The sequence below is a fragment of the Dasypus novemcinctus genome, chromosome 21 (genome assembly GCF_030445035.2).
Source record: "Dasypus novemcinctus isolate mDasNov1 chromosome 21, mDasNov1.1.hap2, whole genome shotgun sequence".
NCBI lineage: Eukaryota > Metazoa > Chordata > Mammalia > Cingulata > Dasypodidae > Dasypus > Dasypus novemcinctus.
Window position 1 is genome coordinate 33,620,131 of NC_080693.1, and position 1,125,015 is coordinate 34,745,145.

General features: G+C 40.5%; 13 protein-coding genes, 1 non-coding gene and 7 pseudogenes across 33 annotated transcripts in view; 11 read left to right on the top strand and 10 right to left on the bottom strand.

Annotated features, from left to right (window-relative positions):
- Window positions 1-56,719: 56,719 nt before the first annotated feature.
- On the top strand, window positions 56,720-71,563 carry TMIGD1 (transmembrane and immunoglobulin domain containing 1). The gene is made up of 7 exons (XM_004483810.4): window positions 56,720-56,811; window positions 58,340-58,443; window positions 59,412-59,690; window positions 64,390-64,668; window positions 68,795-68,898; window positions 69,827-69,867; window positions 71,030-71,563. The coding sequence occupies exons 2-7, from the start codon at window positions 58,365-58,367 to the stop codon at window positions 71,031-71,033; spliced, it is 786 nt and encodes a 261-aa protein (XP_004483867.1). The 5' UTR covers window positions 56,720-56,811; window positions 58,340-58,364; the 3' UTR covers window positions 71,034-71,563.
- Window positions 71,564-100,506: 28,943 nt separating this feature from the next.
- On the top strand, window positions 100,507-152,104 carry BLMH (bleomycin hydrolase). 2 transcript variants are annotated; one of them, XM_004483813.5, is made up of 12 exons: window positions 100,507-100,948; window positions 101,244-101,441; window positions 102,612-102,721; window positions 103,405-103,546; window positions 104,169-104,257; window positions 105,923-106,015; window positions 125,540-125,695; window positions 126,983-127,141; window positions 127,249-127,316; window positions 128,381-128,498; window positions 132,055-132,124; window positions 151,102-152,104. In XM_004483813.5, exons 1-12 carry the CDS (start codon window positions 100,936-100,938, stop codon window positions 151,251-151,253), a joined length of 1,368 nt encoding a protein of 455 aa, XP_004483870.1. In that variant the 5' UTR covers window positions 100,507-100,935; the 3' UTR covers window positions 151,254-152,104. The 2 variants fall into 2 exon arrangements, with proteins under 2 accessions (XP_004483870.1, XP_004483869.1); XM_004483812.5 differs by having other exon boundaries at window positions 100,753-100,948; window positions 101,241-101,441.
- Window positions 152,105-170,747: 18,643 nt separating this feature from the next.
- Window positions 170,748-206,621, top strand: SLC6A4 (solute carrier family 6 member 4). Its single transcript, XM_058283107.2, has 14 exons — window positions 170,748-171,016; window positions 182,691-183,125; window positions 186,835-186,969; window positions 187,464-187,683; window positions 189,524-189,662; window positions 190,333-190,467; window positions 190,800-190,903; window positions 192,005-192,132; window positions 193,179-193,291; window positions 193,982-194,113; window positions 195,098-195,197; window positions 197,100-197,200; window positions 200,890-201,057; window positions 204,797-206,621. Exons 2-14 carry the CDS (start codon window positions 182,783-182,785, stop codon window positions 204,869-204,871), a joined length of 1,893 nt encoding a protein of 630 aa, XP_058139090.1. The 5' UTR covers window positions 170,748-171,016; window positions 182,691-182,782; the 3' UTR covers window positions 204,872-206,621.
- Window positions 206,622-236,468: 29,847 nt separating this feature from the next.
- NSRP1 (nuclear speckle splicing regulatory protein 1) lies at window positions 236,469-302,790 on the bottom strand. 3 transcript variants are annotated; one of them, XM_071210452.1, is made up of 8 exons: window positions 302,719-302,773; window positions 301,430-301,523; window positions 297,013-297,097; window positions 245,116-245,172; window positions 242,457-242,585; window positions 241,192-241,399; window positions 240,131-240,239; window positions 236,469-238,055 (listed from the first exon to the last, which is right to left on the bottom strand). In XM_071210452.1, the coding sequence occupies exons 3-8, from the start codon at window positions 297,013-297,015 to the stop codon at window positions 236,993-236,995; spliced, it is 1,569 nt and encodes a 522-aa protein (XP_071066553.1). In that variant the 5' UTR covers window positions 297,016-297,097; window positions 301,430-301,523; window positions 302,719-302,773; the 3' UTR covers window positions 236,469-236,992. The 3 variants fall into 3 exon arrangements, with proteins under 3 accessions (XP_071066553.1, XP_004485389.1, XP_058139092.1); XM_004485332.4 differs by lacking the exon at window positions 297,013-297,097 and having other exon boundaries at window positions 302,719-302,790; XM_058283109.2 differs by lacking the exon at window positions 302,719-302,773 and having other exon boundaries at window positions 301,430-301,678.
- A 9,074-nt stretch (window positions 302,791-311,864) lies between these two features.
- Window positions 311,865-589,384, bottom strand: EFCAB5 (EF-hand calcium binding domain 5). Of its 4 annotated transcripts, none has more exons than XM_058283113.1 (25): window positions 589,149-589,384; window positions 563,965-564,056; window positions 563,493-563,555; window positions 561,765-561,840; window positions 526,364-526,940; window positions 511,647-511,803; window positions 511,085-511,133; window positions 507,627-507,697; window positions 447,169-447,324; window positions 416,541-416,640; window positions 410,352-411,316; window positions 410,131-410,230; window positions 397,852-397,929; window positions 397,471-397,560; window positions 394,981-395,195; window positions 393,650-393,806; window positions 356,674-356,963; window positions 354,040-354,209; window positions 353,473-353,701; window positions 337,167-337,319; window positions 332,102-332,205; window positions 329,954-330,207; window positions 328,694-328,977; window positions 327,762-327,858; window positions 311,865-312,687 (listed from the first exon to the last, which is right to left on the bottom strand). In XM_058283113.1, exons 2-25 carry the CDS (start codon window positions 564,004-564,006, stop codon window positions 312,521-312,523), a joined length of 4,644 nt encoding a protein of 1,547 aa, XP_058139096.1. In that variant the 5' UTR covers window positions 564,007-564,056; window positions 589,149-589,384; the 3' UTR covers window positions 311,865-312,520. The 4 variants fall into 4 exon arrangements, with proteins under 4 accessions (XP_058139096.1, XP_058139093.1, XP_071066566.1 ...); XM_058283110.2 differs by having other exon boundaries at window positions 589,246-589,371; XM_071210465.1 differs by lacking the exon at window positions 526,364-526,940 and having other exon boundaries at window positions 589,246-589,384.
- LOC139437140 (S-adenosylmethionine synthase pseudogene) lies at window positions 361,749-363,339 on the bottom strand (annotated as a pseudogene).
- On the bottom strand, window positions 414,243-415,087 carry LOC105745230 (septin-7 pseudogene; annotated as a pseudogene).
- On the bottom strand, window positions 480,522-485,603 carry LOC139437203 (LIM and senescent cell antigen-like-containing domain protein 1 pseudogene; annotated as a pseudogene).
- A 60-nt stretch (window positions 589,385-589,444) lies between the features above and the next one.
- SSH2 (slingshot protein phosphatase 2) lies at window positions 589,445-901,871 on the top strand. Of its 3 annotated transcripts, XM_004454370.3 has the most exons (16): window positions 589,445-589,756; window positions 659,488-659,568; window positions 733,746-733,789; window positions 815,835-815,938; window positions 826,618-826,682; window positions 846,568-846,689; window positions 855,346-855,414; window positions 856,197-856,262; window positions 859,487-859,681; window positions 864,386-864,479; window positions 864,614-864,742; window positions 874,514-874,560; window positions 878,293-878,439; window positions 882,259-882,459; window positions 891,907-892,741; window positions 894,908-901,871. In XM_004454370.3, exons 1-16 carry the CDS (start codon window positions 589,694-589,696, stop codon window positions 897,005-897,007), a joined length of 4,362 nt encoding a protein of 1,453 aa, XP_004454427.2. In that variant the 5' UTR covers window positions 589,445-589,693; the 3' UTR covers window positions 897,008-901,871. The 3 variants fall into 3 exon arrangements, with proteins under 3 accessions (XP_004454427.2, XP_004454429.2, XP_004454428.2); XM_004454372.3 differs by lacking the exon at window positions 659,488-659,568 and having other exon boundaries at window positions 589,469-589,756; XM_004454371.3 differs by lacking the exons at window positions 589,445-589,756; window positions 659,488-659,568; window positions 733,746-733,789 and adding an exon at window positions 773,407-773,684.
- LOC139437204 (RNA 3'-terminal phosphate cyclase-like protein pseudogene) lies at window positions 740,577-773,467 on the top strand (annotated as a pseudogene).
- Window positions 756,436-756,542, top strand: LOC111763170 (U6 spliceosomal RNA). The gene has a single exon (XR_002796087.1). It is a non-coding gene; the product is annotated as a U6 spliceosomal RNA (small nuclear RNA).
- On the bottom strand, window positions 816,995-818,515 carry LOC139437205 (ETS translocation variant 4 pseudogene; annotated as a pseudogene).
- A 4,479-nt stretch (window positions 901,872-906,350) lies between the features above and the next one.
- Window positions 906,351-914,301, top strand: CORO6 (coronin 6). Of its 4 annotated transcripts, none has more exons than XM_058283119.2 (11): window positions 906,351-906,602; window positions 907,736-907,994; window positions 909,418-909,540; window positions 909,941-910,070; window positions 910,168-910,349; window positions 910,947-911,066; window positions 912,046-912,150; window positions 912,307-912,452; window positions 912,774-912,831; window positions 912,921-913,151; window positions 913,240-914,301. In XM_058283119.2, the coding sequence occupies exons 2-11, from the start codon at window positions 907,797-907,799 to the stop codon at window positions 913,363-913,365; spliced, it is 1,419 nt and encodes a 472-aa protein (XP_058139102.1). In that variant the 5' UTR covers window positions 906,351-906,602; window positions 907,736-907,796; the 3' UTR covers window positions 913,366-914,301. The 4 variants fall into 4 exon arrangements, with proteins under 4 accessions (XP_058139102.1, XP_058139104.1, XP_058139101.1 ...); XM_058283121.2 differs by having other exon boundaries at window positions 913,243-914,301; XM_058283118.2 differs by lacking the exon at window positions 910,947-911,066 and adding an exon at window positions 911,471-911,590.
- A 1-nt stretch (window position 914,302) lies between these two features.
- ANKRD13B (ankyrin repeat domain 13B) lies at window positions 914,303-933,535 on the bottom strand. 3 transcript variants are annotated; one of them, XR_009182158.2, is made up of 15 exons: window positions 933,310-933,535; window positions 921,917-922,052; window positions 921,670-921,794; window positions 921,538-921,583; window positions 920,772-920,915; window positions 920,492-920,684; window positions 920,349-920,415; window positions 918,356-918,437; window positions 917,550-917,614; window positions 917,190-917,320; window positions 916,942-917,099; window positions 916,684-916,836; window positions 916,334-916,511; window positions 916,180-916,256; window positions 914,303-915,684 (listed from the first exon to the last, which is right to left on the bottom strand). XR_009182158.2 is itself a non-coding variant. In XM_058283117.2 (15 exons), the coding sequence occupies exons 1-15, from the start codon at window positions 933,421-933,423 to the stop codon at window positions 915,456-915,458; spliced, it is 1,881 nt and encodes a 626-aa protein (XP_058139100.1). In that variant the 5' UTR covers window positions 933,424-933,459; the 3' UTR covers window positions 914,303-915,455. The 3 variants fall into 3 exon arrangements, 2 of the variants coding, with proteins under 2 accessions (XP_058139100.1, XP_058139099.1); XM_058283117.2 differs by having other exon boundaries at window positions 916,334-916,497; window positions 920,492-920,681; window positions 933,310-933,459; XM_058283116.2 differs by having other exon boundaries at window positions 916,334-916,497; window positions 933,310-933,459.
- A 3,718-nt stretch (window positions 933,536-937,253) lies between these two features.
- GIT1 (GIT ArfGAP 1) lies at window positions 937,254-952,195 on the top strand. Of its 5 annotated transcripts, none has more exons than XM_071210453.1 (22): window positions 937,254-937,281; window positions 937,428-937,537; window positions 942,920-943,053; window positions 943,470-943,582; window positions 943,705-943,810; window positions 944,357-944,574; window positions 944,648-944,742; window positions 945,075-945,117; window positions 947,010-947,036; window positions 947,208-947,256; window positions 947,669-947,741; window positions 948,258-948,355; window positions 948,669-948,780; window positions 948,883-949,016; window positions 949,200-949,352; window positions 949,473-949,703; window positions 949,790-949,843; window positions 949,952-950,038; window positions 950,160-950,233; window positions 950,354-950,536; window positions 950,616-950,679; window positions 950,840-952,195. In XM_071210453.1, exons 2-22 carry the CDS (start codon window positions 937,486-937,488, stop codon window positions 951,050-951,052), a joined length of 2,313 nt encoding a protein of 770 aa, XP_071066554.1. In that variant the 5' UTR covers window positions 937,254-937,281; window positions 937,428-937,485; the 3' UTR covers window positions 951,053-952,195. The 5 variants fall into 5 exon arrangements, with proteins under 5 accessions (XP_071066554.1, XP_058139107.1, XP_058139105.1 ...); XM_071210454.1 differs by lacking the exon at window positions 937,254-937,281 and adding an exon at window positions 938,054-938,260 and having other exon boundaries at window positions 937,478-937,537; XM_058283124.2 differs by lacking the exon at window positions 937,254-937,281 and having other exon boundaries at window positions 937,390-937,537.
- A 322-nt stretch (window positions 952,196-952,517) lies between these two features.
- Window positions 952,518-956,442, bottom strand: TP53I13 (tumor protein p53 inducible protein 13). Of its 2 annotated transcripts, XM_058283127.2 has the most exons (7): window positions 956,284-956,441; window positions 956,025-956,096; window positions 955,869-955,910; window positions 953,944-954,072; window positions 953,614-953,805; window positions 952,960-953,509; window positions 952,518-952,856 (listed from the first exon to the last, which is right to left on the bottom strand). In XM_058283127.2, the coding sequence occupies exons 1-7, from the start codon at window positions 956,353-956,355 to the stop codon at window positions 952,744-952,746; spliced, it is 1,170 nt and encodes a 389-aa protein (XP_058139110.1). In that variant the 5' UTR covers window positions 956,356-956,441; the 3' UTR covers window positions 952,518-952,743. The 2 variants fall into 2 exon arrangements, with proteins under 2 accessions (XP_058139110.1, XP_058139112.1); XM_058283129.2 differs by lacking the exon at window positions 953,944-954,072 and having other exon boundaries at window positions 956,284-956,442.
- A 929-nt stretch (window positions 956,443-957,371) lies between these two features.
- On the top strand, window positions 957,372-963,000 carry ABHD15 (abhydrolase domain containing 15). Its single transcript, XM_004454356.4, has 2 exons — window positions 957,372-958,881; window positions 960,938-963,000. The coding sequence occupies exons 1-2, from the start codon at window positions 958,001-958,003 to the stop codon at window positions 961,461-961,463; spliced, it is 1,407 nt and encodes a 468-aa protein (XP_004454413.1). The 5' UTR covers window positions 957,372-958,000; the 3' UTR covers window positions 961,464-963,000.
- A 4,561-nt stretch (window positions 963,001-967,561) lies between these two features.
- TAOK1 (TAO kinase 1) overlaps window positions 967,562-1,125,015 on the bottom strand; it is a 168,583-nt gene continuing 11,129 nt past the window's right edge. The window contains exons 2-20 of one of the 2 annotated variants that reach the window (XM_058283125.1): window positions 1,087,910-1,088,133; window positions 1,066,080-1,066,151; window positions 1,063,791-1,063,892; window positions 1,061,147-1,061,192; window positions 1,060,165-1,060,261; window positions 1,056,619-1,056,732; window positions 1,051,952-1,052,043; window positions 1,044,383-1,044,476; window positions 1,042,718-1,042,799; window positions 1,040,275-1,040,442; window positions 1,038,351-1,038,554; window positions 1,036,582-1,036,716; window positions 1,021,821-1,022,057; window positions 1,019,118-1,019,246; window positions 1,015,472-1,015,675; window positions 1,008,605-1,008,844; window positions 1,003,465-1,003,677; window positions 1,002,449-1,002,631; window positions 967,562-976,882 (exon numbers count right to left, since the gene is read on the bottom strand). In XM_058283125.1, the coding sequence (XP_058139108.1) occupies window positions 976,421-976,882; window positions 1,002,449-1,002,631; window positions 1,003,465-1,003,677; window positions 1,008,605-1,008,844; window positions 1,015,472-1,015,675; window positions 1,019,118-1,019,246; window positions 1,021,821-1,022,057; window positions 1,036,582-1,036,716; window positions 1,038,351-1,038,554; window positions 1,040,275-1,040,442; window positions 1,042,718-1,042,799; window positions 1,044,383-1,044,476; window positions 1,051,952-1,052,043; window positions 1,056,619-1,056,732; window positions 1,060,165-1,060,261; window positions 1,061,147-1,061,192; window positions 1,063,791-1,063,892; window positions 1,066,080-1,066,151; window positions 1,087,910-1,088,041 (3,006 nt within the window). In that variant the 5' untranslated portion in view covers window positions 1,088,042-1,088,133 and the 3' untranslated portion in view covers window positions 967,562-976,420. Of the gene's footprint in view, window positions 976,883-992,651; window positions 992,909-1,002,448; window positions 1,002,632-1,003,464; window positions 1,003,678-1,008,604; window positions 1,008,845-1,015,471; window positions 1,015,676-1,019,117; window positions 1,019,247-1,021,820; window positions 1,022,058-1,036,581; window positions 1,036,717-1,038,350; window positions 1,038,555-1,040,274; window positions 1,040,443-1,042,717; window positions 1,042,800-1,044,382; window positions 1,044,477-1,051,951; window positions 1,052,044-1,056,618; window positions 1,056,733-1,060,164; window positions 1,060,262-1,061,146; window positions 1,061,193-1,063,790; window positions 1,063,893-1,066,079; window positions 1,066,152-1,087,909; window positions 1,088,134-1,125,015 lie in introns of those variants that run through there. The other variant, XM_058283126.2, reaches the window with a different exon arrangement.
- Window positions 976,878-988,883, top strand: LOC139437141 (serine/threonine-protein phosphatase 2A catalytic subunit beta isoform pseudogene; annotated as a pseudogene).
- LOC101433256 (heterogeneous nuclear ribonucleoprotein A1-like) lies at window positions 1,032,263-1,033,418 on the top strand (annotated as a pseudogene).
- LOC101433688 (acyl-CoA-binding protein) lies at window positions 1,048,523-1,048,842 on the bottom strand. Its single transcript, XM_058283130.2, has one exon. It carries the CDS (start codon window positions 1,048,791-1,048,793, stop codon window positions 1,048,530-1,048,532), a length of 264 nt encoding a protein of 87 aa, XP_058139113.1. The 5' UTR covers window positions 1,048,794-1,048,842; the 3' UTR covers window positions 1,048,523-1,048,529.

Here is a 1,125,015-nt window from a genome sequence, read left to right on the forward strand (position 1 = left end):
CTCAGTCTCTTCTCAACGGCTTCTCCCTCTGAATTTGTACCCCCTTTTCTCCGAATACTCTCGCTAGCCCTTTTCCCATCTTTGCTGCAGCTTATCCCAGCTGTGCTCTAACGCGTAGAAACAAGAATGAAAAGCTTCGAACGAATCAAAAGACTCGAAAAAGTCGAAAGGTTCGAAAGAATCGACCTTCGAAGAGTCAAAAGAAGCCTCAGCCCAATCTCCTTTCCACTCTTTCCGCCCGAGATGCCCTGCCTCGGGCTTGCCCAGAGTCCTGCTTGTGGCTAAAGAGAAAAGGGCACGAGTGACAGAAGGTTCGCTACCTCACAAGGCAGGCCGTTCCATTTTTATAGTTAACTGTTTTGAAGGAAGGTATCTCTTTTATGTTCAGCGGAAATCTGCTACGTAATAGGCCTCTTTCGTGTTAATGTATATGGTTCTTTGGTGTCACCCCAGGTTGTTTCGCTGCAACTAGTAAATATATTCCCTGTGTGTGCTTGTCTCAGTCCTTGTTAGGCAAATTTCATGTCATAGTTCATCTGCCCGCTTCTCACACCTCTTCTGAGCAAGTTACATGTTTGTGGTCTTGGAATGAGGTGTTTTTAAGCAGCAGATGGAGCATTTCTGGAAATGTTTGGTGAGTATAATTCCTGAATTCAACGTTCCATCAAAGGTGGAAATACAATGTTTTATCAAGTCTAGAGAACAGGTCTTTTAAACTGTCTTTAAACTAGGCTTTAGTTATTTTAGCTTGAACAAACATAAAGCCTTACAATCCTTTTATCAAATGTGAAATTCTAACCATCTAACAACATAATTGTGATAACTTGTATTTTTCTCTTTCAGTGGCAGGTACTTCAAAGCCCTTTCTTCCTTAAAATATGATTGAACCTAACATGACTAGTAAACTCTCTAATTCACTTATCAATTATTTATTGAGCAACTAATATATGCCAGACTTAGTGCTAAGTGCTGGGAATGCAGGTCATTCTTCCACCCAGTTAGCGGCTCAATGCAGTTTGTGATAAATACTACAATAAAGGTATGGATACACAGGTGAGAGAGACCTCATTCAACCTGAGTAGTAGGAAGGAAGGAAAGAAACTGGGGAGGGGAGGGGAGGGATCCTTGGCAGAAGAAGGCTGCCTGGGAACTGTGCACAGGGCAGAACCACTGGTAGGATGGAACTCACTGGTGTGGAGGCAACCTGACAAGACACACGACAGGCCAGAGAGGCAGGGGCAGAAACTGCTCACAGCCAGGCTCTGGGAGCACACTTAATCCAGAAGGCCATGGAGAGCCACTGATAGATTTTAAGCTACTTCAATAAAATCCCTCTGATAGAAGCATGAAGAATGGAAGGCCTAAGATTTGGAGCAGAGGGACCTGTAAGGAAAATATAATCCAAGAAGACATGATAAGGCCCTGAACTAGGGCAGTGCCAGTGGAGATGAGAGAAGGAAATGAGTTCAAAAGACCTTTAGGAGGGAAAGTGGACAGGATCTGGTGACAGAGATGAAGGATTATAGGCTGACTCCCAAATTACAGCCTAAGCATCTTGGAGGCTTTTGCCAAGGTATAGGACAGAAGAAAGCACAGGTTTAAGTGGTGACGATGCATTTGGTCCCGTGCCTCAGCAGCAAGCACAGTCACTCTGTCCTGTGAACACTTGTCCTCCAGGCCCCATTCCATCTAGGCTACATTATTCACAGCAGCTGCAACTCAGCAGAAACAAAGCCCCACTTGTACAGAGACTACTGCCCCCAGGGAGTGTTTAGTCACTACACTATACACTTCTATAATAATCCAAAACAAAGAAGCCCCCCCTAGGGTGGGGGCGTGTTAACCTCTAGTCAAATATTTCCTTTTCTACCAATTTCACTCTCCTTTGAATCCTTTTCCTGTTTCCTCACTCCTGCAACCTCACCAGGTGAAGCAGGCTTGGAACTTAAGTAAACAAGCAAGAGGGCAGTGGAAAAATGTGATGTAACTTGAGCCAGCACCCTCCCAGGAATCCTCAGGCCTCCTGCGGTGCATTGGGGCCTTTTTCGGGTCTGGAGCCTTCTTCCTTAGCAGGTACATTGTGCCATTTGTTAGAAGGGAAACCCAAAGCCCCTGACCGGGTCACTGCTCACTGGAGGGAAAACAGAGGGCTGGGCTATCTTTGTGATCTAAATACCTCCAGCTGTGTCCAGGCTGTGACAGGTGCCCCTTCCCTCCCCACAAGGAAAGCCTTGGCCTCTCAAGTGGAAGAACTTGGGAAAGGCTTAAAGGTAAAAAGGCTTTTTGTTCACAGAAGCAGAGCCACAGTTACCTGGATCTTTAAAACAGGGCAGAAGCTGTCGGCTGGCCACCCCGACTTAGGCAACAAACTATTCTCTTTAAAAGACTCGTAGGTAATTGAAGCACAGCATAGATCGTGAACTTGTAAATGTCTCACTGGGTGGCACAAACCCCTACAGATTTACAAATTCAATTTGACAAACATTTATGGCGCTGTGCTGGATGGAAGATAAATGAGTGAGATCTCTTCTCCCTCTAGGAGGACAGAATCTAGTGAGGGAGACAGAAAATAGGTACAACAAAGGACAATGCATCTGCCCTGGGTCAGAGGTGCATACAGGGCATTGCTAAGCCTTTACATCTCTGTTGGCCTTCACAACAATCCTATGAGGTAGATACTGTTATCATTCCCATTTCAAAGAGGAAGAAACTGAGGCACAAGGTCACACAACTGGCAAGCTCTAGGATTCAGCCCTAGAGTCTGGCTTCAGAGTCTATATGTTTAACTTCTATAATAAAACTGATTCTGTATAGTGAACTAAAAAAAAACCTGCTATTGGAACACAAAAAGAAGTACCACTAATTGTGAGGGAGAGCCAGAAAAAAACTTCACTTATACTGTTAGATCATGAGCTTTGGCATCAGATCTGAGTTAAAATCCTGGATCAACCATTTTCTAGCTGTTTTAAATTAGGCAAACTATTTCATTTTCCTGAGGATTAAATGAGATAATCCATATATAATATTTAATGTAACACTTGGCATATAACGAGCACTCAGTAATCATTCATTTTTATCATTTTTTAATAAGAAGAATAATTCTCAGATGGAGAAAAAATGGGGATGGGGGAGAAGGAGACAGCACTCCAAGCAGTGGGTCCAGGAAGGGTAGAGGCGTGAAGTGAATGGTGGCTGCAATATAAAGCTTGTTGGTTAAATTGTAGCATTGATGTGGAGAAAATGGCCACAGTAGTTGCTGAGGGCAGGGAGAGGGAAGAAGAGATGTGATGTGGGGGCATTTTTGGGATGTGGAGTTGTCCTAAATGATATTGCAGGGACAGATGCTGGACATTATATATTCTGCCATAACCCACTGAATGGACTGGGGGAGAGTGTAAACTACAATGTAAACTATTATCCATGTGGTACAGCAGTGCTCCAAAATGTATTCACCAAATGCAATGAATGTGCCACAATGATGAAAGAGATTGTTGATGTGGGAGGAGTGGGGTGAGGGGGGTGGGGGGCATATGGGAACCTCTTATATTTTTTAATTGTAACATTTAAAAAAATAAAGAGATCGTAGAACCACAATAATAATAATAATAAAGCTTGTTGGGAAGAGCAGAAGGAGCCACAGCTATAAAGGTAAGTTAGCGCTGGAGGATAAAAGGCAATGCTGAGAGGTTTTTGTTTTATTCCACGGCACATGGAAAACTTATAGAGGTGTTTAAGAAGTGGAGTGGTGCTGATCACATGGATGTTTTAGGAAGAGAACTCCAGTGGCTGTGTGAGTAGGAAGAGAACTTAGTGTCTAGGCAGGAGCTGATTCTGGCAAGATTAGTGAGCATACAAAGGAGAAGATTCAGTTGAGAGATGTTTAAGGTATTGGCTTGATGAGACTTAGCAACTGTTTGGGTGAGTGGGAAGAAGTAAAACATGACTTCAAGGTTTCTAGTGAGGGTGACCTGATAGAATGCCGTTCTCCAAGACAAGGAAGACAGGAGAAAATAAGTTAAATGGGAGGGGCTTGGGGCATGTGAAGAAAGAGATTAGGCACTGGATTTGGGACCTTTTAGGTCTGAGACCCCTGTGTCACATCCAGAGAGGGATATGTCAAGCAGGCAGTAGAGACAATTTCTGGATCAACATCCCTGGAGCCGTGTCAGAGGTGAGTGGAACAGGCAGCCACCTCCATGGAGGAAGGTGATGAAGAGAAGCAAAATGATCCAGCCGACCCAAAGTAGTTGCACTCACAGATGTGAAACTTTATCAGTAGACAGTCTTCTTTCATATTTAGGCTTTGTATTTCTAAGAGTTCTCAATTAAAATATGATTACCCTTTATTCATTTATTCAATAAATATGAATTGCACATATATGCCAGACACCACTACAGCAGTGAATAAAACAGAAGAAAATTCCTGAGAGAGCTTACATTATGGTAGGGGGAGATCATGAACAAATATTCAAAAATAAATTAGGTTTTAGGTGGTGATAAGTATGGTGGAGAATCATAAAGCAAGGAAGGGAAGTAGGAAGAGTGGGGCAGAGGGAGTTGTGATTTTAAATTGGGTGATCAGGGAAGGCCTACAGCAGAGAGGATATTCAAGACCTGAAGGAGGTGAGGAAATGAGCCATATATATAACTGGGAGAAGAAGGAAACCAAGTGCAAAGGCTCTGAGGTAAAAATGTGCCTAAGTTTTTGAGGTGGTGAGGTACGATCTAGGGTACAAGTACAAGGAGGCCGGTGGGGATTGGTGGTAGATGACCACAGACTGAAGGAGTAGGGGTGGGGGATCACCACTTCACACTCATTAAAATAGCTGTTATTTTTTAAATGGAAAATAAGGGGAGCAGATGTAGCTCAGTGGTTGAGCTCCTGCTTCCCCTGTACAAGGTCCTGGGTTCAATCTCTGGTAACTCCTTCAAACAAAAACAAAAACAAACAAACAAACCAAAAAAACACACAGAAATTAGCAAGTATTGGTGATGATGTGGAGAGAGAGGACCCCTTGTACATTGTTGGTGGGAGTGTAAAATGGTTCAGCTGCTGTGGAAAACAGTTTGGCGGTTCCTCAGAAAGTTAAGCACAGAATTACCATATGACCCTGCAACCCCACTTCTAAGTATATACCCCAAAAAATTGAAAGCAGAAACTCCAGGAGATATTTGTACACCAATGTTCATGGCAGCATTATTCGTAATTGCCAAAAGATGGAAGAAACCCAATTGTCCATCAAGAGATGAATAGGTAAACAAAATGTGGTATATACAAACAAGAGAATATTCTTCAGCACTCACAACATGCAGTTCAGAAACCTACTACAACACGGGCACCAAGCTGAGTGAAATAAGCCAGACACAAAAGGACAGCAATTGTATGAATTTCATTTATATCAAACAACTAAAATCTGCAAATTCATAAAGACAAAGTGATAACAAATCACAAGGGGGAGAGATTACATATTATAGGGAGGATGGGAAGTTAACGGTTAGTAGGTACAGAGTTTCTATTTGGGATGGCAAAAAAACTTTGTTAATGGTTGGTGGCAATAGTGGCACATCTTTGTGAGTGTAATGAATACCACTGAATTGTGGATTACTGCAGCCTCCTAGGTGGTTACCCTGCCTTTCAATAGAGATGTCTACTCTCATCAGAACAGCCAAAGTGATCCTTTTAAAACATAAGTAAGAGCAAGTCACATCTATGTTTAAAACCCTCCAGGGAGGCGCAGCACCCCGTACAGGGCAAAGCAATACACCAAAAAGATGATGACACAACCAGATAGAAAAATAAAAAAACAACCCTCCAGTGTCTTCCCATCTCACTTAGAGTAACAGTAAGTTTCCCATAGCCCCTTACCCCATGTAGGTCATGGCTCATACCCATTCTCTTTTTGCATTTTATTTTTAAATTTCTATTGTGGTAACATATATACAACAAAATGTTTCCCAATTTAACCACTGACTATACAATTCAGTGGTATTAATTACATTCACAATGTTGTGCCACTATTGCCACCAACCATTAACAAAACTTGGGCTTGGACCAAAGTGATGGTGGTAGAGGTGGTGAAAAGTGATTGGATTTTGAATATATTTTGAAGTTAATGCTGACAGGATTACCTGATGGCTTGGGTCTGAAAGAAATGGGAGAATTAAGGATAAGTCCAGGGAAACGGACTTGGCCCAGTGGTTGGGGAGTCCGTCTGCCACATGGGAGGTCCGCGGTTCAAACCCTGGGCCTCCTTGACCCGTGTGGAGCTGGCCCATGCGCAGTGCTGATGCGTGCAAGGAGTGCCATGCCACGCAGGTAGGGGAGCCCCACGCGCAAGGAGTGCACCCGTAAGGAGAGCCGCCCAGCGCGAAAGAAAGTGCAGTCTGCCCAGGAATGGCACCGCCCACACTTCCCATGCCGCTGACAACAGAAGCAGACAAAGAAACAAGACGCAGCAAATAGACACAGAGAACAGACAACCGGGGGAGGGGGGGGGAATTAAATAAATAAATAAATCTTTTTTTTTAAAAAAAGGAGAAGTCCAAAATTTTGGCCTAAGCAACTAGAAGAAATGAAAGAATTAAGGATAAGTCCAAAATTTTGGTCTAAGCAACTAGAAGGAGGGAGAAGAATTTGAGAAGAGCAGGTTTGGGGAGAAAGATCAAGAGTTCAGTATCGGAGATGCCTATTACACATCCAAGTAGTAAAGTAGGCAGTTGGATATATAAATCTGGAGTTCAAAGAGAGCTGGACTGGAGATATTAGTTTACAAATCCTTGAGACTGGACCACCGGTGAGAAAGGATACAGAGAGAGAGAGAGAGATCTGAAGACTGAGCCTATACTTCAATGTATAGAGGTAGGTACTAAAAGGAGGAACCAGTAAAGGCAACTGTGAATGAATGACCACTTACGTAAGTGAAAAATCAAGACAGTGTGAGCTCTTGGAAGCCATGTGAAGAATGTGTTTTAAGGGAGAGGGAGTGATCAACTGATCTAATTGCTCCTGAGAGGACAAGTAAGATGTGGACTAAATTGAACTGGCTATTGAATTTAGGGTTGTGGAAGTTATGGATGACCATTATAAGGGCAGTTCTGGTGGAATGGTGCAGGGAAAACCTGAATGGGGTAGGTTCAAGAAAGCATAGAAGGAGATAAGTGGAGTTGGTGAAATAATTCTGTTGAGAAGTTCTGCTATAAATAGAAGTACAAAAATAGAGCAACAACTAGAAGGGGATGTAGGGTCAAGAGAGGATTGGTCTTTTTAAGTGGGAGCAATTACAGGTAGTTTGAGCCCTGATGGAAATGATCCAATAGGAAAAAAATGATGATGCATTTGAGAGAGGGGAGAATTGCTGGAGTCATGCCTTTGATTATGTGTAGTTGAGAAAGGATGGGATCTAATACACAAGTGGAGGGATTGGTCTCAGGTGGGAGCACAGACTTCATGTGTACTCACAGAGGAGAAGCAGAAAAATGGGCAGAGATACAATTAAGTGGACAGCATGGTGTTGGGAGTAGGTGGATATTCTCTTATTAATTGCTTTTATTTTCTTACTGAAATGGGGAGCAAGGCTGTCAGCTGAGATTAAGTATGGGGAGTGTGTGTTGAGGTTTGAGGAAAGAGAGAAAGATGTGAAATAATCATCTCAAAGTGTGGGAGAGGCAAATGGAAAGTAATAAGAGTTTTCAATTGTTGACACTTAATGGGGATATGCAGTTTTCTAAAATGTCATCTAGACCTTAAATCAAATGGGACATAGAACAGGAGGTTTTGGGGATGCTTGTTTGTTTGTTTGTTGTTTTTAATGAGGCTGCTTGGGAACAAAGAATTGGGTCCTGAAAAGCCTGAAGGAATGGGAGGACCCTGAGAAGATGAACATAGAAAGGGAGAGGAAAGACGGGATCACAGTTAAAACTGCGTTTCAGTTTTGCTGCTTGCCCTGGTGCCTCCTGTATTCACTCATTCAGACAAGAAGCCACTCACTGTGGATCATCTCTGCTAAGAGAGAACATCAAATCCTAGCAACTTATGGACCAAGAAACACTGATAAGAGATTGTCTTCTCAGAATCCAAAAGGCAGCCGTATGAGAATAAATTTGGGATTTGGAAGATGAACATCATGTCAATAATGGCCTGCTTAATAATTCCACCTTATATGTACATGTATTTTGTGCATGTTGTGTTCAATCACAACAATGACAAGGGGCAGTGGGGCAGCTAGACACATAGCAGAGCTGGAAACTCGAGTTCCATCTACAAAATCTGTCCCAAGCCTCTGCCATTATACTCCAGCTACTTTGCACTTAATTCAGGTTGTGGTCTGTGAGCATTGCATGCACAGCTGAACGACAGTGAGAAAGAGTACCAGAAAGAAATAAGCAACTAAGCCTAAAATAGTTGTACATGTTGGCGAAACCTGTGGAAAGAGCATATGGATAATTTTAATGGTCTATTGATCATTAACAAAGAAATGAAAGGCATTATGAAAGGGGACCAGGCATGTAGTTAGTGCCTGTGAGGGAAGAAATTGAACAATTAACTGAGGATCTTAAAGACATTAACTTAAAGAAGAATGAAATGAATTGATAAAAAGTCTTTTTTTAGAAGACAAAGATGATGAAAACAAGAAGCAACATCCAATTGGGATGTTCATAAATTTGCTGATGTACTCCAAGCAGCAAAAAGCAAGAATGACTTAAATTTTGTGTGTGAAATAAAGCCTCAAAATGGGAGAATTAAGGGACTTTTCAAGGGAAACCTTGACCACATCAGTTCTTGCAGATGCTGTTGGTTCCTTGCCCAGACCCTCTTTATCAAGTCAGTGTGCTCATGCCCTAGCTGCAGCTTACACCTGCACTCTTCTTCAGAAGAGGCCCTTGACTAACAAGAGCTACTTTGCCAGAAACTGCCTGGGAAGTTACTCACTGTTTGCACTCACCTCCTGGCGGGGTCCTCCTACAGCCAATGACTGGCAGATGCAGGGTATAACACAGCTTGGCCCACTAGGTGGGACAAACGTGCAATTCATGTTCCAGAGCTTTCCATACAGTCAGGCTGAGGTAAGATTTCTGCTTTCAGGCTTGCTTAGCTTCTTCCCCTGTCTTCTTTCTTTCGTTCTTTCCTTCTTCTTTCTTTCTTCCTTTTTCTTTCTTTCTTTCTCTTTTTAAATTTTATCATGATACCTACATAATATAAAATTTGCCATTTTAACCATTTGTAAACTTTACAATTCAGTGGCATTAATTACCTTTACCATGTTGTGCTACCATCACCACCATCCGTAATCCCAAAGAGAAACTCTGTACTTAAGCAATAACTCTCTATGTCCCCCTTCACCCAGCCCATAGTAACCTCTGATCTACTTTCTGTCTCTGTGAATTTGCTTATTTTAGGTATTTTTTATAAGTGGGAATCATAAAATATGTGTCCTGTAGCGTCTAACTTATTTCACTTAGCATAAGGTTTTCAAGGTTCACCAATACTGTAGCTTGTGTTGGAATTTCATTACTCTTTATGGCTGAATAATATTGCATTGTATAGATAAATTCACACATTTTGCTTATCCATTTATCTGCTGCTGGACACTTGGGCTGTTTCTACCTTTTGGCTATTGTGAACAATGCTACAAACATTGACGTACACAGATCTGTTCAAATCCCTGTTTTCAGTTCTTTTGTTTTCCTCCTGTTTTGCTTCCCTTAACCCCTTACTGGGTTCTCCTAAGAGCACTCCCTCAATAAAACTCTCATACGAGCATCCCCATCTCAGCCGTGCTTCTAGGGAACATGTCTTAAGACAGCCCAGTAGAATGTAACCTATGCTATTTCCTTCTATGAGCTAGATGGAATGCATTTTGCGGTCTTTGCTTTGTTTTTCCTCTGTGCACGTGTCCATGTATTTTATAGAATTTGCCCCTATTTTTTTTGAGTCTTCATCTTTCTAGGCCAATAAGAAATGAAAGGTATTTATTGAAATCTCTTTTCAAATTTGTTCTTCGTTATATAAGCCTATTCTATTTTTTTTTAATTTAATTAGGCCTCTTTGTATGGCATGAATAGACACCTTCCCAATCATGAAGCTATGATGGTGATTTTCATCAGTATTTCCAAAGATTCACTAGTAGGTAGCAAAGAATGGACAGCAATTTTCTTCTCATGAGGCAGGGAGGGAGGGAAGGAAGCAGGTATCAGATGCTTTTAGTTGTATATATCAGAAAACCTCACTCATTCTGGCTTTAATAATAAATAGAATTTATTGGCTTACATAACTGAGAAGTCCAAAGGAGAAGTCTGGATTCAGGCATAACACACCTTGTGGCTAAATGGTCACCAACTACCTGATTTCTTTTTTATCTTGGCCCTGCCTTTCATAATATTGACTTTATTCTAAGTCTGACTCCCCTTGTGGTCCCAAGAGCACTGCCAGAGCTCTCAAGACCACATACTTTCTCAAATTCTTACTCAATAAGATAGGAGAGGAACCCCTTGCCTTCACAAATTTGATGAGTTTTACTCTGATTGGATCAGGTTAGGTTACATGCCTCCTTCTGAGCCAATCACTATGGCCAGGGAGATGGAATATGCTGATTGGCTTTGCTTAGGACATGAACTCCATTGCTTGGGTCAGGATAGGTTCTGATTCCAAGGAACTACATGGACTCCTTCCTCCAATGGAAATCAGAGCCTATGGCAAGGGGGAAAGTGGGGAATGAAATCTGGGAGACAACCGATAAATACCAACCTGCCTCCTCATACAAGTGAAAGCAGCAGAACTTTTTATTCATTCAGTAAACATTGGTGAGGTACATACTGCAAGCGCCCTATCCTGGGCTGGGGGGATATAACTGAATGAGGAGAAGGGGGAAAGGAGGTAGAGGTGAGAGGGGAGGAACAGGAGAGGAGGAAGAGGAAGTGCTGCAATACAGTGAAATAAGTAGCAATATGTACAAAGTGCTAACAACAGCTGCGCTGCACTTCGGAGTTTGCGATAAGCTTTTCATATACTTTGTCTCACTAATCTTCACAATCTGTCATGAATGTTTGCCCTTATTTTTGGCAGTCCAGTATCTGAACCCCTCCCTTTGTTTGGTTTGGTTAACCCTCTACTTTAGGAATCTTGGTAGAAAGCAAGGCCCTTCCCCCACTAAACAGGTGCTTACCTTCCCAGCCTCCCTTGCAACCAGAACATGGGCACACAGCCTATGTTTGACCAAGCAGATGAATCTGTGATAGATTTTGAACTGGAAGCTAGTGACACAAGGAAGCAAAGACTGTGAATAATTCTTTCTGGCTGTGGTGGAGTGGGAGTAGCCAGCAATATGTGGTCTCTAAGGTAGCAGAGCAAGCAGGATATCCGGCTTTGAGGACCAGTGGTATTGGCAGGGCAAGTGCAGCAGCAGGTACCTGGCGACAGTAGCAGCAGTTTCCTAAATTCTGCCACATGCTTTAGAGCATTGCTCCTATCTACTTGTCACTTCTGATTTTCTAGCCTTCCTAGCAATTCTGAAAGCCACCCAATATCTGTTTAATAAATTCATTTTCAACCAGAATCCATTTCTAAGGTTGCAATGTACTGAATAACAGCACTTTGAGTTCAGTCTTAATCATCCTCATTTTACAAGTGAGATTATAGGCTCTGAAAGGTTAACTGGTATCTAGAGCCACACTCTTCCAACTTCAAATCCTATATTTTTTTCAGCATCTGCTTCATTCTTAGGTAATGAGTAAGAGAGAAAGTCTCCTTCATTCTCCAGTCTCTTTCTCTCCCTGATTCCACCTAGTGTCTAAAATGCACCAGGAGAGGGGTTCTCCATGTCTTACAGACTTTTCCCAAGATTAGAAGGCACATATTTCAGGGAGTGGTAGCAATATCTTGTGATCTTGTCAGCAGAACAGCTAGAGATGGGGTGGGAAAGGTGAGAATTTTACCTTTAGGGAAGACTTTTGTGTATGTGTGTGTGTGTGTCTGTAACCAAATTTTATACCAACTAGGAAGGTAAAACATTCATGTGACTCGTTTTGTGATATTCACTTTACTGTGGTGGTCTGGAATGGAACCTGCAGTCTCTCAAAGGTATGCCTGTATTCTATTTTTATACTGTTATTTTTTTATTACCCCCCCCCTTGAGGCTTTTTTTTTCTTTTTTTTTGCATGCTGGTTGCTCTCGGTGTCCATTTGCTGTGCGTTCTTCTATGTCTGTATTTATTTTTATTACCCCTTCCCCCCACGGCTTATTTGCTTCCTGCTCTCTGTGTCCGTTTGCTATGTGCTCTTCTGCATTGTTGCTTGTCTCCCTTTTTGTTGTGTCACCTTGCTGAGCCGGCTCTCCGTGGCATTTGTGGGCCAGGCAGCACTCTGCAGCACCTGGGCCGCTGACTCTTCACAGTGGGCAGGCGAGCCTGCCTTCACAAGGAGGCCCCGGGACGCAAACCCAGGGCCTCCCATACAGTAGATGGGAGCCCAACTGATTGAGCCACAGCTGCTTCCCTATACTGTTATTTTTCTATTACCTAATATCAATATTATTATATATTCATAACTCACTGTATTAGTCAGCCAAAGAGGTGCTGATGCAAAGTACCAGAACTCTGTTGGTTTTTATAAGGGGTATTTATCTGGAGTAGAAGCTAACAGTCGCAAGGCCTTAAAGAGTCCAACTCAAGGTACCATAGGAGGTACTTTCTTACCTAAAGTCATTGGCCATGTGTTGAAGCAAGATGGCGGGCAATGTATGTGAGCGTCCAGCCTTCCTCCTTCCTCTTAAGGCTCTGTGGTCCCAGCTTCCAATCTCAGCTGTAGGCTGGCATAAGGCTTATCTCTCTCCCTCAGGCTCTTTTCCTTCCAGGATCAGCTCTTCTGGTCTCTCCACAAAGTCAGCTGTTGACTATCAGGCTCATCTCTCTTCCCAGGGCCTCTGCCCTGTCTAATGAGTTCTCTCTCTTTCTTTGTGTTCTTCTCTGTGTGTCTTCTTCCATGTGAGAGTCTGTTTTATCAGACCACCAATGGGGCTGGGACTCAACGCTGAGTGGCACTCTGATGACATGGATGAAGCAAAGCCCGAATCATAACATAAGTTAATCAGATGTCTCAGCTGAATCTAATACAATCAAAGAGATGGCACACCTAGAGGAACAGACCAGTTTACAAACATCTCTTGGGAATTCATAAATAATCTCAAACTGCCACAGGCACTGATTAAAATTGAAGGGAAAAAAAAACACGTATTTCCACTCTGTTCTTAAGGCAGTTTAGTTAATTATATAGAAGAAATACTTTCAAACAATACAAATGACACACTTAGAACAGTGACAAAACAAAGAGATGAATACTGAGTATAATTTATTCCCACAAAAGAAGAAGACTTATTTCTGCAATTATTGACCAAAGCTTGACAATTCAGTGATGGGAAGAAGTGAAAACCAAATTCCCTTTTACTCAATAGCCCTGTTTTAAGGAACTTGATGGCAGAATTCAGATCGTTTCCTGACTAGAATTGCGGATAAAACATGGCAGTTATCTTCATCAGAAAGCACGATCCGTGAGCAAGTTTAAGCAAAAGATGAACCCCTCCCCCGTTTCCCCCCCGCGCGCCACCACCCCTTAGACGCTGGGCCTTCACTCTTCTGACGCGTGGGACGCTCTGGGGGGCGCGGCGGCTGTCTGGACTAGTCGAAGGCTGCAAAATCCAGCCGCGAGCGAGCAGGCAATTCCGGTGCTTGGTGCCTGCCGCTCGGCTCCTTAGGGAAGACTTTCTAGAAGGCTGCTTGAGAGTAAGGGCCCTTACGGGTGGGATGCAGATGGGGTGGGCACTGGAGATAAAAGGGGAGGGATTGGGGTGCTACAGCCCGTGCTGAAGGACTGAGTAGAAAACTGGCCGTCGGGTTTCTAGGGAGAATCTTTGATCTGGCTGCTTAGCCAGGTAGGACGAAGCGGAGATGTCTAAGAAATAAGAGGAAGCCCCAAGGAGGACTAGATTGCTGACGCTTCTCAAACCTGCTTGCCCTTCGGAATCATCTAGGGAGCTTTTAAAAATGCTGATGCAGGGGCAAAGGGGAAGTGACCGCTTAGTGGATACGAGGTTTCCTTTTGGGGTGATGAGATGTATGGGAACTAGATAAAGAGATGATGGCTGCACAACATTGTGAATGCACTAAATGCCACTGAATTACACCATTTAAAATGGCTAATTTTATATTATGTGGATTTTACCTTTAATAAATAAGCTGGTGCCCTGCATTCCCTGAGAAGGGGAAGGGTAATAAAGAGCATGCATGGTGGGTAGAGGAGTTTTAGAGAAAAGGAAGATAGGAGACAGCTCTTGAGAAGTGTGAGACTTCAGGGAGAGAGATGATATGCTCTGTAATGGGCTCAGTAACTTCCTTCTCGATCCATCAGGATAACTTCAGTGAAGATTTACCATACTCTACTTTTCAAGGCTTTTATAGGAGTTAGATTTGGGTTTCTTCTGCGTGTGACTCTGTCTGAGCCAGGACTAGCTATAGCTTAGTTTTACTTTGTTTATACCAGATACCTATTTTACAGTTTTGCTCAAGGCTGGCCCTAGGTTCTAGCAACAAATTCAAACTGTAAACCAAGTGCTCTCTTGCCCTGATGCAGTAAGGTATGCCAGATCAGAAGACATCCTGCAATAAAACAGCAAAAAAAGGAGGGTTGTATATTCTTGTAGAGAGGCCCCAGGGCACAGATCACACCCCCTAACCAGACCCATGTTCTTACCAGGGATGTTCTGGCAGCCAGCAATGTCAGCCTCTTAATTTTTATGAAACCACATGCCAAAACTGAATTGGCACAAACAAAGCACATTCACACCCAGCCAGCTGGACTCCATCTCAAGAGTGCAAGCTGAAGCTCCAGAAGGTGAAGAGACTGGTGCTATTTTGGGGAACAATCTGCAGCCATCTCTGTTACAAGTCTAGGTGAAAATTGGTGCAAGGAGAATTATAGCACTGGAGAAAGCAGCTACAGAAATGCTGCAAGCCTACACAAGAGCAAAGCTCTCAGGGAGACCCTGAGTACCAGGGACACAGAACAGGGCAGTGATTTAGCAAAATGACTCTCATAAGAAAGCAATTACTGGCTCACATGCTAGAAACACTTTTATCAGCACCAAAAAAAAAAAAAGGAAAAAATTCCACAACAAACAATGAAGCCAGATAAAGCAGGATGAACTGATACAACCAAAGATAAGGCAGAATGTATGGCAATTATAGCAAATCTTTAGGGGCACCAGAGCATATATTCCAGTCCTATTCCCTAATGCTGCTTTTTAATATCACTACCCGCCACCCATATTTTGCCCTCTTTCCAGCAATTAGTTCTACTCTGCAAAGTCTTCCACCCATTTATTAGTTTATCCACTAGACCTTGATTAAGCAGTCTCCTTACCAGACTCAGTATAAGGCTCTGGGTATGCAGAGATGAAGAAAACACAACTGGGGCCAGATTAAGAGCCTCAGAAGCCCTAAACACTAAAGAGATTATGCTGTCCCCTTTCCCAAAAAAATTCAAAGTAATTTTTAATTTTTCAGAATGGCATAAAACTTACATATATGCTAAAATGAAAATAACTATTCTCTATATTTGGGGATCACAAAATTCCCATTATGTCAATTAAAGATGAATGTTTCCCTCACTCTTGTTCTCATTGTGATGTACTTGCTGTGCTGGTGCCTTAAGGAGTGATCCAGCCTTGGTCCCTGTCCCTGCCCTTGAGAAGCTCATGAGAGAATGACCCTTGCCTTTCTGGCTACCATAGCTGTTCTTCTTTTTCCAATTTCTGGTAGATACCATGGTTGTTAGCAAGTGGAAGGAGGGTGGGGTGGCAACAGAGGGAAGGAACTGGTATTCTGGAAAGGGAGCCAGCCTACTTGCTAATAAAATTCCACAAAATCATTGGGCTACTGTATCTGAATGCTGAATGAACTCTTGGTAGCTGGCACACCAAACGATTAGAGGAAGAGAATGACTTCAATCTTGGGATTGATTAAATAATTTCATACTTTCAAGACTGTCCAGAAATATAAAAGTTGAGAGACAATATGATTCAAATCATAAAGATATGGCTTCAGCAAGTGTGACCTTGTTTACCATACCCTTGAATTCTAGAATTAGAGGTTACTTCTTGAAACTGAACTCACTCATCAATCGAGTCCAGAGCCTAAAGTCTGGGGATATTGATAAATCAGGCAGGACTTGGTAAATGAAAGGTCCAGAGAAAAGCAAGAGAGTCAAGGTCGGAGAGGAAAGAGAATTCCTGAGATGGATTCCAATAGTCAAAATAAATAGGCTTGGAAACTGGGAATTGCAGAGAAATACAGAAAGATCTAAAAGTTAAAAAGCTGGGCAAGAGTATGTATGTTTATGTATGAGAGATATACTTCAATAAATTAAAAAAAAAAAAAAAAGCTGAGCAACAGAAGAGAAGTTAAAAGTGTGATTAACTGAGTAGAGTTAGCTTCCAAAGGCAAGAAGGATTAAATAACCAAAGGAGAATATGGAGAGAATGATACCAGGTTAACAAAGTGGGGTAGAGCTGCTAGGAGCCCTAGTTGGGATTTTGGTTACAGAGCCCAATAGAATGCTAGTTAAGTGGTATTTCACTCCAAGTTCTTAACTTAACCTGAGAGTTCAAATGACTAAAACCAAAATAGAATGAGTTCGTGAATGATTCAGATAAGCTCATAATTGAGAGATCTACAGTGAGTTAACAGAGGTTAGGAATATCTGGGCTATTCAATTCAGTGAATTGAAGAACAGTGATTTCCAGTAAATATAGACATTGATTGTTTTACCTGCCTCAGAGAATACTCTCCTTCTTTGGGGACTGCCCCTCCCCATTTTAAGCATGGTTCTGGTGAGTATTGCCCAATCACAGCTTCTTTATTCTCAAGCTGCAGCATGGGCATACAACCCAGGCTGTTCTCCATCTCCCTAGCTACAGTGATTTGTTCAGGGATGTCCCATGTCCCAAGGATAATCAGAGTTCTCTAACCAAAACTGGTGGGAAGACACATTCTCCCTATTCGGTTGGTAGGCTGTGTGGATGAAAAGTCTAGACTTTCCTGAAGACAAAGTTATAGTTTAGTGGGGACAACTGAATTATGAGACTGAAGACAATGTGCAGAGAGAGTCAGAGAGGAGAGAATATATGGCAAGGGTGATCTGAAGGTAGTTCCAGTCACTCCTTACAGCATCTCCACTTCTGCTCTCCATGGTTTGATTGCAGGGGGCGGTAAATTCTGCTTTCCACTTAAACTAGCTTAAATTGTGTTCGTTTAACTTTTATCCAAAGAGTCCTTTTCTAGCAAAGCCATCTGGCAATATTCCCTGAAATAAATTGCTTGGGGGATTTATAAAAAATTGTTGATGGCCACCACACACCCAATAAAATGGTTAAAATTTTAAAAAATGACAATACCCATGTTGGCAAGAATGTGGAAAACTGGGACTCTCATACAGTCCTGGTAGAGGTATAAAATGGTTTAACAACAACAACAAAAAACTTTGGAAAACTGTTAAGCAGTTTCTAATAAATTTATACATACACCTTTCCTATGAGAACAATTGCCCAAGGGACTCAAATAGGTTCTTGTATATCAATGTTCATAGGAGCATTAATCACAATAATCAAAAGACGGAAACACCTTTACTAGATGAAATGGATAAACAAAAAGTGGTATATACAGATAATGGAATATTATTCAGCCATAATAAGGAATGATATTCTAATATATGCTACAATGTGAATGAACCTTGAAAATTTGTAAAGTGAAATAAGCCAGGCATAAAAGGACAAATATTATGATTTCACTTATATGAAATATCTAAAATTAAGCAAATTCATAGAGACAAAAAGTAGATTAGAGTTTACAAAGGGTTGGGAGTAGACTGGGGAGTAATTGATTTAGAAGTTTATTGATAAGCAGAATTTCTGTTTGAGGTGATGAAAAAGTTTTGGAAATAGATAATGGTGATGGTTGTGAATGTAACTAATACCACTGAAAAATGGTAAAATGGCGACTTTTATATTATATATGCTTTACCAAAATAAATTTTTTTCAAGTCCATAGACTAGTATGGGATGACTAAGGCCAGAGAGGCTTCTCTAATCAAGGATGAGAATGAGGGCTGGAGAAACATAATGTTCTCCTCTCTCTGACCACATCAGATAAAGTACTTGTGACTCTCCTGCACTTAGGTTTTAATTAGCGTGCATTTAATTGGGTGCTGGCTTCATCAGCAAAAGCTCTTGCAGCCGCGGTTTCCCAGAATGCAGGAAGTATAGCAACCCAAGCTTGACGCTGCCACGGAGAGGGAGTTTGTGTGGGAGGGGGCAAGGTGAGAAGAAAATGTAACAAGTGTGAAACCACAAAGAAACTCACAGTTGGTTCCAAGGTTTAACCTTTGTAGTGGAGTCCCAGAAAATTCTAGGAGCCTGACTAAAATTCATGTGCCTGCTTAGGCAGTGGTGATGAAAGAGGTGTATCAGCATTGCAGATTCAGATGGTCCAGGAATTATCATGGTCTACATTTGGTCTACTTCAAATTCTCTCTTTTTTTAAAGATTTATTTTATTTATTTCTCCCTACCCCCTTGTTGTTTTTGCATTTGCTGTGTCTGTTTTACTGTATGCTGGTCTCCTTTTTCAGAAGGCACTGGGAACCCAACCCAGGACCTACCATGTGGAAGGGAGGCACCTAATCACTGGAAACACCTCCATTTCCTGCTTTGTTGCATTTCTCATTGTTTTTCCTCTCTGTGTCTCTTGGTTGCCTTTTCTTGTTGCGTTAGCTTGCCGTGCAGGCCCGTTGTGTCAGCTTGCTGTCTTGCTCATCTTCTTCAGGAGGCACTGGGAACTGAACCTGGACCTCCCATGTGGTAGGCAGGAGCTCAGTCACCTGAGCCACATCCCCTTCCCTTCAAATTCTTTAAATAGCACTAAAATCCTTTATTAAATTAGGATAACAAATTTCCTTAATGATGCATCCAGTTATTTATGTATTAGAAAAACGAGACACAGTTGAAAGGAATCAGTCATTAATATGGCTCCCCTGGAATTTGTATACATATACATCAAATAATACTTTAAAAATATTTTTTGTGTCATTCTTCCCTGCCCCCCACCCTGGGTAATCTCCTACGTTGTGATAGTTTGAAGCTGCATGGATCCCAGAATAGTATGTTCTTAAAATTAACACATTCCTGTGGGTGTGGACCCACTGCAAGTAGATCTTTTGGTGAGTAGGATCTTAATTTAAGATTCAGGCTGGGTCTTAATCCTCTGAATGGAGTCCTCTATAAGAGAATTCTTATTCTTTATCCAGCAAAACTGCCCTTCAAAAATGAGGGAGAGTCTGAAATATTCACAGATAAACAGAAACTGAGGGACTTTGTCAACAAAAGACCTGCCCTGCAAGAATTGCTAAAGGGAATTCTTCAGGTTGAAAGGAAAAGACAAGAGAGAGTGGTTGGTGCAGTGTAAAGAAGTGGAGATCTTCAGTAAAGGTAAGTAAAAGTGTAAATGCAAAACCCAATAGTACTGTATCCTTGTTATATAACTCTTCTTTTTAATACCTATAAGAGACAGAATATAATTGAACATGAAAAAGTCATATTTGCTGATAATGGACATGCAAAATATAAAGAAGTAATGTGTGGCAAAAACAATATAAAGAAAGGAAACAAGGGACATGGGAGCAGAGAACGTGTGTGCTATTGAAGCTAAGTTGGTATCTTCTCAATTTAGTAGGTTATAGATGTAGACGGTGTAATACAAACCCCCGGGTAACCACAAAGAAAGTATTTTTTAAATATACAGAAACAGAAATAAGACCAGTAAGATAAATCATAAAAGACACCAAAGAGGAGGCTGCAATAAAGGAAAAGAGAGACAAAAATGCTATGATGTATAAAAACCAGGAACAAATGGCTGAAGTAAGTACTACCTTTACAGTAATAACATTGAATGTTAATGGATTAAACCTCCTAATCAAAACACACAGATCGCAGAATGAATAAAAAAGCACGATCCAACCATATGTTGTTTACAAGAGATTCATCTTTGACCCAAAGACACAAACAAGGTGAACGTGAAAGGATGGAAAAAGATAATCCATATAAATAGTAGCCAAAAAAGAGTTGGGGTAACTATAGTAATATCAGACAAAATAAACTTTAAGTCACAAGCTGTCACAAGAGACAAAGAAGGACACTATATATTAATTAAAGGGGCAATCCATCAAGAAGAAATAACAATCATAAATATTTTTGCAACTAACCACAATGCCCAAAAATATATGAGGCAAACACTGGCAAAATTGAAGGGAGAAATAGACACCTCTACAATAATAGCTGGAGACTTCAAGATATTCTAATCAATAGAATTTATAGACAGAAGATCAATAGGAGGGAAGCGGACTTGGCCCAATGGATAGGGCATCCACCTACCACATGGGAGGTCCGCAGTTCAAACCTCGGGCCTCCTTGACCGGTGTGGAGCTGGCCCGTGTGCAGTGCTGATGCATGCAAGGAGTGCCGTGCCACGCAGGGGTGTCCCCTGTGTAGGAGAGCCCCATGCACAAGGAGTGCACCCTGTAAGGAGAGCTGCCCAGGGTGAAAGAAAGTGCAGCCTGCCAGGAATGGCGCTGCACACACGGAAAGCTGACACAGCACGATGACGCAACAAAAAGAAACACAGATTCCCGGTGCCACTAATAAGGATAGAAGCGGTCACAGAAGAATATACAGCGAATGGACACAGAGTAGACAGTGGGGGGCGGGGGTTGGGGGCAAAGGGGAGAGAAATAAATAAAAAATAAATCTTAAAAAAAAAAGATCAATAGGAAACAGAGAAATTGAATAATATGATATATGAACTGAACCTAACAGACATAGAGAACATTCTTAGAGCACACCACAACAGCAGAATAAACATTCTTTTTAAGTGCACCTGGATCATTCTCCCAGATAGACCACATATTGTGTCACAAGTCTCAATACATTAAAAAAGATTGAAATTATACAAAGCATTTTCTATGACCACAGTGAAATGATTCTGAAATCAATAACAGATAGAGAGGGAAGCAGATTTGGCTCAACTGATAGAGCATCTGCCTACCACACGGGAGGTACAGGGTTCAAATCCATGGGCCTCCTGACCCATGTGGTGAGCTGGCCCACGTGCAGTGCTGATGCGTACAAGCAGTCCTGTGCCATGCAGGAGTGTCCCAACGTAGGGGTGTCCCCTGTGTATGGGAGCCCCACACGCAAGGAGTGCTCCCCACAAGGAGAGCCGCCCTGCGCGAAAAATGTGCAGCCTCTGCAGGAGTGGCACTGCACACACTGAGAGCAGACGCAGCAAGATGATGCAACAAAAAAGAGACACAGATTCCTGGTGCCACTGACAAGAAAGCAGACACAGAAGAACACACAGTGAATGGACACAGAGAGCAGACAACTGGGGGAAGGGGGAGAGAAACAAACAAACAAACAAATAAATAAACTAAAAAATAACAGGCAGAGAGCTGGAAAATCAACAGTATATGAAGTTAAATAACACACTCTAAACAATCAGTGGAGCAAAGAAGAATTTACAAGAGAGATCAGTAAATACTTGAGATGAATGAAACAAGAACACAACATATTAAAACTTATGGGATAGAGTGAAGGCAGTGCTGAGAGAGAATTTATAGCCCTAAATCTTTACATTAAAAAGAAGAAAGAGGGTAAAGGTACACACCTGGAAGAACTAGAAATAGAACAGCAAACTAAACCCAAAGCAAGCAGAAAAAAAGAAATTAAAAAAACTAGAGGAGAAATAAATGAAATAGAGAATGAAGAAACCATAGAGAGCATGAAGAAAACCATAAGTTGATTCTATGAAAAAAAAACTCAATAAAATTAACAAATCTTTAGCTAGACTGACAAAAAAGAAAAAAGAGAGAAGACACAAATAAATAGAATCAGAAATGGGAAGGGGGTATATTACTACTGACCACACAGATATAAAAAGGATGATAAGAGGATACTATGAATGACTGTATGCTAAAAATTAGACAACCTAGGTGAAACGCACCAATTCCTAGAAACACAGTAACAACTCACCCTGACTCTAAAAGAAGAAGATCTCAACAGATCAATTACAGATAAGGAGATTGAATCAGTCATCAAAAAATAAACAAAGAAAAACCCAGGATCATATGGTTTCACAGGTGAATTCCACCCAATGTTCCAAAAAGAATTAATACCAATCCTGCTAAAACTCTTCCAAAAACTTGAATAGGAGGTAATACTACTTCACTCATTCTATGAAGCCAACATCATCCTAATACCAAAGCCAGATAGAAATACTACAAGGAAAAAAAAAATAGGTCATTTTTTCTTATGGATATAGATGCTGAAAATTCTCAACAAATGCTAGCAAATCGAATCCAGCAGCATATTTTAAAAATTATACACCATGATCAAGTGGAATTTATCCCAGGTTTGCAAGGCTGATTCAACATAAGAAAATCAATTAATGTAACACACCACATTAAACCAAGAAAGGGGGGAAAAATACACAATTATCTCAATTGACCCATGTTGGTTTTGACAAAAACCCAACATCCTTTTTTGATTTAAAAAAAAAAAAAACACTTAGAAAAATAGGAACAGAAGGGAACTTCCTTAAATTATAAAGGGCATATATGAAAAACCCACAGCTAACATCCTATTCAGTGGTGAAAGCCTGAAAGCTTTCTCTCTAAGTTCTGGAACAAGACAAGAATGCCCACTGTCACTACTTTATTCAACATTGTACTGGAAGTTCTAGCCAGGGCAATTAAGCAAGAAAAAGAAATAAAAGACATATCGATTAGAAAGGAGTAAAACTTTCACTATTTGCAGATGACATGATCCTATATATAGAAAGTCCCAAAAAATCTACAACAAAGCTACTAGAGCTAATAAACAAACTCAGCAATGTGGTGGGGTACAGAATCAACATGTAAAAATCAGAAGTGTTTCTATACACTAATCATGGGCAATCTGAGGAGGGAATCAAGAAAAAAATTCCTTTTACAATAGCAACTAAAAGAATCAAATATCTAAGAATAAATTTAACCACAGACATAAAGGACTTGTGTGTGGAAAACAAGAAAACTTTGCTAAAAGAAACCAAAGATGATCTAAATAAATGGAAGGACATTCTTTGCTCATGGATTGGAAGACTAAATATTGTCAAGGTGTCAATTCTACCTGAAATGATTTAAAGAGTCAATGCAATCCCAATCAAAATTCCAACAACCTACTTTGCAGAAATGGAAAAGCCAATCATCAAACTTACATGCAAGGATGAGGGTCCACAAATAGCTGGAATCATCTTGAAAAAGAAGAACAAAGTTGAAGGACTCACACTTCCTGACTTTAAAATTTATTACAAAGCTACATTGGTCAAAACTACATGGTATGAGCACAAGGACAGATACATAGACAAATATGTCTATATAGAATTGGTAGTTCAGAAAAAGACCCTCACATCTATGGCCAATGGATTTTTTTTTAGGAGGTACCAGGGATTGAACCAAGGACCTCATACATCATACATGGGAAGCAGATGCTAAACCACTGAGCTACATCTGCTCCCCTGGCCAATTGATATTTTTGTTTAACTATTTTTTTAGCTACCCTGTCTGCTTTGCTCATTGTTTGCTCATTGTGTGCTCATTGTTTGCTTGCTTTTTGTCTGCTTGTTTTTTCTTTAGGAGGCACCTGGAACTGAACCTGGGACCTCCCATGTGGGAGGTGGGCATTCAACTGCTTGAGTCAGATCTGCTTCCATAATTGATTTTTTTTCAGTTAGGACAGTAATTTATTAAGGAACTGAGAAGAGAAATGGGAGAAAATAACAGATTATGGGTCCCAGATAGACTGGACAGGGGCTAGAGAGAGATAAAGAGGGCTGATTTACAGATTACTGTTTACAGTTGCCCATTACAGGTTACAAATTACTGGTTTTACTTGCATGTTGATCCAGGCAGGGGGAGAAAAGGGCAAGAACAGGGGGGAAACATAGCTAGAACAGGGCAAGGAAAAAAAGGGAAAAGGGGAAAAAAGAAAAAGGGCCAATTTGGCTTCCACGTATGCTTTTTGAACCATTAATTATTCTGACCTTTTGCTAATGTTGGGGAGGAGTCCCAGTTGTTTGCTATTTTGTTGATTAACCCACCCCTCAATTGCCTGGGAGGGCCCAATTATAAGGCCCCTGAAGAATATCTGGAGCATCTCCTTAATTCCAGAGGAAATCTCATTCTGAATGGGGATACTTGCAAGGTTCTTCCAGCAGCCGTCTTGTAGTGTATCCATGGCCACATGGTTAATGGCAGCAGTTTTTCTGCCAGGCCACAGAGTGGTTTCTTTATTCCTAATTAGCCTGCTTTAACTGCCCCCTAAGAGAGTTTACACCTTTATTCTTAAAGGGGTGCTAAAATGTTGGATATATAGGAGTCCCCTATATTATATGTGTGAATTACTGTGATCTAAAACTTTTTTGAAGACAAAATTAAAAATTAGAAAAAAGAAAGAGAAAGAAAGGATGTAGACACTGAGGAAGAAATGAAAGAAAGTGCCTTGCCACTGTACATACACAGCAACATCTATTACAGTGATGAAAGGCAAAACGTTAAAAACAATGCTTTATAATATTTTTCGTTTTTTAATACACTGACTTATTTTTACTTTATTTTAGTATTTCTAAATTAGTATGTATTCTGTTTCTAAACTTTAAACCCATCACTATATTTCAATTCAATTCTATTAATTGAATTTGGCATTATATTAGGCTTCATTGTTGAAGTTTTGGACCACAGTGAGGTTCAACTATGGCAGGGGAGGAACACTGGTGTAGGGTGTTATTAATGGGAGGCACATGGGTAGGAGGGAGTTCTCTAGGGCATGTATATAGGGGCCACAAAAATGTTCTGATATGTGTTGGGTATTTTCATAGTAGTCACAGTTACAAATGTCAACTGAGGGAGTCCTGAGTTCCTACCCAGGGGAGCTCTGTTACATTCCCCAATGGAACAGCAATAATCCCCCAAGTGCAACGGCAAAGACCAGCAAGGAAGGATGGTCCAATAATGAGCACTTGATACTGATGACTATGCTTATGAACCCGTGTGCCTGAAATATGACTAGGCGTAGAGCTGCAGGGTGCTAAGAGTTACCTCCTGAGAGCCTCCATGTTGCTCAAATGTGGCCACTCTCTAAGCCAAACTCAGCATGTAAATGCATTACCTTCCCCCCAGTGTGGGACATGACTCCCGGGGATGAGCCTCCCTTGTGCCGAGGGATTACTACCAATCACTAGCTGGTGATGCAAATAGAAAGAGACCTTGAGTAAAAGGGTCAACTCAGACCAGCAGAATATCTCAGCCCACATGTAGGATCATGTGTTAAAAACTGTTATTTGACCTTGAATAAAAGGGGGAAATGGCAAAGACAAATGAGTTTATTTGGTTAAGAGGCTTCAAAAAAGAATCAGGAGGTCATCAGAGAGGTCATGCTTATACATGCCTCAGCAGAACCCCAGAAAAAGTCGAAGTAGATACAACTCTCAGTACTGGTTCTCCTAAAGGTTATGGAGACTCATAGGGTATATGGTTGCGGTCACCCCTCGGGCTGAAGTGTGGTTTGCTGGCCTGGCGAGGGGAGCGGCCGCGGTAGGCCTAATTCCGCTGCCCCCATAATAGGGTGGTTGGTCGGGCCCACCGCCACCCCTGAAGGAAGCTCGGCATGGGCGCAGAGTGCCCTCGGGTCTCCCCTTCTCGGCAGCCATGCTTCCGCGGCCGCCCCTCCTCCCGGATGGCGCCACACGATGCCTTGTGGGGCGGCACCCTTCTTCTTCTTTCTCCCTGCACAGGCGCAGGGCGGAAAATTCCAGTCTGCCCTTTTCCCCTCCCCCGACAGCAGCGACAGCCAGGCGTGGGCGGAAAAATCTAGTCTGCCCTTTTCCCTTCCCCCGACAGCAGCAACAGCCAGGCATGGGCGGGAAACTCAAGTCTGCCCTCTACCCCAGCAACAGCAGCCACCAATCACTAAACCCTGCCCCTTCCCCCAGCAACAGTAACAGCCAATCCCTAATCACCACCCCTCCCCCGTCCAGTACCGCCCACTGACCTTTCTCCGGCAACCAATCAGAACAGGGCGTGGCTTCGACCAATCAGCCTTCCCCAGCCCCTATAAAACTGTTGCCTCTCCCTCAATAAAGTGGACTTGCGTGTTTACCTTGTCTCCGCAGTAGTTCTTCTGCCGTGCGCCCTCCAGTCCTGAGAGCCCCCGACAAGGGCCTGGCCTCCCTTGTCCCCAGTTCGTCGCCTGCTTCTCCGGGCGACCCCCTCGTCGCCGGCTTTGCCGGGCAACCCCGTCAGCCGAACCGTGCAACCCCTGTAAGACCGACCCCTCGTCTGCTGCCGGACCGACCCCTCGTCCCAAGTGGGACCGACCCCTCGTCCAAAGCTGGACCGACCCCTCGTCCACAGCCAGACCCCACCTCTACTGACCGAGCAAGCCGCCGCAATGGTCATGGCAGATGGCTTTGGAGTTCTGTGCCATGTCAGAGGGCCCCACGTTGGAATTTGTGTTCCTGAGTGTCATGGAGCTAGACTCAGATGTGACCTTTCTACACATGCCTATTCTGTCACTTTTACTGAACCTGTGGTTGGTGCTAGGATGGTGTATACTCAGGGGACTTGAATCTCTGGACTGCCCTTGTGCCAGCTGGGCCCTGAGCCTCAGCAGAGTTGCACTTACCCAAGTCAGCTAACAGGAAGGTGAAGATGGTCAACCATCACACCAGGGAATAAAGAGTGCCTACAGCTGCAAACAGAAGAATTGCATTCATCATCCATGTGGAATCTAAGCCCCCTCTTGATCTAGAGGTGGAGTGGACATCACCATCCCAGGGTCTACAGAATGGAGGAATAGAATATGGATTAGAGTGACTTACTGATATTCTACTATAAAAATATCGTGACTAGTAATAGAAGAAATTGTAGCATTGAGATGGAGGAAGTGGCCGCAGTGGTTGTTGAGGACAGGGAGAGGGAAGAAGAGATGTGATGTGGGGGCATTTTTGGGACTTTGAGTTGTCCTAAATGATATTGCAGGGTCAGATGCTGGACTTTATATATCCTGCCATAACCCACTGAATGTGCTGGGGGACAGTGTGAACTACAGGACAAACTATTATCCATGTGATGCAGCAGTGCTCCAAAACATGTTCACCGAGTGCGATGAGTGTACCACAATGATGGGGGAAGTTGTTGGTGTGGGAGAAGTGGGGTGGGGAGGTGGGGGGTATATGGGAACCTCTTATGTTTTTTAATGTAACTTTTTTTGGAGATGTATATATCTTCAAAAAATTGCAATTTACAAAAATGATGGGGGTGAGGGGGTGGGGAGTGGGTTCTATGAGCACCTCTTATGTTTTTTAATGTAACGTTCTTTGTGATCTATTAACTTTAATTTTAAAAAGTGTTAAAAAAATAAAGGGGTGCTAAGGATGATGGTCATTCTTCTGTAACTACTGCTGGTTAGGGGCAGTAGGCACTGCTTGACAAGGTGTAAAACCCTCTTGCTATTCTATCACAGTTGGAGAAAGACAAATATGGCATCCTGGGTGAAGCTGGCTGAAATCCCCATATACCTTACAAGACCATGATTCTGGAAGAAAGAAATGTGATTAGGATCTTGAAGATACAGGGTCCTACTGAAAGGATATTGGACCATAAGAAAGAGTAGGAAAGTCCAGGTGCATCCAAAGTTGATGGGAAACAGCATTCTTCCTTGAGTTATTTTATGCTGTGGTTAACCCTAGGGAGAGATTGTGGTAGGCAGCGGGGTTTGGTATAAATTGCTAATCCCAGTTTTCCGTGGTGGTGGTTATGCCTAAGAGAGCTAAAAGGTGCATGAGAAAAGGCTTTGCCCTTTTAATTAGTGTAGAGAGAGAAACTACAGGAAATGAAAACAGACAAGGTTTCTTAAAGGGTGCCTGGCTTGCCCTCCCTCTAGGAATAGGTGTTTGGACTAGAGTTAGAGGGAACAGCTGGTTTTGACACAGACACTACTTAGCTTTTTCTCTCAAAGAGGTATTTGAGGCTGTCCAATGACTGGCACTCGTACATCCTGTCTAATGCTTTTGGTGAGCTGGTACTTCCTTGGGCAGCTGGTTTCACTCAGGATAAATCCAATATGTAATAGGCAAACCCCAAATTTGATTTCCATAATCTCCTCTCCTGACCAGGTTCACCAAAATATGTTGCCGGATTTTCTCTAGATTCTTGACTAAGCTACAAAAAATGAATTTTTAGAGCAAGCCAGTTTAGTTAGGCCACTAATTTATTAAGGAACTGAAAGAAGAGAAATAGGAGAAAATACAGATTATGCATCCCAGGTAGAGAGGAAAGGGGCTGAAAAGAAATAGAGGGCTGATTTATGGACTATAATTCCCATTACAGATTACAAATCCCCCCATTACAAATTACTTGGTGCTGATCCAGGCAGAGGAAGAAAAGGCAAGAATGGGGGAAAACATGGCTCAAATGGGCCTAGAATAGGGCAAGGAAGAAAAAAAAAAGGGAAAGGGGAAAAAGGAAAACCCCAATTGATTTCAACAAGGTTGCCAAGTCCTCCTAATTGGAAAAGAATAGTCTCTTCAACAAGTGGTGCTGGGAGAACCGGATATGAATATGCACAAAGATGAAGGAGGACCCTTATCTCACACCACATATAAAAATTAATTCAAAATGGATCAAACACCCAAATATAAGAACCAGAACTATAAAACTCCTAGAAGAAAATGTAGGGAAACATATTCAAGGTTTTGTTTTAGGCAATGGTTTCTTAGACATCACACCCGAAGAACAAGCAATAAAAGAAAAAACAGCTAAATGGGACTTCATCATAATTAAAAACTTTCATGCATCAAAGTACCTGCCACAAAAGTGAAAAGACAACCTACAGAATGGGAGAAAATATTCGGAAACCACATGTCCGATAAGGGTTTAATATCCAGAATATGTAAAGAAATCCTACAACTCAATAAAAAGACAACCCAACTTAAAACGGGCAAAAGATTTGAATAGACATTTCTCCAAAAAAGATATACAAATGGCTAAAAAGCACATGACAGAAGGTTCAACATCATAGCTATTAGAAACAGTGAGATACCATTTCACACCCACAAGAATGATTTTATTAAAATCCATTTTTTTATTTATCCATTAAATCCAGTAAAATAAATCCATTTATTTTATTAAAATAAAAACAACCAAATATTACAAGTGTTATAGAGGATGTGGAAAAATGGAAACACTCATTCATTGTTTGGTGGGAATGTAAAATGATACAGCCATACAGTGTGGCTGTTTCTCATATAGCTAAGTTTAGAATTACCATATAAGCCCACAATCACTTTATTAGGTATATACCGCAAAGACTTGAAAGCAAGCACTCAAACAGATGCTTGTACATTGATGTTCATAGCAGCATTATTCACAATTGCCAATAGATGGAAGCAACCCAAGTGTCCATCAACAATGAATGGATAAACAAAGTGTGGTATATACATATGATGGAATATTACTCAGGGTTAAAAGAAATGAAGTTCTGATTTATGTGACAGCATGGATGAAACTTGATGGCATCAAGTTGAGGACAAATATTGTATGATCTCACTGATATGAAATAATTAGAATAAGCAAACTCATAGATTCAGAATCTAGAATACAAGTATGGTATATGAGAATTGTAAAATATATGGTCTGTAAAACTTCTTCAAAAAGTCATTTTTAGCCATTGTCACATAGTGTCTTATTTTCAACCGCTCCTTTTTTTTAAAGATTTTAAAATTTATTTATTTATTTCTCTCCCCTTCCCTACCCCCCCCCCCAGTTGTCTGCTTCCTCTGTCCATTCACTGTGTGTTCTTCTCTGTCTGCTTATATTCTTGTCAGTGGCACCAGGAACCTGTGTCTCTTTTTGTTGCGTCATCTTGCTGCATCACTCTCAGTGTGCGTGGCACCACCCTGGGCAGGCTGCATTTTTTTCACACTGGGTACACTTCTTGCACATGAGGCTCCCCTACGCAGGGGACACCCCTGCATGGCACAGCAATCCTTGCGCGCATCAGCACTGTGCTGGGCTAGCTCATAACACAGGTCAGGAGGCCCTGGGTTTGAACTCTGGACCTCCCATGTGGTAGGTGTATGCTCTATCCATTGAGCCAAATCTGCTTCCCTCAACTGCTCCTTTGATCCTTCTAAAAGGCACTCAAGTACAACACATTTAAAACAAAATCCATTGTTTTATTCCACAATAACTTTTTCTTCTTCTCAGATCAGTAATAATATCACCTATTCTAATTATTCAAGTTTGAAAAACTTGGAATTGTTAACATCTTCCTCTCCCTTGCTTTCTACATGTCTTCAGTAGTCAATGCATATTGTTTCTGTCTTCTCATTACCTGGGAACACTCCTTTACTTTTGGCGGGAGTGTAGAATGTTACAGCCTCTGTAGAAGACAGTTCGGCGGCTCCTCAGGAAGCTAAATGTAGAACTGCCATATGATCCAGCAATTCTGTTACCAGGAATATACCCAAGAAGAACTGAAAATAGGGTCGAAGACATTTGCATACTAAAGTTCATAGCGGTATTATTTACAGTTGCCAAAAGATGGAAGCAACCCAAGAGTCCATCAGTCAATGAATGGGAAAAAAACCATGGTATATACATGCAATGGATAGCTATACTGCTGTAGGAAGAAATGAAATTGGGACACATTTGACAACATGGATGAAACTTGAGGACAGTACGCTGAGTGAAATAAGCCTGATACAAAAAGACAAATATTGTATGTACTCACTAATATGAACTAAATACAAAGAATAAACATATGGAGTTAATAATATGAACTAAATACAAAGAATAAACATATGGAGTTAAAATCTAGAATATGGGTTTCTAAGAGATAGGGTGAGGGCTGATAAGGGGTACTGATGCTTAATGTATGTAGAATTTTTAATTAGCTTGACTGTAAAAGTTTGGAAATGGATAGAGTTGATGGTAACACATTATAGTAAGTGTAACTAACAAGGCCCAGGAAGAAGATGTGGCTCAACTGATAGAACATCCACCTACCATATAGGAGGTCCAGGGTTCAGTACCCAGGGCCTCCTGGCCTGTGTGGTGAGCTGGTCCATGCACAGTGCTGCTGCATGCAAGGAGAGCCATGCCACACAGGGGTTTCCCCTGCGTAGGAGTGCCCCACGCTCAAGGAGCGTGCCCTGCAAGGAGAATCGCCCTGCGCGAAAAAAGCACAGCCAGCCCAAGAGTGGTGCTGCATACATGGAGAGCTGATGCCGCAAGATGACACAACAAAAAAAAAAGAGACACAGATTCCTGGAGCCGCCTGACAAGAATGCAAGCAGACACAGAGGAACACACAGCAAATGGACACAGAGAGCAGACAATGGGGGGTGAGGGGGAAGGGAAGAGAAATAAATAAAAATAAATCTTTAAAAAAAAAAACAAGGCTGGTTTATAAATGGATTTGTGGCTGAAAGGGACTGTACTCTAGGGACATAAATGTCAACTGAAATACAGCTAGAGAATAATCTAGGGACTGAATAACATAGCGAACCCAGAGGTGGATAAGGATTGTGGTTAGTAGTACAAATGCAAGAATGTTATTCTGTGAAGAGAGAACAAATGTATGTCACTATTATAAGATGGTAAGAATACAGTATGCATGGGAAAAATACAATTAATGTAACTTATGGACTATAGTTAATAGCAATATTGTTATATTCTTGCATCAATTCAAAGAAAGTACTATATCTATTGCAAGGGTCAAAAATGGGGGGTACAGGATTTTTTCTTTTGGACTAAGGAAAACGTTCAAAAAATCACTGGAACAATGACCACACAACTGTATGACGAAAGTGAGAACCTCTGAGTGTGCACTCTGGATGGATTGTACAAAGCATAGGACTGTATAACACAATGAACCATGTGGTGGATGATGGACTGTGGTTAACAGTACAAACATGAGAGTGTTCTTTCATGAACTATAACAAACGTGCAATACTAATACATGGTGTTAATAATAGGGGTGGTGTATGGGAAAATATATAAAATATAAGGTATGGACCATTGTTAGTATACTATTTTGATTATATATTTTTATAATATGTAACAACTATTCCACAACAATGCAAGGTGTTGGTGGAGGGGTGATGTATGGAAATTTTGCACATTATGCACATTTGTTTTATAAACTCACAACTTCTGTAGTAAAAAATATATTACAGGGGAGCAGATGTAGCTCAAGGGTTGAGCACCTGCTTCCCATGTACGAGGTCCCAGGCTCAATCCCCCGTACCTCCTAAAAACCAACCAAACAAATGAAAAAAACAGCTTTCACTGGGGTGTGAATGTACCTTAGTGGCTGAGCACCTTTTTCCCATGTACGAGGTCCTGGGTTCAATTCCCAGCACCTCCTGAAAAAAAAAAAAAGTGTGTAAAATGAAAAAGGAGAGAGGAAATGAATATTTTAATTAAAAATTTTTTTTTATTTCTCAGAGGTACAAAATTATTTTTGTTCTCCCTGTAATTGAATATTTCACTGTTGTTTAAAATACTGGTTTAACAATTTGTGATAGAGTGATTCAAAAATATGTTTCTACCTTCAATTTATTTTGTTTTTTGTTTTTTTTATTATTTATTTATGTTTAAAAATTACATTAAAAAAATATGAGGTCCCAATCAACCCCACCGCCCCCGCCCCCCACTCCCCCCACAGCAACACTCTCTCCCATCATCGTGACACATCCATTGCACCCGGTAAGTACATCTCTGAACATCATTGCACCCCGTAGTCAATGGTCCACATCATAGCCCAGACTCTCCCACGTTCCATCCAGTGGGCCCTGGGGGGATCTACAATGTCCCGTAATTGTCCGTGAAGCACCACCCAGGACAACTCCACGTCCCGAAAATGCCTCCACATCTCATCTCTTCCTCCCGTTCCCCAAACCCAGCAGCCACCATGGCTACCCTTCCCACACCCATTCCACATTTTCTCTGTGGACATTGGATTGGTTGTGTCCATTGCACATCTATGTCAAGTGGGGGCTTAGATTCCACATGGATACTGGATGCACTCCTCCTGCTTTCAGTTGTAGGCACTCTAGGCTCCATGGTGTGGTGGTTCAATTTATTTTGAAAATAGGCTTTAATGCTGTCAGGGATGAAAAAGGTATTCACAGGGAAACGGATGTGGCTCAACCATTTGGGCCCCTGTCTACCATATAGGAGGTCCAGGTTTTGATGCCCAGGGCCTCCTGGTGAGGGCAAGCTGGCCCACGTGGTGAGCTGGCTCACACAGAGTGCCGGCCCATGTGGAATTGCAGCCCCATGCAGGGGAGCCACCCTGCGTGGGAATGCCGCCTTGGGCAGGAAAGCCGCCCCGTGCAGGAGTGTGGGCCAACATGGAGTGCTGGTGCAGCGAGATGACACAACAAGAGACACAAAGGAGAAAAAATAAGAAGACGTAGCAGAATAGGGGAACTGAGATGGTGCAAGAGAGTAATCCTCTCTCCTACTTGGAGGTCCCAAGATCAGTTCCCAGAGCCACCTAACGAGAATACGATCAGACACAGAAGAACACACAGCGAATGGACACAGAGAGCAGACAGTGGGGGGAATGGGGGTGGGAAATAAATAAAATAAATCTTAAAAAAGAAAAGAAAAGAAAAAGGTATTCACAAAGTTACACAGTGCCAAATGCACCAAAAGTAGACTGTTAAATCCTAATGTTCATTTCCATCCACAGATTATATAAAATTTAGTAGAAATTCAGTCAATAAATTTACTGATGGTAAAGAGTTATTCTTGCAAGCTAATTGAAATATTTTAAGTCTATGTTTGAAACATTAACAGGTTAAAAGACTGTTTGCAGAAATAAGAAATAAAAAGGAATATAAGACGATAGTATGATCACTTGTATGCCAACAAATTAGATAACCTAGATGAAATGGACAAACTACTGAAAAACACACAAACTCTCTATACTGACTCAAGAAAAAATAGAATATCTTAACAGATCAATAACTAATAAAGTGACTCACTCAATTGTCAAAATCTCCCAATAAAAAAAAATCCAGAACCAGATGGCTTCACTGGAAAATTTTACCAAACATTAAGAAAAATAAACACCATTACTGCTCAAACTCTTCTAAATAACTGAACAGGATGGAACACTTCTTAACTCATTCTATGAAGCCAATAGTACCCTAATACCTAAGGCAGTTAAAGACTTCATAAGAAAAGAAAATTATAGACCAATACCGCTTGTGAATATAGATGCAAAAATCCTCAACAAAATACTTGCCAACCTAATCCAACAGCATAGTAGAAGAGTTGTACACCATGATCATGTGGGATTTATCCCAGGAATGCAAGGGTGGTTCAACATAAAAAAATTAATTACATGATACACCACATTAATAGAATGAAGGAAAAAAGCCACATGATATCTCAATTGACACAAAAAAAGCAATTGACAAAATCTAGCTTTCCTTATTGATAAAAACATTTAGAAAACTAGGAACAGAAGGAAACCTCATCAACATGATATAGGGCATATATAAAAAGCCCATAGCTGACATCCTACTTAATGATGAAAGACTGAAAGCTTTCCTCTAAAATCAGGAGCAAGACAAGGATGCCCACTGTCATTACTATTATTCAGCATTGTACTGGAAGTTTTAGCCAGAGCAATTAGGCGATAAAAAGAAAGAAGCCATCCAAACGGGAAAGGGAGAAGTAAAACTTTCTCTATTTGCAGATGACATGATCCATTATATGGAAAATACTGGGGGTGGGGGGGAAATCCACAACAAAGCTGCTAGAGCTAGTGAATGAATTCAGCAAAGCTGAAGGGTACATGATAAGCATGCAAAAATCAGCGGTGTTTCTGTATACTGGTAATGAACTCTGAGGAGGAAATCAAGAAATAACTTCCATTTACAATAGCAACTAAAAGAATCAAATATCTAAGGATAAATTTCACCAACAATGAAATGACTTGTACACAAAAAATGACAAAACATTGCTGAAAGAAATTAAACATATTAGTAAATAAGAGGGTAATCCACATTCACGGATTGAAAGACTAAATATTGTTAAGATGGCAATTCTACCCCAAGCCATTTACAGATTCACCCAGTCCTAATCAAAATTTCAATAGGCTGCTTTGCAAAAATGGAAAAGCCAATCACATTCATATGGAAAGGTAAAGGATCTCAAATGGCCGAAACCATCTTGAGAAAGAATGAAGTTGGAGGACTCATACTTCCTGATTTTTAAACTTATCACAAAGCCACAATAATCAAAACAGTGTGATACTGGCATGAAGACAGACATATAGACCGACAAAATAGAATTGAGAGTTCAGAAATAAACTCACACATGTATCACCAATCGATTTGATAAGGGTGCCAAGTTCACTCAGTGGGGAAAGAATAGTTTTTTTTTAACAAATGGTGCTGGGAAAACTGGATATACATATGCAAAAGAATGACATTAGACCCCTACATCACACCACATACAAAAAATAACTGTAAATGGGTCAAAGTTTTAAATATAAGAACCAAAACTATAATTCTCCTAGAAGAAAACATAGGGAAACATTTTTAGGACCTGGTATTAGGCAATGATTTCTTAGGCTTTACATAAAAACACAAGCAGCAAAAGAAAAATAGATAAATGGGACTTCATAAAAATTAAAAACTTTTTTTTGCCTCAGAGGACTTTATCAATAAAGTAAAAAGACAACCTACAGAATGGGAGAAAATATTTGGAAATCATGTATCTGCTAAGGGTTAATATCCAGAATATATAAAGAACTCCTACAATTCAACAACAAAAAGGCAAACAACCCAATTAAAAGATGGATTAAGGACTTGAGTAGATATTTCTCCAAAGAAGATATGCAAATGGCCAATAAGCACATAAAAAGATGCTCCACATCGTTACCCATTAAGGAAATGCAAGTCAAAACCACAATGAGATACCATTTACACACACTAGAATAGCTACTATTAAAAAAAAACAACAACAGAATGTAACAAGTATTGCACAGGATGCAGGGAAATAAGAACCCTTGTACATTGTTACTGTGATTGTAAAATTTTGCAGCCACTGTGGAAAGGTTTGGCAGTTCCTCGGAAAGGTTAGTAAAGAATTACTCTAGGACTCGACAATCCCACTTCTAGGCATAAACTCACAAGAATTGAAAGCAGGGATTGGAACTGATAATTGCACACCAATGTTCATAGTCGCATTACTCACAATTGCCAAAAGGTGGAAGCAACAGAAGTGTCCATCAACAGATGAACGGATAAACAAAATGTGGCATAAACATACAATGGGATATTATTTAGCCATAAAAAAAGAATGAAGTTCTGATACACACAACAACCCAAATGAACCTTGAAGACATCACGTTGAGTGATGCAAGCCAAAGGACAAATATTGTATGATCCACTATCTGAAATAATTAATATATGAAAATTCATTGAGTCAGAACTAGAATACAGGGACTGCAGTAAGGGTGGGGAATGGGGAGTTAATGCTTAATTGGTAGTTTCTGCTTGAAGTGATGGAAAAGTTATGGTAACGGATATTTGTGATGGTAGCACAATATTGTGAATATTATTAACACTACTGAAATGTGTATTTGAAGATGTTTAAAATGGGAAGTTTTAGGTTGTATATATTATCAGAATAAGATATAATTATTAGAAAATACATAGAACTGTACTATGCAAAGAGTGAACCCTGATGTAAACTATATAGTTAAATAACATAATTATAATAGTATTGTTTCATCAATTGTAATAAAGGTACCACACTAAGGCAAAATGTTAATAATAGGGAAAACTGTTTGGGGGGCATATATGGGAACTCTGTACTTTCAGCATGAGTTTTCTGAAAACCTACTATGGCTGTAATTTAAAATTTAATAAAAATAAATAAAATAAATCACAGAAAAAAGACTGTGTTTCCAAGTTTTTAGAGCATACTGATATAAATATTTCATCGGTAATAATACAGTTATAACATTTCAGGAATGATACAACAATTTTAGCATATTTCTGAACATCAGTTTTCAAAATGCTCTCTCAATAACGTTTCTTTGCAAAACCAGTAACTTTTTCACTCACTGTTAAACACATCTTTTTTTAAAGGTGAAGCACATGAAGCATGCTTATTTGTAATTTTAATATTGGCTAGGTAGCATAGTATTGAAAATCACTTAGACGAGGTCAGAAATTTTGGAACAATAGTCTTTTGTAAAAGATAAATGTGTAATTCATCTTTTTATTTTTATTTTATTTTTTAAAGATTTATTTATTTATTTAATTCCCTCCCTCCCCTGGTTGTCTGTTCTCTGTGTCTTTTTGCTGCGTCTTGTTTCTTTGTCCGCTTCTGTTGTCATCAGCGGCACGGGAAGTGTGGGCGGCGCCATTCCTGGGCAGGCTGCACTTTCTTTCACGCTGGGCAGCTCTCCTTACAGGGCGCACTCCTTGCACGTGGGGCTCCCCCACGCGGGGGACACCCTTGTGTGGCACGGCACTCCTTGCGCGCATCAGCACTGCACATGGCCAGCTCCACACGGGTCAAGGAGGCCCGGGGTTTGAACCGCGGACCTCCCATATGGTAGACGGACGCCCTAACCACTGGGCCAAAGTCCGTTTCCCTGTAATTCATCTTTTTAAAAAAAGATTTATTTTATTTATTTATTCCCACCCCCACCCCTATTGTTTCCTGGGTCTTCTCTTTAGGAGGCACCGGGAACTGAACCTGGGATCTCCCATGTGGGAGAGAGACGCTCAATCACTTGAGTCACCTCAACTCCCTGCTTTGTTGTGTGTCTCCTTGTTGTGTCATCTTGTTGCATCAGTTCACAATGCCTGCCTGTCATGCCATCTCGCTGTCTTACTCATCTTCTCCAGGAGGCACCAGGAACTGAACCAGGGTGTCCCATGTGGTAGGTGGGAGCCCAATCACTTGAGCCACATCCACTTCTCCTAATTAATCTTTTTAAAGATTTTTTTATTGTGGTAAAATATATATCATAAATGCCATTTTAGCCATTTTTAAGTGTACAACTCAGTGGCATTAATTACATTGGAAATGTACAACCATTACTGCTATGTATGTATTCATTTTAACTTGACAATTCTTTTAAGTGATCTTGTCAGATACTATTGATTTTTATGGTTGCTTTTCATTTCATTACACAGCATCATAAAGATTCTGTTTAGGGAAGCAGATGTGGCTCCACCTACCATATGGAAGGCCCAGGTTCGATACCCAGGGCCTCCTACCCATGTGGTAAGCTGGTCCACGCGCAGTACTGCCATGTGTAAGGAGTGCCGTGCCATGGAGGGGCACCCAGGGATGACCTACGTGCAAGAGTGGGCCCTGCAAGGAGAGCCGCCCCATGTGAAAAAAGCGCAGCCCATCCAGGAGTGGCACTGCACACACGGAGAGTTGATGCAGCAAGATGACACAACAAAAAGAGACGCAGTTTCCTGGTGCTGCCTGATAATGCAAGCAGACGCAGAAGAACACACAGCAGATGGACACAGAGCAGACACTGCGGGCGGGGGGGGAAGGGTAGAGAAATAAATAAAACAAATTTTTAAAAAAATTAATAAAAAAGTCTTGCATTTTTAAAAAATAAAAATAGCCTTAACATTGACACCTTGCAGCACTGAAATTCCTCTCAAGAGATCATGACCGCTCTTGCTGTTTGTGAGACTTGACTCATTCGTAGATGGACAAGTATGGCTACCGACATCAATCCGTATATTGTATATCAGTAAAGTTTACTTCTTTTAATTAAAATAAAAAGAAGTTCTGATGTATTTTCCTGTACCCCAGGGAAACATCTAATGCACCCCCAGGAATGAGCACCCCTTCGGAAACTACTGTATTCACTCTCCTGCCCGGAAACCCTCAATATCTCTCCATTGTCCATAGGTAAAGCCCAAGCTCTCCCCTTCTTGACGACACGCTCCCCACCCCCACCCCTTTCTGCCTTTTAACGGGCACAGCTGAGTCCTTTATAACAGCCTTACTTCAGGCTTGGGGACTGACACAGTTCCTGAGCTCTGAGGAGGCCACGGTCAGCAGCTCACTGTGATACCTGAGCCATCTCCCTGCTGAGCGCCCTCTGCCCTTAGCATCTTAGTCCCCAAGCATCGGTACTTGGGTTTGAGTCCCAGACAAAATAATAAGAATAACAGCAAACACTACAGAGCTTTCACTTGCCTGGAATTGTTCTGAGTGCTTTACTTATATTAATATACTTAATCCTCATAATAACTCTTTGAAGAAATAATATTATTTTCCCCATTTTTACAGAGGCAGAAACTGAGACAGAGCTTATATAACTTCCCCAAAGTCACAAATTAGTAAGTGATGGAGGTGAGTGGTTTTGAGCCTAAGCAGTCAAACTCCAGAGCCTGTTCTGCCTCGTGCCAACTTGCCATGGCTAATTATGGTAGGGGTGGAGAGGCAGGTGCCTTTCAGTCAACACCATGACCAGGACTACAGTCCAACACCAAGTTCAAATGTAGCAGTGCTTCTTCTGGGTGCATAAAATACTCAAGTTCAAAACCAGTAGCAATTCATATCAAATCCCAGATGCCTCTTTTGCACTTTACACCCAGGAGGATGGCTGAAATTGAAGGGACAATAACAAGTGTTGACAAGGATGTAGAAAATTGGAACCTTCATATGTTGCTGGTGGAAATGTAAAATGGCATGACCATTTTAGAAAACAGTGTGGCAGCTCCTCAAAATGTTAAACACAGAGTTCCATATGACACAGCAAGTGAAATTCCGATACAGCTACAACATGATGAACCTTGAAAACACCATGTCAAGTGAAAGAAGTCAGATACAAGAGACCACATATTGTATGATTATATTTACATAAAATATCCATAATAAGAAATTCCATAAAGACAAAAAGTAAATTAGTAGTTTCTAGGCCTGGTGGAAGAGAGGAATGGGGAGTGACTACTAAGGGGTATGGAGTTTCTTTCTGGGGTGATGAAAATGTTCTAAAATTACATATTAGTGATAGCTGCTCAACTCTTAATGCACTAAAAACCACTGAATTGTATACTATTAAAGGGTAAGTTTTACATATGTTAACTCTATCTTAATAAACCTATTATTATGAAATTTAAAATCATGAATGTAGTAGCAAATACCACAATCAGAATAGCATAGAGTTAGATAGTGAGCAGGATTCTAGTGAAAAATAGAGCATAACTCTGTATGTTACATGTTAAGCATCTGAAAGTATGATTATTTTCTGCAAGTAAACCCCAAAACCACATTGCAAATAGTAAAATGGATGATGAGTATTTGAAAATTGTATTTTATTGGGCTAGCAAGTGAGTTATTTCTACTCCTCAGTGTGTTGTGTATTATGAAACTTGTTTATATATGAGCATAAAGCTGTCCACCCTTTACATCATTTTCAAGTGAAACACAGTGACCTGTAGTAAAGAAATTATATTTTCCATAATAAAAGCAAAATGCTACTTTTCAAATCTAGGAATTTTCTTTCTGAAAGTTGAGAAAATACCAAAACTATAGCAGCGTCATTCAAAATTGGTTTTCTTCAGTGAAACCAGGCTATATATCATTCTATTGCCAAAAAAGTATAACTCAATTATAAACCTAATGACACTTTTTATGCTTGAAAAGAAAGCAAGCAAAAGTTCTTTCCCTAGTGATGGTTCTGGACTGCCAAATTTCAATAACATACAATGTAGAAGAGCCATTACTATCATGAACATGCTAGCAGGGATTTCTCTTTGCGTAGGGAAGAAATAGCTGATGCACTGCATATAAACCAATGCTTGGCATAGGTGTGACACATGTAAGAGAAAAGTGCCCAATGACTTTTTTTTATCCTTCCCCCCGCCCCGTGGTTTTTTGCAAGCTGTCTGCTCTCTGTGTCCATTCGCTGTGCATTCTTCTGTGTCTGTATTTAATTAGGTTTTTAATTTCCCCTCCCCCCTTGCGGCTTGCTTGCTCTCTGCTCTCTGTGTCCATTTGTTGCATGCTCTTCTGTGTTTTTTTGCTTGTCTCCCTTTTTTTGTTGTGTCACCTTGCTAAGTTGGCTCTCTGTGGCACCTGTGGGCCAGTTGGCGCTCTGCAGTGCCTGTGGGCTAGCCTGCCTTCACAAGGAGGGCCCAGGACGTGAACCCAGGGCCTCCCATATGGTAGACAGGAGCCCAACTGATTGAGCCACAGCCGCTTCCCCCAATGACTTTTTTTTTCTATTTATCATGCAGATTCATGTTATAGGAGAAGACAATTTTCACCTGCAACAATTGTTTTGTGAGAAAAACATACATTGGAGTCAGTACTGATGAAATCATAGCCATGTTTAGCAAAAAAGGGTGATACTATAGGAATAAAAATCCACATAGGGCTTCGCTCAGAGAGAATGGCTGACAACTTGCCATTCTCCAATCAGGGATGAAGGAAATGGTGAAGGCTACAAATAGTATTGTCACAAACACTGAATGAATGTCTTTTAAGTGTGTTGTGAGAAGAAATAGACATTGAGCATAAGACTCTACTTTTCTATACTGAGGCATGTTGTCTCCCAGGGGAAAGATACTCCTACAATTCTTTTTAAATAAAGGAAGTGATTCATAGTATTTCTTCATGATACTTACAATGCCTGTAAGGATATTTCTCTGTTTTCAAGTGGAATATCTCTGCTCCATATTTATCATCTTGCAGAGCCTGAACCTAGCACTCAGGATGACATAGCAACAAAATTTAAAAGTTGAAAATGAGAATAAACTAGCAGAATTTCTTAAGATCTAAATCTGTATTAGTTATTTGTTGCTTTGTAACAAATTTCTCCAGAACATAGCGACTTAAAACAACAAATATTTATTATCTCACAGTCACTAGGTACAGATTAGCTAGATTCACCAGCCCAGAGTATCTCATAAACTGTAGTCCAGCTATTGGCTGGGGCTGCAGTCATCTCAAGACTTGACGAAGGAGGATCCATCTCCAAGCTCACTCACATGGCTAATTGCAGACCTCAGTACTTGCTGACTGTTGGCTGGAGATGTCAATTCCTTGCCACATGGACCCCTCATAGGGCACCTCACAACATGGCAGCTGGTCTACCTCAGAGCAAGCAAGTGAGGGAGAAAGTGGGTAAGATGGTAGCCACAGTCCTTTTGTAACCTAACCTCAGAAGTTACATCCCATCACTTCTGCTCTATTCTATTTGTTAGAAATGAGGTAATAAGTCCAGCCCCTACTCAATGGGAGATTATACAAGGGCATGAATACCAGGAGGCAGGGATCAAGGGACACCATTTTAGAGTCTTCCCATCATACATTCCCCTGGGTGTGGCTTTACCAGTGTGGTCGGGGAAGCTCTCTAAGACTTCTCTATCCAGCATGGACTGAATCCTCAGCAGCTGTGTTAGGTGTTGAAGGTGGATGCAAGGTCTTGGTTGGGTCCTGATTTAAGTGTCCAGTGTCCTAGGATACATATCTATTATAGAACTAATAGGTATCCTCCCAACCCTTTCAGCTGGCATGATTGTTTGGTGACTTAGGTATAAGCCTGTATAAGTTCTTCCTTCCTGTGGCAGGGACAAAGGTTGTCTTCAGTTATCATACCCTCTCAACAGGATACCTCAAAAAACTAATTCATCCCAGTCCCTCAGAAGGAGTAGTTGTGATGTGGCAGTTCAAAATTATTTTATGAATCCCAAAAAGAAAAAGATTATGTTTGCAAACTAATCTAGTCTTCTGGGATACCCTTTGATTGTATTAAATTCAGTGATGGGCCTCTAATTAAATTTACTTGATAAAATCAATTTAGGGCTTCTGATTGAGCTAAGGCAGTGAGGTGTGACTCAGGTTGATTCCCTGTCCTCTTGGTGGGCCAATATAAATGAACATTCACTCAAGAAGACACTCTGGAGGAGGGACAGCTCTGTTGTTTTTCATCCTAGAGCCCTGGGGAGAGATGAGCCTTTTGCCTGATAGTTTGCAGCTGACCTTGGAAAGAGAGTTGAGACTGACATAGGAAGACTTAGCCCTATGCCAGCCTACAGCTGAGACAGGGAAGAAGCTGGACCCATGGAGCCTCAAGAGGAAGAAGAAGCCCGGGAAGGAGAGACCAGGCAGAGATCAGCAACCATCTTGCTTCAACACAAGGCAATTGACTTTGGTGAGAAAGCAACCTTGAGCTGGACTCTTTACGGCCTTGGAACTGAAGCTTTTACTCCAAATAAGTAGCTTTTATAAAAGCCAATATATTTCCAGTTGCATTAGCACCCCTTTGGCAGACTGATACATGTGAACTGGGAAGCAGATGTGGCTCAAGTGGTAGAGCTTCTGCCTACCATATGGGAGGACCAGGGTTCAATCCCTGGGGCCTCTTGGTGAAAAAGAAGAGAAAGTGTGCCCGAGTGGCGTGCCAGTGTTGTGCAAGTGCCTGCGTGGTGAGCCAGTGCCTGTGCAAGTGAGTCACGCAGTAAGATGATGATGCATCAAAAGAGAGACAAGGGGAGAGTCAAGGTGAAGTGCAGGAGAAACCAGGAACTGCAGTGGTGCAATTGACATCAAAGGTCTCCAGGATTGAATCCCAGGGAATCCTAGAGGAGAGAAAATGAGAAGAGAAGCCAACACAGACAGAAAACAAAACAAAACAAAACAAAAACAAAAACAAAAACAAAAAAGTACAGCAGGGTAGGAGGAGGGGAAGGGGAAGAGATAAATAAATCTTTAAAACAAACAAACAAACAAAAAAATGAACTGAGAAGAAAATGGAATAGGTTTGACCTTAGAAGATCCTCTGCCTTTGTGACTTGAGCTGATCTATGCTTTCTCTGGCTTTCAAACAAACAAAAAAGTGAACTGAGAAGTCAATGGAATAGGTTTGACCTTAGAAGATCCTCTGCCTTTGTGACTTGAGCTGATCTATGCTTTCTCTGGCTTTCAAACTTAGCCATTTTTGTTTTGGTCAGTCAACCCAAATAAGAGTGGTCTACGTTGGGGCAGTGACTCTCTTACCAATCTCCTCTATCTGATAATAGAGACTACTGATTGTTCCACAATTTCCATTTTCCTCTTTGTCCTTAGTATCAGAACCCCCAATTATTAGCTGAGCACATGGCTGCCTGGAATAAAGACAACAGCTTTCTTGTAGCTAAATGTGACCATGGGACTATGTTCTGACAATTGAGATATAAGCAGTAGAAATGGTTGGTAGGAGCATTTTCCTGAAAGTGTCCTTACAGGAAGGCAGTATGCCCTGATTTGCCCATCTTCCTTCATATTGACTAGAGTATAGATGCAGGGACTGGAACTCTAGTAACTATCTTGGACAATGAGGCAACCTTGGGAGGAGAAGCCATACAGATAAAGCAAAAAAGGAGGACAGTATAGTTTTCCATACCAGTTCAGGACTATTTCTGAACTTCTTATATATGGGAAAGAAAGAAATTTACACTTTTGCTTAAGCCATTTTTAGAATTTTCTATTACTCCTGGCTGAACCTAATTAATGGCATGACATTGTCCAAACCCAGATCCTAAATTTATGCAATTCAAACCCAGTCTTGCCATGACCTGAACTGTTCCACTACTTCCTACAGTGCTCTTCCACTGGGCAGATATTGCCTCTAGTATACAAAAAAAGGTAATAGCAACATTGCCAAGTTCGCACTGGTAGTGGGGGAGGACCTAAGATGAGATGACTGGCTTGGTTTACAGTGTGGGGCAATATGCAGGGAGCAGCGTGTTGGACCACAGGAATGGGGCTAGGACAGAATGAGGGCTGGTGCTGGTGTGGGGTAGAGATATTCCCTTCTGGTAGCAGGACCGGGGCTGTAGGGCTCTGAAAGGAGTTCTGCTTCTGCCCTGGGTGCTTCCCAAGTCCAAAGGCCTTACACATTCAAGTCTGTAGGTCAAGTTCCTCTCTAACCCAGAACCTCAGAACCAGCAGGTATCTTAAAGAACAAGGGGTGGGAATGGCCAGGGAAGAGGAAAAATGCAGATAAAAGACAGCTGAAGCTGTCTTCTAGAAGTGAGCAGGGGATAGACACAAACAAAAAATTCTTTATAAAGCTCTAACATGGACAGTGTTTGCATTGTGTGTGAAATACCGGCCAGAGGCCTCTGGGAAACAAAGGGTATGTCTGTTTTCCTTTCTCGGCCTCTGCTCCATGGTGTCAATGACTTTCTCTTGTGAAACCCACACCCAGGTTTAAGCCGGGCCTGTGCTCAGCTCCCACTCTGCCTTTTCAGAGCATGCCAAGGAAACAACTTGCCTCAGGGCACACATAGGGGCTTGTCTGGGGTATTTTGAGTTGATGATAGCAGTGGAGAACCACAGCATCTACCCGATGGTAAGGCCCAAACTATTTCTATCATAAAACGCAAATCCTGCAGTGTGGAAAGGGCAGGAATTCACTTTAGGGAACAGAGATTTTTAGTGAGTTATAACCTGCCATCAAAAATCTAGTTTATGCATCCTGTTTTGAATACTTCTGAACTTAAATTAACTTCAATTTGACAAACTAGTTAGGACTCATGCCATTATCTTTAGTCTGTTTTCTCTTGGTATATGCTGGCCCAAGAATGCCTCTAATTAAAAAATGATTTCCCTGTGCCTATTTCTTTTAAATTGGGCAGAGAGACGCTCGCAGTTCCAGAAATAGAATAAAGCCTCTGTTTCACAGCTTCGCTTTACTCCTAGTTTGGACTGTAGCATCTCAGAGGTGAGTGTATGTGAGTCTGTTCAAGTCATCCATGAAGATTTCTGTAGGAAGATTTCCTACAGAAAATCATCAGCAACTCTGGTCAGGAAGTTCTCTGGAAAAATCTTCCTTCTCCTCCGAGCAAGACAGGTTTCCTGCTCTCAGCAGAGGACACATCTAGGATGCAGTCTCTGTTACATGCCTGAGGTCAAGGAGTTGACAGGGCTGCAGCCCGTCAGTGAGGGAGACTCAGGGTGGAGTGGGAAAGGGTGTGTGCCCTCAAGTCGGGCAGAACGGCAATGAAATCAGACTCGCACCCTGGAGTCCAAAGATGATATCTATAGTTGTGGAACAAGAAATAAAGATGTGTGTGCATTACTTAGACTTACAAAGGTGACTACCTGAGGAAGTAAAAATATTGATAAAACCTCAGTGGGAAGCAGCTGGGCGAGGCGATGGGGAAGAGTTGTTTGTCCACTCAGTCCTCATGCATCAAGCAGGAGGTCAATTGCTAAATCCAGAAACGATGGTGATTCTTCAACATACATTCACTATGTGCAAGCATTATGCTAGGCATTGAGGTTACAGCCGTAAAACAAACAAAGCAAAGTTGTCTCACTCCTTATTCTAGTAATAAGCCTATTGGTTAGAGATAGAGATATTATGTGACTAGGAGAAGAAATAACTAAAAATCTTAAAATTGGTTGCCTTTGTAGAGCAGGATTAGGAGAGAGGAGGGGTAGAGAGAAAAAGGGCAAGAGATGGTTTTTCCTGACAACCTGGCTATGCTATTTGATTTTTGCTTAATACTTAGATACAAAAAATTTATTGTAATTTTTTTTCATGTGTGCGGCACCATTCTTGGGCAGGCTGCACTTTGTTTGGTGCTGGGCGGCTCTCCTTACGGGGCACATTCCTTGTGCATGGGGCTCCCCTATGCGGGGACACTCCTTGCGCGCATCAGCACTGCACATGGGCCAGCTCCACACGGGTCAGGGAGGCCTGGGGTTTGAACCGCGGACCTCCCATGTGGTAGACAGAGACGCTAACCATTGGGCCAAGTCTGCCGCCTCATGTACTATTTTGTAGCTCAAGGTCTTCAAGCTGAAAAGCGACATCTGCTCTTAGGTCTGGCCTATGACTCACAGTATGAGACTAGGCAAGTCGCATGACTTTTCTTTGTCTGCTTTTGTTCATCTGACGCAAATGCAGATGCTCATCTCAAATTGTTCCATGTGTCAGTGTTGGGCTTCTTGAAAGAGCACTGTCAAATATTAATATAGGGAAGCAGATGTGATTCAAGTGATTGAGCTCCCATCTACCATATGGGAGGTCCCAGGTTTGGTTGCTGGGGCCTATTGGTGAAGGCAAGCTGGCCTGCAGGGAGAGCTGATGCAACGACATGACACAACAGAAAAGAGATACAGAGGAAAACAGTGAGGGACACAGCAAACCAGGAGATGAGGTGGCTCAAGCGATTGAGTGCTTCTCTCCTATGTCAGAATGTCCCAGGACCGCTTCCTGGTGCCTCCTAAAGAGAAGATGAGAAGAAGACAAGCAGACACAGAAGAATGCGTAGCAAAGGGACACAGAAAGCAGACACAGTGAGAGCAAGTGGCAAGGGGGGGAGAGTTAAAGAATAAATAAAGAAAATAAATCTTAAATATATAGATTTTTTTTTTAAAGATTTATTTTTATTTATTTATTTAATTCCCCTCCCCTTCCCCAGTTGTCTGTTTTCTTTTTTTTTCTTTTTTTTCTTTTATTTTATTTTATTTTTTACTATTTATTTATTATTATTATTATTTTTTAATTACATTAAAAAAAATATATGAGGTCCCATTCAACCCCACCGCCCCCGCCCCCCACTCCCCCCACAGCAACACTCTCTCCCATCATCGTGATACATCCATTGCACCTGGTAAGTTCATCTCTGAACATCACTGCACCCCATAGTCAATGGTCCACATCATAGCCCAGACTCTCTCACGTTCCATCCAGTGGGCCCTGGGGGGATCTACAGTGTCCCGTAATTGTCCGTGAAGCACTATCCAGGACAACTCCACGTCCCGAAAACGCCTCCACATCTCATCTCTTCCTCCCGTTCCCCACACCCAGCAGCCCCCATGGCTACCGTTCCCACACCCATTCCACATTTTCTCTGTGGACATTGGATTGGTTGTGTCCATTGCACACCTATGTCAAGTGAGGGCTTAGATTCCACATGGGTACTGGATGCACTCTTCCCGCTTCTAGTTGTAGACACTCTAGGCTCCATGTTGTGGTGGTTGACCTTCTTCAACTCCATGTTAGCTGAGTGGAGTAAGTCCAATAAGTCAAAGTGTAGGAGCTGAAGTCTGTTGAGGCTCTGGGCCTGGGTGTCATATTATCAGTCCAGAGATTCAAATCCCCTACATATATCTTAAACTCAGCACCAACTACAATTCCAATAAAGTAGCATGCAAGTCTTGTGAAAAGAGATCCCCTCTGAGTCCATTTCCATCACGCAGAAACACCAGCTCCAAAGAAGGGCCATCTGTCATGGCAGTGAACCCCTTCTGCCATGACCATAGAACCCGTGGGTCTCTTTATCCCTCAAAAGAACCAATACCTGGGGTTGTATCTACCTTATCTGTCTCTTAGACTCTGTTCAGTTGTACATAGGGGTATTCCTTCTGACAACCTCCAGACTCTTTTTTAGAGACTCACAGCCTTATAATCTCATTTCTCTTTTCCATTTCCCCCTTACATTAGGTCAAACCGCTTCCCGAAGTCATGCTATTATATGTAGATAGGTATATTCTGCTGTTCCGCATTGAGTCTTTAATTCAAGGTCATTTTCTAGTTGCTTCTTCAGCTGGTATGTGGTAGTGATCCCTCGGTGCCAGGGAGGCTCATCCCCGGGTGTCGTGTCCCACGCTGGGGGGAATGCATCACATCTACACGCTGAGTTTGGCTGTGAGAGTGGCCACATTTGAGTAACATGAAGGCTGTCAGGAGGAAACCCCCAGGCACAATGCTACTCTAGGCCTTGTTCTTATTGCAGGTGCATAGGCTCAAAAGTGTAGCCATTAGTATCAAGAGCCCACTGTTGGGCCCTCCTTCCTTCCTGGTTCTTGCCGTTGCACCTGGAGGATTGCCGCTGCTCTCCCAGGGCCCACAACAGTGACCCCCCGGCCAGGAGCCCAGTACCCCCCCAGCTGTTGTTTTTAATTGTTTCCACTATGAGTATATATAGATATTACCATATACCCTGGGCATATGCCCTGTATAACTCCCTGTCAACCATATATATCCTGTCAATAACATCCCATATCAGTATTCCTCCGCTGCCATTGTTGAACCACTCTGTGATCCAAAACTTCCCGTAAAGTGAAAGTTGTCTGTTTTCTGTGTCTTTTTGCTGCGTCTTGTTTCTTTGTCCGCTTCTGTTGTAGTCAGCGGCACGGGAAGTGTGGGCGGCGCCATTCCTCGGCAGGCCGCTCCCTCCTTCGCGCTGGGCAGCTCTCCTTATGGGTGCACTCCTTGCGCGTGGGCTCCCCTACACGGGGGACACCCCTGTGTGGCACGGCACTCCTTGCGCGCATCAGCACTGCGCATGGGCCAGCTCCACACGGGTCAAGGAGGCCGGGGCTTGAACCGCGGACCTCCCATATGGTAGACGGACGCCCTAACCACTGGGCCAAAGTCCGTTTCCCTTAAATATATAGATTTGATCAAACCCTGCACTGCTGATCTTGTCTTTGGGGCTGAGTTTTAACCACCTGACTTATAAACAGATAGGCTAGTGCTGCTGTCCTGACTATATTATTACCTCAGAAGGTTTCACAATCAGACGCTTAATTCCTGAGACACCGAGGGCCTCATAATGAAAGGGAGAGAACTGCGAATTCTGGAGAGAGATTACTGTCCAGGATTAGGATGTATCAATAGAACACTAAAGATGTCAACATGATAGAGCACAGAGAACTGCTGACATCCAATCTGGCAATAAAGGGGAAAGTGACCCTCTGTGTGTTTATGAACCCACAAATACACAGGAGAAAGTGCTTGCAGGTTCCATGATATTTGTGTGTGTGTGTGTGTGTGTGTGTGTATGTGTAAGGGGTGAGGTGCTGGTGAAGGTTTAACAACCAGCTCTAGAGGCGGAGCCCTGAGTTACAGTGGTTGCCAATTTCAGTGGTGTAAATACTTCCAGGGTGGTCAATTTCAGGCTACCAACTTGAGGTCACTGAATGCAAAGTTGGAAAAGAGGCACAGAATTAGCTCTCACCAGTCTGTGCATGTTGCTAGTTGCAGGTTATTTTCAAATACAGAAAATCTCCCAGCTCCTTCCACTCATCTGCTTCTAAAGTTGTGGATATTGCTTTAGCTTTTTCTTTTTAAATTTATTTCTCTCCCCCCTGCTCCCCCGTTGTCTACTCTCTGTGTCCATTCACTGTGTGTTCTTCTTTGTCCACTTACTTCTTGTCAGCGGTACCTGGAATCTGTGTCTCTTTCTGCTGCATCATCTAGCTGCGTCAGCTCTCTGTGTATGCGGCACCACTCCTGGGCAGGCTGCACTTTTTTCACGTGGGACAGCTCTCCTTGAGGGGTGCACTCCTCATGCGTGGAGCTCCCCTACACAGGGGACACCCCTGCGTGGCACGGCACTTCCTGTGCGCATCAGCACTGTGCGTGGGCCAGCTCACCACACGGGTCAGGAGGCCCTGGGTTTGAACCCTGGACCTCCTGTGTGGTAGGCGGACACTCTATCAGTTGAGCCACATCCGCTTCCCTGATTTAGCTTTTATTCCAGAATCCATCCATAACTCCCAAATAGAATTGTCCAATCATCCCTGATTGATTATATATTCCTTTGCTAAAATTCATGGCTCATCATAACTCATAGGAGTTCTGGAACTGTGATTTTTCTTCTTCTTCTTCTTCTAAAATGTACACAATGGGTGGCAAGACCATTTGTTTATTCAGAAAGTAGCCAACAGGATACTGCAGGCCTGTCAGGGAAACACCCTGCCCCTACAGACTTGGCAAACTCCTTCTGGCCAAGGAAACCTCTGAGCAGGCAAGAGGAAGGCCTCATTTCAGGTGCCCCCGAAGTTCTGACTCTTTGAGAGTTAAGTGATTGGTTCTTTGGCATTTTTATGAATCTCTTCCTTATCCTCCAGAAACGCTCTCATTCAACTCTGGGGGCACTTCCCTTTGAACCCTTTTTTCCCATTCCACCCCCACCCTCACTTCCTCCTCTAAAATCCTGCATCCTGGAGACATTAGGGTCAGATTCAGGACCTATGGAGCCTGAAACCTGGAGTTTATAGGCCAGGGGTGGGGCGATGCTCTTTAAGGAAAAGAAAACAAACACAAAAGAATACAAAATTATGACTACAAAGCTGCTAAGGTCTGAGCCTTAGCAGGGGCCTGTGCAAATGAGAGGCCCTGAGACTGAAACTGCATTTGCTTCCAGTAAATACAACCCTAGAGCCAGTCTATACTAAGAAGGAAATTGGATGTTTGCCTGGTAACTGTGCCTGATGGAATATCCTGCCCTCCCCTTCCCTGTACAGATAAGGAGGAAGTGCCAGAAACCTGTTCCCTCTTGAAAACCCTGCTATCAGGCCTGATGGTAGAGGACAGCACTTTATTCTCCAGTCACTCCTGCTGTATTACACAGCTACTCCCCTACTGCTTGTACTCAATCAACCAGTTATAACCGGCCCCAGTGGCTCAAGGAAATATCCCTAACCCCTAAGCAAAGCCTAACTTCAGAATCACTGGGGATGAGAAGGACCCCTAGTGGTCAGTCTCAAAGGTCACATCATTGCTACCTTCAACCAGTTCTTTCCTGGTTTATTTTTGTTGTTGTTGTTTTTAAGGTACCAGGGCCAGGGATTGGACCTTGGACCTTGGACCTTATATGTGGGAAGCCAGTGCTCAACCACCGAGCGACACCGGCTCCCCTGAGTTGGTTTCTGAGTTGGCTTTTTCACTTGTTTGCTTGTTGTTTTTGTTTGTTTTTAGGAGGCACCAGGAGCTGAACCTAGGACCTCCCATGTGGGAAGCAGGCACTCAGCCTCTTGAGCCACATCCAGTCCCCTCTACCTGTTCTCTTAAAGGCGTCGTGGGCTGTCAACTCTGGGTTGTCACTTCCCAGAGGTGGAGGTTGCTGAGAAAATAAAAACCCACCAACATAGTTTCCGACTTGCTATCATTTTCAGTGCAGGATTCTTTGGAGAAAGGCTTTGAAAGCACCCACACTTGGGTTACTATCACCCTGATGGCCTGCTAAGCCTCAGTTTCCTCATCTGTAAGTGGTGATAATCAAATGGACTTTCTAGGTTGATGTAAGAATTGAATGATACAGCATGTGTAAATGACTCAGCATGTAATGATTGCCCTATGAAAGTTAATCCCCCCTCCCTGGTTCAAATGAAAAATTTATGGAGGACAAAGACAAAAGGAGAATACAGGATAAAACAGAGGAAATCTTTTCCCCCCCCTTAATATAGGCAGCCTGTGGAGAGTAGGATGGCTCCTGTGCATGGTATATAAAAGATGTAAGGGACATTTTTTCGTATATATGCAGACAAAAATCCATCCATTACCCAGCATGATTGGGCCCAATGCTGTACCAGGGAACAAAGGACTATGGGGAGAGCTGAAACATGACCTCGGTCCCAAGTAATAGATGTTCTGCATTTTGAAGCAGAGCATAGTACCATGAGACAATGGATTTTTTTTTTTTAGGTACCGGGGCCTAGGGATTGAACCCAGGTCCTCATGTGTGGGGAGTCAGAGCTCAACCACTGAGCCACATTGGCTTCCTCAATTTGTTTTGGTTGGTTTGTTTTACTTATTGTTTGTTTTTTTGTTTTGTTTTGTTTTGTTTTTTTCAGGAGGAACGGGGAACCAATCCTGGGACCTCCCATGTGGGAGGCTGGAGCTCAACCTCTTGAGCCACATCCACTCCCCAGGCAATGGATTTTAACTTAAAAAAAAATTTTTTTTAATAAATCAGAACTATTTTGAGAAGCTAATTAAAAGTCAGAGACCATCTCTCCAGAAAAACATACATGTGTACATACACACAATTGTTGCCTACAATTTCAGGGTCTTCACTGTCACTCTAAGGCCTGCCTGTTCATGATGGTTCAAGAACCCAAGTCCTCTTATGTAAGACTTTTAGGACTGGATACTATGTGGCAACCAGGAATCTTGAATGAACCCCAGCTCTACCACTAAATAGCTGTGTTACTTGAATATGCCCCTTTACTTCTCTGAACTTCTATTTCCTCACCTATAAAAAAAGGGGGTGTTAGACAAATAACAGATTGCTAGATAAATTATAGAATGCCTTGTACTTTTATTGGGTAAATCTGGCAACCTTAGGTAACTTCAGGTCTTAACAAGGTCTAAGATGTTTGGGGATGGAGGAATCTTTATAATGGGGAATGCGAAGTTAGAAGATTCTTAATCACTGTTTAAGCTGGAAACTGTGATGTCCCATGACCAATTTTAAGCATTTAAGTGGATCCTCTGCTGGATTCTAGATGGAAAAGGCCCCCCTCTGGGTCGCTGCATTGTCAAAGAACCATTCCCTCATTGCTGGACTGTGACTCCCAGATTTCTAGCTTTTCCTGACACTTGAAAACCATCCGTGGCATTCCTAGTGACATGACCAGATGACTCTGCTGCCATTTGCAGCCCTGGAGCCATTTGCTGAGCGGGTGCCACTGTCACATTAAGCTTGACCACAGCAGAGGTGAAGGCTGCAGGCCCAAGGCCTTTGGAGGAGGCGATGTTCAGCGATAGCCGTGCTGCTCCTCAGGCCCCTTCCTATGTACTGGTTGCTTGTTTCCCTCTCCTGTTCCTCATCATCACACAATAAGCAACAGAGTGAGGCCCGTGTAACCCACAGAGTCCGTCTCCCACAGGCTGGGCCTGTGCACCCATCCTCTCCTGGAGGGGCACCTGACACCTGACTTCCTGTCTCTGCGTGGGCATGTTCCCTGTCTTTCCCTTCCTCTCTCCCTTCATCTCTTTTTCCCACCAGCTAATATTTCTTGTGTACCCACCATGTGCTAGGCACTTCGTCTCCATCCATGCTAGTCCCTTGGTCAGGTCAGTGATTACTGAGGTGAGTTTCATGGTTCACTGCCTCAGAGTCCCCTGGGAGTCTTGTTAAAGATGAGCATTCCTGAGTCTCATCAGAATTGGTGGAGGAAAGGTGCCCGGAGACTCCCCAAGTGATTCTAAACCACAAAGACATGACTGCCAGTTTTTGCACCCCCTTTCTGTTACTTGTCCAGAAGTGAATGGGCCTGAGAGCTTGAAGCAGATTGGTCTCTTCTCTCAGGAATTTCCAGGCTCGAGGCTGCTTTTCCTCTCTTCCTCTGGGCCTGAGCTACTTGTGGAACATGTGGAATATTGGACTTTGTTAATATTCCAACTAGGCAAATGACCTAGACTTAATGGTTAGTTGGTAGGCTCACCTACTTATGGCAAAATGCTTTTTCCTCTCTGCCAGTTCTAGGAAAGAAAAATGTTCCAGGGACTTATATGACCTTGAATTAAATCACATCACTTCTTTGACTCTCCAGAAGGGAATTTTCTAATTTGAAATGCTACCCCAGCAAATAGCTCCCCTCTAGAATGAAAGGTCACTGAAGGCAAAAGTTTTGTTTTACTCACCAGTGTTTCCGCCAGGGTAACCACTTAATGTTGTGGAGTTCAGGGAGCATCATTCATCCTGTAGTCATTATAGGTGTGTGCGGTTATTTTCCACAGGTGGCAGTAGAGTCTTTTTCTAATTCATGATAAAGCCGCCATATTGGCTTGTGGTGGAGCTGCATCCTCAAGGCTTAGAGTACTTAACACATAATACATACTCAATAAGTATCTGTTAAATACATTTTCCCAACTTTTTAGTTATGAAAAATTTCAAATATACTAAAAAGTTGAAAGAATAGTACAACAAAGATCTACATATCTCTATCTAGATTCAGTACATGTTAATATTTTGCTATATTTGTTTTATCTATGTGTGTGTATCTATGTTTTTCTTTATTTTTGCTGAATCATCTGAAGGATGGTTGCAATCTTCATGGCACTCAACCCAGAAATATTTTAGCAGGCATTGCCCAAGAATGAGGACATTCTTCCATATAACCGCAATACCATATCACACCTAAGGATAATTGGCCATTATTTCCTAGCATTATCTAATATCCTGTTGTAGAAGGTACTATTAACGCCCTACCCATATCTACTTGGCCGACCTAGAGGTCACCTGCACACAGCTGCCATATAGCTGGTGACTTCTGTAGTGGTTTTACCTGGGCATTTTTGGCCTGAAAAAGTATGCTACACTCTCACAGGACAGGCAGGTGGTGCTGGGGAGTCAACACCCCAGGCAGGCATGGCCCTCAACTGGAAGTTGGACAAATCCTCAAACTCTCATTTCCCTCAGTGAGACAGCTCTAAGGTGTGTTCCTCAGAGCTTCTCAAAAGTTCCCAGCAACAGTCCTGCAGCAGCACTCTGTTCCGTAACACACCCTTTATTAGATTTCCTCCCCTCCCTATTTTACTTCCGTATCGTGCCTCCTAAGATCATCTCTTAAATAAACTACTTGCACCCAAAAGTTTGTCTCAGGGTTTGCTTTGGGGGAAACCCAAGCCAAGATACCAGTCCATTGCTAAATTTGTTTAAAATAATAATAATAAAACACACTGCTGCTGGATCCATAGAGAAGAAACAAAGCCACAACCTGCTTAGGTGGTGCTTCCGACCCACCCCACAGGACTTGTTCTTAGCTATGATTCTTACTAATCAAATGTTATAATGGGTCTGTGTTTATTTTTTAAGCCCTGCCCAACATACATTAATAACAACAATAGCTACTTCTTAGTAAGAGCTTACAATATTGCAGCTTTACATGTTTATCTCATTTAATCCTCCCATTGACTCTATGGAAGGACTATTATTATTCCCATTGTAATAATGAAGAACCTGAAGCTCTCAGAGGTTTAATAACTTACTGCTAGTAAAAGACGAATCTCTGGTGTGCTTAACTAGTGTGCTAAAATGCAAGGTAACCATAAATATTCTTCCATTCTTGTACAAATGGGAGCAAGAATACTTGCCAGGAAAAATTCTTACACCACCATAAACATATGAGTGTTTTAACAAATAGAAGAATATTATCCCCAGTTACTAGATCTTGAATGTATAGATGGCTCCCTTGTCTGTCTGCTCATCTTCTTTAAGAAGCACGGGAAACTAAACCTGGGACTTTCCATGTAGGGAGCAGGCGCCCAATTGCTTGAGCCACATCTGCTTCCCAATTGCTAATTCTTCAATGTATAGTGCAAGGATTCTCCAACCAGGAGAGAGCCTCATGGGAATTAAATTTCCCCCTGCCATGCCTGGCTTAGTAAACCTTACACATTGGGCTTGGGTTACCATTGGTAAGTAATATTTTTCCAGCATTATCAAATTAGTTTGTAATCTTCCAAAGTTTTGACTGCTGTGAAAGTCAAAACTCTCCTTGGACGTGCCGCATCACAATTCCCAGGCTATCAGATTATCAACGCATGACAGTGTTCACTGAGATTTGCTATGCATTTTTGCACAAGGTCAGGCTTTATTGAAACAATTACATTCTTGATATTTTGCCCCGCCTAGTAACCTAGGTATATATAAAAACTTAGATCTTAAGATGTCTTCCCAATTACTGTCTTCGCTAAGAATCTCTAAAGGGAAACAGACTTTGCACCCAATGAATCTTACTCACTTGACCATACTGTCATAAAGTATTTAAGTTCTACTATTATAAAGGAGGGTAACAGGGAAAGGATTCTGGGTTCCAATACAGAGGAAGAGTTGACCAAGGAAGTCATCTATTCAGAGCTCAGAGGTAAGTGCTAAGATTTTTGTCTTGTGTGGAAAGCAGTAAGTTGTGAAAATTAAAGATCAGTCAGGTAAGGGAAATTCAATGTGAAAAACTGCTGTCTTACTGGGGTGGAAGGAAAGAGGAGACATTAATCTTTTTCCTTTATAAGGTAGATTGAGCCCTGCCAAGAGGCCGGTAGTCCCAGTTTTTATTGAGCACCTATGATGTACACTGCTTGAGACAACCCTGCCCAAGTGCCAAAATTCCTCAGTTACAACACTATGATAGAAATCTTTTTGCTGAAAATTTTTAAAAATTACAAAATAGTCAACACAAGTACTAATTGCATCTTATTGGGAGATTGATGCAGCATGACAATCAGAAAGGTTGAGCCTGTCATGAACAAAACTTGCTCCTGTCAGAACAGGCCTGGGACAGGGGAGGAGTAGGACAGGCCCAAAGATGTCAGATATGTGCAGGCTTACTTATTTGTGACAGTCATTCAGGGGATGCAGCTCCAAGTTTGTAAGGTCTGTGGAGTGGCCAGGGTCAGCAACAGATTCTTTTTTGTTTGTTTGTTTTTAATTTATTTTTAAAAGATACTTAGATTACATAAAATGTTACATTAAAAAAATATAAGAGATTCCCATATGCCCTACTCCCCATACCTCCCACTTTTCCCCACAAACAATGGATTCTTAAAAGAAAATATTCATCTAGAGAGTAGGGTGGGTAAGAGTAAAGTCTTAGACGTGCTGAGTTCGATTTGACATTGACATTTACTGTCTTTGGAATCTGGGCAAATTATATACTCTCTCTAAACCTTCAGAAACTACCTCAAGAAGGTTATCATGACTCTTAATTGAGATTCAAATAATGTATGAAAGTGCTTAGCACACTGCCTGTCACAGAGAAAGCGTTCCATATGTGTTTCTGCTGTATTCATAGTAGTAATCTTGAAAAGAAGTGATGATGTATGTTTTTCCCAGATGGAGGTAGAGAACATCTTAGGTAGAGCAATGACAGGAGCAAAGGCAGAGAAGAAGGGAAAAAGACGCCTTTATTATTATTTTTAGTCCATTCTGGGTCAAGGGAAAAGGGTGTTATATGGGAGAGAGTAGTAGAGGGATGAGGAAAGCAAAGAGATTAACATAGTTTAGCAGAGAGCAACTTTGCAAAAATGACTCACGAGGGACTTTCAAAACAAGAATTACTTTGTTCAGTAGGGACTATTGGAGAGTGAAGCAAGTCTTGTTTCTCTTTCTTTTAAAATTACATTCCACCAATTTTTATAGAGAAGGTTGGCTTTGTCTTCCCCAGAGCTGTCCTATATTTCCTTGCAGTTTTATCTTTGTTGCCTTAAAAAAATTCCTTAATACAAAAAGTACTTTGATCTTAGTGGGCAGAACAGGGTTGTTTAATTAAAAACTGGAAATAGTACCACCCTAAGTTGGTATGAATCATCAAGAACTTTATTTTCAATTGGGAGGAAAGTTCATATGCTCTGTGTAGACCAAAGTACAGAACCAACTGCATTCTTTTCTTTTTCCAGCATATCTGATTTGAATTCATTAAAGATGGCATGGAAGAACAGCCTAACACAAATGTGCAGATTTCTTCTCTTAGAGATTTTACTTCTGCCATATGGGATGATGAGTAAGTTAATATTCTTTTTTGGCCACTTTTTATTGCAAAGAAAAGTTCCAGGTTTATAAATGGTTATTGGGCACTGGGTACATTCTAAAATCCACATTTGACCAACTATGCAGTTGGTATGAATCAGAGTATAGAAATCAGGTAACAATACAAAATTGAATGGAAAAAAATTTTTGATTCTGATATAATAAGGCAGGTAAAGTATTCTTTTATCTCCAGAGCCACTATCAGAATTTTCTCCATTTAAATGTATTTCATTATTAATCCTACCCAAAATCATCTTCTACCAACTGTTTATTTGAACACATAACTTACAAGAAAATCTTTCCTGCATTTGTCCCCTATCACGGAAGTAGCTTTTTGTACCCCAGATTTAAAAAATAATACCTAGCAATTTTCAAATAAACTGGACAATATGTGAAAGAGAAAAGGAAAAGTATAAATCACCCCAAATCTCATTATCCAGTGATTACCATTAAAAATTTTGATATAATCTTCCAGAGTTTTAAAAATGTACTAGGCAGCAATCCCATTATCCTCACTAATAGTATGTGGGTTTTTTGGTTTTTTATTCTCCTTCCCTCTTGTTTTTGCACTCGCTGTCTGCTTTCTGTGTGTTCTTCTATGTCTGCTTGTCTTCTCTTTGTGTGGCACTGGAAACCAACCCCGTGCCTTCTGGAGTGGGAGAGAGGTATTCAAAATCTTGTGCCATCTCAGCTCCCTGGTCTGCTGCATCTCTTTTTGTCTCTTAAAAAAAAAAGAACCTGCAAATCATTTTTTTTAAAAAAATAATAATACATTGTGGACCCTTTTCCTGGCAGGATGATATAAATCAATATGATCCTTTTAAATTGTTGCCAAGTATTTTATTATGTTGATATGACGTAATTTATTTAACCAATCCTCTGTTGATGGACATCCAGGTCATTTACGCTGAACATCTCAATAGTTCTTCCCTGTACTCCCAGGTTCTGTCTTAACCGTGAATGGTAAAACTGGAAACTATATCTTGACTACTCAGCGTGGCTTCCAAGAGTCTCTGAAATGTGCTGTTCAAAACCACACCAGAGAGGAAGAACTTCTCTGGTACCGAGAAGCTGGGACAGTGGATTTGAAATCCGAAAACAAAATCAACTCCAGTTCTGTCTGTATCTCTTCCATCAGTGAAAATGACAACGGAGTCACCTTTACCTGCAAGCTGCAGAGCAATCAGTCGGTGTCTGTCTCGGTGGTGCTGAATGTTACTTGTGAGTGAGGGGAAGGAAACTGCTAACCATTCTGTGCTATCTGCTCTACAAGTGGTAGCTGGAATCTAGGTTCAAGGAGTAGGTGCATCTTAACATTTGCTTGATATTGACAAATTACCCAACTCAGACTCCCACAACAAAGAATGAAATGCCCATTTCCCTACAGCCTCATGAACTCCGAGTATCCCTAGATGCTAAGAATTTGCCAGCCTAATTTGAAATTTTATTTCATTTTTAAGAGTGAGGATGATTACTTTATCATGTATTCATTGGCTAATAATTTTTATTTTTCTGTGAACTGCCTACTCATATGTCTTTACCCATTTTTCTGTTGGGTAATTCACCTTATTGATTTGTTGGGGTTTTTTTTCTTTTTTTCCACCTTTTTAATTTTTTAAGATACTTTGATTACATAAATGTTACAGAGAATACATAGGGGATTCCCATATGTCTCACTCCCCACACCTCCCACATATTTCCATATTAGCAACATCTTTCATAGTGTGGTAAATTCATTGCAATTTATGAACACATTTTGGAGCATTGCCACTCAGCATGGATTTTAGTTTACATTATAGTTTACGCTCTCTCCCGTTCAGCTCTGTAGGTTATGGCTGGATATATAATGGCCTGTATCTGTTGTTGTAATGTCATTCAGGATGATTCCCAAGTCCCAAAAATGTTCCCCATTACACCTGTTTTTCCTTCTCCCTAACCCCAGAATATCCATGGGTCACTGCCTCAATAACAATGGTATTTCTTCCATTGCTAGAATCACAATAAGTCTACAGTAGAACGCTAGTAAGTCTGTTTTAGTCCACAGTTCATTTCCCAATCCTGAGGATTCTGGGATGGTGATGCCCACATCACCATTAATTGATGGAGGCTTCGATCCCATACGTCTGATGGATGAAACTCTCTTGCTTGCATTTGTAGGCACTCTCAGTTTTTTGGTATATTGTTTGTCCATCATCTTCTCCCCATTAGTTGTCCTGGGTGAGTCCACTGAACTGGAGAGTAAGTGTTACAACTCAGATACCTTATTGATTTGAATAAGGACTCTGTAAATTATGGAAATTTGCCCTTTGTTACCTGGATTGTAAATGTTCTCCCATTTATTTTTGACATGGTTTATAGTTCTTTTTTTTTTCTTCCATATTGAAATTTTAAATGTTTATATATTTTAAATTACCAAATTTTCCTTTGTGGTTTCTAACTTTGTGTTCCACTTAGAAAGACTTTTACTGGGGCTCTTTTAACATCACCTTAAAACCCAAAAAGGTAAAGCTGTCTGATGCTTTTTTTTCAAGTATCGGTAACATATTGGTGGAACTACAAGGAGTAGGGGTCCTTCAAATGACACTCTGCAGGTATTTTGGGTGGATTGTTGGTTCTGCATGAGGAAGGTGTGGGGTGGTGTGATGAGGGATAGGATGATTGTGTGATGTGATTTGGTAGAAAGAGCTCTGGACTTGGAACCTAGTAATAAAAGTCAAAGCCATCGGATCTCAAAGAGCTTAGCAAGCTTTTCTTTGAAAAATGTATACCACTGCCCCTGAAATATGAGAGTGGGGAAAATGCCTAGGAGCGCAGTCTGGAAATTGCTAGTATCCTGCAGCTTTAGTTTCCAGAGTGAATCGTTTGTATGTTCTTGGGCAAAGGAGATTTGTTTTTTTATTTTCTACAAATTGATAAAATGTGATTTTAAGTAAGCTACCTTCTGAGTTACTTTGATAGAATCCAAGACTATCAGCAGGACATTGGACATCTTATAGTCCAGACTTATAACATGACAGTGTATTAGTCAGTTAAAGGGGTACTGATGCAAAGCACCAGAAATCTTTTGGCTTTTATAAAGGGTATTTATTTGGAGTAGAAGCTTACAGTCACAAGGCCCTAAAGAGGCCAACTCAAGGTTACTTCTTCACCAAAGTCTGTTGCCACGTGTTAAAGCAAGATGGCGGGCAACCTCTGCCTGGTCTCTCTTTCCTTCCTCCTCTTAAGACTCTGGGGTCCCAGAGTCTTATGATCTCAGCTGTGGCTAGCATAGGGCTCGTCTCTCTTTCTGGGGCTTTAGCTGTTTGAGCCTTCTCCTTTCTGTCATATGGCTAAAATGACCAAGTTCTCTTCTCTTCTGTATCTTCTTCTGTGTGTGTCCTCTGGAGTAAATGTCTGTTTCTATAGGCCCACCAATGGGGCAGGGACTCAGCCCTGGGTCATGCCCTAAAGAAGTGGTCAAATCCAAGCCCTAATCTTGATTTAGTCAAGTAAACATAAAACCTTTAAATTTAATACAATCAAAGGGTATCATACCCAAAAGAACAGACAAGTTTACAAACATAATCAATATCTTTTTTGGAATTCATAAACAATGTCAAACTGCTGCACAGTTAATTAAACTGAGGCCCAAAGTGGGATCCCAAATCACAGGTGGAGTTAAGAACAGAACACAAATCCCCACGTTCCTAATCTAGTGCTCTTCCCCCCTGCACCTTAATAAGGGAGACATGGCAGAAATACCATTGATATGTTTTGAGTGCTTAAAAAAATTGTTTCCCATTTTCCAATCTGAGATCACTTTTAAAATTATCTTTTTAACAACCTCCTAAATAACATTGCTGCTAACCAATTTGTCAGTGACTCATCATGATGATAACTGACACAAACATCAATTAGTAAGTCAAAAGGAGCAAGTGAGAAGAATTACATGTGCAATCAATCCAAAGGAGTATTGCTATTGTAAACAATAAATTTATAAATAAAATTATAAATAGATCAAGAACTAAATGGAAGTGTGATAATACACTATTTGGGGAAGGGTATAGAGAAACAGGTTCTCTCATACATTGTTACTGAAAGTAAAAATTGGGACCACCTCTTCCGTAGTATCTACAAAATTTAAAGGAAGCCTGCCCTTGACCCAGCATTTCTATTTCTAGATATTAATCTTACAGAAACACATACACAGAGATATATACAAGGATTTTTTCATAGCATTGTTAACATTTTAAAAATGAAAACAACTCACGAAAAGAACATGATTAAAGAGTCAAGTATTATATCATAGCATTCTAAAAAAGAAGGAGCTACATCTGTGGTAGAATGTGGCTATATCTCAAAAACATGCAAGTTTTTGAGAGAATATAGGCCTTTTTGTAAGCCCTCCCACTAGAATAATACAATATATTTCCTATGGGTACACTATACGAATAGAAAACTTAAAAATATATATATCTGGAAGGATTTACCCTAAACTCATAGCACTGATTATCTCTAGGAGCGTGAGGAGGTGATAAGGCTGGAGTTAAAGAGGACTTCAACTTTATCTGAAATACAATAATTTTTAAAAATAGAATATTCATGTATAGCTTATATGCTTAAAATTAATTTCAAGCAGTTAAATAAAAAAGGAATAATAGAACCTGTACACAGATGGAACTGGTCTATATGACAATTATGTTACCTATTGTAGCAGCTTCCTACATATCTGAATACCTTAAAACATGTCTGAATGCCACATAACATCCTCGTTTGATATGGATACAGATTTTAAGCTTATTCCAAAGAGCAACATATTGTCATTCTTCTGAGAAAGTTATTAATAGCGCAGCCTACTCAGGGTCTAATTATTCAGTGTGCAGGTTTTTCAAGCTCCTTTTTCCCTCCTTCTCCGCCTCTTCTCTTTCCTACTGCCCACTCTTCAGCCATTATTTTACTCTTCTGCACCTTTGCCAGAAAATGCAAGAGGCACAGAGAAGAGGAGACATTCAGCTCAGCCATTTCTCTCCCTAGATGTTGGAGAGACTTGGGGGATGGGAGCAGGTGAGGGTTGGAATTATTTGGCGAGGATAAATGCACTCAACTATCTATGGCTCTATAACAGCCTTTATGACTGAGGGAGTTGGAAGTTTTTTGCTTGAACTGAGGGGCTCAGAAGGTCACATCACCTTTCACAGATGCCAGAGTTTCCATGACTGGAACACCTTCTAGGAGGAAGACATTATTTCTAGAGGCTCTTTGAGAGAATACAAATATGCACTGATAAATGTGGCCAGAGCAAATGTGATTAGATAAAATACAAAAATAGAGTGCATGAGTGGCCTCAAAACAACCACCACTGCCAAAACCCCAATAATACTAGCAGTTAGCATTGTGGTAAAATTTTTACGGGGATTAGCTCATTTACTCCTCATAGCAACTCCTGAGGAAAATGTTATTATCATATTTTTTAGATGAGGGAACTGTGGCCTTAGCATTTAAGTAACTTTCTCAAGGTCACAGTAAGTGGTGCAGATGGAATTTGAGCTCTAATTTATATAACTATAGTGCCTACATTTTAAATATTATGCTGTTTATCCAACACTAGCACAGGTTGGTTTACTATATCAACTCTCAGAGAGCAGAGACCCAAGGCTCCCTGGATTGTATTACCAAATGATTGCTTGTTCCAGATTCACTATTGTATATCTTTGTTTCATGGTTTGCCTTCTCTACTCTATTAAAAGTTCTATGGAGTTTGGAACTGGTCTATCTTATTTACCATTGTATCTCCTGTTCCTAGCCCAATGCCTGGCACACAGTAGGTACTCAATTAGTACTTGTCAAATGAATGAATGACTACATAAGATAGAAAACCTTGAACACTGACAGTGAACTATACCTTATCTGAAAATTAAATCTTAATGCTTGAGTCTTGCAGTTCCTCCTCTCCTAAGTGGAGACGACGTTCAAACAGCTGAGGAAGGCAGTGATGTGCAGTTGGTTTGCAATGTGAAATCCAACCCCCAGGCTCAAATGATGTGGTACAAAAACAACAGCATCCTGAATTTAGAGAAAAACCATCACCAAATACAACAGACAAGTGAGTCTTTTCAGCTGTCAATCACCAAAGTCAAGAAATCTGACAACGGAACCTATAGCTGTATTGCAACTGTATCTGAAACAAACAAGACCAAGGACTTTCACCTGATTGTTGAAGGTAAATGTATTTCTAAGTGGTACCCAACACATTACAAAATGCAGAGTAGAGGCTTAGGAAGTATTTTTGATGACAGCAAAGTTGATGATATTTATGATTAACAGTGAGGATTTTTTTAGAGAATTATCCCCATCCTTAGTTTTCTATTAAGAATCCTACCTCTCCCTTTTAGGGGAATTATGCCCATACAAGGCAGGACACTGTTTTTTCTAGAAACAAAGGGTAAAAAAATTCTGGTTGGCTTTTAGGAAGGACAATTTCTATGAATCCTCCTGGACAACAAGTTTTGTAGGAACTGGACTTTTGAGTTCACAACCTAATGACAAACAAAAGAGAAGAAACACACGGAGAAGAAAGGTGCTGACTAGATTACAAAGAAAGCTCATCTCTAAAATCACACCTAGTTCTGAAATTCTAAGCGCAGCATAATCAGGAGAGGGAATGAGGGAAAGAAGTGGAATAAAAAGCTCTTTCTCTTGGCTTCATGCTACATCTACCCAGGTTTAACACCTCTGCAGTAACAAGGAATAAATGAAGCTCTGAGTGTTTTTCCATCCTCATATTTCTTGCTCACACAAAAAGAGAGGCAAGATACCTGTGGTAGCACATGCAGAAAATGCTCGTGCATACATATCCTGGTCTTGGGCCAGTACGCTAAGAGGAGCCAAACAAGCTGAAGCTCCTATATCTTGTTAGAACAATGTTCACATTGCCATTTACCTCCCTGTGCCCACTCCTCGCCATTATTGCCAGTCCCAGCAAGCCAAAGTGTTCGACTGATATGACCACAGGGCTTCCTATTTCCTCTGCCTCGGAGGGCACCCGTTCCAACAGAATGGCTGATGGGGACTAGGAGTTGCTGCCAGTTGAATGTCCACTATTGATTCCTGGCATGCTCAAAATGTGTCCTGCAGAGCAGGGAAAGTAAGCACAGGGGCTATTAGCTTTAAAAAGCACACCCATGAATAACCTAAGTATCTGGGATGGAAGCAGTTAAAAGGGCACCATATTCAAGCTGGTGGCTATCCACCTCCCCCAACATCACAAAAGCGTGGTTGGTGTGGCCTCAGGCCATTGCATTCTAAGTGGTTTAAAGACCACATTCTGAGACTAGGGAATTATACCATCCCTCTTGCTTAAGGAAACATAATTACTTTATGCCACGTTAAAAAATATACTTCTGTGGCAAGCAGGAAGCCAGCTTGGCAGCTTGGCTGGTAGGCAGGAACTTGTTTTGGGTGGAGCTCTTCCAAACCAACTTGTTTTTGTTTTTTTCTTCCCTACTTTGGTTACTTGCCTGGTTGCTGGCTGTCTTTGCAGCCTGTGCTCTCTGCTGCTGGTTTTCAGGCTCACTGCCAAGGCTGCCAGGAGCTGTTCCCAGCTTTACTGCTCAGTGGGGTCACTTTTAAATGAGGTCGTACAAAACTGGAAGTGACATGATGGATGTTTTCTCGAGCATAAGATTTAGCCCACGTGTTGGAACTATTTTACCATAATGAATAGAGGAAAAAACACCAGGTCTGATCACAAGTGAGAGTGTAAAACAGACCAAGGGTAAAGGTGCATTTACACTTACTTGTGGCAAACGGCACTTGGAAATGTCACTATCAGCAGAAACTTGGTATCCACGTTAAACCAATGGGTTAAACAGTTTATTTCACCTTATTTCTGGAATGAAAGCTGCCATGTGGTTTCATTTTATTCGGCGTGTTGAAAATATCCGACCAGTGACGACACTCTGATTTCCTATCCTTATTTTTCACGTTTGACTCCCCTTCCTTTTGGTATCTCTCCTTGGCTTGGAAGAGTAGGGGGTCTCCAGTCAAGGAAGTCCTTCGGCATGTCCCAGAGCTGGCTATGACAGAGCTGAAGCTTACTAGAAGAAGGCTCACTGAGTAGTTTCTCCAGAGGGTTGAGGAAAGCCACGATTCATAGAATAGTTTTTAGGAATAGTCAAGAGAGGGCAAGAGGGATGCTTAACCCGCTTACTCCTCAAAATTATCCTGAGCAGGAGTTGGATAAGTAATGAGGAAGAAGATGATTTAAAAATAATGGGTAGTACATCATCCAGTTATGGGGAGATACACCCTATTTCATGATCTTAAAGTAGATAGGGCTTGAGCTTTAAAATTAAACTTATCTAAAGTTACTTCACTCCTCTTCTCCACCTTTCACCCCTCATATGCTATCTCATGATGCTGTTTCCTTTATTTCTTTTTTTAAAAGATTTATTTATTTATTTCTCTCCCCTTCCCCTCCCCCACCCCCCCCAGTTGTCTGTTCTCTGTGTCTATTTGCTGCATCTTCTTTGTCTGCTTCTGTTGTTGTCAGCGGCACGGGAATCTGTGTCTCTTTTTGGTGCGTCATCTTGTGTCAGCTCTCCGTGTGTGCAGCGCCATTCCTGGGCAGGCTGAACTTTCTTTTGTGCTGAGTGGCTCTCCTTACGGGGCGCACTCCTTGCGTGTGGGGCTCTTCTACGCGGGGGACACCCCTGCGTGGCAGGGCACTCCTTGTGCGCATCAGCACTGTGCATGAGCCAGCTCCACACAGGTCAAGGAGGCCCGGGGTTTGAACCGTGAACCTCCCATATGGTAGGCGAACGCCGTATCCACTGAGCCAAGTCTGTATCCCTGTTTCCTTTATAATGCTTGTCTCAATGTGTAATTTTTGTTTATCTAATGTGTTATATCTTCCCTGCTAGAATATGAGCTCCTTGAAGGCAGGGAGCGTGTCTGTCCTATTTTTTCCAGGGCTAAGCACAGTACCTGACACATAGTAGTTACTCAATAAATATTTGTTGACTATATCTCAATCCACAAAATTGTACAACTGTACACTTGTACAATAATTTGCACGCACTTCATTTCCTTTAAATCAATTTAATTCTACTCCATTTTGCCAGCTCCCATGTAGGTGGAAAATTTCATCTAAGTCATGATTGGAGCCCCTTCCCCACCCTGGGTGGCATTGGAGTCCAGGGGCTTAGGCAGGGTCAACTTTTGTTGGTCTCAATGCTCTTATTTTTTAGGGTTTCACCCCATATCTTAATAAACATATTGAAACAAAGCATATTAACTATGCTTTTTGCCTCACATTTTTTGAAAGAACTTGTAGAAATTGTATAAATTTTGTATTTTGGTATAAATAAGTTATTAATTTGGTTCTTGAGGTTTAAACATTATTTTTAGCTGTTATAGCTAGCGTGACATAGGGTTACATTTATAGATGATGGATTAAACATTTATTAATTTCATTCTTGCCACTTTCTCTTAATATTTTGGAGCCAATGAATTTTTCTGCGGGCCTCAAATATTTTCACAAGCCCTGGAGAGCTTACATATACAGGCACTGTGACTGTAGAGCCTGATGAATAAAATAGCTCCGAGTTTACCTGGTCTTCCGAAAATAAGAGAGTGGACTTTCACTTCCAGGCTGTCCTGTTTGCTGCTGATCCCTTCCTAGTACACGTGAGCAGTAAACTCTGTCCTTCTGTGCCAGTCAGGGAGGTATGGACATTTTTGCCAAGGTTGGGAAGGCTGGTGCTTTGAGTTCTCCTTCCATAGGGGTACCACGCGGCCACCTCCTATTGTGTCTTGGCACTGCTTGGGGGACTATCACAGTATAGGCACAAGAGTTCCCACTGCTCCAGGGGCCCGCAGACCTCTGTCCCCTCATTAGTCCAGCAGGCTCTTCACTCTTTCCCTTCTTGCCTTTCTTTCTCCCTCTGGGAGACCTCCCAATATCTTTTGGGCTTTCCAGAAGGCAGAAAGAACCATGGACTTCAGTCTACTTCTGCCCTCTGCATGGCAAAAATTATAAAGAAAGCATGAAATGTTCTGACTACCTGCTTGGAGAGAGTTATTTTTATTTCAATAAATTATGCTGTCATACAAGAGTGTGGTCAAATCTGCCTCTGCCATTTTCTAGTTCTGTGACTTTGGACAAGTAACCTAACCTTTCAAGGATCCTGGCTCCCCATCTGTAAAATGGGGAGAATAATATCTACCTTTTTGGGGTTGTTGGAAGGATTTAATCTAAAAGATGAAATATGTAAGTGCAGGGCACCATGGTTGGAACATAGTTTAGAATGTTATGTTCTTGTTCTCTGTGTTTGCCTTTCTAACAGATAAATCTGTGGCTGTACCAATAGAACCAATTATCGCTGCATGTGTTGTGGTCTTTCTGACATTGTGCTTTGGACTAATTGCCAGAAGAAAAAGAATAATGAAGGTATCTAAGTATTCTAAGCTATTTAGGAGTAAAATCATCTAAATAAAGGGAAGAACTAGCTATATAAGTGGCCAGAGTTAGGAACCCTTTTTGGGCAAATTTGAATCTGGTCTCTGAATCATGGATCTAAAAAGAAAGTGCTCAAGGGAATAACAATTGTACAAATATTATGAGTACAGCTTTGTAAAGAATAGCAGTGCATATGGGCAAGGACCAAATGAAAATAGCTGCGGTGTTAGGGATAGGGGATTTGAGGCTAAATTTTCTTCTTTTTAAATTTCTCTCTATTGTTGCTATGGTATCTTTTGTACAATACATAAATACTAGGAGGAACAGCTGCTCTGGATTCAGAGGTCTGCATTGAAAAGATGTCACTGTTTCTCACCTCTTGGGCACGGCCACATGCCCCAGATGCAGTGGGCTGGGGTTTGAATGGTGACCTCTTTGATCAGATTTATTCAGAGTATATGCAAGCATAGGTTTTTGCCATGCATTTGACTCTGGTAATTAGTCTAGTGCCAAAGCGGGCCAAATGTTGTAGAAAGCCTCTTAGAAAAGGTCATTGTGCCCTAGGCAAAATTCTTAATACAGAAAGGGCATTCTCCTTGAAACATGTGGTGGCATTCCAGGGGACAATGTCTCCCAAGGGAAATTCATCCCATTCCCTGTTCCCATCTCAAGCAAATTCTTCCTAAGAGGAAATACTAAGCCACCTAAGAATCCTGGAAGCATGTGATTTAAGAATCACATCTTCTCTAAGTTCAATAGAAATTATCAATGTGGCCAAAGAAATGAGACCTGTGCCCATGCAGAGGTGGCTGCATTTCCACAGCACCTGTCCTTTGAGCCATCTTGATTATTCAAAATGTTTACCCATGGGCCATATGAAAGCAGGAAAACTTACTACCCTTTTCACATTTGCTTTTAGCTCTGCATAAAGGATCAAGACCCTCATAGCGCTACAGCTCTGTAAGTACTATGGACTGGGGTCAATCATTTTCCATAAGCAGATGGGTAGCAGTGGTAAATCATAAAGCCTATCCCAGGCAAACTCCTCCTGAGATGGGAAGTGCTGGAAAGTGAAGGGGTTCAGAGGAGAATGGAGGGTGGAGGAAAATCTACCTCCTCTTTAGAGGAAGAAAAGGTAAAACCAGGTTGGAAGGTTGCCTAGAACTGAGAACACCTTTGGTCTTAGCCTATTCTTTCTTTAAGTACTTGGGATTAATGCTGTGAAACTGCATTTTTTAAATTAAATTTTTAAAAATTTTTAAAGAAGCTTTAGTTTACATAAATGTTATATAAAAAAAATAAGGGATTCCCGTATGCCCTACTCCCTCCCCCTCCCACACTTTCACACATTAGCAACATCCTTCATTAATGTGGTACATTTGTTACAACTGAAAAACCCATATTGAAGCATTTCTACTAACCATGGACTACAGTTCACATTATAGTTTACACTATTTCCCACACAATTTTGTAGGTTATGACAAAACATACAATGGCCTATATCCATCACTGCAATGTCATGCAGGACAAATCTACTGTCTGGAAAATGCCCCCATATAACACCTATTCTTCCCTCTCCCATCCCTCAGAACCTCTGGAGGCCACTGCCTTTATATCAATGATAAGAGTTCTTTCATTACTAGAATAATAATAAGTCTACTTTAGTCCATTGCTCATTCCCTAATCTTGAGGATTTTGGAATGGGGATGCCCACTCTGCTTCTAACTGAGAGGGGGTTTAGATTCCTTGGGACTGATGGATGGAGCTATCTTGCTTGCAGTTGCAGATACTCTCTGGTCCTTGGACTGGGTGTTGTCCATCATCATCTCTTTGTTAGTTGTCCTTGGTGAGTCCAATGAACTGGAGAGCACGTGTTGCAATTCTGCTGAATTATTGACGTACAATGTCAATGAGTGAAAGGGCCTGCCCTGAAGAAAGTCACTTTTTATACTCCTTCCAAACAAGGGAGGGAACTACATTCTCCATCTTACATACTGCCTTCTCTTTTGATCTTCTTTAAGTCAGTTATATGTTAAGTGGTCATTCTTTCTAAGAGTATGAATTTTGTTTTGAAATATTTTCTTATTACCGTCATTGTAATTAATTTCTTGGTTCATTTCAGATGAGAAAGCTGAGATGCCATCTAATACAGGAATAGTTTGGATCAGGACCTCCTTGATTTATGTTGTCACATCTGTATTTATTGATATTATTAAATTCAGTCCTGTCAAATTGTAAGAGGTTATGAAGAAGTGTTTCATTAATCCTTAACGATAATTGTTATGACTAATCTGATATATACTTGCAGAACTTTGTGATGGAGAGAACTGTTAAGAATGAAAAGTAAGATTTAAGTCTTCTTAAAGGTATACTATATAAATATACTAAATACTGATATTTTTCTAAGTTGGAGAGTAATAGATATTTGGGTTCCACAAATCTCTGCAATACCCCTCCCCACCAAAAATGGAGGGATACAACATAGAGTGATCCACTTTATGCATGGCCAAGGACCACATAAAAATATTCGTTGTCATGTACCTTCAGTGTCATTTCATAAAAGATATTTTAGGACCAAAAGAAGGAGGAAGGACATAATCTTAGTACATAAAACATTTCTTTAAGTTGAATAAATTTAGTATTATGAAAAACTCAACATATGTCCTTATTTTTTTCATCTCATCATGGTTGACACAGTCACAAAATTTGTGAGCTTCATGTGGTGAAGAACCTGAGAAGAGCAGAGAGGGGGGCTGGCCGGTATGCTCATTTACAAGTTTCTTTTGCCCTTTTTGCATAGTCTTTTGCATAGATCTAGCCATATCAGTTATGAATCAGCCTGCACTTTTCTCATCTCAACTTTAAATTGTAGCTCTCATAATTTGTCATTGCCTTTCCTGACCTCCATTCCTTACCTCTCCATAATTCCCCCCACACACACAGTCACTACCCCCTCACCCACCCCGCCATCCCCCGCGCACACAGTTGGAGTAGGGTTAGGGAGAGCAGCAGCCTTTGAATATCTCTGTTGTGGTCCTTTCTAGCTTGGGGTGGTGATGGGGGGGGCACGCACTTTTCCTCTAATATTGCAGTAGCTAAATATGCCACATCAAGAAAGATCTATTCACAACTATTATTATACACTTATTGTCTATGTATATACTTCAATATGAGTGATATACTTCAATAAATTAATTTTTCAATAATTATATACTTCAATAAATTAATTTTTATTATGATATACTTCAATAAATTAATTTTTTAAAAAAAGAAAGAACTGCTGCCAGACAGGTGGTAAGGAACCCCTGTTGACAGAGAAGCAAAAAGAAGAAATGAGCAGAATGAATGAAAGCTCAACAAAATTGTTTCTACATGAACCATACACAGTCTTGCTCTGTGACTTCTCCTTGCTTCCTTGGAAACTTCAGCATGGAATTGAAAGCCCAATAAAGATTGGTTTACAGATCTCTCTGGCTTCCTGGAGGCCCCAGCAGGTTTTTGTGGAAGCCTCCAGATCATGTTTCTCATTCAGGTTTTCTCAAAGTAGGACTTGGAGTCCCTGTAAAATGTCGTAAGGATAACATAGGAGGATTGTGAAAATCTGAAAGCCTAGACAGTTTAAGTAGAAGCTTGGAGATTATAAAGATAATACCAGATCCTAGGCAATGGCAGGCTGGGATGGTTTAAAATGGAAAAGGAAATAGAGAAACTTACATATCAGATTAGACTTGGAATCAGGGACCTGAGCTCCAGTCTTAACCATTTTACCTTGGGCAAATCCTTTACCCTCTTTTGGCTCTCTGCAAAATGAGTAGGTTGAATTAGGTGGTCGTTAAGGTACATATTAGCTTGAAAATTCTGTGATTCTCCAAAGATTACTACACAGTTTAGTTAAATGCTGGAAGGAGCTGACAAAAAAAAAAAAAAGGCTGAAAATGTAATACCTTTGCCCCACCTATAGAATTATGAAATCAGCTATGTTCTAGGACATCTAATAATACTTGAGAAATTACAGATCATCAGAAAGATACAGTGGCCTTTTACATTAGTACAGACAAGGGACAGTAACTAGTTTTACCAGAGCACAGCTGTATCATAAATGGTTACTGAATTTCATTTGGCCTTATGGTTTTGAAAAACACAGGGCTTATATTAATAATGTGTCTACTCTTAGCAATAAAAGCAGAAGTTAGCCTAAAGCCTGCCTTAGAAGGACATGAGATTCCAGGAACTCAAAAGTGGATACTATCATCTTTCCCCAAATGTTTCTCTACCTACTATGACATAAATTCCACCATTCATTCTCTGGTTTTGACCCTGAGAAACTACAAATACCAATGGAAAAGTGACCCAAAAAAATCAGTGGCTGCTTTATAAGCTTTTCCACCAATAAGGATAACTTTTATTTATTTTTTCTTCTTGTTGCCCTCTTTTTAAAAGAACTGGTTTATCAAAGAAACTTTATCAAATAATAATAATCTGTTTTCTCCATTATAAAACATTTGATGATACCTACTTGCTAATCTGGCCTTCTTTTATGACAATAGAATTACATAGTTGATGTAATTCAGCCTAAGAGAAAAGAAATCTAGTGCTTTAGTTAGCCTGCGTGGTCGTTAACAATATAATCATTGTGAGTAGGCTTTTTGAATGATTGAAAATAGGTTGGGAAGCGGACTTGGCCCAATGGATAGGGCGTCCGTCTACCACATGGGAGTTCCGCAGTTCAAACCCTGGGCCTCCTTGACCCGTGTGGAGCTGGCCTATGCGCAGTGCTGATGCGCGCAAGGAGTGCCGTGCCATGCAGGGGTGTCCCCTGCATAGGGGAGCCCCATGCGCAAGGAGTGCACCCCGTAAGGAAAGCCGCCCAGCGCCAAAGAAAGTGCAGCCTGCCCAGGAATGGTGCTGCACACACAGAGAGCTGACACAACAAGATGATGCAACAAAAAGAGACACAGATTCCTGTGCTGCTGACAACAACAGAAGCAGACAAAGAAGAATATGCAGCAAATGGACACAGAGAACAGATGCGGGGGGTGGGGGGGGGGTGAGGGGGAGGGGAAAAAGAAATAGGTTATAGACCCTCCCATTTTGTACTGCTTTTAACCCTGTCATTGCCACTGTCATGACTGCCTTCCTGAACCTATTGGCCAGGGCTCATAAACTTAAGTGCTTACAAGGGTCAAGCAGATAAATGGGTGGAGTAGGCCAAATGTAACACAAGAGGGATAGGGGGTCTGTGGCAAAACGAGAGCACATCTATATCTACAGAAGCCCTGATATTTACCATGAGGGATTGATCTTTGGATTCTCCAAGAGAAGTCAGAAATCTAGATTTTTGTGTTATTCGCCTAAGATTAAAATGTTTGCCCCAAACCCAAAGTTTTTATTGTTTTTCTTTCCCTAATCCTATATGTCTAGGAAAAAAAGAACACTCCCACCCCAATATATGCCATTCTCTATTGGGTAAATTATAACCCATTGCTGACATGAACTCTTACTGTCTCACGGAGATTTTTGTGTAACAGCTCTTGTAGTCGTCACTCATAGGCTTCCCCCCCTAAAGCTCAAGCATGACCATGAGGAACCAGGCCACGAAGTAGTTAGTTATACACTATTGAGGATTTTACCAGGATATTTGATCCTAGAATTAGCCAAATGAAGCAGACATGATTGTCCCAACTTTGAAGATGAGGATGTTTGGGCTTAGAATGCTTAAGTAATTTGTGGAGCATTAGTAAACTGGGCTTATACCCGGGCTGATCCAAAGCCTGGGGCCTGGGGGAGGGATGGGGATATCACCGAAGCAGCAAAGGTTGGATGATGAAGACAAATTTTACCTCTCTCATACTTTGCCAACTGTGATGCCTGTATGATCCTACTCTCAAAAGCATGTAGTATTTGTTTTCATATGTAAAGGGAATTTAAACTAATCATAGTTGAAGAACCTTTTAAAAATGTTGCAGTACTCCTTGAGATAATTTCATATATACTGGAGAGTTGCAGGACTGGAGTCAATTGCTGCCCTGAATATTTGCTTGCTTTCCTAATGATAATAATAGCCAAGTATTACTCTTTGCCAAAGGGTTTGCATAACTTATTTTTGTCTTCATGACAACCCTAAAAGGTAGGTATTGGTAGCCTCATTTACATATGAGAAAATTGATGATTAGACAAAGTAACTTGCTCAAAGCCACATAATTAGTACAAGGTGGAGCTTGGATTCAAACTCAGAGCAGTCTGACCCCATGGTCACTGCTCCTTCCTCTATGTTACACTGTCCTGGGATTGTTGGGAGGGGATAAAGATACTTGAATGTGATTGAGAGCAATTTACTGTTTTAGGAATTTTGAGATTGTGGTAGAGATATTTATCATTCACTCAATATCCTTGTGCACGTCACATTTCCCTGTCTCTTGTCGTTACGCAGCAACTAGTTCTAGTCAAGGAAATATGGGCAGAAGTAATGATATCACTTCTAGGCAAAACAAAGCAGAGTTATGTGCACATTCTTTAGGTCTTTCTTTTCCTGACATGGTAACTGTGGAAAGATGTCAGAGCACTGTCAACCTGGGGTTCTGAATACCTATGTGGAGCAGAACCTTCTATTGATGTAGAGTGTTGAGAAATAGACCCTCATGTTAAGCCACTAGATTTAGGGTTAATTTGTTACTGCAGCATAACTTAGCCTATCCTAACTGCAGGTATTTTCATTAAAGTAAGAATTCAGGAGAAAATTTCATTAATTTTATGAAGTAATTCTCAATTTCAGGGGCAAGTTTTTCAATAACCCCATCCCACCATAGACCATGTGTCATTAAAATGTTGAATAATCTGCAGCAAACTCATGTTTTTCCCTTTGAATAGACTTATGTCTATTGACAACACATTTTTTGAGGAAACAGGGCAGTGGTAGTGCAAGCCAGAATAAAATTAATTTGTGCAGCTTTTTAGAAAAAATTCAAATTATACTGAAGCTCATGCAAGTGACTATAGAGAACAAAATTTCCACATTAATCACAATTAATGATTCACACTTGGATAATCTTGTCTCGAGAGCCTATCTTTGCAACATCAAGATTGTTATGTAGCAAACAACTTACATCACAGGTGTTTTTCCCATACATAAATATGAAAAACATGAAGGTCTACTGTAAATTCCCCCAAAACTGACTTCTCAGAGAATTGTATGTACATAAAGAAAAAAATTGGAGAGCTGGACTTCCGGCCAACAGATTTTCACAATGAAATGTTGTTGTGGAACCCCCAAAATTACCTGTCCTTATTTTTTCTGATACTCTTGGTAACAACAGTAGTGTCAGTATCTGTTTATAGTTATTAACAACTATCCCTTACATTTTCATATTACCTTATCATTTTAAAACATTTTTGCTTGTATCTTACTTGATCCTCACTGCCACAGAGATAGGTATCACTGTCTTACGTTTAACTTGCAACCGGAGATAACTAAAGTTTAGAAAGCTTAAATGACCAGTCCAAGGTAATATAACATTTTTTTTTTAAAGAGTCATTCCTTCCATCACCCTTTCTATTGGTAAGTACCTCAGTTGTTCTCAGTTTTGTATAGGACAATCATTTAACCATTTTGCCTATGTATGACAAATATATGACAGGAAGTATGGAGATAGGAGATGAAAAATTAAAGTATTATACACAAATACCAATTGTTTGCATCGTGTATTGTTAGGAATGGTCCAATTTGAGTTCTCTGAGTTACCTGAAATATAGCAGCATCACATAACAATAAACATGTAACTTGAGCTTTTCTAAACAGCTCAAGAATATTATAATTCTCAAAATAATCACATGACAAGGTTCCTATTTTTATTATATCCATTTTGCAGATAGGCACAGAAACGTTAAATCACATGTCCTGGGTCACACAGCTTCTTAGTAGCTGAACTAGGGTTTGAACCAAGGCAGTTTGGCTTCTGAATTCTTACCTACTAAGATAAATTACGTTTTACATTAAGAATTAACACATATGCAGTGCTTCCTAGGCTCATTTAATTAACATTATTAACACATTTAGCAATTCAATTTAAATAAAAAACAGATATATAGGACAGGGAGGGAGAGGAGAATGAGAGAAAAGTGAAGAACTTAAAAGTGCCTGTGATGAGGACTGCCACTCTCCTCAAAGAAGAGGTGTGCCCTGAAGTGAGTATGAGAAGTGGAGGAGAAGCGGCTTTCCTGGTCAGGTCTAGCTCCCTCGCAGTCTTCAAAGGGCGAGCATCTCATGTGCTGAGGATGAGTCTAGTGTTCTTACAACATAGCCCCTAAATGCTAGTCAACTACTTCATTTGATGCTCAACCAAAGAAACAGCCATCTCTTCCCACACTGGAGTCAAAACTGGTTCTGCTGTGATTGCTAAGAGGAGGAATTTGGGTCTCTGAAGTGACACCTTTCCAAGGAATTACTAAGAATAATTTTGACTATAATCAATTTTGCCTGACTTTGGAACCTCCTCCTTTGGTAAGCCACAACTTCCCTTGTGGCTTTGAATACGGTCAGTTCTGAAGTGGGTGACTGGATTCCAGTAGATTGAACAAGAGTTCGTAGTGCAACTCTTCTGTGTATGTTCAAACACTGCTCACTAACAGATGTACAAATAGTGACTTTGAAAAACTGGCCTCTCATCCTGGCTCTGCCACTAGTGAGCTGTTCAACTCAAGGAAGCCACATAATATTTCAGAGACTCAAAACTAGAAGAAATTCTCTTAGGTTCTGTGAGCCCTCATTTCAGCATGACTGAAGAAAAGAAAATACTTAGCGATAATGAAACAACTCTCAGGAAGTCTTGCTATCTCCTTGGGTATCATTTTGTAAATTTTATTTTCCTTTTGAAACAGATTCTCAGCCCAAAGCAGGTCATTTTTCACTCCAGCTGTCATTTGTAAGTTTTATAGGCAACTCAAGGACATCATTAAAAAATTCTACCAAAGAGGATATAAACTTTGTCACCACTAAACAATCATAGCCTTGAATTCTTGAAATGATTTTATAGTTATGGTACTTCATAAAAATGTTTAATAATAAACTCGGCTCACTCGGAAATCACCAGTCTAGAGGACTTTGCCCTATTTTGAGATTTTGGTTATACTTGTTTTTTAAAAAATAATTAATGATTTATTAACAAGCTAACATTTCTGCTAAAGATTACCAATCTTTTTCGGATCCCCCTAAATGTAAGGACGATGCTTTTATAGTTCCATAATGCTATTAACCATCTATTTAAGGCTTCTATCATGGATTCCTTGTATTCCATGTTAAGTGTCATCATTGATTTCTACCTATATCAGAAAATTAAAATGGGCCAATGTGAAAACTTAACAGCTGCATACATACATGCCTAAGAAAAAGTTCATGATTGTGATGGTTAATTATATGTGCCAACTTGGCTAGGCTATGGTCCCCAGTTGTTCAATTAGATGCTAATCTAGATGTTGCTGTGAAGGTATTTTGTGTATATGATTAAGATCTACAATCTGTTGACTTTATGTAAAGGAGATTGATTACCTTTGATAATGTGGGTGGGTTCTAATACAATTAACTGATTTTCTTAAAAGCAAAAAGCAGGTTTCCCGGAGAAGACGAATTTCAGTCTCAAGACTACAGCAAAGAAATCCTGCCTGAGTTTCCCAGCCTGTTGGCCTGGCCTACAGATTTTGGACTAGACTTACAATATTAACTCTTGCCTGAATTTCCAGCCTACTGGCCTGCCCTGTAGATTTCAGCCTTGCCAGCCCCAAAAACTGCATGAGCCAATTCCATCAAAAAAGTTTGATAGCTAGCTAGCTAGCTAGATAGATAGACAGGTAGATGAATTTATAGATCGCTGGTTTATTATTTACACTGGCATGTCTACAGCACCTGAGTTTCAAAGTGCTTTCACTTCCATTATACCTTCTGTTTCTGAGGCTTAGAGCGCTTAAGTGCTTAGTATCTGGAGTCAGACTACCTGGGTTTATATCTTGGCTCTACCTCTTTACTACCTGGGTGATCATGTGCAAGTAACGTAACCTCCCCTTCCTTGATGTCCTCATCTGTAAAATGGGGATGGTTATAGAATCTACCTCCTGACTTAAGGTTCTTGTGAGGATTAAAGGAGTTAAGACTTATATAGAACCTAGAACAATACCTGTGGCACTCAATAGATTTTAGCTATTGTACCTAGTATTATTATCAACCACACGTTTCATAAAAGGAAACTGAGACTCAGAAAGACTAAAAGACTGTGTAAACAGTGTAGCCAGTAAAGATAGTACGTAAAACCAGGTCTAATCAACTTCAAAACTCCAGCTTCTTTTCCTAACTCCATGTTGCCTTGCTCATTTATTGTAAGAAATCAGGTTTTCTAATTGAGGCCCTTTTGGGAACACATTTTTTTTTCAGTCCAAAAGAAAGACCAATTTTTTAATCCACTTCCAAAATAAGACAAACATTATCTTTTTTTTTTTTAGTTTTTCTTTTGCACATGAATGTGTTCATTTTTACTTATATTTTTTAAAAAGATTTATTTATTCCCTGCCGCCTCATTGTCTGTTCTGTGTGTCCATTCACTGTGTGTTCTTCTGTGTCTGCTTGTCTTCTCTTTAGGTGGTACAGGGCACTGATCCTAGAACCTTCCGGAGTGGGAGAGAGGTACTCAATCTCTTGTGCCAGGTCAGCTCCCTGGTTTGCTATGTTTCTTATTGTTTCTCCTCTGTGTCTCTTTTTGTTGCATCATCTTGATGCTCCAGCTCTCCACTCGGGCCAGCTTGCCATGCAGGTCAGCACTCCTGCACAGCTTGCCACTCAGGCCAGCTCACCGTGCTGACCAGCTTGCCTTCACGAGGATGTCCTGGGAATTGAACCCTGGACCTCCCATATGGTAGATAGGAGCCCAATTGCTTGAGTCACATCTGCTTCCCTTTACTTCTCTCTGATGAAACATTTTCTCGGAACAAGGAATAAAGAAAATTGAATGGAAGAAAAATTAGGAGGAGATGCAAAAATGAAAATTTTATGACAAAATATTACAAAGGATATGCATAGGAGAAGGTAAAATCAAGTCATCAGTTATTTTTTCCCATTTTTTGAAAAATTAGACAAGTTGTGGGTTTACAGAAAGATCATACAAAAGATACAGTGTTTGCATATGGCACTCTATTATTAAAACTTTGCATTGGTGTGGTATATTTGTTACAATTGATGAAAGCACATTTCTATAATTGTACTAATAATTACAGTCAATGATTCTATTTAATTGTACAGTTCCATGGATTTTTAAAAATTTTTTATCTAGTAGCATATATATAACTGAAGTTTTGCCTTTTAACCATATTGTACATTATAACAACAATGTACAGTGTTGCTAGTTATGTTCACAATATTGTGCTACCATCATCACTATCCATTACGAAAACTTTCCCATCATCCCAAATAGAAACTCTATACATTTTAAATCTTAATTCCCTATTCCCTACCTCCATCATTTTCTGGTAAACTACATTCTAGATTCTAACTCTGTAAGATTGTTTAATTATTTCATATCCTTGAGATCATACAATATTTGTCCTCTGTTGTCTGGCTTATTTCACTCAACATGATGTCTTCAAGGTTCATCTTTGTTGTCGCATGGATCAGAACTTCATTCCTTCATTCAGGAATGTTATTCCTGAATAACATTCCATTGTGTGTATATACCATATTTCGTTTATCCATTCATTGGTTGGACAAACTTGAGTTGCTTCTATCTTTTGGCAATTGTGAATAATGCCACTATGTACATTGATGTGAAAATATCTGTTTGAGTCCCTGTTTTCAATTCTTTTGGGTATATATGTAGAAGTGGGATTGCTGGGTTACATGGTAATTCTATATTTAACTTTCTGAGGAATTACCAAACTATCTTCCACAGAGACTGCACCATTTTACACCCCCCCAACAATGAATGAGTGATTCTATTTCTCCACATCCTTTCCACCTCTTGTAAGATTCAATTTTTAAATAGTAGCCATTCTAGTGAGTGTGAAATGGTATCTCATTGTGGTTTTGATTGCATTTCCCTAATGGCTAAGGATGTTGGCCATCTTTGCATGTACGTTTTGTCCATTTGTATATCTTCTTTGGAGAGATGTCTATTCAAGACTTTTGCCTACTTTTTTTTAAATTTATTTTTTATTTATTTCTCTCCCCATCCACTCCCCCACTCCCCTCCCCCATTGTCTGCTCTCTGTGTCCATTCACTGTGTGTTCTTCTGTGACCTTTTCTATCCTTATCAGCGGCACCGGGAATCTGGCTTTCTTTTTGTTGCATCGTCTTGCGTGTCAGGTCTCCGTGTGTGAGGCGCCATTCTTGGGCAGGCTGCACTTTCTTTCGTGCTGGGCAGCTCTCCTTACAGAGGCACTCCTTGTGCTTGGGGCTCCCTTACACAGGGGACACCCCCGCGGGGCACGGCACTCCTTGCACACATCAGCACTGCGCATAGGCCAGCTCCACACGGGTCAAGGAGGCCCCGGGTTTGAACCACGGACCTCCTATGTGGTAGGCAGATGCCCTATCCATTGGGCCAAGTCCACTTCCCTTGCCTACTTTTTAATTGTATTGTTTGTCTTTTTGTTGTTGAGTTGTAGGATTTCTTTATATATCCTGGATATTAAACCCTTATAGATATATATATAGTTTCCAAATATTTTCTCCCATTCTAAAAGTCATTTTTTTACTTTCATGATAAAGTCTTTTGAGGCACAAAAGTTTTTCATTTTGATGAGGTCCCATTTATCTTTTTTCTTCTTCTGTTGTTTGTACTTGTGGGATAAAGTCTTAGAAACCATTGCCTAACACAAAGTCCTGAAGATGCTTCTGTATGTCTTCTGGAGTTTTACAATTCTGGATCTTATATTTAACTCCCTGATCTATTTTGAGTTGGTTTTTGTATATGGTGTGAGGTAGGGTCTACCTTCATTCTTTTGCAAATGGAGATCCAATTTTCCCAGCATCATTTGTTAAAGAGACTATTCTTTACACATTGAGTGGACTTGGCACCCTCATCAAAAATCACTTTACCATAGATATGAGTGAGTGTTTATTTCTGGACTCTAAATTCTATTCCATTGGTCTACATATCTATCCTTGTGCCAATACCATGTTGTTTTTACCACTGTAGCTAAGTAACATGCTTTAAAATCAGGAAGTGAGAGTCCTCCAATTTCGTTCTTCCTTTTTAAGCTATTTCTGGCTATTCAGGGCCTCTTACCCTTCCAAATAAATTTGATAATTGGCTTTCCCATTTCTGTAAAAAAGGCTGTTGGAATTTTTATTGGGATTGCATTGAATCTGTAAATAACTTTAGGTAGAACTGACATCTGATATTTAGTCTTCCAACCCATAAACACAGAATGTCCTCCGATTTATTTTGGTCTTCTTTGAGTTTTTTAAACAATGTTTTGTAGTTTTCTGTGTGCAAGTTTAACATCCTTGGTTAGAATTATTCCTAGATATTTGATTCTTTTAGTTGCTATTGTAAATGGAATTTTTTCTTGATTTCTTCTTCCAATTGTTCATTACTAGTGTATATAAACGCGACTGATATTTGGGTGTTGTCTTGTACCATTTTGCTGAACTGATTTATTAGTTGTAAGTGCTTTGTTATGGGTTTTTCAGGATTTTCTGTATATAGGATCATGTCATCTGCAAACAGTGAATGTATTACTTCTTCCTTTCCAATTTATATGTCTTTTATTTCTTTTTCTTGCCTAACTGTTCTGGCTAGAACTCCCAGTATAATGTTGAATAATAGTGGTGACAGTAGGCATCCTTGTCTTGTTTCAGATCGTAGAGTTATTCAGGCTTTCATCATTGAATATGATGTTAGTCCATTATTATATTGAGGAAGTTTCCTTCAATTCCTAGTGTTCTAAGTGTTTTTATCAAGAAGGGGTACTGGGGGAAGTGGATGTGGCTCAAGCAATTGGGCTCCTGTCTACCATATAGAGGGCCTAAGGTTTGATTCCCAGGGCCTCCTGATGAAAAGCAAGCTGGTCTATGCAGCGCAGAGAGCTGGTGCAACAAGATGATGCAACAAAAAAAGAGACACAGAGGAGAGACAGTGAGAGACACCACAAACCAGGGAACTGAAATGGCTCAGGTCATTGAGTGCCTCTCTCCCATGTCAGAAGGTCCTGGGATTGGTTCCTAGTGCCTCCAAAGAGAAGATGAGAGGGGAAGACAAGCAGACACAGAACAATGCACAGCAAATTGACACAGAGAGCAGACAGTGCATGCAAGTGGCGGGAGTGGGGGGTTGGGGGTAAATAAATCTTTAAAAAAAGGGTGCTGGATTTGTAAAATACCTTTTCTATGTCAATTGAGATCATCATGTGGTGATTTTTCCCCCTAAATTCTGCTAATGTAATGTATTACATTAATTGATTTTCTTATGCTGAATCACCCTTGCTTACCAGGGATAAATCCCACTTGACCACGGTGTATAATTCTTTTTTTTATTTTTAAATTTATTGAAGTATATCATTCATACATTAACATATATAAACAATAAGTGTATTAAAAAGTTGTGAACTTACAAAACAAACATGCCTAACATCATACAGGACTCCCATACATCATCCCACCACAAATACCTTGCATTGTTGTAAACAAATTATGTATAATTTGTTACAAATTATGAAAGAGCATCATCAAAGTATTACTATAGTTTATATCTTACATTTGGTATATTTCTCCCCCCAAACCACCCTATTAATTTTTTTTGTTCATAAACCATATAATTTATCTACAGTGTACAGTCAATGGCATTTGGTATAATCACTAAGTTTTGATTCATCACTTCAATCAACATTTTCATTACTCAAAAAAAAAAGGAAAAATGGCAAAAACAAACCACTATTATACCCATATGCTAGTGCTACTAATTACAAATTCTATGGTGTGATTTCACCATTTCTATTCATTTTCAAAGATTTCCAAACAATTTTTTACCAATTCTGCACAGATGAAACCTCAGCTTTTCATTCTATTCTCTGGCAACTTATACTCAAGCTATTAAGTCCATGGGTTTGCTCATTCTTTTTAGTTCATAATAGTGAAACCATACAGTATTTGTCCTTTTGTGCCTGGCTTGCTTCACTCAACATAATGTCCTCCAGGTTCATCCACATTGTCATATGCCTCACGACTTCATTTCTTGTTACAACTGAATAATATTCCATCATGTGCATATACCACAGTTTTTTTTACCCATTCATCAGTTGATGGACACGTAGGTTGTTTCCATCTTTTGGCAATTATGAATAATGTCGCTATGAACATCAGTGTGCAGATGTCTGTTTGTGTCATTGCTGTCAGTTATTCTGGGTATATACCTGGCAGTATTGCCAGGTCACATGGTAGATTTATATCTAACTTCTTTAGGAACTGCCAAACAGGCTTCCACAGTGGCTGTACCATTCTAGATTCCTACCAGCTGTGGGTAAGTGTTCCTATCTCGCCACATCCTCTCCAACACTTGTAGTTTTCTGTTTCGTTAATAATGGCCATTCTAATAGGTGTGAAATGATATCTCATTATAGCTTTGATTTGCATTATATTCTTCAAAAACATCTCTCAGGTCTTTTGCCCATTTTTTAATTGTAGGTAATTCATCTTTTTACTGTTGAGTCGTAGGACCTCTTTATATATCATAGACATTAGACCCTTTTCAGATGTATGATTTTCAAATATTTTCTCCCATTGAGTAGGCTGCCTTTTCACTCTTTTGACAAAGTCCTTTGAAGTATAGAAGTGTTTAATTTTGAGGAGGTCCCTTTTATCTATTTTCCTTTTGTTGCTAATGCTTTGAGTGTAAGGTTTCAGAGACCTTCACCAACCACAAGGTCTTGTAGATGTTTCCCTATAGTTTCTTCTAGGAGTTTTATGGTCCTGGCTTTTACGTTTAGGTCTTTGATCCATTTTGAGTTGATTCTTGTATAGGGAGTGAGATAGGGGGGTCCTCTTTCATTCTATTGGTTATAGATATCCTGTTCTTCCAGCACCATTTGTTCAAGAGATTGTTCTTTCCCAGAAAAGTGAACTTGGTAAGCTTATAAAAATTCAAGGTGAGGGTCTATTTCTGAACTCAGTTCAATTCCATTGATCAATGTGTCTATCTTTATGCCAATACCATGCTGTTTTGAACATGGTATGTAATTCTTTTAATGTGCTGTTGGATTCTGTTTGCTAGTTTTTGTTGAGGAATTTTGCATCTATATTCATAAGGGATACAGGTCTGCAATTTTCTTTTCCTAGTACCTTTATCTGGCTTTGTTTTAGAGTGATATTGTCTCATAGAATGAGTTAAGAAGTGTTGCTTCCTCTTCAATTTTATGGAGTGATTTGATTAGAATTTGATTGGTGTTCATTTTTCTTGGAATGTTTGATAAAATTCACCAATGTAGGTCCTGGGCTTTTCTTTGTTGGGAGGTTTTTGATTATTGATTTAATCTCTGCTAGTTATTGGTCTGTTGACATATTGTTTCTTCTTGAGATACTGTAGGTAGTTTGTGTGTTTCAAGGAACTTGTCCCTTTCATCTAGGTTACCTAATTTGTTGGTGAACAGTTGTTCATAAATATCCCTTTATAGTCCTTTTTATTTCAGTGGAGGCAATAGTAATTTATCCATTTTCCTTTCCAATTTTAGTTGTATTCTCTCCCTTTTTTTCTTTATCAGTCTTACTAAAGATTTGTCAATTTATTGATCTTTTCAAAGATCTAGCTTTTGGTTTTGTTGATTCTATTTTTTTTTTTTAAGATTTATTTATTATCTCTCCCCCCTTCCTCCATTGTCTGCTCTCTGTCCATTCACTGTGTGCTCTTCTGTGTCTGCTTGTATTCTCATTGGATGGCTCCAGGAACCAATCCTGGGACCTTCCAGAGTGGGAAAGAGACAATCATTCTCTTGAGCCACCTCAGATCCCTGGTCTGCTGCATCTCTTATTATCTCTCCTCCATGTCTTTTTTTGCTGCATCATCTTGCTGCACCAGCTCTCCATGTGGGCCAGCACTCCTGCATGGGGCAGCATTCCTATGCAGAGCAGCACTCTGCACAGGCTAGCACTCCACGTAGGCCAGCTCGCCACACAGATCAGATTGCCTTCACCAGGAGGCCCTGGGCATTGAACCCTGGACCTCCTATATGGTAGATGGGAGCCCAATTGCTTGAGCCATATCCATCTCCCAATTCTTTTTCTTTTTTTAAATTCTAAATTTCTTTATCTCTGCTCTAATCTTTATTATTTCCTTCCTTCTGCTTACTTTGGGTTTAGTTTGCTCTTCTTTTTCTAGTTCTTCCAGTTTGGAAGTTAGATCTCTGATTTGAAATCTTTCTTCTTTTTTAATGTAAGCATTTCGAGCTAGATATTTCCCTCTCAGCAATGCCCTTACTGCCTCCCATAAATTCTGGTATATTGTATTTTCATTTGCCTCAAGATATTTTCTAATTTCCCTTGTTATTTCCTCTTTAACCCCTTGGTTGTTTAAGAGTACACTGCTTAATCTCCCCATATGTATGAATTTTCCATTTTCTCATCTGTTATTGATTTCTAGCTTCATTCCATTGTAGCTGGAGAATATACATGGTATGGTTTCAATATATTATCTTTTATTGAGACTTGTTTTAGAGCCACCAATTCTTGCATGTTAACTTTATTTCTGAGGTTTTTATGCTGTGTCTCAAGAAAACCTTTAAAAAGAGGATAATGACATAATTATTACACTTAAATATTTGCTTAAGACAATAAATAATGTAGTTCATAAACAAATTAAGAATTAAGAAAATTCTGGTTTCACTCCTTGCAGCTTTAAGTACGTAAAGCCAGTCTAACAGCATTCCTGAAAGGAAACTAGGATCTTTGGACTCCAGTGGTATTTAACTATTCTTTTCTCTCAGACACAATATCTCCTTTTTCATCATTTCCCTTTCATTTGTCCTTTTCCTTTTATCTTTATTTAAACCTTTCTTCAATTCAACAAAACTTAGGCTTTGGTGATTGTGGAATCCAAAACATTTTATAAAAATCATTAATGTAAAAAGAAGCATTTTCAGAATAGTCCAAACAGGACCTCTTTGTAGCTAGATCCAGACAGCTTTATATCAGTGCCTTATTTTGTGGTTTCCATAAGAATCTTCCTTTCTCCCTGGCAAAAGGAAAGGAGAGATAGAGGTAGTTTCCCTGAATCTTTCAGGTTAAGGTCCCAGCTCCTCAAAGGGCATCTCCTTCCATTCCCTTGTATTCTTTACTTCCAGGGGCACTCAATGTGTTCAGTTCCCAAACAGATCTGCTGCCTTGAGATTTTTGCATAAGCCGTTACCTACAAACATTTTCCCCAGCCATTATCACTTGGAAAATGCCTAATTTTCCTCCAAAACACAGAAGATTGTCATCTCTTCCAAGAAGGTTTCTCTAAAGTGCCAAGTCTGACTTAGATGTTCCTCCTCTGTGTTCATAGCACACTACGAAAACCCTTACCCCAGCATGATGATTTAGGGAGATCCACCTCCAAAATATATCCCATACTCATCAACTTCTTTTCTTCTCCCACTGTTGCTTTCTTGATCCAGGTCACCATTCACCTCTTCCCTGGACAAATTATAGCCTCATAATAGGTCTCTCTTCAGTCTATCATTTACACTGGAGCCAGAGTTATCATTTTAAAAAGAATTATTTCATATATTCAAAAATATAGATAATGTATAAAATAAGGAATAAAGAATAACATTAATATCCATGTTCCCAACAGCTTAAGAAATAGAATACAATCAATGCTTTTAAAGCTGATCTCCATTTCACAGTGCTGCAATGAGGCCGGGTTCTTTATGACATTGTTGGGTACTGCTTGTTCCTGTCTTAGACCTTGTACATGCTTTCCTTTCTTTTTGCAGCTTTCTCCCACAGATCCTCACAGTGGCTGGATCTTTACTGTCATTCAATCTTGGCCCAAATGATTGTCAACTCCTTTTATCTCACCACTGTCCCTGGCCAGTCACCATCAGATCATACTGTTTTATTTTCTTTATACTGTGAAATACTACTTGAAATTATCTGCTTTTAATCTCTCTACTCTACTAGAATGTAAGCTCCAGGGCAGGAACATGTATGTCTGGTTTTCTGCTGTATTTCTCTGTCTAATTCAGTGCCTCACATATAGTAAAGGTTCAATGAATATATTTTTAAAATTTTCTTTCCTTATAAACTAGTAATTTTATTCACTTTTTAAATTCTATTAGTGTCATTTTTTTAGGTGTTTTTTTTTTACTAAAGAAGTTGTGAGCTTACAAAACAATCATGCATAATGTGCAGAATTCCCATACATCACCCCTCACCAACACCTTGCATTGTTGTGGAATATTAGTTACAGATTATGAAAGTAAATGATTAGACTATAATTACCAACTATGGTCGATAGCATACTCTTGGTATATTTTTTCCACATGTCCCCTATTATTAATGCTATGTAATAGTATTACACATTTGCTGTAGTTCATGAGAGAACACTCTCATATTGGTACTATTAACCACATTTTATCTTCCACCACATGGTTCACTGTGTCATACAGTCCCATGCCTTGCACATTCAATGAATATTTTTTGCATTAATCAAAAAATAATGATTAATTTTGTCATTCATTTTCTTGACTAGACTGAATCTCCCTGAAGTCAGGAATCAGTCTTAATCATTTTTTAATTTCCAGTTCCAAGAACAGTTGCTGCCAAATAATAGGTGCTCAATAAATTGTTGAATAAATTAAGAATGTACAGTGCCAACCTACTGCTTTCATGGGCACTATCACTTGAAGATGATTTTCTCCCATTTTTCTCACTGTTTATAGGAGATTTTGTGCATCTAGTAATATCCCCATGAATAAAGGACACATGCCCTTCAAATCACTTTATGAGGGAAACAGACTTGGCCCAGTGGTTAGGGCGTCCGTCTACCATATGGGAGGTCCGCGGTTCAAACTCCGGGCCTCCTTGACCCGTGTGCAGCTGGCCCATGCACAGTGCTGATGCGCACAAGGAGAGCGGTGCCACGCAGGGGTGTCCCCCGCGTAGGGGAGCCCCACGTGCAAGGAGTGCGCCCGTGAGGAGAGCCGCCCAGCGCGAAAGAAAGTGCAGCCTGCCCAGGAATGGCGCCGCACACACTTCCCGTGCCGCTGACAACAACAGAAGCGGACAAAGAAACAAGATGCAGCAAATAGACACAGAGAACAAACAACCGGGGGAGGGGGGGAATTAAATAAATAAATAAATCTTTTAAAAAAATCACTTTATGATATGACTATAAACCTTCTTTTCAACCTTATTTTCTCACTCTTGTACCTCTTTTTTTCTGCTACCATTTAGTCTAAACTCCTAATACACGAAAATTCGAGGAGGTGAATTTTACTCAAGTGATACATTCCTGAAACCTTCACATAAAATTCAAAACATCCATAATTCATAGAAATAAATGTAAATTTATTGAAGAGAAGATATTACTTTATCAGCTAAAATGGCTCCACCATGTGGCAATAAAGTTTCTAATCCACTCAGCCATCACCAGCTTTTATTTTTCATTTTTTTTAAAGATTTTATTTATTTATTTATTTCTCTCCCCTACCCCTCCACCCCGGTTGTCTGTTCTCTGTGTCTATCTGCTGTGTGTTTTTCTTTGTCCGCTTCTGTTGTTGTCAGCGGTATGGGAATCTGTGTTTTTTTTTGTTGCGTCATCTTGCTGTGTCAGCTCTCCGTGTGGGTGGCGCCATTCCTGGGCAGGCTGAACTTTTCTTTCACGCTGGGCGGCTCTCCTTACGGGGCGCGCTCCTTGCGCGTGGGGCTCCCCTATGCGGGTGACACTCCTGTGTGGCAGGGCACTTCTTGCGCGCATCAGCACTGCGCATGGGCCAGCTGTACACGGGTCAAGGAAGCCCTGTGTTTGAACCGCGGACCTCCCATGTGGTAGATGGACGCCCTAACCACAGGGCCAAGTCTGCTTCCCATCACCAGCTTTTAAAGAGTTTACTTTCTAACAAATGTTAAACATTGCAAGAGTTTCACTTTGCTTCAAATTTTGTGCACATACTGACATGATATTAACAGTTTAAAATGAGGGAAGCGGACTTGGCCCAATGACTAGGGCGTCTGCCTACCACATGGGAGGTCTGCAGTTCAAACCCCGGGCCTCCTTGACCTGTGTGGAGCAGGCCCATGCACAGTGCTGATGCGCGCAAGGAGTGCCGTGCCACACAGAGGTGTCACCCGCATAGGAGAGCCCCACTCGCAAGGAGCGTGCCCCATAAGGAGAGCTGCCCAGTGCGAAAGAAAGTTCAGCCTGCCCAAGAATGGCGCCGCCCACACAGAGAGCTGACACAATAAGATGATGCAACAAAAAGAAACACAGATTTCCTGGTGCCGCTGATAAGGATAAAAGCGGTCACAGAAGAACACACAGTGAATAGACACAGAGAGCAGACAACTGGGGGTGGGGCGGGGGGAGAGAAATAAATAAAAAAAGAAAACTGTTGTGTTTAAAAAAAACAGTTTATAATGAACTATTTAAATTTTGCATAATTCAAATACTCATAAAACTTGGCCAACTTTGGTTGGATTGTACACTTAGAGTAGATTGTATGTTTTATTAATTTGTATCAATAAAATTGATTTTTTTAAAAAACACCAAAACTTGGCTAGATTTCTCACTATTCCTCAATCACACTCCAGCCCATTCATACCTTTGTGCCTTGCATGTGCTGTCTCCTCTGCCTGAAAGGCTCTGTGAATTGCTAGCACTGAGAATAGTAACTGGCAGAAAGGTGATATCCAGAGGTAGGAAAAATATTGTAGGTGTCTCAGTATATTCCAGAACATTGGACAATGTTTCAAACAAACATAATCAACAACTGATTTAAAAATATCCAAACTTGAAATATGAATCTGGAGTTCTTTGGGAACAGGGAGGAGACTAAGGAGCTCCTAGAGTCAGCTCATGCTACAGGGCCATTAGTAATCACCCAGAGCTATTTAAAGCACCTGTTTGGAGCCTCCAGGAGATCAGAAGAGCATTATCCTGCAACATCCATGAAAGAATGGAAGGAGGAGACTGCTCATCTACAGAGAAGATTCATAAGTAGAGCACTCCACGCCATGGAGTTCAGTGCCCATCCTCCACTGGAGGAACAAGCTGTCTTGGGAGCTGTTCTGCAGCTGGAATTGGAAGCTCCACTCCCCAAAAATGGGGGAGGAAGAGACGGTTGGGCACCAGCTTCAACTACTGATTAGTACATTCGGCAGGCTAAAGTGTAATCCTAAGAACAGCTAAAGTTGGAACCTGTTCAGGTCAGAAAGAGACTGGTAGCTGCCATCTTAACTCCATGCCTGGCACGAGGGGAAGCAGGATGGACTGAAAATCACTGTGCTGGTAGGGACTGGCTTCTTTCCATCCAGATCAGATTGTAGTTCTAGCATAAGCCCCTGCCCAGCCTCTGGCAGGGAGGAAGCTGGCGGAACCTGCACCAGACTCTGGGAAATTACAGGCCATGCTGCTGAGGCCAGTGATCATCTTACTTTGGCAGCACAAACTGCCCCAGGAGTTCTTCTGCAGTTGGAATTTGAAGCTCCATTTCACAAAAACAGGGGAGGAAGAGATGGTTGGCCATTGATTTCAGCTACTGATTAGTAAATTTGGCTGGCTAAAGTATAACCCTAAGAATGGCTAAAGTTTGAACTTGTTCAAATTAGAAAGAGGCTGGTAGCTGCCATTTTTACTCTGCCCCTAGCATGAGGGGAAGCCAGGCTGATTGAAAATCAGTAGAGACCATTTTCTTTCACCCAGACTGGCCTGCACTCCTGGCCTAGGCTTCAGCCCCACCTCTGGCAAGGAGGAGGCTGGAAGGTCCTGCACTAGCCTAACCAGATAAATGTGGGTACATTTGGCTGGCACAGACTGAGTAATTGGAAATCTACCAGGGCAACTGCAGTCATCTTGGACCCACACAGTGTAGATTGCTGACCACACCTGCAGCTCCATCCCCACCCTGGCAGGGGGGGAAAGGGGTGTGAAGATTCATCAGTCTCTCTGGGCAACTATAGCCTAGGCCTGCATGACTTGGATTATTCCACACAGTGTGGCTCTGTCCCTACCCCTAGCAAAGAAGAAAGCTGGAAGAAGCTTCATTGATCCCTGGGGGCAATGAGGGCTGCTTGAGCCTCCACAGCTTATAGCACCAACTACATCCTTGGCTCCTAGTACACAACCAGCAAGGGAGAAAGGGTAGGAAGCCCTAAACTAAAGAGAAAAAGTGCACCCAGAATAAATATTCTATTAAGCCAGATACCAAGACACCAACAAAAAAATTAAAATCCACACCATGAAATAGGAAAATATGGCCCAGTTAAAGGAACAAGATAAGCCTCTAGATGACATAAAGGAGTTGAGACAACTAATCATAGATGTTCAAACCAATCTCCTTAACAAATCCAATGAGATGGCTAAAGAGACTAAGGATACTAAGAAGACATTGGATGAGCACAAAGAAGAATTTGAAAGCATGCATAGAAAAATAGCAGATCTTATGGGAATGAAAGGTGCAATAAATGAAATAAAAATACATTGGAATCATATAATAGCAGATTTGAAAAGGCAGAAGAAAGGACTGGTGAGCTTGAAGAAATGGCCTCAGAAAGTGAATAAAAAAAAAGAGATGGGGAGGTGGATTTGGCTCAACTGATAGAGCTTCCATCTATCACATGGGACGTCGAGGGTTCAAGCCCAGGGCCTCCTGACCCGTGTGGTGAACTGGCCCACACACAGTGCCAATGTGCAAGGAGTGCCATGCCATGCAGGGGTGTCCCCCGTGTGGGGGATCCCCACACACGGGGGTGGGCCCTGCATGGAGAGTCACCCCAAATGAAAAGATGCCTGCCCAGGAGTGTGGAGAGCTGGCACAGTAAGATGGCGCAACTAGGGGAAATACAGATTCCTGGTGCCACTGATGGGAATGCAGGTGGATGCAGGGGAGCACGCAGTGAATGGACACAGAGGGAGGACAATGGGGGGAGGGGAGAGAAATATAAATAAATAAGTAATAAATGAATAAATCTTTTTTTCGAAAAAAAAAAGAACAGGTGAAGATAAGAATGGAAAAAGTTGAGCAAAGTCTTGGGGAACTAAATGACAGCAAGAGATGTGCAAACATATGTGTCATGGGTATCCCAGAAGGAGAAGAGAAGGGAAAAGGGACAGAAGGGATATTTGAGGAAATAATGGGAGAAAATTTACCAACCCTATTGAAGGACATAGATATCCATGTCCAAGAAGCACAATGTACTCCCATTTGAAAAAATCCAAATAGACCAACTCCAAGACACATACTCATCAGAATGTCAAATGCCAAAGACAGAGAGAATTCTAAGGGCAGCAAGAGAAAAGCAATACATAACATATAAGGGGTACCCAGTAAGGTTATATGCTGATATCTCGCCAGAAACCATGAAGGCAAGAAGACAGTGGTATGATATATTAAGATACTGCAAGAGAAAACCTTCCAACCAAGAATCTTATATCCAGCAAGATTGTCTTTCAAAAATGAGGGCGAGGGAAGTGAATGTGGCTCAATTGGGCTCCTGTCTACCATATGGGAGGCCCTGGATTCGTGTCTCAGGACCTCCTTGTGAAGGCAAGCTGGCCTGCACCCGCAGAGAGCTGACAGTCCACACCTGGGGAGAACTGGCACAGCAAGATGAAGCAACAAAGGGAGACAAGCAGACACAGAAGGATGCACAGCGAATGTACACAGAGAGCACACAGCAAGCAAGCAGCAAGGGAGGATATAAATAAATAAATAATTTTTTTTTTTTAAGGATGAGGGTGAGTTTAGAATATTCACAGATAAATAAAAAATGAGGGAGTTTGTGGCTAAGAGACCAGATTTGCAGGAAATACTAAAGGATGAGCTAGAGTTTGGAAAGAAAAGACAGGAGAGAGAGGCATGGAAGAAAGTCTAGAAATGAAGATTATATCAATAAAAGTAACTAAAAGTGTCCAAACAGTGGTGAAAATAAAATATGGCAGATAAAACCCAAATATTCAGGAGTAAACTTAACCACTGATGTGAAGCACTTGTATTCAGAAAACTACAACTCAAAGTTAAAAAAATTTTTAAAAAGGCCTAAATGATTGGAAGACTATTCCATGCTCACAGATTGGAAGACTAAATATTAAGATGTCAATTCTACTCAAATTGATATACAGATTCAATGCAATCCCAATAAGAAATCCCAGCATTTTTAAAGTAAATGGAAAACATGATTATCAAATTTATTTGGAAGGGTAAGAGGTCCTGAATAGCCAGAAACATCTTAAAAAAGGAAAAGCAAAGTTGGAGGGCTCTCATTTCTGGACATTAAATCATATTACCTAGCTACAGAGGTAAAAACAGCATGATTATGGCCTAAAGACAGACACGTAGATTAATGGAACCAAACTGATGGTTCAGAAACAGACCCTCACATGTTCGGTCAAGTAATTTTTGATAAGCCTGTCAAACCCACCCCGCTCAGGCAAAATAGTCCATTCAACAAATGATGCTAGAGAACTGGATATCCATAGACAAAAGAAGGAAAGAAGACACCTATCTCACATCTTATCCAAAAATCAACTCAAAATGAATTAAAAACCTAAATAAAAAGCAAGAGCCATGAACCTTCTAGAAGAAAATGTAGGAAAATATCTTCAAGACCTGGTGGTAGGTGGTGGGTTCTTAAAGGAGATAATGATGTTGAATGTATGTGTAGAAGTTTTAATTAGTTTTACTGTAAAAAGTTGTGGAAATGTGGAGAGTTGATGGTAACACATAATAGTGAAGAACAGCTGGTTTATAAATGGGGATGTGGCTGAAAATGGTAGTCTAGGGATGTAAATGCCAACTGAAGGAATGCTAGAGATTAACCTAGGGACTGAATAGTTTAGTAAACCCAGAGGTGGATGAGAACTGTGGTTGATAGTACAGATGCAAGAGTGTCCTTTGTGAGCTAGAGCAGATATTTATCATTATTGCAGGGTGGTGGGAATGTGGAGAAAAATGTGGGAAAAATATAATTGGAGTGACCTATGGACTGTGGTTAGCAGTAATAACGTAATATTCTTGCATCTATGCCAAAGATGTAGTATGTTGATAATGGGGGAATATGGAAAATGTGTGCCAAATGTACACTATAGACCTGGTAATAATAGGATGATATTATCTCATAATTTGTAATAAACATTCCATCACGTTGTGGTGTATTAATAGAAGGGTGTTGTTTGGGAATTCTTCACATGCGCATGATTGTTTTGTAAGTTTACAACTTCTGTCATAAAAATACGTTTAAACAATAATAATAGAGTGGGTTGCGGGAAAAATACACCAAATGTAAGATAAGGACTGTAATTAGCAGTAAGATTTTGACAACATTTTTTCATAATTTGCAACAAATGTCTCACAACAATGCAAGGTATTGGTGGAGAATTGATATATGGGACCCCTGTGTGATTTTATGCATGTTAGCTTTGTAAGTTCACAACTTTTATTATGCAATTACTGTTTATGTATGTTTATATATAAATGATATAAAATAATAATAATAGGGTGGGTTGGGGGAAAAATACTTTGGTTGGCAATAATTTTTTTCCTCCCCCTTCCCTTCCCCACCCTGCTGTTTTTGCTGTCTGTGTCCATTAGCTGTGTGATCTTCTGTGTCTATTTCTCTTTTTGAAAAATTTTTTGTCTTCTCTTCTTGTCTTTGTCCTCTAGGATTCACCAGGATTCGATCCTCTGATGTGGAGAGAGGTTCCCTGTTTATTATGCCACCTCAGTTCCTGGTCTCTGCTGCGCTTCACCTTGACTCTCCCCTTCATCTCTCTTTTGTTGCGTCATCATCTTGCTGCATGACTCACTTGCGCGGGCACTGGCTCACCGTGCAGACACTTGGTGTTGCTACGCGGGCACTCTGCCTGCCACATGGGCGCTGGCTCACTGCACAGGTACTGGCTCGCCGTGCAGGCACTCGGCTTGCCACACAGGCACTTGACTCACATGCAGGCACTCAGCTTACTGCATAGGCACTCAGCTCACTGCATGAGCACTCAGTTCACCACATGGGCACTCGGCTCTTTACACGGGAACTATCTCACCATGCAGGAATGCTTTCTCTTCTTCTTTTTCACCAGGAGGCCCCAGGGATTGAACCCAGGTCCTCCCATATGGTAAGCAAAGGCCTTATCACTTGAGTCACATCCACTCCCCAGCAGTAATATTTTTAGGATGCTCTTTAATAATTAGTTTAAAATATTTAACAACAATGCAAGGTAATGCTGGTAGGGTGAGATGTGAGAGCCTTGTATAATGCTACATATGTTTGTTTTATAAGTTCACAGTTATTACTATACACTTATTGTTTATATATGTTCATGTATGAGTGATATGCTTCAATAAATTAAAAACAAAAACAAACAAACAAAAACTACATGGAGTTTAGGTAGGGTAGGGAGTCTAAGGATGGCCAGAAGTTGCCAGCTCACCTGTGTTCTGATGGATGCATGCCATATTCTGGGGGGAAACTGTTGTGAAGGAATAGAGGCTTCTTTGGGTCCAGAAAGTCTCAAAATCAGAATCTGAAAGCCTCAGCAAGGTGAGCTCCTGCTTGCTTTGCCTGTCCTAGGGACAGGAATTACAGAGGCACGGGTGGTGATGAAGGTGGAAGAGGAGAAGAAATCCTCCAAACTCCATCCATGTGGCTCTAAATCAGGGGTTGAAAAATGCAAATATCACCAGGTAATAAATGAAATGAGTGAAGCAAGCTAGATATAAAGAAAATCCATTTTCTCAGTTTTGATGGAGAAGTGACTATTGTGTGAAAACAAGGCTGATGATAAGTGACAGACATTTGATTTCACTGTTGAGGAGACGATGGTGAGCTGGAGAGCTTGTGTCCAGTGTATAGGGGAGTCTGCTGCCCAGCTATAGCAGACCCAGGCAAAAGGGTCTGATATATTCTGATATATTCAAGAGAAGTCTGCACCCTGATTTGTATACAAAATTTCCCAAGTCTAAATAATGGCTCAAAAATTCTAAAACACCATGCAGGCCAAACAAAACATCTAGGAGCTGAATTTGGCCTTGGCCCCACCAATTTGTGAACTCTGAAGTTTACCATTAGGTCTGGTGAGATTTTAAGAGACTTTCAGACCAAAGCAAATCTCAGAGTTAGTTGGGGTAACACTTAAGTGTGAATAAGTTTCAGAGACTTGCAGAATATTTGTGTTAGACTCTAGTCCAGACTTATAGCTAACTAAAAAATCTGGTCCTTTCCATCACAGTAGAAGCAGTTGACCAATATATGTCACTGATTGATGAAGAGCAAAGGAGGAGAGGAGGAGGCACAGGATGGAGAAAGACTTCACAATTGGCCTTGAGACTGGCCGTGTTTGCTTCATCTGGGTAGAGCCTCATGGAAGCAATAGGCAAAAGGCATATAAAAATCGCAGAAGGTATAGCTACAAAAATGGCACAGGTTCGTTGGATTTATAAAGATTTTCTATTTTAACATTGCTGATTTCATTCTAGAATTCTATTACTGGTTGCTTTGTCCCATGAGATATCACTGAGCTCAGCAACATCTCTTCTCACTGGAGTTAGAGGGGTAGGTTCTAAGAGTCCTCTTCTTGGAGAAATGTTTTCTTGGGTGGGTCATTTAGGACAAATCACTGAGAAACCAGTTTGCTTCTGTACCTCTGCTCCATACCCACATAGGGGCTGAGTGTATGGGTGTGAATTGTTGGGTGGAAAGCTGGTACTAAGAGTGCCACCCTGCCAATGAGGCAAAGAGATAATGATAGGAACCTCAGGGCATGAGTGGAGAAATATAATCACTGACATGAAAAGGGTGGCAGTAGCTGCAAAACTGGTTCCCTTCACCTTTCCCAGAGACTCCATCTCCTCTTTACTGGGCTCTTGTTCTAGCAATTATATCCTCTCTGGAATATATTTAATCTTCCATCTACACTTGTTCCTTCCTCTCATCCTTTAGGTGGACATAAAGTTTTCTCTAACCCCAAAAGAATTTCCCTGATTATTTTTCTCCCTCACAGTTTATTCCAGTGTGGCTTCTGCTCACCCCACCCTTCCACTGAAACTGCCTTCTCTAACACTTGCCAAAACAAATCCTACTTGACTTTTCTGTAGCTTTCAGTACCACTTATTATCTTTTCCTTATCTTCCTGGTATTCTAGGACATAACTCTCCAGGTCTTCTCCTACCTCTCTCACTGCTCTTTCTGAATTTTACTGCTGGCTCCTCTTCACAGCGCTACTACTCCATATGACATCCTTGTAAGAAGCAGTGAAAGGCACACCACACTCTGGTTGGGCACAGCCCTGGCCATGTCGCACAGCTTGGCAAGCAGAAGCTGGACTGGATTTTAGCCTCCACTTACCCAGCTCAGCCTGGTGTCCCTTGGCCATGAATACCGTGAAATTTACAGTTTACAGCTGTATGTTGCAGCCCAGGGTGCCATCCTTGGTTCTCATCTCCTTTTTCACTCTACTCTCTCTCCCTCTGTTACTTTGCTGATTTACATGTTTCCAACTATAAGTATAAACCTTATCTTACCTAAAGTCTAGACATCTTTTCCTCTGTCTCCTGGGTTTTCTGTGAATAGCCCAGGCTTGACACAGCTCAAACTGAATTCATTATCTGTGCACTGCCATACTCCTAAACATGCCTATTTTTTGTATTCTCTCTCGGTTAATGGCACCACCATCCATCCTCCTTCATCTGAAAACTTCAAGATTATTTGCGCTTCTTCCCTTTCCAAAGTTTAAGACTTTTGCCATCTCCCAAGTGCATTACCAGAATAGCCTTCTTAATAGTTTTCTTATCTATAGGATCTCTCCCCTCCAAATTATCTTTCCCACTGCCACCAGTTTTTTTTTTTTTTTAACACAGATCTGAGCTTATTCCTTTTCTGATTAAAAATCTATTTTGGCTTCTATTTACCTATAGGATAAAGGCCAGATACTCAGACATGGCGTATAAAACCCTTCACATCCTGGCCCAAGCCTACCTCTCTAAGTGTACCATTTGCCACTGCTTGCAACAGGTTCCTGTTCTTAACCACATCAGTCTATGAAGTACAGTCTCTTGAACATGGTTTTGCATGAACTTTAATGTCTCTGTGCCTTTATTGGTAATTTGAATGCTTTCTCCTGCTTATTCACCTTTCAAAATCTCATCCACTCTTCAAGATTATGTTCCCTTGTCATCTCTTTTATGAAAATTTTTCATACACCTCTTTCCCTAATTAACAGCTCTCTCCTCATTGCTTCAACAGTACTTGCGGTATGCTAGCATAAATTGTCTAAAAATTGTTTTACATCTTTTTGCTGCTACCTTATGGGTTTCTTAGAGCAGGATTAAGCTTTGTTAGTTTCCATAGCATCAACAGCTTGCCCAGTGCCTGGTGCTGGCAGATATTGAATATGTGTCAAATTGGGCAGGGTGCTTGAACACCATTTTCTGAAAGGGTCAATGATTTTGTTCAGCATAATTGTTTATGCCATGCCGTTTCTTCAGACTGGAAAAGAATCTCAGAATAGGATGGGTGATAGGCTCCATTGGAGATGGTTGTTGTTGCCATATCCTCAAACTTTAGCTAGGTAACTCCAGAGACATGGAGGCCATGATTTTGCGAATGACTGGTGCCTGATTATGGAGTTTTCCAGATATCAAGAGTTCTTTATAAACTATGATGCTTTTCAATCTAAGACCTAGATTCTGGATTCCACAGAAGACTCTCAGTATTCTGAGTTGCAGACTCAGGATGTTTTGGTGTTAATACAGATAGAAATGCATTTGTTTTATCACCTCTGGGCCCCCTTCCCATACTTCTCCTAGGGCTGAGAGTTCAAAACGATATAAAAGGGCTTCACAATTTCAGAACTGTGAAAAGCCTTGGGTTATCCTGAAAGCCTAGAGGGAGGTGTCATTTGCAGGTTTTGTAAAGGGCCTGGTCCAACAGTATTGATTGATGCACAAGACTGACTTCTGTCATTCCCCTAAATTAAACCACACAAAATAAGCTGGGCCAGATAGAGGGCACTCAGAAACTCCGGGATGCCCAGAATAGGAAGTTTTTTGTACTAAGCAGAAGTGTATTTGTAGAACTGTGGTAGCGGCTGGTGAGTTGGTAGGAGAGAGCTTGGTTCCAATTTCAGAGAAATAGAAGGACATGATTCTTGCAGAATCCAAGCTAAAAAATTGCCACTGAAAATGCAGTGACTGGTCAGCAACAGATGTCTATATGAAGAACCTTTGGAGAGTTTCTGTGTGTGTGTGTGACCTGTCAACCCTCCTAAGCCCCGTGCTTAATTATGGGTCCCTCAGCTCTGCCCTATCTCCTTCAGTCCCCTTTAGGCTTCTCAAAGGGCGCAGTGGATGGAATCAATTCCCCAACGCTGAAGTATTCGGGCTCTGGGCCCGGCACGGAACTCCTCAGGCTTCCTCCCAGGAGCGGGCCTGATCCCGGGAGCGCGCCAGGGTGGCTAAGAGGCGGATCACGGATGGCAGAGGGCGCCGGCGCCGTCCGAGTAGAAGGTGGGCAGCGCGCAGCTACTGTGTTGACAGAAGCAAAGACCGAGCAGCTTCTGGGCTAGCCTGGGGCGGGGTCGCCGGCCGACCTACGCGCGTCAGCGAGCCCGCCTCCAAGGCCCTCCTCCGGGCGGGCCTCGCCCGGACGGTGCTGACTCAGCAACGCGAGGGGGGAGTTTTGTCCCTCCGCGGACCCCGTTTCTCTCGACCTCAGCCTCCTGCCGCTCGCGAGCTGGTTTCTTCTTTCCGGCGCTCCGGGAACGAGAGGTAGCTCGAGCCGCCTAGGCAGCGATCCGCAGTGCGACCCCGGTGCTCGCCCGAGGACCCCGAAAGCTACCGTTACCCCACCGGGCAGCCTAGGCGCCATGAGCAACGCGGGTGAGACTCTTCGTCCCCTGGGGGCCCTGCCCGGGTCCTCTCAGGGGGTCGGTGAAACCCGGCAGGGAAGGGTGGGGGCTGGGACCAGCGACCATGGCGGGGACCGAGCTTGCTGGATGGGCTGGAGCGACCTGGAGGGAGGCAGCATCTTGAGAGAGGACGCCGGTAAAGCGCTGCTCAGCTGCAGTGGTTACCTCAGGATGCTCTTAGGAAGTTAGTCCTGGGGTGTGGGAGCTCCGCATAAGGCCCCTTCAGCCTCGTAACGGTGTTGTAACCCGGTTTGACCTTCCAGCAGGACTGAACTCGGAGAAGGTAGCTGCATTGATTCAGAAACTGAATTCCGACCCTCAGTTCGTACTTGCCCAGAATGTCGGAACCACCCACGACCTGCTGGACATCTGTTTGAAGAGGGCCACAGTGCAGTGTGCTCAGCATGTGTTCCAGCACGTTGTGCCTCAGGAAGGCAAGCCAGTCACCAACCAGAAGAGCTCAGGTGAGGCCTTAAACTTCTTACATAATTTACTTGACCTTCCTGACAGCGTCCCATTTGGGTGTCTTACTTAAGAATGGTTTTAGAGGAACAGAGGTTTGTATCGAAAAAAGTTTGTAGTAAATTCGTAGAGAACAGGTACAGGTAAAGGCATGCATAAGAACATGACCCATTTGACTTGTTTGGTGCTCTGTGGCTGATTAGACATTAGGTTTTCTCATTAAAGTGACAAGTACATGGTCATCTGTTTGGGTGTAATTTGCTATATTCTGTCCAGAAGTTATGTGATCATGGCCCCATGCCTTGCAGATACAGATGCTCTTGGTCAAAAAAGAGACCACTCTAAAATGTTCACGCCCTAAAAGAGTCCCCCAGATTGCAGGGAGGCCATATACAAATGTTTGAAATAGAAGACCCGGTGTAATTGTATCAAAAGGTCATCAAAACATTATTTTTAAATATGCTTATTGGTTACAACTTGAGCTAATGTGCTAATGGGCTCAGTTTCCCCCAATTGACCAGTTTGTGATAGAGAAAAAAATCCATTCTCCTGCCTGTCAAGAGCTCTTGTTTTGCTCTCTACTGTCTAGCACTACTGTCAGAGAAACAGCTACAATCGAATAATGGTCATCCAGGGATCTAGATAAGGAAGATATCCTTATAACAAAGTTCTTACCAAAAAGACTTTCAAAAGTCATAAGCCTTTTTAAAAAATCAGTCCCAGTCTATCTATTTTGACGTATTTTGACAGAAAGTAGATCATTGCTTGCTTTGGGCCCTTTGCCCTCTTTAACAGGTGTCTTATGATGAACTTTAAAAAACATGTTTTTGCTATTTGTATCCTTTTTTCATCCTTGAATGATCTATTTATGATCTCTGCTCATGTTTCTCTAACAGTGTTTCTTTTTCTAATGATCTTCTGAGGTGATTTATAATGTGTGTAGAGATTTTTTTTTTTAATATGTTAAGGGTATTGAACCTCTTCATATATATTGCGATAAGTAATTACTACTGGTCTTGATTTTTTTTTTTTTTAATCAACTTGAGCCTTCTGATTTTGTCATGAATTGTCCAAGATCCTATCATTGGTTCAGTGTTGAGAAATACAGTTGGAGCAATATGATCTCTGTGAAAGAACTCACCATCATTTCTTGGTTTGCTTTCTTATTTCAGGGCGATGCTGGATCTTTTCTTGTCTGAATGTTATGAGACTTCCATTCATGAGGAAATTAAATATTGAAGAATTTGAGTTTAGTCAATCTTACCTATTTTTCTGGGACAAGGTATGGGACTAATCTTGCAAGATTCTTTTTGTTTCAATACAAACCTTGGTAGGGACTGCCCCTTAATTTCTTGCTTTTCCAGTTGTAGTTTGCCCTTCTATTAGATAAGGCACCATTTATTCTCATTTTCAAAGTATCAAAAGTTGACTCTCTTTGAAGGCAGAACTGCTTTTAGTTGGTAGGTGGTTACTTTTTGTAATGAACTAAGTTTATTGCTACTTGTGTGTTTCTTTAATTTTTAAATATTTTTTTCTTTGTATTAAAAAGTTTCCCTTCCTAGCATCATTATTTAGGTTATTTGGTCTTTTTAGGACCCAATTCCCCTTATCTGGGTAGTACTTGTCTCAAAAACAGTAAATAATATCATTCCATTTTTTAAAAAATCTTTAAAATGAAAATTACATGTGTCCATTAAATGTTTATTGATTGATGACTCTATCAGATTTTGTCTCAAAATAAAGCAATGCCTTGTTCTGGATAAACTATTGGAATGTGTACACAGGCACAACAGGAAACTTTAGATATTCTCATGAAGCCAGATACTGATATTTAAGTACCAACTTTGGCTAACAAGTATCTTCTGTGTGGGCTCATGGCAGTTCCAAGACTCTTATTCTGCTGATAATGCCAGTAAAGTTATTAGCTCTCTTTTGTTTAATTTTATTTAACTTTCCTTACTCTAGGTTGAACGCTGTTATTTCTTCTTGAACGCTTTTGTGGATACAGCCCAGAAAAAGGAGCCTGAGGATGGGAGGCTAGTGCAATTTTTGCTTACAAATCCTGCAAATGATGGTGGACAATGGGATATGCTTGTTAATATTGTTGGTAAGAGCCTTTCTCTAAAGAAACTGAAACTCAGCATGATCAAGTAAGGCTCAGTAGTTAGGTATAAGCCATTTCATTGGTAATTATCAACAGAGTAGAACTGGTCTCCCAAAAATGTATATGATTACCTCTAAGGACCTTTATCTCAGTTTTGCTTTCACTCACACTCTCAGCTATAAAGTACCTTTATTGTAAGGAGATAGGTACTGTGAAGGATGAGTTGGAGAAGAAAAGATAGCATTAAGGAGAGCTAACTTTACACACATACACACACACAAAAGCTTATCTCTTGTCCATTGACATAATCAGGTAACATTGAAGTGACAACTCTGAAAATGTCTTCATTCAAAAAAGGGTTTTTTTCTGGGAAAAACTCATCATGCTAAGGACTTTACAAAGTATGATAGATAAAAGAACAGAATTAATTCTAAGATAGATGGATAAATATGCAGCTTAAGTAACCTGTGTAATAATAATAAGCATAAGATTGTTAAATTTTTCTGTATTAGACCAATAAAATATGGCTTTAAAAATTTTTTTAAAGCAATAGTTATTTCTGCCACAATTCTAATTCTGGAGTATACTTGAACCTTACTGAATTTTATATCTTTTTTTCTTTTAGAAAAATATGGTGTTATCCCTAAGAAATGTTTCCCTGAATCTTACACAACAGAGGCATCTAGAAGAATGAATGATATTCTGAATCACAAGGTTAGCATATAGAGTAGAATGGGATTGAGTTTTGTGGGCTCACCTTCTTAAAACTCCTAACTGATTTTCCAGAGGGACCTCTAGACATATAAGTGTACACAGTATGTATACAAATAGCTACTTATATCATTATCTATCAACAGTGGTATAGCTATATATTAACTGTAAAAATAATTGGAATTAGGGATTTTTCTTTTTAAAACTCTTCCACTTTTATTTCTGACTTTAATGTTTTCTTATGGGTACTTGGGAAAGAAAGTTCCATTATATTAAGACAGGCTCAATGACTATAGACCATGAGCACACTAGGTGCTATGCCTCTTGCTTGGTTTTTATAGAGGTGGGCTGGGATAGTTTTATGAACTAGCAAAACCAAAACAAACTACTTACGTGTCTTCCTTAAAGAGTATGCTGAGTATACATTGGAGAGAAGAGACTCCTCAAACCACATCAATGTAGTTTATTCACTCATTGAGTTTTGATGTAGTTACTGAACTGCTTTTTACTGCTTCAGTTAAATAGTTCTTTTTACTGCTTCAGAATAATTCTCTCTTTTCTATATAACCCATTCTCTACCTAACCCATTCACCCTACACAATCCAAGGAGGATTATAAATTCTCTAGGGACTCTGCTCTGCCAGCCAGACACCTTTTTTGAGAACCAGGAGTTGCCACAACCTGCAGTTCTATGAATCTAAAATTGGATTTGTCATTCTGGGAGAAAGATTACATTTTAAAATGTTTCCCCAACAGTAGAAATAGGTTATTTTCTACCCTGGAAACTCTGGAGATTCTTATCCAAAGTCTAAAAGAACATTAATAATACAGCATTTGATTCCAATTTGGGTAGAGGCAAAATCCTCTTTAGCACTGTGGTTAGATTTCAGACTTACCTTTATCTTAGACATAGTATATTCTCAGAATTAAAAGGAACAAAAATGAAAACTATCACTGGGGATTGGCATAACCATGCTCATAGTTACTTGGCAGAGAGGGGGAAGTGGACAAGTAGTAAAATTCTAAATAAAATCCTATTAGTGGGAAGCAATTGTGGCTCAATTACTTGGGCTCCCGTCTACCATATGGGAGGCCCTGGGTTCATGTCCCGGGGCCTCCTTGTGAAGGCAGCCTCACCCACACGCCTGCAGAGCACCGCCCATCCCACAAGTGCCATGGAGAGCCGACTCAGCAAGGTGACACAACAACAACAAAAAAGGGAGATAAGCAAAAACACAGAAGAGTGTGTGTGGACACAGAACAGATAGCACACAAAAAGCTGCAGGTGTGGGGGATCCTATTAGTAACTTAGTGTTATGATCACATTAAATTTCCTGCTTTTTCTAAGGGTGATTATGGAATCAACTGTTTTCCCCATACAGAAGCACCTACTGTTTTAGAGGGTACTGTCAGGTATAGAATAATGCCTGCTTTCCCAGGAGTTGTTCCACCTAGTATTCTTTGGGAGTAATCCACATCTTTTCCCCTTATGGAAAGTGTTTTTAGCTATGTGTTTAAGTAGACCGATAGGAGAAAACCTACCTGCTTTTATGAACTTTGCCATGGGTTTTGGCTGAGTTATACTTAAAAGTAGAACTGGCATTGACGTATTCATGTACTGTTGAATTTGGGCAACTAGTAAGAGTGCTGAATAAGTTTCTTTCATAGATGAGAGAATTCTGTATACGACTACGGAACTTGGTACACAGTGGAGCAACTAAAGGAGAAATCTCAGCTACACAGGATGACATGATGGAGGAGGTAATAATTATTTGGATTTTTGTGGCTCTTGAACTGATTGGGAAACATAGTCATTGCAATAAATATTGAATTGAATTATTTTACAGTTGGAAAAAACTGAGTTATAAACTCACTTTGTATTTTTAGTGTGAGATTTTTACTTAGGTCTTCTAATCCCCAATTTAGTGGTTTATTTAATTCACTCATTCATTTATTCATTTTTTATATATTGAATACCTTATAGAATTTTGGCATTGGGGATACAAAGATGAGACAAAGGAAAAAGAAGTACATGAATACTTATAATAAATCCAATGCTAGAGATGTGTAAAAAGGATTTGGGTGTCATAGGAGAGGGAGTGACCTGAAGGCTTCATAGGGAAGATAATTGAAATAGTTATTGAAATAGCAGTAGAAATTTACCAGATGGATAATAGGGAAGACCATTCTAGACAAAGGGAGTTTCAGTGGCACAAAAACAAAGGTGGAACCTTCAGAGAATAATGTGGCTGAAACATATATTGTGTGGAGTGTGATTGTAGCAAATTAAGCTAGACAGACAGAGCTATGAGGGATCTTGTTTAGATGCCAGGACTTTGAGCTTTTGGCTTTATTTTACAGGAATAAAGATGGGGAGCTATTGATAATTATATCAGTTATGATAATGTATGTAAAAGCATTTGGAAAACTTAAAGCATTAAACAAATATAAGTTGGTACTACTATTTATTATAATATGTTTACTATGTAACAAAAGTTAAGAATCTTTACTAGTTTGTAGTCTCCATAATCCAGAATGAATATCCATAAAAATGTGAAATTGTTTTGAGAAAAGTACAAAATTTTCCCTCTTTCGGCTAGTGGGTCCATTGGCAGGAATAATTCATCCTCCTTTTGAGACCATTTGTGTAGAATTAAAATGGCCTAATTTGGGAAGCGAATGTGGCTTGAGCAAATGAGCTCCCGCCCACCACATGGAAGGACCTGAGTTCAGTTCCCAGTGCCTCCTAAAGAAAGGAAGATGAGGGAAGCAGACATGGCTCAAGTGCCTGAGCTCCTACCTACCACATTGAAGGTCCAGGCTTCAGCTCCTGGTGCCTCCCAAAGAAGATGAGCAAGATAGCAAGCTGATGCAACAGGCTGGCATGGCGAGCTGATGCAGCAAGATGATGCGAGAGATACAAGGAGAATAACATAATGAGAGACACAACAAAGCAGGGAGTGGAGGTAGCTTAAGTGATTAGGTGCCTCTCTCCCACATGGGAGGTCCCGGGTTCCATTCCTGGTGCCTCCTAAAAAAAAAAAGAACACAAAACAAACAGACACAGCAAATGCAAACAACGAGGGAGTGGTGAGAAATAAAACAGACAGCAAGTGCAAATAATGAGAGGTGAGGAGAAATAAATAATTTATTTTAAAAAAACAAATAATGGCCTAATTTCTTTTATTACAATGGAAAACACTAATGCTTCACCAGTGTTTTCCTTGAAATTTGAGAGAGGCAGTGTAGTGGAGTATTTGAGAATATAGGCTCTGGAGTCAGACTGCCTGTGTTCTAATCTTTTCATTACTAAACAGCCTTGTGACATTGGACAAGTACCTTAAGCTCTCAGGTCTCCATTCATGTGTGACATGTACTTGACACAATAGCTGTTTCTTAAAATATTTGTCGAGTGGATGAATGCAGAGGTTTCATTTTACCAAATGCATTTATTTTTATTTTTTTACTTTTTATTTTTAGAGAAGCTAAATGTTACATAAATGTTATATTAAAAATATAGTGAATTCCCATATGTCCCAACTCCTCCCCTGCCACACTTTCCCACATTAACAACAACCTTCATTAATGCGGTACATTTGTTAAAATTGATGAACATGTTTTGAAGTCCAAATGCATTTAAGTGATCTCATATTTACCTCTTTCTTTACTTCTTAAATGCTTCTTCTGAAGAGAGATATCTTAGTATAGTAGGGAAAAAAAACAGGCTTTGAAGGCAGACAGATATGGGTTTGAATTCTGACTCTACCACTTAACAGTCTCTGGTCTTGGGTAAGTTAATCTGAGATTCAGTTTGGAATTTAAAATATAGTCCCCATTGAGATTTATATCTGCATTTCTCTTTGTCTTATACAAACTGAAATATACCAGTATTTTCATTCTGGAAAATTGTACATATACATATACCTCATTAGGTTTTTGTGGGGATCCAATAAGGAATTAAATATAAAAATGAAGGACATAGTGGCACATAATACAGAGCACATAACGTAGTAGCAAATAGTGGCACATAACAAGAGCTCAGAAAATGTTAGTCCTCTTTCCCGCCTTCCTGGCATGCTCTCTCTTCCTGAGACCATATCTCCTGCATAATTTGCCTTCATTTATGATTAATATTAAGTTGGTGAGGTATAGTAGGGATGGAGATTCTGTAGACATCTATGGAAAAGGGCCCAGACTATGTTTCTTGCAGATCATTAGCTGCCTGTTAACCTCTGATGTTTGCTGTAATGATCTGTGAATTAATGATTTATCTAAGATGCATCTTCTGACCACTGGGTTGGTAGAGGATGGTAAGTGGCTGGATAAGAATTAGTGCAGATATGTTTCACATATCTTTCCCCTTCTATCCCCACCTTGAAGAAATGGTAGGGTAACACATTACCAAGTCCTGAGTATACATGTTTTATAGGATTATTTACTTAATGATTCTACCTAAACTGTTGATACAGAATTCTGTGTGATAAGTTTTTAAGATTTTTACAATACCCCAAATGACTCCTCTTTATTGAATCTGACTCTTTGATAATGACGAGTCTCGCTGTGGCTTAAAAGGCACAAAGTAGTACTTGTGATTTGCCTAGCCTTGAAGGCAAATCAAAATGATGCATTTTGAGCATCCATGAAGCTTTAAATGAAATTTATGCAGATATCTCTGGTTGAAGTGTGTTCATGCTAATGACATTTTCAGAGAAAAGAAATGCAGGTTGCTTTGAGATAACAGGGCAGATCTGTTTTAGAAACTTGTAGTCACCTATATTGCAGTGTTTTCTCAGTGTTTCCACTCTTCTGTTAGTGTCTAGGTCTCAGGATTATTACTATATTTTCTACCGAAACTCTTTCTGTTAAAAGCAAAACGTAAAACAAAGACCAGAAATATTATTTGTCAGTGCCATTAAAAGGGACTGAAAGTCAAATTGATTGACTTAGGAATTTCTATAGCAGTGCTCTCAGCTTTTAAAAACTTTAGATCCAGGCTTGTCCCAGACCTTCAAAACCAGTTTCCTGAGAAAGGAACCTAGTTACCTGTATTTTTATTTTTTATTTTAAAGACTTCTTTGATTTAAAAAATTATCTAATATCTCAAATAGGTAATGATGGTTCAAACATCAAAATTTAAAAGTTATACAGTAAAAAAATCTTCCTGTCATCCTCCCAGTTCCCACCCCACCCCAAATTAGTTTCATTAGTTTCTGTTACTGTTATTGGTTGTTAGGCATCCTTCCAGAGATCTTTTTTTAAAATCCAATACAAATACATATTATTTTTCTTCTCCTTTTTTGTACAGATGTTAGTATATTATCCATATTGTTTTGTTCACTTAGCATATCTTGGAAATCTTTCCATATTGAAATATGAAGAATTTTTGCATTTTAAAAAAGATTTGCATGGTATTCCATAGTACCGTAATTTGACTTGTCTTCTATTAAAGGACTTTTGGTTGTGTCCAAACTTTTTCTCTTAAAAAAAAATTGCAATAAACAATCTTGTACATATATCATTTTGCATGTGTGCATATTTACCCAAAAATTAAATTTCTAGAAGTAGAATTTTTGGGTCAGAAAGAATATATATTTGTAATTTTTATATATAATGCTAAATTATCATCTTCAGGAGTTAAAACTGACTTTCACTCTCATCAGTAATGTCAGAAAGAACCTGTTTTCCTTTACCTTTATCAAGACATCAAACAGTTGGGTTTTTGCCAGTCTGATAGGTAAAAAATCCTAACTCATAGTTTTACTTTATATTTTTATTTTGAATGGGGCTGAACATTGTTTCTGTGGACAGTCTATTCATATCCTTTATGCGTTTTTCTTGTTGATCTTATCAATTTCTAAGTACTTATTACGTAAATTAGCCCTTTGTGGTATGAGTTACAGTTATGCTTCCATTTGTCATTTGTCTTTGATATATTTTTGTTTGCTATGCAGAATTTTTTACTTTTATGTAGTTAAATTTGAAATCTTTTATAATTTTTTCCCCACATGGCTACCCACCTTTCCTGAATAATCTGTCTTCCTTACCCCCTAAGATGCCTCCTTTATCATATTATATATCTATCATATCTAAAGTTTCTGTATTTTATTCACTGAGGCTTTTTATAAAGTTTTAATATTTGTAAAACTAGTCCCATCTAATTATTCTCTCCACCTCCCCTCATTGTTTGTGCTCACTGTCTGCTCTCTGTGTCTTTTCGTCATCTTTTTAAAATTTATTTCTTTCCTTTGCCCCCCCCCCCCGCCCCCGCCCCCGCCCCCGCTTTGTCGGCTCTGGTGTTCACTTGCTATGTGTTCTTCTATGTCTGCTTTGCATTCTTGGCAGCACCGGGAATCTGTGTCTCTTTTTTTGTTGCATCATCTTGCTGTGTCAGCTCTCTGTGTGTGCAGCCTCACTCCTGGGTGGGCTGTGCTTTCTCGCATGGGGCAGCTCTCCTTGCACATGGGGCATGGCACTTATTGCGCGGCATCACTGCACGTGGGCCAGCTCACCACACAGACCAGGAGGCCTTGGGTTTGAACCCTGGACCTCCCATTTGGTAGGCAGACGCTCTATCAGTTGAGCCACATCCGCTTCCCTGTTTGTCGTCTTTTTAGGAGGCACTGGAAACTGAACCTGGGACCTCCCTTGTGGGAGGGAGGCTCCCAATGGCTTGAGCCACTTCCACTCCCTCATTATTCTCTTATAGAGTTCCTGGTTAATTTTGTTTTGTCATCTGTCAGTATGGCATCTGTATTTTTAAAAGTTTCTCAGGTGATTCTGCTAAGATCTGGTGTTGCTAAGTAAGGTCTTCTCTTTTGGACTCTGAAAGAAAGAAGGAAATTATTCTTTAACAGCCTTGGAGGACATCTTTGACGTTGGAATTAAGGGGCTAATCTTCCTCCTAAGATTCTTAAAGGAAATAGTTAAAAGGAAATGCAATATTTGAAAAAAATCTAAGTAGGCATAATAAGCAGAAAAACCCTCTTTAATAGTTAAAATTCTCACGTAATTTTAATTAAATATTTAAACTGAGGCAGTCTCTTAAGTATCCTAGAACTGGGAGGATACCATGCAGGAGTTTGTTTTTTCAATTTAGCCACAGTAATAGTCTTTGCTTTTGGCTTTGGTCTACCAAGTTGGCTGCCTTCCTTTGGAAGTGAAGATTTCATATCTCTAAAACAATCTAAATTCCCAGTTAAAATAGAGATGAATTGTGTATCATGTTTGCTTACAATCCTAAATACATTTTACATCATTATATGCTATGAAAATCCAAGTATAATGATGCCCTTTATTCATTAATTTTGTGAACTCTCATCATTTAAAATAGTCTTTATTTGGTCTCAAATCACATTCACTTTCTTAGCTCACTGAGGAGCAGAGTTGTCTTGAGAAAAAGTATCAATATGTGTACAGTTCTATCAGAAGTTTGTGACTATTATTACAAGAATGATAAGGGAAGCGGACTCGACCCAGTGGTTAGGGCGTCCGTCTACCACATGGGAGGTCCGCAGTTCAAACCCTGGGCCTCCTTGACCAGTGTGGAGCTGGCCCATGCGCAGTGCTGATGCACACAAGGAGTGCTGTGCCACGCAGGGGTGTCCCCTGCGTAGGAGAGCCCCACACGCAAGGAGTACGCCCCGTAAGGAGAGCTGCCCAGCGCGAAAGAAAGTGCAGCCTGCCCAGGAATGGTGCCATACACACGGAGAGCTGACACAACAAGATGACGCAACAAAAAGAAACACAGATTCCCATGCTGCTGACGACAACAAAAGCGGACAAAGACACAGCAAATAGACACAGAGAACAGACAACCGGGGCAGGGGAAGGGGAGAGAAATAAATAAATAAATCTTTAAAAAAAAAAAAAAGAATGATAAATGTCCAGAAACATGCCTTGTTTTTCTTAAAGCAGATGATAAAAAATTTAGTCCTCTTAACTCTTAAAAGAACATTCAAAATTGCATACAGAGTCAGGCTTGGGGCCCTCTGGCCCAGGTTTCTATTTCTGATGGTGGCACCCAACGAGGACACTACGTTAAGCACTCTGACCTCCAGACATTAAATCAAATGTATCTCAGTGCCTGTTATATGAGAGGAGCTGCAGATAATACATGTTAACTATCTTACATCTAGTAGGGCATATAAAATAAATAATACACTGTGAAATAAAGTAATGTCTTAAGAGACATGCAAGCCTAATATCTGACTCCCAAAGATGAAGATGCCGCATGTTATTTGCTCAGTCAAGAAAGACTTCCCAGAGAAATTTGTATTTGAGATCTGCTTTGAATGAAATGAGATTGGGGTAGAAAGCATTTTTAGACAGTGCTCATGGCAGATGGTGAGCAGTGAGTATGCTAGTTTACCTAGAGTCCTTTTTTTTTTCTTTTTTTTTTAAGATTTATTTATTTTTCCACCCCCACCATTTGGCTGCTTTCTGTGTCCATTTGCTGTGTGTTCTTCTGTGACCGCTTCTATCCTTATGTGCGGCACCAGGAATCTGTGTTTCTTTTTTTTTTTTTAAAGATTTATTTATTTATTTAATTTCCCCCCCCTCCCCTGGTTGTCTGTTCTCTGTGTCTATTTGCTGCGTCTTGTTTCTTTGTCCGCTTCTGTTGTCGTCAGCGGCACGGGAAGTGTGGGCGGCGCCATTCCTGGGCAGGCTGCTCTTTCTTTTCACGCTGGGCGGCTTTCCTCACGGGCGCACTCCTTGCGCGTGGGGCTCCCCCACGCGGGGGACACCCTTGCGTGGCACGGCACTCCTTGCGCGCATCAGCACTGCGCATGGCCAGCTCCACACGGGTCAAGGAGGCCCGGGGTTTGAACCGCGGACTTTTGCGCAGGGCAGCTCTCCTTACAGGGCGCATTCCTTGCACGTGGGGCTCCCCTATGTGGGGGACACCCCTACGCGGGGGACACCCCTGCGTGGCATCAGCACTGTGCATGGGCCAGCTCCACACAGGTCAGGGAGGCCCGGGGTTTGAACCACGGACCTCCCATTTGGTAGGCGGACGCCCTATCCATTGGGCCAAGTCCGCTTCCCTACCTAGAGTCTTAAGGAAGAGCTAGCACTGTGTTTTGCAAAAAGTGGTCTGAAGTCCATTTGCATTAGAATCACCAGATGTTTGTTAAAAATGCGGATTCCTGTGTCACACCAAATACACTGACTGAATCTTTGGGGGTGGTCCCTATAATTTGTATTAAATTAGTGATCCTGAAGTACATTAAAGTTTGAAACCAGGAGAATAGTATGGAAAGTTAGACACATACAATAAGAGCTTTGACTGCAAAGGTGAGAGTTTGTCCTAATTCAATAGGCACTGAGAAGTAAGATATTTAAGCAGAGGAGTAATGTGATTGAAGCTGCACTTTGGAAGATTAATTTTAAAATAGTAAATAAGAACTGGAAGGAGGAGAGGCAGGAAGACCAATTTTAAAGCTGTGGCAGTTCAGGTGGTATTAATGTTCTTTCCAAGGATAACGGACAATAGAAATGGAAAGGAGGAGAGAAATGTGAGAGAGATCTTAGAGGAAAAATCAAAAGGGCTTGACAACTTATCTGTAGGGTACAAAGGAGGATTCGTCATTAAAGATAACTTATAAGGTGTTAAGCCTAGTAGTTGGGACAATACTGCTGTGATTCACAGAAGTCATTAAAAGAAGCTCTTGGGAAGCAGATATGATTCAACAAATAGAGCTTTCACCTACCATAGAGGAGGTCCAGGATTCGATACCCATGGCCTCCTGGCCCGTGTGGCAAACTGGCCCGTGCAAAGTGCTCCTGCATGCAAGGAGTGCCGCTCTACACAGGGGTACCCCCCTGCGCAAGGAGTGCCACCCCACGCAGGATTGCAGCCTGCTCAGGAGTAGTGCCACCCACACAGAGAGCTGGTGCAGCAAGATGATGCAACAAAAAGACACAGAGAAGAGACAATATGAGACGCAACAAACTAGGGAGCTGAGGTGATGCAAGAGAATGATGATCTCTCTCCCACTCTGGACGTCCCAGGATGGGTTCCCAGAGCCACCTAATGAGAATACAACAGACACAGAAGAACGCATAGCAACTGGACAGAGAGCAGACAACAGGGGGTTACAGGGGAAGGGGCAGAAATTTAAAAAAAAAAAACTCTCTTCAGAGGCTGTGGTGAAGAGGAGAAAAATTGGCTTTAAAGTACCTAGTCTCAGGCACTATCCTTTGGAAATGGGTTTCAAGCATATGGAATCAGTTCTGGAGCTCAGGAAATAGAATAATCTAGGAAAGCGATTGATATGATAGTGCAGATAGCTGTAACTTTTGGAATAATTGAAATCCCTGAGGGAGAATAGGAAGGTAGAACAAGTCTGAGTACAGAATTCTGGGAAACATTGTACTTCCTAGGTGGGAGGAGGAAAGTGAGGGCCAGAATTATGTTATGATGTAGGTGGTGGGCCTCTGTGTCAGGTGCTGCAGACAGGTCAAAGAATATGAAGACTAAGAAAAGGCCACTGGATTTCCTGAACAGAGATTTGTAGACTGGTGAAGGGAAGGAGTTAAATGGAAAGGAGTTAGACAGTGGCAATAAAAAGAAGGCAATTTCAAGAAGTTTGGCAGTGTAAGAGAAGGGGAAAAATTGGTTATCATGAATTTCACAAATAGTTATTGAGTTCCCACTAAATATCAAGCATTTTCTAAACACTGACTGTACAGTGGTGACCATGATGGACTTTACATTCTAGTTGAGGGGGACAGACAGTACACAATAAGCAAGAAACTATCTGACAGTGATTGATAGGGGCTCTGAAGAACATAAAACAGGGTGGTAGACAAAGGAAAAAGAAGAGCGGGTGAAAACGGGGGCTACTTTAAATTTGGGTGGTCAAGAAAGACCTCCCTGAGGTCAAAACTAAGCCAAGAACTTAGTAACAAGAATCCAGCCGCTCAAAGACCTAGGCATAGAGCATACACAGCAGAGGGGACAAGTGCAAAAGCCTAAGAAGGGAGGGGAGAGCTTGGTGTCTTTGAGGAATAGAATGAAGTCAGTGTTCTTGAGCTTGGATAGTAAGGTGGGGAGTGGCTGAAATAGATCTTGTCAGGAAATGGAGCAGCCATCTATAGGGCCTTGAGAGTTTGGACTTAGTTTTCTAAGTGAGGTAAACCATAGTGGGATAAAAGATTAAACTGAGGAGTGACACAATTTAATTTTTGTTTTGAAAATTTCACTCTGGCTATTTTGAGAGTGGATTGTAAAATAGCAAGAGGAACTGAGGAGACCTGTTAATGTACGTTTTCATGTCTTTCCCTGCCTGAAAATGTATTTAATGTCTCCAGAAAGTATCTTTTTCTGCCAGTTTTTGTAGGTTTTTTATGGTATATATATATATTTTTAAACAGATCCTGCCCTTCTTTCATTCCCAAAGCAGTAAAGGGCTGACATCCCTTCTCTCCTTTTTCTCTTCATATCAACAGTTACCAAGTCCCTTACTCCTTCTCCCTTATAACTAATGTATTTACCCTCAGCACTAAGGTTTCTTCAAAGTTCAGCTAGTTTCTGTGGCAGCTTTAGTGTCTTCCTCTTGATCATTCTACTCTGTGATCAATAAGCCATTTTACCTTTGAGCCTGGTTTCCCCATCAGTAAAAATTTTAAATTGGCGGGAAGCGGATTTGGCTCAACTGATAGAGGATCCGCCTACCGCATGGGAGGTCCAGGGTTCAAACCCAGGGCCTCCTGATCCATGTGGTGAACTGGCCCACTCACAGTGCTAATGTGCACAAGGAGTCCCCTACCATGCAGGGGTGTCCCCCACGTAGGGGAGCTCCATGCGCAAGGAGTACACCCCGTAAGGAGAGCCACCCTGCATGAAAAAAGCACAGCCTGCCCAGGTGTGGCACCACACACATGGAGAGCTGACGCAGCAAGATGACCCAACAAAAAGAGACACAGATTCCCGGTGCTGCTAAGAATCCAAGTGGACTCAGAAGAACATATACAGTGAATGGACACAGAGAGCAGACAAATGGGGGAGGGGGTGGGGGGAAGGGAAGAGAAATTTTCAAAAAATAAAATCTTTAAAAAATGTCTTTCAATTGGGATAGATGACTTCTTAAGGGCACTGCAGCTTTGAATTTTTATAGCAATAGAAATAATATTTTTACAGTGCTTTATACTATACTGTATACTCCTCATCAACCCACTATCGTAAATAGAAATGAGGGTTCTAAAATTCTTTCACTTCTTCAGTGGTTCCAAGCACTGAAATCTTTTAGCCTTACCTATTTTGCTCCCTTTACAAGAAGCTTGGAAACTACCTTCCCAATCTAACCTTTCTGTTTATTACAGTTTCCTCCATTCTGGGTCTGACTATAGCTCGCTTTAAATTCCTTAAGGTTATCCATAATGTCTAAGTATTCATGACTGACTCTCAACTATTGGTCCTCCCTTTCCTCCTCTCCCTTGATGTCTCCCTCCCAAATTTAGATATGTTTATGGTAATTGACTGAATCCCACATCATCTGTTGTTAAATTAGGAGCAACACATTATTTCCCCATATTTCATGTCTCCTTTCTGTGTCCCTTTTTTCTTTTGTCCTTTCTCTTTCCTGATTCCATTATTTATTGAAACTTCAGTAAATCATTTAAACCTCTGTGTTAGGGGAATATATTTTTAGAGAACAATTACAATGGGGCTCTTCTATAAAATTATACTTGAGAGGCAGGGCCCTTCTTATTTATAGTTTATTTACTCTGCCTACTTACAAAATGGATTTAAACTGGAAACAGGACTTGGACCTTTCTTACACCAACTGCAATTTTTCTGATGGGCTTATAGGTTGGCAGAAAGGGACTATACATACTCACATTGTAAGGTTAGTTTATATAAGTTTCCAGTTTGATTAGACAAATATACCCAATCTTAGATGCTAGATAGTCCCAAAAGACAGGTGCAGCTGCAGCTGCAGCATTATCTTCTCTTGGCCCTCAAAGTATACAAAGAAACCTTCTCAGGGGAGCCACACATTGAGTGCAGTTTTTGCCATTCCACTGCCCTTTTATTCTTGGGGCTCATATCACAATTTTAGGAAAACTTTCTTTAATAATCACTATTTAAGGGAATAATTACAAAAATTAGATCCTCCTGTTTTTTTTTTTTAAACCTAATTCAGTCAGCAAGGCCATGTCATTATTGGTTGGGAGTTGAAGGAAAGCAGAATCAGTTCTCGGGTGTCATTGAACCAAACAGCTCTCTGTCCTCAGCCTTCCACCAGCATTTTGTAAAGTCCATGTTCCTTGAGTTCACCCCCTTGGTTTTGTTTTAATATCTTTTATCAGGTTGGTTCTGACACTGTTATGTCTAAAAATCACAATTATAAGTCATTTATTCAGTAAATATTCCTGTAGCATTTGCTGTGTACCTGGCACTCTTCTAGGCATTTGAGATTCAGCAGCAAACAAAACAGACAAGAATACCTGTCTCACGGAATTTACATTCTAGTCGGGAGAGACAAATAAAATATGTAAGAAGCCAGGTGATAAGTGCTATGGAGAAAAGAAATCAGGAGAGAAAGATAGGAAGTGCTAGAATGGGGAGTGGGAAATTTCACTTCAAGTCACAGATATATTTCCCTAAATGGGCTAACTCTGGTTTTTCAATATGTAATTATATTCTGAGGACTGTAGTTGTACTTTTTATTTTTTCAGTTCTGTGAGATTTGTGTTTAATGTTCAATATCCCTTTTGTCCTGATTGCCAAGTGCCTCTTGCAAGAAGCAGGTGATACTCCTGCAATTGCCCACCAGAGAGCAGACTTAGATAACTAAACCTGTCTGTTGCTTGCTAGTTTTGTACCATTAGGAAGAGCAAATATTATTTCAGAGCAGCAGAATCTCTTATCAAGAAAATGTAGTTTCAGGGACCCTGGAGATTTTTTTTTTCATTAGAATTTCAATGCATTTTTTTGGGAGAAGTAATTTAACATTTTTTATGTCAGATACTTAAGTGCACATTAAGGAATTATGTAAGTTTTAGTGTAAAACATTCATATTTATCTTTACAGTATGTTTAAAAGTAATCAGAAATTAATTCTCTTGTCTTAATCTTCATTGACTTGGCCCTGCCTCTTCCTTTTTTTTGACCAAAAAAAGGCTGAGCCAGATAAACCACCCTTGGATAACTGAGACTTGATCGAAATGGTCTCATTAACATACTACATACACATGTGATAACAATTACTGGTTTGAAAATACAAATCATTTAAACCTATAATACCTTCCTAATTTAAACATCTTCTAACTCTATACTTTGCTGTCATTGTCTTCACCATAGTTACCAGTGGCAGTGTTCTCATAAAGATAGATTCCTGAAGTTGCCATTTGTAGTTGTGGTGTTGAGCAAATACAAAATGACTGTCTCACCACTGTAAATCCCAAATAGTTTGTTAATGCATGGCTAGAGTAGCTCAATTATAGTTGCTAATAGGATGCCCCACCATTTCTTTTCTATACTAGAAACCAACCTGGGAATGGTACAACATTAAAAGGGAAGAGGTTTAAGGACCAGCTGTTTAGGCTCATAAAACATAGTAAAACCTATTGAAGGAACGTTCTCTCTTAGAAAAGAGAACAAAACAAAAAGGAAAGACAAGCATAGCCTCCTCAGTAGGTTAATCTGCTTCTGTTCAGGTAGTTGAAAACAGACTATTTCCCATAATAATACATGAATTAGAGTCTCTATCCTTTTAGACCTAATATCATAGGCAGACCTTTTCCTAGTTTACTAGTTTTGGCTCAGAATAAATTTGAACCTTGGTAACTAAACCTCTGTCCTAAACCTTTTTGTGACCTAGAATGCACTGGAGATGATGAAGAGAAATATAGTGGTTGATGATGACATATGGATGCAGGCTGAGAAAATAGGGGAATCTTTGGTGTGTGTACCTGAGGGATGAGGAAGCCAGGTAGGGACTTGGGGATCTAATGAATTTCCCTAAAGGTCAGACTGGAGAAGATCTGGCTGCTCAAAACAACTACTCATGTGTGGCTAAAGAGTTTCAAGAAATAAGCTCCTTAATTGGTCTTTCAGGGTAAAATGGTGGGGGCAGGGTGTTAGGAAAGCAGGCTGGCATAGGAGGAGGTGGCAGAAGGGGACAGAAATCTCTGAAGGGAGAGACGGGTTGACATGACTGACTGGGAGCAGGGTCTATGAGGGGAAATAAGTTTAGATAAGTAGACTGGGGTAAAGTTGTGGAGAGCTTTTAAAATCAAACCATGCTTATCAGGGAAATAGAAATTAAAACCACACTGACATACCATTACATACCCACCAAAATGGCTAAAATCAAAAATATAATACCAGGTATTGGTGATAATGCAGAACAACTAGAAACTTCTTACATTGCTGGTGGGTATATAAATTGCTTCAGTCACTTTGAAAAGTATTTGGAAAAAGTGTTCTTAGCAGTTTTATTCATAATAATCCCTAAATGGAAACAACTCGTAGGTCCCTCAACCTGAGAATAAATTATGATATATTTAAGCAGTAGAAGACTGTACAGCAATGAAGACGAGTTACTGATATCCACAGTAACATGGGTGAATTTCACAGACATTCTGTTAAGCAAAGGAAGCCAGACACAAAACAGAATATTCTGTATGATTCCATTTGTATGAAGTTTAAGAATAGACAAAACTTACCAGTGATTATAGAAATCAAAATGGTAGATATCTTGGGAGGGTAGGGCCCAAGGGAACCTCAGGGGCTCTAGAAATGTTATGTATATATTGATCTGAATTGTGGTTACGTGAGTGTAAGACATACGTAAAAAAACAACTTGATCTATACACTTAAGATTAGTGCACTTTATACTCTTACGGAACGTATGTTATACCTCAATAAAAAGATAAAATACCAAGTAGTGGAATTTGGATTTGTTGAGGAAGTAATAGGGAAGCATCATTGGCTTTTGACAGGATAGTGACTTGAAGAAGGTGATACTCATAACCGTGTTTGTCCTATAGTGATGTGGAGAATGGGTGGTATAGAACAGTGTTGAAGCCAGCCTTTATATCCATTGCCAGCCACTGCACTTGATACTATAGGGAATGCAAAACCCATGACCAGTCCTTAGACAAGTTACATGAAATCCAGAAAGTTACAGTAAATAATACTCAGTTCACCATGCAAATGGAAACAGCATTCAAGTCAGACCTGAATTCAACTCCTAATTCCGCCATCAGTTGGCTTTGTGACTTCAGGCAAGCTCTTTATTTCCCTGAAACTTGATTTCCTTATCTGTAAAATGGGAACATCTATAGACTTTGCTGAGAGAATTAAAGGATAATATATTCAAAGATTATAATTATAGTGCAATAGACATTCAATAAATGTTCCTTTTTCTTAATACTTAATACTTATGAAGCAATCCTTTTTTTTTCTTTTTTGAGAGGGTGTGACATGAGTTCAGATTGTGGTTTTGCCACTTCCTGGCTATGTGACCTGAAGTGGGTTACTTTGAATTTCAATCTCCTCTTCTAGAGAAATGGGGAAAATTATACTTTGAGAGAGTCTTAAACGAACTTAACAGATATATAGTATCTAGCACAAAAGCAACACACTTAATAAATTTAAGATCCATTTTTCTTGAATTAATAGAGTATACAAATGTATGGTAAAAAATAATGCAGTTAGAATTCTGAGAGCAGCAAGAGAAAAGCAATATATAACATACAAGAGATATCCAATAAGATTAAGTGCTGATTTCTCACCAGAAACCATGGAGGCAAGAAGACAGTGGTCTGATATATTTAAGATACTACAAGAGAAAAACTTCCAGCCAAGAATCCTATATCCTGCAAGACTGTCTTTCAAAATGAGGGCGAAATTAGAATATTCACAGATAAACAGAAACTGAGAGAATTTCTAAGCAAGAGACCAGATTTTCAGGAAATACTAAAGGGTGTGCTAGAGCCTGAAAAAGAAAGACAGGAGAGAGGGGCCTGGAAGAGAGTCTAGAAATGAAGATTATATTAATAAAAGTAACTAAAAGTGTCAAAAGAGTGGTGAAAATAAAATATGACAGATAAAACTCAGATAGTCAGGAATAAACTTAACCATGATGTAAAACACTTTTATTCAGAAAACTGCAACTCAATGTTAAACAAATCCAAAAAGCCCTAAATAACTGGAAGAACATTCCATGCTCATGGATTAGAAGAGTAAATATCATTTATTATTTTTTATTAGCTGTATTAAAAGTATAGGGTTTTTTTTTTTTTAAGATTTATTTTTTTAAATTTCTCTCCCCTTCGCCCCCCCCCCCAAGTTGTCTGCTGTGTCCATTCACTACGTGTTCTTCTGTGACAGCTTCTATTCTTATCAGTGGCACCGGGAATCTGTATTTCTTTTTGTTGAGTCATCTTGTTGTGTCAGCTCTCCGTGTGTGCAGCACCATTCTTGGGCAGGCTGCACTTTCTTTCGTGCTGGGCAGCTCTGCTTATGGGGCACACTCCTTGCACATGGGGCTCCCCTACACAGCAGACACCCCTGCGTGGCAGGGCACTCCTTGTGCACATCCAGCACTGCGCATGGGCCAGCTCCACACGGGTTAAGGAGGCCCGGGGTTTGAACCGCAGACCTCCCATGTGGTAGGCAGATGCCCTATCCATTGGGCCAAGTCCTTTTCCCTTAAATATCATTTAGATGTCAAGTCTACTCAAATTGATATACAGATTTAATGCAATATCGATAAAAATTCCACCAGCAGTAAGGAAAAAATTGAAAGCACAACCATTAAATTTATTTGGAAGGATAAGGAGTCCTGAATAGCCAGAAACATCATAAAAAGGAAAAGTGAACCCTCATCTCCAGACTTTAAATCATAATACCTACCTATAGTGGTAAAAACAACATGGTACTGGTCTAAAGATAGACACAATAGACCAATAGAACCAAATTTATGATTCAGAAACAGACCCTCACAGGTATGGTCAAGTGATTTTTGACTAGCCTGTCAAAAGTCACACAGCTGGGGCAGAACAATCCATTCAACAAATGGTGTTGAAAGAATTGGACATCCATAGCTGAAAGAAGGAATGAGAACCTCTGTCTCATACCTTATCCAAAAACTAACTCAAAATGTATCAAAAAACTAAAAGTAAAAGCAAGAACCATAAAACTTCTAGAAGAAATGATTGGAAAATATCTTTATTTTTTATTTTTTAAAAGATTTATTTATTTATTTAATTCCCCCCGCCCTCCCCTGGTTGTCTGTTCTCGGTGTCTCTTTGCTGCGTCTTGTTTCTTTGTCCGCTTCTGTTGTCGTCAGCGGCACGGGAAGTGTGAGAGGCGCCATTCCTGGGCAGGCTGCACTTTCTTTTCACTCTGGGTGGCTCTCCTCACGGGCGCACTCCTTGCGCGTGGGGCTCCCCTACCCGGGGGACACCCCTGCGTGGCAGGGCACTCCTTGTGCGCATCAGCACTGCGCATGGGCCAGCTCCACACGGGTCAAGGAGGCCCGGGGTTTGAACCGCAGACCTCCCATGTGGTAGACGGACGCCCTAACCACTGGGCCAAGTCCGTTTCCCTGGAAAAGATCTTTAAAACCTGGTGGTAGGGGAAACGGACTTGGCCCAGTGGTTAGGGCGTCCGTCTACCACATGGGAGGTCCGCGGTTCCAACCCCCGGCCTCCTTGACCCGTGTGGAGCTGGCCCATGCGCAGTGCTGATGCGCGCAAGGAGTGCCCTGCCACGCAGGGGTGTCCCCCGGGTAGGGGAGCCCCACGCGCAAGGAGTGCGCCCCATAAGGAGAGCCGCCCAGTGCGAAGAAAAGTGCAGACTGCCCAGGAATGGCGCCGGCCACACTTCCCTTGCCGCTGACGACAACAGAAGGGGACAAAGAAACAAGACGCAGCAAAAAGACACAGAGAACAGACAACGGGGGGGGGGGGGGGAATAAATAAATAAATCATAAAAAAAATTAAAAAGATGAAAAAGACTGATGCTGGAATTGCAAATACAGGGGAAACGGACTTTGGCCCAGTGGTTAGGGCATCCGTCTACCACATGGGAGGTCCGCGGTTCAAGCCCCGGGCCTCCTTGACCCGTGTGGAGCTGGCCCATGCGCAGTGCTGATGCGCACAAGGAGTGCCGTGCCACACAGGGGTGTCCCCCGCGTAGGGGAGCCCCACGCGCAAGGAGTGCACCCATAAGGAGAGCCGCCCAGCGCGAAGGAGGGAGCAGCCTGCCGAGGAATGGCACCGCCCACACTTCCTGTGCCACTGACCACAACAGAAGTGGACAAAAAGAAACAAGACGCAGCAAAAAGACACAGAAAACAGACAACCGGGGAGGGGAGGGGAATTAAATAAATAAAAATAAATCTTTAAAAAAACAAAAAAGGAATTGCAAATACAGTAGATGTCTCTTAAAAAAAAAAACAAAAAAAACCTGGTGTTAGGTTGTGGATTCTTAAAGGAGATGAGAGAAGGATTGAGTGGACTACTGATGTTTAATGTATGTAGAAGTTTTAATTAGCTTTACTTTAAAAATTGTGGAAATTATAGAGTGGATGGTAACACAGTGAGTAACAGCTAGTTTATAAATGGGGATGTGACTGAAAATGGTAGTTTAGTTATGTAAAGTCATTTGACAGAATGCTTGAGAATAATTTAGGAACTGTATAGCACAGTAAACTAAGAGGTGGGTGAGAATTGTGGTTGATGGTACAGATGCAAGAATGTCCTTTGTTAGCTAGAACAAAGGTATATCACTACTGCAGGGTTTTGGTAATGTGGAGAAGCATGGGAAAAATACAGCTGGAGTGACCTATGGACTGTGGTTAGTAGTAATAATTTAATATTCTTGCATCTATGCGAAGGATGTACTGTGTGGATCCTGAGGCAGTATGGAAAATGTGAGCCAAATGTACACTATGGACATGGCAATAATCAGATGATATTATTTTATCTGTAGCAAATGACACACCACGTTGTGGTATGTTGATGGAGGGGTGTTGTTTGGAAATTCTGCACTTGTGCATGATTGTTTTATAAGTTTACAACTTCTGTCATAAAAAAATATATATTTAAAAAATAATAGGGCGGGTTGGGGGAAAAACACACAAAATGTAAGATAAGAACTATGATTAGTAGTAAGATTTTCATAGTGTTCTTTTATAGTTTGTAACAAACGTCTCATGACAATGCAAGGTATTGGTGGAGGGTTGATGTATGGGACCCCTGTATGATGTTATGCATGTTTGCTTTGTAAGTTCATAACTTTTACTATACACTTAATTGTTTATGTGTGTTCATGTATAAATGATATAAAGACAATAATCGGATTGGTTAGGGGAAAAATACTTTGTTTAGTAGTAATATTTTGACAATGCTCTTTAATCATTAGTTAAAAAGGTTTAAAAACAATGCAAGTTATTGGTGGTAGGGTGAGATGTTATATATGTTTGTTTGATGTTATGTTTGTTTTGTAAGTTCACAACTATTATACATTTATTTCTGTATGTTTATGTATGAGTGATATATTTCAATAAATTTTAAAAAATAATGCAGTTAATAAATGATGAGATTGGGTCAGAATAGTAGCTGGTAAAGAAAGAAAAGACATTCTAAGAAGCAAATTTGATATGGGAGAGGAAGTACTTTCTATACCCTGATCTTGTGCAAGGCATGTCTCTACACTTATATTTTTGTCTTTCTATAAAATGTGAATAATATAAAATACATGCTTGGAGCATAAGGAAGCTAACTTGAAGGTGTGTAACATCATTAGAAACTATGTTATGGTCTCACAGTCGAAAAAATGGTACCTTGCTACTAAAAGTTACTCCTTTTATTATACTTTTAACAGGTATTGTCATGCAAGTTCCAAATGAAAAGCTAATGACATTTCCAGAAGTTGAGACCCCTGTACAATCAAAGGAAAACATAGATGAATAAAGGGAAGGAAATCTGTGTATAAAATATAGGTCATTATCTGTCTCTTGAAATGTAATCAACAGAGCAGCAACCCAGATCTTTGTTAGCTTTCAATGGTGGGTGGTTTCTTGACTAAGGAAGTTTAATTTTCAGGGTGAATACTAAACACTAAATATTAACATTTCAGAATTACATTATTCAGAGTGTTTATTTGAGAGCTCTTAAGTTGACTGATACCATTATTACATTTCCCGTGACATTTCTGGCTTGAATTTGGCCTCTAATATCTTGTTTCCCATACTTAAGGAGAATGAAGAGGTAAATATAATACTTGCTGCTAGCTATTTTGCTCATCTGTCCTTCTCTCTTCCAGATATTCCGAGTGGTCTGCATCTGTTTGGGTAATCCACCAGAGAAATTCATCTGGGAGTATAGAGACAAAGATAAAAACTATCAGAGGATTGGTCCCATAACACCTTTGGAGTTTTATAGGGAACATGTCAAGCCAGTCTTCAATATGGAAGATAAGGTTGGCGACTGCTACTAGCTGTTTACTTTCAGATGTCTGGTAGAAAACTCCTGGGTTAACATGCATGATCATTAAACTAGACACCAAGCAAACATTATTTTCCCTTCCTCTCAGTTATTTTTTGTATGTAATAATGGTGGTCATATCAGGCTCTACCACCTTACCTCAGTGTTCCTCTTCAGAGACTTTTCAGACTAGCCAGCAGGCAGTTCAGTTCCCAAGTGCTCCCCTCATTAAGGCCCAGAATCAGGGAAGCGGACTTGGCTCAGTGGATGGGGCATCCGTCTACCACATGGGAGGTCCACAGTTCAAACCCCGGGCCTTCTTGACCCGTGTGGAGCTGGCCCACGTGCAGTGCTGATGCGCGCAGAGAGTGCCATGCCACGCAGGGGTGTCCCCCGTGTAGGGGAGCCCCACGTGCAAGGAGTGCGCCTCATAAGGAGAGCCGCCCAGCGCCAAAGAAAGTTCAGCCTGCCCAGGAATGGTACCACACACACGGAGAGCTGACAACAAGATGACGCAACAAAAAAAGAGACAGATTCCTGTGCCACTGACAACAACAGAAGCGGACAAAAGAAGAACACGCAGCATATGGACACAGAGAGCAGACAACTGGGTGGGGGGGGAGGTGAAGGGGAGAGAAATAAATAAAAATAAATCTTAAAAAAAAAAAGGCCCAGAATCATTCTCAGGTGTAAATACAAAGTATTTTGGGTATTTCTTATCATGAGTTCAGAGCACCTCTGCTCTGTGGACCCCTTTGGGGCTTACTCATAAAAGAAAACAGTGTTCCCTTCTGGTTTTTCCTGTTCCCTTCAGGTCTTGCCCACCTGCTTTAGCAAGATGGATAGGGCCTCCTTCCTTTATTGGCTTTTTTACCCTCTTCTGTGCAGATAGATTTTGTTTTATGATTGGAATCCCAGTTCTGTTTAAATATTCCTAGGTGTTGAGCCTATTTTGTAACTTGAGAGCAGGGATCTTGTAGTGATGGGGTCTCATGCATGCAGTTTTCCAGAATTATTTTGGGGGCAGTTCTTCCCAGTAGGAAAACAGGTATATGGAGCTACCAAATGTGTCCCAGTTAAGAAGAATAAGCCCATTTACGTTTGTGCTAATAAGAAAATGAGTATGCATTGTGCTGCCTTTTGTTTCTTTGTTGTGTAACGGGGTGGTTGTAGTACTTTTTTGTTAAGGCAGAGTTGGTGAGCTTGATACAAACATGAACCTAGAGTAGAGGTATGTCTGTCTTGCTTTTAGTTCTAATCAACATGTTTTTGATCTCAATAGATTTGTTTAGTGAATGACCCTCGGTCCCAGCACAAGTACAACAAACTTTACACAGTGGACTACTTAAGCAATATGGTTGGAGGGAGAAAAACGCTATATAACAACCAGCCCATTGACTTCTTGAAAAAGATGGTTGCCGCGTCCATTAAAGATGGAGAGGTTGGTATAGTTTTTGTATCTTTCCGATTAGAGTTACAAGCCTCTTATTTCACTTATTAGGTGTAATAGGAAGATAGGATTTATCTTTGACTTTCTTCTATTTTTAGGCTGTGTGGTTTGGCTGTGATGTTGGAAAACACTTCAATGGCAAGCTGGGCCTCAGTGACATGAATGTGTGAGTGCAAGAAATTAAAAATTGTCATTTGTGGTTGTTGCTTTTGGAGTGCACTCTTGATATGAAATGACTGCTTGAGGTTCATTCAGAAAGTAAGATTGACCTAAGGGTGGGTCTCTTTCTTTCCATCTTGAAGAGTTTGAGGGTTCATAGCAGAAGTTCCACTTTCTTAAATGCTCTAATCCAGGGAGTCCAAATCATTGTTCATATCTGAGTTGAAATCTTTGGGTATCCCTAAAAACCATCTTATGTGAGAAAGACACTTTTAGAAAATTGATTATTGTGTACATCTGCTCAGTGCATTTGGGAATGTAATGCAATAAAAGGTTTTATAGACCTCTTTTATACTCTACTATTCTTAAATTTGGTGCCTTATGTGTTTTAAGTCTTTATGACAATTAAGACTAATTTGCATGCTCACTTTAAAGTAGTTCTTTCTGATCTTTTGTTGCAGTAAAGGTTCATCTGCATACTAAATCACAGAAGATTCCTTGGCTATTAATGGTTACTTAAAAGTAATTGTTATTTATAGGAAGTTGAGTAAATACCTTGAGAGTTTAAAAAAGAGACAAGAAATCTGTTAAAAGAGAGAATAAGATTTTTTTTAAACTTTGGAAGTGTTTTCCAGGATTTTTGGAATTATTTGCTTAAAGTTCACAGTCAGCAATGGCCTAAATGGACTCAAATTGGGTAGTATCAAAAGGGACCATTTTCAAAGAAGTTACTTTGAAAGCGGTTTTCATTGTTTTTAAAGTTCTTCTCTCTTTTAAGATTTTCTTGCCAAAATAACAATGCAAACTTATCTTGTCAGTGTTTTGACACAGAGAATTTAAGTTTAATCATTTGATATTTTCTTAAGTACTATTGTGACACATAGAGAATGGAGTCCCGTTGAGAGAATAAATTCTGTATACACCATATTCTCTCTGAAGAGTTCAAACAATACCCCTATTTATTTGGTGCTATTAAACCCCTTCAGATTTCTTCCATGTTCCTTTTGTAACCAGTCCAGTTTTCCCCCATAATTGAACTCCCTTTATTTTGTACCAACATTCTTGTTACAGCTATGACCATGAATTAGTGTTTGGTGTCTCCATGAAGAACATGAGCAAAGCCGAGAGGTTGACTTTTGGTGAGTCACTGATGACCCATGCCATGACCTTCACTGCTGTCTCAGAGAAGGTATGACCCTCAGCATGCCTACTGTAGTGTTTGTGTAAGTGGAACACACTCTCCTTCAGGCTCTTTTATCTATCAGAGCTTCATTCACAGTGTTTATGACTTCTGCTAAAAGTTTGCTTCCAAGCAAGACATTTTACCTGTGTCACATGGGGTTTGGCTGCATGCTCAGAAGTAGTAAAAATAGGAACTTTCCATGAGGAGCAGAATCAGGGCAGGAGAAAATAAGATAGTAATGCTTTTCTGTAACTTTGGAAGTATGTGGTGTGAAGAGAGGTCAGCAAAGGAACTTGGGAGATAAAAACTTCTGTTTTTTAAGGAGTTAAATGTGTTCTAAAAAGTGTGAACAGTTTTCATATCTTTATGACCTATATTCAGACTTTACGTTCCTTTCATTTGTCATTCAGATTCTTCTGCAGTAAAATGTCAGTAGCGGTAATTTGTGGCCCCCATGCTCATTACTGGTTTTATGCAGAGCTTAAGGAAATTGGATCTAAAGTGTTTTGAATTTTCTGTGAAATAGTCTGAGTAGTAATATCACCATCTATAGGACACAGTGGTGAAAACACAGCTGAAATTTTGTCTTTAACAAGTAAGCCTCCCTACTTTCACACTGTAGAATGAGCACTTTCTGGGCTTAGGGATCATAGGGAAGAGAAAACTTTGAACTCATTTCATTCTTTATCACCTTTCTAGCCTGTCTGATTACTGGAAAGGAAGTCACAGGATACCTGCCTTACATACATTGTTTTATAAAATAGTTTGATGGATATTTTGCTCTCCTGTCTACTAGATGTTACCTAGGAAGGTTCTCCTTCCTCGATAACTTAAGACCTGATTTATTTTTTTGTACACCCTAGGCAAAATTGTGAGAGGTACGGGTTTTTCTTTTTAGTACTTCTTCCTGTACTTCTTTCTCCCATCTCTTCCAACTACCTCAATTGAAGGTTCCCCTTTGACCCTACAGTATCCAAGATTCTTTTGCTTTTGCCCTATTCCGTATCTGATCTTAAGGTAGGCATTACTTTCCTACAAATTATAGGACCAGAGTTTTAAATGGTGACACTGAGATATTCATGGTTTCATTTGAGTTCAAACACAGGATGGTATCAAAAGTACCCTGAACTAATTAGGTAAGTCTGTGTTGATATTTCTGACCCTCGTGTAGTTTTTATAAATGAGTTCATGGAATTCTGTGAACTCTTTACCTCCTTATTTCATTCTTTGACATTCTCAGCTCTATAGTTAGCATGACCTCCATACCAAGAAACAGACAATTCAGGGTTACCCAGAAGAATGAGCATGTAGAGTACAGTTGGACCTGTATAGATCAAGGAAAACCATTTGAGGATAGCAGAATGTGATTTAAAAAGTTTTATCACCCATATTTAACAAAATTCTTACATATGAAATATAAACAAAGCATTAAATTAAATAGTAAGTTTTTAAAATAAGGCTGCCTTTGACATGAAAAGCAAAACATTAGGAAGATCTTTTTGTGAATAAAATACTAAGTTGTTCACATTTATGGTTCGGCCTGCTATATAGTGAAATTCAGTAAATTTGAAACTAAACTAAAGCTCCTGAAATTAAAATTAAGCTTTTTAAATATTTAGAGGGATATTAAAAAAACAAACAAACACACATCCTCGCCTGTTTTAATTTGTCATTTTCCATCTCTATTAAGAGTATTCCTATTTCCAGAAATAAAAATCCTACATAAGTCATGTCATTTGCTTTCAAACATTTATGCTATGGTTTATTGACATGCCATTTTTCCTCAGGGAAATGGAGCTACCTTATGTGGTAATAGTATAAAGCAGAATTTATATTATCATAACTGGAATTTTGAGATTTTTCTCTTTCCTTCACTTTGAGTTTTTACCACTAAAGCTAGTTTGAACTGCATTAGAATAATAATACAGAGATGAATACATTCTAGTAGCTGTGTTTCTGGGATATTTTTTTCTCTTGCTTTCTTCCTAGAATCCCCATGAAGGAGGTCCAGGTATTATCATCCCATATTTGTACATGACACAGAGGACAGTTTGATCTAGGTCATTCATGCAGAAATTGGCAAAAGAAAGAATACAAAACATTTTCAGATTTATAATAACATGACTTTAGGTCTTTAGGTAATATAGATTCCAAGAGTGATATTTAAAAGGAAAGGAAAGATGGACAACAATGGGAGTATAGAAATCTAAACAGACATTTAATATGCTAGTCCCAGAATGTGTGTGCGTATATATATATTTTTTTGAGGTAATGGGGAATGAACCCAGGATCGCTTATGTGGGAAGCAAGTGCTCAACCACTTGAGCTACATCCATCCCCTGTATTTTAATGATAACATGGTTTTGAAAGTTCCAGGGGCAATTAAAGGATAGTATAGATAAGGATGTTTGAAAATGATGGGTGACAGATTGTTGGCTGTTTCTGAGACTGAAACATTACTGACATCCAGGAAAACTGCCAAGACTAGAGTATTCAGGTCAGCAGAGCTAATGGGAAACCAAATCCCATGTAGATGAGATTCATCATGCAGTTATAGGCAAGTGAGAGTTGACAGGTGAAATCATTTGAAGATGATGCAGGGACCAGCTTTCTTTTCATGCTACAAAGATTTAAATTGTTTTGACATCAGCGTATGCTCTGGGTAGACCTGAAAGAGAAAAGTCTCTTCCCACCTGAAGCCTTCTTCATCTCCCTCTCTGTGTCACTATAATAAAGACTGTAAACAAAGGCTATCATAATGAGTGTCATTGTTCCTTTAAGAAGATGAAAACTGAGCTTATTTTATTAATGAAAATAGAAGAGGGAGGATAATAGAACTACCTGAATTTTGTTTTATGAAAATAGTCTTTTGCTTTTGCTTTGCTATTCAGTCTGTTCTATTAAATCCAATACTTATGTAACTGAATCAGTAAAAGAACACATTTGGAGAATATCATTACTTGGTTTCCCTAATTTGAAAATCGGGCATGATGAGAATGTAGGTTTTTAAGAAGTTTCTGACCAGGCCTTTAAAATCATTCCTAAAATAAATATAGTAGTATACCTTACCTTTGGAAAGAACACTGGTTAAAATCAAGAGTCCCAGACTTCAGATGATATTCACTACTTTTAGTAATTTAATATTCCATTTTCTTTAGCCAAGTAGCTTTTTTTTTTTTTTTATTTTTTTTTTAAGGAGGTACTGGGTATTGAACTCAGGATCTTGTACGTGGGAAACAGGCATTCAACCACTTGTGCTACAATCCATTCCCCAAGTAGCATTTTTTAAAATGCTTATTTTCTGTTTAAAGAGAATGTAAAGCAGAAAATAACATTCATTGTTTTGTTTGCTTTATTGCATATTTATTCCAAGAGATTCAAACTCCACTTCTGTTGGAATATCCCTAATGATAGAAAATAGATGTCCCAGATCATGTATATCATGGCTATATAGAGCAGGCTGTTTCCTCTCAGTGGCTTTAGAAGAGCTAAAATTCCATTATACCTCAGGAGGGGGTTTCTGGTTTCAAACTATACACTGTTATTGCCCATTCTTTTGCAGAATGATAGGGATGGAGCATTCATGAAATGGAGAGTGGAGAATTCATGGGGAGAAGACCATGGCCACAAAGGTGAGCTTAATTTGGTATTACTAACTCAGGGTATCTGGTGTCTGCTCTACTCTCTGCCTTTTAAGATCTATAGATGCTCTGATGTGGAGGATTTTTCAGTAATTAGTCCTATTGGCTATACTATTCTAAAGAAAAATCTGAAGATCTCGTTTGCTCCCAGGATCCTTGTGACCCAGCAGCCTTGACTGAACCCTCATGTTTAGTCTGACAGCATTATATGCTGCCTCGGTCTAGTGTCTTAGATTCATTACAAACCATAATGCTCTTCTTTGTATCAGAACCACCTTGGCCATTGAGAATGTGGGCGCTCTTTGCCAGAACATTTGCTAAATGGTATTTGGTATATTTTCATCTTCTGCACCAACTCTCCAGAAAGTCAGAAGCCTTCTAAGCAGGAAAATGGGATTAGTAAGAAACTTTCTTGAGGTATTTATTAGAGAGTCCTTAGAAGTTATAAAGTCTAAAGAGGGGAAGAATGTCTTGGATATCATTTGAAATTGTTTTATATTGATGGATCGAAACCAAGGCAGAAGTCATGAATAAATATAGTAATTAGACTTAGAAAAATTACACAGGCAAAATGTATTGTAGAAAAATTAAAAAGTTCTGAGAGAGATATTTAATGGGTATTTTGAAAATTATAGTTTAAAATAAAAGAAGTGGAAGAATCATGAGTAGGGGAATTCTGAATGAGTGTAACTATATTATATTGGGGAAATAGATTATCATATATTCCCAATAGGGTCCACCAAGAAGGTGTTGATTTCATGAGGCTGTGTGCTTTGCCTCTGGTATCCGGATGTACGTAGAGCCCTCAGGAGCAATCTTGTTTAAGGTTTTGTTTACTATGGTAGTTTGTGAAATCTGCTTGAGACCTGCATAAGCATAACCTCTGGAATGACCTCCCAACTCACTCTGAAATCTCTTAGCCATAAAAACTCTTTTTTATTTAATGTTTCCCTCTTTTTGGTCAAGGTCTTTTTCCAAATGCATCCCTAGTTAGCACTTGGTAATAATCCCTTGGTGCCAAGGATCCTCATCCCTGGAAGTCCTGTCCCATGTTGAGGAGAAGGTAGTGGAATTCATTTGCTGAGTTTGACTTAGAGAGAGGCCACGTTTGAGGAACAGGTTTTCAGGAGGTAACTAAGGCATCGATCAAAATTAGGCTAAGTTTCATTTTTACAGGAATAAGATTCATGAGTATAAGCATTAAGATCAATGGCTTGGCATATTGGCTTTTTTTCTTTTGTTAGGCATGGTTTATATATTCCAGAGATTTTTGCCATTTTATTTGAGAAAGAAGCAGCACTTTCCCAGGATGAAAGTTTAATATTTTAGCTACTGTGTGGGCCTCTATTGAGAAAACATACTGTGACAACACGAATACATTCATGTCCCATGAAAGTATGCTTTAGGTACATTTTTTCCCATACACCACTATCAACACCCTGTACTAGTGATGAACCTTTGTTATAGACCCTGAAAGAACTTTCTTATATTTGTATTCTTAACCACAATCCTCAGCCACCCCAGAGTTCAGTGAGGTATATAGTTCCGTGTTTTATACTCTAGCTTTCCTTCTAGCATCATGGCCTATTGGCCCATTTTTTAATTGGATTGTTTGTCTTTTTGTTGTTGGGTTATAGGAGTTGTTTATATATTAACATTTGGATATTAAACCCTTATCCGATATCTGGATTCCAAAGGTTTTCCCCCATTCCATTATATTTTCACTTCTTGATAATACCATTTAATGCACAAAAGCTTTTCATTTTGATGAAGTCCATTTTATCATTTCTTTTGCTGCTCATGCTTTTGGTGCCATCTCTTAAGAATCCATTGTCAAATCACAGATCATGAAGATTTCCTCTTATATTATTTTATAAGGATTTTATGGTGTTAGCTTTTATATTTAGGTTCTTGGTCCATTTCGAGTTGACTTTTGTATGCGGTGTAATGGTCGGGGTCTTTCTTCATTCACTTGTTTATGAATATCCAGTTTGTCAAGTATCATTGGTTGACGAGACTATTCTTTTCCTCATTGCATGTACTTAGCAACCTTGTCAAAAATCAATTGGCATAAATATGTAGGTCTATTTATGGACTTTAAGTTCTGTTCCATTGCTCTATTTGTCTAGTACTATGCTGTTTTGATTATTGTAGCTTTATAGTATAATTTGAAATTGGGAAGTGTGTCTTCCAAGTTTATTCTTTTTTAAGATTATTTTGGCCATTTGGGGTCCCTTGCAATTCCATATGAATTTGATTGACTTTTCCATTTCTGCAAAAAAGCTGCTGGAATTTTTATAGGCATTTCATTTAATTTGAAGGTCGCTTTAGGCAGTATAGACATCTTAACAATATTAAGTGTTCCAATCCATGAACATGGGATGTCTTTCCATTTATTTAGTTCTTCTTTAATTTCTTTGAGCAATGTTTAATAGCTTTCAGTGTACAAGTCTTTTACCTCCTTGTTCAAATTTATTATTAGGTAATTTATTCTTTTAGATACTTTTGTAAATGGAAATGTTTTCTTGATTTCCTCTTCAAAATGTTCATTACTGGTGTATAGAAACCCAAATAATTTATGTGTATTTATCTGTATATCTTATATAATTTTGTTCTCAGTTATACCATTACTGCTTTATTTTGTATTAAGTTGCTTTTTTATAGTGTACCATTTTGATTCCCTTCTTTCCTTTTCTCTACATTTTTAAATTATTTTCTTAGTGGTTATCTTTGTAATGACAATAAACATCTTAAACTAATAATAACCTAATTTGAGTAGTACCAAACTCTGTACTATACAGAGTATAGTAATATACGTACTCTATATTCTTACATATCTGTCCCTCCCCCATTATATTGTTATTGTCTCAGATTACATCTTTTTTTTTTAAAGATTTATTTTTATTTCTTTCCCCTTCCGCCCCCCCCCCAGTTGTCTGTTCTCTGTGTCCATTTGCTGCATGTTCTTGTTTTTGTCCGCTTCTGTTGTTGTCAGCGGAATGGGAATCTGTGTTTTTGTTGTGTCATTTTGCTGCGTCAGCTCTCCGTGTGCGGCGCCATTCCTGGGCAGACTGCACTTTCTTTCGCACTGGGCGGCTCTCCTTACAGGGTGCACTCCTTGCACGTGGGGCTCCCCTACTCAGGGACACCCCTGCATGGCAGGGCACTCCTTGCGAGCATCAGCACTGCGCATGGGCCAGCTCCACACGGGTCAAGGATGCCCGGGGTTTGAACCGCAGACCTCCCATGTGGTAGACGGACGCCCTAACCACTGGGCCAAGTCCGCGTCCCTCAGATTACATCTTTCTATAGTGTATGGCTATTAATATAGACTTAAAATGTTATTTTATACATTTGCCTGTTAACTCTTATTGAGGAAGGGAAAGACAATTAGTAACCCAAAAGTGCAATAATACAGGATTTTATATTTACATAGTTACCTTTACCAGTCTTCTTTGTTTCTTCTTATGGTTTCAACTTACTGTCTAGCGTTCTTTTATTTCAGCCTAAAGGACTCTCCTTAGCATTTCTTGTAGAGCAGGTCTTCTGGTAATGAACTCTTTCAGCTTTTGTTTCTCTCTAAGAGTCATTTCTTCTTCATTTATGCTGGATTAGAGTCCTTGGTTGACAGGTTTTTTGTTGTTGTTGTTTTCTTAAATTCTTAAATATGCCATCCCTCTGTCTTCTGAGAAGCCCACTGTTAATTTTATTGGGGAGCTCTTGTATGTGACAAGTTGCTGATCTCTCATTGCTTTCAGGTACCCTCCTTGTCTTCGGATTTTGACATTTTCACTGTAAGGTGCTTTGATGTAGGTATCTTAGAATTTATCCTGCTTGGAGTTCATTGAGCTTCCTGGATTCATGTCTTTCATCATCAGATTGGGGAAGTTTTCAGTCATTATTTATTCAGGTACTTTTTCTGCCCCATTTTCTCTCTCTTGTCCTTCTGGGTCTCCAGTGATGCCTATAATGGTACCACTGAGGGTGTTCCACAGGTCCCTCAGGCTCTGTTCATTTCTCTTCATTATTTTTTCTTTCTGTTCCTCACACTGGATAATTTCAATTTATCTTGTCTTCAAAATCACTGATTCTTCTTCCTGTTCAGATCTGCTGTTGAATCTGTCTGATGAGGTTTTCATTCAATTACTGTACTTTACAGCTCCAGAATTTCTGTTGCATTATTTTTTTTGTAACTTCCATCTCTTTATTTTGTTCAGGCAATATTTTCCTAATTTCCTTTAGTTCTTTGTACATGAATTATTAGTTCATTGAACATATTTAAAGTCTTTGACTAATAATTCTAGTGTATGAGTTTCCTCAGGGTGGTTTCTGGCCAATCCTTTTTTTCCTGTGAATGGGCAGTATTTTCTTGTTTCTTGATGTGTTTTATAATTTTTTATTGAGAACTGGACCTTCTGAGTATTATGTTGTTGTAACTTAAAATCTAGTTCTCCTACTTCTCTGGGATTGCTAGGTTTTGTTGTTGTTGTTAAAGGCTGGAGCTTTCAGCTTGTGACTTTTCCAAACTATTTTTGCTTCCAAATGGGGAATGCCTGAGAGGGTTTGGAACATTAGCTGCACTCAGAGCTGGCCCCCCAGTGACCTGAAATACCTTTATCAGAAGGTGTGATCAGTAGTCAGACCACTCACCCCTGTATTTTGGAGGATTAGGTCCTTATGGTTCACCCTGGCACCAGCAAGCTGTACTAGGAGCCTGGGCTATAATCCCCATTGCTGCCTGCCACATAGTAGGGGGCGGGGGATGGTAGCTACTGCACAGAGGATGAAATTCACTGATATTCACTGCAGTTTTCCAACCTCTTCCTCCAGCTCTTCCCAACATGCTGCATAGTGTTCCATTAGACTCCAGAATTTCCAAATAGTTGATTCAGATAGTTCCTACCAGTTCAATAACTGTTTTGGTAGCGGGATTGATTCTGGAGCTTCTTACTCTGCCACCTTCCCATAATCCTCTTGAGACCACACTTAAAGACTGTTTTTAATAGTAAATGAAAGTCTTTTAAAGGAATTTTTGTGCTTTTATTTTCAGGATTTAAACCAAAAGCAGCAACCACCATGGAGTATGTGTGCACATGAACATGTACATGTGTGTGTGCTAAAAGGTGATGGTATGTGTGGGCACATAATCAGGCAGCTCTTTTACAGATCCATATTCCTTACTTCCAAACAATGAATACTAGCTGGGAAAAACATTAACCGTAGTTTTCTAGACCAGTTAGAAGGGTGGAAGGAAATAGTTAGGAAGCCCGAGAAGAGACACCCAAGACCCTTCCTTGGAACCAAACTTTAGTGTATCTCATCCAGCATATCAACCAGCCTTTTTTTTTTTTCTTTTTAATTAAAAACAGGTAAGCAAACAAACAAACAACAACAACAACAAAAAAAACAGAGTGAAAGAAAAGAAAGCAGAGATCTCAGCAACTCTTTGCCTGTTTCCTCCCTCTGTGTTTAGAAACTGATTTTGAAACCAGGATTTCCAGACCCCTAGGATTTCTAAGGATAAAAGGTGATGGAGGAGTTGTGGGGGTTTAGAAGTGAGAAGGTAGAGCTTCATTCACTGGTATTTGAGAACTGCTATTCTAGAAGAGCCTGTTAATCTGAGTTTTGAACTTAACAGGACTTGAGAATGTTAATTGAGCAGCACAGGCCAATATAATGGCCAGAATCTGAAGGCCATTTAATCTGATGTCCCAAGTTTTTTCCTCTCCCCATGAAAATGATCATTAGTGGGTTTGGCTAACTACCCGTCGGATCTACTATGAAACTCAGCAGCCCAGTTTTTATATACAAACAAACCAAGTGTTGTTAATGCATTTCCATTCCTTATCAGATAGTTGCATGCCTTCCTTCTGCAATTTCTGTAATTGTTCTGTGATTACAGAACAATTATGAGTTAAAGTGCAACATATTTTAAAGTAGGTGATTTCTTATGAATTTCATTTTAATGCAGATACACTGAGGGTCATGTACAGAAGGATTTAAATACCAAAAAGGCTAGCAGAAAAGATTTTTGAAAAGTAAAAATCACAGTTCAGTTGTATTTGTAAATAAGAAATGGATACAAGGGAATAGCTTGTCTTAAATTGGAAGGATTTGATTATTTGTAACATATTTAAAAACATAAGATACTGGGTTAAATTGTTTTTCTGTTGCTTCAGATGAACCTCTATAGCTTCTGTTTCATTTCTGGTCTAATTCTGATCCCTGTAATTGGGTTTGTTATCATAGAGTTTAATGTCTAGGAAGAAGGCTAAAATTATGGTTTGTTTACACAAGCCTGGATCCATCAGCTTGCTTTTTTGACATTTTTCCATCTGTAGCAGTCACTGCATTTGTAGATAATAATGATACCCATTTAAGAGAGGATGAATACTTGTAAAGTCAGGAAAATAGTCTTTGTTTTGTGTAGTGTGAATTATTTTCTTTACTATTCTGAAACTAAATATCTACTGTTAAAGAGGATTCTAGGCCACTTTGCTATTTTCCCTTTTCAGTTGTACCTGTTTAATCCTGATCAAAAAAAGTATTGCTTCTGCTGACTTACTTAGTCCATTATTATGTTGAAAGAACTGGGATCTTGATCTCTATGATCTGCCTGTAATCCTTCCTAGTGAAATCTACAGCTATCTAGTTAAGATTAAACTAACTGTTCCTCTTGCTTTTGAATAAGTGAAATGCCAGATAAAGCAAAGCATTTCTGTAGAGAGCCAAAAGATAAGAAATTGAACTAGAGCAGGGATAAGGGAGTAGTTCATTCAAAGCCAAAATAAATTATTCTCATGTATTTCTTGGTAATGTTCTTTCTGGCTTAATAGGAAGGAAGGAAATAAAACATGATGTAATTTAATTGGCACGTTTGGCCTGACCTTACGAGAGTGGGAGAGTGTGTAGTATGTTCTTATGTTGGAGATGTCTGTTTACCCCAGCAGGGCCGTCCTACCTTTCATCCTGGGGCGGGGGTATGGACGGGGTGATTGGCTGACATGTCTGAAGCAGGACCTCTGTTGTGCTTTCTTGGGAGACATAACAGCATAGCTGGGATTTTGTTTCTGTAGATAACATTGCTAACAGTTTGTTACTATTCTCTTTGGAATTCGTGCCTGTTAAGATTGATGGTTTGAAAAAAGTAGTGTTGACAATACATGCTAGAAGTAAACAGAGCAGAGATACCTGGGCACGCTACCTCTGCCCACTGCCCAGTCCTGGCTTGGTCTCCCCTATAATCAGGTTCATGGCCCATCCTAGAACCCCGGAGACTATTAAGTAAATCAAATAACCAGAGTTTCATGAAGAGGGGAAAAGTTCCTTCTGACCAGAGGCGACATCAAAGACATCAAAGTTCTTGCCTTACTGTACCAGTTGGCTTACTTCATGTTGGTGAGTTCTAGTATTTATAGTATCCAATATAAAAATTGCATATGTAGCTAATATGCACACCACATAGCTTTATTTTCTTCCCTGCATCTTGAAATACTTGGCTGTGCATTTTGTATCTCATTTATGGGTCATATCAGAAATAACTTTTATAATTGGATGAGGCAACAGACTTTGGGACTTGTCACATTGTCTTTCATTTTGAAAAGGTGGTAGGCTTGTTAGAGTAAAATATTTTGTAAAATATTTAAGAATTTAAAACAGGGTAAATAACCTTTGGTTCTTCTCATTCTTTTTTTTTTTTTTTTTTTTAAAGATTTATTTATTTATTTAATTTCCCCCCTCCCCTGGTTGTCTGTTCTTGGTGTCTATTTGCTGCGTCTTGTTTCTTTGTCCGCTTCTGTTGTCGTCAGCGGCACGGGAAGTGTGGGCAGGGCCATTCCTGGGCAGGCTGCTCTTTCTTTTCACACTGGGCGGCTTTCCTCATGGGCGCACTCCTTGCGCGTGGGGCTCCCCTACGCGGGGGACACCCCTGTGCGGCACGGCACTCCTTGCGCGCATCAGCACTGCGCATGGCCAGCTCCACACGGGTCAAGGAGGTCCGGGGTTTGAACCGCGGACCTCCCATATGGTAGACGGATGCCCTAACCACTGGGCCAAAGTCCGTTTCCCTCTTCTCATTCTTAATAGAAATTTATCTGACAGGAACATGATCTTTAAGCCAAATTGACATACAGGTCACCTAGCTAATAAATTATCGAGCCAGAATTATAATCCAGACAGTCTGACACTAGAACCTCTTCTCTTAACCACTATACTGTGCTTCCTCTCAACTTCTTTGTTCTAGGAGCATCTAGTCCACTCATGGAAATAGCAGGACAATCCCCGGTCTTTGGTAACCAGAAACTAGAAGCTGAGGGGACATAAAACTGTATAAATGATCTAGACATCATATTAGTGTCTGATGTCAGGAGAAAGGGCCTTAGAGCATCACTTATGGCTAGGAATGGGAATTAGGAGGTAGGTTGGGCCTCTTGTGACGGTATGTGTCCAAAGTTAGCACATTGCCCCTACCGTGCTGCTTTATAACAAGGTTTTTTTGTATGTTTTTAAAAACTTTTTATCATTAACAATTTCAAAGCTATATAAAATAAACAGAACAGTGCTAAGGAATCCCCATATGCCCATCATCTAGCTTCAAATTATCAACATTCTGCTATGCATATGAACAATGTGCTTTTCATAGTCAGTAAATTAAAATTCTTGGTCTCCCTAATGAACCAGTCTTATAATGGAACTTTACTTCTTTGTGATTAGTTCAGTTTGTCATAAGACTTCATTCCAGTTCACAAAGCCTGAGACATAGAATTATCATAGCATAATTCTTAATGCATGTTTAGTCTGGTTTCTCAATATGATAAGTAACGGAATTTTTATGTGAGGGTAGAGGGAATATTATTTTCTAATTCAGCAGTATTCACTAAAAGAAACTTCTTTATCTTTTAAAAATTAAAAAAAAATTATTGTGGTAAAATTGTAATTCTGTGACATTAAGTACATTGAAAATGTTGAGTAATCTTTTGCATTTTCTATATTCAGAATATTTTGATAATCCCAAACCCATTAAGCAATAACTCCCCATCCATCCCCTTCCCCACTAGCCCTGGTAACCACTTTTCTATTTTCTGTATCTTATATTCTTTATCTTTTAAAATTTCTGTCTACTAGTTTTCATTTTGAACTATGATTAGTTTTTCATTTTCAAATTGCTTTTTTCCTTTTCATATTCATGAAAATTTGAAAATGTTTTTAACTCTCACATTTCATCTTTTCTTACAAATGAATCTCTCCATTCCTGATTTCATTTTAGTAAAATTTCCAGACTTTCTCCTAAAAGGGAACTTCTTGGTGGTCTCAGAGACTTTGTCATATTAGAGATTAATCTGAAAAGAAATGTACATGGCCATTTCAGATTATATCTGGACGTCTGCTTCCTAAAAACCAACATTGTGGTGTTGTTAATTGCCACACCAGCTAAACTACCCCATGTGATTTTGGAGATAATATGTCCAAAGTTACGCCTAAAGCTCACCATATCCTTCAAATAATGGTATATTGTCAAACTAGGTGAGTTATAGAGACAGGCAATACTTTCTTGATTGTAGATCCTGGACAATAATTTATCCTCTTGTGATTTCACATTTTTAGAATCAGTAACCTGGGTAATACCCTGTTTTTTTATGAGATTCGATGGTTTTTCTCATGTAGAGCCATCAAATGAAATAAGTATTTTTCGAACTGTATACTGCTTATTTACCTGCATTTACATAGCTCCTCGCTTCCTAAGCATTCAAAGTTTGCTAATGTATTTGTATTTTTTTTCTCCTCATGGCATAACGGCAGAGTAACTCAGGGTGTGAACGTGGGTGTATATGACTATATTTTGTGTGAGAAAATAGAATTTTATTGAGGTGTTGACTTATTGGCTATGTAAGCTTGGTCATAGTATTTAACCTTTCTTAAAATAGGGTTGATAATTGTACCTACCTCATAGAGTTGCTATGAGAACAATGTCTGGCACATAATAAGTACTCAAAAATATTAGCTATCATTGTTACTATTAATGTTATCCATAGAGTATGAGGGCAGGAGAAAAAGAAGAAAAGGCTGTGTAATCCTCCCTTCTAAGAATTCAGGATCCTAGTGTGACTGTTGGGCTATGTCACCAGTGTATTAGATGGATGATCTTAATGTGGGCTTAGTTTCTTGAGAGAAAGCAGTGGAGATGAAAAAACCTAGTGCTTACGAAAAACCATTAGCTGTAGCTTCAACTCACATTTATTGATGGGATGCAGGGAACCGTGTACAGGCTATGGTGAAATGAATGTCTCTAATCCTCAGAGGAATTTATTCTTACTTATCTGGGGTACAGGAAGGGGATATGAAGAGAGCTGTGATGTGACAGATGTGACAGGCATTCATGGTGTGCTCCTCCGACTGTAAGGTATAGGATAAGTAGACAGAAAGCTCCCACTTGAGTGGGAAGACAATGAGGAAGATGTTGAAGCTGAGGTTAATGAAGTGGGTGAAGGATAGAGAGAGTGCCACAGGGGCTAAGGGACTAGACGATGTGATGTCAACAAGAATAGGGTAGTATAATTAATGATACAGCAGAGCAGTTGGAAAATGAGTCAAGAGAAGGATTTTGGGATGGATTTTGAGGCGGTTTTTGTCAACTTCAAGAGGGGTGGAAGTGGAAGCCCAACTGTCTTATTATCCACATCAGTAGCATTTTAGTACTTAACTCCTTCAAATGCTAAGCTGTTTTAAGAACAAAGACATAAAGCAAACCCAAGAATAATTGCAAAATAATAACTGAAGATGATAAGGGCTCCTGAGGGAGTCTCCCAGGGTGAGTGGAGTTTTACAAAGGGTGGCTTTTGGCATGTGGCACATGGTTTCGTTTGGTCAGAGGAATAAGACCGAGAAATAATGGGGCCTGCCATCCTTGGAGCTTTTGAGGAATGATCAGAAGCAGACTTTGCTTGAAACAAATAGTGGCTAGTTTTGGCATCAGAGGGAAGTCATTGAGTTTCAGTGGAAAATAGACCTTTGGATGACATCTGAATTTGTGCTTTCCTCTACTAGCCCAGCGTCAGAGATCCTGGCAGAAGTGAGTATGCCTTCAGGCTTGTCTGGTTGGTGTTTACTGGTCTGGAAAGGGGAAATCAGACTGGTGTGTTGCCATCGCTCTTCAGCCCAGAGGGAACAGGCTTCTTGTGGCTCCTTAGTAGAGGGCACTTCCTCAGGAACTATATACTTCTGCTGACCATACTTTGTTGTGGTTTGATGGTTTTAAAAAGTACAACCCACAAACCAAAACAACCCTCTTTCCCTACCACATTTTCCATTTTACATTTTTTCCGGTATATTTACCAGAGAGACAGTACCTTTTTTACCCTTGTTCATGAAAGAGGCCACAATTAAGATCCATCTACAGGGCATTTCTCCTTTCATTAACAAAAGGTTCATGAACAAGAATTTGTTCTTAGCACATAGCTGGACTTTTATGTTTACTCTGGAGGAAAAAGAAGCCTCTGGCTCTTTTAAACATCCCATCCTGTTCTCCATCCCTCTAAATACATGCACTTAAAATACATAGTGTTGCTGGCCATTTTATCCAGGTCGTGGGCCCATTCTTGCAAGATTGTTAATAAAAGTCTTTTCTCCTCCAAAAAATAATAATAAAATAAAATAAAACACATGGCATCTCTGTTTGATTTTGAAAGTATTAAATACCTTATAAATGAACCCTATAATGCACATGACTGATGAGTGATGAGATGTGTGAGCAGATGGAGCAATTACTTTCCAAGGTAGATTAAACACTTTGATTTCCTGCCTGAGCTGTAACTGTCAACCATGTCTCTTCCCCTGGGTGCTCAATTCAAGGAAGCTGAACCCTATGGAAATGATTGAATTTGAAGTTAAGACTGGGTTCAAGTGTGGGCTTTTTACTTATAGGCTGGGTGACTTTAGACCACTTATACCAACCCTTCCTGGCTCACAGGAGTGCTGTGAGGATTAAAATCAAAACCAGGGTAGTGTGTATGAAATTGCATTGTGAAGTGAAGCTCCTTATAGTTTTTTAATGATTTTTTTGTTTTGTTTTACTTTCTAAAGCGTAGTTCTTTTTAATAAATAAAAAAATAACATTCCAAAATCAAAATTTAGAAAGGAATCTGTTTTCGTCTGTGTCACAATCTGTTTCCCTCCTCCTTTTCAAGTTATTATTTTTGTTAGTCTCTGATGTATCTTTACAGTGTTTTTCCATGCAACATATAATATAGAGATATTATTTTCTTTTTTTTTTTATTTTTTTAAAGATTTATTTATTTATTTAATTTCCCCCCCTCCCCTGGTTGTCTGTTCTTGGTGTCTATTTGCTGCGTCTTGTTTCTTTTGTCCGCTTCTGTTGTCGTCAGCGGCACGGGAAGTGTGGGCGGCGCCATTCCTGGGCAGGCTGCTCTTTCTTTTCACGCTGGGCGGCTCTCCTCACGGGCGCACTCCTTGCGCGTGGGGCTCCCCCACACGGGGGACGCGTGGCACGGCACTCCTTGCGTGCATCAGCGCTGCGCATGGCCAGCTCCACACGGGTCAAGGAGGCCCGGGGTTTGAACCGCGGACCTCCCATATGGTAGACGGACGCCCTAACCACTGGGCCAAAGTCCGTTTCCCTATTTTCTTACTTACACCAAAGGTAGCATCCCTACACACTGCTCTGTACCTTGCTCTCACTTCACTTGTCTGAGAGGCATTTCATATCAGCACATGTCCCTATCAGTACAGTTTCATTATCTTCCATTGTCTGGATGTACCATAGTTTATTTAACCAGTGCCCCGCTAATGGAACTTGGGTTTTTTAATAATCTTTTACTGTTACAAACAACATTGTAGTTAATATATATACAGTGGTTAGAACAGTGCCTGGCTTATAAATAATAAGTGCTGTATAAGTGTTAGTTATTGTGCACAAATACATATTGTAGATATACAAATACAGTGTATCTGTAGGATGGAGTCCCAGAAATTGTACTACTTTCCTTTCTGGAAGCCTTTTTTCAACTTTAAGCAATGCTGTTGAATGAAAAGGGAGTGGCATTTATAATTTTTCTACCTCGTGCAAAATTGCATTCCATAGGAGTTGTATTATTTTGCACATTTGCAACAAACTCTATACAAATTTAAGGTATTAGGGCATGCTTCACACAGTGGGTACTTTAAAAAATGGTCAACAGATAGTCTCCTTAACTATCTTTTTTTTTTTTTTTAAGATTTATTTTTTTATTTATTCTCCCCCCCCGCCAGTTGTCTGCTCTCTGTGTCCATTCGCTGTATGTTCTTCTGTGACCACTTCTATCCTTATCAGTGGCACCGGGAATCTGTGTTTCTTTTGTGTTGTTGTTATGTTATCTTGTTGTGTCAGCTTTCCCGTGTGTGTGCAGCGCCATTCTTGGGCAGGCTGCACTTTCTTTCACACTGGGCGGCTCTCCTTACAGGGTCCACTCCTTGCGCGTGGGGCTCCCCTACGCAGGGGACACCCCTTCGTGGCAGGGCACTCCTTGTACGCATCAGCATTGTGCATGGGCCAGCTCCACACGGGTCAAGGAGGCCCTGGGTTTGAACCGCAGACCTCCCACGTGGTAGGTGGACGCCCTAACCACTGGGCCAAGTCCACTTCCCATTGTCTCTGGTCAGAGTTGTGAACTAGACTATACCAAGGCCTAAGTGGGGTTTTTCATTAGTCTGTGTTTCTGATGTTTCCTTACCACTTTTTTATTTTTCATTATTTTAGCAGAAAAATGATGCTAGGCATCACCAGTTAAAAATTGTAAAGGAAGATGGATAGATTTGACTTCATAAGAAAAAAAATTAGTAGGCTAGAAAACATCATAAACTATATTAAAAGGCAAATTACCTAATAGGAAAAAATATGTTTTTTTTTCAGCCAATCTAGGTATATAGCACGGTTAGAAAATTACAGATGAAATTGAGTAAACACTGAAATTAAAAATGAGCAGGTTACAAAAGAAAACTGTAAATAACAAGCAAACACATAAAAAGGGGGGATCAAATTAGACCCCAAAAGAAAGTTTGAAATTTTATATTCTGAGTAGTAGTGAGGATATAAGGAAATTAAATAATTAAGGCTATCTGCAAAAATTTAGTTACAAATGTGTTTATCAAAGTGTTGTTGCTAAGCCTGAAGAAACAATCCAGATCCAGCAGTAGGGGAATTGGTTAAATACATTTAATCATGCATATTTAGCAATTAAAAATTGTGGTGTAGATAGATGTATGTTTTTTTAATCAATATGGAAAAGATTAATTGGAAAAGTAGCATTGATGACGTCTCTCTTTTTGATGTATTGCGTCTACATATAGAAATAGAAACTTTATTAAAGGATTTACATAAAGTCCTAACAGGCTTATGCCAAGGTGGTGGGATTGCAGGCAGTTAAAAAATTTGTATTTATTCTTTTTTGTTTCCTTTTTATTTTTAAAAATTTTTTAATTTTTTTTATTTGAGAAGTTGTGAATTAAAACAATCATGCATGCCATACAGGATTCCCATACATCACTCTACCACCACTTTTCTTACATTGTTGTGACACATTTGTTACAAATGATTAAACAACATTGTCATAATATTACTGCTATCTATAGTCCATAGTTTATTCTTTTTTTTTTTTAAGATTTCTTTATTTATTTAATTCCCCCCTCCCCCAGTTGTCTGTTCTCTGTGTCTATTGTCTGCGTCTTGTTTCTTTGTCCGCTTCTGTTGTCGTCAGCGGCAGGGGGAAGTGTGGGCGGTGCCATTCCTGGGCAGGCTGCACTTTCTTTCACGCTGGGCAGCTCTCCTTGTGCATGGGGCTCCCCTATGCGGGGGACACCCCTGCGGGCAGGGCACTCCTTGCGCGCATCAGCACTGCACATGGGCCAGCTCCACACGGGTCAAGGAGGCGGGGGGTTGGAACCACGGACCTCCCATGTGGTAGATGGACGCCCTAACCACTGGGCCAAGTCCGTTTCCCCATAGTTTATTCTTACTTTTTTTTGCTTTTCCATGTTTCTAAAATTTTCTATACTGTGTATGAATTATTTGGATAATTTTTGATTAGTCAAAAAGCAATATAACTTTCCTGAAATTGGGGAGGGAGGGATAGGAAATCACTGTGCCCATGGGATAAAGCTATCATTTGTTATTTCTTTTCATGTTCTTTTTAACTTGTGTGCTTGTTTTTACTATAGTTATTATTCAGTATATACCATTTTTATATATTTTTCTTTTTTCACTTAAACATTTGTCCACGTTGCTACATAGTCTTCCTAATTTCATTTTAAATACCTAATTAATCTTCTGTTAGGTACTTTTCCCTATATATTAGAGAAAAATGCCAGTGAGGTTTAGCTTCCCTTTTTGGGGGAGCCTTACGTTACTGCTATCAGAGAAAGATTGGCAGTGTCCTAATGAGGCCTCTGTAGACTGGCTTCATGGTAGTCTGGCTTCATTAGGACCCTGTTGCCAGACAGATCTACGAGAGCAGAACAGATTGCTTGTTTTTTTCCACAACTTTTAAAAAAACAGAGTAATTAACCACAAATAATTTGTCAGTAAGGTGGAATACTCCATACAACAAAGGTTACCAAAATGTAAAATACTTCTAACTCATAAATGGGAATGTATTTGTCACCTTAATCTAGTCTGAGAGGTTTAAATCTTAGGTCTCTGGTAGGATTTCAGAAAACTGTTTTCTCAGGTAAAGGTCTTCCTTCTCTTAAACTAGCCCATTCAGACCCGTTCTGTTTCTCAGTGAATTTGGCCTAACCATGATAGAACTATTTCCACAGATAGTTTTCCTTTTACTGAGACTACTCTTTCTCTTACAAAATACAGAAACATTGCCAGTTTCTTTAAGGGACTGTTCACTTATTTTCTTTCTTTCTCATTGCGTGCAAACAAGACATTCATGTTTAAACAAAATTTAATTTCACCTTAGATCCTAAAGCTGACTTTCTTTATCCATTTATCTATTGTTTCCCTAAATGTAACCTTTAGATTCCTGAAACAGGTTTTTTTGGTTTGTTTTCTTTTCCCTTTTCCTTGGGCAATGCCTTTTTCTAAAGGCTGGAGTCCTTAAGGGCGAGGAGTTGCAACTTTCCGCACTTGAAAATGACCACGTTCATCCTGCCTGCGGGGGTGCTTTGCTGCTCCTTTCACAGCACTCTCTCAGTGTCAGACACACTGATCCTAATCACAGTCAAACTCCTAGACACACAGTGGCAACAGTAACAGCAGCCACAAGTTCATTATCTGCTCAGGGTGCAATTACTTGGCAGCCACCTAGACTGTGTGGTTTTTGTGGGTCTCAAAGAACTCATATCCTGAAGAGAGAGACTAATCAAGGCAGGTCCTCTTGACAGGGACTTTGAAAGGGTGGATGACAATTGATAGGAATTTTAATTTGTGAAGACTTAATCTGATCTCCTGCTTTTGGAGCAAGATAGTGTAGATGTACTTATTGTCCATTTTCTCTGGGCATTCTTTGAAGGTTCATTTGATTGTGTGATGATAGTATTGTTATAAGAACACAGAACTTTATTACATGAGTCTGCCTCTATCCTTCACCTGCCTCACTGCCCAGAGATACTCTAAAGATTTATTTAGCCTACATTATGGTTAGGGGAAGATGACTAATGTCTCAGCAGTGTGGTGTCTAGTAGTCTGGTCTCCTGTTTGCTGAAAACTCCTTTCTGGGAAGGCAGGCACTGAGTTTCTCAGGAAGTACCTATTTAGGATGCAGCAAAAAAATGGTTCTAGTTGGCCCTTCGGCTGATAAATCTTTGCATACCAGAAGTTAGTGACACTACTGTAAAGTAACAGTAAGGGCCAGGCCCTGATTGACTGACACAAGCAAAACCAGGGACTTTGGAGTATATAATCGAAACAGAAACCAGACAGCAGAGCCTTTAAAATTTGTCTTCCTCTCCTTCCCAGTATCTCATATTAAGAAAGGAGCACTGGATCAGGAAATTGGCTCATCAAGGGAGAAGAAAGACGTATTTCTTAACCAAACTTGAGCACTTTTTCAGAGCCTTTTCTCTTGAGGGTGAATTCTTTGACTTCTCTCCAAGGTAAAAAACAGAATTGGACATGGATGACCTCACCAAAGCAATTAATTGTGCTTTCAGGTTAAATAATGTCCTCTCTCACACCATTTAACAAAATTAGATCTACCACCAGATAATCTTTTAATCATTTAAATTAGTCTTGCCTTTCCATGCAGCAGTTCTCAGTGTGTGGCCTAAGGGCCCCTGCAGGTCCCTGGAATCCTTTTCCCTTGTCTGTGAAGTCTTCCCTTTTCCAATAACGTAACTATGGGAGGCTGATTTTCTTCATCTACTTCATCCAAAACAACATATTGGAACAAATTGAACCAGATACAAGAATTCAGCTATCTTCTCTTCATGAAGGTGTAAAATATTGTAAACATGTGAGACAATGTCACTTTTCTAACTGATTTTTTTTTTTAGGAAAGTTATTTTTCCCTAAAAATACATTACTTGCATTCATATTATTATTGTTTTTAAAGTAAATTGATAAGTATTTTAATTTTTCCATTTTTATTTCTATCATGGTAAAATATCAATAGATATAAACAAGCACGTAAACAACTTTTGGGTATCCTCAATTTTAAGAGTATAAAGGGATCCTGAGCCCAAAAAGTTTGAGAGCCCTCTTTTTCTTGGTCCTATGTAGTGGGAGATCATAGAACAAAGACCTGGATTCACACAAATATTTGTGGAGAAAAATGAATCTGGAACTTTTTGGCCTGTGGCTTAAAGCTTATCAATACTTATATCCCTAGGACTCTTGGAAGAATTAAATGCAATGACAATCTAAAACGTCTAATATATAGCAGGTGCGAAATATGGGAAGGTTACTCTGATTACTAGTGTCCGTGAGTCTTGGATACATGTGTGCATGCAGTATCCCTGAATAGAGACTCATTTTTGTGATATCTGTTCTCTCCCTGGCCCAGTAACCAATTTTTGTTTTAAATGCACACCCTGTAATCCCTCACTTTAATTTTGTTCTATATATTAGCAATGGCTTAGATGAAGCACTTTCTTCCTGTGTAAGTTTACTGGTAATATTTTCCTGATGGGAAATTAGTGTTGGTAGTCTTAGTAGAACCTGAGATACAGGTTAATCTTGTTAATGGGAAGAGGCAAGTTACTAGGATCGGTACCTGATGACACCATACTTTTTCTTCCAGCTACACTTTCAACCTGGAGTGTTTGGATTAGTAGAGTTATGTCTCTGTACAGCTCTCCCCACTGGAGAGGTCCACAGATCCTAGGGCCTTACCGAGATAGGCAGGTTGTCTCTTTGAGTTCTGTCTGATGCTCATCATGGAATTCTTCCTAGGAGAGCAAGGATTGTGTGTTCATTTGACTCACACAGTATCATCTAAAAATAAGTGGGTACCTGTGATGAATGTTGAAAAAGTGCCACGAAGATTCCCCTAGACCTTAACTGGTTGTTCTAGGAATCTAGGAGCCAGTGATGCTGAGAGGGTGGGTTGGATAAGAATGGAGCCCTTCTGACCTTAGAGATCGATACCCTAGGTGTGACTGAATGAATAAGAAGTTTTTTCCATCTACCTTGTAGCGAATAGATCATCCACTCACCTTCACTGAGGCTGCCTGGACGGTGGAGGATCTGCTATTAGCCTTAGATCCAAAGCCCAGTTCTGAACCTCATCTGTGTGACATGGTCACGTCTCTGAGTTATTCTGGGCCTCAGAATTCTAGCTGGTAAAAATAGAGCCAGGTCTGTCCTCTCTTTTTCACAGAATTGCTGTTAAGATTTAGATTAGGTGAGATGGTAGATAGGAAAACTGAAAAACGTATACTGTTTTGTAAAAGGCTTCATTGTAGCGTAAATAGGGTTTCTGCTCTTTGCCCCTTGTTCTCTGAACTCATGAGGCTTCTGTTCTTTTCTCCAGGTTACCTGTGCATGACAGATGAGTGGTTCTCTGAGTATGTCTACGAGGTGGTGGTGGACAGGAAGCATGTTCCTGAAGAGGTGCTAGCTGTGTTAGAGCAGGAACCCATTGTCCTGCCAGCCTGGGACCCCATGGGGGCCTTGGCCGAGTGATATTGCCTCCAGTTCTTTCCTCCTCCTATACGACCTGAAGTAGCTGCAAAGGACAGATCCAGGGACTGAAGCCAAAGTTACGCGGGTGACTGTGTACTCTCACAGAACACAGTTGGACTTTGTTTTTTTAATCTCCTCCAGGAACCTCTTTGGGGAAGTGTGCTTTGTGCTGAAACAAAATATTCTTGAAGGAACAAACAAGAGAAAGATCAGATCATGCTCTTACTCTCCTCATTACTCTTCACTCTTCTCATTTTCAACAGCTCAGGATCTCTTAGCATTTTAATCAAATGTAATTGTCTTAACTCTGTCAAAAAAAATTTGGTTCAGTGTCTGTGTTTCAATAAGACAGGAGAAGATGAGCAATTGAGGTATATGGAGAGAAAATGAACCTCATGCTCCTTGTTCCTAGAGTAGGGTGGGCAGGGGAGGGGATTACCCTACTGAGCTCTCAAAAGTGCATGCCGCCTGACAGTGTTGCTGTCCTCCCTATGTGGCAGCCACTGAATTGAATTTTTTCCAAGGTAGTTTTATGTGACTCTAATAGCACAAGCAAGGGAAGTAGATCAAGTTTGACATGATTCCTTCCCATTCCCCCGCACTGTGGGGGAGCATAGCTCTACTTGAGTCAGTTTTAAGTAGAGGTTTAGAGAAGTTAGGTGAGAGAACAACCAACCAAAAACCTTATCATGATCTGAATTATAAACACTAGGGGGAGCTCTAGCCACATGGTTTAACTTCTGCCTCTAGAATGCGGGGTTGGGGGCAGGAAAAGGTGATGCGCATTCTTTCTGACAACTAGATGGTGCTGAGAAGCTTTTGAATAAAACACTTTGCTAAATGAGAATAAATTGGTTTATTTAATCTGTCAAAGAAGTGCTAATTTAGCTACAAAGAAAGCAACCACATGCTGACTCATGCTCTTCTAAGCAAAACAAAAAACAAACCCAGCAAGACTGCTCAGGGCTTCCCTGCTTCAGCTTCTCTGCAGGGTATATGATCCTTCTCAGCCTGTGCTGCCTTCTGCAGTGGACTTCCAAGCACTATATTTAAGAGGGCTTGTGCCCCTGCCACTTACTCTTTCACCTAGTATTGTCTCTTCAAATCCAGGGACCTATGGGGTGGTAAGTGAGGCTCAGTTGGGTCCATCCTCAGAATGGGTTGGAGAACATGTATTTTATCGAGACTGAGTCTCCCTTTCATGGAAAGCAAAAAGAGTACCCTAAACAACATTATGACCGTGGACTGACCTCTGCAATTCTTGCTCTCCAAGAATCTACTCAGTCCTAGCAGGGGATATTGTCTCTCATTGTCCTTTCCAAGATAACATCAGATAAAGACATAAGCTTTAACCAAAGTCTTTACAATATCCAGTAATTCTGTCCCAAGAGGGTAAATACATCCATTTCCAGACACATCATGGTGAACCTGCAGAACAGATTTTAAAAGCATCCAGGAAGAAAAGACAGATTACCTGCCAAGGAAAGACGGTTAGATTGTAACTAACTTTTCATCAGAAGCTATGTAAGCCAGAAGACTGATCTTCAAAGTTCTATAAGAAATTAACTGTGAACTAAAATTCTATACTCAATGAAGCTGCCAATTAAAGACAAAGGGGAAATTAAGAAAATTTCAAACAAAAGCTGATTTTGTCCCAAATAGAAGAAAAGTAGCCCAATATGGAAGGTTCAAGATGCAAGAAAGAATGTAGAGCAAAAGAAGTGATAAATATATAGGTCATCTAAACAAAAGTGACAGCAAATATGTCCTGTATGGTTCAATAAAATAAAAAACTAAAATACATGAAAATAGCAGTTAAGTAGGAAGGAAGTGGTTAGAGTTAACATCCTAAAGGCCTTGTGTCATTCAAGAGGAAGATAAGTATATTGGTTAAATTTAGGCTTTGGTATTATGCATATTAAAAAATTTTCAGGTTAACTGCTAAAAAAAGAAGATGTAGTTTCCAAAGGATACTAAATAGAATGAAGGAATAGAACCAATCTAAAAGAATATAGCACAAATGGAAAGTCCAAAATAAGATGGTAGAAATAAATCTAAGCTGTCAATTATTCTAATATTTTTTAAATGGATTAAATGTTTCAGGAAAAAAGACACTGTTAAGTTGGACCTTAAAAAGAAATTCAACCATATCCTGCTTATAATTCTTCATCAAAACTAGGATATAAAAAGTATTAAAGTAAAAAAGATGGAAAAGATACACCAGGCAAATACTAACCAGGATAAATCTGGTATAGCTAAACTAGTAACAGACAAAATCAGGGCTGCTGTGAATAGCCAAACAACTATTCCTGGGTGTGCCATTCACACAAACTGTGATGTGAATGAACCCTCTGGAGTTTTGCAACACAGCAGCCCTGGAAATGAACTTTAAGGCTAAAAGCATTATTAGTCCCTACATAATGATATATTTCTTCAATTCTCCAGAATAATATAAAGATTCTAAATTAGTATGTACCTAATAATACAGCCTCAAAATATATAAAGCAAAGATTGACATCTATATGGAAAAATAAGTTCCTGGTGGTAGGTTAAACATAGTTTTCAGTTATTGATAGATCAAGCAACCAAATATCAGGTATATATAAAAAGATAGTATATTAAAAGATTTGAACATTTAGTAATTTTGGTATAATGGTCATATATGGAACACTGCACCTAACAACTGCATATTCTTTTTGAGCACACATGGAACTTGTACAAAAATTGACCACTACTGGGCTACCAGAGTTAGCCTCAACAAATTTCAAAGGATTGTTATGCAAACAACACTCAAACCACAGTGCAATTAAGTTAGGAAATCAAAATGTAAAAGATAACCAGAAGACCCTTACATGTTTGCAAATTAAGAAAACACTTTAGGAAAGCGGTTGTGGCTCGAGCAATTGGGCTCCCATCTACCATATGAGAGGTCCAATGTTCAATTCCCAGGGCCTCCCAGGAAGGCAGGCTGGTTCATGCAGGGCGCTGGCCCATGTGGCAAGCTGGCCCAAGCAGGAGTGCTGGTCCAAGCAGGAGTGCTGGCCTGTGCAGAGAGCTGGCGCAGCAAGATGATGAACAAAAAGAGATGCAGCAGTCCAGGTTGCTGAGGTGGTGCAAGAGATTGAGCACCTCTCTCCCACTCTAGAAGGTCCTAGAATCAGTTCCCAGTGCCACCTAAAGAGAAGACAAGCAGACAGAAAAATGTACAGCGAATGGACACAGCAGACAATGGGGGATTAAATAAATCTTTAAAAAAAAACACTTCAAAAACAACAACTGAGTCTAAGAAGAAATTATTAAGGAAATTTAACCTGAATAATAATAATAACACTGCATATCAAACTGAGGGATACAGCTAAAACAGTACTTAAAAGAAATTTTATAGCATTAAATGCTTATTAGAATGTAAAAAGGGCTGAAATTACAGAGCTAAGCATCTGTTTTGATAATTTAGAACATAAACCTAAAGAATGTAGAAGGAAGGAAATAAAAGGTTTTTTTATGTGTAGAAATTAAATAGATAGAGAAAAAACAAAACCGAAGTTGGTTCTTTTTTAAAAATGAAGCAAAAGAACAAATCTTGTGAAAGACTGATCAAGGGGAAAAAGCACACTTGCTTGTGCACACATGGAATTAAAAGAAGAATACTGTTATAGATGCATATATTACACAAATAGAGGATACTCTTAACAATTTTGTCAAAAGCAACAGTAAAGGGATTTGTGTAGAAGACAAATCCGCAAGCTTGGGAAGAACAGGAGAGGAGACAACACAATTTTTGAAGCTGGAAAGTAGATAGATGTGCTAAGAGATTAGCAGAGCTGAAAAAATTGAATCCCGAGCAGCTATAGGGAAAGCCAGTGATAAGCAAATCAACTTGCATTGCATAATCCTCAAGAAGCGCAGATATGACAGTGCCAGATAACCTTGCCCCTGGATTTAGGTGTAAAAGGAGAGTTGCTAGAGGGTTGTGCACATCTGTTCATTCTTCTCCCTTCCCCCAATAGCGAGATGACTGCGCCTGCTCCAATTGACAAAAGATAAGAGATTTATTCTCTGGAGAGGCAAAAACGGGTTATGGTCCAGAGGTCAGAAGCATAGCTAAGGGTGAAAGTCCGGTACAAGATTGTGAGCATTTACATATTGAGTGCCCTTGGCCTTATTGGGCTCCTACAACCCTATTGTCCGGGAAATGAGAAATCTCTGGAGAATTTGATTAGCACAATAAGAGCTAAAAAACTGTTTTATGGCATTAAGAATTATTTTATGAGACTGGCATAACTTTGACAAGGCTAGTAAAGAAGTGGCTGTGGCTCAATCAGTTTGGCTCCCGTCTACCATATGGGAGGCCCTGGGTTTGCGTCCCAGGGCCTCCTTGTGAAGGCAGGCTTGCCTGCATGCCACCGAGAGCTGCCCAGCCCACACACACTGCAGAGCGCTGCCTAGCCGCAAGCGCTGCAGAGAGCATCAACAAGGTGATGCAACAAAAAAGGGAGAGGAGCAAAAACACAGAAGAGCGCACAGCAAATGGACACAGAGCACACGCAAGCAAGCCACAAGGGGGGAGGGGAAATAAATACAGGCACAGGAACGCACAGCAAATGGACACAGCAAACAAAATGCAAAAAGCCACAATGGGGGGGGGGGGTTGGAAACAGAGCCCATGGAAAAGAAAGACACAATAGTGAAATCAAAAATGCATTAGGGAGGGCAGCGGACTTGGCCCAGTGGTTAGGGCATCCATCTACCACATGGGAGGCCCGTGGTTCAAACCCTGGCCTCCTTGACCCGTGTGGAGCTGGCCCATGCGCAGTGCTGATGCGAGCAAGGAGTGCCTTGCTATGCAGGGGTGCCCCCCTCTGTGTAGGGGAGCCCCACGTGCGGGGAGTGTACCCCACAAGGAGAGCCACCCAGCGCGAAAGAAAGAGCATCCTGCCCAGGAATGGTGCCGCACACACGGAGAGCCAACACAACAAGATAACGCAACAAAAAGAAACACAGGTTCCCGTGCCACTGACAACAGACGCAAACAAAGAAGAACAGGCAGTGAATAGACACAGAGAACAGACAACCAGCGGGGAGGGGGAAGGGGAGAGAAATAAATAAATAAATCTTTAAAAGAAAATCTTTTAAAAAATGCATTAGGGAAATGCAAATCAAAACTACAATGAGATATCATCTTACTCCCATAAGATTGGCAGCTATGAAAAAACAGAAGACTGCAAATGCTGGAGAGGATGTGGAAGAATGGGAACACTCATCCACTGCTGGTGGGAATGCAGAAGGGTCCAGCCATTCTGGAGGACAGTTTGGTGGTTTCTCAAAAAACTATCTATAGATTTGCTATATGACCCAGCAATTCCACTGCTGGGTATATGCCCAGTAGACTGAAAACAAGGACACAAATCAATATATGCTCACAAATATTCATAGCAGCATTGTTCACTATTGCCAAAAGTTGGAATCAACCCAAATGCCCATCAACAGATGAATGGATAAATAATATGTGGTATATACATACAATGGAATACTACTCGGCTTTAAGAACGAATACACTACAAGCACATGTGATAACATGGATGAATTGTGAAAGCCTTATGTTGAATGAAGCAACCCAGGCATTGAAGGACAAATACTACATGACCTCAATGATATGAAATAAGTCAACCAAGCTGCCTCAGAGAGCTAGATACTGGATGATAGGCTTAAAGGAAATTGGAGGGTAGAGGAAGGATGCAAGCTGACACCTACATGGGTGAAATCTATGATAAGCTGGAGGTAAGTATTTGTACAAGGAAGGGATAAAATGGGGGAATAGGGTTATCTTTGGGTGGGGCTTTGCGGGCTTAAGCGGGGCTAGGGATGGGAGGATGGGTAATACTGCCCAAGAAATTGTGGGGAGGGTGGGGGAACATATGATCATAGGAGATTGTCAGGTATTTGGTTGAGAGTATAATGCTGAGAAAACTTTTTCAAAAATATAATAAGGAAAGTCACCTGTTTAAGATGCTTAAAGGGGATAATCTGATGCAGGACAGGCTTCTTGGGAGTGTGTGAGTGCTGATTTTGCCATAGTGGATTATATCATTGGTCAGAGACCCATATAATGAAAGTGAAGGTATACCCACATCCTCGGGAGGACTGATGTTCTCAAATAGAGGGAATTGTATCTCTCGAGAGAAATGGTGGCTCCCAATGCATTAGGGCAGTTGAGCATGTTAAGCCCTCAACACTGTTGCAGGTATCTCTGAACATGGCCCTTCAAGAATGAAGATTGACTGTCACTGTGGGCCCTGAGGGAAGGGGGAAAGAGGTATTGAATCAATGTAACTGTGTGGGCAATAGAAGTGTTCACAGGATTATTCAAGGATGGATATAAGACATGTTAAATTACACCAAAAATGTTTAGGGGCTGATAGGCTAAAATGTAAATCATAATATAAAACATAAGATAACTAAAACTTTAGAAAATTGTATAGTCTAAAATATAAACCACAATGTAAACCCAAATGTTACCTTGTTTGAAAGCTATTGTCTCAATATCTGTACATCAGTTTCAGTAAATATAGTATGAAAATGTAAAAAGAAAAAAAATGTATTAGAGGGAAGTGGACTTGGCCCAGTGGATAGGGCATCCATCTACCACATGGGAGGTCCATGGTTCAAATCCTGGGCCTTCTTGACCCATGTGGAGCTGACCCATGTGCCGTGCTGATGCGCGCAAGGAGTGCTATGCCATGCAGGGGTGCCCCCCGCGTAGGGGAGCCCCACATGCAAGGAGTGCACCCCATAAGGAGCCACCCAGCATGAAAGAAAGTGCAGCCTGCCCAGGAATGTCACCGCACACATGGAGAGTTGACGCAGCAAGATGACGCAACAAAAAGAAACACAGATATCTGTCCCGCTGACAACAACAGAAGCAGACAAAAAGAAGAAGACACAGCAAATGGACACAGAGGACAATTGGGGTGGGGGTGGGGTGGGGGAAAGGGAGAGAAATAAAATAAATTTTTAAAAAATGCGTTAGAGGCATACAACATTAGAGGCATACAATGATAGAAGAATGAGTGATATAGAAGAGAGAACAACTGAAATTCAAGATAGAAGAAGACAGAAAAGAACAGAAAAAATTGTGTGGGGCTCAGGGAATTGAATGATATCATGAAGCACAATAACATACATGTCATGGGAGTTGCAGAAGGATAAGAGAAGGGAAAAGAGGAAGAAAGAGTATTTGAGGAAATAGTGGCTGAAAATTCCCAACTCTCATGAAATAAATGAATTTACATGTCCAAGAAGCACAGCATACCCCAATCAGAATAAATCCAAAAAGACCTACTCCAAGACACATACTATTTAGAATGTCAAATGTCAAAGATAAAGAGGAAATTCGGAGGGCAGCAAGGGAGAAGCAAACCATCACACAAAAGTGATGCCCAGGGAAGTGGGCTTGGCCCAGTGGTTAGGGCGTCCGTCTACTACATGGGAGGTCCACAGTTCAAACCCCGGGCCTCCTTGACCTGTGTGGAGCTGGCCCACGCACAGTGCTGATGCGCGCAAGGAGTGCCCTGCCATGCAGGGGTGTCCCCAAGTAGGGGAGTCCCACGAACAAGGAGAGTGCCGCTTAAGGAGAGCCGCCCAGCACGAAAGAAAGTTCAGCCTGCCCAAGAATGGCGCCGCCCACACGGAGAGCTGACACAACAAAATGACACAACAAAAAGAAACACAGATTCCCATGCCGCTGACAACAACAGAAGCAGACAAAGAAGAAGACGCAGCAAATAGACACAGAGAACAGACAACTGGGGTGGGGGGAGGGGAGAGAAATAAATAAATAAATAAATCTTTTTTTAAAAATTTCAACTAGTGATTAGGGAAATGCAAATCAAAGCTACAATGGGTTATCATTTCACACCTATTAGACTGGCCACTATTAAAAAGATGGAAAACTACAAAGTATTGGAGAGGATGTGGAGAGATAGGAACACTTACTCACTGTTGATGGGAATGTAGAATGGTACAGCCACTGTAGAGGACTGTTTGGCAGTTCCTAATGATGTTGAATATAGGTTTAACCACATGACCCAGCAATACCACTACTGAGTATATACCCAGCTCTGAGAGCAGAGGCATGAAGAGACTTCTGCACGCTGGTGTTCGTAGCGGCATGATTCACGATTGCCAAAAGCTGGAAATAACCCAGGTGTCCATCAGCCGATGAATGGATAAACAAACTGTGGTGCATTCACATGATGGAATATTATGCAACTGTAAGAAGAAATAAAGTCATGAAACATATGACCACATGGATGAACCTGGAGGACATTATGTTGAGTGAGGCAAGCCAAACAAAAAAGGACAAATGCTGTATGATTGCACTATTATGAGCTAAATATATTGTGTAAATTCATGGAGTTAATAACAAGAATATGAAGCATCAGAAAATAGAATGAGGCTAGAGAATGGAAAGCTGAGGGTTAACTTGTGCAGAATAGGTAAAAAAGGCGAAAGCACAACCTAACGTTTGTAACTAGCAGTGCTATTATATGGGTATGACAGTGGTTAAAAGGAAAAGACTAAGGTGTATATATATATATAACTAAAAAGAAAGCTAAAAAATATAATATGGGAATGTCTAGCATGTAAAAACTCATGTGAAATATGAATATAGATAATGTATATGTAAAACTATTTTTCTTTGAACCTGAACAAATGTTTTGTATGTTAATGTTACAAGATATTAATATCAGGCAAAAAAGCCCACAAAACATTATGCTAAGTGAAAGAAACCAGATACAAAGTACTACATATTGTATGATTCCATTTGTATAAAATGTAAATATAAAGCAATTAATAAAGATGGAATTAGATTAGTGGTTATATAGGGCTGAAGAAGGATAGAGAGATTAAGAGGTGACTGCTAAGGGGTGCGGAGTTTTTCTTTTTGGAATAATGAAATTGTTCTATAATTTTTTTGTGGTGATGAATGCACAACACTGTGATTATACTAAAAGTGATTGATTGGACACTTTGGATAGATTGTATGGTATGTGAATATATCTTGATAAAACTGCTTTTAAAAAAGAACAAAATGAATTTGTGAAGCATGTGACAATGTGTATGAACCTGGAGGACATTATGTTGAGTGAAGTAATCCCCAACAAAAGGACAAATATTGTATGACTTCACTGTTATGAACTAAATATAATGAGCAAACTCATGGAGTTAATAGCTAGAATATTAGTCACCTGAGAAAAGAATGTGATTACAGAATGGAAAGCTGAGGTTTAATCTGTACAGAATTGGTAAAAAGTTGTTTGGAAATGAATATAAATGGAGAAAGCACAGCATGGGATTTGTAATAAGTAGTGCTAACATATGGGTATGATAGTGGTTTGTCGTTTTTTTTTTTTTTTTCTTTGTTTTTATGAGTAATGAAAATGCTCTAATATTGACTGAAATGACAAATGCACAACTCTGTGATTTTTTCAAATGCTGCCGATTATACACTTTAGATATGAATGATATACTTCCATAAATTGTTTTTAAAATGAAAAAAAAGGATAAAAAAGAAAAGGAAGAAAGAGAGAGAGGGAATGTTTAAGTTCTAAATAACCAGCTGCAGTTATTTAGGAACAGGATTCTGTGACCATGGGAAGCCTTCCTGCACTCTTCTTCCTTGGCACGCTTGGAGTACTGATTGCTTCCTCTCTTGCTTGTTCCTCTAGAAGAATCTACTTCAGCAGCATATCTCAAAGTTGGTGGAGTATGCTTTGGAGCCATCCCTCAGGCTACCCCGTGGAAGTTCTTTTAAAATCAACTGCTGTGTGAAAGGCTAGGGCAATTGAGGTAGGCTAGGTATTTGGTGGAAAGTATCAGACCATGCCTGACTTGGAAGTAGAGCCTCACTGCATCTTACCTGGTAGGGACCTGATAGATTACCTAATCCAAGAAGACACCTAGTCCAAACTTCTCCAAAATGGATAAGAAGTTGTTTAATCATTTTAAATTCTACTTGGACACATTCAATGACAGGGACACACAGTCACCTCATATGTGATCCCAGCTTATCTTTCCAGACTGCACTTTTTCACTTCCCTTCTTGTTCGCTCTGCTCCAGCCTGGTCTCCCTTTTGTCCGTCAAACACATCAAGCCTATTCCTGCCTGCTTGATATTGCCTCTGCCTAAAGCTCTTCCCCGAGACTTGCATGCTGGCTTCTTGATATTCAGGTCATGGCTGGGAGGTCCAGTCCATGCCTGATCGATCGCCTTACCTAAGTACCCAACTTCCTCCTCCCCACACTTCCTCTGCTGCCTCCATACATGTTGCTGTACTGTTCCCGGAGTCTATTTTCTTCACATCAGTTTTTTCTTTTATACTTTTAAAAAAATCAGTTTCTGCAATTATCTGATTTATTTATATTTTTATTGTCCATTGTCCCCGAAGTCAGTATTCTCTCTCAGCTTGCCAAGGGCAGGAACTTTGGCTCATCACTGTATTTTCAGTGCTTGGCTCATAGTAACTATAGGTTAGACTGATTGAAAATGCCCTATATTGTGACAGCTATAATCAATTAAAAGTTTATGCATAGATCTGAGGTCTGCTTCCCTCTAACTTGTTCAGTTAGAACAAGTGGTTGAAGAATGAAGCCCCTTGTGGATCTTCATATTTCAGTACTTAACATAAAGGTCTGGATTCCATGAAGGTGGCTGTTTTAAGTGGAGAAGACAAGGAAGGGGAAAAAAACATAGAGCATTTTCCTTGCTTCTTCCACTGCTTGAACTTCTGTTTTAAATCAGTTCTAGTATAGTGGGGAGAGCAGGGCCTTTGGACTTAAACAGGTCTCCTGGCTTTGTCACTTGGACTCTGTGTGTGGGCAAGTATCTTAACCTCTCTTAGCCTCAGTTTCCATCCCATTGCTATTTAAACATTATTTTAAAATTTATTAAATATGAAAACTCACAGCTTGAAAATGAGGGAAACTGTACTTTTTGTTGTTTTATTAGAGAAGTTATGGATTTACAGAATAATCATGCATAAAATACAGGATTCCCATACACTGTCTTATTATTAAGATCTTGCATTGATGTGGTACATTTGTTAAAATCAATGGAAACACATTTAACCTACAGGTTTAACCTACGTATGGTTTAACTTACGGATCACTGTCACGCAGTCCCATGGATTTTTTTTTTTTTTATTTTATTCTAGTAAATTTATGCAACCTAAAAATTTCCTCTTTAACCACATTCAAATATATAATTCAGTGCTATTAATTGCATTCACATTTATCTGTCATCACCATCATCTATTACCAAAACTTTGCCATCATTCCAAATAGAAACGCTGTACCTTCTAAGCCTTTTTTTTTTTAAAAGATTTATTTATTTAATTCCCCCCCCTCCCCTGGTTGTCTGTTCTCTGTGTCTATTTGCTGCGTCTTGTTTCTTTGTCCCCTTCTGTTGTTGTCAGCTGCACGAGAAGTGTGGGCGGCACCATTCCTGGGCAGGCTGCACTTTCTTTCGCACTGGGCGGCTCTCCTTAGGGGCGCACTCCTTGCGCGTGGGGCTCCCCTACGCGGGGGACACCCCTGCATGGCAGGGCACTCCTTGTGCGCATCAGCACTGCGCATGGGCCAGCTGCACACGGGTCAAGGAGGCCCGGGATTTGAACCGCGGACCTCCCATGTGGTAGACGGTAGCCCTAACCACTGGGCCAAAGTCCGTTTCCCCCTTCTAAGTTTTAACTCCCTATTCCCTACCCTTATTCCATCCCCTGGTAATGTGTGCTCTAGATTCTGACTCTGTGAGTTTGCTTATTTTAATTATTTCATATCAGTGAGATCCTACAATATTTGTCCTTTTATATCTGGCTTATTTCACTCAACATGATGTCTTCAAGGTTCATCCATGTTGTTGCATATATCAGATCTTCATGCCTTCTTATGGCTGAATTTAATATTGCATTGTATGTATATATCATATTTTATTTATTCATTCATCAGCTGATGGAAACTTGGGTTGCTTCCATCTTTTGGAAGTTGCGAATAATGCCTTGATGAACACTTGTGTGCAAATATCTATTCCAGTCCCTGCTTTCAATTCTTTTGTGTTTGTACCTAGAAGTGGGATTGCCAAGTCACACAATAATTCTATTCTTAACTTTCTGAGAAACACCAAACTATCTTCCACAGCAGCTGCACTATTCCACATTCCCACCAACAATGAATGAGTTTTTCTATTTCTCCACAACCTTTCTAACACTTGTAATTTTCTGGGTTTTGCTTGTTTGTTTGTTTTTTTAAGAGGTAGCAGGGAACCTGACTGGATATGTGGTTTCCAAATATTTTCTCCCATTGTGTAGGTTGTCATTTTACAGTCATGATAAAGTTTTTTGAGGTGCAAAAGTTTTTAGTTTTGATGAAATCCCATTTATCTCTTTTTCCTTTGTTTGTTTATGCTTTGGATGTAAAGTCTAAGAAATCATTACCTAACACAAGGTCCTGAAGATGCTTTCTTAGATATTCTTCTAGGAGTTTTATAGTTTTAGTTTTTATGGTTAGGACTTTGATCCATTTTGAGTTGATTTTTATATATGGTATGAGGTGGGGTTCTACCTTCATTGTTTTGCAAATGGAGATCCAGTTTTTCCAGCACCATTTATTGAAGAGACTATTCTTTCTCAATTGCATGGTCTTTGCCCGCTTTTCAAAAGTCAGTTGGGAGAAGTGAATGTGGCTCAAGCAGCTGGGCTCCTGCCTACTACATTGGAGGTCCCGGGTTCTGTTCCTGGTGCCTCCTAAAGAAAGACAAACAAGACAGCCAGCTGATGTGATGGGCTGGTGCTATGAGCTAACACAACAGGATGACTTGGTGGAATGACGCAACCAAGAGACGCAGTGAGGAAACACTGAGAGAGACACAACAAACGGAGCAGAGTTGGCGGTGGCTCAAGCAATTGGGTTCCTGCCTCCCACATGGGAGGCCCTGGGTTCAGTTCCTGATGTCCCCTAAAAAGAAGACAAGCAGACAGCAAACACAAACAACAAAGGGGCGGGGGGAAATAAATAAATAAAAATAAATCTTAAAAAAAAAATTAATTGGCCATAAATGTGAGGGTTGATTTCTGAGCTGTCAGTTTGGTTCCATTGGTCTATATGTCTATCCCTGTGTCACCTGTACTTGATTTTTAATAGCATTTATAGCAAAATACAGCCCAAGGATTTCTGTTGCATGTTAGCCATTTGGAAGAAAAAGTCAGGACCAAAGATAGCGCATATGTGTCCAATAGATGCCCAATAACCAGTTCTGATGTGTCCATTGTGCTCGCCCCCCCCCCATTCCCCACCCTCCTGCCAGTGAGTTAAAACAATTCCCTTTTCTCAAGAGGTATATCCTTTAGTTGGGAAAATAATATGTATATACATGAACCAGTTGAAAAAGAAGGTAACTTAATATGAATGAGTTCTTATAGTAAGTGCCATCACTGTTATGAAAGGGCTTGAAGCTGAAGAAGGAAAAGAAATGCTGGCTAATTTTAAACTAACTTCTAACCACAGTGACCACAGACACCAAGAAGAGGGTGATCAGTTTCCCAAGAAGGAACTAAGGGAAAACCTCCCACTATGTAGAGGCACATGTTATCTTGAAGTTCATGGAGGGGAAGAAGGGCCAAAGAGGAAGTCAGTGTTTCATAATCTTGAGCAGGTGAAGAAAAAATGGAAGTAGGACTATGGGTGAGATGAATGACTTCTCATAAGTCTCTACACATCATTGTCTCCTCCCTATCTGATCCCAGGCAAAGCACTGGACATCACCTCTTGGCTCACAACATCCTTGCTAGTGAAACAGAAATTAACCTAAGGAAACAACAACAAAATGATGAGTATATGACCCCATTTGAGAAGGAAATGTGTGCACCATGGGTACCTATGTCACCAGTCTCTTCTATATCTTTGAAGAAAGGGTCAATACACTTACCAGCACATGTGGATCACTCTTCCTTCTCCGTCTCTTAATAAATTGGAGTGACACCTGTTTTCCACTTTCCTTTTTTTCCCATTTAATAAGAAATTGTGGGAACACCCCAAGAGCAGCACACTCTTTAACAGCTATGCAGGTCTCCATTGTCAGATAGATCACAATTTACCACCAGGTCCCCCTTTTTTTTGTTTTTTTAAAGACTTATTTTTTATTTATTTATTTCCCCTTCCTTTCCCCGCCCCGCCCCCCCTTCCCCCCCAGTTGTCTGCTCTCTGTGTCCATTTGCTGTGTGTTCTTCTGTGTCTGCTTGTATTCTTGTCAGCAGCACCGGGAATCTGTCTCTTTTTGTTGTGTCATTTTGCTGCGTCAGCTCTCCATGTGTGCAACGCCACTCCTGGGCAGGCTACACTTTTTTTCATGCTGGGTGGCTCTCCTTATGGGACGCACTCTTTGCGCATGGGGCTCCCCTAAATGGGGGACACCCCTTTGTGGCACGGCATTCCTTGTATGCAGCAGCACTGCACATGTGCCAGCTCATCACAGGGTCAGGAGGCCCTGGGTTTAAACCCTGGACCTCCTATGTGGTAGGCAGATGCTCTATCCATTGAGCCAAATCCATTTCAACACAAAAGCCTCTTAAGAGTGAAAAGCATCTCCATAGCCACCCATCCTGGACATATTTCTGGAGCCTCTGTGTGCTGGCTCAGTGATGGGCATTTGGAGCAAGAACAAGGTGCAGGAATCGAGATCTGTGTGTGCTGTGATCAGGGGAGGGGGCTTCCAGGGATTCGTGCTTTTTCTGGCTCCAACTTCTCTGCCAATACAGAAGGCAAAAACAGCTGCCCTCCTGGCCGTGGCTCTCACTAAGGGGAAGGAATGTTTACAGCCAGGGAAGGGAATCCTGTAGAAAAGAAGTTCAAACAAACAAACAAAAAAAATCCCTGATTGAAAGATATTACAGATAGAGAAAGCATGCGATAGAGTAAATAACCTGTACATTCTGGGGTAAAGCACCTATACCCTGATTTCTCCATCTGAAGTATCCTACAAGCTGGGCCTTCTTGCATCAGCTACTCCCACATCTTTCCCTCTTTGAAAAAAACCAAAACAAAATAACTGTCCATGAAGTCTGAATATATACTGAGTCAAGCGTGGCCAGCCACTGAAACATACATGCTGACTAGTCTGACAAATACCTAATAATTTTAGGCAATTATTACTGTGCACTTCGATGGGGTAGAGGAAGAAGCAGGCATTTTGGAGTCTGCTGCGAGGTAGTGACCATGAGATTATGGTGATGATGATCATGGCAGTGATGATGATGGCGATGATGATGGCAATGATGATGGTGATGATGACGATGGCAGTGATGATGACGATGGCAATGATGATGGCGATGATGGCAATGGCAGTGATGATGATGATGGCGATGATGATGATGGTGATGATGACAATGGCAGTGATGATGGTGGTGATGATGACAACGGCAGTGATGATGGCGATGATGGCGATGGCAGTGATGATGATGGCGATGATGATGATGACGATGGCAGTGATGATGGCGATGATGACTATGGCAGTGATGATGGTGATGGTGATGATGCCAGTGATGATGATGGCGATGGTGACAATGGCGGTGATGATGACGATGATTATGATGATGATGGTGATGATAGTGATGGCAGTGATGATCATGGCGATGATGATGATGGCAGTGATGATGACAATGGCAGTGATGATGATGGCAGTAATGATGATAGCTATCCTCCTCATAAGGCCACTGTAAGGAGTAGTGAATTTATAATGTGAAGCATTTATGTAAGGGTGCCTGGCACCTGGAGAGCACTATAGACATTTTGGCTGTTACAGTGTTGTCAGCATTTGCTGAACAGGCATCCTGGGCTGGTTTAGGGGCTGCCTAGTGTGGATTAGCTACTAAGACTGCTTCCATGACACATGACTAAGAGCGATCCAAAGAATGGGAGTCAACGGAGTGGATAGGGAATGTGGTTCTAGGAGGAGGTCGGGGTAGCAGAGGTTCCTAAGAGCTGGGGGTGAGGGGCCAGAAAAGAAGGTGCCCAAAGGCCACATCCACCTACTTCCAACCTGAGCTCCCCCCACTTCCATTCCTCTCTCACGCCTCCGCTCACCCTCCTGTCATTCCTGAAGGGCTTTCCCTCCATGCCCGTGACCTCGCATCACCCCGTGAAGGGAAGTGAGGTCTGGAAGGGGGTAGCCTACACAGAGCTCCGGAGGGAGGGGCGCCCGCTACCCCCGCCCCCGCTCGCACCTCCTGCGTGGTCCGGCGTGAGCAGTCACTGAAGCTCTGCCACAGCCAGGAAAATGGGAGGGGGGAGGCAAGAAGAACCTCTAAGGGTAGGGAGTGCTGGCGGCCTTTCCCTGAACCTGAGGAGAAGCCTACGAGAAGGGGTGGGCCTTGGTCTTATCATTTTTGTGTAAACAGAGCAGAGGCAGGACAGGCAGACAGCACCAAGGGCTTCCCGAGGGTGAGGCTCGGGTCTGCAGGAACACTGTGGAACAGAAGCTGGGCTTTGAGGCTCTCAGAAGTACATCTTTTTGGTGATGGTGTTTGGGGGGTGGGGTGGGGTGGGGAGGGAGCAAAGGTGGGGGGTTGGGCGGGTTGGGGACAAATGTAAAATTTTAAATGTGCTTTTTACATCCCAGAGCAAATGCTATTTTCAGTCCGCAGCCTCGTGGCAGGCCCCAAGCCCCAACGGTTCAGGGCTAGAGCCAATGGAACACAGAAAAATTACTCCTCAGTCGTGAACGCCGGGCACCTGTCCCACTCACCAGGTTCAGCCATCTTTGATGCCTCCATCACTTTCCGCACAAGCCAAACCAGTGGCTAAGGTTTACCAGTTCTCCCTTGGGTTTCTGACTTCTATCCTTCCCTGCTGGCATGGCTGCCGCCCCACCCCACAGTCGTACCCACTTTCCAAGGAGCCCTTCTGCCTGCAGCCATGCTGTCGACCTGACGTCCAGCCATGAGACCCCCTCCCTGAAGCTCTGCCTTCCTCACACCTCTCCTGCTCAAGGCTCCTCTCCCCGGCTCCAGGGTCTCCTGCAGGCAGTGCCCAGCAGGTCATGCAGGAGTTACCCTGGAGGGGGCAACTACGAAGGTGGGGGCTGCCCTCTCTGGGGTGGCAGATGGTGAGGCCCATGCACCCACCCTGAGGTGGAGGCCAAGGAGGGGCAGCCAAGTGAAGCTCCACAGGCTGTGGAAATGGACCGAGGTGTTGGTAAGGGAGGGGGTGAGGGTGCAGGAGGACAAGACAGGCAGTGGTGGCAGCAAGAGTCAGAAGCAAGCGGGGAAGGGTGCATCTTAGAGTCTGGGTTTGTTGAGGTGAAGTGGGGGTGCCTGGCTCTGTGGGATGGCACCCACGGGGTGGGGGAGAAAGCACGGGGCGGAGAGAGGGTGACGCGCTGGCAGCGGCTTTGTGCAGGATATGCCAGGGGGGCAGTGGGGAACAGGGCAGGGTCCAGCCTGTGATTCTAGCAGCACCCCTCAGCCAGGGAGCCAGAGGGAGGGGCCAGCCCAAGAGTGATCCGAGGCTGGCGAGAGGCTGGGGAAGTCTCCCTTGGAGGAAAGGCACTGACTAGTCCCTTCACTCCTCACAGCTGGCCAGGTGCCCTGGTCCTTATCGTTCCCATTTTACAGACAGGGGTTCCCAAGGCCAGGGAGTTTGAGGAACTGGGGCAGACCCACAGATAGGAGGGGGGCAGGACGGGGATGGGACCCAGGCGTCGAGCCCCACTCCCCTTCTAGGCAGCACCCACCCCTAAGAAGTCAGAGATGGGGGGTGGGGGGGTGGGGTGGTGGTGCATGGAGGGGGTTGCCGGAGTACCAGGAGGGGGTCCCGGGGTGGCTGGAGAGGGATGGATGTATTGGGATCTAGAAAGGCCAGGAGTGGTGAGGCCAGCAATCCGGAGACTGCAGGGAGGACAGCCTGGGCGGACGAGAGCGCGGGCAAGGGCTCTCACCCCAGGGGCTCTGGCGCGCCTCCCTCCGCCCGCTCCACCTCCCTGGGACTGTACTTCTTTTTCTTTTTTCTTTTGCATGCGAAAAATTCTATTTATTTCTAAATTAAATTTATACACAGTTTAGACACTTGGTTCATTAAGCAAACACTTCGCTAAGTGAATGCCCTCGGTCTGGTAGATACGGTTCTTGCGGCTTTCACATTTGTTATCTCATTTGACTCAAAAAAAGACTTTACCCAAAGAGTTTTCAAGAAACCGGTAACCTTCTAAAATGCCTTCCTTGGAAAGCTGTACTTCTATTTCAATAGCCGCTGCTCTTTAGTTTAACAAGGCGGAAGTGGAGCCTGGGAGGCTGCAGAGCCCTGCGTTATCTGAAAGGAGGTGTCGCCAGAAGGGGCCTCTGCCACCCTGGCACTGGACGGAATCCTGCAGCCGCCGAGGCGTCACCGACCTAACTTTGAGGCCCGGAAGCGCTCTCGGAAGCGCTCCCGGCTCCCCTTGCGATGCCTACACTGACGTCTAGGTGGCGCCAAAACCTCGTGCCGGTTCCTCCGACGTGGGGAGCCCTCGCCCTGGAACTGAGTTGTTCCAACTCGGTCCTTCCAGAGTTGCCTTCTTTGTCCCACTGGATGCCTGCTCAGCTTTTAGGGTTCAGTTCCTCAGGACTCCAAGTACAAAGGGCTGCAGCTTCCTTCCTTCTACCCTGCCGCGGGCGCTGGCCTGGGGGTGGGCGGGACGGCGGGTTAGTCCCCTGCCTCTCCCCTCGGCCTCAGCAAGTCCTGCAGCGGTTCTTTCAAAAATTTGAAAATAGTTGTAGAGAAAAGTTAATATAACAACATTAAATTCACTTTTAAAGGTCATTTTAAGTTTTTCAGAGCAGTATTTGCACCTGGCTCGAAACAGTAGGCTCCCGCTGAGCCTCTTGAGACCGTAACTTATCCACTCTTCCCAGCTCTTCCCGGCCCGCCCCGACCCCGCCGGCGTATCCGTGCGTTTTTGCAGCTCACCGCCCTAGCTCTGGCGCGGTACTGCTTTGAACTGCGGCTGGTTAACAAAACGTGAAAAAGCCTTTCGTTCATTCTGCCAGGATATACCGCGTGCCCCTCGGTGGAGCACTGCCGAGGGCCTGGGGATGGAGAGGAATTCCACAGGGTCCCTCGGCCTGCGCTCCAAGCTGGCTGTGGGGCCAGATGCTGTAAAGTTCTATGAAGAAAATAAAGCAGATTCGGGGTGGGGGTGATGAGAGGCCCGAGTGATCAGGAAAGATCGCTCTGGGGCGACACTGTGCAGAAACCTAAATAAAATTTGGAAAGCAATTTGCAGGCGAGCGAAATATGCCTCTTAGTTGCCACCCTCCCCCCGCCCCAGGGATTCCTTGCTTGGGAAAACGCTGTTCCTCCTACTGAGTGTTGGCGGGTGCGCGCGCGCCCTGGGGGTCTTGCGCGCGGCCCCGGGTGAGGGCGCCGCCCCCAGGCCGGGCCTCCCTCCCCTCCGAGCCGAGCGCACCCAGGCGGCCACCCACCCATCCTGGAGGAAAGCGGAGCCGCGGCTGCGGCGAAACAAAGTTTATTCCCCTCGAAGTGACGCAAAAATTCGTAAAGAGCTCTTTGGCGGCGGATATCTAGAGATCAGACCATGTGAGGGGCAGGCAGTACAAATACGCCCGCTCGGGCGCACGCTGCGGCAGAGGCGGCGTCCACCCCCAGTGCCCTGAGGGCGCGAGGGTCGCCCAGCCCCGAGGAGCCCCGGGACCAGACCCCCGACTGATTCCCGGCAGGTGGGTGCGCTCTTCTTTTTGCTGCTAACCCACACTTCTTGGCAGAACTTCATTCCGCGGGCGGACGGAGGGAACTGTCAGCTCAGCTCTGCTCTGGCCAAGCCACTGGAGAGGGGACGTGTGCGCCCCAGTGCGGGGGCTGCTTGCTCTCAGTCTTTCGCAAGTCTCGGTAATAAGCGTTGACAGCACCTGGGACAGAGGGAAAAGATGGAAGTTGAGGGAAGGGGATTGGGGAGGGAGGGCTTTGGAGGGCCTCTTTCCGTTGCGAGCGGGGGCTTCGTGATGTCTTGAGTACCAGAGAAAGACCCTGCTGAGGAAAGTACTGATACTGAGCGGTGGGAACAGTTGGTGTCGTTTCAACCCGTGTTTATGTTTGATTTTTACTTGCTGTAGTCCTAGGCACGTGGCTTTATGCAAAGGAACTTCTGCAGAGAGAGTTTCCCGTTTGCCGTAAATGCCCAAATATCTAGAGAAATCGCTGAGCGGCACGAGGGGCACGAGTCTCCGAGTCAGTCTCCCTGCTCTTGGGTTATTCACGGGCAGAGATGTTGCACGCCCAGGCTCTTCACAGGCCGTTCAGAATTTATGTGAATCTCAGACTCCCGTGGGCCGTTTTACATGGTTGAAGTATGTAACTGTCAGTTGCTTGACAAATGTGTACATTCAGATTTATTTTGGAAAAAGCGCTCTGAACCTAAAGAGCACTACAAAGTGGATTTCCTTTTGTGCTGGAACCTTTGCATGTTGGATTATTTCTTTTCTAGATCGGTTCTAAAGAAGAGAGGGGTAGGATTTCTAAGAGTCAAACATTGCAAAAATCTTGTGTGTATGTATTTTTATGATTAGGTTTGTCCAGTAAAATGAACCAGGTCAATGGATTATTTATGGGCCTGCTAGCTGTCATCGTAGTAAGAAAGATCAACTATTTAATGTTTTGTCTTCAGTTCCATAGGGAGAACATGTTTAGAAAGCAACGCTGGGATCTGTGTTTAATCAGAGGAGGCCTGGGGGAGGGGGTGGGCATTAGGGTTTGGGGTTTTAGGAGCGGAGGGATCTTGTGCAGCTTTGACTCTTTGTTCCTTTTGTGTGAAGCTAGTGATTCTCAAAGGTTCAGGCTTTCCTACCACAAACTCTGGGGTAGGAGTGGCAGCTTCCAGCACGGATAGGGAGGCAGTTCCTTATGGAGCCTTTGCAGTTTAGGCAAGCCATTTGGGGCCATGACTTTTTCTTTTTCACTGAACCTGAATAAAATCAGATTGAGATCGTTTCACAATGAATCCAAAGTCCCCTCAAAACGCAGATGGTCCAACTAGGACATTTCAGAGATGTAGCCACCAGTCAGATATTCAAATCCATTTCTTTCCATCTTCTTTTTAAAGAAATGTATATACTAGGGCTAGGTGGCTGGGGTAGGGGGGCAGAATAATGTTGAAATTTTAGTGGAGTCAGCAAGACCTCAGAAATTCCTCAGTGAAGGATTTTTAACGTCATCTGAGCGTTTTGATGAAACTCGGAGAGGCACGTGGAAGTTTCACAAGTGGGCAAGGTGACTGAGGAATGGGAGTGTTCGGCTGGAGGGGGCTTAGGAATGTATGTTGGCTTGTCTCTTACAAAGGGCTTGCAAAAAAACACCCTGGTCACCCCCCACACACACCCCACTCCAAAGAGAAGCACAGGTAACTCAAGAGATTGAGTAGTTCCTTCTCCTTCATACTTGTCATTGAATGGTTGAATGAAATAATCTGAGAAAACAGAGGCAGGGCTGCCTGAACAAGTTTAATTTTAATTTGGCTTAATGAATCAACAGGATATGGTCATGACTTGACTTTTTTTTCTGAAGATGCCTAAATGGCCAAAGGGAAAATTATGCAGCCAGTTTTTTGTTGAAAAAAGTAACTTATCATAATTATTCCTGGTTACACATATCAGCTCCTTTGGGTCTCACGGTTCTAAATGTGGGGAGTGTGTGTGGGGGTGAGGGCTGTATATTGGGATGTCCAGGTCCCTTCCATCTCCTGCGACTGTGCCCCAACCACTCTGCTTTAAGCAAACGCAAGTTGAAATGATGGGGCAAAATGCCTGAGGGCGAGACTTTCTGCCTAGTTGGCTGCTGGCAAATCAGGGTCCTCCAGGGGTCGCCTCACGTTTCATTCTAAGTTGGAGGCTTTGCACTGTGACACAGATTGCAGGTTAGGTCCTGCACCTCAACCATGTCCAGCCAACGGGGCCCTGGGTGCCCTGTCTCTCAGAGGTCCTTTGCAATATGCCCAGGGTTTGGTGCCGCTGAAATGGTCTCCTGGCAGTACAGATTCGGCTGAGTTTTGTTTCCAGTCACTCCCGGGTTTATTGCGATCAGCTGCACTCCCCTGAGGTTTGCGGTATTCCGCCCAGTTTCTCCAAACCTGGGGCAAGAAACACAGACTCGCCCTGCTCTTGTGGTGAGTCAGTTTCTAGCCTTAATGGCGCAAAATACACCCTAATAAAAAACCCTGTCCTCGGTCTAGGAGGCACTAGGTGGAAAATATTTGAAATTAGCCTTTGAAAGAAACCTGGCTAAACGATTTTTCCTGGACAGAGAGATGGATTGCTGTTCTAGGGTGGGCTCTGAGACCCTCCGTCAGTCGAGGAGCCCTCTTATTTCTAGGCAGACTTTGGTCCACATTCTGAAATGTTCGGCTGTGAGTAACATCTCAGGCCTAGAGACAGCTCCTTACAGGGGTCATTCCCCTCAGCCTGGGAAGATGAATGCTCATTTGCCGAATGTCAACAACGCGCTTTAAACTGAGCGACTGTTTTCTCAGCCCTGCGTCTAATAGGTGACAAAATGACTAGAGATAAGGCTTCTGTGAGGCAGACGGACTGCCTTATTATTATTTTTTCTTTCCTTTGACTCCCTTGGAACCCGGCTCCCATCCCAACCCTGGACCAAAGGCAACTGTCTTTAAGTCATCGGTTTTAAAAGCCAGAACTGGATGGAATCTTGGGCTGGGCCGCCATTAACCCCAGAAGCTCCTGGTCTGCCAAGCGAGAGAGAACCCCCAGCTGATGGCCATTCCTGGGCCAGCACGGTGGCGGAGGCCCGGAGGCACTGACAAGTGACAGAGGGTGAGGGGACGGTCTCCTGGAAACTGAGGCCCTTCTTGGGCAGTCAGAGTCTGTGGTGGGTCTTTGAGGTGGGAGAGCAGAGGCTAGAGAGGGCTGGCAGCACTGGAACTGGCCCTGGTGGGGAAGAATCCAGAGGCGGAGGCTGGCTGAGTGAAGTTGTGTGAAGGCAAGGCAGTGGCTGTCCACCTTCTTGTGATTTTGTGTCATCTTTCTGTGTGTTTTCAAGAAAAAAAGGACATTTTATTTTTTTACTAAACTGCGTAAATAGTTTATTCCCAAGTGCTAAATAGAAATGAAATAAATGGGATTCTTTTCAGTAACTAAGGAATGATCCTAGAACTAGGGTGTGGCAGAACCCCCAGGCCCTGGCTGTGATCTGCCTTCCTGGGCTCCCAGAGGCTCCGTGTTCCAGCTCAGCCACAGCTGGCAGGGACTCTGTCAGAACTTGAAGTTGAGTTCTGTGCTCACATTTTCTCTTCTGCTAACAGTGGATTTGTTGTTTTTACAAAAGCTAATCAAATTGACTGGCGTTTTCCCTTGCTTCAGGAAAGGAGCTGGGCAGGGAGGAAAGGGGAGGGAAGAAGCCTGGGTGGGGAGAGAGGAGATATGCTATTTGGGGCTCCCCACCACTGGGGAGGTTTGACGGACAGCTGTGGTAAGGGGTGGCCTTACTAACACAGTCTAAGAGCTGGAGTTTTTGTTTCTCCCCCTGATATTTTATCTTGAAAAATTACAATTCAAAAGTCGTAGGAATGGTCCAATGAGCCCTCCCCCAGATTCACCAGTTGTTAACATTTTGCCACATTTGCCATGTGCTTTTTCTGTAATCAAACACATACCTAGTTTTTGTATGTGTAATTTTATATATGTATTTTTTAAAGAATTATTTTATTTCTATCCCCTTCCCCCCCACTGTTGTCTGTTCTCTTGTGTCCATTTGCTGTGTGTTCTGCGTCTGCTTGCATTTTCTGTGGCACCAGGAATCTGTCTCTTTTTGTTGCGTCATCTTGCTGCGTCAGCTCTCTGTGTGGGCAGCGCCACTCCTGGGCAGGCGGTGCTTTTTTCGCATGGGGCGGCTCTCCTTGTGGGGTGCACTCCTTGCACATGGGGCACCCCTACACGGGGGACACCCCTGCATGGCATGGCACTCCTTGTGCACAGCAGCACTACACGTGGGCTAGCTCACCACATGGGTCAAGAGGCCCTGGGTTTGAACCCTGGACTTCCCATGTGGTAGGTGAACGCCCTATCCGTTGGGCCAAATCTGTTTCCCTGATTTTATAATTTGATATATTATATATAATTCCTATAGAAATTGTACTATATATATAATCTTGGTGTTTAACCTTTGAAAGTTTGCAGACATCAAGATAATTCACCCCTAAACACTTCAGCGTGTGTCTCCCAAGAACAAGGGCATCTTCCTACAGAACTGCAGTGCTATCTCATGCTTGGTAAACTTATCATTGATACAATACTGTTAGCGAATGTACAGCCTGTATTCAAATTTCTCCCACTGTCTCAATGATGTCCTCTGTAGCTGCAGGGTTACTTTGGGGGTCATAAAGAGACAACCTCCTTCCCTCATCTCAGTGCATATCTTAGAACTAGATCACTGCTGTCTATTGAGAAACTGATTTTTCACAAATGTCCCCAAACTGACTCACTGTAAAGCATATTTCAGAACTTCTAGACCTCAGAGTAAAGACACCCCCGACGCACCAACAGCCAAAGCACAAACATCTTGTCTGAAGAGGCGGCGGCACATGATACCACACACCACCCAGCCTCCTGTAGCCCAGGTCCCCAGGTTCCTCTGTGCTACTTGACCTCCCCACCCACCCAGGGAAGTGAGCCCAGCCCCCTTCCCTCTCCCCCTCTCACATTTTCTCAAATTCCACTCAAATCCTTCCCTTTTCCCCTGCCTTCGTCAGCCTTCCTCAGTTGCCACAGGCAAATCTGTCTCATTCCACTGCACCTTGTCCCGAGGCTGCTGTTCTCTTCTACCCCCCTCTCCCTCTCAGCTCCCTTTCTGGGTCTAACCGTGTCTGTTTCACACAAAAGCAATCTTAGTATTACTCACGTTTTAAGGAAAAGAAAAGCTGTGTTTGGAAATTCTATTTCTTTTTAAACTTGATTTCTACTTATTTGCGTAAACGCATAGTAAAAACAATGGTATTCAGAAGATATAAATGTCATTCCTTGTTCTGCTTAATCTAACCTATCACCCATTTTGAGTTTCCCAAGTCTCTTTCCTGGCCTTGTCTGTGTTTAAATCTATTACAGCAACAGAGTGAAACCAGTTTTGTTTTCTGCCAAAAGTTGTAAGATGTGAAGTTAAATTAAATGTAAAAAGGAATCATGTCACCAACATCTAAAGCTCTTAAAAGTGCTTAAAAGATGCTTCTGGGGGAGCAGATGTGGCTCAAGCAGTTGAGCACCTGCTTCCCATATGGGAAGTTCCCGGGTTCAGTTTCTGGTGCCTCCTAAAAACAAAAGAACAACCAAACAAATGAAAAACTAATTCAGGGGAGCTGATGTGGCACCAGCTTCCCACATATGAGGTCCTGGGTTCAATACCCAGCCCTGGTACCTAAAAAAAAAAAAAGCTTCTATGAAATGTGTACAAGTCTTTCTCTGTTTCCTTCCCGTTGTCTTTAAATTCAGTTTTCTTCTAGAACCAGAAAAAAATGCTTAAAAATTAAACACATTCTAATATGTTTCATTGTCCTTCTCCCACCATTTTGTAGTATTTAATAATGCTGTTTTCTACAGTTTTCTCTTTAGATGTTTTAGTGTTTTATGGTTTAACAAGGATTTTCAAACTAGGTTGGGAGGCTAACCACCATATATAACATTTATTTCCATATGTAAAAAATATACCCCAATAACAAACACTCAACTCACAATGAACCTCTGGAACATAAGCCATTGATGGGTGTACCTGCCTGCTCTTGTTTCAAAGTCTAAAGTCACAACGTGAGTGCTTCTTTAGTCCTAGATATGTCATTCTTTTCCAGTCCATAGTCCACTAAAATTCTAATAGTGATGGTCCTCCCCCACCCCCAAGGTACACAGAGGACCCTGAGATGAATGAGGACAGAGTCGGGACAGGCTCCTGAAATGGATCGCATTTGACTTAACCCTGGTGAAGAAAGAGCAGTGCCCCACCTGCGGCTCAGACCTGCCAACGTGCGGGTCCCCTGGCCTGGGAACCGGAAACAGGCCCTCAGTGCTGGGAGCTGTGCAGTGCATACACACCTGGCTGCACGTGTTTGAACACAGAGCTGGATAAGCCGTGGCCCCTGCTTGCAGGCTAGTTGGAGAACACAAAGCAAATATACATAAAAAGATAACAAATGATACCGACTAATCACACAGAGTAGAGAGAGATTATCCTAGGCAGGGGTGGTGAGAGGAAGCTTCACGTTGGAGGTGGAACTTAAACCAGGCCTGGAGGATGCAGCTGCACAGGGCATGCTCAGGGCCCAGGGAGACCGGCGGCCCGTGCCTGGCAGAGCGGACACCCTGCACCTGCTCATGGAGAGCTCTGAAGACCTGGGCAGGAGGTATGGTCTGCCAGTCCAGCCCAGAACATGCGTGTTACCAACAAGCACCCAGGATAAGGCAACGTGTAACACGTAAGGTAGATGCACAAGAGATGCATGGTTCCTCCCTGTCACCAGCAAAATGCCCAAGGGCGACTTGGAGGGGGCAGTTGATAGGCAGGAGGGAGCTGAGTGCTGTTTGCGGCCTGCCTGCTCCTGCACCCCTGGGGAGTTTGCTTAAAATGCACGTTCCCGGATGCCAGCTCTGATCTCTTGAATTAGAATCTATGGGAGTGGAGTCCAGGAATCTGCTGTGTACAAGTTTCCCACTCGATTGACTCCAAACCACTGACTGAGAGGAGCAAGCAGGAGCTGTGAGGTCCCAGGAACTCAAGCTGCTCACTCGCTGTGACGTGGACCACAAGTGCTTAGCCCTGTGGGCCTCAGTTTCACTAATGGGTGTGAAACAGAAGAGCAGGATGGGGTGCATATGTTTGCTGATGGTAGTGGCCATCACCTCACTGTCATTTAGTGATACCTCACATGTGCTGGTCGCCAAGTTAAGCATTTGTCAGACTTTAATTCCCACAACACCCTTTATGAAGTAGGAATTTTAGTCGTCTCCTTTTGCACATGAGGAAATCGAAGCTCAGAGAGGTTGAGTGACTTACCCAAAGTCCCACAGCCCATGAGTGGTGGATCTGGGATTCTAATCCAAGTCTCTGAGACAGAATGGACAGCTGTGGACTGTGGACATGCAGGAACATGTTAAGTGACTGAGGAAAGTGGCTAGGCTTGACTGTTTTGCCGGAAGCCATGTTCACTGGAGGAGGGCAGATCATGCCTGTTTATGCCAAACTGATTTATTTTCATTAAAGTCAAAATAAATAATCTGTTGTACTTTTGGCCAGCCTCTCGAGTGCTCTCAACTCTACCACAAACAGCTCATCCTCTAGATTTTACACTCAGTGTGGAGAGACGCTCAGGGCTGTCTTCTTCTCCCAGGCAGGGAAAGTTCTGGGCAGAGACGCCTTTCCTGTCTCATGGTAACTGGCCCAAATGGCCCTAACTATTTTATCCTATTTAATTCCTCTCCAAAAAATTAAATGGTCTGATTCTCTCACACAAAGAATCCTTTGGATAGGCAGATGGCTATGATAGTGGAATTCATTTCTACCCCTCTGCTCCAAAAACAAGCAGATTTTCTCTACCCTTTTCATTTCTATCATGAAATCTCTTTATTCCAAATGAAAGACAAAGCAGGCATCCCTGTGGCTTAGGACCTGTGACACGGCTGCCACTGAGAATCCCAACAGCCCCTTCAGCAGACACAGACATGAACCACAAGCACAGCCCCCCGTGTCCGCTGCCGTGGGAGTCTGTGGACAGGACCCTGCTACCATCCAGGGGGCCTGTGACAGAAGGAAGACCTTTAACCCTGAGGGCGCCTTGAGAGCTAGAAATGCCGGGTGTCCCAGCCTGCTGAGCCAGGTGGCAGCACTCTCACTTCGCGATAGGAAGGAAGCACAGCAGTGCCTGAAAGAAGCACCGCCCTCTCCGGCCTTTGACATGTCCATGTTCATAGCAGTCCCTAAGCCCTGGCAGATGTGGGGCTTATCCCAGCAACGCCATGAAGGCAGGACTGTGCCTCTCTTGATTCTGACGTGCCTGGTGTGTAGTAGGCACACGACAGCTTTTTGCTGAGTTTGTTTCCATTCATGGCAGAGGGCCAGGTACAATGTTTACTGTGTTGGTGGCACCACAGCTCTGCAGTTCGTGTCATCTGTGGTAGATGCCTGGGGAACTTTAGACTCCCTCCGAATCGAGGATGCAGTTTGCCCCTTGGCTCTATGACCTATAATTAATCTTATCTCAGTGTGAGACCCATAATTCATGCTGGGTTTTTTGTTTTGATTTTGAAAATGGAAATTGAATATCCTGAGAAAGGAACTCACTTTGGTCTTGACAGGTGAAATCAAAGTACAAATGTGCCGATGGGAGAAAAGCAGACAAGCAGAGTTGCAGGCATTTCCAAAGGGTTGGGTGGTTTTATGACTAATTCTAATTACATGCTTGTTCAGATACTGGTTCCCCTGGCTACAGAGACAGGGTTTGTGGAAAAAGGAATGGAAATTCGATCAGGAAAAGTTTAAATAGAAACAACTCTTTGCCAGGGGGAATGGAGTGAACATGTCCCTTCCCCGAGCCCGGAGGAGGCAGGAGCGGGACGGAAGGTCAGCCTGACCTGACGCCCGTGGACGGCATTGCCGCGGGCCCCTCGTGGGAGGAGACGGGAACGAGGGTCGTGCGTGGCAAGTTGTCATCCTTCAGTGGTGCAGGGTTGCCTGGCACACCTCAGCCTGTCACCTGCTCCACCTGGGACCACGGCACACATTCAAGATGCACAGGAAGGCTTCCGGGCCCTTTCCTGGTCATGGAGAAACTCAAACGGAGTTTCTATCCAACAGGATAAAAATATCTTTTAAAGAAGAAGACTTTCAAGAGAACATTCTCAGAAACTAACCTTTTTAATAACTCTTACTTCTATATTCCTAGGCCAGCCACTCTCAAACATTATTATCTGCTAGTCTTAGAGAACACTGCTCAGTGAGCTGTAGAACCAAGAAAACTGGGGATGGATCTGGGATCCGCTAAGGGGATCCTGCAGGCAGGAAGAGGCCCAGACATGTGCCATCTACTCCCAGTCACCCTGACTGGTAACTGAGCTGGTAGCTGAGAAGCGTTTCCCTCTAACGGGGAGAGGCAGAGGGCTGAATGGAAGGAAAGGCCACGTGTGTCTCCGGCCTATTTGATAGCTTTGAGTGGCTATAACTTATCCATACCCCAGGTTCTATAATCAGGAATGGGGTGTAATAGGAGAACCCCAGAAAGCAGAGTGGAACAGAGGGACCATCAGAAATTGCCCTTAACAGGTTGTCTTCCAACTCGGGCCATTTCACCTTTTGACAATGTTTCAAGCCCTAGGGGAATATTTCAGGAAACAAGACCTTTGTCATGACTCAGGACAAAAATAGAGAAGAGCATATTACTCTCCCAGGAGCTGCTCATCACGGTTGCCAAGCTGTCAGGATTGAATGCCAGGGACCTGGAAGACCACACACAGCCCCCCACAAACTCACCAGTCCACACATGGACGCTAAGGGAGGAAGTGAACAAAATCAACAACAGATCCTTCATGGGAGGGTGACGGGCCGTGACCACTGCTAAACGTGTATCCCCTAGGTGGACCGCTCCTGCCATGCACTGCGTTTCTCTCCTCTGCACGTAATGAGTGGATGGGCTGGAGGTGGGCCATGCAGTTGTTCTTGGAGCTTCAATTTAAATGAGAGGAAAATTGTGGTATTGAAGGTTGGAAGACGTTCCCAAGAAATTTTTGAGTAAAATTTGGAAGGTAGAAGAAGGAAGATCAGGGAAGAAAAGGCCCAGGTCCCAGGCAGGCTCCCAGCTGGGCCCTTCTGGCCCCTGCCTTAGAGCCCTTTATCCCTGCTTTTCGGCCTTCAGATTATTCAGTGTTTAATGTGGAAAATATGTCCCTCGTGTCGAACAAAGGGAGGTGCAGGGGTCTTCTTCAAATAGCACAGCCCAAGCTCACCAAATTCAGATTTGATTTAGTTGTGTACTTAAATATATTGGCATCTCATCATCTCTCTCTTCAAGAAAATGAACTTTAAAAAAATCCCTTGCCCTGAATAAATGAATAAGTGGTAGATGAGAGGATGTGCAGTTACTTAAAAAGTCTATCAAGACAAGTTGGGTCCCAGGAAAGGGAAGAAGCAGGTAGAGTGGATAGCAGCAGGAAAGACAAACAGAATGAGGTTTTATTTGGTCACTCTGTCAGAAATTTGAATTTTCCTGTGAGTGGTGTTTGCATCCTTGAGCCCAGAGCAGGGTGGGGGTACCAAAGAGCAGGAGAGCGTAGACCCAGGACACCTCCCTCCCTCCTTTCTCTCCCCCCTTACATACTCATAAAAGAAACAAAATTAGCTGGAAAGTCTTGGCTGCTTCCTACTTTATAACAAATTATAGGTGTAAAGTCCAAAAGGGCTCCGATTTCTACCCCATGCTTGACACCCCAGACTCCACCCCAGACCATGGCAGTGACAGGAAGGCCCTGACGCCCGCGCCCAGCCCTCCCCATGAAGGTGCCTGGGGACAGAGACACCAGCCTTGCTGGGACCAGTGAACTCCATGCTGTTCTCCTTGACAGTTCTGGCGCGGACAAGGTGCTGCTGGCTGCCCCCCAGTTGCAGGATCACAAGTGGATTAGCCTCAGGAGTTTCTGGGGAGTGTCCAGAAGAATGAATGGTGAGGCAGTGCTTTGAGGGCGCAGGGCATAATGGAATGCTCTTGAGCAGTAAGGCATAGCTCAGGGGGCTGCACACAGCCAGAGGCAGCTGGAATCTGCCTGGACTTTTCCAAGACTTGGGCTGAAGAGCAGTGAAGAAGTCCTCAACTAAGGAGCTAGGGCTGACTCAAAGAGTTGCCTGTTCACCTCTTCCCTTTGCTTTTTTACTTTCTTAATCATTTAAATATAACTTTGGGTGCTCAGCTTAAATCTTGGAGAGGACTGTCTTTACTTACAGGCAGACACTCTTTGTTATTGTTTTCTCAGCACAGCATCTAGGACAAAGTGCTTTGTGGAGCTTTGTCGAAATTAGTCCTCCTCTTACATTCTTCTGCTACTGGTAAACTAAAGGGTAAAGATTTTGGTCTCTCGCAGGCAAGTAAATGTGTTACTCTTGAAAAAGAGCCTGTGCAAAACCTGGGTGACTTGCTATTTTTGTTTGGTTTGTTTTTACTTTTCCAAGCATTTGATTGTGATTTGATACTCTGTATAGATTGAAACATTTAGTTGATTTTATTGACTCTCATATAGCAAATAAGATGTCTGCACATTCAACAGATGCATTTGTAATTTCGTTAACTAATGCAGTTAAGGTGTATGATGAATCAACTCCCAAACCAAGTAAAATGTCTAATTTTATTCTCCTTTCCAACAGAGCTCTCAACTCCATTCATATAAAGTTCTGAGGGGATCCACAGACACAAGTCCTTGGCAGATGGACATCGGTCTCCTCCGCTGTCCAGCAGGATGGAGAGCACACCCTTAAATTCTCAGAAGGAGCTGTCAGTGCCTAGCGACGGGGAAGACTGCCAGGGAAATGGAGTTCTACAGAAGGGAGTCTCTGCCCCAGGGGATAAAATGGATTCTGGACAAATCTCTAATGGGTATTCCTCAGTTCCGAGCCCTGGTGCAGGAGATGACACCCGGCACCCTGTCCCAGCAGCCACCACCACCCTGGTGGCGGAGGTTTATCACGGAGAGCGAGAGACCTGGGGCAAGAAGGTGGATTTCCTCCTGTCGGTCATTGGCTATGCGGTGGACCTGGGCAACGTCTGGCGCTTTCCCTACATATGTTACCAGAACGGAGGAGGTCAGTATCCTGAGCCACGAATGGAAGCCCCTGGGAGGCCAGAGCAATCCTATCTTTTCTGTATTGTTTAACCGATAGGAATTTGGGAACGTGGTTGCTTAGACCCTCAGGCTAATCTAAAAGACAAATCCTCGGTAAGTCAAAAGACCTTAGGTCAGCATGTCTGAGGCTTTTTGGTTTATAAAGTTGGACGAAAGCTCTCCCATTGTCATTTGCGCACATTTGTCGAAGAGCCTCTCTTCTCATCTGTGCATTATCCAAGCTCTGCCGTCCCCGGAGCCAGAAGTGAGGGAATGGCTGTCAACACTGTGTTCAGCACCTTCAGTCCTGGCAGGTTCTGCTCGCAAGAGTCTAGAGGGAGTAGATTCGGACAAGGGAAAATGAGAGGTGGCTCCAGAGTTCCAGATCCAGCTGGGCCTTTGGACCTGTGTGAAGTCAGAGAAGGGCCTCAGTTTAGGTCCATGGCTGTATTAGTCAGCCAAAGGAGCGCTGATGCAAAATGCCAGAACTGGGTTGGTTTTTACAAAGGGTGTGTATTTGGGGTAGGAGCTTACATATATCAGGCCATAAAGCATAAGTTACCTCCCTCACCAAAGTCTATTTCCATGTATTGGAGCAAGATGGCTGTTGATGTCTGCGAGGCTTCAGGCTTCCTGGGTTCCTCTGGGCCCAGCTCCTCTGTTTTCTCCACAAGGTCAGCTGCAGACTATGAGGCTCTCTAGGCTTTGCCTTTCTCCACAAGGTCAGCTGTAGACTATCAGGCAAACAGCTCTGTCTCTCTCCCTGGGGCTTCAGCATCAAACTCCGACATCAAAACGCCAACATTAAAAGCCCTCAACTCTGTCCTTTGCCATGCCATGGGGACTCAAAGCCCTAATGACTGTGGCCCAATCAAAGCCCTAATCATAACTTAATCACACCTATGTACAGACCAGATTACAAACATAATCCAGTATCTATTTTTGGAGTTCATAACCATATCAAACTGCTGCAATGGTCTTAAGTTACCAGCCTGGGCTGATCCAGAACTGAACCCAGCCACAGCATAAAATTAATGCCAGGCCCAGCCATGTATGGCTATACCTTATGTCTCATATAAAAATGATAGTTTTTGAAGGCAGAGACCTTGTACCCCTCAAAGCATGGAGAACAGTTAACTATAGATTATCAAATATAGTAACTGACTGTAGGCATGACTATGTGAGCCCTTGGGGAAAGTAGAGTGCAGGAGAGGAGTGAGACGGGCCTCTGTTAACACTGGACTTGTTATCAGAATAGGAAAAGGACACGGGTTTCTGAATCAAACCAGTCTATTTATTTTGACAGGAGATCTGGCTATAGATTTGCAGGGCAGCTAAAAGGAGGTTTGGGACATAATCCATTTGTGTCATCCTCACTTCTTCCATGTCCTGACACAGAGTTGCCTGGATTTGCTGCATCTTTTAAGGACCTCTGTCCATGCAGCTGCAAAGACAATTCCAGATGGCCTGGGAAGTCCAGAGCTCCCTCCCTACCTGATAAGGTGATAAGATATTCACCTTATCTCCAGCCTGGGAGTACTCACCTTTATCCTTTATCCTGGGCATTATATAAGGGGCTGGGTTGCTGGATATGTTTCTCCTACACTCATTCCCTTCTGTACAGCTGGTCCAGCCAACCCATTAGATGAAGTCCACCGCAGAACATGTGGTTCTTATTCTGAGGCCAGATTTATGCAGTGTGATTTTTGTTATTGTTTTGTTTTTGTTTTTCTGTTTTATTTGTCTTTTTTTTTAAAAGATACATAGATCACAAAAAAAGTTATATTAAAAAATGTAAGAGGTTCCCTCATACCTCACCTCCCACCCCCCTGCTCCTCCCATGTGAACAGCCTCTTTCATCACCGTGGCACTTTCATTGCATTTGGTGAATACATTTTGGAGCACTGCTGCACCACATGGATTGTAGTTTATATTGTAGTCTACACTCTCCCCCAGTATATTCAGTGGGTTATGGCAGGATATATAATGTCCAGGATCTGTCCCTGCAACATCATTTAGGACAACTCCCAAGTCCCGAAAATGCCCCCACATCTCATCTCTTCTTCCCTCTCCCTGCCCTCAGCAACTACTTGGCCACTTTCTCCAGATCAATGCTAGTTTCTTCCATTACTAGTCACAATAGCTCTATAGGAGAATATCAGTAAGTCCACTCTAATCCATATTTTATTCCTCCATCCTGTGGACCTTGGGATGGTGATGTCCACTCCACCTCTGTGTCGAGAGGGGGCTTAGAACCCACATAGTTGATAGATGCGATTTTATATTAGGTGGGGCCTTTTTGATTTGCCCCAACTTCAGGTTTCTAGGTTCAAAGCACTTATGGCAGGGAAAGTGATCAGGGAAAGTCACAGCTGAACACCCTTTGTGTTAAAGCAGGCTGTAGTGAGCGTGCTCCAGCTTGGCATTTATAAATTCAGCCTCAGTCATGTAGCCATAGGAGATCCAGGGGGCACCAGTGTGGCAGTGCAGCAGCAGCTCTGCATTGTCTCATTTTGTGAAAGGCCCCCCTTTTCAGCCACATCTGCAACGGTAACTCATGAGGGATAATTCTGGATCACCGGAGTTATAGAGATAGAGCCAAATAGCAGTAAGTCTCTCAGCTATGGATAATATGGATGCACAAAGACCCTAATTCAGAGACTTGTAGCTGCTGCAGCTGGCAGGTCCCTTCCAGATGATCTGCTCCACCTGTCCCAAACACTACTCCACTTATTGATTGCATCAGAATCACCTGGGGAGCTTGAAAAAAAAAACTTGTGTTGTACCACCCATACCTGTCTGTTTCAGGAAGTTGGGGGTTGGGTTGGGGGCAGGAATCCACGTAAGGGTGTTTTTAGATCATCAGGCATGTGTCTGCTTTTTTTTTTTTAAGATTTATTTTATTTATTTCTCTCCCCTTCCCCCATTGTCTGCTCTCTGTGTCCATTTGCTGTATGTTCTTCTGTATCCGCTTGTATTACCAGTCAGCCCTGGGAAACTGTGTCTCTTTTTTGTTGCATCATCTTGCTGCATCAGCTCTCCATGTGTGCAGCACCACTCCTGGGTGGGCTGTGCATTTTTCACGTGGGACAGCTCTCCTTGTAAGGAGCACTCCTTGTACATGGGGCACCCCTATGCAGAGGCACCCCTGCGTGGCACAGCACTCCTTGTACGCATCAGCACTGCGTGTGGGCCAGCTTACCACACAGGTCTGGAGGCCCTGGGGATTCAACCCTGGACCCTCTGTATGGTAGATGGACGCTCTATAAGTTGAGCCATGTCTACTTCCCTTGTGTCTGCTTTTGGGAACCTCAGTTCTGCTCAACCCTTTCATTTTATAGGGGAGGAAATTGGTGCTCAGAGAGGGGAAGTGGCCCAGGGTCCTGCAGGCAGTTAGACATGGAGCTGGTGCTGGTGCCTGGTCTTGACTCCCAAACCCAGCTTTCTTTCTCCTTCATAGTCTGCCTTCTCCAATATCTCGTTCTAGCTGTGGTGCTCCATTACTCCTCTTCCTGGTAAAGCATTAAGACCAGGGAGTGTGGTGCAGTCACTTGGCACTGGGTGGCCTTGGGACATTCACACCTCTAAACGGCTCTGTGGTTCTCTGCATGACCTGTTGTGTTCAGGTTGGGTGGGTTGTACTGGGACACACATGAGCTCGGAGTGAAATTGTCTTTCCTCTGCCTCAGGGGCATTCCTGCTCCCCTACACCATCATGGCCATTTTTGGGGGAATTCCTCTCTTCTACATGGAGCTTGCACTGGGCCAATACCATAGAAATGGATGCATCTCAATATGGAGGAAAATCTGCCCAATTTTCAAAGGTAACTGAAGGGCTTGGGTAGATGGAGGAGAGGGGCCTCCCAGGGAAGTGATGACTACCATAAATGGGTGGGGCTGGGGACCTTATTCTGGAATCAATAAGTCTTAGGCATCCCTGGAAAATAACTTGAGTAAGTTTTTGGCTGCCAAAATGGTGTAAAATCGTTAAAGGGACACAAATTACAATTAAAGCAAACTAGTTTAAAATAACAAATGTATTATTTACATAAAATAAAGTAAAAAAGTAAAATAAATTTTAAAAATTAAACTTGTTAACAGCACACACACATGTTTGCTAAAACATGTAACCTTGCAGAAGCATGTAAGTAACTTACTGGATTGCCCCTTTTCCTGCCATCTCCCAGTGTCCTTGGAAAATGAAATGAGCGGCCGAGCCCGTTTCACCCTCACCTTGGCCATGGTGCCCTCCAGTGCTCTGTTTCGGCCTTGACTGCTGTCCTTTAAACTTGTCCCCTGACCCTCTCCTGCTGCCCAGGGATTGGTTATGCCATCTGCATCATCGCCTTTTACATCGCCTCCTACTACAACACCATCATAGCCTGGGCCCTCTACTACCTCATCTCCTCCTTCACGGACCGTCTGCCCTGGACCAGCTGCAAGAACGCCTGGAACACGGGCAACTGCACCAACTACTTCTCTGAGGACAACATCACCTGGACTCTCCACTCCACGTCCCCTGCGGAAGAGTTTTACACGTAAGTGCACGTAAGTGAGGGGGTGACTTGTCGGGCAGGCCACGCCCCTGACATTTGGCTTCCAGGAGGAAGGCCGTGGGCAAGGGCTCTTCAGCCCTCTCCCACTGATTTCTGAGAGGTGCAGCTAGCAGGACTGGGGAGTGGATGTGAGGGAGGGGGCGGCAGGGATGGCCCCTGGTGGGAGTTGGCTTTGGGAGACTCTGCCTTGGCCTCCTTAGCCTGGCCCTTCTGTGCCTCTCCCCTTCTTTCTTTGCATACCCAATGTACCCCACTTGATGCTTCCCTTCACATTCCAAAATTCCTCCCCTACATTAAAACAGCCTTTTTTCCTGGGCCTTCCTGTCAGCCCATTGTCATGGCAGCAAAGCATCTGAAAAACCACTTCAAATAGCTATGTTTTAATATGCTGACTTCATAAGTGGTTATATACCTTTTGGAAGAAGGGAGTATTTGATGCTGGAATTTTAGGCAGTGTGGTAGCTGGGAAAGCGATTTTGGAATGAGATAGAGGTCCAGTCCCACACGTATAAATCTTCATGAACCAAAATGCCAAACATGTTGTTGACAGGGTTGGAGCCTGTATTAGTCAGTCAAAGGGGTGCCAATACAAAGTACCAGAAATCTATTGGCTTTTATAAAGGGTATTTACTTGGGGTAAAAACGTACAGTTAAAAGGACCTAAAGAGTCCAACTCAAGATTGCTTTCTCACCAAAGTTGAAGCGAGGTGGTCGCTGATCTCCGTGAGGGTTCAGCCTTCCCCTCTGGGCTTCTTCTCTCTCAGCTGCAGGCTGATATAGGGCCCATTTGCTTCTGGACCTTCTCAGCTGTTCTCTTCCCTCCCAAACCATCAGGTGAATGGCTCATCTCTCCCCGGGGCCCCAGGATCAAAAATGACAGGGCTGTCTCTCTTCCCATGTCTTCTTTTTATTTATTTTTTTTAAAAGATTATTTATTTATTTCTCCCCTCTCCCTCCATTGTCTGCTTTCTGTGTCCATTCGCTGTGTGTTCTTCTGTGTCTGCTTGTTTTCTCATAGGCAGCTCCGGGAACCAATCCTGGGACCTTCCAGAGTGGGAGAGAGGCGATCATTCTCTTGTGCCAACTCAGCAGACTTGGTCTGCTACATTTCTTATTGTCTCTCCTCTGTGTTTCTTCTTGTCATGTCATCTTGCTGCCCCAGCTCTCTGCTTGGGCCAGCACTCCTGCATGGGGCAGCACTCCTGTGCAGGGCAGCACTCGGCACAGGCCAACACTCCACATTGGCCAGCTCAGCACACGAGCCAGCTTGCCTTCACCAGGAGGCCCTAGGTAACTTTCTATATGGTAGATCGGTGCTCAATTGCTTGAGCCATATCTGCTTCCCCCCATATCTTCTTGAGTGAGTGTCTATTTATTTCAGCGCCCCCCCCGCCAGGGGCTGGGGATTCAACCTGAATTATGCCTTACTATCTGGTTGAATCAAAGTCCTAATCTTAATCAAGAGCCCCTCAACTCAGTCCAATATAAAATTGAAGGGTATCATACCCAGAAGAATAGTTTACAAACATAATCTTTCTTTTTTGGGGATTCACAAAAATAATCTCAAACTGTGACAGGCCGCACCCAGGAAAGGAGTGCCTGGGAAGCCTGCTGTTGGGGGTACCATTCTTTCCAGGGCCTGTCCTCTGAGTGTACCCCTACAGGATGGAGAGGGCCAATCCCAACTCTTCTCACGGCTCACCGACTACTTGGTGCTTGTGGGGCAGTGTCTATGTTTTCCCCTTGGCACTCTCTTAGAGGTGTCACAGAGTGTATATTCAAGTCACTGTTCACACCCTCTCTGTACTTTCTTTCACCCCAGGCGCCACATCCTGCAGATCCACCAGTCTAAGGGGCTCCAGGACCTGGGGGGCATCAGCTGGCAGCTTGCCCTCTGCATCATGCTGATCTTCACTGTTATCTACTTCAGCATTTGGAAAGGTGTCAAAACATCTGGCAAGGTGAGGAGGACTCCAATTGCTGCCCAGGCCTGCCAAAGAACACCATAGGGTCTCAAACTGAGGACCCAGCAGCCTAGATGGCCATAAGCAAGGGAACAAACAGTTTCCTTCAATGCCAAACATGCTTCATGATGCTCAACTTGTCTTCACAAAATCTATTAGAAAATTATGGAAATGGGCCAATCCCAAGAACCATTATATGATTTTTTTTTCAAAATTCCTTTACCCATTGGTAGTATCACAATTAATCATAATGATAATAATTTATTGAAAACCCATCACAGACCAAATTCACTGCATTTTGTCTACTCGCTAACTTTATTGTCTCCTGCTAGATATTTCCCCCATTTTACAGATATGGAACAGTGTTAGAGGTAGCTGGTAGTAGCCAAGCTGTGAATTAAGTCCCTGTTGATTTGATTCAAAAGTTTGTGATCTTTTCTGCTACCCTGCCTCCTAAAATTACAGAAAAAGAAGTGGGAACTTCTTTCTTAGAGGTCTTAAAAAATCAAAGACATGGTATACTTGAAAGTGGTTAAAATGGGAAATTTTATTTTATATGTATGCTACCACAACTGAAAAAAAAAAAGACACACCCACTTGCTGCCCTCTCGGCCTGTCCCTGGGGTGGCACAGTGAGAACCTGCATTTCTGCCTTTCTTCCTCACAGGTGGTATGGGTGACAGCCACGTTCCCTTATATCATCCTCTCTGTCCTGCTGGTACGGGGTGCCACCCTCCCTGGAGCCTGGAAGGGGGTTGTCTTCTACCTGAAACCTAACTGGCAGAAACTCCTAGAGACGGGGGTAAGATAATGAAGAAAAAGTGGGGGCCTGTCTGTCGTTTTACTAACTGAAGCTAGTCCTCCTCCAAATAGGAAAGTGGGGACAAGTGAATTTGGTTTCATATGCAAGTATGTCTGCAATAATGCTTTAAACCAGCAATACAAGAATGAAAAATACAGTTGAGGCCACAGGATTGGTTGCACTTGATATATGACTGTCCCTAGAATGAGCCTTGAAAAACTGGTTTTTTGCATGAGTCTGCGAGGAGCAATGCAGACGCTGGCCCTGCTGGTGCCCAGCCTCAGCCTGGCCTTGTCTCCTTGCCCCCATCCCTTACCTCTGCTGTGTTCCAGGTGTGGGTAGATGCCGCAGCTCAGATCTTCTTCTCTCTTGGACCTGGATTTGGGGTCCTACTGGCCTTTGCTAGCTACAACAAATTCAACAACAACTGTTACCAGTGAGTATCTGAGCTCCCCTAAGCCAAGCTTGAAAGTGGGGCAAGTAGAAGTCAGCTAGTCTGGAGGAAGGCTGCAGGGTGGAGCCAATGGCCTCAAACCTGGCTGTGCTCAGGTTGTGATGAAACTGCCCCCTCAAGGGCACCTTCAGGTCCTTTGGCCAGAGCTTCACTCTGGTCATAACCTCTGAGGTTGAAAGAGGCCCAGGCCACTTATGTTTTGTGAAAGTCCCTGTATATATATATTAAATTTTTTATTCTGGTGATATATCCATATACAGCATGAAATTTTCCTTTTTAACTACTTTCAACTATACAATTCAGTGACAGGTCCTGTGTATTTCTTTTAAAAAGCAATTTAAAAAATTTCAAAGCAGGTTTATAGAAATTGTAACGTATATTAAAGGTTCAGATTTAAGTAGTCAATGTGTTTACAAAAAGTATAATGTGAGGGGAGTGAGTGTAGCTCAGTGGTTGAGCACTTGCTTCCCATGTACACGGTCCTGGGTTCAGTTCCTGGTTCCTCCTTTTAAAAAAAGTAAATGTGATACTTTTTATGTAGGCATACACAAAAAGTATAATGATTGAACTGTTTTGAGTGATACAATATGCCGTCATTTATGTGACAAAATTTCATTTCAGAATTTTTCACAAAACAGGGAGTGTCAAATCAATGATGATTTAAACATCATTCATCATCTTTTAGACTAAACTTTGTTTTTGCTGTCTACAAAGATGACACTGTCCAGCAATCTAATTGTGCTATTTAGAAGGCAATTACAGGATTTAAGGGGGAGAAAAAAAAGAGGAGCTCATGTGAAACCACGTAGCCTTGTATTGAGACACCAGCCTGAAGCTGTGTGACGAGGGCTCTAGAAGTGTCAGGGTATCTCTGTGTGGTGGTAACCACCGGCTGCTTCTGCTTCGAAGCTCATCTCACCAGCCCAAGAGGCCAGGCTCTGGGAGAAGGGGAGGGACACAGGACAGACCGGAAGGCCCTCTGATCTCAGCCTGCTCACCTTGCCAAGGCAGAGCAGGCACACAGACACCCTGTAGACTCCTGACCTTGGAAATGTCTCAGCCGCCTTGGGTTTTCTACTCCAGAGACGCCCTGGTGACCAGTGCGGTGAACTGCATGACGAGCTTCGTTTCGGGATTTGTCATCTTCACAGTGCTCGGGTATATGGCCGAGATGAGGAATGAAGAGGTGTCTGAGGTGGCCAGAGATGCAGGTGGGACCTTGGGTTCTGATAAGGGCCCTTGCTCCTACTGAATTACTCTGAGTTGGTCTGGCCTGGGTTACTCTTTGCTGCTCTTTGGACCCTTACAAATACCTAACTTTCAAGTTGTTTTTAAATATTCCTTTTCAAGTTTTCAGAGATTTTAAGAAAACTTACTGCCCTGGAGATCTCAGCCTTGTCCATGCATTTGGGCCATGGCAGGATAGGGTAGCTGTCTTGGCCCTCAGAAATGTGACAGGTGATTGTTTTAAAACCAGTGGTTTTGGATCCTGGGTCTAGATGACCAAGTCTAGTAAGCAAATAATAACACCTAGAACTTCCCCTTACAGAAATATGTAGCTGACATTGCCCATCTCTTTAATGAGGTTTTCATGGAAAAAGAAAAAAAACAACTGATGTCGAAAAAGAGGTGATGACATCTGATGCATGGAGTTCCAGGGCTTTCCTGCTAACATAATATGTGACTTTGGTCTGATGTGGTTCTCTGATCACCCCCACATCTGAAAGGAGGGTGTTCTAAGCTAGCCCATGAGAGGTTTAGGCCATGCCCCTTATACAATCAAAAGAAACTTTAAAAATAGTGGGGCGCTTTATTCCAAGGCCTCCACGACTACTGAAATCAATTTAACAGTTCCTACTATTCTGGAGTGAAAGCTGTCAGAAAGGGCTAAGTGCTATGGAACTTTTAGAAGTATAAATCCTGGTTCCCTGAAAAGGCACTGATTTGTTATATAGTAGAAATTATTCTTCTTGGGATCAGCTTTGCTAGCCTTCCAGTCTTGGGTTAATTTCCACTCTCCATGCTGGTTGGGGCAAGCAATTTTCCTGACGGCTGCCATTCCCTATCAGCCTCCCAGAGTGCTTGGATGGCCAGGTAAGGTGGAGTGAGTGTGAGGAAGCATTTGGTACATGTTAAAGCCTGACTCGTGTGAGGTCTTATGATAAGAGTTGTAATTGTTGGTGTGGCTGTGTTCCTCTATGACATCTTTGGAGGACATCTCTTGGTGACTGCCCCCTCCAATCTCCCTCTGTCTCAGGCCCCAGCCTACTCTTCATCACATATGCAGAAGCCATAGCCAACATGCCAGCCTCCACGTTCTTTGCCATCATCTTCTTCCTGATGTTAATCACACTAGGCTTGGACAGCACGGTGAGCGAGTGGAGAGGGAAATGGGCTCTAAGTAAGACAGAGAGGAGGATGCCATGCCCATTACCTCCCATCCTAACCACCCTGGGGAGTGTTGACTGCTCCCTCCTGGCTCCCCTGCTCCCCCACCAACCCCTCATTCACTCCTCAGCAATGACACTTACTGCTCTCTAGTATATTAGAGGGTCATTATTGGGTCATTGTAGGAAAAGAGCCTGGCATCAGACAATGGTGCCACAAAAGTGACCTGTTATTATGCATTGTCCTTTGCCCAGATAGTGGCACCTAAAAGCCAGGGCAAGGTCATTCTTGTGCCCAGTGCCCTGCCCAGTGTCAGCTTGGCAGCTTGCACTTATTATCGTGGATCAAGTATCCACTCTGAGTTGGCCCTTCTAGGACAATAAAACTCTTCCCAAGACCTTTAGGCACCTCACAAATAGTTGTGTCCATGCACTGTATTTTCTTGATTTCCTTGGTGATGCGTTCTAAATGACAGTGTAAAACAGAGAAGTATACTTTCAGGTGTTTTTATGGGCCAGTGAGTTAGGGAAACTGGTCATGATCAGCTCAGCTGGTCATTCCACAATTCCACAGTCCCTGGGGTAATGCCCTCCCTTACTCCTGGTCACTGTCCTAGAAGGTAGCAGACTTGTTGCAAAGCTTGCACTGTGACTGTTTGCATGTCCCTCTCAGTTTGCAGGCTTGGAGGGGGTGATCACGGCTGTACTGGATGAGTTCCCACATATTTGGGCCAAGCGCCGGGAGGGGTTTGTGCTCGGTGTGGTCATTACCTGCTTCTTTGGCTCCCTGACCACCCTGACTTTTGTAAGTACTATGGTCTTCAGGTCTGAGATGGCCTCTCCTGGGGCAACATAACCCTATGAGAAGCTGTTCCTTTCCTTCCATCCTACACAATGCCCTGGCTTTGGGGCCAAAGGAAGAGGGGAGGGGGGCATCACTGCCCTTAAAATTTATCATCAAAAATAAAAGTTGTTTCTTGCAGCATATGCTTGTAGAATCTGTGTTTGGTATCTGGTGCTCTCAGCATTTCACAGTAGATCTAACTAGATTTCAGGCTTGGCAAAATATCTAGAGAAAAGCTAGGATTTGTTTTCCCAGTCTATTTCCACTCCTTGGGGCTGGTTTCATAAGAATATTGCCCTGGTATATGGGACATCTGGAGGTAGGCATCTCACATTTGTAATAAGGTCACTTTGCCTCCTCCAGAGAACTTACAATGGTAAAGAAGTCAGACCCTCTCTGGTAATTTTTTTTTTTTTTAAGTAGCTGAGGCCAATACTGTAAAGTGTGTCCCAGATCACCCACAGGCATCCTCAACTTTGTGTCCTCCCCAACTCAGGGCAGACTTACAGATAGGCATTTTCAAGGCATGACCCCAACAATACTGGAGCTTCCACACGATGGAGTAGGGCACAAGGGAGTAGTGAGTTGGGACAGAAGGCAAAACAACGACTATAATGTGCTCTGCATATCTAGTATCATGGATCCTCCCAGTTTCAGTCTTTTGAGATGAGAATTCTATAGAATAGAATACACCATAGGTGTGCATTAAATAGAAGAAAGATGAAAATAGTGGCTATTTGGAGTTTGTTTCTTAAGAGTAGGGAGCGGAAACAAATAAGAAAGCACTCCTCGGGGCGGGAAGAGGGGATGGAGTCAGGCTCACACTGCAAAGGCCACTCCCAAAGGCAGGCTCTGGGATACTTCTATTAGGTCCAAGGTGGGGATTTTTCAGAATTCTCCTATCGTAGGGAGGGCCCTTAACCAGGTTCCCCATCTTCTTTCCAGGGAGGGGCCTATGTGGTGAAGCTGCTGGAGGAATATGCCACGGGGCCTGCAGTCCTGACTGTTGTGCTTATCGAAGCAATTGCTGTGTCTTGGTTCTATGGTAAGATGCCTGCCTTCAGCCAGCCCATAGCTGGCAGAATAGAAAAGGGCCGATTTCATTAAAAGCAGGCAAGCCAGTTTATATGTGACCTCCCAATGGGTCTGTGAAATGATTTCAGCTGATTGTCTTCTTCAGAAATAGATCATTTTTCCCTTCACTCTGTTAAACAGATTGCCCACACTCTTGAGGGGACTTTGGTTTTCCTGCTGGATTTAAATATTTATCCAGTGAAGACAGGCTGAAGCAGTTCCAGACAGCTCATTCACGGTGGATGCTTTAGATCCTGACTGGTCCTAAGAATTGTACAGAGAACAAAGAACTAGTGCATTGTGAATGCATTTTCAGAGTATACAATATATATACTACAGCTATATCAGGGGACCCCACGTTTAAATTTTGCACAGCCTAGTTCCCTCCAGGGCCCCAGGATAGGGCTTAGAGGCTTGTCTTCTAAGGAAGAGGCAAGTCCTCAACCATTTTCTGCCCTGGTAAAATGTCAAATTAACACCCCCAGCTCCAATTCTGAGATGGAGTTTGATACAGATGAAACAACCAGGGGTGCAGAGAATACAGCTGACAAGGGTCCTTGGAACTCCTGGGCTGGTATGGGGTGGGCACAGGCAACTGAAGTGAAAAAAATCCAGGTTCAGTGATGACATTTCACTTTTACAATCAACACTAAACTAAATAAGGTGTGTTATTTCATTCTAAAAATGTCTTTATTTTCCTAGCTGCTATGATAAAACAACTTTAGCATGGTAGTCCTTACATATAAGAAGAAGGGGGCCTACATTATGAGTTGCACTTGGGCCTGGGTTTTTCTTAAAAGAAGAAATCCTTTCCATCGCCTCAGCAATTCAGAGGCATTCAAAGTGTGTGAATCACTGTAGATCTGCCAGAGGCACCACTGGTTGCTCTTGGAGAAGGAACCACAGAACATACCTCCCCTTCCCAATTTTAACTCAGCTGGAGTTCTCCCACTTCCATGCTGTTGATTTTTTTTTTTAAGATTTATTTTATTTATCTACTTTATTTATTTATCTACTTCTTCCCCCTTTCCCCCATTATTTGCATTTGCCGTGTCTGTTTGTTGTGTGCTGGTCTTCTTTTAGGAGGTACCAGGAACCAAACCCGGACCTCCCATGTGGGAGGAAGTCATCTAATTGCTTGAGCCACCTCCACTCCCTGCTTTGTTGTGTCTCTCATCATGTTTTTCCTCCTTGCATCTCTTATGGTGTCATCTGGTTGCGTCAGCTTGCCGCACCTGCCTGTTGTGTCAGTTCACTGTTTTGTTCGTCTTCTTTAGGAGGCACTGGGAACTGAACCCGGGGCCTCCCATGTAGTAGATAGGAGCTCAATCACTTGAGCCACATCCACTTCCCCATGCCATTACTTTTTATAGATGAACCTTGGTCCTGATCTGGCAAATGAATGGGCAGTGTTGTTAAAAATAACGCCTTGAAAATTTCCAGTGTATAGTTATTTAATCACTTTAGACAGGTAAACCATTATTAGACAAAATTCAACTTTTTTTCTGTAAGGATAAAGTTATGTAGATGCTGAGATCTTAGACAGTGTAGGTACCAAAAGGGGGCTTTAGGTGCCTCCCTAAATGTCCACCAATTCTCCAACTTTATATAGAAAGAGCTTCACTTGCTAAAAAAATGCAGGCTTATGACAAGCCCTCCAGTCTCACTTTCAGACTGGATGGGTGCCCCTGAGCACCTTCTGGGGGACAGTCCAGAGGTACTACCCTTGTCCGAGGCAGGAATTCTGACTGCCTTCCTCCTTTTCATTCCCAGTGCTGATCCTGGTGACCCTGGCTCTCCCTGAGAAGCAGGGGAGAGAAGGACAGTCCATGCCATCTCTCAGTCACGCTCTTTCTCTTGTGGATGATTTTAGGTATCACACAGTTCTGCAGTGATGTGAAGGAAATGCTTGGTTTCAGCCCTGGGTGGTTTTGGAGGATCTGCTGGGTAGCCATCAGCCCTCTTTTTCTCTTGGTAAGTTGTCATTTCCCTTCTCCTTTTCACCATATGGAAGATTCACCCTCAAACACTTATAAAAATAAATATTATTGAAGTGCAACGTATATACAGAAAAGTATGCAAATCATAAGTGTAAACATTAATGAAATTTTATAAATTGAGCACACTTATGTAACCAAAACCCATAACAAGAAACAAAAACATAACACCTCATAAGCATCTTCAGTGTCCCTTTCAGTTTCACCCCCATGGTAAATCACTATTTTACGTTCTACACTGTATTACATCACTCCCCTGTTCAATGATAATGATATATAAAATTTATTGAACACTAAGTGCCACTCCAGGCTTTGTGCTAAATTTATATCCATTGTTCTTTTAAACCTCACAATTCTATGAAATAGCTATAGTTCTGGTATGCTCACTTTATGTCTAAGGAAATGGAGGCTTAGAGAAGTTACATAAAGGGTCCATAACAAATAAAAGCTGTTCAAGACCGGGGAGAATTCACGCTGCTGCTCATGAACGCCCTGGGAGGGGTCCTAGTAATTTTGTATTTATAATTTTGTGCTCCTTTTCTTATAGAGGCCCTAAACAAGGGCTTCAAGCTTAGGTTTGAGTTAAAAGTAGACTCCATTTATTGCCCCAGGACCTGGGTGAGAAAGTTCAGTGCCAAGGGCTGCCCTTCTGCCTGAGCGTGCTCAGTGCTCGCGCCACCCTTCATGTGCCCCGGCTTCCTGTGGTGTCTGTCTGGGGAGAGAAGCTCGCCCAAAGATGGATAAGCACCCTGCTAACATCCCAGGTGCAGTCTCACGTAGCCTGGGGAAACTCCAGGAATGTCAGCAGGGGCTCTTCTTTCATTTCTGTAACTTTGAGAGCCTTTTGATCTTTAAGAGCCAAAAAGGTCATTAGCCTGTTCCCTCAATCCATCTCCAGCTTATTCGGAGCTGGGTCATCCCATTTTGCCCTAGGGTATCTCTGTCTTGGGCATGCAGCTGTCTTTTCCCTTTTTCCAAAACAGCCCTGTTTGTATTCTGTATTTTGACTTCCCTGGAAGCAGCCCTTTCCGTTTTTTGTAAAAATATTACCCACAAAATAAAACAAAGAAAAAAGGAATAAAAGAAAATAAAAATAACTACCCACAAATCTTGTCATGAATGTGTATGATGGGCCATGTGCTGGTTCGTGCCTGGGTGATAGTGACATGCCTTGCTCAACCCCAGCACTCCTCCCTGACCTCCATTCCCCCGGGCCGCGAAGGCTGCAATGTCAAAGCACACGTTGGCCCCAGCAGCAAATACTCTTAGTGCATAGTGGCCCCTGTGGACTCTGGACTCTGGCTTAGATCTTGACCGAGTAGTTTCTTATTACTTTGTCAGCTTGTTGAGGCTCTTAGGTAAGTTAAAAATATGTATTTTTTAATCCAGAATTTTTAGTTGTTTTCAGAGGGAGGGTTGGGCCAAATAGCCTAGCCTGCCATTACCAGAAAAGGAAGTCCCAACATAAAAGATTATTAATTTATATTATTACCAGTGCTGCTCACTAATCTACTTAAATCCCTTCATTTGTTTTTCAAAGGAAGAAGAGACATTGGATTAATTCCTTGAGAGCAGAAACCATGTTTATTTATTTACTTTATTATTCCCACACAAGTGAGGAAATCATATTCAGGGCAGAGACCTGGTTGAGGCAAGTGAGGCCCTAATCTCAGTCACAAAACTTAAGGGGAGCCATAAAACTCAATAATCAAGATAAATAGTATTCTAAAGCAGTTTTTTTGTTGTTGTTTTTTTGTTTCGTTTTGTTTTTTTAGGAGTTACCTGGGATTGAACCCAGGACCTTGTACATGGGAGGCAGGCACTCAACAACTGAGCTACATCTGCTCCATTATTTTTTTTATTAATAAAAATTAATGCAAAGAAATCCATGATGAACAAAGCCTCAAAAAGTTTAAGTAAATCCTGGATCTGACCCTTTACTTTCATGGCTTTACCCAGCCATGTCAGAGCCAATCTTTTTAGATTATTGCAGAAAAATTTTATTTATATTGATAACTGAAATTTTGGTGCCCTCTTGTATTTTTCACCCAAGAAGAGTACCTCACACACTTCACCCTAGTCTTGAAAGGACTTTGGGTATTTTCTTTTCTGTCCATCTGTCAGACTGAGTAAACTCTTGGTGTGCAATCTATGATTTTCTTTGCCCAGAAAAACAGATTTGGATTCAGACACATTACTCATAATTCCCATGATGTTTGCTTTACTCCTCTAAAGGCAAGTACTCAAGAGCCCGATTGAGAAGAGGCCATCTATCTTCCACTTCTGGGTTTACTTAACAGATCCCCTACTCTGGGCTCTTTAAGACTGCTTTAGGTAAACAACTTACTAAAGTAGCTTACTAAAAGTACTCTTTTTCATTGAAGCCAAATTATTAAAAAAAAAAGAGAAAATACTGTATATGCGTATGGAGAGGCCAGGACCCATGATGGGGTATCAGAAGCAACAGTTACTACCAATGGCAAGAGCCTTGAGCTCTTACTCAACTGTGTTAGATTTTACACACCTGGCATCAAGATGAGACAAGTTACAGCAGGGCTGGCTCCTAACCAAGCCTCCTCTTTCCCTGTTCCAAAATTAGCTCCCTTTGTAGCTGGGTCTGGTGTTGAGGAGAGGAGAGTAAGTCAGGAGAGAGGTTTGTGATTGAGTAGGCTTCTGTTTTGAAAGCTTCCTCCTGGACTTAGGATAACACTGCTCAGAAGATGGATGTGTGTTTAACAATTTCCCATTTTATTACCTGCAGACAAAGAAAAAAAAGATATAAATAGATATTTAACCACCCAAATAATTTACATTACTGTCTTCTTTATGACTATGAAATAATAAAATAAAATTAAATTGAGAGCAATAACGATTTCAGCACAGTGGTTACTAGGCAAGAACTGATATTTACACTCTCTCTGGAAACCAAACTAAAATAAGAAAACTCATAAACTGGCTGTTGGGAGCGCTTTTTGGAATTTTTCTTGGTCGAAATTATCACTGAGTTTTCAGGTAAAGTGTATTGGGTTGTTTTTTCCTTCCATAATTCCTTTCATTAGGAGGACTTGTGGCAGGTAGGCATTCATTGCTGAGCTGACTGGCGGCAGAGCTATCCTTGTTGAAACCTCAGGCCAAAGAGCTTAATGCAGCAAGCAGGGAGCTCAAGCAAAAGGGGGAAGGAATACACACCCAGGAGCCTAAGTCCTCCCCAGGTCTTGACAGTCTTCTTATCTGTCCTGGACGTTAGGTACTTCCATCTGACCCAAAACAATCACTGCTGAGAAATACAAGAGGGAATGAGTACAAAGCAGAGAGAAATGACCCCTCAGGAGGCCGACCAACCCATTCCTTTGCAAGAAGGGGTCCAAATTCCTCCCAATGAACGCCAATCTCTTCTTTGCAGGACTACACAGAAAGGGATGCTGTAACTTACTTAAATCATGTTCTGAGGCTTTGGCACCCCCACAGGTGCTAAGGTTTGGGGAAGTTAGCTTAGGTACAGGAATTGGTGAATTCTAGATCAGAGTTCAATCTAGAATATACCACATTTTGGAAATTTCCCGAAAGTATCTTAGCTTCAGCATTCGTTATTCTTGATGTTAGAACTGTCTCCATCTGTGTGGATACAGTTAAGACTTTCAACATTTCTTGGAATTTCTGTTTTAGTTCATCATTTGCAGTTTTTTGACGAGTCCTCCACAGCTACGACTTTTCCAGTATAATTATCCCTACTGGAGCATCATTCTGGGTTACTGCATAGGAACCTCATCTTTCATCTGCATCCCCACTTATATAGTTTATCGGCTAATTATCACCCCAGGAACATTTAAAGAGGTATGTGCTGGTTGGTGTGTGTGTGTGTGTGTGTTCAGACTGGTAATGGTAGTGTTTCTAGAAGGAAAGAGTTCTCTTATGCAGTATTCAAAAGAGATACATCCGTTCCATGAAATTTAACAGAAAGGTCTCAACCTTGCATATTTATATACCTCTGCCTTGGGAGACCTCTAATAACTGAACTGCCATTGTAAAGCATCTCCCATATGCCTCAAATACACTAAAGAGCGAGCTGATTGCCTGGGTGTACCACAGCATTCAGCTTGAGGTGTTCATAGAGTGGCATTGGGCATGTACATCAGATCTATGATGTCAGGAAGGATATACAAATTTTGATTTATGTGATTTTAGAGGTTAGGGTGGAAAATGTCTGTGGTCATTTTTCTAACAGCAATGTGACAAGTACTGTTTTGAAAGTCATCACTAAGTAAGGATGTTGCAACAATATCATTTTAGCTATCTAACAATGTCATAGTTTTAGTGCAAGCTTTTGGAATAAAGAAAATGTTTGCCATTATAATAAGCTTCATTTCAGTAATAAATAATGTACTGTAAAAATTTTAATAACAATATTTTGTATAAAATTGTTAATTTTTTCAAAGCATGTTCAGGTAGATTATCTCATTTGGTTCTCAAAATACCTTGTGAGGTGGATGGGCAGGTATTATTAATACCATTATACTAATAATGGTATTAGTATACTAAAAAGGATACTGAGGCTGGGAATGGTCCTGCTCAAAATTTCCTTATTTCAGTGAATTACCCAAGGGTATACAGTTTGAGGAGGCTTGGAATATAGGTCTTTTTGCCTTTAGGTGCAGCTTCCCTTTTGTACTCAGGATATTCACAGTTTGCAATATAAAAATTGATGCTGGAGGCTAGAGATGAGTAGCACTTCATCGATGTGACCAGAGTTAGTAGTTCAGCCACCAGGATTCTGAGCAATGTTATACTTAACATTATCAGAATTGAAAATGCTTGAGTTGTTACTTGTTTGTTGTGTTTCTGGCCATAGTAAGATGACTGGCAGAAGAGCCTGAGGAAGTGGTCACTTATAAGTCTGTAGTAGGGTGCCTTTGCAGGGGATGAGCTCAAAAGTGAGGAGTACTATTTGGGGAAATCTAGAAGGAAATGTGATCTTAAAATGTCCTGAGAATTGAGATGGGCTGTTCTGTGGGCCTGTAGAAGCAAAACTCAGACATGAGACCATCGCTCCAATATTCCTAAAACATTTCATAAAAAACATGAAGCAAGTAAATGCCAGCTTTCTGAACACACCTGGGTGCATTCCTTTTTCCAAACAGGAAAACACATTAAATTCCAAGTTAACAGAATTCTGTAGAAGTTAAAAATTTTCTCCATCCAAAACAGTTACCTCAGGACCTCGGACCTTGGCATTGCTTGTAAATCCACTCTCAGAACCAGAGTCAGTAACTTGATTCCTTCAGATTATTCTTTTGGGCAGTCGTGATGGTCCATTCGCTCTGCAGGTCAGGGATGGTGGGGAAAGGAAGCAAGGGAGGCAGATCCATAACTGGATGAAGCCAGGCCTCTGCTCTGTGAGCCTTCTTTTTATAATGTTGTTAGGATTAAATTTTACTCATTTGATGGACTTAGGTGATGTGGGGCTAGACGATTAAGTCTTTTAGTCATTGACCAAGTTTTACTTCCTTGAAGATTTTGATAAAGAAATCTTACACTACAAGGTAGAAGTTGCTTCTCTACCTAGGTATCTCTACCTGAGCCACTAGCTACTAAGCGCCAAATTTACTTCATCTTTATGAAGGGTTTTATGTGGAGTGAAAAGCCATCCACCTAACTGTCCCTTTTCCAGTCAGCCTTACTTAGACTCTCTCTTGAAAATTACCTGGGAGGTTCACAGCCATGACCATCAGGAAGAGTCATGAGTAGGGGCTGGGGTGGGGAGAAAGAGATCCATGTAATGCTAACCCAGGCTCTCCAATTGCTCTTGGATTTAAGGTGACCTTGGTTTAAGTCAGGGTGCACGATCACATGCCCTCGGGTAAAGTGAGAATTGGATTTATACTCTCTTCACAAGGCAGAGCAACCTGAAACGCAGGCATTTGAAATAGATAGAGCTTAAGCCAGGTGGCCAACCAAAAACTGAAGGTGTCCCTGTTGATATTTATCTTCAAAGCAGTGTACAGCCAAGTCTCAGCGACAAAAGAAATAGGCCCGATTTGCCTGTGGAATGTCGTCTTGAGTGTTTAGCAAGGAGAGACAGGATAATGGTGACTAAGTGCAGCAAATGCTAATGGCTGGCCCCTGAGGGAAGGTGTGTGGGTTATCGTGTCATTGGAAAAGGAGAAGGCAGCAGAGCATCTTAGAGTAGTCGTACCTTTCAAATAATACCATACATACACATTTAAGTAGATAGAATTTGTTAATATAAGAAAAGTTAGAGGAAATGCATGTAGTTTATAATGGGCCCAAAGTCTTGGAATCAGGATAAGGAAACACTGACACAACAGCATACACAGATGCACACGCTCACACATACACATTATTGTAAGCATAGCTTCTTACATCTTCCTCTCCTGACTATTTGCCCTGGTAGCTGATGAGCACTGCAGCAACTCCTTTTTAAATGGATTTCTAGCATAAAATTTGGTACTCACATACTAATGTTATGAGTGATTCAAAGGGTACAATTTTATGAACTTCATTAACTATGAGAATGGAACTTTTTACAATTCCATTGGCCTTGCTCCTTAAAGAAGAATAAACTCTTAGAATTGGGAAATAGAAAAGATTGGAGGGGACTACATATTTTTCAGTCCAAAATAAAAAGACAAGTAGCAGAGCTTCACCTAAAATCAATAAATCAAAAGATACTTTCAGATCATTTTGCTTGCATACCTTATGCACAGACTTTTGACCAAAGATTTACTAAATAATGTAATAAATATTTTTCCGAGTTTCTGCAGTGCTGCTGTTCTCCCTTCTCTATCTCTTAACTGCTTCATAGCACATTAATGCTAAGTTTTAAGAGGTGGGTTGTATATTTCATACCCAAACCCAAGAATAATTCAGATCTTCCTTAAAACTTCTGTGTATCTCAGCTATTTCTAAAGCAGAAATTTCAGTCTTTTCCCTGTGGTGAGTACCAGCTAGACATGAGCTTGCTTTAGGATTGATAATTTTAAAATGGCCACCTCTCTTTAAATTTAATTACATAATTATTTGCACCCTTGTATGATCCATTATCCTTTATAGGTGGTTTAATTAAATCAGTGATGGCCTGGATGTTACATGGCTGATGCCACTGAGGACTGTGGTTGTAGACCGTATTCAGGGCACAAGGAACCTGACTGAGGGAAAGCTGGAGGCCAAGGCCCAATACTCTCTCTGCTCCCCAAACCCTATGTGGCCCCATAAGGATGACTCTGTCCAGATGAAAGGGTACCTTTCCTAAGTTATTCAAAGACATGTATAAGCCAACAGAGGTCCTATTAAAGCCTCATAATTTTCTCTTATTAGTGTTATAATGGTTTTCTGGATTAATTCACAGATGCTTTTGGTTCCTGAATATACCATTTTAAGCTGTATTTGAGAAAGGATAAATTGGGAATTCCTTTCTTAAGGAAAATCAAGACGAGTAGTTCAACTAACTTAAATACCATTTAAAATAGATTTGTTTTAATATTTATTTTGAACTATTCTTGCAATTCTGATAAATTACAAAATGTTTACGAACATCTTATTTTCTTCCCAACAGCGTATTATTAAAAGCATCACTCCAGAAACACCAACAGAAATTCCCTGTGGTGACATCCGCTTAAATGCTGTATGATGTGCTTTGAGAGGAAAGTGGCTTCCTGACAACTTCTTCCTCCAATTCTGACCTAGTCATGCCTCGCCTTCTCCCCTCTAAATGAATGAATTTCCAGCTCAGCTTGACGATGGAAGCGCCTTCTACATAGAGACACAGTCCCAAAAGACTATGGTGCACAGACTCTTATGGCCTCCGGCCACTTCTTTCCATGAAATCTACAGGACGTATTCTCATGTTAGGCTCTGTCTGTGACACAGCTGAACTGGCTGATTTTGGACATGTGAGGGTGTGTATGTGGAGGTGATGAAAACCACTCTATCAGCAGTTAATATTAGGTGTAGAGTCAAGTCTGTGAAAGTCTCCTGTATCTTTTCTGGTGTGATCACTGATATCTGACATGTTTGCTTATAAAGATTTCATTGTTCATGAATGCATAAACCATGTAGGAGAAAACAGGGATGCTGTCTTTCTAGCCATATATTTTCTGAGTAGCATAGAACTCTGTAGCTGGAATCTGCTAGAGCCCACTAACCCATGTGTTTCTGTGGAGTCCGGAGAGGAAGATGTAAGAAGCCATGCTTACAATAATGTGTATGTGTGAGCGTGTGCATCTGTGTATGCTGTTGTGTCAGTGTTTCCTTATCCTGATTCCGAGACTTTGGGCCCATTATAAACTACATTTCCTCTAACTTTTCTTATATTAACAAATTCTATCTACTTGAATGTGTATGTATGGTATTATTTGAAAGGTACGACTACTCTAAGATGCTCTGCTGCCTTCTCCTTTTCCAATGACACGATAACCCACACACCTTCCCTCAGGGGCCAGCCATTAGCATTTGCTGCACTTAGTCACCATTATCCTGTCTCTCCTTGCTAAACACTCAAGACGACATTCCACAGGCAAATCGGGCCTATTTCTTTTGTCGCTGAGACTTGGCTGTACACTGCTTTGAAGATAAATATCAACAGGGACACCTTCAGTTTTTGGTTGGCCACCTGGCTTAAGCTCTATCTATTTCAAATGCCTGCGTTTCAGGTTGCTCTGCCTTGTGAAGAGAGTATAAATCCAATTCTCACTTTACCCGAGGGCATGTGATCGTGCACCCTGACTTAAACCAAGGTCACCTTAAATCCAAGAGCAATTGGAGAGCCTGGGTTAGCATTACATGGATCTCTTTCTCCCCACCCCAGCCCCTACTCATGACTCTTCCTGATGGTCATGGCTGTGAACCTCCCAGGTAATTTTCAAGAGAGAGTCTAAGTAAGGCTGACTGGAAAAGGGACAGTTAGGTGGATGGCTTTTCACTCCACATAAAACCCTTCATAAAGATGAAGTAAATTTGGCGCTTAGTAGCTAGTGGCTCAGGTAGAGATACCTAGGTAGAGAAGCAGCTTCTACCTTGTAGTGTAAGATTTCCTTATCAAAATCTGCAAGGAAGTAAAACTTGGTCAATGACTAAAAGACTTAATCGTCTAGCCCCACATCACCTAAGTCCATCAAATGAGTAAAATTTAATCCTAACAACATTATAAAAAGAAGGCTCACAGAGCAGAGGCCTGGCTTCATCCAGTTATGGATCTGCCTCCCTTGCTTCCTTTCCCCACCATCCCTGACCCACCCATCTTCTTGTACTCTCCCACCACCTTCTATTTCTGATACTTTGCTTTTCCAAGCCAGATATTTCCCATGTACATACTAGCTGTTGAGATGTTTCCCAAAATGTTAGAGGATAGAGGAGGGGGATTAAAAAATGTTCTTTACCTATCTGCATTATCTTCACTCTTTGAGTCCTTTTTGCTGCCTTATTTCTTGACCTTCACTGTTTAGCATGCTGAAAGGAGAAAGGCAGTACATTCAATGGTAAAAAAACAAACAAAACTTTTCAAATTTTAAGAACCCACTTTATAAAGATATTTTGATATGGATTCTCCCCATGCCACATACATTTAAGCATTGTCCAAAGATATTTTTTATTTTAAAACATTTTTTCAAATGAAATTAGTTTCACCAAATCAAGTATTAGGACAAAATATAGGAACTTTAAAAAATTTCAAATGTTACCAGACTTAAAAAAAAAAACCAAGTAGATCCAAAATCTGTTTGTTCTGCATAGTTTGCTTTATTTGACTCCAATTTATGTATTTATCAATATTATGATGAATTTAAGGAAAATTTAAGAGTAGGTGGATAGATTTTAAAGGATTCTTATAAAGAACTTTTATATCTAGTGTAACATTTACATGAAAGTAAAAAAGATGGAACTATAGAAGTATTTAAGGGGCAATAGGAAAAAAAAAATTTTGAACGTAATGGGAAGCAGCTGTGGCTCAATTGATTGGGCTTCTGTCTAACATATGGGAGGCCCTGGTTTGCATCCCAGGGCCTCCTTGTGAAGGCAGGCTGGCACCCGTGCCTGCAGAGAGCTGACAGCCCATGACTGCAGAGAACTGGCACAGTAAGATGATGCAACAAAGGGAGACAAGCAGACACAGAAGAACACACAGTGAATGGACACAGAGCAGGCAGCAAGCAAGCCGCAAGGTGGGGGTGATAAATAAAATAAAAAAATCTTAAAAAAAAAAAAGTAATGGGAAGCGGATGTGGCTCAAACAGTTGGACACCACCTACCACATGGGAGGTCCTGGGTTTGTTCCCAGTGCCTCCTAAAGAAAAGGAGCAAGACAGCGAGCTGACACAACGGGCCAGCATGGCAAGTTGATACAATGAGATGAGGCAACAAAGTGACACAATGCGGAGACACAATGAGAGATTTAATAAGCAGCGAGTGGATGTGGCTTAAGCAATTGGGCGCCTCCCTCCCAAATGGGAGTTCCTGGTGCTTTCTAAAAAGACGATGATAATTAAAAAATAAAATAAAATGAAAAAATAAAAAAACAAGAGAAGCGGATGTGGCTCAAGCAATTGAGCTTCTGCCTATCACATGGGAGGTCCCCAAACCAACTGGTCTGGTTCCTAGTGCCTCCTAGAGAAGACAGTGAGCTGGTTCAATGGGCAGGTGCAGCAAGCTGACTCAACAAGAGACACAAGAAGAAAAACAATGAGAGATACAATAAAGCAGGGAACAGAGGTGGTTCAAATGATTAGATGCCTCTTCCCATTTTGGAGGTCCTGGGTTCAGTTCCTGGTGCCTCTTAAAGAAACTAGGGAGATGAACAGACAAAGCAAGTACAAACAATGAGGGGGTAGGGAGAAATAAAAATCTTTAAAAGAATTAGAGCAGACAAAGCATACAAGGAATAGACACAGAGAGCAAACAATGAGTGCAAATGAGGGAGAATAATACATAAAATAAATCTTTTTAAAAAATTAGGACAGAAGTTAATTTTTCTCTTGTGATTTTATCAGCAAGAAATAGGTAAGATACAAGGCTATTGCTATGCAATGAAGTCCAAAGACTCTGTCTCCCAACTGAAAGTTTGCAGACCATTTAATACTTATTTTATTTGTTAGCTGCAGAGTTTATGACTTATACCCTAAATTCTGGCCCTAGCTGCCCCATCCATGAAAAGTAGATGGAAAGATCCCAACAAATCCAAAGTGGCCACGGTATCTGCTGAGGGTAGGGAGATGGAAGAAGAGATATGATGTGGGGGCATTTTCAGGACTTGGGAGTTGTCCTGGGTGGTACTGCAGGGACAGATGCTGGACATTGTATGTCCTGCCATGGCCCACTGGGTGGCCTGGGGGAGAGTGTAAACTACAATGTAAACCATTATCCATGTGGTGCAGCAGTGCTCCAAAATGTATTCACCAAATGCAATGAATGTTCCACGATGATGGAGGTGGTTGTTGATGTGGGAGGAGTGGGGTGAGGGGGGTGGGGGGTATATGGGGCCTTCTTATATTTTTTGAATGTAACATTTAAAAAAAAAATAAAGAGAGAAAAAATAAAAAATAAAATAAATTAAAAGCCAGAAAGAAAAACAAACAGCAAAGTCAATGCATTAACTGCAAAACCAAATAATGAAATCACAAAATAAGGCAAAAAGTTATTCTGTGAGATGAGCCATTCCCTCTCTATCCTCTTTTAAATAAGCTTATTAATTTGGTGACTCCAATCTCAAAGTCTAAATTTAAATATGAGTTTCCATTCAAATCACCCCTCCTTAAAAGAGAGATTTTCTCCTGGAATTAGAATTGTATTCTTTCTGATAAGTAGGAAAGACTGACCTGGTGTTTTATCTGTTGTATAATTCTGATTTGGAGTTCACTGTCAAAGCTTGAAACTGGAATGCTCTGGCTTAACTGTGTTGTTCTTACTCATATCTTAGATTGTGCTTAGCTATCCAATGTTACAACCCAAGCCAGGTTCCTTTCTTAGCATGTCTCTTCACTCGTAAATCAACATCTGGTGCTTACAATATCAGAATTGCCCAGGATGGTTATCATCATCTTCATTAAACACAGCCACAATGAGAATGCATCCCCCTCTTCTTTTCTCTTACTCTTCTTTTCATTCTTTTCTCCCTCCCTCCCTTTCTTGTTAGGAAGGGGTGGGAAAGAAAATGCAGTGGGTTCCTCAGAGAGACTTTGTGCTATATCCTTATCATCTACACAAGTAACATAATAAAAGCAAAATAGTCCTCTAAGAGGGAAGAAATAAAATGTTTTAGAGTCATCACAGGGCTCACACATCATGTTTTCATGTTTTAAAACACAAGGAGAGAAGTGACTCACCCTGCGGCATGCCTGAAATCTACGTCTCGGACTGTACTTTTCTAGTTTTCTTGTTGTTTTTTTTTAAAGAGTTATTTATCTTCCCCTCCCCGCCCCCAGTTTTCCACTCTTTGTGTCCATTCACTGTGTTCTTCTGTGACTGCTTCTATCCTTATCAGCAGCACCGGGAATCTGTGCTTCTTTTTGTCACGTCGTCTTGTTGTGTCAGCTCTCCGTGTGTGTGGCGTCCTGGCCAGGCTGAACTTTCTTTTGCACTGGGCAGCTCTCCTTATGGGGCGCACTCCTTGTGCGTGGGGCTCCCCTACGCGGGGACTCCTTGCGCACATGAGCACTGCGCATGGGCCAGCTCCACACGGGTCAAGGAGACCCAGGGTTTGAACCGCGGACCTCCCATGTGGTAGGCGGACAACCTATCCGTTGGGCTAAGTCCACTTCCCTCTTGTTTTTTAATCAACTTTTTTTTTTTGTTTAGGTACTGGGGAACAGGGATTGAACTTGGGACCTCATATGTGGGAAGCCGGTGCTCATCCACTGAACCATATTGGCTCCCCTGAGTTCGTATTTTCATTTGTTTTGCTTGTCTTTTATTGTTGTTTAGGAGGCACCAGAAACAGAACCCGGGACCTCCCATGTGGGAAGCAGGCATCCAATTGCTTGAGCCACATCCATTCCCCTCTTAAACTCTTTACTCCCTTGCTTACCCTATGGTGTGTCATGACCACAGTTCGTGTCTAGGACTGTGTACTCTTCTTGTTTCTTAATAAACTCTTTACTCCCTTGCAAAAACAAAACAAAACAAACATACACACACACAAGGAGAGTTAAAGGCAGGGCTCTTGACGTGTTCTAAACTAGAAAGGTGAGCTTAGAAAATGCTTGCTTGGGAAGCATGTTAGAGAATTAAATTTGAAACATTCTGGTTCCTGAGATTTTTCTTCAATATCAGAGATGAGTCAATGAGATTCTTTATTAAAAATTTTTAGGGTAGCAGATTTGGTCCAACGGAGAGGGTGTCTGCCTATCACATGGGAGGTCCAAGGTTCATACCCAGGGCCTCCTGACCCGTATGATGAGCTGGTCCACGCACAGTGCTGATGGGCACAAGGAGTGCCATGTCACACAGGGGTGTCCCCCGCATAGGGGAGCCCCACATACGAGGAGTGCACCCCCTAAGGAGAGTCACCCAGTGCAAAAAAAGTGCAGCCTGCCCAGGAATGGCACCACACAGGGGTGTTCCCCGCGTAGGGGAGCCCCATGCACAAGGAGTGCACCCCTTAAGGAGAGCCGCCCAGCGCGAAAGAAAGTGCAGCCTGCCCAGGAATGGCGCCACACACGCAGAGAGCTGACGCAGCAAGATGACGCAACAAAAAGAGACACAGATTCCGGGTGCCACTGACAAGAATAGAAGTGGACACAGAAGAACACACAGCAAAGGGACACAGAGAGCTGACAACTGGGGAGGGGGGGGGCGGGGAAGGGGAGAGAAATAAATAAAAAATAAATCTTCAAAAAAAATTTTTGTATTTAGTTTCAGGGAAAGAATATTTCAAAGCTATAAATGTTTCTTTTTTTTCTTATCTTCTGTAATATCACCATTTTTCCTCATTGTTTAACTGTAAAATCTAATAATAGAACTATCTTGTAAAGTTCAGATCATTCCATTAGAAGCAGAGTCAAACCTGGTGACCAAGCTAATTTCCCTGCCTTTCTTTGGATCTGGGAATTTCTAAAGGAAGATGAACTTAAGTTTTATTTCCTCCAACATAAAATAATAACCCTCTCAATTGGTTTGGTGGATATTTACTGCAATGGAAAAGATGAATTTTTAAGAGAGAATCTTGAATATGTTTATCAACTTTTATTTTCGTTTGGTTGGAATCCATTTAGTATTGTTTCTACACTAGATGTTTCCAAAAACAAACCAAAAAACACACACATTTTCAACAGAAGAATTCAATAATTCTTGAAAATTATTCATAGTCTATTACCATTGGAATGTAAGATGGTATTTCTCTTACCAACACATCACAAAACCATGTTTCCTAGCAATGCAAGTAATTTTGCATTGTCTGCTGAATTAAGAAGAACCTTGTCAATAGGAGAATAAATGGTATCAGTCCCAATTCTATAATTGAAGATGCCATTTGCAGTGGATGGTTTATTTCCAGCAATTTGTAAGTACTAATAGTCAAACAACAAATATCTCTGGGAGAGGATTTTACCCCAGCCTTATGCTAAAAAACCATAAACCAATAAAAGCATTTATTATTTTAGGGGAAAAAAAAACAATTCCAAAAGATTATTCTTGTTCAAACTCTAAAATTAGCAGGGTACCTTATCTTAGGAAAATAAAATATGAAAATGCATATTTTAAAAGACAAATTTAGGGACTTTCATAAGAATTCAGTTATTTCTCCAATATCATTTAAAGTATTATTTGACTTACTAACAACTTTTCAGGATACTTCTATTGTGTTGGGCATGTCTGTGAGATACTTCGAAGTTTGGATCAAGATTAATTGAATTATATAAATGTTATTTCTTTTTCTTTATCTTTATTTTCTTCTTCCACTGGTTTCATCTGTTAACAGTGGTAATATGAAAATATACAATGTTTTTGTTTTATACACAAAATATGCTTACTTTTAGACTTTAGTGGCAGGAGTAAACTTAAGTTTTATTTGTATAAAAGTAAAGATTCCCCTCTTTAAAACTTTATGCCCCTCATTCGTATGTTCATTTACATAAATGTTCCAAGCTACATTGTGAGATATCAGTAAATGCCTTATACTGTGAACTTTTACTGTAAGAACTTTAATATTCTGATAGATTTGCTCTATTTTATAAAATTCTTCCAAACTTGAAGTTAAAATAAAAATTCCAACTGTATATTGTCAAAACATTGACACATACATCCCCCCAATACAAAACTGTGAGACATTTGCAAATATTTAATACCCAAACTTCCTTAAATTAGAAATATTAAATTTAAGTAAACCTGTGAGACATTTGCAAATATTTAGCATCCAAACTTCCTTAAATTAGAAATATTAAATTTAAGTAAAGCTAAATAATTACAGTTCTTCACATTTTTTTTTCAAATTCTACTCAATTTATTCATTTAAAAAAAAATATTACATTAAAAAAATATGAGGTCCCCATTCACCCCCACCGCCCCCACCCCACCACTCCCCCCACAGTAACACTCTCCCCCATCATCATGACACATCCATTGCATCTGGTGAGTACACTCTGGGCATCACTGCACCCCATGGCCTGTGGTCCACACCATAGCCACACTCTCCCACGTTCCATCCAGTGGGCCATGGGAGGACATACAATGTCTGGCAATTGTCCCTGCAGCACCACCCAGGACAACTCCAAGTCCCGATAATGCCTCCACATCTCATCTCTTCCTCCCATTCCACGCACCCAGCAGCCACCATGGCCACTTTTTCCACACCAATGCCACATTTTCTCGATTATTAACCACAATAGTTCATGAATAGAATATCATTAAGTCCACTCTAATCCTTACTGTATTCCTCCTTCCTGTGGACCTTGGCTTGGTTGTGTCCATTCCACATCTATGTCAAGAGGGGGCTTAGATTCCACATGGATACGGGATGCAATCCTCCTGCTTTCAGTTGTAGGCGCTCTAGGCTCCATGGTGTGGTGGTTGACATTCTTCAACTCCATATTAGCTGAGTGGGGTAAGTCCAATAAATCAGAGTGTAGGAGCTGAAGTCGGTTGAGGCTCAGGGCCTGGCTTTCATATTGTCAGTCCAGAGATTCAAATCCCCTAGATATATCTTAAACCCCAGCACCAACTACAATTCCAGTAAAGTGGCATGAAAGGCTTGTGAAAAGAGATCACATCTGAGTCCAGCTCCATCACGCAGAAACACCAGCCCAAAAGAAGGGCCAACTGACATGGCAGTGAACTCCATCTGCCATGACCATAGAACCTGTGGGTCTCTTTAGCCCTCAAAAGAACCAATACCTGGGGTTGTATCTACTTTATCTGTCTCTGAGACTCTGCTCAGGTGTGCATAAGGGCAATCCTTCTGATAACCTTCAGACTCTTTTTTAGAGACTCATAGCCATATAAACTCATTTGTCCTTTCCATTTCCCCCTTACTTTAGGTCAAACAGCATTTTTAACTCCTGTTATTATATGTAGACAGGGATATTCTGCTGTCCGCATTGAACCTTTAATTCAAGGTTATTTTCTAGTTACGTCATGAGCTAGTACTTGGTAGTGATCCCTTGGTGCCAGGGAGGCACATCCCCGGGTGTCATGTCCCATGCTGGGGGGAAGGCATTGCATTTACATGCTGAGTTTGGCTTCGAGACTGGCCACATTTGAGTAACACGGAGGCTGTCAGGAGGGGACTCTTAGGCACAGTGCTACTCTAGGTCTTGTTCTTATTTCAGGCATATAGGCTCACAAGCATAGTCATTAGTATCAGGGGCTCACTGTTGGACCCTCATTCCTTCCTGGTCCTTGCTGTTGCACCTGGGGGACTGCTGCTGCTCCCCTAGGGACCATGACAGAGCCCCCCCGCCCCCGGCCAGGAACCCAGTACCCCCCCAGCTGTTATTTTTAATTGTTTCCACTATGAGTATATCCAAACATTTCCATGCACCCTGGACACATGCCCTGTATAACTCCCTGTCAACCATATGTCCCCTGTCAATAACATCCCATACCAGTATTCCTCCGCTGCCATTGTTGAACCACTCTGTGATCCAAAACTTCCTGAAAAGTGAAGCCCAATATAATGTCAGGTTTCCTTACTAGTAAAATGGAATATAGCGATGAGTTTAAAGGTTAGATATAGAATACATATTGATTTGGAAAAATTCTACATCCTATCTTTTTCTTTTCTTTTTTCCTAATTATTGAGCTTCTCTTCACAAGAGCCCTAGATCACAGTAATTCATATATACAATATACAGTACTCCCACATATCCATTATAAAACCTTTTCCCTTCCACAGCGATAATCTTTTAACTTATTCATATCATATTTACTGAAACTGATGTACAGATATTGAGACAATAGCTTTCAAACAAGGTAACATTTGTGTTTACATTGTGGTTTATACTTTAGGCTATAGAGTTTTCTGAATTTTTTAGTTATCCTATGTTTTACATTATGGTTTACATTATTAGTCTGTCAGCCCCTATATGTTTTTGGTGTAATATTACATGTTTTATATCCATCCTTGTGTATTCTTGTGAAACACTTCTTTTGCCCTCACATTTACTTTGGTTCCATCTATTCAACATCTATTTCCCCCTCCCCCTGGGGCCCACAGTGACAGTCAATCTTCATTTCTTGAGGAGGCATGTTCAGAGATACTTGCAAAAGTGTTGAGGGCTTGACTTGCTCAACTGCCCTAATGCCCTGGGAGCCACCCTTTCTCTTGAGAGATACAGTTCCCTTTATTTGATGGCATCAATCCTCCCCAGGATGTGGGTCTACCTTCACTCTCATTATATGGGTCTCTACCCAATGATATAACCCACTCTGGCAAAACGAGCATTCAGATATTCCGTAGGAGTCTGTCCTGTGTCAGATTATCCCCTTTGAGTATCTTAAACAGGTAACTTTCCTAATTATATTTTGAAAAGGTTTTCTCAGCATTATACTCTCAACCAACACCTGACAATCTCCTATGTTCGTATGTTGCCCCACCCTCCCCCCAATTTCTTGGGCAATACTACCCATCCACCCATCCCTAGCCCCCCTCAAACCTGCAAAGCCCCACCCAAAGGTAACCCTATGCCCCCATTTTATCTCTTCCTTGTACACATACTTACCTCCAGCTTATCATAGATTTCACCCATGTAGATGTCAGCTTACATCCTTCCTCTACCCCCCGATTTCCTGTAAGCCTATCTTCCAGTCTCTAGCTCTCTGAGGCAGCTTGCTTATTTCATATCATTGAGGTCATGTAGTATTTCTCCTTCAATGCCTGGGTTGCTTCACTCAACATAAGGTTCTCAAGATTCATCCATGTTATCACGTGTGTTTGTAGTGTATTTGTTCTTAAAGCCGAGTAGTATTCCATTGTATGTATATACCACATTTTATTGATCCACTCATCTGTTGATGGGCATTTGGGTTGATTCCAACTTTTGGCGATAGTGAACAATGCTGCTATGAACATTGGTGTGCATATATTGGTTTGTGTCCTTGTTTTCAGTTCTGCTGGATATATACCCAGCAGTGGAATTGCTGGGTCATATGGCAAATCTATGGTTAGTTTTTTGAGAAACCGCCAAACTGTCCTCCAGAATGGTTGGATCCTTCTGCATTCCCACCAGCAGTGGATGAGTGTTCCCATTTCTTCACATCCTCTCCAGCATTTGTATTCTTCTGTTTTTTTCATAGCTGCCAATCTTATGGGAGTAAGATGGTATCTCATTGTAGTTTTGATTTGTATTTCCCTGATAGCTAAAGATTTGGAGCATTTTTTCATGTGCTTTTTAGCCATTTGTATTTCTTCTTTGGAGAAGTGTCTGTTTACATCTTTTTCCCATTTTTAAAATGGGTTGTTTATCTTTTTATTTTCAAGATATAGGAGTTCTTTTTATATGCAAGTTATGTCTCTTATCGGATATATGGTTGCCAAATATTTTCTCCCATTGTGTAGGTTCCCTTTTTACTTTCTTGACTAACTCCTTTGAGGATGTAGAATTTCTTCACATGTTATGCAGAGTTTTAGTTAATGTGCTTTCACACACATCATCTCAGTGATATCCAGAACTCAGGGTGATAGATTTTATTTTCCCAGTTTTGCAGATGAGGAGCCTAAGTCTCCGAAAGTTTCACTGATTTGACAAGTTCACACAGCTGAAAAGCTGAAGAATAGGTCTTAAGCCTAGGTTTTCTGAATCTAGGGCAAAGGTTATTTGCATGTCTATCTTAAATATCCGCTTCCATAGAAGCCTGGGAAACCTAAAGAGTGATTCAACCTTAGACTAGATTTTTTTCTAAACTGCAAGGCTGTTCCATTTCATTTTAGAGCGTGATGGGGAAGAGGACGAGGAATAGGGAAAAACCACCACTGATGTATGATTATATATGTGTTTGTACCCTACAATTGGTTAATAAGGATTCTCCAGGTAATGTCATCCACACTAAGTCTAATACTTGTAGTAGAATGTAACTGATTTACAATCTGACTTGTTCAAGGAAGGTATTAAGTTTGGGGTTCCCAAAATAAAGGATAACATAAACAAAAGGTGGGATGCAAGAGGAAAGAAAAACAAGAGTGGGAAAATAAAAACAGAGCTAAAGAGGAGTGGGGCTAGAGGGGAGTTGGTGTAGCTCAGTGGTTTGAGCACCTGCTTCCCATGTTCAATCCCCACTACCTCCTGAAACAACAATAAAAGCAACAAACAAAAACCAGGGCTAGAAACAAGGCTACCTGTTACCGTATAGTTACCTCCATATGTGCTCCTGATGTGCCACAAATCTGATCCTAAGCTTTCACAGAGATAGCTGTTCCATCCAGACATGATGCCATTTGTTGTTAACAAAGCTTACTGGTCACCCTCAGGAGTTCTGCTTTTCCACATATACTTTTTCTACTTAAAATGAATGCTAATGTTGCCAGTGTTTTACAGGGAATTGAGGAACCCCAATAATAAGTGCAACATTTCAATTATAGGATTCTCTTTCAGATCACAGCTTCAGTTTGGGGACATATCCCAACTAATAACCTAAAAATTTCAAAACATTTATCAGCATTTGTTTATACACACACAATGGTTTTTATAAATAAAAGGTTCAATAGGTGAAATGGAAAGGATAGTTAATATTGAGATGCGAGTTAACAGGCTTGAATAATTAAGTGGAGCATGTCTTAAAGCACAGACCCCAAATACGAAAGTGATAATTATGAGGGATATGTTTCCCACAATCAAGTATATTTTCTTACCTAACTGCCGCACAACCAGGAAATAAACTTTGGTACATCAGATATTCAGATCCCAATCAATGATGTGCTTTAGCAAAAAGATCTGGTTCAGAATCATACTTCGTTTTTAGTTGTCAGACGTCTCTCGTGTCTCTTCAGTCTGGAATATTTTCCCTGTCTTTTCTGGCCTTTCACAATCTCAACACTTTTGAAGATTACAGGTCAGTTATTTAGTAGAATATCCCTCAGTTTGATGTCTCATGATTCACTCCTTCTAATTAGATTCAGATTATGTATTTTTGGCATGAATATCATAGGGAGGGATGCAGTCTTCTTAATGCATTCTAACAGGTAGTGAACAATTTTGACTCATACATTTACCAGTGATAACTTCAATCACTCAGTTAAGGTGGTATCTGCCAGGATTTCCACTGTTATTTTTTTTGTTTATTTTGTCCTTTTTCTTTTCGTATTTAATTAATATTTTGTAGGCTATGCAAATATCCTATTCCTCATCCAACTTTCTATATATTACTTTATTTATGGATACTATATTCAATGGTTATAATTCTTTACTGTTATTCTGATGCTCCAATTGTCTCAGATTTAGCCAGTGAGAGTCCTTCAGACTGGTTTCTTTGTCCTTTTGACATGTCACCGTCATTCTTTGAATACTTCCTTACTTTCTAGAGTAAGATGTTCCACGATCATCTTGTATTTTTCTTCCTCAGCCCTGGAATCAGTCATTTCTCCAAGAAGCCCTGGTTTCTTTCAGTGAAGAATGGTATTTAGAAACCAAGATCTCGGTGCTAGGTATGCTTATTGATCTTGGGAAGTTACTGAATCCATGACCTCACTGGAGAGAACTAAAGTAACGGGGAGGTGGGAGGAAGGGCACACACATTTGCATCTACAGTTTTCTTTCTATCTAATCTATTCTAATCTATCTTGAAAACCACGAGTTCATACCAGTCTCACCAATTTTAATCCAATACTAAAAAGTTCATTTTTGTTTTCTCCCTTTTCTGTATTTATAACTCCCTTTTAGGACAGTGAGAAACCTGCTCTTATTATTCTTAATATATTTACTTGTTTGCGCGATACCCCTGTATGTAAGCAATACTCCATTGCTGCTGCTACCCTCTATGCAAAAACCCTTCTCACCCTACTCCCCACACTGGGGCTGTCCCCTGCACAAATGTAATTTTCTCCCTGCTCAGTCTGACAATCCTTGAAAGGCAGTCACCACTGCTACCCACTGCATGGATGTCTTCCTTACTCTACTTGGACTCTGACATCCTGCATGGGTCATTTCTTTGCACAGATAAATTTTTGCCTCCATTTGTGACAGGCTGCTTCTACACAATGCTCTCCTACCATGTTTGTACAAAATCCAATTCTGGGCTATGGTGGCTCTATCTTGCTCAGCCCTACCTTATCTTTTGGATTGAATTGTTAAGGAAGGGAAGGTGGAAAGAAAAGAGAGAGTTTACATTAATAAGTACAGTTATAGCCTAGTATGACCCATCATATTTTCTTAGGAGGTAGAATGAGGAGGGGTTTAGCGTACAGTGGGTGTTTTAGCTAGCTTAAAGCTTCTGGAAGCAATATACCAGAAATGGGTTGGCTTTTACAATGGAGATTTACTAGGTTAAAAGCTTACAGTTCAAGGGAAGTGGATGTGGCTCAACTGATAGAGTGTCTGTCTACCATATAGGAGGTCCAGAGTTTGAACCAGGGCATCCTGGTCCATGTGGTGAGCTGGCCCATGTGCAGTGCTGCCACTCACAAGGAGTGCCATGCCACACAGGGATGCCCCCACGTAGGGGTGTCCCACGTGCAAGGAGTGCACCCTGCAAGGAGAACTGCCCCACACTAAAAAAGCACAGCCCCACAGGAGTGGCACCACACACATGGAGAGCTGACACAACAAGATAAAGCAAAAAAAAGAGAGACACAGATTCCTGGTGCCGCCGAGAATGCAAGTGGACATAGAAGAACACACAGGAAAAGGACACAAGAGAGCAGACAACGCCGGCGGGGGGGGGGGGGGGGGGGGGGGAGAAATATGTAAAAATAAATCTTTTTAAAAAATAGCATACAGTTCTGAGGCTGTGAAAGTGTCCACATCAAGGCATCATCAGAAGATGCTTTCTCCATGAGCTGCAGTTGTGGGTGATCAGGCACATGGTAGCATCCACTCATTTCCCCTTCTCTCAGCCTCGTTGCTTTTAGCTTCTGGCTAAAGTGGCTTCCTCTCAGCTTCTGTGTTCCATTGATTTTAGCTTCTGGCTCTCTTTCTCTGCAGCTTTTTTCTGTATCTGCAGCTTTTTATTCCTCCATTTATAAAGGACTCCAGTAAGAGAATTAAGACACACCCTAGGTCACACAATCTAATCAAAGGCCCTTAAGAAAAGTAATGTAATCAATAAGTTTATATGCACAGGATGGATTAGTTTAAGAATATAACTTTCTGGGGTCCATAAAAGATTCAAACCAATCACAGTGAGATAGGCAGAGCATAGACACAGAATCTCCTGCCCCTCTTCCTGCTCTCTGTTCCTTTAATTCTTCCTCAAGGCTTTGTCTTCTTAACATAATTATTAAGAACCTAGCACAACATCTGACAGATGACCTTCAACTTGCTGAATACCTAAAAACATATATAATTTGATGTCATTTGTCTGGTCTAGCTTCACTCTGTCATAAGTACGACATTCATTTTGTCAAAATCTTTTCTGCACCTGTGGAAAGAGCAACCAAATAGGATTAAGACAAAGGGTTTCAAGTCTTTCCACAGCCACAACAAAGCTAAGTGATTTTAGGTAAGTCATTCAACTTTACTGTTTCCTCATGGGTAGTCACAATATAACAACTACCATGATAAATATTAATATTTACTAATTAGCTTACTAATGCTAAGCATAGCATTACATGCATCATTTCAGACAATCTTCAAACTAATCTTATGAAAGAGGTACTTTTATTATCCCCATTTCACAGATAAGGAAACTAAGGCTCAGAGGTTTAACCATTTGCTCAAGTCATACATAGCTGGTAAGTGATGGATACAAGACTTCCAAGTCTCAGCTCTTAAACATGGTGTCATAGTGCCCACAAACACTTCATATTGAAATGGTTGTTTAGTTGATTTCTATGGTCACTCCAGTTTTAAAATTCTGATTTTAAGATATACTTAAGGGATGTTAAATAAATGAAGTTAAAACAATGAAGTAAAAACTTTTCTAAACCTACATTCACTATAATAGGCACCAGGGATACAAAGCTGAGTAAGATTGGATCCTTGCCCTCCAACAACTGACATACACTATCATGATACATGCTGTGATAGTATTAAGCACAGAATGCAAAGGAAACAGAGGAGTTGCTGAAGCAAAGAGGGGTATCAGGAGAAGTTTTCTGGAGGCAATGACACCTCAGCTCAGTTTTAAAATAAGGAGTTAGGCAGGAACATGGCATTCCAGTCAAAGCAACTAGTATATAAGAAGGCAGAGTTAGCATAAAATAGTACTATGTATTTGGTATAACTCGAGTAAAGGTAAACAAGGGGAGGCAGAAGCAAAATTAGGAGATTTTGAGTGATTCATACATTAAAAATTAAGTCAGAGGAACAATTCAAAACGTTTAAGTACATTATTTTGGCCCTCACGTTTCAAAAAACACATTTAACAATAAATTCAATGAATCCCTTGATCATACTGGTCCAAATGATACATTATCAAGGAGCTGCTGCCCTGCACATAAGTCATTTGACTTATGGAGTCTACATACCCTCTTCCTATGCAGGTATTTCCTAGAACTATCTAACCAGGATGATGATGATCTTTCTACTCATATACTAAAATTTTTAAGATCACAAAAATGTTTATTGTGAGACACGTGTACAGAATAATATATAATATATAAAACATATTTACAATTTAAAGAATAATGAACTGAATTGCACCATCCAAAACACAGAATATTGTCAGCATTTAAAAGTACTATTTGGGAAGTGGACTTGGCCCAGTGGATAGGACGTCCGCCTACCACATGGGAGGTCCGCGGTTCAAACCCCGGGCCGCCTTGACCCATGTGGACCCGTGTGGAGCTGGCCGATGCGCAGTGCTGATGCGCGCAAGGAGTGCCGTGCCATGCAGGCGTGTCCCCCACGTAGGGGAGCCCCACGCGCAAGGAGCGCGCCCCGTAAAGAGAGCCGCCCAGCGCGAAAGAAAGTTCAGCCTTCCCAGGAATGGTGCCGCACACACGGAGAGCTGATGCAGCAAGATGACGCAACAAAAAGAAACACAGATTCCTGTGTGGCCGACAACAACAGAAGTGGACAAAAAGAAGAACACGCAGCAAATGGACACAGAGAACAGACAAGTGGGGCAGGGGGGGAGGGGAGAGAAATAAAATAATAAAAATAAAAATAAAAATAAAAATACTATTCTAGGGAAGCGGATTTGGCTCACCTGATAGAGTCTCTGCCTACCACATAGGAGGTCCAGGGTTCAAACCCCTGATGAAGTTCTTTCGTATTCTGTAGCACATGTTCCACAGCAATGTAAAGTATCAGTGGAAGGGTGATGTATGGGAATTCTGAACATTATGCATGATTGTTCTGCAAGCTCACAACTTCTCTAAGAAAAAATATATGCTAAAAAAGAATAGGGGGAAGCGGATTTGGCTCAATGGATAGGGCGTCTGCCTACCACATGGGAGGTCCAAGGTTCAAACCCAGGGCCTTGTGACCCATGTGGTGAGCTGGCCCACGCGCAGTGCTGATGTGCCCAAGAAGTGCCCTGCCACACAGGGGTGTCCCCCACGTAGGGGAGCCCCACGTGCAAGGAGTGTGCCCCGTAAGGAGAGCCACCCCATGCAAAAAAAGTGCAGCCTGCCCAGGAGTGGCACCACACCCATGGAGAGCTGATGCAAGATGACACAACAAAAAAGAGATGCAGTTTCTCAGTGCCACTGACAAGAATACAAGAGGACACAGAGGAACACAGTGAATGGACACAGAGAGCAGATAACTGGGGAATGGAGTGGGGGGAAGGGGAGAGTAATAAATAAAATAAATCTTAAAAAAAGTACTTATTCTATCTCTCTTCTACCATGAATGCTGTATTCACTTTTGTAATAATCATTTCCTTGTTTTTCTTGTTACCGCTTACCAATCTCTACAACAGGTTTGCCTGTCTTTGAACTTTATATAAAACTGTATGAACAAAAACTAAAAATAAAAACAACAAAAAAGAAAAAAAAAGCTGTAAGAATTACTTTTTGTTTCTCCCAACACTGTGAAATTCATCCAAAGAATGTATAACTCTAGTGTATTTTCATTGCTGTATTCAGGACAATGGACATTTAGGTTGTTTCTGGTTTGATAAAAAACACTACAGGGAAACGGGCTTTGGCCCAGTGGTTAGGGCGTCCGTCTACCACATGGGAGGTCCGCGGTTCAAACCCCGGGCCTCCTTGACCCGTGTGGAGCTGGCCATGTGCAGTGCTGATGCGCGCAAGGAGTGCCGTGCCACACAGGGGTGTCCCCCGCGTGGGGGAGCCCCACGCGCAAGGAGTGCGCCCGTGAGGAGAGCTGCCCAGCGTGAAAAGAAAGAGCAGCCTGCCCAGGAATGGCGCCGCCCACACTTCCCCTGCTGCTGACGACAACAGAAGCGGACAAAGAAACAAAAGCAGACAAAGAAACAAGACGCAACAAATAGACACCAAGAACAGACAACCAGGGGAGGGGGGGAAATTAAATAAATAAATAAATCTTTAAAAAAAAAAAAAAACACTACAGGGAACATCCCTAATGCATTTGTAGAACAACATTAGAGTTACAGAGAATGTGCAGCTTCAGTGACATTGAGTAAAGCCAAACTGTTTTCCAAAGAGGTTGCAACTGTTAATCTATTATTGGTAGTACATAGGAATTTGGTACTCTATATCCTCACCAGCACTTAATATTGCCAGACTCAACATTTTTGCCAATCTGGTAGATATGTAAAGTTACTGTGATGGTGTTTTTTTTAAAAGATTTTTTAAAAAATTTATCCCCCCCCCACCATTGTCTGCTCTGTGTCCATTCGCTGTCTGTTCTTCTGTGTCTGCTTGCACTCCTGTCAGGCAGCACTGGGAATCTGTGTCTCTCTTTTGTTGCATCATCTTACTGCATCAGCTGTGTGTGCGGTGCCACTCCTGAGCAGGCTGTGAATTCACATGGGTGGATCTCCTTGCGGGGTGCACCCCTTGCGTGTGGGGCACCCCTATGTGGGGGACACCCCTGCACAGCATGGCACTCCTTGCGTGGGGCAGCACTGCACATGGGCCTGCTCACCTCATGGGTCAGAAGGCCCTGGGCATTGAACCCTGAATCCCCCATATGGTAGGTGGATGCTCTGTCACTTGAGCCACAACTGCTTCCCACTACTGTGGTTTAATTTGAATGTGTTTTTGTTTTCTGCTAAGTCTTTTATAACCATCAGGGGGAAAAAAATGAACCTTAATCTCTACCTTACATGACACACAAAAATTAATTGCAGTTACATGGTAGATCTCAATGTGAAAAGTAGACAGTAAGGCTTCTCAAGAGTAGTGTCCAGGGGCAACAGATGTGGCTTCAATGATTGAGCACCCACCTCCCTCATGGGAGATCCTGGGTTCAGTTCCTGCTGCTCCTGAAAAAACAAAAACAAACTAGAAGCAAAAACAAAACAAAAAACAAAAAAACCCACAATGAAAAATACCAATTCGGAGGAGCCAATGTGGTTCAGTGGTTGATGCCAGCTTCCCACATACAAGTTCCTGGATTCCATCCCTGACCCCTGGAACCTTAAAAAAAAAAAGTGTAGTGTCCAGTAGAACTTTCTGTAATGATGGGACTATTCTATAAATCTGCACTGTAGCCAATAGATAAATGTGGCTATTGAGACTTAAAATGAATTAGTCAGCCAAAAGGGTGCTGATGCATAATACCAGAAACTGGTTGGTTTTTATAAAGGGTATTTATTTGGGGTAGGAGTTTACAGATACTAGGCCATAAAGCTTAAGTTACTTCCCTCACTGAAGCTTATTTTCGCATGTTGGAGCAAGATGACTGCTGACATCTGTGAGGGTTCAGGCTGCCTGGGTTCCTCTGGGCTCAGCTTCTCTCTTTTCTCCACAAGGTCAGCTGTAGACTGAGGCTCTCCAAACTTTGCCTCTCTCCACAACGTCAGTGTAGACTGTCAGGTGAATGGCTCTGTCTCTCTCCCTGGGTTTTCTGCTGTGTCTAAGGAGCCATCTCTATTCCTTTGTGTTCTTCTCCTGAGTCAGATCCTCTTTTCCTGGGGCTTGCTTTGCTTTCCTCTGTGTGCTGACTTCCTGGGGCTCCAGCTTAAGACTTCGGCATCAACCTCCAACATCAGAAACCCTCACTCTGCCCTTTGCCAGCCTTTCATCTGTGAGTCCCCATCCCTAATGATGTGGCCCAATCAAAGCCCTAATCATAGCTTAATCACACCCAGGTAAAAACCAGATTACAAACATAATCCAGTATCTGTTTTTGGAATTCATAACCATATCAAACTGCTACAAGCACTTAAAATGAATTAGTGAGACTGAGGAACTGAATTTTAAATTTTATTTAATTTTAATTCACTTGAACTTTATCATAACTAAAGAATTTGGGCTCATTAAAAGGCACCAATAGGAGTGAAAAGGCAAGCCAAGAGTGGAAAAGCATACTTGTAAAGACAGAGGATTCACATCTACAATATATAAAGAAGTCCTACAGGCCATTAAGAAAAAAGCAAATGACCCAAGGAAAAGTGGGCAAAAAAGGAAATTATCTAAATGCTAATAAATCTATGAGATAGCCATCAGGGATCCAAAAATAAAACCATGAGATGCCACCATGTCCACCAGAATGGCTAACATTAATAGGGTAACAAATACCATTGATAGCAAGAATGAGAAGCAACTGGAATTCCCACATTGATGGAATGGGTTTTGGTACTATTTTGGAAAACTGACTGGTACTATCTAGTAAAGCAGAACATATGTATAACCTATGACTCAGCAATTCCATTGCTAAGAATTACCCATCAAAAACATAAATATTGTGGTGATAAATGCACAAAATTGTGATTATTCTAAAAGCAATTGATTATACACTTTGGATAGATTGTATGGTATATGAATATATCTCAATAAAACTGCTTCAAAAAAAAATGTGCAAGAGTAGATAGTCAGAAATAGTAGCTATGTACAGAAGGGAAAGCATAGAGAGATTGAGAGGTGATGAGTTTGTCTTTTTTTGTTGTTGTTGTTTTCATTGTTTTGGGGCACCAGGGCTGGGGACTGAACCCAGTTCCTCATATTTGGGAAGCTTTCCATCAACCACTGAGCCACATCAACTCCCTTGTTTTATTTTTTTTTAATTCTTAAAACTTTATTTTGTACATTAATAACTGAAAATACAAACAATTTAAAAATAAAAAGACCAAAAAAGAAGGAAGGTCCAACAATGAGCCCTTGATACTAATGACTATGCTTGTGAGCCTGCGCACCTGAAATAAGAACAAGGCCTAGAGCTGCAGGGTGCCTAAGTTACCTCCTGAGAGCCTCCATGTTGCTCAAATGTGGCCAGTCTCGAAGCCAAACTCAGCATGTAAATGTGTTGCCTTCCCCCCAGCATGGGACATGACTCCCAGGGATGAGCCTCCCTGGCACCAAGGGATTACTACCAAGTACCAGCTGATGATGTAACTAGAAAATGACCTTGAATAAAAGGGTCAACTCAGACCAGCAGAATCCCAATTTACGTATAATACCAGAAGTTAAAAATGCTTTTTGACCTGAATAAAAGGGGGAAATGGAAAGGACAAATGAGTTTATATGCCTCTGAGTCTCCAAAAAGAGCCGGGAGGTTATCAGAAGGGTTGCCCTTATGCACACCTCAGCAGAATCCCAGACACAGATAAAGTAGATACAACCCTGGGTACTGGTTTGTCTGAGGGCTACAGAGACCCACAGGTTCTATGGTCATTGCAGATGGAGTTCAGTGCCATGTCAGTTACCCCTACTTTGGAGTTTGTATTTCTGTGTGATGGAGCTAGACTCAGATGTGATCTCTTTTCACAAGCCTCTCCTGTTACTTTTACTGGAACTGTAGTTGGTGCTGGGGTTTAATATATACCCAGGGGACCTGAATCTCTGGACTGACCATGTGATAGCCAGGCCCTAAGCCTCAACAGACTTCAGCTCCTACACTCTGGTTTATTGGACTTACCCCACTCAGCTAACATGGAGTTGAAAAAGGTCAACCATCACACTAGGGAGCCAGGAGTGCCTACAACTGAAAGCAGGATTGCATCCAGCTTCCATGTGGAATCTAAGCCCCCTCTTGATAAAGATGTGGGCCATTCCAAGGCCCACAGGATGGAGGAATAAAGTATGGATTAGAGTGGACTTACTGATATTCTATTCATGAACTATTGTGATTAGTAATTGAAGAAAATGTGGCATTGGTGTGGAGAAAGTGGCCATGGTGGCTGCTGGGGGTAGGGAGTGAGAGGAAGAGATGAGATGTGGGGGCGTTCTTGGGACTTGGAGTTGTCCTGGGTGGTGCTACAGGGACAGTTACTGGACATTGTATGTCCTCCCATGGCCCACTGGGTGGACTGTGGGAGAGTGTGGGCTATGATGTGGACCATTGACCATGAGGTGCAGTGGTGCTCAGAGATGTATTCACCAAATGCAATGACTGTCTCATGATGATGGAGGAGATTGTTGTTATGGGGGGAGGAGTGGAGTGAGGGGGGTGGGGGTATGTGGGGACCTCACATTTTTTAATGTATATTAAAAAAATAAAGACAAAAAAAGAAAAAGTAAACAATATAATAAAAACATTTCTCAATTAAATATACTGGATACATATAATTTTTTTTTCATGATACAAAGTTACACAACCTATTTGGTTCATAGTAATGCAATCACACAGTATTTGTCCTTTTGTGTCTGACGTGCTTCACTCAAGATGTCTTCCAGGTTCATCCATGTTGTCATATACTTTATGACTTCATTTCTTCTTACAGCTGCGCAACATTCAATTGTGTGAATACACCACAATTTGTTTATCCATCCATCCATCCATCAGTTGTGGACACCTGGGTTGTTTCCAACTTTTGGCAATCATGAATAATGTCGCTATGAACATCAGTGTGCAGATGTCTGTTCATGTCACTGCTCTTAGTTCTTCTAGGTATATACTCAGTAGTGGTATTGCAGGGTCATGAGGCAAGATTATATTCAGCTTCCTTAAGAACTGCCAAACAGTCCTCCACAGTGGCTGTATCATTTTGCATTCCCACCAACAGTGAATAAGTGTTCCTATCTCTCCACATCCTCTCCAACACTTGTAGTTCTCTGTTTTTTTAATAGTGGTCATTCTGATAGGTGTGAAATGACATCTCATTGTAGTTTTGACTTGCATTTCCTTCATTAGTGATGTCGAACATTTTTTCATGTTTTTTCTTTTTTTCCATTTGTATTTCTTTTTTGGACTAATGTCTGTTCAAGTGTTTTGCCCATTTTTAAAATTGGATCATTTGTCTTTTTATTGTTGCATTCTTTCTATATCCTGGATTTTAAACCCTTATCTGACATGTGATTTCCAAATATTTTCTCCCATTGAATTGACTGCCTTTTCACCCTTTTGACAAAGTCCTGTGAAGTGCAAAAGTATTTAATTTTGAGAAGGTCCCATTTATCTATTTTTTCTTTTGTTGTGCATGCTTTGGGTGTAAGGCACAAGAAACCACCACTTACTACAAGGTCTTGGAGAAGTTTCCCTACATTTTCTTCTAGTAGTTTTATGGTCCTGGTTTTTATATTTAGGTCTTTGATGCATTTTGAGTTGATTCTTGTATAAGGAGTGAGATAGGGGTCCTCTTTTATTCTTCTGGTTATAGCTATCCACTTGTCCCAGCACCATTTGTTGGAGACTGTTTTGTCCTGTTAACATGGACTTGGTAAGTTTGTCAAAGACCAGTTGAAACAAGATGACACAAGAAGAAACATAGATCCTGGTGCTGCTGCTAAGGATAGAAGCAGTTACAGAAGAACACACAGTGAATGGACACAGAGAGCAGACAACTGGGAGAGCGGGGTAAGGGGAGAGAAAAAAATCTTAAAAAAAAAAAAGACCAGTTGACTGTATAGGTGAGGGTTTATTTCTGGATTCTCAATTCTATTCCATTGATTGCTGTGTCTATCTTTATGCCAGTATCATGCTGGGTTTTTGTTTTTTTTAAAGATTTATTTATTTATTTCTCTCCCCTTTTCCACCCACCCCACCCCGGTTGTCTGTTCTCTGTGTCTATTTGCTGTGTCTTCTTTGTCCGCTTCTGTTGTTGTCAGCAGCACGGGAATCTGTGTTTCTTTTTGTTGCATCATCTTATTGTGTCAGCTCTCCGTGTGTGCGGCACCATTCCTGGGCAGGCCGCACTTTCTTTCGTGCTGGGCGACTCTACTTATGGGGCACACTCCTTGCGCATGGGGCTCCCCTATGCGGGGGACACCCCTGCGTGGCAGGGCATTCCTTGCATGCATCAGCACTACGAATGAGCCAGCTCCACACGAGGCCTGGGGTTTGAACCGCGGACCTCCCATGTGGTAGACGGACGCCCTAACCACTGGGCCAAGTTTGCCACCCTACCATGCTGTTTTGACCACTGTAGCTTTGTAATACGTTCCAAAGTCAGGCAATGGAATTTCTCCCACATTGCTCTTATTTTTGAATACTTTTGGTTATTTGGGTGTACTTTCCCTTCTAAATGAATTTGGTAATTGCCTTTTCTAATTCTGTAAAGTAGGCTGTTAGAATTTGATTGGGGGAAACGGACTTTGGCCCAGTGGTTGGGGCGTCCGTCTACCATATGGGAGGTCCGCGGTTCAAGCCCCGGGCCTCCTTGACCTGTGTGGAGCTGGCCACGTGCAGTGCTGATGCGCGCAAGGAGTGCCGTGCCATGCAAGGGTGTCCCCTGCGTGGGGGAGCCCCACGCGCAAGGAGTGCGCCCGTGAGGAAAGCCGCCCAGCGTGAAAAGAAAGTGCAGCCTGCCCAGGAATGGCGCTGCCCACACTTCCCGTGCCACTGATGACAACAGAAGCGGACAAAGAAACAAGACGCAGCAAATAGACACCAAGAACAGACAACCAGGGGAGGGGGGGAAATTAAATAAATCTTTAAAAAAAAAAAAAAGAATTTGATTGGTATTGCATTGGATCTATAAATCAGTTTGGGTAAGACTGACATCTTCAGGATATTTAGTCTTCCAATCCATGAACATGGAGTGTCTTTCCATTTGTTTAGTTCTTTTAAAAGCATTTATTTTAGCATTGCTTTGTAGTTTTATGCATATAGGTTCTGTACTTCTTCAGTTAAACTAATTCTTATGTACTTGAGTCTTTCTGTTACTATTGTAAATGGAATTTGATTGTTCAGTACCAGTGTACAAAAACATTACTGATTTTTGTGTGTTCATCTTGTATCCTGCCACAATGCTGAATTCATTTATTAGTTCAAGTAGCTTTGTTGTGGAAACTTCAGAATTTTCTAAATACAGGATCATGTCATCTGCGAACAATGAGTTTTACTTTCTTTTTTTCCTATTTGGATGCCTTTAATTTTTTTCCCTATCTAATTGCCCTAGTTAGAATGCCTAGTACAATGTTGATTAACAATGGTGGCAGCGGACTTGGTTCAGTGGTTAGGGCATCCGTCTATCACATAGGAGGTCCGCAGTTCAAACCCCGGGCCTCCTTGACCTGTGTGGAGCAGGCCCATGCGCAGTGCTTATGCATGCAAGGAGTGCTGTGCCAAACAGGGGTGTCCCCCGCGTCGGGGACCCCCCATGTGCAAGGAGTGCGCCCCGTAAGGAGAGCCACCCAGCATGAAAGAAAGTGCAGCCTGCCTAAGAATGGCGGCACCCACACGGAGAAATGACACAACAAGATGATGCAGCAAAAAGAAACACAGATTCCCATGCCGCTGACAACAGAAGTGGACAAAGAAGACACAGCTAATAGACACACAGAACAGACAACCAGGGTAGGGGGGAAGGGGAGAGAAATAAGTAAATCTTTAAAAAAAAGAAAAAACAATGGTGACAGTGGCATCCTTGCCTTGTTCCAGATCTTAGAGGGAAAGCTTTCAACCTTCCCCATTGAGTGTGATGTTTGCTGTTGGTTTTTCATATATGCCTTTTATCACATTGAAGAATCTTCCTTCTATTCCTATCTTTTGAAGTGGTTTTATCAAGAAGGATGCTGGATTTTGTTGAATGCCTTTTCTGCGTTGAGATGATTATGTTTTTTCCTTCAACTTGTTAATGTGGTGTATTATGTCGATTAATTTTCTTATATTGAACCAGCCTTGCATACCATGAATAAATCCCACTTGGTTGTGATGTATGTCTTTTGCTATTTTGTTGGATTCAATTTGCAAGTATTTTGTTGGGAATTTTTGCACCTATATTCATTAGGGATTGGCCCGTAATTTTCTTTTCTTTTTGTCTTTATGGCTTTGCTATTAGGGTGATGCTGGCTTCATAAAACATGTTGGGTGATTTTCCCTCCTCTTCAACTTTCCTGAAGAGTTTAAACAGGACTGGTGTTAATTCTTTTTGAAATGTTTGGTAGAATTCACCTGTGAAGCCATCTGGTCTTGGACTTTTCTTTGCTGGGAGATTTTTGATGAAAGATTCTCTTTAAATGTGATTGGTTTGTTAAGTTCTTGCATTTCTTGTAGAGTCAGTGTAGGTGGTGTATTTCTAGGACTCTGTCCATTCCATCTAGGTTGTCTAGTTTGTTGGCATACAGTTTCTCATATCTTTTTTTTTTTTTAAGATTTATTTCTCCCCATCCTCTTGTTGTTTTTCACTTGCTGTGTCTGTTCTTTCTTGTTTCTTTAGGAGGCACCAGGAGCCAAACTTGGGAACTCCTATATGGGAAGGAGATGCTTAATCACTTTGTTGTTTCTCATTTTTCCTTCCCGTGTGTCATGTTGTATCATCTTGCCATGCCTGCTGGACACATCAGCTTGCTGTCTTCTTTTTAAGAAGCATGGGAACCTCTGCCCCATTTTGTCGTCTCTCATCTTTTTTCCTTGTGTCTCTTGTTGTGTCAGCTTGCTGTGCCTGCCCAGCGCACCAGCTTGCTGTTTTTAAGTAACCAGCGACCGAACCAGTGACCTCCCATGTGTTTGGCAGGACCCCAGTTGCCTGAGCCACTTCCACTTTCCTCAAAATATCCTCTTATGATCCTTTTTATTTGTGGGGTCAGTTGTAACTTCTACCTTTTATTTCTGATTGTAATTATTTGCATCTTCTCCTTTTTTCTTTTAATCTAGTTAGGGGTTTGTCAATTATATTGATCTTCTCAAAGAACCAGCTTTTGGTTTTGATGATTTGTTCTATTATTTTTTGTTGTTGTTCTCAATTTCATTTATTTCTGTTCTTTTTTATTTCCTTCTCCTTGCTTTGGGATTTTTTTTGCTGTTTTTTCGTTTTTTCCAGTTTCACTGGTTAAGTCTTTCGAGTTTAGCTCTTCTTTTTTACTATAGGTGTTTAGGGATATAAATTTCTCTCAAGACTGTCTTCACTATATCCCATAAGTTTTAACAAATTGTGTTCTCGTTTTTGTCTCAATACTTTTACTGATTTCACATTCAATTTCTTCTTTGACCCCTGTTTAAGAGTGTGTTGGTTAGCCTCCACACATTTGTGAATTTACCTCTTTCCCATCTACTGTTGATTTCCAGTTTCACTCGTATAATTTCAATCTTTTTATATTTATTGAGAGCTGGATTGTACCCTAACACATGGTCTATCCTGGAGAAAGACCCATGGGCACTTAAGAAGAAAGTATAACCTGTTGAGTTTGGATGCAGCATTCTGCGTATGTCTGTTAGGTCTAATTCATTTTTCATATTGTTCAGGTTCTCCGTTTCCTTGTTAATCTTCTGTCTAGTTGTTCTATCTAATGTGAGTGGGGTGTTGAAGTCTCCAATGATTACTGTAGAGATGTCTATTTCTCCATTCAGTTTTGCCAGTTTGTCTCATGTATTCTGGGGCACCCTGGTTAGGTACACAGATATTTATGACTTATTTCTTCCTGGTGGACTGCCCTTTTTATTAATATATATTAATAAAATACAAAATCTATTAACTTTTTTGCATTTAAAGTCTGTTATATCCAATATTAGTACAGCTAACCCTGCTCTTTTTTGGTTACTCTTTGCATAGAGTATTTTTTCCCAACCTTTCAGTCAGTTTGTATCCCTGGGTCTAAGATGAGTTTCCTGTAAGAAGCATATGGGTGGCTCATGTTTTTCTTTTTATCCATTCTGTCAGCCTGTATTATTTGATTGGGGAGTTTAATCAATTCACATTCAATATATTAATGTAAATGCATTATTTACTTTCACAATTTTATTCTTTGGTTTTCAAGTTGTATCTTTTTGTGTGTGTGTGTGTGTCATTTTACTTTGGTTATCTTTTCTCTATTCTTCTATACTCTCCTCCAGGTTTCTCTCTCCTCTCTTTCTTTAGAGGTTATAAGGCTTCCTTTAAGATTTCCTGCAAAGGTGGATTCTTTTTTGCAATCTCTTAGTTTGTACTTTATACTCACCTTCATATTTGAAGGACAATTTCGCTGGGTGAAGAATTCTTGGCTGGCAGTTTTTCTCTTTCAGTATTCTAATTGTATCATACCACTGTCTTCTCACCTCCATGGTTTCTGAGAAGAAATTAACAATAAGTCTTACTGGGAGTCCCTTGTATATGATAGTTTGCTTCTCCCTTAGAATTTTCTCTTTATCATTGACATTTGACATTCTGAGTAGTGTTACTTGGAGTTGGTCTATCAGATTTATTCTGATTGGGGTACGGTGCACTTCTTGGACATGTTAAGTTCATTTCTTTCATGAGACTTGGGAAATTTTCTGGTGTTATTTCCTCACTCTTTCTGCCCCTTTTCCCTTTTCTTCTGGAACTCCCATGACATGTATGTTGTGTTTTGTCTTTCCATTTTCTAAACCCCTACTCAATTTTTTTCCATTCTTTTCTCTCAATTTCAGCTGTTGGGTCTTCTGTATCACTTATTCTTTCTTCTCTCGTCTGCTTATAGGCCTGTTTTGTGTTTTAATCTCACCATGTCTTTCATTCCCTTGAGGTGTTAATTTTCTGTTTAGAATTTCAAATTCTTCTGTGAACTTGCTCAGTGTCTTCTTGATGTCATATTATCTCTTTAACCATATTATCTTTCATTAATTTGATTTTGGAAATTTGTGTGCATCTCACTAATTAGTTCTCTCAAATCCTGTCTTTCTTCTGGGGCTTTGATATATTCCTTTTTTTGGTACATGTCATCCATTTTCTTAGTATGCTTTGTAATTTTCGCAGATGTCTAGGCATCTGATTAGGATGTAGTTTACTGAGATGCTCAATTTCCTTCTCTTTTGTAGGGATTTAGTGACAGGAGGCTGTTATCACTGCTTTTTGATTCTTGGCTTTACCTAGATTGTTAAGATTGTCCCTGCTAGTTGGTCAAAACTGGGCTCTGGACCCAGTAAGTGGTTGCAGACCTGCTTCCTAGGGACTTGGGGAAGGAAGCTATAAAGGCCAGGAAAAGCCTAACTTTAAATTTTCTCATGTACTTCCTTGGTCTGCCAGCAGATGGCACTCTTTGGCAGCTCTCAGTTCAGTGCCCAAAGCGTATCTCTTGCAACACAGACTGATCAATTTGAGTTTCCTGCCTGCAGGCCAAGGGCCTTGTAATTCAAACTTTCTGAGACAGCTCTCCAGCCTTCTCTGGCAGCCCCTTCCCTTTTTACCAGTAGAAAATATTTCCACTCCCCTGAGTCCTCAACAATCAGTCCTGGTTAGCAGAGGAGACTGGAAGGGTTTTATATCTTTAGCCCCTTGCCAGATCTCAAGGCAATCAATGCTGCCGCCCTACCTGGCCTGGAAGGGCCCCTAAGACACAGCACACCAAATCTGTGTCAAAAGTGGAGTCAGCCTTAGGCTGTGGCCGTCTCTCTCCCCCAGTGGGGTGGATCCCTGGAATTCCTTTTGTTGCCACATGCCCAGAGGCCTGAGAAGTCTAAAGTGTCTTTAGTGTGGGGGAGGGTGCTGGTAGCAGCAGTTGCTGGTTTCAACTCAGTTGTCACGATTCCCCTTTCTCCTCTAGGCAGTGTCCAGTCTTCTCCTGGTGTCCTAAACCCTAGAAAATTTTTTTCCAGGCTGTTTCAGCCTATCTATTTTTCTGGAGAAGAGTGTCCCATGTCTTTCTAGCCTGCCATCTTCTCAGAAGTCTCCTTTATTATTAATAATGAAAATGCCCTAATAACTGAAGTGATGAATGCACAACTATGCGATTATACCAAATACCACTTATTGTACAATTGGATGAACAGTATGCTTTATTAATATAATCAATAAAATTGATTTGTTTTTTAAAAAAAGGTGCTTTGGTAACTTCTGGAGTTATTATAGGTGGCGAAAACCCAATTCAAACTGGCCTAAGTGAAAAAGCAGAAATATTAAATATTTTAAGAAATATGCCCCACTGGAGCCAGAGATTCAAAAGCAATTATTGGTCTTTCTTTCAATCTCTCATTTTTGCATTCTCTTCTGCAGATTTTATTCTGTCATGTGGTCAATTGCTCTACTACCATGCAGCTCCAAACTTACCTTATCTTTATAATTAGCAATGTCAGTGGGAAACACCTCTTAAAGTTTTCACAATAGTCCCAGAATTGGCCCAGCTTGAGTTATATACCCCTCCTGGAGCCTGTTCAACCCCATTTCAATCACTAGACTAAAAGGAAAATCAAAGTGCTGTTAACAGAAAGGAGGGAGACAGAGGATGAATGACAGGGAGGAAAGAACAACCTATGTATCATTCCTGAAGGAGATGGAAGAAAACCCTTAATTTGTAGCACCCCCCCCACCCCGGGCTATATCAAACTAAGTAGGTTAATAAAAGTAATCCAGTTTTTCCTATCTAATGCAAGCTGCTCTGTGAAAGTCTTTGAAATACTGGGAGATGGAGACTGATAGTTACCTATCAGGTTTTTGACTCTGGTCCTTCCTTACTAGACTATCTTGGCACACCATGGTCAAATTAATCTTCCCAGAGCACGAGTCTAGTTATAACACAATTGTAACAAAGGAAGCATATTCTCTCCCAAAGGTGAAGATTTACAGCCTATCATTCACAGGCTTTCATAATCTCACCCTAATTTACCTTACCTTTCCAGACTTACATTAGCACTATCCCCTCTGTGCAAACTTAAGTCAGTGCTTTCTAGGCATTGTCACTGTCAGTGATCTGAAGTGTTAGTATGTAAGTGATAATGTGTCAGAGATGGAGGCATTAGCTTCTTATTTTTCTCATTTTAAGGGTAAAATAAAATGATTTATGAATGCTTCAGCTGATCCTTACGAAACCTAAGTTTATCCTTATAAAAATAAGAGAATGTGTTAATTCTTCATGTTAGCATATCCTGGCAGATACAAACAGTATTATCTTAATGAGAAGACCTGTTAAGAATTATTTTCTCCAGTGTTCAGTCTTTCCTATGAATACTTTACAGTATATAATTTGAAATGGTGAGTTTCGAAGACTTACTACAGAAATTCTAGCTTTATTTTGACACATAAATGGAACTTATAAACTCTACTATCTTTAGAGTATAAAACAAGACATGTTCAGAAGTAGGTCAACTAGACTTTTAGCTAATTTCATTTAGGCAAAATGTCTCCATCTTTTCATCTTTTGTGAAAATTAATTTATATACATAAATAATTTGCTAACTTGCTATAAGGTTTTAGAATTACAAATTAAAGTGATTTTTACTTGAAGAAAAAGGGAAAATTGTGGCATTAAGGAGTGAAATTACTTTAAAAATAAGACACATGCATCAATTAAATGTACAAGCAGGTCACTATTTTTATTTTTACCTAAGCCCAAGTATGCTGGGGGCTAAAGTTATTTAAACAAGATGTATTATGCATATTTTGTACTATAGTACAAATTCAGAGCATAAAGTACACTTCACTGTTCACCTTCACATATATCTGAAATTCAGTATTTGTAAAACAGAACTGCTCCTGCATCAAAATCAGTATTAGAGAACTTGTTTAAATCATTTTTTAAAGGTGTGGTAGAGTCAATGGTCCTCATTAAGTACCTACATACAGGCATTCAGCACACTCTTGAGTTATTTGAATATAACCATGAATGTGATACTGATAAGCAAATGAGATTATAAAATTCAAACAGTCAAGGTAAAAGGACTATCATGTGATTTTAACCAAACCAAAAATCAATTCTGAAAATATATTTTAAAAATATTCTCCAAGACCATTGTTAACGCATTCCCTTTCTTTATCTAACATGTTGCAGAAGTAATAATTTTCTGTGCTTCCATAGATCTTTCTACTAGTGCAACCATCAATCATCTTCTTTTTCAATGTAAGTCTTTGTATTAGCCCGTGCCATTTGCCTGGCCAAGTACCTGTCTCTAGCAGACATTACAGTTTCTTCATTGTTCCGCTTTGCAAACTTGCTCACTGCCTCAGGTAGAGGCTCTTGTTCTTTGCAATTTTCAAGTCTTGTCTCTGTGATTCTGTGTTTTGCTCTTGATGATGTTTCTGAACTAGAGGATTTCTCTTGGTTTCTTTCATTGTCCTTTTCCATGTTTCTTATTTTGTTGGATTTTTCCTGGTCAGACAACCTATCCTTTACTCTAGAATCTGGGCTGCTTTCCTTTCTGTCTTGATTTCTTTCTGAAGATTGAACACTTATTTCTCGTTTTTCTCTATCTTTGTATTTATCATTGTTCTCATATCTTTCCTTCCTAATTTTCATATGTTCTTTCTCTTTGCTTTTCTCTTCCTTCATTCCTTCTTTCTCACGTCGGTCATGATAATTTTGTTGCCTATCTCTTTCTTGTTCTCTTTGGAGATGTTTCTCTGTCTCTTTCTCCCTTTTCCACTCTCTGTCATTTCCTTCTCTTTCTCTTTGGTCTCTTCCTCTTGGTTTACCTACTTGCTCATGCCTCTTCCAGTGAGAATCTCTATGATTGGCCTCACTGTGCCTATGGAAATCCTTTTCTTTTCGGTAATCACGGTCAGTGCAATACCTCTCCTGTTGCCTGGATTGCCTTTCTTGGTGTTGATCTTCCCTTTTCTCATGTCCCTTTAATGTGGAACTTTTTGTGTGGTGTTTGGCACTGTGTCCTCTTTCTTCACTAGATGACTGTGAGTGAGTCTGATACCTGTGATGCCTGAGGTTATTCTGGGAGGTTTCCGTACTTTTTTCCCTTCTGCAGTTCATTTTATTATTTTCTTCCAATACATCATCTTCACTGCTTTTAGCATCAAAATCACTGTCTGCATCTGGGTTTTCCTCTACTTTGGTACCAGTCTGGAGGATGCATTTCTCATGTGGTATTCTGTTCTCTGAACTGATTTCATCAGAATAACCTCTTGATTTCTCTTCCTTTATTCCAGACCTGTAGTAAATAATATAAACACAAAATGCCACAATATCAATAGTAAGCAAATGAAGTGTTCATACAATTTTTCTTAATAGTTCAATCAATACAACTATAATTATCTATCTATCTAACTATCTAAACATCTGCAAACTAGTATTTTCTAAACCTACAAAATTCTTTGTGAAACTGAACTGGAACAAATGACTCCTCCACTATTAGACAACTACAACCTTCAGTACATGGTCTTCATTTCTGCTAAGCCTAGAAAAAGAATTACTGGGAAAATAAGATTATGGTCTGGACCTAAATGATATTTTCACATAAAGTTCAAGTTGTGGTTTTTGGCTGGATTTTTCTGTCTCTTTTAAACTTTTGATAACAGTCCTAGAAATACATGAAGATAATTTTTTTCAGTGTAAAATGGTGGCAAAGTCTAATTCTAAATATTACTTAATAAGCATGCTTATAATTAAAACGTCACCAGCATCCTGATACAGCCCTTGGCATCTAACACAACAAAATGGAACTATGTGAAGCAATCATGTCCAGCTATTAAAATCAACAACACTAAAATAATTTATATAATCTACATTTTCCCTGCTAAGTGTGGTTAATTTATTTACATTACTCACAATTTCATTCTTACTAATCACAATACGGCAACAACTGTGGTTCTCTAAGAATTGCTGGCATAACTGTCTTGGCTAAAGAATCACTAATAGGAGTTCTATTATTAGTCTATGAGAAATGTGACTAGGTAAATGACAGTATGGGGTTTCATTGCTGACCTCATAACTATTCTGTATGAAACTCTTTAATACAAAGTCATAATATATTATGATTTCCATTCACAATCTGAATCTTCAAAGAAACTTCCTTAGGCTCTTCCTTCTTTTCAGTTTTGTAATAAAAATCTAGCAGTTTTTTGGGGGAGGGGAAGGGGTGGGTGAAGGACAAGTCTAATTCTCCTTATGCTTAATTCCATTTCCCCGCCTTTCCCCTTTTCCTAGCAACAGACTCAGATCCTTTAATCAGAATGCTTCTGTTCCAAGAAAAAGGTTTGTTTAAATACAGCCTTAAGACAAATTCTCTTTCATCTTAAGCTACTTACTTATATACTTATGGCATAATCACTTTACTATAATACTTTATAATTTTATTAAAAAATCCACCAATCCTTTACTTTCTGGACCAGCACTGTCCAATAAAAATATCTGCAGAAATGGTAATGCCCACATCTGTGCAGTTCAATATGGTAGTCAATAGCCAAATATGACAACAGAGTACTGGAAATGGCTAGTATGACCAAAATTTAGATTTTATTTAATTTTAATTAATTAAAATTTAAATAGCCACATGTGACTAGTGATGACAATATTGGACAGTACAGTTCTAGACTGATATGTGGATCTTACATACATGGAGGCAAGGAACTATTTATGAAACAAATTAGTACCCTTTTTATATACTATCTGAACATGCATGTAGAAATAAGTTATATGACATCTGATTCTTTCCAGATTTCTCCTTAATTCTGAGGACAATCATTTCAAGGTACCAGGTGCCATTAGGTATACCTATGCTTTTTTTTTTTTTTAAAGCCTTAAAAAGAGACGACAATTTAGTTTTCTTCCCCCTTGAAAATCATTTATAAGACCCACAACTATAAAGTACATTGATACTTAGAAATCTTGTACATTAAATACTGAAGTTCTTTGGTTTGAAGTAACTTAAACTTCAATCACTGAGAACGTATTGATGAAATTTTAACTTACACTGTTGTCAACTGCAGAATAAAAATGATCTCCAACTAAATCTGTAGCTTTTTAAATCAACAAACTGCTTGCAAATCCCTAGCCATTCATTAAATTAGGTCAGGTTTGGCTAACCACACGACACGTAATGCACAACACAACATGTAATGCTAGAATTTTCCTTGTAAATCCCTAGCCATTCATTAAATTTGCTCAGGTTTGGCTAACAACATGGCATGCAGTGTAGCAATTTTTCTTTCAGAGAGTTAAAATAACCCACAACCATAGATGATGAACAGTATCTATCTTCTAAATATTTCATATGCCACATTTCACCTCGCTTCACGAAAGCTGCATTTAGGAATTTCCTCTTCACCAACTGATTGATTTAATAGGTGCCTATAAAATCCACTGAGATCTTTCTGCTTGGTTACATCCAAACGTGCTAAGAGAGGGAAAGCAAAAGTGAGAACATATTTAACAAAGCATAATGCAACCCAGTTTTATAGGCAAAGAGTATACAATACACACAGTATATAAACTATTCTTAAGATCAAGGAGTTGGCAAACTATAGTCTGTAGGTCAAATTTGGCCTGCTGCCGGTTTTTTGTAAATAAAATTTTACTAGAACACAGCCCTGCTCTTGTTTTTTGTTGTTGTAGTTTGTTTTGCATATGAAGTGCAGCTACAACAGACTGTATGGCACAGAAAGCTTAAATTACTATCTGGCCCATTACAGAAAGTTTGCTGACTGGTGTGTTGTAGATGAATACACAGTACATGCTTAGTAGTAAAAAGTTGTTTTTTCCCCCACTAAATTAATTAGTCCTTGTCAATTAAACCATTTATAAGTACATATTCTATTAAGTATCATGAGAAAGACCATGAGTAGAAAGGACTGAAGTAAAGCACTAAAATACTCTTCAGCTCCTGTACATTTTTGTTCTTTCTTGAAGTAATGTTATTCTTTTCCAAAATGTCCAGTTGATACTCCTTCAACGGTGTTAATCTAGATTTTCTCATCCCAGAAAGTATAACTAGGGTTTAAATTTCAGTTTATATTGCTATTGACTAATGTCATGTTGTTATGCCTCATATAAGTTTACATTTTTGGAATCATCTTCTAAGGCAATGACTTATAATGACCAGTTTTGAACAACAAATAGAGAAATTAGTGAAAAGTCCAGAAATAATCATTATTGAAGAGTTCAACTTGTTAAAATCTCTCCTATATTTTATAATACTATATAAAGCCATAGCTTGTATCCCAAATTTGTATACATAAATTATTACCACACTGTAATGCAAAAGTTCACTGACAGCAGATGACCAAACTCAGAATTCTGCTGCTTCTGTTTCTTTCTTCTTCTCCCTCTCTCTCTCTTGCATCTCTCACCTTCAAGTTCAGCAGCTCTCTTTTCTCTTTCCTCCTCTTCAGCTCTCTCTTGTAGTTTTTTCTTATAAGCAGATGTCACAAATGCCTCTTTATCATCAAATTCTCCCTTTTCCATTTCTCGTTCTCTCTGTATTTTCTTTTCCATTCTTTTTTCCTGCTCCTTTTTTCTGATCTCAACAGCTTTTAGTAAGTTGTGAATATACTTCGGCTAAGGGAAAAAAGATTACTTAGGAAAGAATGAAAGATGATAACTGCTAATATTCTATTATGCTTTTTATCATGAATACAGATTGACCAGCTAGATGGAAATTAAAGTTGTTTTTAATAAAAATTTAAGATAGAAATCAGTCATAAGGTTATTTTACTTCTTTTTAGACTACACAATTCTTTAGTGTTTTTCTCAGTCATTTTACTGGTATTCTTTTAATACTTTGACAAATAAGTGAATTGATGGAGAATTTCCTGCTAGTTTTTCACATTCAGTGGAAGTAGGATTATTTAAAATAATAGCTTTAACATCATTTTACACCTCTACTCTGCTAAGTAAATACAGAAAGATGCAAAGATCCTTAAAAACCAGTCTGGGGAGTGGATGTGGCTCGAGCAGTTGAGCTCCCGCCTCCCACAGGGAGGTCTCAGGTTCAGTTCCAATAACTCCTGAAAAAAACAAAAACAAATGGGAAAAAACAAACAAACCCAAAACAAAAACAAAACTCAGGAGAGCTGATGTTGGCTCAGTTGTTGAGCACCAGCTTCCCAAATACAAGGTCCCAGGTTCAATCCCCAGTCCCTGGTATCAGTACCTCAAACAAACAAGCAAAAAACCAGTTTGTGCTTGTGAAAATAAAAAGAATGATAGAGAAGAAATCAGAACTTATTTCAGTTTTTCCCTAAAAATTTTTTTCAAACTAAAAATGATTCACAATGATACAGTAACCAGCCAGGAAGCAGTATTGAGAGGAAGATAAAGTATGGATAAACACAAACAGGAGCAGTACAAATTTAATATACAGAATTTCTAAGGGAAAATTAAAGTTATTTGCAAAGCCTTCAAAATAAACAAAATCAACAAAATTGTTAGATAATTCACTTGCTGTCATTAGAATACTATATGTAGGGTTTCTTGGGTTCTAAATCAAATCTATAATCTCTGGAAACGGGCTCTTCACACTTCATGTTAAAATAAGATTATGATATGTTAAAATAAGATTATGATAAAGAATGCAATTAAAGACCAAAGAAAATCTGTATTTTCAGCTACAAACCTTTCGGTCTTTTCCCAAGAGTAATTTGGGACTACTTTCTTCCTTTTTTTTCTGCATTTCATCGTAAATACTATCATATTCATAGACGGTGGCATCTTCTGCAAGGGCTTTCTGGATTTCCAGTTTGGTCTTTAAATTTAAAAAATTAAACACATTTCAAAAACATGTCAGCCAATAGAAACAACAAAAAGTATGTAATTTTTTTTTTGAGAGAAGTTTTTAAGATGGAAATATAAAAATTATTTCAATCATATTGAATGTCAACTCTGGAGCTAGGCTGCCTATGTCTGAATTTTTCTAGTTACCATGGGCAAGCCTGTTTAATCTTTTTGTTCCGAACTCTTACTTTATGATGCAAAAATCCTCAACATATATGAAAAAAATCCTAAATAAAATTTCAGTAAACTAAATGAAGTGGTATATAAAAAATATAACACCTTATGACCATGTTAGGTTTATACCGTTTTTACAAAGTTTCAGTGATTTGATTTTCTCAAGTTAAACCAACCTTGCATTATCGGTACAAAGAAAACTTGGTCATCAGATATTATCCATTTTAGATAGTTCATTCATGATTTAAAAAAATAAACTAAATAACAACTAAATCAGGAATAGAAAAGAACACCCTTAGCTTGACAATGTATAGCTACCAAAGACCTACAGCAAATGCTATATTAAATGATGACATACTGAAAGCTTTTCCAATGAAATAGAAGTAAATAGAGTAAGTACATCATCAGTTTTGTATACCTGAGGTCCAGAAAAAGGGAAAAAAGAGGGGCAGATATACTATCAGATAAAGTACACCATTTCTAGCAGTATTTTCTCTTAGATTTACTACATGCAATCAAGCCAGCATTCTTTGGGATGAAAGTTAGTTTGGGATCAAAGCAGAAGACAGAGAATTATCTGTGTGGGGAAGAAGGTGAAGAGTAGATAGTCAGATGGAAACCAAAGCAGCAGCACAAAGGTGAGGGGTACAAGAGTTTTAGCAATGTTCTCAATTCCCAAGCAAATACTGAAAAAGTCCCACTAACAGAAAAAGAGGCTTTGAAAATGCCACAGTTAAACATAAAATCAGATTTGGGATTTTTACTTTAAGAAGGCAGCACAAAAAATGTCAAAAGAACACTAAAAAACAAATGAGACCTATGTGATCTTGGAGAAATCTCTACTGACACTCTGGAACTCAATTCTCCCATTTATACAGTGAAGAAACAGAATTTGATAGTCTCTTTATAATTCAATTAAAGCTCTAAACTAATGAAATGAAACACTCAAGCATTTTATATTATTTAAAGAGTCATTTTTTTATGTGTGTATTAAATAATTTTGAGGTTGCTGAGTTATATATTATATGCTCCATGAAGCTAAGATATTATCTTAACATAACTAAATACATAGTTCTGAGGCAAATTCCCAGGGAGGCAGCCTAACCCAGTGGCTACAAGCTTGAGCTATGGAATTTTGCTATCTGGGTTTCAATACAGAGCCACCATTTACTAACTATGTGCGCTTTAGGCAAGTGACATAAATGTTTTTTTGTCTTCATTTCTTCAACTCTAAAATGGAGTTTATAAGAACATCTACCTGAAAGGATTGTTGTAAAGAATTAAATATGATTCTTGGAAAGTAATTAATGTAATGTCTACCACACAGAAAGTACTCAATAAATTTATCCTTATACAGGATTCTTGTTAGTTGATTATCTTGAAAAGATAATGTATGTATGTAAAAAGTGCTTGGAAATACTGTAGAGCAATGTGTATATATATATGGTGCTAGCAAATCTTAAAAATTATCTGGTATTCCCCTTTCTTGGTAAACAAATTTAAAATAATTACAAAATTCTGAAATCACTTTGGTTGTGAAAAGACTATTTTTTGGTCAGTAAGCTTACCAGCAGGAATTATTAAGCCCAAACAATCCATTATTGAACTACTGAGTCATGTGAAAGGCAAAAATGCTTTAATCTGTAGCACAGTAAAAAAAGAGCTAATTCTTCATTCCATTTTTCTTTTACAGATGGAAGAAACCTGCAATCTATGTAAATAAAGAAACCGTCTTGGCGGCGGAATTGGCCCAGTGGTTAGGGCGTCCGTCTACCACACCGGAGGTCCGCGGTTCAAACCCTGGGCCTCCTTGACCCGTGTGGAGCTGGCCCATGCGCAGTGCTGATGCGCGCAAGGAGTGCCCTGCCACGCAGGGGTGTCCCCCGCGTAGGGGAGCCCCACGCACAAGGAGTGCGCCCTTTAAGGAGAGCCGCCCAGCGCGAAAGAAAGTGCAGCCTGCCCAGGAATGGTGCCGCACACACAGAGAGCTGACACAACAAGATGATGCAACAAAAAGAAACACAGATTCCCGTGCCGCTGACAACAACAGAAGCGGACAAAGAAGATGCAGCAAATAGACACAGAACAGACAACCAGAGGGTGGGGTGGATGGGTGGAAAGGGTAAATAAATAAATAAATCTTTAAAAAAAAAAAGAAATGTTCTTATACATTTTTAGAAAATAAGGGTAAGATAAATTCTTTTATACACATCTGTTCTGTTTTAGTCTCAGCACCTAGATACCAAATTGATACTTAAAAATTTAATGTGAGCCGAAATACTTCACGAATTACCTGATGCATTTAAAAACTCACTCTTACACCTTACCTGTTTCATTGCTTGCTTCTTAGCAGCTTCTCTCTGAAGGCTTTCACTCACAGAGGTCTATAAAACAGAAAAATTCTATCATGCTTAAACCAATTTACAAGTTCTTTTCTAGTATTTCGGTTGGCAACTAGCTCTTAATTAAAAGTTAAAAGTGTAAAAGAATATTATGAATTAAATTAACACTTTTAAGGTCTTTCCCCTAAACTTGAGCAAACAAATGAATTTCATTATAAATCATCAGAACAGGCTGAAAGGTGAAAAAGAAAACAGAACAGCATAAGAAGTCCCAACTTCATCACTAAGTCATTCAACCTTTCTGAATTTCAATTTGTTTTGTGTACACATGTGAATGCATGTGTGTAAACACACCTGTGTTGGGTGGAGGAGGAATGGACTAGATGATTATTTCAGGACCCTTTAAACACTAAAATGGTATGCTTCCCAGCAACAAGAAGCACATTAATTTAATATTCGTTATTGAATATAGTATATCAAGCTACTGGTATATGTCTAAGGGTTAGGGGCAGTCAAAACTATCCATGGCTACAATCATTCAACAAATATTTACTGAAAGCCTACCATAGCAGGCATTGTTCTAGCTCCCACTGCAGGGAGTGCGGGGGGACAGGACAGGATAAGAACAGTCCCTGTCCTTGAGAGATAAAACAAATGTGATAAGCAATATAATAAAGGGATAAACAAATAGCTGTGGGAGCCCAAGGCAGAAGGCAACTAAATATATGAGGAATCAAGATAAGTCTTCCCAAAAGCAATGTAAGAATGAATAAAAAAGAACAGACATTTATGAGAAGACAAGAGGAGGATATTTTGGAAGTAGTTACCACATGGACAGGAAAAAAGACTTACAGCTAAGAAAAAGTATGCAATTAGAATATTTTAAAAATTTTCCTTAAAAATATAAGCTTGATTGACAACCAGCAAGAAGGCGGCAGAGTAAGGAGCTCCTAGTCAGCTTAGGCTATAGGGCAGTTACTAATCACCCTGAGTGGTCTAAAGCACGTTTGGGGGCTCTAGGAGACCGGAAGAGCATCCTGCAACATCCTTAAGAGAATGGAAAGAGGAGACTGCCCATCTGCAGAGAAGATTCATAAGCAAACCACTCCATGCACCGGAGGCCAGTGCCCATCCTCCACTGGTGGCACAAACTGCCTCGGGAGCTATTCTGTGGCTGGAATTGCAAGGTCTACTTCCCAAAAGCAGGGGAGGAAGAAACAGGTGGGTACCAATTTCAACTACTGATTAGTAAATTCAGCAGGCTAAACTATAATCCTAAGAACTGCTAAAGTATGAACCTGTCCAAGTCAGAAAGAGGCTGGTAGCCGCCATTTTAACTCCAACCCTGGCACTAGGGGAAGCGGGGCAGACAGAAAATCACAGTACTGGTAGGGACAGGCTTCCTTCCATCCAGATCAGACTGCAATTCTAGCATAAGCCCCAACCCTACCTCCAGCAAGGAGGAAGCTGGCGGGACCTGTGCCAGCCTCTCGGGGAAAATACAGGCCATGCTCTGGAGGTCGTTGATCATCCTACTCTGGTGGCGCAAGCGGCCTCAGGAGCTATTCTGTGGCTAGAGTTGGAAGCTCCATTTCCAAAAAACAAGGGGGGTGGGGGAGAGACAGCCACTGATGTCAGCTACTGATTAGTCAATTTGGCTGGCTAAAGTATTAGGTTGGTGCAAACATAATTGCAGTTTTGCACTGTTGAAATTTGCCATTTGATATTGGAATACATTCTTAAATAAAAATGGTTATGTTGTACATCATTTTAATGTGCATTTCTCGCTTAATTTTTTTTTGCTAATGACATTCCTTGCTATTTTATATTTATTTTAGACTATGGAAATGAAGTTAGACAAAAAGAAAACTCGAATGATTTTCTTATTTGAGTTCAAAATGGACAGTAAAGCAGTGGAGACAACTCGCAACATCACCAACGCATTTGGCAAGGAACTGCTAGCGAACTGACAGTGCGGTGGTAGTTCAAGAAGTTTTGCAAAGGTGACGAGAACCCTGAATATGAGGAGCAAAGTGGCTGGCCACAGGTATCAGACAACCACCAACTGAAAGCAATCATTGAAAGTGATCCTCTAAAACTACACAAGAAATTGCTGAAGAACTCAACATCGACCATTCTACTATGGTCATTTGGCATTTGAAGCAAATTGGAAGGGTGAAAAAGCTCGGTAAGTGGGTACCTCATGAGCTGACTGAAAATTTTAAAAATCGTTGTTTTAAAGTATTGTCTTCTCTTATTCTATGCAACAATAAGCCATTTCTCGATTGGACAGTGATGTGTGACAAAAATGGATTTTATATGATAACTGGTAACAACCAGCTCAGTGGTTGGACCAAGAAGAAGCTCCGAAGCACTTCCCAAAGCAAAACTTGCACCAAAACAAGGTCATGGTCACTGTTTGGTGGTCTGCTGCCAGTCTGATTCACTACAACTTTCTGAATCCCAATGAAATCATTACATCTGAGAAGTATGGTCAGCAAATCAACAAGATGCACCAAAAACTGCCACACCTATAGCCAGCATTGGTCAACATAAAGTGCCCAATTCTTCTCCACAACACCACCAGACTGCACATTGCACAAGAAACACTTCAAAAGTTGAATGAATTGGGCTAAGAAGTTTTGCCTCATCCGCCATAATCATCTGACCTCTCATCAAGAGACTACCATTTCTTCAAGCATCTTGACAACTTTGCAGGGAAAACGTTCCACACCTAGCAGGATAAGGAAAATGCTTTCCAAAATTTCGCTGAATTCCCCAAACATGGATTTTTATACTACAGGAATAAGCAAACATTTCTCACTGGCAAAAACGTATTGATTGTAATGATTCCTATCTTGATTAACGAAGATATGTCTGGGGAAGTGGATTTGGCTCAAACAATTGAACTCCCACCAACCACATGGGAGGTCCAGGGTTTGATTCCCATGGCCTCCTGGTGAAGGCAAGCTACCCCACGCAGCAAGCTGACCTACTGTATGGAGTGCTGGCCCATGTGGAGGTGGCGCAGCAAAATGACGGAACAAAGAGACACAGAGGAGAGACAGTAAGAGGTCCAACTGACCAGGTAGCTAAGGGGGCACAAGAGATTGAGTGCCTCTCTCCCACTCCGGAAGGTCCTAGGATTGGTTCCTGGTGCCACTTAAGGAGAAGACAAGCAGACAGAGAAGAACACAGAGAGCAGATGGCAAGCGCAAAACAGGGGGTGGGTGGGTGGAGAATAAATAAATAAATCTTAAAATGAGCCTAGTTAAAATGATTTAAAATTCACAGTCTGAAACAGCAATTCCTTTTGTACCAACCTAACATAACTCAAAGAACAGCTAAAGTTTGAACATGTCCAAGTAGGAAAGAGGCCGGCAGATACTATTTTAACTCCGCCCCCAGCATGAGGGGAAGCAGGGCTGACTGAAAATCAGTGATGGTAGGGACCAGATTCTTTCACCCAGATTGCCTGCAGCCTTAGCCTAGGCTCAAGCCCTACCTCTAGCAGGGAGAAAACTGGTGAGCTCTGCACCAGCCTCTCCAGGTAACTACAGGTACATTTGGTTGGCATAGACTAAATAGTAGGAATTCTATGGGGCAAATGCAGTCATTTTGGACCCGCATGGCATAGACTGCTGCCCAGATGTGCAGCTCCAATCTTGCCCCAAGTAGGGGGATAAAGGGGGGGTGAAGCTTCATCAGTCTCTCTAGGTAATTACAGTCTAGGCCTGCACAACTTAGATTACCACGAACGGTTGTGGCTCTCTCCCTACCCCTGGCAAAGAAGAAAGTTGGGAGAAGCTTCATCGGTCCCTGGGGCAATGAGGACAGCTTGAGTCTCCACAGCTGGCAGCACAAACAACATCCTTGGCTTCTACTACACAACCAGCAAGAAAGAAAGGGCAAAAAGCCCTAAAGTAAAGAGAAACTGCATCCAGAATAAATCCATTTAGTAAGCCAGATACCAAAACACCAATAAAAAATTATAATCCACACCAATCAACAGGAAGATATGGCTCAGCTAAAGGAACAAGGTAAGCTTCCAGATGACATAAAGGAGTTGAGACAACTAATCGTAAATGTTCAAACGAATCTCCTTAATAAATTCAATGAGATGGCTAAAGAGATTAAGAATATGAAGAAGATATTGGATGAGTACAAAGAAGAATTTGAAAGCATACACAGAAAAATAGCAGATCCTATGGGAATGTAAGGTGCAATAAATGAAATTGAAAATACACTGAAGGGAAGCCAATGTGGCTCAAGTGACTGGGTTCCTATGTACCAAATGGGAGATCCTGGGTTTGGTTCCCAGTGCCTCCTAGAGAAGACAAGAAAGACAGCAAACTGATGTGGCAAGCGATGCAACAAGATGACACAAGAGACACAAGGAGGAAAAACATAAAGAGAAACAACAAAGCAGGGAGTGGAGGTAGCTCACGCGATTAGGCACCTCCCTCCCAGATGGGAGGTCCCAGGTTCGGTTCCTAGTGCCTCCTAAAAGGAAGACAAGCACAAAATGAACAGACACAGCAAATGCAAACAACAACAATGTGGGGATGGGGAGATATAAAAACAACAACAACAAAAAACATTGGAGGGAAACATATGAGGCTCAGGTGACTGACCTCCTGCCTAACACATGGGAGGTATGGGTTTGGTTCCTGGTGCCTCCTAAAGAAGATGGGCTGTCATGGCAAGCTGATGCAACAAGATGACACAGTGAGATGATGCAAAAAAGAGACACAACAAGAAAACACAATGAGAGACACCACAAAGCAGGGAGTGTAGGTGGCTCAGGTGATTAGGTGCCTCCCTCCCACATGGGAAGTCCAGGGTTCAGTTCCCGGGGCTTCCTAAAAAGAGAAGACACTCAGCATACAACAGACAGATACAGCACATGCAAACAACAAGAGGGTGGAGAGAAATAAATAAATAAATAAATCTTTAAAAAATATATATATTGGAATCATATAATAGCAGATTTGAGGAAACAGAAGAAAGAAAAAAGGTAAGCTTGAATGGTCTCTGAAAGTGAACATATAAAAGAACAGATGAAGAAAAGTATGGAAAAAATTGAACAAGTTCTTAGGGAACTAAACGACAGCAAGATGTGCAAACATACGTGTCATGGGTGTCCCAGAAGAAGAGAAGGAAAAAGGGGCAGAGGGAATAGTTGTAAGAAATATGGGAGAAAACTTTCCAACTCTACTGAAAGACATAGGATATCCATTTCCAAGAAGCACAAAGTATTCCCATGCAAGTAAATCCAAACAGACCTACTCTGAGACACATACTAATCAGCATGTCAAATGCCAAAGACAAAAGAGAATTCTGAGAGCAGAAAAAGAAAAACAATGCGTAACATACAAGGGATACCCCATAAGATTAAGTGCTAATGAAACCAGAGAGGCAAGAAGAGAGTGGTATGATATATTTAAGATACTGCAAGAGAAAAACTTCCAGCCAAGAATCTCTTACCTAGCAAGATTGTCTTTCAAAAATGAGGGCAAATTTAGAATAGTCACAGATAAACAGAAACAGAGAGTTTGTAAGCAAGAGACAAGCTTTGCAGAAAATACTAAAGGGTGTGGTACAGTCCGCAAAACAAAAAGACAGAAGAGACTTGGAAGAGAGTCTAGAAATGAAGATTATATCAGTAAAAGTAACTGAAAGTGTCAAAAGATTGGTGAAAATAAAATACGGCAGATAAAACCCAAATATTTTGGAATAAACTTAACCAATGATGTAAAGCCCTTGTATTCAGAAAACTACAACTCCCTGATCAAAGAAATTTAAAAAGACCTACATAATTGGAAGAATGTTCCATCCTCACAGATTGGAAGACCAAATATCATTAAGATGTCAATTCTACTCAAATTGATATAAAGATTCAAGGCAATTCCAATAAAAATTCTATTAGCATTTTAAAAATAAATGGAAAACACGATTACCAAATTTATTTGGAAGGGTAAAGGGTCCTGAATAGCCAGAAACATCTTAAAAATGAAAAGTGAAGTTGAAAGACTCTCACTTCCAGACTTTAAATCATTACCTAGCTACAGTGATAAAAAACATCACGGTACTGGCATAAAGACAGACACATAGACCAATGGAACCAAACTAATGGTTCAGAAACAGACCCTCACAACTATGGTCAAGTGATTTTTGACAGACTTGTCAAGCCCACCCATCTTGGGCAGAACAGTCCATCAACAAATGCTGCTGAAAGATGGGAAATGGACTTTGGCCCAGTGGTTAGGGCGTCCGTCTACCATATGGGAGGTCGGCGGTTCAAACCCCGGCCTCCTTGACCCGTGTGGAGCTGGCCATGCGCAGTGCTGATGCGCGCAAGGAGTGCCGTGCCACGCAAGGGTGTCCCCCGCGTGGGGGAGCCCCACGCAAGGAGTGCGCCCGTGAGGAGAGCCGCCCAGCGCGAAAAAGAAAAGAGCAGCCTGCCCAGGAATGGCGCCGCCCACACTTCCTGTGCCGCTGACGACACAGAAGCGGACAAAGAAACAAGACGCAGCAAACAGACACCAAGAACAGACAAACGGGGGGGGGGGAGGAATTAAATAAATAAATCTTTAAAAAAAAAATGCTGCTGAAAGAAATGGATATCCATATCAAAAGAAGGAAAAAGGACCCCTATATCTCACACCTTATAGAAAAATTAATTGAAAATGGATCAAAAACCTAAATATAAAAGAACCATAAAGCCTCCAGAAAAAAATGTAGGAAAATATCTTTAAGACCTGGTGGTAGGTGGTAGATTCTTAAAGGAGGTAACAGGAGGACTGAGATGGACTACTGATATTTAATGTATGTATAAGTTTTAATTAGCTTTACTGTGAAAGTGTAGAAATGTACAGAGTTGATGGTAACATTATAGTGAGGAACAGCTGGTTTATAAATGGGAATGTGGCTGAAAAGGATAGTTTAGGGATGTAAATGCCAATTGATAGAAAGCTAGAGGATAATCTAGGGACTGAATAACATAGTAAACCCAGGGTGGATGAGAATTGTGGTCAACAGTACAGATGCAAGAGTGCCCTTTGTGAGCTAGAGGGGATGTACATCACTATTGCAGGGTGGTGGGAATGTGGAGAAGCACGGGAAAAATACAACTGGAATGACCTATGGACTGTGGTTAAGAGTAATAATGTAACATTCATGCATCTATGCCAAAGACATACTATGTTGATAATGGAGTGCGGAAAAATTGTGCCAAATGTATGCTATGGACCTGGTAATAATCTGATGGTATTATCCCATAATCTGTAACAAAAGTTCCACCAGGGTGTGTTGATAGAAGAGTGTTGTATGGGAATTTTGCACATGTGTGTGATTGTTTTTTAAGTTTGCAACTTCTGTCACAAAAATATACTTAAAAAAAAAATAGGGTGGGTTGGGGGAAAAATACACCAAATGTAAGATAAGAACTGTAGAAGTTAAGACTTTGACAATATTATTTCATAATTTGTAACAAATTCTCACAACAAAGCAAGGTGGTGGTGGTGGGTTGATGTATGGGACCCTGTATGATGTTACATGTTTGCTTTGTAAGTTCACAACTTTTACTATACACTTACTGTTTATGTATGTTGATGTATAAATGATATCATAATAATAACAGGCTAGTCTGGGGGAAAAATACACCAAATGTAAGATACTTTGGTAAGCAGTAATATTTTGAGGATGCTCTTTTAATCATTGTTAAAAATGTTTCACAACAATCCAAGGTATTGTGGTAAGGTGAGGTATGAAAGCCCTGTATGATACTATGTATGTTTGTTAAGTTCACAACTATTCCTATAACACATATTGTTTATGCATGTTTATATGATAGACTTCCATTTCTTAAAAATCGAAAAAAAAAAGCGTAAGTCTTTGTGAATAGACAAAACCTTACTGAATTGTGTACTTTCAGAAGGTGAAATTTATAGTATGTGAATTATGACTCAAAAAGCAAAATAAGGCTATTCATGAATTTATTATTTGTGTGTTTGATATAATTTTGTTTTTTTTAATAGTGGTACTAAAGGTAACAAATTTTCCATTTTAAATGTACAATTCAGTGGCATTAGTTACTTTGACAATGTGCTACCATCACCTTCTATTACTAAAACTTTTTCATCAAGCAAAACAGAAACTCTTTACCCCTTAAGCAGTAACTCCGCAGTCCTTGGTAATGTCTTATCTACTTTCTGTCTCTATGAAAGTGTATATTCTAGATATTTTACATAAGCGATTCACACAATATGTGTTCTTTCGTGTCTGGCTTATTTCACTTAGCATGATGTTCTTAATGTTCATATTGATGAATTTAATTAAAAATACAACCTTCAGCCCTGGAACTATTTTTCTCTAGCCTATTGACATTTGGTATTTTCAGTTATACAGCATCACCATCAATTGGTGCTTCCTTTGTTTTTTATGGCAACGAATAGAACAAAATAAACCAATTCTAGCTCCCTATGACCATAGAGACAAATGTGTTCAAAATACAAAAGCTAAACAAAAGAACATATATTTAATAAATTTTAAAAGTGTATACCCAAAGAAGTAAGGATACTTTAAGTGATGATAAATTGACTTCAAACGGAAGAACAGATGCTGGAAACAAAAACAATAATAGCAACCAACACCACTGAGCTAGGCACTGTACTGTTTTATATAAATATTACTCATTTCATCCAAATTTGTTACTTGAACTCATTACAATATCAATTTTAAACTTTAAAATACTAAATATTCTAATAAGCAAGCCTCATGAAATTCTTTCCCATGTATTTTTATGTCTGTCTTTCTAATCACTCAGTTAGTGAAGGCCTCAGGATTTACAGAGATGAGTAAATGACCAAATACTTTTTACTTCTACTTGGTTTTATTAATTTTTTCCTATTTCCTCCCTCAATCTGTTGCCTATTTGTACCTTGAGAGGTGACAGTTCACCTGCTGTCACTTACAAGTTGTTTACTTTAATCTAAACTACTGAACTTGGGAAAAAATATAAGGCCTTAATGTTTTAGGAGGTACCAGGGATTGAACACAGGACCTTGTACATGGGAAGCAGGCACTCAACCAATGAGCTATATCTGCTCCCCAATTAGAGTTAGTTTTGTTGTGTTCATTTTTAGGAGGCACGAAGGATTGAACCCAGGATCTCGTACATGGGAAGTAGGCGTTCAACCACTGAGCTAAATCCACTCCCCAAAGTCCTTACTTTTTAGATGTGTGTACAATGTAGTTAAGCAGGCTGAGAAGGGCCTCTCCCATGTAAAATAAATATACTTTGAGACATATCAAGAGGCCCTGTTCTCACATTTAGAAGGACCTTAGGGGAAAAGAAGATGCTGCTTACATGGAAGTAACATAATGGAGTGAGTATGATCATATTACATATCCTATTCAGACTTATATCCCTGTAATTCCAACAGTATCAGTGTATAAAGGGTCATTCTAAACCTAAGCTAAAAAAGTCGGAAAGGATCACTTCCTTTTAAAGCCTATTTGGTTACTGGTTTCCTAGATAAATTCATTCATTCATTCATTCATTCATTCATTCATTCATTCACAGGTACTGGGAATTGAACCTGGGACCACGTGCATGGGAGGCAGGCACTCAACCACTGAGCCAAATCCACTCCCTGACAATGATTAAAGCAATGACTAAAATGTCAACAACCTGTTTAAACACATACATACAAAAGTTTAAAATGAATGAAAATAGCAGTAAAACTTTCACTTGTTTCTATAATTGTAACCCTCATAAAAAATGCAATAAAGTGGAGAGGGTGTAGTTCAGTGGCTGAACAAGTGCTTCCCATGTACAAGGTACCAGGTTCAATCCCCGGTACCTTCAAAAAAAAACCAACAACAAAACAAAACAAACAAAATACATGATGCAATAGATTGAATTACATTGAAAAAAATCTTCTACATAACAAACATGTAAGAAAGTCTAATCTAGATGTAAATTTCTAAATACTAAAATTTTACTTATACTTGGTTTTATTATTTCCTATCTCCTCCTTCAATCTGCTACCTGTTTGTAAAATTAAAAACAGGATCAAGAGGATTTTATATTTAAAGGCCAAGTCTTTTCAAGTTTTCAGGGCAGCGGACTTGGACCAGTGGTTAGGGCATCTGTCTACCACATGGGAGGTCTGCGGTTCAAACCCCGGGCCTCCTTGACCCATGTGGAGCTGGCCCATGCGCAGTGCTGATGCGTGCAAGGAGTGCCCTGCCATGCAGGGGTGTCCCCCGAGTAGGGGAGCCCCATGCACAAGAGTGCGCCCTGTAAGGAGAGCCGCCCAGCATGAAAGAAAGTGCAGCCTGCCCAGGAATGGTGTGGCACACACGGAGAGCTGACACAACAAGATGACGCAACAAAAAGAAACACAGATTCCTGTGCTGCTGACAACAGAAGTGGACAAAGAAGAAGATGCAGCAAATAGACACAGAAAACAGACAACCGGGGTAGGGGGGGAAAGGGGAGAGAAATAAATAAATAAATAAATCTTTAAAAAAATTTTTTTCAGATATATTCTTAAAATACTAATACATATTTTAAAATTGAATTTTTAATTTATCTGGTTTCCATGAAAAGTAAAGATAAGTGAGAAAAGATTAAAAAAAGACAAAAGCAGGTCCTACTACTCTAAGTCAGGGAAGGCTTAACCCTATTGAACTCAGCAAGAGAAAAAATAAATTTCATTTATGTACCCTATGAATAATACAAAACTAAGAAAGGTAATAACTAACATTGCCTCTTACTTTAAAGCCTATACTATACAGTATAAGGAGGAATTACAGAGTAATAGTCACAAGTATAAGCACAGGAATCTGAGTTTAAAACTGTTCTACTGCTATGCTATTCTAGATTTGTTACTTAGCTTTTTCTCGGTTCCAGATTCTTCATTTATATAGTAATACCTACCTTACAATGTTGGTTTTTTATTCTTTTTTTTTTTTTTTAAGATAACTAGATCACATAAAACGTTATGTTAAAAAACTTAAGAGGTTCCCATATACCCCATACTCCACCCCACCCCTGCTCCTCCCACATCAACATCCCCTTTCATCAGTGAGGCACATTCACTGCATTTGGTGAATATACCGTGGAGTGCTGCCACACTGCATGAACAATTTTGGTTTAAGAAGTAAAATAATATGTATAAAGTGCTTAGTAAGTACCTAGTGCTCAATAAAGGTTATCAATACTGTTAGAATTACCATGCTCATGTTTGAGAATATGTGGCTGAATGCGTGAATAAAAGTTTTATATTTAAACACATTAAAAGTTACAGATAACATGATAAAGGCCATTCATGAAAAACTCACACCTACCCTCATACTCAATGATGAAAGACTTAGGCCCAATGTCATCACTGCTATTCAGTATTTTAGTAGAAGTTCTAGCCAGGCAAGGACAAGAAAAAGAAAAGGTATCCAAATTGGAAAGGAAAAAGTAAAATTATCTTCATGTGCAAACAACATGATCTTATATATATAGAAAATCCAAAGGAATCCAAAGCTTGGCAAAGTGGCAGGGTACAAGCTCAAAACACAAAAATCAATTGTGGGAAGCAGATGTGGCTCAAGCAACTGGGGTCCTATCTACTACATATATGGGAGGCCCCAGGTTTGATTCCCAGGGCCTCTTGGTAAAGGCAAGCTGGCTTGCACCACAGAGCTGACGGCCCGCACTGCAGAGAGCTGGCACAGCAAGATGACGCAACAAAGGGAGATGCAGAGGAGAGATGGTGAGAAATACAGCAGATCAGGCAGCTGAAGTGGCTTAAGTGATCGAGTGCCTCTCTCCCACGTCAGAGGTCCCAGGATTGGTTCCCGGTGCCTCCTAAAGAGAAGACGAGAAGAGAGGGCAAGCAGACACGAAGAATGCACAGCACATGGACACACAGAGCAGAGAGCATGTGCAGGTTGTGTGTGTGTGTGTGTGTGGGGGAATAAATAAAAATACAAAAAAAACACACACACAAAAAACCATGCTAAGGTGGTTGGACTTTATTTTTAAAAAATCAATTCTGTTACTACATCCTCATTTTTTTTTTTTAAATTTATTCCCCCCCCCACGTTGTTTGCTCTCTGTATCCATTCGCTGTGTTCTTCTGTGACCACTTCTATCCTTATCAGCGGCACCAGGAAACTGTTTCTTTTTGTTGCGTCATCTTGTAGTGTCAACTCTTTGTGTGTGCGGCATCATTCTTGGGCAGGCTGCACTTTCTTTTGCACTGGGCAGCTCTCCTTACAGGGCACACTCCTTGTGCATGGGGCTCCCCTACATGGGGGACACCCTTTCATGGTAGAGCACTCCTTGCGCCCACCAGCACTGCGGATGGGCCAGCTCCACAGAGGTCAAGGAGGCCCAGGGTTTGAACCACAGACCTCCCATGTAGTAGACGGCCGCCCTATCCATTGGACCAAGTCTGCTTCCCACTACATCCTAACAAGCAATTTGAAGAGGAAATTTTTTAAAAAAATTTCATTGACTATAGCATCTAAAAGAATAAAATATCTAGAAATAAATTTAACCAGGGATATAAAAGACTAGTACACTGAAAATTACAAAACACTGCTGAAAGAAATTGAATAAAACCTAAATAAAACATATCCCATGTTTATGAATTTAAGGAGTTAATATTGTAAAGATGTCACTAACTCAAAGTGATCGACAGATTCAATGCAATCCCTATCAAAATTCCAGCATCCTATTTTGCAGACATGGAAAAACCAATCCTCAAATTCTTAGGAAACTACAAGGGGCCACAAGTGGCCAAAACAATTTTGAAAAAGAAGAAAGTCAGAGGACTAACACTTTCCTCTTTCGAATTGTACTAAAAAGTTATAGTAATCAAAACAGTATAGTACTGGGAAGTGGATGTGGTTCAAAAGATAGACCGTCTGCCTACCACACAGGAGGTTCAGGGTTCAAACCCAGGGACTCCTGACCCGTGTGATGAGCTGGCCCACATGCAGTGCTAATGCGCGCAAGGAGTGCCATGCCAGGCAGGGGTGTCCCCCACGAAGGGGAGCCCCACGCGCAAGGAATGTACCCCATAAAAAGAGCTGCTCAACATGAAAAAAGTGCAGCCTGCCCAGGAATGGTGCCAAACACACAGAGAGCTGATGCAGCAAGATGACACAAGAGTAAGAGACAGATTCCCGGTGCCACTGACAAGAATATAAGCGGACACAGAAGACACACAGGAAATGGACACAGAGAGTAGACAACTGGGGGAGGAGGGGAAGGCTGGGAAAGGAAGAGACATTAAAAAAACCTTAAAAAGCCAAAAAAAAAAAACAAACCCAGTATAGTACTGGCATAAAGACCAAGAGATCAAGGGAAGAGAATTGAAAGTCAAGAAAGAGACCCATGCATCTATATCAGTTGATTTTGGACTAGAGTGCTAAGGAAAGAATAGTCTCTTCAACAAAAGGTACTGGGAAAACTGGCTACCCATACGCAAAAGAATGAAGGTGGACCCTTATCTCATATAATAAACAAAAATCAATTCAAAATGGACTAAAGACCTAAATATAAGAGCTAAAACCTAACTCTTAAAAAGATAACATAAACAGGAAGTAGATATGGCTCAAGTGATAGAGCATCCGCCTACCATATGGAAGGTCCAGGGTTCAATACCCAGTGCCTCCTGGCCTGTGTGGTGAGCTGGTCCATATGTAGTGCTGGAATGCCATGCCACACAGGGGTGCCCCCTGCTTAGGGGTGCCCCATGCGCAAGGAGTGTGCCCCGTAAGGAGAGCTGCCCTGTGCAAAAAAAGCACAGCCCACCCAGGAGTGGCGCCATACACACAAGAGAGCTGATGCAGCAAGATGATGCGAAAAAAGAGACACGGATTCCCGGTGCCTCCTGACAAGAATGCAAGCAGACACAGAAGAACACACAGTGAATGGACACAGAAAGCAGACAATGGGGGGGGTGAGGGGGAGAGAAATAAAGTCAATCTTAAAAAAAAAAAAAAAAAAGATAACATTAGGGCAAAACTTCACAGCCCAGAATCATCCAATGGATTCTTAGAGATGGCATCAAAAGCATGAACTACAAAACAATGCATAATTTTTACCTCATCAAAATAAAGAAGTTTTGTTTACTGAAGGAAATTATCAAGAAAGTAAAAAAGACAAGCTACAGAATGGCAGAAAACAGTGACAAACCATATACTGGATAAGTGCTTATTATCCAGTTATATAGAGAACTTTTACAATACATCTACAAAAACACAAGCAATCCAAATTGAAAAATGGGCACAGGACTTGAACAGACATTTGCCCAAAGAAATATACAATTGGTCAATAAGAATATGAAAAGATGCTCATCATTAGCCATTAGGAGAAAGGCAAATTAGAATTACAGTGAAATACCACTTTCTACACACAAGGATGGTTGTTATTAAAAAAAATTTAAAAAAGGGAAAATAACAAGTGTTGGATAGGATGTGGAGAAATTTGAACTCTAGTACATTGTTGGTGGGAAGATAAAATGGTGCAGCCACTGTGGAAAATAATATGGTGGTTCCTCAAAAAGTTAAACATTGGGAAGCGGACATGGCTCAACTAATAGAGGATCTGTCTACCATATGGAGGGTCTAGGGTACAATCCCCAGGGCCTCCTGACCCGTGTGGTGAGCTGGCCCATGCGAGTGCTGCCGTACACAAGGAGTGCCATGCCACGCAGTGGTGCCCCCACGTAGGGGTGCCCCACACCCAAGGAGTGCGCCCGGTAAGGAGAGACACCTCGTGAAAAAAAGCGCAGCCGGCCCAGGAGTGGCGCCATACACACGGAGAGCTGACATAGCAAGATGACGCAACAAAAAAGAGACAGTTTCCCAGTGCTCCCGGATAATGTAAGTGGATGCAGAAGAACATGCAGCAAATGGACACAGAGAACAGACAACGGGGAAGGGGGGAGGGAAGAGAAATTAAAAAAAATTTTTTTTAAAAAGGATAAAAAAAAAAATTAAAGAGAATTACCATAAGGCCTGGCAATTCCATTCTAGGTAAATATCCAAAGAATGTGCAAACAGGGTGTCAAAAACAGATACATGTACACCACTATTTATAGCCGGTATGTGTACACCAATGTTAACAGTAGCATTCTTCACAATAACCTAAAATATGGTACATACATACAGTGGAATACTTTTTGGTCATAAGAAAGAATGAAGTTATAAGACATGCTTCAACATGGAAGAACCTTGAGGACATTATGCTTAATGAAACAAGCAAGGCACATAAAGACAAATCGTACATGCTTTCACTTAAAAGAGATGACTAGAAATAGCAAATTCATAGAGAAAGAAGGTAGATAAGACGTTATCAGTGGATAGAGAAGGAGGAAAGGGGGGTGTTTAAAAAATTTTTTTAAATAAATTTAAAAACTGTTATGAGAAAAGAGTAGGTGTTTTTCTTGGAGCACTACAGTTAAACCAAAGTCTTCATCAGTGTGTAAACTATGTTCTACTTTACAGTATTTATCAGCATGCTTAAATAAAATGTAAGGTGGGTATTTGAAGTTATGCAGTATAATTCAATTTGCATACACTGACAAAAATCTATTTAGCTGAAAATGTAAAAAGATGTACATTTTCTTTTTTATGTTAATAAAATTCTCTAAGCTTTTCCTATTTGGTCAGGAAAATAGAGGAGACATACATTTGAAATTTTCACTAGCCGTGAAAACTGTGTGTTCATTCATAGTGGTTTTATTAGCAACTACTCATAAATGAAAATACACTGCCCCCAAAGGATGAATATATTAGAAAGAACTCCTTTTGAAAGCTCCTCCTGTGCTATGCTGCTACAATAATAACTGGATGGTGAGATCTGATAGCAAGGAAATGCCAAATTAACTGTTATCTGCCTCCAATAAGCACCCAGTTTGGGGTGGGAAGGACAGAGTTCTTTGTTAAAGAAGTATATTTCTTAGAACTTATTATTTTGAAATACAGATTCACAGTTGCAAAGAAATTTATAGGGAGATACCCTGCACTCTTCACTCAGCCTCCCCCAATATTTAACATCTTGCCTAATTGTAGACAGAAGCAGCAAATTCACAGAGATAGCAGATTGGAGGTTATGGGAGGAAAAGGGCAAGGTGGGAAAAGGGAGTGCTTGTAAAATAAAATTTTAAAAAATTATTACAGCTGAAAATGATTCAAAATACACAATATGGTCATTAATTAGTTACAAAATCAGCAAGCACACAATTATTCTAATTCTATGTGTGAAGACCAGGTCACGGTATAAAACAGGAGAGTAATCATTAATGATGCTTTCTAATATAATAATAATTTATCATTAGTTTCTAATTTAGGAAGACAAATGTTACCCTGGAAGGGCCTTTATCTTTAAAAAGCACTAAGCCTGAAAAGTATACCATTTCACATGGGCTCACAAAATTAGTAATATACTACTAACAAAGCAAAACTTAGGTTCAATTTAGAGAAAATATAAAGTAAAATATTCTGGTTTATAAATAGATTTAAATGCAAACATTTATATAAGTGCAAAAACTGTTACAGTACCACAGTGCTACTTCAAAATAGGTTTCCTACTAAAAATCTTAGGGAAGTACCTTTTCAAACACATGAAGTAGTTTCACACAAATCCATTTATTTTTTAAAAACATGCTTTGAGAGCCTTCTATGTGCACAGCACTGAGATTAAATGATACAAAAACATTATAATCTAGTGGTGGAATAGCCATATTTGGTCAAAATTTTAAGCTTTTATTTCTAATCCAAGAGTTGGTAGGATACTATTAATAAGAAATGAACGTGAAGGAATAACATAAAACATTTTAAAAAAATTTTATACATATATATACACACATACACAGAATCACATCAGGACTTCCGGGAAGATGGTGTTGGAGTAGGTAGGCAGGGCTCAACTCTCTCATTATAACAGAGGAAGGGCAAAAAGCTGTCTGAGGGAGCTGCTCTGGGTAACTGTAGGAGAGTGCTGTGCATCTTTCAGGAGAGTGAGGGACATAGTACGAAGCAGCAGAAAGGAAAACTGTACTAGACCTGGAGGCCAGGAATGGCACCCACTCCCCATCCACAAGGCGAACAGTTTGGGTAAAACCACTGGCTCACTGTAGCCAAATGAGAGAGGAATAGACACCTTCCTCTGTGGCAAGAGTGACAGTGCGGAAGAGGGCAGAGAGTGGTTTCTCTCCAGTCAATTTGGCCCACTAGAGGGGTGGCTACTCAACCTGAGTCTCATGCCTTACTGACATGGTCAAATCAAAAAAGTCCTTCAAGAAATCTTAACAGGTAATCTAATCAAGAGTCCCCTCAATTGAATTTAATATAGTCCAAGGTATCATACCCAGAGAAAGATTAGTTTATATTCTTTCTCTTTTGGGGATTCATAAATAATCTCAAACTGCCACAGTTTGTTAAAAAAATGTTTCACAACAATGCAAAGTATTGGTGGTGGGGTGATGTACAGGAGCCCTGTATAATGATATGCATGTTTGTTTTGTAAATTCACAACTTTTACTATATACGTATTGTTTGTGTATATTCATGCATGAATGATATACTTTTATTAAAAAAATATATATATACACTAATAATTTTAAGGGGTAAAGACAGACATGGTGGTCAAGTACGGACATCCTAAAATGAAGAATTAAGAAAAACACTGCCAACTGGATTTTCTTAGCCATTTTTCCTCTATCATTCTGTGTAGAGAATGAATATTATCTAATTAATCTAATATTTGCTTCACTGAATTACAGTTCAGGTATAACCCAACTAAATGGGAGATGTTAAAAAAAAAAAAAAAAAAAACCTTACCATTAGCTCAGATAAAGAAAAGAGAAAAGCACATGATTGCGCAAATTTCTTACTCCACTATGTGAGTTTAGATGAGCTGCCTCCTAGGCTGTGATAACGACCAGAAGAGAAAGAGCTCTGTATTACTCAAATTCCTTCATCCATAAACAGAATATAGTCTTATGACACTGAAAAAAAATTACAGATACTAGTCATTATTTTTATGAATTATCTTTCTTTAGTCATAAATTTTTTAAACAAAAATTCAGAAAAGAGGATTTTTCATTTTTTTGCAAAAATTAATGTCTCACTCAACAACTAATAAAATACAATGGGAAAAATATATACATATATATGGACTTTCTGAAATAACAGGTTTGTCTATCTACCTATCTGAAATATTTCTCAGCTAAAGAAAGAGAGTTCAAAAACCAATCCTTTTACAAACAGCTTATGGCTACAATACATATTTCTGGTGTACTCTGAGAACTGAGAGATGGGAACTTCCTTTAAAAATATTTTTTTAACTTAGCAATGATCATTTATTAAAGATCCTACAACTCAGCAATCTATATTATGAGTTTATCTGCCCACCTGTTTAAACGCTGTGAAAAATACATAAAATTTTTATTACATAAGCTCAGTTCAAAGATAAACACAACAGAAAAAAATCAACAAGGTCATGAATGGGAAAGACAAAATATTAACCATTAATCATATGAAAAAATGTTCAACTTTACAATGAAAACAGTAACTCCTATTATCTATCAAATTGACAGAGATTTTAAAAAGGATATCACCTAATATTGGAAAGGTAACAAGCAGAAACATAATAATACATCATGAAAATGTAAAATGGTTCAATTTGGCAAAATGTATTAAAAGCTGAAGAAATCCACTTCTTATGGTCTAGTAATTCCACTTTCAAGAATTTATTCTAGGGAAGCAGATATGGCTCAAGGAGTTGGGTGCTCATTTACCAAATGGGAGGTCCTGGGTTTGGTTGCTGGTGCCTCCTAAAGATGAGCAAGACAGCATGCCGATGTGATGGGCTGGCATGGCAAGCTGACTCAACAAGATGACTTGTATTAGTCAGCCAAAGGAGTGCTGATGCAAAACACCAGAAATCTGCTGGGCATTATAAATAGTATTTATTTGGGATAGGAGCTTACAGTTACCAGGCCATAAAGCATAAGTTACTTCCCTCACTAAAGTCTATTTTCACATGTTGGAGCAAGATGGCTGTTGATGTCTGCGAGGCTTCAGGCTTTCTGGGTTCCTCTGGGCCCAGCTCCTCTGTTTTCTCCACAAGGTCAGCTGTAGACTATGAGGCTCTCTAGGCTTTGCCTCACTCCACAAGGTCAGCTGTAGACTACCAGGAGAACGGCTGTCTCTTTTCCCAGGGCTCCAGTTTAAGACTTTAGCTTCAAACTCCAATATCAGAAACCCGGAACTCTGTCCTTTGCCATGCCTTTTATCTGTGAATCCCACCCACCAAGGGGTGGGGACTCAATGCCCTAATGACTTGGCCCAATTAAAGCCCTAATCATAACTCAATCAGGCCCAGTTACAGATCAGATTACAAACATAATCCAATATTTCTTTTTGGAATTCACCAATAATATTAAACTGCCACATGACTCAATGAGGAGACACAACAAGGAAACACAACAAGCAGGGAGCAGATGTAGCTCAAGAGACTGGGTGCCTCCCTTCCACATAGGTGGTCCTGGGCTCGGTTCCCAATGCTTCCTAAAAAGGTGAGCAGACACAGAGAGCACACAACAAACAGACAAAGAGAGCAGACAGCAAGCACAGACAACAAGGGGTGTGGGGGGAGAAATAAATAATCTTAAAAAAAAAAAAGTTATTCTAAGGATATAAAAGATATTCCCATTACATAATACAGTCAATGTGCCATTATATAAATCCCTGTATATATCTTATTCATATTAGTGAAAAATGCAAAGCAACCTAGCTTTCATTATCAGGGGATTGTTTAAGTAAGTATATACCTTTCAAGAGAAAGTTCTGTAACCATTAAAACATCTGTTTTCAACATTTTTTTTATATGCCACCTCCAGGCAAAAACAGCTTTCCTATACTCCTGGCTAGTCCTTGTTCACTACTCAAGAAATAAACCTGTTTATCATCCCCTTTTATACTTTGGCCACACTGTTTATGTCTTTTACCCTAACTCAAACCTTTTCACTGAGCCCGGTAGAATCCCCACATCCTCATCATCTTTGATAAACTGTCTCTTAACTTCTCTGTCTCTCCCCTGAAAGAATCCTTTCTTCTAGGGATGCTCACAGTTCACATACACTGTACCTGAGATTAGGAAAATGTTGAGTCTCCTCCTAATTCTATTGCCATTCTTACCGGCAAAAACCCCTGCTCCTCTAAGGCTCATGCCCTATGACTATGTCTTTTTCTACTGCTTTCTTCTCTGAATTTATGAACGCTTTATTACTGCTATCTCTGACAACTTGAACTCAATCTTCCTTTCTATTCTATATCATGCCATCATCCTGGCATGCCGGCATCATTATGGATTATCCATCCAACACCCTGACCTGACCTTGTTTCCCTTACCTCCAGTTAAGAAAACTTTTCCTCTTCAGCCAACCATTCTCATAGATGTTTTGACATTACCAGAATTGCTCAGTTCTGAAACTATAAATTCAGACAATCCATTTGACAATCACTATCCTACCAAATTCCACTAATTATAAGCTGTGTAATTTTAACATCTTCTGAAATTGGAATACACCTTATAACCACTGGTGTCACTTAATTGCTACTGACCAGGAAGCAGTAGTAGTTGTCCTGTGTAAATGTGGGTGAATTAAAAGTGTCACCATCAAAACCTGCAGAATCAGTATCAGCAATGAGGAAGAAAATTCTGGATTCATTAATGGAGCACTATTTTATTCCTACGGAGGGTGTGGAGGAGATGGTGAATAAGTCATGTCTAAGTAACAATCCCAAAGTGGGAGTCAAAAGTAAGCTACAGGAGAACAGATGTGGCTCAAGTGGTTGAATGCCTGCTTCCCACATGGGAGGTCCTGGATTTGATCCCTGCTGCCTCCTAAAAACAAAAGCAAAGAACAAGTAAACCAAAAAAAACACACAAAACAACTAATGGGAAACGATGTGGAGCATCGACTTCCCACATACAAAGTCCTGGGTTCAATCTCCGGCCCCAGTACCTCAAAAAAAAAAAAAAAAAAAAAAAAAGAAAGAAAGAAAGAAAAGAAAGCAAGCTATATCATAAAGCACAAGTAAAAAGGTTCAACATCACTAGTCAGCAGAAAAATACAAATCAAAACTACACTGAGGGGAGCAGATGTGGTTTAGTGGTTGAGTGCCGGCTTCCTACAGATGAAGTTTCAGGTTCAATCCCCAGCCCCAGTACTTAAAAAAAAAAAAATTAAATTAAAACTACAATGAGATACCAGTTCATACCTACTAGAATAGGTAGAATAAAAAAGCTGGAAAACAACATTGAACAAGATGTGAAGAAATCAGAACTCTTACACACTGCTGGTAGGAATGTAAAACGGTACAGACACTTTGGAAAAGTCTGGCAGTTTCTCAAATGATTAAACAATTACCAAATGATCTAGCAATTGAATGACGAGTATATATATACTCTAGAGAAATGAAAACGTATGTGCACACAAAAACTTGTATGCAAATGTTTATAGCATTATTCACAATGCCCAAGAGGTGGAAACAACCCAAATGTCCATCAAATGACAAATGAATAAAATATGGTATATTTGGCCATAAAAAGAAATTAAGTACAGTTGCTACAACATGGATGAATTGTGAAAAAGTTATGCTAAGTGAAAGAAACCAGTCACAAAGACCACAAATTATATGATTCTATTCATATGAAATTCCAGAGAAAAATCTATAAAGAAAGTAGAACAGTGGTTCTTCAGAGCTGGAGAGGATGGTGGGATAAAGGGTGAAAGCTAAAGAATACAAGTTTTTTTGTTTTTTTTGTTTTAGCAGTACCGGGATTGAACCCAGGACCTCATACATGCGAAGCATGCGTGCAAAAACTGAGTTACACCCACATTTCACAACATTTCTTTCTTTAAAAAAAGAGTTATTTATTTCTCCACCTCTCCCCCCATTGTCTTGCTCTCTATGTCCATTCGCCGTGTGTTCTTCTGTGTCCACTTATATTCTCATCAGGCAGCACCGGGGATCTGTGTCTTTTTCTGTTGTATCGTCTTGCTGTATCAGCTCTCTGTGTGTATGGTACCACTCCTGGGCAGGCTGTGGTTTCGTGCGGGGCGGCTCTCCTTGCACAGGGGCCACTCATTGCGTGGAAGGCACCTTATGCAGTGGTATCCCTGCGTGGGCCGGCACTCCTTGCATGCAGCAGCACTGTGCGTGGGCCGGCTCACCACATGAGCCAGGAGGCCCTGGGTATCGAACCCTTGGACTTCCTATATGGTAGGTGGACCCTCTATCTGTTGAGCCACATCCCCATACCATTTCTTTTTGAAGTGATAAAAATATTATGCAATTGACTGAGTTGATGGTTGCATCTATCTGTGAATATCTTAAAAACCAATGAACTGTACATTTCAAATGGATGAACTGTATGGTATGTGAATGACACCTCAATAAGCCAGTAAAAACAAAACAAAAAAGCTATCGAAGATTACATAATTTTAAGAAGTGCTATTATCACAAACATGCTTGATATCAGACAAGACAACATAATGTGGAAAAAGTCACCAATTAGTCTAAGTAAAAAAGTGAGTCCAAAGTTTGAGGATTCATTAACAAATTTATTTCATTTATGTTTTGTTTTTATGGATGCATTAAGAATGACCTAAGATAAAAATTTCTATCTAATTCAGACTAAAATAACTTTCAACATTATATTGTGTCCTAAATATGCCATTAAAATTCTAAGTGGTAAAGAATGTCATAGTTTAATTGGTAGTGTTCCTTTTTCTTAATGGCAACATAAAATAACAGTACACCTTTACTTTTAACTGTTGCCCTACCTCCCATTTTTTGTACTTATTTGACAAAATCCCACTCCTGACTCCATCCAACCATCTGCTGTCTATATTAAGGAAGCTAAGTACTGCTGTAAAATATAATTCTTAGCTGCCAATTTTAACTAGACTCTAATGTTGTCCACCCTTTCTCATTTTCCCTTGCCAAGTCTCTCTTCCTTCTCTAGCAACTATATTCAGACCTCCTCCTCTCTTTATATACCTCCTAGCCTGTCAACTCCCGCATACACTCGGCATATGACATTATTTCTACCTTTAAAAAAATTAATAGCAGCATTATTCTCAACAGCTGAAAGTTGAGAACAACTCTAGTGTCCATTGGCAGATGAATGGCTAAACCAACACGCATACACTGGAATATTATTCATCCATAGAAAGGAATGAAATTCTGACATATGCTACAACATGGACAAACCTTGAAAACATTATGCTAAGTGAAATAAGTCATACACAAATGAAAAAATACTGTATAATTCTATTTATGGTAAATCTACAATAAGCAAATTCTAGAATGAGAGAAAATTGTCAGAAATCACATATTTGATTAGGGTTTAATATTCAGAATATTTAAAGGATTCCTGCAATTCAACAACAAAAAGACAACCCAATTTAAAAATGAACAAAGGATTTTAATCTCCAAGGGAGATATAAAAATGACCAATAAACACATGAAAAAGATGCTCAATATCGCTAAGAATGTTTTTGCATTTTTAAATGGGTGAAAAAAATTAAAAAAAACAATATTTCATGAATATCAGAAAATTAAAAAAAAAAAAAAAAGATGCTCAATATCGTTAGCCATTACCACAAGATAGAATTTCACATTCACTATAATGGTTATTATTAAAAAAAAAAAAAGGAAATGAAAATGACAAACGTTGGAGAGGATGTGGAAAAAGAGGAATACTCCTGTATTGTTGGTGAGAATGTAAAACAGTGCAGTCACTTTAGAAGACAGTTTGGCAGTTCCTCAGAAAGTTAACTACAGAATTCTCATACGACCCAGTATCCCATGTCTAGGTACAGAATTGAAAGAATGAAAGCAGGTGCTTGAAGAGATAATTGCACAATGAGGTTCAAAGCAGCATTATTCTCTCTCACCAAAAGAGGGAAGCAATCTAAGTACCATCAATGGATGAATGGAGTATACATGCACCAAGGAATATAGTATATATATATATGTATATATACTATATAGTATATATGCACCAAGGAATATTATTCAACCATAAAACAGAATCTAGTTCTGATACACACGACAACATGGATGAACCCTGAAGACATCGTAGAGTGAAGGATAGGCAAAGAAGGACAAAAATATCGTTATGAGCTCACTGCCATAATTAGAATAAGCAGAGACATGAACATGGCTCAACTGATAAGAGCATCCACTTACCGTCTGGGAGGTCCAGGGTTCAAACCCAGGGCTTCCTGGCCCGTGTGGTGAGCTAGCCCACGTGTAGTGCTGCCATGCACAAGGCGTGCAGTGCCATGCAGGGGTGTTCCCCGTGTAGGGGAGCCCCACGTGCAAGGAGTGCGCCCCACACTGAGCTGCCCCATGCGAAAAAAGCGCAGCCTTCCCAGGAGTGGCGCTGCACACATGGAGAGCTGAGGCAGCAAGATGACGCAACAAAAATAGACACAGATTCCCGGTGCTGCCAAGAATTCAAGCAGACACAGAACACATAGCAAATGGACACAGAGAGCAGACAATGGGGGGAAGGGGTCGGGGAAGGGGAAAGAAAATAAATCTTAAAAAAAAAAAAAAAAAAAAAAAGAATAAGCAAATTCTCAGAGCCAGAAACTAAAATATAGATTACCAGCAGCTGGGGTGGTGGTAGAAAAAGGGGAGTTAATGCTTAAATTGTATATGTTTTTATTTGATGGAAATATTTTAGTAATGGATGGTGATGACAGTAGTGCAACACTGTAAACATAATTAACCAGCACTGAAATATGTATATGAAAGTGGTTAAAAGGAAGAATTTTGAGTTGTACGTATAATACTAGAACAAAAACTTAAAAACAAAAGTAGTATTTTTGTGTTTTTAAATTATTATTGAATAATAAAAATGCTCTAATAATAACTGAAGTGATAAATGCACAACCATGTAATTATATCAAATACTATTGATTGTACACTTTGGATGGATTGTATGCTTTATTAATATATATCAATAAAGCTGATTTGATTAAAAAAACCTACTGGGTGCTACAACAGAGTGAACATTAAGGTGAACTATGGACTATAGTTAATAGTATAATTATAAAAATGTTCTTTCACCCACTGTAACAAGTATTACCACATCAACGCAAGATGTTAATAATAAGGTGGTATATGGGAACTCTGTATTTTGGGCATATTTTGTCTGTAACCACACAACTTCTCTAATAAAATTAAATGAAGAAATTAAAACATAGTTTAATACTATAAATGTACCCATATAATAAATCACATTAATAGACACTTAGGAGAAAAATCACATGACTATCTCAACAGATTCAGGAAAAGTCAGTTCTAGAAAGAAGATAGATAAAATAATAAAGGAATGCAAACTCTCATGAAGATGCAGTTCTGAAATAAGGATCTTACAATTTTGTGTGAAAATTTCTTTGTATACTTTCTATGGTTTAGTGAAAACATATGTACTACAATTAGTATGATACCTCTTCCCTTCCTATTATTGCTTAATTCACAAATGAAAGGAAAATTTCCTAAGTTTATTTCACTTAAAAACACAAACTTATTTTCCAAAGGGACAACATTAACAATACTTGTAATAACTATCCCACTTAAAATCAGCAAAGGTTTTGTAATCCTTCCTACCCCAGCCAAATTGTAATGAAATAGAGTTGGTAATATATTTTTTTCCCCAAAAGACAAGCAATAGTTTGCACCTAATATATAATCACAATGACCAAGTCAGGTGTGCAGCATCCTCAGTACAGACTTTATTACAGTTCAGTTATAAATACACAATCTCTTGACATTGAAGATGTAGTTCTTGCAGATAGAGCCCAAGGCAGGAAATGAATCTCCTCCCAAATTCTGCTTCTTATCTTTAAAGTAACCTCAAATTATTACTAAACTAATAAAGTAATTTTGTTTCAGAAAGTAATCTGATCTATTTTATTTTCAGCTTTTGATAAAGCCCAGAGTGAGATGGGAAATTATTGCTTTTTGTCTGACTATACACACTAAAACACAACATGAAAATAAAGAAAAAATATTTTCAATGATTTTTATTGTAAAGTTGGAACAGACAATATCAAAGCCCGTCAATGTATGGACGTATGTTTCTGGAAAATAGATATTGATTTTTGTTATTTAAAACTTAAAAATTTGTGGAAGTGAAACTTTTATTCTTTTGTAATTAGAAATTTTAGTTAAAAAGGATGAGTAAAGAGAGGACAAATAGCAAGATGGTGGCAGAGTAAGGAGCTCCTAGAGTCAGCTCGTGCTACAGGGCAGTTAGTAATCAACCCAGAGCTATCTAAGGCACCTGTTTGGGGGCTCTAGGAGACCAGAAGAGCATCCTACAACATCCTTGAAAGAATGGAAGGAGACTGCCCATCTGCCAAGAAGATTCGTAAATAGAGTACTCTCTACCCCAGGGGCTGGTGCCCATCCTCCAATGGTGGCACAAACTACCTCGGGAGCTATTTTGAGGCTGGAATTGGAAGCTCCATTTCCCAAAAACGGGGAAGAGACAGTTGGGCACCAACTTCAGCTACTGATTAGTAAATTCAGCAGGCTAAAGTATAATCCTGAGAACGGTTAAAGTTTGAACCTGTCCAAGTCAGAAAGAGGCCAGTAGTGACCATTTTAACTCCGCCTCTGGCATAAGAATAAGCAGGATGGACTGAAAATAAAAGTGCTGGTATGGACCAGCTCCTTTCCATCCAGATCAGATCGCAACTCTAGCATAAGCTCCAGCCCCACCTCCAGCAGGGAGGAAGCTGGCGGGACGTGCACCAGCCTCTCTGGGAAAATACAGGCCACACTGTAGAAGCTGGTGATCTTCATAAAAAAAGGAGGAAGAGATGGTTGGCCAATTTTAGTTACTGATTAGTAAATTTGGCTAGCTAAAGTATAATCCTAAGAACAGCTAAAGTTTGAACCTGTCCAAGTTAGAAAGAGGCCGGTAGCCATCATTTTTACTCTGCCCACAGCATGAGGGGAAGCCAGGCTGACTGAAAATCAGTGATGGTAGGGACTGGCTTCTTTCACCGAGATCAGCCTGCAGCCCTAGACTAGGTTTCAACCCCACCACTAGCAGGGAGGAAGTTGGCAGGTCCTGCATCAACCTTTCCAGGTAACAGCAGGTACATTTGGCAGGCACAGACTGAAGAGTCAAAAGTCGACCAGAATAACTGTAGTCATTTTGGACATGAATGGCATTGACTGCTGCCCACACCGGCAGCTCCATCCCTGCCCTAGGCAGGGGAGGAAGGGACATGTGTGAAGCTTCATCAGTCTCTCTGGACAACTACAGTCTAGGCCTGCAAGACTTGGATTATTACATACAGCAGTGGTCTGTCCTTATTACCCCTGGCAAAGGAGAAAACTGGGAGAAGCTTCATTGGTCCCTGGGGCAATGACGGCAGCTTGAGCCTCCATAGCTTATAGTACAACTACATCCTTGGCTTCTACTACACACCCAGCAAGGGAGAAAGGGCAAGAAAGCCCTAAATTAAAGAGAAACTGTACCCAGAATAAATACATCTAGTAAGCCAGACACCAAAAACACCAACAAAAAATTATAATCCACACCAAGAAACAAGAAGATATGGTGCAGTTAAAGGAACAAGCCTCCAGGTAACATAAAGGAGTTGAGACGGCTACTCATAGATGTTCAAACATATCTCCTTAATAAATTCAATGAGATGGCTCTGAAGAGATTAAGGATATTAAGACATTGGATGAGCACAAAGAAGAATTTGAGAGCATACATAAAAAAAATAGATCTTATGAGAATGAAAGGCACAATAAATGAATTAAAAATACACTGAAATCAAATAATAGATTTGAGGAGGCAGAAGAAAGGATTGTGAGCTTGAAGAAATGGCCTCTGAAAGCAAACATACAAAAGAACAGAAGAAAAAAAGAATGGAAAATCTGAACAAGGTCTCGGAACTAAACGACAGCAAGACGTTCAAATATACATGTCATGGGTATCCCAGAAGGAGCAGAGGAAGGAAAAGGGTATAAGGAATGTCTGAAGAAATGGCAGAAAATTTCCCAACCCTACTGAAGGACATTGATATCAATGTCCAAGAAGCACAATGTACTCCCATCTGAAAAAATCTGAATAGATCAACTCCAAGACACATACTAATTAGAATGTCAAATGCCTAAGGCAAAGAGAGACTACTGAGAGCAACAAGAGAAAAGCAATGCCTAACATATAAGGGATACCCAATATGATTAAGTGCCGATTTCTCATCAGAAACCTGGGAGGCAAAAAGACAGTGGCATGGTATATTTAAGATACTGCAAGAGAAAAACTTCCAGCCAAGAATCTTTTATCCTGCAAGACGGTCTTTCAAAAATGAGGGCAAGTTTAGAATATTCAGATAAACAGGAACAGAGTTTGTAATCAAGAGACCAACTTTGCAGGAAATACTAAGAAGTGTGCTAGGGGAAACGGACTTTGGCCCAGTGGTTAGGGCGTCCGTCTACCATATGGGAGGTCCGCGGTTCAAACCCCGGTTCTCCTTGAGCCGTGTGGAGCTGGCCATGCGCAGTGCTGATGCACGCAAGGAGTGCCGTGCCACACAAGGGTGTCCCCCGCGTGGGGGAGCCCCACGTGCAAGGAGTGCGCCCGTGAGGAAAGCCGCCCAGCGTGAAAAGAAATAGCAGCCTGCCCAGGAATGGCGCCGCCCACACTTCCCGTGCCGATGACGACAACAGAAGCGACAAAGAAACAAGACGCAGCAAATAGACACCAAGAACAGACAACCAGGGGAGGGGGGGAAATTAAATAAATAAATAAATCTTTAAAAAAAAAAAAAAAAGTGTGCTATAGTCTAATAAAAAAAAGACAGGAGAGAGAAGCATGGAAGAGAGACTAGAAATAAAGATTATATCAGCAAAAGTAACTAAAAGTGTCAAAAGAGTGGTGAAAATAAAATATGACAGGGAAGCAGACTTGGCCCAATGGATAGGACATCCATCCGCCTACCACATGGGAGGTCCACGGTTCAAACCCAGGACCTCCTTGACCTGTGTGGAGCTGGCCCACGTGCAGAGCTGATGCATGCAGAGCGCCCTGCCATGCAGGGGTGTCCCCCGTGTAGGGGAGCTCCACGCGCAAGGAGTGTGCCCCATAAGGAGAGCCGCCCAGTGCGAAAAAAAGTTCAGCCTGCCCAGGAGTGGCACTGTGCACACAGAGAGCTGACTCAGCAAGATGACACAACAACAACAACAACAACAAAGAGACAGATTCCTGGTGCCACTGTCAAGGACAGAAGCGGTCACGAAAGAACACATAGCGAGTGGACACAGAGAGCAGACAACTGGGGGGGGGAGGGGAAGGGGAGAGAAATAAATAAAAATAAATCTTAAAAAATAAATAAATAAAATATGACAAAACTCAAATATTTTAGAATAAACTTAACTGACACAAAGTACTTGTATGCAGAAAACTAACTCATTGTTAAATCAAAAAAGACCTAAAAAATTGGAAGAACATTCCATGCTTACAGACTGAAAGACTAAATATCATTAAGATGTCAATTCTCCTCAAACTGATATAAAAATTCAATGCAATCCTGACAAAAATTCCACCAGAATTTTTTAAATAAATGGAAATCATAACTATTAAATTTATTTGGAAGGGCAAAGGGTCCTGAATAGCCAGAAAGATCTTAAAAAGGAAAAGCAAAGTTCTCACTTCTGGACTTTAAATCATATTACCTAGCTTCACTGGTAAAAACAGCATGGTACTGGCATAAAGACAGACACATAGACCAATGGAATCAAACTGATGGTTCAGAAACAGACCCTCAAATCTATGGTCAAGTTATTTTTGACTAGCCTGTCAAACCAACCCAGCTCAAACAGAACAATCTATTCAACAAATGGTGCTGGGAGAACTGGATGTCCACAACCAAAAGAAGGAAAGAGGACCCCTCTCTCATACTTTATACAAAAATTAATTCAAAATGGAACAAAAACTAAGTACAAAAGCAAGAACTATAAGGCTTCTAGAAGAAAATGTGGGAAATTATCTTTAAGACCTAGTGGTAGGTGGAGAATTCTTAAAGGAGATAAAGGAAAACTGAGATGGACTAATGATATTTAATGTATGTAGAAATTTTAATTAACTTTACTGTAAAAGTGTGGAAATGTATAGAACTGATGGTAACACATTACAGTGAGGAACATCTGGGTAGTCTAGGAAAGTAATGCCAATTGACAGAAAGCTAGGACAGTCTAGGGACTGAATAACACAGTAAATCCAGGGGTGGATGAGAATTGTGGTCAACAGTACAGAGGCAAGAGTGCCCTTTGTGAGCTAGAGTGGTTGTACATCACTATTGCAAGGTGGTGGGAATGTGGAGAAGCATGGGAAAAATACAACTGGATGGACTGTGGTTAACAGTAATAATGTAATATTCATGCATCTATGCCAAAGATGTAGTGCTGATAATGGGGGAGTACAGAAAAATTGTGCCAAATGTACACTATGGACCTGGTAATAATCTGATATTATCTCATAATCTGCAACAAAAGTTCCACCATGGTGTGTTGTGTTTATAGAGGGGTGTTGTATGGGAATTCTGTACGTGTGTGATTGTTTTGTAAGTTTACAATTTGTCAATAAAAAGAAAAAAAAAAAAAGGTAGGTAGGGAAAACACACCAAATATAAGATTAGGATTATAGTTAGTAGTAACATTTTGATGATATTATTTCATAATTTTTAACAATTATCTCACAAAAATGTAAGGTATTGGTGGCGGGTTGATGTATAGGCTCCCTATATGATGTTAAGCATGTTTGCTTTGTAAGTTCACAACTTTTACTATATACTTATTGTTTAAGTATGTTTATGTATAAATGATATAAAAAATAATAATAGTAGGGTGAGTTGGGGGAAAAAATATACCAAATGTAAGATACTTTGGAAAGCAACAATATTTTGAGGATGCTTTTTAATCATTAGTTAAAAATGTTTCAAAACAATGCAAGGTATTGGTGGTAGGATGAGGTATGAGAGCCCTGTATGATGTCACGTACGTTTATTTTGTAAGTTCACAACTATAACTTGTTTATGTACATTTATGTATGAGAGATATAGTTCAATATATGAAAAAAAAGGATCAATAAAAAGGGTGCATTGAGACTGTACAGAAACCAAATAAAATAATAATTAAACAATAATTATAGACACTACTTTATTTATGAAATTTTTCTAACATAATGGCTCTTGGCAAATGACTGCAACTCAAACTGGAAATCAAGATTCTACTAAAAGGTCACAGAAAAGACAAGCATCCAAATACTACTATCAAACACAAAGTAAGATGGAGTCAGCACTGGAAACTTTCAGATTACTAATGGTTAATATTATAAACACAGAGAAGATATTATTGTAGTAGATTAGCTACCATTGACTATACTTCTACTATGTGCCATGTATTGTACTAGGAACTTATCTATCTCTAATTTTTAATATAAACTTTAGGTAGACAGAAATATAAAAAGTGATTTTCTAATGTGGGAACTGAGGTTAGGAGAGATTAAACCATTTGCCCAAGATCTTAAAGCTTGGAAAGCAATATAAAACTTCCAGTTCAATCTGGCAAATTAACACATACTGAAGCCTTCTTTTCCTAACCCAAACTCTCAAAATAAAAGAGAAGAAATACATAACCATGCTAGAAAACAAGGGATACTCTCAGTGGGCCAGAAACTATAAGGAATTCCTAAAAAACAGAAGGCAAGAAATTAAACTGATCAGCAAAGTTGACTGTTAAAAAAGGTGAAAATGGTTCCCTGAAGTAAGGGATAAGAAGAGAAGAAAGGAGATTAATTGGGGTTCTTGCATTAGAAGAAGCAATGCAAGTGGATCCCTACATATCACCTTCTTTGGAAAAGGCAAATATCAGGTATTTCCTGAGTTGGAAAAATCAACTACAGGAACTTGAGTTAGAAAAATGCCTTGGATAATTGGCTTGGGAACACCCAAGAAAATCTGCAACCTTGATAGACAGGCAGCAAAGTATTCTGCCCAATGACATGTGCCATCTCTCCCTCACAAATAGGCAACAGTAACAAACAGAGCAGGCCTAAATCTCAAATACAAGGACGAGCAAACCAAAATCTTTCAATCTTGTGCTGAACACCTACAAAATGCAGTGCAAAACTCAATCAGAATTCATTCCTCAGAACACTTTAATGAAATATTTAAGAGTATTTTGCATCCATAAAAAAAGAATCAACTAGAGATCTTGATAAAATTTTAACTGAAATTTAAAAAATAACGCTGAACTAGTGAATGAATGATGGAGTCAGAGAATTTCCCCAGAATGCACTGAAAATTAGGAGGAGAAAAAAAAAGGGGGAAGTCTAGAAGAGATTAAGAGACATGGGGAAATAGCCTGATGTTCTAAAATCTGCCTAATAGGAGTTACAGAACAATAAAGAATGGAGGGGAGGGACTCTTCAAAGCAGTTTAAGAGAAGAAAATCTCAGAAAGTCACAGGCCCTCAAACTGAAGAGCTCACCAAGTGCTGAGCCTAGACACTCCCTGGTGAGATTTCAGAACACCAAGGATAAAAAGAAAAATCTTAACAGCATTCAGTGAAGGGCAGTGTGAGTAGAGATTACTTGCAAAGAAAAATCAGACCGTATCACGTCCATCCATTTGGCACACTGAATATAAAAGGCGAGCATTATTTTAAAGTTCTGAAGGAAAATAATTTTTTAACTAGAATCCTATAATAGCCAAACTATGTTTACAGTATGATAGCAAAATAAAGACATCTGCAGATGTGCAATGACTCAAATATTATCATCCACAGACACCATCTCAAATAATTGAAAATTCCCTTGCAGAGGAAAAAGGAACACAACAGGTGAGCAGTTGTAGCTCAGTGGTTGAGCACCTGCTTCCCATGTTTTACAAGGTCTGGGGGTTGTTCAATCCCCAGAATCTCCTTAAAGGGAAAAAAAAAAGGAATGTAATACAAAGTAGGAAGATGCAGAAACCAACAAATAGAGAAAGAAATCAAGAAATAATTAACAAGAAAGCATGGTAAGCAGAAAATATAAAATAAATGACAGGAATAGCTCAAACAGTATCGACCACTCTTGGCTTCAGAGCCTTGGCTCCGATTGTGCCTGGAGTTAGCGGTAGGCCTTAAAACAGATAGCTCCTAATCTCTTCCAAAAGGAAGATTTCATTTTTAACAGGGTATGGATACTACATTAAAACCTAAGAGTCCTCTCAAAAACAGTGGAGGTTGTGGTGGAACAAACTGGGAGTAAATTCATGGATGTAATGAATTATAGCCTAGACTGTGGGCTAGCTAGTTTGCAGGAGAGAATCAGAGAGTAAGACACCTGAAAGGAGCTCTCTTGAGATCACAACAAATATAAAACACTAACCTCAAAAACTACTGAAGAGGGAAGCGGACTTGGCCCAATGGATAGGGCATCAGTCTACCACATGGGAGGTCCGCAGTTCAAACCCCGGGCCTCCTTGACCGGTGTGGAGCTGGCCCATGCGCAGTGCTGATGCGCGCAAGGAGTGCCGTGCCACGCAGGGGTGTTCCCTCGTTGGGGAGCCCCATGCACAAGAAATGCACCCCATAAGAAGAGCCGCCCAGCGTGAAAGAAAGTGCAGCCTGCCCAGGAATGGCGCTGCACACAAGGAGAGCTGACGCAGCAAGATGACGCAAAAAAAAAGAAACAGATTCCTGTGCTGCTGACAACAGAGGCGGACAAAGAAGAACCCGCAGCAAATAGACACAGAGAACAGACAACTGGGAGGGGGGGGGAATAAACAAATCTTAAAAAAAAAAAACTACTGAAGAGCCACAATTCAGTTTGAGTAAGAATTTATGCCCCAGAGCACTGTTGTAACAACAGAGCAAATAGCTGGCAATTAAGGAGTTTAACAGTTGGCTGCAGAGAAAGCGTGGTCCCATTGTCATCTTGGGGTGAGTGTGGGCATACCCAAAGCTGCACCTCCCTGAGAATCAACGTCAGAGACCTATTACTGAGGGGGTGGTGGTGGTGGTAAAGATTTCCGTAAAATAATTCCGCCAGTCACTAAGCAAATAAAGAAGCAGATAACAATAAAAAGCCCCAGAAAGGAGGGACAAGTTCCCGGAGTTGTTGACATATTATCTATGACGTACAGTTTTCCACAAAAATTATGAGTTCAGGAAAGCATGAACGCCACCAGAAAAAAAGCAGGCAATGGAAAATGCCTATGAGAGCAACCAGATGTTACATTCAAAAGAATAAGATTTCAGAGCAGCAAAAATAAAGGAACGCTTGATTAAGAAGTAAAAGAAGGTATGATGAAAAGACATTAAATAGAAAGTACCAATAAAAAGATAATAAGAATGAAGTTCTGATACATGCAACATGCATATAGCTTGAAGGCATCATGTAGAGTGAAATTAAATTACACACAAAAAGACAAATATTGTATGATTTCACATATATTAAATAATTAGAATATGCAAATTCATAGAATTAGAATTTAGAATACAAGGGGCAGGGTAGGGAAGTAAATCCTTAATTGGCACAGAGTTTCTGTTTGGGGTGATAGAAAAGTTTTGGTAATGGATGGTGGTGATGGCAGCACAATATTGTGAATATAAATTTTTTTTTTCAAGATTTATTTATTTCTCTCCCCTCCCTCCCCACCCCAGTTGTCTGCTCTCTCTGTCCATTCGCTGTATGTTCTTCTGTGACCGCTTCTATCCTTATCAGCAGCACCAGGAATCTCTGTTTCTTTTTGTTGTGTCATCTTGCTATGTCAGCTCTCTATGTGTGCAGCATCATTCCTGGGCAGGCTGCACTTTCTTTTGCGCTGGGCGGCTCTCCTTATGGGGCGCACTCCTTGCATGTGGGGTTCCCCTACGTGGGGGTCACCCCTGCGTGGCACAGCACTCCTTGCCCGCATCAGCACTGTGTATGGGCCAGCTCCACATGGGTCAAGGAGGCCTGGGGTTTGAACCATGGACTTCCCATGTGGTAGGCAGAAGCCCTACCCATTGTGCCAAGTCCGCTTCCCATGTGAATATAAATTAACACCACAAAACTGTATACTTGAAAGTACTTACAAGGGGAAATTTGGGATATATATATATGTTACTGGAAGAAAAATTAATCTATGAAGTATGTTCTCTGACCACAATGGAATGCAACTCAAAATTAGTAACAGGAGGAAATTTGGGAAATTCACAAATACATGGAAATTTAAAAATACACTCCTAAATGATCAGTGAGTCAGAGAAAACTTCAAAAGGAGAATTAGAAAATACTGTGACATGAATGGAAATGAAAACACAACATACTAAAATACATGAGATACAGCTAAGAAGTACTTGAGAAAAAAATTTATTATCTTTGAACTATTAAAAAAATGTTGGGGGAAGCAGACGTGACTCAAGTGACTGAGCTTCCGCCTACTACATGGGAGGCCCCTGGTTTGGTTCCCAGTGCCTCCTAAAGAAGACAGTGTGCGCACTGGTGCGATGGGCAGGCGCAGCGAGCTGATGCAACAAGATGACGCAAGAAGAGACTCAAGAAGAAAAACATAATGAGAGATACAACAAAGCAGGGAGGGGAGGTGGCTCAAGCAATTGGGTACCTCCCTCCCACATCGGAGATCCCAGGTTCAGTTCCTGGTGCCTCCTAAAGAAACAAGGAAGACAGACAAACACAGCAAGTGTAAACAAGGGGGTGGGAGAAATAGATAAAATAAATCTTAAAAAAAAAAAAAATTTCAGGAACTGATGTGGTTCAAGTGGCTGAGTGCCTGCTTCCCACATGGGAGGTTCCAAGTTTGGTTCCCAATGCCTCCTAAGGAAAATGGAAACAAACAACAAGCAAAACAAACGTAAAAACCAACTCAGGGGAGCCAATATGGCTCAGTGGTTGAATGCTGGCTTCTCATATACAAGGTCCCGGGTTCATTTTTCAGTCCCCAGTACCTCAAAAAAAAAAAAAGGTCAAATCAATAACATAATTTTTCATTTAAACTAGAAAAAGAGGAAACTGAACGCAAAGATTAGAGCAGAAATAAATGAAACAGAGAACAGAAAAATAGAGAAGATCAATGAAACCAAAAGTTGGCTCTCTGAAAAGATTAACCTATAGCTAGACTGATCAAAAATGGATTGCTTAAGGCTGAGAAGGGACATAGATATTATGGGGCAGAAGAAAGGGAATTATTTTGCTTGCAGTTGAAGATACACCTTGTTTTGGGACTAGGACTCTTCCATCATCGTTTAGCTAGTTGTCCAGGGCAAGCCTGAAGAACTGGAGAGGAGGGTTGGCTGTAACTCTGATGGGTCTCAGGGCTGAACTGGCCAACGAACAATCTTTAGATTTAAGTCTCTGAGAAATATACTTAACAGGTACACTGAAAATTACACATTCAAATAAAAGACGTAGAAGAATCATGAGTAGGGGGATTATAAATGAATATAACTATGTAACACCGGGGAAATACATTATTATATATTCCCAGTAGAGCCCACCAGGGAGTGTTGATTTCATGAGGCTCTGTGCCTTGCCTCTGGTGTCAGGCTGTGCCTAGCACCCTTGGGAGCAATCTTGTTTGAGGCTTTGTTCACTGTGGCAGTTTGCGAATTCTGCCTGAGACCTGTATAAGCATAACCTCTGGAATGACCTCCGGACTCACTTTGAAATCTCTTAGCCAAAAAAACTCTTTCTCATTTAATGTTTCCCTCTTTTGGTCAAGGTCTTTTTCCAAACTCATCACTAATTAGTGGTTGGTAAAATCCTTCGGTATCTGGGAGGCTGAACTCAAGGAGTCATGTCCCATGTTGGGGAGAAGGTAGCCTCATTCTTTCTACTCTCAATTCCAGTCAGTCACCAAATCTCTGCTATCTAATTTACAAATATCTCTAAAATCTAATCTCTCTTCTCCAGCTCTAATGTCTACACACTTTAGTTCAGATTCCTCATATTCCCACCTAGAGTTGAAATACTTTAACTCACTGTCTTCCTATTGTGGTCTATCCTCCTGTTCCTCCATTACTCCATGCAATCTACTTATCAACCAGACAAACTTCTCAATTTCCCTGAGGGACACCTTGCCCCATTAGGATTCATGCATGCTAGTGACACTTTCTAATAAGCCTTTCAGGATTTTTTATCTGACAAACTTTCTCATATTTTCTTAGTTTCACTAATAGTAATCTGCTCATTTCTCAACAACATGCCACATACTCTAATAAATTACTACACTGTATAGTAATTAGCTAAAACTCTGTCTTTTCAACTATTCTAGGATAGCTATAAGGCAGGAATCATATCCAATTCTCTTCTTTCTTAAACTACAGTATCTTGAACACTACCCGGAAAACCATCAGTAAACATTTATTGGGTGAGTGATCATAAGACCTAAGATTTCAGAATTAATGGTAGTATAACAGTTTTTAAGTTAGCAAAGGACTAAAAACAGTTATCTGCCTGTACATTACGTGTGCTTTTCTGCTTGTGCATATTTCACAACAAAAAATATTTTTAAAAAGAACTTGCCCATGTGCCAAAGTAAGTAAATTTGCCTAAAGGCACATAGATTTAAATAGAGAGCAGTTGTAGCTCAGTGGTTAAGCACCTGCTTTCCAAGTATGAGGTCCCAGGTTCAATTCCTAACACCTAAATAAACAGATTCACAAAGCAATTTTACATGTCTAAGAGGACCCATGATTAATACTATATTTTTCTTCCCAGGAAAAAACAAAACTCCTACCTTGCTCCACCTTTATAATTAGTTGTTCTCTCACTATTTCTGTATTGCTCTCATCCTACTAGTAAAGAAAATAAGAAACATAGAATCTTCTTGCCATCCTTTCCACTACCAAGACAATTCTATCATTTAGTGTCTTTTCTCACTTCTTGATTTTACACTTGTTTCTGTTTCACACCTAGACAGTAGACTGAGGTAAGAATTTTTAGCAAAACTTCATGATTACTTTAAATCCCTCACTGCTTGTAACTGCTATTAGATATATTCAGGATTATGAATTTACTAGGACTTCATTTAATAGCATACAAGAAGAGTTCAGAATTTCTTAGCAACCACTGAAAGAATCTACATTTTCTGGTATTTTCACAATTAATATATTTTGCAATTTCTATATAAAACTCATTTCATGTGAACTATAACCAGACTATGTCCAGAGAAATAGGAAATTATCTGGTTATAATGAAAAACCACAACTGAAACAATTTATTGACTTGGATATACTAAAATGTTCAGATAAATTAAAATTTTAACCTTTTTAAAAAAAATCATCAAGCAAAACAAGCTTCCAACTAAAATAAAATTAATTTTTCATTAGGTACAATAGAACTCTGAAGATTACTTTTCTTCTTAAGAAAATGTTTTTAAAAGATTTGAATTAAACTGGAGCAAGATTAAGAAACAGTGAATATGTGTTATGTAGTCCAATAACTTGCTAATGTTTCTGACTTTGAAACAAGATTCTATTATGCCTGCAGAGCAGGTGTAGCTCAGTGGTTGAGCACCCATTTCACATGTATGAGGTCCTGAGTTCAATCCCCAGTACTCCTTTGGAAAAAAAAGATTCTACTATACCTTCAATGATATGGTATTTTATATATATATATATATATATATATTTTTTTTTTAAAGATTTATTTATTTTGTATTTATTTCTCTCTTTTCCCCCTCCCCCAGTTGTCTGTTCTCTGTGTCCATTCGCTGCGTGTTCTTTTGTGTCCGCCTCTATTCTTGTCAGCATCACCGGGAATCTGTGTTTCTTTTTGTTGCGTCATCTTGCTGTGTTAGCTCTCCATGTGTGCGGCACCATTCCTGGGCAGGCTGCACTTTCTTTCGCGCTGGGCGGCCCTCCTTATGGGGTGCATTCCTTGAGCGTGGGGCTCCTCTACGCAGGGACACCCCTGCGTGGCAGGGCACTCCTTGCGCACATCAGCACTGTGCGTGGGCCAGCTCCACATGGGTCAAGGAGGCCCGGGGTTTGAACCGCAGACCTCCCATGTGGTAGACGGACACCCTAACCACTGAGCCAAGTCCGCTTCCCGGTATTTTGTATTTTAATGACTTGAGAGCTGAATATCCTACTGGTAATCTTTAAAATTCACCACAAAATTTTCTTAAAATTTGTTTTTCAATTATAAAACAGTAGAAAATTTGGAAAATACAGAAAAGTATAAAAAATAAAATAACCACTTATAAGTCTACCACCCCAAAACAATTATTAATATTCTGAAATGCTTTCTTTTTTCTTCTGATTTTATCTATAGTAGTTTTGTAAATACTTTTTCACTACATGCTATTTCATAATTTTAATACCTATTATATTCATTGCATCACACCCTATTTAGTATGCTGTCACTGTTGAAAGTTGGACTGCGTCTAAGTTTTTACTATCAAATATCTTGAGATAAATACTTTTGAATATCTGTAAATCTCTGATCCAAATTTCTGACAATTTTCTCAAAATAGAGTTTTAGAAGGGAAATTAGCGGCAAGATTTCTGTCTCCTGTCTTATAACAATGGATTAAAAATAAAAGGACTGACAGAAATCACAAAATTGCTTTCCAGAAACATGCATCGATTTACACCAGCAAAAATTTAGGCAAACCCATTTCAAGCTCTGACATTATCATTTTTTAAAAAACATTTGCTAATATGATAGTAATATAATAAAAATGGCCACTCACTGTTGTCCTTCTTTATATTTAATGCAGTGAGACTGAAATTTTTAAATATGTATTAGATATTTCTGTATCTTACATATTCGTCAATATATGTGTTTGCCCATTTTTATAACTGTTTTAAATCTTATAAAAATTAATGTTTAACCTGTAAAAGTTACCATGGTTTTTCTATTACTCAAAGTGTAATTATTATCATCGTCCACCTTTTATCTGATATATTTGCTATGCTTAATACTAAATTTATAAATTTCACCTATCTCATTTAACTTCATACTCCCTTTTAAAGAAGTCAAGGATTTTCATATCTTTTATCCAAAACCAATAATTTTCAGGTTGGATGCATCATGTCTCTCAATGGTGTAATGATTATGATGCAAAACTGGATCTCATAAGTGTTATTGTCTAGCTCCTGCTTCCCACATGGGAGGTCCCAGGTTTGGTTCCTGGTGCCTCCTAAAAACAAAAAAAAACAACAAGCAAACAAATGATAAAAACCACCTTAGGGGAGCCAATGTGGCCCAGTGGATGAGCACAGGCTTCCCACATACAAAGGTCCAGGTTCAATCCCTGGCCCTGATACCTTAAAAAGAAAAACTTGTCATGCAGTGCAAAATGAGCAAGCATTTATTACACAGAAACATCTAAAAGGAAGTTCTATGTTTAATCTGTCATAGATGAAATTAACTTATTTTAATCACCTTACAATATTGTGAAATACTAGTTATCATAAGTGTTTTTGAGAATAATTGTATAGACTAGGGGTTGGCAAATTATAGCCCATGGACCAAATCCAGCCCATGGCCAGTTTTTATAAATAAAGCTTTACTGGAACATAATCATGTTCATTCATTTACATACTGTCTAATGGTTACTTCATACTATGAGGGTCAGATTTGAACAGTTTCAATTTCTTTTTAAAGCTCAGACCTGGCTCAGAGTTTGCTCAGCCTTTTTGTCAGGCCACTTGTAGGAAACATCAGTAGCAATTGTTTAACATCACACATGTCTAAGGACATGACATAAGGATCAGACAAGAGTCTGATCAAATAAATAAATAAAATGGATAAGTGGGAGAATGAGATATCCATAGAAAAGCTCCGTCATATTCCCAGAACTCCAGAATGAGAAGGGCTATGCAAATCCACAGAAAAGACCCGAGAAGGTCCTAATCTCTTACCTCTGGTTGACCCTGAGCAAGCAGGGACGTGAAGGCTAGGGTAGAACTGTAAAATGCTGGAGCATTAAAGGTGTGCCCCAGCAAACACATAGAGCACCTCAGCAAAGACATTTAAGGAAATACCATTCAATCAGGCATTAGCTGACCACTAGGGTAACTGAGCAGATTTCAGGAGCTGCATAAGACAAGGAAAACCGTCTTTAGATAATTAGTCAAGGAAAGTCACTAAACAAACAGCAGCAGCAACAACAATGAAAATTATTAGACATGCAAAGAAAGAGGAAGGCTGAGCCCATACACAGGGAAAAAAGGAGTCAATACAAACTGACCCTGAGAAGCCCAAATGTTGAATTTACTTGACAAAGAACTTTTAAAAATCAGCTGTTTTAAGTATGTTCTAAGAACTAAAGGAAGCATGTCTAAAAAACCAAGTTATGAGAACGATGTCTTACCAAATAACAATATCAATAGATAGAAATTATAAAAATAATCAAATAGAAATTCTTGAGTTGAAAAATCCAATAACTAAAATGAAAATTTCACTAGAAGGGCTCAACAGCAGATTCAAGCTAGCAGAATAAAGAATCAGTAAACATGAAGATAAGTCAAATGAGATTATCCAGTTTGAGTAACAGAAAGAGACAGAGTGAAGAAAAATGAACACAGCCTAAAAGAACTCTTTGACACTATCTAGCATACCAACATATATATAATGGAGTCTCAAAAGGAAAGGAGACAGATTATGTATAAGGAAATAATAAAGAAGGCTGCAAACTTCTCTCAATTAAACATACACCTAAGCATCCAAGAAGTTTAATGCATTCCTAGTAGAATAAACTCAAAATGATCCACACTTAGACACACCAGAGTCAAACTGTCAAAGTTAGAGATAAATAGACACTTCCTGAACTTTATAACTCTCATCTATAAAAACCAAAGATGTTTTTAGCTTGTTAGGCAAGAAAAAAAAAATAAAGTCATCCAGACTGGAAAAGAAAAAGTAAAACTATCTCTATTGGCAGATGAAATGGTCTTGTATATAGAAAACCCTAACAAATCCACTAAAAAACTACTTGAACCAATAAAAATTCACCCGGATTGCAAAACGCAAAAATTGGTTACATTCTATACAGCAGCAAAGAACAATCTGAAAATGAAATTAAGAAATCAATTCCATCATAACAGCAAAAAGAATAAAACACAAAAGAATAAATTCAACAAAAAAAAGTATAAAACGTATACTATGAAAACTACAAAACATTGTGGAGGAAATTAAAGATGTAAGTAATTATTTAAAATCCCACTTTCAGGAAGATGGTGGACTAGAAAATCATAGGACTCTCTTCTCTCCAGAAAAATAGCTACAGGACAGATTGAAATGGCCTGGAAAAAGATCTTCTAGGGTTTAGAACGCCAAGCGAAGGCTGGACATCCCACAAAGGAGGGGAATCATGACAGCAAAACTGTGAGTTGAAACCAGTGGCTGCTACTGCTGGCACCCTCCCCCAAATTAAAACACTTTAGAATTCTCAGGCCTCTGAGCCGGCTACAAAGGGGGCTCCAAGGATTCACCACCCCAGAAATGGGGAAAGAGTGGGACACAACCTAAGGCTGACTCAGCTTCTAACCCACAAATTGGGTCTACTTCCAGGCCAGGTGGGACACAGTATTGTTTGCCTTGGGAGCCAGGACTGGAATGGAGAGATCCGATCCTCTCTATTCTCCCTCTCTTCTAAGTGGGACTGATTGTTGAGAACGCACCTCCCCAGGAAAGGGGAGGGAGAGTGACAGAGCCTAAGGCTGAATCAGCTTTTAATGAACAAATTTGAAAAAATTTGGTCTGCTGAGTCCCATGAGCGCTTCCAGGCCAGGTAGGGCCATGCCATTGTTTGAGAGCTAGCAAGGGACTAAACATCCAGAACTAAAGAGATCCAACCCTCATAATCTCCCTCTCTACTAACTGGGACTGATTGCTGAGGACATTGAGGAGGCAGAGGGGAGTGGAATTATTTCCTACCCGGGAAAAGGGAGGGATCTGCCAGAGAAGGCTGGAGAACTGTCTCTGAGAAAGTTTGAACTACAAGGCTCTTAGCCTCCAGGCAGGAACCTCTGTCACAGTGATCCAAGAGCCTCCAGGCAGGAACCTCTATCACAGTGATCCCAACGGTGCTGAAGCAACACATTCTAAACAGGCACTGAACCGACAGGGATGCCAAAGAGCACCATCTGCTGGCAGACGAAGGAAGTGCATGTGAGAAAATTAAAACTAAATAAGAAAGGTTTTTTCCAGCCTTTAGAGCGTCCCTCACCCAAGGCCCTACAAAGTGGGTCTGCAACCTATTACTGGATCCAGTGCCCAGTTTTGAGCAAATAATAGGGACAATCCTAATAATCCCGGTTGGACCAAGAATCAAAGAGCAGCAGTAACATACAGCTTCCCACCACTAAATCCCTATGAAAGAGAAAAAAATTGAGCATTGGAGTAAATACCACCCTCATCAGACACCTACACAGAAGCAAAAAATTACAAGCCAGACTAAGAAAATGGACAACATGGCCCAAGAAAAGGAATATACTAAAACCCCAGAAGAGATGCAGGATTTGAGACAACTAACAAGGTGCACACAAATTTCTAAAATCAAATTAATGAGTTGAGAGACAATATGGCTAAAGAGATAAAGGATATCAAGAAGACATTAAGGAGGGAAGTGGACTTGGCCCAGTGGTTAGGGCGTCTGTCTACCACATGGGAGGTCTGCAGTTCAAACCCCAGGCCTCCTTGACCCGTGTGCAGCTGGCCCATGTGCAGTGCAGTGCTGATGCACGTAAGGAGTGCTGTGCCACGCAGGGGTGTTCCCTGCGTAGGGGAGCCCCACGCGCAAGGAGTGCGCCCTGTAAGGAGAGCCGCCCAGCACGAAAGAAAAGTGCAGCCTGCCCAAGAATGGCGCCGCCCACACGGAGAGCTGACACAACAAGATGACGCAACCAAAAGAAACACAGATTCCCATGTGGCTAACAACAACAGGAGCGGACAAAGAAGACGACGCAGCGAATAGACACAGAGAACAGACAACTGGTGGGGGGGGAGGGGAGAAAAACAAATAAATCATATTTTTTAAAAAAGAGGGGGGGAGAAAAATAAATAAATCTTATTAAAAAAAAAAAGAAGACATTAAGGGGAAGCAGACTTGGCCCAATGGATAGGGCGTCCACCTACCACATGGGAGGTCCGCAGTTCAAATCCCGGGCCTCCTTGGCCTGTGTGGAGCTGGCCCATGTGCGGTGATGATGCGCGCAAGGAGTGCCCTGCCATGCAGGGGTGTCCCTGCGCAAGGAGCGCACCCCGTAAGGAGAGCTGCCCAGCATGAAAGAAAGTGCAGCCTGCCCAGAAATGGTGCCATACACACGGAGAGCTGATAGAACAAGATGATGTAACAAAAAGAAACACAGATTCCCGTGCCACTGATAAGGACAGAAGCGGTCACAGAAGAACACACAGCAAATGGACACAGAGAACAGACAACAGTGGGGTTGGGGGGAGAAGGGGAGAGAAATAAATAAAAAATAAACCTTAAAAAAAAAAAAAGAAGAAGACATTAAGCAAGCACAAAGATTAGGAGACCAGAATAGAAAAGTAAAAGAACTCATGGGAATGACAGAAACAATAGGTGAGATCAAAAACATATTAGAACAAGGAGGTGAGGATGGACATAACAAGGAGGTGAGGATGGATAACTATCACATCAAGGAACCAAGACAGTCTACAACTGCAAGCAGGAAGAGTCCCATCCATCAGCCATGTGGGACTGAAGCTCCCTCTCAATTAAAAGGTGTACTGGGTATCACCAGTCCAGAGTCCTCAGGATTGGGGAATATAATATAGACTAGAGTGGACTTACTGGTATTCTACTATAGAATTATTGTGACTCTAATAATGTAAGAAATTGTATCATTGATGTGGCCACTGAGTTGCTAAAGGCAGGGAGAGGGAAAAAGAGGTGTAATATGGGGATACTTTCAGGACTTGGAGTTGTCCTGAATGATACTGTAGGGACAGATGCAGGACATTATATAACCTGCTATAACCCACTGAATGGATTGGGAGAGAGTGTAAACTACAATGTAAACCATAATCCATGCTTTGTAGCAGTGCCAAAATGTATTCATCAAATGCAATGAATGTGCAACACTAATGAAAGAAGTTGTTGATGTGGGAAAAGTGGAAAGTGTAGGGAGTGAGGCATATGGGAATCTCCTATTTTTTTAATGTAACATTATGTGTGATCTATGTAGCTATAAAACACTCACACACATTAGAGGCATGTGACAGCAGACTCAAAATGATAGAAGAAAGACTAGATGGTACTGAAGACATGTGAACTTCAAAAGAGGAAAAAAACCAGAAAAGAATGGAAAAAATTGAGTAGGGGCTCAAGGGGTTGAATGACAACACAAAACACAACAATATACACGTCATGGGAGTTCCAGAAGAAGAGGAGAAGGGAAAAGGGGCAGAAAGAGTATTTGAGGAAATAATAGCTGAAAATTTCCCAACTCTCACATAAGAAATGAACTTACATGTCCAAGAAATGCACTCATAATAAATCCGAATAGAGCTACTCCAAGACACATACTACTCAGAATGTCAAAAGTTAAAAGTAAAGAAGAAATACTAAAAGAAGCCTTAGAGCCTAAAAGAAAAAGACAGGAAAGAGAAGTTTGGAGGGGAGTATAAAGAAAGAACAGCAAAAAGAATAACCAAAAGAGTAAAAAGACAGGCAAAACTATGGTATGACATATGAAAACCAAAGAATAAAATGGTGTACTGTAAATAATGCATTTACAGTAATATCATTGAATGTGAACGGACTTAACTCCCCAATCAAAACACAGAGGCTGACAAAATGGATAAAAAAACATGAGCCATGCATAGGCTGCAGACAAGAAACTCACCTTAGACCCAGGGATAGAAACTGGCTGAAAGTGAAAGGTTAGAAAAAGATACTCCATGCAATAGTAACCAAAAAAAAGCAGGGATAGCTATACTATATCAGACAAAACAGATTTTAAATGCAAAAAACTATACGAGATACAGAAGGCCATTATTTATTAATAAAAGGGACAATCTACCAGGAAAAAATACCAGTCATAAATATCTATACATCTAATCAGAGTGCCCCAAAATACATGTGGCAAAACTGAAGGAAGAAATAGACATCCCTACAATAATCGCTGAAGACTTCAACACACTATTCACATAATTAGATAGAACCAGACAGAACTTGAACAATATGATAAATGAGTTAGACCTAAAAGACAGAAATCTGCATCCAAACTCATCAGGTTATACATTTTTCTCAAGTGCCCATGGATCTTTCTCCAGAATAGACCACGTTAGGACATAATGCAGCTCTTAATAAATATAAAAAGACTGAATTTTTACAAAAAAAACCTTCTCTGATTATAATGAAATGAAACTGGAAATCAATAACAGATGGGAAAGAAGTAAATTCGCAAATTGTGGAGGTTAAACAACACATTCCTAAATAACAGCGGGTCAAAGAAAAAATTGCAAGTGAAATCAATAAATATATTGAGGCAAATGAAAACAAGAACACAACTTATCAAAACTTATGGGATACAATGAAGGCAGTCTTGAGAGAAACTTATAGCCCTACACACCTATATTAAAAAAAAAAGAAACTCAAAGATTTAACTGAACAACTAGAGAAACTAGAAAAAAACAAGCAAGCAAAAAAACCCTGCAACCAACCCCAAAGCAAGCTAAAGGAAAGAAATAATATGGATTAGAGCAGAAATAAATGGAATTGAGAAAAATAAAAATTAAAAAAAAAAGAGAAAATCAACAAAACCAAAAGCTGGTTCTTTGAGAAGTTCAATAAAATTAGAAATCCCTAGCTAGACTAACAAACAAAAAAGAGATGATGCAAACAAATACAGCCAGAAATGAAAGAGGGCAGTTAGTACTGACCCCACATAAATGAAGAGATATATTATGAGAAACTGTATGCCAACAAACTAGAAAATCTAGATGAAATGGACAAAATTCCAAGAAATGCACAAACAACCTACACTGACTCTACAAGAAATACAAGAACTTAACAAACCAATCACATTTTAAGAGATTGAATCTGCCATCAAAAACCTCCCAGCAAAGAAAATTCCAGGACCTGATGGTTTCACAGGTAAATTCTACCAAGCATTGTGAAAAGAATGAACAACAATCCAGTTTAAAGTCTTCCAAAAGAAAAAGGAGGAAAAATTGCCCAACTTTTTTATGAAGTCAACATCACCCTAATACCAAAGCCCAAAAAAAAATCACAAGAAAAGTAAAGACCAATCTCTCTAATGATCATAGATGCAAAAATTCTCAACAAAATACTTGCGAACTGAATCCAACAGCATATCAAAAGACTTATACCTCATGACCAAGTGAGATTTATTCCTGGTATGCAAGGCTGGTTCAATATAAGTAAATTAATCAACATAATACACCATATTAACAAATTGAAGGAAAAAAACCCACATGATCATCTCAATTGACGCAGAAAAGGCATTCGACAAAATCCAGCATCCTTTCTTGATAAACCACTTCCAGAGACAGAAATAGAAGGAAAATTCCTCAATAGGATACAAGGCATATATGAAAAATCTACAGCCAACATCGTACTCAGTGAGGAAAGAGTGAAAGCTTTCCCTCTAAGATCAGAAACGACCAAGATGCCCAATGTCACCATTGTTTATCAACATTGTACTAGAAGTTCTAGCTAGAGCAATGAGACAAGGGAAAAAAAATAAAGGCATCCAAATAGGAAAAAAAGGAAGTAAAACTCTCACTATTTGCAAAGGACATGATTCCGTATTGAGAAAATTCTGAAATGTCTACAACAAAGCTACCTGAGTTAATAAATGAGTTCAGCAAAGTGGCAGTTTCATGTTTCACAAAAACATGAAAAAACATCAATGTTTTTGAACACTATTATTGAACAACCCGAGGAGAAAATCAGGGGGAAAATTCCATTTATAACAGCAACAAAAGACTCAAAATACCTAGGAATCAATTTAACCAAAGAAGTACAATACCTATATGCAGAAAACAATTAAGACCTAAACAAACGGAAAGATGTTCCATTTTCATGGATTGGAAGACTATATGTCATGAAGATGGCAATCCTACCCAAAATGATTTATAGATTCAATGCAGTACCAATCAAATTCCAACAGCCTACTTTACAGAAATAGAAAAGGCAATTACCAAATTCATTTGGAAGGAATAGCGCACCCTAGCCAAAAGCAATCTAAAAAAGAGGAGTGACGTGGGAGGAATTTCACTGCCTGACTTTGAAACATATTACAAAGCTACAGTGGTCAAAACAGCATGGTACTGAGATAGACACTTCAATCAGTGGAACAGAACTAAGAATCCAGAAGTGAACCAACTGGTTTTTTACAAACCTACTAAATCCATAACAGGACAAAACAGTCTCTTCAAAACAGTGCTGGGAGAACTGGATATTTATAACTAAAAGAAGGAAAGAGGACCCCTAGCTCAATCCCTATACAAGAATCAAATAAAAACGGATCAAAAACCTAAATATAAAAGCCAGGACCATAAAACTACTAGAAGAAAATGTAGAGAAATATCTTAAAGACCGTGTGGTAGATGGTGGTTTCTTGGACTTCATACCCAAAGCATGTGCAACAAAGGAAAAAAGAGATAAAAGGGACCTTCTAAAAATCAAACACTTTTTCACCTCACAGGACTTTGTCAAAAGTGTGAAAATGCAGCCGATTCAGTGGGAGAAAATACTTGAAAATCACATGTCAGATAAGGGTTTAATATCCAGAATACAGAAATGTTACAACTCAACAGTAAAAAGACAAACAACTGAATTAAAAAATGGGCAAGACTTGAATAGACATTTGTCCAAAGAAGAATGAACAAATATTCAACACATGAAACAATATTCAACATCACTAATGATTAGGGAAATGCAAATCAAAACTACAATGAGATACCATTTCACACCTATCAGAATGGCCACTATTAAAAAGACAGAGAAATACAAGTGTTAGAGAGATAAGAACACTTATTCACTGTTAGCAAGAATGAAGAATGGTACAGCCACTGTGGATGACTGGCAATTCCTAAAGAAGTTGAATATAGATTTGTCATGTAACCCTGCAATACCACTACTGGGTATATACCCAAAAGAACTGAGAACAGTGACATAAACAGACATCTGCACACCTATGTCCATAGTGGCAATATTCACACTTGCCAAAAGCTGGAAACAACAGACTGTGATTTAGTCACACAATGGAATATTAAGCAGCTGTAAGAAGAAATGAAGTCGTAAAGCATATAACAATATGGATGAACCTAGACAACATTATGTTGAGTAAAGCGAGCCAAACACAAAGGGACAAATATTGTATGATGGTGTTGCTATGAACTAAATAGTGTGTAACATATTGTATGATTCCATTTATATAAAATGTAAATATAAATCAATTTATAAAGATGAAATCTGATTAGTCGTTATTAGGGCTAGGGAAGGCATGCTAAGAGGGGCAGAGTTTTTCTTTTTGGAGTAATGAAATAATCACAAAATTTTTTGTGATGATGAATGCATAACATTGTGATTATACTAAAAGGCACTGAGTATACACTTTAGATAGATCATATGGTATCTCAATAAAACTGCTTAATAAATAAATAATTGTGCAAGCATAGCCAGAAATAGCAGCAGGGAAAACTCTATAGAGCTTGAGGTGAAGCATTTTCTTGTCTGTTTCATTGATTATTATTATTAGTGAAATAATGAAAATGCTCTAATAATGATTGAACTGATAAATGCACAACTATGTGATTATATCAAATACCACTGACTGTACACTTTGGATGAATTGTATGCTTATTATGTATGAATAAAATTGATTTTTTTTTTTTTAAAGTGAAGCCCTCCTTCTTAAAAAAAAAAATATCCTTTACAGAAGCCAGCCTACTCATCCCTCCTTTCAGTCACCATCTGTGGCAGCTGTTCTGTTCATCTCCATACTCATTATGCATTATTTTTCTCTCCATCTCTTCCCACTTCCATTCTTTCATAGGGCTAATTTCCTTCTTGCTGTAAACTCCTGACCTTGAAATATCTGGGGTGAATTACAGGCCCCTTTTCTTTACCCAGAATCCTCAGCTAGGCTTCTTAACCAATTTCTTCCTACTTCCCTGGCCTATAATTGCGTCCCCTTCTCACCAGTCCCGTTAGTATCCATGCTGATACCCCTTCTCACAAAAATAAAGAACTTGTCTGTAAATGATACAACAGAAGAAAATATAGGTGACCTTGGGTTAAATAATAACTTTTTAGATGCAACACCAAAAAAGTACAATCCATGAAAAAAAATTGATAGGTTGGACTTCATTAAAATTTAAAACTTCTATAAAAGACACCGTTAAGATAATTATTTGCAAAAACACTTATCTCTTAAAATTCAACATGAACAAAACAAACAACCCAATTTAAAAAGAGGGCAAAAGATTTTAACAGACACTTAACCAAAGATGATATATATTAAATAAGCACATGAAGATATACCCAACATCAACGCCATTAGGGAATTGCAAATTAAAACAATGACATGCTACTATGCAACTATTAGAATGGCTTAAAAAAAAGTATCCATAAAATTGATAAAATTTAAATGTAAAATTTAACAATTTCTTAAACTGTTAAAAACAATAACAACAACAACACAACATCCTGGGGAGCAGATGTAGCTGAGTGGTTGAGGGCCTCCTTCCCATATGTGGCCCTGGGTTCAATCCCTGGTACCTCCTTTAAAAATAAAACAAAACAAAACTCATGTTCATGGATCAGAAGACTTAAAGCTGTTAAGAAGGCAATATTCCCCAAAATGATCTACAGATTCAACACAATCCTTATCAGTATCCCAGATAGCTTCTTCGTGTAAACTGACAAGTTAATCCTAAAATTCATATGCAAATGCAAGGGACCCACAAGAGCCAAAACAATCTTGAAAACTAAGAACAACGATGGAAGACCCAAACATCCTGATTTCAAAACTTACTATAATGTAATGGTAATCAAGATAGTGTGGGGAAAACGGACTTTGGCCCAGTGGTTAGGGCGTCCGTCTACCATATGGGAGGTCCGCGGTTCAAACCCCGGGCCTCCTTGACCCGTGTGGAGCTGGCCCATGCACAGTGCTGATGCGCGCAAGGAGTGCCGTGCCACGCAGGGTGTCCCCCGCGTGGGGGAGCCCCACGCGCAAGAAGTGCGCCCGTGAGGAAAGCCGCCCAGCGTGAAAAGAAAGAGCAGCCTGCCCAGGAATGGCGCCGCCCACACTTCCCGTGCGGCTGATGACAACAGAAGCGGACAAAGAAACAAGACGCAGCAAATAGACACCAAGAACAGACAACCAGGGGAGGGGGGGGGAATTAAATAAATAAATAAATCTTTAAAAAAAAAAAAGATAGTGTGGTACTGAAACAAGGAAGGAAATACAGATCAATGGAACAGAACTGAATAACCAGAAAAAAACAATACATTTATGGTCAACTCCTTTTTGACAGGGTTGCCAAGACTTCCCAATGGGGAAAGATAACCTTTTCAACAAATGGTGCAGGGACAACTGTATATAGCTACATGCAAAAGAATGAAGCTTGACACTTAACTCAATACCATATGCAAAATCTAACTCAAAATGCAAATTTAAGACTAAATCTATAAAACTCTTAGAAGAAAGCATAGGAGTCAACCATCATGACTTTGGATTTTGCAATGGATTCTTAAATACAACACTAAAACAAAGCAACAAAATAAAATTAAAACTGCAATTTACCATAATTAAAAACTTTTGTGCTTCAAGGGATACCACTTCAAGGATGATCCACAGAAAGGGAGAAAATATTTGCAAACCACATTATCTGAAAAAAGACTTGTATTTAGATTATATATAACAAACACCTCTTACAACTCAATAACAACAATAAAATAACCCAATTTTAAAATGGGCAAAGGACTTGACATTTCTCCGAAGATATGCAAATGGCCAATAAACACCTGAAAAGATGCCTTACATTATTAGTCATCAGAGAAATGCAAATTAAAACCACACTGAGATACCACTTCACACCTTCTAGAATGGCCAGAATCAAGGATGACTATAATTAAGTGTTATGGTCATATATTAACAAGTATTAGGATTTGGAACCCTCATATACACTACTAGTGGGAATGTAAAATGTTAAAGCTACTGCGGAAAACAGTCTGGCAGTTACTGAAAAGGTTAAACAGAGTGATCAGCAATTCCACTCCTAGGTACATACTCAAGAGAAATAAAAATATGTTCACACAAAAACTTGTAAGCAAATGTTTACAGCAGCATTATTCACAATAGCCAAAAGGTGGAAAGAACCCAAATGTCTATCAACTGATGAATGGAATTTTTAAAATGTGGTATATCCACACAATAGATTATTCAGCCACAAAAAATGAAGTATTAATAAATGATACAACATGGTGAACCATGAAAACATTATGCTAAGTAAAAGAAGCGAGTCACAAAAGACTACAAAATGTATGATTCCATTTAAAGGAAACTGTAACCGAGAGCTGGAATTAACAAATTATGATTACTAAATTATTAGATAGGTATTTATTTTACTTTCTAGTATATTGCAGAATAATCAAAATAAATACCTGGAACTACTGAAACTCCTTGAACCAAAACCTTGATATCTGATGACCATGAAACTATATAACCTTTATCTTCTGATTGTAACCCACTCACTACAATGTTCATACTTGCTATTATGACATTTTAGTCTAGTTCCAGTCCTCGTTTATACTTGTCATTGTAATGGTAACAACTCCACCTGTCAGTGCTTGAATCCATTAAAAACCCTAAACTCCTTAGACTCTGGGAGACAGATTTTTAGGTTAACAGGCCATCTGCTCTCCTGCCTCACTTAGCAATAAACTCTTTTTCTTTGAAACCCCAGTGTCTCAGGAATTGGTGAATTGAGTGCACCGTGTAGAGAACTCTCCACTTTTGTTCAGTAAAAAATGTCCAGAATAGGCAAATCAGAGAGACAGAAAGTTGATTAGTGGCGGCCAGGGTTTGGGGATGGCGAAAATGGGGAATGACTATAATGACTACAGGGTTTTTTCCTTTGGATGATTAAAAAATGTTCTAAAATTAGACAGTGGTAATGGTGGCACAACTCGGAATATACTAAAAACCACTGAATTGTACATTTTAAAAGGTGAAGTACATAACATGCAAATTATGTCAATAAAGCTATTATTGTTTTAAAGGAGGAAAAATGACCAAAAGAAAAAGATCTTGCAAAGCATCCCCTAAATAATTTTTTAAATGTATCGGCTTCCCCACTGTACAAACTACATATCAAATCTCCTCCCCTTCTCCTGTGCTAACCTTTCTAGCCATTAATACAAATCACTAGAGTAATATCTGAATAATCTCTTTCCTTCTCATATATTCATTTTGACTGCCAAGTCCTGTGTGTCTTATTTCTGTAGTATCTTTCACATTTGTCACCTTTCACACCCACTGACCTCACTCTAGTTGAGGTCCTCATCTCTCACCTGGTGATGAGCATCCCATTATCTCAAACATCACAAAAGGCATCCTTGCCCTCACCTCTCACTTGTCCCCTCTGTGCTGCGTAATTTGAGAGTTATCATCCCGAAATAAAAGTGTGATATTACCACAATGCTACACAAAAACTACAAATATAAAGTCAAAATTCCATAAATAGTATTCAAGGCATCAATCCTATTACCTCATATGCAACTTTTCCTAAATACCCTCCTCTGCCACATTATTTGACAAAAATGCCTTGCACTTTCAACCCACTCTATATTTCTTGCTGCTCTCCTCAAACTGAGATAACCCCCATCCTTCACTCATCTCAACTGAAACAAGCCTAGAAGTCTATTTAATGCTTATTCCTGCCCTGATTGCCTATAGCAAAGTGAATTATTTTGTCCTCTACATTTTATTGGCATTTTATAACTCTATTATTAAAATAAGGCAAGATAAGAGAAAGGAAATGTATAGATTCTGGAGTCAGGATGGACTTGTGTTCAAATCTCAGGCTAGCCACTTCCTCACTTCATGGCCTTAGGAGCTTCAATTTCCTCATATGTAAAATGGGAATGATAATACTTCACAGGGTTATTATGAAGATCAAACAAAGTGCAAAAAGCAATGGGGTAAACAGACTTGGCCCAATGGACAGGGCGTCTGTCTACCACATGGGAGGCCTGAGGTTCAAACCCTGGGCCTCCTTGACCCGTGTGGAGATGGCCCATGTGCAGTGCTGATGTGCGCAAGGAGTGCCATGCCACACAGGGGTGTCCCCCGCGTAGGGGAGCCCCACGCACAAGGAGTGCGCCCCATAAGGAGAGCCACCCAGTACAAAACAAAGTGCAGCCTGCCCAAGAATGGCACCACACACACGGAGAGTGACACAGCAAGATGACGCAACAAAAAGAAACACAGATTCCTGGTGCCGCTGATAAGGACAGAAGCAGTCACAGAAGAACACACAGCGAATAGACACAGAGAGCAGACAACTGGGGGGGAGGGGAGAGAAATAAAAAATAAATCTAAAAAAAAAGCAATGGGCACAGAGGAATCCTCAGTGACATCAGCTGCTCTTCTAATTTCATTCTGCTTTATATTTATGTTTACATGTCTGTCTTCCCCACTAAAGTATAAATTGGTTGAAAGCAGCACTATACCTTGCACATCACTATGCACCCCCCCCAAAAAAAAACTGTTACAAGGCACCATATAAAGCATATATGCTACATAACTGACCACACTCTTAACACATAGTAGATATTAAATATTTACTGATGAAACAAAATACTGGGAACAATTTAAAAATTAAAAAGCTGTAATTAGTAACTTTCTCAACATCCATGTGAAAATAGTCTAGTTCACTGTAAAGAAATAGATTTAACTAGTAATCTTGATTCATTTTGTTATAATCAATTATTCTTCAATTTTATAAAGAAACAAAAATGGAAGAATAGAAGAAAACCCTTTTCTTCTATTCCATCTTCTAGTCACTTTTATGAGGAAAAATTCATTTTAAGAAAAACGTAATTCTACAACTACATGGACTCACTGATATACTGAGTGAAAGAAAACATCCTGTAAGATTTCTTTTATATGAAATTTTAGAACAGGAAAAACTAATTAGTAGGGATAGAAATCCTATGAGTAGCTGCCTGAGACATAATGTGGGGAGGTAGACTGACTGCAAAGAGGCATAAAAGAACTTCATGGGGAGTGGAAAATGTTCTACATCTTGATTAGGGCATATACAATTACCAAAAACCATCAACTTAAACACTTAAAAATCTGATAATTTTAATATATGTAAATCATACCTCAATTTTAAGATGTAGAGCCAATTTCTCAAATCAAATGAAAGCAAGAAGCAAAGTAGTACCAAATACACTGAATTATTTACTTATGCTAGTAATAAAACCTGAAAGGGATGGTATTTTCCTGCCAGAGCAAAGGAAGTTTCATATTAACTGATTCTTCATTTTAAGAAACATATAAAATGACTTAAGTATAGATGAACACATATTTAGGGTTGTTTCTATTATAAAATATCGGTTTCACAGGAAAACAATGTTTTGGCTGCTACTACAGAAAATGTCCATATTATATGTTTTTATCATAGCACTCTCAATGGTAACTACTTGCTACCATTATTAAACTGAATACATTTAGCAGATACAGAAGAAATAACCACAAAAGTATTCCTATAAAGAACAAGTGCCACCCAATCATATTAGAGTCTAGTTTAGATATTAGAAACTTCTTTGCTAATAAACTTAGAAAATTTCTGGTGACATTTTAATAATTCAATCTTAAAGATCTCTACATTAACACTTTTTTTTAACATCATTATTGTCAGAAAAGACTTTGTAAAATTATTTTGAAATAAGTGAGGCTCACAATTTTTGGAAAAAAAAATCTCTTAGATTATCCATGTATCATCTTTAAGAGAAAAAAAATCAATGGAGCTTCTTTCTTTAAACATTTCTTTTGATAGTCCTGTAAACTAAAATATACTTCAGATACACCGTAGAGAAAAATAGCTAAGGCAAGCAAAGATATGAAACTGCAATTAAACAGCGAAAAAAAAAAAACAAAACGAGAAATATTTATCTTTCCAACAATGAAGGCAAAAAGTGGGTTCCCTTACCTCATCATCATCATCAGAATCATTCCCAAACACTGATGGTTTTTGCAAAACAGGGTGCAACTGCTGTGTTTTCTTTGGCAAAATAAGCCCATACCTGTATTTTTTTTTGAAATAGAAATTACACCATTATCTTTAAATGTTTTTTTTTTAAATCCACTACCTCTTCCAGATGAAGCTACCAAGCCAAAAAACGTTAGATAGCCTATGAACACATAACAGTCAGATATGCAATGATGAAAAGCTTTTAATGTCATAAGACTTTATAATTATTACTCCTAGTTATTATTTGTGGACACCAGCCATTTTTATAGAGGAAGAGAAATAAGAGTTTAGAAATGTTTTAGATGGTGAAGTGATTGAACGTTTTAAAAAGGAAAGTTCAGTTTATGTCTACTGAAAATAAGAGTACTCTAAATTATTCTAGTGGTATAGCAACTCAAGAAAATAACTACATTTCCCACCCCCACCCCCACGGGGTACTTACAGTGCTTTAAACAAGTTACTGGATAATGTAACCCACACGAAGTAATTGGGGACCCACCACAATATAGGTTAAATTTTAAAAGATTACATTAATTGGGAAACCCAAGTAGCCACGGGACAAGTTCCCATTACACTTTATTAAGCTCCCTGGCTGTCTTGCAGCATCTGAGAGAAATCATCCCATTGGATACAATTCATTTACTTTCTCTCATTTGGCCTTTAAGATTCAGAGATCACGAGAAGCCACATCAAAAGTAAGGATTAGACATCAAAGGAAAAACTTCCAAGTAAGTACGTATCTGTCTGTCTCTCGGCAATGCATACTCCAAACCCTAAATGCCTACCCTTTTCTGTGGCTTCTCAGCACAACATTCCTAAAACGAGAAAGGAGGCGGGAATTGGAACTTGAGCCTCCGCCAAGGAAAACAAGGCCCTCTTAAAGAAGCCAGAATTGTCTCTCTTCTCTGCCCCTGAGAGCATCCAACCGGGGAGAAACTCAAGCGCGGGGTAGGAAGCAAGACTGAGGGGCCTCAGACCGAGCTTTTGGAAAATAGAAAAGTCTCGCTCTCTGCCCCTCAGCCTAACTTCCTTTATTTCCTCACAAGTTTCTCCCTCAAACTTCGGGCTTCCATCCTGGAAAATGGGGGTGGGGGAAATACATGTTCCTCAAGAGTTCTCGTTTTCCCCCGTCTCTAACCCTGATGGCAATGCCCCTTCACTTGCAGGGCATTTGTACTTCTTAACCAAAAACACAGTCGCCGTGATTTCTTATTCCCCAGGCTGACCCTAACTCCCGTATCACTCACTGCCTGCCCGGAATCGCCATGTTGCTGCCGTCTCCCCTGAACGTGGCCGACGCAGGCGTAACGCCGACGCCAATCCGGTGTCTTCGGATAAACTCTCGCGTGGCTTTGAACGTCACGGAAATAGCAGAGTGGGTGGGGCCTTGGTTTGAGTTTCTGCCACCCTGCGGGTTGTCGAGTTCTTTGGTTTTCAGTTTCGCCAAAGACTGCCTGCTGCGAAATCAGTGGGAAGAAAAGATTAATAAAGTGACAAAATTCTAGATCGAAGGCTCCCCAAGTGTAGTCCCTGGGTCAACAGCAGCAGCATCACTTAGGAATTTGTTTGAAATGCAAATTTTCGGGCCCCACACCAGACCTGCTGAATCTGAAACTCTGAAGTGTGGCCCACCAACCTGAGTATTAACGAGCCCTCCAGGTAATTCTGACGCTCATTCCGTCTGAAAACCTGTACTCTAGAATAGTTTTTCCCAGAGGGGTTCATTTTAAAGCTTATCTGCCTCAGGAAATTAGGCGGAGGATGATATGTACTCTAATAGTACCTCCTTTAGGACCGAAATTGTGAACTACGGTTTGTGGTGACACTGGGTATAGGACTCAAAATCATATATTTATTTCTTTTTATTCTGGCCCAGTTTCCATGTATGCCCTCTCTCGCTCTCGGACCATTCCAAGACAGAATTATAGCAGTCAAAGAGATCTTTTCCATTGAGAGAGAGGTGTTAAAATCTCCAGCTATAATTGCGGCTTCGCCTATTTCTCCTTTCAGTTCTGTCAGTTTTTGCTGTTTTTTGAAGTTCTATTATTAGGTACATAAACATTTAGGATTCTTATGTCTACTTGCATCAACTGCTTTATCGTCACGAAATAACTTTATTCCTTTATCCCTCTTTATCTACTTGGTCTGATATTTATAACCAGCTTCCTTTTTAAATGTTAGTATGGTATATATTTTTCCATCCTTTTGCTTTTAATCTATTTGTTCCTTAATATCTAAGGGGAATTTTTTGTTGACAGCATATAGTTGTGTCTTGGCTTTTTTTCCAATCTGATAGTTTTTTCCTTTTAATTGGGGTATTTAGATCATGCCCTTTAATTGTGGTTATTGATATGGTTACTATTTGTTTTTCATTTGTCCCTTTTGGTCCTTGATATTTTTTTCCTTTTTTTTTTTTTTCTTTTGGATTGAGAAATGTTTATGATTCAGCTTAATCTCTTTGTTGGTTTATTAGGCATACATCTTTTCTTGTTTGTTTGTTTTTTGTTTTTTTTTTAAGATGTTGCTTCAGGGATAATAGCTTACATCCTGATAACAGTAAGTAAAAATATATCACTTCATGTATACTATAAGAACTTACATAAGTATACTTCTCTTTCCTCTTTCCTAGGCTCATGCTATATTATAAACCCACAATAAATGGTTATTTTTACTTTAAACTGTTAAATATCTTTTAAAAAAGATTTTAAAATAAGAGAATATTGTATTGGTCTGCCAAAAGAGTGCCAATGCAAAGTACCAGAAATCTTTTGGCTTTTATATTTACTTGGGGTAAAAGCTTACAGTTACAAGGCCCTAAAGAATCCATCTCAAGGTTGCTTTCTCACCAAAGTCAGTTGCCACTTGTTGAAGCAAGATGGTGGCTGATCTCTGAAGGTTCAGCCTTCCCCTTTGGGCGTCCTCTCTCTCAGCTGCTGGCTGGCATGGGCCTTGTCTCTCAGGGCGTCTTCTCTCTCTCTTGGCATAGGGCTCATTTCTTATCAGTCTCAGTCATTCTGATCCCTTCCCAGGGTCAGCTGTAAGCTATCAGGAGAATGGCTCACCTCTCCCAGGGCCTCAGGATAAAAAATGACAGAGCTATCTCTCTTCCCAGTGTCTTCTGGAGTGAGTGTCCATTTATAACAGCCCACCAAGGGGACAGGGACTCAACCTGAGTTATGCCTTACTGATATAGCCCAATCAGAACCCTAAATTGGTTTTATCAAGTAAACTTAATCAGAGGCCCCTCACTGAATTTAATACAATCACAGGGTATCACACTCAGAGGAACAATTAGTTTACAACAATCTTTTTCAGGATTCACAAAAATAATCTTAAACTGTCACATATTAACCCACAGATTTACCATTTCCAATGTCTTCATATCTTAGTGTAGATTCAAATATCTATCTGCTATCATTATCTTTTTTCTTAACAGCTTTATTGAGATAAAATTCACATGCCATATAATTCACCCATTTAAAATGTACAACTCAGTGGTATTTAGTATATTCAAAGAGTTGTACAACCACCACAACAATCAATTTTAGAACACTTTCAGGAGAGTAGATGTAGCTCAGTGGTTGAGCACCTGCCTCCCATGTACAAGGTGTCAGGTTCCATCCCCAATCCCTCCTAAAAAAAAAACAACCAAACAAAAACACTTTCACCACCACCCAAAAAAAGCCGCATATCCGTAAGTCACTCCTATTTCCCCCTCAAATTCTGCAGCCCTAGGTGACCACTAATTTACTGTTTCTATGGACTTACAGTTCTATCAGTTTTTGTTTCATATATTTTGAAGCTCTTAATTTACCCCTTTTTACTATGAAATGACCTTCCTTCCTGGTAGTATTCTTTGCTGTGAAATCTACCTTTTCTGATATTATGATTATCCCAGTTTTCTTTTGACATTAACTGTAGGAAAAGCAAAAAGATATGCTGTAGAGTAATGTGATTATAATGTACTATGTGGTTAAACCCTAAATAGCATCCATAATCTTGATAATGCAAACATTGATTTTTGAGCTATTCTCACCTAAATTACAATGCAATTATATTGGGAGGAATGGAAGGATGGGAAGTATGTGTGTGTGTGTTCTGAGGAGGGAAGGAAGAGCTAAATCTTCATAATTTCATACTGGGAAGTTAATAGATATTGCCTAAATCAGGGGGGAAAACCACCTAAGCATGTTATTAAGCAACACAGAGAGGTACATGCCAAAACCACCACTAAATTAGGGTCAGCAAACTTTTTCTGCAAAGGATCAGATAGTAAATATTTTAGGCTTTGTGGACCACATAATCTCTGTGGCAACTACTCAGCTCCGCCCTTGCAGTACTAAAGCAGCCAGAGCAATGTGGGGTGGCCACTGAGATAAAACTATTTACCTTAAGGAGCATCTGGCCGGATTTGGCCTGTTTACCAACTCAGGTGCAAAAAGAATAGAGAGGGATTACCTCAAACAGGGAAAATGCTCTGGTCTTAACAGACTTTGTACAACAGAAGACTCTTTACGAGTACGTGTTACTTGGCATAAAATGAAAAGATTCAAGAAAGGGTAAAAATAAGGTACCCTGCCAGGTCTGTGTGCCTCTTGCTTGAAAAGACTGAAAGGGGAATTAGTTACACAAAATTATCCAGTAGAGAGTTCAATATCCTATAAAATGCAAGTCTTTGAATTGGTGGTTTGAATTCTGTATCATCCCATTGTCTCTGGGATGTTGTAATGAAGCAGTCATGGGATTTTCTCCAAAGCTAGAAGGCTGGTTTCTCAGATGCAGGGTTGCAGAGGTTCTTTAGTCACTTGGCAGAGTCTGCAGCCATGGTGGCAACTACAACAGTGGATCAATGGGCAGAGAAAAGCCTCCTAACATTTTGAACCTACGTTTGGGAACTTGAGTTGAAAATGTAAGGATAGAAGCAGGGTAAACCAGAAAAGATAGTATTATCATTACCATATTACTGATTATTACACAAAGAGAATTCCACCTGTCTTAGACTTCCAGAAATAAGACATCAAGAACAGGAACAGGGAAGCAGATGTGGCTCAAGTGATTGGGCTCCTGCCTACCACATGGAAGGTCTATGGTTCGGTTCCTCCTGCCTCCTAAAGAAGACAGCAAGCTGGTGTGACAGGCAGGCATAGCAAGCTGGCACAACAAGATGACACAACAAGAGACACAAGAAGAAAAACATAATAAGAGACCCAACAAAAGCAGGGAGCAGAGGTTCCTAGTGTCTCCTAAAGAGGGGACAAGTAGGATGGCAAGCTGACACAACAAGGTGACACAACAAGAGAAACAAGAGAAAAACATAACAAGAGATACAACAAAGTAGGGAACAGAGGTGGCTTAAGCGATTAGGTATCTCCCTCCCACACTGGAGTCGTGGGTTTGTTTCCCAGTACCTATTAAAGAAATGAAGATGAATAGACACAGCAAGTGCAAACAATGAGGGGGTGGGGAGAGATAAATAAAATAAATCTTTAAAAAACAAAACAGAAACAGTCAATTAAAACTGGATCTAAGGCAACTATGTAGAGACCTCAATACCCAAATTCATGGATCATCCATTTACATTTTTTTTTTATTTATTTCTCTCCCCCTCCTCCCCCACCCTGGTTGTCTATTCTCTGTGTCTATTTGCTGCATCTTCTTTGTCTGCTTCTGTTGTTGTCAGCGGCACAGGAATGTGTGTTTCTTTTTGTTGCGTCATCTTGTGACAGCTCTCCGTGTGTGCAGCACCACTCCTGGGCAGGCTGCACTTTCTTGGCGAAGGGCGGCTCTCCTTACAGGGCACACTCCTTGCGCATGGGGCTCCCCTACGCGGGGGACACCCCTGCGTGGCAGGGCACTCCTTGCGCGGGTCAGCACTGCTCATGGGCCAGCTCCACACGGGTCAAGGAGGCCCGGGGTTTGAATTGTGGACCTCCCATGTGGTAGATGGGTGCCCTAACCACTGGGCCAAGTCCACTGCCCATTTAATCTTTTGATGCTAGTGTGACTCCACTACTCTTTAGTCTCTGCTTCTTTTCATACCTGCCCCTTCTCCAAATGGCAGTTCACTCCACACTTTTTCTCTACCTCCAGCTTCTGTTAACTTGCATTCCCTGGAAAGCAATACACCTAAAGTTGTTTATGGCCCACCACAACACCCATGGCCTCTCTAAACACTTAATATGCTATTTCCCAGTTTGATTTGTCCATGTTTGGGTACTTTTTATATTAGGCTATTTCACAAATTGGCCTCCATTTAGTAAAAGGGCAACTTCATTTCAAACAGCTGTAGCTCAAGAGTCAGGATCTAATAATGCACTGAATATTGCCAACTAGAGGTGTCTCATCAGTGACATGGTCTAAGCTCAGGCAGTAGATGGGAGGTAAAATATGGTTAATGACTAGGAGATGGAATACCCACCAAGGGAAATATCCATCTTAAGGGCAGAGAAATAGGTGAATATTTAATTAATTCATCTTGTCCAGTTGAGAGAGTTCTTTATAAGATCATGTAGGAGAGAGTAAGAACACAAAGTTAATGATGTGGGATGGGAGTAGATAGTAGTGGCATTCATTAAAAATTCACATGAGAGGAATGAAAATTCCCTCAATTATCTGCACATTGTCTTCTGAGTTCATGGGTTGGGATGTCTGTGGAAGTTCAGAGCAGCTGGTTGCCTTTATCTTATTTAGATTAAAAGGAAATAGGAAGGTAGTCAAACAAGACCATATGTTGTATGATTCCATTTATGTGAAATGTCCAGAATGGGCAAATCCATAGAGACAGAAAGTAGATCAGTTATTGCTAGAGCTGGGGTTGGTGATGGTGGGGGAAATGTGAGGGGAGGTGAATACTACTGGGTTTGGGTTTTTTTTCGGGATATTGAAAATGTTCTAAAATTGTTGTGATGGTTGTGCAACTCTGTAAATATACCAAAAAACATTGAGTTGTACAATGTAAGTGGGTGAATTGTATGGTATATGAATCATATCAATAAAAGTGTTATTAAAAAGTGAATGGGTTGGGGAAAGGAGGTAGCTCAAATGGTTGAGTGCCTGCTTCCCGTGTATGAGGTCCTGGGTTCAATCCCTAGTACCTCCTTAAAAAAAAAAAAAAAAAGTGAATGGGAGCTTTCCTGAAATCTCAGTATTACTGTCTTGAAATCTTATGTTTTTTTCCAAACCACAGATGGAAAACCATAATTATAAAGAAAAGTGTTCTATATCAGCCAGTGTCATTGTTATTTATTGGCTGTGGAGAAAGAGCCAATAAAAAAACAATCAAATCTAAGCTTCTGAATTTACGCAAATATCACTAAGTCAATAAGTCTATTAACAGTCAAATAAATGCATTTTATTTAAATCTATATATCTAAATTTTTATCGTATAATAATTATCCTCTCTAAAAAAGTAAACTCCTGGTGTTAAAGGATAGTATTATTTTGCAAATAACTGTTAAATAAATTCAACCTGGCTTGTTGCTTAATTTTAAAATAGTTTCCAAGAAACTGATAACATGGTTGTTAGATTAGTAAGAAGGTTGTAAAGTGTTAGTAAGATAATGTGGACTACCAGTAGGACAGTAAACCAGAAATTTAGAACACATGGGGTTTAGGTCCACCTTGCCTCTTAGTAGTTGTGATCTGGGCAGCTCCCTTTTTTTTTTTTTTTTTTTTAAAGATTTATTTATTTATTTAATTTCCCCCCTCCCCTGGTTGTCTGTTCTTGGTGTCTATTTGTTGCGTCTTGTTTCTTTGTCTGCTTTTGTTTCTTTGTCCGCTTCTGTTGTCATCAGCGGCACAGGGAGTGTGGGCGGCGCCATTCCTGGGCAGGCTGCTCTTTCTTTTCACGCTGGGCGGCTTTCCTCATGGGCGCACTCCTTCCGCGTGGGGGCTCCCCCACGCGGGGGACACCCTTGCGTGGCACGGCACTCCTTGCGCGCATCAGCACTGCGCATGGCCAGCTCCACACGGGTCGAGGAGGCCCGGGGTTTGAACTGCGGACCTCCCAGATGGTAGACGGACGCCCTAACCACTGGGCCAAAGTCCGTTTCCCGCTCCTTTTTTTTTTTTTTTTTTTTAATTTTAGTGATTTGCCCTTTTTTTTTTTTTTAAGATTTATTTATTTATTTCTCTCTCCTCCCCCGCCCCGACCCCAGTTGTCTGTTCTCTGTGTCTATTTGCTGCATCTTCTTTGTCCGCTTTTGTTGTTGTCAGCAGCACAGGTCTCTTTTAGTTGTGTCATCTTGCTGCGTCAGTTCTCTGTGTGCGCGGCGCCATTCCTGGGCAGGCTGCACTTTCTTTCGCGCTGGGCAGCTCTGCTTATGGGGCGCACTCCTTGCACTTGGTGCTCCCCTACGCGGGGACACCCCTGCGTGGCAGGGCACTCCTTGCGCGCATCAGCACTGCGCATGGCCAGCTCCACACGGGTCAAGGAGGCCCGGGGTTTGAACCGCGGACCTCCCATGTGGTAGACGGACGCCCTAACCACCCGGCCAAGTCCGCTTCCCCCTTTTTTTTTTTTAACTTTTAATTTTTTTTCTCTAAAGGTTTATAGTCTTATATTGCACATTTAAATTTGTGATCCGCTTTTAAAAATTTAATAAACCATACTATTAATCCAAAATGTACAATCAATGGAATTTGGTATAATCATAGTTGTACATTTATCACTTCAGTCATTATCAAAGCATTTTCGTTATTTCAATAATAATACTGAAAAACAGACAAATAAGAAAATTTCCTACCTCTCAATCTCTTTATGCCTCCCTGATGCACACAGCTATCCTTTCTGGCTATTCTTGCACAATTATTTATTTATTTATTTGTCTGTTTATTTACTTATTTTTCCGCATCTCAAAAAAATTTTAGAATTACTTCATTACTCCAAAAAGAAAAACTCTACACCCCTCGGTATGCCTTCCCTAGCCCTACACAACCACCACTCAAATTTCATCTTTATAAGTTGATTTTTACTCACATTTTATATAGATGGAATCATACATTATGTTACACAATGTATTTATTTATTTTTTAACTAGAGTTTTTGTTGTTGTTTTTTAAGATTTATTTATTTCTCTCCCCTTCCCCTGCACCCCGGTTGTCTGTTCTCTGTGTCTATTGGCTGTGTCTTCTTTTGTCCACTTCTGCTGTCAGCGGCACGGGAATCTGTGTCTCTTTTTGTTGCGTCATTTCGCTGCATCAGCTCTCCGTGTGTGGAGCGCCATTCCTGGGCAGGCTGCACTTTCTTTCACGCTGGGCGGCACTGGGCGGCGCTGGGCGGCGCTGGGCGGCCCTACTTACGGGGTGCACTCCTTACGTGGGGCTCCCCTACGTGGGGGACACCCCTGCATGGCATGGCACTCCTTGCACGCATCAGCACTGTGCATGGGCCACAAGGGTCAAGGAGGCCCGGGGTTTGAACCGCGGGCCTACCATGTGGTAGACGGACGCCCTAACCACTGGGCCAGGTCTGCCGCCACACAATGTATTTAGTTCATAGTAACCCTATCACACAGTATTAGTCCTTTTGTGTCTGGCTTGTTTCACTCAACATAAAGTCCTTCAGATTCATCCATGTTGTCATATGCTCATGACTTCATTTCTTCTTACAGCTGCATAATATGCCATCGTGTGAATAAACCCATTTGTTTATCCATTCATCTGTTGATGGACACCTGGGTTGTTTTCAGCTTTTGGCAATCATGACTAACACCGCTATGAACAGTCCTCTACAGTGGTTGTACTGTTCTGTTTCCCACCACCAACATGGGCAATTCACTCTTTAAGTCTGTTTCCTCACTTAAATAATGGGAATAGTATCTGGACTACCTATCTTAGAGATTATTAGGAGGATCAAATGAACTAGTATGTAAAAATATTTCCAACAATTAAAGTGCCATGCAAATGTGTGATATTTGTTATCATTAAGCCAGGTGCCATTTAGTTAATTTAATTCCCATTATCAGGTTTTAAAAGGTAGCATTGTGCTAAAAATTTCCCCCCTCCTTGATGCCTAAAATGTTATTTGCATTCACAGTGAGCTCTTTGTAAGCTTATTCTGAAGTCATCAGGATATGTGGCTATCAGTTTAATATCTTTTAGAACATTGTTCCTAGAAATGTTGCTGCAACTGCCCTGAAAAGCCCTCTTCCAAAGATGAAAAAGGCTTGTAGGTTAAACCTAGGCATATAGTCACCCAAGAGATGAGAACTGGTAATAACACTACTATCTTATCAGAAAAGGTTAAAAAGGGACCTCCAATCTCAAATAATAAGATATTTGGAACACATCACATTTTGTCAACCAAATAAAGAAAATGAAGTTTAATTTCCCAAAATTTTATTAAAAATGAACTCTGTCATCAGATATCTTATTGCAAAGATGAAATCCACTACAGAGCAGTAAAGTTTGCTGTAATAACAAGCTTTAAACAAATACAAATTCTTTATACAGTTCTTGAACTCAAGAGCCTTTTGCCATAAAAAAGAGTGTTTTCTTTTTTCCTTGAGTCATGGGCAAACATTTTCCCAAAAGACTTTTGTTTATTAAATGGCTTTTAAGTTGTTAAGGCAAATGGGGGGGAGGGGGGAAGTGGTGTTCAGATAACTAACTTTTTGAAAAATAGAAAACAATTCACAGTCCTTTTCTGAAAATGTTATTACTTGGTACTTTTTTAATGTCAAAACTGCTTTTTTTCTTAAATCTTTTCTCTGTTTCTTTATTTGTATCTTAAAAGAATTAAAATAATTACTCAAACAACCATAGTAGGCCCATGGCAGATAAAACGGTCAAACTTCAAACGAAAAGGGATCTGTTAAAAATATCCTATAACATACTTAAATACATAGGACTGCCTTACCTGGATATTTTTAGATCAAATTTCTCCTTAGATAAAATGCTTGGTTTTAGAAAGAGCTTAAGTAAATGTGTAGGAACAAAATATTTCTATGTATCATTCCTGTTCAATTTAAAATATTTTATAGTTAACAAAACTGAACAAGACAAAAGTATCTTACAGTATCAATTGCATTAATATTTCCCTAGCAAGCTTCACCCTGGCATTTTTGCATACGTATAGGTGTCAGTCTTGGAGGGTAATGGGGGTGTAACATTTAGTTTTTTCTTCAGTTCCATTAGAGCTGAACATATATGTGCCCAATGGTATAGGTATTCGATGATGGTATTACCCAATTTCCATACTTCAATTCGTGAATGATCTGCAACAAGAAAAAAAGAAAAAAGTTAGAGGATGGATAGTTTTATACTTTTATTATTAAAATAATAAGTTCCAATGTTCTAATTAAAGTATTATATATGTTTTGAGCTAAAACATATATAGCATATAGCAGCAAGAGAAGGAAAAAAAAAGGAAAGAAAAAAACACAAAAAACATATAGCAGAATCTGGTTTAAATATGTAATATAGGAAAAAAAAAACTTTGTTATATTCATATAATGGATTACTACCTATCAGCTGACAAAGAACTTAGAGCTGTGTATATCATTATGGATAAATCTCAAAGACACACACACACACATATATATATATATATATATATTTTTTTAAAGATTTTATTTATTTATTTAATTCCTCCCCCTCCCCCAGTTGTCGGTTCTCTGTGTTTATTTGCTGCGTCCTGTTTCTTTGCTCTGTTGTCGTCAGCGGCAGGGGAAGTGTGGGCGGCGGCTGCACTTTCTTTTGCGCTGGGCGGCTCTCCTTACGGGGTGCACTCCTTGCATGTGGGGCTCCCCTACGCAGGGGACACCCCTGCGTGGCACGGCACTCCTTGCACGCATCAGCACTGTGCATGGGCCAGCTCCACACGGGTCAGGGAGGTCCACTGCCCTCAAAAACATATTGTTGTCCACAAAAAGTAAGTTTTAGGATAATATGTACTTTTGGATACAAGTTTAGAAGTAAAAAAAAATCCTGAAAAATAATATTGCACTCTTTATGATTCATAGACCTGTAGTAAAAGAAAGCATGCATGAAACTGATAAACACCAAATTCATGATAGTATTATCTCTAGGGAAGGAGAAAAGGGAATGCAATAGGGAGGGGTAGAAAGTTTCCACTGTTCCTATTTATTTCTTTTTAAAAAATTATGACTCAAATTTGGCATAATGTTAAGGTTGGATATAGAAAAAAGTTTGGTAATGACTATACAGGTATTCTTTATACTTCTATGTTTAAACTATTTCTATTTAAAAATGTATAATCACTGCATACTATTATATGTGTAGTTTTTTAAATTGAAAAATGTTAAACTGCCATTGAAAAGTTATTTTTTTCCAGGAGTCAGTGAGTAATATTCAGATAGAATGGTACAATGCGGGAAACAGACTTGGCCCAGTGGTTAGGGCGTCCGTCTACCACATGGGAGGTCCGCGGTTCAAACCCCAGGCCTCCTTGACCCGTGTGGAGCTGGCCCATGCGCAGTGCTGATGCGCACAAGGAGTGCCCTGCCACGCAGGGGTGTCCCCTGCGTAGGGGAGCCCCATGCATAAGGAGTGCGCCAGTAAGGAGAGCCGCCCAGCGCGAAAGAAAGTGCAGCCTGCCCAGGAATGGCGCCACCCACATGCTGCTGATGACAACAGAAACCGACAAAGAAACAAGATGCAACAAATAGACACAGAGAACAGACAACCGGGGAGGGGGGAATTAAATGAATAAATAAATCTTAAAAAAAAAAAGAATGGTACAATGCAAGGAGTATATACTTTTATACCAGTTACGGGGCCAGGGATTGAACACAGGATCTCTTTTGAAGGAAACCAGAGCTTGAAGACCTGGGAACCAAATCTGGTACCTCCTATGTGGGAAAGCAAGCACTCAATCACTTGAGCCACATCCACTCCTGAAAAAGTATGTAGTTTAGAGTTGACAAATCTGGGTTCCAGTCGTGGCTCTACTTCAGCTGACTTGGTGACCTTAAACAGGTCACTTAATGGCTCTGAGTCCCAGTTTCCTCCTCCATAAAACAGGGATAATACCTCAGAGTCATCATGAAGATTAATGAGAAAAGATATGCAAAGATCTGTTACCAAATAGTTGCTCAAAAATTGTTACTCTCCTCCTTTCAAACCTAGTTTTATTCATTTTTATTACTTACATGGTGGAACACAGTAACTAGCCCCCAAAATAATTGCTGATTTGAATTGAATGAACATTAAGTTATACTTATAATTGAATAAGAGGTTTAAATATCAAAAGTCTTTCATCTAATAGCTTAGCAGCAATAATGATAATTATGTTACTCATGGTATCTATTAGAATTGCAAAACAGAGCAAATTTTATTTCCCTCTTCTATCAACAAAAAGAGACAGGATTCCCTGAATTAGGTTTAGATTTCCTACGGTTTTGAAGGTATTATTACAACAAACAGTATAATATGGGCTACAAAAAGCACATCAAATATGGGAAATATTTCCGAGTGTCTTTTTTTTTTTGAGATTGGCTTTAAAACAGGTGGGTACAATTTTCTAAAATTTGCTGTCCATTTTAACACAAAGAGACACACACTTTTCTTACTAAATTGTGTGTTCCATAAATGTTCAATTGAACAGCATTAAATTATGGAATAATTGAATTAAGTTTTCCAAATACTAATAGTCTTTCCAGATTACAGCTCATAACATTATTGACAATTCTGAATAAAAACAAAAATACCAGTCACGAGAGCCCATTAAAAATGATTCATCTCATTTTATGAGCAATACTAAACTCATCAACATACATACTTAAAATATTGAGGGTGCATTTGTTATGATCGCTCCCTTTTTGTATTTATTGGCTTCATGAAACCTTTACAAAATAAATGCTATAGGTTTCTGATTATTTTATTATCTTTATTATTGTTCTAATGTTATGACGCTAAAATGAAGTAATAGTTTATCCTAGTACACTCCTAAAACCAATCCTAACTAATTTTCCAAGATACATTAACAGCTCTGCTGCTCCCCAAAGCTTTTTTTCTGCGCTTCTCGAATCCGCAGTAAAAGCTCTGCCCAGTGTTACTCTCTGAACATCCAAATGAACAGACCCACCATCTGCAGCCATCATTAAGCTAGTCTGCTATCTCCACGGTGATTCAAGGGCATAGGGACTAGGAGGACCGAGGTCGCTCCCCTTTCACAAGCCCCTGTTGCTTATTTCCTGCTTTATTGTTATCAGGGATCAAAGCACCGAACTCGCCTGGGCGGTGGTGCCTGCTTGCCTGCGGTTTGCAATGAGAGATTGATGCATTAACAATATTCCTCTAATGAAGCTGCCGGGCGCACGACTGGATTCCCCACAACAGTTGACGGCTACTGCCATCTTGTGGTGGAGAGACGCCAGATCTCTGCAGCTTGGCAGATCACAGTCAGTTTGCACAAACTAAGTAATTTTTTCATATATACTACTTTTATTCCTTTCATAACCATAAGATGATGCATTTGTACTTTGCTTTGGCAAAGATTATAGTAAATTATTTTAGGACATCTAAACTCTAAATAATTGCTTCTTTGAATCTGTTTATGGACTTATTAATTCGGAAAATTTTATTATGTTATGTTTCCAGGTTGTAGTTTAATCAAACTTTTAATTACATAGGGAATTCATTATCCTGGAAACATTTGGATATTATAGGATATTTCCGAGTTAAAACTCCATTTATAGATCCCTGCTTTAACATTGGATTAATTAAGTTAAATTCTTTGTGGGAATTATAGACACTTAGTAAAGATGAGCAAAGCAAAAAGAATAAAATACTTAGGTCCAAATAAAATACTTTAGGTCCAAAACCTAAAGTGTAACTATTTTTTAAACTACCAACTAACCCAAGAGCCTCAGCATTTCTTAAATGCTCCTCTCCTTTGTCATTAGTTCTCCTAATTTTAGTTCTCCTATTTCTGTTGTTTCACATACTCTATGCCACTCCTTAATGTTACTAAGCTGGAGATTCATTCAATATTATATACTTAGGAAGGTGGGTGTGGTGTATGTGCATATGAATTTCAAACAGTTTTTATGTAGGCAGGATAACTCATTTGTCATGGCTAATTGGTCACTTGATATATCACTGCTAATTTATTATAGTCCTACAGGCATCATAGAGCACTGTTGCCCAGAGTTATCAAGAAAGAATCATTGTTACCTGGGAGGGTAAAATCACATTGTTCTTGACTTATCAAAACTTAGGTGGCATTTGTTCCAAGCAGAACACTGAGTTCTTGCTGGTACATTAGTTTCATTCCTATTGTAAGCATAACTTCTGTACAATATCACATTTACTGGATTTTTCCATGATGGAGCTATAAGTCACATTAAGTGTGAATTGAAATCAATGCAAATTATCTTTACAAAAATTCTTAGTTTAATGCAGTGGCTTCCAAACTCTTTTCATCATGTAAAAAGTTTGAGCATGAGCCCCAATATATGCATATTTATTTATAAATTATTTTAAAACATTTTAAAATAAAAAATAGAAATTAGACAGTGATGAGATAAAATCATTATAAATAAAAGTCCTATGATATTTGTCTTGCACCCAAAAGGATAGTCTTTTAGACCTTCTGGGGTGTTTGTGCTCTACTTTGGATGTTACTAAATTAAAATATGGAAGAAATGGAATGGATAATCCTTTTCTACATGGATTAAACATGCATCCAGATTTCCTCCCTCCTAAAATCCTATAAAAATTACTGTAAGGAATTAAAGAAGAAGAAATATCACAAGGATGGGGAGATCAGGAAAAGAGAAACACCATTATTTTGCTCCTACTCCTCTCTCCTCAAAGCACCAACACCTCTTCCATCCTCACTCTTGCTGAATACCCTGCTTCTGGAACTTCATGTTAAAAACTGAAGCAATCAGAAGACAGCTACCCACTTACCATCATCTACACCCACATATACTACCCTCCTGCAATCTTTAGCCACTAGATCCAGAGTGGTTATATAATTCATTGTCTAAACTGGGTCACTTGAGAGAGAAAGGGGACACTAAGACCACGAGGAGGACCACATTCAAAACCTGGGGCTGTCCCAGGTAAACAGAGATGTATGGCTACTTTAACAAGGTCCCTTTCTCTCTCATCTACTTAGGAATATAGCTCCAGGAAATCTTCTGTGTATCTCCAACATTGTTAACTTTCTACGTGATTATTCCTATCGGAATCAAACCTGCTGTAATCTCGCCCATGTAAAGAAGAAAACAAAACTTTCTTGACACAGTTCCCCCTTGGTTACTGTACCATTTCTTTGCACTCTTTTGCAGTAAAACCTTCAAAGAGTTGTCTCTACTCACTGTCTACTCTCCATCCTTTCTTTCAAAAACTAACTCCAGGTAGGTTTTTGCCCCTGTAGCAGTTTGATATGGTTATGAATTCCAAAAATAGATCCTGGATTATGTTTGTAATCTGGTCTGTACCTGGGCGTGATTAAGTTATGATTAGGGCTTTGATTGGGCCTTAGTGGGTGGGGACTCACAGGTAAAAGGCATGGCAAAGGACAGAGTTGAGGGTTCTTAATGTTGGAGTTTTAATGTTGGAGTCTGATGCTGAAGTCTTAAGCTGGAGCCCCGGGAAGTAAGCACACAGAGGAAAGAGAAGCCATCCCCAGGAAGAAAGGAAACTTGAACCCAGAGAGAAGCAAGACCCTGGAAGGGAGGAATCCAGGAAGCCTGAACCCTCACAGATGTTGGCAGTCATCCTGCTCCAACATGTGAAAATGGGCTTTGGTGAGGGAAGTAATTTATGCTTATGACCTGTTATCTGTAAACTCCTACCCCAAATAAATACCCTTTACAAAAACCAACCAATTTCTGGTATTTTGCATCAGCACCCCTTTGGCTGACTAATACAGCCCCCTCCTCTCAACCAAAACTGTTCTTGTCTGGGTCATCAATGACCTTTGTGTTGCTAATCCATTGGTCAATTCTCGGTTTTATCTTACTTGACATTTCAGCACATTTGATCACTCATTCTTCCTTTTTAAATCTTTTTTTTTTCCATATAATAAACTATTTTTGAATTAGTTTTAGATTACAGAAGAGTTACATAGAAATTATAGCGGATTCCCATATACCCCACCCCCCTCACATTTTCTCCTACTAATAACATCTTACATTAGTGTGGTTATAATTGATGAACTAATATGAAAAAGTATTGCTACTAAGGCCTATAGTTTACATTACGGTCTACACTTTGCACTGTATGATTTTATAGGTTTGAAAAAATGTATAATGGCTTGTAACCATCATTGCAGTAGGGTACAAAATAATTCCAATGACCTAAAAATGCCCTATGTTCCACCTATTCTTCCCTCCCCCTCTCTAGAACCCCTGGTAACTACTATCTTTAAATCAATTTTACAAGTTCTTCCGTTACTACAACAGTAATACTACTCTGATCCATGGTTGCATTCCCTCCTTATGTTTGTTTATTCTGCAAACTTGAGGATTTGGGGACACTCATTCCTCCTTGATACACTTTCTTCATTTAGCTTCCAGGATACCACATTCTTCTGATTTTCCTTCTACTTCACTTTTCTCAGTCCCCTTGTTTGAATGCTTCTCTTTCCCAGGCAACTTAACATTAGAATGTTCAGGGCTTAATCCTTTGTCCTCTCCTTTTCTCCATCTACACTCATTCCCTTGGTGGTCCCATCTAGGTTTGAAAAATCACCTATTCACCAATGATTCTGAAATTTACATCTCTAGCCTAGACCGCCCTCCAAAACTCTAGATTTTTTTCTCTATCTGCCTAATCACATTTCCCCTTGCATGTCAAATAGACATCTCAAAATCAGCATGTCAAAAACCTGAACACTTCATCTCCCCCCACCTAAGCCTACTCCATCCACAGTGTTTCCCATCTCAGTTGATGGTAACTCCATTGTTCCAAATCCCTAGAGTCAACCTTAGCACCTCTCTTTCTTTCTCATCCAGCACCCAAACTGACAAGATATATTTATATGAACTATAACCACTTCTCAACTTCTCATCATTGCCCCTGGTACCATCATCTGCTTTTTTTTCTTTATCCCTCCCCTTTGCAGCTTTTTTGCTTGCTGTTTGCTTTCTGTGTCCATCCACTGTGCATTCTTCTGTGTATTTATTTTTATTTATTTATCCGCCCCCCCTTTGTGGCTTGCTTGCTGTCTGCTCTCTGTGTCCATTTGCTGCACATTCTTCTGTGTTTTTTGCTTGTCTCCCTTTTTGTTGGGTCACCTTGCTAAGTCGGCACTCTGCGGCACTTGTGGGCCGGTGGCTCTCCTCAGCGTGCAGGCAAGGCTACCTTCACAAGGACACCCCAGGATGTGAACCCAGGGCCTCCCATATGGTAGATGGGAGCCCAACTGATTGAGCCATAGCCACTTCCCATCATCATCTGCTTTTTTTAACCACATTAGTTGTTCCTGCCTTAGGATCTTTGCACTGGCTATTTCCTCTGCCTGGAATAGTCTTTCTGAAGATATCTGTATGGCTAATTCCCTCACCTCCTTCAAGTCTTTGCTTAAATCTCCCCTTCTTAATAAAGTCTGACTACGCTATTTGAAATTGCAACCCATGACCTAGTACCTGCTTCCAATCCCTGCATTCCTGTCTTATCCTGTTAATTTATCTTTTTCATAGCACTTATTGTCTACTACAGTTTTAAAATTTTTAAATTATGTTTATTGTTTATCTGCTGCACTCTCCTTTAGAATGCATACTTCTTGAAGGCAGGAACCTAGCTATGTTTTATTCGCTACTATATCCCAAGAACCTAAAACAGGGCTAGTACTTAAGATTAGCATTTTGAAAATTTTTGTTGAGCAAAAGAACAAAGCAATGACATTTTGGAAGTAAAACGAAGATGGAGTGGTAACTTGTAGCAGATAGGAGAAAACTAGAAACAGCTTAATGTATATCCCAGAATCCTCAAAAACTCAGAGGGATTGGTTGAAGCTGTGTAAGAGTTGGGTCCCTAGAAAGTCTTCCCCTTACCAAGCCACTGGGCAACATCCCCTCTCCAACCCCAGAAACATTTTCCCTGGAGAGGGTAAAATAGAGAGTCTCTGGACTAGAGGACGCCAGACACAGTGAGAGAGAGAGAGAAAGAGACAGAGATAACCGTACTAAAAAGTAAGGGGAATATGTATACTGAACACTGAATATGGATACTCAGTAGGCTTCCTCATCTAAATTCCCAGATATTTCCTCTCCATGCAGGAAACTGAAAGATCTTCTCTGAGAAACCTGACAACCCAAGTCAAAGAACCTAGAGATACAGATGCAGAAACTTCCCCCAACAGGCCCGCCAGATTACCCCACAGGGAAGTTAGTTAACAAGTCCCATCCCACCCTCAGAGCTTTCAATTTACTTTTTAGTGCCCCCACTCTTAAATATAAATAACCAAAGATTACTAGACAGCTAAGGAAGTCCTTTTAATGTAAGATGTAGAGACCAAAATAGTAACAAAAAAAGGAGGACTAACAAGGGAGAAGAAAACTTAATACCCTCAGAGAAATCACACTGCATCCATCAATCATGAATAAGACATTGTAGAAAGCAAATATTTAGTGGGGAAAAAAAAACCCACAAGAAGTTGTTAGAAATTAGAAAAATGAAGGAACAAAATATTCGATAAGGCTGAGGAAGAACCCTCAGAAATGAAGAAAAAAAGAAAAAGAGATGGAAAAGAAAAGAGAAAATATAGGGATATTAAAGAGTTTATCTAGGAAATCCAATGTCTGGATAATGAGAGTTCCACAGAGGGAAGAGAGAAAAGGGGGGGCAGGGCCATTACCAGCTACATTTTTCTAAATGAGAAAAAATTTCACCACACAATGAATGGTGAAATGTACTTTGTGGGCAGTTCTTTTGGGGTGCTGAAAATTCTCTGCAATTATATAGTGGTGATGATTACCCAACGTGGTGAATATACTATAAACGACTGAATTGTACACTTTCAAATAGAGTAATTTATGGTATATGAATTATATCTCAATTAAAAGACAGTGGAGCTATGTCTTCAAAATTCTACTCCCAGGCAACTAAAAATCAAGTATGAGGATTGAATAAAAACTTTTTTGGCCATGAAAGAGCTAAAAAATTTACCCTTTAAGCATTTTTCCTCAGAAAAGTACTGGAGATATGCTACCTCAAAACTACAGAGTGGACCAAGAAAAAATGAACCAAGAGAATGGGAAAATGAATCTCAGAAAGTCAGCTGAGCAATAGAGTTGAGGATGGGGGTGGTGGTAGGGAAGACCTCAGTGTGACGGTTTGAGATTATTTTTGCGAGTCCCCAAAAGAGAAGGATTATGTTTGAAAAGTGTTCTTCTGGCTGTGATACCCTTTGATTATATTGGATTCAGTTGAGGGGCCCTTGATTAAATTACCTGTTAAGATTAGGGCTTTGATTCAACCATGCCAGTAAAGTATGACTCAGGTTGAGTCCCCGCCCCCTTGGTGGGCTGATAAAAATGGACACTCAAGATGACACGAGAAAGGAGAGAACTCTCTCATTCTGATCCTGTCATGTGACAGAAAGGAGATGGCTTGAACAGCTAAGGCCCTGGGGAGAGATGAGCCATTTGCCTTGGGAAGAGAGCTGCAACTAATAGGGAAAGCCTGGAAAGAAATGAACCCTATGCCAGGAGAAAGAAAAAGCCCTGAGAGATAAGCCCTATGCAAGCCTGCAACTGAGAGAGAGGAAGCCCAGAGGGGAAGGCTGAACCCTCACAGAGATCAGCTACCATCTTGCTTCAACACATGGCAACTGGTTTTGGTGAGAAAGTAACCTTAAGATGGATTCTTTAGGGCCTTGTAACTGTAAGTTTCCACCCGAAATAAATACCCTTTCTAAAAGATAACAGATATCTGGTACTTTGCATTGGCACCCCTTTGGCAGACTAATATACCCAGATAAAAAGAAAACCGAGATCTCTAGCAGGTATTGCTTCAAGAAAGAAAAAAAAAGACATTGGAACTAAAAAATTACCCAATATAATTGATAGAAATAGAAGGGTGTGAAGAATTAGCAAGAAGTGCAAAGAAAAGAAAACTAAACAATTTTTTTAAAAAGGTAAATATTTCTGGAAAAATAAAAAGTAAAAAAGAAGTAATGAAAATACGCTACCATGCTCAGCTGTGGTATTTGCTTATGCAAAACAATGTATTTAGTGTATTTTGATTTAATTGTAATATAACTACACTGGGAGGATGGGGGGTTAGAGAAGTATCAGGAATGTGTAACAGCTAAATCATTATCATAACAGGAAATCAGTTGACAAGGTTGAAAAGTGATAAATCAAGAGTTGGCAGTATGTACATAATATTAGATACACTAATGCTAATGTCAGAGTATGTACATAATATTAGATACACTCTGCTAATGTCAGAGGAAACAGCCAAAAGAGTAAATAAGGGCTGCCTCTGTTGAGGGGGGCTGAGGAGAGTGAAAAGAGAGAGTCCTAAGACTTTTTTTTTTTAAGAAGGCTTTTAGTTGTTTGTTTATTATTGTTAATACTGAAATAATTATTGTTAATATTGAAATGCTCTAATAATGATTGAAGTGATGAATGCACAACTACGTTATTATAGCAAATACCATTGATTGCACACCTTGGAGGAACTGTATGCTTTATTAATATGTATTAATTAAATTTTTTAAAAAGTCAATAATCCACACATAAAAAAAGTTGCTGTTAAAAACAGCAATAAAATAAAATACAAAAAATAAATAAAAACCTTTAATCAGAACAACAGTGATGTTACCTAGACAAGTAAAACCATTTTTAGTTGTTTCTTTTAATTAAATTGTTACAGTTGGAAAACTTAAAAATTTTAAATCCAAAGAAGATCTAACTATTGTATAAAGAATTTCAGAATAGGGAGTGGATGTAGTTCAGTAGTTGAGTGCCTGCTTCCCATGTGTGAGGTCCTGGGTTCAATCCCTGGTGCCTCTTAAAATAAATAAATAAAAACAACAAAGAATTTAGGAACAATGATCACCTTGGTTTCTTGGTATGATGGAAAACCCAGCCTCTTTAATACCTCCGCCCTTAGGCTTGGGTTGAAAGCTAATATATATTAAGCATTTACTTTTTTTTTTTAGGTACTCAGGGCTAGAAATTGAACCTGGGAGCTTGTATATATTTTGCTTTTTGTTTGTTTTTGTTTTTTTTAGGAAGCACTAGGAACCAAACCTAGGAAATTCTATGTGGGAAGCAGGCACTCAACCACTTGAGCCATATCTGCTCCCCAAGCATTTGCTTTTTGTTAGGCTTTTATACATATTATGTCGTAATACATATTATGTATATATATAATGTATTAATCCTTATGGCAGCCCTATGAGGTAAGTATCATTATCCCTATTTTATAGATAAGAAAATTGAGTTGCAGAGAGGTTGATAATTTGTCCAAAGTCACACACATTCTAAGTAGGGAATGGAGACTCAAAAAAGCCTTGTCACAATATCACTAGTAATTAGGGAAATGCAAATCAAAACTACAATGAAGTGCACAATTAAAAGAAATTTGATGGAGATGGGGGGGTGGGGAGTGGGGTATATGGGAACATCTTATGTTTTTTAATGTAATGTTTTGTGTCATCTATTAACTTTAAAAAAAGATAATTAAAAAATAAAAGAAAAAACCTCATAAGCAGAATGAAATGTGAAAAATGAAATTTCTGAGATTAACACAATTTTCTCTTTACAAAGTCTCCTTTGAGAAATAATCTTAGTTCTATGGATGTATTAAACATACTAAATAATAAAATTTCTATAAATGTGAAAAAAACTACAGTGAAGTATCATTTCACACGTATTAGACTGGTCATTATTAAAAAGTCAGAAAACTGTAAATGTTAGAGAGGATATAGAGAGACAGGAACGCTTATTCACTGTTCCTGGGAATGTAGAATGGTACAGCCCCTGTGGAGAACTGTTTGACAATTCCTAAGGAAGTTGAATATGGACTTGCCATGTGACCTGGCAGTACCACTACTGGATATATATCCAGAAGCACTGAGAGCAGAGACACAAACAGACACCTGCACACTGATATTCATAGTGGCTTTATTCATGATTGCCAAAAGCTGGAAACAACCCAGGTGTCCATCAACTGATGAATGGATAAACAAATTGTAGTGTAAACACACGATGGATTATTATGCAGAGGTAAGAAGAAATGAAATTGTGAAGCATATGAGAGCACTGATGAACCTGGAGGACATTATATTGAGTGAAGCAAGCCAGACACAAAAGGACAAATACTGTATGATTGCCTATTATGAGCTAAATTTACTGCATAAACTCATGGAGTTAATAATTAGAATATCGGTCACCAGAAAATAGAAGGAGGGTAGAGAATGGAAAGCTGAATATTAAACTGTGCGGAATTGTTTAAAAGGTTGTTTGTAAATCTTTGGAAATGAATGGAAATGGTTAAAGCATATCATAATGCTTGTAACTAGCAGTGCTATTGCATGAGTATGACAGTGGTTGAAAAGGAAAGTCTAAAGTCATGTATATTACTAGAAGGAAAGCTAAAAACTGTAACATGGGACTGTATAAACAGTAAAACCTCATATAAAACAGGAATATGGGTGATATTGCATATATGACTGTTTTTACAAAATATAAATACATGCATACTAGAGAGAAGGAAAAAGAATAGCAATTGTGTATACCAGGTGAAGCACAGAGAGATTGAGAGATGATGAGTTCCTTGTGAAAAGTTCCAGTCTGGTCTCAGCTGTGCTGTGGGGAGTGAAGAGCCTGTCTGTTTGGGGAATAAGAGGGGCAGAGAGCACCACCATGGTGATGGTAGCAGCAATTAGGGGAAAATCTCCCAGGACAAGAGATTACAAGGGCTGTGAGTCCAGCCATCCTTCCTCAGTGGTGGGACATCTGCCTTGAAGGATCATGTTTCTATTGTTTGTTGGTATTTAATTGTGAAAGCCCAAGTTGGTGATGGCATTGAGACTCTGACTGCTTTGGCAGAGGAGGAGCCCTGAGACCCCTATAGGGTAAGTATGGAGTCTTACCCTGCTGAGACCAGTGTCTATGGGCTTGTAGACTCTTGGATTAAGGCTTGGGGAGGAAGTTTGGCCACTTGACATCAAAGTAATTCTGGTCACACTTTCAATGTGGGGGTGGCTTTCCTTGCCTTCAGATCTGAGACCATTTCCCTGTAGTAACATCTATCCAAACTCCCTAGGAGGGGGGTCCTAGGGGAGTCATGGGGCACTCTACAGAAAGGCCAGGCAAGGTTGGCAGCAGTGTAGTGGGGAGCATGGATCCTTGAGAAGGTGGTCAGGTCATGGGTCTCCAATTAGAAGAGGCCAATTACTAGGGGTACCTTAGGCAGAAGTGACATAGGGTAGTGGGCTATTGATGTGCTACCATCTGAACAGCTGTCTGGGAGTGGTCACTGGAGTCAGTGCGTCTTCCACAGGGAAGAATGTCAGCAGCATTTACATGCAATGGTACAGCCTTAGGATTCCAGGCCTGCTAAACAAAGCTCCCAATGCTCCTACATAGCTGACTGCCTCAATCCAAAGGCAGGACTCAGCTGCCTGGAGTTCCATCAGAATATAAAATGACCCCTTCTATAACTGCACTATGATGCAATGAGGTGCCTTAAGAAAGTATGGGTATATCACCATCCCAATTCTATTTTGGCAAAATCATTGGTTTGGAAGGCCTAGTGATTTTGTCCAGCAGTCCCTCCCCATCCCAGGCAGAATCTACAGATATTGTTGGTGGCATTTTATGCTGGGTGAGGTCACTGAATATGGTCCTTACTTAAAGCTGGTAGGAAGCTTGGGTAAACTTTGAGGAGCAGATTTCCCTGCCAGAGGACTCCTCTCCTGTACAAACAGAAAGTTGCTCCAAGAATTCCCATCTCTTCCTCCAAGCAGGGAGCTTAGATTTCCTTACACAACTGCATCTGAAGGAGAAAGGGTGAGTGGTATCTGGGTGGCCCATGAACTTTCCTGATTGCTGCAGAGGTTGCGATGTTATCAAAGAAGTAATAAGGGGAGGGGAGCTTCTAGACTTGGCTGCCTGCTGAGTATGGCTCTGTTAACTGCAGTTGGAATTCCTGCCACCAGAGGGCACTGTTGGAAAGCAGAAAGTGTTGGGGAACTGTAAAACTGCTGTGGAATCAGCAAGGGTAGTTCAAGGTGGGGCAAGCAGAGAAGTAGAGGTTCTCATGAATCAGTCCAGAGCCATGGGGCTACAGTGGAAGCCTCATTTCAAATAGGAATTCTAATTTTTCCTCACATCATTCATGGTCCACATTAACTCACATTAACTTTTACTTGAATCTCATGCTCTCTCCTAATCTCTAATACTCCTGAACTTCTAAGAGTATATTGTCTCCCTAGGCCAGAAGAACTCTCATTCATTTGCCCCATTCCAGCTTTGCTGCTTCCTCATCCTATGTTTCATGCTTCTACTTCCACATATACCCTGAGGAGTGTGGGTATCTGCCCCTGGGTTGCATTTTCCTTCCTCCTATTCAATGACTCTCTCTGGTTTTGTGCCTCTCAGACAAAATATGTACCACAGAAGTCCAGAAACCCTTCTGACAGGGGACAGAGTCTCTGTAGGGAATGGGGAGAGGCTAAAGGAGAATTTTCCCAATTAATGATTGGTTTTTCATAAGTGAAAAAGAAGAAACAAATCTATTCCTTACTAGTCTACTCACACACAGCCCCAGGCCTCTGGTAAAATACACACCAGTGTGAGAACATGTGCTTGTGTATATATATATATATATATATATATATATATATATATTTACACTTATATGTGGCCTATTCTCTATGTCCAGATAATCTCATTGTCTTTCCCAAATCGGGAACCTTGTTGCTCTCAATTCTCACTGATTCTCCTTTACCAGAAAGAATACACTAGTAGTTTGTGTAGACTCATGATATATTATTTTCTTTGGTTCTTTATGGAAACTGTAAGCAACAATAGCCTTTTTGCTTAATGTAACACTCCCAAATCCTCACCAAAATCCCTATTCATTTTTGTTTTTTGAATGAATAAAACAAATAATGCACATGTAGTCAATAAGTGGGAGAGAAATGTACTTTGAATTTTCTTATGTATGGCATAAATAGTCACTTACAGGAATGGAGTAGATTATATACAGTGTCCCTCTTTTTAGACTTATGATCAGAACTATTTTCCCCTACAAACTAAATTTATGAACCACTTGCTTATTTTTAAAAAATCTCTGAATTGCAACTGTGGTGTATTGCTGTTGGTATAGATTTAAAGCATAAATGGACATTTACCTCTGATATATCCATTAATGAGCTTTAAATTAACTTCCATATGGCTAGCAGTTGGATCAAAGGTACAGATATTTTCCATCAATTCTCTGTTAACATGCTGTGAACAAAGAACAAAAGAAAAGTTATGGGAAAAGCAAGTGGAAGTATGAAGTCCAATTTACCAGTTTACATAATTCCATTTATATAAATTTTATCACAGGAAAAGCCAATCTATAGTCTTAGAAATCAGGATAATAGTCACCCTAGGTGTGTGTGTTCCAGGAGGGCAGGAGAGTATGATTGGGAGCGAGCAGAAAGGAGGGCTTTGGGGATGCTGCTAATGTACTTTTTTTTTTTTTTTAAGGAGGTACCAGTGATTGAACCTGGGACCTCATACATGGGAAGCAGGTGCTCAATTGCTGACCTACACCTGCTCCTTTTTTTTTTTTAAAGATTTATTTATTTATTTATTTACAAACACACACACACACACCCAGATGGTTCTCTTGTCTGTTTACTCATTGTTTGCTTGCCTTCTCCAGGAGTCACCAGGAATTGAACCCAGGAACTTTCACATGGGAGGCAAGTGCCCAATGGCCTGGGCCACATCTGCTCCCTGCAGGCTGTGGCATCTACTGGCTTATGACATCTGCTCACTTAGGCATTTGCATATTGAGGTGGGTGTAGTTCGTTGCTGCAGGTGTGATGTCTCCTTGTCTTCTTTTAGGAGGCACTGGAACTTGAACCTGGGACTTCCCGTGTGGTAGGCAGGTGCCTAACTGGTTGAGCCACATCCACTTCCCTGCTCCTTTTCTTGGTCTAGGTGCTTACATGGCTGTGTTCATTGTGTGAAAATTCTTGGATTTGTACACTTATGAGGTATGAAATTATAATTTGTACATTTAAATTTGTATAGGTTATTCTTCAAAAAAATGGTACTTTGAAAACCTTACCAGTTTATACTTCTCCCAATCCTTAAATAATTCCAACTCCGGATGAAAGAACAAGATAACCCCCATCAGAATATCATGCACTAGGCGTGTGTTGGCTTCCAAGTCCTGGGACTGGTCAATTAAATCTTCAGGAGCTTCTGGCTCTTCCAGAGGATTATAGTCATAGCACAACAGCGACACAAAATCCCTGAAGTCAAGCAGATTGATGCTTTCTTGCAGCTCCTGTAGCATGATTCGGAAGAAGATAATTCCTGCCCGTTGGACTTCCCCTACATTTTCAATCTCTGGAATAAAAGAGTGGCATCTCACATTGTTGTTCAGTCATTTATATTACTTTTTCTTAGGATTCTGAGCATTTTACTGTAAACAATTTTTTTTTCAGGATAAAAAGACATAGCCTATTGTTTTAAAAAATTTCTCTAGTTTCTCTAGTCATGAAACCAAAAGGCAGAAAATAGAATTATAACTGGTGACCTTCAAAGAAGAAAGCTTTGAGGAAAGAAGGAAACTTAGGTTTTGAAGTTAGACCTTGGTCTGAATACCTACTCTCCCCTTATTGCTTCTGTTTTCCCTCTGAATCTCTTCTTCTGTGAGAATGGGGCTGTTCTCTATTTCCCTGGTAAGCAGTGGAAATTAAATGAGATGATAGGGGAGCAGATGTGGCTCAAGCAATTGAGTGCCTGCTTCCCAAATGGGAGGTACTGGGTTCGGTTCCCAGTGCCTCCTTAAAAAAAGAAAAAGAAAAAAAGCCACCTCAGGGGAGCTGATGTGGCTCAGTGGTTGAGCACCGGCTTCCTTCATGTGAGGTGCCAGGTTCAATCCTCTGCCCCCAGTACCTCAAAGAAATTTAAATGAGATGATATATGTAAAAGTGCCTAGTCTCAGGCTTGACACATAGTTGATGCTCAAGAGACATGCGTTTACTGCTTTGTTTTTATTGCACCCAATGCAATGACCTTTCGGATTAATCTCACATCATGTTACTCTTATAATTCTATTCACTTGATTCCAGGTAGCTAAAGGTTTCCATGCCTCTCTCCCCCCACCCCCCAAGCTGGTTTTGTACTAAGTGTAGTCTACAGGATGTGGAATCACAAGAACTGGGTTCTGGTCTGGGTTCTGCCTCTAATTTGCCCTTGGACCTTGGATAAGTGTCTTTATCTGTAAGATGAAACGCATCCTTCATCACACTGTCAGGTCTGTGGATTCCCCAAGACCATTAAACCCATGAATCCAGAGTGGTGTCCTTATCCACAATACCTAAGACGTATTTCTTCTTTATCTCTCCAGAGAATTCACCCAGTATTTCATAGCATGCAGCTTGTACCACCTTCATCATTTTCTGTAGATCTTTATATTCTTGATACAACAACATCCTACTCCGGCCAATGTTCAAGTCGAGGACTCCCAGAGCCTTTCCTGTTATCTCACGAAGTGGGATTACTATATGGGTTTCTCCACAGGCAGAGGCCAAAATAACTTCTGAACTGTCCACACATTTAAAGAGGAAATCTCTGAAACCAAAACCAAATAAGCATAGGAACATAAAACATCAGTCTATTTGCAACATTTCACCCAAACATATTGAATCACTCTTGTGCCTACTACTCTTCAGTCAGCCCTTTTTGCTGTTTCACTGTGTGGAATGCTTCACTCCTTGATTTCACATGGCTATCTCCCTCACTTTACTCAGGTCTCTACTCAAATGTTACCTCCTCAGAGAAGCCTTCCCTGACCATGCAATCTAAAGTGGCAGCACCAAAATCACTCTCCATCAAGATACCCTGCTTTATTGTTTTCACTATACTTATACTCATCTGAAATTGTTCATTTTCTTTTTACTTCTTGTCCAATAAATAATGTTTGAATGCATGAAAGAATAGTGGGTATGTTAGATTGGGTTTCCTAGAAATGGCAGTTGAGACAGGGATGCTTGCGTAAGTAATTTATTAAGGGAGTGCTCTTAGGAAAAACCTGTAAGTGAATGAGGGAAGGGGGAGAAGCTAAGCAAGAATGTGATTTCAGATGAAGTCTGGCCTCAGCCTGATCCTAAGAGGAGCTCTGGGCAGTATATTGTGCCACAGAATCTGTCCCACCTTGCGGCTAGAGAGTGGGGCTTTTGTATTCTAGCATTTGTCAGTCATTGGGTCTAAGCTACTTTGGGTGTGTGTGTGTGTGTGGCTGGACAGTGTTAACATAACTCCCAGGCACAATGCTGGTGAGAGGCACTCCTCCAAAGAAAATTACTGTATTTGCAGTGGCTGTCAAGTGGATCTGGACAGGGTACCCACAGCATCTGCTTCTGTGAGGTAAATGAGATTTTCATAGGAATATAGTAGCAGCTTCTTTCTCTAGTGAAGCATAGACATGTCTCTTTTTATTTCTTTCCTACTTTTTTCCATCTACACTGACATTGAGATGCATTTCTTTGTGATATTTATAAAAATGTTGGTGCTCTGCATAGCCTCAAAAAGCACATTTACAGTTCATAATATCAACCTTAAAAATGATAGGTAAAATTACACTTTGCTATTCTCACTCCTCCATGCTGCTGTCTTTATGTTAGCCATAGTAATGATGCTTTCCAGGTATAATGATAAAGTCAATTGGCCAACAGACCAATTTAACTCGAGACAGCTAAGTTACACGATGGAATCCAAGGTTGAGTCTGGGTGTTACAGGGACTCCTGTAAAATTCTTGATCAGCACAAGGCATAATTATGTAAAAAAGAGCTTGAAACTAAATGAGCATTTTAGAGTGAGGCCAAACTAAAATTTAATTAATTTAATTGACTTAAATGTCAAATTAGCCTACTAGTTTGAAACTGGGTTACTACCTGCTCAACTACACTGACCTCTTAGGAAGCAATCTCTTTTGCAGTAAGTATGTTATCAGTTTAGATCTGTTTTGCGCCTGTCCACAGTTGAGTAGTGTCTCTTACATTCCACATGTGAGAGTCATTTCAAGTCATTAAAGAAAACATTCTCTGCACCCTCCTTACCTTTGCCCCTGCCTGTCTTCTTCTAATATAAAAATACACATTCACAAGCTAGACAACATTAACAGATAATCTCTGACAAGTGATTTGGGTGTATTTTTCATAATCATTTTGGGTTTTTGTTGAATTCCATGTTTACAAGAAAATCATAGAATATAAAACACAATTATACTTTTAAAAATACAATTTTAATATAAAAGACCAAGGGAATGTTTTTATTATAAAAGTATTTGGGGACAAAAGAGTTAATATGTCCTATGCAAATGAAGGTCTATGGGAATTTTTTTTAACTCAATCAGAATAATAACAGTGTGTATTATTGATAAGAGGCAGAAGCTGTAACTTTCAGACTTATCATCGCATCAGGGAATGTGTTCTGGCAGTCAAACAAAACAGATGTGTCTCATACCTGAAGATGCATGACTTCCTGAAGATGGTAGGGGGATTTGTGTGGACTTCTGTTAGACCCAGGTACCCTGTAACCATCATATTGCGTAAAATATAGTCTGAATCCTTGAAAAGAGGAAGAGAGTTCATTGTAGAGAGGATTAATTAGACTTCGTACTCTCAGTAAAGCTTTGGGGGGACAGATAAGTTGAAAAATTTTGGAAAAGTTGAGATGACCTCCAGCTTTTAGAACAGTGACATTTTACTTATTTAGTACCATTAAGGAACAGTGTGTTCCACAAAAAGAAAATTTCAAAAAATAAGATTGCTTTAAATGTACAAACTTATTTTTTATAATTGTGATAAAATAATACAGTATGTTGTCAATTCCCTCTCATCCCTCATTTTCCTAGTTGTTTTCATGTATTTATTGTTCCTCCAGATAGAGATTAGAATCATTTGGGTAAGTTTTTGAAAAAATCAAGTTGGAATTTTCTTGGAATTTTGTTGAAGTTATAATTTTCAGAAAAAAGTGATATCTACAAAAAGTGGTCTTCTTACGAAAAAAATCATGTGAAGCCTAAGGTAATGGGGTGTGGTAGTTTGAGGTCTTTTTGGACCCCAGAAAAGATCATGTCCTCAGAGCTAATCCATTCCTATGGGTGTGAACCTATTGTAGGTGGAAATTTTGATTAGAATACTTCAGTCAAGGACCTTTATTTAGGTTACTTCAGTAGGGCGTGACCTAGGGCAGGTCTTACTCTTTTTACAGAGTCCTTCATAAACGGAATTAATACAGAGAAAAAACACATAGGAGCTCAGAGAGGAAAGCACAGAAGCTGAGAGAGAAACCCAGAGATAGAACAGCCAGAAGCTGAAAGCAACAGAGCCCAGAGGAGAAGCCTTCCCTTATGACAGAGAAGTCTAGGATCACCACAGCAGGTCTTAGGGAGACGGCATCACCTCCATGTTGCCTTGATTTTGATATTGTTCTTGGCTTGGTACATTGCTTTTGGCAGTTTTTAGCAAACTGAAACATGGAGCAAAGTGGGAAAAATGTTCTGGACAGAGTAACAGAATTTTTGAAGGCCCTAAAGTGAGATGTGGAACATAAATTGTCATATTGTATTTTTCCTCGTCCTGATAATCTACCCCTCCTCTTCCCTCTCTTTCAAATAGAAAGTCTGTACCTACCTGTTCATTGCTGTCCTGGTTTGAGTATTTTGTGGACCCCAGAAAATTATGTTCTTAAGCTAACCTGTTACTACGCAAGCAAACCTATTTTATGTGGGACTTTTTGGTTAAAGGGATATTTTAGTTTTGTGGATTTTTTTTTTTTTTTTTAGGTACCAAGGATTTAACCCAGGACCTCGTACAAGTGAAGCAGGTGCTTGACCACTGAGCTACATCTGCTTCCCAATGAGAGTTCATTTTTTCATTTATTTATTTGTTTTTGTTTTTAGGAGGTACCAGAGATCAAATCCAGGACCTCAAACATGGGAAGCAGGCACCCAACCACTTGAGCTACATCCACTCCCCTGTTAAGGGACCTTTTGCTTAGCTCTCCTTTGATTAGATTGCTTTACTTAAGGGCTTTTGATTAGATTGTGGGGCCCAGGGTGAGTAATAATACTTTTATTTTTCTCTGAGAAAGAGAAAAGAGACCTGACATTTTATCCTGCCATATGAGAGAGGACTCAAGGATCACCTACAACTGCAGAAAGACAGAGAAACCCCTGAAAGGCAGAGAGAGGCCAGCGCTGGAATCAGCAGAGGAGTCCAGAGAGATGAGCCCTTATGTCTGATCACCCACAGTTGAGCGTAGGGAGAAAGTGAGCCTGTAAGGGAAAGCAGAGAGAGACTGGCAGACCTGACATTTTGTCTTGTCACATGGCAGGAGTCCAGGATCACTCTCAGCTACAATTCAGTGAGATGGCATCTCTCATGGTGCTTTAATTGGACATTTTCATAGCCTCAGAACAGTAAGATTTTCCCCTAATAAATCCCTTTTATAAGCCAACCCCTTTTTGGTATTTTGCTCATAGCAGCTTTAGCAAACTAAAACAATTGTCTAAGAAGAAGAATGTGATAAGGTGGAAACAGAAATACCTGGCTAATACCTAACTTTTGTCTTTTTAATGATGGTTTTCTAGATCTACTCTTTCTTTTTTTTTTTAAAGATTTGTTTTTATTTCTCTCCCCTTCCCAGCCCCACCCAGTTGTCTGTTCTCTGTGTCCATTCGCTGTTTGTTCTTCTGTGTCCACTTCTTTTCTTGTCAGCAGCACCGGGAATCTGTGTCTCTTTTTTTGTTGCATCATCTTGCTGTGTCAGCTCTCTGTGTGTGCAACTGCCAGTCCTGGGCAGGCTGAACTTTCTTTTGCACTGGGCAGCTTGCCTTATGGGGCACACTGTTTGTGTGTGGGGCTCCCCTATGCGGGGACACCCCTGCATGGCACGGTACTCCTTGCGTGCATCAGCACTGCACGTGGACCAGCTCCACATGGGTCAAGAAGGCCCTGGGTTTGAACCATGGACCTCCCATGTGGTAGGCGGATGCTCTATCTGTTGAGCCAAGTCTGCTTCTCTACTCTTTTTTTTTTTTTTTTTAAAGATTTATTTTTATTTATTTAATTCCCCTCCCCTTCCCCGGTTGTCTGTTTTCTGTGTCTTTTTGCTGCGTCTTGTTTCTTTGTCTGCTTGTTGTCGTCAGCAGCACGGGAAGTGTGGGCGGCGCCATTCCTCGGCAGGCTGCTCCCTCCTTCACGCTGGGCGGCTCTCCTTATGGGTGCACTCCTTGCGCGTGGGGCTCCCCTACGCGGGGGACACCCCTGTGTAGCACGGCACTCCTTGCGCGCATCAGCACTGCGCATGGGCCAGCTCCACACAGGTCAGGGAGGCCCAGGGCTTGAACCGCGGACCTCCCATGTGGTAGACGGACGCCCTAACCACTGGGCCAAAGTCCGTTTCCGTCTACTCTTTTTTAATACATATTTTTTCTTAGAGAAGTTGTGAGCTTGTAGAACAATCATGCATAATGTTCAGAACTCCCATACATCACCCTTCCACCAACACTTTACATTGCTGTGGAACATATGCTACAGAATATGAAAGAACATCATCAGACTATTACAACTAACTACGGTCCACAGCTTACATTTGGTATATTTTTCCATACACCCCCTATTATTAACAGCATGTATTAGTATTGTCCATTTGTATAGTTCAGGAGAGAAGACTCTCATATTTGTACTATTAACCACAGTCCATCTTCCACCATATGGTTCACTGTGTTATACAATGTCTTGTACAATTTGTCCAAAGTGTATACTCAGTGACTCTTACTTTCATTACAGAGCTGTGTAGTCAGTAAATTTTTGAATGTTTTCCTTAGTCCAAAGAAAAAAATCCCATACCCACTATTACTGACCCTTTGTGTTGATATAGTACCTTCTTTGAAATTGATGCAAGACCTGCCATAACCCACTGAATGGACTGGGAGAGAGTGTAAACTACAACATAAACTATAATCGATGTGTGAAAAAAATAGAAAAGAAAAAGATTGTTTAGGCAACTCTCTGAGCCAGTTTCCTGTTAAGGATATGAAGTACTTGGCACAGCTCTTGTCTCCAACATCCACTCAAAAAATAAATTATATTCTAAGGAAAAAAAAAAAGAAATTGATGCAAGAATATTACAATATTGTTGTTAACTAGAGTCTATAAGTTACGTTAGTTGTATTTTCCCCATACATCACCATAGTCTTACCACCTTGTAATAGTGACATACATTTGTCTATCAGTCTCTGCCTTCTCCTCCAGGCTCTATTGCTTTCAGCTTCTGGCTGCTCCTTCTGTGCCTTTCTCTGTCCGCTTCTAGGAGTTCCTCTCTTAGTTCCTGGGTCTTTTCTCTCTGTTTCTGTGGCCTCTTCTTTCCATATTAATCCCATTTATAAAGAACTCCAGTAAGAGGATTAAGATCCACCCTGGATCACTACTGAAGTAATCTAATCAAAGACCCTTAACTGAAGCAATCTAATCAAAAGTTCCACCTGCAAAAGGTTCACAGTCACAGGAATGGATTCACTCTAAGGACATGATCTTTTCTGGAGCACATACAGTCTCAAACTACCACAGTGTCCTAGATGTTGCCTCCCTTAAGGCCCCAACCCAGCACTTATGGGTGAGGGAGGTGGGGGAGGCACACACCAGCTGCACTGAATCCTCTCCAGAACCACTGTGCATCAGCCTGGTGTCTGCTCTTGTTGGCCAAGGCCTTGTCAGCCTGGCCCAGTTGCTGTGGGAGGGAAGTAGGCACTTGGCAGCAAAGAAGAAAAGGAAGAAGCTGGGAGGGCAGGGAAGTAGCACCAGTAGAAGGCTAGCCAGTGACAACCAAGGCCAGGCACCACACAAAAATTTGGTTAGCCTTCTTGAAAGGAAGTCCTGTTTCCATCCATTCTCTTCATATGGAAAATCACAACACTGAAGTTTAGTGTAAAAAAGTGAAGCAAACACTCACCAAGAATTCATCATACTATAATTAGGGAGTCATTTTTAGACAGGTGTGATATAATTGTGTCCTCCAAAAACAGCAGTGCCCATCCCTTCCCACTGCAACCCATATGATTCTGGTGAGAGCTGCCAGTTTCTAGAAATTCCCAACCCTCGCCTGGGGGCATAACTCAAGAGGGTCAAAAAGAGTTTTCCATCCCCTTGGATTTTTGAAATTACTCAGGAAGGAAAGATTCTTTTCCTTTCCAGGTACTAAATATCTGGCTTGCCCTGTGAACAAAACCAATGTACAGAGGGAAGCAAAGATGAGAACCCAGATGGCATCAGATCCTGGGATTTGGTTATCCTGAAAGCCAGCTTGATGCTTGCCCTTTCTTCATATGGGTCATGAATATCTCTCTTTTGCCTAAGGCAGTCTGAGGTGGAGTCCTGTTACTTACAACTAAAGTCTTGAGTTGGGGTCATGGGAAGTACATCCCCTGTAAAGCCCAATATCGAACGGAATATAGTTGCAAGACAATAACATCTACGGATTCTGTTACTATGCAATATATATAACACCACCCAGTCTTGCCTACCTGGACTGGGCCAGGCTCAACAAAGTATGTAGTGATGATGCGGATGCTGGATGTGACACCATACAGCCAGCCGATGCCTGTGATCACAACATGCAGAATGTGCTCCCGGCTGTGGACATAGTGATAGGCAGTGCTAAAGACATTGGCAACACCCTGTAGACACAGATAATAAAAATTGGTTTTTCTTTAAACCCAATTCAGAGTGAGTGTTGATGTGTGCTAATGAGGAGGCAGAAATTATATTTTCAGATCTATCATTGCATCAGAGCAGTGTGTTCTGGCAATTTTTTTTAAGATAAAATAATTCGTGAATTCATCAATTAGGTTATCTTTTTTTTGAGGGAATGGTATCTTCTTTTTTCATTTATAAATTTAATTGAAGTATATCATTCATACATGAACATACATAAATAATAAGTGTATAGTTAAAGTTGTGAACTTACAGAATAAACATGCATATCATCACACAGGGCTCCCATACTTCATTCTACTAACACCTTGCATTGTTGTGAAACATTTGTTACAAACTATGAAAGAGCTGGTGTGCCAGCTCACCATAAGGGCCAGGAGGCCTTGGGTTCGAACCCTGGACCTCCTATATGGTAGGGAGATGCTCTATCAGTTGAGCGCATCCGCTTCCCATTTTTTTGGTAATATTTTAAATCCTCTAATTAGTCTAGGCCATATAAATTTTGTAGAGCATCTCCAAAACTGCTTTTTTTTTTTTTAAAGAAAAACGAAATTGGAGTAATCACACTACCTGACTTTAAAACATACTACAAAGCTGCAGTGGTCAAAACTGCATGGTATTGGCACAAGGATAGACATACTGACTAATGGAACAGAACTGAGAGTTCTGATATAAATTCTCGCATAGAAGGTCAACTGAGGGAAGTGGATATGGCCCAATGGATAGGGCATCCGCCTACCACATGGGAGGTCCAAGGTTCAAACCCAGGGCCTCCTGACCATGTGATAAGCTGACCCATGCACAGCGCTGATGTGCTCAAGGAGTGTCGTGCCATGCAGGGGTGTCCCCCATGTAGAGGAGCCCCACGCTCAAGGAGTGTACTCTGTAAGGAGAGCTGCCCAGCGCAAAAAATGTGCAACCTGCCCAGAAATGGTGCTGCACACACGCAGAGTTGACGTAGCAAGATGATGCAACAAAATGAGACACAGATTCTGGGTGCTGCTGACAAGAATAGAAGCGGACACAGAAGAACACACAGCGAATGAACACAGAGAGCAGACAACTGGGGGGGGGTGGGGCGGGGAAGGGGAGAGAAATAAATAAAAAAGAAATCTTTAAAAAAAATAGGGTCAACTGATATTCGACAAGGTCACAAAGTTCACTGAACTGGGAGAGAATGGCCTTTCCAACAAATGGTAGTTGGAGAACTGGATATCCATATCCAAAAGAATGAGAGAGGATCACCATCTCACACCCTATACAAAAATTAATGCAAGATGGATCAAAGATCTAAATATAAGAGCCAAGACCATAAAGCTCCTAGAAGGTAATGTAGGGAAGCATCTATGAGATCTTGTAGTAGGAAATGGTTTCATTAGCTTTACACCCAAAGTATGAGCAATGAAAGAAAAAATAGATAAATGGGACCTCCTCAAAATTAAAAACTTTGTGCTTCAAAGGAGTTTGTCAAGAAAGTGAAAAGGCAGCCTATGAAGTGGGAGAAAATATTTGGTAACCATCTGATACTGTATTAGTCAGCCAAAGGGGTGCTGTGCAAAGTACTAGAAATCTGCTGGCTTTTATAAAGGGTATTTATTTGGGGTAAAATCTTAGTTACACGGCCCTAAAGAGTCCAACTCAAGGCTGCTTTCTCACCAAAGTCTGTTGCCACATGTTGAAGCAAGATGGCAGGCAGCATCTGCCTGATCTCTTGGGTCTTCTCAGATGCTCAACTGCTCTGTTCTCTTTGGCTGCAAACTATCAGGCAAATGGCTCGTCTCTCTTCCTAGGGCTTTAGCTGTCTGAGCCTTCTCCTTTCTGTCATGTGGCAGGACTGAAATAACCAAGTTCTCTCCTCTTCTGTGTCTTCTTGAGTGAGTGTCCTTTTATATAGGCCTACCAAGGGGGCAGGGACTTAACCTGAGTTACACCTTATTGATGTGGTCAAATCAAACCCTTAATCTTAACATGTAATTTAATCAAAGACATCTCAGGTGAATTTAACACAATCAAAGGGTATCACACCCAGAGGAATAGATTAGTTTACAAACATAATCTCTCTTTTTGGGGTTCATAAATAATCTCGAACTGCCACACCATCTATCCATCAAGGGCCTAATATCCAGCATATATAAAGAAATCCTACATCTTTAAAATAAAAAGACAAACAACCCATTTAAAAGTTGGGCAAGAGATTTGAATAGACACATTTCCTAAAAAGAAATACAAATGACTAAAGAGCACATGAAAAGATGGTAAACATCACTAGTTACTAGGGAAATACAAATCAAAACTACAGTGAGATATCATCTTACACCTATTAGACTGGCAGCTATTGAAAAAACAGAGGACTACAAGTGTTGGAGAGGATGTGGAGGAATGGGACTCCTCATCTACTGCTGGTGGAAATGTAGAATGGTGTAGCCATTGTGGACGACAGTTTAGTGGTTCCTTAGGAAGCTAACTACAGAACTCATATGATCCAGCAATCCCACTGCTGGGTATATATCCAGAAGAATTGAAAGCAGGGACACAAACAGATATATGCACACCAATGTCCATAGCAGCATTATTCACTATTGCTGAAAGTTAGAAGCAACTGAAATGTCCATCAACAGATGAATGGATAAGGAAACTCTGGTACTGACATACAATGGAATATTCCTCAGCTGTAAGAAGGAATGTAGTTGCTGCTCCCCTGTGGTCCCTAGGGGAGCAGCGACAGTCTCCCAGGTGCAGCGGCGGGGACCGGGAGGGAGTGAGGGTTCAACAGTGAGCCCCTGACACTAATGACTATGCTTGTGAGCTGATAAGCCTAAAATAAGAACAAGGCCTAGAGCAGCATTGTGCCTGGGAATTTCCTCTTGTCAGCCTTCATGTTACTCAAATGTGGCCAGTCTCAAAGCCAAACTCAGCATGTAAATGCAATGCCTTCCCCCCAGCGTGGGACATGACACCTGGGGATGAGCCTCTCTGGCACCGAGGGACCACTATCAACTACCAACTGATGATGCAACTGGAAAATGACCTTATACGGAAGGTTCAATGCGGATCAGCAGAATATCCCTGTCTACATAAAATAACATGACTTTAAAATGCTGTTTGACCTAATGTAAGGGGGAAATGGAAAGGAGAAATGAGTTTATATGGCTACGAGTCTCTAAAAAAGAGTCTGGAGGCTGGCAGAAGGATTGCCCTTATGCACAACTGAGCAGAGTCTGAGAGATAGATAAAGCAGATACAACCCCCAGGTATTGGTTCCTTTGAGGGCTAAAGAGACCCATGGGAGTTATGGTCATGGCCGATGGGGTTAACTACCAGGTCAGATGGCCCCTCTTTGGAAATGGTGTTTATATGTGATGAATCTGGACTCAGATGGGATCTCTCTTCATAAGACTTTCATGCTAATGTGCTGGAGGTGCAGTTAGTGTTGGGGTTTAAGATATATTTAGGGGATTTGAATCTCTGGACTGACAATGTGATAGCCAGGTCCTGAGCCTCAACAGACTCCAGCACCTACAATCTGATTTATTGGACTTACCACACTCAGCTAAGATGGAGTTGAAGAAGGACAACCACCACACCATGGAGCCTAGAGTGATTACAACTGAAAGTGGGAGGATTGCATCCAGCATCCATGTGGGATCTGAGCCTCCTCTTGACATAGAGGTGCAATGGACACAACCAATCCAATATCCACATAGAAGAGGTGGCATTGGATTGGGAAAAGTGGACATGGTGGCTGATGGGTATGGGGAGAGGCAGGAAGAGATGAGAGGTGGGGGCGTCTTTGGGACATGGAGATGCCCTGGATGGTGCTTCAGGGGCAATCACCGGACATTGTAGATCCTCCCAGGGCCCACTAGATGGAATGGAGGAGAGTGTGGGCCATGATGTGGACCGTTGACCATGAGGTGCAGAGGTGCCCAGAGATGTACTTACCAAACGCAATGGATGTGTCATGATGATGGGAACGAGTGTTGCTGGGGGGGGGGGGAGAGGTGGGGTGGGGGGTGGGGTTGAATGGGACCTCATATATATATTTTTAATGTAATATTATTACAATGTCAATAAAAAAAAGACTTAAGGGATTCAGCAAAGATAGTGCTGAGAGAGAAATTTATAGCTCTAAATAGTAACATTAAAAAAGAAAAAAGAGGGATTGTGACTGAAAGGGGTAGTCTAGGGATGTAAATGTCAACTGAAATAAAGCTAGAGAATAATCTTGGGACAGAATGACATGGTGAACCTGGAGGTGGGCGGGGATTATGGTTAATAATACAAATGTAAGAATGTTCTTCTATGAACTAGAACAAATGTACATCACTATTATAAGGTAGTAAGAATATAGTGTAAGGTAAAAATACAATTAATATGAATTATGTACTATGGTTAACAGCAATATTGTGATATTCTTGCATCAATGTTAAAGAAAGTGTTATATTAGTGATAAGGGACAATATTGGGGGTATGAGATTTTTTCTTTTAATAAGGAGGAAGTTCAAACATTAACTGGGGTAAACATTACACAACCCTGTGATGAAAGTGAGAACACCTGAGTATAAATTTTGGATGGAATGTACAAGCATGGGACTGTATAATACAGTGAACCATGTGGTGGAAGTTGGATTATGGTTAACAGTACAAATATGAGAATGTTCTCTCATGAACTATAACAAATGTACAATACTAATACATACTGTTAATAACAGTGGATATATGGAAAAATATACCAAAGGTACAATATATACCATAGTTAGTGGTAATAGTCTAATCATGTCCTGTCAAAATCTGTAACAAATATTCCATAACAGTGTAAGTTGTCGGTGGATGGGTGACGTATGTGAATTTTGCACATTATGCATGATTGTTTTGTAAGCTCACAACTTCTCTAATAAAAATTTTTAAAAAGAAAAAAAAATAAAATAAAATATCCTAAGACCTCAAAAAAAAAAAAAAAAAAAAAAAGAAGGAATGTAGTATTAACACATGGGTTAACATGGATGAATCTTGAAGACCTTGTGTTGAGTGAAGTAAGCCAGTCACTGAAGGACAAATATTACCTGACCTCACTGATAGGACTTAAGCAAAGTCGTGAGCAGATTCACAGAGCGAGAGTCTAGAAGATAAGTTAACAGGAGACAGAAAGGGAGTAGAGGGTGGTGAGCCAATGCCCATATGGGCAAAATCTATGATAAGGTGGAAGGGAATGGTTGGCAGTGGATGGGCGTGAGAGTGGTGCAGTGATATGATTGGGTTTGGTGGTGCTGGTCTGTGAGAGGGAGTAGGGTGGGGGAGGTTGGGTTGAACTCTGGGGATTTTCAGGTCTGTGTTAATACTACAATGGTGGAATGTTCTTTTGGAAAATATGGCAGGGGAGAGTTACTGGTATGGGGAGTCAGGTGTGGGGAGGGATATGCAGGATAGGGCGCACCTGAGGCATGCTTCTGTGGATTATGCAAGTGTTCATCTTGCTATAGTGTGTTATCTCAGTGGGTGGAGATAAACAAGAAAATATTAAACTCCCATCCTGGGGAGTCCTGCTATGCTATCAATTGGAGAACAAGAATGTCTCAAGAACATAGGCAGTACCTAATAAAAGAAAAGAGATCAATATGTCAAGCCCTCAATATTACTGCAATTAACTATAAATCTTATTCTTCAAAAATTGAAACTTAGTGGTTACCATAAGTTCCGGGGCAGGGGGGAGGGAGGGAAGAATAGAATAGATGAAACATAGGGCATTTTTAGAACATTAGAACCGTTTTGCATGGTCTTGCAATAGTGGATACAGGCCATTTTAAATTTTGTCAAAACCTGTAAAAGTATACGGTGCAAAATGTAAACCATTAACCATAGTTAGTAACAATGCTTCAATATTTGTACATCAATTATAACAAATGTAGCATCCACATGTAAAATGTTATTAATAGGGGAGTGTGGAAAAGGAGAGGGCATTCCTTATATAGGAATCCCCTATATTTTCTATGTGACTTTTCTGTAACTTAAAGCTTCTTTGAAGATAAAATGAAAAAAAAATAAGACAGTGGGGGTACATACAAACTGCTTTTTATATTGCTGCCATTTGAAGTATGAAAGGAATCTTTTTTTTAATTCAATTTTATTTTTTTAAAGATTTATTTATTTATTTAATTCCACCCCCCCCCCCCCAGGGGTCTCTTCTCTGTGTCTATTTGCTGCATCTTGTTTCTTTGTCCGCTTCTGTTGTCGTCAGCAGCACAGAAAGTGTGGGCGGCGCCATTCCTGGGCAGGCTGCACTTTCTTTCACGTTGGGCGGCATTCCTTATGGTGCACTCCTTGCGCGTGGGGCTCCCCTACGTGGGGGACACCCCTGCGTGGCAGGGCACTCCTTTTGCGAATCAGCACTGCGCATGGGCCAGCTCCACACTGGTCAAGGAGGCCTGGGGTTTGAACCGCGGACCTCCCATGTGGTAGACGGACGCCCTAACCACTGGGCCAAGTCCGTTTCCCTGAAAGGAATCTTATAAAATTAAAAGTCAGTGGTTTTTTAAGGAGGTACTGGGGATTGAACCCAGGACCTTGTACATTGGGAGCAGCACTCAACCACTGAGATACATCAGCTCCCCAATGAAAGTTGGTGTTTGTTTGTTTGTTTTTAGGAGGTACTGGGGATTGAAACCAGGACCTTGTACATGGAAAGCAGGTGTTCAATCACTTGAACTATATCTGTCTCCCCTCCCCCCTTTTTTTTCAGTGTTTTTTTTTTTATGGGGAAATTTGCTGCAATGTTGTTTTGGAATCCCTTTCTCAGAATTATGAATTACAGACTGGCATTTTATAACTAAACAAGTTCAAATGCATTATGTAATAAAGCATTTACTAGTGTTACTCAGTGTAGTATATTGGCAGAGTCAGGGTTCTGGAGTCCATGTCTGAACCGAACCCTTCATCATTCACACCCACATAAAATCACTACTAACTATAGCCCATATCTTACATTTGGTGTACTTTACCCCCAACCCACCTGATTATTAACACCCAGCATTAATATTAAACTTTTGTTACAGTTCATGAGAGAAAATTCTCGTATTTGTTCTGTTAACTACGGTCCATCTTCCACCATAGGATTCACTGTGTTATGCCTTGAACAATTCATTCAAAGTATATACACAGTGGCTCTCAATTTCATCAGAGTTGTGCTATCATCACCTCAATTAATTTTAAACGTTTTCATTATTCCAAATGGAAAAATACCATACTTCTTTAGATCCCCCTATTGTTGTCCCTTTGCTATTGCTGCAAAAATATTACAATATTACTGTTAACTATTGTCCTGAAGTTATATTAGCTGTGATTTCCCATGTATCACCATATTCTTAACACTTTGTAAAAGAACATTTTTATATTTATACTATTAACCACAGTATTCATCCACCACCAAAATCACTATGTAATACAGTCCCTAGATTATCTTCTAGCTTCCTTTCAATGGACACTTCATGTCCCTAGACTATCCCTTTCAGCAACAATTACATTTATAAACCAGCAGTGTTAGTTATACTCACTGTAATGTGTTACCATCAACTCTTATTTTTTCCCAGTTTTACAATAAACCATATTAAAAATTCTACATACATTAAGCATCAGCCCCCATTCTCAACCCATATTATATCTCTTAGTAACCTATACTCTAGAGTTTACCTCTGTGAGTTTACTTATTTCATTCATATTAATGAGAACATACAATATTTGTCTTTTTTGTCTGGCTTATTTCACTCAACATAATGTCTTCAAGGTTCATCCATGTTGTCATATGCATCCCTATTTAATTTCTTCTTCTTACAGCTGAATAGTATTCCATTGTATGTATAAACTACATTTTATTTGTCCACTCATTGATTGATGGACTTGGGATGGTTCCATATTTTAGCAGTTATGAATAATGCTGCTATGAACATTGGTATGCAACTGTCAGTTTGCATCCTTGCTTTCAATTCTTCTGAATATGTTACTAGTAATGGGATTGCTGGATTAAGTGGCAGTTCTACATTCAGCTTCTTTTTTCTTTAAAGATTTATTTTTTATTCATTCCCCCCCTTCCCCTCCCCCATTGTCTGCTCTCTGTGTCCATTCGCTGTATGTTCTTCTGTGTCCACTTGCATTCTTGTCAGCAGCACCAGGAATCTTTGCCTCTTCTTTTTGCTCATCTTGCTGAATCAGCTCTTCATGTGTGCGGCACCACTCCTGGGCAGGCTGCACTTTTTTTCGCACAGGGCGGATCTCCTTGCAGGGGTGCACTCCTTGTGCATGGGGTTCCCCTACTCAGGGGACACCCCTACATGGCACTCCTTGTGCACATCAGCACTGCGCTTGGGCCAGCTTACCACATGGGTCAGGAGGCCCTGGGTTTGAACCCTGGACCTCCCATGTGGTAGGCAGATACTCTATCAGTTGAGCCAAATCTGCTTCCCTATGTTCAGCTTTTTGAGATACCACCAACCTGTCTTCCACAGAGGCTGCACCATTCTATATTCCCACCAACAGTGAAGAGGTTCTTATTTCTCTACATCCTCTCTAGCACTTGCAGTTTTCTGTTTTTTAATAATGACCATTCTATGAGGTGTGAGATGATATCTCATAGTTTTGATCTTCATTTCCTTAATAGCTAGTGATGTTGAACATTTATTCATGTGCTTTTTCACCATTTAAAAAATTGGGTTGCTTGTCTTTTTATTGTTGTATTATATGATCTCTTCATGTAACATGGATATCAAACTCTTATTGGATTTGTGGTTTACAAATATATTCTCTCATTGAGAAAACTGAGGGTTTTTTTTTCACTTTCTTGACAAAGTCTTTTGAATAACAAAAATGTTTAATTTTGAGGAAGTGTCATTTATCCATTTTCTCTTTCATTGCTTGTGCTTTTGCTGTAAGGTTTAAGAAACCACCACCTATCACCAGCTCTTGAAGATACTTCCCTACATTTTCTTCTGAGTTTTTTGGTTATAAATTTTTTATTTGGGTCTTTGATCCATTTTGAGTTAATTTTTATATAAGGTGTGAAATAAGGATCCTCCTTCTTTCTTTTGGATATGGATACCTAATTCTCCTAGCACCATTTGTTGAATAGACTATTCTGACCCAGCTGAGTGACTTGATAGCTTTGTGAAAAATCACTTGACCATAGATGTGAGGGTCTATTTCTGAGTTCTCAAATTCAGTTCCATTGGTCAATATGTCTATCTTTATTCCAGTACCATGCTGTTTTTTACCACTGTAGCTAAGTAATATTCTTTAAAGTCAGAAAGTAAGAGTCCTCCAACTTCCTTCTTCTTTTTAAAAATATTTTTGGTTATTTGAGGCTCCTTTACTTCCAAATAAATTTGATAGTTGGCATTCCATTCTGTAAAAAAGGCTATTGGGTTAGGGTTAGGGTTGAATCTGTAAATTAGTTTAGGTAGAATTGACATCTTAACAATATTTAATCTTCCACGAACATGGAATTCCTTCCATTTATTTAGGTCTTCTTTGGTTTCTTTCTTTTTTTTTTTTTTTTTTTTTTTAAAGATTTATTCATTTATTTAATTTCCCCCCCTCCCCTGGTTGTCTGTTCTTGGTGTCTACTTGCTGAGTCTTGTTTCTTTGTTTGCTTTTGTTTCTTTGTCCGCTTCTGTTGTCGTCAGTGGCACAGGAAGTGTGGGCGGCGCCATTCCTGGGCAGGCTGCACTTTCTTTTCACGCTGGGCGGCTTTCCTCACGGGCGCACTCCTTGCGCGTGGGGCTCCCCCACGCGGGGGACACCCTTGCGTGGCACGGCACTCCTTGCGCGCATCAGCTCTGTGCATGGCCAGCTCCACACGGGTCAAGGAGGCCCGGGGTTTGAACCGCGGACCTCCCATATGGTAGACGGACGCCCTAACCACTGGGCCAAAGTCCGTTTCCCTGGTTTCTTTCAATGCTTTATAGTTTTCTGAATACAGGTCCTTTATGTCCTTGGTTAAGTTTATTCTTAAATATTTCATTATTTTAGTCAGTAAATGGAATTTTTTTCTTTTTCTTTTACTTTCTTTTTTTCACTTCTTTATTTTATTTTTTAATGGAATTTTTCCTGATTTCCTCCTCAGAGTGCTCATTAGTAGTGTATAGAAATGCTACTGAATTTTGCATATTAATCATGTATCCTGCCACTTTGCTGAAATCGTTGATTACTTCTAAGAGCTTTGCTTCTTGGATTTTTCTAGGTACAGGATCATATCATCAGCAAATAGTGAAAGTTTTATGTTTCCTTTCTTATTTGGGTGCCTTTTATTTCTTTTACTTGCCTAATTGCTCTAGCTAGAACTTCTAGGACAGTATTGAATAAGAGTGGTGACAGTGTGAATCCTTGTCTTGCTCTCAATCTCAGTGGGAAAGCTTTCGGTTTTTTATCATTGAGTACAATGTTAGCTGTGGGTTTTTCATGGAGGCACTTTACCACTTTACTTGTGAATGGTTTGTTGAGATCTTTCTCTTCTAGGATCAGTGTAGGTTGTTTGTATGTTTCTAGGAATTTGTCCATTTCATCTCTGTTGTCTGGTTTGTTGGTGTTGTTCATAGTATCCTTTTATGATCTCTCTTATTTCTGCAGAGTTAGTGATAATATTTCCCCTCTGATTTCTGGTTTTATTTATTTGCATCATCTCTTTTTTTCTTTGCCAGTCTAGCTAAGGTTTATCAATTTTGTTGATCTTCTCAAACAACCAACTTCTGGTTTTGTTGAGGCTCTCTATTGTTTAGTTTGTGTTCTCAAATTCATTTATTTCTGCTCTGATATTTATTATTTCTTTCCTTCACCTTGGTTTGGTATTAGTTTGCTGCTCTTTTTCTAGTTCTTCCAGGAGTGCACTTAGATCATTGATTTTAGCTCTTTTCTTCTTTTTTAATATCAGTATTAAAGGTTATAAATCTCCCTCTCAGCACTGCCTTTTCTGTATCCCATAGGTTTTGAAATGTTGTGTTCTCATTTTCATTTGTCTTGAAATATTTACTGATTTCTCTTGCAATTTATTCTCTGACTCACTGGATTAAGAGTGTATTATTTAATCTCCATATATTTTTGAATTTTCCCTTTTCCCTTCCATTATTGATTTCCAGCTTCATTATGATCAGAGAAACTTATTGAGACCTGTCTTGTGACCCAACGTATGGTCTATCATGGAGAAGGACCCATGAGCACTTGAGAAGAATGTATATCCTGTTGTTTTGGGGTCTAATGCTCTATAAATGTCTGTTAGGTCTAGCTCATTTATCATATTATTCAAGCTTTCTGTTTCCTTATTTATTCTATGTCTGTATGTTCTATCTAATGTTGGGAGTGATGTATTGAAGTCTTCAACTATATTGTAGAGACATCTATTTCTCCCTTTGGTTTTGCCAGCGTGTGCCTTCTGTATCTTGGGGAACCCTGGTTAGGTGCATAAATATTATAGTTATTTCATCTTGGTGAATTGCCCCTTTTATTATTATATAATGACCTTCTTCATCTCTTTTAACAGTTTTGTATTTAAAATCTATTTTGTCTAATATTAGTATCACTATTCCAGATCTTTTTGATGACTATTTGTGTGGAATATCTTTACCAACCTTTCACTTTCAGACTGATTGTGTCCTTACATCTAAGATGAGTCTCTTGTAGACAGCATATGGGTGACTCATTCTTTAAAATCCATTCTGTCAATCTATGTCTTTTGATTGAAGAGTTCAATCCATTAACATTCAATGTTATTATTGTAAAACCATTACTTCATCCATTTTATCCTTTGACTTTGTCATATCTTACTATTGTTGTCTTTTTACCCTTTAATGGGCTCTCACCCTTGTCTTTTCCTTTCAGGTTATAATACACCCTTTAATATCTCTTGTAGATCTGGTCTCTTGGCAACAAACTTTCTCGGTTTTTGTTTGTCTGTGAAGACTTTAAATCAACCTCATTTTTGAGGGACAGTTTTGCTGAATAAAGAATTCTTGGCTGGCAGTTTCTCTTTTTCAGTCCCTTAAATATATCATATCACTGCTCTCTCACCTCCATGGTTTCTGATGAGAGATCAGCACTTAGTCTTATTGAGATTCCCTTGTATGTGATATATTGCTTTTCTCTTGCTGTTTTTGGAATCCTCTCTTTATCTCTAGTTTTATCATTCTGAATAGTAAGTGTCTCAGTGTAGGATTATTTGGATTTATTCTGTTTGTGGTGTGTTGTCCTTCTTGGATATTGATTTTTATGTTTTTCATAAGGGTTGGAAAAATTTGGTCATTATTTCCACAAATATTCTTTCTGCCCCTTTTCCACTTTCTTCTCCTTCTGGGACACCTCTAATGTATATATTTGTGCATTTCATTTTGTTATTCAATTCAATTCCCTGAGACCCTGTTCAATTTTTCTCATTCTTTTTTCTGTCACTTCAAGTTTGGATGTTCTTGTTCTTGATTTTACTTATTCATTCTTCTGCCATTTAAAATCTGCTGCTAGATGCCTCTTATTTTGAATCTCATCCATTGTGTCTTTCATTCCCATAAGCTCTGCTACTTTTCTTTGCTTGCTTTCAAATTGTTCTTTATGCTCACCAATTCTTAATATCCTTTATTTCTTTAGCCATATTTTCTTTCAACTCCTTGAATTGATTATCATTGATCAGTTGTCTCAAATCTGGTGTACCATCAAGATTTTTGGTTTGTTCCTTTGTCTGGGCCTCCCTATTTCTTTGTATGGCTTGTAAGTTTTTGCTGATGACTAGGCATCTGATTATGTTGGCAAAGTTACTCTGACAGTCAATTTCTCTCTCTTGCCTAGTGGTTGGTTTCATAGCTCTTTTTGATTTTTCATTCAACTTATTCTAAGTCTTTAAAACTACCCAGCTTAAGTTATCAAAATAGGGCTAGGGATCCACTAATGAGATACGATTAGATCCTAGGGGTTTGGGACATGAGAGGCTCCAAAAAGCAGTTTTTCTTCCTGAAGTTTCACAACCTGCCAGCAGACAGTGCTCTTCAGAAAATCTTTTCATGGAGTTGCCTCTTTCAACCTCCACTTGCTTATGATTCCAGTCTGACCAGAGCCAAGATTCAAAGAAGGCTCTGCTGGGCAAACTCATTGAAGAAAAACACTCTCTGCCCTCCACTGCACCCTCCCTCTTCTCAGGGAGGAAAACATCTGTTTCCCTCTCAGTTGGATACAGTGAGCCACTGGTTTTTCCCAGGTTGTTTGCCTTGCAGGTGTGGGGGGTACTGTTTTTAGCCATGGGGGCTAGTAACTCACAGTTTTCATTTCAGTTTCTTCATGTCTCAGTCCCTTGCCCTCCTAGATGATACAGCACTCTCCTGGTCTGCAAATCCCCAAAGCAGCTTTCTTGGACAACTTTTTGCCCTTCCTCCATTGTTTTTATAAGACAGTTGAGCCCTGTCTACCTACTCCAATGCCATCCTCCCATAAATCTGGGCTATCCTTTTAATTAATGATAATCTAATCCTTAACAATTATTCATCAGTTCTCTTAAGGCAGTGTTCCAGATTCTACTGTGAAAAAAAGGATCACCAAGAAATCAAAGATATAAGGAAAGATCTACCATAAGATCTACATAGCCTATTATGCTTCATGATGATCATCCCATGGAATTTGTGATATTTACTACTAGAGAATAGTATAAGAAGAATAAGATAAACTTTTAAATGAAAAATAAAAACAAACAAATGTTTGAAAGCCAAGAATTAGTGCCAGCCTTATACAGATGGATAGAAGTTGCCCTGATCTTATGCCAGTCTTTTTTTTTTTAAGATTTATTTATTTTATTTATTTCTCCCCCTTCTCCCCCCACCCCCACCCCGGTTGTCTGTTCTCTGTGTCTATTTGCTGCGTCTTCTTTGTCCGCTTCTGTTGCCCGCGGCACGGGAATCTGTGTTTCTTTTTGTTGAGTCATCTTGTGTCAGCTCTCCATGTGTGTGGCACCATTCCTGGGCAGGCTGCACTTTCTTTAACGCTGGGCGGCTCTCTTTATGGGGCGCACTCCTTGTGCGTGGGGCTCCCCTACGCGGGGGACACCCCTGCATGGCACAGCACTCCTTGCACGCATCAGAGCACTGAGCGTGGGCCAGCTCCACATAGGTCAAGGAGGCCCAGGGTTTGAACCACAGACCTCCCATGTGGTAGATGGACACCCTGACCACTGGGCCAAGTCTACCACCCCAATGCCAGTCTTAATGTGTGCATCTTTACACAGCTACTGTCATCAGAGCAGCAGAACACAATGTAACATGTCTCCTATAGGTATAAAGAGACCTGGTTCCACAAACAAGGCATGGGAAATCCTAAGAACCCCTGTGGTCTTATTGTCAAGAAACTCCAGATATCACAAATTCTTCAAAATTATGTAATTTTATTTCAGGACTCAAAGCATCTAAGGGTAATCTCAGCAGCCTTTACCTTCAAGGGACAGAAAGTCAATTTATAATTCATTTTGGCATGTTCTCCAGCAAGACTACATATAGTTCATCTGCTGATAACTCCATACCTCTCCATTTTGCTTTTTAATATCTTCACATCACTCTCATGTCAGATGAGAATGAATCTTACTATTAGAAAGATGTCCAGAGAGAGTTTCTACCACTTTCCTTAGTTATGATAACAATAAGTGGGATGGGAAAATGAAAAATAATGGTAAATAAACATAGAGTTAGAGGTTTACGGGGGAACAAATTAAACCATAGCAAGTTCCTGACTTGCTGCTTTAACTTACAGTCCTTTGCGTCCATAAAGGTTTTCAGTCTTTCTCCACTGCAAATTCTATTAATAAAACTAAATCAGAGGGAATGAATGTGATTTAAGCAGTTGACTGCCTACCTCCCACATGGGAGGTCCCAGGTTCAGTTCCTGGTGGCTCATAAAGAAAAAAACAAAACAGAAATGAGCAAAAAACCATGAGCAGACAACAAGCAAAAACAACAATGAGCAGAAAATGAGCACAAACAACAAACAGAAACAACAAGCAAAAACAATGAGCAAACAGATGAGAGAGCCATCTTGGGGGCGGTGGAACTAAACCAAAATGTTTTTAGAAATGTTTTAGCTATTTTGCAGTCTTAAAGGTGCCTATTCTGGGAAACGGATGTGGCTCAACTGATAAAGCGTCCATTTACCGTATGGAGGGTCCAGGGTTTGATCCCCAGGGCCTCCTGACCCATGTGGTAAGCTGGCCCACGTGCAGTGCTGCTGCATGTAAGGAGTGCCGTGCCACGCAGGGGCACAACTGCATAGGGGTGCTCCATGTGCAAGGTGTGTGCCCCATAAGGAGAGCTGCCCCACATGAAAAAAGTGCAACCTACCCAGGAGTGGCGCCACACACATGGAGAGCTGATGCAGCAAGATGACGCAACAAAAAAGAAATGCAGTTTCCCAGTGCCGCCAGATGATGCAAGTGGATGCAGAAGAACACACAGTGAATGGACACAGCGAGCAGACAACCGGGGGGGGGGGTTCGGGGGGGGATGCGGGGGGAGGAAAGGGGAGAGAAATAAAATTAAAACAAAATAAATCTTTAAAAAAAATAGTGCCTACTCTTTTTATGATCTAATTTGAAAACATGGATAATTGAAAACATGGACAATCAAGAAACATTTAGATATTTTCCTTCATTCTTCATTCTCAAAACTTATAACACAGAAATCAAACACTGTGAGGATGCATATCATATCTAGCACCATTTGTGGAAAGAGGAAAGGATTTCTAAGTACCACTATTAATAGAACATAAATGTGTCCCTCCTAAAAGTTCATTTCTGCTTTGTGGGTCTTACTGGCCTAACAATTGGATTTCTGTCTGCCAGGCTAAAATGCTGTTCCCATGATTAATATTATAGGGCACATATTAATAATCTTCCAAGAGAGACTGAGGTATGGATGTGCAACTAAGGCTCAGATTCCCTCCATGAATAATGGGGAAATGCTCCAAAACTCATACATTCACATAGGGCACAGGGACAAGTATCATGACCCTGTCTATATATCCAGTTTATTTTCATCTGGTTTCAGGTTTCACTTCTTAAAATGTATAGAAAGAGAGGCCACCCTACCATTGCTCTTGAAGAACACTCTTTTGACTTACCTGATAGAATCTGATCTCATGTGGTAGGAAGATGTTTATTTTCTTGGGATCTCTTAGGGTGTCAACAGCAATGACCCCAAAGATCCTCAAATATGCATCCTGAAGAGGCAGAGCCAGGAATGAACCATTATAGTCATCCTTATTTCGGGAACGGTTCCAGAAGAAGATGTTTCCATGGTGCTGAACTTGCGGGACATGGATTGGCTTCCCTTCATCTACTACTGTGAAGCTGAAGAATAGGAATACCAGGATGGGGAGAGGAACAGGAAGAGGCTTTGGATTAGACCATGCAGAATACTAGATCAATTCCCCATTCCACAATCACTGACATATTTCAGACAAGTGGACTCAGATAAGATTATCATTGTAACTTGGGAGAAAGCTTTAAAAATCAAGTTTATATCTCAACAGAGAAAATATATAACATCAGGACCCAGGAGATGGCAAATCTGTGCCTAAGAGTGAGTTCCAGAAATGTTCAGGTGAAATCAATGCTAGTTTACTTCAGAAAGACAATTGCTGTTTTTTTTAAGAGGACTGAAACCAGCCTCTTCAAGAAGTTCTTACCTAATTCCTTTCATGTCCCTGTAGAGAACTCTGTTCAATACAAATGGAGCATCATCTAAGGTACAAGCCACATTTCTCAATAGAGCATTCCCTCTATCAGGCAGTAGCAGATTTTCTTCTAAGAGAGAAATGTGAGCACTGATCTTCTTATTTCCATGGGCTTCAGCATCCTACGGCAAAATGTTTCCGAACATGTATATACCAATGGCCAAAGAGCTACTCTCTTAATCATGTCTTCCTTTATTAGTCAATTTGTGGATCTAGTATTAATAATTTCATTTTCCTTAATAAATGGTGCAGCCATTACCATTCCTGGGCAATGGGGAAAAGGCTGACCCTATAGGTTTCCCCAAATCTGAGCTTTAGTGAATGGAATGGATTTGCTCTATGTTAACTGGTTTACTCAACAACAACAGCAACAAAAACACTCTCAAATCTACCCAAGTTTAGAGGCTTAAAATTGGGATCCTTTTTTAGTCTATAAAACTTTATTGAAATTGGGATTACTTACAATTAATACAATAAAAATGAAAAAAATATGAGACACCATTATCTTTTTTTGAGCATGAAAATGAGACCCATGGCAAAGAGCCATCCCTCATAATTTTTCCTTTCAAAACATTCATGGACATTTATTTTAAATATAAATGGCACAAATTTAAAAAAATTTTTAAATAACATTAAACTTCACTCAGTAATTCCTTATCTCCACTATTTCACCATCAATTTCAGAAACATGGAAAACAGAGGCAATCACAGGCAATTAACAGTTCTAATATACTATGGGCTATTACATTAACATAGTAAGAATGTTGCTCATGCTGTAGAAAATTTCAGAGAAGGTAATTTCACCACTTGAGTTATCATTGAGAGTGTAAAGAGAAAGATGAAACACGTGGTCGGGGGATGTGGGAATTCATATTTTGGAGGGCTGTAAAACCATCCCTGTCCCCATTAAGCTGTGAGGAAACTCTGGTGTGAGTCTACTTGTTTATTCCCAGAAGGCCCTGCTCCTCTCCCCTAAGGCACCAAACACTCCTTTGCAAGGTAGTTACTATCTAGAATTCAATTCAACAGTATCCTAAATCCATCAGCTACATCACCAAAAGATACCACCTATTCACCACAATTACACAGGTTCTCCTAAAAAAATAACCAATTTCTACTACACTGAAACAGAAACAAATGGTTTAGGTGCATTTGTCTTGTGCAATGGTTTTTGTTTGTGTGTGTGTTTAATACTTGGTTTCACTGCCTATAGAAAATGTAGGTACAATAAATCTGTCCAACTCTTCTCTCCTTGGTTCAGATAAAATTCTTGGTATTTCAATCTAGGCTTTCTCATATGTCAGGCCCAAGTCCAAAGGAATACTAGAAGAACATTTAATTTCCTTTCCTCCTACTTAAACTTTCAATACTCAATTCAGAGAAAAGTTATGAGTACACAGCTAGAAGCCATTTTTACTCAGGCACCCATCCATTGGAGCCCTTTTTTTTTTTCCTGCAACAACAAAGAGGTAGAGGACAATTGAGCAATCCATTGAAACTGAAATCTTTTAAAACTGTAGTCATATTGTTTGGACTTTTGTTAAAAGTATTTCTTTTAGAGACCAGTGGCAAGAAGATCCCCTCATTTCATTCATGTTTCTTGACCATCTACTATGATGTGAATGTAAACAAATTTTTCTCAAGGAGTTTGTAACATAGTATGCCTATGAAATTCAATCTATGTCATTTTAGGAAAGGATTTATTGAGGCCCCAGATTGCTGACTTTTATACAACTATTATTTATAATTACAATAACTGAAAATTCCTTGTACCTAAAATAATTTAATGTAATTAACAATATTAAATGTTAATACATATATTAAGCCTGCCCATAAATTAAGGACATGAGATACAGGTTCTTTGATATTTGTCTCTTCTTTCTTATATTCCTTGGATTTGTTTTTCATACCTTTTTTTCTTATGCCTTAATCATTTTCAATTTACAAAGTCTATGGAGTAATTAATAAAACCTAGTAAGATTTCTCTTAGAGTACCACAGATCTTTGAAGCAAGTTGGGTTAATTCTTGATTGGTCACAACATTTCCATCCACATAGGAAAATTCAGTCATTCAGGAGATGATTCCAATAAACAGTCATTGCTATTTAGCCAAGATAATAGCACAGGTTCCAGAGTCTGGTCAGGATTATGTGATATTCTCAGCTTGCTTCTAGGCAGTGCTGTGAAATATTGTGTGATGCTGGATTCTACTTTATAATGACATTCAAATTTAAATATATATCCTTTTTAAACTGACTCCCAAAATACCAAGCAAGGTAAAAGTAGTTTAAATTGCTTGCACATCCTCTTACTGGTATTTTTCAATTCGGTGTCTATTCTAGGTTTATTTGATGTTCAGCACTGGTGAAACTAGAGACTGCAAGATATAATTCTCTTTTCTACCTTTCCTCTTCCACTTCTACTTTGCCAAACTGCAACTGTTCCAGTTTTATCTTTCCTAAGCTTTAAGTCATTGAAAGGTATTGGATCCAGCAGTTTTTCAGAATTGAGTGTCCTCAATTTTGCAACCATTGAACATCATCTATGAGAACATTTTTCCTTTATAGATCATTTTAGAAAACATACCTGGGTGAGGGCCTTAAAGGTCTCAGTGTACACTGGTTCCAAGGATACCCCACTGGTCTCTGCAGCACATTGGATTTGGTGGAGCCACTTCCGCCTGGCACAGTTTCTCAGATTCTCTATCTGGCTCCTTTCTAAAGAATTCATCAGAAACTCCACAACACTTTCCAGAACTTGATCTTCATTGCCCCTGAGTTCTGAAACAACCAATTCTATATATTTCTGAAACTGTTTTGGAGACACTCTCACTTCATGACCAGGGTGTGGCTTTGGAAATTGGATGTGTAGTTTAGCTAAAACACATAAAAACAAAACCAAGAACTATCAAAAAATCCACTCATCTGTACAAGAAATTTTCATTCTCTTATAGCAAACTGAAGCCTATGACAATTTTTCCTATGAAAAACCAGGTATAACAAAAGCATCTTCGAGTTCACTGGAACATTTTATAGTGGTTTCCTATGCTGAACTCAAGATGACTTCTATGTCATCACTCTCTTTTTAAATTCTACTACACTTCAGGCCAACTTTGACTCCTCCCTACATTTGTTTTTCATATCCAATAGACCACTAAATCTTATTTGTTATTCTCTGGAAATGTATCTTGTGACCACTTCTCTTCTTTCATACTTCTGTAATCCAAACTAGCTTTTATTGCCTTATAATTGGATTACCGGTGACAATGCTCAATACATATTTATAAATAAAAACACAGCTTGATTATGCAGTTTCCCAGTTCAACGTGCAAACATATTCAGATACAGTCCATTTTCCAATCATATCTGCCTCGACTACCGTATAGGAATTACTTGCTCCAGTATCCTCATTTTACTCATCGTTCCTGAGCATGACTTGTACACATCTGCATCCACACATGTCTTTTATTTTTTAATCATAAATCCATTATTTACACTTAAACATTATTAATAACTTACATCTTTGTCTATGCCCCCAAGAAACTTAGCTTTGAGGAGTCATGAAAGGAGCTCTTGGTGCCCTTCTTGATCTCCTACCCAGGTCACTTTTGGAGCTGGTCTGCATGCTCTGTGTGGGTCCCTGGGCCTGATATGGCTGGGTAAGACTGATCTGTGAAAGTCTTCTCTGGTGTGACCCCTTCCCAGAATTATCCCTCCAGGCAAAAGCAGCTTGAGACAACCAAAGGAGAAGAAACTATCGAGGTGAACAGACTGGGGCAAAGGCTTCAAACACTTGGAAGAGGGAGGTCTGTCTCCTGGGAAATAGAGGGGCAACCAAACTCCTATAAACAGGGGGGACTCTGAAACAGCTGACAAGCAAAAGGCCAGGACAAGACACAGGCACAGAAAGACAGGGAAAACCCCGCACACTGCATTCACCTTGTACATACCTTCTTTTTTTTTTTTTTTTTTTGTCCATGAAGACTTTATTTTTATTTTTACATTTTTTAATATTTATTTATTATTATTATTTTTTAATTACATTAAAAAATATATATGAGGTCACATTCAACCCCACCGCCCCCGCCCCCCACTCCCCCCACAGCAACACTCTCTCCCATCATCGTGATACATCCATTGCACCTGGTAAGTTCATCTCTGAGCATCACTGCACCCCATAGTCAATGGTCCACATCATAGCCCAGACTCTCTCACATTCCATCCAGTGGGCCCTGGGGGGATCTACAGTGTCCCGTAATTGTCCGTGAAGCACTATCCAGGACAACTCCACGTCCCGAAAACGCCTCCACATCTCATCTCTTCCTCCCGTTCCCCACACCCAGCAGCCCCCATGGCTACCGTTCCCACACCCATTCCACATTTTCTCTGTGGACGTTGGATTGGTTGTGTCCATTGCACACCTATGTCAAGTGAGGGCTTAGATTGCACATGGGTACTGGATGCACTCTTCCCGCTTCTAGTTGTAGACACTCTAGGCTCCATGTTGTGGTGGTTGACCTTCTTCAACTCCATGTTAGCTGAGTGGAGTAAGTCCAATAAGTCAAAGTGTAGGAGCTGAAGTCTGTTGAGGCTCTGGGCCTGGGTGTCATATTATCAGTCCAGAGATTCAAATCCCCTACATATATCTTAAACCCAGCACCAACTACAATTCCAATAAAGTAGCATGCAAGTCTTGTGAAAAGAGATCCCCTCTGAGTCCATTTCCATCACGCAGAAACACCAGCTCCAAAGAAGGGCCATCTGTCATGGCAGTGAACCCCTTCTGCCATGACCATAGAACCCGTGGGTCTCTTTATCCCTCAAAAGAACCAATACCTGGGGTTGTATCTACCTTATCTGTCTCTTAGACTCTGTTCAGTTGTACCTAGGGGTATTCCTTCTGACAACCTCCAGACTCTTTTTTAGAGACTCACAGCCTTATAATCTCATTTCTCCTTTCCATTTCCCCCTTACATTAGGTCAAACCGCTTCCCGAAGTCATGTTATTATATGTAGACAGGTATATTCTGCTGTTCCGCATTGAATCTTTAATTCAAGGTCATTTTCTAGTTGCTTCTTCAGCTGGTATGTGGTAGTGATCCCTCGGTGCCAGGGAGGCTCATCCCCGGGTGTCGTGTCCCACGCTGGGGGGAATGCATCACATCTACACGCTGAGTTTGGCTGTGAGAGTGGCCACATTTGAGTAACATGAAGGCTGTCAGGAGGAAACCCCCAGGCACAATGCTACTCTAGGCCTTGTTCTTATTGCAGGTGCATAGGCTCAAAAGTGTAGCCATTAGTATCAAGAGCCCACTGTTGGGCCCTCCTTCCTTCCTGGTTCTTGCCGTTGCACCTGAAGGATTGCCGCTGCTCTCCCAGGGCCCACAACAGTGACCCCCCGGCCAGGAGCCCAGTACCCCCAGCTGTTGTTTTTAATTGTTTCCACTATGAGTATATATAGACATTACCATATATCCTGGGCATATGCCCTGTATAACTCCCTGTCTACCATATATATCCTGTCAATAACATCCCATATCAGTATTCCTCCGCTGCCATTGTTGAACCACTCTGTGATCCAAAACTTCCTGTAAAGTGAATCCCAACATAATGTCAGCTTCAGAAGAGTCTTCGATCACCGAAATTCATATATACAATATACAGTATTTTCCCAGATCCACCATAAAACCTTTTCCCTTCCACAGCAATAATCTTTTAACTTATTCATATCATATTTCCTGAAACTGATGTACGGATTCCAAAACTATAGTTTTCAAACAAGGTAACATTTGTGCTTACTATGTGGTCCATACTTTAGGTTGTACAGTTTTCTAAATTTTTTAGTTATCCTATGTTTTGTCTTATGGTTTTCATTATTAGTCTGTCGTCCCCTATATGTTTTTGGTGTAATATTAGCTGTTTTATATTCATCCTCGTGTACTCTCACATAACTCCTCTTTTGCCCCCTTATTTACCTTTGTTCTATCCATTGCACGTCCATTTTCCCCTCCCCTTAGGGCCCACAACGCCTGCCAATCTAATGCCCTGGGAGCCGTCCTTTCTCAGGAGAGATACAGTTCTCTCTATTCGACGGCATTAGTCTTCCCCAGGATATGGGTCCACCCCGCCCAATGGTAGAACCCACCTTGGCAAAATGTACCTTCAGCTATTCCCTCCAGAGTCCGTCCCACATCAGACCATACCCCCTGAGCGTCCTAACCAGGTGACCCTCCTACTTATACGTTGATACGTTTTACTCAACATTTAGTTCTCAACTAACTTCTGGCACTCTCCCATGTTTGTATGTTGCCCCTCCCTCCCACCTATTTCTTGGACCATATTACCCCTCTTCCCATCCCCAGCCCCCCTCAAACCCAGAAAACCCCACCCGAAGGTAACCCCTTGCCCCCATTTTGTCCCTTCTTTGTGCTCATACTTACCCCCAGCTCATCACAGATTCCACCCCTACAGACATTAACTCACATCCTTCCTCCACCCCCCGATTTCCAGTAAGCCACTTTTCCAGACTCTAGCTCTCTGAGGCAGTTAACTTATTTCATATCATTGAGGTCATGTAGTATTTGTCCTTCAATGCCTGGGTTGCTTCACTTAACATAAGATTCTCAAGGTTCATCCATGTTATCACGTGCGATTGTAGTGTATTGGTTCTTACAGCTGAGTAGTATTCCATTGTGTGTATATACCACATTTTATTGATCCACTCATCTGTTGATGGACTTTTGGATTGATTCCAACTTTTGGCGATGGTGAACAATGCTGCTATGAACATTGGTGTACATATATCGGTTTGTGTCTTTGTTTTCAGATCTGATGGGTATATACCCAGCAGTGGTATTGCTGGGTCATATGGCAAATCTATGGATAATTTTTTGAGAAACTGCCAAACTGTCCTCCAGAATGGTTGGATCCTTCTGCATTCCCACCAGCAATGGATGAGTGTTCCCCTTTCTTCACATCCTCTCCAGCATTTGTATTCTACTGTTTTTTTCATGGCTGCCAATCTTATGGGAGTAAGATGGTATCTCATTGTAGTTTTGATTTGCATTTCCCTGATAGCTAGGGATTTGGAGCATTTTTTCATGTGCTTTTTAGCCATTTGTATTTCTTCTTTGGAGAAGTGTCTGTTTAAATCTTTTTCCCATTTTTTAAATGGGTTGTTTATCTTTTTGTTTTCGAGATATATGAGTTCTTTATATATGCAAGTTATAAGTCTCTTATCAGATATATGGTTGCCAAATATTTTCTCCCATTGTGTGGGTTCCTTTTTACTTTCTTGACAAACTCCTTTGAGGTGCAGAAGCTTTAATTCTGAGGTAGTCCCATTTATCTATTTGTTCTTTTGCTGCTCGTGCTTTTGGTGTGATATTCATGAAGCCATTTCCTATTACAAGGTCCTGTAGATGTTTCCCTACACTGCTTTCTAAGGTCTTTATGGTCTTGGCTCTTATATTTAGGTCTTTGATCCATCTTGAGTTGATCTTTGTATAAGGTGTGAGATGGTACAGGGCCGTGGCATTGCCACACAGAGGCTATCATGGAACTACAAGTACTTTACGTGCACATTACAAGGACATTTTCAGCATTTGGTGGGAAAGTCAATGCAATTAGGATTTTAGAGGGTTGGGTGACAGGGCACAAAGGTTCAATTTCAAAGCATTATTTACTACAGTGTTGTTTGTTGAGGCAGTTACATGGATCACCTATGCTCACTAAATTCATTATAAATGGTGAACAAAACACCAGGGACAGAATTAGCAAGCCCAACTTACAGTCCCCCACAAAAGCTACAATTTATGTCATTGACTAGAGTGACTGCAACTGATCAGGAGCTGAAAGAGGACAGGAAAATTTAGGAAGAAGGGCCCTTTCCCTCAGAGCTTGAAAGCTTCTCTGTAGCCTACGCCAACAAGTCTGGGGAAAAAAGGCTAACACTTTCAATATTTAAGCTTTTTGGGCACTTCCCATGGGAAGCTGTCCCTACCAAAGTGGCCATAGGCTGCAGTCCTCTGATAAATTGGCTTCTTCAGATCCAGATCCCTGACAATGACCCCAGGGCGGAGGTCAAAATTCTTCTTCACAATCTCTAATAGCTCTCTCTCACTCTTCTGAGAGGTGCCATAATGGAAAATGGAGATAGACAATGGATGAGAAACTCCAATAGCATAAGAGACCTGAACAAGAACCCTTCTGCATAAACCTCCTTTAACAAGGGATTTTGCCACCCAACGAGCAGCATAAGCAGCAGAACGGTCCACCTTGGTATAATCCTTTCCTGAAAAGGTACCTCCTCCGTGAGCTCCCCAACCACCATAAGTGTCCACAATGATCTTCCGGCCAGTCAAACCAGCATCACTCTGAGGCCCACCAATAACAAATCTGCCACTTGGCTGAAGGTGGTAGATTGTATCCTCATCAAGGTATTTTGCAGGTACAACAGCTTTGATGACTTTCTCCTTCAGGGCATCCCTCATCTCATCAAGACAAACATCTTCATCATGCTGAACCGATATCACAATTGTGTGGACTCTGATGGGAAGCACAGCACCTCGATCCTGCATGTACTGCACTGTCACTTGAGTTTTAGAATCTGGGCGTAGCCAAGGCAAAGTGCCATTGCGGCGTAGTTCAGCCAGTTTGGCATTGAGCTTGTGTGCTAAGACAATGGTTAAAGGCATACACTCTTCAGTTTCATCAGTGGCATAACCAAACATCAAACCCTGGTCTCCTGCACCAATGTCTTCCTCATTCCGATCAAGATGAACGCCTTGAGCAATATCTGGTGATTGTTGTTCCAAGGCCACCAGCACATTACAGGTCTTGTAGTCAAACCCTTTGGAAGAATCATCATAGCCAATGTGTTTAATGGCTTCACGAACCACTTTCTGGTAGTCAACAGCAGCTCTGGATGTAATTTCCCCAGCAAGAAGGATCATTCCAGTTTTAGCAACAGTTTCACAAGCTACTTTGGCATCAGGGTCCTGCTGAAGGTGGGCATCAAGCACAGCATCACTGATCTGGTCACAAATCTTATCTGGGTGGCCTTCCCCCACGGACTCTGAGGTGAAGAGGAATGTGCCCTCCTCAATGAACGCCTCGTGGAAGCCGTTGAGCTGACCGTTCATCCTGGCAGCGGCGAGCGGAAGGGGCGCTGAGCAGAAAGGGCAGCAGCGAGGAGACGACCGCGGCGGGCGCGAGGCGAAGGCTGCGTCCTACACGGCGCGAGGTGGCGGCGCGGAGCGAACCTTGTACATACCTTCTTGATAGGAGAACTGAAGCTCAAGAAAATTTGTCATCATCAGCTAGTTATAAAATCAAGAAACAGACATTTCAGGGAATACTCCAAGGGTTAACACTTTAAAATATTAAAATGTGCAACAAAAGAGTACAAGACAAACAAAGAAACAGGAAATGATGGCTTATCCAAAGGAAAAGGATAAAAATCCAGAAAACACCAATGAAGAAGACCAGGATGTGGGCATATTGAACAAAACCTCAAAAAAATCTTAAAAATGCTCAAGGAGATGAAGGAAAATACAGAGAAAGAACTAAAGGATATCAACAAAACAATGAATGAGCAATATGAGCATTCTGGTAAAGAGATAAAATGATAAAAAAGAACTAAACAGAACTATAGGATTTCAAGACTGTAGCAGTTTGATATTGTTTATGAATTCCAAAAAATAGATATTGAATTATGTCCTAAACTGGTCTGTTCCTCTGTGTATATTAGATTGTATTAACTTTAGAGGTTTTATTTTTACTTGCTTAAGTTATGATTAGGGCTTTGATTGGGCCACATCAGTAGGATTCACAGAGAAAATGACACAGCAGAGGAGAGAGTTGGAATTTTGATGCTGGAGCCCTGGGAAGTAAACACACAGGAGAAGAACACAGAGGAATAGAGATGGCTCCATAGACATGATAGAGTCCCCGGGAAGATAGAGAGCCTGATAGTTTACAGCTGACCTATGGAGAGACCAGAGCAACTGAGCCCAGGAAGAATTGAGCCCCAAGGAGAGAGACAAAAGACTTATGCCAGCCTGTATTAGTCAGGGTTCTCTAGGGAAAGAGTCAACAAGAGATATCTGTCAATAGCATGTGGTTCTATAAAAGTCTCTCATGCAGCCATGGGTATGCACAAGTCCAGGTTCTGCAGGCAGGCTGCAACCAGGGGCTGCAATAAATATCCAATGAAGGTTCTTGACGAATTCTGGGAGATGTTGGCTATCCAAAGATGAGCTAGGAAATTCTCTCACTATGCTGGAATCACTTCCCCTTTTAAGGTATTCAATCGATCGGTTAAACATCACTCATTGCTGATGGCAATCTCCCTGACTGATGTAATTATAACCATCTATCTATGATTTACCACTGCAGTAAAGTCAATGGTGACTGAAGTACATAAATGCCCTTGTTTTACAGTTAACGCAGTGCTTGTTTGAACGAACACTTGGGCACAATTACCTGGCTGAGTTGACACAATAGCCTAACCATCACACAACCTATAGTTGAGATTGGAAGGAGCTGGGACCATGGAGCCTTAGGAGGAAGAGGAAACCTGAACCCTTGAAGAGACTGGCAGCCATTTTGCTCCAACATGTGGCAACAGACTTTGGTGAGGGAAGTGACTTACGCTTTATGACCTTGTGACTATAAGCTTATACCCCAAATAAATACCCTTTATAAAATCAGACAGAGTTCTGTTACTTTGCATCAGCACCCTTTTGGCTGACTAATATAGGATTTGGTACCAGAGAGAGTTGTCATGCTTTTGCAATTAGCAAAATGCTAGAATGGTTTTATAAATGGGTAAGGGTTATTTTTTGGAGGAATTGTAGATGCTTGATGGAAAAGGCCTAGATTGCTTTGAAGAGACTGTTGATAAGAATGTGGACACTAAAGAGACTTTTTTATGAGGCCTTAGAAGTTAGTGATGAAATTATTACTGGAAATTGGAGGAAAGGTGATCCGTGTTTTAAAGTTGCAGAGAACTTAGTAAGATTAACTCTTGATGTTTTATGGAAGATAGAATTTGAAAATGGCAAGCCTGGACATTTAGCTGAAGAACTTTCCAAAGTAAACTCAGAGAATGTGGCTTGGCTTCTCCTTGCAGCTTATAGCAAAATGCTAGATGAGAGAGATAAGGTGAGAACTGAAGTGTTGGGCACAACAAAATCAGAAACTGGTTCCAGAAATTCCAAGCCTCTGGAAATCAAGCCCCCAGAAGATAGTGCCCCATTTGAGGACTTACCTAAACTTGGAACTTGTACATCAGATTGGAAATGCAGTTATCTAGGAAAGACTTGTGGAAAGTCTTACTGTCTGATGGCTTGGACCCCTGCTTCTTGCTGCTAAACCAACAAGGTTTTTGAGAGAGCTGTATGAACAAAACCACTGCCAGCTTGGACTAAAAGGGACATGTAGGAGAAAGGTGGGAGGGGAAACAGCTTTAAGAAGAAAATCATGAAAGCTGAGATCTGGAATTAAGACATAGCCTTGGGCCTAAAGAAGAAACTCACTCACTTGTACAGGGAAGGTGAGTTTGCCCTGGAAGTTAAAGAGAGTGGATGTTCTCACCCACTATTCAGGGAGATTTTTGCTGCCCAGAGTACAGAAAGAGTGGAGCACATTCCCCAAGGATTAGGGAGGGTAAGGTCAACATCCCATAGGTCTGAGAGGGGTGGGCCTGTCCCCATGTATTAGGGAAGGCTAGATAACCACTCATTGCTCTGAGAGGGTTGGGCCTATATGGCAAAGGTTAGGGAAGATGTTGTCTTCACTTCACTGTACTAGGGGGTTAAGACTTTACTCCAGAGTTTAGGGAAGTTGTTGCCATCATACAAGGTACTTGGAAGGTGAGGTCTGGAGCTTGGTCATCACCCAGATGCTTGATGAGGGTGGAACCAAGAAAATGGCCATTGGGCAAGCCTGTGGAAAGGTTGGGTCCTCATGAGTCCCTAGGGAGAAGAAATCACCATCTTAAGAATTACTCTTAGACTTATAAATCTAATGAAGTATGCCCTACAGATTTTCAGAACTGTTCTAGACCCATGACTCATGTTTCCCTCCCTGTTTCTCCTTATGGTAATGCAAATATTTATCCTTTGTCTGTCCATTTGTCTATTGGAAGCAGATAAATTGTTTCATAAGTTTCAGAGGTCTACAGTCAGGTAAGACTTTGCTCCAAAATAATTATATTTCTTTAAACTGATTGTGATATGATTTTGTAATTAGCATTGCACTGATTTAAGGTTTTTTGAATATTGTAATGTCTTTTTGGAATTCAGAGGGTGGAGTGCAGCAGTTTGACATAGTTTATGAATTCCAAAAATAGATACTGGATTATGTTTGTAAACTGTTCTGTTCCTCTGGGCATATTAGATTGTATTAGCTTCAGAAGTTTCACTTTTACTTGATTAAGTTATGACCAGGGCTTTGATTGGGCCACATCAGGTAGGACTCACAGAAAAAATGATATGGCAGAGGAGAGAGTTGGAGTTTTGATGCTGGAGCCCAGGGAAGTAGACACACAGGAGAAGAACAGAGGAATAGAGATGGCTCCATAGACACAGCAGAGGCCCTGGGAAGAGAGAGAGTCTGATAGTTTACAGCTGACCTTGTGAAGAGAACAGAGCAGCTGAGCCCAGAAAGAATCAAACCCCAGAGAGAGAGACAAAGTCTTATGCCAGCCTATAGCTGAGATTGGAAGGAGCTGGAACCACAGAGCCTTAGGAGGAAGAGGAATGCTGAACCCTCGCAGAGACTGGCAGCCATTTTTCTCCAACATGTGGCAACAGACTTTGGTGGGGGAAGTAATTTATGTTTTATGGCCTTGTAACTGTAAGCTTATACCCCAAATAAATACCCTTTATAAAAGTGAACAGAGGAGGGGGAGGCAAGATGGCGGCGGAGTGAACTTCCTGGTTACTAGCTCCTGGGGAGAATCGGCTGGGAGGCGTCGGAGACTCTTTGGGACCGGCTGTTTCGGGATTTTTCCTGGTCCGGAGGTGTCTGGACATCGATTTGGAGGGAAGGTAACAGAGAGGATCCATCTGTGAAATATACACGGAGATCCCAGCTACGTGTGGAGGATTCCCTCCTTGGGTAGGTGGAGCCGAGGCAGCTAGCACCGCGCGGAGCCCCGGCGGGCGGCGGCCAGGGTAGCCGAGTCCGGCCCAGCCCGGCTGAGCCGCGGCGGGCGGAGGGGCGGAGCCCGGCTGAGCTCGGCCGAGCCCAGCCACGCCACGCCGGGCGGCGAGTGGGAGAGCCGAGCCGCGCTGCGCCACGCCGGGCGGCGGGCGGGAAAGCCGAGCCCGGCCGAGCCCAGCCGAGCCCAGCCGAGCCGCGGCGGGCGGCGGGCGGGGGACCGGAGCCCAGCTGAGCCCAGCCGAGCCTGGCGGCGGGGTTTCTGTTCTTTGGGTTTTTTTTTGTTTGTTTTTTTATTTTTTATTTTTTAATTTTTTTTGTTGTTGTTGTTCTTGTTGTTCTTTTTTTTTTCAATCCTCTCTTTCTTGTCCCCAATATTCTTCTTATACTATTTTACCTTAACAATACAATAGGTCCTACAGGAAATACCTCACATTTGCTGGGTTTCCTCACCCTCCACTGCCTCATTTCTCTGTGAATAGATTTAGCCTATCTACACTATCCCCTTTCCCCTACAACTTGATATCCTCCACCATCTGCTATCTCTCCTATATTCCATCTCCCTTTCTTTGATCCACAAAGTGTCTAACTCTTAATTTCTAATACCTTTGTTTAGTTTTCCATCTGGTATTCATCCCTGAAACTATTACCTTTCTTTTCTCTTTCCCTCTCTCACGAAAACAATAGCCTCTTAGTACGTACCACATTCCTCCCATATTCAGTCGTCTACCTCATTATAGGTACTTTCCTACTACTATAACTCTACACAATTTACATGATCTAACCTCCATCCTCCCAGAACTCATATTGTTGCTTTGTAAACATATATCACCAATACTACTTCACACTTTCACCTTCCTTACACAATTGACTTTCCCCAGCACTAATACTTTCCTTTAAAGTGAGCTTAACTAGCAATAAGAAATTGGAATAAGAAGAACAAAGTGAGAAAGAGAAGATATAACACTTACGCAAAAACAACAGCTAATTAATCTCCAAGACTAGACAAAGAAGCTAAGGAACTGATTAAACCCGTCAAAGAAAAAATGTTGACAAGACAGCAACAAAAATCTACAAACCAAACCAGTAATCAGGAAAACATGGCTGAATCCAATCAACAAACTGAAAATCAGGAAGGGGGGCAGGACTTTGCACAAGCAATGAAAGATCTCAGAACATTTATCACTGACAAATTTGATGAAGTAATGAAAGAGGTTAACAGTGTGAAGACAACACTTGGAGGGGAAATCGCAGACATGCGCAAAAAAATAACAGATATGATGGAAATGAACACCACAATTCAAGAAATCAAAAATACACTTGCAGCAAATATCAGCAGACTAGAAGAGGCAGAGCAGAGAATTAGTGATGTGGAAGACAGTGCATTGGAAATCAAACAGATAGTAGAAGTGGTCAATAAAAAGGTAGAAAAAATCCAGATAGGACTTAGGGACCTGAATGATAACGCAAAACGCTCAAACATACGTATTATAGGCATTCCAGAAGGAGAAGAGAAGGGAAAGGGGTCAGAAGGAGTGTTGCAGGAAATAATGAATGAAAACTTCCCAAATCTACTGAAAGAGACAGATGTACATATCCAAGAAGCACAGCGCACTCCACTGGTCATAAACCCCAACAGGCCCACCCCAAGACATATACTTGTCAAATTATCCAATGCTCAAGACAAAGAAAAAATTCTAAAAGCAGCAAGAGAAAAGAAAACCATCACATACAAGGGAAACTCCATAAGATTAAGTGCTGATTTCTCATCTGAAACGATGGAGGCAAGAAGGCAGTGGTATGATATAGTCAAGGTACTAAAGGAAAAAAATTTCCAACCAAGAATACTCTATCCAGCTAAACTAGCATTCAAAAATGATGGAGAGTTCAAAATATTCACAGATAAACAGAAACTGAAAGAGTATATCAACAAGAAACCTCCCCTTCAAGAAATTCTTAAGGGAATTCTGCAGGAAGAAAGGAAAAAACAGGACAGTCAGAGATGGAGGAGAGTGTAAAAGCAACAAGAAAGACAAAAATAGAAGGGGAAAATAAAATAATACAAACAAAATATAACAAACACAAATCCAACCAAAATATGGCTACCATAAATAACTCTCTAAACGTAATAACACTGAATGTCAACGGATTAAACTCACCTATCAAAAGATTCAGACTGGGACACTGGATAAGGAAATACGACCCATCTATATGCTGCCTACAAGAGACACATCTTAGACCCAGAGACTCATGGAGGTTGAAAGTGAATGGCTGGAAAACAATCATACAAGCAAACAACAACCAAAAAAAGGCAGGAGTAGCTATATTAATATCAGACAAAATAGACTTTAAATGCGAAACAATTGTGAGAGACAAAGAAGGATACTATATTTTAGTGAAAGGGACAATTTGTCAAGAAGATCGAACAATCATAAATATTTATGCTCCTAACAAGGGCGCCTCTAAATATGTGAGGCAAACGCTGGAAAAACTAAGTGAAAGAATAGATGCATCTACAATTATAGTGGGGGATTTTAATACACCACTATCAACTCTGGACAGAACATCTCAAAAGAGAATCACTAAAGAAACAAAACATTTGAACAGTATATTAGAAGAGATGGATCTAATAGACATATATAGATCATTACACCCAAACACAGCAGGATATACATTTTTCTCAAGCGCACATGGAACATTCTCCAAGATTGACCATATGCTAGGCCACAAAGAAAGGCTTAATGAATTCAGAAAGATCGAAATCATACAAAACAATATCTCTGACCACAGTGGAGTCAAGCTGGAAATTTGCAAGGGACAGAGACCCAGACTTCACACGACAATTTGGAAATTAAACAGCACACTCTTAGAAAAACAGTGGGTCAAAGAGGAAATCTCAAAAGAAATCAATGACTACCTTGAAACAAATGATAATGATAACACAACATACCAAAATTTATGGGATGCAGCAAAAGCGGTACTGAGAGGGAAATTTATAGCCATAAATTCATATATCAAAAAAGAAGAAAGAGCAGAAATTGAAGAATTAACTGCACATTTGAAGGAATTAGAAAAACAACAACAAAGTAACCCAACAGGAAGAAGAAGGAAGGAAATAACAAAGATAAGAGCAGAACTAAATGAAATAGAAAATAAGAAAGCACTTGAAAAAATAAACAAGACCAAGAGCTGGTTTTTTGAGAAGATCAACAAAATTGACAAACCTTTAGCAAGACTAACAAAGAAAAAAAGAGAAAAGATGCAAATACACAAAATAAGAAATGAGAAAGGTGATATCACCACTGACCCCACAGAAATAAAGACTATCATAAGAGGATACTTTGAAAAACTATATTCCAACAAAAATGACAATTTAGAGGAAATGGACAAATTCCTAGAAATACATAAGCAGCCCATACTGATGAAAGAAGAAATTGATGATCTTAACAAACCAATCACAAGCAAAGAGATAGAATCAGTCATTAAAAATCTCCCAACTAAGAAGAGCCCAGGGCCAGACGGCTTCACAGGGGAATTCTACAAAACATTCCGGAAAGAACTAACACCAATCCTGTTGAAACTATTCCAGAAAATCGAAACAGAAGGAACACTGCCTAATTCCTTCTATGATGCCAACATTACCCTAGTACCAAAGCCAAACAAAGACACCACAAGAAAGGAAAATTACAGACCAATTTCTCTAATGAACCTAGACGCAAAAATACTTAACAAAATACTTGCTAATCGTATTCAACAACACATTAAACGAATTATACACCATGACCAAGTGGGATTTATTCCAGGTATGCAAGGATGGTTCAACATAAGAAAATCAATCAATGTAATACACCATATAAACAAATTGAGAGAAAAAAACCACATGATTATATCTATAGATGCAGAAAAGGCATTTGACAAAATACAGCACCCCTTCCTGATAAAAACACTCCAAAAGATCGGAATACAAGGAAACTTTTTGAACATGATAAAGAGTATATATGAAAAACCTAAAGCCAACATTGTTTACAATGGCGAAATCCTGAAATCCTTCCCTCTAAAATCAGGAACAAGACAAGGATGCCCATTGTCTCCGCTCCTATTTAACATTGTCTTGGAAGTACTGGCTCGAGCACTGAGACAAGAACCAGATATAAAAGGCATTCAAATTGGAAGGGAAGAAGTCAAAATTTCACTATTTGCAGATGACATGATCCTATATATAGAAAACCCTGAGAGATCTACAACAAAGCTCCTAGAACTCATAAATGAGTTTAGCAAAGTCGCAGGTTATAAGATCAATGCGCAAAAATCAGTAGCATTTCTATACACCAATAATGAGCAAGATCAGGAGGAAATCAAGAAACAAATACCATTCACAATAGTAAATAAAAAAATCAAATACTTAGGAATAAATTTAACTAAAGAGGTAAAAAACTTATACATCGAGAACTATACAAGATTGTTCAAGGAAATCAAAGAAGACCTAAATAAATGGAAGAATATTCCCTGTTCATGGATAGGAAGACTGAATATTATTAAGATGTCTATCCTACCAAAACTGATCTACACATTCAATGCAATCCCAATAAAAATCAACACAGCCTTCTTTAAGGAACTAGAAAAACTAACTATGAAATTTATTTGGAATAGAAAGAGGCCCCGAATAGCCAAAGACATATTGAAAAACAAAAACGAAATAGGAGGAATCACACTTCCTGACTTCAAAACATACTACAAAGCTACAGTAGTGAAAACAGCATGGTACTGGCATAAGGAGAGACACACAGACCAATGGAATCGAATTGAAAGTTCAGATATAGAACCTCATGTATATAGCCATATAATATTCGATAAAGCCACCAAACCCTCACAACTGGGAGAGAATGGCCTATTCAACAAATGGTGCCTGGAGAACTGGATAGCTATATGTAGAAGAATGAAAGAGGATTACCATCTCACACCTTATATAAAGATCAACTCAAGATGGATCAAAGACCTAAATATAAGAGCCAAGACCATAAAGACCTTAGAAAGCAGTGTAGGGAAACATCTACAGGACCTTGTAATAGGAAATGGCTTCATGAATATCACACCAAAAGCACGAGCAGCAAAAGAACAAATAGATAAATGGGACTACCTCAGAATTAAAGCCTTCTGCACCTCAAAGGAGTTTGTCAAGAAAGTAAAAAGGGAACCCACACAATGGGAGAAAATATTTGGCAACCATATATCTGATAAGAGACTTATAACTTGCATATATAAAGAACTCATATATCTCGAAAACAAAAAGATAAACAACCCATTTAAAAAATGGGAAAAAGATTTAAACAGACACTTCTCCAAAGAAGAAATACAAATGGCTAAAAAGCACATGAAAAAATGCTCCAAATCCCTAGCTATCAGGGAAATGCAAATCAAAACTACAATGAGATACCATCTTACTCCCATAAGATTGGCAGCCATGAAAAAAACAGTAGAATACAAATGCTGGAGAGGATGTGAAGAAAGGGGAACACTCATCCATTGCTGGTGGGAATGCAGAAGGATCCAACCATTCTGGAGGACAGTTTGGCAGTTTCTCAAAAAATTATCCATAGATTTGCCATATGACCCAGCAATACCACTGCTGGGTATATACCCATCAGATCTGAAAACAAAGACACAAACCGATATATGTACACCAATGTTCATAGCAGCATTGTTCACCATCGCCAAAAGTTGGAATCAATCCAAAAGTCCATCAACAGATGAGTGGATCAATAAAATGTGGTATATACACACAATGGAATACTACTCAGCTGTAAGAACCAATACACTACAATCGCACGTGATAACATGGATGAACCTTGAGAATCTTATGTTGAGTGAAGCAACCCAGGCATTGAAGGACAAATACTATATGACCTCAATGATATGAAATAAGTTAACTGCCTCAGAGAGCTAGAGTCTGGAAAAGTGGCTTACTGGAAATCGGGGGGTGGAGGAAGGCTGTGAGTTAATGTCTGTAGGGGTGGAATCTGTGATGAGCTGGGGGTAAGTATGAGCACAAAGAAGGGACAAAATGGGGGCAAGGGGTTACCTTCGTGTGGGTTTTTCTGGGTTTGAGGGGGGCTGGGGATGGGAAGAGGGGTAATATGGTCCAAGAAATAGGTGGGAGGGAGGGGCAACATACAAACATGGGAGAGTGCCAGAAGTTAGTTGAGAACTAAATGTTGAGTAAAACGTATCAAAGTATAAGTAGGAGGGTTACCTTGTTAGGACGCTCAGGGGGTATGGTCTGATGTGGGACGGACTCCGGAGGGAATAGCTGAAGGCTCATTTTGCCAAGGTGGGTTCTACCATTGGGTGGGGTGGACCCATATCCTGGGGAAGACTAATGCCGTCGAATAGAGAGAACTGTATCTCTCATGAGAAAGGACGGCTCCCAGGGCATTAGATTGGCAGTCGTTGTGGGCCCTAAGGGGAGGGGAAAATGGACGTGCAATGGATGGAACAAAGGTAAATAAGGGGGCAAAAGAGGAGTTATGTGAGAGTACACGAGGATGAATATAAAACAGCTAATATTACACCAAAAACATATAGGGGACAACAGACTAATAATGAAAACCATAAGACAAAACATAGGATAACTAAAAAATTTAGAAAACTGTACAACCTAAAGTATGGACCACATAGTAAGCACAAATGTTACCTTGTTTGAAAACTATAGTTTCGGAATCTGTACATCAGTTTCAGGAAATATGATATGAATAAGTTAAAAGATTATTGCTGTGGAAGGGAAAAGGTTTTATGGTGGATCTGGGGAAATACTGTATATTGTATATATGAATTTTGGTGATCTAAGACTCTTCTGAAGCTGGCATTATGTTGGGATTCACTTTACGGGAAGTTTTGGATCACAGAGTGGTTCAACAATGGCAGCGGAGGAATACTGATATGGGATGTTATTGACAGGATATATATGGTTGACAGGGAGTTATACAGGGCATATGCCCAGGGTATATGGTAATGTCTATATATACTCATAGTGGAAACAATTAAAAACAACAGCTGGGGGGGTACTGGGCTCCTGGCCGGGGGGTCACTGTTGTGGGCCCTGGGAGAGCAGCGGCAATCCTCCAGGTGCAACGGCAAGAACCAGGAAGGAAGGAGGGCCCAACAGTGGGCTCTTGATACTAATGGCTACACTTTTGAGCCTATGCACCTGCAATAAGAACAAGGCCTAGAGTAGCATTGTGCCTGGGGGTTTCCTCCTGACAGCCTTCATGTTACTCAAATGTGGCCACTCTCACAGCCAAACTCAGCGTGTAGATGTGATGCATTCCCCCCAGCGTGGGACACGACACCCGGGGATGAGCCTCCCTGGCACCGAGGGATCACTACCACATACCAGCTGAAGAAGCAACTAGAAAATGACCTTGAATTAAAGATTCAATGCGGAACAGCAGAATATACCTGTCTACATATAATAACATGACTTCAGGAAGCGGTTTGACCTAATGTAAGGGGGAAATGGAAAGGAGAAATGAGATTATAAGGCTGTGAGTCTCTAAAAAAGAGTCTGGAGGTTGTCAGAAGGAATACCCCTAGGTACAACTGAACAGAGTCTAAGAGACAGATAAGGTAGATACAACCCCAGGTATTGGTTCTTTTGAGGGATAAAGAGACCCACGGGTTCTATGGTCATGGCAGAAGGGGTTCACTGCCATGACAGATGGCCCTTCTTTGGAGCTGGTGTTTCTGCGTGATGGAAATGGACTCAGAGGGGATCTCTTTTCACAAGACTTGCATGCTACTTTATTGGAATTGTAGTTGGTGCTGGGTTTAAGATATATGTAGGGGATTTGAATCTCTGGACTGATAATATGACACCCAGGCCCAGAGCCTCAACAGACTTCAGCTCCTACACTTTGACTTATTGGACTTACTCCACTCAGCTAACATGGAGTTGAAGAAGGTCAACCACCACAACATGGAGCCTAGAGTGTCTACAACTAGAAGCGGGAAGAGTGCATCCAGTACCCATGTGCAATCTAAGCCCTCACTTGACATAGGTGTGCAATGGACACAACCAATCCAATGTCCACAGAGAAAATGTGGAATGGGTGTGGGAACGGTAGCCATGGGGGCTGCTGGGTGTGGGGAACGGGAGGAAGAGATGAGATGTGGAGGCGTTTTCGGGACGTGGAGTTGTCCTGGATAGTGCTTCACGGACAATTACGGGACACTGTAGATCCCCCCAGGGCCCACTGGATGGAATGTGAGAGAGTCTGGGCTATGATGTGGACCATTGACTATGGGGTGCAGTGATGCTCAGAGATGAACTTACCAGGTGCAATGGATGTATCACGATGATGGGAGAGAGTGTTGCTGTGGGGGGAGTGGGGGGCGGGGGCGGTGGGGTTGAATGGGACCTCATATATATTTTTTAATGTAATTAAAAAAAAAAATAAATAAATATTTAAAAAAAATAAAATAAAAATGTAAAGAAAAAAAAAAGTGAACAGTACTGTTTTGGCTAATGCACACACGTATTGATTTTCTTTTGAGGTCTGTTCCCTTGCTCCTATCCTTCTCAAGATCAGCTAAATATCCACACAAATGGACAGACAAAGGTTCAACATTTTCACTACAATAAGGAGAAGCTGGGAGGGAAACATGAGTCATGCATCCTATACTGTTCTCTTTCATTACTTTGAACATTCCTTCTACCCCATTCCCTTTTTTTCTTCTTCTGGGACTCCTGTAATGCAAATATGGGTATGCTTGATGGTGTCCCAGAGTGTCTTAGGTTATCTTCACTTTTCATAATTTTTTTTCTTTCTGCTCCTCAGTGTGACACATTTCAAGTGTCTTGTCTTCAAGGTCATTGATTCTTTCTTCTGCCAGTTCTTCAGCAGTTGCAATCTGCTATTGAAACTCTCTTGGGAAATTTTCATTTGCGTTATATGGTCTTTGTATCAGTCAGACAAAAGGGTGCTGATGCAAATTGCCAGAAAGCAGACAGTGAGCACAAAACAACAAGGGGGGGAGATAAATAAATAAATCTTTAAAAAAAAAAAACAAAAAACTATATGCAGTCTACAAGAGACTCACCTTAAATTAAAAAATACAGGTCAATTGAAAGTAAAAGAATGGAAAAAATATACCATGCAAGTAGTAACCAAAGAAAGCTGGGGTAGCTATACAAATATCAGAGATAAAATAGACTTTAAGTGAAAAACAGTAATGAGGGACAATACTGATAAAGAAGATGTAACAGGAAACAGACTTGGCCCAGTGGTTAGGGCGTCCGTCTACCACATGGGAGGTCCACAGTTCAAACCTCGGGCCTCCTTGACCCGTGTGGAGCCGGCCCATGCGCAGTGCTGATGCGCGCAAGGAGTGCCGTGTCACGCAGGGGTGTCCCCCGCGTAGGGGAGCCCCACGCACAAGGAGTGCACCCATAAGGAGAGCCGCCCAGCGCGAAAGAAAGTGCAGCCTGCCCAGGAATGGCGCCACCCACACTTCCTGTGCCGCTGACGACAACAGAAGTGGACAAAGAAACAAGACGCAGCAAATAGAAACAGAGAACAGACAACCGGGGGAGGGGTGGGAATTAAATAAATAAATAAACAAATCTTTAAAAAAAGAATTAAAAAAAAAAAAAGATGTAACAATATTAAATATATGTACACCTAACAGCAGAGTCCCAAAATATATGAAGTGAATACTGACAGCTTTGCAGGGAGAAAGTGAAGGTTCTACATTAATAGAACATCTTTTCAGGAGGTCATTACAGGAATACAAGATTAGAACTATACTCTAAACCAACTAAACTTAACATATAAGAACACTTCACTCAACAGAAACAGAATACACATTCTTCTTCAGTGCACATCAATCAATCCCCAGAATAGATCATATGTTAGGTCACAAAACAAGTCTCAATTAATCCAAAAATATTTAAATCATACAATGTACATTCTCTGGCCACAAGGGAATGAGGCTAGAAATTAATAAAGAGGGGGAAATGGAAAATTCACAAATATGTGGAAATTAAACAACATACTTTTAAACAACCAATGGGTTAGTGAGAAAATCAAAAGCAAAATTAAGAAATATCTTGAGGAAAATGAAAATGAAAATACAATATAATGAATTGTATTAGTCAGCCAAAGGGGTGCTGATGCAAAATACCAGAAATCGATTGGTTTTTATAAAGAGTATTTATTTGGGGCTTACAGTTACCAGGCCATAAAGCGTAAGTTACTTCTCTCACCCAAGTTTTGTTGTCATGTGTTGGAACAAGATGACTGTCAATGTCTACAAGGATTCAGACTTCCTGGGTTCCTCTCTTCCTGGGACTCATTTCTCTTTGGGCTCTGCTACTCTGCTTTCTCCACAAGGTCAGCTGTAGACTATCAGGTGAACAGCTTATTTCTCTTCCCAGGGCCTCTGCCATGTCTAATTGAGCCTTCTCTCTGTTCCTCTGTGTGCTTACTTCCCAGGCTCCAGCATTAAAACTCCAACTCTGTTCTCTGCCCTGTCTTTTCTCTGTGAGTCCCTGTCCACCAAGGGGTCAGGGATGCAACATCCTATTGATGTGGCCCAATCAAAGCCTTAATCATTATTTAATCAAGTAAAAGTGAAACCTCAAATCCAATATAATCTAATATACCCAGGGGAACAGACCAGTTTACAAACATAATCCAATATCTATTTTTGGGATTCATAAACAATATCAAACTGCTACATGAAACTTATGGGATGCAGTGAAGACAATGCTGAGAGAGAAATTTATAGCTCTACATGCTTCATTAAAAAGAAGTAAAACTTCAAATCAGAGACCTAATCTAGAAAAATAGAATAACTAAAGCAAAATAAGCTCAAAGCAAGCAGAAGGAAGGAAATAAAGATTAGAGCACAGATAAATAAAATAGAGAATAGAAAAACAATAAAGAGTTAACAAGACCAAAAGTTGTTTAGTTGAAAAGATCAATGAAATTGACAAACACTTAGCTAGACTGACAAAGAAAAAGGGAGGATATGAATAATGAAAATCAGATATGAAAAGGGGTTACTACCTTCCTCACTGAAAAAAAAAAGACTATAAAAGCCTACTATGAAAACTGTGCTCCAATAAATTAGATAACCTAGATGAATTGGACAAATTCTTAGAAACACAAAAACTATCTACATTGACTCAAAAAAAAAAAAAAAAAAAAAAAAAGAAAATCTTAACAAACCAATTACTATAAAGAAATTGAATAAGTGTTCAAAACCCCCCTAAGAAAACAGTTCAGGGCCAGATGGCTTTACAGGGCAATTCTACCAAACATTTCAAGAATACTTAGCTTCAATTCTGCTCAAAACTCTTCCAAAAAAATTGAAGAGGAGGGAACATTCCCTAAATTCATTCTATGAGGCCAACATTACCCACATACCAAAGCCAGATAAAGATACCACAAGAAAACAACAGTCCAATAAGTCTTATGAATACAAATGCAAATACTAGCAAGTAAAGTCAAAATATTAAAAGAACGACACACCATTAACAAGTGGGATTTATCCCTGAAATGCAAGGTTGGCTCAACATAAGAAAATGAATTAATGTAATATACCACATTAGTAAAATGAAGGGAAAAAACACACACAATCATCTCAACTTATACAGAAAAGGCATTTGACAAAATCCAGCATCCTTTTTTGATAAAATACACTTAAAAAAATAGGAAGAGAAGGAAAGTTCCTCAACATTATAAAGGCAATATATGAAAAACCCATAGCTAACATCCTAACTCATGGTGAAAGACTGAAAGCCTTCCCTCTAAGGCTGGAGACAAGACAAGGATGTGCACTGTCACCACTGTTATTCAACTTTGTGCTGGAAATTCTTGCCAGGCCAATTAGGTAAGGAAAAGAAATATAAGGCATCCAAATTGGAAGGGAAGAATGAAAACTTTCCCTATTTGTAGATGACACGATCCTATACAACAGAAAATGTTGAAATCCACAACAAAGCCCCTAGAGCTAATAAATGAATTCAGCAAAGTGCAGCATATAATATCAACACCCAAAACTCAGTACCGTTTATATGTACAAGCAATGAACAATCAGAAGAAGAAATCAAGAAAAAAATTTCCCTTCCTAATAGCAACTAAAAGAGACAAATACTTAAAATAAATCTAACCAAGGATGTAAAGGACTTGTACACAGAAAACTATAAAACATTGCTAAAAGAAATCAAGGAAGACCTAAAAAAAATGGAGAAACATTTTGTGTTCGTTGATTTGAAGACAAAATATTATGAAGATATCAGTCCTACCCGTCTTAATTCACTAATACTGCTGAGAGCAATATACCAGAAATGGGTTGGCTTTTATAATGGGAATTTATTAGGTTAAAAGTTTACAGTTCTGAGACTGTGAAACTATCCAAATAAAGGCATCATCAGAGAATTTATCTCACCAAAGGTTGACTGCTGACGATCCTGGACTCCTTCCATGTGGCCAGGCACATGGAAGCATCCGCTTCTCCTCTGGGCTTACTGTCTCCCCAGACTCACCTCTTCCCTCTCCTCTGGACCTTCTCTCTTTGAGCCTCTCAGGGTCCTCTTTGCAAGCCTCTATGCTCTGCTGTTTCCAGCCTCCAGCCTCCAGAACTCCTCTCGCAACCTCTTGGGATTTCTTTGCTTTGCCGCCTTTTTCTTGTGTCTCTGCTTTTAGCCCTCCATTTATAAAGGACTCCAGCAAGAGGACCAAGAACTGTGCTGGGTCACACCTGTCTGAAGCAATCCAATCAAAGGTCCCCCAACTGAATCCAATACAAGGGTCAACATCCACAGGAATGGATTAGCTTCAAGAACATGATCTTTTCTGAAATCCATAAAAAGCTTCAAACTGTCACACTACCCAAAACAATTTATATATTCAATGAAATCCCAATGAAAGTTCCAACAACATTCGTTGCAAAAATGGGAAAGCCAATCATCAAATTTGTATGGAAAGGTAAGGGACCCTGAATTGCTAAAACCATCTTGAAAAAGAAGAATGAAGTTGGAGGACTCACACTTCCTGATCTTAAATTGTTTTACAAAGCCACAGTAAACAAAATAGTTTTGTTTATTATTACTATTATTATTATTGAAATAATGAGAATGCTTTAATAATGATTGAAGTGATGAATGCACAACTATGTGATTATACCAGATACCATTGATTGTACACTTTGGATAAATTGTATGCTTTATTAATATGTATCAACAAAGTGCGGGAAGTGGACTTGGCCCAGTGGTTAGGGCGCCCATCTACCACATGGGAGGTCCACAGTTCAAATCCCGGGTCTCCTTGCCCTGTGTGGAGCTGGCCCACGTGCAGTGCTGATGCGCACAAGGAGTGCCATATCACGCAGGGGTGTCCCTGTGTATGGGAGCCCCATGCGCAAGGACTGCGCCCCATAAGAAGAGCCGCCCAGTGTGAAAGAAAGTGCAGCCTACCCAGGAATGGCGCCGTACACACAGAGAGCAGACACAACAAGATGACACAACAAGGAAAAACACAGATTCCCGTGTCGCTGACAACAACAGAAGCGGACAGAGAGGAACACGCAGCAGGGGGACACAGGGAGTGGACAACTGGGGCGGGGAGTGGGGGGAGGCGGGGAGAGAAATAAAGAATAAATCTTTAAAAACAAAACAAAACAAAGTGGATTTGTTTTTTAAAAAAGTAAATACAGAATAAACATTTCTCTGGAAGTAAATACAGAGGAAAAAAATTGATGAGGGCATGTTAACAAGACACATAAGCCAAATGAAAGAGTTTCTAATGGCCAAAGCTGAAACAATTTGAGCAACAAAATAAAGTGGTATTGATATTATCACATAATCTATGACAAATAAATATTCCACCATGGTGTGGTGTGTTGGTGAAGGTGTATTGTATGGGGATTCTATACATGTGCATAATTGTTTTGTAAGTTCACAACTTCTGCAATAAAAATACATTTAAAAAATAATAGGGTGGGCTGGGGGAAAATAAAACAAATGTAAGATATGGATTATAGTTAGTAGTAATATTTTGGCAATGCTCTTACATAGTTTGTAACAAATGTTTCACAACAATGTAAGGTTTGGTGGTGGGGTGATGTATGGTGCCCCTGCATGACATTATGCATGTTTATTTTGTAAGTTCACAACATATACACTTACTATTTATGTGTGTTCATGTATGAATGATATACTTCAATAAAATTTTTTTAAAAGAACATGGTACTAGCACAAGGACAGACACATAGACAAAATGGAATCAAACTGAGAGCTCAAAAATCAACCCTCACAGTATGGTCAATTGATTTTTTAAAAAATCATTTTTAACATTATTTACTTATATTCCCCCCTTGCAGCTTGCTTGCTCTCTGCTGTATCCATTTGTTGTGCATTCTTCTATGTCTACTTGTCTCCCTTTGTTGTGTCATCTTGCTGTGCCAGCTCTCCACAGGCATGGGCCATCAGCTCTCCATGGGTGTGGGCCAGCTTGCCTTCACAAGGAGGGCCTGGGATGTGAATCCAGGGCCTTCCATATGGTAGGTGGGAGCCCAATCAGTTGAGCCACATCCACTTCCCTGGTCAATTGATTTTTGACAAGGTGGCAAAGACCACTCAATTGGAAAAGAATAATCTCTTCAACAAATGGTGCTGGGAAGAAATGGATCTCTATTTGTCAAAAAACAAACAAACAAACAAACAAAAAAAGGAAGACCCCTACCTCACACCATATAAAAACCAACACAAAATAGATCAGACTTAAATATAAGAGCCAGAACTATCAAACTCCTAGAAGAAAATATAGGAAGCATCCTCAGAACCTAGTGTTAGGCAATGGTTTCTTAGCCTTTATACCCAAAGTAAACAACAAAATAAAAATAGGTAACTGGGATTCCTCTAAATTAAAACCTTTTGTGCCTTAAAGGACTTTATCATGAAAGTAAAATGACAACCTATGTAAAGGGAGAAAATATTTGGGAACCAATCCCTGAACTTAACATAAAAAAGGCATACAGACAGAAAGCACATGAAAAAATTCTCAACATCATTAGCATTCAAAGAAATGCAAATCAAAAACCACAATGAGATACCATTTCACACCCATTTGAATGGTTGGTTTAAAAAATAAACAAACTCAGAAAACTACAAGTATTGGAGAGGATATGGAGAAATAGGAACACTCATTCACTGCTGGTAGCAATGTAATATGGCACAGTCACTGTGGAATAAAGTTTGGCAGTTCCTCAGAAAGCTAAGTATAGAATTACCATATGACCCATCAGTCCCACTACTAGGTATATACCCAAAAGAATTAAAAGAAAATACTCAAACAGATATTTGCACACCTATGTTCACAGTGACGTTATTCACAATTGCCAAAATGGAAGCAACCTAAGTGTCCATCAACAGATGGTACTAGCACAAGGACAGACATATAGACAAATGGAATCAAACTGAGAACAACATCATGGATGAACCTTGAAGACATCATGTTGAGTGAAGTAAGCCAGACACAAAAGGACAAATGTTGTAAGATCTCAGTGATTTGAGATAATTAGATAAAGCAAATGAATAGAAGTCAGAAATTAGAATATAAATTTCCAGGAGGCAGGATAGGAAGTGGGAAGTTGAGGCTTAAAATGTACAGGGTTCCTTTTTGGAATGATGGAAATGTTTTAGTAATGGATGGTGGTGATGGTAGCACAACATTGTGAACATAATTAATATCACTGAAATATATATCTGAAGGTGATTAAAAGGGGAAATATAAGATTGTATATATGGTAACAAAACTAATTTTAAAAAAAATTGATGGAACTACACTACGCAGTGAACCCTAAGTTAAACCATGACTATATAGTTAAGAGTACAATTTTAAGAATGTGCTATTATCAATTTTAACAGATGTTCCACACCAATGCAAGGTATTGGTGGTGGTGTGGTATATTGGAACCTGTATTTTGCTGATTGTTCTGTAAACCCACAACTCCTCTAATAAAGAAAAAAAAAAGTAACAGTACTTGTGAGTTCTTCCGTCCTCAAGAAGGCTTTCACCATGACTTCTTCTGAAAACCAGTAGCACCCAAGATAATTTTTTGACAATTAACAAATAGCATCTGGTACTTTCAGTCATCTTATCATGTGTAAGCTTCTCATTTCTGTAGATGGACATTTATTGACTTTTGCTCTTTCTCATGGTACTTGAATTCTCAATTTTGCTTTGGGGAAACCACCTCACTCCTATCTCAGTTCATGTATTTGAGGTGGCTACATTCATGGTTCTGGAGATGGAAAATGCATCTCAGCACACATGTCCATGCAGGAGGTGTCTTGGCATGAGTTGTCAGAGCCTGAACAGAATGAGGAGGGTATGCATGTGGAGAGGCAACCTGATGTAGCATGACAGAGCCCACATAGGGTAAAGGGGGTGGCCCTTCAGAGAGATGGCTTAGCTTGGGGTTTCAGGACCAAGCAGGATGAAGAGGGCATCCACACAGGGTCCCAACATTGAGTGTTAAGGCATGAGCAGGGGAACCATGTCTATATGGATGAGCAGCCCAGCATGGGGAATCAGAGCCCAAACACAAGGAGGAGGATTTCTATGTAGAGAGTGAGCTCAGCACATGGAGTCAGAGCCTGAGCAGACTAAGGAGGGCATCCACATGAAAATATGCCTTGTCAGGGAGTATCAGAGTTTAAGTAGGACATGAAGGGCATCCATGCAGAGGGATGACCTTGTATGGGATGTCAGAGCAGAGTGAGGAGAGCAACTATATGAGAAGGGCATGTTGGTTCAGGGTATTTGGAACTTAGGTGTAGTGAGAAGGACATCAGTGTTGGGAGAAGGCAGCAGCAGCAATGGGAGACTGGTTACATACAGGGGGATTGATTAAATAAACAAATATACTAAGTTTAATAAGAGACAGAAAAAAAGCTTTAGAATTCTGGGAACAAGGACTCATTGAGGAACTCTTCAGTCTTTCCTTGATTTTCATGACCTTGACTCTTTTGAAGATTACAGGCCAGTTGTTTGTAGTGTGACCTTTGTTTAGGTTTGGCTAATGTTTCCTCATGATTAAAAAGTTTTATTATGAAAAAATTCAAACATATGGCAAACATGTGAAAGAATTTTAAAGTGAGCACATATATACCCACCTTCTAGATTCTGCCATTAATATTTTACTATACTGTTTATTATATACCATCTCTTCATCTCTCCATCCCTCTATCCATCCATTAGCATACCTTTCCCTAAATACGTACTTCAGCATGCATGAGTTAGAGTTCAATATTTAAAAGAAGTTTTTTCTTTTGTGATAAAATTTACATACAATGAAATATACAACTCTTAATTGTACATCACTGAGTTTTGGCAAATGCATACCCTGGGTACCCTAAAACCCTATCAAAGTGTAGAACTAAAAGTTCCCTCATGCCCTTTTCCCATTTAATCTCCACTATCCACTCCTCAAGGTAACCAATCTTTCAGCTGTTTTCCACCATAGATCTCTCTTCTAGAACTTCATAGGAATGGAATCATACATTTGTGCAAGGTTTCTTTTACTCAGTATTTATCATATATATGTGTGTATGCGTGTGTGTGTAGAGAGAGAATGCATGTATCAGCAATCAGTAGTATTCCATTGCAAGAAAAAACATAGTTTAACCATTCTATTGAAGGATACTTGGGCTGTTTCAATGTCATTGGTATGGAAGGATGTTGGGGGGGTGGGTATATGGGAATCCCCTATATTTTCTATGTGACTTCTCTGTATCCTAAAGCTTTCTGGAAAATAAAGTGAAAAAAAAAAAAAGGCACTGGGAGAACAGACAGAAGATATTGTCAATATGCGTAAAAGGTAAGAGATCTTATGGTGATGAAGGCACAATACAAAATTTTTACTTTATTATTATTATTATTGGCTTCGCTTTTAGGAAGGTTTTATTTTTTATTTTGTTAAGATATTTAAATTTCTTTTCTATTTATTTCTCTCCCTGCCCCAGTTGTCTGTTCTCTATGTCCATTTGCTATGTGTTCTTCTTTTTGTCCGCTTCTGTTGTTGTCAGCGGCTAGGGAATCCGTGTTTCTTTTTGTTGCATCATCTTACTATGTCAGCTCTCCTGTGTGTGTGGCGCCATTCTTGGGCAGGCTGAACTTTCTTTCACACTGGGCAGCTCTCCTTACAGGGCGCACTCCTTGCATGTGGGGCTCCCCTAAGCAGGGGGCATTCCTTGCGCATATCAGCGCTGCGCGTGGGCCAGCTCCACAGGGGTCAAGGAGGCCTGGGGTTTGAACTGTGGACCTCCCATGTGGTAGACGGACGCCCTAACCACTGGCCAAGTCTGCTTCCCTAGGAAGGTTTTAGATTGTAGAACAATTTCAGTTGTGTTATGGGGAGATCACTGGGTGTGGGGTGTCAGTGGTAGGGGGATGTGTGGGAGAGGGGTGAACTTGGGGGATGCCTCTATAGAATATAAATGTGTTCATATGGTCATGAGGTGTTGTCTTGGTGGGTGGAGACCCACAAAATAACCAATGGAATATTGAATTCTCACCCTAGGGAGTCCTGCTACATTCTCTCATAGATTGGCAAGAATCTCTAGATTCCTTACTAGGCAGTGCCTAGTAAAGGAGGACAGACCAATACACCAGGCCATTGATATTAATGCTTGCACTTGTGAAACTTGTTCTTGTAAAATGAAAACTTAGCCTAGTAATACATATTGCCTAAGAGTCACCTCCCAAAAGCCTCCTTACTGCTCAAATGTGGCCTCTCTCTAACACAATGCATATAAACTATCTTCCCCCCAATGGGACATGACTCCCAGTGATGAGCTTCCCTGGTGCCGAGGGATTATTACCAAGTGCCAACTAACGAGGCATTTGGAAAAAGACCTAGACCAAAATACAAATGAGTTTTTAGGCTAAGAGATTTCAAAGTGATTTGGGAGGTCATTCCAGAGGTTATACTTATGCATGTCTCAGAAGGATCTCACTGACTGCCACAGTAAACAGGGCCTCAAGCAGGGGTGGTCCTAAGGGCTCTAGAGACATCTAGACTGTATAGGCAAGGCAGACAACCCTAGGAAATCGGCACCCCATTGGTAGGCGCTACCTTGGAATATATGATAACCTATACCCCCAATGTATCAGAGTTTGACTCATTTATAATATTCCTACACGTGGTTCTTCTGCCCCTTTTATTTGAACTTATAATTAGCACTATGCCCATTAAGTATATGCCCCAGAGACTTAAATCTTCCAGCTGTTCATATGCTAGTTGAGTCCTGAATCTCAGCAGTCTTGCAGCCAACACCTACTCTCCAGTTCATCAGACTTACCCAGGACAATTAACAAAAGGATGATGATGGACAATACACATCACAAGAAACAGAAAGCATGTATAATTGCAAGCAAGAAAGTTCCATCCAACTGCCCCATGGGATCTAAGCCCTGTCTCAATCTGAAGCAGAGCGGGCAAATCCTCAAAACTGAGGAATGAACAAGCATAAGCGGGGAATGTGACTATGGACTAAAGTAGACTTATTATTATTCTAGTAATGGAAGAACTTGTAGCATTGATATAAAGAGTGGTCACAAGAGGTTTTGAGGGAGGGAGAGGGAAGAATAAGTGTAACATGGGGCATTTTTGGGACATTGGAAATGTTCTGCACGATACTGCAATGATGAATATAGTCCATGACACATTTTGTCAAAACCTATAAAATTGTGTGGTACAAAGTATAAACCATAATATGAACTATAGACCATGGTTAATAGCAATGCTTCAATATATGTTCATTACTTGTAACAAATGTATCACACGAATGAAAGATGTTGTTACTGTGAGAAAGTGTGGGAGGGGAGGGAGGATATATGGGAATCCCCTATATTTTTGTTGTAACATTTATGTAATCTTAAAGCATCTTTAAAAATTTTTTTAAGGTGAAGAAAAGATAAGAGTATAAAGCCAAGGGGGGATTTGATAGCTGGAAAATATGCTTATTAAAATTTCTTCACTTAAGCAGCTCTGAAAATTCTAAAGCTAAAATAAAAGGCACTACATTGGAGGATAGGTCACATATTCTACTACTTTCTATTTGTGAAATTCCTGCTCAAAATATTATGTTGTTTTAGATAGAAATGAAAAGGGGAATGACAGGATAAAAATGTCGAGTTTCCCTTTTCCATACAGAAAACTTCCATTTTGAGGACACCAGTAGAACTATTTTTAGAGAGTCCTAATCCTATAACTTTATGCTATGTTTAAATCCAAATTTTTAATCTTGGGCTCAGAAGGAGATCCAAGAAGGGTAGGAAAAAATGCAGAGCTGCTTGAAAATTTGCTGACAAAGTTATTATCTGATACTTGATTTAAAATTTTTTCTTCTTTTTTAAGAAGCTAAATTTGCCTTTCTTCTTCCATATTGCCATATATTCAGCAATCATCCCCTTAGGTCAGGTGGCTACCAATATGTGTTCAGAGAGTTATATTGTACAAACCTGCCCTTGGAAAGAATAATTTGTTCTTGCCTGTGGGCATTTTATTCTGGCAGCATATTCTATCTCCTCATTATTTTCCTCATTCTTATTTTCTGGGCTTAACCCTTTAAATTTTATGCTTTTTACCTATCCCTGTTGCTATGGCTCAATTATATATAATGGGCCTACTTTATAAAATCATTCTCAGGTTCCTTGGAATGTATCATGTCAAGGACACCTGGGTCTATGGAAGTTAAGCTTGTTTAGTGAAAGATCCAGTATTGGAACCCAGATCTCATGACCATTGTTTAGTGTTCTTTCCTTTGCTGAGTATGGTTCTGTGTTATGAAATTTGCCCATCTTCTAAGTGGAATTTCATCAAATAAATTCTCCCTGCATGCAGTCTAAGACAAGCAGTGTTGTATAATGTAAATTTTACAGAAGGCATAATCAATAAAGAGAGCATGACAACTGCTAAACTTAGGTACCTTTTGAAGGTCAACCAATATAATGGTTTTTGAAAGAGCAGAAGATCTTAACTATGGCAATTCTTTCCCTGGTATGCTTTATACTTTAAGAATTGAAAATCTGCTATGCCAAAATTGCCAGCTAAATTCTCAAACCCAGTGAAGAACAAAATCATTTGCACTAAGATCTAATGCAATGAAGGAGGGGGGAGCCTGCTTCCCCTGAATTCAATCTCTGGTACCTGAATTCAATCCCTAGTATCTCCTTAAAAAATGAAGGATGGGATTTTTTTGTAATAGAATAAGGATTTTAGTAGCTTTGAATGTGAAGCATTGATCACAAGAGAAATGTATAATATAGGAGGAGAAAACATCATCAGGAAGAGTAAGGAATTAAGTTAGTAAATTCAGGAGAAACCTACAAGTTAGTCAGACTTGAGGGGTGAACCAGACCTGTGGATAAAAAGGGATAAAACAAGAAAACAGGCAGAACTCAGGAATGGTTTGGATTCTTTTATCCTCAAGAATAAAGGTAGCTGAGGACACTGAAGGAGCCTAAGTATGCAGAGTTAAGATCTTGGATAAAGAATTCTACAACAGATTTCACTCCTGATTGATCTGGCTATAGGATTCCCATGCTTTGTGATAATGACATTATAAGAAGAAAAGGCACATGCAAATGAAGAAAACAATAATTAGAGGTGGGACATCTGTGGTCTAGTCAGCTCCACTGTAGATGAAGGTCTGGGGAGAAGTTTGGGGGGGTTATGTTGCAAACAAAAGAGCATTAATGCAGAATTTCTTAAAAGTGTTCTGTTATTATCTATAGGACTTTCTTCTAAGCCACTATTTTTAGTATTACTTTCCCAGCTGCTAAAACAAATACCAAACAACAGTTTGGCTTAACAACAGGAATTTATTGGCTCATAGTTTTGGAGGCTTGAAGGCTTACTTCCTCCCAGGGTTAGTATCTTCTGGCCAACGGGCAATCTTTGGGGTTCTTTGGCTTTTCTGTCACATGGCAATGTACATGATGCTATCTTTTCCTTTCTCCTCCAAGTTCTGTTGACTCCCTGCTTCAGCAGCTCTGAATGGCTTCTCTCTCCCTCTGATTTTCACTCTGTTTATAAAGGATTCCAGTAATCTGGATTAAGGCCCAATCTGATTCAGTTGGGCCACGCCTTAATTGAAGTAACATTTTAAAGAGATCTTATTTATAATGGGTTCACACCCACCATTATGCAGACCAAGAGCAAGAATAGGTGCAAAGTAGGGTACTCAATTCAATCCACCGCAGCCATTATCAGCATTCTGCAAGTTTTGATGCTGGCACTTTCTTGAATTTACCAGAAGGTGTCAACAGAAGGTTTTCAGATAACAATCAAGTTGCTCCTTCATTGAACGGCTTATCAAAATGTAATGTCAGGGAGATGCAGTTGACCAGTCATGCCACTAGGAATAACAACCAAGTTTACTCTTACTTTGATAATGAGTACTATGTCATGTCTGCCACTGAATAGCAATTGTGACATGCTCTCAATTGTAACATGAGACTCTGTTTCAGATGCTAAAACGTACATCATAGAATTGATGAAATACAGCAGGTTATGTCTTCATGCGCTAGAGAATTTATGGTTATACTACTGACTCTCACTGACTCTAATCAAGTAAGTGTAAGTGAAAAATCATTCAGTTGCATATCCACAATGTCTTACCTTTCAGATATTGCTGCTGGAAAAGAAGCCCAGGTATCTGTAGCTAGGATTGATCTCCCTGCTCTTACCATTATCCTGGAGGGTTAGTCCTGTCTAACTTGAGGAGTAAAAGTGGGAATCAATAGGAAGGCATCATGAATGTAGGATCACTCAGGTAGAGTTTAGGAGGAACTTTTATTTTGGTGGGAAGACAATCAGGTGGACATCAATGTTTTTAGTATTATGCCGAGTTGCACTGGTCAGCAAGACAAAGAGCGTCAACTTGCATTATTGGCTGAGAGAAAGTAGATCAAGGGAAAAGCCCTCAAAGGGCCAGGCCTCATTACTTTACCTACACCTTTCAAATATAAGATAAATTCTCTGCAAGTGGGACAAAGTCTCTGCAAAGACTGACCCGCACAAGCACTTTCCCTAGCACCTCTGTGAAAAGGTAGCAGTCTGATGATCATAAGACTCTATAAAGTAAACAGTAATCAGGATGAGAAAAACACGTATCTAGTTCCACCTTGGGAGAAGCCTTGAGGAACATTTTGGAGGGGGTTGTGACCAAAGAATGAGGTCATGAGGCTGTGGTCTTGAAATAAAAGTGATTGTATCTTTGTATTTAGGATATCTTGCCACGATTGTCTTTTCCATTGGTTTTCTTACAATCAGTTTAAATAAACTGTTTGTGCATCAGGTTGACTATGTTGTTTCACCTGGTAGCTACTGCTATATGTAAGGAGATGCGAGGACTGAGAAACTGTAGTGTCTATTACCCTGATATGATGGTTCTTGGGTGTTATCAGTTGTAGCAGTGTGCTGCTTTGATTTCTTTCCTTGTTTTTTCCTGCTCCCAAAGTGTTAGAATAAGGGCAATAAGGGTGTCTGAGGAAGCTATGGAAGGTATTAAATCAGGTTCTTAACTTTTTTTGTTCCAAGGACCCTTTTGACAGCCAGGTGAAAACCACAGACTCCTTACTAAGTCCACACTATACTGAGTATTATTTAATAAATATATCAAACCCACACAAATACGTCCCCACAAGAATAACGTTTTTTTTTTAAAATTTGAATTCAAGCTAATGGATCCCTTATTAAGAAGCCCTGCATTAGATGGATCATGGCTAAGTTTAATAAACAGAGATTTGGGGCACAAGTATTACAGGTACTAATTCCATCTGCTTAATTGATCCTAGAAAGTTTATCATTAAACCTGCAATCTTCTTTTAAATTGGTACATTATGTAGGCATAGAGTGTTTTAACAGAGCAGAAATTACAAACAAAAACCTACCCTGTCAGTATTTCTCAATGGGATATTTTTGGCATTTTGGGTGGGACAATTCTTTTTTAAAGCTTTTTATTTTTATTTTATTTTTTAATTTTTTTAGGAGGTACTGGGGATTGAACCCAGGACCTTGTACATGTGGAGCACGTGCTCAACCTGAGCTACACCTGTGCTCCATGTGGGACAATTCTTCACTGTGCAAGACTGCCCTACATATTGCAGGATTTTTTTTTTTATCATCCCTGGCACCCTCCCACTAAATACCAATAGACTATGTACACCCAATGCACCTGCATATTTCCAAGCATTCCCTGGGGCAGGGTGGTGGTGGTGGTGAGGTGGAGTGTGAGGGGTGTGTAACATAGACTGGAAGGCAAACACCAGCACATTGGTTGTGTTTTTCTTTAGATGCTGAATCTCCATAGTATTGAGGGGGAAATCTGGTAACAAGATTGGGCAGCACCATCTTTTCAGCTGCGTTATGCTGAAGGCACAATGCTTGAAAGTCTTGAAACCTAACACAGTGGAAGACAATCTGTCAAGGGCAGTAACTCAAATAGACAAATGGCTTTTTCTTTTAGTTGCTAAATTGGACTGCTCTGTGGCCTGAAACTCAGTTTTGTTAACTGAAATGAGTTAGTGAATCTTTATCATTTAAATTAGACAAAAATGACTTTTAATGGTTACTTTTTTATTTTATTTTTAAAAGATACTTAGATTACATAAATGATACATAAGAAATGATACGTAAGAAATGTATACATAAGAAATTCCCATATGCCCCATCCCCTACCCCTCTCACACTTTCTCACATTAACAACATCCTTCTTTAGTGTGGTACATTTGTTACAATTGATGAACATGTACTGGAGCATTGCCACTAAATGTGGACTATAGTTTACATTATAGTTTAAACACTCTCACACAATTTTGAAAGTTATGATAAGATATATAATGGCCTGTATCTGTCATTGAACATTTAGAACAATTCCAATGTCCCGAAAATGCCCCCATATTACACTTGTTTCTCCCCTCTCCCTCCCTTCAGAACCTCCAGTGGCCACTGCCTCCACATCAATGGTGAAAGTTCTTCCATTGCTAGAATAACTATAAGTCTATAATAGAATAATGGTCTATACTAGTCCATCATTCATTCCCCAGTCCTGAGGATTCTGGGATGGTGATGCCCATTCCACCTCTAATTGAGAGGGGGCTTAGATCCCATGGGCCCTATGGATGGGACTATCTTGCTTGCAGTTGTAGACTCTGTTCCTTGGGATGGTCGTTGTCCATCATCATTTCCTTGTTAGTTGTCATGGGTCAGTCCAATGAACTGGAGAGTAGGTGTTGCAACTCTGTGGAGATTCAGGACCTGACTGGCACATGGAAAGCTCAAAGATTTAAGTCTCTTGGACACAAACCTATCAACGCTAGTACTAACTATAGACTCAAATATAAGGGGCAGAAGAGCCACGTGTAGGGAAAACACAATTGAGTCCAACTCTGTCACACTGGGGAGCATAAATTCCAAAGTAGGCCCCACTGACAGGGCACCAAACTCCTGAGCTGTCAGCCCTGCCTATAGTACCTGGATGTCTCCAGAGTCCTCAGGAGCTTCATTATTTGAGGCAATATTTACTGTGACAGTCACTGAGATCCTGCTGAGATGTGCATAAATGTAACCTTTGGAATGACCTCCCAACTCACTTTGAAGTCTCTTAGCCATATAAATTCATATCCCCCTTTGGTCAAGGTCTTTTTCCAGGTGCATTGCTAGTTTGTGCTTGGTAGTAATCCCTCAGTGCCGGGGAGGCTCATCCCCTGGAGTCTCAATTTTTACTTTTATACCACAGCTCTCTTGGGTCCCTTTATAATTTCCTCTACTTGTCAGCTTCATTGAAGCATTACAGTCACATTAGGGCAAGATTTTCATACTATCAGATGAACAATTTAGGGACAATTTTGTGTTGTGAATCATAGAGAAAATGCTCAACTTGGCTTCTCTGTGAAAACATTTATTGCTTATGATAAATTTCACAGCTGAGAGAAAAACGTGGTTGGATTTCTACAGGCTTGATGACTTTTCTATAGTATGCTAACAAGAAAATATATATATATTTTTTGAGGGGCCAGGGCTGGGGATTGAACACTGGACCTTGTATGTGGGAAGCCAGTGTTTAACCACTAAGCCACATCCAATCCTGAAATATCATTTTAATTTCAGGAAAAGAGACCATAACTGGGCCAGGCAGAGTCTTTGTGACTGGGATCCTTGAAAGCCCTTCATTATTGTATAACTGTCACCTAGTTAGAGGTGGATTCTTCCTTATACAATTGTGAGCGATCAACCAGTGTTTTAACTATATATATGTCGCAGTACCGGGAAACTTAAAGCCAAGTTGTTACTGCAACTTAAATAAGAAAATTCTCATATTTTACCTTTCTTCATAGATTCTTTTTCCATTCCCTCCTTGTATGTATACAAAAGTTCATCAACTTCCTTCAGATCCAAGAAGCCTGAGCCATCATTATCCCATTTCTGAAAGAGGGCTTCTAGGAGAAGCCCCCGTCGGACCTGGGAAGCATTTTGTCTAACCTAGTATACAAACAGGATAAAAAAGCACAGAAGACATAATTTTCATTGTGCTATCTGGCATCCTATGCTTATACCAAAAAGTGCAGCATCTTTTTAAATAACAACTTTACTTTGGGGCCATGTATGATATTAATGGAAAACTGCATTGGTTAATTTTAATCCCCTAAGTGCCATTTCCATTTCACCTCTAATAAATAAAATAAAACAGGCAATCTCTGCATTGGACTAAAATACATGAACTTACAAAAGGGCCTACACTCCCTTAAGAATCTTTGATTCATTCCTATTCATCAACCTCTTTGGTTGTTCAGAAATGTGATTAACACATGGGTGATCTGTCTGCTTCTTGGTGGGGTGTTTTGAAGTAAAGGAGAACAAATGGCTGTTTCAAACAATGAAAAATGGCTGTGATAAAATTCTTTTTTATATTTAGCATTGACTTAATTTGACTTTAATTTTATTTAGCTTTTAGATTTCTTAAATATTATTTCTATTAATTAGGTAGTAATTAGATTACTATCTTATAGATAATTGCAAAAAGAAAATGAATATATGCCACTTAGACAGGGGAACTGCCATTGAAGAGACAAATAGGTTACCAGCTCTAGAATTAGGTTGAGAAGACTGATAGGGCTTATATGAGATTACTGAATATTCTTGGTGAATATAATTTACATATTTTATACATGAATTTAAAAATTGTTTACATAAGCTAATTTGAGTGCATTTATCTATCACCCAAGTAAGTAGTAAATTCTTAGGAAATATCTCCTACCTGGCTATACATGAATAAAAATATATACTCAAGCCATAATCATTTCCCTAGGTATGTGCATTTGCAAATGCAGTTGCATAGCAGACAAATAGTGCACACACACACATCTTTGCATATATGCATATCTGTTCCTCAGAATCTGCTCCTAATACTGTAGGGGACATAAAACAAAGCCGAGCAATAAACCATCTCCAACCAGGAGTTATTAGGGGAATGAGTTCTGTGGAGTTTTATCTTAGAACATTTGACAATGAAATAAAATATTTAATGGCCATTCTTGTTGAAATAAAATAGTAAACTTGCTTTTAAGATTTTAAGAAGAACCATACTAGGAGAAACTGAGGTTGTAAGATTTATTCTGTAATAATGACCTCGCTAGTTTCTTTGATAACTACTCACCTGTTCTAAGCCACTTATTTTCTCTTCTTCTGTTTCAACATAGCCTCTCTTAAAAAAGGAGGTGAGGGTTTCACTGACAGTCAAAGGGGTATCTTCACCAACAAATGTCTCTAAGAGTTGTACGAACTGGAGCAGATTGAAGGAAACTCCATTGAAGGCATTCCTATCCTTTCCTTCCTTGTAAGACTGAATATTTCTGATAATTGAGTGTAGGTCTGGCAAGCAGGAAAATATATGACAGTCAAGTGAAAAATTCTCTCAAAGTTCAGGGAAAACATATGTGAATACCTATTGTAATGAACATCTACTATTTTTGCCTGTTTGGAAACCTCTTCTTGAAGACAGGATCTTCCTTTTTCCTTTGGGAAAACAGCCCTCGCCACTGTCAGTTCAGATGGCTCAGATGGTACCAAGCTTCCCCCACCCTCGCCCCAAGAGCAGGCATGTGATACAAGCCTTGGCAGTGATTCATATAAGACAGCCATGTAGCCCACTAAGGGCCAATGAGAACTAGCACCAGAATTTTGGGGGGCATTATGAGGAAGGAATAACTCTTTTCATTCTCTCATTGCTGAACTAGTAGGATATAAGCTTAGAGATGCCCTTGTGGTCATTATTGCCACAATATGGAGAAAACTACCTAAAATTCAAAGTGACAGAAAAAACCATGGCTGAAAGGCAGACAGACTGTGTCCTGCTGCTATTGTTGAACTCTTGGGTTCATTTATGCCTGAAGCCAGCTGCACTCTGGACTTTCTAGTTAAATAAAGCAGCTAATAATACCACAACAATCCCCTCAAGAGTCCTGACTAATACATTTGTCTTGCAGTTCAAAGTTATAACATGAAGCATATTTCATAAAATGTCATCCCAGTGACTTATATTTGATTTATTCATTTATTCAGTCATTCCTGCTCTTCTGAAGTAATTTAAAATGGCAACAGCAAAATTGAAATAAAGAAGTAAGACCAGGTAGAAAAAGAACATAAACTATAATTTGAAAATGCAATGCATTTTCAATAAAAATATTTTTTTACTGTTCACAGATTAAGGTATAGATATAATAAAGTTCCAAACAGAGTACAGGAGGATGTGGGGAGGGGGTAAAATTGGAATCCTAAGAAAATAATTTGGGGGAGTGGATATGGCTCAAGCGGTTGAGTGCCTGCTTCCCACATGGGAGGTCCTGGATTTGGTTCCTGGTGCCTCCTAAAAAAACAAGCAAACAAAAACCAAACAACAAGTAAAACAAACAAAAAACAAAAAATCAACTCAGGGGAGCCAATGTGGCTCAAATACCAGGTCTCTGGTTCAGTACCTAGTCCCTGGTACCTCAAAGAAAAAAAAAAATCTAAATTCATCAAAGTACTTTAAAAAATATATATATATATATATATTTTTTTTTTATTTACTTATTTATTTATCCCCACCCCCCTCGTTGTCTGCTCTCTGTGTCCATTTTCTGTGTGTTCTGTGTCTGCTTGTCTTTTCTTTAGGTGGCACTGGAAAGTGATCCTGGGACCTTTTGGAGTATGCGAAGGTACTCAATCTCTTCCAGCACCTCAGCTCCCTGGCTCCCTGGTCTACTGCATCTCTTATTCTCTCTCCTCTGTGTCTCTTTTGGTTACGTCATTTTGCTGTGCCAGCTCTCCACTCCGGCCAGCTTGCCTGATGGGCCAGCACTCCTGTGCGGGCCAGCACACCTGCATGGGTCAGCACTCTACTTGGGCCACCTCGCTAGGTAGGCCAATACCCTGCATGGTCCAGCTCTCTGTTTGGGCCAGCTCACTGTGTGAGCCAGCTTTTCTTCACCAGGAGGCCCTGGGAATTGAATCCTGGACCTCCCATATGTTAAAATGGGAGCCCAATCGCTTGAGCCACATCCACTTCCTACCAAAGTACTTTTGAGGACAGAAAATTTGTTATCTGATCTAGTCTTAAATAAGAAAAAATTTGCAGATAGGAAGAAAATAATCTTGATCTAATTAGTTCTACTACTTGATGTGAAAGGTAAAATGATAAAACAGCATTTTAATAAAATGTGAATAAATGTTGGAATAATTGTTATTAAAGATGTGGCTTATCTGATAGTTACTACTCTTTGCTCTATAGAGTAGATCTTTCTTTGTAAGTCTTTAAAAATGAGACAGAGAGAATAATGGCTGGAATGATTTCTACTGAGTCCAATTTTTAATGTCTGATTCCCTTTGTATGTATGAATCATAGTTCAAAGCAGTTTTTGGGCCATGCATTGGTAAAAACAAATTATGTATCTAATACCATATGTTTAAAAGCAGATTATTCATTAAGAGCATATATGTATATGTATGCCACCACCAAAAACATTCATCTTGCATATGTACAGATCCATCAGCTCAGGGACAAAATGACACAAGGATCACCCTCCCACTGTGTCTTGATTAAGTCCAACCTTTAAATTCACCAACTGGATTGCCATCTATGCTTACTAGTTTCATTGTAAACATGTACCTGTGAATCTGGAGTTACCATAGATTAAGTTTGCCTGTTCTTCTTCTTCGAATTTTGCATACTTCTTCCAGTTACACGTCAAAAATTCTCCTGTAAAAAACACACTCTATAACATAGCCAATTAACCTGCACTTTCATGATGTTTTTGTTTTTGGGTATAAAATTAAAGGAGGATTAGAGGTGCCCAAAGATGTACTTACCAAATCCAATGGATGTGTCATGATGATGGGAACGAGTGTTGTTGGGGGGGGGAGAGGGGGGGTGGGGGGGGGTTGAATGGGACCTCACATATATATTTTTAATGTAATATTATTACAAAGTCAATAAAAAATAAAAAAATTAAAAAAAAAAAAATTAAAGGAGGATTAAATAATGAGTCACCTGACCATGGCTTTCCTTCTATATTTTGAGGCTTTGGTTCACAGGACTTATCTTTCTTAATTTCTTTTTTTGCAGTTTCTGAAAGGTACAAAAAAATGCCCATGAATTGGATCTATAAGGACTAAAATTATTTCTCTTATATATTCTAACGTTAATAAATGAAAGATATGCCTTGCATATAGAACATCAAACACTTCCTTTCAGGTACTTTCTCAGATATGTTGTGCCATACTCAACCATAGTCAATACACAATAACTTTAATTGTTGAGAGTAGCTCTGTGGCAGTTTGTTGTCCCTCAATTTGGCCACCCAAAATGAAACTACTTTCCCCAGCCTCCCTTGAAGCTAGGTATAACTGTATGCTTAAATTTTGCCCAATGAGGGAAACGGACTTTGGCCCAGTGGTTAGGGCGTCCGTCTACCATATGGGAGGTCCGCGGTTCAAACCCCGGGCCTCCTTGACCCGTGTGGAGCTGGCCATGCGCAGTGCTGATGCGCGCAAGGAGTGCAGTGCCACGCAAGGGTGTCCCCCGCGTGGGGGAGGCCCACGCGCAAGGAGTGTGCCCGTGAGGAAAAGCCGCCCAGCGTGAAAAGAAAGAGCAGCCTGCCCAGGAATGGCGCCGCCCACACTTCCCGTGCCGCTGACGACAACAGAAGTGGACAAAGAAACAAGACGCAGCAAATAGACACCAAGAACAGACAACCAGGGGAAGGGGGGAAATTAAATAAATAAATAAATCTTTAAAAAAAAAAAAATTTTGCCCAATGAGATATGAGGGTAAGTTATGGGATGCCCCCTTCTCCTTTCATGTTACCTGCTGATCAGTATGTGGACATGGTGGTGAGTCATCTCTGACCATGTGATTGGAGGAGCCACAAGATAGAAGGACCTTGGGTCTCTGCTGATTTCATGGGGTTGAGCAGTCATATTAGTTTTGACTTTTATATTAGAAAGAAACAAACTCACTCCCATCTTTAGATATTGTTGTTTTGGATCACTGTTACGCACAAAGTTAAGTACTAACTAATATAACATCTGATTGAACAATAACATCACTAATTATTTTTAGCTGTATCCCTACTATGTAAGGATAGCCAGAAATTAGTAGCCCCATTTTGTGGGGAAATAGAATAAGATTTAAAATTAATCAATGATAATGTAGAATCTAGAAATCTTAGGAATTTTAAATAAGAACTTTTTTGGGGACTATAAGATCTTCAGGATTAAATAGAAGAACTTAAAAAAGATTTTTTTACACTTACCTGAGGCTTAATGAAGCAGGTTAGTACAGTGAAACAAGAAGACGAGCCACAACATGGCTGAGAGACAACATGGCCAACAGACAACATGGCTATGAGACCCTGCTGAGACCTTGACCTTGAGGACCCACCTGGGACTCTTCCCAGGAGCAAGGGGAGGCCCCCAATAATTCCAAACAGGCCTTCCCATTGGTCCCAGATAACCCCAAACAAAAGGCCTCACCATTGGCCTGGATCATTGTTGGGGTAATCAATAACAGCTGGGGCCCCTTCCCTTAGCATTAGTAAGGGGAGGAGTAATTAATAGTTTAATAAAGGTAACCACACAAGGGTAATCTCTCTCTCTGCCCAGAGCAGCCCACATCAAATCTCAGTGCATATTTCTGTCCTCTCCCATTTCTCAGCAAGCTCTGTTCTTTCCCCCATTTCTCAATAAATTATTTTTACTGGCCTAACTAAACTGGCATGTTCATAAATTCTTTTATACAACATAGCCAAGAACCTAGAGGAATCCAACACTTTCCTGGCTTCATCTGGCAGCTAGGAGTTCTAGAGTCAGGTAACCCTCCCCAACACGCAGCAAGGAATGGTGAGTCTAAACTTTTAATTACAGTCTGACTGTGCTCTCTTTAAGTTCCCATTTGAAAAAAAGATTTATTTCCCCTCTCCCCTCTTCCCACCCCCATCCTGCTGTTTTTACTGTCTGTGTCTATTCACTGTGTGATCTTCTGTATCTATTTCTCTTTTTGTCTTCTCTTCTTGTCTTTCTCCTCTAGGATTCACTGGAATTTGATCCTGGGGACCTCCGATGTGGAGAGAGGCTCCCTGTCAATTGTACCACTGAGTTCCTGGTCTCTGCTGCACTTCACCTTGACTCTCTCCTTCATCTCTCTTTTATTGTGTCATAATCTTGCTGCATGACTCACTTGAGCAGGCACTGGTTCACCACATGGGCACTCAGCTGGCTGCCGAGGCACTTGGCTTGCCACATGATCACTGGCTCACCACACAGGCACTTACATGGGCACTCGGCTCACCACACAGGCACTTTGCTCACCATGCGGGCACATACATGGGCTCTCAGCTCACCATGTAGGCACTCAGCTTGCCTCACAGGAAGTTGGCTCACCACGCAAGCACTGGCTTACCATGCAGGCACACTTTCTCTTCTTTTTCACCAGGAGACCCCATGGATCGAACCCGGGTCCACCCATATAGTAGGCGCAGGCCTTATCACTTGAGCCACATCTGCTTCCCTGGTTCTGTCATTTTGAAGGGGTTCCTGGATAGGCTCCCACAGGACATAAACTTGGTATGTCCAGACTTACAGCTCCCTCTTTAGAGGTGGTAGGGGTGAACCCTCATGCCATGTAGATCCAAGGAAGCTGTGGGTGGCAGGTGAAACCATCCTTGAGCCCTGCCTGGGCTTGTGGACTAAGTTGAGCAGGAGGCCACTGGGAGTCTACCAGGCCATCTCCGTGAGTTCAGGATGGTTATCACCCATTGTATCATTTCCTTAGGCCACTACTTAACTCCTTTCAATTAAAAGTGCCTTTAATCTTCCAAATACTGCTGTCCTCATTTTGGGTCTATGAGATGCTTTAGAATGCTTTGGAAGCTGAAAACACATTTCTAAGTGAGGCATGAATCCCACCCTTGGTAGTGCCCTGAGAAGGCTCTGAGATTGTCTCAGGGGGCCCCTAAGACTGTTTGCCTATCAGTCTCTGCTTCTTAATTGCCTTTTTTTTTTTAAGATTTATTTATTTCTCTCCCCTTCCCCCCTCCCCCCAGTTGTCTGCTCTCTGTGTCCATTTGCTGCGTGTTCTTCTGTGACTGCTTCTATCCTTATCAGTGGCACCGGGAATCTGTGTTTCTTTTTGTTGCGTCATCTTGTTGTGTTAGCTCTCTGTGTCTGTGGGACCATTCTTGGGCAGGCTGCACTTTCTTTCACACTGGGTGGCTCTCCTTCTGGGGCACACTCCTTGCGTGTGGGGCTCCCCTACACAGGGAACACCCTTTGTGGCAGGGCACTCCTTGAGCACATCAGCATTGCACACGGGCCAGCTCCACATGGGTCAAGGAGGCCTGGGGTTTGAACCATGGACCTTCCATGTAGTAGGTGTTTGCCCTATCCTTTGGGCCAAGTCTCCTTCCCTCTTAATTGCCTTTCAAATGTTGTGTTTAACTGCAGAACTTGGACCCTGGAAGTCGCCATGAGATGAGCTCACTCACAGCTAACTCCTAAGACCTCTGCAAAGCAGACAAAAGAAAGGCCCCTAGTCAGTCCTTGTCCTAGCAGGAAAACCTGGTTTGGGAGCTAAACATCTTACATGACCTCTAAGGCTCTGGGGATGCCCAGAGACATAATAAGGCTCCCTATATTAGTCAGCCAAAGGAGTGCTGATGCAAAGTACTACAAATCTGTTGGCTTTTTAAAAGGGTATTTATTTGGAGTAGAAGCTTACAGTTACAAGGCCCTAAAAAAGTCCAACTCAAGGTACTTTCTCACTCAGTCTGTTGCCATGTGTTGATGCAAGATGGCGGGCAACTTCTACAAGGGTTCAGCCTTCCTCTTCCTTCTTAAGGCTCTGTGGATCCAGCTTCTTCCAATCTCAGCTGTAGGTTGGCGTAAAGCTCATCTTTCTTCCTGGGGTTCATTTCTTTCCATACTCAGCTGCTCTGTTCTCTTCACAAGGTCAGCTGTAAACTATCAGGCTCACCTCTCTTCCTGGGAGCCAGCATCAAAACCAAGTTCCCTCCCCTGCTGTGTCTTTTTTCTGTATTCTCCTGTTTAAGAGTCTGTTTTATCAGCCCACCAAGGAGGCTGGGACTTAATGCTGAATCATACTCTAATGATGTGGTTGAATCAAAGCCCTAATCTTAACATAATCTAATCAGATATCTCAGCTGAATCTAATGCAATCAAAGGGTTATCACACCCAGAGGAACAGACCAGTTTACAAACATAATCTAAATCTCTTTTTTGGAATTAATAGATAATATCAAACTGCCACACTCCCTATCCCTGGAATGTGGGAACAGCAAGCAGGGCTCCAGAACTCCAGGATGCTGGCTTGGCGAGCAATCCATTCAACCAATCTAGTAGTCGGACATCACCCCAACTGATGAACATATTTATCCTCCCCTAGGATAATGGGCGGCTTCTAATTGGGACAGTCTGCCTACCGATATAGGCTAATCTTTTCCTACCACACCATGTGGCCAAAGGATGGCTGAGCATGGGCTCTTTATGGGACCCTGAATCCCAGTTAAACCCGTGTGAGAGAGAAGGATAGAAGAGACAGATCTGAGGGCCAGAAACCATGTGGTTATGTCTCCTTAAAGGGATGAGGAAACATCCTACTAAACTGGTCAATTTTAAATAAGCTCAGGGAAGTTACTCAGAAGCAGAACCTAGAAACCTAGCCCTATTTCAAAGAAAGCTGATAGAGGCAATAAAAATACCCTCTTCATAGTTCCTAACTCTAGAGACACAGATCTTCCTAGGAACTTGTCTGTCTCAGGTATCTGTAGAAAGTTTTGGAAACTTTCCCTGGGCCCCAAACTTTCATTATCTCCCTTTTAGAAAGAGCCTTCTCAGTTTTCAACAATGGAGACCATGCCATCAAGATGGAGAAGGTAAAGAGGGGCAGGCACAGGGTCCAGACCAGGCTCACATTTTAACTGCCACCGTTAAAGGCACTGGTCACCTCAGGGTTATCAGAATTCAGGCTCAACATCAGAAGGAACCAGGCCGCAAGATGCCTCATCACATGGACCACTGAGGCCTTGCCTCTGGGGAGGATGGAAGGGGCCTAAAGCCGTGTGTGAACCATCAACCAGGAGGCCTTGAGTGACCCTTGACATGGCAGGTAAGATTGTTAATTTCTTAATTAACATGGGAGCCATTACTCAGTCGTAGCCTGCACTCTGGATTTTTCCTAAACTTGTTTGTGCTGAATGAGGGTATCATGATCTAGGCCAGTTACTAAACCTCTTCCTTATAGAATAAAAAACATTTTCATGCACCATTAATTAAGATGAAAAGGTTCCTGGCTTTCCTAGTTCTGCCTATTCTCTTGTAATACTACAATCTAGCAAAAAGAAGCCTTGAACTTGCCGGGTGCTAACTAATGGGATGCAGCCCCAATTCATGTCTCACCAGGAAAAGGACTTCTCTGGACCCCTTAGCTATGTACTTAGGAGCTGCCCAGGGATTTTCTTGGAGGAACGAATCTGGAGGGTCCTGCATGAGGCTTCTGCCATGGATAGACACTGGGAGCTTTGTGTCTAGGTGATTCTAAAGTCAAGTCTTTTCCTAAAATAAGCTAAGTGTGTAAAATTCTCTCTTCTGTTCTACTCTGTGCTTGCTCTAACTTTGTTAGTGTGCTCATGCCCAGGAACTGGTAAATCAGATTTGGAGTTTGTAGCAGTTTGATATTATTTATGAATTCCAAAAATAGATATTGGATTATGTGTTTGAACTGATCTTTTCCTCTGGGCATACTAGATTGTATTGGATTCAGAAGTTTCACTTTTGCTTGATTAAATTATGATTAGGGCTTTGATTGGGTCACTTCAGTAGGATGTCGAGTCCCTACTCCCTTGGTGGGCAGGGACTCACAGAGAAAATGACAATGCACAGGAGTTAGTTGGAGTTTCAATGCTGGAGCCCAGGAAGTGAGCACACAGAGATGCAGATATATGAGGAAAGAAAGAAGGCTCTATTAGACATGGCAGAAGCACCAGGAAGAGAGACAAGCTGTTTGCCTGATAGTCTACAGCTGGCTTTGTGGAGAGAGTAGAGTAGCTGAACCCAGAGAGAAATGAGCCCCAGGAGAGAGACAAGACTTATCCCAGCCTACAGTTGATATTGGAAGAAGCTGGGACCATGAAGCCTTAAGAGGAAGAGAAAGCCTGAACTCTTGAGACATCAGCAGCCATCTTGCACCAACAAGTGGCAACAGATTTTGGTGAGGGAAGTAACTTAAGCTTTATGGCCTGGTAACTATAAATTTCTACCCCTAAATATCTTTTATAAAACCCAACAGATTTCTGGTACTTTGCATCAGCACCCCTTTGTTGACAAATATAGAATTCAACTGTTATAAATTAGATAACAGTGAAAGGTAACTTAAAAATTAAATGTCAAAACTATCTTGCAATTGGATTTGATGTATAATTGACAAGTGGAATTAGTTCAACTACTTGAAAAGCAGAATAACTTAGCAAAATTGTTACTAATAAAATTGTTTTAGTTAATAAATGGAAGTGCCCAAATTGTTTCAGTGGAAACTTACTAGAAACTGTAACTAAGAGTTAAGATCATTATATAGATGCCTTTATATTATAAAAGAGCAGACAATAATACCTGAAATAGATATAACTGTGTGGATTTAGCCTAGAATCTACTATTGTAATGGTAATCGTAGACTAATTTACCTTTGTTTATGGTTACTTCAAGTCTAACCACACCCTTGCATTAGCTTACTAGTTTCACCTTACCTGTTAAATTCCAGCTATTGTGATGAAATTCTAAAGTGAGTTTGCCTTTGTTTATTGTTACTTCAGTTCTAGCTTCACAATTTGCCTTTGCTTATGGCTATTTCATGACAACATCTGCCCTCCATGGCTCAGGGGAAGGCAAATTTAAGACACCCCTGTCTCCTCTCCTTCCACTGTATTAGCAACCCTGCTTTCTCTTGTGACTCCAGATGTGGACTAGATTGCTGCCTAGTGGAATTCTCAACTCTCAGAGTTGTACATCCACTCTTCTAGTCCGGCAGTCAAGGACTGGTGAGGGGATGACCTCCCACCTCGAGTGCTGATGTTCCTAAAAGCAGCAAGTCATCAGAAAAAGCAGGTTTCCTTAAGACTTCAATGACCTCAGTCAGTATATACTGGAATTAGTCTTGCTCATCCAAGGTCTGTCAAAGTCAGATCTTATTTCCCAAAATAAGAAATAAGCAAAGTTCTGAAGTAAAGGATATGATGTAATTTTTAAAAATTTTATTTATTTATTTATTTATTTATTTCCCCCTCCTTCCCCTCATCCTGCCCTGCTGTTTCTGCTGTCTGTGTTGTCTTCTCTTCTCATTTTCTCTCCTCTAGGATTCACCGGGATTCGATCCTGGAGATCTCTGATGTGGAGAGAGGTTCCCTATCAATTGCACCACCTCAATTCCTGGTTTCTGCTGCGCTTCACCTTGACTCTTCCTTTGTCTCTCTTTTGATGCATCATCATCATCTTGCTGTGTGACTTATATGCGTGGGGCACTGGCTCACCATGCGAGCACTCACATGGGCACTGGCTTGCCATGCGGGCATGTTTTCTCTTCTTCTTTTTCACCAGGAGGCCCCGGGGATTGAACCTAAGTCCTCCCATATGGTAGGCAGAAGCTCTATCACTTGAGCCACATTTGCTTCCCAATATGATATAAATTGTATTTTAAAACTTTGGGGTGGCGGTCTTGGCCCAGTGGTTAGGGTATCCGTCTACCACATGAGAGGTCCGTGGTTCAAACCCCGGGCCTCCTTGACCTGTGTGCAGCTGGCCCACGTGCAGTGATGAAGTGCGCAAGGAGTGCCGGGCCACGCAGGGGTGTCCCCTGCGTAGGGGAGCCCCACCCGCAAAGAGTGCGCCTCATAAGGAGAGCCGCCCAGCACGAAAGAAAGTGCAGCCTGCCCAGGAATGGTGATGCACACACGGAGAGCTGACACAAGATGATGCAACAAAAAGAAACGCAGATTCCTGTGCCACTGACAACAGAAGTGGACAAAGAAGAAGACGCAGCCGAGAACAGACAATGGGGTGGGGGGGAGGGGAGAGAAATAAATAAATAAATCTTTAAAAAAACATTGGGAACAATTGGTTATAAGACAAAAATTAAAGGAATGAAATTCTTGTGCAAAATTGCATGGTCACTGTGCAAATTTGAATAATTAGAAATAGCCTTCAAAGAGATCTTTTAAATATTATTTTATAGTTAAAATTATTTTGTAAAATAATGAAAATTATAAGTAGCATAAGTGAGCTGTGTATTTGTGTCTAACTCTATTGTGCCTGCCTATTTGCTCAGTGTATATCTTTATACATAGGGTATATCAAGTTAACAGATGAAAATTCTTAAAGAACTCTATTCAAATTGTTAAAAATTAAATATGCACTTACATATGTGAATAAATATTCCTAGAGCCCAAATGAGGCTAAGAAGAATGGAAAGGTCATATAGAAATCTGAATATAGAAACTATTGGGAAGAGGAAAAATATTTTCCTAAGCTCTTTGACCTTTCCAGCCCCCAGGGCCTTCTCTTTGCAGAAGCTGTGAGAGAGGGGCTAGGTGTGGCAGATTAAAACTCTGTCTTTGAACTTAAAAAACAACTATCTTCTAAACTGGGGAATTAGGAAGGGAATCAGTTTGCCCTGTAATTCCTCAATTTAAACCTTTACCAGCCTTAAAATAAGGGTGGTTAATAATCCTATTACCAAATTTCAGTAAGTAAAGGAAAAGTCCTTGAAAGCTATGAAAGATCTTTTAAAACCAATTAAAAAATTGTAATATATTCCAGAATCTAGCAGTCAGTATGCTTTTAAGATTGTTCACAGTTTTAGAATTTTATTAAAAAAAAAAAAGAGATTTTAGTTTCCTGTAAAGAAAGGCACAAGAACATTCCTTGCATAAACTATAATTGTTTCAATTTTATTTAGCTTGGGTGTTATCTCCCTAGGTTTACAGAAGACCAATTAAATAAATTAACATTATATGTATTAAATATTTAAGATAATGAAAGTTGTGAGTTCATGTCTAATGAAATTAGGTTAAAGAAGGATATTCAGGGAAGCAGACATGGCTCAACTGATAGAGCATCTGTTTACCATATGGAGGGTCCAGGGTTCGATCCCCACGGCCTCCTGACCTATGTGGTAAGCTGGCCCACATGCAAGGAGTGCACCCCAAAAGGAGAGATGCCCCATGTGAAAAAAGTGCAGCCTGCCCAGGAGTGGTGCTGCACACACAAGGAGAGCTGACACAGCAAGATGACACAACAAAAAAGAGATGCAGTTTCCTAGTGCTGCTGGATAATGCAAGCAGACGCAGAAGAACACACAGTGAATGGACAGGGAGAGCAGACAATGGGGGGAAGGGGAGAGAAATAAATAAAAATAATATAAAACTTAAAAAAAAAAAGGAAATGTAGATCTATCCTCTCTTGAATGGATAAAATCGATTTCATTGGTTGCTAATTGTAATTTAATAAGCTTATTTTAAGGGACCGCAACCCATCTATATGGTTATAGTTTATTATAAGGTGTTTGTAAAAGCATCTTCTAAACTGAAGCATTTCAATGGCTAATTACAGCAAATCATTATTAATTAGAAACCCAAATTGATATTAATAACAAAAAGCAACTTCATAACAGGGAAACCTGTCAGAGGTCATCTCAATCTGCATATCAATTGTGTGATAAAGAAAGATAATCTTGATTCCATTGGAAATCTTAAATTTTCATAAAATAATGGAGAAAGTAGTTTTTCCTGTGCTGCTAAAGTAAAATACCTGTTAATTAATGTAATCATGGTAAAGGTATAGAAGTAAAAATCAAAGAACTAAAATAGTTAAGCTCATTTGATATGTTATACATTGCATTGGAAGTGTTTAGCAAGTGTATAAAGATTTAAAAAGGTAGACTTCAGTATTGTCAGACTCTCTTGTGCATTCAAGCCAGGCCCAAATACCCTGCATGATGCCTCTCCATTTGCATTATTGGCTAGATTTGTCACTGACCCTAAAACAATAAAAGTATCTATTACATCTCTGGTTATGTTCCTGAAGTGGATGGAGAGTATATTGCACTTTCAGACTCCTGCAACAGCCAGTGATGGCTTGATATGGCCAGATGAACAATGGACATTGCCTTCAGACTGACCAAAGGGCACTATGCATCTGGCCAGTGAAACACTGGAGTCTTACCTTCCTAGTCTCTCTAAGATCACTGTGCTGCAAGTGGAGCAACAATTACCAGAGTACTATGAGTAGAACTTAAACAAACAATTGGAATTATGGCCTGTTCTCATGGATAAATAACATGTATGATTTTGCAAACCTGGAGGTTAGGTCTATTAATTGCAGCTCAGAGGAACTTGTGCATTGATAGTATTAAGTACTGTACCTATATGCCTGATGATTATGATGATATCTTTTCTATTCTAGATCATATGCAGAAGGATATTAAACATGTTAAAAGTCCTGGTAAACTTAATTCATTTTCCATGTAATTAATGAATGTGCCTATAAGACAAAAGAATGGCCCTCTTAAGTACTATCCTTATTTTGCTTGCCATATGCTTGTCTTGTTATTTCCTATACTGTCTTCGTGAGTTTATGTCTAGGGCAGTACCTCTCTTCATACCTCTCCTAGCTGTCCTAAGCATAACCACAGCTATAGGAACTGGGTTTGGCAGTATATACCCAAACCCAGCAGGTCTACCACAATCTTTCCCTAGAGTTAACCAACAGCATAAAAGAACTCAAGGAAGAATGCTGTTTCCCATCAACTTTGGGGGAATGTAGCCTCTGAAGGGACCCAGCCTTTCTCATTCTTGTAGTCTAGTATGTCATGGCTGGTCCCCTTTCTGGGCCTACTTATCATCATCTTCTTTATCCTTTTAGCGGGGCCACGTATCCTCAAAATTCTAACTAAGTTTATTTCTTCCAGAATCAGTGCCTTCCAGAGCAAAACATTAGTTATGTGGAGGTTTCATCCAGTTCCAACCATGATGTTGGACCCATCTTTCCTCAACCATAGCCAAAGAGGCTTACACCCTGTCTAGCAGGGACTATTGCCCTAACAAGCAGGAAATAACTACAGAAGAATGACCATTGCTCCCCAGCACTCCCTTAAGAATAGGGGTGGGAACTTACTGAGGGAGAAGTTGAGACAAGTTAGTACAGGGAAATGAGGAAAAGACGAGCCACAACATGGCCAACAGATAAAATGGCCATGAGACCCTGCCAAGACCCTGATGTTGAGGGCCCACCTGGGGCTCTTTCTGGGGCCAAGGGGAGTCCCCTGATAATTCCAAACAGGCCTCCCCTTGGTCCCAGATAACCCCAAACAAAGGGTCTCACCATTGGCCCCACCATTGGTGGAGTAACCAATAACAGCTGGGGCCCCTTCCCTTAACATTAGCAAGGGGAGGAATAATTGATAGTTTAATAAAGGTAACCACACAAGTCAAACTGCTCTCTCTGCCTAGAGGAGCCCACATCAAATCTTGGTGCATATTTCTGTCCTTCTCTTCCATTTCTCAGCAAGTTCTGTTCTTTCTCCCACTTCTCAAAAAATTCTTTTTACTGACCTAATTAAACAGGCATGTTCGTAAATTCTTTTATGCTACATAGCCACGAACCTAGAGGAATCCAACACTTCCCCCACTTCATTAAGTAGTATTAATACTAGATTGGTTCTCTAAAAGATTAGAATTTTCAACAAAAAAGGACATAAACTGGCATAGGCAATTCAGAGAAAATGTCTTCTGTAGAATAAATATTTGAACCGCAGGGGCCTTTCTGTCTTAAAGATGACTTTCAGAAACTGTTAGAACATGTGACTTACATATAACTGAGAAAAGCAAGGCCTATTTTACAGTTGAAATGAAAGAGACTTTAAAAAGTAGTTTCTAATAGTATAAAACACATTAAAAACAAAAATGTTTCTGCTGCCTTTTCAGATGCAATTAACACATTTCTATATGTAACATTACCAGATTTCTTCCTCGTAAATGAACTACCTAGTGCCAAAGAAGAATCTAGGTAAACTGACATTAGAGACATTCTGGTTTGAATTTAATTGATTGCTCAAAGTCTAGACTCCCTTTTGAGCAACAAAATAGGTCTGATGTTTGCATGAACTAATATGCCAGAAAGAATTTTAATTTAAATGGGCATATGCTGAAGAGACTTTAAAAATCATTCCATGAAAGAGGGAGTTGATGCTATAGAACTGGATACCTACCTGAAAGATGATCTTTTCTACTTGATGTTGGAATTGCTAAACTCAGTTTAGAATTTGGGGCTAGTTCCTTTTCATATGTTTGCCCCTGAGGCCTCTCTTCCTGTGGAGAGATTACAATGTACTCAGTGAGAGTAGTCTCCCAAGATTTTGTACTTTCTCTTAAGACTATCTTTTCTTGATCCTAAAGATGAGCCTATGATCTGTTGTCTTTCTGGAATTACCTCTCTGTGTGGTCCTTGTTCTGCAGTTGACCTTCTGTGTGGTCCTTGTTCTATTAATGACTCTCTTCTCAATCCTTGTTCTGCAATTGACCCTCTATGTGTTTCTTGTTCTATTAATGACTCTCTTCTTAATCCTTCTGCAATTGACCCTCTGTGTGGTCCTTGTTCTATTAACGACTCTCTTCTTGATCCTTGTTCTGCAATTGACTCTCTGTGTGGTCCTTGTTCTATTAAGGACTCTTTTCTTGATCCTTGTTCTTCAATTGACTCTCTTTGTGGTCCTTGTTCTATTAATGACTCTCTTCTTGATCCTTCTCCTGAAAATGACCCTCTATGTGGTTCTTGTTCTATTAATGACTCTCTTGATCCTTCTTCTGCAATTGACTCTCTGCGTGGTCCTTGTTCTACTAATGATTCTCTTCTTGATCCTTGTTCTGCAGTTGATCCTCTGGGTGATCCTAGTTGTGTTGTTGACCCTTTGAACTGTCCTTTTGCTGTTACTGATTCTGTGCGAGGTCCTTCCTCTGCAGTTGATTCTATGTAGGTTCCTTGTTCTGAAAGTGACACCCTATGTGGTCCTTGTTCTTTTATTGACTCTCTACTTGATCTTTGTTCTGGAGTTGAACCTACGTGGGTTCCTTGTTCTGTTGCTGATTTTCTGTGATATTCTTGTTCTGCAATTGACTCTCTGCCTTGTTCTTGTTCTTTGCCTAAAATTCTGTGTGGTCCTTTTGCAATTGTCCCTCTCTGCTGTTCTTGTGGGCTTGATACTGTCTGTTCATCATGTTTCTGTTGATCTTCTTGATTGTCCAACAAATTACTTTGGGTTTTACTAGTTTGTCTTTTAGAAAATAATGTGCTCATTTCTAAAAGCACTTTTTCAAAGTCTTCATAAATGTGTTTCTGATTATCCATGTCTCCCCAGAACTCAGGCAAGTCTATCTCCTCAAATTCAATGAAAGGCCCTAATGCAGAAAACAAAATATTTACCTAAACAGTTGATCTTATAATGCAGAATCAGAGCTATTAAGTTATAATACAGGAAACATTGAACACAGTGATTTAATATTGCTTTAAAAAATGATAATTATCTTTCCTGATAGCAGAATGAAAAGCACAATGAAAAGGGAACATAAAAGATGCTGACTACTGTGAGTTAGAAACCATCCCTTGAGAAGGGGGAGCTGATGCTGGATATATGTAGAATGTTTAATAAGATCAATTTTAAATATGTGGTAATGGATGGAGTTGATGGTAGCACATTATAATGAATGTAACAAATGCTGCTGATTTATGGATGTGATTGTGGCTGAAATGGGTAACTTAGGGAAGTTAATGTTAGTTGGAGGACAGCTGGAGGATAATCTAGGGACTGTATAACAGTGATTTTGGTGGTAAGTGAGGATTGTGGTTAATATTAATAATATAAATACAGGAATGTTCTTTTACTATAAGGTGTTAAGAATATGGTGATCCATGGCAAAAATATAACTAATGCAATTTACAGACTATAGCTTACAATTATAAATATTGTAATATTTTGTAGCAAAAGCAAAGAAGATACTAGATCATGCTAAAGGTAAAAAAATGAATATGGGCTTTAGGTTTATGAGAAATGAATGTGATTAAGCATTTTTTCTTCTTCATTTTCTTCATTAACAAGGAGAACTTGATCATGTCATTTAACCAATCTGTATTCATTTATGTATCTTTCTGAACAATGGAGGGGCAACCGAGTTTGTTTTTAGGATTAGATGAGATAAAGTGCCTGGGCAGAATTTTTTTGGAATAGTGCTTCCATAACTTAAGCTGCCTTTTGTCTGTTATTTTAGTTTTTGAATTTGAAATAAAGTTTGCTTTAAAAAATTCCTCCCTAAAAGGTTTGGCTTTGGAAATGAACATGATTCTTCTTTTGCTACTTGAAGAGTTTTAGTTTGCCAAGGCAAATAGAATTTATCCTGTGCCTTTGGTCCTCCCACAATAAACACAGCATAGGAAAGGGGAAAGTAACATATGTCTATCAACTCAAATACTTTTTCAATAATCGCAATATCAAAATAAAAGCAAATCTCTATTCTCTATCCCTGATCTTTCATTGGGGTGATTTTTTCCAATATTAATTTCCTCTCTCTTCTTCCCCTACCTCTTTCTCCTTCAACTTCAATTCTCTTTCTCCACAACTTATGTGTATATCTCGTTCATAATTATGTGGGTACCTGGTTCCTAATTTTGGTTCTTAAGACTGAATAGCATTCACCAGAATTCCACAGTTAGAAAACCACCCTGCTGTCTAGGACCATGGAGAGTGGACCTCATGCCAGAAACTTGCCTCCCTCTCCTCCATACAACCTAGTAATTAAGCTATATTTGTGATTCCCACAAATTTCAGAAATACTTCATATTTATCACCCATGGATTCTTTTTTAAATTAGAGAAATGTGGATTTACATAAAAATCATGTATCAAATATTGGATTCCCAAATACCACCCTATTATCAACCTTGCAATAGTGTGGTAAATTTGTTACAATTGATTAAAGCACATTTTAATAATTGTACTAGTAACTACAGTCAATGGTTTAATGTATGGTTCATGGTTTGTGTTATTCAGTTCCATTAACTTTTTTTTTTTTTTTAAGATTTATTTTTATTTATTTAATTCCCCTCCCCTCCCCCCAGTTGTCTGTTTTCTGTGTCTTTTTCTTGCTGCGTCTTGTTTCTTTGTCCGCTTCTGTTGTCATCAGCGGCACAGGAAGCGTGGGCGGCGCCATTCCTCGGCAGGCTGCTCCCTCCTTCGCGCAGGGTGGCTCTCCTTACGGGGTGCACTCCTTGCGCATGGGGCTTCCCTACGCGGGGGACACCCCTGCGTGGCACGGCACTCCTTGCGCGCATCAGCACTGCGCATGGGCCAGCTCCACATGGTCAAGGAGGCCCGGGGCTTGAACCGCGGACCTCCCATGTGGTAGACGGATGCCCTAACCACTGGGCCAAAGTCCGTTTTCCCTAACTTTTTTTTTTACATCACAACTTTTATTATGTGAATTTTTACAATACAAACAAAAAAATACAGAAATGCAATATATGAATACAGCTAAATGCAGAATGGTGACATTTTTTCTCTTCAAGAGGCCATGATTCCCATTTCTAGTAAAATAAAGAGACTGCACATAGGTAGAAACAGGTTGGTCATTAGCTTCACAATTTTGCCTAGAACTGATCTATAAATGCATTTCCCTCTGCTACTTACCATAAAGTGTAAAAAGGGAGTTAAGGGAAAGTTTCCTTGTTGGTTCCTACTATATGAAAGATGCTATATTCTATTTTAGCAGGGCTAATATATGGAAAATATCTAAGTTAAATGTTATTACAAAAATGAAGCAGTAATGAGATTCTGGCTAAAGAGGGCACTAAATGAGAATAGTAAATATTTAAAGAATCCAAAACCATCAAACAAACAAAAAGGTTGTTATAGAAAAGCTCTAGGTGCAATGTAAGCACATAGGGATTTTTTTTCCCCATGTATTTTTAAACAATGGAAGTGTCAAAAAATAGGGTCAACTGTGTAGACTAAATCACATCATTGTTTATGCTGCATTAAATGGAACTTCTGTATTATAATTCTCACAGAGAAGCATAGTTTTCATCATATTATGGCAATTTATCCTCAATGAAAACCTTTCAGAGTCCTTTTATTTTAGAATATCCTGTAAACAAACAAACTACCAGAACATGATTGTACAACAGTAAAATGTTCTCTTGCATTAAACTGAAGATACCTATTTAATAAAATAAAAAAATTAAAATTAAAAAAGTAGAAAAGGCACTTAGAGCTGTTACTTTCTAAGTACACAACAACCCTAGACAATTCAAGGCATCTTAAGCTCCACCAAGAACAACGACAAAAAAATAATTTTTGTCATGCTGTTAAATCCATCATTATGGATAAAATTGGTGCAAATTGGTCAAACGGATCCAACAAACACTGATGTCCAAGCTGGCATATTGGCAACTAATACATAACTGGTGGTCAATAGAGGGTTTAAAAGATCTTCCCTTTCTTCTTGTTCTTTTTTTTTTTTTTTTAAGATTTATTTATTATTTATGTTCTTGGATTACTTTCATTTTCTGTTTTTTAAACTGTTGGCACTCCTCTGGTGTGAGTATGTCTGCTTTGGCAATAAGTGGGATGATATTCACTTTTTCATGTAAATGTTTTATAAACTCAATATCCAATGGTTTAACTCCATGTCCCGAAGGAGCATGTATAAACAACATTGCGCTCTGTTGTCAGGCATCTGTCCTCTGTTCACTCGAGATTCTGCGTTTAGGTAGTCCTCAAATTTACTATCAATGTAGTCGATGACAGGCTGCCAACAATTACTATTATCCACTGCATCTCCAAATCCTGGGGTTATCAACTATTGTGAGTAGCAACTGAACACCACTTTCTTTGATTAAAACTTTCGATTGTTCCACCTGTATAGTCTTTTTTATTCTTTGGGAAGGACCTTGATGCTCTGGAGAATACAAATCTGTGAGGAATAATGAGTTGATTAACATTGACTTTCCCAATCCAGATTCACCTACTACCATAAGTGTGAATTCAAACACTCTCTTCACTGATTTTCTGTATTCTTGATTTGGGAGATTTGCAAATCCCACAAAGCCTTCAAGGTTCTTCTGTTGAGCTACCATGGTGCTGCTGTTGACACTCCTCTTCTCAGCAGGAGTGGATCTCGCACTTCCATTAACTTTTTAAAACATTTTTATTCTAGGAACATGTGCAACCTAAAAATTTCCTCCTTTTAACCACATTTGAATTTACCCACAGATTCTTTTATTTTTTTGGTTTTAACTTTAATTTTTAAAGAAGCTTTAGAGTACAGAAATGGAGAAGCGGACTTGGCCCAATGGATAGGGCATCTGTCTACCCCATGGGAGGTCCGCGGTTCAAACCCTGGGCCTCCTTGACCCGTGTGGAGCTGGCCCATGTGCAGTGCTGATGTGCGCAAGGAGTGCCCTGCCACGCAGAGGTGTCCCCCACATAGGGGAACCCCACACACAAGGAGTGCGCCCCGTAAGGAGAGTCACCCAGCTTGAAAGAAAGTGCAGCCTGCCCAAGAATGGCTCCACACACATGGAGAGCTGACACAGCAAGATGATGCAACAAAAAGAAACACAGATTCCCAGTGCCGCTGATAAGGATAGAAGCGGTCACAGAAGAACATATAGCGAATGGACACAGAGAGCAGACACTGGCCGGGGCAGGGTGGGGGAAGGGGAGAGAAATTTAAAAAAATTAAAAAATTAAAAAAAAAAATTACATAAATAAAAGGGCTTCCTATATGCTCCCCTCCCCCCCGCTTTCCCACTTTCCCATACACACTTTCCCACTTTAATAATATCTTTCATTAGTGTGGTAGATTTGTTACCACGCATTGGAGCACTGCTACTAACCATGGACTATATAGTTCACATTATAGTTTACACTCTGCCCTGCACAGTTTTGTAGGTTATGACAAAATGTATAATGTTCTGTGTCCATCATTGCAATGTCATGCAGGAAATTCCAATGTCCCAAAAATGTCCCCATATTATTCTAGCAATGGAAGAACGTTTACCCACAGATTCTTAAGTAATCAAATAATACATTTTTACACAAGACTAAAATATCTCCATTCTTTGGAAAAAAACCAAGCCATTTACATACTTTCTCTTTAAAAAAATAAAAATAAAGCCCATAATTCTATTTGTTTTAGTAGTAATATGGAAGGGATGTTTAACTGTACAAGTACAATAAAGATGTATAAATAAAAATGTTTGAGATGAAAATTTTTTCTTAGAAATCTTAAAATTCTATGTTGGGCATTAAAACTGCAATTACCACTACCAACTTAATTTCCAAAGTGTTCAGATTGTCACCAAAGCATCTCTTAATTTGAATGAATTTTAAAAATTGAGTTCTAGCTGAGTTCTGACATAACAACTTTTAGTATTTCATTATGGTGAAATACACGTTTAATTGTGATGAAAAGTGAATTTTGTGGGGAAAGAACAACTAGATATAGCTATAATGACCCAAGGGACACGTTATAGTGAAGAGATTCCATGAGGAGGAATGACTGTGTGTTATCATATCAGTGTAATACATCACCCCAGCTTGAGCATATTCCCGCTGAATAGCACTTACATTGTCTTGGGTTTCGGAGTAACGTCCTAAACATTTTTGGACTTTGGTCATAGAATGATTCCAGCAAGGCTAATGTCCTCTGCCGATCCAAAAACCCTATCTAAGGAAAACATTTACAGTTAGGTATTGTAGAAGATTTAAATATTTTGTGTAGATAGAATATGGCCTATTGAAGCTTTCACTATCCTTGTTATCACTACACTACCACTGTAATCCTCCTCATCTAAATAAAAGTGGTGGAGTCCAATTAAGGATGGCTATATCTTGCCTTTAAGTTTATACACTACTTTCTCCACTCAGTGATATGTCAAAATACCTTGCATTCAGTAAATGCTTAACAAATACTTGTTGTTCCTGACTTAGTTGTTAAATCCAATACCAGAACGTGCCACTTGAAACAATTCAGTGTCCCTTATTCTTTTTTGTAATTTTTTTTATCATATCATATATCACAGCATACTGATAACATAGTACATGTGGCAGTTTGAGATTCTTTTATGAATGCCCAAAAGAGAAAGCTTATGTTTATAAATGAATCTATTTCTCTGGGTGTGATACCCTTTGATTGCATTAAATTCAGGTGAGGGGACTTTGATTCATTATTTGATAAGATTGCTTTGGGTTTTTGATTTGACTAAGTCAGTGGGCACAACTCAGTTTGAGTCCCAGCCTCCCTGCTGGGTCTGATACAAACAGACACAGGAAGAGGGAACTCTGTCATTTTTGATCCTGCCATGTGACAGAAAGGAGAAGGCACAAACAGTTGAGGCCCTGGGAAGAGATAAGCCATTTGCCTGATACTTTACATCTGAATTTGGAAAGAGAGTAGAACAGCAGAGACTAATATAGAAAGTCCTAAGAGATAAGCCCTATGCCAAATTGCAGCTGAAATCAGGAAGAAAGTAGAGCGGTTGGGCCTGAGAGAGGAATCGCAGTGGGGAAGGAAAGACCAGGCAGATTGCCCGCCATCTTGGCAGCTGACTATGGTGCCTTGAGTTGGACTTTTCATGGCATTGGAACTGTAATCTTTTACCCCAAGTAAATTTCCATTATGAAAGCCAAACCATTTCTGGTACTTTGCATTGGCAGCCCTGTGGCAAACTGAGATACCCTTCATTCACAACTATTGATCTGGCAAATGCTATTTGATTTCGCCTGTCAGGTGCAGCAGCATTCTTTCCAAATCAAGGCATCAGCAGAGGTATTTTCTCACAAAACTCAGCTACTGGTGATCCTGGGGTCCTGCCATGTGGTGAACCAAGATGGTGGCCAATCTCTGCTGAGGTCCCTGCCTTCCCCTTTTAGAATCTACCATCTCCCATAGCTCAGCTGTGGGCAATCAGACATAGGGCTTGTCTCTTTCCAGGGCCTCCTCTCAGTCTCATCTGCCCCTACTTTCTTCCTGAGTTCAGCTATGGGCTATCAGGTATACAGCTAGTCTCTTCAGCCTTGAGCTTCTTGAGGGCCCAGATTTTTGTGGACTTTGTGCTTAAGCTTTGCTAGCAATCCTCAAGTCCTCTCCCACATGGCAGGATTAAAAATAGCAGCTTCCTTTCTCTTTGTCCTCTCTGTGTCTCTGTTTATATAAGACCCAGCAAGAGAGGGAAGAGACTCAACCTGAGTCATGCCTCACTGATGTAAGTCCAATCAAAAGAAATCTTATCAAGTAATCTAAAGTGAATCTAATGCAATCAAAGGGTACCACACCCACAGAAATAGATTAGTTTAAGAACATAACCTTTTGGAGTTCAAAAAACAACTTCAAATTGTCACAAGGGGCCTGTGTGGAATTGGGCCATAAAAATTCCACATATGGAATAGGAGCTACACTGGAGTCACAGTAATTTACAAACATTCTTCAAGATCTATTCACCTTCTGAATAGGTAAAACAGGAGAGTTAGATAAGGATGTGATAGAATTACTCCTCTGAATCCTTTACATATTTCATGTGTTTTCATATCTAGTCTCAATTGGTCTTTTTTTGTTTGTTTTCTTGTCCATTTGTTGGTTTATATCATTATAATAGGAAAAGTTCAGGAGTTTTTATTTGATCTTTCCTGTCAATTTGGGAAGCAAATGTTTCTGCTAGTTGTTAGATATGTACATACTAATTATAAATCTGATAACTGGAAATAACCATAGGTGAGTCCACAGGTTAACTGGGTCTAAAATATAGGCTTGGACCAAAATATCATTTATCTTCTGACATCCATAAGACCTAACTTTGACCCATGGCCATTGCAGCATTTTGAGATCTGAGAGATTACTGTTAACATGGAGTCAGTGTCTAGTAATCCCTGAAAATCTGGGATATTTCCCTTTTCCCAATGCGCAGTCACTATAATAAATGGCTACAGATCCTTTGAGGAAGGCTTGGAGTAAGAGTTACAGAACATGCTTGTGGCAGTCTTGTGGAATCCATCCTCAAGAGATCCAGGCTCCTCTTCAACCAAAGTGTGTAAACTGGCTTAAATCTGGAAATTGGGTGAAAAGCCAAGATTTTCCATTGTGGTGTCTCAAGTCATGTTTCTGGCCCCATAGTCAGAGATCCTCTGTTTCAGGTGTTCTTAACCAGGAGATCCATGAGCTTGAATAGAAAATTCATAAAAACATTCTTGTGGGGACATGTTGCTCTGGGTATGATATATTTATTAAATAATACACAGTATAGTGTAGACTTAGTAAGTGACTGGCAAAAGGGTCCATGGAACATAAAAGGTTAAGAATCTTTTTAAAGTAATATGGTAGTTCCACATAAGGGACTTGGCAATATTGTGAATTCAACCTACATTGTAATTCTGCCACATTAAATTTTCATCCACAACTGTCCTGGATCTTTAAGAATTAAGAAATTCCTTTAGAGTCATCATGGCAACTTTCTGGTTTTCTTTCTTTTTTTTTCCCCTCTCTTTATTTTTTCTTAAATGTTACATTAAAAAAATATAAGAGATCCCTGCATACCCCCACCCCTCTTACCCCACTCCTCCCAAATCAACAACCTCTTTCATCATCCTGGGACATTCATTGCATTTGGTGAATGCATTTTGGAGCACTGCTGCCCCACATGGATAATGTGGGACTGCAACCTGAACTGAGAGTTTAAAGCCTTGTGTTTGCGATTTACTTTCTATCACCTCTCCAGTGCAGTGAGATGAAGCCTGCCCACCAAAAGCCCTTGTCATTAAGTTATCATTATTACTATTAAGGTCAAATGCAGCACCCACTTGGTCTCTTAAAGCCTTCCTTTAATAGGTACTTCGTCCCAAGAAACCATAAGTGATAATTATTTTTCCATTGAGGAAAAACAAATATGCATTAGAGTGTGCAAATGCTAAGTGTTTATATGACTGAATGTTTACTTATTTATATATTGTAGAAACACAATTTAGATAAAGAAATACAACTTTCACCACTTCCAGAAGTTTTCCTTCATGGTTCCTCCTTGTCAATAATTTCCCCTAAGATAACTTTCTGACATTCACCACCATAATTAGTTTCATCCATCCTTAACATTGCTTCAAAATATTCCACTGTATAAATATATGAACATTTACTTATTCATTCCATTGTTGTAGGCATTTGTGTTGTTTTGTTTTTTACTGTTATAAATAATGCTGCTATGAACACTTTTTTATTTTATATCAACTTTAATGAAGTACAATTAGCATTCAATAAAATGCACCAATTTTAAGTGTATACTTAAATAAGGTTTGACAGTGTGTACACCAGTGTAACTACCACCACAACGAAGATACAGAATATTTCCATCACCCCCCAAATTTCCATTTCCCTTTGCAATCAGTTCCCCCAAACCATGGCCCTAGGAAACCGCTGAACTGCTTTATTGTTATAGATAATTTTCTTTTTATAAATGTGTCTGTGTTCTTTTATTTAGTATAATATTTTTGAGATTCATCAATGTTATTGCTTGAATCAGTAGTTCGTTTACTCTTACTGCTAAGCAGTATTCCATTATATGGATATACCACAATTTGTTTAGCTATCCACTAGTTGATGGATATTTAGTTTGTTTCTAGTTTGGAAGTCTTATGAACAAAGTTGCTATGAACATTAATGTACAAGTCTTTGAGTATACTTATGTTTCCATTTATCTGGGGGTATATACATAGGAATGTATGCTGGTTGCTGGGCCACTTAGTAAGTATATATTTAACCTTTTAAGAAACTGCCAAACTTTTTCAAAGTGGTTACACCATTCTTATCAGCCATATATGAGAATTTCAGTTGTCCCACACTTTCACCAACACTTGTTATTACCAATCTTTTTAATTTTAGTCACTCTATTTGGTATTGTAGCAGTTTGATATAGTTATGAATTCCAAAAATAGATATTGGATTATGTTTGTAATCTGGTCTATTACTGGGCATGATTAAGTTATGATTAGGGCTTTAATTGGGCCACGTCATTAAGGTGTTAAATCTCCACCCCTTGGTGAATGGGGACTCACAGATAAAAGGCATGGCAAAGGACAGAGTTGGGGCTTTTGGTGTGGGGGCTTTCTGATTTTGGAGTTTGATGCTGAAGACTTAAGCTGGAGCCCCGGGAAGTCAGCAGCCAGAGGATAGAGAAGCAAGCCCCTGGAAGAAAGGAATCTTGAACCCAGAGAAAAGCAAGCCCCAGGAATGTAGGAAACCAGGAAACCTGAACTCTCTCAGACGTTGGCAGCCATCATGTTCCAAATAGACTTTGGTGAGGGAAGTAACTTACGCTTTATGGCCTGGTATCTGTAAGCAACTACTCCAAAGAAATACCCTTTGTAATGCCCAGCAAATTTCTGGTATTTTGCATCAGCACCCTTTTGGCTGACTAAAACAGGTATAATTTATTTTAAAATTTATTTTCTTTTTTGGCTGCCTCATCAGTTTGCTCATTGTTAGCTCATCGCTCTTTGTTTTCGCTTGTTGTATGTTCAATCTGTTTAGTTTTATTTTCTTTAGGAGGCATAGGGAACTTGAACCGAGGACACCCCATGTGGAAGACAGGTGCTCAACTGCTTGAGCCACATCCACACCATGCTCATTTGTTTTTACTTGTCTGGTCATTGCTTTTGCTCATTGTCTGCTTGCTGTTTTTGCTTATTTTCTCTTGCTGTTTTTTTGCTCATTGTCTGCTCATTGTTTTTGCTTATTGTCTGTTCACTGTTTTTGCTTATTGTCTGTTCATTTTTGTTGTTGTTTTTTATTTCTCTCCCCTTCCCTTCCCCCCTCCCCAGTTGTCAGCTCTCTGTGTCCATTTGCTGTGTGTTCATCTGTGACCGCTTCTATCCTTATCAGGGACACCAGGAATCTGTGGTTTTTTTTTTGTTGTTGCATCATCTTGTTGTGTCAGCTCTCTGTGTGTGTGGCGCCATTCTTGGGCAGGCTACACTTTCTTTCGCACTGGGCGACTCTCCTTATGGGGTGCACTCCTTGCACAAAGGGTTCTCCTATATGGGGGACACCCCCGCATGGCAGGGCACTCCTTGCACGCATTAGCACTGCGCATGGGCCAGCTCCATACGGGTCAAGGAGGCCCAGGGTTTGAGCCATGGACCTCCCATGTGGTAGATGGATGCCTTATCTGTTGGGTCAAGTCTGCTTCCCTGTTCATTATTTTTGCTTGTTTTCTGCTTGCTGTCTGCTCACTGTTTGTTTTCTTTAGGAAGCATCAGGAATCGAACCTGGGACCTCCCATGTGGAGGCAGGCATTCTACTGCTTGAGCCACATCTGCTGCCCCTATCTGGCATAATTTTAAAAAAATGTTATTGCTGTTTTAATTTCGTTTCCCTAATGACTAACAACATTGAGCATATTTCCTTGTGCTTATTGGCCATATCTATATATCTATATATCTATATATCTATAAATCTCCTTTTCTGACATGCCCATTCAAATATTTTACTCATTTTAATTGGACTGTTTGATTGAGTCATAAGCATTTTTTATATATTCTGGATACAAGTCTTCTGCCGGTATATGTATTGCAAACATTTTCTCCTAGTCTAAAGAATGCCTTCTCATTTTTTTAACATTGTTTTTCAAAGAGCAACAGTTTTACATTTTATGAAGTCCATTTAATAAAATTTTCTTTAAATTTCTAGAAATTTATGATTTTATTTTAAACATTTAGGTTTAAAATTCACTTTAAGTTATTTTTTGTGTATGGTGTGAGGTAAGGAATGAGGTTAATTTTTTCTCCTCATGTGGGTAGACAGTTTTTTAAAAATTGAAACAAGAATAATGCTGACCTCTAAAATGAGTTAGGAAGGATTCCCTCCATGGCTATGTTTTAAAAGAGTTTGTGTAAGTTTGGAATTACTCTTTCTTTAAATGTTTGATAGGCTTTATCATTGAAGTCATATGAGCCTGGATTTTGTTGTGGAAAGGTGTTTAACAGCATTAATGAAATTTCTTTGTATGTATGGGGATATCCAGGTTTTCTATTTTTTCTTGAGTCAGATTTGGTAATTTGTGTCTTTGAAGTAATTTGTCAGGAAGAAGACTTGCCCAATGGCTAGGCGTCTGCCTACCATATGGGAGATCTGCGATTCAAACCCCGGGACTCCTTGACCCGTGTGGAGCTGGCCCATGAGCAGTGCTGATACATGCAAGGAGTGCCCTGCCACGCAGGGGTGCCCCCCACATAGGGGAGCCCCACATGCAGGGAGTGCGCCCCATAAGGAGAGCCATCCAGAGCGAAAGTACAGCCTGCCCAAAAATGGCGCCACACACACAGAGAGCTGACACAACAAGATGATGCAACAAAAAAAAGAAACACAGATTCCCATTGTCGCTGATAAGGATAGAAGCAGTCAGAGAAGAACATACAGCAAATGGACAGAGAGAACAGACAACTGGGGGAGGAGGGAAGGGGAGAGAAATAAATAAAAAATAAATCTTTAAAAAAAAAGTAATTTGTCCTTCTAAATTGTTAATTTATTGCCATAAAGTTATTCATAATGGTATTATCTTTTTAATGCTTATAGGATAAGCATGGTGTTCCCTCTCTCTTTCCTAATTTGTATCTTCTCTCTTTTTCTTGATCAGTCTACCTAAGATTTATCAATTGTGTTAATCTTTTCAAAGAACCAGCTTTTTTTTGGACTAATTTTCACTATAGTTTTGTTTTCTAGTTTATTGATTTCTCATATCTTTATCATTCCCTTATTTCTACTTACTATTCATTTTCTTTGCTCTTCTTTTTCTTGAGATGGATGGAAGTTTAGATAATTGATTTTGGAATTCTTTTCTTATATAAACACTTAAAGGTTTATATAAGAACCAGTTTTGCCTCATCCCTCAAATTTTACTATGTTGTGTTTTCATTTTCATTTAGTTAAAAATATTTTATAATTTCCTCTGTGATATTTTGTCCCACTGGTTATTTATTAGTGTGCTGATTAATTTCCAAATATTTGGGAATTTTCCCACTATCTTTTTGTTATTGAATTTAATTTATATTCTGCTGTGGTCAAAGAACATATTCAGTGTGACTTCAATTCTTTTGAAATTATTGGGATCTATTTCATGGTATAGTGCATGATCACCTTGGTGAATGTTTCAAGAGCTCTTAAAAAAGAGTATGTTTTTGTTGTTGGGTGGAATGTTCTATAACACTCCAGATCAAGTTGGTTGACAGCATTGTTCAAGTCTTTTATATATCCTTACTGATTTTCTATCTATTTGTTCTATCAATTGCTGAAAGAGAAGTGTTTAAATCTCCAATTATGATTGTGGATTTCAACGTTTTCCTTCCAGTTCTGTCATTTTTGCTTCATGCATTTTGAGGGTCTACTATTGGATGCATACACACTTATAATTATTATATCTCCTTATCAAAGTGACCTCTTTGTCAATATGAAATATCCTTCTTAATCCTTGGTAGTATTCCATGATCCGAAGACCCCTTTGTCTGATACATATATAGCTACACCTACCTTCTTATAATTAGCATTTCCATGGTATATATTTTTCATCCTTGTACTTTTATTTTTAACTTATCTGCATCTTTATATTGGTTCTACATTTTTATCCAATATGACAATCCCTTTCTTCTGACTGAAGTATTTAGGCTATATATATTTGATGTAATTATCAATATAGTAGGGTTTAAATCCACCACCTTGCTATTTGTTTTTCATTTGTACCATTTGTTCTTTCTTCCTTTTTTCTTCTTTACCTGCTTTCTTTTGGATTGTTTCAATTTTAATATTGCATTCTAGCTCCACAATTGGCTTAATACCTATACATACTTATATATCTTCTTTTCTTTTTAGTAATTGGTCTAGAGTCTATATATGCATCTTAAACTTATCACAGTTACTTTCAAATAATACTATATATGTCTTGACTATTATAAGAAACTTACTTCCATTTCTCCCACTCATCATTTGTATTGTAGTCATAAATTTCACTTTTACATATGTTATAAACCCTATAATACGTTGTTATTTTTACTTTGAAGAATAAGTTGCCATCCAAAGAAACTTTAAAATGAGGGGAAATATGTTATAATTACCCACATACTGACTTTTCTGGCACTCTTCATTTCTCAGAGTAAATTCAATTTTCCATCTAGAATCATTTTTCTTCCACCTGAAGAAGCTCCTTTATTTCTGGTAGTACAGATTTGCTGGTAAAAAATTCTCTGTTTTTGTTTATTAGAAAAAGCCTTATTTTACCTTCATTTTTTATTTATTTTTTATTTCTTTCCCCTTCCCCTTCCCCACTCCTCCCCGCAGTTGTCTGCTCTCTTTGTCCATTCGCTGTGTGTTCTTCTGGGTCTGCTTGTATTCTTGTCAGCACTACCTGGAATCTGTGTCTCGTTTTTGTTGCATCATCTTGCTGTGTCAGCTCTCCGTGTGCGTGGTGCCATTCCTGGGCAGACTGCACTTTTTTTGCACTGTGTGGCGCTCCTTACGGGGCACACTTCTTGTGCTTGGGGCTCCCCTATGCGGGGGGACATCCCTGTGTGGCACGGCACTCCTTGTGCACATCAGCACTGCATGTGGGCCAGCTCATCACATGGATCAGGAGGCTCTGGGTTTGAACCTTGGACCTCCCATGTGGTAGGCAGACGCCCTATCTGTTGGGCCAAATCCACTTCCCTACCTTCATTTTTGAAAGACATTTTCACTGGATAAAAAAATTCTAGACTTAAAGTTTTTTTTTTTTCTTTCATCATTTTAAAGAAGTCATTCCATTGTCTCTACTTTGCATAGTTTCAGGTGAGAATTTAAAATAGTTTTTATCTGTTACTCCGTACATTCTTTGCCTACATTGAAGATTTTCTCTGTATCATATTTTCAGCCATTTGATTACAATATGGCTAGTTGTGATTATTTTTGTGTTTATCTTTCTTGGGGACCATTGAGCTTCATAGTTGTGGGCTTATAGTTTCATAAAGTTTGGAAAATTTGGCCATTATTTTCTCAAAAGCTTTTATCTATCTACTTGACTTTTTCTCATAAGTTACTGAGGCTCTGTTAATTTTTTTTTCTATTCCATTTTATTCAGCATTCATTCTCTTCCCCACCTCTTCTCATTTTCTCTGAGTTTCATTTTGGATAGTTCCTATTGCTGTGTCTTCATGCTTGCTAAGCTTTTCTTCTGCACTGTCTAATATGATGTTAATCCAACACAGCAAATTTTTTTATTTCGGATATTGTAGTTTTTTTCTCTAGAAGTTCTTTTTGGGTTGGATGAAACATGAACCCAATAGATGACACTGGGTAACAGATGCTAATTAACACCCAGAAAACCACTCTTCACTCAACAAAGTAAGATTCCTGATGTATTTTTAAAGTAGAATCCTCTAACTAGGGCCAAGTATTGATTTTTTATACTATATAGCTGATTCTGACACTTCAATTGAATAAAGAACCCAGAGAAGACTTTTTTTTTTTTTAACATTTAGAAGTGTTTAAAGACCACTCAATGGTGGATTCTGAGTCTCATTCCATTTAGACAATTCCACTGAGTCATTTGGAAGTTTGGTTTTGGTATTTGCTGTTGATATATACAGTTCTTCTTGTCGCAACCCCAGGACTCTTCCTGGGTACTCTTCCATAACTTTTTTTATAAAGATTTTATTTTTAATTTATTTCTCCCCCCTTCCCCATCTCTCCCCCTCCCCCCCCACAGTTGTCTCCTCTCTGTGTCCATTCATTGAGTGCTCTTCTGTGTCTGCTTACATTCTTGTCAGCAACACCCAGAATCCATCTCTTTTTGTTTCGTCATCTTGTGTCAGCTCTCCGTGTGTGCGACGTCATTCCTGGGCAGGCTGCACTTTTTTCACCCTGGGTGGCTCTCCTTACGGGGCGTACTCCTTGCGCATGGGGCTCCCCTACGCCGGGGACACCCCTGTGTGGCAGGGCACTCCTTGTGTGCATCAGCACTGTGTGTGGGCCAGCTCATCACATGGATCAGGAGGCCCTGGGTTTGAACTGCAGACTTCCCATGTGGTAGGCAGATGCTTCCCCTCTTCCATAACTTTTTACACCCATCTTCCCTGCACACATACACCCCTTCACACACTGGTTTTGGGAACAATCAGTACCTTTCCTCTTGCCATAGGAGTGGTCTATTCACCTAGAACTCTCACTCTACAGTTTCTATCCCTCTTACTTTGTGCCATGTTGTATTCAGGAATTCTCTATGAAGCTTGCAGTCTCTGAGGTAAACGTAGGGAAAAGATGCATAAGGCTCTGCTGTTCTTTGATTTCCCCCCAACTTATATGGAGTTTTTAAGAATATCCACAGCGTAGCACTCAATTGAAAGAATGCTTTTTTTTTCTTCAAGAACCCAGCTCTTTCAATTGAAAGCCCAGGTTTTCCAAACTCTCCTTTTAACTATAGGTTACAAAAAAACCATTCAGTTTCCAGTTTCTGTTCTGACATGTAAAGAACTTAGAAATCATCAGTCCCATCCTCACAAGAAAAAAAAAGCTGAACAAACTTAAAATCAACAACTCATCTTAGATCCACCAGAGAATTGGGTCACAGGGCAAACCAATGCCCACAAAATTAGAGAGACAGGTGAATACAGAGAAAAACAGTTTACTGGGAGCAGAAACCACAGCCAGGAACTGATAGAAAAGCATAAACTGTAACTGACAAACTTCTGGAGGCTCTGTGTGGACTAGCTTGAGATGTTAAGCTCTTAGGGGTCAAGTCTTAGGGGGACCCCCACACTTTCATGAATTTCGCCTCCAGGAATTGCCCCCCATCCCAGTTTTCACAGGGAAGAATGCAGAAAAATTCCCTCCTGCTTCCAGAAAAGGAAAGGGAAAAGCAATCAGTTTGAAATATGCTCAGAGCCTAGTGTTCTCTCCTTATCTACTTTACCAGAGCCTAACTGCTGTGGGGGAAAGGAAATATCCAGCTCTATTCACCTCTAACCTTATTATCTCACCTAAGTGGGGAAGGGGAAGCAGACAAGCACTTGTGAAATTCACAACCCTGTGACACAGGCCCACTAAAAGACAGAGACTTAATTATAGGATTATAGAATACTTCCCCTCCACCCATACCTTACCAGACCTCAACATGGTTCTTATATAATTGCAGAGAATTATAACTGAAAGAATTGCAATACTCGGATTCTATTTAAGAAGGAGTTTCTGGGGAGCGGACTTGGCCCAGTGGTTAGGATGTCCGTCTACCACATGCGAAGTCTGCGTATCAAACCCCGGGTCTCCTTGACCTGTGTGCAGCTGGCCCATGCGCAGTGCTGATGCGCGCAAAGAGTGCCGTGCCACGCAGGGGTGTCCCCCACGTAGGGGAGCCCCACGTGCAAGGAGTGTACCCCGTAAGGATTGCCGCTCAGCGCAAAAGAAAGCTTAGCCTGCCCAGGAATGGTGCCGCACACATGGAGAGCTGACACAACAAGATGATGCAACAAAAAGAAACACAGATTCCTGGTACCGCTGATAAGGACAGAAGCGGTCACAGAAGAACACACAGCAAACGGACACAGAGAACAGACAACTGGGGTGGGGGGCGGGGAAGGGGAGAGAAATATATAAATCTTTGAAAAAAAAGGAGTTTCTATGGAAATTCAAAGGTAACAGAGGATAAAAATGACATTAAGGGAAATTGAAGCTACAGACACCTACAACAATAGCAAAGAGTTACTACAGCACAACTCCTAGCCAAAAAGATATAACCCCTCACACTAGAGGCTTATTTACCTCAGTTCCTATTACACAGTTCACCATATCCAGCTTTCAACAAAAAATTACAAGGCCTACTATAAGGAAATGAAAAAATACAGAAAAATACAAGAAAAAGGAAGCAACAGAACTAGACTCAAGTATGGCAGAGTTTTCAGAATTATCTGACTAGGAATTTAACATAACTATGATTAATAAGCTAAGGGCTCAAGAACAGGTAGGTAATTTAAGCAATGAGACTGAAACTAAGAAAGAAACAAAAGGAAATGCTATAAAGAAAAAACACCATGGCATAAATGAAGAATGCCTTTGATGGGCTCACAGTGGACTGGTCACAGCAGAAAAGAATCAGTGAGCTTAAAGATATGGGGGGAAACTGAAATCCACAGAGAAAAGAGAAAGTACAAAATGGAACAGAATATTCATGAATTGTGGGACAATTACATAAGGTATAACATTTGTGTAATGGGAATACCAGAAGGAGAAAATAGAAAGATCAGACGAGATATTTGAAGTAAAAATGGCTGACAATTTTCCAAAATTAATAATAAACACCAAACCACAGGTCAAAGAAGTTCATAGAACACCAAGCAGAAAAATACCAAAAAACCTACACTTAGGTATGTCAAATTCAAACTGCAGAAAACCAAAGACAAAGTCTTGAAAGATGTATAGAGGAATAAGGACATGAATTACTTCTGAGTTCTCGTAAAAAACTATGTAAGAAAAAAAAGTGGAATGAAATCTTTCAAGTGTTGAAAGAAAAAACACATCATTCTAGAACCATCTAGCAAAATTATCCTTTAACAGCAAAGGAGAGACAGTGTGCCCTGCAGTCCCATGGATCTGTCTCTTGCTTCAACAGTGTTTGGAAGGGACTAGCCACCCTTCAGCCTTGGATCACCCTCCAACTTCCTCTGCAGTTGCAACTCAGAGGATCATCTTCTCAGTCATCCCCTGCTTCCAGGGCCAGCTAACAGCATTTTTTAACTTTTATTTTATTTTTTTTTGCAGTTAGCACCTCATTGTTGACCTATCATAAGTCCTCAGATCTATCAGGATTATTCCACACAACTGGAGACCTCCTTCAACAGTGAGGTCAACCTGCATCTGTAGGTCTCCTACACTTACCTCTCTCTGGGCTTCTATTTTATCACAACAATGTGGCACAGGACAGGGTGGGCCACTTCTTTTGCAAGTTGGTGGATAAGAAGCACGAGGCTACCAAGCATCTCCTGAAGAGGCAAAAACTGCATGGTGGCCACACCCTCTTCTAGGACATGCAGATGCCATACCAAGATGAATGTGGTAAAATCATGGATGCCATGGAAGCTTCCATGGCCCTGGGGAAGAACCTGAATGAGGTCATTTTTTCCTCCGGTTCTAGCAACACAGATCCTCTTCTCTGTGACTTTCTGGAAAGCCATTTCCTAGATGAGGAGGAGAAACTCATCAAGTAAATGGGTGGCCAACTGATTTCACAAATTGACAAGCTCATAGACTTGGCTGGGCAAGTATCATACATCTCTCTGAAAATAACACCCTCATGCATGACTAGGAGTCTCCAGAAACTAGAGTCCTTTAGGGGCCCCTTCTGCATTTTCCTTGTATCCAGGCTTCTGACTGAGCCCTTCACTCCAGCTAGGAGGCAGCTTTTTAACCAGCACCTTGCAGCCCTCTAACAAGCCATGAACCAAATATAAACATAATGCTTTTTGCAGCCAAAATTTAAAAAAAATTAAAAAGTGAAGAAGGAATCCAAGTTTTCTCAAACAAAAACTGAAGGAATTTCTTGCCAGTAGACCGGCCTTGCAAGAAGTATTAAAAGTTTTTCAGATCCCTGGCACCGAGGGATCACTACCAAGTACCAGCTGATGATGCAAACTAGAAAATGACCTTGAATTAAAGGTTCAAGGCGGACCAGCAGAATATCCTTCTACATATAATAACAGGAGTTTAAAATGCTGTTTGACCTAATGTAAGGGGGAAATGGAAAGGAGAAATGAGTTTATATGGCTATGAGTCTCTAAAAAAGAGTCTGGAGGTTGTCAGAAGGATTGCCCTTATGCACACCTGAGCAGAGTCTCAGAGACAGATAAAGTAGATACAACCCCAGGTATTGGTTCTTTTGAGGGCTAAAGAGACCCACAGGCTCTATGGTCATGGCAGATGGGGTTCACTGCCATGTCAGTTGGCCCTTCTTTGGAGCTGGTGTTTCTGCGTGATGGAGCAGGACACAGATGGGATCTCCTTTCACAAGACTTTCATGCTACTTTACGGGAATTGTAGTTGCTGCTGGGGTTTAAGATATATCTAGGGGATTTGAATCTCTGGACTGACAATATAATAGCCAGGCCCTGAGCCTCAACAGACTTCAACTCCTACACTCTGATTTATTGGACTTACCCACTCAGCTAACATGGAGTTGAAGAATGTTAACCACCACACCATGGAGCCTAGAGTGCCTACAACTGAAAGCAGGAGGATTGCATCCAGTATCCATGTGGAATCTAAGCCTCCTCTTGATATAGATGTGCAATGGACACAACCAATCCAAGGTCCATGAGAAAATGTGGCATTGGTGTGGGAAAAGTGGCCATGGTGGCTGCTGGGTGCGGGGAATGGGAGGAAGAGATGAGATGTGGAGGCGTTTTCGGGACTTGAAGTTGTCTTGGGTGGTGCTTCAGGGACAATTACTGGACATTGTAGATCCTCCCAGGGCCTACTGGATGGAACGTGGGGGAGTATGGGCTATGATGTGGACCGTTGACCATGAGGTGCAGCGATGCCCAGAGAGGTACTTACCAAATGCAGTGGATGTGTTATGATGATGGGAGAGAGTGTTGCTGTGGGGGGAGTGGTGGGGTGGGGGCGGTGGGGTTGAATGGGACCTCATATTTTTTTAATGTAATATTTTAAAAAAATGAATAAAAAAATTAAAAAAAAGTTTTTCAGAGAGTGACATTATCAAATGGTGACATAAAACATCCCCATAAAAAACCTCTTCAGAGATTCAGCAAATAAAAGGACAAATCCTATTTGCTTAGAATTATGGAGGATGGTAGAGACTGGAGAAGGACTCCACAAAGGATGAATTGAAGAAAAAGGAAAATACCAGGTAGGGAGTTTCTGTCCCAGACCTGCCAGTCCATTCCCTCTCCCTCAAGGTCTCACACAGCTTGGGAGTTGCTCAGAGGCAGTGATCTGGATTCCTCTCATGCCCCACTGGGGACAGTAGTGAAAGAACACCATGCATATCCAGACACAGGGACCCAAGTTCACAAAGACCCAGGGCAGAACACAAGCTGCTGAGGAGTACTGCATACAAAATGGACCCCAGCAAATTTTAAAAAGTGAGAGAAAGAAAAAGACCATAGTAACACTGCAGCTAGAAAGTACTGCACTCACTCAAACCAATTTCTATTGACTGGGCCACCTAAACACAAAACAGACTTTTATGGAGCAACCCACCTTTCTGGACTGATTTCATCTGGTTCCCTGGGGCGGAATACCCTAACAAGGAAGAAACTGGAGGCAGAAAGCCTCATAGAGAAAAAAGGGGATGGTTGTTAAACTGAACTGCTGGGACAGGAGGGTCCCAAAACTGAAAAGCATAAGGAAAATGGGGCATTGAGTGAGGGAGAGAAGTTAAACTAATCTAGGAACTGGGGAGAAAATTCTGCACAAAAACAAATAGAAAATATCAAGATTCCTGGAGAAGGAACAGAGGAAAGGACAGTTTCTCCTGGAGGTGAAACAATTACATAAAAAGTACAATCTTTTAAAAAGTACTACATATACAAGGCAAGAATCAAATGAAGAAGAGCAAAGAAAATCTGATCAGTTAAACATGGGTTTTTTCTAGGATAAGTTGGACCAAGCATCAAATAGCCTTAACACAAAGCCAAAACCCTACACAAAAAGGAGAAACTGACCTTCAGAGTTAACTCATTAAGGTAATCAGATGCCTAGACATCAACAAAAAGTTAAAAGCCTACTACAAAACAGGAAGAAATGGCTCAGTCAGGGGAACAAATTGAAACTTCAGAGGAAACTCAGAATTTGGAACAACTAATCAAAGAAGTTCAAACAAATCTCTCTCTCTCTCTTTTTTTTTTTTTTTTTTTTTAGCAGTGGGCAATGAGCTTTATTTATTTTTTGTCTTTATTCATTTTTTAATATTACATTCAAAAAATATGAGGTCCCCATATACCCCCCACCCCCCTCACCCCACTACTCCCCCCATAGCAACATTCTCCTCCATCATCAAGAGACATTCATTGCATTTGGTGAATACATCTCTGAGCATCGTTGCACCTCATAGTCAATGGCCCACATCATAGCCCACATTCTCCCACGTTCCATCCAGTGGGCCATGGGAGGACCTAAAATGTCCAGTAATTGTCCCTGCAGCACCACCCAGGACAACTCCAAGTCCCCAAAATGCCTCCACATCTCATCTCTTCCTCCCATTCCCCACACCTAGTAGCCACCATGGCCACTTTTTCCACACCAATGCCACATTTTCTTCGATTACTAACCACAATAATTCATGAATAGAATATCAGTAAGTCCACTCTAATCCATATTGTATTCCTTCATCCTGTGGACCTTGGCTTGGTTGTGTCCATTCCACATCTATGTCAAGAGGGGGCTTAGATTCCACATGGATGCTGAATGCAATCCTCCTGCTTTCAGCTGTAGGCACTCTTGGCTCCCTGGTGTGGTGGTTGACATTCTTCAACTCCATGTAGGCCAAGTGGGGTAAGTCCAATAAACCAGAGTGTAGGAGCTGAAGTCTGTTGAGGCTCAGGGACTGGCTATCACATGGTCAGTCCAGAGATTCAGGTCCCCTGGGTATATATTAAACCCCAGCACCAACTACAATTCTAGTAAAGTAACAGGAAAGGCTTGTGAAAAGAGATCACATCTGAGTCCAGCTCCATCACACAGAAATACCAACTCCAAAGAAGGGCCAACTGATATGGCACTGAACTCTATCTGCCATGACCATAAAACCTGTGGGTCTCTGTAGCCCTTAGAAGAACCAATACCTGGGGTTGTATCTACTTTATCTGTCTCTGGGACTCTACTCAGGTGTGCATAAGGGCAACCCCTCTGATAACCTCCTGGCTCTTTTTTAGAGACTCATAGCCATATTAACTCATTTGTCCTTTCCATTTCCCCCTTGATTTAGGTCAAAAAGCATTTTTAACTCATGTTATTATATGTAGACAGAGATATTCTGCTGGTTTGAGTTGAACCTTTTATTCAAGGTCATTTTCTAGTTACATCATCAGCTGGTATTTGGTAGTAATCCCTCGGTGCCAGGGAGGCTCATCCCCGGGAGTCATGTTCCACGCTGCGGGGAAGGCAATGCATTTACATGCTGAATTTGGCTCCAAGACTGGCCACATTTGAGCAGCATGGAGGCTCTCAGGAGGTAACTCTTAGGCACACTGCTGCTCTAGGCCTTGTTCTTATTTCAGGTGCACAGGCTCACAAGCATAGTCATTAGTACCAGGGGCTCATTGATGGACCTTCATTCTTTTTTGGTGTTTGCCGTTGCACTTGGGGGATTGTTGCTATTCCTTTAGGGACTGTGATAGAGCTCCCCTGGCTAGGAACTCAGCACTCCCTCAGTTGTTGTTTTTAATTTTTTCCACTATGAAAATATCCAAACATTTTTATGTACTCTGGATATATGCCCTGTAGAACTCCCTGCCAACCATGTGTCCCCTGTCAATAACATCCCACACCAGTATTCCTCTGCTGCCATTGTTGAACCTCTCTGTGATCTAAAACTTCCTGAAAAGTGAAGCCCAATATATTGCCAGGTTCCCTTAATAGTAAAATGGAATATAGCAATGAGTTTAAAGGTTAGATATAGAATACATATTAATTTGGAAAAATTCTCCATCCTATCTTTTTCTTTTCTTTTTTCTAATTATTAAGCTTATCTTCACAAGAGTTTTAGATCACAGTAATTCATATATACAATATACAGTTCTCCCACATATCCAACATAAAACCTTTTCCCTTCCACAGCAATAATCTTTTAACATATTCATACCATATTTACTGAAACTGATGTACAGATATTGAGACAATAGCTTTCAAACAAGGTAACATTTGTGTTTACATTGTGGTTTATATTTTAGACTATACAATTTTCTAAATTTTTAGTTATCTTATGTTTTACATTATGATTTACATTTTAGCCTATCAGCCCCTATATATTTTTGGTGTAATTTTACATGTCTTATATCCATCCTTGTGTACTCTTGTGAAACACTTCTATTGCCCACACAGTTACATTGGTTCCATCTATTCAATACCTATTTCCCCCTCCCCTTAGGGCCCACAGTGACAGTCAATCTTCATTTCTTGAAGAGCCATGTTCAGAGATACTTGCAACAGTGTTGAGGGCTTGACATGCTCAACTTCCCTAAAGCCCTGGGAGCCACCATTTCTCTTTAGAGATACAGTTCCCTCTATTTGATGACATCAGTCCTCCCCAGGATGTGGGTATACCTTCACTCTCATTATATAGGTCTCTACCCAATGATATAACCCACTCTGGCAAAATGAGCATTCACATATTCCCTAGGAGTCTGTACTGCGTCAGATTATCCCCTTTAAGTATCTTAAACAGGTAACTATCCTTATTATATTTTTAAAAAGGTTTTCTCAGCATTATACTCTCAATGAACACCTGACAATCTCCTATGTTCATATGTTGCCCCACCCTCTCCCCAGTTTCTTGGGCAATATTACCCATCCTCCCATCCCTAGCCCCCCTCAAGCCCACAAAGCCCCACCCAAAGGTAACCCTATGCCCCCATTTTATCCTTTCCTTGTAAACATACTTACCTCCAGCTTATCATAGATTTCACCCATGTAGATGTCAGCTTACATCCTTCCTTTACCCCCTGATTTCCTGTAAGCCTATTATCCAGTCTCTAGCTCTCTGAGGCAGCTTGGTTTACTCTTTTTTTTTTTTTTTTTAAAGATTTATTTATTTATTTCGCTCCTCTTCCCTCCCGCCCCAGTTGTCTGTTCTCTGTGTCTATTTTCTGCGTGTTCTTTGTCTGCTTCTGTTGTTGTCAGCGGCATGGGAATCTGTGTTTCTTTTTGTTGTGTCATCTTGTGTCAGCTCTCCGTGTGTGTGGCACCATTCCTGGGCAGGCTGAACTTTCTTTCGTGCTGGGTGTCTCTCCTTATGGGGCGCGCTCCTTGCACATGGGGCTCCCCTACATGGGGGACACCCCTGTGTGGCACGGTACTCCTTGTGCGCATCAGCACTGCATGTGGGCCAGCTCCCCATGGGTCAAGGAGGCCTGGGGTTTGAACTGCGGTAGACAGATGCCCTAACCACTGGGCCAAGTCCGCTTCCCTCAAACAAATCTCTTAATTCAATTCAAGGAGATGAAGGAAAACAAGCAAAAAGAGATAAAGGGTATGAAAAAGACAATGTTGTGAGCATAATAAAGAATTAGAAAGTATAAAAATTTAATAGAAATTATGGGGATGAAAAGTACAATAGTCAGGATTAAAATACACTACAGTGGAAAGTGAATTTGGCTCAATGGATAGAGCATCCACCTACCACATGGGAGGTCCAGAGTTCAAACCCAGGGACTCCTGACCCATGTGATGAGCTGGCCCACGCACAGTGCTGATGTACACAAGGAGTGATGTGCCATGCAGGGGTGTCTCCCATGTAGGGGAGCCCCACACATAAGGAGTGTGCCCCCACAAGGAGAGCTGCCCTGTGCAAAAAAAAGTGCAGCTTGCCCATACATAGAGAGTTGACGCAGGGAGATGATGCAGCAAAAGAGACACAGATTCCCGGTGCCACTGACAAGAATGGAAGCGGACACAGAAGAACACAGAGTGAATGGACACAGAGAGCATACAACTGGGGGGATGGTGTGGGGGGAGGGGAGAGAAATAAATTTTAAAAATAAATCTTTAAAATACACTACAGCATACATCAGCAGACTTGAACAGACAAAAGAAAGAATTGGCAAACTAGAAGACAGGACAATCAGAGTTAACCAACAGCATTAAAAAAAAACTCAAGGAAGAATGCTGTTTCCCATCAACTTTGGGGGGATTCAGCCTCTGAAGGCACCTGGCCTTTCTCATTCTTGTGGTCCAGTGTGTCATGGTTGGCCCCCTTTTGGGCCTGCCTACCACCATCTTCTTTATCCTTTTAGTGGAACCATGTATTTTCAAAATTCTAATAAAGTTTATTTCTTACAGAATTAATGCCTTATTAGTTATGTGGGGATTTCATCCAGCTCCAACCAGGGTGCTGCACCCATCTTCACTTAACCATAATAGAATAGCCAGAGAGGTTTGTGCCCAGTCAGGCAGGGACTACTGCCCTAACCAGCATGAAGTAGCTACAGAAGAATGACCATCATCCCTCAGTGCCCCCTTAAGAGTAAGTGTGTGAATTCTCTGAGGGGGTAGTTGAGGCAGGTTAGTAGTGAAATCGGAAGGTGGCTGGCCTGGCAGACAACATGACTGACAGACCACATGGCTTTGAGACCCCACCCAGAAATCTGAGAAAAAGGCTGCCAGTAAAATGACACTGGGCATGAGAACTTCATTCAGGGTCAAGGAAAAGCCCTGGATATCCTTAAGGGCCTCCTGGGGAACTGACAGGTGGGGTAATCAATCAGAAGAACAAACAGCTGGGGGCCCTCCCCCCAACATTAACAAAGGAAGGAATAATTAATAGCTTAAAAGGTAACCAGAGACGCCAAATCTTGCTCTCTCTGCCTAGAGGAGACCAGGTCAAATCTTGGTGCGTATTTTCATCCTTTTCTCCCATTTCTCAGCAAGCTCTGTTCTTTCCCCCCATTTCTCAATATTTTTTTTTTACTGGCCTAACTAGAAAAAAGAAAAAATCATACATTCAGAAGAACAGATAGAGAAAAAAATGAAAAAAAGTTGAGCAGTGTCTCAGGGATTTGAGTGACACCATGAAGCACACAAACATAGGGGTCATGGGTGTCCCAGAAGAAGAGAAGGGAAAAGGGGCAGAAAGAATATTTGAGGAAATAATGGCTAAATATTTCCCAACTCTTATAAAAGATATGAATATACATGTCCAAGAAGTACAATGTATTCCAAACAGAATAAATCCTAATAGACCTACTCTGAGACACATACTAATCAGAATGTCAAATGCCAAAGATAAAAAGGGAATTCTGAAAGCAGTAAGAGAAAAGAGATTTGTCACATACAAGGGATCCTCAATAAGACTAAGTACCAATTTCTCACCAGAAACCATGGCGGTGAGACAGCAGTAATATAATATATTTAAGGAACTGAAAGAGAAAAATTGCCAGCTAAAAATTCTTTATCTAAAAAAACTGTCCTTCAAAACTGAGGAATAGTTAAAAACAATCACAGATAAACAGAAACTGAGAGAGTTCATCAACAAGGGAACTGCCTTGTAAGAATTACTAAAGGAAGTTCTGCAAATAGAAAGGAAAAGACAGGAGAGAGTGGTTGGAGTAGTGTGAAGAAACTAAGGTTATCAGTAAGGGTAACTTAAAGGGTAAATGCAAAACCCAGTTATATTGTATTCTCAATATACGATTCTATAATTCCTATAACAGAATACAATTAAATAAGAAAAAGGCATATTTCCTGATAACAGACTTCAAAATAGAAAATGGTGAAGAAAAACAAAAACAACATAAAGAGAGGAAACAGGGGGATATAGGAGCAAAAAACATGTATGCTATTGAAGCTAGGTTGTTATCTTTTCAAATTAATAGGTTATAGATGTATGTTGTGTAATATAGACCCCAGGATAACCACAAATAAAGTATTTTAAAAATAAACAGATACAGAAATGAGGAAGTGAACAGTCAGATCCATCATAAAAGATCAACTATACAGAAAAGGAGGTTGCAATAAAAGAAAAGAGAGATTAAAAAAAAAAAAGATATGACATGTAAAAACCAAAATACAAAATGGCTGAAATAAGTACTGTCTTTAAAGTAATAACACTGAGTGTTAATGAATTAAACTCCCCAATCAAAAGACACAGAGTGACAAAATAGATAAAAAAATATGACCAAACTATATGTTATTTACAAGAGACTCGCCTTAGATCCAAAGACACAAATAGGTTGAAAATGAATGTTTGGAAAAAGACACTCCATGCAAAGAGTAAACAAAAAAGAGCTAGGGTAGCATACTAACATCAGACAAAAAAGACTTTAAGTTGAAAGCTGTTATAAGAGACAAAGAAGAACACTACCTATGAATAAAAAGGGCAATTTACCAAGAAGAAATAACAGTAATAACTATTTTTTTGCACTTAACCATGGTGCCCCAAAATACATGAGGCAAACACTGGCAAAACTGAAGGGAGAAATAGATGCCTTTACTGTAAGAATTAGAGACTTCAGTACACCATTCTCATCAAACAAATAGAACTTCTAGATAGAAGATCAATAAAAAAACAGAGAACTTGAATAATATGATAAATGAACTAGATCTAGTAGGCATATATAGAACATTGCACCCCCAAACAGCAGGATATACATTCTTCTCAAGTGTACCTACACTGACTCTAGAAGAAATAGAAGCTAGAGCAAAGAGATTAAATCAGTCATCAAAAACTTCTCAACAAAGAAAAGTCCAGGACTATAAGCCATATAGGAAGCCTCCTAGATGAATTCTACCAAACATTCCAAAGAAGAATTAATGCCAATCCTGTTCAAACTCTTCCAAAAAATTGAAGAAGAAAGAAAAGCCAGACAAAGATATTCTAAGAAAAGAAAATTACAGACCAAATTCTCTTATGAATATAGAAGCAAAAACCCTTGCAATAGAATCCAATAGTACATTAAAAGAATTATACAGCATGATCAAGTGGATTTTATCCCAGGTATGCAAGGGTGGTTTGACATAATAAAATTAAGTAATATACTACATTATCAAACCAAGGGGGAAAACTACATGATCATTTTCATTGAAATGATATTTTACATAATCCAGCAGCCTTTCCTGATAAAAACACTTTAAAATTAGAATAGAGGGAAAGGACTTGGCCCAGTGGTTAGGGCATCCGTCTACCACATGGGAGGTCCGCGGTTCAAACCCCGGGCCTCCTTGACCCGTGTGCAGCTGGCCCATGTGCAGTGCTGATGTGCGCAAGGAGTGCCGCCCCATGCAGGGGTGTCCCCCGCATAGGGGAGCCCCACGCACAAGGAGTGCATCCCGTAAGGAGAGCCGCCCAGCGCAAAAGAAAGTGCTGCCTGCCCAGGAATGGCGCCGCCCACACTTTCCGTGCCGCTGACGACAACAGAAGCGGATAAAGAAACAAGAGGCAGCAAATAGACACAGAGAACAGACAACCAGGGGAGGGCGGGGAATTAAAGAAAGAAAGAAATCTTAAAAAAAAAAAAGAAAAAAAAAAACCTAAGTAAAAAAAAAAAGAATAGAAGGAAAGTTCCTCAATATGATAAAAGGCATATGTAAAGGACCCGAGCTAATATCATACTCAGTGGTGAAAGACTGAAAGCTTTCCCTCTAAGATTTGGAACGAGACAAGGATGCCCACTGTCACCATTGTTATTCAACATTGTACTGGAAGTTTTAGCCAGAGTATTTAATCCTAATTGAAAAGGAAGAAGTAAAACTCATTATTTGCAGATGACATGATCCTATACATAGAAAGTTCCCAAAAAACTCAAATAAAACTACTAGAGCTAATAAATGAATTCAACAAGGTGACAGGTAGAAGAGCAACATGCAAAAATAGTGTTTCTATACACTAGTAATGAGCAATCTGAGGAGAAAAATCAAGAAAAAAAAATTCCATTTACAATAGCAGCTAAAAGAATAAAATATCTAGGAATAAATTTAACCAAGAATGTAAAGGACTTGTACAAGGAAAACTATGAAACATTGCTAAAAGGAATCAAAGACCTAAGTAAATGGAAGTATATTCCATTTCCATGCATTGAAAGACTATCATGAAGATGTCAATTTTACCAAAAATGGTTTACAGATTCAATGCAATCCCAATAAAAATTCCAAAAGCCTTCTTTACAGAAATGGAAAAGTCAATTATCAAATATATTTGGAAGGGTAAGGGGCCCCAAGTAGCCAAAAGCATCTTGAAAAAGAATGAAGTTGGAGGACTCACACTGCCTGACTTTAAAGCATATTACCTAGCTACAGTGGTCAAAAAAGCATGGTATTTGCACAAGGATAGATATTTTGACCAATGGAATCTAATTGAGAGTTCAGAAATAGAACCTTACATTTATGTCCAATTGAGTTTTGACAAGGTTGCCAAGTCCTCTCAATTGGGAAAGAATAATAGTCTTTTCAATGAATGGTGCTGGGAGAATTGGATATTCATATGCAAAATAATGATATAGGGTCCATATACAAAAATTAACTGAACATGGACCAAAGACCTAAACAAAAGAACCAGGACTATAAAACTCCTAGAAGTCTAATGAACCAGAAAGTAGGTGTTGCAACTCTGCTGAGGCTCAGGGCCCAGCTGGCACATAATCCAGAGATTTAAGTCTTCTGAGCATGCACCAACCGCAGCACCAACCACAGGTTCAGTAAAAGTGACAGAAGAGGCATGCATAGAGAGGTCACATCTGAGTCCAACTCCATCACAATCAGGAGCACAAATTCCAAAGTAGGGCCCACTGGCAAGGCACTGAACTCCAGAGTCATCTGTCATGACCACAGGACCTGGGTGTCTCCATAGCCCTCAGGAGCACTACTACCTGGGGTTGTATCTACTTTGGCTGTCTCTGAGATCCTGCTGAGATGTGTGTAAGTGTTATACCTCTGATGACCTCCTGACTCATTTTGAAGCCTTTTAGCCATATAAATTCATTTGTCTTTACCATTTCCCCCTTTTTTGCATCACCAGATGGTACTTTGTAGTAATCCCTGGGCACCAGGGAGGCTCATCCCTGGGAGTCATGTCCCACCCTGGGGGGAAGGTAATGCATTTACATGCTGAGTTTGGCTTAGAGAGTGGCCACATTTGAACAACATGGAGGCTCTCAGGAGGTAACTCTTAGGCACCCTGCAGCTCTAGATCTAGTTGAAATTTCAAGCACACAGGCTCATAAGCATAATGATCAGTATCAAGGGCCCATCACTGGACCATCCTTCTTCTCTGGTCTTTGCCCTTGTACCTGGGGGATTGTTGCTGCTCCATTGGGGAGTGTGAGAGAGTTTCCCAGAATGGGAACTCAGCACTCCCTCAGTTGTCGTGTGAAACTCTACCCCCTATGTCAATACCCAATGAACATCTGAACATATCTATATACCCTATATGCATGCATGCCTGGAGGCCATGGGAGTTGCTGAAGGCAGGGAAAAGGAAAAAGAAATGTGATATTGGGGCAGTTCTGGGACTTAGAGATGTCATCATTGATATTGAAGGGACAGATGCGGGACATTATATATTCTGCCATAACTCACTGAAATGACTGGGAGAGAGGGTAAACTACAACATAAACTATAATCCACATATTTTTTAATGTAACATTTTGTGTGATCTATGTATCTTTAAAAAAAGATAAGAAAACAAACAAACAAACAAAAAAAAACCACCCTACTATAATCCACGCTGTGTAGCAATGCTCCAAAATGTACTCATCAAATACAATGAATGTACCACACTAATGAAAGAAGTTGTTGATGTGGGAGGAGTGAGGTGGGGGTGGGGAGTGGGGTATATGGGAACCTCTTATATTTTTTAATGTAAAATTTTGTGTAATCTATGTATCTTTTAAAAAAAAATAATTTAAAAAATGAAAAAAAAAAAAAACCCAAAAACCTCCTAAAAGAAAATATAAGGAAGCATCTTCAAGATCTTGTGTTAAGCAAAGGTTTCTTAGCCTTTATACCCAAAGCACAAGAAATGGGAGAAAAATAGGTAAATGGGACCTCCTCAAATTGAAAAACACTTGTGCAGCAAAAGACTTTGTCACGAAAGTGAAAAGACAGCTTTCTCAAGGGGAGAAAATATTTGGAAACCACATATCCAATAAGGATTTAACATCCAGAATACATAAAGAAATCCTTCATCTCAATAATAAAAAGACAAACAACTCAATTTTAAAATGGGCAAAGATTTGAATAGACATTTCTCCAAAGAGGACATACAAATGGCTGGAAAGCACATTGAAAGGTGTTCAACATCCCTAGCTATTAGGGAAATGCAAATCAAAGCTACAGTAAGATATTATATCATACCCAATATTGGCTACTATTTTTTAAAAAACAAAAACAAACCAGAAAACTACAAGTGTTGGAGAGGATGTGGAGAAATAGGAACACTCATTCATTGCTGGTGGGAACGTGAAATGGTGCAGCTGCTGTGGAAGACAGATTGGCAGCTCCTCAGTTCCTATATGACCCTGCAACCCTGCTACTAGGTATATACCCAGAAGCAGGGACTCAGTTATTTGCACAACAATGTTCATAGTGGCATTATTCACAATTGCCAAAAAGATGGAAGCAACCAAAATATTGAAGAATAGTCTCTTCAACAAAATGGATGGATAAAAAATGTGGTATATACATATATTGGAATATTACTCAGCTATAAAAAGAAATGAAGTCCCAATGCATGCAAAAACATAGAAGAACCTTGAGGACATTATGCTGAGTGAAATAAGCCAGACACAAAAGGACAAATCTTATATATGATCTCATTAATATGAACTTATTATAATAAGCATACTCAAAAGAGTTAAAATCTAGAATACAGGTTACTAGGGGATAGATTGGAGTTAGAGAATGGGGATTTGATGCTTAACTTGTACAGAGTTTCTATTTAGTTTGATTTTAAGAGATTGGAAATGAATGGTGGTAATGGTAGCACATTATTGTGAGTGTAATTAACAAAAGTGAAATATATAGGTGAATGTGGTTAAAAGGGGGAAATGTTAGGTCGTATATTTTTTAGAATAAAAATTAAAAGATAAAGCATAGGACTGTATAACACAGTGAACCCTATTGTAGACTATGGACTCTCATTTATAATACAAGTATAAGAATGTTATTTCATGAATTATAATGATTGTATGACACTAAAAAAGGTGTTAATAATAGGGTGGTATATGGAAAAAAATACACCTAATGCAAACTATGGATGATAGTTAATAGTACTATTTTAATAATTTTTTGTCAATTGTAACAAAGGTAACTACAGATAAAAAATTAGTACAATTATAAAAATGTACTATCATCAATTGTAGCAAATGTTCCACACCAATGCAAGGTGTTGGTGGTGGTGTGATGTATGGGAATCTTGTATTTTATGCATGATTGTTCCATATATCCACAATTGTCTAATAAACAAATTGATTTTTAAAAAGTTCTTCAGAAAGAATTCTCTATACTATCTGCTCAATTTTCTGTAAGCCTAAAAACAAAGTCTTTTATTTTTTTTTAATCCATTCAAAAGCTAATTTAACTTCTTTATTCTAGACTGCATCTACCTTCACTTCAAAATTAGCACATAACTACTGTTTGAATGCTGGGGAGAAAAGCAAAGAACACAAAAAAATCTGTTAATTCCTCAAAATATTATCCCACTATGTTTGTTATGGCACATAAGGTGGTATTAAATTGGCAACAGGGAATTGCTGTATTCCAGGCATTTATCAGGAAGTAAAATCTTAACTCTCACACCACCCAATATTTATCATAAGCTCTGTTAAAAGAAATAATATTCAAGGAGGACTGCCTGAAAGACACATAGGCATTTCAGATTTTATAAAATATATTCTTAACTTAAGCCTAACCTGTTAGCAGAGATATGAGAATGTAGATTGCAGTATATTGGCTCCTTTTAGAATTGCTTTTTCTGACTTGCAGTCTGGTGTGATATCATTAGTGTACAGTTATATTGGCTCCTTTTAGAATTGCTTTTTCTGACTTGCAATCTGGTGTGATATCATTAGTGTACAGTTAAGGTGGTATAAGAAACTGCCCTGAGAAAATGGTTGTCTAATTTATTGCAAGTCCATCATAAAGCATGTTCATTTCATAGAGTGTCCCTTTAATGAGGAGAAACTCCTGACTACACTTTGAATATCAAGCTTCTGTACTTCTTAGCCACCAGTTTATATTTATCTTATAAATATTGTTGATCACGTGTTTGGTCATATTTCCATTTACTTGTTCACTCATGGAAAATTTAGAATCAAACTTGCAGGCAACCCAGAATAAACATTTAGATCATTATAGTATGCATTTTGGGCTTTATTCACAGCTTCATTTAGGATCGTCTTGTTTTTCTCTTCTTTCATCCTACTTTTTTTTTTTAAAGATTTATTTATTTATCTCTCCCCTTGTCCCCCCACCCCCACCCCCCGTTGTCTGCTCTTTGTGTCCATTTTCTGCGTGTTCTTCTTTGCACGCTTCTGTTGTTGTCAGCTGCATGGGAATCTGTGTTTCCTTTTGGTGGGTCATCTTGTGTCAGCTCTCCGTGTGTGCGGCACCATTCCTGGGCAGGCTGAACTTTTCGCGCTGGGAGGCTCTCCTTACGGGGCGCACTTCTTGCGCGTGGGGCTCCCCTACGCGGGGGACACCCCTGCGTGGCATGGCATTCCTTGCGCGCATCAGCACTGCACATGGGCCAGCTGCACACGGGTCAAGGAGGCCCGGGGTTTGAACCGCGGACCTCCCATGTGGTAGACGGATGCCCTAACCACTGGGCCAAGTCCGCCACCCTACTTTTAATTTATGTTCTTTTGTTGCACTTTATGTATTCTTTTTAAAAATTTTTAATTGACGTTTATCATTTATACATGAACATCTATAAACAATTAAGTGTATAGTATAAGTTGTGAACTTATAAAAGAAACATACATATTATTTTACAGGGCTCCCGTACATTACCCCACCACCACCTTGCATTGTTGTGAAATAATTGTTACGAACTATGAAAAGAGCCTCCTCAAAGCATTACTATCAACTATAGCCAATATCGTACATTTGGTACATTTTTCCCCTACCCCACCTGGTTAATGGCACACTGTATTAGTATTATATATTTGTTAAATTCATAAGAGAATATTCTCATATTTGTTCTGTTAACCAGTCCATCTTCCATCACAGTATTCATTGTATTACACAGTCCCATGCTGTTATTACCCCAGTCAACCCTAGAATGTTTCCATCACTCCAAAAGGAAAAATCCCACACCCCTTTATACCCCACTATTGTTGTGCCTTAGAATGGATATAAAATCTTTGCCACTGCTGCAAAAATATTACAATATTACTGTTAACTACAACCCAAAAGTTACATTAGTTGTAATTTTCCCTTGTATCACCATATACTTAACACTTTGTAAAGGAAGAACATTCTTATACTATTAACCACAGTCTTCATCCACCACAAAAATCACTCTGTTATACAGTCTCTGTATTATTCTCTACCTTCCTTTCAATTGAAATATTATAACCACAGATTACCTCTTTCAGCCACAATCACATTTATAAATCAGCAGTGTTAGTTATATTTATATAACATATTATATCAACTCTATTCATTTCCACACATTTACAATAGACCTTATTAATAATTCTACATGCATTAAGCATCAGTTCCCATTCTCAACCCACACTCAATTTCCTAGTAACCTGTGCTCTAGAGTTTACCTCCATGAATTTACTCATTGTTTTAGTTCATATTAGTGAGACCATACAATATTTGTCCTTCATTTAAGCATCCTTAAATCCTTTTTTGAATATCAGTATACAAATAAATTTAAGGTTCATGTTCAAATGTATTTCAGTAAAGTTTATATCCATTATCATAAGTCCATTTGGTATCCTGGCCCTGGCACCAAACCATATTCATTAAGTTTTTTTGTTTGTTTGTTTGTTTTTTTGTTTTTAGGAGGTACCAGGGATTGAACCTGGGACCTAATACATAGGAAGCAGGCACTCAAGCCACTGAGCAACACCCACTCCCAGAAATATTTTGTTATAAACTCTTCTTGAATTTAAGAAGCCGCATAGTAATATGTGGTAGACCTTGTATATGACTGCCCTGTTTTATAGGGAGCTACCAGAAAGAAGCACCCCACTGCCTTAAGAATGAAAAAGAGAAAGATTTAGAGATAAGTTACAAATGCTTTAAGGCCTTAAGACTAAAACATGTTCTTCATACTGGTTCCAGTGTCTAACAAGATAGATATAGATTGAGAATATCCTCTAGAAAATTTTATAGCAATTTGAGAAAGTAATCTGATAATAAATCTGATTTGAATTTGATAACTTTAAAAATTATGGATTGTATTTTTATGTCCTTCATCCCCCTAGTAATTCAACAATTGAAAATTAACAACAAACCTCCTAAAACTGATCATTCACAACATTTAGTTTGAGAAGCATTCTTTTCATGACTTTAGCCTACCTTCCCACTGTCACAATGCAGGAAGAGTTCAGCAAACATCTGTCTTCTCATGTCAGCTTTTATGATCTCTCGGAATTCATCTGCACAGTGGCAAAGGTGCTTAAGGAGTTCCTCAAACATTTCACTTTTAAAATCTACAATGTGTGAAAAGATGTACTGCAGAGAAAAAGAGTATAAATGATTGATTTAAAACTGTGTTCTCTTTACTAAGAATTCATCAATGTGTATGAAACATAATGGCTAAATATATTTTCATATCATTTGCTTATCATTTAGATAAAATGTTTTCATGTTAGTGCTGCTCTGTAGGCCATAAGAGGACAGCACTGCAGACAGAGGTAACCAGTGCAGTCCCCAACACCAACACCAGTGCAACTAGATATATTTGGAGCAATTTCCCTCTAGATCATCAGTAAGCTTCATTTAGGGAAGACTTTCCTCCTCGTGTGAAATAGCAGCAATCCTAAAATGTTGCCTGTAAATTAAAAGTTCCAAAAATTGAATCAAATTTTTCTATTGATATATGGCATATAAAAGCATGTGTGCTCTGCTCTGCAAGTGGCCCTATATATAGATTAGAGTGTAAAGAATGAGGATTGTGGATGTTATTGTATGTGTGTTTATGTGTTTTCTGATACCGCAATAAGGAATCCTTTGTCTATGGTTTTCTTTTTTTTTTTTTTTTTAAAGATTTATTTATTTATTTAATTCCCCCCCCTCCCCTGGTTGTCTGTTCTTGGTGTCTATTTGCTGCGTCTTGTTTCTTTGTCCGCTTCTGTTGTCGTCAGCGGCACGGGAAGTGTGGGCGGCGCCATTCCTCGGCAGGCTGCACTTACTTTTCACGCTGGGCGGCTTTCCTCACGGGCGCACTCCTTGCGCGTGAGACTCCCCCACGCAGGGGACACCCTTGCGTGGCACGGCACTCCTTGCGCGCATTAGCACTGCGCATGGCCAGCTCCACACGGGTCAAGGAGGCCCGGGGCTTGAACCGCGGGCCTCCCATGTGGTAGACGGACGCCCTAACCACTGGGCCAAAGTCCGTTTCCCTCTTTTTTCTTTTGAAAGTCTAGAAACCAAAAACATCTATTTTCTTGGGCCACTGCTCTTTTTTTTTTTTTTTTTTTTAAATATTTTTTTATTTATTTATTTAATTCCCCCCTCCCCCGAATATTTTCTGTTCTTTTTGAATACTACTTTATTTTATTTTTTTAAAATATTTATTTATTTAATTCCCCCCCTCCCCCAGTTGTCTGTTCTCTGTGTCTGTTTGCTGCGTCTTGTTTCTTTGTCCACTTCTGTTGTCGTCAGCGGCACGGGAAGCGTGGGCGGCGCCATTCCTGGGCAGGCTGCACTTTCTTTCGCGCTGGGTGGCTCTCCTTATGGGGCACACTCCTTGCGCGTGGGGCTCCCCTACGCAGGGGACACCCCTGCGTGGCAGGGCACTCCTTGCGTGCATCAGCACTGCGCATGGGTCAGCTCCACACGGGTCAAGGAGGCCCGGGGTTTGAACCGCGGACCTCCCATGTGGTAGACGGAAGCCCTAACCACTGGGCCAAGTCCGTTTCCCAGGGCCACTGCTCTTGATCCATGACTCTGCTTATCCACCGAGAACGTGGCCATAAAATCAGCAGAGAAAAATTAGAGTCCATCAGCTGGCCCCTTTTGAAAACTGCCATTGTCATTGAAGTAGAGCCTTTGAAATTCCAGACACATCTTATTCTTTTCTACATTTAATTTTATTTGGATATAATTTAGCTCTATCAAAAAATATATCCAAAGAATTCTCACTTCCACCCTTGCTTCCTCTACACGATTCTTACATCTCCCTTTTATGGATTAATTTTAATTATTAACTCCTTTTTATACTTTCAGTGTTTCTCATTGCAAATATAAACATACAAACATTTTTTTCTTATTCCTCCCTCCTGTCTTACACAAGAAGAGTATGTTAAATACACTGTTTTATTCCTTGTTTTTTTTCTTTTAAGTATATAGTCAGGTGATTTCTCTAAATCAGTTCAGAGATCTTCCTCATTATTTTCCATGGTTTCATACTATTCTTTTGTGTGACTGGAGTATACTTAATGTAGTTAGTCATCTATTATTGGGTGCTTGGGTTGTTGACAATCTTGCTCTTACAAATAATGTCATAATGAATAACTATGTACCTTGATTATTTTGTATGGTCCAGGTACCTATGTCAAATAGATTCCCAAAAGTGGGATTGTTAACTTAGAAGGTAAATGTGTCTGTATTTTTGGTAGGTTTTGACTATTGTTGTACTTTTACACTCACAGCTAATGTATGAGAGTGTCTATTACTCCACAGCCTCACTATTTGTGTGTATTACCTCTGGATTTTTGTCAACTTGGTAGGTGAGAAATGGTTAGAAACTTTATATTCTTGATCTATACCTCACTATAAGAGTTCATATCCTATGAAAAAGAGAATTGAATCATGCCTTGGAAGAGTTTCTGTAATGGACTCCTCGTGAGGTGTTAGCCCAGCTCACAAGTCAATGATTTCCTCCTCTGTTCCAAGCATAGAAGTAGCTGAACTTCTACTGGTAGCCAAATTTTTACTGCATGACCCTACTTGCCATAGACACACTGATTGGACTAGGAGAGGACACTTAACCAAGACTAGGTCATTCAGATTGGGAATGAGGTCTGGAGAATGGCCAGTTAGTCTCTGAATGGTGTTGGATCTGTGAATGTAAACTTAAGAGTTATTGGGTGGTCAGATTTTTACATGTGAACTATGGATCCAGAAGAAGTCTGTCCACAGAGAACAGATGAAACAAAGCAGAAAAGCAGAGTGTTGATGCTTCTCAAGCACCTAGTTTCTTCCTGAAACCAGACCATATTCCTGTTCTTGGATTCTGCGTTTTCTTTTTCAGTTACATTAATTCAGATCATTTTTTGTTTCTTGCAATTAAGGAATAGTAACTAATACAGTTAAAATTGGACATGTTTTTGACATATTTTAAGGAATAGTAACTAATACAGTTAAAATTGGACATGTTTTTGACATATTTCATATGCCCACGGATGTAGGGGAGCAGTGACTGAGCTCCTGCTTTGCATGTATGAGGTCAGGGGGTTCAATCCTAGGACATTAAAAGAAAAAAAAAAGGGAAGGATATAGTCAATATTTCATTTCCTCATTAATATCATCTAGCCAAATTTAGAATGCATTGTGTGAAGCACATTAGGCTTGACTCTATGATATGAGTCATAAATCATTATTCAATTGGCTTAGAGATCTAAAAAGTAAAATTTCCAGCCTAGTAAAAGAGCTTTTCTAAATATCTAATTCCCTTAGTTGCCTAAACCACCTAATGGTCATTAATATTGATGGATCAAGAGCACGTTAAATTCTTATCTCTTACCTTGGGAAACAGAAGAGTGTAAAGGTTATGACTCACATTCTGGAGCATGTCCAGAGTTCAAATTACAGTTTCCATGTTTTATGGATGTGTAACCTTGGGTGAGTCACTGAACTCTCAGTCCCTTCATTTGTGAGAGGGGTATCATAGTGGTAGCTATTTTACTGGGTCATGATGAGGATACTGTGTATGTGCACTGCCTAGATATTTCATGTAATAAGCGGTCTATAGCTATTGTTCTTGTCTCCTTTTGAGCTAGGTAAGAAAATAGCCAAGAAATTTTTGTTTATAAAGCAGTCCTTTAAGCACACATGCATCTTTAGAAGAGGAAAACCCAACATGATCAGTGGTTCTCAAATTGTGCTTTGGAGACAAGCAGCATCAGCGTCAAATGAGAGCTTGTTAGAAATGCAAGTTTTTGAGGCCCAACCTAGGTCTACTGGATCAGAAACTCCAGTGGTGGAACCAAGCAGTCTGTGTTTTAACAAGCCTTCTAGATGATTCTAATGCTTACTGAAGATTGAAAATCATTGAACTAGATGATCTAGGGTATCTGGTCCTAATTATTCCAGGATCCTAAGATTCTGTTATTTGACACCTAATGACTTTTTGCTTGAGTAGTAGGTATTTTCTAAATTACAGCTAAGATAAAATTATTGAATAATTAACATTTTCTGGCAATATTGTAACGACTCTCTGATGCTGAAAAACCTTAATGGTTCATGAGAAGAATAACCCTGTTTCATATTAAGCTTTTGGGATTTGACCTCAAATCCATATAAATTTTCTAGCTATGGAAATGCTATTGAATTAAGAACTAATTTAAACCTTTCTCTGAGAGACTCTTCAACATTCTGTATTCAGAGCCTATGGGTTTTCTTATGATATTCTTTATTTCTGTGGGGTCAGGTCAGTGGTGATATCCCCTTTCTCATTTATGATTTTATTTATTTAAATCTTATTTCTTTTTTCTTTGTTAGTCTAGCTAAGGTTTTGTCAATTTTATTAATCCTCTCAAAGAACCATCTTTTGATTGTGTAATTCTTTCCAGTGCTTTTTAAATTTTAAATTTCATTTAATTTTGCTCTAATCTTTGTTATTTCCTTCTTTCTGCTTGCTATAGATTAGTTTGTTTCTCTTTTTCTAGTTCCTCCAGGTGTATAGTTAGGTCTTTGATTTTAGATCTTTCTTCTTTTTTAAAAAAATGTGTATTTAGGGCTATAAATTTTCCTTTCAGCATAGATTTAGCTGCATCTCATAATTTTTTTAAACTTTTTTTTTTTTAGGTACCAGGGGCCAGGGATTGAACCCCAGACCTCATATATGGGAAGCTGGTGCTCAACCATTGAGTCATATCATCTTCCCAGAGTTGGTTTTTGTTTTGTTTTGTTTTGTTTGTTTTACTTGTTGGTTTGTTTTTTTGGAGGTACTAGGAACTGAATCCAGGACCTCCCATGTGGGAGGCAGGTGCTCAACTGCTTGAGCCACAACCGCTCCCCATCCCATAAGTTTTTTTTTTACATTTTCTATCCTTTTATTTTTAACTGTTTTGTACACTTACCTTTTTTAAATCCCCCCTGCTGCTTTTTGCATGCTGTCTGCTTTCTGTGTCCATTCACTGTGCATTCTGTGTCTGTATTTATTTGTTTTTTGTTTTTTGTTTTAAATTTATTTCCCACCCCACCCCTTGTGGCTTGCTTGCTGTCTGCTTCTTTGTTTCCATTCTCTGCATGCTCTTCTGTATGTTTGCTTCTCTCTCTTTTTTTTTTTGCATCACCTTGCTGAATCGGCTCTCCACAGCGCTTGCAGGCCAGGTGGCAGTCCGCGGTGCTTGCGGGCCAGGCAGCCCTCTGCAGCATGTGGGCAAGCCTGCCTTCACAAGGAGGCCCCAGGATGTGAACTCAGGGCCTCCCGTATGTTAGACAGGAGTCCAACTAGTTGAGCCACAGCTGCTTCCCTCTCTCATGTTTTTTAAGGACAGAGGATTCAATGAAGGCTTTCTCACAATGATGGCATTCATAGGATTTCTCTCCAGTGTGAGTTCTCTCATGTTGTTTAAATCCCTAAGTTTTGGTATGTTGTATTCTCATCTTCATTTGCTTCAAGGTTTTTACTGATTTCTCTTGCAATTTCCTTCTTGACCCACTGATTGTTTAAGAGTGTGTTGTTTAACTTCCATATATTTGTGCTTATCCTGTGTCTCTGCCCCTTATTAATTTTCAGCGTCATTCCTCTGTGGTCAGAGAAATTGCTTTGTATAATTTAAATTTTTCTAAATTCATTGAGACTTGTTCTATGACCTAGCATGTGGTCTATTCTGAAGAATGAATGATCCATAATCACTTGAGAAGACTGTATATCCTATTGTTCCTCTAACATATTACTTAAAGTCTCTGTTTCTTTATTGAACCTCTGTCAAGATGTTCTGTCTAATGGTGATAATGATGTATTGAAGCCCCCAGGTTCACCCATGTTGTCATATGCTTTACAACTTCATTTCTTCTTATGACTGCATAATATTCCATCATGTGAATGTACCACAGTTTATCCATTCACCAGTTGATGGACATCTGGCTTGTTTCCAGCTTTTGGCAATCTTGTATAATGTTGCTATGAACACTGGTGTGCAGACATCTGTTTGTGTCACTGCTCTCAGTTCTTCTGGGTATATCCCAGGAGTGGTATTGCAGGGTCACGTGGCAAATCTATATTTAACTTCTTTAGGAACTTCCAAATAGTCCCCCACAGTGGCTGTACCATTATACATTCCAACCAAGAGTGAATAAGTGTTCCTATCTTTCCACATCCTGTCCGATACTTGCACTTCTCTGTCTTTTTAATAGTGGTCATTCTAATAGGTGTGAAATGATATTTCATTGTAGTTTTGATTTTCATTTCCCTAATCAATAGTGACACTGGACATTTTTTCATGTTTTTTTTTTTCCACTTGTATTTTTCTTTGGACAAATGTCTATTTGAGTCTTTTGCCCATTCTTTAATCAGGTCATTTGTCTTTTTTTTTTTTAAGATTTATTTATTTACCTTATTTTTCTTTATTTATCATTCCCCCCGCCCCCAGGTGGTTCTCTTATCTGTATGCTCATTGTTTGCTTGCCTTCTCCAGGAGACACCAGGAACCGAACCTGGAACCTCCCACATGAGAGGTGAGTGCCCAATGGCCTGAGCCATATCTGTCCCCCACGGGCTGCGGCATCTCCTGGCTTGTGGCATCCACTCATTGTGGCAGGGGCGGTGTCTGCTTGTCTTCTTTAAGAGGCACCAAGACCCAAAGCCGGGACCTCCCATGTGGTAGGCAGGCACCCAAACTCATTGAGCCACATCCACTTCCCTTATTTGTCTTTTTACTGTTGAGTTGTAGAATCTCTTTATATATCATGGATATCAAACCCTTATCAGATATGTGATTTCCAAATATTTTTTCCCATTGAGTTGGCTACCTTTCCATGCCTTTGACAAAATCCTTTGAGGTGCAGAAGTGTTCATTTTGAGGAGGTCCCATTTATATATTTTTTCTTTTGTTGCTCATGCTTTGGGTATAAAGTCCAAGAAATCACCATTTACCACAAGGTCTTTAAGATGTTTCCCTACATTTGCTTCTAGTAGTTTTATGGTCCTGACTTTTACATTTAGGTCTTTGATCCATTTTTAGTTGATTTTTGTATAGGGAGTGAGATAGGGATCCTCTTTCATTCTTTTGATTATGGATAGCCAGTTCTCTCAATACCATATGTTGAAAAGACTGTTTTGTCCTGTTAACATGACTTTGGTAGTCTTTCGAAAAGCAGTTGGCTGTAGAGGTGAGAGTTTATTTCTGGACTTCAATTCTATTCCACTGATCAATGTGTCTGTCTTTATGCCAGTACCATGCTGTTTTGACCACTGTATTTTTTGTAATATGTTTCAAGGTCAGGCAGTGAAATTCCTCCCATGTTGCTCTTCTTTTTTAGAATGCTTTTGGCTATTCGGGTGTACTTTCCCTTCCAAATGAATTTAGTAATTGCCTTTTCCATTTTTGTAAAGTTGGCTGTTGGAATTTTGATGGGTATTGCATTGAATCTATAAATCTACAAATGGGGTAGGATTGATATCTTCATGATATTCAGTCTTCCAATCTATGAACATGGAATGTTTTTCCATTTGTTTAGGCCTTCATTGATTTATTTTAGCATTGTTTTGTAGTTTTCTGTATGTAGGGTCTGTACTTCTTTGGTTAAATTGATTCTCAGGATTGGAGTTTTTTGTTGCTATTGTAAATGGAATTTTCCCCCCTGATTTCCTCCTCAGATTGTTCAATAGTAGTGTACAGAAACATTACTGATTTTTGTGTGTTGATCTTGTATCCTCCACTTTACTGAACTTATTAACTCAAGTAGCTTTGTTGTAGAAATTTCAGAATTTTCCAAAGATAGGGTCATGTCATCTGCAAATAGTGAGAATTTTACTTCCTCTTTTCCTATTTGGATGCCTTTTCTTTCTTTCTTTCTTTTTCCTAGTCTAATTGCTCTTGCTAGAACTTCTAGTACAATGTGGAATAACAATGGTAACAGTGGGCATCCTTGTCTTGTTCCTGATCTTAAAGGGAAAGCTTTCAATCTTTACTCATTGAGTATGATGTCGGCTGTGGGTTTTCTATATATATCTTTCATCATATTGAGAAATTTTCCTTTTATTCCTATTTTCCAAAGTGTTTTATCAAGGCAGGATACTGGATTTGGTCAAACGCTTTTTTGCATAAGTAGAGATGATCAGTTTTTTTCCTTTCAATTTGTTAATGTGGTGTATTACATGAATTGATTTTCTTGCTTTTAATTTCCTCTTTGGCAGCCCTCTCAGTTCAGTACCTGGTGAGAGTGTTTGTTGCATCACAGACTGGATCAGTGTGATAAAAGATACTGACTGGAGGCTAAAAGCCTCATAAGTCAAACTTTCTCAGAGGCATTTCTCCAACCTTTGCTGGCATCCACCTCCCTTTTCCCAGTTAGGAAATAATTTCACTTCCCTGTGTTTCATCAACAACCAGTCCTGGTCAATAGAGAGGGAGATTGAGAGGGTTGGATGTCTTTAGTCCTGTGACAGTTCCCAAGGCAGACAATGATGCAGTCCCACCTGGCCTGGAAGGGCTTGTGAGACACAGCAGACCAAATTTGTGGGTCAAACACTGAGTCAGCTTCAGGCTGTATCCCTCTCTATCCCCTTTACTGGGAAGGTGGATCCCCCCTATGTCTATAACCACCAGTCCCTGAGGCCTGAGAATTCAAAAGGGTCTATAGTGAAGGGGAGGGCACGAGCAGTTGCAACTGCTGCTTTTAACTCACAGTTTTGCTGCCATGGTTCTTTTCCTTTGCCACTCTCTCTTCTGGGCAATGTCCAGCTTTCCCCTGCTGTCTTAAACCCTAGAATATTTTTTTTTCCAGGGCCTGTCCTCTAACTAGATTTCTGGGAGACAAGAGAGTCCTGTGTCTTTTTATTTATTTTAAATATGGCTTTTCTTTTTTTTTAAAGATTTATTATTTATTTATTTCTCTCCCCCACCCCAGTTATCTGCTTTGTGTGTCCATTCATTGTGTGTTCTTCTGTGTCCACTTCTATTCTTGTCAGGGACACCAGGAATCTATGTCTCTTTTTGTTGCATCATCTTGCTGCGTCAGCTCTCCATGTGTGCAGCCCCACTCCTGGGCAGGCTGCACTTCTTTTGCGCTGGGCAGCTCTCCTTGAGGGACACATTCCTTGCACATGGGGCAGGGGATACCTCTGTATGGCATGCACTCTTTGCACGCATCAACACTGTGCATGGGCCAGTTTCACCTCATGGGTCAGTAGGCCCTGGCTTTGAACATTGGACCTCCCATATGGTAGGCGGATGCTCTATCCATTGAGCCAAATCCACTTCCCTCCTGTGTCTCTTTAGTCTGACATCTTCCTGGAGGTCTTATCCCATGTTTTCTTAATATCCTCTATCTTTTTCCTTATTTCATTGAGTTGATTAAAACTATTTGTTTGGATATTCTTGATTAGTTGTTCCACATTGTACATCTCCTCCTGCTTTGTAGTTTGTTCATTATATTGGGCCGTGTCTTCTTCTTTCTTAATATGATGTAATTTTTTGCTGATATCTAGGCATCTGTTTATCTTGGTGGGCTTATTCAGTTGGTTAGTTAATTTGGTTTTGTGTTAAGTGTCCTTTTTGATGCTTGGTTCCACTTATTCAGTGTCTTTGTAGTTGTCTGTGTTCAACTCTTTCTGGAGGAGGAGTGCAGTCTGCTATTCCCTACTCTGTCATCTTGGATCCCTCTCCCTATGGGTTGTCTGAATAAGTGTGTTCTGTGTGTTTTGTAATTGTGGGCTATATGACATAAAAAAATTAAAGTATATGGGAGCCTTTGTTTTCTTTTGCTGTTTTTTTTTTAAAGATTTATTTATTTATTTTTCTCCCTTCCCCACCCCCTAGTTGTCTGCTCTCTGTGTCCATTTGCTGTGTGTTCTTCTGTGACTGCTTTTGTCCTTATTAGCGGTACTGGGAATCTGTGTTTCTTTTTGTTGCGTCATCTTGTTGTGTCAGCTGTCTGTGTGTGTGGCACCATTCTTGGACAGGTTCCATTTTCTTTCGCACTGGGCGGCTCTCCTTACAGGGTGTACTTCTTGCGCGTGGGGCTCCCCTACACGGGGGACACCTCTGCGTGGCGTGGCACTCCTTGTGTGCATCAGCACTGCGTGTGGGCCAGCTCCACATGGGTCAAGGACGCTTGGGATTTGAACCACGGACCTCCCATTTGGTAGGCGGATGCCCTATCCATCGGGCCAAGTCTGCTTCCCAGCCTTTGTTTTTATATCGTTCCAAGGAATGAATCAGTTAATATACATAAATCTTGAAATGATGACTTAAATTAATTTATGAATATAATTAACTATAGATATCCTTCAATTTAATAGCCTCATGAGCAATTAAACATTCAACTGGACTTAGTCAAGTTATCTCTATATATTAGGTCCCAATGCGATGATTTCTGGGCTTTTCTTTTCTTGACTTGAAAACAAAATTGTTGAGAAGGTAATAAATATCACATTTAACAAATCAATAGCTACTGTTAGATTCTGCTGCTTCTGGGAGTCATACTCATTTAACTGTAGACACACTGGAGAGTTGATGAAGTAGGTGATATGAGAGCAAGAGGGAAGACAAATATGTTTAGGAACTATCTATATGGGTTTTGACTTCCAAACTGTATTTGTTAAGCTGTGGTAGTAAATAATGTCTGAAAATAAGGAATACAGAATATTGAAATAAACATAAAATTATATTTACTATCTATCTTCCCCCAAATTTTCCTCATGTAGTTTCACAACATAGTGCTGCTGCCATCTCCCTTGTAGCCATGTTACTTTTCCTTCTTCTATCCCTCCCTGCCATAGCTCAAAGCACATAAGAAAGAAAAAGCAATCAAAGTGCTATTATTTCCCTAAAAAAACCCAAAAATCAAAATTAACAGAAAATAGAGAGAAAAAGATAAAACACAAAATGTAGCTGAGCTAGAGACCAAATAGAAAGCCACTCAAATACATATCACTGGGGAAATGGAGGTGTGCACAGGCTAGATTTAGCAGATGTAGCAGTTTTATATGGTTATGTATTCCAAAAAGAGATACTGGATTATGTTTGTAATCTGGTCTGTACCTGGGCATGATTAAGTTATGATTAGGGCTTTGATTGGGCCACGTCGTTAGGGCACTGAGTCCCTTTCATGGTGGGGACTCACGGATAAAAGACATGGCAAAGGACAGAGTTGAGAGTTTTTGATGTTGGTGTTTCGATGCTGGAGTTTGATGCTGAAGCCTTAAGCTGAAGCCCCAGGAAGTAAGCACACAAAGGAAAGAGAAGCAAGCCCCAGGAAAAGAGGAACTCTGAACCCAGAGAGAAGCAAGACCCTGGAAGAGAGGAACCCAGGAAGCCTGAACCCTCATAGAAGTTGGCAGCCATCTTGCATCAACATGTGGAAATAGACTTTGGTGAGGGAAGTAACTTATGCTAATGGCCTGGTATCTGTAAGATCCTTCCCCAAATAAATACCCTTTATAAAAACCAACCAATTACTGGTATTTTGTATCAGTTTCTCTTTGGCAGACTAATATAGCAGAATATGTTAAAGAAGAGATGTGACCTTTGGGTACAGTTGATGAGGGCTCTCCAATGTAAAATTTTAACTTTGAATCATGTCAGTTTGAAAGTCTTGGACTCTGTGTGAATGACATAAAATAATCAAACATAAGGAAGTGAACATCTCAGACAAGACCACCACGATGCAAGCACAGAATGCCAAAGAAGAGAACAGGTGCCAAAGAAGAGAATCCAGGCAGAGACATGTTCCTTATTTACTCCTGGTCAAAGGGTACACTAGGGAAGTGGATTTGACCCAAGAGATAGGGCATCCGCCTACCACATGGGAGGTCCAAGGTTCAAACCCAGGGCCTCCTGACCTGTGTGTTGAGCTGGCCCACGAGCAGTGCTGATGTGCAAAAGGAGTGCCCTGCCATGCAGGGGTGTCCCCGGCATAGGGGAGCCCCATGTGCAACGAGTGCACACCATAAGGAGAGCCGCCTAGCACGAAAAAAGTGCAGCCTGCCCAGGAATGGCACTGCACACACAGAGAGCTGACACAGCAAGATGACACAACAAAAGGAGACACAAATTCCTGGTGCCGCTGACAAGAGTAGAAGTGGACAAAGAGGAACACACAGCGAATGGACACAGAGAGCAGACAACTGGGGGGAGAGTAGGGAAGGGGAGAGAAATAAATAAAAATAATAATAAAATAAAATAAATAAATCTTAAAAAGAAAAAGGATACACCAATTCCTCAGCATGACAGAATCAAAAGTTAATATCTGAATTCCACTGTGTAATAGTTGTAGTTTCGCCTATAATTATTCTCAAGCTCATTATATAATTTAGTGAAGCCAGCTAGTAAGATAATCAATAGACAGATCTGGAGCCTGGAGAGAGTCCATGTGGACATCAGTAACCCCGAAGATGGCTGCTGGAAGACCCCCACCCCCAAGATCCTGCCATCCAGAACAAAGACTACCTCTGGAAGCCAGGAGAAGCCCCGGATATTGCCCAAGTACTTCATCATTGGACCCTCATGGGGGGTGGGGAGGGGGCAGGAGGGATTGTTGAGGGGAGAATTGATGGGGGGGGTAATCAATCAAAACAGTAAACAGCTGGAACCCCTCCCCTGCCATTAGCAAAGGGGTAGAATAATTAACAGTTCAAAAAGCAGGCGCAGGGCTGAAGTGGGCTTTTGCTCTCCACTCGCTTGCCTCTGGACCTGTTACTGCCCTCTGCACACTGCTCTCACCATTTTCCTCTGCTACATGGCCACGCAAGTAAACCTGGGCATTTATAATCTATAATGGGGAATTGTAGCTTGTAAATCAGCCCTCTTTATCATTTTCACCCCTTTCCTCTCTGTCTGGGACCCGGGCTCTGTTATTTTCTCCCATTTCTTGTCCCTCCCTACCTGAATAAATTACTGGTCTAACTCATCCAGCGTGCTCTTGAAATTCATTTCTGCAGCATAGTCAAAGAACCTAGATAAAATCTGGTAACATTAGGGACTGGACTTCAGACTGCTTGAAGCCAGGGCCTACTGAAGAAATCTCCTGGAAACCTGATCTTGACTTTATCCAGTCTTAAAAGTACACAGGAAACTGCTGGATTGTTTTCTCTTGTTCCTGGTGAGTAAGTAGATGTATGACCAGAGTATCCATAGTGATAAGTTGGGGAAAAGAAAAGAAAGGGTGTACAGCATAGTAACCTCATCACTCAGGGAGACAAATTGCTCCCTTTGCCTGGGACTTCCCTGGTTTTAGCCCTGAAAGTCCAATATTCCAGAAGACACTTCAGTCCCAGAAAAACCAGGATAGTTTGACACCATATCTCAATCCATGCTGGTGTTTAATCCTTGTGGGGAAATCTGGGTGACCTCTGCTTGGAAGCATGCTGTGTTGAATCCTGCTTTATATAATAAACTATTTCTGTAAGTCTCTGCATTCTTTGCCATTAAAGAAATTTATAGCCTTTAACTGTGTCTGTGGCGTCTTTCCATTAGCACCCCATCGAGACAAATACCTATAACTATATAAAGAGTTCTTATTCTATGCTATCAGCCATTCTCACTTTTGTTGTCTTTATATAAACACAAGATAAATAGCTTCTAAATGTATATTATAGATATCTGTGGTAAATGCATATGACAATTTGAGTCAAGATTCTTGTTCCTAGAGTGAGCAGACCTGATGAGCAGGCCCTAATCCCTTATAGAATTTTCCCTTTAAAGGATTCATTCTTGTTTGAGAAAGCTATACTCTGACTTACTTTGGCAGCAAAAGATTAGGGGAGCAGCTGAGAAATCACATAAAAGCAAGAATATAACCCAGACCACGTAAGTGGAATATATGACAATATCAGTGGAAAAAGAAGTGTGTCCATTCCTGGAGCTCCCAGAGCAGGGAAAGTGGATCTGTACTGTTAAGGTATCAGACTCACACCAGGGTTTTGGAGCTTCTTCCCAGGCCATCCTTACTCCTCATTCCATGAGCCCCTGCCATACTAAAAGGCTTGCATATAGTCAACACCAATGGTTTAGCGCTAAGAAAATTCCTTTCCCTAGGAGTAGCAGTTTGATATAGTTATGAATTCCAAAAATAGATATTGGGTTACGTTTGTAATCTGGACTGTACCTGGGCATGATGAAGTTATGATTAGGGCTGTGATTGGGCCACATCATTAGGCACTGAGTCCCCACCCCTTGGTGGGTGAAGTCTCACAAAAGACAGAGTTGGAAGGGTTTTGATGTTGGAGTTTGATGCTGAAGCCTTAAGTTGGAGCCCTGGGAAGTAAGCTCACAGAGGAAACAGAAGCAAGCCCTGGGAGGAGAGGAACCCTGAACCCAGAGAGAAGCAAGACCCTGGAAGAGAGGAACCCAGGAAGCCTGAACCCTCACAGCCGTTGGCAGCCATCTTGCTCCAACACATGCAAATAGACCTTGGTGAGGGAAGCAACTTATGCTTTATGGGCTGGTATCCTAAGCTCCTATCCCAAATAAATACTCTTTATAAAAATCAACCAATTTCTAGTATTTTGCATCAGCACCCCTTTGGCTGACTAATACACCCAGGTGATGCCCTATTCAGGTAGCATTTCTTCCCACAGAAAAAGACACATAGAAACCAGAGACTCTAGGCACCATAGAAACTATTGCTTCCATTTGGAAGGTGAAAAAGAGCCTCCAAGTTCCAAACAGTCAATTTATAGAAACTTTTGGGGGAGGATGGGAGATGGGAAGCACAGCTGTTTGTGACATGCTATTTTTAAAATTACAGACACTTTAACAACTTAAGGAAACCTGTGCCTTGGGATATACCAAGAGAAATTTATATAAAGTTATCTCTCAGTTAGACTTTTCTTGAAGCAGATTATTAGGAAATTCTTTACCAAACTAAGGAGAATCTGTAGAGTTCTAAAGTCTAGAAAAGGGGAGAAATAAAAGATACTCCTATCTAAAAAGTTAGCTAAATTTTCTATAACCACGCAATGTTTAGATAAAATACACTGAAATGTTTCTCTTCTGTTGATAAACAAATTAACCAACCCCCTATTATTTCATTATCTTGAAATGAAAGAGTATACTCTTTGTAAGATTGCAATCTGAGAATTTCAGGAAGGATCTACCTATCAGCAGCTGCTTACTCCTGGTCTGAACAAAACACAATTTGTTTTGCTAAAGGGAACTCACCTGAACCTGTAGGTTAAAATTTCTATTCATTTTCAAATATATACAATATTAATGAAGTTTTGTCTCCTAGAAAGAGTTTGGTGGTCAAAAGTTTCAGAGAATTTAAAACAAGTCTGAGACTCTCCCAAAACATTTTCTACATTTCCAAATATGTGATTTATAAATCAAAACAAAACAAGTCCCCAATAAACCAGGCACTCTACATTTCTAATTGTTTCTGTCAATAGGTAAATGTTTAGAATATTTGTTCTGAAGGTTCTTTTTGAAATAAGGAGACACAAGGTATAGCAGGTAGAAGAAATTTAAGACTCAAGACCTTCAGAGGAGTTTCCTACATGAAACCTGCCCTGTTAAAGTCTCATTTTTCTTTTATTATATATCCCTCAGCAGCATTGAATATAATAATTCATAATGTATTGTACCTGTTCATTGCTTTGAAATTATTTTTTTTTAGCTCTTATTTTGCTTATATTTTGATCCTTCCATTCCCTGATTCTCTCCCGGTCCCTATCCAGCACAGTCATACTCACATACATACACACTCAAAGGTATAAATGTCTGTCTGCAAGCACACACAGGTACACTTACTTCCATACAATACTCTATTACCTGGTCCTTAAAGATAAAAAACTACAACTTCTAATTTTGACATCTCTTTTAGACAAGAGAGTAAATATTCAATATATGCTTTATAACTAAGATACAAGAAGTAAATATTCTAAAATAGCTACTTTCGGTCTACATTAACTAGAATAAAACAGATGAAAAATGAGAGATGTTTTATTATCACCAGTAGATCATCGCTTGCTCACTTATCCATCAGAAAACCGGTACACTAGGAAAAAATGCATATGAAGTCATTTATGACCATTCGTTCTCTCCATTTCTCTTTTTCTCTATGTAAATTATTACTCAATGACTCTATTTTCTAACAGGTGCTCAGCTGAGGGTTAATTACACTGATCATGCAAAACAATGAGAAGCAATTGCATGATGTAGTATCTCCACTGGGTGGCACCTGTATATAATATCTTGACTTTAAGCTTGATGTTTATAATTACCTCAAGTTTCATTAAATGAGTGCTGATAAAATTGCCTTAAAGCAAATCTCCATATAAAGCAAGTGTTCCAAATACTACTTCTATTTCATATAGGATGGTCCAATGATCAGATAATAAAATATTTTCCATAAATATTTCTATATAAAAAATGCTGTCTTGGTTTCTGTCCAGGTAGCAGCTCTTCTCTATAATGAAAGTACCTGGAGAAGCAGATTTGGCTAAATTGATAGACCGTCTGCCTACCATATGGGAGGTCCAGGGTTCAAACCCAAGGCCTCCTGACCCATTTGGTGAGATGGCTCATGAGCAGTGCTGATGAGCTCAAGGAGTGCCCTGCTACACAGGGGTGTCCCCCGTGTTGGGGAGACCCACGCACAAGGAGTACACCCCTCAAGGAGAGCCGCACCATGTGAAAAAAGCACAGCCTGCCCAGGAGTGGCATCACAAACAAGGAGAGCTGATGCAGCAAGATGACACAACAGGAAAAGACACAGATTCCCGGTGCCAGTAAGAAGAAGGTAAGTGGGCACAGAAAAACACATAGCAAATGGACACAGAGAGCAGAAAACGGGGGGGGGGGGGGGGGGGGGGGAGAGGGAATACGTAAAAAATAAATCTTAAAAAAAAAAGGAAGTACCTGAATGCATACTGTTTGTATGTCAGGAAAGGAAGTTGGTAAATGTCAGGAGAATAAATTCTCACCTCTCAAATAATCTAAACCGTCCATTAACATACATATAGATCCATACAAAATAACATACATATAGAGCCATTCAAAGGAGAAAATGGGTAAGGGTCATGTTTATCTAATAATATCCAATAATACTTGATATATTTGATATAAACTCATTAGCATCCTATTTTTATACCTTTGTTGATGGGGTCCAACCAGACCTTCCTCATCTTTCATCCTTTCCCAGTCATATACTCACATGCTAATTGAAAATAATTATTTGATACCTTATAGACCAATCTATTCTTTCAGCCTTTATGATTTTTTACATACTGTCCCTCTGCCTTCCTGGTAAGTCCCTTTCCCTTTTATACACCTGTCCTCTTCCTTAAGATCCAGTTATAATATATTATCTGGAATGTCTTGGGTCACCCACTCTATTGATGCTCCTCTGTGTTTCTATAACACAATGGTATCTTCTCATAAAACCTTAACTACAATCATTTGCAGTTATTTTCCTGTTTGAATCCTCTGTAACCCAAATACCTGGTATTACAGTAAAAAACTAGCCATTATGGAATCCAAAAAACGTAATTGTGTTGGTTCAGAATTACTTTATTGCAAGGTCAAGCTTGAGCCTGCTGTAGAGAATGGGAGCCAATTGCCATCACGTGAACGATGAATTCACATTATCATGAGGCATCTTCTTGCAGGTCTCACTGTATATATATGCTGAAACAAGATAGGACCCATCCTCCTACTATAGACTCCTAAGAATAGTGCCTTAAGTACACAATTTAAACTAAATTGAGAGAACAATCTTAGAAAGAACAATCATAATAAACAAAATTTTAAATTAAATAGAGGATCTGAGTAGCAGTAAAAGGAGGGAGAAAGCTAAATTAGAAGACTAATTTTAGGAATTCTAGAAACACAGTGGTCCTTCAGTATTAGAGAATTTATTAACATAATTCATTAAATTAATAGACAAGACAATTACATTATTATGTCAATAAATAAGGCATTTGAAAATATTAAAAATCAATTTTTGATTGTTTTTTAAAAGCAGTCAGTCAGTTAAACTAAGTATAGAAATTAACTTGTACACTTAGTATTTACTAGAGTATTTATCACAAACCAGCAGCCCCCAAAATACTTGTTGATAGGTGGATGGATAGATGGATGAAAGAGAGTACAAAGCCCAGGCATTCTTACAAAGACTGCATATTGTTCTAAAGGCACTTTCCTCTCCTCCACCCCCACTCTTAACCCAAAATCAAGACACAAAAGAGTGACTAGAAAAGAAATATCTAGCCCCTAAACTTTAGATGTGAAGGGAAAACAAACTGGGCTCACATACCCTAGGAAGAAAGTCAAGAACTAATCCATATGATAACAGAATAAGTAGGATTCAGGCAGAGCCATCCAAGCACAAGGGACATGAAAAGAAATAGCTAAACAGCATGGCAACTGTGCAAAATTAATACAGAAAAAGGCAAAATACAGATAAGAAAGTTACTCTAGGTGAAAACAAAACTCAAGAAACAAAAAGAAGTTTCTCACAACTGCTTTAAGCTATAGGACAATTTAATAAGAACACAAATTCAGAGTGATAAGAACTCTAGACAACCTAATGAACCAACAAAATGAGAAGAAAGAGTAGTCTATATATGTAAGGAAACACACTGGGAATCAAAATATAAATTGAGGAGGGGGCAAGATGGCGGCTGAGTGAACATCCCTGTTAGGGTCTTCTGCAGGGAATCGGCTGGGCGGCGTTGGAGACTCTTTGGGACCGGATTGTTTCGGGATTTTTGCTGGTCCGGAGGTGTCTGGACATCGATTTGGAGGGAAGGTAACAGAGAGGATTCGTCTGTGAAATATACACGGAGATCCCAGCTACCTGTAGAGGATTCCCTCCTTGGGTAGGCGGAGACGAGGCATCTAGCCCCGCTCGGTGGGGCTGAGCCAGGCCGGGCCGCAGCGGCGGACGCCGGAGCCGGGCCGGGCTGCGCCGGCGGCGAGCGGGGCCGGGCGGGGCCGAGCCAGGCCGAGCCGGGCCGCGGTAGCGTTTGGAGCCGGGCGGGGCCGGTTCAGGCCCCGGCTGCGGGCCGCGGTAGCGTTTGGAGCCGGGCGGGGCCGGGTCAGGCCCCGGCTGCGGGCCGCGGTAGCGTTTGGAGCCGGGCGGGGCCGGGTCAGGCCGCAGCGGGTACGGAGCCGGGCAGGGCCGGTCCAGGCCGCGGTGGCGGGAGGTGGACGCCGGAGCCGGCTAGGCCGCTGTAGCGAGCGGAGCTGGGCGGAGCCAGGCCAGGCCAAGGCGGCGTGAGGAGCCGGGCAGAGCCGGTCCAAGCCTCCGCGGCGGGCGGAGCCGGGCCTGCGGAGGGGTTTCTGTTTTTTGTGTTTTTTTTGTTTTTTTTTTAATTTATTTTACTTAATTTTTTTTTTTTTTTTTTTTTTTGAGCATCTGCAGTACTGGGGAGTTCGTGGGCCCTGGGCGGCCTATTGGGGGTTTGTGGGAAGGGAGGTGCTTGCAGACCCATTTGGGCAGACAGACGGGGTTTTTAGGGCAAAGCGGGGGAAAGTTGTTGTTTTAGATAATGTTGCAATTGTGACACGTGTGTACCTGTATCTCTCTTCTCCCTATCCGTTCCCCACCGTTTGCCCATCCTCTTTTTCTTTCTTCCTTTCTTCTTGCCTTTCTTTTTTCTTTATTATAATTAGTTTTTTTTTTTCTCGGTTTTCTCTTTCCCTCTTGTCCCTCATCTTCCACTTATTTTTACTTTAATTCAAGTATACAATAGGTGCTACAGGGAACACCTCACATTTGCTGGGTTTTCCCATCCTCCACTGCCTCATTTCTGTGTGAACTGATTTAGGCTACCTACACTATCCCCCTTCCCCTGCATCTTGATATCCACTATCATCTACTGTCTCTCCTATATTCCACCCCCCACCTCCCGTTCTTTGATCCACAAAGTGTCTAACTCTTAATTTCTAATACCTTTGTTCTGTTTTCTGTCTATTATCCACTCTTGAAACTATTACCTTTCTTTTCTTTTTCCCTCTCTCATGAAAACAATAGCTGTGTAGTTCATACCATATTCCTCCCAAATTCAGTCATCTACTTCATAAAAGGTACTCTACCTACAGCTATAACTCTATACAATCTACATGAATCTAACCTCCATCCTTCCAGATCTCATATTCTTGCTTTATTAACATACATCACCAATACAACTTTACACTTTTCCCTTGCTTACACAATTGCCTTTCCCCAACACTAATACTTTCCTCTAAAGTGAACTTAACCAACAACAAGTAACTAGAATAAGAAGAAAAAAGTGACAAAGAGAAGATATAACACCTGTGCAAAAATAACAACTAATTAACCTCCAAGAGCAGACAAAGAAGCTAAGGAACTGATTAAATTCGTCAAAATAAAGAGATGACCAGAAAGCAACAAAAATCTACGAACCAAACCAATAATCAGGAAAACATGGCTGAATCCAATCAACAAACCAATAATCACGAAGGGGAGCAAAACTTGGCACAAGCAATGAAAGATCTCAGAACATTTATCACCGACAAATTTGATGCAGTAATGAAAGAGGTTAACAACATGAAGACATCACTTGGAGGGGAAATTGCAGACATATGCAAAAACATAACAGATATGATGGGAATGAACACCACAGTTCAAGAAATCAAAAATACACTTGCAGCAAATATCAGCAGACTAGAAGAGACAGAGCAGAGAATTAGTGATGTGGAAGACAGTACATCAGAAATCAAACAGATAGTAGAAGGGGTCAATAAGAAGATAGAAAAAATCCAATTAGGATTTAGGGACCTGAATGACAATGCAAAACGCTCAAACATACGTATTATAGGCATTCCAGAAGGTGAAGAGAAGGGAAAGGGGTCAGAAAGAGTGTTGCAGGAAATAATGGCTGAAAACTTCCCAAATCTACTGAAAGAGACAGATGTACATATCCAAGAAGCACAGCGCACTCCACAAGTCATAAACCCCAACAGGCCCACCCCAAGACATATACTTGTCAAATTATCCAATGCTCAAGACAAAGAGAAAATCCTAAAAGCAGCAAGAGAAAAGAAAACCATCACATACAAGGGAAGCTCAATTAGATTAAGTGCTGATTTCTCTTCTGAAACCATGGAGGCAAGAAAACAGTGGTATGATATAGTCAAGGTACTAAGGGAAAGAAATTTCCAACCAAGAATACTTTATCCAGCTAAACTAGCATTCAAATATGATGGAGAGTTCAAAATATTTGCAGACAAACAGAAACTGAAAGAGTATACCAACAAGAAACCTCCCCTTCAAGAAATTCTAAAGGGAGTGCTGCAGGAAGAAAGGAAAAAACAGGAAAGGCAAAGTTGGAGGAGAGTATAAGACCAACAACAACAACAAAAAAGACAAAAAATATATATACAAACAAAATATGACAAACACAAATCCAATCAAAGTATGGCTAACACAAATAATTCCTTGATAGTAATAACACTGAATGTCAACGGATTAAATTCACCTATCAAAAGATTCAGACTGGGACATTGGATAAGGAAATATGACCCATCCATATGCTGTCTACAAGAGACACATCTTAGACCCAGAGACGCATGGAGATTGAAAGTGAAAGGCTGGAAAACAATCATACAAGCTAACAATAACCAAAAAAAGGCAGGAGTAGCTATATTAATATCAGACAAAATAGACTTTAAATGTGAAACAATTGTGAGAGACAAAGAAGGATACTACATTTTAGTCCAAGGGAAAATCTGTCAAGAAGAACGAACAATCATAAATATCTATGCCCCTAACAAGGGTGCCTCTAAATACGTCAGGCAAACGCTGGAAAAACTAAGTGAAAGAATAGATACATCTACAATTATAGTGGGGGATTTTAATACACCACTATCAACCCTGGACAGAACATCTCAAAAGAGAATCACCAAAGAAACAAAACATCTGAATAGTATATTAGAGGAGCTCGATCTAATAGACATATATAGATCGCTACACCCAAACACAGCAGGATATACATTTTTCTCAAGCGCACATGGATCATTCTCCAAGATAGATCATATGCTAGGCCACAAAGAAAGGCTGAACGAATTCAGAAAGATTGAAATCATACAAAACATTATCTCTGACCACAGTGGAGTCAAGCTGGAGATTTGCAAGGGAAAGAAGCCCAGATTTCACACCACGATTTGGAAATTAAACAACACACTCTTAGAAAAACAGTGGGTCAAAGAGGAAATCTCAAAAGAAATCAATGACTACCTTGAAACAAATGATAATGATAACACAACATACCAAAATTTATGGGATGCAGCAAAAGCAGTACTGAGAGGGAAGTTTATAGCCATAAATTCATATATCAAAAAAGAAGAAAGAGCAAAAATTGAAGAACTAACTGCACATTTGAAGAAATAAGAAAAACAACAACAAAGTAACCCAACAGGAAGAAGAAGGAAGGAAATAACAAAGATAAGAGCAGAACTAAACGAAATAGAAAATAAGAAAGCACTTGAACAGATAAACAAGACCAAGAGCTGGTTTTTTGAGAAGATTAACAAAATTGACAAACCTTTAGCAACACTAACAAAGAAAAAAAGAGAGAAGATGCAAATACACAAAATAAGAAATGAGAAAGGCGATATCACCACTGACCCCACAGAAATAAAGACTATCATAAGAGGATATTTTGAAAAACTATATTCCAACAAAAATGACAATCTAGAGGAAATGGACAAATTCCTAGAAACACATAAACAGCCCATATTGACAAAAGAAGAAATTGATGATCTTAACAAACCAATCACAAGCAGAGAGATAGAATCAGTTATTAAAAATCTCCCAACTAAGAAGAGCCCAGGGCCAGATGGCTTCACAGGTGAATTCTACAAAACATTCCGGAAAGAACTGACACCAATCCTGCTGAAACTATTCCAAACCATCGAAACAGAAAGAACATTACCCAACTCCTTCTATGATGCCAACATTACCCTAGTACCAAAGCCAAACAAAGACATCACAAGAAAGGAAAATTACAGACCAATTTCTCTAATGAACCTAGACGCAAAAATACTTAACAAAATACTTGCTAATCGTATTCAACAACACATTAAACGAATTATACACCATGACCAAGTGGGATTCATCCCAGGTATGCAAGGATGGTTCAACATAAGAAAATCAATCAACGTAATACACCATATAAACAGATTGAAGGAAAAAAATCACATGATTATATCTATTGATGCAGAAAAAGCATTTGACAAAATACAGCACCCTTTCTTGATAAAAACACTCCAAATGATTGGAATACAAGGAAATTTTTTGAACATGATAAAGAGTATATATGAAAAACCTAAAGCCAATATTGTTTACAATGGAGAAATCCTAGACTCCTTCCCTCTAAACTCAGGAACAAGACAAGGATGCCCACTGTCGCCGCTCCTATTTAACATTGTCTTAGAAGTACTTGCTCGAGCACTGAGGCAAGAACCAGAAATAAAAGGCATTCAAATTGGAAAGGAAGAAGTCAAAATTTCATTATTTGCAGATGACATGATCCTATACATAGAAAACCCTGAGAGATCTACAACGAAGATTCTAGAACTCATAAATGAGTTTAGTAAAGTTGCAGGTTATAAGATCAATGCGCAAAAATCAGTAGCATTTCTTTACACCAATAATGAGCAAGATCAGGAGGAAATCAAGAAACAAATACCATTCACAATAGTAAATAAAAAAATCAAATACTTAGGAATAAATTTAACTAAAGAGGTAAAGAACTTATACACTGAGAACTATACAAGATTGTTAAAGGAAATCAAAGAAGACCTAAATAAATGGAAGACTATTCCTTGTTCATGGATAGGAAGACTGAACATTATTAAGATGTCTATCCTACCAAAATTGATCTACACATTCAATGCAATCCCAATAAAAATTAATGCAGCCTTCTTTAAGGAACTAGAAAAACTAACTATGAAATTTATTTGGAAAGGAAAGAGACCCCGAATAGCCAAAGACATACTGAAAAAGAAAAACGAAATTGGAGGAATCACACTACCTGACTTCAAAACATACTATAAAGCTACGGTGGTGAAAACAGCATGGTATTGGCATAAGGAGAGACATATAGACCAATGGAATCGAATTGAAAGCTCTGATATAGAACCTCACATATACAACCACATAATATTCGATAAAGCCACCAAACCCTCTCAACTGGGAGAGAGTGGCCTATTCAACAAATGGTGTCTGGAGAACTGGATAGCCATATGTAGAAGAATGAAAGAGGATTACCATCTCACACCTTATACAAAGATCAACTCAAGATGGATCAAAGACCTAAATATAAGAGCCAAGACCATAAAAACCTTAGAAAGCAGTGTAGGGAAACATCTACAGGACCTTGTAATAGGTAATGGATTTATGAATATCTCACCAAAAGCACGAGCAGCAAAAGAACTAATAGATAAATGGGACTTCCTCAAAATTAAAGCCTTCTGCACCTCAAAGGAGTTTGTCAAGAAAGTAAAAAGGGAGCCCACACAGTGGGAGAAAATATTTGGCAATCATATATCTGATAAGAAACTTATAACTTGCATATATAAAGAACTCCTATATCTTGAAAATAAAAAGATAAACAACCCATTTAAAAAATGGGAAAAAGACTTAAACAGACACTTCTCCGAAGAAGAAATACAAATGGCAAGAAAGCACATGAAAAAATGTTCCAAATCTCTAGCTATCAGGGAAATGCAAATCAAAACCACAATGAGATACCATCTTACACCCATAAGATTGGCAGCTATGAAAAAAACAGAAGAATACAAGTGCTGGAGAGGATGTGAAGGAAGGGGAACACTCATCCACTGCTGGTGGGAATGCAGAAGGATCCAACCATTCTGGAGAACAGTATGGCGGTTTCTCAAAAAACTAGCCATAGATTTGCCATATGACCCAGCAATACCACTGCTGGGAATATACCCAGCAGAACTGAAAACAAGAACACAAACCAATATATGTACACCAATGTTCATAGCAGCATTGTTCACTATTGCCAAAAGTTGGAATCAACTCAAATGCCCATCAACAGACGAGTGGATCAATAAAATGTGGTATATACACACAATGGAATACTACTCGGCTGTAAGAACAAACACACTACAAACACATGTGATAACATGGATGAATCTTGAGAACCTTATGTTGAGTGAAGCAACCCAGACATTGAAGGACAAATACTACATGACCTCAATGATATGAAATAAACAAGCTGCCCTAGATAGCAAGAGACTGAACGATAGGCTTGCAGGAAATCGGAGGGTGGAGGAAGGATATGAGCCGATGTCTGCAGGGGTGGAATTTAAGATGAGATGGTGGTAAGTATGAACACAAAGAAGAGATAAAAGGGGGGCAAGGGGTTGCCTTTGCTTGGGGCTTTGCGGGTTTGAGGGTGGCTGGGGCGGGACGGATGGGTAACGTTGCCCAAAAGTGGGGGGAGGAAGGGGTAGCATACGAACCAGGAGAGGGTCAGGTGTTGGTGGTGAGTAAAATGCCGAGAAAATCATATCAAAATATAATAAAGAGGGTTACCTGTTTAGAATGCTCGGAGGGGAGGGTCTGATGCAGGACAGGCTCCTGGGGAATGTCTAAATGCTCATTCTGCCAGAGTGGGTGACACCATGGGGTAGAAACCCAAGTAGTGAGAGTGGGGGTGGACCCACATCCTGGGGAGGACTAATGCCATCCAATAGAGGGAACTGTATCCCCCGAGAGAAAGGGTGGCTCCCAGGGCATTGGGGCAGTTGAGCAAGTTAGGCCCTGAACACTATTCCATCTATCTCTGGAAGTGGCTCCTCAGGAAACGGAGGTTGGCTATCACTGAGGGCACCAAGGTGGAAGGGAAAATGGACGTTAAATGTGTGGAACCAAAGTAAATGGGGGGTAAGAGAGGAGTTTCTTGAGAGTACACAAGGATGGATATAAAACATGTAATATTACACTATAACATATAGGAGATGACAGACTGATAATGTAAACCATAATGTAAAACATAGGATAACTAAAAATGTAAAGAACTGTGTATCCTAAAGTATGCACCATAATGTAAGCACAGATGTCACCTTGTTAGAAAGCTAATGTCTCAGACTCTGTACATCACTTTAAGTAAATATGATATGAATAGGGCGTAAGAGTATCACTGTGGAAGGGAAAAGGTTTTCTGGTGGATGTGTGGGAGTGCTGTATATTATATATATACATTGCTGTGGTCTAGGACTCCTGTGAAGAAAAGCTGAATAATTAGGGGGGGGGGGGGAAAAAAAAAAAAAAAAAGAAAAAAATAGGATGTGGAATTTTTTCAAGTCAACATTCTTTATCTAAGTTCTTTATCTAACTTTATCCAAGTTCTTTATCTATCCTTTAAACTCATCGCTATATGCCATTCCCTAGTAAGGGACCATGACATTATATTGGGCTTCAAATTTGGGGGAGTTCTGGATCACAGAGTGTTTCAACAATGGCAATGGAGGGATACTGATATGGGATACCAATGACAGGTGATATATGACTGACAGGGAGCTGTACAGAATATATGTCCAGGGTGCATGGTAATGTTTCGATATACTCATAGTGGCAACAATTAAAAACCACAGTAGGGGGGGTACTGGGTTCCTGGCCAGTGGTGCTCTGTCGTGGTCCCTAGGGGAGCAGCGACAGTCTCCCAGGTACAGTGGTGGGGACCGGGAGGGAGTGAGGGTTCAACAGTGAGCCCCAGATGCTAATGACTATGCTTGTGAGCTGATAAACCCAAAATAAGAACAAGGCCTAGAGCAACTTTGTGCCTGGGAATTTCCTCCTGTCAGCCTTCATGTTACTCAAATGTGGCCAGTCTCGAAGCCAAACTCAGCATGTAAATGCAATGCCTTCCCCCCAGCGTGGGACATGACACCCGGGGATGAGCCTCCCTGGCAACGAGGGACCACTATCAACTACCAACTGATGATGCAACTGGAAAATGACCTTATACGGAAGGTTCAATGCGGATCAGCAGAATATCCATGTCTACATAAAATACCATGACTTTAAAATGCTGTTTGACCTAAAGTAAGGGGGAAATGGAAAGGAGAAATGAGTTTATACGGCTACGAGTTTCTAAAAAAGAGTCTGGAGGCTGGCAGAAGGTTTGCCCTCATGCACAACTGAGCAGAGTCAGAGAGACAGATAAAGCAGATACAACCCCCAGATATTGGTTCCTTTGAGGGCTAAAGAGACCCATGGGAGTTATGGTCATGGCCGATGGGGTTAACTACCAGGGCAGATGGCCCCTCTTTGGAAATGGTGTTTATGTGTGATGAATCTGGACTCAGATGGGATCTCCCTTCATAAGACTTTCATGCTAATGTGCTGGAGGTGCAGTTAATGTTGGGGTTTAAGATATATTTAGGGGATTTGAATCTCTGGACTGACAATGTGATAGCCAGATCCTGAGCCTCAACAGACTCCAGCACCTACAATCTGATCTATTGGACTTACCACACTCAGCTAAGATGGAGTTGAAGAAGGACAACCACCACACCATGGAGCCTAGAGTGATTACAACTGAAAATGGGAGGATTGCATCCAGCATCCAGGTGGAATCTGAGCCTCCTCTTGACATAGAGGTGCAATGGACACAACCAATCCAATGTCCACATAGAAGAGGTGGCATTGGATTGGGAAAAGTGGACATATGGACAAAGGGTATGGGGAAAGGCAGGAAGAGATGAGAGGTGGAGGCGTCTTCGGGACATGGAGCTGCCCTGGATGGTGCTTCAGAGGTAATCACCGGACATTGTAAATCCTCACAGGGCCCACTTGATGGAATAGAGGAGAGTATGGGCCATGATGTGAACCAATGTATATGAGGTGCAGAGGTGCCCAAAGATGTACTTACCAAATCCAATGGATGTGTCATGATGATGGGAACGAGTGTTGTTGGGGGGGGGGGGAAGAGGGGGGGTGGGGGGGTGGGGTTGAATGGGACCTCACATATATATTTTTAATGTAATATTATTACTAACTCAATAAAAAATAAAAAAATTAAAAAAAAAATAATAAAACTATTAGAGAAAGATGGAAAATATGTTTATGGATTTGATATAAAATATTTGTATGGAAGAGGCAGAAAAATACAACTAATAGAAAATATTGATAGTGTGTATAAGTATTAAATAAACTCTTCCCCATTATGAAATAAAACTTAACATTAAGACTAAAAAAAAAAAAAAAAAACAAAATATAAATTGATTCCAACATACAATGGAATTACTGATATGGAGAAAAGGTTCATTTCATCAAAGTGAATGCTTAAGAAGTTGTTAATTTGGGGAAGGGTGGGAGGTGTTTTTTTGGTGTGTGTGTGGTGTGTAACATTTTGTGTAATCTAAGTATCTTTTAAAAAATAAATTTAAAAAAAGACAAGGAAATTAATGAAATTAGAAAAAAATAGACACAAAACACAAATATAATCCTTCTGCCTTCCTCTTTCAGAGGATACATGTAATGGTAATGTTTGTATCTTGGACTATCTGGATGATCCTAAATACAATTACATGTATCCTCTGTAAAAGGAAGGCAGAAGGCGATTTTTTAGACAGAAGAGAAGGAGGCAATAAAGTCATGGATGCTGCCACAAGTCAAGAAATGCTGGCAACCTCCACAAGCTGGAAGCAGGAGAGAACAGATTCTCCTTAGACCCTCTGGAGGGAGTGCAGCCCAGCTGACACCTTGATTTCAGCCCACTGATACTGACTTTGGACTTATGTCCTCCACAACTGTGAAAGAATAAATTTCTGTTGTTTTAAGCCACCAACTTTGTGGTAACTTATTACAGCAGTCATAGGAAACTAATACTATTGATTTGTGAATGTAAATTGTATCTCAATAAGGCTATTACCTAAAAAACTTCTGTCTCCACAATTATTGTGGATTTTTGTCCATTTGTCTTTATGTTTCTAATACAGTTTTCTTTCTACTCATTCTATTACAGTGTTCTATAAACTCATAAAGGTTAAAGAGAATTCTATTAATTGTTTTAAATATATATTTTTTATTGTTAATAGTTATGAACATATTTAAGCAACCAGTGTATACTGCAGTGGTTGTTGTGTAAAACCATAATTATTGATATAGTGAACCCTGCCTTTGAGCTTACAATCTGAAATGAAATACAACAGAATGCTGTAAGCCTATTTCAAAATTTCCTGAACTTAGAAATGGCTATTTTGGCAAATGGGTAAGGCAAGATAACCTGTTATTTTATGTGCATTGTAATAAGGCTTGGAACATGATCCAAAGAATGGTTTCCTTTTTTTACGATTTTAAAATTTATTTCTGCCCCCCCCCACGTTGTCTGCTCTCTGTGTCCATTTGCTGTGTGTTCTTCTGTGTCCGCTTGTATTCTTGTCAGCGGCAACAGGGAATGTGTGTCTCTTTTATGTTGTGTCATCTTGCTGCATCAGCTCTCCATGTGTGCCGTGCTATTTCTGGGCAGGATGCACTTTTTTCGTGCTGAGCGGCTCTCCTTCAGGGGCGCACTCCTTGCGCGTGGGACTTCCTGACGTGGGGGACACCCCTGCATGGCAGGACATTCCTTGCATGCATCAGCACTGCGCGTGGGCCAGATTATCACATGGGTCGGGAGGCCCTGGGTTTGAACCTTGGACCTCCCATGTGGTAGGCGGACACCCTATCCATTGGGCCAAATCCATTTCCCAGAATGGTTTACTTTTACTCAGACATTTCCCCCTGTTATAGAAGGCTTGCTAGGAAAAAGAGAACTTGGAAATTAATTTAGAACTATGAAATTATTTCATATTGCCTTCAAGGACTGTAAAAAAAAGATGCTTATTGGCTTGAGTTTTTCAGCAGCCAGGGCCAAGCTCCAAAAACTATATTATGAAAAGAGACCAAGTTTGTCTTCTATTCCACTAACAACTTCTTCCTCCTTTCCCACACATAATAGGATCTCCAATGATGCCCCCAGGAAGGAAGGTAGTTCTGAACTTAAATAAACTACCCTAAATATAAGAGGCCTAACAAGACAAACTTTCAAAATATATTAATTCACATTTTAAGAGGACTGAGCAAAGACAGCAGTGGACCTTCTGGCTGTAGGAGATGTCTGGCAATATGATATATATGCAAAGCAATTGAGTTCAGTCCATGCATCTTCAAAGTGATTAAGGGTATAGATAAAGGCTTGTCTTTATGCACCATATTTCTGGTGTTGGGGTATATAAGAATTTAGTAAATTTAGTATCAAGAACCCTTACTTCAAACACTGCCTTATTTTGCCTATACTGATAGTATAATATTTAAGAAAAATGTTAAAAGTTTTCATTGCTTGTCATTTATTAGCTGACAAATGCACACTGAAGGGATTTTGATTGTTACTGTCAAAAGCAAAGAGTGCTTTAAACGATTGAGCATATGCATAATGACTGATAATTTTCAATCATGTTTTACAATTCTTGACCTCTAAAAGAACACTAAAATATAAAGTGGTTATACATTATTTGAAAAGAGAAACAGAATTTATTCTGTAAACTGCATGTACAAGATTTTTAGAAAATGCATACTTACAAATATTTTGATGGCAGAGTGGTAGGATACTGAGATTTTTTAAATGACAAAACAATATTTCAGCAGTATTTGGAAAAACCAATATTTTTCCCCTTAGAAGCCCACCTTGGTAACTTCCTTTTTAAATAACATAGCAGCAGCAACATTTTTAAATGTTCACAAAGCTTACTTTGCGTAACAAGCTTATCCAGGAAGAATGGTACAGAAACAACAGAGCAAAACTTTTTGTAAAGTATAATAACACACTAATTTTTCCCTTTTTTTGAAACTGATGTATATCATTCATACATGAACATACATAAATGATAAGTGTATAGTAAAAGTTGTGAACTTACAAAATAAACACCATAACATCATACAGGGGGCCCATACATTACCCCACCACCAACAGCTTGCATTGTTATGAAACATTTGTTACAAACTATGCAAGAGCATCATCAAAATATTACTAACTATAGTCCATATCTTACATTTGGTATATATTTCCCCCAACCCACCCTCTTATTTTTTAAAATGTATTTTTATTACAGAAGTTGTGAACTTATAAAACAGTCATGCACATGTATAAAACACCCATACAACACCCCTTCACCAACACATGACACCGTGGTGGAATATTTATTACAGATTATGAGATAATATCATCAGACTATTACTTTTGACCTAAATTTGACAATTCTAATGCGTCTTTTTTAAAATGTCATTTACACCTATTTATACGAAATAAAATCTAATTAAATATGAGATTTGAAGTAGAAAACCTGAAACACATATTAATATCATTCTCCTCTAATAAGGTAACACTTACTAATTTTAATGGGTTTCCCCAAAAATCAGAGAAAACATTTTAAAAAATATAATCACAGGTGCTGTAAATGAATTTAGGTTTACAAGGCTCAATCAATGTACTTATTTTTAGTTGGTATTGTACCAAAGAGCTAGAATTCCTGATTAAACTATGAGATTTTCTAAGGCAAGGCATATTTGATTATGTATAAAGCACAGACATTAGCATGGTTATAAAAGCAATATGACCGATACATATATATTTACTTTTTAAAAAAGTGATACATTCAAGCTACATAAAATGTAATTTCCCATCCTAATCTAAGACTACATTTTTTACATTAAGCTTATAAGCATATTTGTTATAATACATTTAAAAATACTTCATTTGGGAAACGGATGTGGCTCAACCAATTTGGCTCCCATCTACTATATAGGAGGTCCAGGATTCAATGCCCAGGTCCTCCTGGTGAGGGCAAACTGGCCCATGCGGTGAGCTGGCCCATGCGAAGTGCCAGCCCACACTATGATGCCGCCCCACACAGGAGTGCCCCTCTGTGTGGGAATGTCACCCAGCGCAGGAAAGCCACCCCGTGCAGGAGTGTTGGCTAACACTGAGAGCTGGTGCAGCAAGATCACGCAACAAGAGACGTAGAGGAAAGAAAATAAGAAGACGTAGCAGAATAGGAAGTTGAGGTGATGTAAGAGAGTAATCACCTCTCTCTCACTCTGGAAGGTCCCAGGATCGGTTTCTGGAGCCGCCTGACAAGAATACAAGCAGACACAGAAAAACACACAGCAAACAGACACAGAGAGCAGACAATGGGGAGAATGGAGTGGGGGTGTGTGAGAAATAAATAAAATAAATCTTAAAAAAAAAAATACTTCATTTGTCCAATATTGTAAGTGTTCTGTATTTTATTTTATTTTATTTTTAAGATTTATTTATTTGTTTGTTTCTGCCCCCTCCTTCTGTTGTCTGTTCTCTGTGTCCATTCACTGTGTGTTCTTCTAGGTCTGCATATATTCTCATTAGGTGGCTCCAGGAACCAGTCCTGGGACCTTCTGGAGTGAGAGAGAGGTGATCATTCTCTTGTACCACCTTAGCTCTCTGGTCTCCTGTATCTCTTATTATTTCTCCTCTGTGTCTCTTTTTGTTGTGTCATCTTGCTGCACCAGCTTTCCATGTGGGCCAGCACTCCTGGGGGTGCTCCACAGGCAGGCCAGCACTCTGTGCCGGCCAGCACTCTGCGTGGGCCAGTTTGCCTTTATGAGAAGGCCCTTGGCATCAAACCCTGGACCTCCTATATGGTAGATGGGAGCCCTATTGCTTGAACGACATCCATTCCCTGTATTTTCAAATACCTGGTATACGTTTTTTTCCACAAATTTTAATAAGGCATACTTTTAGCTAACTATTAACTACAGTGTTAAGTATTTGTATAAAGGAAAGAATTCACAAAAGTAAAATATAAAACTAAGAGTAATAAATAGTACATTTAACCAAAAAAAAGACAAAATTAAGCAGTTCTGAATACACTTGTTTCTTATCTTAACAATGTGTATATCTATCTTGCAACCATTAAATTTTATAAACATACCAAGATTGTATAAGTTTTTTTTAGTGGGTTTTTTTTCTTTCCCATATCTGCCCCCAACAGCAGTTGGAAGTAATTTTTCTTTGGATACAAGTAAAATAATGTTTATATTGCTAGTTTTTAAAATAAGCTAAGTAAAAGCCAACTCCTTACTTTCATGTTAAAATTTTATATTTAATTTTTTGGATCTTAATTAAAATTTAACATATAACCATGTGATTTTTGCTAAAGCAATAAATCGGTATGGGTTAACAAAGGCAAATCCTGATATTAATTGTGTTTAAATATGGTACAAAAACTTTTTTTCTTTTTTAATGAGAAAAAGGTGATAAAGAAAACCATTCAAATAACAGGTCCCCTTCATTCTGAATGGTTTTGAGATAAAGCTTTAAATAAAGGTGGATCAAGTCAGGAACTTTGGTAATTTCTTATCTTTGCATAGAAGAGAAGAAAATAAGAAAAAGGAAATTATTTCCTCCCTAAGGTCTCAGCTAGTTTCTTCAGTCTTTTCTTCAGTTCCAATGGAAATTTCTCGTAACACTTCTTACAGACTGGCTTCATGTCAAACTACACAAATTTATTCTTGAATGTTAATTTAGTGTTGCAGGTAGAACAGGCAAAACAGTTCACACACCAGGCCTTATTAAGAGCAGGAACCACATCTCCTTCCATAACATGGTTACCCGGGAAACAAACATCACCAAAGAGCTGGTTATAGTGGATCTCACAGTACACCAGGCCCTTTTTCTCATAATGGCAATGTCCAAGAAATGACTTTTCACACTTGGCACAAGCAAAATGCTCCAAATGCCACTGCTTGCCCATGGTATTTACCACATGCCCTTCCATGGGCTGTCGATAAGCACCACAGATGGGGTCACCCATTTTTATCATGGCACGGCAAGCAGTACAGTTCTCCTTTCAGCTCCCAGGCACTGAGAGTCAGCTCCTTCCTGCAGTTGGCACAGTTGAAGAGATCTGGATGGCGAGTGCCATTCTTGAATATCAGAGATTATTGCTCAGGGATGGCATGGCATTTCTGGCATGCCTCTAACTTTCTCACAATTATGGCAGGGGCAACAGAGATGTTCCCAGTATTCTTGACGAACCCAATATCTGCCAAAACTTTCTGACAGAAGTCACAGCAAGAACACTCAGGATGTCAGCTGCTAGTCATGGCTTTTCTAACTCGGCCAATGATTAATTCACCACACTGATGACAGCAAGGAGGAAAAAACATCTGAAAATCATTTTCACAGTACTTTCTTCAAACAAAGTCAGCTGCCACATGTTGAAGCAAGATGGCGGGCAATCCTGCTGGGTTTTAGACTTCCCCTTTGGGCTTCCTCTTCCTCTTGAGGCTCTGTGGGCCCAGATTCTTCCTGAAGGCTGGCATATAGGACTTGTCTCTCAGGGTTTCCTATATCAGTTGTGGCTCTTTTACTAAGGTCAGCTGTAAGCTATTAGGCAAACGGTCCATCACTCCCTGGGGCTTTAGCTACTTGAGCTTTCTCCTTTCTGTCACATGGCAGGATAAAAAATGACAAAGTTCCTTCTTCTGTGTTATATATACATTTTTAATTGGAGAAGCTGTGAACTTACAAAACAATCATGCATAATGTGCAGAAATTTCCATACATTACCCCTTCACCAACACCTTACATTGTTGTGGAACATTTGTTACAGATTATGAACAAATAGACAAGTCACCAGACTATTACCACTAATTATGGTTTGTAGCTTACATTTGGTATACTTTTTCCATATACCTCCTATTATCAATACCATGTATTAGTATTGTCCATTTGTCATAGTTCATGAGAGAACATTCATATTTGTACTGTTAACCAAAGTTCACCTTTCACCACATGGTTCACTGTGTTATACAATCCCATGCCTTGTACAATCTATTCAAAGTATACCCTCAGTTACTCTCACTTTCATCACAGAGCTGTGCAGTCATCGCCTCAGTAAATTTTTGAACATTTTCTTTAGTCCAAAAGAAAAAATCCCATACCCCCTATTATTTACCCTTAGTGTTGATATAGTACCTTGTCATTGATGCAAGAATATTACAATATTGTTGCTAACTATAGTCCATAAATAACATTAATTGTATTTTTCCCATGCATCACCATATTCTTACCATGTTGTAATAGTGACGTATATTTGTTCAGGTGATAGAAGAACATTCTTGTATTTGTACTTTTAACCACAAGTCTTATCCATCTCTGGGTGCACTATGTTATTCAGTCCCTAGATTATTCTCTAGCTTTCTTTCAATTGACATTTATATCCCTGGGCTACCCCTTTCAGCCACAATCCCATTTATAAACCAGCCATGTTAGTTATACTGACTATATTGTGTTAACATCAATTCTATCAATTTCCACACTTTTACAGTTAAGCTAATTAAAAATTCTACATTCATTAGGTTTCAGGACCCCATTCTAAGCCTTCATTCTATCTCCTAATAACCCAAAATCCAGGTTTTAACTGTTTATTCTTTGTATTTAGTCCATATTAGTGAGATCATACAATATTTGTCCTTTTATGTCTGTCCTATTTCTCATAATGGACTCAGCATAATGTCCTCAAGGTTCATCCATGTTGACATATGTGTCCCAATTTCATTTCCTCTTTCAGAAGCATAGTACTACATTGTATGTACATACCACATATTGTTTATCCATTCATCAGTTAATGGACACTTGGGTTTGTTCCATCCTTTGGCAATTTGAATAATGCCACTATGAACATCAGTGTGCAAATGTCTGTTTGTGTCACTGTTTTCAGTTCTTCTGTGTATATTCCTAGTAGAGGGATTGCCAGATCATATGGCAGTTCTATATTAAGCTTCCTAAGGAACTGCCAAAGTGTCTCCCACAGAGGCTCATGCTTCTACATCCCACCAACTGCGAAGGAGTGTTCCTATTTTTCCACATCCTCTCCAGCTCTTGTTGTTTGATGTTTTTTTAAAGTAGTGTCCATTCAATGAGGTGTGAGATGATTTCTAATTGTAGTTCTGATGTGCATTTTCCTAACAGCTAATGATAGTGAACATTTTTTCATGTGCTTATTCACCATTTGTATTTCCTCTTTGGAGAAATGTCTATTTAAGTCTTCTGACCATATTTAAATTTTGGATTTCTTGCTCTTTTTTGGTTGAGTTATATGATCTCTTTATATAGCATGGAAATTAAACCCTTTGGATATGTGGTTTCCAAATATTTTTTTCCCATTGACTGGGCTATATTTTCACTTTCTTGACAAATTCCTTTGAAGCACAAAAGTGTTTACATTTGAGGTGATCTCATTTATCCATTTTTTTCTTTTGTTTCTCATGCTTTTGGTATAAAGGTTTAAGAGACCATCACCTACCATCAGGTCTTGAAGATGTTTCCCTATACTAGTTTTACAGTTGTAGCTTTGGTATTTATATCCTTGATCCATTTTGAGTTAATTTTTATATAAGGTATGAGTTAGGGGTCCTCTTTCTTTCTTTTGGAAATTGATATTCAATTCTCTTAGTACCATTTGTTGAATAGATTGTTCTGCTCCAGCTGGATGGGCTTGACAGACTTGTCAAAAATCACTTGACCATAGATGTGAAGGTCTGTTTCTGAAGCATCAATTCTGTTCCATCGGACTCTATGACTATCTTTATTCCAGTACTATGCTGTTTTTACCACTGTAGCTTTTTTTTTCTTTTTTTCTTTTTTTTTAGATTTATTTTATTTATTTAATTCCCCTCCCTCCCCCGGTTGTCTGCTCTCTGTGTCTATTTGCTGCGTCTTGTTTCTTTGTCCGCTTCTGTTGTCGTCAGTGGCACGGTAAGTGTGTGCGGTGCCATTCCTGGGCAGGCTGCACTTTCTTTCCCGCTGGGCGGCTCTCCTTACAGGGTGCACTCCTTGCACGTGGGGCTCACCCTACACGGGGGACACCCCTGTGTGGCAGGGCACTCCTTGCGTGCATCAGCACTGCGCATGGGCCAGCTCCACACGGGTCAAGGAAGCCCGGGGTTTGAACTGCGGACCTCCCATGTGGTAGACGGACGCCCTAACCACTGGGTCAAGTCCGTTTCCCACAACTGTAGCTTTTTGATATGACTTAAAGTCCAGAAGTGAGAGTCCTCCAACTTTGTTCTTCATTTTTAAGATGTTTCTGGCTATTCAGAGCTCCTTCTCCTTACAAATAAATTTTATAATCAAGGTTTTCCATTTCTTTTAAAAAGACTGTTGAAATTTTAATTGGGATTGTATCCAATCTGTATATAAATTTAGGTAGAATTCACGTATTAATGATAATATAGTCTTCCAATCCATGCACAAGGAATGTTCATCCATTTACTTAGGTCTTCTTTGATTCTTTTAGTAATGTATTGTAGTTTTCTGAATACAAGTGCTTTACATCCTTGGCTAAGTTTATTTCTAAATATTTGATTCTTTTAGTCACTATCATATGAATTTTTTTTCTTATTTCCACCTCTAATTGCTCTTTACTGGTGTATAGAAACACTGTAGATTTTTGCATCTTAATCTTGTATCCTGCCACTCTGCTGAACTTATTTATTAGCTCTAGTAGCTTTGTTGTATGTTTTTCAGGATTTTCTCAGTATAAGAACATATTATCTGCAAATAGCAAAACTTTTACTTCTTCCTTTCCAATTTGGATGCCTTTCATTTCTTTTTCTTGCCTAATTTCTCCAGCTAGAATCTCTAGCACTATATTGAACAACAGTGGTGACAGTGGGCATTCTTCTCTTGTTGCCAATTTCAACAGAAAAGCTTTCAGTCTTTCACCATTGAGTACAATGTTAGCTATGGGTTTTTCATATATGCCCTTAAACATGTTGAGAAAGTTTCCTTCAATTTCTATCTTTTGGAGTGTTTTTTTAATCAAGAAAGGATGCTGTATTTTATCAAATGCCTTTCTGCATCAATTAAGACAATCATGTGATTTTTCATATTACACAGATTTTCTTGCATTGAGCCATCCTTGCATGCCTGGTATAAAATTCACTTGATCATGATGAATAATTGTTTTAATGTTGTTGGATTCAACTAGTGAGTATTTTGATGAGGATTTTTGCATCTGTTTTCATTAGGGAAATGGGTCTGTAATTTCCTTTTTGGGAATGTCTTTATCTGGCTTAGATATTAGGGTGCTATTGGCACATGGAATGAGTTAGGTAATGTTCCTTCTTGTTCAATTTTTTGGAAGGGTTTGAGTAAGACTGGTGTATTAGTCAGCCAAAGGGGTGCTGATGCAAAGTACCAGAACTCTGTTGGCTTTTATAAAGGGTATTTATTTGGAGTAGAAGCTTACAGTCACAAGGCCATAAAGAGTAAGCTACTTCCCTCACCAAAGTCTGTTGCCACATGTTGGAGTAAGATGGTGGTTGGTCTCTGTGAGGCTTTAGCCTTACTCTTCCTCTTGAGGCTCCATGGTCCCAGTTTCTTCCAGTCTCAGCTATAGGCTGGCATAAGGTTCATCTCTCTTTCCAGGGCTTGTCTCTTGGGCTCATTTCTTTCTGGGTTCAGTTGCTCTGCTCTCTCTACAAGGCCAGCTGTAAACTATCAGACAAATGGCTTGGCTTTCTCCCCAGGGCTCCAGCATCAAAACTAAGCTCTCTCCTCTGCTTTCTCATTTTCTGTGTGAGTGTCTACCTACCAAAGGAGTGGGGACTCAATGCCCTACTAATATGGCCAAATCAAAGTCCTAACCTTAATTTAATCAAAGGCATCTCAGCTGAATCTAATACAATCAAAGGGTATCACACCCAGAGGAATAGACTCACTTACAAATATAATGAATATCTCATTTTTGGAATTCATAAATAATATCGTACTGCCATAGTTGGTATTAAATCTTCTTGAAAGCTTGGTACAATTCACCTGTGAAGCCATCTGGCTGTGGACTTTTCATTTTGGGTAGTTGTTTGAGGACTATTTCAATCTCTATACCTGTGATTAGTTTAGTAAGGACTTATATTTATTCTAGGGTTAATGTATGCTATTCATAAGCTCCTAGGAATTTTTCCATTTTATCTACATTGTCTAGTTGGTTGGCATACAGTTGTTCATAGTATCCTCTTATTATTTCTTTTATTTCTACAGGGTCAGTAGTAATGTCCCTATTTCCATTTCTGGTTTTATTTGAATCTTTTTCTCTTTGTCATTCTAGCTAAGGGTTTGCAAATTTTGTTAATCTCCTCAAAGAACCAACTTTCGGTTTTAATTCTCTCTATTGTTTTTTTGTTCTCAATCTCATTTATTTCTGCTCTGATTTTTTAAAAAGATTTATTTATTTATTCCCTACCCCCTCATTGTTCACCCTCACTGACTGCTTTCTGTGTCCATTTGCTTGTGCTCTCTCTGTCTGGTCATCTCCTCTTTAGGAGGCACTGGGAAACAAACCTGGGACCTTTCCTGTGGGAGAGAGGTACTCAATCACTTGAGCCACCTCTGCTCCCTACTTTGTTGTTTCTCTCATTGTGTTTCCTCTTTGTGTCTCTTGTTGCATCATCTTGTTGCATCAGCTTGCCATGCCTGCCCATCACACCAACTTGCTATCTTGCTATCTACTCCAGGAGGCACCGGGAACTGAACCTGGGACCTTCCATATGGTGGGTGGGAGCTCAGTCACTTGAGCCACATCTGCTTCCCTCAGCTCTGATCTTTATTATCTCATTCCTTCTACTTGCTTTGGGAATAGTATGCTGATCTTTTTCTAATTAAGTCATTGGATTAGCTCTTTCTCTCTTTTTTTTAATGTAAGCATTAAGGGATACAAATTTCTCTATCAGCACTGCCTTCATTGCATCCTATAGGTTCTGATATGTTGTGTTCTTGTTTTCACTTGTCTCAAGATATTTACTGATTTCTCTTGCAATTTCTTCTTTGGTCCACTGATTATTTAAGAGTGAATTGTTTAATCTCCATATATTTGTGAATTTTCCCTTTTCTGAACTGTAGTTGATTTCCAGCTTTATTCCACTAGCATCAGAGAAAGTGCTTTGTATAATTTGATCTTTTCATACTTTTGATCTTTTAAAATTTATTGAGATCTGTTTTGTGACCCAAATACATTCCATCCTGAAGAATGATCCACAAGCACTTGAGAAGAATGTATATCCTGCTGTTTTGGGGTGCAATGTTCTGTATATGTGTTAGGTTTAGTTCATTATCATATTATTCAAGCTCTCTGTTCCTTTCTTGATCCTCTCTCCAGATGTTCTATCTAATGATGAGAGTGGTGTATTGAAGTCTCAACTATTATTGTACAGACATCTATTTCTCACTTCAGTTTTGCCAGTATTTACCTCATGTAATTTGGGGCATCCTTGTTAGGTGCATAAACATTTAAGATTGTTTTTTCCTCCTGGTGAATTGCCCTTTTATTAATATATAATGTTCTTGCTTGTCTCTAATAACAGATGGGAGTACATTGTGCTTCTTGGAGACAGACATCTACATCCTTCACTAGGAATACTTGAGGAAATAATGTTATTTCCTCAAATATTCCTTCCTTCTGCCGCTCTTCTCTTCTCTTTTCCTTCTGGGACACCTATTACACATGTGTTTGCATGTCTCTTGCTGTAATTTAGTTCCCTGAGACTCTGTTCAATTTTTTCTATTCTTTTATCTGTTCTTTTGAATGTTTGCTTTCAGAGACCCTATCTTTAAGCTCACTGATCCTTTCTTTGCCTCTTCAAATCTGCTGACATGTCTCCAGTGTATTTTTAATTTCACTTATTGTACTTTTCATTCCCATAATATCTTCTATTTTTCTACCTATTTTTTTTTCAAATTCTTCTTTGTGCTCACCCAGTATCTTCTATCACTTTTTTTAAATAAACAAATTTTATTGGTACATATGAATAAAACACACAACTCATCCAACCTGTATCTTCTTAACATCCTTAATCTCTCTAGTCAACTCACTGAATTTACTAAAATTTGTTTGAATATCTATGATTAGTTGTCACAACTGCTTTATGTCATCTGAAAGTTTGGTTTGTTCCTTTGAATGGGCCATAGCTTCCTGTTTCTTCTTATGGACTATAATTTTTTATTGGTGTCTCAGAGTCTGATTTACTAGATATATTTATTCTTGGCTCAGTTTCTCCTTTAGTCTAGGGCTTTCTATTTGATTGGCTTTGTGATACAGCTCCTCTCTGATACTTGGTTCAGCTTAATTTAGAACTTTGTAGTGGCTTATGTACAGCCAAGCTGAATTTTTTCAGCTTTGTCTTGTTTCTTGCCCTTTCTCCCTTGCTGGTTGATGGGTAGGAACCAAAGATGCAATTGGTACTGTAAAGCTGCCCATATTGCTCTAGGAACTAATGAAGCTTCTCCCACATTTCTCCCTTGCCAGGTGTAGGGACAAAGTGACAACTATGTGCAGTAATCCAAGCCATGCAGGACAAGACCATCTGTAGTTGCCTTGAGAGACTGATGAAGCTCCATGTCCCTTTCTCTTCTGCCTCAGACGGGGATGGAGTTGCATGTGTGGGCAGCAAACTAAGCCATGCCAGTCAAAACTGACCGCAGTTACCCAGATAGAATGGCAAAGCACTAGCCCCATCCTCCCCTGCCAGGTATGTGCAATGATCTTGTCCATGTAGGCTGAAAATAACTCCAGATGCCCAGAGAGTGAGGGAACACTGTCCTGCCTCCTGCTTTTTCAGGGGCAGGGACAGAACCACAACTGTGTCCAATAATCTAGTCCATGAAGGCCAAAATTGCCAGCACTTTCCTGGAGAGTCTGAGGAAACACCACCCTCCCTCCTGTCTTATTGGGGGCTGGGATGTAGCCACATGGGTGCCCAGACAACCTAGTCTGTGTGGGCCAAAAGTGACTACATGCCAAGAAACATTAGTGCAATTCCCCCCAGTTTGCTCCCTTCCAGAGTCAGGGGCTGGAGCCTAGGCAAGGGCAGCAGTCCAATCTAGGTGGAAAGAAACCAGTCCTTACTGTTGCTGTGATTTTCAATCAGCTCTGCTTCCCCTAATGCCAGGGGCAGTGTTAAAAAGGAAGCTACAGGCTACTTTCCCACTTGGACAGGTTCAAACTTTAGCTCTTCTTAGGTTTGGACTTTAGTCACTGGAATTTACTAAATCAGTAGCTGATGTCAGTGCCTGACCATCCTTTCCTCCCCTGTTTTTGGGAAATGGAGCTTCCAACTGCAGTCAGGGAATAGCTCCCAAGGGGTATTGCACTGCCAGTGGGAGATGGGCACTGGCCTCTGTGGCATGGAGTAGTTTACCCCTGAATCTTCACTGCAGATGGGCAATCCCCTCTTTCCATTCTTCCAAGGATGTAGCAGGATACTCTTCTGGGCCCCCCAAACAAGTGATTTAGGTAGCTCTGGGTGACTACTAACTGCACTGTAGGATGAGCTGACTCTTGGAGCTCCTCACTCTGCCATCACCTTGCCCCTCCCCCATCAATTAAACTTTTAAACTTTAAAAATATAAATTTTAACATTTACAAATATGTAAAAAAGTCTCAGTCCCTTAAATGATTTTAAAACTTGAAATCTGCTTAGTTTTGTGTACCTGCTTGCTTATTTATATTTCTGTGACATTCTTTATTTTTTACATGATATTCTTTTAACAATTATCTTACCTTAATATATTTTGTCACTTTATATTAGGTGCTTTACTTATAAAGTGAATATATAGCCTGATTATAGAAATGCAAAATGAGAACTGTACATCATAGAATTGGGAAAGAATGATGTGTGGATTTTTTGGTATGAGCTAATATGAAAGTCTTCATCTTTTACTAGGGAGTTTAGCTCTTTTTTATTTAATGAACTTTAACATTGTTTAAATATATTGAGTTTTATTTTTTCTAGTTTTTGGTCTTTTTTGTTTCTGTATTGTTATATGCTTTATATGTATATTCTGCAATAATTTGAAAGGAATATATTGTAATTATATAAATCAATATCGTCTAGTTCTACTTTTTTACAAAGTATGTTTTTTGTTGGTCTGTCTGTTTTTTAGGAGGTACTGGCAATTGAACCCAGGACCTCATACATGGGAAGCAGTAGCATAACCACTGAGCTACATCCACTTCCCAATGAGATATGTTTTTTTCATTTGTTTACTTTGGTTATTTTTTGGGGGGGCAGTTACTGGGACTTGAACCTGGGACCTCATACAAGGAAGCAGATACTCAACCACTTGAGCCACATCTGCTCCCCACAAAGTATGTTTTAATAATTTCAAACCTATATTTCCTAATGTCAGAGTTGAGGGTGAAAGTGCATTTTAAAAAATCCTCCTCCCATTTAAGATAAACAATTTTGTTTCCTTTTTCACTCCCTATCCCAATTTTTCTATATTATATATTATTTTCAGAATAATTTGGGATTTTAGTTGTTTTATAACAAGATTTATAACAATATTTGATATTTTTCTTTTAATTTGTTTTAGTGTTCACCAATTCTTTTTTTTTTTTTTTCACCAGTTCTTTGTATCATTGATTTTAGTCTCCTATACTCATTACTCCCTTCTGTCACAGGGGCTTTGTACATGCTAGTCTAGAATACTTTTACTTTCCCTCTTTCATTTTATCATCCTTCAGATCTCAGTTCATGCCACTTCCTCAAAAGTCTTTTATGACTTCCCTAATTAGGCCAAACTACATATTTTAAACTTTCATTGCATATGTGGCAAACCATCAATTTTTTTTTTTTTTTTTTTTTACTATTTGATCACTATCTTCTCCACTAGTCTGTAAACTCTGTGAGGGTAGGAACCATGTCTATTTTTTCACTATTAATTCCCAGAACCTAATAAGAATTGTCACATTTATTGAACGAATGAATGAATGAAATCCCTATTCTTAAGCTCTTTTCAATTGTTTGGAGAGTATTTTCAAGTAATTTTTTCAAGTATACATGGGAGATAAATTTTCCAAGCCTTTTCTTATCTTAAAATAATGTCTTCCTATGGCTTTTATACTAGACATACAAATTGACTGGATATAAAATTCTTGGGTCACAACATTTGTCTTTTAAAACCCTGGTAATATTACTTATTTTCATCTATGGTTCAGTTGTACAGGAAATAAACGAAGCTAGCCTGACTTTGTTTCCTTTGTAGATAACTTTTATTTGCCTGCCTGAATGTCCATAATATATTTTGCCAGAATGCGTATAGGTGTGTTTTAGTTTGCTAGAGGCTGCTGGGAGCAATGTACCAGAGACGTGTTGGATTTTATAATGGGAATTTATTAGGTTAAAAGCTTGTAGTTCTGGGAAGCGGTTGTGGCTCAATTGATAGAGTGTCCACCTATTATATGGAGGGTCCAGGGTTCGACCCCCAGGGCCTCCTGACCCATGTGGTGAACTGGCCCACGCACAGTGCTGCCATGCATAAGGAGTGCTGTGCCATGCATGGGTGTCCCCCACGTAGGGGAGCCCCACGCGCAAAGAATGCACCCCGCAAGGAGAGCCACCCTGCATGAGAAAAGCCCAGGAGTGGCACTACACACATGGAGAGCTGACGCAAGATGACGCAACAACAAAAGAAAGTGGCACAGTTTCCTGGTGCTGCATGACAAGAATGCAAGTGGATACAGAAGAACACACAGAGAATGGACACAGAGAGCAGACAATTGGGGGGGGGGGGAGGACAGGGAGAGAAATAAATAAAATAAATCTTAAAAAAATCAGACACATGGCAGCATAATCTAAAGATGCTTTCTCCCCAAGCTCAGCTGTGGGCAATCAAGCACATGGCAGGGCATAATGCTAGTCTGCTCATCTCTCCCCTCTCCTCCATCCTGTGGCTTTTCTCTCTCTGAGGCTCATCAGATTCTGGAGGCCTCTCTCCATCTCTGCTGCTTTTTAGCTCTGACTGCTGCTTTTAGTCCTCCATTTATAAAGGATTCCCTTAAGAGGATTAAGACCCACCTGGGTCATGCAATCTAATCAAAGGCCCTTAACAGAAGTAATTTAATTAGAAGTTCCCATCTACATTAAGTCCACATGCACAGGAATGGGTTAGCTTTAAGGACATGATCTTTTCTGGGATCCACAAAATGAATCAAACCATCATAAGGTACATTTTTGTAGATAAAGGCAATTGAATAGTATTCTCATTAATATTGATATAAGAAATTATCCATAATAAAAGTAACCACTTGATTTATGTTACCTATGATAGTTTCTTTAAGTGCAAATGTTAAAAAATTAATAATACAAAATGATTTTAAAAATCACACCTGTTCTTTTCATACTGGATTCTTTCCTCAGCTATGTTCAAATACATTCTTTTTTTCTCTTTACGCTCATTAAAATGTGCTACCACTACCACCATCCAATACCACACATTTACTATTGACCTTATTAAACATTCTACATACATCCAGCATCAGCTCCCCCTTCTCAACCCACATCTCCCACCAACCTACACTCCACAGTCCAACTCCATAAGTCTACTCATTGTATTTAGTTCACATCAATGGACCATATAATATTTGTCCTTTTGTTTCTGGCTTATTTCACTCAATATAATGTGTTCAAGGTTCTCCATGTTGTTATGTGCTTCCCCAGTTCATTTCTTCTTACAGCAGGGATAATATTCTGTCATATGTATATATCACATTTTGTTTATCCATTCATTGGTTCATGGACACTTGGGTTGTTTCCATCTTTTAAAAAATGTGAATAATGCCACTATGAACATCAGTGTGCAAATATCTGCTCACATCCTTGCTATCAGTTCTGAATATATTCCTAGTAAAGAGATTCCTGGATCATATGGCAATTCTATATTTACTTTCTGAGGAACTGACAAATCATCTTCCACAGAGGATGCACCATTTTACATTTCCACCAACAGTGGAGTGTTCTTATTTCTCCATATCCTCTCCAACACTTGTAGTTTTCTGTTTGTTTTTTAAATAATAGGCATTTTGTATGGTGTAAAATATTTCATTGTAATTTTTTTTTTTAAAGATTTATTTTTATTTATTTAATTCCCCTCCCCTCCCCCGGTTGTCTGTTTTCTGTGTCTTTTTGCTGCCTCTTGTTTCTTTGTCTGCTTCTGTTGTCGTCAGCGGCATGGGAAGTGTGGGCGGCGCCATTCCTCGGCAGGCTGCTCCCTCCTTCGTGCTGGGCGGCTCTCCTTATGGGTGCACTCCTTGCGCGTGGGGCTCCCCTACGCGGGGGACACCCCTGTGTAGCAGGGCACTCCTTGCGCGCATCAGCACTGCGCATGGGCCAGCTCCACACGGGTCAAGGAGGCCCGGGGCTTGAACCACGGACCTCCCATGTGGTAGACGGACGCCCTAACCACAGGGCCAAAGTCCGTTTCCCTCATTGTAGTTTTGATCTACATTTCCATAATAGCTCATGATGTTGAGCATCTTTTCATGTGTCTTTTGGTCATTTGTATTTTCTCTTTGGAAAAATGTGTATTCAAATCTTTTGCCCATTTTTAAATTGGGTTGCTTGTCATTTTGACATTAAGTTGTGTGATCTCTTTATATAATGTCAAAATCAAACCCTTGCCAGATATGTGGTTTCCAAAGAGTTTTTCCCCATTGAGTTTGCTGTCTTTTCACCTTCTTAGAAAATCATTCAAAACACAAAAGTCTATTTTTAATTTCACTACTCATACTTTTGGTGTGAGAGCCAAGAGACCACCAATTTCCACAAGATCTTGAGAATGTTTCCCTACATTTTCTCCTAGGAGTATTATGGTTCTACTTTTTATATTTAGGTCCTTTATCCATTTGGAGTTAATTTTCTATTAGGTATGAGATAAGGGCACTCTTTCTTTCTTTTAGATGTGGATATCCCAGCAGTACTTGTTGAACAGTCTGTTCTGACCCAGCTGAATAAGTTTGACAGCCTTGTTAAAAATCACTTGACCAGAGATGTGAGGGTCTATTTCTGAACTCTTTTTTAAAAAAGATTTATTTATTTATTTCTCTCCCCTCCCCCCTCCACCCCAGTTGTCTGTTCTCTGTGTCTGTTTGCTGTGTCTTGTTTCTTTGTCCGCCTCTGTTGTTGTCTGTGTCTCTTTTTGCTGAATCATCTTGTTGTGTCAATTCTCCATGTGGGTGGCACCATTCTTAGGCAGGCTGCACTTTCTTTCGTGCCGGGCGGTTCTCTTTACGGGGCGCACTCCTTGCGTGTGGGGCTCCCCTACGCGGGGGACACCCCTGTGTGGCAGGGCACTCCTTGCGCGCATCAGCACTGCACATGGGCCAGCTCCACACGGGTCAAGGAGGCCCAGGGTTTGAATCGCGGACCTCCCATGTGGTAGACAGACACCCTAACCACTGGGCCAAGTCCGTTTCCCTATTTCTGAACTCTTGATCCTATTCCATATGTCAATCTGTTTATCTTTATGCTAGTACCATGCCATTCTGTTTTTGTTTTTGTTGCTCTCCCCTCCCCACCCCATTGTCTGCTCTCTGTGCCCATTCACTGTGTGTTTTTCTGCGTCCACTTGAATTATCCGGCAGCACTGAGAAACTGCGTCTCCCTTTTTTTTTGCATCATCTTGCTGCGTCACCTCTCCGTTTGTGTGGTGCCACTCCTGGGCAGGCTGCACTTTTTTTTCACATGGGTGGCTTTCCTTGCAGGGTGCACACCTTGCACATGGGGCACCCCTACTTGGGGGCGCCCCTGCATAGCATTACAGTCCTTGCCCACAGCAGCACTGTGCATGGCCAGCTCACCACACAGGCCAGGAGGTCCTGGCTTTGAACCCTGGACCCTCCATATGGTAGGAGGATGCTCTGTCAGTAGAGCCACATCTGCTTCCCAGTACCATGCCGTTTTTATCACTGTCGCTAAGTAATATGCTTTAAAATTAGGAAGAGAGCATCCTCCAATTTTGTTCTTCTTTATAGATATTTTTGGCTATTCAGGGGCCCTTACCCTTCCAGATAAATTTGATGATTGATTTTCCAATTCTACAAAGAAGGTTGCTGGAATTTTTATTGGGGGTGCATTAAATCTGTAGATCAGTTTGGCTAGAATTGACATCTTAATGATATTTAGTCCTCTCATCCATGAACACGAAATATCCTTCCATTTATTTAGATATCTTTGTGGCTTTTTTAATACAATGTTTTATAGTTTTCAAATACAGGTCCTTTATATCCTGTATTATTAAGATTAAGATTATTACTAAAACATTTAGTTGCTCTTGTAAATGGAATTTTTTCTGGCTTCCTCCTCAGATTATTCATTAGTAGTGTATAGAAACACTAGATATTTGCATATTAATCTTGTATTCTGCCACTTTGCTGAAATTGTCTATGAGTTCTATTAGTTTTGTTGTAGATTTTTCAGGATTATCTAAGTATAGGATCATATCATTAGCAAACAGTGAAAGTTTTAATTCTTCCTTTCCTATTTGGATGCCTTTTATTTCTTTTTCTTGCCTAATTGCTCTAGCTAGAACTTCTATCACTGTTGAATAACAGTGGGGAGAGTGGGCATCCTTGTCTTGTTCCTGGTCTCAGCAAGAAAGCTGTCCATCTTTCACCATTGAGTACAATGTTAGTTGTGGGTTTTTCATATATGTACTTTATTATATTGAGAAAATGTTCTTCTATTCCTATCTTACAGAGTGTTTTTCAATCAAGAAAGGATGCCGTATTTTGTATTTTATGCATTGATCAAGAGGAATCATGTGATTTTTCTTCTTCAATTTACTTTCATAGTTTATTACATTAATTGATTTTCTTGTGTTGAAATATGCTTACATCGTTGGGATATAACCCAGGTGATCATGGTATAAAATTCTTTTAATATGCTTTCGGATTTGGTTTGCAAGTATTTTGTTGAGGGTTTTTGCATCTATATTCATTAGAGATATTGGCCTGTAACTTTCTTTTTTTTCCCCCAAAGATTTATTTATTTATTCCCCTGTCCCCCTCCCCCTACCCTGCTGTTTTTGCTGTCTGTGTCCATTCACTGTGTGATCTTCTGAATCTGTTTCTCTTTTTGGTTTTCTCCTCTCATTTTTTCTCCTCTAAGATTTACTGGGATTCAATCCTGGGGATCTCTGATGTGGAGAGAGGCTCCCTGTTAGCTGTACCACCTCAGTTCCTGGTTTCTGCTGTTTCACCTTGACTCTCCTCTTTGACTCTCTTTTGTTGTGTCATCATCTTGCCACATGACTCACTTGTGCAGGCACTCAGCTTGCAGTGTGGGCACTGGTTCACCATGTGGGCACTGGCTTGCCATGCAGACACACTTTCTCTTCTTTTTCACCAGGAGGCCTCAGGGAGTGAACCTGGGTCCTCCCATGTGGTAGACAGAAGCCCTATCACTTAGCCATGTCTGCTTGCCTGGTCTTTAATTTTCTTTTATTATAGTATCTTTATCTGGTTTTGGTAACAAGATGATGTTGGCTTCATTGTATGAGTTTGGTAGTGTTCTTTCCTGTTCTATTTTTTGGAGAGCTGGAGCAAGATTGGTATTAGATCTTCTTTAAATGATTGGTAGAAGTCACTTGTGAAGTCATCAGGATGTGGGTTTTTTCATCTTTGGGGAGTTTTTAAGGACTATTTCAACTTCTTCACTTGTCATTTTTTGTTGAGGTCTTCTATTTCCTCTAGGTTCAGTGTAGATTGTGCATTCTAGGAATTTCTGCATCTTATCCACATTGTCTAGTTTTTGGCATACAGTTGTTCATAGTATCCTCTTATGATCTTTTTTATTTCATGAGTCAGTGGTAATGTCCCTCCTCATTTATGATTTTAAGTATTTGCATCTTCTCTCTTTTTTCATTGTTAATCTAGCTAAGGGCATATTGATTTTGTTGATCTCCTTGAAGAACCAATTTTTATTGATTCTATTTTAATTCCTCATTTCATTTATTTCTGCTTTAAACTTAATTATTTCCTTCCTTCTGCTTGCTTTGGGGTTGGTTTGCTGTTCTTTTTTTAGTTACTCCAGGTGTGGAGTTGGTCTTTGATTTTAGTTCTTTCTTCCTTTTTATTTTTTTTTAAGATTTATTTATTTATTTCTCTCCACACCCCACCCCACCCCAGTTGTCTGTTCTCTGTGTCTATTTTGCTGCACGTTCTTTCTTTGTCTGCTTCTGTTGTTGTCAGTGGCATGGGAATCTGTGTTTCTTTTTGTTGCGTCATCTTGTTGTGTCAGCTCTCCATGTGTGCGGTGCCATTCCTGGGCAGGCTGCACTTTCTTTTGCACTGGGCGGCTCTCCTTATGGGGCACACTCCTTGTGCATGGGGTTCCCCTATGTGGGGGACACCCCTGTGTGGCACAGCACTCCTTGCACACATCAACACTGAGCATGGGCCAGCTGCACACGGGTCAAGGAGGCCCGGGGTTTGAACTGCAGACCTCCCATGTGGGAGATGGAGGCCCTAAACACTGGGCCAAGTCCGCTTCCCTCTTCCTTTTTAATGTAAGCATTGAGGGCTACAAATTTGCATCTCAGCACTGCCTTTGCTATATCCCATAAGCTTTGATACATTCTGTTCTCACTGTTTTCACTAGTCTTGAGGTCTTACTGATTTCTTTTGCAATTTCTTCATTGACCCTTTGATTATTTAAGATTGTATTGTTTAATCTCCATATATTTGTGAGTTTTCTCTTTTTCCTCCTGTTACTAACTTTCAACTTTATTCCATTATGGTAAGAGAAAGTGCTTTGTATAATCCCAATGTTTTTAAATTTATTGAGCCCTGACTTTTGTCTATCCTGAAGAAAAATCCATGAACACTTGAGAAGAATGTATATCCTGCTGTTTTTGAGTGTAATGCTCTATAAATGTCTGTAAGCTCTAATTCACTTATCATATATTCAAGCTCTAATTTTTCCTTATTTATCCTTTGTCCAGATGCGCTATCCAGTGCCGAGAGTGGTGTGCTGAAGTCTCAAACTATTATTGTAGAGATGTCTATTTCTCCCTTTAGTTTTGCCAGTGTGTGTCTATTGGGTTTTGGGGCACCTAAGTTAGGTACATAAATATTTATTATAGTTATTTCTTCTTGATGAATTGTTCCTTTTATTAATATATAGTGACCTTCTTTATCTCTTATAACAGTTTGACATTTAAAATCTATTTTATCTGATATTAGTATCATATTCCAGCCCTTTTTAAAAAATTACTATTTGTGTGGAATATCTTTTTCAAGCCTTTCACTTTCAGCCTGATTGTGTCCTTGCATCTAAAGTAAGTCTCTTGTAGACAACAAATAGATGGCTTATGTTTTTTTTTTCCATTATATTATCTATGTCTTTGATTGGGGGGGGAGGTTCAATCCATTTACATTCAGTGTTGCTACTGTAAAGGCATAACTTGCTTTGTCCATTTTATTCCTTGGCTTTCTGTTGTCATATCTTACTATGTTCTATTTTCTAACCCTTTCAACTTCTCTTACTTATTTTCTTCATTTCTACACTCTTCTCCACACCCCTTGCCCCTGTCTTTTCCTTTCAGGCTGTAATACACCCTTGAATATCTCTTGTAGATCTGGTCTCTTGGTAACAAACTTTCTCCATTTTTGTCTATGAAGATTTTAAACTCATCCTCATTTTTGAAAGACAGTTTTGCTTGATAAAGAATTCTTGGCTGGCAGTTTTTCTCTTTCAATACCTTAAATATATTGTACCATTGCCTTCTTGCCTCCATAGTTTCTGAAGAGAGATGAGCACACAGATCAACTTTCTTTGTGATGCGTTGCTTTTCTCTTGCTGCTCTCAGAATCTTCTATGTTTAGCATTTGACATTCTGAATAGTAGATGTCTCAGAATAAGTCTATTCACATTTTATTCTGTTTGGGGTAGGTTGTCCTTCTTGAATACTGATATCCATGTCTTTCATAAGGGTTGGAAATTTTTCAGTCAGTATTTCCTCAAATATTCTTTCTAACCCCTTTCCATTCTCTTTGCCTTCTTGGATAACTATATATTGCCCATTTCATGTTGTCATTCAATTTTCTGAGACCAAGTTTGATTTTTTTCCCATGTCTTCCTGTCTGTTCTATCTTTTTAAGGTTAGATGTTCTGTCGGTTTCACTTATTTGTTCTTCTCCCATTTCAAATCTGCTATTATGTGCCTCTAATGTATTTTTAATCTCATCCATTGTGTTTTTCACTCCCATAAGCTCTGTTATTTTTTTGCAAACTTCCAAATTGTTCTTTATGTTCACCAAATTCTTCTCAATATCCATTATCTCTTTAGCCATATTTTCCTTCATCTCCTTAACTTGATTAAGGAGGTTTATGTGAATGAACATCATTGATTAACTGTTTTGAATCCTGTGTCTCATCTGGATTCTTTTTTTCCCTTTTTCCTTTTTTCTGGGCCAATTCTTCCTGTTTCTCAGTATGGTTTATCTTTTGTTGATATCTAGACATGTGATTATGTTGATGCTTTTACTCTATTGATCAATTTCTCTCTCTTGCCTAGTGGTTTTATTTCACAGTTCTTTTTTGATTTTGGTTAATTTTTTCTAACACTTTAAGATTGCCCTATTTAAGTTATCAAAACAGGGGCAGGGAGCCACCAAAGGGGAATAGACCAGATCTGCAGTGCCTGGGAAAGAAATGGGAGAGACAAGTCTTGTCTTTCTTCACTTTCCTGGCTGGCCAGCAGATGGTGCTCCTCAGCAAATCCTTCCATGGAGATGAACCCTTCAATTTCCATTCTAGCTCTCTGAATGAGTTATTCATGCAATGGTGGTTACATCTGCTAAAGAGAAACCAAGCTCAACCCTCAGCTGCATCCTCCCTCTTCCCAGGGAGGAATGTGATCTCTCCCCTCTCTGTTGGCTGCTCAGTTGCAGGTTTTACCAAGGCTGTTCACCTTGGGGGTGAGGGATGGGCAGTGTTCTCAGCTGTGGAGGCATCAACTCACGGTTTTCCCTTTGGCCTCTTTGTTTCTCCATTCCCAGTCCCTCCTGGATGATGTGTGCAGTACTCTCCTGGTCTGTGGGTTCCCAAAGTGGCTCCCTCAGACAACTTCTACACCTTCTCCTCTATTTTGCAAGAGAACTGTGCCTTACCTGAACTGCTCTGATGCCACTGTCCTCCTCAAAATTCAAACATGTTCTTAATAATCAATCCTATTAATACATACTACCATAACTAATATTATGGGATTCTCAGGAGATCCATGCCACACATATTTTTGCTAATTACTTTAGATTCAAGTGTTTAAATTGCCCAGTGATTCTTCATTGCAACAAACACTTAAAATTAATTGAGTTGACTCAATTTTCAGTCTACTCTATCTTAACGATAGAGTAGAAGTCTCCAAGCACATGAAAGAATGGGAGAGATTCCATTTTTTAAAAAAAGATCTATCTATTTATTTATTTCTCTTTTGTTTTACACTTGCTGTCTCCTCTCTGTGTCCATTCGCTGTGTTTTCTCTGTCTGCTTATCTTTTCTTTTAGGCAGCACCAGGAATTGATCCTGGGACCTTCCAGAATGGGAAAGAGAAACTCAGTCTCTTGCACCACCTTAGCTCCCTGGTCTGCTGTGTCTCTTACTGTCTCTCCTGTGTGTCTCTTTTTGTTGTGTAATCTTGCTGCACCATCTTTCCATGTGGGCAGGCACTCCTGTGTGGGCTGGCACACCATGCAGGCCATTATACTGCATGGGCCAGCTCTCCTCTTGGGCCAGCTTGCTTTCACCAGGAGGCCCCAGGAATCGAACCCTGGACCTCCTATATGATAGACAGGAGTGCAATCACTTGAGCCACATCTACTTCCCTGAGAGATTCCATTTTAATGTTATATTGCATGAGAAGAACTCTCTCTTCAAGTTGGGAAGAACTGAGAGTTCATTTTTAAACATTATTGTGGTAACAGTTCTTTTAATTAAAAAAATATTTCAATGTTGTTTGGTAATTTATGGGTAAAATAGGGGCTCTGAAACAAATTTATTCTCAACTGACAATGGGTAAGATGTCATATCAAGCTTTATCTTTTCATTTCATTCTGGCAGATTAAATTGCCTTTTCCAAGAAATATGAGAATATATTGAAAGGATGATAGCTTTGTCAACGCAGACAAGATAACAAGAGACCACATGGAACTTGGATTTTCTCATCACTTCTAATTTATCTACTGCGCGTCTACCATTCCTTTCTCTAAAAAATCTGGGAAGAATTCAAAGATTTTTACTTGAAATTGTGAAGTACTGTTTGCAGATGGGTTTCTTAAAGTTAAAAAAACCCTCTTTTCCATCCTACTAGTTAATGGTAAAATGGCACGAAATATACACATTTCTGAGGAAATTCAGGTGATTGAGAACACTATTCTTTTTGGCAAACTGAATTTACCTGGACACTAAAAAAACTCAGTTGTTCAAAGTTTTGTAAAATGTTCTACTTTATTTTTCATTGGAAAGAAGGAAAACAACGTTGTAAATGTCTCATTTGGATTACCTACTTGTGAAAGAAAGACTTATTTTACTTTTTAAGATGGAAAGTAAAATTATTTATCAAAAATAATTCTCAGTTTAACTTAAAAAGTACAATGAAATAGAAAATTAAGGAGAATATTTACTTGATCTTGGGAAGGGGAGACCCTTTTAAGCATAGGAGCAAGGGAACAGACCTCAAAAGAAAATCAATAGATATGTGTAATTAGTCAGTCAAAGGGGTGCTGATGCAAAGTACCAGAAATTGTGGGCTTTTATAAAGGGTATTTATTTGGGGTAGAAGCTTAGAGTTACCAGGCCATAAAGTGTAAGTTACCTCCATCACCAAAGTCTGTTGCCACATGTTGGAGCAAGATGGCTACCAATGCCTGCAAGGGTTCAGCCTCCCTCTTCTTCTTAAGGCTCCATGGTCCTGGCTTCTTCCAGTATCAGCTGTAGGCTTGGAAAATTCTCATTTCTCTCCAGGGGCTTGTTTCTCTCTGGGCTCAGTTGCTCTGTTCTCTCTACAAGGTCAGCTGTAGTCTATCAGGCTATTGGCTAATCTCTCTTCCTTTGGACTCTGCCATGTCTAATGGAGACTTCTCTCCTTCATCACATATCTGTTTCTGTGTGTGCTTACTTTCTGGGCTCCAGGACCAAAACTCTAACTTTCTCTTCTGCCATGTCATTTGCCAACATCCAACTGATGTGCCCAATCAAAGCCTTAATCACTGTTTAATCAAATAAAAGTGAAACCTCTGAATTCAGCCTAATTTAATATGCCCAGAGGAACAGACCAGTTCACAAACGTAATCTAATATCTATTTTTTGAATTCATAAACAATTTCAAACTGCTATGTCTACCTAAAAATTAATAAAAATTCTGTAAAAATAAAAAGAAACAAAATAAGAAGAAAGAAATTTTAGACAACAAAGAAAAAACAAAAGAAAAAAAGAAAAAATTTCTGTAAGATAGAAAACATCTTTTAAAAAATTTTTAAAAATTGAGAAAACTTGAAAAATATCTGCAATTTGTGATCAAAATGGTAGTGTCTTTAATATATAAAGAGAATTTACACTTACATAAGAAAAAAATAAACACCCATAGGTAAGATGGGCAAAGGATATGAACAGATAATAGATATTTAAAAATTGCACAGAAAACCGGTCAAGTTTACTAGTAATTAAAAAGGTAAAAATTTTGAAACCCCAAATCCCTTCAAATTGCAGGGATTTCTTATACCCAGTAATGCTTATTGTTGGTGAGAATATGGTGCTTTGAGAACTCTCATACATAGCTGGTGGGAGTATAAATCAATACAATCTAGAGCACAATTTGACAATAGATACAAACACTTCCAGTGTTCATATTATTTGACCTAGTAATTCTATTTCTAGGACTCTGTACAAAAGAAATGATTAGATCTAAAAAACAAGATTTATATTCAGACATTAAAACTATCATTTTTATTATAAAAAATGAGAACAAAAATGTCCAGCAATAAATAAATAATGATGCAATCTTATAATGGAAAATTATGTAGCTAATGAAAATCATGTTTTAAGGGCCAAGATGGAGTAGATGCATTTCTCCCTATTCCTCCTGCTTAAATACAACTAAAACCCTGGCATTAGATATAAAACAAAGTTAAGACTATGAAAGTTGGAGAGAAGATGGCAGACAGGCTACGGACCTCAGGATCTGTGGAACAACACAGTGGGAGTATCCTGGTTTTCTTTTTGCCTTATATATCCTAGACTGGGTGCTGGAGAAGCTGGTAACCTGGAAATGCCAAAAAGAGCAGGAAAAAACAAACAAAACACACATCCACACATTAAAAAAGCAACCAAGAAAAGTCTATTATGTCTACTAAAGGATAAGGAAAGAGCAACCTAGCAGGACAAAAACAAAATTTTAGGTAATAACCATCCTACTCCAGTCAAACACAATGGAAAAAAACTGCAGACCCATTCCCACTCCCATCAGCAACCTAGGAAAACCTAGGAAAGCCTAGGTTTTCAACACACTCCATCATAACAAGGCACCCCTCTGCCTCCCTGATGGTGGTGTCATAGAAGACTAAAGAGAAGTTCGCACTTTCACTACCATCAAGCAGTAACAAGGCCTTCTCCATCCCCCTGTAGTGTCAGTGGAGGCCACATAGGGAGAAGTAATCACGTGTCCACCAACACCCAGCCTAGGAGGTGTCAGCAGAGGCCTAGTGGAGAGCCTGAAATTTCAATTCCACCCAGCAGTAATGAGGCATCTCTCCTCACTCCCAGGTTGTCAAAGGAGGTTTGGGGGAGTTTGAAAATTCATCCTTACTGGAAATGGGAGGTAGCACCCCCTTTCTTCCACTGGTACAGTATTAGAGGTCTACTAAAACAGAAGATGCAAATAAGAAGCAAGGTTCCTGGCATTATGTCCAAAATGTCCAGGATATAATTAAAAATCACATATCACACCAAAACCTAGGAAAGTATCAACTTAAATAAGAAAGACAGTCAACACAGATGTCCCAGATGTTGGCATTAATCTGACAAGGATTACAGGGCAACCATCATAAAAATGATTCAGCAAGTAGTTCCAAACATGCTTGAAAAAAATGAAAAACAGTCTCAGCAATGAAACAGAAGATATAAAGAAGAAACAAATGGAAGTTTTAGAATTGAAAACTTCAATAACTCAAATTAAAAACTCAATGGATGGACCCAACCGAATTATATGCTGTTAAAAGAGACTCACCTTAAAATTAAAGATACAAGTAAGTTGAAAGTGAAATGATGGAAAAAATACACCATGCAAATAGTAACCAAAAGAGAGCTGGGATGGCTCTACTAGTACAAGATAAAATAGACTTTAAGTAAAAAACTGTTATAAGGGACAGAGAAGGGCACTATAGATTGATAAAGGGGTTGTAGCAGTTTGGCATTGTTTATGAATTCCAAAAATAGATATTGGATTATGTTTGTAAACTGGCCTGTTTTTCTGGTCGTGTTGCCCTTTGATTTTATTAAGTTCAGAGGTTTCACTTTTACTCGATTAAATTATGATTAGGATTTTGATTTGGTCACATCAGGAGTACACTGGGGACTCACAAAGAAAATGATACAGCAGAGAAGAGAGTTTAAGTTTTGATGCTGGAGCCCTGGGAAGTAAATATACATAGAAGCAGATATGTGAGGAAAGAGAGAAGGTTCCATTAGACATGGCAGAGGCCCCAGTAAGAGAGAGAGCCTGATAGTCTACAGCTGACCTTGTGAAGAGAGCAGAGCAGCTAAGCCCAAAAAGAAACAAGGCCTGAAAGAAAGACAAGCCTTATTCTAGCCTACAGCTGAGACGAGAAGAAGCTGGAACCAAGGAGCCTGAAGAGGAAGGCTGAACCCTTGCAGAGACCAGCAGCCATCTTGCTCCAACACATGGCAACAGACTTTGGTGAGGGAAGTAATTTACTCTTTATGGCCTTGTGACTGGAAGCTTCTACTCCAAATAAATACCCTTTAAAAAGCCAACAGAGTTCTGGTACTTTCTATCAACACACCTTTAGCTAACTAAGACAGGGGTCAAGGCAACAAGAAGACATAACAATTATAAATATATATGCACCTTGTGGCGCAGCCCCAAACATAAGAGCAAATATTGAGAGATTTAAAGGGAGAAATAGGTGGTTCTACATTAATAGAAAATTTCAATACACCATTCTCAATAATAGAGAGAACATCTAAAAAACAGTTCAATAAGGAAACAGAAGACTTGAACAATACTCTAAGCTAGCTAGACCCAATATGTATAGACTACTTCACCTAACGGCAGCAGAATACATACTCTTCTTTAGGGCGTATGGCCCATACTCCAGGATAGATACATTAGGTCACAAAACAAATCTTAAAAAAATTTAAAAATATTGAAATCATACACTATATCTTCTCTAACAAAAATGAAATGTAGCTAGAAATCAATAACAGAGGGAACTCTGGAGAGTTCACAAAAATGTGGAAATTAAACAACACACTCTTAAACAACCAATGGGTCAAAGAAGAAATCATGAGAGAAATTAGGAAATATCTTGAGGCAAAGGAAAATGAAAACACAGCATATCAAAATTTATGGGGTGCAGCAAAGGCAGTGCTGAGAGGGAAATTTATAGCTCTAAATGTTTACATTTTAAAAGGAAGAAATGGGAAGCAGATTTGGCTCAACTGATAGAGCATCTGGCTACCATATAGGAGGTCAAGTGTTCAAACCCAGGGCCTCCTGACCTGTGTGGTGAGCTGGCCCACATGCAGTGATGATGCACACAAGGAGTGCCCTGCCACGTAGGGGTGTCCCCCATGTAGGGGAGCCCCACATGCAAGGAGTGTGCCCTGAAAGGAGAGCTGCCCTGCACAAAAATAAAGCTCAGCCTGCCCAAGAGTGGCGCCACACACAGAGAGAGCTGATGCAGCAAGATGCCGCAACAAAGAGACACAGATTCCTGGTGCTGCTGACAAGAATGCAAGAGAACATAGAAGAACACACAGCAAATAGACAGAGAGAGCAGACAACAGAAGTGGGGGAGGGGGAAGGGAAGAAGAGGAGAGAAATAAATAAATAATAAAAATAGAAAATAAAAAAGAAGGAATATTTAATTAATAGTACAATTATAAAAATATGATATTATCAATTGTAACAAATGTTTCACACCTACACAAGGTGTTGGTGGTGGGGTAGAATATAGGAATCCAATATTTTATGTGTAATTGTTTTGTAAACCTACAATTCTCTAACGAAAAAAAGAAAGGAAAACATCATAATGTTAACTGTGGCTATATTTTGATAGTAGTAAAATTAGGAATTTAAACTTTTTTCTTCACACTTTTCTATTTTTAATTTTCTATGATGAACCTATATTACTATTTTATTGAGATGCAATTCACATACCATAAAACCCATGTATTATTTTTTAATATATGGCAACCTCTTATATTTTTTAATGTATCATTTTGTGTGATCTATGTATCTTTAAATAAGACAAAAAAATTTGCGAAAAAAATAAGGAAATTTTCTAAATTGCACACTTTTAGGGGAATAGTATAAGACAAAAATTTAAAAAAACTATCACCAAGGATCAGTACCTTGCAAAGAAATACGTTGTACTATGTAAAAAGAATAAAGTCTTGAACATTTTTTGAATCATTTTAATACCATAGCTGCTTCTTCAGAATATTTTTCTTTTAGTAACTGAGATAGAATTTGACAAACTCCTGTCTACATGAATCCTTCAATGTAACCTTAAAACTGTAAATAGTGCAAAGTTTTCACATTCATTGGAGGAAGCGTGTAGGAGAAGAAAAGGAAAAGTTATCTTGACTATGGAACTCATCAGAGAAAAACAAAGGTAAATAGAGAAAGTATTATTCAAAGAAATGGAAAGATATAAAAGCAGGCTGTGAAAGACTTAGGGCTCCAGTATCATTAAATTGCTTCTTTCACATTTTCCATTACAATAGAATTATATTTTCTCAGATGCAGTATAACATAGACTTTGGAACCAAACTGCCTAAGTCCAAATCTCCCCAGTTCCACCAGTTGTAAAATCTTATGCAATTGCTTAACCCCTCTGTACCTCAGAGTCTTCATCTGTAAAAAAAAAATAGGGATAATAATAGTATATGCCTAACAGGGTTGCTGAGAGGATTACCTGAGTTAATATGCAAATATCTTAAGACAGTACCTGGCCCATGGGAAATGCTTTGTAAGTTTTAGTTCTCATTATCAGTTTTATAACGATACTTAACCTGATTCTAAGATGCTGTTTTTTCTTGATCTTACAAAAAGGGGTAAGTGGAAGGAAGTCTTTCATACTTCACACATCATGAGTGCCACTGGTTGAAAACCATTGTAAGAGATCTTTAATTGTAAAATGCAACCTAATTTCAGAGAGCTTAAAATATTTTAAGTGTGTATCTTAGAATTAATGAAATAAGTCATTATGCTTTAATTTAATTCTCAGTTAATGTATGTGTGCCATCCACATACAATAGAAGACAATTGAAACTAGCAAAATAATTTGATTCAGATATTGAATAATGTAACTTCTTACTTCAGTAAATTCCTCTTTGTCCAATCTTTGTTCCATTGAGTCGGTAATATCCATTACTCTGAAATATGGTTCTAATTATGGAATAAAAAATTTTCAAGTTAGTTTGGTTGTAATACATTCATATTTTATATTCACATTATCGTGCTATAAGAGAGCATAAAATTCTTTCTTAACTAATGCTCATCAAAATTTACAAAAAAGTAAATGATGAATAGTTGGGTAACATTCCAATTACCATAAAAATATTATTTTTCCTGCTTTTATTTAATCATGCAACTCAATATTAAAAAGACTGAGCCTACATTTTTAATGACCCACTTGAGATAAAGCAGAAACAAATATACACATTAATAGTATAAAAGATTATAAACACATCTGTGTTGGCTTGTCCATTTTTATAAGTGTGTCCTAAAACACAACACCTCTACCACCTTTCCTTTGAAAAAAACTTTCTTTTCTCTTTAGTGTTCCTTAAATTTAAAAAATATGAATATACTTTCTTGTAAAAGATTCAAATATTATAGAAATATAAACAGAAAAATATGAAAATCTACCATTTTCTCTATACATCACCATCACTCTCACTCATCTTTGCCCCAGAACAGTCAACAGTTTGTTGCTGACACTTTTATATGCATTTACATTTGTATGTATTTTTATACATAAATATGATCAATTGATCTGAAAGTTACCTTTTTCACTTAACTACTCATAGATCTTTTCAAATAGGATCTGGAGCTCAGGAGGAAAGTCTGAGATGAGAATATGGTTGGGGGTTTATCAGTATTTGGATAATAGCTGAAGTCATGGATTTGAATGGGAAAACCCAGAGAGTATATAAAATGTGTAGAGTGATAAGAGAGACAAAAAGAAAACCCCAGAATACAACATTTAAGATGCAAACAAAAGAGAATCAAGAAACAGAAATGATAAGATATGATCTAAGACAGAAGAAAAAATCAAAAGAGAATATCACAAAAGTCAACAAAAAAAGAATTTCATGAATAATGAAATGAAAATAATAGTGAATGTGGTAACTCAAAAAAATATTTTAAATGTCCATATGATACAACAATTAAATGATATTTATTGATCATACCATACAAATTGACCAAACACAAAATTGTATGGAAGTTCATGATGTTTATTGATCAATCACACAAATTGTATGTAAGTTCTTTTTTTTTTTTTTTTTTTTTTTTTTAAGATTTATTTATTTATTTAATTTCCCCCCCTCCCCTGGTTGTCTGTTCTTGGTGTCTATTTGCTGCGTCTTGTTTCTTTGTCCGCTTCTGTTGTCGTCAGCGGCACGGGAAGTGTGGGCGGCGCCATTCCTGGGCAGGCTGCTCTTTCTTTTCACGCTGGGCGGCTCTCCTCATGGGCACACTCCTTGCGCGTGGGGCTCCCCCACGCGGGGGACACCCTTGCGTGGCACGGCACTCCTTGCGCGCATCAGCGCTGCACATGGCCAGCTCCACACGGGTCAAGGAGGCCCGGGGTTTGAACCGCGGACCTCCCATATGGTAGACGGACGCCCTAACCACTGGGCCAAAGTCCGTTTCCCTGTATGTAAGTTCATGATGAAAGAGCTAATGCACTGGTTTGCCCCTTATATCTTCCCTAACAGTAACTTCTACATTTCATAGACTGGCACTGGGGCACAAAAAAGATCCTTCAGTCACTCTTGAATTTTAAAACTGCTTATTCTGACATATCAGTAATTGTTGTCCTAAGAGGACTATATAAATGTTTGTATAAGCTTATGCTTTCATAAATCTTCCCTCCTAAGCTCTGGAAGCTGATGCAAACCAAACTGATTTCTACCAGTAACTGTTGCTATTTAATATAAGTCTCTTTCCCCTGGTTGGACTTTGAGCAACTAACTTATCTTAGTCTTCTTTGCATCTTTTACCTCATCACCACATCTGGAACTGAGGGCTCAATACATATAGAATGAATGATTGGTACAGAAAATAAGTACAATGGCATAAGAGGTATGAGGAAAAACAAAAACTGGAGTGGTCTTGTATTTCTCTAATCTTATCAGAATCCCCAACATAGCTCTTTTAACTCATTCCTTCTGTGCCCTCATGCAAACTAAATAAAGAAAGTTACTTTAAGTATTTTCTGAATGAAGAGTTGAGATTAGACTGACTATGAAGAACTACATTTTTTGGTTATGCTGAGAACAGGTGAAACGACAAAAGGTTGTCAGCAAGATCAAATATACTTGGGGACCAGGGATAAGGAAGGTGGGAAGCATATTTTATTTTTTTAAGTGAGAATGGACGTCATTGTTAAAGTAAATATTGTTTTCAATGTAATACAAGTGGTAAAAAAGCAATTAGATATGAAGTATGTAAATAGCAGGATGAAAACTCCAGTTCTTTATGCAACAAGTCAGAATTTTTTTGTCTAATCTTATATAGAGAAATGTTTCTGAAAACAAAAGCATTAAAATATGTGGTTCTCCATAAGCTTGGTACTGCAGCCTCCTCCACCCTCGCCCCAGTGATCATGGCAGAGATTTGTGAGTTTTTGTTGCTACATTGATGGGGAATAGAGATAAGACCAGAACTCCTGCTATTCCTGAACAATAAAGAATTTCACCCCCTCCCATCTTGCCAGACATTCAAAGAGGTGAAAATTCTACTTATAATAATTTTGAGTCTAGAACCTAATTCCAATTTACATATAAACACAGGGTAAATTTTTGTTGTTAAAATTTCCAAGAATGTAACTCCTATGAAAATTGAGGGAGGATTGCACTTTGTTTCATTCTGAAACTCTACCAAGAGTTTAATAGAAGATAGCACCATAAATTGTGCCTGAATTGCCAACAGCACACTCCTGCACCGTCTGCATTTTAGCTCTCCTATTCATAGGGATTCTGTGTATATAAACAAATCCATCTATTTGTCCTTATTTTAAAATGTCAAACACAAAGAAAGTGGTCAATTGGATTTAATTTTACTTTTCTTATATCTAAATATTCATTATAAGTAGGTACAAATACCTGACTACTCCATTACATTTTCTAGTGAAGTTGTAAACAAGTATTACATATTGAAATACAGTACACAGAATTTACTTATAAATGTCTTTTCTTGAATTTCTCTTTTATATCACAGTTGTGGAATTACATCTTTCTTTTTAAATTCTGTGTTTATAGGTAATACTTTTTAGGAATTTCATAGGATAGTAAAGGGGCATTAAGAATATTTGTAATAAAATGGAACACTGGACTAAAAGTATTGAGAATAACTGATTGCTTCTCTGTTTTTCTACAATCTCTAACAAGAAACAGAAGAAAAACCTAAGTACATCTACAAGAGTTTTCTATAACATCTCTCTCAATATTAACTCTTTGTCTGAACTCTTCATATCTCCTCTACCTCCATCCCCACCCCCAAAAAAGAAAAGAAAAGTAAAAACACTGCAATAATAGGCAGGCTTACCAAGCTGGAGATCTGAATTTTGAAAAAAATCATGAAGAACATTCTGAATCTGCAATTCAGAGAAAAGAGACTATATACTAATTTTTTATTACTACATATTTAGTCATTTAGGCTAAAAGGTATCTGTGGTCTTTCTATTTAAATCCTATGTGATTCGTCTAAACTGGGGACAGAAATAGTAATAACTCACATTTAATTCATAGAATATTTCAAGGTACATAAAGTACTTTCACATGCTAGTACTCATTCCTAACTTTTTTGTATTAGAAGGTCTGGGATGCTACAAGTGGACCCACAAAAACAACACAAACAAAACTAAAGTCTGTTTTTAACAAGTAGTTTGGGAACCTCACTAGAGTCAAGATTTTAGAAATCTAGCTAGAAGTTATTTTTAAATGCCCAGGAGAAAAAGGAAGGAACCACCCATCACACAGGTCAAGAATTTAATTACCTCAGCAGCACTAAAAATACAGAGGGAGGCTTCTAGCATTCCATTCAGTATTCTAGCAATTGTGCTTCTAATGCATACACCATCTACCCGTCACATATATCTCCTCCTTACCACCGCCATGGGAATCATTCCTTTGGGGTCTAGAATCCATTCATCGAACTGCTCCTGCAGAGTCTGTTTCCGGGTGTTGGTCACCTTAATTTTGACTTTGTTGATGGATTCTCTTTGTTTTCGTTTCTGTTTAACTTTCTCCTTCATCTTGGCTACTCTGGAAGATGAAGAAATAGAAAACATGGTGAGTTAAGACCATTTGGATTTGGTATTTGATTCAGATTGTTTAAATGGCAGAATATAAGAGTTCAGAGCCTCATTCAAGCTTTGTACCCATCTTTTGTCTATGAAATCTTTGATTCAAGCCTGCAGTAATTCCTCCTTCATCTAGAACTTATTGAATCTGGCCTTTTTTTTTCAAGATTTATTTTATATTTATTTCTCCCCTCCCTCCCCCGCCCTCTGCTCTCTGTGTCCAATTCCTGTGTGTTCTTCTGTGTCCACTTGTATTCTTGTCAGCGGCACTAGGAATCTGTGTCTCATTTTGTTGTGTCATCTTGCTGCGTCAGTTTTCCTTGTGTGTGGCGCCATTCCTGGGCAGGATGCACTTTTTTTGCTCTGGGGCGGCTCTCCTTACGGGGCGCACTCCTTGCATGTGGGGCTCCCGTTCGCGGGGGACACCCCTGCGTGGCACGACACTCCTTGTGCATATCAGCACTGCGCGTGGGCCAGCTCATCACACAGGTCAGGAGACCCTGGGTTTGAACCTTGGACTTCCCATGTGGTAGGCAGACACCCTATCCATTGGGCCAAATCTGCTTCTCTGAATCTGACATTAATGATAGGCTGCCTTCTACTATTATTTGAGTCTTTATGGAGGTAGGTCTTATTATCACCAACTAAGTACTATATTTAAGAAGTATCAGAATAGCCCTAGAATCTGCCATACACACCCTAAAGGCAAGGTTGGGGGACATAAAGCCTTACAGTGGGCCTCTATAATCCCTGGACATAGAAGTCATCTGGGGGATCCTGATGACAGGTCTAGTAAATGTAGTAAACATTTACTACAAAGCACTCAATGTAATTCTGATGTTTTAGACAAAATTTTTGAGAAATTCTGTCTATGGGTATATATTGGCCCATTGCCTTTACCTGGCTAGAATTAAATATTTTGACAGCCCCTGCTAAAGTCCTAAGAATTTTCATTACTTTGTTCTTACCCAAAGCTGCATCACCCAGATTGAGAATGGGGAAAGATTTTGCAATTTTAATTGTTCCTATGTTCACCTTTCTTATTAAGACTTCAAAACCCCCAAACTGGTTTTGATTGGAAAACCAAAATGGCTCAGGATAATAAAAATAACAGCCCATTATAAATACAGTTTTCCTCTTTATTCTTAAAATATTTTTTATTGACCGAAGCTGATCAGTTCTCTTAGAAGGGACAGAGAGGCACGTGATATATTCTTCTAAAAATTATTTTACAAATTAAAACTAAACTGTTCTAATATTTAGTGACTTTTAAAAATGCATATAAAGTGATCTTCTAACAAGCTTTCATTTGCAATAGATGGGAAAACTACAGACCCAGACAAGATGGGGCTCTATTCGGCTTTTAGAAAGAAGGACCTCAATTGTTGGTCACCAAGGAAATATTTTCCAGCTAAAAGTATATCATGCCATATATCATATCATATCATATCATATCATATCATATCATATCATATCATATCATATCATATCATGTCTATTTACTTGGCAAAGTGCAGAGATAAAACTACAAAAGAAGAGAATACTATTTCCTAGATATTTGGAGCTAACTCTGATAAACTACTAGTTTTAATTTAAATGCATGCACAGTTTTAAAAAATTCAGATAGTTAAAATAGCATTTTATCCAATACCAAATGCAGGGGTTCTCTATTTTATGTTCATACTTTTAAAGAGCTTTTCTAGTATTTAACTGTAGTCCATATCTTTACCGTCTTTTTTTCTTAGCATAATTCCAAGTTTGTACATATAAAATACACAATAAGATCTAATTTCCAAATATATATTTCTTAACCATGAAAATGGTTAAATTGAAAACAAATCATAGATGCTTAAAAAACTGTATTTCAGTTTCTGTGTTCCCCTTTGGTATTAAATGTTGCTTACAAAAGTTTAAAATCCTCTTGTTTACAAGAGGTGTTGGTGTTTGATGTCTGCTTCCTACCTTCCATATAGATGAGAAACCTGCTTCCATAATCAAACTGAATATTGAAATCAACTTCTGTTTTCTTCAATTGTCAGGGTACTTTTTTGACCTGACTCTTCTGAGAAGTCTAAGTTCAGTGAAAAATTCATCATGCAAGCAATTTTTCTCTTGTTTGAGGAGAATGCTTTCTTCATGTTCATTATTTTCGGTGATCTTTTCATTCAGCTCCTCTCAGGATCTTCAGAGAGGAGAGAAGCATGGGTTGTCTTTTGAGGCATTTCTTGAAGTTGTAGTTGGCATTCATTTTTATTAGATTTAAAGATTTTTATCTTTTTTGTGAGCGGCCTAATTATTTCACTTCTTTTATGGAGTTCACCTTCAAATTTGCTGCATCATTCTTCCAAAGCCAACACATTCTGCTGATCCTCTTCCCATGAAAGAAGTTGTATTTCGTGTATTGTGACCATACCATTGAGCTCTTTATCTAGATCTTTCAATTCTCCAATTAGTAGATGCAGTTCTTTCCATTGTTTCTCAATAGCAGAAACCTCAACTTCAGACCTGATGTCCTGGAGATGGGCAAGGAAGATCACCTAAGCGTTCATAGGTGTTTTCTCCAGAAAGAAGTTGCAGGCAGCATCACCTCAGAAATGCAATAGTCACCCCCTCCTGGACAGCCCACACAAAACTATAAATACAATTTTCCAACAATTGAGGCAGGTTTTCATCTCCTGAAGAAGAAAGACTAAGGCAATCTGACTGATTTTGAAATGCAAAAGGATTTTCACTCAGAACTGGTAAAATGGATATCTCTAATAATTAAGGGAAGCGGATGTGGCTCAACTTATAGAGTGTTCGCCTACCATATGGAAGGTCCAAGGTTCGATACCCAGGGCCTCCTGGCCTGTGTGATGAGCTGGCCCACACACAGTGTTGCCAGGTGAGTAACACAAGGAGAGCCACCCACGTGAAAAAAGCGCAGCCCACCCAGGAGGGGCCCCACACACACGGAGAGCTGATGCGGCAAGATGATACAACAAAAAGAGACACAGATTCCCAGTGCCATTTGACAAGAATGCAAGCGGACACAGAAGTACACACAGTGAATGGACACAGAAAGCAAACAACGGGGTGGTGGTGGGGAATAAATAAAATAAATCTTTAAAAAAAAAGGAAACTACTAAAATATGTCATTATTTTATGCCCATATTAGGCCTTCAAATTACTCTAGGGAAATAAGCCTTCAAAAATAAACTTTGAAAATAAAAGGCAAGTAGTTTAATAGTGCAGAAGGGCCTGTTTCAGAACTGCAGTAAGACTAATTAGTAATTTAAAGGAAGTGCTAAATTCCTCTGATGCAGTTGCCAAGCACGAAAATAGGAGGCGAGAACCTCTGACTACCACTTATCTCAGAGATCCCAGTCCTTCTTCTGTCTGGCTCCCCTGCTCTTTCCCCACTCTCTCTCCTCCTTTCCCTATGTCCCTTTCTCCATCTCTATCTTCCTCCTTCTCTCCCTCTCTCTATCCAGCATTCTCTCCAATCTTTGTCTTGATTTCTGCATGGTTCTCCATTCTGTGCCTGTCTTTCTAACAGCTTTTTCTTCTCATTCATTCATTCACTCACTAAGTCACTGACTCACTCACCATTACACACATATTTATTAGGCACCTACTATAGATCTAGCCATTAAAGGCTCAGGGTCCAATGGCAGAACTAACAAGTAAACAATATTGTACAATAAGTACTAGGTGTTACCAGAGTCTCATCTAGAGTGATCACTGAAACACAAAAATCGATTTTGTTTCTAGTTCAGGCAACACAAAATTGGTTTTCTTTCATATTTCCATCTGCAAAAAATACTTTCCTCCTTCTCTTTGCCTACCTAGATCCTCCACAACTTTTAGGTCTCAGGTCAGACATCACTTCTTCCCACTTATTGATGCCCAAATTTTGAAACAAAATCTGGGAAGCAGAGGTGGCTCAAGCCATTGGGTGCCCAGGTTCAGTTCCCAGGGCCTCCTGGGAGGAAGATGAGTACACAATGAACAGACACAGAGGGTAGACAGCAAGCCCAAACAACAAGGGGGGTGGGTAAGAAATTAAAAAGAAATCTTAAAATTAAAAAAAAAAAAATCTGGCTTTGTGTTTCAGGGCCACTGTACATGAAATTCTAAATATAATCCAAATGGATTTAAAATGGATTATATAGGGAAAGCAGACTTGGCCCAATGGATAGGGCATCTGCCTACCACATGGGAGGGCCGTGGTTCAAACCCCAGGCCTCCTTGACCCGTGTGCAGCTGGCCCATGCACAGTGCTGATGCGCACAAGGAGTGCCCTGCCATGCAGGGGTGTCCCCCGCGTAGGGGAGCCCCAAGCGCAAGGAGTGCACCTCGTAAGGAGAGCCACCCAGCACGAAAGAAAGTGCAGCCTGACCAAGAATGGTGCCGCACACATGGAGAGCTGACATAGCAAGATGACTCAACAAGAAGAAACACAGATTCCCAGGGCTGCTGATAAGGATAGAAGCGGTCACAGAAGAACACACAGCGAATGGACACAGAGAGCAGACAACTGGGGTGGGGGAAGGGGAGAGAAATAAAAGAAAAAAAAAAGGTGGTGCAGAAATTGCTATCATTTGCCAGATAATTCTATTGATAAATTTTAAACTATGCAATAACTGACTTCATCGAAAGAAGATAGGATTTGTTTGTTCATACAAGAGGCTCTGGCCTTCTAGTGGCTGAAAACTTTACTTGCAATTGCTTTGAAGTTTACCTCCTCTGACCTAGGTCGGTCCTACCCAATCAAAACAGATGCTTCCCAGTCCTCCACTGAAGGATATCTAAGACCTGCTCTTACTTCTCCGGGAAAGTCAATTGGAACTCAACTGCCTAGTTTAGAAATAGGAAATTCTTAACATCAAGGCCAGGTTCAAATCTTGGACACACTATGTTAGAGGTACCTAGCATGTCATAACAATGAACTCTAAATTACCAAGCTCTGATTTAGTCTACGTGGGCCAGATACATATGTGCAACAATTTTACTATATCCTACATATCAACTAGTCAAAACCACCTATGAGATGTCCTCTCCTGGAATCCAGAGTGCCAGCTTTCTCTGTCTAGAGGAATTCTTCTACTCCCTTCTTTAACTGGCTAAACTCCTCATTTGAGATCCAGACCAGTATATCCAACTACCTATTCAATATCTGCTCTTGTTTCACAAGCACCTCAGTCTTAACAAGTTTTTATCTTTACTTGGTGCTCCTCCAGTACTATCTATTTCAATGAATGGCACATCATTCATCCAAGTGCTCATGCCAGAAATCAAGGGATCAATCTTGATACCTCCTGCTTGCACTAATCTATCCCTGTCCACTTGCAATCTGTTCTTTACCTGGAACTGGAAGGTTTTTTTTCGTGTTTGTTTGTTTCTTTTTTAAGATATCATGTTGTTCCTTAATGTGAAATCTTTTAATGGCATCCCATTACTGTTAGGATAAAGACCAAAATCCGTAACTAGGCTTAAAACACTTTTCTTGTGTGACCTAGTCCTTGCCTTTCTTTCTAGTCCTGACTCTTGCCTCTCTCCTCACATCCTATACTTCAGGAACACTGGATTTCTTTTAGTTCTGCAAATATACTATACTTCCTCCTTAAATAAGATTTTCCCTCTGCCTGTATCATTCTTCTCCTTATGCTTTGCGTTATCCTACCAATCCTTGATAATACAATTGATACCACTTTGTCATGAAATTTGGGTGGGCCTTTCCTTTACATGCTCTCATAGCATCCTTTGTTTCTTCTTCATTGCATGTATCACAATTGAAATGGTTGTTTCCCCTGCTAAACTGTAAGCAGGAACTATGTTATATTCACCATTGAATCCCCAGCATCTAACACTGTCTTATGAGTCAAGCTCAATAAATATTTGATAGATTAATGAATTAACCTATTCTAGTCTGGCTTCTGCCCTCATGATGAAAGTTTCCCTTTTCTTTTTTGTTATAATTTTTGCTTTGTGCTCTGGGAAACAGGCAACTGAAAACATTTTGGATTCATTTAAGGCAAACTAACACTTAAGCATTATTTCCAGAAGGTAAAGTCTTGACAAACCAAACAAAAAATTTGACTTTTTTTCTGGGATACAAATAAGGAAAACTCTCATTCCTAAAGTGAATGGACATCTACAAAGCTCTCTAATGGACTGAGAATAATACAAAGATATAGTTCAAAGAATTTAAACGTGGAACTGCTTTTGGCTAAGATAGCTGGTTATCCAAGTTTGAAGCCAGTAGACATTGGTAGTAGAATATGCTGTTGTAAAGCACCCCTAGGACTTCTAAATATTCTATGAATTTCCTGTTACTGTCATCTCTTAATATATAGATCTTGGATTTTTGCTAGAGAGAGATGAAGCACAATCCTGTCAATCCAAATTGCAGAGGGGGATCTTTGATTACTTTATTTTATAAAATAAACCAGATTTATCAAGCCTCAAATGACTCAAAGTATTCAAACTCAATTTAAGAAACATCAGTGAAACAACCTAATCCTTTTATGTCATGTCTTTAGTTGACAATGGAACCTAGACCAGAGCCCTAATGTGCCTGTTAATATTTTTATTGTTCATATTGAAAAGTGCCTAGAGTTTTCTTAAAGCAATTTTATTTAGATATATTCGTATACCATACATAGCAGTTTGATATTATTTATGAATTCCAAAATAAATATAGATTATGTTTGTAAACTGGTTGGTTCCTCTGGAGTGATATCCCTTTGATTGTATTAGATTCAGCTGAGACATCTGATTAAATTATGTTACGATAGGGCTCTGACCCAACCACATCATAGAATGCAACTCAGCGTCAAGTCCCAGGCCCCTTGGGGATAAAACAGATGCTCACACAGAAGTAAACAAACAGGAGGAATAGAGACAGAGGAATAGAGGAATAGAGACAGTAAACAAACAGAGGAATAGAGACAGCTCCCTAGACGAAGCAAAGGCCCTGGGAAGAGAATGAGCCTGATAGCTTACAGCTGCAGCTGAGCCCCGAGAGAAATGAGCCCCTGGAGAGAGACATGACTTATCCTAGCCTACAAATGAGATGAGAAGAAGCTGGGATCACAGAGCCTTAAAAGGAAAAGGAAGGCTGAACCCTCACAGACATCATCCACCATCTTGCTCAACATATGGCAAATGACTTTGGGTGAGAAAGAACCTCTTATGGTACCCTGAGTTGGACTCTTTAGGGCCTGATAGCTGTAAGCTTCTACCCCAAATAAATACTCTTTATAAAACCTAACAAATTTCTAGTACTTTGCATCAGCATGCCTTTGGCTAACTAATACACCATATAATCCACCCAAAGTGTTCATTCCATGGCTTTTGGCATAATCACAGAGTTGAGCATTCATCACCACAATCAGTATTAGAGTTTTTTTTTTTTTTTTTACCTGAATAAAAGGGGGACATGGAAAGGACAAATGAGTTTATATGGCTATGAGTCTCCAAAAAGAGCTGGGAGGTTATCAGAGGGGTTGCCTTTATGCACACCTCAACAGAGTCCCAGAGACAGGTAAAGTAGATACAACCCCAGGTCTTGCTTCTTCTGAGGGCTACAGAGACCCACAGGTTCTATAGTCATGGCAGATGGAGTTCAGTGCCATGTTAGTTGGCCCTACTTTGGAGTTTGTGTTTCTGTGTGATGGAGCTGGACTCAGATGTGATCTTTGTTCACAAGTCTCTCCTGTTACTTTTACAGGAACTGTAGTTGGTGCTGGGGTTTAATGTATACCCAGGGGACCTGAATCTCTGGACTGACCACATGATAGCCAGGCCCTGAGCCTCAACAGACTTCAGCTCTTACATTCTGGTTTATTGGTCTTACCTCACTCAGCTAACGTGGAGATGAAGGAGGTCAACCACCACACCAGGGAGCCAAGAGTGCCTACAACTGAAAGCAGGAAAATTGCATCCAGCATCCATGTAGAATTTAAGCCCCCTTTTGATATAGATGTGGAGTGGACACAACCATTCCAAGGTCCACAGGATGGAGGAATAGAGTATGGATTACACTGAACTTACTGATATTCTATTCATGAACTATTGTGATTAGTAATTGAAGAAAATGTGGCATTGGTGTGGAGAAAGTGGCCATGGTGGCTGCTGGGGGTAGGGAGTGGGAGGAAGAGATGAGATGTGGGGGCGTTTTCAGGACTTGGAGTTCTTCCTGGGTTGAGATGCAAGGACAGTTACCGGACATTGTATGTTCTCCCATGGCCCACTGGGTGGACTGTGGGAGAGTGTGGGCTATGATGTGGACCATTGACCATGAGGTACAGTGATGCTCACAGATGTATTCACCAAATGCAATGAATGTCTCATGATGATGGAGGAGATTGTTATGGGGGGAGGAGTGGGGTGAGGGGGGTGGGGGTATGTGGGGACCTCATATTCTTTTAATGTAATATTAAAAAAATAAATAAAGACAAAAATAAATAAATACTCACAGTATTACAAAAAAGAAATATTAGAGCATTTTCAACCTAGAGTAAATGTACAGATTGAAAGTTACATATCCTCACCAGAAGAAAGGGTCTGTCAATTAATCAATTTACAGTCTTGAAACCAGTTCCCAAATTTTAAGTTTTATTCATGGAAATAGATATAAATATAAATCTAATCCATTGCTTTACAATAACAGATGGTGAGAGGAAATGTTCTTGAAGCTATTTATTAAATGACACTGCTCCCTACGTACTGTTGGCACTTTTCACTAGTACTAAATCTTCCTTAGTTTGATTTCTTTAAATGATTGGTCTTAAAACTTTAGGGTACATAAGAACCTCCTGTGGAACTTGTCTTAAATTCATTCCTAGAAGTTCTGAATCGATAGATCTGAGGAAGAACCTAGGAATCTGCACTTTATCAATTGTCCCAGGTAATTCTGATACCATTGGTTGAAACCACATTTTGAGGAACACTGTTTCAATTGAAAACAAAAAATCCAAGTCTACATATAAAATAAAACAAGAGAAGAGTTTTGTGCATATCTCTTATTTTACTCCAGAGGGATATATATATATATATATACCTAATTCTGAAAGAAGCATTTTTATCAGGTTTCTAATTAATTAGCAATTTGCCCTATAGGTAGGGCATTAAAATAAATCACAAGGGTGTTAGGTTCCTTTATAAATTTTCCAAAATTGCCAAAAGATATTCATAGGAAAATGTGGAGATTTAGGAAGAGGTTCAGAGATTCAAAGTGATTTGTTTTTCAGATCTGAGAAGCCTAAGAGATATTATTTAGCCCAAGGGTCAGCAAACTACTGTCTGAGGGCCAATCTGACTCACTCTCTAGTTTCCTATGGCCTGCAAGCTAACATTGATTGTTACATTTTAAAAATGTTTTAAAGAATCAACAGAAGAAGATTTTCTGACACATAAAAATTATATGAATGGGGAATAAAATATGAACTAGAGTGGATGGACCTACTGGTATTCTACTATGAAGTTATTGTGACTTTAGCAATGGAAGAAATCATATCATTGATGTGGAAACAGTGGCCACTGGAGTTGCTGAAGGCAGGGAGAGGGAAAAAGAGGTGTAATGTGGGGTCATTTTTGAGACTTGGAGTTATTCTGAATGCTATTGCAGGGACAGATACCGGACATTATATATCCTACCATAACCCACTGAATGGACTGGGAGAGAGTGTAAATAAATTACAATGTAAACTATAGTCCATGCTCTGTAGCAGTGCTCCAAAATGTATTCATCAAATGCAATGAATGTACAACACTAATGAAAGAAGTTGTTGATATGGGAAACCTGGGGGCTGTGGGAGTGGGGCATATGGGAATCTCCTATATTTTTTAATGTAACATTTTGTGTGATCTATGTAACTTTTAAAAATAAATAAAACATATATTATTTTTAAAAATTATATGAAATTTAAATTTCAATGTTCATAAATAAGGTTTTATTGGAACATAGCCACACTCACTCATTTGCATATTGCCTATGCTGCTTTTGTATTTCAACTGCAAAATCTAGTAGTTGTGATTCAGTTTGCCAGGTAAAATGTTTTAATTATCATGTAATCAAATTTATCAATATTTTCATGATTTTGAGTCATGGTTAAAACGGCTTTTCCCAAATTATAAAGGAATTTAACCCATGGTCTTATTTTCACACAAATATAAAATGGTCTAAGGACAGAAAACTTCAGTTAGTATTTTCATTACAAGTAAACTTTCAGTGTTATTATTTTGAAACTATCTTACATAAATTATAGGATAAAGAAATTAAGCAATTATTTTAATACCAAGGAACCAAGATTTTCAGTGTAGGGAAAAAAAAGAGATACAAATATAAAATCAAGGAAATTAGGTAAAAACCCAGAAACAATAAATTTGATATGAAAATATCAATATGAACTCATTATTTTAAAAATTATACATCTAAGTCCTTCAAGAACCTAAAAGCAATGACAGTACAATATCCATGGGCACACCACATCATGGAGCCTAGAGTGCCTATAACTGAAAGCAGGAGGAGTGCATCCAGTATCCATGTGGAATCTAAGCCCCCACTTGACATAGATGTGCAATGGACACAACCAATCCAATGTCCACAGAGAAAATGTGGCATTGGTGTGGGAAGGGTGGCCATGGTGGCTGCTGGGTGTGGGGAATGGGAGGAAGAGATGAGATGGGGAGGCGTTTTCGGGACGTGGAGTTGTCCTGGGTGGTGCTTCATGGACAACTACGGGACATTGTAGATCCCCCCAGGGCCCACTGGATGGAACGTGGGCGAGTGTGGGCTATGATGTGGACCATTGACTATGGGGTGCAGCGATGCTCAGAGATGTACTTACCAGGTGCAATGGATGTATCATGATGATGGGAGAGAGTGTTGCTGTGGGGGGAGTGGGGGGTGGGAGCAGTGGGGTTGAATGGAACCTCATATTTTTTTAATGTAATATTTAAAAAATATATATATATATCCATGGGCACTCCTAGCTCTCAGATGAGCAAAACCCATTAAAAGGAAATAGAGGAGAAGATGTAGCTCAAGCAGTTTGGCATCCCCCTTCCCACAGGGGAGGAACCTGCCACAGCTAGCAGACTCGGCAGCCAGCAGGGAGTGGATGTGCTAAGGTGTTTGGGCACTGGTCCCAGGTTCAGTTCTAGTGCCTCCTAGAGAAGATGAGCAGACAGATGAGACAGCCATCTGGGAGTGGGGGGGGGGTAGAAAAAAAAAAAGGAAATAGAAATCCTTGAAAAAAATATAAGAAGCTTTCAAAGATTAAAGGAGTCAGGTCAGAAGGGCTGTGATCAGCTCACAATAGGTCTGCACAAAGGGAAGGCGGCATATAACCTAAGAAATAAAGGACAGAGAGAAACACACAAGAGAGGAAATAAAAATGGGACCAGGGGACTCACAGCTTCTTAAACTGAGAGCCTCAACCCTAGTTTCCACATCGTATTTATTGGAAACTAATGAACAGCTGTTTGCTATCAGAACTGCGACATCATCTACAATAACAAGAAGCAACCGCAACATCATTTACAATAACAGGAAGTAACTACAACATCCACAATAATAGGAAGCAATTGCAACATCATATACAATAACAGGAAGCAACAAATAGGTAAGTTAGTTTCCCACAACACAGAAGAAAACAGGAGCCAAAATTGAGGCAATTTGAGCATCAAAATGAAAAACACATTCCTGAACAGTGATGGGGTTTCTGGCTATGCCCCAGGGTGGTAAGTGCTTGTATCCCCTCCTCTCTTTAATCCCGCTGTAATCAATAAAGGCCAGTTTGTGCATGTAAAAAAAAAAAGAAAGAAAAACTGATTGAAATATATTTAATATATATTAAAAATCCATGTATCTATAATGATACTGAAAAAGAACCCTTTCCCAAAAATGGAAAAAACCCTTACAGTTGCTGCCATGGGAGGTGACTATTAATATGAGATGGATAAATGATAGATTGATATATATAATATTCCGAAAATCTGTAATTAAAACATTTATTCTGCCTTACTAGTAGGTAGCATATTTCAAAGTTATCAAATATATAATTGCCAAGTGGAATTTGTTTCAGGAATCCCAAGATAGCTCAATATTAAGAAATCTATTAATAAAACTCATAAGTAATTGATCAAAGATGAAAAATCAAATGATCATCTCCCTATGTGCTGAAAAAGCCTTTTTACAAAATCAACAATTATCTTGATTTTTGAAAATCACTCAGGGGAAGCGGATGTGTCTCAAGTGATAAGGCCCTTCCCTACCATATAGGAGGACCCAGGTTTGACCCCCAGGACCTCCTGGTGAAAAAAAAAAAAAGAGAAAGTGTGCCTGTGCAGTGAGCCGAGTGCCCATGTGGTGAGCTGAGTGCCCATATGGTGAGCCAGTGCCCACACAAGTGAGTCATGCAGCAAGATGATGATGCAATAAAATAGAGACAAGGGGAGAGTCAAGGTGAAGTGCAGCAGAGACCAGGAACTGAAGTGGTGCAATTGACAGGGAACCTTTCTCCATATAAGAGGTTCCCAGGATCAAATTCCGATGAATCCTAGAGGACAGAGACAAGAAGAGAAGACAAAAAGAGAAATAGATACAGAAGATCGCACAGGGGAAAGACACAGACAGCAAAAAACAGCAGGGCGGAGGTGGGGAAGAAAAATAAATAAATAAATAAATGAAAAAGAATTTAAAAATCACTTAGTAAGATAGAAATTAGGTAAATTTGCCCCAATGTGATCAAATATATATATTTTTAAGATCCAAATGGAGTATATGGTACTAATATATAAAAGACTGCATCATGGATAAACAGTAACACAAGAAACATTTCTACTGAAGTCATAAACAAGACAAGAATGGCCACCATCACCACTGTTATTTAACATTGTATTGGAGGTAACTGCCAACGCAACTAGGTAAGAGAAAGATGTTAGAAGTATGAAAAGTGACAAGGAAGAAGGGAAATTACTATTATTTGTAAAATGGCAATACGGTTGTCTCTCAAGAAAACCAAAGAAATAAACTAAAAGTTTACTATAAACAATAAGAGAACTTAGTAAGGTACAGGGTACCATGTACAAAGGATACAAAAATATGAAGAAATTAATAGCTTTCATGTCTTCAAACAACATCCAAACAGAAAATATAATGAAAGAAGAGTCTCACTACAGCAACAAGAAAGAGAAAATACCTAGAAATAAACCTAATAAGAAAGATGTAAGATCTATTTGAAAAAAAACTTTAAGACAACACTGATAAATACAAAATAAGATGAACAAATGGAAAGTCATATGCTGTCAGATAGAAACACTTGTCCACAATAAGGATATTGGTTTTCTCTAAATTAATTAATAAACATAGTCAGATTTCAATAAAAGTTCTCATAAAGCTTGATTTGTTTTTTCTTTCTGTTTTTTTTTTTTTTCCAACCAGACAGGTTAATCCTAAGGTTCATACCGAAAATTAAACACACAAGAATAGCCAGGAGAGCTCAGAAAAAAAGAAGAACAAAGAATAATGACAACATTATTATATTTACTGAAATGCACTAAGAAGTCTCAGCAATTAAAGCATGGTGGTACTGGTACATGAATAGGGAGACAGACCAATGAAATAAGACAGAAACATCCAGAAATACACTTGAAAAAAATGCAGGAATTAACCAATGGGATAAAGATGTACTATTTAACAATTCTTATTTAGGGCCACCAAGTAGTCATTTGGAAAAGGATAAAGTAGCTCTACCTGACAATTTACATGAGGATATAAATTCCAAATGGATTAATATTTAAAATGAAAATTAAAACATAAAAATTCCAGACAAAGACATGGGAAAATTATTTCAAAATCTTTATGTATAACAATGATGCAAAATCCAGGAACCATAAAATAGATATTAATAAACTCAACTAAATATTTAAAACATTCTGCATGACAAAAGATAAATGGCAGGTAAGAAAAAGGGGAAAGTATTTGTAACTCAAATCACATGCTTTTCTGTAAAGAGAGGAAAATTAAGAATCCATATTTGTATTTGCTCATACATGCATAAAAAAACTCCAGAAGGACGTACTAAAAAATAAGAATGGTAGTTGTCTACAGCTGAAGTCGAATATTAGGTAGATGGAAGATAAGAATGGGGAGGAAATGTTTCACTGTATAACTTTTTAAACACTTTTGCTTTTGAACCTGTTGAATATATTGCCTATCTGAAAAATTAAATTTAAAAAAGTTCCTGATCTCATATAGCTTACTTTCCAGTGTAGGGAGACAGACAAATAAATATAGACATGGGGCCCTAGTGAGATAATAAAATCTATGATTTTACAAGGAACTTATTTAAAATACTTAGTCCTCAGAGTGCCTCTTGAAAGGTGAAGCACATAGTAGTAGCTCAATAAATATGCTTTTAATAAATATAAAATCACTTCTTTTATGTCCTGTTTGTGTGATTACATTACTGTTTTACTGACTTTTCAATGAAAGGAAATAAATCATCAACTGAAAATAAGACAAATTTTACCTGTTGCTGATTGTGTCAGGAACATGTACCTTCAGGTCTTCTGTGACTTCTCTCATCACCCTCTGATAACCAGACATTTCTGCATCTTTGGCATAATTAGGATTGTTTCTCATTAAATATTCCCCTAAGTAATTAATTGGATCAAACTTGGTTGGACTATGAGCAACTTCTAAAAGCTTCTTCTTTTCCACTTGCATTAACATTTTTTCCATTCCAGGAACTAAGGTGGGTAGAAGTTTGTCAAGCAAATATGAACGAGTACTCAGTGTTGTGTTTTCAGTATTAAGCCACTCTTTGGCCAAATTATCCTTAGGGAGTTTCTTTTCAACCTTTTTTTCTAGCTCCTTCTTCAGATTATCCTTTTCTATTATTTTCTGTTGCATTGCCTGAGATCTTGCCTCCACTCTTTCGAAAAGATTTTTCTTCCATGGTTTTTCTAACTTTGATTTCCTTAGAATTTGATCTATACTGAAAGTCACTTTTGCAGATTTTTTAACCACAACACTCTCTGAGACTCCAAATTTAGAGTCCTGTTTTGAACCATTGGATATCTTTAGCTGTCCCTCCAGGCTTAATTCTGAAGGAAAAAAAAGTGAAATATAAGAAACAGAAGTAGATTTTAATCTATGTGACTTTAAAATACTATCAGAGAAACACTTTTAAAAATATCCATTTACATGGTGTATAGGAATGCGTTCAGCTGAAAGTAAGAGGAAATTATACTACAATGACTTTAACCATAAGGACATTTATTGTTGACTTAGTCAGAAGTCATCCAGCATCTCAGTGATATCATTAAGTACCTAGTCTATTTCTATTTTTTTTTTTTTTTTTTTTGTATGTGTGTGTATGTGTATACTTCATGACCACAAGATAGCTGTTGCAGCTCCAGGCATTACTTTTTCACAGGATAAAAGAATTGAGGATAAAGGAGCCTTCTCCTCTTGAGGCTCTGCTTTATTTCCCAATAGGGGAAGATCCTAGAATAACTGCCCCAAGACTTTCTTTACATTTCATTGACCCTAACTAGGTTACTTTCCCACCCCTAGATCAATCATTAGTAAAGGGAAATGAGATTACTATGATTAGTTTTGACAAATCATAATTCATTACTTGATGCCAGGATTTGGACCTAGTTTCTCTGATATAAGTTATTGCCTCCTGCAACCAATTTGAAGTTCAGTGGGCAGTCAAAGGCGTGGAGAAGTGTCTGCCGAGTAGGCAGTGAAGAGAGTCAACCACGCATGTAATTTTAAATATATATTTCTTATCACACTCACGTTTCTAACCTCTTTCATGTTTTCATTGTTAAAATGCAGACTGGAGTTATTTGACCAAGATTGTGGATTGCAAACTTGATGCTCCCAGATCTTGGGTTCTAATATCATTCTTTAATTTTAAAAAACAAAACAAAATAAAAAATAGGGCTCCTTGGAGAAAAGGTTGATTCTAGGACTGGGTAGGAAATATACCAGATGAGCCTAGAGCATCTCGTAGTACCAGAATCCCACAATAATTGGGATATGATAAAGGGACACAAGAACCAACTAAAAGAGCCAAAAGATAGAACAATGGCCAAATTGTTCAATGGCCAAATTGTTCAATGGCCAAATTGTTCAATGGCCAAAGATAGAACAATTTGAGTAACAAAATAAATAAAGCAGTATTGGATTATAACCCAAGTATAAAATAAATACCCATAAGACCATAAATGAATGAATAAATAGGGGAGAATATCTAAATCTCCCATGCAGAAATATTCCAAATAATTTATGTAGCTACTCTGCCCTCAAGGAGGTGGACCATAACTCCCCTCTCTTTAAGTGTGGGCTTCACACAGTGAATTATTTCCAAAGAGTACAGTATGAAAATGCAAGAAAAAAGAGAATAACTTCACAGTGGAGAATTCTGACAAATGCTAACTCAGTCAGGTGATCAAGATTTACATCTACAGTGAAAAGTCATGTTAATAGTATATACCCTCTAAATGATATAATGAGAATGGCACTTTCCTTCTATTGTCTTCCTCCCCAAACCCCCAAACCCCATTGTAATCATAATAAAGACAATACACAAATCCCAATTGAAGGACATTCTACAAAAATACCTGACAGTACTCCTCAAAACCATTAAGAGTATAAAAACAAGGAAATAGGAAATTGTCCAAGTTAAAGAAAAGCCTAATGAATCATTTCAACCAAGTATAATGTAGTAACCGGGATGGGATCCTGGAAAAGAAAGAGGATGTTAGGTGACAACCAAGGAAATGTAGATAAAATATGGATTTTAGCTAATAATAAAGTATTCATATTGATTCATTAATTGAAACAAATGTGCCCTAGCAATATAAGATGTTAATAATAGGAAAAACTGGGTGCAAGGTAAATGGGAACTTTGGACTATCCTCACAGTTTTTCTGAAAATTGAAAGTATTCTGAAATAAAAAGTTTATTAAAAGATAAATCAAGTTTACCAGTAGAGAGAGAGGAGGAGAGCAAGGGGGATGGGGCACTTGGAGATGACCAAGATTATTGTTGCAATAAAACCATCAATAGATTGGACTGACCATCAGAAATAAACTGAAAAACATACCAGCTGGTTGGAAGATCAAGTCAAGCTGGCTCAAAAAGGCAGCACTGAGGTACAGAAAGTGGCCAGGTAGCTGCTGAGGGTAGGGAGAGGGAAGAAGAGATATGATGTGGGGGCATTTTCAGGACTTGGAGTTGTCCTGGGTGGTACTGCAGGAGTAGATGCTGGACATTGTACGTCCTGCCATGGCCCACTGGGTGGAATGGGGGAGAGTGTAAAATACAATGTAAACCACTATCCATGTGGTGCAGTAGTGCTCCAAAATGTATTCACCAAATGCAATGGAAGTACCATGATTACGAAAGAGGTTTTCATTGTGGGAGGAGTGGGGTGAGGGGGGTGGGGAGTATATGGGGACCTCAAATTTTTAAAATGTAACATTAAAAAAAAAAATAAAGTAGGAAAACAAAGGCAGAGGAAAGGTTAAGAGTATGGAAGAGGGAAGCCGACTTGGCCCAGTGGTTAGGGCGTCTGTCTGCCGCGTGGGAGGTCCGCGGTTCAAACCCAGGGCCTCCTTGAGCCATGTGGAGCTGGCCCATGCGCGGTGCTGATGTGCGCAAAGAGTGCCGTGCCACGCAGGGCTGTCCCCGCATGGGGGAGCCAAGGGAGTGTGCCGGGTAAGGAGAGCCACCCAGCGTGAAGGAGGGTGCAGCCTGCCCAGGAATGGTGCTGCATGCATGGAGGGCTGGCACAGCAGGACGACGCAACAGAGGGAAGCACAGATTTCTGTGCCGCTGGCAACGGCAGAAGGGACAAAGAAGATGCAGCAAATAGATACAGAGAACAGACAACTGGGGTGGGGGAAGGGGAGAGAAATAAATAAATAAATAAAACTTTAAAAAAACAAAACAAAACCTTAAAAAAAAAGTATGGAAGAGAGAACGAGAACATTTAATATTCAACTTATAAAAGCATCAGAAGGAGTGAACAAAGAGATTACAGAGAAAGGAAATATTTAAAGAAATAATGAAAGAAAATCCCTCAGAACTGAAAAATGACACAAATCTTCAGCTTTAGAGGGCTTTCCAAATAGGGTTTCCATTTGAGGTGATGAACAGTTCTGCAACCAGACAAGGGTGATGGTTGTACAACATTGTGAATGTATAAATGCCACTGATTTGTATGTTTTAAACATAGTCAAAATGGCAAATTTTATTTTATGTGTATTTTACCACAATTTTTTAAAAACCTACTAAGCAACCAGTATTAAGATACAAGATTAAAATACAAAAATAAATTTATTTTCTAGGTACTAGAAATAAGCAATTAGAAATATAATTTTGCAGTCTTTTCTCATAAATTAAATATATTTAGAAATAAACCAAACAAAAATGTGTCAGACAAACATGAAGAAAACTACAAAACTTTACTGAAGGACATAAAAGATGATGTGAATAAATAAGAGAACTATACCATGTTTTTAGATGGGATAATTAGACAATGTAAAGATAGCAATTATTCTAAAATTGGTTTACATGTTCATTGTAATTCTGATAGAAGTCCCAAAAGGGTTTTTTAAAATGAAACTTGACAAGCTAATTCCAAAAATCACATAAAGAAAAAAATGTGAGAAAATAGCCAAGAAATTTTTGGAAAAGAAGTACTATAATGAAGGACTTATCCTGCCAGTTATCAATTCTATCATAATGCTTTAGTAGTTAAAATACAATGGTTCTGATTCAGGGATAAACAAACAAATCAGTTAAACAGATTAGAGGGCTAGAAGTAGGTTTAGTATGCAGAAAATTTAGTGCTTGGTGTGATGGTTAAGTTCATGCATGAATTTGTCCAGATTATGGAGTCCAGTTGTTTGGTCAAATAAGCATTGGCTTTGACTTGACGCTACTGTGAGGATATTTCATCAACTTAAATGATCAGTCAGTTGATTGCATCTATGGCTAATTATACCTACAATCCACTGAGCATATTGCCTTCAACAATGAGAGAAATCTTATCCAATCAATTGAAGGGTTTAAAAGGAGAAGTGATGATTTCAGCAGTCAGAAGAGAATTTCCATTTCTACTTCAGCCAGCTTCTCCTGGAGAATCGAAAACCTTTGTTTGAGTTCCCAGTTTGCAGCCTGGCCTATGGAATTTGGATTTGCTCATCCCCACAGTCATGTGAGACAATTCTTATAAAAATATCATAATATTTACACATATTTCCTGTCAGTTTTGTTTCCCTAAAGAACCCTGACTAATACATATGGTAAACAGAATTTCAGCACTGGGGAATTAATAGTCTTTCAACACATAGTTTTGTGACAATTGGCTAGGCATTTAGAAAAAAATTAATTTAGCTTACCCCCATATGCCATAAATTTAAAAAATTAATTCTGGAAATATTAAAGAACTGAACATAGTCACAGGACTATACAATATTGGAAGAATACATAGGAGAATATGTTTGTGTAATCTTGCAGTAGAGAATGGCTTCCTAAGCAAGACAGAAAGCCCAGCAACTGTAAAAGAAAAGATTTTTGACAAAATTAAATACTCTATACAATAAAAGACAACATAAATAAAAATAAAATACAGTGGAGCAGATGTAGCTTAGTAGTTGAGTACCTAGTTTGCACGTACGAGGTATCTGGGTTCAATCCCTGGTAACTCTTAAAAAAATAAATAAAAATAAATAAATAAAATACAAATGGCAGATGGGAAGAAGATATTTGCAATATACAAGCAACAATGACTTAATATTCAGACTACATAAATAACTACTATAATAAAAAATACACCATAAAACAATGGGCAAAGTACATGAACGGCTAACTGACAGAAGAAATTTAAAAATGAGCAATAAATATATGAAAATGTTTAACATGACTAATAATCAGGAAAAAATAAATCAAAATATTAATGAGCTTTCACTTTTCATTTACCAGATAGGCAACTATTAAGAAGAATTTCAAATATCAAGTGTTGTTGAAAGTATAAGGAAACTATTTCTCTCATACACAGAACCAAGGCAACATAAATAGATATAGCCTTTCCGGGGTACAATTTGATAGTATCTCTTAACATAGAAAATATGTACACTCTTTGGTGATTCTATTCCTTGGAATTCACCCCAGAGAAATTCTCATGTATGTCCATCAAGTGGATTTTACCTGTATGTATTGACAAAGACTAGAGACTACCTACTATCATTTGATATATCATTTATTTTTAGAAAACACAAAACAGAACAATATATTTTTTGTATCCACTGTTCTGATGCAGCTGTTCCATGGCCCTTGCTTTTGTAAAAATATTTTTAAAATTGAATTATAACATACATATGGAAAAGTATACACACATTCTAAGTATACAGCCAGATGGATTTTCACAAAGAAGCACACCCACTTAACCAGCATTCAGCTCAAGATACAGAGAAATCCAGAATTCCTGTGATGCCCGTTCTCCAGTCACTACCACCCTTCTCTCTTTCTCCTTAATTTCGTCCTCTTTCTTCCTCTCCTCCTCACTCCCTCCATTTCCTCCATAACATTACCTTGACTTGGCAATTCCATATAAATTTTAGAATCAGCTCATCAATTTCTACACACCACACAACCTGATGGAATTTTGACAGGAATTACATTGAATCCAGACATAAATTGAGGGGAAGCTACCACCCTGACAATATTAAATCTTTCTAATTCATGAGTAATTTATATCCCTTCATTTATTTAGGTCTTCTTTACATTTTCCCAGCAATGTTTTATAGTTTCAGTGTAGATTTGTTACTCACCTTTGGTTAGACTTACCTATATATATTTAATGTTTTGATACTATTATAAATAGTATTTTTTAAATTTCATTTTTAATTATTTGTTGCTAATATATAGAAATATAATTGGTATTTGAATATTGACTTTATCCAGAAATATTACTAAATTTACAATGATTGCTATGTCCACAATCATCTTTGTGAAAAAAAAATGGACATTTTTACTTCTTCCTTTACAATCTTTATAACTTTTATATCCTTTTCTTGCCTTATTGCACTGACTAAAACCATGGATTTTTTTTCTTTTAAAGATTTATTTATTTATTTAATTTCCCCCCCTCCCGTGGTTGTCTGTTCTTGGTGTCTATCTGCTGCGTCTTGTTTCTTTGTCCGCTTCTGTTGTCGTCAGCGGCACGGGAAGTGTGGGCGGCGCCATTCCTGGGCAGGCTGCTCTCCCCCTTCACGCTGGGTGGCTCTCCTCACGGGCGCACTCCCTGCGCGTGGGGCTCCCCCACGCGGGGGACACCCTTGCGTGGCACGGCACTCCTTGCGCGCATCAGCGCTGCGCATGGCCAGCCCCACACGGGTCAGGGAGGCCCGGGGCTCGAACCGCGGACCTCCCATATGGTAGGCGGACGCCCCAACCACTGGGCCAAAGTCCGTTTCCCAAACCATGGATTTTTTAAAGGAGGATTAATCTGTCTCTCACCCCAATTTTAAAAACGAAGATACATTAAGGCAGGTCTTGGTTATTATTTGTATTAGTCAGCATTCTCTAGGGAAACAGAACTGAAAAGATATCTATAAATAGTATGAGGTTTTATGAAATTGTCTCATACAACCATGAGGGTTCACAAGTTCAATTTCAGGAGGGCAGGCTGCAAGCCAGGAACTTCAGTGAAGGTCTTTGGTGAGTTCCCCTGGAGATGCTGGCTGCCCGTAATAGAGATGGGAATTCTCTCTCTGAATGCTGAAACCACTTTTCCTTTTAAGGTGTTCAACTGATTGGATGAAATGCCACTCATTGCGGAAGGCAATCTCCCCAGTTGATTGTAGATATAATCAGTCATAGATGCAATCAACTCCCTGGTGATTAAAGTCCACTAAATGTCCTTCCTTGACCAAACAACTGGGCACCATTACCTGGCTAAGTTGACACATTAGCCAAACCATCACAGTCCACCCCTTGAAAACTTGGCAGCCATATAGATAACCTTAAACCAAACTTAATCTCTGAATAAAAACAATAACAGGCTTTTTTTTTTTTTGGTCTAACAATACTCAAACTGTCCTATGTATGACCGGAAACTCACTAATTCCCTCCAGAATAGGATGCAAGTCCTTAGTAATATTCACTTTTAAACTTGACATCCTTAAATACTTGACATGAAACTAACACAACTTGTGTCATAGGATAAGGGGATAAAATAGGAAAGAAAATAAAGATATTCATTTTATGTACATATACAAACATACAACAAAAAAAGGAAGAAATATTCATGTCCATTAAAGTCCTTGTTTCTGTAACTGGTCACATGGCCATAGTTCGTATTTATCACTACTTTCTTGTGCTACCCATTCCACGTTCCTTTTACCATCAGCAAGCACCTCAACTCGTTGTGAGTGGGGTGACCCAAAACTTCATTTCTGAATATTCTGGGCCATTGTTAGGCCTGCCTGGATTGGGTTATTGCAGTTTTCCTTTGACTTCAATCACAGGACACAATAGTACTATAAAATGCCCTAGGGGATTTCCTGTATTCCAGGCAAACTCTTCTTTATCTCCATTGTGTGGTTGAATCTTATTTCCCTTGATAGGATCAATCGCCCTAGCCAGTATAGTAATTCCCTTCTTTGCCTGTTGATTCAAAGGCATGAAGAGCCAAAAGTGGCCAGGTGGAAGCATTAACTTTCAGTTCAATGGAATCATTGTAGTGTTTTCTAGTGGAAGCACTCCTCCTTTTGGAACTAAGACCTATAAAACAGCAGAGCAGGGAAAAGGAAACAAAAATTTTCCTAGTTGACCACTAGGGGAAATAGTGAGTGATGTCACTCTCATTACCACCCCTTGATTCTTGGACTTGTGAATCCTGGCTATGAGAGAGACAGCACCGAAGAGTAGATGCTGATTTAGAGCACACACAGCCTCTTGGAGAACAATGCCCCAACCCTGCAAGGTACTGCCACCTAGTGGGTACCATAATTGAGTCTTTAAAAGGTCATTCTACCATTCTATCAATCCAGCTGTTTCAGAGTGATAGGCAACATGGTAATACCAGTGAATTCCATGAGTGTGTGCCCATTCTTGCACATCATTTGCTGTAAAGTGGGTTCCTTGACCAGAAGCAATGCTGAGTGGAATACCATGATGGTGGATAAGACATTTGGTAAGTCCACAGATGGTAGTTTTGGCAAAAGCATTGTGTGCAGGGAAGGAAAACTCATATCTAGGTATTTGCTTATTCCAGTTAGAACAATTAGCTGCTCCTTTCATGATTGGAAGTGGTCCAATGTAATCAATCTGCCATCAGGTAGCAGGCTGATCATGTCAGGGAATGGTGCCATATCGGGGGCTGAGAGTGGGTCTCTGCTGCTGCCAGACTGGGCACTCAGCAATGGCTGTAGCCAGATAGGCCTTGGTGAGGGGAAGCCCATATTGATGAACCTATGCATAACCTCCATCCCTACCACCATGGCTACTTTGTTCATGAGCCCATTGGGCAATGACAGGAGTGGCTAGGGAAAGAGGCTGACTGCTTTCCTAGATCAGGTCATCTTATCCACTTGATTAAAATCTTCCTCTCTGAAGTCATCCTCTGGTGAGCATTCATGTGGGACACAAATATCTTCATGTTTTTTGCCACTCAGAAGGGTCTATCCACATAACCCTTCCCCTGACCTTTTTGTCACTAATTTTCCAATCATGTTCCTTCCAAGTCACTGACCATCCAGCCAAACCATTAACAACAGGCCATGAGTCAATGTACAAACATACCTCCAGCCATTTCTCCTTCCAAGCAAAATGAACAACTAGGTGTACTGCTTGAAGTTCTACCCACTGGGAGAATTTTTCCCTCATCACTGTCCTTCAGGTTTGCCCCAGAAAGAGGCTGCAGTGCTGTAGCTGTCTACTTTCAGGTGGTACCTGCATATTGTGCAGAATCACCTATAAACCAAGCCCAAGTTTTCTCTTCCTCAGTCAACTGGTTGTAAGGAATTCCCCAAGAGTCCAAAGCTGTGGACTAGGAAAAAGAAGGTTAATATGGCAGGAGTAGTGGACATGGGCATCCGGGCCACTTCCTTAAATATTTTGCCTTCAAGATCTGCTCAAGCCTTATCTTGTCTTATCTTGTATATACCACACCTTCATTTTTTGATGGAGTGCTGCTTTATGGTTTGGTGGGTCAAATAACACCCAGCTAATGGTCACTTAGTGGCCAATGGCTAAGCATTGAGTCTCTACTAAGACCCAGCAGCAGGACAAAAGCTGTTTCTCAAAAGAACAGTAGTTATCTGCAGAGGATGACAGGGCTTTTCTCCAAAATCCTAAGGGTCTGCATTGTGATTTTCCTACAGGGGCTCCAGATGGCATCTCTATTTGCTATTGACACTTCTAGCACCATTGGATCTGCTGGGTCATATGGCCCAAGTAGCAGTGCAGCTTGCACAGCAATCTGGACCTGTTGCAGAGCCTCCTCTTGTTCCATTCCCCACTCAAAACCAGTAGCTTTTCTGGATACATGGTAAATGGGTCAGAGTAGCACACCCAAATGAGGAATATGTTGTTGCCAAAATCTGAAGAGCCCAACTAAGCATTGTGCATCGTTTTTGGTGGTTGGAGGATCCAGATACAAGAGCTTATCTTTCATTTTAGTAGGGATATCTCTACACGCCCCACACCATCGGACACCTAGAAATTTCACCGAGGTGCAAGTCCCCTGTATTTTGTTGGATATTATCTCCCATCCTCTGACACACAAATGTCTAATCAATAAGTCAAGTAGTTGCTATTCATCCTCACTAGGTCCAATCAACATGACATCATCAATATAATGGACCAACATGATGTCTTGTGGGAGGGAGATGATCAAGGTCCTTACAGACAATATTATGACATAGGGCTGGAGAGTTGATATACCCCTGAAGTAGGGCAGTGAAGGTATATTTCTTGCCTTGCCAGCTGAAAGTAATGTTTCTGGTGGTCCTTACTACTGGCAATTGAGAAAAAAGCATTTGCCAGATCAGTAGCTGCACACAAGTTACCAGGGGATGTTTTGCTTTGCTCAAAAAATTACACCACATCTGGAACAGCAGCTTTAATGGCAGCCACGACCTGGTAAATCTATGATAATCCACTATTATCCTCTGATATCTATGTGTTTTCCTTTCAGGCCAAATAGGAGAGTTGAATCAGATGTGGTGGGAATCACCACCCTTGCATTCTTCAAGTCCTTGATGGTGGCAACAATCTCTGCAATCCCTCCAGGAATCCAGCATTGCTTTTGATTTACTATTTTGCTAGATAGGACAGTTCTAGTGGCTTCCACTTGGCCTTTCCTACCATAATAACTCTCACTCTGCAAGTCAGGGAACCAGTGTGGGGATTTAGCCAGTTACTGAGAATGTCGATTCCAATCATGCATTCTGGAACTGGGGAAATAACCACAGTATGGATCCAGGGACCTATTGGACCCACTATGAGACAGACCTGAGCTAAAACTCAGTTGATCGCCTGATCTCCATAAGCCCCTACTCTGACTGATGGATCAATGATATTTTGGATCTCCTGGAATTAATGTCACTTCTGAGCCAATGTCTAATATCCCTGAAATGTCTCATCATTTCCTTTTCCCCAATGCAGTTACCATATTATATACCCAGTGGTTAGAACAGTGTTAGAAACATAGTAAACACTCAAATATTTGATGATGAATAAATGTTTCGTTAAAAAAAAAATCATGTGCATTAGAATCAGAGTTAACAGTGTTCAAATTCCAGCTGTAACACTTGTTTAATTTCTCAGACTTCAGTTTCCACTTCTGTATAATGGAAATAATAATTTGATCTTGAAGACAGTCATGGTGAGAAAATAATATATTTATATCTATGTAGACATTTGATAATCTGTAATTATTACTATTGGGTGACATTACCCAGAGAGCATGTTTAGAGTGAGAAGAGGGCAAAGAACGGAATCCTATGGAATTTTTTTTTTAAAACAGGCAGAAAAAGGACACCTACACAGGAATCTGAGAATGACTAGGAAGTAGGTAAAAAAATAGGACAGATTAGAATCACAGAAACCACAAGAAGAAAGTGTTTCAAGAAAGATGTTTAAGACCCTTTTAGTTTTAAGCAAAAAAAAAAAAAAAGAAAAATCCATCTCACAAAATTTAAATTAAAAATGGAATATATTGGTTCAGGTAACTGGAAAGTTTAGGGGTATACCTGTTTTCAGGTACAGCTGAAACCCACCTCTAGTCTCTGCTTTGCTCTGTTGGCTTAATTTTAAGGCAGACTGTTAAACAGACAAAACATATAGCACTGCAGAGGAAGTGGTCAGAATGCTGCAGAGAAATCAAATAATGTAAGAAGAAGAAAGTATACATTGAAGAACCTAGTGGGTTGAGAAAGGACTTGGAGGTAAAATGGAGCCTGGACAAGTAGACAATTATTCCAAGGAATGTGATTTTGAAGGGAAGGATTTTTCTTTAAAGGTACAATAGATTTGACTATATTTAGTGGTTGAGTCTACCACTCAATCTAGAGAGAAAAGTAAAAGATACAGGAGAGAGATTAAATGATGGTCCTCAGTGTCTGAAGAGATAATGAGATGATGAGATCAAGAATATTTATTAGTACATTTCTAGATATATACCCAAAGAAATTGAAAACAATAATTCAAACAGGACACCAATGTTTCTAGCATAATAGCCAAGAGGTGGAAACAACCTAAGTGGCTAACAATAGAACAATGGATACATAAAATGTGGTATATACATACAGTGGAACATTAGTCAATCTTAAAAAGGAATGAAGTTCTGATACATGCTACAACATGGATGACCTTGAAAACATTATGTTGAGTGAAATAAGCAGGCACACAAGAACAAATGTTGTATGATTCCTCTTACTTGAAATATCTGAAATAAGCAAATTCATAGAGACAGAAAATAGATTACAGGTTATCAGGGTTTGGGGGATGGGAGAACAGGGAGTTATTGTTTAATGGGTACAGAGTTTCTATTTGGGGTGATGAAAAGTTTTGGTAAAGGATAAAAGTGTTGGTGGCACTGCATGGTGAATGTAATTAATACCACTGAAATGTACAAAATGGAAAAATTTATGTTATATATTTTACCACGATTTAAGAAAAAAAAAGAATACTTATTAACCTTGGATGAGATAAGATGTTTCTTACACTAAACTGGGAGGGGACAGTAAATTGAGGGCATTCTCTCTTTTTCTTAATATACCTTTTTATTTTTATTTTTTTAAGATTCTTAAGATTAGAGAAATGTTACATAAAAAATATAGGGGAGGGTGGTGGACTTGGCCCAGTGGTTAGGGCATCTGTCTACCACATGGGAGGTCCGCGGTTCAAACCCCGGGCCTCCTTGACCCGTGTGGAGCTGGCCCATGAGCAGTGCTGATGCGCGCAAGGAGTGCCGTGCCATGCAAAGGTGTCCCCCGCATAGGGGAGCCCCACACGCAAGGAGTGCGCCCTGTAAGGAGAGCCGCCCAGTGTGAAAGAAAGTGCAGCCTGCCCAGGAATGGTGCCACACACACAGAGAACTGATACAACAAGATGACGCAACCAAAAGAAACACAGATTCCCGTGCCGCTGACAACAACAGAAGTGGAGAAAGAAGGCGCAGCAAATAGACACAGAGAACAGACAACCAGGGTGGGGGGAAAGGGAGAGAAATAAATAAGTAAATAAATAAATAAATCTTTTAAAAAAAGAAGATTAAAAAATATATATAGGGGAGTCCCATATGCTCCGCTCCTTACCCCTCCCACATTTTCTCACATTAACAAAATCCTTCATTATTGAGTACATTTGTTACAATTGATGAACACACTTTGGAGCATTGCCACTAAGTGTGGATTATAGTTTACACTGTAGTTTACACTCTCTCCTGCACAAATTTTGTAAGTTATGGCCAAATGTATAATGGCCTGTACCTGTCATTCTGAATTCCCAAGTCCCAAAAATGTCCCCATATTACACGTTTTTCCCTCTCCCTCCCATCAGAACCTCCAGTGGTGATTGCCTCCACATTAATGATATAAGTTCTTCCATTGCAAGAATCACAATAAGTCTATAGTAGAATACCAGTAAGTCTACTCTAGTCCATCATTCATTCCCCAGTCCTGAGGATTTTGGGATGGTGATGCCAACTTCACCTCTAATTGAGAGGGGCCTTAGATCCCATGGGGCAGATGGATGGGACTATCTTGCTTGCAGTTGCAGACTCTGTTCCTTGAGATGGTCATTGTCCATCACTCTCTCTTAATAGCCTCTATTTTTTTGTGTGCACTATAGCATTGCTATAAGTAAGAATGGCAGAATCAAGGGTTTGACATGAATGATAAAAGTTTGAAATAACTGTTAGGGAGGATGGAAAAGGGAGCAGACTACAAACACAAATATAATTTCCAGGCAATATATAGAGTCCCCCTGACGCTGAAGATTAGTGGCATCAGCACAAACTATTGTATGACTTTTTCCTAGCACAGTTGGCTAGGCTGGCTCTGGATTCCCAAGACCTAACGTAGCTTGGGCTCTGAACAATAAGCTATCAGATTTTTTAAAATGTATATATGCATGATTGCTGAAGTGATTGGAATGGAAGAATTATGGGAGTCTTAAGGTTTTCTCCAACACAGACACGAAAGAGAAAATAGTTTCAGATATTACCCTCTGGCTAAGCTGCCTGTATGCAGCAAAAAATACCGGTGCCCAGTTAAATCATTAGAGGATCAGAACTATGTATAGTTAAAGTCTTTTACTTTTGTTACTTTGTGGTTGCAGGAGAAAAGAAGAAATATATCTGAGAATTATTTTTATACTCATTATTTTTAACATATGTGAAAATTAGTTATTGAGATATGTCTCAATCATTAACAGTCAAAAATAGTCCCATAGAAATAAACGGGCAAGAAACCATAGTTTTCATAACTTTAGAGGAGTGTATGTTTAAACCTTTTTTTATTATGAAATATTTAAGAATTGAAAATATTTAAGAATGATGTAATTCACACGTATCTACTCTTAGTTTCAGAAAAAAATATTAAAACCTCCCATATTACTTCCCTCACCACTTGGATATAAAGGCTATTCTGAATTTCATGTTTATAATTTCAATGCATTTGCTTATATTATATTAATCTAAGCAATACAGTATTGTACTTCTTGTTTTTAAATTTTATAAAATGATCTCAATACCCTATGTATTGAACCCACCTTGAAGGGCTGCTGTACACTGGGCCCCAAGGCACCCCTGGACAGAGAGGAGGTGCACACTGTCTTGAACAGAGCAGCCAGATTCATCCTGCCCACCTTAAACGGCTGCTGAACGCTCTGCGCCCCTGAATAGAGAGAAAGAGTGCACTCTCTCATGGGCAGGATGGACAGATTCACCCTGTCTACCTGAAAAGGGCCCCTGCACACTTGGCTCTAAAGCCCCCTGGAAGGAGGGGAAGCACACACTCTCTCTGTGGTAGTGTGGGCAGAATCTGCTACACTCTCATCCCCAAGATGCCCCAGGAAGGAGAAGAACCAGAGCTGTCTGATCACTGTCTCTCAAGACAGTGCAAGCAGGGTCACCTTGCCCAATGGGGGAGGGGAGAGGGGGAGAGGGGAAGAACTGCAAAGTGTGTGGCAGTTGATCAGAGAATTCAGATCTCAGGGGCTGGGAGTGGCGCAATAGTTTCATCCCTGGTAGGCTGGCAACCTCTGCCTCAACCATGCCCCCACCAGGAGCTAAGTCAGCTGAGAATGAAAGGCACAGAATAACCTTAGGGCAGCAGGGAACAACTAGATAAAGAGTGCTACTTGCTGGGTACTTTAGGAAAGCTTAGGTTGAGGGAGACATAAAAGAGAAGATTGGAGGCCTTTAGGGTCTCTTCTCCAGAGCACATTGGAACTGATCTACACTCCCTTCATAGGTCCTTTGAGCCTGTTTTGATTGCAAATTAGAGCTGCGAAGGTTGTCTCCAGGGGGACACTTATATAAAATTTAGCACTCCAGGAGGTAGCAGCAAGAGAAGATAAAAGGAGCATTAAAAATATACAGAGACAAATACAAAACGAACAGAACACACTAACACTCATGGCAGAGGAACAGAGGACGCTTTAGCGAAAACCCAACCAATATGAAATCCAGAAACTAAAGGCTGAACTCAGAATAAACACATACAAAAACCAGATGCCAAGACACCAGCAAAAAATTACAATTTCAAGAAACAGGAAGATATGGCCCAGCCAAAGGAACAAATTAAACCTTCAGACAAAACACAGGATTTGAGACAGCTAATCATAGATATCTAAATAAATCTCCCTAATAAATTCAACAAGATGGCTGAAGAGATTAAGGATATTAAGAAGGCACTAGTTGAACACAAAGAAGAATATGAAAGTTTGCAAAGAAAAGTAACAGATTTTATGGGAATGAAAGACACAATGTAAGAGATTAAAAATACATTGGAGGACATGGAGAAGATGGCAGCAGGGTAAGGAGCTCCTAGAATCAGCTCCTGCTACAGAGCAGTTAGCAAATACCCAGAGCTCTCTGGAGCTAGCTGAAGCACCTGTTTGGGGGCTCCAGGAGGCCAGAAAAGCATCCTGCAATGTCCTTGGGGGGGTGGAAGGAGGAGACTGCCCTTCTGCAGAGAAGAGTCATAAGTAGAGTGCTCCACGCCACAGAGGCTGGTGCCCATCCTCCACTGGAGGCACTAGTCACCTCGGGAGCTGTTCCGTGGCTGGAATTGAAAGCTCCACTTTCCCAAAAAGGGGGAGCAAGAGATGGTTGGGCACCCATTTCAGGTATGATGAGGAAATTCAGTGGGCTACAGTATGATCCTGAGAACAGCTAAGGTTTGAGCCTGTCCAGGTCAGAAAGAGGTAACTTAACTCTGCACCATCTTAACTCTGCACCTGGCACTAGGGGAAGCAGGGTGGACTGAGAATCCCAGTGCTGGTGGGGACCAGTTTCTTCCCATCCAGATCATATTGCAGGTCTAGCCTAGGCCCCAGTGCCACCTCCAGCAGGGAGGAAGCTGGGGGGACCTGCGCCAGCCTCTCCAGGAAATTACTGGCCAAGCCGTGGAGGCCAGGGATTGTCCTACTCTGGCAGCACAAGCCACCCCAGAAGCTGCCCTGACAGTAATTGGAAGCTCCATTTCCCAGAAACAGGGGAGGAGGAGACTGTTGGCTGCCAATTTCAGCTACTGATTGGGAGACTCGGAAGAGATAACCCTGGGAACAGCTAGAGTGAGAACCAGCCCAAGTCAGAAAGAGGCCAGTAGCTACCATTCTGACTCTGCCCCCAGCCTGAGGGGAAGCCAGGCTTACAGTTGCTTTCACACAGATCAGCCTGCAGCCCTCCTAGGCTTCAGCCCACCTCTGGCAGGGAGGGGGCTGAGGAGCCCTGCACCAGCCTATACAGGTAACTGCAGGGAACTTTGGCTGGCATAGACTGAAAATCAGAAGTCTACCAGGGCAACTGCGATCATCTTGGACCCACACTGTGTAGTTGGCTGCCCACACCTGCAGCTCCATCCCTGCCCCAGGTAGGGGAGAAAGGGATGTGAAGCCCCATCATTCTCTCTGGGCAACTACAGTCTAGGCCTGCACTTGGATTATTTCACATAGCTGTGACTCTGTCCCTACCCCTGGCAAAGGAGAAAGTTGGAAGAAGCTTCATTGGTCTCTGGCGCAATGAGGACAGCTTGAGCCTCCACAGCTTACAGCACCAACTAATGCTTGGCTCCTACTGCATAACCAGCAAGGGAGAAATGATAGGAAGCCCTAAACCAGAGAGAAAAACTGCACCCAGAAAAAATACTCTTGTAAGCCAGATGTGAAGATACCAACAAAAAATTACAATCCACACCAAGAAACAGGAAGCTATGGCTCAGTTAAAGGAACAAGAGAAGCCTCCAGATGACAAAAAGAACTTAAAACAACTAATTATAGATGCTCAAACAAATCTTCTTATAAATTCAAAGAGATGGCTAAAGAGACTAAGGATATTAAGAAGACACTGGATGAGCACAAAGAATTTGAAAGCATACATAGAAAACTAGCAGATCTTATGGGAATGAAAGGTACAATCAATGAAATTTAAAAAACATTGGAATCAGGCAGTGGACTTGGCCCAGTGGTTAGGGCATCCGCCTACCACATAGAAGGTTCGCAGCTCAAACCCCGGACCTCCTTGACCCGTGTGGAGCTGACCCATGTGCAGTGCTGATGCGTGCAAGGAGTGCCGTGACACGCAGGGGTGTCTCTCCGCATAGAGGAGCCCCACGCGCAAGGAGTGTGCCCCATAAGGAGAGCCGCCCAGCGCGAAAGAAAGTGCAGCCTGCCCAGGAATGGTGCCACACACATGGAGAACTGACATAACAAGATGACGCAACAAAAAGAAACACAGATTCCTGTGCCACTGACAGCAACAGAAGTGGACAAAGAAGATGCAACAAATAGACACAGAGAACAGACAACCGGGGTGGAGGGGGGGAAGGGGAGAGAAATAAATAAATAAATCTTAAAAAAAAAAAAAATTGGAATCATATAATAGCAGATTTGAGGAGGCAGAAGAAAGGATTGGTGAGCTTGAAGAAATGGCCCCTGAAAGTGAACATACAAAAGAAGAGATGAAGAAAAAAATGGAAAAATGTGAACAATGTCTCAGGGAACAAAAGGCATACAAACATATGTGTCATGAGTGTCCCAGGAGGAGAAGAGAAGGGAAAAGGGGCAGAAGGAATATTTAAAGAAATAATTGTAGAAAATTTCCCAACCCTATTGAAGGACATAGATATCCCTGCCCAAGAAGTACAACGCACTCCCTTCAGAAAAAATCCAAATAGACCAACTCTGAGATACATACTCATCATGTCAAAGGCCAAAGACTAAGAGAATTCTTCAAGCAGCAAGAGAAAAGTAATGCATAACATATAAGGGATATGCAAGAAGATTAAGTGCTGATTTCTCACCAGAAACCATGGAGGCAAGAAGACAGTGATCTGATATATTTAAGATATTGCAAGAGAAAAATTTCCGGCCAAGAATCTTATACCCAGCAAGATTGTCTTTCAAAAAAGAGGGCAAAATTAGAATATTCACAGATAAACAGAAACTGAATTTCTAAACAAGAGACCAGATTTTCAGGAAATATTAAAGGGTGTGCTAGAGCCTAAAAAGAAAAGACAGGAAAGAGGGGCCTGGAAGAGAGTCTAGAAACAAAGATTATATTAATAAAAGTAACTAAAAGTGTCAAAAGAGTGGTGAAAATAAAATATGACAGATAAAACTCAAATAGTCAGGAATCAACTTAACCAATGATGTAAAGCACTTGTATTCAGAAAACTGTGACTCAGTGTTAAAACAAATCAAAAAAGCCCTAAATAACCGGAAGAACATTCCATGCGCATGGATTGGAAGACTAAATATCATTAAGATGTCAATTCTACTTAAATTGCTATACAGATTTAATGCAATACCGATAAAAATTCAACCAGCAGTAAAGAAAAAATTGAAAACACGATCATTAAATTTATTTGGAAGGGTAAGGAGTCCTGAATAGCCAGAAACATCATAAAAAGGAAAAGTGAACCTTCATATCCAGACTTTAAATCATAATACCTACCTATATGGTAAAAACAACATGGTACTGACCTAAAGACAGACACAATAGACCAATGGAACCAAATTTATAGTTCAGAAACAGATCCTCATAGGTATGGTCAAGTGATTTTTGGCTAGCCTGTCAAACACACAGCTCAGGCAGAACAATCCATTCAACAAATGGTGCTGAAAGAATTGGACATCCATAGCTGAAAGAAGGAAAGAGGACCCCTATCTCACACCTTATCCAAAAAGTTAGCTCAAAATGAATCAAGAAACTAAAAATGAAAGCAAGAACCATAAAACTTCTAGAAGAAATTATTGGAAAATGTCTTCAAGACCTGGTGGTAGGTGGTGGATTCTTAAAGGAGATAAGAAAAAGACTGAGTGGACTACTGATGTTTAATGTATGTAGAAGTTTTAATTAGCTTCACTGTAAAATTGTGGAAATTATAGAGTGGATGGTAACACACAGTAAGTAACAGCTAGTTTATAAATGGGGATGTGACTGAAAATGATAGTCTAGTTATGTAAATGCCAATTGACAGAATGCTTGAGAATAATTTAGGAACTGGATAGCACAATAAACCAAGAGGGGGTGAGAATAGTGGTTGATGGTACAGATGCAAGAGTGTCCTTTGTTAGCTAGAACAAATGTACATCACTACTGCAGGGTGTTGGTAATGTGGAGAAGCATGGGGAAAATATAGCTGGAGTGACTATGGACTGTGGTTAGTAGTAATAATATAATATTCTTGCATCGATGCAAAAAATGTACTGTGTTGATATTGAGGCAGTATGGAAAATGTGAGCCAAATGTATACTATGGACAAGGCAATAATCAGATGATATTATTTTATCTGTAGCAAATGATACAAGACATTGTGATGTGTTGATGGAGGGGTGTTGTTTGTGAATTCTGCACAAGAGCATGATTGTTTTATTTTTATTTTTAAAGATTTATTTTTATTTATTTAATTCCCCTCCCCTTTCCCAGTTGTCTGTTTTCTGTGTCTTTTTGCTGCGTCTTGTTTCTTTGTCCGCTTCTGTTGTCGTCAGCGGCACGGGAAGTGTGGGTGGCGCCATTCCTCGGCAGGCTGCTCCCTCCTTCGCGCTGGGCGGCTCTCCTCATGGGTGCACTCCTGGTGCGTGGGGCTCCCCTACGCGGGGACACCCCTGTGTAGCACGGCACTCCTTGCGCGCATCAGCACTGTGCATGGGCCAGCTCCACACGGGTCAAGGAGGCCCGGGGCTTGAACCGCGGACCTCCCATGTGGTAGACGGACGCCCTAACCACTGGGCCAAAGTCCGTTTCCCTGATTGTTTTATAAGTTTACAACTTCTGTCATAAAAAACATATTTAAAATATAGTAATACGGTGGTTGGGGGAAAAACACACCAAAAGTAAGAAAAGAACTATGATAAGTAGTAAGATTTTGACAGTGTTCTTTCATAGTTTGTAACAAACATCTCATGAAAATGTAAGGTGTTGGTGGAGGGTTGATGTATGGGACCCCTGTATGATGTTATGCATGTTTGCTTTGTAAGTTCACAACTTTTACTATACACTCAATTGTTTATGTATGTGCATATATAAATGACATAAAGGTAATAATAATAGGATTGGTTAGGGGAAAAATACTTCGTTTAGTAGTAGTATTTTGACAATGCTCCTTAATCATTAGTTAAAAAGGTTTAAAAACAATGCAAGTTATTGGTGGTAGGGTGAGATGTTATTTATGTTTGTGTGATGTTATATATGTTTGTTTTGTAAGTTCACAACTATTATACATTTATTGTTTCTGTATGTTTATGAGTGATATATTTCAATAAATGAAAAAAAAAGTACATGGAACTAACACTTGGCTTTAAACAGCTGTGATGATAATTTGAGTATTAAAATTCCATGGCTTATTGACCAAGATCCACAATCTTCTACTGCATTCTGGAAATATATATTTATTCAGAGGTATTATAAATATATGACAGAATGCACATTTATGAAAATGACGACTTTATTTTCCTACTTGTCCAATAACTGTTAAAATACTGTTTCTCAGTATCACTGCCACTAACAACATGTTGAGCTATATTCTATTAACAAAATTTTATTATCTTTCATTAGTAAAAGTCATTCATGGAAAAGAAAAGTAACAGTTTTAAACATAATTGTGGTGATTACTACATCTGCTAATAAATGCTACAGCAAAATTGTTTTAAAAAATACACTGGAGGGTAGGGCAGGTGTAGCACAGTTGTTGAGTATCTGCTTTACATATACAAGGTTCCAGGTTCAATCCCTAGCACTTCCTTTTAAAAATACATTGGAGGAAGCAGACATGGCTCAAATAATAGAGCATCCACCTACCATGTGGAAGGTCCAGGGTTCAATCCCCAGGACCTCCTGATGCATATGGTAAGCTGGCCCACACACAGTGCTGCCGCGTGCAAGCAGTGCTGTGCCACGCAGGGGCATCCCCATGTAGGGGTGCCCCACGTGCAAGGAGTGCGTCCTGCAAGGAGAGCCATCTCACATGAAAAAAGTGCAGCCTGCCTAGGTGTGACACTGCACACATGGAGAGCTGATACAGCAAGATGACGCAACAAAAAGGAGATGCAGTTTCCCAGTGCCACAGGACAATGCAAATGGATGCAGAAGAATACACAGCAAATAGACACCAAAAGCAGACAATGGGAGGGAATGAAAGAGAAATAAAGTTTTTTTAAAATCTGAAAAAAATATATATTGGAAGCATATACTAGCAGATTCAAATTGGTTGAGAACAGAATAAGTGAATTGGAGAACAGAACATCCAAATTTGAAAAGAGAGGAGAACAGAAGGAGAAAAGAATGGAAAAAAATGGCCTCAGGTGATTGAATGAGAACACGAAACATACAGACATACATGTTATAGGTGTCTCAGATAGGGAAGAAATGGAAAAAGGGCAGAAAAAATATTTGAGGAAATAACAACTGAAAATTTCCCAACCCTTATGAAAGATATACCTATCAATATCCAAGAAGGACAACATACCACAAAACTCAGAATGTCAAATGCCAGAGATTCTGAAAGCAGCAAGAGAAAAACAATTCATCACATAAAAGAGATGCCCAATAAGACTAAGTACTGATTTCTCATCAGAAACCCTGGAGGCAAGAAGGCAGTGGTATGATATATTAAAGGTTCTGAAAGAGAAAAACTCACAGCCAAGAATTTTTTATGCAGTAAAACTGTCCTTCAAAACTGAGGGTGAATCCTGTCAGCCTTCATGTTACTCAAATGTGGCCAGTCTCGAAGCCAAACTCAGCATGTAAATGCAATGCCTTCCCCCCAGCGTGGGACATGACACCCGGGGATGAGCCTCCCTGGCAACGAGGGACCACTATCAACTACCAACTGATGATGCAACTGGAAAATGACCTTATACGGAAGGTTCAATGCGGATCAGCAGAATATCCCTGTCTACATAAAATACCATGACTTTAAAATGCTGTTTGACCTAAAGTAAGGGGGAAATGGAAAGGAGAAATGAGTCTATATGGTTACGAGTTTCTAAAAAAGAGTCTGGAGGCTGGCAGAAGGATTGCCCTCATGCACAACTGAGAAGAGTCAGAGAGACAGATAAAGCAGATACAACCCCCAGATATTGGTTCCTTTGAGGGCTAAAGAGACCCATGGGAGTTATGGTCATGGCCGATGGGGTTAACTACCAGGGCAGATGGCCCCTCTTTGGAAATGGTGTTTATGTGTGATGAATCTGGACTCAGATGGGATCTCCCTTCATAAGACTTTCATGCTAATGTGCTGGAGGTGCAGTTAATGTTGGGGTTTAAGATATATTTAGGGGATTTGAATCTCTGGACTGACAATGTGATAGCCAGGTCCTGAGCCTCAACAGACTCCAGCACCTACAATCTGATCTATTGGACTTACCACACTCAGCTAAGATGGAGTTGAAGAAGGACAACCACCACACCATGGAGCCTAGAGTGATTACAAACTGAAAATGGGAGGATTGCATCCAGCATCCATGTGGAATCTGAGCCTCCTCTTGACATAGAGGTGCAATGGACACAACCAATCCAATGTCCACATAGAAGAGGTGGCATTGGATTGGGAAAAGTGGACATGGTGGACGATGGGTATGGGGAAAGGCAGGAAGAGATGAGAGGTGGAGGTGTCTTTGGGACATGGAGCTGCCCTGGATGGTGCTTCAGAGATAATCACCAGACATTGTAAATCCTCACAGGGCCCACTGGATGGAATGGAGGAGAGTATGGGCCATGATGTGAACCATTCATTGTCTATGAGGTGCAGAGGTGCCCAAAGATGTACTTACCAAATCCAATGGATGTGTCATGATGATGGGAACGAGTGTTGTTGGGGGGGGGAGAGGGGGGGTGGGGGGGTGGGGTTGAATGGGACCTCACATATATATTTTTAATGTAATATTATTACAAAGTCAATAAAAAAATAAATAAAAAAAAAAAAACTGAGGGTGAATTTAAAGTCTTCACAGATAAGCAAAAACTAAAAAAGTATCACTAAGAGAAAGAATTTACAAGAAATACTAAAGGGAATGCTGCAACTAGAAAAGAAAGGCAGGAGACAGTAGCCTGTAGAAAATGGTAGAAATGAAGATTATTAGTAAGGATAACAAAAAGGGTAAAAAGATAATAATAAGATAGGTCAATTGAAAGTGAAAAGATATAATGGACAAAGTAAAAAATGCCTTTAAAGTAATAGTGTTACATGTAAATGGACTGAATTCCCCAATCAAAAGACACAGACTAGCAGAATGATAAAAAATATCAGCCATCTATATGCTGTCTACAAGTCACTCGACTTACATGCAAGAACACAAATAGACTGAAAGTAAAAGGTTGGAAAAAGATATTCCATGCAAACAGTAATCAAAAAAGAGCTGGAGTGATATCAGATAAGAAAGACTTTAAATACAAAACTGTTATAAGATATGAAGAAGGAAAGTATATATTAATAAAAGAAGCAATTCACCAAGAAGAAAAAATAATAATAAATATTTATGCACCTAACTAGGGTGCCCCAAAATACAAAAGGCACACACTTGCAAAACAGAAAAAAGAAATAGATGTCCCTACAATAATAGTTGGGGACTTCAATACAATACTCATCTTTGGATAGAACTGGACAAAGGATTAATAAGGAAATAGAGAACTTGAATAGTATGATAACTGAACTAGACCTCACAGACATATATAAATAACTACACCCCAAAAGAGCAGGATATAGAGTCTTCTCAAGTGCTCATGGATCTTTCTCCAGGAAAGACCATATATTGGGTCACAAAACAAGTCTCAATAAATTTATGGTTGAAATTTAACAAAGCACTATCTCTGATCATTATGGAATGAAGCTGGAAATCAACAACAGGTAGAGAAAGGGAAAATTCATAAATATATGGAGGCTAAAAAACACACTTTTAAACAATGAGTTATCAAAGAAGAAATCACAAGAGAAATAAGTAAATATCTCGAGACAAATGAAAATGAGAACACAACATATCAAATCTATGGGATGCAGCACAGGCAGTGCAGAGAGAGAAATTTATAGCCCTCAACACTTTAAAAAAGAAGAAAGAACTAAAATCAGAGACTTAATTAAACACCTTCAGGAACTAGAAAAAGAACAGCAAACTAATCCCAAAATAAGCAGAAGAAAATAACCAATTTTAGAGCAGAAATAAATGAAATTGAGAACAACAACAACAAACAATAGAAGAGAATCAACAAAACCAAAAGTTGGTTCTTTGAAAATATCAACAAAATTGACAAACCCTTAGACTGACAAAAAAGAGAGAAGATACAAATAAATAAAATCAGAAAAGAGAGGGAGGAGATTACTATGACCCCTAGAAATAAAAGAGATCATAAGAGGATATTATGAAGATTGTATGCCAACAAACTAGATGACGTAGATGAAATGGACAAATTCCTAGAAACACATGTACAACCCACACTGACTCTAGAAGAAATATAAGACCTCAACAAACCAATCACAGGAAACGGTCATCAAACCCTGGGCCTCCTTGACCTGTGTGGAGCTGGCCCACAGGCAGTGCTGATGCGCGCAAGGAGTGCCGTGCCACACAGAGGTGTCCCTCCGTGTAGGGGAGAGCCATGTGCAAGGAGTGCACCCCATAAGGAAGGCTGCCCAGTGGGAAAGAAAGTACAGCCTGCCCAAGAATGGCACCGCACACATGGAGAGCTGATACAACAAGATGATGCAACAAAAAGAGACACAGAGTCCCAGTGCCGCTGATAAGGATAGAAGTGGCCACAGAAGAACACACAGCAAATGGACACAGAGAGCAGACAACTGGGGGGAAATGGGGGGAGAAGAGAGAGAAATAAAAAATAAATCTTAAAAAAAAAAACCTCCCAAAAATGAAAAGCTAAGGACAGATGGCTTCACAGGTGAATTCTACCATTCATTCAAGGAAGAAATAATACTAATCTTGCGCAAACTCTTAAAAAAAAAATGGAACAGGAACGAACACTACTAAACTCATTCTATGAAGCCATCATCACCCTAATACCAAAGCCAGATAAAGATATTATGAAAAAAGAAAATTATAGACTAATTTCTCTAATGAATATAGATGGGAAAATCCTCAACAAAATACTTGCAAATCAAATCCAACAACACATTAAAAGAATTATTCATTAGGATCAAATGGATTTTATCTCAGGCATGCAAGGGTGGTTCAACACAAGAAAATCAATCAATGTATTACATTACTAAATTGAGGAATAAAAATTACATGATCATCTCAATTGATGCAGAAAAGGCATCTGACAAAATCCAACATCCTTTCTTGATGAAAACTCTCCAGAAGTCAGGAATAGAAGGAAACTTTCTCAACATAATAAAGTGCATACATAAAAAACCCACAGCTAAAATTGTACTAAATGGAAAAAGACTGAAAGCTATCCTGCTGAGATTGGGAACAAGACAAGAATGCACTTTATCACCACTTTTATTCAATATTATGCTAGAAGTTCTAGCTAGAGCAATTAGGTAAGAAAGAGAAATAAAGGGGAACCAAATAGGAAAGGAAGACGTAAAACTTCCACTATTTGCTGATGACATTCTATACCCTGAAAAATCCACAATAAAGTTATAAGAACTAATAGATGAGTTCGGCACAGTGCCAGGATACAAGATTAACACAAAATCAGTAGTACATCTATATACTGTTAACGAGCAATGTGAGGAGGAAGTCAGGGGGAAAAATTCCATTTACAATAGAGACTAAAAGAATCAAATATTTACAAATAAATGTAACCAAGGACATAAAGAACTTGTATTTGGAAAACTACAAAACATTGCTAAAAGAAACTAAAGAAGACCTAAATAAATGGAAGGACATTCCATGTTCATGGATTAGAAGACTAAATATCATTAAGATATCAATTCTACCCAAATTTATCTACAGATTCAATGCAATCCCAATAAAACATCTAACAACCTTTTTTTTAAATTACAGAACTGGAAATTTATTTGGAAGGATGATAGGTCACAAATAGTAAAAAATAAATAAATAAATCTTTAGAACAAAGTTGGAAGATTCTTACTTACTGACTTTAAAGCATATCACTTAGCTAGAGTGGTAAAAACAGCACAGTACTGGCATTAAGGACAAACAGACTGACCAATGGAACCAAATCAAGAACTCAGAAATCAACCCTCATATCTATAGTCAAGTGATTTTTGATAAGGCTGTTAAGTACACTCAGCTGGGCCAGAACAGTGTATTCAACAAATGGTGCTGGGATAACTGGATAGCCATTTCCAAAAGAAAGAAAGAGGACCCCTATCTCACACCTTATACAAAAACTAACTGAAAATGGATCAAGGACCTAAATATAAAAGCAACAACCATTAAAACTCCTAGAAGAAAATTTAAGGAAAACATCTTCAAGATCTTTTGGTAGGCAGTTGTTTCTTAAACCTTACACCCAAAGCACAAGCAACAACAACAAAATAGATAAATAAGGCCGCCTCAAAATTCAACACTTCTGCACCTCAAAGGACTTTGTCAAAAGGGTGAAAAGGCAGCCAACTCAATGGGAAATATTTAGCAATCACATATCTGATAAGGGTTTAATAGCCATAATATATAAGGAGATCATATAACTCAACAATAAAAAGAGAAACTACCCAATTAAAAAATGGGCAAAAGACAACTGTCCAAAGAAGAAATACAAATGGTGAAGAAACACATGAAAAAATGTTCAACATTACTAGGAATTACAGAAATGCAAATCAAAATCAAAATGAGGTATCATTTACACCTTACAGAACGGCCATTGTTTAAAAAACAATAACAGAAAACTGTAAGTGTTGGAGGGTGTATTAGTCAGCCAAAGGTGTGCTGATGCAAAATATCAGAAATTGGTTGTTTTTTATAAAGGGTATTTATTTGGGGTAGGAGCTTACAGATACCAGGCCATAAAGCATAAGTTACTTCCCTCACCAAAGTCTGTTTTCACATGTTGGAGCAGGATGGCTGCCGAAAGCTGCAAAAGTTCAGACTTCCTGGATTCCTCTCTTCCCAGGGCTTGCTTCTTAACAGGTTTAGGGTTCCAATCTTGCCAGGGCTCCAGCTTAAGGCTTCAGCATCACTATCCAACATCAAAAACCCTTAACTCTGTCCTTTACCATGCCTTTTATCTGTGAGTCTACTGGCACAAGAGGTTTACATAATTACTTAATCAAGTAAACCTATGAATCCAATATAATCTAGTATGCCCAGAAGAAAAGATCAGTTTACAAACATTATCCAATATTTCTTTTTGGAATTCATCAGTAATATCAAACAGAGGAGATAAAGAGAAATAGGAATACTCCTTCACTGTTGGTGGGAATGTAGAATGGTGCAGACTTTGTGGAAGACAGTTTGGCAGTTCTTCAAGAAACTAAATATAGAACTGTATGATCTAGCAATCAGGTTACTAGGGATATACTCAGAAAAACTGAAAGCAAGGACATGAACTGATATTTGCACACTGATGTTCAAAGCAGCATTATTCACAATTGCTAAAATATGGAAACAACCCAAACATCCATCAGCTGATGAGTGGATAAACAAAATGTGATACATATATATACACACACACAATGGAATACTACTCAGCTGCAAGAAGAAATAAAATAGGGATGCATATTACAACATGGATGAACCTTGAGCACATTATGTTGAGTGAAATAAGCCAGATACAAAAGATAAATATTGCATGGTCTCACTAATATGAATTAAAATGATGAGTAAACTCAGAGTTAAACTCTAGAGTATAGGTTACTAGGAATTGAATGTGGGTTGAGAATGGGGGCTGATGCTTAATGTACTTAGAATTTTTAATAAGGGTTATTGTAAATGTGTGAAAGTGAATAGAGTTGATGGTAATACTTTATAGTAAGTATAACTAACACTACTGATTTATAAATGCAATTGTGACTGAAAGGGGTAGTCTGTGGATGTAATATTTAAATGAAAGGAAGCTAGACTGGTGTTCTAGGTACCTAAGAATTACCTCCTGAGCGCCTTCATGTTGTTCAAAAGTGGCCACTCTCTAAGCAAAACTCAGCATATAGATGCATTACCTTCCACCCAGTGTGAGACATGACTCCTGGGGATGAACCTCCCTGGCACCAAGGGATTACTACCAAGCACCAGCTGGTGATGCAACTGGAAAAAGACCTTGAATGAAAGGTGGAAATGGTAAAGAAAAATGAGTTTACATGGCTAAGAGACTTCAAAATGAGTCGGGAGGTCATCAGAGAGGTAATGCTTAAGGATGTCTCAGCAGGGATCTCACAGACAGCCAAAGTAGATTCTGCCCCAAATAGTGGGGCTCCTGAGGGCTCTGGAGACACCCAGATTCTACAGTCATGGCAGATAGCTCCAGAATTTGGTGCCTTTCCAGTGGGTCCTACTTTGGAGTTTGTGCTCCCAAGTGTGACAGAGTTGGACTCAGATGTGACTTCTCTACACACGCCTCTTCTGTCCCTTTTATTGAACCTATAGATGGCACTGGAGTTTTACGTGTATGTCCAAGAGACTTTAATCTCTGGACTGTCCATGTGCCAGCTGGGCCCTGAGCCTCAATGCAGTTGGCAACACCTACTCTCCAGTTCATTGGACTCACCCAGGACAACTAACAAAGAGGTATGGATGGACAACCACCACAACAAGGAACTGAGAGAGTCTACAACTGCAAGCAAGAGAGTCCCATCTATTAGCCATATGAGATTGAAGCCCTCTCTCAAAGGTGGAGTGGGCATCACCATCCCAGAATCCTCAGGATTGGGGAATAAAATATGGACTAGCATGGACTTACTGGTATTCTACTACATGCTTATTGTGATTTTAACAATGGAAGAAATTATATCATTGATGTGGAGACAGAGGCCACTGGAGTTGCTGAAGGCAGGGAGATGGAAAAAGAGAAATAATATGGAGGATTTTGAGGACTTAGAATTGTCCTGAATGATACAGGACATTATATACCCTGCCATAACCTACAGAATGGAGTGGGAGAGAGTGTAAACTATAATTGAAACTACAATCCATGCTGTTTGGCAATGCTCCAAAATGTGTTCATCAATTGCAATGAATGTACCATGTTAATGAAAGAAGTTGTTAATGTGGGAAAAGTGGGAGGTGTGGGGAGTGGGACATATGGGAATCCCCTATATTTTTTTATGTAACATTTTATGTAATCTTTGTATCTTTTAAAAATAAAAAATATATATATTTAAAAAAAAAGGAAGATAGAGACTAATGTAGGGACTGTATAACAGTGATTTTGGTGGTGGATGAAGACTGTGGTTAATAGTTTAAGAATGTTCTTCCTCTACAAAATGTTAAGTATATGGTGATACATGGGAAAATTACAACTAATGTAACTTATGGGTTGTAGTTAACAGTAATATTGTAATACTCTTGCAGCAGCGGCAAAGAGGATTTTATATCCATTCTAAGGGACAACAATGGGGAGTATAAAGAAATGTGGGATTTTTCCTCTTGGAGTAATGAAGACATTCTATGGTTGACTGGGGTGATGACAGCACAGCTCTGTGATGAATATGAGAGCCACTGAGTGTACAGTTTGAATGGACTGTATAAAGCATGAGACTATGAATCTTGTGGTAGAAGATGGACTATGGTTAGCAGAACAATAATGAGGAACATTCTCTTATGAGCAATAACAAGTATATAACACTAATACAGGGTGTCATTAACCAGGTGGGTTGGGGGAAAAAGACAACAAATGTAAGACATTGGCTATAGTTAGTAGAAATGCTTTGACCATGCTCTTTCATAGTTTGCAACAAATGTTTCACACAACGCAAGGTGGTGGTGGTGGGATAATGTATGGGAACCCTGCATGATGATATGCATGTTTGTTTTGTATGTTTACAACTTATACTACACACTTGTTTATGGATGTTCATAAATGAATGATAAACTTCAATTTTAAAAATGTTTTTGAAAATGACCATGCAAGCTGAAACCATACAAAGTGGTCTCATTCAATGGAAAAAGTTTCAATTGTTCTGTAACCATAAAAAATTTTTGTAAAATCAATAAACCCTTTATTACTGTCCATTTTAAATGAAAAAAAGATAAATGAACATTTGCTTCATACACTGTAATTTAAAACATTAAAAACACCAAGAATTTTTTTAAAAAATAAAAAAGGGTTTGTTTTTCCCAAAAAATGTTAAAACCAACGTTCTTGAGGTTTTTAAAACCCTATTTAGGGCCCTCTGACATGGTATAGAACTCCAAATCCATATGCCATGACCATATATACCCTGTGGGTCTCCATAGCCTTCAGGAGAACCAGTACCTAGGGTTGTATCTACTTTGTTTTTTTCTGGGGTCCTGCTGAGGAGTGCGTAAGCACAACCCCTCTGATGACCTCCCGACTCTTTTTTAAAGCCTCTTAGCCATATAAACTCATTTTCCTTTGCCATTTCCCCCTTTTATTCAAGGTCAAAAAGCAGTTTTTAACACATGATCCTACATGTAGGTTGAGATATTCTGCTGGTCTGAGTTGACCCTTTTATTCAAGATCTCTTTCTAGTTGCATCACTAGCTAGAGATTGGTAGTAATCCCTCGGCACAAGGGAGGCTCATCCCCAGGAGTCAGGTCCCACACTGGGGGGGAGGTAATGCATTTATATGCTGAGTTTGGCTTAGAGAGTGGCCACATTTGAGCAACATGGAGGCTCTCAGGAGGTAACTCTTAGGCACCCTGCAGCTCTAGGCCTAGCACATATTTCAGGCACACAGACTCATAAGTATAGTCATCAGTACAAGGGCTCATTATTGGACCATCCTTCCTTGTTGGTCTTTGCCGTTGCACTTGGGGAATTATTGCTGTTCCATTGGGGAATATAACAGAGCTCCCCTGTGTAGGAACTCAGCAATCCCTCAGTTGTCATTTGTAACTGTAACTACTATGAAAATACCCAACATATATCAGAACATTTTTATGTCCTCTATATACATGCCCTGGAGTACTCCCTCCCACCCATGTGCCCATTCTTCCAGGAAAAATTAAATAGTCTACGAGGAAATCCTTGAAAAACCAATATTTCATCTACAGAATGTATTAAGTCCAATAGTGAAAAGAATTTATAGGCCTCCTTTCCAAGTTTTGTTTTCCTCATTGGACAGTTCTCTTATTCCCATAAGGGTGAAGTAGAAAGGATAGTCTAATGCTCTTGCTCACCTCTCAGTTGAATTTGCAAATTAATTAACCATTTCTTTGGGGATGCAGAGTGTTTCTATTCTGTTTTGTCATAATGCTCATTAATATACAATGTTGTTCTCCCCCCCCACCCTTGCAGCTTGTGTGTGTGTGTGTGTGTGTGCTGTCTGCTCTCTGTGTCCATTCGCTGTTTGTTCTTCTGTGTCTGTATTTATTTATTTTTATTTCCCCTCTCCCCTTGTGGCTTGCTTGCTGTCTGCTCTCTGAGTTCATTTGCTGCGGGCTCTTCTGTGTTCTTGCTTGTCTCCCTTCTTTTTTTTTCGTTGCGTCACCTTGCTAAGTCAGCTCTCTGCCGTGTCTGCGGGCCAGGTAGTGCTCCGTGGCACTTGAGGGCCGGGTGGTGCTCCCTGGTGTCTGCGGGCGGGGCGGCACTCCGCAGCATGCAGGCGAGCTTGCCTTCACAAGGAGGCCCACGGGATGCAAACCACGGGCCTCCCATATGGTAGATGGGAGCTCATCTGATTAAGCCACAGACACTTCCCTACTCGATGCTTTTATTTTAAATAAGTGTAAAAAGAGAGCAATCCTTCCAGATCTGTGGGTTCTAATCTACTCTCTGCTTGTAACCTCTCCAGTATAACCCAGGACAGATATTCCTCTTGATTTAAGGGTAGTGCTACAGATGTATACTCACACATGAGCTAGGACATTCTTTGTCGCAGCCTGCTAGTGCTTCTTTAGTGTGCTTGATATTATGGGTTGCTAAGCAATAATCCTAGTACTTACATTGACCTCACTGACATTCAGAATGGAAGTAGACATGTGCTTGGTAATGAGTCTAATCAAACATTTCTCTCCTAGAGCCATAAAACCAAAAGAAGAAAAGGAGGTACAGCAATAACAGGGTTAATAAAACAGGATTCTGAACAAGCCTTTCTGAAACTGTCTTTTGACTGAGGATCCTCTGAATTCAAGGTCACAAATTATAGCATTGCCCCAAGAGCAAATTAAATTAGAGGCTCAATTGAATATAATTCCAAAGAGGTACTGTTTTGTTTTGTTTTGTTTTAACATCTTGTCTGCACTTGGACATTCCTAAACCTTTTACCAATAGATTGATTCATTCATTCAATAAATAATTACCGATTCCTCACTATGTGCCAGGAAATATGTTAAATCCTGTAACTCTTTTCCAAGATTATTTTGCTAAACTCCTCCTAGAATTAAGAGTCTTTCAAATTCTCCCCCAACACACGCATACCTTCACCTCTTTACTAGTCTACTTTCTAACACACGTGTGTCTATTCAGGCACTATGGGCATAAATGCTTTCAAATGAATAATTACAGGGAGACCAAAAAATTCTTTATTCATAATTTGATAGGTCCAGTCTTAAAAGTGATTTTTACCATTTCCTGCACTTAGTAAATGGCCCACTTCTGGGCATAGACTCAGTACAACTCTATAATAGGAATGAATTATAATCCATATTATAGTAAGCGTTAGCAGGCTCTTTCTTCACAAGGGGGCATAAAACATTAGTTGGGCTTACTGTTAATTAAATTGGTGAAAATTGACCCAGAAAGGCTACTCAACGAGCTCTATTATATTCTCTGTAATCATAGGCCCTGTTTGAAACTCAGCTGGCTTGGCTTTATTATCAGAAATTCTTAACTTTAGTACACAGTATAGAATGACTGCTGTGAAAGGAGGAAAAGAAGCACATTCTAAACACCATTGCAACTAAAATTCAATAGCTACAGGAAAAGACATTTTCTTTCCTGTTAATCTTAGGACTGTCTACTAAGAACAGAGCTGAGCAAATGGATAGTTAAAAAAAAAAGATTTCTCAAAATGCAAGTTAAACTCATAGCCTGAAAAACAGAATAACCAGGGTTTTAAAAAAATGAGGAATTCACTGGGCATATTTAACCACAGCATTTTCTATGCAATGATATGTATTTAAATGCATTCTGGAAACTGCCTAGCAAGGTAACATTATTTTAATTTTGACAAGGTAACATCATTTTAAAATTTTGACAAGGATAAAGATACTTCCTGTGACATATTCAAATTGCAATAACAATTTTCTCTTCCCACTTCTTAAACACACACACATACACACATTTACAAAGGTTAATATTAGGTTTAATAGGGATTGATTACTGACTAAATATATTGCACTGCATTTCATATTATATCAAACAATTGCAATATTTTCAGTATATGTCATATACTGTACTGAGATGAATAGACTTAAACAAACAGAACACATTTTCTCTACCATAATTGAATAAGAATAAGAGAAATTGAAAGTACAACAGGACTGACCTTAAATGCTTGATTGATATTTTTCTAGAGATGCAAGAAATCACATGACTTCACATGTGTGAAGTTTCACAGGTGCAACCACAAACTGACTAAAATGAACACCTAATTAAATTTATAACAAATTACCTAGATCACAATTTTGTTTGGTATGTTTAAAATAAAAGAGTCAATTTATAAACGTTGTCCAGGTGATTAAGGTAAAGTATATGTATGGGGTTGTGGTGGTGGTGGAGGGAAGGGGTGAGGAAGACAGGTGAAGACTTGCCAAGAAGAAACTTTTTAAGATTTAGTGAAGCTGCGAAAATCTTATGTTTACAAGAATAACAAAATAAGCGTTGAAATGTTTGGTTCTTAATGTGTATGTGTTCTATAATAAGAAGGACTATTAAGTAATGGCTTTAATTGTTTTAAAATTTTGGAGAAAATAAGCACGTGAGAGTCATAATTAGCATCTATATAAAAATTTATAATTTAGAAAATACTTTAATAATTATTATTACTGTATAATTCAGTCTAGCACAGCCTAGCACATACTTAACACTCAATACTTGTAAACTGAATTTGAAGGAATTTATTGTGAATTTGCTAAAAATTTTAAATATTGTCAAGAATTTGTCAGTACAGGATTTCACTAAGTATCTGGAGTTAAAAGAGCTGTAGTTAATGGGGTGCGTGTCTTCTTCACTTATTTGTTGCCTTTTGGTCCTGTAAATTTTCAATCTGCATAATTATGTGGGATTTGGGTTAAGGGTGGGGCTAGTTAGAAGTCAAGCTTTGGATCAAGCAGAATAAATGTGTGATCAAGCTCAAGGTAAAAAGAAGAAACAGGACAAGCAGCAATAAGCAGCGCAAATCACTAATGTTTTTCATTTTATTTTTGTATTAATGACTTACCTGCTATATGTCAGTCAATTGTCTTCACTACGTTTTCTCTTTAAGTACAAAGTGAATAGTAATAAAGTTGACTCAAAAGTATGAATAGAAGATGAAGAGAATACATTTTCAACTATTTCCCAAATAGCATTTAAAATAAAAATTATTTACCAAATTCCACTTTAAAAGCAAAATCTTGAAGAACACCTCCCCAGTGAAAATGTAATGATAGTTCTAGTTTCTATTGTGCAGAGGAAAGGCTAGTTCTCTACCTTGGGGTTTGACTTCGGCTGTTGCTTCTTCCACCACATTGTCATTGGTCCCTGTTACAGTCATGTCTGGTATACTCTTTGAAAGGAGAAAAGAAAAACCAGTTTCTAAATTAATTGTTTTTCCTCAAAGTCACATCAGTCTTCCAAAAAATAATGGAAATAAATGTTTTGTAGGAGTTACAAAACATTTCTATTTCATTTCACTAGGATTTAATGTTCTGTATTAGAAGCAAAGCAGTAATCACAGTCTATTTCATGTATCCACAAGATAAAATGCACTGACTCAGCATGTCATTGCATCCTCCTATTGTGAACAAAGTAATATGCTAGGAATATCATTCCAGATATGTATTAATTCTTGAATTATACAATACTTTCTAAAAATATAATTGAGACCACAGCACAGTGAAATCAGACCTTTGAAAATGCTACTGTTTTCCTTGTCTGTTAGAAATACCTTTGACATTTGTAGTTGAAAGAAAATATTTTCATATCAACTAAGGAAATTAAAAGGTTGGTTTTATGAACACACAGTGATTCATGCTGATGTGCTTTATAAAAACGGTAGTAGTATATCTTTAAGCTTCATATTAGTTGGAATGGATATGGCTCAAGCAGTTGAGCACCTGTTTCCCATATGGGAGGTCCTGAGTTCAGTTTCTGGTGTCTCTTAGAAAAAACAAAAACAAACAACAAGCAACAAATGAAAAAACCAACTCAGGGGAGCTGATGTGGCTCAGTGGTTGAGCACCAGCTTCCCACACACAAGTCCCAGGTTCAATCCCTACCCTTCAGTACCTCAGGAAAAAAAAAATTCATATTAGTCAACCCATATAACTATTTTCAATTGCCTCTCTTTTTCTATAAATTTTTCTTCCAGTATTTATTTATTTTACACAAAGTTACTTAAATGATTAACATGGACATTATATTTTCAGCATAATAGTAAAGTTACCTTAAAAAGTGGTGGTTACTATACTTAGGGTAATATCTGATTTTATTTTATTTTTTTATTTCTCTCCCCTACCCCCCCCCCCCCAGGATGTCTGCTCTCTGTGTCCATTCGCTGTATGTTCTTCTGTGACCCCTTCTATCCTTATCAGCAGCACCGGGAATCTGTGTTTCTTTTTGTTGCATCATCTTGCTGTGTCAGCTCTCCGTGTGTGTGGCGCCATTCTTGGGCAGACTGCACTTTCTTTCGAGCTGGGCGGCTCTCCTTATGGGGCACACACACTTCTTGGGCGTGGGGTTCCACTACGCGGGGGAAACCCCTGCGTGGCAGGGCACTTCTTGCGTGCATCAGCACTGCACATGGGCCAGCTCCACACGGGTCAAGGAGGTCCAGGGTTTGAACTGTGGTAGGCGGAAGCCCTATCCATTGGGCCAAATCCACTTCCCAATAGTTCTGATTTTATAAAGCAACCCATATTCTCTGTAATTTATAATGACTCTGCACAAATAGATACCTGTCTATGGGAGCTTCCTGCACTGGCTCAAATGAGTCAGCTTAAAAATAAGCAGGCTTGGGGAGGTGGGGTGGAAGGGGAGAGAAATAAATAAATAAATAAATAAATAAATCTTTAAAAAAAAAAAGAGCAGGCTTGTCCTTTTCCATTTGCCAGTTTGTTTATCTTTCTGAATACCCACATCTGTTTTTCTTCTTCATAAGAAAATTTATCCAGTTTACTCTCCAGCATTAACATATCTGATTATTCATGACAACTCTACCTCAATAGGCTCTATTACTTCTGTTGCTTCCTGCTTCCTTTCGTTGCCTTCTATTTCATTTTCCTGAAATGGAAACAGTGTCAGCAAATGGTATCCAAAAGGAGCTGGAGATTAAGCTAATATTTTATACTCCAGTACAGAAAGATTTTGATTTTTTAAAAATTTCACATAATGAATGAACATCATACCAACAAAAATTATACAAATTTGGTTGAATTAACAAATCCAAACAATAACAGACTTTTCATATATAACTAAGGAACACCAACCAATCAGCAGCAGATCACAATCACTGTGACCCAACTTTCAAAGTCTGACCCCTTTTCTCAGCATTTCCATCAAACCTGATGCAGAATACTCCCACTAAAAAGGGAAATAATTAAATGATAGAATATGAAATTACATCTCAATTTTCCCAAGAATATTGAATCTTAAATCCTCTCATAAATGATTAGAAATCTATGTAGGCTACCTGAGCAGATTTTAGTTGCTCTTGAGATGTTCCCTCACTCATCTGGACCACTTAAAGTTATCACCAAATGGTAGATAAAAGTATTACTAGATCTGTATTAACAAAAAGAGAGAAAGAAAGTATTAATAAACAACAAAAAGTATTCTGGAAGATCAAAATCTTCCCCCACCCTCACCCTACTGTACACCACCATTCTACTGAATGACAGTAAGTTCTCAACTACTAAGTTTTTCCAACTGTACTACTGCTATTACTATAACTGACCAAAGCTAGATTGTGCCAGGCTGGTGCTCAGGGAGACAAGAAACAGAGTAATCATCATCTTTATCATCTTAAAAAAGCACTAAAAATTCAGTTGAATTCATTTCTAACAATATCATTAATTTTTAACTTACTATTTTTAAACTTTCAAACTTATAGGACAGTTACAAAAAGTACAAACCCCATACAGGGAACTTCAACATATCTCTATTCCCCCTGATACCCAGATCTACCAATTTTAACATTTTGCCCCATTTGCCATATCATTCTATCTAGACATTTTCTGAACACCTGAATATATGTTGTATAATCATTCTCTTTGAAAACTTAATACTTCGATTTATATTTCCTAAAAAGAGGGATATTGACTTTTTTTAAGACTTATTTTTTTATTTATTTCTCTCCCCTCTCCCCCCACCCCCCGGTTGTCTGCTCTGTGCCCATTTGTTGTGTGTTCTTCTGTGTCCACTTGTATTCTTGTCAGCGGCACTAGGAATCTATGTCTTTTTGTTGTTGTTGAGTTATCTTGCTGCGTCAGTTCTCTGTGTGTGCGGCACCACTCCTAGGAAGGCTGTGCTTTTCACACGGGGTGGCTCTCCTTACCAGGCACACTCCTTGTGTGTGGGACTCTCCTATGCAGGGGACACCCCTGTGTGGCACGGCACTCTTTGCATGCATCAGCACTGCAGGTGGGCCAGCTCACCATACGGGTCAGGAGGCCCTGGGTTTGAACTCTGGACCCTCCACATGGAAGGTGGACACTCTATCAGTTGAGCCAAATCTGCTTCCCAGATATCAACCTATGTAACCACTTTAAGTACAGTTATCAAGTTCAAGAAATTTAACATTGATATAAAGCTTACAATTTATATTCCATTTTTTCCTAATGTCCCTTTGGATCTTTTCTTCTTCTTTGCTAGATCTCATACAGGATCATTTATTGCATTTCGTTGTCATTATCTCTTCATTTGCATACACACACTCTCTTTTTAATTCTGGAAACATACATACAGTATAAACTTTCCCATCTCAACCCCTCCCAACCGTACCATTCAATGGTATTAATCATGCTCACAATAATGCGGTAACTTTACCACCTTCCATTTCTAAAACTTTCCCATCTCTCCAAACAGAAACCCTGTACCAACTATGCACTAACTTCTCATTCCCCTTTCACCCCTTTCAACCTGTACTCTAATTTCTGTCTCTGCAAATTTGCATATTCTCTGATATTTTCTTTATAGTTATCATGGGCTTAAGTTTAACATCCAAAATCTATAATAATCACATTTGCTTTGATACTAACTTAACTTTGATAGTATACACAAACTATGTTCCTATAACCCTCTGTCCCCCTACCTTTATGTAGTTCTTGTCACAAACTACATGTTTCTATATGATGAATCCAAAACCACTGATTTCTTAATACATTTTATGCATTTACCTTTTAGATCTCATGGAAGTAAAAAGTGGAACTTCAAATAAAACATACCATAGGATCAGTATTTATATGTACCCATCTTGTTACCCTCACTAGAGATCTTTATCTCGTCATGAACTTTGATCTGTTGTCTGTTGTTCTTTCCTGCAGAACTCTCTTCAGCATCTCTTGTAGGGCCAGTCTAGTGGTGATGAAGTCCCTTATCTTTTGTTTCTCTGCAAATGTCTTCATCTCTCCCTCATTTTTGACAGACAGTTTTGCCAGATACAGAATTCTTGATTGGTAATTCTTTTCTTAAATTTGAGGTGTTTTCAGACATTATTCTTTGAATATTCTCTCTGCCCTCCTCTCTCTTCTTTTTCAGGGTCTCCCACAATGATAGTGTCCCACAGGTTCCTCAGGCTCTGTTTATTTTCTCCATTCTTTCTTCTTTCGGATTCACAGAGTGAGTGATTTCAACTGTTTTTTCTTCAAGTTCACTGACTCTTTCTTCTGCCAGTTCCAATCAGTTGTTGAACTCTTAGGGAATTTTTTGTTTCTATTACTGTGGCCTTCAGCTCTGTTTGGTTCCTTTTCATAATTTCCATCTCTCTATTGATATTCTCTTTATATTTATCTATCATTTTCCTGATTTCCTTAGGTTCTTTGTCCATGTTTTCCTTCAGCTCTTTGAGCATATTTTGGACCATTTTTAAAAAGACTCTCTTTGTTATATCCCAAGTCTGCTCCTCCTAACTGATGGTTTCCTATGCTTTAACCTGCTCTTTTACTTGGGTCATTGCTTCCTTTTTCTTTGTGTGTTTTGAAACCTTTTGTTGAAACCTGGACATTTTGATATTTTAGTGTGTTATCACTGGAATTCAGACTTGGAGGTGTCTGCTCCTTAAGCTTGTATCCAGCTAGCATTATAACAGAGCTTTCTTGAATCCCAGAAGCTAACAAAAAAAGGAGGAAAAAAAGAAAACATCTTTCCCAGTCTTTGCAGATTAACCTGTGCAACTCCTCTCCTTCATATCTTACCCATACAATGAGCTTAAAGAATAGTTCCAGGCCAGTGCAGAGGGGCCTCCCTGATTCTTTGTGCACATGCATCTTGTCTTGGGCACACATGTGTGCCCATAGGAATCCACACACACACACACCCTTACATAGGTACAAGTATACCCTCTTCCCTAGGAAACAGTTTTCTCATGTTCCTGGGCATAATACTGCATGTGCTACAGCCAGCAGTCCTTTACTCTGGGCAGCATGACTTGACTGCTCTCCCACAGCATTCTACAGAAGAGCTCTACAAACTCTTCTACATGCAGGACAAGTTTTGGGATGCCACCATCAGGCAGACTGGTCCAGGCATGCATGCTCCCAGGATCTGCATGAGGGTTACTCTGCTCCTTCTGGAAACAGGACCAGGGATACACAAGGGCTGGCTCCATGCTAAACAGGTAAGGGGATGAGGGCAGAGTCAGCCAAACACTACGAGACAAGATCCTACCACTTTTTTAATTTTTTAAATTTATTTCTCTCACCATCCCTCCCCCCCCCCCCATTGTCTGCTCTCTGTGTCCATTCACTGTGTTTTCTTCTGTGTCTGCTTGCATTCTTGTCAGTTGTACCGGGAATCTGTTTCTCTTTTTTGTTGTGTCATTTGGCTGCATCAGCTCTCCATGTGTATGGCACCACTCCTGGGCAGGTTGTGCTTTTTTAATGTAGGGTGGCTCCCCTTACAGGGTGAACTCCTTGTGTGTGGGGTTCCCCTACGTGGGGGACACGCCTGCGTGGCACAGTACTCGTTGTGTGTATTAGCACTGTGCATGGGCCAGCTCACCACACAAATCAGGAGGCCCTGGGTTTGAACCCTGGACCTCCCATATGGTAGACAGACACTGTATCAGTTGAGCCATTCCCACTTCCCTAGATCCTACCACTTTTAAGTGGACTTTTCTTGATTTAGCACTTGCTCTGTTACTGCAGTTCTTTGACTGTTTTCTGGAGTTTTGAGAAAGATGTTTCTGTCAGTTCTTGCTGATTGTTCAAAAGCTTCTGGGTGGGGGGATAGAGCCCTGAAGCATCTCACTTTGCCATCTTGATCCATTTCCCACCACAAGTTTTTGAATAACAATCAAGTTGAGGTGAAGTAAAAATTTGATGGCTACTTGATTCATATGAGAAAGGTAGGCAACCAGTCAAGTAATTATTTCCTTTAAAAGCTTCTTTTTGGGGGTGGAGGGTAGGGGACTGGGTGTTTGGAGGTAATGTGATTTTATTTTTCTGGTTTACTTATTCATATTGGGGAATTAAAATGAGTATTTACCAGATTCCCACTTCACTGCAAATGACTATAGAGTCAGCCAGTGGTATTATCAAAATTACTGCTATGCCAAAAATCACTTAAGAGTTTGTGAATATATGGGCTAGGTGGTGTGTAAAGAGTAAATTATATACATACAGTTTCTGCCATAGGAGCAGTTACAATTTTGGAACCCTTTAATTTGAAGTAGTAAGTATATAATGCAGTATTTACTTTTCTTTTTTATCAGCATAACATATGTTCTAGTTGAATAAACCAAAAGGGCTGTCTTGGAAACAATGGATTCCAGCATATAAAAATAGTTGCCTCAAAGCCTTTTTGAAGCAGTTTATAAATAAAAAATAATATAAAATAGATTTCTGTAATTGGTCCCAACTGTACATTCTCACAACCTGCTATCTTTGCTTATGATGTGCATCTCCTGAAATTGCCAAGAAGCTTTTCTCCAGTTCAAGTCAATTTTGTTTGGATGTGCCCAGATAAATCAAATTCAACTCAGTAAACATTTATCAGGTGCCTTATATATACAGGCAGATGTTGGGATTACAGGGATGAATAAGACCTACCTTTGAAGAATTCCCAGTTCAGTGACGGTTAGAGATAAACACATACAATTCAGTCTGAGCAATGCCAAGATCAGAGGTACATACAAAATGCTAAGGGACACAGAGGAAAAAGCAATTAATTTTCCTGGGGCTATCAGGGAAGTTCTCACAAGGAAATAGATTTTCAAGTTGGATTTCAAATGACTAATAAGAAATTTTAGTGTACAGGAGGAGGGAAGGATATTTGAAGCAGAAAGAAATTATATATTCAAGAGTATAAAATTTTTAAAAACTTTTTTTGAAACATTCATGTAGCAGATCATAGTTAAGTAAAAGAAAGTAACTGGAGATGACTGAAAAGGCATCTATATTCAATCTATGAAAAGACTTATTAAATCAAGGACTTTGGACTTTTTTCTGTACACTTTAAGCATAGATGGATGTGATCAAATTGGCGTTTTAGGGAAGTGGACGTGCCTCAACTGATAGAATGTCCATCTACCACATGGAGGGTTCAGGGTTCAATCCCTAGGACCTCCTGACACACCTGGTAAGCTGGCCCACATGCAGTGCTGCCACGTGCAAGGAGTGCTGTGACACGCAGGGGTGCCCCTACAGAGGGGAGCCCCATGTGCAAAGAGTGCACCCTGCAAAGAGAGCCGCCCTGCGTGAAAAAAGCACAGCCCACCCATGAGTGGCACTGCACACATGGAGAGCTGACACAGCAAGATGATTCAACAACAACAAAAAAGAGACACAGTTTTCCAGTGCCACTGGATAATGAAAGCGGATGCAGAAGAACACAAGGAAATGGACACAGAGAGCAGACAACAGGGAGGGTGGGGAGAGAAATAAATCTTTTTTTAAAAATTGGCGTTTTAAAAAACTTAACTTCACTAGTAAGATAGAGGATGGGCTAGATGTGTGAAAGACTGGAAGAAGAAAGAATGAAGGTAAATTTTACATATTAAATGTTGCTCCCAAGGCAAACGCCTTATTCCCCATCACTCTAGTCTAGGCCTTGTCAAATGTCAGGAGCCCAACCATATCCCTTCAGTACTCACCTTTTCATAACATGCAGATGTTTTCCACCTGCAAGTATCTGTGATTCTGTGGGAGCTGACACTGATGGGAGAAGCTTGTAGCCAATGATGGGTGGGAGTTGCATTTAGTCCTGAGCGCGGGGCAGTTCTAAAATCTGTTCTGTACTGTCTCCCAGAGTTCTCCAGTAAGGTCGAGCCTCAGTTGCCTACTTTATTACCCAATAATGCACTTATTGGCTTCCTTCCCTTTCTTGTATTATTTCCCTATTCCCCTACCAATGTTTCTGGAACACTTCTCAAATGAATTTACACTGAAATCCTTGGCTCAAGGTTCTGTTCTGAAGGAACCCCAACTAAAACAGAACTGGGGGCATAACTGGATCTAAGGAATGAAAGAGAAGTAGTTAAGAATGACTCAGCCTTTCTTTTTTTTTTTTTAAAGATTTATTTTTTATTTATTTCTCTGCCCTTCCCCCCCTTGCCTTCCCCCCCCCCCCCATTGTCTGCTCTCTGTGTCCATTTGCTATGTGTTCTTCTGGGTCTGCTTGTATTCTTGTCAGCACCACCTGGAATCTGTGTCTCATTTTTGTTGCATCATCTTGCTGTGTCAGCTCTCCGTGTGTGTGGTGCCATTCCTGGGCAGACTGCACTTTTTTCGCACTGGGCAGTTCTCCTTACAGGGCGCACTCCTTGCGCATGGGCTTCCCTATGTGGGGGACACCCCTGCGTGGCGCAGCACTCCTTGAGCGCATCAGCACTGTGTGTGGGCCAACTCATCACATGGGTCGGGAGGCCCTGGGTTTGAACCTTGGACTTCCCATGTGGCAGGCAGACACCCTATCCATTGGGCCAAATCCACTCCTAGCCTTTCTTATTTAGAAGGCTGCATGGATGGTGATTTCAGAAGTGAACTAAGGAAAGGAGAAAAAAGGTTTGAGGGATGATAAAATGAATTTATGTTTAGAGGTATTATTCTTAAGATGCCTGCTAGGTAGACTGGACAAGGCCTCCACTGTCTTCCAGTGGACTTCATTGTGAACAACTTCCTGCCAATGCATCAGTATATTTCAATGACAGTCACACTCCTACTAGAAACTTCTATCAGCCTATTTAGCAAGCAGTTCAAGTAAGTGCTGTGGTTTCTATCTCCTGTCTGGACATTGACTGATACAAGTAAATGAATTTAGTAAAAGATCATTAAAGTTTTTTTAAAATTACAACCAGGTGGGATTGTGGGAAGATGGCAACAAAGCTGTCAGAGGACCTACTTTGGGGGTCAACAGACAGGGACAGTGCTACACAACTCCCAGGAGGGTGAGGGACAGAGAGATGAAGAAGCTGAAACGACAAACACGAGTTATCAAACTCCCATGGCAGCCACGAAGGGCTCCCCTCCCCCACCCCCAAAATATTAAGCTGGTGTAAAACCCCCTGGCTCACTGCAGCTGACTGAAAAGGAAAGAGACACCTTTCTTCCTGTCAGCTGTGTAAGGGAAAAGGGAGGGGAGAATGGGATGCTTTTCTTCAGTGAATTCAGCCAGCAGCGCCCACATTGAATCTCTGATCTGGAGATTCAACACAGGAACACAGGAAAGCCAAGATTGAAATACCGCCATGGAAAGGTAGGCTGACGTATGCCATCTCCTGTCTGGTCTGGAAATTGCATGGACAAAAATCTTTCCTACTCTCAGTATCCAGCCCCTATGAGAAAATATGCACCCCACTAGTGAGTCTCTGGCCCAATTCTGAAAACTTAAGCTGGGCAATTTTAAAGACTGAGAATAAGTTGAACCAAATATCAAAGAAGAGCTGTGGGGGAAAAATAGGCAAGAGAGAAAGATTGGCTATCCAAAGTAAATAAACAAACATATTCAGAGGTCTAGATATCAGCAAAAAAAATTATAAGCCATACTAGGAAAAAGGAAGAGATGGCCCAACCAAAAGAACAAAACAAATATCCTGAAGAGATACAGGATTTAAGGCAATCAGTGATAATCCAACACAACTCTCCTAAATCACTTCAAAGAATTTATAGAAAAAAATAACAAAAGAAATAAAGGATATTAAGAAGACAAGACACTGGGAGAGCATAAAGAACTATTTGAAAACCTGCAATGAAAAGTAACAGAATTTATGGGAATGAAAGACATAAGGGATGTGATTAAAAATACATTAGAGGGGGAAAGCAGATGTGTCTCAAGCGATTGGGCTCCCATCTACCATATGGGAGGTCCAGGGTTCGATTCCTGGGGCCTCCTGGTGAAGGTAAGCTGGCCTATGCAGAGTGCTGGCCCACATAAAAGTGCTGGCCCACGAGACAAGCTGGCCCAAGCAGAGAGCTGGTGCAGCAAGATGATGCTATGAAAAGAGACACGGACGAGAGACGATAAGAGATGCAGCAGACCAGGGAGATGAGGTGGCACAAGAGATTTAGCACCTCTCTCCCAATCCAGAAGGTCCCATAAAATCGGTTCCCAGTACTGCCTAAGGAGAAGACAAGCAGACACAGAAGGCGGCACAGCAAGTGGACACAGAGGGCACATAACGAGGGGGGTGGGGGGAAATAAATAAATAAAATAAATCTTTAAAAAAATACATTAGAGGAAAGTGGGTGTGGCTCAAGTGATTGAGCTCATGCCTACTACATGGGAGGTCATGGGTTTGGTAACTGGTGCCTCCTAAAGAAGACAAACAAGACAGCGAGCTGATGTGATGGGCAGGCATGGTGAGCTGACACAACAAGATGATGCAACAAGAGACACAAAGAGGAAAGCATAATGAGACACACAATGAAGTAGGAAGCAGAGGTGGCTTGAGCGGTTAGGCTCCTCCCACCCACATGGGAGGTCCCGGGTTTGGTTCTCAGTGCCTCCTAAAAAGAAGACCAGCACACAACAAACAAACACAGCAAATGCAAAACAATGAGGGGTGAGGAGAAATAAATAAATCTTAAAAAAATACATTAGAGACACAGAGAACAGATTTAAATTGCTTGAAGCAGATTTAGTAATTCAAAGATGGAACATCGGAACTGGAAAAGACAACAGAAAGAGAAGAGATTGGAAAAAATGGAACAGAGTCTCAGGGAACTGAATGACAATGTGAAATGCACATTCATATTATTGGTGCCCTGGAAGGAGAAGAGGATGGAAATGGGGCAGAAAGAATATGTGAGGAAACAATGACCAAAAACTTCCCAACCCTTATGAAGGACATCAATATCCAAGAAGGACAATGTACCCCAAGCAAAATAAATCCAAACGGACCTACCCAAAGACACCTACTCTTCAGAATGACAAATATCAGAAATAAAGAGAGGATTCTAAAAGCAGCAAGAGAAAAACAAAGCATCACATATAAGGGATACTCGATAAGATTAAGTATAGACCTCATCAGAAACCATGGAGGAGAGAAGAAAGTGGTATGATGTATTTAAGGTACTGAAAGAGAAAAACTGCCAGCCAAGAACTGATAGAATGTGTTACCAAAAGACCAGATTTACAAGAGATATTAAAGGGGGTGCTGCAGCCTGAAAAGAAAAAAACAAGGGTGAGAGATTTGGAGAAGAGTTTAAAAATGAAGATTATTAGGAAGGTAAACTAAAGGAAAAGACAGACGATAGAAGAGTATGACAACAGAGAATCAAAGCACAAAATGGATGAAGTAAGTAACGCCTTTATAGTAATAACACTGAACGTTAGTGGATTGAACTCCCCAATCAAAAGACACAGACTGATAGAATGGATTAAAAAATATGAGCCGCCTATATGCTGTCCACAAGAGACCCACCTCAGACATAAAGACACAACCAGGTTAAAAGTAAAAGGTTGGAAAAAGATATTCCATGCAAATAGTAACCAAAAAAAGAGCTGGAGTAGACCAGATAAATGTAAAATTACAATATAGTATATGAACAATAATTCCTCAGTGCAACCTGTAAATTGTTACTGTGATCAGTATTCTATAATTTTCTTCATGTAAAATAAACACTTGCTTTTAATTGGTGAGTACTGGAGAAGAGAGTTATTTTTGGGATACATCATTTTTCCCTTTCTTATTCATACTCTTTAATTAAAATAATCTATCTGGATCAATAATGATTTAGCATGACTACTCTTGAACAAGATTTTGAGTTTTTCTGCCTCATAAAATTATGAGTTGGCAAATTGTTATCTGGTATAATTCATTCCAATAACATGTGAAGAATTTCCAAATAGGAATTTGATTATCTAGAACAAATTGTGGCCTAAATGGAAATTAAATAACTAAACCAATCATTTATTTCATTCTTAGAGATTATTATGTACAATAGTTAGAGCTGCAATATAAAAAATAGAATTAAAGTATAATTAATTTCTATATTTGAGTTATTATTTATATTTATAAATGTTTGCTGCTATCTTTTTTTAAAAAATTAATTCACTGAAGTATATCACTCATATATAAACATACATGAACAATAAATGTATAATAACAGTTGTGAACTTACAAAACAAACATATAACATCATACGGGACTCTCATAACTCACCCTAGCAACAATAACTTGCATTGTTGTTAAACCTTTTTAACTAATGATTAAAGAACATTGTCAAAATATTACTACTATCCAAAGTATTTCCCCCCAACTAACCCTATTATTATTATCTTTATATCATTTATATATGAACATATATAAACAATTAACTGTATAGTAAAAGCTGTGAAGTTACAAAGCAAACACGCATAACATCATATAGGGGCCCCAAACATCAACCCTCCACCAACATCTTGCATTGTCGTGAGATGTTTTTTACAAATTATGAAAGAACATTGTCAAAATCTTACTACTAATCATAGTCCTTATCTTACATTTGGTGTGTTTTCCCCCCAACCCACCCTATTATTATTTTTAAAATATATTTTTTATGACAGAAGTTGTAAACTTATAAAACAATCATGCATATGTGCAGAATTCCCAAATAACACCCCTCCATCAACACACCACACTGTGGTGGAACATTTGCTACAGATAAGAAAATATCATCTGATGGTTACCATGTCCATAGTGTACATTTGGCTCACATTTTCCATACTGCCTCATTATCAACACAGTACATCTTTTGCATCGATGCAAGATTATTATTACTACTAACCACAGTCCATACGTCACTCCAGCTGTATTTTTCCTATGCTTCTCCACATTCCCAGCACCCTACAGTAGTGGTGTACATTTGCTCTAGCTTACAAAGGATACTCTTGCATCTGTATCATCAACCACTATTCTCACCCACCTCTTGGTTTTACTGTGCTATTCAGTTCCTAGATTATTCTCTAGCATTCTGTCAATCGGCATTTATATGCCTAGACTACCATTTTCAGTCACATCCCCATTTATAAACCAACTGTTACTCACTATGTGTTACCACCCACTCTATACATTCCCATGCTTTTACAGTAAAGCTAATTAAAACTTCTATATACATTAAACATCAGTAGTCCATCTCAGTCCTCCTCTTATCTCCTTTTAAGAATCCACCACCTACCACCAGGTCTTGAAGATATTTTCCTACAATTTCTTCTAGAAGTTTTATGATTCTTTTATTTTGAGGCTTTTGATCCATTTTTATTTAATTTTTGGATAAGGTGTGAGATAGGGGTCCATTTTCCTTCTTTTGGCTATGGATATCCAGCTCTTTCAGCACCGTTTGTTGAATGGACTGTTCTGCCTGAGCTGTGTGGGTTTGATGGGTCAAAAATCACTTGACCATATATGTGAGGGTCTGTTTCTGAACCATAAATTTGATTCCACTGGTCTATATGTCTGTCTTTAGGCCAGTACCATGCTGTTTTTACCACTATAGCTAGGTAATACGATGTAAAGTCTGGAGATGAGGTTCACTTTTCCTTTTTATGATGTTTCTGGCTATTCAGGACCCCTTATCCTTCCAAATAAATTTGATGATCGTGCTTTCAATTTTTTTAATGCTGTGTATCAATTTGAGTAAAATTGACATCTTAATGATATTTGTCTTCCAATCATTGAGCATGGAATGTTCTTCCAGTTATTTAGGCCTTTTTTTTTTTTTGGTTTCTTTTAACAATGAGTTGCAATTTTCTGAATACAAGTGCTTTACATCATTGTTTAAATTTATTCCTGACTATGAGTTTTATCTGTCATATTTTATTTTCACCACTTTTATCGATATAATCTTCATTTCTAGACTCTCTTCCAGGCCTCTCTCTCCTGTCTTTTCTTTTCAGGCTCTAGCACACCCTTTAGTATTTCCTGAAAATCTGGTCTCTTGTTTAGAAATTCTCTCAGTTTCTGTTTATCTGTGAATATTCTAATTTCGCCCTCCTTTTTGAAAGACAGTCTTGCTGGATATAAGATTCTTGGCTAGAAGTTTTTCTCTTACAGTATCTTACAGTATCTCAGAATTCTTTCTTTGTCTTTGGCATTTGACATTCTGATGAGTATGTGTCTTGGAGTTGGTCTATTTGGATTTTTGGGATGGGAGCTCATTATGCTTTTTGGACATGGATATCTATGTCCTTCAATAGGGTTAGGAAATTTTCTACCATTATTTCTTCAAATATTCCCTCTGTCCCTTTTCCCTTCTCTTCTCCTTCTGGGACATGTATGTTTGCATGCCTTTTGCTGTCATTTAGTTCCCTGAGAACTTGCTCAATTTTTTTCCATTCTTTTCTTCATCTGTTCTTTTGTATGTTCACTTTGAGGCTATTTCTTTCAAGCTCACCAATCCTTCCTTCTGCCTCTTCAAATCTGCTATTATATGATTCCAATATTTTTAAAATTTCATTGATTGCACTTTTCATTCCCATAAGATCTGCTATTTTTCTACGTATGCTTTCAAATTCTTATTTGTGCTCATCCAGTGTCTTTTTTTTAAAAAAGATCTAGATGTATTTATTTATTTATTCCCCCCTCTCCCCAGTTGTCTGCTCTCTGTGTCTGTTTGCTGTGTGTTTTCTTCTGTGATCACTTCTATCCTTAGCAGCAGCACCAGGAATCTGTGTTTCTTTTTGTTGCATCATCTTGTTGTGTCAGCTCTCAGTGTGTATGGCACCATTCCTGGACAGGCTGCACTTTCTTTTGCACTGGGTGGCTCTCCTTACAGGGTGCACTCCTTGCACGAGGGGCTCCCCTACACAGGGTACACCCCTGCATGGCAGGGCACTCCCTGTGTGCATCAGCACTGTGCATGGGCCAGCTCCATACGGGTCAAGGAGGCCCAGGGTTTGAACTGCGGACCTCCCATGTGGTAGGCAGATGCCCTATCCATTGGGCCAAGTCCACCTCCCCCAGTGTCTTCTTAATATCCTTAATCTCTTTAGCCATCTCATTGAATTTATTAAGGAGATTTGTTTGAACATCTAGGATTAGTTGTCTCAATTCCTTATGTCATCTGGAGGCTTATCTTGTTCCTTTAACTTGGCCATACCTTCCTGTTTCTTGTTGTGGATTGTAATTTTTCATGGGTGTCTTGGTATTTGGCTTACTAGAGTATTTATTCTGGGTGCAGTTTTTCTCTTTAGTTTAGGGCTTCCTGCACTTTCTCCCTTGCTGGTTGTGCAATAGGAGCCAAGCATGTAGTTTGTGCTGTAAGCTGTGGAGGCTCAAGCTGCCCTCATTGCACTAGAGACCAGTGAAACTTCTTCCACCTTTCTCCTTTGCCAGGGGTAGGGACAGAGTCACAGCTTTGTGGAATAATCCAAGTCATGCAGGCCTAGACTGTAGTTGCCCAGAGAGACTGATAAAGCTTCATGCCCCTTTCTTTCCTGCCTGGGGCAGGGATGGAGCTGCAGGTTTGAGCAGCAATCTATGCAGGGTGGGTTCAAGATGACTGCAGTTGCCCTGGTAGACTTCTGATTTTCAGTCTGTGCCAGCCAAAGTTACCTGTGGTTACCTGGATAGGCTGGTACAGGGCCCACCAACTTCCTCCCTGCCATAGGTGGGGCTGAAGCCTTGGCTAGGGTGGTAGGCCGATCTGGGTGAAAGAAACAGGTTCCTACTGTCACAGTGATCTTCAGTCAGCCCGGCTTCCCCTCAGGCTGGAGGCAGAGTCAAAATGGTGGCCACCAGCCTCTTTCCAACTTGGGCTGATTCATACCCTACCTGCTCCCAGGTTTATACCTTAGCCAGCCAAGTCTACCAATTAGTAGCCAAAATTGACAGCCAACTATCTCCTTCTCTCCTGTTTTTGAGAATTGGAGCTTCTAATTCCAGCCACAGAATAGCTCTGGGGTGGCTCGCTCCACCAGAATAGGATGATCACTGGCCTCTGCGGCTTGACCAGTAATTTCCTGGAGAGGCTGGTACAGGTCCCCACAGATTCCTCCCTGCTAGAGGTGGCACTGGGGCCTAAGCTAGAGCTGCAATCTGACCTGGATGGAAAGAAGCTGGTCTCCACCAGCACTGTGATTTTCAGTCTACCCTGCTTCTCCTTGTGCCAGGCATGGTGTTAAGATGGCAGCTACTGGCCTCTTTCTGACTTGGACAAGCTAAACTTTAGCTGTTCTCAGGGTTATACTTTAGCACGCTGTATTTACTCATCAGTAGCTGAAATTGGTGCCCAATCGCCTCTTCCTCCCCCTTTTTTGGGAAGTGGAGCTTGCAATTCCAGCAGGGCAGAACAGCACCTGAGGCAGCCTGTGCCTCCAGTGGAGGATGGGCACCGGCCTCCATGGCATGGAATGCTCTCTTATGAATCTTCTCTGCAGGTGGGCAGTCTCCTCCTGCCATTCCTTCAAGGATGTTGCAGGATGTTCTTCTGGCCTCCTGTAGCCCCCAAACAGGTGCTTCAGCTAGCTCCAAAGAGCTCTGGGTGTTCACTAACTGCCCTATAGCAGGAGCTGACTCTAGGAGCTCCTTACTCCACTGCCATCTTGCTGGTTCTCCTGGTGTTATCTATTTTTTATAATTGATTATATTAAATCTAACCTGGCCTTGCACTCTCTTTTAAAATCTGTCATTTCTTTCAATCTATTTTTCTATTTATTTTTACAATTTTACAATAAAGGGCTTTTTATCTATCTATCTGCCTATTTATTGAGGTACCAGGGCTCGGCATTGAACCCGGGACCTCGTATGTGGGAAGTCAGTGCTCAACTGTTTGAGCCACATATACTTCCCAATAAAGGGCCTTTTAACAGCTAAAAAAAAAGTCATTGATTATATATTTTGGATAGATCATATGGTATGTGAATATATCTCAATAAAACTACTTAATAAACAAGAAAATAATTGTGAAAGAACAGCCAGAAATAGCAGCTCTGTACAGCAGCAGACAAACAGAGATTTGAGAGGTGAGGAATTTCCTTGTTTGTTTATTATTATTATTATTTAAATAATGAAAATGCTTTAATAGTGATTGAAATAATGAATGCACAACTATGTGATTATACCAAATACCTTTGATTGTATACTTTGGATAAATGTATGCTTTATTAATATGTATCAATAAAATTGATTTATTTAAAATCAGGTGGAGGCAATGCAATCAGGTGGAGGCAATCCACAATCAGGTGGAGGCAATGCAAGACTCAATCATACTCTCGATACTCTCAGTTCTAACATACTCTATGCTATATTAATTTGTACTTGTTATATTACTTTGCGACTGTTCAAGTCATTTCAAATATATGGGATTGAATTATTAAGGATTTCCTTTTACTAATCTTTTTTTTTCTCTTTCAACAGCTTAGCTATATAAACTAAAGTCTTTTAGTGACACACTTCATTCAGTGTGTCATAAAGGAGTTACAGATATACTGTACAACAGTTATCCCCTCTAGGCAATTGACCCCTGGTTGGCACAGTTTGATTTAGGGATTCTCAGAGGGCAGCTGAAGAGAATCGACAGTAACAAGCACAATGAAGAACTTACTGAGCAAAACCAAGGAGTGGTCTACAACCTGGGAATCTTCAACAGTCAGCTGCAGTGCATGTTTCTGCCCATTGTAAACATTGAGGCTTTAAACTGCTGGAGATGTGTAAGTTCTAGGTGCTGATGGATCAGGACATGGACACACTGCACATTGACTGTACACTTTGGATGAATTGTATGCTTAATATGTATAAAACTGATGTTTTTAAAAAATGATTGCTCTGATTGAGACATGATAGAATAGGGATATAACAAGGAGGGGCTGAAAACCCATTGAATTACACAAACACCCCCTGGAAGAAAATCCTGACGCAGGGCCTTCAACCTGCTAACTCACAGACAAGTTAACACAAACAGTTATCGTAAGACAGCTAGCAGCTCCCACCCAGCAGCTGCATTACCAGAATGTAACCTGCAACATTCTCACATGGCAGAAAGAAAAACAGAAAATGCCCCACCATCACCACCTGCATACTTTTGTAAGGACCTAACACCAACTCAGGGCTCAAAGACAGCAGCAAGAAGCCAATTACCACCAGCCAGAACCCCTAAAAACCAAATAACCCAGGTTGAAAGGGAAAGTCTAACATAGTGTATATTACTAGAAGGAAAGTCAAAAACTTTAACATGGGACTATGTAAGATAGTAAAACCTCATGTAAAATACAAATATGGGTGATATTGCATATATAAGACTTTTAACAAAATACAAATACAAATATACTAGACAGAAGGAAAAAGAATAGCAGCTATATACTGCAGGGAAAGCATAGAGAGATTGAGAGGTGATGAGTTTTGCTTTTATTATTATTATTGGAATAATAAAAGTGCTCTAAGAATGACTGAAGTGATGTAGGCATAAATATCTGATTACACCAAATGCCATTGATTTTACACTTTAGATGGATTTATGCTTTATTAATGTGTCAACAAAATTGATTTATGTTTAAAAAGAAAACAAAACAAAACCACCCAATGAATTTTCCTTGCTCTGTCCTAATACTCAATCAGTGTAAACACCCCCTAGAGTGGGTGTGCATATCTCACTCTGTAGCACAGCCCACACCTATGTCTCAGGTGTGTACCTATCTTCTCTTGTTTCTTAATAAACTCTTTGCTCCTTTGCATGTCCTTAAATTCCTTTATGTGATACAGCCAAGAACCTAGATACCAACTCTGATAACATGATAAGAGATGTGTTCTGCAAAACAGAACTCTGTCATTATTTTGCAATAAATATATGATATGAAAAATGTTTGAGTGAATTCTAAATCCAATGACATCATTGCAAGATATTTTCATATATTTCCTCAATATATTTGTCAATGGAAGAAGAGAGCTGTTAAAGTCAAATATAATTTATACTTATAAATTTTGAATTATTGTGAAATTCTTTTATTGCCTACTTGTATGAACAAAGCTCTCATCAACTATAACTGCCAAGCACTTTAAGAGATCATTGTTAAACTGTCTTGTTCAAGAATTGCATGCGGTCATTTCAATCATAAAACTCTACATTAAAAAAACACTCACAAATGCAATCTCAGGTTTTTTTCATTAAATTTTTAAAAAGATTTTATTTGGAAGCTTTATATTTAAATATTATCCTTAATATTTTTCTCATTGAAATTATGTATTATAAAGAAAACTACTTTTTTTTTCACCAAGCCCAATATAATTGCCTCCAAATTCCTTTAATTTATCCCAGTGTACTGTACAAGTATCATCATTTCTCTGTGTACCGAGATGTGAAAAAAGTTGGGAAGCACTGTTTGAACCTCTAGATCAGGATTTCTTGGCCTGGGCTCTTAGGTGGATTTCAGTGCGTGTGTGAAATATGCAATGTGCATCCTTCTAGAGAGGTTAAAAGTTTTCATTAGGTTCTCAAAGCTTAAGAACCAGTTGATCTCAGAAGTTTTCAAAAGGGAAGCAGACGTGGTTCAACTGATAGAGTGTCTGCCTACCATTTGGAGGGTCCCGGGTTTGATACCCAGGGCCTCCCGGTCTCTGTGGTGAGCTGGCCCATGCATAGTGCTGCCACGTGCAAAGAGTGCCATGCCACGCAGGGGTGTCCCCTGCATAGAGGTACCCCACATGCAAGGAGTGTGCCCTATAAGGAGAGCTGACCCACATGAAAAAAAAAAGTGCAGCCTGCCCAGGAGCAGCACCACACACATGGAGAGCTGACGCAGCAAGATGATGCAACAAAAAAACGTTTCCTGGTGCCACTGACAAGAATGCAAGTGGAAGCAGAAGAACACACAATGAATGGGCACAGAGAGCAGACAATGGGGGAGAAGGGGAGAGAAATAAATACAATAAATCTTTAAAAAAAAAAGTTTTCAAAAATTGCCCTATTATTTCACCCCAAAGACATGGTGATGTAAGTTAAGGATTAAATGAATTCCAATGGCACTACTTGGCCTTCATAATGGGTGGGACAAGTGCTAAAAAGAGATTAGGATGATTAGGGAAATGCAAATCGAAACTACAATGAGGGCAGTGGACTTGGCCCAGTGGTTAACCACATAGGAGGTCTGTGGTTAAAACCCCGGGCCTCCTTGACCCATGTGGCCCATGCGCAGTGTTGATGCATGCAAGGAGTGCCCTGCCACGCTGGGGTGTCCCCCGCATAGGGGAGCCCTACGTGCAAGGAGTGCGCCCCATAAGGAGAGCCGCCCAGCGTGAAAGAAAGTGCAGCCTGCCAAGGAATGGTGCCGCACATACAGAGAGCTGACAAAACAAGATGATGCAACAAAAAGAAACACAGATTCCCATGCCGCTGACAACAACAGATGCAGACAAAGAAGATGTAGCAAATAGACACAGAGAACAAAAAACCGGGGTGGGGGGGAAGGGGAGAGAAATAAATAAATCTTAAAAAAAAAAAACTACAATGAGAGGGAAATGGCTATGGCTCAATCAACTGGGCTCCCATCTACCATATGGGAGGCGCTGGGTTCGCATCCTGGGGCCTCTTTGTGAAGGCAAGCTGGCCCACGCCTGTGGAGAGCTGATGGCTCATGCCTGCGAAGAGGTGGCACAGCAAGATGACACAACAAAGGGAGACAAGCAGACACAGGATAATGCACAGCAAATGGACACAGCAAATAAACAGACAGCAAGCAAGCCACAAGGGGGGGGGGGATAAATAAGTAAATAAATAAAATAAAATAAAAAACTACAATGAGATATTGTTTCACACCTATCAGAATGACCACTATTAAAAAGACAGAGAACTACAAGTGTTGGAGAAAACGTGGAAAGATAGGAACACTTATTCCCTGTTGGTGGGAATGCAGAATGGTACAGGCACTGTGGAGGACTGTTTGGCATTTCCTAAAGAAGTTGAATATAGACTTGCCACATGACCCTGCAATACCACTAACTGGGCATATACCCAGAACCAAGAGCAGTGACACAAAGAGACATCTGCACACCAATGTTCATAGCAGCATTATTCACGATCGCCAAAAGCTGGAAACAACCCAGATGTCCATCAACAAAAGAATGGATAAACAAACTGTGGTGTATTCACATGATGGAATATTATGCAGCTGTAAGAAGTGAAATCATAAAGTATATGACAATATGGATAAACTTGGAGTACATTATGTTGAACGAAGCAAGCTAGACACAAAAGGACAAATACTGTATGATTGTGTTAATATGAACCAAATATATTGTGCAATATGATTAAAAAATTATATGTATTCAGTACATTTAATTGAGAAATGTATGTCTTTATTCAACTGTTTTCTTTTTAGTTTTTAATTGTTTATATTTTCAATTATTAAATGTACAAAATAAAGCAAAAATAAAAAAGAGAGATTAGGAGGACTTGTCTCTTGGGGTCCTTTTTCAGGAATCCTGCTCTTGGCCTCTCTTCTCACATTCAGCTAGCAGAGTTAGAGGTTCCTAGGATCTTCTCTTTATTGGAAGTAGATACCTCCTCCCTCAGATGACCAGAAGACCAAGTAGGAACCAGGGTGGAACTCAGGGAAAAGTAAGTATAAATGGGCAGAGAGCATACATTTCAAATATTTGCATGTGATTCAGGTCAGTTCACAAAGTGGCTATAGTGGAATCTATGCCAAAGCCTGAAAGCCAACGTAATAAACAGTATATTTGCCTAGATAGTCTCCTCTGTGTTTCTGTAGTACTTTGTATATATCTAGACTTCTCATACATATATATGTACGCAGGTATGTATGTATGTATGTATGTATGTATATCTCCCATGGGACCTAGAAGAGGTCACTGAAGTCATGGTACCACTAAACTGTACTGAAATTATTTGTTGATATGCTTTCCCTGCCAACATACTATGAACTCCTGAGAGGTAGATACACATTTATGTTGTTTATTAAATAGTGTCTAATATATAGTACATACTCAATAGGTTTTTTTAATTATCTTTTTTTTAAAGATACATAGATCACACAAAATGTTACATTAAAAAATAAAAGAGGGAAGCGGACTTGGCTCAATGGATAGAGCATCCACCGACCACATGGGAGGTCCGTGGTTCAAACCCAGGACCTCCTTGACCTGTGTAGAGCTGGCTCCTGTGCAGTGCTGATGCACGCAAGGAGCACCCTGCCATGCAGAGGTGTCCCCCATGTAGGGGAGCCCCACGTGCAAGGAGTGTGCCCCGTAGGGAGAGCCACCCAACACAAAGGAAAGTCCATCCTGCCCAGGAGTGGCACCGCATACATGGAGAGCTGATGCAGCAAGACGATGCAACAAAAAGAGACACAGATTCCTGTGCCTCCCAGACAAGAACGGAAGCAGACACGGAAGAGGGCACAGCGAATGGACACAGAGAACAGACAACTGGGGGGAAGGGGAAGGGGAGAGAAATAAATTTTTAAAATCTTAAAAAAATAATAAAAATAAATAAATAAATAAGAGGCTCCCATATACCCCACTCTCAATACCCTCCTCTCCTCCCACATCAACAACTTCTTTCCTTAGTGTGGTACATTCACTGCATTTGCTAAGTACATTTTAGAGCATTGTTACACAGTATGGATTATACGTTATGTTGTAGTTTACACTCTTTCCCAGTCTATTCAGCGGGTTATGCAGGATATATAATGTCCTGCATCTGTCCCTGCAATATCATTGAGGACAGCTCGAAGTCCCCAAAATGCCCCAATATCACACCTCTTTTTCCTCTCCCTGCCTTCAGCAACTCCCGTGGCCACTGTCTCCACATCAATGATATAATTTCTTCCACTGATAGAGTCACAGTAATTGTATAGTAGATTACCAGTAAGTCCACTAGATATTTTCTTAATTAATGGTAAATAAATTAATAAACAGGTACCAATAATTTCCAAATCTTACTTTCCTTAGAAGGTTATATAACAGGAAGAGCTATTTCCCAAGTAAATAATTAACTTTCTGATACAATCAAGCTTAATATAAATTTAGGTATCTTATTATTTAGTTTTGACCAGGGTTTTAGCACCTTGCATACACTGAAAAAAAATGTTCCTTACCTAAAGATGAGATTTCTTGACTACTAATCTACTTATTCTGCTGTTAAGGAAAGGCAGAATCATGTTAAGTGAAATAAATCAAAGGGACAGTTATTGTATGATTCCACATATGAAATATTAATAGCTAGAATATGCAAGTTTATAGAGAGGACGGGTTATGGGGAAGAAGTGTGTGTGTTTATGAAGAGGAGGAGGAATGGGTTGTTAATGAATATAGGACTTTCGTTTGAGGTGATGGGAAGTTTTGGTAATGGATGGTGATGACAGTAATGCAACATTGTGAATGTGATTAATCCCACTGAATGGTCTGCTTGGGAATGGTTGAGATGGCGAAGTTTGTATTGTATAAAAAAAAAGCAACTAAAGAGATAATAGAAATTAAAGGCAATCCATGATCTTGGACAGGATCTAATAATGGAAGAGAAAAGCCCAAAAGAACATTATTGGGACATATGAAAAAATGGGAATATAGACTGTAGGCTTTATATCAACGTTAAATTTCTTGAACTGGACAACTGTACTTAAAGTGGTTACATAAGTGAATATTCTTGTTCTTAGGCAATGCACATGGAAGTATTAAGTGTATAAGGAGCACAATGTATATAACCTACTCTCAAAGGTTTGATAGATAGATGGATGGATAGATAGATAGAAGATAGAAAGAATGACACAGCATGTGCAACAAAAAGTTAAAAGTGTGGATATGGGTACCTGGGTAGGGGGGTATGTTGGAGTTCTCTGTATAGGTTTTGTACTATTTTTGAAACTATCCTCCAAGTTTGAAATTATTTCAAAATAGAATATTAAAAAAAAAAAAAAAGAGGACACTGAAAAGACCAGATCCCCATCCTTTCTCCATCTCAGGTTGATTTCAGTTGGATGTAATATTGACATTTTTAATTATGCTGGATTGTACTTTTTCATAACTGAAAGTTTAAAATGTTCTTACACCTTAAAATGACCAAAAAGCTATGCGATTTTTCCAGAGCATGGTTGAAATCTGTGATAAAAGATAGTTTTCTGATATAATCGTTCAAGTTTCTGATATAATCGTTCAGACACTTTAAGGAACTGGTAACACTATTAAATTTTAAAGGCATATACCTCAGGACACAGAAACTCTGCCACTCAGTCCCTACCCTAAAGAAACACTTGCACATGTGCATACCCAAAGATGTTTGAGGATGTTCCTTGCAACATTGTTTGTAATAAAAATTAGAAACAAATACCAATTAATTGGGGAATGATTAAATAAGCAATGAATGACACACTGATACAGTGTTTAAAAGGACAAGGTAGACTCCGTGTACTAAAATGGACAGATCTCCTGAATGTATGGCTGAATGAAAAAAGCAAGTTGCAGAATGGTATGCCATACAAATATAGAGTATAACAGCATTTATATAAGAAGAAAAACACAATATTATATAATTTCCATGTGACACAGAAAGTTGTGGAAAACTCACCAAACTGACAACAGAGATAACTTCTGTAAGGGAGGAAGAGAAGAAATCAGAATTGGGGGACATGGTCAAAGAGAACTGTTTCCTTATCTGTAAGATAGTAAGTATATTTATATATTAATTATCTTACAGACATTTTAAAAAATAATTTAAAAGTTCATATTCCTGAGGGTCTGTAAGCCTAGATACAAATATTCAGCATCAGTGTAAAACTTTGTAGACATCTCTTGTTTTATCTTGAAGATTCATGCAAATTCTGTAGTCTGCTCCATGATATATTTTTAAAAATATGAACATGATTTTTTCTACTTTTTCTTAACTGATGTAAGAGGCAACTGAGCCTAGTGGGGCCAGGCATTGAAGTCTCAAGTTAAGCTATGTGACCTTGGACAAATTACTGCCCCCTCACAGCCTCAGTTTCCTCATTCTAAAATGGGGTGGGAATAAATGAGATATTGAATTTAATATCAATATCTCAGGAAGCGGACTTGCCCCAGTGGATAGGGCGTCTGCCTACCACATGAGAGGTCCGCGGTTCAAACCCAGGGCTTCCTTGACCCGTGTGGAGCTGGCCCATGCGCAGTGCTGATGCACACAAGGAGTGTCCTGCCACGCAGGGGTGTCCCTGTATAGCGGAGCCCCACGCTCAAGGAGTGCACCCTGGAAGGAGAGCGGCCCAGCACAAAAGAAAGTGCAGCCTGCCTGGGAATGGTGCCACACACACAGAGAGCTGACACAGCAAGATGATACAACAAAAAGAAACACAGATTCCTGGTGCTGCTGATAAGGATAGAAGCAGTCACAGAAGAACACACACAGCAAATGGACAAACAGAGCAGACAACAGGGGAGGGGGTAGGGGGGTGGGGGGAAGGGGAGAGAAATAAATTTTTTAAATCTAAATAAATAAATATCTCATTGATATTGCAATAATAAATGAGATACTGAATATAAAGCTATCAACACATAACACGCTCTCAATAAATGTTTGTGCTTTGCAGTTAAAAAAAGGAATGAATTATGTCTTTTTGTTCTTTTCATTCTCTTTTTGCTTGGCACTATTCTCTGTGCATAGGTGCACTCAAAATCTTATAGAACTTGAAACAAACTTCAGAGAATAATAGTTATCTTAATTACACATGGGGCTTTACAGTTTTTACTGCACTCTACATTATCTCATTTGAGCACAAGAATCCTGTGATCTAGCAAGGAGAAGCTCCATTACACAGATAAAAAGACTAAAGCTCAAAAAGTTGAAGCTATTGCTTAAGGTTTTACAGATCTGGAACTAGAAACCAGATCTTTCTGGTTTTTACAATGGAATTAAACAGCCTCTCATCTTCTAAAATGTTTCCTAAGAGTATATTGCAACACAAAAATAGATATCAGTGTTGCTATCCTTGAATCAGTAAGAGAATCAACATATAAGTACAATATTAAGACCTTCTGGTTTGAATAATACTTGAAAAATTAATAATACTTTTGTTTATAAACCACATATTATTTTCTTTCAATTTTCTTTCAGTTCCTTCAGCTTTTAGCTATATATATCTTGACTATATACATAGCTTCCTGTTTGGTCTCTTAAGCACTGGTTCAAAGTTCTTCCTTCTGAACCTTGTCTTTTCTTTTCCTGTTTACAACAGCAAGTAGCTCTGGGGAAAACACAGATCTTTTCATCTGTGAACCGTATTTTTAATTTTGTCTTTCAAGCCCTCTAGACCACCACCAGGGGGCAAACGCCTACCATTTGGCTTCTCTTCAATACACTCTATATAGGACTGTACAGCACAGGGACCCTTAATGTCTGATTCTTGATGGAAGCTCCCTGCTAATTATTTCAATCACAGGGCACCCGGGAGAGAACAAAGGCTCAACACAGAGGGCTCTTGTGGCACTTAACCGTACAGCAACGAGAAAGAGCTCATGACAGCCCTGTCAGTTTAAAAGGAGCAATGAGATCCAAGAACGTCTTTGAGTGACAAACAGGAGGAGGTGGGCTTTAATAACTGCAAACTCCAGAACGTGTGTTTTCTACAGCTCTGATATGTATGGTGGTATTCATCAGCGCGTCTGTTCAAATTGAGAATTTGCTTTATCAACTCTGCAAATAACCAATGAAATTTGCATAGTGCGAGTTTTCCTTTTTAATTTTGATTTTTCTTGATTTATGTTCTGCTGGCAGTGTATCGCCTAGGAAATTATGCCTTTATTTTTAATCCACATTTCACCTATCTATGAAATAGTGAAATCTAGAGACAAAGGAGAAGAACCACGAGCAAATCCTGTTTTGCCTAAGAATTTCTTCACAGCAGGAAGCAAATGGGAGGTAAATAGCAGGTTGGACCCTTACAACTCTGAGTCCAGCTTCCTCTGCCTCCCATGCTCACCTCAGGAATAATGAATGAGTCTTTAAATAGGATTCCCTCGGAGTGCTGAGTGGTAATTTCTCAGTGATTTCTCCCTGCCATTAGAATAGCATAAAGCTTTGCATTTAAAATTAAAACCTTTATTTGAAAAAGTCTCAACAAAAATCGTAATAGACTCCGAGACGGAAGGGTGAGAAAGCTCAGAAAGAGTCCGCGAGAGGCGAGTCGAAGGGGATAAACACATCTCCCGGTTGCGCAAGGGGGGGTCTCTAGCTCAGTCCCACCCACATCCAGCGAAAGCGTTTGAATCCCCAAGGAACCCTTTCCCACCAGAATACGTTATGGCCTCAGGATTTTCACCTGTTTCTTTCCACGACGGTTGGTTAAGCTGCGCGCCCCGCCTCACTAAACGGTTGTCCCTCAAGAGGGGGACTCCAGCGGCCCCCGGCCCCCTTACCCAGCATGCTCCCTCGGCCCTCCCCCGTCGCACTCCGAGGCCCAAGGCGCGGGCAAACTGCGCGATTCCAGCGCCCAGGAGAAAACGCCGGAGCAGGCGGCGGCCAGAAGCGTACACTCTGGCCGGCTTCCGGCAGCTCAAGGGTTAACTGCAAGGCGGCGGCGCGCGCCGAGGGGAGAGGCGGTTGCTGACAGGTGGCGCCTGCGCACTGGAAGCTCTCATTGTGCCCGGCAGCTGCCAAACCGCCCGCCCGCCGCCCTGCAGCCGCCGGCTCCGCGCGTCAGTCTGCGAGAGTCCGGTGGTGGGTGCGGAGCTTGCGGTCGTCACTGCGACCTCCTTCTCCTCCTTCCCCTTCCCCACACCTCTTTCCCCGTCCCGGCTTCTTCACCCTCCGCCCCCCACACTCAGGACAAGAATGACATGCCCGGAACAGCCTAGCAGCGTCTAGATGGCTTTGGTCACGGTCCAGCGGTCGCCTACCCCCAGCACCACCTCCAGCCCCTGCGCCTCGGTGAGTCCCTCTCGGCGGCCGCTCCGCTTGCTTCTGTCACAGCGGCTCGGCTTTGCCTCAGCGGGTCCCGCCGAGCACCACTGCGCACGCGCCGCGCGGCTTCCCAGGCCCTGGCACTCGGCTGCCGCGAACCCCCCACACCCCTCCCCTGTCTTAAAGACGAGCTGCAGAAACCACTGGACGTTGATTTTTGCCCCCAGCGCCCAGAGCACCTTGCTCCTCACAGCCCTCTCGCTGACGCCCCTCCTTCCTCCCCTCTGGCTTGCCTTCCTATGGCTTGAGCACTTCCTTTCGGGAATGAGTCATTCTTGCTTTTCACCCTCCCCCTTCTTTTACCCTCTGTTGCTCTGCTGTAGGAAGAGGACCGTGGGACTCCTGCGTTGCCCCTTGCACACACCCACATCCCCTCACCCACATCCATTTCAGGGGCCCGTTCAGTGTTTGCACACGTCTTCAGGCTCTCCGGTTTGTGTGCCTTACCCCAGTCGCTTGCTCTCTTCCTTGTGCTCGGTACTGTTCGGGCTCCATTGGAGTACTCCATTGGAGTACCGAGTACCGGTAGTTACTCAGTGGTTTCTCTCCCCTTCGAAAGGGTGGCAGAGAAAGGGTGTCGTCTGCTTCTTAGGTCTCTTAGATTTCCTCTACGAGGTCCCGAAGCATCTGGCGCTGCTTGATGACCAGTGCCAGTTCATTTCCATCCTACAGACGATTATGCTTACACTCATCGCACATGATCGTTCTTGTTCTTGGGTCGTGTTTGTATGGCTCGTTATTTCAGATGCCTGTGCAACTACAGCATGCTTCCAGAAGGAAAATACCCTGTAACCAGCCTTTTTCTGTTGGGCCCTTCTTTGCCTTCGCTGATCGCCCCACCCCCACCCCCTTACACTCCATTCTTTTAGAACTTATTTTTTAAAACATTTACTTTTTAAAATAAAATATTGCACCAGTTAGGCAATATGGGCTCTTAAAAAAAAACATTTTGATGTTTTAGAGGGAAATAGAATGAATGAAATTATGAGCAATAGGGAAAAACCATCTTGAACTTCTTGCAGAATTGTACTTTTTAAAAAAACGTGTTGGTAGATATAGCAGTCTCAGGTGGCAAAAGGGTACTCAGTAAGCGTTGTTCCACCTTGTACTGTTTTACACAGTAGAAAATTGAATTAGTGTATGTATGGGAACTGAGGTGTGAGCTTTGAGAACTTGAGAACATTGGCTTGTGTGATTTCAATATAGTTTCCTGAATTTCAAAATTTTGTTGTGTATAGTGATGGCTTCTTTTTTTTTTTTTTTTTTTTATTTTACCCCTGAGCAATCTTTTGCATTTTGTGTGACTATATTGACAACTATATCCTAATTCCAGAAGTGATTATTTCGGAGGTTAACTTATCCTGTGTTCCAGAAATGAGAACTAGGATATTTGGGTAAAAATTCAGTGAGGTAGCTTTCCAGTGACTACAAGAACGAATTTTTTAACAATGGAATGAACTGCCTTGCAAAACCCTGAATGCCCACTGCTGGAAGTATTCAAAGGCTAGGAGACCTTTGGCCTGGGAGGTGGTAAAAAAATTCTTTCAATGGGGGACTTTCAGGACTGTTTCCAACTCTTAAGTTTCTTTAATTTGAGAGTAAGTGTGTTTCAAAACTGGTAAAAGTTTTCAGCGTCCTCTGAAGGTGAGTATCTTAGGCATAGAAATTTAATATAATTTATTCTTACGTGTTTTATGCTAGTTTTTGGAAAGTCATTAATATACAGACCATCTTAATTCTTTGTGCTAGTAAAACTTTTAGGAAGTACAATAGCTACCATGCCTAATTTTGGCTGAGAAAGCAATGGAAAGGTAATAAAGTCATACAAATGGACTAGAACCTAGTATTACTGTAGCTCTCTTTTCCCTGGGCATTGCTGAAAACAGTTTATGGTGTAATAATAATATTTGATTAGTGCACAGTAAAATCTTATTCACTTGCTATGCCTTAATTTGCCAAAACTTGGCTACTTTAGACTTTTTAGGTATGTTAATAATCACTTTTATTGAATTGAATTGAATTGAATTCATAGATGGAGTTGAACTGATCATATGGTAGTCTCAGTTGTTGAGCTAAAAGACTGGTGTTTTTTCATTTACTTCCAATAGTATAATTATTTCAGTTGTTTATAACTGGTGCAAAGGAATCCCAGGGAGTATGAAATGATCAGCAATGTTGTAGCCAGTTATCTTTCCTTTTAAGGTGTCTTCCTATTTCACTTTTTCTAGACGTCTGTTCAGCTGAATTGTCTTGTGGGCCTTTTGTGCCAGTACTTTGTTGCTGTTTGACATGTATATATTTTGCTTTTGCATCTCTTGGTGCTTGAATAGTTTGGGTTGTTTCTTTTAAAAGAGAGAGAGCAAGGAGAATCTACAGAAGCAGGAAAGGAGACATTTAATTTTGTGAGGCTGGAAATCTGATTTTTTTAAAAAATTAATAATTGTGAACCTTCTCTTGTATTTCCCTATAGGGTGCAGGACTGTCAGCTCTGCAGTATTTTTTCACTGTGCATTAAATAGGCCTTTACTGATTTCCTTCCAAATGTGAATAACCACTACAGATACTAAACTAATATCTGTAAGACATCAACCCTGTCCATCAGATGATATATATGGTGATGGTGGAGGAGAAGGTAGCAAACAAGGAATGAGAGGATAGAATAGGAGAGGGGAATGATACTGTATGTACATGAAGAGCTAGTTGGTATTGTCTGTGTTCAGATTAAGATAAATTCACCAGTGGTAATGGTAATAATAAGAGTAATAGCAGTAATAAGAGCGATAGCAATAACACTTCTTGGGCCTTTAGTCTATTTTTGGCATCGAGCTAAGTGCTTTACATGGATTTACTCATTTACTCCTCAAAATATGCCTAAGGGATTATTGCTGTTAACCCCATTTTACAGGTGAGGAAGCTGCAGCAAAGAAATATTAAGCAATGTGCCCAATGTTGCTCATTCAGCAAGTGGTTGGAGCTGTAACTCAGAAGCTCAGATGTGTCTGATTTTAGAATCTGCCATCTTTTCCTCCTTGGTGACCCAAGGAGAAGTAAAAATAGTAAGTGGCTCTCAAACTAGGCCTTGAAGAATGGGTTGAGTTTCTATAGGCCAAGATGGAAGCTGTGAAGAAGAGAATGGAGAGAAGCTCTGTATACCAAGACCTAAAGGCAGAAAAATACAAGGCAATTCTGAAGGAATAAAAAGACCCGTTTGAGGAAGAGTTTGTTTGGAAGAATAGTGAGAGACAAAGGTGAGGATGCCGCTAAGGATGTACAGGAACTGTGGGGTCTTAGGAGTTTGAACTTGTTGGAGAAGGTGATGGAGAGTCATCAGAGGTTTCTGTGTGATATGATCACAGTGGTCTTTTAAGAAAACTCATTTAAATGAACCAGAGGGATTTGAGGGGGAGAGAGAGAGGCTATGAGTAGAGCCATTTAGAGGCTGTTGCAGTAGCCCAGGTGTGAGATAATAAGGGCCTGAACTGGAATTGTGAAGAGTGAATTGAAAGAAAGGGACAGCTGTGAGGGAGATTGTGAGGAAGAATCAGACAACTTGGGGACTGACTGGATATAGGATATAGAAGAGGAGGAATCAGAGATGCCAACTCTTGGGATTTATTGTTCTCTCTAAATAATAGACGTTTCTTAATTAATTGAGGACAATTTAAGAATTATCTCTCCCTTTTCTTTCTGATATGAATTTTCTGACTGGATATGTATATTGATCCACTGTCATGTAGACAAAGTATATACCATAACTTTTTACTTTGGTGCAGTGCTTTATGCTTTTCGAAGTGTTTTTGTGTTTGTGATCTAATTCAATTCTAGAACAGCCCCATAAGTTATGCAGGATGTTTATTAAGGTTAAAAGACTTGCTGAAGGTTGCAAAACTGGTTGGTGTGAGAACCAGCACCTGAATTCCCTGGCTTATGGACCACATCTCTTTCCCTGGTATGATAAGACAAATAACCTATGTAGTTTCTGATCCTGAGAACTTAACTGTCCATCTACTAAAGAACCAAGGCTTAAGATACCATCAAGAACTCACTCTCTTTGGAATTCATTTATATTGCAACCTTGACTACTTAGAACATAATCATCCAAGTGCAGAGTCATTTTTAGATGATACCCTTATTTGAAATCTGTTAACTCTTCTTTTACATATAATTTTTATAAACTTGGATATTTAGTTTCCTTACTCTTAAATTACCAACAGCAAAATAGAAATGGAAAGTGGCAGGTGATGCTAAGGCATTATAGTGCTGGGAAATGATAGGGTATGGTTTCACAGCAAGGGAAGAAGAAGAAAACCTATAAATAGCTGGCATAAGAAAAAATTTGGCAGTGCTGGGCTACTTAATGAAGAGGCAGTTAGCCCTCTAGGGCTCAGTAGTCCCTGAGAGCTACTATTATATGTTTATAATGATGACCCTGAATCATCATAAGGCTTAATTTTGTTTTGTATGTTCTTTTTAAGCAATCAGGATTGAATGTGGTATATTTTTAAATAGACATCCATCCAAGTTTCACTAAAGCTTTGATGTTTAAGATGCACTCTCAGTTAATTGGGAAATTCATTTACATATATTTACATCTGTGAATCTTATTTCCTGATGATGCTGAATAAATGAAATATTGAATTATATATATTCCAATTTGTTCACATCTCTCTCCTTAGGCAGAGAAAATATAAAACCAAGCTGATTATGAAATTGATTTATATGAAGTATAAGTACTTGACAGTAATGCTTTTTAATTTTTTGAAGACAGCTTTAGAAATATTCTTAAAATTATAGACAAAATACATTGCCATTGTTGGAAATTTGGACAATACAGAAAAATAGAGAAAAAAGAATAAAAGAGTTTTGTGCCACCATTGTATTTCACATAGCTAAAATGCTGCTGTTCCCAAAGATCATTTTGTATACTTTTTAGAAGAATTTGGTATATATCTCAAATATATTGGCATATCATTTAAATGGCTGCATTCAGTAGTTTTGTCTCATTCTAATCTTTCGATTATTGTTGAAATTGAGGTTTTTCCCTTTTTTTTTTTTTGGTTATTTAGAATACATTGCAGGGAGCAGATGTAGCTCATGTGGTTGAGCACCTACTTCCCATGTATGAGGTCTGGGTTCCATCCCAGTACCTCCTAAACAAACAAACAAACAAACAAAAGAAAAAACCAACTCTCATTGGGGAGAGGATGTAGCTCAGGGTTGAGTGCTTTCTTTCCATACCTGAGGTCCTAGGTTCCATCCCTGGTACCTCCCATATTGCATGAACATCACTGGGTATAAATAGTTAACGGCATTTTGGAACATTTATTTAAATTTCAAGAAATGCAGTTAGTAGAATATAAAGTATCTCAGTTTTAAGGCTCCTGTTACATATTTAGTTGGTGTCCAGTTGACATTTATTCCTGTTAGCATAGGGTAAGAAGGCTCATTTCTCCTAGCCTTATTAGTACTGGGTATTCTCTTTTCATTTTTAATCATTACTAATTTTTTAGGATAATAAGTGGTATCTAGTTGGTTTGATTCCTATTTTATTAGAGAGGTTGAATGTTTTTCTAATATTTACTAGGCATTTGTATGTCTTTTCAAAAAAAAACACACAGCTTTATTGAGGTATAATTGATATACCCTAAAATGTACCTCTTTTACTAAGTGTACAATTAAATTATTTTTTAAAGTAAATTTACAGAGTTGTGCGCCTTCATCACAATCTTGTTTCCTTTTTATGAGTTTTTCCTTTTTTGAAATTTGTGTACCCTCTTGATAAATTATGAATATTAACCCTTTATTTTATTTACTGCAAGTTGTTTGCTTTCAAATTGTTTGTACTGCCCATAGAAAAAAATCTATACTCCAAAGTTTTGCTAACAAGATGTTTAATGAGCCAACCTTGCTTACCTCCTCAGCCTCATCTCTTCCTCAAGTCCCTGCCTTGTATAATGCTCACAGTCACGCTCACGTGCCATGCTCCCTCTGGTCTCCAGGCTTTTGCACATCCTCTACTTAGAACACATTTCCTTCATCTCCTTTCCTTACTAATTCCTACTCATCCTTCAGGTCTCAGCTTAAATGTCACTTCTGGGAAGCTTCCCTGACTCCACCCCCAGACTATGGTAGGTCCTCTTTCTGTGCACACCATAGCACTCTACCCATCGTGGTTCTTGTCTCTTTACTGTACTTGGTTATTGATTGTTTCTCTCTCCAACTAACCTGTAAGCCACTGTCTGGGTCTGTTTGTGTATTTTTGTATTCCCAGGTTCAAAAATATTTGATACATGGATCAATGGATGGATCGATGAATCATAGTCATATTTAGTAATATTTTTCCATTTTGAGTTCTTCTGTTGCTTTTAAGCATAGAAAGATATCCCAGAAGCCAAAGGATATAACCAGCCTTTAAGGCTTTTGATACTTACGGCCAAATTATACTCCAGAAAGGCTGAATCAATCTTTGTTTACATGCTGTATATGAGAATGTGTTTCATTGTACTTTCATCAGCCCTGACTATCATCATCACCATCCATTTTTTTATTATAGTAATAGCTATTGTTTATTGAACGCTTACTGTGTGCCAGACACTGTGCTGGGTACCTTACATGCATTGTGTTAATTTTCACATCACTACTGTGGGGTAGGTGTTATTATCATTTCTATTTTACAAAGAAAATTGAGTCTCTTAGAAGTACAGTGAATTGTTCAAGGTTGTAGGGCCGCTGTCTGACCTCAAATGCCTTGTAAGCACTAATATTTTATTGTTTTAATTTATATTTTAATCAGTAAGATTAAACATGTTTTTCAATTATTTGCTATTATATGTAACATATTCCTTGTTTTGTAAGTTGCCTGTGTGCTTTTCCAGCTTTCTCCATAGTACTTATTTTTTTCATATTGGTCTGTATTTATATACTAAAAATATATATATTTTTATATATATATAAATATATATATAAATAAATATATATATTTATATATATATATAAATACTAAAAAGTATTTATATACTAAAAAATATTCACCTTTTTCTGTTATGTTGCAAATATCTGCTCCCATTTTTCACTTGCAATTTTGTTTTGTTTTGTGTTATTCATTTAATCTATAGTCATTTAAAAAAAATGCCATCAATCCAAACTACTTTTCTTTTTTGTCTTTTTTCCGCATTTTTCTACTTAGTTTTCTATCAATAGAGTAGTTTGCTACTTGAAAAGTATCTTCAGTCCTCTTGTCCTTTCTATCTAGCATTAAATGAGAAGAAGCAGATTTCAGTTTATGCCTAGTCTGCAAAGGCCACTGGGAAGAGGTTTTGGAGTCCACACTTCTTTTCCATGTAGCACCATTAATATCACTCCTGGAACAGCAGTTTAGGGCTTTATTGTTTTGCCATTAAATGTTGCTGTTGTGTTGGCTACATGGTAGTCTATTGTAGGCATTCACATGTCCATATTATTTCATTTATTTGTTCATTCATTCAAAAAAACCTAGCTGTAGTAGAGGAACTATTTCAAAAAACCAAACAAACCTAAGAGACCTAAGGACTCCTGTTAAATTAGCAAATATTTACTGAGTGCTATTTTGTGCAGGTAACCCTATCAGTTCTCTTCTTCTGGTTCTTAGTACCGAATCCTTTTGCAGTTTGCATTTTCTTGCCCAGTTGAGCAGCACATCTGCTATTCACAGTGCCTCTCATTTTCCCATTTGTCAAGGGAAAGTCTGGTGAGGTGCTCTTGGTCTGAAATGTAGTAAAAGGACCCATGGTTTCCTAGACTTCTTAAAAGACAGGGTAAGATATTTCCCTTACTGAGTGAGAAGAGGGTATGCTTAGAAACAAAAGTGGGGAAGGATAGATTTTATAGATCTGTTTGAATCTGTTAGAAAAACAAAAGGGTAATTTGGTACCTTTTTGTGTCCTGCACAGCACTTGGTTCTGAGGATATATGTTTATTCATTCATTTATGCCATGACTGAGGATCCAATAGCCAGTTAGTCCCTGGCTTCAGGAAGAGTAGAGTAGAAATGGAAAGACTGGTATTAAATAAGTAAATAGAATCCAGTGTAGAAATCACAACCTATTAATATATAAGCCCTGAGGAAGACAAAGGCAAACAAGTCCTTCTGAGCTGAACTTTAAAGGAATTGGGAGTTGGCCAACAAACAGAGGGTTAGGGGTGGGTAGCAGGAGGAAGGGAAGCATTCTAGCCAGGGCAAAAAGTATGGATTTAAGGCACAGGGATAGAAAAAACATGTTGTATGCTGGGAACCACAAGCAATGCAGTATTGATGAGGTGTGAAGTAAAAAAAAAATGGAGCTGGGGAAATAAAGATAGATAAGTTGTTCTGAATGACAACCTCTGTGCCCTTACTTTTACCACTGACACAGTGAGTGTGTGTGTGTATTTATATTCTCTTGACTTTCCTTGAAGTGAATTTGTTAAAATGTGGGATTACGGGCAAGAATCCTTAAAGTATAACTGTCCTAATAATAACTCCCTGTTTCAAGTTTTGCTGTGTGATAGGCAGTGGGATTAGCTATAAACAGGCATCACAACAATCATCTGAAGGGATTACTGTAATTATTCCCATTTTACAGATTGAAGAAACTGATTCTCAGAGAGATGCCTAAACTTGCACAGTACGGAATGGCAGAACTGGAATTTAAGCCCTGGTAGTCTCTGTTAGAATTAGTCTCCATGTCTAGGTAATGTTTGATGTCCTTTAGCGTTTAGTCATTTAGCTTCACTTTAGCTCAGCTTTCATTCGAATCATTGCAGTTTGAGTCATTTTGCTGCTTGTGCCTTGGTACTTGATAAACTTAGGCAGAAATTTGTGGAGGGCCTCCTCAAGCCCTGTAGGATGATATTAGCATTATCCTTGCCTTCGAGAATTTACAAATCCCCTGGTGTATGTGGGGGTGTGAGTGGGTAGGAATAAGGGGGAAGGTGGAGAGAGGGAACAGCTACAAACTAAACATCTGTAATCAAAAACCTAGAATGTTGAGTGCAAGAGGAAAGGCATAGACTGAGTACACAGGAAGAAGACAATTCTGAAGGAGATAATTGACAGGGAATGTGGTAGAAACTTATTTGAAAAGGTGCAAATTTTTACAGCTAGGAAAATGAAATATATTTTATTTATTTCTAATATTAATCCCTTTCAGCTCCATTCAAAATTGTAAGCCAGTTCTTTTGTACAGAGTAATTATTGTAAGATATAGTTGTCTAAGACTTGCTTGCCAAATACTGAACCCTCTGTCATTGGAAAGTATGTTTTTGGTTACTGCCTTGCTCCCCACCTGTTCTTCCTCTCTTATCCTTATACCTTCCTCCACTTAAAAAAAATCCTGTTTACTTTTTATTGCTTTGGTCAGATAAGGGAATGTAAGAAGTTATATATATGGTCAGAAAGTCCATGTCTGTGGAATAAACAACATGTTTGTTCTGCAGGTTTAGGGACGACATCTCTCTACAGCTTTCTTATTGGAGCAATGTTTCTTCACTTGCTCCTTCAGACATTTTTATAGAAACAAAAAGAATTTGGGAGACCTCTCTCTTTAGAATTATTAATACAATATTACCATGTCTCAGGTAGGAATTAAATTAAATCACAGGTTAACATTTTATAATACAATATCTTAATTTATTAAGGACACCCATTAATTCCTCGGGGTTTGAGAAAACTATTTGATTTAGAATAAAAGAGCATCTGCCAATTATTCTAATAAGGGCCATATGGAGTTGGGGAAACCCTAGAAGCATTTTCATTTCTCTCTTCTTAGACCTTCAGAAATACCTATAACAATATGAGTCAATTTAATAGGGTGGTTAAGAGTATAGGATCTGAAAACTATCTGCCTGAATCTGAACCTTGGCTTTACAATTTACTAGACTTGGACAGTCACTGACTGCTCTAGCTTCAGTTTGCCCACCTATAAATTAGGAATAATAATAGTATATCCTTCATAGGAATTAGCTGGGAGTATTAAATGAGAGAATGCATTAGTGCAAAACATGGCACCAAATAAGCATGCATTCACCAAGTATTAGACACTCTTATTAGGATGGTGATTTAGGGTTGCTATATGGTTATTAAGCAGTTTTTTTTTCATTCTAACAAATTTGGCAGGGAAGATATTTGCTTTATTACAATGTAATTCAAATGGATAACCTCTTTCAGAGATGAGCTTTATCTTTTATCTTTTTTGCTCAAAAATGACTTCTTTTTTTAAATTGTTCTAGTTGCCGATCCCTATGGCAAAGTATGTTGTGTATGATAATGTAATGACCCTGGAGCTCCGTCTTGAAAGATTAATGCAACTGTAATAGTTAAAAATCTATTTCCCTTGATAGTTTACCAGTTTACTGTGCCTTACTTGGCAGTATATCAATCTATTGGCTATTTTGCTGTACGGTAGGACAGATCATTGCAAATGGTCATCTTAGTTTTTGTAGTCAAATCATAAAAAAAATGTGTTGGTGTTTTTAATGATTAGGACTATGTCATATGGCAAAATAGAACAGAAATTGCTGAATTTTTTTTAATTATTTATTTTTTTAAAGTTACATTCAAAAAATATGATGTCCCATTCAACCTCCCCACCCCCACCCCCCACTCCCCCCACAGCAATACTCTCTCCCATCATCGTGACACATCCATTGCACCTGGTAAGTACATCTCTGAGCATCACTGCACCCCTAGTCAATGGTCCACATCATAGCCCACACTCTCCCATGTTCCATCCAGTGGGCCCTGGGGGGATCTACAATGTCTCGTAATTGTCCGTGAAGCACCACCCAGGACATCTCCTCGTCCCGAAAACGCTTCCACATCTCATCTCTTCCTCCCATTCCCCAGACCCAGCTGCCACCATGGCTACTCTTCCCACACCCATTCCACATTGTCTCTGTGGACATTGGATTGGTTGTGTCCATTGCACATCTATGTCAAGTGGGGGCTTAGATTCCACATGGATACTGGATGCACTCCTCCTGCTTTCACTTGTAGACACTCTAGGCTCCATGGTGTGGTGGTTGACCTTCTTCAACTCGATGTTAGCTGAGTGGGGTAAGTCCAATAAATCAAAGTGTAGGAGCTGAAGTCTGTTGAGGTTCTGGGCCTGGGTGTCATATTATCAGTCCAGAAATTTGCTGAATATTTTTTAAACATGGGGAGCCTGAAGACACTGAAAGTATTCATAGGTTTAAATATATCTTTGTACAAGGAAACAATAGGTGAGAGGAATGATTTGTCTAATCTAATCCAGCCAGCAGTTGGCAGTTGAAATTGAATGCAACTTTTAGAAGGTACATTTCCAAAGCAACAGAATAAATTCACATATGATATAAAAAGGGGTTTTTAGTTGAGACTTTGGTTGTATTTTGATTACAGTTTTTATTATTAAACCCTGTCAAAAAGTAGGGGCAACTTATTTCTTCCTAGAGAAGGAGAGTGTAATCTTTCTATGAGCACAATAGTTTAGCTTGTCTTCTGGAGCTGTCAATACAAGCTGCAACTTTCTCAGCTCTGAGCATTTTTATGCTGATTGTGTAGTTTTCAGTTAAACTTCAAAGGGAGCTATAAAGAAGTCTGGTTAGGCAAGGTGTGGTTGAAAAATTTAGAAACTCCAACACTTGGCTACAAAACATTTTTACATGATACAGAATTTTGAAAATTAAATCTGAGACTGTCAGGAGAAAGATAATATTTTTAGGAAATTTCACTTTAAACACCGTTTTGTGGGATCTTAATCTCTAAGGTTAAACAAATTTAAGAGAATTTTATTGAACAAAACCATGAAAAATCTTTTTGTGCTTTTAGTAATTGTTTTATAGATAACTATAATTATGGCACCAAATGACAGACTTTAAAGGAACAAGGACAATGTGGGCCTCTCTGCATGAGTTTGTTGGGAATGCCTATCTGCTGAAAGTCAGAGAGATTGCTCACCAAATTTGTCTTTGATTTGTTTCCAGCTGTCCTTCAGGAGATTCAGAGCACTTGGACTAAGTTTTAACAGGCCCTGGGCTTATGCTTGTTTTTTTCCTCATAGATTTGTACCCTTTTTTGTATTATATTCACTTGCAAAAAATTATTAAGTCCCTACTATTTATAAGACTTTATCTCAAGTACTGATGTAGCCATCTCTTAAGCTGCTAGCACAGTCTACTTTTTAAAAGACCAGGTACCTTATTCTGAACATATAATTCAGAAAACTGGACAGTTTAGATTCTATGTTTTACTTTTTCTTCACTCTGCTAATATACTGAAATTCCTCATTTATTTTTATACTTTTTAAATTTTGTATTTTATTTGTGGCTTACGTTTCTGAAATAACCATAACGTTGATTCTCTGATTAGAAATAATCTTTCTGTAATAGTTGTGTGGATGCCTAAGTGAAACCTTAGAGTATAGAATTATATATGGTTCTAAATTCAAAGATGAAGGAAAACTTATTTGAATGTACAAAAATGGTATTTTAAACTATATGGATCAATCACTGAGAAAAGGCCTTGTTGGATAGTTAGCTCTGAGCTCCCAATTTTAAAAAGTATCCTCCTCATTTTGTTTTTGCTTATGTCACTTGATTTATTACTGACTATCTAAAATACCATTTTGGAAGATGAGAGCAAAACTTCTTCAAGATAATAGTCCATGTGACTGTAATATTGAAATAATAGTGTTTTTTTAAATGCAGCTAAAAATTATATTGCTCTAAAGAATTTTTTTTTTAAGATTTATTATTTTTTACATTTATTTTTCTCCCCTTCCTCCCCCTCCCAGTTGTCTGCTCTCTGTGTCCATTCTCTGTGTGTTCTTCTGTGACCGCTTCTATCCTTATCAGCGGCACCAGGAATCTGTGTCTCTTTTTGTTGCATCATCTTGTTGTGTCAGCTCTCCGTGTATATGGTGCCATTCTTGGGCAGGCTGTACTTTCTTTCACGCTGGGCAGCTCTCCTTGAGGGGTGTACTCCTTGTGCGTGGGGCTCCCCTACACGGGAGACACCCCTATATGGCAGGGTACTCCTTGCGCACGTCAGTACTGCACATGGGCCAGCTCCACATGGGTCAAGGAGGTCCCGGGTTTGAACCGCAGACCTCCCATCTGGTAGGCGGACGCCCTATCCATTTGGCCAAGTCCTCTTCCCAAGAATAAAGTATTTTATACACTGGCCATCAGTATACTTTTCTACCCTACCAAATCCAAACCCAAAAGGCCAGTTTCCCTCTCTGGCCAATTTAATAATGATTTTATATCTTAAGTACTTGTTCTCTAGGAAGTAGGCAGCATTGTAGCATAGTGGTTAAATTAGCTTAAAGCCTTGAAGTCAAAATTCTGGAGTTAAAATCGCAGCTCTCTCACTTACTAGATTTATGACTAAGACAAATTACTTTACTTTTCTAAACCTCAGTATCCTTGTCTGTAAAATGAAAGTAATTCTAATACCTCCTACAGGATTGTTGTTGGCTTTTATGAAATAACTGAATGGATGCTTAGCACAGAGTCCGGCTCTATAAGAAACTGAGTGCTCAATAACTGCTAATGATCACTAATGTTTAGTAGACTTAATTCTTTGCTTATTTCTGCACATATTACTACATATATAGTAGTTTTTAAAAATTGTGATAGCTTGGCTTGCTATGCATATTATTGTAGGTGACATATTTGAGTCTTTATTGAATTGCAAAAGTCTGTATTACTCTCAGATGTGTTGCTTTCTGAGAAGTTATATACAGTATACTCAGTATTGAATGGCACAGCCATCTTTGTGTAATGAAATGCATTTGAAGATCGTGAAACCTATAGTTTGTGATTATCTACAGCTACCATTAAAGCTATTTTAAAAATTATTTTTAGATAGAGATGCAATAGATTTTATACTGGGTTTATGAGTCTCCATGTATTGCTTAGTGGGTACAAATGAATAATTTAAAAAATAATTCAGCCCTTCATTTATATAATCTGTCCAAAGAATTGACAAGAAATAGTATTTGGGCAGTTGAAGATAGGGTTATCATTTCTCGAAGCTGCTTGTAGTGAAAGTCTGTATTATTTAGCTATTCTAAATGACAGCCTCCTTGAGGTGTCCTGCAACCTCATCCCTTACCTGTGACATCTGAGGTTTTTGTGAAATTCTGGCTTAATAGCTTTCGATACCAGAACCCTGAACCTTTTACCAGTTAATTGCAGTGGCGGTATAAGCGTACCTTGTTGCTAATACTACAGAATCACAATTCCAGTTTCTTTTTTTTTTTTTTTTTTTTGAGGTACCCAGTTAAGGATTGAACCCGGGACCTAGTATGTGAGAAGCTGCCTTCAGCCATTGAGCCACATCAGCTCCCTTTTTTAAAAATACAATTTTATTGATGTATACCATTATGAACATACATAAACAATAAATGTATAGTCAAATTTGTGAATTTACAAAATAAACATGCATGTTACCCTCTAAGGTCTCCCATGTATCACCCCACCACAAATACTTTACAGTGTTGTGAAACATTTGTTACAAACTATGAAAGAGCATCATCAAAATATCACTACCAACAATAGTCCATATTTTATATTTGGTGCATATTCCCCCCAACCCACCCAATTATTAGCACCCTATATTAGCATTATATATTTGTTATCATTCAGGAGACAACGTTCTCATATTTGTCCTGTTAACCACAGTCCGTTTTCCACTTCTGGATTCCCTGTGTTATACAATCCTATGCTTTGTATAATCCATTCAAAAGTGTACACCCAGTGGCTTCATTTTCGTCACAGAGCTGTGTTATAATCACCTCAGTCAATTTTAGAACATTTTCATTCCTCCAAAAGGAAAACTCCCATACCCCTTTACACCCCCCTTTGTTATCCCTTAGTATTGAAAAAATATCTTCTTGCCATTGCTGCAAAATATTACAATATTACTGTTTTTTTAAAGATTTGTTTATTTATTTATTTATTTCCCCTTGCCCCCACCCCCGTTGTATGTTCTCTGTGTCTATTTGCTGCGTCTTCTTTGTCCACTTCTGTTGTCAGCTGCACGGGAAATCTGTGTTTCTTTTTGTTGTGTCATCTTGTTGTGTCAGCTCTTCATGTGGGCAGCGCCATTCCTGGGCAGGCTGCACTTTCTTTTGTGCTGGACGGCTCTCCTTTCGGGGTGCACTCCTTGTGCAGGGGGCTCCCCTACGCGGGGGACACCCCTGCGTGGCACGGCACTCCTTGCGTGCATCACCACTGCGTGTGGGCCAGCTCCACACGGGTCAAGGAGGCCCGGGGTTTGAACCGCGGACCTCCCATGTGGTAGACGGACGCCCTATCCACTGGGCCAAGTCCGCTTCCCCAATGTTAGTGTTAACTGTTGTCCATAAGTTACATTAGTTGTAATTTTCCCATATATCACCATATTCTTAGCATTTTATATAAGAAGAACTTTCTTATATTTGTACTATTAACCACAGTCTTTAATCACCATTGAAATCACTATGTTATTTATTCCCTAGATTATTCTCTAGTTTCCTTTGACATTTATACCCACAGGCTACCCCTTTCAGCCACAGTCACATTTATAAATTAGCAATGTTAATTAACACTGGTTATAATGTGTTACTCTCACTCTATTCATTTCCACACCTTTACAATTAACCTTATTAATAATACTGCATACATTAAGCTGCATCTCCCAGTCTCAACCCACCTTCTGTTTCCTAGTAATCTGTATTCTAGAGTTTACATCCGTAAGTTTACCCAATGTATTTAGTTCATATTAGTGAGACCAACCAATATTTGTCCTTTTGTGTCTGGTTTATTTCACTCAACATAATATCTTCTAGGTTCACCTATGTCGTCATATGCATCCCTATTTCATTTCTTCTTATAACTGAATAGTATTCCTTTGGGTGTATATACCACATTTTGTTTATCTATTCATTGGTTGATAGACACTTGGGCTGGTTCCACATTTTAGCAATTGTGAATAAGGCTACTATGAACATCGGTATGCAAATGTCAGTTTGTGTCCTTGCTTTCAGTTCTTATGAATATATTCCCAGTAAAGACAGTCCTAGTATCTTGATTGGGGAATTTGGATACTGTGGATTTATTTTTCCTTGCCACTACTACTTTAAAAATCCAGGTTTCTTGGACTTCTGATTACTTTTAGAATCTTGGGGTTTATGCATAAAAATTGCTTTTTAGATGTTCACAGAATTTCAGAACTGGGAAGTTGACTATTTTAACTCTTCATTTTATTGTTAGAACAGTTTCCAGAGTTTGGCTCCAGGAATAAAAGCCAGAATAGCTCATCGTTTAGGCAGGTTCAGGAGAATTTTTGTTATAATAAAAAGTAATGTAGCAGGTTAGTAACGGAATGGTGTTTAAAGCTTGCTCAAGATGAACACTGGAAATAACAGATACTGGTAGTTTTCCCATACAACTTAACTCTTATCATTGGAATTCTTAGAAATCTGTGTGTTCAGGTACCTGGTTCCATGAGAGTCTTCCTAGTCAATTTTCACTAATATGTGACTATGGGAATTTAAGGAGTGGCATTTGTAATATATGAGCTATAATTACCTTATGCTTTTAAGACTAAGTATCCAGGAGTCTCCCTTACCTGTGATTATTTTTCCCTTACTGTCCCTTGAGACCCATTCATCTATGATTGGATAACATCCATTTAAAGTTAATTAAATTCAGCTAACTAGCCTTATTTTATGGTGTTCTTTTTAACCTTACTGTGGTTATAGAACTAGGTCTAATAGAAATTTGATTTTGGCATTTTCGTACCTATACAAATATTGCCATGATACCAGAAATACTTTTGCTAGTGAAAACGGGGCAGGTATGGATTATTGGAAAGACATATAAAAACTTAATTGTCCTAGTTACAGAGATTGCGGTTTTTATAATTTCCTGTAAGAGAACTTGTGATGAAATTTATACCCAAGCCATTTTTTACAATAGGGGAGAAAATAGGTTTGTTTTTATTTTTTTGTAACTGAGTGAGGAAGCAAAGACAGTTACATGACATTAAATGTGAATTTTTGAAATTAATTTTTAAAATTTCATGTATCCTATCTCTCAGAAAGCAGTGTGTGTTCGTTGCCATTCCTGCCTATGTAAGTTAAGGAATAGCCCAAACTACTTTAAAAAAGAACCCTCAACATAATGAGACATTATTATAATCAAAGTTCATTTTTCTGTTATGCAGCAGTCTAGAGGGAGAATCATTTCTTGTTAATCAGAGGTCAAAGAACTGCTCTGAAATAGAATGATTAGGATCTTCAAAACTATACTAAATTCATGAGCATATATTGCTGGGTTTTTCTGAAATATAGACTCTTATATTTGCTTTTTTGACAACTTAGAATAATTTATTTAGAAGTCTACCCCACATCCTGTTATCCTACAAGGCTTTGAAACAAAGAAATAAAAAGAACTTGCCACCCTAAGACTGAAAAGTTTAAAAATTGGAATTTATCTCAATATTTATTGGGTGAGTTTTAATATCTAACCTAATTCTAAGTAAAAAACTTCATTTCACTGAGGGGGAACATGTTTTATTTAGAATTTGTCCCCATTATATTATTTTGTATCCACCTGACATAAGTTAGTATTTCCTTCCTCTTTATAGCATTATATTGAGGTTATTTGTTTAAGGGTCAGCCTCCCCTAGTAGGCTTGAGGTCAGAAATTTTTCTTATTCATCTTTGTAACTCCCTTAGTATCTGGAACATAATACATATATGTTAGTAAATAAATGTTAATCTCATTTAGTTAAAGACTTCGTCATTACCAAAATGAAACAATTATGGGGCTGATAATTTTACCTAGGTAAATTGGATGAATTACTTGTATTTCATAGTATTTAATAGGTTGAGAATGAATATTTAAGTTTATAGGTTATATTTTATATATGTTACAGAGAAATTTTAAAGGATAGGAATGGGATAACACATAGTTTTTTTTTGTTTGTTTTTTGTTTTTAATTTATTTATTTCTCTTCCCCACCCCCCACCCAGGTTGTCTGTTCTCTGTGTCTGTTTGCTGCATCTTCTTTGTCCACTTCTGTTGTTGTCAGCGGCATGGGAATGTGTGTTTCTTTTTGCTGCGTCATCTTGTTGTGTCATTTCTCTGTGTAGGCTGAGCCATTCTTAGCAGGCTGTACTTTCTTTGGTGCTGGGTGGCTCTCCCTACAGGGCGCACTCCTTGCATGTGGGGCTCCCCTACGCAGGGGACACCCCTGCATGGCAGGGCACTCCTTGCGTGCATCAGCACTGCGCATGGGCCAGCTCCACACCGGTCAAGGAGGCCCGGGGTTTGAACCGCGGACCTCCCATGTGGTAGATGGATGCCCTAACCACTGGGCCAAGTCCGCCGCCATAACACATAGTTAAACTCATGAAAATAACCTGTTGAAATTACCCAGCACTAAAGTGGGCAGGAATGGTGTTGAATGGACTTGATAGAATAATAGAGTGTGCAAAGACATGAAAGTATGATCCATTTGTAGAACTGCAAATCGTTTGATTTGTCTGGAGGAGAGGAGAGTATATGGCAGGGTAGTGGCATGGTTGGAGAAGAGACTAAAGAGGCTAGCTTATGGGGGAGTCTTATGTGATACTTCAGCAGGTTGAATTTATCTTGGAAACTGTGAAGAAACATTGAGGAATTTCAAGCAGAGGAGTGATATGTTAAGATATGCATTTTATGCCCATCAACAGATGAGTGGATCAATAAAATGTGGTATATACACACAATGGAATACTACTCGGCTGTAAGAACAAACACACTACAATCACATGTGATAACATGGATGAATCTTGAGAACCTTATGTTGAGTGAAGCAACCCAGACATTGAAGGACAAATACTACATGACCTCAATGATATGAAATAAACAAGCTGCCCTAGATAGCAAGAGACTGAACGATAGGCTTACAGGAAATCAGAGAATGGAGGAAGGATATGAAACGTTGTCTGCAGGGATAGAATTTAAGATGAGATGGTGGTAAGTATGAACACAAAGAAGAGATAAAATGGGGGCAAGGGGTTGCCTATGGTTGGGGCTTTACGGGTTTGAGGGTGGCTGGGGTGGGACGGTTGGGTAACGTTGCCCAAAATGGGGGGAGGGAGGGGTAGCATACCAACATAGGAGAGGGACTGGAGGTGGTGGAGAGTAAAATGCCGAGAAATCATAACAAAATGTAATAAAGAGGGTTACCTGTTTAGAATGCGCGGAGAGGAGGGTCTGATGCAAGACGAGCTCCTGGAGAATGTCTAAATGCTCACTCTGCCAGAGTGGGTGACACCAAGGGGTAGAATCCCAAGTAGTGAGAGTGGGGGTGGACCCACATCCTGGGGAGGAATAATGCCACCAAATAGAGGGAACTCTATCCCTCGAGAGAAAGGGTGGCTCCCGGGGCGTTGGGGCAGTTGAGCAAATTAGGCCCTGAACACTATTCCATCTATCTCTGGAAGTGGCTCCTCAGGAAACGGAGCTTGGCTGTCACTGTGGGCACCAAGGTGGAAGGGAAAATGGACGTTAAATGTGTGGAACCAAAGTAAATGGGGGGAAAGAGAGGAGTTTCTTGAGAGTACACAAGGACAGATATAAAACATGTAATATTACACCATAACATATAGGAGATGACAGACTGATAATGTAAACCATATTGTAAAACATAGGATAACTAAAAATGTAAAGAATTGTGTATCCTAAAGTATGCACCATAATGTAAGCACAGATATTACCTTGTTAGAAATCTAATATCTCAGACTCTGTACATCACCTTAAGTAAATATGATATGAATAGGGTGTAAGAGTATCGATGTGGAAGGAAAAAGGTTATATGGTGGATGTATGGGAATGCTGTATATTATATATATGCATTGCTGTGGTCTAGGACTCCTATGAAGAAATGCTGAATAATTAGGGGGGGGGGGGGAAAAAGGATAAGATGTGGAATTTTTTCAAGTCAACATTCCTTAAGTTCTATATCTAACTTTATCCAAGTTCTTTATCTATCCGTTAAACCCATCGCTATATGCCATTCCCTAGTAAGGGACCACGACATTATATTGGGCCTCAAATTTCGGGGAGTTCTGGATCACAGAGTGTTTCAACAATGGCAATGGAGAGATACTGGTATGGGATACCAATGACAAGTGATATATGGCTGACAGGGAGCTGTACAGAACATATGTCCAGGGTGCATGGCAATGATTGGATATACTCATAGCGGCAACAATTAAAAACCACAGCAGGGGGAGTACTGGGTTTCTGGCCAGTGGTGCTCTGTCGTGGTCCCCAGGGGAACAGCGACAGTCTCCCAGGTACAGCGGAGGGGACCGGGAGGAAATGAGGGTTCAACAGTGAGCCCCTGATGCTAATGACTATGTTTGTGAGCTGATAAACCTAAAATAAGAACAAGGCATAGAGCAACATTGTGCCTGGGAATTTCCTCCTGTCAGCCTTCATGTTACTCAAATGTGGCCAGTCTCGAAGCCAAACTCAGCATGTAAATGCAATGCCTTCCCTCCAGCGTGGGACATGACACCCGGGGATGAGCCTCCCTGGCAACGAGGGACCACTATCAAATACCAACTGATGATGCAACTGGAAAAGGACCTTATATGGAAGATTCAATGCGGATCAGCAGAATATCCATGTCTACATAAAATAACATGTCTTTAAAATGCTGTTTGACCTAAAGTAAGGGGGAAATGGAAAGGAGAAATGAGTTTATATGGCTACGAGTTTCTAAAAAAGAGTCTGGAGGCTGGCAGAAGGATTGCCCTCATGCACAACTGAGCAGAGTCAGAGAGACAGATAAAGCAGATACAACCCCCAGATATTGGCTCCTATGAAGGCTAAAGAGACCCATGAGAGTTATGGTCATGGCCGATGGGGTTGACTAACAGGGCAGATGGCCCCTCTTTGGAAACGGTGTTTATGTGTGATGAATCTGGACTCAGATGGGATCTCCCTTCATAAGGCTTTCATGCTAATGTGATAGAGGTGCAGTTAACGTTGGGGTTTAAGATAGATTTAGGGGATTTGAATCTCTGGACCGACAATGTGACAACCAGGTCCTGAGCCTCAACAGACTCCAGCACCTACAATCTGATTTATTGGACTTATCACACTCAGCTAAGATGGAGTTGAAGAAGGACAATCACCACACCATGGAGCCTAAAGTGATTACAACCGAAAATGGGAGGATTGCATCCAGCATCCATGTGGAATCTGAGCCTCCTCTTGACATAGAGGTGCAATGGACACTACCAATCCAATGTCCACAAAGAAGAGGTGGCATTGGATTGGGAAAAGTGGACATGGTGGAAGATGGGTGTGGGGAAAGGCAGGAAGAGATGAGAGGTGGAGGCGTCTTTGGGTCATGGAGCTGCCCTGGATGGTGCCTCAGAGGTAATCACCGGACATTGTAAATCCTCACAGGGTCCACTGGATGGAATGGAGGCGAGTATGGACCATGATGTGGACCATTGTCTATGAGGTGCAGAGGTGCCCAAAGATGTACTTACCAAATCCGATGGATATGTCATGATGATGGGAACGAGTGTTGTTGGGGGGGGAGAGGGAGGGGGGGTGGGGATGAATGGGACCTCACATATATATTTTTAATGTAATATTATTACAAAGTCAATAATAAAATAAAATAAAATAATAAAAAAAAAATGATATGCATTTTAGAAAGATATACATCTGAAAAATGGATTGAAGGAGAGTCACACATACTTAGATGCTAAATTGGGGGCAGGGGAAAAGGATGTTAATTATGAGAAAAGGGTTTAGAATATGGCTTCAGTGTTCCAGGGTAAGGTAGCTAGATGGAGAGTGGTGCCATTCACTGAGATAGAGAATACAGAGGTCCATGTAGATCAGGGATTCTTAACCTTTTTTTTCCACAGACCCCTTTGCCAGTTAGGTGAAAACCATGGACCCCTTACTAAGTCCACACTGTACTGTGTATTATTTAATAAATATTTTATATGGCGCCAACATGTCCCCACAAGAATTTTTTTTTTTTTAAATTTCAACTCAAGCTCATGGACTCCTGGTTAAGAACCCCTGACAAAGATGGTGGGGGTAGAAAGTGAACATCTTGAATTTGATGTGTTTATATATGAAATAACAAAGGGAAAGGTCCAAGTTGGGTAGATCGATCTGCTTCTCAGCAAGGAGATCTAGGCTAGAGTCAGAAAATAATAGTGACCACTTCCTAAGCTTTTGCTTAAATGTGTCAGGCACTGTGATAAGCAATTTATGTACAGCATGGCATCTAGTCCTTATGAATTAGTTATTGTTCCCATTTTATAAAGATTAGAAAATTAAGTCCTAAGGTTACACAGTCAGTAGCAGAGTCCCTTGACTCAAAAGCTGTGTCGAAGCCATAAAAATATGAATTCAGTCATCTAAGGAGAATGTATAGGGTGTGACAAATGGAGTACTAAGGGGTGACTAATGCATGGAATGAGTACAGAATTAAAGACGAATGGACTTCTGAGGGACATTTGGGGGAAGATCTTGCAAATAACACTGAAAAGGAACATCAAAATGTGTTCCTCAGTTCATTTGTCATGAGATAGTTCTTAAAAAGGGGGAAAGGGTTCTATAGTCAAGTAAGTTTTGGAAACACTGCAGAGTCCCATCTTGTAGAGTCACAATGCACATTAGTATATTTAAAATGATACAAGAAATCCTGTAGTAAAGAACTTTAACTTTAGTATCACATTTCCCAAAACTATCTGATCATGAACTAAACCCCTGCTTTTTTTTTTTTTTTTTAACGTAATGCCCATTAACATCCCCAGGAGTGAAGACTAGCAAGGATAAAACCCAGGTGAATGTGGCATTACAGACTCTAAGCCGAGAGTTACAGGAAGGAAGTGGTCACTGTTGGGTTAGATGTCTCAGGGAGGTCAAGAAAGATAAGTAGAAAGTCCGTTGGCTTTGGCAATTAAGGGAGCACTAGTAACCCATGTGAGAGCAGCCTCAGTAGGAGTGGAAGGTCAGAAGACCAGTTGCAGCAGGTTACAAAGTAAATGAGTGGGTGAGGACAGGAGAGGTTGCAAATAGAGACTGTTCTTTCTAAAACCTTGTCTCCAAAGGAAAATAAAAATAACTAGAAGGGAGTATGAGGTGAGAGAAGGGTTCTTTTGTGTTGTTTGGAAGAGGTTTGAGAATATTCTTCTGCTGAGGGAATGGGGTCACTAGGAAAGAAAAGGATCAAGATATGGTTGAGAAGAGGACTCTTGGAGCATGATTCCAAAGGAAATGGGAGGAGAAAAGTTCTGGAGGATAGATAGATTAGCTTTTGAGGGGTAGGGAGCTCTAGTACAGTAATAACCTTAGGAGCTGTTGAGGCCCAGAGGATTGTTTTTCTTATTTTCCAAGTAGGATTGTTGGACTTTTGGTGTTTGTGTTTGGGTCTGCTTTGTACTGCTTTTCTGAATCTTTCTGCCAGTTGTCACAGTGTCAGCAGTAACTGCCTACTGTCATTGTGTCTTCCTCTAGCAGCTCTTTACTTTTACTGATCTGCTTCCATCTTGGAAACCAGAAAACCAAGCCTTTCAGAATCAGATAGGGGCAGTGGATGTAGCTCAAGTGGTTGAGCGACTGTTTCTTACATAGGGGGTCCCGGGTTTGATTCCTAGTACCTTCTAAAACCAAAACAAACAAATAAAAAACACCAACCCTGTTTGGGGAGAGGTTGAGCGCCTGCTTCCCATGTACAAGGTCCTGGGTTCAATCTCTGGTACCTCCTAAAAAATTTTTAAAAAAAGAATTTGAGTATTTGAAAGACATATACTACATGACCTCTCTGATATGAATTAAGCAAATCAAGTTGTCTCAGAGAACAAGAGACTGGAAGATAGACTTACAGGAAATGGGCAGGGAGTGAGCCAGTGCCCACACGGGCGAAATCTATGAAAAAGTGGAGGTAAGTAGTTGTGCAGTGAAGGGATAAGATGGGGCCATAGGGATACTATTGGGTTGGGCTTTGCAGGCTTGAGGGGGCTCAGGTTGGGAGGATGGGTCAGATGGTCCAAGAAATTGGGGGGAAGGTTGAGGGGGAGCAGTTGAACACAGGAGATTGTTGGTTATGTGGTTGAAACTACAATGTTAAGAAAACTCTTTAGAAAATATAATAAGGAAAAGTTACTGGTTTAAGGTGTTTGATGGGGGGCATCTGGCACAGGGTGCACATGGGGCAGACTTCTAGGGAGTGTGTGAGTGCTTCTCATCATGTCAATAGTGTGTTATATCAGTGGGTGGAGACCCATATAATGAGTGGGAAGGTGTTATACCCCCCATCCTTGGGAGGCCTGATGTTCTCAGACAGAGGGGAGGGTGTCTTGAGAGCATGAGATTCTCCCATGTGATGTGGAGACAGTGGCCACGGGAGTTGCTGAGGGCAGGGAGAGTGAAGAAGAGGTGTGATATGGCAGCATTTTCAGGACTGGGAGTTGTCCTGAATGATATTGCAGGGACAGCTGCAGAACATTATATATTCTGCCACAACCCCCTGAATGGACTGGGGGAGAGTATAAACTGCAATGTAAACTATAATCCATGCTATGTAGCAGTGCTCCAAAATGTATTCATTAAATATAGTGAACGTGCCACACTGATGAAAGAGTTTGGTGATGTGGGAGGAGTCGGGGGTGGGAGGTATAGGGAGTGGGGGTATATGGGATTCTCTTATATTTTAAAAATGTAACATTTTGTATGATCTACCTATCTTTTAAAAGATAAATTTTAAACATCTATTAATAATAATTAAAAGAATCATATAGGAGTTAAGAATAAATTAACTGAAATCTAAAAGCCCTCTTTTCTTATCCCCCCCACACCCCCCTGCATTCCTCCTGCCATGGAATGGCATTCATAAGCTTTGGAACATCTCTTTTCTATACTTGTCCTTTTATTCAAGTGAGGTGGTAGGAGAGAGTCATATTGGAATTCCTACATTTTCTAGATCGTTAGAGATGCCAGATAAGGAACCTCTAGAAGTACTTAATTTATATATGTTTACTATTGAAAATGTCTAGTCATTTCTCTGCCGCCTTATTCTAAAGTTATTTTTCCTGATATCCTCAAGCTATATATTGTTCATAGAAAATCTTTTCTTTGGTTTAAAGATTTTTAAACTAGAAGCTGGGAAAGTAATGTGATGAGCAGGATATAAGGTTCTTTTTTTATTTTATTAAAAAATTGTTTTTCCTGAGAATATTTTTCACATTTTATTTGTATTTTTTAAGACTAACTTTAATTTCAAAACCACATATCCACACATTTATTTTCTTTTTGTTGGTTTCACTTAAACTTAAACACATGGTTTATTAGACTGCAAACAAATATTTACTATGTCTGTTACATGTAACACATAGAAACAGCTTTTAACAGAAATTAATCATTTTCCTTTTTTATTATTATTATAAATAAAGGTATCAAAACAATCTGTAACATATTTTTGGTACTACTGGTAGTCAGCACCGACACTGCTTCAAATATTAATAGTTTGCAACAATATTCATTGATCTGGTACTTTAAACCATTTAAGGGAAGCAGACTTGGCCCAATGGATAAGGCGTCCATTTACCACATGGAAGGTCCGTGGTACAAACCCCGGGCCTCCTTGACCCATGTGGAGCTGATGCGCACAAGGAATGCCCTGCCACTCAGGGGTGTCCCCCGAGTAGGGGAGCCCCACGTGCAAGAAGTGTGCCCTGTAAGGAGAGCCGCCCAGCGCGAAAGAAAGTGCAGCCTGCCCAGGAATGGCGCCGCACACACGGAGAGCTGACACAAGATGACACAACAAAAAAGAAACACAGATTCCCGGTGCGGCCGATAAGGATAGAAGCGTCACAGAAGAACAGACAGCGAATGGATACAGAGAGCAGACAACTGGGGGCGTAGAGGGGAAGGGGAGAGAAATAATCTTTTTTAAAAATTAAAAAAAATTATTTAAACTGCAGCTCTTTCACTAAGCAAGTAGATAAAGTATGCCATTTATGTGTTTTTTTCTTTAAATTATTTTTCAGAAATGCATATCCTTCTACAGCAATCTGACACTTCTTGCCATGCTTTCATCTTGTAAACCTAAGTTTTATATATATATATACATTCCGCCCACCCCCACCCCCCAAGATGACTCCCTCCTCTGTTTGCTCTTTTTTTTTACTCGTCTGTTTGTTTCTTCTTTAAGAGGCACTGGGAACTGAACCTGGGACTTCCAAGAGGCAGGTGCCCAACTGTCTGAGTCACATCCACTCCCTCTAAATTCTATTTTGAGTACTCCAGGTTTATGCTTGAATGACAGTGCCCTGATAAGAGAAAAAATAATGGTACTGGGAAGCGGCTGTGGCTCAATCAGTTGGGCTCCCATCTACCATATGGGAGGCCCTGGGTCCGCATTCCCAGGCCGCCTTGTGAAGGCAGGCTTGTGCGGAGAGCCGCCTAGCCCGCAAGCGCTGTGGAGTGCCGCCCGGCCTGCAAATGACATGTAGTGCCACTGGGCAAGCACCGCAGAGAGCTGATTCATCAAGGTGATGCAACAAAAAGGGAGACAAGTAAAAACACAGGAGAGCGAGCAGTGAATGGACACAGAATGAACAACAAGCAAGCCACAGGGGTGGGGGGAAATAAAATAAATACAGACACACAGAAGAACGCACAGCGAATGGACACAGAGAGCAGACCATAAGCAAGCCACAAGGTGGGAGGAATAAAAAAAAAAAAAAAGTAATGGTACTGCATTTTTCCTCCTGTTACCTGGAGACATAAAGCACGTACATATATTAAATACATTCTTATAAATATCTAGGTCATGTTTACCAGCTGGAATGTGTCAGTATTTTGCATTGGGATACTTAATCAAGACATTAACATGAGTAGAAGGTTGTTAATTTAAGATAATTTTGAGATCCACTAAAATTAATTGTTGAATATTTGTCCTTCTGGTGGCTGCAGATGCTTCATATATTGTGTAGATATCATTAGACATCTTAGCTCTTGAAATACTATTTTAATGTTACCTTGGTAACACTGGTGTGTTCCATGTATCTCTGCTTAGGACATTAGGTTCTGAATTATAACTATAAAATATGCTGCAGTTAGTAGTTCAACTATTTGTGGTGTGGTCTATAGTGAGGCATTTTGATTATTTTTCTTTTTTTTTTGGAGGTCCTGGGGATTGAACCCAGGACCTTGTACATGGGAATCAGGCGCTCAACCACTGAGCTAAAACCAGTCCCCAGTGAGAGTTGTTTTTTTTGTTGTTTGTTTGTTTTGTTTTGAGGAATTCCTGGGGATCTATCCTGAGACCTTCTCTCGTACATGATTTTTTTTTTGGGGGGAGGGTGGATTTTTAATTTTTATTTCAATTGGGTCACTATATAATGACACACTTCTGCTCTGTGCTTTTACAGATATTTATTCAGAGCTGGTTCCATTCAGAGCCCTTTCTTTCAAATGAGAAGTCTGGAAGATCTGCAGTTACCTTTAGACTACTTTTCACAAGTCATAAGTTTGGAGGCTATTATATTTTATTTTTCCATAACTAAGGCATATGTTCAACATTTTAGAATTTATTTAGAAGTATAGATTAAATCTGGTGGGTTTCATCCAGATAAAATAATACAGGAAAATGTGTGTGTTAAATGTGACCACTAACCTCCTGCATTAGATATATTTGGGGATTTAGCAAAACAGATTCCTGGGCTTCATCCCTGTCCCACTGAATCATATTCTCTCTTGATGGGGCTCAGGACTGTGTGTTGTTAATGGGCCCTTTGAGTGATTCTAGTAGGTACTAACATGGGAAAACCACTGGTGCAGGGTATCTAGCCCTGGGATTAAGTCTGGCCCAGCCAGGCTCTTCACTAGAAAGTAGCCAAAATATTCATTGTTAGAACCTAAATCAGACGAGTATTTGTTCAGGGGCTTTTCATGCGACTATCTTTCAAAGTTTTTTTCAGACTTACATTTGCTTTGAATTTTATTGGTAGTTTGCTCTTTTTAAAAAAACTAAACTCAAATTTTATATAACTGTCTTTCATTATTTTAAATTAGAAGGATAAACTACAAAAGGATATATATGATCTGTTTCAATTTTCTTTCTTTATAGTAACCATTTCTACTTTTTGTGTGATTAAGGTTGCCATTAAGACAGAAGAACTCTAACAGATTTGATTTATTAAAATTACTATGTTTTTATTTTATATTCATGTGGATCCCTTCCCAGAGGGTTGCCTAACTTCTAAGTTTTCCCTTCTAGGAAACTAAGTCTCATGCAAGAAGCTCCAACTCTGTTTTCTTTAATTCTGGTGGGAAAGGAATATACTTAATGTTTGCTTCTCCCCAAAGCCCTTTCTAGTCATCCCATGGGACATGAAGACTCCCCAGTCTTGAACTTTATGATCTTAGGCTTTTACTTACGGTATCTGTCAGTTTCCACTGCTGATCAAGTACAATCTCTGTCTAAGCATGGTTTCTTTCATTATCTTCACATATGCTTGTCTATAAAAACTATTCTTTGTTTTTAAGAGTATTTTTTGTACTCATCAGACTTTTAAAAATTGAATTTTAAAAAGTGTAATTGGGGAAGCGGATGTGGCTCAAGCAATTGGGCTCATGTCCAGGGTTTAATGCCTAAGGCCTCCTGGTGAAGGCAGACTGGCCTGTGTGGTGAGCTGACCCATGCAGAGTGCTGGCCTGTGCGGAGTGCTGCCCCACACAGAGCTGCTGGCCCATGTGGAGAGCTGGCACAGCAAGATGACACAACAAAAAGAGACACAGAGAGAGATAATAAGAGACACAGCAGATCAGGGAGCGGAGGTGGCACAAGAGAATGATCACCTCTTTGTCACTCCAGAAGGTCCTAGGATGGGTTCCCAGAGCCGCCTAATGAGAATACAAGCAGACACAGAAGAGCATACAGCAAATGGACACAGAGTAGACAATGGAGGGGAAGGATAAATAAATAAATAAAAAATTTTTTTTAAAGTATGATTGGCTCTGAAAAAAAAAGGTAAGGGAGAAAATGTTTTCTTCACATTAAATTGCAAAACTGAAAATACTTCTTTCTTTCCTAAAATTAATATTTAGTAACAGAATCCCCTAACCTCCAGTGTAGAAGGCCAGTTAAAACATAGGTCTGTTCCCTGTGCAATGATGACCAGAAAGTTTCTTCTTCTCAAGAGTAAACCAGTAATAATAATAATATGAATAAGAACAATCAACATTTACTGAGCACTTACTCTGTGCTAGGTACTGTTTTGAGCATTTTATAGGTATGATCTGTTTAGTCCTTACAACAACCTTCTGAGGACAGCTATTATTAATATTCCCATTTTACAGGAAATCAAGTCACAGATAAGGCGTGGAAGAGGATTAGAATGCAAGCAGTCTGACTTCAGACCCCCTTGTCTTAATAAAAGCACATGATAAAAATTGGCCTGCCTTATCCTTCTTGACTTACACTCTGGTCTTGAATTTCAGATGTCATTTTTGGTGAGTCTAGAAAAGAGGAGTTAGGAAATAAACCTGAAGTGCGCTGTTTTTTGTTTTCTCTTAAAGCTCAAGCTTATCCTCTGTTAATACTCATAAAGAATTTCATAGTAACAATATCTAAACTTCATGTTCCATGTCCTTTTTAAAAAATACGTTCTGTGCTAAGAGCTTATTTTTTATAATACTAGTCAATTGCTGTTTCAAACTATTATATTAAGTTGTTACCAAAATATCATCCACAAGGATATTATCAAGGAAAACAAGAGGCCCCAAAGTAGTACAAGCAGCATGATGTGGAAGAAAGAACATTGACTTGATAGGAGGGCCATTCATTTGCCTTTGTGACTACCATTTACCTCTAGGGCCCTCGCCAATCTCTTCATCTGTCTGGCTCTTAGTTTTCTCATCTGAGACACAGAGTTGAACCTTTGAGGTTCTGTCTAGCTTGAGCATTTGAAGATACAATATAATCTTGGTAAAGTATCTTCAGAACCATGGTGTAGCAGTTGGAGGATTGCTATAATTGGGTTTTGTTTCTTGGATTTTATGGTAATTATTGGCAGGCATGCAGAACATGGTGAGGGATATTTCTGCTAACTGACCTCTGGATTCATGGAGTAAAACTTCTGTCCCTGCACAGGAAATTTGATTTACATGCTCTGTCTTCGAAATGTATTTTTAGATGCTCCTTGCAGTTTATTAAGAATCTGCCCAGAGGCTATTCAAGGCTTAAATATATTCTCTAATGAGTTAATATATTACTGATTAAAATTAGGTTTTTAGAAACCTTGTTTTTGAATAATCTTAAAAATGGACCTTTTGGTACAGGGGTGAGAATAGGAAAGGAGGAGGCGGTCAAGGATAATTTAAGGACAAGATTTTGTTTTGGCCTGCGAACTGACAATGGTTTCTACTATGTGTCTCCTTGTTTGTTTTTTAGTATACTGTAACCAATAAACCCTTAATAATAATGGTGTTACCATTTATAGGGTGCCTGGCAGCACTTTGACAAGAAATCTATAAGACCTACATGAAGCCAATTGAAGGATGTTAAAGAAACCTGTGTAAATCTTTGCATGTTCCTTAAATGAAGACTTACTATTGTAAAGATGTCAGTTCTACCCAAGTTAATTTATAACTTCAATACAATACCAGTCAGAAATCCAACAGGCTTTCTCTTGGAACTTAATAAGCTGATTGTAAAATTCATGTGGAAGAAGAAATGCTCAAGAATATCAAGGCATTTTGAAATAAGAGTAACAAGGGATGTGCCCTAGCAGATACCAAAATGTATTATAAATTATTACTAAAGCATTATAGATTAATTGAACAGATATAGGTTATGTATTTACAGGGATTTACTATATGATAGAGATGATGTGTTTTAATCAGTGAGGATAGGAAGGATTGCAAATGGAGTTGGTAATTAGCTTTCCCTTAGGAAAAAAGTAAAGTTAAAGCCCCATTTCAGACCAATCTCAAAAATAAATCCCAGATGGCTTATTGACCTAAATATTTTTAAAATAATATATAAAATTATTGGAAGAAAAATATAGGAAAGTATGCTTGTATCCTTGCGATGGGAAAGTCACCAAACATAACTGCTCTAAAGGAAAGATAAAATACATTTGATTATATCAAAATGTCAATTTTAATTTTAAAAAGACACCATAAATTACATTAAAAAATAAGCAACAATTGAGATCTGCAAAAATATGTAGCAAATGCTTTGTATTCAGAATATATAAAGAACTTCTACACATAATGAGAAACATACTTAGTAGGAAAAATGAACAAATTCATAGAAGAGGGAATAAAAATGGCCTATAAGAAAATATGTTTAACCTTATTATTAACCAGGGAAATGTGAATTAAAATAAGGTGATATTTTTCACTCATTGGGTCTGGAAAAATACTTAGTTAATATCTGGTATGATGAAGAGATGGGGAAAGGAGTAATGTCATACACTGTTGGTTGGAAGTATAAATTGGTACAGCTACTTTGGAGGGCAATTGGCACTATCTATTAAAATGTAAAATGCCTATAACTTAGGACATAGCAGTTGTCTTTCTTGGTATCTACCCTAGAAAAACATTCTTATATATAATACAGGCATGTGCCCCAAGGGTGATGATTATAGCATTGTTTGTAAGAGCAAAACAAAACAAAACAAAACAAAAAACAACCAAAATGTCCATGAATAGGGGAATACTTAAATAATCTCTGGAACACCATGCAATGCTCAAGAAGAATGGGATGAATGTATATGTATAAACTTGGAAAGATCTTCCAAACATCATGTTGAGTAAATAAGGCAAATTATAGACCAGTGTATAAAATATAATACTATTTAGGTAAAATAAAACACTTCTGTAGCTTCATAAACACACACATAGATATATTTTTAAAATCTGGCTAATAAGTATAGTTACCTCTGGGGAGGAGACTGAGCCTGGGGTTTATGGTTAAGGGGAACTGTACATTTATTTCTGTGATTGAAATTTTGTATAATATTGTATCTCCCTGGGATTATGGATAGTTTTTATATTCCATGTTTTCTTTAGGTTTATATATTTTTAACTTTTTTTCTTTAACAGTGAATATATTTGTATAACAAAGGCAATTAAATTTTTAAAAGTGAAAACAATGTAGTTCTCTAATAAATGTTGAAATCTCTTAAAAATTCACTTAAATCAAGATGTTTAAGTTTCTAGAATGTTATTCTTTTTCCCCCCACCTTTCTCAGATATTTGCTTATGTATTTTTAAAATTTATTCTTATTGTGGTAACATATATGTATATATATATAAACATAAAGTTTGCCATTTAAAACATTTTAAAATGTACAGTTCAGTGGTATTAATTACATTCACAATGTTGTACTGCCATCACCATCTATTACCAAAACTTTTTTATCACCCCAAACAGAAACTCCGTACCCATTGACTCCCCATTCTTCCTGCCCCTAGTCCCTGGTAACCTCTAATCTACTTTCTGTCTCTGTGAATTTGCTTATTCTGGATATTCTAGATATTTCATGCAAGTGGAATCATACAGTATTTCTTCTTTTGTATATAGCTTATTTCACTTAGCATAATATTTTCAAGGTTCATCCATATTGTAATGAATCAGAACTTTGTGGATGAATAATATTCTACTAATAAAATATCGCATTTTATTTATCCATCTGTTATCCACACTTGGGTTATTCCCACCTTTTGGTTATTGTGAATAATGCTGCTCTGAACATTGGTGTATAAGTATTATATATGTTTGAGTACCTAGTTTCAATTCTTTGGGATATATACCTAAGAAAGGAATTGCCAGGTCATATTTTATGTTTAACTTTTTGATAAACTTCCAAACTGTTTTTCAAAGCAGCTGCACCATTTCACATTCCCACCAGCAATGCAAGAGAGTTCCACTTTTTCCACATCCTTGCCAATCCTTGTTATTTTCCATTAATTGTATCCATCATAGAGGGTATGAAATATGAAAGTTACCTTACTCATGTACTGATGTATGTATAGAGGGTGGTAGTAACACATGAATGGACGTGGAATTTCTCTTGTAGAATTAGAACTTACACTTTAATGCCATGAGAGATATTGTTACATTTCCTCTTAATGAATTCCAATTTCCTATCTGCAATTTTAACAGGTCAAATGTACTACATGGATTATTACTGAAATTTTTGTCAGCAGAAATTACCCAGAGAGTCTTCTTTCATTGTTTATGGCTATATTAGAGTGTGTGATGCTTTTAAATTTTGCAGTAGATTCTTAAAGATTGAGAATGATAGTAATCTTACTTATTTTCTTAATCATAAGTTTCATCTCCTTCAGAGAATACACATGCTCTGATAGGCAAGAAAACCTAGTCTTTGGTTACACAGGTGTAGGTAGCTTAGTGCCTGCTTGGTAGAATAAAGTCAATTAGTGGTAGAACTTCCCTCACCATTCCCAAAAGATACAGAAAGGCAAGGAACTGGCCTGAAAGCAGAAGATCCAGGGATAAATTCAGATAATTTCAATATTCTGAATAATAAAGAACTTAATGGGAGAAAGAGATGAGATTTGAGAGTTAAGTAGATAAGAGCTAAGTCCTGGAGGGCCTTGTATGCCTTGGTAAGAAATTTGGACTTGAATTTAGCCTGTGTTTCTCCAACTTTAACATGTAATAGAATCAGTTAGGAAGTAACTAAAAATGCAGTTTGGCCCAGGAATATGAATTTTTTACAAGCATCCCCAGGTAATTGTGATACAGGAAACACTGCTGTTGGCAGTGAGGAACATACAGGGTTTTATGCACAGGAATAAGGTCAGAGTTATGCTTTTGAGTGGATCATTGCTGTAGCCAAGACCTAGAACTAACAAAGGCTCAACTAAGGCAATTGTGGTTGGGATAGAGAGAGTGAGATAGATTACAGAAATATATTAAAGATAAATGATAGGGTCTTGATGTTTGATTGGCTGTGAGAGGTGAGGCAGAGGGAGAGAAGAAACTTGAAGACTTTGAGCTTGGCTAGGCTGAGTAGATGGTAGATGTGATTAGCAAAGATCAAGACTATAAGACGTGAAGCCTCAATTGGGGATGGCTGTTGGTGGTGGTAGTACAATATTGTTGGTGAATACCACTGAACTATATGCTTGAAAGTGGTAAGAATGGGAAATTTTGAGTTGTATATATGTTCCTACAGTAAAAAGTTTTTTGAAAAAAGAAGTAATAATGCTTTGGTGGGAAAAAGATGAGTTCAGTTGTGGACAAATTGAGTATCCTCTGAAATAAATATCCATGGGAACTGGGGGTGAAAATTTAGAAGTAATCAGCTTATAAGCTCTTGGTGAAACTCTGAGAGAGATGAGATCACTGAAGAAATGCCCACTGAGCTAGATACCAAGGGCAGAACCCTCGGAACCAACCTGTTTAATGGGTAAAAAAAGAAAAGGAATATCTGATAAAGAGACTGCAAAGGAACAATCAGAAAGTAATTTGTGGAAGACCAGTAGAAAGTGGTTATCACTGGTACCAAAATATTAGAGTTTTAGGGAGGAGTGAACGGTTATTGCTGTCCAATGCAACTGAGAAATCCAGTAAGACAAACAAAAGCGTTCTGAATTGGTTCTATGGAAGCCCCAGTGCTTTTTCCTCTGCTTTAAACCTTTTATTTTGAAATAATTTTAAATTTACAGGACAGTTATAAAAATAATACAAACCCCATACAGAGAACTCCAGTGTACCCAATCCCCCTAGATACCCAGATCCACTAATTTAGCATATTGCCACGTTTGCTTTCATTCTGTCATTCCATCTGTCTGTCCTTCATTCCATTTTCTGAACGCTTGAGTGTAGGTTGTATATATCATGCAGCTTGAACACTTAATGCAGCCATGTTCGTTTCCTAAGAATAAGTATATTCACTTATGTAATCACCTTTAGTGCATTTAACCAAGTTCAAGAAATTGAAAATTGATATAAAGCTTATAGTCTATGTTCCAATTTTTTCATATGTTCCAATACTGTCCTTTTGAGTTTGTTAGATTCCGTCCAGGATCACATATCGAATTTGTCATTGTCTCTAGTTGCATTTTTTTAAAAATTGTGAGAACATATATACAACTTTCCCATTGTCACCACTCCCAAGCATACCATTCAGTGGGATTAGTCACATTCACAATGTTGCAGTACCCTTACCACCTTCCATTACTAAAACGTCCCCATTTCTCCAAACAGAAACTCTTTACCCATTTCGTATTAACTCCCCATTCTCCCTGCCCACTCCACCCCCACCAAAACCCTGACCCTGGCAACTTGTTAATTCTGTTAATTTCTTCTTCTATGAACTTGGATGTTCTGTAGTTGTGGGGGTTTTTTGTTGTTGTTGTTGTTTTTTTTTTTGGTAGTTATCATGGGGCATAACTTTAACATCCTAAATCTGTAACAATCTTGTTTGCTTTGATACCAATTTAACTTAAATAGTATACACAAACTATATTCTATACCCCTCCATCTCCACCACTGGTTATTTTGGCTAGAGTAGTTTCAGTGGAGAGGTGGGATAGAGTAACCAGATTGCAGTGGGTTGAAGAACAAATTGAAATTGAATACATGGAGACAATGAATATAGAATATTCCTTTCCTGAGAATGGTTGGAGAGAGGATTGTATCCAGATGGAGAAATGCAGGGTCAAATGAAAATTGTCTTGTTTTTGTCTTTAATGTATAAACTTGAAAATGTTCACATGATGAGGGAAGTGAGGCAAAGTAATGGGGATGAGGGTGAGGGAAGAGATAACAGTTAAGAGTGAGTGAGGAGATGATTGATGGGACCAAGTCCTAGGGAAATCAAGACCACTGATTAAAAAGTTAGTCTGAAATAGGAGTACAGTTAACTCATCCTCCGTGATTTAAATATTTATGTCTTTGTTTTGGAGATAAATATAGGGGAGTAATTTCTGTGAATTTTTTGTTAACGATCAAATGTGAAAAAAAATTTATCCCCTGTTATAGTTGAATCTTACTGTAGGAGATGGCATTTTCATTCTTTACTGCTAGGAGAACTTGGTATATATCCAATGTGTAGTCTATCAATGAGTCTGTATATAAACAAACATTCCTATGTATAACATAAGCTAATAGCTAATATTTGATCATGTAGAAAGTCATATGTAAATGCTAATCTGATGCTTTGACTTCTGTATGTTTTAGCAAAAACCTTCCTGAAACATGCTAGGAAAATGTGTCTTCTATTTCTTTTTATGTTCTTCCTTTCTTCATTTTATAGTCATTTAGCACATAGTGGACACCCAATAAAATGTCATCTCACCTAGGATTTGGGAAATGTTTGAGTTTCAAAGATGTAGTCTACAAAAATATAAAGGGTATACATTCCTTGAAATGATCCAGAATCCAACTTGTCATTAGGCATGAGAATTTAATTTGGCCATTAAGAAAAAAACTGTATCATTAATGATGACTTGGAAGACATCCAGCTTGGAACTTGTGAAGTTCTGTGTGAAAAGAGAATGCTACATTGGGTATAAAATGGGAAAATAAAGTCCAGACTTTTTCCCTTTTTAGCATCTTAAGGCTAGTTATAGGGGAACGGACTTTGGCCCAGTGGTTAGGGCGTCCGTCTACCATATGGGAGGTCCGCGGTTCAAACCCCGGGCCTCCTTGACCTGTGTGGAGCTGGCCATGCGCAGTGCTGATGCGCGCAAGGAGTGCCGTGCCACGCAAGGGTGTCCCCCGCGTGGGGGAGCCCCACGCGCAAGGAGTGCGCCCGTGAGGAAAGCCGCCCAGCGTGAAAAGAAAGTGCAGCCTGCCCAGGAATGGCGCCGCCCACACTTCCCGAGCCGCTGACGACAACAGAAGCGGACAAAGAAACAAGACGCAGCGAATGGACACCAAGAACAGACAACCAGGGGAGGGGGGGAAATTAAACAAATAAATAAATCTTAAAAAAAAAAAAAAAAAAAAGGCTAGTTATAAATCTTTGATGATTTCAAGTTTGTTGGGCTCTTTTGGGGTGGTATAGTGAGAAAAAGAAACATGGAATACCAAAATGGATTTACCAGAAAAAAGACTATGAATTTTATAAGGACTTTTGGTAAGTGTCCCACATTGCTTTCTGGAAGTTTTATTAATTTACACTTTCACCAGTAATGGCAATGAGTGTACCCAAACATCATTTTCCAAATCTTAAAAATTACATTCGCATTTTAGGAAAAGTTAAGGAGATTAGCATTGTGTAGGCACTCAGGTGACAGCCTAGTTGGTAGTTTTGTAGTAAGTTATATCTTTCTCTGAAGTCTCCTGCTATTGAATTCTTCTAGTGAAAGATGTTAATGGGGAAAAGTGTGAGAGGAAGAGGGGGCATAAGAGAATCCCCTATATTTTTTATGTAACTTCTTTGTAATCTAAAACTTCTTTAAAAATAAATAAACTATTTCTATTCATTTTGAGAAGTCAGTTATATAGTCTGTTTCTCAATAGAGGTTTAATGTTTTTTTGTCCTTGAACACTTTATATGTTTGAGTTCATTTTATAGTATTTAGGGAATTTTCAAGTTCTGATTTCATTCCTAGGTATACTTTTTTTGGGTAGGCATCGGTGTAAGGAGCTTATTAAGAAAGAAGAAAGAGATAGTACACACCTCAGACATGGGTGCGGGCATGCTACAAGGTAAGACAGGCATGTGGGGCCCTGGGGTAGGCCTTTTTAAGGCCTTTCCTCCTGCCCCCTCCCTATATTAAGAAGGGATCTCAGCTATTTGCTGTCCTGATTGGTTGCCTTTCTACCTTCACTTGTTAGCTTTCAGGGAACCAATGGGAGACCTTTCTTTTTGGAGTCATCTGGGATTTCCCCAGGTATACTTTTCATAATTGTTTTGTTAATAAAAAATGGGAAAATAGATGCTGCAGATGGTTTACAATCCCCAAATTCCATTTAATATAAGGATTTTATTTCTCTTTTTCATTTTAAACCATATTTCTATTCTTAGGTAGCTGATGACAATAAATGTATTTTATAGCTGCTGTGGCTGTGGTTTGGGGTATATTCAGCACTGCACATGTATAAATGTTAACAGTGTATTAAATTCTAGTTTCTAGTCTTCAGTTCTTTAAAAAAATATTTAGCCATTTAACACTTTGTTCTTCCTACATTCCATTTGTGATAATCAATTGGTTACACATTTGTATTTGAGGACATTAATCACTTGGAATATATAATGGACACATAGATACTACTCTGTGTCTTTTAGATGCCCTTATACCTATGACATACATTATTCAGAACTCAATATGTTCATTTTTAGTTTGACATAATTATTTTTATGAAAAGAAAGAATTGAGCTATAGATGAATTGTTGTGAGATATGGTATTCGGTTGTGTAGGCTCAAGGTTTAATAGAAAGTAAAAACAAAACCCTAGACTGAGTCAGAAATCCCTACTTCTAGCACCATCACTAAAATGTCCTACTCAAAGAATATAATTTATACAAAGGTATGACTCAAATATAAGATAACATTATTAAGGAAAAGAAAAAAAACCTTGGCATTTGAGATTTGGGATGGTAAGGAAATAACGTCCTCGATTAAATTCAGCTAATACTGTTAGAAAAGGCTGCACAGTATAGAGCAGGAGTCAGAACTCATATGCCTACTAGAGCTTTCTTTGTAGGTAGCATGACTGTGATTTGGACCTGTAAAAGACTTAGGGAATGGTAGAGCCTGAGACAAATAGCTATGTTTCTACCTCTTGCCTAAAAAATTCAGATTAAAAAAAAGATGTATGGGTTATACATAACATTTCTGCTGGTAGAATTCTTCCTGTGAGCCTTTGATTTTTCACCTCTGGTTTAAATGAAAGAATGAGGTACCCGAAATTCAAGTCCTTGGTCTGCCATTAACTAGCTGGGCTATTGGGAAGGTCATTTGATCTCTCCATGCCTCAGTTCCCTCATCTATATGAAATGAACTAAATCCATCTGTTATGTTTCATCCAGTTTCTGAGTCTTACTTTTTTTATGTTATTAAGCTTATAAGCTGGTGGTAACAAACTAATTGGCCTGTTTTGCCTTTTAGGAAGCTGCTGTCTTTCCTGTGTTGTTAGCTCAATAAGGATAGGACACAGAAGAGGAGGCTAAAGAAGTCTATGATAATTTGAGGAATTATTTTAATTTTATTTATGAGGCTGGCTAGAGAATGTAACCATGGCTCATGCAAGAGTTATAAAGCAGAAACTTTGAAAAGAGAATATAATGTATACAATTATTTTCCACCCTTTAAAGTTTAGGAATAGAAATATCATCTGAGAATATTACTCCATTGAAAGTGTTAATTACTCCACATAAAATTCCAGAGAAGTGGGTAATGTTTTACAGTTTGCAAGTGGGAAATATCTCAATGTTTATTAGGTAAATGGAATGAATTAATAGCAGAATCCTAGAACCCATTTAGCCTCTTTACAGTATTCAATCCACTGCCTCCACCCAAAGTATTTTCCTCATATTTCCATATGTCCACATCTCTGTGTATGAAGGCCCAATTCAAATGCCTCTTCTCCCCAAAACCTTCCTTAGTCCTTGAGCAGAAAGTAACTTCTTTATATCTTTTAATTATATTTGTGTACCTTTTCCTTCCAGTACTAAACTGAAGGCTACTTAAGAGTGGAGTCTACTTTTGGTTTATCTTTCATACTTTCCAGCACAGTGCACTGCATGTAGCTCACACTTAAGTGATGTTTGGTGGCCAGCTAGCCAACTAGACCAAAGGTCAGCCAGGCAGGATTCTAGAGAAGTAGACATGGCCAGACAATGTGAGGCTTTATAGACTATGGAAAGGAGTTTGGATTTTTTTCCTAAGAGTTATGGGAAAACATTGAAAGATTTTAAAAACAGGAGCCACCAGATTTCTATTTTCTTTTTAAGATTTATTTATTTCTCTCCCCCCCACCCCAGTTGTCTGTTCTCTGTGTCTATTTGCTGTGTCTTCTTTGTCTGCTTCTTTTGTTGTCAGTGGCACGGGAATCTGTGTTTCTTTTTGTTGTGTCATCTTGTTGTGTCAGCTCTCCATGTGGGTGGTGCCATTTGGCTGCACTTTCTTTCACACTGGGCAGCTCTTCTTACGGGGCACACTCCTTGCGTGGGGGGCTGCCCTATGTGGGGGACACCCCTGCGTGGCAGGGTACTCCTTACGCGCATCAGCACTGCGTGTGGGCCAGCTCCACACGGGTCAAGGAGGCCTGGGGTTTGAACCGCGGACCTCCCATGTGGTAGACAGACACCCTAACCACTGGGCCAAGTCCGCTTCCCCAGATTTCTCTTTTCAAAATGACTTCAGTGGCTGTGTGGAGAACAATTTGCAGGTGAGTGGAAACAGGCCAGCAGGGAGGCTATTGCAAGTGAGAATGATACTTGGAGATGGAAAGAATTAGATGGATTTAGGACATAATTTGGAGGTAAACATACAGGCTTTACTGATAAATTGGATAAGAAGGTTGAAGGATGACTCCAGATTTCTGATAGGAGCAGTTGAGTATATATGTTTGTACTGTTTTCTGAGATGAGGATGACTTATGTCAGGGCAGGGGTAGAAAGTAGGAGTGGGAATAAGGAGTACAGTTTTGACATGAAAAGTTTCAGATGACTGTGAGATTCCCAGTAGAGTTGACAAATAGATATTAGAATATATGAATCTGGAACTTAGAGGAAAGGTTTGAGTAAGAGATATAAACTTGGGAGTCGTCAGCTAGTGGTTGAAATTTAAAGTCTTGGGAGATCACTTAGGGACAAAACAGGGAGAGAGAGAAACGAGGGCCCAAGACCCAGTCCTTTATCTTTTAAAATTCTGGAACATTAGAATTAACTTAATTTTCTGACTAAATTAGATTTTATCTATTAAAGAGAATTCTGCCTCTTTGTGATCTCTCTTCACTGCTCATAAAGGCAATAAATGATGGCCTGCCAAGCTTAAAATATTTACTATCTGGCACTTTACAGAAAGGTTTGCTCACCCTTAGTATAGAGGCTGGCAGCAGGACTGACAGGTATCTACTTCACCAAATCATACCCTCAGAGATCACAACCCTGAAGAGTGATGACCAAGCAGAGAGTTGAAGAAAGTATAGGGCTTAAAGAGGTCAAATGCAAGGGAGGTGGCGTATAAAAGGCCCAGGGCAGGGAAGAATGGTGGGGGACCAAGAGAGTGTGGGGAGTGTGATCCAAACTATAAATATATTTCTAGTTAAAAGTGTTAATCAGGGGAAAAAAACCTTTTAATTGAATATCTTTCTTTAGTATATTCATAAACTTTTCTGGAAATCAGTTGTTATTCTGAACACTTCTCTTTTAAGGGAGGGTATATGTAGAAAGTGGAGAAGACTAGACCAAACTTCAGATTTCCCAAAAACGTTCCCTAGAAACTTGTTTATCAATCACTCAACTAATAATCAATGACAGTTGTGTTCTTGTCCATAACCTCTTTCTTCCAAAGCAGAATGTAAAAGGGAAAAAAAGAAACTTCTTCAATTTGGGTTTCCAATCAATTTAAATTTGCTCTCTTCAGATCACAACAATAGTAGCAGTTATTGATGTTTGTCATGACAGGTGATGGTGATAAAGTTCGTCTCTTCTCCTGGATATGTGGTTTTGTTTTTTCATATTTTCATATTTATCTCCATATGTTTCATTAGACGCTTTTTAACTAGTTATACATTTTAAATCCTCCTTATTTGTAAAATTTTATTAAAAGCCATCCTACCCAATTTCATTTCTTTTTCTTTTTTTAAGGTAACCATTAAATAAATATGGAATTTTTTTGTTTTACTTGCATATTGGCTTGTTTGCTTGTTCTGTTAATCTTGTTTCTCTAATACTTAGCAAAATTAAGTTTTAAATTCTTCTAGCTAGCATGAAACATTTTAGTATATTATTATTTTCACTTTGCTGTTCAAAAAAAAAGTATTTTTTACACTAGCAGGAATTTTCACTTGCCCTAGAAACCCTTCTTTTGTACTCCACATCACCATTTAAAAGAGCCCCTATCATTGTTCCTGCACCCAGCTACCCTTATATAAATATCATTCGGTTTTTTTTCTTTCCTAATGGGGAGATCTGGCCTTTTGTTTTTGTTTTTGTTTCTTATGTAGGCTCTAGGCATAAGAATACACACTGCTTTTTTATTGTTTCTATTGTATTGTTTCTTGGATGGGAGCCAAGAGTTCATGCTACTGTTATACTGTGCTGTTATGGCCAGTGGGTACTAATAGTTACCAGTTCTTATATATGGGATGCTAAACAAACATAAGTAGTAAACTCTTAGTTTTCAAGATAAAAGCTGAAATTAATCTAAAGCCAACATGTATTAATACATAATTCAAAAGAAATCCTTTTACTCTTCCATAGTTTTAAAAACCAAATAATACCCATAATGTCTAATGCACCACTGCTTTCCATCAATGTTCTTTTATTTAAAAAAAAAAATTAGGCTTGATTAAGGCTTTGGCTGAAATGAGAGTCTCCCTATGTTTTATAAAGTAATTCATTTCAGTTTGCCACAATTCACCTGTTGTTGGACATTTGGGCTGCAATATATATACATATAGTTCTGTAGGGAACATTTTGTTCATAAATCTTTACATACATCTCTGCTTCTCTATTATTTCTTTAAAATAAACTCTGTAATTTACTGAGTCTAAGTTAACAGACATCATTAAGACTTTTGATACAGTGTCATATTATTTTTCAGAATCATTTTACCATTTTACACTTCCAGCCATTGGTTTACAAGTGTGTCTCTTTTCTCTTTTCCTTACTAGGTTTGAAAACTGTAGTCTCTTTGCCTATCTGAAAGACAAAAAAATATGTCTTCTTTAATTTTGCATTTCTTGATTAATGAAGTAGGATGTGTTTTTTTTTAATTTCTTAAAGAATCAAATGAGTCAGAAAGCATTAATGTAGATAAAACAATATATCTTTATTCCATACACTGGCATGAAAAGGAATTGCCTACAAATGGCTGCAAGAGTATATTTTTGTATCTTGCTATCTTGAAAGACTAGTTGTAAGCTTTCAATTCTGCTATGAGTATTTTAAACACTAAACAGTGTTCAGTAGGATATTAACATTCTGATTCCAACATAAATTTGTCAGTTCTCTGAAAACAAAAGAACACAAATGGAAAATTCAACAGCCCTACTTTAGTGACATGCTTATAATCCACCAGTGAGCAAATTGTATGCAGGACTGCCAGCTGTTCTGCATCTGCAATCATTTGTGCAGAACTAATTTTAATAACATATGTTAGAAATATATATATACACACACACAAATCCTGCAGCCTCCCTTTTGAGAAAATCAGACCTATCCCATGACTTCTCAAGTGCCCAATAACCTTGTTAGCCAGAGTTTCATTCCTGAAATACCATATTTTGCATCCCTTCCTTCTCATGTGAGAAATTTTAGAAATGCCTAAGGAAATATAACAGTTTCAGAAAAGTCTTGGTACTGCTTCACTTGACCCCCTATGATGTTGTCATGGAGAGAAGACTTTTTGTGACCAGAGTTCACCCATTAAAGCTTCTATTCAGACCTTGGGGGTGCTCAGACTCCATTTGTATTATATCCACCTAAAAGAAAACCTTTTCTTCATTTTGTATTGAGGTAAAAATTGTAGATAATGAACAGAAACTTAAGAGAAAGCTATTTTTATTTATAAATGGACAATGAAGGCATGGTAATTCTAGCAAGAATGTGCTGATCAGTGTCTAAATGATGCTATGTACAAGATTTGGGCTTTTGGTATCAGTATCTCAGATCCCTAAAGGATCTCACACAAGCCGTTACAGATACCTCTTAACATATTTTCACTCAAGTCAAAGTTTGTTTTTTATTTGTTTGTTTGTTTTTTAAGGAATTACAGGAGATTGAACCCAGGACCTCATACATGTGAAGCAGGCACTCAACCACTGAACTACACCTGCTCCCCTCAAGTCAGAGTCTAATCAGTCTGTTTCTTTCTGGGACTTGCTTACTGCCAAAAGGCTAAATTCTTATTATTTGATTTTCAGTTTATTTTTTATTTAACTTTTTAGACTAGGTGATACATCTACAAGGTTCAAATTTATAAAGTATAAAAGAGTATGTAGGGAAGCGGACTTGGCCCAATGGCTAGGGTGTCCACCTACCACATGGGAGGTCCACGCACGGTTCAAACCCCAGGCCTCCTTGACCCGTGTGGAGCTGGCCCATGCCCAGTGCTGATGCGCGCAAGGAATGCCCTGCCATGCAGGGGTGTCCCACGTGCAAGAAGTGCGCCCTGTAAGGAGAGCTACCCAGCGTGAAAGAAAGTGCAGCCTGCCCAGGAATGGCGCCGCACACACAGCGAGCTGACACAACAAGATGATGCAACAAAAAGAAACACAGATTCCCGGTGCCACTGATAAGGATAGAAGCGGTCACAGAAGAACACACAGCAAATGGACACAGCAGACAAGGGGTGGGGGGGGAGGAAATAAATTTTTAAAATTTATATCTTTAAAAAAAAGAGAGTATATAGTGAAAAGTCTTTCTCCTATCCTTGTTTCCCAGCCATCCTGTTCTCTTCTTCACATACAATGCATATTAGTTTTCTTTTTTTTCTTATTTATTTATTTCTCTCCCCTCCCACTCACCCCCCATCTGCTCTCTGTGTCCATTCGCTGTGTGTTCTTCTGTGACTGCTTCTATCCTTATTGGCGGCACTGGGAATCTGTGTTTCTTTTTGTTGCATCATCTTGTGTCAGCTCTCCGTGTGTGCAGCGCCATTCATGGGCAGGCTGCACTTTTGCGCTGGGCGACTCTCCTTACGGGGCACGCTCCTTGCACATGGGGCTCCCCTACGCAGGGTCACCCCTGCGTGGCACGGCACTCCTTGGGGGCATCAGCACTACACGTGGGCCAGCTCCACATGGGTCAAGGATGGGGTTTGAACTGCAGACCTCCCATGTGGTAGGTGGATGCTCTAGCCATTGGGCCAAGTCCACTTCCCCATATTAGTTTTCTGTGCCTCTTTCTAGAAGTACTCTAGGCATAGACAAGCACATGCATTTGTGTGTATGTATGCTTTACCCCCTTTATACTGATGGTAGCACATTGTAAACAATGTTCTGTACCTTGCTCTTTTTTTAACTTACTCTACATAAAAAGCTTCCTCATTTGTATTTATTCCTAGATAGGATTTCATTATATGGATATACCTTAATTTATTTAACCAGTCCCTAGACTTTTGCCATAATAAATGCTATAATGAATAACACTGAGAAAATATTTTTTTACATACTTATGATAAATTCCTAGAAATGGAACTGCTAGGTCAAAGGGGAGGTGTAGTTTTATTATTTTTTAATAGCTATAAGGCTAGGCTGGGGCCCAACCATTCAGTCTTAAAAACCAAACTTGAAAAGAGATAAAGGATAGCTGACCAAAGATTCTGATCAGTGTCCCTAAATGAGTTGTCTTTAAAATACTTTTCTTTAAGGCAGTAAATATGATAATAAAAATGCTAATTGATTACTTTCAGTGCAGTGACCAATAACTTTAATTCAGCACATTAAATTATTTCTTTATTGCCATGGATAGCTTAAGTCTCTTACATAATTCTCAGGAAGTTCAGTTATGCAACTGGTTAGCATCCTAAATACTGCTCTGCAGTTTTTATTAATGACTGGCATTTTAAATAGCATGATTTTAAATGCATTCATGATTTACTAGGTATAAACATTCATTGAGCTCCTATTATATGAAGATGTTGTCGCTCAAGGAGATGACTATATTAAGTTTCCAATCTGGGCAAAAATTCTGAAAGATTCTTTTTATCCTTTAATATTTTAACATGGTCTGGTCTCTCCTAGTAAAAGGCAAGGCCCTCTTTATCTATTTTCTCATCAATAAATGGGATGCTTCACTTACATCTTTCTATGTGCTTATTTGCTACCTATATCTTTTCTTGGTGAAGGGTCTGTTCAAATCTTTTGTCTGTTTTTTTATTGAGATGCTTGTGCTCTTATTGAGTTGTAAGAATTCTTTATATATCATTTTGCAAACATTTCTCCCAGTCTGTGACTTGCATTTTAAGCTTGCCTTTCAAAGAGCAAAAGATTTTAATTGAAATCCATTATCAATATTTTCTTTCATGGTTTGTGCTTTTTGTGTTCTGTTTAAGAAATCTTTGTCTGACCCAAAGCCATGAAGATTTTTCTTCTATATTTTCTTCTAGGAGTTAAGGAGTTGCACCTGTTTTTTGTACTGCTTTGGAGTTGTCACAACTGTTCTTCCCAGTTGAGAAAACTAGATGCAGAGTGGTTAAAACCATTTGCCCAAGGTCATGTAGCCAGAGTAGTCATCATGTCTTCTGATTCTAAACTTTGTGCTTTTTCCCCTGTTCATGTCTGTGCATTTTATGTTAGAATATGTACAGTAATAAAATCATAGGCCTATGTTGGTTTTACATATTGTGGAGCTGATCATTTAGTGTGTCGATTTCCAAGGCCTTTACTTCTGTCATTTTCAGCTAGGATCTACATTTATCTAGCACATCAATCATCAATCAGAGGGCAAGCAAGGGAGAAACTGTCAAACTTACTAATCAATTATTATTTTTAGTACCCTCATAAAAACTGTTTAATTATCTAGATTCAATAAAATATTTATTAAGTACAGTATTGATAATATAAGAATGCATATTGAATAGTCAGTGAACATTCAATACGCATCAGACAGCTGACTGGACACACAATGAGACTTTCAAAGTTTCAAAGGAGTTTCTAATTTCCTATTATAAATGCCAGCCACGTACCTAGTTGATGGGTATACAATAATAAGTAATTAGGTAGATTTGATCCTTTTCCTTATTAAATTTGTAATCTAGGGAAGTAGCTTTCAAATGACTGAGAAGTAAGAAATACATTTTACTTTCTGACTTGCTATGCTTTTATAAGTGCTCATGCACATACATACCTACCTAAAATAGAACTTACATGAATTAGTTCTTTCTCATTCTTCATGCAGTACATTCTGATAATTTCTGTTCTATTAAGTTTAAAAAAAAAAATACCATGCTGCCACAAACCCGTAAATTGATTTCACAAGCCATTAATAGATCTTACTCAAAGTCTGTAGTTTAAAAACAAAAAACAAAACTCATTTGAGTAGAAGCTGGTTACTTACTGTATGGTGAGGTGATCTTCAAAGACCATGAATCCTTGCTGAGGGGCTTACTGGGAGAATGTGAATATGCTGTCTGCCCCTTGAGCTTTCCAACTGTCCACTGGTCAAGTGGGACTGACAGTGAGACTTTCAAAGTTTCAAAGGAGTTGCTAACTTTCTTTTTAAGAGTCTATTATACCTCTGAAAATTACAGGACTTTTTAGAACCTCTCAAAATCACCAGACCCATTCGAGATTTAGGAGTAAGTGGGAAGGGGCTAGCCAAAGAAATTCATCACTCATTTTCTTTAATGCTTAAATACACATGCACACACAGAAGATTGAAAAGATGAAAAAGTATCTTTCTGAGAGCCAATGTAGCCAGTAGTTGAGGGATGGCTTCCCACATACAAGGTCCTGGGTTCAATCCCCAGGCACAGTACCCAAAAAAAGTATCTTTCGTCATTTGATTGGTTGAAATTGAGGGAACCGGGTATACTAAATGGTATTACTTGGCCAGATGTACTTATGAACAGTCCCTCAAAGAGACTTATCCCATAAATTTTATGAGCTCTAACCACAAGTGATGTTTTTGTCAAAATATGAAACTGTTTCACATCCTTTAAGCAGACAGTTCAGAGCTTCAAAACACAGGAATCTATCCATTTATCTCAGTTTATAATTATTTGATGATTAGAGAATAAAGGACATTGTTTCAGATATTTGAAATTTGAGACTTTAAATGGAGGAAGTTTTACTCTGTGACATTGTTTAGTGTGATTTCTTGTCAAACTGGACCCAAAATTGGGTTTTTGGTAGTGAAGTTTTTTTTGGATCTTAAATCCCAATTCAATATGCCTGCTATAGTAGAGTGATTTTTACTTTAATGCTTTCTGACCACCTAACTGTCACAAATCCACATGAGCTGATAACATTGATATGAGGGGTTACAAAAAATAGGGCCTAGATTTAAAGTTTCTGGAGTATGTAGGGTTCCATTGCTTTTCCTGATGGACTGGTTCCCTTTTCAATGGAATTATTTTGTTGTGGCATAGAAAATAAATTATAGGGAAGCGGAGTTGGCCCAGTGGTTAGGGCATCCGTCTACCTCATGGGAGGTCTGCGGTTCAAACCCTGGGCCTCCTTGACCCGTGTGGAGCTGGCCCATGCACAGTGCTGACGTGCGCAATTCCATGCCACCCAGGGGTGTCCCCCGTGTAGGAGAGCCCCATGTGCAAGGAGTGCACCCCGTAAGGAGAGTCGCCCAGCGTGAAAGAAAGTGCAGCCTGCCCAGGAATGGTGCCGCACATAGGGAGAGCTGACACAACAAGATGACGCAACAAAAAGAAACACAGATTGCTGTGCCACTGACAACAACAGAAGCGGACAAAGAAGAAGACACAGCAAATAGAAACAGAGAACAGACAACTGGGGCCGGGGCAGGGGGGAGAACAGGGAGAGAAATAAATCTTAAAAAAAAAGAAAATAAATTATATTTTAAACAATGGTTCTCTAAGATGCATATAGCTTAATCACCAACTGAGAATACCGATTTTGTTTCCATGCCAATATTCATTCATACAGTGAAAATAGTGAGATTAAAAAAAAAATGGCTTAGGATAATTCCCAGGTCAAAGGCTTCTCAGATAGTTTTAATGGTTAATAGTTTATAACTATTTCTCCAAAGAGCAGATGGGTTATACTTGAGGTTACAACCTTTCAGTTAGCTTCTTCTGGGCAGCTTTTTCCATCCTAATCCAGTTTATCAGTTAAAATGCAAAAATTACCTGTCTACAGTATGGCAGTCTTTTGGTTGGAATGTTATATAGGAAATTAATTACAAATGCAAACTCAACACTTGATTGAATTTGATAAAAATCAGCATTTCCCCCCCAAATTTACTCCTAGTTCAGCCAGTTAGTCCTTGATTTTAGGTATCTGTAGCCTTCTTGCTACTCAACCTAGATTCCGTCTAGAATATCAGAGCCAAATCTTTCATTCCTCTTTATTTATTGAAGATAAGCTCTTTGCTTGCTGAGAAATAGGCTAATTCTTCTTCTAAGTATAACTGTTCTTTTCACGATCATCTGAAACCTGACTTGGTAATGTCTTAGAATTCTATCTCAGTAACAGCAGTGTTTCTGAACTTGTCTTTCTTGGCACACATCCCCAGACAGATGTCCAAGCGAGGCTTTTCTCTCCTTTCTTACTCAGTGTTCTTCCTGTCTTCAAATTCCTCTTGCTTTCTTAATTCCCCTAGTTTTTCTAAAATACTTCTTTTTGCTCTTCAAACCTCCATTCGCTTAAGGAATAGCAGAGCTTCACCTCTTTGCACATGCTACCAAAGGATATGTGGTAGTATTACATGGTATACACATTAGCATCTCTAAAACCCAATTCTCTTTCCTATCACAGGTTCCAAATCAAGCTGCATAGAATTTTTGTTTAAGGTATTATGTGGTAGGGTTGAGGAGAGATGGTTGTACTTAAAATAAACACAGATTGCCTTCATGTATTGGTCTGGGGAGGGAAATAAAGCACTAGAATTGTTTTTAAAGACCATAAAGATAATATATAGGGTGATTTACCAAATAAATAGGCATCATCAAGAATTGTGTGCTTTCAGCATACATGGAGTTAAGCTAGCAGTATCTCCTTGTTTTGCTTGCCTGCTGTCATCTCATGAAGTTGACAGAACCAATTTTTTTCGTAACTCCTACAGAGAACATGAGGGAGCTAAGCAGCTAACTTGTTAATAGCAGAAGCCTAATAAAAAATGGAAAATAATAGAGTTTTGAGGTTGCTTAATAGAGATAAACCATCCTCTCTATGGACTATGTTTGAGCCACTTAATTAACAATCAGAGACATAAAGCCAGAAGTTTCACTTTTGTATCTTAAAATTGTAGGTCTAAAAGTTTTGTGATATTGCCTTTTTCTTCTCATTATTCTTTCTGTGGGCTTTTAGCCAGGGTTGAGCATCTACCACTGAGTCTTTACTTTTCCCTATCTTTGTTTATGAACTTATTTATTACTTGCTAATTAACGTGCTCTTGCCTCTGTGGATGATTAGTTTTTAGACTTCACCATGGTACCTAACTCAGTACGGGTGTTACCTTACACAGGTATTCATTAAATGTAGGCAGTGCATCCCCTTTATGTAAGCTGAATACCTGTACATTGGCTGTTTGGCACCTCATTGGAGATGCACCACCTAACTTTTGTTAGTTTTGCTATCAATAGCTAGTTTAGAAATGGAGGCATCAGTTGGGATTGTCTCTATGAGACTATATAATTGAAGATCTACACATAAATTTCTGAAAAATTCATTTTGCTACACTGGCCTCAACCTCTTCTAGCATTGGCTCCTTTACTCCCTAATTTCTGATCCTTATGAATTTATTGTCCTTCATTCTGTTATTCTTTACCTCTGAAAACATTGGTTTTCAAATAACCTTTGCTCCAGATCTCATTGCTATTTTCCATTCTTCAAATACCTGCCTTTCTTACCGTAAATTTGAAAACAAAACAACACACCAACAAAAACTCCATTTGAGTTCTAGTCAAGTATCTGGTATGAATTAAGGCCGGTAAAATTCTCTTTTCCTTTCAAGAGATGGTTTTTCAGAGTAATTCTGATTTCTTCTTGGTATCCATGATTCTTCCTTAAACTAGGATTAAATGTTCATTAGAGCTCTGACAAATGATACAGTGCATGTTTTACTCTCATGCTGAAATATCCTTTAGGGAAAATGTGAAAGCCAAGTGCCTATTCTCCTCTCCCAGTCCTTCAGCTGGATTGTAAAGTTTGCCTGCTGAGGTTTCCTGATTTCCACGTTAAGTATAAACTGTTGATTGTTTTCCTTCCCATCAAGATCTGATATTAAAATAATAAATGTTCTTGTCACCCAGCACAGCAGCATTGATTTAATTGTGATGCTGTACCAATCTTAAATTACAGGAATTACTTCACATTCCTTTTAATTTTAGGTACCATCTCAGTATCTGAGTTGAATATGTATTATGGATATCTTATTTTGACTTGGTTGTAGAGAAACTGTTTCTTGAATGCATAGAGAAGTCATAGGAATTGAGAGACCTAATACTTAACTGTTTTCATATGAATGCTTTGGTTCCACCATTCTGGGTTCAGTGTGGTGAGTTTAGTGGTATCTGCAGATGCAAATACTTTACATCAAAATCATTTCGAACAGAAATTCTTAACAAGGGGTCTGTGAGCTTGAATTGAATTCACACACACACAAAAAAACATTCTTGTGGGAATGTTTTGGTGCAGGTGTGATATATTTATTAAATAATACACAGTATAATGTGGATTTAGTAAGGGGTCTGCAGTTTTCACCTAACTGGCAAAGGGGTCCATAGAACAAAAAAAGGTTAATAACCCTTGATCTAGAAGGCTTGTTAAAAACACATTTTTGGCCCCTACCTTTAGAGTTTCTGATTTGGTAGATCTGGAGTGGGGCCCAAAATTTGCTTTTAAGAAGTTTTCAGTCTGGGAAGTAGCCTAGGGACTATATTTTGAGAATTACTGGCTTAGATGTTTTATCTTCTGTTTCAGAAACTTGCCTGCAGATGATTATATAAAAAAGGAAAATAAAATAAACCTCAATGAGATGAAGGATTTCTTGGGCTTTTTTAAAAAAAAAATTTCAAATTCTCTGTACAAGGGTATATATTTGCTATTACAGTAAGGTAAGTGGCATTTGTATGGGACCTGAAATACTGTCATAAGTCACATTCAAAGAATTCTAAGCAAATCCTTTAAACCTTACATTTATCATTAGTTGCAATAAAAACTTAGAAGGGGAAGAGAGGTATAGTGGAATAGTATGAATATTGGTATCTAAAGCTCTGAGTTAAAATCTCTGCTCTGCCTCTTACATTTAATGAATGATTTGGGGGATGTAACCTCACTGGGTTGTTTTAGTGTTAAATAAGATAACTAAGTGTTAACTGTGATATTTTGAACATACGAAGCCTAGAGACAAGGCAGTTATAGAATTGGTATGTGGCTCAATGCAATTTTCAAGGTCCTAGTTTCTTTCCATCTTTTTTACCCCCCCATCCTTGGACCTCTCCCTCTGAGGTCACAAAATGGCTGTCACAGTCAGATGACATATCTTTGCACAACTGCATCCAAAAGCAAAGAAGGGGCAGTTTCTCCTCTCATTCTCATTTATCAAGCAGGAAAATCATTCCCACAAGGCTACAGCAGACTTACCCTCAAATTTTGTTGGCTCAAATCCAGATATATGACTTTATGCAGGCTGCCAGGGAGGCTGACCAGCAGGTATCTTGCATTTTCAGCCTCACTGGTAGGGCTAGTAAGTCAGAGAGGTGAGAGATGGCTGTTTGGGCAGTGGAGAGGTTCAGGAAGGTCACAGGGAGACTAGACTATCACTTATGTGACAATTACAAAACAGTCTATGTGCACAACATATGATTTCTTGCATATAGTTTTTGCCTTTTTTTTTTTTAACAACTCTTTAAAAATATAAAAACCATTCTTAACTCTCTGGCCATACAGAAATAGGCTGGGCTGTATTTGACCTGCAGGTTTTGTTTGCCAACCTCTGTCTAGCTCATAAAGACTCAGAGGAGAGGAAGTCCAATGAGGCTGAAGTTATTGTTTTGAATCTTCCAGAAATTCTGCAATTTGAGTGCTTTGGAAGAATAGGTAGGATTTATAGAGAGAGATTGTAGTCTTTCCTGAAGGGAGCAGTAAGCAATGAAAGAGAAACAAGCCTATGATTACCTTGATATAGATGTGTTAACAAACAGTGGAGAGCTGCAATACTTTTGTAGATGGAATGGGCTAATTGCAAGCCAGAGCTAGGGAGTGGGACATGGAATTCATTGAAGTGTTAACTAAAGTACTGTGGCATGAATACCTGGACTGCCTCAGCAGCTGACAGGCTAAACTGCTAAGCAGCTCTGAGACATGAAGATGCTCTTTTGGCTCAAAGCCTCCATGTTGACTTGGAGCCAAGTGAGGCAGTGTCTTGTGTAACAATTGGCTCTTCTAATAGGAGCTGTTGTTACTATGACTAATTAAAGAACAAACGTCATGTGCTTAGGGTGGAGAAGACTGTTGGTCTCTTAATCATACTTATCCACACAGATTGTAACTCAATTTGTATTATCAATAATAAGGAAAATTTGAAACAACTAATACTAAGTCATTTATTCATTCATTCAATACTTACTGTGTGCCAGGCCCTGAAGATAAAAGTTGTGAAGCTCACAGTCAAGAGGGGGAATAATAATATGTATATAATTAATTATGGTAGAGTGAGATAGGATTAAAAAGTATATGTGCAAGGAATCATGTGTACATAGAAGAGGGAACCACCAGTTTCATACTGATTTAAACTTCCAGATTGACGGCCTTTCACTAAACACAGACTGTATCCTTAATATTAGACAATTATCCTGCTGATCTGTACCATTCACCACAAAGGGGCTACATGAAATACTGTGGCTGGATTAAATCTCCAGAAAAAGCAATTCAAGCATTTTGCTGCTGCTGTAGCTAAATTTTTAGGATCTTCTTTATGTACAAAGTGTATAGCTGTTGTGATGGTTAGTCACTTAATTTTATGTTTCCAACTCTACTAGTGTGAGTATGGGGCTCTACTAAGTGATTATTTTCCACAATAAAACCTGCAGAGGAAAAGATTACAATGGTAGGCTGAATAATAGCCCCTGAAAGTCTTAATCCTATTCCCCAGAACCTATGAATTTGTTGTGTTACAGGGCAAAGGGGAATTAAGATTGCACATGGAATTAAGGTTGCTAATCAGCTGACCTTAAAATAGGGAGATTATCCTGGAATATCCAGGTGGACCCAGTAGAATCACAAGTGCCCTTAAAAGTGAAAGAGGAAAGCAGCAGAGGAGGTTGGATTGATGTTATGTGAGAAGGACTCAACCCACCTTTGTTGGCTTTGAAGATGGAGGAAGGGAGTCACAAGCTAAGGAATGTGAGTGACCTCCAGATGTTGGAAAAGTCAGGGACACAGATTCTCCCCAGAACCTCCAGAAAGGAATGCAACCATTTTGACACCTTGATTTTAGCCCAGTGAGACCCAGGCCAGACTTCAGACCTATAGAACTGTAAGATGATAAATCTGTATTGTTTAAGTCACCAAGTTTGTGATAATTTATTACAGAAAATTATAAAATGAATACAATTACAAGTAACCTAAATCAGAAATTAACAAAATATATGGATATATCTATAAAATGGACTATTATGCAGTGATCAAAAATAGTGAAATAAGATATTAAGTGGAAAAGTCAAGGATGGGAAAATGCACTGTGTTTCCATTAGTATATTTTAGAAGAAAGGATATGTACACACACAATGCTTTTATGTACGTGGAATAGTTTTGAAAAGATATGTTAGGCATTGACATGGTGATTACTATGGCATATGATATGGTAGGGAACTGGGGAATGGGCTAAAGACAGCTACTCTTTCATATCTTCTGAATCTTGTTTGCCATATACATACATTACTTACTGAAATAATTTTTTAAAAATGTGTAACTTGGGGTTAGGGACTGCATAGAGAATTTTCTCAGTTGGGTCAACCTTAGGCTGTGAAATCCCTTTGTCAATCTAGTTATACCTAAGTGTCAGGACAAATTTTCTTGGTCTTTAAAGGAATAAATGATTTTAATTCCGAAGTAGTCAGACTTTAGGGTACAGATGTACTTTCTTGTTAATAGTATATTTTTAAAAACCCCTAGATTCTTTAAGAACAGCTGCAATGTATTCAGTTAGAACAAAAAAAAAAGGAAAAGAGAAAAGAAATATAATACCCAATGTTTTCTGTTTCTTAAAATCGTATGTCCTGGGAAGAGGCTGTGGCTCAATCAGTTGGGCTCCCATGTACCATATGGGAGGCCCTGGTTCATGTCCCAGGGCCTCCTTGTGAAGGCAGGCTCGCCTGCATGCCGCAGAGAGCCACCCAGCTCACAAGTGCTGTGGAGTGCTGCCCAGCCTGCAAGCTCCATGCAGAGCTGTCAGCAAGGTGATGCAACAAAAAGGGAGACAAGTAATAACACAGAAGAGCATGCAGCAAGTGGACACAGAGCAGACAACAAGCAAGCTGCAAGGTGGGGAGGGGGAATAAATTAAAAAACAAACAAACAAGAAAAAACCGTATGTCCTATAATAGAGGTAGAATAAAAGCAGCTTAACCACAACAGGGTTTGACTCTAATGGGATTACTTAAAACTTCTGTTTGCAAATTGTTAGGTAACCACACAAGTTAGATTTTAACTCTTCAAAACACCTTTGTTAGTATATGAGTTCTTGCACTGTACATTCCATACAGAGATTGAAACATTTTATTGCTGTAATTGTTGCTTAGAAGCTGTTCTGGATAGAAACTTCTTGTTACATGGTATGGATGTGTTTTCCTTACCAGCAATCTTAGTTAGCCCTTGTTTTCCTTCCTGTAATACTTATCCAAAGGGACATAATTCCACAAAGCAATAGCTCTGTGTGGGGTTTGCATCTCCATAAAAAATTTAAAAAAACAACAACAACAACTGGCATTCAATTTTCCCCTTCTTATTTGGAAGTGTAATATAGGTAATTCAGCATTGAGAAAAGTGCTTAGTACATAGTAGAGGTACAATAAATGATAATAAATGACTCATTGTGAGGTCAATACTTCAGGATTCAGTAGGAAATACAATTTTTTCTCTATTTAGAAATGAAGCACATATATTTTGATATAAGGAAACTTTCCCAAGAAGGCAATGTTTCTTTGAAAAAGAATTTTAACACAAATGTAAGTCTTTTACATCTAGAAAGAAACTGTAGCAGTAGTGAACATTGCTACCTGTTTGAAGAAGTAGCAGCAGCAGGAGCAGCAACAAACATTGGCACTTCCTATAACCTAGGTGCTATATGAAGTGCTTTCTTATATTATCTCATACAATTTTCCCAACAACCTTATTAGATAAATGATATTGTTGTGCCCGTTTTATGGATGAGGAATTTGAGCAGAGAGATTAAGGTACACATTCAAGATCACATGGCTAGCAAGTGACAGGAATAGGATATGAACTAAATTTAGTTAGGTAAGATTTGGGCTTGGGACTTTCAATGAAAGATAATGACTTAAATATGAGAGTGACTTTTTCCTCTACACAATTCCTATAATGTGGCAAAATGAATATTAAAAAACAAAACAAAACAACAACAAAATAAAAAACGATATCCAGTCTAGAAACTGAGAAAGATGACCCACTTATATGCTAGAAAAGATATTGGAATTTCTACAATTTGAAATTCAGGCAAGACCAGGTTGAGGTAAGGACCTACCAGTTTAAGAGACATTTTATATATATATATATATATATATATATAAACATACCTAGGGAGTGAGTTAAGGAAGAATCTTTTTATTCCTAGTTTATTACAATTTTTAAAAAATCAGAAATGATTGAATTTTATCAAATATATTTTAGCATCTACTTATTTTTTATTAAATCCAGTTTATCTGCGTTTTTTTTTTCTTTTGTTGTTGCACTTTCAGTGTAAAGTTAAAGAATCCATTGCCCAATCCATTTCCTGAAGATATTTTCCTGTGTTTTACTTTGAGTAGTATAGTTTTAGCACTTATGTTTAGGTCATTGATACACTTTGAGCGAATTTTTATATATGGTGTGAGGTCCCTTTTCATTCTTTGGATATCTAGTTTTTCCAGTACAATTTGTTAAAAAGATTTCTTCTTTCGCCACTAAGTGGACCTGACTGCCTTGTCGAGAATCAATTTGCCATGGATTTGAGAATATATTTCTGAACTCTAAATTCAATTCCTTTGATCATGCTGTTTTGATTACTGTAGCTTTGTTATAAATTTTAAAATCAGTTAAGTGTTAATCCTCCAACTTTGTTTTTTTTTTAAGATTGTTTTGGTTATTTAGGGTCCTTTACCTTTCCATATGAATTTTTTTTTTAAGATTTTATTTTATTTTTTATTTATTTCTCTCCCCTCCCCTGCCCTTGCCCCAGGTGTCTGCTCTCTGTGTCCATTTGCTGTGTGTTCTTCTGTGTCTGCTTATAGGCACCGGGAATCTGTGTCTTTTTGTTGTGTCATCTTGCTGCGTCAGCTCTCTGTGTGTGCGGCACCACTCATGGCACGTTCCACTTTTTTCACGCTGGGCGATTCTCCTTACGGGGAGCACGCCTTGCACATGGGGCTCCACTATGCAGGGGACACCCCTTGTGGCATGGCACTCCTTGGGTGCATCAGCACTGCATGTGGGCCAGCTCATCACGTGAGTTGGGAGGCCCTGGGTTTGAACCCTGGACCTCTCATGTGGTAGGCAGATCCTCTATCCATTGAGCCAAATCTGCTTCCCTCCATATGAATTTGATGATTAGCTTTTCAATTTCTGTAAAGAAGGCTTTTGGAATTTTGATTGGAATTGCAATAAAACTGTAAATCACTTTGGATAGTGTTGATATTGCAATAATATTTAATCTTTCAATCTATGGGATGTTTTCTAATTATTTCAATCCTTAATTTTTTTTTTCAGCAATTTTTGTAGTTTTTCATGTACAAGTCTTTTCCCTCTTGGTTAAATTATTTTTCAATATTTTATTCTTATAAAACTATTGTAAATTTAACTGTTTTCTTGATTTCCTTCTTGGATTGTTCATTGCTATTATATCAAAATACCACTGATTTTTATGTGTTGACCATGTACCCTGCCATTTTGTTGAATTCATTTATTAGCTTTTGGAGCTTTTTTGTGGATTATTTGGGATAATATATATAAAATCATGTCATCTCTGAATACATCTTCCTTTCCAATTTGGATGCCTTTTCTTTCTTTTTTTGCCTAATTGCTCTGGCTAGAACATTCAGTACAGTATTGAATAATAGCATTGGTGAAAGTGGGTATCATTTTCTTGTTTCTGTTCTTAGTGGGAAAGCTTTCAGTATTTCACTGTTAAGTATGGTGTTAGCTGTGGAATGTTCATGTACCTTTTGCTATGTTGAGGAAGTGTCCTTCTACTCCAAGTTTGCTGAGTGTTTTTTATCAAGATGTGTGCTGGATTTTGTCAGATGTCTTTTATGTATCAATTGAGTTGACCATGTGTTATTTTTTCCCTTTGCTCTATTAATGTGGTGTATTATATAGATAATTTTTTTTTTTGAGGTACCTGGGACCTTGTATGTAGGAAGTCGGTGCTCAGCCACTGAGCCACACCGGTTTCCTTGAGTTGGTTTTTTGTTTGTTTTTTGCTTGTTGTTTGTTTTTGTTTTTTCAAGAGGCACCAGGAACCAAACCCAGGACCTCCCATGTGGGAGGTAGGAGCTCAACCACTTGACCCACACTCACTCCCAGATTAATTTTTATTTTAGACCATCTTGCATACTTGGGATAAATCCCATGTGAATGTGATTGTGGTATATAATCCTTTTGGTATGCTGTTGGATTTGTTTTGCTGGTATTTTGTTGAGAATTTTTGCACCTGTATTCCTAAGGATATTGGTCTGTAATTTTCTTGTGATATCTCTGTCTGGTTTTGGTATTAGGATGATGGTGGCCTCTAGAATGATTTAGGAAGTATTTCTTCCTCTTCAGATTTCTGGAAGAGTTTGAGGAGAATTAGTGTTAATTCTTCTTTGAATGTTTGGTAAAACTCACCAGTGAAACCACCTGGTCTTCGGTTTTTCTTTGTTGAGAAGTTTTTGATTACTGATTCAGTCTCTTTATTGTTATTGGTCTGTTGAAATCTTCTATGTCTTCTTGAGTTAGTTTAGGTAGTTTGACTGTTTCTAGCAATTCTTTCCCTTTAATCTAGATAATTTAATTTGTTAGTATACCATTGTTCATTATATCCTCTTATAATCCTTTTTCTATCTGTAACGCTGGTAGTAATATTCCTGTTTCATTTCTGATTTTTGTTAGTTGCATCTCTCTTTTTCTTTTTCAGTCTAGCTAAAGGTTTTTCAATTTTATTGATTGTTTCAAAGAACTAGCTTTTAGTTATTCTCTATTTTTATATCCTCTATTTCATTAATCTTTTCTAATCTTTATTATTTCCTTTCTTCTGCTCACTTTGAGTTTGGCTTGCTCTCCTTTTTTCTATTTCCTTCATGTGTGAGGATATGTTACTGATTTGAGATCTTCCTTTTCATAGTAAACATTAAGAACTATAAATTTCCCTTTCAGCTCTGCCTTTGCTACATCCCATAAGTTTTAGTATGTTGTTTCATTTTCATTCACCTCAAGATATTTCATAATTTCCCTTGTGATTTCTTCTTTGTCCTATTGTAGCATCTATTTAGATAGTCATATTTTTTGTCATTTGATTTATAATACGTTGTTATGTTTACATTACTAAATATTGATTAATCCTGCATTCTTGGAATAAGTCCTTTATAATCATAAGCAAGACTTCACTCTGCAGAACCCAGGAAAAAACTAAAAAAAAATTGGAATCACTAGATACCTCAGAAGGCAGGGGAAAGACGAGGGGCTAAAAAGCAGGAAAGTGGCTTAAAGTCTATATATGGAAGAGTTATCCCCTCAGAACCTTCCCTGTAATTTCACCCAAGGTGAAAGTTTATTTTCCAGAAAAAATAAACCAGAAAGACCAAGACTTAGAGTCCCTGGGGGATAGGAGAAAGGGGGTAAGGTGGTGGATTGAAAATGAGGATTGAGCAAAAGTCTACACATTGAAACAATGAGACCCACAGCTCCCTTCCCCAACTCTGCCTCCAAAATGCCAAGAGCCAGGTTTATACTCTCATGCAAGAGACTGGAGAATTCCTCTCTAGAGATAATTTGATTTAAGTATCCAGAGAAAGGACAAACAAAAAAGCCAGTTTCTCCTGATTACCCTATTGTAAAGACCACCATTTGACATATCTTTTTCACATAAATGGTTCTTTCAGTCAGCTTATTAGTATCTCAGTTTTAAGTATGAACAGACATTTGAGGAAAGTATCTACAATGAAAGACAAACACTAAAACTAGCAAACAGAAAGAAAGGAACTCAGAAGAAAACTTTAAAAAACTGTTTAAGATCTTTAGACATATAAGAAAGAATATTGCATCCATTAAACATGTATAAGCTATTTTTTAAAAAGGAGCCCTCAGAATAAGAATGGTCTCAATAATTAAGATCATAATAAAATAAATAACCTCAATAGGAAGATAAAATCAAGGAAACTTACTTACCCAAAAGTAGGATAGAAGATAAAGAGGTAAAAAAAATAGAAAGAAAATAAGAAAATTAAAAGATCAATGCATTAATGGGGAAGATGGTGGAATAGGGAGTTCCAGGACTCAGCCTTTCCACCAAAACAACTATTAAGCAGGCAGAACAGTCTGAAACAACTATTTTGAAATTCTATAGTCCAGAAGAACACTCTACACATCCAGGGAAGAGCGGGAAGAGACTGATAAATTACAGTCAAGAATTGTAAATTGCTAAATCGCCATGTACATGGTGGCTACTGACACCCCTCCCCCACTCATGCGGCAGGATGCCTTGCAGTCCAGTTTCTGGCTAGTTGCTGCTGACAGAAAGGGACAGAAAAATCCTCTTCCCCAAGAATATGGTTATGCACAGTTGGCAGACCACTGATCATGGCTTTTGATTAGCAAATTTGGATTGCTGAGGGCAGCTGTTATTTCAATCTGTCCTGGACAAAGGTGGTAGCAGCCATTGTTTCAACCCTCCTTGAACAGACACAGGCAGAGATGGTGGAGATTTAAAGATGTAGTACTTCTCCAGGGGTGCAGGAGAAAGTTAGCTGAAGGGATGCACTTGCTGGGTAGGCCAGGAAAGCTCAGCTTTGGGAGAAATTTTGGCACCCTTCCTGAAACATACCATAGGACACTTTGGAGCAAGTTTGCTCCCCTTCATGGGTCCCTGGCCCTGTTTTGACTGGGAAAGACCTTCAGGCAAAAGCAGGGTGAGACAACAAAAGGAGTATAAGAAAACTATAGAGACGGACTGTCTGGGACAAAGGCCTGCCAGCTTCAGATACCCAGGAGAGTGAGACTTGTCCCCTGGGAAATAGAGGGGGCAGTCAACCTCCGATAAATAAGGGAACTCCAAAACAACTAACAAGCAAAAGCCCAAGACAAGACAGGCCCAGTAAGATAGGGAAAACCCTGCACAGCGCATTCGCCTTGGACAACCTTCCTGGATAGGAAAGCTGAAGTTCAAGAAAATCTCTGCCTTCTCACCAGCTGGTAACAAAATCAAGGAAACAGACATCCCAGGGAGTAAATCTCAGAGTAAACATTTTAAAAGATTAAAATGTACAGTGTGTAACAAAAGAGTACAAGACCAACAAGAAACAGGAAATGAGGAAGAGGATAACAGCAACAAAGAAGATGAGAATGTGAACATACTAAACAAAGCCTTTAAAAAATGGTCATAAGAATGCTTAAGGAGATGAAGGAAAGTACAGAGAAAGAACTACAGGGTATCAGAAAAACAGTGAATGAACAATATGAGAATCCTAACTGAAATGAAAATACCCAGGGGGGTTTCTAGAGCAGATTGGAGCTGGCAGTAGAAAGAATCAGTGAACATGAAGACGAGACACTGGAAATGAGTCAGGCCGAGGAGGAGAAAGAAAAATATTAAAAGTAAAAATAGCCTAAGACAGCTATGCAACATGATTAAGTGCACCAATATATGTGTCATAGGAGTCCCAAAGGAGAACAAAGAAAGGGGCAGAAGGAATAGTCAAAGAAATAATAACTGAGAATTTCCCAAACTTAGCAAAAGATGTGAATATGCAAAATCCAAGAAGCTCAGAGAACTCCAAACAGTATAAACATGAAGGAAAATACACCCTATCATATATGGATTCAACTATCAAAAGATAAGGAGAGACTTCTGAAAGCTGCAGGACAAAAGCAACATGTTACATACAAGGGAATCCCAATAAGACTGAGTGCCATTGCTCATCAGAAACCATGGAGTCATAAAGGTAGTGGGTTGAAATACTTTTAAGTACTGAAGGAAAACAACTGCCAGCCAAGTATGTTTTATCTGGTTAGATATCTTTCAAAAATGAGGGAGAGAGGAGCAGAAGTGGCTAAAGCAATTGAACACTTGCCTCCCACATGGGAAGTACCAGGTTTGATTCCTGGTGCCTCCTAAAGAAGATGAGCAGATGCCACAACCAGCAGATGCTGCAACCAGCAGGGAGTGAAAGTGGCTCAAGCAGTTGGACGCTCATCTCCCCCATGGGAGGTCCTGGATTCAGTTTCTGGTGCTTCCTAAAGAGGATGAACAGACAGATGAGGAAGCGTTTGGGGGTAAGGGGAATAAAAATTTAAAATATATGTATGTGTAATAAAAATGGAGTAATAAAAAATGTTAAAATGCAGTGAGACTTTAAAATTTAAAAAAAGGAAGAGAGAGATTAAGACATTCTCAGTTGAACAAAAGCTCTGAAGAAGTACATTACCATTAGACCTGCCCTACAAGCAATACTAAAGGAAATTCATCAGACTGAAATGGAAGGACACTAGACTGTGCCTCAAAGCAGCATAAAGAAATAAAGACCTATAGTAAAGGTAACTATTTGGGTAGTTAAATATCAGTATTATTGTATTGTATTCTCTGGTATGTAACTCCACTTCTTACTTCCTACAGGTGCTTAAAATACAAATGTATAAAATGTAATGATAAATCTAGATTTGTGGACATAATATAAAAGATATATGTGGTTACAGGTGCAAAAAAATGGTGTGGGGGTAGGGGGTATAGGAAAAGTAAATGTGCATGCTATTGATATTAAGCTGGTATAAAACCAACTATAATTGCTATATATATGTTAAATTTTAACCCTGTCAGAACCACAAGAAAGACAGATGAAAAATATATCTAGATAGAAATGAGAAGATGCTCAGTATAATGGTATAACACAGAAAGCAAATAAATATAAAAGTAGGCTTTAGTGAAAGTGAGGTGCAAAAAGATGGGAGTGGATGTGGTTCAAGTGGTTGAGCACCTGCCTCCCACACAGAAGGTCTGGATTTGGTGCCCAGTGCTTCCTGAAAAAACAAACAACTAGCAAAACAAATTTAAAAACCAATTCAGGGAAGCCAATGTGGTGCCAGCTTCCCACATTTGAGGTCCTGGGTTCTGTCCACATCTCCCAGTACCTAAGGAAAAAAAAAAGTATAAAACTTACAAAGGCTAATAGCAAAATGACAAAAGAAAGTCTTGTGTTATCAGTAATGACTTTAAATGTAAATGGATTAAACTCTTCAGTCAAAGGACCAGAGATTGGCAGAAGGGATAAAGAAAGCATGCCCCAACTATGTGCTGTCTGCAAGAGACTCACCTTAAAGTCAAAGACATAAGTCAGTTGAGGATGAAAGGACAGAAAAAAATAAACCATGCAAGAAGTAACCAAAAGAGCGCTTGGGATGGCTAAACTAATATCAGATAAAATAGCCTTTAAGTAAAAAGCAATTACAAGGGATAAAGATGGTTATTATGTATTGCTGAAGGGGACAATTCAATGGGAAGTTGTAATAATTTAAAATATGTATGCACCTAACAGCAAAGCCCCAAAGTATCTGAAGCAAATACTGACAGATTTGAAAAGAGAAATTGACGTTTCTACATTAATAGTAGGAGACTTTATCACACCGTTCTCAATAATGGATAGAACATCTAAAAAGAAGGTGAGTAAGGATTTACAGGACCTGAATGATACATTAAGCCAACTAGATCTAACAGACGTATATAGAACACAGCACACAACAAAAACAGAATACACGTTCTTCTTGAGTGCACATGGATCATTCTCCAGGATAGACTATGTTGGGTCACAAAACAAGTCTCAATAAATTAAAAAATATTGAAATCATGCAATAATATTCTCTGACCACAGCAGAATAAAGCTAGAAATCAATAACAGTGGGAGAAAGAGAAATTCACAAATATGTGGAAATTAAACAACACACTCTTAAACAACCAGTGGGTTAAGGAGGAAATCAGAAGTGAAATTAGGAAATATCTTGAAGCAAATGAAAATGAAAATACAGCACACCAAAACTTATGGGATGCAGTGAAGGCAGTGCTGAGAGGGATATTTATAGCATGCTTACATTGAAAAAGAAGAAAGACTTAAAATCAGAGACCTAACCTCAAAACTGGAAGAACTAGAAAAAGAAGAGCAAACTAAACCCAGAGCATGAAGAAGGAAGGAAATAACAAAGATTAGAGCAGAGATGAATGAAGAAAAAACCAAAACGAACAAGCAAAACAATGGAGAGAAGCAAGAAAACCAAAAGTTGTTTCTTTGAAAAGATCAATAAAACTGACAAACCTTTAGCCAGACTGCCTATGTTGACTCAAGGAGAAATAGAAGATCTTAACAAACCAATTCTAGTAAAGACATTGAGTCAATAATCAAAACCTTCCCAACAAGGAAAAGACCAGGACCACATGGTTTCACTAGGGAATTCTGCCAAACATTCCAAGTAGACTTAGCTCCAATTCTGCTCAAATTCTTTCAAAAAATTTTAGAGGAGAGAATACTCCATAATTCATTCCATGAGGCCAGCATCACCTTCCTACCAAAGCTGGATGTAGATAACACAGGAAAACTACAGACCAATATCTCATGAATATGGATGCAAAAGTACTAGCAATCTAAATCCAACAGCATATTAGAAGAATTATATACCACAATCAAGTAGGATTTATCCCTGGTATGAAAGGTTGACTTAGCATAAGAAAATGAATTAATGTAATACATCACTTTAGCAGAATGAAGGAAAAAAACCACATGATCATTTCAATCGATGCAGAAAAGGCATTTGACAAAATACAGCACCCTTTCTTGATAAAAACACTCAGAAAACTAGTAATGAAGGAATCTTTCTCTTCCTCAACATGATAAAGGCAATATATGAAAAGCCCACAGCTAACATCATACTTAATGGTGAAAGACTGATAGTTTTTCCTCTAAGATCAGGAATAAGACAAGTATGTCCACTATCACCACTATTACTCAACATTATACTGGAAGTTCTTGCCAGAGCAGTTATACAAGAAAAAGAAATAAAAGGAATCCAAATTGGAAAAGAAAAAGTAAAACTTTTCCTATTTGCAGATGACATGATCAAATATATAGAAAATCCTGAAAAATCCACAACAAAGCTCCTAGAGCTAGTAAGTGAATTCAAAATGGTGACATACAAGATCAACACCCCAAAATCAATAGTGTTTATATACACAAGCAATGAACAATTCGAAAAAGAAATCAAGAAAAAATTACATTCTCAATAGTAACTAAAACTATCAAATATCTAAGACTAAATCTAAGGATGTAAAAATGTATACAAAGAAAACTACAAAACATTGTCATTAAGGTGACTCAGCATGGAGTTCCGGTGTCCTTGGTGGGCTATATAAACGGTGGGCTATATAAACAGACGTTCAATCAAGAACACAGAAGTAGATACATAGGAAAACACTGAAAAAGATAGGCTGAGGAAAGAACTTAGTTTTGATTCTGGAGCCCTGGAGAGAGATGAGCCATTTGCCTGACAGTTTACTGCTGGCCTTGCTAAGAGACCAGAGCAGCTTACCCTAGAAAGAGCCTCAGGGAAAAGAGACGAGCCCTTTGTCAGCCTGCAGCTGAGAGGGAAAGAAGCTGGACCTGCAGATCCTTAAGAGGAAGAAGAAGGCTGAACCCGCACAGATGTCGCCTGCCATCTTGCTTCAACACATGGCAATAGACTTCGGGTGAGGAAGTAACCTTGAGTTGGACTCTGTAGGACCTTTTAACTGTAAGCTTTTACCCCCAAATAAATACCGTTTATAAAAGCCAACAGATTTCTGGTACTTTACAATTAGCACCCTTTTTGACTGACTAATACAGAAGTTAACTTAAAATGTACAGTTTTCTGATTTGAAATAAGGGAATTGTTTTGGTAATGGATGGTGGTAATGGTAGCACAACATTGTGAACACAATTAACAGCAGTGAAATGTATGTCTGAGTATGATTAAAAGGGGAAATGTTAGATTATATATATGTTAGCAGAATTAAAATTTTAGGAAAAAGATCCGTGGAGCTATACTATTCAAACAGTAAACCCTAAGTTAAACCATGAACTTTAATTAATAGTACAATTATTTTTAAAATTGTGCTATCACCAGGTATAACAAGTGTTCCAGACCAATGCAAGGTGTTAGTGGTAGGTGGTATATGGGAATCCTGTATTTTATGCATAAGTGTTCTGTAAACCCTTCTCTAATAAAGGGGGAAAAATGTCAATGCAGGAGGTGTAAAATCTGATCTATTACTCTTCCAAAGGAAATAAAACAGGGAAGGAAATGATCAAAGAACTAAAAACATAAAAATTTCCCAGAACTGAATGACTTGAGGTTCCAATTTGAAGTACCTACAGATAGCTTATACAATGACTATAGACCCACATAAGGGATATTACTTTGAAATTTCAGTATATCAGAGATAAAGAGCAGGTTCTATATACATCTACAGGGACTAAAACAGGTGACATAATAAAGAATCAGGAATACAAGTGGCAACGAACTTCTCAACAGCATATTAAAGGTAGAAGACAATGGGACAAAGCCTGTAAAATTCTTATAGAAAATAGTTTTCAACCTAGAATTCTATATTTATTCAAACTATGAAGTATAGGTTAGAATAAAGGCTTTTTCAGGGACTCAAAATTACAAAAAAATTTACCTCCTATGTACAGTCTTTCCACATTGAAAATCATGTTAAGAGACTATATGAGGGTATGGGAAGATTTAGCTCTAAGTTCAAGGAAAACTAAAGAAATAAAATAGAAAAAATTACTTGTCTAAGGTTAAACAAAGTTTTGCAAGAAATGAAGCATAATCATAAATTGCAACATGACCTAACAAGTAAGAAATATTTTCATTATACAAATACTGGGTGTTGATTTAATTAACCATGATATAATTATATTGGGAAAATGGGAGGAGAGAGAGAAGGGAGAATGCAAAAGAAGTAAATATCAACATGAAAAAAAGTCAATAGACGATGTATCCAGATAACAGCATCAAAACCTTTCTAGAAATAAGAAGAAACGCCAGAAGAAACACCTAAGATTTGAAAGAAATTATCTATGGAGAGGGGTGGGGTAGGAGACCTGAGACTCCTATTCACTTAAGTACCTCTTGACATACATGTATCATTTGGTTAAATGAAAAATTTTTTAATTTGAATAAAAATGATTAATTTTTAAAATTTAACATTATCTTCTAGTGCTACCAAATATTATCAAAAATAATTTTTTGTACATTATTTCTTTATTTTTTTTATTTTTTCCTTTGTCTTTATCAAAAATAATTTAATGTTATCAAAAAAGAATTGGTGAGTCATGCCATCAAAGTACAGAACTTTTCCATGATCACTAAGCTTTCCCTCTTGCTACCTCTTTATATTCACATCCACCTACCTTCCTGCCACCATCTCTAGCCACTGGTGACCATCTGCTTTCCATCTCTATAATTTTTGTCATTGTGAAAATGTTATAAAAAAAAAGAATTGGTAAAACTTACAGCCTTATGAAACTTAATGAGCATGAATACAAACTTGATTAATTACAGAAAGCCTTAAAGATGATACAAGAGCTCTACGACTTAAACTTTCCCAGTCACATTTAGAGTCATCGTTTGTATGAATGCAGTAAAGCATCAGGTCATTGTGTGAATGATCGTAGTAGAACAGTGTAATTAAAAAATCATACCAGGATCTGTTTTTTACCATTGCTTCTCATCATTTCCTTTTCCCCATCATCATTATCCTTAGTACTTATTAAGCACATTTGTTTGAAAGTAGTAAGTTTCATAATTTTGCTTCCCTTATTGTCCCTATCCATTAAATAAATGGTTTGGGTACTTCACCCAAGTAAATGAAAGGAGCACCTTAAATTTATAATGGTTATCTCTATGTACTTCTTACCATAAATGTTTGTTACTTACAAAGTGTTGTATTGTTCCTACTATAATTTCAATAATAGGTACCATTAGTCAATGGATTTTACATATGAAAAAAAAAGGCCTCTAGGAACGGTTGTAGCTCAAGTGGTTGAGTGCCTCCTTCCTTGTTTGAGGTCCTGGGTTCAATTCCCATACCTCCTTTAAAAAAAAAGCCTTGATCTCTCCCTTTTTCTCCACTTCAGAGTAAAGGATAGGTGGGGTTGGAGGCAGATTTACTGAGAAGTTGATGAAGCTTAAATGCTTTTATTTTTTTTCCCTCTCTAAAATATAAGGGAATGAGGAATAAAGAGATTTTGCATTTGCATGATTTAAAAAGTTATTTTAAAGTTTGTTTTCTAAATGAGGAAGAAGGAGAGATAATGGAGGATGAAATTTGGTTATAAGAAGGAAAATCTAAAGTAGGCAAAGGATAGGGTAGGAAAAAGGTGAAAACAAAAAACAAAAAAAAAACAACAAAAAAAGGAAGTAAACCATGAGTAGTTACCTGAAATAGTAATTCTGAGCTTTATTTTCTTTCATTAAAGTTTATTTGTACTCTAAAGGTCTTAATGTCAGCAGGTACTTTGCAAGTTGAAACACAGCCAACCTCAGCACTTAAAAACAAAGTATAGGAGTCAACTAGGATAACCAAGAGTATTTTCTGCCACCACTAATGAGAGGCTTTGATGGTATCAGTATATATACATCAGTGCTCTAAGGATAACTCAGTTTCCAATGGCTGTTATCCAAACAGCAAGCATTTGAATGGAACTTATGGGTCAGAGTTGGTGCTTTTTTTGTTCTCTTTTTTGTGTTGTTAGTCGTAAGGGAAAAATATTCTTGTGTTACCAGCTAATTATTTCACTCCTTTGTCTTATTTTCCTTATCTGCTTTCTAGACAGATTTTTAAAAAGAGACTGGAGAATGGAAGAAAAGCATTTAAATTGTTTTTTTGGCAGCTGTCAGGGGGACTTGAGTAGGGCATGTCTTTTGGCTCTTATTAAAATACCTGTTAGCAGAGCGCTAATGAGGCCAGGTTAGTACGTTTGATCACCCAGTTAGATCTATGTTATATTCAAAAGCTGGTCTCTAAACAGTGAGTGACATCAAATGTATGCCTTTGGATGTGAGAATAGATGAATACAAACCTATCTTCATTCTGGGAAGAATTCAGGATACAAACTGTGACTGAAGAAGGACAGCCCCATTGCCCAAACTGGAAACCATGAAAAAATGCTTCGGCTGATCAAACATTCCTCAATCGATTTACCAAATCACCTAACCAGTCACCTTGTTGATTTTATCTCCCCAAAATAGCCATCACTAATCAGAATTGCAGCTTCTCACCTATAAACTAACATTGATTCAGTGATTTCTCCTGGCTTTTCCCCTCATGCTTTTGGGCCCATTCATCTGGATCTCTGAAATGATCTTGTTTGTATTACAGAGTTCTCATTTGGAAGACGGTGAATCAGCAGCGTTACTTTGCTGTGAATGCGAAGAATCAGAAATCTTTAGTCATTCCAATGTACGTGGGTATATGCTTTTATACAGTCTTTTGTGATTCAAGTAAAAGTTTGTTGAGTAAATGGGGCTCTTGAATACAACTGGAATAATGCCTTATGTTGCATCTATTTGGCCCCGCTCAGCCAACCAGATGTCCAATACCAGAACCACAAGTTGATCTGAATTTCCATAACAGTAGGATAGTAATTCGTTCTATTAAATGAAGAATATAATGTGAGCTTCTTGGTTCATGGTTAAAATGCATATGATGAGTACTGGAGAAATCAGAGACTGAGTGGTTCATAGACTGAATTCTCTGTCACTTTTTCATGTAAAAATTTCATGAACATAAAAATTGAGATGAGAACTTTTAAAAGACTCCTCTGATCCTACAGAAGCTGGACTTACTACAATAAGGCCATGGCACCAATAAGTTTTTTAAGACTTGTTAGAGAGCATTGTAAAAAGTATTTGCTTGAGTGGTTGAACTTAACTGGTTTAGGGAAGAGCAAATTCCTTCTGCCTGTGTTTTATTTCACTACTAATTCTAAATCTTTAGCTTCAGAACCTTCTCTAGTGAGATTCTTCACATGTAGAAACTCTGCTTGAAATGTCTTGTATATCTGAAGAAGCCAGCCATTTTTGACAGTTAGGTGAATGCCCAGTATCTACTTATATTATATAGTGTATAAGAAAGTGGTACAACTACATGGAGGTCAGAAGGGAGATTGCTGGTCACTAAAGGAAAGTCACTTTATTCCAAGATTAGGGAAGTTTAATAAAATTGGGGAAGAAAGTTCAAAAAATAATTTTTTTTAATGTTAAATAAACGTGTATAAATGGTAGATGTAGCACTGATATGCCACAAAGCCTGGTGATGTCAGTGAGAGCTCCATTGCCTTATAGTGTCAACCTACTTAAAACAGACATCCACAGTCCCTTAACTACAATTCCAAAATCCAGAGAGCTCTGAAAACTAAGAGTTTTTCCATTGCTTTTTCACAAAACCTACCTAAAGTATCAAAAACTATTTATAGCTTTTGTTTATCCCACGAAGGAGAATATACTTTTCTACTGAAATATGTGTTTTATAAAGGGATATTGCCTCTGATTATACTCAGGGTTTTATGTGATCTGTAGAATATGCACTGTATTACCTTTTTCAGATAGAAAAATACTTGAATTCTAAAATATATATGGTTTTCTGAGGGTTTGGGATAAAATATTGTGAGCCTGTACTTTGTTTCTTTTCTTTCTTACTAAATGGTCATCGAGATTGAAGTATAGAAATAGTGAAGCAAGTGTCTTTATGCTCTGTAATCATTTATTTATTTACTTGAACCATTTATCTATGGATCATGAAGACTGTATAATAAATATTCAGGTGCCTCTAGAGGATTTGATTTTTGTAATCTGGGAAAGGAGATAGGTGGTTGAAATGAGCGTATATAAAAATAGTTATATTTGTATGCATAATAGTCTTCAATCAAAGCATATCTGTCAAAGTAGAAAAATGTTATAACCTAGAACCTTGAGTGAGTTTCCCTCAATAGGAATATGATTATCTTTGTGGGTTCCCCTCCCTCTTATGCATACATTTTTCTAAGGTCATTAGAGTTCTTTTCCTTGTGGCAACTGCTTGGTATTGCTGCTACTCTTGGACTTTTATCACCTAATATATTTAGTCCTAACATTTCCTGACTTGATAATGTTAAGCCAGAGTTATAAGCACTGGGATGGGGCATCAGTCTGATACTCTCAAATGTAGACTATCAAACTAACTATATTCTGTAAGATATTTAAAATTTTATTTATCCCATAAACCGTTGGCTTATTGAATATTACCCAAAAAATCAGGCTGAAGTTAAATTGACTTAAATTGACTTTCATATATTGCAATGGGCAGTAATATTAGTCTGTAGTTTCTTACTGTATCTTGAGATATAAGTGAATTTCCCCCGAGTATTATATGACCTAGAAGTTCATACACATGATTCTACCTTAGTAGAGAACTGGAAACATTTTGGAGGTAAAGGAACCAAGAGAGCTGTGAATGGGGAAAGTGAATGAGCTCTATCTGCAACTCGTAATTAGGTATCTCTCTCCTCCTGGACTGATAAAACCAAGATCTGAGGGGGTCAGGCTACAAGAATACAGATCCAGCCACAGTTTGTTAATGAAAATCAGAAATAGAGACAACCAGCTCTTTGTAAGAGGCCCTGGTTTCTGACCTTTCTGGCTTCTCCTTTCAACCCAATGCTGGTTTTACTTTTTTTTTTTTTTTCAGTCTATTTGCTTCCCATTGACTCTAAGCTGAAGTCTTAGTTGGCAATGGCCTTATTTGTACTGATCTTTGCCATGAGGTTTATTCAGGTTTGGAATAGTCCTGTAAAGAAAGATTTTACTTAAGCATAGTTTTGGATTGTCACACCCATAGCAAACTCAACTGCTCTTGGAATTTTTTATTTTATGGGATTTCAACTGAACTTTGGGAACATGGCAAAGCCTTTTCCCATTTGGAGATTTGTATATTGCTATTTAATGAGTCATACTTCACAAATTCTAATAAATACAGTTAATATAGCATACTTTATATAAATTATAACATTTTAAAACTTAATTGGTGTTGACTGATTTGAATTTTTCCATAGTTTTACTGAACTTGATCTCTTCTAACAGGATAGCTGTCTTTATTAGCTCTGGTTAAAACTAGGTTCTACAGATCTTGGTCATAAAAACTGGGTTCTATCTATTTCAGTACATTCATTCTACATAGTTGGCACTCAAATGTTATTGAAGTTTCACGAGTGGAAAATCTACTCCTTGAAGTGAACTGTGCATCCCATGTTTATCACCATAGCATTGCCTGCTCATCATAGCACAATGAAGGTGACTTACCATTTACGATCTCATTCACCAATTATATTGATTTTCCTGGTTGCACATCATTTAGTTTTGATGAAGAGTCTGGGATGAATTCAGCTATTGTGACTCACTAATAACTAATAACTGGAATACTGCTCATTTCCCTAGTGCTTATAAATATTAACAGATGAATCCACATGAACACTCTTATCAACTTTTTGCATATGACAAACTAAGGGTGGAAAGGTTATCTTCTTTGCCCAAAGAAGGGCAGTACTGACATCAGATCTCAGCTCACAGTCATCAGTGAGCTCATTAATAGTAGGTGTTTTTTTGATGTGTCAGACTCCTTATATAGCATCCTACCAGATTTATTTTGTTCAGTGTCTGGACTTGGAGGAGCTCATTGTTTTGGCTGTGCATTTTTTTTTTTTGCTGCTGCTTTTTAAAGAGACCACAGTATAGGAAACATGAGGAATATTTTTATGAAGTTAGACAATTGTGGGGGAAAGATAACTAGCTGGTTTTCTCCCTTAGAAATAGCTGGTCATATATATGTATTTGCAAATTACTTTATATTGCTTTATTTTTAAATTTTATTTATTTTACTTTATTTTTAAAGAAGTTTTAAGTTACAGAAAATTTACTTCAAAATATAGTGCTTTATTTTGTTGCCAGAATTTTTATTCTTTGAAATCAGGTTTGTTATTTTTCTCCTCAAGAGGCAAGAATGTTTATATGTACATTGCTGGCCCTTTAAAGGTATGATATCTTCCACGTTTTGCTAGCTCCTAGCATACACTACACTTTTTCCCTTTCCTCACCTCCCTACCCCCACCTTCCACATCAAAGGGGATTCAAGAGCTCCTTCCTAATCTGAAGGCATAGCCTTAAAAATAAAAAAATAAATTATTTGGGGAGTAAACTGAAATCACCCATATTTAATTTTCTGTAAAGGAAGTGGTATGGGATCTTATAACTATTTGAAATATAGAAGTTAGCTGGTATAAAAAAAGGAAAAGATAAAGTGAATCACTGAAGAACTTCCTCTGCTATCATGGGATAATAGAAGTATGAACTTGGTTAGCTGTATTCATTCATTCATTTATGCATGCATGCATGCATTCATCAAACATTGCTTGACACTTATATGCAAAGTACTGGGCCCAGGCTGTGGGAGTTAGACATAAAATATAGAATCTACCCTCAGAGAATTTATAATCTAACCTTTAACAAATTGATTTTATGGATTTTCGTGGAAAGCCATGAAATGGAGAGGATAAAATCATCACATAGGGTATATTAGAAAGGAAAAGAAATCAGTGGGCAAGTAGAAAGATTTTTGGCTGGAAACAAAGAAAGGATGGTTCTCTCTGGAAGTGTGCTGGCTGTCTTAGATCTCCTGGGCTTTTGGGAAGGAGAGAGGAAGAGTATGGAGAGGCCCCTGACCCTCCTCTGGTTCTACTTAGCCTCCAGGGAACCAAATAAAAGAATAGCTACTGACTCTCCCTGCTGTATTAAAGGTTGTTCAAGGCCTCTATAATGGGGAGAGGGACTCCATGCCCCAGAGCAGGGTGACAGGACTGGAAGAAATCACCGGGTAATGGCAATGGTAGAAGTGACTGGAAGAAGACACTGGCCCTAGCTGCAGAGTTTCACCTGTGCTTCAGATAGGAAGGGATGTAGGTAGTGACTAAAGCAGGTTGAGGTGCTAGTGGCTGTGCAGTCACTGAGACTCCTGAGGGTTTGAGGCTCCTTCTCATTCCTCACTTACCCCATACCTCCTGCCATCCTGCCCAAAAGGAGAATGAATCTAGAGGAGTGAGAATTCCAGTTATTGTGCTATGGGGGCTCAGCTAGAAACAATTGTGGGGTTCTTCCCCAGGTTGGTTGTCAGGAAAATTCTTGCTGTATTAGTTTGTTTCCTAAGAAGAAAAATTATTTCTTTGCTTCTCTTCTTTCCCTCCTCTTCCATCTCCCACTCCCATACAGCCAAATAGGATGAAGAACCAATACAGGTGATCATACTATTTTTATGGCCTGTTTCATTCCTTTGCTTGGTTTTATTATATCTTCATAGGGAATGCATTTTCCCTCTGCAAGCAAAAAAGTTTTTATGTTTGAATAGCCCAAAAAAAGGAAAAGGTATTAGCATTTTGTATTATTAATGAAAGAAAAAAAAAGCCACCTCTAAATTCAAATGTGGAGAAGGCAGAAAAAAAGAAAGGAAATTTAAAATGTAAGAATTATTTAGTTTAGAATATTTTTTTACTTTTCTAGCCTATTGTCTTCTAGGGCAGGGCAGGGCAGAGTCTCAAAATATAAGAGTTTCCTTTTAGATTTCAACTCCTATGGGTTTTTTCACATGTAGTCAATTTGTAGGGTAGGAGAAAAGCTTTGGGTAAAGAGAATATTCAACATGACTAATAATTTCAAGATGAAGGAGTTAAGAATGTTACAAAGTTATAAGCATAACAGTAAACCCTAATTCAAGGCCTGCCTTGGAAAGTATTCTGTCTTTGTGGATGGAAGGTAGAAGGAACTTTTATCTTCAGGATTCTTCAGCAGCATGCTGTTTGGTTGGTTGGTTGTATGTTTGTTTTTTTAAGATTCATATTATTTATTTCTCTCCCCATCCCCCCCATTGTCTGCTCTCTGTCCATTAGCTGTGTGTTCTTCTGCATCCACTTGCGTTATCTGGCACCACTGGGAAACTGTGTCTCTTTTTTTGTTTTTGCGTCATCTTGCTGTATCAGCTGTCCCGTGTGTGTGTGTGTGTGTGTGTGTGTGTGTGGTGCCACTCCTGGGCGGGCTGCACTTTTTTCACGTGGGGTGGCTCTTCTTACGGGGTGCAGTCCTTGCACATGGGGCACCCCTATGCAGGGACGCCCCCGTGTCACAGCATTCCTTGCATGTGGCAGCACTGCATGTGGGCCAGCTCACCACAGGGGTCAGGAAGCCCTGGGGATCAAACCCTGGACCCTCCATATGGTAAACGGATGCTCCAGCAGTTGAGCCACGACCGCTTCCCTGTTTGTATATTTTTAAGTATCTTGGAATATTGTGTATGGGATGATCAAAACAATGAATGATTTGCTAGCTCTAAAAGGAAATCCACTTTTGTAAGTCTCTGGAGAGTGTGAGTACAAGCAAGGTGCTTGTAGTAAATCTCCAGATAAAATGGTAACAGAATTGCTTGGCAGGAGGGTGGTGATGGTGTGTAGGTTGAGAGTAAGTGCATTGGTCATTGCTGGTGATTTGTATTTACTCTTCCTTTCAGCTCTCAGGGCTGTGTATATTTTCTTTTTTTTTTTTTCAAACTCATTTGCAGAAAAAACATTTTATTTTAGTCAATATCCACAAATATAAAAAGGGAAAAAGAGGAAAATTTGTAGCTAAGGAGATTTGAGTTTTATTATGAGTTTTAAGGCCAACAGCAGATAGCTGTCCCACTTGAGTTCAGGATTACATGAAATATTTCTATATAATATCCACTGTATAGTAGAGGTTGGGGCACTTGGTCAGAAAAGGGCCTTTTTTTTTGTTTATATATATATATGTACGTATATGTATTTTTTATTTTTTTATATTTTTTTGAGGTACCAGAGGCAGGGGATTGAACCCAGGACCTTATATGTGGGAAGCCAACACTCAACCACTGAGCCACATTGGCTTCCCTGAGTTGGTTTTTTCAGTTGTTTTTCTTGTTGTTTGTTTTTGTTTCTTCAGGAAGACCTGGGCCCTCCCATGTGGGAGGCAAGCTCTTAACCTCTTGAGCCATATCCACTCCCTTAAATATATTTTTATTAGAAAAGTTGTGAACTTACAAAACAGTAGTTGATAGGTTACATTAATGTTATTTTCCCCATGCTTTTCTACATTCTTACCACCTTGTAATAGTGATATACATTTGTTCTAGTTCATAGGACATTCTTTTATTTGTACTATTAACCACAATTCTTATCCACTTCAGGGTTCACTATGTTATTCAGTCTCTAGATTATTCTCTAGCTTTCTTTCTTTTTTTTTTAAAGATTTATTTTTTATTTACTTTTCTCCCTTCCCCCCCTCCCCCAGTTGTCTGCTCTCTGTGTCCATTTGCTGTGTGTTCTTCTGTGACCCCTTCTATCAGCGGCACCAGGAATCTGTGTTTCTTTTTGTTGCATCATCTTGCTGTGTCAGCTCTCCGTGTGTGTGGCGCCATTCTTGGGCAGGCCGCACTTTCTTTTGCGCTGGGCAGCTCTCCTTACCAGGTATACTCCATGTGCGTGGGGCTCCCCTATGCGGGGGACACCCCTGTATGGCAGGGCACTTCTTGCACGCATCAACATTGCGCATGGGCCTGCTCCACACGGGTCAAGGAGGCCTGGGGTTTGAACCGTGGACCTCCCATGTGGTAGACGGATGCCCTATCCATTGGGCCAAGTCCACCTGGAATCATACATTATGTAGTACTCTGTGTCTAGTTTCTTTCATTTAGCACAATAGGTTTTTTTTTTTATCTGATACTAACATCTTATAGTATTAACATATATTTGTTCACTTTCAAAGGAAAAGTCTTACATGCAATATTACCCATATTCATATTTCACATAAGGTTTTACTATGCTCTACAGACCCATGTTACATTTTTTAACTTTCCTTTAGTAATATACATGACCTTAGATTTCCCTTTAAACTACTGTCATACCCAAATAATAGTACTGCTAGTTGCATACATGTTGTGCTTTCACCATTTCTATTCATTTCCATAGAATAACACAATGTTTTTACCAATTCTGCACAAGTTAACCCTCACATTCCATTCTCTAACCTCATTTTATTTTCTGGGGACCCATATTCAAGTTATTTACTTCATGAAATAATACAATATATTTAGTTCATAATAGTGCACTCATACAGTATTTGTCCTTTTGTGTCTGGCTTACTTCACTCAACGTAATGTCTTCCAGGTTCATTCATGTTGTCATACGCATCACAACATCATTTCTTCTTATAGCTGCATAATATGCCATCATGTGTATACACCACAGTTTGTTTATCCACTCATCAATTGATGGACACCTGGGTTGTTTCCATCTTGGCAATCATTAATAACATCACTATGAATATCGGTGTACAGATGTCTGTGTCATTGCTCTCAGTTCTTCTGGATATATATCCAGTAGTGGTATTGCCAGGTCACATGGCAAATCTATATTCAACCTCTTTAGGAAATGTCAAATAGTCCTCCACAGTGGCTATACCATTTTACATTCCTACCAACAGTGAATAAGCATTCCTATCACTTTACATCTTCTCCAACACTTGTAGTTTTCTGTCTTTTTAATAGCAGTCCGTCTAATAGGTGTCAAATGATACCTCATTGTAGCTTTTATTGAACATTTTTTTCACATGTTTTTTCACCATTTGTATTTCTTCTTCGGACAAATATCTGTTCAAGTCTTTTGCCAATTTTTAATCGGGTCGTTTGTCTTTTTATTGTTGAGTTGTAGCATCTCTTTATATATCATGGATATTAAACCCTTATTGGATATGTGATTTCCAAATATTTTCTCCCATTGAGTCAACTGCCCTTTCACCCTTTTGACTAAGTCCTTTGAGTTGCAAAAGTGTTTAATTTTGAGGAGGTCCCATTTATCTCTTTTTAATTTTGTTGCTTGCACTTTGGGAGTAAGGTCCAAGAAACCACCACCTATCACAAGGTCTTTAAGATGTTTCCCTACATTTTTTTCTATTAGTTTTATGATCCTGGTTTTTATATTTATGTCTTTGATCCACATTTTTAAAAAATGATTTATTTATTCTCTCCACCCCCTCATTTTTTGAATTTGCTGTGTCTGTTCAGTTGTGTGCTCATCTTCTTTTTGGGAGGCACCGGGAACTGAACTCGGGACCTTCTGTGTGGGAGGGAGGTGCTGAATTACTTGCGCCACTCTGCTCCCTACTTTGTTGTGGCTCTCATTATGTTTTTCTCTTTATGTCTCGTTGCATCATCTTGTTGTGTCAGCTTGCCGCACCAAGCTGTCATGTCAGCTTGCTGTCTTGCTCATCTTCTTTAGGACGCACTGGGAACCAAACCCAGGACCTCCCATGTGGTAGGTAGGAGCTCAATTGCTTGAACCACATCCTTCATTCTTTTGGTTATGGATATCCAGTCTCCCAGCACCATTTTGTTGAAGAGATTGTTTTTTCCCCTTAACATGGATTTGGCAGTTTTGTTGAAAACCAGTTGACTGTAGAGGTGATGGTTTATTTCTGGACTCTCAATTCTATTCCACTGATCAATGTGTCTATCTTTATGCCAATACCATGCTGTTTTGACCACTGTAGCTTTGTAATATGTTTCAAGATCCCACATCACTCTTCTTTTTTACAATGCTTTTGGCTATTCAGGGGCACTTTCCCTTCCAAATTAATTTGATAATTGCCTTTTCTATTTCTATATATTAGGCTTTTGGAATTTTGATTGGTGTTGCATTGAATCTGTAAATCAGTTTGGGAAGGATTGACATCTTCACAATATTTAGTCTTCCAGTCTGTGAACATGGAATGAGTTTCTACTTGTTTAGGTCTTCATTCATTTCTTTTAGCATTGTTTTGTAGTTTTTGAAATGTAGGTCCTGAACTTGGGTTAAATGATTCCTAGGTATAGTAATTTGAAATTATTTACAGATTCTGAAAATAGATACCGGATTATGTTTGTAAACTGGTCTGTTTCCCTGAGCATATTAGATTGTATTAGATTCAGAGGCTTAACTTTTACTTGATTAAATTATGATTAAGGCTTTGATTTGACCTTTGGTGGGCTGGGACTCACAGAGAAATGACAGAGCAGAAGAAAGAATTGGAGTTTTTTATGCTGGAGCCCCAGAAAGTAAATGCATGGGAGAAGAACACAGAGGAATAGAAACAACTCTGTAGACACAATAGAGGCACCTGGAAGAGAATGAGCCTGACAACCTACAGCTGTAGCTAAACCTGGAGAGAAATGAGCTCTGGGAGAGATAAAAGACTTATCCCAGCCTTCAGCTAAAGTTGGAAGAAGCTGGGACCACAGAGTCTTAAGAGAAAGAGGAAGGCTGAACCCTCATAGACATCACTTGCCATCTTGCTTCAACACATGGCTAATGACTTTGGGTGAGAAAGTACCTCTTATGGTACCTTGAGTTGGACACTTTAGGGCCTGATAGCTGTAAGCTTCTACCCCCAAATAAATATCCTTTATAAAACCCAACAGATTTCTAGTACTTTGCATCAGCACCCCTTTGGCTGACCAATACTCTAGGTATTGGAGCCTTTTTGTTGCTATTGTAAATGGAATTTTTTCCCAGATTGTTCAGTACTTATGTGCAGAAACATTACTGATTTTTACATGTTGAGCTTGAATCCTGCCACTTTGCTGAACTCATTTATTAGCTCAAGTAGCTTTGTTACAGATATTTCAGAATTTTCTTTTCTTTTTTTTTTTTTTTTTAAAGATTTATTTTTATTTATTTAATTCCCCTCCCCTCCCCCGGTTGTCTGTTTTCTGTGTCTTTTTGCTGCGTCTTGTTTCTTTGTCCGCTTCTGTTGTCGTCAGCGGCACGGGAAGTGTGGGCGGCACCATTCCTTGGTAGGCTGCTCCCTCCTTCGCGCTGGGCGGCTTTCTTATGGGTGCACTCCTTGCGCATGGGGCTCCCTTACGCGGGGGACACCCCTGTGTGGCACGGCACTCCTTGTGCACATCAGCACTGCGCATGGGCCAGCTCCACATGGGTCAAGGAGGCCCGGGGCTTGAACCACGGGCCTCCCATGTGGTAGACAGACGCCCTAACCACTGGGCCAAAGTCCATTTCCCAGATATTTCAGAATTTTCTAAATACAGAATCATGTCTTCAGTGAATAGTGAGAGTTTTACTTCCTCTTTTCCCATGTGGATGATTTTTTTTTCTTGTCTAATTGCTCTAGCTAGAACTTTTAGCACAATGTTGAATACAATGATGAATGTGGGCATTCTTGTCTTTTTCCCGATCTCAGAGGGAAAGCTTTCAACCTTTCCCCAATGAGTACGATGTTGACTGTGGGATTTTCAAATAGGCCCCTTATTATACTGAGGAATTTTCCTTCTATTCCTATCTTTTAGGGTGTTTTTTTTTTCAAGAAGGGATGCTTGGGAGCAGATGTTCCTCAAGTGGTTGAGCGCCTGCTTCCTACATGGGAGGTCCCAGGTTCAGTTCTTGGTGCTTCCTAAAAACAAAAACAAACAACAAGCAAACAAACAAAGGAACCAACTCAGAAGAGCCAATGTGGTTCAGTGGTTGAGTGCCACCTTCCCACATACGAGGTCCTGGGTTCAATCTCTGGTCCTGGTACCTCAAAGAAAAGAAAAATGAAAGATGCTGGATTTTGTTGAATGTCTTTTTTTCATTGATCAAGGTGATCATGTGGGTTTTTTGTCTTTCAATTTGTTAGTATGGTATATTATGTTAATTGATTTTCTTGTGTTGAGCCATCCTTGCATACTGGGAATAAGTCCCACTTGGCCATGATGTATAAGTCCTTTGATATGCTGTTGGATTCTATTTGCAAGATTTTGTTGAGAATTTTTGCATCTATATTCATTAAAGAGATTGGTCTGTAATTTTCTTTTCTCGTCATGTCTTCACCTGGCTTTGGTATTAGGGTGGTACTGGCTTCATAAAATGTGTTGGGTATTTTAACCTTCTTCAATTTTTGGGAAGACTTTAAACAGGATTGTTGTTCATTCTTCTCATAATGCTTGGTAGAAATCACCTGTGAAGCTGTCTGGTCCTGGACTTTTCTTTGTTGGGAGACTTTTGATGACTGGTTCAATCTCTTTAAATGCAATTGGTTTGTTAAGTTCTCATATTTCTTGTAGCATCAGTGTAGATTGTGCGTTTCTAGGAATTTGTCCATTTCATCTAGGTTGTCGGATTTATTGGCATACGCTTCTCATAATATACTCTTATGTTATTTTTTATTTCTGTGGGGTCAGTCATAACTTTCCTTCTTTCCTTTCTGAATTTTATTTATTTGGTTAGTTAATTTTGTTGATTTTCTCTAAGAACCAACTTGGTTTTGTAATTCTCTCTATTGTTTTTATGTTCTCAATTTCATTTATTTCTGCTCTAACTTTGTTATTTTATTCCTTCTGGTTGCTTTGGGAACAGTTTCCTGTTCTTTTTCTAGTTCCTTAAGTTGTGTAGTAGGTCATTGATATTTAGTTCTTTAAAAAAAAGATTTGTTTCACCCCCCCCCCATCCCTCGTTGTTTGCACTTGGTGTCTACTCTCTGTGTCTGTTCATCTTCTTTTTAGGAGGCACCATGAACTGAACCTGTGACCTCTCATGGGGCAAGGTGGCACCTAATCGCTTGAACCACATCTGCTCCCTGCTAGTTATGTCTCTCCGTTGTGTTATCTTTTGTCATCTCTTGCATCAGCTTGCTGCACCAGCCCATCACTTCAGCTCACTATCTTGCTCATCCTTTTTAGGAGATACTGGGAACTGAACCCAGGATGCTCAATTGCTTGAGCCATATCTACCTCCCTAGTTCTTTTTCCTTTTAATATAAACATTGAGGGCTATAAATTTTCCTGTCAGCACTTCTTTCGTTGCATCTCATAGGTTCTGATATGTTGTATTCTGTTTTCATCCATCTCAAGATATTTACTGATTTCTCTAGCAATTTCTTCTTTGACCCACTGATTATTTAAGATTGTGTTGTTTGGGAGGTAGACTTGGCCCAATGGATGGAGCGTCCGCCTACCACATGGGAGGTCTGCAGTTCAAACCCTGGGCCACCTTGACTCATGTGGAGCTGGCCCATGCGTGGTGCTGATGTGCACAGGGAGTGCTGTGCCATGCAGGGGTATCCCCTGCATGGGGGAGCCCCACGTGCAGGGAGTGTGCCCCATAAGGAGAGCCGCCCAGCACAAAAGAGGGTGCAGCCTGCCCAGGAGTGGCGCCACACATGCGGAGAGCTGACACGGTGAGATGACGCAGCACAGGGAGGCACAGATTCCCGGTGCCACTAATAGTGATCGAAGTGGTCACAGAGGAACACTGCAGATGGACACAGAGAGCAGACAACTGGGGTGGGAGGGGGGAAGGGAAGAGAAATAAATAAATGAATAAATTGTTTTTAAAAATTTTTTTAATTAAAAAAAATTAAAAATTGTATTGTTTAATCTCCATATTTGTGAATTTTCCCTTCTTCTGCCCATTGTTGATTTCCAGTTTTATTCCACTATGATCAGAGGAAGTGCTTTGTTTAATTTCATTTTTTAAAAAATTTATTGAGGTCTGTTTTGTGACCCTGCTTATGGTCTATCCTGGAGAAGGATCCATGAGCACTTGAGAAGATTGTATATCCTGCTGTTTTGAGTTACAGTGTTCTGTTTATGTCTGTTAGGTTTAGTTCCTTTATTATATAATTCAAGCTCTCTGTTTCTTTATTGATCCTCTGACCAGATGCTCTATCCAATGATGAGAGTGGGGTATTGAATTCTCCAACTTTTATTGTAGAGACATCTATTTCTCCCTTCCATTTTGCAATGTTTGCCCCATGTAATTTGGGCATCTTGGTTAAGTGCATATGTATTTATGATTGTTATTTCTTCCTGGTGAATTTCCCCTTTTGTTAATATATAATATCCCTCCTTGTCTCTAATAACAACTTAACTATTAAAGTCTATTTTGTCCAATATAAGTATAGCTACTTCACATTTTTTGTTGTTGTTAGTGCATGCGTGGAATATCTTTTTCCAGTCTTTCACTTTCAATCTACTTGTATCCTTGGGTATAAAGTGACAGCATATAGATGGCTCATATTTTCTAATTCATTCCACCAGTCTTTGTCTTTATTGGAGAGTTTAATCCATTAACATTCATTGTTGTTGCTGTAAAGTCAGTCTTCACCCATTTTGTCCTTTGGGTCTTATCTATTATATCTTATTTTCACCACTCTTTTTACACTCCTACTTTTTTCTGATATAATTTTCATTTCTAGATTCTCTCTCCTGTCTTTTCTTTTCAGGCTATAGCACTCCCTTTAGTATTTTCTGCAAAGCCCATCTCTTGGTTATAGACTCTCTCAGCTTCTGTCTATGTGTGAATATTCTAAAGTTGCCTTCATTTTTGAAAGACAATCTTGCTGCGTATAAGATTCTTGGATGGCAGTTTTTCTTTTTCAGTATCTTAAATATATCATACCACTGCCTTCTTTCCTCCATGGTTTCTGATGAGAAATCTGCTCTTAATCTTATTGGGCATCCCTTGTATGTGATAAATCACTTTTCTCTTGCTGCTCTCAAGATTCTCTATCTCTGGCATTTTACATTCTGATTAGTATGTGTCTCAGAGTAGGTCTATTCAGATTTATTCAGATGGGAGTATGTTGTGCTTCTTGACATGGATATCTATGTCCTTCACTAGGTTTGGGAAATTTTCCACCATTATTTATTCAGATATTCCTTTTGTCCCTTTTTCCTTCTCTTCTCCTCCTGGGGCACCCATGACACGTATGTTTGCATGTCTCTTGCCCTCATTTAGTTCCCTGAGACCCTGTTCAATTTTTTTCCATTCTTTTCTTAATCTGTTTTTTCATGTTTGCTTTTGGAGGCCTTGTCTTCAAGCTCACTGATTCTTCCTTCTGCCTCTTCAAATCTCCTATTATATGCCTCCAGTGTATTTTTTTTTTTTTAAGATTTATTTACTTTTCTCCCTTCCCCTTTCCCCCAGTTGTCTGCTCTCTCTGTCCATTCACTGTGTGTTCTTCTGTGACCACTTCTATCCTTATCAGCGGCACTGGGAATCGTGTTTCTTTTTGTTGCATCATCTTGTTGTGACAGCTCCCTGTGTGGGTGGCACCATTCTTAGCCAGGCTGCGCTTTCTTTTCCACTGGGTGGCTCTCCTTATGGGGAGCACTCCTTGCAGGTGGGGCTCCCCTATGCAGGGGATACCCCTGCGTGGCACGGCACTCCTTGCGCACATCAGCACTGCACATGGGCCAGCTCCACACAGGTCAAGGAGGCCCGGGGTTTGAACCACAGACCTCCCATGTGGTAGGCGGATGCCCTATCCATTGGGCCAAGTCCGCTTCCCCCTCCAGTGTATTTTTAATTTCACTTAAAAAAAAAAAAAAAAGGAGAATCAAAAACACAAGAAAGAGACCTTAAATATAGTTTCATACAGAATTGTGAGAATATGAAGGGCTTTTCTGGTGTCAAAGCTGTCTTTGACACTTCTCTATTGACTGATTTACTTTAGGTGGCTGATTACTATGGATGCTTTTTAGATGATTTATAATAATATAATGTGAAATTCTGCAGAGTTGTAGCCCTAGATTAGAGTCTTTTACTTGTGGTCTCTAAAGAAGAGAGTATAAAAAACTAAAAGAAAAATAAGAAAATTTTTAAAAAATTAAAAATGAGAGGATAGGAAATACAATACTAGCTTAATCTGGAGCAGCTACATGAGGCAGTATACCAACAACAGAGCAGAACTGGACCAAGCACTTCCTTCACTGACTACATTCACACTTCTTTGCTTGACCCTGTGTTTTAAAGGCATGACCTTAGTTTTCATTTCTTGTGTATATGGTTACCTTTGACTCATTCTTTCTTTCTTTTTTTTTTTTTTTTTTTGTCTTTATTTATTTTTTTGATATTACATTCAAAATGACTCATTCTTTCAACAGGTATGTACAGAGCACCTGTTATGTGCTAAAAGACGCACTGGGTCCTGGGAAGATAGTAATGTATATACAAACTTGGTTCCTCTTTTTGTGGAGCTTATAATCTAGTGGGGAAAGGTAGCAGTAAACAGGTATGAAACAGACTATTAAATTATGATTGTGATAAATTCCACAAAGTGGAAAGTTCACCGTAGTGTGAGAATTGATAACAAGCAGACACCTAACCTGGGGAGGTGAGTGAGGGTTAGGTGTCAAGGGAGGGCTTCTCTGGTAACTTGTGCTTTGAGTTGTGCTCTGAATGATAAGTAGAAGTAAGCCAAGGATGGGTAAGGAGAGCAGGGAAGGAAGAACTTACAGGTCAGGAAACATGTCACATTCCAGGAACCTATAGAAGGCCAGGGAGGCTGGAACTAAGAAAGTAAAGGAGGAAAGAACACAAAATGATGCTGGTGAGGGGTCAGCAAAGGCCAGATGGTGCAGAACCGTGTAAACTAAAGATCTTGGTCTTTATCCCTTGAACAATAAGAAGCCATTGAAGAGTTTTCAGCTGGTGAATGACCAGGTTGAAAAAAGACCTACCTTGGGAAGTGGATGTCTGCTTCCTATGTACAAGGTACCTGGTTCAATCACTGGTACCTCTACTGGCTTCACTATGGAGAATAGGCTTCTGATATTTTTTTCTTTAGCCATTTTTTTCCCTTGAGATAGTTGGGGCTTCATTTTCTTGTGATTTGGTTTGGTTAACTCATTTGTTGGAGGATGAAACTAAAGGGAGTTGACAGGAAAATCGACACAGTTTTGTGTGGTAATGAAGAGTATGTAACCCCGAATAAGTTACTTCTCTTCTCTAAGTTTCTGCTTCCTCACTCAAAGAATGTAGATAATAATATACATACCTCATTGGGGGTTTTGTGAAGATTAAATAAGATTAGGCCTGCAAAGCACTTATACTCACTTAGACCTAAGGCCTGCCACATTATTAATCTTTAATAAATGTTAGCCAGTGTTACAATTTTAACAATTTCATGCAGGGTTCAGCTACTTTTCTGACTGAGAACCACCCATTCTTGGTGGCCCATGGAGTGCCTTTCTATTCCCAGGTCACATGTGGACTTGTCTAACCACCACCACTGAATTGTAGGAATCTAATCTAATCAACTAGTAGAGAAATACCATGCGCTTGGTTTAATTTCATAAATATCATTGGAAATGGAAGATGAGAAATGGTTGCTTGCTTTAATGCTAGCTACAGTTTTGCACAGAAGCTGGCTTTTCACAAATGCCAGTGAGAGGGTTCTGTCATTTGCAGGAAACTCAACGGAGTTAGTTGCTTGGAAACGTCTGTGCCTCTTTGTTTCCTACAATACTAGGTAACTATGTAATGTGTGTAATTATGTTGCTGAGCAAAGCTTCAGGTTGATCAAGGTTAATTGTTGGCAGTATTTAAAATGTTAATAATGTCTCCCCCAAAATCACTTTTCCAAAATAGATTGTTCCAGCTTCACAAAAGATTTAAATACCATTGATTTCTTCTTTCAGCAAGATGTAATTCTGTGTCTGGAAATGAGGATCTTCTGTTTTAAAATTTTCTAAGGAATTAGTGCACAAAAATGTACTGAGAATGCCCGTAAAATGTACTTAGTAAATGTTCTAAGAAAATGTGTACTAATTACTCTAAAGTTTGCTGCATCATAGGCTTACAGGGATCCTTACTACCTGGCATTTGTTATCTTTAGCCTGTTCTCTAAAACATGCATTTCTGTCTTTGATCCTTTTTGTGGAACTAGGGAGAAAAGCTGAACATTCAGACTTTGTATAAAAGTACTGGGGAGTTTGGAATGGGTAGGAATCTATTCTAAAGTTAACAGTGGATTCAGATTCTGCCCATAAAATCTTCATTTTGTGTTTAAATTTGCTTGTAGCTTAACAACATAAAAGGACAGGATTTTAAAGGGAGTTTGCTGCCAAATACTACAAAGGGAAAATTTAATAAAAGTGGCTTATGTAGTCAATGGAAGTTCACTGTAATCAAGTTCACTTACTGAATCTGTCAGACTTCCTATGGTAAAATGGTTCACAGATGGTGAATTCCATTTAAAAAATAAGAAAAGTGAAATTTCTCTTGTCCAAAATGATGTTTCTACTTGTATAGCTGCCTTTTCTATTACTCAGTGCTCTAAGTGAAGGACCAAAAGCATCAGTTAAATTGTTCTGGCAGTGGAGAGGATGTTGGGTGAGAAAGGAATTGGCCAGAAATAAGGCTTTACCCTGCTGTTGCAGGAAGATAAACAGAGATTATACTGTGCATAACTATCTTCTTAAAAATAAATTGTTATATACTATGACTTATAGTATTGCTACTGCAACCCAAAGTGGTATTGTCTTCTAGTGATCAAGAATAATGTTCAGGGAAGCGGACTTGGCTCAATGGATGGGGCGTCCGCCTAACACATGGGACGTCCACAGTTCACACCCCGGGCCTCCTTGACCTGTATGGAGCTGGCCCATGCGCAGTGCTGATGCGCGCAAGGAGTCCCGTGCCACGCAGGAGTGTCCCCCATGTAGGGGAGCCCCACATGCTGCCAGGAATGGCACCACACACGCGGAGAGTTGATGTGGCAAGATGATGCACCAAAAGGAGACACAGATTCCCGTGCCGCTGACAAGAATAGAGGCGGACACAAAAGAGCACACAGCAAATGGACACAGAGAGCAGACAACGCGGGTGGGGGTGGGGGTGGGGAGAGAAATAAATAAAAAATAAATCTTAAAAAAAAAAAAAAGAATAATGTTCAAATGCAGGTGCTAGAACTATGTTGGCTTTTCTTTTTTTTTTTTTTAGATACTGGGGCCGGGGATTGAACCCTGGGACTTGTATATGGGAAGTTGGCACTCAACCACTGAGCCACATCAGCTCCTATGTTGGCTTTTATATGCATTCGTTCTGGGTTTTCCCATCCTTTTTTGTTTTGTCTGTATTCTTTCGTTGTTTTGTGTTTGTTCTGCACAGCTTCAAAAAGTTATCAAGCTGCAATGTGTGTTACCTGAAAATTCCTGGGAACTGAGCATTTTATTCCTGTAGAAATTTGTTTACACCATTTTTAGAATAACAAAGAGAGAAACCCAAGTTTATTGTATTGCTGTTGACTATTACTTAAAATAGGAAAAGGAACTTGATCCTTAAACTTCTTCATCAACGACTTAGCATGTGATAAGCACTGTTCTAATTAAGATACTCTCGTGAACAAAAACAAAAATTCATACTCTTATGAAGCCAATTGTCTGATGCTTGTTACTATTTTACTCTGCCTCTGCCAAGGAAATAATTAGACCTGCATTCAAATTCTAGCACTACTATATACTGTCTATGTCCTTGGGAAGTTACTTCCCCTCTCTGAGCATCTTACTTGGAAGAAGCCTCAGAATTATGCTGTTATGTCATTTATATGAGTATCTCAGAAAGCATTCATTGCATTGGTTCTGTAAGAGGAATTTCCATTTAAATTCTTGGGAATATTTAGCAGAGCATTGGGCAGATTAACTTAAGGAAATTTTGTCCAGGGATTCACCTATATGCACTTTCTGGTGTGTATTTTTACAACTGGATTAACATCATCAGTGAGTTTTACTGTGAAAGCCAAGGACACATGGGTTTATGTTTATAGGAAGAGTTTTTTTTTTTTTTTTTAGTCTCATACACTTCATATCAGAGTTGAGGAGAATGATAAAGGAAAAGGAAAAATAGAATTGTCTGGATGGATAGCTGCTACTTTTTAGTTTGGTCTGGATCTTTTCCTTTTAGGAGTTGTATCTGCTCTACTCCATGTGATTCTGGTGGTGTTGAAAGTCATGTAGTCCTGCTTTTCTTCCACTGGATTGGATGTGTGACTCAGGCTGGTCAATCAAAATATCCCATTTCCCTGGACACTATGATTGGTGCAAGGTAGACTCATGGCCCAAGTGGACCCAATCAAAGTCATGTGGTGAGATTGATACCAATTCTGGATGTAAAAAATGATTGTTTTTTTCCTGGGCTCTGATTAAGAGGATGATATATGCTTAGTATGATTGATGGCAATCTTTCACCACATGGAGACAGTCTGCCTAAGAATAAGAAGAAAACAGAATCAAAAGAGAGAGAACTAATGATACCACTACATTTATGAATTTAAAACACTCACTTGAACCTGCCAGTTATATCAACTACTACCTTTTTTTTGTATTTCTTACAGCAGATTTCCTGCAAATGAAAACATATTTTATAATATAATATCCTTACCAATTATTGTGTATTGTGGTAGTCATTAGTATTTGCCAATATTTCTAGTTCACCTCTTACAGGTACAGATAGGATTATACTTCTCTGTCATCCTTGCATGGCCTTATGATTTGTTTTGGCAAATGAAATATAAGTAGAAGTGATTTGTACTACCATTTCTGGGTGGAATCCTTTAAGTCTCAAGAGCGGATACATGATACATTATATTCCCTTGTCCCTGTCGTAGTGACTTATCATGTTATACTATATGTCTAAGATAGACATGTGGTAAAACAAGAAATAAACCAGTGTTATATTAAGTTTCTAAGATTCTGATATTGCATTATTGCAGCCCATCTGGTTGATATGTATATGGAATACATTTTTCTACATTAAATTTTTCTAAATATTTGAGGAGAAAATATATTTTAGTATAACATCTGAAAACACTGATGTCCACAAAATGAGATTATTAAAATACTTAATATGTGTAGTATTCTGACTCAATATTAAGAAACAGGTTAGAGGTAAACAGCAGTGTTTCCTTGTTTACCATACAGGAACTAAACCTGCTTTTAGGACTGTGACCTGTGACCAAATTATAGTTGCCTCATTTTATATCATGTGGCAGGACAAGGTCTGTAATGATAGGTGTTTAAAACCCAGACACTATGTAAGCATTCTTGTCTTGCCCATGATAATTCATCTTAGGGGCAGGGCAATAATGGCATCTCCCTAACCAGCCTTGCTATCTGAAAATACATCAGGCAAGTAGAAGGAAGTAGTTCAAGGACAGGTTGAACAAAAGCCTGATTTGCAGCCATGCAGTATCAGTATTGAGACCTTGAAAGAAACAGAGTTATTAGCAGGTAATCATCAAGGAAGGTACTTGTAGTCTGACAAATTGAGTATATAACATAGGCAGCAGTGAGCTCTGTGGGCATGAACATCCTCCCTGAGCCAAATCAGAGCATTAGAGGTAATACCATTTGTTCATGTCACATAAAACATGTCATCTCCCCTCCCCTTGACCCTGGACTGCAAAGGCAGATGTATAAAATTTTTTTCACTGAAATTCTAGGGAACATTCTCCTTTAAATATATATTTATATATAATCTACTACATCTGTATTGGACTCTCCAGCTTTTGAGGGGCAACATATTATCATGAGCAAAGCACACTAGTGACCTGTCATTTAACCTTTGGTTACTTCAATTTCTCTACTTGCAAAATAGAAATAAAATTTTTTCTTCCTTATTTCCCCTTGAATGTGCACATGGGAAAATATGGTATATAATGTATTTGTGGGGATTTTTGGTTAAGAGTAATAGAAACTGGCATAAGTAGGAAAATAAATGTTGTTTGATGGTTCATGTACCTGGGAAGTGTAAGGGGTGAACTGAAGGCATATTAAGGGCCTCAAACAATTTCATCTGAATATTTTCTCTTCACCACATATGTCTGCTTTCTGTGTTGGTTTCATTCTCTGGAGGCCCTCCATATGAGGCAGTGAAAATTATTCTAGCAGCTTAACAACCCTAATGGAAAGATACCTTTTCTTCAGTAGTTCCAAAAGGAGGACAGGAAAGGATGGTTCCCTGAAGAAGAAGAAAAAAAAAAAAATCAGGGTATTATCAGAAGAGGAGGAATTGGTGCTAGGCATGCAAAAACAACAAATGGCCTTTATATATAAATTCAAAGTTGTGTGGTATAGTAATCACAATTGATTGAATACCCAATATCCATTCTCTCCCACTATTCCTAATAGGAAGTTGGTTTTGCTCCGATATCTGTCTTGTCCCTGTAGCCATATACCTTAAAGGTAACTGGTTCCAGCCCCAGCCTATTAATCCTGAGTGGATCTGGCCAATCAGGGAGTCTCATTCCATTTGTTAGCGATTGGTTTAGGCCATGACCATGTGATCCAGTTCAGGAAATTGATGAGAGAAAAATTTGGTGGCCAGAAGACTTCTGGACAATGTTCTTTATACTTAAAAAGAAACAAGGGAGTGGTTGTGACTCAAGCAGTTGGGTACCACCTCCCACATGGAAGGGCCTGGGTCTGGTTCCTGGTGCCTCCTAAAGCAAATGAATGGACACAGTGAGCAGACAACACAACAAGCAGACAATGAATTGTGAAAACAAGGAGCTGACAGATGAGGGAGCCATGGGGGTGGGGGTGATAAAGTCACTACTGATAATAAAAAAAAAGAAACAAACAAGGAAGAACTATTTTCCTTAGTTGACTGTTGTTGGGTATATATGTGATAGACCTGGAATATGTCATTCATTTTGGAACCATATTAGGCGGAGGGCACTGGTGACATAATCAAGAAGGCAGAACAAAAAGATAGGAAAAACCTGGCATATTTGATGAAGCCACGTCACTGAATTAACCAACTCTGGTCCCTTTGTTATGTAAGATGATACTTTTCCTTATCATTTAAGCCATTTTAGGTGAATTTTTATTAATTGAGAATGAAAACATCCTGAATAATAAGCAGAGATATGGGTTCCTCAATCAGAAAAGAAGCTGTTAGAGAGCTACATAGTTCCACTGGACCTACTACAGTGCCTTGCATATAGCTGAAGCTCAATAAATATTTGTTAGGAAATGGGATTGTCTTATATTTGCATTTGTCATGGAAATATTAAAAATAAAGTACAAGGGGGTGGGTGTAGCCCAGTGTTTGAGCATCTGCTTTGCATGTATGAGGTCCTGGGTTCAATCCCTGGTACCTCCAAAGTAAATAAATAAAGTACCTTGGTTGTAACAAAAACTGGATACAATCTTAAGTAACAGATGTCTCAGAGCCTAAAATCCAGCAATAATACATTAAAATATAAAAATGTCCAGGTTTCAACAAAAGATTATAAAACCTACAAAGAAATAGGAAGTGATGGCACAGGCAAAGAAAAATATTAAAGCATTAGAAGCCATCAATGAGGAGGACTAGACCTGGGGCATTCCAGACAAAGACATTTTAAAAATGGTATTAAATACACTAAAAAAGCTAAAGGAAAACATGGACAAAGATCTAAAGGAAATCAAGAAAACAATAGAAGAACACAAAGAGAATATAGAGAGTTGGAAATTATGAAAAGGAACCAAAAAAGGTGAAGACCACACTAACAGAAATTAAAAATTCCCTAGAGAGGTTGAATGGCAGCTTGGAATTGGCAGAAGAAAGAGTCAGTGAACTTGAAGATAAGACAACTGAACCATTCAGTCAGAAAAGTACAAAAAGAAAGAATGAAGAGAAGTGCACAGAACCTGTAGGACACCACCAAGTGTACCAATATGTACATTGTGGAAGTTCCCAAAAGAGAATAAAGAGATGGGGGAAGGGCAGAGAGAATATTCAGAGGATAATGACTGAAACCTTCCCAAATTTAACAATAGAGATGAATATGCACATCCAATATGCTCAATGAACTCCAAACAAGATAAACCAAAATAGACCCATGCCACAGCATATTATAATCAAACTGTTAAATGCCAAATATAAAAAAGAGAATTCTTAAAGCTGCCAATGAGAAGCAATGTGTCACCTATACAGGAGCCTCAATAAGATTAAATGCCAGTTTCTTAATGGAAGCTATGGAGGCAAGAAGGCAGTGGGATGACATTTTTAAGGTGCTGAAAGCCAAAAAAGAAAAAAAAAAAAAGCCACCTAGGAGTTCTATATCTGGCAAAACTGTCTTTCAAAAGTGAGGATGAGATCAGGACATTCCCAGAGAAACAAAAGCTGGGAGAGTTCATTTACCACTAGACTGGCTCTACAAGAGATGCCAAGGAGAGTTCTACAGTTTGCAAGGAAAGGATACTAAACAATAATTTGAAGCCCCATTGAAAAATAAAGATCCTCTGGTAAGAGTACCAGCATGGGTAAATATAAATGCCAGTACAATTATATTTTCTATTTGTAATTCCACTTTTTTTTTCCTGCAGAATCTAAAAGGCAAATTCATAAAATATAATGATGAATCAGTAGTTTGGGACTCATAAAACATGTAATTTGTTACAAGAAAAACATAAAGGTGGGATTAAAGGAACACACAGGAACATAGTTTGTGTATGCTATTGAAGTTAAATTTGGTATCAGAGCCAAACAAGATTGCTATAGATTTAGAATATTAAATTAAAGCCCATGGTAACTGCAAAGAAAGTATCAGAGAATATGCAAACTCACAGTGACAAAAATTAAAGTATAGATTGCCAGGAGCTGGAGGTCAGGGGGTGTGGAGAGTTAATGCATAATGACTGTAGAGTTTTTGTTGGGGGATATGGGAAAGTTTTAGTAATGCAAGGTGGTGAGGGTACTACATCGTAGTGAATGTGATGAATCACATTGAATGGTATGCTTGGGAATGATTGAGATGGGAATGTTTCTGTTGTATATATGTTCCCACAATTTTAAAAAAGAAAGAGCGAATAAAGAGACAATGATGATTAAGTGCAATTTGTGATCTTGGATGTGATCTAACAAGGGAGGAGAAAAGGCTCAAAGGACAATGGGATGTATGAAAAAATTAGAATATAGGCTATAATCTTTATGTTGATGTTAAATTTCTACACCTAGATAATGGTACTTAAGGTGGTTACATAAGAGATTACCCTTGTTCTTAGGAAATATACATAGCAGTATTCAGTGTTCAAGGAGCATGATATATACACTCTATACTTATGGGTTCAAAAAATGGATTGATAAATAGATGGGTAGATAGAATGATACGGCAAATGTGTCAAAATGTTAAAATTGGTTGATCTGAACATCTAGGGGGGATAGGGATACACTGAGTTCTCTATATGGGGTTTGTATTATTTTTCTAACTGTCCTGTAAGTATAAAAGTATTTTAAAATAAAAAGATAAAAAATAATAATAAAGCACCTTTTTTCTCCAATTCAGTTCAAAAGCTATTATGTGGGGGCTCTGCATGGTAGATATTAGCAGGTGTGCAGTATGGTACAGTGTGGGATACTGGAGCTTAGGTGGGGTGAGGAGGGCATCCATGTGGAGGGAAGTAGCCCTGGAGCTGGATTTTGGAGTCTAAGCAGGATGAGGAGGATATGTGAGATTGTGGCCATGGCTGTAGTCCAATATGGAGCTTCATTGTGGGGGCAGGCAATCAGCCCAATACTGGGTGTTAGAACCTGAGGAGGGTAAAGAGGGCATCTACACAGAGAGGAACATTGTCCTGAGTGGGGTGAGGAAGGTATCCGCTTATACTGTTCTGGCAATTTTGTTAACTTTGTAATTATATGTACCCAAAATGCATCTGTATTTCATTTTCTAAACAACAAAGTTAACATTCCAAATGTCACTTTTTAAAATAGAAAACTATTGTTTGACTTTATCATATGAAATTCTTCAAAGACAAACTTATCTGTCTAAATAAAGCACATTGCCTTCACAGCAAGTCAGCTTATTTTTCTATAATGCATAAATATCATTAACTATAGTCTATTCTGCTTTTCATCTCTGTAGAAAGTATTTTTCATTTTAGTTTTCAGTGAAGTAGAACTAAAGCACATAATTTTCTCATAATTGTTCTATGGTACTTTTTTTTTAAAGTTTCACAGAGAACCTTAAAAAAAAAAAAAAGATCAGGGTCACTGGTATCCCTCCTAAACTCTTTGATTTTTGTAAGCAAAATTTTTTACTCACCATGAATACCAACACAACAGCATGGTATGATTGCAGTCACCATGCAAAGATGATTAGCCCCATTTTGTTGGTGATAAGTATGGTCAACTCTGTCCCACTATGATCTTCAGGCAGAACAAGAGTCAGGTTGGTTTTTAGAAAACCTGGAGCTGTATACTGTCCATCTAAAAGTGTTTTTGTGGAAATGAGGATTGGTGAAAATAGGACCAGAAGACAGAACAATAAAAGAGTACCTGACTCTTATGAAGTTTTTCTTCAATGATTATTGACATCATATTAACAAAAGCTTTCAGTATCTAGAAATATAAATCACTTAAAATTTGCTTTATTTAATGAAATGAACACATAACTGTCAGTCTCAGTTGACTAAGCTGGTAGGTCACATATTCACTGGAGGTGCAGGGGTGGGCTAGTGTGCAGTGAGGTAGCAGTATCTTTTTTAAATTTAGAAGACAAGATATATTGTATGAGAGTACATTAGTGATACTAGCTCTATTTGTGATCATACTGAGTCTGGTTTTTATCTTTATTTAGCTACAGATTTGACCCAGGTTATTATTTAATTTAGCTTTTGTTTCCATATGTTCCAAGGTTTAGCAAATTCAGATATTCTTTAGGTTTCCATCATTACCTTGGTTGGCTAGTTTGTTTGTTTTTTAAGACCTTGTTGCTATGTTGTAGTAGCACATAGAAGTAGGGTATATGCAATATCAAAGGCCAGGACACAAGAATTCTGAGAAGGAAGTTATATTTCTACCAGCTGGACTCCGTGGACTCTTGTCCTGATAAAAACCAAGCCCAGAATAGAATTTTTGGGTCCCTTATATCCTCTTATATACAGAGGATATAAGAGTGGGAAGTCAAACAGTGCTTGTATGCAAAAGGACTCTTTGTTAGTTTCTTCAAGTGTTTTATTTGAGTATTAGATAGGTTATTTCCTCCAGGTAAGCTTGATTTAACACATATCCCCCACATTCCAGGTAGACTTGAGTTAACACATATCCCCTACATTCCAGGCAAGCTTTTAGCACAAACGCCCACATTCCAGGTAAGTTTGACACATTTGGCTTGCATCCTCTCTGAATATCCAAAGCCTATAGAGTTTATATTTCTCAATTGGCTTTCTAGGCATATTTGGATATAAATAAGTTTGAATTTATGCACAGGTTATATTAGTATATTGAGCCAGAATTTTGCCCTTCGTGGTTTTCATTTTTTGAAGTCCTTACTCATTTTTCCTTTTCCTTACCTAGAAACGTTTTTCTCATAATTTATTTACTCCAATGGCATTCACTCATTCAATAAATATTTGTAGAGCACCTTAAAATGCTTAATTTTTACTATATCTGGATAAAACATGAATACATGTGATTATAATTAAAGAGAGACTATGATAAGTATGAGATGAAAGACTGAAGAAGGAATTTAGGAAAGAAGTGCTCATACCCACTTGAGGGAAAGCAGACTTTGGTTAGATCAGAAATATTTCTTCCTGTAAAGCAAAAACTGAGTCCTTAATGAAAGAGGATCAAAGCAAAATCTGTTTTTGACTGAGGCTTTTCCCTGGGGCATAGTGCTAAGAATAACTTGAAATGATTTGGAATTCTGGATGAACTCTTTCAGATCCTTGTAGATGATGTATGAGAAAAGAAAAATTTAAGTGTCTGGCATTCTAATGGTTGACATTTTCCCCAAGCAGCAGAGGCAGAAATTGCTGCACAGTATAAGGACCCTTGGGGAGAGGCATCAAGGGGCTGAATTTAATCTAATCTTAGTTCATATGCAGTGAAATAGTTTTCTTTCCGACCTAGTTTGCCAGTAGGTTTCTTCATAATTTAAAATCCAAAGTCTATGTTTCTGGTCTCTAGTTGACAGACTCTCCAAGGCAGCACTCACTGTATCAGCCATTCAATGGAAATGTTCTGTTTAAATTTGCTTTATTTGGTAAACTGATGATAAGGAATGAAAGGAAACCTTGAGGAATATCTTTTGGGGTGTTTACTGCAAACAGGAAAAGAGTCTGTTTGAATTAGTGGTAAACACCTGTATTACTATTGTATTCCTCAACTATTTGCAATTGCAGTTTTACTTTTGTCTACATGGTTATCGGATTGCTTCCTTCATCGGACTAAAACAGGACTGGATCTGTTTTACCCTAACACCTAGCACATAGCCCAGTGTCTGGCACATAGGAATCATTTAAGAGAAGATTTTTAATGAATAGGTAAGTAGTCTGAAGGATCATATCCCATCTTTCTATGATGGATTCATTTTGAGGAATCTGAAAGTATTAACAGTCAGAGAAACAGACTTTGCTTTTTTCACTGAAGTTTTTAAGAATATATAAGGGAAAACGGACTTTGGCCCAGCGGTTAGGGCGTCCGTCTACCACATGGGAGGTCCGCGGTTCAAGCCCCGGGCCTCCTTGACCCGTGTGGAGCTGGCCATGCGCAGTGCTGATGCGCACAAGGAGTGCCGTGCCACGCAAGGGTGTCCCCCGCGTGGGGGAGCCCCACGCGCAAAGGAGTGCGCCCGTGAGGAGAGCCGCCCAGCGTGAAAAGAAAGAGCAGCCTGCCCAGGAATGGCGCCGCCCACACTTCCCTTGCCGCTGACGACAACAGAAGCGGACCAAGAAACAAGATGCAGCAAATAGACACCAAGAACAGACAATCAGGGGAGGGGGGGAAATTAAATAAATAAATCTTTAAAAAAAATATATATATATATATATAAAACAAAAGTCAGTTACATACAACCTGTGGTTCACACTTCGGTTTACATTTATTTTGCCTCTTTACATATTCATATAATTATTGTCATTTTGTCTTGATTTTAATCAATATAAGGGCAAAAACTAACCATGTCTTTTAAAATTATTTTGCTTAACCCCCACTTACAAAAATATCATGGTACTAATTCGTTTAAAATAGAATAGTTTAAAAAGTGGATTATTTGACTTCACTTGAGAAATGTTTTTAATATTTCTTAGATTTTACTTATTGGACACTTTATAAAGTCCAAGAAAGAAGTATACTATTATGAACGCAGTGTTAATTATTAAATTACCTATGCAGTGGAATTGAGATAAAGGCTGTATACCAGAGCTGAATATATTTAATGTTTACATTGCTTTCATAATTGTTTCAAGTAACTGTCTGCTAATGACTACTTATCTCCTTGTGGACTATGCATATGTTATCTTAAGATACATAGATCACACAAAATGTTACATTAAAAAATATAAGAGGTTCCCATATACCCCCACTCTCCACACCCCCATACTATGCATATTGAGTGTGACTCCTCAAAGGTATGAAAATTAGAAATTATCACTTTATAAAAATTCAATTCCATGGTACAGTCTTTGTGAAAGCAATTACTTTTCAGACTAATACTGAGTATTCAACATGTGTACACATCATATGCATAGATACAACTGTAAACTACCCTTGATTTTCATCGAAGCTTGGTTTTTCTTATTGTTGGTCTTTTAGACCTTATAGAAAATACGACATGAAAGCATTTGGTGTGCCATCTCAGTTTACCTGAAGTGATAGTTTGAGAGGTTTGTTTTTGTTTTCTTTTAATCTGTGGCATACTTTAGAGCTTTTATTTTATTTCATAGTTTCAGTTGACTTTAAGTTATATGAAATAATAGTGTGTACTGTTTCATTTTACCCACATTTAGTAGCCATGGTTATTCTTTTCATGGGATGTTCAAGGTATTATTTATTTGGAAGACTATGGTTATGGGAAACCAGGCAAGTGGTAAATATTTCCCAGTAGTTGCTCAGAGAAGGTCTTTACTGACTAGGATGTTGTCTGAGGAATGCTTTTTTATATTTACTTTTGCTTTCAGGAATCACATTTTTATGGATTTGCTGGTGCCTTCTAATGGTTCTTTGAATTTATGTGTCCAGCTAGCTCCTTATTAGGCCTCTATTAGCTTCTTCAGAAGAAATATTTAGGGAAGTAAATGTGGCTCAAGCAATTGAGGACCAGCCTCCCACATGGGAGGGCCCATGTTCAGTTCCAGGTAGCTCGTAAAGAAGACAGACAAACAATGAGCAGACATTGAGCAAAAACAACAAACAGAAGCAACGAGCAGTCAATGAGCAAAAACAAAAACTAGCAGGAAGCGGATATGGTTCAAGCAGTTGAATGCCCACCTCCCACATGGGAAGTCCCAGGTTCGGTTTCTGGTATCTCCTAAAGAAGACAAACAACAAGCAGACATTGAACAAAAGCAACTAGCAGACAATGAGCAAAAACAAAAACCAGCAGGGAGCGGATGTGGCTCAAGCAGTTGAGTGCCAGCCTTCCACATGGGAGGTTTCAGGTTCAGTTGCTGGTGCCTTCTAAAGAAAAAAAAAACCAAGCAGATAAATGAGTGCAAACAATGAGAAAAAACAATGAGCAAATAGATGAGAGAGCAATCTGGAGGGGTGAATAAAAATTTTTTGTTAATCATTTTAAAAAAGAAGAAATATTTAATGACAATATGGGTAGATATTTTCAAAGCTCCGTCTGTTTATGTTAAAATCTGTAAACAGAGGCAGGGCCTTCCTGTCAGGATTACACTTCTTGCCCTTTATTGTTTACCTTCTTCCCTCCCCTTTCCTCCCCAGTTCTGTTTAGTTGGGGTGGGGAGCAGAGATCTAGATGAAAAAATATAAATATTATTAACAGATAGTTTAGGGTAATTAGCAAAATATATCTGACTATATCATCATAAGCTTCCTCTAGTTGTTTGACTTGATTGTTCGAATTCGAATGACCTTAAGTATCACTGATGAGGTAGCCTCTGAACTCTCTCAGGGTGGTAGAAGAAGGAAGGCTAGGGTTGAAGGAGAGGATAGAGAAAGCAGTGGGGAAATGGTAAATGAAAAAAATATATACCTAAAGGAGCAAGTAGCAGTGAAGTTTCTGAGGTGGGTTGGAGAGGAATTCAGATGACTGAGTGCTTCTTTCTTGAAAGTTTTCTTTTATATAGTATTTTGTGTTCATGCAGTTCTAGTTCTCTATAAGTGGGGGGGGGGGGGTTCTTTCTTGTTTTATTAGAGTTCCCCATCAAGGTTAATGGGGAACATGAATGTAATTAAAATCTTTCTACATTATCAGTTTTTTCCTTTCATTTATTTTCATTAATAAATTTTTAAAAAGAAATGTTTGTGCAAGTCTATAATAAATGGGCTTTTTATGATCAGTGTGTAAGCAAGGATCACAGCTAGGCCTAACTTATATTAAGAATCAAGTCACATTCTGATTTCTAACTTCTTATTTTTTCCTTTATTTCAGTGCCTATGTCTCACTTCAAGTGGGCTTGGAGGCTTTGGATTTAAAAACAAAAAAAGTGCTGAATCAGCTTTTTAATCTTTTGTTTATAGACGGAAACCCAGTAAATTAAATGACATGCCAGAGTCTTAAGCATCTGATCTTCTCTTTATGATAACCTATCATGTCTCCCAATATTTAACTTATGTCTTTATTGTTCAATATTAACCACTGTAGCAGTTTGATATTTTATATGAAGTCCAAAAATAGATATTGGATTGTGTTTATAAACTGGTCTCTTCCTCTGGGCGTATTAGATTGTATTAGATTCAGAGCTTTCACTTTCACTTTATTAAATCAAGATTAGGGCTTTTATTTGACTATCTCATTAGGGCATGCAGGGTTGAGTCCCCGCCCCCTTGCTGGGGTTAAAACAGACTCTTACACAGAAGTAGACACATGGAGAAAGAGAACACAGAAGTAGATACATAGGAGAGGAACATAGAGGAATAGAGACAGCTCATTAGACATGGCAGAAGCCTCGGGAAAAGAGATGATGAGCTTAATAACCTACAGCTGAGCCTGGGAAGAAACAAGCTCTGGGAAGAGAGAAGAGTCCACCAGCCTATAGCTGAGATGGGATGACGCTGAGACAATGAGCACTAGCAGGGAGAGGAAGGCTGAACACTCACAGAAACTGGCAACCATCTTGCTCCAACACATGGCAACAGACTTTGGTAAGGGAAGTAACTTACTCATTTATGGCTTTGTGACTGTAAGCTTCTACCCCAAATAAATACCCTTTTTGAAAGTCAACAGATTTCTGGTACTTTGCATCAGCACTTTTTTCTTTTCTTTTTTTTTTTCTTTGAGGTACAGGGCCAGAGGTTGAACCCACAACCTCATATGTGGGAAGCCAGCCCTCAACCACTGAACCACATCAGCTCCCCTGAGTTGTTTTTTTCATTGTTTGCTAGTTATTATTTTTAGGAGTCAACAAAGATAAATCCCGGACCTCCCATGTGGGAAGCAAGCATTCAACCATTTGAGCCACATCTGCTCCCCATAGGCTTACTCTTAAAGTTACATATAGCAGTCCCCTGTGGTGCTCCTCAAATATTTCCACCAGAGGAGAGTAAATGAAGAATCCCCGGCAATTTAGACTAGAATCCCTAGTCTAAAGGAGCCCATTACAAGACTGAAATTTATTTGAATTCTTATAATTTACTTTAAATTTCATAAAAATGTCAATGTATTTTTGTCTCTACTACTATAAAAAGATTACTTCCCATTGAGTAAAATTGATGTTCCTGGAATATGGTTTATGGTCATCCTTTGGCTTCTGTAATTCCTACCACACTGAAGCTTGATCCTTGGGGTACTAGTATCCAAATTTAAAAAAACAAACAGGGCTCTAGAGAAAAAGAACATTGAATTATACAGAAAAACTTGTGATCTTGAGCTGAGTTCACATGGCTGCACAGGAGATATAAAGCTGCTATACAGGGGAGCGGGTGTAGCTCAGTGGTTGAATGACTGCTTCGCATGTATGAGGTTCCAGTTCAATCCCTGGTACCTCCTAAAAAAAAAAAAAAGAAAGGGAAAAGCTTCTGTACAATGAGGGAGGAAGTAAAGGAGGGTATCATTATTCAGGAACCTGCCTGCCAGCAGAAAATATCACTTGTTGATGATCTTCCAATTTATTAATCATGTCTCTTTTCAAACATTGACTAGATGATATGTGTAATCTTCTACCTAATATTCCAGAAGACATCTAATTAACAAATGAAAACAATGGGAGTCTACATTTCTCTGATATCCCTATTCCATTTATCTAAAGTTTTTTCTGATTATAATACATGATCATTGCAGAAAATTTAGAAAGTATAGATGATCATAAATAAAATAATCACTGGTAATCCACATCCCAGAAGAAACATGTTGTTGTTTTTCAATAAACATTATATTATCATGTTCTTTTTGTTATATATATTTAAACAATATAAGGTAATGATTGAAAAAATTCTATCATGTGGTAGTTTTTTATTGTGGTAACATATATAGCACAAAATTTTCCATTTAAACCATTTTATTTTATTTTAAAGATTTATTTTATTTATTTCTTCCCCGCCCCCCTCGTTGTTTTGCACTCGCTATCTGCTCTCTGTGTGTTCTTCTGTGTCTGCTTGTCTACTTTTTAGGCAACACCAGGAACCAATCCTAGGACCTTCCAGAGTGGGAGAGAGGCACTTAGTCCCCTGTACCACCTCAGCTCCCTGGTCTCTGCATCTCTCATCGTGTCTCCTCTATGTCTCTTTTTGTTGCATCATCTTGCTGTGCCAGCTGTCTGCACGGGCCAGCACTCCTGCACGGGCCAGCTCTCCTGCGCGGGCCGGCTCTCCTGCGTGGGCCAGCTCTCCTGCGCAGGCTAGCTCTCCACTCAGGCCAGCTCCCCATGGAGGCCAGCTTGCCTGTCACCAGGAGGCCCCAGGAATCAAACCCTGGACCTCCCAAGTGGTAGACAGGAGCCTAATTGATTGAGCTACATTTGTTTCCCATAAACCATTTTAAAGTATACAATTCAGTGACATTAATGACATTTACAATATTGTACTACCATCGGTACCATCCATTACCAAAACTTTTTCATCACCTGTAGCAGTTTGATATTATTTATGAATTCTAAAAGGAAAGATTATGTTTTTAAACTGGTCTGTTCCTCTGGGCATGATAACCTTTTGATTGCATTAGATTCAGCTGAAATGTCTTTGACTAAACTGTTAAGATCAGGGTTTTGATTTGACCATGTCATTAGAGCATGCAGGGTTGAATCACCATGTCCTTGGTAGGCTGATAAAGAAAAGAACAGAGGAATAGAGATGACTCATTAGACATGGCAGAAACCCCTGGAAGAGAAATGAGTTTGATAGTCTACAGCTGACCTTGTGAAGAGACCAGAGCAACTGAGCCCAGAAAGAAACAAGCCCTGGGAGGAGAGACAAGCTTTACACTAATCTACAACTGAGATGGGAAGAAGCTGGGGCCATGGAGCCTTAAGAGGAAGAAGGAAGGCTGAACCCTCACAGACACTGCCCACCACCTTGCTTCACATGGCAGATGACTTTGGGTAAGCAAGTACCTCTTATGGTACCTTGAGTTGGACTCTTTAGGGCCTTGTGATCGTAAGCTTCTACCCCAAATAAATACCCTTTATAAAACCCAACAGATTTCTGGTACTTAGCATCAGCACCCCTTTGGCTGAATAATACATCACCCAAAACAGAATTCTGCAACAATTAAGCAATAACGCTCCCTTTTCCCTTCACCCAGCCTGGTAACCTCTAATCTATTTTATATATTTATGAATTTGCTTATTCTATGTATTTCATATAAGTAGAAATATACAGTATTGCTTCTTTTATGCTTGACTTATTTCAGTTAGCATTATTTCTTCAAGGTTCATCCATGTGGTATGGAACATGTATTAGAATTTCATTCCTTTTTAATTGCTGAATAATCCATTGTGCATATATATCACATTTTGTTTATTCATTCATCTTGGCTTGTTTCTACCTCTTGACTGTTGTGAATAATGCTGCTGTGAGCATTGATATACAAATATCTTTCCAAGTCCTGCTTTCAATTTTGAGGGATATTTACTTAGAAGTGGAATTGCTGGGTCATATGATAATTCTATATTTAATTTTTTGAGGAACTGCCAAGCTGTTTTCCATAGAAGCCGTACCATTTTACATTCCCATCAGCAATGCAGGAGGATTCCAATTTCTCTGTATCCTTACCAACACTTATTTTCTATTCTTTTAAATCTTAGCCATCTAAGTGGGTGTGAGGTGGTATCTCATATCATTTTTTTCTTTTTTTCTTTTTTTTAATTAAAGTTAATAGATCACAAGGAATGTTACATTAAAAAACATTAAAAAAAAAAAAAAAACATAAGAGGTTCCCATATAACCCACTCCCCACTCCCCACCACATCATTTTTGTAAATTGGATTTTTTTGAAGATACATACATTACAAAAAAAATGTTACATTAAGAACTACAAGAAGTTCTCGTATATCCCCTACCCCACCCCATATCATTTTGATTTGCATTTCCCTAATGGCTAATGAAGTTGAGCATTTTTTTAGGTGCTTATTGGCCATTTGTATATCTTCTTTGGAAAAAATGTCTATTTAGGTTCTTTGCCCATTTTTAATTGGGTTTTCTGTATTCTGGATATTAAACCCTTTCAGATATGTTATCACCAAAATACTTTCTCCCATTCTATAGTTGGCTTTTTACTTTCTTGAAAAAATCCTTTGAGGCATAAAAGTTTTCAATTAGTTGAAGTCCCAATTATCTGTTTTCTCTTTTGTTGCTCATATTGTAGTGTAAAGTCTAAGAAACCATTGTATAACAAAAGGTCCTGAAGATGTTTCTCTAAGTTTGCTTCTAGGAGTTTTAGAATTTTGGTTCTTACATTTAGGTCTTTGATCATTTGAGTTAATACTTGTATTTGGTGTGAGGTAGGGGTCCTACTTCATTCTTTTGCACTTGGATATCTAGTTTTCCTATTACCATTCGTTGAAGAAACTATTCTTTCCCCATTGGCACCCTTGCCAAAAATCATTTGGCCACAGATGTGGGGGGTTATTTCAGAACTCTCAATTCTATTTCACTGATCTGTATGTCAGTCCTTCTGCTAGACCACACTATTTTCACTACTGTAGCTTTGTAAAAAGTTTTGAAATTGGGAAGTTGTGAATGCTTGAACTTTGTTCCTCCTTTTCAAGATTGTTTTGACTATCCAAGGTCCCTTGCATAATTCCATATGAACCTGAGGATTGGCCTTTCCATTTTTGCAAAAGAGACTGCTGGAATTTTTATTATGATTACATTGAATCTGTAGATTGTTTTAGATAGTATTGACATGTTAACAATATTAAGTCTTCCAATCTGTGAACATGGGATGTCTTATCACTTAATTAGATCTTCTTTCATTTCTTTCAGCAATTTTTTGTAGTTTTCAGTGTACAAGTCTTTCACCTCCTTAAATTTATCCATGACTATTTTATTCTTTTAGATGCTACTGTAAATGATATTTTCTTGATTTTCTTTATGGATTGTTCATTGCTGGTATATACAAACACAACTGATTTTTGAGTGTTGATCTTGTACCCTACAACTATGCTAAATTCATTTATTAACTCTGTTAGCTTTCTTGTGGCTTCTTTGGGATTATCTCTGAATAAGATCATTTCATCTGGAAACAGATAGTTTCACTTCTTCCTTTCCAATTTGGATGCCTTTATTTCTATTTCCTGCCTAATTGTCTGGCTAGTATTTCCAGTACAGTATTGAATAGCTTTGGCGAAAGTGGGCATCCTTGTCTTGTTCCTGACCTTAGAGGGAAAGCTTTCAGTATTTCACCATTGAATATGAGGTTAATTATACAATTTTCATGGATGCCCATTTTTCATGTTGAAGAACAGTTTCTTAATTTACTCATCTTTCCCTATCTTTTTACACTAAGGTAACTTCCACATTGTTTATTATTATGAATAATTAGCAATTGCTATCATTGTACATAAACCTTAGAAAATTTAACAGGAAAAACATACTACAGCAACTTTAATTTTTGTTTCTTTCATTTTAAGTAAACATTTTCACTTCCTTTTCAGTCATTTGCATTTCTTTTATGAATTATCTGTTACTAGTCTTTGTCCATTTTTCTGTCAGGATGTTTGCCTTTTTTTTATAGATTTGTTGGAATTACTTGTTTACTGAGACTACTAATCCATTGTTTCATATAAGGTGAAAATATTTTTCTCAGTTTGTCATTGAACTTTATATTTTTATTTTTACTTTTTCTCCTTCCTGTCCTTATATACACATTAAAAAATATATCTGGGATGGTTTTAAAGTGCATGAATATATATTTAAGAATAGATACTCAACCCTGTGAATGTAGTTTAAAAATTTGAATTATACACTTTAAATAGGTGAAATCTATGGTATATAAGTTATATCTCAATAAAAATGTTTTTTAAAAAAACATGTACTATATGTCAGGTATTGGGATATAAGGACAGAGAAGGCATATCCCCTCCTTCAAACAGCTCACGGTTTAGTGAGTCTTTTTGACATTTAATTTTCTTCTAAATTAGAGTTAGTTATTACTACTCCCTCCCTGACAACATTGCTTATGTTGGATATATGTAATTTACTTTTTTCATTAACAAAATTAAAAAACACGTCTAAATGTAAGTTAAAAATAGTCTCAATGGAAAATAAAACTTTTAGGTATTTAATACTTGAGTTTATGTAAATTACTAGAGAATTATATTGTGAAACTTTCATAAAACTATTTGCATTCCACTTATAAGTATTTCTATCTTATATGTGAATAAAATACTTGTTTACCTTATTTTGATGAATGACTTTTTACATTTTTATTCTTTAAAAAGTGATGCTCATCAAGTAAAAGATCATAAGAATTGATTTTTTTTAAATATTAAGAAACTAGATGATATCAAGATAAATATATAGAAATGCTTTGCTTTTCTATATTGCCAGCAATAATTGGTTCAAAATATAATGTAGAACAACCAGCTAGAACTGGCAGAAACAGCTTTCTCAGGGCTTCAAAAAACAGGTAATGGACTGCAGTTACAGGGCAGATGAGTACCAAAACAAAACAAAAAAAGGCTTCTTAAAAGCAGTGGAATCTCGTGGCATCCTGGCTGGTCCCAGTTCCAAAGGGAGCAGAGTGGCCCTTGTGCACATTCTGGGAGCATATGTGTCTGGACTAATCTGTCTGGTGGTGGCCTGAGGGACTTGCCCTGCATATAGAGGGAAGCTCAGAAAGCTTTCCTACAGAACACTGTGGGATAGCAGTCAAGTGATGCTGCCTGGGTCAAGAGATTGTTGACTGTATGACATAACATACAGATAGTGCCCAGGAACATGAGGAAACTATTTCCTATGGAAGATGGGACATTTGTAACCATATAAATGGGGAAATTCTTAGGGCCACACACACATGCCCCAGACTAGACATGTGCAGAAAGGATCAGGGAAGCCCTTATGCTTTGGCCTGGAGCAGTTCTCATACAACTCCTTTAATGGTTAAGTCCTAAAGGAAAGCACTTGCTCAGGTCAATCTGCTAAGACTGGGAAAGGTATTCCCCTTTTCTCCTCCTCTTTTTTCTTTTTTTTTTTTTTTTTTTTTGTTAGCTCCTGGTATTCAAGGAAAACACAGACATAACACTAGCTGGTAGCTGGATACAGGTTTAAGGAACAGATTTTAATTTCAGTGATAAGATATTAAAATATCAAAATGTCCGGGTTTCAGCAAAAGATTACAAAACCTACAAAGACACAGGAAGTGATGGCCTAGGCAAAGGAGAAGATTAAAGTATTAGAAACTAGACCTGAGACATACCAGACAAAGATTTTTTTTTAAAAGTGGTCCTGGTATGTAGGAGAAGTTCCAGGAAGATGGCATTAGAAAAGGCAGGCAGGACTCAATTCACTCACAAAAGCAATGGAGAAAGAGCCAAAAGCTGTCTGAGGGACTACTTTGGGGGTCAGCATACCAGGACAGTGCCATGTAACCCCCAGGAGGGTGAGGGACAGAGAGACGAAGAACCCAAAACAACAACCATGAGTTACTAAGCATCCGTGGCAGTGGGGAAGGGCACCCATCTGCCACACTCTAGGTATGCAGCCTGGGTAAAACCCGTGGGCCCACTGCAGTTGACTGAGAAGGAACAGGTTTCCTCCTCCCTGGGAAGAAGGAGAGTGTGGCAGAGGGCAGAGAGTGGTTTCTCTTCAGTGAATTTGGCTAGCAGAGCCCACTTTGAAAGTCCAGATACACACGCAAGTGGAGGTTGAGAGAAACCCCTCTGAGGAAAGATTCTCTGACAAGCACCATCTGCTGGCTAGCCCAGAAACATGAGGCACACACTGGCAAAATTGAAGGGAGAAATAGATGTCCCTACAATAATAGTTAGAAACTTCAAGACATCACGCTCTGCATTGAATAGAGCATCTGGACAGAGGATAAATAAAGAAACGGAGAGGTTGAATAATATGATAAATGAACTAGACCTAACACATTTACAGAGCATTATACCCCAAAACAGAAGGATATACATTCTTTTCTTTTTTTTAGAAGTTTATTTTTTATCAATTTCTCTCCTCTTCCCGCCCTCCGCCCCCTGCCCCAGTTGTCTGCTTTCTGTGTCCATTCGCTGTGTGTTCTTCTGTGACCACTTCTATCCTTATCAGTGGCACCAGGAATCTGTGTTTCTTTTTGTTACGTCATCTTGTTGTGTCAGTTCTTTGTGTGTGCAGTGCCATTCTTGGGCATGCTGCACTTTCTTTCGCGCTGGGCAGCTCTCCTTATGGGGCGTACTCCTTGCACATGGCAGATGGGGCTCCCCTACGTGGGGGACACCCCTGCATAGCACAGCACTCCTTGTGCACATCAGCTCGGTGCATGGGCCAGCTCCACACGGGTCAAGGAGGCTCAGGGTTTGAACCATGGACCTCTCATGTGGTAGGCAGACGCCCTATCCATTGGGCCAAGTCCACTTCCCTGTACATTCTTTTCAAGCACTCATGAATCCTTCTCCAGGATAAACCATATATTGGGTCACAAGACAGATCTCAATAAATTTAAAAAGATTGAAATCATACAAAACACTTTCTCTGTTCATAACGGAATAAAGCTGGAAATAAGTAATGGACAGGAAAAGGAAAAATCATAAATATATGAGATTAAGCAACACATTCTTAAATAATCTATGGATCAAAGAAGAAATTGTGAGAAAATTCAGTAAATATCTTAAGACAAATGAAAACAAGGACACAGCATATCAAAACCTATGGGATACCACACAAGCAGTGCTGAGCAGGAAATTTATAGCCCTAAACACCTATATTTTAAAAAAAGAAAGAGCTAAAATTGAAGACCTAACTGCACACCTGGAGGAACTAGAAAAAAAAGCAAACTAATCCCAAACCAAGTCAAAGGAAAGAAATAGTAAAGATCAGCGCAGAAGTAAATGAAATTGGAATATATATAAATATATGAGAGAATCAACAAACCAAAAGTTGATACTTTGAGAAGACCAATAAAATTCACAAACCCTTAGCTAGACTGACAAAGAAAAAAAGAGGAGATGCAAATAAAATCAGAAATGCGAGGGGAGACATTACCACTGACCCTGCAGAAATAAAAGATCTTAAGAGGATACTATAAACAACTATGAACAAAACTAGACAACAGAGACATGAACAAATTCTTAGAAACACACTAATATCCTACACTGACCCTAGAAGAAATAGACAACAACAAACAAATCACAAGTAAAGAGATTGAAATAGTCATCAAAAACCTCCCAAAGATGGAAAGCTCAGGACCAGATGGCTTCACAGGTGAATTCTGCCAATCATTCCAAGACTATCTAATGCCAATCTTGCTCAAGCTCTTCAAAAAAATTGAACAGGAAAGAACACTACCAAACACATTCTATGAATCCCTCATCCTAATACCAAACCAGACAAAGATACTATGAAAAAAGAAAATTACAGACCAATATCTTTAAATGAATATAGATGCAGAAATCCTCAACAAATTATTTGAGAGCTGAATCCAAAAGCACATAAGAAGAATTATATAGGGAAGTGGATGTGGCTCAAGTGATTGGGCTCCCATCTACCATATAGGAGGTCCAGGGTTTGATTCCCAGGGCCTCGTGGTGAATGTGAGCTGACCTGCACAGAGAGCTGGCCCAACAAGATAACACAACAACAACAAAAAGAGGCAGAAGAAAGACAATGAGAGACACAACAAATCAGGGAGCTGAGGTGGCTCAAGCAATTGAGTGCCTCTCTCCCACATTAGAAGGTTCCAGGATCAGTTCCTGGTGCCTCCTAAAGAGAAGACGAGAAGACGAGACACAGAGGAGCATGCAGTGAATGGACACGGTAGACAGTGAGCGCTAACGGCAAGCAGGGTGGGAGTATGTGGAATAAATAAATAAATCTTTAAAAAAAAAAAAGAATTATATACCATGATCAAGTGGCAAGCGGTATATCCCAGGTATGCAAGTGTTTTTCAACACAAGAAAATAGCAAAATAAACCACATTAATAAATTGAAGAAGAAAAATCACATACATGATCCTCTCGATGAAGAAAAGGTATTTGACAAACTACAGCATCCTTTCTTGATAAAAACAACAACAACACTCTAAAAGATAGGAATAGGGAAGCGGATGTGGCTCAAGTGATTGGGCTCCTGTCTACCATATGGGAAGTCCAGGGTTCAATTCCCGGGGCCTCCTGGTGAAGGCAAGTGGCCCACGTAGCAGGGTCACCCATGCAGAGAGCTGGCCTGCACAGAGTACTGGCCTGTGTGGTGAACTGGCCCAAGTCGAGTGCTGGCCCAACCTGGAGTGCCGGCCCATGTGGCAGGCTGGCCCAAGAGGAGAGCTGGTACAGCAAGATGACACAACAAAAAGAGACACAGAGGAGGGACAATAAGAGATGCAGCAGACGCAGGGGATTGAGCCCCTTTCTCCTACTCCAGAAGGTCCCAAGATCAGTTCCCAAAGCTGCCTAAAGAGAAGACAAGCAGACACAGAAGAATGCACAGTGAATGGACACAGAGAGCAGTCAACTGGGGATGGGGAAATAAATAAATCAATCTTAAAAAAAAAGAAAGATAGGAATAGAAGGATGCTTTCTCATTATGGTAAAGTACATATATGAAAAACCCACAGCTAGCATCATACTCAATGGTGAAAGACTGAAAGCTTTCTTGCTGGGATCAAGAACAAGACAAGGATGCCCACTGTCATCACTGTTATTCAATATTGTGCTAGAAGTTCAATAGGCTAGATAAAGAAATAAAAGGCACCCAAATAGGAAAAGAAGAAGTAAAATTTTTGCTATTTGCTTATGATATGATCCTTTATCTGGAAAATCCTGAAAAATTCACAACAAAGCTACAAAGTTAAGCAAAGTGGCAATATACAAGATTAATACACAAAAGTCAGTAGTGTTTCTATTCACTACTGATGAATAAGGAGGAAATCAGGGGAAAAATCCATTTATAATAGCAACTAAAAAATCAAATATTTAGGAATAAACTTAACAAGGACATAAAGGATCTGTATTCAGAAAACCACAGAACATTGCTAAAAGAAACTGAAGAAAACTTAAATGACAGGACATTCCATATTCATGGACTGGAAGACTAAATATTGTTAAGATGTCATTTCTACCCAAACTGATTTACAGATTCGATGCAATCCCAATGAAATTCCAACAGCCTTTTTTTGCAGAAATGGAAAAGCCAATTATTAAATTTATTTGAAAAGGGTAATGGGCCCTGAAGAGCCAAAATTGTCCTTAAAAAGAAGAGTAAAGTTGGAGGACTCTCATTTTATTACTTTAATGCATGTTACTTAGCTACAGTGGTCAAAGAAATAGCACAGTACTAGCATAAAGATAAGTTGACTAATGGAACCAAATTGAGCACTCAGAAATAGACCCTTACATCTGTGGTCAGGTGATTTTTGACAAGACTATCAAGCCCACCCAGGTGGGCCAGAGCAGTCTCTTCAACAAATGGTGCTGGGAGAACTGGATATCCATAACCCAAAGAAAGAAAGAGGACCCCTATTTCACATGAAACAAAAATTAATTCAAAATGGATCAAGGACCTAAATATAAGAGCCAATACTATAAAGCTCCTAGAAGATAACATAGGAAAACATCTTCAAGATCTTGTGATAGGTAAGTTTCTTAACCCTTACACCCAAAGCAATGAAAGTAAAAATAGATAAATGGGACATCCTCAAAATTAAACACTTTTGTTCTTCAAAAGGCATTGTCAAGAAAATAGAACAGCAGCCTACACGATGGGAGAATATATTTGGAATCCACACATCTGATAAGAGTTTAATATCTGTGTTATATAAAGAGGTCATAAAACTCAACAACAACAAAAAAGACAAGGAACCTAATTACAAAATGGGCAAAAGACTTGAGTATACAATTCTCCGAAGAGGAAATACAAATGGCCAAAAAGCACATGAAAAGAATGCTCAACATCTCTAGCTATTAGGGAAATGCAGAGCAAAACAATAATGAGATATTGTTATAGAATGGCCATTATTAAAAAAACAGAAAACTAAAAGTGTTGGAAAGGATGTGGAGAAACAAGAAACTCCTTCACTGTTGGTGGGAATATAGAATGGTACAGCCTCTGTGGAAAACAGATTGGCAGTACCTCAAAAACCTGAATATAGAACTTTCTGATCCAGCAATCCTGTTACTAGGAATGTATTCAGATGAACTAAAAGCAAGGATATTAACTGACGTTTGCATACTGATGTTCATAGCAGCATTAATCATAGTTGCTAAAATATGGAACCAGCCCAAGTGTCCATCAACCGATGAATGAATAAATAAAATACAATATATACACACAGTGGAATACTATTCATCTGTAGGAAGAAATGAAATTGGGGTGCATATGACAACATGGATGAACCTAGAGGATATCATATTGAGTGAAATAAGCCAGACACAAAAGGACAAGTATTGTATGATCTCACTAATATGAACTAAATACATTGAGTAAACTCACAAATGTAAACTAGAATACAGGTTACTAGGAAATAGAAGGTGGGCTGAGAATGGTGGATGATGCTTAATGTATGCAGTATTATTAATAAGGTTAATTGTAAAAGTGTGGAAATGAATAGAGTTGAGAGTAACATTATAATAAGTGTTAACTAATACTGCTGATTTATAAATGTGATTGTGACAAATAGGGGTAGTCTGTGGATGTAAATGTCAATTGAAAGGAAACTAGAGAATCTAGGGAATGTATAGTGATTTTGGTAGTGATTAAAGATTGTGGTTAATGGTATAAGAATGCTCTTTTACAAAATGCTAAGAATTTGGTGATATATGGGAAAGTTACAACTAATATAACTTATGGATGATAGCTAACTGTAATGTTTTAATATTTTGCAGCATAATGGCAAGATTTTTTTCAGTACTAAGGGCCAACAGTAGGGGGTATAAGGGGATATGGGATTTTTCCTATTTGGAATAATGACAATGTTCAAAAATTGACTGAGGTGATGACAGCACAACTCTGATGAAAATGAGAGGCACTGAATGTACACTTTGAATGGCTTGTACAAAGCAGAGGACTGTATAACACAGGGAATCCAGAGGTGGAAGGCAGACTGTGGTTAACAGGATAAATATGAGACATTTTCTTCTGAATGATAACTACATATTACTAATAAAAAGTGTTAATAATTGGGTGGATTGAGGGTAAAATACACCAAATGTAAGATATTGGCTATAGTTGGTAGTAATGGTTTAACAATGCTCTTTCATAGTTTGTAAGAAATGTTTCACAGCAATGCAAGGTGTTAGTGGTGGGAGATGTGTAGGAGCCTTGTTTGATGATGTGCATGTTTGTTTTATAAATTCACCAATTTTACTGTACATTTATTATGTTCATGTACGAATGATATATTTCAATAAAATTTTATTTTAAAAATGGTCCCGAATATGCTCAAAGAGCTAAAGGAAAATAGGGACAAAGAAACAAAGGAAATCGGGAAACAATAGATGGACACAAAGAGAAACTAAAAATAGAGTTAGAAATTTTAAAAAGGAACCAAACAGTTGAAGAACATATAACAGAATTAAAAATTCCCTGGAGGGGGGTTCAATAGCATATTGTCAGAAGAATCAGTGAACTTAAAGATAAGACAATTTGAATCATTCAATCTAAGGAGCACAATGAAGATGGTGGGGGGATGGAGATATATAGGATCATAGTTTGTGATATTATTAAAGTTGAATATCAAAGCAAATGAGATTGTTATAGGTTTAGGATATTAAATTTAAGCCTCTTGGTACCTACAAAGAAATTATAATATGCAAGCTCATAGAGACAGAAATTAGAGTACAGATTACCAGGGGAGGGGGACATGGTGAATGGGGAATTAATGTATAATGGCTGTGTGGTTTCTTTTCAGGAAGATGGGAAGGTTTTAGTAATGGAAGGTGGTGAGTATACCATAATATTGTGAATGCAGTGAATCCCATTGAATGGTGTACTTGGGAGTGGTCAGATGGGAAAGTTTGTTGTATATATGTTACCACAATTAAAAAAACAAAAAGAAAGAGCAAATAAAGAGACAAGGATAATTAAGTGCAATTTGTGATCTTGGATTGATACTAACAAGGGAGGAGAAAAGGCTCAAAAGGACATTATTGGGATATGTAAAAAAAATTGGACTATAGATTGTAAACTTTATGTCAGTGTTTAACTTCTTGAACTAGATAACTGTTTAAGGTGGTTATGTAATAGAATATTCTTGTTTTCAGAAAATGTACATGGCCTATTAAGTGTTCAAGGAGCATGATATATACAATTTACAGTCAAATGTTCAGAAATTAGCTTGATAAGTAAGTAGATGAATAGAATGATGCAATGAATGTGGCGAAAAGTTGTAATTGATGGTCTTGGTTATCTGAGGTGGGGGGACTGGGGTATTTTGGTGCTCCCTATATGGGTTTTTGTTATTTTTGTAGCTGTCCTATAAGTTTGAACATATTTCAAAACAAAGAGTAAACAACAACACAGGACTGTATAACACAAATAGCAAGCTCTAATATAAACTATGTACTGTAATGAATAGTATAATTATAATACTATTTCTTTAATTGTAACAAAAGTAGCACATTACTTTTTTATGTTTGTGTCTGCAATGGGAATTCTACTGTTGGCATGATTTTTCTGTAAACCTACAACTTTTCCAATTTAAAAGAAAAACATTAAATAATCAAAAACGTATAATTTTTTAAAAAAACTATGCATAGTAACGATAGATTAGGGAAGCAGATTTGGCCCAATGGATAGGGCATCTGCCTACCACATGGGAGGTCCAAGTTTCAAACCTAGGGCCTCCTGACCCGTGTGGAGCTGGCCCACGCGCAGTGCTGATGCGCGCAAGGAGTGCCCTGCCATGCAGGGGTGTCCCCGCATAGGGGAGCCCCACGTGCAAGGAGTGCGCCCCGTAAGGAGAGTCGCCCAGCACGAAAGAAAGTGCAGCCTGCCCAGGAATGGTGCTGCACACCCGGAGAGCTGACACAGCAAGATGATGCAACAAAAAGAAACACAGATTCCCATGCTGCTGACAACAACAGAAGCAGACAGAGAGAACACGCAGCAAAATAGACACAGAGAACAGGCAATTGGGGCGGGGTGGGGGGAAGGGGAGAGAAATAAAATAAATAAATAAATCTTTAAAAAAAAACAATAGTGTAGTGCAAGAAAGAAATAACTCTTAAACACCACAATAAATTGTAGCTGGATTAATGGGCTAATATTAATAGAACACTCCTTTAAATATTTCAAGTAAAAGAGCTATAAAGAAAAAGATTGCTAGATATGGTTATCTAAAATTAAATAAATGTAACTCCTCAAAGAAGAAGGTGCTGATTTAGTTCATTAATTTATGATAATTATTGAAAACATTGCCCCACTGATAATGTTTTTATTAGAATTCTGTTGTGCGGGTCTTTAAAATGATTACTTGTGAAAAGGTTATACAGGTATGGCTATGAATATTCTTGTGCTAAAAACGAGTGCCTTTTTATATTTAAATCACATACAATTAATATTTGAAGATTGAGTCCAAATATTATAGTAATTGGGACACATCGGTTAAAGAATATGTGAGGATCTATGATGGCCTTTCTTTTACTCTAGTCATTAATTCAACAATTATTTATTGAATATTGCTGGACCCTGGGGATAGAGCAGTGATCAAGACATAATTCCTGCCAATAAGCTTATAATGTGGTATGGGAAACCAACGAGTTAACAGGCAGCATGAGAACTACTACACTAGAGAACTGTGGAGAGGCTATGGGTACACCTGTTAAGAACATGGTTCCATCTTAGCAAGGAGGCCTCTGGAGAAAAGGGATACCCCAACTACAATCTGAAGGATGACTAGAGATAGGTAAGTTGAGGGGGTGTGAAAAGTGTTCTAGGCAGAGAGAATGGTACAGTAAAGTCTAAGAGACAAGATGGGCTGGCTTGTTGGAGTTGGAAGAATTTCAGTGTAGCAAATTCACCTACAGTTAAAGTATCTAATATCTGAAACTACATGGTATCATTTTCCAAGATATAGGAGAAAGAAAATGCTTAGGATACTGACATTGATCAGAAATGGCAGAAAACTATTTCCAGCTAATGGCATTAATCAACCTACTAAATAAGGTTGACCTCACACCTTTACTGACAAACATTTGGCAATAGTTCAAAGCAATAAAAAGCATTTATGGTAGTTTGCAAAGCCTGCCCTTAGCCTCTAAAAAGTTTGATGGAAATGGCAACCCTTTTATTTAGGTGTTAACATTCATGCTGTGTCCTAGTTAGTAAGACCTGAGGACTCACACCAACCCAAGCCGTTTCTCAGCCCATGGAGGCAAATGTACATTCCAGCACCTTCTGTCTGTCCTCACCTCACTTATTACTTTTAAGTGATGTGAGTGTTTAAGATCAATCACTTCCTAGTTGACCAAAAGGAGAACCTCGATTGAAATCATGGTCCATATATTATAGGGGGGAAGGTTGAGGTAAGGTAGCCAGTCATGAGTGCTGCTGTTGACTTTTCAGGCATGCTCGCCATATAGCTGTCAGCTAAACTAGATTCCCGAAGTATAACTTTCTACTGGTCCCTTTTACTCACTTAAGAAACATTTTTTTTTTACCACAGAAAGATATGCTATGAAAGATTTCTGACTAAAGGCTCTGTCCAAGGTTAAAGGCACTCAAAGTGATCTTCTTAAAAAGCTACAAATGATGTTATAACCATTGACTCGACTACCCTCTAGTGGAGATCTCTGGTTAAGTTAACACACTTAGGGCATGACAAGGGGGAATAGTGGTGGCTTTAAGAAAAGATGCCTAATTTTTCTTGATTGGCTTTCCAAGTTTTAGCCTCTATTCCCTTAAAGAATTTTTTATCACTATCAAAGCAACATATTTATAATTTCATTCCATTTTCTAAGATGCTGGGAAATACCTTCCCTAGCTTCCCCATGGGGAAGCTTCCCCAAAGCTCTTGTCACTCTGATCGATGCTTCTGTAACTTATTTTTGCAACTTACCTCAAGGCAAGCTCTGGATTTCAACTGAGCTAAAGAGCTCACTGCTCACCCTAATGTATCAAAAGTATTTCTCCTGCTCTTCCCTTTTGCTCATGTCTTAAATACCATGTTGGTCTCAGTGCCTCTTCATATCTTATCCTTCCTTCAAGGCCTGACTTAAAGCCCATTTGTTTCTGTGAACACTACCCACAGCGATAGCTCTCGCCACTATTCTTGTGGCATATACTTCTATTTCCTGAGTCATGCATTTTCATTGCATTATTTTGGATCAACTTTTCAAATATGACAACCTTATCTCTTCAGGCAGATAAACTTGAGTATGGTACTGTCTCATACTTCTTGGATTTGAGCAGTTCTCACTGAATATGTTGATTATTTACTATTCAGAGATATCCAGTGTGCTAACTTAATCTTGTCCCCTACTGATGGCTGAAAAACTAATTGTCTAGATGTAAATAGGAATATTAATATAATAGTAATTCATGTCCCCCTAATCAAAACTCTGTTTCAAAAATACACCCATACCTTAATATTCTAATTTCTTTTTAGACAGAGCCATTAACTGTATTTCTCTGCTAATTAGTTTGGAAATGATATTAGAAAGTTTGAGAATAATGTTATTTAGAACTATTTGATGTTATCAATGCAGCTTCATTACCTTTCTGCACGTGCTCTTTGGCCTTATGTCTGAATAATGGTTCATTTTCTACCTGGGCTAGTCCTAACCTAATTCCTATTTCCTTGGACAATTAGAATGTTTTATATTAAAAGAAACATAATAAATTGATTTTATTTAGGTTCCCCCAGGAATTATCAGTACCTTTTATACTTTAAATTCCTTGTGGAGGGAAGCAGATTTGGCTCAATGGATAGAGCATCTGCCTACCACATGGGAGGTCCAAGGTTCAAACCCAGGGCCTCCTGACCCATGATGAGCTGGCCCACACACAGTGCTGATACGCGCAAGGAGTGCCCTTCCATACAGGGGTGTCCCCTGCATAGGGGAGCCTCACTTGCAAAGAGTGTATCCCATAAGGAGAGCCACCCCGCGTGACAAAAGTGCAGCCTACCCAGGAGTGGGGCCACACACACGGAGAGCTGATGCAGCAAGATGACGCAACAAAAAGAAACACAGATTCCAGGTGCTGCTAACAAGAATGCAAGCAGACAAAGAAGAACACACAGCGAATGGTCACAAAGAGCAGAAAACTGGGGTAGGGGGAGAAGGTGAGAGAAATAAATTAAAAAAGAAAAATTCCTTGTGGAGGCGTGGCAGTCACGTGTAACAGTGGACTGGTGCTAAAATCAGAAGCTGTTCTAAGTTGTTAGGGTGTTGCTAGCAAGACACAGCAAAGAGAGAACAAGAGAACAAATGACACAGGCAAAAGGAGCGTTCAGGCACTATCGGGAGGGGTGAGCTAAAATTGGAGTTAAGAGTTTTAAACAAAAGTTTAGATAACAGAAAAGATGTGGCTGTAGGTAGAGGTGATATTCAAAATATTTAACAACCAGTTTGTACAACCAGTATAGCCATCAACATGTCAGAATAGGTGGGAGCAGAACCTCGTGGTCCTATGCTGTGCCATGTGTTGCTGGATCATGAAACATTCAGAGGGGCTCCAGGCAGCCACTATTTACCACCCAAAATAGAAATGTTTCAATATTTTAATAATTAATACAGCTGTACCACAGTGTCCTAGCTGAACACAGCATACCAGGATATATCTATATTGAGGGCTCAGGCTACAATGAAGGAAATGGACCAAATGTGGGATCTTCAGAGAGTAACATCTAGAATTTCATTTGAGCAAAAAGGAACAGAATCTGGACACGGAGATAGCTTAAAGACATTGTCTTAACATTGGGTCCCCCATTAGGGCACCAGTGACGTACTTTAATGCAAGAGGAACAACTTGTTCTGACAAAAAGTATATTCAACATTGCCAGACAGAATTCTGCCTCTGCCTCTTACTCTTAGGTTGTTTTGAGCAAATTATCTCATTTCAATAAGGTAGTTTCTTTGTCTGAGGAATAACGCTCTAATCATACCTGCCCTGCATTCACCTCTGGGTAGTTCATATGAAATAATGGTAATGAAAAAAACCTTAAATTATGGAGAAATACAATGTCATAGGGGCAGAGTCTTCTCATTATCCTATAATGGGTATTACTTGCTCTCTGCATCAAATTTAAGTACTCATCTTGGATTGACAAACCAAGGATATGACTAATAATTTAATGGCAATAAGACACATAATTTGGTGAAATTAGCTTAAGGTTTATTCCTAGTTTTGCTATCTACTGGGATAATATTCATTAACTCATCTAATATTTACTGAGCATCTTCTGTATGCCTGGCACTATGCCAAGATAGTAAGTCCTGCCCTTATAGAGCTAACTGTTTAGGAAGGGAGATAATAGCTCTTTTGGAAAGCTGAGTTCCTGCTATCACCTTGATCTCCCTAGAATCTAACACAGTGACCTTGAGAGGGTAGTAACTACATGTACCCTTGGCTTTTTTATGTTGTTTTCCAAACCTTTAAGTCAAAACTTTTTAATCTTAACTGTTTATCAGTTATCTATAGAGATTTTAAAATGGGCAGATTCCTGTATCCCACCCTATGGTACGCTGGTAAATGTTTAAAAACTTATTTGGGGAGGGGAATGTAGTGAGGCAAGGGGTATTTGTAGTATTTGTTGAGTTCCCTGTTAAATAGTCCTTCCAGGTCAGTTTCAAGCTACCAATATGAGTCTCCCAAGATTCCTAAAAAATTAACAGTTTTAACAATTCCTTTAGCCTGGCCAGCTTTAGCATATCATTGTTCCTACCTCAGAGCTAAAGAATAAGAATCTCTAGACGTGAGTCCTGTAAATATTTAATACTTAAAAAGCTCCAGAGGTGATTCTGAAAGGAAACCAGAATTTAAAACCAGTGAGGAAAGTGGATATGGCTCAACAGATAGAGCTTCCTACCCTATAGGAGGTCCAGGGTTTGATATCCAGAACCTCCTGGCCCATGTGGCAAGCTGGCCCACGTGGAGTGCTGCTGCATGCAAGGAGTGTTGCCCAGCACAGGGGTGCCTTCTGCACAGGGAGTGGCCCCGCTCATGGAGTGCAGCCCTGCACAGGAGGTCAGACCACCCAGAAGTCGTGCAGCCCACGGGGAGAGCTGATGCAGCAAGGTGACACAATGAAAGAAAGATCAGAGAAGAGACAATATGAGATGCAGTGAACTAGGGAGGTGAGGCAGAGCAAGAGAATGGATCACCTCTCTCCCACTCTGGAAGGTTCCAGTGTAGGCTCCCAGAGCCACCTAATGAGAATATAACAGACACAGAATACACAGCAAATGAACACAGAGCAGACAAATTGGGGGGGGGGGGGCAGGGGAGGGAGGAGAAATAAGGGGAAAAAAAGAACCAGTGACTTGCTAGTTTCCATATTTTGCACCGCCTATTCAGATGTGACAGGTTCAGAACACAGTAAGACTTGTTGCCTTTTATTTTTTTAATGTATGTTTCTATTCAACTGTTTTCTGTTTGTTTTTTAATTTATTTTTTATTTCTCGCCCCTTCCCCTCCCCTGCGCCGCCCCCCCCCCCCCGCCCCCAGTTGTCTGCTTTCTGTGTCCATTCGCTGTGTGCTCTTCTGAGACCGCTTCTATCCTTATCAGCGGTACCGGAAATCTGTGTTTCTTTTTGTTGCGTCAGCTCTCCGTGTGTGCGGCGCCATTCTTGGGCAGGCTGCGCTTTCTTTCATGCTGGGCTGCTCTCCTTAAGGGGACACTTCTTGAGAAAGTGGGGCTCCCCTACGCGGGGGGCACCCCTGCATGGCACGGCTCTCCTTGTGGGCATCAGCACTGCTCGTAGGCCAGCTCCACACAGGTCAAGGAGGCCGGGGTTTGAACCACGGACCTCCCATGTGGTAGACAGATGCCCTATCCATTGAGCCAAGTCCGCTTTCCGAGATGTGTTGCCTTTTAAAACCAAATAGCCTCATGGAGTTGGATCTCTACTGAAAGAAGAGACAGTGTAACAACTATGAAGTTATCACAAGTTGATGAGTTAAGTGCACACATTAAATGATTTTTTTATCACCCCCCCCACAGCTTTTTGTGTGCTGTCTGCTGTCTGTGTCCATTCGCTGTACATTCTTTTGTGTCTGTATTTATTTATTTTATTTCCCCTCTCCCCTTGCGGCTTGCTTTGCTCTCTGCTCTCTATGTCAATTTGCTGTGGACTCTTCTGTGTTCTCACTTGTCTCCCTTCTTTTTGTTGCATCACCTTGCCGAGTCGGCTGTCCACAGTGTCTGCAGGCCCGGCGGCACTCTGCAGTGGGCAGGCGAGCCTGCCTTCACAAGGAGGCCCTGGGACGTGCACCAAGGGCCTCCCCTATGGTAGATGGGAGCTCATCTAATTGAGCCACAGCTGCTTCCCTAAATGATTTTTTTAGGTGAATTAAGGATTATAGTCAAAAGACATCCAGTAATGAGAAGCAGATATGGCTCAAGCAGTTGGGCACCAGCCTAGCACATGGGAGGTCCCGTTTGGTTCTTGGTGCCTCCTAAAGAAGATGAGCAAGACACCAAGCTGATGCAATGGGCTAGCGTGGCAAGCTGATGCAACAAGGTGATGCAACAAGGAGACACAAAGAAGAAACACAATACACAAAGAGGAAACACAATGAGAGACACAACAAACAGGGGGCGTAGATAGCGCAGGCCATTAGGTGCCTACCTCCCACATGGGAGCTCCTGGGTTTGGTTCCTGGTGCCTCCTTAAGAAGAGATGAGCAGAAACAGAGAGCACACAATAAACAGACACAAAGAGCAGACAGCATAAACAGCTGGGGAGGGGGAGGGATAAATAAAAAGAAATTAAAAAAAAAAGACAGCCAGTGACAGTTCCATACACAGAACCCAGGTTTTCTATTGGACATTGACTTTGTGATGTCTCTTAAAGGGGCTGTTGACCAAAGACTTGGTAATCTTTAGAAACAAAGGGATTTTGGCAAAATTTTAATCAAGCACATTAACCCAATTCAACTGTATTCATACATATTTGTGCTTTTTCCATATAATAAACTTTATTTATAGAGAAGTTTTAGATTATGTAAAAATTACATTGAAAGTATAGGGAATACCCATTTACCTCACTCCTTCCCCCTCCCACATTTTCCTCTATTAATAGCAGTTTACATTATTGTGGTATATCTGTTACAATTGATGAACGAATATTGAAGCATTGCTAATAATCAAGGTCTATAATTTATACTATGGTTTACACTTTTCACTGTACAGTTTTTTAGTATTTGACAAAATGCATAATGGCTTATATCTGTCATTGCAATATCATACAGAGCAATTCCAGTGTCCTAAAAATGCCCTATGTCCCACCTATTCTTCCCTGCCCCTCCCCTCAGAACCTCTGATAACCACTATCTTTATATCAATGTTACAAGTTATTCCATTACAACAATAAGTCTACTTTGGTTTGTGGTTGCATTCCCCCCTTTATGTTTGTTCATTACTCAATCTTAAGAGGGGATGGTGGTGCTCACTCTGCTTCCATTTGAGAGGGGGTTTAGGTCTTATAGGGCAGATTGAAAGAACTGTTTTGCTTGCAATTGTAGATATTCTTTGTTTTTGGCATGGGGGTTGTCCATCATAATCATTTTGTTAGTTGTCCTGGGCGAGTCTGATGAACTAGAGAATAGGTGTTGTGTACAACTCAGCTGAGATTCAGGGCTCAACAGGCATATGAACAGATTGAAGATTTAAGTCTCTGGGATATATTTAACTGGTATAGTGCTAATTTTAGGTTCAAATAAAAGGGGTAGAAGAATCATGTGTAGGGAAATTATAAATGAGTCTAACTCTGTTACGTTGTGGAAATAGATTATCATATATTCCAAGGTAAGGCCCACCAATGGAGTGCTGTTTTCGTGGGGTCGTGTGCCTGGCCTATAATGTCTGGATGACTCTAGGGCCCTTGGAAGCACCCCTGTTTGGGTTTTGTTTACCGTGGCAGTTAGTGAGATCTGCCTGTGACATGCATAAGCGTAACCTCTGAAAAACCCTCCTGATTCACTTTGAAATCTCTTAGCCATAAAAACTCTTTTGTATTTAATGTTTCCCTCTTTTGGTCAAGGTCTTTTTCCAAATGCATCATTGGTTGGCACTTGGTATGAATCATGCAGTGCAGGGAGGCAAATCCCCAGGAGTTATGTCCCATGCTAGGGAGAAGGTAGTGAGTTTATTTGCTGAATTTGGCTTAGAAAGAGGCCACGTTTGAGTAACAAGGAGGTTTTCAGGAGGTAACTCTTAGGCAATAGTTATTATTAAGCTAAGTTTCAATTTTACAAGAATAAGGTTCATAAGTGAAGTATTAATATTGTAGGCTTGGCATGTTGGTCTGTTGTCCTTTTATTAGGTACTGCCTATGTATTCTAGATTTTTTTTAACTTTATTTTTTTTTTACTTTATTTTTTTTACACATTTTATTAAAGTTAATAGATCACAAAGAACATTATATTAAAAAAGAAATACATAAAAAACATGAGGTTACCATATACTCCACTCCCCAACCCCCCAGCCCATCATTTTTGTAAATTGTATTTTTTTAAAGATATATACATCACACAAAAAAGTTACATTAAAAAATATAAGAGGTTCCCATATCCCCACCCACCCACCCCACTCCTTCCACACCAACAACCTCTTCCATCATTGTGACACACTCACCATACTTGGTAAACACATTCTGGACCACTGCTGTACCACATAGATAATACTTTACCCTATAGTTCACACTCTCCCCCAATACATTCAGTAGGTTAAGGCGGGATATATAAAGTCCATAATCTGACCCTGCAGTATCATTTAGGACAACTCAAAGTCCCCAAAATGCCCCACAACACATATCTTCTCCCCTTAGCAACTACTGTGGTCACTTTCTCCTCCTCAATGCTACAATTTCTTCTATTACTAGTCAAAATAATTTTATAGTGGAATATCAATAAGTCCACTCTAATCCATATATTTTTTAAAAGATTTTTTTTTCTCTCCCCTTCTCCCCCCACCCCATTGTTTGCTCTCTGTGTCCATTCACTGTGTTTTCTTCTGTGATTGCTTCTATCCTTATCAGCAGCACCAGGAATCTGTGTTTCTTTTTGTTGCGTCATCTTGTTGTGTCAGCTCTCCATGTCTGCAGCACCATTCTTGGGCAGGCAGCACTTTTCTTTTACGCTGGGTGGCTCTCCTTAAGTGGCACACTCCTTGTGTGTGGGGCTCCCCTATGTGGGGACACCCCTGCGTGACACGGCACTCCTTGTGCACATCAGCACTGCCCATGGGCCAGCTCCACACGGGTCAAGGTGGCCCGGGATTTGAACTGTGGATCTCCCATGTGGTAGATGGATGCCCTATCCATTGGGCCAAGTCCACTTCCCTCTAATCCATATTTTATTCCTCCCTTCTGTGGACCCTGGGATGGTGATGTCCACTCTAGATCAAGAGGGGCCTTAGATTACACATGGGTGATGGATGCAATTCCTCTGCTTGCAGTTGTTGGCACTCTTGATTCCCTGGTGTGGCGTTTGACCATCTTCTTTTTTTTTTTTTAATATTGCATTCAAAAAATATGAGGTCCCCATATACCCCCCACCCCCCTCACCCCATTTCTTCCCCCATAACAACAATCTCCTCCATCATCATGAGGCATTCATTGCATTTGGTGAATACATCTCTGAGCACCCTGCACCTCATGGTCAATGGTCCACATCATAGCCCACACTCTCCCACATTCCACACAGTGGGCCATGGGAGGACATACAATGTCTGGTAACTGTCCCTGCAGCATCACCCAAGTTCCAACAACTCCAAGTTCCGAAAATGCCTCCACATCTCATCTCTTCCTCCCATTCCCTACCCCCAGCAGCCACCATGGCCTCTTTCTCCACACCAATGCCACATTTTCTTCTATTACTAATCACAGTAGTTCATGAATAGATTATCAGTAAGTCCACTCTAATCCATACTCTATTCCTCCATCCTGTGGACCTTGGAATGGTTGTGTCCACTCCACATCTATATCAAGAGGGGGCTTAGATTCCACATGAATGCTGGATGCAATCCTCCTGCTTTCATTTGTAGGCACTCTTGGCTCCCTGGTGTGGTGGTTGACCTTCTTCAACTCCCTGTTAGCTGAGTGGGGTAAGTCCAATAAACCAGAGTGTAGGAGCTGAAGTCTTTTGAGGCTCAGGGCCTGGCTATCTCATGGTCAGCCCAGAGATTCAGGTCCCCTGGGTATATATTAAACCCCAGCACCAACTACAGTTCCAGTAAAAGTAACAGGAGACGCTTGTGAACAAAGATCACATCTGAGTCCAGCTCCATCACACAGAAACACAAAACTCCAAAGTAGGGCCAACTGACATGGCACTGAACTCCATCTGCCATGACCATAGAACCTGGGGGTCTCTGTAGCCCTCAGAAGAACCAATACCCGGGGTTGTTTCTACTTTATCTGTCTCTGGACTCTGCTGAGGTGTGCATAAGGGCAACCCCTCTGATAACCTCCCGGCTCTTTTTGGAGACTCATAGCCATATAAACTCATTTGTCCTTTCCATTTCCCCCTTGATTCACGTCAAAAAGCATTTTTAACTCCTGGTATTATATGTAGATTGAGATAATCTGCTGGTCTGAGTTGGCCCTTTTATTCAAGGTCATTTTCTAGTTACATCATCAGCTGGTACTTGGTAGTGATCCCTCAGCACCAGGGAGGCTTATACCCAGGAGTCAAGTCCCACGCTGGGGGGAAGGCAACACATTTACATTCTGAGTTTGGCTTCGAAACTGGCCACATTTGAGCAACACGGAGGCTCTCAGGAGATAACTCTTAGGCACCCTGCAGCTCTAGGCCATGTTCTTATTTCAGGTGCACAGGCTCACAAGCATAGTCATTAGTATCAAGGGCTCATTGTTGGACCTTCATTATTTTTGGTCTTTGCCATTGCACTTGGGGGATTGTTGCTGTTCCTTTAGGGACTGTGATAGAGCTCCCCTGGCTAGGAACTCAGCACTCCCTCAGTTGTTGTTTTTAATTGTATCCACTATGAAAATATCCAAACATTTTTATGTACCCTGAATATATGCCCTGGAGAACTCCCTGCCAACCATGTGTCCCCTGTCAATAACATCCCACACCAGTATTCCTCCCCTGCCATTGTTGAACCTCTCTGTGATCCAAAACTTCTTGAAAAGTGAAGCCCAATATATTGCCAGGTGCCATTAATAGTAAAATGGAATATAGTGATGAGTTTAAAGGTTAGATATAGAATACATATTAATTTGGAAAAATTAAGGTAAAAGTAAATTGGGGTATCAAAAAATTTAAAAATGCAAAAGCTTTGTTTTTGATGTTTTGCCTTCCATCACTGCAATAAGTGTTGCCCTGTATGCAAATTGGCAAGGCAACTACTTAGGTCTTTTCCTCAGTGTTTATGTCCTATCTTTTTCTTTTCTTTTTTCTAATTATTAAGCTTATCTTCACAAGAGTTTTAGATTACAGTAATTCATATATACAATATACAGTACTCCCACATATCCAACATAAAACCTTTTCCCTTCCACAGCAATAATCTTTTTACATATTCATGCTATATTTACTGAAACTGATGTACAGATATTGAGACAATAGCTTTCAAACAAGGTAACATTTGTGTTTACATTGTGGTTTATATTTTAGACTATACAATTTTCTAAATTTTTAGTTATCTTATGTTTTACATTATGATTTACATTTTAGCCTATCAGCCCGTATATATTTTTGGTGTAATTTTACATGTCTTATATCCATCCTTGCGTACTTTTATGGAACACTTCTATTGCCCACACTGTTACATTGGTTCCATGTATTCAATACCTCTTTCCCCCTCCCCTTAGGGCCCAGCGACAGTCAATCTTCATTGCTTGAAGGGCCATGTTCAGAGATATTTGCAACAGTGTTGAGGGCTTGACATGCTCAACTGCCCTAATGCACTGGGAGCTACCATTTCTCTTGAGAAATACAATTCCCTCTATTTGAGGGCATCAGTCCTCCCCAGGATGTGGGTATACCTTCACTCTCATTATATGGGTCTCTATCCAATGATATAACCCACTCTGGCAAAATGAGCATTCACATATGCCCTAGGAGTCTGTCCTGCATGAGATTATCCCCTTTAAGCATCTTAAACAGGTAACCTTCCTTATTATATTTTTGAAAAAGTTTTCTTAGCATTATACTCTCAACCAAATACCTGACAATCTCCTATGTTCATATGTTGCCCCACCCTCCCCCCAGTTTCTTGGGCAATATTACCCATTCTCCCATCCCTAGCCCCCCTCAAACCCACAAAGCCCCACCCAAAGGTAATCCTATGCCCCCATTTTATCCCTTCCTTGTACAAATACTTACCTCCAGCTTATCATAGATTTCACCCATGTAGATGTCAGCTTGCATCCTTCCTCTACCCCCCAATTTCCTTTAAGCCTATCATCCAATCTCTGGCTATCTGAGGCAGCTTGGTTTACTTATTTCATGTCATTGAGGTCATGTAGTATTTGTCTTTCAATGCCTGGGTTGCTTCACTCAACATAAGGTTCTCAAGATTCATCCATGTTATCACGTGTGTTTGTAATGTATTCATTCTTAAAGCTGAGTAGTATTCCATTGTATGTATATACCACATTTTATTTATCCTTTCATCTGTTGATGGGCATTTGGGTTGATTCCAACTTTTGGCAATAGTGAACATGCTGCTATGAACATTGGTGTGCATATATCGGTTTGTGTCCTTGTTTTCAGTTCTACTGGGTATATACCCAGCAGTGGAATTGCTGGGTCATATGGCAAATCTATGGTTAGTTTTTTGAGAAACCGCCAAACTGTCCTCCAGAATGGCTGGATCCTTCTGCATTCCCACCAGCAGTGGATGAGTATTCCCATTCCTCCACATCCTCTCCAGCATTTGTAGTCTTCTGTTTTTTTCATAGCTGCCAGTCTTATGGGAGTAAGATGGTATCTCATTGTAATTTTGATTTGCATTTCCCTGATAGCTAGAGATTTGGAGCATTTTTTCATGTGCTTTTTAGCCATTTGTATTTCTTCTTTGGAGAAGTGTCTGTTTACATCTTTTTCCCATTTTTTAAATGGGTTATCTTTTTATTTTCAAGATATAGGAGTTCTTTATATATGCAGGTTATAAGTCTCCTATCCGATATATGGTTACCAAGTAATTTCTCCAATTGTGTAGGCTCTCTTTTCACTTTCTTGACAAACTCCTTTGAGGTGCAGAAGGCCTTAATTTTGAGGAAGTCCCATTTATCTATTTGTTCTTTTGCTGCTCGTGCTTTTGGTGCGAAGTTCATGAAGCCATTTCCTATTACAAGGTCTTGTATATGCTTCCCTACACTGCTTTCCATAGTCTTTATGGTCCTGGCTCTTATATTTAGGTCTTTGCTCCATCTTGAGTTGATTTTTGTATAAGGTGTGAGTTGGTAATCCTCTTTCATTCTTTTACATATGGATATCCAGTTCTCCAGGCACCATTTGTTGAATAGGCAATTCTCTCTCAGTTGAGAGGGTTTGGTGGCTTTATCAAATATTATATGACTATATATATGAGGATCTATATCAGGAACTCTCAATTCGGTTCCATTGGTCTGTGTGTCTCTCCTTGTGCCAATCCCATGCTGTTTTCACTACTGTAGCTTTGTAGTATGTTTTGAAGTCAGGTAGTGTGATTCCACCAATTTCATTTTTCTTTTTCAGTATGTCTTTGGCCTCTTTCCTTTCCAAATAAATTTCATAGCTAGTTTTTCTAGTTTGTTAAAGAATGCTGTGTTGATTTTTATTGAGATTGCATTGAATGTATAGATCAGTTTTGGTAGGATAGGCATCTTAATAATATTTAGTCTTCCTATCCATGAACAGGGAATATTCTTCCATTTGTTTCGGTCTTCTTTGATTTCCTTGAACAGTGTTGTGTAATTCTCTGTGTATAAGTTTTTTACATCTTTAGTTAAATTTATTCCTAGGTATTTGATTTTTTTATTTACTGTTGTAAATGGTATTTGTTTCTTGATTTCCTCCTGAGCTTGCACTTTATTGGTGTACAGAAATGCTACTGATTTTTGCACATTGGTCTTATAACCTGCGACTTTACTAAACACATTTATGAGTTCTAGAAGCTTTATTGTAGACCTCTCAGGGTTTTCTGTGTATAAGATCATGTCCTCTGCAAATAATGACATTTTGACTTCTTCCTTTCCAATTTGAATGCCTTTTATACCTGGTTCTTGCCTCAGTGCTTGAGCAAGTACTTCTAAGACAATGTTAAATAGAAGAGGTGAGAGTGGGCATCCTTGTCTTGTTCCTGATCTTAGAGGGAAGGATTTTAGGATTTCACCATTGTAAATGATGTTGGCTGTGGGTTTTTCATATATACTCTTTATCATGTTCAGAAAATTTCCTTGTATTCCAATCTTTTGCAGTGTTTTTATCAAGAAAGGGACCTGTATTTTGTCAAATGCTTTTTCTGCATCTGTAGATATAATCATGTGATTTTTTTCCTTCAATCTGTTTATATGGTGTACTACATTGATTGATTTTCTTATGCTTTTTTTTTTTTTAAAGATTTATTTTTATTTAATTCCCCCCCCTCCCCTGGTTGTCTGTTCTTGGTGTCTATTTGCTGCGTCTTGTTTCTTTGTCCGCTTCTGTTGTCGTCAGCGGCACGGGAAGTGTGGGCAGCGCCATTCCTGGACAGGCTGCTCTTTCTTTTCAAGCTGGGCGGCTTTCCTCACGGGCGCACTCCTTGCGTGTGGGGCTCCCCCACGCGGGGGACACCCTTGCGTGGCACGGCACTCCTTGCGCGCATCAGCACTGCGCATGGCCAGCTCCACACGGGTCAAGGAGGCCCGGGGTTTGAACCGCGGACCTCCCATATGGTAGACGGACACCCTAACCACTGGGCCAAAGTCCGTTTCCGATTTTCTTATGTTGAACCATCCTTGTATACCCAGAATGAATCCCACTTTGGTCATGGTGTATAATTCATTTAATGTGCTGTTGAATATGGTTAGCAAGTATTTTGTTGAGGATTTTTGCGTCTAGGTTCATTAGAGAAATTGGTCTGTAATTTTCCTTTCTTGTGGTGTCTTTCTTTGGCTTTGATACTAGGGAAATGTTGGCATCATAGAATGAGTTAGGTAATGTTCCTTCTGTTTCAATATTTTGAAAGAATTTCAGCAGGATTGGTGTTAGTTCTTTCCGGAAAGTTTTGTAGAATTCACCTATGAAGCCATCTGGCCCTGGGCTCTTCTTAGTTGGGAGGTTTTTAATGACTGATTCTATCTCTTTACTTGTGATTTGTTTGTTGAGATCATCAATTTCTTCTTTCATCAATATAGGCTGCTTATGTGTTTCTAGGAATTTGTCCATTTCCTCTGAATTGTCATTTTTGTTGGAATATAGTTTTTCAAAGTATCCTCTTATGATAGTCTTTATTTCTGTGGGGTCAGTGGTGATATCTCCTTTCTTATTTCTCATTTTGTGTATTTGCATCTTCTCTCTTTTTTTCTTTGTTAGTCCCACTAAGGGTTTGTCAGTTTTATTGATCTTCTCAAAGAACCAGCTCTTGGTTTTGTTTATCTTTTCAAGTGCTTTCTTATTTTCTATTTCATTTAGTTCTGCTCTTATCTTTGTTATTTTTTTCTTTCTTCTTCCTGTGGGGTTACTTTGTTGTTTTTTTACTAATTCCTCAAAATGTGCAATTAGTTCTTCAATTTTTGCTCTTTCTTCTTTTTTGATGTATGAATTTATGGCTATAAATTTCCCTCTCAATACTGCTTTTGTTGCATCCCATAAGTTTTGTTATGTTGTGTTATCATTTTCATTAGTTTCAAGGTAGTTATTAATTTCTTTTGAGATTTCCTCTTTGACCCACTGTTTTTCTAAGAGTGTGCTGTTTAATTTCCATATCTTGGTGTGAAATCTGGGCCTCTGGCCCTTGCAGATTTCCAGCTTCACTCCACTGTGGTCAGAGATATTATTTTGTATGGTTTCGATCTTTCTGAATTCATTGAGCCTTTCTTTGTGGCCTAGCACATGGTCTATCTTGGAGAATGATCCATGTGCACTTGAGAAAAATGTATATCCTGCTGTATTCAGGTGTAATGATCTGTATATGTCTATTAGATCCAGCTCCTCTAATATACTGTTCAAAGTATTTGTTTCTTTATTGATTCTCTTTTGAGATGTTCTGTCCAAAGTTGATCGTGGTGTATTAAAGTCTCCCACTATAATTGTAGAGGCATCTATTCTTTCACTTAGTTTTTCCAGTGTTTGCCTCATGTATTTGGAGGTGCACTTGTTAGGAGCATAAATATTTATGGTTGTTCATTCTTCTTGAAAGATTATCCCTTTCACCAATATGTAGTATCCTTCTTTGTCTCTCACAATTGTTTTGCATTTAAAGTCTATTTTGTCTGATATTAATATAGCTACTCCTACCCTTTTTGGGTTATTGTTTGCTTGTAAGATTGTTTTCCAGCCATTCACTTTCAACCTCCATGAATCCCTGGGTCTAAGATGTGTTTCCTGTAGACAGCATATAGATGGGTCATATTTCCTTATCCAATCTCCCAATCTGAATCTTTTGAGAGGTGAGTTTAATCCATTGACATTCAGTGTTATTACTTTCAAGGAATTATTTATGTTAGCCATATTTTGTTTAGACTTGTGTTTGTCATATTTTGTTTGTTTTTATCCTTCTCTTTTTGTCTTTTTTGTTGCTCTTACACTCACCTCCAACTCTGCCTCTCCTGTTTTTTTCTTTCTTCCTGCAGAACTCCCTTTAGTATTTCTTGAAGGGCAGGGTTCTTGTTGGCATACTCTTTTAATTTCTGTTTATCTGTGAATATTTTGAACTCTCCATCATTTTTGAATGCTAGTTTAGCTGGGTAGAGTATTCTTGGTTGGAAATTTTTTTCTCTTAGTACCTTCACTATATCATACCACTGCCTTCTTGCCTCCATGGTTTCAGATGAGAAATCAGCACTTAATATTATGGAGCCTACCTTGTATGTGATGGTTCTCTTTTCTCTTGCTGCTTTTAGGATTTTCTCTTTGTCTTGAGCATTGGATAATTTGACAAGTATATTATGTCTTGGGGTGGGCCTGTTGGGATTTATGTATTTGGGGTGTGTTGTGCTTCCTGGACATGTACATCCATCTCTCTCAGTAGATTTGGAAAGTTTTCAGCCATTATTTCCTCCAACACCCCTTCTGTCCCCTTTCCCTTCTCTTCTCCTTCTGGGATGCCTATAATACTTATGTTTGTGTGTTTGTATTGTCTTTCAGGTCCCTAAGTCCTAGCTGGATTTTTTCTATCTTTTTATTGATCAGTTCTACTATCTGTTTGATTTCAGATGTACTGTCTTCCACGTCACTAATTCTCTCCTCTGCCTCTTCTAATCTGCTGCTATTTGCTGAGAGTGTATTTTTGATTTCTTGAACTGTGGTGTTCATCACCACATATCTGTTATCTTTTTGTGTATGTCTGCAATTTCCTCTCCAAGTGTTTTCTTCATATTGTTAATCTCTTCCTTTACTTCATTAAGTTGTTCTCTAATATATGTTTTCAGATCTTTAATTACTTGTCTGATGTTCTGCTCCCCTTCCTAGTTTTTAGTTTGTTCATTGGATTCAGCCATATTTTCCTGATTATTGGTTTGGTTTGTAGTTTTTTGTTGCTGTCTGGTCATCATTTTATCTTGATGGGTTTAATCAGTTCCTTAGCTTCTTTGTCTAGTCTTGGGGGTTCATTAGTTGTTGTTCGTGTGTAAGTGTTATATCTTCTCTTTGTCACTTTGTTCTTCTTACTCTATTTTCTTGTTGCTGGCTAAATTCACTTTGAAGGAAAATATTAGGGCCAGGGAAAACAAATGAGTAAGAAAAGAAAATGTATAAAGTAGTATTGGTAATAAATGTTAACAGAGCAACAATGTGAGATCTGGGAGAATGTATATTAGACTCATGTAAGTTGTGTAGAGTTATAGCAGTAAGTAGAGTACCTATAATGAGACAGTCAACTGAATATGGGAAGAAATATAGTATGAATTAAAAAGCCAGTGTTTTCATGAGAGAGGGATAGAGAAAAGAAAGACAATAATATCAAGAGTGGATAAAAGACAGAAAATAGAGCAAAGGTATTAGAAATAAAAAGTCAGACAATTTGGGGACCAAAGAAAGGGAGGTGGAATGTAAGAGAAACAGTAGATGGTGGAGGATAGAAAGATGTGGGGGAAAGGGGATAGTGTAGGTGGCCAAAATCAATACACACAGAAAAGAGGAAATGGAGGATGAGGAAATACAACAAGTGTGAAGCATTCCCTGCAGCACCTATTATATAAAGAAAAGAAAAGAAGAAGAAGAAGAGAGAAAAGGGGAAAAAAAAGAGAAGAGGAAAAGGGGGGGGGGGGAGAACAAGCAAGAAAAAGAAAAGGAGAAAAAAAACTAAATAAATGAAAAAGGACCTTGGGGGATAAAACGGAAGAAAAGACCAGGAGACAATGCAATATTAGCAACCAAGACACACACAAAAAAGAAAAAAGAAAAAAAAAACACAAACGCCAAGGACTAGGGTAATCAAGGACCTCAGGTGGACCTCAGGGCGCGGTGGATTCGGGGATGGGAAGTCTGTGATATTGCAGACTCAAGGTGTGTGAGTTTCTGGAGTGTGGGCCACCAGGGTTTAGGGGACACAGACCTGGGAACCATGCATCCGGTTAATGGGGCCTGGGAGCACCACAGCACAACAGAGCCTTCAGGGATCCCCGCAGCCGGGTGCCAGCCCTAGGGGGAGGAGTCCTGCCCGCAACCTCTGACCTCCATGTCAGAAACCCAAAATTCCACCTCTCACAAGAATCTCTTCTGTCCCTGTCTCACCAAATCAACATCCAGACACCTCCTGCCCTGCAAGCCCCCGAAACAGCCCGCTGGGAGCACCACTGCACTACAAAGATTTCAGGGACCGCTGTGGACAGGCCGCCAGCCCTAGGGGGAGGGGTTCCACCTACAACTTCTGACCTCCGTGTCAGAAACTGAAAGTTCCACCTCTTGCAAGAATCTCTTCTGTTACTGTCTCACCAAATTGACATCCAGACACTTCCTGCCCTGCAAGCCCCCGAAACAGCCCACACAGGTTTGGGAACACCCCACACAACAAAGGTCTCAGGGATCACTGCAGCCCGGCCGCCAGCCCTAGGTGGAGGGGCTCCACCCAGAACCTCTGACCTCCATGTCAGAAACCCAAAATTCCACCTCTCGCAAGAATCTCCTCCATCACTGTCTCACCAAATCGACATCCAGACACCTCCTGCCCTGCAAGCACCCAAAACAGCCCAGTCTAGCAGGACTCCTGTTTGACCATCTTCACCTCTATGTTATCTGACCTGGGAAAGTCCAATGAACCAGAGAGTAGGAGTCGCAAGTCTGCTGAGGCTCAGGGCCCAGCTGGCATATGGGCAGTCCAGAGATTCAAGTCCCCTGAGTATGCACCATCCCTAGCACCAACCACAGGTTCAGTAAAAGTAACAAAAGGCATGTGTAGGAAGGTCACATTTGAGTCCAGCTCCATCATACTCAGGAGCAGAAATTCAAAAGTAGGGCCCTCTGTGTATTCTAGAAATTCTTGCCACTCTATTTGAAAAGGTAGCAGGACTGCCCAGGATTGGAGTTTTGTTGGTTATTATGTGGGCCTCCACCCACTGAGTAATACACTATGACAGTATGAACACATTCATATTCCATAGAGGCATGCCCCAGGTGTACACTTCCCCACTCATCCTCTCATCAGTGATACCCTGCACCAGTGACCCTCCCCTGCCATAGATACTAAAAGAACATTTCCACAATTGTATTCTCAACCATAGTCCTCATCCTCCCCAAAGTTCACCTATTCCTTCCTCCAGCCCTCCCCCCAACTCCATGGATGACCCAACCCATCCCCCCAACCCTGCTTACGCTCACACTCCAGCACCATCAACCCCACTCGTTCTGCTGCAGCCCTTCACCCCTATTGTAGCACTTTGAGATTATTTATGAATCCCCAAAAGAGGACTGTATTTATAAATTGGTCTGTTCCTCTGGGTGTGATGCCCTTTGATTGTATTAGATTCAGTGAGGAGCCTCTGATTCAATTTACTTGGTAAAATCAATGTAGGGCTTCTGATTGGGTTATGTCAGTAAGGTGTAGCTTGGGTTAAGTCACTACCCCATTCAGCCTATATAAACAGACACTCACTCAAGAAGACACACAGAAAAAGATACCAAAGAGGAGACAGCTCTGTCCCTGGGGCCCCAGGAAGAGATCAGCCATGTACCTCATAGTTTGCAGCTGAAGAGAACAGAGTAGCTGAACAGCCAAGAAGGCCTGGAAGGAAATGAGTGATATTATGCAGTATTTGTCCTTTAGTGACTGACTTACTTCACTCAACCTAAGGTCTTTGAGGTTCATCCATATTGTGGCATTTGTTATTTATTTATTCCTTCTTACAGCAGAGTAATACTCCATAGTATGTCTCTACATTTTGTTTATCCATTCATCTGTTGATGGACACTTGGATTGCTTCCAACTTTTGTCAATTGTGAATAATGCCAAGTGAACATTATTGATATACCTGTTTGTGTCCCTGCTTTCAATTCTTCCAGGTATATTCCTAGTAGTGAGATTGCCGGATCATATGGCAATTCTGTTCTTAGCTTCCTGAGGAACCACAAACCATCCTCCACAGTGGCTGCACCATCCTATATTCCCACCAGCAGTAGATGAGTGTTTTCCTCCACATCCTCTCCAGTACTTGTAATTTTCTGGTTTTTTGTTGTTTTTTAAAGATTTATTTATTTCTCTCCTTCCCTCCACCCCAGTTGTCTGTTCTCTGTGTCTGTTTGCTGCGTCTTCTTTGTTCAATTCTGTTGTTGTCAGCAGCATGGGAATTTGTGTTTCTTTTTGTTGTGTCATCTGGTTCTGTCAGCTCTCCGTGTGGGCAGCGCCATTCTTGGACAGGCTGCACTTTCTTTCATGCTGGGCAGCTCTCCTTATGGGGTGCACTCCTTGCAGGTGGGGCTCCCCTACGTGGGGGACACCCCTGCGTGGCAGGGCACTCTTACGTGCATCAGCACTGCACATGGGCCAGCTCCACACGGGTCAAGGAGGCCCTGGGTTTGAACCGTGGACCTCCCGTGTGGTAGACAGATGCCCTAACCACTGGGCCAAGTCCACCACCTGTTGTTGTTTTTTAAATAGCAGCTAGTCTAGGAGGTGTAAGATGGTATCTCATTGTAGTTTTGATTTGCTTTTCCCTAATAGCTAGTGATGTTGAGCATCTTTTCATGTGCTTTTTAGCCATTTATATTTCCTGTTTGTAAAAGTGTCTTTTCAACTCTCCTGCCCATTTTTAAAATAGGTTGTCTTTTTATTATTGAAATATAAGATTTCTTTATATATCCTGGATACTAGGCCCACTTATTGTATAAGTGGTTTCCAGATAGCTTCTCCTATTGAATAGGCTGCCTTTTCACTTTCTTGACAAACTCTTCTGAAGCCCAAAAAGTTTTTTGAGGAGGCCTCATTTAACTATATTCTTTTGTTGCTTGTACTTACGGTGTAAAGTTTATGAAGCCATTTGCTACTCCAAGATCCTGTAGATACTTCCCTACATTATCTTCTAGGAGCTTTGTGGTCTTGACTCTTATATTTAGGTCTTTATTCCATCTTGATTTAATTTTTGTATAAGGCATGAGTTGGTGATCCTCTTTCATTATTTTAGATATGGATATCCAGTTCTCCCAGCATCATTTGTTGAAGAAATTATTCTGTACCAGTGAGTAGGCTTGGTGGCCTTGTCAAATATCAGTTGGCCGTATTTGTGTGGGTCTATATCTGAACTCTCGGTTCAGTTCCATTGATCAATATGTCTATCTTTGTGCCAATACCATGCAGTTTCAATTATTGTAGCTTTATAATGTGCTTTAAAGTGTATTTGTATTTTAAAGGAGTTTAACACTTGAGAAATAGTGGGTATCTCACAGAGGTTTTCTATTACTTGATATCACAGGCAAGGAAGTTTGTTTCTTGAGTCCTGTCATATCAGGAGCATGGTGTAACTGATTTTGTTCATAAGTATTGCATGATACTTTGGCTTCCTTATTTTTACTTTAATGCATGTCATATGTCTACAAAATATGACTAAGTTGAATCTTTGTCATTATTTTGTCTTCCTGATTCTAGCTAATACAATTAGTTTGGGATCTGAGCCTCTTCCAAATTAGCTTCCCATGTAGTGTGAATGCCCAGGATATTCACTTTGGTCTTAGACTATACTGTATGGATATACCACCACATTTATGGTCCTTTATGGTCTCTAGACTCCCAAATGAGGATACTTCCCTACAAACACTAGCCCATAAAAGTATCCCTATGGCCTTCAGTCCACCTTGCAATAACCTAAGAATTACCTTCTTTACCCTCCTAGACATCTCTGTCACCTTCACTTTTAAAAGTTCTAACCATATCCTTAACAGATTTTTTTTCTGTCCTGTTCATTTTGCCTACATATTCAGTACTAGTCACTAGGGTTGATAGCATTGATTAAAGATGGCTGTAAATTCTTTGCTACTTCTCCCATTGAGAATTGGAGTCTAATTCCTGTCCTTTTGAATCTGGGCTGGCCTTCTTTGATCCACCTAGAGAGTATGGAAGAAGTGACACTTTGCCAACTCTGAGCTTTGCCTTGAGGAGAACTAACAGCTTCTAACTTGCCCTTTTGGCACCTTGAGTCACCATGTAAGAAGACCAACCCTGAGGCTCCCATACTTTGAGGAGACTCAAGCCATATGGAAAGACCACACTATATCCGCACGGAGCCTCAAGCTAGATATTTAATGTGATCACACTAATGGTCAATAGCAGAGTGAGGATTCAACCTTAGGCCTCTTTGATTTTGAAGTCCATGATTTTAACCATTACATTCTCTATCTGTAATTTTACTTTTAATCTCTGGTGCCTAGTGCCTAACAATAGGTATTCAATGAATATTGAATGAAAAAGTAAAATATATAATTGAAAGCAAATGAATGATTCTGCTTAACCAAAGGGAAAGCCTAAGGTATTGCTTCCATATCACAGATCACCTCCTGTACAACAAAAAACATTCTTTTAACTTGCTAAAATATAATAGAGTCATCACTAGCTACGAATGCACAGCCAGTTAGTTCCCGTATTTACAGAGGTTTAGGTAGATATGGTTACTCATTCATTCAACTCTATCATTTCCCATCTGTGTGGACAGGACATTGTGCCAAACAGAGGGAGATGAAGGGAATGAGGCCCAGTTCTTGCTCTTAGGAGCTTACAGAGTGATAATCAGAGATAAAAACAAGAGCTCATGTGTAACCCAAAACAAAACTGGGTAGTTCCACAAGAAAGATGCACAGTAACTGTCAGTTTTGGCGGGAGACAGAAAGCATACCAGTCAGGTGATAAAAGAAATGCCATGAACTACTGACATCTGAAGCCAGCTTTGAAGGATATAGAATATAAGGGAAAGGATATGGGAAAGAGGACTTCCAGCTTAATGCAAAGTCATAGACAAAGGAATTCAATAGGCACCTTTGAAGAATACTGACTGAATCCACTTAGATTGGAATATATGGAAAGTATAAACTATCTTAAACAATAAGTTTGGAAAAATATTGCTTAACATTCTACCTAGCCCAGTGTTTTTCAAGGCTGGGAGCATACTTAGTAACATACTTTTATGCTCAGGTATTATGTAGTTTGAAACATCAGGAAGTCATTATACTCTGTTAGTTTGCTGAAAGCTGCTGGGAACAATATACCAGAAATTGGTTGGCTTTTACAATGGGATTTATAGGTTAAAAGCTTACAGTTCTGAGGCCATGAAACTGTTCAAATCAAGGCATCATCACAGGGAAGCAGACTTGGCCCAGTGGTTAGGGCGTCCGACTACCACATGGGAGGTCCGCGGTTCAAACCCTGGGCCTCCTTGACCCGTGTGGAGCTGGTCCATGCGCAGTGCTGATGTGCACAAGGAGTGCCCTGACACTCAGGGGTGTCCCCGTGTAGGGGAGCCCCACGCACAAGGAGTGGCCCCGTAAGGAGAGCTGCCCAGCACGAAAGAAAGTGTAGCCTGCCCAGGAATGGCACCGCACACAGGAAGAGCTGACACAACATGATGACGCAACAAAAAGAAACAGATTCCTGTGCTGCTGACAACAACAGAAGCAGACAAAGAACACGCAGCAAATAGACACAGAGAACAGACAACTGGGGCTGGTGGGGGGGGAGGGGAGAGAAATAAATAAATAAAATCTTTTTTTAAAAATAGAGTATAAAAGTGTCTCCGTTTAAAAAGGAAAAAAGGCATCATCACAGATGTTTCCTCCCTGAGCTGCAGCTGTGGGCCATTAGGCACATGGCAGGGCACAATGGTGGTATCAGCTCATATCTCCCCTTTTCTCTCTTTTCCCGGCTTCCTTGCTTACAGCTTCTGTCTAATATGGTTTCCTCTCAACTTCTGGCTCCTGAGGTCTTCTCTCTCAGCTTCTGGGTTCCTCTCTGCCTCTATAGCTTCTTTCTGTGTCTGCAGCTTTTTATTCCTTCATTTATAAAGGACTCTAGTAAGAGGAATAAGATCAACCCTCGGTCATGCCCTATTGAAATGATCTAATCAAAAGGTCCCATCTACAATAGGTTTGCACTTACAGAAATGGATTAGCTTTAAGAACAGGATTATCTGGAGTTCACAAAAGACTCAAACTGCTACAAACTCTTTAAATAAAATCTATTTAATAGGACTCTAGAAATTAGATAATTTTTTTAAAAGCCAGCATGCATGTATTTAGTTATTCAATTAATTAGCCTTCTTCCTTAAACATCAGAAACTATTCTCTTCACTAATAAGAAACTAAGTGCTATCTCTCTACGCTTTTCTCCTGGTAGTTTCTAATATTATGAACAAGTTGACTGTTTGGCATTTTTAGTAACAATGTATGAAGTTACTTGACAAGGTGAGTGTTTATATCTGGGGTCCACAGTTATTAAAGTAGAATGGTAAGCATTCTACCTTCAGATCCCCTTTAAATGCCTCTGTTCAAGAATGCATTATCTGAGATTTATTTATTCTTTTTGAATAAGGGATGCTATATCTTTGCATTTTTGACCATTAATTCTGTTGAAATAAACATAATAAACATTTTCTTCATTTCTTTTAAAACCATTTTACCCCATTATATTATAATACCTTGATACATTGAGTTAAAAAAAAAATTTTCCTCTTCCAAGTAAGTGAAGGATGCAAATCATTCATTGGCCTAGCTATTGCAACACAAATCTAAGAAAGAAAAAGGGCATTTGGGGATCTTGCGTTAGAAACATTTCTCTGACTTATTTTCTACCAAAGGAATTTTCTACTCCTTTGGCACTTCTTTGAAATGACAAAGGATGTTATGGTGTTAAAAGCCATGAAAAAAGATATGCTTTCTTCTCCAGCTCCCTTCCTACCCCTATCTGAGGATATAAGTATCAAAGTCAGATTCCTAGTTTAGAGGCAGCTGTTTACAGTGGAAAGATAGACCTGAGTTCAAATCAGATTGTACTATTTATTGACTTTGTGTATCTTGAGCAAATTACTTGGGCAAGAACCTCCTTTTCTTCAAAAGGAGATAATAATAGGATTGTCGGGAAGGAGGTGTGGCTCAAGTATTGGGTGTCTGCCTGCATGGTGAGCCAAGTGCCCATGTGGTGAGCCAAGTGCCTGCATGGTGAGTTGAGTGCCCACATGACGAGCCAAGTGCCTGCGTGAGTGCCCACGTGGTGAGCCAAGTGCCTGTGCACCAAGCTGAGTGCCTGTGCAGATGAGTCACACAGCAAGAGGATGAAGCAACAAAAGAGAGATGAAGGGGAGAGTCAAGGTGAAGCGCAGCAGAGACTAAGAACTGAGGTGGTACAACTGACAGGGAACCTCCCTCCACATCAGAGGTCCCTAGGATCAAATCCTGGTGAATTCTAGAAAAGAAAGATGAGAAGAGAAGACAAAAAGAGAAATACAGAAGATCACACAGTGAATGGACACAGATAGCAAAAACAGCAGGACAGGGAGGGGAAGGGGGAAAAATAAGGTTGTCATGTACATTAAGTGAAATAACATGGGTGAGTGGATGAATGGATATAAATATAAATAAATATAGATATCTAGATATATATATAATAAATATATATATATATAAAAATAAATATAGATATCTAGATAGATGGATACATAGATAAAATGATATGGCAATGTTGCAAACTGTTAAAAATTGATGGATCTAAGGGATAGGGGTATATTGGAGTTCTCTGTGATTTATATTATTTTTGTAACTGTCCTGTAAGTTTGGAAGTATTCAAAATAAGAAAAAAAAAAAAGATGAGATTGGGCAGTGATACATTAATAATTCCTAAATCATTTTTCTATCAGTATTCATCATACCAATAAATAATAAGCAACTACAAAAAATGAGAGAAATCATAATTTGGTATATTAACCAGTAATAATCATCATGAAGCAGTATTTGTTACATGATAGTCCAGGAAATCATTTCAATTTATTATACTTGCCTTAGGCGCAAAAATCTAACATTTCCATTTGCTTATCTGAGCCTTTCATTTTTGTTTTTGCAGACTTTTCATGTTCTGACTGTTGACTCTAAAGACTGTTAGTTCTTTTCCATGTTAACACCTTTCTTTTCAGTCCCTAAAGGGCCATGTCTTCTGAAACTAAAATCTTCTCTGCAAGCAAAATGTATAATGCACTGACACTTTCTACCTGTGCTTCCTCTAGGGGTGTAATCTTTACAGAACCTCTCCCTTTGTAGGAAATAAGTGACATGCCTGAAATAAGTAGTGGAAATAGCAAGGAAATAAAGATTATAGTGCTGGCCTTGACTGCCCAGGAATGGAGACAGAATGATGTAGAAGTGACTGGGGATGGTTCCATAAACTGGAAAATGTAGATGGCTCATTGGCTAACAGTGCACAGATTGTTTCCGTTTATTTTTCTCCTACTACTACTGTGTTTGCCAGCTAGGGCAAAAGTGATGGTAGAGAAAATACTAAATGTTAGGCATCAAATTAAAAGAAAAAGTTAGACTCTCAGTACCATTAATTCTGTCATCTTTTTTCACTTTTTCTTCACATCAATGTTCTTTTCTCTGCAAAGATCTGTGTAATATCTTAACATAAAATAACCATGGTGGTATCAGTGATATGCTTTTACAATGTGTTTTTTGTTTGGAAGTTGTAATTCTAGTTTCACTACATGAGTTTTCTTGGGCATCTAGTTTATCCTTTATAAATTTCAGTTTCCTCATTTGTAAAATATTCATATTAATATTCAAATTTTACTGGGTCTAAATTGCCATAAGTTATAAGACTCACTATTATTTTATGTGCCAGTGAGAAAAAAATAAATACTGAAAATTAAATATTCAGTGCTTTTTTATCAATTATTGTAGATTTATCCTAAGTTAGGTATATGTTAGAATCCATGAAAAAAAATTAACAGTCAACTTTATGAGTTTATAAGTAATAAATGGAATAATAAGTTTTTAGCATGGCATGTTTTAAGTGCTTAATAAGTAGCTGCCATTATGTTGATGGTAATGAGGATTTGCTCCTGAGCATTCAGAAGTGATACCCATTGTTTAGGTAATTATTTGGGATTCAGAATCATTAATAGGCCACCCTGATGATTTCGTTGGTGGTAGGCAGGATGCCCATTCATTATGAACTGGAAGAAGCATAACACTACGTAATGTGTTCAGTTGTCTTTCAGAGGTAATTCTTTTAATGATTAGCACTTTATTATCAATGAAATTTATCTGTAGACTGTAACTGACGTTTCCTCCAGGAATAAGTTTTATAGATTTATATCAACCTCCTGGGTTGGCTGAAGTAACTTTTTGTGAAGAGAATTTAGTGCAAGTGTGTAACACAAATAAGGTATTCTCACACGTTAAGCTTAGTAAAACTGTATTGTGTACATTCTGATACGAGACCTCAGGTAAAATTTTTTCTGTCTTTCTGTCTATACAGGAGGCAGACAGTGGGGAGGACGAATGCCGGTCACAGCCCAGGAGGTATGTTTGTTCATGATATCCTACAGTTATTTCTATAGTTACTGCTTTTTTCTCTAATTCTTATTCAGTCTTGTCAGATTAGCTTATCCTACTTTTCCAAGATACTTCATTGGTCTCTTAAAAATGGATTGCTTTAAGAAGTCAATTACTGACTTGAAAGATTTAAAATGGTAACCTGTTGTTAAAAGATGTAGAAAGGCTAGTTTGGCCCAATTTTGACCAAAGTCTGTAGGAATTACCGTCTGTAGGAATTATCCTGGGTAATAAAGAAGGTAAATTTCTTTACCTTTTAGGAAAATATCAAATGAAGAACATTTCAGCCTTCAATTTATTTATTGTACTTGGGTTTGTCATACATTTTGATATAATTTGGCAATCTTACAGATTAACCAATATTCACTTCCTAAATACAAAGTATATACTGAATAACCTACCCAATCCTTTAAAATACAGTGAATGGGGAGTGAATATGACTCAAGTGGTTGAGTGCCTGCTACCCACATGGGAGGTCTGGAGTTCAATCTCTGGCCCCAGTACCTAAAAATAAAAATTTAAAAAAGCTTTTTTTCCCCTCCCTCTAATGGAATAGTGGGCATGTTGTTAAAAGGGTACCAAAGAAGGGTGTCATTAAAAGAAAAAAATTATGGAAAAAATCTAGGAGGTATATACTAATTTTCCTGTTGTCTCCTTAAGTGATTTTTTAAAACAACCCCTTTCTCTCACAAGCAACAGTTCTGGTAAGTTCTAGAGGTCATTTAAATGTTACCAACTCTTGTCCTCTGAACTTAGTCAAATGAGCCATTCTGGATGATAGAAAGCATATAATAAGCATGCTCGTTTTCCTTAATGATTAATTATCAGATGTTTGTTGACATATAGCTCCCTATAATACACTACAACTTAATAAAAAAAATAGTTCCTGGCGGTGGACTTGGCCCAGTGGTTAGGACGTCCGTCTACCACACGGGAGGTCCACGGTTCAAACCCCGGGCCTCCTTGACCCGTGTGGAGCTGGCCCATGTGCAGTGCTGATGCGCGCAAGGAGCACCCTGCCATGAAGGGGTCTCCCCCGTGTAGGGGAGTCCCACGTGCAAGGTGTGCACCCCGTAAGGAGAGCCGCCCCGCGCGAAAGAAAGTGCAGCCTGCCCAGGAATGGTGCCGCACACACGGAGAGCTGACACAACAAGATGATGCAACAAAAAGAAACACAGATTCCCGTGCTGCTGACAACAGAAGAGGACAAAGAAGATGCAGCAAAATAGACACAAAGAACAGACAACTGGAGTGGGGGGGAGGGGGGAGAAATAAATAAATCTTTTTTAAAAAATAGTTCCTTTTCATTTATAACTGAGGCTATTGGCGATATTTTTCCTTTTTGGATTATCACACAGATTTTGACTTAAAGCTTAATTTCTCACTTCTAGGGAAGATCTGACAGTTTCATTCTTTTACATAGAGCTAAGAGATAGAAGCCCAGAAGAAATTATAGTGAGTATTTAACAGGGCCATTATAACCTTATCCCATTAGAATGAAGGGGGAAAAAAGTCTAGTGGATCAGGTTTAAAGATCTCTGGGTTAATTTCAATCTTTATGCATTGATGTGTTATCTACAGGAATCAAAAAAATACATAATGATGAAGCAACTCATAATGAGAAGCAGAGCTGTCTCTAATTCACAGCTTAGAATTGTTAGGCCGTTAAGAACCATAAAGACTTCTGTTTACCGTTTAGAAAGTTAGTGGCAGTAAATCATTAATATTACCAGCAGAGGGCTTTTTCAGTCTTCTTCTATTCACAAGGATTACTTAAAGAAATAAGAAACAAAACATAGAAGCACCATTTTAAAAATCAAGATTTGCTAGCCTATTTTAATTTCTTATATTCCATGCTAAGCTATTTCTAAATCTGTTTGCTTTAGTCTGATTGAAAATATAGAAACTTCTCTTAACTGCCAATTGAATGTTCCTTGTACCTAAATGGTAGTTAAGAGGTTACTTTTTGTGGGTTTGGCTGTTAGAGATTGTTCTGGCTTTCTCCATCACTTACCACAGAATAAACTAGCATTGAGTTAACATCTTTTCATTGAACCTGCCTGAATTAATCTTGTCAGTTTGTGGATTCAAATGTGGTTTGTAGTAGGAAATTTAAATAGCAAGCAGCATATTATTAAAACTAAATGCCAGTTCTAGGTAATAAAAAAGGCATTCCATTAATAATCTCTTACTTTAAGCAAGTGGCATTTACTTGAAAAGTCATAAATTAAAAGTAATCTTCAATATAATTAACCCAAATCATGATGCCTTTAAAAACCAGTGTATTTATGCCACATTAGCCCCTTTTTATGATGTTTAAATTCTGGCAATATTTTGTCTTTTTCAGAGGATAAACCTAAAAAGATAACATGATTATAGAATTTCAAATCTAGTTGTATGTTATTAATTTTTTTATTAAAATCAGTGCCAGTCTTACTTTTGCATTCTTATGACTCATAACTTTCCTCTTCTTTGTGTGATAACTTACTTTGCTAACTGGAGAATACCAGACTAAACCGTATAAAATGCTAACATTTGACCATTTTGACATATAAACAGCAGTCTCATATGGTTCAACCTAATAAAATCATAAAATAATTAATAAACAAAAATGAACCAAAAAAAATATGTCACTGAAGTAAATCTGAGGTTCAAAAAAAAAATTAAAGTAACTGGTTGTGATAGGAAACAGTGAACAGTGTTCTTTAGGATCTAAATTTAGAAAATAAATATTTTAATAATAGTAGAATTCTTCCATTCCTGTGTGTACCAATCCCAAGCTAAGAACTGCATAAAATAAAGAGAAAAGGAGTGACCTTTAGAAAATTTTCTTTGGCATCAATAACTCATAGTATTATACAATAAGATACCTTCAAAGGTCTGGGAGAAATTGTCTTTTTTTTTTTTAAAGACAAGTGAATGTTTCAGCCATTCAAGAAAATTACTTTTTTCCTCTCAACTCAAGCAACATACATAATATTTATCACCAATTTTTTTTTTAATTACTCTGAAAGTTCAGCCCAAAACCTCTCCTGTTTTTAAGCCTAGTTTCTTCCTCTTTAGCTTTTCATGGATATAAAGAATTGTTCACCATCTGCTGAAAAAATTCTTCACCTTTGAAAACATGGAGATCCAAAACCTCAACAAAAACAAAATTTGCAGCAGTGGAGACAGAGAAAAAGCAAAATGGGCCAGAGAAGTCTCAGAAAGTCTCTTGGAAGAACTGGGTTTTGATGAATGAGTGGAATTTAGATAGATGCATAGAAAAAGAAGAGCAAATACAGGAGGGAGGGGAGGGTGGAAGGATATCCTCAGAAGCCTGGAAGTAGGTGCCCAAAATGGTCTGTTTCAGGGACAGTGAGAAGATATTGCCTATCTTAAAAGCAGAGGAGTTTTTTGTTGATAGATTTTTGTTTAGAAGAATGACATGACTGCCAGGAAAAAGTCTGGCAGTGTTATGCAGTATGTGGGGAGGGGCAGGAAAACTATCCAGGAAGATGTTAGTAATTCTAACAAAAAATGACTAGAGGCAGGGGAAAATGGAAAGGAAAGGGCAAATCCAGGATATATAATGGAGACAAAAAAGACCTCAATGTTTCTACCTGGAGACAATGTCTTTATGAATTACAAGAGTGTGGTTTCTCTGCCTCTGGTCTCAAAAGGCTTCCTCTGACTCTTCTTCCCTCCATCCCCAGATTCATTCTCCATAATGCCATCAGTGATCTCTCTAAAATTTAGATCTCATTATGCCCCTTTTAGGATAAAACTCCAAACTATCAATATGCCAGTTAAGAGCCTTCATGTTTTGACTCTTGCCTACCTTTCCAGCCTCATTTCTCATTAGAACCCCCTCAAACTCTCTGCCCCAACAGATTCCCTGACAAGTCACCTACATCTTGGTGCCTATGCACGGGTTCCTTCCTTAGCTTTCCCCATTCTTAGTCTAACCCTACTGAAAGTTCAAGTTTTAAAATTTAAATCAGGAAGTTAGTTCTGGAGTCAGCACCTTGAAAGTTAGACACCCCTCCCAGGTGCTCTCCAAGCCATCATAACATTTATCACAGCTTCACAATCACTTCCCCATCTGAGATCAGCATGAGGACAGGTACTGTGTCTTTTATCTCAGTATCCCCAGCAATTAGCATGTAGCTGGCACTCAGTAAATGCTTGTTGAATGAATGAATGAGAGTAGAATGAATGTTGATAGCTTTGCTAGAAATTACATAGCTGAGAAAGAGAAAACTCATACGAAAACACATGAAGAGTTCACTTTTGCACATATGAAAGAACAAGGCAACATTCAAGTGGAGACAGCTTGAAGATAGTTGAGAGAAAACACAGAATCATTGGGCATATCCTTGTGGAAGAAATAGTTTCAAAATGTTACTGTGCAACTAATTCATCCAATTTGTGGCCAAATCTTACTTCAAGGCCTGTCTCTACTATCTCATTAATTTTTCTTTATCTTGTAATTGCTCCATGTTTTTTCTTACCTTTGAGAAACGACTTCATCTTCATTTAAGTTTAGCCTATTTAGTGACATAATTTTTCTATGGATTTAAATATCAAAATGACAATAAATGTGCTAGCTGCCCATCTTTTGACTATCAAAATAGGACAGGTGTGTTTCTGCTTCAATATATATTCTAGTTGAAGAATGTATTCATCTAGAGAAGATGAATATTGTACTTAAATGAAAAAGAAAGTGTGGGAAAGGAGCAGGACCATTGTAAATATGACCTGATAATCCTCATACTTTTATTTCTCTTTTTTATTATTTCAAAACAATTCCACACTTACAGAAAAGTTAAAAATACATCATAATGAACCTTTTTCCCTGAACCATTTGATAGTGAGATGTTGACATAATGCCCCATCACCCCACTTTTCTGTTCTAAGAAATAGATTGACAGGGTTAATATTTCATGGAGAAACCTGACCTTATTCAGCTTATGAAGATTTTTTTTTTAAACAAAAGTAGAGCTTACAATGTGTTTAAAAAAAAAAAAAAGCTGATGCCAACTGAACACATTGAAGCCATTAATCTTTTCCTCTTGGCCCTTCTGAAGCTTGACTCTGCCTCCACCCTTTGGGTTTCTCTTCCTTACCAGAAAACCATCTACTGTTTAAAACATTTGAGTGTGACCACCAGGGGGTGTAGTGAGCTGTCCACTCATCCTCTTTGGTTCTGCCACTGATAGAGGTACCCCTTTGAAATGTTAAGTGCACACTTTTGAAAGCTCTTTGCCTGCGAATTTTCATTTCACTGAAGTATTCTGTCTCTAAAGAATATATTCCTAGGGTGGCGGACTTGGCCCAGTGGGTAGGGTGTCTGTCTACAATATAGGAGGTCTGTGGTTCAAACCCCGGGCCTCCTTTTTTTTTTTTTAAAGATGTATTTATTTATTTATTTCTCTCCCCTCCCCCTCCCACCCTGGTTGTTTGTTCTCTGTGTATATTTGCTGCATCTTTGTCCGCTTCTGTTGTTGTCAGCGGCATGGGAATCTGTGTCTCTTTTTGTTGCGTCATCTTGCTGTGTCAGCTCTCCATGTGTGTGGCACCATTCTTAGACAGGCTGCACTTTCTTTCACGTTGGGTGGCTCTCCTTACAGGGCGCACTCCTTGCGCTTGGAGCTCCCCTACGCCGGGGACACCCCTGTGTAGCATGGCACTCCTTGCGAGCATCAGCACTGCGCATAGGCCAGCTCCACATGGGTCAAGGAGGCCTGGGGTTAAAATTATAGGCGGCGGACTTGGCCTAGTGGTTAGGACATCTGTCTACCACATGGGAGGTCCGCGGTTCAAACCCAGGGCCTCCTTGACCCGTATGGAGCTGGCCCATGCGCAGTGCTGATGTGCGCAAGGAGTACCCTGCCACGCAGGGCTGTCCCCCGCGTATGGGAGCCCTGCACAAAGAGAGCCGCCCAGCGCGAAAGAAAGTGCAGCCTGCCCAAGAATGGTGCCACACACACGGAGAGCTGACACAACAAGATGATGCAACAAAAAGAAACACAGATTCCCGTGCCACTGACAACAACTGAAGTGGACAAAGAAAAAGATGCAGCAAATAGACACAGAGAACAGACAACCGGGGTGGGGGGGAGGGGAGAGAAATAAATAAATAAATCTTTAAAAATATATATATATATTCCTAGATCCTCTTTATCATTTATATATCTTTGGTATGTTCTGCCTCTGGTGCCCATGAAAGGCATTATTCTTAAATCTGGTTTGAAAAGCAAACTTTTTGTCTATCAAAGCCATAATGAAAGTAGGTATATCTTTTAAAGCTAAGTAAATAATTTTACTTATTTTTTCAGCTGTTTCAGCGAAAAAGCAAAAGTATTTTAACTTCCCCCTCAATTCTTGACTTCCAAAATGAACTTTTAGAAAAATTGTTTTCCTATGTCGTAAAAACCCAAAGACTAAAGTGTCAAATAGCTATCACTGCTGATACTTAGCAGTAACAAAATCCTCTTAGCTACATGATTTGTGACTGTAGATTGTTATGGACTGCATCCTGGAAATGAGAGAGTTGTGATCCTTTTTTTTTTTTTTTATTCCCCCCCTGTGTCCACTCACTGTGCGTTCTTCTGTGTGTCCACATTAATTTTTATTTATTCCCCACCCCCCTTGCAGCTTGCTTGTTGTCTGCTCTCTGTGTCCATTTACTGTGCACTTTCCTGTGTTCTTACTTGTCTTCGTTTTTGTTGAGCCACCTTGCTGAATTGGCTCTCCACAGTGCTTACGGGCTATGCGGCATCTGTGGCAGTTGCTGTCCAGCGGTTCTCCATGGCGTGCAGGTTAGCCTGCGTTCACAAGGAGGTCCCAGGATGTGAACCTAGGGCCTCCCATTGGTAGACGGGAGCCCAACTGATTGAGCCACAGCTGCTTCCCTGATCCTTTCTTTTTCGCTGGACTTCCTGTCCCCTCATCAGGGCTTGTTTATCAGAAATTCTATTTTCCAGAATGAAAAGGTCTGAGGAAGAATTCCTTTACCATAAGGGAGTGGGACATGAGCAACTGTGAAATTGTGACCTTTGGTCTTTTTCTACCATGCAAAGTATTTAGATATCCCATAGTTCAGCTCTCACTGAAGAACTAGAAGTGTTAAAGCAAATAATACCACATTTAATACAGTATTTTTTTCTAGTGGGGGAATGAGGAAGGTCAACAGTACATCGTAAATTCAGGAGAGAAAACAAGTCCCTTTTTCCCCCCTAATGCCTTGTGATCATTCTGAGGGAGGAAAAAGGACTGACAGTCAAGAATTCTGAAAGGAGCAGGTGAGAGGATACCTGATGTCACCTCACTTCTGGCAAGCAAGACAGACTGCAGGGCCGGGAAGGGTGTGGCAACAGTGGCCTCTGGCTTAGTTATCCTCCAGATCAAGTTTTAAGAACAACCAGAGGCTAAGTGTGGGAACTGTTTATAATGAAATTCAAATTTTTGCAGACATGGGTTGATGATTGGGAAATTCTCTCTCCATTCTTACCCTTTATAAAATGAATTAGGATGCCACATATTGTGCTTATTCAATATTCCAGTGTACTGTATACTGCCTTATTAGAGTGTCCTTGAGTTACTCTCTATGGGTAAAGTATGAGTCCTTAACTGGGATGATCTAGTGATTAAAAATGTGAGATTATGCCTCCAGCAAAAAACAATAATTCTCAATATCTAAGTATATATATGCTTACTACTGAAACCAAAGAGTTATTTCCCTATAAGAAGTTGATAGGTGCTGTGTTCCAAGATCTAATGATTAAATAGCTCATAATAATTTAATTTTAGTCAAATCCAAAATGAGGTTTATGTACTTTTCAATTTAAATAAAGGTATATTTTTAAAGTTAATCCTTTTTAAAAGGCATTTTCAGTAGGCTACAGAAAGGAGCAAAAACTGCTCACTGCCATCACCACTGATGCTACCACTGATGGCCCCCATGCCTCCGTGGCCCACATGGCAATCCAGATGCAGTTCTTAGCTATGTGGGCTTCAACTTCGTATGCCAGTGCCTGGTCCTCTCTACCCATCAAGGTCCAAGTAATCCAAGCCAGAGACCATAATCCAGCCTCAGAAACTTTGAAGCTAACTTCATAAGGCTAGTGGACAAAAGAATTAATGGTTCTCAAATGAAAATAAATCAAACAGGAACAACCTAATATTATCCAACAGGGCTTTGTATGCTGGGTCAGTGGAACACAACAGGAATGTCCATCTCAGCAGTGACAATTACCTGGAAAACTCTCTTTGATTGGTTCTGTATGACCACAGCTGTCTGTCTATTGAAATAGTTTGGAATTAATGGTGAATCATTTGAGCTAAAGACTGTGCAATGGGGCTTACCTCCTAAAGGAAGTGAAATATATATATTTTTTCATGTCCTGTAAGGAAGGCATTGAGACCCATTCAGCTGACAGATCCTACAAAAAAAAACAAAAGTATTGAAGGAATGGCATCACTTATGTACTTCATAGGTGTACTACCTTAGATGGCTGACTAAATTATGGAGCCCTTGAGGAGTTATCTCAATAAGTTCATACTTTATTTACATAGACTGCTTGAAAAGGACCAACTCTGAGAAGTTTCAGGGCTTTGGACTGTCACTTGTTACTGAGATCACCAATAGCCCCTTCTTCAGTGCTGAACTGACCTCCAGCCCTCAGGATCAAGGAGCAACAGCTCTCTAGGGGATCTTGGCAGGAACTGTGCTAAGCTACTACTGGAAGGAGTCAGTAGATGTGTGTATTCTACTAACCAGAGCCAGTTCTGGAAGCTGCTCTTGATCCAAAGACCTGCTAGATCTGCACTCTTCCCCTTTGAGGCTTTTGAAGTGCTTTTTCCAGGTTATATTTAAAAGTGCAACTAAACCAGGTCATAAAGAACTCAAGGGCAAAGATAGAGTACAGATGACTTTGTGTTGGCATTGGCTTCCCCAGTTTAGCAAGACCATCAAATGGTATTTTTTCAGGATAAGGCCCTTCCCTACAGACAAAGCAGTGCAGCCAAGGAAACCCAGGGAATGAATTTGAATGCATACATCCAGGTCAGCAGAGCCACTATCTTAAGGACTTTCCTTTCTTCCCATGAATTAAAAAAATTAGAGCATAAAATAAAAGTCATGTACATATCTAAAACAAGTCATATTCATTCATTGATGAAATAAAGTTTTAGTAAATTTCCTGTTAAATCTTCACTAAAAACTGTTGATTTTTACAGAAATCTGGTGTGTATTAATTTGGTAAAAAAGTTTATAATAATTCACAGATCTCTCTTTACAGAAGGACTTCATTTTTCATGTTCTGTCTCCCCTTTAAGCTGTCAACTCCCATGCATTCCTTGTTTTTTGAACTCCTGAGTTCTGGCCTGTGTCCTGGTACCTAATAGGCACACATTACCTAATAATTGAATTACTAAGTAAATGAGTGATAAATGAACTGAAAATAGGGAAACTTGTACAGCAGTAGTCACCTTGCAACTTTAAAGGTAAATCATGACTGAATGGTTAACTTTTTTTTTTCTCTCCCCTTCCCCACCCCAATTGTCTGCTCTCTATGTCCATTTGTTGTGTGTTCTTCTGTGTCTGCTTGTATTCTTGTCAGTGACAACTGGAATCTGTGTCTTGTTTTGTTGCATCATCTTGCTGCATCAGCTCTCCGTGTTTGCGGCCCCACTCCTGGGCAGGCTGCACTTTTTTTGTGTGGGGCAGTTCTCCTTACGGGGCACACTCCTTGCGTGTGGGGCTCTCCCATGCAGGGGGCACCCCTGTGTGGCACGGCACTCCTTGCATGCATCAGCACTGTACATGGGCCAGCTCACCACACAGGTCAGGAGGCCCTGGGTTTGAACCTTCGACCTCCCATGTGATAGGCGGATGCCCTATCTGTTGGGCCAAGTCCACTTCCTTGGTTAACTTTTTATAGTGCTGTTATCTTCTTCTAAAATGATTTCCCCTAATGAATAAATGGTAATTAACTTTCTTTTTTTAAGTAATATACAAATGAGAACCAAAAATTTGCCCATCCTTCTTCCCCAGTGCTATATCCTTCTATCCCAAACTCCTCAAATTAGAATCTCATATTCTTCCAAGAAGTATTCAGGGAACTTGGATGAAAGGGTAAGAAGCTTTTAGGAAGGGTTTATTATGAACATTTAATTCAGAACTACTCTGAGTTCAGTATAAGGTAGAGTTTTTATTTCCTTCTACTGGTATTTGTTGGTTTAGAGAGTGTCACAATGAGAAACTTCTCATATACATTATTTTTATTATCCTGAAATGTATATCAGTGTACCCTGTGTATATGTTTTAAATATAAAGCAAATAGACACTATAGAAAGATTTCCTGTTATATCCCAAATGAACTCTCAAATTGCCAGTGTCTTCATATCACTGTCAACATTTATATTTAGTTACCTTAAAAGATGATGAGTAAACCATCTGGTAGAGAATTTTTACAAAATGAAATTAAAAAGCATTTAATAAAACAAATATGTTGATTGCTACTACTATTTGTAGAATCTTGGTTTTCAGAAAAGATAGTTCAAAATGTTTGCCATATTTTCATCAGTTGCTTAGAGAACAAGATGTCTGAAACACGGAAGTTTTCCCAGGGAAAAGTGAAAATGTATCCCAGAGCATCAGCTGTTCTTCAAATTGTGTTAAACAAAAAGCATATATTAATTATAGGCATATAAATATATTCTATCATATCTTTTTAAAATGTATTTATTATTTATTTTTAAAAGATACATAGACCACACAAAATGTTACATTAAAAAATATAGGAGGCGGCGCACTTGGCCCAGTGGTTAGGGCATCCGTCTGCCACATGGGAGATCCGCAGTTCAAACTCCGGGCCTCCTTGACCCGTGTGAAGCTGGCCCATGCGCAGTGCTGTTGCACACAAGGAGTGCCCTGCCACGCAGGGGTGTCCCTGCTTAGGGGAGCCCCAAGCACAAGGACTGCGCCCCGTAAGGAGAGCTGCCCAGTGCAAAAGAAAGTTCAGCCTGCCCAGAAATGGCACCGCACACAGAGCTGACACAACAAGATGACGCAACAAAAAGAAACACAGATTCCCGTGCCACTGACAACAGAAGCGGACAAAGAAGATGCAGCAAATAGACACAGAGAACAGACAACCGGGGTGGGGGGGGGGACAGGAAAGGGGGGAAGGGGAGAGAAATAAATCTTTAAAATATATATATATATATATATAGGAGGTTCCCATATGCCCCACTTCCCATGGCCCCCACTTTTCCCACTTCAACAACTTCTTTAATTAGTGTGGTACATTCATTGCATTTGATTAATACATTTTGAAGCACTGCTACACAGCATGGATTATAGTTTACATTGTAGTTTACACTCTCTCCCAGTCCATTCGTTGGGTTATGGCAAGTTATATAATATCCTGCATCTGTCTCTGCAACATCATTCAGGAGAACTCCAAGTCCCAAAAATGCCCCCATATCATACCTTCTTTTCCCTCTCCCTTCCCTCAGCAACTCCCATGGCCACTGTCTCCACATCAGTGATATAATTTCTTCAATTGCTAGAATGGAAGCAATCCATTCTAATCCATATTTTATTCCTCCATCCTGAGGACTCTGGGGTGGCGATGCCCATTCCATATCTCGATTGAGAGGGGATATCGTATCTTTATAAAGTCAGGGAGTAGGACTACATTATTTTTTTTCTACCTTTACTGTAATATTTATTGGGTAAAAATTCCATTCTCTTGTAGCCTTCCTTATAATAAGATTCCAAGTCTACAGTGTTGATTTCTTTTTATATATAGAGAGAAGTCATTAAGGGAAGTCTGGACATCCAGCAGTTTGAGGGAAAAAGCAATGAACTAAGAATAAGACCTGACTTTAGTTCTGTCCCACTTCTTACTACTCTAAGCCTCTGTTTCCTCATCTGTAAAATGAGTGTAATAGCTGCCCATCTATCCTATAGGATTGTTGTAAAAGAAAAGAAAATAGTTCATAGGAAAGCTTTAACAAATATTAAGCACCAGGCAAAGATGTAAAATGGTGATACTTTCACTATTATTTGTCTAAATTCTTTTCCAGTTAATTTCACAGCTCACAGCCCAACCTCCCCAACTCTGTGCTATAATTGGCACCATATAGTATTAAGATCATTTTCTGAGGAAAAGCAAGAAGAGAAATGATTAGATTTCAGATACCAATAGAGTTATTATTTGGTACAAATCTAGTATTGAATTAGAAATGGAAGCTCCCCATCTTTGGGTCAGTAGGTCAAAACTGACTCAACCTGGGTGATTACCTAAAGTCACAGTCATTGGAAGCTATTTAGAAAATCCTGTTTAAAGGTACTGATGGTCTTGGTTCATTCATTCAATGAATATTTATTAAGCAGTGATTCATCTACTTGCCTCTCTGACTCACTACTATTCCACCATCCTTAAGCAGAAGGAATATATTAATAAACATAACTGGTAGACTATTCCAGTGTTAATTATTCACTGGGAATTTCCCCAAACCAAGCAGCCATTTGGAGAAAGAAGAAAGGATCTGTTATCAATTGCCTAACCTATCCTAAAACAGCTGTTCTGAAACAACAAAAGGTCAGGAAATTTAAAAACTTTAAAACACACAATTGATTATGTGTGTTACTTACAACAATCCTTATTCTTCACTTGAAGAATTCTTACCGGATGCCTTACTTACTTTGCTTTCCTTCCACAGTATTTCTGACACTTTATATTTATTTACACTTTACTTGTCTGCTTTTGACACTTAAAATCTTTGAGGGCAGGGGCTATCTCTGTCATATTCACAATTGTATCCTTGAATTCTGGCACACAAAAGTCATTCAGTAACTTTCTGTAAAGTGAAGGAATAAAGAACTATACTTTTCATCCTTTGACAGGCATTGGGAAAAGGTATTTAGCCTCTTGAGCCCATTTCTCCAACTGTGTAATAGGAAAAAGAATATTTTGCAGTTTTCAATGAGGATTTGAGATATAAAGATAAAGTGCATATAACAGTAATAGGGGGAAGCGGACTTGGCCCAGCGGTTAGGGCATCTGCCCACCACATGGGAGGTCTGCAGTTCAAACCCTGGGCCTCCTTGACCCATGTGGAGCTGGCCCATGCGCAGTGCCGATGCATAAGGAGTGCTGATGCACAAGGAGTGCTGTGCCACGTAGGGGCACCCCACGCGTAAGGAGTGCGCCCTGTAAGGAGAGCCGCACAGCGCAAAAGAAAGTTCAGCCTGCCCAGAAATGGCGCCGCACACACGGAGAGCTGACACAACCAGATGACGCAACAAGAAGAAACACAGATTCCCATGCCGCTGACAACAGGAGCAGACAAAGAAGAACACACAGCAGATAGACACAGAGAATAGACAGCTGGGGTGCGAGGGAGGGGAGAGAAATAAATAAATAAATCTTTAAAAACAAACCAAACAAAAAACAGTAATAATAGGTACTCAATAACTATTAGCTAGTATTATTCCTTTTGTCATTATAAACAAAGTTCTTCAAAACTAGGATCATAATTTTATATCCAGAATAAACATGATCTTCATACTACATATTTCAGACACCTTCAAAATCAATACAGCTTAGCTCTTTATATTAAAAAAATCAGTTGATACTAAGGTTAAAGCTTTTTTCACCTAAGTTAAAACATACCTTTCAAGGCCAATCTTGTGTTGTTTTGTTTAATGAACCCTAACCTCTTCTTAAGAGCTGGAACATGTAATCAATGAAATCAACATTTTTAACACTCAATTGAATTAAAGGGTAATTGTCTTAGGTAAATTTGTATGTCATTTCTACAGAATACCAGTGACTCTTATTTTAAGAAACCAAACTTTAGGCTTCCTATATGATCAATTAGATAGATAGATAGATAGATAGATAGATAGATAGATAGATAGATAGATAGATAGATAGATAAGATTAGATAGGTGGGTGGGCGGATAGATAGCATATATTTTTAAATATTATTTGTGTGTGTGTATGTATATATGTATATGTATGTGTGTATATATATATTTGCTGCTACAGTCTCGGCCATGTAAAATATTTGTAATTGACATCCTCCAGAACAAGAAAACACAGGCCATGTAGGAGATAGGGAAAAACATATTTGGAAAGACTGCAAATTATTAAAAATAAAAAATTTATGCTAAAAGGTTCATATGTAATATTATTTTAAGTTGCAGATTTTATCTGTGATTGAAAAGAAGAAATGATTGTTTAAAAAACAAAACAAAACAAAACAAAAAAACCTGTTGACCAGAAATTTCATATGAAATTCCAAGTTCTTTAGCAGTGATAAAATAACAATATGCAGGATCTCAATTTTTAGGGTGCCAAATTCCACCAGGCGAAGCTCATTAACTAGATTCCCTCCCTCCCTCTCACCTATTTTATTTGTTGCATGCTGAAGTTTATTTGGAGTGTGTTGAACTCTAAGTGCCATATAGCATGCAGATAGTGATATCCAGTGGGAATTTGGAGACAAGGCTAGAATCTTGATTACTCAGCAGAATGGCCATAACAATGTAAACTAAGAGATTGGTTGACATTGCCAAGGGAGGGGCTTAGCCATTCTTTTAACAAACATCTCTGATTGTGCATCTGCTCTGAGGCAAAAGAGGCAAAGAATGAGTCTATAAAGGCCTCTTCATATGTCAGGCATATGTCAAGAATAAGAGATAGCCAAACTCAGCATATAAATACATTACATTCCCCCCAGCGTGGGACATGACTCCAAGGAATGAGCCTCCCTGGCACTACCAAGCACCAGCTAGCAATGCAACTGGAAAAAGACCTTTACCAAAAGTGAGAAAAGGTAAAGACAAATGAGTTTAAATGGCTAAGAGACTTCAAAGTGAGTAAGGAGGTCATTCCAGAGGTTTCCCTTATGCACATCTCATCAGGATCTCATTGACTGCCAAAGTAGATACTACCCCAAATAAAAAGGCTCCTGAGGGATCTAGAGACATCCAGATACTATAATCAGGGCAGATAGCTCAGGAGTTTGGTGCCTTGCCAGTGGGTCCTTCTTTGGAATTTATGCTCCCCAGAGTGACAGAGTTGGACTCAGTTGTGGTTCCTACACATGGCTCTTCTGTCCTTCTATTTGAACCTATAATTAGTTACTAGAATTGGTAGATATACATTCAAGAGATTTAAATCTTTGGACTGTCCATGTGCCAGCTGGGCCCTGAATCTCAACGGAGTTGTCATGCCCACTCTCCATTACATTGATCTCACCCAGGACAACATGGAGGTGATAATGGACAGCTACCATACCAAGGAACTGAGAGAGTCTACAACTGCAAGCAAGAGAATTCCATCCATCAGCCCTGTGGGATCACAACCCCCACTCAATTAGAGGTAGAGTGGACATCACCATCCCAGAATCCTCAGGATTAGGGAATGAACTATGGACTAAAGTAGACTTACTGGTATTCTACTATAGACTTATCATGATTCTAGCAATGGAAGAATTATACTACTGATGTGGAGACAGTGGCCACTGGAGGTTCTGAGGGCAAGGAGAGGGAAAAACAGTTTAATACAGGGACATTTTGAGGACTTGGGAATTGTTCTGAATAACATTGCAATGACAGATACAGGCCATTACAAATCTTGCCATAACCTACAGAACTGGGTGGGAGAGAGTGTAAACTACAATATAAACTTTAATCCATGCTTAGTGGCAGTGCTTCAAAATGTGTTCATCAATTGCAGTGAATGTACCTCACTAATGAAGGATGTTGTTAGTGTGGGAAAATGTGGGCATATGGGAATACCCTATATTTCTTATGTGACATTTGTATAGTATCTTTAAAAAATTAAAAGAAAATAAGAAATTAGGTTATACTTTAACACACACACACATAACTACATTTGTCTGTCACTAGCAATTTCTTTAACTTAGCCTATGAGCCATCTTGCTTTGGATCTTTTTGGTTCAAATATATGAACACATCTTGAAAGTTTTTGAACCTACAAAACATTATACTGGTCTTACTGGAGTCTATATCTTCAGTGAAAATATTCCTGTTTCTTGGAGTTTATACTCTAAATATTGTGTCCTTTAGTTTAAAATGTTGGCAGATTAAGATCAATTATTATGAGAGAATGTGCTCCTTTGTCACTGCGTTAAATATGAATTGTACCTCTCACTACTGGCTTATTTTCCTCATCTTATAAATGGGATTAGGTGTTTATCAGATTAAAAGAAATTAAAATACAATTTTAAAAGACCATTCTGTCTTTTTGCTTTCATCCCAAACTGTAATTTTATGTTGATTCTTGATATGACAGTCTGTGTTTACAGCCTCCTTTTTCAACTCCCATTCATTTCTCAACCCAAGAAATCTGAATTCTGCCCTCTCTATCCTATTCAAACTACTACTCTTGTTAAGATCACCAGTGACCTCCTAATTGCTAAATTGCTTTCTTATATGCTCTGCCTCTAGCCTGTCAACTGCCTCTAGCCTCTCAATTGGTTTCATGAGCATTTCTTCCCTTGTCCATCCCTTAAAAGTTACTTTTTTCCCAAAGAACCATCCTTACTTTTCTTTTTCATAATAGTATAAAGGGAAATTTTCAACCTTTGTGGGAGCCTGGAGCTTTTTGAAAATTGATTAAACTCTAGACCTTTTCCTTTAAAAAAAAAATACATGTAATTTTACATATATTTTCAAGAAGGTTCATAGCTCCTATTTTTTGCTTTGTATGTTGTCTCTGGGTGACCTCATCTACCCCAAGTTTCATGCACCTGTGCCAAGAACTCCAAAATCTATGTGCCTACCTTAGATATCTCTTTAAGCTTCAAACCCTAATTTCTACTTGCCTACAGTCTTTTGGTTGAGCTACAGTTGTCTCAAACTCAGCATTCCAAAAATGAATTTATTTCTCTTCGAAAGTTTCTTCCTCCTCCTCTTAGTAAAGATACCACCATACATTTAGTAGTTTAAGCTACAAACTTCAAATGTTCATACTTGAGTCTTCCCCCCAAATTTAATCAGTCCCTAAGCCTATCACTTCTACTCCCTGAACATCTCTGATGAAAAAAAACAAATAGGAGAGGGAGTGGGTGTAGCTCAGTGGTTAAGTGCCTACCTCATGTGTCTGAGGTCCCAGGTTCAATTCTTGGTAACTCCTTTAAAAAAAAAAACTGAAAAAAAGGACTTAAATCTTCTAGAAAATGGAATAAAATTAGAATATGTATTTTTTAAATGAATAGGAGAAAGGTTATTGACTGATACAAGGAATTAGTATAGACAAAACCATTTTAAATTGGTGAAAATAACTTCTTTTGAACAAACATCTGAGTACCTAGCACAGACAGAGAGTTGACATTCATTATTTTGGTCTACCTCTGTTTCCCATCTGTACAGCATGAATAGTACGTATAGTAAATATCCAAACATAAATTTATGTTTGGAAGAGACTTTGAAAGTCCTTTTGGGGAGGTTCAGTATAAGAAATTCAATGTCCTGTTTCCTAGATTTCCTTTTCTGTTAGTGAAGGATTTTTCTCTTAAGTCTTTGTACTTATTCCACTACTTACCATTTTGCCCATGTAAAAATGTAAGTACCAATTCTTTTGTAGTTAATGCTTTCCTTTGATTGACCAAGGATCTTCTTTCTCTGAGATTGAAAAAAAAAAAAACTTGGGGGACGGGGGACATGGAACATGACTCCCAGGGATGAGCCTCCCTGGCAATGAAGGATTATTACCATGCTTTAATTAGTGATGCATTAGGGAAAAGACTTAACCAAAAGGGGACAATATTAAATAAAATAGAGTTTTTATGGCTACAAGATTTCAAAGTGAGTCAGAAGGTCATTCTGGAGGTTACTTATGCATGACTCAGGCAGATATCACAAACTGCCACAGTAAACAAAACCTCAAATAAAAGTGCTCTTGGTGGTGGCTGCTCCTCTCGCTGGAGTCAGTGCGTGGTGGCATGTGTACCTGAGTATTCCCCCACCAGCTGCACAGTCTTTCGGGTGCTTTGTCCTGCACTGTCTTGTCATTGCTGCTTCTGCGGGCACCACCTGAGAAGCCATCTCTGCAGGATGTGACGGGACCAGACCTCCCTGTTCTACACCGCCCCTGTGCCAAGCCACCTGGGGAACGCCAAGCAACTTGGGGTGGTGAGCTCATTGAAGCAAGCTGCCTCGTGATGGAGCTGCCGCAGTGGTCAAGTGGTAGAGTCAGTACATCTCACACCTCAGAGGCCAGATTGAGAAATGAGACAAGGATAGGAAAGACCTAGCAACAGTGTCCCTGAGCCAGCCCCATGTCATGCCAGCCTACTGCCACGTTTTTCAGCAACACATGGTGATGAGGTCACCAACCAGGGAAGGAGGCAAATAACGAACCTGATGTCCAATATGGGATCCAGTTTTGGGAGAATGTTGGCCAGACTCTTTGCATAGATGCTTTTACTAAGAGTGATAGAACAATCATGAGTCTTGAACATGGTTACTTACGAAGCAGAATGAAATACAATAAGTGGTATAAACATAACACCACTCCTGCAATGGTATACCTACTTCTTAAAGACACAGGTAACTTAATGCAAGAGGGTCAGAAAATAAAGTCTATTTCCCCAATATAACATACTCATTTAGAATTCCCCTACTACTTCTTTTATTTGAACCATTATCTTTTAGTGTACCTGGTAAGTATATATCTCAGAGACTTAAAACTTCGAATTGTTCATATGCCAGTTGAGCCCTGAAACCCAGTGGAGTTGTGGCCAACTCCTACTCTCCAGTTCTTTGGACTTTCCTTCGACATCTAACAAAACGATGACAAACCAGTAGCATCCCACAAACAAGGAGTATTTTCAGCTACAAGCAAAACAATTCCTTTCCTCTACTCCATAATATCTACATATCTCAGCCTGAAGTAGTCAGAGTAGACATCATCCCAAATCCCTCAAGAATGAGGAATGAACAAAAATAAGGGGTTAATGTAACCACAAACCTAAGCAGATTTATTGTTACTATAGTTATTATTTAGTGTTAATGGAATAACTTGTAACATTGATATAAAAAATTTAATAAAGGGGGAGTCCTTGAGCAAAACATGGCTACCCTTTATGTTTCTTTGAAAGAGCAAATTTTTTTTAAAGATTTATTTTTATTTATTTTTCTCCCCTTCTCCCCGCCCCCCCCCCCCAGTTGTCTGCTCTCTGTGTCCATTTGCTGTGTGTTCTTCTGTGTCCACTTGTATTCTTGTCAGCTGCATCAGGAACCTGTGTCTCATTTTGTTGTGTCTTCTTGCTGCATCAGTGCTCCGTGTTTGTGGCCCCACTCCTGGGCAGGCTGCACTTTTTTCGCACCAGGCGGCTCTCCTTACAGGGCGCACTCCTTGCGCATGGGGCTCCCCTGTGTGGGGGACACCCCTATATGGTATGGCACTCCTTGTGCGCATCAGCACTGTGCTTGGGCCAGCTCACCACATGGGTCAGGAGGCCCTGGGTTTGAACTTTGGACCTTCAATGTGGTAGGCAGATGCTTTATCCATTGAGGCAAATCTGCTTACCAAGAGAGCAAATTTTGAACACTTTCAGGAGTATGAGCTTAGTGTTTGAGTGTACACATCCATCATTTAAGCAATATCACCCCGTGTAGTTCAATATCAATATGGCCCTTTGGAGGTAAGGGGTAGCTGCAGAGAATTAAGATGCCTTTAATCAGGAAGTGCATCTTTACAAAGAAGGCTTATCTTATAGCCTACAACTTCAGGTATTTCTGTGCTTTTGTTCTTTTTTTTTTTTGGTGATGGGATTTCTTCTTGAAAGAGTTAAGTTTTAAACATGTATTTTAATTCCATTTTGGATGGCATTCAACTCTAAAGAGCTTCAGAATGGGGGGGCGGGGAGCTGTGTTTTTGTTAAAATTTAATTGACTGTTTAATCATCCACCTCCAGTCATTATCCCTGGTAATAACATAAGAAGAAAATAACTTTAATTGTAATTCATTCAGTGTTAGCTAATTCTGTCACCAGGCTCTCACTCAAAGACCAAATTTATTTTCTATGATGTAAAAAAGACTATTATTAAAAGTTTTTCCGCAATCAATAAATTTCACCAAGGACTTTATTTTTGACAGTTATTTCATTTTATCTTCCTATTTGCTCAATATTTTAAAATGAGTTTGGACACAGTTATTCTAATAAGTAAATAGTTTTCTTTTTAAAAATTTTAAGAACTGTGTTAAGACAATAATATCTCTCATTTTCCAAAAGGTAATTGCTAATTTTAACCCAATACAATCCTTTTCCTTGATGATCTTCCTTTTGAAAGGCAGAATTTAAACCACACAAAGCTTGAATTTCTCAGATAATAGCAACTCCAAAAAGTAATTTCTATTAAATTAAGCCACTTGAGGTAAAGTACTTATAAACAAATAATAAATAATGTAATTTCTGGTAATGCAGTCATTTTTAAATGACACTAAAAAGGTTTATAGTCCATTGTTCTCAGTTATGTGGAAACAACACTAGTTTTGGAGTCCTACATTTGATTGGTTGCATGGCCTTAGAAAAGCACATCCCTTCTTTGGGATTCAGTTTCTTCTACATTAAAACAAACAAACAAAAAACACACAAGTATGCTTATACTGTGTGGCATAAATAAGATACAGATATGAAAATACTTAAATAGTAGGCAAAGTACCCTTGCATAAACGTTGCATCACAGTGGGACTTTTTCAATAGTGAATGTCTTTTGTTCTAGTTCTTTTCATGGTCAACTTGTGGCAGAACATGTTATTGAGGTAAATTAACTTAGAAGGCTTGTGAGGGGTTTATAAAAATCTAAAACAGTCTTTTAAAAACTTTTCAAAGTATTTCCGTTCTAATTATTTAATATACTCATTTCATTAGGGATGCCCATTAACTATAAACAGTTTCCTAGCTTTGAGCTTAAAGGATGGTAAGAAGGTGTTTATAAAAAATCATTTCATGAATTCTCCAGAAAAGGCTGTTAAAGTGAAGGCTAAAATAACTGATTTACAGGAATTGACTATGAAAAGATAAATCTTTAGAGAAACTGGTCTTTTCTCTTTCTATTTGGTAGATATTATAAAGCAAGAGCTTAAACAATAATTAGACTATCAAGCCTAAATTATTGTTTTTTGTAAGAATGCTAGGCCCTTAAAGATCTGCAACCAGTTAATATTCTTCCTCAGAGATTTTTAGCGAAAACATGAAGTAGTTTTTTGTTTTGTTTATTTTTCCCCCCACATTTTATTTTGAAAAATTTTGAACATTATGATAAGTTGAAAGAATTGTACAGTAAAACACCCAAATGCACACCTCCTGGATTCTAAAATTAACATTTTACTATACTACTTATTTTATCACATATTTATCCCTCTCTGGATTAGAGGTATTTGCCTTTCTATATATATTTTATATAGCAACTTTAAGAAATAAAAAATTAATTACTTTATAAGCTATAATTTTCTGAATGAATTTTACATATACTGTATGCATGATATAGAAACATGAATGTAAAGATAAACACCAAATTTAGGGGAGTAGTTACTTCTAGAGAGAAAGGGGAATGAGTTCACAGGAGGCTTCACCTAGATCTGTAATGTTTTATTTCTTAAAATCTGAAGAGTAAAATGCTAGAATATAGTAGTGCTATCTGGTGAGTATAGGCATGTTTTTAATTCTATGTCATTTTATGTATGTTTGAAATAAATCAAAATTTAAAATTACAAGAAAGATTTGATGCTTAGTCGTCTTCCCTGGCAAAATATTTTTCACCTAAGATGCTTTCTTTGTCTTGGCCTCCCAGCTGAGGTGGATTGAATAAAATCTGACAATACCTTCCAGCTGAGGTGGATTGAATAGAATCTGACAATACCTTATCCTTTCTCAGTTGGTAGATGTACTAGCTGAAGAATGATATAAAGTGTCCCTTTCTACTAAGGACTGAGGATTATAACTTTCGCATACTTCCTGATTTTTCCTAACCCAGAGAGGGAAAACAATGTCCAATATTGTACTTAATACCTTGAACATATTTTGACAGGTTGTTGAAAAGTATAATTATATCTCTATGTTATTTTGCACATTCACCTGATTTCAGAGAAGAAAGACATGGAAAGTGAAATCTGGCCAGGAAAGCTGATACATGAAAGCTTGGAGAGATAATGATGCTGCTCAGCCAGGACCTGGAAACTTGACCATTCTAAACAAACTGCATAGTACTAAATTGCTTGTGAAAGGGCTGAATATCAGTTCTGCTGTGATTTGAACTTTTGGCTCCTGAAAGTCTAGAGCAGGCTTGAAAATAAGCCCACTACTGGAGTCTTTGTATGCAGGAGGCATCCACCTGATGAGCAAGAGGCAGCAAGAGAGAGAGATGAGGCAGTGAAAAGGGGTCTTTGGGGCTGCTTCCTGTATCAGGTGTGAGCAAGTGAGGGTCCAGGGAGAGAGAACCTCTCTCATGAATGTAATGATTGCATCAGGAAATATTTATCTGGAGCCTAATTGTGTGTGAGAAAGAAAGGTAATCCTAAAAAAGATATAGTTGTGTGTTGTGTAAAGGATCAGTCAACCAACTAAAATGTATTTAGGTGCTCACTTCAGCAGCACATATTCTAAAATTGGAACGATACAGAGAAGAATAGCATGGCCCCTGCGCAAGGATGACATGCAAATTTGTGAAGTGTTCCATATTTTTAGATGAAAGAAAAAAAAATGTATTTCGTGCTTATGACTTGCCTAGCACCAGGCTGGACTCTAAAGTATGCAAAGAGAGTGGTGGTGATGGATTTGTTCCAGAAGAAAGATAAGTTATATTGACAATTAGATAAGAAATATAGACATATGCTTTATATGCATTTTACATTATGTGGTATAAATTATGTGGTATTTTATATGCATGTAGATCCATATTATATATATATATATTTTTTTTTTTTAAAGATTTACTTTATTTATTTATTCCCCCCCTTGCCGTTTGCTTGCTGTCTGCTCTCTCTGTCCATTCGCTGCATGTTCTTCTGTGCCTGCTAGTCTCCCTTTGTTGCGTCATCTTGCTTCACCAGCCCTCTGTGGGTGCAGGCCTGCTTGCCTTCACAAGGAGGCCGTGGGAAGCGAACCCAGGGCCTCCCATATGGTAGGCAGGAGCCCAATCGATTGAGCCACATCCACTTCCCCATTTTATATTATGTAGTATAAAATAGAGAATAGGATCTTGAATAACTTAATATAAATTACAAATTCTAAAGTAGTTTTTAAAAAGTACCATACCCACCACTTCTCTAATAAAAAAATTTTTGTAAGTGCCATAGTATACTGTAAGCCAGGAAGTGATCACTGGATTTAATTGGGAGATCTATGTTCAAATCCTAGTTCTGATACTTTACCATGTGAGCTAAGACATGTCCCTTAATAACTGAGCCTCAGTTTCCTCATCTGTAAAACGGAGATGATAATCCAGCTAATTCTGCTACCTATACATAGGATTGTAATGAGAGTCAAGTGAGAATGAATGTGAAAACACTATAGATTCTCCAGTTATTGAAAGAGCTGAGAATAGGACTGAAAGGCTAGATGAAAGTGATCCAGAAAGGGGAAAATTTAACTTGAGTCTCAGAGAGAGGGGAATGAGACTTGGATATAGGAGGGTGGGATTAAAAAACACCTAAAAGGAAGACTTTGGACTTTATCTTAAAGGAAAGTATTGGGGCTTTTGAGTAGGGAATTATTATTATTAAAGAGTTTAACTCATTCATTTTGATAATCAACAGCTAACAATGTGCCTGGCATACAGGTGTTCAGGATTCAGTTAATATAGCAACAATAGTGTAGGATAGATTGGACACATCTGAGCCTACAGTCAAGACTTCTTATCAACTAGATGTTAGTCTGACTCATCTTTTTTCTTTAAATGTAAAAAAGAATAATACCTTCCCAGCTAATAGATTTATTTTAAATATCAAATAAGAGCACCACCATTTTCGCCCACAAATACATTAAATGCCTTCCTCACACAAGATATTGTGTAAAAACTAGGGAAACAAAAAGATCTACAGATATAAGTGTCATGAAAAAAAATGTCTTATATTGAATATGAGTTTGGAATACAACCAAGGGATTTGGTAGAAAGAAGATGATATTGCAACAGCCAAAAGATAATTTTACTGCTATTATTTATTACTAGGTTAGGTCCCTATTATTGTTAGGACCTGTTAGGCTTAGCTAGAATCAGGTAGCAGAGAAAACACCTGGTGCAGTCAGGAAGGTATTTAAGGTCTCCAGGAGATCTTTCTGTTGGCAACAGACCTTCAGACTTTCCCTATTCTGTAATGAAACTCCATCATAATGGAGACAGTATAGAATACTGGCTAATAAAGTGGACTCTGGAGGCAGGATAACTGACTGGGTTTGAAATACTGCTGTAGGGGAGCAGGTGTAGCTCAGTGGTTGAGCACCTGCTTGGCATGTATGAGGTTCAATCCCCAGTACCTTCTAAAAAAAATACTGCTGTAAACCTTAAGCAAATTATGTAACCTTGCTGTGCCTCATTGAGATAATAGAACCTATAATTGTAGAGTTGTTTTTAAAAATTCATGAGATACTTGATGTAAACTTTTTTTTCTTTAAAGACTTATTTTATGGAAGTGGACTTGGCCCAGTGGATAGGGTGTCCGTCTACCACATGGGAGGTCCGTGGTTCAAACCCCAGGCCTCCTTGACCCGTGTGGAGCTGGCCCACGTGCAGTGCTGACGCATGCAAGGAGTGCCAAGCCACGCAGGGATGCCCCTGCGTAGGGGAGCCCCACATGCAAGGAGTGCACCCCATAAGGAGAGCCACCCAGCGTGAAAGAAAGTGCAGTCTGCCCAGGAATGGTGCCGCACACACGGACAGCTGACACAGCAAGATGACGCAACAAAAAGAAACACAGATTCCCGTGCCGCTGACAACAACAGAAGCGGACAAAACCAAGAACTTGCAGCAAATGGATACAGAGAGCAGATGACTGGGGGGGTGGCGTGGTAAGGGGAGAGAAATAAATAAAAAATAAATCTTTTTATAAAAAAAGACTTATTATCCCCCCCCCAGTTGTCTGCTCTCTGTGTTCATTCACTGTGTGTTCTTCTGTGTCCACTTGCATTCTCAGTGGCACCGGGAATCTGTGTCTCTTTTTGTTGCATCATCTGGCTGTGTCAGTTCTCCAAGTGTGTGGCGCTACTCCTGGTCAGGCTGCACTTTTTTTGCACAGGGCAGCTCAATGCGGGGCGCACCCCTTGCACATGGGGCTCCCCTACACAGGGGACACCCCTGCATTGCATGGCACTCCGTGCATACAGCAGTGCCACTCATGGGCCAGCTCACCACATGGGCCGGAAGGCCCTGGGTTTGAACTCTGGACCTCCAATATGGTAGGCAGACACTCTATCAGTTGAGCCAGATATGCTCCCTTGGATGTAAACTCTTAATAGAGCACTGGCACACAGTAAATGTCAGGTGTTTCTATTTTCATGACCTTCTTGGCAACTTTAGCCTCCATTCTCAGTCACTCTGGAATTCACTTCCCATTTTTCTATCTGTCTTACTCCATTCCAGGACACTGATGTATTAGGCCACATTTGGTTCATTCACCTATAATATGTTCTACCAATTAGCATTGAATAAGATCTTAAAATGTCTTCTGAATCAGAAATTATATTATCTTCAAGGTAGTTTAAGTATTACATATAGTTCATTATGATCTAAGTAATTATTTGAAATCAATGTAATATATTTCTTCATAATTTTTTTATACTTTAGTGTATATTTCTAGTTTTTCTATTGTGAGCATGTTTTACTATATATATATATTTTTTTAAATGCAAGTGGACACAGAAGAACACACAGCGAATGAACACAGAGCACAGACAACTGGGGGGGCGGAGAAAGAAATAATAAAATAAGTCTTTTTTTAAAAAAAGATTTATTTTTTATTTATTTCTCTCCCCTTACCCCCCCCCCCCCCCAGTTGTCTGCTCTCTGTATCCATTTGCTGTGTGTTCTTCTGTGACTGCTTCTATCCTTATCAGCGGCACCAGGAATCTTTGTTTATTTTTGTTGCATCCTCTTGTTGTGTCAGCTCTCCGTGTGTGCGGCGCCATTCTTGGGCAGGCTGCACTTTTCTTTCGCACTGGGCAGCTCTCCTTACGGGGCGCATTCCTTGTGCGTGGGGCTCCCCTATGCGGGGGACACCCCTGCGTGGCAGGGTACTCCTGGGGTTTGAACCATGGAGCTCCCATGTGGTAGACAGACACCCTATCCATTGGGCCAAGTCCACTTCCCTAAATATTTTAGTTTTTGATGTAATATGCAAAAGATGGAGTATAAAAAAAGGTCTTGGGATTACATGGGAAGGATTGTGGGAGGATATCAGAGTAGAAAGCTCCAAGTTGATAAGCTACTTCAGATCAAGGGAGGAAGGGGGGTTCTGGCTCTGAAAGCAGCCATAGTTCCAACCCCCTCTAAGGCAAAAGCAGCAGCAGAGTCTTAAAGAGCCGGTTACCTTCCCCCCTCCCCCATCTTTTCTCTTTCCAGTCCCTGATTAGAAGCAAAATTAGTTCAGAAAAGTCACAAATTAATGGCTCCAGCCCTCAACAACAGGAGAACTAAATTTCCAGAGTTGTAATAATATAATACTCAGAATGTCCAGCTCTCAATTAAAAATATGGTCCATTCACTGGAAAAAAATTTTTTTACCAGAAACCATCCCTGAGGAAGCTAATACATTGAAACTATTAGTCAAAGACTTTAAATCAACTGTCTTAAATAAGTTCAATGAGCTAAAGGAATCCATATACAAAGAACAAAAGGAAATTAGGAAAATGTTGCCTGAACAAAATAGATTGTATATGGATTCCTTTTGATTCCACGGGAAAATAAAAACTAAACCCTTTAAGAAGGCAATTTGGTTATATCCACCAAATCTTAAAATGTATAAAATATTTTAACTGCCAGTTCCACTTCTAGGTATCTATCAAACAAATATATTCACATGTATGCAAAAGATTGTATAAAAGTTTGTTATAGTGACATTGTATATAATAGTAAAGACTGGAAACAAATGTCAGTCAATAGAAGACTGTAAGTAAATTATATAATCATATAATGGAATACTATGCAGTCCTTTAGAAGAATGAGGTAAATCTATAAACATGGAAGTCTTCAAGATATAATGATGACGTCTTCAAGATATAATAATGGGAGACAAAAAGCAAGAATCAGAATACTATGTATAATATAATTCTGTGATTGTGTATATGTGTGTTTCTAAAGGGCAGCTACAATATACTAATATTCTAATATTTGTGTATGCAAGAAAATTTCTGAAAAAAACACATAAGAAACTATTAACAATAATCACCCCTGGGAGGAGAATAATGGGAATGAGAAAGGTGCCTTTTATTTTCACCTTCCTGGGGAAAAAAAAAAGTTTTAATCATTTAGTGTGAGTTACATATGTATTTTTTTAAACTAGTTTTCTGTAAAAAAATAAAATGTTCAAAGAGATGGAATAGGGATGAAATGGCTAAATGTCTATAGAGTTGTGTTTGTGTTGAATGTGAAAAGTGGTCTATAAATACCTATTATTTTTACTAAACAATACAGTGTAGGGCTTTTGTAACCTGAAGAACGCAGCATTTCAGCATCTCTTCCTTCAGGAGCATATGGTGGTTAAGACCATGGGGGATGAATGCCTTGGAGATTACCTCTCATGAAGTTGATATGCAGATCTTTCCAGTGTTCCCCATTGCTCTTACGTGGAAAGTTCCATGGAACGGACTATTAAGGCTCTGTAATATTGTTAAAGCTGAGTGTTTAAAACGATAGTCAGATTTTCTTCTTTCTAATTAAACTATTAGGCACAGGGTGATTGCAAAACATGATTGCTTTTAAGAGTCTTTGTTTACAGTTTGGTTCATTGTATCGTAGGAAGAGTGCCTTTGACTGAATGTAGTGAGATAACTCTTGGTGCTGTCTGGGCAACAAGTTTGAAAATGAGAGGTATTATCTTGAGAGTTTTATCCTAGCATTTTACATATTAGCAGGAGACAGGATGTTGTGTTACTCCAGGTAACAGCCTTTTTGTTTTGTAACTGAGTGTTGGTTTTCTCCCTTTTGACACTCAGGGGACTAATTTACTATTTATTCTCTAAACCATATCCTTAGAGAAAACAAAAAAATACAAATAAGTCTTCTGATTGGTATAATCATTTTTCCTTATGACCAGACAGTTTTAAAATATAGCTATATGTTAATGGTATTATGTCAGAGTTTAAAAAATACAAGTCAATAAGTGCTATAGATCTTACATTACTAAAGAATGTAATACCAAGTTAATTTAATAACTACCTGGTAAATGATAATATTAATGACTTTCTGGGTGAAACGATGGTACATAGGGGAAGTGTGTGTTTATTTTAGATTGTTTGTCAAATACTGGGTAATAAAAGAAAGCAAATACAAGTGACTTTCTCTTCTTGGAAGTTGATTGGCCAGTTAATGATAATAATGAAAATTTTGTGTTGTCTCATTCACAAAGCACTTTTGTCTATATATCTTAATAAGCCTGTGAGGTAGAATTATAATCCCCACTATAAAATTAAAGAAACTTGGGCTGGGATAGAATTAAGTTTGCCTATGGACAAAGTAATTAGAACTTAGAATGTCTGATATCAAGCACCATGGTTTTTTTTAATCACTTCTATTGAAACATTCATAAACTATACAATCCATCTAAAGTGTGCCATCAATGGCATTTGATATAATCACTTAAATCAATATTAGAGCATTTTCATTACTCCACCAAAAAAAAAAAAAGAGAAAAGAAAGGAAAAAAACAAGCAAAAAGGAAAAAACAAAACCCTACCCCTTAATAATCACTTCTCAATCTTTCTATCCTTCTCCTACCATACATAACTGCTAATCAATTTCCATCTCTATAATTTATTTGTATTTATATTTTGTGTAGATGGAATCCAGACAATATGTAGTATCTATGGTTTTTTATTTCACATGTGGTTTTACTGTGTTATACAGTTCTGTTACATTTTTTAGCTTTCTTTTTAGTAATATATATGACCTTAGACTTTACCTTTAAACCACTTTCATACCCACATAATAGTACTGCTAGTTACAAACATTATGTTGGGATTTCACCTTTTCTATTCATTTCCAAAGATTAATACACATCCTTTTTACCAGTTCTGAACAAAGTAACCCTCAGCTTTCCATTCTCTAACTTCATTCTGTTTTCTGGGGATCCATATTCAAGTTATTAACGTCATGAGATTACACAATATATTTAGTTCATAGTAGCACAATCATACAGTATTTGTCCTTTTGTATCTGTCTTGCCTCACTCAACATAATGTCCTCGAAGTTCATCCATGTTGTCATTTCTTCTTACAGCTGCATAATATTCCATCATGTGATTACAGCACAATTTATCCATTCATTAGTTGATGGACACCTGGGTCATTTCCAACTTTTGGCAGTCGTGAATAATGCCACTATGAACATCAGTGTGCAGATGTTGGTTCACGTCACTGCTCTCAGGGTTCTTCTGGGTGTATACCCAGTAGTGGTATTTCTGGATAACATGGCAAATATATATTAAAATATTTAGGAACTGCCCAACAGTGAATAAGTGTTTCTCTCTCTCCACATTCTCTCCAACACTTGTAGTTTTCTGTGTTTCTAATAGTGGCCAGTCTAATAGGTGTGAAATGATATCTCTATGTAGCTTTGATTTGCATTTCCCTAATCACTAGTGATATTGAACATTTTTTCATGTGTTTTTTCACCATTTGTATTTCTTCTTCAGACAAATGTCTGTTCAAGTCTTTTGCCCATTTTTTAATCAGGTTGTTTGTCTTTTTGTTGAGTTGTAGCATCCCTTTATATATCATAGATATTATACCCTTATTAGAGATGTGATTTCCAAATATTTTCTCCCATTGAGTCAGCTGCTTTTTCACCCTTTTGACAAAGACCTTTGAGGTGCAAAAGTCTTTAATTTTGAGGAGGTCCCAGTTATGTTTTTTTCTTTGTTGCTTGTATTTTGGGTATAAGGCCAAAAAAACTACCACCTGCCACAAGATATTGAAGCTGTTTCCCTAAATTTTCTTCTAGTAGGTTTACAGTCCTGGCTTTTATATATAGGTATTTGATCCATTTTTAGTTAATTCTTGTATAGGGAATGAGATAGGGATCCTCTTTCATTCTTTTGGTTATGGATATCCTGTTCTCTCAGCACTATTGTAGAAGAGACTGTTTTTTCTTGTCAACATGGACCTGGTAGATTTGTCAAAAATCAGTTGGCCATAGAGGTGAGGGTTTATTTCTAGACACTCAGTTCTATTCCACTGATCAATGTGTCTATCTTTAAGCCAATAAATGCTGCTGTTTTGACTAATGTAGCTTTGTAATATGTTTCAAGGTAAGGCAGTGAAATTCCTCCCGTGTCACACTTCTTTTTTAGAATGCTTTTGGCTATTCAGGTACACTATCCCTTCCAAGTGAATTTGGTATTGCCTTTTCTATTTCTGCAAAGTAGACTATTGGAATTTTGATTGGTATTGCATTGAATCTATAAATCAGTTTGGGTAGGATTGACATCTTAATGGTATTTTGTCTTCCAATCTATGAACACAGATTGTCTTTCTCTTTGTTTAGGTCTTTATTAATTTCTTTTAGCACTATTTTGTAGTTTTCTGCATATAGGTCCTATACTTCTTTGGTTAAATTGATTCCTAGATATTGGAGTCTTTTTGTTGTTATTGTAAATGGAATTTTTAACCTGATTTCCTCCTCAGATTGTTCAGTACTAGTGTACAGAAACATTACTGATTTTTGCAAGTTGATTTGTATCCTGTCACTTTGCTGACCTCATTTATTAGCTCAAGTAGCTTTGTTGTAGACATTTCAGAATTTTCTAAATATAGGATCATGTCATCTGTAAATAGTGATAGTTTTACTTCCTCTTTTCCTATTTAGATGTCTTGTTTTGGGTTTTTTGTTTTGTTCTGGGTTGTTTTTTCCTTGTCTAATAGACTAGCTAGAACTTCTAACACAATGTTGAATAACAATGGTGACGGTGGGCATCCTTGTCTTGTTCCCAATCTTAGAGGGAAAACTTTCAACTTTTCCCTGTTGAGTAGGATGTTGGCTCTGGGTTTTTTATATATTCCTTTCATCATACTGAGAAATTTTCTTTCTATTCCTTCCTATCTTTCAAAGTGTTTTTATCAAGAAAGATTGCTGGATTTTGTCAAATGCCTTTCCTGCATTGATCAAGATGACCATGTGCTTTTTTTCCCTCAATTTGTTAATGTGGTATATTATGTTGATTTTCTTATGATGAACCTCTCTTGCCTACTAGAAATAAATCCCACTTAGTCATGATGTATAAGTCTTTTGATATGCTGTTGGATTCTATTTGCAACTTGATTTTGTTGAGAATTTTTCTTTAAAGATTTATTTATTTATTTATTTCTCTTCCCTTCCCCCTCCCCCCCCCCCCCGGTTGTCTGTTCTCTGTGTCTATTTGCTGCGTCTTCTTTGTCCGCTTCTATCCTTATCAGCGGCACCGGGAATCTGTGTTTCTTTTTGTTGCGTCATCTTGTTGTGTCAGCTCTCTGTGTGTGCGGCACCATTCCTGGGCAGGCTGCACTTTCTTTTGCACTGGGCTGCTCTCCTTACGTGTGGGGCTCCCCTATGTGGGGGACACCCCTGCGTGGCACAGCACTCCTTGCGCGCATCAGCACTGCACATGGGCCAGCTCCACATGGGTCAAGGAGGCCCCGGGTTTGAACCGCGGACCTCCCATGAGGTGGACGGACGCCCCAACCACTGGGCCAAGTCTGCCGCTGTTGAAAATTTTTGTATCTATGTTCATTAGAGAGATTGGTCTGTAATTTTCCTTTCTTGCAGTGTCTTTGTCTGATGTTGGTATTAGGGTGATGACAGTTTCATAAAATATGCTGTGTTGCTTCCCCTTCTTTTCAGTTTTTGGAAGAGTTTAAACAGGATTGGTGTTAATTCTTCTTGAAGTGCTTGGTAGGAATCACCTGTGAAGCCATCTGGTCCTGGACTTTTCTTTGTTGGGAGACTTTTGGCTGATTCATTTTCTTTAAATGTAGTTGATTTGATAAGTTATTCTATTTCTTGTAGCATCAGTGTAGGTTGTTTGTGTATTTCTAGGAGTTTGCCTATTTCATCTAGGTTGTCTAGTTTGTTGGCATAAAGTTTCCCATAATATCTTCTCATGATCCTTTTTATTTCTCTGGGGTCGGTTGTAACTTCACCCCTTTCATTTCTAAATTGTATTTATTTGCATCTTCTCTATTTTTTTATTTGTTAGTCTAGCTAGGGGTTTGTCAATTTTATTGATCATCTCAAAGAACCAACTTTTGGTTTTGTTGATTTTCTCTATTTTTGTTGTTGTTGTTCTCAATTTCATTTATTTCGCCTCTAATTTTTATTATTTCTTTCCTTCTGCTTTAGGAATGGTTTGCTGTTCTTTTCCTATATTCTCCAGTTTTTTCAATTAGATCTTTGATTTTATCTCTTTCTTCTTTTTAAATGTAGGTGTTTAGGGCTGTAAATTTCCTCTCAAGACTACCTTCAGTGTATCCCCTAAGTTTTGTTATGTTCTCATTTTCATTCATCTCAATATATTTACTGATTTCACTTGCAATTTCTTCTTTAACCCACTGATTATTTAGGATTATGTTGTTTACCCTCCACACATTTGCAAATTTACCTCTTTCCTGTTTTTATTGATTTCCAGTTTCATTCCATTATGATCTGAGAAGGTGCTTTGTATAAATTCAGTCTTTTTATACTTATTGAGAGCTGTATTGTGCCCTAACATGTAGTCTATCCTGGAGGAAAATCCGTGGGCACTTGAGAAGAATAGATAACCTGCTGCATTTGTGTGCAACATTCTACATATATCTTTTAGGTCTAGCTCATTTATCATATTGTTCAAGTTCTGTGTTTCCTTGATGATCTTCTGTCTAGTTGTTCTATCTAATGATGTGAGTGGTTTGTTGAAATGTCCAACTATTACTATAGAGATGTCTATTTCTCCCTTCAATTTTGCCAGAGATGTCTCATGTATTTTGAGGCACCCTGGTTAGATGCATAGATAGTTAGGACTGTTATTTCTTCCTGGTGGATTGTTCCTCTTATTAATATATAACAGCAGGATGGAGGAATAAAATACAGATTAGAGTAGACTTACTGGTATTCTACTACAGAACTATTGTGACTCTAGCAATGGAAGAAATTATATCATTGATGTGGAGACAGTGGCCACGGTAACTCTTGAGGGCAGGGAGAGGGAAGAAGAGATGTGATGTAGGGGCATTTTCTGGACTTGGAGTTGTCCTAAATGATATTGCAGGATCAGATGCTGGACATTATATACGCTGCCATAACCCACTGAATGGACAGGGGGAGAGTGTAGACTATAATCCATGTGGTACAGCAGTGCTCAAAAATGTATTCACCAAATTCAATGAATGTGCCACAGTGATAAAAGAGGTTGCTGATATGGGAGTGGAAACCTCTTCTATTCTTTAATGTAACATTTTTTGTGATCTCTGTATCTTTAAAAAAAAAAAAGATTCAACAACAAAAATATCTATCTATATTATATATAATGGCTTTCTTTACCTCTTATACCTTTTTTTGCATTTAAAGTCTGTTTTGTCTGCTATTAATATAGCTATCCCTGCTCTTTTTTTTTTATTACTATTTGCATGGAGTATCTTTTCCCAGCCTTTTCCTTTCAGCCTGTTTGTATTTCTGGGTCTAAGGTGAATCTCTTGTAAGCAGCATATGGATGGCTCATGTTTCTTTTTAATCCATTCTGTCAGCCTATATCTTTTGATTGTGGAGTTTAATCCATTCATATTCATTGGTATTACTGTAAATGCATTATTTACTTCCACAACTTTATTCTTTGGTTTTCATATGTCATATCTTATTTTCATCTGTCTTTTTACTTTTCTGATTACTCTTTCTGATATTCTTTCTTCTTTACTCTCCTCCAAGCCCCTCCTGTCTTTTTCTTTCAGGCTATAAGACTTCCTTTAATATTTACTGTAAAGGTGGATTCTTTTTTATGAACTGTCTTAGTTTCTGTTTGTGAATGTTTGAAACTCCCCTTTCATATTTAAAGGACAATTTTGCTGGATAAAGAATTCCCAGCTGGGAGTGGATATAGCTTAAGTGTTTGAGCACCTACTTCCCATGTTCAGTGTCTTGGGTTCAATCCCTGGTACCTCAAAACAAACAAACAAGCGAAACAAAAAAACTAACTCTTATTGGAGAATGGATGTAGCTTAGTGGTTGAGTGCCTGCTTCTCATGTAGGAGGTCCTGGGTTCAATCCCTGATACCTCTTTTATTAAAAAATCTCAGCTGGCAGTTTTCCTCTTTCAGTATCCTAATTGTATCATATCACTGTCTTCTTGCCTCCATGGTTTCTGATGAGAAATCTGCACTAAGTCTTACTGGGCATCCCTTGATTATGATGGTTTGTTTCTACCTTGCTGCTCTCAGAATTTTCTCTTTATCTTTCACTTTGACATACAGAGTTAGTATGTGTCTTGGGGTAGGTCTATTTGGATTTATTCTGATTGGGTTATGCTGTGCTTCTTGGATATGTAAGTTCACTTCTGTGAGAGTCAGGAAATTTTCAGCTATTATTTCCTCAAATACTCTTTCTGCCCCTTTTCCCTTCTCTTCTCCTTCTGGGACTCCCAAGACAGTATGTTGTTGAGTTTCATGTTATCTTTCAACTCCGTAAACCCCTGTTCTATTTTTTTCCATTCTTCTCTCTTTGTTCTTTTCTCTACATGCCTTCGGTATCCCTTTTTCTTTCTTCTTTCATTTTGAGTCTGCTGTTGTATGCCTCTAATGTGTTTTTTATCTTACCTATTGTGTCTTTCATTCTGATGGGCTCTATTCCTTTTTTATGCAGGTTTCAAATTCTTATTTGTGTTTGTTCTGCATCTTCTTGGTGTCTTTTTTCTCTTTAGCCATACTGTCTTTCAGCTCATTAACTTGATTTTGGAAATTTGTGTGCATCCCAATTAGTTGTCTCAAATTTTATATCTCTTCTGGGGCTTTGATTTATTCCTTTTCTTGGGCCATTTCTTCCATTTTCTTAGTATGGCTTGTAATTTTTTGCTGATGTCTAGGCATATGATTAGGGTGGTGAGTTTACTCAGATGTTTAATTTCTTCATTCGTAGGTTTTAGTGGGGGGAGACTGTGTGTTACTACTGTTCTTTGATTCTTGGTTCAACCTGTTGTGGATCTTTAGGATTGTCCTTGTTAGTTGCTTGAAGCTGGGCCCTGGATGCCATAATGGGTTGCAGATCTGCTTCCTGGGGCCTTGGGGAGGGAGGCCGTAGAGGCCTGAAAAAGCCTCTCTTATTTACTTTGACTTTCCTCACATGCACTTCCTTGGTCTACCAGCAGGTGGCGATCTTTGGCAGCACTCTCCTTTCAGTGCCTGGTTGACGTGTTTGTTTCTACACTGACCAGATCAATATGACAGGGGTTCATGCATTTTCCTGCCTGAAGACTGAGAGACTCATAATTCAAACTTTCTCAGAGGCAGTTCTCCAACCTTTGCTTGTAACCCCCTCCCTTTTCCCAAGTAGAAGTAATTCCATTCCCCTCTGCGTCTTCAACAACCAGTCCAGTCAGTAGAAAGGGCGATACACCACCCCACTTGGCCTGGAAGGGCTCCTGGGACACAACAGACCAAATTTACCAGTCAAAAGCTGTCAGCCTTAGGCTGTATCCCTCTCTCTCCACTTTCCTGAGGACATAGTTCCCTGGGACCCCTTAGTCTGTAGCCACGGGCCCTGAGGCCTTAGAATTCAAAAGTATCTATAGTGTGGGGGAAGGTGCTGGCATTTGCAGCTGCGGATTTTAACTCTGTTGTGATTCTTTTCTTTTGCCCCTCTCTCCTCTGGGCAGTGTCCAGCCTTCCCCTGGTGTCCTAAACCCTAGAAGACAGGCCATGTCTGCCTGTCCTCTAGTTATTTTTCTGGGAGAGAAAAGACTTCTGTGCCTTTGTAGTCCACTATCCTCCCAGAAGTCTGTTTATGATTTCTTAACATTGCCCACTTCAGCCATTTTTTCAGATTGGTGGAAAAGATTAGAGAAGATCATGTCCAGTCCAACGCCTTCATTTTCTCAGTAAATGGATGAAGGCCCACAATGGACTTTACCTCAAAATTGCCAGTCAGCCTTCAATGTTCTCTTCTTCCCCCAGTGTGGACACGCACACATTTTTCTCTAATGGCCTGAAGAAAATCACGTTAAGTCTTTTCTCTATTCGTTTTACTTTAGATGAAGTTAAGTTACTTGGCTAGTCTTAATTTAAGTGACTGTGTTAGAACCTAAAACTTAGGTCTTCTGGTTTCTAGCCTCTGCTGTTGGCACTATAAATTAACACTGTCATTTCATAGATCATTAGTTACCATCAGTTCAAATGATCAACCCATTTTGATTTTGTCATAGCAACAAAAGCATGTCTATATCCTCTGTTCACATTTCAGTACACCTCAGGTCTGTCCTGCAATACAATTATGTCAGCATTTAAGTCTCCAGTACTCACCGTTTTAGAGTATTTATGCCTTATGGAGGGATACATAGAGATATAGTAATGGAAATAACGTATAGACACAAGGGACATCTATTACTTTAAGATTTTAAAATGCTATTAACATATGATTCTATTAAAAAAATTAATTTGGTCATAGTTAATGCTATCAAAAGCCAAGTTAACATTTTATAGTAATTGTATTTCGGAGTCTTGAAGTTGTCAGCAAATGACCTGAGAAGATTCATTTCAAATCTCAGAATTCAAGCAAGAATGTAAAGAAATGTGGCAATTTCTCTTCAGGGTCTTTGTGCAAAAATTTTTTTAAGAGAAAGTCCCTCTGACTTCATGTGGAATAGAAAACTAGCTTAATTTATTTTGTGCTGTTCAGTCTAATTTGGAATCTTTTTTTTTTTTTCTTTTTGGAATCATTTTTGAATTCCTAGATGCTTGGGTACAGAGAGCTTGCCTCTAGACCCTCGTCTCCTGACAGTGGAAAGTAAAGGACTAAATTGAGCTGAAACTAAATTGATTGACATTTTGACATTAAGCAGATTGTGAAAAGAAAGGGAATTTGTTGAATTTTCAAAAAGAGTAGCAGAAAGAACTATTTTCTTAAAGGTGGCCCCATTTGCAAAGATGATTTAATTTCTTTCTTAAAAATAACAAGAGGCATGTTCTAGCACCATCCCAATTTTCCTATATTACAGTTTGAAGCAAGAATCTAACTTTGAAAAGCTTTTGAAAAGGCTGGATGGGGGTGTTAAAATAGTCTCCTTAGCTGAAAGAACACTGACAGAGGTCTTTTGAGGGAAAACAAAGGACTCAACACTTCAGGGGCATCACTGTATCCATATTTATGAAACCATATATATCTGTAGAGTTTTTAAATGTAAGAGTTAGTAAGTCTGAATTGAGAAGATACATTTCCTGCTGACTTCTTTTACAGACAGATACAGATGATTACCAACCCATCATCTCTCCTAAATGGCATCATTTAGTGTTGACTTCAATAAAATCCAATCTCTGCTGTGTTGTGAAAGGAACTGAACTCACCTTAACAGTGCTATTCTAATCTGCTTGCTACCTTATTTTTTATCACTGCAGGACACTGTAATAAATTATAGCCTGGAATAAGTTTCAAACTGGAAAGTTTGCCAGATATTTTAAGCAATTTATTTTGGGGTGTATCAGCAGATTTTTTTTCTTACAGCAGATTTTTTTTTCTTGCACTGCCATTTGGGTGCCTGCTGACACAGCCTGAATAAATCTTTCAAACATTTTCCTTTCAAGAGATGGATGATGACAATGATAATACATTGAGTTCGAGATCCAGCCCTTTCATTAACTCTTCCCTTGCCAACGGGTTCCTTCCTATTATTATCAGATCTCTAGGAAACTGAGATATCTCTTTTCAGCATTAGGTTGCAATATTTCATGTCCACCAGTCCTTGGCAACAGTTTTAAGTTTTGTGGAAGGATCAACTAACAGAAGAGTGATTGTTTTTAGGCAGAGAATTTACAGTTTAGATTATTTCATTACTAGGACTTTGAAAACTGCCAACCTTCCAAATAGGAAAAGAGATTTTAAAATTTACATAAACAAAATGTATTTCTTCCTGATTCTTAGCCTGTACTGAGTCCTAACATGATTTCTTCCTATGCTAATTTTATTCTCTTCTCTTATAATTGGTTAATGAATTTTTTTAATTTAAATTTCTTAGGATTTCCCTAAGACAACTTTATTGATTTATATTTTAGCATTCAGAAATGCTAAAAAATACTTATGCCTGAAAATATTTGTCCTGATGACTCTGGAAGGACAAGAGATAAGGCAGATAACTTTGAATTGAATTGAATGCCATGTGCAGTGTCAGCCACTTTAGGTGAGCCACTACACTGCATGTTGGGGAGAGAGGAAAGAGGGTCTCGTTTTACAAGGAGCTAGTTCCTGGTCAGGTGAGTTGAAGGAAAGATAGTGAAGGCTGATGCCCATAAAGTCATCAGGCAATAGCGTTTGGTGGGAAAGGCCCTTAGATTTGGAGCCATAAAACCTGGGTCCTTGTTTTAGTGAGATCACTTAGAAAATAGGGCATCTGTCTAGACCCCGAATGTTTCCATATTTGTGAAATAAAGGTATGCTCTCTAACTTGCTTTCCTTGCTCCATCTTTTGGCAAAGTAGTTCAGAACCATGGCTGTACGTTGGAATCACTTGGCGAGCTCCGAAAAATACTGGCGTCTAGATACAACCCTCAGATTCCGATTTGAGTGGTGTAAGGTGCTGACTGACCATGGGGATTTAAAAAGACTCCACAGTGATTCATATGTGCAACCAAGGCTGTGAATCCCTGGTTTGGAGAAAGAAAGCCCTTTATAAAATTATTTACAAGGGTTATGAAATGTTCTTGACAGTGTAGACGGGCTTCCTAGCATCATAACTTCAACTGTTTCCTTAAAATACACACACACACCTAATTACATATATAAAATCTCGGAATTCCCTCAGCCCTTGGCACATAGGAAGCCCTCGATAAATATTTGTTGCATTTGTGAATATACGGACCTTAAAAATCAATTTAAAGATCATTCGGAAAGTAGGATTTGTTTGACGTACACTGTACAGAGTCATTTAAGAGGCACTTTCCATTGAAACATTTCGCCTTAGAAAAATGCCTTTCAGGCCCACCCCGGCTCGCGTCACTCCTTCACCTAAGCTGCGGTGTCTTGCGGCTGACCCTTGGGGAATGCAGGCTCCGGACCCGCGTGGGCGCCGCAAGCTCCGGGGCGGGGCATCGCACCGTCGACCCTGCTGGCTCCCAGGACCCTCCCGGCCCGCCCCCGCCGCGGCGCCCCGCCCCGGACGCGACTTGGGGCGGGCTGCTGGCGGCGTCCGGCCGCCGGGACTCCACCGCCGATCCCCAGGGCCGCGGCGGCTGCCTCTGCGCGATCCCGCGCGCTAGGCTCGGCGGCCGGGGTCCGCGCAGCCCGCGCCTCGCGCCGAAGCCGGGCCGGGGCCAGGATGCCAAGGTGCGCGCCTTGAACCGGCCCCATGATCCTGAGCACGTTGGTCCGCGAGAGAAAGGCGCCCTCCGCCTGCACCTGCAGCCTCAGTGGCCCCGATATGATCCCCTACTTCTCTGCGGACGCGGTCATCTCGCAGAACGCCATCAACCAGCTGTGAGTGTGCCGCGCACCCTCCAGCTTCCGCTAATGCTCGGAAAGTTTGCTTTTCAGCAGCCGCTTCCCCGAACCTGCTGGAGCGCAAGCAAGCGGGCGGGGGCGCGGGGCGAGCAGGCTGCGTGCTTGGGGGGGTCTCCGGGCATCCAGGGGATGTGGAGTAGTTCGTGGAAGCAGAAAACTGTCCCAGGGAAATGGGCAGGCAGAAGAAGGCTTTGCGAGAGATTTGGTAAACTTTGGGGGAATCCGAAGTGGGTTCGTCCTTGGGAATTTGTTCCGAGTGACCGAGTGACCGTTGAGCGGTTTGGCACAGCGGGATTGAAGGGCAGTCGCCGTAACGTCGGAACAGCCGGCCGGAAACGTGAGGGGCTTGCCTGCCGGTCCTGCTAGTGACCATACTCGTTCTCGCTTTTGGTTTTTTGTTTATGTTTGCGCGTGACCATAGGTTTCTGACGCAAGCCCTTCACACAAAGGAGAGCAGTTCATTCTTCGCTCCCGCTGGGTGTAGTCTGAAGTTAAATCAAACAACTGGACTACAGTAGTTTGTCTCTTTTTCTTTTTGTCTTCCTCTGTAGTACTAGGTGCTCACAACCCAAGCCTTCATACCACTTCATTTCCTGAAGTGCAAGAATTCGAGCGTATCTTTCATCGTCTCTATTTTTGAAGTCTCTCGAGTTGTTGTCCTTACCTTCCATTGTGGTTGAGCTATTTCTGAGAACTGTGTGTTCTCAAATTTGTGGTTAGTCTCAACTCACAGTTAGTTATAAAGCTCAAAGGAGAGGCACTCCACCTTTTCAAACTGCATCCTTAAACCATTGTTGTGATTTAGAGTTAGATAGCAGAAGTTTAGTCTGCTTAGTGTATTAGCACTTACTCCTGAGTGGCCTCAGAAGGAAGAGTCATCTTCTAAAGTTTTACTAGTTTGCTAGCTCTAAAGTACTACATCTGCCTCGTTTCCACGTCAGTGCTGAAGAACTTTTTAGTGTCCAATAACAGAAAAATTCTTTACCCCTTGTTAAAGGTACTGAGAATTGCATTTTAAGTGATTTATAGATCATCGCTCACCTAATTTATTATTTTAATTAATGGTTTCCTCCTACCAAATCAAATTAAACTATTTGAGTGTCACCTTTTGTCCTTCCTTTTCACTAGAGGTGGAGCTGCTAAAATAGGAAAAAAAAAGTGATTTTGTGCGCTGTACTTTAAACTCTTCACAGTGAAACAAACTGCTTTACGTACAGTTTCCTTTAAAAAAAAAAAAAGATAAATGAAGTGAAAGAAGGAAAGGAGTGAATAATCTGAAACTGGGTGACAATCTCAAAATAATAGTGTTCGCAGTACTGTAAAAAAATTTTAAAGGTAGAGCTTCTAAGCTTTTTGGGGGAAGGGAATTTTGAATCATGCTTCCTACTGTGATCCAGCAAGTCCAGATTTCTTTTCTTACTAATTAGTGTCTTTGAGTACATCATTTGACTTCAGTTTCTTCCACATAAAATGGGAATGCAGTGGTTCCTACCCTTAGGATAATAAGAGATCATATATGTTAATTCTTTGCAAACCATAAAGTCCTGCACAGAAATGAGTTAATTGAAATGAAATAATGCTGAATAGCTGCTATTTACAGAGCACCTGTATATTATTTTATTTAATCATCCTAACAAGCCTATGAAATTAGTTGTTCTCTTTACAGGTAATGAAGCCAAGGCTTCAGGAATTGAATAATTGCTCAAAGAGACTTATAACTAGTTAAGTGACAAAACTATCCTTAGAATATATATCTATTGGGTTCCTAGGCCAGTGCTCTTATCCACAATAAAAATGTGTTTTAGGAGTTGCCTACTTGGCAGGCTTAGGAATTTAACTTTGCAGATCTTCAAATTAATGGTGAAAAACTTATTTGCTATACTGAGAGTTTTGCTACGAAGACAGACATACTTTTTAACAAGTTTCACAGTCTTTTTCTTTTTTTTTTTTCTTTTGCTGCCTTTTCCCCCTTAGAAATGAGACTGGCTGACAGTGTTGACTTCTAAACTGTATTTATTGTTACTGTTCTAGATGTCATGTTTATTTAGCATTCATAGTATTTCCCAGTTCATCATCATTAAAAAGTCTTTAGAGATCATTCTGAATAGACTCCTAAATTTTATGAGCTTAAACAGATGCATTGTTGGTTTTACCTAAAGCAGAAGTTCTTAACTTGGAGTCCATGGCACCTAGATTTCTATGGATTGGTTTCAGAAGGTCTATAAACCTCCCTGAGATCTGATGAAAATGTTGGGTAGATAAGTATATTTCTAAATCAGATTTGCAAAATAATCTGTGATCTCAAGAAGGTTAAGAATCTCTTTCCTATAGGGAACTACTGTTTCTAGGACCTAATACTCTAAACTTCATCTGGTATGGGCATTTCCCTGTGGTGTCAATATGTAAGTAGCAGTGACGGGGGAAGCAACTAAAAGTTTCAGATTTACAGTCATCAGGGAAGATGGACTTGAAAAAATTGTAATGTGTTTTTGGATGGACAAGGGCAATAATACCTTGCCATAAGAATATTTTTAGCCCAGTGATTTTCAACCTTGGCTACACATTAAAGTCACCTAGGCGGCGGACTTGGCCCAGTGGTTAGGGAGTCCGTCTACCACATGGGAGGTCCACAGTTCAAACCCCAGGCCTCCTTGACCCGTGTGGAGCTGGCCCATGCACAGTGCTGATGTGGACAAGGAGTGCCCTGCCATGCAGGGGTGTCCCTGCGTAGGGGTGCCCCATGCGCAAGGAGTGCACCCCGTAAGGAGAGCCGCCCAGCGCGAAGGAAAGTGCAGCCTGCCCAGGAATGGTGCTGCACACACGGAGAGCTGATACAACAGGATGGCCCATGATTCCCGTGCGGCTGACAACAACAGAAGCGGACAAAGAAGAAGACACAGCAAATAGACACAGAGAACAGACAACCGGGGGCGTGGGAGAGAAATAAATAAATAAATAAATCTTAAAAAAAAAAAGTCACCTAGCTAGCTTTAAGAAATACTGATGCTCAAGTCCCATCCTAGAGGTAATTATGTAATTGGCCTGGCGTGCAGTTGTGACATTGTGATTTTTAAAGCTGTCCATGTGAGAATGATGTTCAGCCAAGGTTGGGAACTATGACTTGGATTGAAAGGAGAGTCAAGAGTAATTCCACTAATTTCCCAACCATATTTCAGGTTGTTCATCTCCCAAAAAGTTAAAGTTTTTTACCAAACTCTGATAGAATTAGGTATTCTGGAGAGCTAGATTTCCAGTTAGTTGAGCGGGTTCACCGCCTTTATTTAATTATTTTTACTTCTTGTTTTGAAATAATTTCAAACTTGCAACTTTGACAGTTGCAAAAATAATACAAAATTCATGCAAAGAACTCCAATATACCCGCACCCAAATTCCCAGATCCACCAATTTTTAACATTTTGTCACAGTTGCCCTGTCATTCTATCTGCCTATCTATCCATCCATCTACCCTTCCATCCATTCATGCATTTGAGAGTAGGTTGTATATACATCATGTTCCTTGAACATTTAATACTTCCATATACATTTCCTGGGAACAAAGATCCACATGTTTAACCACCTTAAGTACTGTCATCAGGTTCAAGAAATTTAACATTGATGTGAAGCTTATAATCTATATTCCAGTTTTTATCGTATGTCCTTTTGAACCTTTTCTCCTCCATTAGCTCCAATCCAGAATCTTGCATTGCATTTAATTGCCATAGTGTCTTTAGTTGCTCTTTTTTTTTTTCATTGTAGAAGCACATATACAACATAAACTTTCCCATCTCAACCACTTTTTTTTTTTTTAAGATTTATTTTTTATTTATTTCTCTACCCTTCTCCGCCCCAGTTGTCTGCTCTCTTGTGTCCATTCACTGTGTGTTCTTCTGTGTCCGCTTGTATTCTTGTCAGCAGCACCAGGAATCTGTGTCTCTTTTTGTTGTGTCATCTTGCTGCATCGGCTCTCCGTGTGTGTGACGCCACTCCTGGGCAGGCTGCACTTTTTTCGCACTGGGTGGCTCTCCTTACAGGGCTCACTCCTTGCGCGTGGGGTTCCCCTATGCGGGGGACACCCCTGAGTGGCACGGCACTCCTTATGTGCATCAGCACGGTGCAAAGGCCAGTTCATCACACAGGTCAGGAGGCCCTGGGTTTGAACCCTGGACCTCCCATGTGGTAGGTGGATGCCCAATCAGTTGAGCCAAATCCACTTCCCTCAACCTCTTCTTCCAGTGGGATTACTCACATTCCAGTGTTGCACTACCCTTACTACCATCCATTACTAGAACTTTCCCATCACCCCAAACAGAAACCCTATACCCATTATGCATCAACTCCCATTCCCTTTCTACCCTCAACCTGTAATCACCTTTCTGTCTCTATGAATTTGCATGTTCTAGTTATTTCATGTAAGTGAGATCATATAATGTTTGGCCTTTTGTGTCTGGCTTATTTTACTCAACCTGATGTCTTCAAGGTTTATTCATGTTTATCAGAACTTCTTTTTTAAAGCTGAGTAATATTCCATCATAAATGTAAAACATGTTTTGTTTATCCAGTCATCCATTGATAGGTATCTGGGTTGCTTCCACCTTTTGGCTGTTGTGAATAATGCCACTGTGAATATTAATATACAGATGTCTAGCTCCCAGCTTTTAATTCTTTTGGGTATTTACCTTGAAGTAGGATTGCCACGTCCTATGGTAGTTCTATGTTTAATTTTTGAGGAACCACCAAACTGTTTTTCACAGTGACTATACCATTTTACATTCCTACCAACAATGTACTAAGGTTCCTATTCTCCACATCCTTGCCAGTTAATTTTACATTTTAAAAATGATAGCCATTCTAGTGGGTGTGAGGTAGTATCTCATTGTGGTTTTGATTTGCACTTCCCTAACAACTATTGGTTTTAAGCAATCTTGTCTTGTGCTTGTTGGCCATTTGTATATCTTTGTATCATTTTAGGTGAAAGTATTATAAAATGCTATCTTTATAGTACATGGAACAATTATGTTAACACCTTAAATTGGAGCTATCATTAAGATCATGGCAGGCAACTTGATATAGTGAGAAGGAGCCCTGAGAGTGGGGGAGGAGAGTCACAACAAAACTACGAAATAGCTTTATCACCTTGGGTGATATGGTGGCGCCCATATGATGAGGAGGTTGAAATATATGATCTATAGTCATCTGAGCTCTAACATCACCTAGTAATGGTCCCCGACTCTAGTATTTTGGGAGTTCTTATCTCCTTTTTATAGTTTTATCAAATTGTTAGTTCTTGTCTCACAGCTGAGAACTCACATTAAGATCTTCTTTTGCTTTTTCTGATTTGCTGGTTTAGAAACCAAGTAACAAACCCTATGAGACCTCTGTCAAAGAGTCAAAAATCCTGAGGGTTCTCCTACTGGGAAAGTGCATGACTTTTAGAGTATTGCCTTTGGACACCTATTTTGGTGATTTTGCAGGCTGTTTCTAATTCCTTCACTTCCAACTGTGTTTTATATAGGTGAAATTGGAATAGCTGGAGTATTTATTTTATTGGGATTATGTCATCATTATTAGATTAAGGTCTTGCAGTTGTGTAAAACTCACCAAAGATGACATATGTTTGACTTATCAATAAAGAACATTAAGGAAATGACTAAATTCATTCCAGAAACTAAGAAAAAATTATTATAAATCTTAATCCCACTAGAAAAAATTACTTGGACAACCCAGAAAACCATCTGATAAAAATTCAAGAGACTTGGATCAGAATGATCATGAAAAGTACCATATCCTTTAAGAATCTGTACATGCTTTTTAATAAAACAATCATCTGAATTTCTGAAAAATATGGAACCGTATATTATTTTTAGAGAACTTTCAGTCCCTGAGAATGTCACTGTGTTAAGAAATACCAAAGGTGTTCCTAGTGTTATTGTCTTATCTAAACAAGTGACTTATCAAGAAGTAAGTGGTCATTTTTGTGTTCTGAAAAGTTTAAGGAAAGATCAGGAATTACTGCATAAAATGCAGGCAAAAACTGCCATCAAAATAGTGTTCTCACTAATGCAAAATGTTAACAGGGAAAATTGTATGTGGAATGGGGTATATGAGAACTCTGTAGAACTGCACCGATTTAAAAAATAAGAGCGAAGCAGATGTAGTTCAAGCAGTTCGGTGGCTGTCTACCACATGGAAGGTCCCAGGTTCAATTCCCGATGCCTCCTAAAGAAGACAAGCAAGACAGCAAGCTGACACAACAAGATGACGCCATAAGAAAACAAATGAGAGGTACAACAAGCAGAGAGCAGAGGTGGCTCAAGCAATTAGGCACCTCTCTCCCTCATGGGAGTTCCCAGTTTAGTTTCCAGTGCCTCCTAAAAAGAAGACGAGCAGACAGTGAGCACAAACAACAAGGGGGTGTGGGGAGAGAAATAAATAAAATCATAAAAAAGAAAGAAAGAAACAGTGTTCGCATTATGAAGACCTCTGATCAGAAGTCTTGGAACTTGGGCATTGCTTGAATTGTTAATGATGTTACTGTAAGCTTTTTATTATTGACCTAAAATATTTGTTTATGCTTACTTGGTTTCATGTAAGTTTGGCTTTATATCTGCCTATTAGTGCTTTCTAAAGCTTAGGCTTAGCAACAGGAGCATATCAAGGTGATTCCAAAACATACCTGTATTAGTCAGCCAAAGGGGTACTGATGCAAAATACTGGAACTCTATTTGCTTTTATAAAGGGTATTTATTTGGGGTAGAAGCTTACAGTCACAAGGCCCTAAAGAGTCAACTCAAGGTACCATAAGAGGTACTTTCTCACCCAAAGTCTTTGGCCATGTGTTGAAGCAAAGTGATGGTCAGGGTCTGCAAGGGTTCAACCTTCCTTCTTCCTCTTAAGTCTCCATGGTCCCACCTTCTTCCAAACTCAGCTGTATTAGGCTCGTCTCTCCCCCGGGCTCATTTCTTTCTGGGCTCAACTGCTCTGTTCTTTTCACAAGGTCAACTATAGACTATCAGGGTCATCTCTCTTAGCTGGTGCCTCTGCCGTGTCTAATGAGCTGTCTCTTTTCCTCTGTGTTCTTGTTCTCTGTGTGTCTACTTCCATGTGAGAATCTGTTTTATTAACTCACCAAGAGAGCCAAGACTCAATGCTCAGTCACACTCTAATGACATGGTTGAATCAAAGCTCTAATCTTAATTTAATCACATGTCTCAGCTGAATCTAGTACAATCAAAGGACTATCAGGCCCAGAGGAACAGAGCAGTTTACAAACATAATCTCTCTTTTTGGAATTCACAAATAATCTCAAACTGCTACAGTACCTTTCTATGAAATTGAAAGGTGGAATGGGAAGCACACTTGGCCCAGTGGTTAGCGCATCCATCTACCACATGAGGGGTCCGTGGTTCAGACCCTGGGCCTCCTTAACCCGTGTGCAGCTGGCCCATGCACAGCGCTGATGCACGCAGGGGAGTGCCGTGCAACGCAGGGGTGTCCCCCACGTGGGGGAGCCCCACGCGCAGGGAGTGCGCCCCGTGGGGAGAGCCGCCCAGCGGGAGGGAGAGTGCAGCCTGCTGGGGAGTGGCACCACACACATGGAGAGCTGACACAGTGAGATGACGTGACAGGAAACACAGATTTCCATGCCGCTGACAACAACAGAAGCGGACAAGGAAGACGCAGCAAATAGACACAGAGAACAGACAACCGGGGTGGGGGGAAGGGGAGATAGATAGATAGATAGATAGATAGATAGATAGATAGATAGATAGATAGATAGATAGATAGGTCTTTAGGAAAAAAAAAGAAAGATGGAAAAACAGTGCTTTTTAAGTATTGCTTTGTAGTTGTCAAAGTGATTTCACATGTACTCATCTGAAGTGTGCCTCAAACTTTAGCTTGCATCAGAATTCCCTGGAGGGCTGGTTAAACCACAGATTGCTGCCCCCAATCCCAGAGTTTCTAATTCTGTAGGTCTGAGCTAGGGCTCAAGAATTTGCACTCTAACTAGTTCCCAGATAATGTTAATGCTGCCAGTCTAGGGGTCATACCTGAAGGACCACTACCTTAATGCATCCTTCTGAAGCAGATTGGGTAATCATCACCCCCATTTTATAGAGCAATGATGTAAAGAAATCAAAATGATGAAATTATTTGCACGGGATTATATGATTATTGGCAGGACTGACATTAGAACCACCATTTCTTATATCTGAATCCTAAGGTTCTGCACTAAACATCCTGATAACATACATCTTTGTATACATACATAAATATTTCTTTAGGTGAATTCCAAACAGTGGGATTTTTGGTTCTAATAGTATGTATGTGCAAATTTTGATATACATACTTTCAAATTGCCTTCAAGAAGACTTTGCCAATTTGCTCTTACCCCACTACTCCAGTGTGTGTGTCTTTTCCTGTATCTCTACCAACCTTATTAATAATTATTATATTAATAGCAGTTAATTTTTACTGAACTCTTACTATGTGCCAGATATAGTTAACAATCTGAGATAGGTATCATCCTCAGGTGAGAGGCACAAAGAGGCTAAGTAACTTGTCTAAGACTAGAAAGCTAGAAAGCTCTAGGATACAAACACAGGCGGTCTGGCTCAAGTCCTTGCTCACAACTACTTCCCTATCTGCAGTTATCTTAGTACCATAGTGTTTAGCATCCTTTTACATTTTTATCAGTCTTTTGTATTTTTCTTCTGTGATTTACATGTTTGTACTTTTGACCATTTCTGTTTGTCTTTTTCTTTTTGATATTCTCTTTGTATTCTGAGTATGTGGGGGGGAAATATATATATATATGTATATATATATATATGTACTTCTCCTAGCCTGTTACTTACCTTTTAACTTTGAATCTTGTATAAAAATCTCTAATTTTTGTAGTCAGATCTTGTCAGTATTTTCTATTATGTTTATAACTTTAAGATATTTAGCTCTTTGAAACATCTAGAACTTGTTTTTATTTATAAAGTAAGCAGGGATCTAACTTACTTTTTTCCCACATATCAGGTATTCCAATTTCATTTATCATTAAATCCAGTCTCACTACATTAATTTGAAATGCTACAGACATTATGTACTGTTATATATATATGAAGTCTGTGTGCTTTTAAAATTTGTTGGTGTTTTTCTTTCTACATACCAATATCCCTCTGATTTGCTTAATAAAGATTTAATGGGTATTTTGATACCTTATATACAAGGCCTCTGTGGTTATATTTGTTTGAAAAATGTATTTGCTATTCTTATTTTGTTTTCCAGATAAATGTTAGAATCAACCTGTCAATTTCCATTTTAAAAAATCCTCTTGGGACTTTACCAAATGAGCCTCCCCAATGAGGAATGTGGTGTGTATGTCTTTTAAAATGTCCTTTAAATTTTATAATTTTACTCATATGACAGTTAAACATTTCTTATTAGGTATATTGTGGGTGTTTCATAAAGCTTTTGTTGCTCTAGTGAATGAGGTCTGTTTATCATGATGTTTTCTTATTAGTCACTGCAGGTGTATAGTCCTTTTTATATTTGCTTTTGTATCAGGCCATCTTGCTGAACTCTTGGTTCTAATAGATTTTTTTTCCTCTTTATTTTTTTAATGTTACATTAAAAAAATATGAGGTCCCCATATACCCCACCCCCCAATAGAGTCTTAATTGATTTTCTTGACTTTTCCACATGGATGATTATATCATCTGTAAATGAGTTTTGTCTCTTTGAATATTAATAACTCTCATTGCTTTGGCTGAGGCCTCTAGTGTAATGTTAAGTAATACCAGTGCTTGTTTGCTTATCTTGTTTTCCATTGTAGAAGGAATGTTTCTTTTTTTTTTTTCTTCCTGTATTATCAGAAGGTTGTTTTTTTCCTTTCACTTTTTTTATTTTTTAAAAGATACTTCGATTACATAAATGTAATACAGAATATATAGGGGATTCCCATATGCCCTGCTTCCCACACCACCACATTTTCCCACATTAGCAACATCTTTCATCAGTGTGGTACATACTCTGCAATTGATAAACACATTTTGGAGCATTGCCACTAAGCATGGATTATAGTTTACATTGTAGTTTACAGTCTCTCCCATTCGACTCTGTACATTATAGACAGATATAGAATGTCCTGTATTTGTCATTGTAATGTCAGTCAGGATGATTCCCAAGTCCCGAAAATGCCCCTCTATTAAACGTTTTTTTCCCTCTCCCTAACCCCAGAGTATCTGTGGGTCACTGCCTCCACAACAATGGTATTTTTAAAGGAATGAAGCTTATGTTTTGTAAATAAGTATATTGGTATGCTTTAGGTTCTGCCATAGATGCTTTATCAAGTAGAGGGTATTTCTTTCTATTCCTTATTTACATAGATTTTTTTTTTTTAGGAAGTACTGGGGATTGAACCCAGGACCTCATACATGGGAAGCAAGTGCTCAACCACTGAGCTACATCTGCTCCCCAGTGAGAGTTGGTTTTTTTTCCCCTCCTTTTCCCCCCCTGCTGTTTTTTTCTGTATCCATTTGCTGTGTGATCTGTATCTATTTCTCTTTTTGTCTTCTGGTTTTTCTCCTCTAGGATTCACCAGGATTCGATCCTAGGGACCTCTGATGTGGAGAGAGGTTCCCTGTCACTTGTGCCACCTCAGTTCCTGGTTTTTGTTGCCCTTCACCTTGACTCTCCCCTTCATCTCTCTTTTGTTGTGTCATCATCTTGCTGCATGACTCATTTGTGCAGGCACTTGCTTGCTGCGTGGGCACTCACGAGGGCACTCAGCTCACCATGTGGGCACTGGCTTGCTGTGCGGGCATGCTTTTTTCTTCACCAGGAGGCCCCAGGGATCAAACCCAGGTCCACCCATATCGTAGGCGGAAGCCCAATCACTTGAGCTACATCTGCTTCCCTGAGAGTTGGTTTTTTTCCTTTGTTTGTTTTTGTTTTTAGGAGATACTGGGGATCGAATCCAGGACCTCATACATGGGGAGCAAGCACTAAACTACTTGAGCTACATCTGCTTCCCACATAAATTTTTAACTAGTTATTCTTATTGAATGCTTTTTTAGCATCTACTGGGATATGATTTTCCTCCTTTTCTGCTAATGCATTGACTTCTATTGAGTTGCTAAAGTTGAATCATCCTTATATAAATAAGCTACACCCTGTTTTTATTATTCATTTAAATACTGCTGGATTTGTTTTACTAATATTTTATTGCAGATTTTTGCATTTAGGGGCTCAAGTATTTGTTGAATGTTTGATGTTATCTTTGTCCAGTTATGGATGATTTGCATAGTAATTTATGTAGTCTTCCATCTTTTTCTATGCTCTGAAACAGTTCTGTAGCTGGAATTTTCAAATTATACTCCAAGTGCTAATTTTATGAAACTTTTTTCTTTCATAGTTTTAAATTTTCTTGTTCCCTTTGAAGAAGTGTAATTATCACCCACAGTACTTTTTTTTTTTTAAGATTTTTTTTATTTATTTATTTCTCTCCCCGTCGTTGCCCCGCCCGGCCCTGTTGTCTGTTCTCTGTGTCTATTTGCTGCGTGTTCTTCTTTTTGTCCACTTCTGTTGTCAGCGGCACAGGAATCTGTGTTTCTTTTTGTTGCATCATCTTGTTGTGTGAGCTCTACGTGTGTGCGGCTCCATTCCTGGGCAGGCTGCACTTTGTTTTGCTCTGGGTGGCTCTCCTTACACGGCGCACTCCTTGCGCGTGGGGCTCCCCCATGCAGGGGACACCCCTGCGTAGCAGGGCACTCCTTGCACGCATCAGCACTGCGCGTGGGCCAGCTGCACACGGGTCAAGGAGGCCCGGGGTTTGAACCACGTACCTCCCATGTGGTAGACGGATGCCCTAACCACTGGGCCAACTTCCCCCACAGTACTTTTAAAAATCTAGTCTTATCCTCTGCAGAAATATACAAACCATCATTTGAATAATTGATAATTCAGTGATTGAAACAAGGCATTCATTTATGATTTTAAAACTATTTTCTCTCTTTGGTAGATACTGTTAGCTAAAGAGACTTATAAATATCTAAAAGAGACATGAGCTGTCTCCTTGAGTTAATATTATTACTGACTATTTTTGTGGTTATTGAGTAGAGAATATATAGCCTTTAAAAGTAGAATATTTTTTTTGAAGTGATCAGATTAGTTTACATCTAATGAATCTCCGAGGTGTTACAGCCTTTAAATATGAAGGAAAGATTAATAATCCACTGTCAGTATGTGGGTGTATTTGTGTTTTCAGTAGCAGCAATAACTTTGTATGGCTTTACCTACACTGTGCTTATTTGACGTCAGTACAGCAGTAATTGGCCTGGAACTGAGGGGGGAGGGGAGTCTTTTGGGGATCATGCTTAACCAATTTAACTAAAGAGCAAATCTACAAAATGAAGATGAACAGGAATGGCAAGGTTGTGATGTGTTCATTTCAAGATTTCTTGTCAATAAATTGAGTGAATTGTTCCCTAAATTATGCTAGTTGGTTTTTGTGCTCACCTATATTTATCTCCTGAAATTGGGCAGTTTCTTTAGAATACACTAAGGAAACCACTTACCAAAGCCAAATTATTAGGGATTTTGTTAGTTTGTTTTCAAGAACTATTAGACCTTGTAGTAATAGAGGGTCTCAGACTGGCACATCACCTGGCTCACATCTCTTCTTGTGTCTCTGGTAATGTGAGTCCTTTTAATTATCGTATGTTACAGCACCGTAAGGCCAAAGAACAGTGGTGTAAATGCTATCAAATAGAAGTTTCTGAATTCTAAGGTGAAACCAAAAAAAAAAGTATACTAATTATTTTCACATAGGGTTAAATTTAGCTCTGCATTGTTGAATGATGCAGGATGTTACTGCCACTAACATAATAAAGTTTAACTTTGAAATGTGCTAAGAACATCAAGGTCTTTTTAGGTGTTCCTGTGATTGGAAAGGATGTAGTCAATGGTTTATAAATAGATTGCTAGTGTTGTGCACCAAAGGACAAATTTAGGCTCACCTTTTTTGAATGTTGTACAAATTGAGCAACTCTTGTTTTTTGCATTAATCTGTTTTTGAGGAGTGTGACCTTTCTTTTAGTTTCCTGAGGGATTTGATGTTAGTTATATCTATAAAAGCAACAGATTTCAGAGATATGACTTACTCTCAGAAATTCAGTGTTAGCTAATTCTAGACTGTTTTTAAATGTTTCTAAGATCTCACAGTTTAGGTTTCCAGATGTAGAATATATGGCTTTTTGATAATGAGCTAAATTATGGTTCAAATTGTTGCTAATATTTGTTTGGGGATAACATGTGACTCATTTCAAAGGAGATAATACATGAGAAAGAACTATAAAAATTATAGACGTGACTGTTACTTTATCAACTATTCCTAATGGTTATTGATCAAGATTCATGTAGATAGTCATGATCCTTAGCAGAACATTTCAAGCCCTGAGAGTTTTGATCAGGACTTCATATTGCTTATCTTCTGTGATGACTGTGCTCTTAGTTTATATCATGAGGGAGGAGATGTGGCTCAAGCAGTTGAGTGCCCGCCTCCGGCATGGGAGGTCCCAGGTTCAGTTCCTGGTGCCTTCTAAAAAGAAAGAGGAAAACAAAACACAGACAAGAAGCAAAAAATAAACATAAAAAAAAAAAAGAGCAAACCAAAGAGGGAGCCATATTGGGGGTGGGGTGGGGAGTATGTATCATGGAAGGTTCTGTATCCCTCATGACCCCAGCCATTAGTGAGAGGCTTATGAGCTCAGCATCTTGTCTTATGTATCTGGTCTCAGTTATTCTGATTGAAGATCAAACAGCTTTTATGACTCAACAAAAGGGATAAACTGAATGAAAGTATTTCTGATTTTTCTTCATGAATTCTAAATTAGTATCTCTTTTAAAGAGAGCTCTTAAATGAGATGCTGCTTCAACTTCCTTCTCTTTAACTCTAAAAGTTAATATACCCAGTTCTCATAAATACCCAAACTTTTAATTTTCTATGATCATATCATCTTTGTTTTTGTAAGAAACTTTAGTTTGAGAAATTGGAGTATCTTGGGCAGGGGTGAAAATAGGAGCAACTCTTAATGTGAATTTCTTTTCCTAGGAGATGTGTGAAAGAAGTAGATTCAAGCAATGAGTAAAATGGAACCTCTTTGAAATTCCTTTGACCAGATTTATGTAGAACATTCTATCAACCCACTTCTGTGACGCTCACTCCTCCCAACAAAACTTCACACTCATTTCTTTTTCTTTTTTTTTTTTTAAGGCGGTCCCTGGGATTGAACCTGGGACTTCAGACATGAGAAGCAGGAGCTCAATCACTTGAGCTATAGCCATTCCCCTCATTTCTTAAATTATCACATTCCCTAAAGATTCTCTTTAAAAACGTTTAATAACCTTTTTAGGTCACACATTCAGAATAACTACTTGCCATTTGTTCTTGTGACTAACAGTGTAGTGTTTGGAATGACAGAGACCTGAGTTCCAATTAAGGTTTCACTACTTCTTAACTGTATGGCCTTGAACATATTATATAAGGTTGCTAAACCTCAGTTTCTTCATCAGTAAAATGAAGTTTATAATACCGGTGAGGATTAAATGTAAATGTAGCTTATATTTTTTGCTGTTCATGCCCTTTTGGCATGATCCACATTGTATGAGAAAGAATTAGTAGACAGAGTGGCACCCAACCTGATGGTAAAAATTCTATAATTTGCATCATTATCATAATCACACCTATTCTGTGCATGGGGTAGGAGATCCAAAGAAATATAAAACATGGTTCCTGTTCATCCTGTTGAGGAGGTAAGGCATGTCAATAGAAGGATAAATGAAGGGTAAATAAGAGCACAATTTAGCATTTACTAAGGGCCGGATCAGTGGTGCAGTTGGTGTTATAGGTATGTGGAAAAAGAAAGTTCTCATTGTAAATAAGCCAGTTAGGAAAGACTTGACTACAGAAGTAGGATTTGAGCTGAGGCTCTGACCTTTATTTCTGGCCCTCTTAAAAGTCTTGATTTGTAAACAGGGATAAGGGATATTTGTGTGGTGAAAGAAAAGGAAGAACTACTAAGGCAGATGTTATGGCCATATTATAATAGTTGGTTTCCAGTGAATGACTGCTATTAATTATATGGGGTAAGAAAGATAAACCAGAAAGGCTTTTGTATAGACTGGTGGTGTTCTTTAGGAAATTACTGTGAACCTATTTTGGATATATCATATGGTCAGAATTTTTATCGAGTTTTTATCAAGTGTCCACTGAGTACACAGCACAGTAACCAGTGTTTGTAGACTTTACACAGCTTATTTAGGAAGACTGCCAATTTTACAATCGAATCAGTACCAATGGGTTGGGAACACAATGCCAAAGCCCCGCAGGCAATGTAAGAATCAAAATCATTAAAGTATCTGCTAGGGGCTTTATGGTTTTTGTTTGTGTGTGTTTAAGCACATTCGGGTAATCCAAAGCAGAATCACTTTTTCTGCTTCCTCCAGGTGCTTTAGATATTATATTAGCATCACATGGTAGGCAAGGTGATTGCCATGACACAGAGGGCTTGTAATATTTACAGTGTAGTGAGCTGAAGTGGGGGGTGCTTGCTATTGTTTCCTTGTTCTTGTTGGCTCTATTACCATTTTAATGACCTGCTTGCCAATTAATGTCTCGATTTATTTAGAGTTCTCTAAGCAATGCGCAATGTACAACTCCTTGGTTTCTGAATCAAATACATATGGAAACAATCTTGTAAACATGAGAATCTTTTACAATGTGGAAAACCATAGTAAGCCTGAAATTATACATTAATTAATAAAGATCAAGAACCATATAAATGCCATGCTATAGTAAGCCCAAATGTTAGTTTGATGATACTGATTCAAAGAGGAGCCAATTTAGGTACTAAAAATTTATCAGATTGTGCTGTAATCATAGACTCTACTACACTGAGAGAAATGGCAAACTGAGACTCGGTGAAAGAAACTAGATATGTATTTCCATTTTGTGATTCTACTCAAGTTAATTTAAACCCAATCTAATTTTTCTTCAAATTACAGGAACACTGAAGAATGAAGTCTGGCTTTTTATCTTATCTCTAATTTAAGGAGTAAAAGTCATTGTTGTTTTAATCACACTTTTTTATTGCTTACCTTCTCAGAAGTACTTTAATACGTCTGTTGAGAATCCACTTTAGTATTGGGTATTACTGTGTTAGGGCTTGTTCATTCCTGTGACTCTTGAAGTCAGTCTTAGTAATCAAGGTAGTCCACTCTGCCATACTACTGGGTTTCTCTTTCCTTGTTTTGTTGTCATTTTAGGTGCTCTGGTAAAATTCTTAGCAAGGCCATATGCCCTGTTTATCAGAAAATGATGATGCCATAATAAGACTATTTATTATGTTTTTAAAAAATAATAGCATCTAGTGTCTTCCTAATTTAAAATAAAAATAAACAAATAAGTATTGAATGCCAGTTCTCTTTATGGCGATCTTACAAGTTAATCTGGGGAAAATTTCCAAACGGAGAGTCCTTTACTACTTGTTTTTAAAACTGTCTACCTGTCGTCACACAAAAAAGTTGATTATGTCTTCATTCTTTACCACCTACGCAGTCTAAAAATGCTCTTGTCCTTGGTGTATGATGTGTGTGTGTGTGTTTGAAACTAGTCTTCCTGGCATTTAAAATCAACAAAGCAAAAACTATTGGTTATTTTTAAATATTTGTAGATAATGCATGTTTACTATAGAAAAAAACAGAAAGCATTGAGTAGTTCCTCCTCCCCCAAAAAGCATTACTTTCATTCTTGTCTCCCTAAGATATTTGTTGTTAACACCCACCAAGCTTTTTCTATGTATTGTACATACTTTTTAAAATGAAATTGTCCTGTGTCTACTGCTTTGTAGTCCATTTTCACTTTAGCATATTGGGAACATCCTGCTATTGTCTTCAGATGCATTTCTTTCATATCCTTTTTAAGGATTGTTTGTTTTCCATAGAACTGATTCAAATTCTGCCCTATTGTTGAACATTTTTATTGTGTTCAGTTTTTTGCAGTTATAATCTTGGCCTAAATCTTTGCACATGTCCCTAAGTTAAATATCCTAAAACTCAATTCTGGGATTTCTAGGCCATAGTTTGTACATATTTGTAGGGCTTTTGATGTAGATTGTTAGTTTGCTCACCAGAAAAGTCATACCAGTCTACACCCCCACCAGTAACTGTAAAATTCAGTTTTATAGTGTTCCTGGAAAAAATCAAGGTGAATGCAATTTTATCCCTCAATCGTCTCAGCTACTTGGAGACCTAGAAAAGTTGATCCTCTTTCGTCTTTGCTATTAGGACCCTCTTTCATAACCAAGCAGTGATGGAAAATGCTTTATTTGTAAGTTATTTGAGTAGAACTAATGGAAAAATGAAATAATAGCACACTGATAGTTAAGATGAAGAAATTATCCTGGGATATTTTTGAACATGTATTTAGTGTCTATGAATTTAGTTTTGCTCCCCACATTTTCATTTTATTCTAAAAGCATCAATATTTCAAATTCAGAGAATTTTAGAGTCAAAAGATTAGGAACAGACTGGCCTAGGGTCATGCAGCAAATTAATTTAGACCTTAAACATTTTGTTGTGCTCTGTTTCGAAACTATTAGGCATCATTGAGGTTTCCCACAGTGCTGTCGAACTAATAATACTAGAATTTTTTTAAAATGTTCAGGTTACTTATGGAGTTGGAATTTCCTGACCCTATTTTATAGGAAGCAGTGGACATATTTCACAAGTTGAGGAGATTAACGTTTTAGGGAACAAACTGATTTAAATTTTTGAAATAAAAGTTTCCATCTTTAAGGCCATATGAATATTGAATATAGGAGAAAGAATAATGTGTATGTTTCTTAAAGTTCTTAAAAAGTCTTAATTTTGAATGCCACTGGCAGGTGTAAACAGTATCCATAGGAGCAGGTTGCAAACTTCGGTGAAAAAAAGAAAGGAATGCAAGCCACAGTTGCACACTGCCTTCAGATGTGTTGTTATTTGCCTCTATCTGAAACCATCCTGCTTCCTAAATGCAGTGTGTGTTTAAATTACAGGCAGGGTAAGTGCTTTCAGGTGAAGTTTCACTCTTTGTGTGGCAGCAGTCCTGGACAAGCTGCTGGAACAGAGAATGAGTTCAGCACCTTCCCTGGAGATGGTATCTCCTCCTATCAATTCATTTACATAGCAAGCCCTTGTTCGCTGGAAGGTGGATCTCTATGGTTGGCCTGTCTAAGTTGTCTGAGAGACAAAAGTTGATTGATAAGGAATCCAAAGATCAAAATGTACTAGCTTGTGATCAGTCTGGCTTTAAGGGGGAAAGTCATCTTTTTAGTCTGGAGGCATCAAATGAAAAACTGAATTGCCATCTTGGAATTGTTCAGTTCATCAGCTTCAGCCTTTCACCTCCATTCAAAGGTGAGCCACTGTTTCTGCAGGCAGCAGGAGCAGAAAGGGTGTGAGTTATTTGACCAGGGTCCTGTTACAAATTTCACTCTAGAGGTGATTTCTGTGGGAATGCCACTTTCCTTACTGTGAGATGGCAGGTAGCAAATCAAAACCAAAGATAAACCCAGTCACTAGCATCTATTGTTGGGTTTCAGAATTGAAAGCCAATTAGATTAGATCAGATTCAGGTATCTCATTTACTGGCATCACCTTTTGGCCTGTTATTAGGATGTGATGGGGCATAAAAATAGGAAGGTGAGTTGGAGAAAAACAGGCAAATAACATTTGCATTTCTAATGAGGGCTACCAGTTTTTAAATTAAATTGGCTTTTTACTATTATTTTGCTAGCTTCAGAATTCAGGGACTACAAATATGTAATCACTAACCGATTAAAGACTCCTTTTTAGTGACTGTCCTAAAGTTAGCATTTGTCCTTGTATGCCGAGTCACCATAAGCTTGCACTCTAATAAGTGGAAAGACTGTGGATAGAATAGCTACATACATTGTAGGGCCCAGAGCAAAATGAAAATGAGGGTCCCATTGTTAAAAATTAAGAATATCAAGATGACAGCAGCAGAGCATTAAACCATCCACATATTATATACCCAAGAACCTGGTCCTGACTGAGGGATGTGAAATTAAATCAGCCTGGGGTTGATCAGAGCTCTGCTACTTATTTATGTGTGTTTTAGTATCTGAACCTCTGTTTCTCTTTCCATACTGTATTTTCCTGTTCTATTCCGCCCTCCTACCAAAGTTGGAAAACCTGTGGCAAGAATTGGAGTATATATACCTTTTCCCTTATCATGCGAGCCCATTCTGGAATAACCTTTCCTTAAGGTTTTGTTTAAGGAAAGATAATTGGTTTAACTAAAAATACATATATACTGCATTAGAGTTTAAAAAGTCCTTATATAATCAGTCCAACATTTGCTCCAATTACTTTTTTTTTTTTTAAGATTTATCCCCCCTCCCACCCACCCCCAGTTGTCGGCTCTCTGTATCCATTCGCTCTGTGTTCTTCTGTGTCCATGTGTATTCTTGTCAGTGGCACCGGAAATCTGTGTCTCTTTTTGTTGCATCATCTTGCTGTGTCAGCTCTCCATGTGTGTGGCGCCACTCCTGGGCAGGCTGGACTTTCTTTCGTGCTGGCGGCTCTCCTTATGGGGCACACTTCTTGCACATGGGGCTCCCCTACGTGGGGGACACCCCTGCATGGCACAGCACTCCTTGCGCACATCAGCACTGCACGTGGGCCAGCTCACTGCAAGGGTCAGGAGGCCCTGGGTTTGAACCCTGGACCTCCTGTGTGTTAGGCAGACGCTTTATCTGTTGAGCCAAGTCTGCTTCCCCCAATTACTCTTTTGAGGCAGTTAGTCTATTTTCCCTCATTTTATAGACAAGAAAATTAAGCATCAGAGATATTAAGAGACGGTCTCAAGGTCAACCACTTGGTAAGTAAAGTCCAAGCCTATGCCTTCTAGTGCCATGTTTTCCCACTACTGCATTCTGCCTGTACAACTCCGCAAGACCAAAGATAAGGTGACAAAATATCTCTTTCCTAAGATGTTTTATAGTCAGTATACCAAGAATACCTGCTGAACTATAATAACAAAATCAGTATTTGATTAGCAACCTACAGTTTGCAACATTTCACTTCCATTATTTCCAATGGAAATATCTGAGAAGCAGATATTTTAGCATCATTTTAAAGGGAAAAGACATATTCAAAGAGATTAAATGACTTATTTAAGCTCATTTAATTATTAAGCAAAGGGGAACTGACTCAAATTCAAGTCTTCTTTATATCCCATGCTTTTGCACTATGCTGTTTTTGCCTCTAATTAAACCATTTCGTATCTCTGCTTAGTAAATAGCCAGTCATTTTTTGATCACCTACAATATTTGGGTATTGGTAACAAAACTGCTTTTGAAAAGGCCGAGTCTTAGCTCTCAGACCTTATATTCCGTATGTGCAGAAACAGAATTTAAAGAAGTTATTATAAATAAATAATCAGCTGATGATACATACTATTAAAAAAAAATGAAGCAGGACAAAAAGATAAAAAATAAGCCAGGGTAAGGGGTACTATTTTAGAGAAAATGGTCAGGAAACTGATAAGCTATTAATTGAGCCACAAATTGAAGAAAGGGAACATTTGATGTTAATTAAAAAATTTTTATTTAAAACAGATAATCCAAATAATATGAGGCCACTGCATTTATGGGCATAATGGTATTAGATAAAGATCGTTAACTGTTATAAACTTTAACCTTTATGGTGACAGCTATTATACCTTGTATTTAATCTCCTTTCCCATGTAGCATAGATCATAAAATCATAAAATCAATAAAGCACTAAATCTAATCATTTCCTTTCATGCAGAATCAGTGCATAAGGAAATGTTTAATGTATTGGTGATTTAGATTTCTCACATTGTTGGAACATAAAAACTGTAATCAAATGGTATGTTCTGGGTAGCTGTTAAAATTTCTAGAGTATCAGCAGGTTCAGGAAATGTAAAACCTCATTTACTGGTCAGATTTAGTTTTAATGAATTTCAAAATCTGACGTAAAATTCTTTGTTATACTTAAATCCTGTTATATCCAGTACTGAATGCTTCAGTAGGTAAACTTTCACCTAATGCCTGAAAATCTTTGTAATAAAAAAATGTTTATTACTGAGGGATTTGCAGAGGTGGGGGAGAAAGAGGCCGCACAAGGCAACAGATAGAGGATTTTTTTTTTTGTAGGATTTGCCTATTGTGTGCTTTAAATGCCAGAATTCAAAATATTAAGAGAAGACAAACCCTTAGAAACTCCCAAACCTTATCTATTCATGTGTATTTCTTGTAGTTTCAAAATTGAGTCCAAGCATCAGTCATTCTGTTTTTGCCTCTTGTTAAAGCTGAACTGTTATCTGCTAAAACAGGGAGAGGACAGTTTGGGAAAAGCTAATTCCCATATTTTCTTTAGAGCAGATACCATTCAAGAATTTAGATTAGGTAGTCATCAAATTCTCAAAGAAATCTTATGATACCCCCCACCCCATTAAAAACGTTGAAATAGACTTACTACCTTTGGCATTTTACTTAGAAACCAAGAAAATTTGTTTTAAACTTTTTAAATCTGCTGGTGAGACTTATTGATCCATTTTAAACAACCACTTATGATTTCCCCACACTGAAATTAATTTGAGGTAGCACTTTCTCTCTATTGGAAAGGATTCCACAGCCTTTTGAATTACCTCACTCTTGAAATAATTTGGGAGTAGATATTCCAAGAGTGGTATTTGCTTAAGTAAAATTTGGAATATTATAAAGAGTCTGAATATTTGTGTTCCTCAGCAAATGGTCACAACCTAAATGTTAAGTCATAAAGAGTACTTCAGGTGCTTTGAACCATATCCAAGAAGGCAGATATGATTTAAGGTTGTTACTAGAAGAAAAAATTGAGAAATGCACTTCAGCAGGAGGTAAGAGAATTGCTGAATGCATTTAATTCAGGTGCTTATTGAATTAATTCTAAAGAGTTTGTTGGGAGGTTTGGGGACTCAGGACCCCTGCCCTAGACTTAAACATTTAATGGAATGTGCTGTTTGAGCTCTACACTAACAATCAAGGATTCTCCAACCCATTAAGCTATTCTTTGTTACTAAGTCCAGTTTCTGCAGCTCACCATGTACAGAATCTTTAGAAATGTAAGCAGTCAAGTTTTATGTACCATTTCTGCCTTCTTCCATTATTTATTCAGGCCTTAATCCAATATCTATTTGGTGGGAAAATTTCTGGATTTTGCATAAAGCCATGAGAAAACTCAGACCAATTTATCTCTCTTGGAAATTAAACATCATATACAAAATAAACATATTTATATAGCTTAGATTTTTTTTTCCTCCAAGAGGATTATTTTGCCTTTTCAGTGTAAAATGAGAATTTTTAGAAATGACTGTTTTTCATTAAGTAGAGTTTTAATGTAGAGGAAACAGAAAATGGAGTTTTAAAAAATTCATCCTTATTTTTATATTGAACTATATATGTTGGAGCTTTTGGTTCACAAGTAAATGTTGGAAAGTGAATATGCAAATGTAGTATGTAAACTATGTATTTAGTTGTTTGCTCCTGGTAGCTATTGTTTAATAGTAGAATTGTTAAAAATACTTTAAAGAGAAAAAAAATCATTGAAAATGTTTGCCTTTTTGGCATTAACTGTTAATCTGAAAAAATGTAAAGCAGATTCCACAAGCCTCTTCAGTGACACTAGAAGAGTTTTGGGAAAACATCCAACATCTTATCTTTCCTACAGTGGAAATGTTCATAATTGCAATGTGCAGTTTCCTTTGAATGAAGATAAACAGATTTCTGTTTGTTATACTTATGGTTCAGAAGTATGTTTACTGAATTCTTTAAATGTATTCAATTTTTCCCTCTGACAGTTGGAGAGGCACCAAAAACATCTGGTTGTTATAGGGGTTTTCTTAAAGTCAACTGCATTTTTCTTTCAGATATTTTCCTCAGACTTTTCTTTTTAATTGCTGATTTTGGGGCCCATATTACCTGCAGTATCACCAACCCCTGCCCCCTGTCCCCAACTCAGTCCAATACCATCTTTATTATTAAATTCACACTCCCCAAGCTTTTTTTTTTTTTCGGAAATGCATTAGTCAGCTTTGTTCCCATTTGGTTCTTCATTTGCTGGATGCTGAATCCAGAGAGCTGTCAGCTAGACAACTGCTAGAGGACTCTCTCCAGCCATATATTGGTGTTTTTTATTTTTTATTTTTTTATTGTTATTTTTTTTGAAGATTCATTTTTTATTTCTCTCCCCTTCCCCACCCCTTCCGCCCCAGTTGTCTGCTCTCTGTCCATTCGCTGTGTGTTCTTCTGTGGGAATCTGTGGTGTGTTTTTTTTTTTTTAGATTTTTATTTATTTATTTATTTATTTATTTATTTCTCTCCCCTCCCCCCCACCCCACCCTAGTTGTCTGTTCTCCGTGTCTATTTGCTATGTCTTCTTTGTCCGCTTCTGTTGTTGTCAGTGGCATGGGAATCTATGTTTCTTTTTGTTGTGTCATCTTGTTGTGTCAGCTTTCTGTGTGTGGGGCACCATTCCTGGGCAGGCTGCACTTTTCTTTCACGCTGGGCGGCTCTCTGTACGGGGCGCACTCCTTGCACCTGGGGCTTCTCTACGCGGGGGACACCTCTGCGTGGCATGGCACTCCTTGTGCGCATCAGCACTGTGCATGGGCCAGCTGCACACGGGTCAAGGAGGCCTGGGGTTTGAACCGCGGACCTCCCATGTGGTAGACGGACACCCTAACCAGTGGGCCAAGTCCGCCACCCTGTGTTTCTTTTTGTTGTGTCATCTTGTTGTGTCAGCTCTCCATGTGTGCGGTGCCATTCCTGGGCAGGCTGCACTTTCTTTCACGCTGGGTGGCTCTCCTTACAGGGCACCCTTCTTGCGCGTGGGGCTCCCCTACGCGGGGGACACCCCCTGCATGGCACGGCACTCCTTGCATGCATCAGCACTGTGCATGGGCCAGCTCATCACACGGGTCAGGGGGCCCTGGGTTTGAACCTTGGGCCTCTCATATGGCAAGCAGACACCCTATTCAATGAACCAAATCCACTTCCCTATTGGTGTTTTTTTTATAACTGTGATTCCCAGGTTGAAAACCTATTTGTTCCAGTTTTGAGGAGACCAAACTGCTGAACATTTTACCCTGTTGGGCAGCTATTTGTCTGTAGCTAAGGTGTGGCAGGCAGTTCTGGCAAATGAAAGATAGTCACTGTTACAGTCTGGGCACAGTTGTGCCAGGGTTTTGTGTGGTAAAAATTATTCTCTGTATTTTAGAGATTATACATGTATTCAGGATGAAATAAAATTTAGCTGTTGGTAGTTGTGTTGGTTGCCAAGGAATGCACCAGTACAGTTTTTTGTTAGTGTCTTTGACCCTCACCTGAGGTAATAACCTCCCTGCCGTGGGTCTAAGCCTAGGACTGATTCTCATCCTACAGTTAGGGGATGTGAATACCTTGTCTAAATATATTAAGGTGTGGACTTGGGTAGTATGGAGAGAGACAGTAGAATGACCTTAGCTGATCTTGCTTTATTACTAGCATTAAAATAATATTTTAAAAAACTAAGGACACTGTTTTAGTATTGATCATAGAAACAAACCACTACTTGGTTTCCTTAGGTAAAAAGTTTTCTGTACTAGACCAAAATATTGGTTTAAAAACTACATTTGGGATGCAGATGTGACTCAAGTGATTGGGCTTCTTCCTACCAGATGGGAGGACCCAGGTTCGATCCCTAGGGCCTCCTGGTAAAAAAAAAAAAAAAAAAAAGCGTGCCTGCACAGCAAGCCAAGTTCCCAAGCAGCGAGCCAGTACCCACGCAAAGGAGTCATGCAGCAAGGTAATGACACAACAAAAGAGAGGCAAAGGGGAGAGTCAAGGCAAGGTGCAGGAAACCAGGAACTGATGTGGTACAAGTGACAGGGAACCTCTCTCCACGTCAGAGATCCCCAGGATCAAATCCCGGTGAATTCTAGAGGAGAAAAACTTAAACCAGCTGAATCCTAGCCAACTGTGTACCTACTGTTTACTGCCTCTCCCAAGTCAATGAAAATATGAGCTGAAAACTGGAAGTTCATTTATGGTTGTGGAAAGGTTTGATTTAGGTAGGGATATTTTGAATTTCCAGTGTTGAGCCTATTTTCAGATGACTGTATTATGATTGTGACAGCTACTTTGTCATATTTTTCATCATAATTTACTCAAATATCTTAGTGTTATAATTCCATTTATAGAAGAGATAAGCAAAACTAATCATCTGTTTTGCTTCAGATGAAGCAAACTTCTTTGTAGTCTTAAATATATATACTGGATCAAATTTTATTCCCCTGACTCATTCCACCAGTCCTTTTCTCTGGATTGCCTATAGTTCATCTTTAATGTAAATTCTTTCTTAATTCTTCAGCAGCTATGTTTGGTACACTACTACTGATTTTAGAGTTGAAGAAATTAAGTGCCTCAGAACTGTCTTCTCACAGATAGTTTTTTAATAATAGGTTATTTAATTTAGCTCAGAGTCAAAAAGATTTAGTATTACCTGTTTATTATTTTTCTTCACTAGCATCCTTTTCTAATGTAATACAGATGAATTTGTTAAAATCTCTTGCCTTCTTTTGATTGAAGTTGGTTTCAGGTTTCTAATTTTTCTTTTGTTACTATGCTTAGACAACTAAGCTTTGCTTATGTTTGGTTTAAAATGGAAGTTTCAGGACTTAGCTGTATTATTATTCATTTAACTTGAGCCCTGAGTATATCATCAGTATATGTCATATCCGCTGAATGGGGGATAAGGAAGAAGGGAAGTCCTTTGTGTCAAAGCAATCCCCTCAGCTGTTCCTCCTTGATGCTGGAAGTTTGGTGCCTGGCAGGAAATGATATAGACATATGTGATAACAAAATGACAAGAGGAAAAAAAGAATTGACTTTAAGGTTCTCAGGCTTGTCCAGAATGATTGGCTGTCAGCTGGCAGATAGGTTAAAGTTGATTTGATCTCCAAATCTGAGGATGAGAAAAGTATAATTTAAGAGAAAATTTGTGCTAGTGAAATACAGGTGCACCTCCTTTTATTGCACTTCTCTCTATTGTGCTTCACAAATACTGTGTTTTTTACAAATTGAAGGTTGTGGCAACCCTGTGTTGAGCAAGTCTGTCAGTGCCATTTTTCCAGCAGTATGTGCTCACTTTGTATCCCTGTGTCACATTTTGGTAATTCTTGAAAATTTTCAGACTTTTCTTATCCATATCTATTATGGTGATCTGTGATTAGTTATCTTGGGTGTCGCTATTGTAACTTGGAGGAGCGCCACAAATTATGTCCATATAAGATGGTGAACTTAATCAGTAAATATGTGTGTTCTCACTGCTCTACTGATGGGCAATTTTCCTCTCTCTCCTTCTCTTTGGGCCTCCCTATTCCCTGTGACAAAACAGTATTCAGGGAGCCAGTGTAGCTCAAGTGGTTGAGCACTTGCTTCCTATGTACAAGGTCCTGGGTTCAATCCCTGGTACCTCCTAAAAACAAAACAAACAAACAAAAACCCCAACTCTGGGGAGCCAGTGTAGCTCAGTGATCGAGTGCTGGCTTCCCATATACAAAATCCTGGGTTCAATCCTTAGGCCACAGTACCTAAAAAAACAAAACAAAAAGTATCCAAATTAATAATTAATAACCCAACCATAGTCTCTAAGTACTTAAGTAAAAGGAAGAGTTGCACATCTTTTCACTTTAAATCAAAAGCTAGAAATGATTGTGTAGTGAGGAAGGCATATCAAAACAGAGATAGGCTGAAAGCTAGGCATTTTGTACCATTTAGCCAAGTTGTGAACGCAAAGGAAAAATTCTTGAAGGAAATTAAAAGTGCTATTCCATTAAACACATGAATGATAAGAAAGCAAAACAGCCTTATTACTGATATGAAGAAAGTTTTAGTGGTCCAGATAGATCAAACCAACCATAACATTCCCTTAAGCCAAAACCTAATCCAGAGCAAGGCCCTTTCTTCAATTTTGTAAAGGCTGAGAGAGGTAAGGAAGCTGCAGAAGCAAAGTTTGAAGCTAGCAGAGTTTGGTTCATGAGGTTTAAGGAAAGAAGCCATCTCTGTAACATAAAAGTGCAAGGTAAAGCTGCAAGATGACAGCATTTTTTAACAATAAAGTATTTTTAAATTAAGGTATGGTATGTACATTGGTTTGTTTTTTTTAAAGACATAATGCTATTACAGACTTCGTAGATTGTAGGGTGTATACATAACTTTTATATACACTGGGAAACCAAAAAATTTGTGTGACTCACTTTATTATGGAGGTCTGGAACCAAACCCACAGTATCTCCAAGATGTCACTGTAAATCTTTTTGAGAAAATATGGGGCAAATAGAGGTAATATGGAAGTAGAAGCCATGTAAATAGACTCTTTTTTTGGCCCTTCTGGTGAAAGGCTTAAAACATTGGAATTTGTCAAACTGGAGGTGCAAAGAAAAATCATTCTTTATGAGTGCAAGGAATTTGCCCATATCAAAGCATTTGTCTCTCTGGTGTTTCTTACAATTTGAATTTTTTTGCAGAGTAAATTTTCCATCTGTCCCAGAAAGTAAACTAGATATTATAATATCCTCAGGGTATCCATCTTCTCCTCGTTCTCATTACCTCAGATCAGAGCACCCTGCTGTCTTGCCTGGAATTACTGCTGTAAACATCTTATCTCCCTATTTCCAAGTCTCACCCCTTTCCAATCCATTCCCCACATCCTGTAGATGGAGGAATCTTTCTGGAAATGCAAACTTTGGTTCTCTGTTATCCTCAGGATAATGTCCAAATTCCTTGGTATGATACTCCAAGATCCAGCCACTGCACTCTTTGCCTGAAATGTCCTTTCTTTTTCTCCCTCCCATGCTCCTTTCACCTGGCTTATAGCTATGCAGGCTCAGGACAGATTGCAGAGATGAGCTCCTCTGGAAGAATAGCTCTGCTTCCCCCACTCTTGTGGCCAAGGTAGTGGGTATTTGGCTTATTGTTTATTCAACTCTCTGCCTGAATACCACCTTTATCAGAGATGCCTCCTCTGACCACCCTATCTAAAACAGCAGCCCACCTTATCATACTTTAGCACCTTGCTGGCTGCTTTCTTACCAGCATTTATCACTACTTGCCATCTTGTTTCATTTTAATTGTCTCCTACTATCTCTGTCCCCACTAATCTGTTGGTTCCTTGAGAACCTGGACTTTTATAAAGATTCATTGCTAAATTCCCAGTACTTAGAATGGCATCTGCCACATAAGCTCTCAGTAGGTATTTGTTGAATGAAGGAGTTGAATTCATGATGTACTCTTAAAAACTAGTTCCATACTTGACTGGAGCTCTTTAAAAAGTTCCTACTGAATTAGGATCTGACATCCACATTTCAAAACCAGACCACTCTTAGGTTATGTAAGCACAGAAAGAATATAAGGAGAAAGGTAACTCCTCTGTTTTGTATGTAGTTGAAATTATCTCCTAGTTTGAAAATAGTGGTTTGGTTTCTTTATAATTTTCTGCTCTGATTTAACAAGTGGGAAAATGTGGGTCATGTGAGTTATGTGGAATTAACTGAGAGATTTATATTAGCAGTTTGAGTAGCTTTATCCCAACTAATTTCTATAAACCTATACATTATCAACTATTTTATTTTAGCAGTAAGAGGAATTTCTGTAGAACTTAAAAGAGGCTGCTATGCCAGGGCAAGAGGTTTCTAAAGTCTTCTTTAGTAGTCATCTTACCCAGGAAGCAGTTATAGGTCAGTAACCCATACAACACACCCAACTTCTCAGAAGAGGGAACTTCAGGATAGAACACCAAATAGAACTTTGTAAGTTGAAAATTCTCTTGCAAGTGGAACAAGTTCCCCACTAGCAACAGGCATGATAAAAGGCTGCAAAACAACTAGTAAGGTAGTCTCTCCCTGCAATTCAGAAGATGAAAGCTTGTGGGCTTTCTCACTGTCATATGAACACCAGTGAAGACCTTTTATATTTTATTATCCTCCAAAGTGTGCTTAATTCTTCAGCCTGTTGTCATTTTCAGATCACATTTAATAAGCATTCTGGGCATAGCTTTACACTGGGCACTGTATAAAAGCAGAGTGAACAGCACCTTCCTTTCCTTGCCTTTCACGTGAAACCGAACAATATAGAGATAGGGCTGTTCATCCTACTAAACAAAGTTTAACACACATAGCAGATTAGCAGATGTATTATCTTTGCTTTTACATGAGTTTTTCTGTTCCTGATAAGCTTTTATATTTTTAATATGAACAAGAAAGAAGCTTGCTTCCACCCAGATTTTTCTGTAGTAGGTTGTGACCTATCTTTCTACCACATAGAATGTATCTGCAAAGAGCTAAAGGACACCACTGCAAAGAACATCAGTCATTTGAGTGAAGTCATATGGGCAGCTTCAATCCTCAGTGTTTGAGTAGTAGACATTGCTAATGGCAAAGCATTTTGAGCAGGGGGTAGGTTGGTAAATGAGGAACTTCGCTTAGTGTTTCTCAGCCCTGAGGGTTCTGATTGTTGGTTTCTTCATAGCTCATTTTCTCTCAGGCCCCACCCTTCACTGCAGAGAACTTGTTGACGACAGCCCTACTTTTTCAAGTCTTGCATAAAGGCAGATGTCTCTGAAAATGCAGCTTACACAAAACATCTGTTTGACTCTGTTCCCACGGTGTATTTCCCGTACCACCCTCCCCCCCCTTTTTTGTCCTTTTTAAAAATTGAAAACATAGTATTATAATGTCATTAAAGAGAATTTGGCAAAAACTCGCCCACAGTGCCACCATCCTTACTAACAGCCATTTCCATTCCTGCCACATTTCTTTCCCATTCTTGATGTGCGTAGATTTTTGCCTAGTTGTGTCCTTTTTCTTAAGCATAAGTTCAGATCCTTTGTCATCCTGCCACTTCTCTGTTTTTTTTCCTGAATCTGGCATCATCTTTTGGGTTTTGGTCTCGAGTTACTGAAAGAGCATTGCAGCTTCTCAGCACTCTGTCAGTGAGTTCTTGTTTTTCTTTTCCTTTCTGGCTTTTGGGACCCCAGAATTCCAGTTTTTGTAGTAGGGCTAAGAAGCAACTTTTATTTTAAAAATTAAGACATGTAATATGTGTCTCTGTGTGTGTGTAGCATATTTACTTAACATTTTTAAATTGCTGTTTTAAATTGACTGTCAAGACATATTACTGTGCCCACCTCAAGGCAGCCCCATTCAGAAAGAAATATGTCTATATTCTTGCCTTTTGTTGTATTGCAAGCCTCAACTCCCCCAGTCTTGCTGGTATCAGTCCTTCACTTATAACTGGTTGCCTATACATCCTTCACTTTATCCTCTTTCTAAAGGTGAATAAGGCCACGTAAATATCTCTCATTATTCTCCCTTTCTTGTTTGACAAAAAAAAAAGGACGAAATTGACTGTTACTCCTTGCTTTGGAAGAATGATTAGATGTGAATATCTCCAGTCACCTTCCTTTTAGAAACCATGGTCCTCTGTGCTTAGACGGTTGAAACGTGGGCCTATAGTATGCAGTGTCTCCTAATAACTTAGGAAGTCTACAGAACTTATTCACAGCCTCACTAACAGTCCATTGCTTTGTGAAATGATGATAGACCTTCTTTAGGACTACAGGTTTCCTTCCAGTCATTGTAGATAAGTTTTGCCTTTGGCATTAAAACCGATATTTAAAATAATTTCCCTTTTTTTCCCCCCTTATGTTTCCCTAGGCCCTGGGTTGTCATTTGGGATAGATTAGAGGACCTAGCTCAACCAAGACCTGAAAGTAATCTAGGTAGCAGGTGTGGAATAATACTGCAGTGTTTGTTCCTACACTGGAGCAATTAGGTAATCTTTTAAAAATGTTCCCCAACACATTTAAAACACATACGGGTTTTTTATTTTGATATTTTTTTCTTTTTCCAAACCCTAACTAAAATGGGTGGAATTCATTGTATCACACTGTACCCTAGAGTATTGCAAAATACTACTGTGTGATCACTTTGTCCCCAGATCGCTGATTTCTTATAAATACTATCTAGAAAATAGGGAGGAAAGTGCTGTGGGTCATTGCTTCTTCATAAATTTACCTTTAAAATGTGCATTTCATGAATTTGAAAAATAATTGTTAAACACTCGACAAGCATCAAGAAAAACATAACTTAAATTTGCTAGGACTCAATGGAGTGAAATTTTTATCTGTATTGATAGGACAATTCTGGAATGATTCTGTAAGGGAAAAGGGATAAGCAGAAAGGAGCATTGGGTTGATTAAAAAGTATGAGCTAATTAAAGTAATTTAAGGCCAATGACATTTGCTTTCTCTTTTCTCTTTTCTTCAACAACTCCTTAAATTTTTCTTTGAATTTTGCCTTTGCTTTCCTCCCTCCCTCCCTTCCTTCCTCTCTTCCTTCTCCTCTCCCTCCTGTTCCTTCTCCATCATCATCATTACTATTTTACAAACGCTAACTGCTTTTGCAAGTGTCAGACTCTAAGCTTTGACAACAGTGATAATCTTCCTAGATTTCATTGTGCATTAGTACTGGGGCCAAGTGGATCTGTAATATACATTAAAACAGTTTGGAAAATAAGAATTTGCTCAGGGACTTTAAAAAGGATAGGCAGTTGCAGGGATAGTAAAGGTAACTAGACAGAAGATTTAAAGTAGATTCAGCATACTCTACCAAGCCTTTCTCTGTTCCCTTTGGTTTGATATTTGGAAATTAATATTTTTGAAGGACTTTTAAGAATGCCTGATGGCAAATTATTTCATTTTCTTAGCCTAGTAAGGTAGAGGGAAACTATAAAAGAAATGGTTTGGTAAGGAAAAGTGATAGACTAGTGTTTTGTAGATGGGATTAAATTTTTGTGGCCAGTGAATTTTGAGAAATATTTATAAGATTACAATAAAGTAGCATTGAACTGACTCAGTTGAAAAAGCCTTGGTTTTTCTGATAGTTGAGAATTTATTCTTAGCACCCTTTGGGTACTCTGGTGGGTAGGCTACCATGAGCTACAATGTCCACATTAAGAATAGGCAAATGACTCGATATCAAGAAGCCAGGGCCTAGGTTTAAAAAAAAAAACCCTTTGAAAATAGGGCTAAATTTTGCATACTCTCTCATTTACTGATTACATTATTGATAAACTTACAGAACTTACTCTCAAAACCTTTGTTTTCTCATCTTTGAAATGGGAAGAATGACATCTGTTCATAGGGTTGTTGTGAGATAGTCCTTGTGTAGCTCTAGGCATTGTGCCTAACACAAGGTGGGTACTCAGTAAATGATAGTTGCAAAATCCTCTCAAAGTTTACTTAACAGGGGAGCAGATATAGCTCAAGTAGTTGAATGCCTGCTTCCCATGTATGAGGTCCCTGGTTTGATCCCCAATACCTCCTAAAAACAAAGCAAACAAACAAATGAAAAAAAAACAACTCGGGGGAGCCAGTGTCGCTCAATGGTTGAGTGCCACCTTCCCATGTACAAGGTCCAAGGTTCAGTCTCCAGCCCTGGTACCTTAAAAAGATTTTTTTTTTTTAATTTAACAGTACTCAGAGCCAATACCTAACCACTGTTACTACCACTGCCACCACCACACAATGCCCAAAGAGAACATTTTGATGGGCATGTCATTGTACCAGATTCCAGGTTTTCACAAGTAAAAGTTTGTGAAATAATGGTAAAGCTGTTGCCATTATTGTCAACAAACAGAACTATCTGTTAGACTATTCGTCCAACAGGTCTGGAGCTCTGGCAATAGAGCTATTTGCGAGTTGTGATAGCTAGTCTCCAAGATGTTCCCGGATGATTCTCTCCTCCCGGTATTTACACCCTATGTGGGCATTCCCTCCCACACTGAATAGAACCTAGCTATATATAACCTGTAGGATGTTGTTAGAAATTAAAGTGTGTAGTGACTTCCAAAGTTAAGTCATAAAACATTATGCCTCAAAAAGTCAAATATTGTATGAGCTCACTGATGTGAAAAATAACTAGAATAAGCAAAATCATAGAGTCAGAAACTAGATTTCAAGTTACCAGGGGCCAGGGTAGAGATAGAGAATGGGGAGTTAATTCTAAATTGAGTTCTCTCTCTCTCTCTCTCTCTCTCTCTCTCTCTCTCTCTCTCTCTCTCTCTGAAGGAGTTTCAGGGGAGAGGTGGAACAGAAGCAAGATGGCAGTGGGTAGAAAAATGACTACCAAGGGAAAAAATGGATAACAAGTATAGACTTCTTTTTAAAGAGTTTCAGTAATAAAGGAAGAAAAGGTAGAAGAGAACAGAGGATCATGTAAGATTTGGGGTTTTTTATTGTTTTGTTCTATTTTGTTTCAAGGATGTGAGAGACCAGACTTGATCATGTTTCCAGGCTGAGGGGAAGCATTTAGTAGATAGAGGAGACAAGGGAACAATGGGGTCAAGGAGGTAGGTGAAAGGGTTGAATTTTGACGTTCTCTGAGGTTAGAGAAAGGAGGTAAGCCCTGCAGGTGAGAGAAAGTAATTGGGATCACTCATACCAACTGGCTTCTTTATGATGTAGAAGGGCAGGTTAAGAGTGGAGAGTGGAGGGAAGCAGAACATGAGAGTGGGGAGGGGTTAGAATAATAATGGAAATAAATGGGAAGGGAACTGCCCAGAGATGTTAAGTGCCCAGCTGAGTCAGCTCAGTGTTGTTGTCATCTTCTGACATCCTTATCATTGAGACCATGAATGTATTGTGTCACCCAGCGGTATGGTTTCATAATCCCCTTTAGCAGTGTTTGGCTGCCATTCTTTCATTATTCAGTATTTATTGACTGAACATCCACTTCATGCCAGGCACTGTGCTGGACATTAGAGAGATAACATTAGGCAAGGCAGTTAAAGCTCTTGCTGTCAAGGAGCTAACTGCTCAGATGATAATAAAGAAATCATCAAATAATCATGTTGTTTCAAGCTGTAGTAAGTGCTATGAAGGAAAATCAAAAGTAAAGAAAATAAGTTGTAGGAAAACCACATAGGAAATAAGACATGGAGCTAGGTTGATTAGGGAAAGAAGAAAAGCCAGAAGGAACTTGATGGCCTGGAAATTTTTGAGGAATCAAGGTACTAGGAGCCTCCCTTTGGTGGAAGAGGGAGTGAACCACATGGAGTCACAAGGAGATGGGGTTATAGTCAGAGAGTAGGAGTTTAAGTTAGGAAGTTAAGGCCATCAAGATCTGATGCCTTCCATAAGGTCCCTGGGAATTAAGAGGTCTAAATGTAGATAAACTGAAGGTCTTTGAAGATCAGAGAATGAGAAATTTGGGGGTAAAGCTGTTGGATGTTTATCTATATGGACAGTGGACTCTCAAGATTGTCGTAGGAATTGGTGAAAAGAGGAGATTGAGCAAGACAAGGGCGTAGTAAGTAAAAGGGATTAGTAAATTTAAAAAATAGATCACGACAGCAACAAAAATTAAAAGATGACTTGAGCCTCAGAAGAAAGCAGGGTGAAAAAGAAATGGTCTGAAAGCAGGGTTTTACATTTTGGCCAAGTGCTTAAAAGCCCAACTTGCATTCCTTCTGCAGGTGTGTTTTAAATACCTGGAAAAGTGTTGTTGAATCATGTAAATAAAATGATGTTTTAAATGCTGAACAGTTTTTCTCCTTTTGTTTTTTTCCCACCAACTATTGTAAATTTAATGCCAAGTAATGTTGGTTGTGTCTCCTGGTAACCGATAGATCCAGCATTTTAAAATACTGGAAAAGAACTGTTCAAGTCGTTTTCTTCTGGGTCCAGAGCATTTTTAAGCTTTCCCTTTTGAAAGAAAAGTATTTAAATCTAGATTTAGGGCCACAGGTCTGAGAAGTTCTGCTAATTCAGCCTGTAAGGGAAATAGGCTGCCTTTGAACTGAGGCAGTTTCACTTCTCCTTGAAGGGGGGAGGATTTTCTCAAAAACAGGACTCAAGTTTGGTTCACTGCTTATTAGTCACCAGGAGAACTAGGGTCAATTGTGTGTTGGGAAGTTGCCTGAGACCAACTCTTTCCATGGGCACCTAATTTTTAAAAGTTTAGTTTCTAAGTAACGGACTGAAAGCAAAAGGGAAAAGAGAATATTGAGATAGCATGAAAGTATTTGCCTCATGGGAATATGTCTAAATCTTTCCCCACTCAGACCTGTACTTTGTTTTCAGGATGCCATGGAAAATAGAACAAAATCACACCAAGCTTTGCAGTGAAATTCTACCTTTGTTCTCTTAGATGAACTGACCAGGTGTATTTTAACTGCTAGTTGCCTCAAACTATTCAGTCAGAAGTATGTCCTGTTGTAGTAACATCTAACTCTCCCCACAGTGAATGTGACCATCCCCTACTGGGCTCACTCCTTTGTATCATTTACCTAAGATTCAGATTCAGAGTCTCAGGGGAGAGTTTCCAATTGGCCAGGCCTAAACCACATGATAGCTTCCTGCAAGATTCCTTGCAGTTCTGGAGTTGGAAGCAGGTACCATTGACTACCAAGGCTAGCACATTTGGGGAAATTCCCCAAAAGAAGATTTAGGGTAATATTAGGAACAGGCGATCTATTGCTAGACAGCCAAAACAGCAAATGTCAACTCAGATGAAGATATTATATAAGTAAGTGAGATATCAAAATATACAGAAAAAAAAAATTTTTTTTTAATTTCAGGAAAGGAGAAAACCAAATAGCTGCATCAGGGTGTAGTTATGTTGGCATTGTGCAACAGAGTTTAAGTTGGAAGATTAGCTAGAACTAAAATGGTCTGATGGTTGTCGTTAATAAGTAAGAACTGAATTTCTCTACTATGCCAGTAATTGGTCTACTAATGTGCCCCAGCCTCTGCTTGTCTGCTGATGAGGACAGAAATAATCCTGCTGCCTACATGCATAGGCATGTGCCTGGTGACTGCCAAGTATCAATTGTTATGCTAATATTGTCGCTTGGATGTATGGTCATGTATGGTGAGGAGTGGGTTGGGAAATGTCTAATTACAGAGAATAGTTTGGTATGGGTTTGGACTTTTCCCTTGTTGTAACCTAAATTCCTTTAGGATTACAGAAGCAAACTTTTCTTACTACCTACAGGTGTGCTTGTCTTTTGCAGCCAGGTTTATATTATAGAATATACATTAGTGACCTTCTCCCTCCTATTTTTTTACTTTAGCCACACTTCTTCATTAGGCACTAGTATTGATGGCCAACTCTCTGTATATATACAGTACAAGAGAAGGGACTCATTTTTTTATTTGTACTCCTTTGGCTTCTGTTATTTGAAGCTTTTTATTAAGAACTTCCTTTTCTATGTGATGTGGTCACTCTAAGTGGGGTCATGAACTTCTTTCCACCTTGTGAGATTAAAAGAAGCTACCCTACCACCTTGAATCTGAAATTAAACAACTAAATAAGCAGGGAAAGCTTACTGGCAGAGGGGAAAGTGTTGGGAGAGTGGAATGTATTTGAAAGTTTTCCCTAGTTGAATATTCTTCAGGACAAAAATATGACAGGTCAGATTATGTGTATTTGAATTTAACACAAATGCCAGCAAACTTACCTTGTGCAATAATATTGCCTACATTCAGTATTATACAATAGTTTACCAATAAATTACGGCTTCAGGCAGAAATACCAAACAAATTCAAGAGTTTATCATTACAAACATGCTAAGCATGGAAATCTACTGACTTCACTTTAATGTTGAAATGAAAGTATTTTATCCACTTTCTGAAACCCAATTCCCCATAGTAAATGATCCATTTTTTCTTGTGTGTATTGTATGTAAAGCAGAAGAATTTCAATCCAACTGACATTCAACCATTTGGACAGGTATGTTGTTACTTTATTTTGCTTCCTTGGCTTTCTTGCTTGTCATGGATGATCACCCTGGCCACATTCCTCACAGATTATTTCAACCTCAAAACAGTTCAGCATTTTCTCCTCTTAGTTGGCCTTTTCCTCTATACTTTGCCTTAGAAAAAACTGCCAGTCAACAAATTTCATGTTCTAGGAAGTGCTTTTGATTGGGAGAGATTAGCATGAAGTAATTCCCCAAATATATTTTAAAACATTTGGATATTTGCATTTCTGTAAGATGTTATATATTCTTGGGTGATCCAACTTTAGCTGATTTTTGCCTTCCAATATTTTTGAGAGTTTTATTTCCTCTATTTTTGAGACTGAAACTCTTACTGTTCTTTTCTCTACTGTTAACCAAACTGGACTCATCTCCAAAGACCTTACTTACCTTGGTTCATCTCTCAGCCAGATGTTCTGCATTTCCCTTAGTTCATCCTTTCTGTTTCTGGCCTTGTTAGGAGAGAAATAAGAATGGGAAGAATTCTTTTCTCTCCTGTCCCCAACTTTTAAATTCTATTCTGTTGAGCTTTCAAGTCAGACTTTGGTTTAAAGCCTTGCCCTACGGATTACTGGTTGTATGACTTTGGACAAGTAGTTTATGATCTCTGAGCCTCAAACTCTTAAGTGTAAAATGGGGACAAATAGTACATGCTGCATAGGCTCATTTTGAGGAGTAAATGAATAATGTGAAGGGCAGTGCCTAGCATATTGTAGGTATCTAGTCCAGTTAGTTATTATTAGATCATTTCATACATCTAACCAGGGATGCCTTTTTCTTTATTGAGCAAGTAATCTTATAGCAAAGAGAGGAATAGATGTTCTCCAGTTGTATTCTGATGAAGGTTTTGGAGAATGTTGTTATTCTGTTAGAAAGGTGATACTGTGTCATTTTCTTATGAAACAGCTAATTATGCTCAGTCTTTTAGATCAAGAGAGAATGGTATTCTCTTTATCTTGTATCTTCCTTAATATATGGGGTTCTTGAGTCCTCTTAGATTTTTGTTAAACTTAACTGTAATCACATATGGAGGTTCCAAAGAGTATTTACTGGAGAAGTTTTGTTTCTGGGCTAGAAACAAAAGAACTGGTCAATTCAGAAAACAGGTAAAAGTTGTCACCTGCTTTTCTAAAGAACAGAGTTTTAATTACACACTAACTCTACGTCTTTCTTAAGGCAGCTGTTTCAGAAAGACTAATAGTTACAATATTCTGGCAGGAAATACTAAGCTTTTCCCTTATACTGAAATACATGTGGTTAAATTTATGTATAATTTTATTCATATGTAAATAAAACATTCATCAAGTTGAATTTAATCCACCTACACTCTTGTGGTTATGAATTTTATTTTTTCACTTCCATGCCACCATGCATCCCATTTTGGTAGTATTTATAAATCTTTGATTTTTTTTTTCAGCAGTAATAAGGTATTTTTGTAATCAGTGACATTCTCACTCCTGGTTCCCTTATGTCCAACAACATGCCAGTTTTGTGATAACTGGCAAGATCGGGTGTTATAATCTAGGACCACAGATAAAGAGAATTGTGTCTGCCAGAACGCTCTTGAGCCCATTTCATATGTAATAGGGCCGTCTTCTGGTCCAGTTGGATCTGCTGTACAATTTGTTCTTTCAGAGAAGTTTGTTGAGATTTGTGTAAATGATCCAAATAGAAGGACCTCTTTTCCTTCTTACTATGTATGAGTTTGACTCCTGGTCTATCTTTTATAATCAGTTTTCAGAGTCCTGGTAGCTTTGAGTTAACCAAGGGCCCTAGTTCTCCATGTTCAACCTCCATCTTGTGAAAACAATATATACAATTTATTTTATTTTAATTTTATCCTTTGTTGCTACATATGTTTTAAAGAACCCACTTAGATATGCTTTAAAGCATAAGCAACAAATGTATCTAAGAACAGTATTACAGAACTCCAAAAAACTAACTCCAGGAAGTTCATTCTAAACTGGTGTTTATCAAAGAGAAGCTACTTCCATCTCACAAAAGGAATTAGTGAAGTATTCTCAGTTGTTACAAGCTCTCAACAAATATACTTCTTTTGTAGATGTAGAGAATCACTTGTTCACTGGAAACCAAAGTGTCTAAAGCTGCTATTTTCCCTGATAAATAGGTAGAATGTTTACCCTTTGCTTTAAAAATATTTTCATTTAGTAAAGCAGACAGTTGATGTGTTGGCAAAAGTGTGAATTTCATTTCCTGTCTGTGGTATGCCCCCCTCATCCTGTCACTCAGACATTTTGTTTTAGGTTGTTCCCGTAATGTGAGTGAAACAGAGACCCACTGCAGGGTGACATGCGCACACCACAGATGTAACCAGAGACAAGGCTTGTGCAACAGACCACAAGAACATGATGCTTTATTTAAAGATGAAAACAAAACAAAATCAAGACAGCCCCTCCCAGCCAGCATGCAAATTTTTAAAGTGGTATCTGTGGATTTTTATGATGTTTTGTTTTTAGAAGATACATTCCAATCTATTTGGCAAGTTACCTCAAAGATTTATCAACTTCATGCCACCTGTTTAAAGGATAAAATTTGAGTCAACAACTGGCACTGTTGTAGAGCTGATTTAATTTGTTTTCCAATTAATTTATAATACATCAAACATTTGTATTTTACAGTCCATTAATCTGCCACATATATTCTATATATTATATGTCCTCTGTAATTATTGTTTACCTGTAAGATTATAGAATTTCTGTTTTCTTGTCCTGAATTATAATTCCTTTGTCAGTGTTGGGTCAGATAACAAAACAGGCATAACAATGTGGGAAAAAATCCCTGGATGAATTCATTCATCCACCAGATATCTATTGAGTACCTAATGTGTACCTGGCACTATTTCTAGTGATGAGCAAAGTAAAGTCCTTGCCCTTGTGGAGCTTATATTCTATTTTAGGGAAATAATTACAGTGAAATATGCAAGTGATAAATATAATTTTAGTTTATGATAAATATTCTGAAGAAAACAAAACAGAGTAACAGGGTATGATTGGAATAGGATTGGATTGGTATTGCAGCTGAGACCTAAATAGTGACGTGCCAAGAGAAAAGTATCCCAAGTAGAGAATAAACAGCACAATGGCCTTGAGAGAGGAGTGTTGAAGAAACAGAAGCAACTAGAGCATATTAAAAGGAGAGATGATTCAAGATGAGATGAGAGAAGTGGCTTGTGATCAGATCTTGTGGGGCCTTTAAGGGCTAGCTTAAGACTATGACTTTCATTTATAAGTACAAAGGGAAGCCATTGGAGGGTTTGAGCAGGAAAGTGACATTATCTGATCTATCTGTCTATCTTGTCTGTCTGTCTATCTATCCATCTGTCAGTTACTCTGGTTTCTATTTAGTAAGTAGACAGTAGGGGGTCAGCAGCGATTCCATACTAACCAGTTTTAGGAGGTATTGGATGATCTAGTGTCAGGGATTTGTTTCACTCCAATTGTGAGATTTGAGAGGTGAGGATATAGAATAAACAAGACTGGCCATCATTTAAAGCTGGCATATGATGGGAAACAATGGACTTATTATATTATTCCCTCTACTTTTGTATGTTCGAAATTTTCTCTAACTTTTTAACAGTGGACCAAGTGAAAAATAATGGTGCCATGGACCAGGGTGATGATACTGGTGATGAAAACAAGTGGTCATGTTCAAGATATATTTGAGAAAAGCGGACGTGGCTCAACTGATAGAGCATCCGTCTACCATATGGAGGGTCCACGGTTCGATCCCCAGGGCCTCCTGACCTGTGTGGTGAGCTGGCCCACGCACAGTGCGTCTGTGCGCAAGGAGTGCCATGCCACACAGGGATGCTCCTGCGTAGCAGTGCCTCACGCGTAAGGTGTACGCCCCTCAAGGAGAGCCGCCCAGTGTGAAAAAAAGTGCGACCCGCCCAGGAGTGGTGCTGCACACATGGAGAGTTGATGCAGCAAGACGATGCAACAAAAAAGAGATGCAGATTCCCAGTGCCACCTGATAATGCAAGTGGATACAGAAGAACACGCAGCGAGTGGACACAGAGAGCAGACAATGGGCGGGGGTGGGAGAGAAATAAATAAATCTTTTTTTTAAAAAAAGATATATTTGATTGAAAGTAAAGCCATAGGACTTAACTGGTGGATTATGAGAGAAACCAAGGGTGACTATTGAGTAGTTGGTACAATCAACTGGGTGGATGAGGATGGGGATCATGTTTGGGGGTGCTAGGGATGAATTAAAAGTCTAGTTTGCCAATGTTAATTTTAAGATGTCTGATTAGATTTCCAGGTAGCAATGTTGAGTGGGTAGTATAATATACAATGTCAGCTAATTCTGAATAGTAGTACCATACTTACAAGCAAATTTAGAACCCTCCGTTTGGTGTTTCTAAATTTGGCCATTAGTGATTTAAAAGTTCTATCTTTTTCAGATTCTATGGATAACATTGAAAAAATTTTACCTGTTAATATGAAACAATTTATATTTTAATTTCTATAGATACTCACTATTATATTTTGAATAGCCTCTATTCTCAGCAGTGATTCACCTCTATTAAGCTGTCATCCACATGAAGTTAACAAGGGACACATACTCCTGCCTGTTAACATACAGTTCCTGGTGCACTACTCCTCTTAGTGCATGTAGGGATGCAAATTGGTGAGAGTAAAATTTTGAGATAAGACTTAAGTGCATGTGTGTTTATTTTAAACATAAATCTTTTGACAAACTTTGGACCTGTTATTAACCAATTTGTAGCATTTAAAACCAGAGGACACTATTGAAATACCATTATTAATAACCATGGATCTAATAATAACTAATATTTATTAAGGACTTAGTATGTGCCAGGTACCAACTATAAGAAGCTCTATTCTCACAGCAACCTCATTTTATTATCTAGATAAGGGAATTGAGGACCAAAAAGATTCACTGAGGTAGGAAGTATTAGAGCCAGGATTCAAACCCAGACAGTCTGGTTCTAGAGCCTTCACTCTTAATTGCTGCCATTTGGAATATTAGACATTTGGTTTCAGAAAGTTGTTTAGAGTAGATAGGACTATGTAAGGGGGGAAAAAAAACCTCGTTTATTTTTCCTTCATCCCATGAAGTTGAGACATGGAAATAGGGAAAAGAGAATAATCCTAAATAGGTCTCCATCTTATTCTTTGATTTCTTTCCTTAAGTAATTTATTTTCTTTTGACCTTTTCCCTGTAGCATCAGCGAGAGCTTTCTAACTGTCAAAGGTGCTGCCCTTTTCCTACCCCGGGGAAATGGATCGTCCACACCAAGAATCAGCCACAGACGCAACAAGCATGCAGGTAAAGCTCCAAATGAACCATTCTTAGTTATCTGGCCTTTCTCCAGCAGTTCTGTAATCATGAAAGAAAACTTTATACCATGCTATAATCACTTTTCTTTTACTCTCATGGAACATATTTCCAGTACTTAGCAGAATGCCTTAAACACATAGTAAATGTTCAAAAATTTTTTGTTGGAATGATGAGAAGGTACAAAAATATGTTCATATTAGTATTAATATGTGACCTCTCAGATAAGATTTTGATAGCTAAAAGATATTCATATGTTCCCTGGGGTTCTGCTCAAATTCATTTTAGCAATCGAAGGCTAAATTTCTTGTTTCTCTCTGTTCTTTAGTGATGGTAGAAAGGGAGAGATATGGTATATTACTAAGACAAATAAAATGAAACTTACTGTCATTGCCATGATAACAAGAGTTGTTATATCACATATTGACGACCAGTACTTAAAAAAAAAAACCACACACCAGGAGATGGAGTGATCTTTATTACAGTCTTCCCATGTGGAGGTGGAGGTAGAAGTTGAGTCCCAGGCCTGCGCCCATGAAAAGACCGAGGAATGGCAAAGACCCCCTTGGAGCCCCATCCCTCCCTGCCTCCTCAGGGCTATACTCTGACACTCTCACCCATTCTAAGTCCCTTTCCCCAAGCTTCCCCTGCCTCTGGGGACGCACAGCGCCAAGAACTGATAACCAGGGCCTCGAACCTTCCAGGGCCACAGCTGGTAGGTTGGATGGCCAGGGTCTCCACTTGGTCTTGAAAGCCCCTTACTGACTCCAAGGGAGCAGAGCCAGGACCAGGCATGGGACAAAGTGCAGCATCCAGGATTGTCTCCCCACAGAAAGATCTGGAGAGCTTAATGCACCCACTCTACTCACACACACCAGGATATGGTGAGGAAGTTCCTTATCTTTCCTCCAGACAAGAACAAGTTCTTGTTCTCTGTGATGGGGAAAGGGAAGTGGGGGTTGAGCCTCTAAGCAGGACCCATGAAGAGGCTGAGCTGACCTCCTCCGGAGCAGAGGTGAAATTCCCAACTTTGGGCTTGTCATTTCTCTACACCCTTCGCTCCTCTTGCCTCTGGTGAGCAGCTAAAAGTCTGGGCCTGAGTGACTGATGGGACAGTAGGGATCTGTCCCCAGAGACATCTTCAACACTGTATTTATCTGGTTTATATGTACCATATACACCACCATATGTATACACGGTAGTACCCACCATGGCAGGGTAGTGGCTGTAGGAAACTAGTAAGAATAGCCACCCTTGGGGATAAAAGGGCTGAGCATGTCCACTTATCTCTGGGAAGTAGGCAGGGTTCAAGTGGGACAAAGAGACTATGTCCTCCTCATTGACTGAGCAGTCAAACTCCGTCTTGAGAACTGGATGCTGATTGTCTGGAAATACCATAGAGAAGAGGGGCTCGGGCTTACACACAAACTTGTGCACAAAACACTCACTGGCCATCTTCTGTATGGCCATGCATTATGAAAAGTCTTTTTCATTATCGTATCAGATGGAGCAGCTCAGCTTTTCATAATTCATGGCCAGCTGATTCTTCTAGATGCCCCAGAGCCTAGAGATCTCCTCAGGTTTGATTAGTTTGAACTCCATCTCCTAGCCCATCTTGGCAATTAAGAAGGTATTCACTGAATCATATAGAGAGCCAACAGAAACTGCCATAGCTGTGATGCATCCTGGCGCTGGTAGGGTGGCCCATCTTGGAATGCTCCAACTGCTTCCTGCTTGATATCTCCTTCAAATTTCTCAGGGATGATGCAGATATCATCTGGGAGTGGTTGCAAAGGTTTCTCATAGCCGTAGCCCATGACCCCATCACCTAGAGCTTGAGAGGGCCCAAAGAAAACCTCTGTGTTGAAGGTACATTGAAGCACACAAATCCAGGGACATCTGAGTCATAGGTGAAATCCATCTACTCCTGTTTGATCACCAGCCCTGTCCCTGGGTACTTGTGCCCACTGACCCCACTTTGACCCACAGCTGGCTAGCCCATCTGCTCATACAGGGGGTCATGGTACTCCTGCTTGAAGCTGTGCTGGGGGTAGGGCAGGAAGGACTCCAATAGCTGGTATTGGTAGGGGGTTAAGAGAGGTTCCTGCCTCCATTCCTGAGAGGATATGGAGTGGCAAATGTCTAGGGGCTGGTAGAAGACAGAGCTGTGCTCCCTGAGGTACTCATGGCCACGGTGAGGCTTGGAGGTACCAGAGGACCTCAGGAAGCTCTGTTGTTCTAGCTGAGGAAGGAGGTTCAGGGGCAACTGTCCAGGACACCAAGGGTGGTGAAGGACTTGATGGTGGTGGTGGCAGGGAGCGGGTCATAGGCACTGGAATAAAAGCAATGCTCTCCCTTGTGGTTTCCTTTTTCAGGACAGCGCTGAGTGTCTGTGCAGGGTTTCTGGGGCTCCTCCTTGATTCTGGTGGTGGAGTTGTGGAAAACTAAGTTTTCTGAATGGAAATCAGGAACAAACTGCTCATCACTGTCCAGTATCTGAGCTTCAGTGAACCAGATCTCCTGGAAGAGATCTTTGGAGTCGGGGAATGGCAGGGAACCAGGGCCCATCAGCTTTCCATTCAGGACCATCAGCAGTCCATGAGCTTCCCCATAGCTCCCATTTGGTGCAGAAGGAGTAGGGCACATACTGGTCCAAGGATCTATCCTCCCTTTGTCCTCCACTCACCTCGGCTATATAGTTGGGACCCATGCAGGGGCCGAGACTGAAGTTTGGCATCTGTGCTAGAACTACAGGAGGACCCATACATGCCCCTGGGACTGCATGGAAGGCTGCAGGCTTGGCCAGAATGAGGTGGTCCTGGCCTCCGTTCCCCCATGCACCAGCTTGTTTTCTAAGCACCACAGACAGTTGTGAAATGCCAGTTCCTAAGTACCAGGTCTACTTCCTGTAATTTCAAACTTGTACACACTAAAAAGACTGCACTTTTAGCTCAGAGGACTTTATAGAAACAAGGAATAAGTGCATCAAATAGCTGTTCACCTAGGAATGAGTATTAGACTCTAGTTTTCAAATAGTCTGATAACAGTGATATAGAATTTATATTCCCATATGTTGGATTTCTCTCAAGTCAGATGCTCCAGTAGTGATGAATTTAAGAAAGACAGTATTGGGAAGGGGGTGTGGCTCAAGCGAGTGAGCGCCCACCTACCACATGGGAGGTCCCAGGTTTGGTTCCCAGTCCCTCCTAGAGAAGATGAGCAAGAGAGCAAGCTGATGTGACAGACTGGCTTGGCGAGCTGACCCAAGATAATGCAGCAAGAGGCACAAGGAGGAAAACATAATGAGCAATGAAACAAAGCAGGGAGCAGAGGTGACTCAAGCAATTAGGCACCTCCCTCCCAAATGGAAGGCTACAGGTTTGGTTCCTGGTGCCTCCTAAAAGGAAGACAAGCACACAACGAACAGACGTGGCAAATGCAAACAACAAGGGGGTGGGGAGAAATAAATAAATCTTTAAAAAAAAAAAAAAAGACAATATCACAGAACGTGCATCCCAGGGGAGAGTTTTTTAGGTATGTCTCTCTCCTACCAGCAAGCCTGGTTTGTGATACTTGGCAGGGAGGTGCAGGGAATAAAAGTCAATCTGAAAGACAGTAATTGGAGAAATCCTGATCAATACTAGGTACAGGGAAACGGACTTGGCCCAGTGGTTAGGGCATCCATCTGCCACATGGGAGGTCCACGGTTCAAACCCCGGGCCTTCTTGACCCGTGTGGAGCTGACCCATGCACAGTGCTGATGTGTGCAAGGAGTGCCGTGCCACGCCGGGGTGTCCCCAGCGTAGGGGATCCCCACGTGCAAGGAGTGCACCCGTAAGGAGAACCACCCAGCGCGAAAGAAAGTGCAGCCTGCCCAGGAATGGCGCTGCCCACACTTCCCGTGCCGCTGACGACAACAGAAGCAGACAAAGAAACAGGACGCAGCAAATAGACACAGAGAACAGACAACCGGGGGGGGAGGGGGGGATTAAATAAATAAATCTTTAAAAAAAAAAATACTATGTACAAAGAGGGTGGTGGCTTGTCATCAAAAGTGTGCCACTTTGATGATGTCTGAACTCTAGAAGTATAAGAAATCTCAATTACTTGGAAAGAAAGAAAGAAGACTACAAATCTTGTGTGTAGGTTAGAGGTCAAAGCAGAAATACTGGATCCCATTGAGCCAGTAATTGAGTTTAGTTCCAGTTAATATAATCCCAGCCATTTTAGTGTCTGTTTGAGCCCTCATTTATTTTCAAATGTAGAAACTCAGAATTATAATATATCTCATTAAATAATATTATCTTCCTACCAGAACTCTCCAGCCATGAAAAATGTTTGAGTTAAAAAATAAATACTAAATATGGGAAGCGAATGTAGCTCAAGTGATAGAGCTTCCACCTACCATATGGGAGGACCTGTGTTCAATCTCTGGGGCCTCCTGGTGAAAAAGAAAAAGAAAGTGCCCACATGGCAAGCCAGTACACGCACAAGTGCCTTCATGGTGAGCCAATGCCAACGAGTGCCTGCACGAGTGCGTGCATGGTGAGCAAGTGTCCCACACAAGTGAGTCATGCAGCAAGATGATGACGCATCAAAAGAGAGACAAGGGGAGAGTCAAGGTCAAGCACAGCAGAAACCAGGAACTGAGGTGGTGCAATTGATAGGAACCTCTCTCCACATCAGAGGTCTCCAGGATCAAATTCTGGTGAATCCTAGAGGAAAGAAAATGAGAAGACAGCACAGACAGAAAAAAAAACAACAAAAAAAAAAAAACAGGTTGGGAGGAGGAGAAGGGGGGGAAATAAATAATTAATTAAAAAATAAATACTAAATAAATAAGTACAGCCCTTTTGGAGACTAACCTTGGGTTAAACTTTCAGAAACCTTCTTCGTACCCACCAGTGGAAGGAAGAAACAAAAAGTTTTCCAAAAAATCTTGAAAGCATAGGGGAAACAGTTGCAGCTAAGCTTTGTATTTCTGTTTGGTGTGGATATTTATCGTTAGAGTAAAAAGAAGACACATTATTGGTTTAAGTCCAGTTTGTCTGACTAAGATGTTGGACAGATTGCTCTGTGTCATGTAACAGTAAGTGGGATCATGGCTTTTAAGTTCCTGGCCCTGATTGGTCTTTTTCATAAGTCATACTTCTATAGTCAACTGTCATACAAGTTTCTCCTTAACATCGTTCACTTAGTTTTTCCCATACTGAAAAGAAGGGCAGAATTAACATGCCCTAAGTGGGTTCACTGTGATCCAGACCAGACAGATGAGGTAGGATGAGTATAAACACAGCTTGCAAAAGGCGGACCATCACATATGATTGAGCTGTCTAGGCTGAGCGCACAGTAACTGAAAGATAATAATAGAACTGAGACCAGAGCAAGAGCTTACTATGTCTAATTGTACTTTCTTGTGCATGCTTCTTGACTGATTAGCATTTGAGAGAGGGGGGAGTTGCATTTTATATACCCAAATACAGTTTTTTATAACCAAAATAATATGAGCGAATGCTGATATTCAAGAGAAACAAGTTAAAGCCTTTAAAATCAAACTGAAATCTGAAACTTAAATACTGGTCATCAAGATGGAGTGAGTCATTCTAGTGCTTTCTCTGTACACAAAAGCTGTAAGCCACCTACAAGAGCTGGCAGAACCATCTTCCTTAAAGCTCCAGAAAATAATTCACTGATTGCAGTAAGAGTGAAAGCACTGAAGAAGAAAGAAAGAAATGGGGATGGGGGGTGGGGGGGGGAAGAAAAGAAAAGACAATCTAAAAATGGTAGAAAATCCTCCTCATGACACCCTGTCTGGACTTTCCTCGCATTCCCTCACTGGCTCTACCAGGAGCCATGATTCCAGTGCAGGTTCCTGGTCCTGTTCTGGAGGATGCACAGTAACCCTTCCATACATACTGAGAGCATGTATGTGTGTGCTAATCCATTTGGTAGCAGCCTAAAGGACTGAACCAGGACACATATTGCAGGTGCACTGTTGCAGAACTTCCCTGTGTGTAGAAGGCAGCTCTCAGAGGTCTACTACAGAACACTGTAGGAGAACCTTGAAATCACAGCTGCCTAAGGCAAAGGTTTACTGGCTATAGGACATACATTGCAGTGCCCAGGACATTGAGGAAACAGTTTCCTAGGGAAGAGGGGACATTCTTGATATAAATGGAGAGAATTCCCAGGGCCACGCATACATACCCAGGACAAGACATACACAGAAAAGACTGGGGAGGACCCTAGGCTTGCTCCTTGGGCTCTTCTATAAACTTATTGTTAGGAAAATAGCTCTGAAGGAGAGCACTCACACAGGCCAATCTAGGAAAGGTATTTTTTTCTTTATTTTTTTCTTTCTTTTTATTAGTTCTTGGCATTCAAGTAGATCTCTGTCATAACGCTAGCTAGATATAAGCTTAAGGAACGGATGCCTCAATGTCTAAATTTCAGAGATAATATTAAAATATCAGAATGTGCAGGTTGCGGCAAAAGATTACAAAACGTAAAAGGAATAAACAGTAGCTTGTGCAGAGGAGCAGGATAAAGAATTAGAAACCATCAACAAGGAAGATCAGAGCTTGGACATACTAGACAGGCTTTCTGAAATCGTCCTAAATAATTTCAAAGAGCTAAAGGAAAACATGGGCAAATAACTAAAGGAAATCAAGAAAATAGATTAGCACAAAGAAAATATCAATTAAAAGACAGAAATCATGTAAAGGAACCAAACAGAGCTGAAGATTACAGTAAGAAACGCTAGATGGGATTCAGCAGCAAATTGGACCTGGCAGAAGAAACAATCAGTGAACTTGAAGATAAGACAATTGAAATCGTTCTGTCTGAGAAACAAAGAAAAAGGAATGAAAAGTAAACAAAGCCTGAGAGACTTGTGGGACACCATCAAGCACACTAATAAATGCATTGTGGGAGTCCAACAAGAAGAAGGACAAGGGACAGAAAGAATATTCAAAGAAGTAATGGCTGAAACTTTCCAAATTTAATGAAAGACACGAATATACACACCCAAGATGCTTGGTGAATGCCAAATAGGATAAGAACAGAAAGACCCACAGGAGAGTATATGATAGTCTAAATGTCAGATGCCAAAGATGAGAGAGAATTCTGAAAGCCATAAGAGAGAAACAATGTATCATGCACAAGGGAGCCTCAATAAGACTGTCAGCTTCTCCTAGGAAACCATGGAGGCAGAAAGATAGTGAAGTATTTAAAATGCTGAAAGCAAATAATTGCCAAACAGTAATTCTGTATCCAGCAAAACTGTCTTTCAAAAGTGAGGGAGAGGTTAAGACATTTCCAGATAAACAAAAGCCAAGGGAGTTTGTCACAAATAGACCAGCCCTACAAGAAATGGAGTCCTGCATGTTGAAAGGAAAGGACTCCAGACAATAGATTGAAGTTGCATGAAGAAATAAAGATCTCCAGTAAAAGTAATGACATGGGTAAACATAAATGCCAGTACTATTGTATTTTTGTAATTCTACTTTTTACTTCCTACAGGATCTAAAACACAAATAAAAAGTAATAATAAATGAATGGTTTGGGACTTATAATGTATAAATGTATAATTTTACACAAGAACTACATAGAGTTTGGATAAGTACATAGTGTGTAACGCTATTGAAGTTAAGTTGGTTTCAAAGCAGTCAAGATTGTTACAGTTAGAATGTTATATTTAAACCCCATGGTAACAACAAAGTAAATACTGGAAAAATATGCACAGAAGGGAATGAGTAGGGATTCTAAAGGGTTCACTATAAAAATGGGCAAAGGACTTGATTAGACATATCCCTAAAGAAAATACACAAATGGTATAGACATGCAATATAATATTTTTCAGCCCTAAAAAGGAATGAGGTTCTAATACATGCTATTACGTGAATGAACCTTGAAAACATCATGTTGAGTGGAACTTAGCTACTAGCAGTGGCAAGAAATATACGGGAAAGTGTAGGGGATTTTAATGGTACCAGTATATTGCCTCTGTTAGTCTCTGCAAAGAAGTTTCCCAGTAAGAAATTTACAGTTAGCTCATAGCAGTACTGTTTGCCATTAACAAAACTGAGTTTCCATATACCTGACTCACATAAAAAGTCTTGCTCTAGGGCTGGCTCCTTGGGTCTTGCCTGACTTTCAAATAAACCAGTTGGATCTTTAGACCAACAGTGCTTAGAGTAAGTTGGGCTATTATGTACTGAGAAATGGTTCTCCTCCAGAAGTTCTCCTTTCTGAAAATCTTTTGCTTAGGTTATTTCTCCTTATAGGACAAAAGAAAATTTAGTTTTTAAAAAGCTTAAGATGCTTAACTCAATTGCCCTTGTAACTAATTGCTTCTTATTATTTATGCCTGATGCTTTCTCTTCACACTGGTTCTTTTTTTAAAATAAATAAATAAAAAACAGTTTTAAGATATAATTCGCATAATATAATTCACCCAATTTTTAAAATATATAATTGAATGGTTTTTGTGTATTCACAGAACTGTGTAACCATCACAGCAATCAGTTTTGGAACATTTTCATCCTTAGAAAGAAAGCCCGTACCTTTAGCATTCTCTCCTTATTTCTCCCATTCCCACCCACCCTATCCCTACACTAAGCAACTGCTAATCTACTTTTTGTCTCTATAGATTTGCCTATTCTGGACATTTCATATCAATGGAATTATTTACCTGGTCTTTTGAGACTGACTTTTTTCACTTAGCATAATGATTTCAAGGTTGGTCCATGTTGTAGCATGTATCAGTACTTCATTCTTTTTATGGCTGAAAAATATTCCGTTGCATGGATATATACCACATTTTATTTATCCATTCATCAATTAATGAATATTTTGGTTGTTTCCACCTTTTGGCTAATATGAGTAATGCTGCTGTGAACATTAGTGTATAAGCTTTTGTGTTGACATGTATTTTCATTTCTCTTGGTTTATACAGAGTCCACACTGATTCTTACACATAAGATTAGGTTTTGCCTCTGGGTTTGAAATGAAGTATAAATTTGGCCAAACATAATGTTTCTTCTTTTTAATCTGTAAAGTTTAAAGATTCTTCAGCAATGGGATTGGTTGGAAACCAGCAGTGAAATAGAGAAAAAGGCACCAAAACTATTCTTTAAGAGAAGGAAAAACAGACTTTCAGACTTGCTGACCTGCAGACAGGGACACCTGTTTGCCAACTCACTTTTTTTTCCTTCCTTCTTCTCCTCCCCGCCTTTTAAAAAAAAAAAAAAAAGATTTAATTTATTACTTCCCCCCTGTTGTTGCACTCACTGTCTGCTCTCTGTATCCATCTGCTGTGTGCTCTCTGTGCCTGCTCGTCTTCTCTTTAGGAGGCACTGGGAACTGAACCTGGGGCCTCCCATGTAGGAGAGAAGTGCTCAATTGCTTGAGCCACCTCAGCTCCCTGCTTTTTGTATCTCTCATTGTCTTTCCTTTTTGTGTTTCCTTGTTGCATCATCTTGTTGCGTCAGCTCACTGTGCCTGTCCATTGTGCCATCTTGCTGTCTTGCTCGTCTTCTCCAGGAGGCACCAAGGACTGAACCATGGTGGTAGGCAGGAGCTCAATTGTTTGAGTCATATCCACTTCCCCTCCCTTTCTTTTAATATCAATATTTCATGTAATAATTAACAGCTATGAGGTCACCTGGAAGAAAATTATATGTAGCTTCCAAGACCAATGTAAGAAGAAAGGACCTGATATCCATGATTATTTGACTGTCAGTCACTTTAGATTCTTAAAAAAGAACTGGAGTTGGTAGACAAGATGAAATTTTTGTTCTTTCATTGTCATCATTTATGATAATACATTATCTAATGATTTCCCACCAGCCAAAAGCTCAGATTTCCTAGTGCAGAATGTGGAATATAAGGAAATCTATAATAATTTAATATAAATAAATTTCATCTTAGTTTCATAGGATGTATAAGAACAAATGAGGATGCAAATAATGGTTGGCCATTTTAAAGTACACAATAATAGTGTTCAGCAGAATATAAATCCTTTGGGATCTGCTGTATTTAACAAGTACTCCTATTTTAATATCAGCCCCTAATGTGGAATTGTTTTTAAACTGTTGATATTACTCTGGGGAAATAAAATCTTTTTAGATTAAGTGAAACTGAAGATGACAGTTAAAGGTTTTACCATACTAGGAATTGCAAAATGGTTAGCTTTTACATTAAGGATAATTCTTCTAACATTTATTTTCTAACTAGGATCAGACATAAAAATGGGTATGATATATACACCCCCAATTTCAAAATGCCCTCCTTGCTACCTTCAATGGGCCTGAGAGCACAGCCCGTGTGTCCTGTGCCCAACAGATCAGAACATTGTTCTCATCAGCATCCACCATCTTCTAAAACTGAGATTGGTTTCAAGTGATTGATCCTTCCATAGGACAAACACAAAACAAATTGTAATGTAGGATAGACTAAAAGAGAATGTATAAAAGATGCAGTCAACCATTCTCCCTTTCCATTTAAAAAGAAGTCAGTAATTATTAAGATACTCCCTTAATTGCTGTGTCTAATTAGAGTCCTTTAGTGAACCAGAACTTTCCTTTTTATAAAATCATTAGGGCAGATCAAGTCTTCTCTATTGACATTAGAATGGAGAGTAATTATCCTTATTTTGTAAATTTTACCAGGTGATCTCCAGCAACATCTCCAAGCAATGTTCATATTACTCCGCCCAGAAGACAACATCCGGCTGGTGAGTTGGTAATATCAGCATAAATCTTTCCCTCAGAAGACTATGTAAGATAGCCAACATTAAACAGTTGTTTTTATGTCTAATTACATTTTTTTTTATTAGAGGAGTTGTGGGTTTACAGAAAATCATGCATAAGTCAATATATTTTTATGTCCTTCATTGCTGGGAGCTATGTAGAATAGGAAAGAAGAAATGGAGTGCCCCTGTCATCCAGGAGCTTAGAATTTAACTGGGAATGTGAGCTACTGTGAAGTAATCTGAAATAATTTGATGGTTCGAGACTGTCAGTAAACAGCAGCTTGTAAGCTAATGACCACAGAAACAGTTCAAGTTCAGGAAAAAGAGAGAAAACTTGGAAACTTGTCATAGCAGGGAAAGATTTCATGTAGTGAGATTTGAGCTGGTTCTTGAAAGATGAGATTTAGATTGGCAGAAAGAGACAGCCATTCTGAATGAAGAAATGACTTAAGCGGAAGCACGTGTAAGGAAGGAGGAGAGAGAGAGATGGCCTTACGCCAATTAAAGATTTATACTGGTGGGAAACGGATGTGACTCAACCAATTGGGCTCCCGTCTACCATATAGTAGGTCCAGGGTTCAATTCCTGAGACCTCCTGGTGAGGGCAAGCTGGCCCATGCGGCGAGCTGGCCCATGTGAGAATGCTGCCCAGTGCAGGAAAGCCATCCCACGCAGGAGTGCCGCCCTGCATGGGAATGCCGTCCAGTGTGGGAACGCTGCCCCACACAGGAGTGTCAGCTGACGCAAAGAGCTGGCGCAGCAAGATGACACAACAAGAGACACAAAGGAGGGAAAATGAGAAGACGTAGCAGAACCAGGGGGTTGAGGTGGCGCAAGAGAATAATCACCTCTCTCCCACTCCGGTAGGTCCCAGGATCAGTTCCCAGAACCGCTTAATGAGAATACAAGGAGACACAGAAGAACACACAACGAATAGACACACAGAGCATGCAACAGGGGAACAGGGTGGGAGGGATGCTCTATCAGTTGAGCCATGTCTGCTTCCCATGTTCTGATCTTAAGAGAGAAAGGTTTCAGTCTTTCATCATTGAGTATGGTGTTAGCTGTGGATTTTTCATATAAAACCTTTAACATGTTGAGGAAATTTCCTTCTATTCCTATTTTTCAAAGTGTTTTATCAGGAAAGAGTGCTGGATTTTATCAGATGCCTCTGTGTAAATTGAGGTGATGATGGGTTTTTTGGCCACATAGAATGAGTTAGGAAATATTCTCTTCTCTTCAGTTCTTTGGAAGCATTTGAACAGGTTTGATGTTAATTCTTCTTAAAATGTTTGATAAAATTCACCAGTGAAACCACCTGGTCCTGGGCTTTTCTTTGTTAGGAGATTTTTTTTTTTTTTTAATTTATTTATTTATTTATTTTTTATTGAATTTGTAATAATATTACATTAAAAATATATATGTGAGGTCCCATTCAACCCCACCCCCCCACCCCCCCCTCTCCCCCCCCAACAACACTCGTTCCCATCATCATGACACATCCATTGGATTTGGTAAGTACATCTTTGGGCACCTCTGCACCTCATAGACAATGGTCCACATCATGGCCCATACTCTCCTCCATTCCATCCAGTGGGCCTTGTGAGGATCCACGATGTCCGGTGATTACCCCTGAGGCGCCATCCAGGGCAGCTCCACGTCCCAAATACGCCCCCACCTCTCATCTCTTCCTGCCCTTCCCCATACCCATCGTCCACCATGTCCACTTTTCCCAATCCAATGCCACCTCTTCTATGTGGACATTGGATTGGTTGTGTCCATTGCACCTCTATGTCAAGAGGAGGCTCAGATTCCACATGGATGCTGGCTGCCATCCTCCCATTTTCAGTTGTAATCACTCTAGGCTCCATGGTGTGGTGATTGTCCTTCTTCAACTCCATCTTAGCTGAGTGTGGTAAGTCCAATAAGTCAGATTGTAGGTGCTGGAGTCTGTTGAGGCTCAGGACCTGGCTATCACATTATCAGTTGTTAGGAGATTTTTGATGACTGATTCAGTTTCTCTCATTGTTCTTGGTCTGTTAAGATCTCTCTTTCTTCTTGAGTCAATGTGTGTGTATTTTGTGTGTTTCTAAGAATTTGTCCATTTCATGTCAGCAGTAAAGTCCTCCCTTTTATTTATTTATTTATTTATTTTTGAGGTACCAGGGGCCAGGGTTTGAACCAGGCACCCCATATGTGAGAAGCCAGTGCTTGGCCACTGAGCTACACTTCGCTGAGTTGGTTTTTTCATTTGTTTTGTTTGTTGTTTTTGTTTTTTTTCAGGAGGCACTGGGAACTAAACCTGGGACCTCCCATGTGGGAGGCAGGTATTCTCTTTCCATTCTAATTTCACTTATTTGTATCATTATTTTATTTTATTTTTAAGATTTATTTTTTTATTTCTCTCCCCTTTCCCCACCCCCTGTTGTCTGCTCTCTGTGTCCACTCACTGTGTGTTCTTCTGTGTCCACTTGTATTCTTGTCAGTGGCACCGGGAATCTGTGTCTCTTTTTGTTGCATCATCTTGCTGCATCAGCTCTCCATGTGTGCAGTGCCATTCCTGGGCAGACTGCTTTTTTTGTGCGGGGCGGTTCTCCTTATGGGCGCACTCCTTGCGCGTGGGGTTCCCCTACATGGGGGACACCCCTGTGTGGCACAGCACTCCTTGCACGCATCAGCACTGCCTGTGGGCCAGCTCACCACACGGGCCAGGAGGTCCTGGGTTTGAACCCTGGACCTCCCATGTGGTAGGTGGATGCTCTATCCGTTGAGCCAAATCTGCTTCCCTGTATCATTTACTATTTTCTCTGTCTTTCTAACTAAAGGTTTGCCAGTTTTACTGATCTTTTTAAGTAACTAACTTTTGATTTCATTGATTTTCTATATTTTTTTTTATTCTTGATTGCGTTTATCTCCACTCTAATCTTTGTTATTTCCTTCCTTCTGCTTCCTTTGGGTTTAGTTTGCTCTTCTCTTTCTAGTTCTTCCAGTTGTGAGGTCAGTTTCTGATTTGAGATCTTTCTTTTTTAATGTAAGCATGTAGAGCTATAAATTCCCTCTTAGCAATGCCTTTGCTGCATCCCCTAAGTTTTGGTTTGTTGTGTTTTCATTTTCATTTGCCTTAAGGTATTTTCTAATTTCTTGTGTTATTTCTTCTTTGACTCATTAGTTGTTTGAGTGCATTATTTAATTTCCACGTATTTGTGAATTTTCCAGTTTTCCCTCCCTATTGATTTCTAACTTCATTCCATTTCAGTTGGTATAGATATTTTTCTGATTTCAATATTTTTTAAATTTCTTAAGACTTGTTTTGTGACCTAATATGTGGTCTACCTTAGAGACTGATCCATGTGTACTTGAGAAGTATATGTATTATTTTGTTGTTGGGTGAAGTTTTTTGTATGTCTCTTAGGTCTGGATGGCTTATGGTATCATTCATCTCCTCTTTTTCCTTATTGATCTTCTGTCTAGATGTTCTATCCATTATTGGAAATGGTGTATTGGAGTCTCCTACTATTAATGTAGAACCATCTATTTTTCCCTTTGAATCTGTTAATATTTGCTTTCATATATTTCAGCCTCTGCCATGAGATGCATATATATTTATAGTGGCTTTGTCTTCTTTTGACCCTCTTATCAGTATAAAGTGACCTTCTTTGTCCCTCATAATAGTTTTTTACTATTCTATCTGATATCAATATAGCTATGGAAGCTCTCTTTTGATTACTATTTCCATGGTATATATTTTTTCCATCCTTTCACTTTCAGCCTACTTGTGCCTTTGAATTTAAGGTGAGTCACATTTCTTTATGCTATTTTGATTTACAGTCTAGTGTCCTTTACTTTCAGTCTAAAGAACCCCCTTTAGCCTTACTTACAGAGTAGCTGTAGTGGTAATTAACCTCCCCTAGCTTTTTTTTTTTTTTTTTTTTTAAGATTTATTTATTTATTTATTTTACCCCCTTCCTCTCTTCCCGCCCTGCTGTTTTTGCTGTCTGTGTTGTCTTCTCTTCTCATTTTCTCTTCTCAAGGATTCTCTGGGATTCTGTCCTGAAGACCTCTGATATGAGAGAGGTTTCCTGTCAATTGCACCACCTCAGTTCCTGGTTTCTGCTGCGCTTCACCTTGACTGTCCCCTTATCTCTCTTTTGATGCGTCATCATCTTGCTGCATGACTCACTTGTGTGGGGCACTGGCTAACCACACGGGCACTTGTGCGGGCACAGACTTAGCACTGGGCACTTGCACAGGCACTGGCTTGTCCCGCGGGCATGCTTTCTCTTCTTCGTTATCACCAGGAGGCCCCAGGGATTGAACCCACATCCTCCCATATGGTAGGCAGAAGCTCTACCGCTTGAACCACATCTGCTTCCCTGCCCTAGCTTTTGTTTACCTGGGAATGTCTTAATCTTTCCCTCTTTTTGAAAGATAGTCATACCGTATATAAAATATTTGGTGGCCAATGATTTCATTCAGCATGTTACATATTTCCATGTAAATATGTAGTTTCTGATGAGAAATTGTTACTTAATCTCATTGGGGCTCCCTTGTACACAACACAGTGCTTTTATCTTGCTGCTTTCAGTACTCTGTCCTTGTTCTTGGCATTAGACAGTTTGACCACTGTGTGTCTGGGTATGGTTTTCTTCAAGGTTTTCCTGTCTGGACTTCACTGGGCTTCTTAAATGTATATATTCATTTCTTTCATTAAATTTGGGGAGTTTTCTGCCATTATTTCTTTGAATATTCCTTCTGCCCCCTTCTCTCATTATTCTCCTTCTGGGACCCCCATAATACATATATTGGCACACTTCAGGGTATCCCAGAGATCTTAGGCTTTTAAATTTTCTATCTTTTTATTAAGATTATTCATACATTGTTTTCCCGATATTTTTCAATTCTTTTCTGTGTTTTCTTTTATCTCCTTGCACCTTTTTTTCTTAGTATTTATTTATTTCTCTCCCCTTCCCCCCATTGTCTGCTCTCTGTGTTCCATTCTCTGTGTGTTCTTCTGTGTCTGCTTACATTATTGTCATGCAGCACTGGGAAACTTGTCACTTTTTTGTTGCGTCATCTTGCTGCATCAGCTCTCCATGTGTGTGGTCCCACTCCTGGGCTAGCTATGCTTTTTTCATGTGGGGCAGCTCTCCTTGTGGGGAGCACTCCTTGCGCATGGGGCGCCCCTATGCAGGGGACACCCCTGCGTGGCACGGCACTCCTTGCACATGGCAGCACTGCATATGGTCCAGCTCACCATATGGGTCAGGAGGCCCTGGGTATAGAACCCTGGACCCTCCACATGGTAGGCAGATGCTCTCTCAGTTGAGCCACAACCACTTCCCTTGAGGATCCTTTGTTTTTTATTTTAAAAGTCTGCTAAGTATGTCCCAAGTTTGGTCTTCCTTGATGGTTTCTAAATTTTTATCGTGTTTCTTTGGATGGGCATTCCTTCCTGTTTGTTTGTTTGCCTTGTAATCCTTTGATGCACACTTAAAGTGCTAGCTCTGAGATTAGTCCCTGAGTCATTTCTTCTTTAAGTTTGTATCCAACTAGCAATATGATAGATTTCCTTGTGTGGCAGGTGGTAACAAAAGCAAATAAACCAATGCCACAAACAAAAAACAAAAAAATTTTCACAATCTGTGAATTGGCTCTGTGTTAACTGAAGCTCTCCTTCAGAATTTAGTCTTCTTAATCAAGATGAGCAGTCTGAGGTAAAAGTGACTTGCAGGGGCTTCTCAATCTTTTCTGAGCCTCTGTTTTTTCCTATGCTGTCATTGCTAGTGGCCTTAGAAATTCCTGTTTACAGGATTTCAAGTGCCTGTGAATAAGATTTTCTCTCCTTCTGGGTATTCTGTTGTATGAGATAAAACTGGTAATCTTTTGCCCTAGGCCTCTTTTTCTTAATTGTTTCTTATACTGCTTTAGCTGTCCACAAACTGCTTCTCCCTGCAGGGCAAGTTCTGGGAGAACAAGCCAAAGAAGACTTTCCTGGTTCACCCTTTCAAGTTGCCACAGATATGTTGGCACCAACATACAGGCACCACAACATGTGCATAGAGGTTACTCTTCTCCCTCTGGAACAGGGCCAGGAACCCACAATGGAAGCACAGGCTGACTCCACGTTGTGCCAAGAAGAGGGTGGGGAAAGGACTAGTAAGGGTGCCAGGTTTTTCGTCTACCAGCTTTTAAAGCTGAATTTTTTTCTATTTGATTCAGCACTTGTTCAGTTACTGCAACCCTTTAACTGTTTTCCTGGCTTCTGAGAAAGATGGCTCTGCCAGTTTTTGCTAGTTGTGCAAAGATTCTGTGTGGGAACAGCACCCTGGAGAGTCTTATGCCACCATCTTTGTTGAAGTATAGCATCATAAACCAACATTTTAAAGTTGAATGATTCACATGAAAATCCAAACTTGGGGTTTGTCTTAAAATCTAAAATTCTAACAACACTGGGACTTTGTTCTCACATGGCAGTTCTTGACTAGAGCTAAATAGGTAGTGAGCTGCTATTCCCTATAGATGGATCATAATTTAACAGAATCCTCACATTTACTGTCTCCTGGACCTGAAGCTATGTGTCACCATTTTTCATCCTTTCTGCACTGTTATTTTTTTTATATTAGTACCTCAAATCAAAGAAGGGAAACAAAAATGGAATGAGTATGTTTCTTTGTAGAAAACCAAAAGTAAGTGTACCCAAGAAGTGGATGTGGCTCAAGCAATTGGGCTCCCACTTACCACATGGGAGGTCCCTGGTTTGATTCCTAAAGTGCCTCCTAAAGAAGACAACGAGCTGACACAACAAGGTGATGCAGGAAGAGACACAAGAGGAAAAACATAATGAGAGACCCAACAAAGCAGTGAATGGAGGTGGCTCAAGTGATTAGGTACCTTCCTCTCACATTGGAGGTCCCAGGTTCAGTTCCCAGTGCCTCCTAAAGAAACAAGGAAGATGAACAGATACAGCAAGTACAAACAACAAGGGGGTGAAAAGAAAGAAATAAAATCTTTTTTAAAAAATGTATGTGTACCCATTTATATTCACGTGCCCACTTCATTATTTATGTTTACTTTCTGGCCCTCTGGGTTAATACTACCACTTCAGTAAGCAGTAGTAAACCATTATAGGTTTTTGAGCTAAGGAATGACATGAGAGAGCTACAGTATTTCAGGAAGATTTCTCAGATGTTTGTGCAGAATAGAGGGGAGGAGGAGACCATCTTAAATTAGAGACCAGCTGGGTAGTTATTGCAATAATCCAGGTGTGTGATGATGAACCCTTCTTGGTTAGGGTGGTAACTTGGAAACCAGGTGAGAGCCACAGAGATACTAAGTGCAGTTGATACCTACTTTCTGTCCTGAAAGAGAGATAATGAGTAGATTGACTGAAAAGTTGATGGTCAAGCCTTTGAACTCTATGGTGTAATCATTGATTGTTTAGTCCCATATCGTTCAGAGTTTAAATTCCATTGTTCTCTTTCTCTAATGCTCTCTTATCTGTGTTTCTTTTTGTTGAGTCATCTTGTTGTGTCAGCTCTCCCTGTGTGCAGCACCATTCTTGGGCAGGCTGCACTTTCACGCTGGGCGGCCCTCCTCAAGGGGCGCACTCCTTGCGCATGGGGCTCCCCTATGTGGGGAACACCCCTACGCAGAGAACACCCCTGCATGGCAGGGCACTCCTTGCACACATCAGCACTGCACATGGGCCAGCTCCACACAGGTCAGGAGGCCTGGGGTTTGAACCACAGACTTCTCATGTGGTAGGCAGACGCTCTATCCATTGGGCCAAGTCCACTTCCCTAATGCTCTCTCTCTTTTTTTTTTTTTAATTGATTTTGTAAAAATATTACATTAAAAAAATATATGAGGTCCCATTCAACCCCACCCCACCACTTCCCCCCCAGCAACACTCACTCCCCTCATCATGACACATCCATTGCTCCTGGCAAGTACATCTCTGGGCATCTCTGCACCTCATGGTCAATGGTCCACATCATGGCCCATACTCTCCCCCATTCCATCCAGTGGGCCCTGGGAGGATTTACAATGTCCGGTGATTGCCCCTGAAGCACCATCCAGGGCAACTCCAAGTCCCAAAGGCGCCTCCACATCTCATCTCTTCCTGCCATTCCCCATACCCATCAGCCACCATGTCCACTTTTCCCACTCCAATTCCACCTTTTCTCTGTGGACCTTGGATTGGTTGTGTCCATTGCACCTCTATGTCAAGAGGAGGCTCAGATTCCACATGGATACTGGATGCAATCCTCCCACTTTCAGTTGTAGGCACTCTAGGCTCCATGGTGTGGTGGTTGTCCTTCTTCAGCTCCATCTTAGCTGAGTGAGATGAGTCCAATAAATCCGATTGTAGGAGCTGGAGTCTTTTGAGGCTCAGGGCCTGGCTATCATATTGTCAGTCCAGAGATTCAAATCCCCTAAATATATCTTAAACCCCAACACCAACTACAATTCCAGTAAAGTAGCATGAAAGTCTTATGAAAAGAGATCCCATCTGAGTCCAGTTTCATCACGCAGAAACACCAGCTCCAAAGAAGGGCCATCTGACATGGCAGTGAACCCCATCTGCCATGACCATAGAACCCATGGGTCTCTTTAGCACTCCAAGGAACCAATACCTGGGGATTGTATCTGCTATTATCTGTCTCTTAGACTCTGCTCATTTGTGCATAAGGGCAATCCTTCTGACAGCCTCCAGACTCTTTTCTAGAGACTCGTAGCCATATAAACTCATTTCTCCTTTCCTTTTCCCCCTTACATTAGGTCAAACAGCATTTTAAAGTCATGTTATTATATGTAGACAGGGATATTCTGCTGATCTGCATCGAACCTTCAATTCAAGGTCATTTTCCAGTTGCATCATCAGTTGGTAGTTGATGGTGGTCCCTCGGTGCCAGGGAGGCTCATCCCCGGGTGTCATGTCCCACGCTGGGGTGAAGGCGTTGCATTTACATGCTGAGTTTGGCTTCGAGACTGGCCACATTTAGTAACATGAAGGCTGTCAGGAGGAAATTTCCAGGCACAGTGCTGCTCTAGGCCTTGTTCTTATTTCAGGCATATAGGCTCACAAGCATAGTCATTAGTATCAGGGGCTCACTGTTGGACCCTCATTCCTTCCCGGTCCTTGCCACTGCACCTGGGGGACTGCCGCTGCTCCCCCAGGAACCATGACAGAGCACCCCCAGCCAGGAACCCAGTACCTCCCCAGCTGTAGTTTTTAATTGTTGCCACTATGAGTATATCCAAACATTACCATGCACCCTGGACATATGCCCTGTATAGCTCCCTGTCAGCCATATATCACCTGTCAATAGTATCCTATACCAGTATTCCTCTGCTGCCATTGTTGAACCACTCTGTGATCCAGAACTTCCTGAAGATTGAAGCCCAATATAATGTCAGGATCCCTTACTAGCAAAATGGCATATAGCGATGGGTTTAAAGGTTAGATATAGAATACATGTTGACTTGGAAAAATGCTACATCCTAGTGCTCTCTTATCTGTAGCGTCCTTGATATGAACAAGAAAGTTAATTTTTTTTTTAGAAACTTAACCTTGAAATTTAAAGGAATTGAAACAAGTAGGAAAACGGACTTGGCCCAGTGGTTAGGGCGTCTGTCTGCCACATGGGAGGTCCACCATTCAAACCCTGGGCCTCCTTGACCCGTGTGGAGCTGGCCCATGTGCAGTGCTGATGCACACAAGGATTGCCGTGCCACGCAGGGGTGTACCCCGCGTAGGGGAGCCCCATGCGCAAGGAGTGCGCCCCGTAAGGAGAGCCACCCAGCGCGAAAGAAAGTGCAGCCTGCCCAGGAATGGCGCTGCCCACACTTCCCGTGCCGCTGACGACAACAGAAGCAGACAAAGAAACAAGATGCAGCAAATAGACACAGAGAACAGACAACTGGGGCGGGGGGGGGGGGGTGTTAAATAAATAAATAAATCTTTTTTAAAAAAAAGAAAAGAAAAGAAATGGAGTGCATGCTTGGGGAAAAAAAAAAGAAACAAGTAACTCTTCCATAGTTATTTTGTCTTGTAACCCAAAAATAAAATTACACATTTATATAAATCTTGTCCTTATTTCTTGATATACAGCTATCTTAAATAATTTTTTAAAAGTAAAATGAAAGTGAGAAAGGCCGTTCAGCAGTGGTTCTCAAACTTTAGAGTACATCAGAATCACTGGGAAAGCTTCTTGCAGCATGGACTGCTGAGCCAGCCCCACCCCCACCCCCAGAGTTTGCTCTGTTCAATGGGAGAGTTCAACTCTGGTAAGTGGAGAGAGAGGTAATGAGATGAGAATTTAACATTTTTAACATGTTCCCAAGTGGTGCTGATGTTGCTGGTTCAGGAATCACTTTGAGAACAACTGCTTCACATACTGGATGCCCAATTATGTTTGTTGATAGCTTCTGAAAATTGTGTGGTTTTGGTAAAGCTAAAGCTGAGGTCTGTCATTACTCACTTGATATTTTTCTCATTGATAACCTTATGGCATGTGGATTGCACTTCTAGATGTTGAAATAATTTCACCCATAAGAGACGTGGAGGAAGTGGATTTGGCCCAATGGATAGGGCATCTGCCTACCACATGGGAGGTCCGCGGTTCAAACCCAAAGCCTCCTGACCCGTGTGATGAGCTGGCCCATGGGCAGTGCTGATGTGCGCAAGGAGAGCCATGCCAGGCAGGGGTGTCCCTCACGTAGGGAAACCCCACGCACAAGGAGTGCACCCCATAAGGAGAGTCACCCAGCACGAAAAAAGTGCAGCCTGCCCAGGAATGGCACCGCACACTTGGAGAGCTGACACAACAAGATGACGCAACAAAATGAGACACAGATTCTGGGTGCCGCTGACAAGAATACAAGCGGGCACAGAAGAACACACAGCGAATGGACACAGAGCAGGCAACTGGAGGGGAGGGAAGGGGAGAGAAAGAAATAAAAAATAACTCTTAAAAAGAGAGACTTGGGGAAAACGGACTTTGGCCCAGTGGTTAGGGCGTCCGTCTACCATATGGGAGGTCCGCGGTTCAAACCCCGGGCCTCCTTGACCCGTGTGGAGCTGGCCGTGCGCAGTGCTGATGCGCGCAAGGAGTGCCGTGCCACGCAAGGGTGTCCCCCGCGTGGGGGAGCCCCACGCGCAAGGAGTGCGCCCATGAGGAAAAGCCGCCCAGCGTGAAAAGAAAGAGCAGCCTGCCCAGGAATGGCGCCGCCCACACTTCCGGTGCCGCTGACGACAACAGAAGCGGACAAAGAAACAAGACGCAGCAAATAGACACCAAGAACAGACAACCAGGGGAGGGGGGGAAATTAAATAAATAAATAAATAAATCTTTAAAAAAAAAGAGAGAGAGACTTGGGAGAGCATTAAGGAAGCAGATTGGAAGGCAGAGTTGGCAATTGAATATTTTCTTTCCCACTTAAAATATGCAGCTTCAGCTACTTTACATTATAAAGTATAAAGTCAGAAAATGTAACTGATGCCTGTGAATTAATTCAGTTCAAATGACAAGCCATTTTATAGTTGCTTTGAATTGTTACAAATACATAGTCTTTATGTTTCAGATTATTGAATAGTGAGTCATCTTCAAGTAAATCAGTGAATACATTGTATGACTTTGGACAAATTAGCACTTTTATAACTGAAAGGAACATTTGTTAAACTCAAAGCCTTTTGTTTTGAGTTAAATTTGGAATGCTCAAACTCTAGACTTTGGGCTTGTGCATAAGGTTAAAAGTTTCAAAATCAACTGAAAGTCCTGGCATTATCTTTAAAAACCAACCAACCAAACAACAACAAAAAAAAAACCAGTAACAACAAATAGAGGCTCCAAACCCCACCTTTTGCTTTAGCATTGAAAATAGAATGAAACTAGGGAAGCTTTGTGCTACAAATACCTACAGGTCTCAAACGTTAACTTTAGCACTTAGGTAAACTTAGCTGCTAAAATGAAGAAAATGGTTTAGAGCACTCTTTGTGCATTATCAAAGACTCATCTAATATAAATTAAACTAGGAAAATAGTAATTAACTTTAAATGTTTTTAACCAGAACTGAGGTGCTGATAAGATACAAGGTCTTCCTGAGTACTTGGTAAGACAGTTTAAGAAAATGAGGTTGTTTTTGTTTTTGTTTTCAATCTGTTGTATATTTTTTCCCAAAATGAAAATGAGTTTATTTTTTCTAAATATAAATTTTCCTTCTTAATCAGACCGTACAAAAAGGAGAAAGTAAAAATCACTCTGTATCCTACAAACTGAGAAAACCATTCTTAGCAATTTGGATGTGTCCTTCCGGTCTATTTGTGTGTGTGTATAAATATATATAAGAGAGGGAGTATATATATGTGTGTGTGTGTCAGAGACTGTTGTTTTTTACAAAAATCAGATAAAAATAAATGCTCTTTTGTGACATCCTTTCTTCACAATTTATCATAAGTATCTTTACATGTCAGTAAATAAATCATTTTAATAAAGCTACACAAAATATAATTCATAGTTTTGTTTTTTAATTTGAGGACTTTATATAGACTCCCTCAAGTTCTAATAAGTTTCTTTTGAAGACACTGCTCTGTAGTCCATTAATGGCATTTTAGCTATTGACTGTTGTTCTTTTGGCTAGAATTTAATATTTGCAAACTTTTGAAACCTTTTCCTCTTATAGTTTGGATGAATTGCCTGTCTAGACATTGGACCTTTATGATGTGACTTCCCTATGGATACACATTGCAAGTAGGGGCATGATACAAGATTCTTGATGAAGAGAAATTAAAGGCAGAACTGTAGTGCCAGCTTAAGGAATATTTCCTGGTATTAAACAATGTTGAGGAGAGAAGGTATTACATCATGCAGTAGCATTTGTAAACAGCTTGTAAATAAGCTAAGCATTTAAATTAACTACTGAGGGTACTTTCAACATCATTCTTTGATAGTGAACTTTGAAAATAGGTTGAGTCTTTATCTCTCAGAAATAAGAAAGGTAGGAGATGACTTCTCAGGTCCACCTCAGTCCTAGGATTGCTGGATCTAGTTCACCTGAAACTTGTCATAGGATTATAAATTTAGACAATAAATGGATGTTCTTGGAATAATTATCTCAATTGCTATTTCCACCAAGTTGTAAAAATGCAAAATTGTTTTGTCTGAATAATTAGAGTAGACTTTGTAGTGTTCTTTTCAATGAGAACTTTAGTTTGTTGATCAAATGTATCTAAATCATTGTCTTTTTCCTATTATCTAGTCATTGTATGTACTTGAGACTGAGGAGATATTGGAATTGCTGCCAATTTCAATATTAGAGTATTGGATACAAACTGCCATTTTAAATTATGTTTCTTTGATTAACTTGATGAAATAGATTAGATTAGATTTTGTTACTTTCCTCCTAAGCAGAGGAATATGAAATAAACCTCAAACCAGGATGGATATTAGGTTTTTCTTTATGCTTTTGGCTCTTAGAATGTTATTTAATTCCTTAATCTAGAATCTTGAGACATAAAAGGAACTTTAAAGCCTCAAGTCCATCCCCTGGCATTGCAGAATTTTTTTTCTTTAAAGATTACATCTCAATCTTCTAATTAAAATTCAGGTGTTGAATAAATATCATGGCTCTTGATCTTGATTAAAACTCCATTTCCCTTTAGTGAGAATTTAGTAATTACTGTAGGTACTATCTAGAGGCCTGTGATCAAATCCCAAGAACTCTTAAGTGCTGTTCTTCCATAAATGAATTTGAATGTGCCTGCTACTCAAACCTCATTCTATGTGAGATGGCTGGGGCCTTTCTATTAGGTTAGGGATCTTCTGTTATGACTCAGTTAAGCAAGGGGGAGCCAAATGTTTGAAACGCTTCTGCTATTATATATAAATAAATAAACACCTTACTTTTTAAGAGAGACAACTAATGTTTGAACTGAATATCGCTTAAAAAGAAACTCTTGCTGCCTACCTGCTAACTTTCATTATAGATAATATTTTTGGAGCATTTTATTTCTTTTTATCAGCTTTGACTTGGCGAGTCAGTTGCCACTGGTTGGTGTCAAAGCTGATAAATTATCAGAAGCATAGTTTAGTTGTTCTCATGCCATTTGTATGAGTTTTGCCAGAAATTCTGAGCCTTGACAGAAGATAAAAGAGCTTTTAACACATTCAGGAAACTGGACAGTTAGCTCAGCGCTTACCAATGCAAGACCAAGTTTAAATTTGTAATATTATCTAAGATCTTGTTTATGAGAAATTCTAGCTTACCTGCTTTGGGTTTTCTGATTAAATTGATGTGTTGTAGGAGCGTTTGTAGTCAGAGAAAGAATCAGTGCATTTACTACTACTACTACCCATGCTCCGTGTGTGTAATATTCCTTCCTTGGTCTCAGCCCACTAAGGCTAAGCCTTGACATTTTAGTTCCCGTTAGCTTCTAATATGTGAATTTGGTTTATATTGCTATGTTGTATCATGGAACATAAGACCAACAGTATAGCTCTGTATCGGGTGTGCACTTGGCTTCAGCATGGTTTGGGGTATTACATTCTTGTTGTGTCAACTCTCATTAGAAACAAGTTTAATGTAGCCAGTTCAGGTGTTGTTCCTGCTTTCTTTAGCTTTTTCTAGGAGTACCAGAATAGAGACAAAAAGCCATAGGGAGTCTCATCTCTTCCCTGTGCTAAGTGGCTCAGTAAACTGTTCAATATGGGTCTTTGGGCTAGAGACAGTTAAAGGGAAGGAGACTCCATGAAGAGCAGCACTAAAAGAATTCCAAATAGAAATCAAATTTTCTTGAGCCAGATAGAATTGGAACTCTGTTACTCTTCTGAAATAAGAAGTGGGTGTTAATACAGAGCACATTTTCCTGGCTTCAGAGGCTCGTCTGTTTTTTGGGTTTTTTTAATTATTAACAGATAAAAGGGAAAGTAGAACTAGACTGTATACTCCATGAGAACAGGGCCCATGTCTCTCCCTTCCATCACTGAATCCTTAGTCACTTGCACAGTGACTAGTATGTAATAGATGCCTAATAAACATATGAATGAATATTGACTGGAAGGCCATGTTACTTCATTTTAAAGTTCAGAAAGTATCTTTTTTGAATTTTAAAGAAGATTTCCAAAATACAAAAATAGAACATATATTGTGTCCTGATGAACCTATTAGCCAACCTTAATAGCTGTCAACATTTTGACACTTCCTTTATACTTCCCTTTTTTAAAATTTTTGTTGGAACGTTTTTAACTAAAACTCAGATATCGTGTCATTTCACTCCAAATACTTAAGAAAAAGGAAAAGACATAACTACAATGCCATTACCACACTAACAAACAATAATTCCTTAATATCTAAAACCCTACCCATATTCAAATTTTCTGAAATCCCCTTTAAAATATCATAAATTGAGGGATGAAACGGGGTCCCTGTTATGGGACGAGCAGGGTCCCTGTTGCGGGACGAGTGGGGTCCCGTTGTGGGATGAGCGGGGTCCCTGTTAAGGGACGAGTGGGGTCCCGTTGTGGGACGAGAGGGGTCCCTGGCATGGGAAAGAAAGCCTCATACGGCCGCCGAGGATTCCCTCGGGGGCTCCGAAGGCGTGGAGGGCGCACAACCCAGGAAGGAGTCGCGGAGACAGGCTGATGGCACAAGTCTGGTTTATTGCGGAAGGGGATGCAGATTTATAGGATTGGGGAGTGGTGTGGCGGGTTCTGATTGGCTAGGGCAAATGCTGTTTCCATATAAGGCAATGTTCTGGCATTGGGCTAGTGATTGGCCGGTAGAGTATGTGCTAACTCTTGATAGGCTGGCACTGTTACTAAGCTGATAGGTGGTTGTAAGCTGTTGCTGGGCAAACAGCGTACTAAGAGATTAGGTTTAAGGGAGGGGGGAGGGGAAGTGAGAGCTGGGCTAGGTGGGAGATAGGAAGGGGGAGGGCGGTGCCGGCTAGCCGTTAGCAGCAAAGGCCTAGTCAGGCGTGGTCACCTTGTCTAGGCCCAGTGGGCAGAGGCAGTGTCACCTCTTGCCGCACTGTTTGCCACTGAGGCAAGCCGGGTGCCCCTCCTCCCACAATAAATAAAAACTTTTTGAGAGGGAAGTGGATGTGACTCAAGTGATTGGGCTCCTGTCTACCAAGGAGGTTTGATTCCCAGGGCCTCCTGGTGAAGGCAAACTGGCCCATGCTGGAATGCTGGCCCGCATGACAAACTGACCCGAGCGGAGAGCTGGCGCAGCAAGATGATGCAACAGATAGGCCCTGAACACTATTCCATCTATCTCTGGAAGTGGCTCCTCAGGAAACGGAGGTTGGCTATCACTGAGGGCACTAAGGTGGAAGGGAAAATGGACGTTAAATGTGTGGAACCAAAGTAAATGGGGGGTAAGAGAGGAGTTTCTTGAGAGTACACAAGGATGGATATAAAACATGTAATATTACACCATAACATATAGGAGATGACAGACTGATAATGTAAACCATAATGTAAAACATAGGATAACTAAAAATGTAAAGAACTGTGTATCCTAAAGTATGCACCATAATGTAAATACAGATGTCACCTTGTTAGAAAGCTAATGTCTCAGACTCTGTATATCACTTTAAGTAAATATGATATGAATAGGGCGTAAGAGTATCACTGTGGAAGGGAAAAGGTTTTCTGGTGGATGTGTGGGAGTGCTGTATATTATATATATACATTGCTGTGGTCTAGGACTCCTGTGAAGAAAAGCTGAATAATTAGGGGGGGGGGGGGGGGGGGAAAAATAGGATGTGGAATTTTTTCAAGTCAACATTCTTTATCTAAGTTCTTTATCTAACTTTATCCAAGTTCTTTATCTATCCTTTAAACTCATCGCTATATGCCATTCCCTAGTAAGGGACCATGACATTATATTGGGCTTCAAATTTCGGGGAGTTCTGGATCACAGAGTGTTTCAACAATGGCAATGGAGGGATACTGGTATGGGATACCAATGACAGATGATATATGACTGACAGGGAGCTGTACAGAACATATGTCCAGGGTGCATGGTAATGTTTGGATATACTCATAGTGGCAACAATTAAAAACCACAGTAGGGGGGGTACTGGGTTCCCGGCCAGTGGTGCTCTGTCGTGGTCCCTAGGGGAGCAGCGACAGTCTCCCAGGTACAGTGGTGGGGACCGGGAGGGAGTGAGGGTTCAACAGTGAGCCCCTGATACTAATGACTATGCTTGTGAGCTGATAAACCCAAAATAATAACAAGGCCTAGAGCAACTTTGTGCCTGGGAATTTCCTTCTGTCAGCCTTCATGTTACTCAAATGTGGCCAGTCTCGAAGCCAAACTCAGCATGTAAATGCAATGCCTTCCCCCCAGCGTGGGACATGACACCCGGGGATGAGCCTCCCTGGCAACGAGGGACCACTATCAACTACCAACTGATGATGCAACTGGAAAAGGACCTTATACGGAAGGTTCAATGCGGATCAGCAGAATATCCATGTCTACATAAAATACCATTACTTTAAAATGCTGTTTGACCTAAAGTAAGGGGGAAATGGAAAGGAGAAATGAGTTTATATGGCTACGAGTTTCTAAAAAAGAGTCTGGAGGCTGGCAGAAGGTTTGCCCTCATGCACAACTGAGCAGAGTCAGAGAGACAGATAAAGCAGATACAACCCCCAGATATTGGTTCCTTTGAGGGCTAAAGAGACCCATGGGAGTTATGGTCATGGCCGATGGGGTTAACTACCAGGGCAGATGGCCCCTCTTTGGAAATGGTGTTTATGTGTGATGAATCTGGACTCAGATGGGATCTCCCTTCATAAGACTTTCATGCTAATGTGCTGGAGGTGCAGTTAATGTTGGGGTTTAAGATATATTTAGGGGATTTGAATCTCTGGACTGACAATGTGATAGCCAGATCCTGAGCCTCAACAGACTCCAGCACCTACAATCTGATTTATTGGACTTACCACACTCAGCTAAGATGGAGGTGAAGGACAACCACCACACCATGGAGCCTAGAGTGATTACAACTGAAAATGGGAGGATTGCATCCAGCATCCAGGTGGAATCTGAGCCTCCTCTTGACATAAAGGTGCAATGGACACAACCAATCCAGTGTCCACATAGAAGAGGTGGCATTGGATTGGGAAAAGTGGACATAATGGACAAAGGGTATGGGGAAAGGCAGGAAGAGATGAGAGGTGGAGGCGTCTTCGGGACATGGAGCTGCCCTGGATGGTGCTTCAGAGGTAATCACCGGACATTGTAAATCCTCACAGGGCCTACATGATGGAATAGAGGAGAGTATGGGCCATGATGTGAACCAATGTATATGAGGTGCAGAGGTGCCCAAAGATGTACTTACCAAATCCAATGGATGTGTCATGATGATGGGAACGAGTGTTGTTGGGGGGGGGGGGGAGAGGGGGGGTGGGGGGGTGGGGTTGAATGGGACCTCACATATATATTTTTAATGTAATATTATTACAAAGTCAATAAAAAATAAAAAAATTTAAAAAAAAAAAAAAAAAAAAAAAAAGATGATGCAACAGAGAGACTCAGAGGAGAGACAGTGAGAGATGCAGCAGACCAAGGAGCTGAGGTGGCGCAAGAAAGAGATGGAGCACATCCCTCCCACTGTGGAAGGTCCCAGGATTAGTTCCCAGTACTTCCTAAAAGAGAAGACAAGCAGACACAGAAGAATGCACAGTGAATGGACACAGAGATCAGACAACGGGGAGGGGGAAAGAGGGAGGGGAAATAAATAAATCTTAAAAAAAAAAAAAAACTCTTGAGAAAAAGTAGTATGAAAACCTTCTGAAAAAGCAATTTTCTTTCATTATTGTTGAAACTAAAGAAGAAAATCTTGTATATAATCTGAAAGGATTCTATAGAGCACAGCCAATAATCCTCTTACATGATGCTAAAATATTGCATCATATTATAATTGTGGAAATTGCCATCTGATCTGTGAGTTTAATGCTCACATTCACATACTCAAATTTCTCTTGTGGGTCTTCAGTACATGTTATTATAAAGTAAATTAATGGCAAACATTATTGAGCATTTACTGTGTGCCAGGCACTGTGCATAAGCTGCATTATTTCATAAGATGCTTACAACCTGTTGTTATACACATTTTTATTTATCTCCAATTAATTTAGAAACCTACTGAAAGTTATTTAGCTAATGTGTAAGCTTGAATTTAGATCTTTTTTTTTTTTTTATTTTGAGGAGGTCCTGGGGAATGAACCCAGACCTTGTACATGGGAAGCAGATGCTCAACCACTGAGCTACATCCACCATCCACTCCCCATGAATTTTTTTTTTAATTTTATTTTTCTCTCCTCCCCCCCTCCCTGCCCCAGTAGTCTGTTCTCTGTGTCTGTTTGCTGCATGTTCTTTTTGTCCGCTTCTGTTGTTGTCAGCAACATGGGAATCTGTGTCTCTTTTTGTGCGTCATCTTGTTGCGTCAACTCTCCGTGTGTGCGGCACCATTCCTAGGCAGGCTGTGCTTTCTTTCTCACTGGGCGGCTCTCCTTACAGGGCGCATTCCTTGCACGTGGGGCTCCCCGACGGGGGGGGGGGGCACCCCTGCGTGGCATGGCACTCCTTGCACACATCAGCACTAAGCATGGGCCAGCTCCACATGGGTCAAGGAGGCCCAGGGTTTGAACCGCGGACTTCCCATGTGGTAGACGGGCACCCTATCCATTGGGCCAAATCCGCTTCCCCCCCATGAATTTAGATCTTCTAACAACTGATTATGCTGCCCCCCCCTTCCTGTGCTTATGAAGCTGATCTTTGAATCACATGATCTAAAAATTGACCTTCTAAATTTCTTAAATTTTTACTTTCTGTATTGTCTGTTAACTTCTAGGCTGTGAGACTGGAAAGTACTTACCAGAATCGAACACGCTATATGGTAGTGGTTTCAACTAATGGTAGACAAGACACTGAAGAAAGTATTGTCCTTGGAATGGATTTCTCCTCTAATGACAGGTATGGTAGCACAAAAAGAGTCATGGGAAAACTCCTTTTTAAATAACCTGTGCTTGTTGCCTTTTTTTTTTCTTCTTTACTTTGTTTTGAAACAATTTCAAACTTAGAGAACAGTTGGAAAAATAATACAAACCCTACACAGAGAATTCCAACATACCCCTTCCCACAGATACCCAGATCCACCAATCTTAATATTTTGCCACTTTTGCCACATCTATTAGTCTGTCTGTCCATCTATTGATCGATCTGTCAAACTATATGTCTTCTGAACATTTCAGAGCAGGTTGTACATATCATACTCCTTGGACACATAACGCATCCATGTATGTTTCCTAAGAGCAAGGATATTCACTTATGTACTCACCTTAAGTGCAGTTACCAAATTCAAGAAACTTAAACATTGATTTAAAGCTTATACTCTATATTCCATTTTTCAGTGTCTCAATAATGTCCTTTTGAGCTTTCTCTCTATTCTTAGATCCCATCCATGAACCATGTGTTATATTTAATTGCCATCTCTTTAGTTTCTTTTTTTTAAATTGTGAAAACATACATATAACATAAATTTTCCTCCCCACCACAGCCCTTCCCAAGTATACCATTCAGTGGGATTAATAACATTCCCAGCATTGTAGTACCCTAACCAATATCCCTTACTAGAACTTTCCCTTCATCCCAAACAGAAACTCCACACTTGTTCTGCATTAACTCATTACGTCTCTGCCCCACCCCCCACCCCAGTAACTTATACTCTACCTTCAGTCTCTGTGAGTTTGTATATTCTCTGATACCATGGGGCTTATATTTAAGACCCTAAATCTGTAGCAATCTAGATTATTTTGATACCAATTAAACTTCAATACCAGGCATAAACTGTTTTCCTATACCCCTCTCTTCCCTCACCTTCATTCAGTTCTTGTCACAAATTACGTATTTATACACTGTAAGTCCAAAACCACTGATATATCGTGTTTTATGCATTTGTATTTTTTTTTTTTAAGATTTATTTATTTATTTAATTTCCCCCCCTCCCCTGGTTGTCTGTTCTTGGTGTCTATTTGTTGCGTCTTGTTTCTTTGTCCGCTTCTGTTGTCGTCAGCGGCACAGGAAGTGTGGGCGGCGCCATTCCTGGGCAGGCTGCACTTTCTTTTCACGCTGGGCGGCTTTCCTCACGGGCGCACTCCTTGCGCGTGGGGGCTCCCCCACGCGGGGGACACCCTTGCGTGGCACGGCACTCCTTGCGTGCATCAGCACTGCGCATGGCCAGCTCCACACGGGTCGAGGAGGCCCGGGGTTTGAACCGTGGACCTCCCATATGGTAGACGGACGCCCTAACCACTGGGCCAAAGTCCGTTTCCTGCATTTGTATTTTAGATCCTGTAGGAAGTAAACAGTGGAGTTACAAATCAAAAATGCAGTATAACTGATATTTTATTGACCCATGTCGTTTTCTTTACAGAAGATCTTTATTTCTTCCTGTGGCTTCAGTGAATTTGCCTGTGTCTTTTCCTCTTAATCTGCACAATTTCTTTTACCATTTCTTATAGGCTGGGCTGGTGATAACAGATTCCCTCAGCCTTTATGTATGTGGGAATATCTTAATCCCTCCCTCATTTTCTTTTTTTTTTAAGGCATGGGATATTGAACCTGGGGAAGCTGGCACACAACCACTGAACCACATCAGCAACTCTGAGTTGGGTTTTTCATTTGTTTGCTTGTTGCTTGTTTTTTTGTTTTTAAGAAGGCCCTGGAATCTGAAACCAGGACTCCCGTATAGGAAGCAGGTGCTCAATTGCTTGAACTGCATCTACTCCTACTGCCTTCTTGCCTCCATGGTTTCTGAGGCTCCTTTGCACATGACATGCTGCTTCCCTCTTGTGACTTTTAGAATTCTCTCTTTCTCTTTGGCATTTGACAGTTTGATTATAGTATGATGTGGTGTGGGTCTATTTGGGTTTAGCCTGTTGGAGTTTGTTGAGCATTTTAGAGGTGTCTGGTCACTTCCTTTTATTTTTGAGATATCAGAAATCAGGGATTAAATCCAGAATCTCATATATGGGAGCCAGCACTCAATCACTGAGCCACATCAGCTTTCCTGAGTTGGTTTTTTTTTTTTCTTTGTTTTGCTTGTTATTCTTTTTTTTTTTTTTCCAGGAGACACCAGAAACCAAACCAAGGACCTTCCATGTGGGAGGTGGGAGCTCAACCTCTTGAGCCACATCCGCTCCCTGGTTGCCTCTTTTTTTAGTATTATTATTATTTTTATTATCTTTTTTTTTAAGATACATAGATCATACAAAATGTTGCATTAAAAAATATAAGAGGTTCCCATGTACTCCCACTCCCCACCCCACCCCACTCCTCCCCGTGGTTGCCTCTTGAGTTATCAGAAAACCTCTTGTGTAGTTCTACTTTTAAAGTTCAGTGCAGGGGAGGAGGTGGGGCATATGGGAATCCCCTATATTTTTTATGTAACATTTATGTAATCTAAAGCTTCTTTAAAAATAAAAAAATAAATAAAATTCAGTGCATAAAACCAGAGAACATAAAACTTAGAAACACAGTCTTGAAAGATGAGCATGTTTAGCTAATGTCTTCAATCATGTATTCCTAACTTAACATTATTCCTTACATTCCTATCATTGTTAAGTAGTCATGATATAAAACAAATGATTTAAACTTACATTTCCAGGAGAAAAGCTACCTTTTCTTGGCAGTCCACTATATTTTAATCAGGAATGAGTCACTTTAATGATTCCATGTCATGCCTCCTTTATTATACTGTACCAGTGGGTTCTGGGTTCAAAGAGATCCCACTTTAATTCCAGTGTCATGTATTTATTAATGTCCTTAAATCTTGCTTTTACCAAACCTTATTCGTCCTTTTCTTCTGAGTTAAAAAAGGAGGAGAAAATGGTTCCTTAAACTCAAAGCAGAGCCTATTATAATCATAAGTCTTTGGCTTTAGCTTCACTTTACATCCTATGATTAAAAATATCACACATCTAAGTATCTTATTTAAAAAATTAGAAAGTATATTTTAAAAAAAAGATATCACACAGAACCTGTCTGTTTTGGGTCCTTAAGGTTTGTTGCTTTCCTTTTTTATCTTCCAACTTTTTCTGGAGAAACCTTGGGAAGACTGTGGAATGTGGCTGCTAAGCAAATCTTTCCACTCTAGATAATAAGCCTCAGGAAATCCTGCCAGATGTCTCAAAGCACTGACTTCCTGGTTTAGGACCAGAATGGAACTGTGGAGTAGCTAGGGCTGTGACCCAGGTCTGGGGGGAATTTAGCCATAAAGAGAAGAGGATAGTAGAAATGATTTTGATTGTCCTCAAGTTGGAAAAAAAAATTACATTGTCATTAGAAAGTTTCCCAAAGTAGTGATTACCTGAGCATATATATAGTAGTCAACCTGAAAATGACTCATGGGTTCACAAAGATCAGAAGGCCAAAGTTGTCACCTAGTATGCCACTTACAACCTTTAATTGTATGCTCAGAAGATACTCAGGCTTCTGCACCACGTTTAGGAAGCCACCCCCTGGATCCCTTTAACCTCTGGTGTTGCCTATGCAATAGACCATCCGGTATGCATTTATTCTATAAGGGCACCTACCTTGCCTATATTCATGTAGGATTCTAGGATTTCTGATTAGGGTTTTTATTTCTCTAGATCTGTGCTCTCTGGTATGATAGCCACTAATCACATGTAGCTATTTAAATAAATTAAAGTGAAATGAAATGAAAAATTCCTGACACAACAAGCCACATTTTAAGTACTTCAGTAGCCATGTGTGGCTACCATATTGTACAGTACATGTATAGAATCTTTCGATCATTGCATAAAGTTCAGTTGAACAGTACATATATAGAATATTTCCTTTGTTGCATAAAGTTCAACCATTACTAGATCATAATTTCCTGTTTAGCTCTCCCTTACCCCAATCTTGGAAACACTGTAAAATAGGAATTGGGGCTGCATGGGAACTTGACTTGAATCTTCCCTTAGAGAGGAAGGCCACAACTGCAGATTCTCCTGACCCAGAGGGCAGACAATCAAATAGCTAATCTTCTCTTTCACTTTGTCCTAAATTTCCTTAGAAATCATAAAGAATGTTTATTAATATCTGTACCCAGTAATTTATCTTCAGTCAACCACTTAGTCTATATTCTGTAATAGTCCTGCCTGAATCATATGTGCCAAGATATACTAACAAAAACAAATTTTAGTTTATGAAAAATAAAATGTGACATGAAAAGCTAGAATGTAGTTCATTCTGTTTGGTCAACTTGATATTATGAATTTCACATACATCCTCTGCTTGAATGAGCTCCTTGAATAATAAGAGAGAAGCTGATCACTTCAGAATAATGATGCTCAGGTAATCTAGTATCATTTCTATTTCAATTACTGTTGAAGGAATTTGTATCATTTTTCATATAAAAAGTTAATGTTTCAAAACAATGTTAAACCAGAGTGAAAGTCAAGATTATGACATGTTAATTCCAAGTAGTTCTTTTATTTTTTATTAAAGATGTATTTATTTATTTCTCCCCTGTTCCCCCATTGTCTGCTCTCTGTGTCCATTCACTGTGTGTTCTTCAGTGTCTGTCTGTATTCTCATTAAGCGGCTCCAAGAACTGATTCTGGGACCGACCAGAGGGGGAAAGAGGCGATCATTCTCTTGTACCACCTCAGCTCCCTGATCCACTGCATCTCTTATTATCTCTCCTCTGTGTCTCTTTTTGTTGCTTCATCTTGCTGCGCCAGCTCTGTGTGTGGGCCAGAACCTGCACAGGGTAGCACGCCTGTATGGGGCAGCCCTCCTGCATAGGGCAGTACTCCATGCAGGCCAGCACTGCACATGGGCCAGCTCGCCACATGGGCCAGCTTGTCTTCACCAGGAGGCCCTGGGCATTGACCCCTAGACCTCCTATATAGTAGACGGTAGCCCAGTTGCTTGAGCCGCATCCTCTTCCCCCAAGTAGTTCCTGAGATATCTTGCAACCCATCCATTTAGACTATTTACAAGTTTTTTGAAAACTGTTATATTTTTTAATATACAATGTAACCTTGTTTTCTAAATTGCATTGGATATATTTCAAGTCATAAAGTAATAGAGCTTTATGGTTTTGTTTTTTAAATTTCTCTTTGTAACCCCAGTGTCTTGGGGGCATTGTCTGGCACATGGTGGAAGCTCAGTAAATATTTTGTAATGAGTTGAGTATTTATTAAAATAAGTAACGATATGGGAAGTGGATTTAGCTTAACAGAGTGTCCACCTACCACATGAGAGGTCCAGGGTTCAAACCCAGGGCCTCCTGACCTGTGTGGTGAGCTGGCCCATGCACAGTGCTGACGTGCGCAAGGAGTGCCATGCCATGCAGGATGTCCCCCGCATAGGGGAGCCCCACGCACAAGGAGTGTGCCCAGTAAGGAAAGCTGCTCTGCGCAAAAAAAGTGCAGCCTGCCCAGGAGTGGTGCTGCACACACGGAGAGCTAATGCAGCAAGGTGACGCAACAAAAAGAGACACAGATTCCCAGTGCCACTGACAAAATACAAGCGGACACAAGAGAACACACACAGCGAATGGACACAAAGCAGACAACTGGGAAAGGGGGAAAGAGGAGAGAACTAAATAAAAAATAAATCTTTAAAAAAAAAATAAGTAGCTATACTTTAATAGAGAAAATCTCATGAGAATCAAAGTAATCTGGGTGAAAATGCCAGGTATGCCTAATCTAGGCCTCCTTTTCCCTTTGTGTGAAAATGTTATGTCTTAATGTAAAAAAAAATGCATCCTGACCTTATTAAGAGCTGAAAATGTGATGTTGTTTCCTACGTATCATTGTTGCATGCTCAAAGTTTAACTAATGTTTGGTCACCAGCTTGTGGATCTCACTTTTTGGAGCTTCTGTGGCTTCTAGGTTACTTAATTTCTAGATTTGTCACTGAGTGATCAACCCTTCATATTTATAACCCAAATCATGCTTGTTCCTAGGAACCCTGCTAAGCATGCAATGGAAAAAAAAAACTATTCTAAAAATAAACTTACTGTTCCTTGGGAAGTCATTTTCAAAACAAGTTTTATCTGTACTCTCATTTAATCAACAAAAATCATGGTGAAGCTCTCTTACTAGTTCCTTGACTCTGGCATCATAGCTATGCCTCTGGTGTACAGGCCCAGAGTTGCAATGTGGATAAGCCATTCCAATCTTGATTTGACTCTTCCAAGCTCTGGAAGCACTAGTGGGGTATTGAGTAACCCAAGCCAACATGTGCAGTGAAAAGCATTAGACAGCCCAACTAGGGACTGGCCTCCCTCAGCACTGCAGGGACTCCAGCAGTCAACACTTGATATTGTTCCTCTCATTGTTTTTAAAGTATGCTTATAGGGGAAACGGACTTGGCCCAGTGGTTAGGGTGTCCGTCTACCACATGGGAGGTCCACGGTTCAAACCCCGGGCCTCCTTGACCCGTGTGGAGCTGGCCCATGCACAGCGCTGATGCGCGCAAGGAGTGCCGCGCCACGCAGGGGTGTCCCCTGTGTAAGGGAGCCCCATGCGCAAGGAGTGCGCCCCATAAGGAGAGCCGCCCAGCGCGAAAGAAAGTGCAGCCTGACCAGGAATGGCGCCGCCCACACTTCCCATGCCGCTAACGACAACAGAAGCGGACAAAGAAACAAGACGCAGCAAATAGACACAGAGAACAGACAACCAGGCGGGGGGGGGGGGGCGGAATTAAAAATAAATAAATAAATCTTTAAAAATAAATAAATAAAAAATAAAACTTAAAAAAATATGCTTATAATGCTCTCCCCTTCCCCATCACTTTCAGACTACCCACTACAGATCCATAGTCAGCATTTGTTTTACATGACTATACATTCACATATGTTGTTTTACTTTAAATACTTTACATCTATGAGGTAGATTTTGTCTATCTATAATTTAGGATGAAGATATTGAGGCTGGTTAAATAATTTATCAAGAAGAGTTGAAATACTGAAATCAAATCTAGATCTTTTAACAAAACTGCTCAATAAATGATAGTTGTTAATGTCTGAGGCACTACTCTCTGTATTTTTTGTGCATTATCTAATTTACTCTTCAAAATAGCCCAGTGAAGATGATGTTTTCATCCCAGTTTTATAGACCAGGAAACTGGGACATAAAGCAATGAAATAGCTTGTCTAAGATGACACTGTTAGTGCCAGAACCCCCGGGTTCCAGAGCCCATCCAACTCTAATACCCATGTTCTTAACCATATTATGTTGTCCTACCACCCATATTCAAGGTTCTTTCTACTATATCACATTCCTTCTTATGTACATTGGCAGGGAGGGGGCATAGAAGCCTTTAGGAAACTGGCTAAAGGGGGAAAATGATAGTTAATGGCAGTCTTAGAGAAAGTGGTAGAATTTTGGGCTTGGTTACAGTTGTCCAGAGAAGTGGGGTGACATGGTTGGTAGTTCATGGCTTCCTATCCCAACCTGTCCCATTAATTTAAAGCCAGTTTCCTTCCTGGGCTAGTATGTGCCTTAAATAAAATTTCGGTATATTTTACTAGGGCTCCCCTTTTGTTGGTTGTTGATATTTCTATTAACTCTGCATTTCAGTGATGCTAGTTCAGTGCATAACCACCAAGCATCATTTTATTTAAAGTGTATGTTGGGGCGGCGCACTTGGCCCAGTGGTTAGGGCATCCATCTATCACATGGGAGGTCCGCGGTTCAAACCCCGGACCTCCTTGACCCGTGTGTAGCTGGCCCATGTGCAGTGCTGATGCACGCAAGGAGCGCCCTGCCATGCAGGGTGTCCCCTGCGTAGGGGAGCCCCATGCACAAGAAGTGCACCCCGTAAGGAGAACTGCCCATCGTGAAAGAAAGTGAAGCCTGCCCAGGAGTGGGGCCCTGCAAATGGGGAGCTGACGCAGCAAGATGACTCAACAAAAAGAGACACAGATTCCCATGCTGCTGACAACAACAGAAGCGGACAAGACGCAGCAAATAGACACAGAGAACAGACCACTGGGGTGGGGGGGGAGGGGAGAGAAATAAATAAATAAATCTTTAAAAAATAAATAAAGTGTATATTGTCTTATTTTATCTCTCTAACTTGATGACACATTGACAATGACTTCTTTACATTTTTTAAATTCCCTTTCCCTTTCAGACTATTGAGTATGTTCTGGTGTTCAATAAATCTGTATAAACCTCAAAATTAGAATTGAGCCAATGACATGTCCAGAGATATTCAGCAACCAGCAATTGTTTTGGTATTATAAACAATCCTTGGAGTTGAGTTGGTTTCTGTGATGCTTGGCTGAGATTTGCCAAATGCTAGACAGTAGCAATCACCTGGATTTTTTTTTTTGGACAGTGACCATTTACAAGATGGCCAATACTGAATGCTCAGTCAGTAAATTTTCTTTGTTAAATATTCAAGGAACTGATTAACCACCTCTTTGAAGCAACTCCTGGGCACATACATGGGGTTAATAACAATACGATAGAAATTTCTCCACTCTAACGCTCATGTCAGAATTTCAGGTTTAGGGGTATATCCTTTGTGCTAAAAGAGTTAATAAACAAAGAACTATTTCTCAAAATAACAAGAAGGAACTTATGTACTGTTTCTTGTCTTACAGTAGCACTTGTACAATGGGTTTAGTCCTGCCTCTCTGGAGTGACACCCTAATTCATTTGGATGGTGATGGGTAAGAGCTTTCCCTTTTCTCCTACAGAAAACCAAGGGGTGGGAATCCATTTTGCTGCCCATTCATTCAGCTGAATGGGACACCCAGTATGCCCACCTGAATTGTCATGTCAGCAGCTCAGTGAGTCCTTTTAAACTCCCCTTTTGTAAAATGGAGTAAAAATACAACTTGCCAGGCCCTCTCACTTCTGTTCTTCTAGATTGACTATGGTAAGAATCCAGACAAAGAACTGGTTCATTGGCTCATTCTTTAATCTGAGCATGTGGGGACTGTTGCAGTGCTCTCCCTGAGGGTACCTTCTGTTTCAAACAACCTCTTGCTGCCTCTGCCAGCTGTCGGCCTACCGTATAACCCCTTTCCTGTGCCAGTTCCTTCCAGCGACTCCACCTCCACCCCTACCTCCTGGTGTTTTGGAATGTGTCCCCAGGAGACCAAGATATTTGCTCCCATTTATAAAACCAGGGTCAGGTTTACCAAAAACCCATAAGACTTCCAAATAGAAATATACTGTTGTACAATTTGTCTGGAGCTACAGCTTGGAAACTTTATATAGTTCCCTGACACCAATGTCGGAGTCCATTCAGTTTGCCTGGCATTAAATCAGACAATTTGTTGAAGCTTTTTGATCAAGTCCTTTACTCTCGTTAACTACTGTATGAAGTGCCTGATAATTCCTTCTGCTGAGCCAGCTGTTTTTAGCCTTGGAAATGACATTGAAAAATCACAACCGAAGTAACTCACTCTCATTTGTGGATTTTTTTCTTGTTCTTTTTTGTCTTTAGTGGATTCAGCGTATCAACTGATAACAGAGTTCACATATTCAAGCCTGTATCTGTGCAGGCAATGTGGTAAGATGACTTTTACTATCTCTATGAAAGTTTTTTAATACGCTATTGGAATGGTATTTTATGAGAAGTAGCATTTGAAATGGTAAAATTCACTATGAAAACTCCTATAGGGTATGTTTGCTTATAAAGGATTTTATATGAATTGTTTGTGTGGTATAAAGATAATCTGGAAGTGTAATTTTCAAACTTTCCTGGTCAAAGACCTTGTACATTGGTGAACAGTGAAATTCAGAGGTATTCTTAGACTCTGGAAGAGACTTAATGGTTAGCCAGTTGGAGCTGAGTTTTATAGGGACACATTCATCAACTTAGTAGCACAGCCAAGTCTAGAACATCACACTGCTCCACATTAGCTTTCAGTTTCTTAAGGTAGTCAGGGATAAGTTTTGATGGAGGTTACAATATTAATAGATAAGTTTCCATTTAAACTTCTATTGTCTGTTTGCATAATGCAAATAAAACCTAGAGAAAACATTGTAGTTGGTATAATAACCAAGTAGCATACTGAAGCTTTTGTATACCAGGCATTTTTCCAAGTGCTTTACATGGATTACATTTAACCATCACACTAATCCCCAAAACTAGTATTATTATATTAGCCCCTGTTACAGATGAGAAAATTCAGGTTTTGGAGAGGTTGCATAACTGGTATGGAAGTATCTCTTATATTAGACAGAATAGATTTATTCTCTTAATCCCAAACTATCTAGAAAAATTACCTAATATGACCAGGGAATGATGTGACTTTAAGATTCAGAGTTCATCCCTTAGTCAAGATTTTAATTTCAGTTCCTCATTCAAGCTGCTTGTCCTTTAGTGGAAGTCCTTGTGAGGAGTGGCATGGACAGAAGGCAAGCCAAACAAGAAATAAAGGAGCCTGGAAAAGACTCCAGGGAGATCAACTACCCCTGAATGACAGAATTGATAGGATTTAGGTGGGTGAGGTGCTAAGACATTCACCAAACAATTAACAATCCTATCATTTTGTGCAGTAATTGAGGTAAGACATAGTTTGAGGTCATGTGTTTAGACCAGATTTTTAGATTTAGGGCATATTTCACAGGTAAGATTCTCATGGAAAACTCATTACTTCCTTTGACTAAGGCTCAGTTAAAGCCAACTGACCTATTTATTCCCAGGTACCAAGTAAAACCAAATAGCAGGAAGCCCCATAAACAACAGCATTTTCAGTTGTGTGTTTGCGAGAAGTGTGAATCAGTCTGAATTCTTATGACAATGGAAATTCAAGGAAAAACTTCAGGTCAAGTTTTGATGTTCTAAATAGTCCTAGCTCTATTCACTTATTGCAGAATAAACTTTTTTTGGTATACCACATGGGGGGTAGTGAATTCAGAGTTACCAGAAACAAAATAGACAATGTAGAGATCAAAGTGGCATTTAAACCAGGTGTTTCCTTCTCAGGAAGATAGTTGTTACAGCCTCCCACTCCTCTGTGCAGCTGAAGCATCTGAGGTGACCAGGTTTTAAGTGTATCTTAGGGCAGTTGTACCAGATACTTGGGCTTTTGAAGCACCTGTTCCCCAGATAAAGAAGACATGGATTGTATATCCTGTACCTTGGGCTAAGCTGGCCCCATTGAATCTGTGTAATTAAACTGGTTTGCTGAAATTCTGTAAGAATTTGATCTCACTTCGAGTAATAGAAACCATTTTTAAAAGATTCCTTACTTTTGATTTTTAAGGAAAAATCCGTTTCCCTAATAAATTTGGACTGGCACATTTTTCCCTTATCAGATTTGTGTATTTTTCCCCAATTTACCATATAGTGTGTTGACAAGGACCTAAGGAATAGACACTATCACTGTCATATACTATTGGGAGAATGTACTGGAGCATCCTTTCTGAAGAGTGATTTGCCATCATGCTTTATAATTTTACATACTGTTTGACCTAGTAGTTCGATGTCTAAGAATTCATCCTAAGGTAATAACCATGGGTGTATGGTGTATATAAATATCTTAGCTATGAGAATAGGAATCAATTAAATTATGGTACATCCATAACATTAAATACAATGCAACCATTTAAAAATAATATAGTTGAATATTTATCAACATGGAAAGATATTGAGGATAGGCATAAATTTAAAAGATCAAGTTATAAATCTATAAAGAATATGGTCATATTTTTGTTTACATAGAAAATGGGGAAGATCTACACTAAATCTTTTACAGTGGATATTTCTGGGTGGTGGCATTACCTTTTATCTGAGGTCCCTAAATTTTCTAAAGTGAGCATGGATCACTTTTGTTATGTGGGGAGAAAAAAGGAGGACAGTTTTTTGGTTGTTGTTGTTTTAAGGTAAAAAGATATAAGTGGATTGGCCACAGAAGTAGACATACTGTCTTTTTCCCTTAAGAGAAATACATTAGTGTATAGCTAATAAGACATTTCATTCAATAAATATTTGTTGAGCTCTGCCCCTGAACTAGTCATTCTTTGAGAGACATCAGTAAACAAAATCTACAAAGGTGTCTGCTCTTGTGTAACTTATTTTCAAGCACTTCTGGCTTAAGCATTCCCCAAGTTTATAATAAAAAGGTACTCCTCAGTTTTGTTTGCCCTTCTTGGGTACCTGAGTTCAGAGTCAGAAGGTTTAATTAGTCTCAGAATAACCAGAACTGTTCTTAGAAAGTAGCTCAAGTACATCAATAAAGTTAGAGACTAGCTGACTAAGGCAGCAAGAATGGTAAATGTCATTATATCAGTACTTCCTGGATATTAAAGGACATGATCTCAAGGCTTGGGGACATCATCTGTCTATGGGATCTCTTTGGAGCGTCTAAAGATCATAGGGAATTTGTGCTGTAACATGAATCTGTGCCAAAGGAAACTTATCTCTATATAGTAAATTGTTGAGCACTTTAGTGCTCTAATGATACAGCATAGCCACAGCATGGTTGGAAACTATAGGATCTTCATGAGCACCACAGGCCCCTGGACCTATTTTTCGTTGGTAAATGGTCACTTCCCCTGTCCTCTCACCCCTTCTTAATTATTCATCACATCTTTCAGCAAGAACTCTCTAGTCTTTTGCTATGGATTGATTACATAGTATAATCAGAATCAGAAAATCTTATATTCCAGGTAGTAGATTCTCCAGAGGCCAAATTCTGTAGGATTCAAAAATTGAAAGAGTTTGGGATCATTGGCGTTTTGGTACTGCACAGTTCTAAGGTGCTCATTTCCCTGCATATCTTTCAGGTCTGCACTCCAGAGTTTACACAAGGCTTGTGAAGTGGCCAGAATGCATAACTACTACCCAGGCAGTTTGTTTCTCACATGGGTGAGTTATTACGAGAGCCATATCAACTCAGATCAATCCTCAGTCAATGAATGGAATGCTATGCAAGATGTGCAGTCCCACCGACCTGACTCTCCAGCTCTCTTCACGGACATGTAAGTCAGTTAGCCGAGGACTGTAAAGTCCTCTCTACTGTGTCTTGGGAGTTGTAGACTGTATGTTCCTCCCTAATCTCTCCTCTTATGGAATTAATCTTACCAAGAGATATTAGTCATTCTTTATACCACACATCTGCCAAATACTAAAGAACCCTAGTCAAAAAAATCTAATGCCCTTCTGTTGCCTGCAAAGTTACACTCCTGGGCACAATGGAGTCTCTGTAGTCAGGAATTGCAATACCATAAAATCCCATTAATTCAGATTCTACTAATTAGAAATAAGAGTTTAAAAGAGTTGCATTATCTGCATAAGAAGCATTTGGTAAGGAAATTAAAAACAATAAAGAAGCTTTTAGGGGAGGTTTATAATACTTAAGAAAACCGAGCTGTTTCCAGCCAATTAAAAACAAAATTTACATGGTTATGCTAATTATAAACTGGTTTCTGTTCACATTTCTCTAAAATTATTTTATAATTAAAGTATTTTACTCAGGCCAGCCTTTGCCTTAAGTTCTTGTCAGTAAGATTTTATTAAATCGCCCTGGTGTACCATGAATTGGTTAAAGGCCCAAGGTGGAGCTGATGTTTGTTTCCTCAATAAGTCCATGTGTTGAAGTGTATGGGATTTTTATTTTATTTTATTTTATTTTTTATTTCTTTCTTTCCCGTTCCTGCCCCCCCCCAGTTGTCTGCTCTCTGTGTCCATTTGCTGTCTGTGACTGCTTCTATCCTTATCAGCGGCACCAGGAATCTGTGTTTCTTTTTGTTGCATCATCTTATTGTGTCAGCTCTCCCTGTGTGCGGCCCCATTCTTGGGCAGGCTGCACTTTCTTTCACACTGGGCAGCTCTCCTTATGGGGTGCACTCCTTGCGCATGGAGCTCCCCTACGTGGGGGACACCCCTGTGTAGCACAGCACTCCTTGCGCACATCAGCACTGCACATGGACCAGCTCCACAAGGGTCAAGGAGGCCTGGGGTTTGGACGTGGACCTCCCATGTGATAGGTGGATGCCCTATCCATTGGGCCAAGTCTTCTTCCCCTTATGGGATTATTTTGGGAATTTTTTCATGCCTAGTTCCTGCTTTGGAAATTAATCAGGATGTTTATTTGCTTTGAATTGATCTTTCTTCACTTCCAAAGGTATTTTACAGGTGGGAAAGTAGAGTAGCTACTTACTATCTGATCTTACAAACAGGATTCACCTTCAGATTCCTAAAGTCATGCTAAAACAGTTCATGATTTTTTTTTAAATGGTGGGTGCCATTAATTTAGATAGTACTATAAATATGTTTTTCATTAGAAAAGGTAAAACTTCTAAGAATTACATGAAAGGAATAGTCGAAAAAAGAAGTGAAAGCTTTTTTGTGTAGGGTGTTATTGGTACTAAGATCTCTTTTTAAGTAGCTCTGACCCTTTTAAGGTTCCACGGTAACTAAAAAGGTAAAAGGATTACGGAAGCAGATTTGGCTCAATGGATAGAGCATCCCCCTATCACATCGGAGATCCAGGGTTCAAACCCAGGGCCTACCGACCCGTGTGATGAGCTGGCCCACACACAGTGCTGATGCGCGCAAGGAGTGCCATGCCACACCGAAGTGTCCCCCACATAGGGGAGCCCCACGAGCCCTGTAAGGAGAGCTGCCTAGCACGAGAAAAGTGCAACCTGTCCAGGAGTGGCGCCGCATATATGGAGAGCTGATGCAGCAAGATGACACAACAAAAAGAGACACAGATTCCCGGTGCCACTGACAAGAATAGAAGTGGACACAGAAGAACACACAGCGAATGGACACAAAGAGCAGACAACTGGGGGAAAGGCGGGGAGGGCGGGAAAGGGGAGAGAAATAAATTTTTTTTAAAAAGGTAAGGATTAGTCCAGCTTTCAGAATCTTGGGAGATTTTATTGATTGTGTGCTGTCCAGCTGGTTGCTAGATTTCTCAGGAAAGGCTATCTCATCTAGCTCAAAAATGAGTATTCTGAACCAGATTTACATGAGAGAGAAAAAAAAAATCTTCTTCCCATTTTTCCTGATTTTATTAGAGAATATTTGGAAACCTCAGGAAAGCACACACACAAAAAGAAAATGAAAACATTTCATTTTCTTAATTATTACATGCATCCCTCTGAAAGCCTCTTTATGTCTACAGTTTGCTTACCAAATGCTTTATTCACAGATTGCAAAAGTAAACTTCAGGCCAACTCCTTTAAACTGAAATTTCGAATTAGTGAAATCTAAATTAGTGGGATTTTATGGTAGGCCCTGGCATATGATAGGGGAACATTATGTAGTAGTTCCTAGTATATATATTATAACCCCAATTTTTAAAAAATACATATTTAATAAACAAATGTCTATTCATAGAAAAAAGAGACTGCAAGGTATAGGCCAGAATATTCATGATTATCTCTGGATAGAAAGATTTTCAGTGATTTTTATTTTCTGTGTGTTTTTATGTTTTTCTATTGTCTGTGCTTTCCAAATTTTTCTCCAGTGAAGTCGGGGTGTGTATATGTGTTAATGTTTTTTCCATTCCCTCCTCCTCCCTAAATTGACTAGAAAAAATCACTGAGAATACTAGGAGAATGTGTGCCAAAAGGAACTTGAGTGCTCTACTGTGAATAAAGTTTATATTTTGAAACCCAAGGAAAAGGGAAAAGGGAACATACATGTATGCCAGAGGCTAGGCTAGACACTTCAAATATGCTATCTCATTTAGTCCTCAGAAGAACCTCAGGAGGCATGTATTATTACTGTCCTCATTTTAACAGAAAAGGAAACAGAGACCCAGGACAAAGAAGGAATTTATTTAAGGTCATACTACCAGTAAATAGCAGGGTTGAGATTAAAACCTAGTCTGTCTCTTCCCAAATCACTCTTTCTCAAGCAAGTATGAGGAGTTGGGAAAATGTTCGCTAAGTTAGGGAATCCAACCATGTATGCAGGTGCTCAAATTTGCTTTTATCATTATTTCTTTTGTAATGCAAGACTCAAGTCATAATTTTCTGCCATTAGTTATGTCTAGGAAAGATGGTGTGGAAACATAGTTAAGAATTTTTATTCTAGTCAAGAGCAGGACATCTTGGCTAATTGACAGAGAAATGGCACACTTATTAGCTGTATTCTGTGGGTTCATGCGAAACTAAGAGCCCAAGTGGTAGGAGGCCCCAAGGTTGTGGGGTGACAGCATCCATCTTTGGAGATTACCAAAGTTATTTTTATAGCCAGTGATAAGGCGGTAGGCATCAAGGGCAGGCAGGATGCCTGAAGGCTTAGTCTGTTTCCATTTCCAAATAAGGAGGTTCAGAGCAGATACCTTTCTTGGGTAGGTAGGAGGGGGAAATGAGACAGAAAGAGCTCTCTGTCAGCCTCACTTAAATTCTGCATAATATGAAATATCACTTTTAGTTGAAGAGCATACAGTTACATTGAATATTGCAACACCTTTCTAATAATTGGAGTTAGCTACCTAGTTTGATTTCATATTCCAGAGGTAATTTTATTTTTAAGAGAGCCAGAAGGGAAGCGAACTTGGCCCAATGGATAGGGCATCTGCCTACCACATGGGAGGTCCACGGTTCAAACCCCGGGCCTCCTTGACCCGTGTGGAGGTGGCCCACGCCCAGTGCTGATGCGCACAAGGAGTGCCCTGCCACAAAGGAGTGTCCCCTGCGTAGGGGAGCCCTACGCGCAAGGAGTGTGCCCCGTAAGGAGAGCCGCCCAGCGCAAAAGAAAGTGCAGCCTGCCCAAAAATGGCGCCACCCACATGGAGAGCTGACACAACAAGATGACGCAACAAAAAGAGACACAGATTCCCAGTGCTGCTGATAAGGATAGAAGTGGTCACAGAAGAACACACAGCACATGGACAGAGAGCAGACAGCTGGGCGGGGTGGGGAGAAATAAATAAAAAATAAATCTTTAAAAAAAAGAGAGAGAGAGAGAGCCAGAAGACTAAGGGAAGCAGCATAACCCTACAGGTAGAATGTTAGACTGGGCTGAGAGTTCTGGTTCTACTGCCAGTGTCTTTGATCTTTGGCATGTCCTTTAAATTTTCAGCTGTTTGTTTCCTTAATCTGTAAAATGACAATAAGAGTTTCACAGAGATATTGTAAGAGCTTTCATGAAAATGAAAGCATTTTGTATGAAAGTATTCAAGGTATCTGATCCCTGCCGTCCATTTTGGGGAAAAGTTTGCCTAATGGAAGAAGACAAGGTCATGCTTCCCTCTTTACCATTTTCTAGAACCGCAACAAGAAATGATTTGTGTGGGGTGGCATTGTAAGCTACAAAAGACCCATTTACATAGTGAGTCACACCACTGGTCTGCACAGCTCAGTTTCCTAGCTCTGTAAGTAGTACAAAAGATATTTGATGGGAAAGTGCGGATGTGATCTTCCATTAAAGTATTACACTCAGTGTACCCAGTTTGTCTTTACTCCTTCATAGATCCATTCATATGAATGTATTTGAGGGCTTTCAGACATGTACAGCCTCATCAAGTAATAATTTTTACATGTTTTCTATACATTCTGAAAAGAAACTTATAAAAATATAATTTATTCTTGCTGTGCCTCCAGAATATAAATTTGAGAATAATAGAGGAAAGGTCTGCCAGTTTGGAAACATAGTCAAATGGCACATTCATTAAATTTGTGAAATTCCTGTCTTAAAAAAATCACTGTTTCTTCTTTCCTCAGACCAACTGAGCGTGAGCGAACAGAAAGGCTAATTAAAACCAAGCTAAGGGAGATCATGATGCAGAAGGATTTGGAGAATATTACATCCAAAGAGGTAAGGAACCTAGAGTCCTCATGGTTCCAGGGTTTGGAGTGGGATAACAGTAGTTGTGGGGCTAGATATGGTGCACGTTTGCAAGTGCAGAGAGATTTTACGGAGTTTAGTACAATATGCCATCTTTGTTTCAGATACGTACAGAATTGGAAATGCAGATGGTATGCAACTTGCGAGAATTCAAGGAATTTATAGATAATGAAATGATAGTGATCCTTGGTCAGATGGATAGCCCTACGCAGATCTTTGAGCACGTGTTCTTGGTAAGTCTTAGGGTCATTTTTAAGTGTGTGCTAAAGCTTGCCCATACTAATTCCTGGGAGCCTACTGTTAAATTCTATTAAATTTAAATAATATTAAAGCAAAGATGGTAAATACTAAAAACTCATCACTTCCTAATTATTTTACTATTATCTGTGTTCTTAAGGTTATTTACATCTATTATAGTATCTTTATAGTAGAAATGTTATATAATGATGTGCTACTCCTCCATTCCTAATTCTTCATTCAGTGATATCAAGCTGATGGATTGAAATTGACCATTGTGGGAGTTTTTATAACAAGGAAATTGGCAAATGCTACAAATACGGCTTTTCGCCCATCCCCATCACCCCCCAGAAAACTGATTCTTAAATGTCATGTATCTACTCTTCATTATAGTCAAAATAAAGAAAGGGGAAGCTGATGTGGTTCAAGCAGTTGGGTGCCCACCTACCACACGGGACTCCCAGCTTTGGCTTCTGTTGCCTCCTAAAGAAGATGAGCAAGACAGAGAGCTGACTTGACAAGCTAGTGCAGCAAGCTGACATAACCAGATGATGCAACAAGATGATGCAATGAGGAGACACAACAAGAAATTCTGCAGGAAGCAGAGGTGGCTCAAGCGATTGGGCGCCCCCCTCCCACAGGGAGGTCTGGGTTCAGTTTATGGTGCCTCCTAAAATTTTTTTTTTTTTAATTTACAAAAAAGGAGCAGACACAGAGAGCACACAACAAATAGACAGCAAGCACAAACAGGAGGGAAGAAAAATAAATTTAAAAAATAAATCTTAAAAAAAAAAACAGCAGTCCACCGTAGTTTGGTACAGTGTATCTAAATAGGATGATCTTTTGAGGTCACTTTTCAAACCTGCCAAATGCAACCAAGGTTTGATATGTTTGAGCACAGCAGGTGGGAACTACTTATAACTTAGAGACTATTGAACTTTAAAGACCTTTGAGACCTTGTTTTTATAAGTTCCCTCAATACTTTTGTGATTACCAAAAAGTCAGTGATTTATAATTGTTGTTCATGATTTCTGAAATTAAGTGACCTGTGTTTAACCCAAGGAGACCTCTCTAACAGATGGATTAAAGGCTTCTAAAATCCTAAGACCCATTTTCCTCCCAAGTTTTAAAGAATTCTAGTTTTCATCTGTACATAGTAATGGGAACCAGGTTAACAAGGATAATTAAAATCAGTGGGGAATGCCAAATCTTTGTTTTTGTTTCTACTTCCCACACACTTTGACCAAAAATGCTAACAAGGAACTAAATCAATTGGTTTGAATTTCACTTCCTTTCTTTGGTGTGAGGACATTTGTGAACTGTGAAATGATTAGAAGCTGGGAAACAAGAGAGAAGAGGAATAAATGCACAGGAACTTAATAAACTGGATCATCTCACCCTGAATATTCAAGAGTTTATTTCACCGGGCAAACAAATTTGTGCCATTAAAGGCTTGTTCCCTGAGCTAACTTGTTGACACTCTAGGGTATGTATGCTTGGAGAGTGAGTCATAGTGGTGGTGTCATGTATGACTATGAAAAGCTGTGAGCTGAGAGGGAGACTTCTCTTCCCTTACTTGAACTTGATTGACATGTTACCAACTCTGGATATAGATCAAACTGCAAAAGTGTCATTGACCTATCTGTTTGTAAAGCACCTGGCTTTGCTGCCTTGTGTATATTTCCATAGGGTTCAAGCATCCGCTGCTCTTGTATTGTTGGAAAGAATCTTTGTGTTTTCTAAAGAATACTTAAGAGTCACATGGGCCCTGCTCCCAACTGTTGCCATGTAACCTACTTTTTATTGAAGGCAAATACCTGTAGCCAGAAAAGTTCATGTTAGAAAATGACCAAAGCTGCAAATATGGAAGTCACTTTCCCATTGAGCTCTGATTTTAACACCTAGAAGGATGTGGACATGATGGATAGCAAATACAATCAGTTTTTGGCTGGACAACCTATTTAATTTCAGGCATACTTCCCTGTATCTCACACGCCACACCCTCAAGAGCTACCTCCTCCTTTTCCCTCCCCCAATGGTATATTATAGGGGCTACAAACAAAATTTATTAGTATTCTAATCAGAACAGTCTACTTCTCCCAAAATTATATTCCCTAATCAATTAAAAATGCATTCGAGAGGGAAGCGGACATGGCTCAACTGATAGAATGTCTGTCTACCACATGGAGGGTCCAGGGTTCAATCCCCAGGGCCTCCTGACCCTGTGATAAGCTAGCCCACGCGCAGTGCCACGGCACACAAGGAGTGCCGTGCCATGCAGGGGCGTCCCCGTGTAGGGTTGTCCCATGCACAAGGAGTACACCCTATCCTGCGTGAAAAAAGCACAGCCCACCCAGGAGTGGCGCCACACACACGGAGAACTGACGACAAAATGATGCAACAAAAGACGCAATTTCCCAGTGCCATCACATAATGCAAGCAGACACAGAGGAACACACAGCAAATGGACACAGAGTGCAGACAATGGGGGGGATGGGGAGAGAAATAAATAAAAAATAAAAATCTTAAAAAAAAAATTTCTAAATTCTTAAGAGACTCTGGCCCTACTTGAGAGGGCAGAGTCACTTTAAAAAAAAAAAAATGCATTTAAGGAAGCGGATTTGGCTAAACTGATAGAGCATCTGCCTACCAAATAGGAGGTTCAGGTTTTGGTACCCAGGGCCTCCTAACCCGTGTGGTGAGCTGGCCCACACACAGTGCTGATGCACACAAGGAGTGTTGTGCCACACAGGGTGTCCCCTGCATAGGGGAGCCCCACACACAAGGAGTGCATCTCCTCAAGGAGAGCCACCCCGTGTAAAAAAAAGTGCAGCCTGCCCAGCAGTGGTGCTGCAGGCACGGAGAGCTGACGCAGCAAGATGACACAGATTCCCAGTGCTGCTGACAAGAATGCAGGCGGACACAGAAGAACACACAGCAAATGGACAGAGAGAGCAGACAGTGTAGGGGGGGCAAGTGAAGGGGAGAAAAATAAATAAAAAATAAATCTCTTTTTAAAAAAAACATTTGAGTATTTGTACCAGTACACTCATTTTATGATTTGTCAGGCATACTCTTCTGCGTTGGGTTTTTTTAATTACAAAAATAATTCGTGTTCATTGTAGAAAATTTGGAAATTCTTAGAAGAAAATAAATCATATTTAATAAATACCAAGAGAGATGGTCACTGTTGCACTTTGATACATAATATTGCCTTCCAGTCTTTTCTTTTTAAAATACATATATCTATGTACCTATTTTTTAACAAAGGAAAATTTATTCAACCTCAGATATAATTCTGTTTTCTAAAGGATGGGCATGTTCTCTCCATCGTAGATATTTTCTAATGGGGAGGGGAACCTTTCAAACTGGAGAATCCTGAAGTTTAACTCCTATCCAGCAAAATAAGTACATGAACAGGTTGTCTAAACATCTTATTGGGGAACGGACTTTGGCCCAGTGGTTAGGGCGTCCGTCTACCACATGGGAGGTCCGCGGTTCAAACCCCGGGCCTCCTTGACCCGTGTGGAGCTGGCCATGCGCAGTGCTGATGCGCGCAAGGAGTGCCGTGCCACGCAAGGGTGTCCCCTGCATGGGGGAGCCCCACGCGCAAGGAGTGCGCCCGTGAGGAAAGCCGCCCAGCGTGAAAAGAAAGAGCAGCCTGCCCAGGAATGGCGCCGCCCACACTTCCCATGCCGCTGACGACAACAGAAGCGGACAAAGAAACAAGACGCAGCAAATAGACACCAAGAACAGACAACCAGGGGAGGGGGAGAAATTAAATAAATAAATAAATCTTTAAAAAAAAAAAAAAAACATCTTATTGTACTTATTTCTTGGTGGTTTCCTCCCTGCTTTATTTGCACTGCCGTATCCTGTGTCTAAATTCCTGTCTGTTCTCCGGTGAGTCTGTCCCCTGCTGGCTTTCCCAGCAGTTGACACAGAAAAAAAGATCTATCCTAGCTGCAAGTGGTGGTGTTTATTTTCTGCAGTCATTTTAATCTTGTGCGTAGCTCCATACCTGGAGCTCAACCAGCCTGTGTGGAGGGAGGCAGCACGATTTCTGCCTCCCTTTGGAAGAACGCTCAGCTCTGTAGTATACTGCTCAGAGGCCTATCTGTTTGGAAAGATGTCCATCTGATACAGAAAGTATAAAGCATAATTTAAAGAAAGTCTGCCGTAAGAATATTGGTGCCAAGCCAGAGTATTTATAGAAAAAGAGATTCTTCCACACTCTTAAAAGAGTGTACCACTTTACTGAGCCAGAAGCCTATGCCCAACCAAATCTCAATATCAACAGCTCCCTTGGAGGCTGTCCAATTTGACTGAGAAAGCTAGATGTGAATGGAGACCCTTTCCAGAAGGACAGGCAGCTTTGTTAGGAAACACAGAAATATTGGACACACAGTAATTTTTGCTCATGAATAAAAAAGTAGTCAGAATTTTTACTCCTGATTATAATTCTTTTTCAAGATTTGACGTTACAGATAATCATTTTAGAATATTGTTTCCTTTTCAAAGAAAAATCAAGCCTCATATTGGTTATTACTTTTTCTATAGGTTCAGAGAAATGGAGGATGTGTGAAAAGATGAGCTAATTAAATGGGTTACTCTAATCATATTCCTGATTTTTGTCCTTGAACTAGAAGATGGCATAAACTTCTCCTAAAAGGAAAAGTTAATAGCTTGTGCCTGGTTGTCACAGGAATTGTCTCAGCATTGAGACTGTAGATATGGTGTGATGAAGAAGATAATAAGAACAAGAATACCAATCCATGGAGATTCTATCAGATTGTTTTTATCTTAGTAGAACCCTGTACTTATCCTTCTATTTCGCCTTAATGTACTCTCCTCTTCTATGGTGCTTAGAACAGCTGGACCCCAGAAAGGCTTTTTTCTGGGTATAACACGTGAGAAAAAAATCAGTCACTTGGGTCTTTTGACCAGGGTATAATGGGGGAAGACAGCCAGGGTGAAAGATGGAAATTAACTTACTTAAAAATTTGTAATAGTCCCAAGAATTCATTTTACACTTAAGTAAGATTAGACTATGCTTTGCATGATTACATAGAACATGGTGAAAAAAAAAACATGAAATTATGTCATGGTAAACCTGAAAAACATAGAAGTACTATTGGGTTTGTGAGGGAGCCCAGGAAACTGATACATGCATGGCATTTTTAGTGAAGACAGAAAAGTAATTGCACCACATTGACTCCCGTTCTTCCTGGTTGAACCTGAAGCAACCCTAGCCACAGACAGCCCAAGTCATTCTGTGTGGACCTCTTTGAGTCAGCACCCAATGCATTTTAATTTATTTTTCCTCTGGGTATATGTCATTTCAGGTTGCCAGACTGAATTCTTACTGGCCAGGTAGATGAAAGCTATGGACTTTTCCCATCACGTTGAAGTTATTTTCATCTAATTGGACAGAATTCAGTAGAGGATTTAGATTTCTAAATTAAGAAGTGAGGTGGACACGTTTCTCTGGCCTCTCTCTGTTTAACTATGTGACCCTTATTGCTTGGCTTCTGTGTCCTTAAAGTCCTTTGTCTTTCTTGCCTCTCTTTACTTTGGAAACTAGAGCTAAGATTGAGCACAGAGCCTTCATTTAAACTTCCTTTATTTTTTTTGACAATAAGTGAACCATGCCCTGGTCTGTAGAAAAGGTCAGTTGTCCATTCCTTACTAGCCTTTTCCTAAATTAAACTTCAAGACAGTAGCCTTGAGATCTCTCAATTCAACAACCAGATTACAGATCACTTCTAATATGATAGTAGTGTTTGCATAATATTTAACAGTTTTTAAAGTGCTTCATTTACTTACCTCATTTGATCATTCATTCAACAAACATTTTTTTTATCTTCTTTTCTGTGCCAAACATGAGTCTAAGTATTTATGTGGTCTGATCTAATGCTAGAAGGAGGGTGTGATAAACCATATCAGATGCTCAGAGAAGGCCAATGACATAAGGATTCAAAGATGACCCTTGGCTTAGACAATTAAGAGAGGTCATTAATAACTTTAGCAAGAGTGATGAGGGTAGAAAGCCAGAGTGATAAGGATGGGGGCACATGGAAAATGAGGAAATAAAGAAAGTAAGTATTTGATTATATTTTTATGAATCTTGACTGTGAAGGGAAGGGATAAAGGAAATTATCTAGAGGAAAATTTAGGCTGGACAGAGGGGCATGTACCCATTCAATATATAAAGGATTTAGTTGAGAAGGATCTTCCATTTTACAGATAAGAAAAGTGAAGGCAAAGTTTAAGCAGTGTGCCCCATGCCACATAGTTTAGGCGGAGTCTGGACCCAAGTCTCCTCATGCTAAATTTCATTTAATGTATCAAATTCTGAAGTAGATATGCTCTTATTTTTAAATGTTTGCCTTTTCAAGAGACATGAATAGATAGCTCAAAGAAAAAGATAGAAAATTGACCTTGAACATTGAAAAATTGCCCAACTTTAACTCATAAGAGAAATGCAAATTGTAACTACACTGAAATAACATTTCACACCCTTTAAATTGGCAAGAATTCAGGAGCTTTAGCTTGTTTTGTTGACAAGGTTATGGAGAAAGCAGCACTTCCATACATTGCTGGTAGGAGTACAGAATTGTTTCAATCTGTATCAAGCACAATTTACCAATGTCTAGCAGAACTATGCATTTTCCCTTTGACCCAACAATCCCACTTCCACATCTGAAACAACATTTGAAAAAGAATAGTTGAATAAACTGTTAAATTGTTACCCAGGGAAGTGCTATGAAGATGTACGAAAAAATAAGGGAGATCTGTATGAACAATGATATGGAGTGGTTTTAAGGAATGTGAAGAAAGCAAAGAATAATGAAGTATATGGGGAAGCAGACTTGGCCTGGTGAATGGGGCGTCCGCCTGCCTCATGGGAGGTCCATGGTTCAGGCCCCAGGCTTCCTTGACCCGTGTGGAGATGGCCCATGAGCGATGCTGATGTGCACGGGCAGTGCCGTGCCAAGCACAGGGATGTCCCCGAGTAGGGGAGCCCCACGTGCAGGGGGTGCGCCCCGTGGGGAGAGCCGCCCAGCGCGGGGGAGGGCTCAGCCTGCCCAGGAATGGCACCACGCGCACGGGGGAAGGAGAAAAAAAATTTTTTAATTAAAAAAAATATATATATATGTAGTGTATACTTTTGTGTAAGAAGTGGCGGTAAATATTTGCTTTTTCAAAGTAGAGCATAGGTAGAATAAATCAGAAACTAATGAAAATGGTTGCCCTTAGAGATTGAAAAGATAGAGATTAGAATAAGACTTCTGAGAGTTTTTTTTTTTTTTAGAAGGTCCTGGAATTGAACCCAGGACCTTGTGTATGGGAAGCAGGTATTCAACCACTGAGCCACATCTGCTCCCCAATGAAAATTGGTTTTTTTCATTTGTGTGTTTCTTTGTTTGTTTGTTTTAGGAGGTACCGGGGATCGAACCTAGGAACCCGTACATGGGCAACGGGTGTTCAACCACTTGAGCTACATCCACTCCCCCTGAAATTACTTTTTAATAAACTTTTAACTTTGAATCTTGTAAAAGTTTTGCATATTCAAAAAATTAAATCAAAAAGAATGGAAGAGCATACCCTAAAATCAAAGACAAACAGGAGCCAATGAACCCAAATAATATCAAATATCACAAAAAGATATTAATTCGGATCACTTTTAAGTATAATATTCTGATTGTACCCCTTGGTAGATATACCAAGGACAAAAAAAAACTGCAGAGAAAAATTGAACTTGACAGGTTTGCTAGTAGTGGTTTAAGTGTAGAGCAAATGAGTTGTTGGGAACCAAGTTTCCAAGGTTCCCTATGTGGAGAAGGGAGGTACAGATGCTTGGAGAGTGAGGAAGGACCCTGTGGTATTGAACTTGAATTAGAGACATCTATTTGAATTCAGTATTTTTTTTTTCCAGAAATACTTCCCAGCCTGTCCACTGGAAAGGTTTTAGAAACAGTGACACCCAGTAGTAATAAGTATACCTAACTAATTCCTAGATCTTGGTTACAAAATACTATTCTTCAATATGAGAAACCAGGGCTCCTTGTGGCTACCTCCACATGCACGGTGAACCTGGAACAACTTTCTGTACCAGAAGGCAAAAAAGTGCTCGAAGACTAATGGGATCATGTCACAAGGAGCAGGCCTCAAGAGATTCCATCACTGACCAAATTCAGGACATTCTGAGTGTAAAAAAAAATTATAATAATGATAGTACTAGATTGTAACATACTAAATATAAATTTTTTTTTAAAAAAAGCCAAGAGTCCATAGTGACATTCAAAAACAGGGTGAGAGGATTAGTTAGGTGCAGCTCTTTTTTTTTTTTTTTTTTTCCAACAAAAGAATGCCAGCTAACAAATGCACAGGAAATGATAGAATTAGAAAAATCACCATTTGGTAATAATCCAATAAAAAAATTGATTTGGGCAGGATCGTCAACCAGTGCCAAAACTGTAGGGTAAAAGTTACTCTGAAACAGGATATTCACAAACTTCAAAGTATTGCCCCATAAATTGCTGATTTTATAAAGGAATCTCTACAGTACAGGGATGTGGCGGAAAAAACCCTCAACCAAGACTTCAAACTCAGCATGACAAACAATGGAAATAATTAATAATGAAAGATCCAAAAAAAGAAAAAGGCAGAGGGTAGCTGTTCTAAATGAAAGGAGATAAAGGCATGGCAGCTAAAGGCTCCTCGAGTAAGTGAATATAAAGGACATTTTGGGAACATTTGTGGAAATTTGAATATGAATGGTGAATGAGATTATTATTGTATCGATGTTACATTTCTTGGATGTGATAATGGTATTATGATTATTTAGGAAAATGCACTTTCTTAGAAAATAAATACTCAAATATCATGATGCTCAAATTACTTTCAAATGGTTCAGGAAAAATAAAGTGTGATATTTTGAAAGGAAGTGAAAGGGGAAGAGAAAGCAAATGTGGCAAAATATTAACAGTTTATGATGTATCTTCCAAATCTGTAGAGCCTATCCTTCTCCCCCCAAAATTTTGCCTTTTATCTTTCCTTAAATTTTGCACATCATGTTTCCTTCATTGTTTTGTAGCAGCTGTTTTTGTACTCTTATCTCCCACCCTCACCTCCTTAGATGTTACATAATGTATTAGAAAAATTGTGGACTTTTTTTTTTTAAGGAAGTATTGGGGATTGAACCTGGAACCTCATATATGGAAGCAGGGTGCTCAACCACTTGAGCTACATACACTCCCAGATTGTGGGTTTTTAAATCAATTCTAGGTTTAATTCATAATAGTACCCCTTTGCTCATTCATTAGATGTTAGTTGAGCACTTCCCAGGAGCCCAACACTGTGTACAGTGCAGAGGAAGCGACCCAATCCCTGTCCTTAGTGAGTTTATTTGATAGTGGAGCAGATAATAATCAACCCGTAAGTAAATATCTGAGTACAAATTGTGATACATGCTATATGAGAAGAACTCACAGCACATCTGACTTATATTGGAGGCCATCAAAAAGGGTCAATTTTCTCATTTGCAAAAATGGAGATGAAGAAAACTTTCTTATCCTATCATTTGTGAAAACTGAATGTGATAACATATAAAGTGCTTGGCTCTTACAGGAAACTCGGTGGCTGTTATTGGCCTTCTTTTTAAAAGTTCTGCTGCTTCCCTCAGAGGAGCCTTTTTTTCCCCCAAGCGTTGTATTTGGTCACTTTGCTATTACTCCCTAATCTTTTTTTTTATTTCTCCACAGGGCTCAGAATGGAATGCCTCCAATTTAGAGGACTTACAGAACCGAGGGTAAGTACACAGCAGTTGCTGACACCTCCTTGTGACAAAAGCCCCTGAATGATCTTTACATTTTCCAGTCAAAGAGATGTCAATGACTAATCTTTAGAGTTGCATCCAGTTGATTTCAAGGTGTAATCTAGTAAAAATAAAAACAGCCATTCTCCCACTGTTTCATCTGCTCATCCCCCAAGAAAGACCAGCTGTTTTAATGAAAAGACTTTCAAAACCAAATCTTCAAGCCTTTGGTGCCATTTAAAATCAAACATGGTTATTGGTTCTTACTTTTGTGTAACAGTACATGAGCTGAATATATTGGTTTCAGAATTTATTGAGCATCTTCTGTGGGCCAATCCCAGGGCTAAGTGCTAGGGAACCACAGATAAATATGACTTTGTCCCTATCCTTTTATAGTAAGACCAAGTAAGTTATGAATGTCAAATGGACAAGCTTCTGAAATTGAACAGGAAGACTTATCTTACATTAAGAAATATGCCCCTAATCAGCATGGTTATTGATACTTAATTGTAGCTATTGAAACCACGTGAACATTCAGCAAGCAAAAAGCCACTAGTCTTATTTATAAATTACTTCTTAGCAGTTGCCTACTAAATTTCCAACTGAATTTCGCTTAGGGAATCCTAATAAGAGAACAGAAAATCATCTGAATTTCCACACTAACTCTTCATCGTGGGTAGATAAGAGGAGCTGAGACTCAGAGGTGTAGTGATGGCTGCCACACTGGTTATTAGCTGCCTGTTTTCTCAGCTACAAGTCAGTCTTCTGCTTATCTTTACCATAATGAGATGCATACTCTCCGCTTTTTCCCCCAGAAGAAAGGTATTTCATAATTCCTAAATTGAATTTGAAGCAGGACTTAAGCCAAATGATTATGCAAAGAATTCTAAGGGAAAAAAAAAATATGGTTGCTTAATTTAAGATAAGAAAATAAATAGAATTTGGAAATTTTAAATTGTTAAGCATTGAGTTTAGAGTTCTTGAAGGTGGAGACTATATCGTAGTCTTGTGTGTAACATTTCTCCACAGCTCAGAGCTTTAGACCAAGAGGGTGCTCAGTAAATGTGGATGAATGATAGATAAATTGACACTATGTGAGGGCTGTGAGTTGCCTAATGGCAGATAAGAAGGGGAGGAAATCAGTTAGTAAACTGGGCTGGGAATTCAGAGACCTAGTTTCTAATCCTGTATCTACCTTTTGCCGTCTTTAGGCTGGAGAGCATAAGCCTAGATGAGTGGTTTTCTGATTAGGATCCTTGAAGTCTTCCTCAAGAATGACGATTCCTGATTCGACCAGAATGATTAGCATATTTTAGCTGTTTTATCTATAGGAGTTCTGCCTGAGGTTTCTTTGGAGATGTGGCAAAGAGAGGTTCCAGAGCTTTTGAAAAGGAAAGTTTTGACCACTTCCTAGGTATAGTCAGGCTTTAAAAAATTTGTCATTCTGGGAAACATGCACCCAGGTGCAATGTTTAGTAATGAAATCTAAGGTTTGATATAGCACTGCTTGCCAAATGCAGTAAGTTACATCATACATACATAAACTCTGACTTTATAACATAACCCCAGCTGGAGATGAGACCCATCCATTTTAATCCTTATTATAAGGCTAAATTATAAAACAAAATTGTATCTAGTTATTTTGAGAGACAGTACAATTTGATGCTCAGGCGTTTATTTAAACTTTCCTCTTGTTTCTTAAAATTCAGTGATTCTTAAATTTCAGTACATAACAAATTACAGTTCAGAGATCTGTACACAAAACCGTGTGTTTTGTGTGTCCCCTGTGGATGACTTAGAGATTTTCAAGTGTAATTTTTAAAATAGAGCCTTTTTAACCCAGTTCTACTGACTTTAGAACATACCCCCAAGTACTACTCCATATAGAGTCACTTAGTGCTGAGGTGACAAAGAAGTTTAAGGATTGCCAATTCCAATTGATAGTGGCCTCCCAGAGCTCTGTAATGAAAAAGACTGGGGAGCCCTGTCCTGCCTCCAGAAAAAAAGTATCCCTGTCTATTACTGAGGTATGGGATGGAGGGGTCATTTTTATTGTAAACGCAATTAGAAAAATGTACTTGCCCTTTTTTTCTAACAGTTTTATTGAGATATAATTCATACACCATTTAGTTCACCCATTTTCAGTGTACAATTCACTGGTTCTTAATATATTCACAAAGTTGTGCAACCATCACAATCATTTTAGGCCATTTTCATCACCCCAGAAAGAAAGCCCATACCCTTTAGCAGTCACTCCCTAATTCCCCCAGCTCTAGGGAATCATTAATCTCCTTTGTCTTCAGAATTGACTATGCTGGACATTTCATATAAGTAGAATCAATACATGGTCTTTTGAGACTGGCTTCTTTCATTCAGCAAAATGTGTTCAGGATCCATCCATGCTGTAGAATATATCAGTACTTCATTCCTGTTTATTGCCAAATATTCCGTTATATGGATATACCTCATTTTATTTGCCCACTCATCAGTTAATGTACATTTGGGTTGTATCCAGTTTTTTACTACTATGAATAATGGTGATATGAACATTTGCTTACAAGTTTGGGTTTTTTGTTTTTTTTTGGTGGACACATGTCTTCATTTCTCTTGGGTATAAACCTAGGAGTGGAATTGTTGGGTCATATAGGAACTCTGTGTTTAACATTTTGGGGAACTGCCAGACTGTTTTCCAATGCAGCTGCACCACTTTACATCCTCATCATATGCTTACTTTTTACATTTTAAAAAATCCTTTCTAGTAATGGGCTTTGATGCTAACTTAGAACAGTATTCAAATCATGTCCCAGAAAAATTTTGGCCACCTGACCTTAACCCCACATGTTGGTTAGATATGTCTTTTTTGCAGTCATTCCTTTGAATCATAGAGTAGATATGTAGACTTCCACACGTGGTTCTGAGAAGGAAGTAGCTTCTGCAGAGACATGATTGAGTCCTTGTCATGTTGTTGGAATAATCTCCAATGATGTCTAAGTCCACATGTCACTTAGAAAAGATAACTCACTGATGAATTAAACCCAAACATTTGAGATTCTGCCATGAAAGAGCAGAAGAAAGCTTTGGTACAGAAACCTTTTTCTGCAAGCATCTTGTTATGGGAGAATCCTCAGACCCATCCACTGCCATAGCAGCCAGGAACGCTGTCAGGTAGAGTTAAAGGGTTTTAAGACCAACTTTTCTCTGACCCTGGCCTCATTTACCTTTGTGTACTTTGGAGAGAGTAAAAGAACATAGTCTGAAAATCTGGCATTTAGAAAGGTAGGAGAAAACATTTTACCTTTTCGGTTCTCCCCACCCTCCTTGGGGTACCTGTCAGTAATGTGATTTTATATAAACAACTTCCAAGGTACAAATTAAAAGTATGGACCTCAGGTTGATTCTTTGGGCTAAAATCGGAGGCATATTTTCAAGAGACTATCAAGGACACGATTGAGTAACTATACATAAGCTAAAATGGAATTTATATGTTTAACTTGGCAAAGAGCTGTTAGCTCAATAACTCCCTGGTGCCCAGATATGGCCAGGACCCTGCTTTATATTGTAGTTTATATTAAATAAGTATATCCTCTTAGTTTTTTAACTTTCTGCATTATTCTGGCATTTAATTTCAGCCTAGGGAGTAAGCAAATTTTAAATAAGGAAAACAGTGCTGGGAATTGGATTTAGTCTGAGTAGCAGAGCACATAATCTCCCTTGGTTTCCTCACAGGGTGCGGTATATCTTGAATGTCACTCGAGAGATAGATAACTTCTTCCCAGGAGTTTTTGAGTATCATAACATCCGGGTATATGATGAAGAGGCAACGGATCTCCTGGCCTACTGGAATGACACTTACAAATTCATCTCTAAAGCAAAGTGAGTAATTGTCCCACACACAAATTCTGACCTCCATTCCTCATGCACCACACATGGCTGGGGTCTATGGGCTCTAAATAACCTGCTGATGGTACTCAGAAAAAAGGAAGTAAAGAGTAGAGGAACCGAGACTTTTAAATCCAAGGGAAAAGAAGGCTAGTGGCTTAATACTTTTCCTTTAAGTAAATAAAACCCCTGGAAGAAGGTGACCCCCTTCATGTTGACTAATTCCACTGAGCACAAAATTAGAGGAAATAGACGTAAGCTACAGCAAAATAGAAATGAGAGAAGGAAGAAATTCTTAAGTTACCAATGGAAAGATTTGAAAGTTACATAATAGGAATTATTCCAGATTGCCTTCCTAAGTCCTAGATAGTCCTATTATGTCTTCTCTAAAGTCAAGGAGAGGAAAGCGGACTTGGCCCAGTGGTTAGGGCGTCCGCCTACCACATGGGAGGTCCGCGGTTCAAACCCCGGGCCTCCTTGACCCGTGTGGAGCTGGCCCACGTGCAGTGCTCATGCGCGCAAGGAGTGCCCTGCCACGCAGGGGTGTCCCCTGTGTAAGGGAGCCCCACACGCAGGGAGTGACCCCCGGTGGGGAGAGCCGCCCAGCGCGAAAGGAGAGCTGACTCAACAAGATGACGCAGCAAAAGGAGACACAGATTCCTGTGCCGCTGACAATAACAGAAGCAGACAAAAGTACATGCAGCAAATAGACACAGAGAACAGACAACTGGGTGGGGGGGATAAATTGATAAATAAAATCTTTTAAAAAAATAAATAAAGTCAAGGAGAGAGACTAAGTAAGCTTTAGAACTGTTTTCCCATTCTTTTATTTTTATGATACTCTAAATGGTTAAATTTTTCTCGGGCCTTTCTGTCATCCTAAAATTAATTGATCCTTTTAGTGTTAACTCCTTAGTATTAATTTAGTATTTAGTAGTAATTAGTATTAATATATCAACATTGCAGTTTTTAAAAGTCCCTTGGGATTTCCTTGATAATCCTGTTTATTCCTTCACTGGAATTAACCATAAAGGAGCATGTTGACCACACGTTCCCTGAAGGACAGACCACATTCAGACTACCCCTGGCAGATGAGAAGTGCTTCTGTTTTTAAGGTCCTCCTTCAAGAATGATTCTAACCTCTCTTAAGAGGTGGTCTTCATGGTCAGAAAATTCTTCCTCTTAGTTACCCTGAATCCCTCATGCTCTAGCCTGAGCCCCATTCCTTCAGTCTCTAGCCAGACTTGAAAGAGCATTTATATTCTTGAAGCCTATCATTAAATTACTCCCAAGAATAATACCATTCACGATATGCTTACTATGTGCCAGGCAATTCACATGCATTCTCTCACGTAATCTTCTCCAAACCTGGGGAGCCGAATGCTGTCGTCCTCCTGTATAGATATAGGACATAATGTTCAGATGAGGTTCAGAGAGGTTAAGTAACAAGCATTGATGAAAGAACACGAACCAGATCATGTCGCACTTAGAGCTCATCAAGTAAACACAAATAGTCTCGTTCCCTGAGAAAAGGGACTTGAAAAGGCTAGGCAAGTTGTCAGTGTCTCAGCCTTGTTGGCGAGGGTTCAAGATGAGGGCCTAGTCCCAGTGAAAAGAAAAGCTAATTTCAGCACAGCTGTGGCTAGGATGAGACCGGTGAAATGAGGTGTCCAGGGCACAGCATTTAAGGAGAGACTCACTCTCATGTACTGATCTGTACTTGCATGAGCCTGAGAGTGAGTTCCTCCTTAAATGCTGTGCCCTGAATCCCTTATGTGCCTTGACTAATCAGGGCCCTGAATTCCAGACCCTTACTTCCAGGTGGGTTTAGGATTCTAATGTGATTCCAGGCTTAATCTGGACAATCCACAGTCTAGGGAAAGACTGAACCTGAAAGGTAAAAGTGGGCTACATGAGAACTAGCTTCAGAGCCTTCATTACATGAGTTAGAAACCTTTCGCTGAAAAGCCCAGTTCAAAATATGCCGAAGGGATGTTTTCATGGTAATGGATTTCATAATTGTATTTTTACTTTGGGTTGTCCAAACTTGAGCTCCTTCCATGCCTATAGGCATAGACTTGAAATTTGATACATTAGAATAATCATAACTTGATTGAAAAATATAGCACCCATGCCTAAACTTCTGAGTCACTGGGCATTGGCTTCCTAACTGTAGTCTACATGAAAACCCAGTGGTGCCAGAAGCAAAAAAAAAGCCCTAGTCATTTGAGATAATCTAAGCATTCAGAGGCACACATACACCCCAAACTTAGAATACCAAAATATTACATCTAATTGACAGGTAGAAGTTTAGTCTTCTCTTCCCTTTGAGACTGTATCACTTGTTCCAGACCATTCTCTGCATTCTTGTAGTTTATCTGGCATTTTGGCATTTGACTTTATACCTCCTTGTGTGGGTAGTTAACTCATTCATGTGTCTGCCTCCCCAGCAGAGGGATTATAAGCTTCTGGAAGGAAGTTTCTGTATCATGATACAGTGAGTAAGTGAAGAAATAGAAGATTTCCCCTGTTATGCTGATATGTACATTTTTTTGACTATTAGCCAGTTGGGAAGGATTCCAGAGCCCAAGTATACTAGTGATAGTAGTAACAGTTCTTTTTTCCAGGTTTAAAATGTTCCTAGTTAAGCAACTGGCAGCTTAAACTAATCAGCACATCCATAAGTTTGCTCATAATTGCAGTAAATAGAAGGCTTACTGGCCACCAGACACTGTGTTATTAGCAGTGCATTTACATTCAAGGTAATAAGCTCTAGTGTGTTCAGATTGAGGGGTTTTGTTTTAGTTTTTGTTCAGGGGATAGCTTTGTTTTCTTTTTCTTCTACCTCATTTAAAACAAAAAAACCAGGCAGTTCTCATTACTTATGCCCTGATCACTGAGAAAGCCACATGGTGATCACACATTCACATCCAACTCCACCAATCGTGTAGCCAGCTCCTCAAGAGGATACAGGTTGTGGTATCATGAAAAGTAATATCCAGGGGGTGCAGATGTAGCTCAAGTGGTTGAGCTCCTGCTTCTCATTTACAAGGCCCCAGATTTGGTTCTTGGTACCTCCTAAAAACAAAAACAAAAACAAAAAACTCTCATTGGGGAGCGGATGTAGCTCAGTGGTGGAGCACCTGCTTCCCATGTACAAGGTACTGAGCTCAATCCCTGGTACCTCCTTTAAAGAAAAGTAATATCTAGTACTAGATATGGGTACAGGGGAGGATTAGTTTTAGTTAGCTTGTGCTTTCCTCTAGGGGACAGAGCCCTTACTGGAACTTGAACTGGAAGCAATCCAGAATGTTTGAATAAATTAGATGAATCAAGGCCACAACTTTAACTCTAGAGTGCCAGCCATGAAACATGCCTCTGGGTCTATAAGAGGACTGGCCTTCACCGCACTGGTCTCTAAATTGAAAATGCTCTCTCAACACCCTTTGACCAGCTGTCATTGCACTTACCATGTTGAATTATAAATGGTCTTTTTCTCCCACTGGATTCTACTTAGGGGAAAAACTGTGTAACTTAGCTTTACATCCCAGCACCTTGCACATTGTCATGATAAATGTTTGCTGAATGAATTAAAGAGGTTTGACATTAACCTTGAATATTGTTTAAGAGTACACTAGAACTGCCTGACCTCCCTGCACATTTGATTGTAGATGTATATGACTGTATCAAAGTATTGCATAGCAAGAAAATAGAAGGGCAGGACAGGAGACTTGGGAATATTTAGAACCCCAACTTCTGTAATGATTCACTATTGTGTTTTCCTCTCTTCTTTACCTTGATCCCCTAAACCAGGAAACATGGCTCTAAATGCCTTGTACACTGCAAGATGGGGGTAAGTCGTTCAGCTTCCACCGTGATTGCCTATGCAATGAAGGAATATGGCTGGAATCTGGACCGAGCCTATGACTACGTTAAGGAAAGACGAACAGTAACCAAGCCCAACCCCAGCTTCATGAGACAACTGGAAGAGTACCAGGGGATCTTGCTGGCAAGGTGAGTCCTTCAGTGATATTCTTAGATTCTCCCTCCTTCTTTAAGGCTCCTTAAGGCAAGGTGAAATGTCCTTCTCAGCAGCTAGTTTTCAGCCTATTGGACCTGGTGCTTTTAAGACACTGGCTTATTTCTCTTTAAAGTCAATTTTTTTAAAAAAAGCATAAGCATTTTAGATAAGTATGGAAGATTACACATTCAATCTTCCAGGTAGATATAATTTAACTAAATGGTGGAATACTATTTCCTTTATTTCAGATTTCAGTTCAAACTAGGTGCAGATTTTATTGAACACTTCTCAACATCTTATAAGGCCAGATGCAGCTTCCTTATCATTTAGACTTGGCTAAAGTTCTTAAAAAGTTTTGGGCCATTCTTTAAAACAAAAAAAGTACCTGCTACTTTGGGCTTTTTTTCCCCTTTACTTCTGAGCTTCACTCTGCCCTTTCAGGTATTTTTCGTCATGTGACAAATCAAAATTGGGATGTATTCAACCCATTTGACTTATGAAGGTGTATTCCCCAGAAACAGCTTTTTTGTTGCTTGCCTTTTAAAAATCTTTTTATCCTACTTTTTATATAAACTTTGTAAAATGTACCAAATTACAAAGGGAAACCATTATTTATAAACTCAATACCCACAAACAAACATTAACATAACCTGCCAGGTTTCACATTGATTTTTATTTTTAGATATTTCTTCACAAAAATTGTTCTACATCCTAATCTCCATGCAATACTGGCTCTTGAATATCTTCCTGTATCAGTAGGAATCAGCTATGTTCAAAAATGATTTGTTAATTGGTTATAAAAATGAGTAATTCATTTCACTACACTGTTTTGTTTTTTTTTAATGTACCGGGGCTGGGGATTAAACCTGGAACCTTCTATGTGGGAAGCCAGTGCTCAACTGTTGAGCCACATTGGCTTCTCTGAGTTGGTTTTTTTTTTCATTTGTTTCCTTGTTGTTTGCTTTTTAGTTTTTAGGAGGCACCAGGGATTGAACCTGGGACCTCCCATGTGGGAAGCAGGTGCTCAACTGCTTGAGCTACATCTGCCCTCTCACTATATTGATTTTTTTTTTTTTTTTTTAGGTACTGGGGCCGGGATTAAACCTAGGACTTTGTATGTGGTATGCCAGCACTCAACCACCTGAGCTATACCAACTCCCTGATTTTTATCCCTTTGGTTGTGAAAACCACCTTCATCCACTCTTGAGAACAAGATTCATATACTAAACTGAATTTAAGGCTCAGTTTCTTAAAGTGCCACATGCTGAAATTCTCTGGAGTATTAGATTTTCCTTTGTTTTTTCCATGTAGTCCTGTTCTAGATGGTTTTGTTAGGGCAGAGGCACAGCTGCCTAGAAGCAGTTGGAGCTAGTGCCAGGTTTTGACTCCAGTGAGTCTTATGACTTGTTTTTGACTCTTGAATCTGGGCTGTGTTTCCCTTGAACAAAATGCTCAACTGCTTTCCAGACTATCCAGGCAAAGGGAACACCCTCCTACCCCCAAAGTATTTATGAAAATGTGGCCACAGTATAGCATTGTGGTTTCCACTAAAAAAAAAAAAAACCTCCCTTTTACTCAGTACTTGGCATGATTTCATTTGCACTGTTCGTAGGAGGCTGGGAAGATACTCAAGCCTCTTCTGCTTAAGAAGAATTTATACGTCTTTGAGGCCAGATATTAATGGCATTTTTAGATTAGATCAGAAGGTAGGACACAGCAGTTCTTTTTGGCACAAGAAAGACAAATCTGAGGGTTTGACGAGACAAAAATATTGTATATTACCAGACACGCATGACAGATGTTAGGCAATGTCCTCACGTGACCTGTTGAGAGGAAAGATACTATATGTCCTGCCAATTTCAGTATTTATTCTGGAATCCCAGACTACTGCAAGCTGTTGGGTTGGGTTTTTGTGTGGGCTTTGTTTGTTTGTTTTTTTTTGTTGTTTTTTAGCAGATGTGGTTTTTCTTAGATGTTAAAGGAATTTCAGGGAAATCTTAGCTGAGGATAAGAAGGGCAGCATAAACCCAGAAATTATCCTTCCTGTCCATTTCCCTTTCCTTCTCCATTCCATCCTGCCTTCCCGGACTTGATTCATGGAGGGAGGAGCAGGCCCTGAGGAGTAAGAAAAACACAGAATTTTAGTCAGTAGGTCTGGTTTCCATTTCCTTATTAACCCATTGCTGCAGCCTTGAGTAAGTTACTTCTCATTTCTGATCCTTACCCGACCCCATCTGTAAAATGGCAATCAAGAGACTTAATTCACAGGGTTACTGTGAATAGAAATGTGTATAAATGTATATTATGTCCTTTTAAGGGTTTTTCAGATGTAAGTGATTCTTATCTTCTTTTATGCACACATATGCAGGTATCATTTATTTCTGCCTCCTTGACATCAGTCACCACCTCCCACCACCCACAGATAGAGTAACTACATTAGAAACTAGAATAGAAAGTGTTCCTGGAATTCCTGTATTACAAAGTTTCCTGGCTTTTAAGAATGAGAATCTAATGTTAGGGATATCACTTAGGCTGCTTTTGGCTGCAAGTAATAGAATACCTCCATTAGTTGGGATCTCAACAAGAGAGGATTGCATCCAGCATCCAGGTGGAATCTGAGCCTCCTCTTGACATAAAGGTGCAATGGACACAACCAATCCAGTGCCCACATAGAAGAGGTGGCATTGGATTGGGAAAAGTGGACATAATGGACAAAGGGTATGGGGAAAGGCAGGAAGAGATGAGAGGTGGAGGCGTCTTCGGGACATGGAGCTGCCCTGGATGGTGCTTCAGAGGTAATCACCGGACATTGTAAATCCTCACAGGGCCTACATGATGGAATAAAGGAGAGTATGGGCCATGATGTGAACCAATGTATATGAGGTGCAGAGGTGCCCAAAGATGTACTTACCAAATCCAAGGGATGTGTCATGATGATGGGAACGAGTGTTGTTGGGGGGGGGGAGTGGGGGGGTGGGGGGGTGGGGTTGAATGGGACCTCACATATATATTTTTAATGTAATATTATTACAAAGTCAATAAAAAATAAAAAAATTTAAAAAAAAAAAAAAAGAATTACATGGCATGTTTGGTGTAGGATTGCTTAAGGAGAGTTTAGTAAAGGGACTGTTTGCACACGTGTGGGGTCATCACAGAATCACAAGTGACTAGTATCAACAGAGCAGTTATCACTTCAAAGCCCAAAGAGGAGAGAGAACACTTAACTAGAACCTGGAAGGAGAGTCCTATAGAGAACAGCACCTTCAAAGAAGAGCTGTCACCTCATGCAAGGGTGAAAGCCAGCCTGAGGTGACCCCATGGGGAAGGAGTTACGGGAGTAAATTACTCACTCTTCTCCCTCCAGTCTCTTGCTGGGGCTCCCTATTAGCCAGTCTAAGTGGAAGTCAGAAGACAAGGAAGCCTGTTGATGTGCTCCAGATATATCAGCCTCCAGGGCAGACAGCAGGGTGGAAAAGGTAAAGAATGGGTCTGGAAGGGCAGAGGATATCTGGCACAGCACTCAGCTACAACTAATTTTAAAATGTAGAGCATTTATCATCTCTTGCAACAAGAAGCACAGAGGTAGGCTTTAATATCTCAGTGATGTAATCAGGGACTTTGGTGTTTTTCATCTTTCTGTTTTACCTTATTTAGTTAATGACTCAGCCCTTGAGCTTATCTCATGATTGCCAGATACCTGCCACATGTATATACTTCTATATGTAAATTCCACAGTTATCTGGCTGAAGAAAGGGGTATTTCAGTTAGGAAGAAGACCTTTCCCAGAAGCTCTCCAGAAGAGTTCCCTTCAGGGCCCATTGGGCAGGATTGGGCCATATGCCTAAAACCAATCACCAGCAAAGGAAATAGAATTTCCAAGACTGGTAAAAACTAGTTTGTGTTCATCCGCTAGTGCTAAAGTGCCACATTCCCTGAACCCATGAGACAATGAACACCCAAACCAAAATAGGCCTGTGCCAGTAAGGAAAAGGAGAGGGGAGTGTTTGCTGGGTATACAGCCATTAGGGTCTACAGACTGTTGTGGGTTGTCAAGAAATTTGGCACTCATAGGCTACCTGCCAAGTTATCTCCCAGGTGAACTGGGCCCAGCAGATCCTTTCCCAGCCCCAGAGTGCTGCTTCAGGATCTGCCTGCTCAGGAGAGCACAGAAAGAGAAGCCCCAGGCTCCTGTGACTACCTGAAGTTCTACCAAGCCTTGCAGCTTACATGACCACGAGAGAAAAGACCTTTTTTAAAAATCCCACTCAATTTGTTTGCAAAGAAATCCCATTTATTGTCCAGTTGCTCAGATTGTATATATCCTACCTTTTCCCAGGAGGCATGTGATGGATTTCCAAGTAGTGATGATCCTAGCATTCTATAGCCCGTGGCTATCCAGAGTGGCCCTGGGTACCTTCCTTGAGGTAGCAGCTCTTTGTCTGAGGATTTTGGCTTAGTGTTTTGACCTTTGTTAGAAGAGTGTACCAAAGTGACACCAGACTCATAGTGATTTATGAATTGGTTATTGTCTCTTAATCAGAGTGTGATGGTGTGGTCCAAACAGTGACAGCCCCTCTGAAAAATAAGGGACTTTTTGCATCTTTCAACATGTCATTAAGACCCTGGGGAAAGCTAATATTTAATATTCCCATTTAGACCTAAAAAAGAAGGGTATAACATAGCCATTGATAGTGTTCATATATCTGATGTTATTTTTTCCTGTTTTTACAGCTGGAGGCTGGGAATGAGGCAGGAAGAAGGGGGGAAGGGAGTGTGTGTGTGTGTATGTGTGTATGGGTGCGTGTGTGTTTCTGGAACTCTCCAATGAACTGCCAGCAGCCCTGTTTGTTATTCTGTCCTCTATCATGCAGGTATCTGGCAGATTTATGTTCCATTAGACAGGCTCAGATTTCAGGCAGACCATTTGCAAGCTGGACCGTGTTCTTTGGTATCAGGTTCTAGTGTACAGGGGATAAAGAAGAAAAACTGGGTGGTGGCTAGGAAGAGTTCATGCCACATGTCTTCGTAGATGTCACTTTTTATTCTTTGAACATCCCTGTCACCAGGGCTAGAGGAGGCAGACCTGTCTTTTACCCCAGTTTTGCTGATGGGGACGTTGAGGTCTTGTTATCTTGTGTACCAGTGGTCAGCCAGCATCAGGGAGCCCAAGAGTAAGGGGACATGGATTCCTGATCAGGTGACAGCTAAGCCAATAGAGGTTTAAAGGTTTTTCTTAATAGATTTTCAGTGAAATAAACTTAAGCATATAGTACATGCACAGCACATAGAAAATGCTCAATTTTTTTCCTCTTCCTTGTCCCCCATTTCTACAGGCTGCCTCATACCCTAAGAAGTAGTCAAAAACTCTACAATTTTTTAACATAAAATATTTTTAATAAAAAATAACTATATCATCCTCCAAACAGGTTAGTGAGAGTTTTTACAAACCTCTTTAATATCTGTTTTAATAAAGTCAGCTAGATTCTCATATTTGCTCCTGATCCAATCTGCTGTGATATTACATACCAAATAACTTCTGAAAACTCCAGTGTACAGTTGTGAGAGAATGAGAATGAAAGTAAATAATATGTTAGTATATTATTAAAATCGTTTTGACCTCACAGAAGATCCCTTTAAAGTGTTTTGGGAACCCTCGGGGGTCCCTGGTTCCATTTTGCGAGCTACTATACTATACTACCTTTTTTATTTAACAGTCCAATTTTACTGTAACTCACATTCCATTTTTACCAGTATTTTCTTCTATATAATTTTATCAGAGTTGATGCTTTGCTAAGCATATAAGAAAGAAAGCAAGTAGAGGAAAGAAAATGCATCTTCATTTAAATTTCCTTCTTTTTCATTTACTAAGTAAAAGGCCAAACTTTTACCCAGCCCAGTCTCACATGTGTCTGTGTGTTTAAGTGAGTCCAGATTCAGGTCAGAGACCACTCAAGGGGGAGAAGAACCTGAGACTTGGTTGCATCATCTGGGCCACAGACCAAGTCTGAAGTTCTTTGCTGGCATCTTGTTTACTTGCTGCCTGCCTGGAATAGGTAGGGGTGTCGACTGGATTTAAAATTAACAGCTTAAAATAATAGATATGATATAATGTCTTACATCTAGCCGTAACAGTAATGTAGTATTAGAAAAAGCCTCCTTGAAAGACAGTTTGGTTTTACCAAGTAAAATTGATGATGCAAACAGACCCTATGACTTAGCACTTAAGAACAAAAGCATGTGGTAGCAATATAAAGAAAAGAATGAGAAGAATAAACTTGAGGATGGAGGTGACCTCTGAGGGGAGAGAAGAAGTGGTGAGATCAGAATGCTTTAGAGAGCTGCCCACCACTCTCCCACTAGGTCCTACTGCAAAAATGAAAATGAGGGATCACCAGGCCCATCTTTGGATTGGGGATTTTTCTTTCTCTTACAACTAGGTATCAGTTGAATTCTAGAAGGCTGACCCACTATTTTCTGATGAATGTCTCCCCTCAGGAAGAGAAAGGAAATTCCCCCTGAGCAGTCCAGCTGTGATGTCAGTGCCTTCCTCTGACACATGGGCTGCTGTGCCTATTAGCATAGCTTGAGTCTCTCATTCCCTCCTGATTAGTGATTTGCAGGCAGCTTTAAAAAGTCAGACTTTGGAGCATTCTTGGGGTCATGAAAACATCCCATTTGTCGATTAATAAGATAAGCGATTAGAAGGTTGAGAAGAGCAGAGCCCCTGAGACTTCTTCCCCAGTCACTTGAATCACAGGAATTGTCCCATCGTGATGGGTGAGTGATGTTGGTGCTGGTTTGAACATTCTCACAGTGAGGGATAGAAATTGGAGAGCACAGTCATAGAGGCAGGAAACAAGGGTGTCAGGCTATAACAGAAGAAACTTTAAAAGAAAGTACCTTGGCAGTTCTCCAGTAGATCATAATGTACAACTTAGGCTCCGCCCATGCGAGCAGCCTGCCTGCCCCTTCCCACAGCCACTCACTGTGGGATGTGCGATATGTTGTCTCCTCCTAGGGGTGGGTAGAGTTCATGCAGCTTGGAAAGGGTGAAAGCCCCACCTTACATCCAGCTGTTTGATTTACAGCTTATCTTCATAATCAGACTGACCTGCTCCCTACTTGGGAATGCACCCCTATGCTGCTCAGGCCTGCGTGAGAGAGCTCCACCCAGGCAGCAGGCAGCAGGCAGGCCGAGGGAGCTGAGAGCAGGTGCAGAGTTAGAACAAACATTAATGCAGGCGCATGACTAGGCAAAGACTCACAGGCAGCAGAGGCGGGTGTGGCCCTGAGCCCAGGAGCAAGTTGTTGTTTTGGCCGCTTCCCATTCCACTTGTAAATCATGGAGACCATACAGCCAAACACCACACTTAGTGACTTGCTCCCTGTAACCCTCTTTTTTCTTATTTATTAGATAAGCCGTGGGTTTACAGAATAATCACACAAAAAGTAGAGTTACTATGTATCCCCTCATCACACACACACTTTTCCCTATTATTAACACTTTGCATTAATGTGGTACCTTTGTGACAAGTGATGAAACAATATCATTGTAATTATACTATTAACTATCGTCCATATTAGTGTTCACTCCTTGTATTGTCCAGTTCTGTTTTTTTTAATTGTAGTAACCCAAAACTTCCTGTTTTAACCACTTTCAAATATACAATTTAGTGGTGTTGACATCACTGCCATCCATTACCAAAACTTTTCCTTCACCCCAAACAGAAACTCTGTGCCAATTAAGCATTAACTCCCCTTTCCCCACCCCCACCCCACCCCTGGTAACCTCTATTCTAGTTTCTAGCTCTGAATTTGCATATTCTAATCATTTCTTGTAAGTGAGATCTTAAATTATTTGTCCTTTTGTGTCTGGCTTATTAATATTTCACTCAACATGATGTCTTCAAGGTTTACCTAATTGTCACATATATTGGAACTTCATTCCTTTTTGCTACTGAGTGATACTCCATTGCATGGATTATACAACATTTTGGCTTATCCATTTATCTGTTAATGGACACTTGGGCTGATTCCATGTTTTGACAGTTGTAAATAATGCCACTATGAACATCAGTGTGAAAAATATCTGTTCATGTCCATGTTTTCAATTCTTTGGGGTACATACCTAGAAGTGAAATTGCAAGTCATATGGTAACTCTGTACTTACCTTGCTAAGAAGCACCAAACTGTCTTCCACATTTTATATTCCCACCAACAGTGGATGACTGTTCCCATTTCTCCATATCTTCTCAAACACTTGTATTTTGTTTTGGCTTTAGGTTATTTTTTCTGATTATAAGATTAAGCATGCCCATTATTTTAAAAATTCAAAAACCACAGAGATCCAGAGTATAGAAAATAAAAGCCCCTGGTATTTCTGCCTTCCCCAAAAGAACCACTGTTACAAATCTGATGTTCTTACAAATTTTTTTATTTATTCTAGCATGGGAACTGATCATTCCAAATGTTCTCAGCAACTTTTTCACTTAATAGTATATCTTGGGCATTATTCACTAAAATATCTGACTGTTTTTAACAGCCTTATAGCATATAGTTGTGTGGACTGCAATTTAAATAAGTTCCCTCTTTTTTGTCTGATTTTTTAACTTTTACAGTGTTATAGTAAATATCCTTATATGCATATCTTCAGTCTCCGTGCATTTATAGTAGTATTTCTCCAAGAAAAATTCTTACAGGAAGAATTCTTGGTTAAGTGGTTAAATTTTTGATAGCTAAAGCCAGGTTGTTCTCTTAAAAGTTCTATAATTCACTCTCCTACCAACAGGGTATGAGAGGGCTTGTTTTGGTCACGCCATCATCAATACTGGCTATTACCAATCATTTTAACTCCTGTCAGTCTGATGGATAGAAAGTAAGATCTCATGTTAATTTGTTTTTGTTGTGGTGGTTTTTTGCTATTAGTTAAATTGGGCATTTTTTTCTTTTTTCTTTTTTTTTTTTAAGATTTACTTATTTATTTATTTCTCCTCTTCCTCTGCCCCATTGTTGGTGCTTGCTGTCTGCTCTCTGTGTTTGTTCATTGTGTGCTCATCTTCTTGTTTTTAGGAGGCACCAGAAACTGAACCCAGGACCTCCCATGTGGGAGGGAGGCACCCAATTGCTTGAGCCACCTCTGCTCCCTGTTTGTTGTGTCTCTCATTTTGTTTCCTTGTTGGATCAGCTTGTTGTCTTGCTTGTCTTTAGGAGGTAGTGGGAACTGAACCCGGGACCTTCCTTATGGTAGGTGGGTGCCCAACTGCTTGAGCCACATCTGGTTCCCTGGGCATTTTTTCAAATGCTTATTGCCTGGTTCCACTGGACATTAACAAAGCATTTTACAGGTTAGCATTTAAGTTTATCTGGAAACAGTTTGCTGGGAAGGTATTGGTTGTTTTCACAAAGAAGAGTAAGGTGTTTCCTGTATGTCTCATCCACAGCAAACAGCGACATAACAAGCTCTGGAGATCTCATTCAGATAGTGACCTCTCAGACCACCATGAACCCATCTGCAAACCGGGGCTAGAACTCAACAAGAAGGAGATCACCACCTCAGCAGACCAGATTGCTGAGGTAAAGACTATGGAGAACCACCCACCCATACCTCCTGTCTTTGTGGAACATGTGGTACCACAAGATGCATTTCAGAAAGGCCTGTGTACCAAAGAAAGAATGATCTGCTTGGAGTTTACTTCTAGGGAATGTCATGCTGGGCAGATTGAAGATGAATTGAACCTAAATGACATCAATGGATGCTCATCAGGGTGTTGTCTGAATGAATCAAAATTCTCTCTTGACAACTGCCATGCAGCCAAAGCCTTAATCCAACCTGGACAGGCCCCAGAAATGGCCAACAAGTTCCCAGGCTTAACAGTGGAAGATTTGGAGACAGACGCACTGAAAGCAGACATGAACGTCCACTTACTGCCTATGGAGGAATTGACATCTCGACTGAAAGACCTCCCCATGTCCCCTGACCCTGAGTCACCAAGCCCCCAACTCAGTTGCCAGGCTGACGTCTCAGATTTCAGTACAGATCGCATTGATTTTTTCAGCGCCTTAGAGAAGTTTGTAGAGCTCTCTCAAGAAACCCGGTCCCGATCTTTTTCACACTCAAGGATAGAGGAAGTGGGTGGCGGAAGGAGTGAGAGCTGTCGACTTTCAGTGGTAGAAATAGCCCCTTCCGAAGTGACAGCCGATGACCAGAGAAGCAGCTCTTTAAGTAATACTCCCCATGCTTCTGAAGAATCTTCAATGGATGAGGAACAGTCAAAGGTAAGAATTATCCTTTATAGTTCTCTAGGATAAAATGTTTGGCTTCTGCTATGTTCCTTTACTTTTGATATTGCAAAAGGTTTAGGAAGGCAGTATGGGAGGGACAATCTGATATATTTTCCTTGAAACCTTAGGATTTAAATATGTTTAAAATCAGGTGCCTTTTGAGTAATTTCTTTCCAGACTTTTGGTGTCATTGAAAGCCCTTCTTAGAGGGGATAAGGGAAATGGATTAGCCAAAACGAATATCCTGGCTGAACAAGGAGAAGTTTTCCTTCCTTGGACTCTGGAGTTCAGATCAAATGTCACCAATAATGAAGTGCCAGGTTTTCAGATGCTGCCTCAGTGAGACCTGTCTCTCTGAGGAGATGAATTTGTTTGAGCAATTCTTTTTGCCTCAGAAAATTCAGACACTAGATGTGTAAATAACTGTTGGAATTATAACTGATTCCCCATGCTGAGTTCTTGCTATTAATGTTGCTGAATTGTTCCTCATTTTAGACCGACTGGTGCTCAAGAATTGAGGGTTGATTTGGGAACATGATTTGAGAGGAAACAGAATCCTAAAATCCTTCTCAGGGCCATATGAGTACTTGCAAGCCATCTTAGACTAGGGGAAGAATTACCATATACCATTCATTCTAAGACTGACACTCATTCTCATGTTGGCATTTCTGAAATGGGGATGTATCTTACAAACAAACAATGGTATCTTCGATCAGTACAGTATGATAGTTGGGAAGTAAATGGTGACAGATTTACTCTCACATAACCAAGCTTCACTTAACAATTTTAGCAGGCCTGAGTAGATTCTTGACATCTCCTAATGTAGGTCTGCTTAAATTTACCACCTTGTCCATTCCCCATCTGTTCTCTTCTTGACTGCCCCAGAGCAATTCTTGCCTCTACTTCTGTTTTTGCCCTTCCCCAAAGTCTCTGCCTCTGTTTCTTTTCTACTGGAAATTAAGAATGCTTGAGATCTCCTTTGGACCAATAAGCATAGCAGCACTGACAGAAATAGCCCTTCTGCAAAGACTCCAGTCATATGAGTACTCTCCCCGTGGCCTGTGCCTGCAGCGGACCTGCTGTGGCTTCTCTCCCAGTCTTGGCAAGTCTGCCTATGCCTGATGTCCCAGCAAATTTCCCCCAAAGGCATGACTGACCTTGTTAGTTTGTACTAGCTCTGGCTCTCTTTTGAAGGAGAAAGACCAGAAAAAATACTGTACTTTGAAAGCTTATAAAAACATTTAACAGAAGTAGATTTACAGTCTTAGTGACAACGTTTTAAGAGATGTCCAAAGGATTTTGAATTTCTTTTTTTTTTTCTTTTTCTTTTTTTTTCTTTTTAATTGTGGGGCCTGGTTTTGCATTGGCCAATTTTCTTTGACCTTGTTCTAAATCCATCTGGGAATTTGTAACTGATGGAACAATAAAATGTCAGAGAGTCACTGTTTCTAAGTTTGCTATGACATGTGGCCACATAAGCCAAGTAAACCTTTCCCAGAAAGAACCATGTGAGACTCAGGGACTGTTTGGTCAGATGCAGAGTGCATTCTCCCTGCCCTCTATGCACAGGGGGTGCTGCTGCTAGGAGAAGCAAGAGAGGATGTGTGTGAAAGCTGGGAAGACAAGAGAAGAGGGCAGTGTTGTGTCTCCGAGTCAGATAGACATTAGATGGTAGCCTTGTCTATCCTGCCCTAAGAATGGACATAGGAGGTGGCTCCTGAGCCAATGAAGGGCACTTCCCCACTTGCATTAGACTAGGCTCAAACTGGAAGTTGGTAGGCCAGAAAAAAAAGTTTCATTTGTCCCCATGTGACCTGAATCCTAGAGGACTGTGGTCTTAGGAAAATAAGGATCATGGGAGCCTGCAAGGCTGTTTGCCATTCATTTTGGATTGGAATCATGCTTGAGTAAATGGAACAAAAAGTTCAGCAGACAGTGAAATAACCTGGTAACTAATTTTTTTGTCTCTAGCCTTGATGTATCTTTTTTTTTTTCTTCTACCACAAAACAGGTGGTCAGAGTACAGGCCCGGGCATTCCCTGATTTGTGTCCTCGTGGCCAAATAGGTTCTCCTGGATAAAAGGATTAGTGAGCAGAAAATCTGGCATCTTAAATTTGTCTGCAATTCTCCATAACCATCTCACTACTTTCTCTTCTTAGGCAATCTCAGAACTGGTCAGCCCAGACATCCTCATGCAGTCTCACTCAGAAAATGTAATTTCAGTCAAAGAAATCATCACAGAGATTGAGTCCATCAGTCAAGGAGTCGGACAGGGACAGAGTCAACTGAAAGGAGACATCCTCTTCAATCCATGCCATACACCAAATAAGAACACCGTCAGCGAGCTGCCCCTTGAGCGGGCCCAGACCCCAGAGAACAAACCTGGAAATCTGGAGCAGAATGAGGGTAGCTATACAGCCCAGCCTGAACAAGCCAAAGACTCAGAGAGGTGGGACCCACAGAGCTGTCTAACCACACTCTCAGCCACAGCAGACTTGGAAGAAGAGGAACCATCCGAGGAGGAACAAGAGCTCCGTGGCCCAGAGATGCACTCAGGGGCCAAGTGGTGCCCTGGGTCAGTGAGACGAGCCACCTTAGAGTTTGAAGAGCGCTTGCGGCAGGAGCAAGAGCACCTTGGTGCTGCCCCTGCATGTACTTCACTGTCCACTCGCAAGAATTCAAAGAATGATTCTTCTGTGGCAGACCTAGTACCAAAAAGTAAAATCGATGAAGGCACCCTGGAATGTTTAGTTGTCCCCAAGGAATCACAGATGAACAAGGGCAAAGGGAAGTGCAGTGAAGCTGAGGCTAGCTCACTACCCCATTGTGAGCAGAAAGCCATTGTTCCAGCATCCGAGCTGCTGGAATCTCACCCCTTGGCAGCTCTTCAGGACTGTCCAGGGCCAGATCCTGGAGCAAAGCAAGAAGGAGCCCTAAAGGAACAGAGGACTGAGGCTTCATGCCAGGGGTGTGAGACACAGGCAGTCCCTCTTCCCCTCCCCAAGAGAATAGAAATCATCGAGTATACCCACACACTCAAGTCACCTGATCACCCTGGGCTAGAGGGTGAAATAGCTACCACTGAAGAGAGTGGGGAGCAAGGGCTGAGGAAGGTGAAAGTGGAAAAGTCCATCACTGTGCTCTGTGCACTGGATGAGAATTTGAACAGGACTCAGGGCCCTGACCAGGTTTCTCTGCTTCCCCACATGCTACCTCTGCCTCATTGTTCCTCTCCTGAGCACGACAGACCCACTGGCCTGACCTCCACCCTGCGCAGCCCTCAAGGCAGGGGCAACAGCCCATCGACACCCCTAAAGACAACAGCGCCTTTTGTCAGTTGCACAACCCACGTACCATCTGCCAACTTGGATTACCTGCATCCCCAGACCGTGGTTCAGCTGGAAGGCTTTACAGAGCAAAGCAGTACCACAGATACTGAGTCCTCAGCAGAGCAGGTTAGCTGGGAGGAAAGTCAGGAGGGTCTCCTCTCCATTGGCAATGACGTACCACACAGGGGCTCCCACTTAAGTAATGAAGACCTAAGTTTAATTAGCAAACTTGATGACAATATTAGGGAGTTACAGGAAAAACAAGACCCATCATATATAGCCTGTCAACTCCCACATAGCTCTAGTAGTGACAATATAAAGGGTCTCAGCCACAGCCCCGGTGTGGTGAAGGAACGTGCTAAAGAAATCGAGTCCCGAGTGATTTGCCAGACAGGACTCACCAAACCATCTCAAATGAGGCGTTCAGCTTCCCTTGCCAAGTTAGGTTACTTGGACCTCTGTAAAGACTGTTTACCAGAGAGGGAGCCTGGCTTCTCTAAACACCCTCATCTCAAACTGCTTCAGCCCTTCATCAGGACAGACTCAGGCATGCACACCATGGAGGCCCAGAAGCCCCCAGAAAACCTAGGTGCCCCCCAGGACCCAGAGCCCACTGTGTATTTTGTGGAGCAACTCAAAACAACAGAGCGTATCGCGCAGAGCAAGCCAGTGGAGAGGCCCCTTGTGCAGTATGCCAAAGAGTTCGGTTATAGTCAGCAGTGTTTGCTCCCCAGGGCAGAACCTGGATTGACTAGTGCTGAAGGAGGCCTTCCGTTGCTGCCCACCCAGGGACTGCTAGAGAGGGCAGGCCCAGCTCCAGGGCTGGCTGTGGCACCCCGTCAGCAACATGGCAGAACTCATCCCCTTAGGAGACTTAAAAAGTCAAATGATAAAAAACGGACAACCAACCCCTTCTATAATACCATGTGATTCTGAGCCTACACATGTGACTTTTGAAAAGAAATGTTTGTAAAAGGGGCAGGTGTAATATGTAAGGAACATGCACTTTATTGGTTAATTTTTTAATGTTTTGGTCATTTTACTGTTCCTGGCGCATGCAGGGTTTGGCTTTTGTGGTTTTTTAAATTTGTTTTCCTGTGTTTGTGTGTGTGAGAGAGAAAGAGATTTGGACGACAAGACCATTTTATCATATTTTTATTTTTTAAAATTCAAACCTCAAAAAAGAAATCTCATTTTTAAAGAACACATTTATCAAAAGCAGATTACTGTTTTTCAATCAACCCTACCTATTCTTCACTTCGCCCTCTGAGAAAAGTCATGCTTGCTTGACTGAGGGAAGGAAGCAGATGAGGAGGGTAGAGATAAAGTTGGAAATTGGAAATGCTCCCCAGGGCCTTTGTGATGATGGTTTCGTTCCCAGACCTGAGGCATTGGATGGGCTGCAAGGCCGCTAGCTGGGCATCTGATGACTCTCAGCCATGGGCTCCAGCCCGCTGGAGTTCCTGAAAGGGCTGGTTCTGCTTTGCTTTAAAACGGGGTCTTCCAGAATCCATTTCTGCTGGTATTCCACAGTGTATCCTTACAGAAAGGCCTAACAGTGGCTGGCTTTATAAATTTACGAAACAAATAGTTGGGGTTTTCTTCCCCAAGCAAATTATTTTTGAAATTACATTAAAAGCGAACCCCAAATGAAATCCAGGTCATCTGTAGAGGAAAGCTTGACCAGCGGGGAGGAGGTCAAGGTAGGCATGGAGATACCACCACTCAGTAATTTCTGGGATGGTGGGATCCACATAGATGTGCATCCCAGCCCTCCCTGCCAGGAAAAGTGCTCTGCAGAGAACTCCCATCCAAAAGACAGTAGTGACAAGTTTGAAAAACAGCAATCAAAAGTCAGTGTGTTCTTGTAAAATGAATTCATCTGTAGGGGTTGACCCTTCCATTACTTGAATAGCTCTGTGGGCCTTCTGAGTTCAATGCCGTATTTTTCCCAATTTATTTTCCTACCCCATGTTATTTCTCCAGTGTTGCCTATGGTTTTTTGTTGTTGTTGTTGTTGTTTTAATTTCATAGATATTTGAATTGTTACATTACAAATGTATAGCCTCCAATGAATGCAAAGTTTTCTATATCATCACTGTTAACACTTGACATAAGTTGTTGTGTTGTTGTTGTTTTCCCTCTTCTGGAAGGTTTGTCATTTCTCAAGTTTATACACAGTATTTATGTACATAATGTCACTTTCTTACAGTGTTTTGTTGTTGATGTTGTAGGGTCTTTTTGATTTATTCTTTTTAAGAAGGAGTAAAGCTGCAACTGGAAAACACACAAAGACACCACAAAAATAAAGCTGATGGGTGTTGGTAGGAATCTGCACAGTATATTGATGGTGTTTTTAATTGTTTAAATGGAGACTTCTAATTGCCAGCTCCTGCCAAATTGTGTGTTAGTTAACTTGCTCCTCAGAGAAACCCCTTAAAGGCTCCCTTTAGATCACAGTTTGTGTGAAGGCTGATTTATCTGAGACTGAAATTCCAGAAAGATGGTTGCCGGTAGCTGAAACGGCAGCCAGGGAGTATATATAGGAGTGTCACTGCTGCCCAGGGTGGGAGCTCCCAGTGGAGGCCGAGAGGTAGGGGGAAGGCTCTGACCCTTGGCAGGTGCCTGGTAATGACTCCATTTAGGATGCTGTTGCTCCGCTGCTGTTGTGGAGATCATTAGCACAGGAGCACCTGCCAGAAACAAGCCTATTTCAACTTCTTGCATAAACCATATTTAGCCTGGAATGAAACACCCTCTGAAGCTCATCAAAACTGAAGAGGTTTGCAAATTTGCTTCCTGTTTGCTTTAAGATTGATCAAGTACAGACTGAGACTGAGGTTTTGGTTAGTCACAGCACTAAGAGGAAAAGGTAGATGCAGACACTGTCAAGGTGATGTCAAAGGCCAGAGTTTGGTTGGGGCAGGCAGTAGGGTGCCCCATAGGAGGGAGAAAAGGTGGGCTGAGGCCACTCTTAGGTGCTCAGGAGAAGCTGTGAATCTAGTTGGCATATGGAAGCTGTGCTTGGGACCGATGTCACTGCCAGCAGGCAAGTTGAGCTAAAAATGTCTCTATAATGTAGTAATTACGTGTTACCATGCTGTCCCTAAATAGTTCCCTTAAATGTTCAAATGTATCATCCACACAGCTTTGTGATTCCTGGATATTTTAATATGTTGTTGTAAAATGTTTTTTTTAGGTGGTATGTACTAGAGTGAGGATGCCTGCAAGACAGGGTTTTTAATTTCCAGGACCCATCTTATTCAAGCATTCACCCTCATTAGGATGGGGAAAGGAGAGGAAATTGGAGTGGGAGGAAGAGGATTTGCTGGAGGAAAAAAGAGTAGTGTCTATTCATGTTAACCCCTGGCAATGGTGACATCCCACACAGTAAGAAGTAGCAGCACTGCCCTCTCTTCTCCCTGAGCACTGTGTATGCGCATGCTCACTGCAGTAAAGAACAGCCTGGGGAGGAAGCTGTCTAATGCTGTGAAAAAAGTTTAAGAGTAGAGAAAACAGTCTTGCTCAGCCTTCCTTTTTGTTTTTATTAGATTTTTTTTTTTTTACCATTTAATTTACCTGCCTAAATAAACACCCTCTATACAGTGTCTATAATTTAACCATGTCAAGGGGTTTTGCCAGCCCTCTCAAATTCCCCAGCCAGGTTCTTGTTTTATGTACACGGCTGAGCAATGTCCAGGGGAAGTGCATAATGAGCCGTCAAAGACTTTTCAGACTTTCTTCTCTTCAAACTTTCTGATTTTCCCTTTTTTGTTTGTGGAAAACCCAGACCTGAAACAGCAGGTTTGGTACATAACAGACCTGAGGAGGAAAAGCCGGTGCCTCTCTTTATCTTTATTTTGAAAACCACCATCATGTGGCCCTCAGTTATTCTGGAGGGGTATGTTTGTGTGCTCATGTAAATGTACATGCTAACATTTTGGTGGATGGGGTAAAACTTCCAAGAGCACACAAATTTTGAGCTATAATCTGGGATGGTTACCACGTCAGTAAAGCAGGAGAGAAGCCCCAAGTCTGTCTTGATTTTTTTTTTTTTTTTTTTTTTTGGTTGCCTTTCACATTATAAAAGTTTGGGATCATTCCTAGCATCTCAGCCTCTTCAGGCCCTTTTTACCCAGTATTTTCCTGGTTCTGTACCTTTATCCCAACTGGTATTTCCAGTTTCTCATTTTGAGGGACTACTATGCACTCCAAGGACAGCCTGTGGATACCAGACCAGGCTCTGAGTCCCCCTCCTGTTCATGAGTCCCAGACTTGACCCCGTTGGGTAGACCTGAAGCTGCTTTTCTGAGACAGAGCAGCTCAGACATCTTCACCTCATCCACCTGAGGGTTTCAGTTCTGAAGTGATCTAGACTGGTTTGTTTATGTTTTTGTAGGGGTTTTTTCTTTTCTTTTTTAAGAAAGTATTATGCAAAAAGGGTCACTTTTAAGGGCATTTTTAAAAATTTTAAGGCCATTATTTGGCTTTTTGAACACCTGCTTGTGGGTACTTTGTTTACATTGTGAATATTAAAACTTGCATCATCAGCTTCTTGGCCACTCGGTCTCCTTCGTCTCCAGGTACCCAGCCCTGGCTGTCCTGTGAGTCCTCGCACATCGTAGTGCCATATTGGTCAGCCTCATGGATAAGTGGGTCATACCTGGAGCTGACTTCGGTCTGCATCCTGCACTCCTGTCCAACAGTCTGTATGGAAAATAGTTGTCATTTCTTCAGTGACAGTGTGTCTTACAGTGATGGCTGTAATGGTGAATGGCTAGTATCATTATGATTTCATTTTGTTTTGCTTTTGATGGTAGACTGTTTAAGCACCAGTCCAACTTAAAAGCATCTTGGACTTTGTTTTCCCTTCCAAACTAAATGTAAGACCAAGGCACGCACTAGACAGAAGCATGATTTGCTGCCTCATTTCATCTGACACCCGTGTTAGGAAAAGGTCTGCCACCAAAGCAGGAAGCTGCACAGTCCTAACCCTTTTACCAGGACCTGGGGTCCCTTGATGCCATGGAGAGCCATTGCAAGGTGCTTCTGTACTCTTCCAGCCTGGAAGTGAAGAGTGACTGGGCCTGGCTTCTGCTATGAAATGAGAACCAGCCTCATTTTCTCAGTGCCCCAGAGGTCTAAGACAGGATTTCTAAACTGGAATCACCGATCATTGGCTTGAAGCGCCCCCAAAAGGAATATGACTGGTGCTGCCACCTGTGTCTCACCATGGTGGTGGCAGCATGCCATCTGTATCACATGCAGAGCTGATAACCAGGGCCTGACTCAACCAGCTCATGACCCCATCTGAAAACTGGGTAACTGGCCCTGAAATGTTTCCCAGTCAGTAAGCCTACAGGGAATTGCTTGGTTTTACTGTTTTGTTGGGTTTTAGTTTGCTTGACATAGCTTAAGGTGCCTTTTCTTTTTTCTTTCTACTTTGTTTTGTAGGACTTGTTCTGAATGTGGAAAATAAGTCCAGAAGATTCTCCCACTGACTGTTACCTTTGCCCTAGGCCACCCCACACTTCTATGCTCACATTTTATTAAATAAAGCAGGTGCTCCCTGGAATCTCTGGGAACTTTTCGAGGCATTTGAAGTAGATGTAAAGAGTGGTCTCATCTCCTTCCTTCTTCTTCCTGGTGGTTGGGATGTTCCACTTGTATCATAGATTTTTTTTTATTATTATTACTGATGTGCTCCGCTGTTTTTAAATGTGAACTTGTGCGCAAATGTGCAGATTCAATGTTCTTGTTACAGATTGAATAAATTTTTATTTTGAAGATGAAACATGTGTCCTTGATAAGTGCAACCAAAGAAGGGGTTTCCTGGAGAAGGTTGGAATGGATGGGAAAGGGGATAACTCAAACACGGAAGAGTTCTCATGGACTGCTTCCCTACTCAGCTCACCCTTAACAGATAGGTGAACTCTGGAGAAAAATAATTCTGTACCTTCCACAAAAGAAAAAAACTGGATAAGAGACAGAATCACTAAAAAGTATTTCAGACAGTGTGGCTGCAGTCAGATGACCAAGCTGGGAACTTGCCTGGCAAGGAGGCTCTTGCCAAAGCCACCACCTGAATGTTAGGAGAATGAATAAGCAAAGGGACCAAAATTCCTCTGCCATCTGTCGTGCAGAGTGACTGGTCTGGGACAGCTGCTGTGACCTGCCCAACAGGGACTGGATCTGGGTGGGTGACCTCTCTGGACATTGGTGAGGTAGACCTCACAGGCTTTCGGCTCACTGAAAGTTTTCTAAAACTGAGGCATGGCTTTCCAAAGGAGTAAAAGCTTTCATCTCCATTAGAAGAGAAACATTTGATGACAGTGGTGCAGAAGGGAGTTGGAGCCAAAGGGCAGTTCTCTGAAATGGGCTCCGAGTGGGAGGCACTTCTACAGACCTATCATGAGATATTTTGTGGGCGCCATTCATCACAAGGAAGGCAGTGCTACTATCTAGGGAAAGCTCAAGCTTCCAAGAGGCAGTAAAAATGCTAACTACCTGGAGTTAGCCAAACTGCAAGGTCTGCCTTCACATCTGATGCCAATTGCAAGTTTGGGGTGGGGGAGGGGATTTCCCAAACATCCTCAGGTTCAATAACTTGCTGGAAGGACTTAAAGAACTCTCACGGTTTACTGCAGGGAAAGGATACAAAATAGGACCAGCCAAGGGAAGGGATGTTTAGGGTAGATTCCTAGGAGAAGTCGAAACACAGCTTCCAGTCATTCTCCCCGTGGAATCGTGGACAGCATTACCTCGTCCCCGTGGACATGTGTGGCAATACACACAGTATTTTCAACCAGGAAAGCTCACCTGAACCTTTGGTATCCAGGTTTTTTTTTTTTTTGGGGGGGGGGAGGGTGCTCAGTCACATATTACCTGCATGGCTAACCTTTGTGTATCATTGGATGTTGGGCCAATAGCTTTAGTCTCTGGTTCCTCAGGAGGTTGGAACTGATATGGCTTACCCCAATCCCCCATCAAAAATTACATTGTTAGACTGTCTAGTATCTAGGCAAACAAAGTCACTCTTTTTAATCAGGACAGTCCAGGGACCTAGAGATCTCCTCCCAGTAGTCCAGGGCAAAGGCCAGACCTCTCTTTGGGTAAAGATCTCTCTTTACCATATACTAACAGAACAAAATTTGCAGATGTTTCCAGAGAAAATACTGCCTTGAACTAAATTTAAGTGAATCCTCCATATCAAGTGGGTGGGGCACAACCCTGGTCTCTGGGTCAAGGCTGTTCATAATGGTGAAGGCAAAGTCATTTCACAAAATATTCTAGGGGTCCCTGAGCAGTCTAGATGAACTCAGTCTTGGCCTTCTAGCCAAAGCAGATGGACCAAAGCATGGCTAAGGTGCCAGGCCACCTCTTCCAGAAAATTGCTTTAGGAAAGGTGATGAAATCCATGTCCTCTTCTCTAACTTGCAGTTCAGAGCCCAGCTGACCGTTCAAAAGGGTTATAACGGCAAAAGGAGGCACCAAGCCCTGGTGGTCTTTGTGTCTTTGTGCCTTGGCTCCACCCACCACCAGCTCTGCCAGGCCTCGGCAGCCTGAAGAATGCTAGAGGGCAGGGCTGAGCCACACCAGGCCTAAGGAATACCTGTAAATCCCACTCCTGGGCCTAAGGGCACCCCAACCCCAGATGGTGAACTGGAAAGCAGGACCGAATTGAGGGATTCCTGCTTCCTAATCTCAGGCCCTTCCCTCCAGCTCTCTTGAAAGAGAAGGGAAGAAAGTGGATGTGGCTCAAGTGATAGAGCTTCTGCCTACCATATGGGAGGCCCTGGGTTCGATCTCTGAGGCCTCCTGGTGAAAAAGAGAAAGCATGCCTGGGCCCATGCAAGTGCTCACATGGTGAGCCAGTTGCCCGCGTGAGTGCCTGCATGGTAAGACAGTGCCCTGTGCAAGTGAGTCACAGAGCAAGATGATGACACATCAAAAGAGAGACAAGGGGGGAATCAAGGTGAGGCGCAGCAAAAACTAGGAACTGAGGTGACGCAATTGACAGGGAACCTCTCTCCCCATCAGAGGTCCCCAGGATTGAATCCGGCCCAGTGAATACTAGAGAAGAGAAAATGAGAAGACACCACAGTAGAAACAACAGGGCAGGAAGTGGGGAAGGGGGGAATAAATAAATAAATAAATAAATCTTAAAAAAAGAAAAAAAAGGGAGCAAAGGAAAGGGTAAAGGAAAGATGCCTTTTCAGGGTAGGAAGCAGCAAGTCATCCCTTCTCTGCCAACAAGTGGCACAGGGTCAGAAAGACTCTGACTCAGCTGTCTTCATTTTACAGTCCAGAGAGCTGCAAAAATAGGGTGATTGAGCAGGGGCTGGAACTGCATGTTCCTTATTAGTCCAGGCAGCCTTTCCTCTATGCCATGAAGCATTACTACATCAAGTGATACTGTCCTTCGAGGAGACGCAAAGATGCATGTCACTGAAAGCATGGACACAGAGGCCTGACAGCCTGGGTGAGACGCACAGCTCCACCACACACCAGTCGAGCAATCTTGGGCAAGCTATTTTAACCTCTTTGTACCTCAGTTTCCTCATCTGTAAAATAATAATAAGAGTGTCCCTCTCAGAAAGTTGTTACCAGAATGGATTTAATATGTATATGCCCTCAGAACAATGCATGTAGTAAAAGTGAGCTACTGTTACTAAGGAACAACTGAGTCACTCAGGATTTTTTCCTCTTTTTTTTTTTATTTATTTAATTCCCCCCCCCCCTCCCCCAGTTATCTGTTCTCTGTGTCTATTTGCTGTGTCTTGTTTCTTTGTCCGCTTCTGTTGTTGTCAGCGGCAGGGGATGTGTGGGCAGGCAGGGGATGTGTGGGCAGCGCCATTCCTGGCGGAATGCACTTTCTTTCACGCTGGGCGGCTCTCCTTACAGGGAGCACTCCTTGTGCGTGGGGCTCCCCTACGCGGGGGATACCCCTGCGTGGCAGGGCACTCCTTGCGCGCATCAGCACTGCGCATGGGTCAGCTCCACACAGGTCAAGGAGGCCCGGGGTTTGAACCGCGGACCTCCCATGTGGTAGACGGACGCCCTAACCACTGGGCCAAGTCCGTTTCCCGATTTTTTTCCTCTTAATCATGTGCCTGGAAATCTTTAGGTAAGAGGAAGAATCCTCCTCCACCCTCACAGCCCCCCACACCATGAATTATTTCTGGAGCGCTGGAAGCCTGATACCGTGACTCTTCCTGAGAAACAAAGGATCCTTGTGGGACCTTCGCCTTTTTTCCTCCATCTTCCCTCCCCTGACCCCCGGGGCTGGTGTCTCTCCAGGGACTGTGTTGGGTTCATTCCCAGGTGTGCTGCAGGCCACACTCTGCCCTCCAGGGGCTTATGCTCCAAGGCGAGAAACCTGGGCAATGGGTGGGCCCTGGGTAGGCAGAGCTACAAGGACTGGTATTTGCTGGCTATGCTGTGATCAGGTTTCTTTTTATCTCCCTAGTGAAAATTGTAATCTGTGGGTCTTGGGGAGGTGGGAAGGGGGAGGCTTCCCTGGAACACAGTCCAGCCACCAACTCCACCGCCGCCCAGAAGCCTTTCCGAGCACCACCCTCTGAGCGCCTGGCCCCGCTGCCCTCTGTAATTCGACTGGCCAAAGTCCTGTGCAGCCCCTTTCCCGGAAGCCTGATGTTCTCAGAGGTCAAGGTGGGGTCACTTTTCTCCCATCCTTGATCTTTAGGCAGGCCATCTTCCTTCCACCCTGCCGTGGAGTCCTCTCTGACGGGGTAAAGCCCCTAATTCAGTGCCAGCGTGTAAGTTCTCAGAATGGTCGCTAGAGCTCTAATAACGACAATTACAACTAACATTTACAGCCCCTTGTCGGGAGTCCTCGCAGCTGCCCTGGGCCACCCTAGGTTCTCAGCCAAGGGCAGAGACGACTTCCCCGGAGTATCTTCCTGGGCCTCTACCCCGCGGGGCCGGGACGTCGGGTCCCGCAGCCACGGCCTGCCGGGAAGGGCTAAATCGGGAGCGCAATTGCGGCAGGAATGCGGCGCGAAGGCACCTGATCTCGCGGCGGCCGGCTCCCGGGCGGCCGCGCGCCCTTCCCTCGCCGCCTCGCTGTCCCCGCGCCGCGCTCGGCCTCTGGGAACCCCGGCCTCGCCGGCCCACCCGGAGGGCGCAGGGCGGGGAAGGAGCGCGCACAGCCGGCGCGCACACGCCTCTCCCCACGCCGCCCCGCGGCCCCAGGGCGCCCGCGCCGCGTGCGGGGCGCTCGACTTTCCCGCGGCTCCGGGGGGGCGGGGCCGGCGCGGGCCGTCCCCGCCGCTGGCCCCGCCCCGCAGGTTGATGGCAGCGGCAGCTGGGACTGCAGCGGCGCCCGGCCCCGGAGAGCCGCAGGGGCGGCCCGAGCGCGCAGCCGGACGCCGGGGCCCCAGACGCCGCGCGCAGCCTGACAGGCAGCCCCGACACGCTGACGACTCCCTCAGCCCCCAGCGCACATCCAGCCCCCTCCGCAGAGGAGCCGCAGCGGGAGCGCCCCCGGCCGGCTCAGGACCAGGTACCCCCACCCCCACCGCAGCCACCGCAGCCAGCGGAGCGGGCGGGGTCTCCAGACGGGGCAGAGGTTGGGTCTCCCCCCGCGTGCAAACTCGGTCCCGACCGGGGCTGACCCGGTGTCAGTATTTGGCCGGACAGCGGCCCGCGCGCCGCGCAGGGCACAGACACCTCGTCTCGCAGGAACGCAGTGCCTCGGCGGAGGCCGGCCCTCAGGTCTGGGGCCGCGGGAGCGGCGTGAAGGGCACTGGGGTGCGCGGGGCTGGGGAGGGGCAGGAGTCAGTGGCTGCGGCTTTGGCGGCTTGGTGCCGTTCCCTGGGGAAGCGTCTAGCTCAGGCTCTGGCTGGGTAAAAGTCACCTCACCCCTGCAAGGCTGGCCCAGGGAGTCTAGGACGGCACCCCCAGGAGAGCCTCTAGGAGGAAGGCACAGGCCGGACAGAGGAGCCAGTGAAGCTGGGCAGCAGTTGTGGGCAACGGCCAGAAAACCCGGGTTAGGAGGGCCTCCTGGAGTAGCCAGTGCCGGGAGCCAGAGGAAGGGGGAAGACCCACCTTACACTGTGTCCCTCCAAAGCAAGGGAGGAAATTTGATGTAACAGGAAGGACACTGGTTAACGGACAGGAGGAAGTTCTCCCCTGGCAAATCTTCGGAAAAAAGCAAACTCCCCATTTGCCTGAACTGTGCCAGAGATAGGGAGTTCAGGATCTTGGGGGGCTGCAGTCACAGCCCCACAGCTGACCTTGAGCCAGGATCCAAGATCCAACGCCTCTGAGTCTGGAGACAGGGCCTCTGGGAGATACAAACCCTCCGGTGGAGAGATGCTCATGCAGGGCTGGCAGGGGGAGGGCAGCCTGGCACTGAGGCTCCTCCCCAAAACAACTTTGACTCCCAGGAAGATTTCAACCCCTGTCAGACCTCACTGTCCTCTCAGCCTGAGTCTCTGAGGAGAAGTCAGACCCCAAACCCTAGCCCCTCACATTAAGCAGCACTTTACATCTGGCAAAGAATGGTCCCCTGCTTTAATCACCTTGCAGAAAGCTCCCAGCAGCTGGGACCAGGTCCTCTCTGAATTTGTACCTGAGTCCTGGCAAGACACCCCTCCTCACCTGCCAACCTTCCACTTCTCTTCCCTCCCCCAGCTCCCAGACTAAGGACCAAGGCCCTGGTAGGCACCGAGCTTCTCCATCTCTGCCCCCAGCCATGAGCCGGCGTGTGGTTCGGCAGAGCAAGTTCCGCCACGTGTTTGGGCAGGCAGCAAAGGCTGACCAGGCCTACGAGGACATCCGTGTGTCCAAGGTCACATGGGACAGCTCCTTCTGTGCCGTCAACCCCAAATTCCTGGCCATTATCGTGGAGGCTGGAGGCGGGGGTGCCTTCATCGTCCTGCCTCTGGTCAAGGTGAGGGGTTGGGGGCAGGGCTGGAAGCAGGTGGGGCGGGCATTGGCCGGGGCCTCTGGGAACTCCTGACAGCGGCCTGTATCCAAGTGTCCACTTCTTGAACTCCGCTCCTCTGTAGGGAGGTCAGTTCATGCGGATGGCTGCTCTGTGTCCCAGGCCCCTCTCACCTCCCTGAGCAGCCTGCCTCCACTCTCCAGCCTGCCCCTCCCTCGGCGCAGCACCCTGTTCTCAGCAGGGACCAGGAAGGGAGCTGAGCGATGGAGTTGGCTGGGATGCCGAGGAGCCAGGGCCTGGCCGCATTCTGTTCCTGTCTCCTCCTCTATATTCTGGGCGTAGGGATCCTCCTCCCCAGCCCGAGGTGACCATTTGATTACTCTCACGTTCCAGAGCAGCACACTGAAGACAGAGTCAGGTTCTATCCAGAGAGTCCTTGGCCACCTCCCCTCTCTGGTTCTTGCAGTGCGGTAGGCTGAGAGCGAGGGCAGGGGACGTACACATCAGTCTGAAGGCTTCCCTACCCTCAGGATGAGGGCCAGGCAGCAGCTGCCCCCCTTGCTGAATTGCCTCAAGCTCCTTGGCCATGTCCACCCCCAGCATGGCCACCTCCAGGCATGACCTTGACCTGGATTCTGGCCCCCTCACCTTGTTAGGGAAGGCCCCACAGGTAGCAGGGTCATGAAGAGGCCTGACAATAGCCAGTGACTCACCCTGGGATAATGCAGACACCATCCAGAGACACCATCCCCAGGGCTCAAATTTCAGCTGGAGCTGCCTTCCCTTCCCCTCCCACCCGCTTCAGGATAAAGTACCACACAGCCGCCCCTCTGCCCTACTGCCTGCTCTGGTCTGGTGCCAGCCCCTGCAGAGGGCTCAGAGCCCCCATAAGCAGCCTGTGAAGGCCAAAAATAGATGGGCCCTCAGCTCAGGGTTTGGGAGAGCAGGCTCCAGGATTGCCTGCTGCTTGTGGTTCCAAAGTGAAGCCAGTGACAGCAGAGATCTGCCAAGGTGGCTAGGAAAGTGTTGTCTGGCCTGCACTCATCATTACCTCACCTTGACCTCCTCTACCAGGGGCTCCCCATAGATATTCCACATGGGGAGCAGGCCCAAGAACAGCCCCCTCTAACTGGGTGTCTTTGGAAGAGCAATGGGCTGCAAGTTCAAGTCTCATCTCTACCAGTATCTTGCTGTGTGTCCTTGGACAAGTCGTTTCACCCCTCTGTGTCTGATTCCCTATTATTAAAAGACTTCAACTCTGCCTACCTTCATGAAAGCGCAGAGTGGTTTGGATGGGGTGGGAGGTCCAGAGAGCCGATTCTGCAGACAGAAGCTAGATGGTAGAGGATTGAGAGGGAAACTGGTCCTCTGCCCATCCCAACTCCAAAATAGGAGAGTAGCTCCACATCTCCTTCTCTGACCCCTCCAGACAGGGCGAGTGGATAAGAACTACCCACTGGTCACCGGGCACACTGGCCCTGTGCTGGACATTGACTGGTGCCCACACAATGACAACGTCATCGCCAGTGCCTCAGATGACACCACCATCATGGTAGGAGCCAGGGGGACACTGCTGGACAACGGGGCGGGAGGACTGCCTCACCTGTGTTGGGGAAGGTGGTAAAGGAAGTACTGGGTCCCAGGGCGCTGCCCTGCCCTGCCTAGCTCCCAGGCTATTTTTAGCTACATGCTCACCCCCTCCCAGGATGCACTGCTTAGGACTAATTATAGCCATGACCAACTCCGGCGTGAAAAGCAGGGGGCAGTGCTCTGGAGCCTCGCCGCTGGGGGGAATGGGGAGGTCTTTGGAGAACTGGCAATGCCACCCCCTGGCTCCCAGCTGCCTCATATTTGACCCTTACTTCCAGGGGAGCCAGTAGGGGTGAGGGTAGAGGGGAAGGGACAGGGCTGATTCATCGCCCCATCCACACGGTCCTTTTCCTTCTACCCAGGTGTGGCAGATTCCAGACTATACCCCCATGCGCAACATTACGGAGCCCGTCATCACACTTGAGGGCCACTCCAAGCGCGTGGGCATCCTCTCCTGGCACCCCACTGCCCGCAACGTCCTGCTCAGCGCAGGTCTGGGGGCCTGGGGGAGGGGGTGGGCCTCCACCACAGGCCTGCGTGAGTGGCAGAGGCAGGGCCCGGGTGACAGTGCCCGGCCACTCTTGCACAGGTGGTGACAATGTGATCATCATCTGGAATGTGGGCACTGGAGAGGTGCTCCTGAGCCTGGATGACATGCACCCCGACATCATCCACAGCGTGTGCTGGAACAGCAACGGCAGCCTGCTTGCCACCACCTGCAAGGACAAGACCCTGCGCATCATTGACCCCCGCAAGGGACAGGTGGTGGCGGTGAGTGCCTGGCCTGAATGCCCCCCCCCCCGGCACAATGCCAGCTCTTGCACCCGGGACCAGCCCCATCCCCCCACCCCCCCAATCCTCTGATACCCTGACCCCAGCTCTCACCTCCTCCACTCCTACCCCAAGGATCCGCCTCGCACCCCCCCAGGCTCTGCAGCCATAGCTCCCTGCGCGCTAAGTTACCCCTCAGCCGGCAGTTCTCCGCTTTACTCCCCTTCTCTCCCCTCCTTGGCATGGCAGAAGTCCTCCTCGAGACTGAGGAGGGGAGAAGCTGCAAACTCCATCCTCCCGCCAGAACCTACATGAAAGCTGGGTTCCCACACCCCTCCCCCCGCAGCGGGCACCTAGCGCGTCTCCCAGGCGTGGGGTCTGCCCCTGGCTCGCGGGGGGCCACTTCAGCCCTTTTCGGCCAGCTGGGGGGGGGGGGGAGATAAGGGACACCCTCCCGCCCTGCTGCCTGAGCAGCCTCTGTGGAAACTGGGGTGCGCGGGCCGCGTGCATGTGTGTGTGAAGCACACCCGTCCAGCGCGGCCGCGGCGGGGCGGGGGCGGGCCGGCGGGCCCTCTAACCCACTAACCCCGCGAGCAGGAGCGAACCCGGCCTCACGAGGGCGCCCGTCCGCTGCGGGCCGTCTTCACCGCAAACGGGAAGCTGCTCAGCACCGGCTTCAGCAGGATGAGTGAGCGGCAACTCGCGCTCTGGGACCCGGTAGGCCAGGCCGCGCGGGGCGCGCCCGCTCGCTCCTTCGCTGGGCCAGCCAAGAGCGTCCTCCCAGCCGTGGCCCGCGCCGAGGGCCGAAGTGGAGCGGGGAACTCGCGACCGGGAAAAGCCTCTCTGCGACCCCGCTGGCAGACCTCCCTTGCTCTGGGGATAAGCCTTTGAGGACGCTTAAGGGCTCAGGATCAGCTGGGAGACGCGCGCCCCGCTCTCTCTGGGTCCAGATGCTCTTCCAAGCATGGGGCCAGCCATGGTCCCCCAGGAAGCTGAGTACTTAGGCCCCCTTTTATCTCTCCCCGCCTCCACCCCCAATCAGCAAGCTGGTTGCTTGGCCCTTCCGGCTCCCCCGGGCAGACAGCTGGATGACGCCCCTCCCTGTCTCCCCCTCCCCCCAGGAGAGGTTTGCGGCCCACGAGGGGATGAGACCAATGCGGGCCGTCTTCACGCGCCAGGGTCACATCTTCACCACGGGCTTCACCCGCATGAGCCAGCGCGAGCTGGGCCTGTGGGACCCGGTAACGCAGCTGGAGGCTTGGGGCGTGTGCCCTGGGGGCTGGCATCACGGGAAAGGGGCCAGGCGCCCCCCTCCCCGCGGAGCATGCCCACCTGGACGGGGCTGGGGGGCTGCTGCCCCATTTGCAGCGCCTGCCACCCCCACACCCATCCCTATGCCCAGTTTTGCTGCGTCGCCTGAAGGAGCCCTCGCTGGTGTCCCCACCTGGTGATGCCGAGTCCCTGGGGGTGGTTTGCTGTGACTGCATGCAGCAGCCTAGGGGGTATATGATGCGCGGGAGAGGGAGAGGTGAAGGGTCTAGGGGTGGGTCCTGCAGTGCCGAAGACCGGACACATGGTCCGGACACATTGCACATGGGCCTGTCGCATTGGTGGGGAGCGGAAAGGGGCTTTAGGGTGTGGAAAAGTGGCTTGGGAGGAAAGGGCAGGGCTGGTCACGCCTCCTATGCTCTGGCAGAACAACTTCGAGGAGCCAGTGGCACTGCAGGAGATGGACACAAGTAACGGGGTCCTACTGCCCTTCTACGATGCCGACTCCAGCATTGTCTACCTGTGCGGCAAGGTGCTTGGGGAGGGAGGGAAGGGACAGGACGGGACGGGACGGGGGGTGGGACTGGGGAGCAGGATGGAGCCGGGGAGAACCATGGGCTGGCGGGAATGTGGAGAGGGGCAGGGCCCCCCCCCCCCCGCCACGCCTTTGAGCCGGCTGCCTTTGCAGGGTGACAGCAGCATTCGGTACTTTGAGATTACTGACGAGCCCCCTTTCGTGCACTACTTGAACACGTTTAGCAGCAAGGAGCCGCAGCGGGGCATGGGTTTCATGCCCAAGCGGGGCCTGGACGTCAGCAAGTGCGAGATTGCCCGGTCAGCAGCCTTGGCCCCTCCAGATGCCCACCTCTGTCCCCCACTCCCTTGGGGTCTCGGCCAAGGCAGTAGTATAATGCTTTGGAAAAGCGGGGAGGGGGTGTATCAAACAGGCCTGTTTCCAAAGGCTCGCTGGCTTGACATTATCTGAGCTTGAGTTTTCTCATCTGTAAAATGATGATAAACTTTCCTATTCGAAGAGAACGATAATGTTTAAAGTGCAAGCAAGTGTGGGTCTCCAACCCCTCGGTCTCAGGCAGGAGCAGTTACGGGGGCAGGCAGGAGGATCAGGCCGGGGTGCTGAACCCTGCTCCCTTATAGGTTTTATAAGCTGCACGAAAGAAAGTGTGAACCCATCGTCATGACCGTGCCCCGCAAGGTGAGGGGTCGGGAGAGGGGTTGGCGCAGGACTCCGAGGCCGAAGGGACAGCAGCACACCCATGCGCCTGCCACTCTCCACCCCCGCAGTCAGACCTGTTCCAGGACGACCTGTACCCGGATACGCCAGGTCCTGAGCCGGCCCTGGAAGCGGACGAGTGGCTGTCGGGTCAGGACGCGGAGCCCGTGCTGATCTCGCTGAGGGATGGTTATGTGCCCCCCAAACACCGCGAGCTCCGCGTCACCAAGCGCAACATCCTGGACGTGCGTCCCCCTCCGGGCCCCCGCCGGAGCCAGTCGGCCAGCGACGCCCCCTTGTCGGTGAGATACGACCCCGGCCCGTTCAGACTCAGGCTAGAATGCCCCTGCTACCCCTTGCCCGACACCGCCTCTGTCCTCCGCGCCCCAGCAGCAGCACACCCTGGAGACGCTGCTGGAGGAGATCAAGGCCCTTCGCGAGCAGGTGCAGGCCCAGGAGCAGCGCATCACGGCGTTGGAGAACATGCTGTGCGAGCTGGTGGACGGCACCGACTAGCCCGGCTGGCGGAGGGCCGGACCCCGGGTCTGCGCTCCATCGCCAGGGGTGGGACTGGGAAGGGAACTGTGCCCTTCGCGGGAGACTTGGACCAGCGGAGGGTCACGGAGCCCCACGTCCTCTGGCGCCGGCCGGGCACTCGGCAGGAGCTGGCTTTGGGGGACCCAGAGCGGTGGGGGCTCAGCAAATGGTGCTGCACGGTGAGGCGGTGTTCCCCTCTGCCCCCCGCCCAGGACAGGGGAAGCGCTTAGTTTTAGCGAGACGCTTAGGGATATTGGGGAGCTTGGACTTAAACTCCTCAAAGGGGTGGCAAATGGACGGGTCTCCCCGGGCTGGCTGCGGAAAATGCCAGCTCTTCTCCCTCTCATCAGCTCATTTGACTCTACCACCCTGAATGGTAAAGCATAACGGGCGTTACCCCAGTTCTGCAGAGACACACAAACCGCTGGCTGCAGAGCCGGACCCCCTGGCTACACCCAGCAGCAGCAACCAGGCGGAAGAAGTCAAGGGAGAACTGGCAAGAAGAAGCCGATTTAACACACACACACACACACACAGGAGAACTAACAAGAAGCAGGTTTCTCACACACACACACACAGAACTGACAAGAGGAAGCAGGTTTCACTCACACACACACACACACACACACACCTACCCTCTGCTGTGGCCTTGACTCCTTGTGAGGAAAACAAGACATACGAATGAAGTATTTTACTAAGTGCTCAGTCTGTGCTTACTGCCTGTGGGGTGAGGGGGGAGGACCTGAGCATCTGCAAATGCTACCCGCAGGCTCCAAGGGACTTTGACAAATGCAACCCTGGGCTCAGGACCCAGCAGGCAGCTCTGACCCCAGAGCCTTCCCCACACGGAGGTTCAGAAGGACCCCCTATCTGCACCATGGGCATTGCTCTGCAGTAAAGCCAGGTAGGAAAAGCCTCGGGTTTGAAGCCTCTTTTATTTGTGCCTCAGAATCATATCTGGTGCCCCTAGCATCAGGAAAGGGGATGGGCGGGACGATCTCTTTGTTGCTTTTTTATTTCAGTCTCCTCTTTATGTCCTTTCAGAGCCTCCCTGGCTGAGTCCAGAAGGCCAGAGAAAGGACCAGGCCAAGGGTGTGCAGTGGCCTCCTGCCCCTGGGAGTCTGTGCTTCTCTGGGGAGGGGGTGGGGGGGAGCCGGGATTAGCACCATTGGAAGAAGGGTTTTAGAGTCAGCCCCTGGGGGGGGGGGGGCAAGTGGGATGCACAACCACAGAGGGCTAGCAGCAGCTGGTGGGAAGGGGTGGGTGGTGGTGCCAGGGCCCTGGGCGACCCTCTGTGTCCAGGCTAGAGAACCTTCCAGTGCCTACTCCCAAGTCCAATATACTGCCCCCGCTCCAAGACACCACGAGGGAGCCAGGCCTTGATGGGGTCTGGGGGCCACCTTGGGCACCCTCCCTGATCACAAAAATGTGCCTTGGGGATGGGAACTCCAATTTCTGGCCACCCAAAGGAGAGGCTGAGACCACCCTGAGACCCGGGACAGGTGTGGGGGATGGGGGAGCCGGGCACCCCGCTAAGTGCACTTAACGCTGAAATGCCGGGGTGGGGTTGGGGGGCTGGGCCCTTGACGTGCTGGTTTGTGTCTGGCACGCAGGGAGCTCAGCTGACCTCCAGGGGTGATGAGCAGGGATGCAAAGGCTTCAGGGACAGTGTCCTCGGAGTAGGGTCGGTGAGCAGGAAGGAGGGCCAGCCAGATGGCGAAAGGGACGGCCACGCTGCGCCTCTAAGGATCCGTGTCCTCCTGAAGACCGCCTGGCTGTGTGCCCTCAGGCAGCTCTGAGCCCAGGAGGGCGAGGTGAGGGTCAGGATACAGCAAAGCAAGGGACCGGGGTGTGCCAGCTGCCTCCAGGGCCCTGGCCCGCAAAGGTGCCCCGCGCCGGTGCCGAACCCCTCCCCGACTTGTGCCTGGTGCGCCGCCACGGCCCCAGGCGGCGGCGCGGGTCTGCGTCTCGGGCTCCAGCTCGGAGGGCCTGGGCTCTGCCGGGGCGTGTCTCGCTCCCGGCCCGGGGCAGGTCACGCGTGGCGTGGCGAAGGGGGCCGGCAGGGGGCGCTACTGCTCGGTCAGCGAGAGCCGCAGGATGCGCTCCAGCTCCTCCTCTTCCTGGCGCGCGCGCCGCCGCCGCTCCTCCTGCTCCTGCGCAGACAGCTCCATGGCCAGCCGCAGCTGCTCGTCGTAGCTCCGGAACACGTGGCCGCCGGGGCCTGGGCCCGGGCTGGGCCGCGGGCTGGGGACTGAAGCCGGGGCCGCCGGCTGGCGCTGCGGCGTGGGCGGGGCGCTCCTGGGAACCGGGCAGATACGTCGAGGGCTTCAGGGTGGCCCGGTCCAACCCGGTGACTGTGGCGTAGAGGCCCGAGGGCAGAGCACGCCCTGCCACCCTCCAGAGGAGGCGCCAGGCCCCGCATCGCCTCCCGGCACCCCCAGGTTGTGACCTGTCCTCACGGTTCGTGGCCACCCCGGGCATGTGGGCACCTTCCAGGACCCCAGCCCTGATGTCCTGCCTGGTAAGGGCCCAAGACCGTGAGCCCGGGGCCGTGCTCCGTGCCTGCCACTGGAGCACTGCCCATCACCCCAGGGCAAGGAAGGGGTGTTGGTAGGAAATATCCTGATACTAGCCAGGTCCCTGGAGAGGGGACCCCGGTTTATCTGGGCAAAAAGGGTCTGCTCAGCCCGCAGATATGTCTAACGGGATAGGGGCTCAGTTTGGGGGCTGGGTTGAGGAAAGGGGGAGAGAAACAGGCATCGCCAAACCCTCTGCAGCCCGGCGGGCACTCACCTGTCCTGTCGGCGACCCTCGTAGGACATGGGGTGGGTACCTGGCTTGCTGTTGGTTAGTGCTTCCCATATGGTGACCTGGAGGGACGGGTCAAGGGCCAGTTAGTCATGGCGGCGCCACAGCCCCAGGGCCCGGCTCGGCCGCAGGGACGCACCTGGTCATACTCGCTGCCCGCTTCAAGCAGGCTCTGCTGGATTGCAAACTGCAGCAGGTCGTCGTCGTCGTCGCGGGCTGCCACCTCCCGCTGGCCGCCCAGCACGCTGTAGCCGCGTGGGGCCTCGAACAAAGCAGGGGAGATCTCGCAGCCGCGACATGAGGCTGGGGGCGCGGGGCTGGAGGTCAGAGACGTGGGCTGGGCCCATCCCTCGGGGTCCCACGGACACCGCAGTGTCCCAGGGGAGGGGGCAGGGCAAGCATTTGTGGGGAGGGTAAGCGAGGGCAAGCTCCCAGGGGCTGGCGGAGAGAGAAGGCTCTGAGGTGGGGGCGGAGGGGAGGGTCTCTCACTTGTGGAACTGGAGCTGCTGACGCTGGAGGAGTCGCTGCCTGGGGACGGGGTCTCGCTGCTGGGGCTGCTGCGCACCGACGGCACTGGCTCGTCGCAGCCATTGAGGTTTCCGAAGGTGATGCGGGCATTGAGAATGTGGAAGATCGGGATTTCTGGGGACAGGGGAACCATCAGGCGCCACCTAACACTTCAGCACACCCCCTTAAGTCACATAAACACCAGGGGCTGAGGGGAAATGGGGAGGGGACAAGTCTCACCAATCTTAACTGGGAAGCCGGGAGGCAGACGCAAGGTGATGAAGTCCCGGAGCTTGGCGAAAAGCGCGTTGCTGACAGCCATGAGGTCGATGATGGGGGCCACCTGCTCACACAGGGACAGGGGGTGCTCCTCACACAGCCACAGCTTGGCCTTGAACCTGCTTCCCCCCCAAGATCCCAAGGGTTGAGGAGCACTGCAGGAAGCCCCTGGCCCTGCCTACCCCCACCCCGCACCACAGGGGTCTCACTTCTGTGTCTTGGTGGTCAGTTCCATGGGGCGGCCCATGTCCCGGTTGCCAAGCTCGAAGCTGGGGTTGAAGTACTCTTCTGCAGTGATGGCAGTGGGGTTGGCTTGGCTCAGAGTCTGAGTGATGAGGGTCTGTACCACATGGGGAAGGGCCCATGAGCCCTTCTCAGTCCCTGATGCCAGGCCAGCCTTTGGGAACCACAGGGCCCCTGAGCTGTCCCCCTGCCACTGTGGAGCTGACAGTCTTGGGCGTTGTGGAAAGGAGGTCCACACAGGCCATGCTAAGCAGGAAGCCTCCCAGGCCTCCTCCTGAGCCATATCCATACCCCTCCACAGAGGGGCACCCCAGGCACACACTCACCCCATTTTGGGGGGCCCCATGCTGCTCAGCAATTCCCAGGAAGGACTGCAGAGGTGTCTTACAGCCTACAAGAAATGTGGCATCTCAGGTCACCGCAGCCCTCCACACACTTGCGCATCTCACCTGAAGTGGCTACCCAAGACCTAGGGAGGAGGCTGGTTCCCAGGGTGAGGGGGTCTCCCCCATAGCACATGCCCAGGCTCCTTCATCCAAGGGCCAGGGGCCAGGACCACTGCAAGCACAGCTGGAATAAAAGGCCTGGGGCCCAGGAGAAACTTCCAAGTTGGTAACACTGGACAATAAAATGCCCTCCTTTGGTGAGCAGTTTTGGGGTATGTTTCAGGCATTTCCATATTAATGCCTTCATTTTGTTCCCCCTGTGAGGCAGCAGTGTCTTTTGCCTTTAGACGCGGTAACTGATGCCCAGAGAAACCAGGTGTGGAGTCGAGAGGCACGGAGGATCAATGGTAGGGTCCCCCAACCTTCCGCCTAGGGGATGTCACATTAGACTAGAATAGCCAATAAATGAACCAACATGACATTTCTCTCCCCTCCCAAATCCGATGCAGACATTACTAATCAACTGCACCATTCTTTCCCACTGAGCCCAGATGTTGTCTTAGACTCTTGCTAGCAGCACTCCAGCAGCCACCACTGATCGATAAGGCTTGGCACTTGAATTGAAAACTATTTGCTCTCTCTTATGAAGCCATCCTGGCAAGAACCAGAGGGAATACTGAAGAAGCCACTGTAGTGGGAGCTGGTTCCTCCTGTTCTGCAACACCTCCCCCAGCCCTCCCCATTACCTTTGACCTTGCCCTTGTGCTGTTCTGAAAGATGCTCTGTCCGCGTCCGGGTGATGAGCTCCACATTGGATGCCCCATACACCTGGGGGCAGATGGGGAAAGAGCTTAGAATCAGCTCCGTACCCTCTCCCCCTGCCCTCAAGGGCAGTCTGAGCACTTCTTGCAAAGAAGAGTTCTGGGGAACTATCTGGTCTAATTCCCAGGCTTTTAGGTGAGTAAATGTATGGACACAAAGCCCTTTACTCATTTATTTATCCACTCAGTAAACATCTTTTTAAGGAGCCTTGTGTGCCAGAGGTGGGTATCAGGGAAAGAAAGTAAGCCACACATGTTCCCTACCCTCTTGACCTCCAGTCTAGTTGGAGAGTCAGACAGGAAAATGGACAGTTATAATGTGGCGTGACAGATGCTCTGATGGAGCACAGGGCTGTGGGAACAAAGAGCAGAGGCCTGAATCCAGCCTAGTGAGTCAGAGAAGGCTTCCAGGAAGAAACAATGTACAGAATGCACAGGGGACAGAACCTTGCAGCACTTGTTAGTTCCTTCACCAGCAGCGCCACGTGCTGGGCAACACGAGGGGCCCAGAATGACAGGCACAGTCTTCTTAGGTGAGAGGCCTGGTCTGGGAGTCAGGCTGCCAGCAGGGTCTCAACCCCAACTCTGCCACCAGTGCAACCTGGCACTGGTCACTTAACCACTCTGAGCCTCTTATTTCCTCACCGTAAAATGGGACAGATGATAATAAAGCAACCCAAATGTCCATCAGCAGATGCACTATCAACAGAATGTGGCACAAACGATGGAATATTAGTCAACCTAAAAAAGGAAGGAACTCCTGATATGTGCCACTATGTGGATGAACATCATGCCGAACGCAGTGAGTCAGACACAAAGGCAGAGCTATTGTATGACTGCACTTATGTGAAATAGCTTCAGTATGCAAATCATGAGACAGAAGGCAGACTGCAGGTTACCAGGGGTGAGGGTGGGAGTGGGGGTGGGAGTTAATGCATAATGGGTGCAGGGCTTCTGTTTGGGGTGACGGAAAGTTCTGGTAACGGATGGTGGTGAGGGTAGCACAAAATTGTGAATGTGATTAAACTCACTGAATGGTATGCTTAGGAGCGGTAGAGATGGGAAAGTTTATGTTGTATATTTGGTTCCACAATTAAAAGAAGAGACAGGGCAACTAAAGAGATAATGACAAATGTACTACATGATCCTAGACTGGGTCTAATAATGGAGGAGAAAAGGCCAAAGGACATTACTGGGACATATGAAAAAAAACTGGAATAGAGACTGTAAGCTTTATATCAATGCTAAATCTCTTAAGCTTGATAACTGTACTTAAGGTGACTATCTAAATGGATATCCTTGATCTTAGGAAATATATAGGGAAGTATTATGTGTTCAAGGAACATGATGCATACAACCTACTCTTAATTGTTTAGAAAATAAATGAATAGGTAGATGATATATACATGGATGGAATATTAAATGAATAGATAGAATAAGGAAAGTGTGGCAAAATGTTAAAATTGGGGGGTCTGGGTATCTGGGGGTGGGATATATGGAGATCTTTATATGGGTTTTGTATTATTTTTGCAACTGTCCTGTAAGTTTGAAAATTATTTCAAAGTAAAACATTTAAGAAAAAAAATAGGGTCGATAATCCCTACTTTATAAAGTTGTGAAATTAAACGGGATAATTTGCAAAGGGCTTAATAAAATATGTAAAATGGAAACATCAGAACCCACTTTAAAGGGCTGTTGTGAGGATTAAATGATATATATAGAATTTAAGAATAGTGCCTTGTCCACGAAGACGAGGTATGCTCACTAAACGCTGGCCCTGCCCCTAGCTGACTCAGCCCAGCGCCCTTCCCTCCACGTTGTGGTGCGCCTCCAGGTCTGGGGAAGGGCGGTCAGGAGACCCCTACCGGGCTGGCCGCGGCAGGAGCGTGGCTGGGTCTGGCCTAGGCTGCAGCCTCACCTTGGCCTCGTACCCGTTCACCATCTCTGTCTTCTCGCTGCGCCAGCCCAGGATGCCAGTCTTGTTCCTGGGGAAGGAGAGCGCAGAGGTGAGGCGGCACCCCACCGGGCTGGCTCCGGGCTGACTGGGGCCGGCCTGCTCACCTCTCGAAGGAGATGTTCTTGGTGTCAAGCTGTGTGGTGACGACGGGCGCGGTGAGCCGGCTCAGCACCTGCTCCTCGGTGGGCTGGGCGGCAGCCAGAAGGAGCTCCCGGTTCTGCCCGGCCAGCGCCAGCGTCTCCATGTACACCACCCGGCGGTCGTGGTCGATCTCCATGACTACAGCGCTTGTGTCTGCTAGCCACAGGACAGCCCAGGGGTCGGGGTGGCGTGGGGCTGTCTCCCATCACCCTCCCATCCCACCCCTCCTCCTGCCTGGCTGACCTTGGCCCCTGAAGATAAAGCTGCGGTTCCCCCGTTGCCACGTCATGTGGTCAAAGCCCAGGAGCGTAGTGTCCACCCGCAGGTTCTGCCCACTCTTCCACACTCTGTAAGTGTCACTAGGGCAGATCTTGGATACCAGGGGCACTGGGTGGAAGTGGAGGTCACAGGTAGCTTCAATCTGCCTGGCCCACCCAACCTGGGCCAGCTGAGGGCATGGAGGGGGTGGGTCGGTGTGGCCAGGAAAAGTGGGGGAAGACCTGGTAGAGAGCAGCCCTTCCTGGAGTGCGTGCATGCGCACATGCACACACACAGACACTACCTGCACTCAGATGTTGGGGACAGAGGTGGCTTAGACACCAGCAAGCCCCTAGCAGCCACCATTTAACTCACTCAATCTTTCATTTGTTCTTTCAACAAATATTTATTGAACACCTGCTGTGTGCCAGCCACGATTCCAGTCACCGGGAATATAACATTGAACAAGAGAGGAGCCCTGCCCTCTTGGAGCTTACCTTCTAGCAAGGGGTGGCAGGTAATAAATGAATAAGCAAGTCGTTACAGAGTGGGAAAAAAAAAAAGGAAACAGGAGAGTGTCTGGGGCGTTCTGGAAAGGTCTAGCTGTGGAGGTGGCTCTTGAGCTGAGAACTAAACGCTGAGAAGAAGCCACGTGAAGAGCTATGGAGAGAAGCTCCCGGCAGCAGACAACAAGTGCAAGAGGCCTGAGGTGGGAAAGTGCCCAGAGAGGGCCCCCTTCACCCGCTCTTACCCCAGCTAGTGAACTCCCACTTCATCTCCACGTAGAAGTCCTGGGCCTGGAGGATGCAAAGGAGAGTGGCGAAGCCTGCACTAACGGGGGGTGCCAGGGCTGTGGCGGGGAGGCCGAGACGCTGGGCCTTACCTTGCGCAGTTTCTCCAGGAGCACAGGGATGCCCGCCAGCCGCTTCACCACCCGCTGGTAGTCTCGGTACCGCAGCACCAGCTGCACCAGTTCTAGGTCCCGGGTACTCACAGCCTCCTGTAGCACTGGGGGAGGGGGAGGCCATGTCACAGGGCTAGACCCTGCCCAGGGTTCCCTTCAGCCACCCGGAGGTGAGTGTATATTGGGAGACTCTGGCAATGGGACCGGGAGGAGCAGGGGTGCCCACCTGTCCAGCCGCTGCGGTTCTCCCTGCCCACGTCTGCGCCGTGTGCCAGGAGCACACGGGCACACTCAAGGTGTCCCAGTGTGGTGGCCAAGTGGAGAGGGGTCCGACCACGGGGATCCAGCTGCTCGATGTCCACCTGGAGGAGGTGAAGATGCAGCCCTGGTCACCTCTGGGGCAGGCCACTTGAGCCTGACAGTCCTAAGCAGGCAGTCACTCCCTCTTTGCCTACCGCACAGGGTGATGGAAAAGACAGGTACAATGTAGCAAAAAGGGCCTTGGAGGGCAAGGTCGGAAATAGCTCTGGGAGAGGGACAGCCTTTGTCCCTTGCTCTCTACCTAAGTCCCTATCTGGGTTTCCTCCTCCAAGGCCTGCGAAGGGCAGCTTAGGGCTGAAGGGTGATTGGTCAAAGAGACTGTTGGCCAAGGACCTATCCCAAGGGGTCCAGATTATGTATTTAGGGAGGGTCGCAAATTTAGGTTATTGATATTATCACTGAGGTTTAACAACGAGTTGCAGTAAAACACTGACAAGAAGGAAAGAACATGTTCAAGGTACAACTTCAAACCCATGTCCTGGGTGGGTGGGGCTTTATACGTTAACATTTTGTATAAGTCCTTTTATTTTGTGAATAGCATGATTATAGCATGAGATTTTTATGTGATAAAAGCACATATACAAAAGTGTTTGAATATATTTCAAGAGTCTAGGACATCTAACTAAATATGGTAAACTGACCATATGCATTTAACTCCTCTCCTTTCCAAAACTTGAAAATGTCAGTAAAAGGCTTCTACCTCCAACTACTATAGAATAACTGAAATTATCCTCCCACGACAAACACTGAGAAAACTACTTTTCAAAATATATGAAATGATATTTTCAGATTTAAGTTACAGGTTGTCCAGGACTGATTCCTGAGAAAAGGAAAACAAACAAGGTGAGCCAGACGGTTACCCTGGATTTCTGTCTGGAGGAACATTCCAGACAGTGATTCAGGCAGAGGGAGCTCAGAAAAGCCCGTTAGTCTTGCTGAGTCGAGGAGACAGAAATAGGAATTCTGGGAGGCTGAGGTGGGTAGAGGTTACAGGGCAGAGTTCTGGAAAGGAGTGAACTATGCTAAAAAGCACTCCAGAAATCTCCATAAGTTCTTTGCTGAATACCAAACTTCATGAATATAGGGTGAAATTCCATAAAACGAGGCAAAAAGGAGCAAAATGCTAATCGAATTCCAGGGCTCACTCAGGGTAGAGACTTTCAGGCTCCAATCAGCTAGAGTGGACAGTACTTGCTGATCGGGCAGGCTATTCAATAGAGACCCCAGAAGGTTTATGCCTTAATGGTAAGGCTAACTATCGGTAGAGAAGAGGTTCACCTAGTACCACCCTAACGAAGATTAAAAATAGCCTCAAAAGGATCAAATTGATTTCCAAGTAACTTAGCTTAGTCTTTCAGAACAAAGCCTAACACATTTTAAAGCAGGGGTTCTTAACCTTTTTTGTTCCACGGACCCCTCTGCCAGTCAGGTAAAAACCACGGACCTCTTCTCAGAGTGTAAACGCAGGTAGTTTTATGATACTCAACTAGTGTTGGGTCTAACAATATCGTAGTTTTGAAGTGTGGATGAACGTAAGAGATTTTTCGAGATATGCAACAACTGTAACATGACATGAAATGAATACTATTGTAATTTTTTGTATACATTCATAAGTGAAAGAAATGCTAGATTTCAGTTAGAGGTCAGAGAAAATACAAATAATAAATTGATTTTTTTCAGTTCAAGCTCACAGACCCCTGAAATCCCTTGGGGGGCTGTGGACCCCTGGTTAAGGACCTCTGCTTTAAAGAAAGAAAACAAAATCCAGATGCTTAATATCCTAACATATTTACAATGTTCATCAGTCAAATAAAAATTTCTAGACATGCTAATAGGAAAATATAACCCATAATCAGAAGAAAAATCATTCAATAGAAACAGACCCAGAAATGATAAAGATGATAGAATTAGCTCAATAAGCTCAAGAGGAGAAGTGGACTTGGCCCAGTGGATAGGGCATCTGTCTACCACATGAGAGGCTCACGGTTCAAACCCCGGGGCCTCCTTAACCTGTGTGAAGCTGGTCCACGCAGTGCTGATGCGCACAAGGAGTGCCCTGCCACGCAGGGGTGTCCCCATGTAGGGGAGCCCCATGCACAAGGAGGGCACCCCGTAAGGAGAGCCGCCCAGCGTGAAAGAAAGTGCAGCCTGCCCAGGAATGGCACCATACACATGGTGAGCTGACACAACAAGATGACACAACAAAAAGAAACACAGATTCCCATGCCGCTGACAATAACAGAAATGGACAAAGAAGAACACGCAGCAAATGGACACAGAACAGACAACTGGAGTGGGGGGGTGTGGGCAGGAAGGGAAGAGAAATAAAAAAGAAAAAAAGAAAAAAAACCAAACCAGACTTAAGAAAAAAAAGCTCAAGCACTTAAACAAAATATTCATGAGGGAGAGAAATGAGAAAATATAAAAAAGGAACAAATGGAATTTCCAGAGATGACAGGTACAATATCTGAGGTGAAATTTTTACTGGATGGAATTAACAGCAGATTACACACTACAGAATAAAAATTTTTTAAAAAGCAGAGAATGCGAAGGCACAGTGTAGTGGACTGGATTATATATCCCGGTTTGGACATGTTCTTGGTCTTGATCAGCATTCTGGAGGGTGTGGGACTGTTGTGAACAAGATCTCTTCTGGATGTTACTCCAGTTAAAATGTGACCCAACCGAATCTGGTTGGATTTAATCTGGATTACTGGAGTCCTTTATAAACCAAGAAAAAGTCAGACAGAGATAAGCCACAGGGAGTAGCCAGATCTGAGCGGTCAATGGAATCTGGAGGAGATGCCGCCATATATATTGCCATGTGACGCAAAAGCCAAAGAATTCCAAAGATTGCCAGACAGAGAGAAGATACTGACCCTAAGAGGAAGCCGGCCTTCTAGCCTCTGAAACTGTGAGCCAATAAATTCCTGTTGTTAACCCAACCCATTGTATGGTATTTGTTTTAGCAGCTAGGAAACTAAAACACATAGCAAGAGAAAATCACTATCTAAACGGAAGGGGAGAAAAGTACTGAAAAATTTAACAGCCTCGTGTCCTGTGATGATATGAAATATTCTAACATATATGGAACAGGAGTCCCAGAGAGGGGACATAAGAAATAATGGCCAAATTTAATGAAAATTATAAACTCACAGAACCAAGAAACTCAACAAGTCCCAAGCAAGATCAACCTAAAGAAAACTACACCAAGTCACATCATAATTAACTATGCTGAAAACGAATATTAAAAAGAAAAATTGGGGGGAGTAGATGTAGCTCATGCAGTTGAGCACCTGCCTTCCACATGGGAAGTCCCAGGTTTGGTTCCTGATGCCCTCTGAAAACAACAACAACAACAACAACAGCAAAACAAACAAAAAAACCAACTCAGGGAAGCCAACTTGGCTCAGTGTTGAGCACCAGCTTTCCACATATGAGGTCCCAGGTTCAATCTGCCACCTCTGCTACCTCAAAACAAAAAAAATTTTTTAATAGCAGCCAAAGGAAAGAGACACGTGATATATATGGAAGAACAAACACAGGAAAAATCACCTTTTTTAAAAAATCAGAAACTGTGCAAGTCAATAAACAGAGGAATGATATCTTTGAGGTGCTGAAAGAATTCTATGTCCAGTAAAGAAATATCCCTCAGAAATGAAAGGGAAATAAAGATTTTTTCTGACAAATAAAAGCTAAGAGAATTTGTCACCAGAAAACATGCAAGAAACACTAAAGGAAGCTCTTCAGGTAGAAGGAAAAAAGGTACCAGGCAGAAACCTGAATCTACACAAAAGAATGAGGAGTGCCAGAAATGGTATATTTGTGGGTAAGTATAAAAATGTCAGTAAAATATTCAAAACCCACAAGGATATGGAGAAGCGATGTCAGCAGATAAGAAATGTCAACACATTTTTAGAACGTGGGAAGTGGCTGGGGGTATCACAAGTGACTTAGGGGAACAGAGGAAACCAGAACCTCAGCCCTTACAGAGGGGACTCCCAGTAAGTACTAAGTCAAATCACCCCCTACAGCCCCACCAAGGTGCGGCCCTGCAGGCAGTGGAAACAGCGGAGGTGGGGTGGGCACAGGACCAAACACAGGGGGACTAGTTAAAAGTCACACTGGTTCCCTCCTCAAATTCATAAAGCTGAGACACCACTCCCCCACCCCCACCCCACAGGCTGCCAGGGGTTTATTCTCTACAGATACTGAAACAGGACATACTAGACGCAGAGACATTGGCCACAGCCGAGGATGGGGTCATGGAGCTGAAGCTTGGGGACCTGAGTGAATGCCTATCATAAAGAAGAGTGACAGCCCAGACCCTTCAGCTCTCGAAACACTGACAGCCAGGCTGCACCCCGCTCCCCCCTCTAGGAGACTTGAGAATTCTTTAGAGAAACTAAAGGCCGCGAGGACGTCCAGATCTAGACATGTGGGGGTCGTACAATGAACAAGCCACAAGCCAGCTTCGATTCAATCATCTTCCAGCGGAGCCCCTGCATCAATGAGCCCTACCCCCCCTTTCTCAAACATGCACCAGCAGCCAAGGGTGACTGGATATTTGAGGAAAGCGTTCAACATGAGACCAGAATAGATGTAAAAACCCAGAGGAAACACTGTCAATGCAGAAAACTGGGGGGGGGGGTACCTTTTTTTTTGGGGGGGGATGACGACAGTATTTTACATCTTAAGAAAAATATGAAAACTATTGAATTCACAAAACAAAATATCCTGGGCTCCCCTGACTTCTCCTCTCACCCTTACAAATGGACCTGTCCCAGTTGTCCCATCGCAAGTAAATAGTACCTCAATTCACTGTGTTTTCAAGTAAAAAAAAACTTTGGAACTGTCTTTTTCTTTTCTCTTCTCTCCCTCCCTCTCCACGGCTAATCCATTAGCAAAACCTGTAGAGTCTACCTCCAAACTACAGCCGGAGTCATCTCGGTTTTCATCACCTTTGGCTATCCTCGCCAGCCCCCTCGCCTGGTGACGTCCTCCCTGGCCTCTACTCCGTCTGTTCTACACAGTGCTGCACAGGCTGTGAAATACACTCGGGTTCAAAACCTTCCAGGTAGCATGGCTGAGTTAGGAAAGTTCACGTCATGTATACGTTTCCATAATTGAAAAATAGAGAGAGACAAACTAAAAAAACTGATATTTAAATGCAATCCATGATCCTGGACTCAATCTAAAAATGGAAGAGAAAAGGTCCAAAAAGACATTACTGGTGGGAAACGGACTTTGGCCCAGTGGTTAGGGCGTCCGTCTACCATATGGGAGGTCCGCGGTTCAAACCCCGGGCCTCCTTGACCCGTGTGGAGCTGGCCCATGCGCAGTGCTGATGCGCGCAAGGAGTGCCGTGCCACGCAAGGGTGTCCCCCGCGTTGGGGAGCCCCACGCGCAAGGAGTGCGCCCGTGAGGAAAGCCGCCCAGCGTGAAAAGAAAGAGCAGCCTGCCCAGGAATGGCGCCGCCCACACTTCCCGTGCCGCTGACGACAACAGAAGCGGACAACAGAAGCCGACAAAGAAACAAGATGCAGCAAATCGACACCAAGAACAGACAACCGGGGGAGGGGGGGAAATTAAATAAAATAAATAAATCTTTAAAAAAAAAAAAAAAAAAAAAAAAAAGAAAATTAAAAAAAAAAAAAAAAAAGACATTACTGGGACATATGAAAAAACTTTATAATAAGCTTTATATCAATGTTAACTTAATATATCAATAAGCTTATATCAAAAAGCTTTCTATCAATATTAACTTTCTTGAACTTGATGACTGCCCTTACGGTAGTTTCTTTGTTCTTAGAAAATGTACGTGGAAGTATTAAGTGTTCAAGAAGCATGGTGTGTACAACCAACGTACTCTCAAGTGTTTAGAAAACTGGGGATAAACAGATCTGCAGAGAGACAGACAAGCAGAACGAATGATATGGCATATGTGGCAAAATGTTAAAAGTTGGTGGAGTTGAGTATCTGGGTTAGGGGTGGAGTATCTTGGAGTTCTCTGTATGTTTTTTTGTGTTTTTTTTTACAACTGTCCTGTAAATTTCAAAATATTTAAAATAAAAAATTAAACAACAAAACAGAAACCTTCCAGTGGCTCCCCATTATGCTTAGACTAGAATCCAAAGGCCCTGGCCTTCTCTCTCAGCCCATTTGCTCTTCCACCTCTCCCCTACAACCCCTGCACGCCCGCCCTCCCAGGAACCATCTTCTGGACAGCCCCAGATATCCACAAAGCTTGCTCCTCGCTTCAGGCAGGTCCCTGCTCGAATGTCACCTCCTTACAAAGGCCTGCTCTACAGCCCCATCTTAAATAACATTTGCCAGCTATCTATCACCCCTTATCCTGCTTAGTTTTCGTCCAACATTAAATAACTTATTTATTTTTTCATTGCCTCCGCTCACTTAGAATGTAAGCTTCAGAAAAGCAGGGTCCCTGTCTGTTTTGTTCGCGGCTTTAGCCTCAGCTCCTAACTTAGTTCCTGGCACATAATTGGTGCTCAATAAATATTTGTTAAATAAATGAATAAACTATTATATTGAAAGGGCACAGGGAGGGGAAGGCAATAAAGTGTAAAACTGATGAACCAAGAAATAGCCACAGAAATATATAGTTTATAATTATGGAGGTAAATAACAGAAAGAGCAGCACAATGAATTCAAAGGGGCTGCTTCTGGGGAAGGAAGGAGAGGCGGGGAGAGGCAGAGAGAGAGGCTGTTTTCCATTGTAAACCCTCTAGCAACAGTTAAATATTTTAAAACACAAGTAGGAACCCCTTTGTCAAAAATAAAACATTTTAAATAACCGAAATTATTTACGTAATTGTTGTAACCCTGTGCCGGCATTTCTTCACTTCTAGATTCTGGGCGCCGCCCAAATGCAAAGGGCCCCGCCCCCTCGGAGCCCCGAAGGGCTGCGGCGCCCCCGCCGCTCCTCCTCCCGCCCCTCCTCCTGGGGGGAGCAGCAGCTAAGCTTCATTAGCCTATCAGGAGCTGGCCTGGGCCCCTGGGGGCCCCGCCGTCCGTGGGGGGGCCGGAGTCGTAGAGGATCCCAGGACCCCGAGCGGGCGGGGCGGCCAGGAGGAGGCCCTCCTGCGGGGCTGCGCGGAGCCGTCCCGCACTCCCACCTGCCCTCCCAGAAGCTGCTGCAGCTAACAAGGCCCCAGGGAGCCGCAGGCCCCAGGGCTGCCTTCTACCCGCCCCAGGGGGGGCGTCCGGGCCCGGAGAGAGGCTGACACTGCCTGCCGGGCAGAGGTGGCCCTCCCCGCCCCCGCTCCCCGGGACCTCTCCCCAGCAGGCCTCCCCAGGGCCCACGCGGGCGCCCCGCGCACCCGGCCAAGCGCCGAAGGCGCTCCCCCCACCAGCCCGGAGCAGGGCCCCGTGGTGCCAGCGGCACCCTGTCCTGGGCCCAGGTGGGGGAATTTATTAATCTCCTCGGCAAAGACCTATTTAATTGCTGGAATGAAAAGGTTTCTCCTGAAACCCAACACCCGGCTCTCCCCACCAAAGCCAGCCGGGGATGGAATCAAGAAATGGAAACTCCTCACCCAGCAGGCCTCAACTGGAGTCAAAAGCTGGGGTCTTCTGGCGCTTAGGAGCGGGGGCTCCCTGGACAGACAGCCTCCCTGCCTCCACACAGGCTCACACCTACGCGCCTCCACGCACACGCATGTGCACAGGTACATCGATGAGACACACTCGTTAGCACTTCTGCCCTCCACACATGCAGTACTCGTGTACCCCATGTGTGCAAGCCCTTCTGCACAGGCGTCCCTCGTGTGGAACACCCATGTCCATTGCTAGCACATTTGCACACACACACCCCTGACACCTACATGCACTAGCAGGGTAATTTTCAAACCCGTTCAGCATTAGCAGACTCCTTTTGTCAGATGAAACCTTAAAAGGACACACCACATGGGTGCTGGAGAAGGGAGAGGGGTGCAGCTTGCTCAGCCTTCTGCTCCCTGGACTGCCCACCTCCCTTCCCCAGGCTAGGGGAGGACCGCCTGCCCGAGTCTGGTTTGGCCGTGGCTTCTTAGCCCTCACACCTGCTGTGGGGTGCAGGGACAGGAAGGGGAGGGCAGCAGGAGGCCACGGGTGGGTGGGGCAGCACCCTGCTGACCTCCCTCCTGCCCCTCCCCCATCGCAGAGCACATTGATTTTTGGTTTTGGGGGTTTGTGGCTCTTTCTCCTGAGCTTCCTGACTTACCAGCTGTGGTGACCCCAGGACGGCCCACCCTGGGGTTAGTGGGGGGTCACAGTTGGTCCCCACAGCCCTAGGTGTCACCTATACCCTTGGTGGGACAGGGCCCCCCAACCCCATCTCGCCTGCGTCTATGTCAGAAAGATGAACAGGGGGAAGCAGGAAGGCGGGCCATGGTGGAAGCAGCTCCAGGAAGAAGGAAAATGTTTTCTTGGGACCTGAGCGCAGGCCAGGCCCCTCTGTGGCCCTCGCCAGTGGGCCATCACCCCAGGAAGAATCCTGCTCCCCTCGGCCCTCCCTAGACAGGGTCCTCCCTGCAATGGGCCCTCCCACAGGGAGTTCTGCAGTCTGCCCCCACCCCCACCCAGGGAGCACCAGGGACTCGTGACTCCAGAACCAGGGCTGTTCCCAGATGGCTATGCCATCCTCAGGGCTGTACCAGGCACGGGGGAAGTGGCATACTCACTGGCCTACAATCTCTTGCCTCTCCCACTTGGCAGGGGCCTGGATGTTCATGGCAGGAAGCATCCATCACAGTGCTGGGTGCCAGCTAGGGGTGCTCATGGGCCCTTCCCTTTACCCCACAAACACCCGCTGAGCACCTACAATCTGTCCACCCCTTCCTGGTTCCAGCCACCTAAAGAGCTAGCAGGGAGCTAGGCAGAGACCAGGAAGCTGCTCTGAAGCCCACCCTGCTACCCTCTCCTGGGCCAGGACTGCCAAGCCAGCCCACGGGAGGGCCTGTGCTGGGCTTTCTTGGAGTGAGAAGAGGGAGCGATGCCAAGTGGAGACCAGGGAAGCCCAGCGGCCGTGTGCTTGAGGAAAGCCTGGCTGCTTTCTGTGATGGGTGGTGCCAGGAGGACGGAGGGCAGGCCCCCCAGCTGGGATGCAGGAGCTAAGGCATCTCCATGGTAATGTTAGACACTGCCCTCAGGCCCCTCACCTGCAGAGAAGGGCTGGGCCAGGCACCTTCAGCAGTCCCTGGGGTCTGACACCCTGACGACTAAGCTGTGCAGATCTTGATGCTGTCCTGGAGTTGGGGTCCAGCCAGGGGCCTCTCCCACCCAGACTGCCTGGCTTTCCCCTTATCCCCACAGGAAGGAGAGGACTGGCCTGGTGTCCTTGTGGTTGGCGAGGGTTAGCCTCAACCAGTGCCCTGTATTCCCCTGGCCTGGATCAAGGCAAGCAGTGTCCATTTCAAGGAGATACTAACTCACCAGGGCAGGGGAGAATGAAGGGTGAAGTGAAGGCAGGGTGACCCGGGTGCCTGAGGGGAGGAGAAGAGGGACACACTCGGGTCCTACCCCATCCCTACGGCAGCAGGCCTCAGTGCTGCCCACCACACTCCAGCAAGATGGCTGCTGACCTCAGGCCCGTCAGTCAGGGAGGCCTGGGTGATCTCTTCCAGGACATTGTGCCTCTCTCCAGGCTCTGCAGGAGAAGAACCGTCCACCTCTTGAGCAAGGGAGCAGGACTGGAGCATTCTACCTAACACTTGCCATCTATCTACCTAATAACCTCTGGAGCACTGGGAAGTCCCTCTCAAGTCAGACTTAAATCTTTCCAGCTATATCCTCTGTTAGAGCTTGTCTTTTTTTTTGCCCTCAGGGGAGGAAAGCAGCGGAGCCAGGAAGAGATACCCCTGGACCGCCTGCACCTCACACTTGCATCACTAGAGCAGGGTCTCCTTGAAAGCCGGCTGAGTCTTGTTTGTTCATCTTTGTTTCCCCAGGGCCTACCCTCTGACCTCACTCCTTTTACCAGGTCTCCTGGTGCAAACCTCTTCCTTTAAGATGGATAAACATAGACATGGATCTGCAGAATGGCTTGGGGAGTCCTTGTGCAAGCAGAGGAAGAAAGGAAGTGGGCACCTAGACCAGCAGAGGCTTAGAGGCTCAGGTCGCCCCAACATTTCCTGTGCAGAGGCAGAGCCGCACTCACCCTCACCTCAGAGCCATCTGGTGAAGGCCTGCCCTCCACCCCTCGCTCTTCCCCGGGGAAGCAGACTGGACTTCCTGTGACTCGGGAAGTGGCCACCTCAGCCATATTCCCAAGGCGGGCACCTCCTGGGCAAAGCACTGCCAGTCCATGGCTCCAGGGTCTCAGACAGGGATCCAATCCAGAGGCCTCGACCTGGCAGCCCCAGGCAGGCTGGGCCTAGCTGGGGCTCCTGCTCCCCTCCCTGGAGGGTGAGTCGCCCACACCAAGCATGCTTTTCTCTAGCTTGGGTGCTGGGGGAGAGTGGGGGATTATCTGTGACCTGTGCCTGCCTTGGCCCAGAGTATGACCAGGAGGCCCCACCCCGTCCCCTTTGCTCCCTGGAGGCCAATGCCCAGCCCAAATCTGGCTGACCCACCTGCATCCTCCCTGGCCACAGGAACCAGGGAGCACCCTCTGTGTCCCAAATCCCCAACCCTCCCGGTGGCCAGCTCCCCACAGCTTCCTCAGAGCCTCGAAGCCAGGCCCCAGCCCCAGAGGTGGGGGTGGGGGGCACCTCTCAGCCCCGGGACAGGGGCCCACCCGGCATCCCCGAGAGGGTCCCCCTTTCTCCATTCCCCTTCCTGAGCCCAGGTCTGAGAGCCAGGGACTGCCTAGGCTCGAGGAGACAGGAAAGCGCCCACCAGGCCGTCGGGGGACTTGGGCGGGGCTGGATGCCCCGGAGTGTCACACCTTCTATTCCTCCATCCTTGACCTGTGACCCCGTCCCCACCCCGGCCGCTCCCACCTCCGCACACTCCTGCGGGAGGTGTCCCTGCTCAGCTGAGCCGAGCAGGGACACAGACCGAGCCGGCAGCCCCTCCCCGCAGCCCGCACTGCCCCGGCGGAGGAGGGGCACAGTGCCCCCACCCCAATCTGCGAGGCTCGGAGCACGTGTGGACCGCCCGTCCGTGCCTGCGGGGGCGGGGGAGGGGGGGCCGCTCCCATCACCCTCTCGCAGTCAACAAACACAAAAGCCGCCGCCGCGAACAAAGAAGCGCTGCAAACTCGCCGGGGAGGCGGGACACCCGCGCCGCGCCCCCTCCCCACGGCGGGCGGGCGTGCCCGGCGGCGGGGTCCCCGCGGCGCCCCGACGGCGCTCCTACCTGGCCGGCGCGGACCTCCTTCTCCAGCTCGCGGTGGCGGTTGTGCCACACGAGGTAGTGCAGCGGGTACTTGCCCTCAGGCCCCTTTCTGGCGGAGGCGCTGGCGGGGATCATCGCCCGCTCCTCATGCCGGGGCCCGGGGCCGCGGGGGTGGGGGGGCGCCGCGGGGTGGGGGGAGCCGGCGCTGCCTGCTCGCAGGGCTGCGGCGCCGGCATGTGCGAGCGGCGCCGGCGGGCGGGGGCGGCGCACCCGGCGCGGTGCGGGCGGCGGGCGTCCTCGCGGAGCGGTCGCGGCGGCGGCGGGCGGCGAGGAGAGGCCCCCGCCCGCCCGGGGAGGGAGCGGGCACTCGGCGGCGCGGCTCGGGCTCGCGCCTCGCCTCCCACTCCCCCGCACACAAAGACGCCGCTCGGGGGAGGGGGCAGGCGCCCGCAGTGGGCGCGGGGGCGCACTGGGCGCCGGCCCCCGGGACGCCGCCGCCGCGGCAGGGACAGCGGCCCGCAGCTCCCGGCTTCCCACAGCTGCATAGCCCGGCCCTCAGCCCGAGCGGTCGGCGAGGGATGCGGGGATGCGGGGGAAAGAGGAGGGGGACCCCGGCGCCCCGGCCGGAGCCTCTTAGAGCCTGGCCCCGCTGCATCATGGGGCTTGTAGTCCGCCTCGGGGAGCTGGGGGTGGCAGGTGGTCGGAGAGGATCCTGCGCTCTCTCCCAGCTCCCCTGAAATGGCGAGGAGGGAAACAGAGCTGGTCGAAACGGAGGCAGTGTCCGGACTCCAGGTGGCCTGGGAGCATCTCCCACCAGTTTGCATTTCGTCCTTTGCTTTAGCGGGTGCGGGTTACAGACTTCCCCTGAGCATTGGGGAAAGAGGGGACGGCGAGTGTGTGGCCTTCAGGGGTGTCCCGGAGGCCGTGAGGAGGGATCCGGACTCCCAGAAGAGCGGCCACTGGGGGGCCCCTGAGAAAGGCGCGGGACATCAGTGACCAAGGGTCACTGGAGCAGTGAGAGGTCTGGCACCTGAAATGTTTCTGAGTTCTCCCTGAGATTCTTAGAAAATTAAGTGTTTGACGGGGGTGGGGAGGTGAGGGGAGTACATGCCCACTAAGGCGAGGAGGCCAGTCTCCCCACTTCCCCCCCATGCACTATCCTCAGCTAGAACCGCAGTGGCTTTGGGCAGGGAAAGCAGCAGTGGCAGCCCCCCGCCCCCCAAGTGGTCCCGCCAGGAGAGGAAGTGTCTGATTCCAGAGACTGACTGAATGGCCCCAAGGCAGAAAGGCCCTTCCAGAAGGCGCCTTGTAGAGGGAGTGATAAATGTGGAATTGGTCTGTGGGTTGCTGGGGCAGGAAGGACAGAGGGTCGGCCCAGTCTCAGAGGGAGGAACAACTGTGATGTGAGACGGATCTGAGTTCGAATTCAAATGCCTTACTAATCGTGAGACTTTACGCAAATTACTTATTTTTTCTAAGTTTCTCAGAGCACTCACCTCTAAACGAGACTCTGGATATCGCCTCTTTGGGTGAGCTCAGGCTAGAACTTCCCCGCGAAACAGCGCCCCTCCCTCCCCCGACCACGCGGACACCAGGACCAGGTGACCTTCCGGAGCCCGCCGTAGGGATCCCACACCAGCCCCCCGAGAACAGCTATCCTAGAAGCGTGTGTGTGTGGGAAGTGCCAGCAAATGCTGGTAAAGCCCCGGCGCCTCTCTCAGGCTCCTTTGTGTGGTCTCTCCCTCTTCCACACCCAGCGGTGCGGGCGCCCGGCGGGAAGGGCTGCGGGGGAGGCGGCCTGCCTCGTCCCTTTCTCCAGCCTGGGCGGAGCCAGCCCGCGTCTCGGGCCGCAGGGGACCGCTGCCCTCCTCCGCCGCGAGAGGTCAGCAGAGTGCCGTGGCTGCTGCCGCAGATGGGGAGGGGGCTGGCGGGAAGGGGCGGCTGGGAGCGGCCCGGGAGGATTCCTGTACGTTTCCTCAATAAATTGTTTTTCGAATCGTGTGTGTGATTTCCTTTTAGTTTAGCGGTCCCTCTTCCCGGGCTGGCAACATCTCAGAGAAATTCAGGAGGCCCCAAGCCTAGAAACTTGTCCGTTGAGGGGCCGGGGGGAGAGGGGGGGGCTTCGAGAACAAAGTTGGGGGTGCGGATCCGTCCCTGGGTCATTTCCAGGTAGTCCGGAGCCGACCTAGAGATGAGGCGGGAAGCCGGGTGAATCATCTTCCCCTGCAAGGCCTCGGAGCACACGGTGGCAGCCGGGGTGGGGATGGGGCGCAGCTCGAAGGGGCAGCCCACCCCCTGGCCGTGGGCTCTCTTTGCCAGGCGGCCACAGATCCGAAGCAGAGGCCGCTTTCCCTCCCGCCTGAGTGCTCCCTCTGCCACGTGCTCGAGACGCGCCCACACAGCAGAGAAACAAAGACAGCCGAACGGCCCGGCTGCCAGGAGCCGCCTCGACATTTAATAAATGAAATTCCACCGCTGGGGGTCGGGCCGGAGTGAACCGCCGGGCACCGCTCCTGGGCTCCTCGCCGGGTCCGGACGGCCGGGCAGCTCCTCCCGCCGCACCAGGCGGGTGGCGCTGGGTGCGGGCGCAGCCCGGGGCCGCAGGTGGTGCTCCGCTCCTTCCGCCTACCCCCGCCCGCGAGGGATCTGGCAGAAGCCCGGGCAGCTGAGCGGCTGGCTGGCTGGGGGGGAAGGGAGGCTTGCAAGAAGATTCCTTTAAGGTGCGATTTTAAATATACCCCGTGGATCGCGATTTCAAACGGACTTGTCAATCTGGGCTGCCGCAAAAAGCGGTGGAGACAGCTTTGCTTATATTTCGGGTGGTGTGACTCATGAGCATTGTCTCCCCAGGGAAGCAGCCTGCCCACCCACAAGTCACTGCCATTCTGGTGCCGCTGGGAAAAATCGACCAACTGGGGCACCCCGACCCAAGGAACACCCCCCACCCCCCACCCCCGTAACGAGGACTCCTGGCTGCTTGAGGAAATTTCCCTTAACCTTGTCACCACTGCCCTGGTCCCCCAGCCTGGTCATGAGCACCTCTGCCCTCTCTCGACAAGCAGAGCGCCCCAGTCTCTTGCCGCAGCAGGGTGCATGCGGGACACACGTGTGTGGGGGAGCATGCTCAGTGCGGGGGTGCGCCCACGTGCGGCCTGCGCCTCCACTCCCTGGGCCCCCGGCCTTTTTGCCTATTATCCCTGCGAAGTTCAGAAAGAACGGCTGTCGCAAGAAACCGTTCTTGTATGTTACACGCACATGCCCCAGACACACGTCCTCTGTGGCTCCAAAACAAGGTGGATGCATATAAGACAGATGACAAGTGGAGATTACCGCACACCACCGGCATCGTGGTCCCCTCCTCGGGTGGTTTTTTGAAAACCGCTCGGTTTCCTTCCTGTCTGCATGGAAGCATGGATGGAGGGACATGTATTCTTAGCCGTGACGCTGAGGAATTCACTGCGGGCCCTCTCTGGCACCTGGGCCATATCGTTCTCGGATGTGCGTCCTCAGAGTGTGGCCACACATACTGGGACGCCCAGGCGTGGGCACTTGGACCAGAACGAACACTTCACCCCAGCCAGAAAGAGCTGTCACAGCCCCTTGACGGGGAGGAGGCTCGGCCTTCCTCCCGTTCCTTTTTTTTCCTGACTCCCACTCAACCCCCGACTCACAGGCCCTAGGCCCAAGCGACCGTGAGCCACCGCCCGCCCCGAAGGCGGCGGTGAGGGATGGGGCTGTGAGGGTGACTTACACTGCCTCTGGGCTAAGGGACCCCGGAGCAGAGACATGGCCGCAGGCGACGCCGCGCCCCCGCGGCCCCTTTAAGCGCCCCCGCCCGCTCGCGCCCGCGCTCCCGTCTTCCCTTCGGCGGGAGGCGCGGCCGGCGGGGCGGGGGCGCAGCTGCCCCTCCCCCGGTGGGCAGGGCCTGCGCCGCTTCCTGCAGGAACGGCCGCGAGCCGCGCAGGGGGCGGAGAGAGCGAGCCGCGAGCGGCGGCGGGGCGGCGCGGGCGGCGCGGGGCGGAGGGCGCCGCAGGGCGAGCGCGCAGGGGCGCCGCGGGGTCCGGGCCGGCCCGGAGGCGGACGGTTGGCCGGGCGCGCGGAGCCTACCCGGGCCTCGCCGGACCCGGGCCGGGCAGCAGGGGCCGGCCCGCGCCCCCCACGCTGGCCCAGAGGGCTGCGGCCGCCTCGCCGCTGAGGATGTCCCGGAAAGGGCCGCGAGCGGAGGTGTGTGCGGACTGCAGCGCCCCGGGTAAGCGGGGCTGGGCCGGGGGCGGGACCACGCACCGAGGTCGCCGCCGGGCGGGCGCCGGGGCCTGGCGCTAGCGCCGTGCGGGGCGGGAGGGCGGGGCGGGGGGCTGCGGCCTCCGGCCTGGGTCCCACCGGGGCCACTGCGGAGCCGCGTCCTTGGCGGGAGGGTCGGCCTGGGGGTCCCCGCTCCCCTCGCGCCCGTGGACAAGCGAGGAAGGACATTCCCCGCGCCTCCTCCCACCCCTGGGTCTGAGGGAGGCCGGCAGCTAGCTCCTCACCCCCCCACACACCTCCATCTCAGTATCCAAACGGAAGCGCCAGCCTGGGGTGGCAGGAGGGCCGTGGCAGAGGCCGGGAGGGTTTAGGAGGTGGGGGCGAGTGTGCTTTTGTGTCATCTCTGTGCCACCTCCGCGTCTTGCACCTGCTGCTCGCATGGTCTGTGCGCCCGCCGGGGTGACGGAGGGCAAGGGGCAGAGAGCTGGGCCGATGCGCCCGGGCCTGGATACTGTTTCCTCAGGAGCAGGTGAAGGGATAGCTACACCTAGGACTCCCCGCGCCTGCTTCCCACGGCTGGAGCCCCTCGCAGGGCCTGCTGGTGCCAGGGAACAGCCAAACTCCGCTTTTCCTGCTCTCCAGTGAGGCCTGCTTGGGCAGGCGGGCCTGGCACCGTCCTACCTGGGCACAGACCTCTCCCGGTCCCCTGGCCCAGTCTGGGCAGGATCAGGTAGGGAACAGTGGCAAGGGGTGCTTAGACTCCCTGGATCAGGCTGACTTCCTAGCCTGCCTCCCAGGAGTATTTACCCTGGCACGTCCCTTCCCAGCAGTCAGGCTTGGCCGCGATGAAGCCCCCTGGCCTGTGATGAAGTGAGGGGCAGTGACCTGAGAGGCTGCACCTCTGCTGTGGGGGGACGCTGATGCCTGGGGTGGGCTCCTCGGCAACAGGAAGGAAGCCCTAAGCCTTGTCTGTTCTCTCTTTAGAAAGTGGAGACCCCTGGGCAGACTGGGGGCGGGTGTGTCTGTGAACCCCCTGGGGATTGTGGGCACAAGTGTAGGGGTGTGGGGTGTTGTTTTGTTCAGCCATGCCTTGGAGAGGCCCAGGATCCCAACAAGTTTAGCCCCACAGATGCTCAGGGGGTTCTGGCTGCTCGGAGCAAGTGTGTTTGGGAATGGTGGGTCCCTGGCTGGGGCATGGCACCAGATAATGTTGTGGATAGTCATGGCCTCGGGGCATGCCATGGTCTGGAGGGCCCTGAAGGAGCTATGGGGGTGCCCTTGCCCCTTATTAGCTGGAAACTATGACCTTTTTTCTCTTGATCAGTGTCATACCTGGGGTTGGAAGCTTGTCTAGCTGGGTGAGCATTGGGTGGGCATAGGCTGGGGGGAGGGCCAGGAAGGGCTGTGGGGTCTTCGCAGACACCCTGTCAGGGGAGCCTAGATTTTAGTGTTGCCTTTGTTCTAGATTACCTTGGTCCATGGCCAGACTTTGCTCCCTCTGGGCCTCAGTTTCCTCAGCTGTGAGGCAAAGAAGTTGGATTAGAAGTAGTTTTGAGGGCCTTCCTCCCTGCTCCGAGTCTGTGGTCTTGATACTGGGCAGAGGGACTTGGGGCGGCATCAGCAAGGCAGTTTCCTTTCACTGTTGCCCTCAAGTGCCTGCCCGAGGCGTCTGGGTGCCCGGTGGGCTAGGGGAGGAGTGGTGCACATCGGCGTGTTGGGGGTGCACAGCGTCTACCCCCAGTCCTTGTCCAGCGCAGGTATTTGTGCCCCGGCTACCTTCTTTTCCCTTGACTTTGAAGAAGCACAGGGAGAGGCAGGTGGTGAGATGGGTCAGGATGGTGAGGTGGGCAGGGTGCTGACCGTCTTACTCGTCACTCCACCCCAGGACCTATGGTTTCTGGCACAGGTGCTCCCCAAGTGTTTGGTGGCTCGTCAGGACCCCAGCTGGCGGCTTGGGCTTCCCTGCCCCTCCCCCCCACCCTGTGATGCTGGCCCTGGCCTAAAGGGCTGCTCTCAATCCGGGTGCCGCATCAGCCCAGGTGAGGGACTTGAAGTCCAGGCACAGCGCCACCCCGCTTGACAGGTGCCTCTACCCAGGGTCATTGGCTTCTCTATTACAGGAGGCCTGCAGCCCCAGCCCTGGGAACAGGGTCATGGCCTTTTTGAGTTTGGTTAGTTTTGGGGGGCACGGAGGTAAAAAGTGAGGTGTAGCCTCACAGGCCTGGATACACATGGGACAAGTGTGAGTGTGTGGTGAGGCAGCTGGACATGGCACAGCAGCTGTGCTACCTTCTCAGGTGCCATCTGTGTCCTTACTTGCCCTGGGAGTGCAAGAGAGGGGCAGGTGGTGCCCACCCTGCCACCCAGCCTGTCCCCAGCTGCCGAGCCCAGCTCTCCAGGGCCTACTCCTCTTCCCAAAGACACTCCATCTCAGCCTTTCCACTTGGGCAGCCCCAGGCCCAGAAGTGAAGACCTCAAGATGCCCATTCTACAGGCACCTCGAGTGAGCAAGGCTGGCTCCCAGCTGGGGACGTGTTACAGGACAGCTTGTGGGTTCCTTTGTTTTCTATAACATGGATTGAAGTGTTGGGTGAATGGCAGGCTTTTCCTTTTTTATCGAGGTGCAACCTATAGAATAAATTCCCTAAGCGTTGAGCCTAAGGAGTTTTTACATGTCCTTAGATCTGTGGGACCAGCACTCCGGTCAAGACATAGTGCATTTCCAGCACCCTAGTTCCTTATGCCCCCTCCCAGTCACTGCCTCCCAAAGGTAACCGCCATTCTGACCTACATCCCCATGATTACTTTAACCCTCTTTGGAGATAGTGGATTCTGTCCTCTTGTCTAATGAAGAGAGAAAAAGTGGGGGAGACTTGGGGCTGACCCTTATGTGCAGGTCTCCTGGGCCCAGAGGCCACTGAGCTGGATGGGTAGCTCCAGTTCCCTTCGTGGAGACTCCAGGGGGCTGGCACTGGCTGATGCCATCCCAGACCCCCACCCTGTCTGCGGAGGCAGGAGCCCAGGAAGAGGGTTGATACTGAGGGGATACTGAGGGGCCCACGTCCCCACCCCCTGCATTCCCTGAGGAGCCTCTTGGGGGCCAGGGTCCCTTAACCTTAAACTACAGCTGCCCTTTGACTTTCGGAAAGCTTTGGTGTCCCTTCTGCTTAGGAGGTGGCCCACGTGGGGGCTCCACTTGGGCACAAGGGGTGGGTAATAGGGTTGGGTGGGCTTCTCATGTGTGTCATCCAGAAGAACTGAGCGAATGCCAGCGTGGCCCAGGCCAGGACAGCGTCCCCTGTCCACCCTTCCTGTTCCTGACACAGTCCCCTCCCCTGGCCTCCACAGAGGGACAGAGTGCTGCGCAAAGCCTTGGACCGCGGTCCCCACTCCTGGGTCTTGCTCACTGCCGTGGCCAGGGGTTCCCCAAGTCTGGTCCGCCCTCACCGTGAGCTCCCAGGCCACCGCGCCTGGATATCTGACCGACTTTTCCAGGCCTGCCTTCTCCGGTGGGGCCACGGGCCTGGGGTGGAGGCCTCAGGCGGCCCTTTTATGATCCTGGCCTGGGCGGCAACCCACTGACAGGAAACCCCACCATTTCAACAAGAGGAATTTGGGCTGCGTCATTCCCGGCTTCCTGCCTGGGCTGCCAGAGGTGGCTGGTGGGCAGACCCCTGACCCAGTGGGGTTGGAGAGTGGGGGAGGGGGCCTCCCCCGCCTGGAGCCCCTCGCTGTTTGAGTGGATTTGACACAAACGGTGCGTCCTAGGGCTCCCTAACTCGGCGCAGGTGGTGGGCTGCTCCCTCCTGGGCCCTGGAATCTGCCCCCCAGGAAGGTACATGGCGGTCACCTGGTGCATCCCTCTGCTGCCCCACGTCAGCCCCGCCCTTTGGGGGACATTTTTCAGCTTCCATCATTGCAGCTCATGCTGTACCTCAGCTCCAACTGAGGCTGCCCCATTTTGGGGGTGGGGGTGGGGGCCCCTAAAGAAGCCTAGACCCAAAGCGCTGAGCCCCCTCTTTCACTTCCAGTTTCCAGGCCTTATGGGAGGGGCACTCACAGTGGGCAGAGCTCAGGCTGACCCCTGACTCAGAGTCTCCCTCACGGTTCTCCTGGGAGAGCGGCTGGAGGTCCTTGGGAGGAAGGCTCCATGCAGTGCCTTCTGGTTGGGAGAGGCTCTCATCCCCCCAAACCTGTCCTCCCCTGTGGGGGCTCACTCCTGCTTTCCCTGTGTTACCACGGGTAGGGCAGAGAGCCAGCCCACCCCTCCCTGGCCCAGGACAGGGCTTCCTGAGCCGGGCCGGGGCCGGGCAGAGCAGAGTGTCCTGGGAGAGGCTCCCTGCCCCCACTCTGTCCGCACACAATGGCTGCTTTCTCCCCTGTGACCTTTCCGCAGCCTGAGTTGTGTGCAGCAGTCTCCTCCCCCTCTCCCAAAGGGCCTGGGATGGGTGACATCTCCCCTACTCTTGAGAAGGACCCTGGGAGCTCCCACCCAGTCCTGGCTCCCCTTGTTTCCAAAGTTCACTTCTCCCCAAGGGGTGGAGAGTGGCTCCGGGGACTTCCATCCCCCTGGGTTGTCCCCTTCCCTGGGCTGGGGCAGAGGGACGGCAGAGGGTGTAGACATGGCATGGTTTCTGGAGTTGAAGTGCCAGGCCTATATCCCAGAAGCGCCACTCATCAGCTGTGTGACCTCGAGCAAGCCACCCAGCTTCTTTGAGCTACCGTTTTCTCGCCTGTAAAGCAGGGATAGCATATCTTACCTTGCCTGATAATTGTAGGAGCATCTTACATAGAGCACCCAGCTGGTATGCAGTGGGTGCTCAGCAAATGTTAGTTTTCCTTTGCTCTCTCTTCTCCCTAAGAGGAGCTCCAGCTCACCTCAACAGGCTTGGGTGCCAGGGCAGGGGCAGGAAGAGAAGGCCTTGGAGGGGAGGTCCATCACGCAGGTGGGCCAGTGGTTCCAGCCGTTGCCTGGGTGTGGGAGAGCTGTGGCACTGACCCAACCATAGGAGGGTGCCCAGGGACTCTTAGCATCGGGTCACCTCAGGAAGGGCTGTGGGCTGATAGCAGTGGCTGGCAAGGCAGCAAGCTGTGTCCACTGAGCAGGCCTGGGGACCGCACGTCCCCTGAGGGCAAGGCCACATAGGGAAGGCATGGCTCTGCCCGTCCCTAGCTCTGTGCCCTGGGGACTAAAGCCCTTCTCCTGCCGTAGCTCCATTTCCTTCCTGGTAACCTCCGTGCTGGGGTGGTTCCCGCCTCACAGGCTGTCGGGGCCTGGATGGTGAACGCACGTGAAGTGCCAAGCGTGGCGCGGCCCCAGAGCAGGTGCCCCGGAGGCTGAAGTCTGCCTGCTCTCCGGCTGTGGCTGACCCTTGCCCCCACTCCGCAGACCCCGGCTGGGCCTCCATCAGCAGGGGTGTGCTGGTATGCGACGAGTGCTGCAGTGTGCACCGCAGCCTGGGACGCCACATCTCCATCGTCAAGCACCTTCGCCACAGCGCCTGGCCTCCCACGCTGCTGCAGGTATGGGGCCGGGCCAGGCGCGCCCCTTCCCTGCCTCCCCGACCTTCCACACCCGTCTGGAACCCGCAGCCTCCAGGGTGGCACATGCCTGGGCAGCCCCTAACCCAGCGGGCCCTTTCCATCTGTCTACTCCACACAGAGAGGAGACCCTGCCACACACTAGCTGGTCGCGTAGTGCCGAGCAGGTTGCATCGCCTCCCTGAGCCTTGGCACGCTCACCGCCGGGCCTAGGGTGCTCGGTGGGACCCATGGCCTTGGGTGTGGGAGTGGATTCACGTCTGGCGGCACCAGGCACCCAGTGGGCCCCCACAGTGCCGCCTTCCAGCCTGCAGGGCTGCGGTAGGCACTCGGGGGGTGTTTCCCCCAGCGCCCGACACACAGAGAACCGCCTCTCCCTTGGCATCTCTCCCCCACAGATGGTGCACACACTCGCCAGCAACGGGGCCAACTCCATCTGGGAGCACTCCCTGCTGGACCCCGCACAAGTGCAGAGCGGCCGGCGCAAAGCCAACCCCCAGGACAAAGTCCAGTAAGTGGGTGGAGGGCAGGGGCTGCGGGTGCTAGGGCAGGGGCTGTGGGCGCTAGGGCAGGAGCCTGGGAGGCACCCGGTGACCTGCCTCTCCTCATTTCCTCCCGTGTGCCCCACACAAGCCCCATCAAGTCCGAGTTCATCAGGGCCAAGTACCAGATGCTGGCATTCGTACACAAGCTTCCCTGCCGGGACGACGACGGGGTCACTGCCAAGGACCTCAGCAAGGTTTGAGGGGGCCCTTGGCAGACGGGTGGGCCTCACCTCTTCTTCCCACTGGGGACTCCCTCCTCTTCTTGGTTACCACTAAGCCCTGTGCCCCGAAGGCAGCCAGGTCAGGGGAGCACAGTGGACATGGGGAGACAAGACTGCTTGGTCGAGCTGAGTGTGACCACCCACAGCCGCTCTGCTCCCAAGTGGACACACAAGGCCCTGGCTCTGCCACTCAGAAGCTGTGGCAACTCAGGGCAGTCACTTAGCCTCTTAGAGCCTCAGTTTCTCTATCTGTAAAATGGGAAGGAAATAACAGCATCCACCTAATAGGCAACATCTGTTCCAGGCAGAGAACCTGGCACAAGGTAGGTGGTGACTGGCGGCAGCTCTTACTCATTGGCATTAGCTCCTAGCGGGAAGCCCTTTGTCCTCCCTGACATAGCCTGATTCTGGCTGGCCCCTTGGAGCTGGCAGGAGCCCCAGGAGCTGCCTGGGCTGGTGCAGCTGAGGGAGGGGCCCCTCAGGCACAGACCGATTCGTTGCATGCTCTGCTCCCCGCAGCAACTGCATTCGAGCGTGCGGACGGGCAACTTGGAGACGTGTCTGCGTCTGCTGTCCCTGGGTGCCCAGGCCAACTTCTTCCACCCAGAGAAGGGCACCACACCTCTACATGTGGCTGCCAAGGCGGGGCAGACCCTGCAGGCCGAGCTGCTTGTGGTGTACGGAGCTGACCCGGGATCTCCCGACGTTAACGGCCGCACACCCATCGACTATGCCAGGTGAGGGTCAGCAGAGGGGCAAGGCTGGGTGGGGGCAAGGCTGCTCAGGGCTGAGCCATAGCCCCTCCCACAGGCAGGCGGGGCACCATGAGCTGGCGGAAAGGCTAGTGGAGTGCCAGTACGAGCTCACTGACCGGCTGGCCTTCTACCTCTGTGGACGCAAGCCGGGTGAGCAGAGTGTGGACCAGGCCTGGCTGGGGCGGGCAGGTGGGACCCAGGCACACCCCGAGCAGGTGCCATGGTGACAAAGCTGGCTGGGGAACAGTGTTGCTAGGCAACTGGCTCCTGTGAAATTGCTGCAGGCTCTGGGCTGCAGCACGGGCTAGGGAGTGGGGGTGGGCACAACTTCCAGCCAGCGACCAGGGCTCTTGGGGGTGGCCTGCCCTCCTCCCTTCCTCCTGGCACTTCTGGGTGCCAAGCCCTGCTCATGGTAGTGAGGTGGGCTCCCAGCTGCCGAGGCCACCCAGCCCCGGTGACTTGGCATTTTTATTTTTGCTCAGATCACAAGAATGGGCATTACATCATCCCACAGATGGCTGACAGGTGAGTGCCCCCTGATGCCCCTTTCCAGAGGCTCCCAGAAGCTGTTGGATGCCATGCTGGGTGTCTCACCCTTGAGGCCCCACTCCGCTCCCCACGTCCCCAGGCTGCAGGGACTGGGTACTCCTACCCGCAGGGGCTGGCTGGAGGCCTAGGCCTTTCCCAGCCTGGTCCTCACGCCCCAGTGAAATGTCACCTCCATGCACAGCCAGCACATGCCTGTCAAGTACACGGAGGGCTTGCGTACAAGCCACGACGCCTGGGTCGGGGAGGGGAGGGGTGGGGGGTCGGGCCCCGGGTTCTGCTGTCCTGGTGATTCTGACCCTACTGTAAAGTATAGTCTTTGGACCAGCTTCTCCTCTTTGGAAAGATGGTTGGGCTCGAGGGATTCAACTGCTTTGGGACTTACAGCCAGGACTGTCTGGCATGCTCAGGTTTGGGCAGGGGACAGGGGCCCGGGGCCCGTGAAGTGTGTGTGTGACCCTGCCTCTGCCCTGAGAGGCCCCAGCGCCCAGGCAGCCGAGGACACCCGAGTCACACACCCAGCTCACAAGATGGATGCTAGTGCCACCTGGTGGCTACCTCCATGATGGCAGTCTTGGTGCCAGGCTGGCTGTACCAGCAGGCTTTGAGCGGGCAGATGGGGTGGTCAGACCTGGGAACCTTGGATCCCTGAGCGCTGATCTCCTCTGTTCTAAGACCCCCAAGGCTCCTCCCTACTCGGCTGGTCTAGTTCTGCCTGGTGTGTGTGACACAGGCGTGTATTCAGTGACACGTTAACCGAGCACCTGTCCAGTGCCAGCCACTGTCCTGGGCACGGGACGCACAGAGATAACACACACGATTCTTGCCCTTGAGGAGCTCACAGAGATAATTACTGTCCAGTGTGGGGAGCGCGGCAAGCGAGGCAAAGGCACGGGTTAGAAACGCTATGCCAGGAAGTCCAGACAGCCCCTGTGGCTGGAGCCTGATGTGACAGGCAGGGGATCCCAGGAGCAAGACCAAGTGGAGACAGATGAGAGCATGGCCGGCTCTGGGAGCCTGATGAGCGCCGTGGCTTCATCCTCAGGGCAGAGGGGCTGCCGAGCAGGGATGTGTGGAGGCAGCTCAGCTGCTTACTGGCTTTGTGACTTTGAGCAGGCTACTTAACCTCTCTGGTCCTTAGTGACTTCACCTAGTATGTGGTATGGAGATGACAGTATTTTTCAGGGTTGTTGAGAGGATTAAAAGAATGCATGCAAATCACTTAGCAAGGGTTTGTTTTTTTTGTTTTTTTAGTACCCCCCTTGTGGCTTTTTGTGTGCGTCACCTTGCCAAGTCGGCTCTCTATGGCGCTTGTGAGCCAGCGGTGCTCCGCAGCACCCAGGCAAACCTGCCTTCACAAGGAGGCCCCGGGACACGAACCCAGGGCCTCCCATATGGTAGACGGGAGCCAAACTGATTGAGTCACAACCGCTTTCCCACCTAGCATGTTTTTTATGTGAGCATTTTATTGAAGCACGGTTGAGGTATGCTTTACATACCTGTTATTACTGATGTCTTAAGGCAAGGGGGACAGCCAGGCATGTCCATTCAAAAAGATCAACCTGGTTGCTGGGTAGAGAGAGGATTGTAGGGGCAAGACTGCAAGTAGGGAGGGTGGATTAAGAAACTGCTGCAAAAGCTCAGCATAGTATGGGGACTGGGTGCAGAGGCTGAAGGTGACACGCGGTAGCTGAGGTTGGGGTGCCGCCAACCAAGAGAGAGGGAGCAGGGCTGGGGAGGATGTTGAGTGTGAGCACTCTGGTCCAGGGTGGACAGGGGCCTGTGCTTGACGTGGGAAGGGGTGGGCTGCCCTGCTCATGGGTAATTGCTCCCTCTGTCCTGTTCTCTCTGCTGCCTTCCTCTGGACTTAGATCTCGGCAAAAGTGCATGTCTCAGAGGTATACGTGCCTGCTGGGGGTGCAGGTTTTGGAGGCTGGGTGGGGCGAGGAGGTGCTTGTTGTGTGGTATCCGGGCTGTTGTCCCCCTGGGACCCTGCATGTGTGGGAGGTCACTGTCAGGGCCTGGCCTCACCCATGCTCACCACTCCCATGTCCCTCCTCTGTCCACAGCCTGGACCTGTCTGAGCTGGCCAAAGCTGCCAAGAAGAAGCTGCAGGCGGTGAGTCTGCTCAGGCAGACCCCTCCTACTTGGAGCTGTCCCACATCTGTCACCCCACCCCCTGCTGTTGCCCCCCCCCCCTTCCTCACAACTTGTCCAAATGCCTTGTGACCTGATGCCCTTTTCCAGGTCTGTGGCCTGGTTTTCTCCAGCCCCTTCCCAGGCTCCTGTTCTCAACCTCCCACCGAGCTGGGATCAGCTAGCCCCTGGTCTGCCCTCCCACGTGCTCCCTAGGAGGGAATTAACTGTCTGGCCTCCCTCCCGTCCCCTCCCACCATGGAGACTGTGGGGACTGGACAGCCCAAGGGCCATGAACCATTCCCCATGTCTTACTCCATCCTGGTGAGCTGGCCTTGCCAGCACAGGGGGCCAGTGAACCTGACAAGGCCCACATCCTGCCTTCCATCTTCAGCTCAGCAACCGGCTTTTTGAGGAACTTGCCATGGACGTGTATGATGAGGTGGACAGAAGAGAAAATGACGCAGGTGAGCTGGGAGACGGCAGGGGCAACAAGAGTGATGGACCTCTCTGCTGGGGAAGGGCGAGGACCTGGCGTGGATTTTCTAGTCCTTTTACTGGGTTCGGGGCTGCGCAGCAGGCCTGCAGATAAGCCCCTGCCAGCTGTGCGCTGGCCTGGGCAGCTGCCCCAGCTGGACAGCGTGCACCGAGCTGGAGGCGGCTGCCTGCCCCTCCCACCCCCCTCCCCTGGGACTGGGGCGCATCTCCGCTCAGGCTGCCCTCCCACTTTGGCTCTCTCCCCAGTCCTGCTCCGCCCGCTACATCCCTCCTTACTGGCCCGAGCCAGATTCCAGCCCCAGCTCTGGGTGGGAGCAGTCAGGAGGGAGTTGTCTCATTCTGTCCGTCAGTCCTCTTGCCGGCCTCGCTGGGCCTGGCTTCACGTGCCTGAAGACCAATGACCGGTGGGCTCGGGGGGAACTAGGAAGCCCCCCCCCCACTTCCGCCTCGGCCGGGACAAGCTTCCCCCTGCCCCTCCCCCACAGTGTGGCTGGCTACCCAGAACCACAGCACCCTGGTGACGGAGCGCAGTGCGGTGCCCTTTCTGCCTGTTAACCCCGAGTACTCGGCCACACGCAACCAGGTGAGGGGCTAGGTGGGGGCCTGGGGTGTCCCCCGGCCTGGGGCTGCCAGCACTGTGAGCCCAGGCCTCCTCCACCCTTAGGCGGAGCCTCCCCAAGCCCCGGCTGGCACTGGGATTGGGGGACGGGAAGAGGCTTCCTTTGAGCACTTGGGGAGGAGCCTCTGCCCGAGACTGGCCAGAGGAAGCTGAGCTGAGGTTTAGCTGTGGTCAAATCAAATAATGGGGGTGGGCACGCCACTTTGTCCTCGTGCCCCCCCCCCACGTGTCGGCATGTAAGAGGCCCCTCTCCCACCGCGGCCCGTCTGCCTTGCAGGGGCGGCAGAAGCTGGCCCGCTTTAACGCGCGCGAGTTTGCCACCTTGATCATCGACATTCTCAGCGAGGCCAAGCGGAGACAGCAGGGCAAGGGCCTGAGCAGCCCCACAGGTAGGCAGGGCCACAAGGGCGGCGGTGGGGTGGCGGGCCCGGTTCCCTCGGCAGGGGAGGGGGCGGCTGAGCAAGCCTCGAGTGACAGGCCTGTGTCCTCAGACAACCTGGAGCTCTCTGCGCGGAGCCAGAGCGACTTCGACGACCAGCACGACTACGACAGCGTGGCCTCCGATGAGGACACGGACCAGGAGCCCCTCCGCAGCGCCAGTGCCACGCGCAACAACCGTGCCAGGGTCTGAGTGCCGCCCCAGCCCCCGCTGCCCGTTCCCGCGTGCCCCCTCCCTGCCTCTGCCACCACCCAGCACTCTCTTCCGGAGCCCCAAGGGGCCCTGGGAGCAAGTGGGCCCGGCCCGAGGGCGGCCCGCACAGGCGCTGGCCCCCTGCCCCCGCGCTGACGGCCACGCCTCGCCCAGCAGAGCATGGACTCTTCGGACCTGTCGGACGGGGCTGTGACGCTGCAGGAGTACCTGGAGCTGAAGAAGGCCCTGGCGACCTCCGAGGCGAAGGTGCAGCAGCTCATGAAGGTCAACAGCAGCCTGAGTGACGAGCTCCGGAGGCTGCAGCGGGAGGTGAGGGCTGCGGCCTCGGTGGAAATTGGGAGGGGGGGTCCCAGGGCCCCCTGGGGAAGGGGCACCCTCTTCCAGAGGCGGGGAGCCTGCCTGGACCTGCGTTCCTGACGCCGCTCACAGATCCACAAGCTGCAGGCTGAGAACCTGCAGATGCGGCAGCAGTCGGGGCCTGCACCCTCGCCGCCCCTGCCCAGCGAACGGGCAGAGCACACGGCCATGGTGCCCGGCGCCAGCGCCCACCGCAGGGACCGCCAGGCCTTCTCCATGTATGAGCCGGGCTCGGCCCTGAAGCCCTTTGGGGGCCCGCCCGGCGACGAGCTCAGCACGCGGCTCCAGCCTTTCCACAGCTCGGTGAGTTGCCGCCTCCAGGGGTGGGGGAGGTAGGCTTGGAGTCCCAGCCGTTCCTCCCGTGACACCCCACTGTGCTAACGCCCCAGGAGCTGGAAGATGATGCCATCTACTCAGTGCACGTCCCTGCCGGCCTCTACCGGGTAAGCAAGGCCTGGGGAAGGTGGGTGCATTTGAGCTCCTGCCCGCCCTGAGGGGTCGAGGGTGGCCAGGAGGAGAGGAGGTGGGCTCCAGTCCTGTCCTGCTTTCAGATCCGCAAGGGGGTGTCTGCCTCAGCTGTGCCGTTCCCGCCTTCCTCCCCACTGCTGTCCTGCCCCCAGGAAGGAAGCCGCCACACAGTAATGTCACAGGCCCAGAGCCGGAGGGGCGGGCTGGGAAGTGGGGGGGTGGGGTGGCAGGAGGGACCGTCTGGGGCCGGGAATGGGTACCTCACCTGCCAGCGCCCCCTTCTACCTCCAGAGCAAACTCTCCCGCCACGGCAGCGGCGCGGACAGCGACTACGAGAACACGCAGAGCGGGGAGCCGCTGCTTGGGTGAGGCACCCTGGGGTCTCAGGCAGACCCCAGCCCCGCTCGCCCCGATGGGAGGTCAAGAGGGCTGTAGACGCTGTGAGGACGTAGCTGGAACGTCCCTTCCCAACCCCTGGGCCTTAGGCTGGAAGGGAAGCGGTTTCTAGAGCTGGGCAAGGAGGAGGACTTCCACCCAGAGCTGGAAGGTCTGGACGGCGACCTGGACCCTGGGCTTCCCAGCACCGAGGACGTCATCCTGAAGACTGAGCAGGTCACCAAGAACATTCAGGAGCTGCTGCGGGCTGCCCAGGAATTCAAGCATGACAGGTATGGGGTGGGCAGGCTCATAGCAGTTTTTGGGGTGTTGGTCAAGGGCCCCTGGTTTATGCGTCCCTTCCCCCCACAGCTTTGTGCCCTGCTCAGAGAAGATCCACTTGGCTGTGACCGAGATGGCCTCCCTCTTCCCAAAGGTACAGGGGCCAAAGAGAGGTGCAGGAGTGCGCAGCCCTCAGGGTGGGGCAGGCATAGAGCATCTGACCGCGGCCACTTGGGTGGAGACGTGGACAGGCTGGGCCGGGGTGCGGCGCCTGCGGTGAAGTCTGAGGCCCGGCTGCTCCCCCTCCCCGCCAGAGGCCAGCCCTGGAGCCGGTGCGCAGCTCGCTGCGGCTGCTCAACGCCAGCGCCTACCGGCTGCAGAGCGAGTGCCGGAAGACGGTGCCCCCGGAGCCCGGCGCGCCTGTGGACTTCCAGCTGCTGACGCAGCAGGTGATCCAGTGCGCCTATGACATCGCCAAGGCTGCCAAGCAGCTGGTCACCATCACCACCCGAGAGAAGAAGCAGTGACCGCTCTCCCCACACCCTCACCCACACCCTGGGACCTCAATGGCCATGGGAGCTGGGCCACTCCAAACACTAATCCCCACCCCAACAGAGCCACTGGCACAAGTGCCCTTAGCGCTGCCACTGTCCCCTGGCAGCCAGGTGCCCTGGTGCCTGCCCCCTCTCAAGCCCCCAGGATGGGAGGTGGGGTGGCAGGGGCTTCTGCCCCCACATTCCATGCACCTCCCTCTGTACATAGCATCCCCCTCCCCCCCAGAGCAGGGGCCTGCAAGGCATCACTCCCAGCCCTTTGCCCTCCGGGCACCCTCAGCAAAGGGAGGGGGGGCACTCCAGGCGGGGCAGTTCCCCCACATGCACCCCACCCCCATGAGCCAGTTCAGCCCTACTGGGGCTGAGCGGGGGCATCCCCGTCCTCTGTACATAACTCTATGGATGTCCCTGTCCTGTAGCCACCAGCCCCCCTGCTGCTCTTTAATGCCAAACGGCCCCTGCCTAGGGCACAGGTGCCGACCTGTGTGCCAGGGTCCCCAGCAGCAAACACTGGAAAACCTTTTTTTCTTCCTTTCCTTCCTCCCTCCCCTTAATTTTAACTTTGTGGTAACTGAGTGTCCCTGCGTGCCTGCGTGTGAGTGTGCGGGGCGGCGGTGCCGTTCCAGAGGCCTGGTCCATCCAGATTTTTGTGAGGGGTGAGCAGTGGGGCCAGTGTTGGGGGTCAGCCTCCCTCTCCCCCACCCATGGGCCAGGGCCTGCTGGGATACCCAACTGTGGTCCCACAGCTGCCCCCCACCCTTCCTCTATGAACTACCAGAAACCACTTCCTTCCACCTCTCGGCCTCTTCCCTTGTGGAAGGGGTCGTGTGCTGGCCGGGGTAGAGACCTGGGGCTGGCTCCCCGGGGACCCTGATTCAGCAGGCGGGTGTGGAGCTGAGAGCCCCGTTCTCCAGCCCCCCTGAAATGCCAGCACCCCCCACCGGTTCTGCATCTCTGCTGTGCGCCCCCAGTCTGGGCTGCAGCCTGGTGAGGCTGATGGGTGGCATGTACCAGCTCTTCTCCCCAGGCACCAGGCCCTGTCTGTGTGGTGGTGGGTGGGCTGACTGTCAAGACGTGTCATGTACATTTGTATCAAAAATAAACAAGTGACCATGGCGCCTTCTCTGATGCTTAGAGAAGGGGGTAGGGCGGGCAGCAGACAAGAGAGACTCACCTGGCAGAGGTGGGAAAAGCAACCAAAGCGGCGGGGACTACTGGTAACTGGTCTTGTAGGAGCTTGGGAAATAGTGTTTCAGTGTCTACCCCAGCCCCTGCATGTTGGCAGGGGGAGTTCCTCACACTTCTAAGATCCTGGCTCTAAGGAAGGCCAAGCTGGCCGGTGCCAGGTCTGATTTTTAAGCCTCTTTCTTAAAACCCCACATGGCCAACTGGACTGAGTGTGTCTGTGTGTGGCAGGTGCTCAAGCTCAACCCCAGAGTCTACTAAAATAATTTAATTAGAAATACAGGGAGTTGGGCAAGGGAGGTGGAAACGGCCCCTTCTCTCCCCTCAGGGCTCCCCCCAAAACAAGAAAGAACGCTTTTGCCACACTTAGGCTGGCCTCATCCGGCCACCAGGGGGCGCCCCCGCGCAGTCCACGTGGCAGAGGTCCGGGCCTCCCAACGGGAGGAGCCGGCCAGCACCGGCGGCAGGCCGGGGTGAGGTCAGTCAGAGCTGTCCCTGTCCGGGTCGCTGTCCGGAGTGGGTGGGAGGAGGGGCCTCCGGCGGGAGCGCTTGACCCGGCGTGGGGGCATCAGCAGCCTCCGCTTGAGCACAGCTATGGGCGGGGGCGGGGCGGATGGGGGGGAGGGGTGGTCACCGTCTGGGAGGGAGGGGAGGCTGTGGGGACTGGGGGGGGAGAGGGGGGCAAAACTGCTTACCAGCCACCGTGTCCTGGCTCTCTGATGTGGGCCCCCAGTAGATGCTCTCACCGCGTCGGAAGTTTCGATGCAGGCGTGTGCAGAGCGTGGCCAAGGTGAGCAGCACCAACAGGAAGGTCAGGGCCATGGCAGCCCAGGCGGCCTCCTCCGTGCGTGGGGTGGGGCCCCGGGCTGCCCGAGGCGGCGCTGCCCCCCGAGGGGCTGGAGGAGCCTGGCTGGGACAGGCACAGCCCCCTGGGCTGCCTTGTCTGTTAGCCTGAGCCTCTGTCCTGGCGCTGGCATTGCCTCCAGGCTCCCCAGGTGGCAAGGGAGCAGTGGGCACTGATGGAACATTACCCTGCTCACCCAGGAAGTCCAACGTGGACTTAGCCTGCCAGCTCCGTGGGGAAGCAGAGGGAAGCCTCAGGGCTGAGGGGGTGGGCTGGAGGCCCAGGGCAGCCCGCAGCCCTCGCCTCCTGGCACCACCTGGAGAGGACTGCCTCAGCCTTCTAGATGCAACCTTTGCACCTAGCAGCCGCCAGATCCATTGAGGAAAGAGCAAAGCTGGGACCTGAGGGGGAAAGAGGCAGCAGTCATCCTTCCCTGCCCACTCCCAGTTAACCCAATGGTTCCCCCACCCACCCACCCAGCCTGGGCCCAGTAGCTAACCCTCACCTGCACACACCCTCTTTGGCACAGCCTCCCTCTTCCTGGGATTGACACCAAGGGAAAGGGCCTGGAAAGGCTGTCAGAGTGGAGCCGGGCTCTCCTCCTCCTCTGCCTCCGCCTCTTGAGCCAGTGGACAGCCCAGGCTGGCTCTATCCAGGCCATCTCCAGCACTACCCCCCATGCTGTCAGCACCAGGGGCTATGAAAGGAGGAAACTGTTAAAGCTGAGACGGAAGTGAGCAAGCAAGAGAAAGCCCCTGAATTCTTCCCTGCAGTCATGCACACGAGGCTGTGCCTTCTGTCAGTTCCAGACAACTGCCTTCCACCAACCACTTACCCGATCCTGGGTGAGGCTGGAGTCAGGGGCTAGTGAAGGCTGGGCCACACAAATGTGGGCCAGGAGGGCAAGCTGGAGCTTCAGCCAGGGGTGGGCACAAGGGTGATAGAGGAAGCCGATATCCTCAGCCTGGAGGAAAGGCACGGCAGTACTGAGCCTGGCCCAAGTCCCTCCCCGAGAATCCTAAGTTCTCCCAACCTTGGGGACAATTTAAAGGGACTCCCAACATAGCCGGATGGCCCTGCCAACCTCAAGGGCTCAAGAAAGGGCAAAGGGCCCTTGGTGCTGGCATGCACTCCTTGCCTCTGAGCATTCCTTCCCCCACTCTCCATCAAGTGGCACCCCCTCAAAGCTCACAATTTCTAAGACAGAACACCTGGCTAACCTGTCAGACTCAGACCACACACTCGGCTGTAATTCCCTGCACCTGCAACGATGGGCGACAGATCCCCAATCTAGACTTCATGTGTCCTGCAAACGGAGACTCCCAAGAGCATCCAAATAGCACACAGGCAGCAGGTGCACAATCCTAGGATGGAAACTCCATCAATCATTAATTATTCTTTGATTGAGATGACCTGGTGTTCCACACTATGTAGATACTGAAGGAGATGCCAAAGGAGAACTCGCGGACTCTGCTTGCAGGGAACGTATAGGAAACTCAGGGAGACAAAACTAATGCAATGAATGAGCAAACTAAAAAAAACTCAAAAGTGATTAGTTGCTAAATCATGAGAGGCAGGCTACAAACATGGCAGGAATTTAAGGGAAGAAGGTGATGAGTAAGGGCTGAAGTGAACGGAGGTGCCAAGGGGTGCTGGCTCCTCGACTGGAATTTGAGGATGGATGGGGCTGGCTGGCAGGAGGGGTGGGAGCTGCGTGCTTCAGATCAGAATAGGCCAGGTGTGGAGGAAAAGGAACTAGTAGGAATGAGCGTGGCACTCACTGTGCGAGGTAGAGAGACTAGCACGACTGTGGAGGAACCAAAGATCTGGAGCAGTCAGCCAAGGCTTACTTATCTAGAGCAGGGGTTCTTAACCTTTTTCGTTCCATGGACCCCTTTGCCAGTCTGGTGAAAACTGCAGACCCCTCACTAAGTCCACACTATACCATGTATGACTTAATAACTATATCACACCTGCACCAACACATCCCCACAAGAATGTTTATTTAAAATTTCAGTTCAAGCTCACAGACCCCTTGTTAAGAAGCTCCTGCTCTAGAGCCTGAAAAGCCAGGCAGAGGAGTATGGCCAGGATAAAGCAGGAAATAAGAGAACTATGGCAGGGTTCTGAACAGTGGAGTGACATGATGAAAGGGCTGTTTGAAGAATGGATCAGGAAGGTGGCATGAAGCAATATCTCTTGGTCTGGAGCTATTACAGAGGATCAAAAGAATTAGATATTTCAAAGGAAAAAAAAAAGGACAGCAAAGGGAAGCTGTCAAACAACTGGCAATGGAGACAAGGAGGTAGCCAACCAAGTTTGGGATCCTAGGAACCTGACGCACACTCCTCACACGATACAGCTTTGTACTTTTCAGAACGCTGTCACGCTATTCCTTTAATCCTCACAAGTGGGGACAGTATAAATATCCTCTCAGAAAACTGAGGCCCAGAGCCATCAGGAGACTTCCCAGTCACAGCTGGAGTTGGGGCTTGGAATTGCTTTGTTCTACTACCTTCACTGTTCCACTTGCTGCCACCTGTTCACCAGCCAGCCACCTCACAGCATCCCTGGTACACCAATACAAAGGACAGGCCCACCTCATCTGTCTTGTGCTGGAGTGGGAAGGGCAGGGCCACTGCCTGCCTCTAAGGAGAGCGATGTGGAATGGAGTTGTGAGCAGAACAGGGGGAGCAAGGCTGCAAGGAGCTGGCTTTCTCCAGGTGCAGACACTAAGGCAGGGCCCCTGCTTGTACTTACTTCACCTGGGCTCATCCGCGTGAAGGTCACTCTTGGTGACACCTGTTCATGGGACGAGAAAAGCGCTTAGGGCAGCTGAGGGACTCCGTGTGCGGGATGGGGAGGGGACAACAGGCCCCACGTGCCCCCTTCCCCATGGCCCTCCAGGACTCCTACCTGTGAGGGCAGAGGCCACGGGCCCTCGGGACAAGGGGCACCCGCCTCTTCCTCCGCCGGCCCAGTCACCACCTGTGGGTCCAAGGCGCAGGGCTGGGGCGCTGCTCCGCGAGGCTCCCGCCCGCTCCCTCCCCGGGTCCAGCCCGCCGGGGCGGGGCTCCACGTCTCCTCCCGGCGCGCCAGTCCTTCCAAGAAAAACTTTGGGCGAGGCGCACTTTGAGATCCAGGCCGAAGCCCTCTCGGGAGCGGGTCGCCTTACCTCACTGGCACCCAGGAGCCCCACCAGGGCGGCCAGGAGAAGCAGCGGGGCGGTAGGCGGAGGAGACGCCATCCCAGCCCGCCCCGGGCGGGCCCACCGCCCCTCGAGCGAGAGAGCGCGCGCCGCCCCGCCGAGGCGCCGCGCGCCCACGTAGAGCCCGGGCCCGCGCGCGCCGCCCCGCCTCCCAGCCCGCGCGCCCCCGCCCCGCCTCCCAGCCCGCGCGCCCCCGCCCCGCCCCGGTGCCCGCCCACGGCGGCGGGCCGCGCGCGCACGCGTTCTAAACGCAAAGCCGGAAAAGTTTGGGGAGGGCGCTGGGCCCCGCGCAGCGCGCGGGAGGACTGGCGAGACGGCCTTCCTAGTCCCGGCATTCGTCCCAGTTTATCCCCGCGGGCTGCAGGGCGCAGCTTCGGCGCCTCGATGGGATCCCGGACTGGAGTGAAAGGCGGGAAAAGGGATCCCTGTGGCCCAGGCGGGCGAGACGACACGCTCCCGCTTTAAATCCGCTTCACACTAGTCCATGCGACCCGCAACTGGAAGAGTGGAGGGCGGTGGGGTCGCCCTGCAGCGGGGCGTCGGCTCTTCTGCGCTCGCCCCGGGCGCCCTTTTCCCTGGCCTGGCTCAGAATTCTGAGGAAAGACGGGAACGCGGGTGGAGAGTGAGGGTTGAGATGCCCAGCTCAAAACTTGGGAACAGAGCGACAGTGTTCCTGCAGACGTTCCCTATCTAGACGGGGGTCCCTGGGCCCCCACCCCCAGGAAATGCCAGTGCCGAGCTGAAGTAGACTCCAGTCCGCCCCGCCTCTGCCCCTGCGCGCGCGGCAGGCATCCTCCCTGCGGCACTCCTGAGCGCGTCCTTTCCCCCGTGTCTTCTGGGGACTCCTTCCTGCGGGGCGCTGAGGGCTCCCTCTTTCTGAAGCAGAGACTCCTCGGGGAGTCCCACGCTTACAGGGGCGTCGGCCAGACAAGAGAGTGAGCTCGCCCCCGCCCCGGAGCAAAGCCGCCGTCGGGGCCGGGCGGCTGCCCTCCGCGGCCAGGAACCGGGCCCCCACCCGGCCGGGTTATTGCGCAGTTGCGGGAGCCCGCGGGGCGGAGACAAACGCCGAGGTCAGAGAGCGCGGCCCCGGCTGGGGCTGCAGTGACAGTGCCCTGGCGGGAGCCCCGAACCCGCGCCCGGAGCTGCGGTTTATTCACTTCTCCCTTCTGCTAATCGACAGCGGCCCCTCTGGGCGCAGCCACCCAGGGTCTCCCCCGCAGCCAGACTCTCTCTGCCCGCACGGCCCCGCCTCCAGGACCGCGCGGGGCGGAGGGGCGGGAGTGGGCGAACTCTGATGCTCACCCCGGCCCCCGGAGCCTCCGCACTTCTCTGCCTCCAGCACCCCTCCCCTCGGCTCGCTGCCCTCCCCACTCCCTTCCGGCTCGCGGGCGCGTCCCCGCTCCCAGTCTGTTACCCCTGCTCCTTTCACCCTCTGCTCCTGCTTGTCGCAATCGCTGTACAAAGGGCCGGGGGCGGGAGTGCGGGGCGGGGGTGCGGGCCGGGCGAGGGGAACTGAGCGCGAACTGGCTGCCTGTGCGGAGCCGCGGCCAATCCGGAGCGCGCCCCCCAGCGCGGGCGGGCCGAGGGCGGCCGCCGGCGGCCGGGCGAAGTCGCGGGCAGAGCGGGGAGCTCTCCGAAGGGACGCCCCGCCGCCCGCCGCCCGCGGGGGCTCTCCTGCCCCGCCATGCCACCGTGGGGCACCGCCCTCGCCCTGCTTTTGGCCGCGCTCGCCCTGCTAGGCCTGCTGGCCCCGCGGCTGCGGCGCTTCGGCAGGCGCAGGGTCAGAGCGAGGACCCTGCCGGAGGCCCGGGGCCAGCATGACGACGAGGAGGTGGACGGTGGCGGCCCCGCAGACCAGTTCTGCGACGGGCGGGAGCCGCTGCCCGGCGGGTGCCGTCTCATCTGCAAGCGGTCGGCGCTGGCCCAGTGCCTGCTGCGTACCCTGCGACGCTCGGCGGCGCTGGAGCCGGGCCCGCGCCCCTGGCTCTCGGGGCCCCACCTGCAGACCCTCTGCCACTTCGTCCTGCCCGTGAGGCCGGGGCCTGAGCTGGCCCGAGAGTACCTGCAGTTGGCGGACGACGGGCTGGTGGCCCTGGACTGGGTCGTGGGACCTTGCGCCCGGGGCCGTCGGATCACCAACGCGGGGGGCCTTCCGGCAGTGCTGCTGGTGATCCCCAATGCGTGGGGGCGCCTCACCCGCAACGTGCTGGACCTCTGCCTGCTCGCCCTGGAGCGCGGCTACTACCCGGTCATCTTCCACCGCCGCGGCCACCACGGCTGCCCGCTGGTTAGCCCCCGACTGCAGCCTTTTGGGGACCCGTCCGACCTCAAGGAGGCAGTCACTTATATTCGCTTCCGACACCCCGCGGCCCGGCTGTTCGCGGTGAGCGAGGGCTCGGGCTCCGCGCTGCTGCTCTCCTACTTGGGCGAGTGCGGCTCCTCGAGCTACGTGACGGGCGCCGCCTGCATCTCGCCGGTGCTCCGCTGCCGCGAGTGGTTCGAGGCCGGCCTGCCCTGGCTCTACGAGCGCGGCTTTCTGCTCCATCAGAAGATCGCGGTCAGTAGGTGCGTAGCAGGCCGCGCTCGTGGCCGGGAGGGAATAGAGGGCTTGAGCTGACAGAGTAGTTCTGCCTGGTATTGAGGCAAATACATTTAGACCAGTTTGGGCAAAGTTCCACACACAGACTTTCTAGAGTCGTCCAAACTCTTAGTCTAGACAAAACCAGGAAAGCAGCTTTAAAAGCCATAGGTGGACCCAGCCACTTCGTGCAAAAGCAGGAACAACGGGGCGCTGGGCCCCTCATCTCAGCCCCAGTGTCCTAGCAACGTGAGCACCTGACCACTGCCGGCAGAGGCACCTGACATTTCCCACTTAGTCCAAAGCTTGCATCAGCAGAGAGTGAAGCAATTACAACCGATGATATGTCCAGAGTGCTTTCTGTAGTCCTGAGACTACAGAGGTGACAGGTATCAGAAATATGGTGGCATTTGGTTTTTTATAATTCTTTAGATCTGACAAATGGTTTAAGTATTCCTAGACATATATTCAAATTGAATTGACAAATATTTTTTAGAAAAATATGGTACCAAAAAGAGGAGAATCTACCAGTAGACAGGTGAGGCTGCCCCCCGAGAGGGCCTGGCACCACAGCTCCTGGGCCTCAGCCTGCACGGCTGCACTGTTGCTTGCCTAGGAGATGGCAGAATGAGGTCGAAGACATTATGACCACTGTGGGTGTAGCAGAAAGACCTAGCATGTGGTCAGACCTGCTTTTGAGCCCACTTCCCTCTTTTGGTTAACTGGAGAGGATAATAACCGCTTTCTGGGGTGACCATGTGCATTAAATCAGAAAAGTGAAGGGCCTGGCACTGGGTAGGTGCTCAATAAATGGTGACGATTTTGATTTCTCTCTTTCCTTTCCTCACTTTGCCTCCTGTTTTGAGGTCAAACCCTGAGCTCTACAATAGAGAGGAAGCACGGTCATGACAACCCAGTGCCCACTCAGTGCAGGGGTCCAGTGGGTGTTCTCGTATGGCTTAATTACCATAGTTTCCATTCCAAAATGACCACCACCAGTGATGACACTGGGCAGCAGCCAGAGGTCAGGGTAAGGGAAATAGAGAAGAAACCCAGGCCTTTAGGAAGTGCCTAAGAAAGTTTGGGATTGAAAACCCAGGGTAAGCCTATGTTTGCAGGAGATACACATCCAAATTCAACTGAGAGTCTGGATTGATCACGCAAAGGCCTGAGCTGCCCATCAGGGTGCCAGGCCACCTTCGGGGAACTGGAATCAGCAACGAGGTCCCTCTTCCCTAAAGCAGTTTCTCTCAGGTCTCCAATTGTAAACTCACCCTGTAATTTAATTATATTCCCAGCCTCTTCTTGTGCCACCCAGTACTTGCCAGGAACACCTGCCTCACAGATGAAGTCATTTGTCACCACTGGGACAGTGTAATATCTCTAAAAAAAAAAATCCACTAATTCAGCCCAAAGTCAAATGTGAGTGATTAGTGAGGATGGGAGAGAGAAGGGTTGTCACCTGCTGGTTTGGATAATCTGAGCCCGTGAATTCCTCTAGGAGGGATCAGAAGGTGACAGTTCAATGGTAAGTTTCCAACAGAGGGTCAGAAGTAGGTTCCAGAGGAAAGCTGCCCTGTAGCTCAGTGACTGTAAAGTTAAATGCTGCCCTAGGCCTGGGCGGGCAATGCCATCCACGATGACAGGCCTGGTGGGGACTGTGACATTGGAGGGAGGGAGCACCCCGACTCTTGCCATGTCATCCCATTTCCTAGAGAAGCCAGACAGTTGCATTTTATGTGAAGTCTCCTGATTTTTTTTTAATCTAACGTATTTTATGAATAATCTATTTTTTTGTCTTTATTTTTTAAATGTTACATTAAAAAAATACGAGGTCCCCACATACCCCCCACCCCCACCCCCTCCTGATTTTAAATGATGACAACGGAATGGAAGCTTTTTCTAATACTGTCTGGCTAAAGAAAGCATACATGGCCGGAATCAGATTATCCTGAGGGCTGCCGCTCTGTAACTTCTGCTGTCAGTTTGTTCTCACATTCTTCCCTCCCTTTCCGACCTTCCCATTCAACCTCTTGCTGCCAGGTATGCCACGGCCCTGGAGGACACAGTGGACACAGACAAACTGTTCAGGAGCCGCTCCCTGCGAGAGTTTGAGGAGACCCTCTTCTGCCACACCAAGAGTTTCCCCATCAGCTGGGATACCTACTGGGACCGCAACGACCCCCTCCGGGATGTGGACGAGGCAGCCGTGCCTGTGCTGTGTATCTGCAGTGCTGACGACCCTCTGTGTGGGCCCCCGGACCACACTCTGCCTACGGAACTCTTCCACAGCAACCCTTACTTCTTCCTCCTTCTCAGTCGCCACGGAGGCCACTGCGGCTTCCTGCGCCAGGAGCCCTTGCCAGCCTGGAGCCATGAGGTCATCTTGGAGAACTTCTGGGCCTTGACTGAGTTCTTCCGGACAGAAGAGAGGATGAAAGGGCTGAGCAGGCGCCGAGCTTCGTTCCTCGGGGGCCGGCGTCGGTGGGGAGCCCTGCAGAAACGGGAGGTTTCTCCCTCTTCCAGTCTGGAGGAGATCTTTAGCTGGAAGCGATCATATACCAGGTGAGACCTGGCCTGAGCACCACAGTCCTGCAAAGAACACAGCTGGGTAGCAGCAAGTCCCATAAAGATGGGAGGACTGACTGGGGCAGACAGCTCCATTTCTTTGTGCCTCATTTAGCCCCTTCTCTCCTAAACTAATCTGGAAACGGATGCAAGTTCCAGCTAGCTGATGCCGACTTTATCCCGAGCAGAACTCCTGCCAGGATCTGCTCAACACATCCCTACTCATTCTGGTCAGTAGTGGGGCATTCCCAGTCACTGTCTCCTGTCACTGACCTCCTAAACCAAAGAGTAGCATGGTTTAAATCCATGGCCTTAATAACAGGAAATACGAATTTATGCATCTTTGGACAGTTCTGTGATCCCGATTCTCAAGCTGGAGCCACTCGATGCAGTGAGGACAGGATGTTTGTGTCTTGGTCCCACTTCCTTCACTTCTTTCTGTGGTCGTGGTGCTCTGCTCTCACTGTGTCCCTCGGCAGCTGGGGACACAGCTCAGAGAGTGGCTTGGCTGTTTCAGTCTTGTGTGAGTGAGAAAGGTGGCAGTGCAGGCAGTGCTGAGCCTGGGTGGGGAGGGCTGGCATGGGAGGGAGACACTTTGGAATATCGCTGCCCAAGCTTTCAGAGGAGCTCCACAAGCCTTGGTTGGGAAGGCCCATCTGACCTTTAGCCTAGGACCTTGAGCCTCACTGGAGAGATCCCAGGATGATTTTAGGAACAGGAGGTCCTCTCATGTAGGACCCTGCTAGGATCGTGGCTCAATTAACCAGACTATCAGATACTCTAGGTGTTTCTTCCGGTACCATTTCAGGGGATTATTCCAGAAAGCCCAGCCAGAGCTATTTTTCTACTCCGGTATGGGCTTTCTCTAACTCGGTACAACCCTTGTAATACAGGTGTTTCTTGTTAGTTGCTGTCTTTTCTGACAATAAATACTACTAGGCTCTCCATTTTCAGAGCCAGGAGGGACATCTGGGACCAGAGAAAACAAAAGCACCAAGAGGTTGACTAAGGCCAACTTGGTTATTTATGAATATTTTACATTACCATGCTTTGTCTGCTCAGTGATTCCAAAGGCCATCTACATAGATTAGCAGAGAAGCTTCTTCCTGGATCTGGCCAGTCGGTGACTGAGTGGGTGTTTGGTTTTATGGGGAATAATGCTGTAGACTAGTATGAAAGAAGGCATAGTGTACAGATTGATCCACACATCATGGTTTAGATTAGGCCATTAAACAATACAGGAGGACATCGAGTACCATGTGTTGCTAAGGTTCAGAAGCTTTGCCCTGAAATTTTATTTTAATTTGCCATTGAGAAAGAGAGCACTTGTTTAGATAGGCACCTGCACCCAAGCCTCACAAACAGCAAAGCCATTTTAAGGAAGAGAAATGTTTATCAAAAGCTGCAAACTAAGGCTTGATATGAGGTATTCCTGGGGCCATGGTTTTAGTTGGGACAGTCATAACCCTACTTTGTTCTCCTAGGTCAAATAAGAAACACTGAACTAACTGCAAGATTAAAATGAAATATAAATAATACGTAACTGCTTAAGGCATCTTATCCTACTGTAAAAAAGCCTCTCCCACCTTCCCGTTTCTTACTCCTCCTCCCACTCCTCATCTTTCATTCTATCCCCATTTCTGAACAGGAGAAATAAAAAGGAAATCTAGGTGAAGCTGTTCTACTTTGAACATCTTTGGTGTAAGACTTGGTGAGGTAGAGCTATATCTGGCCATCCTCACAGAATCTGGTACAGTGGGGATTGCAGTTATTTAGGTTTCCCCATATATGCCTAGAACCATTCAGAACTGATTGCAAAATGGGAAACAGTGCAGTGGTTTTTAAAACCTCTAGGTTTTTTGCTTTTTTTTTTTAACCACTGCCCACCCCGCCCCCCATGGCTCCCTCATCAGCTTCCTTGCTATTTTTGCCTCCTCTGCTCCTTGTCTTTGCTCATTGTCTACTTGTTGTGTTTGTCTTCTTCAGGAGGCACCAGGAATCCTTGTCTTTGCTCATTGTCTACTTGTTGTGTTTGTCTTCTTTAGGAGGCACCAGGAATCAAACCTGGTCCTTCCATGTGGGAGGCTAGTGCCCAACTGCTTGAGCCACACACCCCCCTCCCCCCCAGGGCTTAAGGAGCCCCTAAAGGCTAAAATCTGGATTGTTTCTCTAGGCCAGACACTATAGGCCTCTGGTTCTTTAAGATAGTGGCTTCTGGAGAAATAATCGTTGGTTTTACTTTCCCTTTTTATAGGAAAGAAAGCTAGCCAGGGAGGAATATATATATATATATATATATGTTGCAGTTGTAGTCTTAAAGCTCTCATAAGGTAGAACAGCCCTGGTTCAGGCTCCATTAATTCCATTGGACTCTGAATCCTAAGAATTGACCCAAACCCTAAAGTATTTCTTCTCCAAGCCGCTTCAAATCATTTCCTCCACCAGCTGAGTTCTTTGCTTATCTCAGGAAGCTATTTTTCTTATCTTGCTATCACTGCTGGAAGACTAGGGCTGAAAAGCCCATTATTTGGCAAGAAAGTCTAAAGATAAAGATATCATCCAGATTAGCTCTGCTTTTGTAAATAATCTAATGAAAGCCGTAGAGCAGCCCCAAGCAGACTATTCTGAGTGCGGTGTGACCCTTGAAGGAAATAACTAGTTCGGAGTTTTCCAGGTGGTGGGGTATTTTGCTATCTTCTCATACTTTATCATTCACTTGCTTGTCTCCTTTTGGTCCCCTTATCATTTATAAACACCTTCAAATGTTAAGGGAAAAATCAATGATTTAGGGGAGGATCATCTCCTGTGTCACCACCCATTGACTTGGAAAATGGAAAATCAGATCAGAGTGTAGGAAGCAGACAACTGCCTCTGAAGGGTTCTTTCAGTTCTATTAAGTTCTTACCTCTGATATCAAACACTGTGCTAAGCTGTAACCTAATTCTCATAAGTTTAGTATTTTATGTATTTGTATTTAGGGTGGCTTGACTGGAGATGACAGTATGAAAACCATCTTTGAGGAGACATCAGATCTTCTAAGTGAAGATATCCTTTCCAAGGCTTGAAACCTAAATACTGTTAGAAGTCTTGACACAGGAAGCATCATCTGGGCTTTATATATAACCTCAAAACCACCCCAGAATCAGCTCTTGTATACTCATCTTCCACCCAGACCACAATATCCTTTGTCAGTCAGTCACTCTTAGTAATGCCACTATATTTTCCTTTAGAAATGAATTTTACCATTAACTCCTTAAGCAGATACACATGGCCACTTTGATGGACTTGGTAACAATGCAATAAGGAGAATTTGTGACTCTAAGGCCGAACCACAAAGGGTGCATCAGAAATTGTTTCCACCAGTTCTCACAATTTGCAGCAGTAACATTGCTTTCAGGAAGGTTTGCAAAATTATAGATAGGCATCCAAAGATGGAAGTAGTTAAGTCCCATATCATTGGTGGGATTCAAGCTCTCTGCCATCTAGCATGGAGAAATGAGGATGAACTCACTTGAGAGTCTGTGAATAGAAAGCTCAGTGAGTTGTAAATTCTTCTGGTTGGGTTATAGGCTTGTGGATCAGGGGACCACAGACTTGACCCGGATTCTGGGAGTTGAGAGATGTAAAGATTTTAACGAAAATAACCTGCTACAGTGACCATAGTATGTTTTTAAGATATCCAATAATTAGGCTCTAGTCTAAAGTGCCCAGGAAGAGCTAAAAGTTTGAGAGAATTTCATTAAAACAAGACAATAATGCATCAACGATAAATCAGTTAAGTGTCTGGCCCCTCCACCTTTCCCTTGTGATTAATCAACACTTTGCCCTGGTGTTTATCGCTAGTGTGGCTGAACAAAATTTTCTTTCCAAGTTGTCTCTGAGTAGTAAATAAGTTGCAGTCTCCCTGCAACACTGTAATGTTTTTTAAATCTCCAGAAACAAGTACATGCTGTTTGTCTTGTTTAACAGCACCTCCTTGCACATTCTTTAATTGCTGGTCGTTGCCTCACTTCTGTGGATCTATCCCCATGTCCCCTAACACTAACTAGTGGAAGCTCTGTTTAATCAGCAACCAGGCCTCCTACTCTGAGCTAATAATTTCCCAAGCAGGCCAAAACTCCCTGATGATCAATGATACCTACATACAGAAATTTTCTAGTGATGCAATTAGTATTTGTGTGTTGGGCAGAGTACTGAAGAGGTAGTTTGGAGTTGTCCTACTTTCTACTTAATCTGTGACTCATATGACCTTGGTGAAGCTATTTAACTATTTTTGAGTTGTTCCATATGAAAACAGAGACCTTCTATGGGCTTTAACTTATCAGTTATGATTTAATAATGATCGTAAAAAGCAAGTAAGATCCCATTCTCCAAGACTAATTCCTTAATCTCAGCTCAAAGACATTTATGATGAAGAGTAATCTACTTTCAGATCAGAATCTTTATTCTCCAGTTAATATCATACAAGGGAAAGAAGTTCCAGTTATTCTACTGCAAAGTTGGGGAAGGGCCTTTGAGCCTCATAGGCTGGGTCTTGAATTGCTCAAATGAAGGCAAATTCTCCCCACCTCCTCACCCAAACATATATACACATACACTGATAACCATGTTATAGTTAATAGGTTTTACATTCAGTTTTGCCAAAAACCATCTGTATTTCTCTCTCTTATGGACGAAGGTCAGAGAGGATATGACTTTTAAGATGTCACAACTATTAATAGTAGTGAAGAGGTTAAGACCAGAACCCCAAATTATGCCACATTTTATTTGCCTCTTCCTAGCCAATTATGGCCTGAAATCATGGCCAATAATGCCCATTTTAGACTCCATAATGTAAAGGATGTTAACAAAAGGGGAAAGAATTCTCTACAGAGCTGCTGGAGCACACAACTCCATAAGCAGTCATACATATTAATTTATAAATGGCATCCCCTAAAATTGTTTGTTGCAAAGCCTTTGTCTCTACCCATTAAGAACAAATAACTGAAAACACATATAGGTAAAGTCTTTAATTAATTGCCCATGGTACATACCAGAAAACCTGGTTCTGCATCTGGCATCAACCAGCTAGGTGACGGCACTAGCTTATAACCACTGTTGCTGTGGAGCTAGCTGACCATTGTGGTTAATTTTTATTTATGGTGAAATTCCTTTTTACAGTTAGGATAGATTTTAAATCCTAAGGATAACTCACAGAGTCTTTGATGTGGTTAGCCGATGACAATTTATTTTGGGTCGTTGACATGGGTTACAGGGCAGAAGCATAAATTTTCTAACACTCTCCTTCTACTGTAGTCTGAAGAACCCAACTGTGGGAGTAAAACAAATTCTTTCTTTGAAAACACATTTTGGTTTCCTCCAAATTCAGGATGGTATATTGGAAATCCTGGCAATAGGAGACCTAGGATCTAATCTTGGTTCTGCTACATACTTGTTTGGCCCAGGCAAATTCAGTACTATATTAATGTTTATCTCATATACCTCAGTATGAATATTTTAGGAGTTAAGTTGTGCCACTTTTCTCACAGTCATATTCAATAAAATAAAATCTAAATGCTTTTTAAAATGAAATAAAACTATTTCCTTTTTTAATTCAAAAACCAGTTCATGAACATCTTCCCCCCTCTTAAATTAGCCCTCCAACAGAAAAGTCACTCAAACAGTTTTAAACAAGACCCACTGCCTGATCTCTAAAAACATGATCTACTGCCCTAAGGGACTAAAATGTGTCAAGAGTCAAAAACTATGAAGATGAGCCCAGTTAAGACTACCTTTTGAAGCTTTATTACATTTATGTATCATTGTGTGGGGGAGGAGAAACAAAATAAAAGAATTTGCATGAAACAAAGTCAGAATCTAAAGAATCATCTCACTTGGAACACAATAGGTCACTTAACTATCTGGTCAGACAGAATTTGAGACTAGACTAGAGGGGTTAAGTCTATATTGGGAGTTCATACTTACCCATACCTTAATTGTGTCACTCTTAACATCCAGCCTGAGACTTAGTAATTACTGAGCAGATAATCAATGAATTTAAATATACTTTATACAATTTATGGGAATAAAATCACTTTAAAAAACTGAGCAGACACCCTGTGTACTAAAATTACTTTATTACAGTTGATTTTTTTTTGACATTTCCTTTGCTATGATACAAAGGATACTTACAAACAAAATATTACATATGACCTTGTTTTCTCTCTTTTGTTCTGACAACTTGGTAACAGCTTTAAATGCACAATCTATACAATTAATACAGGTTATATATGAACTATAAGGTATGTTGAACCAGAATACTGACAATATACTGTACAATAAGCCTTACCAGTTAGTGCTGCAGACCATATCTACCAAAAGGAAAATGCACATCTGTACAGTCACTTTTACCAGCTGGTGCTGACAGTGAGGGAGGGGCTTCTTCCCCATTGCAACCCTTTATAAGCCTCCACTGTGGGCATCTGTTTGGTCTGAAAACTGAGAGGACTGTATACACTTAAAAACAGTCATCAGTAAAATGGCAAAGTATCATACTTTCAACATAATATCCCACCAAAAAGTCAGTCCTAGTTTTAAGAGACCACAAAGTACTTTGTCTACCATGAAACCCTACAGGCTCAAGGGCTTTGGGAAATGAGAAGATGAAGGCTGCCAAAAAGGAGGCAAGAAACCAAGCCAAAATCTAGGTCTTGCAAAATCATCATTTTTCCCTTCACCAAAGGGAAATAGAAATGTACAAATTCATTGATGAACCTCAATGATAACATATCAGTTAGCTGATAACCCTCATTTTATCTGGACCCCTGATTTGTGGGAATAATTGAAACACTCTGGATAATATATACCATTTTAGGAAAAGAACCTCTTGCTTAGTGAAAATATTCCCTTTAGCCTCCAAAGCTGGTTTTGGGCTAATACAGGTGTGCATTCATCTCTCAATGGTCTACTCAGAAATGATAAGGTTACAGCTTTTTTCTTTTTTCTTTTTTTTTTTTTTTTTAAAAAAAGCAATTGACTGAAGCATTTTCTTTTTTTTAGGTAAATAGCCAAAATAAAAATAAAAACCAACCCTGGCATTTGCACCAATAATGCAAATGGAGCGATATGGCCTTTAAGGTAAGGGGTTAGTAAAAGGAGAGAAGTGAAGAAAATCTAGAGAAAATGTATTAATTTTTTTCTTTAAAAAATTTTTCTACAATACATGTGCAAAAAACTCATGCTGTTTGAGGAAAACAAAGGGAAATGAGTATATAAACTAAAAACATAAATAATATGTTTGGATGACTAGTAAAAGCAGAAACCAACCTGGGTTACAAAAAGGTTATACATTCAAGATGCTCTTAAACCCAGTGGGATAACTTATGTTAAAACTGTGTTAATAGTTACGTTAAAAATCTCAAGTTTGTTTTTAAATCTTCACAATACAAGCAAAGCTGTTTTTAAAATATACACTATACATATTTCTCATAATCTCTCCAACCTCATTAATGCACGTTAGACTATCTTGTTCATATACTAAAACAACGGGTTTCTCAAAGCTAAACTGCTCAGAGTAACCCAACCATTATTTAAATGTTTTGTCTTATGTTTTAAGTGGACTAAAAAATTTAGCGACTTACATAAATAGGATTTAGCAACGTACGTGTTAATTAAAAAAAAAAACCTCTAAAGCATTTACAAATTATTAGGTTGGAATAGTCTGGGAAAGTTATGTGCACTATATTTGAAATTATTTACATCAGATCATCACTTTTGTAAAATTTTCTCTAAAAATTAAAAAGCAAAACAAAACAAATTTGGAGAATTAACCTGGTCTAACCTAGCAGAGAAGGATCATCATAAAAGGAAAGGTAAAATATTAACAAAATCCTCTCCTTTCCCAGAACCCCCATGCATCCCTCTCTACCTGGACTTTACCCTATCAAACCACTTGCAAATCCTATAGGCTCATATAGCAAGTGTCAAGGTAATGTGGTAAAATACCTTGTTAAATAAATTACTGGCCTTAAATGGACTCTTTTTTTTTTTTGAAATGTTTTCCCACCTTGTGTCTCTGGCTTGGATTATTTTGAGACACATGTAATTAATTGGAGGGGCACTCTAAATAGGCACAATTCCCACTTAATGTGGAATAAAAGGTGTAACAAATTGCTGCTGGGAGGAAGAGTGATGGTTTCTTTGATATGAAATGCAAGGAAGGACAACAGCACATTTGGAATGGACACTAAAAAAGAGCTGTTTGGGCAACACGGCAGGGGCAACCAACAACTGAATAAACTGAAAGACTTGTCTATGACCGAAAAAAAAGGGGAGGAAGGGAATGTAAGGATTCCAATATCCCCCAGGTTCGTTTGATATGTGCCAAATGATCATGTGGACCAACCAATATCTGCAAATGTTAATCCTTTTTAATCATATAATTCACTCCATGACCATGTGCAATTTATAGTAACAATAACATTCACGCCTAGGCCCAATGAATTTGAGGGCTCAGAGAAAGCATAATGTGCCACTGAGAGAAACCTATCTCCATATAACTGGTGGTCTTTATGTGTTCGAGTGTCTCTAATATACCTTTGATACTATGCCAAGCCATGCAAAAGCAAAGAATACACTTTTCATTAACATTGGTATATCATTTCTAAACTCCACTGACCTCAGAGTTGCCATAGAAATATAAAACACAGGTACTGAAAAATGAGGGTTCATGGGTTTTTAAAAACTGCATTTCCCTCAACTGTGTTCACCGGTCTATAATACCTTAGGCTACAAGGCATATCAGAGAAAAAGGAGGTTTAAGTGGGGGTAAGGACAAAGGAACTTACATAATTCTGGAAATTAAAAAAATGTCCCAGAAATGGGACCAATGTGCCAGCAATAAGCATAGTTCATTTCAATTGAAAATTCAGCTAAAGAGCCCAATAAACAGTTCCAAATCATAATGTTATCACCTGCATAATTTTACATAAACATTAAAACACTTGCACTTTATAGACAAAACACACTTCTGTAAACATGGCCACTGGGGGAGGGAGGCTCCCTACTGCATTTCATGATTGAAGACATGTAATCATCATATTAAATAAAAGTATTTAGCTTCAAAAGATTTAAAACCTGACCAAAGATTAAGCTCCATTTCCCTGTTTAACAACATTTAAGCATTAATTCTAAAAAATGTCATCTAAGATGGTTTCAGAGTTAGAAGCTAGGACCACAACTGGCAATGACGGCAACTCCTCTCTAGCTGGCACAAACCTATAAATTTTAGTACAAAAACAAAAACATACAGAAACTAGGTCAATTTGTTAGCTACATATTTACAGATATTACATGATTTTACACTCGCAATTACTAAAAATTATGAGTGAAAAGGAAACTGTGCAGGTTGAAGTACCCGTACTTTGGGGGGGAATTCTTGGGCATCAAGATACCCTTTTTCATTCATTCAGAAGTCTCATCTTCTCTCCACTTTGTCATGGTAAACTACCTACAGATGTTGAGATTAGTATATCCAGTGGGGCATCCTGCTGTTTTCAAAGGGAGACCACAGAGAGGATTAACTTTTCTTCTCTATTTAAAGAAGAATCCCTTGTATGTTAAAAAAAACAAACACATACACACAATCCGACAGACACACACACAAATCTCTGAAACTTCAGAAAGTTTGGATTGGTGAACAACAGTTAAGAGTGATGGTGACATAGTAAATGGCTCCCTAGTTTTAATTCTCTGCCTTTATTTTCTTTTAAGGATATCTATCTTTGGGTGGGTAGGAAGTGCAAGTTTAAGAGACCCACAACAGGCAGATAAGGTGCATACTGATTTATATATTTTTTATTATCTGGAGACTATCATTAGGTCAAATGGGTTCTCTTCCCCTGTATGAGTGAAATCTTGTAAATATGAATATAACCAAGGAGAGAAAAATTAGCCAACATGACTTTAGAGGGGTACCAGAATTCAGTAGAAAATATAAATGCACAAAAAAAAGGAAGAGTTCTCAGCTTCACTTTCTTTTTCTAGACAGTGTTTAATAAAACTTATTTCTTTACAAATTATTTCCAATGTAGAACTATTGTATTGATTTCATAAAAGTGCAGACAACATAATCACACACACAGCAAAACAGACTTCAGTCAGTAGTCCTTGCATACAAGAGGCAAGTCTGCTAAGTGTACAGTACACTCTTCATCCTTTAAGAAATGTGAGGATGGGAAATTTCCAGTTCTTAACAACTGAGTGAGTGCCATATCAAAGGCAATGCTACAACCTGGTTGGAGGCACTATCATGTTAGATTGGGGGGGTGCGGGAACAAGATAGCAAATTTCTTTCTCTTCGGTAATGATCTGTATTTTGGTAAACAGCTCGAAGATGACAGCCCAAATTTTGGCCCTGCTCCTTAGAAAAGGCTCTTCTCTATCTAAGAAATGAGAACCTCCCATTAAAGGAGATTCACACTTACACACCTTAAATATATTATTTTATGACGGAATATACACCAGACACTTCACATTGTGAGCATGGGATAAAATGCAGGACCATATAAATAAATCCCCTTGAAAAGGGTTGCTGTGTTAGGCCAAACCTCTGCTTGAACAGTAGTGGCTCAGAAAGGGTAGAAGGTGCTCAAGGAACTTACTATTATCAAGCAAGAAAAGGAAGCTAAAAGGAGAAAGTCCTTCATACCAATACCATATTCTTTTCTCCCTGTGGCCATTTCCTGTTGATTTTACAGTTTAAGAGAACCTTAGATGCTTCAGCAGTAATTCATTTCTTGGCTGTTTTGGTCCTTAGCAAAATATATAATTATTAGTATTAATGAGTAAAAAAGAGTAAGAGATCAGTGGTATCACTGATGAGAAATTCATATAGAAAGGAAATGAAGACTGTGTGATTTACTGATTTCTTTTATAATTTTTGCAGAAGAATCACCACCAGTGTTTTTAATTTCCATGGTTCATTTCTCTCTGCATCATTTATCTTTTATTGTATCACAACACAGACTCACAGAAACTCTAACTGCCTTCTTACCCAGCACTATTTTACTGTATTACAACTTATGGTTCCACATTTTACTTAACTTTCTCTCCACTCACACAAGTGCTCAGAGGGGATTAAAAAAAAGAGATTGCATCTAATGACCACTTCTCACATATCAACCGAGAACTCATTCTTAAGAAATACATGCATTCTTGCTTTGAGGGCTGAAATAACAAAACGAAACAAAAACAATCTTAAGTGCCCTGATGGAAATGTACAGTATGAGTTACATCCATCTGTTTATCTATACACACATATAGACACTCATATGTATATACAATATATACATACAAATGATAATAGCTATATCAAAAAATGTGCATATTTAACACAGTTTTTAAAAGCCAGTAGATCATGGTATAATACAATTTATTTCCACTAGTGAATGGCACAAATGGAGAAATGCAAAAGAGGTGTTTCAAGTACAACGGTCATTTTTCACAGGTGAAAATAAATAGTATTATTCCAGTGTCCAACACAATGCATTATAAAAAATTTTTAAATGCAGGACATTTAGTACCTATAGAAATATAATGTTACTAAAGTCTGCTTATGGTCTGAAAATGACACTCAAGAGAATTTTCAATTTTTGAAAACAGGTTGAGGCAAAATAGATGTGAGTGGGAGGGAGTGTCATAGACAGTTTTTTTAGTGTACTGAATGGTGTTTACCTAATGTCTAGGTAGCCAAAATTATAATGACTATACTGAATAGTTCAGTTTCCTAATAAATCTTTGGCCTAGAGTAGGAAGCATATTATACTTGTGAGTGTGGTTTCAAATGCAAGACTAATTCATCTCTAGGCACAGAAATGAAAAAAAGAATGGCAGCTCTGGATAAAAAATGATATAAATACATTTTTAGCTAACATACAATGAAAATACTTTCAGCTACTATAATTTGGAGTTATAGCTGATTTTAATTAAAGGGGAGAAAAATATGTGGAAAAGGGAACCCAATTAAATGTAATATATTTCAAGGTATGCAGCTTTGCATTTTTGAAATGTTAACTAAAAAAGGAAAAAGATAACGAACATAGGAAATTTTTTACTGCCAAGCTCTGGATACCAGATGTAGCATTTAAAACTTTCTGAGATGCTGGACAAATTTCCCATACTTTTTATTTTCTTAAACACATAAATAATGAGTGAACACCAACACTGGGGAGGAGGTAGTGTTAATTTGATCAAATGTAGACATTTGCACACTGATTCAGAAAGTGCTTGCTTCTTTCTTTAGGATATCTCAAAACCTTTTGAATTTTCCTGCTACAAGATTTACTCTGTCACAATTCCTGTCACGTATGAAATTGCTCCGAAGTTAGATCTTACTCATGTACAAATACACAAAATCAATTAATTTGAATCATTTTTGCTAACTATGTTTTAATTAAAATTAATTTAATGGTATAATCCAAGTATAGTCATGCCCTACATGTAAAACTGGTTGTCACACAATTAGATACAAAGCCCTACTGCATAGACACTTGGAGTCAGTATTCAATTATGTTTCAGCAAGTACATAGGATCTGAATGAACTCAATAACTCAATATGATTAAGTCAGAAACTCTTACCAATTTTAAAGTCCACAACAGGACCAAAACTGTGTATTTTGGATTTTATTAAATTTTTGTATGCAAAACTGATCTGCTTCCCTATTTAACCCCTGCAATAGTACAGAGGGGCCAGATCTAATATAAAAAAGGTATGAAACTCCATTATATTTGGATGTTTTATTAAATCCTAATGCCCCTTCTTGTCATTTTCCTTCAAATAGGTAGATTTCTCAGCTTGTCTGAAGCATTGTATATTTGAATGCAAAAAAAGATATCAAGAAAACTAAAAAGCCCCTCTAATTAGATATGACAAGTATACATTATGTTTATCTAAGAACTAGGGCTCTGGAGAATGGCCTAGAAGAGTGCTACTTGAAACACTGCCTAAAATTGTGTGTGAATTCTACTGTGATCTTGATTTTTAAAAGGTTTACATTAAAATATTCACTTTTTCTCCCATTTACCTGCAAACGAATGCCAGAAACTCCTATAGGAGAGGATTCATGGAGGCTGGACTGATATATCTGGGGAAGATTTTAATTTGGTTGAGAAAACCAAGAATTTCAACAGTGATACATTACTGTTCGGTCCAGGTGAAGAGTTATCATTTAGAGGGACTGAGGTTTCTACCTTGGAGTTCTCGGACTACATGAAAAGCAGGATCCAGAGTTAGCAGCATGGGTTCTTCAAGATAACTGGGGAGGGTGCAGGACAATAACTTGCCAGGGACTCTGATCCATCATTAGAGAACAAGGATTTTTTTTCTTCAAGTCTTATTCATAGCTCCTCACTCATGTTCAACTCAATTTACACACTGGCAATGGAATACCAAGTAACACCTGCCTTTCAGCATTGGGTTTATCCTTCATTGTAAAACAAGACAAAACACATCCCCTCTGGGAGAAAAGAAAAAGTTAGCTTTTGTCAAGCAATTCCCTGACCACTATAACTCACTTTTATCTTTTTTTTTTTTTAATTAGTCAAACTTTCTAGTTCCTTTTCAGTAGTAATTTAGCACTGAGGCTAGAGACTTATGGAAATGGTGTTTCCTATTGGGTGATGTTAACATGATGCCAAAAGGTAACAACGTCTCAAGGAACTAGAAGTTTGTAAAGTACTGCAGCAAAGAAAACAGCAGTAAAATAAAAAAAGAGACCTGCACATGCAGCAAAATCTACAGTGGTAATGAGGATTAGTCAGCAGCTGGTAAAGTCATTGGCTCAGTGACTCCTGGTTCACTATGGCAACCAAACATTTAAATAATTAGCTATTCTACTTGTAAACAGGAAATCCCATAAGCCAAAAGGGGGGGTAAATCAAATTATGTTTATGTAGTGCGATAAGAATTCCAATAGATGGCAGTTTGCAAATATGGCATTATTCAAATACCTCTGGCATTTGATTTGCATTGGCTACATATCTTTGTTTTGTACAAAGTAAAAGTACTTTTTGGGGTCTTGGGAGTTATAGTGCTTAGCTAGGATGAGATATCACAGTATAAGCAACAAAACTTCAGGATACATAGGGTTCATTTTCTCACTCTGCTGCTGAACACAGCAACCATATGAACTTTCAGGGACTCTTCTGGGCTTCCCCTTTGAAGGCTCACAGGTTAAAGCAATCCCCACATAACTTTCATCTCCTTAAAGCACCCTCACCTCTCCATGCCACAAGGAAGGCACAATTGAATGGACAAAAATCAAGACAAACCTATTCAGTATTCCAAACTAGATTTAGATTGTTTTCTACCCTCTGAAAAACTCAACGCAACCCTTTAGTGTTCACGGATTTGTCCTTCCATTTTTACTACAAATGAGACTGAGAAGACCAATTTTAAAAAGAAAATACATTGGTGAGGGGATGCAGGTGTGTTTCAATAATACCTTGCTTTAGTATATGCTGCTTGCTCTGAGTGGCTCATTAAGAATTTGGGATATGGAGGAAGGCTTTAGATCTTTTCTCAAACTCCTTAGGATACAGACACCCAAGAGTGATGACTCAAGCCACTTTGCTGCATTTTATTTTTGCAGTGTTCAAGAAAATAACCTCTAACTAGCCAATTTCTTTTCACTACATGCATGACACACACACACGCGCGCCCGCACACACACACGTATATATAAACTCCACTTTTCAAAATTTTCCCAAAAGTTCAAACAAACAAAAAAACCCAGCAGCCAAATACTATGACATCCCAATTAGTAAACACAAAACAGAATGCTTTACAAAAATGAATAAAATATACCATATGCGCTCAGCTTCCACACTGTAGTACCCAAGTGAGGAGGCTGCTGTGACGATGTCAGTAGGCAGTTTCTTTTGGCAGACAGCTCCAGCGGAATTGCCACTCTCATTATTAAGTTATGTATAAGACATGTGTGACCCATTGGATATTTGTGATGTGACACTCGTGCTTCTGCTCATGCCCTGCTCCGTCCGTCCCCCAGAAGCTGTCCGCCTCAGAGCCTGGGGGCTATTGCGGACTCCCATACTGCTACCCCGAGGTACCCCCTGCATTGGGCCTGAGGGATGACCCCATGGCTGGGGTCCACCTTGCATTGGATGGCCCCAAGCTTGTGGTGGGCCACCCATGGGATGACCCCAGTGAGGTCCTGGACCCCCAGTAGGATTGTGAGACCAACCAGAAGCTCCCGGGTAGCTGTGGCTGAATGCCTCAGGGGAGAGATTAGAAAGGACCATATTACTAAAACCTAGTCTCATGCTTTCAGAGTCAAAAGCTTCAATTTCTCTGGCTTGACGCTCCAGCAGGCTTCGTATTCGTTCTGTGCGTTCATTCTGCAAAGCCAACATTTCTTCTTCAATCTGGTGATGGGGTAGGAAAAGAAAGCAAAAAAGAAAGCTGATTTATTATTTTTTAATCTATAAATGGAGGACGTTAATAACTATTCAGTTTTGAAATGAATCATAAAAAAAATCACTCTGGCTGTTTTATGGATGTACATTTAAAAACCAAAGAGAGATACTTTAGGAAACATCCATAAATCAAGTTTTTAAAAGGAAAGGTAATAACAGATACTGAAACAATAAATCAAGGCAATGATCATTAATGGTTGATAAATCCATTAGGTAGAAGTTGACTGAGAACTGTTTATTACCATTTTTTAAAATTAAAAAAAAATTTTTTTAAACCCTTAAAAGTGGGACAATAAACATTATATATCTCTTGATGTGATGAAGTAAACAGTAAACTTTATAAAGTATCCTTGAAAAAAATGTTAAAAAACAAAAGAAAAAAACTGACCCTAAATATCATAATGCTTCTAGATATAGATTCAGAATGTGGGAAATTCTATAGGACATGCAATCCAATTTCTTCCACAATAAAAATGGGGAGGAGTCAAGAGGGATTTTATGGACTGAAAGACTTAAAGAATGGCAATACAGTATAGCTGTTGAAGCTGGGTGATAAGTATTTAGGGATTTCATTGTGCTATTTTTCCTTCTGAATATGTTAAAAATTTCTACAATAAAAATTAATAAAACAAAAAGAAAAATTTTCACATAAAGAGTTTAAAACACAGAAAAGAAATGAAGACAATTTGTAAATGAGAAATTATCAGGTTTCAAGCTATCAGAAGAATTAAGCCAATAATCATTGCTTTTTTGAAGAAATCTAGTTCAAAAATAAACTGTTTAGTTCTTATATATTTTTAAAGCCCTCTTTGAAAAAAACACATTTTAGCATGGGAGACACATGCAAATAAAAAACCCCACAATAATACAATGTGATAAGTAACAGACTTATAAAGTACAGAAGAAATACAAAGGGATAAAGCAATTCCCTCTATTAGTGGGGTACGGATAGGAGAGTAGGGCAAAGAAGTCTTCTCAGAGAAGCTGAAAGAGAGGCCAGATTATGAAAGAGGACTAGAAATCTCAGAGGAAGAGCAAGAGGAAAAAAAAAATTTCAGCAGAAGGAACAAGTGCAAAGGCATGGAGAAATAATAAAAATAAGAAGTGTTGGAGAACTACAAACAGGTCATAATGAACTTAGAAGTTTGAACATTATTGTTCTGAGTACTCAAATTTTATAATATAATTAGAGAGGGCACTTTATAAAAAGGTTGGAAGAGGACTTAGATTAGACATGGAGGCTTCTTCTGAAGGAAAGATCAAATTGTTGACTTTGGTGATTTCTGAGTGGTGGGATTAAAAACTAATTTTAATTTATTATTTTTCAATTTTAAAAATTTCAATGAACAAACAGCACATTTTTCAATTAAATAAAAATCAAAAGATTTATGATAGGTTATGTTGATTCTCATTTCTCTTAGATTCTTTTTTAAAATTTATTTTTATTTTTTTTTATTGTGGTAACTTGTATAAAACAACATTTCCCATCCTTCTTTACTATACTTTAGAAAGGTGGTTTTATTAGGTAAAAAAGAGTTACCATAATTAAGACTTTGAGAGGCTTAACCAACCTGTCTTCTTTGAAACCAAATGTGATTTTTGCAAGTTATTATTTCAGTCCCACAAAGAAAGGTCTTGTAAGATGTTTCAACAGTAATTCCTATTTAAAAAATACCAATCATGATATGATATTGATACTAAGTGAAATAGTGAGAGAAAATTAATGAGATCTAAAGCAAGTAAAGCACATTTATCCTACTACTTTTCATGCATATATAAAATTCACACGCAAGCTACAAAAGAAAAATTAGGTCAACAGGTAAATTGGACTTCAAAAAAATTAAAAACTTTTGTGCAAAGGACATTATCAAGAAAGTGGAAAGGCAAGTGAAAGTGGGAAAATATTTGGAAACCATATAACTGATATGGGGTTGAATATCTAGACTATATAAAGAACTCCTACAACTTAACAAAAAAATACAAAAAACCTAATTAAAAAATGGGCCAGAAACCTGGAGGAAGGGTAGCCAAAGAGCCCAGAGAGGCTAGCGGGTCGGAGGTGGCTATAATGGCAGTGATCGTCGTTCGGGAGCTGCACTGAGGGCCTCCGCTGTGTTCCCCACCACCTTCCTGCACCCTTTACTGATTCCCAGGGCACAGAGTGGGCTGGGAAGGGCCAGTGGAGGTCTCCTCGGGGCCAAGCGAACAAACCTCTGGGCTTGGGCAGGATACGGGGTCCAAGGCCGTCCTCCTCCCCAGCACCTTCCTCTCTGGCAGGGCAGAGAGGAGGGAGGGGGTGGGGAAGGGCATCGTGCTGCCATGGACGAGTTCACCAAGGAGCTGTGGGTGGAGAAACTGAACGAATGTAAACAGCCCAATGAGAACCAAGTGCAGATCCTGTGTTAAAAGGCTAAGGAAATCTTATTTTAACAAAAGAATCAATTGTGCAAGAGGTTCGTTGTCTTGTTACTGTCTGTGGAGATGTTCATGGTCAATTCCATGATCTTATAGAACTCTAGAACTGGTGGGAAATCACCACACATAAATTATCTATTCATGGGCGATTAGGTTGACAAAGGTAATTATTCAGTGGAGACTGTGACTCTTCTTGTGGCATCAAATGTGCGTTACCCAAAATGCATTACAATATTGATAGGAAACCATGAAAGCCAACAAATTACCCAAGTATATAGCTTTTACAATGAATGTCTATGAAAGTGTGGAAATGCCAAAGTGTGGAAATATTTCACAGAGCTATCTATCTTCTACTTACAGCTTTAGTAGATGGACAGATATTCTGCCTCCATGGTGGCCTTTCTCCATCCATACATATATACTGGATCTATAAGGGCCCTGGATCGTTCCACATGAGGGCCCAATGTGTGCTTTGTTATGGTCAGAGCCAGATGATCATGGTGGGTGGTCTATTTCTCTACATGCTGCTGGCTATACATTTGAATAAGACATTTCTGAAACATTTAACCAAGCCAATGGTCTCACCCTGGTTTCTCGCACTCACCAACTTGTAATGGAGGGATATAACTGGTGTCATGATTGGAATGTGGTTATTATCTTCAGTGTACCCAGTTATTGTTATTGTGGGAACCAGGTTGCTAACATGGAATCAGATAACACTTTAAAATATTTCTTCTTTTATTTGACCCAGTGCCTTGTTTTGGAGCCTCATGTTAGTTATCTGGCACACCCCAGACTACTTCCTATAAAGTGCCACTCAGAAAACCTGCCTTTGTATGTGGAAGTATATGTGGCTTTTAAAAATACCTATATTGGGAAGCGGACTTGGCCCAATGGATAGGGTGTCCGCCTACCACATGGGAGGTCCGCGGTTCAAACCCTGGGTCTCCTTGACGTGTGTGGAGCTGGCCCATGCGCAGTGCTGATGCGCGCAAGGGGTGCCATGCCACGCAGGGGTGTCCCCCACTTATGGGAGCCCCACGCGCAAGGAGTGCGCCCCGGAAGGAGAGCCGCCCAGCGTGAAAGAAAAGTGCAGCCTGCCCAAGAATGGTGCCGTACACACAGAAAGTTGACACAACAAGATGACGCAACAAAAAGAAACACAGATTCCCAGTGCCGCTGATAAGGACGGAAGCAGTCACAGAAGAACACACAGAGAATGGACACAGAGCAGACAACTGGGGGCGGGGGAAAGGGAGAGAAATAAATAAATCTTTAAAACAAACAAACATATATTTAAAAACAAACCAAAAAGCAACAGTAATCTATATTTCTGTAACAAATTGGGATATAGCTTGGAATTAAACCACATCAAAGACAAAAATGTGCCAGACCAGTGATGAGCATTTAGTATAGTTTAACAATGAAATTCAATACTATACTATGTTCTAGATCAATCTTAACAGTTTGCCGGCTGTATATGTAGTAATCATTTTTCTCTGAACTGTCCAAACAAAAATGGTAACTAAATCCTTTCTTTCCTTTTGTACTTATTTGAGAATTTCAGTTATAATATTTAACTGGAATGGATTATAGAGTTGGAGTTTTATTTTTAAGGAAAATTCACACACGTTAACTTCTACTTAATCCATTATCACCCTCTATTTTATTGAAATGTATAATTAACTTAACCAAAGAAAAGATTCTTCTTGGGAATATGTTGCCATAACATTTGAAGAGATTTTCCTTCATTTAAATTACTATTTTATGTTGATCTGCATATTTCTGTATATTAGTCATGACAGTGTTGCATCTTATTTGGTGTACTGAGCAAATAAACATTCCATTTTAAACAAAAAACAAACAAGAAAAGGGTCAAGAGAAGCTGACATATAGCTTAAGAGGTTGAGCACCTGCTTCCCATGTTCAAGGTCCAAGGTTTATTCCCAGATACCTCCTAAAAACAAACAAACAAACAAACAAAACAACTAACTCTCACTGGGGAGCCGGTATAGGTTTCCACGCACAAGGTTACCAGGTTCAATCCCTGGCAGCTGTAACTGAAAATAAAAAAAGGGGAGGGGCAAGGACTTGAACAGATATTTCTCTAAAGATATACAAATCGCCAATAATCCCATGAAAAGTTGCCTTCCCATCTTCCCATTAGGGAAATGCAAATCAAAACTACTATGAGGGAGCAGATGTAGCTCAAGTGGTTGAACACCTGATTCCCATGTATAAGGTCCTGTGTTTGATCCCCAGTACCTCCTTGAAAAAAAAAAAAGAACAAACAAAAAAAACCAACCCTCGGGAAGCAGATTTGGCTCACCTGATAGAGTGTCCGCCTACCACATGGGAGGTCCAGGGTTCAAACCCAGGGCCTCCTGACCCGTGTGGAGCTGGCCCATGCACAGTACTGATGCGCCAAGTAGTGCCATGCCATGCAGGGCTGTCCCCCATGCTGGAGAGCCCCACGTGCAAGGAGTACACTCTGTAAGGAGAGCTGCCCTGTGTGAAAAAGGTGCAGCCTGCCCAAGCACTGCACACACGGAGAGTTGTTGCAGCAAGATGACGCAACAAAAAAGAGACAGTTTCCCAGTGCCCCTGACAAGAATACAAGCGGACACAGAACACACAGCGAATGGACACAGAGAGCAGACAACTGGCAGCGGTGGGGAGAAAGGGAGAGAAATAAACCTTAAAACACAAAAACTATGAGAGCTCACTATACACAAACTAGTAGGGCTATGTTATTATTAAAACAAAACAAACAAACAAAAACAAGTATCAGCAAGGATGTGGAGAAACAGGACCCTCAATGCACTGTTGAGAAAGTGAAACACCGCACTGCTTTGGAAGATAGTTTGGCTTTGTAATTTCATTATAAAATTAAGTACAGCTTCACCATATGACTCAGCAATCCCACTTCTAGAAATATATCTAAAATAATTGAAAACAGGGACCTGGGTAGATATTTGTACAACAATGCTCACAGCAGGAATTTTTAGACTAGCCAAAAGGTAGAAGCAAACCAGATGTCCATGAGCAGATGAATGGATCAACTAAATGTGGTATTAATATACACATTCAATGGGATATTATTCAGCCTTAAAAAGGAATGAAGTTCTGATACATGTTATAGCATCATGTTGAATGAAATGAGTCAGATGCAAAGGGACAGATATTATATGATTCCACTTAAATGAATTAAGAAGAATATGAAAACTCAAAGATATAGAAAGTAGAGTACAGGTTACCAGGAGCAGGAGTGAGGGGGGATGGGAAAGTTCTGGTAAAGGACAGGGATGAGGTAGTACTCAAAATTGTGAACGGGATTAATCCTATTGAATGGTATGAGTTTAGGAGTCACTGAAATGGAAAAGTATATGTTGTATGTGTGTTTGCACTATTTAAAAAAAAAGGAAAGTGCTTCTGGAAAGATGGTGGACTAGAAAGACACGGACTCTCTTGTCTCCCAGAAAAATATCAAGAGAATAAGCAGAAACAGTCTGGAAAAAAAATCTTCTAGGGTTTAGAACACCAGGGAAAGGCTAGAGACCACCCAGAAGAGTGGCAAAGGAAAAGAATCATAATGGCGCCTTTCAGCCAGAACCGCCATCTTGCAGTAATTCGCCAAAATGACGAACACAAAAAGAGAAGAACCCGCTATGTTTTCTAGGCCTTTTAGAACACATGGAGTTGTTCCTTTAGCCACATATATGCGCATCTACAAGAAAGGTGATATCGTAGACTTAAAGGGAATGGGCACTTTCAAAAAGGAATGCTCCACAAATATTACCATGGCAAAACCGGAAGAGTCTACAATGTTACCCAGCATGCTGTTGGTATAGTAGTAAACAAACAGGTTAAGGGCAAGATTCTTGCCAAGAGAATTAATGTATGCATTGAGCATATTAAACACTCTAAGAGCCAAGACAGTTTCCTAAAACATGTGAAGGAAAATGATCAGAAAAAGAAGGAAGCTAAAGGTACCTAGGTCCAACTGAAGTGCCAGCCTGCTCTACCCCAGGAAGCAGACTTCGTGTGAGAACCAATGGGAAAGAACCTGAGCTACTGGAACCTATTCCCTATGAATTCATGGCACAAGTGATGTAAAAATAAATAAATAATAGAAGACTTGTGGACTGGAAAAATGTTGGGTCTTTGATTTTCTCTTGAATAGTATTCTGTCCCCTCCTTTAAGTATTTAAAGCAAACTATGTCCTGATTCATTAGATAATAAATGTCTTTACTATCCAGAAGAAAAAAAAAAAAAAAGAATCATAATGGCAAAACTGTGAGTTAGAAGTTATAGCGCTCCAACTACCAACATTGTTCCATACCCTATGAACATTTTTAAATTTTCAAGCATCAGGGTCACCAGCTACAGACAACAGGGGCCCCAGGGATCCACCTCTAAAAGAAAGGGGAGAGAGAAACACACAGTCTAAGGCCAACTCAGCTTTTTTTTAAAAAAAGATTTATTTATTTACTTATTTATCCCTTCCCCCTTGTGGCTTGTTTTTTTGTCTTTTCTCTGTGTCCATTTGCTGTGCTTTTTAAAAAAAATCTGCTTGTCTCCCTTTGTTGTGTCATCTTGACGTGTCAGCTCTCTGCCGCACGTGGGCCGGCTTGCCTTCACAAGGAGGCCCCCACCCAGGGCCTCCCATATGGTAGTTTCCCCCAACTCAGCTTTTGACCCATAAAGTTGGTCTGCGTGTCCCAGGAGCCCTTCCAGGCTGGGTGTGGCTGCACCATTGTTTGCCTTGGGAACCAGCCAGGGGACTAAAGAGATCTGATCCTGTTGAGGACAGAGGAGAGTGGAATAATTTCCAAGTGGGAAAAGGAAGAGTTTGCCAGTAAAGGTTAGAGAACTGTCTGTGAGAAAGTCTGAATTACAAGGCTCTTACACACTGTTCAAATCCCTGTTGCAGGAAACAACACTCCATCCTGGCTCTGAAGTGAGAGAGCTGTCAAAGTGCGCCATCTGCTGGCTGACCAAGGAAGTGGACTTAAGGAAATTAAAAGTAAATAAGGGGCATTTTCTGGCCTTTATATCCTCCCTCCCCAAGGCCCTTGGAAGAGTGTCTGCAACCCATTACTGGGTTCAGGGCCCAGATCTGAGTAACTAACAGGGACAATCCAAAAGAACCAGATAGGTTGAAGCAAGAATCAAAGAACAGCAGTAACCCACAGTTTCCTGCCACAGAATACCTACAAATGAGAGAGAAATTGAGGATCTGAGTAAATTCAACATTCTAATCAGATGCCCAGACATCAGCAAAAAACTACAAACCATACTAAGAAAATGGAAGAATGGGCCCAAGCAAAGGAATATATCAAAGGCACAGATGAAACAAAGGACTTGAGACAATTAACCAACAAAATTCACAAACTTCAAAAATCAAATTAATGACTTGAAAGATAATATGGCTAAAGAGATAAAGGATATTAAGAAGACAAAGAGCAAGCACAAAAAAGAATCTGAAAACCTGAGAAAAGTAATAAAGCTTAAAGGAATGAAAGACACAATAGGTGAGATAAAAAACAAATTAGAGGGTTATACTTTTTAAAATGTAATATTTTTTGTGATCTATGTATCTTTGAAAAAGAAAAAGACAATTAAAAATAATAATTTTTAAAAAACACATTAGAGGGGAGCGGATGGAGCTGAAGTGGTTGAGCACTTGCTTCACATGTATGAGGTCCTAGGATTGATCCCCAGGACCAACGAAAAACAAATGGTAAAACCAACTCTTCATTGGGGAGTGGATGGCTCAGTAGCTGAGTGCTTGCTTCCCGTGTCGCATGTACAAGGTCCCAGTTCAATCCCCAGTAGTTCCAAAAAAAAAATCCAAAAAAAAAACACCAAAAAACAAAAAACAACCACACTAAAGGCATACAACAGCAGACTCAAAATGATAGAAGAAAGAATTAAGTGATAAAGAAGAAAGAACAGCTGAAATTGAAGCAAGAAAAGAACAAAAGAAAAGAATGGAAAAACTGAGAGAAGCTCAAGGAGTTGAATAAGACAAAACACAACAACATACATGTCACGGGAGTACCAGAAGGAGAAGAGAAGGGAAAAGGAGAAGAGTATTTGAGGAAATAAGAGCTGAAAATTTTCCAACTCTCATGAAAGAAATGAACTTACATATTCAAGAAGCGCAGCATAACCCAATCAGAATAAATGTGGCAAGAAGCAAACCATCACATACAAGGGACCCACAGTAAGACTTAGTGTGGACTTCTCATCAGAAACCATGGAGGCAAGAAGACAGTGGCATGATACAATTAAGATACTGAAGGAGAAAAAAACTGCCAGTCAAGAATACTTTTTTTAAAAAAAAGATTTATTTATTTATTTCTCTCCCCTCTGCCCCCCCTCCCCTGGTTGTCCGTTCTCTGTGTGCATCTGCTGCATCTTCTTTGTCAGCGGCATGGGAATCCGTGTTTCTCTTTGTTGCGTCAGTTCTCCATGTGTGCGGCGCCGTTCCTGGGCAGGCTGCACCTTCTTTTGCACTGGGCGGCTCTCCTTAAGGGGCGCACTTCTTGAGCGTGGGGCTCCCCTATGCGGGGAACAGCCCCGCGTGGCATGGCACTCCCTGCGCGCATCAGCACTGCACATGCGCCAGCTCCACACGGGTCAAGGAGGCCCGGAGTTTGAACCGCGGACCTCCCATGTGGTAGACAGACGCCCTAACCACTGGGCCAAGTCCACTGCCAAGAATTCTTTATCCAGCAAAACTGTCCTTCAAATATGAAGGTGAGTTTAAAATATTCACAAAGAAACAGAAACTAAGAGAATTTGTAAAAAAGAATCCACCTTTGCAGAAAATATTAAAGGGAGCTTTATGTCCTCAATAAGATAGTAGAAAGAGGCTTAGAGGAGAGCATAGAAGACAAGAATAGCAGAAAGGATAACAAAAAGAGTAAAAAGATGAAAATAAGATATGACATATGAAAACCAAAGAACAAAATGGTGGAAGTGAATAATGCAGTTACAGTAATATCATTCAATGTAAATGCATTACAATCAAAAGATATAGACTGAAAGGGGAGTGAATGTAACTCAAATGGTTGAGCGCCTACTTCCCACGCATGAGGTCCCAGGTTTGATCCCTGGTACCTCCTTAAAAAAACAAAAAAACAAAACAAACAAGTGAAAAAACAAACTCGGGAGAGCTGGTGTAGCTTGGAGGTTGAGCACCATATTCCCACATATGAGTTCCCAAGTTCAATCCCCAGCCTTGGTACCTCAAAAAAACAAAAACAAAAATAAAAATTGGGATACCTAGAATAAAGAATATAGTTTCATTACAACAACAACAAAAAAGATATATATAGGCTGACAGAATGGATAAAAAAACATGAGTTATCCATATGCTGTCTAGAAGAAACTCACCTTAGATCCTGAGATACAAATCTATCGGAAGTGAAAGGATGGAAAAAGACAATCCACACAAACAGTAAATAAAAAAGAGAAGGGATAGCTATACTAATATTGGACAAAACAGACTTTAAATGCAGAAAAGTTATAAGAGATACAGAAGACCATTATATATTAATAAAAGGGACAATCCACCAAGAAGAAATAGTTGTAAACATCTATGCACCTAATCAGGCTGCCCCAAAATACATGAGGAAAACTTTGGAAAAAATGAAGGCTGAAATAGACATCTCTATACAATAGTTGCAGACTTGAATACACCACTAACATCAATAAACAGAACAACTAGACATAGAAATTGAGAACTTGAACAATATGTTAAGCTAGACCTAACAGACATATACAGAATGTCATTTCAGCAGGTTATACATTCTTCTGAAGTGCTCATGGATCTTTCTCTAGGATAGATCACATGTTAGGCACAAGGCAGGTCTCAATAAATATAAAAAGATTTAAATCATGAAAAGGACCTTCTCAGATCATAATGGAATTAAACTGGAAATCAATAATAGATGGGAAAGAGGTAAACTAGCAAATGCGTGGAAACTGAGTAACACACTCCTAAAATAATCAGTGTGTCTGTAGCAGTTTGAAATAGTTATGAAGTCCAAAAATAGATACTGGATTATGTTTGTAATCTTCTCTGTACCTGGACGTGATTAAATTACGATTAGGGCTTTGACTGGGCCAAGTCATTAGGGCGTTTGAGTCCCCACCCCTTGGTGGATGGGGACTTACAGATAAAAGGCATGGCAAAGGACAGAGTTGAGGGTTTTTGATGTTGGAGTTTGATGCTGAAGCCTTAAGCTGGAGCCCCGAGAAGCAAGCCCCAGGAAGAGAGGAAACTTGAATCCAGAAAGAAGCAAGACCCTGGAAAGGAGGAACCTGAGCCCTTACAGATGTTGGCAGTCACCTTGCTCCAATACGTGAAAATAGACTTCGGTGAGGGAACTTATGCTTTATGGCTTGGTATCTGTAAACTCCTACCCCAAATAAATACCCTTTATTAAAACCAACCAATTTCTAGTATTTTGCGTCAGCACCCCTTTGACTGACTAATACAAGATCAAAGAAGAAATTATAAGTGAAATCAGTAAATATATGGAGAAGAATGAAAATGACAACACAACTTATCAAAACTTATGGGATACTGTGAAGGCAGTGCTGAGAGGGAAATTTATAGTCCTAAATGAACATATTAAAAAAGAAGAAAGAGCTACAATCAAAGATGTAATAGGACTGGAGGAACTAGAGAGGGAACAGCAAACCATTCCTAAAACAAGCAGCAGAGAAATAATAAAGATTAGAGCAGACATAAATGAAACTGAGAACAAGAACCAAAACAAAACAAAAAACTGAGAAAATCAACAAAAGCAAAAGCTGGTTCTTTGAGAAGATTGATAAAACTGACAAACCTTTAGCTAGACTAACAGAGAAAAAGAGAGAAGAGTCAAATAAATACAATCAGAAATGAAGGGGGGGGGAATTGCATCTGAACACATAGAAATAAAAAGGATCATATGAGGATATTATGAGAAACTATATACCAACAAACTAGACAACTTAGATGAAATGGACAAATTCCTAATAATGTACAACCTATATTGGCACTACAAGAAATAAAAGAACTCAACAAACCAATCACATTTAAGAGATTGACCCAGTCATAAAAAATCTCCTAGCAAAAAAAAGTCCAGGACCAGATGGCTAAACAGGTGAATTTACAAGCATTCTGAGAAAAATTAATGCCAACCCTGTTCAAACTCTTCCAAAAAATTGAGGAGAGAAAATTACCCAAACCATTTTATGAAGCGAATATCACCCTAATATCAAAGCCAGGTAAAGATACCATAAAAGAAGAAAATTAGACACCAATCCTTCTCTCTCTCTCTCTCTCTCTCTCTCTCTCTCTCTTTTAAAAAAGATTTATTTATTTCTCTCCAGACCCTCATTGTTTGCATTTGCTGTGTCTGCTTGTTATGTGCTGGTCTTCTTTTTAGGAGGCACCAGAAACCGAACCCAGGACCTCACATATGATAGTCAAGAGTCCAGTCACTTGAGCCACATCTGTTTCCCCAGACCAATCTTTCTAATGAATAGAGATGTAAAAATTCTCAACAAAATATCTGCAAATAGAATCCAACAGCATATCATTATACACAATGACCAAGTGGGATTTATTCTTGTTACGCAAGGTGGTTCAAAGTAAGAAAATCAATTAACTTAATACACCACATTAACAAATGGAAGGGGAAAAAACACATGATCATCTTTTTTTTTTTTTAAAGATTTATTTATTTATTTATTTTCCCCCCCTCCCCTGGTTGTCTGTTCTTGGTGTCTATTTGCTGCGTCTTGTTTCCTTGTCCGCTTCTGTTGTCGTCAGCAGCACGGGAAGTGTGGGCGGCGCCATTCCTGGGCAGGCTGCACTTTCTTTTCACGCTGGGCGGCTCTCCTCACGGGCGCACTCCTTACGCGTGGGGCTCCCGCACGCGGGGGACACCCTTGCGTGGCACAGCACTCCTTGCGCGCATCAGCACTGCGCATGGCCAGCTCCACACGGGTCAAGGAGGCCCGGGGTTTGAACCGCGGACCTCCCATATGGTAGACGGACGCCCTAACCACTGGGCCAAAGTCCGTTTTCCAATGATCATCTTGATCAATGCAGAAAAGGCATTCAAAAAATAAAGCATCCTTTCGCGATAAAAACACTTCAAAAGATAGGAGTAGAGGGAAATTTTCTCAATATGATAAAGAGCATATATGAAAAACCCACAGCCAACATTCAAAGGGGAAAGGTTGAAAGCTTTCCCTCTAAGATCTAGAAGACAAGGATGCCTAATGTCACCACTGTTATTCAACATTGTGTGAGACATTCAAGCTAGAGCAATTAGACAAGGGGAAAAAAAAGGCATCCAAACAGGAAAAGAGGAACTAAAACTCTCACTATTTGCAGAGGACATGCTCCTATATTTTGAAAACTCTGAAGTGTCTATGACAAGTAACCTGAGCTAATAAACAAGTTCAGCAAATGGCTGGATATAAGATCAAAATGCAAAAATCTAAAACTCCATTTACAATAGCAACAAAATGACTCCAATTCCTAGGAATCAATTTAACCAAAGAAATACAGGACCTATTTGCAGAAAACTATAAAACAATACTAAAAGAAATCAATGAAGACCTAAACAAATGGAAAGACTTCTCTGTGTTCGTGGATTGGAAGACTAAATATCATAAAGATGGCAATCCCACCCAAACTTATTTATAAAGTCAATGCAATACCAATCAAAATTCCAACAGCCAACTTTACAGAAATAGAAAAGGCAATTACCAAATTCATTTGAAAGGGAAAGTGCACCTGAAAAGCAAAAAGCGTTCTAAAAACGAAAAACAACGTGGGGGGAAATCTCACTGCCTGACCTTGAGACATATTACAAAGCTACAGTGATCAAAACAGCATGGTACTGGCATAAAAATAGACACATCAATCAGTGGAAAAGAATTGAGAGGCCAGAAATAAACCCTCACCTCTAAGGTCAACTGGTTTTTGATAAATCCACCAAAGCCATGTTAATGGGACAACACAGTCTCTTCAACAAATGGTGCTGGCAGAACTGGATATACATAATCCAAAGAATGAAAGAGGACCCCTATCTCATTCTCTATACAAGAATCAACTTGAAATGGATCAAAGACCTAAATATAAAAGCCAGGACCATAAAACTAGCAGAAGAAAATGTAGGGACACATCCTCAAGACCTTGCAGTAGGTGGTGGTTTCTTGGACCTTATACCTAAAACCCATGCCAACAAAGGGAAAAATAGATAAACGGGACCTCCTCAAAATTAAACACTTTTGTACCTCAAAGGACTTTGTAAAAAGGGTGAAAAGGCAGCTGACTCAATGGGAGAAAATATTTGGAATTACATATCCGATAAGGGTTTAACATCCATGATATATAACAAGATGCTACAACTCAACAATAAAAGGACAAACGACCCAATTAAAAAATGGGCAAAGGAAGCAGACTTGGCCCAGTGGTTAGGGCGTCCGTCTACCACATGGGAGGTCCGCGGTTCAAACCCCGGGCCTCCTTGATCCGTGTGGAGATGGCCCATGCGCAGTGCTGATGCGTGCAAAGAGTGCTGTGCCATGCAGGGGTGTCCCCCATATAGGGGAGCCCCACGCGCAAGAAGTGTGCCCCGTAAGGAAAGCTGCCCAGCGCGAAAGCAAGTGCAGCCTGCCTAAGAATGGTGCCATCTACACAGAGAGCTGACACAACAAGATGATGCACAGAAAGAGACAGATTCCCATGTTGCTGACAACAACAGAAGCAGACAACGAAGATGCAGCAAACAGACACAAAGAACACACAACTGGGGTGGGGGGGAGGGGAGAGAAATAAATACATAAATCTTTTAAAAAAAAGGGAGGGGGGGAAGACTTGAATAGACATTTATCCAAAGAATAAATACAAATGGCAAAAAACACTTGAAAAAATATACATTACCACCAGTGATTAGGGAAATGCAAATCAAAGGTACAATGAGATATCATTTCACACCTATTAGAACGGCCACAATATATTAAAAAGAGTGTTGGAGAGGATGTGGAGAGACAAGAACACTTATTCACTGTTGGTGGGAATGTAGAATAGTACAGCCATTTTGGAGGACTGTCTGGCAGTTCCTAAAGAAGCCGAATATTGACTTGCCATGTGACCCAGTAATACTGCTACTAGCTATATACCTGGAAGAACTGAAAGCAGTGACACAGACAGACATCTGCATGCAAACCAATGTTCATACCAGTTGTAGCAATTTGACATAGTTCTGAATTCCAAAAATAGATATTGGATTATGTTTTTAATCTGATCTGAACCTGGGCATGATTAAGTTATGATTAGGGCTTTGACTGGGCCATGTCATTAGGGTGGGGACTCAGAGATGAAAGGCATGGCAAAGGACAGAGTTGAGGGCTTTTAATGTTGGAGTTTGATGCTGAAGTCTTAAGCCGAAGCCCTGGGAAGAGAGACAGAGCCATTCACCTGATGGTCTACAGCTGACATTGTGGAGAGAGGCAAAGCCTACAGAGCATCATAGTTACAGCTGACCCTGTGGAGAAAACAGAGGCCCTGAGCCCAGAGGAACCCAGGTAGCCTGAACCCTGGCAGACACTGGCAACCATCTTGCTTCAACATGTGGAAGTAGACTTTTGTGATGGGAGTAACCTATGCTTTATGGTCTAGTATCTGTAAGCTGCTACTCCAAATAAATACCCTTTATAAAGTCCAACAGGTTTCTGGTATTTCACATCAGCACCCCTTTGAGTGACTAATACACCGGTATTATTCAAAATTGCCAAAAGATGGAAACAACCCAGATGTCCATCAACTAAAGAAAGGATAAACAAAATGTGGTGTACACATATAATGGAATATTATGCAGCTGTAAGAAGAAATGCAGTCTTGAAGCAGATGACAACATGCATAAACCTGGAGGACATTATGTTGAGTGAAACAAGCCAAACAAAAGAACAAATACTGTATGAACGCACTACTATGAACTAAATATATTGTGTAATCTCACAGAGTTAATAACTTGAATATGGTCACCAGAAAATAGAATGAGGTTAGAGAACGGAAAGCTGAGTGTTAACTTGTACAGAATTGAAGAAAAGGATGTGTATTAATCTTTGAAAATGAACAGAAAAGGTGAAAGTACAACATAATGTTTGTAAATACTATTATACGGGTTTGACAGTGGTTTAAAGGGAAAGTCAAAGTCTAAGGTCATGTATATTACCAAAAGGAAAGATAAAAAATATACCATGAACTGTATAGCATAGTAAAACCGCCTGTGAAATATTAATATGGATAAATTACATATATAAGATTATATTTTTCTTTGAAAGTGAACCAATGTATGTTTTTTTCCATATATATTTTTTCCATTTTTTCTTCCCTTCCCCTTCCCCTCCCCCGGCCCCCACCCTGCTGTTTTTGCTGTCTGTGTCCATTTGCTGTGTGATCTTCTGTACCTATTTCTCTTTTTGTTTTCTCTTCTTGCTTTCTCCTCTAGGATTCACCGGGATTCAATTGTGGGGACCTGTGATGTGGAGAGAGGTTCCCTGTCAATTGTGCCACCTCAGCTCCTGGTCACTGCTGCGCTTCACCTCCGTCTCTCTTTTGTTGCGTCATCATCTTACTGCGTGACTCACTTGTGCAGGCACTGGCTCACCGTGTGGGCACTGGCTCACCACGCAGGCACTTGGCTCACCACGCAGGCACTCAGTTTGCCACACAGGCACTCATATGGGTATTTGGCTTACTATGCAGGCACGCTTTCTCTTTTTCTTTTCCACCAGGATGCCCCAGGGATTAAACCCGGGTCCTCCCATATGGTAGGCGGAGGACCTATCACTTGAGCCACATCTGCTTTCCCCAGTGTATGTTAATACTACAAGATGTTAATATCAGACCAAAAAACCCCACATTATTTTAAATATAAATTACTGTAAATATAAATTAATTTTCTGAAGATGAAATTAGATTATTGGTTATATAGGGCTGGGGAAGGACTGAGGGACTGAGAGGTGACTGCTAAGTGGTGTGGAGTTTTCTTCTGGAGTAACAAAATTGTAAAATTTTTTGTGGCGATAAATGAACAACATTGTGATTAAACAAAAAGCCATTGCTTATACACTTTGGATAGCTCATATGGTATGTGAATATATCTCAATAAAACCACTTTAAAAATAAGTATATAAATGTGCAAGAATAGCCAGAAATAGCTATGTATGGCAAGGGAAAAATAGAGATTAAGAGGTGAAAATTTTTCTTGTTTTTTGTTATTATTTTTATTATTGAAATAATGAAAATGCTCTAATAATGACTAAAGTGATGAATGCCCAAGTTATGTGATTACAGCAGATAACCACTGACTGTATACTGTGGATGAACTTTATGCTTTATTAATATGCATCAAAATTTATTTGCTTAAAAAAAAAAGAAGACTAAAGAGACAATGACAATTAAATGTAATTCATGATCCTGAACTGGATCTAATAATGGAAGAGAAGAAAAGGCCCAAAAGGATACTAATAGGATATATGAAAAAAATGGAGGAAGCGGATGTAGCTCAAGCAGTTGAGTGCCTAGCTTCCCACAAACAAGGCTCCAGGTTCGATCCCTGGGTCCTCCTTTAAAAAAAAAAAGGAGTGGATATTGCTCAAGTAGTTGAGTACCTTCTTCCTACATGGGAGGTCCTGGGTTCTGTTCCCAGTGCCTCCTAAAAAAAAAAGACAAACAACTAGTAAACAAAAGAAAAAACTAAGTCAGGACAGCTAACGTAGCTCAGTGGTTCAGCTCCGGCTTCCCACATACAAGGTCCCAGGTCAATCCTTGGCCCCAGTATCTCAAAGCTGGAGGGTAGATGTAGTGAAAGTGGTTAAGCACCTGCTTCCCATGTACAAGGTCCCGGGTTCGATCTCCAGTACCTCCTAAAAAAACAAACACACACCTGGAATATAGACTGTAAGCTTTACATCAATGTGAAATTTCTTCAACTTGATAACTGTACTTAAAAGTGTTTATATAAGCGAATATCCTTCTTCTCAGGAAATGTACCTGAAAGTATTATATATTCAAGGAGCATTATATATACAACTTACTCTCGAACATCTAGAGAATGGATGGAGGATGGATGGATGGAAGAAGAGAGTGAGAAAGAGAAAAAAAGAGAGAGGGAGAGAGAGGATGATACAGCTAATGTGGGAGTATGGTGGAGGTCTTTGCATGGGTTTTATATTATTTTTGCAAGTGAAGTGAAAGTTGAAGGTATTTCAAAATAAAAAGATTTTTAAAAATTTCATGGAATTTAACATTTACACTTATGGTATTAACCTGGTGGAAAACTTAATGTCCATGGTGGATATGAAAAGTTGACTCATGTATGTAAGCTTCACCTAAGGAACAATTTTTGGTTCATTTGGAGGATTAAAGCAATGTTCAAACAAAATCATTATTTATCTAGAAACAAACACTCACTGTGGTTCCACCTTTTTTTTTTTTTAAGGAGGTACCGGAGATTGAACTTGGGACCTTGTACATGGGAAGCAGGCACTCAACCAATGAGCTACATCTGCTCCCCCTACCTCTACTTTTCAGGGGGCTGTTTCTTATCTATACAATCATTAAGAAAAAAGTGCAGAAATGATAGCTGTTATGATTGTTCAAAGTTTTTGTAGTGAGGGTACATGGCAGTGGTGGTTTCTAACAAATCCCTTATGAACATCAGTGTACAAATATCTATTCCAGTACCTGCATTCAATTCTGCTGTTAAATTTGACAATCTGAAATCTAACAATCATTTCTGATTTGATACCAACTTAGCTTTGATAACATACACAAACATTGCTCCTATATCCCTCAGACCCCTTCAACCTTTTGTTGTTCTCATTACAAATAACCCTATATATTGCATAGCCAAAACCAAAGTTTGATTTCTTTTTATGCATTTGTATTTTAGAACCTGTAAGAAGTAAAAAGTGGAGTTAGATATAAAAAACACATTACAAAAGTACTGTCATTTATAGTTACCCATATAGTTACCTTTACTGGGGTTCTTTATTTCTTTATCTTGCTTCAACTCACTGTCTACACTCCTTTCCTTACAGTCTGAAGAATTCCCTTTAGCATTGCTTGCAGGACAAGTCTAGTGGTAATAACTCCCTCAGCTCTGGTTTATCTAAGAATATTTTAATCTGTCCTTATTTCTGAAAGACTGTTTCACCGGATATAAAATTCTTGACTTGCAATTATTTCAGCACTTTACATATTTCATCCCACTTCCTCCTTCTTTTTTTTCCCCCACTTCCGTCTTGCCTTCATGGTTTCTGATGAGAAATTGGTGCTTAATCTTATTGGGGTTCCAATGTACAGTATACATTTTCCTTGCAGGTTCCAGAACTTTCTCCTTATCCTTGTTTGACATTTGACTATGTGTCTTGGCATGCTTCTCTTTGAGTTTATCCTGTTTGGGGCTCACTGAGCTTCCTGAAAGTGTATATTCATGTTTTCTATGGAATTCAGAAGATTTCTGACTTATTTCTTTGAATATTTCTTTTGCTCCTCCTCTCTTCTCTTTCTGGGACTCTCATTGTGCATATATTGGTACACTTGATTGCATCCCAAAGGTCTCTTGGGCTCTATTTGCTTTTTTTCCTTTCTGCTCCTCAGCAAAAATCATTCTAATTGTCTTTTCTTTGAGTTCACCAATTCTTTCTTTTGCCAGCTCCAGCATGCTGTTGAAGTCCTCTAGGGAATTTTTCATTTCAGCTGTTTTGGTCTTCAACTCCAGTATTTATTTCTCTTTCGTATCTCTTTAAGAATCTCATATTATTCATTCATTGTTGTGATATTTAGTTCTTTCTTCCTGTTTTCCTTTATCACCTTAAGCATATTTAAGATCATTTTTTAAAAGTCTTTGTCTGGTACATCCAAAGTTTGAACTTATTCGTTTCTGAATTGTTATCTCATTTCTTTGAATGGGCTATCATTTCCTCTTTCTTTCTTTGTCTTGTAATCTATTTTTTTTTAAAGATTTATTTTATTTCCCCACCCCCTCCCCACCCCAGTTGTCTCTGTGTCTATTTGCTGTGTGTTGTTCTTTGTCCGCTTCTGTTGTTGTCAGCGGCATGGGAATCTGTGTTTTCTTTCGGTTGCGTCAACTTGTTGTGTCAGCTCTCCATGTGTGCGGGGCCATTCTTGGGCAGGCTGCACTTTCTTTCATGCTGGGCAGCTCTCCTTACAGGGCACACTCCTTGTGCGTGGGGCTCCCCTACGCCGGGACACCCCTGCGTGGCACGGCACTCTTTGCGCACATCAGCACTGTGCATGGGCCAGTTCTACAGGCGTCAAGGAAGCCCGGGGTTTGAACCACAGACCTCCCATGTGGTAGGCAGACGCCCTATTCATTGGGCCAAGTCCGCTTCCCTCTCCTAACAGTTTTAAAGCTGTGTGTTTTTGATTCAGCATTTGTCCAGTTACTCCAGCCCTTTAACAGTATTCTGGAGTTTTGAAGATGGCTCTGCCAGTTTTTGTAAGTTGTTCAAAGATTCTGCGGGGAATGGCACCCTGAAGCATCTTAAGCCACTTCTTGGTCAACCAGAAGTTTCCCTTCTATTATTATTATTTTTAAAATTTCTTTTATTTTCTTCAATTATTATTTTTCCAAGAGGTACCAGGGATTGAACCCAGGACCTTATATATGTGAAGCACATGCTCAACCACTCAGCTACACCTGCTCCACTTTATTATTTTTAATACTAAATAATTTAATGCACTTCTCCATTATAAAAGTAATGTAAACATATTATAAAAGAATATCAGAAAAGAGCCAATTTACCGCATTAATACAGCCACTATTAGCATTGCTTCAAATCATTTAAAGTGTGATTTATAAATTTTGTTTGTTTCAGTCAACATACCATAAACAGTTTTCTATATTAATACTATCTTTATAGCAATCATTTAAGCAGCTGAATAAGATTTTAAGTGGATTAGTCATAATTTACTTAATTATATCCTTATTTTTGATGGTTGTTTTAAACTATTAAAAAATATTCTGTAATCAACATTTTTATGCATATTGTTTTTCCTATATTTTGGATTTCTTTCCTTCAGAATAAATTCTCAAAGTATTATTTATTAAACATTTCCAAGGCTAAATATATACTTCCAAAAGGTATTGGCAATATATGAGTGCCAATGCACCTTCACCAGTGGGTACTGTGCACTATACTAGGCTTTGTATAACATATAAGCTTTGGGTCATATATTGGAATAAGATTGTACCTAAAGTGCTAATTAGCACTGTTTAACTCTGAACCACTACGTGGAGGTAAGGATACAAATATACTTTAAAAGTACCAGTTTTTCTCACTACACCATTCTGGAAATATTCTAAAGAATTTTCATTTGAGTGATAATTTTGAAGCATATGCAACAGAACTTTAGATTGAATTTTTAAACATGAATTAAAGTTTGTATAATATTTATGAAATCTATACATGGGACAAATTAGATTTCTAAAATTTTATGTGTTTTTATCCATATGATCTTGAATGAGAAACATAATTAAAATAGTTTTTAGAAGAAAGTACCTCTAAAAGCTAATAATAAAGACAGTTGCACCAGGAAAACTCTAACATCTAATGGGAAAACGGAGGTGGCTCAAGTGATTGCCTATCATGTGGGAGAACCCAGGTTTGATCCCCAGGGCCTCCTGTTTAAAAAAAAAAAGGCATTCCCACACAGCAAGATGATGATGCAACAAAAAGAGAGACAAAGGGGAGAGTCAAGGTGAGACACAACAGAAACCAGGAACTAAGGTGGTGCAAGTGCCAGGGAAACTCTCTCCACATCGGAGGTCCCCAGGATTGAATCCCAGTGAATCTCAAAGGAGAAAACAAAGGGAAAGACAAAAGGAGAAAGAGACACAGAAGATCACACAACGAACAGACAAAGATAGCAAAAAACAGCAGTGGGGCAGGGGGAGGAGGGAGAAAAAAAAATCTAATGAAGGTGGTTTTTAAAAAGTACGTATTTTTTAACTTAATAGGGCATTTTTAAATTTTGTTCAAACTTTTTATTTTGAAATACTATCAACTACAGGGCAATTGCAAAAAATAACATAAACCCATACAGAGAATGCCAATATATTCCCTTCCTAACCAGATACCCATATCCACCAATTATTAACATTTTTGCCACTTTGCAGTATCATTCTGCTTGTCCATCCATCCATCTATATATCTGTTTACTCTATTTTCTAAACACTTTCAAGTAGGTTGTATACATCAGGCTCCTTTTTTTTTAAAGATTTATTTATTTCTCTTCCCTCCTCCCCTCCTCCCCACCCCGGTTGTCTGTTCTGTGTCTATCTGCTGCGTCTTCTTTGTCCGTTTCTGTTGTTGTCAGCAGCACGGGAATCTGTGTCTCTTTTTGTTGCGTCATCTTGTGTCAGCTCTGTGTGTGTGCGGCACCATTCCTGGGCAGGCTGCACTTTCTTCCCCGCTGGGTGGCTCTCCTTACGGGGTGCACTCCTTGCGTGTGGGGCTCCCCTACGTGGGGGACACCCCTGCGTGGCACAGCACTCCTTGCGCACATCAGCACTGCGTGTGGGCCAGCTCCACACGGGTCAAGGAGGCCTGGGGTTTGAACCGCGGACCTCCCATGTGGTAGACGGATGCCCTAACCACTGGGCCAAGTCCGATTCCCCACATCAGGCTCCTTGAACACTAAATGGAACACTTAATAGAGCCAGTTCAGAATTACATATTACATTTATCATTTCCTTTTCAGTCTCCCTTTCTTTTTAATTGTGGAAACATATATATAACATAAATTTTCCCATTTCAACCACTCCCAAGCATACCATTCAAAGGGATTAATCACATTTACAATGTATTACCCTCACCACCATCCATTACCAGAACTTTCCCATCACCCCAAACTGAAATCCTACACCCATTATGCATTAATTCCCCCAACTCCCTCATCTCTGCCCCTTGTAACCTGTTTCTATGAATTTTCATATTCTAGCTATTTCATATAAGTAGAATCATAAAATATCTGTCCCTTTGTGCCTGGTTTATTTCACTTAACATGAAGTCTTCTTTTTTTTTTTTTAAAATTTATTTCTCTCCCCTCCCCCTACCTCAGTTGTTTGTTCTCTGTGTCTATTTGCTGTGTGTTCTTCTTTGTCCACTTCTGTTGTCAGCAGCACGGGAATCTGTGTTTCTTTTTGTTGGATCATCTTGTTGTGTCAGCTCTCCATGTGTGCGGTGCCATTCTTGGGCAGGCTAAACTTTCGCGCTGGGCAGCTCTCCTTACGGGTCACACTCCTTGTTCATGGGGCTCCCCTACGTGGCAAGGCACTCCTTGCACGCATCAGCACTGCGCATGGGCCACCTCCACACGGGTCAAGGAGGCCCGGGTTTGAACCGCGGACCTCCCATGTGGTAGACGGATGCCCGAACCACTGGGCCAAGTCCGCTTCCCAACATGAAGTCTTGAAGTCATCCATGATGCAGCATGTATCAGAATTTCATTCCTTTTTATGGCTGATTAATATTCCATTTTAAGTACATACATTTAATTGATCCATTCGTCTGCTGATGGACAGCTGGGTTGCTTCTACCTTTTGACTATTGCGAATAATGTTGCTATGAACATTAGTGTACAAACCTGTCCTTGTGTCCGCTTTCAGTTCTTTTAGGTACATCCTTAGAAGTGGAATTACTGGGTCATATAGTAGATCTATGTTTAACTTTTTAAAAATTTTACATACATTCCATATTCACCAAACATACACTACCTCTTCCACTGTTTTTTCATCCCCTGGCAACCTCTAATATACTTTCTGTGTAGATTTGCTATTTCTAGATATTAATTGTAAGTGACATCACAGAGTATACACTCTTATGTATTTAAAAAAAAAAAAAGATTTATCCCTCCCCCAAACTGTTTTTGCTGTCTATATCCATTCACTGTGTGATCTTCTGCATCTATTTCTTTCTTTTTTTTTAAAGATTTGTTTTTTAAATTTATTTCACTCCCCTTCTCCCCCCTCAGTTGTCTGTTCTCTGTGTCCATTTGCTGCATGTTCTTTTTTTGTCCGCTTCTGTTGTTGTCAGCAGCACGGGAATCTGTCTCTCTTAGTTGTGTCATCTTGCTGTGTCAGTTCTCGGTGTGTGCGGTGCCATTCCTGGGCAGGCTGCACTTTCTTTTGCACTGGGTGGGTCTCCTTAAGGGGCGCACTCCTTGCGCATGGGGCTCCCCTACGCGAGGGACACCCCTGCTTGGCACAGCACTCCTTGCACGCATCAGCACTATGCATGGGTCAGCTTCACACAGGTCAAGAAGGCCTGGGGTTTGAACTGCGGAACCTCCCATGTGGTAGACGGACGCCCTAACTACTTGGCCAAGTCCGCCTCCTCTATTTCTCTTTTGGTCTTCTCATTTTTTTCTCCTCTAGGATTCAATGGGATTTGATCCTGGGGACCTCTGATGTTCCTGGTTTCCACTGTGTTTCACCTTGACTCTCCCCTTGTTTCTCTTTTGATGTGTCATCATCTTACTGTATGACTCACTTGCACAGGCACTGGCTCACTGCACAGACACTCAGCTCGCCATGCAGGCACTCGGCTTGCCACATGGGCACTGGCTCACCACGTGGGTACTGGTTCACCATGCAGGCACTCTTTCTCTTCTCCTTTTTCACCACAAGGCCCCAGGGATCGAACCCGGGTCCTCCCATATGGTAGGTGGAAGCCCTATCACTTGAGCCACATCTGCTTTCCTTATACATCTTATTTCACTGACCATAACGTTTTTTAAGGTTCTTCTATGTTGTAGCATGTCTAAGATATATTTAACTTTTTGAGGAACTGCCAAATGGTCTTCCACAGAGGCTACACCCTTCTACATTCCCACCTATAATGTACTAAGATTCTTATTCCTCTGCAACCTCATTAGCACTGTTGTTGTTTTAAATAACAGCTATTCTGGTGGATGTGGGATGGTATTTCATTGTGGTTTTGATAGCTCTTCCCTAATGGGTAATAATGCTGAGCATCTTTTCATGTGCATATTGTACATTAATATATTTTTGTTGGGGAAATGTCCATTTAACTCCTTTGTAGGACATTCTGGTTTTTTTTCCCCCAGAAGAACTGTAGGAAATAAGAGGATAAGTCTATAGTTCAGAAGCAATGACAACTTTCAATAGTTAAGACCATTGGGTCTTATTACAGGTAAGTATTAACTAATAATGCCTAATGGACCTACAAATACAGTAACTATTGGAAACTTATAGTTCAGGAATTCTGGAGCATAGCTCTGAATCCTCCATACAATTTATGTTCCACAACTTCTGACCACAAATTAACACTCCTCTCTTTACCTTTCAAAATCTTCTGCTTATTACCTTCTCCCCTGTCCCCATACACACACTTTAATACCACTGAATAATGGAGTTTGAAGATTCTAGCTCTATTCCCTAATATATCTGACAGAGAGTATACAAAGCAGAAAAAATAATTATGCATCTAGATGTTATAATTTTCCAGTATGACTTTTCACTTGTGTAGAAACCAGTTTTACCTTCTGTCCCCCAGTAATCTTCCACCAATCTGTATAGTTCCAGGCCCAGGATGTATGCGTAAAGTATATATTCCTGATCCTTTCTCCCTTCCTCCCCCAGAAGCAATTATTGCAGTTCTTTTTCTTCACTATCCAAGTCTTTCTCCAACCTCATTAGATAGAGCTAGGCACACAGAAGAAGTAAGGAGCACAAAGCCACAGCGACTCATTCACAATTCAATTGACTGACTTCACATAAACCCATATCCTCTCCAGCAATTATTCCTTAATTATATGTCCTTGATTTTTAGAGCCATTATAAGGTTCATTATTGAACCAACAATTTAAATGGAAGAAAAAATATACCACAAATGGGAATTAAATATGGTACTGTGAAAGCAATCTAATGTAACCTGTCAGTATAAAAATACATTATAAAATGCATTTTAAAAAAATATAAAAGCAAATACTAAAATAATTATCTTCTTTCTGTAACTTATACCTTTTGTTCTAGGAGTGCCCTGCGGAGGGAGACCCTCTGTTCAAGCTCCCGAAGCTCTCGATCATGTTGTGCCTCAGCCTGCATCTTGATTTTGCTCTGATATGCATTCAATAGCTCCAGTTCCTGCTGCAGCTGCATTTTTAAAACCTGGCACTCGGCTTCCTGTGCTTCATCCAAACGCAGCTAAGAAAGAGAAAGAAAATAGATATATTGTTTGTGATCTAGCTATTCATGATCTATAAAAGGAGGAGGTATGATACAAAATAGATTACTCTTTTGTACATTAAACAATTGTTTTCTCTTGTATCCTATATTGAACATCTCTGATAGCGGAAGGCACAGTAACCCATCATGACCTGAAAATAAAGCTATTACCTGCTATTTGGAGGATACCTGAATAACAATGCTTTTCTTAAACCTGATTGGGTGATATAAACTCTGAATATGTCCTTCCCCAGTATAAATGTTATAGAACAGGAATCAGCAAACTACAGCCTATTTGTCAAATCTGGTCAGCCACCAATTTTTGATTTTTTTTTTTTCATTAATGGTCTACTAGCTAAGTATGGTTTTTACGTTTTGAAATGGTTACATTTTAAATGGTTATAAACTATACACATAATATCTTCAATTTTGCCTCCTGGCCTGCAAAACCTAAAACATTTGTTTGCATTTACTATCTGGCCCTTTGAGGAAAAGTATGCAAACTCCTTGTATAAAAAATACTTTGTTTGTACTCAAATATGATTGATCATATGTATTTCTAATATAGGATTACTTTTTGTCCACTGCTTAAAAAAGGCAGAAGAAGCCTATTTAGAATCTCATGTCTAAATGTATCATTGAGAATTCTATACACATCATTCTGTTTTTGAGCAATGCTGAGGTTAGGAAGAATATGAAACACGATCACTGCAAGAGAGCTATCGTTTCCAACTAGTATTTTAATTACTGGGATTTTATTTGGGTGGTAAAAGGGGCACTACATTTGTTTTGACTAAATTAAGCAAACTTACGGCTTGTGTGGAGAGCATTTCATTAATGCTGTGATCGTACTGCTCAGCCAAGATGGCTAACTTCCGAGTCTGCTCCTCTTTTAGCCGTTTCAGAACAGCTTTGTGCTCACTCTTTGGTGCAGTCTCCAGTAGGTGATTTCTTAATGCTTTGTACTGTCTGGTTTGGATTTTGCAGGTGTCCTGAAACTGCTTTTTTATTTGAAGTTCTTTAGACTGAGGAAAAAAAAAATATATATATATGTAAAATATTTTTAACATATGACATTTGATATAGTCTATGCTTACTTGACAATAAAGGCTACTAGAAGAAAGGCAGAGGAAAAGCAAAAAGGTTAGATGATAAGGCTGCAGATGTTTTTGCACTTGGCTATTGGGCCAAACCATTGGATTCTATGTATTTTTATTAGAAAAACTCCAATTTAAAACATTAGAACATGAAGAACCTCTGTTTATCACAGGATTTTAAGCAATATTAATTTTTCCCCACTAGTAAACTTAGTGACTTGAGTAGATAATTTAAATTAGGTTTGATTAATGTATACACTTATGGACAAAAAAAACAAGTTTCTTTTCATGAACCAAGTGCATTTTATTTATTTGCCAGTCAATATTTACCAGATCTCTGAGGCAGAAAATAAGCATATTCACTTGGTTCCTTATCCAAGACAGCTCCAATTTTTTTTTTAATTTTAAAGATTTATTTTTATTTATCCTCTCCCCCACCCCCCCTTTTGGAGCTGGCTTGCTGTCTGCTCTGTGCCCATTTGCTGCGTATTCTTTCTGTGTCTGCTTGTCTCCCTTTGTTGCATCATCTTGCTGCATCAGCTCTTCGCGAGCGCGGGCTGTCAGCTCTCCACAGGTGTGGGTCAACTTGCCTTCACAAGGAGGCCCTGGGACATGAATCCAGGGCCTCCCATTTGGTAGATGGGAGCCCAATCGATTGAGCCACAGCTGTTTCCCTCCAATTTCTTTTAATGACAATCTTGACTCCAACTATATAATCTATGACAGATCCCACTTCTGTATCAAGTATCAAACTTAAGGCTGAATTGCATGTCTCTATTAGTAATTATTAGTAATTAATATTTATATTACAACTATCTTTTCCTTAAAGGAATGAACTAGTTAAAAATATACTTAGTCATGGTTCACTCTTAACACCACAAGCAAAAACTTTAAGGTCAAGGTCACTAATTTTTCATTAAGTTACATAGGAGTTATAGGGCAGGGGACAGGACAACCTCTTCTTGGAATGATAATAGACATGATCTACATAAACATTTCTGAGGTAAAATAATCTGAGTTCAGAAACAGAAAAGCTTTGGTGTTTGATTATTAACCAGGTTAGGATTTCTATGAACTCAGATTTTAGAAAAATGTAATAAAATGAGATATATTTCTCTATAGCCTACAAGTGAGAACTGAAATTCTTTTACCTTAATATAAACACTGAGATATTGATTGGTTGATTCAGTGGGCAACAAATGCATTTTCAACCAAAGTTACATAGTTGTAGGAAAAAGGTGTTTTTATTTTCCTTTGTACGACACACTATCAAAAATACACTTTTCATATTTTTCACCAACTAAGGCACTAAGTCATAGTCATACACCTTTATTCTATGAAAGGTCAAGAAATGTTTCGCCACAAAGAAAAACGCTCAGATTAGCTATGTCTTAAATACTATGCTTGGTTAACAAAAGTTCTTCCAAATGCTTCTAGCTGAAAATTGAACAGTTGAACTTAGACATTCTCTTCTATCTCTGTATAACAGCCTTCATTCTTTTTTTTTCTTATTTTTTTAATGTTGTGCAAGTAAAATTGTGATCATTCCGTATCACTAGCCTAATAAGAAAAGAACCCCTTGAAGAACTTTTCTTCAGTAAGAAGGAAGAGTAAAATTAATACTTATACCAAAATAAACCATATCCCCTCAATATCTCTCAAGCGAGAGCAAGATACTGTTATTTTTATCCATTTAACATTGACAAAACAACATCTGGATGGCAGATGAGGAAAGAGTAGTCATGAAACCCACTCAAAAGAAACAGCACCCTTCTCTCACAAGTCCTATTCAACACATATTAATTATACTATATTAAGCACTCAAACTGAAGTCCCTCCTTCTTTTAAAATCATGGAGTGGGTTAGAAGGGGCAACTATTACTTCTTAGGTCAAAAGAAATTGATGTCCTAGGGTTAAAATTTAGTCTGTTTTGTTCAAATTAAGTTAAATATGTAGATAAATTACTAAGAAAAAAATGATTATTTTCTTCCCTAATAAATTAACAGAACAATTTGCCTTATGGAAAACTTTGAGCTCATTTGTTATCAGAATGAGACATATGACTATGTTTATGAAATATGACTTTTCTCCTCACTTTCTGTACAGTATCTGTGAAAATCAGACTAGTGATTATAAGCTTTCAAACTGAAAAGATTCTTAACAAAAGGGGAAAAAAAAAAGGAAGGATTAAATATCAAACAACTATTCTCCACCAAACCCGAAAGAAAATGAAAATTGATTTATGGTACGACTAGAGAAAACTAACAAGCTTTCAGTTTGGTTTCGTTCTGAGTGCTGCTGGCTTTAAAACCAAAATGAACAGACACGTTGCTTTTAAAAAATCTTAGATTTGGTGGGAAAGTGTCTAACTCTATGGGCAAACTATTACATATCTCTCTTGCAAAGACAAAATCAAAGAAATCTGAAATATCATTATGAATTCCAACTGTTTGGAGCAATGACTAAGGAAGATTATGTTGGTGGGCAAGAGAACTATTACGTAGATGATGTTAATTAGTTGTTTTGAAGACATAACAGTGAAATTTTATTCAGGTTCACTGGGAAATAGTAAAGTATCTTAACTTTGCTACTATATTTTGTTCAGGACATCTTGTTTGAATAGAATTGGGGGAAGCAGACTTGGCCCAACGGATAGGGCATCCACCTACCATGTGGGAGCTCTGTGGTTCAAACCCCAGGCCTCCTTGACCCGTGTGGAGCTGGCCCAGTGCAGTGCTGATGTGCAAGGAGTGTTGTGCTATGCAGGGGTGTCCCCCGCGTAGGGGAGCCCCATGCGCAAGGAGTGCACCCCAAGGAGAGCCGCCCAACTCTGCGAAAGAAAGTGCAGCCTGCCCAAGAATGGCAACGCACACATGGAGAGATGACATAAGATGACACAACAAAATGAAACACAGATTCTCTGTGCCCCTGATAAGGAAGAACACACAGTGAATGGACACAGAAAGCAGACAACTGGGAGGTTGGGGAGGGGGGGAAAGGGGAGAGAAATAAATAAAAAATAAATCTTAAAAAAAGAAAAAGAATAGAATTGGGATATGGTTGGGTATTATAGCTTCTTTCTATACTTATTTTTTAAAGATTTATTATTTATTTCTCTCTCCTTCCCTGCCCTCCCCCCCCAGTTGTCTGCCCTCTGTATCCATTCACTGTGTGTTCTTCTGTGTCCACTTCTATTCTTGTCAGCGGCACTGGGAATCTGCATCTCTTTTTGTTGTGTCATCTTGCTACGTCAGTGGTGTGTGGCGCCACTCCTGGCCAGGCTTAACGTTTTTCGCACTGGGCGGCTCTCCTTACAGGGAGCACTCCTTGAGCATGGGGCTCCCCTATGCAGGGGACACCCCTGCGTGGCACAGCACTCCTTGTGCGCATCAGCACTGTGTGTGGGCCAGCTCGTCACGTGGGTCAGGAGTTCCTGGGTTTGAACCCTGGACCTCCCATGTGGTAGGTGGATGCTCTAACCGTTGAGCCAAATCCGCTGTTCCCTCCCTACAGTCTCTCTATTTTGAACAGATTATCTTTGAGAATGAATCTCACTTCACTCCAGCACAGTTATAACAGTTTTATAGGTTATATATCAGATGGTTTGACTTTTTAAAAAAGTCTTTAAATAAATACTGGGGGATCAGGGCCTTTATAGGATGTATATAAAAGTTTAAATGTGCAGACACGTACAGAGCCATTGAGATATTACAGTGGATGGCAACCCATACAGAGCATGTTTTCTGTTTTAGCTTTTTAAAATTCACATTTCTATTCCTTCAAATATTTATTATTAAATTTCTTAAAATTGTTAATGCCGGAGAACTTTGGTGGAAGAGGATGGAGGGGAAAGTGGAGAGAAGGAAATCTTTCACTCTATAAACATTTTTATATCTTTTGAATTTTATACAATGTGAAGTGAATTCCTCTATCAAAGCACATACAAATTTTAAAGCCCTTTAGTAGTATTTATCACAAATACTTTTCTTATTTGTTTGGGGAGAACAAATAATAAGTTGTCCACTCTGATGTGTTAGACAACCTGATTTTAAAAATATGCTCCAACTGGGAAGTGGACTTGGCTCAATGGATAGAGCATCCGCCTACTACATGGGAGGTCCAAGGTTCAAACCCAGGGCTTCCTGACCCATGTGATGAGCTGGCCCATGTGCAGTACTGATGCGCCCAAGGAGTGCCGTGCCACAAAGGCATGTCCCCCACATAGGGGAGCCCCACGCATAAGGAGTACGCCCCATAAGGAGAGCCAGTGCGAAAGAAAGTTCTGCCTGACCAGGAGTGGCACCATGCACATGGAGAGCTGACACAGCAAGATGACACAACAAAAAGAGACAGATTTCTGGTGCCGCTGACAAGAATAGAAGCAGACACAGAACACTCAGCAAATGGACACAGAGAGCAGACAATGGGGGGGGGGGGGAATAAATAAATAAATAAACCTTAAAAAAAAAAAAAAAAGCCCCAACTACCTGTGCCAAGGTCTATCTACACTACCAGGTCCAGAGCAGGATAGGAGCAACACTGTGCTAGTTTCATATTCCTCATGAAGAGGAGTACAGATGATGAGAGATGATAAAAAAAATATTTTTCATTTCATTGACTTCTATCCTAATTAAGAACTTACTATCCTTTCTGGATATAAATCACATTTAGAGCAAGTAACATTCCAAAACTATATTACTCAGAACAACAGAGAAAGGCCAACAGATCAGCATGTTGACATGTACAATCTAATATTAAGTACTGGATGTTTACGTCCACTTAAAATCTTGGTTTTCATTTACATGGATGCCTTTTATTTTTTTCCCCCTTTGTCAATAAGCTTAGGAAAGGTACCTTTAGGCTCTTAGGCTGTTGTCGAACCTCCATGACATGCTTTCGCCTTAGTTCTCGTTCTCTTCTCTTATTATATTCCAGCTGGTTAGTGAGTTCAGTTTGGTGCTGCAATCTGATCAACTCACAGCGCATCTTCTGAATTGTGTTGAGGTGGCGGAACTCCAGTTCTTGCATGGATTCATGTTGTCGCAGAAGCATGGCATGTTCCAAGTCCTTCTGAGTCTGCCTTTTATTTAACTCCTAATCCATAACATAAAAAACACAGGTATAATTTACTTCAAGAAAATAAAAAAGATCCTGAGAAACAGGTTAACAAAGAAACATGTAATCCTCTGGTTAAATAGTAAATATTATGGTTTTATAACTTTTAATTTTAGTAAATGGGCAATTAGTGTCATAAATTTCCTAATCATATTCATTTCCTATTTATTCATAGTATTTTACACTATAAGCTTAAGACATATCAAATCTATCTCAAGAGGCTGAAGTTCCTTTCTTCTTTGGTGCAGTAGAAATAAACAGTATAATCAGTAGGGTATTGGTGCTAAGAACATGGACTCTACACTTAGACTGCCTATAGACTGCCTATATTCTAAATCTTGGCTCTGCTACTTACTAGCAGTGAGTCTTTGGGTACGTTATTTATACTTAAATTAGAGAAGCTGTAGGTTTACACAAAAGGCATGCAAAAATACAACGTTCCCATATATCCCCTATTATTTATAATTTACATTAGTGTGGTACCTTTGTTAAACTAATGAGAGAATATTAAAATTAGTACTATTTGCTATAGTCCATTGTTTATATTAGGTGCATTTTCCCCCCATATGCCACCCTATTATTAACTGGGCAAGTTATTTAAACTCTCTGTGCACTTCAGTTTCCTCACCTCTAAAATGAAGATAACAGTACACCTATTTCATAGATTTATTGTGATTAAATAAGTTCACAAGTAGGAAGTTCTCAGAATTGTATGTAGCACATTAGTGCTCAAATGTCACTCTTTCTTTTTCTCAGATTAAAAACAACTACACAAACAAATATCATGTGGAAGTCAACCTGCCCCCTTTGCCACTGCACACTCTCTTTCCAGAGGCCAACAGTTTGGTGCATAAGCTTCCTCACTAACCTTTCTCTATGTTTATTGTGACACATCTATCATATAAAAATATGCAGTTCTGAAAATAAAATAATATACATATAGTCATGTAACTGGCTTTCTACACTTAACAACATAATAGACATGTACCCAGATCAGTACATATAGATCTTTTTTAAAAAAATTAAATTTCATAGTAACCTATTGCTTTGTAATACCATAATTTTTCAATCATTGCTCTGTGGCTGGACATTTAACATGTTTCCATTTTCCTATTTTATAAAGAAAGATTCAGTCAGTATTTCTGCATATTATAACACATAATCATCTTACTATTTCTGTAGGATAGAACTGTAAAAGTGATTTGATGGGTAAAAGTATACGTGCATATTAGGTTTTAAAAAGCAAAGAGTAAGGAACCAGCAAGATGGTGGCAGAGTAATGAGCTCCTAGAGTCAGCTCCTGCTACAAAGCAGTTAAGCAAACACCCAGAGCTCTCTGGAGCTAGCTGAAGCACCTGGTTTGAGGGCTCCAGGATACCAGAAAAGCAACCTGCAACATCCTTGAAGGAATGGCAGGAGGAAACTGCCCATCTGCAGAGAAGACTCATAAGTAGAGCGCTCCATGCCTTGGAGGCCAGTGCCCATCCTACACTGGAGGCACAAGTCGCCTAGGGAGCTGTTCGGTGGCTGGAATTGGAAGCTCCACTTCCCCAAAACAGGGAGGAAGAGACAGTTGGGCACCAATTTCAGCTACTGATAAGTAAATTCAGCAGGCTACAGTATAATCCTGAGAACAGATAAAGTTTGAGCCTGTCCAAGTCAGAGAGGCTGGGACCAACCATCTTAACTCTGCACCTCCCACGAGGGGAAGCAGGGCGGACTGAAAATCCCAGAGGTAGTAGGGACCAGCTTCTTTCCATCCAAATCAGATTGCAGCTCTAGTCAAGGCCCCAGGGCCACCTCTAGCAGGTAGGAAGCTGTGAGGACCCGCGCCAGCCTCTATGGGAGATTACCAGTCAAGCCTTAGAGGCTGGTGATTATCCTACTCTGGCAGAACAAGCCGCCCCAGGAGATATTCTGTGGCTGGAATTGGAAGCTCCATTTCCCAGAAACAGGGGAGGAGGAGACAGTTAGCTGCCGATTTCGGCTACTCTGTAGACTTGGCTGGCTGAGATATAACCCTAGAAACAGCTGGGATGTGAATCAGCCTGAGTCAGAAGGAGGCCAGTACCTGCCATTTAGACTCCATCCCCAGCCTGAGGGGAAAGCAGGCTGACTGAAACCCTCAGTGTCAGCAGGAATCAGTTTCACCCAGATTAGCCAGTAGCTCTAGCCTAGGCTCCAGCCCCACCTCTGGCAGGGAGGAGGCTGAGGAGCCCTGCAGGTAACTGGCTGGCATACACTAAAATCAGAAGTCTACCAGAGCAACTGCAGTCATCTTAGACCTACACTGCATAGACTGCTGCCCACACCTGCAACTCCACCCCCATCCCAGGAAGGGGCGTGACGCTTCATCAGTCTCTCTGGGCAACTACAGTCTAGGCCTGCATGTGGATTATACCACACAGCTGTGACTCTATCCTAACACCTGGAAAAGGAGAAAGTTGGAAGAAGGTTCATTGGTCCCTGGTGCAATGAGGGCAGCTTAAGCATCCACAGCTTACAGCACCAACTACATGCTTGGCTCCTACTGCACAACCGGCAAGGGAGAAAGGGCAGGAAGCCCTAAACTAAAGAGAAAAACTGCACCAAGAAGAAATACTCTAGTAAGCCAGATGTGAAGATACCAATAAAAAATTACAATCCACACAAGAAACAGGGAGCTATGGCCCAGTTAAAGGAACAACATAAGCCTCCAGATGATATAAAGAAGTTGAGTCAACTAATCATAGATGTTCAAACAAATCTCCTTAATAAATTCAATGAGATGGCTAAAGAGATTAAGGATATTAAGAAGACACTGGATGAGAACAAAGAAGAATTTGAAAGCATACATAGAAAAACAGATCTTATGGGAATGAAAGGTGTAATAAATGAAATTTTAAAAAATCACTGGAATCATATAACAGCAGATTTGAGGAGGCAGAAGAAAGGATTGGTGAGCTAGAAGAAAGTGAACATACAAAAGAAGAGATGAAGAAAAGAATGGAAAAAATTGAACAAGATCTCAGGGAACTAAATGACAGCAGGAGACATGGAAACATACATGTCATGAGTGTCCCAGAAGGAGAAGAGAAGGGAAAAGGGGCAGAAGGAATATTTGAAGAAATAATGGTAGAAAATTTCCCAACCCTATTGAAGGACATATATCCCTGTTCAAGAAGCACAATGTACTCCCATCCAAAAAAATGCAAATAGACCAACTCCGCGACACATACTCCTCAGAATGTCAAAGGCCAAAGACAAAGGGAATTCTTAGAGCAGCAAGAGAAAAGCAATGCCTAACATATCAGGGATATCCAGTAAGATTAAGTGCTGATTTCTCACCAGAAACCATGGCGGCAAGAAGACAGTGGTCTAATATATTTAAGCTACTACAAGAGAAAAACTTCCAGCCAAGAAGCTTATATCCAGAAAGACTGTCTTTCAAAAATGAGGGCAAGATTAGAATATTCACAGATAAACAGAAACTGAGAGAATTTCTAAGCAAGAGACCAGATTTTCAGGAAATACCAAAGGGTGTGCTAGAGCCTGAAAAGAAAAGATAAGAGAGAGGGACCTGGAAGAGAGTCTAGAAATGAAAATTTTATCAATAAAAGTAACTAAACATGTCAAAAGAGTGGTGAAAATAAAATATGACAGATAAAACTCAAATAGTCAGGAATAAACTTAACCAATAATGTATTCAGAAAATTGCAACTCAATGTTAAAACAAATCAAAAAAGCCCTAAATAACTGGAAGAATATTCCATGCTCATGGTTTGGAAAACTAAATATCATTAAGATGTCAATTTTGGGAAGAGGAATTGGCCCAATGGATAGGGCGTCCGCCTACTACATGGGAGGTCTGTGGTTCAAACCCTGGGCCTCCTTGACCTGTGTGGAGCTGGCCCACACATAGGGCTGATGCGTGCAAGGAGTGCCGTGCCACGCAGGGGTGTCCCCTGCATAGGGGAGCCCCACGCACAAGGAGTGCATCCTGGAAGGAGAGCCGCCCAGCATGAAAGAAAGTGCAGCCTGCCCAAGAATGGCGCTGCACACATGGAGAGCTGAGACAACAAGATGATGAAACAAAAAGAAACAGATTCCCGGTGCCACTGATAAGGACAGAAGCAGTCACAGAAGAACACACAGCGAATGGACACAGAGAGCAGACAAATGGGGGGGGGGGGGGCGGGGAAGGGGAGAGAAATAAATAAATTAAAAAAAAAAAAAGTCAATTCTACTCAAACTGATATCTAGATATAATGCAATGCCAATAAAAATTCCAACAGCATTAAAGAAAAAATTGAAAACACAATCATTAAATTTATTTGGAAGGGTAAAGAGTCCTGAATAGCCAGAAACATCATATAAAGGAAAAGTGAACCCTCATCTCCAGACTTTAAATCATAATACCTACCTATAGTGCTAAAAACAGCATGTTACTGGCCTAAAGACAGACATAATAGACCAATGCAACCATTATTTATGGTTCAGAAACAGATCCTCACAGCTATGGTGAAGTGATTTTTAACTAGCCTGTCAAACTCACACAGCTCGGGCAGAACAAGCTGTTCAATGGTGCTGAAAGAACTGGCCATCCATAGCTGAAAGAAGGAAAGATGACCCCTATATCTCACACCTTATCCAAAAATTAAATCAAAATGGATCAAAAAACTAAAAATAAAAGAACCATAAAACTCCTAGAAGAATTAGAAAATATCTTCAAGACCTGGTGGTAGGTAGTGAATTCTTAAAGGAATTGAGAGAAGGACTGAGCAGACTACTGATGTTTAAGGTATTAGCTTTACAGTAAAGGTGTGGAAATGTATAGAGTGGATATAATACACAGTAACAGCTAGTTTATAAATGGGGATGTGACTGAAAATGGTAGTGTAGTTATATAAATGCCAATTGACAGAATGCTTGAGAATAATCTAGAAACCGGATAGCACAGTAAACCAAGAGGTGGGTGAGAACAGTGGTTGATGGTACAGACGCAAGAGTGTCCTTTGTTAGCTAGAACAAATGTACATCACTACTGCAAGGTGTTGAGAATGTAGAAAAGCATGGGAAAAATACAGCTGGAGTGACCTATGGGCTGTGGTTAGTAATAATAATATACTATTCTTGCATCTATGCGAAAGATATACTGTTTTGATACTGAGGCAGTATGGAAAATGTGAGCCAAATGTACAATATGGACATGGCAACAATCAGATGATATTTTATCTGTAGCAAATGACATAACACATTGTGGTGTGTTGATGGAGGGGTGTTGTTTGGGAATTCTGCACATGTGCATGACTATTTCATAAGTTTACAACTTCTGTCATAAAAAATATATTTAAAAAATAATGTGGGTTGGGGGAAAAAACAAATGTTAAGACAAGGACTATGATTAGTAGTAAAATTTTGACAATATTCTTTCATAATTTATAACAAATGTCTCATGACAATGCAAGGTGTTGGTGGAGAGTTGATGTATGGGACCCCTGTATGATGTTACGCATGTTTGCTTTGTAAGTTCACAACTTTTACTATACACTTAATTGTTCATGTATGTTCATATATAAATGATATAAAGATAATAATAGGGTTGGTTGGGGGAAAAAGTTTAGCAGTAATATTTTGACAATGTGCTTTAATCATTAGTTAAAAAGGTTTAACAACAATGCAAGTTATTGGTGGTAGGGTGAATTATGAGAGTCCTGTAGGATGTTATATATGTTTGTTTTGTAAGTTCACAACTATTATTACACTTATTGTGTAATATTAATATTACACTTATTGTTTATGTATGAGTGATATACTTCAATAAATTTTTAAAAAGCTACTATTAAATTATGCTTTAAAAGGGAAGTATCAGTTTATATTCCTATCAACAGTGCCTATTTCTATATACCACTGCTAGGACAGGATATTATCAAACTTCAAAAATTTTTCCTAATTGATATCATTGTTTTAATCTGAAATTCTTTAATTATCAGTGAATTTGTACAATTATACTATATTTGAAACTTATTTTAAATCACTCTGAGAAATAAATTTATCTATACTCACAGGTATCCCTGATAATTAAACAACTGTTTTCATTGGCATGAGAGCTGCTATAACATTTTCCCAATTAATAATTTTATGATTATAAAAATGGAGTAGTTGACAACCCATTTAAGATCAAAGAAATATAAATGCCCTATTATTTATTTCCTTATATTTGAAAACAAATACTCCCTTCATTCATGCATAATTTAATAAATATTTATGGAATGTCTACTATGGGTAGAAACTGGAGATAAAATGCCTAAAGAATCTAACTTCATACAGCTTCTGTACTAGAGGGAGAGACAGAGTGCCCCCCAAAAATTTGTGTAAGAAAGAAAGAAGAACAAAGAAGAAAATTAAAAGGAGAGGGTTTGTAGTCAGAGAAGTGTTTTCAGAAGAGCATCATTTGAATAAAGTCTTAAATTGAGAGGGCAAGTCATGAGGATATCTGGAGCAAGAGTGATTCATGCAGAGGTAAGTGCAAGTGCAAAGGCCCTAAGGCTGAAATATGGCTGGCATACTTAAAAGGAATGGATTCTTTTCATAAAGGATTTAAAATTTCATATATTTCAAACGTACCTCCCTGACAAGGTCTTGTTCCAAGTTATGACGGCCAAGTAACATTCTTCTCTTGAAGCGTCGACATTCCAACTCAAGGTATTGTCTCTGACGTCGAAGAAGGTTAGCCTCTTCTTCTGCTTGGAAATGCTGAATATTCTCTTTCTGCTTTGAAAGCCACTCCTGTTTTTCTTTTTTTGGGGTGCTCTGGTTCTCATTCAGCTCCTAGCAACAAAAAAAATAACAGTTCAAAATAAAAATTAAGAGTGGATATAACTCAGTGGTTTGAGCACCTGCTTCCCACATATAAGGCCCCTAGTTCAACCCCGAATACCTCCTTAAAAAAGAAGCAAACAAAACCAAACAATAAAACAAATGAAAATAAAAATTGACCACAGGAACATACCATCTGGTATTTGGTAAATGTAAATAAATGTACTTTTATTGTTATTTCTCTCTAATATTCGGGCAGGACAATAACCTAAAGAAAGCAGGTTATATTTTCTCTCTCTTGAGTTACCCATGAAACAAGGCAGGAAAAGAGGAAATATATACTAGAAAACATGGATGCCATGTAGCTTTGTATAAGCTACATTCCTGATGATTCCTAGCTTCAAAACCACACATGATCGGCAAAAAAAGTAAAACACATCTTTCTTTAAATCCTCCCCAAGAAGAGACAGAGGCAGTGTTTTCAGGTAAAAATCATATATGAATCAAAAGTAGGGCTAATACAACTGCAAGCAGAGGAACTGCACCCATCATACATGTGGAATCTAAGCCCCCTCTTGATCTACAGGTGGAGAGGACACCACCATCCCAGGGTCCATAGAATGAAGGAATAAAATATGGACTAGGGTGGACTTAAAATATTCTACTATAAAACTACTGTGATGAGTAACAGAAGAAATTGTAGCATCGAGGTGGAGAAAGTGGCCACAGTAGTTGCGGAGGATAGGGAGAGGGAAGAAGAGATGTGATGTGGGGGTATTCTGGGATTTTAAGTTGTCCTAAATGATACTGCAGGGTCAGATGCTGGACTTTATATATCCTGCCATAATCCACTGAATATACTAGGGGAGGGTGTGAACTACAGGGTAAACTATTATCTGTGTAATGCAGCAGTGCCACAAAATGTGTTCACTGAGTGCGATGAGTATACCACAATGATGGGGGAGAAGATTGTTGGTGTGGGAGGAGTGGCGTGGGGGGATGGGGGATATACAGGAACCTCATATTTTTTATGTAATTTTTTTCTGATGTATATATCTTAAAAAAAATACAATTTACAAAAATGATGAGGTGGGGGGTGGGGAGTGGGTTATATGGGAACCTCTTATGTTTTTTGTTCTTTCATGTTTTTCAAAGTAACATTCCTTGTGATCTATTAACTTTAATTAAAAAAAAAAAGAGGGAAACGGACTTTGGCCCAGTGGTTAGGGCGTCCGTCTACCATATGGGAGGTCCGCGGTTCAAACCCCGGGCCTCCTTGACCCGTGTGGAGCTGGCCATGTGCAGCGCTGATGCGCGCAAGGAGTGCCGTGCCACGCAAGGGAGTCCCCCGCGTGGGGAAGCCCCACGCGCAAGGAGTGCGCCCATGAATGAGAGCCGCCCAGCGTGAAAAGAAAGAGCAGCCTGCCCAGGAATGGCGCCGCCCACACTTCCCGTGCCGCTGACGACAACAGAAGCGGACAAAGAAACAAGACGCAGCAAATAGACACCAAGAACAGACAACCAGGGGAGGGGGGGAAATTAAATAAATAAATAAATCTTTAAAAAAAAAAAAAAAAAAAAAAGAAAAAAGTAGGGCTAAGATAGCATCAAACAATGCCTTACTTTTGGGCTTTAGAAATTGTAAATATTAAGTTTTTGGCAAAATTATGAGTAGATGCACATTAAAGAATTGGAAACTAAAAATGAAATTCAAAAAAACCATGTTACAGTTAAGATTTTCTTTATACATGGTATTTCGTTTTCAGCATTAATAATCCATTGAACAAATCAAAACCTCAATTTTTCTACATCATTTTAAATATCATCTCACAAACTACCTCAATATTTTCACATTTATATTAGGCAAGATGAAAAAACTGACAATACACTCATGAAACAAACCCTAAATGCAAATACTTGTATATTTTAAACTTAAAATGCATCAACATTGTGCTGATATAAATCAGCCATCTCTATGAGGTATATTTATTATTAGCCTTATGGTCTTTCCTCTTGTTCAGAAAGAGACCAATTGTTTACAACTTTAGTTCATAAGTATTCAAACATAAAATAAAAAGCATATAAATTGGTTGTTCTCAATTTAAAGGTATATGACTATGCATACTATGGGAAAAGACAGGGATGAAACAGACATATACACTGAGATTTTCCCAGGAATCTTCTTCAAAATCTTCTATCAGGGAACTTCCCTACCAAAATTCTGTTATGTCACTTCTTCTACACTAAGAAGCATTATTATAAATACGAACACGAAAATCTGACTTCTAAAAGAAAATGAATTTATTAGTTGCACGAAAAAGTTACATGTCTAAAGAATTATCAAAACTAATTCACTAGGGAAGCAGATGTGGCTCAAACAATTGGGTGCCTTCCTACCACATAGGAGGTCCCAGGTTCAGTCCCGGTGCCTCTTAAAGACAATGAGCAAGACAGTGAGCTGATGCAACAAGATGAACAGTGAGATGATGCAACAAAGAGACACAATGAGGAAATGCAATAAGAGACACAACAAGCAGGGAGTGGAGGTGGCTCAATCAATTGGGCACCTCCCTCCCACACAGGAGGCCCTAGGTTCATTTCTGGTGTCTCCTAAAAAGGAGAGCAGACAGCAAGCACAAACAATGAGGGCGAGAGGAGAAAATAAATAGAATCTTAAAAAAACAACAACAACACACAAAACCATTCATAAAAAAAACTCTCATTTCACTGGAAAACAACTGTACATGAATTTTGATGGACATTTATTTATAGTTTAGAAACCCTGTTTATAATCTTTTCCAACTAAATGTTCCAGTATAGAATTCGGCTACTGTGTTATAGTAATGGAAATATATTGGAGCGTATGCCCTGTAGACTTTGGAAAAATCTTGTCAATGAAGCCCTTTCGACAGGGTATATAAATAGGAATAATGAAATTTATACATCTGATTAAAGGCAAATTCCTCACAAGAAAAAAACAATATCAAAGCAATTACTCTGATTTTGCCAAGATTAACTAATATATTACAATGTACTAATTAATTACATGGAATAAAATCCCTTTAGCAGAGAGAATAAATTAAGACATTTTTGTATCCTGGACACTATCTAGAATAGAATAATTATCTCCTTTCAGATATTACTGGAATAATTATGGCTTTCTTCAAAGTTCAACTAAATCAATGTTGTGCTGTTAAAGGATGTGATAAGCAAATATGTCACTTATCCTTATTCTATATTTTCAGATGATTCTTTTTAGATCCTTCTCAACTGGAGAGCTCAGTCAGTTGAAGGATAATTGATTATAACCAATATCTTCACTTAAACGGATAAACATTTAGTGGCCACAAACAACAAAAGTAAATTTTATCCTAATAGTTACATGAATTGATTGCCACTGAATAGAAAGAATCCGCAGATAACTAGGCTTGATAATTCTTATAAAATTAAGTACCTCCTTAAGCTGTTCTTTTCGAAGTTTATATTCTCTTTTCTGGGACTCCAAAAAGCTGTTGAGTTCTTTCTTCTGCTGGGCCTGAATATGTTGCTGAAATTTTTTCTCCTCATTGGCCATCACTTTAGCCTATGAAGAAATTTTTTAATGAGATCAAATTGTTGAAATAGATTCAAAGCAGCAGGTTAATATACATTACTTAAGATATATCACTAAGGATACTCTTTTTTTCGCAAGAACATAAAATAAGTGTAAGCATATCCAAAATTAAGAATACTTAATCAGGAAAGCGGACTTGGCCCAGTGGATGGGGCGTCCATCTACCACGTGGGGGGTCCGCAGTTCAAACCCCGGGCCTCCTTGACCCATGTGGAGCTGGCCCACGCGCAGTGCTGATGCACACAGGGGGTGCTGTGCCATGCAGGGGTGTCCCCGTGTAGGGGAGCCCCACGCGTGAGGGGCGCGCCCTGTAAGGAGAGCTGCCCAGCGCGAAAGAAGGTGCAGCCTGCCCAGGAATGGCACTGCACACGCGGAGAGCTGACGCGGCAGGATGACTCAACGGGGAGACACAGATTCCCGTGCTGCTGACAACAACAGGAGCAGACAAAAAGAACACACAGAGAATGGACACAGAGAGCAGAAAACTGGGGCTCAAGAGTGGGGGAAGGGGAGAGAAATAAATAAAAATAAATCTTAAAAAAAAAAACAAAAAACAGAATACTTAATCAAATTCTTAGTAAGATATCCTTATCATGTATGTTTCACAGATACCATAAAATGGAACTTATCTTTAAAATGTTGATACATTAGAGGGTCAAAATACTTCAACTTTTTTTTTCATTGAAAATAAACTTATCCACATACATAATAAAACAAAACAAACATATATTGATTTTCAAATAAAATTAAACCAGGATCTTTTATTCAGATTAACTTACATAAATAGTGTAATAACATTTATTATCTTCAAATTAAACACTGATCTTTATATATTAAATATGAAAATGTTAAACATTAGAGATATATGTCATACTATTTTACTTCTGATTATGTATACAATACATTTTCATTGTAGAACATTTAGAAAATACAGTGGGAAAAATGAAGAAAAATCTTACATGCTTTCAGCACCTAAGATAATCAAAATAAACATTTTGGTATATACTTTCCCTAATTCTTCTATGCATATATATATTTTTAAACAAATTTGAATATCCTGTTTTATTAATTGCATATTTAAAAGTTAGTATCTACCTCTTCCCCACTTATTTAAAATATTGCCATATGTCCAAGAGAATTCTTAATATCTATATATCCTTTCATCAATGACTTCAAAATTATAAATTTACTATCAACACCATAAATTATTTTGCCAAATTAAGGGAGAGTGGTTTTTTAAGGTGTGAGAGAAGGAGGATCAGAGTGGCTATTGAAAAGAATGCTTCACTGTGGACTAGTCAAACATACTTTGATGATACTATGTGAAATTATTGAGATGCTTACATTTTACTTGGCAACCACGAGTATTTAAAGACAAAAACAAAAACAAAAAAACCACCTTATGCTAAGTGAAAGAAAGCAGACACAAAGTACTAAACGTTGTGTAATTCCATTTACATAAAATGCAAATACAAATCAATTTATAAAGATGGAATTAGATTACTGGTTATGGACTGCTAAGGAGTGTGGAGTTTTTCTTTTTGGAGTAATGAAATTGATATAGAGGAATGGATGTGGTTCAGTGGTTGAGTACCTGCTTCCCATGTACAAGTTCCAGGGTTCAATCCCTGTTATCTCCTTTAAAAAAATCATTCTAAAATTTGTGGTGAGGAATGCACAACATTGTGATTATACTAAAAGCCACTGATTATAGACTACATGGTATGTGAATACATCTCAATAAAACTGCTTAATAAATAAATAAGTGTGGAAGAATAGTCAGACATAGCAGCTGTGTACAGTAGGGGAAACAGAGACTGAGAGGTGAAGAATTTTCTTGTCTTTCATTATTATTATTGAAATAATGGAAATGCTCTAATGACTTTAGTGATGAATGCACTACTAGAGGATTATACCAAATGCCACTGATTGTACACTTGGGATAAACTTTGTTTTATTAATATGTATCAATAATACTGATTTGCTTTAAAAATAAATGAAATGAAACTGAAAGGGACACCAAAAACATTGGAAGAAAAGGTTTCATGTAATAAGAATCCTAAAAAATACATCTTGAACATACAGGAGAATAATGTACTTATTTGTAAATAATACCATGGGTTAAATAGGAATCTGAATCTCTTATTTCACAATCTCCAAAATTCTCTGTACATGTCTATTGTTTCCAGACCTAGTACTTGATATCAAAATACTCACATTCATTTATCATAGTCATAACTTTTATTGGCTATCACAAAACCTATAGATGGACAACTCCTACTGATAATTACTTTTAAGTTTGGTTTAAAACGAAACACACACACACAAAAGTTGTGAGACAAAAAACACAAAGGATAAATCTTTTTGTGAATGATCTGCCAGCAATTTAAGGGAAGCCATATACAAGTTATATAAACGCTTTTCTTTCCTCAATAAATTTACTTGGTATTTGGGAATAGATATCATAATATTAAAATGCCATCCTGGTTAATTCTGAAATAATCATAAGCTAAAATAACAAATAAATAATATTAATTTGGCCACCTCTTTTTCCATTGCAGCCTGATGTTTCTTGATCAATTTCTCCATTTCTGCAGCAAAATTGTTACGCTGAGTTTCAAGATCTTTGTCTAATCTAAGGCGGTGTTCATCCATCTCAGCCTTTAGCTTATTTTCCAGAGTCATCAGCTGCTTCTGATGTTGCCTTCTCATACGCTTATAGCCAGACATCTGTTCTCTAAGCTCAGAATCCTGCTCATGTTCTTGCATTTGCCTTGTAACCTAGACATACAAACATTGGAGAAAAAATAAAATACAGCAAACCATTTCTCTTTTAAAAGATTTTAGATCATTCTACTAGTAACTAAGTAGGAAATAAATTTGAGATCCCAATGTTGAAAGTTTCCAGTCAAAATTCCAACAGGTTTTTCCTCCTTGTTACTCAAATATGGCCTCTCTTTAAGCCAAATTCAGCAAATAAATGCACTAATTCCCCACCACCACCACCTTGCATGGGACATAACTGCCAGGGATGAGCCTCCCTGGCAGTGAGGGATTAATACCAAGCACCAACTAGTAACCCATTTGGAAAAAGACCTTGATTAAAAGGGGGAAATATTAAATACAAATGAGTTTTTACAGCTAAGAGATTTCAAAATGAGTCAGAAGGTCATTCTAGATGTTATACTTAATGCATGTCTCACGCAGATCTCAATAACTGCCCCTGTGAACAAAGCCTCAAACAGGGGTGTGCTCCTGATGTTTCTAGAGCCAGCTAGACATGACAGACAAGGTACACAATCCCTTGAAATCAGCACTTTGTTGGTGAACCTTACCTTGAAATATGACAACCTATTTCACCAATGTAATAGACTTAGATTCATTTATAATTTATAATTTTCTTTTTTTATTTGAGTCTATAATTAGCACTATACCCATTAAATATATATCTCAGAGACCTAAATCTTCAGTTTATATGCCAGTTGAGCCCTGAATCTCAGAAGAGTTGTGGCCAATGCCTACTCTCCAGATCATTGGGCTCCGCCCAGGACACCTAACAAAATGATGATGATGGACAACGCCATCCCAAAAAATAAAGAGTATCTATAACTGCAAGCAAAATACTTCCTTCCATCTGCCCCATGAGATATAAGCCCCCTTTCAATCTGAGATAGAGTGCGTATCACCATTCAAAAATCTTCAAAGTTCCAGGAATGAACAAATATAAAGAGGGAATGCAACCACTGACAAAGTAAACTTATTAATATTGTAGTAATAGAAGGAACATGTAACATTGTTATAAAGATAGTGGTCATCAGAGGTGCTGAGAGGAAAGGGAGGGAATATTAGGTGAAACAAAGGGCATTTTTAGGGCACTGGAATTAAGTGCAAACTATAGACCTTGGTTAACGGCAATGTATCAACTGTAACAAATATATCACACAACTATAAAATGTTATCAATAGGGAAAGGTGTGGGGGGGAAGGGTGGTACATGGGAATCACTTTTGATGAAACTTTTCTGTAATATAAAACCTCTTTAAAAAAAATAGTTAATTTTTAAAAAAAAATTCCAACAGTCTTTTAAAAAAAGAGACAAGCTGGTTCTAAAATTTATGTGCGAGGGAAGCTGATTTGGCTCAACAGATTGGGTGTCCGCCTACCACATGGGAGGTCCAAGGTTCAAACGTAGGGCTTCCTGACCTGTGTGATGAGCTGGCCCATGCGTAGTGCTGATGTGTGAAAGGAGTGCTGTGCCACGCAGGTGTGTCCCCCGCATAACGGAGCCCCATGCGCAAGGAGTGTACCCCATAAGGAGAGCCGCCTAGCATGAAAAAAGAGCAGCCTGCCCAAGAATGGTGCTGCACATATGGAGAGATGAAGCAACAAAAAGAGACTCAGATTCCCAGTGCTGCTGACAGAATATAAGTGGACACAGAACACACAGGGAATGGACACAGAGAGCAGACAACTAGGGGGGGAGGGGAAGGTGGAGAAGGGGAGATAAATAAATAAAAATCTTAAAAAAAAAAAAAATTTATGTGGAAATGTAAAGGGCCTAGAATAGCCAAAACAATCTTGAAAAAGAATACAGGCTGGAGGACTTGCGCTACAGTAATCGGGGAGTGTGATGCAAGGCAATGTGGAGTAAAGATAGGCTAAGCAGGTCAACAAAACAGAAGCAAGAACAGACACTAAACATATTCGGTCAAATGATTTTCTGCCCAAAAGTCAAGTTAATTCAATGGGGAAAGTCTTTATAACAAATCTTGCTGAAACAACTCAATCTCTTAATGAAAAAAAAAAACAAAAAACTCTGACCCCTAAATTACACCACACTCAAAAGTTAATCTGGGGAAGCAGACTTGGCCCAGTGGATAGGGCGTCCGTCTACCACATGGGAGGTCCGCAGTTCAAACCCTGGGCCTCCTTGACCCGTGTGGAGCTAGCCGACATGCAGTGCTGATGTGCACAAGGAGTGCCCTGCCACGCAGGAGTACCCCGCGTAGGGGAGGTCCATGCACAAGGAGTGAGCCCTGTAAGGAGAGCCGCCCAGCGCGAAAGAAAGTTGAGCCTGCCCAGGAATGGCGCCACACACACGGAGAGCTGACATACAAGATGACGCAACAAAAAGAACACAGATTCCCATGCTGCTGACAACAACAGAAGCGGACAAAAAAGAACACACAGCAAATGGACACAGAGAGCAGACAAAGGGGGTTGGGGGAGAAAGGGGAGAGAAATAAATAAAAAATAAATGTTAAAAAAAAAAAGTTAACCTGAAAAGAGTCATTTAACTTAAACATGAAACCAAGAATCATAAAGGAAAGAAACATAGGAGAATATCTTTATGACCTTGGGGTAGGCATATACTTCTTTGGCAGGACATAAAAAGCAATAATCATGGAAGAAAATATGAAAAAGGATTTTAAAATTAAAATTTTTAAATTTTTCTTCATGAAAAGATCGATAAGAAAAGGAATAGGCCAATCACAGACAGAGAAAAAGTGTTCACAAGGTTATTTATCAAAGGACTAGTATCCAGACAATAAAAAGAATTCCTGCAAATCAACATTAAAAAGATGAACAACCCAATAAAAAAAACGGGCAGAAGACTTGAAGATATACTTCACTGGAGAATACATATGAACAGAAAACAAGCACATGAAAAGGTGTTCAAAATCTGTAGTCATAGGGAAATGCAAATTAAAACTACAATGAGATTCAATTTCATACCCAACTAGAATGGCTAAAATTAAAAACACAATACCAAATGTTGGATAGTATGTGTACTAACTGGAACTCTTATATATTGCTAATGGGAAAGTGAAATGATTCAACCATTTTGTAAAACTGACAGTTTCTTATAAAGTTAAATACACATATACACAATGTTCCAACAATCATATCCTTATGTACTTACCCAAAAGAAATTAAAACATCATGGTCTCAAAAAGGTTTATACATGAATATTTACAAAAACTTTATTCATAACAACCAAAAAAAGGGAAACGAAGCAAATGTTCATCAACAGAAGAATGAATAAATGAATTGTGGCATGGAATACTATTTAAAGAAGTAAAAGGAATGAATTACTGATACACACAAGATGAATGAATCTCAAAAATATTAAGCTTAGCAAAATAAGCCAGGCACCAAAGAGTGCATTCTGAGTGATTCCATTTATATGAAGTCCAAGAAGAGTCAAAACAAATATATGATGAAGAAATCAGAAAGTAGTAGTGGTTGTGGAGGTAGGGGATTGACTAAAAATAGGTATGAAGGGAACTTTCTGAGATGACATATTTTATATACCTTGTTTTGGGTGACAATTAATAAAGTTACAGACAATGGTAAAAGTCTTTAAACATCTAAAACCTGTGCATTTTAATTTCATGAAAAAAAAATCCAAGACAAAATAGTATATACTGAGTTATATGGCATATAGTAATTATATTGAATAAGATAGCTATGCATATCATTGTGCATACATTTACATATTCTCTGAATATTTTATTTTATATAAAAGTAATTTCTGGGTTTAAGGATATGAATCTTTTCCAGGTTTAAGATACCTTAAATCTATAATTGAAAAATGTCAAATAATTTGAGAAAGCTAAAATTTGGGACAGAAAGACATGCTTGGGAGACACCTAACGTATGGAAGTTCACAAAGTTGTTTTTCCCCCTGGCCCCTTTCTAGGTTTCAGTTAAAATAATCATGAAAAATTAAAGCAAGACTCTGCCACCTGTTCGTTTGAAGAGTTATTTACATGTTGCAGAATAGAAGGAATATCCTATGCTGAATATATTGGGAAACTGTGTTTCTGACCCCACACCATACAGATTCATGGGCTTTTTATGTAACTGAAACTAAGATAACTCCCATTATTTTTTTGTCATATTTTCTAAAAGCCTAGTTTTCCTGATATCATAATTCTTTCTATCCTTAGTACCTTTCATCTGGTTTTGCTCCTAATTTGCTGACTGACCAGGATTTTAATTATCCTACTATAATAGTGTCCTCGTAATAAATGATCTGTTCTTTTGTTGTTGCTGGGTTTATTTGAGGCATAAGGGGCCGGAGATTGAACCTGGGACCTCATTTGTGGTAAGCTGGCCACTAAGCCTGAGTTGGTTTTATCATTTGTTTGGTTTGTTGTTTGTTTTTGTTTTTCCAGGAGGCATGGGGAACTGAATCCAGGACCTCCCATATGGGAGGCAAGTGCTCAACAGCTTGAGCCACATCCGCTCCCCCAGAACTACATTTAGAGTATATCAAGTTGGATAGCCTGTCATTTCTCAAATATTCATTCCTTGTCCTGGTTTCCATCTTACAAAGCACAGCCTTATAATCAATTCTTTTTTTTTTTTTTAAAGATTTATTTATTTATTTCTGTCCCCTCCCCCCTCTCACCCCGGTTGTCAGTTCTCTGTGTCTATTTGCTGCGTTGTCTTTGTCCACTTCTGTTGTTGTCAGTGGCACGGGAATCTGTGTTTCTTTTTGTTGCATCATCTTGTTGTGTCAGCTCTCCGTGTGTGCGGCACCATTCCTGGGCAGGCTGCACTTTCTTTCGCACTGGGTGGCTCTCCACCCCCACTGGGCCAAGTCCACCACCTATAATCAATTCTTTTTATGTGGAAATCCCATTTCTGATCTCACGCTGTGCCTAAAACTTACTAATTATGAAAGGCTCAAACAATTTGTTTCATAAATACTTCCTTTATGTCTTTAAGCAATTTAAAAAATTTTATTAGAAAAGTTGTGGTTTTAGAACAATCATGAAAATGCAGGATTCCTATAAAAATACAACGTTCCCATATATCCCCATTGTTGACATTTTCCATTAGCGTGTTACCTTTGTTACAACTGATGAAAGAGGCAGCAGACTTGGCCCAGTGGTTAGGGCGTCCGTCTACCACATGGGAGGTCCACGACTCAAACCCCAGGCCTCCTTGACATGTGTGCAGCTGGCCCAAGCGCAGTGCTGATGCGCGCAAGGAGTGCCGTGTCACGAAGGGGTGTCCCTCGCATAGGGGAGCAAAACGCGCAAGGAGTGCGCCCCATAAGGAGAGCTGCCCAGCGCGAAACAAAGTGCAGCCTGCCTAAAAATGGCACCGCCCATACGGAGAGCTGACACAACAAGATGACACAACCAAAAGAAACACAGATCCCAGTGCCGCTGACAACAACAGAAGCGGACAAAGAAACACAGACACAGAGAACAGACAACCGGGGTGGGGGAGGAAGGGGAAAAAAAAAAAAAAATAAATCTCTAAAAAAAAACCAACAACAAACAACTGATGAAAGAATAAAATTGTACTATTAACTACAGTCCATAATTTACATTAGCTATATTTTTGCCCCAAATACCACCCTACTATTGACATCTTGAATTAGGTGTGGTAAATTGGTTATAATTCATGAAGGAACATTCTTATACTATTAACTATAATCCATCTTCTACAGTGGGGTTCACTGTGATATACAGTTGTATGTTTTATCTTTTAATTTTTACTCTAATAAACACATATTACCTAAGATTTCCCCTTTAACCACATGGATATATGTAATTCAGTGCTGTTCATTACACTCACAATAATGTGTTACCACTACCACCATCCATTTGAAAAACTTTACAATCTCAATAAAAATTCTGTTCAAATTAAATATCTCTATTCTCCACCTCCAATCCATTCCCTAGTAATCTATATTCTAGATTCTAGCTCTATGTGCTTGCTTACAGCAATTAGTTAGTATCAGTACAATCATATGATTTTTGTCCTTTTGTGTGTGACTTATTTCATTCAACATAATATCCTCAAGGTTCATCCATGTTGTTACATGCATCAGGACTTCATTCCTTTTCACAGCTGAATAATAACCCATCATATGAATATACCACCTTTTGTTTACCCATTCATTGGTTGATGAACACTAGGATGGCTTCCACCTTTTGGCAAATATGAATAATGCCACTATGGACATCAGTGTGCAAATATCTGTTCAAGTCTCTTCTATTCTGGGTATATACCTAGTAGTGAGATTGTCCGGTCATTTGTTAGTTCTATACTTAGCTTTCTAAGGGACTGCCAAACTGTCTACTACAGGGACTCCTCCATTTACATTCCGAACACCAATGGGGTGTTCTTCTTTCTCCACATCCTTTCCAAGTCCAGTAATTTTCTGTTTTTTTAATAGCCATTCTACTGGGAGCAAAATGATATCTCATTGTGGTTTTGGTTTGCATTTCCCAAATAGCTAATGATGTTGAACATCTTTTCATGTGCTTTTTAGCCATTTGTATATCTGCTTTGGAGAAGTGTCTATTCAAATCTTTTTCCCATTTTTTAATTGCGTTGTCTTTCTATTGTTGAATTGTAGGATATGTTTAAATACTCTGGATGTGAAACCCTTATCTGATAAGTGCTTTCCAAGTATTTTCTTCCCTGGTTAGTAGGTTGTCTTTTCAATTTCATTACAAAGTCCTTTGATATAGAAAGGCTTTTAATTTTGAGGAGGTCTCATTTATATGTTATTTCTTTCAATGTTTGTGCTTTGGGTGTAAATTGTAAGAAACCACGGCCTAACGTAAGATCTTGAAGATGCTTCCTATATTTTCTTCCAGGGGTTTTGTAGTGTTGGTTCTTACATTTAAGTCATTGATCCATTTTGAGTTAATTTTGATATATGGTATAAGAGAGAGGTCCTCTTTCATTCTTTTACATATGGATATCCGGTTTTCCCAGCACCATTTGTTAAAGAGACCCTACTGGCCCAATTGAGTAGATTTGGCAATCTTGTCAAAAATCAACTGGCCATAGGTGTGAGGGTCTATTTCTGAAGTCTCAATTGGATTCCATTGGTCAATATATCTATCATCCTTGAGCCAATATCATGCTGTTTTGACCACTGCAGCTTTGTAATAAAAGCTTTATTTATTTTTTTATTTCTCTCCCCTTCCCCCCCCGCCCCAGTTGTCTGTTCTCTGTGTCTATTTTTGCTGTGTGTTCTTTGTCCGCTTCTGTTGTTGTCAGTGGCACAGGAATCTGTGCTTCTTTTTGTTCCGTCATCTTGTTGTGTCAGCTCTCTGTGTGTGCGGCACCACTCCTAGGCAGGCTGCACTTTGTTTTGTGCTGCACGGCTCTCCTTACGGGGCTCACTCCTTGTGCGTGGGGCTCCCCTGAGTGGGGACACCCCTGCGTGGCAGGGTACTCCTTGCAGGCATCAGCACTGCGCGTGGGCCACCTGCACACGGGTCAAGGAGGCCTGGGGTTTGAACGGCGGACCTCCCATGTGGTAGACGGATGCCCTAACCACTGCGCCAAGTCTGCCGCCATGTTGGGAGGTTTTTGATGACTGATTCAATCTCTTTACTTATAATTAGTCTGCTGAGGCATTCTATTTCTTCTAGAATCAGTGTAGACTGTGTGATTTCATCTAGGTTGTCTACTATGTTGGTATACAGTTGTTCATAGCATGCTCTTATGATCTTTTATTTCAGTGGGGTCAGTAGTAATGTCTCCTCTCTCATTTCTGATTTTATTTGCATCTTCTTTCATTTTTTCTTTGTCAGACTAGCTAAGGGTTTGTCAATTTTGTTGATCTTTTCCACCATTTGGTTTTGTTAATTCTCTCCTGGCGGAAGCGGACTTGGCCCAGTGGATGGGCCTCCTTGACCCGTGTGGGTCTTGACCCGTCTCCCCGTAAGGAGAGCCGCCCAGCGGGAAAGAAAAGTGCAGCCTGCCCAAGAATGGCGCCGCCCACACGGAGAGCTGACGCAGCAAGATGACGCCACAAAAAGAGACACAGATTCCCATGCCGCTGACAACAGAAACAGACAAAAGAACACGCAGCAAATGGACACAGAGAACAGACAACTGGGAGGGGGAGGGGAGAGAAACAAATTTTAAAAAAGTGAAAAAATAAAATTCTCTTGGTTTTGTTTTTTTTAATCCTCAAATTCATTTAATTCTGCTCTAATCTTTGGTGTTTCTTTCCTTCTGCATTCTCAGATATTGGTTTGGTGTTCTTTTTCTAGCTCTCCCAGGTGTACAGTTAGGTCTTTATTTTTTAATGTATGTTTTTAGGGCTATAAATTTCTTTCTCAGCACTGCCTTCATTGCATCCCGTAAGTTTTGATATGTTGTGTTCTCGTTTTCATCTGTCTCAAGATATTTACTGATTTTCCTTGCAGTTTCTTCTTTGACACACTGATTGTTAAAGAATGTGCTTTTTAACTTCCAGATGTTTGTGAATTTTCCAGTTCTCCACCTGTTATTGTTTTCCAGCTTCATTCTAGTATGGTCAGAGAAGATGCTCTGTATGATTTCAGTCTTTCTAAATTTGCTGAGATTTGTTTCATGACCCAGTATGTGGTGTATGCTAGAGAATGATCTATATGCACTTGATAAAAAGTGTATCCTGCTGTGCTAGGATGCAATGTTCTCTTCAGGATAGTTCATTTATCGTATTATTCAAGTTGTCTATTTCCTTAATGTTCTTCTGTCAAGATGTTCTATCTATTGATTAGAGTGGCACATTGAAGACTTCAGCTATTATTGCAGAAGTGTCTACTGTTCCCTTCAGTTTTGCCAGGTTATTCTGGGACACTGTGGTTAGGTGAATACATTATTTATGATGGCTATTTCTTCTTGGAAATTGTTCCTTTTATTAATAAATAGCATCATTCTTTGTCTCTTATAACTGCTTTTGACTTAAAGACTATTTTGTCTGATATTAGTATAACTAACCCAGCTCTTTTAAAATTATTTGCATGGAATATCATTTTCCATCCTTTCATTTTCAAATTACCTGTGTTTTAGATAAGGCAAGTCTCTTGAAAACAAAATATAATTGGACTGTGCTTTTCTTTTATCCATTCTGCCAACTGGTGTCTTGTGACTGGGGAGTTAATCCATTAATATTTAGTATTTCCACTGTATACACAGTATTGAGTTCAGCCATTTTGTCCTTGTGGTTTTTATATGTCACATCTTTTTCTCTCTCTCTTTTCCAATTTAATTGCAACCTCCTTTTCTGTGTGGTTGATCTTTTGTGATGTATCTGACACATTCAATTTTCTGTTTTTGTATATTTTCAAAACATCTTATTTGTGGTTACCCTGGGACTTATATTATGCAACTTATATCTATAACCTACTAATTCTAAAAGATTACAACCTGACTTTCTGTTTACCAGTGGATATTTTAAACGATCTCTCATTTCTGAGGGACAGTTTTTCCAGATAAAGAATTTTTTGGCTGGCAGTTTTTCTGTCATTGTTTTGAATATATCATACCAGTACCTTCTCCCTCTATGGTTTCTGATGAGAAACTGGCACTCAGTCTTATTGAGAATCCCTTACAAATCACTTTTTTCTTGTGTTCAAAATTCTATCTTTGGCATTTGTCATTCTCATTAGTATACGTGTTGGAGCAGATCTATTTGGATTTATTCTGTCTGGAGTATACTGAGCTTCTTGGATGTGTATATTTGTCTTTTGTAAGAGTTGGGATGCTTTCTTCCATTATTTCATAAAATATTCTCTCTGCCCCTTTTTCCTTCTCTTTCCATTTTGGGACACATATGAATGGGTATGTTTGTATGCTTTGTCACTAAAATTCCTGAGACACTGCTCGATTTTTAAAATTCTTTTTTCTATCTGTTCTTTTCTCTATCTTTCATTGAACTGTCTTCTAGTTTGCTAGTTCTTTCTTCTGCCTTTTCAAATCAGCTGGTGAATTCCTCCAGTGTATTTTTAAAGTATTTTCCCGCCTGAGATGGCTCCCTTGTCTGTTCGCTTGCTGTCTTCTTTAGGAGGCATCAGGAACTGAACCCGGGACCTCCCATGTGAGGGGTGGGCTCCCAACTGCTTGAGCCACATCCACTCCTAGAATGAGAACTGGAACCAGAAAAAGATCCCAGAAAGAGAAACTGGGACCTCAAGATTAAACTTGTTTTCTCTCGTGGACGCCGCTGAGGAAGCATCGTTACAGTCTTTCCTCCCACTGCAGTCATGTCTAAGTCAGAGTCTCCTAAAGAGCCTGAACAGCTGCGGAAGCTCTTCATCGGAAAATTAAGCTTTGAAACAACCGATGAGAGTCTGAGAAGCCATTTTGAGCAATGGGGAACACTCACGGACTGTGTGGTAATGAAGATCCAAACACCAAGCGCTCCAGAGGCTTTGGGTTTGTCACGTATGCCATTGTGGAGGAAGTGGATACAGCCATGAATGCAAGGCCACACAAGGTGGATGGAAAGAGTTGTGGAACCAAAGAGGGCTGTCTCCAAGAGAAGATTCCCAAAGATGAGGTGCCCACTTAACTGTGAAAAAGATCTTTGTTGGTGGTATTAAAGAAGACATTGAAGAGCATCACCTAAGAGATTATTTTGAGCAGTATGGGAAAATTGAAGTAACTGAAATCATGACTGACCGAGGCAGTGGCAAGAAGAGAGGCTTTCCTTTTGTAACCTTTGATGACCATGACTCTGTGGATAAGATTGTCATTCAGAAATACCGTACTGTGAATGGCCACAACTGTGAAGTAAGGAAAGCCCTGTCTAAGCAAGAGATGGCCAGTGCTTCATCCAGCCAAAGAGGTCGAAGTAGTTCAGGGAACTTTGGTGGCGGTCATGGAGGTGGCTTTGGTGGGAATGACAGCTTTAGTCGTGGAGGAAACTTCAGTGGTAGAGGTGGCTTTGGTGGCAGCCGAGGTAGTGGTGGATATGGTGGCAGTGGGGATGGCTATAATGGCTTTGGTAATGATGGAAGCAATTTTGGAGGTGGTGGAAGCTACAATGAATTTGGCAATTAAAACAATCAGTCTTCAAATTTTGGACCCAGGAAGGGAGGAAACTTTGGAGGCAGAAGCTCTGGCCCTTATGGGGGTGGAGGCCAATACTTTGCCAAACCACGAAATCAAGGTGGCTATGGCGGTTCCAGCAGCAGCAGTAGCTACAGCAGTGGCAGAAGGTTTTAATTACTGCAAGGAAACAAAGCTTAGCAGGAGAGGAGAGCCAGAGAAGTGACAGGGAAGCTACAGGTTACAACAGATTTGTGAACTCAGCCAAGCACAGTAGTGGCAGGGCCTAGCTACTACAAAGAAGACATGTTATAGACAATACTCATGTGTATGGTCAAAAAAACACGAGAACTGTATTTGTGACTAATTATATAACAGGTTATTTTAGTTTCTGTTCTGTGGAAAGTGTAAAGCATTCCAACAAAGGGTTTTAATGTAGTTTTTTTTTTTTTTGCACCCATGCTGTTGATTGCTAAATGTAATAGTCTGATCATGACGCTGAATAAATGTGTCTTTTCTTAAATGTGCTGTGTAAAATTAGTCTACTCTAAAGCCATTTTGATAAACTGCCCCAACAGTAAAAAGCTAGAATTCCTTCAGGGTGATGCCAGGTTCCATTCAAACTCTTTTACAATTTTAGAAGACTGCTTGTGTCTTCAGAAACCTTGGTATAGTTGAACTGACAGTTACTGTGTTATGACCTGGAGTTCATTAAAAGGTCACCCAAGCAAAATTACAAAATTTTATTTGGTTATGAAAATGATTATTGGTATATCCTATGCAATATATCTAAATTGAATAATGGTACCAGATGAAGTTATAGATGGGAAATGAAGTTTCTGTATCATCCATATCATGTGTAATCAATAAACAATTTGATATCCTCTTGGAAAAAAAAAAAAAAGATTAAACTCAAGGTTTCAGCAAGGTCTTGCAGCCATATTGTCTGTTGGCCATACTTCTGTATCTACTGTTGTGCCATTCATCCACATAATTTCTATTACGCTTCTTTTTATATTTTTAAATTCTATTTTATGCCCACACAATGTCTTCTTGATATCCTTTATCTCTTTATGCATGTTTTCCTTTATATCCTTGAATTGATTTAGTATATTAGTTTGAACTTCTTTGATTAGTTGTTCCAAATTTTGTGTCTCCTCGGAAGTTTTCATTTGTTCCCTTGACTGAGCCATATCTTCCTGTTTCTTAGCATGGCTTGTAATTTTTGGTGATGCCTGGGCATCTGATTATCTTGATAAGTTAATGCTGAAGGTCAGGTTCTCCCTGCTTTGTGCTAAGGCTCTTTTTTTTTTTTTTTTTTCCTTGGTCTAATTGAGCCTAGACCTTTGGAATAGCCCTGTTTAACTGTTTAGGTTTTTTCAGTTCTTCTTCATCTCATTCTTGTCATGGCTATGTGGTACTATTCCTTTTTTTTTTTTTGAGGTACCAGGAGCCAAGGATTGAACCTGGGACCTTGTATGTGGGAAAATGGTGCTCAACCACTGAGCCACACTGGCTTCCCTAACTTGTTTTTTTGTTTGTTTTTGTTTTTTCCAGGAGGCACTGGAAACTGAACCCAGGACCTCCCGTGTGGGAAGCAGGCACTCAACTGCTTGAGCTACATCTGCTCCCAGTACAATTTTTAAGATTGCACTTTTTTTTTTGCAATTGTTTCAACTCCAGGAGAGAACTTCCTTTCCTCTGTTCCTTCTCCACGAATCTTGATCTGTTCTGTTTGTTTTGTTCTGTTTTCAGAATTTTCTCTCCAGCTACTACGATTTGTTTAAATTCTCTCCTTCATTCAGTGCCCCCTTTTCCTGGGACCCATCCAGTTTTTACAGCTGTTCACTTTTATCCCCTTTTTTATTTATTTATTTATTCATTCATTCATTCATTTGTATTTATTTATTTTTTTTCTGTAAGGCCTTCCTGCCTCTGGTTTCTTTCCTGTTAGGGCATCCCATCCTGGGGAACTAGATGGAGTTAACCCAGAAAGGTAGGTCAATTTCAGAAACGTCCATTTTACTTTTAGCTGGTCCAGCCAACAGAAACTGGATTGAGTGAGTGTACCCCTTGCCAAGAGTTCTGCCATGGTCTTCTCTTGTCCTCAGGGCAAGGGATAGGGCCCTTTTGTATGAAGCATGACTTAAAGGCTTGTGTTCCGTCCTGGGTCTCTTTAGACTTGGTCCCCATGCCTGGATATACGTGAGATTCTAACATTGAATGCTGTGAGTGGTTTTATAGTCTGTGTGCACAGCAGGAGGGACCCAGACCACTGCCTCTGTGTCCTGCTGCAGACTACCAGATGAGGGGGAAGGGAATTAACCAGAGGATCTGAGTTGGAAATTACTAAGATATTAAAAATGTTATTTTTCCTTCGATTCAACATTTGTAAAGTACTTTTCCCAGTCCCTACCATCCTCCAGTACTCGATGCAAGTGGGGGTGTGTCCTTTCATTTGCTGATTCTCTGGGGAGGTTTTTTAGGTGATATGTTACCATGTTGATGGCATCACTTGCCCTAGTCAATTTTTCTGAATTACTATTTAGTACCTTGCAGCTCTCTTAAGTATTTAATATAATCTAATATATTGTTTTCTGTATATATGTTTTGAAGACATTATTAGTTTAATATCTCTCAAAGTGCCTTGTACAAAAACATTCCCATAATAGGCACATCAATGTTAAATGAATATAGTTTACAAAAACACCCAAATGCAAAAAATAAAATATAGTTTTACTTGAGTGTATATATGCTGTGGCAGTTTGAGATTATTTTATGAATCCCAAAAAGAGAAAGATTATGTTTATAATCTTATCTAGTTCTCTGGGTGTGATACCCTTTGAGCATTAAATTCTGCCAAGGGACCTTTAATTAAATGACTTCATGAGATTGCTTTAGGGCTTTGGATTGTACTAATAGGTTAGGTATGACTCAAGTTGAGCCTCCACCCCCTTGCCAGGTCTGATATAAATGGACTCGCATGGACAGACAGAGGAAGAAGGGAGCCAGCATATTTGATTCTGCAATGTGTGAGAGGACTGCTTAAGCACAAAGCCCCTGAGAGAGCCCCAGGCACAGAGCAGCTCAAGAGAACAGCCCACTATATGCTTGATACCTTATAGCTCAACTTAGGAAAAGAGCAGAATAGCCAATACTGATATAGGAGACCTGGAAAGAGACAAGCTCTATACCTGGTTGCTCAAAGCTGAGCTCCAAGAGTGGACAGACTGTGCAGGGAAAGGCAAAGATTTCTGAAGAGACTGGCAGTCATCTTCCTTAACCATTGGAACACACTGGGATCAACAGTAGCTGACTTTGGTGAGAAAGCATGTCTGATGGTACCTCAGTTTGGACTTTTCATGGACTTTGAACTGTAAGCTTTTACCCCAAATAAATACCCTTTATAAAAGGGTACTTTGCATCAGCAGCCCTCTGGCAAACTATAATATATGTCAAGGTCTAAAATGAAACATTTCTTTCTAATTCAGAGGACATACCAGTGATGCTGTCCGTATAGTAGCAAAGTGTTCTCGATTACGATAATGTGATTTGTGACGAGATACTTGGGGTGGAGACTGTGGATCAGATGCTCTTGCTCTAGGATCTCCCTCTTCTCTGTAATTTTCTTCCTCCTAGGCAAAGTAAGAGACAATACCATTTAAGGTGAACAAACCCAGTTCATATGAACCTACAAGAATGTTAAAGTTTAGCAACAACTTATTTCTCAAAGACATAATTTTTTAAAAATCAAAAACAAAATTTGGTAATGCTGAAATTTTATTTTCAACATAATTAGAATCAGGAGAAATTATTTCCTCAATGTATGACAACTTAGTATACAGATTGATAAGGAAAATTACAAGGCTAGATTTATAGCCTATCCATTATACACAAAATTGAACAGCTTTAACATAGCTTAAAAATGAAAGACAATGAAATATGTAGCCAGTACTTTAAATGGCAGTAATAAAATTAATTATTCTGAGGCGCTTGGGTCTTAGATGCAATATAGCTTTTTTTTTTAAAGATTTATCTTATTTATTAACCTCACCCCAACCGCAACATAGCTTTAAAATATCTTTAAAATAACTCTGTCATGGGTCCAAGTAATGAAAAAAAAAAGCTGTAGAAAAAATTTAAGAACTGAAGATGTCTTTTCTTATATACCTTAGTTCATTATATACCTTAGTTCATTAAAGAGGAAGTCAGGTAAATAGCAACAAACTAACTGGGGGAATAATCTTTTTTAAGTTTGATTCCATTCCCTAAAAACATAAATTAAACATGTTTTTGCCCCAATAACACTACTACTTAACTGAATCATTCCTAATAAATTTAGGAAATACTCTGGAATGTAAAGTTAAAAGGGAAGTATTTCTATTAATTACTAAATTAGCTGACTTTCAAATATTTGAGAAAATTTTTAATTCTGCACTTAAAAGTGCCAATAACAACATTCATATTTCCTAAATACAAAATTTCCAATTAATTTCCCATAGTTACAGTTCAGTATTACAGCTAATGCACAAGTCACTTTTTTTTTTTTTAAAGGAGGATCCAGGGAATGAACCAAGGACCTCGTATGTGAGAGGCAGGCATTCAACTACTGAACTACATCCACTCTCCAAGGATTGTGGTTTTTGATGTTGTTGTTTAGGAAGTACTAGGGATTGAACCAGGGACCTGGTATATGGGAAGCAGGTGCTCAACCACTGAGCTATATCTGCTCCCCAAATAGCTTTTTTTTAAAAGGAGGTACCAGGGACTGAACCTGGGACCTTGGATGTGGGAGACAGGTGCTCAACCAAGCTATATCCACTTCCACAAGTCACTTTTGATTACCATCCATTCCATCCTCTTCTCACACTTCTTAAAGGCAATCATTACATATTTCACATGCATCTTTTCTATTTTTAAAAATTTCATTTCCCATGTAACTTCAATTAATGTAGTATTATAGTATTTCTGTATTTTTCTAATATTTTTAAATAGTTCCACTTTCTTTTTATATTCTCAATATATAGTTTCCCAAATGTAGGCATGAGATTGAGAGTTAATAAGCCTATTGCCATTTCAAAATAAGTTCATTAAAAATATACCCAACTTCTGAACATCAAAGAAACCTCTTTCTCTTCAACCAATAATACCATGAAAATTATTTACCCTTAGGTAACATTTATAAGTCTCAAGTTTTTTTTATTTTTTAAAGTATTAAAAAAATTATTTACCAAAGTTGAAACGTTTTCACTGAAATCCAAATACTCACAGGCTTTAAATGGATGACAGAACTATTAGACATCACTGTGTGGTCCCCCTCCATCATATCTAGCTCACTCTTGTCATCTGAGGCATCTGGAAGACTGTTAACACTACTGCTTTGGCTACTGGCACTGATGGACATACTGGGAATAGACTGATTACTTCCAACACTATTGACTGTTCCTGTTCGTCCAACACCATGATCTTGTTCCTAAAAGAAAAGAGAATTAGATTCAAATATTTATATCTTTTCTGAATTCCTGATTGTAAGCAGCTAGCACACTGCATGGTATATATAGTCTTTAGAAAGATAGTTGGTGGTCCATCATGAAAAATTCCCTTTATTTAGCAAGACCAGGAAGTTTTCCAAATGTTATGCTAGATGAGAGAAAAATAAACAAAATGGCCAATAAGTAAACAACAAAAAACCCAACCAATTGTATAAAAAGGTCAATCAATCAATTTTGGGTTCTTTCCAAAGTATATTTTTTTCTAAATTGACATTTTTATAAAACCATTTCTATTATACAATCCATGGGGTATATAGATTCTGCTCTTTTTCAATGATCCTACAAATACCCCTTTTAGCTGTAATTCAATATCAAAGCCTTTTATAATTAAATTCTTTCTTCCTCAAAATACAGTCTCTAAACTATGTTTTACACTACCAAAGAGTTTAACACTAATTCCTATCTATTTCTGTGTAAACTAAGACTTAACAAATATATTCAATTAAAACCACAAGAATGTTTTCCTGAAGTAACCAGCCAGCCATGGTATATGGGCAACATTATAGTCATCTTGCCAAACCAGAATTCTATACCATATGTAGAACTTACTAAGTACAGACACCTTATATATGTAATAGGGACTTTTCTAGCCTTACAGAGATGCTATAAAAGATTTAACTACATTTTAATTTTAGTATGTTCACAACTTATTAAATATTTCATATATTTAAAATAGTTCAAAACAATTTTCTATCATAAAACCAAAATGCAAAATAAATATAAAACAAAAAAATCCCAGAAGTATAAGTTATTAAAAGTCTTATACTTTATAGTTCATCAGTTACACAGTGCTATTAAAATGAAAAGAAAAAATAAGTAACTATTGCTCCAGGTTTGAAAATGCAAAGTGATCTCTCTCACTGGAAAGAAATAGGAAAGAATCAAAGTTTTGGAATTCTGACAGTGGCAAAGAAGAAAACTTGAAAAAATGAGAGGAAACAAAGATAGCTCCACATATAATAAACTTTATCTTTCTTTACATTTCTATTTGCAAACCTGTATTTCCACACTCCCTAAAAGGCAACATAGAAAAAACATGGCCTTCAGAATGAGACACATGAAGATGAATTCGCACACCTCTATCTACAGTCAGTTAACCATTCTGAGTCTCACCTATAAAATCATTAATTTACAGCTGTAGATCTGTAGATGGAATGACATTATGCATGAACATCACTAGCTAATTTCTTTCCCCTTTTGCAGAAATGAAAGGAATCAAGTTTTATTGGTGACATAGGAGAATGCCTGGTAAACTTTCTAATGACTTCTGAGTTATTACATTCAACTTCCCAATTCTAACTTCAAGTGTTCCAAAGGGTGTCCCATGGAACTGTACAATCAGTTAAAACTGGAAAAAAGGTTCAGTGGCCAAGAAATTTGAGAGGGACTAGATTAAATAAGGTTGAACAGGTTTCTTTAACAAAAGACTTCTCAAAGTCTTTACGATGTCATTGTTGTTATAATACAAAGGGGTTGGATTTAAAGTATGCAATCTAACATTTTATTCCCCACCTGGGCTCTTACAGAACCAGGATTAAAAAACTACAATCAGAGAACCATGGATGTAACAGGGAGATTTTCGGCAGGACAGGTTGTATAAGGAAAAGAAGCTAAAACAGGGAGTCAGTGCTATGCTATTACCTCCTCTTCTTCCTGTGCTTCTACTGCTGGTCCATTATGTGCCTCCTGGAAAAGGAGTTTCTTCATCTTTCGATACTGCAGATTGTCCAGCTCTCTTACTGCATCCTTTGTCCTTTGAATTAGATCTATTAACACTGTTTCAGGGCGCTCCCGAAGAACAAACATGTGCTGGATTAAGGGCAGAAGATAAAAGTAAAGCTGAAATCTATTTAATCAAGTAGGTTCAAGAGTACCCCATAATTCTTAAACCCTATAGCTATCCTAGATAATCATGATAGAGAATAATAAAATCTATAGCTCAATAATTCTACTATACTTTTGACTACTTTTATTTACAAAATTGTCATTTACATATAACCTGCCCCTACACAACTACACCTGACATTTTATGAAAAATGTGATCATAAGTCCTTTGTTGGCCGACTGCAAAGGCAGAGTTGAAATAAAAGATCTAAACACTAATGGATGTGTCATGATGATGGGAATGAGTGTTGCTGGGGGGGGGGGGAGAGTTGGGGTGGTGGGGTGGGGTTGAATGGGACCTCACATATATATTTTTAATGTAATATTATTACAAAGTCAATAAAAAAAATAAATAAATTAAAAAAAAAAAGAAAAAAAAAGATCTAAACACTAAGAATCAGAGAGCTCAAAGGTTCATATAATCTAAGAACTGATGATTTCATATAAAAGGCTATATTAATTTCAACAAGAATATATTTTACTGATGGTGAATTATATAATATCAACTTGGATATTATGGGTTCCTCTATCAGTTCATAAACCATATTCTTCATAAAACATATGCAGTACATTAAAAGACATATTACTGATTTTTAACTGTGACCTTTTAATAAAGTTTAACCTTAACAAATACAGAAATCTAGAGAGGGCAATTTCTACCATTAGGATTATCACTATTACATTCTGATGTATTTTCTTCCAGAAATTTTCTATACACAGATTTTCTTTTGCAGATTCATAATTAGCATATAGATTGCAGATACCTTCTGCCCTTGAGTTCCATGAGATACCTTTAAATTCTTATAATATTTTGCCCTTCTTTGTTTTTTAGCTCAATTTTATTGCTTCTCTTTTCAAAGAGTTTATCCATATAATATTGATTCTACTTTTACAGTCATAAGTATTATTCATGTTATATCAAACTCACAAATCCATAAACAATGCCTGCAAAATATTTCATCAAATGTTCATGCCAAAATTATTTAACCTTTGCCCCAATTCTAGACAGTTATTTCTGATGTTTAATTCTAAGATAAATATCTTTTTTTTTTTTTTTAAAGATTTATTTTTTATTTATTTATTTCCCCTCCCCTCCCCCGGTTGTCTGTTTTCTGTGTCTTTTTGCTGCGTCTTGTTTCTTGTTTCTTTGTCCGCTTCTGTTGTCGGCAGCGGCACGGGAAGTGTGGGTGGCGCCATTCCTGGGCAGGCTGCTCCCTCCTTCGCGCTGGGCGGCTCTCCTTATGGGTGCACTCCTTGCGCGTGGGGCTCCCTGCGTGGCGCGGCACTCCTTGCGCGCATCAGCACTGCGCATGGGCCAGCTCCACACGGGTCAAGGAGGCCCGGGGCTTGAACCGCTGGCCTCCCATGTGGTAGACGGACGCCCTAACCACTGGGCCAAAGTCCGTTTCCCAAGATAAATATCTTAATGCATAAACTTTCTGCTGTTAATTTTTTTTCTTTATGATGGACTGCAACAGAAATGTAATTATTAGGACAAAGGAGTATGAAGCTTTTGATAGGAATTTCCTATCATCTCAGATAGGGCTGTACCAACACACAATTTAACCCAGGAAATTCAATACATAGACCTGGGAATCATTCAGGCTTAAGATCTAATCCCAAATACCTGGCCCTGGTGCCTGGGTTATTATACATATGAGTTTGAAGGGCTTCTTTTACTTTATCAGGCAAGTGTAAGAAGCCAGTCACATTCTTTCTTTTTCTTGAGTCTTAGACTTGATGTGTACCTTTAATTATAATATTTAGTCTTCTTATCCAAAAAATAGTGTATTTTAATATTTCTGAGTTTGATAGTTTTCTTCATATAGTTCTTATTTGTTTCTTAGTAAACTTAACCCCTAGCTACATTAAAGCTTTTGTAGCTACTGTGAGTCCCTATTTATTCAGGCTTTCATTCTTGAGACTATGAGTGAACTGTACATACAAAAATTTAGACATACTATTTTGAATATTTAAATATATATTCTATTTAGACATGGTAAGAAGAGATAATCAATTTTTAAAAACAACAACAAAAATTTAGAATCTAAGAAAATTTTCCAGAGGAACAGTATAAAAATTATCTTAGTAAAACTGGTAGAGCATATTAGTCCTGATTCAGAATTAAAGAATAATAAAAGACATTTAAAAAATAATTGTATAGTGACCAAAAAGAGATTCAGAATATAATAAAACTGACCTTTAAAAGTTCCTCTGATGTAGGGCGATCTTGAGGGATTTTCTGGAGACAAGAATCTACAAAGTTGCGAAAATAATCAGACCTATTGTAAAGGAAAGTATCAAGTGAACAGATTGCTATTTCCTTTAAAAACACATCCAAAAATCAAGGCATGCGTATATTGGTAGGACAGGGAATGCAGAGGAAGATGACTACATACTATATATTTCATACCAATCAAAGATTAAAGAATGGAAAACTATCTAAAGCAATGAATGAATCCTCACAATTTTCCAAAGATAAACTTGCAGAGATTATTGGGAAATCTTGCTCCCACATATTTAAATATCACAACTCTTTGTATATTCAGGCAAAATTGGGGAGGTCTATTTTTTAAATTGCATTCAAATCCACTATAACATTCTTCTTAATTTTTTTCTTTTCTCTCTTTTCTTGCTTGCTCCTTGGATGAGCCTTCATATAGCATGTTTTGGAACATCATGTTATCTGTTCTGGAGAAAGCCTTTTTTATAGCTATTTGGTGTCCCCTGAGCAAATAGATAAGACTTTCATTAAACCTAGGCAACCTATTACAATATTTTTTACAACATTGTTAAAAGTTTGTCATTTATTATTATATGATGTTATTAACTAGAGTTCAAAGGCAGTAAGTAATAATCACTCAATCAATGTTTCCTTGATATTCAAGTAAGATTTTAAACTCCCTGAAGGCAAGAAAAGAATTCTTTTGTGACTTCCCAAAGTATCAAACCCAGTACAAAAGTCCCTGCAGGCAAGAAAAGAATTCTTTTTGTGAATCCCCAAAGTATCAAACATAGTACAAAAGTCTGTATTCAATATATTTATTACTTACATGTACCATAATGTTGAATCCTGCCAAAAGGTTCTTTATATGTAACTCTACATAAGTAGTAAAGACCTAGGAATGTGCCTTAATTATGTAATCTTTTAAAAAATAAATACCTAAGTTATGAATCTACTTGTAAATTTTAAAATATTTATTAAATATATTGAATTTTCCCCTAGAATTTTTCAAATACTAGGTGGACCTCAGGAATTAATTTCCTATGACTGATAAAAATCCTAGTTTTCTAGGATTGTCAATGTTTCCTCCATAAAATTCCTTACATGATGAACTTAATTACATCAACTCAAGGAAGCACTATGAGAAGGAACATCAAAACAATCTGAATAACAGATATATTTACAGTGAGAAAGATCCCAAAGTTTGATAAAGTCAAATCATTTTACCTGTTTATATCATATAAATTATAAACCATTTCCCAATAAAATATCACAACAGGTTGAAGTAATCTACGTATTTTAGTTTTAAAATACCAGTGTTTAAATTATGCTATTTATTACAGAATTAGTTATATGTGCTCCAATAGTTCAAAGAAAAAAATAAAATATACATTTTTATAAGCAATGTATTTTGTTCCTATATGACCTCATCTACCCTTTATTTCTGAACTGAGGTAAAATACATGCTATGAAATGTAGACACAATAAAGGATAAATATGATAAAAGAAAGGGTAGAATAAGCCAACTTTAGTATCTCTTCAGATAACACATAGTACTTAAGTAAAATTAATTCATTTTGATAATGAATAAAAAATTCCATTTTTACAATGCTGAGTAATTTATCTCTCAGCAATACTCACCATTCATTAGACTGTAGTGTAGGGGATTCGTTCTGGGCTATGTGATATAAGGCACTCATCGCATTCATATTAAATAAAGGAGGCTTCCTTTCCGCTGTAAGAGAAAGAAAACTTTCTGTTAAAAATATCTGTCTAAAAGCAAAATATCTTTTAAAAATTTGCCTATTAAAGGTATTTTACTATTTTGTTTTTTAATTAATTTTTATTTTAAAACAAACTTTTTAAAAATTACAAATCAGTTTCAAAGAACTTTTCCCCATTAATTATTTGAGAGGAAACTGCTGACCTAATGCTCTATCATCCCTAAAAGTTATTTTGCATTTCCTATGAACAAGAGCATTCTCCCAAAAAACCACAATGTAGATATTAAATCAGGACATTAATATGATACATGGCTATCATCTAGGCCTCAAACTTCATTCAAATATCCCAATTACATGTTTTATAGTATAATATGTGTCTTTCAAGAAACTTGTGCATTTTATCTAAGTGGTCAAATTTACTGGTATAAAAGTGTTTAAAATATTTCCCTATTATCTTTTAATATCCTTAAAATCTGTAATGGTGTCTGTCACCTCTCAATCTTGACGTTATTAATTTGTATCTTGTCTCTTTTCTCCCTGATTGGTCAGGCTAGAGTTTATTAATTTCACCAACATTTTCAAAGAATCCGTTTTTTTTGTTTTTTTCGTCTTGCTTTTTTTTTGAAGGAGGTACCGGAGATAGAACCTAGGACCTCATACTGTAAAGCAGGAACTTAACCACTGAGCTAGACCCAGACCCTCAGAGAATCAGTTTTTGGTTTCAATGATTTTATTATTTTTCTGTTTTCCATTTCATATTATCTGCTTTGATGTTTATTATTCTCTTTCTTAATTTACATTCGGTTGAATCTGTTCTTCTTTTCCTAGTTTCTTAAAGTCAAAGTTTAGGTCATGACCTTGACACTTTTAAAGGATACAGGGACTGGTGAATGTCCTTCAAATTGGGTTTCTCTGATATTTCTTATGAATAGATTTGGGTTATATATCTTTGGCAGTAATAATCACAGAATTAATGCTATATTTTGCTCCTCCTATTAGAAGGCAGATGATTTCAAATGGTTCTGCTTTGGATAGTGCTCACTTTGAACACTTGATGAAGGTTGTGTCTGCTAAGGCTTCTTCACAGTCAAGTTACAATTTTTCCCTTTACAATCAAGTATTTTGTGAGAAGGTACTTTGAATTTATATAAATATCCTTTCTTTCCCCATAAAATTCCCATTTTATTATTTTATTTATATATTTATAGTCTTGTGGATTTCTGTTTTACTTACCTTATAACCTGCTATCATTTATTTTAATGTTCAAATTGTATTATAGGGAAGCGGACTTGGCCCAGTGGTTAGGGCGTCCGTCTACCACATGGGAGGTCTGCGGTTCAAACCCCGGGCCTCCTTGACCCGTGTGCAGCTGGCCCATGCACAGTGCTGATGCGCGCAAGGAGTGCCCTGCCACGCAGGGGTGTCCCCTGTGTAGGGGAGCCCCACGCACAAGGAGTGCGTCCTGTAAGGAGAGCCGCCCAGCGCGAAAGAAAGTGCAGCCTGCCCAGGAATGGTGCTGCCCACACAGAGAGCTGACACAAGATGATGCAACAAAAAGAAACACTGATTCCCGTGCCGCTGACAACAACAGAAGTGGACAAAAAGAACATGAAGCAAATGGACACAGAGAACAGACAACTGGGGCGGGGAGGGGGGAAGGGGAGAAAAATAAATAAAAATAAATCTTTAAAAAAAAAATTGTATTTAGCCAATAGGAGCCTTATCAAGTTCATTTCTGCATCTTCTTGACATAGCCCCATCATTCTTTGATCACTCTCTTGCTTTCTGGCACACCAAGATATTCCAGGTTCATCCTGTACTTTTCCTGCCCCAGACTCTGGCTCAGTCACTTCTACAAGGAGTTATGGAACTAGGCATGCTTACTGCTCACAGAACAGAGCTAGAGGAATCCACACATGTATCTAATACATTTATATACTTCTATGCAAATTAAACATATATTTATTTCTTTATCCATATTTATTGAAAAACATGAGTTCATTGTAACACCTCAAACACAATTTCAATACCAAAGTGTTTATTCTAGCTTTCTCTCTTTCTATATTTTTAATACCTTCCTCTGACAATGGAAAAACCTCAATCCCATTATCCTTTAATATGTACTTCCCCTGAGTTGTGACAACCTCATCCTCCTTGAGTTCTGATACCTTATGATGAGCCACCTCCAGACATAAATACTTTTGTCACCTTACTAGTGCTCTAAATCTCTCCACACTCTCATGTAGATGCCCTCATCAGGCTTTAACTGAACCAAGCTATTTCTCTGTGTGAATTCTCTCCTCTACTCACTTAACTCTGACATCCCACTCTGGGCTACCATGTTTCACAACCTGGTGCAGAGAGCTTCCTTACTCTTTCCTGCCTAATAGCTTTAAGACTGGATAGTTTGGTAAAGGTAGGGAACTACTGAAGAATATCTGAATGAATGAAAAAAATTACTTACTATCCATATATCAAGCCAGAATATGCCTTCCTGATTTTTTTCATATATTATAAAATTTCATATCTCTCAATTCATCAAAGAACACTGAACTTATTTAGCTAAAAACCTGAGAAGAGTTTCATCAAATCTAAAAATGTGGTAAATGTTAAAGGATTCAACTAACATTTTCTATTTCAAATTCCTGTAAGAGTTAAAGAGATCTCATTCCTTATTACCTTGTGAAAATGGTTCTCAAATGGTTTTTTTCTATAAATGCGGTCTACTTCTATAAAATTAGTACCACCAAATCTATAGAGGAAATGAGATTAAATTGAGATATACTAACTGGAAGGTCTACAAAGCAATCTCAGAAAACAATGTCCAAGGGGAAAAATCCAGAGAAGCAGTTCAAATAATGTATATTTATAGAGGGCAATAATTATGAAAAGGAAAAATAAATTGATCTAAGTTTTAACTTTTTCTTTTATGGTTTTGTCTCTCCATAGCAAAAAGGACTTTGTGTTTGGGAACTAGTACTGATAATCAATTTAAGTTTCTATTTACCTTGGCTCTCTACAGAGGCGCATATAACACAAATTAAGACATGGGATAAGTTTTTTCACTCCTTGTTTTTTGTTCCAGGATGGGGTTTATTTTCATTTGAAAAAGCTCCCACATAAATTAGGTTTATTTACATCACCTTTAATTTTAAGATTTAAGGAGGACAGGACACTACAGTATCTGGAACTACATCAGGTACAAACTGGAAAATATGATAATAACCAATATTTATAGATGCTTACTATGTGCCATGGTGTAACCCAGGCAGTTTTCCTATACCACTTAATCCTCGTGAAAATCCTATGAGGTAGGTTAAGATGTTCAAAGGGATCCAGCTGGTAAAAAGCAACGTTTTAGCAATAATAAAGTTGAAAAAAAATATAAAGCTGGTACTATATTAAGAAGAGTCAAAGCAGCACCATTAAGAATTACATGTAAAACAAAAAACTGGAAGAAAATTTAACCAAATTGTTAGCAATATTATGTTTAATTAGTAGAACTATGGATGATTTATTTTCTTTTTACTCTTTTTGTATTTATGTAATTTTCTACAGTCAGCATGCACTTTTATAATCAGAAAAAAGGAAATTTAATTTTTAGAAAGAGGATTGTACAATCATGCACACAGCCCAAAAAACAACAAACTAGTGATCTTTTTCAACAGATTAAGTGTAAACAACTAAGCCATTTATGAAACACCCTTCACTTTAAGATTTCTTGGTCATAAAAATTAACAAAGTTATCTCACCTTTTATGATACCAAGGTAACAAAAAGCCATGTTTATTCAGAACTATATTTATGAAAACCAAGAATAGCATAGTTTTTTTTTTTTTTTTTAAAGTAACAAATGCACTTTTAATTGATCTATCGATAAAAACTACTCAATGAAGGTCAGTAACTGTGTCAGCCCCTAATGTGTTAGAGCTGCATCCTGGGTAGCATGGAGGGTCTGGGTTAATTGCTTCTTTTCATTGTTTAGCTTCATCCACAGTGTTAGAAAACTCCAAGGCATTCTATCTGCTGAGGTGGGATGCTTGGCTGGCATCCAAATCCAGTCCTTCATATTCCGTATTTTTTCTTCAGTTCTTCTACTTTGTCTATGTAGGATTTCATGGCATCTTCCTTGGAGGTCCCTTTTAGCTGGTTCCAGGCATCCCACTTGGCCTTGCCTTTGAAGTCCAACATCCCAGGCCGTTCCGTGTTTATGTCGCCTACAGTTGCTTGCTTGAAGTGGCTGTAGATGAAAAGCATCTCGTCATCTGATGGCCTGGTCTTGAGGTTCTTCACCTCCTCAGCAGCTTTGTCAAACTCAGCCTGAGACATGCCGATGGGGTACAACGATTCCAGAGAGCCCCTAAGTTTGCTTTCTTACCTGTAAGTTTGCTTTAATTAATTACCTTAACTATTTTAAAACAAAAAGCAATAACAGATATATTTCCTATAACTGAATCTAATCTGCACTGCAAATCATACCTCTAGACCTGTGCTAACAGGGAAGCCACTAGCCACATAAACGTAAACTAATTAAAATTAAATATGAATAAAAATTTAGCTGCTCATTTGCACTATTACATTTCAAGTCCTCAAGAGCCATGCAAATACAGAACATTTCTATCACTCCAGAAAGTTTTATTGAACGGTGCTACTCTAGACCTTTCCCATTAAACCAAAACCAAGCTTCAAATATAGTAATGACTTAACACTTCATAATTCAAACACTTGTAACATATATAAAAAGTGTGATGCAGATTGAATTGTGTACCCTAGTTTGGACATGCTCTTGGTCTTGGTCTACATTCTGGTGGGTGTGGACTCATTATAATAAGATCTCAAGATGTTATTTCAGTTAAGTTGTGGCCCTAATAACTAAAGTTGGGCTTTAATCTGATTACTTGTGTCCTTTATAAACAGACTAGAAGTCAGACGCCACTGCCATAAGATAAGGATTGCTGGCAGCCAGTCCAAGAATGCCACAGTCTTACAGGAGAAATTATCACCTTGATGACACCTCAATTTTGGACTTCTCCTAGCCTCCAAACTGTTAATAAATTCCCAGTTTAAGCCAAACCATTATATAGTACTTGTTTTAGCAGCTGTGAAACTAAAACCAAGTGATTATTTATTTATAAATAAAGTATATTTATAAAAGATGCCAGGGAGCAGATATGGCTCAAGAAACCAGGTGTCTGCCTCTCACATGGGAAGTCCTGGGTTCAGTTCCTGGTGCCTCCTAAAGAAGATGAGCAGATGCCACAACAAGCAGAAGCTGCAACTAGCAGATGCCACAACAAGCAGATGCTGCAATGAGCAAACACCACAACCAGCAGATGCCACAAGGAATACATGTCATAACTGCTGCAACCATATGTTGCAACTGCTGCAATCGCTGCAACAAGCAGACACCGCAACCGCCACAATGAGCAAATGGTACAATGAGTAGACAATGTCAAAGCAGGGAGCAGAAGTGGCTCAAGCAGTTGGGCTCTCGCCTCCCACATGGGAGGCCCCAGGTTTGGTTCCTGGTGCCTCCTAAAGACAAGCAGACTGACAAGGGACCCATTTCAGGAGGCGGGATAGTTGCAAAATGTATGCCTAAAACTCTTAAGAAATCCTTTCAGACACCTCATTCATTTAAAATTAAAGGCACTTATATCTCCTAAAGTCACTTCATTATAAGTGTAAAAACTCCCATTGTGAAAGAATTCTATTTTATTAAATAGAATAAATAGAAGTGATACAGCCTAGAAAATAAGAGGCAATTTCACAAAAACTATAGAATTTAGACAGACTTCTTTTTATTCGAATAAATTCTAATATATCAATGATATTTAACAGGGCCATTAGTACAATTTTATTAATACTGAAAGGAAAGGGTTACGTTTAATTTTCACATAAAGGTGAAGTCAAGGAAGTTGGAGGAGGGAGGGAAAGGGGCTCTAGTGGCTTTGGTGCCAAGAATTTGAAAAGTGGCGCCAAAGTGAGGGTGGGGCCAATGTGAGGGGGGACAACTGTGAGAAGCGAGGGCAGAGCCAAAGCAAAAGTGGCACCAAATTTGAAAAGCAGTGCCAGGAGTGAAAGTGGCGCTGAGCCCACCCAGCCTGCTGGAATATAGGGAACAAGGAAATGGCAACTCAGAGCAAGAACTGTGTAAGTTAGACCTCTTGGATAGGCTGTAACTCCTGAAGTACTTAATCAATGGGGAACAAGGGAGGGACCTACATGTTAGGTTTAGGTTATAAATATCACTGTTTCTTGTTGTTTTGCGTGCCAGCCATTTTATCCAGGTTGTGCGCCTGTTCTTGAAAGATAATAAAATTCTTTTCTCCTCCACAATCGGGTAAACTTTTGTTTTCTTATAGGTGCAGCTTTCTTTCCAACAATACCAAGGAGCATATCAGTCAGCTAAGTATGTAAAAGGAACCCACTGGCAGAGAGTACCTTCCCCAGGTTCTCCTTTACATTTATACCCAGGCTTCATAAGAAATTAATTAGGATCTACAAGTAGAAAGAAGAATCAAGATTAAAGAAAACAGTTCAGGACACTTAACTTTCAAGTGTAATCAAAGAAGTAGTTCGCAAACCTCAAATTGAAGCCAAGAGATCATGAGAATGACATTACGGTAACCTCCAAATCTCAGCCAGTGTTTTCAAACTACACAATTAACATAATGACGAAGAGCTTTAAGGGAATGGTTAATGTAGGAATGGCAACAAAAAAGAAAATATATAAAAATTACATTATTTTGGAAAAATAGTAGACTGTAAGAAAGTCTAGTTGTAATAAAAATTAAAATATTCATCTAAGTAGGCTTTTACCTTTACTTCAATTTTCCTATCTACTTATTTCACAAACTAACAAATCAAGGTTGATAATTTATCAAAATTACATGCTGACTTCATTTTTAATGTGTTATTTCAATCCTTGGTCGCCTCTTCCAGAACACTTCAATTGAACATACCAATATTTCCACTTTCTAAGAAAGGATATTAAGCAGGTTGGGGATGCTTGGGGAAATCAAGAACAAGAAGATGGGCATCATCTTCAACTACAGAAGAAGTTCCATTATCGACCTTGATCACTTATAGTGGGAATGTTAATAGCTTATAATGGTCCACTGCTGTTACCATAGTTCAACTTAACAGGGAAAAGAAAAAAAAATGTGTGCATAAAACCAAACTGCTACAATATGATATACAGTCTGACATCTAATTTTCATATATAACTATTGAGTAGTTATATATTAGTACCCTGAGTAGAGTTAAATAATTCATGACTGCTTTAGAAAAGCTTCAATAAAATGGTAAATATGGTATTCAGATATACTGTAGGTGTTTAAGTATCCAGTAAGATTAAACACATACCTCAAACTAAAACCACAGTGGAAAATGAATTCACATATGGGGTAAAAAGTTGCGGTACAGAAATTCCAATAGAACACTGATAAAAACTTACTTTCATAGTAATAAAGAACAACGCTTACCTAGTTCAATACATGTTATTCCAAGAGACCATACATCTACTTTGCCATCATACTGTCCTTCATCCATGGCTAAAATTACTTCCGGGGCCATCCTAAAACATAAAAAGTTCACTTAAAAGTGTTTAAAAAAAAAGTATACTACTCTTTGAGAGTGTAATGGTCTTCCATGGAGAAATCCAGTAAAATGACCTGAACAGAATTTTTAAAGTGGGAAATAAATAGATTACAGATTGTGAGGTAAATATTTAGCATTGCATATATAGTTTGAGATTCTCCTAATTCTTATCATCTGTTGTGACAACAGAGCAGCATCCTAAAGGAAGGACATTTCTACAGCAAAGCAGATTCTGCATCTGTTCTAGTTTGCAGTTTCTCAAGTTGTATACCCCTTAGGACCAACACTTCTCAAACATTTTGGTCTCAAGAACCCACTACAAAAGTCTAATTTTGGCTTGAACGAATTTTATCACTGCAACAAATAATGTCATTCTTTTCCTTTATGTGACGGGTTCACCTTATTTGAGAAAACATCTGCCACAAAACCAAAGACTCAATAACGATAGTTTTACTCTTTCTTTCAAGTAAAAATGGTGTTCCCTGATAAAAGCAGCTAAGTTAGCTCACAACTCAATCAATCATGTAATTATCAACCTTACAGTTGTCCTAGTTACAAAATACAATACTAATTCATTTCTTTAACCAGAGTCTAAAGTTCTTGATGGTACACACAGACACTTATAAAAGTTGCTGATTATGTCAATAAGACTATCCACAGGCACGATCCAAATATGTGTACATGTGCATGTATAAAGACATACAGGTATGTACCTAGTTCTTGTACTCCAAACACACTACATACAAATTCACAAATATGTAAATAAAATAAACTCCTAATTGTCAATAAGAGGGGATTCCCTAAGTGTTCTTTGAGATGTTGAAGTAAGTTTGAGAAATTGCTAAGTTAAGTCAAGTTAAAGTGGTTTTTAAAAAAGATTTATTTATTTATTTTTTTCCAACCCCCCCCCCCCCCCTGTTGTCTGCTTCCTGTGTTCTTCTGTGACCGCTTCTATCCTTATCAGTGGCACCAGGAATCTGTGTTTCTTTTCGTTGCGTCATCTTGTTGTGTCAGGTCTCCGTGTGTGGGGCACCACTCTGGGGCACGCTACATTTCTTTGGTGCTGGGCGGCTCACCTTATGGGGCGCACTCCTTGCGCATGGGGCTCCCCTACACGGGGGATACCCCTGCGTGGCACAGCACTCTTTGTGCGCATCAGCACTGTGCATGGGCCAGCTCCATACGGGTCAAGGAGGCCCGGGGTTTGAACCACAGACCTCCTATGTGGTAGGTGGACGCCCTATCCATTGGGCCAAGTCCGCTTCCCTAAAGTGATTTTTTTATTGCAAGACTTTCCAGGACATTTTTATTTTTAACATTATTGTTTTTTTAGAGATCTGAAGAGATTTCAATTTTATTTCCTTCACTTTAAGCCATTCATGAAATTTCACAGTGATTTTTGGGGAGGGGACAGAAAGGCTGTGTTCAGAATCAAGGGGGCTGTGGTCCAGGCAGCCCAAGGAGATATAGGCAAGGCAGGCCTCACTAGGACAACTGTAGGAGCACTGACTGCCCAGACAGCAGGTAGGTGATGTTTCCAGAGTGAGAGAGCTGGTATGTAATGTCCTCTGCAGCTTCCAGCTTTAAGAAATTTAATATCTAAAATTCACCATCAATTTCTGAAGAGAGGAATTATTAAGAAATATTGGGGGAAGCAGACTTGGCCCAGTGGTTAAGGCGTCCATCTACCACATGGGAGGTCCGCGGTTCAAACCCCAGGCCTCCTTGACCCGTGTGGAGCTGGCCCATGCGCAGTGCTGATGTGCACAAGGAGGGCCATGCCACACAGGGGTGTCCCCCACATAGGGGAGCCCCACGCACAAGGAGTGCCTCCCGTAAGGAGAGCCGCCCAGCACAAAAGAAAGTGCAGCCTGCCCAGGAATGGCACCACACACACAGAGAGCTGACACAACAAGATGAGGAACAAAAAGAGACACAGATCCCGGTGCCGCGGACAAAAAAGACACAGCAAATAGACACAGAGAACAGACAATGGGGCGGGGGGTGGGGAGAGAGAAATAAATAAATAAATAAATAAATAAATAAATAAATCTTTAAAAAAAAAGATTGTTTGCTTATAGAACCCTTTTCCATGGGGGAGGGGATTCTAGATAAGGATTCTACATAAGAAATCTTGATCATTTAGAAAAGTAGTCTTCAATTTATTTTATTAATAGCCCTCCTACAAATTTACAAAAACTAGGTATGCCTTGAACATTTTTAGGTTGACATCTATATTTTATAAATATAAAACTTCAAATGATACATATATTTTATATATTGGATATATGCATTAAATACATTTTCTTCAAAATCGTGGAATGACAGAATTAGTTCAATTTATTAAAAAACAAAACAAAACTGCTATACAACTTAATTAGCAAAATCAGTGCCCATAGTCAAATCAAATCGGAACCACTTTTTGTCACAAAAGTCTGACTTAATTTTTCAATGTTAATATGTGTCCTCATGACAACCATCTCAGATTCTGAATTCCAAGCTAGAAAGAAAGAAAGGCAGGATCAGGTAAAAGGGGATGAAGATTAAGGTAGCAGGGAGAGTAAAAGGAAGGAAGGGAGATGATTGGAAAGATACAGTCTTGCCATTACTTTATACCCTGACCCCTCAATATTTCTCACAGATGCTTATACACATTCTCAAAATATCCCCTTGCTGTGCCTCAGAGGTTTTTTTTTTTCCCATTAATATTCCATATCAATTCACTACTGTAGTATTAAGGATTGGCAAGAAGTCTTTCTTTCAGAAAGTGGTAAAAGAGATTTTGAAGTGTAGGTGGGAAAGGAGATAAAACAGACCTCAGGCAAATCACCTGTCATACAGAGAGAGGACATGTGAAAGTTAAAGACCTGGAAAAATTATTCCCTTCAAACTTGATACATACATACTGAATTATTTATAGACAAAAATTATATGATGTCTAGAAATTGCTTTAAAATACTTTGGAGGGGTGGGGATGAAAGGAGTAGAGAGTACATAAGACAGCAGTAGCCATGGTATAATGGTGAAGGGATGGGTCACTGATACATGAAGTTTCATTATACTTCTACTTTTGTGTATGTCTGAAATTCTCAGTAATAAAAAGTAATTAAAAAGAAACAGCCGCTTGGGCAGTTTATAGCTGTTGGAGGTGTGAGCATCGTTTTTTGGTAGAAATGTGAGTGGCTGGAGCCTTTAAGCTGGGATGAATTGAACTCCCACTGGAGGCAGGGGAGCCAAGCTGGAGCTATGGCTAGTACGGTGGTAGCAGCTGGACTGACCATTGCTACTGCAGGATCTGCAGGCTGTTATGTTTTACAAGCCATGAAGCATATGGAGCCTCAAGTAAAACAAGTGTTTCAGTCTCCCAAAATCTGTCTTCACTGGTGGCTATTACAGAGGTGGGTTTGAGCCCAAAATGACAAAATGGGAGGCAGCATTAATACTAGGTGTAAGCCCTACTGCCAATAAAGGAAAATAAGAGATGCTCATTGATGAATTATGCTCTTAAATCACCAGGCAAGGGAGGATCTCTTTATTTAGGAACCAAAATCAGTGACGCTAAAGATTTACTAGAAGGTCAAGCTAAGAAATGAAGTAAATGTATGATGAATTTTAAGTTCATAAAAATTTATGTATATGATTACCAACTTTTTATAACAAAATGCCTCAGAGCTGTAATTTGTAAGAAATGATTTGGCATAAAGCCTTGTAATTGTTTAATTTTGAGAATTTTAAATCATACTGTATACTAGCATATTTGGAGGTTATTAACGATATGTGTACTTAGATCATTTAAATAGAAATATTATTCATTACGCATTTAGCTCATAATTTGGTAGCTATGTGTACCAGGCATTCTACAAGGGGAAGTGAGACAGTCCCTGCACCCACGAGTTCTCAGACTAATGGGAGGCTGATAAATAGGTAATTAAAATACATTGTGATGTTATGATGGAATTAACACAAACTGTTGTAGTATTCTTATTTTGTTGGGAGAACACACAGAGAACCACTTTGTAAAAAGCAAAGGCTCAACAACTTAGAGGCTTATAGCTAAGTGACACAATTTAATATAAGAAATTGATCCAAGTATGTATATGTAACTAACAGAACTCAGATTTCTTACACTAAAACTGTAATAATATGATAAAGAGAGAAAGAGGAAAAAAAAAAGAAATAGCAATCCAACTTGAGTCGGCTACCAGTCTTCAGTTATTTTTAGTCTGAGGATTGCTGGTACATGGTAAATACAAATAAATCTAAAGAAAACACACAAAAATTCCTACTTAGTGTTTCTATCTTCTTCCCACTTGAATTTTTATTGAATTTTTTCACTCCCATACCCAATATATGATGCAGATAATAACAGGAAAGTGAATGGGAATGGGAAGGAACACAATGAAAAGGATATGCAAGAGCAGCATTCTTAATCTATATTAAAATGCCCAAAAGAGTATTATGCTTCCCAGAAAGATAAGACTTTTGCAAATAGTACAATAACACATCATCTATTTCAGTTATGAGGATCAATACCGGATAGGATTATTCTTACCAATATGGTGTTCCCACAAAAGAATTGGCAGGAGATGCCATGGAAGCAGATCCAAAGTCAGCAAGTTTCACCTGGCCTGGTTCTGTCAGAAGGATATTTCCTGCTTTGATATCTCTGGTTTTAAGGAACAAAGAAAATTGTTTAGCTTTCCTTCATTAGCTTGTATTGAAAATGATAAAAATCAAAGAAATCCTAAGCTAGGGAAGGAGAATCAAAACTATTAAGTCCAGGGATAATCTCACAATTGCGATACTGAGAATTAAGAGCCTAATTAGAAAATAGAAAATACAGAATTCAAATAAATATACAATATCAATTTTCAAAAGGAGAACAGCTGTAAAAAAACAAAACAGAAAACCAGTAAATTGGAACATATTCTGAGTTTCTGTTTATTTGTACAAATAATGGTTTTAAAAATAAAAATTTAATTGCCCCTTCTAAATCTATAAGATTTCTGAGTACCATTCTTAGTGTTAAAAATGAGAAGAAAAAGAAACCCACTCTCAAATGTTGGTTAAAAAAAAAGAAAAAAAGTCACCATACTTTAGCACATACCTCCTAAAAAGTCTCTCTAAAGAGACTTTTTATGAGTCCTTAGAAGTACATGATAGAGAGAAATGGATTTGGCTCAACGGATAAAGCATCCGCCTACTACACAGGAGGTCCAGGGTTCAAACCCAGGGCCTCCTGACCCATGTGATGAGCTAGCCCACACACGGTGCTGATGCGTGCAAGGGGTGCTGTGCCATGCAGGGGTGTCCCCCACAAAGGGGAGCCCCATGTGCAAGGAGTGTGCCCCTTAAGGAGAGCCGCCCAGTGCGAAAAAAGTGCAGCCTGACCAGGAGAGGCGCCGCACACACAGAGAGCTGACACAACACAAAGAGACACAGTTTCCGGTTGCCGCTGACAAGAACACAAGCGGACGCAGAAGAACACGCAGAGAATGGACACAGAGAGCAGACAACTGGGGCGGGGGGGGGGGGGGGGGGAAGGGGAGAGAAATGAATAAAAAAATAAATAAATCTAAAAAAAGAAGTAAATGATGGAACTACTACTGGAAACTGAAGAAAGGCAATTCGTATTTTAAAGTTGCAGAGAACTTAGCAAGATTAACTCCTGGTGTTTTATGGAAGGCAGAATTTGAAAATCCTGAGTCTGGGCAATTAGCTGAAGAACTTTCCAAAGTAAACTCAGAGAATGTAGCTTGGCTTCTCTTTGAAGTTCATAGCTAAATGCTTGATTTGAGAAATACGTAGAGGACTGAACTGTTCAGCAAAGAGAAACCAGAAACTGATTCCGGAAATTCCAAGCCTCTGGAAATCAAGTCCCCAGAAGACTGTGTCCATTTGAGGACTTAACTAAACTTGGAACTTGTAAATCAGGACTGAAGATTCCGTTATCTAGGAAAGACTTGTGGAAAGTCTTACTGTCTGATGGCTTGGATCCCTGCTTCTTGCATGCTAAACCAACAAGCTTTTTGAGAGCACTGTATGAAACCACTGTTAGCTTGGGCTAAAAGGGACATAGAAAGGAGAGACTGAAGGAGAAACAGCTTTAAGAAGAAAACCATGGAAGCTGAGATAAGGAATGAAGACAATGCCTTGGGCCAACAGAGGAACCCCACTCATGTGTAACAGAGAGGGTGAGTTTGCACCAGCAGTTGAAGAGGGTGGATGCTCCTACCCCATGTTTAGGGAGAGTTTTGCTGCCCCAGGGTACAGAGAGGGTGGAGCACATTCATCAAGGATTAGGGTGGTTAAGGTCAGCACTTCATAGATCTGAGATGGGTGCACCTGTCCCCATGGATTAGGGAAGGCCAAGTGGTCAACTTGTTGCTCTGAGAGGGCTGAGCCTGTATACCAAAAGTTAGGGAGGATGTTGCTTTCACATCACTGTAGTAGGGGATTAAGTCTCTAATCCAAAGATTGGGTAAGGTATGGCAATCACCTCCAAGATGGAGGGTGAAGTCTGAAGCTTGGTGGACACCCAGATGTTTGATAAGGGTGGAACCAAGAAAATAGCCTTTGGCAAGCCTGTGGAAAGGGTTGGCCCCCATTAGGTCCTAGGGAGAAGAAATCATCATCTTAAGAATGACTCTCAAATGCTGAAATCTTTGAATGGAGGATGCTCTGCAGGTTTACTGAACTTTTCTGGACTCATAACTCATGTTTCCCTCCCAATTTCTCCTTACTGTAATGATAATGTATATCCTTTATCTGTCCATTTGTTTATTAGAAGCAGAGAAATTATTTTGTAACTTTAGAGGTCTATAGCGGATAGGACTTTGCCCCAAGACAAACTGTATTTCTTTAAACTGATTGTGATGTGATTCTAAGCATTGCTACTGAGTTAAGGTTTTTTTGAATATTGTAATGTCTTTTTGGAATTCAGAGGGTAGTGTAGCAGTTTGATATGGTTCATGAATTCCCAAAATAGCGATTGGATTATGTTTGTAAACTGGTCTGTACCTGGGTGTGATTATATTAGAACTAGGGCTTTGATTGGGCCACTTCAGTAGGGTGTTGAGTCCCTGACCCCTGGTGTGTGGGGACTCACAGATAAAAGACATGGCATAGGACAAAGTTGGAGTTTTGAGGTTGGCGTTTCTGAGCTGGAACCCCAAGAAGTAAGCAAACAGAGGAGCTTGGTGGTGAGGAAAAAGAAAAGGCCCTGGGATGAGAAATGAGCCGTTCGCCTAATAGTCTACAGCTGGCCTTGTGGAGAGAGCAGTGGAGATGAGCCTGGAGAGAAGCAAGACCCAGGAAGAGAAGAACCCAGGAAGCCTGTACCCTTGCAGATGTCAACCATGTGGCAACAGACTTTGGTGAGGGAAGTAACTTATGCTTTATGGCCTGGTAACTGTATGCTTCTAATCCAAATAAATATCCTTTATAAAAACAACTGATTTCTGTATTTTGAATCAGCACCCCTTTGGCTGACTAATACAATGTGTTACCCGGTTTACACATATAATTTTAAAATGCTACTTTCTTTCTAAAAGAGCCTGAACTAATACCAATGCCAAACATGGTTTAACCTCAAAGTTACTAAAGCATAAAGAGTCTTAAGTACCTTTTATTTATCCATGCCATGAAGTCAGTAGAACAAACTTGGCAGGTCAGTTACCAGGAATACAAAAGGTCTAGGTTTAGTTCTAGCTCTAATCTATTTGGCTTTTGCAACCTTTGGGACACAAATTGGGGCTTCAATGTCTTCATATGTAAAATGAAAATCCCTAATGTCCTTTACAGTTTGCAAATTAAATGATCATACAATTAAATTTCTACTATAAATCCAAAAAGGGCATATACTTAAGAAGGTCCAAAGCAGGTTTAGGCAAAGATGAAAATGATCCTAAACAGAGAGATGAGATGTACCAACATGATCTTTTTAGAACATGGACATCATTTTAAGTATGTGAATTTCTAAGATTCTTAAATCTATTTGGCTATAGTTCACAAAAATTTCAGGATTAATAAATTTCAAGGTTGATAAATGTAACAAGCAATTTCCTTGTTAACACAAGATAATTTTCAAAACACTTACCTATGGATCATGGTATGAGAATGTAAGTAGGCTAAACCCTGGAGAGCACCATGTGTAATTGCTGCAATTTCCACTTCTTGTAATGGCTTTTTGTGAACTTAAAACAAAGAATTTATTTGAAACTAATTATTATATAGAACACTTTTATTTGAAAAATAAATATACATACCTAATGTATGGGACAATTTTAAACATTTAACAAGAAGGGATTTGCTTTCCAAGACAATAAAACAAGGCTACAGAATTTATAACTAGTATAGAGTTGTGCCCAGTTGTTAAAGGGCAGTCCACAATTTTTCTTTGGATTAACAATATTAAACTGGTGATAATTTTTAAAAAGCTATTAAGGAAAAGTTCTCCTTTTATTCTTATATATCTTTATCTGAACAAAAAGAGCAGATCAAGCTACTGAAGGGATAAAGAAATCAGAAAAATGCTTGTAAAGTCACAATGAGAAAATTCACCTACTTTGTACTACTATATAGTATTTAGTGAAGAAAAGCACATATATTAAGAATCTGAAATGGGCTAAAGGTTTTATTCTTTCTAGACAGTTTTTATTAAATAGTACAAGGATATCTCATTTTAGTATACTTCACTTTACTTTATTGTGCTTCTCAAATATTGCACTTTTTAACGAATAGATGGTGTGTGGACAGCTTACATCAAACAAGTCTATTTGTGCCATTTTCCCAACAGTATGCGCTCATTTTGTTTGTGTCACATTTTAATTAAGGAATGTACATTCTTTTTTAGAAATAATGCTATTGCATACTTGACAGATTACAGTATAGTATAAATGTAACTTCTATATGCAATGGAAAACCAAAAATTGCTTTATTGCATGATTTACTCTATTGCATTGTCTAGAACTGAATCCTCAATATCTCTAAGGTATGCCTATAATATAATTTGAGAAATCTCTACTTTCATTGTCATTTTATTTGAATACTTTTAAGAAATATATTCAAAAGAAACATACCTTCTAGTAAATCTGAAGCCGATCCTAAACAATATTCCATTACAAGCTATGTGGAAAGAAAAATCATAAAAACATTGAAAATATTATAAAGACTGCATGTGAGATAAAGTAAATTGTCCAGGAGATCAAGTAAATAGTTTAATTACCTTTAAAAATGCATTTATTCATCTATTTGTTAAATATACATATAAAGTTAAGCCACTGATACATTAATCTTTTAATAATGCCAACATATAATCACTTCTACATGTATTTCATATATAATTACTAATTATAATTAGAAAAGAATATACACATTCCATTATCATTAACATATAGTAACAATACTAATTGTTCAGAAGCAGAAAACTGCATTCTCTGGAACAATATGTTGAAAGTGCAGATTACAGCTTAAACTTTTCTTTTAAAGCAAGCACAGGGTTCCTATTATGTGCAGATATTTTATATATATAAACTAATTGAATAATCACAACAACCTTTTAAGTTAAACCTTATTATCTCAGTTTTACAGATGGGGAAATAAAGAGACAGAGAAGTACTTATCCCATGCCACTGTTTCTTATTTAACCATAGCCTCAAGAATATAGGAGTCTGCTCCAAAATTATACTTGATAAAAATGTACCAAACAATACAAATCTAAATCTTAGTCTACTAAAACGATAATTAGCTGTAGTATATTATTAAATAAAATAAATAAATAAAGAAAAGAAAAATGGAGGATAAAAGGAGAAAGGTTGGCTGCCCACATGCAAAAAAAAATTATGTTAGCCCTCTACCTCATACCATATAAAAAATGAATCCTACAAGGATCAAGGTCTGGAATATAAGACCTAAAACCCACAAAAATCTTATTAGAAAACAGGGGGAAACCTTGGTCACTTTGAATTTGATGGTGACACCAAGATTATGAACAAAAGAAAAAAATGGATAAAATTAACCTCATCAAAATTAAAAACTGTGCATCAAAGGATAATAACAAGAACGTAAAGACAACACACAGAATGGGAGAAAACAATAGCTAACCATATATTTGAAAAGTGTTTAAAATCCAGAGCATATATAAAGTACCGCTACGAAGCAACAACAAAAAGACAAATAACAAGGGAGTGTATGTGGCTCAAGCGGTTGAGCTCCTGCCTCCAAAACAAAACAAATACAAATAAGTGTGAAAAAACTTGAACAGACATTTCTTCAAAGAAGATATACAAATGGCCAATATTACTGGTCATCAGGAAAATGTCAAATAAAACCACAATGAGATATCACTTCATTCCCACTAGGATGGCTATTAATAAAAAGCAGAAAATAACAAGCGTTGCAGGGAACTTGGAACCCTTATAATTGTTGGAGGGATTAGAAAATGGTGCAGCCACTGTGAAATCAGTTTGGTGGTTCCTCAGAAAGTTGAACAAAGAATTACCATATGACTGGTCAGCCCACTTCTGTGAACTGAAAGCAGAGACTGTAATAGACATTTGTACACCAACATTCAGAGCAACATTATTCGCAATGGCTAAAACTGGAACCAATTCAAATGCACACCAGCATATGAATGGATAAACAAAATGTGGTATACCCATACAATGGAATATCATTTAGCCTTAAAAAGGAAATAAGTACTAATGCATGCTACAACACGGATGAACCTTGAAAACATATTCAGTGAAATAAACCAGATACAGAAGGACAGATATTATATGATCTCACTTATATGAAACACCGAGAATAAGTCAATTCATTGAGATAGTAGATAGGTTACGAGGAGGAGGAATGGGAGGAAATGGGAAGTTATTGCTCAATGGGTACAGGGTTTCTATTCAGGTTGATGAAAAAATCTGGCTAATGAATACTGGTGATGGTAGCACAATACTGTGAATATAATTAACAACATTGAATTGAATACTTGAAAGTATTTAAAATGGAAAATTTCAGGATACATATATGTTACTAAAATAAAAAGTTATAAAAAGATTTTGCACTTCTCTTAAAAGGTATAACTATTACATCTATACAACTGTAAGATTACTGCCTTGTCACTTCAATGGTAACAATGAGGCAAAATTAATCACTACTTCTTGTAATAACATGTCTCAATTTTCTTTTTCTTTTTTTTTTTCTTTTAAAGGAGCTACCAGTTATCAACCTCATACATGGGAAGGAAGCACTTAACCACTGAGCTACACCGGCTCCCCTCAATTCTCTACCTTTAATATTATTCAGCCAAGGGGTAACAGTTCAGCTATCACTAGGAATCCTCAAACTTCAAGATCTTTGTGATTAAATAGATTTCAATACATCTACATCAAAAAGAGTGAAGCTAACTTTCACCCTAGAGTAAAAAATATTGCTATAATATCTGATAAATCATTTGGATTATGGTAATACTAAAAATGTCAGAGGACATTTTACCAACCACATAAAGGTTGACAGAGTTCTTGAAAATCTCCGTGGTAAGACTGCCAAAGTTTTATTATCTCAGAGTTCTAGGAAATGTCACACTTCCTCTATCATGCTCTATCAGCATGAACCAACATTCCATGTGCCTTTGCATACCCTTTACAAAAACACTTGAGACATTCTAAATTAATTCATTCTAAATCTAAATCAACTAAATAAATTAAAGCAAAGAGAAAAGATGCCTACCCAAGCTGTGTGCTCACGTAAATAGCAGCCTTTGTATTCTATACTGTTGGGATGTTTTATTCTTTGTAGAAACTTGACTTCCTTAATAATATCCTGCCATTTCTGTGGGGGAGAAAAAAGGAATGAGGGGGGAAATTATGAAAAATTGCTTTTCCTTGAGTTTTATAAGAAAAAAGTAATTAGTATATTAAGAAGGATTAACAAGAAAACACAACTTTGTTTTATTTGTAATTTTTAGTATAAATGTCAAAATAATCTGTAAGAAATTACATTGATAAAGTTTACACTTCAAATGCATAATTTACTGAATTATTTAACTTCAAGTAGGACAAGTTGTAGTCTGATAAAATGTATCATCAATGAGTCTTATAAAATTTTTTCATTATTAAAAATTTACAGCTACCTATCATATAGATGAAAACTATAGACCATACTTAGTTTCTCTTTAACAGTAAAATCTTTTTTTTTTTAATTAACACCTTTACTGAGGTATGATTTACACCCTATAAAATTCAGCTATTATAAGCAGTTTTGGTTTATTTCTTCTAACAAATGTCAAGGTGTTTTTTTCTTTAATTGAAATGAAGTAATTCCCCTGAGTTTTAAATTCCTAAATGTTGACTTCCTAAAATGCGAGTGAACAATTAGTTATTATATAGCAAAGTTCACAGGAAAAACAAGCCATATGAAAACCTTTTCCTACATATTTTATTAAGAGCCTTCCTCATCGACACCTACCAGGAAATAAGGATAAAACTTTTGTCATAGCTATTTCATAACAACCTTAGAAACTCAGGTCAGTTGTTCCTAACCAAAGTTCCTCTTAGGAATCAACCAGAGAACTCTAAAATTAAATGTCTTTCTATCATTAAACACTAAATACACTTAAATACCCAAAGATTCTAAGAGTTTAGTATGTTTGTTATGGGGACTAGGAATCTGGTTTTTCTGGTTTTGTTTTTGTTATATCAAGCTTTGCCACTGACTTATACCATATTCGTTAAGGCAGGAGAACTAGCATAACAGAAAAGCTTTAAGAAATGTTTTGCACTATAATTTAATTAAGTATGTATGAGAATGTATTTTATTTTTTACCTTTTATTTTTTATTAACATTTTAAAATTAAAGTTAATAGACCACACAGAACATTGTAGATTAAAAAAACATAAGAGGTTCCCATATAACCCACTCCCCACCACCATCCTTTTCGTAAATTGTATTTTTTTGAAGATATATACATCACAAAAAAGGTTACATTATAAAAAACATAAGAGGTCCTGTATACCCCCATCCCCCACCCCACTCCTCCTACACCAACAACCTCCCCCATCATTGTGGCACACTCATCACACTCAGTGAACACAATTTGGAGCACTGCTGCAATATATGAGGTTTTAAAAGCTCTCAACAAAACACTGTAAAATACGTTCATAATGTTTTATATAAAATGTGTCAGAAATTTATAATACACTAAATTTAGAAATTCTGTTTCATGGGCTTTAAATTTCAAATTTGAATGCTCTGCAAGGAAGAACTCTCAAAAAATTATATTACTCAATGTAAAAAGTCTTTATGAAGGTAACAACATTAGATGTGAAGAGATGAAGCACTAAATGAAATATTTTTGTTCCAAGTGTGACTAATGAACCAGACATCAACACAGTTTAATAGTCTGCCTGTGAAAACTAGTCCTAAAGTTGTGCTATAGAATGGCAAATACAATTAGAGTGAACTTTAAGAAATGTTTGGAGTTTTTTTGGTATCAAAATGATGATCACTTTAAAAGTACACTCATTACAGTGTCAATAATTTCATTTTTTTGGTTTTTCAGATTTTTACAGTTTCTTAGACTATATACACACTGTCTACTGATGAACGTTTGTTTATAACAGTCCCTAAACACTTTCTAAACCTTAAAAAAAATAAGAGTATGTCCGATATAACTTACTCTGAAGAGCATCTTATTCTACTATAATTCTTTAGAAACTGGTAATCCCTCTATGATAACATAAAGTAATACATATTAAATCACACTTTACAAAATTAAAAGCAGGAGGGACAAAGTGGAAGGTTTTAAGGATGCTAGTAATGTTCCATTCATGGCTTTACATACTAGCTAACAGATACATTCACTTGGTGAAAGAAAATTTATTGTGACACACACATAGTTAAGATTTGTGTACTTTCTATAAGTATACTTAAAAAAAATTACTGGTCTCCCTTCCCAATTAAATATGCTATGTCTTTCTTGAACATGCCAATAAGAATATCTCTATATATTTAACCTACCTCAGTAGATTGCTTTCCACTATAAGACATTTTCTTGATGGCCACAACTTCATTGGTACGCACATCTCGAGCCTAAAAAGTAACAAAGAACTGGTCATTGTGAGACTTAACAGATGAAAACTGGGCAAGCATTTCTCTGAGAATAAAAGCATCTATAGGGAAGCAGACTTAGCCCAGCGTCTGTCTACCACATGTGAGGTCTGCGGTTCAAACTCCAGGCCTCCTTGACCTGTGTGGAGCTGGCCCATGTGCAGTGCTGATGCGTGCAAGGAGTGCCCTGCCATGCAGGGGTGTCCCCTGCGTAGGGGAGCCCCATGCGCAAGGACTAAGCCCCATAAGGAAAGTTGCCCAGTGCGAAAGAAAGTGCAGCCTGCCCAGGAATGGCACCGCACACATAGAGAGCTGACACAAGACGACACAACAAAAAGAAACCCAGATTCCCGGTTCTGCTGATAAGGATAGAAGTGGTCACAGAAGAACACACAGCGAATGGACACAGAGAGCAGACAACTGGGGGGGGGGGGAAGGGGGGCAGAAATAAATTAAAAAAAAAAAAGCATTTATAAACTGTCATGTCAAAATGGACATCAAAATTGCTTTTATCGAGCATTTAAAAATGACACTAAATAACAAAACTTATAAAATTACCTAAGAGGTGGTACTTAGGAAAGAAAAGAAAGCAGGTTTATCTTTGAGTAATCTAGTTAAGAAAAAATTCAAGAAATTTGAATATTACTATACACAAAGAGACAAAATAAGACTAATGAATACACGTCTATCTTACTAAATTTTAAAATCTCAATGAAATGTACAGTTTTCTATAAAAGTATAAAAGGAAAAAATGTGAGTAAAACAATTAGTGGCAGATTGAAAACAATACCAATGAATTACTTTCAATATAGTTTTCAGTGGCAAATAGTTTTACCAAGGGGAATTTTCCAGGATAGAAGAGGAAAAACAGGAAAGCTACCTCCATTAATTTCGGGAAACCTCACAAACAGCACAAAAAAGAAAGTTAGCTATCAATATCATTTATAAATATACACAGGAAAACTCTAAGTAAGACTAACAAACCATGTTAGAGGGCACTACAAGAATGTTTCATTGAGACTAAATACATAATCCCAGGAAGGCAAAGATTTTGATTCTAGGAAAGTATTTCATAAGTCACCACATTTTTAAATGTCAAAAGAGAAAAATATATAGGAACTGTCAATAAATGCTGAAAATGCTAGAAGAGCCCAACTTACAGAAAACCAAAAAAATAATGGCAATTCTCCTCAACATGATAAAGAATGCCTGTTGCAAACAATTGTTAATCAGGATGAAGACAAGATTTTGTTAAAATGCTATCAAACTTAATCAACAATGTTGAATTTTTTTTAAAAGCAATAAAACAGAAACACAGTTAACTCTTTGGAAATCAAGAGCCATTCTGTTGGCCTCACTAATATGAATTAACTTGAATAAGCAAATTCATAAAGTGAGAAACTGTAATATGAGTTACCAAGGGCAGGGCTGGGGGCAGAGAATAGGGGTTAATACTTAATTGATACAGAATCTCTCTTTGGGGAGATGGTAATGTTTTGGTAATGGATGGTAGTGATGGTAGCACAACATTGTATATGTAATTAACACCACTGAATTCTATTTCTGGATGCAGTTAAAAGGGAAAAATTTAGGTTATACACACATGTTACCAGAATAAAACTTATTAAAAAACATGAAAGAAACTCTAATATATAGGAATACTGTATTCTCTGCAAAATTTTTCTGTAAACTTACATCTCTAAATTTAAAAAAAAATTCCATATCCTTTACCCTTTAGCTATCACTCATTCACCTGCCTTCCCATATTCCTCCAAAGCCCTAAGCAACAACTAATCTCTTTTTCTGTCTGTATAGATATGCCTAATTCTGGACATTTCATATAAATGGCAAAATAAAATATGGAGTCTTTCGTAACTGTTTCTTTCACTCAGAACATTTATGGCCAAATAATATTCCATTGTATGGATATACCATATCTTGTTTATCCATTTGTTAGGAAATGGGCATTTTGGTTGTTTCCATTCCCAATTCGAAGTCATGAATAAACATTCAAGTACAAGTTTTTATGTGAAGACATACGTTTTCATTTCTCCTGAATAGATACCTAAGAATGGAACTGATGGGTAACACAATAACTGAAAGTTTAGCCACTTGAGGAAATGCTAGACTATTTTCCAAAATAGCTGTATCATTTTATATTCCCACCAGCAGTGAATAATGCTTCTGATTTCTCCACATGCTCACCAATACCAGTTATTATATTAACTTTGATTTTAGTCATCCTACTAGGTATGAAGTAGTATTTCATTACGGTTTTGATTTGTATTTCCCTGATAACTAATGAAACTGAACATCTTTTCTTGTGCTTATTGGTCATTCATATTTCTTTGAAGGAATGTTTATTCAGATCCTCTGTCCATTTTTAAATTGGGTTGTCTTTTTATTATTGAGTAGTGATTGTTCTTTATTCCACACAGAGGGCCGTTGTCAGGCATATGATTTGCAAATACTTTCTATTCTTTGGATTGTCTTTTAACTTTCTTTAAAGCACTGAAGTTTTAAATTTTGATGAAATCCACTTTATTTTTTCTTTTACTGACCACATTTTTTTGGTGTCATATCTAATGCCATGCAGATTTACCCCCATGTTTACTTTTAAGGGTCTAAATTTTATAGTTTTAACTCTTACTTATATTTAGGTCTTCGATCCATTTTGAGCTAATTTTTGTATATGGTATGTGTGACCAAAGACACAAAGAATCTGAAAGTAAAAGGATGGAAAAAGATATTCCATGCAAATAATAACCAAAAATAAAAAAAGAACTAGCATAGGGAAGGCAGATAAAACTTAGTGGTTGAGCTGAGATACAAGGTCCCAAGGTTCAATCCCCAATATGCCCTTAAAAAAAAAAAAAAAGAATTGCATAAATGATGTGGAAAAGGAGTAAATGGGATATATATGATGTCTACATTTTACTTGAAGTAATATTAGCAAATTAACTGAAAAGAGAAAGAGATATTTTTTTAACAGAGAGTAAGTAGAGTAGAAGACAAACATTTTAAAAAAAATCATTTGTAAGTATAATAAAATACTGTGTAGACCAAAACCAATGAGCTATGAGTAAGAAGAAGAACACAATACTACGGGGTCATCTGTTCTCACCTCTAGGGAGAAAAATGTAAAGACAAAGTTAACTGTAGGTCTAAAATTAAACTGATGCTGTCAAAAATGAAAAAGGAACAAAAATGGTCACTGTGAGTAGGGAAAAGAAGATGTATACAACCAATCACTTTCTTTCAAACCAGGAAATTGTTAAAATCCATTTGGGATTTACTGTAATGGACTAACAAGAATAAACTGAAATCATTATATCAATTAACTATATGTAAATGGTCCTTCTACATTTCTCTTGTGTATTTTTTAAAAAGATTTATTTATTTATCTCCCCATCCCCCCCTCCCCAGTTGTCTGTTCTCTGTGTCTATTTGCTGCGTGTTCTTTATCCACTTTCGTTGTTGTCAGCGGCACAGAAATCTGTGTCTCTTTTTGTTGCATCATCTTGTTACGTCAGCTCTCCATGTGTGTGGCGCCATTCCTGGGCAGGCTGCACTTTCTTTCGTGCTGGGCGGATCTCCTTATGGGGCTCCTTGTGCATGGGGCTCCCCTACGCAGGGGACACCCCTGTGTGGCACAGCACTCCTTGCGCACATCAGCACTGCGCGTGGGCCAGCTCCACACAGGTCAAGGAGGCCCGGGGTTTGAACCGTGGACCTTCCATGTGGTAGACGGATGCCTTAACCACTGGGCCAAGGCCGCTTCCCTCTCTTGTGCATTGACAACTTTTTTTAAAAAATTTATTCCCCCCCTTGCAGCTTTCATGCTGTCTGCTCTCTGTGTTCATTCGCTGTGCATTCTTCTGTATCTGCTTGTTTCCCTTTGTTGTGTCATCTTGCTGCACCAGCTCTCCACGGTCACGGCAGTCAGCTCTCCTTGGGCACAGGCTATCAGCTCTCTGCGGGTGCGGGCCAGCTTGCTTTCATAAGGAGACCCTGGGATGTGAACCCAGGAGGGGAGCCCAATTGATTTAGCCACAGCCGGTTCCTATGTCTCTTTTTGTTGCGTCATCTTGCTGCGTCAGCTCTATGCGTGGGCCAGCACTCCTACGCGGGGCAGCACTCCATGCAGGCCAAGCTTGCCTTTCCCAGGAGGTCCTGGGCATCGAACCCTGAACCTCCCATATGGTAGACAGGAGCCCAATTGCTTGAGCCACATCTGCTTCCCCATCTTTTTTTTTTTTTAAATAAACTTTTTGGTTGGTTGTTTCTCTCCCCTTCCCCCGGCCCCGGCCCAGTTGTCTGTTCTCTGTGTCCATTTGCTGCATGTTCTTCTTTTGTCTGCTTCTTTTATTGTCAGTGGAATGGGAATCTGTGTCTCTTTTTGTTGCATCATCTTGCTGCATCTCCATGTGTGCGGCACTGTTCTTGGGCAGGCTGAACTTTCTTTCACGCTGGGCGGCTCTCCTTGGGGCACACTCCTTGCGTGCATCAGCACTGCGCATGGGCCAGCTCCACAAGGATCAAGGAGGCCTGGGGTTTGAAACGTGAACCTCCCATGTGGTAGACGGACGCCCTATCCACTGGGCCAAGTCCGCTTCCCCCCCATCTTTCTTATATTCCCATAATATGTTGTATACTTGTGATACTACTGATTTAGAGGAAGGATGAATAAAAGTTCACAGTGCTAGTCTAACTTTATTGTACATTTGACAGGTTTATACATTAAAATATAGGGAGGAAATTAAGTAATAATAGTAATAATAAAAAGCTGACTTAGGAAGCCAGGAAATCTAGGCTCAGATTAAGAAACTCCAGGAACCTTAAAGGAGTCAGAACAACTACTCAGAACAAGAGATTTTCATTATTTATTCTGAAGTCTGGAAATGTGCAGCATATAGGTAAGCAAAGGTAAGCAAAGACTCATTTCTGGGTCTCTAACTTCATCTTTTTTTTGCACCACTCTCTATTTTCCATCATCCCCACCCCACAACAGAGCTGCATGTACTGTGTCTGTCTATAGAGTAGAAAGAGTAAGGACTCTCTTATTAGAATATCTTAAATGACTAAGAATTACTTCATTAATTGGCAGTAGAGATCACCTTATATTTTAAAATATTCTAACAGAGCCACTGTGGCTCTCTAATCAGGCAAGCAAATCAAGGACTGGTATCATAAGTATTTCAAACCAAACCGAAAAGTCAGATGTCCAAAATGACTGCTTCTCTAGACTGCCAGGAAATAAACACTGTCTTATAGTTTCCAGTACTATAAATTGAACCAACATGATGTCATCAGATGGCTGCAGGATGAGGAAGTAAAAAAACCTAACAGAACACTGGCTTGGGACTGGGTAGTTGGCTAACAAATGTAGGAGACTCTGTTTGATATCAGCAAAGCCATTTTTTACTTTGTAAATGTTTTTTTTTTCCTTTATTTTCTTAAATGGGATGTAACATTCACCTATTTCCAAGTGTATAATTTTACTGATCAGTATTCTTTTAGGGGCTTTTCAAATTGTATATTTTCAGTGGTCATAGTAAATTGTTTAGTGTCATTCATATTATTATTATTTTAAGATTTATTTATTCCCCCTGTTCCCCCACATTGTCTACTTTCCGTGTCCATTCACTGTGTGTTCTCCTGTGTCCGCTTGTATTCTCAACAGGCAGCAATGGGGATCTGTGTCTCTTTTTGTTGTGTCATCTTGCTGCGTCAGCTCTCTGTCTGTGTGGCACCACTCCTGGGCGGGCTGCAGTTTGACGCAGGGTGGCTCTCCTTGCCCGGGGGACACCCTTACATGGGGCATCCCTGCGTGCACTCCTTGCATGCAGCAGCACTGCATGTGGGCCAGTCACCACACAAGCCAGGAGGCCCTGGGTATCAAACCCTTGGACCTCCTATATGGTAGGCAGATGCTCTATCTGTTGAGGCACATCCACTTCCCTCATATGAGTCTTATTAATAGAAAAGTTGTTAATAGGAAAGCAGCTGTGGCTCAATTGATGCAGTTGTTCATTGCATCTGATATCATCACTCTGGGTCCCAAATCTTTCCTTCTCTCTCCTCCTGGGAATGCACCATTCCACTGCAAATTCAAGTTGAGCCTTTTGGAAATGGTAAGCAAGACTTCTGTCTCTGCCAGATCCAAGAGGCTTACTGACCCAGCTTGGAGTTCAGCAGAGCCTGAGGACAGTGAAAATAAAACTAATACATATCATTTTGCTATCATCACAGTAGGTGATTCAGGCAAAAATCATTAGTGTAAGTAAACACCCCGAAGTGAATATTTTATGAAGAAGATATATATTGTCTCAAAAAATATCCCCAGATTACTTATTAATTACAAAAGTAAAGTTGGTAAAATTTCTAAAATTTCAATGAAGAAACCTGGCAGACTCCCCGATAATCAAGTGCTAGAAATTCACATCACCAACAATTACACAAACTGACAAGAAATACTTCCTGATATGAAGCATCTAAGATGGACACAATATCCTTTCTGTGGTATTACTGCCAAAAGTACCTATGCTTAATTTAATCATAAAGAAACACCAGACAAGCAAAACTGAGCAACATTCTACAATGTAAGAGACCTGTACTCTTAAACAATATATTGAATAATTGTAATAAGGATGGAGAGAGAGTATGCTAACTCAGGAAATATTTAGAGAGTAAGTCTCCTGAAGAGTTATCATCATCTATATGCGGCATGAGCTACCATTTATGTGGGAAAAGGACACAAATTCAGAGACATGTTTATGGCTAAAATTTGTCTTCAGAGATGCTCAAGAAACTGATGACATTAGTTATCTCCTGGGAAGAGAGGTGGAAAACTGGGTTGGGAGACAGAACTGCTTTTTACTTTAACCTTTTTTTTTTTTTTACTTTTTATTATATTATCGAGTACACAACTCCAAATTCTCATTTTAACCACTTTCAAGTACACAACTCTGTGGCATTAATTCTATTCACAGTATTTTTCTTTGAAGAACAGAAGCATATTTAACCATATAGCAGTACAAAATTTTATTGAGCATTGTAAGGGATGTAATTAATTGCCCTTTAATTTGGAGTCTGTTGGTAAAAAAAAGAATAAACGTTAAACTAATACACCACACGGTTCTAAAGTAATAACATACCAAACACACCTTTGCATATACGGATAGATGTATCACAAACATTAAACGTTTGAGAATTTATTGTGATCAAAGAGAGTTAAACAAAGGGCTACTAACTCCCAGCCCTCTTCCTCATGTAGATCAAGACATTTTTTTTTTTTAAATCCCTTTTTCCCTTATCTTCTTTGAATGCCCAATTTAATTCAGAATTTCTGAACTTACATAGATTGTGCCAAGAAGAAACCAAAACCATTATCCCCATTATATTTCTGAATTTGGCTCTTTCAGTTCTGGGCACCTCTTTTGGGTCTGGAAGATTATCTGCTCAGCTAATCAAAATTGTAGTCAACTTCATGACCTCATAAATCCCCACATCGTTCTGAGTCCTACAGAGCCCAACACACAAGTCCATCATAACAGCTCTCTCATAAACAGCTCCTCTATTCACAGTATTGTGTTACTACCACCAACATCTATTACTCCACACTTTTTCATCAGCTCAAAGAGAAACTTGGCACCCATTAAGCAATAACTCCCCCTTTACCTCCCACCACCCATTCCATCCCTGCTACAGCCCCTGGTTGCCTATAATCTATTATCTGCCTATATGAAGTTTGCTTATTTTAAGTATTGAATAAAAGTGAGATGGTACGATCGTACCATATATATTTTTAAAGCCAACACTAGTGCAAATAACATCAAACATCAATTTAGAGAGATTTCACTTCTATTTCTTGCCATTACACTTCCATAGACTAAGCCTGAAGCAAAAATCAACCATAAAAGCTGGCAATGTATGTAAAACAATCAGATGAAAGCATTAGAGGAACAAATGCAGACATGGCTTTAGGGATTAAAATTCTTTTTTTTTTTCAGATACCAAGACCTAGGGATTGACCCCTGGATCCCGTTATGTTAGAAACTGGCACTCAACCACTGAGGCACATAAGCACCCCTGAATTGATTTTTTCTTTTGTTCTACTTGTTGTTTGTTTTTGTTCTTTTAGGAGGGACCGGGAACTAACCCCAGGATCTCCTGTATGGAAAGCCGGTGCTCAACCACTTGAGCAACATCCACTCCCAATTAAAATTCTTGAGAGACGAATAGCATAAAAGGTTAACACCAAATTTATACCAGCTTCACACCTGAGAGCTTTTTCCAACTTATAGCACAAAAAGAGCACCCAAGAATGGGATTAAAGGGAAAAACCCAAGAAGAGGTTTCTGACAAGAAGCTCACAAATCTATAAATTCTCCTCAAATGACTGGCTAACTACTAAACATTGAGCAAATAAGGTAGGGCTGAGGAGATAGCTGGAATTCAATCCCCACCAAAACAATAAACAGCCTAGATTTTCAGCTGAGACTGCAAAAGAGTCATACTTTAGAAATAAGGGCAAAACTGAAATGGACTAACCCTAACAAAGCCTAAAACCAAGCTTCAACGTGATTTAACAATGTTTATCTGCCTGTCAAAAGAAGACTGTTCTTGAGAGAAGATAATATCATCTGTAACCTCTAGAATTTCTCATCCACAATGAAAAGCATATAATCAAAAATTATAAGGCAGTCTAAAAAGTGTACCAAATACTGAAAAGCAAGAGAAAAACAAAATATAAACACACCCAATTGGGATTCAGTAATAGGGGTTAGAAAACATATACTTTAAATAACTGTAGGGAAGCAGCCTTGGCCCAGTGGTTAGAGTGTCCGTCTACCACATGGGAGGTTCGCGGTTCAAACCCCAGGCCTCCTTGACCTGTGTGGAGCTAGTCCACGCACAATGCTGATGCGCGCAAGGAGTGCTGTGCCACACAGGGGTGTCCTCCGTGTAGGGGAGCCCCCCGTATAGGGGAGCCCCACGCACAAGGAGTGCGCCCTGTAAGGAGATCCGCACAGAGCGAAAGAAAGTGCAGCCTGCCCAGGAATGGCGCCACACACACAGAGAGCTGACACAACAAGATGACGCAACAAAAAGAAACACAGATTCCCGTGCCGCTGACAACAGAATCGGACAAAGAAGACGACGCAGCAAATACACACAGACAAAAGGCAACCGGGGCAGGGGGGGAAGGGAAGAGAAATAAATAAATCTTTTTTAAAAAACTGTAATTAGCAAAATCAAGAAAATAGAGGAAAAGATGAAAAAAAAATAGTTAAATACATGGATATCAATAGTTCATAAGAATTTAAATAAAACAGAGAATTAAACAGACATTTCAGAAGTTAAACTAGGGAAGTGGGTTTGGCTCAACTGATAGAGCACCCACGTACCACATGGGAGGTCCAGGGTTCAAACCCCAGGTCTTCTGACCTGTGTGAACTGGCCCATGTGCAGTGCTGATGCACACAAGGAGTGCTGTGCCACACAGGGGTGTCTCCCACGTAGGGGAGGCCCAAGCGCAAGGAGCGCGTCCCATAAGGAAAGCTGCCCTGCACGGAAAAAGCGCAGCCTGCCCAGGAGTGGTGCCGCCCACAAGGAGAGCTGATGCAGCAAGACGATGCAACAAAGAGAGACACAGATTCCCAGTGCCGCTGACAAGAATGCAAGCAGACACAGAAGAACACACAGTGAATGGACACAGACAACAGACAATGGGGGGGAGGGGGGGAGATAAACAAAAGATAAATCTTAAAAAAAAAAGGTTAAACAAGACAACAGCACAAAGAGCAAGAGAAAAGAATTAAAATATTAAGGATTTTGCATTAAAAAGTGGTAAAATGTTAAATTAACTGTAAGTCAAGGATGCATACTATTAATATAATTTCTAGGGTAATTACTAAAAATAATAAAAGAATATATAACCGAAAGATTCATAAAGGAAAAAAATACAATAAATCAAGAGATCAAGAAAGGAGGAATAAAAGAAGGACAGGACAAAAAGAAATCAAACAGTTAAACAGCAGAATTAAGTCTATTAACTAAAAGTAATTGTATCAAATATAAATGGACAAACTAAAAGATTAAGAGAAGGGATTAAAAAAACACAATTTTACGTAGCAGAGAAGAGAAATATTACGGATATAAAGTCCTAGAAAGACTGAAAGAAAAAGATGAAAAAAAAAATGCAAGCATTAACCATAGAAAGCTGTGTAATTAATATCAAAGTAGATTTTAAAACAAGATATATTACTAAAGAGAAAGCATGAAACATTGCACTGAAAAATGGGACAATTAAACAGGAAGATATAATAAAACTACATTTGTATATTCTTAATAACATAACTCAGAAATATATAAAGCAAAACTAGACAGAACTAAAAGGGAAAGAGTAATCCACAATCATAGTAGAGATTTAAATATACCTCTTTGGTGAGGCAGACTTGGCTCAGTGGATAGGGCGTCTGCTTACCACATGGGAGGTCAGCGGTTCAAACCCAGGACCTCCTTGACCCATGTGGAGCTGGCCCACGCACAGTGCTGATGCGTGCAAGGAGTGCCGTGCCATACAGGGGTGTCCCCTGCATAGGGGAGATCTACGCACAAGGAGTGCACCCCGTAAGAAGCACCGCCCAGCGCAAAAGAAAGTGCAGCCTGCCCAGAAGTGGCGCCACACGCAATATGATGATGCAACAAAAAGACACAGATTCCCGTGCCGCTGACAAGAATAGAGGTGGACACAAAAGAACACACAACAACAACAAAAAAAAAAAAAAAAAAAAAAAGAACACACAGCGAATGGACAGAGAGAGCAAACAACTGGGGGGATGGGGGAAGAGGGAGAGAAATAAATATAAAATAAATAATCTTTAAAAAAGAATAAAAACACCTCTTTGAGTAACTGAACAATCAAAAAGGATATACATGATCTTAAGAATATTATCAACGAAGTTTACCTAATTCACATATATATATATTATTTTCAATGCACATGGAATGTTTTTCATTGGTAAGAGCATTAGATGCTATTCATTCTAGATGAATAATTGTAAAGGTTCTGGATGGCATTATCTATCTTCCTTCACATATATTAACATATAACTGGGCATAAAGCAAGTTGAAATAAATTTCAAAGAATTTAAATGATACAAAGTATATTTTGCAGCAACAGTGGTATTAAATAAAAAATTATTAACAGAATGGTAACTAGACAATCCCAAAATGTTTAAAAATTAAGCAAGACACCTATAAATAACCTACAACTCTTAAGAAGAAAATCACAATGGAAAATATTTTGTTCTAAATAATATTTAAAATGACAAAAACTTGTAAGAGGCAGCTAAGTAGACAGTTGTTTTCCTTTGAAAGCAAGATTTATAAAAATATTTCTCATGCCAGAGTGAAAAGATTAAGTATGAGAGCAAACTGATGGACCCAATCCAAGAGCCACTACATTCTGTGGGACGGAATCTCAGGGCTAGGGCAGGATTTTCCATGTCTTGTCTTCTCATAACCCACTCTAGGGACAGGGTGCTAGGAACTGACCCAAGTAGTGGGTTTAAAGCCAGACAAAAGGGGTGGTTGGGACAGCTGCAGACCTACTGCTCCTAAGCTCACTCTTACTCCATTCTAACCAATAATTTTATTTATTTGCTCCCTCGGATAAATGCACCTTGGGTCCCACTTTCTCTAGGATGTCAAATGGACTAACTGTGAACAAGTGATGTTTTTTATGAATTTTTAAACTTAAAAAAAAAAAGATTTATTTCTCCCCCCTCTCTCATCTGTTCTCTGTGTCCATTCGCTGTGTGTTCTTCTGTGTCTGCTTGTATTCGCATTAGGAGGCTCCGAGAACTGATCCTGGGACCTTCCGGTGTGGGAGAGAGGCAATTATTCTCTCATGCCACCTCAGCTTCCTGGTTTTTTCACTAAGTCTCTTCTTGTCTCTCCACTGTATCTCTTTATGTTGTGTCATCTTGCTACATCAGCTCTCCGTGTGGGACAGCACTCCTGTGCAGGGCGGCACTCCTATGTGTGGCGGCACCTTGTGTGGGCCAGCACTCCGTGTGGGCCAGCTCACCATGCGGGTCAGTTTGCCTTCACCAGGAGGCCCCAGGAATCAAACCCTAGACCTCTTATATGGAAGATGGGAACCCAATCATTTCACCCACATCCGTTTCCCTAAACCTTTTTTTAATATAAATATTCTGGTTTTGTAGTTTTGTATATTTTAATCTAAAGCCCTCATTCTTTTTTTTTTTTTTTTTTAAGTGTTCAGTTTTATAAGTTTTTTCGTTTGTGTACATCCATGTAACCACCAGACAAATTAAGATATAGAACAATTTTATTACCACAGACAGTTTTTTGGTCCTCTTTCCAATTCAAACCCCTCCAGCCCCAGAGGCAACACTGTTCTGATTTTTTTTTTTATTGACTTTGTAATAATATTACATTAAAAATATATATGTGAGGTCCCATTCAACCCCACCCCCCCACCCCCCCTCTCCCCCCCCAACAACACTCGTTCCCATCATCATGACACATCCATTGGATTTGGTAAGTACATCTTTGGGCACCTCTGCACCTCATAGACAATGGTCCACATCATGGCCCATACTCTCCTCCATTCCATCCAGTGGGCCCTGTGAGGATCCACGATGTCCGGTGATCACCCCCGAGGCGCCATCCAGGGCAGCTCCACGTCCCAAATACGCCCCCACCTCTCATCTCTTCCTGCCCTTCCCCATACCCATCGTCCACCATGTCCACTTTTCCCAATCCAATGCCACCTCTTCTATGTGGACATTGGATTGGTTGTGTCCATTGCACCTCTATGTCAAGAGGAGGCTCAGATTCCACATGGATGCTGGCTGCCATCCTCCCATTTTCAGTTGTAATCACTCTAGGCTCCATGGTGTGGTGATTGTCCTTCTTCAACTCCATCTTAGCTGAGTGTGGTAAGTCCAATAAATCAGATTGTAGGTGCTGGAGTCTGTTGAGGCTCAGGACCTGGCTATCACATTATCAGTCCAGAGATTCAAATCCCCTAACTATATCTTAAACCCCAACGTTAACTGCACCTCCAGCAGATTAGTATGAAAGTCTTATGAAGGGAGATCCCATCTGAGTCCAGATTCATCACACATAAACACCATTTCCAGAGGGGCCATCTGCCCTGGTAGTAAACCCCATCGGCCATGACCATAACTCTCATGGGTCTCTTTAGCCTTCATAGGAACCAATATCTGGGGGTTGTATCTGCTTTATCTGTCTCTCTGACTCTGCTCAGTTGTGCATGAGGGCAATCCTTCTGCCAGCCTCCAGACTCTTTTTTAGAAACTCGTAGCCATATAAACTCATTTCTCCTTTCCATTTCCCCCTTACTTTAGGTCAAACAGCATTTTAAAGTCATGTTATTTTATGTAGACATGGATGTTCTGCTGATCCGCATTGAACCTTCCATATAAGGTCCTTTTCCAGTTGCATCATCAGTTGGTATTTGATAGTGGTCCCTCATTGCCAGGGAGACTCATCCCCGGGTGTCATGTCCCACGCTGGAGGGAAGGCATTGCATTTACATGCTGAGTTTGGCTTCGAGACTGGCCACATTTGAGTAACATGAAGGCTGACAGGAGAAAATTCCCAGGCACATAAAGCCCTCATTCTTACACTGAGTTCTCAGGTACATAAGCAATCTCAGGGATAAGTCCGCAGGAGCTCCAGGTCTGCAGAGCAGGAATACTTCTTCATTGTTTTTGCTTTATCACCACAAAGAACAACTATTTGAACTACCTCATTTTTGCCAATTAGAGCTGGGTTTTCTGCAGTAGCGTCCTCTAGAAATCCCTCCAACCTGGAAAATGTTTCATGAGAGACTAGGTTTTTAATTGGGCCACCCCATCACTTGATCTCCTACTGGAAGACTGGAAATTAGTCTAAATAGGAAGGGGAGACAGAGGCTAGGAGAAGCTGGGCCAGGTTACAGGTCACTGGATTAGGCTAGGTTTGCAATGCACAATGGGTTTGTGTGTGTGTGTGTGTGTGTCCAAGGATGGATGTATGAAGCAAACACTAAAATCTTTTTTTTTTAGGACATTTTTTTTTAAGATTTATTTATCTCTCCCTCTCCCACCCCCACCCCAGTTGTCTGTTCTCTGTGTCTATTTGCTGTATCTTCTTTGTCCACTTCTGTTGTTGTCAGTGGCACGGGAATCTGTGTTTCTTTTTTGTTGTTGTTGTTGCATCATCTTGTTGTGTCAGCTTTCCGTGTGTGTGGCACCATTCCTGGGCAGGCTGCACTTTCTTTCACACTGGGTAGCTCTCCTTACGCGGCGCACTCCTTGCGCGTGGGGCTCCCCTACGCAGGGGACACCCCTGCGTGGCACGGCACTGCGTGCGCACATCAGCACTGCACGTGGGCCAGCTTCACACGGGTCAAGGAGGCCCAGGGTTTGAACTGCGGACCTCCCATGTGGTAGACAGACGCCCTAATCACTGGCCAAGTCCGTCTCCCAAGACTAAAATCTTCAACCTTTCAAAAATCTGGACTTTTCCTGCTTTGCTTCCAGAAAGACTGTAAGTGAAGGCTACTTTGTGGTGCCCAGAGCCAACATGCTACCCTGCTGCTGTAGTGATAAGTGTCGTGGTAACTAAAGAAGAAAGGGAGTTTCGTTTACATGCTATGGGATCACTGCTAACCTACTTCACTGTGACAGGGCAAATGCAATAGAACACACTGAGTGATGTGTGTCTTGTATCTCCTAAAAGCTGCCCCTTTGTAGTTATTATATATATATATATATATATATATATATATATTTTTAAGATTTATTTTATTTATTCCGCCCCCCCCCCCGCCCCACCAATTGTCTGTCTGCTCTCTTGTGTTCATTCGTTGTGTATTCTTCTGTGTCCACTTGAATTCTCAGCAGCACCGGGAATATGTGTCTCGTTTTGTTGCATCATCTTGCTGCATCAGCTCTCCATGTGTGCAGCACCATTCCTGGGTGGGCTGCACTTTTTTCACGCAGGGCAGCTCTCCTTCCAGGGTGCACTCCTTGCACGTGGGGCTCCCCTACACAGGGGGCACCCCTGCATGGCATGGCACTCCTCCTGCACGGTAGCACTGCGTGTGGGCCAGCTCACCCAATTCTGTAGGTTATGGCAAGATACATAACCTGTATCTGTCATTGTAATGTCATTCAGGACACTTTCCAAGTGCCGAAAATTCCCCATATTGCAAATTTTTTCCCCTCTCCCTGCCCTCAGAACTTCCAGTGGCCATTGCCTTCACATCAATGAGAAAAGTTCTTCCATTGCTAGACTCACAATAAGTCTACAGTAGAATACCAATTAGTCTACTCTAGTCCATTGTTCATTCCCCAATCCTGAGGATTCTGGGATGGTGATTGTCTACTCCACCTCTAAGTGAGAGGGGCCTGCAATCCCATAAGGTTAATGGATGGGACTCTCTTGCTTGCAGTTGTAGACGCTGCTCTTGGTTCCTTGCTATAGTAGTTCTGTCCATCATTACTTCTTTGTTAGTTGTACTGGGTGACAACAATGAACTGGAGAGTAGGCACTGCAACTCCATTGAGATAAAGGGCCCAGCTAGGCACATGAACAGCCCAAAGATTTAAGTCTCTTGGGCATACACCTACCAACTCTAGTAATAATTATTCATTCAAACAGAAAGACAGAGGAGCATATGTAGGGAAACCACAAACGAGTCCAACTCTGTCACACTGTGGAGCATAAAATTCCAAAGTAGGGCCCACTGGCAAGACACCAGAGCTATCTGCCCTGACTATAGTGTCTGGACATCTCCAGAGCCCTCAGGAGCCCCGCTATTTGGGGTAGTTATCTACTTTGGCAGTCAATAAGATTCTGCTGAGATGTTCATAAGTATAACCTCTAGAATCATCTCCTAACCTTACTCTGAAGTCTCTTAACCATATAAACTCATTTATCTTCCCTTTTCCCTCTTTTGGTCAATCTAGTTATTATATTTGTTTGTTAGAACTTCATGAGCCGCTAGTTTGGTGATTGCTAGGTGGCCTAGTTGGTGTAAATATAATGTGTTGGTCTTTCCCCATTTTCTTTTGCAGTTTTTATTGTTTACAAGCTTCTTTTTTTGTGCTGAAAGAAAAATTACCAAAGCATCTTTGACAGAAGATTCTACAATAGGCAAAAGGATCTGAAACATGCACTTGTTGTTCTTTCTTTTGTATTCCCCTTCCCCTATTTTCTATTTCGGACTGTATCTTCTGTTCTGAAAACTGATCCTATCACTTCTCTCCAGTTCCCCTCCCCAATCCCCCATACATTAATTTTGGGGGTAGCTCCACGACTTTCAACGATTTATACAGAATCTAGGAAAGCTTCATCCCTCATTCCCAACTTTCTGAGTAAACACCATTCTTTGATATGATTCAAGCCAAAAGATTAACACTGCTTTATCTGGATTGACCAAATCTACTTAATCATCAATCCTGGGATAGAGAGAAACAATGGGGGATAGGGGGGTTTCCATGTAGAAAGTGGGGGTAAGAAATCAAGACAGTCAAGATCAATGTATATCCAAATCACTAAGGAACTTTTATGCAGGTGTAAGAAACTTATGTCAAAGTGGCCACAAGACTGTTTAATAGGAGACAGAAGAATGTACCTCCATGTTTAATGTGAGAAATCAAAGCAATGTGTGGAATCTTGAATTTATGGGGAGGAAAAGAAGGCAGAAGAGCATGTACCTGCCTGTTATTTCCCTAATTCTTTCCCCTCATTCATGAATTACAGGAGACTGAGCTCCCTTGGGCTTTGGTGACCCCATCACTGGGGTATGTTTATTTGATGGTTGATTTTGTACTGGGTATTTACTTTCCCTCTACTATTATTTATTTATTTATTTTTAATTTATTTCTCTCCCCTTCCCTCTCTCCCCCCCAGTTGTCTGCTCTCTGTGTCCATTTGCTGCATGTTCTTCTGTGACTGCTTCTATCCTTATCATCAGCACCAGGAATCTGTGTTTCTTTTTGTTGCATCAGTTCTCTGTGTGTGCTTCCCTCTGCTATTATTTTTTAACACATTCTGACCCTTTTCTCTTCCCTTCTTTTCCCTGGGATAATACAATGAATAAATAAAGACTCATTGGGGGAAGCGGATCTGGCCTAAAGCATAGGGCATCCACCTACCACATGGGAGGTCCAAGGTTCAAACCCAGGGCCTCCTGACCCATGTGATGAGCTGGCCCATGCGCAGTGCTGATGCGCGCAAGGAGTGCCGTGCCACGCAGGGGTGTCACCCATGTAGGGGAGCCCCACGCACAAGGAGTGCACCCCATAAGGAGAGCTGCCCAGTGCCAAAAAAAAAAAAAAAGTGCAGACTGCCCAAGAATGGTGCCGTACACACGGAGAGCTGACGCAGCAAGATGACGCAACAAAAAGAGACAGATTCCAGGTGCCGCTGACAAGAAAACAGGCGGACACAGAAGAACACACAGCAAATAGAGAGAGCAGACAACTGGGGTGGTGGGGATGGGGAAGGGGAGAAAAATAAATAAAAATAAATCTTAAAAAAAAAAAACTTATTGGTATCAAAAACAAACAAAAAAAACATATGACAAGGTATTTTTTTGAAGTATGTACCCAAAAGAAGTGAAAGCAGGTACTCAAAGAGATATCTGTATACCAATGTTCAGGCACCATTATTCATAATAGCCAAAAGGTGGAAGCAACCCAAGTGTTCATCAACAGATGAGTGGATAAACAAAACGGAATATTATTCAGCCGTAACAATGAATGAAGTTCTGATACATGCTATAACACTACAACACAGGTAAACCCAGAAGACATCATATTGAGTGAAATATGCCGGACACCAAAAAAAAAAAAGAACTTTTGTTAAGGTTCACTTATATAAAATATCTAAAATAAGAAAATTCAGAGAAAAAGTAGATTAGAGATTACCAGTGGCAGGAATGAAGAGTTCTTACTTGATGGGTACAGTGTTTCTGTTTGTGGTGATTAAAAAGTTTGATAATAATAGATGGTGTGATGGTAGGAAAATATTGTGAATGTAATTAATATCACTGAGTGGTCAAAACAGCATGATATTGGCATAAAGAGAGACACACTAATCAATGGATCTGAACTAAGTTCAGAAATAGACCCTCACCTCTATGGTCAGCTGATTTTCAATAAGCCCCCAAGTCTGCTTTTATGGGACAGAACAATCTCTTCAACAAATGGTGCTGGGAGAACCATATATCCATAACCAAAAGAATGAAAGAGGACCCCTATCTCACTCCCTATCCCAGATTCAACTCAAAATGCATCGAAGACCTAAATATAAAGCCAGGACCATAAAGCTCCTATGGAAGATGTGGCTCAAATGGTTGAGCACCCACCTCCTACATGGGAGGTCCTGGGTTCAGTTCCCAATTCCTTATAAAAAAACAAAACAAACATACAAAAATCAATGAAAAAACAAAAAAAAAGAAACAACTCAGGGAGCCAATGTGGCTCAGTTTCTGAGCACTGGTTTCCCTATACAAGATCCCAGGTTCATTCCCAGTACTTTAAAAAAAAAAAAACTCCTAGAAGATAAAATACAGAAACGTCTACAAGACCTTGTAATAGTTGGGGGTTTCTTAAACCTTACATCCAAAGCATAAGCAATAAATGGAAAAATAGGTAAATAGCACCTCTTAACACTTCTGCACCTCAAAGAACTTTGTGAAGAGGACAAAAAGGCAGCCTAATCAATGAGAGGAAATATTTGGAAATCACACATATTCTAATAGTGTGTCTATGGAGAGACCCTACAATTCAACAATAAAAAGACAAATGGCCCAATTAAAAAGTGGGCAAAAGACCTGAACAGACATTTTCCTAAAGAAATACAAATGGCGAAAAAACATGAAAAAATTCACAGCATCACTGGCTATTAGGGAAATGCAAATCAAAGCTATAATGAGATATCATTTCACACCTACTAAAATGGCCACTATTAACAAAACAGAAAACTGCAAATGTTGGAAAGGATGTGGAGAGACAGGAAAAATTATACACTGTTGGTGGGAATGTAGAATGATACAACCATTATGGAAGTCTGTTTGGCAGTTCCTAAGGAGTTAGGTATAGATCTACCATTTGACCCAGCAATACCACTAGTAGGTATTTACCTAGCAGAGAGCAGTAATATAAACAGACATCGGCACACTGATGTTCATAGTTATATTATTCACAATTGCCAAAAGATGGTGCCCAACAACTGAGGAATCAATAAACAAACTGGTATATACACATGATGGAGTATTACTTAGCTGTTTAAGCAGAAATGAAATTGGGAAGCGGTTGTAGCTCAACTGATAGAGCATCTGCCTGCCATATAGGAGGTCCAGGGCTGGGCACCCAGGGCCTCCAGACCCGTATAGTGAGCTGGCCCACATGCAGTGCTGCCGCACGCAAGGAGTGCCGTGCCACACAGGGGTGTCCCCTGTGTAGGGGAGCCACATGCACAAGGAGAGCCGCCCTATGCAAAAAAAGTGCAGCCCACCCAGGAGTGGTGCTGCACACACAGAGAGCTGACGCAGCAAGATGACGCCACAAAAAAAGGGACACAGTTTACCGGTGCTGCATGATAAGTATGCAAGTGGACACAGAGAGCAGACAACAGGGGGGAAGAGGAGAGAAATAAATTGAAAAATAAAACTTTAAAAAAAAAAAGAAGAAATGAAGTCATGAAGCATATGACAATTTGGATGAACCTGGAAGACATTATGCTGAGTGAAGCAAGCCAGGCAAAAAAGAATATCCTATGATTTCACTATTATGAGCAAACATTAAATATAATGAGCAAACTTATGGAGATAATAGCTAGAATATAAGTCACCAGAAAATAGAATGTGGTTAGAGAATGGAAAGCTGAGGTTTAATTTGTGCAGAATTGGTAAAAAGTTGTTTGTAAATGTTGGGAAATGAACAGAAGTGGTAAGGTACCTCATAAGATTTGTATTTGGTAGCATTAACACATGGATGTGATCAGGGTTTTTTTGTTTGTTACTGAATAACAAAAATACTCTAACACTGATTGAAGTGATGAACGCACAACTTGGTGATTATACACCAAATACCACTGACTGGATAAAATTTATGGTTTAAGAACAAAAAATAATAATAGGGTGGGTTGGGGGAAAATATATCAAATGTACGATATGGACTATAGTTAGTAGCAATACTTAGACGATGCCTTTTCATCATCTGTTACCAATGTTTCACAACGATGCAAGGTATTTGTGGTAGGATGATATGTGGCAGCCCTGTACAATGTTATGCGTGTTTATTTTTATTTATTTTTTAAGATTTATTTTATTTATTTCTCTCCCCTTCCCCCTCGCCCCAGTTGTCTATTCTCTGTGTCCATTTGCTGCATGTTCTTTTTGTTTGCTTCTGCTGTTGTCAGTGGCATGGGAATCTGTGTCTCTTTTTTGTTGCGTCATCTTGCTGCGTCAGCTCTCCGTGTGCGCAGCACCATTCCTGGGCAAGCTGAACTTTTTTTCACGCTGGGCAGCTCTTCTTACGGGGTGCACTCCTTGTGCGTGGGGCTCCCCTACACGGGGGACACCCCTGCGTGGCACGGCACTCCTTGTGGGCATCAGCACTGCACATGGGCCAGCTCCACATGGGTCAAGGAGGCCTGGGGTTTGAACCACGGACCTCCCATGTGATGGTAGATGGACGCCCTATCCACTGGGCGAAGTCCGCTTCCCCATGTTTGTTTTGTAAGTTCCCAACTTTTACCATATACTTACTGTTTATGTATGTTCATGTATGAATGACAGACCTCAGTAAATTGCTTTTAAAATGAGAAAAAAATCACTGAATTTTATACACAAAAATGGTAAAAATGGGAAAATGTGATATACATGTTATCACAATAAAAATAATTTAAAAAATGTAAATGATGAATGAATAGTATATATACAATATATATATAGATATGTAAGGTGACCAACCATCTCAGCCCAGGACTAAGGCATATGGAGCCTACACTGCTAAAATTAAAAGATCATGGGCAAACTGGATGACTGATAACTCTAGGGGTAAGCATATTTTTTGAAAGGCTTCAAAGATATACATGAAGCATTACCAATGGTTATCTGAAAAGAATTTACAAGAAACAGTTTCTTTCCTTTATGCTTTTCCATTTTCAAAGGTGATAAAAAATAAAACTAAAGGTGACATAATACATCTTTAGTATAAACAACTAAAAATTTACTAGGGTTTTTACTGAAAATAGAGGTAAAGTTAAGGTCCAAAAGAAAAGAAAACTGATATAGATCCTTCAGTCAAATAATAATCCTAGATTTCCATAACATTAACATATAGACATGACTCCATAGGTGACTATGCAAAAATGTCTATTTTCTGTGAAATTTAATTCTATAATAATACACATCATAAGACTCCTAAAAACAGTATGGCAAAAATTCTAAACAAGTAACATGCAAATTAAAGGAAACTAATATTCTTTCTCAATTTTTCAATGGTCCAAGAAGTTTCATAAATAAAATTATTTTCATATTTAGATCTTACACATACACCCCTATGCAAGTACTATAAAATGAACTATGGACTATATCTCTATATATTATTATGTTTTACAAAGCCAGATTTCAACATTAAGTAAATGCTGGTCACTGCCATTAAGCCTTTTTCACTTACAAAATATACTGCTCCAAAGCTTCCATGGCCAATTTCTCTGAGATCTGTGAAGAGCTTCTCTGGGTCTTCTTTGAAGAAGAGCTCTGCAATTTCAGGGTCCTTCAGGCTACCCGCTCGGTTAGTTGATGGCATCCTGCTGGGCAGTCAGCTTTTAATTCTAATTTTATACTGCTATCCCAATCCTTGGTTCATCTGTATGAATGAAGCCACGTTGGCATAAAGTACTGAGGAGAAATGAGAAAAGAAAAAAGGTCAGGAAGGACAAAAGTTGGTAAGAATAATTAGCATAAGTTCATTTAATGATAACATCTACACAATTTTCTCAGGCCTAGAATTCCACTAAAAAGGCAGCATTGCCCACTATTGCAATCATTCCTAAGCCTGGGTCATCATCACAATTGTCTGTGGTGCTCTAATAAAAAGTGGAATCTTAACATACAGCATTTTGGGAAGCAGATTTGGTTCAATGGATAGAGTCCACCTACCACATGACATGTCCAGGGTTCAAACCCAGGGCCTCCTGACCCACGTGGCAGGCTGGCCCACGCGCAGTACTGATGCGCACAAGAAGTGCCATGCCACGCAGGGGTGTCCCCTGCATAGAGGAGCCCCACACACAAAGAGTGCTCCCGTAAGGAGAACCACCCCACATGAAAAAAGCACAGCCTGCCCAGGAGTGGCGCTACACACGTGGAGAGCTGACACAGCAAAATGACACAACAAAGAGAGACATAGATTCCCAGTGCCGCTGACAAGAATGCAAGTGGACACAGAAGAACACACAGTGAATGGACACAGAGAGCAGACAACTCGGGGGGGAGAGGGGTTAGAAATAAATAAAAAATAAATCTTAAAAAATATATATATATGTATACACACACACACACTCTCTCTCTTTAAAAACTTAGATAAATCTTTGTCTTGGAAGGCTTTTCTATATCAGTACACAGAGATTTATCTACCCAAGAACTCAAGATGTAGTCACATTATGTTCCTAACAATAGCAAGATTCACATTAAATGATCTTCACATAAGAGAAAAGATATGAAAGATTTAATTCAGTAAACTTTGTTTTCCTTTCAGATACTATATAGCAGCTTGTCAATCAACTGTAACATAGACATTCCAAAGAAAAATACAGTGGGAGAAAGTAATGAAATTAATGTAGACAATTACTTCCCCATAAACCTGATTCACCCGATTCACATGAAAACATGGCCTTCGTCAAAGTTAAAAATTTTTGTGGCTCAAAGAACATTATCAAGAAAGTGAAAAGACAACCTACAGAATGGAAGAAAATATTTGGAAATATCTATCTGTAGCAGTTTGATACGGTTATGAATTCCAAAAATAGATACTGGATTATGTTTGTAATCTGGTCTGTACCTGGGCATGAATAAGTTATGACTAGGGTTTTGACTTGGACACGTTATTAGGGTGTTGAGTTCCCACCCCTTGGTAGGTGGGGACTCACAGATAAAAGGCATGGCAAAGGTCAGAGTTGGGGGTTTTTGATGTTGGAGTTTTGATGTTGCCTTTAATGCTAAAGCCTTAAGCTGGAGCCCCAGGAGGTAAGCACACAGAGGAAAGAGAAGCAAGCCCCAGGAAGAGAGGAACCCTGAGCCCAGGAAGAAGCAAACTGGAAGGGAGGAACCCAGGAAATCTGAACCCTTGGAGATGTGGGCAGCCATCTTGCTCCAACACATGAAAATAGACTTTGGTGAGGGAAGTAACTTTTGCTTTATGGCCTGGTATCTATAAGGTCCTACCCCAAATAAATACTCTTTATAAAAACCAACCAATTTCTGATATCTTGCATCAGTTCCCCTTTGGCTGGCTAATACAATAACTAATAAGGGGTTAATACCTAAAATATATAAAGAATTTATACAACTCAGCAAACAACCCAATTTAAAAACAGGCAAAAGAAGATCTGCCCCGATCGAGATGGGAAATGAGACATTTCACGACAACCCCCAACCCCCAGAAGTTTTAAACAACTAGCAAGAACTGGCAGAAACCTCTTTCTCAAAGTTAAAGAAACACTTAAAGGACTGCCATAATAGGGAAATCAAGGAATCAAGAAAAAGGCTATTTAAAAGTCATAGGATGTCAAGGCCCTCTGGACGGCCCCTACCCTAACCCTTCATCAGCTTGGTAAGGAGCTGACCTGTGCTCCTAGTGCAGATCCCTAGTCCCAGTTCCAGAGAGAGCAAAATAAACTTTTGTGCACACACTGGGCATACTGGGCAACACACATATCTAGTCCAATCTGTCTTCTATTGACCTGAGGGACATTTAAATGAATTGAAAGTGGCTTCCTCTGTGCAACAGGAGTTGGTGTTGTTGAGTGGTAGAAGAGGATACCGCTGCTTTTCATTATAAACCTTAAAATACACTTAACTCTATGTACTTTTCTTGAATTGAAAAAAAAATACTAATTTTAAAAAATGTCCTAAATATGCTCAAAGAACTAAAGGAAATCAGGGAAATAATAGAAAATAAAAAGAGAAGTTATAAAAAGGATAAAAAAGAGAAAACCCAGTAACAGAAATTAAAAATTCCCAGATGATTCAACAGCAGAGGGAGGGAAGGAAGGAGGGAGGGAGGAAGGAAGACAATTAAATGCAGTTAGGTGATCCAGGGTGGGATCTAGGAAGGGAGAAAAGACTCAAATGGACATTAACAGAACATAAGAAAACCTGGAATATAAACTATGAACTTCATAACAATGTTAAATTTCTTGAACTGATAATTACATTTAAGGTGGTTACATAAGTGAATATCCTTGTTCTTAGGAAATGTACACAGCAGTGTTCAAGAAGCACAATGTTTAAACCTACACTCAAGTGTTCAGAAAATAGATAAATGGAATGATTTGGCAGGATAAATGGAATGATTTGGCCAATGTGGTAAATGTTCAAACTGCTGGATCTGGGTTATCTGGGAGGTTAAGGGTATGCTGGAGTTCTCTGTACAGAGTGTATATTATTTTTTAAAACTGTCTTGTAAGTTTGGAAATATTTCAAAATAGAAAGTTAAAACAGATAATTAAATTAGCAGTTTTTTAAATGTTAAAAAATAATGGGAAAAAGACTTGAAGAGATATTTCTCCAAAAATGTAAAATGACCAATAAGCATATGATGCTCAATATCATTAGCCACTAGAGAGATGCAAGCTCTACAATGACACACCACTTTACACCCACTAGGAAGGCTATTATTAAAACAATGGAAAATCACAAATGGGAAGGATATGGAGAACTGGGAATGATATTGGTGGGAATGTAAAAATGGTGCAGCCACCAAGGAAAACAGTTTGGTGAGTCATCAAAAATTTAAAAACAGAGAATTATCTTTTGATCGGGCAATTCCATTTCTAGATATGTATCCAAAAGAACTGTAAGCAAGGATTCGAACAGATATTTGTACTTCCATGTTCCCAGCACCATCATTTGCAATAGCCAAAAGTTGGAAACAACCCCAGTGTCCATCAAAAGATGAATGGATACACAAAATGTAGTATATCCATACAATGGAATATGGTTTGGCCATAAAAAGAAATGAAGTGCTGATACATGCGACAACATGGATGAACCTTGAAGATACCATGCTGATTGAAATAAGCGAAAGAGAAAAAAGACAAATATTCTATGATATATCTTATATGAAATCCTTAAAATAATCAAATTAACAGAGACAGAAAGTAGAATAGTGATTATCAGGGGAGGAGCAATGTGGAGATTTTGCTTAATGGGTATGACTGTCTGTCTGGGATGATGAAAATGTTCTGGAAATAGTAAAAGTTACACAATATTATCAATGTACTTAATGTACATCATGTTCAATGAAATAAGCCAAACAGAAAAAGATAAATATTGTATGATTTCACTGATTTGAAATAACTATAATATACAAATCCATAGATATAAAAGTGGATTACAGGTTGTAGGGGTGCAGGGAAGAGGAATGGGGAGTTATTGCGTAATGGGTGTAGTGAATCAGTTTTGGTAAAGGGTGTTAATAGATGGTGGTAATGCTAGTACAACACTGTGAATGTAATCAACAGCCCTGAACTGTATCTATGAAACTGGTTAAAATGGGAAATTTAGGTTCTATGTATGTTACCACAATAAAAATTGTAAAAGGGGAAACGGACTTGGCCCAGTGGTTAGGGCGTCCGTCTACCACATGGGAGGTCCGCGGTTCAAACCCCGGGCCTCCTTGACCCGTGTGGAGCTGGCCATGCGCAGTGCTGATGCGCGCAAGGAGTGCCGTGCCACACAAGGGTGTCCCCCGCGTGGGGGAGCCCCACGCACAAGGAGAGCGCCCGTGAGGAAAGCCGCCCAGCGTGAAAAGAAAGAGCAGCCTGCCCAGGAATGGTGCCGCTGACGACAACAGAAGCGGACAAAGAAACAAGACGCAGCAAATAGACACCAAGAACAGACAACCAGGGGAGGGGGGGGAATCTTTTAAAAAAAACAAAAAACCAAAACCATACATTTTTGACAAGCTTTGTAAATTTGTCCAACTAGAGTTTTTGCTCCACAAATATTTTTATCACCATGAATTGTAATACCTCTTGACAGATTCCACTTCATATAGAAGCAACTTTTTGTTTGTTCAACTCCTTGAAAATATTCTTTCCTGTAGTTGATCCTTTCAAACTATTTAGACACTAATTCTTCAGTCACTTAAAATTTGGTATAGATTCCCTGAATAAACTGGGTAAAATAAATAACCTCTGTTGATTTCCAAGGAAAATTACTTGAAGTTATTTACTTTGTTTTTTTTTTTAATTGACTATTGATATTGTCCCCTATGTCAACTCTGACCAATTCTTTGTTTTTTTTAAGATTTATTTTTATTTATTTCTCTCCACCCCCCCTACCCTATTACCCCCATCGTCTGCTCTCTGTGTCCATTCGCTGTGTGTTCTTCTGTGCCTGCTTGTATTCTCATTAGGCAGCTCCAGGAACCAATCCTGGGACCTTCCAGAGTGGGAAAGAAGCAATTACTCACTTGTACTACCTCAACTCCCTGTTCTGCTACATCTTATTTTCTCTCCTCTGTGTCTTTGCTGCATCATCTTGCTGCGCCAGCTCTCCGTGTCAGCCAGCACTCCTGCACAGGGCGGCTTTCCCACACGGCGCAGCATTCCCATGCAGGGCGGCAGTCCTGCACGGGGCCGCATTCCTACATGGGCCAGCTTGCCCTCACCAGGAGGCCCTGGGTATCGAACCTTGGACCTCCTATATGGTAGATGGGAGCCCAATTGGTTGAGCCACATCAGTTTCCCCTGACCAGTTTTCTTGATGAAAGGCTGTTTTAAACCAGTTTCTTTTCTCTGGATATGTATCTTAGGCTGCTACAATCAAATACAATTTAATTTACCCACCATCTGCAAATGACTTTACTTGCTTGGCAAACAAATGTACTACTCAGAAACTTGTTACAATAATCAAGACATGTGGTATTGATGTAAATACAGAAACATAATTCTATGGAACAAAGCAGACAGTCCAGAAAAAGTCCCATACAAAGATAATCAAAGGTGCCATGAAAATTCAGTAATCTTTTGAAAATTGGTACCACAGCAATAGAATATCTATGACTCATACCTCATACCTTATTTTAAAAATCAATGCAAAATAGTCCATATATTTCAATGTATATGTATATGGGTTGTGAAGCAAAGTTCTATTTCTTGACTTGGGTAATGGTTTCAAGGGAATTACTTTTATAATAACCCATTAAACTAGGTATTTGTTTTGTGTGTTTTCTGTATCTGTGCTTTTACAATAAAAATACTGAAAAAAAAAAGAAAATATTATATTAATTTTATAAAATAATCTTCAGACAAGAGTGCAATATATCAAAATGTTAAAGGTTTTCCCCCTTCCCTCCCCCTCCCTCTCCCCAATCCTGCTCCTTTTGCCGTTTGTGTCCATTCACTGCATGATCTTCTGTACCTATTTCTCTCTTTTTGTCTTCTCTTTTCATCTTTCTCCTCTAAGATTCACCGGTATTCAATCCTGGGGATCTCTGACGTGGAGAGAGGTTCCCTGTCAATTGCGCCACCTCAGTTCCTGGTGTCTGCTGCACTTCACCTTGACTCTCCCCTTCACCTCTCTTTTGTTGCGTCATTATCTTGCTGCGTGACTCACTCACACGGGCACTGGCTTGCTGTGTGGGCACTCAGATTGCAACAAGGCCACTTGGGTCACCACACAGGCAATGGCTCACCATGCGGGCACTTGGCTCACCATGCGGGTACTCACGTGATGGCACTCAGCTCACCATGCAGGTACTCACACGGGCACTTGTGTGGGCATTCAGCTCACCACATGGGCACCTGCATGGGCACTCGACTCACAGCACGGGCATTCAGCTCACTGCGCAGGTACTGGCTCACCGCACAGGGATGCTATCTCTCCTTCTTTTTCACCTTCTTTTTGCCCCAGAGATCGAACCTAGGTCCTCCCATATGGTAGGCAGAGGCCTTATCACCTGAGTCACATTCACTTCCCTTAAGGTTATTTTTAAGTTATAATGGCCAATATTATAGCTGGTATTCACAGATCTATACCTTCCTTATATTCCAAATTTTAAACTAAAATATTGGGAAAAAATTATAAACAAAAAAGGTCTAGCAATATTCATGTATCGTCTATGATCTGTCAGAAGATAAAAAAGATAGAAAACAAAATAAACATGTAACTCCCAAATGTAAGTTAGAAATCCTTGAATTACACCATCATTAAGCTAGATCCACTGCATCAGTACTTTTTTAATACAATCTTTTATTTATTTTTGAAGATTTTTATTTTTTATTTATCCCCCCTCCCCCCCCCCATTGTCTGCTCTCTGTGTCCATTTGCTATGTGTTCTTCTGTGACCGCTTGCATTCTTGTCAGCAGCACCGGGAATCTCTTACAGTTGCGTCATCTTGCTACATCAGTTCTGTGTGTGCAGTGCCACTCCTGGGTAGGCTGCGCTTTCTTCACACAGGGCAGCTCTCCTTGCAGGGACGCACTCCTTGAGCACAGGGCTCCCCTACGTGGGGGACACCCCTGCAGGGCACGGCACTCCTTGCGCACATCAGCACTGTGCGTGGGCCAGCTCTACCACACAGGTCAGGAGGCCCTGGGTTTGAGCCATCTATCAATTGAGCCAAATCTGCTTCCCACTTCTTTTCTACACATGTTCAAATTCCCAAAAGTATTTTATTATAAAAATTAGTGCTTTTACATTGGGACTTGTAAGTTGGTGGCTAGCATATAGAATAGAAAATGGTGACACTGATATTGAAGGTCTGAAAATGGCCAAGAACAAACTAATGGGGCAGAAGTTCAGGAATGAATTTCATATAGCCAGCCAAAAAAACTTTAAGACTAAAAACAAAGCAAAACCAGTTACCACAAATCTTAAGAAGATAAACATTGTGAATTATGAAAAAGTTAACAAGTAAATAAAGCTTTTATAGATATACAAAAAGAACTTCCATCTTTCTCAAAAGGCCTTTGCCTTGAACCTCTGTAGAAACAGCCAATTCTTCAGGAGTATGATGAAAAGAAGCCAGTTAACTACAAGATTAATGGATCTGGGAAGCAGAATTGGCCCAATGGATAGGGCGTCCGCCTACCACAGGGAAGTCCACGGTTCAAACCCTGGGTCTCCCTGACCCGTGTGGAGCTGGCCCATGCACAGTGCTGATGCGTGAAAGGAGTGCCGTGCCACGCAGGGGTGTCCCCACATAGGGGAGCCCCACGCGCAAGGAGCACGCCCCATAAGGAGAGCCGCCCAGCGTGAAAGAAAGAAAGTTCAGCCTGCCCAGGAATGGCGCCGCAGACACAGAGTTGACACAGCAAGATGAAACACAGATTCCCCGGCCGCTGACAACAACAGAAGAGGACAAAGAAGAACACGCAGCAAAAAGACACAGAGAACAGACAACTGGGGTGGGGGGAGAGGGGAGAGAAATAAATAAATAAATCTTTAAAAAAAAAAGATTAATGGATCAGTTTTAATACAATAGAGATGCATTAATTGATGATAGCACATTTTTATAATTGTACTATTAAAGTTCATAATATAATTTAGGTCACTATGTGGTTTTAGTTCCATACATTTTTTTAAAATTACCATACATACAATCTGATATTTCCCTTTTTGAACATATTCAGATATACATTTCAGTGCTACAGACCGCGTTCGCAATGTTGTACTACTATCACCATCATCTATTACTAATACATTTCCATCATTCCAAGTAAGATCCCTGTACACTGTAAGCCTCAACTTTCCATTCCCTAGCCACACCCTGTCTCCTGATAACCTATTCTAGATTCTGACTCTACCCGTTTACTTACTCTAATTGTATCACATCAGGAAGATTATACAATATTTGTCCTTTTGTGTCTGGCTTATTTCACTCATGATATCTTCAAGGACCATCCATGCTGTTGCATGTATCAGGACTTCATTCCTTTTTTTGGCTGAATATTCCATTGCACATATACACCACATTTTACTTATCCATTCATCAGCTGATGGGCACTTGGGGTGCTTCCATATCTTTTAGCAATTGTGAAAAATGCCACTATGAACAATGGTGTGCAAATATCTGTTCAAGTCCCTTCTTTCATATCTTTTGGGTATATTCCTCGTAGTGGGATTGCTACGTTGTAGGGTAATTATACACTTAGCTTTCTGAGCAACCACAGCAGATGCACCATTTTACATTGCTCCCAGCAATGAATGAGTGTTCCTATTTCTCCGAATCCTCTCCAATATTTATTAAATTTCCTGGTTTTTTAAAAGCAGATATTCTAATGAGTGAGAAATAATATCTCATTGTGGTTTTGCTTTCCATTTCCCTGATGGCTAATGATGTTGAACATCTTTTCATGTGCTTTCTGGCCATCTGTAAATCTTCTCTGGAGAGAGATTTAAATCTTTTGTCCATTTTCTTTTTAATGGGGGTAGATATATTTATTAATTTGGGTAGAACCCAATGTTATACAGTTCTAGGAAAAGAAGAACAAATTACAACATGCATAAACTTATCCCTATGCATACAAATGCAAAAGCCAGATTCAGGGAATTGAATTCAAATTTTACAAATATCATAGAATTCATATTTAGTATTTCCTGTTGTTCATGTATTTGAAATAATAAAAACCCTATTGCTTTAAGCAGATATAATTTAGGCAAATATTTCTGTAATTGCTGATTCATATTTTATTAAATAACTATTTTGGTATATATAAAATATAAGAGAAGCAGACTTGGTCCAATGGATAGGGCGTCCGCCTACGGCATGGGAGGTCTGCGGTTCAAACCCTGGGCCTCCTTGACCCGTGTGGAACTGGCCCATGCGCAGTACTGATGCGTGCAAGGAGTGCCCTGTCACACAGGGGTATCCCCTGTGTAGGGAAGCCCCATGCGCAAGGAGTGCGCCCCATAAGGAGAGCCGCCTAGCGTGAAAGAAGGTGCAGCCTGCCCAGGAATGGTGCTGCACACACAGGGAGCTGATGCAGCAAGATGATGCAACAAAAAGAAACACAGATTCCCAGTGCCGCTGATAAGGATAGAAGCAGTTACAGAAGAACACACAGCGAATGGACACAGAGAGCAGACAACTGGGGGGGAGGGGAGAGAAAGAAATAAACCTTAAAAAAATAAAATATAAAATATTTATAATTTTAAAATGGTTTCATAAATTATTCTTAATTGTCAAGGTTTGCTTAAACCAAAAAAGAAATTTTACATGATTTTGTTTTTACAAATTTTGAGGAAAAAAAAAAGATATCCCAGATTGGCATAGGTGGGGAATTCTTGTTTAAATAGCTGTGTTAAGATTGTCCACTTACCCAAGAAATCTGCGGTTATGATCAATGGATGCAGGTGTCCATTCAGGGCTTTTGATTTGGACATTTACAAATTTATAAATTCCCTGTGAATTCCTTGCCCAATTAGCTAAACTCACTTGATATGGGTTCTGGCTACCTCTTTGTAATGATCTTTTTTTTTTTAAGATTTATTTTATTTATTTATTCCACCCCCCACCCCTTGTTTGTGCTCACTGTTTGCTCCCTGACCATCCATTATGGACTCTCTGTGTCTGCTCATCTTCTCTTTAGGAGGCACTGGGAACTGAACCTGGAATCTCCCATGTGGAAGAGAGGCGCTCAATCACTTGTGCCACCTCAGCTTCCTGCTTTGTTGTGTCTTTCATTGTCTTTCCTTTGTGCTTCTTTGTTGCATCATCTTGTTGTATCAGCTCATTGTACCTGCCTGTTCTACCAGATTGCTGTCTTGCTTATCTTCTCCAGGAGGCCCATGAACCGAACCTGGGACCTCCCATGTGGTAGGCAGGAGCCCAATCGCTTCAGCCACATCTGCTTCCCTATTCAGTTTATTTTCAACCCTGTGGTGCAAAGATAATTCAATGTGGAAAGTAGATTCTTTTCTTTTCCCAGTTTTTTTTTTAAACTGTCTTTGAAAGTAGATTCTTTTCAATAAATAGCACTGGAACAATGAATATCTATATGAATATTAAAAAAAAAAAAAGGACACCTCACAAGAAATATAAGAATTAACTCAAAATGATTCATAGACTTAAATTTGAAACCAAAGACCTACAAACTTGTAAAAGAAAACATAGAAAAACCTTTGTAACTATAGGGTAGGTTAAGATTTATTACACAGGACACAAAAGCATAAGCACTGACAAATTACACTATATTAAAATATAATGAGGGAAGCAGACTTGGCCCAGTGGTTAGGGCGTCCGTCTACCACATGGGAGGCACGCAGTTCAAATTCCAGGCCTCCATGACCCATGTGGAGCTGGCCCATGCGCAGTGCTGATGCGCACAAGGAGTGCCGTGCCACGCAGGGGTGTCCCCTGTGTAGGGGAGCCCCATGCGCAGGGGGTGTGCCCCGTAGGGAGAGCTGCCCAGTGTGAAAGAAAGTTCAGTCTGCCCAGGAATGGCACTGCACACACGGAGAGCTGGCGCAGCAAGATGACACAACAAAAAGAAACACAGATTCCTGCGCCGCTGACAATAACAGAAGTGGACAAAGAAGAACACCCAGCAAAACAGACACAGAGAACAGACAACTGAGGCGAGGGGGGGAAGGGTAGAGAAATAAATAAATAGATAGATAAATAAATAAATCTTAAAAAAAAGGGAAAGAAAGAAAAAGGACAGAAATCAAGAAACTTCAGTTTAAAGAAATATATATATATAATGAGACAACCAGCAAGATGGTGGCAGAGTAAGAAGCTCCTAGAGTCAACTCATGCTACAGGAAAGTTCGTAATCATACAGGGTTATCTAAACTCTGTTTGGGGGTTCAGGAGTCCAGAAGAGCATCCTGTAACATCCTTGAAGGAATGGAAGGAGGAGACTGCCCATCTGCAAAGAATATTCGTAAGCAGAACAGTCCATGCCATGAAGGCTGGTACCCATCCTCCACTGGCGGCACAAACTGCCTCGGGAGCTGTTCCATGGCTGGAATTGGAAGCTCCACTTCCCAAAAACGGGGCGGGGGGTGGGAGGGAGGTTGTAGAGATGGTTGGGCAACAACTTCAGCTACTGATCAGTAAATTCAGCGGGCTAAAGTATAATCCTAAAAACAGCTAAAATTTGAACCTGTCCAAGTCAGAAAGAGGCCATGGTCACCATTTTAACTCTGCCCCTGGCAGAAGGGGAAGTGGGGCAGACTGAAAATCACAGTGCTAGTATGGACTGGTTTCTTACCATCCAGTTCAGATTGCTCTAGCCTAAGTCCCAGCCCCAACACTGGCAGGGAGGAAGTTGGGGGGACCTGCACCAGCCTCTCTGGGAACATGCAGGCCACACAACAGAGGCCGGTGCTCATCCTACTTTGGCAGCGCAAGCCATCTCAGGAGCTATTCTGTGGCTGGAATTGGAAGCTCTACTTCCCAAACACAGGAGAGGAAGAGATGGTTGGCCACCGACTTCAGCTACTGATAAGTAAATTTGGCTAGCTGAAGAATAACCCTAAGAATGGCTGAAGTTTGAACCTGTCCCAGAAGTAAAAAGGCTGGTAGCCACCATTTTTACTTGGTCCCTGGCATAAGGGGAAACCAAGCTGACTGAAAATCACAGTGAAGGTCGGGACCAAATTCTTTAACCCAGATCAGCTTGCAGCTCTAGCCTAGGCTTCAGGCCCACCTCTAGCAGGGAGGAAGTTGGTGGGCCCTGCATCAGCTAAAGGTATCTTTAGCTGGCACTGACTAAAAAGTCAGAAGTCTACTAGGAAAACTACGGTTATTTTGGACCTGCACATCATAGATTGCTGCCCACACCTGCAGCTCCATCCCCACCCCAGGCAAGGGAGAAAGGAGCATGAAGTTTCATCAGTCTCTGGGCAACTACAGTCTAGGCCTGCATGACTTGGATTATTACACACGTCTGTGGCTCTGTTCCGAACCCTGGCAAAGGAGAAAGTTGGGAGGGGCTTTATCTGTCCCTTGGGCAATGCAGGCAGCTTGAGACTCTACGGCTCACAGCACCAACTACATCCTTGGTTCCTACTATACAACCAGCAAGGGAGAAAGGGCAAGAAAGCCCCTAAACTAAAGAGAGAAACTACACTCAAAATAAATACATCAAGTAAGCCAGATATCAAGACACCAAACAAAAAATTACAATCCACACCAAGAAACAGGAAAATATGGCCCAGTTAAAGGAACAAGGTAAGCCTCCAGATAACATAAAGGAATTGAGACAAATAATCATAGATGTTCAAACAAATCTCCTTAATAAATTCAATGAGATGGTTAAAGAGATTAAGGATATTAAGAAGACACTGGAGGAGCACAAAGAAGAATTTGTAAGCATACATAGAAAAATAGCAGCTCTTACAGGAACAAAAGGTGCAACAAATGAAATTAAAAATACTTCTGGAATTGTATAATAGCAGATTTGAGAAGGCAGAAGAAAGGATTGGTAAGCTTGAAGAAATGGCCTCCAAAAGCGAACATACAAAAGAACAGATGAAGAAAAGAGTGGAAAAAAGTGAACAAGTTCTCAGGGAACTAAATGCCAGCAAGAGATATGCAACCACATGTGTCATAGGTGTCCCAGAAGGAGAACAGGAAAGGGGCAGAAGGAATATCTGAAGAAATAATGTTAGAAAATTCCCAACCCTATTGAAGTACATAGATAACAGTGTGCAAGAAGCACAACATACTCACATTCAAATAAATCCGAAAAGACCAACTCAGAGACACATAGTCATCAGAATGTCAAATGCCAAAGAGAAAGAGAATTCTAAGAGCAGCAAGAGAAAAGCCATGCATAACACATAAAGGATACCCAATAAGATTAAGTGCCAATTTCTCATCAGAAACCATGGAGGCAAGATGACAATGGTATGATATATTTAAGATATTGCAAGAGAAAAAGTCCCAGCCTAGAATCTTGTATCTGGCAAGACTGTCTTTCAAAAATAAGGGTGAGTTTAGAATATTCACAGGTAAACAGACACTGAGAGAATTTCTAACCAGAGACCAGCTTTGCAGGAAATATTAAAGGATGTGCTACAGTCTGAAAAGAAAAGACAGGAGAGAAGGGCTTGGAAGAGAGTCTAGAAATGAAGATTTTTACCACTAAAAGACTCAAAAGACTGGTAAAGACAAAATATGAGATAAAACTCAAAGGTCAGAATGGGTGAAATAAGAACTGCTTTTACACTAATAACATTGAATGTTAATGGCTTAAACTCCCCAATAAAAAGACATACACTGGCAGAATGGATAAGAAAATATGAGCCATCTATATGTTGTCTGCAAGAGAATCACTTTAGACCCAAGGATAACAAAAGACTGAAAGTGAAAGGCTGGAAAAAGATATTCTATGCATGTGGCAAAAAATAAATAAAAGGTTGGAGTAGCTATACTTACATCAGATGAAGTAGACTTTAAAAAGACACTAGTAATGTGCAATCTGAGGAGGATGTCAGGAAAAAAAATTTCCATTTACAAGAGCAACCAAAAGAATCAAATATTTAGGAATAAACTTAACCAACAAAGTAAAGCACTTGTATTCAGAAACTACAACTCATTATTCAAAGAAATTTAAAAAGACCTAAATAATTGAAAAAACATTCCATGCTCATGGATTGGAAGACTAAATATCATTAGGATGTCAATTCTACCGAAATTGATACACAGATTCAATGCAAACCCAATAAAAATTTTAAAATAATTTAAAATAAATGGAAAATATGATTATCAAATTTATTTGGAAAGGGGTCCTGAATAGCCAGAAACATCTTAAAAAGGAAAAGCAAAGTTGGAGGACTCTCACTTCCAGACTTTAAATCATAATACCTAGTCACAACGGTAAAAATAGCATGGTACTGGCATAAAGACAGACACATAGACCAATGGAACTGAATTGATGGTTCAGAAACATACCCTCACCATCTATCATCAAGTGATTTTTTTACAAGCCTGTTAAGCCCACCCAGCTCAAGCAGAACAGTCCATTCAACAAGTGGTGCTGGGAGAGCTGGGTATCCATAGCCTAAAGAAGGAAAGAGGACCCCTAACTCACACCTTATACAAAAATTAACTCAAAATGGATCAAAAACCTAAATATAAAAGCAAGAACCATAAAGCTTCTAGAAGAAAATGTAGGAAAACATCTTCAATACCTGGTGGTAGGTAGTGGATTCTTAAAGGAGATAAAAGGAGGACTGAGATGGACTACTGATGTTTAATATATGTAGAAGTTTTACTGGAAAAGTGTGGACATGTAAGTTGATGGTAACACATTATAGTGAGTAACAGCTGGTTTATAAATGGGAATGTGGCTGAAAAGGTTAGTCTAGGGATGTAAATGTCAACTGAAAGAAAGCTAGAGAATAATCTAGGAACTGAATAACACAGTAAACCCAGAGGTGGATGAGAATTGTGGTTAAAGATACAGATGCAAGAGTGTCCTTTGTGAGCTAGAACAGATGTACGTCACTATTGCAGGGTGGTGTTGAGAAGCATGGGAAAAATACAACTGGAGTGACTATAGCAGTTTGATACAGTTATGAATTACAAAAATAGATACTGGATTATATTTGTAATCTGGTCTATTACTGGGCATGATTGAGTCATGATTAGGGCTTTGACTGGGCCATGTCATTAGGGGACTGAATCCTCACCCCTTGGTGGGTAGGGATTCACAAATAAAAGGCACGGGAAAGGACAGAATTGGAGCTTATTGCAAGGGTTTTTAATGTTGGAGTTTTGATGGTGGAGTTTGATGATGAAGCCTTAAGCTGGAGTCTCAGGAAGTAAGCAGAGGACACAGAAGCAAGCTCCAGGAAGAAAGGAACACTGAACCCAGAGAGAAGCCTGAACCCTCGCAGACGTCGGCAGCCATCTTGCTCCAACACGTAAAAACAGACTTTGATGAGGGAAGTAACTTATGGTTTATGGCCTGGTATCTGTAAGCTCCTATCTCAAATATATAACCTTTATAAAAATCAACCATTTCTGGTACTTTGCATCAGCACCCCTTTGGCTGACTTATAATACAGTGACTTATGGACTGCAGTTAACAGTAATGTAATATTCACGCACCTCTGCAAAAGATATACTGTGTTGATAATGGGGAAGTATGGAAAAAGTGTGCCAAATGTATGCTATGGACCTGATAATAGTTTGATGATATTATCTCATAATCTGTAATAAATTTTTCACCATGGTGTGATGTGTTGATAAAGGGATGTTGTATGGGAATTCTGCACATGTGCATGAATGTTTTCTAAGTTTACAACTTCTGTCATAAAATTATATTTAACAAATAATAATAGGGTGGGTTAGGTGGAAAATACACCAAAATAAGATAAGGATTATAGTTAGTCAGTTTAACAATACTCTTTAATAATTTGTAATAAAAATGTCTCACGACGGTGCAAGGTGTTGGTGGTAGGGTGATATATGGAACCCCTGTATGATGTTACACAGGTTTGCTTTGTAAGTTCACAACTTTTACTATACACTTATTTTTATATATGTTCATGTATAAATGATATTTTTAAAAATCATAATAATAGGGTGAGTTGGGGGGGAATACACCAAATGTAAGATAGTTTGGTTAGTAGTAATAGTTTGAGGATGCTCTTTAATCATTAGTTAAAAATGTTTCACAACAATCCAAGGTATTGGTGGTAGGGTGAGGTTTGAGAGCCCTGGATGATGTCATATATATTTGTTTTGTAAGTTCATAACTATTACTATACACTTATTGTTTATGTATATTTATGTATAAGTGATATACTCAATAAATTTAAATATATATATAATGAAACTTGATTAAGAGAATGAAAGGCAACTCACAGAGGGGGAGAAGATACGTAAAATACAACAAAGGATATGTACCCAGTCTACATAGAAAATTCCCACAAATCATCAAAGGATAAATAACCTAACAGAAAAATGATCAAAACCTTTGAACAGGAACTTCACAACGAAAAGATATTCACACAGCCTATAAACGAAAAGGAAAAGGAGCTCAAGGATTTGGACAATAAAACCACAATCTAATATCACTACACACCCTCCTGGCAGAAAAGACAGAAAATGACAAGTGTTGCCAAGTATAGGAAGCAACCAGAACTTTCATAAATTGATGAAGGGAGTATAAAGTAGTACAACCATTTTGGAAAACTATTTAGCAGTATTTACCAGAATTCATCATATATATAACCCTAGGAACCAGCAATTCAACAAAAAATACAACCATCTATTCTCTAAAATATATGTATCAGAAGGTTCACAACAGCATGATTCTTAATAGCCCTGAAGTGGAAACTACTCAAGTATCCATCAAGGAAAAACTGATAAATTGTGGTATATTCACCCAATTATATTGGGTAAATATTATATAGCAATGAGAAAGTTATCTAAAATAAAACTCAACAATATGGATGAATCTTACCATGCAAAGTGATAAAAAGTCATAAAGAAAAATTAAACACAACAAGATGACACAACAAAAAGAGACAGATTCCCGTGCCGCTGACAACAGAAGCAGACAAAGAAGACTCAGCAAATAGACACAGAGAACAGACAACCGGGGCGGGGGGTGGGTGGGAAGGGGAAAGAAACAAATAAATAAATAAATCTTTTAAAAAAATGAAGAATAATTCTGTATGATTCCATTTATATAAAGATCAAAAGCAGGAAAAACTAGTCTATGCTGTTAGAAATTAGAATATCAATTATGTCAAGGGGTATAACTGGGTTTTCTGGGGTACTATTTATATTGTTATTTAATATAAATCTGAGAACCCACTCAGATATGATCAAGAAAATGTTGACACTGTATACTTGATATGTATATTTCAATAAAGAATGTTTTTTATTTTTTCTTTCTGTTCTTGTTTGTTTGTTTGAGATACCAGGGCCAGGACCTCTTATGTGGGAAGCTAGCGCTCAACCACTGAGCCACACTGGCTCCCCTGAGTTGGTTTTCTCATTTGTTTGCTTGCTGTTTTTTGTTTGTTTGTTTGTTTTTAGGAGGCACCAGAAACCAAACCCAGGACCTCCCATGTGGGAAGCAGGTGCACAACTGCTTGAGTCACATCTGTACCCCAAGGGTTTTTGTCTATATTACAGAATATATTCTGAAACACTTAGTGATTAAATGAAATGATGTCTGATTAAATGAGTTGATTCAAAGTAATTAGGGGACAGGGCAGAAAGAAGGGAGAACATCACAAAACCAGATTCATTGATAATTGTTAAAGTTGAATGACAGGTACATGGAGGCTCACTATACTATTCTCTCTACTTTTGTATAATATTTTAAATTTTGTCAAACTAAAAACTTCTTTTTAAATAACCATACAAACCAACAGTAAAAAGACCTTTGAGATAACTGGAAAATCTGATTATGGACTAAACATTAGGTGATACCAAAAGATTATCATCATATTATTAGGTATAACTATGAAATTGTGCTTATGTAAGAATATTTCCACACTTCTTTTCAGAGATGCACACTGAACTGTGTAGTGGTAAAAATACCTGGCCTATAGGATTTGCTGTAAAAATACTTCCTAAAGAGAGAAAGAAAAAAGGAAATGAGGGGATAATGGTTAAAGTGATTATGACAAATTTTTGATAACTGTTTAATCTCGGTGACAGGTATATAGGGTTCTTTGTATTATTATTCCACTCTTGCATATTTTTGAAAAAATTTCAAGTTAAAAAGTCAGAATTTTTTACATGCAAAAAAATTCGGTTGTTAAAACTAGGGTTTGCATTTACATACTTTGCTAAATGCCTAAGTACAAGTTACAAACCCATTCTCAAATTAATTCTGCATACTATTTATGTCAAATATACTATTCTTTGGTTTGTATTAAGTCTTACATGTTTGGGTGAATCAAAACTTTTTTTAATTTTATATTCACTTTTCATTTTCTAATTCTGTCTTGGGTTTGTTTGTTTGTTTTCAATTAGTTAAACAAAAAAAGACATCCTAACTAGGATAACTGTTCCTGCGGAGACTATAATGAAGTAATAACTTTTTTGCTTTAATTTTACTTTATTTATATACTTTGTTTTCTAACAATTTTAAGTTTCCAGAAATACTGAGCAAACAGTATAGAAAATTCCCCTATTATCCCCACCACTGCACAGGTTCCTCTATTGTTAACATCTTACATGGTTACATTTGCTATACAATTAATAAATCAATACTGTTACATTATTACTAACTAAAGTACATACTTTAATCAGATTTCCTTAATTTTTACCTCAAACTACCAAAATCCACGTAAGTAAAACAGAAGGACTATGATTTCAAATCAGAGTATCACAGGTCCTTTTTTAGAGGGGAGAAAAGTGGGAGGAGAAGATAAATCACTTTAAAGGAGTAACAATGCACATTAATCAATGAAAGTTATATACAGCCATAAAACTAATACAAAAGTTATTAGCTCTATTTTCTACTTCAGTGATGAAAAAAGAATGATTAGAACAAGAAACCTAAATATTTCCCTCCCGTTTCTAAGGATTTTCAGAGGCTCTCTTCACTGGAGTAAAAAAGTAACATCCACATCCCAGAATCTCTGCAGAGCTAAGCAAGAGCACTAATATAAATACCAACACAGCCCAGTTCCAAAGGCCAATACCTCTGATGTCTGAGCAAAACATCCACAATTTAGGTGTCAAAGGAAAAGCTAGAAAGCTTCTCCTGTGTTGCTGGGTTGTTGTTTTTTTTTTAATTAAAATTCAAGTGATCCGACCTCCCCTGCCCATGGCTCCCTCATATATTTTTGCTCCTTGTTTTTGCTCACTGTCTGTTTATTTCTTCTGTAAGAGGCACCGGGAACTGAACCTGGGACCTCCCATGTGGGAGGTGGGCACCAAACTTCCTGAGCCAAAATCCACTCCCCTTTTTTCTGTGTTTAAAGAACCTTTTCTAAAATACTCAAACACTTAACCTTTAGAAAAATCTTGAGAATAGACACGTCTCAAATTTTATCATTATAAACATCGGAAAAGGTCTTGCTTAACCAGCAAAAGGCATAATATATCTCAAATGGCCCGATGTGAATTCTTACATGCTTTCTTTTCCACATTTATGCAACTGTAACCACTGTATTTCATTACTATATACAAATTGCACCTAGATTTTTTACTTGCTGGTGAAACCAACAATGTCTAATCCAAGGTCACCAAGATTTTAAATCTATGCTTTCATCTAATAATTGTATAGTTTTAGCTCATACATTTAAGTCTTTGGTCCATTTTTAGTCAATTTTTGTATATGGTATGAGGAAATGGTCCAACTTCACTCCCTTACATGAAGATGCCCAGTTGTCCCAGTACTATCTGTAGAAGAATTTCTGATTCTTTCGGTGCCAGAAAATAAGGAAGTGCTCAAAAAAGGATGAGGGTATATCAAAAGGAGACAGGAGCCAACCTGAAGGGGCTCCCAATGGCCAAAGCTGATATAATTTAAGAAAATAAAAAATAGTATTAGGTTACAATCAATAGAATAAAATAACTATCCATGATTTACACAAATATAAACACTTGAATGAATAAATAAATAAATGGGAAAGAAGGGACATTTCTTTCTTAGAGACAAATTCCAAATTTATAAATGTAGGAGGAATGAGGGAAATACAAAATCACTAGTAGACAAATACTACAATATTAACTTTTACAGGCAATAACCCAGAATCAATGTTAAAAACAATGGGTGAAAAATTTGAAGAGAAACTATATATGCATAGTCTTGGGATATTTATTACAAAGTGAAAAACTATCAACTCTACAGTGGAGAAACACAGCAGACACTCCTGAAGCAAGCAATCAAGGTTAATATCAACAATAATAAGATAAAGCAACATTAAATATCATACCCCTGCTACCATGCACTGAGAAGGGCACAGTACCACTCTGCAGTGTACTTGTCAAAAATGCATATTGTTAATCTAATCATGAGAAAATGTGAGATGAGCCCAAATTGAGAGATATTTTTAAAATAAGTGACTATGGGAAATGGATGTGGCTCAACCAACTGGGCTCCCATCTTTCATATAGGAGGACCAGGGTTTGATGCCCAGGGCCTCCTGGTGAAGGCAAGCTGGTCCACATGGCAAGCTGGCCCAAGTCGAGTGCCAGCCCATGAGAGCATGTTACCCAGCGCAGGAATGCTGGCCAATGCAGACAGTTGGCACAGCAAGAAGATGCAACAAGAGACACAGAGGAGAGAAAATAAGAAGATGTAGCAGAACAGGGAATTGAGGTGGCACAAGAGAGTAATTGCCTCTGTCCCACTCCGAAAGGTCCTAGGATCAGTTCCTGGAGCCACCTAATGAGAATACAAACAGATACAGAACACATAGCAAATGGACACAGAGAGCAGACAAGGGGAGGAACAGGGGAAATGGGGGGAAATAAATCTTTAAAAAATAATAATAATAATAAGTGACCAGGACTTATCAAAAGTGTGAAAGTTAAAAAAAAAAAAAAGTATCAAGGCCATGAAAGACAAAGAAAGACTAATGTACCATCACAGATTAGAAAAGAAGAAGGCACAAGAACTAACTTTAGTGAGAGACGGGATTGACTCCTGAAATAGAAATAAGACATTAGTAGAAAACGAGTAACATTCGAATATGGTCTGAGATTAAGTTTGCAACATTGTACCAATGTTAATTTCCTTATTTTTATAATAGTTCTATGGTTGTGTAAGTTGTCAACATTAGGGGAAGCTGAGTATAGGGTATACCTGAATACTCTGTACTAAAGTTGCAGTTTTTCTTTTTAAATCTAAAATTATGGTAAAATAAAAAAATACAAAAAAGAATACCTCTTTGGCAAAATCTCCAACATCAAAGGCCCTTAACTACTGAGAGCTATGTATTAAGATGATATCCCAGTATTTACTTTATTTTATAATTAACCCTATGGAAGAAACATTAAATTTTCATAATACTTATTCCTTTGTAATTAATAAATTTTTGTGGTATACCAAAATATTAGCAAGTTGAGAAGCGCATTTTATTTTAATCAATTATTTTAATATTTAAATAAAAAGTCAAATGTACACCACACAATAAGCAAATCATCCTTTAGAAACAAATTTAAAAAGAGGGGGGGATATCAGCTTTGACTGTATAAGATATAATTATCAAAGCAAATTGGAACAATATTTTATAATGGTCCATATTCTAATATCCATATACAAAAACTCATGGGAGAGAGAACTAAAGAAAGGTCAAGCATTCTTATTCCTATTGAGTTTGAACCAATTTGCTTCCACTCCATGTATCTAGATACCAAAATCAAGCTGTAGGGGGGAGTGGATGTAGCTCAATCAATGGGGATCCTGCCTACCATATGGGAGGTCCCTGGTTTAGTTCTCAGTGCCTCCTAAAGAAGACAGCAAGCTGGTACAGCAGGCAGGTGCGGCAAGCTGACACAAGATGATGCAAAAGACCCAAGAGGAAAAACATAGAGATACAACGAAGCAGGAAACAGGAGTTCTCAGTGCCTTCTAAAGATGAGCAAGATGGCGAGGTAGTGCGACAGGCAGGCATGGCAAGCTGACGCAGCAAGATGATGCAACAAGAGACACAAGAAGAAAACATAATGAAAAACACAGCAAAGCAGGGAATGGAGGTGGCTCAAGCAATTAGGCACCAACCTCCCATACCAGGGGTCCCGAGCTCGGTTCCTCCCAAAGAAACAGGGAAAATGAACTGACACAGCAAGTGCAAACAGCAAGGGAGTGGGGAGCAATAAGTAAAAAAATCTTTAAAAAAAAAATTTTTTTAAGTTGTAGGGAGCAAATGTAGCTCAAGTGGTTGAGCGCCTATTTCCCGTGTACAAGGTCCCGGGTTCAATCTCCAATGCCTCCTAAAAATAAACCAAACAAATGAAAAAAACAACTCTCATTAGGGAGCAGATTGTAGCTCAGTGCTTGAGCTCCTGCTTCCCATGTATGAGGTCCTAGGTTCAAATCCCAGTACCCCCTTAAAAAAAAAAAGGTGCAAACTAAAATAAACGTAATTCATTCAATATTTACTAGACCTTAACCACATCCCAGGCACTATCCTAAACACTAAAGATTACTGTATTTGTACCAAACAATTTGGTACTTAAGTACATACTAACACTAAATATTTTACATTTTCAAATATTTACATTTTCAGAGAGGTAACGGAAACTTACCTCTTTGAGAATCAAAAGCTTAACCATTTGGGACAGAAATATTTTCTAAATGTATGAGATACTTCAATGCAGTCTTATTTCCCTTTTTATAAGACAGAGCACACTGAGCATAATTAATATTTTCCTATTGACTCAGGATCAACATTATGAAATGTTCATCCTGAGTTGATCATTCCTCTGTGTCTTGTCTCTAAGCCTCAGCCGTCTCATCTGTAAAATGACATTTTCACAAGATTGTAACTTTTTGGGTCACGGACTCCTGTGAAAATCCAGTTCAGTTACAGGCTCTTACCCTAGAAAAATGCACATGTGCACATACATAGCAAACTGCATACAACCTCAGGAAGTTCAGAGACCTCTTAAAACCCACACAAGCAACTCATGGATTTGTCATTGGGGGTGGGAGTGGGGACTAGTTAGATTATCCCCATGATCCTTTCCAGTTCTAAATTTCTGATTCTAGTGCAGGCTAATATAATAGGAGATCTCAAGATCTATATAGATTCATAGATTCATGTTTTCTTTCTTGTGGTTTTAGAAATAGTTGTCCTGGTTCACTGTCAAGTTCCCTACTATGACTGCTAGTTGCTTTGCTGTCCAACATGTAAGAGAACTTAAACTTTAAAAATTCAATTAGATTCAATTCAACAGTTAAGTACTATGGGACCTATGCCAGGCACTATGAGGAAAGGATACAAAATAACCATAGTCCCTGCTAAAAGCTAAGACAAGTAATGAGAAGAGAGAAAAACATCTCATTAAGTACTAAACTGGACACTGATAATGAGTCAAAAGAATATAGAGAAGAACAAGAACAGCATAGCCTGGAACAGTTGGGGACAATTTCATGGAAGAAGACTTGAATGGACAGGGAGGAACAGGACCTATGAGATCAAAATACACTAATGAGGGAAGCAGATAGAGTGTCCGCCTATCATACAGGAGGTCCAGGGTTCAAACCCAGGGCCTCCTGGCCCATGTGGTGAGTTGACCCACACATCCACTTCCCTCTTAGAAATGTTTTTACATTTTTTTACACGCACTAAAATACTAAAAGAATATCAATAACATTTATATATCCTAAAATAGCTGAGTACTGTACAATTAATTTGCTAACTATAAACTTTTCAGGTCTCTCCTCCCCAAAGTTTGTGTGTTTTTTTGCACTTGCTGTCTGCTCTCCGTGTCCATTTGTCTCCCTTTGTTGTATCATCTTGCTGTGCCAGCTCCCCACAGCAAGAACAGCTTGCCTTCACCAGGAGGCCTGGGAATTGAACCTGGGGCCTCCCAAATGGTAGGCAAGAGCCCAATCGCTTGAGCCACATCCATTTCCCAGCCTCCCCAAAGTTGTGATGAAGTCCTTTTAAGTGTATACTGCTCTTCTATAGAAATGCAAGAGGGTTTCTTCCCTATGCTTAATCCACCATTCAAATAATTAATGCTAACTTCTTTGGGAGTATACAGAAGAAATGGTGGTTAGCTTCTAGGAAGAGAAGCAGAGTGGCTACGGGGCAGGAATGAAGGATAACTTCATATATTTTTTCATATATTTTTTCATAATTTGAATGTTTTGTCACATAGAGTTACAACTTGGGAAGCAGATGTGGCTCAAGTGATAAGGCCTCTGCCTACCATATGGGAAGACCTGGGTCTGATCCCTGGGACATCCTGGTGAAAAAGAAGAGAAAGCGTGCCTGCACAGTGAGCCAGTGCCCATGTGGTGAGCCAAGTACCCCGTGCAGTGAGCCAAGTACCCATGTGGGTGGCAACGCGGCGAGCTGAGTGCCCACACGGTGAGCCAGAGCCTATGCAGTGACCCAAGCACCCGTACGAGCGCCCACATGGCAAGCCAAGTGTCCACATGAGTACCCATGTGGTGAGCCAGTGCCCACATGGTGAGCCGAGTGTCTGGGCAACAAGCTGAGTGCCCATGCAGTGAACCAGTGTCTGTGCAAGTGAGTCACAAAATGATGATGCAACAAGAGACAAAGAGGAGAGTCAAGGTGAAGTGCAACAGAGACCAGGAACTGAGGTGGCACAATTGATAGGGAATTTCTTTCCACATCAGAGGTTCCCAGGATCAAATCCTGATGAATCCTAGAGGAGAAAGATGAGAAGACAAAAAGAGAAACAGATACAGAAGATCACACAGCGAATGGACACAGCAAAAACAGCAGGGGAGGGGAGGGGGAGGAGAAGAAAAATAAACAAATATGAAAGCGCAAAAAAAATAATAAAACAAGAGTTACAACTTATTCTGAATTTTAAATTTTTTCCCATATTGAAGACCTGTCTGATCTTATGGCAAAAGCTGTTGATTTTCCAAAGATCAACCATGGTCTCAAGATGCCAGGTTAGGACTTGGCCCAATGGATAGGGCGTCCGCCTACCACAGGGAAGTCCACGGTTCAAACCCTGGGTCTCCCTGACCCGTGTGGAGCTGGCCCATGTGCAGTGCTGATGCGCGCAAGGAGTGCCGTGCCACGCAAGGGTGTCCCCCGCGTAGGGGAGCCCTACACGCAAGGAGTGCGCCCTGTAAGGAGAGCCGCCCAGCGTGAAAGAAAGTGCAGCCTGCCCAAGAATGGCACCGCACAGAAAGATGACACCAACAAGAAGAAACACAGATTCCTGGTGCCGCTGCTAAGGATGGAAGCAGTCACAGAAGAACACACAGCAAATGGACACAGAGAACAGACAACTGGGGGGGGGTGGGGGAACGGAAGAGAAATAAATAAAATATAAATCTTAAAAAAAAAAAGATGCAAGAGTAGCTTGGAAGACGGAAACATTTTCTTGGTAAATCACGTACACTAGAATTATATGTAAAAAGAACTGATTAAAGATTTCCACATTTAAACACTTATTAAGTAATAAATAGGTAGTCTTAGAGATCAGGAATAATAGAGTGAAAGAAAGCAGATTTAAAGTGGTAAAAAACAGAATTAATGAATAAGAAACCGCAGCTCAACCTGTAAGGTTTTGTTTTTTTTTTTTTAAAGATTTACTTTATTTCTCTCCCCTTCCCCCCACCCCTGCCAGTTGTCTGTTCTCTGTGTCCACTTGTATTCTTGTCACCCCTGCGTGGTATGGCACTCCTTGTGCACATCAGTACTGTGCATGGGCCAGTTCCTCACCAGTCAGGAGGCCCAAGCTTTGAACCCTGGACCTCCCATGTCATAGGCAGATGCTCTATCAGGTGAGCCAAATCCGCTTCCCTGTGAAGTTTTAAATGCATGGAAATGGCCAAAATCTGAAACATTTCAGAAAAATCTTAGGGAAAAATGTTATTTACAGGAAGACAACCACAGCAAATTCATTTTAAGACTAACAGGAAGCAGGTGTGGCTCAACCAACTGGGCTCCCATCTACCATATGGGAGGCCCTGGGTTTGCGTCCCATCGCCTCCTTGTGAAGGCAAGCTGGCCTGCACCCAAGGAGAGCTGAGAGCCCGCACCCATGGAAAGCTGGCACAGCAAGATGATGCAACAAAGGGAGACAAGTATACACAGAAGCACACACAGCGAATGGACACAGAGAATAGACAGCAAGCAAGTGGCGGGGGACAAGGATAAATAAATAAATCTTTAAAAAAATATATACAGAGAGAGAGAGAGAAGGTTCCCATATACCCCACTCCCCACACGCCCACTTTTCCCACATCAACAACTTCTTTTCTTAGTGTGTATATCCATTTCACCTTTGTCCATTTTTTAATTGGGTTGTCTTTTGTTGCTGAGTTGTAGGAAAACTTTACATATTCTGGATATTAAATGCTTATCAGATATATGATTTATAACTGTTTTCTACCCATTCTGTGGAATGCCTTTTTACTTTCTTGTAATGTCCTTTGATACACAAGATTTTAAATTTTTATAAAGTCCAATTTATTATGTCTTCTTTTGGTGCTCATGCTTTTTTAGTGTCATATCTAAGAATCCATCCCCATATTCAAGATCATGAAGATGTGACCCTTAGTTATCTTCAAAGAGTTTTATGATTTTAGCTCTTATATAAGTCCTTGATACATTTTGAGTTAATTTTTGTATATGACATAATTCACTTGGCAAAAGACTTAGTTATAGGTCAACATATGATAAATTTTTACCATGGCTGAAATATTTCAGTTTTCTTTTCTTTAGGACACAGGGGAGGACTGTACTTCCTTACCCCCTATGAATGCCATTATGATCTGCTTTAGCAGATGAAGTATATAAGCCAAAGTGACATGTCCTTCTTTTAAGCAGACACTTCGAGAGCCAGTGAGTTATTAGCAACAGTCCCCTTCTCATTGCCAATGAGATCACAGAACCATGTGCTGAGATGGAGCAGGCTTCATCTGCTGCAATGAGCAGAATCCCCCTGCCAACCTGCACCGACACATAGCATGCACAAGCAAAAAAAAAAAAATCTGTTGTTAAAAGCCATTGAAATTTTTGAGTTGTTACCACAACATAATAAGGTCACTCCTGACTGATATAAAACCAAAGTTAAATCATTATCTTTCCCATTCAGTTGAAAATAAAGTCATCCTCAACATACCATTTCTCTTACATTTAGTAAGCACTAAATTTTTCTGCCTTAATCTTCTCTCTCAAATCCATATGTCAGATCTACTCTTTATTTGGACTTCTGTAATAATCTCCTAGCCAATCTCGCTACATGTAATTTCGGCCCATCTATTCTTCACAACACCTCGAGAGTAATCTTTTAAAAACACAAGTCTGGGAGGAGATGTGGCCCAAGCAGTTGAGCGCCCATCTCCCACGAGAGGTCCCAGGTAAGGACCCCAGTGCTTCCTGAAAAACAACAACAACAAGAAAAATGAACAAAAAAATAACGCAGAGAAGGTGACATGGTTCAACATCTGAGCGCCAGCTTCCTACATACAAGATCCCAGGTTCAATTCCCAGCCCCCAGTACCTCAAAAAAAATAAAATAAAATAAAATATAACAAGTCTGATCATGTCAAACCCCTTCCTTTATATGATTTTCACATCAGTTAGGAGCCCAGCAAAAATGGCCTTTCGAGAAATAATTCTAAGAGGTGGTAGAAATGTTTTACATCTTTTACTGCAGGGTAGTTGCATGAGTGTAAACATCTGCAAAATTCAACAAGCTTAAACTTAGTATTTGTGCATTTTGCTGCATTAATTATACTTCAATTTAGAAGTTAAAAATAAAGATATGACTCTGAAATACCTTTTCAACTTCATTTTACTAAGTTCCCATCCCAAACCAAATACATACACTTATAGCCACAAACTGTCAGTAATCATCCTTTTAGATATTGATCTGTCATGCTTTCTGGCATATAATTTACTTTACACCCCAATTCTTTCTCAAGGCCCATACAAAATCTCACTACCTCAGAGGGCATTCCATTTAAACATCCCTTAACCCTACTCCACCTTTGCTACAACAGTTAATTGTACATTTTACTTACCACCTTAGTATTTGCTACGCTGGTGGTTCTCAATGAGAGTTGATTTTGCCACCCAGGGTCATGTGGCACTATCTGGAGACATTTTTACTGTCACAATGGGATTAGGGGAGTGATACTGGCATCTAGTGGGTAAAGGCTAAGGTTGCTGCAAAATATCTTATAACGCACAGTGCAGACTACCACAACAAAGAATTATCCTATCCAAAATATCAACAGTGCTGAGGTTGAGAAACCCTGTACTACACTTGCACTACACTATTGTATGTACTTGTTTGCAAGTCTGTACCTCTACTTAACTACAAAATGGAAGGGATCAAGTCTAACTCATTTCTGAATCCTGGTACAGTACCCAGCAAATAGCACTCAAAGAAGGTATAATAAGTAGATGTGTCATTACTGAAGCTATTTTGATAAGCACAATGCATAGAATACAGAACTCAAAAGCATATATAACAAATATGTGTCACTACTGAATCCTATTTTGATGCTAAAGCTACATGGCCTACTGGTTAAACTGATGGTCACTGAATTCAAGTTTCATCAATGGCTATTTTGATTCAGTACTTTCATAGTATATACTAACAAGTCACAAATTATAATTATATAAGTAGGAAAGTATTAAAATGAAATTGGGAAAGCAGATATGGTTCATGCAATTGGGCTCCCATCTACCATATTGGAGGCCCAGGGTTCAATTCCCGGGGCCTCCTGGTAAAGGTAAGCTGGCCTGCACATTGAGCTGGCCCATGCAGAGTGCTGGCCCGCACAGCAAGCTGGCCCAAGCAGGGTGCTAGCCCACCACAGCAAGGTGGACTGAGCAGAGAGCTGGCGCAGCAAGATGATACAACAAAAAGAGACACAGAGGAGAGATAATAAGAGATGCAGCAGACCAGGGAGCTGAGGTGGCGCAAGAGATTGAGCACCTCTCCCACTCCAGAAGGTCCCAGGATCAGTTCCCAATGCTGTCTAAAGAGAAGACAAGCAGACACAGAATGCACAGCAAATGGACACAGAGAGCAGACAACAAGGGGTTGGGGGGTGAGGGAAAATAAATAAATATATTTTTTTAATAAAATGAAATTGACTTCTATAGTAAGTGTAGCATGAGTAAGCCAAGTGGCTTAATGACTAGGCTTCAAAAAGATTTTTTTAAAAAGTAGTTTCAAAAGTACTTTTTAATCTAGTTTTAACAATGCTATCTGAATAAGATAAAGTAAAACAATGGATACTAAAATCTTGGATACCATTTCATCTCATTTTACTCCAATATAATCTATGTTAAATAACAAAATAATATAAAAATTAGGCAATTTTTATATTACAATTGTTTCACTTATTTTAACAAATATTTCTTATCAACAATAAAATCATTTTATTGTCAGTGACTGGATTTACAAACTCAAACTCATAAAATATATCTTGGATGTCTTCTTACTGTATCTATTTCACATTCCTACCCCAATATATTCTACTCCATCACCTGGAAAGTTGAATGAAAATCGGTTTTTACAAGGCTCTAAAATTAACCAGATGCCTTATTAAATTATTTGTTTAGGATAGAGCATAAAATATTGGGAGACTGTCAAATTTAAGATAAAATTTTGAAAGAACAGTATATTATTTTAAAAACCTGCATTCCAAATCTAATAAATAAAAGTTCTATCTTTGATTCCTACTTAAACTTCTCAAAACCTACAACTTCCAGGGAAGCAGATATGTCTCAAGTGACCAGGCTCCCGCCTACCACATGGGAGGTCCAGTGCACTGGGTAGGTAGAGCAAGCTGACACAACAAGAAGATGCAACAAGAGATACAAGAGGGAAGTGGATGTGACTCAAGCACTTGGGCTCCCCTCTACCATATAGGAGGTCCAGGGTTCAATGCCCAAGGTCTCCTGGTGAAGGCAAGTAGGCTCGTGAGGCGAGCTGGCCTGCAGCTGCCCCACACAGGAGTGCTGCCCTGAGCAGGGGTGCTGGCCCACACGGAGAGTTGGTGCAGCATGATGACACAACAAAAAGAGACACAGAGGAGAAACAATAAGAGATGCAGCAGATCAAGGAGCTGAGGTGGCACAAGAGAATCACTGCCTCTCTCCCACTCCGGAAGATCCCAGGATCAGTTCCCGGAGCCACCTAATGAGAATACAAGCAGACAAAGAACACACAGCGAGTGGATACAGAAAGCAAACAACGGGGCGGGGGGACGGGGACGGGGACGGGGACGGGGGGACGGGGACGGGTTTAAATAAATAAATACATCTTTGAGAAAAAAAGAGAGATACAAGAAGAAAAACACGATGAGAGACACAACAAAGCCGGGAGCAGAGTTTCCCAGTGCTTCCTAAAGAGGATGAGCAGGATGGCAAGCTGGTGCAACGGGCAGGTAGCAAGCTGACAAAACAAGATGACACAACAAGAAACACAGGAAGAAAAACATAATGAGACACAACAAAGCAGGGAACAGAGGTGGTTTAAGCAATTAGGCACCTTCCTCCCACATCAGAGATCCCAGATTCAGTTCCCGGTGCCTCCTAAAGAAACAACATGAACAGACATAGCAAGTGCAAACAACAAGGGGGTGGGGAAAGATAAATAATTAAAATAAATCTTAAAAAAAACACAAAAAAACAAAAACCTATAACTTCCAAACTAGGTCCATTCTGGTTGATTAAAAAAATACTAATAATTTCACAAATCATATTTGGCCCTGCTTATAGGCACAAAATCTAATACAATCCCAACACTAAAACCACTAAATGCAAAAAAAAAAAAAAAAAAAAAAGTTATTATTAAATAATAAATAACATCTACTTCATAGGTTAACAACCAAAGGAAGAAAAAAATGCATTTAGTAATATACTGGTTAGTTTTATGTAACAATTTTGCTAGGCTATTGCACTCAGTTATTTAATAAAACACTAGTCTAGGTGTTGCCGTGAAGATATTTTGTAGATGTGATTAACAACTACCTTCAACTGAGGAAGAGAAAACTTGGGCCTGGTTTACAGTATTGTAGGCAACACCCCTCTTTCTGGGACAGCAAATCCTCCTAGTGGGCAGAATTTTGAGCAGGAAACCTGGTTGTTCATTTTGTTTGGAAAGAGAAATGGCCAGAGATGCAAGGATATACCAATTCATGGGCTGTTGCCAATAGTTTGACTGTATGGTCAAGGATTTGGAACGAACCTGATTGAAAAAGTGCAAACAAGGTCTGAGGAAGAGGTATGCGGACAGATTTCCCAGAATGGAAAAAACATAAAGACATTTGTGTTCCATATGAATGCTTACCAAATGGTGACCTCAACAGAGAAGGATTTTAATAATCAAATGGAGAGGATGATCCTTTCTGTGGACACTAGTCAGCCTGTAGCTGTAAGACACTCCTGTCACTGTCATTGCCATATAGCTCATCAAAAATGTGGACATGTAGCAGGGATGGACGTTAAACATGGACTTAGCAACATGGACTTTCACTTGCCATGGCCTACCTGGCCTCAACCACTGCTGAGTGCCCAATATGCCAAAAGCAGAGACCACCACAGAGTACCCAATATGGCACCATTTCCCAGGGTGATCAATCAGCTACCTGATGAAAGGCTGATTACACTGGACTGCTTCCATTTTAAAAGGGTAGCACTTTGTTCTTACTGTAATTGACACTTACTCTGAATATGGAGTTGATTGCCCAGCAAGAGCTGCCTCTCCCAAAAAACTGGAACCTACTGGCATCTTATCCAATGTCACGGCATTCCAAACAAAATTGTTTGTTTGAAGAACTCACTTCATACTGGATGAAGTGCAGCAATGGGCCCATGCTCAAAGAATTCACTGGTCTTACCATGATTCCCATCATCCTGAAGCAGTTGATTGACAGAATGGTGACATGGCCTTTTGAAGACTTAGTTACAGTGTGCCACCAAGATGGCAATATCTTGTAGGACTGGGGAAATGTTCTCCAGGAGGTCATTCATGCTCTAAATCAGCATTCAATATATGGTGCTGTTTTTGCCATAGCCAGGAAACATGGAGCCAGTTTTCAAGGGGTGGAAAAGGAAATGGCACAACTCACTATTACCCCTACTGATCTACTAGTGAAATTTTTCCTTCCTGCCCTGCAACATTATGCTCTGCTGGCCTATAAGTCTTAGTTCCAAAGGGAGGAATGCTTCTACCAGCAGACACAACAATGATTCTACTGAACTGAAAGTTAAAACTGCCACTGGGACACTGTGGGATTCTCATGCCTCTGAATCAACAGGTAAAAAACAGAGTTACTATACTGGCTGAAGCAATTAATCCTGATTGCCAAGGGGAATATGGACTGCTACTATACAAAGGTGGTAAGGAAGAATATGTTTGGACTACTGGAGATCCTTTTGGGCATTTCTTAGTACTACTAGGACTTGTAATTAAAGTCAATAGAGGGAAGCGGACTTGGCTCAAAGGATGGAGCATCCGCTTACCATATGGGAGGTCCTCGGTTCAAACCCTGGGCCTCCTTGACCCGTGTGCTTATTGGTTCACGTGCAGTGCTTATGTGTGCAAGGAGTTCCGTGCCACGCAGGGGTGTCCCCCGTGTAGGAGAGCCCCATGCGCAAGGAGTACACCCCATAAGGAGAGCCGCCCAGCGCGAAAGAAGGTTCAGCCTGCCCAGGAGTGGCACCACACACACGGAGAGCTGATGCAGCAAGATGACACAACAAAAAGAAGACACAGATTCCTAGGCCACTGACAAGAATAGAAGTGGACACAGAGGAAAACACAGCGCGCACACTGGGGGTGGGGGGGAGGGATAATTAAGTAAATAAATCTTTAAAAATAAATAAAGTGAATAGAAAACTGCAATAACCCAACTCAGGCATGATTATCAATGGCCCAGACCTTCAGATATGAAGGTCTGAGTTCTCCCAACAGAAGACCCACTACCAGCTGAGATGCTTGCTTAGGCAAAGGGAATATGGAATGGGTAGTGGGAAAAGAAGTGGTTATAAATACCTGCTAAAACTATGTGACCAGTTTTAGAAACAAGGGTTATAATTGTTGTTTCTTTCTTATTTTCTTATGAATATGCTTGAGCCTGTGTGTGTGCATATTTAGGAAAAATCTTTGCTTTCTTCCCTCTCTTACCCTTTATCATATAACATAAAATGTGTTAATAGATTTACATCACAGTATTTTAGCTACAGAATATCAAGATGAAGAGCAACCATCACCCCAGGACTTTGAATCCTCCTCTGGGGAAAGGATTAGGACATTTTCCATTATATGCAGGGTATTGATTTTGCTATCTTTATTTAGAGATTAAGTAAAGTTTAAGGAGATGTTTATGGGTACCACGTTAACAAAGGGTGGACTGCAGTGGTTTTAGGTGTTAATTGGCTAGGCTATAATATCTATTTACTTCATCAAACACTAATCTAGGTGTTGATGTGAAGGTTTTGGGTTTTTTTTTACACTTTTTAAAATTAAAGTTAATAGATCAAAAAATGTTACATTAAAAAACATAAGCGTTTCCTCCCATATAACCCACTCCCCATCCCCCCACTGCCATCATTTTTATAAATTATATTTTTTTGAAGACATATACATCACAAAAAATGTTACGTTAAAAAACATAAGATGGGAAGCGGATTTGGCTCAACTGATGGAGCATCCGCCTACCACATGGAAGGTCCGCGGTTCAAACCCCGGGCCTCCTTGACTTGTGTGGTGAGCTGGCCCATGCACAGTGCTGATGCACACAAGGAATGTCGTGCCATGCAGGGGTGTCCCCTGCATAGAGAAGCCCCCCGGGCAAGGAGTGCACCCTGTAAGGAGAGCCGCCCAGAGCAAAAAAAATTCAACCTGCCCAGGAGTGGTGCTGCACTCACGGAGAGATGACGCAGCAAGATGATGCAACAAAAAAGAGACACAGATTCCTGATGCTGCCTACAAGAATGCAAGGGGACACAGAAGAACACACAGGGAATGGACACAGAGAGCAGACAACGGGGGTGGGGGGGGGGACGGGAAGGGGAGAGAAATAAATAAAAAATAAATCTTTTAAAAAAACACCAACATAAGAGGTTCCCGTATAGCCCCCACACCTACCACACCAACACCTCCCCCATCATTGTGGCAAACCCATTGCACTCGGTGAACACACTTGGAGCACTGCTGCACCACATGGATAATAGTTTACCCTGTAGTTTACACTCTCCCCCAGCACATTCCGTGGGTTATGGCAGGATATATAAAGTCTAGCATCTTACCCTGAAATATCATTTAGGACAACTCCAAATCCCAAGAATGCCCACACATCACATCTCTTCTTCCCTCTCCCTATCCTCAGCAACTACTGTGCCCACTTTTTCCCACCTCGATACTACAATTTCTTCTATTACTAAGTTACAATAGTTTTATAGTAGAATATCATTAGTTAGTCCACTCTAATCCATACTTTATTCCTCCATTCTGTGGACCCTGGGATGGTGATGTCCACTCCACCTCTAGATCAAGAGGGGGCTTAGATTCCACATGGATGATGGATGCAATTCTGCTTGCAGTTGTAGGCACTCTTGATTCCCTGGTTGGTGGTTGACCATCTTCACCTCCCTGTTAGCTGACCTGAGTAAGTCCAATGAACCAGAGAGCAGGAGTTGCAACTATGCTGAGGCTCAGGGCCCAGCTGGCACATGGGCAGTCCAGAGACTCAAGTCCCCTGAATATACACCATCCCTAGAGCGAATCACAGGTTCAGTAAAAGTGACAGAAGAGAAAAGTTTAAGGAGATGTTTATGGATGCCACTTTAATAAAGGGTGGACTGCAGTAGTTTAGGTGTTAACTGGCTAGGTATAATATCTGTTTACTTCACCAAATACTAATCTAGGTGTTGATGTGAAGGTATTTTTTAGATGTGGTTAGCATCTACAGTCAATTGACTTTTCAGTAAAGGAGATTATCCTTGATAATGTGAGTAGCCTCATGCAATCAGTTCAAAGGCCTTAAAAAGCAAAAACAGGTTCCCAAAGAAGAGAAATTCTGCCTCAAGACTGCAGCATTGGGGAGTAGATGTAGCTCAGTGGTTGAGTTCCTGCTTGCCATGTACAAGGCCCTGGTTTTCAATCCCCATTACCTCCTGGGAGGATAAAAAAGAAGACTGCAGCATTAACTCATCCCTGAGGTTCCAGACTGTTGGCCTGCCCTACAGAATTCAGACTTGCCAGCCCCCACAATTATGTAAGCCAATTCCTTAAAACACATCTCTTTTTATATATGTTATGTATGTATGCATGTATATATGTACATATATCCTACCAAGTTCTGTTTCTTTGCAAAACCCAGACTGATACAGGTAACAATCTATTATCAAGGGTTTGGGTCTAATACCTTGTACTACAGCAATAAACTCTTTGTGAAACTTATGTGTCTAATCTGTTGAGTTATCTAATGCATATTACAAGAACAAAATTGTATCAACAATATTTTTATTCTCCTCTAAAACCATGTTAATCTTGAGAATAATGGCTCTCTCCAACCACTTTATTATATTTTCACATCTTTTCCTTCCTACATTCCTTTACTTTTTTTTTTTAAGATTTTATTTATTTATTTCTCTCCCTTCCCGCCCCCCCCCACCCCAGTTGTCTGTTCTCTGTGTCTATTTGCTGCGTCTTCTTTGTCCGCTTCTGTTGTTGTCACCGGCATGGGAAGCTGTGTTTCTTTTTGTTGCGTCATCTTGTTGTGTCAGCTCTCCGTGTGTGTGGCACCATTCCTGGGCAGGCTGCACTTTCTTTGGCACTGGGCAGCTCTCCTTACGGGGCGCACTCCTTGCACGTGGGGCTCCCCTATGTGGGGGACATCCCTGCGTGGCAGGGCACACCTTGCGCGCATCAGCACTGTGCATGGGCCAGCTCCACACGGGTCAAGGAGGCCCGGAATTTGAACCGCGGACCTCCCATGTGGTAGACAGACGCCCTAACCACTGGGCCAAGTCCACCACCCTCCTTTTACTCTTGACTAAAGTTTTATGGCATTATTTTACAGAATTGAACATTCATACCTAAACACAAGTTTTTTTCAGTAACTAAACTGAAGAGGACCTCAGAAAAAGATCTTTCCATTATTCCTTTTTCAAATTATTTTTGCTTTTATAGGTAATGGAAAATTATTATGTGAAAGTAAAGAATCTGAAAGTGAGCACATTACCTTGCTCTGCTGAGATTCAGAGCCCTTGAATTCTGGAAAACAAAACCAACAGAAGTACCATACTCCTATCGTATGATGGTCCTTATAAAACATCATTTACCATTTACATAGCATGAGATTACTTAAATACTATATAATATATACTATAACACATACTATACGGAGTTTCTATGCAACAATGAAGAAAAAAATTAACCTATCAAGTATAATTATAGGCTAATAAGTAATTTTAGTCTTCACACTCAAGGATATGGATGTTTTTGGCAAAAAGATAAAGCTTTTCCAATTCCAGTAACACTAAATTACCAAGTCTAAAAGAGGAAAAACCTGGCCATGCCACGATCAAGACAACAGAGTAAGAAGTTTCAGGGCTCTGTCCACCCACAAAAGTTCTGAATGACCAGCAAGAACCGGCAAAAACATCTTTCTCAAAGCTCCAGAAAGCAATTAAAAGCTTACAAACAGGGTGAACACTGAATCAAGCAAAAGGATACTTAAAAGTAGGAGGATCTAGTGGCTCCTGGTTTGCCCCTCCTTCATCCCCTCATCAGTTCAGCAGGGAGCTGGTCCCTACTCCCAGTGCAGATCCCGGGTTCCCAGTTCCAGAGGGAATAGAGTAACTCTTGCATACATCCTGGGAACACATATGTCTGGCACAATCTGAGGGTCTGAACCAGGATATTCAATACAAGATTTCCAAAGCATGCCCTGTGTATAGATGGCAGCTCACAAAGCTTA

What these genes read in the sequence shown, in the direction of transcription:
- TMIGD1 (XM_004483810.4), top strand. Translation starts at nt 58,365, where the DNA reads ATGGCATGGAAGAACAGCCTAACACAAATGTGCAGATTTCTTCTCTTA. An exon ending in TCTGCCATATGGGATGATGA is followed by an intron (nt 58,444 to 59,411) that starts GTAAGTTAATAT and finishes CTGTACTCCCAG; the next exon opens with GTTCTGTCTTAACCGTGAAT. An exon ending in GAAGAAAAAGAATAATGAAG is followed by an intron (nt 68,899 to 69,826) that starts GTATCTAAGTAT and finishes ATTTGCTTTTAG; the next exon opens with CTCTGCATAAAGGATCAAGA.
- ANKRD13B (XM_058283116.2), bottom strand. Translation starts at nt 933,423, where the DNA reads ATGATCCCCGCCAGCGCCTCCGCCAGAAAGGGGCCTGAGGGCAAGTAC. An exon ending in CTTTATCTTCAGGGGCCAAG is followed by an intron (nt 920,685 to 920,771) that starts GTCAGCCAGGCA and finishes TCCTGTGGCTAG; the next exon opens with CAGACACAAGCGCTGTAGTC. An exon ending in GAGGGTCGCCGACAGGACAG is followed by an intron (nt 915,685 to 916,179) that starts GTGAGTGCCCGC and finishes CCCGGTTCCCAG; the next exon opens with GAGCGCCCCGCCCACGCCGC.
- LOC101433688 (XM_058283130.2), bottom strand. Translation starts at nt 1,048,793, where the DNA reads ATGTCTCAGGCTGAGTTTGACAAAGCTGCTGAGGAGGTGAAGAACCTC.
- ABHD15 (XM_004454356.4), top strand. Translation starts at nt 958,001, where the DNA reads ATGCCACCGTGGGGCACCGCCCTCGCCCTGCTTTTGGCCGCGCTCGCC. An exon ending in CAGAAGATCGCGGTCAGTAG is followed by an intron (nt 958,882 to 960,937) that starts GTGCGTAGCAGG and finishes TCTTGCTGCCAG; the next exon opens with GTATGCCACGGCCCTGGAGG.
- GIT1 (XM_071210453.1), top strand. Translation starts at nt 937,486, where the DNA reads ATGTCCCGGAAAGGGCCGCGAGCGGAGGTGTGTGCGGACTGCAGCGCC. An exon ending in CTGCCAAGGACCTCAGCAAG is followed by an intron (nt 943,811 to 944,356) that starts GTTTGAGGGGGC and finishes TGCTCCCCGCAG; the next exon opens with CAACTGCATTCGAGCGTGCG. An exon ending in AGGAAGGAAGCCGCCACACA is followed by an intron (nt 950,039 to 950,159) that starts GTAATGTCACAG and finishes TTCTACCTCCAG; the next exon opens with AGCAAACTCTCCCGCCACGG.
- BLMH (XM_004483812.5), top strand. An exon ending in TATGCTTGTTAATATTGTTG is followed by an intron (nt 103,547 to 104,168) that starts GTAAGAGCCTTT and finishes TTTTTCTTTTAG; the next exon opens with AAAAATATGGTGTTATCCCT. An exon ending in GGCCTCAGTGACATGAATGT is followed by an intron (nt 127,317 to 128,380) that starts GTGAGTGCAAGA and finishes TTCTTGTTACAG; the next exon opens with CTATGACCATGAATTAGTGT.
- TP53I13 (XM_058283127.2), bottom strand. Translation starts at nt 956,355, where the DNA reads ATGGCGTCTCCTCCGCCTACCGCCCCGCTGCTTCTCCTGGCCGCCCTG. An exon ending in GGCTCCTGGGTGCCAGTGAG is followed by an intron (nt 956,097 to 956,283) that starts GTAAGGCGACCC and finishes TTGGACCCACAG; the next exon opens with GTGGTGACTGGGCCGGCGGA. An exon ending in CGCGGATGAGCCCAGGTGAA is followed by an intron (nt 954,073 to 955,868) that starts GTAAGTACAAGC and finishes CCTTTCCTCCAG; the next exon opens with GCTGAGGATATCGGCTTCCT.
- CORO6 (XM_058283119.2), top strand. Translation starts at nt 907,797, where the DNA reads ATGAGCCGGCGTGTGGTTCGGCAGAGCAAGTTCCGCCACGTGTTTGGG. An exon ending in TCGTCCTGCCTCTGGTCAAG is followed by an intron (nt 907,995 to 909,417) that starts GTGAGGGGTTGG and finishes TGACCCCTCCAG; the next exon opens with ACAGGGCGAGTGGATAAGAA. An exon ending in AACTCGCGCTCTGGGACCCG is followed by an intron (nt 911,067 to 912,045) that starts GTAGGCCAGGCC and finishes ATGCTCTGGCAG; the next exon opens with AACAACTTCGAGGAGCCAGT.
- SLC6A4 (XM_058283107.2), top strand. Translation starts at nt 182,783, where the DNA reads ATGGAGAGCACACCCTTAAATTCTCAGAAGGAGCTGTCAGTGCCTAGC. An exon ending in CCTGCGGAAGAGTTTTACAC is followed by an intron (nt 187,684 to 189,523) that starts GTAAGTGCACGT and finishes CTTTCACCCCAG; the next exon opens with GCGCCACATCCTGCAGATCC. An exon ending in TCAGCCCTCTTTTTCTCTTG is followed by an intron (nt 197,201 to 200,889) that starts GTAAGTTGTCAT and finishes TTTCTGTTTTAG; the next exon opens with TTCATCATTTGCAGTTTTTT.
- SSH2 (XM_004454370.3), top strand. Translation starts at nt 589,694, where the DNA reads ATGGCTTTGGTCACGGTCCAGCGGTCGCCTACCCCCAGCACCACCTCC. An exon ending in TCTTTGAGCACGTGTTCTTG is followed by an intron (nt 864,743 to 874,513) that starts GTAAGTCTTAGG and finishes ATTTCTCCACAG; the next exon opens with GGCTCAGAATGGAATGCCTC. An exon ending in TGGATGAGGAACAGTCAAAG is followed by an intron (nt 892,742 to 894,907) that starts GTAAGAATTATC and finishes TTCTCTTCTTAG; the next exon opens with GCAATCTCAGAACTGGTCAG.
- NSRP1 (XM_004485332.4), bottom strand. Translation starts at nt 302,738, where the DNA reads ATGGCGATTCCGGGCAGGCA. An exon ending in ATGGCGATTCCGGGCAGGCA is followed by an intron (nt 301,524 to 302,718) that starts GTGAGTGATACG and finishes AAAAAAATACAG; the next exon opens with GTATGGGCTTATTTTGCCAA. An exon ending in TGCAGCTTTCGTGAAGCGAG is followed by an intron (nt 238,056 to 240,130) that starts GTGAAATGTGGC and finishes TATTTACTACAG; the next exon opens with GTCTGGAATAAAGGAAGAGA.
- EFCAB5 (XM_058283113.1), bottom strand. Translation starts at nt 564,006, where the DNA reads ATGAGTGAGGGAACATCTCAAGAGCAACTAAAATCTGCTCAG. An exon ending in TGCATTGTGACAGTGGGAAG is followed by an intron (nt 416,641 to 447,168) that starts GTAGGCTAAAGT and finishes TGTTTTCCTTAG; the next exon opens with ATAGGGTTTTTGGATCGGCA. An exon ending in CATTAATGGATATATCAGAG is followed by an intron (nt 312,688 to 327,761) that starts GTAAATGTCCAT and finishes TTCTTGTTGCAG; the next exon opens with ATCATTCACGAATTGAAGTA.